At 38.8% G+C, this 1153433-nt stretch overlaps 2 protein-coding genes and 4 pseudogenes across 7 annotated transcripts; 4 read left to right on the top strand and 2 right to left on the bottom strand.

The window, feature by feature from the left end:
- The first annotated feature begins 82490 nt into the window (after nucleotides 1-82490).
- Nucleotides 82491-84094, top strand: LOC103231053 (chloride intracellular channel protein 4 pseudogene; annotated as a pseudogene).
- Nucleotides 84095-109444: 25350 nt separating this feature from the next.
- On the top strand, nucleotides 109445-109921 carry LOC103230825 (large ribosomal subunit protein eL27-like; annotated as a pseudogene).
- Nucleotides 109922-219717: 109796 nt separating this feature from the next.
- LOC119619678 (NADH-ubiquinone oxidoreductase chain 5-like) lies at nucleotides 219718-222019 on the top strand (annotated as a pseudogene).
- A 22146-nt stretch (nucleotides 222020-244165) lies between these two features.
- LOC103230823 (actin, cytoplasmic 2-like) lies at nucleotides 244166-245013 on the bottom strand (annotated as a pseudogene).
- Nucleotides 245014-277924: 32911 nt separating this feature from the next.
- ZP4 (zona pellucida glycoprotein 4) lies at nucleotides 277925-285923 on the top strand. The gene is made up of 13 exons (XM_037986247.2): nucleotides 277925-278099; nucleotides 278380-278504; nucleotides 278590-278692; nucleotides 280039-280191; nucleotides 280992-281179; nucleotides 281685-281782; nucleotides 282677-282807; nucleotides 282983-283172; nucleotides 283244-283394; nucleotides 283708-283786; nucleotides 284044-284046; nucleotides 285507-285608; nucleotides 285796-285923. Exons 1-13 carry the CDS (start codon nucleotides 277925-277927, stop codon nucleotides 285921-285923), a joined length of 1626 nt encoding a protein of 541 aa, XP_037842175.2.
- A 50837-nt stretch (nucleotides 285924-336760) lies between these two features.
- Nucleotides 336761-1120711, bottom strand: RYR2 (ryanodine receptor 2). 6 transcript variants are annotated; one of them, XM_073011864.1, is made up of 105 exons: nucleotides 1120557-1120711; nucleotides 898541-898660; nucleotides 833435-833539; nucleotides 807971-807991; nucleotides 799335-799349; nucleotides 793700-793774; nucleotides 788877-788955; nucleotides 785899-786011; nucleotides 776193-776292; nucleotides 775391-775487; nucleotides 753225-753299; nucleotides 746504-746660; nucleotides 728808-728972; nucleotides 722776-722897; nucleotides 715661-715844; nucleotides 713536-713671; nucleotides 699808-699903; nucleotides 677419-677537; nucleotides 676302-676435; nucleotides 672637-672878; nucleotides 668468-668660; nucleotides 665942-666158; nucleotides 663335-663439; nucleotides 658729-658832; nucleotides 638531-638614; nucleotides 620927-621086; nucleotides 618833-618980; nucleotides 603740-603948; nucleotides 601221-601395; nucleotides 578851-579059; nucleotides 577868-578220; nucleotides 577129-577243; nucleotides 575332-575492; nucleotides 573319-573478; nucleotides 566830-566916; nucleotides 562497-562723; nucleotides 558661-559465; nucleotides 556066-556266; nucleotides 548945-549050; nucleotides 547008-547151; nucleotides 544773-545046; nucleotides 541333-541447; nucleotides 539928-540060; nucleotides 538639-538742; nucleotides 535129-535264; nucleotides 534414-534600; nucleotides 532624-532729; nucleotides 530185-530305; nucleotides 525855-526024; nucleotides 524236-524456; nucleotides 522853-522943; nucleotides 520227-520367; nucleotides 518640-518803; nucleotides 516526-516604; nucleotides 514468-514557; nucleotides 513575-513712; nucleotides 504386-504463; nucleotides 502998-503073; nucleotides 497896-498019; nucleotides 497261-497376; nucleotides 493965-494029; nucleotides 491477-491598; nucleotides 484427-484476; nucleotides 472562-472622; nucleotides 471112-471350; nucleotides 469481-469562; nucleotides 466248-466378; nucleotides 461949-462269; nucleotides 460472-460712; nucleotides 460001-460088; nucleotides 457358-457450; nucleotides 451050-451220; nucleotides 449897-449956; nucleotides 445776-445910; nucleotides 442785-442829; nucleotides 441903-442015; nucleotides 438758-438854; nucleotides 436946-437049; nucleotides 435347-435398; nucleotides 426779-426832; nucleotides 412333-412432; nucleotides 410943-411022; nucleotides 408889-408965; nucleotides 407722-407795; nucleotides 397827-397907; nucleotides 396625-396713; nucleotides 395088-395216; nucleotides 389956-390060; nucleotides 387096-387177; nucleotides 383739-385036; nucleotides 382694-382761; nucleotides 380458-380605; nucleotides 377268-377354; nucleotides 376462-376680; nucleotides 374827-374957; nucleotides 373479-373521; nucleotides 372186-372319; nucleotides 368393-368453; nucleotides 364327-364473; nucleotides 361603-361737; nucleotides 351363-351519; nucleotides 342379-342443; nucleotides 340140-340240; nucleotides 339213-339264; nucleotides 336761-338200 (listed from the first exon to the last, which is right to left on the bottom strand). In XM_073011864.1, exons 1-105 carry the CDS (start codon nucleotides 1120602-1120604, stop codon nucleotides 338105-338107), a joined length of 14913 nt encoding a protein of 4970 aa, XP_072867965.1. In that variant the 5' UTR covers nucleotides 1120605-1120711; the 3' UTR covers nucleotides 336761-338104. The 6 variants fall into 6 exon arrangements, with proteins under 6 accessions (XP_072867965.1, XP_072867961.1, XP_072867962.1 ...); XM_073011860.1 differs by lacking the exons at nucleotides 442785-442829; nucleotides 833435-833539; nucleotides 898541-898660; nucleotides 1120557-1120711 and adding exons at nucleotides 425510-425533; nucleotides 574840-574869 and having other exon boundaries at nucleotides 799335-810117; XM_073011861.1 differs by lacking the exons at nucleotides 442785-442829; nucleotides 833435-833539; nucleotides 898541-898660; nucleotides 1120557-1120711 and adding exons at nucleotides 425510-425533; nucleotides 574840-574869 and having other exon boundaries at nucleotides 603740-603945; nucleotides 799335-810117.
- Between the last annotated feature and the right edge of the window lie 32722 nt (nucleotides 1120712-1153433).

The raw sequence follows: 1153433 nt of genomic DNA, 5'->3' as shown, positions 1-1153433 counted from the left end.
AATTTTAAGTGCCAAAAGAAAAAGATCAGTCAAAAAGATTTTTCTCCTGCCCCTTTATTCTCTACCCTAGGAAATAACTTTCTGAAGTTCCAGACTGCACTACAAAGATTTTGACTGTCTACTTGTCTTTTATTTTGTTTTGTTTTCAGAAATATACGCGTATCTGGAAACTCCACTGTTGAAGCAGGTAAGAAAGGGGTCTTGCCAACAATTGGGCAACTGCCTCAAGAGAGGAAGGTATTGAGACTCCTTTTATCACTTCTCCTGGGACAAAAGGAGTTAGCCATGGAAAGATCCTATGCCCAAACGCTTTACTTCTCTGGAAGGAGAGTGTTGCCTTCACAACATAAATATGTGGCACTGGCTTAGTGGTTGGCTGGGAGGTAGCAGGTGGTGAGTAGTAAAGAAATTGGTATCAGAGGCTGAAACAATCATAATCCATGTTACACATTGTCACATATTTAGCAGAAGTAACTTGGGAGGGAAATCATACGCCGTGTTTCCTACTTCTGGCTGTTTGGCTAAGTATTAAGAGAAAAAGATAAGTTCACAAAGAATCAGATAATACGCATGCAGAAATAAAAGAGAGTAAGAGTCCAGAATTTTGATCTTTGAAAGATTGGAAAAGCTGCTTCTGAATTTGAAACAGCAAGAGATGAGACTTCAAAAGACTTTCAGAGGCAAAGGTCCAATAAAGCTTCTCAGTTGAATTAAATGACTCAAGCAAAGATTAGATGAAGGGTCTGAACCTCCCATTCTGGCCTAACAGCCCTGGGTAGCCACTGTTACCTTCAGAAAAAGAAATAAGTAGGCAATCAAACAGAAACTGAAAGGGAAAGAAGAGGTGAGATGGAGAAAGAGAAATAGAGAGAGGAAGAGGAGAAAGGAAGAGAACGGGGAAGGTGAGGGCTGGGAAGCAGAAGGGAAGGGAAGGAAAGGAAGGAGGGGGAAGAAAGGGAGGCCGGCTATTAGAGAGCTGGGTCTAGGAAAGAACATTAGGTGTGATTACTGATAATGTAACTGACTAGAAACAAATAGGTATGGAATTTTCGCAGGGAATCATATTTGAAAGAAAATAGGAAAGCTGTATCAAAAAAAGCCGAAAAAACAAGAAACAAAAAACTTAGACTACTCAAGGGTTAAAACAACTCTTATACTCCAACCCTCTACAAATGGGAAAAAATTGCAAAATCTGTACAGTCCCTAAGGGGGAAGAGTCTCCAATGATCACCTCACATGTGTCCAAAGATGATGATAAACAAGAAAAAAAAAAAAAAAAAAACTCACTCCACCCTCAGATGGCAGAGCTAGGAGACAATACAACAAAATGAAAAACAAAGAAACAAAAGCAAAGAAAACCAGGTAGTTCCTCTTGAGCCAGTGTCCAATCAAAGCAATGCTCTCACTTACTCACAGGACTGCAGAAAGACAATAGACCAATTAGACCAGTACTTCTTTGGAATGAGAGTTTTTATTTCAATTATCCTACACCTGTTCCACTGTTGAGAGGATTGGGGAGGAGAAACCGATATCCTAATCCTTTGCTTTCATACCACACCTGAGGCAGCCAATTCTGCATCTGATGGACATAGACTTTGATCTGGATGAGATGATTAAGTGATAGTCTGGGGTTTGTTCCCTGTAAAGAGATGCTGATTGTGTTCTATGTGTGGAAATAAGAATGAAAGAGCTGTTTAATGATCTGAAGGGTAGATTTGGCAGAACCTGGTTAAATGTTTATCAAACATATTTTCTCTTCTCCTTTTTCACGCACAATTATACTGTGTCTTCAGCTTTGCTTGCAAATAGGATGGTCATGTGACTAAATTCTAGGTAGTACATTTGAGCAGAAAAGATGAGTACCTGTCCAAGTCTGTTCCATCAAAATCCTGTGATTTCTACCCTCTTCCTCTTCCGTGGAAACCTTGGAGGGTGTGTCATAAAGACGGAGGCATCACAAAATAAAAAGGACCCCTTAAAACTGCATATAGCAAAGCTCCCCCACCCATTTACGCTGGACTAAAATTTGAGAAAACAATAAGCATTTTGTTATTTTTCATTGTTAAACCTATGAGATTTGACAGTTGTTCGTTACGGCATTTAGCCCACCAGTATTAATTCAGAAATTCATCAGAAATGTGTCAGTGTTCAGAATCCCAAATGACAAACAAGTATTTTGTATTCCCTTTGTTCTAATAGATGTACTTTTCTGTAAAAGCTACAGATCTCAGTGTGCACTATTTAAGAACAATAGACATCAGTAACAATTTGCTAAGGCTATTCATTTCCACCCCCAAGAAAGGAAGGGGGGAATCACTTGTGTGATGAGCATTGGGATCATAAACAGAAATTGGACAAAGTTTTTCCCAGAGCGGAATATCTAATAAATGGATTACCCCATGACTGACGGACATGTTCTCATTCCCAGATTAGATGATGGAATAGAAATAAAAACCAGCCATTTCAATACCACTCACCCAACACCCCTGTGCTAATCATGGACATATAGATCATTTAGTGATGTGATTTATTCCTGGCACAACTGGATAAGCCTTCAGATTAACAGAACATTGACTACTCTATCTAAGTTTCCTACTTCAGACCTATTGAATGGTTTCCTCCTATGTGAAGTTCTACAAATATCTGATCACTTTTCCATAACAAAAGATATATTGGCATGTAAAAACAATACTTTTATATAATTTATATCTCTACTTGATATTTATTTTAATAGAATTTTAAATAAACAACATATTTTAAATATCCAGGAAACAAAATTTATCAAAGTCCCATTCTAAGAACCTTTTAGCCAAAATGATAAGCAAAAATGAAACAATTTTATTTTCATAGAAAAGATCTGATTATTCCTATAGAAAGAGAAAATTAGAATAAGCAAATGTTAAAGACAATGTTTGTTGATTAAAATGGAATATATATATAATGAATATATATATAAGAATCTAGATAAAAGTTTATTTACTTAATAAATATGCTAAGATTAAAATATAAACATCAATCATATCTTATGATGTCTTAATATTTTGTTGTTTGGTTTTGCCATGTAGACAAAATAATTGGAAGACTGAATTTTCATGTAGACATTCTGATTCTAACATAGCATACCACTGGTTGGTTAACTGCTATCTTTCAACTCTTCACATGTAAGAGATATTCTGACTTAATAAAATCTTTCTTCATTTGGAATAAGTAGATTTATAGACATAATACATTATTAATCTTATGATTAATTTATACTAGAAAAACTCAGATATTCAAATAATATTTTAAACTCAGGCATATTTGAAAGAGATTTAGAATTTTTCATTCCCAGAGATCCAGATAAGTTTTTTTTAAGGACAAATACATTTTTTAGAATGCTTCATATCAGCATAAGCAAGTGAAGTTAGTTTCATATTTAAATTTATACCTCTACCTGGCCTCATTCTGTTTCCGTTTTATAACCACTATACTATAACAATATGTTTTCAAGATATTGGTAATATTGTCATATTTTTGGAATGGTGCTTTACAGATGATTCAGTGAAAATAATTATTCTCTCTTCAGGAATTTACAGTTTAGCATTTCAAGTTGACAGTTTAGCATATAATCCTATAAGTCATTAATTCAATAGCTTTACATTCAAAATTGTTAGCAAAAGCTAAACTGTTCAATTTTTAATATCTTTTTAACATGTTTTTTATTTTTCCATATTATGCCTTTCCAACTAAAGTTTAAATAAAATTTCAAACTATGTTCTAAGACATTCATTCACAAAATTTATATAATGTCTAAGGGCAAAAACTGGCACATTACTTCCTGAGGAAATTAATATAAGATATTCATCCACAAAACTTATTTAAATGTCTTCAAGGGCAAAGACTGGTACATTATTTCCTGAGAGAATTACATATGTTAATTGAGGACAGATATTAGCCCTTGATATTAATGGAAATTATTCACGCTTATTGTGCATGTAATCTCATCATTTGCAAGTCTTTTATTAGTGCCTAAAAATAAAAATCTGAAAAGCCATGTTTTTCAAGTTAAATATTATTATATAGTAGAATCTTTTATATAAAGCTATAGATTTAAAAGTGATTATTATGTGGTCTCTCTTTTCCCATCTATCCCTTTGGTCTCCCTAATTAGTTATTTTTACCCTAGTAGTTACTTTTGGCCCTTCAATTAATATCTTATTGTCCCTGGTGGTATAAGAGAAGTCCACAATTCTGAAACAGAAAGAACAATTAGTATAATTTTGCTAAAATGATGTATTTCTCAGTTGAAATTTAAAACTATTTTATAGCTAAATCCTCTTGAGATTTCACTGAGACCTGTAGCAGATAATCACAATACCTGTTTGCAAAGCAGGACTAAAGAATGTCAAGAGTGGGATGTTTGAACAGCGTGTTTTTGAAACAATTAGTGTTGAAGGAGACAATATGTGTGTTTAAGGCGGAGAATGTAGGCAGAGGGTGGATTTAGTAATTCATGTGAAATGTCAGAAATTCTAAGACCTATAACTCGTTTTACTCATTTTCCCGTGATTTTGAGACTATGAATCACTTGAATATCTTAAGATCTGATCAGCAGTCTAAGATCACAACTCTGGAATTCATCCTACCACAAAACAATGTGAGTTCCCTTCTCAAGGTATATCTCTCTGGTGGCACAAGCAGAGGACTGAGTAACATGGGCAATGCATGCAAAAGGCCAAGTGAGAGAATCCCTAGGAGTGATGTGCTGAATATTTCACTCTTCTCAATTGTAGTTAGCCAGTGTGATGCTTAATTTTATGTGTCAGCTGGACTGGGTTAAGCGATGCCCAGATAGCTAGTTGAACATTCTTTCTGGGTGCATCCGTGAGGGTGTTTCTGGAAGGGATTAGTATTTGAGTCAGTAGACTCAGTACAGAAGATCCACCCTAATCAAAGTAGGCAGGCATCATCCAACCTACTGGAACCCACATTAAGCAATAAAAAGGGAGGATGGCAAATTCTCTCTTTCTTCTTGAGCTGAGACACACATCTTCTCCTGCTCTTGGCCAATGGAGCTCCTGGTTCTCAGACCTGTAGACTCCAGGACTTGCACCATTGGTTTCCATGGCTCTCAGGCTTTCAGACTCAGCCTGAATCACACCACCAGGTTTCCTGGTTCTCCAGTCTACAGAGGGAATATTGTGAGACCTCATGGCCTCCACAATTGGGTAAGCCAATTCCCATAACAAATCTCTTATATATCTATAAGTGTATTAGAACAATCTCACACTGCTATAAAGAAATACCTGAGACTGGGTAATTTATAAAGAAAAGGGGTTTAATTGGCTCCTGGCTCTTCAGGCTGTACAGGAAGTATGGCTAGGGAGGCTTCAGGAAGATTACAATGATAGCAGAAAGCGAAGCGGAAGCAGACACATTTTATTATGGGGCCAGAGTAGGAGGAAGAGAGAGAAGCGGGTGGTGCCACACACTTTTAAACAACCAAATCTCATGAGCACTCACTCATTTTACAGGAGCAACACCGAGGGGGAAATCTGTCCCCAGGATCCAGTCACCTTCCACCAGGCCCCACCTTCAACACTGAGGATTAAAATTTGACATGAGATTTGGGCAGGGACACAGACTCAAACCATATCACTAGGAATCCTATTGGTTGTGTTTCACTGGAAAACCCTGACTAATACAGACACTGACATTCATTAGATGTCACTAAGCTGAGCATATTAAGTATGTGGAAAACAGCCTTTATTGTACAAACATACTATAGTTTCTTTTTAAAGTACTATTTTATTAATAAAAAGAGAGGGTTATCCATAAGGGGTCACATATGTAAATAACACCAAGAGTCACGCTACCTCAAAGTGTCTAAAGAAACAAAATAAATAGCACAAGAGTTTTTGCCCCATTTCACTAAAATTGATGCTGTAAACAAATTACTCAAAATTTCAAAGCTGCTGATTCCCACAAATTTAAGCAATCCTTCCTGATAAATATTGGTTTGCTTTCTTTTATCATTTCTTTTTTCCAACAGGCAAAACAGCATTGTTTATCTTTGTCCAAATACTAGACTGTTCATGGACCAATAACAGTTTTTTTAGTTTAGGCAACAATCATTACTACATGATAATCCCTCCTCTATTCCCTCCTTTTTCTTAGCACAGTTACCAGCTGGCCCCAAGAGAAATGGTAGGAGACACACTTGAGAACATCTACTCAATTTTTTAAAAATTAACTTCAATTTCAATTTGAAAGAGGAAAGAAAATGTCCTATGCAAAGATAGGACATTTAAACCAGGCTAGAACAAATTCGTTTTCACCTAGACTGAATTGGACTTTGTATCTACAAACTTTGGTAGTATGAGATACTAAAGCACCATCCAATGATGGTTAGGGTACTAACTATTCAAATTAATGTGGATTTTTTAAAAGGAAAATGTCTTTGCTTATACAGGCTGCTACCCTCTTCGGTCATTTTTGTGAATTCTATAAGCCCCACCTGAAACAAGCCATATCTGGGGCATCTGAGTAGGGTTACCCCTGGGAGTGGTGGCAGAAGGTCATCAGGAACTCCATCCTTAGTGATATTAGAGATTGACTTAAGATTTGAGGATATCACAAAAAATTAAGGAAATAAAGGTCCTGCTACTTCACTGCATTATTGAGGATTCAAACCTTGGTGAGAAATTGGTATTTCTTTTCCTGAAACAATTTAAAATGTTTGGCTTCAAATATCACCAACTCCAGTATTTTCCCTTCTAAAAACAAACCTAAAACTTGGCATGTTGGTTAAATGAAAGCAGGTTGATACTGTTGATGAATTTTCCTGTGGGATCCCAATCTGTCATTTTTTGTCACCAGAGTCTAAAGTGAACTTTAAAATGAAAATACAGATTTTTGTACTCTCATTCCCATCCATCTTTATGGATTTCTTTGCCAAAAGGCTGCCTGAGAAGTTCTGGGTAAGTCCTCCTGCTCAAAAAATACTCCCCAATTCTATACCTGTCCATCATAAAACTTTGTTATTTTTTTTTTAAACAATGCTGGTCCATCTTTTCTCCTGCTAAAGGGGGCACATGAAATATGGGCTTTGTTCATACTATGATAGAATTTTTTTTTTTTTTTTTGAGACGAAGTCTCGCTCTGTTGCCCAGGCTGGAGTGCAGTGGCGCGATCTCGGCTCACTGCAAGCTCCGCCTCCCAAGTTCACGCCATTCTCCTGCCTCAGCCTCCCAAGTAGCTGGGACTACAGGCGCCCACCACCACGCCAGGCTAATTTTTTGTATTTTTAGTAGAGACAGGGTTTCACCGTGTTAACCAGGATGCTCTTGATCTCCTGACCTTGTGATTCGCCTGCCTCGGCCTCCCAAAGTGCTGGGATTACAGACTTGAGCCACTGTGCCCGGCCTATGATAGAATTTTAAAGAGCGACAGAAAAGAGAGCAGCAACTTACACAGTCACTGAAATGACAACATTCAATTATTTTGCCTTGGTTTTGAGAGAACCTTACAAAAAATGCAGTTCTTCCAGGAAGGCAAATCATGTCTACTAATTCTACTAAATACCTCCTCTCCAGGATCCTTGCTAGCTAGGAAAGAGTAAGATACATAGAAATGGAACCCAGGAAAATCAGATCTTGAAACTTCAGGGACTCCCAAGTGTCCAGAGGAGAAATAAAGTACTAACTCCGAAACTGTGATAGCATCCAAACAACTGTCTTTAGAGTTGTACATAAAGAAAACCTTAACCTTTACCTGCAGCACCATCTAGAATGGTGATTCAGTAACATTTAAAGCACAACTTTCAACAGACAGTAAACAAACAGTCATCAATTTTTAAATATTATCTCCCAGCATTTTTTAAACCAGTGGCTAAAAATGAAATTAGTGACATTAAAATAATGAGAATGGCAGCTGTTAACACCTAGTCTTTAGGAAAAAAATGTGAAATTAAATAAAATGACTTCATTCTGAATAATAATTTAATTCTGGAACACTTAACAGCATCATTTCTTTAATTTCCCATTAGGCCATTATTCAGGATTTTGGCAGAATGGACAAATAGATAAGAGGTGGTTAAGCATAAATTTAGAATTATTCCCATTTAATTTTAGCAAATGATTTTTTCATATCTTATGAAAGGATATTTAAACGGGCTGGAAATACTTGATTTTTAAATGCTAAAAGGTATTACTTAAAGTCTGTGTTATTCAATATATTTTACTTCATTTTATAATATTTCAGGTTCAATTTTAGTGAATTAGTATCTCTGATAAAGTACAGTCATGTGCCGCATAATGACATTTCCGTCAGCAATGGGCCACATACACAGCAGTGATCACATAAGATTATAATGCCGTATTGTTACTGCACCTTTTCTATGTTTAGATATGTTTCTATGTTTAGATACGCAAATACTTACCATTGTGTTACAGTTGCCTGTAGTATTCAGTACAGTCACGTGCTGCATAGGTTTATAACCTAGGAGCAATTGGCTATACCACAGAGCTGAGGTGTGCAGTAGGCTGCATGATCTACCTTTGTGTAAGTTCACTCTAGAATGGTCCCATAACAACAAAAAAGCCTAATGTTGCATTTCCCAGAACATATCCCTGTCGTTAAGCAAGACCCGAGTGTACATTCCGTTTATAGAGTCAAAGGTGGGTCACGTGATCTATATTCCCTTCAGGCCTTTTGTCTCATTTGCATTCAGAATTGGGAAATTCTTCTCTGTCTCAGTTCTTTTCCTAATCCTTCCTTCCTTATCATCACAATTACCAGAGGTGCACCCCTATGCAGGGAAATGAACTAGACAGACGGTTTGGAGTCTCCAATCAGTGGAGGCACCCAAACAGCCAGGCTGCATGCTGAAGAAGTCGAAACTATTCTTACCACTTTTTTCAGATGGAAAAGACTACATTCCCCAATATGAGGTGGTTTTATTTTCAGCTGTATTAATGTACTTACTCAAAAGAACTGCATTCCTCCCTCACTGATTAAACAACTAGTTATTGAATTTTTACTGTGTGGCAAAAACATAAGGGATCGGATAGGATCCCACCATCCTGGGCCAGATTTACCATCTAATCAAAGTTCTGCTTCCAACTCATCTCCTTCTCTACATTTCTCCCCTCTAAGAGTCTCCTAACCCAGACACTACTGAAACAATCATCCTTGCGCTAAGTTGATTATTTTTAACCTGAACCAACTTTCTTAGATAATTTCCTGGCTCCATTCTGGCCTTTCTGAATTTCAAAGAGTTACATAAATAAATTTAATTAACATCCTCTTGAGTCCCTACGTTCTTCTTATGACCAGAGATAGTATTATTCCTCTAGCATCAGGAGTACAAAGTAATATCTTTAATACCACTTGGCACTCACTGTTGCAAAAGGAAATCTCATTCCACAATTCCCTTAAGAAGCTTCCAATTTTTATTTCATGAGAAATTATGATGAAGTATCTTACAGAGTTTTTCAAGATGAACTTCAGTTTTCAAATTAACAATTTCCCTTAGAACACTGTGGCTTTGTTAAAATTTTAGGTTGGTTACTTTAAAATAGACCTACTCCTGTCAAAAATGCTCTGGTGGGAGGCGAGGAACAGCATTGAAGTGAGAAAGAGTGCATTTTATAGTGACAGCTCCACAGTTCTTCAATGTTGTAGGTGAAATAATTAAATTGAGACTCAAGCCTACTCTAATCTAGGCATATTTTTATATCAGTCACTCACTAAATTATCCCAGTCCCAAAGGACCTATTCCAGGGAAATAAATGCCACCCAAGCTACAATCTGGATGGGAAAACAAAATGTGGCACTGCATTGCTAATAAATCAAAGGTTTTATCTCTCTCTCTCTCTTTCATCAAGGCAGAAATATTAGAAAATGGGTCTTATGAGATAAATACATTAAAGAGGTAACATGGAAATAAAGCTGGGCCAGGAGTCAGGGTGATGGGTATCAATGTATCAACGCCAACTCTGCCACTTAGTTTTTGACCTTGGATGATTTACTTACCCTTTCTGGGCACAGAGTTCCTAATCTATAAACGTAGGTTAGTAATATCATCCTCATGGGATTGTAAAAAGGGTAAAAATGAGATGAAATACATAAAGTGCATAGCATAGTGCTTGGCACAGGTTTAGCTCTCAATAGGCATTTGTTTCTTCCCTCTTTTCTCTCTTCCTCCCTCTCTTCCTTGCTAGAGAATCCCATATAAGGCCAAGGAGACCCAGATTTTGGATAGGCTCCAAGAAGTTGACCACTCCAGGAGGCTTCTGTCTGTATATGAAATGGGACAAGTTCTACAGACTATGTGAATGCTGTTGCCTGTTTGGTGTGCTTTGACAGCTGCCAGAACATCTGCTCTGAGACAACGGGCACTTGGCACTATGAGTAATGTTAGCTGTAGTAACTGTGCAAGATTATGCTACGGTTATCATACTATTAGTTTGTCATCATCGAATGCTTTAAACCTAGCCTGAGATTAAACTATTATTCTCTCCAGTGCTTAATTTCCTAATTTCCTCCTATTCAGCTCTCAGGAACTGCCTCTCTGGCTGCTACTTTCTCATGTTCCACGCAGGCCCTCTCTCATCTTCTTGAGTTCCAAACCCTGAAACCTAGTTTCATCTGTGTCTAAACTCAGGATTTACCCATCTCCTGGACTTTGTCTTCTCATTATATTCCCATGACTTACACATATATTTCCCCAGCCTGCACCCCTTCCATAAGCATCAGCTAGTGTATCCAACTGCCTACTGCTTTGATGGGTCAAATAGAACTCCTGGTTTTCTCTCCCCAACTACTTCTTTGACTCAATGAATGGCACTAACATTCATTCAGTTGCTTGGATCAAATATCTAAGAGCCAGCCACGATTTTGCTCAGCCTCCTCATTTTTGCTGCCCACTCCCCACCCCAACATCCAATCCACCAGGAACTTATGTTAGCTCCCTATTCAAAATATAGTGCAAATGTCACATCACCCAACACCCAGCCCAAACCATGCTCATCTCTATAATCGTCTCCTAAATGGTCTCTCTGCTCCCCGTGTGATCTCTCTTTATTCTGCTCCACACCAAAGTAGCCAAAGTGATCTTTTACAACATAAGTCATGTTGCTCTCCTACTTAAAGTCCTCCACTGTTTTCCCATTAAACTTCCACCCAAGCCTATAAGGCCCTTCATTATCTGACTTCTGTCTCCCTCTCTGATGTTTTCTGCTGCTCACTCTCCTACACTCCTTAACCTCCAGCCGCACTGGCCTTCTTGGGAATCCTTCAATGCCCCCTGCCCTCTCCCTGCCCACAACACCTCCACATTTGCCAATCCTCCTGCCTGAAAACAGTTCTCAGAGCATTACAGTATCTCACTCCCTTTCTTCTGACCATCTTATCTAAAGTTACTGTTGTATTCAAAATATGGTGACTCTCTTTCCTTTAGCTGCTTGATTTTCTTCACATTCTGGCACTATCCAAAATGATTTTATGTATGTGTCAATTTATCATCTGAATCCCACACTAGAAGGGAAACTCCTTATGACAGAGATTTTATCTCTCATCTGCCCCATCTCCTTCTTGGCATATAATTGTAGTCACCCAGTGGATTCTTTCTGCCCACTGCCCAGGCAAAACCAGTTCACTGAGAATGTGGTATTTCCATAAAGAAAGAGTTTAGTTAACACAAGGTAGCCAAGACTGAAGTTATCACTCAAATCAGTCTCCTCGAAGACTCAGGGGTTCAGGTTTCTCAAGGATAGTTTGGTGGGCCGGGTTCTAGGGCATGGAGAATGTTGATTGGTTGGGGATACAATCATAGGAGTGTGTAAACAGTCCTTGTGTACTGAGTCCATCTCTGAGTGGAGGCTCACAGAACCAGTTGAGTCACGAGTCATGAGTGCGGGTGGGGTTAATCAGTTACAAGAATGCAAAAGTCGGAAAAACATCGCCAAAGACCAGTCTTAGCTTTTTCAATAGTGATGTGATCTATAGGAACGAATGGGGAATTCTCAAATCTTGTGACCTCTGGGCACATAACTCCTGAGTAGTAAGGGATTACAGAAACTATGCCACCAGTTTAGCAGAATTCAGGCCTCTCCCATAACTCTAATCTTGTGGCCTTTCATTAGTCTTACAAAGGCAGTTTCAGCCAGAGGAACAAGGAAAGGGTCGGTTTTCGGGAGATGCTAAGACATCCTTCCTTCAGAGTTAAAATATAAACTAAATTCCTCCTATGGTTAGCTTGGCCTATGCCAAAGAAGGAATGACAATAACCACCCTGTGAGGCTAGAAATCAGAGTCACCCATGCTAGGTTTCTTTCATTATCATAATCTTTGCAAAGGCAGTTTCATAAGTGCTCAAAAAAATTGTTTTTAATTAATACATCTATTCACTTAGTTACCTGACTTCTAAAGCAAATAGTATTTTAGTTCCTCTTTCTCTGTTTCCCTCATGTCAGCTTCATCACTAACTTATTCATTCTATCTCTAAAGTTGCATCTCCACTTCTGCACCCACCACTTTGTCTTCACTGTTACCACCTAATCTAGAACCTCATCATTTCCCATCTGAACAATTACAGCAGACTTCTAACAGATTTTCTTAGCCCAGCTTTTGTCTATCCCTTGTTGCATGTCGACCTTCTTCTTTCAATTTCTCCAGTTCATTAAGGTTCTTAGCTCTGGCCCAGAAGTACATCTAAGTCTAGAAGATTCTAGAACTCTTTCTGGAACCCATGTGATATAATTATATAATAAGAAATACATACTTTGGTCTTCATTCCCTGTCCCTGGCCAGAGCTTTTAAAACCCTTATAACTTCCTAAGTGATAAGAGTTCCTAAGTGATTAGAGCCATAAAGGTAAAAGCAGTATCTTTTGTTATTCATAACATGCCTCTTTCAACCACACCAGAATTTATGTTAATGAAGTGACTTTTAGAAAGCTCCTAAGGATGAGGGCTGGTTGCCAGGGGAAGTAACTGAGGGATCAGAGGGTTAGAACTTTCAGCCTGTAAACCGTAACCTCCAGGGAGAGGAGAGGGTTGGACTGACTCAATCACCGTCAGCCAATGAGTTAATCCATCCTGAGCCTCTGGGTTGGTGAAGAGGTGGAGGTGCTGGGAGGGTGATGTGCCCAGAGACAGCATGGAAGCTCTGCACATACCTAGGTGTTCCCCATACCTTGCCCTGTGCATCTCTTTCATCTGGCTGTTCTTAAGCTGTACTCGTTTATAAGAAAACAGCAGTCTAGTAAGGAAAGTGTTTCTCTGAGGGCTGTGAGCCATTTTTGGAACTGACTTAGGAGAGAGTTGTGAGAACCCCGATTTATAACCAGTTGGTCCAAAGCACAGGGGACAACCCGGACTTGGGATTAGCATCTGAAGTGAGGTGGGGGGTTTTCTAATGGGACTGAGCCCTTTTAGGGGCTAAAGCAACTCTGTCTTGGATGCTAATCTGCCATGTTGACTTCTGATTAACCCCAGTTCTGGGAATACTGTAATATTTCTACTTTCATGTACTTACCATAAGTCCCACCCTCAGGTTGAAATAACTTTGATGTTATTATAAACAAATACTTACCAGAAATTCTGTCCTTAGGCAAATCCCCTGTGACATATAAGCCTTGGGTCGGGGGTAACTGCATGGGGATCCACTATCTCATCCTGAGACAGTTTCTGCTCATAATTCTCTATTAAATGTTTCTTTCTGAAGAACTGAATTTGTCAGCCTCTTCCTTTGGTCTCTCAGCTCTCTCCACCTTTGGTGTTAAGTGTGCATAGACCTGCTCACTGTGGAACAGCCTTGGACCTGTGAGATCCGACCCTGTTTCCAGATACAGTGTAAGAATTAATTGTAGGACACACTGTTGGTATCCACAGAAAACTGGAGCAGTGCTTTGTGTAGGGAGAAAAACCTGCCTATCTGGTGTCAGAAGTGAAGTATTGAGAGCAGTGGTAGACAAGAAACTGGAGTTCTCCTTTCCTTTTTATTTATTTATTCATTTTTTTTTTTTGAGACCGAGTCTTGCTCTGTTACCCAGGCTAGATGGAGTACAGTGGTGTGATCTCGGCTCACTGTAACCTCTGCCGCCTAGATTCAAGCAATTCTCCTGCCTTAGTCTCCGGAGTTGCTGGGACTACAGGTGTGCACCACCACGCCCGCCTAATTTTTTTATATTTTTAGTACAAATGGGGTTTCGCCATGTTGGCCAGGCTGGTCTTGAACTCCTAACCTCAAGCAATCCACCCACCTTGGCCTCCCAAAGTGTTGGGATTACAAGCCACCAGGCCTGGCCTAGAGTTCTCCTTTCAAGGGGACTATCTGGGTTTCAAATTCTAGTTTCCACACTTACTATTTTGTTTTGTTTTGTTTTGTTTTGTTTTGTTTTCACCATGGGAAAATCAGTTGAAATATCTGAGCCTGTTTCCACATCTATATAATGGAGGTAATAATACCTATCCTGTACTATTGTTGTGAAAGTAAAATGAGTCATAATAAGGATATAATAAGTTTAGATATGTACAACATTTAGGATAAGACACAGCGCACAGTAAGCACTCAATACCTGTTAGCTATTATTACAGCTGCTTCTATCCTCCACCTCAGCCTGCAGACTATCTGGGACTACAGGCGTGTGACTTCATTTTTTTGGTAGGGACAGCATTTTACCATGTTGTCCAGGCTGGTGTTGACAACATGGTGAAATGCTGTCTCCACCAAAAAAAAAAAAAAAAAAAAAAAAAAGCGAAAATTCACTGGGCAAGCCATCACATGCCTGTAGTCCCAGCGACTCTGAAGGCTGAGGTGGGAGGATTACCTGGGCCTGGGGAGGTAGAGGCTGCAGTGAGCCATGATCACGCCACTGCACTCCAACTTGGGTGACAGAGTGAGACCCTATCAAAAAAAAAAAAAAAAACAGTTTTAAAACAAAGGAAAAGGCAAGGACTGGAGTAATTTATCTTTTAAAAAATATAGTGACTTGGGCAAGAGCCATAGAGAAGCTGTGTGCACTATCCTGTTTTGTCTTCAAGGCATCTTTCCAGCGAGCTGCATGTCACCAAAGAGTCAGAGGCTTTGTGAAATTATGTTGGCAAGCAGATGGGCAAACATGGCATCTCACATTTGTTACTTTGTCTGACACGAGCATGAGCACTGCATCCTTGTGTGGAGCACACAGTGGGCTCAGACAACAGCTCTCCATCATCTTCCCCAGAGCACCAGATCAGGTCATTATTTGGCATGCAGCAAGCAATGCATACACGTCTCTCAACTACTTGAGTAGTTCAGTGCAACAAATTTATTTGTCAACATTTTTAAAAAATGCCTGAGCTTTTATTTATTCTCTAAAAGTGTTAAGCAATTTACAAAAGTGAAACTTGCTTGATGGGTTAAAGCCAGTGGTTGGAAGTCCATATGTCAGTTTCAGGCAGCAAGGCAGTCTTTGTGAGCACATCTGCTATATACCAAGTGAGGACACTGATTTTAAATTTGACTCAGGATCTAGCATAAAGTTTTGAATCTTCATAATAAGCAAGCCCTGGAAAGATCTCATTTTTAAAGTGGTGAGAATAGGGCCGTTTTGGACAGAATTGGAATTAGTGCTTCAACACCTGCCTAGCTCAAAGCATACCAGAGCTAAATTTACCTTTGTGGTAAAGAGTAAAGCATGCCTTGGAAAGTTTTCATTGCTCGTAGGGTAAATGAAACCACTTCCAGCCAAAGTAGGCCCAAGTTGCTGTCAGCCAAGAGCAAGGCAGTCTCCCACAGTGCACTCTCAGCCTTCCCAGTTAAAGAGTTTCATATCTTTACTCTTACTTAAAGTGAGCAAAGAAAGATCCTCTATCCTCCTTACCTCTTGAAGAGATCCAAAAGGTGATTAAATATTAATGTTTGTTTTGCTTGGGGAGAGGTATTTTCCACCTTAAGGAGAAGAAGGTGAACATTTCTTAGGTTCTTCAGGTACGAATCACACTTATATGTAGAGTGTAGAGTGACTGAAAGCCCAGATGCTGCTGTCAGATTCCCAGACTCAAGATCTCTGCCACCTAATACCTTTGTGACTCCACTTATATTATCTTCCACTATATTAACCTCTGTTAATGTATTAGTATATTTTCACACTGCTGATAAAGACATATCAAAGACTGGATAATTTATAAAGAAAAAGAGGTTTAATAGACTTACAGTTCCACATGGCTGGAAGGCCTCACAATTATGGCAGAAGGCAAAAGGCACGTCTTAAATGGCGGCAGGCAAGAGAGAAGGAGAGCCAAGCGAAAGGGGTTTTCCCTTATAAAACCATCAGATCTCGTGAGACTTATTTACTACCATGAGAACAGTATGGGGGAAACTGTCCCCCCCCATGATTCAATTATCTCCCATCAGGTCCCTCCCGTAACACATGGGAATTATGGGAGCTACAATTCAAGATGAGATTTGGGTGGGGACACAGCCACACCATATCAATTAACCTCTCCCATGAGCTATTATGTCTACAACGTGCACTTATAATTTCATGCTCTGCCTCATCTATTCCCCACACCAACCCTCACTTAAGGCTCACAACCAACTCTCTGACCCTGATGCAATTAACATTCCCATTTTAAAGTTGAAGAAATGAGGCTTGGGGAGATTATGTTGTTTGCCCAGGGTGATGGCGCTTTTAAGTTGTAAAAGTGGAATCAATCCCAGGCTGGTCTGACATAACCCATATTATGTATGGTGGCCATTCTTCAAAGGTGTGCTAAAGAGCCCAACAGGGTTTCTGCGGGACAGGACTGTAAACAAAGATAAATGGACCACAGATAACAAAAGGAAAGTCAACAAACATAAAGTCAATTGAAGTCATCATACTTTATTAGTTTGGGGAGAAAATAACCCAACCAAAGTCTTGACATCTATCAGTCTGCCAAACAGAGTCAACCTGAAAGAGTCAGATCACACACTACTATAAGGTTATAAGATATAGTCCCTATTCTTGGGTAGATGATAATCTAGTTGAACAGATTAAATATCGAATTCACAAATGCGAATTGATAGGCTGCAAGTCCCCCGTCTCATCACCAGTGGGATGCATAATGCATGAGCAGCCTACCATAGAGTTAATCAGGCAAGACTCAGAGAAACTGATGGGCATGCGCTCTTCAAAAATTGCAATTGAATTGTATGGTTCAGATGTTAAATGCTATAGGCGTTTGAGGGAGATAAATGACATTCTTGTAGAGCTAGGATTTGAACTGAGTCTTGAAAGGAGGAGATTTGGATAGATGAACAAGAGATTGACTGGTGTTCCAGAAAAACGAAACCCATAATTGCAGCCATGGGAGCAGGAAGAAGTGTAATGTGTCTGAAATACTAACGAGAGAAAAGGGGTAAAAAAGTCTATTTAAAAACATACATTGTTGTCAATGTGATTAAAGAGGATGTTCATAAATAATCAGTTACTAGTTAAGTGTAAAGTACAGCTGTGTGGGTATTAATGTTTCCATTCAAAAAATAAGGTGAGAGTTGATGTAACATCTACAAGGGTATGCATCAAATTAGTGTTGCACTAGCATTAAAAACTGATAAGTTTAGCCTTTTTCATTGTCATTACATGACACATTCCTGGAAGTACGTAAGATAGAGCACAATTAGACTCTTCAAATCAGGAAGAGGATGAAATAAACATTACAGAGTTAAATGTAACTCTAGTACATCAAACAGAAAAGCATCTAGTACAACCAGGATGTTACCATCGGGCTCTCTATCTTATAGGCTATCTGTATCTATCTACATATTTAATCTCTCTATTTCTCTATCTATATTTATATATAAACTATCTATCTTTAAGAATCATCTCTAGTGTTCTTTTTGAAAGTTTATTCCTTTTATCTAAAAAGTAAGCTTTGTGTAAAAAAATTCATAGACCAGAACAAATTTGACATTAAATCACTGCTGTCCATTTTCAGTATTTTTCCCTCTACCTTCTTAAATTTTTAACTCGAGCTACATGTTAGTCTAGAATCTTTGAAGATTTATTTTTAAAAAATACTCTTCATAATTAAGATGATGGAATTTTGAAAATATTTATCTCTCACTCATATAAACCCACACAATAGAAGAAAATGAAGTTTCATTATTTATATGGAAAGATTCTGACATAAGGTGGAAAGTTTACACAGATATTCTTTATTTTTAACTTTCCTCAGTTTCAGAATATAAATGATCTGTACATCACTGTTCATGCTGAAAGTTGAAATTCAGCTTAACAACTCACCATTTTCAAAGCACAGCTCATATGTAGGTTCTGTTTTAATTATGTATTTGTAATAGATTGAGGTTGGGACTGAGAAGCTGTTGATTATAAGAAAGAGGTAAAGCTAGAATTCTATAATATTAATGGTGACACACCAGTTACTGGTTTTTGGTGAATTATAATGTGTGAGACTCTGTGCTAGTGCTTTATACACATTATTTGATTTTCACAAGATCCCTGTGTGATCAGATTTTATTTTTTTCTGACATTTTATACCAGGGAAACAGGCTTAGAGAGGGTCAGCAACGTGCCCAAGATCCTACATGGTATTAAGTGGTAGAATTGTTACCTGGTGTAATGCCTACGTGATGTAGCTGAATTTCTACCCTGCCCTAACTCTGCTTATCTCTAAGCAATAAGACAACTGCGGTAAGAAGTTCCCTTTGTAATCAGACCAGGAGAGACTGGTTAGAGGCAAGAGGGCTGATCCAACGACTTTAAAAAGACCTTAGACTTTGTTATGATTTCATTTCCATGCTAAGTGACATTCCCACCAGCACCATGACCATTGACAATTGCCACAATAATGACTAGAAGAAGTCATGACAAGACAAAAAGAAAGACGACACCGGTTCTGAGAACTTCACTGCCGATTTCCAGAAAAGGCACAGGCATTCCTCCTTTGGCTGTTAACGTCCAACTTCTTCGTTAGAGAAACCTTACATTTTAACCCTCCCACCCTCGCTAGTTGAGAAGTTGATCTGTGAGCCACGCTTCCACTTCTCAATTCCACGGCCATCAAATAAAGCCTGCACTGCTTGATACTCACTTGAAGTTTTGTGTATTGACTTCATGACGCAGACAGGAAAGAATACTACCTTTGGGGAAAAGTTGACTCAGGCAGTCACAGAACAAGGATGCCATGAATGCCTCTAAAATGTAAAAATGTAAGACACACACCATGTTTAAGGACTGCACACCTGCTAATTGGTAGACCACCCCCAAACCTCTCGACTATAAAATAATATCAATGGTTGCCTAGGATACATTGGCTTCTCTTTAAAAAGATATCGTTGTCAGAAAAGGGAAACAGATAAGATGCTTGTTTCTAATATAAATCGAAGGACCTGGGCCATGCTTGAAAAAACTGAAAGAAGTTCTGGAAGCAGGGTGTGTGCTGAGTAGATTTAGTAACTCTGAGAGCAAACAGAATAATCCCTATAAATGTCCAGTCCAGCATCCAAGTGAAAGAACTACAGGCCTGAAGGGATGGAGTTCTAGAAAACAGAGCTGAAAAGAAAGCCCAAACGCACGCAAGCGGAAGAAGGCAGGGCCAGGACTTCATGCACTCAAGTTGCATAAAGTGTCACAGAGAACTGGTAAGAGGCAAGGATACATGATGCATTCAGAAGTGAGATTTAAAATGATGGAGAAGCAAGGCAGTTACTGAAATCTGCAGCCTGCTGCAAGGCAGGGCTTGAGCTGATTAGCTTGGGCCTGCCTGGTTTTTTCCTCCAGGAAGTTGGTTTGCTGATGTGGGAGACCACTGGAAGCAGTTGAGTGGAATGAATGAAGTAGGTTAGGATAGTTGTAAGCGCCAGATCCATAGAGGCAACCAGAGCTTCCAACCCCAATTCTGCCTCTGATAGACTATGCCACATTGAATTTTCCATTTCCTCGTCTGTAGAAATTGCCAGGATAATATTATATAATAATAATAGGGTTGTATGTGGATTAAATCGCATACTTCATGTAAATAACCTTTTTCGTGTAGTATCATGTATATTAAATCTTTACGAAAAATTATTAATACAGAAACATTTGGAGTTTCTATTTGAGAAGGCCATCATAACTGTAGGGTTATAGGTCTGGCTGATAATAGTTTATCTAAAAATATAATTTTATCTGAGCAAAAAGAAAAGGAGAGGGAGAGTAAAGCAGAAAAAAAAAGGGGCCAGGCACAGTGGCTCATGCCTGTAATCCCGGCACTTTCGGAGGCTTAAGTGGGAAGGTAGCTTGAGGCCAGAAGTTCAAGACCAGCCTGGGCAACATAGTATGACCTCATCTCTACAAAAAATCGATAATAAAAAATTAGCCAAAAGCAGTGGTTCACACCTGTAATCCTAGCTTTTTGGGAGGTGGAAACAGGAGAATCACTTGAGCTCCAGGAGTTCAGAGATGCAGTGAGCTATTGCACCACTGCACACCAGCCTGGGCAACAGAGCAAAACACTTTCTTAAAGAAGAAAAAAGAAAAAAGGCTGCAATTAATATGACAGTATCTATTTCTCTCAATACTGCTAAAATCTCTCTAACCCAGACTTCCTTGCAAAAGCATCTAAGTACTTGGCAGGAGAGCAATGCCCATCTAGAGTAATACAGTAATGCAGTACAGTAAGGGATACTGAGTCTCTAATCACATCTGTCTCCTTCCACGATGTATTCGTCCGTTTTTACACTGCTATAAAAAATACTACCAGAGACTGGGTAATTTACAAAGGAAAGAGGTTTAATTGACTCACAGTTCCACATGGCTGAGGAGGCCTCAGGAAACTTACAATCATGGTGGGAGAAGAAGAAGGTACGTCTTACATGGCAGCAAGCAAGGGAGACCATGTGAAGGAGGAACCGTTAAACACTTATGAAACCATCAGATCTCTTGAGAACTCACTCAGTATTACGAGAACAGCATGGGGGAAATCACTCTCATGATCCAATCACCTCCCATCATGTCCCTCCATCAACACATGGGGATTACAATTTGAGATGAGATTTGGGTGGGGACACAGAGCCAAACCGTATTACACTGTATCCTGCAGAAGCAATCATGTGACTGTTCATTAAACATAATCACAAACGTTACTCCAGACTTGCAAAACTGTTGATGCTAATGCCATAAAAGCATACCCAGAGTCCTGCCCCCAGGTACTTAGGTCTCAGAGAAGTTGTCAATTTCAAGTAGGAGCTCAAAGAGTAGGCCACTTGGCTTTGGCTTCTGTCCCTTTTGACTCTTCACAGACTGTCTCTTTATTCCTGAACAAGCCCTGGCCTGATGCCTTAGTCTCTTTCCTAGCCTGAACCTCAATGGCAGCCCTGATGTGTAGCTCGCTTGACACTTCCAGCCCCAAGCATCACTGTTGCTAGTTTCTGCTATTGATGGTGGTTGCTGCTGTCCTGGCAAATGCAGCCCCTCTAGGAAAAGCAGCACAAGGGTGAGAAGCAGCACAAGGGTGAGAAGCAAGCAGTATAGAAGAAAAAATCCAATTTATTGTTTCCATCAGATCACTCCTAGGCAGCTCTAAACAGCTATTGTTCTATCTTATTCTATCTTATTGTTTTATATTTCTTCCAAGTTCTTCCAGGCTTCCAAGTTCTGTTCTAATGGCTCAATACCATGGAAAAGAGAAATTGCCAGAAATACTCTAGTTGAACTAATATTTACTTGTGTTCGTCACTGTGAGTCAGAGCAGGGACCTTTCTTTGGGGCCTGTCCATCCACCCCACCCCCAACTTCTGCACACATGGAAATAAGGGAAAATCTTGAGTTCTTTCAAGGGAAAATCCAGGCACCTAGCTAGCACTGAGAGCTAAATGAGCAACTTGATATGGAAGAAGGTACTAGTAGGTTGAAACAATAGCGAAGTTAAAGTCATGAGATGTTTAATTCCTTAAAGAAACTGAAGATAACATCTTAACATAAGTCCCTGAATTTTTCAGAAACTCAGATCCCCACCAAACAGATCCACTGGCACATAGACCTCAGATAAGGACGAACTGAGGACTGAACTCTGACTGTCTTTTTTGCTCTAAATTTCTTCCTCAGGGGCCCGGAGGAAGTCACGTCCATGGGCCAGAGGTAATAGTCTTTTCTGCTGACCTCAAATTTTAAACACAGCTTTTCTTCCTTAACCAGTTTCAAATCAGAAAAATCTATGCATCTACCTATGACCTGTAAGCTTCTGCCTCAAGACACACCTCTTTAGGTCAACCTTCAAGTACTGATTTACATGTATAACCTTCATGTGTATAACCTTCATGTACTGATTTACTATTTTGCCTGTAAATTCTGCTTTCCTGAATTTTACTCCTGCCTTTAAAAACCCTTAGCTGCAAGGCAGGGGGGAGGTCAGGTCTTAAGCACGAGCTTCCCAATTTTTCTTATTTGTTGCCCTGAAAATAAATGCCCTCCTTTCTCCTGCTGTAAACCAGACTGTGGATATTTGGCTTCACTGTGCTGAGCAAGTGGTCCCCACGTGGATTTGGTAACAATTGATCAAAACACCTCATTTACTCACTCCCCCTCATAATACATCTGTGCATTAAAGATGTAAAGACTTACTCTCACGCCTGTAATCCCAGCACTTTGGGAGGCCGAGGCGGGCGGATCACAAGGTCAGGAGATCCAGACCATGGTGAAACCCTGTCTCTACTAAAAAATAGAAAAAAATTAGCCGGGCGCAGTGGCGGGCGCCTGTAGTCCCAGCTACTCGGGAGGCTGAGGCAGGAGAATGGCGTGAATCCGGGAGGCGGAGCTTGCAGTGAGCCGAGATTGCGCCACTGCACTCCAGCCTGGGCGACAGAGCGAGACTCCGTCTCAAAAAAAAAAAAAAAAAAAAGACTTACTCAAGGTCTCAGAGCTAGTTGGTGGTGGAGTCTAGATTGTACTTTATCTCTTTTCTGTTTCTTCTGGTAATATGGTTCCTCGTATTACCAGTCAACATCTTCTTTACGTAAACACTGTTTTAGAATCCATGCTCTGACAAAAGGTATGTGTGTGTGTGTTCCATGTCCCAACTTGGAAATGGCCATTGTTTGAAAACACAAAGCCAGTTTTTTCTTCAGCTAGAGTTTGGGTTGTCTGGGAACTCTGTGGCAGGGTCTCAGATATAAACGCTATTTATGTTTATTTAAAGCTCCAGAAAGAAATAGAAATAGAAAATTCTTTCACTTTATTCTCAGCATAAATGACCTAAGGGACCAACCCTCTAGGATCTAAAGCTGTCAAAAAATGAAACCAAATGCCTTTTTTTTTTTCGCAGCAAAAACTCTTTAAGACGTTATGTGGAGGAGATGCTATAGTCAGCAATGATATTGTTTTACAGGGTTCCACTAAAGTCAATAGGCTTTTATCCCCAGACTATCTTAGCCAAAGATACAACATTCTTTTTGAGACAGAGCCTCAGAAACTTGACCTGACTGCTTACCTGTAGCTGCTCGTTCCTGACTATAAAGCAACTTTTCTGCAAAAGCAGGAAGGAAGTAGGCCAGTAAGCTTAAACCATGGCACCTTCAGCAAAGTGTCACAGGAAATTTATAATCCCTGATTATGAATTTATTAGTGGAAAACCAGAAGTAAGAACATTATAAGCTCTATCACTATACTCTGTGTAATACATATTCTCTTAGTATTTAAACGTGTCCTTTGCAATCTGTGTTTGTAAATTTACATTATACCAGTTCACATTTGATTGCAGACTATATTATTGTATTGTCTGTTTTCTTCTTTGAGGATATTTATGACTTTTCTTTTATGGGTGCTCCTCATAGTGTTGAGCACTGAGGGCTCTTAATAAGTAAGTATGATTCACAGCCTGAAGATTTTGATCTTTACTTCCTTAATTCCCATAAATTAAGACAGCTATCTGTTTCTGACCATAGAAGTCTGCTGTCTCTGTCTCCAATTCTTAGCCAAATAGGCTACTAAATAACTACATTTTGCTTTAAATGAGACACGCTATTGATCCAGGGCTTCCCACCAGTAACCTGAAGTTCATGTACTTCAGTCAGGCCTGCAACTGCTAGCAAATACTGTTTATTTGTACTTATGTGTGGCTTTTTCGGAATCCTTAGATTTCATCAAGTCTCAAAAGGTTTTAGATAGAAGATTAAGAATGCTCTGTGAACCTTGGAACATCCTTTAAAGTGTTTTTAAAATAAAAAAGTTATATATATTACTATTATACATGATATATCTATATCATATATTTATGACATATATATATAATATATATATATGTCACCCAGGTTGAAGTGTAGTGGCATGATCATGGCTCACTGCAGCCTCAAACTCCTGGGCTCAAACGATTCTTCCAGCTTGGTTTCCTGAGTAGCTGGGACTATAGGTGCATACCACTGGGCCAGCTACTTTTTAATTTTTTCATAGAAACAAGATCTTGCTATGTTGGCCAGGCTGGTCTTGAACTCCTGGCCACAAGTGATCCTCCCATGTTGGCCTCTCAAAGTGTTGAAATTATAGGCATGAGCTCCTGTGCCCAGCCTTTATCAATCAATCTTTATACTGTTTCTTCTGCCCTCTGATTTCTGATATCCTGTATTGCAGCAGTTTTATAACTCATGGTCCATTTTCCAAGGTTGTCCTGGACAACAGAGTAGTCAAGGAGCAAACATTGCTCAATGTCGGCAAGTAATCTTCATTCTAGTCTTCTTATTTCACTTAAGAATGACTGATCACCATTTCTGAAAAAGTAGATGTTCTAAATTTCACTCACACAGAAAACAGTACCCAGTCATCACCTCTAAAAACATATGGCTAGTTTTAATCATAACTCTACCTTTTCCAAATATTAGAATTCCTCTTTAATAGCCATAGTCTTCCTAAGTCATTAGGCTAACAAAACTCAATAAGGTTCATGGAATCTTGATATTTTACTAGTGATGTTGCTAGTATGCTAAGATGAAAAAAGTAAGCTTTCCACCATCATGGGCACAGAAAAGCCTCTCTCCACAAGTAACCAACTGGCACAGTGATTTCCAGTTGTGCATATTGCTCACAGCTTGGTAAGACTTCTAAGAACATTTATAAAGGAGCCAAAGAAAGGAACCTACATATATGATCTTTGCTTCCTACTTGGAGAATTGAGCCCTCAGAGGTCTTATCCTGGAATTTCTAAAATTCCCAGAACTGATCAACTATTATTTAAATCTTCCTTCAGGATCAAGTCTCCCAAAATCTGGATGCTAGATATATCACTCTGATGGATGTGTCTTCCATGAGGGTAAGTAGGAAGATCTAGTTCTGTATCATCCAATATGGTAGCCATTGGCTACATGTGGCTACTGGGCACTTGAATGTGGCTCGTCTGAATTGAGGTGTGCTGTGAGTCTAGAAATCGTACCAGATTTGGAAGATTATGGGAAAAGAATGCAAAAAAAAATCTTTAAAAGTTTTATGTTAATTACATATTGGAATGATAATCTTTTGGATACACTGAGTTAAATAAATTACATTATTAAGATTAATTTCACCTGTTTCTTTTAGCCTTTATGTGACTAATAGAAAATTTAAAAATACATACGTGACTCAAGTCATATTTCTCTTAGATAGTACTGACTACACTATTGTAGATTCTACATAGCAAAATGGCTAGACATTGAAGGTAGACACTTCAAGTTCTCTCTGTAAACTATGCCTCAACCTCAGCACAGAAAGAAAACTAAAAGCATGCTGGGATATAAGGGAAATTCAAGATGCCACCAAGAATGCAGAATGTTAGAAAGCAAAATAAAAGAGGACTATAAACCAAACTAATAAAATGCAATAGAGAAAAAGAAACCCTATCCCAAGCCCCTAGCTACATGTAATAAATGCAACTATGTAAGTTCTAGAAGAAAACATGGATGATTTTTTATATAATCTGAGAGTAACATAAAGTTTTCTAATTGTAACAAAAACATACAAATAAAAAAGAAATGATTGATAAATTGCTTATATAAACAAGTTTAAATACTTTGGCACAAAACAAAAAAAAAGCACAGTTAAAAGACAAATGACAAATTGGAATAAAGTGTTTGCAACATATATGACCAACAAATGTCTAATATCCCTAAAATAGAAATAAGGACATTTAAAATTAAGAGAATACAGAAGATACTTTTTAAAATTTTTGGAATATAAAATTTATTTTATTTTATTTAACTTTTAAGTTCAAGGATACAAGTGCAGGTTTAAGACACTTTCTATAGAAAAATGGAAAACAGACTAGAATAATTAACAAAAACTATGTAAAATGGTTCTCAGAAGTATGAAAAAATGTTTAAATTATTTTATAGTATGAGAAATGGAAATTAAAACTACACAGAGGTATCACTCTTCACTAATAGGCAAAAACTCAAAATCATAACAATATCCTCTGTTGTCAAAAGGTAGAGAACCGAGCACTTGATGGGGTGCTGAATGCAGCTGCAGAACAAAACTTCCTCTGTGGAGGGGAACCGGTCCATATGTAACAAAGGTGCTTTCACATTCAGTCTTGGACACTTATTTATTTTGGTGCTCAAACTGTTCCATGTTTTAACCAGTTGGAACTCATTCAAACTTGCTCTGGTGTCTTTTTGTCATGATCCTATCACTTTTGGAGCACTTTCTTACTTTCTATAACAAGATATTCAGGTTACCTCATATCTTTCCTGTTCCAGGCCCAAAGTTAGGCATTTCCCAAGGAGACCCTGTTATTCCTCTAAGAATTCACACTGAAAATACACCTTCAACAACACAAAATACATATGAAGAAGGCCATTCATTACAGAAATATTTGTAATTTAAAAATACTGGAAACTACCCAAGTTAACAAACATAAGAGAAGAATTGTAAAACTAGGTGTAAAATAAAAAAAGAATAAGAAATATTTCCATGAAATGACGAGCGATTTCTAGGATATACAGGATATCATTGAAGGGAAAAGAACAGAGATACCTGTGAAATGGGAAGGGCTATAGATCTTGGACAAAGAGATGGTTATCTCAGCTGAAAGCTAATTGATACATCAAAGACCAGATCCACCTGCTACCCTATCCTGCCACAGCCATCACCTAACCTAGGGCCAGGTACACCTATAATCCCAGCACTTTGGGAGGCTGAGCCAGAAGGGTTACTTGAGGCCAGGAGTTTGAGAACAGCCTAATCTCATAGCAAAACCCCATCACTACAAAAATTTTAAAAAGCAAAGAGGCATAGTAGTGTGCTCCTGTAGTCCCAACTACTTGGGAGGCTGAGATGGGAGGATCACTTGAACCAAGGAAGTTGAGGCTTCAGTGAGCCATGAAAGCGCCACTGCACTCCAGCCTGGGTGACAAAGTGGGATCCTGACTCAAACAAAAACAAAAAGAAAAACACAAAAAACAAAAACAAACCTTAACCTTAGCCATAGGAAGCCGAAGCAGTAGGCTCGCTTGAGCCCAGGGGCTCAAGTCCAGCCTGGAAAACAGAAAAAAAACCCTCTCTCTCTAAAAAAAATACAAAAAGGAAGAAGAAGAAAAAACCCGATAGCCCATACCTGACAAAATATAAAATGTAAGTCCCCTGAAGCTTAACTTAGAACCCAAATCTATTGAGATTAAAGTCAGTCATCTTGGCAGAATGGGGTCTTAAAATAAAAACTAAGTTGAATGTTCTTGTTAATAATTTGAATGTGAAAATAAAATTGTCTAAGAGAATATCTGAGTTTGTTGACCTGATAGAATGTATTATTTACATTTAATTAGTATCTCCCTCTGAACTTGACTCTCTGAAAACATATTTAATAGCTGGAATAATTTTACCTAGGATATGCACAGCATTAAAGAGTTTCTCCCTTCAAAGGGGGGAATATGTCTACTGAAAAAACTGGAATATATCAAAACACATCCATCCTGAAAATAACTCAAAAGCCATTAAGTTCACCTTTAACTTTAGCTCATTTGATTCATGAAAGAACTGCAAGAAAAATTCCATGGCCAGCAAAGTCCCACTAGCTGGACCCCTCATTTCCACAATCCAATAGCACCATAGGCTTCCTCCTGTGCATGGAATTTCTATTTTCTCTGCCTCTTAAAATGACCTGGAAGTCAAAAAATTTCCTATGAGATGATGTAAGACAACCACTCTGCCTGGATCATGCAGTAATTACACCTTCCTAGCAGGCTTCTCTGCCTGCTCGTTTCTTCACTCAAAAAGTGCAATGCTTGACAGATGCAAAGTGGTTACGCCTCTCTGCTTGCCTCCCTCCAGCGAAGCTCCTGGGAGGACACCCTGAGAGGACACCCTGAAAGTGACTGAATGTCTTCTCCGAAGACAAGGGATTCCTCAGCAGCCACAGTGAGCTTGCTGTCACACCCTGGATTACAAAGTGTGAATTCTCTATTCTCTGAAAAGCTAATGCTTCTCAACTACCACCCTGATCATAATATAACTTTTTAAAAAGTGTTTTACAGTTCAGTAAATCACTTCTATATGTCATCTCATTTCTCCTCACAGTTTAGTGTCCTCATGAGAAAATAAATGGACTAAAACCCATGGCAGGTAACTAGTAAAGGGACACTCAAAGCTTAACCTTCCTGTGTCCTGCCTGGTGTTATTCCACCGCAACATAAATGTAAGCACGTGGTGTGATTGTTAATTTCATATGCCAATTTTGACTGGCCATGGGGTGATTAGATGTTTGGTGTTGAGATGCTAAGTGATCAGATGCTAGATGTTTCTGTGAGGCTGTTTTTGGATGAGATAAATATTTCCATCAACAGACTGAGTAAAGCACATGTGGATGGGCTTCTTCCAAACAGGTGAAGGCCTGAATAGAACGAAAAGGCTGACTCTCCCTCAGATAAGGGGGGACTCCGCCTGCCTCAATACTGGGACATCATTTTTTTTCTGCCTTCATACTTGAGATAAGACATCAGCTTTTCCTGGGTCTCAAGCCTGCCAGCCTTTGGGCTAGAATTTACACTACAAGCTCTCTTGCTTCTCAGGTCTTTGAATTTGAACTGGAAAAGTATCACTGGCTTTCTTGGGTCTCCAACTTACTGACTCACTCTACAGATCTCGGGACTTGTCAGCCTCCATAATCACATGAGGCTCTTCCTTATAATAAATCTCTTTCTCTGTATATATGTGTATATACATATATACACATACATACATATATACACACACACATATACACACACACAAACATATATATATTTAAAATCGTGTGTGTGCGCGTGTGTGTATAACTGGTTTTGTTTCCCTGGAAATCCCTGACTAATACACATGGGAACATAGTTTGGAAAGCTGTAACCAAATAGGTTTCCCTTCTTTGGATGCTGTAGCTCCTTATCCATGGCCTTCCCTATTTCTGTGCCTTGTGGGGAATTGCTAGCCCACTGTCTCCAGCTGATGGAGGGCGGCCACTGTGCCTTCTTAGTGTTAATGAAGTCTATGCTCCACCAAGAGTCAACTGCTAACCTTACCTTCAGGTAGGAAAGATTCCAACATGCTCTGCTTTGGCTTCTAATTTCTTGAATTATGCATTTGTATTAGCCTACAGAACTCACATCATCTTGTAAACTTATTTGTTTTGTTTGTTTGTTTTGTGTGTTTGTTTGTGTGTGTGTGTTTTTCTTTTTCCTGAGACGGAATCTCACTTTATCACCCAGGTTGGAGTACAGTGGCACCATTCCGGCTAATTGCAACCTCTGCCTCCTGGGTTCAGGTGATTCTGCTGCCTCAGCCTCCCGAGTAGCTGGGATTCCAGGCACGCATCACTATGCCTGGTTAATTTTTGTATTTTTAGTAGAGACAGGGTAGCACTATGTTAGCCAGGCTGGTCTCAAACTCCTGACTTCAAGTGATCCTCTCACCTTAGCCTTCCAAAGTGCTGGGATTAGAGGTGTGAGTCACTGTAATCCTGGCCATTATTGGGTCTTACATTTTAATTTTCCCTTCGTAACAGCAAACACCAAAATATCATATAGTGGTGAAAAAATAGAGAACTTGAGAAAATTAGTTTTAATATCAACTTCCCTCACTTACCAGTTATTTGAACTTGGTAAACTGCTTCTAGTTGAGCTTCAATTTCCTCCCATGTGTAATAGCGTTAAGTATGTCTCCTTTGCAGAACTGTTTTGAAAACTAAATGGAAACAACTAAGCTAAAAAGCCTGGCATACAAAAGAAACCAAATGAACACTGGTTCCTATCTATTCTCCACAGTAGTTCTGAGCAAGTTTCAGGTATGTTGCTTGTTCCGGAGGCATTTAATAGCTACAACTATTTTTAAATTAAACTTTAACAGCACCTTGGGTTTGAAAACTGAGAAACAGAAAAGTTGACTAATAGGTTACTTTTGTCAGTGTTACCGTTTCGTGTTACACTACTCTTGTGTCTTAAAGGCAAATTAGGAAGAACAACTTATAGTTTGTTTTTATCTTATGCCCTACTTATCATTAAGAGTTCTTATGTTTATTGTTGTAACTTGATACAGATTTCAGTGGTAACCAAGTTCAGTGAGTATTGTTTTTCATTTTCTTGGTGTATAAAACAATATGCTCTGTCTGTATTGTTAAAGTTAAAATTAATTCTCATCATTTACTTCCACTTCTGAGACCTTGGCTAGAATCAGTGTGAAAATGTTCCTTTTTTATGAAAAGATTACACTTTGTAGGACAGATATATAGAAAGAGTTCATAAAATTTTTTTAAAAAAACTCTGTGAGACAGGAATTGTAGTTGGGAGTTTTTGTGCTATAGGGAAGTCAGAGTCAGGAACATACAGCCATATCTACAAATACTGAAGGATTTTTTTCCTTTCTCATTCAACAGGATATAACTATATTCATCCAAAAAATGTGAGTGATGCTTTGTTATTTTAAATCGGTATTATTTGATCAATACACACAGTTATTTCCATTTTTCATGGCTTTCCCAGTAAAAAGTCTTAGGATCCTTGCCACCTTGCATGTGGAGGGGTGCTCAGAGACTATCCTTCCTTATTTCTGAAGCTTTGCCAGCGACAAGGAAATGAGTTACTCTTAAATTGTCAATATCTGCTTCCAGGAGTATAAAGGTGAAAATTGGATTTTCCAGGGTTGAGTATACATACTTTCTGTTCTGAGAAGGATTCCTTGGCAGAGCTGTCCTGGCCACTAAGAAGTAAGTCAAGTGTGGAATCACCGTCCATGGGGGAGCCCCAGGCACTTGTGAATGAGTCCAAATGCAAATGTTTCAACTAATCAAAGATGAAAATTATGCAAATAACCCATTAATGGCTTGAATAGATTTCTGCAGAAAACATATTTGTATGTCAAGGTATTTTTCCACCCATTTCTATTTATGAGGACCAGAAAGAGAGAAGGAAAGCGGAAATTAGAAGAGAAGGATCTCTCTGAGTAGTAACAGATCCCAGCAACATGGTAACAGAGAAGAGTAAGAAGCGTGGCCTTCGGACTTTAAGGATGTCTGTGTCCAACAGAACAATTCCTTATAAATTAGGTGATGGATCCTCTAAGGCTATTCCTAAATTCCATTCAGTCTGCCTTGACATGGCTGATGTGGAATAAAGAAAAAGGACCTCTGTTTGCCTGCCAGAAGTAGAGACGAGGGTAAAGTGACTCAATGAACAGTAGCTTACTCTTTCACATAAAAACAAGAAGAGTGGTAGGCAGTAAGGCACTGCTGGCACAAATCTACCAGGCCATCAGGGACAAAGTCTGTTTCTATCTTTCTGTTCTGCCATGCTCAATCCTTGTCTTCCACCCTCACATTTGTCCCATAGCCACAGGATGGCTGCTGGCATTCCAGACATCAAGTGTGCATCCAAAGAAAGAAGAGGAAAAGCAATTAGCAAAAAGAGAAAGCCTCCCAAGACAGCTAATTGCCTTTTATAGATTTCCCCACTCAAGGAATTCTACTTGCGTTTCATTGACCACCTTAGCTACCAGGTGTGGGCTGGGAGAGCTAAGAAATACATTGTTTTCCCAAATCAGTCTTCTGTTAAAAAGAAAGCAGGAAGGCTGGATATTGGGTAGGCAACAGTTTCTTCCTAGCTTGTGCAGCTTCCTCCGAGCATGAAGGAATAAAGATAGACGCTCAAGATAGTCTCAGAGCTCAGGGAGCAAATAGGACAGGAATAGCCTTCCAATGAGGCCAGCAAGACCTCAGACTTCTCCAAGCCTATGAAGCTGAACACAGAAGAAACATTTAGAATGGGATGATCAGGGAAGTATCCATTTTTCACAGCCCAGAGCCGCACAGGAGCTCAGCGTTTCCTATGTGAGTGAGGACAGATTAGCTGCAAGTTCTGAACGCCTCCTGCCCCCTGCCCACTATTTCCCCATAGGACCAAGGTTACTGTCCTCAGTGATTTGGCACCAACTCTAGTCTTGGGCTGTGTTTAATCTGTGGTTCAGAAAATGCCCCACATGAGCAGTTTTGGAAATTATTCAACACATGACGTGAACTCAATCTCTGTCACATATTCAGGTGTTGAACAAACATAACTTCCTTCCCTTTTTTAAATTAGAAACTCCATTCTATCAGAGTGGATACAGTTAATTGCAATCAATGTGTGTCTTCTCTTTGCCTCAAGTTAGCCTCTAAGATCCAACAAGAAGATATGTAAGCACAGGAGTATTTACAGTAAAATATGCCCTTTAATCAGGACAATTTACAAATGCTAAGTAAGGACAAGGGAAGAGTGCCTGATCCATCTTTAGAAGGTCAGGGGAGATCATAGTGGCCATTAGTTTTAATTTTATACTAATCTCCAGTATTCCTTTCACCTATAACTATCTGAATCTATCTCACAACCCCCAATGCACAAACATTTTAGTCTAAATTCTAGAAATTTAGACCAAATTATTTTTTCTTTCTTTAGCTGAACAATTTTTCTTGGTTGGGTTGCATTACTTAAGAAAAAGGTTACTCTACACGTGGACACAGGGAGGGGAACAACACACACGCCCCGGAGCCTGTCAGGGGTGAGGGATAAGGGGAGGGGGACCATTAGGACAAATACGTAATGCACGCAGGGCTTAAAACCTAGATGACGGGTTGATGGGTGCAGCAAACCACCATGGCACATGTAAACCTATGTAACAAACCTGTACATTCTGCACATGTATCCCAGAACTTAAAGTAAAATAAAATAAAGAAATAGGTTACTCTAAATGGGTCCTATGGCGGTGTCACCAGGCCCTGCTTGATACCTTGCAGATAAGCTTTGGCTTGCAGGGTGGCTTTTTTTTTTTTTTTTTTTTGAGATGGAGTCTCGCTCTTTTGCCAGGCTGGAGTGCAGTTGTGTGATCTCGGCTCACTGCAACCTCCGCTCACTGCAACCTCCGCCTCCCGGATTCCAGTGATTCTCCTGCCTCAGCCTCCTGAGTAGCTGAGATTACAAGCGCCCGCCACCACGCCTGGCTAATTTTTGTAATTTTAGTAGGGACAGGGTTTCACCAAGTTGGCCAGGATGGTCTTGATCTCTTGACCTTGTGATCCACCGCCTCAGCCTTCCAAAGTGCTGGGATTACAGGCGTGAACCACTGCGCCCAGCCCTGCAGGGTGGCTTTTACAAGCACAGCTCCAATAATGTCTTATGGTTATTTAATGCTTTTTTTGGTTTCAACATCTCTGATCACACTCTGTTCACACAAAAACCATGTTAAAGTAGCAAGAAAAATGCCTTTTACTCTATTATACAGTTCTGCTAAATGTAAAAAACATAGGCAGATTAAGTAATTTATCCAAGGCCAAAACATATGTAATTGGTAACATATTCTGATTATCAAGTATTTTAATAAAGTCAGAGAGCTCTAGAAATGTATGGTAGTGATATAGTGTGGCAGTTCATAGCCAGTACCCTAGAGCCTGAATGCCTGGGCTGATGACTCAATGCTACCGTTTATGACCTGTGTGACTTTGGGCAAGTTACTTAACCTCTCCGTGGTTCAGTTTCCACATCTGTGAAATAAGGATAGGGTTGTGTCATCAGGATTAAATAAATGTGTATCTGTACATTAGTGCCTGCCAGAAAGTAAATGCTTGTCAACTAAAAGAGTCAAACTCTGCAAGATATTTGAAGAGATTTATTCTGAGCCAAATATGAGTGACCATGACCCATGACATAGCTGTCAGGAGGTCCTGAGAACATGTGTCTAAGTGGTTGAGGTGCAGCTTGGTTTTATACATTTTAGAGAGACATGAGATTTCAATCAAATACATTTAAGAGGTGGGACAACTCAGAGTGGAGGCAGGCGTGGGGCTGTGGTTGTTGGGGGGCTTGCAGCTTACAGGTAGATTTTAAAATGTTCTGGTTGACCATTGGTTGAGTTTCTCTAAAGACCTGGGATCAATAGAAAGAAATGTCTGGGTTAAGATAAAGGACTGTGGAGATCAAAGCTCTTTACAGAAGAAGCTTTCAGGTAGCAGGCTTCAGAGACAATAGGTTGTAACATGTTTCTTATCAGACTTCAAGTCTGTATTGATGTTATTGCCAGAGAGGTGTATGAGTCATGTGAGATCCCCACTTCCCATCATGGCCTGAACCAGTCTTTCAGGTTACACTTTAAGAGTGCCCTGGTTGAGGAGGAAGTCCATGTAGGAGGTTGGGGGAACCTTAGAATTTTATTTTTTCACATGCTATATACGTATTTGCTATTTATTATGAATTTGTATTGAGTATAACAAATTTCACTTATTTTACTTTTTCTTTTACATCCCTCTACAAGTGTGCTAGAAAGTAGTTGGTTATAACCTATTGGCTTATTTTGTTGCCTAACTCCCTTTATATTCTAAGAAATAGATTTTCTCAAGATACCTTAAAGTAATAGAGACTTTACAGATGAATACTCAGGGATGTAAAGAAACAAGAAACCTTCCCATAAGTTGGATTACCTGGTATCATGCAGAACAGGAAACCCATTGAGGACAGCGGAGGCCAAGGACGCTCAAACCATGTTCCCTACAGAAACAATTAGTTCCACCATCTCCATGGCCCATGGTTTTGGGCTCCTATTTCTGGCTGAAACTAGGATTGCTTCAACTTGGCTGTTCTAAACTGCTACATTCTCTTGGGTCTCACATTGCAAATTCCAAAGAATAGAGAGAAGATTTAGCTTATCAGTCACTATCTAGGATACAGAATTCTGCTGACAAATTTCTCTCACCAAATATCCTCATGTTTCATTTTCATATGGCAACTCTAGGACAGACCCAGGTTCCTAGTCCAAACAATGGTGGCCACGGTATCCAGATTATGTCACAAAGCATAGCACATTTTGAGGAAAGAAATCCTCCTGCAGCTGCTTTTATGAGAGGAGAGCTGTGTACCTGGCAAACACTTTAAGATATCACTGTTCCCACATACTGTTACTAAACATGTTCTTTTGTTTTCGTTTGTTTTGCTTTTTACCTATTTGCAAATCTGTTCCAATGGAATAACTCCTTAAGTTAAAATATAAAAGACTCTAAGAATTGCCATTTGAAAGGCCTTAACATGTCTTGAGATAAAGCAACACGGTAACAAAGAGAAACTCCAGGGTGGGCTTCTCTGAAGAACAATGCCGGGGGATTCATCTTCTTTCAGATCTCACTTCTGTTAAGGATCCTGTACTGCAATTGTTCAGTCTTTATGTCCAACCTTTAAAGGCATAGGATAGATAGATAGATGTTACAGCATATCACTTTCTTTTTACAGACTGAAAAATATTCTCAAAAAAATTTCTTTCATGGAAAAAGAGGTCTTTTCTTTCTGGAGTGAAAAACACTACTTGCATTGTGAGAGCCTTCGTCTTAAAACAATATGAGGCAGGAAATATAGAGAAATTAATTTCCTTTTAGCTGTTCAAAACTGGAACACTTTTAATATTCTAGGGCTATCAAAGATATCCTTACCTTTACATTTAAATCTTGACCAATAAAAAAAAACACTGCTAGTGTTTAGCAGACCTGAGTGACTTTGTCAAAATATTAATCTACTTTGCTACTGATTTTGGGAATGCATTTTACAAAACATAATTCTTTCTTCCATCCTTAGAAGCCAAACCACAGAGATTGAAGACTCGCCACCCCATCCTACCCTTCAACAGAGACTAAAATGACCTTTTCCCACTATGGGGAACTACATCATGAGTTTGGACAGTTGGCCAAAACAAACCCTCTTTTAAAACATTTAGATTTTTCATGGATGACCATTCTTGGTACGCACAAAAAAGGAAGGAATCCAATTCCAAAATTCATGTACCCAGTGAAGAGGGTTCACCTTTGTATTAGCCAAGACTTTCAGTTGCAAGTGCCAGAACCAAATCAACTAAAAACAGCTTAAGAAAATAAACTGTATTTAATGGAAGGAAACTGGGTTATCTCATATAACCAAAGGAATACTTCGGCATCTAAATGGAATAGACAGATGTCTCTTGGTGGCTGAAAGTAGGGTCTGACAGGCCACCAGGACACTACATATATGTTCATTTACCTTCATTTACTGTCTCCGCTTTTCTTGGCTTCTAGGCTTTGTTCTCTCCCTCACAAAGGAGGAAAATATGGCCTCACACAAAGCATTCCACCTCCACCACTACCACCAGCACACACCCCTTTCCAAATCCCATCCAGAGACTCCTGGTTCAGTTGCCCACCATCACCCAATGAGCCATAGGCAAAATCAGGGCATGCATCCATTTCTGGGTCAATCCACTGTGGTTAGGGCATTAAAGCATGTCAAAACATGGTAATCCCCAAAACACTGGAGAGAGAAGATGTTTCCTAGAATACATTAGGTGTTCAGAAGATGAGAGTGTACCGAGCAGACAAGGCAGATTTCTGCTCCAACCTCGAAAATAAAAGACCTCAAGGCTCAATGTGAAACCAATTTGACTCTGGTGGTAACAATTAACTGTGTGGATTAGGAGAAACAATTTGTTCTCTCCACTTGGTGCTACCATAAGCATTTCTTCTTTTCATTGCCAAGAACTAAAAGATGCCCACCAAGAAAACAAATGTGGGAAGTAAATTTTTAATAATATCAAATAAAATTGTGTATTTTCTTCTAAGCCAATAAACAAATACTATACCAAATGCCTATAAACACTAACATATTACTGTCATTTTAAAATATCAAGCAACTGTTCAAATTCATTTACCACCCTTGGTTGTCTAGCATATCTCTGGCATCCTCACCAGCTTAACCAGTTACTTAAACATTAGAAACCTCAATTTACCAGTAGAGTTCATGGTTATATGAGGATTTTAACCTCTCTTTATTTCTCCCAGCTCCACCATCTCTACCTGCTCCTTTGTGGTAAGAACTAGGAAAATCAGAAAGTGTTTCTCAATGGTTTTTGTTCTTTGTAAAAAAACAAGATGGGCCACTTTAGATTCTTCTCAAAAAAGAAAAGACAGGAGTTCTAATCTTTACAATAAACACAGCATAATATTGGAAGGGAAATTGATTCCCAGTTTTTAAAAAGTGAGAAACATAAAACTCAGACCATAGTGACCAATAGTTTGTAAGCCTAAATAAACATTTATCTCTTGAATCTCAAATAGGTTTCATCTAACTTGGTTTTCATATATTGTTGCATTATTTTGGGTTTTTTTTGGAAAAAAAGGTATAGAGGAAAAAAATAAATCTTTTTGATCATACTAAAATATACTTAAGATAAAATGTACCACTTTATTTCTCAGTACATGCGTTAGCGGTGTTAAGTACATTCACACTAACATGCAACCATCACCACCATCTATCTCAGAAAGAGAAAGAAATCTCACATTTAGTAAAATCTTACCCTTTCCCAAAAGACCGTTTTCCAATATTGTGGTTATTGAGAGGAAACAATCGTTTTTTTCTCAAACATTTTAAGGCCAGTTCCAGAGAGGGTCATTCTCCTACCCTTCTCCAAATTATTACTTGGCACCAGACAAAAATGCATTCTGATCAGTTGCCCCATCTTTATGTTGGAAATCACATTGCTTACTTTTTGAAAGCTCTAAATACTTAAAGGGATACATGCATTCTCTCGCTTCAGGTTTCCACCAATACATGACAGTTAATTACAATTTTATGTTGGCTCTGACAGGCTGCACTGTTGAGCAGGTTCCCACACAAAGTATTGATGGGAAAAGAAATGGAGCAAAGGCATCAATTACAAGGATAGATGATGCCCTCTTCATGCAGTAAGGAATTAACTTCTGAATCCTAAATGGCACTCAATGCAGAATGCATTAAATGCATAAAAGATGGATCAATTATCTCCGTCTTTCCTCTGCATTTTAAAACATACATAATTGTTTATTGGTTGACTGGATTTAGCAATCTCTCCTGTCAAGTAAATATCCGAGCTGTCCTTTAGAAATTAAACCAAAGAAATTAACATCCCTCAAAGCTTTTGCTGTAATGCATTTCACACTCAGTAGTCCATAGATTTAACCTGCTCGGGTGATGACAATGTCTTAGCCAACGGTGCTTACTAGAAATAACGTATTATAACCATTATCATACCAGTATACTAAAAGGTATATTGTGTAAACTCATTTCAGTTTTTCCCTAGAATGTAATGAGAAAATGACATGATAATCTTTATAAAAATTGTACCCTGTTTGCCATCCTGACCTCCAGTTCCTGATAAAACAAAATAACATTCAAAGTCACAGAAATAATTGCAGAGATTAAATAGCTGGGTAAAATGAGAGTAGGAAGGATAATTTTTTTTCTATGCTTTTGTTTTCTGGCTGGAGGCTCGAGTCTTCTTCTTAAGCCAAAATGTTGCCTCCAACTAAAGCAAGTGTGTACCCAAATGCTGATTTATCATCAGCATTTTAACATTCTAGCATTATCCCAGTTGCTTTTGTTACTTTCACAAACAGGCAGCTGAAGCTATTACAGCCTTGGATTTCAACAAGGTGAACTTGCAAAAACAATAGGAAATAATTTGCATGATTGTGTATGGATTTCCCCAGGAACATAGCACCCCAAAGAAAAGAAGTACTCAGGAAAATGCCATTTTTGTTTAAAACTTGGGCGTTTTCTTTTTTATCACCACAAAGATGCATTTTTAGGATTACTCACCCATCATAAGTCTCAGAGAACTACAGAACACTAGAGTTAGAATGTTATGCAGGTCAGCTCTAAATCCCTCATTTACTGGTGAGAAAATGGAGACCCAGAGATGAAGAGTGACCTAACTAGGTCACATCCACCAAGAATGAGAACAGCAGAACTCAAATAATTATATGAGTTATTTCCAAAGCACGATTCCTCCATGTCACCACGTCGAGCCTCAGGTTTGCAGTGTATTTCCTTGAGTCCCAGCATTCAGGTTGGGTCAATGCTAATTAAGCTAGTGTGAGGTGAGTTAAAATCATCAGCCAGCCTCACTCACAGCCCCCCATCATTCTGACCCAACTACAAAGCAAGGTGGGACTAAAGAGAGGCTTGAAAGGTGGAGCTAATGGTGAAAGCGAGCCCAGGAACAGGTTTAAGGCAGCTGGGGAGTCTCAGACCCAAGGGCTTGGGCATCCTAATCTGAGTTCAAAGGCTGGGTCTTTCATAAATAAGCATTGCCTAATTTCACTGGCTCTCGATCATTCATATATATATAAATATATATATGAATGTTTATATGTTATATGAATATAAACATGAATATACATGAGTTGCACTTTATCTGAATATATACATATGAATATATGTATTTGGCCTGGCATGGTACTGAACATCTTCATTTTCTGCCCTGGGATTCTCCTGACACCACAGACACGGAGAAGCAGCTCTAGAACTGCAGGACTGTGAAGTTCAGAAGTGAGGGGAGTAACCCCTCCCACAGGCAACCTTCAACTTCCGGGAAATGGGAGCCCAGCAGGGCGAGCGCTCCTCCTCACATCCTCTGGCAGACAATGCTGGGAGGTATTCTGAGGCTTCACGGAGTCCTCGTAGGATTTAGCTTTCAGCCTGCAAATTCAGTAACAGCCCTCCCATGGGTTTTCACTCTTTCCTGCTCTCACTCTCTCCTGCTCCTCACTCCTACACCTTGAGCTTCTCTGTTTCCCACGTAAACCACCTGCACACAAGTTCTTTCCTCGGACCAGGTTTTCAGGGCAACTCAGACTGAGACAAGCTTTTCCTAGCTGTGTGATCCTGAAAAAATTACTCATATTCTCGCAAATTCCATTTCCCCCTTTCAAAGCGACAATAATAGTACATTCAGAGAACTTTGGTAAGGACCAAAGGCGGCTCTGTGTACCAAAGGACCTAGCCCTGCCTGGAGCAGCTCTTCCTGCAGTGGCCCCATCTTGATTATGCCACTGTTCCATCTGCTTGGGACAAACACCTCAGAGTCATCCTTCAGCTGTCTCTCACTCACGTACTGCGCATCCAATTTTGCAGCAAATCTGCAAGGTCTTAACCTTCAACATATGTCCAAACGCCACCTCTTCTCATCATCCCTACGGCTACCACCCCCAGTGTAAGGTCACATCATCCCTCTGCCTACATTACTATAATAGCTCCAAAGTGGTCTCCCTGGCCCTACCCTTGTTTTCCTAAATATTTTCCCTTCAAAACAGCAGCTATTTTTGAGCATAAGCCATGCAGTTAACTCCTCCACCCTGAAGATTCCTCTGATTCCCTCCTCCTCCCATTCAAAGCGTCGGCCCAAGTCCTCCTGATGGCTTGTAAGGCACCACAGGACCTGACTCCTCATCACCTCTCAAACATTCACCTGTCCTCCTGCTCCAGTCCGTTCTTCCATGTGGCCTCATCCATGTGCTTACGCTCCTATCTCTGCCCATACAGACTATTCCCTCTGCATAAAAAGTTCATCCACTGCAGATCCACACAGCTAACTCTCTCACATCACTTAATCCTCTGCCCAAATATGACACGTGTCAAAAATGTTTGTTCTGATCACATTCTATAAAATAACACATACCCTGACCTGCCAAACTCTCTGACTCCTTACCCTCCATTTGTTAAAATAAAATTGCACCAGGTAAGATAAGCAAATAGAAGTTGATTTTATTCCAGTATTATTGTCAGCAAAGGGAAGGCAGCACAGCCCAGCTCTAGATGAAATGAAGGGTTGGAGAATCGTTAAAATCTGGGATGAGGGACCTTAGACCACATCTGTTTTTGCTAATTGGCTTTACCCAAAGGAAAAGTAAATTTTCTCATGTCCTTGTGACAAAAGGCAGTTTTACAACTTGGAGCAAGGTGCCCCACCAAGGTTAGGCTCTTACCTTCTCGTAGAGGCTGGTAGACAGGGATGCTGTCTTCCTTGCCTACTGGATTTCAAAGAGATGGTTCCCAGGTCTTTGAAAAAGGTATTCCTGGGTTGCAAAACTGGCAGAAGGCATTTATAATATCTCAAAAAGTCAGATAAGGAATTTACAAATTAAACACACTTTCAAGAAAAGGGAGATTCGGGAACAAAAGTCAGGAAGAAGCCTGTCTAAAGCTGAATCAAGCTGAGGGCAGCATTAAGGTTGTCTTGGGCACGTTAGCACCACTGTATACATCATGTCTCTGCCTTCCTGTTTCCCCTCTCTTCTCACTAAAATTCAACTTCCAGAAGAATGGATGTGTTCTGCTTTGTTTTCTGCTCTACCGCATCACCTATACTATATATAGTACTTGCTCAGTTAATAGTAAATGCACAGAACATTCCAGAATATTACAAATTTAAGTTTTAGAATTAAGTCATTTTCTTTTTTCAGTGGTCTCATTAATGATAGCACTTTTTTTTCTTTTTATCAGTTTTTCTGCTCTACAATTATTTTGAGATTACATTTTCTGGGAGCAATTTAAAACGTCTTTCCTAGTTGTGACTCAGAGCCATTTATTGAATGTGTACGTCTGTGTATGTGTGTGAGAAAATGTGTGCATATATACTGTATATGTATATATACACATATAATTCAATATGTACATTTTATGCACAAAATATAGTAAACATATATTTTGCATATATAAACTCACACATATTGGATTATTTTCATCCCTAAGCACATTCAACAAAGTCTCAATCAAATTTACAGACCAAGTTTTAAACTTACCCCCATCTATTCCACACCTTTTTTCAAACTTTTCCCTTCCCAGGTTGGCTTTTCACTACCTGGAAGGCACTAATGAAACAATTTTCAAAATGTTTTAAATGCACTGGGTTGGAGACAGGAGAGTCTGCCTCTGAAGCCCAAAGCAGATCAGAGTGATGGGACTCTGGTGGGTTTCGCAGAGATAAACTGCAGATTTCTAGTTCGTAGATAAGGTTACATACCAGAAACCATTTACTATGCCTTTGTATCAACTGCGTGCTCACATTTTTTCTTTTTCTTTTTTTTTTCTTTTGAGACGGAGTCTCACTCTGTCACCTAGGCTGGAGTGCAATGGCGTGATCTCGGCTCACTGCATCCTCTGTCTCCTGGGTTCAAGTGATTCTCCTGCCTCAGCCTCCCAAGTAGCTGAGATTACAGGTGCCCACCACCACGCCTGTGCATGCCCATATTTTAAGAGATAGTTGGCCTGGTGTAGTGACTCACGCCTGTAATTCCAGCACTTTGGGAGGCCAAGGCAGGTTGATTATCTGAGGTGAGGAGTTCGAGACCAGCCTGGGCAACATGGTGAAACCCAGTCTCCACTAAAAATACAAAAAGTAGCCAGGCATGGTCCCAGGTGCCTGTAATCCCAGCTACTGAGGAGGCTGAGGCAGAAGAATTGGTTGGACCCAGGAGGCAGAAGTTGCAGGGAGCCAAGATCACGCCACTGCACTCCAGCCTGGGCAACAGAATGAGACTCTGTTTCAAAAAAAAAAAGGAAAAAAAAAAAGATAGTTCAATTTACCACTTTCTGAAGTGTACTGATAGTTTCCCTTTATTTTATGTAAAATATAGTCATGATACATACTTGTCCCATCCAGGCAGTGCTGGCCACCACAGCATGCAGCCACCCTGCCACAGAGAAGACACCGCAGCAGGCCATCCCCTTGCCCCAAGGCGAAGGTGGTGCGAGTGCCGCAGGTCCACCTATAAGGCATCTAGAGCATCAGGCAGAAAATAGATAAGAAACACAGCTGATAAAGGACTATCTGGAGAAAGTGAAGCCTAACTGGAGATCCATCTGCATTCCCATCCTAGTTCTGGAAATGTCAGATATGTATGTAATAGCCAATATAACTGATTCAGAAAGTAAGGTCTTCTTTCCCAAAATGAAGGGAAATTACTTCCATTACCTTGCTGCCACGGCGTGGGATGATGATTGAAAACATAACATAGATAGTTCCCAAGAAGCTTGCTTACCAAGAGGCATTTGAAATAAGCAAGGCGGAGATGGGACCCACACAAACAAGTTGGTTGCCTGGGGCTAGCTCTTAACTTAACCGGATTTTACTAGGAGATTTTTTTTTTTTTTTTTAAGACGGAGTTTTGCTCTTGTGGCCCAGGCTGGAGTACAGTGGCACGATCTCAGCTCACCGTAACCTCCGCCTCCTGGATTCAAGTGATTCTCCTGCCTTAGCCTCAGTCTCCTGAATAGCTGGGACTACAGGCATGTGCCACCACACCCGGCTAATTTTGTATTTTTAGTAGAAATGGGGTTTCTCCGCGTTGGTCAGGGTGGTCTCGAACTCCTGGCCTCAAGTGATCCGCCCACCTTGGCCTCCCAAAGTGTTGCGATTACAGGCGTGAGCAGACGCGGCCGGGCCACTAGGCGATCTTTAATAATGCAGAACTCACTTACACACTTACCAAAATGACTTCTGACTGAACGAAAACTTGCAAAGACAACACCCTCATCATTCAGGCCTTAGAATCAACCAAACTCGAAGGAAGTTAGACCATGCAGGAGAAGAATGTGCTACAACACAGGGAGAGGAAACTAAATGCATGGGGGCATCCTTCTCCTCAAGAAACCCTCTAGACATCTCTATTCCTTATTTCATTGGGATTTCCTACAGAAAAGAAACCCATTCATGTGTATGGAATCAGCTGTTACAGTCTTTTTCTCATTGCAGCTCTGGGAGACTCCATGCCTTGATTTGTGCTTGTCTCAGTCTTTCTGGTTTATAGTGACTACTGTAGAAAATTATGAATAACCTCATTTCATATAAACATAAGTAACTTCCACACACTTACACAGAAGACTAAAAATGCATCTGATATTTAAGGAATCTGGACTAGTTCTACAAGTGACTGTGTTTGGTATTACTTCAAATACATGGAAATCTAGCTCATTATAATTAAAGAGTGTTCTAAATGATTTATGAATTTTTACATTTCCTGCCTTATCATTTTTCAGGGATTTCCTTTCAGTAAGCAACTCTTCCATAATTTTAATGTATTCCCTTGTAACAGGAATCCAGAATATTAGACTGAATGGGAAAGCCTTTGACATTTCTAGGCTGGGGATGACAAATTGAAATACCTCCTGTATTTTCTATATATATATATATGTATGTTATGGAGATCATGGATATTTGTGACAGCAGAGTATTCTAATTTACTCTTTATTTGCTGCTGTTTAAGTTAAAAACTTACCTCCTGCCTTTGAAGTTCTCATATCCACTTTACTGTGTAAAACCAATAACACATCGCTGCCAGAATACAAGCATTGCTTTTGGCAGACCAAAGTGCATATCACTTTCTAATATACTAGAAAGGGCAAGTTAATTAAAGTACCCAGGTCCAAGTCTAAAACTTGAGTATTTTTCTATGGATATTTGTGTGCAGATGGGAAGGTGTCCAGTTTGTCCAGCGATGGCCACTGAGAGAGGTGACCACCATTGAATGCTGCTAAACATCGTTTGTAGTTTAAAAAAGCCTTGGGTGAATGTTATGCCCGATATAACAGCAGAGTAACGTAAAAGGATACGGCACACCAGAAACCATTTACCATGTCTTTGTAACAACTGCGTGCCCATATTTTAGGGAGTAGTTGAGTTTACAGCTTTCTGAAGTTTATTGATAGTTTCCTTTTATTTTATGTAAAATGTAGTCATGATACCCGTGTTTCTGCACGATGATACACTTGTCTCATGATGCCTTGAAATGCATAAAATCAGACGATGTTTCTTCCAGGAAATGTTTTACAGTGGATCAGTCTCAGGGCTATCTTTCCCTCAAAGGTAAATGACATCTGGTTCTTATATGGAATAAAGTGGGCATTTTAAAACTTGAAAAAAAAAAAAAAACACTGGGTTACACAAAGTTAATAGGTTTCTCTACTGCACATCTGTTCAGAGCCCTTTATACGCTAATATCTCAGGTGCACTGCAAATTCCCAAAGTGGAATATAGTGTATAGCTTTTACCCACACACTCTTCTTTTTAGAAACAGTTTCTCATAGGACATACTCTGTGATGCACGAGAAACATTACTGGAGTATTATCATGGTGCATAGCTTACTACTTATTATTTATAAAAATGAAAAATGCCTAGTTTTACCATGTATTCCCAAGACCAGCTTTTCCACTTCTCTGTCTGGAAAAAAAATTGCTTATTTATCAAGCTTTGGTTTCATATTTCTAAGCTCTTGCATTCCACATGAGAAAATGAGTGTGTTGCATGTTATCTTGAGTGTGAGAACTTTTCGTGAAATTTCTAATGTCTATATGAATTTATTACAATAACTATTTCTGATATTTCTCTTCAAAAAATCAATGATTTTTGTTAATATGCTTGATTATATTAACTTTCTACCATATATTTCCCGTATTTTCCAATTTGGAAGGTAAGCCACTGGCCTACGATTTTACAGATTCCCTCTTATTTCCCTTGTCAAGGGGCCAATGGTGGTTTCTGATTTCTACCAAAATCTGATTTCTAACTGCATCCTTCAAGGTCCTCCCTAATCCAGCCCCACTCTGTGGCAAATACAAACATATTTTTAACAACTTCTCAACAAACTGACAACTCTCCCGTCCAGCTCACCTCTTGCCTCTCTGAAAAGTAGCCATGCTTCTTCCCATCTCACCTGCTTCACGCATGCTTCAGCTGGGAATCGGAGCCCCTGAGTGTATTTTGGGAATAGCAGATTTATTACAGGAATTATATATTACATAAAGGTGAAAGGAGCTGGGGAACCTAACGCCTGGGAGGGGGAGTCGGGAAATAAGAGTAATTCTCACTAATCAATCCATCAGAAGCATAATAATCAGGCTTCCAGGGACTCTCAAGAGTGTTACAGACTGACGAATGTAACTCTTCAAAATTCATACATTAATACCCTAACCTCCAATGTGATGATGTTCTGAGGTGGGGTCTTTGGGAGGTAATTAGGTCACGAGGATGGAAACTTCATGGTAGAATTAGTGTCCCTTATAAGAAGATAAAAAGAGAACAGCTCTCCCTCTCTTCTCTCTCTCCTTCTGCCATACGAGAATTCAACAAGAAAACAACCATTTGCAAGCCAAGAGGCAGGCCCTCACCAGGAACCAAATCAGTTGGCGCCTTGGCCTTGGACTTCCCAGCCTCCAGGACTATGAGAAACAAATGTCTGTTGTTTAAGCCACCCAGCCTATGCTATTTTGTTGTATCAGCCTAAGCAGACTAAGACATTAGCAAGACTAGCTGCCAAGATGGGACAGGGGAGGGGAGCTCATTGAGAGGCCTAGAAGTTGCCATCTCTGTGTGGCCACAGTCTTTAGGGTTTATTGACATGTGTCTGTCTGGTGGTTAGCCCAGGGGTTGCTGTTGGTCAGTAGGGTCATAGTTGGAAAGCCAGTTGAGCATGGAGTAAAGTGTTGGGAGATGCCGTCCCCTGCTGAATCTGCCTACATTCACTTTCTGAGATGAGTGGCTGCTTCTTCCCTTCCTTTACAGCTCTCTAATCCAGATATCTTCAGGGAAGGGGGTTCTAGGAAAAGTAGTTTCCAGCCTTAGCCAAGGTGACCCAGCACAATCCTGCACAACTTGCTCCTTATCAACATGGCATCCACAAACACCTGCTTTACCCATGTTTATCTTCCAGATAGAGACATGAGCAAAATCACCCTTCCACCCAATATGATGCAACTACCCTTCATACAACCAAACACATACTCATACCCCCGAAAAGACGATACAAAAACATGCACTTTGTCCATCCCTGGTTAATGTTTACCGCTCTTATCACTACTTTTGTTATCCTGTATCTTAAATATTGAAATATAAGGTTATCCATTATTAATACACCACAAGTTAGATAAAAAGAAAATGGAGGATGGAGAGAAAAAGAATTGGCTAATATATATATACACAAGTATATTCGTATTATAAGAAGGAAAAATACTCATAAATACTTTAGACCTTTATAAAGAACTGGAAATGTTTTAAAATTGGATGAATATTTATAAAGTTGCCACATTTTCTTCTACCCATTCCATGTTCCTTTTATATTCAGCAGGAATGTTCCAGTTCCCTGCCAGATGGGGTGACCCAAACGTTTACTCTTGAGGACTTTGTGTCCTTTGCTGGCATGGTTACTGATATGGTGTGGCTGTGTCCCCACCCAAATCTCATCTTGAATTGTAGCTCTCATAATTCCCACGTGTTGTCGGAGGGACCCAGTGGGAGATCATTGAATCATGGGGGTGGTTTTTCCTATACTGTTTTCATTGTAGTAAATAAGTCTCACCAGAGCTGATGGTTGTATAAGGGGAAACCCCTCTTTCTTGGCTCTCATTCTGTCTTGCCTGCTGCCATGTAAGAAGTGCCTTTCATCTTCCACCATGATTATGAGGCCTTCCCAGCCACGTGGAACTGTGAGTCCATTAAACCTCTTTTTCTGTATAAATCACCCAGCCTCAGGTATGTCTTTATCGGCAGCATGAAAATGGATTAATACAGTTACCATGGGACAACAGGGCGCTCCGAGGCCTCCTGATTATCTTAACAGTTGAGAGACTCCTCCCTGTTGTGCCCCCAATCCCTCTTGAATTTGCCCTTGACAGTGAGAATCAATCAACTCAACCAATTTGATCATCCCCTTCACATCTGTAAATTCAGCAGGAAGATCAATCTAGTCCCACATCCAGAGGTGTCTGAAATTTACTGACTTATTTTCTATTCTATTGATAAACTGACTGGGTTCCATTTTTTGAAATTATATATCTTTGATAAATTTAATGTTTTTGAAAGTCATTATATAAAAATGATATCTGCTCACATATGCTTACTGCAGTCCAATTCACAATTGCAAAGATATGGAATCAACTTAAGTGCTCCTCAACCAATGAGTAGATAAACAGAATATGGTACATATACACCATGGAATATTACTGGGTCATAAAAAAACCAAAATAATATCATTTGCAGCGACTCATAAAGAACTGGAGGCCATTTTCCTAAGCGATGTAACTCAGAAATGGAAAATCAAATACTGCATGTTCTCATTTATAAGTGGGAGCTAGTCTGTGGGTATGCAAAGGCATACAGAGTGGTTAATGGACATTGGAGACTCAGCAGGGGGAAGGGATGAAAAATTACCTGTTGGGTATAATGTACACTATTTGTACTGTACACAGGCACAGATCTCACCACTATAAGATTAATTCACATAACCAAACCAATTGTACTCCTAAAGCTATTGAAATAAAATTTATCTTTAAAGTTAAGGTTTTTGATATAGACCTGTAATAACAATTATAGCATACTGCTTTCTATTGGTATCCCAGCTTATCTAGGGTATATGTATATATATTTTTTCTTCTACTGGATTACAATTCTTTAAGGTCTTCTCCCTCTTTATTTCCTAAAGAGGTACTTTCATTAACAAATCCTTTTAAGAAGTCTTTAAAAAGTCATTGGAATTCTCTGTGCTTACGCAATGCAACACATTCAAAGTGCAAAATTTTAGGAAGAAAACCTGATACAAATATTTCAACCTTAATTACTTCTGAATTACTCATCCAGGATACATATTTTGTTCCCTGGAAGATTTTGCCTGTGTCTTAGCAGCCTAAGGTGATGGGGACTTACTAAATGAAAAGTAATTTGATAGCATATTATGGCTGGCAAAACAAACATAAATAAAAGCTGGATTTCCACTTTAGGTAATATAAGTATAAATTTTTAAATTATCTTCTCCACTGATTCCAGGCTTTAAAAGATGATTGAAAAACCTATGAGTATATTAATATATATTCCAGAGATTTCACTATCTCAACTTTCCTGTGATAAGAACAGGCCAAAGACACAACTACATAGATTTTTTTAAAAAGTCATTAAATAATTGTTTAGAAGTTTCACTCATCCTAAGATTCTCTAGGCCAAGGGCTATGTCTTACCAGTCTCTGTAATTCTATTTCTTAAGACAGTACCTAACACAAAGCCATAACTCTATGAGCAGTAGTATTGTTATGATTGTGATTATTCTTTTCCAGAACTGAAGTCAGCATAACAGTGTCGGTAACAAGACATCTAGTCATCTCAAATGTTTCTTTTTCATTATTGGGAATTTCTTTTATTATTATTTTAGTTTCAGTTCCCCCATGGGAAACAGAGTCCATGGAGAATCAGGTGCAGTGGCCTTAAGGGAGCAGCACTCAGTATCAACCTGGGAGAAGGAAATTGGCAGGAGAGGAAGCTGAGCTGGATGCAGGGCTTCACGAAGGCCTCACAACAGCTTCAGCAGAGACCATCTGGAAAGGCCCCCAGAGTTGCTCGTCCCTTAGGCATGAAGATGTGGAACTCACAGAACCAGGCTTTTGGATGCAAGCTGCTTAGGGTGGGGGCTTCCCTCAAGGAGGCAGCCCCCTTTAGTCAAGGCAATGCCTAGAGTAGGACTCCACAGAGGGACTTCTAGCCAGCCAGTCGCAGGGGAACAAGTACCTTCATCCTGAAGGGAGAAAAGGACAGGGTACTACATCCTTCAGTACCTTTTCTATCTATATGTTCCAAATAATTTCCTCAACTATATTTTATTGTGCATGGTCAGAGCTTGCAAGTATACAGTTGTGCATAGGGCTTTTTGGGTTGTTGTTTTGTTTTGTTTTGTTTTCTTAGAGACAGAGTCATCCAGGCTGGAGTGCAGTGGCACAATCGTAGCTCACTGCAGCCTCAACCTCCTAGGCACAATTGATCCCCTTGCCTCAGCCTCCCAAAGGGCTAGGATTATAAGCATGAGCCACCATGACCAGCTGTATATTTTAAATTTTTCTAATTTAGCCAAAATCTGTTTTTCAGTTACTTGAATTCTGAGCTGTACATAGGTATATTCTCTAATAGGGTAAACATGCTCCTTAAACATTATAAATTGCAAATGTTAAACAAAGTTTTGAGCAAATTGGAAAATGCGGCATCACATGTAGAACATTATCAGCAAATGACAGCACATGCTTCTCCTAGAGAAACGGCTCAGCCTTAGACTCACGTATCTCTTTAATATGCTTCCATTTCCTTTTCAATAATGATTGAAAGAGGATTGTTTGTAGTTCATTTCATGGGAAGGAGGACAGGCAGGCAAGGGCAAGGGAGTGAAGACAATGAATACTTAGGGCCTTCTTATTAACTGTTCAGTAAACTAAAATTCCGTAGAGCATGTTCAGCATCTTCTAATTCATCTTGTTCTACAGTGAAGGAATCCATCAATGGGATACTATAAAACTTCCTTCCTTTTTCTTCCTCTCTTCCCTCCTTTCTTATCTTTTTCTTTCTCCCTTATGTTCTTTTGACTTAAGATATAAAAGTTGGAAAAAATATACATGCCTCAATTTTTTGCAGTTACCAATTTTTTGCCATATTTATTGTTCATTTTTACTCACTTATTTTTATTTATTATTATTATTATTATTTTGAGATGGAGTTTTGCTCTATTGCCCAGACTGGAGAGCAGTGGCGCGATCTCGGCTCACTGCAAGCTCTGCCTCCTGGGTTCACACCATTCTCCTGCCTCAGCCTCCGGAATAGCTGGGACTACAGGTGCCCGCCACCATGCCTGGCTAATTTTTTGTATTTTTAGTAGAGATGGGGTTTCACCATGTTAGCCAGGATGGTCTCGATCTCCTGACCTTGTGATCCACCCACCTTGACCTCCCAAAGTGCTGGGATTACAGGCGTGAGCCACTGCACCATGCCACTTATTTGTTTTTAACTCACTCGCATCTCCAAACCCTCTCAGAGGTAAATGCCTAATACATTCAATACGTATGATTGAATTTGCAAAATATATGGAGTGTGTGTGTGTTTGATTTATGCAAATTTTACTGTAGATCTTTCTATGGTTTAAATGTGTCCCCCAAAGTTTATGTGTTGGAAACTTAATCCCTGAGGTAACAGTGTTGGGGAATGGGCCAATAAGAAGTAATTAGGTCATGAGCACTGAGCCCTCATGAATGGATTGATGTCCTCACGGGAATGGGTTATTACTAGAGTAGGTTGCTTAAAAAGCAAGTTCAGGTGCCCCTTGCACTTTTGCTCTCACCCTCTCTTGCCCTTCCACCTTCTGCCATGGAACGACGCAGCATGAAGGACTTCACCAGATGCTAGTGCTATGCTCTTGGACTTCACAGCTTCCAGAACCATGAGTCAAATAAACTTGAACAGTTTATAAATTACCTAGTCTATGATATTCTGTTATAGCAACACAACATGGATGAAGACGAATCTCATTCTCTTTCTCCTATTTATTTTTCACTCAGCACCATTTTCTGAAAACCAACCTTCCCTCCTGGCTACCACACATACTTCTGCAACGTGTACATTTTTGTTGTTGTTGTTGATATGTGCAAGCAGTTCCTTGGGGATATATATGTAGGAATGAACTTAATATATCACAGCATATTTACTCCTAGCTGCTATGCCACCTCCAGTGTATAATGGGATATTCAATTATCAGACGGGTCATAACTTACAATTTCAGTCAAGACTTTAGTGCCCAGAATACACATACACACCAGGCAAGAAATAGTTTCAAAAATGATGATCTCATTGTACATAAGCCTGATATTTTAAGGGAAAGCTAGATTTAGTTCTTTTGGGAAAGAAAAACACACCTCTTTTACTTGCCTAAAAGTGGAGAATTTTTACACTTAAAAGTAAATTTAATTTTCCAGACATGATTTGCCTTTTGCTATTATCTGAATGAGATCTCCAAAATTCATGTGTTGGAAACTTGTTGGGAGGTGGGGCCTTTTAGGAGGTGTTTAGGTCATGAGGGCTCTGCCTTCATTCATGGAGGAACGTCATTATAAGAAGGACTTGCAGGAGTGGATTCTCCCTCTTCTGCCATGTGAGAACACAGAATGCCTCCCCTCTGGAGCATGTAGTAACAAGTCCTGATTTTGGAACCAGTGTCCAAACCTGCCATTACCTTGGTCTTGGACTTTCCAGCTTCTGAAATGATGAGAAATAAATGTTATTTATAAATTACCCAGTTTCCAGTATTCTGCTATAGCAGCACAAAACACACCAAGACACCTTTATTTCTTTTACGTGGTTGAACAAACAGGAAACCCCCTTTTCTAGGAGAAACTTCTTTCAATATCCCCTAGATATCTAACAAAAAGGCTTCTCTGTTATTTCACTGCAGATACCTTCTCTATCTGCTCTGCTGTCACTATGGCTTGCACTGTATTTTGTCTTTTGGTTCTTGCTTTGGTCTGAAGCATGGTCCACCCAAAATTCATATGTTGAAGCCCAAACAATATCTCTTGAGCTCAGGACTTCATGGTTACTCTGAGTTACAACTGCACCACTGTAGTCCACCCTGTCTCTAAAACAAAAGAAATACTAATTATTTTTTTAAAAAAAGAAAAACCTAATTGCCAATGTGATGGCATTAGAAGGTAAGACCTTTGGAAGGTGATCATATCACCCCAAAAAGTGTGTTTTGTTATTTGCTGATATACTCACTAATGTTCTACAAGTAGTCCCTTTTTTAAATTTTTTTGCTGTGACAATGCACCATATAATGTATGTTACATGTTTGAAAAAGCTGTAAGAAGCAGGTGCTGTACCAAACTGAAGTATTGTCACACGTCCTAGATAAGACAGTGATCAAAGGCAACGACTGAAGCACTGACAACAAAGTGGGATACTGTCAGTTCCAAAGGTCTAAAGGCTAAATCCAGATGGCTTTTTATACACAGTTTCTTATCAGCAGCCATTTCTAGAGGGGCTGTATGGTTCAAAGCCAACACTACTCCAGTCTGAATAACTAACATAAATAATAATGATGGCCAGGCGTGGTGGCTTATTGGGTCAAAGCACTCATATATTCTTGGTCTTGGATGCACACAACTCGGAAAGACTGCAAAATATATAATAGGGAACTTCGTATTTATTATCTCACAGGATATGCCTTATAAATAATGCTTTTGATTCAAATCTAAAACTACTTGCTATTAACATACATCTAAAATCGAATGATACTCATTTACAGCACCACACACACCGTAAACTGAGACATGCTGTGTGGATTTAGTGCACTTAAAAGAGGCCCCAGAGGCCGGGCAGGGTGGCTCACACCTGTAATCCCAGCACTTTGGGAGGCCGAGGTGGGAGGATCATCTGAGTTCAGGAGTTTAAGACAACCCCGGTCAACCTGGTGAAACTCTGTCTCTACTAAAAATACAAAAATTAGCTGGGCGTGGTGGCAGGCGCCTGTAATTCCAGCTACTCAGGATGTTGAGGCAGGAAAATCACTTGGACCTGGGAGGCGGAGGTTGCAGGTAGCTGAAGATCAAGCTGTTGCACTCCAGCCTGGGCAGTAAGTGAGAAACTCTGTCTCAAAAAAAAAAAAAAAAAAGGGGGCTGGGCGCAGTGGCTCACACCTGTAATCCCAGCAATTTGGGAGGCCAAGGTGGGCAGGATCACGAGGTCAGGAGATCGAGACTATCCTGGCTAACACGGTGAAACCCCGTCTCTACTAAAAGTACAAAAAAATAGCGGGGCATGGTGGCACGTGCCTGTAGTCCCAGCTACTTGGTTGGGAGGCTGAGGCAGAAGAATTGCTTGAACCCAGGAGGTGGAGGTTGCAGTGAGCCAAGATCACACCACTGCACTCCAGCCTGGGTGACAGAGCGAGACTCCGTCTCAAAAAAAAAAAAAAAAAAAAAAAAAAAAAGGAAAAGAAAAAGAAAGAAAAGAAAAAGGCCCCGGAGAGCTCATTTGCCACTTCTGCCAGTGAAGACGCAACAAGGTGGTACCATTTAAGAACCAGGAAAGGGATCACCAGACACCTAGTTAGCTGGCACCTTGACCTTGGGCTCTCCCACCTCTAAAACTATGAGAAATAAATTTCTGTGGTGTGTAAGCCATCCAGTTGATGGTGGTTTTTATACAGCAGCCCAAATTGACAAAGATAGTTCTAAATCACTAATTCCTCATCTCCACATCACTTTCACTCCTGAAAACACTAGACATCTGATTCTGGGTAGGCATTTCCATAAACTCCTTCTTCCTCTTGAAAAAAGCTGCTGAAGCATTTATTCCTTCAGCATAAACTGCTGCTTTATCCTGTGCTCCTGCTATGCCTGCCGTCACTGATTGCATTGGGTCGAATGCATGAGCTGAGTATTTTGAGCTTAGTCATATTTTCCTCATCTACCAAAATGATAGGCTTAGATTAGAAGAATGCCAAGAAATAATGTAACTCAAAAAATTTTATAATTTTATACATTTTAAGGCAATTAATACCTCAATTAAGTCATTAGTTCTATTGCAATAGGATAATATTGCTGAACAATATTCAGTAATGCTACTTACTCTCTTACATCTAAGAGAAATATAATGAGCACTTAAAATTCTTATAAGTTTTCTTTGTGGTACTAGCCTCATAGTTCTATTTGAAATCTATTTGAGTTACATACTTTGTAGAGACATAATACTTTTTATGAAAGACATAATATTATATAGACATCTATTGAGCATTGGTTTCTGTTATAACAAATAATAAATCAATGCATAAAACAAGGTATTTTTTTCCTTATTGTTAGAACCAAAATTCCACTATGAATTAGAGAAAAATCTCCATTACAGTTAATGCATTTTAACAAATTAAAAGGGCAATTTTTTTCTTAAACTATTTCTTTTCACATATAAAGACAGAACAAGTCTACCACTTTGAATTAGTGTAATGAAAGATCCCAGGGACCTTGGAGTAGATGCATAAAATTCTCATTGAGCAAAGAGTTACATCTGGGAGAAATAGTCTCCTGAAGTTATTTTGATTCATGTTAAGGAATATAAATGAAAATATGTAAAGTCAATAAATTGTGATAAAATCATGGGAGGTGACTTGGTTAAGATCAATCTTCATGGAGACCATTAACAATTGGATATTTTCTTCCTGTGTACTGTAAGACTGGAATAAAGTGTTCATGATGATTTTAACAACACAGACATATTTCAGTTTACACTGCCAATATCATAACCAAGAAGGTAGGACAGAGACACACTGGTTTCCATAGAATCTAGAACCCTGCAGAATTGTGACGCAATTCAAAAAAACGTTTATTTAAAGCCTAGTAGGTTGCAAGCATATCATTCATTCAGCTAAGATATGGAGAGACTGCCACAGAGATTACTTTGTGCTAAATGCTTTGGAGAAATAAAGAACAAAGCACCTTTTGTTTTCTTGGAGTATTTTTAATTATTTTGTAGGAGGAAATAAGTAGAGGAAAAGTTTGGTGAAAAAAACTTAAATATTACAAGAAGAAAATATATGAACTATATAAGTCAGTTGACCCTTGAACAACGCAGGGGCAAGAAGAGAATATATGAACTATATAAGCCAACCTAGATACTCAGTTGACCCTCGAACCCGGGGTTGGGGGCCAATCCCTTCACACCCTGCATCTTCATAAGATAAAATCTGCATGTCACTTTTGACTCCCCCAAAACTTAACTACTAAGAGCCTATTGTTGGCCAGAAGCCTTACAGATAACATAAACAGTCAACTAACACATCTTCCTATATGTATTATATTCTGTATTACCACAATAAAGTAAGCTAGAGAAAAGAAAATGTTACTATGAAAATCATAAGGAAGAGGAAATGTATCTACTATTCATTAAGTGGAAGGGGATCATCATAAAGCTCTTCACTTTGGCCACCTTCACATTGAGTATGGTGTGAAGGACACTCAATGTGAGGAGTATCGAGGAGGAGGAAGAGTAGGGGTTGGTCTTGCTGTCTCAGGGATGTCAGAGGCAGAAGAAAATCCATGTGTGGACCTATGAAATTCCAACATGTGTTGTTCAGTGGTCATCTGTATACTTAAGAGATGTCACAATTCTAATTACCCAATATATATAAACATATATATGCCTGAGTCTCCAGAACCTTTTAAATCTATTAGAAATTTGTCTTAAGTAAAGGTAAATAGTAACATAGAACATACAGCATTCAGCATACAAAACTCATTGCATTAACAGCAGGGTTATACACATAGCACAGATCTACTTCCTTCCTTTTCTGACTGAATGTTTACTTCACTACTTTTCCAGATCATTTCCTTTTATCTTTAATCTTTCTTACTTGATTTTAAGAATAGTTCTTAGCAAGGAATGGGAAGGAGCAAAGATTTTTCCATAATGTCTCAGTAAAAGTGCCTTTTTTTTTTTTTTTTTTTTTTTTTTTTTAGATGGAGTCTCGCTCTGTCGCCCAAGCTGGAGTACAGTGGCGCAATAGCGACTCACTGCAAACTCCGCCTCCTGGGTTCAAGCAATTCTCCTGTCTCAGCCCTCTGAGTAACTGGGATTACAGGTGCGTGCCACGGCACCTGGCTAATTTTTGTATTTTTAGTAGAGACGGGGTTTCACCATGTTGGTCAGGCTGGTCTCAAACTCCTGATCTCGTGATCCACCCACCTCGGCCTCCCAAAGTGCTGGGATTACAGGCATGAGCCACTGCACCCGGCCCAAAAGTGCCCCCATGCCACCCCCAAAGGGAAGGACAATGCCCCCATGCCACCCCCAAGGGGAAGGACAGGCGACACCAACACCAACTCTACAAGAGCAGGAATCATCTGGGCACGAGATAGCTCATGCCTATCAACCCAGCATTTTGGGAGGCCAAGGCAGGAGGATAGCTTGAGCCCAGGAGTTTGAAACCAGCCTGGGCAACATAGGGGGACTCCATCTCTACAAAAAAATTAAAACATTTTTTCAATGGTGGCATGTGCCTATTGTCTCAGCTACTTGGGAGGCAGAGGTGGGAAGATAACTTGAGCCCAGGAGTTCGAGGTTGCAATGAGCTGTGATCATGCCACTGCACTCCAGCCTAGGTGGCAGAATGAAACCATTACTCAAAAAAAAAAAAAAAAGAAATAAAAGCAGAAATCATGGGTGTGTCTTTGTGACACAGTATATCTAGGCCTCTAGGCACATGATAGAAGGGCCTCTCTGAAATGATGTGTTAGTATATGCACCTATTTTTATTGTGGAGTTACTGAAATTACTATAGCTACTAAATGAAATATTAGGAATTCAAACTCACATTTGGATAATTAAAAGTTAAAATACTGATGAGTTTTTCTATTTTTTTCTTTATTCCAATATGACAATATCTCTAACACTAAAATTAGAGCCAATTTTACAAATCCTGGGAAATAATCATAAGACTTCACAGAAAAGAAGAAAATGGTATATAAAAGTGACTTTTGTAAAGAATAAATGAATTACACTAATAATCTAATGTTTCTCAATGACAGACACATTGAATTTCTTATTATCAAAGTAACATCATTATCAGAAAGGTTATAATATTAAAAAGAATTTCCCAGGAAATACTAACTCATGAACAATTGTTAATATAGAACAATATTCAATAGTAACTAGATGACATTATGAGATTTCTCCATTTTACAAAAATGTCAAAGTCCTACACATAATGATGAGTTTTTACGATGGAGACGTACATAATTCAATGAACAGTCTTAAGGTTTTAAATTTCCAAATAAAAGTATGTTATTTTAAAAAGTGTATAGGAATCTATTGTTTTCTCATCTCCAAAAGGCAGCAAAAGAAACAGTTGTTTAGGAATTGTGTGGTTTTGGTTCATTCTTATTTTTTCCATTGGAATAGGAATTTATCTTTCAAATTGTTTTCACAACAAGCTTCCTGAGTAAAGGGGTCATGTGTGTGTTACTGACTTTTATGAAACTCATGAGCAGTGACTCTCATGAGGACATTACAGGGTATTACAGAGTTTTGTTCCTATCTTTGTCTTTATGGTTATCCGTTTATTTGCTTAGTAAATTCAGAGGTTACAGCCTCTGTTCTCATAATATTGGTTCTATAATTTTCCACACACAGAATTCTGTATGGCCAGGAACCTGGAGAGTAGATGTATCTCAGGTGAGCCTTACTTGGATCTCATGTGTTCTTGAAGGAGCAACATGTTACATGAGAACATGGAAGAAAGGGACCGCATTTGTCTGGAAGGTGAAGAAGTGAAGCCGCCTCCAAGGCTGATACACTCCCATCTCAGTCTTGTAACTTCCATTGTCTATTCAGTCTGTCCTATTGCCTATGTTTAAGTAGCTCTTGGAGCACACTGACCAAACAAAAAAAAAAAAATCAAAATGCATTGTCCTCAAGATGGGCTAAGTACTCATTGTATTAGTTTCCTAGGGCTGCTGTAATAAAATACCACAAACTAAGTGACTTATAAAAACAGAAATGTATTGACAAATTGTTCTGGAGGGTAAAAGTTTGAAGTCAGTATGTAAGCAGGGCCACGCTCCCTCTAAAACCTATAGAACAGAATCTTTCCTTGCCTCTTCTAGCTTCTGGAGTTTGCCGGCACTCCTTGGTGTATCCTTGTAGACGCAACTCCCCAGTCTCCAACTGTCATCACATTGGTCATTGTAAGAACATCAGTCATTGGATTAAGAACTTGCCCTACTCCAGCATGATGTTATCTTAACCAATTACATCTATAATAACCTATATCCAAATAAGGTCACATTCTGAAGCACTAGAGATTAGAATTTCCATATACTACATCTTTTGGAGTGATATGGTTTAGCTGTGTCCTCACCCAAATCTCCCCTTGAATTGTAATAATTGCCATGTGTCAAAAGCAGGGACAGGTGGAGATAATTGAATCATGGACGCTGTTCCTCCACACTGTTCTTGTGGTAGTGAATTAAGTCTCACAAGATCTGATGGTTTTATAAATGGGAGTTTCCTTGCATATGCTCTCTTGCCTGCCACCATGTAAGATGTCATTTTGCTCTTCCTTTATCTTCTGCCCTGATTGTGAAGCGCCACCCCTCAGTGAGTCCACTAAACCTCTTTCCTTTATAAATTACCCAGTCTCAGGTATGTCTTTACCAGCAGCATGAAGAAAAGACAAACACATGGAGAAACACAATGCAACCTAAAAACTCATAAAACTCATTGCCTCTTCTTCCTTGTATAGCCATACTAGATTTTCCAGCCTCCTTTGCAAACAGGGGCAGCCATAGAAGCCATTCTATTTAATGGAAAGAGGGTAGAAATTATTTACAACACTTCTCATCTAGACATAAAACCTCACATAGAATCCTCCAAGCTTTCTTTTCTATATCACCTGTATACAAAAGTATGAGTTTTGATTTTTCTATCATAGCATATAATACAGTGGTAATCATCCAGGGCTGTTAGGGGAGCTATTTGTAACTTTTTGCTTCACAATTGTTATCATTAGCTTCGATCTTCAAGAGCACCTCATGTTAACAACATGTCTTTTGGAACTCTAGTCAATGTCATGCACATCCGTGTGAAGAGACCGCCAAACAGGCTTTGTGTGAGCAACATGGCTGTTTGCTTCACCTGGGTGCAGGCGGGCTGAGTCCGAAAAGAGAGTCAGCAAAGGGAGATAAGGGTGGGTCCGTTTTATAGGATTTGGGTAGGTAAAGGAAAATTACAGTCAAAGGGGGGTTGTTCTCTGGTGGGCAGGAGTGGGGGTCACAAGGTGCTCAGTGGGGGAGCTTTTTGAGCCAGGATGAGCCAGGAAAAGGAATTTCACAAGATAATATCATCGCTTAAGGCAAGGACCGGCCATTTTCACTTCTTTTATGGTGGAATGTCATGGGTTAAGGCGAGGCAGGGCATTTGCACTTCTTTCGTGATTCTTCAGTTACTTCAGGCCTTCTGGGCATATACACGCAAGTCACAGGGGATGCGATGGCTTGGCTTGGGCTCAGAGGCTTGACAGTCAACACATACACATTACACACAGGAATAAGGAGGATAGGAGAAGGACAAAACACCATTTGTAGCTGACTACTTCCTTTGAAGACCTGTCCTGACAGGCCAGAACAATGATTTCTGCTTATATCTGGCTGGCTACCCATATCTACTAGGAAATCTGGGAATAATGTCCAACACTAGAGTTCTGGCTGCTGAGTAAGAAAATGAGAATGTTCATTAGATGAACAGCTACAAGTCTCTTCTATAGAGAAAAAAAAGTAGCCAGAACTCACGGGCTTCTTGACTTAGCCCCACATCTGGAGAGTAGATGTACCTCAGGTGAGCTTTACTTGGATCTCATGTGCAAGTCACTGCTCCCGATCTCATGATGCGAAAGATAAACAGACACAGAAGCCCATGTTCCTTCCACTCAGTAGCTGTCACGCAGGGGTGGTTTTGCCTTCTAGGGGACATGTGGCAATGTCTTGAAGCATCTTTGATGCCCTGACTTGGGCAGGGATACTACTGTTTTCTAGTAATATCCCTACTATTTCCTTTGAAGACTTGTTCTGGCAGGCCAGACCACTGATTTCTGCTTATATCTCATTGGCTGCCCATATGTACAAGAGAATCTGGGAATGATCTCCAACACTAGAATTCTGGCTGCTGGGTAAGAAGATGAGAACACCATCTACTTACTAACACGGGAAGCTGTGAGTATATTCCAGGAATGCTGCAAAACACCCTACCAATCACAGGACAGCTCCCACAACAATGCATTTTTGACCCAAAATGTCAGTATGCTAAGGTGAATCAATTCTGCAAACATGGCTCAGCATCTGACATCATCTTAGCAAATCCTCTTCTCTTGAGAAGGAAGAGGTGGAGCAAGAAGGACAATAGGCAGAGGTATAGAAATGAGTGCATCTCCTACAGTTGGATCCATATCCAGAAACTCACAAGAGCCAAGTCCATGACCAACCACGGTAAAGGCTGCCCCACTAGGGAGAAGCTGCAGAGTCAGTCCCGCCTGATCACCACGGGGTTACCTCCTCAGTGCTGCTGCAGCTCTGTATGTACATCCTCCTGGCAACAAGATGGGAGCGCAGTACTGGTCTACAAAATTATTAAGTTAATTTGAAGGCCACACTATCAACTAGGCTGAAAATTCAAATCCACCATCTATTTCTGTCTTAAAGCATACCTAGCTCTGCTGTCTAATATAACAACTCAAGATGACTCTAAACACAAGAAAATCGAAGCACTACATGGTTGCCCCAGATTAGTAAAATAAAAACCCCTGACATTAAATTTCAACACAGAGAATAAAAATTCTAAAAATGGAAGCTCCATTTTCTTTTTTCAAAAGTGAGAAAAAAATCCCTAACTAAAATATTTTATCCACTGAGGACATTAAATTCCCAAGTAAATTAAAGTTCCAATATCTTCTCTGCATAATTTTGTTACATTTTTTTCATTCTAGCCACAACATCCATACTTGGATGCCTAGATGATTTTCTTCCCTTCCTTATCACCCTCAACAGCCCACACCATCTTCTGCTGGAACTGATGCAGCTCTTTCAGAATCTAACTCCAAATTTCTCATGTGTCCTATATTCTGAAAATTTCAACATCCAAAGGACATCTAGAGGTTATCAAGTACCAGTTCCACTTTCGCAGCCTTTAAAAAGCACTGGCAGTTCCATTGATAGCCTCTCCAATAATTACTACTCTTTCCTTCTTTTTTTGGGGGGGGAGGTGACAAATATTTAATGGCATGTGTTCACCATTGTAGTATCATATGGAAAAGTTTTGCTGCCCTAAATAACTTCTGGGCTCTGTCTTTCCTTCCCTCTCTGCCCTCTAACTCCTAGCAGCCACTTTATATATATATATATTTTTATATATATATTTTTTTAATTATATATTTTATTTTTATATATATTAAAATATATATATTTTTATATTATATATATTTATATATATATAAATATATATATATATAATTATACTTTAAGTTCTAGGGTACATGTGCACAACGTGCAGGTTTGTTACATATGTACACATGTGCCATGTTGGTGTGCTGCACCCATTAACTCATCATTTACATTACGTATATCTCCCAGTGCTATCCTTTCCCACTCCCCTCATCCCATGACAGGCCCTGGTGTGTGATGTTCCCCTTCCTGTGTCCAAGTGTTCTCATTGTTCAATTCCCACTTATGAGTGAGAACATCTGGTGTTTGGTTTTTTCTCCTTATGATAGTTTGCTGAGAATGATGGTTTCCAGCTTCATCCATGTCCCTACAAAGGGCATGAACTCACCCTTTTTTATGGCTGCATAGTATTCCATAGTGTATATGTGCCACATTTTCTTAATCCAGTCTATCACTGATGGAAATTTGGGTTGGTTCCAAGTCTTTGCTATTATGAATAGTGCCACAATAAACATACGTGTGCATGTGTCTTTATAGCAGCATGATTTATGATTTATAATCCTTTGGGTATATACCTAGTAATGGGATGGCCGGGTCAAATGGTATTTCTAGTTCTATATCCTTGAGGAATCGCCACTCTGTCTTCCACAATGGTTGAACTAGTTTACACTCCCACCAATAGTGTAAAAGTGTTCCTATTTCTCCACATCCTCTCCAGCACCTGTTGTTTCCTGACTTTTTAATGATCACCATTCTAACTGGTGAGAGATGGTGTGTCTTTGTGGTTTTGATTTGCATTTCTCTGATATCCAGTGATGATGAGCATTTTTTCATGTGTCTGTTGGCTGCATAAATGTCTTCTTTTGAGAAGTGTCTGTTCATATCCTTTGCCAGCTTTTTGATGGGGTTGTTTTTTTCTTGTAAATTTGTTTGAGTTCTTTGTAGGTTCTGGATATTAGCTGTTTGTCAGACGAGTAGATTGCAAAAATTTTCTCCCATTCTGTAGGTTGCCTGTTCACTCTGATGGTAGTATCTTTTGCTGTGCAGAAGCTCTTTAGTTTAATTAGACCCCATTTGTCAATTTTGGCTTTCGTTGCCATTGCTTTTGGTGTTTTAGTCATGAAGTCCTTGCCCATGCCTATGTGCTGAATGGTACTGCCTAGGTTTTCTTCTAGGGTTTTTATGGTTTTAGGTCTAACATTTAAGTCTTTAATCCATCTTGAATAATTTTTGTATAAGGTGTAAGGAAGGGATCCAGTTTCAGCTTTCTACATACAGCTAGCCAGTTTTCCCAGCACCATTTATTAAATAGGGAATCCTTTCCCCATTTCTTGTTTTCGTCAGGTTTGTCAAAGATCAGATGGTTGTAGATGTGTGGTATTATTTCTGAGGGCTCTGTTCTATTCCACTGGTCTATATCTCTGTTTTGGTACCAGTACCATGCTGTTTTGGTTACTGTAGCCTTGTAATATAGTTCAAAGTCAGGCAGTGTGATGCCTCCAGCTTTGTTCTTTTAGCTTACGATTGTCTTGGCAATGCAGGCTCTTTTTTGGTTCCATATGAACTTTAGTTTTTTTCCAAGTCTGTGAAGAAAGTCATTGGTAGCTTAATGGGGATGACATTAAATCCATAAATTACCTTGGGCAGTATGGCCACTTTCACAATATTGATTCTTCCTATCCATGAGCATGGAATGTTCTTTCATTTGTTTGTGTCCTCTTTTATTTTGTTGAGCAGTGGTTTGTAGTTCTCCTTGAAGAGGTCCTTCACATCCCTTGTAAGATGGATTCCTAGGTATTTTATTCTCTTTGAAGCAATTGTGAAGGGGAGTTCACTCACAATTTTGCTCTCTGTTTGTCTGTTACTGGTGTATAAGAATGCTTGTGATTTTTGCACATTGATTTTGTATCCTGAGACTTTGCTGACATTGCTGATCAGCATAAGAAGATTTTGGGCTGAGACGATGGGGTTGTCTAAATATACAATCATGCCATCTACAAACAGGGACAATTTGACTTCCTCTTTACCTAACTGAATACCCTTTATTTCTTTCTCCTGTCTGACTGCCCTGGCCAGAACTTCCAACACTGTATTGAATAGGAGTGGTGAGAGAGGGCATCCCTGTCTTGTGCCAGTTTTCAAAGGGAATGCTTCCAGTTTTTGCCCATTCAGTATGATATTGGCTGTGGGTTTGTCATAAATAGCTCTTATTATTTTGAGATACGTTCCATCAATACCAAATTTATTGAGAGTTTTTAGTATGAAGGGCTGCCTAATTTTGTCAAAGGCCTTTTCTGCATCTGTGGAGATAATCACGTGGTATTTGTCTTTGGTTCTGTTTATATGCTGGATTACGTTTATAGATTTGCATATGTTGAACCAGTCTTGCATCCCAGGGATGAAGCCCACTTGATCATCGTGGATAAGCTTTTTGATGTGCTGCTGGATTTGGTTTGCCAGTATTTTATTGAGGATTTTTGCATCAATGTTCATCAGGGATATTGGTCTAAAATTCTCTTTTTTTGTTGTGCCTCTGCCTGGCTTTTATATCAGGATGATGCTGGCCTCATAAAATGAGTTAAGGAAGATTCCCTATTTTTCTATTGATTGGAATAGTTTCAGAAGGAATGGTACCAGCTCCTCCTTGTACCTCTGGTAGAATTCGGCTGTGAATCCGTCTGGTCCTGGACTTTTTTTGGCTGGTATGCTATTAATCATTGCCTCAATTTCAGATCCTGTTATTGGTCTATTCAGAGATTCACCTTCTTCCTGGTTTAATTTTGGGAGAGTGTATGTGTCCAGGAATTTATCCATTTCTTCTAGATTTTCTAGTTTATTTCCATAGAGGTGTTTATAGTTTTCTCTGATGGTAGTTTGTATTTCTGTAGGATCAGTGATGATGTCCCGTTTATCATTTTTTATTGCGTCTATTTGATTCTTCTCTCTTTTCTTCTTTATTAGTCTTGCTAGTGGTCTATCAATTTTGTTGATCTTTTCAAAAAACCAGCCCCTGGATACATTGATTTTTTGAGGGGTTTTTTGTGTCTCTATCTCCTTCAGTTCTGCTCTGATCTTAGTTATTTCTTGCCTTCTGCTAGCTTTTGAATGTATTTGCTCTTGCTTCTCTAGTTCTTTTAATTGTGATGTTAGGGTGTCAATTTTGATCTTTCCTGCTTTCTCTTGTGGGCATTTAGTGCTATAAATTTCCCTCCACACACTGCTTTATATGTGTCCCAGAGATTCTGGTATGTTGTATCTTTGTTCTCATTGGTTTCAAAGAACATCTTTATTTCTGCCTTCATTTCATTATGTACCCAGTAGTGATTCAGGAGCAGGTTGTTCAGTTTCCATGTAGTTGAGAGGTTTCAAGTGAGTTTCTTAATCCTGAGTTCTAGTTTGATTGCCCTGTGGTCTGAGAGACAGTTTGTTATAATTTCTGTTCTTTTACATTTGCCGAGGAGTGCTTTACTTCCAACTATGTAGTCAGTTTTGGAATAAGCATGATGTGGTGCTGAGAAGATGTATATTCTGTTGATTTGGGGTGCAGAGTTCTGTAGATGTCTATTAGGTCTGCTTGGTGCAGAGCTGAGCTCAATTCCTGGATATCCTTGTTAACTTTCTGTCTCATTGATCTGTCTAATGCTGACAGCAGGGTGTTAAAGTCTCCCATTAATATTGTGTGGGAGTCTAAGTCTCTTTGTAGGTCTCTAAGGACTTGTTTTATGAATCTGGGTGCTCCTGTATTGGGTGCATATATATTTAGGATAGTTAGCTCTTCTTGTTGAATTGATCCCTTTACCATTGTGTAATGGCCTTCTTTGTCTCTTTTGATCTTTGTTGGTTTCAAGTCTGTTTTATCAGAGACTAGGATTGCAAACCCTGCCTTTTTTGTTTTCCATTTGCTTGGTAGATCTTCCTCCATCCCTCTATTTTGAGCCTATGTGTGTCTCTACACGTGAGATGGGTCTCCTGAATACAGCAAACTGATGGGTCTTGACTATCCAATTTGCCAGTCTGTGTCTTTTAATTGGTGCATTTAGCTCATTTACATTTAAGGTTAATATTGTTATGTGTGAATTTGATCCTGTCATTATGATGTTAGCTGGTTATTTTGCTCATTAGTTGATGCAGTTTCTTCCTAGTATTGATGGTCTTTACAATTTGGCATGTTTTTGCAGTGGCTGGTACCGGTTGTTCCTTTTCATGTTTAGTGCTTCCTTCAGGAGCTCTTGTAGGGCAGGCCTGGTGGTGACAAAATCTCTCCGCATTTGCTTGTCTGTAAAGGATTTTATTTCTCCTTCACTTATGAAGTTTAGTTTGGCTGGATATGAAATTCTGGGTTGAAAATTCTTTTCTTTAAGAAAGTTGAATATCGGCCCCCACTCTCTTCTGGCTTGTAGAGTTTCTGCCGAGAGATCTGCTGCTAGTCTGATGGGCTTCCCTTTGTGGGTAACCCGACCTTTCTTTCTAGCTGCCCTTAATATTTTTTCCTTCATTTCAACTTTGGTGAATCTGACAATTATATGTCTTGGAGTTGCTCTTCTCGAGGAGTACCTTTGTGGTCTCTGTATTTCCTGAAGTTGAATGTTGGACTGCCTTGCTAGATTGGGGAAGTTCTCCTGGATAATATCCTGCAGAGTGTTTTCCAACTTGGTTCCATTCTCCCCGTCACTTGCAGGTACACCACTCAGACATAGATTTGGTCTTTTCATGTGGTCCTATATTTCTTGGAGGCTTTGTTCATTTCTTTTTACTCTTTTTTCTCTAAACTTCTCTTCTCACTTCAATTCATTCATTTGATCTTCATTCACTGATACCCTTTCTTCCAGTTGATCAAATCGGCTACTGAAGCTTGTGCATTCGTCACGTAGTTCTCCTGCCATGGTTGTCAGCTCCATCAGGTCATTTAAAAACTTCTCTACACTGGTTATTCTAGTTAGCCATTCGTCTAATCTTTTTTCAAGGTTTTTAGCTTCTTTGCGGTGGATTTGAACTTCCTCCTTTAGCTCAGAGAAGTCTGATCACCTGAAGCCTTCTTCTCTCAACTCATCAAAGTCATTCTCCATCCAGCTTTGTTCCATCGCTGGCAAAGAGCTGTGTTCCTTTGGAGGGGGAAAGGCACTCTGACTTTTTAGAATTTTCAGCTTTTCTGCTCTGTTTTTCCCCATCTCTGTGGTTTTATCTACCTTTGGTCTTTGATGATGGTGACATACAGATGGGGTTTTGGTGTGGATGTCCTTTCTGTTTGTTAGTTTTCCTTCTAACAGTCAGGACCTTCAGCTGCAGGTCTGTTGGAGTTTGCTGGAGGTCCACTCCAGACCCTGTTTGCCTGGGTATCAGCAGCAGAGGCTGCAGAACAGCAAATATTGCTGAAGAGCAAATGTTGCTGTCTGATCATTCCTCTGGAAGATTCGACTCAGAGGGGTACCCAGCCATGTGAGGTGTCAGTCTGCCGCTACTGGGGTGTGCCTCCCAGTTAGGCTACTTGGGGGTCAGGGACCCACTTGAGGAGGCAGTCTGTCCATTCTCAGATCTAAAACTCTGTGCTGGGAGAACCACTACTCTCTTCAAAGCTATCAGACAGGGACATTTAAGTTTGCAGAGGTTTCTGCTGCCTTTTGTTTGGCTATTCCCTGCCCCCAGAGGTGGAGTCTACAAAGGCAGGGAGGCCTCCTTCAGCTGTGGTAGGTTCCACCCAGTTCAAGCTTCCCAGCTGCTTTGTTTACCGACTCAAGCCTCAGCAATGGCGGGCGCCCCTCCCTCAGCCTCGCTGCCACCTTGCAGTTCGAACTCAGACTGCTGTGCTAGCAATGAGCAAGGCTCTGTGGGCATGGGACCCTCCAAGCCAGGTGTGGGATATAATCTCCTGGTGTGCCATTTGCTAAGACTGTTGGAAAATAGCAGTATTAGGGTAGGAGTGACCCGATTTTCCAGGTGCCATCTGTCACCACTTCCCTTGACTAGGAAAGGGAATTCCTTGACCTCTTGCACTTCCTGGGTGAGGCAACGCCTCGCCCTGCTATGGCTCACACTCAGTGGGCTGCACCCACTGTCCTGCCCCCACTGTCCAACAAGCCCCAGTGAGATGAACCCAGTACCTCAGTTGGAAATGCAGAAATCACCCAACTTCTGCGTCACTCACGGTGGGAGCTGTAGACTGGAGCTGTTCCTATTCGGCCATCTTGTAACCACCCACCCTCAACTCTTTCCTTCTTGTTGGCAAGCCTCTGGATTTGTTCCAGTATTCGACCTTCTCTATGAAACCGAGTGATTTAGAAGACATGAATACAAACCCCAGTCATATTTCTCCTACTGTGTGTTATCATGTCTCTATGTGCTACCTGATTCTGAGATGGTTGACTTGTAACTATGAGGGGGGCTAACCATGATATTGGTGATGGCTGTGTCAGTAGAGGTTCATACAGAGAAGTAAAACTTGTATGAGTGATACAGAACAGATAATTTATTATAGGAATTAGATGTTCCTCAATTCTAGGAGAAGCAGAGGAAATACACATCCAGAAAGGAATTGTTAGGGGATCACAGAGAAGTAATTAACCAGAGATCATAAAAGGGAGCTGGTGAAGAGATCCATGGAAAGTTACTGCTTCTGCATCTAGTGGTGGGTTTGAAGTCACTGCAGGTAATCACTTAAAAGGAAAAGCTGAAAGTGAAGTGAGAAAAAGCAAAGCCAACACTGGAATCCACGAAAACAAACTGAAATCTGCATCTGTCTCTCATAGCATTCGAATTTGGTTTTGTGCATGACCTGTGGAAGGTCGGGCCCTTTACCAGAGAGATGCACACACATCTGTCCCAAGGCTCAGTGAAGCTGAAGGAGGAGATATCATCAGTGTTGGAGAAGCTGTGCGCTGTTCCATGCCGATAATGTGAGCTGGCAGATCGAGACAATGTGCACGACCAAAAGCAGCCACTTCTAAGTATAGTGACTGTTGCTTCATCTCTCACGTCTAAATCTCATGCAAATTTATCTTGAGGTCAACCCTAGTCTAGAACTTCAGAAGGAAAGAAACTCTCAGAAACATACTTCCAACTTCACTAAGTTACTCACAGTACACAATCCACCATGATAGAGGAATAGAGAGAAGGAAAGAAGGTGGGCTCTTGTTTACATCACTGAGCTCTGCACAAACCAACAGTGAGACCTCTTCTATCTCCAGATTTCTTATTTATCAGAAAATATATCTTTCTTATTGAATAAGCTATTTTGAGTTGTGGTCTTCTGTTACTTGTAGCCAAAATCATCCTAACCAATAAACCAATACACTTCATAATCTAAAGACACATTGTTACCAGCTACAAAACATAACAGAAACGTAGTATTATCTGGAAGAACAGGAAAAAATAAAGAAATAAAAGATAAGTTACTCTTGCATAATAATTCAATATATACCAATCAATGTTTTAATGTTTGTTCTACACCCTATGAATTTAGAGTCAAATGGAAGAAAGCACCCAACAAAAAGTGAATCATGATACTATGTGTTCTGTATCTTCAGGAGAAGACCATCTACCTGCAATTTCAGAGATCTAAATTGATGTCCCTGTATCAACTAAGACAGATTCTAAGGTTAAGGAAACAAAAAGTTACCTACTGGACAAGGGCCCAGGGCTCAGCTGGCACGGTAACTCCCTAAATTTTTATAGCAACAAAAAAACCTCACTCATGCTGAACTGCCTAACAATAGGAGCTATCAGGCAAAATGTCATACCCTTCCTAACTGATTTATGACCCAGGCCACTACAACTCAGATTGGACAAAGGACCTGCCTTACAAACATTCTTTCCTGACAAACAATCACAAACTGCAAGCCAGTTTTCAGCCAGCTTATGGAGACTGTACACAAGCTGCATTTGTGTCCTATAGTTTACCTTTTCATATATCAAGCCAAATTCCTCTCCATTTTAATGCTAAAACCCCACCCCAAAGTGAGCATGGGATGTATGTTACATATATGTTTATTCATTATGTATGCACTCAGCTTTCTTCATAAATATGTACAGATATTCCCCTAAACCTGCTGAATATGTATGACTCTATTGTGTAATATAGACCCCATGAGACATAAAAGCTAATTCCTCCTTTCCCTCTTTGGAGACAGAGCACCTTTGATTCACATCAGGAACTGTCTCTTCCCTACTTGCAAACTGATATCACCAATAAAGCTTTCTTTCTGTTTAGCCATCCTGGTGGTCCTTTGGATGACACACCTATACATGGTTCCTCTTTTATTAGAGGATGGCATTTAAAGTACCCCTGCCTTCTGAAACACAATAATACAAATGTTAAATAGAAGAAACTGAAATCACCAGATTGATCACATGTTTATAACGGGGAACAGCCTATATATTTAAATTACTTTCACTTCTACTTTATTTTGACTCCCTGAGTTCCTAGCACTATAAAGCCAGATGGTGTAGAGGTCTACTTAGAAGCTCTATTGTGAGAAAAGTACTCCAAAACTCTCAGGCAAAGTCTATGACTTAGTATTTCTTACAGTTCAGCCCTTTCCTCTGTGTTTATATTTCAACCAGGATGATAACTATATTAGTTCATTCTCACACTGCTATAAATAACTACCTGAGACTGGATAATTTATAAATAAAAGAGGTTTAACTGGCTCATGGTTCCACAGGCTGTACAGGAAGCATGGCTCAGGAAACTTATAATCATGGCATAAGGTTAAGGGGAAGCATGCACATCTTCACATGCCTGGCAGGAGAGAGAGAGGGAGAAGGGGCAAGTGCTACACACTTCTAAACAACCAGATCTTGTGAGCACTCACTGTCACCAGAACAGCAAGGGGAAAGGCCACTTCCATGATCTAATCACCTATCACCAGGAGCCTGCTCCAGCAGTGAGGATCACAATTTGACATGAGATTTCGGTAGCAACACACAGCCATATTGCTAACCAAGGCATTTTTGTCCTGCTGCCCCAGCCTCCTGCTCTGGTTTCAAAACAGTTGATTGGCACTAATAAAGGTAAATATGCTCACCCCTTTTTTTGTGAGCATATGTATGCTGTGATGAAAGCTGATCATATGAATTGGATCACTCCTGTTGCACTCAACTAAAAGAGTACCCTGAATACAAAACATTGTTCCAAGAATGCAATTTTCTGCCAAAGTTCTAGAGCATCATAATATATTAAACACTGGAATAGGATGATACTAAATAAGACATTTGTAGGCATCTATCTCTTTTATCCCACTACCACTCCAAATCAAAAGGCATTAAAGTTTAAGGTGGGGTTGGTAGATTGATCTGACTGCTGAAACTGCTTATTTTAACCTAAAATCAGTTTTACCTATCGCTTCCAGGATAACTTGTTCCAACTCTAGGACTAATTTTTCCACCATCATTGCTCCCAGTTAAAGCTTGCAAGCCCACCAAACCTTTACTAGTACCAATGAACTATTTCAAAGGGCAATACCTAACATTTACCTTTTTCATAAAACCTCTAACCTTCTCTTTGTTCTTCAGATATACCAAAGACCACCGGTCAGCATGTATACCCCAAACTGCAATTATTTTTCCCAAATAAAACATTAAATTTAGAGATTCATCTTCACATTTTTGTTTTGTCTTTGATACTGCATCATTAGGAAAAGTTTTCCTTTGCCCCCATGTTTGACCCAGTCAGAGAGTTGCTGTCAACAGACACCTAAACCAAACTGAATTGTGGCAGCTGATGCTTCAGAAGCCATTCCCTTCAAGGGCAAAATGAAGGCTAATGTGTCATTTGTGTGCTCCTTGCTTTGTCTTCCCTTCACATTTTAATTTTCCCGGTCTTGGGTATTTTTCGCTATTTTAATAGCAACAGAAACATGCATTTCCACCACTTGTTCTCTATTCATGGAAAATTATACAGTATTTAATTTACCTCTATTCTTCCTCTACCCCTTTCAAGCAGATATAACCTAGGTCCTCCTCCAAAAGAAATGTAATCTGTTTCTCTTATTGGCATGTCATTCTTCTCTTTCTGTTTCTCACCCTCCTAAATTGTCTGCAAGAGAAAAACACCCTTTTTTCCTGAGACCGTGTTTCCTACTAAAGCCCTTTCCTTTTGTCAAACTCTGAAGTTTCAGAGTCTTACAGCAAATTTTCCCTCTGCCTAGGAGCAAATTTGATTTCAAGAGCAAAGCTAATACAGCCATAGAGCTTTTTATCTCACTGGCTTTTCATTTTATAATAATTTTATTGAGACATTCCCAAGATGAAATACATCCTTTAGAATGAAACCCCCCTCATTTTTTGTTATCTATGCATTGATAAAATATTTTATACCACTGTAATGAACCTGACATATGACTCCAAGGCATAATTATAATCTGTTCTAAGATCAAAATATGGGATGGGAGAGGGGAAATACAGCATAACAGGGAATGCCCTAGGCTTGGACACAGTTCACAACAAGGTAAAGAGAAGCCTACTTTGGCATGATCAATCATAAGATTATCATTGTCTTAAGATCCTGTATCTACCCACTTCCTAAGTTTTAAAAGAGGCTTTCCTATCCCTAAGGAAGCCATCTGACTTTTCCATGTTACATTCTACCAACACAATATATAATTAACTGCAGTCAAATATTCCTAGTATACCTTCCCTGATTATAAGGTAAAAAAATGTGTTCTTAGCTAATACCATATTCCTGATAGTTTATTGCAGTTTTAGGCAACTTGCCTGGATGCCCAAAATAATCCCTTTCTACTTATACTAGCTTTGTTCACACTTAATATGCCTGGAGATAAAACAGAGGAGGAGGCATCTACCAATCAATCTGGAACACCAATTTCCACCAGTGGTAATTTTCTGCCAAAGTTCTAGAGCATCATAATATATTAAACACTGGAATAGGATGATACTAAATAAGACATTTGTAGGCATCTATCTCTTTCATCCCACTACCACTCCAAATCAAAAGGCATTAAAGTTTAAGGTGGGGTTGGTAGATTGATCTAGAAATCCCCCCATCCATGGATTCTTAAAACCATGTAAATAACTACCATCTTCCCTTTATCTTAGAGGTAATTCTATCTGTAAGCCTCCATGTCTTCATCAGCTGTGGTCAGAGGAAGGTCTTAGAATTGCTTCTGGCTCTGGGAAAGTTCTTCTCATCCCCAAGACACTTGACACTTGGAGCCTCTCAACCATTTTATTTGTGTGTTGATTTATTTATTTATTTTGCCTTGGAATTATCAGGAGTAATTACATAATGCCATTTTTGTCTGCTTATATTAATTGTTATAGAAAGAATCAACTCCTGGAATGAGGGAGTGAAGACTTCGGTGGTGGACTAGTCTCTTGCAAAACAATCAAAATGTTGAGAAAACTAAAATTAACCATTTTTGAAATCTTAAAATTAAACAAAGCCACAGAACACACTAAAAAAAAACATATATGCAAGAAAAACTACTGAACCTTGGTAAGACAGTGGGGTCTTTGACATGTTGACATGTGTCTATTTCCATCACTCCTTCTTCCCAAGCTCAGTGGCCTGATAGCCTGATGAAAAGCACGCAATCTCACAGCTAACAGACAAGATTGATCCTGTTTGGTACTCCATTAAAAGCAGCATTTCCACAGCATAGTCAATATTTGTCTCAACTTCCAGCTACTCATAAAATCTCTATTCCTGGGGTGTTGTGGCTATTTGACTTAACTCAGAGTCCAGCTTAGCTGAAATTCTAAAAAGCCCTACTCCCGGGGCATTGCCAAAACAATAACAATTTACTGACAACATTGCAGCTGCCTTGAGCTGTGAAGTCAGTTGGTGCAAACAAAACCCTGGCCATAATTTAAAAGCAGCTCCTGGAGAACAAGGTGAGCCTAAGGAAGTTTTAAAAATTCAATATATTCCTGGGGATCTAAAAGGATGATTGCATGTGCAAGGTTGTATATATGCTCAGAAAGACCTGGGAAAGGAAAAGCCTGTCATCACCCCTGCCTGAACTTGGGGTCTTGAGAAGACAGAAACTGAGGGCTAAAATTATCTTTAAAACTTACTGAAATGTGCTTAGAGGTGCAGCAAGATGGTGGAAAAGAAGGTTCCACCAATGGTTCCTTCCACAAGGACACCAATTTAACAACAATCTACACAGAAAACAAAAAACAAAACAAAACAAACAAACAAAAAACCAAACCAAAACAAACAAACAAAAAACCACCATCATAAGAATCAAAAATTAGGGGAGCATTCATAGTACCTGGTTTTAACTTCCTACTGCTGAAAGAGGCACAGAAGAGATAGAAAAGACAGTCCTGAATCACCGACCACACTCCTCCCCAACCCCTGGCCATGGCAGCTTGTTGCTGAGAGCATCTCGGGGTGCTGGGGGAGGTGAATATAGCAATTGTGAGGCAATGAACTCAGAGCTGTCCTATTAGAGATGAAGGGAAGATCGGACCAAACTCAGCTGACACCCACCCACAAAGGGAGCATGTAAATCAGTCCTACCCAGAGCAGAATCGCCTGGCCAGCAGACAGAACATGAGTTCCCACAAACCTCGCCACCGAAGGCTACAGTGTTCTATGTCTCCAAGCAAACTTGAAAGGAAGTCTAGGCCATAAAAACGGCAACTGTTAGGCGAGTCCTAGTGCTGAACTAGGCCCAGAGACAGTGGCCTGGTAGGGGGCAAAGATGCACTGAGACACCAGCTGGGGTAGGCAAGGAACTGCTGGCATCACCCCTCCCCTAACCCCAGGCTGCACAGTTCACAGCTCAAAAGAGACACTTCCTTTCAGTTGAGGAGAGAAGAGGGAAGAGTGGGGAGGACTTTGTCTTGCTTCTTGGATACCAGCTCAGCCACAGCAGGATAGGGCACTGGTCAGAGTTGTAAGGCCCCCGTTCTAGATCCTAGCCCCCAGATGACATTTCTAGACACATCCTGGGCCAGACGGAACCAAATGCCTTGAAAGAAAAGACCCAGTTATGGCAGCATTCATCATCTGCTAACTGAAGGGCCCTTGAGCCCTGAATAACCAGCAGTGTTACCCAGGTATTACATCGAGGGTCTTGGGTGAGCCTCTGAGACCTGCTGGCATCAGGTGAGACTCGGCACATTACTAGCTATGATGGCTATGGGGTAAAACTCCTTCTGCTTGAGAAAAGCAGAGGGACTAGTAAAGGGGACTTAGTCTTGCATTTTAGGTACCAGCATGGCCACAGTGGGGTAGGTCACCAAGCGGGCTCTTGGAGTCCTCAATGCCAATACTTGATCCTTAGATGGCATTTCCGGACCTGTCTTTGACCAGAGGGGAGCCCACTACTCTGATGGGTGAGTCCCAGGCCAGGCAGCATTAACCACAAGCTGATTTAAGAGATCTTGTCCTAGAATAAATGTTTCTAAGAGAGTACTTCAATAAGAAACAAAAGGATATTAATGAGCAATTAGTAATCACCCGAAGGTATAAAACTCACTGGTGATAGTAAGTACACAGAAAAACACAAAATATTACAACACTGTAACTGTGGTGTGTACGCTATGCTCATACTAAGTAGAAAGACGTAACAATGGGCCAATCAAAAATAACTACAACAAATTTTTAAGACATAGTCGGTAAAATAAGATATAAATAGAAACAATAAAAAAGATGGGAGGATGAATATAAGATGTGGAGTTTTTATTAGTTTTCCTTTTGCATGTTTATTTGTTTATGTAAACAGTGTTGTTAACATGTTAAAATAATGGGTTATAAAATAGTATTTGCAAACCTCATGGTAACGTCAAACCAAAAAACATACAATGGTTTATTAGTCCATTTTCATACTGCTATAAAGAACTGCCCAAGACTGGGTAATTTATAAAGGAAAGAGGTTTAATTGTCTCACAGTTCTTATGGCTGGGGAGGCCTCAGGAAACTTACAATCATGGTGGAGAGACACAGGCCCCAATGCAATATAGCGTGAGCTTTCCTAACACCTCACTTTCAGCATTGGACAGATCTTCCAGAAAGAAACCCAACAAAGAAACATCAGACTTAATCTACACTGTAGACCAAATTGGTCTAATAGATATTTACAGAAAATTTAACTCAAGAGCTACAGAATACACCTTCTTTTCATCAGCATATAGATCAATCTCAAGGATAGACCATATGTTAGGTCACAAAACAAGTCTTACAGCACTCAAAAATTTTTAAATAATATTAATCATCTTATTTGGTCACAATAAAATAAAACCAGAAATTAAAAACAAGAGGAATTTTGGAAACTATCCAAATACATGAAAATTAAACAATAGGCTCCTGAATGACCAGTGGTCAGTAAAGAAATTAAGAAGAAATCTGAAAATTTTTTGAAACAAATGATGAAAGAAACACAACATACCAAAACCTAAACAGCAAAAGCAGTACTAATAGGGAAGTTTAGCTCTAAGTGCTACATCAATATAGAGGAAAACCTTCAAATAAACAATCTATCAATGCATCTTAAAGAAGTAGAAAAGCAAGAGTAAACTGAACCCAAAATTAGTAGAAGAAAAAATTAATAAAGATCAAAGCATGGATGAAATAAAAAAATACAAACATCAATGAAACAAAAAGGTTTTTTTTTTTTTTCAAATATTAAGCAAAACTGACAAATCTTTAGCCAGACTATACAACAATCAAATCAAAAGGGGTTAAAGATCTAAATCTAAGACTTCAAACCATGAAACTGCTACAAGAAAACATTGGGGATAATCTCCAAGTCACTGGTCCAGGCAAAAATTTATTAAGCAATACCCCACAAGCACAGGCAACCAAAGCAAAATGTTTCACATCAAGTTAAAAAGCTTCTGCAAAACAAAAGATACAATGAACAAAGACACGACACAACCCACAGAATGGGAAAATATATTTGCAAACTACCTATCTAACAAGGATTAATAACCAGAATATATAAGGAGCTCAAACAACTCTATAGAAAAACATCTAATAATCCAATCAAAAAATGGACAAAATATTTGAATAGACATTTCTCAAAAGAAGACATACAAATGGCAAACAGGCATATAAAAAGGTGCTGAATATCACTGATCATCAGAGAAATGCAAATCCAAACTACAATGAGTATCATCTCAGCCACCTCAATTAAAATGGCTTATACCCAGAAGACAGGCAATAACAAATGCTGGAGGGGATGTGAAGAAAAGGGGACTCTTGTACACTGTCAGTGGGAATGTAAATTAATACAACTACTACGGAGAACAGCTTAGAGATTCCTCAAAGAAACTAAAAATAGAGCTACCATATGATCCAACAATCCCACTACTGGGTATATATGCAAAAAACAAAAAGGGGGGGATACCAGTGTATCAAAGACATATCTGCACACTCATGTTTGTTGCAGCACTGTTCACAATACCAAAGACTGGGGAGCAACTTAAGTGTCCATAAAGAATGAGATTCAGTCATTTGCAATAATATGGATGTATCAGATCATTATAAGTAAAATAAGCCTGGCACAGAAAGACAAACATCACATGTTCTCACTTATTTGTGGGATCTAAAAGTCAAAACAATTGAACTCATGGACACAGAGAGTGAAGAATGCTTACCAGACACTGGGATGTATAAAGGGGAGCTCCAGGGGAGGGGAGGATGGTTAATGGGTTCAAAAAAAGTTAGAATGAATAAGACCTACTATTTGATAGCACAACAGGGTGACTGCAGTCAATAATAAGCTAATTGTACATTTGAAATAACTTAAAGAGTATAATTGGTTTGTAACTCAAAGGATAAATGCTTGAGTGGATGGATACCCCAGTCTCCACGATGTGATTATTTCACATTTCATTCCTGTTTCAAAACATCTCACGTACCCCATAAATATATATACCTACCATGTACCCACAAAAATTAAAATCTTCTACTGATCTTGGCTGACCACTAAATCATACTTGGTATCCTACTGAAATTAACACACTATTAATCTGAATTATTTTACATTAAAATACTAATTGTAATCTCCAGACCAACTTCTAAGAAAATAACAAAAAATATAGTAAAATAAGCAAAAAAGAAATTAAAGTGATATTAAAAACATTACACTAAAAGTATCTATTCAATACAAAAGATGACAGCAATCAAGGAGTAGAGAAATAAAAAAGATACAAGACACAGAAAACAAATAACAAAATGAAAGAAATATATTATAGTATATCAGTAATTGTATTAAATATAAATGGATTAAATATTCTAATTGAAGGAAAGATCAAAGAAAATAAAAATAAATAAAAATTTAAAATTACAACCCATGATCTAGAGACACACTTTAGATTCAAAGACCCAAATAAGTTGAATGAGAAAAGATGGAAAGTATTACCACGCTATCACACAAGGAGTAACAAAAAGATGGGCTTTTAGAATAAGATCAGGCAAAATAGACTTTAAGACAAAAATTGTTAAAAGAAACTAATGACATCTTATAATAAGAAGATCAAGTCATCAGAAAGAAATAACAATTACAATATATGTATATACCTAATAACAGTGCCCCAAAATATATGAGGTAAAATATACAGAACTGAAGGAAGAAATAGAAAATTCAACAATAATAGCTGGGGACTTCAATACCTTACTTTCAATAATGGATAAAACACACAGGCCAATGATCAACAAAGTAACAAAAGACCTGAACAACACCATAAAACAACTAAACTGAACAGATATATACAACCTTTTACCCAACAGAAGAAGCACACACTTTTCCTCAAAATCATGTAAAACATTCTTCAAAATAGATTACATGCTAGTCCATAACACAAGCCTCAATATATTGAAATAATACAGTGTGTTCCCTGACCTAAAACAATTAAATTAGAAATCAACAACGTAAGGTTTTGGGAAAATTCACAGTTTTGAAAATCAAAAACACACTTTTAAATGACCAGTAGGTCAAAGAAGAAATCACAAGAGAAATTAGAAAATATTCTGAAGTAAATGAAAATGAAACACAAAATACCAAAACTTTTGAGATGCAGCATCAGTTATTGAAGGTAAATATACAGATGCTAATGCCAATATCAAAAAGAAAGAAAGATCTTAAATCAGTAATCTCACTTTCCACATTATAAAACTAAAAAAGAAAAGCAAGTAAATTCAAAGCAAGCAGAAAGAAGACAAAACTTAGAGCTGAAATAAATGCAATAGAGCAGAGATGAAAAATCAAGAAAATCAATGAAGCCAAAAGCTGGTTCATTGACAAGAGCAGCAAAATTGACAAATCTTTAGCTTAGGCTGACCAAGAAAAACAGAGAAGATTCAAATTTCAAAAACCAGGAATGAAAGAAGGAATATATCTACCCCATTAAAGAATACAAAGGATTATAAGGGAATCCTAGAAATAAATGTTTTTCAAAAAATTAATTAGATAACAGACAAAATGGACCATATCCTGGAGAGACACAAAATACAGGAACAGACACAAGAAGAAATATGTAATTAGAGTAGATTTATGACAAGTAAAGAGATTGTGTTAATAATCTTGAAGCTTTCTATAAAGAAATGCCCACCTCCCGATTAATTGCCCAGAACATTTAAAGAATTAATACCAAATAACTATCTTCAATCTGGTGAAAAAAAAATCTACCAAAAACCCCACAGCTAACATCATACTTAACAATAGAGGACTGAATGCCTTCCTCGAAAAATAAGAAGCAAGGATGTCCACTTTTGCCACTTTCATTCAACACTGTATTTGAGATTCTAGCCAGGAAATTTAGGCAAGAAAAAGAAAAGTATGATCGGTGGCTCACGCCTGTAATCCCAGAAGTTTGGGAGGCTAAGGTGGGTGGATCACCTGAGGTCAGGAGTTCAAGACCAGCCTGGCCAACATGGTGAACCCCTGTCTCTACTAAAAAGAAAAAAGAAAAAAAATAGAAAATAGTAAAACTATCTCCATTTGCAAGTGATATGACCTTTCATACAGAAAATCCATCAAAAAAATTGTTATAACTTATAAATGAGTGTAATAATGTAGCAAAATATAAGATAAATATACAATAATAAATTGTATTTCTATATATTAGCAATGGACAATCTGAAAATTAAATTAAAAATATAATTTATAGTAGCATCAAAAAGAATAAAATACTTTGGAATAAATTTACCAAAAACAGTACAAGACTTCTACACTGAAAATACAAAACATTGGTAAAAGAAATAAAAGAATATCTAAATAAATGGAAAAACATCACATATCCATAGAATAATATTGATATGACAATATTCCTTGTTATGAGTTGAACTGTGTCTTCTCAAAAGCCATGTTAAAAGTCCTAAACCCTGGCCCCTGTGAATATGACCTAGTACAGTTGTCAAATTCATCTACAGATTCAAAGCAATTGCTATTAAAATTCCAGTTGCCTTTTCTTTGCAGACATAGACATGCTAATCCCAAAATTCACATGAAATTAAATGGGAATCAGAAAAGCCAAAGAAGAATGATGTTGGTGGATTTGTACTTCCTGAGTTCAAAATTTACTATAAAAATACAGTAATCAGAACAGGGTGGTAATAACATAAGAATGTACATATAAAACAACTGACATAAGAATGTACAAATAAAACAACGGATAAAATTAAGAGCAAGAAATAAGCTTTCCCATTTATGGGCAATTGATTCTCAACAGAGTTGCCTGGACAATTCACTGAAGAAAGAACAGTCTTTCCAACAAGTGATACTTGGACAAATCTACATAAATAATGAATTTGAATCTCTATCTCACACTATATCACAAAATCAACAAAAAGTAAATCACACCCAAGCATATGAAATATATCTACCAGAAGAAAAAATTGGAGTAAACCATCATGAAGATGGGGTGGGAAATGGCTTCTGAGATAAGACATCAAAATAAAAAGAAGTAAAAGGAAAACAAAAGATAAATTGGACATTATAAAAAATGAAAACTTTTGTGCTCCGAAGGACACCATCAAGAAAGTAAAAAAACAAAGTACAGAATGGGGAAAAATATTTGCTCCCACCTGTCGGGGAGGGCCTGGAAGGGAGGTGATTGGATCGTAGAGACAGTTTCCCCCATAATGTTCTTGCAATAATGTGAAAATTCTCAAGAGATCTGATTATTTTAAAAGTGGCAGTTTCCCCTGCACTCACTCTCTTTCCTGCCACCATGTCAGGTGTGCCTTGTTTCCCATTTGCCTCCTGCCATGATTGTAAGTTTCCTGAGGCCTTCCCAGCTATGCAGAAGTGTGAGTCAATTAAACTTCTTTTGTTTATAAATTACCCAGTCTCAGAGAGTTCTTTATAGCAGTGTGAAAATGGACTGATACGGGGTCAATATACCCAGTCTATATTTTGCACATTTATATAACATTTACCACACGGCCTATCAATTCCACCACTAGGCATGTACCCAAGGGAAATGAAAACAGATATCCTCATTAAAATGTATACATGAATATTCATTGCAGCATTATTCATAATAGCCAAAAAGTGAAAACCATCTGAATGCCCATGAGTTTATGAATGGATGAACAAAATGTGGTATATCCATACTACAAATTATTCAGCAATCACAAATAGCAATAACAAAACCCGACATACGCTACAACATAGATGAGCCTTGAAAACATGCTAAGCAATAGAAGCCAGTCACAAAAAAACACATATTTTATTATTCCATTTATATATTTTCCAAAATAGGCAAATCTACAGAGATAGAAAGTAGCTTAGTGCTTGCCAGAGGCTAGAAGGTAGCAGGATATGGAATGACTACTAATGGGTACCGAGTTTCTTTTTGGAGCAATGAAAACATTTTAAAATTAGACTATGTTAGAGATTACACAACTCTGTGAATATACTATGTTACAAACCATTGAACTATATATTTTAATAAATGTTGTATGTGAATTATCTCGCAATAAAGTTATTAAAATTGCCATAGAAAGCCCAGCACTCCAAATTAATCACTCATTTCTTACGTTTAACTCACCTTTTGACTTCATAGATGCCCTATTTTACCCCATATCTTATGCCCTTTCCTCACTTGAAACTCCTCCATTGTGCCCTCTGGAACACAAGGTCAGTCATCCACAAAATCTTTATCCTCATCCGTTTCTCTCAACATTCTCTTCAAGTTCTTGCTCTAACTAAAACTTGCTCTAGATGAGGCACTACTTGCCCTCCAACTTTTTCAAATGATTTCTCTTTGATCTTATACATTTCATACTTCAGGACTTGGAGAGGTCCCTATATTATCAATTTCTCTCAGATATGTGAACAAAGAATTCTTTTTAAGCATGCACTTTTAAAAGATTACTTCAATATATAGGACTGCCACTAACATTTACAAGTCCTGGGAATGGATACAAGTCTGAGAGCCCAGCTCACCTTCCATCCTCTTCCCAATCCAGGCTCCACCCCACATAACAAAGGGGCTTTATATGTACTTGGGTGCACACTGTAGCCAGTCTAAGCTCACTCCACCCCATTCCCTTCAAACAGCCCTTCTTTTGCTACCCATGGGGCCTATCATCATCTACCTTGGAGGGGATGGATTCAAGAAACAGGCTCACCCAGGCACTGGAAGCCAACTCAGGACCATTTGGGCAGAGAATTGCAAGGCCTCACATACCAGGTGTGAGTCTAGAAGGGTTTACCAGTTCTGAGTGACTTCTCTTCTTGGCCCATGGAATCTACAGGGAGGGACATGGCAGGAGGAGGGCCACCTCTGAGCCTTGTAAAATGTGAAACCCAAAACAGGAACTTCACTTATCTGACTCTGAGGATGATACAATCATTATATCACTGTATGTATACAATTACTTATAATCTAAAAATTTAATGTGGACTTACCCTATATGTTGACTTGTTTTGACAGCGAAATGTCCTTCATCTTTGAACTGGTCAATGTTAAACGTATTCAAAACAATTCTTCTTGAGTTTCATCTGCTTTCCTTGCTGCTCTGTTCTGTTGAAAATAATATTTTTGGAAAAATACATGAATAAACGATTTTCCAAGCAAAGATATAAAACTAGTCCTCAAATAGACAAACATGTTCAAAGCCACTTATCATTAGAGACATGCACATCAGGGCAACACTGAGATACCAGTTCTCATCTATCAGATTGGTATAAATTTTAAAATGTGACAGCACACTCTTGTTGGAGCGCCTGCAAGGAAGCAAATGTTACCTTTCAACATAGGAATCAGACTTCTAGGAATCTATCCTGATGCCACACCTCCCACAATTCAGAAACATATATGAGGACCATCCAGTGAGCAGCATGGCGGGAGCCAGCAGCCAGAGCTTCCCCAGAACAGAGGCAGCCACCGCCGTTCCAGGAGCCCAGCTGAGTAGGCCATGGCCTTGTCGATGTTGCTGAATGGGCTTTACTAACAGGCTGAAGGAGGAGGACAGAGCCCCACATCGAGCTCTTCATCAAGGCTGGCAGTGATGGTGAAATGACAGGAAACTGCCCCCTTTCCCAGAGGCTCTTCATGACTCTTTGGCTCAAAGGAGTTGTATTTAGTGTTACAATTGTTGACTTGAAAAGGAAGCCTGTAGACCTGCAAAACTTGCTCCTCGGGACCCACCCACCATTTATAACTTTCAACAATGAGGTCAAAACAGATGTAAATAAGATTGAGGAATTTCTTGAATACGTCTTATGCCCGCCCAAGTACTCAGAGCTTTCACCAAAACACGTAGAATCAACTACTGTTGGAATGGACATCTTTGCCAAACTCTGCATGCATAGATCAAGAATTCAATGCCAGAGGCTAATGAAACACTGGTGAAGAGTTTCTTGAAAACCCTGCAGAAACTGAACGAATATCTGAATCCTCTCCTTTCTGATGAAATTGATAAAAATAGTATGGAGGACATTAAGTTTTCTCTATGTAAATTTCTGGCTGGCAATGAAATGACATTAGCTCACCTGCTGCCCAAACTGCATATTGTCAAGGTGGTGGCCAAAAAATATCACAGCTTTGATATTCCAAAAAGAATGACTGGCATATGGAGCTACCTAGCTAATGCATACAGAAGGGATGCGTTTACCCAACACCTGTCCCCATTGTAAGAAGGTTGAAAAAGCCTATAATGATGTATCCAAAAACTGAACAAGTAAAATCACATTTATGACAGAGATGTCTTTATATCTTGCCCTAATATGCTTTTCCTAACAGACTGCTCCTTTTTCTACAGAGTAGAAATTGCATTTTGCAAGAACATGCAGTTATTCAAGGTTAGGGTCAAGGAGAGACAAGCAAGGTATAGTAGTTATCCTAAAGTATACACTCCAAAGCCGTATTATTTTAAAATCCTTTTACCCTGCCTGCCCCTCGTACCCATGTCCCCCTCTCCTCAAATTTGGAGGCTACATCACAAACTTTTCACTTTAAATTGAAAGATTCTCCCTGGGGCAGGAAAGCTTAAGGAAATGAATAGCTCCCCCTTCCTCAGGCCCATCCCAAGGCGCAAGGCCACTTGCGCCAGCAGCATGTGCGTCAGCAACACAGCAGAAGCAGGAAGAGAGCTGACCGGAAGACAGGTACTCGCTGAAGACCGAGAGAGAGGCCATCAGGGTACCGCGTAGCAGTTACATCAGACTGAGACACTTCCTGTTACAGGAGACTACAAAACCCCTGCCCCGTCCTCATTTGGTGCTGACGCCATTTTAGGCCTCAGCCCGTCTGCACCCAGGTGGTCATTAAAAAGAGTGTGTTGCTCCACACCACCCTGTGTTGTTTGTTGGTGCACTCTCGGGGTTCGAACAGATACAAGAGCCTTGTATAGAGGTAATTTGCCATCTCTTAGGAACCCTCAGCATTGTGCCCATTAATATAGAGGACAGAACTTTTCAGGTGCAATGTTTAATATTAAAATCGTAGCCATGCCTTCATCAGGCAGCCCCAAACTGGTGCATAATGCATGGTACCAAAAATTTACATAATTTTTAGAATTTTGTAAAATTTAGTAAAAGTATAAAAAAAGATTGCTACTGTATCAAAAATATTGTTTCAATTTAGTTTATCCTGGATATGTACTAAAGAATATTGCCACCAGAGAAGAAAGCCTTCTACAAAAAGTCACTACACTAGACTTTGCTATTTTGCTTTGTAGATAAGTTTTTACTTTTGCCTAAAAGCATTTATCCTTCCTACCAATTGTAACATCTGACACAATGTAGATGCTAAAAGTTTGTTTGGAGGGAGGGAGTGTTTTCTCAAGACCTTCCTCAAGCACTTTGTCCTTATAAGATAAACTGATGCGTACCTTATACTCTCTCTAAATTTATGTTTGTTACACGTATTGTGCCCTGTACCATTCATTTGGAATATTACTGCTTTCTTGCTTCAGTTTACATTGCTCATTTTTAGGTAATCAAAGAGCTTGCTATTATTTGTAGATCTCTTGAGCAATACTACATAAACTAATATTTAGTTGATGTAGCTATAGCAGTAAAATGATTAGTAATGTAAAAATTAACATTTACAGAAATTAACCTAAGGAATGACTAAGGTTTAACCAAATGTCACGTAAATTTTTGTATAAAAAAATTAAATTTTCTAACTACTACTCCAAAGACTGTGGTTGTGACTATAATACATTTTTACTTTTTTTTTTGAGATGGAGTCTCGTTCTATTGCCCAGGCTGGAGTGCCGTGACACGATCTTGGCTCACTGCAACCTGACACGATCTTGGCTCACTGCAACCTCTGCCGCCCGGGTTCAAGCGATATCCTGCCTCAACCTCCCGAGTAGCTGGGAATACAGCCGCGCATCACCACACCCGGTTAATTTTTGTATTTTAGTAGAGACAGGGTTTCACCACGTTGGGCAGGCTGGTCTCAAACTCCTGACCTTGTGGTCCGCCTGCCTTGGCCTTCCAAAGTGCTGGAATTACAGGCGTGAGCCACAGCGCCCAGCTCATTTTTACTAATTTTTGATACCTAACTTATATAGGAAATACTATTTCTCCTAGGCTGTTTTTCGTTGCTGTTTTTTTAAATTTTAAGTGTATTACTTTGAAATCACAATGTTTTCTCCCTTTGACATGCTAACACTTAGTAAGCACTGGCTTTATGGAAGCAGCTTTTTATAAGCATACTTCATTTTTTGAACCTATCAGTAATTAGCTTAATACAGAAAGATACAAAAAGCTCCGTATTGTATCCATTTGGCTAAGGGAGATTCCTTTGCCTTACCTTTCTTAAAACTCCTTGCTGCTGATCAAAGTTTGAGCACCCATCCTTCTGTAATAAAATATTGGATGATGATTTATCTGGTTCAAGGAAGAAGCACTATGCAGTTATCTACTGAGAAATTATTTTGCAGTAGCTTTAGTGAGTGAGACCGTCCCATCCGTACAGTACACAGGCAGGCATTATCACTCTTCACCTACTCTCAAAATAGTGGCAACTTAGCATTCATTCCAGTGATATTGGACCTTGCTTTATAGTCAAATGTATAAAAAAGATTCAAGAGAGATGAGGTCTGTTCTTTCCAGCGAATGGTGGACCAAGTGGTGCAGAGTGGAGGGCTAACAGAGGAAAGAGCTTCATTCTTCAAAACAGAGTGATGAAAAACACATTCTGAAATGCAAAGTATTTTCATTTTTATTTATTATCTTCATTGTTTTTTATTTATCCAGTGATTACACTTGGCCATTTATCTAGACGTTCAAGGAAGGCAGGTCTATTATGATTATGTTGAAGGCAGAATTATTTTTCTCTGTAGAAAGACAGATATTACTTTATCTGGGAAGTTAGTCAAATGCAATGAAAACTGGCAAATGGATGAATGCTAGTAAAAGTGTGATCCTACAACATGCTTTTACCTCAGTGTATGTTTATGGAAAGATCATAGCTTAAAATCTTCAGAAATTTGGGACATAAAAGTTTTTATGGTAGGCAATTCATGTAGTGTATGAATTAACATAATGGCAAACATCTGATTCTATTTTTAAACCTAACAAATCATTCCCCTTCATTTAAACACCTTGTTTTGTTTTACTTAAATGAGGAGATTGGAGTCTGAGTGGAAAGTCTCATTGTTTTCCAAGGGATTCTGAGAAATTTTCGTATTCAACAGTTGAACAGCGCTCTACTGTTCTAGTTGATAAAACTTCTCTTTTTTGATGTAGGTGTGAATTTTCTACACAATTCTATTGTCTTCTTTTACTAGGAGTGTTAACTTTTGTGGTAAAATTCAAATAAGATTTTATTTCTTGGTAATTCTGGCTTTCAAAATTTATCTTTAAACCCTTACGCAATCTATATGTAATTAAGAGATTTCTGACATTTATTCTTACGCTAAGTGAATCAGCCCTAGGATTCAGGCATGTTAACTTTACGTGTGTTGTGTTTTTAACCTCTCCAGAGTTACATGTAGATAGCTTTTATTTCTATGCGCTTAAAAATCCCATTTAGAAAATATCTACAAATTGAAATGGAGAGGAAATAGAAATGTATTTTTTCATGAACATTTTGACACATTTCATCAAGTTTATTGATTCACCAATGTCTTACATCAATTTGAATTAAGCATTGAATTCAAAGAGAAGGGAGTATTCATTGTTGATATATATGGGTTTTTAGAAACTCCATCTTTTATAAATAATCAAGGTGTGGGCCGCACAAATTATATTTTTATCATGGAAAACATTTCAACTCCTCAAGGCATAATGTTGAACAGAACTGGAGTATTTTCTTTGGAATTTCTTGAAGAGGCAAATGAAAGCTTATTATTGAATACATGTATTTTCTTGGAACATCAAAATCAGTATATATTGTTAGTAGCTATTGCACTTAAAAATAAAATATATTTTTACTACACAGAAATATATATGAGTGAATTTGCACACTGCAGTGTTTTATATAATTACAAAACATCAGAGGAGTATTGTTTTAATTACACAAAGAACCTAAATGACCATACATAGGAGAGTGATTGAGTAAACCTCCATGTAATGTAGTATTACACCTATAAAGAAGGATGAGAAAGATCTCTATGAAAGGATACCAAGTGATTCTTGTGATATGATATTAAATGAAGAAAGTAAAGTGCCCGTATTATTGTAGACTACCCTTCAAGTAAGAACAGGGTAGAAGAACATAGACATGTATCTGTTCATTTCTGTAAAGAAATGCAGGAAGTATAAACCAGAAACTAAAAAGAGTAGTTACCTATGGAGGTGTTAACAGGATGGAAAAAAAGAAGAAACAGGAATGGGTAGTGATAATTCTTTGAATATTCTTGTATCATAGCTCTAATTCTTAAAACTTCTATAAGGTTTCACATACTATAAAATATCCCAAAACATGTAGACAGTTAAATTCAGCCAGGATGAAGAAGAAAAGACTCAACATAAAATAACGCAGTAACAAATAAGCCTAAATGAATGAATAATACCACCGAAGATACTGAGAAAGAAGAGAATTAACCAAACAAAATATCTTTGGAAAACAATGTTTTAATTGGACATTGTAAGGCTAAAGACAAAGAACTCTATACAAAAGAACTGTAATCTAATTAGTAACTTTGTTTCTCACAGGATTATGGTTTAGCAATTCTAAAGTCATTTTATATTTATGCTAGGATTGAACAAGTAAGTAAACATAGGCGATAATTAGAGCCAAGTTTCTCATTGTTTGGGAACATATTCCTTACAAATAAAGAGTGAGGGAAGACTGGAATGAAATGTGTGGTGTGGGGGCTGGAATTTGAGGTATCAATTTGAAGAGCAGTAGGATGTTTTCATAGCGTCAAAGTATCTCCTCCAAGATATTTATTAATTACAAAGGGAAAAGAGAAACTTCACAATTAAGAAATCCAGCAGACACCACCTTAACCAAGCGACTAAGGTTAACATCACCAGCAGTAAGACATATGAATACCATGTGCCCTTGATATGATATACTAGGAACAGCATAGCCTCTCTGTGACATACCTGTCAACAGTGCCTTACCTCAATCCAATCATGAGAAAACATCAGACAAAGCTAAGTTGAAGAGCACTCTGCAAAGCGGCTGCCCAGCACTCTTCAAAAGTGTCAAGGTCATGAAAGACAAGCATAGGCTGAGAAACAATCATATATTGGAGGAGACTCAGGACAAATAACAACTAAATGCTATTTGAGAACCTGTATTGGATACCAGCATAGAAAAAGGACATTCGTGGAAAAGTTGGTGAAATTTAAATAAGGTCTATAGTTGTGTTTACACTACTGTGCCAATGTTAATTTCCTGATTTTGATCATTGTGTTGTGGTGACAAAAGACATTATTAAGGGGAGTTTGAAACTCATTTCCTTAGATACCTGTTGGCTGGTTTATAAATCAGTTTTAAAATTTGCAAATTTAAACAACTTAATTATTTTATACCTGAATATTTGATGACAGAAGTAGGAAATTCTCTTTTCTTTTCTTTTCTTTTTTTTTTTTTTTGAGAGGGAGTCAAGACTGTGTCACCCAGGCTGGAGTGCAGTGGCAGGATCTCAGCTCACTGCAACCTCCACCTCCTGGGTTCAAGCAGTTCTCCTGCCTCAGCCTCCTGAGTAGCTGAGATTACAGGCACCCACCACCACACCCAACTAAATTTTGTATTTTTAGTAGAAACGAGTATCCACTTTTATACTCTGATTGATTTCTGGGCTCATGAGATTTTGAGATCTAGCTCGAGTCCTGGAATTCCTAAAATTCTATGGATGCAAAAGTGGAGAAGCACGCAGCAGCTAAAGAGAGGAGAAATGTGAGAACAGTGGTATTATATGCAAAACTGCATCTGTAATTTAAAGGCACTAAGACAAAACACTTCATCCAAATTAATTAACTGTACTACCGGAACCTGAAAGTCCATCATTCGCTATTAACGCTTTTTTATTTTTAAGTCCATCATTAGCTACATGAGCTAGACATAAATCTTTTGTTCTTTATTAAAATGTGAGACGAGATAACACACAAAGTCATCATCAGCTATTAACACTTCAGTGTGTTTATTCATGATGCTCTTTAATGTGAAGACCACATCCTTAGAATAGAATCCTGTAGGAATAGGGCTCAGGACACTCATGCTTTAGAAAGTGAAGGATACAGGGACTCTGCTCAAACATCAACTCACTTGGATGGCATCAGACCCCATCTGGACTAGGTGGCCATCAAGTGCTACACTCATCCTCCTGGAATTTATATGCTATAGCATTTAAGCGCTGTTACTCTCTGTCTCCCTGACTCCCTGGTGGCAGAGTTTTTCCTCTATTTTAAAAATTTTATTTTTAGAACCTAGGACGATGCCTAATAGTTACAAGCATACAATATTACGTTGTTAAATGATCAAGGGAAACATTTCATAGTCCTTAATCTTTCTAGTATAAAACATCAAATAAATTTCATATAGAATATCTCTTGGTAGCTATTAATATTGTGAAACTGTCTGTTTTAAACACATTCACACTCATTGTGATGAATGTATTTTAAGCATATTTATGTGAGCCATCTTTACATATTCAATAATTCATTTTCTAGTAAATGCTAAAATCTATTAAATCAATAACACTGATTTATGTATATATATAGATTCATAACCTAAATATATTTATATTTTATACACATATTTATTTGCATGCTATAAAATATAAAATGTAGATATATTTTTCTGTAACTTAATAGGTATCTTTGCCAATTCAGAAACCAAATTCCTGCTCCAGAGCTGCCCTACTTAGGCATCTGTTTCCTTTAGGTGTCTGGTTGAGAAAGTACTCAGAGGGTAGCGGATACTTGGGCAGGGTAGAGACCCATTAGACAATTTTGTGTGGAGGTCAATACAGGAGGTAAATTGTCTACTTTGGTTAGAAGGTGGCTGGTTTATTCACTGAGCCTTGATTACAAGAAAAGATAGAGTCACACAGATTGGAGTGATTTGGAAAGTAAGTGAAAAGGACAAATAGTCTAAACTTCCAGCTACTACTCAAGACAGCATTAGGAAAGATAAACAAGACGACTTTCATATAGGAAGAGTTTTACACAAAGTTCTTTTAAAAATGAATTTCTGGGCTGGGTGTGTTGGCTCATGCCTGTAATCCTAGCACTTTGGGAGGACAAGGCAGGTGGATCACCTGAGGTCAAGAGTTCGAAATCAGCCTGGCCAACATGGCAAAACCTCGTCTCTACTAAAAATACAAAATTTAGTTGGGTGTGGTGGTGGGTACCTGTAGTCTCAGCTATTCGGGAGGCTGAGGCAGGAGAACTGCTTGAACCCAGGAGGTAGAGGTTGCAGTGAGCTGAGATCCTGCCACTGCACTCCAGCCTGGGTGACACAGTCTTGACTCCATCTCAAAAAAAAAAAAAAGGGGAATTTCCTACTTCTATCATCAAATATTCAGGTATAAAATAAATAAGTTGGTTAAATTTGCAAATCCCTCTCTTTCCAGTCACAGTTAGCTGTACGACCATACAAATTTAAATATCTTATGTGTTGGCTTTTAGCAAGGAAATATGAAACTGAGTATATAGTGTTCTCCTCAGCCACCAGCCTATTGTTCAGTGACACTTCCCTGAACTGTGTTAGACATGATAAAGGTTGCAAAGAACACTGCATAGCCTCATCCATACTCATGGTAAGGAAAACACTGACTGTAAAGCAACAAAGAATACAAACCCATATGGGAGTTAAATTCCATCACAGTCAAGCAATTGTCACCTCTGCTTATCCATGCACTTTATTCACCAGGGCAGAAGAAATGAGGAGCAAAAAAACAGATGCTCAAATGTTCAAGTCTAAGATTCATGCCAACCTCCTCTAAAAAATTCTCCCTCTCAGAAAGTTTGCATAACTATCTAATCCAGTTTCCTTTATTATCAGCCCCCTTTAATTTCCACCATCCCTTTATCTTTCCACATAATTATTTTATCTATGAATATTTGATGACAGTTTGCAAGAAATCCATTTTCAAAAGCTCTTTTCAGAATATGCCTCTGAGTTTAATAATCTTAATGGGGTAAGCCTATTTTTAAGCTGAATAGCTCAAAGCCTTATTATCAATTCAAGTATGCTTATTTATTTATTTGGAATCACATTTCAGCAAGAAGAGTCTCTTAGAGGCCTTTCCTCATTTTTCTGAGCTGTAATTGCAATATTTCCGATGTTGAAAACTAAAATCAAGTTTAAATAATTTTGGAAGTATAACTTTTTTCCTAGCATAATTTTTTATTTCATATCTTTATAAAATGTAACCACAAATGCTACATCCTTATACAGATAAAGTAATTGTCAGATGTAGCATTGCTATTGCGTTTAAAAGAGCTTATGTCCATAAATGAAGATACCTTATGGGATGTAAATTGTTATTTTAAAAATGCAACAATTTTTTAGGATGTAGTTAGCTGTACATAGCCAACAAAATGGAGTATAGTGGCTCTTTTTGTGCCTTTGTACAAAGACCATAACATTCTGAGACAAAGTCAAAGGGTAGGGGGAAGGGTTGGAGGATGAGAAAATGGAGGGTAGTTGGTAGAGGATATTAAGGGGAAGTAAGGTCTGAAATCAAAAGTGAACAGTGAGCTGTAGGAGCTCTCAGGTAACTGTGGAAAACATATACATAAATCCCTTTAGTATGAGGTAAAAGCCATATATAAACAGGCTACCCAATGCATGTGAGGCATGTTGCATATTCTTTTCCTAATGAAGCCTTTTCTTCTTTTCACTTATTCCTGTTGTGAAGATTCAGAGTCACCACAGACTCTGCCTTGCTTCTCACTCCAGATCCCATATCCGCATCTCCAGTTGTTTCAACTGGGCTTCTTTAGACAGCTGCCCATTTTACAGCCCATGCCCTATGCTGGTTGTTTGTATTTATTTTTCTGCTCTAAGCCTGATTTTTATCACACATACAACCTTACAAATAAGTTAAGAAGCATCCCCCTCCAAAGAAATTTATAAGAAATGAAAGAGAATAAAGTCAAAGCAAAAAGTAGCACCATAAGAAGTCACCTTGAAGAATTTAATAAATGGCAGTTGAAACGAAATGAGCAAAGGATATACTGGCTCTTGATGTACAGGATGCTCCTATCAGGTGTCAGGAGTTCCATTATACAGGATCACATGTCTTTCTTTATGACTCCAGTCCTATTACTTAACTTTGCAATAGGGAATATTAAAGTCATTGTAAAACTCTAAGTGCTACTGAAATTGAGTTTAAGGTTTAACAATTCATGTACAGGCAATACTTGGAATATTAAACTATAGCCATGTCTCGGAATGTAAATATTTAGACCCTGTTATACAACTAATGTCAGAACCACACATAAGTAGAATACCGTTTCTTCCTTCTTTTCTACTCCGTATCTTTTGGGAGAGTCTACAGTAGACACTGGGAGACCAAAACTCCCACTATAACAACTAGATAAAAACAAATGAGATACAATAGTCATCTTTTTAGAGGTATCAGAGATCTGTAGAAGTCACAAAGGTTAGATAAACTAAAATTTCAGTAAGCAGAGAATCTCTTGAATGTGAGCTGTATGCACCTGCCAGAAAAACAGAACCCATATGAGATAGATGTATTAAAAGATTTGTTACAGGAATTATCTTACATAATTGTGTGATGGGCTAAGTAAGTCTGAAATTCATAGGACAAGTGGTCAGGGAGGGAACTCACAAGAACTCCAAATATAACTCCATGGGTCAAAGCTAAAGCTGTTGTATGTAGGATAATTACTTGCTCTCTTGGGAAAGCCTCAGTTCTGCTTCGAAAGCTTTCGGCTGGTTAGGTCAGGCCTGCTTGGATTATCCAGAATCATCTTCTTATTCAAAGTCAACTGATTAGGTACTTTAATTATGTCTGAAAAATCTTATTACAACACCTAGGAGTGTTGATTGAAAGACTGGAGACTGCAGCCTGGTCAAGTTGACACATTAAAAAAAAAAAAAAAAAAAACCAACATAGTCTGTCCCTTGTTAACTTTGCACTCTGCTAATAGTGCATGTGAATTATTCAACCCATGCTGCAATCACTTCTTACTTCACAGGACTGAAGCACAAGATTCTCCCAAATTCCCTCAAAGGATGGGTGACTTTAAGTAATTGGCAATACTTGGAGCCTGTCCAGAATCTGCTATTCTCTTAAGATCAAGAAGCACAGTCTCGATTGTCCCCACAGTAGAAACCATAAAAGTTTTAAGTATTTATGATTTATAATATTATAGGTATTTGTGATATAGTTCTGTGCCTATCTCTTCATTTTGAGGATTTCCCTTAAGATATAGGAAGGCCAATTTATCTACCTCACTTAATTTCATATAAATATATTGGGGAAACCTCCTTTAAAATGGATAAAGAGGTTTCTTTTTCTCTTCAAAGATGAGACAGAATATTTTTCCTAGAGAAAATTTTCCTGATGTTCTCCACCAGCCATTACATATTTTTGGACTATCCCCTGTTTTCTGTGAAACTGCTCCAGTACTAAGTTTATATTCAAAAATATCTGTATAACCCAAAGCCAAATCTCTCAGAAAATGTCTTTCAAAGTTGTCAAATGAAGTAGAATCTGAGGGGGAAAAGGCTTCCATCATTTATTTCCTTTGGATATACATTTATTGAATATTCTGATGTCCGTTTTGTCAATGTAGAGGCAGTTCGCAAGATCATTTCCAGCTGAATAACTCAGGCTGCCCGGTATTGATCCATGCTTCCTCCTGGGATCTGCACACCTGGAAGTGAGCTGTGCAGACCGCAAAGTCAGAGGCACTGTCTCATCCATTGGCAAAGGGAATGACTCAGCTGTGCATCAACCATGAGCTGGGTTTAATGAACACTGAAGCAGAAAATTTACCATCTGGCTGGCCACGTGCATGCAGTGGCAAGTAGAACTCCATCAGCAGCACTCAATGCAGCTGAACTATAGCAAAGAGGGCTGCATGCAGAGCTGGCACCACATCATCTACACCAACCCCTCTGCTTAGCCCTGCAGTCTGTACAGCTCCACTTAACAATGACTCCATGCGGCAGCCCAGCTTGCAGTAGCAGGAGCCTCCATCAACACCAGTAAAGGCCAGTCTCAATCTCACAGGCCTTCAGAACCCCCTCACACAGAGGATATACCCCCATGTTAAAAGACTGAACAGGTGTGCATCCAATTTCCTAGTCTATCTGCCCTCACAATGAACTCCAGGTTTCGATACTCTCCAAAAGTGCATGCTCAAGAAGGGGATCACCTTAAATGGTAGGCATTTAATTTACTAAATCCAGATGACAAAGACGTCTCTCTTCCTTACCCCTTGGAAGCCAACTTTTTAAAGGCACAGGACCTACTCTCCATTGGTGTTCTGATGCTAAAACTAGCCAGATCTGGCACCTTTACCCTCATTCACAAAACAGACTCTGAGCCATCTGCTCCCAGAGAAAGGCAGCTTTTCAAGTGACCGGGGGTACCCTAACATAGTTGAGATCCCTTCAGTGGAGCTGTCTAGCAGCCAGAGGCCTGAAGATCAGGCTAGATTATAGTATTTGTAAATAGTCAGACTTCCCTGGTCTATCTTGTTTCTAAAATCAGCAGCCGAGAAGGAGCGGAGGAAGGATGGAGCATGCCGAGAAGGAGCGGAGGAAGGATGGAGCATGCCAAAATGGCACAGCTGGATAGTGATGGTCTATCCAGGGTGAGCAGACGCTGCCACTCAAAATACCCGAGGGCAACTTTAATGCCCACCACAGCTGGGGGATCCATAGGAAATGAGCAGCTAGAATGGAAAGCTACCACTGGCACCTGGTCAAAGACCCCATGCCCACTTGTCTAAAGTCTCAGTCCACTGCATTTACCCCTCATGCCAAGTCTCCAACCCCCCCTCAAAGTTGCAAAGCTACTACCAGATCTACTTGTTGCTGGAGGGCTCAGGAGGCTCTCCGGATGCCAGTGTGACCCCAGGAGAGTCTCTGCATGCTAGTGAGACCCCAGCCCCAGCTAGTTTCCAGGTTCTGGACACCACCACGAGAAACAATTCAGAGATGAGTCAAGAATGAGGTGAAAGGCAGGAAGCTTTTATTGTAAAGCAAAAGTACACACTTAAGAGAGAAGTGCAGGCATGCTTGTGAGAACAAGTCATGCACACAAAGCTTGACTTTCTAATTTTACGAGCGTTTCTTTAACTGAGGGTGGAATAATCATTAGGTGTTCTGAAAAAGGAGATGATTTCAGGATGCACCTCCACTCCTACCACCCCTTTCTCCCCTATTTGGGTTTGCCTGGAAGAGTCATGGACATGTCACCCCACCAGGATTTTGGCCATTTTCTCTCCCTTGTTTTGGATTTTCTGTTATCCTGTGGTTTCTTTGCCAAGTTTCTGTTTTAGCTGTTGTTTGAGGTTTTCCATTTTCCTGTAACTACCCAGTGCCATTTCTATCTCATGCTGACACAAATGGGGACATTCTCTTCCCCATTATCTCCATCAATTTCCCTTCTGCCCTAACAGCTCCACCTTTTCATGCCCTAGCATATGTCCAGAAGTACCTTCTAAGGCCACACTAAACCATAGGCATCTATTGATTCTGCTCAGTGATCGGGAGGACAGGGTGTCTCTCACCATTATTTCATTTGTTTCACAATCCCACTGTCATTGATGACCAATTCCACTGTCATTCTGGTCATTCTGGCCAGTGCTGCCAACTGCACCAAAGTAATAAAGAAATAAAGGTTCAGCCAGGTTCTCAGAGTATCAAGAGTAACACATCAGACCCAGTTAACATTATTTTCATCAGGGATAAATGATGCTATGAATCCATTTTGCCCCCCTGGTGCTTTCCTTGTTCTTCTTGGAGGTGTATCCAAAAGTTGGTGGTTTCAGCAGCTTATAAAGAACGGGAAATCTTCGAGGTGAGAGAAGCTTAGAATTGTGGGCTCAGTGACCCTACACTATTTTAAACTTTCTTGGGAGAGATGAGTGAGACAGTGACCTCAAGAATTATTCTATTATCCTAAAACAAAATGTATAGTTGCACTATAGTTATAAACACCTTCTAGGTGAGGCACAATGGCTCACACCTGTAATTCTAATGCTTTGGGAGGCCGAGGCAGGAGGAAGCTCAAGGCCAGAAGTTTGAAACCAGGCTGGAGAACATAGCCAGATCCCATCATTATGAAAAAAAAAAAAGGGAAAATATTAGCTGGGTATGGTTGTGCATGCCTGTAGTCCCAGCTATTTGGGAGGATGAGGTGAAAGGATCGCTTGAGCCCAGTAGTTCAAGGCTACAATGAGCTGTGATCGTACCAATGCACTCCAGCCTGAGCAACAGAGCAAGATACTGTCTCAAAATAAAATTAAATAATTTTTTTTCTTAAACTTCTTTACTTCTGTATTTTATTTCTTGCTGTGTCATTGGCTTACTTAAGGATTTGATGTATCAGTATGGGTTATGATTTGCCTTGGTGGATGATTCTTTTTGTGTTATTTTTCTATACTTAACAATTCTTTTTACATGCTATTTAATGAAAAAGATCATATAATGGAGAAAAGTAAATTATTTAAATTTTATGCTTGAGGGACATAGGGACAATAAAAGTACTCTTGAGAATGACAAAAATGTTCAATATCTTGAAAGATGTATTAGTGTCACAGGTATATGTATTTGCCAAAACTCATCAAATTGTACACTTAAGATCTGTGCATTTCCAACTGGAATGTACTTAATGCAACAGAACTGCGTACTTAGAAAAGGTTTAAATGGCAATTTGTACATTATGCATTTTAACCACAGTAAAAAATAGATCTGTACATTTCACCATATGAAAATATATCTTAAAAGAAAGATATTTTAAAATCCCATCCTTGTGTTAATTGACCATCTGCAAAACGTAAGTGATTGTATATTATACACACTACTTTCAATCCATGCTGTCCAAACTCTGCCTGTGATATGGGATTTTTATCCTTTCAAGGTGTATTCTTTTCCTGTTCCATCCATTCAGGCACTCTACTAGCTGCCTGACACTGCTTTCAGAGAAGAGTACCTTCAGGGAACCACTTCTGATGCTTCTTTCACCACTTCTAAGGATTGTATAGCTGCCCGGAAGTCCAGGTAGCAGTTTCTTTCCACAGCCACGCTTAAGTGATGGAATGAGGACCCCATGCCATGCTCAGTAATGACTATGGCCTTGGAGAAGGAAGTGTGGAGCTGTTCAACTGACAAGTGTGAGATAACCTGACAATGAGTTACTGAAAAGCCTGCTCTCATAAAGGCTACCACATAAGGCAGTAACCAGTAAAGCCTTTGTGGTTTTTCACTTCTCACCTCAAGAAAAAATATATATATATGTCGATCTTTTTGTAGAAAAAAATGTGTACAGTGAATACAAAAATGCCTTTGTCAAATGAGAATGTTTTCAACAGGAGTTCACAACAGAGATAAGGCAACAAGTTAACAGTCTCAGAGTAAAAGAACAAAGGGAGGTCTATCTAGGAAAAAAAATCGATATGGTTTGGCTGTGTCCCCACCCAATTCTCATCTCGAATTGTTACTCCCACAACTCCCACGTGTCATGGGAGAAACCTGGTGGGCGGTAATTGAATCATGGGGCAGGTCTTTCCCATGCTGTTCTCATGAGAGTGAATAAGTCTCACGAGGTCTGATGATTTTAAAATGGGAAGTTTTCCTACATAAGTTCTCTCTCTGTCTGCCTGCCGCCATTCATCTAAGATGTGACTTGCTCCTCCTTGCCTTCTGCCTTGATTGTGAGTCCTCCCCAGCCATGTGGAACTGGAAGTCCATTAAACCTCTTTTTCTTCCCAGTCTCAGTTATGTCTTTATCAGTAGCATGAAAATGGACTAATACAGTAAATTGATACCAGTAGAGTGGGGCACTGCTGAAAAGATACCCCAAAACATGAAAGCTACTTTGCAGCTGGGCAACAGGCAGAGGTTGGGACAGTTTGCAGAGCTCAGAGGAAGACAGGAAAATGTGGGAAAGTTTGGAACTTCTTAGAGACTTGTTAAATGGCTTTGACAAAAATGCTGATAGTGATATGAACAATAAGGTCCAGGCTGAGGTGGTCTCAGATGGAGATAAGGAACTCATTGGGAACTGGGGCAAAGGTGATTCTTGTTATGTTCTAGCAAAGAGACTAGTGGCATTTTGCCCCTGCCCCAGAGATTTGCAGAACTTTTAACTTGAGAGAATGATTTAGGGTATCTGGTGGAAAAAATTTCTAAGCAACAAAGCATTCAAGAGGTGACTTGGGTGCTGCTAAAAGCATTTAGATTTAAAAGGGAAGCAGAGCATAAAAGCTTGGAAAATTTGCAACCTGATAACGCGATAGAAAATAAAATCCCATTTTCTGAGGAGAAATTAAAGCTGGCTACAGACATTTGCATAAGTAACAAGGAGCCAAATGTTAATCCCCAAGAAAATGGGGAAAATGTCTCCAGAGCATGACAGAGGTCTTCATGGCAGTCCCTCCCATAACAGGCCTGGAAGCCTAGGAAGAAAAAATGGTTTCCTAGATTGGGCCAAGGGTCCCTGTGTTGTGTGCAGTCTAGGAATTTGGTGCCCTGTGCCCCGGCTGCTCCAGCCATGACTAAAAGGGGCCAAGGTACAGCTTGTGTTGTGGCTTCAGAGGGTGCAACCTCAAAACCTTTGCAGCTTCCACATTGTGTTGAACCTGCAGGTGCACAGAAGTCAAGAATTGAGGTTTGGGAACCTCCACCTAGATTTCAGAGGATATATGGAAACACCTGGATGTCCAGGCAGAAGTTTGCTGCAAGGGTGGGCCTCTCATAAAGAACCTCTCTAGGGCAGTGCAGAAGGGAAATGTGAGGTAGGAGCCCCCACACAAAGTCTCTACTGGGTTACCACCTAGTGGAACTGTGGGAAGCAGGCCACCATCCTCCAGACCCCAGAAAGTTAGATCAACTTACAGCTTGCACTGTGCACCTGGAAAAGCCTTAGACACTTAACACCAGCCCATGAAAGTAGCCAGGAGGGAGGCTGTACTCTGCAAAGCCACATGGTTGGAGCTCCCCATGACCATGGGAACCCACCTCTTGCATCAGCATCAAGATCATTTTGGAGCTTTAAGATTTGACTGTCCTGCTGTATTTTAGACTCGCATGGGGCCTGTAGCCTTTATTTTGGCCAATTTCTCTCACTTGAAATGGCTGTATTTACCCAATGCCTGTACCCCCATTGTATCTGGAAAGCAACTCACTTGCTTTTGATTTTACAGGATCATAGGTGGAAGGGACTTTCCTTGTCTCAGATTAGACTTTGAATTGTGGACTTTTGAGTTAATGCTGAAATGAGTTAAGACTTGGGGGGACTGTTGGGAAGGCATGATTGGTTTTGAAATGTAAAAAGGACATAAGGTTTGGGAGGGACCAAGGACAGAATGATATGGCTTTGCTGTGTCCCCACCTAAATCTCTTGAATTATAACTCCTACAGTTCCCACATGTTGTGGGAGAAACCTGGTAGGAGGTAATTGAATCATGGGACTCAGTCTTTCCCATGTTGTTCTCATGACAGTGAATAAGTCTCACGAGATCTGATGGTTTTAACAACGGGAGTTTTCCTGCACAAGCTCTCTCTCTTTGCCTCTTGCCATCCATGAAAGACAGGACTTGCTCCTTCTTGCCTTCTCTCATGATTGTGAGGCCTCCCCAGCCACGTGGAACTGGAAGTCCATTAAGCTTCTTTTTCTTCACAGTCCCAGTTATGTCTTTATCAGCAGCATGAAAACAGACTAATACAAAAATATTTTGGCTCTTTACTTTGTTTTCATTCAAATGCACTGATATGTGTTCAAGTGAAGCCCTAGATTTCTAGCAGATATCATATCTGAAGCCTTTAAATTTATCAACTTTGATAGTGCTGGTTATGGTTTAAAGAAATTTTTTTTCTACATGAATTCAGTTGGTTGAGTCCTCTAAAATTACTCTCAGTGTCTTATGCTCTGGTCCAGCATCTGGTCTGCATATCCTAAAACTGAAATTCTTCACTGATGTAATATTTTTCAAAAAGAAAAAAAAATCAATTCCATAGAAAACTAGAATGCATACACTATAAAAACAAACAAACATCATTTTTCACCTGAGTCTTCCAATGTGAAAGTTTAAATTCACTGGCAAACACAAGTTCCCAGGAAAAGAAAATGCAGATTTAAAAATGAAGCTAAATTTTACCAGATTAAACTGTTTAAGAATTGGCTTCAGATTTTAAGATTTAGGACACCTAAAACCAATAAAAGAAACAGCAAAATAGAGCAAAGGTGTCTTAGCAAACTACATTTAAAAAGACTAAGAGGTTTTAGTTGACTATGAGTTCATATAAATAAACAATGATATAACATTGTTTTATATATATTAAATTAAAGAAATTGACAGAGGCGAGTCTCAATAATTTTAGAGGTTTATTTTGCTAAGTTGAGAACATACTCAGGAAAAAGGAACACAAAATCACAGGCAATATCTGTGATTCATGCTTTTTCCAAAGAGGGTTTAGGGACTTCTATATTTAAAGAGGAAAGAGCAGGCAGTAGGGAAAAGAGAAAGAAAAAATGGGGGCAAGGGTAGATAAAGATGGCAGGCAGTTGCATTCTTTTGAGTCTTCCATCAGCTTTCTCTGAATTCACATTTTACATGTGAATGGAGAGATAAAGAAATAGCCAATTATGCATTCATCTTGTGCTCAGTGAATCTGCATTTTTACGTAAGACAAAGTAAATATAGAGGAGAGGAAACAGTCAAATATGCATTTGTCTCAGGTGAGCAGATGGATGACTTCTAGTTCTGTCCCTTGTTCCATACCTGGCAAGTGCCTGTAGTCCTAGCTACTCAGAAGGCTGAAGATTAGGGGTATTGCTGGAGCCCAGGAGTTGGAGACCACAGTGAGCTATGATTGTACCACTGTACTCTAGCCTGGGTGACAGAGTAAGACCTCTGTCTCTTATTGATATATCTTGGGGCCCACAAGGAATTTACTTGTGAGCAAATTGCGAGAGAGGTGTGTAGTCTTTTATCTTTGTAGCTATCTATTTGGGGGAAAAAATGGGAGGCAGCTTTGCATGACTCAGTTCCCAAACTTGACTTTTCCCTTTGACATAGTGAGTCTGGAGCCCTGAGATTTTTATTTTCCTTTCCAGATAAACAGATAAGCTTTTGTGGGTTTTTTTTGTTTTGTTTTTTGTTTTTTGTTTTTCAAATTACACAAAATAATTCTACAGTAACAGATGCATAATCTTTCATAATTGATAAGGAAGGTTCTTCTCATACTTTCCTCTGTTTAGATGATACTTAGAGAATGATATCTATTTCTGGAATTACATTCATTTTAAGAAAGATATAAACTAAACAAAAATACATTTCAGAGTAATCAGAATTCTGAAGGCTCTAAAATTAAGTCATATGACGAACTATTGAAGGCACTGAGTTTCTTTACTTGAACAAAAAAAGACAAAAGGGTGCATATTTTGTTATCTTCACACATCTTAAGGGCAGATATTAGAGGATAGATTAGAACTATTTACATTGTATTAAGATATGAACCAATATGACAACATTAAAAGGCAAAATGTAATATAAAAGACTGACACAGAAGACACTAAATTCCCCTTTAGAAAGATGGTCATACATGTAGACCACAATTAAATTAAACTGAAGGATAATTTTTCTTGATACAGAACTTTAGATAGACAGTTTGCGGATGGGGGATTCTTTTTAAAGGGGTAATTTCATTTTGTCTATTATATTATTTTTTAATAGATAGAGATCATTCTTAATGTTGTTTTAGTATATATGTTTTTTTTCCTCTAGATAATTTTAAGATTTTCTCCTTTGATTTTTATAAATTTGACTATAATGTACCTAGGTGTATATTTATTTATATTTATCCTGACTGAGGTTAAATCCTCTTTAGGTGTGTGACTTTAGAGTTTTCATCAAAGTTAGAAATTTATCAGACATTTTTTCAAATAATTTTTTCTGCTACAATTTTTTCTCTCTCTTTTCTCTTCTGGGGACTCCAGAAACATGTTTTTTATACTGTTTATTATTTTGTCATAACAAACAGTATATGACTGTCTTTCTTTCTCTGTGTGTGTGTGTGTGTGTGTGTGAGATTCTGCATAAATGAATTTCTAATGTTATAATTACCCAACAAGTTCTTCCTGCCTGCTGCACAGACAAAATCAGTTCACTGAGACCGTGGTATTGCAGTAAAGAGTTTACATGCCTGTAATCCCAGCACTTTGGGAGGCTGAGGTGAGCAGATCACAAGGTCAAGAGATTGAGACCACCCTGGCTAACATGGTGAAACTCCGTCTCTACTAAAAATACAAAACTTAGCTGGGTGTGGTGGTGTGCACCTGTAATCGCAGCTACTCAGGAGGCTGAGGAAAGCGAATTGCTTGAACCCAGGAGGCATAGGTTACAGTGAGCTGAAATCACACCACTGCCCTCCAGCCTGGTGACAGTGCAAGACTTCGTCAAAAAAGAAAGAAAGAAAGAGTTTAATTAATACAAGGCAAACCACATGGAAAAACTGGAGAAATCACTCAAATCTGCCTCACTGAAAGCTCAGAGATTAGAGTTTTTCAAGAAGAGTTTGGCAGTCAGGGGATAGTGCATGTGTACTGCTGAATGGTAAAGAATGCAATCATAGAGGTGTGGAAAACAGTCCTTGTACACTAAATCCACCTCTAAGTGGGGGCCACAGGACTAGCTGAGTCAGGAGTCATGAGTCTGTATGGGATCAGTCTGAAAAACATCTCAAAAGACCAATCTTAGGTTCTACAATAGTGACGTTATCTACAGGAGCAACTGGGAAGTCACAAATCTTGTGACCTCTGGCCACATGACTCCTGACAGTAAGGGTTTATAGAAACTATTGTCTACATTTAGCAGAATTCAAGCCCCTCCCATAATCCTGATCTTATGGCCTTTTATTCATCTTACAAAGGCAGTTTCAGGGCCTGAACAAGGAAGAGATCAGTTTTAGTGAGGGACTTTTATCCTTGCTTCAAAATTAAACTACAAACTAATTCCTCCTATGGTTAGCTTCACTTATGTCCAGGAATAAGTGAGGACAGTCAGCCAGTGAGAATAGAAGCAAGATGGAGTCAGTCATGCCAGATTTCTCTCATTGTCGTTATATTTGCAAAGACAGTTTCAATGTCATGTATTTGAGTTAATGTATTTTTTTATTCTGCAGTGTCAGACCTGCCATTAATCCTATCCAGTGAATTTTTATCTCTAGAATTTCCATTTGATTTTTTTTGTAATTTTCATCTCTCTGATGGGATTCTCTATAGAGTTACTCATCATATCCATATTTTCCTTTAAATACTTTAATACGTTTGCAATAGCTATTTTATACTAATTCCAAAAATCTCTATTATTTGATTGACCTATTGGGTCTATTCAATTGACTGTCTTCTGATTATGAATGTCATTTTCTTGTTCCTCTCATACCTAATATTTTTTATTAGATGCTACATTTTTGAGAGTCTGGATTTCCTTTTCTTCCTTTAAAGGATGTTTTGTTTTCTTCTGGAAGGTGGCTCATTACTAATAGGACAGCTGATTCGTGTCAAGGCTTGGTTTTACCCTTTCCAAAGCAGGTCTAGAATAGCCCTTACCTGAATCAGTGCTATCCAAAAGAAATTTCTATGATAATGGAAATGTTATTAATCTGCACTCTTTAAAATATCATAGCTACTGTCCACATATGACTATGGATTATTTAAAATATAACTACTGTGACCAAATAACTGTGTTTTAAATTTTATTTCATTTTCATTCATTTAAATTAAAGTAGACACCTGTAGCTAGAAGCTAACCATATTGTAGAGGACAGCCTTAAGCTTGCATAACCCAACTCCTGAGGCACAACCTTTCTGTGGTTGCAAATAATTGTTTCATAAGTTAAGTATCATTTCTTCACTCCGACTCACAGGCAGTATGTCCTCTTGTGTCCTGTTTAGTTCGCTGTTCTCCTGTAGCTATTGTCCGGCCAATTCTTTGGGATTTCATTTTTATACATAGACTTAGTATTCAGCCAAAGATTCAAGGGATCCTTTGTACAGATTTTTGGAGCTTTGCCTCTGCATAGTTCGCTCTTCTCCTTTATCCCGTCCCCAAAATTCTAGCAACTTCAAAATCCCTGAGCTTCAATCTATATTTTTTCTCTATTCAGTAACACCCATTGATCTCTATCTAGGCTCTACTTCTCAGTTGTCTGTTATGGGAACTGACCCAGGCAAAAAGCTAGAGTGAATGTGGACCTCACCTCATGCATTTCCCTTCCCTGTGAGGATAACAGCCACACCCTGTCTATTGTTCAGTGCTGCAAACAGTTGCTTCACACCTTTTTGTCCACTTTTACAAAAGTTTACTTTGTGAGGGTAAATACTAAATCCAGTCATGACCTGATTCAGAAATAAAAAATTCCTTTCTTTTCTATGTGTTTGATTTTTTATTATATAAAGGTTTTACATGATTGTAAATTTAAAGCAATATAACAAGGTACAAACTCATAAATGTCATTTCCAAACCTGCTCCCCTCTGTTCTGTTCCTTAGCAGCTCCATAACTGAACATGCTATTAGCATTAGGTTTACATGACACTACTGTGTGTGTATATTCATATCCCCCTTTCTTGTGTAAAAGAAAGCTTACTATAAATACTTCTCTGTACATTATTATATTTGTTTAAACATTGATTTGGGACAGCACTAATTACCATTTATTGCTGTATAGTTCTTACTTATATAGACATGCCATTTTTTATTCAAACAATCTTTTTTGAATGACACTTCAGTTATTTTCAGTTTTGTGCTATTACAAATATTGCTGTGTACATTAGTCATTGCCAGTGTATTACTGAGAGAGATTCCAATAAGTAGGATTTCTGAATCAAAGGAAAAAATCTCTTCATTTTACACTTTTATCTCTCTACAAGTTTATGTGATGCATACAATGTACTATGTATAAACTGTATTATTTGCAGTTAGAAACCATATTCTCTCTTATGGGTCTTGGTATGTGTTAATTAATCTACTTAACATTATCTTTCTCCATCCTCTTCCCAGCACAAACTTCTTGAACTACTTTGCAATGAATTCCTTGTGACTTCTTTGAAATGAATTCATTGGGACGTCATTAAAGATATGACTTCATAAAGGCATTCTCCAACATTTATCTCTCCACCACACACAGACACACACACACACACTACACCATACGACACATACAGCACACACAAAAAACATACACATCACACATATACCACACATGTACCACATGTATACACCACACATATACACCACACACATACACCACACACACACCACCAACACACACACCACACATACACTACACCATACACACGAACATATATAACACACACAATACATACACAACACATACACCACACAAATACATCACACATACACCACATACCTACATGCACATACCATACACTCCACACACCGTACATACCATACACACACACAACACACACACAGTACATATACCACACATTCACCACACAAATATACAACACACACATACACTGCACACATCACACCACAAATACATACACCACACACCACATGCACACACACACAACCTATACACCACACACTACATATAGACCACACATACATGCACACACACATACACACTATATGTACACCACACACCACACACACAGCACACGTACACCATATGCACAACACACACACCACAAACACACAGACACAGGGCTATGTGGACTCCTATCTGTTTCTGTCTCCCTCTTATGTGTACCCATGTTGCTGTCTCTTTCTATTCACTTGCTTTCTTCTAAAATGTCATTTTCTAAGACGGTCTCTTCTCTTTTTCTGTAAGTTTAAGATAGTTGCCTGGTAAGCAAAGCCATGCTGTAACATTTGTTTAATGAATACTATTTATGATCATAAAGTTCCCACGAACACTGTTGTATTCTTTTTTTTTTTTTTTTTAGATTTTCCTTATTCTTCAGCTGTTCTATGAAGATTTCATGTTTTCTACTTTCTAAGAAATGAGTGCTTTGTTCACTTGCTGTCCTTTGATCTCGTATGTAAATAAAATAATTTTCATAATGATATATCAGAGTGGCTAAGTGTCTCCTTTCTTTCATTTGTGAAATCCACAGGAAAAAGTCAGTGGACTGGAAGATCCATATTCATCTCCAAACACCAGAATCAATGGAAATGCAGAAAGAAAAGGAGAAATGGTGTGTGTTGCAAAACGAACTAGGGTTGTAAATGTCTCTGTGCCACACAGGAGTTTAAGAAAGGTGAAAAGCCCTGCAAAGGAAGAAAATAACAACCCTCAGTGAAGACAGAAATAGTAGCATGAACAATGAAAATGAGACACAGCAAAATGAATAGTGGAAAATAGGAAATCGTATCTCTGTAAGCACAATTAGTGATAAATCAGCTTGGAATTTGATCATAATGCCCTCGGGGAAAAATTGTCCTTAGTGGGGGGAAAAAAAAACCTTCAAGAAATTTATGAAAGAAAACTGTAGGTAGAGGTTGGTGATTAGCGATTACCCACTTTTGGGTAGGGAAGGCATTGGATGATTAAAATACAACAAAATAAGTTAGACTTTAGAGATAAATATCCTCAATTCTATGGGATTTATGACATTGATTAATTTATTGGAGAAGGCTGGGGAATCTGATAATATATTAAAGAAAACCAAATCTTTTGAAATAGTATATCACCAATAATAATTAAAAGAGTGAGGAACTACATAGGAATGGGTAGATAGATCAATGTAAGAGATTAGAAAATTCAGGACAAGATATATAGACACATATGTGAGCTAGTATACGATAAAGGTATTACTTCAACTACTGGGAATTTATCCAATAGAAATAAATAAGAATGTACACAAATGTTTGGTTATGAGAATATAGTAGCACTGTATATAATAGCAAAAAACTTTTTTTTTTTTCTTTTTTTTTTGAGTCAGAGTCTCGCTCTGCCACCCAGGCTGGAGTGCAATGGCACAATCTTAGCTCACTGCAACCTCTACCTCCCGGGTTTCAGCAATTCTCCTGCCTCAGCCTCCTGAGTAGCTGGGATTACAGGGGCACACCACCACGCCCAGCTAATTTTTGCATTTTTAGTAGAGATGGGGTTTCACCATGTTGTCAGGCTGGTCTCAAACCCCTGACCTCATGATCCACCTGCCTTGGCCTCCCAAAGTGCTGGGATTAAAGGCATGAGCCACTGCGCCCGATCTGAGAAATTTTTTTTTACTATTTTAGTGTATCTGAACAATTAAAATGCTAGAACCTATTACAATTATTGCTTTAAAAGCATACTCAGTGACATGAGGAAATGTGATATGAAATGGATTTCAGTGAATAAAATGCATCACAAATAGCACATATGGAATGCTGATATTTTGAAAAAATGTGTACCCATACACAGCAAAAGTCTCTAAACACACATATAAAACAATATTTGCAAATTTATACTCTGAAATGATATCCATTGTTCTTGGTGGTGGGATTACAGGCCTTTTTTTTTTCTTTTTTTTTTTTTTTGGCTTGTTTGCTTGCTTCTTAATTTTGGGCTCTTAATGAATGATATGTAGTCGCATTATTAATTTTCAATGAAACAGACTACTTCTAGTCTAATTGCAATGAGTAATAATGAACAGTCTTACTGTCAATACATTGTTTGAAATAAAATAAACAACTTTAAATCTTTCCTAGAGGCACAATGAAGAAGGATGAATTCTTTCTTCTCATCCTCTCCCACACTGAGTCTGTTTAGATGTTAATTAACTGTGACCAAGTAGATGTGATTGATCAGTCTGGTAAACATCCTTTACAACAGTTTATACTGGCTAGCTAAATACTCATAGAATTAACTCAACTGTTAAAAGCAAATCAGAAAGATTGAGAAATTTCTCTTGGAGTTTATTCCATGGCATTTAAAACTGTAACTGCCAGGGTTATATGGACACGAACTCCAGTGGCTTCATAGCACCACATAGACACATGGCAAAATTATAACATGCCATTTAGGATGAAACCTACTACTTCTTTTACTCATGTGGAAACAGTTTTAAGCCACTGAAGGTTGAGTAATAAGACAAAGTTCCTACATCGGACACTTACTATTGTATCCTGCTGATTCTCAAATTAAAGCTGAACGAAGGAATTTAACAAGCTCAAAAAGACCCACAATCTAAAGAGCCCCTTCTGTGAGTTGAAAAATAAACTGTAATTGCTGTTTGCTTTACATTTGTATTGAAGGGTATGTGGGAACTCTTTCCAGAGAGGAAAAAAAATGTAAATTTTTACCCTCATTCAATTTATTTGGCTGCTACTGTATTATTTGAAAGTATTCATCATAAATTTTATACATCGTTTAATAACATTTCAATATTGCAACTTTTATTTAACCCTCAACTCTTTTGTTGCAAAGCTTGTGAGTTATTGTAATTTAAAAGCACAGATTCCGGTTCTTCTTTCCTTTTTGCTGTAGGCCTGAGTGGTTGCTGCCAAAATGGGCAAGTTCATGAAACCTGGGAAGGTGGTGCTTGTCCTGGCTGGACGCTACTCTGGACACAAAGCCGTCATCATGAAGAACATTGATGATGGCACCTCAGATCGCCCCTACAGCCATGCTCTGGTGGCTGGAATTGACTGCTACCCCCGCAAAGTGACAGCTGCCATGGGCAAGAAGATCGCCAAGACGTCAAAGATCAAATCACCTAATGCCCACAAGGTACTCTGTGGATATCCCCTTGGACAAAACTGTCATCAATAAGGATGTCTTCAGAGATCCTGCTCTTAAATACAAGGCCCGACGAGAGGCCAAGGTCAAGTTTGAAGAGAGATGCAAGACAGGCAAGAACAAGTGGTTCTTCCAGAAGCTGCGGTTTTAGATGCTTTGTTTTGGTCATTAAAAATTAGAAAGGAAAGAAAGAAAAACAATAAAAATAAAAACAGATTCCAATGTGCCCCATATAACTGGGGGTAAAGACATTCTTACGTTCTTTCAGTACCGGCCACATGACAATCTATCCCCCACCAACATCTACACAGTGAGAGGATTTGAGACAGGATCTCATAAGTAAGTGTGATGAATACCTGTTGAGATGTCTTCTGATGGCTGCTCTGTGGACTTGGCATAAGAAGCCATGAAGCCTCCCAAGACCGAAAGACAGAGTCCCAGATGTCTATAAGCATGCCAGTTATCAAAGAAACAAAATCGGAGAATGATTACAAAGAACAAGACAAATGTCCAGCTTTGTCAGTTTGCTCATCTGTGTGATAAAGAAATCTGTATGTCAACATTTTTCATTTGTTAACACAATGCCCCCATTGTTATAGGCAGGTATGAACTCCTCCAATGACTTATCCCTGGAGCTGCAATCTAATATGATTGAATTATTTTCACAAACAGCTTGTTCATATATTGTCTGCATCAATTTAAGATGTATACCTGAAGAGAGAGCTTAGCAATTTCCACTGAATTTCTACAATTCTAAGGGAAAAGATTTTTGGCAGTAAGCCCATGACTGACCTTCTTACCTCCTCTCATCCGTCACTAAAGAGAGCACACTATCAATATTAAGAGCATGCATTCTGGAGCAACCAGGGGTGAGTCCTAGAGCTACTATTTACTGATGGTATAACATTGCACAGAATACCTGACATGTATGCATCTCAGTTACTCATTTGTAAAGTGAGGATAATTATAATAAACATCTTATAAAGTCATTGCATTATAGGAGATAATATAAAGTGCTAAGCACAAATAATAAATATTCACAATTATTGCTGATGTTAATGGTATAATATTTCTACTACTATCGTTACGTTCAGCCCTCCATAATCATGAGTTCCATCTCCATGGATAAAACCAAACACAAATCAAAAATATTTTTTAAAAAGTATTTGTAGTAACCACTGCTCAAGGAAATAAGAGAGAACACAAACAAATGGAAAAAAAATTCCATGCTCATGCATAGGAAGAATCAACATCATGAAAATTGCCGTATTGCTCAAAGTAATTTATAGATTCAATGCTATTCCAATCAAGCTACCAGTGACTTTCTTCACGGAACTAGAAAAGACTACTTTAAATTTCATATGGAACCAAAAAAGAGCCCACATAGCCAAGACCATCCTAAGCAAAAAGAACAAAGCTGGAGGCATCATGCTACCTGACTTCGAACTATACTACAAGTCTACAGCAACAAAAGCAGCATGATACTGCTACCAAAACAGATATATAGACCAACAGAACAGAACAGAGACCTCAGAAATAATGCCACACATATACAACAATCTGATCTTTGACAAACCTGAAAAAAAGAAGCAATGGAGAAAGGATTCTCTATTTAATAAATGGTGTTAGGAAAACTGGTAGCCATATGCAGAAAACTGAAACATTTTCCTGCATCCACTACTGGAACCCTTCCTTACACCTTATACAAAAATTAACTTAAGATGGATTAAAGACTTAAATATAAGATCTTAAACCATAAAAACCCTAGAAGAAAACCTAGACAACACCATTCAGGACACAGGCATGGGCAAAGACTTCATGACTAAAACACCAAAAACAATGGCAACAAAAGCCAAAATTGACAAATAGGACCTAATTAAACTAAAGAGGTTCTACACAGCAAAAGAAACTATCATCAGAGTGAACCTACAGAATGGGAGGCAACCTACAGAATGGGAGAAAAATTTGGCAATTTATCCATCTGACAAAGATCTAATATCCAGAATCTACAAGGAACTCAAACAGATTTACAAGAACAAAACAACCCCATCAAAAAGTGGGCAAAGGATGTGAACAGACACTTCTCAAAGGATGACATTTATACAGCCAATAAACATGAAAAAAAACTCATCATCACTGGTCATTAGGGAAATGCAAATAGAAACCACAATGAGATACCATCTCACACCAGTTGGAATGGAGATCATTAAAAAGTCAGGAAACAACAGATGCTGGAGAGGATATGGAGAAATAGGAACACTTTTAAACTGTTGGTGGGAGTGTAAATTAGTTCAACAATTGTGGAAGACAATGTGGTGATTCCTCAAGGATCTAGAACCAGAAATACCATTTGACCCAGCAATCGCATTACTGGGTATATACCCAATGGATTATAAATCATTCTACTATAAAGACACATGCACACATATGTTTATTGCAACACTACTCACAAGAGCAAAGACTTGGAACCAAACCAAATGCCCATCAATGATAGAGTGGATAAAGAAAATGTGGCACATATACACCATCAAAAACTATGCAGCCATAAAATAGAATGAGTTCATATCCTTTGCAGGGATATGGATGATGTGGGAAATCATCATTCTCAGCAAACTAATACAGGAACAGAAAACTGAACACTGTGTGTTCTCATTCATAAGTGGGAGTTGAACAATGAGAACACAGGGACACAGGGAAGGAAACATCACACACCAGGGCCTGTCGGGAGTTGGGAGCAAGAGGAGGGAGAGCATTAGGACAAATACCTAATGCATGCGGGGCTTAAAACCTAGATGATGGGTTGATGGGTTCAGCAAACCACCATGGCACATGTATATCTATGTAACAAATCTGCAAGTTTTGCACATGTATCCCAGAACTTAAAGTATATTTTTCAAAAAAGTCTTTGTAGTAAACATGTACAGACATTTTTTCTTGTCATTTTTCCCCAAACGATACAGTATAACAACCATTTACATATCATTTACATTATATTAGGTATTATAAGTAATCTGGAAATAATTTAAAGTAGGCAACAGGATGTGCATAGGTTATATGCAAATACCATTTTATAACAGTGATTTGAGCATCTGTTGATTTTGATTTATGGTTTGTTTTGTTTTCATAAGTTATTGGGATACAGATGGTATTTGGTTACATGAGTAAGTTCTTCAGTGGTGATTTGTGAGATTTTGGTGTACCCATCACCCGAGCAGTATACACTGCACCATATTTGTTGTGTTTTATCATTTGTGCCTCTCTCCTCTTCACCGGAAGTCACCAAAGTCCACTGAATCATTCTTATGCCTTTGCCTCCTCATAGCTTAGCTCTCACATATCAATGAGAACATACGATGTTTCTTTTTCCATTCCTGAGTTACTTCACTTAGAATAATAGTCCCCAATCTCATCCAGGTCACTGCAAATGCTATTAATTAATTCCTTTTTATGGCTGAGAAATATTCCACCATACAAATATACAACAGTTTCTTTATCCACTTGTTTATGGATGGGCATTTAGGTTGGTTCCAGGATTTTGAAATTGTGAACAGTACTACTATAAACATGCGTGTGCAAGTATCTTTTTCAAATAATGACTTCTTTTCCTCGGGTAGATACCCAGTAGTGGGATTGCTGGATCAAACGGAAGTTCTACTGTTAGTTTTTAAAGGAATCTCTGTACCGTTTTCCATGATGGCTGTACTAGTTTGCATTCCCACTGGCAGTGCAGAAGTGTTCCCTGATCACCACATTCACACCAACATCTACTGGTTTTTGATTTTTTTTTATTGTGGCCAATCTTGCAGGAGTTAGGTGGTATCATATTGTGGTTTTGATTTGCATTTCCCAGATCATTGGTGATGTTGAGCATTCTTATTCATATGTTTGTTGGCCATCTGTACATTTTCTTTTGAGACTTGTCTGTTCAGGTACTTAGCCCGCTTTTTGATGGGATTGTTTTTTCTGTTACTGATTTGAGTTCTTTGCAGATTCTGGATATTAGTCCTTTGTCAGATGTACAGATTACAAAGATTTTCTCCCACTCTGTGGGTTACCTATTCACTCTGCTCACTGTTCCTTTTGCCACGCAAAAGCCCTTTAGTTTAATTAGGTCCCAGTTATTTATCTTTGTTTTAACTGCATTTGATTTTGAGTTCTTGGTCATTAAATCCTTGCCTAAGCCAAGGACTAGGAGGGTTTTTCCAATGTTATCTTTTAGGGTTTTTATAGTTTCAGGTCTTAGTTATTAATTAATCTTGAGTTGATTTTTGTATAAGGTGAGAGATGAGGATCCAGTTTCATTCTCCTACATGTGGTTAACCAATTATCCCAACATCATTTGTTGAAAAAGGTGCCCTTTCCCTACTTTATGTTTTTGTTTGCTTTGTCGAAGATCAGTTGGCTGTATATATCTGGGTTTATTTCTGGGCTCTCTATTCTGTTCCATTGGTCTATGTGCCTACTTTTATACCGGTACCATGCTGTTTTGGTGACTATGGCCTTATATATAGTTTGAAATCAGGTAGCTGATGCCTCCAGATTTGTTCTTTTTGCTTAGTCTTGCTTTGGCTATGTGAGCTCTTTGTTGGTTCCACATGAATTTTAGGATTTTTTTTTCCAATTAGTGAAGAATGATGGTGGTATTTTGCTGGGAATTGCATTGAATTTGTAGATTGCTTTTGGCAGTATAGTCAATTTCACAATATTGATTCTACCCATCCATGAGCATGGGATGTGTTTCCATTTGTTTGTGTCATCCATGATTTATTTCAGCAGTGTTTTGTAGTTTTCCTTGTAGAGGTCTTTCAACTCTGGTTAGGTATATTCCTAAGTTTTGTTTTTCTGGGTTTTTTTTTTTCTTTTTTTTGCAGTTATCGTAAAGGGGGTTGAGTTCTTGATTTGCTTTTCTGCTTGATCATTGTTGGTGTAGAGAAGAGCTACTGATTTGTGTACATTACTTTTGTACCTGAAAACTTTGCTGAATTCTTTTATCAGTTCTAGGAGCTTTCTGGAGGAGTCCTTAGGGTTTTCAAGGTAAACAATCATACCATCAGCAAACAGTGACAGTTTGACTTCCTTTTTACCAATTTGGATGTCCTTTATTTTTTTCTCTCGTCTGATAGATCTAGCTAGGACTTCCAGTACTATGTGGAAGAGGAGTGGTAAGACATCCTTGTCTGTTCCAGTTCTCAGTGGGAATGCTTTCATCTTTTCCCCATTCAGTATTATGTTGGCTATGGGTTTGTTATAGATGGCTTTTATTACATTAAGGTATGTCCCTTGTATGCCAATTTTGCTAAGAGTTTTAATCACAAAAGGATGCTGAATTTTGTCAAATGCTTTTTCTGCATCTATTGAGATGATCATGTGATTTTTGTTTTTAATTATGTTTATGTGGTGTATCACATTTATTGACTTGTGTATGTTAAACCATCCTTGAATCCCTGGTATGAAACCCACTTGATCATGGTGGATTCTCTTTTTGATATATTGTTGGATTTGGTTAGCTAGTATTTTGTTAAGGATTTTAGCATCTATGTTCATCAAGGATATTGATCTGTAGTTTTCTTTTTTGGTTATGTCCTTTCCTGGTTTTGGTATTAGGGTGATGCTGGTTTCACAGAATGAATTAGAGAGGGTTCCTTCTTTATCTATCTTGTGGAACAGTGTCAAAAAGATGGGTACCAATTCTTTTAATGTCTGGTAGAATTCTGCTATGAATCCATCTGGTCCTGTTTTTTGTTTTGTTTTGTTTTGTTTTTGTGTGTGTGTGTGTTTTTGGTAATTTTTAAATTACCATTTCAATCTCACTGCTTGTTATTGGTCTGTTTAGGGTACTTAATATAATGTGTATTCTGTGGTTATGGAATGAAATGTTCTGTAAATATCTGTTAAGTCCATTTGTTCAAAGGTGTAGTTTAAATTCATTGTTTCTTTGCTGACTTTTTGTCTTGATGACCTGTCTAGTGCTGTCAGTGGAGTAAGGAAGTCCCCCACTATTGTGTTGCTGTCTATCTCACTTCTTAGGTCTATTACTAATTGTTTTTTAAATTTGGGAGTTCCAGTGTTAGGTGCATATATGTTTAGGACTGTGATATTTTCCTGTTGGACAAGGCCTTTTACCATTATATAATGTCCCTCTTTGTCTCTTTTTACTGCTGTTGTTTTAAAGTTTCTTTTGTCTGATATAAGAATAACTACCCCTGCTGGCTTTTGGTGTCCATTTGCATGAAATGCCTTTTCTACCCCTTCGCTTTAAGTTTATGTGAGTCCTTATGTGTTACATGAGTCTCCTGAAGGCAGCAGATAGTTGTCTGGTGAGTTCTTATCCATTATGCAGTTCTGTATCTTTTAAGTGGAGCATTAAGGCCATTTACATTCAATGTTAGTATTGAAATGTGAGGTACCATTGCATTCATCATGCTCTTTGTTGCCTGTGTACTTTGGATTTTTTGTTTTTGGTTTTTGCTTTTTAACTTGTATTTTTTTTAATAGGTCCTCTGTGATTTATGCTTCAAAGAGGTTCTATTTTAATGTGTTTCCAGGATTTGTTTCAAGATTTAGAGCTCCTTTTAGCAGTTCTTGTAGTGGTGGCTTGATAATGGCGAATTCTCTCAGCATTCGTTTGTCTGAAAAAGACTGTATCTTTCCTTCATATAGGATGCTTAGTTTTGCTGGATACCAAATTCTTGGCTGACAATTGTTTTGTTTGAGGAGGCTGAAGATAGGGCCCCAATCCCTTCTAGCTTGTAGGGTTTCTGCTGAGAAATCTGCTCTTAATCTGATAGATTTTCCTTTATAGGTTACCTGGTGCTTCTGTCTCACAGCTCTTAAGATTCTTTCCTTCATCTTAACTTTGGACAAACTGATGACAATGTGACTAGGCAATGTTCTTTTTGAGATGAATTTCCTGGGTGCTCTTTGTGCTTCTTGTATTTGGATGTCTAGGTCTCTAGCAAAGCCAGAGAAGTTTTCCCTAATTATTCCCCCAAATATGTTTTCCAAGCTTTTAGAATTATCTTCTTCCTCAAGAACACCAATTATTCTTAGGATTGGTCGTTTAACATAATCCCAGACTTCTTGGAGGCTTTGTTCATATCTTCTAATTCTTTTTGCTTTGTCTTTGTTGGATTGGGTTCATTCTGAGCTCTGAATTTCTTTCTTCTACTAGTTCAATTCTATTGCTGAGACTTTCCAAAGCAGTTCACATTTCTAAAAGTGTGCAAAGTTTCTTGAATTTTTTATTGTTTTTTCTTTAAGCTATCTATTTCCTTGAATATTTCTCCTTTCACTTCTTGTATTGGTTTTTGGGTTTCCTTGCATTGGGTTTTGCCTTTCTCTGGTGCCTCCCTGATTAGCTTAATAACTAACCCCCTGAATTGTTTTTCAGGTAAATCAGGGATTTCTTCTTGGTTTGCATCCATTGCCGGTAAACTAGTATGATTTTAGGGGGGTGTTAAAGACCCGTATTTGGTCATATTACTAGGGTTGGTTTTCTGATTCCTTCTCATATGAGTGGGCTCTGTCAGAGGGAAGGTGTACAGCTGAAGGCTGTTGTTCAGGTTCTTTTGTCCCATGGGGTGTTCCCTTGATGTGATCCCTTTTCCTAAGGATGTGGATTCCTGTGAGCTGAACTGCTGTGATTGTTGTCTGTTTTCTTGGGTCTAGCCACCCAGCGAGTCTACCTGGCTCCAGGCTGGTACTGGGGGTTGCCTGCACAGAGTTCTGTGACCTGTACCGTGTATAGGTCTCTCAGCTATGGATATCACCATGAGTTCCAGTGGAGGTGGCAGGGGCAGGGGTACAATGGATTCCATAAGGGATTTTAGCTTTAGTGGCTTATTGCTCTATTTTTGTGCTGGTTGGCTTCCTGCCAGGAGGTGGCACTTTCCAGAGAGCATCAGCTGTGGTATTATGGAGAGGAACTGGTGGTGGGTGGGGCCCTACAACTCCCAAGATTATATGCCCTTTGTCTTCAGCTACCAGGGTTGGTAGGCAAGGACCATCAGGTGGGGGTAATGTTTGGCTGTCTGAGCTCAGACTCTCCTTAGGTGGGTCTTGCTTTGGTTGCTGTCAGCGGATGGAGGTGAGATTCCCAGGTCACTGGAGTTGTGTACCGAGGAGGATTATGGCTACCTCTGCTGAGTCATGCAGGTTGTCAGGGAAGTGGGGAAAGCCGGCAGTCACAGGCCTCACCCAGCAAACCGAAGGGCCAGTCTCACTCCCATCATGTCCTCCCCTGGCAGCCCTGAGCCTGTTGCCAGGCGGTGGGTGAAATGGGCTTGAAAACTTGTCCCAGGCTACCCACCTTCCAGTTGCGAAAGGAAAGGGCTTGGCTCTTTCCCAGTCTGTGGAGTGTGCACACTGGATTTGTACCCTCCCCCAAGTTCTGGCCAGGAGGCTTCTCACCTCATTCAAATTGTTACAAAGTTCAGCTAGAGATCTCCTTCTCCCTGTGGCATTTTATCCCTGGTTCCTCTGGCCTCCCTCCCAGTGGATCCTTGTGGTGCCAGGCTGGAACGGGCTGCTTGGGGAACCAGCGAGCTTCCAGGCATTTCTGCTGCTTCCTCTACCCCTGTATTTTATTCGGCTCTCTAAACTGACTCAGCTCCAGCTAAGGTCAGAAACTTATCCCACAAACAGACCTTCAGTTTCTCCAGTGGGAGTGTGTGTTCAGGAGAGGAGGGTCTCCCTTTCCCACTTCCGCGGTTGCGACACACAGTATTTGAAGTGTCTCTCGGGTCCTGTAGGAGCAATCCACTTCCTTCAGAGGGTCTGTGAGTCCTCTCAGGATTGCTGGTTTGTTCTTGCAGTCGCTCTGGAGCTTAAATGCACAATGCGAGCTGCCACATGCTGCTCCATCCAGAGCTGCAATGTAGTCCTGCCTCCTGCCTGCCATGATCTGCTCACCAATGTCGTTATCCTTCAAGGAGTCCTCAAATCAATTACCCACCAATACTGAGGAATGACTATATTAATACTACTGCCACTGCTACCCTAACTCCCTCTACTGCCGCTAATAAATTATACTGCCTCTCAGCTTGGACTAAGACAACTCAGGCAGAGCCTCTGTTCCTGCAGAGCTCACAATCTATTACAGATGGGCAGAGAAGTAAATGAATGAGAGCAATAAAGTAGATGCTCTAATAAAATATGTGCCTAGGGTTCAGGAAAGACATGAAGGGAAGAAAGCACAAATTGAGCTTAGAGTTCTGAAGCAATCTTAAATATTCAGGAATTATTTGTAGCTCTGTAGGCTGGAACCTAGGGTGCAGTTTATGGGGCTGAAGATGGAAGTGGGGCCAAATAATGGAGGGGTGTCAAGACTGTGTTAAGGAGTTAATTTTGAGGATTTTGAGCTTTTGAAAAACGCCGGTACTTTCCACATCATTTTCTTATTCTTCATGACAGCCTGTTGTTGTAGAAAACATTAAATCAATTTTACAGAGAGAAAATTAAGGCATGGGGTTGAGGAAGTTCATATGACAAATGTTACAGAACTAGTAGGTGGTGGTGTTGGTGCTTAAGCCTTGAGCTCACCCTCTTCTTTTGTCCCTGTTACTCATTAGTTTCTTCCAGCTTTACTGAGGTACAATGGACAAAAACATAAGTGCATATATTTGAAGTGTACAATGTGATGATTTCATATACTTATATATTATGAAATAATTAAGACAAGTCAATTAACACAACATTACCTCACACAGTTACATTTTTTTCAATTTTTTGGGTGTGAACACAAGACCTACTCTCTTAGCAAGTTTCAGGAATACAATACAGTATTATTAACTATGGCAACCATGCTACACATTAGATCCTCAAAACTTATTATATGACTTATAACTGAAATATTGCACCCTTTGATCAACATTTTCCCTTTTCCCTCCACCAACCATATGCCCAGCTCCCCATTTCTGTTCTGGCAACTGCCCTTCTCCTCTGGTTTTTGTGCTTGTCTTTTAGTGTTTGTTTAGATTCTACATATGAATAATACCATATGGTATTTGTCCTCCTGTGCCTAGCATATTTCACATAGCATAATGCCCTCCAGGTGCATTCATGTTGCTTTGAGTGGCATGATTTCCTTCTTCTTATGGCTGAATAATATTCTAATGTACGTGTGTGTGTATGTATATGTAGGTATGTATACATACACTCATAAGTGGTGATAATAGATCATATGGTAATTCTATTTTTAAACTTTTGAGGAAATTTTATACTGTTTTTCATAATGGCTGTATCAATTTACATTCACGCCAACAGTGTACAAGGTTTCCCTTTTTGTCCACATCCTTGCCAACACTTGTAACCTTTTGTCTTTTTTATGATAGCCATCCTAACAGGTATAAGGGGATAGATATCTCACCATACCTTTAATTTATATTTTCCTGATAATTAGTGATAACGAGTACCCTTTCATGTACATATTAGCCATTTGTATATCTTTGGAAAAATGTTTATTTAGGTCCTTTGTATATTTTTAACCAGATTATTTATTTTGACGCTATTGAGCTGTATGTGTCCCTCACATATTTTAGATATTAACACCTTATCAGATATATTTGCAGTTACTTTTTTCCCATTCTGTAGGTTGCTTTTTCATTTTGCTGATTGCTTCCTTTGCTACACAGAAGATTTTTAGTCTGACATTGTCCTATTTGTTTATTTTTGCTTTGGTGCCTGTGCCATTGGTGTCATAAAAAATCATTGTGAAGATCAATGTCAAGATTTTTCCCCTATATTTTCTTCTAGGAGTTTCAAGATTTCTGATCTTACAATTAAGTTTTTACTCCATTTTAGTTAATTTTTGTGAATGGTGTAAGATAGAGGTCCAGTTTCACTTTTTGGCATGATGATAATCCAGTTTTCCAACACCATTTATAGAAGACTATCCTTTTGCCATTGTATATGCTTGACACTTTTGTTGAAGATCGGTTGACTGTAAATGCATCCTTTCTGGGTTCTCTATTATTTGTTTGTTTATTTACTTACTTATTTATTTATTTCTGGACTCTTTATTCTATTCCATTGGCCTATATATCTGTTTTTGTGCTGGTATTATGCTGTTTCGATTACTATGGCTTTGTAATATATTTTGAAGTCAAATAATGTAATGCCTCCAGATTTGTTCTTTTCACTCATGGTTGCTTTTGGCAATTCAGGGTTCTTTGTGGTTCCATAAGAACTTATAATCATTTTTTTCTATTCTGTGAAAAATGTCCTTGGAATTTTCATAAGGAATGTATTCAATCTGTGGATTGTTTCAGAACATATGGACAATTTTAATGGTATTAATTCTTCCAATTTATGAACACAAGGTATCTTTCCATTCATTTATCTTCTTCAATTGTATTCATCAATGACTTCTAGTTTTCAGTGTACAGATCTTTCATTATCTTGGTGAAATTTATACCTAAGTCTTTTATTGTTTTTGCTCCTTTTGTAAGTTAGACTGATTTTGTAATTTACCTTTGAGATAGTTCATTCTATATAGAAACCTATGAGCTTCATGGACTTTAATGTCTGTATCTTTCCCGAGATTTGAGAAATTTTCAGCCATTATTCCTTTAAATACTTTCTCTCTCTTTCCCGCCTGGAAATGCCATGTTTCACTCAATAGTGTTGATAGTGTTCCATAACTCAGTTTGGCTTTCTTCACTTTTTTCTTTCTTCTTTTTTTTTTCTCCTCTGACCTGCTTTCAAATTTGTAGATTCTTTCTGCTGCTTGATCAAGTGTACTGTTGAGGCTCTTTATTGCATTTTTCATTTCAGTCTTTGTATTTAGCAGTTCCAAAATTTCTGTCTGGTTCTTTTGTTATAACTTCCATCTCACTGTTGAACTTCTAGTTTTGTTTGTGTATTGTTTTTCTAATTTCACTGAGTTTTCCATACATGCTATCTTATGGCTCACTGTCTTTAAAAAAATTATTTTAAATTCCTTTACTGGCAATTTAGAGATTTTTATTTCTTTGGGGCTGGTTACTGGAAAATAATTATGTTTCTTTGGTGATGTCATGTTTTCTTGATTTGTTGTATTTCCTGTAGTCTTGCATCAATGTTTAAGCACATGATGGAACATTTACCTATTCCAAACTTTACAGACTGGTTTTGGAGGGGAGAGACATTCACCTGCAGGTAGGTACAAGGATGCCAACTGGATAGGGTGTGGCAGTTTTGGCTTTGGGAAGTGTCTATCATGATGGAGTAGTCTCCATGAATATCCTATTAAGTGAGGTCAGCATTAGCAAATATTGCAGGAGAATTCAATGACCAAGGCTGTGGGTGTCCCCACTGGCAATAAGGATTATTGGGGTCTCTGGTGGATAAGGCTGCTAGGAAACTCCTGATCTCTTTTTCACCCAAAGGGGATGTCATGGCTGACAGGATCCATCCTGGCACTGGGTATGGCTTGTGGGCACCCTCCTAGTAGTAGCAATAATGTCTAATGTACAGTTGCTTGTGGAGCAGCCACAGAGCTGGAGTCTGCAGCACTCACGATGTGACAGCATCTTCAGAGTCTGGGGTTCTGGATAGCTTACAGTGGCAGTGGCTCCAGTGCCCATGACATGGGCATACATGGAGCAACCTCAGAGTAAGATCTGGAGCATGGGCACATGAGAGCAGCTGCAGAGCTGACATCCAATGTCAGTCACTCACAGAACAGCCATAGCTCTAGCGTCCAGAGCCTGCAGGAAGTTGGGGCTGTGGGTGGCTGCCTTGCTCTCAGGGTGGCACAACAGCTTATTCCAAGCCAGGCACAGCAGCATCTCCCTCTCCAGAGTAGAAAACGTGGCAATGAATGCAGGTGTACTCTGCAGAACAGGCCACCAGGGTTAGAACCAACTAACACTATGGGATGGATACTTTATTGTGACAGCTGCAAGGAGTCTGCAGCCTTTTCACTCTACATTTTTTATTCTCCTTTTTTGTTCTACTGTGTTGCTGTAGCTTCTTAATTGGACTCTTGAGCCCTCCTGGGGAATTTTCATTCACAAATAGCTGCCTCATTGTTTTTTCATGCATGGGGCAAAGAAGGCTGATATCTCTTGCTGTGTCATCATGCGCGCAGAACTCACACTCTTAACCACTAAGAAGACTGCCTGTATTTAGCCAGCGAGTGCCCATGGCTTGGGGCCAAAGTCTTCTAGTTAGACAGAGGAGTCTTGTAGTCTTACCTGTGTCTTGCAGCATCATCTAGCAGGAGTGTGGAGAATGGCCTGGGGGGTTAATGAACAGGCCTTCCTGGGCCTTGGAGCATGACAAGATAATGAATAAATGCTCACACTCCCCATACCAGAACCCATTTAGGTTTGAACAAGTTTTATTGCAGGGTCTAAAGGAACTCCAAGACCTCTGCAACTTAGCGGGAGACAAGACAAGAGTAATCACCTCCAGCACCTGGACCCACTAAATTAAGTAAATTTACTGAGGCTCCAGAGGAAGATCTCCAGGACTCAGACCTTAATTATAGATTAGAAGAAATTAATCACATATATCTTTAGGTGAATGCACACTTACACGTAGACATAGAGCTTAGAAGTTATACAAGCACTGGAAAACTGTCATTTTGAGTTGGTCTGACAATATTTCCTCAACATTCTCCCTCTACCTGGTTACAGAAATAAACTCTCTTCTTTCCCAGTTCCCCTGCATCTCGTTACTGAACCAAGGGAATAAGCAGACTGACCCTAGGTTCAGTCTGGGAACAAACTTACAAAAACAGCCAACCACAGTCAAATCATATCCTCTCAAAGGAAGAAAATTCCTGGAATTTTCTTTCCCTGCACCCCTCTTTTAGTTTTTGGAGTCATTTCCCAGATATCTGAGCACACAGACACCTGCAGGCATCCTTGTGCTTTTGTTCTGCCAATATAGCAGCTCTGCTGATTCTTCCACAAAATCTCCTTTCACATCTGTTCCACAAAGTTTGCCTCACTGACCTCCGAACACAGCTTCATGCTCCTACTGTACGGGGTGGTGATGGTTTTCTATGTGAAATTCTTTTTTTTTTTTTTTTTTTTTTTTAAGACAGAGTCTCACTCTGTCGCCAGGCTGGAGTGCAATGGAGCGATCTCGGCTCACTGCAACCTCTGACTCCCTGGTTCAAGCGATTCTTCTGCCTCAGCCTCCCAAGTAGCTGAGATTACAGGCACGTGCCACCACACCCAGCTAATTTTTATACTTTTAGTAGAGACAGGATTTCACCATGTTGGTGAGGATGGTCTCGATCTCCTGACCTCGTGATCCACCCGCCTCAGTGTCCCAAAGTGCTGGGATTACAGGCATGAGCCACCGCGCCCAGCCCTATGTGAAGTTCTTTAAGGGAAACCCAAAACTGAAAATTCCTCCTAGAGGGAAAACTCGTTCAGCAAGTCCTAGTGCTCACAGCTTGGGCCCAAGTTTTCTATCTGTAACCCATTGCTCACTGCCTACCTGAAAAGAGAATGGAATGAAATTGCAATTATATGGGAGTTTGAGCAGCTCACTGCAATTCTGTATAAATACGAAAATACCTAGGCTTATGTTTTGCTTCCTTGAAGGGGTAAAGAGAGCTCACAAGGATAATTTATGGAGTATGAGCAGTACAGGTGCTACTGTGTTACTGTTGTTGATGACATCGACCTTACAAACACTGCAAAAGACTAATTTATCTTACTTTACCACATTCTTCTTTCTCTCTCAATTGTCATGTAAAAAGTGTTTTTTGTTTTTTGTTTTTTTTTTTTTTTTTGGTACAGACTGTCCTCAATTTATAAGCTGGCAGTGTTTCCCAAGTTCATTTGTAAGTCAATTACTGGGAACTCAGAATACAATGTCTCAAACTAGCAATTAGGATAAATGTTGATTAGGTCCCCAGGCCAGCCCACAAAATTTAACCCAGAGTGCCACTAAGTCTAATACCTCTTAACACTTCAGTCCTACAAAATCGCCATTCATTCATATTCTTGTTCCCTTAAGAAAATGGATCCTTAGTTCCCCAGAATGTATTCTCCTTTCTACCACTGGACAGAAAGAGTTGGATAATCATGAACAGATGCTACTTATTATTCTCCACCTTTGTGAAAAGGTAAGTCACTTTCCATGTCTACCGAAAAATAAAGTCCCTTTCCCTTTCTATATAAATTTACCTAAATGGAATTCCTGCTTTGTGTCAAATAGCTTTTGTAGTGGTTTGCAGAATTTAATATTTAGGAGAATTATTCCTGAATATTCTAATTTAGTCTACCTGGCATGAGGCCTAAGATTCTGCATAATAAACTTCTCACTAGTATCTTATTTTTAAAATGAGATATAATTTATATGGACTAAAAATATAGATCTTAAATGTTCAGTTTCATTAGTTTTGACAGTGGTTGTATCCATGTAGCCATTACTTAAAAGAAGCTGTAAAACATTTTCATCCTCTTAGAAAGTTTCCTGATACTCCTCTCCATTCCATTTTCTCTCACCCTAAATGGGAAGTACTCTGACTTCCCTCACCATAGATTTGTTTTTACTGCTTTCTAACTTCATAGAAATTGAATCATATAATATGCTCTCTCTTGTGTGTCTGCCTTCTATCACTCACAACTATTTTGAGATTCATTTGCATTGTAGCATCTACCATTGAAAGGTTTCTTTTTATAACTGAATATCATTTCATTGCATGCTAGTTTATCCATTCTTCAGTTCCTAGACATTTGCAATTTGAAGCTCTGATGAATAAGATTTCTACGAACATTTGTATATATGTACTTTTGTGCACATACATTGTCATTTATCTTGTTTTATATGCCTAGGAATAGAATAACTGAGTCAGAGATGGATGTGTTTTTCCGTTTATACTGCCAAACCATTCTCCAAAGTAGTTGTATCGTTTTACCCTGACATCAGTAGTGTATGAGAGTTCCAGTTGCTTTATATTTCCCCCAACATTTTGTATTAGCATCTTTTTAAGTTTGGCTATCATAATAAGTGTAAAATAGCACTTTATTGCGGTGTAATTTGCATTTCCTGATAACTGTGATTTGAGCACACTATTATCTTCATTCGGAAAATGTCTGTACAAGACTGCCTATCTTTTTGTTGGATTGTTTGTCTTCTATGTATAGGAGTTCTAAATATATTCCAGATTCAGTTCCTAGAATATAGGATATATATTCATAGTGACTATTTCTTCTTGGTCTTGGATTGTCTATTAATTTTCTTAATGGAGTTCTGATGAGCAGAAACTTTTTTTTGTTTTGGTAGAGATGGAGGTATTACTATGTTGTCCAAGCTGGTCTTAAACCCTTGGCCTCAAGCAATCCTCCTGCCTTGGCCTCCCAAAATGCTGGGATTACAGATGTGAGTCACCATGCCTGGCCCAGAAACTTCTGATTTTGATAATGTTCACTTTACATTGTTTTCTTTTAATGATTTGTGGGATTTCTTTGTGTCATCTCTAATAAATCTTTACCTACCCTGAAGTCACAAGCATATATTTGTATGTTTTCTTCAAAAAGATTTAGATTAGAAGTTTTACATTTAGGTCTGTGATCATTTAATCACATTTTGTATACTAAGTGAGTCAGAATTCAATTTTTTTCATATGTATATCCTGTTGTTCTAGCATCATTCATAAAAATATATTCCTTTCCTAACTGACTTAGCAGCTTTATTGACAATCACTTGGCAATAAAGGTAAAGGTTTCTGTCTGAACTCTCTATTCTGTTCCATTAATCTATTTATTTATCTTTACATAAATTCCACACCATGTTGATTGCTATAGCTTTACAACAAGTTAGATCATTTTAAGGCTCCAACTTTTTTTCCTTTTTCAAAACTGTTTGGCTACATTACATCCTTTGCATTTCCATATAAATTTTAGAATCATCGTGTCAATTTCCTAAACAATTTTGCTGAGAATTTGAGATTGCATTGAATCTGTATCTTAATAATACTGCGTCTTACAAGTAATATATATGATGTATTTCTACATTTAGTTAGGTTATTTTTAATTATTATCATCAATATTTTACAGTTTTCAGTGAATAGGTCTTGAACACATTGTGTTAGCTTTATTCCTAGGTATTGAATTTTTTAATGCTACTGAAAATGTAGCATTAATGAAATAACTTTCATTTTCAAGTTATTTATTGCTAGTATTTAAAAATATAATTGATTTTCATTGATTTTTGACCTTGTATCTGATGATCTTGCTAAATACTATTTCTAATAGGTGTTTTGTTAAAATCCACAGGTGTCATATGGCTGAACAATGGCCCCTAAAAACATCAGATCCTACCTAATTCTTGGAACCCATGAATGTTACCTTGTACAGCAAAACGAAAAAAAAAAAAGGATACTGTAGATGTGATGGAGTTATGTCCTGGATTATTCAGGTGGACCCTAAATGCAATCACATGTATCCTTGTAAGTGGGAACTAGAGGGAGATTATACAACCTCAGAATAAAAGGCAATGTGAAGATAGGTAAGAGGTAGATTGAAAGATACTGCCACTGAAGATTGGAGGGATACAGCTATAAGCCAAGGAATGCTGGCTGCCACTAGAAGCTCAAAGAGGTAAGGAAAGTATTCTCACCCAGAGCCTTTAAAGGGAGCACTGCCCTGCTAACACCTTGGTTTTGGCTGAGTAATATGAAATTTAGATGTCTAGCCTCTAGAACTGTGAGACTAAATGTATATTGTTCTATGCCATCAGTGTGTTGTAATTTGTTACTCTAGCCATAGGACAGATCTCAAAGATCGTTTTAAGTTTTATTCCCAGGTGTTGGTTTTTCATGCCACTGTAAATGGTATTTTTATTCTCATTTTCAAATTACTTATTTTTGGTACTTAGAATTAGTGTTGTATTTTGATCTTGTACCCTATGACCATTTATGGCAAATATTTACTGCTTCTAGTAGTTGTGTATGTGATTATAAATTCCATTGAGATTTATAGGTACACATCATGTAATCTTCAAATAATATTTTTCTTTTTTTTCTTTTTTTTTTTTTTTTTGAGACAAGAGTTTTGCTCTTGTTGCCCAGGCTGGAGTGCAATGGCGCGATCTAGGCTCACTGCAACCTCCGGGTTCAAGCGATTCTTCTGCCTCAGTCTCCCACACAGCTGGGATTACAGGCATGTGTCACCACACCCAGTTCCTTTTTGTTTTTAGTAGAGACGGGGTTTCTCCATGTTAGTCAGGCTGGTCTCGAACTCCCGACCTCAGATGATCTGCCCACCTTGGCCTCCCAAAGTGCTGGGATTACAGGCGTGAGCCACCATGTCCGACTATTTTTATTTTTTTTCTTTCCAAACTCTATGCCATCAATTCCCTTTTCTTTACTACTGACCAGGAATTACAGTACAATGTTAGGAAGAACACACGTCTTGTCTTCTTCTGGATATTAGAGGAAGAGTTGAATGTTTCAGTATACATTTGACTATTGGTTTCTCAGGGGTTGCCAGTGCTCTTTATCAGATAGAAAAGTTCCCTTCGATCTCTGATTTGCTCATAGGTGAATTCTTTTTCATGAATGAACTTGCGTTTTGTCAAATGCTTCTTCCTCCATCTGTTGAATCATGTAATTTTTCTCCTTTATTGTGTCATTTTGGTGAATTTCACTGTTTGACTTTTGAATGTTGATATGGCTTGTCTCTGTGTCCCCACCCAAATCTCCTGTCAACTTGTAATTCCCAATGTTGGGGGAGGGACCTGGTGGGAGGTGATTGGGTCATGGGGGTGGATTTCTCCCTTGCCGTTTTGTGATAGCGAGTAAGTTCTCAAGAACTCTGATTGCTTAAAAGTATATAGCACTTCCCCCTTCACTCTCTCTCCCGCTGCAATTGTATGAAGACATGCATGCTTCCCCTTTGCCTTCCACTATGATTGTAAGTTTCCTGAGGCCTCCAGCCATTCTTCCTGTATAGCCTGCAGAACCATGAGCCAATAACCTCTTTTCTTTATAAATTATCCAGTTTCAGGTAGTTATTTATAGCTATGTGAGAACAAACATATACAAATGTTAAATTAATATTGCATCATGGGGATAAATTCCACTTGGTCACAATGTACTATGTGGCTATTTCTGATTTATTAATAATTTCTTCAGGATTTTTGCACCTATGTTCAAGAGAGATATTCGTCTATAATATTCTTAATACCTCTTTTGTGTTTTGGCAACAGGGTTATGATGACCTCATAAAATGAACTGGGAAGTATTTTATTCTCCTTTACTTTCTGAAAGAGTTTATGAAATATTGGTAATATTTATTCCTGAATGTTTGCTAGAATTCACCAGTGAAGACATTTGGGCCTGGAGTTTGTTTTAGCGAAGGTTCTCTATTATGACTTTAATATATGACTTTATTATGACTTTAATAGATGATATGCAGGGCTATTTAGATTTTCTATTTTGTCTCCTGTCAATTTTGATATGTTGTATTTTTTCAAAGACTTCAATTTTATCTTATTTATTAAAATTATTGCATAAAGTTGTCATAACATCCTCTTATTATTAAGTGTCTATAGTGATATCTCAAGAGTCTCTGGAGAGGTGTTATCTCAGCACTCTTACCCGCCCCAGCATTTGGCATACAATCCTGATCCACTCAGTGAGAGAAAATGGGGAAGAGATGGTGGGTATGTGTAGGCTCAAATTATGGCTTGAGCTCCTCAGATTGTAATGTATCTCATTAGCCCAAACATGCTACTAAAAATTTGTTAAGAATTCTACTGGTGTTTTCTTACCCTATCTATGACGGAGAACTCCCACCCTCACCACTCTGCCAGGTATGAAAAGAGGAATGCCTCTCAGCTCTTACGAAGGACTTACCACTTTCTATATTTTAGTTCATTTAGGTCTATTTCTGTCCTCAACTCTCTAATGGACTTCTTAAACTAGGATTTTGTAGCTTGCAGCCTATCTGGCTTGTTCCTAATAGCATAGAAGCAATTGTCTCCTGTGATTTTGTCCATCCTAACTAGAAATGGAAGTCACCCCAGTTATTCCGATCCAAGTGCCCTGTGACCAACCATTACTTGGAAAAGTCTTCCACAGGCTTTTGCACAGGGGCAGAAAGAATAGCTGGTCTCATTTAGGTGTAGGTTAAGACTTTAGTTTGAAAATTCCTGGTCCCACGGATATTCTTGTCAGGGAGCATTTGTTGCCTAGAAAATTTCAATAATTGCATGTACTACTTTCATTATAAAGTAAAATGTAATGTTAGAAAATTTATACTCAGGACTTTAAATACCTGACTTGAAAATAACTGCTTTACCAGAAATATCTTGAGTCTTAATTTATTTTTTTAAGAATGAAACCTGGAGTTAGAAATACTCGATTTAACTTTTCAATAATAAAAAGTTTTTCTTTTATCCCATACCAGAACAAACTTTATTCCAGATGGTAATGCCTAAGCTAAGGAAACAGTACTTTTAATGAATTTTAAAATTAAACCAGTGAGAATTACATTGACAGTTGGAGCAGGAGAATATGATTCTAGATATCTGCTTTTTCACTGAAAGTTTTTATTACTTATTTATAACTAGTATTTACCACTTCAAACTTTTTTGTTTTCTAAAGAGAAAAGATACTTTTTCTTTATCATTTTGTGCCTGCATTGCCTGAAGTCTGAAGAGACTCACATGCTTAATAATTTCCATGACATCTTTGATGAAATAACGAACATTATGTAACACATCTGCCATAGTTTACATTGAGGGTTCATGCCTGTGAGGTCAGATCTTATGTCTTCTGTTAGAGACATACATACATACATTTTTGTTCTTCCCTGTGAAGCATATCATGAATTCTAAACAGAGTCACAAAAAGTAGAGTTAAGGTACCCCCCTAAGGAAGTCAGGCAGGATATCTTTGCCCTACACCTCTATTCAGGTACCATGTTTTAATGTCTAATCTGCAGCTTTTCAGTTTACCACACTGGATTTTCTTAATGTACCCTCAGCCACTTGCTAACTAAGTACCCACACGAGTTAACATATACCCCCCAAATAGTACATAAAATAAAAAGCTAATCAAAAATAGGACCTATGACTTTTTAATGACCATAATGCTTCAGTTTTTACTTATGACACCCTACCCTCACCGTACCAGGGCTTCTAAAACCTGAATTATTCATCATAATTTTGCTCTGCAACCTTGTTAAGTCTAACAATAAAGGTACAGTGGTTTGGGGGTATGTTTCATCTGAGCTCTGGAAAAGCACAACCATAGGCCAGCCCCACAACAGAGAATGTAAGATGTTCCTTCGCACAGATGCACTATCTCTTAAAAATAATTGCCACTTTTCCTTCCAACCCTACACCATGGATATACTGACCGCATTCCTTGTGACCATGATTTCTTTCCTTTAGATATATTGTTACCACTAGCAAAACTACAGTTAAGGGTTCTTTTCTCGAGCCTAGGAATCTTTTTGTCTCTATATCATTTCAGATCCTTTACAGTTCAAATAAAAGAAACTCCAATTAAAGTGGGCTTACATCACAGTTTGAACAATATTTCAGTGCTTAATTCAACGTTTGAATCTATTCAGGATACAGTTTTCCCCTGTCTATTTTCTGGGACGTCAGCACTTTTGGATCTGATTCCAGGCAGACCCTCTCCACATGGTCCCAGGGTGGCTGCCAGTTGTTCTCAGGGTCAGCTTTACTCATGCTTGGGCACTGGGAATGAGAGTCTTTTGGGATGGATTCCACAGGTAAAAAAAAAAAAAAAAAAAAAACTGAGGTGCTCCAGAAAATGTGTCTTCAAATCTCATTCTGGCTGACTGGATTATGTCCTTGAACCAGCCACTGTGGGCTCAGGGTTAGGATAACCCAATTTCCTGAAGCCAATCAAGAACCAGTCAAGAACCTAGAACTTGAAGGGGGTCAAGTTCACCCAATCCATAAAGCCAAAATGAGAGTGAGCAAATTCACCAGGAGAAGACAAGGCATGTGATGGGGAAACAACCAATAAATATCCCCCAAAATGGGCTCCTGGAATGATATATTCATTCAATTATTAAAATCTCACCATTTCTGGAGTCCTCACTCTAGTAAGCCAAAAGAATAATCAGGAATTCTCCAAGGAAGTTTAGGGACACAGAATAATGGTCAAAGAAGCATCTCCTCTGTTCAGAGATTTATGCTTGGAAGAGGGAGGGAAATCCCTGCTTACAATCCCATAAACTTGTACTTGCTCAGTAACTTTTTTTTTTTTTGATACTTATTCAAATCAGGATGAAAACACAGGATAAAAACTTTAAAAATTTTATACTTTATATCTTTTTTTGAAAGTTATTGCAAAAACATTATTCTTACACAAATTTATTCTTTTTTAACCTGGGTTATTGGAACTATTATTATAAGATGCTCAGCAGGTCAAATCTCAGAATGCCTGTCAAGCCTTTCACCTTCTGTTAAGGAGCGCTTGTCAGTACCTCCATATTGCTTATACAAGTCTGTATTTTCCATCTGTTCTGGGTAAGGAATATATTCTTCCTTACCTTCTCTCCCTCGAATGGTAAGTCAAAGTATCCCAGTGCTTACTCAGCTCAAAGTGATGTTTTGCTATCTATCACCCCACCAATGAGTAACCAGGCAAGATTTTTTTTTTTTTTTTTTTTTTTTTTGAGATGGAGTTTTGCTTTTGTTGCCCAGGCTGGAGTGCAATGGTGTGATCTCAGCTCACCGCAACCTCCACCTCCGAGGTTCAAGAGATTCTCCTGCCTCAGCCTCCCGAGTAGCTGGGATTACAGGCATGCACCACCACACCTGGCTAATTTTGTATTTTTTTCAAGTAGAGATGGGGATTCTCCATGTTGGTCAGGCTGGTCTGGAACTCCTGACCTCAGGTGATCCATCTGCCTTGACCTCCCAAAGTGCTGGGATTATGGGCATGAGCCACCACACCACGCCCAGAAAACCTTGTCTGTGGATTGAAAGGGCACCACCATCCACTGCTACTGTAAATGCTGCTGTTGCTCTGAGCGCCTTTGCCCAAACTGGTGGATAACCTGGTGCAAGGTCCTCACCATCATGAGAAACAATATGGTAACAGGAGCACAAAACCACTGCTGCTGGTCCTACGGGAGTTTCTCAAGATTCAAAGAAAAAGATGCCCTTTCCCCCCAGCTTTACTCACTGATAAAAGCTCCAAGCTAGAGGACATCTGAGTTTCAATCATAACCTCTTTAGTGGCACAGATCTTTAGCTTACACACAGCAATCACCTTCTCAGAGTCATGCCTGTGGTGACTAGACTGACTCAGGAGGATTCCAAAATCAGGCCACAGAATAATAAGAGCCGGGGCTTACAGATAATATCCTAGACCCACGTAAAGGCATGTAACCAATATGGCTATCCCGTCCTTTCCCCACTCTCTCCACCTCAAATCCAGTTTTTGCTCCAATGTCCCTTTGTCCTTTCCTGACAACCAGTTTTGATTGGAGCCATTTCAGTTTATTCAACATGTTGCAGTAACTTTTAAACTCAAACTGTCCAGTACCCGCAATTACCAGAAGATCCCTGCGCTCCTGCTATTTTCCCATCTTTTCCCCAGCAACTGAGAGACTCTACATATCAACAGAAATGAGAACCAAAGGGAGGTGGCCCCATCCAGAGACGATGCCAGGGGTCAGGGTCAACACCAAAGTATCGTGGGGGACCAGAAGTAGCTCTGCAAATTTGCCCCCAAACAAGATAGTTTAGCAATCCAACTACTTGAAATGGAAATTGTTAGTACTTTTTAACCGGAAGTTATCATGGAAGCAAAAAAAAAAAAAAAAAAAAAAGGCAAGAAAGGAGGAATTTATGTTTTTAGTTTTTTTATTTTTTAGTCACTCATTCAACCTAGAAAGAGGGAATTTTAAAAGGGAAAAAAACTCTATCTTACAAAAAATCTCCTTGCACCTGTTTCAGTTGGAAATGAAATAAAAATCTCTGGCACGTTATCTGAGTGGCTTACTATACATATCTAATTACCATGCAGGATAGGAATCAACTCATTCATGAAAAATGGTCTAAATCTGCTTTGTTGTCATTTTATTTGATTAGAACATTCAGTTATCCATTCCTGCTCAGCCGCCCTAGCTTGTTCAGGGTATTCACTTGAAACCTGGAGTAATTCGGTGGGTCCACTGCTTTCCATCACACACATGGCACCGTGCACCGTAGCCTGGAGATAGGAAAGGGACTGAAGGAAGCAAGAGGCATAAAGAAACAGACACAACACTAAGGTTACCAGCAACAGAAGAGGCTGAAATCTCAGACCTAAATAAAAATGCAAATAAAGTAAAATCTCAGAAATAAAAAATATAAAGTAAAACTATAACATACATGTACATGCACACACACAAACATACCCGTATTTTGTGGACATATTAAAACCAAGATAAAAGTCTTTGATTTTAAACACCTTAATGCAATTTGTAAACAAAGTAAATTTGACGTAATATAAATTACCATTAAACACAAGATTCAAAAACCATAGATGAGTCAAGGCTTCCCGCTTTGAGATACTTCTATTTTCAGAATTCATTACATTTCAGCTACAAGAATTGTTAATGCTGGTTACACAAAATGACAGGCTGCAGCAGGATACTAAAGGTAAAGCAAAGAAATGTGAAGAGTTTGATCATGTGTCTTTGTCTACTTGGATATAGGTGAAAATTGTGGAGTGAACAGATAGCATGTAGATAATACACAGGATGTAATTAGAAAGTGCCAAATAAGATAAAAATAATGTGAAAAATGCAATAATTGGGAACATGTCTATTAGACATGTTAGCTATGTAGAAGTTGCTGTGAGTTCTAATATATGATAAAATATTCTAATTCTGAGGCTATGTGAATATGTAGTATAAGCCTATGTATTGAGTTGGCATTCTCTTTGTCTTTCTGCCTTATTAGATAAAATGCACAAAGAATGGCAGTGCTGTGGCAGTGATGGAGGAGTGGGAAGGGAAGTGGTGAGAGCCAGGGCAGCAGCACTCTGACTTGTCCGGGAACGATGGTTCTTCAGATGCACTTGATTCAATCATGTCAGTAGCTCAAATGGTTGACAACTTTGCAATTTAGAAAAAATCCTAAACTGCAAAAAGGTGCAAAAGGACAGTATAATAAGCATTCTTATGCCCACCACCTAAATTCAGCTATTGTGATCATGATCATTTTGCAATATTGACTCTAGCTTGCTTAATGGTGAGAGAGAGAGAGAGAAAGAGAGAGAGAGAGAAAGAGAGAGAGAGAGAGAGAGAGAGAGAGAGAGAGAGAGAGAGAGTGTGTGTGTATTTTAAAGCAGCATATTTTTCATCTTTTTTTTCTTTGAGACGGAATCTCTGTCTCACCCAGGCTGGAATGCAGTGGTGCAATCTTGGCTCACTACAACCTCCGCTTCCCAGATTCAAGCAATTCTCCTGCCTTAGCCTCCCGAGTAGCTGGGATTTCAGGCGCATGACACCACACCCAGCTCATTTTTGTATTTTTAGTAGAGACATGGTTTCACCATGTTGGCCAGGATGATCTCTATCTCCTGATCCCAGGTGATCCACCCACCTCACAGACTCCAAAACTGCTGGGATTATGGGCGTGAGCCACTGTGCCTGGCCTCATCTATTAATTTCCTGTTAGAAATAACAGGAATTGCTACAGGTAAAAAAAGAAAAGAGCTAATACTTATTATTCTCTCTTCTTACCACTCACCCATCTTCATCAAGGTTGACTCTTTCATGCACTGAATGGTTATAAATCCATTTTTTACCTGTTTGCATCACCATTGCCTTGGTTCAAGCCCCCATTTTTTTTCTAGATGATGTTATAGCAACAGCTTCCTAACTGGATTTTCTGCCTCTGATACTGCCTTTTTCAATCCATTGTCTCTTTGCATCATTGTTCTTCTAAAATGAATATATAATTGCCACACTCCTCCACAGAATAAAGTCCATGCTCCTTACACATCTTGTAAACTGGTTCCAGTTTTCCATTCCATTCTCATTGCCTGCCTGTTTCATTCATGCTCCCCCACCCTGTTTTGCAACCCTACTGCCATTTCCCCACAGAACTTCCATGTCTTCTGTCTCAAAGGCACTTTCTACTTTGCTTTGGTAAATATAATTCTATGCAGGGTTCAAAATCCCACTCTTGGCTGGGCATAGTGGCCCACTCCTGTAATCCCAGCACTTTAAGAGGCCAAGGATCTTAAAGGTGGGTGGATCACCTGAGGTCAGGGGTTCAGGATCAGCCTGGCCAACATGGTGAAACCCTGTCTCCACTAAAAATACAAAAATTAACCAGTCCTGGTGGTGGGCGCCTGTAATCCCAGCTACTCCGGAGGCTGAGGCAGGAGAATTGCCTGAACCCCAGAGGTGGAGGTTGCAGTAAGCCAAGATCGCACCACTGCACTCCAGCCTATACAAAACAGAGAGAGACTCTGTTTCAAAAAAACAAAAAACAAAATCCCACTCTTGAGTAGTTTTCTTTAACTCTTCAAAGAAGAGGCAGTTCCTTCTGCTAAATTCCCAAGATAATTTAATTTATCACATTGCATCACAACCATTTATTTTCAAGTTGGTCTCCTCCATTAGACTATATTCCCTCCACACTGCACAGCTGGAACCTTGTACAGTTTACTACATTGTTCCTACTTTTACGATGAGGCATTTAACCCCTGAACCTAAAATAAAGGTTAAAAAGAAAAAATAAATAAATAAAATAAGGCACTTAATATTTTCTCATTATCTGAATATTAGCCATTTATGAGAAGCAAAGAAAGAAAAAAATTATCACTTGAAGAAAAGGCATTAGACTTTGTTTTCATTAGTTTTCCCACTGTTTCTTTTCCTTTTTTTTTTTTTTTTTTTTTTTTTGAGACAGAGTCTTGCTCTGTCACCCAGGCTGGAGTGCAGTGGCGCCATCTTGGCTCACTGCAACCTCCATCTCCCAGGTTCAAACAATTCTCCTGCCTCAGCCTCCCAAGTAGCTAGGACTATGGGTGCATGCCACCACAGCCAGCTAATTTTTGTATTTTTAGTAGAGATGGGGTTTCGCCATGGTGGCCAGGCTGGTCTTAAACTCCTGACCTCAGGTGATCGGCCTGCCTCGGCCCCCCAAAGTGCTGGGATTACAGGCGTGAGCCACTGCTCCCGGCCATGTTTTCCCACTTTCCCCATGTAATTTAGTGTTCTCTGCTATTACATACTTTAGGGAATCTCAAAAACATTTTCTAAGTATTTTGCCACCTACAGGGATGATATTTGACCAGCTATTTTAAAACACTGATTATGGCTTGTGTTGATAACAAGTAAGATCCCAAAATTACCTAATATATGTTGTCCAGTAAACAAATTTTAAGCCAAGTGAGAAAAGTGAAGCTTAAGGAATAGAAACATATTGTTTATAAGGGATAAAGTTTTCGTAAGTTGCTAGTGTAGGAACCAGCATGCCACACTGTTTACAGCCTGTACCTAAAATTACATGGCCTTATCTCAGTTTGCCCTTCATCAGACAACATTATCTTCTACCCTGAGCTCCTGGCCTTTGCTTTATAGCCAAGCCTTTGATACCTGCTCGGGAAAGGTTTAAAATCTAGAGCCACACACAGAAATTGAATGTAGACATGTATTAGTATAGAGGTATTATTATCTTGAAAACTACTGAGAATAGCTCACTTCTAAGGTTTTGTAGTCAATTTTTTCCAGTTATTTTTCCCTGCACATTTATATAAAAATTTGTTTCTTTATTTCCCCTGGTTCACAGCTCTGTGTGTGTGTGTGTGTGTGCGCGCGCGCGCACGCATGTGTGTGAGAGAGAGAGATGGAGTCTCACTCTATCACCCAGGCGGGAGTACAGTGGCACGGTCTTGGCTCACTGCAACCTCCGCCTCCTGGGTTCAAGGGATTCTCTTGCCTCAGCCTCCTGAGTAGCTGGGACTACATGTGCATGCTACTACACCCAGCTAATTTTTGTATTTTTAGTAGAGGCAGGGTTTCACCATATTGGCCAGGCTGGTCTCAAACTCCTGACCTCAGGTAATCCACCCCTTTCAGCCTCCAAAAGTGCTGGGATTACCGGCGTGGCCACCACGCTTGGCCTGGTTCACAGCTTTGTATTCCCTCCCCAGCTATTATTTCCCAGTACTTCCGAACTATGTTTGGAAAGAGTCACCTCAGCCCACAAGACATCCATAGAATAACCATGTTGGCTGTGCCAAGTCAGAACAATGAGGACTCTGACAGTTTAATATCAGGAAATACCTCTGAGATGAGTATTCAATGACCTGGATGTGGTTTTCTCTCCTTTTTACCAACCCTCTAGAAATAGCCAATTATTCAACTTTCACCCTCACTGCTAAATACACACACCCACACACACACACACATACACACACACACATACCCACACACCTTGATTAATAAGAGGCTCAAGGAATTGCTTGTACATTGTTCTTGACTGCTCACTAAAACTACTTTAAGACATCAACTTGGACTCTAGCCTTAAGGGAAGCTACGTGCTCTACAGCACCAAACTCTTAGCCACTCTTTTATGGAATATTCTCAGGCTCCCACAGAGCCTAGAGTTGATGTGTAACCAACATAGTAAAACCCTCTTCCTTTATCTGGAGAGTCTGCCTTTTTCTGGTAGATTGCCACCCAATTGTTGTGTTACTTAACCAAATATCCTGCACTATTTTGGGAGACTTCATGATGAAAGGGGCTCCTGTTCCAAGGGCTTACCTTCACTGTGTATACAGGCCTAGCTCCCCTTTTAGGGAGGCAGATCACCAGAAAGGAGCTACATGTCTCAGCGCAGCAGAGCAGGGTCACCCACTCTTCCAAACTCTCACAAGGAAAATGGCTATTCCATTCCCAGGACTCAATGAATATCGAAAACTTTGTGTTTCTTGCAATAAAAAAAAAATTCTCTAATACCTTCCCCCCTTGCTTCCCATAAAGGTTCAAAGTGGGACTGCACCTTCTGCCCCACAATAAAATAATATGTCCCCAATACTATACTAGAGAAAAGACAAAAACTCAATATTCCACTAGTCCATCCTACCTCAACCCACATTCTGGAAATTGCTTATTCAACTAATGTTACGAGGTCTATAGTTACATTGCAATTTGTATAGTTTTATTGTTTGCTTTTGCTCTATTCACATATAAAAGTAAAATTTCACATTTGCATGAAGAAAGAAAGCTGTTACAAAACTAAATCATGCCACTTGATTACATGTCAGAAAGTAATAAATTGAAATGTCTGTATATAGTTTATGGCTTCTTCAAAAATCCAAATTTATTGTCTTTTTTTTAGTCCTGGAAACAATTTGCATTCAAGATGCTAAATCAAGCATCATGGGCACTGGAAAACAATATTTCAGCTAAACTCAATTGATTATTTCACTGGACAAAAAAAAAAACTGTATCTTATCTATCAGGTTGAGAGATGTCTGGAGTTAATTATTTTCTCTTTAAATTATATCTTATACTAAAAATTCTTTGGAAAATCATTTATAGGAAAGGAAAGCAACTTCTTCTTCATAAGAAATAATCCATCTTATAACTGTCCAATAGTAACTGGCAATGATAAAATGTGATGGGTGTTTAAGTTCTGCTTTATCAGACAGTCGGTAAAATGTGAGCTCTCCCTTTTCCCTAATGATGGCATCATTTTATTTGTAACCTCTACACCATCAACATTTAGTGTATTTCGCCCACAGCAAAGACATTCTTGTTGACTTTGTTGTTTAAGGAAAATAAAATGAGTCCTCTAAGGCCAGTAACTGAATAGATAAATTTGGATTCTTAAGAATTATAAGAAGAAGAAAACATCTCACTACTAGGTAGCTAGCAGAAAGCTAGATAAGAGGAAAAAGGTTATTTAGCTCTAAAAGGACAACTACTCATAACCTCAGGATAATCATGAGAAGACATCAGATACATGTAACCTGAGGGACATTCTATAAAATACCTGATCAGCACTCCCCCAAATTGTCAAGGTCATGAAAGATAAAGGAAGACCAAGAAATTTTCATAGGTTCAAAGAGACTAAGGAAATAGAATAACTAAATGCAACGTGGTTTCCTGAATTGAATTCTGGAACAGAAACAGGACATAAGTAGGGGGAAAAAAGGAAAACTTCAATAAAGTCTGTAGTTAAGTTGATAGTATTGTATCCTTATTAATTTCCGAGTTTTGATAAGTGTACTATAGTTATGCATGATGCTATATTAAAGAAAGCTGGGTGGACAATATTTGAGAATGCTCTGTATCATCTTTGCAATTCTTCTGTAAATCTAATATTATCACAATATACAAAATTTTAGGAAAAGAAATACAGCTGTTGGGGCTGGCTAACATGCTTTCCGAGCAGCAGCACTATTCTGCTAAAGTCAACCAAGTTTATTTAAGTCAAGGAAACTAACACCTGATTTATACTTATGAACTGTTTTGTCCCCCTCAAGTTAATCTATAGACCTACTCATACCCAGGGCAGTGATTTTAATTGCACTATGTTTTTAATATCCTTTGCAGATTTGGTGCTTAAAATTGCCCACCCTCTTCAGTTTGCCTGATCAATTTAGTTAATAGTATACCACTTCCAAGACAAATTTCCGTATCTATTTCCTCTACAAGGAGCACTTTCTTCTCCACAATGTCTCTTTGGAAATTCAAAGTGACCTCATGAGAGTTATTTAAACCTAAATCTTACCTAGACTGCTTGCACATTCCTAGACCATGAATGACACCCAGATGCACTTAACAAAAGGGAGGTATCCTATTCTTTCTCCTCAGCAACCTGTTCTTCTTACATTGCTCCAAGCTTGCCAGGAAAAAGTTTTACTAAGATGTCTCTCCAGACTCATCTCAAGTCTTTTTCCCTTCCCTATAATGGTGCATGGTGTACATAAACCAAAAGAAAATAAAGTTCAACGTTCAACAGATTTAGTCTATTTCATTTTTATTATTCATGTTTCAACTGCAGCAAGAAACTGCAAAGCAGGAAAGCAAAGAGAAGAGTAGAAAGAAAGTAAAACATGGAGCTATCAGAACCCAGTCAGTTACTCAAGCCACCAATTAATTGGCCAGACAGGTTTAGTGTGGGTTTGTTACACTTACTCTTGGATTTGAACTAGCATTTCAGGAGAAACTGAGCATCTGGGCATCCACAGTCCCTGAAGTCTCATCTCCCACAATATCCTTTCAAATAGAAAGCGACCAACACCCCAGTCTTACGGAGTGGACTATGCATTTTCCTGCCACTGCTGACACTGGACATTCCCTTGAGTTAAAATACCTATTATCCCCTTCCCCTCTAATCAAGACCTATCATTTCCTTCATCGGTCTTCACAAATTACTGCAATCAAAACTATTCTTGTTATGCTTCAATTTACTATATTCTGTCTCCTAAATATGCTGGGAGAAAACAAAAGGCAAGGTTGGTCAAATTTTACTTGAACCTGTCACTTGATTTTCCTGTAATTTCATTTCTTTCCAGAATGTTCTGTTTGGCCATCTACTTTTTATTCCCAGTGTAAAATAGCAGTGGTGCTCTTGCAGCACTGTGGTTAAACTGCTTGACCTTCAGAAGTCTTTATTTCTCATCTCTAAGTGAGGATAATATACCTAATAGTGTTTGTACGGGTAGTTAGCAGAGTAGCAGGCACACGGCCAAAACTAAATACGTATCAGTTAGTGACGTTGGTCGTGGTATTGGAGACGTGGTATTGATGGTGCTAATGTCTTAAATCACATTTCAAGCATTTGACTAAAATTTAAAACCCTTATGTTTACCTTTTGGTAAAGAGACATCAATCCCTATTTGAGAGTTCAGAGCACATGACCTATCTCTCTTCCTACCACCAATCTCGTGAAACGACAGTAAATTAATTTTTTAAAAGAACAAATTCACATGAGAAAACAACAAAATCTCTCATCAAAAATACTAAAATTTTGAGAAATTCCTATAACACAGAAAGCAGAAGAAATCTGGCTGATAAAGAAACAAAACCAAAAATACCACAACCCAAAATATGTCCAAGAGAACACATCAGAGATCAGAGGAGGCACAAACACAGAGATGCTTTAGTTTAGAGAAGTCATCACAGAAACCATCCTGAGGCAAAGTCAGCAAGTCACTGAAGAACTCCATTCGGAGCGTGGGAATCAGCCTCACCCCATTCTTCCCCTATTCTGAAAGCAGGTAGCAGCAGCAGCCCCCTGCACATAATACCGACACGCCCAGAATCACTTTGTAGGAAAGACTCACCTGGAGGAGCAAGTGGCCTTAGTGTTGGGACTAGGGAGAGAAGCAGATGTAGGCCTGCCTGAGGTATGTCCTGATGTGTGCCTGGTTTTCTAAAGCAGTGGCTGTGTCTCAGGAGACCTACCCAGTGTGTTCTGGAGCCAGAGACACTCAGGCACTCAGGATGGATGGCGACCACCCAAATCTAGAAGTTGCACCTCTGAATCCCTACCCTGGGCTCCACATCCCAGGCCTTGCTCACAATTACAGTTGATCCTTGAACAACACAGGTGTTAAGGGCACTGATCCCCTGCACAGTCAAAAATCCATGTATAGGCCGGGCGCGGTGGCTCAAGCCTGTAATCCCAGCACTTTGGGAGGCCGAGACGGGCGGATCACGAGGTCAGGAGATCGAGACCATCCTGGCTAACACGGTGAAACCCCGTCTCTATTAAAATACAAAAAAAACTAGCCGGGCGAGGTGGCGGGCGCCTGTAGTCCCAGCTACTTGGGAGGCTGAGGCAGGAGAATGGCGTGAACCCGGGAGGCGGGGCTTGCAGTGAGCTGAGACCCGGCCACTGCACTCCAGCCTGGGCAACAGAGCCAGACTCCGTCTCAAAAAAAAAAAAAAAAAAAAAAAAAAAAAATCCATGTATAATTTTGACTTCCCAAAACTCAACTACGAGTAGCCTACTATTGACTGGAAGCCTCAACAATACCATAAATAGTCAATTAACACATGTTTGTGTGTTACACGTTACATATAAATAGCTAGAGAAAAACAAATAGCTAGAGAAAAGAAAATGTTATTAAGAAAATGATAATAAAGATAGAATATATTTGAATATATTTGCTATTCATGAAGTTGAAGTGGATCGTTGTAAAGGTCTTCATCCTTGTCATCATCTTCATGTTGAGTAGGCGAAAGAGGAGAGTTTGGTCTTATTGTCTCAGTGGTACTAGAGGCAGAAGAAAGTTCAGGTGTAAGTGGACTCCATGCAGTTTAAACTAGTGCTGTTCAAGAGCCAATTTGTATTTAGAAGAATGAGGCCCCTGTCATCAGAACCTCCATTCAACAACAGGCAAACAAGGATTACCAATAAGAAATGGGAAGTCAATCAAATATGCCCAAATATTTGAAAAAACCTAATGCCTGCAAGAAAGGGCCAAAACCAATAACAACAACAAAACAGAATTAAAACTTAAGGAGTTGGACCTAATAGAGTACAGAGAAGAAAACATAAAAGTAAATTTAACGTGTGTCCTCAAACAGGGTCAATACTAATCTCATTCAAAATCTGGAAGCAGTTCTAAAGAAAAATACTGCATATTTTTGGAAATTAAAAATAAAACAGCTGGAAACTTTTTTAATGCAACAGATGAGCTAAGTAGCATCAGCGACCTAGACAAAGTTTAAGTAGCAGGCTGGAAAATTAACCTTAAGGATTCTACCAGAATGCATGCAAAATATAAAAAGTATGCATGAGTGTTCACATAAATGGCTGAGATCACTGCCTTTCATATCTATACAAAAGAACAGAGATGCTAACAGTAAAACAAAAGAAAAAGAAAATTATAAAATTTAATTTATTTAATTTTCACAATGCACAAGGGGAAAACCTGGAGATTGCAAAGTAGACAACTTTTTGGCCACAGAAACTTGGAATTGTTTTCAGAAAATATGCTTTCAAGTAGCTGGAGAAAATCAGGCTAAATACAATCCCATCCACGTTACAAGCTGTTTATAACACATACATACACACATACACACACCACACACACACACTTCTGATTCTGGAAGCCACTGAAGGAAAATTAAACAAAGAAAGGAGACATGTGTTAGGGGTGTGCTGAGCTGTGCTCAAGATCTGAGTTTCATTCCAAATTCAAGCACTATAACCCAAGAAAAGCAAAGTACTATAGAACTCTGAAAATTAAATGTCTGAGATTTATTTTGCTATAGAGGTTAATTACGGGCCACTATGCCATGGATTCACCTCCAGTGACAATATTTTTCCTTCTTCTGACACCTATGAACAAACTTACCTGCTTCTTCCAGCTCATTTTTCTTCTTTTCTCAATGCAAGCCAAATAACTCTTGTCAAAAGCTAATCTTGTAAAGCTCATCTTGACGCTTTTGACTACTCCTTCCATCTTAGGCCTGTAAGATAACAGCTCCACGTTTCCCTCTAATTTGAGGACTATTTATCAATCTTCTCACAGACTCCTCCTCTTCTATTTGTCCTTAATTACTAAGCATTGCTCAAAGCTCAATCCTCCATTCCCATCTTTTCCATGTAGATACTTTCATAGCTTCAACTAACACTGCTAGACACGGGACTACCAAATCTATTCAATCACCATAAACATACAAACATTGTCCTATTGAGAACTGGAATTTCTGTGTTTTCCTTATAAATATTTACCTTTTTTAGTTTGTTTTTGTCTATTTATTTAAGTGTTCTTTTGCTAATGCAACAACAGAACCACAACAGCAGCTCAGCTCTATATTCCAGCCAGCTCAAGATTATTCTAGTGTTGGAACGAAGAATAGACAGAAGGTCTTCCTCCCTCAGTGACCTCTTCTCAAAGCCCAAGGACAGCCAGGCGTGGTGGCTCACACCTATAATCCCAGTACTTTGAGAGGCTAAAGGGGGCAGATTCCTTGAGGTCAGGAGTTCAAGACGAGTCTGCACAATATAGTGAGATCCCATCTTTACAAAAAAATTTTTTTTAATTAGCCAGGTGCAGTAGCATGCACTCTGTAGTTCCAGCTACTCAGGAGACTAAGCAAGGAAGATCATTTGAGCCCAGGAGTTCAAGGCTGCAGTGAGTCAGGATTGCATCACTGCACTACAGTCTGGGTAACAGAACAAGGCCCTATCTCAAAAAAAAAAAAAAAAAAAAAAAAAAAAAAAAAAAAAAAAAAAAAAAAACTCAAGGACATCCTGTATAAGGCATCAACATGCATCTATCATGCAACAATTGAAGGCTTTCTTGATTCTTGTACATTTCCCACCAACAGCATCACCTTCTGAGGTTATGGACTGTAGGTCTGCTATGAGATTGGTAGAGTAATGCTTCCTCTGACATTTCAAAAACTGCAGTTTGAGCAGGAAATTGGGGAACATGACTCTATAAACACCAACCACTCCCCCCATTAGCCTATCCCTCCAATATACAGAACAATCAATGTCCTCACAGCTCCCCTTCTCCAGTTTTAAAGTTCTTTAAGGTGTACAGCCTCAGATACTCTCAGGTTTTGCCTCAGATGTGACTTACAAAGGAACAATGGAATAGTAATCTATTCACTTAATTAAGACTTTGACAGCCTCTTATCATCTTAAGTTCTAACACTATTTGGCAAAGAAGTTAAAAAATATATTGTTGCTGCTGCTGCTTTAGAAAAACTCAGATCCTTTGGTCTCTTAAGATGTTTTCCAACACCACTGAAGTGCAAGAATCTATTTTCTATTCTACATAATGATCTGTATTTTATCCCATTTTTTAGAAAGTCATCAAAGGTAGATATGAGATAGTAACATAGGCCAAAATCTATATTAGAAAAAAAGTAGATAATTGCAACTTTAATCATTTGTTATGTAGAATATGTCAATATTTAATTTTTATAAATAAAAACAGTATTTAAAAAGGAAACTAGGCAGGGTGCGGTGGCTCACACATGTAATCCCAGCACTTTGGGAGGCTGAGGTGGGTGGATCACTTGAAGTCAAGAGCTCGAGACCAGCCTGGCCAACATGGCGAAACCTCATCTCTACTAAAAACACAAAAATTAGCCAGGCGTGGTGGTGCGTACCTGCAATCCCAGCTACTCAGGAGGCTGAGGCAAGAGAATCGCTTGAATTCTCCTGGAGGAGGCAGAGGTTGCAGTGAGCCAAGATCATGCCACTGCACTCCAGCCTGGGTGACAGAGCAAGACTCCATCTCAAAAATAAATAAATAATAAAAAGGAAACTAAAGCATAATTCAAAAATATATAGTCCAAATCATTCAACTCCTAGAAGATATAACATTCAGTAAGTTACAGTATCATTACTAGGATCAGTGCCTACTCCTCAGGATTTTCCAAATTGGTTTGAAATTAGGTATATTTCTTCTGTGTAGACAGTAATGACTGTTTCTAATATATTTTTTTATCTCCCAGCACCTAGCACAGTAACATCAATACAATAAGTAAGTTTCTATGACATTAGAGATGTCATAGAAACTTAATAAATGTTTGTGTAACAAAATTGAAATGGAAATGTGCCAAACACTCGAGAAAGCAAAGTAATGCAGTATGTGAATTCAGGTATATGTGGATCCACTCTGGTTTTGCTACTTATGGGAACTGGGGCAACTACTGGTTTTTCTCAATTGAAAAAAAGTCCTGATGGCAATATGTATATCCTAGAGTTTCTCATGAAGATTAAATAAAATGAGATTAGGTAGCACAAAATCAAATGAGGTAGCATTATCATAAACCCAATATTATGTAATTTTGTCCTATCTAAAATAATGGTTACAGCCATAAACCATCATTTTCAATAATAAATGATGAGAAACTTTGAATCAAGTCACTGAGACAAGAATTTTTGACAATGCAAAACACTGAACTAACCACTACTCTTTGCTTAGGAAGATAAGCCAAACAGTTTGCCTTTCTAGAAATGTGGTAGAATAAATACTCTGACCATCTTTCCTGCTACAAAACAACTAGATGATGGATATACTTCAACAAACATTCTGCTAAGTGCATAACTGAGCTTCCAAAAATATAAATAGACAAAGCTTGGGGATCAAAAATGAAGACAGAAGCTGGGCATGGTGGCTTATGCCTGTAATCCCAGCACTTTGGGAGGCTGAGGCGGGCGGATTACCTGAGGTCAGGAGTTTGAGACCAGCCTAGCCAACACGGTGAAACCCTGTCTCTACTAAAACTACAAAAATTAGCCAGGCATGGTGGCAGGCACCTGTAGTCCCAGCTACTTGGGAGGCTGAGGCAGGAGAATCGCTTGTATCCGGGAGGCCGAGGTTGCAGTGAGCTGAGATTGCACCACTGCACTCCAGCCTGGTGACAAAGCGAGACTTTTTCCTTAGACTGCCTTAAAAAAAAAAAAAAAGAGAAAGCAGAAAATACAGTGGTGAATTAGCCCTCCAGCTGTCATCACTCACTCTCCTGGGATTATTGATGATACCAGACGTCTTTAGTTTTGGGTTTCACTACCACACAACCATCTAGAGAACAGAAAACAAAACTGGGGGTACAAAAAATTTTATGAGTAAGAGATCAGATTTCCATTTAAAGCTTGGGCTGTCAATTGTTACACCCACAATGAAACAGTGAGTAAGAAAACAGAAAGTTTCTTAACGGTCAAGATTACAAGAAATTGCTCTCAACATAAGCTGTGAGTAGAAAAAAATCAAAAACTATCTCCATGGAAAACTTAACATTGTTTCAGGACATAAAACTAGTCTTCAAAAATTTCAAATAATGACTATCTAACAGTCCACTTTGTCTGGCCAAAGGCATTTCAATTAGAAACCAACAACATAAAGATAAAATCAACAACAAACGGTTACAAAATTTAAAATATTCATCTAAACTTATGGTCAGAGAAGAAATTAGAATCGCAATCAAAATACACTTTTTTGTCATAAAAGTTGAATTTGTTCATATATCTCTTAAAATTAACCTAATTGGTGCCTCATCGATCTTATTGTAATATATTAAAATATAAGATCTTAGAATGACCTTATGCTAATATACTGTAATATATTACCTTGGTATTTTCTTCCTAAGGTGGAACATTATTTGTAAGCATGACATTTATTGAAGTAAAAAATTATAAGTAAATCTAAGAGATTATTTTTAAAACACAAAACAAAATTTTATTTTTCTACATTTAATAAAGTCCCTAGTACATAGTAGGTATTCGATACGATTTTAGGTGTTTTCATAAAAGGTGATGCAATATTATGGCAATGTGTAAACTTTACCTTCAGTCAATTTTATGCCCTTTTATCAAAAACACTAGCTTGAAACTAGCATTCTCTGCAGCAATCCCAAAACCACTTTTAATTTTTCCTTTGAAAAGTAATGGAATGCTTTAAATAGAAGAAAGAAGGACGTGATGGTGTGCTCCAGGCAAAACCAATGGAAACATCACCAGGGACACCAAGTGTTCATGGTCCAATCCTTGACTCCTTCCAAGAATGAAGTGAGAAACCATGCAGAGCTCCTTCTCCCGAGCTTGAAAACAGCTGATCCTACTGCTATGAGAAAACAGTATGGTGCTTCCTCAAATAATTAATAATAGAACTGCCACGTGATCTAGCAATTTCACTTCTGGGTATATATCTAACAGTACTGAAAACAGGGACTTGAAGAGGTATTTGTACACTCACATTCCTGACAGCATTATTCATAACATTCAAGGGACGAAAGCAACCCAAGTGTCCATCAATAGGCAAATGGATACGCAAAATATGGTGCATATATATACAATAGAACATTATCCATTTCTTTTCTTTGGGACAGGGTCTTTCCTTTTCTTTTCTTTGAGACAGCATCTCACTCTGTCACCCAGGCTGGAGTGCAGTGGTGCAAGCAAGGCTCACTGCAGCCTTGACCTCAGCAAGTTCAGGTGATCCTCCCGCTTTGGCCTCCCTAGTAGCTGGGACTACAGGAGTACACCACCACACCCAGACAAATGTTTCGTATTTTTTGTAGAGATGAGGTCTCACCATGTTGCCCAGGCTGACCTTGAACTCCCGGGCTCAAGCTCAGCTGAGTTTCCCAAAGTACTGATATTACAGGAGTGACCCACTGCACCTGGCCTCAGCCTTAACAAGGAAGAAAATTCTGACACATTACAACACAGATAAACCTTGAGAACAATATATTAAGTGAAACAAGCCAGTCACGAAAGAACAAATAATGTTTGGTTCCACTTATATAAGATATCTAGAGTAGCCAAATTTATAAAGGCATAAAGTAGAAGAGTGATTGCCAGGGAGTGGGGGTAGGAGGAAATGGAGAGCTATTGTTTAATGGGTACAGAATTCAATTTTCCAAGATGAAAAGTGTTATGGAGATTAATGGTGATGGTGGTTGTACAAGAAGGTGAAGGTACTTAATGCAATGAACTGAACACTTAAAAATGGTTAAGATGGTAAATTTTACATTATGTGTGTTTGCTACACTTAAGAAAATGGCTTTTACATCTTTAATCTATGCAATCTGTCCAGCCTTTGCTGGTGCCAACTAATTTTTGCTCCAAACTGAGGGTAAGATGAGGCTACATTTAATTTTGTTAGAATTATTTATCTTTCTCCCTTACTGGGTTTCCCTCCATTATTTAAAGCAAGTACATTTTTTTCTTTTTTATTATTATTTAATTTCTAGGATACATGTGCAGAACATGCAGGTTACATAGGTATACACATGCCATGATGGTTTGCTGCACCCATCAATCCGTCATCCACATTTGGTATTTCTCCTAATCCTATCCCTCCCCCCAGCCCCCACCCGCTGCCTGGCCCCGTGTGTGATATTCCCCTCCCTGTGTCCCTGTGTTCTCATTGTTCAACTCCCACTTATGAGTGAGAACACGTGGTGTTTGGTTTTCTGTTCCTATGTTAGTTTGCTGAGGATGACGGCTTCCAACTTCATCCATGTCCCTGCAAAGGACATGAACTCATTCTTTTTTTATGGCTGCATAGTATTCCATGGTGTATATGTGCCACATTTTCTTTATCCAGTCTATCATTGATGGACATTTTGGTTGGTTCCACGTCTTTGCTATTGTGAATAGTGCTGCCATAAACATATATGTGCATGTGTCTTTATAATAGAATGACTTATAATCCTTTGGGTATATACTCAGTAACAGGATTGCTCGGTTAAATGGTATTTCTGATTGTAGATCCTTGAGGAATTGCCACACTGTCCTCCAAAATGGTTGAACTAATTTACAACCCTACAAACAGTGTAAAAGCATTCCTATTTCTCCACATCCTCTCCAGTATCTGTTGTTTCCCAACTTTTTAATGATCACCATTCTAACTGGCATTAGATGGTATCTCATTGTGGTTTTGATTTGCATTTATCTAATGACCAGTGATGATTAGCTTTTTTTCATGTTTGTTGGCCATATAAATGTCTTCTTTTGAGAAGTGCCTGTTCATATCCAGGCAACCTACAGAATGGGAGAAAATTTTTACAATCTATCCATCTGACAAAAGGCTAATATCCAGAATCTACAAAGTACTTAAACAAATTTACAAGAAAAAAAAATCAAACAACCCCATCAAAAAGTGGGCAAAGGATATGAACAGACACTTCTCAAAAGAAGACACTTATGCAGCCAACAGACACATGAAAAAATGCTCATAATCACTGGACATCAGAGAAATGCAAACCAAAACTACATACCAGTTAGAATGGCGATCATTAAAAAGTCAGGAAACAACAGGTGCTCGAGAGGATGTGGAGAAATAGGAACACTTTAACACTGTTGATGGGACTGTAAACTAGTTCAACCATTGTGGAAGACAGTGTGGCAATTCCTCAAGGATCTAGAACTAGAAATACCATTTCACCTAGCCATCCCATTACTGGGTATATACCCAAAGGATTATAAATCATGCTGCTATAAAGACACATGCACATGTATGTTTATTGAGGCACTATTCACAATAGGAAAGACTTGGAACCAACCCAAATGTCCATCAATGATAGACTGGATTAAGAAAACGTGGCACATACACACCATGGAATACTATGCAGCCATAAAAAAGGATGAGCTGACGTCCTTTGTAGAGACATGGATGAAGCTGGAAGGCATCATTCTGAGCAAACTATCACAGGACAGAAAACCAAACACCGCATGTTCTCACTTACAGGTGGGAATTGAACAATGAGAACACCTGGACACAGGGCGGGGAACATCACACACCAGGGTCTGTCGTGGGGTTGGGGGAGGAGGAGGGATAGCATTGGGAGATATACCTAATGTAAATGACGAGTTAATGGGTACAGCACACCAACATGGAACATGTATACATATGTAACAAACCTGCACATTGTGCACAGGTACCTTAGAACTTGAAGTACAATAAAAAAAAAAAAAAAGAAGTGCCTGTTCATATCCTTCACCCACTTTTTGATGGGGTTGTTTTTTTCTTGTAAATTTGTTTGACTTCCTTGTAAATTCTGGATATTAGCTGTATATCAGATGGAGAGACAGCAAAAAATTTTCTCCCATTCTGTAGGTTGCCTGTTCACTCCGATGATAGTTTCCTTTGCTGTGTAGAAGCTCTTTAGTTTAATTAGATCCCATTTGACAATTTTGGCTTTTGTTGCCGTTGCTTTTGGTGTTTTAGTCATGAAGTCTGTCCATGCCTATGTCCTGAATGGTATTACCTAGGTTTTCTTGTAGGGTTTTTATGGTTTTAGGTCTTATGTTTAAGTCTTTAATCCATCTTGAGTTAATTTTTGTATAAGGTGTGAGGAAGGGGTCCAGTTTCAGTTTTCTGCATATGGCTAGCCAGTTTTCCCAACACCATTTATTAAACAGGGAATCTTTTCCCCATTGCTTCTTTTTGTCAGGTTTGTCAAAGATCAGATGGTTGCAGATGTGTGGTATTATTTCTGAGGTCTCTGTTCTGTTCCATTGGTCTATATATCTGTTTTGGTACCAGTACTATGCTGTTTTTGTTTACTGTAGCCTTGTAGTATATTTTGAAGTCAAGTAGCATGATGCCTCCAGCTTTGTTCTTTTTGCTTAGGATTGTCTTGGCTATATGGGCTCTTTTTTGGTTCCATATGAAATTTAAAGTAAGTTTTTCTAATTCTGTGAAGAAAATCAATGGTAGGCTGATGGGAATAGCATTGAATCTATAAATTACTTTGGGCAGTACAGCAATTTTCATGATATTGATTCTTCCTATCCATGAGCATGGACTATTTTTCCATTTGTTTATGTCTTCTCTTATTTTCTTGAGCACGGTTCGTAGTTCTCCTTGAAGAGGTTCTTCACATCCATTGTAAATTAAGTTGTATTCCTAGGTATTTTATTATCTTTGTAGTCATTGTGAATGAGAGTTTACTCATGATTTGGCTCTCTGTTTGTCTATATTTGGTGTATAGGAATGCTTGTGATTTTTGCACATTGCTTTGTATCCTGAGACTTTGCTTAAGTTGTTTATCAGCTTATTAAGGAGTTTTTGGGCTAAGACGATGGGTTTTTCCAAATATACAATCATGTCATCTGCAAACAGAGATAATTTGACATCCTCTCCTCCTATCTGAATAACCTTTATTTCTTTCTCTTGCCTGATTGTCCTGGCCAAAACTTCCAATACTATGTTGAATAGGAGTGGTGAGAGAGGGCATCCTTGTCTAAAGCAAGCACATCTTTTATGAACACATAATGATTAATGACATCTGGCAGGAATACTGACAAGAAACCCCACAAGAGCAAAACACATGTTTTCTTTTCTAAATATAACTTCAATACAGTCTACTCTCCAGCAGTCTTAACAGTTAGCATTCAAATGTTAAGAGTATTTACTCAGCATTCATTATTCCTCTATTATCAGTTAGGCTTCATTGTAACAGAATTATTTCTAACACATAGTGCAGATTCACTGCATACATTGCCATTTGCATGGTGAGGCGTCATTACTCAATTTTATAAGTAAGTCCATGACTTTTTTATAAGAAGAGAAATTGTTTTACCCCATGTAAATGTCTACAGGGTAATATTATAGTCTATGGGAAGGGAAGACAATTTGTGTTATTAGTATGAATTATTTTATAATGTTTATTCTGATTTTCGAATATAACAAGAGTTGAAAATTTTCTTAATAATATGCAGAGGCTCTGAGCAGCTCCAATACATCCGCATTCTAATCTCATTTTAAGTCATTTCACATTAAGCAAGGATAGATGTTACTGGACTGTACAGTGACAGAGGATGAGAAACTGGCTTATACCATGGGTAAGCCAAGAACACAATGAAAACTTCAGTGACTTTTAGAATTATAATCACACTTTTCAAAAATAATCCACTCTTAAATGGCTCCAGTCCCTAAAAACAAAGACGATAAGCTTCATGGAGAAAAGAACTACACGAAAAAATTACAGCTACTTAGGAGGAATAAGTTCTAGTGTTCTATAGCACTGTAGGGTGACTATAGTTAATAATTTATTGTGTGTTTTCAAATAGCTAGAAGAGAGAATTTTTGAAGTTCTGAACACAAAGAAATAATAAATGTTTAAAGTGATGGATATGATAACTATCCTGATTTGATTATTGCACATTGTATACATCAATCAAAATATCACACCATTGCTCATAAATATGTACAATTTTTACGTGTCAATTAATAATTTTTAAAAAGAAAAGAACTACATTTCAATAACCTTCTATTTCCTCTACAGCACATAGTTTGGCAGTCACCAATTAATTCAAGTGCTCAAATATTTATTGAGTTTTTAATATATTCCAGATATTCTTCTAGGCACTGGGGATTCAAGTGTGAATAAAACACTTGACTTCCATTGTCCAAGGCACAACATGACTTTTCTTCCTTGTAGACTGAAAAAAAAATGTCTTGAGATTAAAATTATGAAGAGATTTCCAAGTATATGTGTGCTTTTCAAAATCCATTTAACATAATTTTCTCTAATGGTAATTTTGTTTTGTAGTTTATTTACCTATCCAGTTAGAGGTTTGCATTTCTTTAGACTAATGCACTTCTTTTAAAACAAGTAGAGCTGTCCCTCTCACTCTCTAATAAAATCCTAACTCTCTTTTTCCAACCCCTGTCACATTTACATCATGCCCTCCTCTTAACAAAGGCTCCTGATGCTCTTCTTTTGTGAGTTGGAGATTACACTATTACTACACACACAGAGAACACTGCTGGACTGGTGAACGATTTGCAAGGCATTGAAAGGAGGTATTTACATTTAGGATTTCTTTTTTTTTTAAATTTCAAGAATGAAGTTTATGAATTTGGGAAGTGAGATCCAATGCATACAGCTGAATGGTCTATTGGGTTTGGGGCCATTAGGGGGTCTTTCAGAAGAGATAAGAAATGAATGGGGCAGTTTCTCACAAAGCATGGGCTGTGGATTGACCACATCAAAATTCCCTGAGATCTTTTTAAAAATTCAGATTCAAAGACCTCACTGCAGAACTAAGAATCAGAACAGCCAGGGTACTACCTGGGGCTCTGCATTTTAATATGCACCTTAGGTGATCTTTATGCACACAAAATTTGAGAATCAAATGTACTATAGATACAGAGGTAAGAAAGATAAGAACTCAACCTTGGAATATTTATCTTCCCCTTCCATATTCCAGCCAATACTAAATAACCGCTTCTTAAATATATCGATTCTTCTGGTCTGTTAGCTCATTGCAGTAATTATTAGCTAAAATCAGGGAAGTAGGAGGGTTAGGGAAAAGAAATCACGAAGAAAATTCTTCTCAGACACAGACACACACACACACACACACAGTGGGTCAGGGGCAAAGATGGACTTTGGGTGCAATACTCAATACTCTTATTTATTTGGAGATTCTTTTTTAACAGAATAAAATGGCATTCAAATCAATAGCACTGGAATCTCTAATCATGACATGTTTAACAGCGAATTCTTTAAGATGTTACTGCCCACATGTCAAACCACCAATGAGCCAATCCATCCATTTAATGGTCTCTGAAGAAGGGTGTCTGAACATAAATGCATGAACATATTGAATTAATGACAGTATTAAAAAAATAGTACTGAAAGAAAATTTTGGAACAGAAGAGGAACAGTGATTGTGGGCTGTGGGCAGCAATATACACTTTGAGGAAGATCTGAAACGTGACAGAGGATTTTCAGCACAAGTGAGATTTTCACGGGTACAAAAGCTTGGAGAAGGCATGCCTGAGTGAGGCAGTCAATTGCTTAAATATTTTATGGATCTGCCTGCTGTTTACTGAAGACCGCATGCAAAAGTGTCAGCTTAGTTCAAGAGTGTAAATAGGGCAGGTTTCTTACTTCACCCAAGACAACAATTCTGTAAGATCTCTTGCCGGGAGGAAAATTATGCCTTTTCTTCTTTTACATTCTTTCTGTTGTTCTTGGTTACAGATTATTTTTTTAAAAGCATCTTTTAAAGTAATATCTAAATAGTTTTTGCAATCTTAGATATGGCGGAGGAAGATGGATTGCCATGTCTGACGCAGAATGCTGACTTCCTAACAGAGTAACTAATCATAAGGCTTTGGCCCTCTTCATATATGTAGACAGCTCCTCCTCACATCCCATGCACATTTTAAACTCACCCTTGAATTCCCAGTTCACACTTTATCTCCTTTGAAAATTATTTTGTCCCCTGTCAGAATCAGCTGCATCTCTTTTGTTCTGGCATAGCATTTTCTACCCTTTTTACAAAAAAGATCACACTGCCTTATAATAGTTTTTGTTTTCATTGTTTCCACCAAATTCTAATAACTGAAATATAAGCTTCTATGGGATTGGGGTCTTTACATTTTAAAACTGTACACCTAATATAATGTCAGGCATATGATAGGCACTTAAAAATATCTGATGCTTGAACAAATAAATGAATAAATGATATGATGCCAAGGAGACTATGCTAGACTGGGCGTAGCAGGCAGAACAGATTCTTAACACTCCTCTCTGTTAAGAAAAGACCATGAGATCTGCAGAAGAAAAGGGAGAACTTTATTTTCTATAAAAAACTATCTGCAGACTGGGGAGCACCACCTTCAGTACAAGTGAACATGTGCTTTCTGAAGAACCAAAGGAGGGTCTGGCTTAAGTAAGGAAAGTTCTCACCCTGGTTCTCAATCAGGTCCATTCATGCCAATGAAAGATTCAAACTTGTTCAGTTCTGATTGCTCAAAATAGTGGAGCCTGGATTAGATTATTTCCAAGTCCCAAACCAGAAGATGTTTCTTTCAAATGGCCAGTTGGGGGAGTGGGGGTGAGGGAAGGAACGCGTTCTAGCCACAATTTATCTTGGCACCTGCAACAAAAGTCAGTTTGGCTTGATTGTAGAAAGGGAAGTCCTGTGATACTTCTACATCATCTTTCTGAGAAAACAATATGTGACCGCTCCCTTACTTCACTATGGCTGCTTGTTCTGACTTTGAGCACCTCTTTTGGCTACAGGGAGTCCATTTTGTCTGTCCGTCAGGGCATCCTTTAACATCTCTAAGGCCGCCTCCAAACTTCCTCTCATTAACGCATTTATGTCGGAGGTTGCAAAGGATTTTTGTGAAAAATCAGACCTTCGTGATGACCTTGAGCAGTAGGATATAAATAACTCCCACAAGCTTAGTGTTCCAATAATGGAATACTAGGCACAACTGGGTTAATGCCTCATCTCTGTAATTCTAACTCTAGTCCTAATTTTCCTCTGGTTCTCTTTCTTCTTCCTATAAGTAGGCTCAAGTCTCTTTGAAGCTTAAAATGTCAGAATTAACAACCATCCCAACTGTCTACAGTCACCACCTACCCATGTCTTAAGCTGAGTTTTCTAGAAACAGAACTTAAGATGAGAATCCTTGTACAAGGGGTTTGATGAGGGAATGTTCTAAAAACAACAACAACAACAACAAATAAACAACAAAAAAAAACTGTAAGGAACAGAAGAAAGAAAGATAGGGCAGGGGGACTGCTAAGCAAAGGTGTGGTATCGTATGAGGTATCAATAAAAAAAGAAAAAGCCAAAGGATGAACTAGTACAGAGCACTGCTCTTAAGGGTCCTTGGCATTCCTATGAATTTTCTGGTTACCTGTATTTTAAAGATAGTCTCCTAACAACTCATTGATTCTTGGCACTAAAAGTCTTTTATTTTCTCATGATGTCATGCTGTGAGGTTGTATGGAAAAGCCAGTTATTAACATAGTAAAACAAGTAACTAGTATACTCTAAATAAATAGGCAAAGACAAAACGTGTACGGAAAATTTTTTTTTTAAATAAAAATGCTTTACTGTTCATTTGTTCAAAGATGATACCCATTGTGTTGTTTGCTGTGTGTGTGAATGTAATGTGCATTGTGTTGTTTGCTGTGTGTGTGAATGTAATGTGCATTGTGTTTTGTTTGCTGTGTGTGTGAATGTAATGTGCATTGTGTTGTTTGCTCTGTGTGTGAATGTAATGTGCATTGTGTTGTTTGCTGTGTGTGTGAATGTAATGTGCATTGTGTTTTGTTTGCTGTGTGTGTGAATGTAATGTGCATTGTGTTGTTCACTGTGTGTGTGAATGTAATGTGCATTGTGTTGTTTGCTCTTTGTGTGAATGTAATGTGCATTGTGTTTTGTTTGCTCTGTGTGTGAATGTAATGTGCATTGTGTTGTTTGCTGTGTGTGTGAATGTAATGTGCATTGTGTTGTTTGCTGTGTGTGTGAATGTAATGTGCATTGTGTTGTTTGCTGTGTGTGTGAATGTAATGTGCATTGTGTTGTTTGCTCTGTGTGTGAATGTAATGTGCATTGTGTTTTGTTTGCTGTGTGTGTGAATGTAATGTGCATTGTGTTGTTTGCTCTGTGTGTGAATGTAATGTGCATTGTGTTGTTTGCTCTTTGTGTGAATGTAATGTGCATTGTGTTGTTTGCTCTGTGTGTGAATGTAATGTGCATTGTGTTTTGTTTGCTCTGCGTGTGAATGTAATGTGCATTGTGTTGTTCACTGTGTGTGTGAATGTAATGTGCATTGTGTTGTTTACTGTGTGTGAATGTAATGTGCATTGTGTTGTTCACTGTGTGTGTGAATGTAATGTGCATTGTGTTGTTTGCTGTGTGTGTGAATGTAATGTGCATTGTGTTGTTTGCTGTGTGTGTGAATGTAATGTGCATTGTGTTGTTTGCTCTTTGTGTGAATGTAATGTGCATTGTGTTTTGTTTGCTCTGTGTGTGAATGTAATGTGCATTGTGTTGTTTGCTGTGTGTGTGAATGTAATGTGCATTGTGTTGTTTGCTGTGTGTGTGAATGTAATGTGCATTGTGTTGTTTGCTGTGTGTGTGAATGTAATGTGCATTGTGTTGTTCACTGTGTGTGTGAACGTAATGTGCATTGTGTTGTTTGCTGTGTGTGTGAATGTAATGTGCATTGTGTTGTTTGCTGTGTGTGTAAATGTACTGTGCATTGTGTTGTTTGCTGTGTGTGTGAATGTAATGTGCATTGTGTTGTTTGCTCTTTGTGTGAATGTAATGTGCATTGTGTTTTGTTTGCTCTGTGTGTGAATGTAATGTGCATTGTGTTGTTTGCTGTGTGTGTGAATGTAATGTGCATTGTGTTGTTTGCTGTGTGTGTGAATGTAATGTGCATTGTGTTGTTCACTGTGTGTGTGAATGTAATGTGCATTGTGTTGTTTGCTGTGTGTGTGAATGTAATGTGCATTGTGTTGTTTGCTCTGTGTGTGAATGTAATGTGCATTGTGTTGTTTGCTGTGTGTGTGAATGTAATGTGCATTGTGTTGTTTGCTCTGTGTGTGAATGTAATGTGAGTAATGAGTAAGCCACCCTGCAGATACTCAGCCTGTATGTTGAATTAAAACTATTTCATTATTAAAAAGAAAAAAAAAGGATATTGTATCAGAAGTCTAGCTTCAGATAGATCCCAAGGGGAATTCTGGAACACAAATTGCACTGGAGCTTGTCCTGCCTTGAGACGAAGAAGCTGAGATTTGATACACCCTTCCCCGACCCTCCCATTCCCCGACACACAGTCCATGAGCCTTTGGTCACAAAACACTAGAGAAGGGCCAGAAGATCCCAGGCATCTCCATGAGTTGGGTCCTTGCATCTGAGGCAATGGCGTCCACTTGTCTGCAGACTGCAATCACTTAAAGAACTCCCAGCACTACTGATGCCTGAACCCCACCTCCAGAGATGATGTTTTAATAGTCTTGGGTGTGGTTTGGGCAATGGAATTTTCCCATGCTCTCAGGAGGGTCTAAGGTGCAGACTAGTTTGGGAACCACTGAGATAAGCACCAAAAAGAGTATAGAAAACTGCTGGATCACTGCTCGGCTGTGAACTGAGGGAAAGTAATCAAGGCATGAGTTGAAACAAATGTCATAAGCCGGTAAGACTACTGAAATAAAAGTTGTGGGCTGCGGCAATGAAATTAAGCTTTTTGGAGCATGAGTTTGAGATGCCTGCAGAACACTCAGGTTGAGAGAAAGTGCTGGTATAAACCTCAAGTCAATGTTCAGATTTTAAATACCAGAGTGTCCAACTTTCAAAGTTTTATAAGCTTTGTTGTTAGAATAGACTATTTTTGGGGTTGAGAATCTGAAGTTATCAAAAGAAAATGTCTTTGCTAATACCTCTGTGGTGATTTAACGTATTGAAAATACCAAGAAAGATTTCTGTTCCTGGCGGTTCCTTTTACCCCTGGCTCTTTCCCTAACATGTAAGAGCAAGTTGTCTTCAAGGCCTCAGGGCAGGGATGACAAAACAGACTGAGGTGGGGAAGCTATTCAATCTTCAAATGCCTAAACTCTACTAAGGGAGTCAGGGCATAAAAATTGGATTTAGAATACCTGATGCATCCGAGCAAAGCTTCTTCACTCCATGACTAGATTTAAAAGTCTACACATTGGGGCAGAGTCAGGGAGGGAATAGATAGAAAACAAGGACAGGCCAGGCGCGGTGGCTCATGCCTATAATCCCAACACTTTGAGGGGTCGAGGCGGGGTATCACTCGAGGCCAGGAGTTCGAGACCAGCCTGGCCAACATGGTGAAACCTCGTCTCTACTTAAAATACAAAATTAGTTGGGTGTGGTGGCACATGCCTGTAGCCCCAGCTATGCAGGAGGCTGAGGCACAAAAATCACTTGAACCCAGGAGTCCAGGAGGCGGAGGTTGCAGTGAACCAAGATAGTACCACTGCATTCCAGCCTTTGCGACACGGCAAGACCCTGTCTTAAAAAGGAAAGAAGGAAGGAAGGAAGGGAGGGAGGGAGGGAGGGTTGGTTTAGACTTTGACTGGGCTCTGAAAAGGGACTCCACACCCTCCCCAGAATGTAGGATCTGACAGAAACTCATAAAGTTTTAGGGAATCTATGGGCTTATTCCCAAGTGAAATGCCCTAGGAGTGCAATGGCAATATGAAAAATATAGACATATGGTCTTAAGATAGTCACACCAAATTCCTTTCATGCGGGGTCACAGGGAATTTGGTGTGACTATTTTTTTTTTTTTTTTTTTTGGTGTGACTATTTTAAATGCCCATAGAGGGGCCCGGAAATAGCAGAGACAGCTTCAACTGAAGAGCTTATGGTCAGAAATGAAGGATAACACAGCTGTGATACAGGAGAAGGGTGGTGTCTCCGAGGATGTTTGCACAGATAGGGAAAGAGAGACAGACAATTCCACAATGCCCAGGAATGAAACCAACCCCAGGGAAAACGCTTCCCCTAGGCTGACCATGAGTAAGGTTCTACCACCTGCCGACATGGGAGGATATAATAAAAACTGAACTGCTTTTTAAACATCAAGAAAGTTCTACTTATCACCTACATGAGGCTATATACTGAGATAAGCAACTAACAATTCATCTTATCTGAGAATATAATTTGGACCAAGAAGAAACTATTTGGCTTCATTATGTATGAGAAAGAGCACTGCATTGAGGAAGGATCACCAAACTGTGAATCCAGGGATTGTGGTAGAGTCCTAGTTTGGCTACATGTGTGTATATGTGCAGGAGTATATGTGTGTATACATTGTGACTGTCTCTATGTATGTACATGTACACATGAGCAGTGTGTGTGTAAGACAGCTGTGTATGGACTGTGTCTTCAGCAAGTGCTTTTGAAGCAATTTATTAAGAGATGAGAGGGTCTGGGCTGTAACTAAAATTTACCAGTTTTAGTAACAATTTTTTTTTTTTTGCCCTCAAAATGAATTGGTGTATTTAGTCCTTAAATATAAAACTTGCTCCAGTTACTATAAAAATACAGCAGTTTGAGCAGAAACACAAATAGTGTTTGAAAAATACAGGCATATTAGAAGCACTTTGTGGTGTATTTTGAAATTACCAGTTAATTCATTTTCCCAAGGCAGCTTCCAGGCCCCTGAAAGTCAAACCATGTCCAGGAAGATTCAGGGTAGCTCTTAAATGAACCCAGTTGCTTTCTCTCCAAAGACACTGTATTAAGTATTAAGGCTGGCCTGGCCCAGAAAATTACTGTTCCCTGGATGAGTAAGAAGGCCTTAGTTTATTCAAGGCCCCACAGGTTATTTTGACACTTTCTGTGACCTTGGAGGGGGCTATACCCTGCCTGGCGTGGTGAGGACTCCAACATTTTATTCCCCTCATAGCTAAGAATCTTCTTCCTTCCCTCACAGACTTACAGAAGCATGAGCAGTGACACTAAAGTGTTTGAGTTGAATTCATAACTTTGGGATGTGCATGTTCTAAGTAAGGGCCTACTCATTTAAAGGAAGAGAAAAAAACTGCTTGGAAAGAGAAAGACTTCATCAAACTCACAGACCCATTATGTGAGTTGAGACAAATCCATGTAATTTTCAATGGCTTAGTTTTCTCAATTGGAAAATAAGTAAATGGTATTAGAATCTATTAAATCCCTCCTGGCTCTAATATTCTATAATCAAGGTTAAGGGGCTTTAATCCCTTAATCCCTTCTCTTAGTGTGAGGGAAGTGGGGGCCGAGGTGACATATACATCTTCCCAGGCCATCTGCTTTCCTAAACATCTCATTCTACGTTATTCAAATCCCATAACTGCAGTATATTAAAGAGAAATATTAACTTCCCAAGGCATCAGAAAACTGGTCTTAAGGTAGTCTTGCTCTTGTTCCTATCTTCTGCAAACTCATGAAAAAGCCAGATTCTTTGAAAATCTATTGTGTCAAGTTCCCAGACTCATCTTGTATATCGTACACATTTGAAATAGAATGATACACATGACACTCAGCGACTTTATACCAACATTCGCTTTTAACCTCAGACAAAAAAAGAAATCGAAGAATCTTTCATCCGGCACTGTGCCTCTGCCTGTCCAGACAGATGGCTGTCTTTCTGTTTCTGGAATCTCTGGAGAAGGAGGTCTTACAGTTTCTCTTCTTAATCTTTGTCAGTTGAATTCAATGTTCTTTTTATTTACAAAATAGCATGCAGGAATATAAAAGAATGGAGTGTTCTCTGTGCGGGCTTCACAGGCAAGCTGGAGTCTAGCTATATTCTCCCCTTTCAGTCTGCAATCTACAAAAGAGGATTTCTAAGAATGGATTTCCTGTAAGTTCCTTGACATATTTACATATAGTTGTAAAGCCTGACAGACAACCAATAACAGAATGATGCTTCCCTCCTCATCTCCCTCATCTCCCTTTCCTTACAAAGTCCCTTCCTCCAACTCAGAATCTATATTTACAGATTTCTTGCTTTTAATTCTGGACAATGTCATCCAAAAATCATTGTTGAACTCTGTATTATCTATCAGGAAACAGATGACACACTCAAATGTGGTAATTTGATGGCACTTTAATAAAGGAACTATTTAGAAAGGAGTAAGCAGAGTTTAAGCAAAGCAGCGAGGCATGGTAAAGAACCACGGAGCTTAGAGCGGGGGGAGCCATCATTATCCCTGGGCTTGAAGGCGCTCAGGGGCAGGGGTGGTTAGCTAAACCCAAAAGATAGTTGTTTGGAAAGGGGCACCTAAAAGTGTTTTTTGTCTTCAGTAGAGCTTCACAACTAACCTGCAAAGACCTGGCAGGGAGAGAATCAAAGCAATAAATAGCCCTTTTTCCTTCCAGCCTCAGTCTCTTGCTGGTGCCCTGCTGCCTATATCAGAGGGCAATCTATATGGGCCAGCTCCCGGGATCACAAGGAAGGGAGAACTGCGTGCAGAGTAGACAGGAGGAGTCAAATGGAAAGTAACAGAGATGTAGCTTACAAATAGCAGAAAAGCAGAAGCAAACTGGCCTTTCTGCTGGGGCTATGATTCCAAAATGTTCAGCATCCAAATTACATCACCTCTCTGTCTTTTAAACCAGGAATCAGTATGTATTTGTTATCTATTGCTGTGTAACAAATTACCACAAACTCAGTGGCTTAAAACAATATGTTTATTATATCATAGTCTACTGTGGGTCAGGAGTACATGGAAAATTCAGCTAGGTTCTCCACAAGGCTGCAATCAAAGTGTCAGCCAGAAGTGGGTTCTCATCTGGAAGATCAGCTGGGAAAGAGTCATTTACTTTTCACCCAGGCTGTTGGCAGATTTTGTTTCCTTGAAGCTGTGGAACCAAGGGCTCTGGCTTATGGCTGACTTTACTGGAGGACCACCCTCAGCTCCTAGAGACAATAAGAAATGCCTCACTACATAGCCCTCCCCTCAACACGGCCAATGTCTTCATCAAACCCGGCAAAGCAGAGAGTCTCTAAAAGTGAGCCCTCTAGCAAGACAAAATTGTAACATAAAATAATAGCAGAAGTGATACCCTATTAGTTTTGCCATATTGTACTGGTTAGAAGCAAATCACCTGCTCTGCCCACATTCAAGGGTAGGAAATTATACAAGGGTATGAACACCAGGAGGTAGGGATCACTGTGGGTGACTGAGGGCCTGCCCACTGCATACTACAAAGTCAGTTTAATATGATTCTATTATTTTTGCATATACAGCAGTTTCCCTTATCCACAGGGATATGTTCCAAGACTTCAAGTGCATGCCTGAAACCATGGACAGTACCAAACCCTACATATGTAATAGACATGTTTTCCCTATACATACTATGATAAAACTTAATGTATAAACTAAGCACAGTAAGAGATTAATGACAATAACTCATGATAGACTAGGACAATTACAACAATACACTGTTCACAATTTCATACATAGATTTGTTCTAACTATAGATCTTAGCCACCCCAGCATGTAATGTTTTTCTTTCTAAATTGAGAACTTTCACTTCCTCACATAAAAGAAGCACTTTATGGCTTCTCTTTGCTGTACTGTAATTTCCAGCTTACTAATTTGCACTTTGGGTCCATTATTAAGTGAAGTAAGGGTTATTGAACACAACTACTGTGATACCATGACAGTTGATCTGATAACTAGAAAGGTTACTAGGCAACTAACAGGCAGGTGGTGTACATGCCAAATTACAGACTGATTTACAACCTGGACATGATGAGGTGGGACAGTGTGACACTGTACACAATTTAAAACTTATGAATTGTTTATCTTCAAAATTTTCTTTTTAGTATTTTCAGTCCACAGTTGACCATGGGTAACTGAAACTGCAGAAAGCAAAACCATGGACAAGGGGGAACTACTGTATAATAAATATTAACACATCTGATTTTAATGTCAACACTAGACATTCTGCAGATTCTCTTGCCCATATTTCCTTTAACATAGACATCCCACCACAGCTTCAATATCTTTACCAGAAGCACTAGTTCTCTCTAGGTCATTTGAGTGAGTCTCTGTTCTTTTACAAAAGTGATTTCCAATATCCCTTCTCTCTCTGGGCTTGACTTTCACTGTTCTCTGATTTGTCAAAACAATTCTAGCTGTTCAACTCAATTGTATTTGTAGGCCTTACCAATCACCAGAGTTGCTATGCTTTTCTTAGTAAAAACTTGGCTAAAAGATTTGGTCCCACATTTATAGTTCCTATTAGGCCAAAACAGAAAATCACATAATAAAAACTTGAACTAACCAGTAACTATGCAACAGGCAGCTACATGGTAATCTCATCACTTAGTGAAATGCTTTACTGAAAATCTTACATTCCTTAATGCTGATTTTGTGTGTGTGTTACAGAATGTGTCTTTCAGTTCCCTAAAGTGAGATTTAATATTTAGAAGTTTAAAACATTGACAACAATAGAATTACACACATATAAATTCATTGATTTGATCCTATCCTTTCTACCAATTTATTGAGCATTGCATCATGAAATCATATTTAGCAGATTACAAATGTTAATCTTGTTTATTGATCTTACATAGTATTAAATGTCTTACTACATGTGGTGAAACCAACATGTCTTTGCCATTAAAAGACATTCAAAAGTCATTTGATATTGCTTCAGACACTGCTCCAAATTACCTCATAAATCACAAAACTTGGGGTTTTATTCTGAGAGTAAGTTATTTTTCTCTTTAATTTCAAGGCACATAATTTTTATTACATTAAAAATTAGTTCTTAGTTTTCATTTACACATACTGTATATCAGAGACCCTCTGTCACCTATATTTCTCCTGAACTTAGCATCTGTAGTTCAAGTTAATGTTTTTCATCAAAGGAACAATGACAAAGAGATAGGATAGCAACTATTTGAAATTCTATTAAAAATTCATATGTGAGCAATTTGGGGAAAAGTTTTTGTTATGATACTAAATTAAAATTATTGTAGCTCAGATGATACATGTATGATCTCAACTTTGCAAAAAAAAAAAAAAGGAGCAAATACAGCAAAATACTAATGAAATTGTTTCTGGATAATATAATTATAGATATTCTTTCTCCTTCTACCTGTCTGAATTTCCCAAATTTTCTATAACTAGAATAAATTGTATTTTTGTTAGGAAAACAAATTTATTAAACAAGCACAACTGATTTATTTGGGACTAGTTAAGGTATTATCTTTGCTATACTAAGTATATAAGATGAGAATTTGGTCAATTAAAATTAAACCTATAAATGAAATATTCTTATAAAATTTGTATTTGTGGGACAAAGTTTTTATAGAGACACAATTTTAAGTTAAGGAAATATTTATGAACATTTCTCAATTTTTACTGCTCAAAAATTGAAAAATTGTGAAGCTCATTTTTCTCATAGTGATTTCATTGGCTTTCTTCATTATATCAATATGGTCATAAAATTCTTTACATGTGCTGATACGGTATTATAATAGTTGCCATACTTATAACATTTAATTTATTCAATAGAAAAAGAAATTTTAAAAATATTTTATTGTACAAATACAGCTTTCATCATCGTGGACTTAAGTAACAGAAGAGTTTATTATTGTCAGGCAAGGTGGCTCACACCTGTAATCCTAGCACTTCCGGAGGCTAAGGCAGGACAATTGTTTGAGGCCTGGAATTCAAGACCAGGAGTTCAAGATCAACATAGCGAGACTCCATCTCTACAAAAATTTTTTTTAAAAAATAGCTGGACATGGTGGCACACACCTGTAGTCCTAGTTACTCAGGATGCTGAAGTGGAAGGATCAGCCTGATCAAAGTTACAGTGAGCTAAATTCATACCATTATACTCCAGCCTGGGTGACAGAATGAGAACCTGTCTTAACAACAAAAAGGAAGAGCGGGGAGGGGAGGGCAGGGGAGAGGATTATTAATTTTTGTTATTATACTCTAAGTTCTAGGGTACATGTGCACAATGTGCAGGTTTGTTACATAGGTATACATGTGCCATGTTGGTGTGCTGCACCCATTAACTCATCATTTACATTAGGTATATCCTAATGCTATCCCTCCCCCATCCCCCCACTCCATGACAGGCCCCGGTGTGTGATGTTCCCCACCCTGTGTCCAAGTGTTCTCATTGTTCAATTCCTACCTGTGAGTGAGAACATGCGGTGTTTGGTTGTCTGTAACTCCTACCCCTGAGTCAAACAGAAAGGAAAGACAGCACATCCAGCTGTGCAACTGGATAACACTGCTGATACCTAGCTGAGCTCTTTAAAGAGATATGGGCCCCACATTAACACACTCATCCAGGAGGACTCTGAGGAGTTCTCATTCCATCACATCCACCAGCCACCAAAGGCCCCCTTCTCATCTAATAGAGGTCCTATAGCTCCAAGACCTGGGAATAAGGAGACGCTAAAGGCAAAAAAATAGGCTGTCCCATACTTGTTATTTTTGATTTCTGCATATGTACTAAAACTTTGCTGGCCTTACATGAGTCTCAAAGAACATTATGAATTCTAGTCACTGCTGATTTTCTTCAGAAACATGGACCTGGCCAGGAACTCATGAATGGTTAAAATCTACTCTACGTCTTTCATAATTCATTGCATGCAAATTATACATTGTTATTACTATAGAATTTGATTTGACCATTCACATTAAATCATATTATAATGTTCACAACATCCTAGGTTAAACAACATTTACAAATAATGTTATATATTGATGCCTGATTTTCGTGCATCCAATATAATACAACAGTCAAGGTAAGCAGCAATCCTAAAAGATTTCTGCCTTCGCTAGGCTTTTTTTTTTTTTTTTTTCTCCTGTCTGGGTGTGCTACATGCTGAATCAATAATTTCAATAAAACCAAAGCTCAAAATAACTGAATAATATTGAGTAGTTTAGCCTTGTATCACCAGCAAGTTACTGAAAACAGATAGCCAGCTGTAAATTCATAAAATTAAATTCATTCTTCCTTATTCTTGCCTTTCAATGCCTTACCCCCTGGTATTAGGCTTGTTAAGTATAACCCTATCAAATGATTTTAATCTTTCATACAGAAAGAAAGAACAATTAAGATTTGTCAATATAACATCTTAAGCTCAAGTTGTAGTAAGAGACAAAGGACATCATGGCCAGTTTTTCAATAAAAATACTACCTCCCTTTTGCAAAATATTAATATATAAAATAACGATTTTGTTGACTAATAAAATTGTAAAATAAAAGGAATCAATCAAATAATAATGCCTACTATACTCTCGGGCAATCAATAAACATTTGTCAAAAAAATGAAAGAATGAATGCATTTTCAAGAACAATCTTTCTGTAAGTAAATTACACAGATATTCCAGATATCATGCTCAAACAAGTTCAAATCTAAGTCATAAAAATAAAAAATGTTTAAAGGCAATATAGAAAGATCCCATTCCTTAAAAGAAAAAATAGTTGAAATAGGTTGTAATCCCCACCAATTATTTTGATCCCAACTTATCCTATGTGTTTTATTACTTACTCTCGCTCCACATCTGCTCTTGTGATTACTGCATATGTATTTGTTTATATGGTTTTTATTACTCAGCTCCTCAGTGGAATACAAATTTCATTAAGCCATGGATATTGTATACCTTTTCATTGCTACAATCCCAGCACCTAAAACAGATCATAAATAGTATTTGTTCTTTCTCTGTCTTACCACTATACATGTATGTGGCTGCGATTCCAAGATGCCTGAATTTACTTGGGCTATAATACTATGTGACTCTCAGCTTCTTCACTGAGAGTTGACTTTTTTTTTTTTTTTTTTTTTGACAAAGTCCCCCTTTGCCGCCCAGGCTGGAGTGCAGTGGCGTGATCTTGGCGTACTGCAACCTCTATCTCGCAGGTTCAAGCTATTCTGCCTCAGCCTCCCAAGTAGCTGGGATTACAAGTGCGCCACATTCATGGCTAATTTTTATATTTTTAGTAGACATGGGGTTTCACCATGTTGGCCAGGCAGGTCTCGAACTCCTGACCTCAGGTGATCCACCTGTCTTGGCCTCCCAACGTGCTGGGATTACAGGCATGAGCCACAGCACCCAGCCAAGTTAACTATGTTTTAAAACTTATTTCATTTATACAGTGCAATGTGCCATGGAGGTTCTCTTTATTTTCTTTTTGTCTGGCAATATGTCTCATAATTTAATTTTGCATAAGATGTTAATATATGTGATTATTTTAGGTAGGTAGAAGGTACTTTATCTTATTTGAAGACTATGTACCCAAGACCTGAGCAGTCATTCAGTTTTGACTTGAACAAGAATCTCTAGAATGGTGGCTTCCACACCTACTGTACATCAGAATTAACTGAATAACGTTTATTTAAAATGAAAAACAGTGGGGATAAGGTAGGAAGAATAATGTTAGAAGTTTTATGACACATATTATATTTTCTGAGAAGTAGAAACACAGCACCTAAAAAAGAAGAGAAAGGAGAGGGAATAAAGAGAGTTGAATAGCACATTGCTTATTGTATAAGGAAGAAATAGGAGTTAAAACATACTATTAAAACTTAAAAATCAGAAGATTAAACTGGAAAACAAAAGGATATAAGTACAAAGAAAATCCTTAAAAACTATAAACCCTCTTAAATATCCAAAGAAATTTTAACAAAAGAGCAAAGAAAGTACACCATACAATGAAACACGGCATATATACCACAATAACTATAATGTAAAATATGAATTGAGACAAAGCACATCAATCATATGAATAAACAATGAACATAACTTCCCTATTGGAAAAATATTTGCATGTTGGCTGTGAAAATACACTTCCAATCTGGAAGTGATGTACAAGAAACACACCTAAAACAAAGATACTCGGAAGGTCAAAACTAAACGGAAACTGCTCAGAAAATAATGGAGTCATGTCAAAAGGGCATGAGCATCAGCTTGAAGGAGCTCCTAGTAACCAAATCTGGGATAATTTGAGCATCAAAATTAATAATGGTGATAACCTATTATGATATATTGAAGAAAATAGGAGTCCATGGATAAATAAACAGAAAAGAAGAAAAATCTCTTCCTTACAGTAGAATGCCAACTAATACATGTAGAAAAATTATGGAATGATAAAATTACAATCAGGCAACCAACAAATAAAGATTTCAGGCAAGAATCATCGATAACTACTAAAATTAGTATGTGGACAATTGATGCTAAACAGGATATTTAGACAGTGTCAAAGTGTCTCTTCACAATATACTTATTAATTATTAATACGAAGGGAAAAAGTGGTAAATTTACAGTAGAGAAACCCAGAAGACAACCTTAACCAGGGACCAAAGTTAGCATCATCTATAAAGAGACAAAAAAATAAATAACTTATGTGCTTCTGACATAATGAACTACAAGAACACAATACCACTTTTATGGTACTCCCTTTTTTTTTAATGCATAGCATGGACCAAATCACGAGGAAACAAAGCCAAATTGAGGGATATTCTTCAAAATAAGCAGCCTCTTCAAAAATGTCAAGATCATGAAAGTAAGAAAAGATTTCAGAATTGTCAAAGATTAAAGGAGATGGCAAAGTCATGACAACTAAAGGCAACATGTAGTGCACCACTGGATACTGCACTAGAAAGAGGACGTCTTTATTTTCAGGAAACTCACAGGGAAGTATTTAATGGTAAAGAGACAATCCATCAGCAACTTACTCTGAAATGGATCAGGGAGAAAAGTGTTTAAATATATGTACAGACAGAAAGAAAGAGAACAAAGTAATAAATCTGATAAAAAATTTTACTCTTTGAGAAAGCTAGATGAAGGGTTTATGGCAATTCATTGTACTATTTTAAAATTCTGTCTGTAAATCTGAAATTATTTCAAGATACACTCATGCATAGCATTACAATGAGGGTACATTCTGATAAACGATTTGTTAGGCGATTTCACCATTGTATGAGCATCACAGAGGATGCTTACTCAAACCCAGATGATACAGCCTACTACACACCTAGGCTCTCTGGTATAGCCTATTGCTCCTAGGCTAACAACCTGTGCAGCATGTTACTGTACTGTATACTGTAGGCAACTGTAACACAATCGTAAGTATTTGTGTAGCTAAACATACCCAAACACAGAAAAGGCACAGTAAAAATACAGTATTATAACCTTACGCAATCACTTTCATATATGCAGCCCATTGGTTGCTTACTGGAACATCATTATGCAACACACAACTGTAAAAGTTAACATAATAGTTACTGAAGAAAAACCACAATTGAAAATGAACCAAAACAAATGAATCTAACCACATACCAAATTGTTAACATAACTATTTTTTGAAATTTATCCAAATTTAGTTGGATGTGCTCTAGGATTTCAAGAATTCTAAAGTTCACATTTCACTAGAGTTACACTAGAGTAAACTGTAGAATTATTGTTAGTAATAATATCTCCCATTGATTCTATTTCTTTTATATTGTGGGATAAAGCATTAATTTTATTAATGTGAAAAACAAGATCTTCACTGTTAGAAAACAGATACAATTGTGAAATCAAATAAACTATATTAAAATACTGTAATGTTAAAATGAAATAGAAAATTATCAATATGAGGTTGGGTGCAGTGGCTCACACCTGTAATTCCAGCACTTTGGGAGGCCGAGGTGGGTGGATCACATATGAGTTCGAGACCCACCTGGCCAACATGCTGAAACCTCTTTTCTACTAAAAATACAAAAATTAGCTAGGCCTGGGGGTATGGTCCTGTAATCCCAGCTACTCAGGAGGTTGAGGCCAGAGAATTGCTTGAACCAGGTAGGTGGAGGTTGCAGTGAGCCAAGATCACACCACTGCACTACATTCTGGATGACACAGCGAGACTCCACCTCAAAAAAAAAAAAAAAAAAAAAAGACACTGCTGTGTCCTTTATGTAGATGCTGAAAAAGAAAAAAAAAGAAAGCAAATTATCAGTATGAGCTTAAGGTTTTTAAATGTCTTTTACAGCGCTGTTCCATGAAATAGTATCTATGCCATGTCACCCAGCAGCCATGGTTGTCTCTTTCACAAAGATTTTGTCTCTAATGACACCCACACTAAGTCTGATAAGATTTCTTGAACAAATGCCTGATTTTACTCCTGCAGCAGGGATGACAAAAGGTAGGCTTCCAACAACTTAATGGATCAGAAGAAAAAGAAGCTTTTAATGTTATGACAAAAGGACACCATGACATGGCTCCCTGTGGCTGAAAGAACAACTTGAACTTGAAAAACAACTGCAGAAGAGTAATGTGTTGAGTCAATGAAAATCCATGGGTCCATAATGACATTGACAAAAGTAAGAAAAATCTCATTTTTTTCACTATTTAAGAGGCTATTAAAACTACTTCTCAGTCTTACTAAGAACTGCATTTTAGAATAATCAAATGTCTCTGTCAATGGAAAAAAACTCTTTTAGAAGAATTTTAATTAATATACAAGAAATGACACCTTTTTTTGAAATCCTAATGAAATTAGGGATGAAGACAAGAATTGATGTTAAAACCATTAGGTGAAAGACTGATGGGAAATAAGCACAGAGCTTGATTATAAGAAAAAGATGAAAAGAGAAACTGAATAGATTCAGCTACTAATTTGTAAAGTTAAGCCTAATCATAACCAGTAAAGAGAATTCTATTAACACTGCTAGATTGAGGGTGCTTAGATTTCAGTATCTAGATTTTAATAATTCAAGCTATATGTCTTCTTATAAATTAAACTAAAGTGAGGTTCTCATATATGATTTGGATCCAAGCAAACATTTTCCCCCACACAGTTTTCTTTTGGAGCCATAATTTATACTCTCCCCGTGAAAGCCCAAAAGTAAAACTTTATCTTTAATCTTCTTCATGTAGGCAACTGGTAGAAACTGGGTGCTGGAGGACCCCAAAGAAGTCTACAGTTTTTTCAGAAAACAGAAGTTGATGATGTTTATTGCTACTAATGGGCAGCAAAGCCTCGTAACTAATTTGCAGCAGCTATTTTTTGTTGTTTTTTGTTGTTGTTGTTGTTGTTGCTGAGCAGTGACTGCACACCAGTAACTTCCCCAGAATAAACTACGTCCATTTTTTTTGGTACAAAATGTAGTGGGATTAAAGAAAACCAATGAACTCCAGATGCAACACTTACAAAGGACCCTAGGAGTAGGCTCTTCTAGGCTTGGATGGTGATGTGCCAATACGGAGATAAAGGAATTTAGGAAAATCAGTTATTTCTCAGGAATGCTTGTCCCTCAATCTGATTTTCTTGTTGCAGATCCTATTTATAAAGCCATAAGGTGAATATCACTCCTCTAACCTCTTACCCATCACCTCTTTCACTATGTGGATTGACGCATGAAGCAGATTATGACAAGGGTCTTGCAGTAATAATACAGAAAAGAAAAAAAGGCAAATTAATAATTTTCAAAATATTAGCCCAATTACAAAAATGTTAGATAACACAATTTCCAACAAATTAGAAGCACTGAATGTTAGGAAATCCTTTATTTTTTTTTGTTTGTTTGTTTGTTTGTTTTTTTTTTTTGAGACGGAGTCTTGCTCTGTCGCCCAGGCTGGAGTGCAGTGGCCAGATCTCGGCTCACTGCAAGCTCCGCCTCCCGGGTTCCCGCCATTCTCCTGCCTCAGCCTCCCGAGTAGCTGGGTCTACAGGCGCCCGCCACCTCGCCCGGCTAGTTTTTTGTAATATTTAGTAGAGACGGGGTTTCACCGTGTTAGCCAGGATGGTCTTGATCTCCTGACCTCGTGATCCACCTGTCTCCGCCTCCCAAAGTGCTGGGATTACAGGCTTGAGCCACCGCGCCCGGCCAGGAAATCCTTTAAACTAATTTTAAAATCACTATGTACAGAATTACATCTCTGATGTCTTAATGAATATATTATCAATCTAACATCTATATTTCACTTCATATTGCCTAACCACACTTAATTCCACGCTGTCACAGTATTATTAGTGACATTATCACATCATGTTAGAGTTACCAGAACATTTCCTCAATGGTAATATCAGTGAATAGCTTAGCACCAAGATTTTCTTATCATTATTTCTTAGTTAAGCTAATTTGAATTCACTGATTAGATTTATCCTCAGGATAAAGGCAGGGTTATTTCATGTCATGTTATTTCAGCTAATTGTCCATTCTTCACAAATACCGATTAGCAACTTTTTTATTGAACAAAATAAAATCTCATGGTTTAGTAGAAGAATTCACATGGACATGCTGTATAACCCTGGGGAAACTTTATGTTTGAGTGTTATTTTCTCTGAGTTGCAAATAGGCCAATAATGTGCCAGATCCAACAACCAACAGTGCTTCCCTGGAAAAAAACACCAGGCACTTTTTGCTTATGATTTAAAGAGCACCCAAGAGCTCAGGCCAGGCTTAAATTGCAAATGGCAGACCACAAGCTTGCAGAAGACCTGCCTCCCAATCCCAGAGACAGGGACATGCCTGGAAGAAAAATCACAGGATACCAAAGTCCTGGTCCAGTTATAAGAATCCTCCAAATTGCAATCTTCTGTCTCAGTTTTCTTACATTTCTCTTTTGTTCCTCTGTTTACCTCTCCTCAGTTCTCTCTAATGAGCATAATACTGTTCCCTCAGTTTGCTCTAGGTCCTTACTCCACTTACTTTTATCAAAAGTATATCATCATGTAATTTTCAAAAATAGAGCAGAAAAGTTTACATTGCATAACAATACTCCCTGACCTGCCCCTCTACCCCTAAGTCCCCAGAGGCAACAACTTCTAACCATTTTTGTATTTAGACGTGGTGGTCACTTCCCTAATTCTAAATCAGGATTATCAGCATAAATACCTCCAGAGATCAGGCAGGCAATATAAATTTTGGGGTGGGCTATGCATAAGGCACTATCTCCTTCAAGGATTAGTGTAGATTACTGTAAATATAGAATCCATACCTTTTCTAATGCCAAATTTTAAAAATACTCCATACACATACACAGAAACTCACTTACCCACTAGCTCTAGCCTATGGACAGCCAATTTGTAACCCTCGACCTAAATAATGTACTTATATCACTATTATAAAATCTATGCTGTAAGACATCAACTCTCCACTATGAAAAAAAAAAAAAAAAAAAAAATCAGGTTTTTTGACTCACACTAACATACTCCTCTCCAATTCTTCTTTTAAAATTTAGGCGGTTATATTAATTAAGCTTCTATTTTTGGTCCATCAGCTTTATAGAGTACCCTGTTATTCTCCATTAGGTTCCAGTTCCCACTACCTTTCCTCCACCTTCCCGTCTTCCACTTGATGTCACTTAGATTTTGACTTTTATGTGGCTAAAGTTAACATTTATTCTTTGTCTTTGACCACATCTAAATCTTTCACCTTTGGGCTGAGTTTGGGATGGTTAATTTTACATGTCCAATTTGCTAAGCCACGAGACCCAGATATTTGGTCAAATGCCAGTCTCGATGTTGCTGCAAAGTTATTTTTTAGATGAGATTAACATTTAAATTAGTTGTCTTTGAGTAAAGCAGATTACCCTTCATAATGTGGACAGACCTCATCTCATCAGCTGAAAGTTCTAAGAGAGAACACAAAGGTCCGCTAAGGAAGAGGAATTCTGCCTCCAGACTACCTTCAGATTCAAGCAGCAACATCAGCTCTCTTCCCTGGGCCTCCAGCCTGCCCACCTATCCTGCAAACTTCAGATTCACCTACCTTCACGACTGTATGAGCCAATTCCTTAAAATAAATCTCTCTATGTAATACATATAAGCACATCCTATTGGTTCTGTTTCTCTAGAGAACACTTACTAATACAGGGTTGACTGTATTTAAAACAATAAACAGCATTTCCATTGTAATGATTTTCATTGTATTTTTATCAATAAATTTCCATTGTAATGACTATGAAAATAGCAATCACTGCTGAACCAAGTAGTATACTAGGATTACACATTTTCAACACAAGTACAAAAGGATAATTTCTGTATTACCTGAAGAAAAACATGTCTGGTGTCCAAGAGAAAAGGATTCTATTTTCTCACTGTCCATCTATGACTTAAACTAATGCCACATTTTAATTTATTTCATATTAGGACGGCAATTTTTCTTACATCTATTTTTTTCCTAGACTTTCTAACTGCCTTTCTTTTTTCTTGTTAACAGAAAACACGTGTTTCCTCTCCAAGCCACTAATGTCATTTAGGCCCTTGGTCACTCTGTCTATTGCTTAGAATAAATCTTCTTAAGTTAAGCTTTTTCTAGTCCAGTGACTTCCTGCTGGAATTTAGGCCATCTTTTCTAGGCCTGAGGCATTTGTCATTCTGAATTTCTTTGAAATGCACTCCTGGATTCAATCAATTATTTTTAGTAATTCACACTGGCCTCTCTTTTTTTCATCTTTGTTTTGCCAGAGTCTATACTTAAGTAACTCCTTTACAAAGGATATAGTAAAGATAAGTTATCTAATTATTTGTAATTATTATTTTCTGTTCACATTTTATTGATAATTTGTCTGCAATGAAATTCTAGGTCCCAAAGAATACATCCAGGGAATTTTAATGGCATTTCTTTATTGTCTTTGTTAAACAAAGTTTATGGAATACCATTGGTTTGAACTAGCATCTTGTACTAGGTCCCTGCAGACCAAACCAAACCAGAGTAGAGTCACTCATGCTAAGTGCTATGTAATCAAACTGAACTTTGAAACCAGCTGGTTTTCCAAAAAAACAGGAGAATACAGTCAACCTGAATTAGCTTAATAAGGAAGTTCTCTCTGTTTTACTCTTATAAGGAAAGTAACCAAAAACAACCAATTCTCTTTTTGTTCTGTTTCTGCTTTCTTCAGCCCTTTTGTGCCTATAAAGCTGACCTCTTCTGTTCAGCTCACTGGAACATTCATTCTGTCTTATAGAGTGTGGTGCTGCCCAATTGTAGAACTGAAAATAAAAGCCCATTCAATCTTTAACTAAATATATGTGATATTATTTTTTGACATCACCTAACAGCCATTGTTGCTGAAGATAAATTTAATACAATTTTGTTGCTGCTGCTGCTGTTGTTGTTGTTGTCATTGTTGAGATGGAGTCTTGCTCTGTCACCCATGCTGGAATGCAGAGGTGCAATCTCAGCTCACTGCAACCTCCTCCACCTCGTGGGTTCAAGTGATTCTCATGCCTCAGCCTCCCAAGTAGCTGGGATTATAGGCTCCCACCATACCCAGCTAATTTTTGTATTTTTAGTAGAGACAGGGTTTTGCCAAATTGGCCATGGTGTTTTTGAACTCCTGACCTCAGGTGATTGACCTGCCTCAGCCTCCCAAAGTGCTGGGATTACAGGCATGAGCCACCACGCCCAGCCAAATATAACACAATTCAATTTCTCATTCCTTTGTAGGTTATCCTCTTACCCAAGCTAGAAGCTTATATTTGTCCTTGCTGTTCTAAAATTGTATTCATTCTTTTAAAGATTTTTATCTCTCAGTTCTGGGAAAATATTCCCTATTTTTAATCTGATAATTACTCATTTTTTTCTTTTTTGATTTTCTAAAATTATTACTCATCTATTTGATCTCTACATTGTTCCCTTTGTCTTTTTCCCTCAACTACTCTTCCAATTTTTCTGTTGTTTTTATTTCAGTCACTGTAGGCAAAATTTCCAACAGAATTCTTGTTATTCTCTGATGTCTTATAGAATTCATAACTTTTTGTCAGTTATCTGAAGATAGTAATTATAATTTTTTAAAAAGCAGTATGTGTCTTGAATTTCTGCTTCTTCCTGAGCGAGTTAGTTAATTCTCTTTATCTTGATCTTTTTCTCTCATGCTGTTATTTTTCCTCGTATGGGGAGTATGTTTGGTTATCTGCACGTGTTTGCGAGTTGGGAGTTGGGTGTGTTTTTCCAGGCAGTGGTGTGCTTCCCTCTGCTGTCTTCTTTGTAGGTCTGCTTTCCCCCATGGTCCCTCTTTCAACAGGAAGTCAGCTTTGAGCTCTGTAGCTCTGTATACCTGGGTAGAGAGTGAGTCTTTATGCGGTGGGCTCCAGGTGCCAGAATGGGAAGAATTTTATTTGAGGTTCCTGCACTGCCCTAGTTTTTCCGAGGCAAGTCACTAAATTTGGTAAGATAACTGAGTTTTCCAGGCATTTGCAGAGCAACATGCTGGACAAGAGAATGAAACCCCACCCCGATCCTTCTCACACCTCCCTGCCTTTATCTCCAAGCTGAGCCTGAGCCTTTCACAGTTTCACTGAGAAGCCTGCTTTCCTTTCTTCTTTTCACCATCCTACGTGCTCTTAGCTGCTGTTTTTTTTGTTCTGTTTTATCCAACAGTAAGCTTCCATCTTCCTCTACCTTCCAGAAATTTATAATCTGTCATTCATTCTTTTCACTACATGGAGCTGATGTATTTTTTTTAATCATTTCACTGGTTGCTTAAGAAGGAGGGAGAGAAACAGTTGATCTCATCCAGCCCCTTTAAACCAAAAGACTTTTGACATCCTTTATCTAACATTCTATTCTATTCTTTTCCTTCCTTCACCTTCTAGTTTCAATCTTTTCTTCTAAGTTTCATTTGTTCCTATAGTTACCAGAGTTAAAACCAAAGTATTTTAGTTTTGCTTTATGTAAAACATTTGACTGTTCTTTTACCTAAGTATCTTGAAAGAACAAAGAATCAGAATGAGGAAAATATAAATAAGATTAATTGAGTTTTGGTACAGGCTAGTTTTGGTATATTCATGTTAATGAAACTACGAGAGGTATGCAAGCAGTAGATCTCTTGTGAAAATAAGTGACAACAGGTAGAGGTCATGGGTGAAGGAAAGAAGGCTATGATTTCATTGTTTTGTTCCAAAAATGTCTTCAAATTGTATTTACTTTTGCAAAAAGACAACATTTAGTGTCGCATGCAGTTTTTTCCATAAGAAGGTGATGTCGACCTTGTACCTTCTATTCTATATCGTCAAGTTATTGGCTGATTATCAAGGAAGTTCACTGATTTCAAAGACATGATCATCAAGTCATACCTTTCAGGGAAGGGAACTGCATACACAGCATTCAAAGGAATTGTGAACATACACAATTGTTGGGGGATTGGAGTGTCCTGCAGCCATGTAGCCCCTGGGACTTTCTCTTTGTTCTTATGTTAATTTTTAAAAGTTACATTTTCACAGTCAACCTATTAGTCTCAGATACATGCTAATGCTGGACACAGAGAACTACACCTTCATTACTACAATGCTAAGAAGGTTTTCCATTTTCCTCTGTAATCTATAGCCTTACCCCAAGTATTATATAAATAGAGCCAAATCTCTCTATAGCTGATATTCTGTGTCACAAGTCCTGATTCAAGGTCATCATAGTTCTTTAACCTATGCCAATTACATGCCTCATTTCACAGAATCATCATCATATTCCTTCCTACTGAAAGTTTGGTTCTCTCCCCCAACCAACGCTGTTTGATAAGTGCAAGGACCCCTATTTGATTTTGATTTAGGAGTTAGTACTATCAGTGTCTCATGAAGAGAAAACTGAAGAATGGAACGAGACCTCCGATAGACCTCATTTTCTTCCATTGTTGCTGCTATTTCTGCCATGTGGTGGAGTTCAGAACATGTGAAATTTTAATTTTACTTTTTGGCATGTTGGAATGCAATTTGGAGTATTTACTAAGATTTTAATAGATTGCTAATGTTTTGAGATTGTTTATCATTGTTTATAATACTAAAAATATTTTAAATGAAATCATTCTAATGTCAATCTAAAAGGAAAGTGTCAAAAGAACTGAAATACAATTGTACTGTGGAATACTGAAAAATTATATATAGAGATGGATAGATTATCATGTATATATACTGTGTGTGTGTGCGCATGTGTCTGCATGTGTGTGTGTGTGTATAAAGACAACCAAGAAACACTGGAAAGGCTGGAACTGGAATCCAAAGATTCCATTATTCTAATTGGAAAAGTTCAAAGATCCAAAGATTGGAGCCAAGATCCCAATCTTTCAACTAGTCCCAAGACATTACTGTTACTAACCAATAGAAGCAATTTGCAGTCGACATGCAGAATGTTCATATTTATGTCAAAACAAAAGAGAAGAGGGAAAGCAAAACTATTAATTTCCTGGTGAGAGGAAGTAGCTTACAACTGATCGGTCTCCAACTGAGAATAACTAGAAAAGCCAGAGTTAAAATACAGAGTAAAAAACGCATAAAATGCAGAGTTGATGTATTTAAAGGCAGCAGAGAGCTGCTGGGTCAATAAGAACTAGAGTTAAGAGGAAACATGAAAGTTGGGCAGAGTTGATGCTGCAGCTACTTTTAACACAAAGCATTTGCCAATTCTGAGCACAGACAAGAGGGTGAGAATCAGGGCTTTCCCCTCCAAAGGACTGCTGTCAGGGAACAAGAAACCAGCAGAGCCTCTGGCTGAGTCTCCGGCAGCCTCAATCACACAGTCTGTGTTTTCCCAGGTCATTTGCCATATTTGAGGTTAAATGGGGTGGCACACTAAAATCCTAAGCAAAAACCCTCTGAAAAGCAGAGTGGAGTTTTCAGTGGTTTCATGAGACAAAGATTAGATTTTGTAGCCCATGAGAGGAAGCAGGGGGTGGGTTAAAAAATTCTCCAGGCAAATCCTGGAGGACCAGAATCAATCAAGAGATGGACAGAGCCTTAGAAGAAGAGACCCATTCTGAGCCAAACGGAAGTGACAGCAAATCACTCTCAAACAGATCTTTATTCCACAAGTGATTGCTTGAATGGCAGGGCAAGCAGACACCTGTGATTCTGGGACAGGATATAACAGGACATTTCCTGGTTTGACCTGCCTTGGTAGGTGGCACAGACAACTTCTCTTGCCTCATTAGCCACCCACTATGAAGAAATAACAGCTGAGCCCTTATTCCAGGGAACAAATGGCCAGATTATCCAGTTCATTGAGTATGCATGGAGCATCTCGGAATACTGACCTTGCTCTCAAAAATTCTGTAAATATGACCAGCCTCTAGCTTGCTTAGAGGGATGAGATTTCCAAACAAGACCCCATTGAGCCTCTTTGATGCATTGAGTTTAGTGTCTGCTCACACTGACAATCAGAGATAACACCAATTATAGATGAAGATGCTAGTTCACAATGAGAATGAGAAGAAACTGTGCTTTCCAAAATAAAGTGCCCCGTTCTTAAAGATTTAGATATTCTTAACCTTATGTTTTCAGATGATGAAATTAAGTTTTAGATACATTAAGAAACATGCTACTGTCATGTAGCTACCGGGTAGATCTGGGAGTCCAACTCTGATTTCAAAATCATGTTTTTTTCTGTTGCAAAACAGTTTCTCTAAAAGTTGCTAATATCAAGCCATCACTGTTTAAAGTGTTGAATATCACAAAAATTTTAGTCATGTCCACATTCAAAACCTTGCATAAAACCTATAAAGTGGCATGAGTTTAAGGCACTAAAAAGGGAGTAAAATTTAACAGTGAAGATGAGGAAAGACTTTTGCATGTTGGAGACAGGGTGAAAGTTGGGAGGAAGAGTTTGATCTAAGCACATCATTTAGAACATACTAAGTTATGCTGAGTAGCAAATAAACCCCAAAATTCAGGGGCTTCAAACCACAAAGACTTCTTTCTTTCCCGTATTACACATCACTATGGATCAGCTGGGTCCAGTTGTGTTTTCAGGAACCAGAATAATCCAGCAGCCACTATTTTGAAATATTCTGGTCACCAGGACAACTGTTAAAAAGGCTTGGGAACACACACATTGGCTCTTGAAGCTCCTTTTCAGGATTAGCACACATATCTCACAATAATATTGCATTAGCTAAAGCACATCCTGCAGGCCCCTGTAACCTCCACCCTGGGTGGAGAAGTGCAGAAGTGAGAACCTGAATATCTAGAACATCAGTAAGCATCCCTCACGGTCACCACGAAATGGTGAAATCTGCGAGCATCCCTCATGGTCACCACGAAACTATGAAAACTCATTTGAGTGTTGTTTTCATTGTTGCTAAAGTAACCCAAAGTACTCACTGTATCACCAAAATAATAAGGAAAGTTATCACTATTAAGCTCCTAATAGGCAGAAGGCACCTACTTGAGCCTGTTGTAACATTTGGTATGATTGTCCCTATTGTTCAGAAGAGGATCTGGGGCTCTGAAAGACGAAGTAAAACCTTTGGGTTTAAGATTATGTAACTTTCATCCTCCCTCCTGAAGTCTGCAGAATGAAGGCAACAAACAAAAGGGAATAAATTTGCAACAGGGCAAAGAAAAGAAGAGAGAGGCTACAGGCGAGAGATTTGTCGAATTTCTCAGAAACGTGTGGAGGGACAAAACTGAGTAGAGGTGAGGACTCCTGCAGAGTCCACTGCCAACGCTGAATACTCAGGTATGAAGGTGGGAATGGCAGAAGTGATCAAAAGCAGGCAGATTCATTGAAGTTAAGTCTGTGGAAGAGTTTTCCAGCCAGCCTGCCCAAAAACCTCACACACTTCCATATGTGCACACCACCTGATAAAGTGACACTTGTCACAGGCACCTCCTGGGAATCGGCTCTCTGAAGTAACTGAAGGATTTTCTAGGGGAAGGGGCAAGTTCCTGTTGCGGGTGTCAGGGTCCCTTTTCTCTATGGCTTTTGGCTGGTCTGGTGGGGGGTGATCCCAGCCTGCCTGCTCCTGGCCCGTGCGTGCTGACATGAAGCCTGCGTGTCACTGTGCCACACACACATGCACAGCATTCCCCACAAACCCACCAGTGCACTGGAAGGGCATGGAAGGCAGAAGGGCTGGGGTTGTCACCCATGATTGCCATCACCATCATTCTAATAAAATCAGAGCTAAAATCAGGCACATGTATAGGCTGAATAAATGATATTCCTGTTTCTGCCTGATTATGGACCCAGTGGGAACGTGGACAATGGAGTCCCTCTGACGGAGAGTAAAACATCAGCTTTATTAATAAATAAATAAATAAATAAATAAATAAACACAAAGTTTTCAACTGGAAAACCTGAATCAGGTCTGCCGTATTCTAATAATGGGCTTCACACTACAGCATTCCAGAATTAGAAAAGTCTACCAATCCAGTTGCAGCAAGACCATCTCAGGCCTTGCCCCAGGGCTGGCTCCTTTGACCAAGGAACAAAGAACAGAGAAAGAGAAAAGAAAGCAAAGAACAGAGCAAAATGTATGCTCTCTACCGGAAGGCCAGCCCCAAAGAACAAGGAGAAAGGAAGGGGATAAACGATTAATGACTGTTCCTCCTGCCAAACTCACCAATCACATTAGTCATCGCTCACCCTCAGCAGGAGTAAATGATGGGGTAATGGGCCAGTAATGCTACTCTAGTCAAAGCCCCTCCAAGCAAAACCAAAAAAAGGAGTTGTACTCCTAAGATTTTATCAGTCAGCATCCAATCAGAAAAACAAAACAATTGTGAGTTGGTTTTTTTGTTTGTTTGTTTTTTAAATTACAGAGGGCATTTAATACAGGGAATTGGTTTTATAGGAGATGTAAGAGACTATACCACCAACCAAGGAATAACGAGGTAACTAACAGATTAGCAATCTCAGGAAGCCGCTACCCCCTACAAAAAGGTATAGGAACCTAGGGGGTCTGGGTGACCTGGAAGAACATAAAATCATGGTGGGCATAACCATTGGAGCCAAAACCATGAAAAGAGAAGGACAACTTTATCAGAAATACTGCCTGATAAAGAAAAGGAAGAGGAAAAAGACCCTGATTTCTCTCACTTGTCTCTGCCCTTGGATCCCCCATCAGTGCCTCCCACTGGCCAAACCCAGTCAGAGAGCAGCAGGCATGCAACCCTCTAAGCACAGACTTCAGTGGGTGGCAGAGCAGCCAAGAGGAGGGTGAGGATGCAGCTAAGGACAAACAGGCCCAGCAATGGCACACACACTGACATTTGTTTGCACACTCCCTCTGCACCAGACACTGTGTTTACATGTTTAACACAGGTTACCTAATTGCTACGAGTCTATAAAAGAGGTAGGTATTCACTGTTGTTATTCCACTGTATAGGCAAGAAGCCTACTTAAAGTTGACCTGAAATAAGAACTAGTAACAATTAGAGGAGGGCAGTCAGTTTTGCAGAATAATCAATAGAGATTGTAAACATTTTCAAATGGATACCTAAATGTATAACAACACTATTTAAAGGTCTGGAATAATCACTGAAGCCACACCAAGAAATAGTGAAGTGGTCACCTCTGCACAATGAGAGTAGATGAGGGCAAGAGACTTTTGCTTTATATTGTATAATTTGTTATCATATTTGGATTTTTAAACAAAATTTCTAATTTCTTTTATAATAGGAAGGGGAGACAAGAAAGTTAATTGGCTGAGCCAGTCTTATGAATCTAAAGTTCATGTTTTTACATTACACTCCACAGTCTCCACCCCAGGAGTGAGCTGTGAGTAATTTCTCTGCCACAAAAGCAACCCACCTGTGACTCCTTAACACCCTCACTGGAAAATCAGAGCACATGGCAGGAAGCCTTGGGGAGGGGTTATTGCCAGTGACCTTAAGGGCAAAATAATGTGCTTCTCAGGGATTCAACCTATGGCGGCAGTTGCACCTCTAAGTACTCCCTCATCTACCGAAACAAGCATCTGAAGGAAACCCACTGCTACATAACCCAACAGCCACAGTCAGGCAGTGTCAATACAGATTTTGATTGTCAGTTATTTTGAGATGTTGCCAGCAAATTTCCTCATGATGGGTTTAAATAACTGAACTTTTCATGTGTAAAGTGTGTACAAGATACACAATGTAATCAGATGATGTGCGTGGTTTTATGGAATATCTCTAATCAGTGATAAGCCAATTGACATAAAATTATTTTGTAAATCTAAAATGCACTCTTTCTGTGCCTCGGTGAGCACCCGCTATCATCTAAATAAAATCTCACTGTACTAGCCAAACATATCATCATCAACGCGCTTCCAACAAATCCTCCAAGAGTTCAGTTAATTACCCCCATTTTTTTCTATAAAAGGGAGGGAAATAGAGAATGGAAGGCTTTTAATCCTAATCTGTATAGCATGTCAGTCTTCAATCTCTTTACCATAGTTTGTGGCAAAGCAAAACTATGATTCCATCTCATGGTCTTTTCTTCTTTCTCCCTCAATTCTCAGGGAGTGAGGTGGTCTTTTTGCATGAGATGTCGTTAACATAGTAATGCAAGTGACTTAAACTAGGAGAGGCAGTCAGTGTTAGCAACGGAAAGATTTGTCTCCTCCTTGGGTTGGTCTTAAGAGACCTAAAGCCTCCCACTAAGATGCACAGTGAGATCCCACTAGTACTCTTTGAGGATGGAGTAGGCTAAGGGCTTGGAAAGGCAGGCTCAATTTCAAGAGCCAGCAGCCTGGGCAGTCACACAGGACTCCAAGCTCAGAGGGACCCTATACTTGGTTTAATGATCTGTGGTTGCCATCTTGACATTTTTAATAAGTTTTAAATAAGGGACCATACATTTTTGTTTTCATTGAGCCCCATAAATTATGCAATTGATCCTGAATTGAGGATGCTGCTCCAGGATGGAGCCACGACCCTGGGGGTACGATTGAGGGGATCATAAGTGGGTATAAAAAGGGAGAAGACCAAAAAAAGATAAGACCTCAGGACACTCAAATTCAGGTGAACCCATTTGGACTAAAAGGAAATAGAAATGATTTTTGCACTATCTTTTGGACTCCAAGAGTGTTTGCAATGATGTGATATTAAATTAGTTCCTATCTGGTAAAGGACCAATCCTACAGGCTTGTTTGTCTTAATTCTGGAGCCTTAATGTAAAGGTATAGGTTTTCTTTAACTCATAACTGTCATATCAATGCCTCTTTTAATTAAAGAATTCAAATTGAGTCTTAATTACCTGACTCTATTATTTTCATCTTATTTTATATTTATTATTTTCTTTTTACCATTTTTATTATTTTGTTTTCTAACATTATTTGTCAAAGCATTTTTTGACATATTTGCTTAATGTTTTTGACACTGAATAATAATCTACACCTGAGTCAGCATTTCTACCTTTTTTTAATTCCATTAATGATTACTTTCTCTAGAATTTAAAACTAGATGCATGGATGTCCTACTATATGAAAGTAATAAAGTAAGTTTTTCCCACTAACAAGCACTATTTGCCTCACCAAGGTGTGTTATGACTCACCTTTATTCACCACCCCACACACCCAATAAAATGGGACTTTTAAAATGCATACACTACTTTCCTCTTTTCCTCCCCAACTCTAGATGAGACAAGTTTAGAATGCTTTTCCTTTTTCATGCTCATATTCTGCCCCAAACTCATAGATTTTTTAAATTAAAATTCTCCTTACAATGTGTCACTTTCCTTTCCCAAAACTTTTATTTTGGAAAATGTCAAACCTGTAAGAGGTATTGAAAAGTATAGCACAATGAACCACCATACATCTTTCAGGTAGATTCACTACTGGTTAGCAATTTGCCGTGTACGCTTTTTCAATTTTTTTCTTTCTCATACTCTCTCTCTCTTTCTCTCTCTCTCTCTCTCTCCCCCTCTCCCTCTCTCTCTCTGTCTCTCTCTCATAGAGATGTACACATATGCATATTGATCTTTTTTGAATTATTTGAAAGTAATCAACATATATGAAAGTAACCCTAAATACTTGAGCATGTATTCCCTAAGAAGAAAAATATTCTCTTCTACAACCAGAATACCAACATCTCTCTTAAGAAATTTAGAAGTCATTTAAAAAATCCAATCTTTTACGATTTCCCTAGTTATTTTCCAAATATCCTTAGAGTTGGGAGATTTTTAAGGCAGCGAAAATCAATGACCACGCATTGTGTTTAGTTGCCACATGCCTTTAAAACTGTTCCCTTACCTTGATTTTTCATCTTTTTTCCATACGTTTACATTATTTTTGTTTGTAAAGATTGTCCCCAGTGTAGGTTTGTTTGACTGTATCCTCATGAACGGATTCAGGTTAAACATCTTGATAAGAATATTGTATAGGTCACTATGCATCACATCAGGAGGCACAGAATTTCAGTTTATTTCATTATTGGTGATAGAAGTTTAATGATTCAGTTAAGGTGAAATATGCCATATTTCTTCATTGTAAGGGTAACATTTGTCCTTTCTGTTCTAAAAGAACGTGTTTAGCACTTGCATTCCTAGCTAGGTAAGTAAACAGGTAGGCCAGCAGGTAAATTTTGTTATACCAACCCTTTCTTCTCTTCATATCTTTCCTTATCTTGATGTCTCTGTTCTGGTTAATTTGATGTTTAAAAACATTTCCCTAGTATTTTTCTCATATTGGGTATGCAGATAATTTTAATGTTGAATCCTCGTCTATCTGCAAATATCTCTTTTTCCCCTAAGAAGTGAATATATTTTGACTAGATAAGGTTGTTGTGATATTACTCTTTTTCTCAAATTTGATTCTACTACTTATAGCTCTTCAGCACATTCCGTAAGTATTAGGTTAGTGCAAAAGTCATTGCGGATTTTGCCATTAAAAGTACCAACCAAATTACTTGCTTTCTTCTGCTTGTAAACTTGTACTTTCTTTATCATTTGTGTTCCCAAACTTTACCAAGATATGTACCCGTGTCTTTTCTCATAAATCCTCCTTGGAAAACTAAGTGAGCACTTTCTACCTCCAGAATCACGTTTTTCTTCAGCTCTGGAAAGTTTTCTTTATTCATTCTGTTTCTTACCATATTCATAAAAGTCCTACTCTTCACATTTCTTTCAAAGATGAAATGGAGAAGGGCTTAATAATTTTATTTCCACAGAAGCATTTCATCCTCATTCTCATTACTTAAAGAAAACAACACTACAGAATCCTGAATTAGAGGCTATAAAAAAACCATATATCTTCAAGGAAATAAAATATTTTTCTATGGTGCCAAATTTAGAAAATGATTCACGAGTCTGTCAAAGTCAAATAAAAATAGAGAGATGAATCGCTAAGCAAGACATTTTAGTTGGAGAAAACGGAATTACAATTTGGGGCATACACACTGACTGGGGTGGACTTGGGGTATGTCCAGAGGACAGAAAGAAGATTGGGAACTTTATTGAAAAGAGAAATGTTATAAGCTTTATTAGAAAGAGAAATGTTATGTATCATTTTGAAAGAAAACTCCTTGGCACTAGTAAAGCTTTCAAGAGATGGCAAGGTCTGATTGATGAGTGACAGTGCTGGTACGTAAAACTAGTCTTAGAGTTACGGCAGTTTATTTTAGCAGCTACTAGGTAAAGCTGGTCTTAAGGTTATAGTAGGTCATTTCAGCAGCTGACTTGCAATATAATTCTTGGGCCGGTACTTGTGCCCCAAGTGCTTTCCCCTCACCCCTGACTCTCAAATTTAATTTCACTGGGTAGGAAAAGATAACTCCAATTCCCAATATATTTTCACATTTCCACCTTCTGCTCAAGATCTTTCCTGAAAGATCTACTGCTGATCTACTATCTTGAAGTTAGGCTTAATTGTTCCTCGGTGCTAGGCTGGATCTGTCCCACTGGGCAATGGGCTTACATGTGAGGGAAAGTAAGCAGAGGAGTCAATGTCAGAGACCCAGGCCACGTTTGAGTAACAAACGGGGCGGGGGGGAGGGGGGGCAGGGCGAGAACTTCCTTAAGGCAGATTTGCCTGGAGTTTGGCATTGAGTTCTATCTTATAATTCTCATAGGCATTAGAAATCATGAACAGATTCAGGTTAAACATTTTGATAAGAATATCAACTTTATGCAGGGCATAAAGTCTAATGAGTAAGGTCAAGGAAATCATTAGAAAGCATCTTGAAGCACTGGGCTAACATTATCTTGGCAGAACTGGATCTACAACGATTAGACAGGCAATAAGAACTGAGCATAAAGATTATAATACGAAAAATAACCATCGACAAGATAATAAATTTAGACTGTACAATGGATTTGAGCCAAAAGCCCAAACCTCAGGGCAACCAACTAAATGAATCAAAAGACCATGGAGGAACTGTAGTCATTGAGTAGCATTCCATGACTGCATTGAATTAAACCGGAGTTCCAACTCTATGAAAAGAACCACTAGCACAATTTGAATAAAAAGTTAAGTTACAGGTATTGTTAAAGTTACTCTCCAGGTAACCTAAAAGATTTTTGGGGTCAGGTTCTGGTAAATTATCTAGAGTAGTTCCTGATTGTGAAATTTTAATTACAGTACTATATTATCCTGTCAAATGAAAAAGATAGGTCTTAAGAAGGGTAAGTCCTCATTATAATATAGAATCTTGTTCTGATAGTCTTGGGAAAAGCTTTCTTCGGTTTTGAATGTTTCTGTTATGGCATCAGATGGTCAGTGAACTCTCTGTGTGGCCCACACACCAAACGTGAGGCTTGTTCCTCAAAATTTATATTAAATTGTTGAGTTTTAGTTCATAGGACTTTAGCAAACAGCAGTTTTTGTTTTTCGTAATTCAATGGAAGAAAACTGGATTCAAGGAAGGTAGAAAAATTTAGGATCCAGACCAGTCTACAAGTAGGTAATAAAAACTTGAAAACAATGCAGGTGTACTATAATCATCCCAATTTTTTACTGAAGATAATCAGAGTAAGGCTAAGTTTTTTGTAAAATACATTTAGTTTTATTTGATTTATCCTAATTCTTTATATAAGTGTAGCAGGAACAGTAATTGAATTTTCAATTAGAATTTTTAAAAAAGTATTTTGGGCTACAAAGTTGAATCAAGGCAGGCTTCAGATTTTATCTGTAGAACCTATAAATAATTTTAAATATGACATCTTAATCAAACCTTGGTAATATAATTAAAATTTTTAATTGCATCTTGTTATAAGAAAAGCAATTCTTATTGAACTTCTGAAAATGACTATATTGTCATAAAATTTAAAAAATGTAGTTTTTGAATTTTTAAGGGATCAAGTAGGAAGAAAAAGTAAATGTTTTTACCTTTGTTAATAAAAGTATACTTTACCAAATTGCTGTAAACTATAGATATCTTAAGAGAGAGAGATTCCTTAAATCTGGAAAACAAAACATTTAAGTAAAGAACCAACAATATTTCAAATAAAAATCACAAAAATTATAATTTTATCACTTATTTCATCTCATGTTATTTTTGTTTTGCTTTATTTTAAGTTTTATTCAGTCGACAGTTATTTAATTCGAGTTTTGAAAATTTTTCTTTAGTTCATTGATATTAAAGTTATTTGAAACCTGTATTAAGATATTTGTTAGAATTTTTTTATGAATCTGACCACAGACGCCTTTAGAGAAGAATCAGCATGTAGATGATAAACGACTTAGAATATCTGTGGTTAAAATCTGACGAAAGTTCAGCAATTGAGAATGAAATTTAGTTATTTTAATTGTATAAAGCATTTTAAGATAACAATCAGAACTTTGACTGGTAGAATCACACCAGGACGAGGAGACCTTTTATATTAGTGCATTCTCATGCTGCTAATAAAGACATACCCAAGATGGGGTAATTTATAAAGGAAAGAGGTTTAATTGACTCACAGTTCAGCATGGCTGGGAAGGCCTCAGGAAACTTGCAATCATGGTGGAAGGGGAAGCAAACACGTCCTTCTTCACATGGCAGCATGAAGGAGAAGTGCCGAGCAAAAAGGGAAAAGCTCCTTATAAAACTGTCAGATCTCCTGAGAACTCACTATCACAAGAACAGCATGGGAGTAACCACCCCCATGATTCAACTACCTCCCACCAGGTGTCTCCCATAACATGCAGGGATTATGGAAACCACAATTCAAGATGAGATTTGGGTGGGGACCCAGGCAAAACATATAAACTTTACAAACTTTATGTAATATTTACAACACTCATATTAATATATCCATATATATTACATACATACACACATATATATATTCCTTTATATATATAAAGCAATTAATTTATAAAAGGAATATATATAAAATTTAGAATCACTTTACATATATAAAGGAATATAATAATCACTTTATATATTTTATATATATGTATATATGAAGGAATATAATAGAATCACTTATTTGACAGTGCTTTTTATACAATCCAACCTATCAAATAAGCCTAATGAGAGACATAACTTTTTAGGGTTTCCAAGGGCCCAGCTGAAAAATCCTAAAGCCAATTTTAGGTTAATAAGAACTTAAGTTAGAATTTGATTTTGTGAAAGTTTGTCAAAGATGTTAAGAGAGTTAAAACATTTAATTAAAATAGAAACATATGTCATTGAGGAAATGACAGTAATATATTTAATCAGAATGATAATTAGAAGACTTCAAAAGCAAATACAAAAATTACATAATTGACAGGAGAAAAGAAAACTTAGACCTGTATTAAAGACGACTTAATTTTTTCCAAGTAGACAAACAAAGCTAATAAAGATAGCACAAAGCACAAGAAACTACCTTAAAACACAAAATCTCTGTTTCTTGGGATGATTACTTAAAAGGTAAAACAAACCTTCTACAATGACTGCTTCTCCTTATGGGAAGCCAGTTTAAATAACCTCAAAGTCAAACTTCATGAAAAGGTACTTGCATTAAATCACACACGGGAAGAATGGTGTCCAAGATTATGTGTGTACCTCATATTAAAGATGACTAACGTAAACAAGAAAACCAGTACCTTGAGCATAGGAATGCATGGTTTTCAGAAAAAGTAAAACCATGTGAAATTGCCTGGTTGCACAGAGCAATTTAGACACATCAAGAAAAGCAAAGGGTACAAAATCAAGTTACACTGGAAGAAACGTTGTTCTTCTAGGCCTTTAAGACAAACATCCTCAGTTTTAGGCCACAGTAACCCAGTCAGAACTGGGAGGAATAAAGCTACAGAAACTGATGAAAAAGTTGAGGGAGACAGTCATCACTACAGTTAAGCAAAATGCTGTACCTTTTCAAGGAGAGGAAGAAGAAAAGTGAAAGGTAACAATGCGTGACATGCAAATCATGTGTGGTGAGATGTGCTAAAAGCTGAACCTTGAGATATGAATCTAAAAAGCTTTAAGAGGAAAACTCTACCCAATGAAATGAAATTATCATTTTAAATAAAGAAGATAGCACTTCCAACTGAAATCACATAGAAACTGTAAAAGAGAAAAAACAAGCTGTAGTTCAGAAGGTGGTTGAAAATTTAAAGAAACAGATTTTAGAATTAAAATTAAAATCTCTTGCAAATATTTTACTAAAAGTAGATTAAAATTTGAAGAAAACTTGCTCTTCAAACATAGAGGACCAGTCTCTAGTCCTGTATAAGTGTACTCATGACACCAATGCTCAATTCTTAGAAAAACTTATAAATTTCCTTCCAATCCTAGCCAACCCAATCACACACAAAACTCCTTTTGTGAGGCCAATCCTTTATAAATCTTTCACAATTTGTTCATACCTTCCAGTTTTTTCTTATATTTTCCTCTTTATTTATATTGTAACACCAATTATTTTACCTTAAGACAAAAATTTAATTTCTTATTGGAACCACACAAAATTGTCATGCAAAAATTTTCTGTACATTTTGTACACATCATTACTTAAATTAAAATTTTTAATTTTTACTAATCTTAATTTTTCATAAAACTCTAGGAAGTAATTTGAATTTTGTGATTATTAATATTAGATATAATTTGACAGGATTGAAGGATGTCTAGATGGCTGGTGAAGCATTATTTCTGGGCATGTCTATGAGAGTGTTGCCAGAGGAGACTGACATTTGAGTCAACGGACTGAGAGAGGAAGACCCACACTCAGTGTGCATGGGCACTACCCAATTGACTGCCAGCACAGCTAGAACAAAGCAGGGAAAAGAAGGGGAACATGCAGCTTGCTGAGTCATCAGATATGGTCTGGCTGTGTCCCAACCCAAATATCATCTTGAATTGTAGTTCCCACAATTCTGATGTGTTGTGGGAGGGACCCAGTGGGAGGTAACTGAATCATAGGGGCAACCCTTTCCCTTTCTATTCTCTTGATAGTGAATAAGTCTCATGACATCGGATAGTTTTAAAAGGAGAGTTTCCCTGCACAAGTTCTCTTGTCTGCCCACCATGTAAGACATGCCTTCCTTCCACCATGATTGTGAGGCCTCCCCAGCCATGTGGAACTGTGAGTCCCTTAAACCTCCTTCTTTTGTAAATTGCCTGGTCTTGGTTATATCTTTATCAGCAGTGTGAAAACAGACAAATATATCTTCTCACTCTCTTTAGGTGCCAGACACTTGGCTTCCTCTCCTCCTGCCTTTGAGCATCAGACTCCAGGTTCTTCAGCCTTTAGACTCTGTGACTTGCATCTGCAGCCTCCCCATTGTTCTCAAGCCTTTGGCCTCAGACTGAGGGTGATAGTGTTGGCTTCCCTGATTTCGAGGCTTTCAGATTTGGATTGAGCCATGCTACCCGCTTATATTAAGCTATTATATAATAACATGTCATAAAGATACCTTTTATAATCTCTAGAAATATTTTTATGGAATAACTTTTGATGCAAAGCAAGACATTTTATTAATAGAGCCAAATATCTTTCGTTTTTTAATAAAATTTAAAAAGTCAAAAGGAAATACATTTGAATCTATGTTTAGCAATTGTTTCAGTCTTTTATCTAGAAATAACTCATCTATTTACTAATATTATTTAAGGTTTCAAATTGCATGAAATGTTTATTTATAAACATTTATCCCATTTACATTTGCCTAACTTATTTTTCAAAATATTCCTAAATTTATGAACACTAAGATATTAGAGCCAGTCATTATTTCAACTTATATTTCTGCAAACCATTTTTATAGCATATAACTGTCAAGTGGTTCACCTAAGTAAAAACTTTAACATTAAATATATGGATATATTGGCAGTAACTCAGAAGAGACAGCTCCTTCCATACAACCAACAATATTAAACTAGTCTTATTCATTAAAGAGGTACATAAACAGAGATCATTTTGTTGGTTAAGGTGGATTTATAGCTTTAAAACCTTAAAACATCTATCAAAGACAAGTATCATCTTTTTTTTTTAAGACCATCTTTTTTAATCAATAAAGCTAGGCAAAAGTGCATGCTGACAGTTCTGAAGACATCTTCATTTTTATTTCATCAACTAATTTAAAATTAACTTATTTATCAAATATTTACCTAAGCTATGTCAACTAAAGGCTTTTGGGTTAATTATTACATTTCTGATAAATTACTGGATTTAAGCAGTTATTTTTTCTCTTTAAGCCAATAGGGCTCCTTCATGTTTTTTGTTGAAAAATATCATATACAGGCATGCTTTATTTTATTGTGCTTTACTTTATTGTGCTTCACAGACATTGCGTTTTTTACAGACTGAAGGTTTGTGGCAACCCTGCATCAACCAAGTCTATTGGCATCTTTTGTTGACAACATGTGCTCACTTCATGTCTCTGCGTTGCATTCTAGTAATTTTCACAATATTTCAAACCTTTTCATTATTATTATAATATTTGTTTTGGTGATCTGTGATGAGTAATATTGGCTGTTACTATTGTAACTGCTTTGGGGTACCATCAATCACACTCAAATAAGAGTGAACTTAATTGACAAATGTTGTATCTTCTGACTGGTTCATCAACCAGTTATTACACCATCTTTCCTGCTCTTCTCCAGCCTCCCTAGTCACTGAGGCACAAAAATATTGAAATTAAGGCCATTAACAACCTTAAAATGATTTCTAAGTGTTCAAGTGAAAGGAAGAGTCTCACATCTCTCACTTTCAATCAAAAGCTAGAAATGGTTGAGCTTAGTGAGAAAGTCATGTCAAAAACTGAAACAGTCTGAAACCTAGGCCTCTTGCATGAAACAGCCACGTTGTGATCGCAAAGGAAAAGTTCTTGAAGGAAATTAAAAGTGCTACTCCAGTGAACACATGAATAAGAAAGTGAAACAGCCTCACTGCTAATAAGAACATTTTAGTTGTCTAGATAGAAGATCAAGCTAGTCACAACGTTCCCTTGAGTCATAGATTAATCCAGAGCAAGGTGCTAATCCATAGACTAATCCAGAGCAAGGCCCTAACTCTACTCAGTTATATAAAGGCTAGGAGAGGTGAAGAAGCTGCAGGAAAAAAGTTTGAAGCTAGCAAAGGTTGGCTTATGAGGTTTAAGGAAAGAAACTATTTCCATAACATAACAAGCATAAAGTGAAGAAGCAAATGCTGATGTTATCCAGCAAGCTATGCAGCAAGTTATCCAGAAGATCTAGCTAAGATAATTGATAAAGGTGGCTACACTAAACAACATATTGTCAATGTAGACAAACAGCCTTCTGTTGGAAGAAGATGCTATCTAGGATTTTTATACTAGAGATAAATCAATGCCTGGCTTCACAGATTCAAAGGACACGCTGGCTCTCTTGTTAGGGGTTAGTGCAGCTGGTGACTTTAAGTTGAAGCCAAAGTTTACTTCCCATTCTGAAAATCCTAGGACATTTAAGAATTATGCTACATCTACTCTGCCTATGCTGTATAAATGTAACAACAAAGCCTGGATGACAGCACATCTGTTTACAGAAGGGTTTACTAAATATTTTAAGGCCACTGTTGACAGACACTGCTCAGAAAATAAGATTTCTTTCAAAATATTACTGCTCATTGACAATACACCTGGTCACCAAGAGCTCCGGTGGAGATGTATAAGGAGATAAATGTCGTTTTCACGCCTGCCAACACAACATCCATTCTGCAACCGATGAATCAAGGAGTAATTCTGACTTAAGTCTTATTAATTAAGGAATACATGTCATAAAGCTACAGCTGCCATAGCATGATTTCTCTAACGGATCTGGGCAAAGTCAAGTAAAAACCTCTGGAAAGGATTTACTATTCCAAATGCCAATAAGAACATTACTGATTCATGGGAAAAAGTGAAAATATCAACATTAACAAGAGTTTGGAAGAAGTTGATTCCAACTATCATAGATGATTTTAAGGGGTTCAACATTTCAGCAGAGGAAGCAACTGCAGATATGGTAGAAATAGCAAGAGAACCAAAATTAGAAGTGGAGCATGAAGACGTGACTGAATTGCCTCAATCTCATTATAAAACTTTAATAGATAAGTTGTTTCTTATGGATGAGAAAGGAAAGTGGTTTCTTGAAATGGAATCTACTCCTGGTGAAGATGCTGTGAACAGTGTTGAAATGACAACAAAACATTGAGAATATTACATAAACTTATAGTTGATAAAACAGAAGCTGGATTTGAGAGGACTGACTCCAATTTTGGAAGAAGTTCTACAATAAAATACTATCAAACATCATCATATACTACAGAGAAAACTTTCATCATAGAGGGTGTCAACCAATGGAGCAAACTTTTTTTCAAAAATTGCCACAGCCACTCAAACTTCAGCAACCACCACCCTAATCAGTCAGCAGCTATCAACATCGAAGCAAGACCACCAAAGCAAGACCATAGTCAAAAGACTATGACTCGCTAAAGGTACAGACCATCATTAGCACTTTTAGCAATAAGTACTTTAAATTAAAGCATATGTACATTTTTAAATACATAATGCTATTGCCTACCACACAGAATACAGTGTAAACATAACTTTTACTTGCATAAGGAGGCCAAAACTTTCGTATGACTCACTTTATTGCAATATTCACTTTATTGCGGTGGTCTAGAACTAAACCTGCAGTATCTCCAAAGTATGCCAGTATATGTAACATTTGCATATTAAAAATGCAGACAAACAAAAATCAAAGACCTTATGGTTTTTATTTAAAAGTTTACTCATGAGTAAAAGTAATACAAATTCACTGGTTTATAAGACAGTTGGATCTAAATTATATTTCTGATAAAATGGGACAAGGTTAAACTTCAAGATTTTTTATTTGACCTAATTGGCAGTCTCATGAAAACTATGAACAAAATTTTGGATAAAGCAATTTGAGTCAGTTACCAATATACTGGATTGGGCAAAGAATAGTTAACACTGAAAATGTGGCTGAATTATTCATGGAGGCTTAAAAGGTAAGAGTTATTCTCACAAGGTTGGTACAGCACTCTCTTGGTCTCAGTTTCTCATCTTTGAAGATATAGAATGTTGGCTTTCCTTATAATAGAGGAAGGGTGTCTTTTACAGGAGAATTTCATCTTTTGCTTTTAAGAAACAGCAAAAATGTCAAAATGATTTTCTTTTGTACCTGCAGTTTTTCGAGAGTCTTTTATTAAAATAGTCAGTATACCAAAGTGAGGAGCTTCGGAGAAAAGAGAGTCAAGCTTAGAGAATGCTACGGAGGAGGAGGCATAGGAAGGAGAAGAGCAGACTCTGGATGAGAAAGTCTCAGCTGGCATTGAGACAGGACTTTGTGGCAAGGTGATCTTTGAATCTTCAATGTTTCTTGGAGCCTCAAGGCACCAGTTGACATATGCATCCTATGTGGGCCATATGATTTTATAGCCACAGCCTTTTAGTTTAGTTCTAAGACACACAAACTGTTTAATTGATCCCCATGATGTTGAAGCATGCCGCCAGCTGGAGTCCTAGAAAGGGGAAGGATGATCTTAGCATACCTTTGAACTTAGAGAGTCCATAAGGTAAATCCATTTATCTAGGTGACTTGCCTTACTGCTGAATACACAAAAGTCTAAACAAAATCCAAGAGTATAAACAAACCGAAAGATAAAGTTTGTACTTACCAGGAAGGACAACGAGCCTTCTTTAACAGGAGGGGAAAAAAATTCCTCAGAAACAGGAGATCGCATGAACAGGAAGAAGGGCCCCTCTTAAACAAATCCCAAATAAAACTGAAGAACTCAGCCAAAAGAAAAATGGGAGCTCAAGCTGAGAGATTATTGAGGGGATATAAGTGACCTGTAGAAGCAGAGGACTCCAATGGCTTCAGTGTGGGTCCTGCATATGATACTTCCAGAAACTACTGCTCTCTCCAAGGTGAGTCCACTTCAGACTCTGCTTCTGACACTATGTGTGTCAAAGTCAAATAAAAATATGGAGACAAATCTTTTGTATGTCAAAGTCAAATAAAAATATAGAGACAAATCTTTAAATACAATGTTTTATTTGGGAAAAACTGAATTGTAATTTGTGACATGCACACAAACCAGGTGGTCTTTGGGATGTCCAAAGAACAAAGAGAAGGTTAGGGGTTTTATTAGAAAGAGAAATATTTCATATTGTTTGAAATGAAATTTATTCACATTAGCAAAGTTTTTGGGAGCTGGCGAATTCTGACTGATGAATAACAGCAGTAGGTAAAACAATTAGATTTTCAGAACATTGGAAACCAGAAGTTTGAACGCCTCAAGATTATTCTGTCCATGACTCTTGCTTCTGTTTCTCTCAGTTTGCTTAATTCTGAAGCCAGTGAACCGGCTTCCTATATAGGGTGGGGAACATGGCAACAATAACTTCTGATGCTCACAACTTTAGTCCCCACTGCCAAAGAGGGTGGTCCTAAGTTTAAAAGTTCCAGGGAAGGGATTTAAGAGTCACGGGGCTGGGCGCAGTGACTCACGCCTGTAATCCCAACACTTTGGGAGGCCAAGGCGGGCGGATCACCTGAGGTCAGGAGTTCGAGACCAGCCTAGCCAACATGGTGAAACCCCATCTCTACTAATAACACAAAAATGAGCCAGGCATGGTGGCAGGTGTCTGTAATCCCAGCTACTTGGGAGGCTAAGGCAGGAAAATTGCTTGAACCCAGGAGGTGGAGGCAGAGGTGGAGGTTGCAGTGAGCTGAGATCATGCCAGTATACTCCAGCCTGGGCACAGAGCAAAACTCCAACTCAAAAAAACAAGAGAGAGAGTCATGGAAGTTCCTTTCAGCAGCTGCTAGGTAAAATTGGTCTTAGGGCATAGTCAATCATTTTGGCAGCTGGTTTGAGGCATAATCTCTGGGCAGATGCTTGTGCCCTGAGTGCTTTTCCTTCTCCTGGTCTTTTGACTCTAATTTAGTTGGAGATAACTCCAATTCATATAATCAATTTCATAAGCCTACACCAAAGTCATATGCAGGGCATAAAGTCGAATGAGTAAGGTGAAGCAAATGAAGCTGCACCTTTCATGTGACCTATATTGCTCACCTACTTCTCACAGTAAGAAACCTTAAGGAGTGTTTATGATGTCCTTTCTTCATATGGGAACCCTCTTCTATACCAAACTCAATGACCACGAGAGCTTCCAGGTTCTTGCCAGGAATTCTGATCCATTAGCCACACTCATTGGTTCAAGGGTAGATGCATGCCCAAAATTGGGCCTCTCTAGTACCCCACTTTATTAGCCACTGTTAATTAGTCCAGGGTTGGACATCTTGCCCAGCTGAACTAATGGAATCCCTTCCCTGGCACTTTTAAACTTAGGACCACCCTCTTTGGCAGTGAGGACTAAAGTTGTGAGCGTCAGAAGTTACTGTTGCCATGTTCCCCACTCTATATAGGAAGCCGGTTCACTGGCTTCAGAATTATGCAAATTGAGAGAAAAAGCAGCAAGAATCAGGGACAGAATATTCTAGAGGTGTTCAAACTTCTGGTTTCCAATGTTCTGAAAGTCTAATTGCATCTCCACCCTTCTCGTGATTTGCTTGTTCAACTCCTCATGCAAATACATGAGACACTCATATACATTTACAGGAAATTTACCCCGTTGTCAAAGCTTACTTGAATTGAAATTTATCATTTGTAAATAAAATGGTCTTATTTAAAAGGCTTAAAATGATAATATTCAAAATGGTCTCATGGTACACAGAGATTTGTATTAATATGTTTGTGATGAGGGTTTAACTTATAGGATACTTTTCTAACCATCCAGCCATACCGAGCAAAATATATGATCAGCAAGAAACAACTCCTTTATAGAAAAGTGACCTATGTAATTTTTCTTCATACATAAATCCTGCATGATGTAAAAGTAATATTGTCACAAATGTTATTGATCTGTTTCCTCCAGAAAGCTGAACACAGTGAACAATTTCAAAACTCAATTCTTAAGCCATTATTGATTTAGTTGTTTGTTTGTTTATTTGTTTGTCCGAAGTCTTTCTTTACCCACAAAATTGTCTCTACATATCCACTCATGTTGTCTGGGGAACCACAAAATGCAATTACACACACAGAAACACATGCACATCAATGTTCCAGTGACTTCCAAATTATTTCAGGAAAGCAGTAAATGTTGGATCTCAGCCTGTATCAAACTTAGCTAAGCCTTGTTTTAGGGCTGAGAGAGCTTATGAGAGGGCTTAGTTTCAAAGGTGTAAAGGACACTGGTCTCCACGAATCAGAGGTTACTTAATACAAACCAGTGTGTTTCCATCAGGAAAGAAAAGGCTACACAGTTGGGCCTTCCTGGTAACCGTCACTCATGTGAGAGCCCCAGAGGGACTTTTATAGCTGCCAACACTGAGACTTAAGGATTCTGTCAAGAAATTAATGCTGTCATGAAAAAATATGCTTTATGATTTTTATAGCTTGGCATCCACATCCTTTTACAGACCATCTGCCCTATCCTGGTCTCTACCCACCCCCCCGCCGCCACCACACACACATACACACACACACACACACACTCCATGAGACCAGCTAACTCTAAAGACAAACAGAAGAGAGAAATGTGGATAACTAAGATTTCTTTTTGCATGGCAAAGTTTCTGAGGTGAATAAGATTTCTGTGACGTTAATGCAGATGAAAAGAAATACGGATTGCTTTTACTGGAATGAAGAGAGACTCTTAGTATCAGCCTCTCTCATGGAAAACTCTCCTAGGAACATCAAACGGAATGCCATGCCTGGTAGCAGAGGAGAAAAATCTAGCTAGCCTCTCCCATCCTGTCTCTGGCATCAGGTGAGATTTCCAACTGGTCTGAACTAAAGCAGCAGACATAACCCCTAGGAAGTGACTCAGAATCATGCATTTTATTTGACACAAGCTATTGCATTTTTCTTTCTTTCTTTCTTTCTTTTTTTCTTTTTGAGATGGAGTCTTCCTCTGTCGCCCAGGACTGGAGTGCAGTAGCATGATCTCGGCTCACTGCAACCTCCGCCTCCCAGGGTCAAGTGATTCTCCTGCCTCAGCCTCCCGAGTAGCTGGGATTACAGGTGTGCGCCACCACCACGCCCAACTAATTTTTTGTATTTTTAGTAGAGACGGGGTTCCACAGTGTTAGCCAGGTTTGATCTCCTGACTTCAGGTGATCTACCCGCCTCAGTCTCCCAAACTGTTGGGATTACAGGCATGAGCCACCGTGCCTGGCTACTGCATTTTTCTAACCTAACAGAGGTTTTTGTGGGGAAAGAGGAAGAGCCAAGTTAAATAGGGCACTGATGGTAAAATGGATTTTCTCAAAAGCAACTTCTCAAAGAATCAGACGTGTGGAGTAACTGTAATCCTTGGCTTTTTGACTGGTGGCAAGTAGAACTTGGCATGGAAGTGGAAGGTTAGTAATTTGAGTTTTATCTAATTTAGCTGATGGAGTTTTTCAAAACTTTACTAAATGCAAATAAAAACTGATGCTGTTATGAATCCCTTAGCAGTATGGAGATACAAGAAATGGAAAGAAAAAGATTCTAATGCATGATCACACACACACTCACACACACATTTACTGACAGTTTACAGCTCTGCAAAAATATTACCATTGCTCAGGGCCTCTTTCCCAATCTGTTTACACTCAACATTGATCACAAGTTCTTTATATTTCCTGAGGCAGACAAGAGTTTTACAAATTTATATAGTTTATTTGATATCCCCAGAGTAATGAATAAAGCATCTCTCATAACCAACTGTGCTCTAATGATTTTGGGGGAAAGAAACAGGGTTTCAAAACATAGTCTTTTTTCTGCATATCATCCCAGCTAGAGGGCATAATCAGTGTCTCAACAGACTGTGGAGCTTTCTCAGAGTCTATGTTCTACGTCTATGTGTCTATGTTCTCCCTAAAGAATCTTTTTTTTTTTTTTTTTGAGACAGGGTCTCTGTCACCCAGGCTGTAGTGTAGTCAGCCTCCCAGGCTCAAGTGATTCTCCTACCTCAGCCTCCTGGGACCATGGGCGCATGCCACCACGCCCAGCTAATTTTTTTATTTTTGGTAGACACAGGGTTTCCCCATGTTGCCCAGGCTGGTCTCAAACTCCTGAGCTCAAGCGATCCACACCCGCCTCCACCTCCCAAAGTGCTGGGATTACAGGCGCGAGCCACCGCACCTGGCCTTATATTCCACCTCAAGAATCTTGATTGTGTTCTTAGTCCTCCTCTCTCCTCACGCTGGTAGCTTCCTAAACTTTCTCCCTCTCTAGGAGTTTCTTACCTTTTTCCTCCCAGATAACAGCTTCATAGCTTACAAAAACTTTCAGCTATCTGTGATCCATTTCTCCTCATCCTTCAATTTTAAGCTGCCTACACTGTGTACCAGTTCATGGGTTTCCCCCTCCTTGGATGTACCCTCTTTCCACTTTGGTTCTCTGTCTACCCCCAGTACTCTTCTCTTACTTCTACCCATCCCAAAGCACACACACCTTTTTTCTGAGAATACAAGGAAAAGACTCAGATATATGGACTTTAAGGTTTAAAAACATAATATGAAATACTGCAAGGAGAAACTATCTTATTTGACACTCCAACATCTACAACTACCCCTTAACTAAAATAAGCAGTCCGTGATTTTTACATGGTGACTTTATTAACCACCTAGTGCCTTATCTAGAGAATCACCACAGGAAGAAGTCGGCCCAGGACAGGCCTAGTTGGCATCTGTTGTCCCAGCATGATTATAAATACTGTCTCTTCTTGCTTTCACAAACTCACAGTGTCCAATTTGCTGCAAATCTGAGCAGCAAACTTGTTCAATCACCTTATCTAACTTATATTTTATATAGTTCCAAGCCAGACTAAAACTCTTTGAGGTGATGTATATTTTATTCTCTGTAGTAACATTAGAAATACAATGAAAGCATGTATGATTATAAAGTGAAAGAAGGAGAATAAAATAATTAAAAGCAATTTGACTAATCTAAAAACAAACAAATGAGAAAAATAAGCAAAGAACAGGTGGGACAAATAAAAAAGAAACAGATGATAGGCGTAAATAACATTACATCAGTATTCTACCAAATATGTGTACTTTAAGCACTCCAATTAAAAAGCTTGTGAGACTGAAGATTTGGGTTTTTCTTTTGTTTTGTTTTACGACAGAGTCTGGCTGTGTTGCCCAGCGTGGAGTGCAGTGGCATGATCTCAGCTCACTGAAACCTCTGCCTCCCAGGTTCAAGTGATTCTCCCGCCTCTGCTTCCTGAGTAGCTGGGATTACAGGCACACATCACCACACCTGGCTAATTTTGTATTTTTAGTAGAGACAGGGTTTTACTTTATTGGCCAATCTGGTCTTGAATTCCTGGCCTCAAGTGATCTGCGTGCCTCAGCCTCCCAAAGTGCTGGGATTACAGGTGTCAGTCACCACGCCTGGCCAGATTTAGGGTTTTTTATTTTCACTTCTACTATGTGCTGCTTATAAGAGAGACACAGAAAGTTTGAAGAAAAAAAAACAAACAAACAGAAGATTATGTAAACATTTACCAAAAGAAAGATCACCTGCCTCTAACAATATTAGACAAGTACATTTTAAGGGAAGAAGCATTGTTAGGTATCAAAAAGACGGTTTACAATGAAAAAGGGTCAATTCTAAATAAGGATATAACAATCTGAAAATTGTAATCACCAAATAACATAGCCTATAACACATTAAGTTAAACATAACACAACTTAAAAGGAGAAGTAGACAAATGTATATTTCTAGTTAGAGATATTAACACACTTCTCTTAAAAACTGACAGATAATAGATAAGTCAGAAGAGACACAAAATTAAAACAATTAACATACATGCCATGATTAACATATTGTGAAAGAAAAATGAATCTTGGGACCCCAAAATCACTAGGCTAAGGGAAAGTCAAGCTGGGACCTGTGTCGGGCAAAACTGTCTCCCATTTTATTCCTAAATAAAATGGCTAAAAGAGTAAAAAAATTTAAAAAAAGAAAAAGTCACATAACTCCTTCACAATTTGCCCACAAGATCTTTACTGTAAAAAAGTTCTGTTGAATTTCCCCCCGCAATGTAAACTGTGGCTTATCTTCACAGGTGCGGGACCAGGGATAGAACTCAAAGTCATCCCTCTGCTCACCTGAGACAAATGCCTGTCTCGCTGCTTCCTCTACTCTATTGTTTATATAAAAATTTACATAATTCACTGAGATTCACTCTGATTCACTGAGCCACACTAGGGCATAAGTGATTATTCCTCTACCCCTCCCACATGTAAATTGTGTATTTAGTGAAAGGCTGGCCAAAGACCCCAAAAAATGCAACCTTCTGTCTCTTATCTACCTATGGCCTAGAAGACCCCCACTTCAAGTTGCTCTGCCTTTGTGGGCTGAACCAATGTATATCTTACATATATTGATTGATGTCTCATGTCTCTCTAAAAGGTACCCCAATTGTACTCTCTAAAATGTACCCCAAATGTACAACCAAGCTGTACCCCAACCACTTTGGGCATATGTTGTCAGGACCTCTTGAGGCTATCAGGGGCACATCCTTAATCTTAGCAAAATAAACTTTCCAAACTGATTGAGACCTGTCTCAGACACTTTTAGGATCATAAAAGAAAAGAATACCGAACAGCTGTCAAATACACCTTCTTTTAAAATATACACAGAACATTGGCTGAAATTAGCCATAAATTGGGCCTAAACCAAGTCTCAAAATATTTAGTATTGAAATCTCATAGATTATGGTTTCCAAGCATAGTGGGATAAGCTAGAATTCAATAACAAAAACGTAGCCAGAACATCTTCAAATATTTGGAAACCAACAATCTTAGATATGGGTCATAGAAAAAATCACAATGAAAATTACAAGATATTTTGAACTAAATACTAGTGTAAGTAAGACATACCAAAACTTGTGGACTGCAGCTTAACCCATGTTTTCTGGAAACTTGTAGTTTTAAATAAATATATTATTGAAGAAGAAAGACTGAAAAATCAATGCACTAATAATTCAACTCCAAAAGCTAGAAAATAAACAGCAAATTTAAAACAAAGAATGTAGGATCAATAAAACAATAAAGGAAATAGAAAACCAACACACAACAGAGAAAAATATAAATGGAGTTTCAATAAAACTAAATGTTGTTTCTTTTCAAAAGTATATAAAATGTATAAACCCAAACAGGACTAAACAAAAAAAAAAAAAAAAAGAAAGTATAAATAATCTCAAGAATGAAAAGGAGGCCATTCCTAAGATCCCAGAGACATTAAAAAGAAATAAGAAGAGAGGACAACTCTTCTTTGCAGAAGAATTCCATATAATATATGTACATACTGCCCCTATGGACAGTGAAGCTTAATTCTCTTCTTTTTTTCTTTTTTACTTTCAGGTTCAAGGATACACATGAAGGTTTGTTACATAGGTAAACTTATGTCACGAGGGTTTGTTGTAGAGATTATTTCATCACCCAGGTATTAAGCCCAGTACTCAACCGTTATCTTTTCTGGGCCTCTCCTTCCCCCCACCCTCCTGGGATCAAGTAGACCCCAGTGTCTGTTGCTTCCTTCTTTGTGTTCATAAATTCTTATCATATAGCTCCCACTTATAAGTGAGAACCCATCGTATTTGGTTTTCTGTTCCTGCATTAGTTTGCTAAGGATAATAGCCTCCAGCTCCATCCATGTTCTCCTTTTTTTGAATGTAGGCAGGACTTAATGACTCAAGTCCAAAGAACAAAATATGGACAGGGAAAAAGAGTAATTCTACAGTGAAGAACCATGGCAGACACCAAACTAATTAGTCAAAAATTACAGAAAGAGCCAGCACATGAATACAAATCTGTGACTTAGCAAAGCCAAGACCCCCAAATCACACCTACCTTATTACAGGAAATACATGTATTTTTCACATTATTAATTTGCCTCCTACAGAATCTTTTCTTTGCTATAATATCTCCTAGTCTTTGTTCTTCTTTTTCTTCTGTTCCTTATAAAACTGTAAAACTGAAACATAAACAGTACCTACAAAATTATTGACGTAGGTTGGAAAAGGTGGCCCCAAATGCTTCCCATCTCTGTAAGTAGAATTCTTTACAGTGTGAGTTCTGTAGTTTCTGCCACCAAGGGTTGGACTCTATTTCCCTTCCACCTGAATGTAGGCGTGGCCCTTATCCTGACTTGGCCAGTGGGACAATAGCAAATATAAGCAGAGACCTGGAACCTTGAGATTATCATGTGAAAGATCTAAATTAGCCTGCTGAAAGAGGAGAGCCTTATGCAGCAGTGACAGGCTGCCTCAACTGAGGCCTCCTCTCAGGATCAACCAGTCTGCGAATGCCATATGTGTGGGTGAGGCCCCTGGACACTATCAAGCCCCAGTTGAACCAGTCTCGACTACAAATCTATAACAAATGTTTATTATTTTAAGTCACTAAGTTTTGGAATGGACTGTTAGACAACAAAAGTTAACTGATACAATCATATTTTCTGTTTTTTATCTCCTTTGAGATAGTCATTCAAAAAGAAAAAGCCTATCAATCAGATTCCCACTATTATGGTTTCTTTACAGTACATCTGTGAGTATAGCCATATTCCAGAAATTAGGCCCAATCCCGACCCCAAAAGTTGACGTAAGTCCTAGAGCAAATATGCACATGCCCAGCATTGAGTTAGTCTTGCCACAGGTCTTCTCCAGATTTGGGGTCCTCTGCTTCTCCAAGCTCCTGGTTCATTGTCTCTGAGTCAGTCCTTCATTGAAGTAATTTCATTAAATGTCCTAAATACATCCCTATGCCAAGAACTAAGCTTGAAGGTAAAGACACAAAGAATAAGACACAACTCTGCTCTTGAGAAGGTATTGAGATGGTGTTGAGATGGAGCAGGGACCCCTCTTAGAGGCCTGCCAGGGTACCACAAGCATGGAAATAAAGGACAAACTTGAGTTCCTTCAAGGAAATTCCAGGTACCTAGCCAGCTCCGAGAAGTAAATGAGCAACCTGATAAGCAAGAAAGTAATAAGTTTAAAACAATAACCAAGGAAGCTAGAATCACAAAATGTTTGGTTCCCTATAGAAACTGAAGATAGCTGGGCATGGTGACACGCACCTGTAGTCCCAGCTACTCAGGTGGCTGAGGGGGGAGAATTGCTTGAGTCCAGGAGATCGGCTACAGCGAGCCGTGATTCCACTGCACCACTGCACTCCAGCCTGAGCAACAGAGTGAGACCCTGTCTCAAACAAACAACAACAACAAAAAAAAAAAAAAAAGAGAGAGAGAGAGAGAAGAAAAAGAAACTAAAGATAAAATCTAACATCCCTGAGTTGTTTTTCAGAAACCTGGACCCCCACCAAATTGATTCATTGGCACACAGACCTCATATGGGAGGGAACTGAAGACTTAACTCTGCCTGCCTTTCTTTGTTCTAAATTTCTTCCTGAGGGGCCTGGTGGAAGTCACACCCATAGAGCAGACCTTAACATTACTTTCTGCTGACCTCAAGATTTTAGACAAATCTTCATTTCCTTAACCAATCACAAATCAGAGAGTCTTTGAATCCACCTATGACTTGGAATCCCCCCTCTTGACTTCAAGATAGCCTACCTTTTAGGCCAAACCAATGTATAATCTCCGTGTATTGGTTTGTGATTTTGCCTGTAACTTCTGCTTTCCCGAAATTTACTCCTGACTACAAAAACCATTGCTGGTCAGCCATCGGGGAGGCTGGGACTTAAGCATTAGCTGCCTTATTCTCCTTGCTTGGCACCTGCAAATAAATGCCCTCCTTTCTCCCACTGCAAATAAATGCCCTCCTTTCTCCCACTGCAAATAAATGCCCTCCTTTCTCCCACTGCAAATAAATGCCCTCCTTTCTCCTACTGCAAAATCTTGGTGCTGCTTGTTTGGCTTTACTGTGCCTGATGCAGACCCCAGTTGGGTCTGGTAACAGTGTCTGGAGAGACAAGTATACCAAGAGGCAAAATTGAGACAGTATTGCCTGGCAGAAGGCATATTTAACTAATACCTCAATTCACCAGGAACAGACTTTTCCCTGTTTGCCAGAGACTCTGCCTGTCATCCGGGTAAACCAGGCTGTTGTTTCTATGGAACTGCAGTTGTGCCTTCTCACACTGCTGATCTGCCTGCCTCTACTATCTGCTTGCTCTTCGAAGCGTTAAAATCACAAGCTTCCCTCTGTCCCTGCTGGGATAAAGGTCCTGGGTCTGAGCTTAGTTTGACCCATTAGCTAAGGTATTCATGCCCTCCTGCTTTCCTCAAGGTGTGACCTATGTATCTGAGGCCTCCCTCTGGATTTTTTTTTTTTTTTTTTTTTTTTGAGACGGAGTCTCACTCTGTCACCCAGGCTGGAGTGCAGTGGCACGATCTCAGCTCACTGCAACGTTCACCTCCTGGGTTCAAGCAATTCTTCTGCCTTAGCCTCCTGAGTAGCTGAGACTACAGGTGCGTGCCACCTTGCTGGCTAATTTTTTTGTACTTTCAGTAGAGACAAACTGATCAGCCAGTTTACCACATTGGCCAGCCTGGTCTCGAACTCCTGATGTTGCGATCCTCCCCCCCAGCCTTCCAAAGGTTGGGATTATAGGCATGAGCCACCTCGCCCAGCCCTCCCTCTGGATTACATCCTAGTTTCCTCTTCGTGGTGTTGAAGCAGTGTTGTTGTCTGGGATAGTACTCAAGGTTCATTGTTCCATGGCCACGGAAAACTAGGATACGGACACACCAGAGTGAAGTGAAGAGCAGAAGCTTCATAGACAAAAGAAAAAGAGCGCTCTCTGCTGCAGAAAGAGGGGTCCCAGAGAAAAATGGTTGCTAGTCCTGTAGTGAAATGCATGGGGTTTTATAGACAAGCTTGAGGAATCGGTTTCTGATTTACATAGGGGAGGAAAGATGGGTTGGACCAGGTGTGCCATTTGCAGAGCACACAATAATCTGGCCACCCCCACCCTAATCTTTTATTATGTAGACAGGCTTTCTACCTGGCCAGTGCCATGTTGTCTGTTCCTTACTATACACATGCTGACAAAGAAAAGGGAAGAGGGAGCCTCCATGTAGAACATGCTTGGCTTCCAGGCAGCCTTTTTCTATTGGCACAGCTGCCAGCGTTCACCTGTGCAAGCTTCCAGCTTGCTTATTTATGTCTGCAGCTCGATGTATCAGGCTGCTCTTCGTTAGAAAAGAAATAATTTTGGGGCTGCTTTTTATTAAAGGGAAGCTCTGCCGAGGACTCTCTTACTCTCACTCTCCGCCTAAATAGTTTCTTTTGAGCTCCTGTATCAGTATGACCCCAGTCCATCTCAACCCAGCCCCATGTGTCTGCCTGGATATCTGACTACCTCCTTCACCAACAACTCTGGTTCCCTCCCAGCTGACTCAAGAGTCTAACTCAGAATCCCTGTGCCATAGGCCTTGTTCTCGTGCTATTTGTGGGCACAGCCTTGGACTTCCCATTGCTCCCCATTTACAGCTCTCCTTATGTAATCCTTTTCTCACTATTTTACGCACTCTATTGCACTGCTTTGCTCTCGTTTAATGCCTTGACCTACCTCATCACTACTGTGATTATTGTAAATATCCAAATTAGAAAATATAATCCCAATATGAATTGGGGCAGAAAAACAGAGTCAGTCTATATTGATCAAAATCATTTCTTAAAATGTATTTATAAGAGAACAAATGATAATTTCAATTGATATTAGAATACCTTTCAGTTTTCTAAATAACAAAAACATGTGAGAGGGTTGTCAACCTCCCAATGACAAATGTATTGAAAGATAATTGAAAGGACAGTAGAAGGCAGGGAAGAGCTGGAAACTGGTGCCATGTCACTGCCACCTTTAGCCTTAGTGGTGACAGTGGAACATGCAGTTGTTAACTCACTGCCTCAGAATCTCCTGTCCAGTCCTTTCCATTCCCTGGAAAGCCTGATTAAAACAAAGGTTGAAAACGAAGCACTAATGACAAGAGTATCCACTACCAGAGCAAGCAAGCGAACAAACAACAATAAAAAATCCAGTGACTGGTGAAAGCCAGGGTTGTTGTTTAGTCAAAAAACAACCTTGAGGGGACACTGGACTCCTATGCAGAACTCAGATTATTTCCCTGGGGATCCCTGAGTCCTGGAAATGCTATCATTAATCACCCTTAACCCACACAGCCTCATTTTTCTCATAGTAGCATGTGTAAATAAAACAAAAACCTTCCCTGAAGGCAAATATAATGGCTGCCCATTAAAATGAGACTGCTTGGCCTAAACAAACAGTGCACCGGGTATCCATAATTCTGCATGAAATGACAATGATTTTCTGAAACAGCTGGGGTGCAGTAAGATCATTATTGGGCTGTATTTAATAATTCTAAATGTTAAATGGAGTTCAGGCTCCCCTGAAGCCAATTTAAATTGGTTTAAAAAAAAAGTCAGGGTTAGAAATAACTGATTTGGGCATATTATGCGTAACTTCTGCTGAATAAAAATGTGCCATTGTTTGGACAATGGCTAGGTATGTGACTACAATGAAATAGTGTAGGGAGACTGGAAGAAGTGGGAACAAGTGTTAGTAGTGTGAAAGGAAAATAAATCTTGGGGCCCCCAAATCACTAAGCTAGAGGGAAAAGTCAGGCCCCAAATCACTAAGCTAGAGGGAAAAGTCAAGCTGGGAACTGCACAGGGCCAACCTGCCTCACATTCTACTCAAAGTCACCCCTCTGCTCACGGAGAAATAGCATATCTGATTGCCTCCTCTGGAGAGGCTAATGAGAAACTCAAAAGAGTGCAACCTTTTACCTCTTAGGTACCTATGACCTGAAAGGCCCCTCTCTGCTTCTAGTCTTCCCACCTTTGCTTCCAGTTGTCCCGCCTTTCCAGACCGAACCAATGTTCATCTTGCATATGTTGATTGATGTCTCATGTCTCCCTAGAATGTAAAAACTCAAACTGTGCTCTGACCACTTTGGGCACATGTCGTCAGGGCCTCCTGAGGCTGTGTCATGGGCACATGTCCTCAACCCTGGCAAAATAAACTTACTAATTAACAGACCTGTCTCAGATTTTTGGGGTTCACGGTGGGAAGATGGCAAATTTGGTTTGTAGAGAGAGCCGGATATTAGCTGCCCTTGACAGAGCTGATGAGAATTGACCTGGTAAGGGCCAAGGGAAAACTTCCCCTTCACTCTCTAAAGGTTCACTAAAAAATTAACTCACAAAAGCCAGACGAATTAGAGGAAAAGCACACAAATGTATTAACATGCACACAAGGGAGAATAATATAGTGATTACCCCACACCAAAAGGGGTGCAGAAGCTTGTATACTATCTTGAAGTTACAGAAAGAACAGAGGCTTAGATCATAACAAGGCAGGTTACAATGGCAAAATAGGTTATAAGATAAGGAGAAGAGGAGGCCTGGCTTACAAAAAGTGGTCTCCTTATGTAAATGAAATCCCACAAGTAGCATCCCTCAGAGAAAACAGATGCTAAATGTTTCTTTCAGAGCTTTGAAGGTATCAGACTCTCATCAATCTTTCCTAAATCTGGACATGGGAAATCCTGACAGCATCAATGCAGATTCTCTACAGTAGCAAATCTCCTTCCCAAAAGACAGCTTTGCAGGACTACCTCTGTTTGCTGGCTCTCTGAACAGCCATCTCAAAAATATATCAAAAAACATATTTTGGGGTAAAATAATTTTACTTACTTCCACCTGAATTTCAATTCCATGGCTAGTGACTGCCCACAGACACCCACTATTTCCATGAAATCCTCTGCCCCACCCCTTCTGTGAGCCACACATTCGGTGCTTACGCTCAATCCACCATTTCAACAAGAAATGCTTTGGATTCCAGGAAGGGGATGAAACCAGCCTTCTGCCCTAGCAGGGAACTATGCCAGGTATCATGAAGAAATTTAAAATGAATTTTAAATAATAAGCAAAATGATGTCCCTCCCACAGAACATTCAGAGTCATGTAGGAAAAAATAAGACAAGTTTTTAAATAATAGTACAACAGAAACAGAAATCTCATTAGCAAATTATTAGTCACTAAGATGACTATGCTCCCAGGGAGACCTGGATCGCTCTAGTCAAGTTCCAGTATCTCACTGAAAGAATCAGGTTGGCCCTGTTGGGAACCAGTGTTCACCTTAGAGCACTCAGCCACAGCCACACAGAAGAGTTCCAACATTACTGAGCCGGCCAGTGACCTCCCTGACCCTTTAGAGAAAAAGAACGTGTTAAATCTGGGTAATCCTATTGTTTCTATTTTACCATGCCACATGAGTTAGATCTTAAAGAATTGGCAGAGTTTTGGCAGGAGGATGATATGGGCTGAGAAAAATACAAAGAAAGGTACAGAACCAAAAAATCTTGCATCATTTTTCTGTGCAGTTCTCCTGTTTGAAGGAAGCACAGAAGTAGAAGTAGATGAATAGTGAAACATGCTAAAGCTGGAAAGGTAGTTTGAACCCATGTCATGATGGTTTGGGGGGTGATAAACAAGGGGCAATTTTAACTCGATTGGCAAAAAGGAGCTACACACTTTGCTGACTTTGGTATTGTGTTTGAATATTATATATACTTGCAAAAATTTTTTAACTTCATAGGAATAATTTTGGTTAAAATTACTATGAATCAGCCAGCCTCCTCATGGGAGCAAAATTACTTTTTCTAGCTTGGTACTTCAGATCTTACTACACACACACACACACACACACACACACACACAAAATCTTTTTTTTTTTGCTAAACAGGGAAGATAGATAGTGACCAGAATAGCTTTTGTTCAAACAGCAGCAGCAATAACAGCAAAGAGATCTATCATGGTTACTGGCAATGTCAACTGTTTGCATGGAGTATAAATGTCCTTCTTTCAAATTGGCCTCATCAGAAAAAAATCTTTTTAGAATGTCAAATTGCCTCCTCTTGCCAAGTATAGAAGTTCTGTCCTTTTCTCAACAAAAATTATTTGTTTTCTTAGATTGCAAAGCATTCTATTATCTGAGGGGGAAAAGAAGTCCTGGGAAGGAACATAACAAAAACTCTGTCAAGCATCAGTGAGAAAAGAATTCTGATAACTGAATTCTGAGACTTCCTCGCAAAGGACAGCTATGGAAGAAAGAGAAACAGCATAGTTGAGTGGTGGTGGGGCAAGGGTTAAAATGGGAAAAGACATTTTTTCCTAGAGCTTAAAAAATGGTCAAATTCTTAAATATCTAATGTTCTCTCTTGTTACCTCTTTGCTAAATTCAATGACAAAAGAAATTGATGATCTGTTATAGCCATATCATGACTCAAAACGCATAGATTTCCCCGACATTAGAAGCTTCCGTGTTAAAGATGGAATATTTTAGGGGGGAAAAATGTTGATTCTTGCACTCTATTTCAGAAATTTCTAGTACAATTAATGAAGCTGTTTTCAACATTTCCAACGTCTCTGAGAGCCTCTGAATTCAAAAATCTAGAGGGCTTTTCTTTCTTTTTAGTTGTTTTTGGGGTGTTTTATTTTTGTAGATATTTTTGCATTAACACAATTAAAAATCAAACCATCTTTATTGATTTCCACTGACATTTTAAAAATCGTGTTCTCTGGGACAATTCTTTAGAATTCTTTATAATTTTCTCATTTCTAATGCAAGCAATCTGAATTGAGCTTATTAACTATTAAAAATTGAAAAATGTTACTCATGAGTCTTTTTAAAAAAGAAGAAAATATATACAATGGTAACTAAAGTCTTTGAAAATAATGTACTGTACTCTGTTCTCCCTGAAACATATATAATTTATTTGAAGTTAGATTCTTAAAGAAACTAACATAGACTGAAAAGAACCCCTAAGGTTTAAATTAATGTTCTTCCACTTGTATCTAAATGCTTACCAGGGAGCCACTTGAACAAAAGAAATGTCTTTTTAAACAGAAATTTTCAGAACAGGAGTCACTAATGGTTACTATTTTCATTAATGGCTCTTACCATAGGTTTGCATTTTTAAGATGGTAAGTAGCCTTTAAGACTAAATAATGCAAACTCAACTTAGCAATTATTTAGATCCACAAGTGATTAAGCTAAACCAAGAACTGGGGCTTTTTACTGATCAGTTGATTGTTTTAGTCAGATTAATGGGAATATTTGGCATGATGCAGCCATCCTCTTACTCAAGCCTTCCAATCTGGACACTATGGATTTGTAAATGCCTTTTCGCATTTGGTGTGAGAGTACTGAGATACAATGTCGAAGTTCCTTCTTCCTTTTTCCTTACATCCTAGCTACAAAATGTAGCAAGGACCTCCCAAAACAGAAAGTGCTTAGTTAGCAGGTCCAACTCAGGGACTTCAAGGAAGTATCACATCCTAATTAGGGCTAGTTTCTTATGAATATGTTCTCAAGCTGTAATTCCTTTGAGAGCAGGGACCATAACTTACTCATTTCTGTTTATCACCTAATGCAGTGCAAGTATTCAAAGTCTGTTGATGGAATTGAATGAACAAAAGAATGAATGGATTAACAAATACACAAATGAATTAATTAATTCCTTTCCCCTGACATCAGTGAATTGCCTTAAGCCTTCAAAGGGGAAAAAATATGAAAGACTAGAAAGGCTGGGAAGTCATCATGTATCTAAAACTAAATATGTACTTGTCCACATATATTATTTCATTACCTCCCAACTATTGTATTAAGAAATGGAGATTTAGAGAGGTTGTAGATAGTACATGGTGAGGTTGGGTTTTAAAGCTAATTTTGACCACAAGGGAACTACTGTTGAGTCCGAGGTGGGAGCTTCGCTTGAGCCTAGGAGTTCAAGACCAGCCTGGGCAGCACAGAGAGACCCTCTCTCTTTAAATACATATTTTTTTCATTTTATTTTATTTTTTTGAGACAGGGCCTCACTGTGTTGCCTAGGCTGGTCTTGAATTCCTGAGTCCAAGCAATCCTCCTGCCTTGACCTCCCAAAGTGCTAGAATTACAAGTGTGAGACACCCTGCCTGGCCAAATTTTTTTTTTAATTAGCCAGGCATAATGGTGCATACCTATAGTTCCAGCTACTGGGAAGGCTCGGGTTGCAAGACCCCTGAGCCCAGGAGTTTGAGGCTGCAGTGAGCTATGATCGCACCACTACTCTCCAGCCTGGTTGACAGAGCAAGACCCATCTTTACACACACACACACACACACATACACACACACACACACACAAAATATAATAAAATAAGAGGGAAACCAAATTCTTTCATTCAAGCCCCTGATCTTTCCACTATCTCAACACTTCTTACTGTATCCTCTGCTCTACAATGTGTAAAAGGGATCAAGGAGAGAACAGGAAATGAGAGTTTCTCTTTCTTCCACCAAAGAAAGGCTTTTCTCTTAACCTTATCTTAAAATGTTATATTTTGAAGGATATGAAATTAAAACATCTTTAGGGAAATCAGTAATCATGGAGAAGGCAAAGGCTGGACTTGGTGTGTATTACGGGATAGGAAGAAGAAAAGCCACAATATTCTGTAAGTACTCAGCTATTTATAGTCCTCCATCACCCCTATTATGGTTCAAAAGTAAAGCACCAGCGCCTCAATTCAGCAAGTTACTCATCAGAGACCATACTTAAGTATTTGTTCAAAGAAAGATACTTGCTTTGCATCTGGGTTTGGGTCACTGAATATATTCTGTAGCCTGGAAGTTCTGTCCTCTTTAGGACCAGTAACTGTTTGTCCTAAGGAATGTTCCTGATGAGGCATGTACTCCGAGTGACAAAACTCCTTATCTCAGCTAAGATCCTATAAGTAAAAGAAAGTCTTAAACAACAATCTTAGCTTGGGTCTCACAGATATCTACCGATAAACGCTGAGACTCAGAAAGCCCAAGAAGCCCCTGAAATTGTAGGCAACAATTGCTATGTACGTCCATTTGTACATTTGCAGGGCAAGAACCTCTATACCTATGAGAGCTTCTTTTATATAGAACCTCTATAGCGATAGATACTAAAGAGATTCAGAATAAAAAAGATTAAAGATTCTTGCAAAAGAAAGTAAGTAATCCTTATAGTTTTAAATTCCTACCATAACATATTTCTCTTGTGATAATATTTGCATTCTGATTCATGCTTTATGATTTTATTGTGTATTTTTGCTATAAATACCCAAAGGTGAAAAGGTAAATAAATTAATATGTGTTTAAGTATAAATAGAAGCAGCAACAATATCATACATGGCAGACAAGAAGCCTGCCAGTGGGCACTGCCAAGAGGACACAACTCAGCTCAGAAGTCCTCTCCAGAGAAGGGCCTCACGCAGAGGACAAGGAGAAATAGCAGTTTCCTAAAGTATGTTCAAGGCAATGCAAGGCATGCTCGCAGGAACTGCAGTAAATGTGTGAAGGCCATTGCCATCCTAGGGGCCAATGAAAAACTTCCTCTTTACCCTCAGAAGTTTCGTGGAAAAATCAATCCACAAAAGGCAGAAAAATGGGAGAAAAGACAATGCAAATGTATTTAATCATAGTTTTATGTGAAATGGGAGCCTTCAGAATGAAGACCCAGTGATACAAGGAAAACTGTCCATTTTTATGCTTAGGTTCAACAAAGTACAGACAGCTGTGTTGAAATATGCTTGGACAAAAAGGATATAATATATAAATTTCAAAAGGTATAATATGTAAATTTAAAAGGGGGTATAATATATAAATTTTTAAATGTATAAAGGGTATAAATGCTTCAGCATTATTATTATTAGCAATAGAATGAGTGGAGAACCCAGCAAGTCCTGTCTGTCTCTGTTCTTCTTGGCCTCTGTGTAATCTTTCCTTCTGGGTATGGGGCAGGATCCTCTCCGGAGTGGAGAGGGAGGTCTGATGACCTACAGTGAAACAAGGTGGTAGATCACACAATTTCCTTATGGCCATTTTTTCTTTTTTACACAGAAAGGCAAGAGGAAAGTTGGAGTAGCATTTTTTCGGTTTTATGGCTGGCTTTGGGTAAAAGGTGTTCTGGTTTCTCTGACCCATGTGGGGGAAAGATTCTAGTTTCTATGGCTGGCCCCAGGGCAGCACAAGGGACCAGAGACAGGAGGTTAGGAGAAATTCAGAGAGAAAATTTTGTTTCTGAAGCTGCTGCTGAGGCATCCATTTTGCAATACCCTTTTCTGAGTCCTAAGACTACTGAAGAAGCAGTTGTCAGCACAAACACAAGAAGAGGAATAACATGCACATGGAGATGTGCAGCACCACAGGAACACAGGGCTGAGAGATCCAAACACTCCTCTTGTCATAAGACAGCCTGGGAAAAGGTGTAAAGCATTTCAGTTTCACACATCGCCACTTTCCTAAAGCGCATCTTGGTCAAGCATCGACTACTTACACTCAGCAAAGTTCCTGGGATACATCAGTACCTGTCGTCACTCTTCTCACATGGATTAGCATGGTATGTGATTCCTATACACAAACTGGCATTATAAACCCTAACTACACCCAAGAAACCAATATGGGCGCATTACATCAACAGAGTAGCCTGAAAGATTCCCTGGACAGACACTGTCGAGTCCCATCTAATGGCTTTAACACAGGCATTAACTTGTTTTGTGTCATACAGCTGTGTTAAAGATTCCCTAAATAGACAGTAACTTGGCAAGAATGTATTAGTAGCTGCTTGCCATGCCAATCATCTGAAGCTAATGTTATAAGAGGGTGTATGTAAAAACCAGAGGGCAAAGTAGATTTGCTCTGTTAAGATTCAGCTAAGCTCAGTTTTTGGATTATAATAACCTTGTCAGATGCTTTGATATTTTAAAGTGAGTGGTTCCACTGCACAACTTTCCCAGATTCTAACACTAAAGTAAGCAAAAGTGAAAGATCAGTGATTTGAGCCCATTGTACACAGACCTGATACTCCGAACTCATAAATCCTGTGTGAGCCATTGAATTCATTGGTATTACAAGGGGAGAACGAGGCAAAGTTCAAGATTTGACTCCACATGTGCCACTGTTTTACCTAAGTTTATGATTAAAGATAAAATGCCCAACCCTAGAAAGCTCTGGGTTTTCCCTGAAAAGACTGTACAGCCTTTCTGCTGAGGACCACGAGGGGACTGGATAGGAAAGAATCAACTTCTAACCATCCATCACCAAGGTCAGGGGTTGGGTGAGCCCACATATTAAACACTTCACAGCTGACTAGACTCCAAACCAGTACTAGAACTTAGTTCTTCTTTTCATTACACCTTGTTGCATCTTATTGAAGACAGAGAAGTAGCGCCATCTGGACAATTGAGGCCTCTTTTTGTATTCCCCATAGAATGTCACACAGTGCTAAGAGCTTAGACCTAGTTTATTGAGTTAGAGTAATATGTAAATATCTAGTTTTAATAATATTTTTCTCATTAGAACAGAAAAAATAGGAAAAAAATGTATCATCCATATACATGCACATTTCTTTGCCTATATATTTATTTTCCACAAAACGTTATCACATTATATTCACTGTTTTGTTATGTGCGTTCTCCCCCTTAGCAATAAGTTAAAAAAGTCAGCTGATTTAGGAAGTATAACTTTTTAAAAAGCCTAATGATATGTTGCATGGCATGATCTGAAGCAGGTATCTTCCAGGGGAGTTCTTCTTGACCTTTGGAGAGCTAAAATCTGTAGCACCGCCAAAGGTTTGAGACTTTGGACCAAACAACATGCCTACCTTGCCTCTTCTTCCTAATGCCCTGTCCAAATCCCTACCTTTGTGGCTGGAAGCTATGATACTCCTTTGCTGCCAACTAGTGGTAAATTTCAACTTCTGACTGATGTTTCTCCTGCCAGGCACAATGATTCAATGTTCTTCTAACACTATGAAGCCTGGAAGGGACCTTGTGGGTTCTTACAGAGCAGCATTTTCAGGTTGCAAGCCACAACCCTTTAGTATATTGTGAAATCAGTTTCATTTTTTAAATGAACCTATTACAAGAGAAAAGAATACAAAAAATATCAAGTATATCCCATGAAGTGAATGCAGGTGTTAGATTATGAAACTCTACTTTCAGTTATTTGTGCATGTGTCCCCTTGGGTCACAAGGTAACATGGACACAAATTTTAAAAATTGAAAGCTACTGAACTAGGGAGAGAAGCCATTAGAACACCAGGATTCCAAAGTTTGCCTAGAATCCTTCTGTACTTTAAAAAAAAAAAAAAAAAAAAAAAAGTTTGATGCATAAACTCATTAAGCCTAGAATTCCTCTAACAGCTTCAGGGCTTGAAGTGACTGTCTTCCATACTTGTTAAAAGAAGCAAATCTTTGACAGATTCTTTACTGCCTGCTGCTGGGTTCTTACAGGAAAAATGAAAAGTGTGCAGCCTGACTTATTTTAATCATAAACCTAGGCATGTTGCTGGAATAATGAATCTCCTGATTAAAGACTGCAAAGTTCAAAGACTCGTTTTGGCTTCAGGAAATAAAATGATTTGGAATCAAAGGCGAAGGAATTGAAGCAGGTGAAATGTGAATGGCTTAAACTGCAGCTCTAGTACAATCTTTTGCCTTCTAAGAAATCTCAATGAGAAGAGATTATCAGAAGAGACAACTTGCATTGGAACCATTATTCAGGCCTAGCAAAGCATCCATAATTTTAGGACACAATAAAAAGTTTCTGCTTTGACTTTCAAAAGTTGACAACTTTAATAAACCAGACATAATGATGTCCAGAACCAACTATATAAAAACGTAGTATTAATTCTACTAAATCATTAACATAAGCCACAAATAAAAAATGTGGTTATCAATTGGAAGGGCTTGAAATTACAGGCTTAAGGGTTTACTTTGGGAATTAATTTGAGAGCTCTAAGTCCATGTCCTTTAAAACAGTCTGTTTCTTGTGAATATCATTATATATCTGTTTGACTCAAGATCTACATCCTTCACAAAGTCTTCCCTGACTTTCATGTCTTTTCTTTAACAGAAAAGATTTATATTGTGAAGGGTGTATTTACAAATAATATATACTGTGAACTGCAATAAGACACTAAAATGTATACTATATCAGGCCACTCACTATTTAATGTATAATTTTTTTAACCTGGATCCTTACAGGTAAGGACAGCATTTCACGTATCATATTCTCCCAGACAATATGGTATGATACTTAGCACAAACATTAGATTGTGGATCTGATAATAGAAGCGTACAACTTCTTATCAACCAAGAAAGTATGTAAGAACTGCTAACTCATGCCCCCATGCCTAACAACATGACTTTCTCAACTTTTAAAGGATTCGAGTCATCCGTTGGCCTTAGGAGCCAAAAACATTGGTGCAACTCCAAATAAAAGTGACAAATATGTGTATTTTCACTACTATAGTAACCCTAATCCCCTTACACCTACCAATCATTATTACCTTAATTAATCCCTGCAAAAAAGGTTCATACCCAAATTATGTAAAAATATCTTTCGCATCTGCCTTTCGCATCATTAGCCTCATCCCCGCAACATTTATATGTATAGACCAAGTCATTATCTCAAACTGACACTGAATACATTGAATAACTATTTAAATTATTAAACTCTCACTAATCTTCAAACTAGACCACTTTTCCACAATATTTATCCCAGCAGCACTATTCGTTACCTGATCTATTGTAGAATCCTCAATATGATACATAAACTCAGACCCTAACATTAATCCATTGTTTAAATATTTACTTATTTTCCTCATCACAATATTAATTCTGGTTACCGCCAACAACCTAAAGAGGTTTTGTTGGATGAGAAGGCATAGGAATCATGTCTTTCTTACTAACTGGCTGATGGTACGGCCCAGCAGATGCTAATACAGCAGCCCTCCAAGCAGTTCTGTACAACCGCATCAGGGATTTTGGCTTTATTTTAGCTATAGTGTGATTTCTCTTAACCCCCAATACACGAGAGCTTCAACAAGCGTTTATTCTAAATTCCACCCCCGACCCCCTTCCAATAATTAGCCTTCTCTTAGCAGCCGCAGGAAAGTCAGCTCAATTCAGCCTCCATCTCTGACTCCCATCCTCCGTAGAAGGCCCAGCCCCAGTCCCAGCCCTGCTCCACTCCAGCGCTGTAGTTGTAGCAGGTGCTTTCCTACTCATCTGTTTCTACCCTTTAATAGAAAATAACCTATTAATCCAGACCTTCACGTTATGTCTAGGGGCTACTACTACCTTATTTACAGCAATCTGCGCTCTAACACAAAATGATATTTAAAAAATCGTAGCATTCTCCACCTCAAGCCAATTGGGCCTTATGATAGTCAGAATTGGCATTAATCAGCTGCACCTAGCATTCTTTAACATCTGCACCCACACCTTTTTTAAAGCTATATTATTTATATGTTCAGGGTCCATCATCCATAACCTCAATGAAGAACATGACATCTGAAAAATAGGAGGACTATTCAAGACTCTACCTTTTACTTCTTTCTCCTTTATTATTGGTAGCCTTGCACTTACTGGTATGCCTTTCCTCACAGGCTTTTACCCTGAAGACCTTATTATCGAAACCGCAAATACCTCATATACCAACACCTGAGCCCTTTCTATTACTCTTATTGCCAACTCCTTAACAGCTGTCTATAGTATCCGTATTCTTCACTCTAATAGGACAGCCTCGCTTCATAACTCTCACTATTATTAACAAAAATAATCTATTCCTAATTAACCCAACTAAGCACCTAATATAGCATCTTCGCTGGATTCCTCATCACCAACAGTATTATTCCTGTTTCATCCCCCCAAATAACCATACCACTTCACCTAAAGTTCACAGCCCTAGGTGTGACCACCCTAGGCCTCTTCCTAGCAATAGAGCTTAATCTCATAACTAATAATCTTAAACTAAGTTTCCCATTACAGACATGCAACTTCTCTAATATACTAGGATTTTATTCACTCACAATTCACCGCTGGATCCCCCAGTCAAGCCTATTCACAAACCAAAATCTGGCTTTACTTCTACTAGACTTATTTTGACTAGAAAAGTCCATACCCAAAAGCCAAAGTCCATTTCACAAAAGCCAAAGTCCATTTCACAAACATAAGTTTCAACTTCCATTACCGTATCTACTCAAAAAGGCCTAATTAAACTCTACTTTCTCTCCTTTTTAATTCCATCCCTCTAACCCTATTGTTAATTGTTCAATCTATTACCCCGAGTAATTTCAATTGTGACATAAATGCTAACAAATAATGATCAACCAGCAACTACCACTAATCAACACCCATAACTATACAAGGCAGCCACACCCACAGGATCCTCATGCGACAACCTTTCCCCTCCCCCTCAAAAATTAATCGACTCCCTGAGCTATTACAATTAATTGCGATCACAACCCCATCGTATTCAACTATTTACCAAACCATCATCAACTCCATTAATAATCCTAATCATAAAGCCCCTGAAATGTCAATACTTGATCCCCATGTTTCAGGGTATTCCTCAACAGCTATGACCGCAGTATAACCAAAAACAACCATTATACCACCCAAATAAATCAAAAAGACTATTAATCTTACGAAAGTCCCACAAAAATTCAACACAAAACCACAACCCACAGCACCACTAACAATTAAACCTAAGCCTCCATAAATAGGAGAAGGTTTTGAAGAAAAACCTACAAACCCTATAACCAAGAGAATACTCAATAAAAATAAAGCATATGCTATCATTCCTGCATGAATTATAACCATGACTAATGATATGAAAAACCATTGTTGTTTTCAACTATAAAAACACCAAAGACCAATATCCACAAAACACACCCACTAATAAAAATTATTAACTACTCATTTATTGATCTTCCTACGCCATCTAACATCTCTACAAGATGAAATTTTGGCTCACTTATTGTTGCCTGCCTTATTCTCCAGATTATCACAGGGTTCTTCCTGGCCATACACTCTACGTCAGTTACCCTAGCCGCTTTCTCCTCAGTTACTCATATCAGCCAAGATGTAAATTATGGCTGAATGGTCCTCTATTTTCATGTTAGCGGCGCCTCAATATTTTTCATCTGCTTTTTCTTATATATTGGCTGAGGCCTATACTACGGGTCATTCCTATTTTTAGAAACCTGAAATACTGGCATTATACTCCTTCTTACCACTATAGCAATAACATTCATAGGCTACATACTCCCATGAGGCTAAATATCATTCTGAGGTGCTATAGTAATTATAAATCTATTATCTGTCATCCCAAATATTGGAACTGACCTTGTACAATGAATCTGAGGTGGATTCTCAATTGAAAAAGGCACCTTCACACGATTTTTCCCCTTCCATTTCATCTTACCCTTCATCACTACGGCTCTAGCCACTATTCATCTTTTATTTTTACATGAAACAGGATCCAATGGCCCTTTAGGGATTTCATCAGACCCCGACAAAATCACTCTTCATCCCCTACTACACAACCAAAGACATTCTAGGTTTAATTTGTCTCCTCCTCCTCCTAACAACTCCAATACTATTTTCACCTGATCTCCTGAGTGACCCAGATAATTACACTTTAGCCAACCCCCTCATTACCCCACACCACATTAAGCCAGAATGGTATTTTTTGTTTGCATATGCAATCTTACAATCCAACCCCAACAAATTAGGAGGCGTATTAGAACTCATATTTTCCATTCTCATTCTAGCAGTTATTCTCATGCTTCACATATCTAAACAACAAAGCATAATATTCCAGCCATTCAGTCAGTGCCTATTCTGAATCCTGGTGGCTACTCACACTCACACGAATCGCAGGAGAGCCAGTCGAATACCCTTTTATTACTATTGGGCAGGCAGCATCTATTATATACTTCTCTCCCATTCTCAGTTATACCACTCACCACTTAAATGAAAATGCCCTCGTAGTATAATACAATACTCTGGTGTTGTAAACCAGAAATGGAGAACTCCCCTCCCCAGGACAACTCAGGGAAAAAGCATTCCCACTTCACCGTCAACACCCAAAGCTGAAAGTCTAATTAAACCACTCCCTGAACTTTACTCAGCACATACTTTAACTACTCTGTATTAATCAACTAGCACTAATACATGAGTGCTCTTATGTACTTCGTGCATTACTGCTAGTCCCCATGAATAATATACACTACTATAATTACTATAATTACTTACTTGTACATAGTACATTCATACATTAACCTACATTACAAACCTAGTCCACGTGCATACAAGCTCGTAGTAATTACTTCATTAACTATTCCACATTATAACCATTGACCGTACAATACAAACTTACGCCACACAAATACTGACCCATACTAAAAATCCTTAACACTACATAGTGCATACGTTCGTTCACTAGACATAGTGCATTTCATTCAAGAAATCCCTCGTCAACATGGATATCCACTACCAAATTTTGGTCTCTTAATCTACCAACCTCCGTGAAATCAGTATCCTGCTCAGGAGTGCTACCCGCCTCGCTCTGAGCCCATAAAATTTGGGGGTGACTATACTGAAACTATACCATATAGGCATCTGGTTCTTACCTCAGGGCCATAAAACTAAAATCGCCCACACATTCCCCTTAAATAAGCCATCTCCATGGACTAGTAATTACCACCCTATAAATCAGTACAGGAGCACTGCCAGGCATTTGGTATTTTTAACTTTGGGGGATGTTATCACTCACCATTGCGGAAGGCCTGGTCCCCTCTGAATCCTCTGTAGACGATTTGATTCCTACCAAATCAATTGTAGAAGCTGAGCTTATATTGAATATTCCGAACCCACACAACAACCATAAGGTGTTAATTAATTCACGCTTGAAGGACATAACAATCAATAAGCTCTGCCCCCGCACGTACGCCCCCGCACGTACGCCCCCGCACGTACGCCCCCGCACGTACGCCCCCGCACGTACGCCCCCGCACGTACGCCCACTTTCAGGAACTTCTTCCAAATAAATCCGCAAGCCTCCCCCACCCCAATCTCTAACTTTGCTATTTACCTAGACAAATACACTCTTGCCAAACCCCCCAAAAAAGAGACTAAAATGCAACCCGTCAGAGCTCAAAAATTATATTTTAACTATAAATACCCCAACAGCTATCCCTCGATTTATGTAAATTTTCCTAAAAATCTTAAACCCTTCTACTAAACTCTCATTTTATATAGTAAATATAGTAACTAAACTTCCACCGTAATACTAATATAATGACTCGAACATACCCCTCTGAAAGCGCTACCCAATATGTTATGTCCTAAATCAATGATAATTAGGAATAACTCTTTTAATCAAACCTTTGCCAGTTCGATTTTAAAGCCCTGAATTCCCAGAACTATAAACAATCATTTACATTTACCTGTTTCTTTCTCATATTTTAAGCCTACATTGAAATATGTGTGTGTGTGTGTGTGTGTGTGTGTGTGTGTATATATATACACACACAGTTAATGTAACTTAATTATTTTAAAGCAAGACGCTGAAAATGTCTGGATTGGTTGCATAACCCCATAAACAAATAGGTTTGTTCCTGGCCTTTCTATTAACTCTCAGTAAGATTACACATGCAAACATCCCCACGCCAGTGAAAATACCCTCTAAATCATCCGGATCAAAAGGAACAAGTTTCAAGCACATACAAATGCAGCTCAAAACGCTTTACTCAACCACACCCCCACGGGAAACAGCAGTGATAAATCGTTGGCAATAAACGAAAGTTTAAGTTACACTGATATTTAGGGTTGGTCAATTTTGTGCCAGCCACCGCGGCCATATGATTAGCCCAAGCTAATAGAACTCAGTGTAAAGAGTGTTTAAGGTTTGCCTTCAATAAAGCTAAACTCCATCTAAGTCGTGAAAAATTCCAGCTGAAATAAAATATACTACGAAAGTGCCTTTAATATCCTCAAGACACAATAGCTAAGACCCAAACTGGGATTAGATACCCCACTATGCTTAGCCCTAAGCTCTAATAATTAAACTAACGAAACCATTCGCCAGAATACTACAGGCAACAGCTTAAAACTCAATGGCGGTGCTTTATATCCCTCTAGAGGAGCCCGTTCTATAATCGATAAACCCCTATATACCTCACCACCATTTTGCCCCCAGCCTATATACCGCAATCTTCAGTAAACCCTAAAAAGGTAATAAAGTAAGCACAAGTACATGCATAAAAACATTAGGTCAAGGTGTAGCCCATGAGGTGGCAAGAAATGGGCTACATTTTCTATACCTAGAAAATCTTACGACAACCCTTATGAAATCTAAGGGCTCAAGGAGATTTTAGCAGTAAACCAAGAGCAGAGTGCTTGGTTGAATAAGGCCACGAAGCACGCACACACCGCACATCACCGTCTTCTAATGTTGTTCTAAAAATTATTATAGCTAAAACTCTCCACGCACATTCAGAGGAAATAAGTCAAAGTAACATGGTAAGCATACTGGAAAGTGCGCTTGGACAAACCAAAGTGCAGCTTAACCTAAAGCATCCGGCTTAAACCTGGAAGATTTCATCACGACCTGATCACATGGAGCCAATTCTAGCCCCAAACCTCGCTAAAACAAACCACTTACCTTAGACAAAAGTGTAGGCGATAGAAATGTATGCCTTGGTGCAATAGATACAGTACCATAAGGGAAAGATGAAAGAACTAAATTAACCACTAAAAAGCAAAGATAAACTCTTTTACCTTCTGCATAATGTACTAGCTAGAAATAACTTGACACAGAGAACCATAGCCAATTCCCCGGGAACCAGACGAGCTACTCAAAAACAGCTGAAAGAGCACACCCACCCACCTATGTGGCAAAATAGTGGGAAGATTCATGAGGAGCGGTGACAAGCCTACTGGGCCTGGTGACAGCTGACTATCCAAGATGGAATCTTAGTTCAACTTTAAACTTACCCACAGAATTACTTAATCTTCCTGTAAGTCTGTTAGTCTAAAGAGGGACAGCTCTTTAGACCCTAGGGAATAACTTTTCTATAGGGAGTAAAAAATATTGCCCCCATAGTTGACCCAAAAACAGCCACCAATTAAGAAAGTGTTCAAGTTCAACATCTAATTATCTTAAATTCCAATCACTTTACCGAACTCCTAACACCACCTTGGACTAATCTGTTATGTAATAGAAGCAATAATGTTCATATAAGAAATGTGAAAATATTCTCCATTGCATAAACTTACATCAGACTGGAATAACCCACTGACAATTAACAGCCTAATATTAATAAGCGATACAACAAGCACCCTATTATTTATTCTGTTAATCCAACACAGGCAAGCTCTAAGGAAAGATTACAAAAAGTAAAAGGAACTCAGCAAATCTTACTTGGCCTGTTTACCAAAAGTATCACCTCTAGCATTTCCAGTATTAGAGGTACTGCCTGCCCACAGACATATGTTCAATGGCCACGGTATCCTGACTGTGCAAAGGTAGCATAATCATTTGTTCCCTAAATAGGGACTTTTACGAATGGCCACAGGAGGGTTCAGCTGTCATTTACTTGTAATCAGTGAAATTGACCTATCCCTGAAGAGGCAGGTATAAACAAATAAGATGAGAACACCCTATGGAGCTTTAACTCATTAATGCAAATAAAAATTCAAAAGCCTACAGGCCTTAGCATACCGTCTCTGCATTAAAATTTTGGTTGGGGTGACCTCGGAGTATAATTCAACCTCCAAACAGCCTAGACTAAGACCGCACTAGTCTAAGTGAGCTGACACACATTGTTTCAATAATTTGATCAACAGAAGTAGTTACCCTAGGGATAACAACACAACCCTATTCTAGCGTCCATACAGACAATAGGGTTCATAACCTCAATGTTGGATCAGGCCATTCTAATGGTGTAGCCTCTATTAAGGGTTCATTTGTTCAACAATTAAAGTCCTACGTGATCTGAGTTCAGATCGGAATAATCCAGGTCGGTTTCTGTCTATTTAACATTTCTCCTAGTACAGAAGGACTAGAGAAATAGGGCCCACTTCATAAACTGCCCTCGCCCCATAGATGATATTATCTCATTCTAACAAATCATCGCACACCTTACCCAAGAACAGGGTTTGTTAAGATGGCAGAGCCCGGCAATTGCATAAAACTTAAAACTTTACAATCAGAGGTTCAACTCCTTTTCTTAACAATATGTCTATAATTAACCTTCTCCTACTTATTATTCCCACCCTAATTGCTATAGCATTCCTTACACTCATTGAATGAAAAATCTTAGGCTATATACAATTACACAAAAGACCTAACACTGTAGGCCCCTATGAACTGCTCCAACCATTTGCTGATGCAATACAACTTTTCACCAAAGAACCCCGACGATCTTCAATATCTGCTATTATCCTTTATATTATTGCCCCTACCCTGGCTCTCCTCTTGTGGACCCCCCTCCCTATACCAGTTCCCCTAATTAATTTTAATGTAGGCCTCCTATTTATACTGGCCACATCAAGCCTAGCCGTCTACTCCATACTATGATCAAGATGACCATCCAATTCAAACTATGCCCTAATCAGCACATTATTAGCCGTGGCCCAGACAATCTCACATGAAGTCACCCTAGCCATCATCCTGCTATCAGTCCTACTAATAAGCGGCTCATTCAACTTATATGCACTCATCACAATGCAAGAATTCCTATGACTGCTCCTACCATCACGGCCCCTAGCCATGATATGATTTATTTCCACCCTAGCAGAAACTAACCAAGCCCCTTTTGACCTAACAGGAGAGTCAGAATTAGTCTCAGGTTTCAACATCGAATATGCCGCAGGTTCATTTGCCCTTTTCTTTAAAATAGCAGAATGCATGAATATTATCATGATAAATGCCGTAACTACTATTTTCCTAGGATGACTGCACACTCTATATTCACCAGAACTCTATACCATAAATTTCATTACCAAACCTCTCATTTTAACTGCCCTCTTTTTATGAATTTGAATAGCATACCCCTGATTCCATTACGACCAACTCATATAACTTCTATGAAAAAATTTCATACCACTTACACTAGCCTTCTGCATATGATATACTTCAATACGTATTCTAATTTCCAGAATTCCACCCCAAATATACGAAATATGTCTGACAAAAGAATTACTTTGGTAAACAACAGAGGTTAAAATCCTCTTACTTCCAGAACTATAGGAATTGAACCTACCCCTGAGAATCCAAATCTCTTCATGCTACCTATTACACCAAGTCCTAAAGCAAGGTCAGCTAAATAAGCTATCAGGCCCATACCCGAAAATGTTGGTTATATCCTTCTTGTACTAATTAACCCATGAGCCCAACTTATTATTTTCCTCACTATTTTCATAGGAACTCTTATCACAATGCTAGGCTCACACTGATTTCTTATCTGAACAGGCCTAAAAATAAATATACTAGTTCTTACTCCAATCTTGTTTTAAAAAATTAATCCCTGCTCTACAGAAGCAGCCACCAAATATTTTCTTACACAAGCAACCGCATCTATAATTCTCATAATAGGTATCCCTACTAATAACCTGTCCTCTGGACAATGAACAATAATAAATACTATTAATCAATTTTCATCCTTAATAATAATAATGGCTCTAGTAATAAAACTAGGAATAGCCCCCTTTCACTTCTGAGTCCCAGAGGTAACCCAAGGAACCTCTCTAATATCTGGCATACTTCTCGCATGACAAAAACTAGCTCCCATCTTGATTATGTTTCAAATTTTCCCATTAATAAATATGGATATTCTCCTACCTATCACAATTATATCCATTATAGTGGGCAGTTGTGGAGGACTTAATCAAACACAGCTCCATAAAATCCTAACCTACTCCTCAATTACTCGCCTAGGCTGAACAATAGCAATACTAACTTATAACCCCGACATTACCGTTCTACGTCTGATTATTTACCTTATTTTAACAATTACCGCATTTCTAGTACTTAACCTGAGTATATGCACTACAACCCTATCACTATCTTGCGCTTGAAATAAATTAACATGATTAACACCTATAATTCTATTAATTCTATTATCCCTAGGTGGCTTACCTCCATTAACAGGATTCCTGTCTAAATGAATTACCATTCAAGAATTTACAAAATAAAAAAAGTCTTATTACCCCGACTATTATAGCTATTATAATGCTACTCAACTTGTACTCTTTTATACCATCCTAACTTATTCCATCTCAGTGACAATATTCCCCACATCTAAAAATACGAAAATAAAATGACAATTTGAAAATACAAAACCCGTACTACTCCTTCCTCCGCTTATCATTTCTTCTATTTTCTTCTTACCAATCTCTCCATTAATATTAGTTATTTAGAAATTTAGGTTAAAAAAGACCAAGGACCTTCGAAGCCCTTACTAAGTAAATTTTACTTAATTTCTGTAATTAAACCTAAGGACTGCAAGACACAAGACTCTATTCTGCATCAATTGAACGCAAATCAACCACTTTAATTAAGCTAAGCCCTTGCTAGATTGGTGGGATTCAAACCCATGGAAACTTAGTTAACAGCTAAATATCCTAACCAACTGGCTTCAATCTACTTCTCCAGCCACGGAGGGAGAAAGGCAGGAGAAGCCCCACAGGATTGAGGCTGCTCCTTTGAATTTGCAATTCAACATGAAAAATCACCTCAGGGCTGGTAAAAAGAGGTCTTGACCTCTGTCTTTAGATTTACAGTCTAATCCTTACTGAGTCATTTACCTTTTTTCCACTTATGTTCATCAATCATTGATTGTTTTCAACTAATCACAAAGATATCGGAATACTGTATCTGCTATTTGGCGCATGAGTGGGGGTAGTGGGCACTGCCTTAAGCCTCCTAATTCGAGCCAAATTAGGCCCACCAGGAACTCTATTAGGAGATGATCAGATCTATAATGTTATTGTTACCACCCACACATTTGTCATAATCTTCTTTATGGTGATACCAATTATAATTGGGGGTTTCAGCAACTGACTAGTCCCTCTAATGATTGGTGCCCTGATATGACATTTCCCCTGATAAATAATATGATCAAATAGTAAATGGAAAACGAGAAGGAATTAGCATTTGTAACCATATGTTAGACCCTTAACATCTATTCTATCATTTGATGTCCACAGCAACCCTGAAAAGCACTGACAATTATTCCTATTTTGCAAATGAAGAAACTGAGCTCGGTAATAATTAACAAAGAGTCCAGTAGGTCTCCAGAACCTAGAGACCTTTGTACTATACCAGGGATGATGGCAAATGTGTGTGATCCCTGGAAGACAATCATTGTGCTCTTTCCTACTGAGGCAAGATATAACCTCAGAATCCTTCTCAATCCAGTGGTTTGGGCACCTTCAACCAATTAATCACAGTAGGTTCAGGAGTATAAAACAAATTCCAATTCCTGTTACTCAGTCTAAAGTCTCCAAGAGAACTTCCAGCTCAGATATTCTATATTTTCTACCCACACACTTTAAAGAGTTATATTATAATAAATTATAAAAGGCAAAGTCCAAGTTAGAAAATGAAGCTTCAAGCTGTCACTTTGTCAGAAAGGTACAACTGCCAGTCAGGACTGTCTGTGCCTCCAGCCTCCAGCCTCCCTCTCTGATTACTTTCCGCCTACCATTTCTGGGCCCCTGTCCAATATGGTAGTGCTAACCACATGTGGCTATTAAGCACCTGAAATGCGGCCAGCTCCACATCATAGATGCTGTAAGTATAAAATGCACTGTGGACTTTTATTTTTTTTAGGTGGAGTTTCACTCTTGTTGCCTAGGCTGGAGTACAATGGTGCGATCTCGGCTCACGGCAACCTCCACCTCCCAGGTTCAAGCGATTCTCCTGCCTCAGCCTCCTGAGTAGCTGGGATTACAGGCAGGCGCCACCATGCCCAGCTTATTTTGTATTTTTAGTAAAGATGGGGTTTCTCCATGTTGGTCAGGCTGGTCTCAAACTCCCGACCTCAGGTGATCCACCCGCCTTGGCCTCCCAAAGTGCTGGGATTACAAGTGTGAGCCAATGCACCCATTCTACACTGTGAGTTTTGAAGCTGTTGTATGAAAAAGACGTAGACTAGCTCATTAATAATTTTCTATGTTGATACATGTTGAAATTGTATTTTGGATGTTGAGTTGAGTTGAGTTGAATAAAATATATTGATAAAATTAATTTCACCTGTTTCTTTTTACTTTCTTGTAATGTGGCTACTAGAAAATTTAAGGACATGCATGGCATCTATTTGTGACTTGCATTCTATTTTTATTGGACAGTGCCATCTTAAAGGCTTCCATTTGCGATCTTTGAGTCTTCTGTCATCCTTGCTTCTGTCTGGCTACCTATTCCATTTTCAAGGCTGGCTGACCCTGCCTCTTCCTTAGTTGCTGGCTCTTGGCTGCAGCTTTGAGATGGCAATAGAGCAGCCATTCCTTCTTCTCTCAATCCACCATAGTTTCCTTTTGCAACAACCCTCTGCTGCCCTTGTTGCTGCCAAGCAACCTCTGAACTCTCGCAGCCCGATTTTAGCTCTTCCAGCCAAACCCAATCAAACTCCAGCAGTCTTAATTTCTTAGGGATCCTTTCAGAAATACATAGCAAGAGATTGAATTTAGACTAGGGAAGTGAGGAAACAATCAAGGCTATTCCTCCTTGGACTTGGAGTACACCTTCTTTTGCAGGGCATTCAACCAGGTCAAGCAATCACATCTACAGCTAATTGATAGAGCATCCAAAATAGATGGTCCATTCTGATAATAGCTTACCAATGATCACAGCCTGGGAAATTATCACAGAAATAAAATGACTGAGACCACGTCTGGAAACAGCCAGAGCAAGTCAGAAGGCTATTAAAGGTCCAAATATGAGATTCTGAACAGGAACTGACTCTTTAGGAATGAGGGGAATGCAGAGAGACTCCACAGGAAGGTTCCCCTACCTAGAAAGGAAAAGGAGCGAACCAGATACATGTCTCATTGATCAAAGATCGCCACCGCCAGGGGGCAGGAGAAAAACAAATGTCAAAAGATTTGAGTTCACATCTCAGTTCCACCACCTTAGTGTATACCCTCGATTCTGTCATTTAACTTTTGCTTCTGAAGACTAAAGACAATAATATTCATCTAACTCTGAGATTGTCAATTACATAAAGCATATGAAGGGTTGGGGTTGCAGGAGGAGGGAGGTGATAATAGAGGTAGCTGTCTCTCCCCAAGTTTCCCAGATTGGGAAAATGTGTATCTTCAGGGAATCTGATATTGGCCACAAAGGTACATGAAAGCAGCTCTGTATATTGTGAACATAAGTCACAGTTTCGTTTCTTCAAAACAGCATCAGAATACAGCTTTTTCATCATTAAAGAATATTTTACAAAAGGAATGAAGTGATCCCAATAGCACTTTGAGAACACTGCATTTGGCTGTGTTATTCCCATGATCACACCTACTCTCCAAAATTTTAGGCACAGGCATGAATTCACAGATGCAAAAGTTCTCTCGAATCTTTTGTGTCACTCACCTTCTTGCTTCTCTTTTGTCATGTCAGACTTGCTCCTACCCCAGGGCCTCTGTGCCTGCTCTTCCCCCTGCCTGAGACCATCTTCACCTGTCTCCCTCCCTCATTTCTATTCTGCTCATTACAATCACCTCTTTTGTGCACCCACCAGGAGACCTTCTTAGGTTACACTTAACATGTCATCTCATAAGACAACTGTGCACCATGCAGGACTCCAATTCACTAAAAAGGACAGGAAAAAAATTGAGCCTGCTAAAACCATAGTCTCAAATGTCCCTCTACAGCAGCGGGCATCCTTGCAGCAACTCACGCACTATCGTCCACGGCGGGGCAGGAAGAGATCCATGTCACACACTGCAGGAACTGTCCTGGCTTAAATGCCTCCTGCCCTGCAAGAACTAATAACTCTTGCAGTAAATCTATAGGCATTTTTTATAGACTTTCCACAACCAGCTTGCTGATTACAAGACTCATGGACTCAGAGAAGCCCAAAGCATAGCACCTCCATATAAATAAATAAACTTAGAGTTTATTTTCAGTGCCTCCTGGTTCAAATGCAATTTACTAATCTGGCATCATTTTTATTATAAGCAAGCTTGCTTAATAATATAGTTGCATGTTTACACTTATCAAATTACCAGAGAAACAGATCTAGACAGTTGGACTGAAGCTCAGGTCCTCCTGCAGGGTGAGTTTTATTAACCCACAACATCTTAAATTGCTGTATGTTCTGTGACTCTAGAATTTTCAATCCTTGTATCCAATTCACAGCATACATCACTGTTTACCGATGCCTTTGTTACCTGGCTCCCCAATCATCATATCATTATAGCAGAGAAGTTATCTGATATGTTCCCTGCTGTACTCAGAGTCCAGAAGACTGTCTGGCACAGAGTAGACACTCAATAAGTATGTGTTAAATGAATGACATCCAATATCTATGGTTTTATACAAACACAAGAAGCTCAGACTTTTCATGGTGGTTTAACTGGCAAGTAACATACAGACATGCAAGCGGGCAGGCGGCCCATCACTATGCCCAGAGTCACGCCTTCGGGAGCTGGTCCCAAGAGCACACGGGCTCAGAGGAAAGAGTCATATTCCTAAGAGGTCTAGGATGTCAGCTGGGGATTTTGTTATGGAGCAGCCAGTAGTGACCTAGTTTAGGACTTTTAAAAGGAACTCAAAAACAAGCAACAAACAGAGAACAACTTAAGGCAGAAACCTAGCTAATGGGACAAGAGAGTACCAATGTCTGAGTGGGCTCATCATCAAGACAGTTTCACTGTGTGCTATTTGACTTCTACAAGAGGCCTCAGCACAAGAGTTGATCAAATTACCACGCTCTCCATCAGCAGCATTTTCCAAAGGTTCTGGGAGATATTCATAGACAGTACTCCAGAGAAGGTTTTTGCTTGGCAAATCTCTGCTAAACACCTTTTTTATTAAAAGACTTCTCTGAGAATTCACTTTGTAAATCCCAAAGAGAGAACACAAAACATAGCATTTCCCAAACTTTTTTAGACATCCTTCCTTCACTGATCATCTCACTCTGTGAAAAACTTTTGTACTTTGGAAAAATTTACATAAATTTGTTTTATACTATTTGGCAAAGACTCATATGTTACATATACTATGATCTAAACTGCCCAAATAAGTAAAGAGGAACTAAGTTGAAGCAAAATTAATATATCCCATGTGATTTGAGGTATAGAATTTAACTATAATACGTAACATTTTTAACTTAAAATGTTATTTTTAAATATCTAAAAATATATGTAGTTAACTGTATACATATATACGTATACCTATATATACACACATATATATATAGTTACTTTAAAAAAAACTGTCCCTGAATAACCAACACTTCCTCTTAGCCAGTTCTTATCCTCTGCACAGGAATGAGCTCCTTTATGTATTCTAATCTTAAGAACTGAATATTCACAAATCTATAGTACTTTCACAACTTTAATAATTTCAAACAATTAACAGCTAGCTTAATACCTACCTCTGATAATAGGCAATCTAAGAAAACAGCAATTTTATGTTTAATCAGGTACCCAATGGAACATTCTTTGCCTCAAATGAACCAAAAACAAAAAGAGAAGAAAAACACATTCGGAAATAAATCTGCCAGCCCACTTTATAACGTAGACTTGCACCAGTTGTTTGATGAGCATTTTGGTATCTAAAGGCTGCTCTGTCCTATAGGTCCATGGTCTGTAAGGCAGCTTTTCTGTCCCCTGTCATTCTCTGGGTCCCAACTAAACACCCTGAGGGGAAAAACTGGGCATTTGCTTTGACTCTTTCTGAAACATGGGGAATTTGCAAAATCTTTCTAAAGCAGAATAATGTGCTGCCATGCAAAAAGAAAGTAGTATGCAAAGAAGTCTAAATCATCCCAAAATAAAGCTCTCTTACTATTGTGACCCGTGGATGGCCCCATCCAGCAGCAAAATCAGGCCAAACAGTGTTTTTAAAAGGCAAAGGGAAATAACCATTAATCACCTGTGAGATTTGCTAAGGTAATAGCAAGTCAAGAAATCTCACATTTTTGTCTAAATAGGTAAACAAGGGTTGTGTCCAGCATTAATATTCATCTCTGTGAAATACTGACATGTTTACACTTCTTGTAGTTCTTTACACTTCATGACAAGCAATTTATAATACATGAAAGAATATTAAACGTGCACTTCTAGCAGAATAATCATCAATTTTTTACAATGAATGACCAAGGAAACATCTTAATTCTCGCTCTCATCTTGATATTAGGTTGGTGCAAAAGCAATTGCAGTTTTTGCCATTCCTTTGGCAAAAACCTTGATTACTTTTGTACCAACCCTGTACATTTCAATACCTGGCTTCTGGTTACAGAACATATCCAACATAATGTATGAATATTACTCCTTCCCTGTCTTTTACCCCTAGGAAAATGAGGAAGTAAGGATGGGGCAAGGAGAGAGGGGTGCTTCAAAGCCTGATACGTACTGCAGTTTTTGGTAGTCAGCTAACATTTTAAGCACAGTATGAATCATAAAACATTTTTAATCCTGTCTGTCTCAAAGATTTTAGACATTCTTTCATTGATTGATTTACAGAAAGCAGAGAACAAAGTTGAAGTCATTCTAAAAACTAAGCTGCTTTGCTTCCCTGTTTCTATGTTGATGCTTCATTCCTGGATCTGTAAAAGTAAAGCCTTCCATGTCCAGAGGCAGTATCTTTAATGCCTAAGAGAACACAGTTGTACATACATAGTGATATGGGTTGGCTGTGTCTTCACCCAAATCTCATCTTGAATTGTAATTCCCATAATCCCCATAGGTCATGGGAGGGACCCAGCATGAGGTGGTTGAATCATGGAAGCAATTGCCCCCATGCTGCTATTCTTATGATGGTGAGTGAGTTCTCACAAAATCTGATGGTTTTATAAGTGGTCTCCCTCTTGGCTCAGCTCTCATTTGTTGGGAACAGGCCCCCCAAATCTGGCCATAAACAGGCCATGAGAAACTGGCCATACACAAAATCTCAGAAGCACCGTGACATGCTCATGATGGCTACGATGCCCACCCTGGAGGTTGTTGGTTTACCGGAATGAGGGCAAGGAACACCAGGCTAACCCAGGGTGAAAACTGCTCAAGGCATTCCTAAACCACAAACCATAGCATAAGCGATCTGTGCTTCAAGAATATGTTCCTGCTGCAGATAACAAGCCAGAGCCTGTCTCTTTGTTTCCTGTAAGGAATGCTTTTAGCTAATCTATAATCTATAGAAATAATGCTTATCACTGGCTTGCTGTCAAAAAATATGTGAGTCAAACTCTGTTCGTGGCTCTCAGCTCTGAAGGCTGTCAGCCCTGATTCCCATTCTGCACTCTATTTATGTATCTTTGTCTTAATTTCTCTAGTGCTGCTGGGTTAGGGTCTCTACAACAGAGCTGGTCTCGGCACTCATTCTTCTCCTTTCTGCCACTATGTGAAGAAGGACATGTTTGCTTCTCCTTCTACCACAATCATAAGTTTCCTGAGGCCTCCCCAGCCCAGCAGAACTGTGAGTCAATTAAACCTCTTTTCTTTATAAATTACCCAGTCATGTTTAGTTCTTTATAAGCAGCATGACAACAGACTAATACACATGGCCACCCACAGGAGAAACAGGAAACACTTGGAATTTATTTGCTGCCAAATCAATGAAGAGCACTGCATTTTCCTTAAGAAATCCCCCGTGGTTCAATTGTTGCCTGATTACCCTGCTCTTGGTATGGGCTCTCCCTTTTCCAATTTGGTAATTTCTCACAACCAAAGTATCAGGTTATTACATCAAAACCTGCCCATAGTCAGTAGTGTATCATGTCAAAGTAGATGGGAAGTACTGAGATACACTTTCACTGATATGTTGGCACCTTTCCAAGGCTTTGGTAGTCAGCTAGACACAGTATGCAAAGAGGACCAGTGAGTCCTGGGCACACCTGTGACCTGTCCTTGTGACTTGGAAAAAATGCCATCATGTTCCGTCTGATGTGTTTCAGCTAGGGTTCTTTGTGACCCCTGCCAGGTACTCAGACCATTGTAATACTAAAGAATGTTCATATTCTATGTGTTCTTTGTAAAGATCATTTGGTGGCAAATTAAGTGAAACCAATTTGAGACACCTTAAGCAATAATGGTTTTATTATGAGAAACGAGGGATATTCCATGGAACCACAAAGGATGGATTCTGCTGAGCCTCAGGAAGGTGCAAGAATCAGAAATAGCAAAACTTTCCAGAGGTTTTTTTTTTCTAACCAATGTCTCTCTGTCATTTGCTTCCAGTTCCCAGGGTAGGATATGGCCACTCTATATCTTTAAAGAAACTGACATGATGGCTCTCAGTCTAAATTCCAAATTTCGGAGAAGGAATCTCAGGGGACCAGTCTAGGTCAGGTGTCCACCCTGGACCCATTAGCTGTGTTCAGGGAAACCAGGTCCAGAGAAACAGAAATACAGCCACAAAAAGCCTGCCCTGTGGATCAACCAGCCAAATGAAAGGATGAGCTGATTAATGAGTCTCTTGCAATATGTAGGTGTACAAGCATGGAGAAGATGACCACTGGTGGCCTGGTCCCCTGCAATGCTTACGTTGTCTGGTTCTATAATTATACTAAACATTTCCATCTGAATACGTTGCCATCATCTGAAATCCAACATGTCTAGACCAAATGGCATCTTTATACAATCTGCTGCTTTTCCCATTAATGAGACCAACATCTCCGAGTCACACCTACTTAAGTTCTTGTTAAGTCTCTTGTTCAGTGGTTCAAATTCTTCAGTCTGTTACTGATGCCATTCTGCTCTAGCCACATCTCCCTATATAAAATCTGGATTAAAACATTTAGGATAAATCGCTTTTTGCCACCTACTTCTAGTTTAAGTAGACAACCATCAGGAAGTGTTTTGCAGCCCTCATTGGCCTTGGTCTTGTTAAAGGATTCCTTGTGATTTGGGGGTATAAAAAGTAAAAATGCTTGAGGATCACTTGAGGCCAGGAGTTTGAGACCAGCTTTGGTAACATAGCAAGACCCCCATCTCTATTTTCTTTCAAAAAGAATCTGTAGTATTAGTTTATAGTGTCATAAGATGCCAAAAATATACGAGTCACAGTAGTTAAGGAAGTGTCTGAATGGGGAGGGGAAGGAGAAGAATACTGTAATGTGAAAAAGAGACCAAATACTACAAACCTCAGGAAAATCATCTCTTACCCTGAGCATAAGCACTCACAAGTACTTCCTCCCAGGATGCATCTGAGCATCCTCAGCTTAATCATGCTTTCTTTTTTTTTTTTTTTTTTTTTTTTTTTTTTTTTTGAGACAGAGTCTCGCTCTGTTGCCCAGGCTGGAGTGCAGTGGCCAGATCTCAGCTCACTGCTCCCGGGTTCCCATCATTCTCCTGCCTCAGCCACCCAAGTAGCTGGGACTACAGGTGCCTGCCACCTCGCCCGGCTAGTTTTTTGTATTTAGTAGAGACGGGGTTTCACCGGGTTAGCCAGGATGGTCTCGATCTCCTGACCTCGTGATCCGCCCGTCTCAGCCTCCCAAAGTGCTGGGATTACAGGCTTGAGCCACTGCGCCCGGCCGATCATGCTTTCTAAGTTGCATGAGCACAACTAGGAATCTGCCTTCTCTCCCATGCTTTGAAATGTCAAGGAGGCCATATTGACAAACTAGAAGCTGTGGCTGGAACAACCTGTCACTTCTCCAGCTAATGCTAATGAATAATTTTTGTATCTACCATTACCTCACCTCTGTCACTTATAATTTTCTTAGTTGGGGTCAAATCTGGTTTCTTAACATAGAAAAATGCCAAGTAAAAGAGGCCCAAACAAGATAAACATTTATTTTTCTTTCTCATAAAAAATAATCCTGATAAGGCATCCAGAACTGCTGTGGCAGTCCTGTGAAGTGATCAGGAGCTGTGTCCTCCCTTCCTTTCTAAGCTGCCATCCTCACACATTTGCTATCTTTGGGGCACTTTGTGGTCCAGGAGAGCAGGCCGATCTCCAGCAATCATATAGCCCTTCCAAGCCAGGAGGAAGGCAACGAAAAGAGGCAGCCCATCCCTTTCTAGCAGTTCGTACATATTTCTTACATCTCACTGGACAGAACTCAGCCACGTGCCATATCCAATTGCAAGGAGTTTGAAAAACACGATGCTTTAGAGCTGACTGGAAATGTGCCCAGCAAAAAATGAGTTTCTGTTCCTATGAAGGAAGGAAGGGGATGATGGATGGAGGGGTACATAATTAGCTATCAGCACCATACCAAACTCTCCCAGACATTTTCTCTTCTCATCTGGACTTATGCCATAGACTGATAACTGTGCCCCCTCGGCTGCCATTCCAATCTGTCATGCACACAAGTTAATCACCCTACACCACTCTTCCACTTCTAGAGGACAAGATCAGATCAGGCAATTCAGACCCACACTTCCTCATCAACTAAATTCACTTCTTTCCCGAGAAGTAATCTCCGAAAACTACCCTCTGCAAAACCTTGCAATGGCTCATTTCTCCAAGGATCTTAACCTTCCAGCCACAAGAGCACCTCCAGGTTTTTCGTCTCACATCAACACAGAGCTCCAGCTTGGTCCCTCACTGAATATCCTCTGGATGCAGTGAGGCCCTTCCTAGCTCTGAAATCTTTTGTTCTTTACTGCCCACCTGCAATTCTCCCTTTCTCTCTCTCTCTCTCTCACTCTCTCTCTGTCTCTCTCCCCCTCCACCCACCTCAATCTCTCCTCTCTCGTGCACATACTCTTTTTCATTGTTTGTATCCTACGGAAACCAAATAAAGTCCCATCTTCTCAGTAATGCACAGCCTAGAATTCATTTCCACAGATCGATGTGATTTACCTGAATTGTAGTCTTTATTATCTCTGATGTTTTATTTAATGCTCATTATTAATGTACTCAGTCTTATCTGTTTTCTAACACTGTCACTTGTCATGTTGAGCCTGTTGTTTAGCCTTTCTTTTCCTCGGGGTTATTAGGAAGTTTTAATGATGTACTGAAATCTACCAGGATGCATTGATGCATTTCACATTCCTACATCCCTTCAGAATATTTCTCCTGCTCCCGTCCAGGGCAGGGACCCCATCTTGTTCACACGCACCACAGCTCCCAGGGCAATGCCTGCCACATATAGTAAATATCCAGTGAACAAATCTGGCTTGAGACTTGATTTGTGTAACCTTAAACTTTATCGAAGAGGTTATTCTATTCTCCCACCAACGCTGTGAGCCATGAAAAGCTAGTGTTACCCTTTACTGATAATAGCGAGTGACCAAACTTTTATTGTTTAACTTCTAACGCTACCATATTTCAGTATCTCTCATGCCAAAGCAGAAAGTAAAGTTTCACATGGAGCACATAATTTGCATAGGTTCAAAATCATCAAAGTGAATTCCTGTACCTTGCATTGCACATATATCCCCACTGAACTGCTTGGTCCAGAAATCACTCTTGGGACTGGAAGAGCAGATATCATATTCTACCGTTATACAAGCGAATTGTAGGGAAGAGAGATTTTAACGCTGATATGTTTGGAAATGCCAAAAGCATAAATCAAGACAAAGGGAACTAGAGGGAAGTTTCTTTAGGATGGATCTAATAGTTAAACATTCATTTGGAATGCAGTCTATCTTTCATGGATAATGATGATTTCCTAATTTGTGCTTATGCAGCAACTTAGAGGGTATAAGATTGGAATTCAAATCCATATTTTCTAAACTCACTTGACTCAGCTCCTGAAAAGCAATATCTACAATGGATCCCCTGGCACTTTCTGTATGAGTACAGATTATTTGTCTTGACCACATTTCCTTTGGAGAAATCACATTCTTTCAGCTGAAATTACCTGACTAAGAACAATTGAACTTGGCACGTTTGTTCCTGAGTGAGAGGAAAAACTTTTCTCAAGTGTTCAGGAGATATGATCCTGGTTTTCAAAAAGCCCAAGGTTTACTGGGTATCTCTTTTTTTTTTTTTTTTTTTAAATTGACTTACATTGCAGGACTCAAAACATTTTCTGAAATCTAGCACAATATAAAACTAATCTAAATATTGGCTCCTTCATGACCTCCTTTAAAAAAATACACAGTGAAGGCTAGGTGTGGTGGCTTACGCCTGTAATCCCAGCACTTTGGGAGGCCGAGGTGGGTGGATAATTAGGTCAGGAGATCGAGACCCTCCTGGCTAATATCGTGAAGCCTCATCTCTACTACAAAAAAAAAAAAAAAAAAAATTAGCCGGGTGTGGTGGCGCGCACCTGTAGTCCCAGCTACTCAGGAGGCGGAGGCAGGAGAATCGCTTGAACCCCAGAGGCAGAGGTTGCAGTGAGCTGAGATCATGCCACTGAACTCCAACTTGGGTGACAGAGTGAGACTCTGTCTCAAAAAAAATGTATATATTGAACTGGCTTTAGAAATGTTAATAGAGGAAGTCAAAGTCACAAACCCAACTGACTTTTCTATCAGCTAGATCAGGAACATAAAAAACATACTACTACTCATGTATTGGGAATAAATACTATCATTCATAATAAACTAACATTTATTTGATATTTCCAAGGAGCCAGATATAAGTAATACTATATGCCCTTACAGGTTAGGAAACTAAAATATGTTAAGTGACTGGCTTGAAATTATGCAACTCCTATGTGGCACTGCTGGGATTGCACCTGGCTGTCTGGCATCAGACTGTGTTCTAAACCATGCTCCTGTTCTGTAATGAAGTAACAAATGATTTTCCAGATGTCAACAAAGAACACAATCCATTATCAGGTATCAAGTATCATCTTCAGAAGCAATGGAACTCTCAGAAACACACCTGCTCTGCCATTCCATTTTACCTATAAGAAAATAAAAGAAATAAAGAAAAGCTATAGGAAAAAATGTAATGGGAATTTGGAAGATGAGTAATGATGCTTTCCCAGTTTTACCAAACCCATGTGAACAGTGTAACAGCAATGTCATATAACACTTTATAAATTGGCAATCTCTGGAAACCAATACTGCTGCTCTCACCAGCATAATATTAAGTCTAGAAACTGGAACCACCACACATATAAGCTAATCAGGCTGTAGTCTAGTTCTTGGGATTGGTGAGAGTTTTTAGAAAGTTGTTAGCTCTATTTTTCACTGGGTTTTCTTCAACAATGTTGCTGTTTCTTTATTCATCCTATAAAGAACAACAACAAAGAAGTGGTCATCTGGGGCAATATTAACCTAAAGGGGAAAAAATTGAAATAATACACACACTATTTTTTGGGGGAGGTGGTGGAGGAGATGGAGTCTCACTCCATCACCCAGACTGAAGTGCAGTGGCACGATCTCAGCTCACTGCAACCTCCACCTCCTGGGTTCAAGCAATTCTCCTGCCTCAACCTCCCGAGCAGCTGGGATTACAGGCACATGCCGCCACCCTTGGCTAATTTTCTGTATTTTAGTAGAGATGGTGTTTCACCACGTTGCCCAGGCTGGTCTCGAACTCCAGAGCTCAGGCAATCCACCAGCCTTGGCCTCCCAGAGTGCAGGGATTACAGTGTGAGCCACTGAGCCCAGCCAACACGTACTATTTTTTAAAAAAGACTATGTTTATTAGATGTTTGTGAAGCTACCTACATCAACATGAAATTAGATATAATTATAAACACATAATAACAAAGTATAAATGTGGGTAATGGATATTAAGAATAAAATTTGAAAGTAGAGTTTTCACTGAATTTTCACATTTAATGTATACTAGGCGATAACACAAGTATAGTTACTCTATTTCTCTTCTCTGTGGTCTTTTTTTTTTTAATTATATTTTATGTTCTAGGGTACATGTGCACAACGTGCAGGTTTGTTACATATGTATACATGTGCCATGTTGGTGTGCTGCACCCATTAACTCATCATTTACATTAGGTATATCTCCTAATGCTATCCCTCCCCCCTCCCCCCACCCCACAATGGGCCCCAGTGTGTGATGTTCCCCTTCCTGTGTCTAAGTGTTCTCATTGTTCAATTCCCACCTATGATTGAGAACATGCAGTGTTTGGTTTTCTGTTCTTGCGATAGTTTGCTGAGAATGATGGCTTCCAGCTGCATCCACTTTGGTCTTTTAAAGAACAAAGGCTTAACATTAAGCTAGCTGTTTTTATTAATATTAAAATCACCCATCAAGTGTTGATCTTAAGCAAAGGCTAGACACCAACAATATCATCTTTCAAAGGTTCTGTCTGTGGCAAGTGCCACATGGATTAAAAAAAAATTATACAATTCTCAGTTTGATGAACCTCTGGAGATGACTGATAAAAGAAACTGTTCTAACAGCTTGAATCTCTAGATGATTTGGGAAATGTCACAGACAATAACAGGGAACTTTGGAATGGTGTAACAAATGGATGATCTCTGTCAGATTAGAGCACATATTTTTATCAATTTCAAAGGATTTGCTGCGAGTACTCCCAGCACGCTAATCATTCTAAATAATAGATCCAGTCGGTTCACATCTTATGAGACAAAATTAAAGCTTCTTGAAAAGTTGAAAGTATTTCTGTTTGAAAAATCTTTAGTTTCTAATTTATAAGGAAGACTTGAAGAGGCCTATCTCAGATATGTATTATTCCGTAATTTAAAATACCAAATGTTAACATCTGAATAGCTGATGTGAGAGCATCAGAACTTTCTGAGTCAGAGCTCTGAAATCAGATTTGGTTAAAATTTTGGCTTTGCCACATTAGTGGCACCAGGACCATTTATTGCTGATGGTGATGACCTGGCCATTGGGCAGCTCTGGCTCTTCTCCAGGGAGGAGGAGGACATGGCAGTGGCCCTCTCCTTGTCGAAGTCCAGAAGTGACATAGCACAGCTTCTCCCTGATGTGGCACATGATCTCCTGCTGGGCCGAGGTGGTGAAGCCGTAGCCACACTTGGTGAGGATCTTCATGAGGTAGTTGGTCAGGTCCCAGTCAGCCAGGTCCAGATGCAGGATGGTGTGTGGGAGGGCGTATACCATGTACATGGGCACCGTGTGGGTGATCCTGTCTCCAGAGTCCATGACAATGCCAGTGGTGCCCCCAGAGGTGTAGAGGGACAGCACGGCCTGGATGGCCAAGTACATGGCTGGGGTGTTGAAGATCTCAAACATGATCTGAGTCATCTTCTCTCTGTTGGCTTGGGGTTCAGGGGGGGTCTCGATCAGCAGCACTGGGTGCTCCTCCAGGGCCACACGCAGCTCATTGTAGAAGGTGTGGTCCCAGATCTTCTACATGTCATCCCAGTTGGTGACGATGCCATGCTCAATGGGGTACTTCAGGGTCGGGATGCCGTGCTGGCTCTGGGCCTTGTCATCCACATAGGAGTCCTTCTGGCCCATGCCCACCATCATGCCCTGGTGCTGGGGGTGCCTGTCAATGGAGGGAAATATGACTTGGGGGGCATCGTCCCCAGCAATGCCAGCTTTGCCATGCTGGAGCCATTGTCAATGGCAAGCACAGCGATCTCTTCTTCCATTGTGACTGGGAGAGGAAAGCGGCAGTGGAGCAGCAGGAGAACACAGTGAACAGGCTGGCGACAGCAACTGAACTTGGACATCCTTTCAAAAGAGGAAACGACAGGCCTAGATAGTTTCCCTGGAAAGTTCTACCAAATATCTTAGAAAGAAATTACACCAATACCCTATAATCTCTTCCAGAAAATAGAAGCAGAGGGAATACTTCCGAACTCATTCTACGAAGCCAGCATCACCCTAATACCAAAAAAAAAAAAACAGAGACATTACAAGAAAAAAAATTATAAACCAATATCTCTCATGAACAGAGACCCAAAACTCCTCAAGAAATATTAGCAAAATAAATCCAATGATGTATAAAAGCAATTATAAATCATGGCCACATGGTATTTTATTCTGAGTATGTAAGGCTGGTTTGATACTCAAAAATCAATTAATTCATCATATCAGCAGGCTAAGAAGAAAAATTATAATATTGACAGATGCAGAAAAAGTATTTGGCAAAATCCAAAACCAATTTATGATAAAACCTCTCAGAAAAGTAGGAGTAGAGAACTTCTTCAATTTGATAAAGAACATGTACCAAGAAATCTCCAGCTAACAATATACTTAATGGTGAGAAACTAGATATTTTCCCCTAAAATTGGGAACAAGGCTAGGGTATCCTCTCTCACTATATTCTGCATTGCTCTGGAAGTTCTATCTAATAGAATAAGAGAAGAAAAGGATATAAAAGGTGCATAGGTTGAGAAGGAAGAAATAAAACTCTGTGCTCAGATTATACCATTTCCTATGAAGAAAATCTGCAAGAATTGACAATAAAATTCTTGGAACTAATAAGCAATTAGAGCAAAGTTACAGGATACAATATTAACATACAGAAGTCAATTTTTTTTTTATACAACTGCAATGATCAATTGAAATTTAAAATGAAAAACATGAATACCATTTGCATTAACATACATAAAAAACTTGGGTACAAATCTAGAAAAATATGTATAAGCTCTATATGAGGAAGACAAAAATATAAGCATTGTATTAATGAGAGCAAATCAGATAATGTAAATGGGGAAAGTGACCTTTGAAGAACCTTACCAAACTTAGAGGGGGTCATATATTTGCTTATTTTCCTCACAATAAACTCTTTAGAGTCCTATTCATAGGGCAGAAGTCAGTATTTTTAAGGGCATCCCTATGCCCTAACAATGACATTATGAACGTGACTTTAACAATGGGTCTATGAACACTGATAAGACAGCCTCTTATTTCTTATAGAAAATCCTAAGTGTGGAAGGTTCCTCCTAGGTAATAACACTGTTCTCTCTGGAAAACACTCACGTCCATACATTTGTTTATTCATACAGCCACAATCTCTAAGCCATATAATTTGTTACAACTTGCTTGGTCCCTCTGAACTTGGCTTTCTGTATTAAATGGCGATATTAATCTTATCTATCATTGATTTATATTGAAAAATAAGATTATCAACAAAAAGCTCTTAGTTTAGTACCTAGCACATAGCAAGCATTCAGTAACCATTAGTTGTTCTCTTTGTTTTTCTACCTAATCTTCAAAGTAGACTGGGGTAGAGAGGACTAAATTCACATTCTATTTGTCTCAATCTGATGCTGCATGGAAATCTCTGGCAGGGCTGCCTTTCTGCAGCTTGACTACCATATATCTCTGATGCTTGAAAAGCCATCAGCCAAGGTAAAGTCTAGTAAAACAAAATATTTAATTTGAAAGTAGCCTGATATTATCATAGACAAAGTACATAGATCTTGTCAAAATTACATCTAATTGTTTCTTGCCAGGGCAATTAGACCAGGAAAAGAAATAAAAGATATCCATATTGGAAAGGAAAAAGTAAAACTATCTCTATTTGTATGTGACATTTTGAATACAGATAATTCTAAGGACTTCACTAAAAAGAATTACTAGAACCAATAAACAAGTTTAGCAAGACTGTAGGATATAACAACAGAGAAAAATGTGTTGTATTTATGAATGGCATGAAAAGATACAAAATATAAAACTAGGAAACTAATTTTGTTTAAAATATAGAAAGAATAAAATACATTAACAAAAGAAACCTAAGACGTATACACTGAAAACTACAAAATGTCATTGAAATATTTAAAGTAGACCTAAATAAATGTAAAGACCTTCTATATTCATGGATTAAAAGTCTTAATATTGTTAAGATGGCAATATGCTCCAAATTGATCCACAGATTTAATGCAATACTTGTCAAAATTTCAGCTTGCTTTTGTGCATAAATTGACAAGCTGGTCCTACAATTTCTGTAAAAATGCAAGGAAGCTGTGATGGTTGATACTGAGTGTCAACTTGATTGGACGGAAGGATGCAAAGTATTGTTTCTGGGTGTGTCTGTGAGGGTGTTGCCAAAGGAGATTAACATTTGAGTCAGTGGACAGGAAGAGACAGACGCACCCTCAATCTGAGTTGGCACCATCTAATCAGCTGCCAACACAGATAGGATAAAAGCAGGCAGAAGAATGTGGAAGGACTGGACTTGCTGAGTCTTCTGGACTTCATCTTTCTGCCGTGCTGGGTGCTTCCTGCCCTCGAACATCAGACTTCAAGTTTTTCAGCTTTTGAACTCTTGGACCTACACCAGTGGTTTTCCAGGGGCTCTTTGGCCACAGACTGAAGGCCGCACTGTTGGTTTCCCTACTTTTGAGGTTTTGGGACTCGGACGGGCTTCCTTGCTCTTCAGCTTGCAGACAGCCTATTGTGGGACTTCACTTTGTGATTGTGTGAGTCAGTACTCTGTAATAAACTCCCCTTCATATGTACATCTATACTATTAGTTCTGTTCCTCTAGAGAACCTCAACTAATATAGAACCTTAATAGCCTGAAAACATTGAATAAGAAAAACAAAGTGTGAGGAATCACATCTTTTGATCTCAAATCTTACTACAAAGGTACAGTAATCAAGACCTTAATGGTACTGGTATGAAGATAGACATACAGATCTATGGATTAAAATAGAAATGCCAGAAATAAATCCTCACATTTATGGTCAATTGATTTTTGACAAGGCTGCCAAGACAATTCAGGGGGAACAAGAATAGTTTTTTTTAAACAAATGATACTGGAATAACTAGATAACCTCATGAAAAAGAACAAAGGTGGACTCCTATGTCACACCATATATAAAAATTAACTAAAAAAATGTGTAGACACAAATGTAAGAACTGTAACTACAAAAACTTTTAGAAGAAAACAGGAATACATCATCATGACTGCAGATCAGCCAGTGGTATCTTAGGTCTAACACTGAAAGCGCAAGTAAAAGCAACAATCAAGCAGCAGAAAAAGAAGGTAAACTAAACATCATCAAAAGGTTTTAAGCTTTTTAGCTTCAAATACCATCACCATCAAGAAAGTGAAGACAACCTACAGAATGTGAGAAAATATTCACAAAACATATACCAGAAATGGGAATTATATATACAATACATCCAAAGATTAAAAAACCAAACCCACGCACTTACAATTCAACCATAAAAAAGTGGCACAATTTTAAAATGGACAAAAGACTTGAATAGTCATTTATCTAAAGAAGACATACTAATGACTAACAGCATATGAAAAGATGCTTGATATCATTGGTTAATAGGGAAAGAAAAATTAAAGCCATGAGATATCACTTCACACCCATCAGGGTAGCTACAATGAAAAAGATAGACAATAATTAATGTTGATAAGGATGTAGAGAAATTGGAACTCTCACACTTTGATGGTGGGGGTGTCAAATGGTGCAGACACTTTAGAAAACAATTACTCAACATATTAACAGAGTCATCGTATGACCCAGCAATTCCATTCTATAGTGTCTACTCCTGAGGTAAATGATATATTTGTCTCAAATATATCAATATATCAAATATGTATGTCAAATATATGTATTTGCTTCAAATATTTGAGGATATATCTGAAATCAAAGGAATGATTATTAGTTTGGCCATTTAAATGTCACACATCATTTTTATACATATATATATATAATATATGTGTGTATAAAATGGCAAAGTCCTTCTACATTCTACTGGACAAATTCTCATTACACCTTTAATATTAGCACAAGCCTTAGTTCTATTTGTTGTTGTTTTGCCCTTATTTGGTACATCATAATATTTGAGGTCATCTTATATAATTAAGGTAGAATTATATCCATGTTGTAAGATTTGGCATTGCATTTTAGCATTTTTTTTTCAGACAGGATCTCACTCTGTTGCCTAAGGCTGGAGTGTAGTGGTGAATCACAGCTCATTGCAGCCTCAACCTCCTGGTCTCAAGCAATCCTCCCACCTCAACCTCCCAAGTAGCTGGAACTATAGGCACAGGCCACCAAGCCTGGCTAATTTTCACAATTTTTTTGTAGAGATGGGTCTCACTACATTGTCCAGGCAGGTCTTGAACTCCTGGCTCAAGTAATCCTCCTGCCTTGGCTCCCAAAGTGCGGGATTACAGGTGTGAGCCACCATGCTCAGTTTATTTTAACATTTTAAATAATCATAGGCTTATGGTTGTGTTATCTTTCCTTTAATCAGCATAAAGGTCTCCTTCATTGAGGTTGAATCCTTGGATAAGAAAGCAGCTTTAGGGCACACATTGAAGGAGGTCTCTGTACTCTGACACAAACTGCCCTGCTGTCCCTCCCCTCCAGTCCAGTTGGAGCTCTGTTACTAAACATTATTTGCTGTTCACGCAATAGGCAGAATACTCTCCATTCTGAGCAGTTCCCTCTGCAGATGATTTTTTTTTCTGTTCTCTCTCTCTCTCTCTCTCTCATATTTTTTGGTCTATCTTCTTCCACTATTCAAGATCTTACCATACCTGACTTAAAAAAGAAAAGAAAAATCTGAAGTTTCCTTATTCCCCCCATTAAAATGCATTAGTATTTTCTCTGTGCTCCAACTGAATAAAAATGGTAGATCTAACATTGTGAGGGTTTACTATGTGACAAACCAGCATTCTAAACCCTACAGAGATCACTTCATTTAATCCTCCCAATACCTCACAAAATGAATATTTTTATTAATCCCAATTTCACAAAGGAAAACAAGATGCAGAAATGTTAGAAAAACACATGTCATAAGAGGTAGAGTTGGGATTTAAACCCAGGCAGACTGACCTCAGAACCAGCCTTGGACTCCTAACTTGATCCCACTCACCAGAATCTTACTTGTGTTAAGGTTCCTAGTTTCTGGGCTTCCTCTTCTCATTTGAATGTGAATCCTTGAGCAGGAAGCAGCATCTTATACTTCCTTATAACTAGCCAGGCCCTGGCACAATGCCCGGGGCATCATGGTACTTAATTCATATTTGTGGAATTAAATTATAATAGTGTTCCTATGGGAAACTACAACCAACTTTAGGATAATGCTTCATGATATTTGTCCAGGAATATCTTGTGGCCAAAAGGCTAGACTAAAATGAATTAGATATTCATCCGCTCCTTATTAGCTGGTATGAGCTTCCATATTATCCACACTTGATCTTCATAATTCACTTGGAAAGAGGCTATAACTCCTGTCAAATCATTAGAAGAAAGGATAAAATAATCACTGTAATAGTTAGAATCATGATTATCATAAACAACAGATAGTACTGTGTTTTATACATACACAATTGCATGCATATAACAAACCTGTGAAATATGTACTGTTATTTCCATGTTAAAGAGGAAGAAACTGAGACTCACAGAAGTTAGCTAACCTGCCCAGTCACAGTGTTGGTTAGAGGATCCAACACCAGCTGTCTGACAGCAGAACTCAGGCACATTAATGGCTTCCCATGCTGTCTGCCATTGGAACAGGACCTAGTGCCCTGTATTAGGACAGAGGTGAGCAGCTCCCAAACGAGACCCTCTCTCTGTTTCCTGCAACATCCTCAAGGTCTGCGAAGAGGTCCCAGAGAGCCCCTCAGGCCCAGCTATCAACTTTTTCTCTAACCAAACACTATTTATTTGTAAACACAAACTAACGTTTTGATTTTTAGTTTATTTTATTTTTCTTTTCTATTGCAAGCCTGGACATTTCCAAAACATTGCTGGTAGCGTACTGATAAGATCAATTCCATTTCAAAGAACTCACTCACAGTTGCTTTTTCTTGGTATTGCTCACCCAGCATGCAGTCTCCCTGCTCATCTCAAGGGGGTTAATGGACTTGGAAGTCTGCGTTTTAGGCTGAAGTGCATGCTTTAAATGGAAGAAGCAGTGTGTTGTGTTGTGCTGTGTTGTGCTATGCCGGGTTGTGCTGTGCTGTGCTGTCTTAGCTCATCTTGTCTGATGTTACTGACATAGTAAAATGCAGATTTAATTGTGGTGTAAAACGTATTCTGGGTTATTTCAAAGCAGTCATTGAAAATTCCCTTTCTAACAGTGTCAGAATTGGAAGCTGTTGATGTTGGTAAATGTAAATGTCTTAGTGCTGTTTCTGGGCATATAAAATACCTCATATCTTTTTTCTTTCTTTTTTTTAAAATCACATTTCTTCTTTGTCGACACACTCAAATAGCTTGGACTCGTCCTAAATTAATAAGAAAATTGGAATGTGCCAATACTTCCCAAAAAACCTGATTAATAAAGAGCCAGGCAACCTGTCAGTGATTCTCACTTTCTGAGATCTTCCCATCAGACTCGAAACAACAGTTTTCATTAATGTAAAAAGACAGGATTTTTGCAAAGGAAAATATCTCCAAGATGTTTGTAAAAAATAATTTCAAGAATGAGTGCTTAGAGGGGAGATATTCAAATGAATTAAATTTGTAACTTAAAGCCTCTGACCTTTCCACTGATTTGTTTAATAATTACCCTGGTATTTTTGCTTCTTAATTTAATGGAAAAAAAATTCTAAGTCTTTTCCAGTCAATATTAACTAATGTTTATGTAAATTTGAAAATCCTGCTTAGGCAATTAATAACAAAGGGTAACTTATCCTTTCTTGCCAGCTTCTATTTCTTTTAGGATTTTGCACATGGGCATTGTGTACATTTTTGGCCCAGTTTCCACTTCTTTGGTAACCAGGATCCAGCTGATGGAGAACGGTGTGTTTATTCATTAAGGTTCAAGGTCCTTAAGAAGGGCTTTCTCGAGCCTCTGAGAGTACGCCTGAGAATCCACATCACTGATAGGGAAACGAGCAACACCAAGGAAATTGTGGTTGTGATTTATATCTTGCACCTTTGCATTTTCAGCGCTCTTTTTTTCTATTCCAAATATTTTACAGAATGCTCTCTGCCTAAAAGCCAATGAAACAAATAAACAGGCAAATGTGGAATCAAATAGAAGCCTGGGAGTGAGAAAGAGCTGCTACTCCATTTATTTTTAGACCTGTGGTTTTGGGTAAGGGTTGGCTGCCTCCAGGGCTGTATCAAAGCAAGATAGTTGAAGTAGGTGCTTGGGTCCACCTCACTTAAAGCCCACAGCTGGGATCTCAGTGCCCCCTGGCTCCTACCATCAAGGTCTGGAACCACTCTCCTCCATGCCTACCTCTACTAACACCCATTGGGCCCGGATGGCAACTGATACAACCCTATAAAGGCTAACTGAGCAGAGGTATTTGGGCTAAGATTTTAACAATTTTGACATTCACATTTGGAAGTTAGCCTTTAGCTCTGGAACCCAAAGAAATCAATAATGTAAGACATCAAAGATAGAATTTTTTCTGCAACTAATTAATAATAAAAACTAAAATGTCCCTATTTCTTCAAAGCCTTTTGAAACTGTCCTCACAGAGTTAACAAGAATTCTGGACAGAAATACAGTTATAATTAAGCATAGTCAGGCTGCACTTTGACCCTCTTCCTTGTAACCAGAAGTCACATAACACTAGATACCAACCATTTGTGTCCCCATTGTTCCTCTGCATAAGATTTCTGATGGTATAATCATAAGGATTTTATTTAAGAATTGCTTAAGCAGATTCTGAATTCCAGCAGAACAGCTGATGCCAACCAGTTTAAAGATACCCAGAGAGGAATCAAATTAGGATAAGAATACAGTGTCTTCATCCTGCACTCTCGGACCCATCAATGATCTCCACACCTCAGCCTATTCCAAAACCCTTAAAAACCCTAGCCCTAGACTGCTCAGAAAGATAGAGCTGGGGTTTCCTCCTATTTCCTCACTTGGTGGCCCTGCAATTAAACTTCTTTCTCTGCTGCAACCTGGTATCTTACTATAATTACTTGCCATATACATTGGGCAAAAAACCTGTTACATCTACAAAATAAAATAATTGAGGTGTTCAGTAGTAATAATACTAGTCACAGTCCCATTTTTGCAGAGGAAGATACAAAGGTTTTTTCGGGAAAGCCATTTTCTCAAGGTGCCATGAGATTAATACATTTTCAATTCAGGTCCAACTCAATGACATCAAATCGGTTCCACCCTACCACCACCACCAACAAGGTCATGCATTGTAAGCAGTGGCCCTTTGCTGTCACTATATCTGTGGCAGCCTATAACGTATAAAATACCCATAGCTTTCAAAGGCTTGGCAGTCTTGTAGAGCCAGCTCATAATGAGACAGGTCCCCTGATCTGGAATTGCTGGATCTCCCTCCTCATCAGCTTCCTCCTTCCATATACTGTGTTCAGACCCTCTCCAAGGTATAACTCAGCAGAAAGAGCAATGCCTCTGCTACTTAACAGACATTCCTCAAATCCCCTACTCTGTATATTTTTCAGTGAATTTCACAAAAGGTGGATTTTAAGGTTGTAAAATAATTTGTTCTCAACTTCTTGTATGTAATTTATAATATTTTTCACATCACAGTATAAAAAGTGTTATATCAAATAAGACAATTATTTACTGTTTCTCCAAACCAGTGGTGAAAATGGCAGAGCAAGGAGCAAAGACCTGTGGTTTCTCTGTTTCTGGCCAATCTCTACCAATGGTCTTGCACAGCCCCTGTTAGGAAAATCATTTGTAACTTCATTCAGCAAGTCCACATAAAATAGCTGAAAGACAAAGAGGACATACTATTTGATATATAAGCAGGTTTGGAGACATCATTGTGAAAGCTATGTCTAGGAACCCCTTTATTCATCCTTTTCCCCTTCCCAAATTTCCTCAAAGTCTCCTGTAACTGACAAATCAAAGTTGTAGGCCCACATCAAGGTAGGGATGCTAAACCTAGAACTCCCAAATTAAGACGGATTCAATGAAAGGAACAGAAATCATCCCAAGTTAATAGCATTCCAGTAGATAAAAGAGCAAAACCTCTATGGAGGAGAACATCCCCAATTTAAGCCCTCATGATCCCCACAGATGTGGGTCAACTAAATAAGAACTCAAAATCAACGTTCACCAAATCCACAAGGAAACAAATATGATAATGAAAACCAAGTGATAATAAATTTAGGACACTTAGAACTACAGTTCACAAAATTATTGATTACAGAATAGAAAATGACAATTTTCTGCTTAGACACAGAAAAAAAAAAACTAAAATCGGAAAAAATGAGCAAGCAACAATAGGCTATCCAAAATAACTAGGCAGATATTTTTAAAACTGAATGAAACTAATATAAATGAAAAACATAATCTTTGAAGTTAAAAACTCAGTTAAAAGTATGCTATTCACAGCCAAAGAAGGAATTGGGAATTAGTGAGTGGGAAGATTGATCTGAAATAATTACTTAAATTGAAGATCAGAGAGGCAGGAGATACAAAATATGAAAGGGATTAAAATATATCTTTAAAAAACAAAATGTGACAACTCTTATATAATAAATAACCTGATTTGTCTTTGTCCCCAGTTCCTGGGAGAACATCTCTAAATATTTGGAATTTCCTGAGTGAAGGGGTATCTTTGTTATTTATGATAAGCCCTGGTAGTTTATATCAAGATGATTCATACTGGGTCTCTAGTTAGTTTATGCTAACGGGGTGACCCAGGATAGAGGTGGCCATACCAGAAAGACCAACTATAGCTTTGAGCCATGTGTTATCTACCCAACATCCAGCAAGAGGAGGAAGGATGAAGATGGATTTCAATCCCATGGCCAAGGATTCAATCAATCCTTCCTATATTATGAAATTCCAATAAAAACTCTGGATACTAAAGTTCAGTTGAACTTCCCTGGCTAATAGTATTCTATGCTTATTATTTACAATCATGTGCTAGGAAAATGATGCATTCTGATTCCATGGGAAAAGGACGTAGAAGTTTCACATTTCAGGCCCTTATTTTATGCCTCTTCTTTTGGCTAGCTCTGATTGGTATCCTTTTTTGTTATAATAAAAGTGTAATTTATAGTATAGTGTAATACAGCACTTTCCTGAATTCCATAAGTTATTCTACTGAATTATTAAACCTGAAGGGGAAGTAGAACCTCCAAATTTGTATCCAGTTGGTCAGAAGTGCAGGAGGCTTCAAGACTGCCGAGCATGTAGCTGGTGTCTAAAGTGAGGGCAGTTCTGTGGAGGACTGTGCCTTTAACCAATGAAGTTTGGCCTAGTTTACGGTAGTTTGTGCCAGAAGTCATTACAATAACATACTTTCAGTCAGAGCCAAAGAAGGAAAAACCTGAGTGTTGGCCTGATCCATTTATGTTTTAGACAGAATGCTTTAGAAAGATACAGAGAACATGTGACTGAGCCTGTTACATGTTATGGATGACCATGGAGGTACAAGATCAAGGTGGAAAGACTGACTGTAACAGATATTCAATAAATTAGTTGAATTCAGAAATTCAGCTCCAAGGTCAGTCAGGCCTCTGGAAAGCCTGCAATATCAATGAGGGGTCCACAAATTACTTTTTATTCTAAAAGTGTCCTTAGAAATGATCCATCGAAGGAACTCAGCCTCTGTGTAGGCTTTGGCTTCCTCCTGCTCTGTAGCTCTGCCTCACCCATGGCTTGTTCTGTGTCCTCCTCATCCTCTCTATCTCATGGCTGTTGCATCTTTGTTGCTTCTCCTGATTCATGAATGGCGTCTGCCCTTTCCCATTTCTGTCTGAGTGTGCCTTTGTGAAGGGTTTGCATTCAAATTCCAGACATGACAAGGCATGATGCACTGGTCACCAGACATGCAGGGCATCTCTTTGGGGAACAGTCCATACAGCAGGATTTCTCACAGGCTGACAGTCTCCCTAAAGTCCCACCTATAAGATACTGACTGACCTTGTGCCCAGAACTGACCCTCTATCTAATCCATCATCCCAAACACTGCTGGTTCACATGGCGTTGACAAGTATACCAAGAACCTCTTTTGGCTACTCTGCACAAAATTCAGCTAGAGATAGAACAAGTGGAATAAATAGTTTGGATTCCTCTCAGTAACTTGTATGCATGTAAATCTTGTCTGTTCTTATAAAGCATCTACTGATTATTCTAGTTTCTTAAAGGCAAAATATATGTTCATCTTTTGTCTTCTTAACCCTTAGTGTAGTGACTGAAATTTAGATTTAGTATATCCTCAGTAATTACTCAATATACTCAATAGCTCTTAATGACCATTTGCAGCTAAGCTCATATTCTGACTTGGTACTGCATGTTTGAAAATCTAACACAGTGCAATTTATTTTTGCATCCTTCTAATGCCATTGTCCTATTTGATGTAGTCCAAATTGTAAAGACACATACTTATTCTTCCCCAGTAAAAAGAGTTTCAGTGGCATGATTAATACAAGTTCATCTATATATATTGTTGACAGCTTCTAATAAAAGCCCCCCCTTTTTTATTATACTTTAAGTTCTAGGGTACATGTACACAACGTGCAGGTTTGTTACATATGTATACATGTGCCATGTTGGTGTGCTGCACCCATTAATTCATCATTTACATTAGGTATATTTCCTAATGCTATCCTTCCCCCCTCTCCCCACCCCATAACAGGCCCTGGTGTGTGATGTTCCCCTTCCTGTGTCCAAGTGTTCTCACTGTTCAATTCCCACCTATGAGTGAGAACACGCAGTGTTTGTTTTTTTGTCCTTGTGATAGTTTGCTGAGAATGATGGTTTCCAGCTTCATCCATGTCCCTACAAAGGACATGAACTCATCCTTTTTCATGGCTGCACAGTATTCCATGGTGTATATGTGAGACATTTTCTTAATCTAGTCTAACATTGATGAACACTTGGTTGGTTCCAAGTCTTTGCTATTGTGAATAGTGCCACAATAAACATACGGGTACATGTGTCTTTATAGCAGGATGATTTGTAATCCTTTGGGTATATACCCAGTAATGGGATGGCTGGATCAAATGGTATTTCTAGTTCTATATCCTTGAGGAATTGCCACACTGTCTTCCACAATGGTTGAACTAGTTTACACTCCCACCAACAGTGTAAAAGTGTTCCTATTTCTCCATATCCTCTCCAGCACCTGTTGTTTCCTGACTTTTTAATAATCACCATTCTAACTGGTGTGAGATGGTATCTCACTGTGGTTTTGCTTTGCATTTCTCTGATGGCTAGTGATGCCGAGCATTTTTTAATGTGTCTGTTGGCTGCATAAATGTCTTCTTTTGAGAAGTGTCTGTTCATATCTTTTGTCCACTTTTTGATGGGGTTGTTTTTTTCTTGTAAGTTTGTTTGAGTTATTTGTAGATTATGGATATTAGCCCTTTGTCATATGAGTAGATTGCAAAAATTTTCTCCCATTCTGTAGGTTGCCTGTTCACTCTGATGGTAGTTTCTTTTGCTGTGCAGCAGCTCTTCAGTTTAATTAGATCCCATTTGTCACTTTTGGCTTTCGTTGCCATTGCTTTTGGTGTTTTAGACATGAAGTCCTTGCCCATGCCTATGTCCTGAATGGTATTGCCTAGGTTTTCTTCTAGGGTTTTTATGGTTTTAGGTCTAACATTTAAGTCTCTAAACCATCTTGAATTAATTTTTGTATAAGGTATAAGGAAGGGATCCAGTTTCAGCTTTCTACATATGGCTAGCCAGTTTTCCCAGCACCATTTATTAAATAGGGAATCCTTCCCCCATTTCTTGTTTTTGTCACGTTTGTCAAAGATCAGATGGTTGTAGATGTATAGTATTATTTCTGAGGGCTTCGTTCTGCTCCATTGGTCTATATCTCTGTTTTGGTACCAGTACCATGCTGTTTTGGTTACTGTAGCCTTATAGTATAGTTTGAAATCAGGTAGCATGATGCCTCCAGCTTTGTTCTTTTGGGTTAGGACTGTCTTGGCAATGCAGGCTCTTAAAAGCCCCTTTTTAAAACCGTGTTAAAAGGTCAGAGAAAATGTTGACTCTCGGAATTAGCAAACTAAAAATCTTTATAAAATTTTATTTTATTGGTCAAAAAGTAATTCTTTGTTGGCATGAGTTTGGACAAGATTAACAAAAGATTGTTCAACCCCCAATTTAACTTCAGGGTATTTGCATTAAGACATGTAGGAAATAATAGCTATGAAGTTTAAAATACATAAATGCTCTACATGAATGGCAAATTGTTAAATGGGAAGGAAAAAAACCATTCTGATATAATTCCTGCTTCATTTAATTCAGAGTTCAAGAAAAATTAAACTTTCTGAGATACATTATTTTTGTTCATCGAACATCTCAACTTTTCCTTCAAACACTGGTATTTACATTTAATTACTTTTACTTATCCTTTTAAATGAAAGACATGGTTTTAAGAAAAAACTCAAAATGACTTATATTTTGTTCATTAACATCAATTGCTCATATTCTTAACTTCACATATGCCATTGTAAAGTTAATTCCAATTCAGTGGTTTCAGAAAAGAGTTTCTGGAGTTGACAATAACTGCTAATCATCTTTAAGCATAAAACTGAAATATTTGCAGGCATTTTTAGACTATTATAACATTGTATAATGGAAATAACTTTTCAAATGTAATTTTTCAGCTTTGTCATCATAAAATTAATTACACTTGAAGGGAATTCTAGCTTGTTTGTATTAGACAGGCGTATTGCTCATGAAAATATATAATTACAGGCCAAAAAAATGTTAGGAGCAATAAAACACTAATGGTGACCATGTCAGGAAGTTTTTGAAAGGAAGCATGTTACATTGCCACTATTCTAATAATCCAACCATCCCACAGTGTTCACTGTGTGTTCAACTCACACTTTAGCTGGGTGCTTATGTAAACACTAGCAGAATTCACTTAGGAACCAGTACTGCCCAATTTCCTTTACTCTCAGTAGATGAATGACCTTACCTGGTACATCACAAGAGCAGGTAAATCATTAGGAGACCTCAATCTTCCAACACCAAACCTACATACCTTTGGAGCTGAAACATGTCTGTTTCTTGCTGTTACAGTGGAGAAAATGTCCCTTTTCTTATCCTGGGTCACTTCCTCAACTTATGTTGAGACCCATTTTTGCACACTTATGCAGAATTCTTACACTATCAATCACTCTTCTTTTCCTGTATTTTTCTTCTCTCTCTATTTATTGACTTCACTCTATAACCAGTTACTGTTCTAGCTACCCTCCTGGAGTGAAAACTTTCAAAATAACAGTGTTTTCTTGACTTGCCATGTTCATTTTCTCACCTCCCAAAACTCAGTCCTCTTCAAGCTGACTTACATCTCTTTCTCTACCAAAACAACCCTACAGAGGTTGTCAGTGACCCCAGTGACAATAAATCTAATTGAAATTTTTGGTTCTTTATCTTCCTTAACCTAATTTTGAGATATACAAACAGAATGTCTTCATGTACAAATATATAGTGAGCTGATTACTCTAGTCACACTAATGAACATATCCATCACCTCACACAGTTTCATAACATAGTTTTATAACTACATGAGGTGAAAACACTTAAGATCTACTCTCTTAGCAAATCTCAAGTACACAATACAGTTTTATTAACTATAGCCTCCATGCTATATATTCGATCTCTAGAAATCTTTCATTCTACGTAACTGAAACTTTGTACCCTTTGACCAACATCTACCCATTTTCCTCACCACCAGGCCCTGCCCCTGCTAATCTCCATTCTACTGGACTTAACCTTTGAAGTGACTCTGTCTACCCCCCTTCAACTCTTGGTACTGACGGCACCATACAACATTGGTTTTATCTGTCTACTTCCCAATTTCCCTGGCATCCTTCTCTGTATAATCTTTTAAGTAGGTAGCTTCTCAGAAATTAAACATATCTCTTCCCTTTATTTTCACTCTATACTCTTGCTTTAGGCAAGCTCATGGCTTCAAACACCAGCCAGCTGTCAATGAGTTCCAATATAAATATGTAGCCCAGACCTTTTAATTTCCTGTACCAATAAATGCAACTGCCTATACAACATGAAGCTCTGAGGGGACATTAAATTCAGGATGTCCCCAAACTTAGGCTCTCACTCTACAAACCTGGCCTTCCTCCAGTCATCCATAGCTCAGTAAATGGCACACCAGCAGGCTGTGCATATCAGAAACCTATAAGCCAATCCTGACACCCCCTCATCTTCACCAGCCCATTTAACCCATCATCAAGTCCTGCCATTTACTTCTTACCTAACTCCCACATCATTCATTCTCTGTCTCTACCACCAACATCCTAGAATAAATTACCTTCATCTCTTAACGGACTACACTTAATGCTTTCTAACTGACCTCACCTATATCCAGTATTGACCTTCAATCTATTCTTCACACCATAGTCACAGCAAGCTTTACAAAATGTCAATCTTGAAAATGTAAATCTTGTTGATTGTTTATTTCAAAATGTATATCTTGTTTATTTTATTCTCTACCTTAACACATTGTAATGGAGTTCCACTGCTCTCATGATGAAGAGCAAATTATTTTACATGGTCTACAAGCCTCTGTGACTGGCCTATGCCTGCCTGTCTTGTAGTACTACCCTCACCTTTCTCTCTACCCTGGCAACACCATCCTTGTTTTTAAGTTATTCTCTGCTAGGCTCATTTTACTCTGTTTTTCCTTCATTGCAGTTATCACAATACTTTCATATCTATTTCCTGAATATTTGATTTTGTCTCCACTAAAAAGACTGTTGCAAAAATCAGGACTAGAAACAAGAATATTTTATCCCAAAGCATCTTGTTCACACATAGTAGGTGTTCTACATTGACCTATTGGATGAGTATCTGCATTACAGACATTAGATTTGTAACTCATCGGTTAAAACCATGGGAGTGGAGGAGCTAACCTAGAATGAGAAGAGAAGTGGGTCAAAGAAAGAACCCCAGGAAGAGCTGAGATCACAACTACCCAAGAAAGAAGGTGCAGGCTATGTATTCATTTCAACTGAAAATGAAATTTCTCATACATAAGCTTTTATCCTTTCCTTATCGAGGATAGACTCACTTCATAGCCTAATGTTAAATAAGTAACCACTTCACTTGTTTTCATTGACAAGCAATTGCCACTGAGTTTTTCTCCTTAGGTTCCCCAAGACATGGTTTCTTCAGTGACTGGCAGCACAGCTGTGCCATACACATCTCTGCCAGCTGCAAAGTTCGCTCTTTGAGAGGCTGGTAGGACTGCAGGTTATGGGCCATTTGGATAAAGTAGGCTGTGTCAAGCTTTATTCTGCCTTCTGAAAGTTACACTTCAGTCATCTACCTCCCTTCTCCTGGGAAGCACAGCTTCAATATCCCAATAACAAGGAACAAGAAAATACAACAGAATGAGAAAATCTAGAAGAAACAGAACCTCCTAAAAGGGGGTGCAAGATAAATGATAGGATATCTACTTAAATTTGAATCTCAGATAAATAACAAATAACTTTTAGTACAAATATATCCATGCAATGTTATATTTACACTAAAGAAGTTTATTAAAGATGTATATTTAGGCCGGGCGCGGTAGCTCAAACCTGTAATCCCAGCACTTTGGGAGGCCGAGTCGGGCGGATCACGAGGTCAGGAGATCGAGACCAACCTGGCGAACACAGTGAAACCCCGTCTCTACTAAAAAAAGCAAAAAACTAGGTGGGCGAGGTGGCGGGCGCCTGCAGTCCCAGCTACTCGGGAGGCTGAGGCAGGAGAATGGCATAGGCCCGAGAGGCAGAGCTTGCAGTGAGCTGAGATTCGGCAACTGCACTCCAGCCTGGGCGACAGAGCGAGACTCCATCTTAAAACAAAACAAACAAACAAAAAAAAATGTGTATTTAAATGAGAATGCTAGGTATTTATTTGCTAAATTTGGTAACCCCAACTGATCCATTCATTCACTTAGTAAATTCATCCATTCATTCACTTAGTAAATATATTTTGAGTGCAACTATGTTTCAGTTACTGTTCTAGCTGCTGGGAGTCAGCAGTGAACAAGACAAAAATTCTTCGTGGAGCTTTTAGTTCACAATAAAAACCAAACCTAGGTGCCTGTGGAATCTGAAAGGCTGCACTGCCTGAGCGGTGGGTCCAGTCCACCACTCTGCACAAAGTATTCCCCCATCAAAAGATACGCAGTTGGCCCATGAATATTTGCAGTCCACTTATTAAAGCACCATTTCCTTAAGGGATAGCCACACCAAAGTATTAACAGTGATCATCGTTGAGTTTATGAATTTGAATGCTCTTACTTTTCCTACTTCTCTGCATTCTCTACGTTTTCTAAATGAGTACATATTACTTGTAAAAATACTATAAAGTTTTCCCGTAACTCGAGCTGCCAGTACAACTTTTTTATTCTTTATTATTTTAAATATTTTTTATTATTTATCAATGAATGGTTCAAGGCCTAATCTGCATCATTAGCAGGAAGTCCATAATGTGCTTCTTAGATGCCTCTTAATTCCTGAATTGTCCAGGTACTTTTTAGAAGTCCAAAAGTAGAGGAGGGTTGGGAGGGCAGACATATCCTCACCCAAGCAAATGCCAGAGCTAGAATCTGCTCACTGCCTCCTGAAGTCTCTATTCCTGTTGAAGGCTTACCTGTACCCACCCCACCAGCAGGATCTGAGCTTCCACCTGAACAGAAACTTGCCCAGGCCTGTCTGTAGAAGGGTCCACCCAGTCCTTCAATGTTAAAGTAATCTAATGTGCCGCTAAGTGTGCATAGATCAGGGCTCAGATCTTTCCATTGCTACAACACACAGCTACCACCCAGGGACCAGCTGGCTTTCATATGTCTACTCATGGCTGCTTCTGCTGTATCCACCCACTTCCTTGGTCCAGAACAACCCAATCTCCTCCCCAACCAGAAATCCATACTTTAGAGGTCCAGCAGCCTTCCCTTTTAAATACACAAAACATGAAAGACCTGATTATATTCCTCTTCTCTATACTATAAGTAGAGTTATTGTTCAGCCTCACCCATCTAAAAGAAGCTACATCAATAATGCTAGGAGTTCTTATTCTGCCCCAGGAACCTCATCAGCGATTCCAGGGAGACCAATACCATTCCTTGAAGATGGGCAATTCTCTTCCAAAATTCTAAGGCATATTTTTGGCTCTTCTTGCAGTGGAGGCAAAAGGACAAATGTAATCTCTAGAAGGATATTACATTGCATTTACATTAAAATGTAAAATAAATCACCTTGCACTCACATCTCGCCATTCAGCAATGGACTTGATATGGATTTCTTAAGCTCTTACGTCAGGCAAAGCTTTCTTCTCATTAACTTTATCTTACTAGGTAATTCATAATGGTAGAGCCACCCATTTGGGCTAATTTTTAAAATTAAAAATAACGCTGAATGAACCAGGGTAATGCATCCTGACCCATAAATGTAACTTTTTTTTTTTTTTTTTTTTTAGATGGAGTCTCGCTCGGTCACCCAGGCTGGAATGCAGTGGCGCAGTCTCAGCTCACTGCAACATCTGCCTCCCGGGTTCAAGTGATTCTTCTACCTCGGCCTCCTGAGTAGCTGGGACTACAAGGCACACACCACGATGCCCGGTTAATTTTTGTATTTGTATTTGTATTTTTTTTATTTTTATTATTATTTCTGAGACAGAGTCTCACTCTGTCGCCCAGACTGGAGTGCAGTGGCGTGATTTGGACTCACTGCAAGCTCCACCTCCGGGGTTCACACCATTCTCCCCCTTCAGCCTCCCGAGTAGCTGGGACTACAGGTGCCCGCCACCATGTCCAGCTAATTTTTTTGTATTTTTTAGTAGAGACGGGGTTTCACCATGTTGGCCAGGCTGGTCTCGAACTCCTGACCTTGTGATCCGCCCGCCTCAGCCTCCCAAAGTGCTGGGATTATAGGCATGAGCCACCGCCCCCAGCGATTTGTTTTTTTATAATAGTTTAATAATATTTTATTTCATTGTTATTGACATGGTCTCATGCCTAAATAATTCATAACTACTCATATATAGTTTTTTTTTTTTAAATAGAAGTTGCCTTAAACAGACTTTTTATCATCAGAAAAAAACAGGAAGATTTTTCAATTTATCTCAGGCTACTAGCTAACATTTTGGTCAGATTGAGGCAAAACAATAATTAAACAAGTGAAGCCCAAATCATGTAAGGCTTGTGTCATAGGATTTTAGTGCAGTAACGGGACTTTAAATATGAGCACCAATGATGCTTTTATTATACAACTGACAAAACCGAGACCCAGAGGCAAAAGTACAGAATTACACACCTAGCTTGGCATCCATTCAGCAACACATTAGTTGACAATTCTTATGCACCAGTCCTGGAGTGGGAAGTCCAAGGATGAGTAAACTGCTCATGGAGGAGTTCACTGTCTTCATCAAAGTTGGAAATAGGACCCAGGTCTCCTCAATCCTGGGCAAAGGTCTCTCCTTCCCAGGAAGGCAGGCCACTGGAATGGCCCCTCCTCTATTTGGGACATTGGAATAAAATGCCATTTAATGCCTGGTTTCGTTAGTAAATACTTACTCAACCCCACACCCTGAGAGTTTAACTAACCACCAAGGAGTCACCTGCAACAAGTAGACTAATAAACTTGGAAAACAAAGTAGATTTGGGAAATTAATTATTTCCAAAGTCATACAAATAACATTCAACCAAATGGTATTATCCAATTCCCACAGGACTTTCAATGCTTTCTCCTTCATTTCAAGCCACTGCTAAATTATCTATGCCCCGGAGCATGAAAATGCAGTGCATACATCATAAAGTCTGTTTTTTTTTCTATGCTATTGCAGAAATGTCAATTTGCCACATCATTTAGTATCAGAGAAGAAAGCTCCAGATGGGATGGGAGGAAGCATGAGCAATGGGCCTGATCACTTTGGGGGAAAAACTTGGGAATTTCTGACCAAAGTGAATTTATACAGCTTCAAAGAAAGGTATTAACATGCACATGAAGTGTGAGGTCAGAAGAACCGGCTACCCTTCCTAGATCGTCTCAGTTTTTATTTCAATTGTATTTACTTGTAATTCTCTCCCCATCATTGATCCCCTTGAGCTACACAGAACACCACCATCACCTGTTGTTTTAATTTGTTTACTTATTTATTTTTATAACTTATTGATGGCTTCTCATGCTGAGACAAAACCCAGACTTACCTACCTTGGCAAGCATGAATCTAAATTTTTTAACTGCACAGAAGAAAATCTATATGCACATACCGCCAGAGGAAGCAGCTGCAAGAAGCTATTTGCTTCTATGGAAAAGTCCTTAGGCTAGGATTTAGGAGAGCTGAGATCTGCGTCCAGGTCTGACAGGAGATCTAAATTATTCATGCTTTTATTCTCATTCCTTGTGCCTGGCACAGGAGATGAGCTAAGGCTACATCGTCCATCAGACTCAGCTCTCAACACAAATCCCCTTCTCCACTGGGTATGACCCTTTGCTGTCTCCCACCTACATCCTGTCGATTCCTTCTTCTGCATGTTTATTGATCATTTTTACCCTTTGCCCTTTAATATTTATTAGTCATTAATTCATCAAATCGAGACTAACCTCTTCCAATACCATCTGTTTTATCACACTCAAGCATTATCAGCTGAAACTCCAATGCCACCTTTGGATAGTTTCAACTCTAATGTCACTGGCCTCCCCCTGCTCTCCAGTCCCAGTCCTTCTATCTGTATCACATATTTTGTCACTTGATTATATAATGTCTCATATTGGTGTTTGAGATTTTTTTTGTGGTTGCATTTTTTCTGAATTGCCTCACAGTATTTGCCTTGACACGCATCTAAGTCTTGAACTCCTTCTTTATATAGTCTAAAGTCCTAGTTTCTTGTCCCAATTCTCTCTCAAATACGCCCAACTAGTCTGAGCAAAGGCAGTTGTTCTCCATTTTCTTATATAAAAAATTAGGACCTGCCTAAAATGGTTTGCAACTCTAATATTCTGTAAGTCAATGATTTTATGTATTGTTTATAAATTCAGATTTGTCTTTTTTGGTTTTATTATTAATACTCCTTTCAATTCCCAGAAAAATTACAGCATATAATAGATGCTTAATCCAGGAAGAAGTTTGACGGAGGCCAGTGAGATTATTTCTCTGGCTACTCTTTGTGGAAGTGGCCAGAATTCCAAGGGTTAAAGACAGGTGTCTTTGGAAGTGTCCCTCAACTCCTAAAGCCTTTGCTATTATGCTAAGAGCATCAGAGGTCTCTTTTTTTTCTCTTCAAAGCATAGCAGAAGATGCAGCTCAGTATTTATTGGGAGCCTAAAAAATCCATCTTCAGAGCTTACAATTTTCAACCAACAAGGGGCAGTTCTCTTACCTCCAAACAGCAGGGTCTTCTGTCTCCTTAAATAAAGAGAAATGCATGGCACATCACATGTCAAGCAGACCCGATTTAAAAAGAAAGAAATGCAGTGATCAACAGTTTCAGTTTGCAATGTGCAAACAAAGAGTGAGATCTGATCGTCCTGGCATGTTCCTCATTTTCTGCTTGAGGAGAAAATAAAGGAAATCTGTGAGAACTGTCCTATGTTATTAAAATGAGATGATTGCTTCAGCCTTTCTAAAATGTTTTGTAATATTAATGTTTCACTAATGACATTTGTAATATACTCTGTGATAAATGCCTGCCAAAGTCCTGCTCTCGCCAGTGTCGCTGTGTGGGACAATAATAGGCATGACCCCAGCCTCTTACACAGATTGGACTCATTTATTACCCAATGCCATTGCCAATTTGCATCTCTGATCCACAAACCATTTTTTCCCCCACTGTTATCTAAATTTGTCCTTGCAGCTATTTTCATCAATTCTGCGGACTCGTGAGTAATAGCCTCACTGCAGGAAAGGGAGTTAGGTACTCTCCCATGAGGCTATCAGATGAGGCCACAGTCAGCTTCCAGGGCAGACTCCCAGTGAGAGACCTTTTGAACTTGCAGCTCCCCCAGTGGCAGATTATCAGCCTACAAGACGGTGGTTGGCAGGCTTCTGCTGAACTTGGAGGCACCCTACTTTGTATTTTGTCAACATCACAAGGAATTCAGATGGCTCTGCAAAACCAGAGCTTTGAAGTTTAAAAAAAAGAAAAAAGCAACCTTGAATAGATTCTCTTGCTCTGATTCTAACCTATCATTTATCTGTGAGACGAAGAGAGAAAGAGAAAAGAGGAGAGTGATAAATGAGTGGAGAAGGAGAATATGGGAGGAATTATCTGGAATACCCAGCACCCAGCCAGAAATGACAGCCCCCAAATCACATGCACTGATGAAACGTGAGCTGCTGGCTGTTCTTAAGCAAAATGCATAGGAACATTTTTAATTAGTTTATTCATGATTTGTTTGATTCATTCATTGATTCATTAACAAGCATCACTGTCAGATATTAGGCTAGGCATAGGGAATATATGTGTGATTAATTATTGTTCAGTGACTCTTATCTTTAAATACCATGAGACTAAGTCTCTCCTATTTACTGTTATATCCACAAGCCTAGCATAGTATGTGACAGAGAGCATCTGATGAAAGAGATAATTGAGACAGAGAGAAAAAGCGAAAGAGAGAGAGGGAGGGAGAACAAGAAAATTAGGATAAGAGAGAGCGACCCTTTGTCCCTAGCATCTTGGAAAATATTTGACCCAGAGTTGGGGCTAGGTGAACATTAGTTATTTATAGTGGAATGAATATGGTTTATTTCCAAGTATTGACTACCCTGTATGACTTGAGTCATTTGTCTTCAGACTGGATAAAAATATCGTAACACAAAAATTTCATTATTCTATTGATATTTGCTTACAGGGAGGTGAACACAGCAGCTACTTGTCTTCATTATATGTCTTTGTATGTGCACAAATATGCTTTGGCAAAATCATTTAACTAGTCTCACTTCTAGGGAAGGGCGTATCGAAGGTTAAAAAAAGTCTGTTTAGCTGAATGCTGGGAGGACTGCTAGCCCTTGTGCTGAAAGACAAGGCAGGGAGCAGAGGGGCTGAGGAGGCGCCTGTTGCTTCCTAGGGCATATGATGTTTAAGCTGAATTCTCAGATTATCATCCACCCATTCCATAAATATCGATTGAGGCCTTGCTATGTTGGAGGCATTGAGTTAGAAAGGACAGACTGCACCCACCGAACCTGTGGTCACAAGGGATTTAGAGGAAGGAACAATTAAGATACTCTGAAAAGGACGAGGAGAGGGGAAGGCACCAAAATCATCAAGGGGAGAGAAGGGGCTGACCACAGCGGTTCACACCTATAATCCCAGAACTTTGGGAGGCCGAGGCATAAAGATGGCTTGAACCCAGTTCAAGCCTGCAGTGAGCCTTGATTGCACTACTGTACTCCAGTCTGGACAACAGAGTGAGACCCTGTCTTAACAAAAAAAGGAAAAAAAAAAAAGAGGTGGGGGAGAGAATTTCCAGAGGAGATGATGCTTTAGTTAGGCTTTTTTGTTGTTTTGTTTGTTTGTTTTTTGAGATGGAGTGTTGCTGTGTCACCCAGACTGGAAAGCAGTGGTACAATCTCAGCTCACTGCAACTATCGCCTCCCAGGTTCAAGCAATTCTTCCGCCTCAGCCTTCCGAGTAGCTGGGACTACAGGCACACATCACCGCACCCGGCTAATTTTTGTATTTTTAGTAGAGACGGGGTTTCACCATATTGGCCAGACTGGTCTTGAACTCCTGACCTCATGATCCGCCCACCTCGGCCTCTCAAAGTGCTGGGATTACAGGTGTGAGCCATCACGCCCGGCCCAGTTAGGTTGTTTAAAAAAATAAAGGGCCAGGTGTGGTGGCTCACTCCTGTAATCCCAGCACTTTGGGAGGCCGAGGTGGGCAGATCACGAGGTCAAGACATCAAGACCATCCTGTCCAACATGGTGAAACCCTGTCTCTACTAAAAATACAGAAAATTAGCGGGGCGCAGTGGCACATGCCTGTAGTCCCAGCTACTCGGAAGGCTGAGGCAGAAGAATGGCTTGAACCTGGGAGGCAGAGGTTGCAGTGAGCTGACTTTGGGCCACTGCCCTCTAGCCTGGCAACAGAGAGAGACTCCGTCTGAAAAATAAATAAACAAAAAAAAATAAAAAAAATAAAATAGTGGCTCTTGCCTGTAATCTCAACACTTTGGGAGGCCGAGGTGGACGGATCACTTGAGGCCAGGAGTTCAAGACCAGCCTGGTCAATATAGTGAAACATATCTGTACTAAAAAGAAATCAGCCAGGAGTGGTGGTGTGTGCCTGTAATCCCAGCTACTCGGGAGTCTGGGCCACAAGAATTGCTTGAACACAGGAGCCAGAGGTTGCAGTTAGCTGAGATTGCACCACTGCACTCCAGCCTGAGCAACAGAGTGAGATTCCATCTCAATAAATTTAAAAAAAGAAATAGCGTAAAAATAAAAAATAGAGTAAAAAATATAAAAAAATATATAGAATAAGCAGGCGCACACACATAAAGGATAAGAGAGTATTTCAGAAAAATGCACATGCCACAGCACAGGGCAGGAAGGGATCAGGGTGGGTTTAAGAAACTGCAGAGGCTTCTGCTTGACCAGCCACTGAGAGAAAAAAGGCCATGCTGGGTAACCAGAGAGGACTAGGGTGGCCATGCCAAGGAGACTGGATCTTACAGGAAGTCTCACTCATATGCTGAGGTACGCTCAAAAACACAGATGGGTGGCAGAAGATAAATTAGGCCTTGCAAAACCAGTTCCCCTATAAAGCATAGATGCAGGCCATTTAAATAATCAAGAGTTCACTCATCTAAGAAGTACTGTCTGAGCATAAGAGGTAAGCAATGTGGAGAAGACAAAGGTGGGTGTGACTGACCTTTAAACTTCGTATAATCCAGGAGGGGATAGTAGAATACTGAGTAGTCATTCCCTAAAAGGAGTACTGATAAGAGAGCACAAGAAAACCAAATGAAGATAGAATGACCTCCAGCTGGGGGATTAGGCAGTGTGCTTCATGAAGAGAACCTGGAACGCTCTAGCCCCAGGCCGTGGTCCTCAAGCTTAAGTGTGATCAAAATCACCTGGGAGGGTACTTAAACTCAATGCTGGGCTCAAGGCTGGAGTTTCTGATTCAGTAAACATGGAGTGAGACCCACAAATTTGCATTTCTAACAAGTCCCCAGGCCATTCTGCTCCTGCTGATCTAAGAACAAAATTTCCAGAACCTCTGTTTCAAGGGAAAGTTAGGAATTAGGCAAATACAGACGAAGCTGTGGGCATTCCAGGAAGAGGAAACCATGTACATAAAGGCACATGGGTAGAAAAGCAAAGCAATATCCTGGTTATGATCAAGTTAGGGTCACATAGAAGGAGCATAGTGTACAGCTAATCCTTGAACAACATGGGTTGAACCTTGTGGGTCCATTTCTACACAGATGTTTTTCAACAGATCCAGTTGGCCATCTGTATCCATGGGTTCCACATCTGCAAGCAAATGTGGATGGAAAATACAGTATTCATGAGATATGAAACCCACGGATGAGGGTTAACTTTATCTATATGCAGATTCTGCAGGGTTGTCTGCCAGATTTGAGTGTGCACAGATTTTGGGATCCTCCGGGGTCCTGGAACCAATCCCTCACAGATACCAGGTATGATGATATAAGATATCATCAGACTCAAAACCTTCGTGAATTAATTACCCAGTCAACTCCAGTCAGCTGAGAGCAATTGTGCTAGAATAGTTATCAGGCATAAAGCAATGACCAAAGTAAAAACAGCTGTCACGTGACCTGCACCTTTCCTCCTAAATTTTCTACTTTTGAACTGCCCCACCTCACCAGGTGTGCCCACTCTCTAAACTGAAACAGCCGCTAGTACCAACCAATTCAGCCATTGGGTGGATAACTGATCCCTTCCCTCTAAATGAAAAAGAATTACAAAATCCCTTTAGTTTAGTCAAGGCAAGATTGGGAATTTTCAAAAGGAATTTTAACGGAGAAAGACACACCGTTTTCATTTCACCATTTAAAAAAAAAAAATGTCTAGCCCAAACAAAGATTAACTTGGCTGGTGTAATTTCAAAACAGCTTACAAGGTATTAAAGGTGGAATTATATCTCCCCCAACAAAAATATTTTGAAGTCCTAACCCCCTCGTCCCTCAGAATGTAGCCTTATTTGGAAACAGAGTCTTTATGGCGGTAATCCAGTTAAAATGAGGTCATTCAGGTAGGCCTTAATCCAGTACTGCTGGTGTCCACATAAAAGAGGAAATTTGAACACGGAGACAGATACCCACAAAGGGAAGACTGTGAAGGCACGGGGAGTACACTGATGTGTACAGACCAGGATCAGAGGGATGTATCTATAAGCCAAGGAACATCAAGGGTTTCTGGCAAGCACCAGAAGATAAAGATACAAGGTTGAAACCTATAGGTTTCATGGCCCCACTGACAGCTTAGTCTCAAACTTCTGGCCTCTAGCACTTTGAGACAACAAACTTCTGTTGTTCTGAGTCACCCAGTCAGCAGTACTTTGTTAGGGCAGCCCTAGTAAACTGTTGCAGAAGGCAATTTCAAATTCTTTACATACACACAGGCACACACCCACACATACCACACACATCTTGGCATTTGTCATTTTAAATAGTATATCCACACGTTGCCTGCTGTCCTATGAAGTAGCCTTTGTAATCAGAGTAATAGCCCTCATTCTCAGCCACAATTGCATGGAAAGATTTGTTTTGTAATTTTTTTGGGTAATGATAAAGAGGATGATTCCCAGGGGTTCCCTTGTTCTTTGGGTGACAACATAAAATTAGCTGTTACCACCCACACTCAAATGAAAAGCCAATCAATGGTGCAGTGGCACCTGTCAATCTCGGGCCTGCCCAGCTGTCAGTCAATCTGGCCATAAACTTTGTTCCTTCTGCCCACTTTGTCTTGATCTTGAGAGGAGGAGTAATTTCCCACAGACTTGCACAAATAATTAATAAGTGAGCAGGAGCCACTTTAAATGCTATGTCTACAGAAATTCTAAGAATGCTGCTTGAAATCATTAGAGTCAGGGTCTTCCCCCTTCTGTTAGTATTTTAAAAGTTAGAATTAGAACCCATGACAATTATATACTTTGATAGATATGGTATGTTGGAGGAGACCCTACTGGTCTATGGTACTCAAAACTTACTGTCACCTGAAAAGACAACATGTCAACCGCATGGTCTAGAGAGGAGAGAACATGATCCAAACTTAAGAAGATGGTATAATTAAAGGTGGGGGAAGGGCATGAACTTCAACAGAGACAGTCCGTCTGGGCCAGAAATTTTACATTAACCTTATCTGTAATTCCCCACCCCAAAGTCCTTCATTTTATTTTATTTTTTAATTTTTATTTTTTATTTGCATATGTTCATGGGGTACAAATGCAATTGTGCTACATTGATATATTACATTGTGGTGAAGTCAGGACTTTCAGTGCAGAAGTTTTAAATTTTAGCTCTTTTTCTTTCTTTAGCAACTTAGTCTCCTACCTCTTTCTTAATCTCTTCTTTCACTTTCAGAAATAGGAATATCAACATACGGTTGACCCTCGAACAATACGGGTTTCAACCACATGGGTCCACTTATACACAGGTATATACACCTCTGCCACCCCTGAGACAGCAAGACCAACACCTCCTCTTCATACTCAATGTGAAGATGACAAAGATTAAAACCTTTATGGTCATCCACTTCCACTTAAAGAATAGGAAACATATATCCTCTTCCTTATGATTTCTTAATAACATTTTCTTTTCTCTAGCTTTATTATGAGTACAGTATATAATATAATACATATACATAATATGTGTCCATCAACTGTTTATGTTATTGATAAGGCTTCTGGTCAACAATAGGCTATTAGTTAAACTACTTTTGCAAAATTATGAAGAGAAATCTGACATAATTGACTCTATCTTGCGTCTAACCTCTAAGCTGTTGTTGGTCATTCCTGGGAGTAGGCCAAACTAACTTTGGAAGAAATTTAGTTTATGATTTAACCTTAAAGCAGGGTTCATAATAGCCCTTTCCAAAACTAAACCACCTTTGTAAGACTAATGAAAGTCTACAAGGTTAGGATGAGAGGGGCTGGAATTCTGCTAAGACCTAGGTGTACTTACAGATAACCAGGCATATTGTTCTGTGCATCATGAGATGTATAACTTCCCCCCGGTTACTCCCACAGATAACATGACTACTGTAGTACCTAAGATTGATATGTTGGGGTATTTTTCAGGCTTTTGCATTCTGGCAACTGACTGACCCCCCACCCAAAGGCAGACTTGTGACTCATGATCCAACTGGTCCTGTGGCCCCGTGATCCAGAAGCGAACACAGTGCACAAGGACCATTTTCCATACCCCTAAGAGTGCATCTCATTGAATCAACAGCACCCGTTCCTTAGTCTCCTGCCCACCAAAGTATGCTTGAAGATCCCCTAACCTCCAAGCCTTCAGGGAGACTGATTTGAGTCTCCCGTGTGGCTGGTCTCACATCAATTATACTCTTTCCTCATTGCAATGCCACAGTCTCAGTGAATTGATCTTGCCTGTGCAGCAAGTAGGACAAACCCATCAGGCAATTACATTAGTTACATTTGAGGGGGACCAAAAAACTCTACGTGGATTTTTGGCTGTGCAGGGGGTTGGCACCCCTAGCCCCCACATTGTTCAAGGGTTAACCATACTGACATCTCTCTCAAAATCCAACTACCCATTCAGTAGGGTCTCCCCCTGCCTATGAAAGGGAATGGAGATTTTCCACCCATCATGGCAAAGGAAGGTGTGAAACAGGAGGGGAGAGACATCAGAACAGAACAGGTGCTGTGCAGTCAGCACAGGAGACACTTTAGAGACAGGTCTTGTAACGTGGACACAAAAGAGGCATTGAAATAAGAGACCCCGTAATGGAAGTCATCTCAACTGACTCTGAATTACACTTCATTCTTGCTTGTTGAAAAGGAAAACCGTGTAAGTACTTACAGTAAATTAAGTTTGACATCTTCCTTCAGAAGAGAAGCGTCCTAATTTCCATCACATGCAGAGAGCAGCTGGATGCGCCGTCCTTGCTCCCTAATTACTGATTAACACAACAATGGTCTAATCATCCCTCCATATTTGAGGGATAATTTTGATTATTGCTTCTCCACACTTGAAGTGGGCTTCCTGGGGCCTTGTTTGGTACTTCACCCTCCAGTTAGGAGGACCCTGCTCACAGTGGAGCAATCACTGTTAATGCCAGACGAGGAGTCTGTACTCAATGGCCAGAAAGCATTGTACAAGAGCTCCATGCTATCCAAACCTCGTGGGGTTATGTCCCTATTCTGCAGTTTAAAATGAAACACTCAAATGTAAATATGACCAGACTGAAGAAGGTTTTTGGAAATCACTGTTTGCCTTTCCCCAATTACACAGGTTGCCCTCGTGATCTGAGTGGCCAGATCAGTGAATGAATGAGGAATGAGCAGCTTAGCTTCAGCCGCAGGACTCCCAAGTACTTCAGTAAGGAACAGCAGGGCAATCCTTAAGCCCGCCTATAAAATGTGGGTCGCATGAATACTACCATGACTATAGGGCTTTTGATAAGTCTGTACAGGTTAGGATGTCTCATATTCTGTTTGAAATGGCACTACAACAACTTTTAAATGACTGGGTGATTCTAACATAAGAGAAGACAAAGAACAGCATTTGCCCCTTCAAATTCAAAGGACAGAGCATTCATGTGTGATAATAGTGGGTAGGATGTTTTTCTGTTAAGCCTGGGGCTCCTCGAGGTGGATCACACATTATCAGTGCATTTTCTCATGCTGAAATGAAGTGATGATGTACTTGGAAGATTCAGCAGAGGAATGAGCATAAAATTACCTAACCCCAGCCCTGCCAGCATTATCTTGGGATCCATCTTTGACCCTCTGCAGCCTCAGAGAGATGGGTGTGATCCTAGGTGGACTTCGAGATAGCTCCACATAGTTCCAGACTTCTGTGATGTTTCAGCTTCATTGTGTAAACACAGGACCTCATTTGGGAATGCAGGCTCACGAGTACAAGCTGTTCCTCAGACTCCCTGCAGATCAAATGAGTGCCCTGCTTGGCATTTGCTTTCCATTTGCCACCCTTCTCACCTTCATCTCCCAGGCTGGTTCTGTTGATGTTAGTAACAATGTAGCAATTATGCAACAAGCACTGTACATACATTATTTCATCTAATCATCTGTTGTAATAATACTGTCCGTGTTGTTATCCCTGTTTTATAGATATAAAAACTGTAACTGAGAGAAAGAGGTTAATACATTGACAGAGGTTGCAGAGTTAACAGTCAGAATTTGTACCCAAGTCCACTCATTGTCAAAACTCACATGACACAGAATACTATATTGCCTCCAAGTATGAGCAAAAGAAGTAACTCTCCTTGACTTTTCACTACTTTGTAAAGCTGTTGGGAACAGGCCCCCCCCAAAATCTGGCCAAAAACTGGCCCCAAAACTGGCCATAAACAAAATCTCTGCAGCACTGTGACATGTTCCTGATGGCCATGAGGCCCACGCTGGAAGGTTGTGGGTTTACCGGAATGAGGGCAAGGAACACCTGGCCGGTCCAGGGCGGGTGGTGGGGGGAACCGCTTAAAGGCATTCTTAAACCACAAACAATACATGAGCGATCTGTGCCTTAAGGATATGCTCCTGCTGCAGATAAGAAGCCAGAGTCCACCCCTTTATTTCGGCCCATCCCTATGTTTCCCATAAGGAATACTTTTAGTTAATCTATAATCTATAGAAACAATGTTTATCACTGGCTTGCTGTCAATAAATATGTGGGTAAATCTCTGTTCGAGGCTCTCGGCTCTGAAGGCTGTGAGACCCCTGGTTTCCCACTCTACACCTCTATATTTCTGTGTGTGTGTCTTTAATTCCTCTAGCACCGCTGGGTTAGGGTCTCACCGACTGAGCTGGTCTCGGCATAAAGCAATATTAGTAAGTCTAGTCAGGAGACTGGCCTTTTAACTCCTGAGACATCTCGCATGAGTCAGATCCTCAGATTCTTTCTTATATGTGCAATCGCATGATATTTACTTGAAGGAAAAATACTTAAGGGTTATGAGTTTGAGCTCATCATAAAAGAAACGAATTTGTACCAGTGAGGTTTGGAAACTACATTTTCAAGGGGGTTAGCCCTAGGACATGGCCACTAATGAAAGCATATTCATTGATTCAGTCTTTACTCAGAGAACCTACATCCAAGGCATTCAGGATGCAGTGACAAATGAAACCGTCCTGGCCTTACGTGCTTCTAGTAGGCAAACTGAATAAGAAAGAGGTCATTACAATCCAACATGGCAAATCCTGTGAGTAAATGCGTGTAATAACCCAGTGGTGAGCACCTAAGCTGGGTAGAGGGTGTCAGGGAAGCCACATCTGTCTTTGAGGGCAGAGTCCAGCATTCCAGCAATGTCATGTTTCAGCATGTGGTTCAAAGGGCCACCAATTTTCCCAGGAAGACACATGTTTATTTGTCCTCTGTGATTAGTTGAAGAGAACTAGAGATACCTAGGTACACATTCTCAGTGCTTTGACTACAATTTTCAGTCAACTGAGAAATATCAGTCTAAATACAATCAGGGGAACAACTTGGGAATATTGGTGGAAGACTGCAGAAGACAAATTTCCACACTCTCGCCTCTCCAGTGGGGAATGTATCCATTCGTCCCCAAATCTCTTAGAATTCCTCTACAATCTGGTCTGACACTCTAGCATAAAGAGTGACCAAAGTATATAAATCGTAGCTTATGTGGAAAACAAAAATGTAGAAAGCAAGCAAGAAACCCTGACATCTTTATGAAATATGCCTGAAAAATAGCCAAATGATAAAATTTTCAAATAGCTGTAAGAGGCAGAACCAGTTTGAGGAATTCATGACCTAATCCACATATCCCCCAGATTCTGTGGGGAAGCACCGCAGGACAGTTATGGCAATGAAACGCTTTGGAATTTGTTGAAAAATGGCTGTGGTAGGATTCCCTCTAAGAACCAAGAAAGGGTTCAAAATCAACCTTTCTCAGGAAACAAGTTTAGATTTTTCTAGAGTTTCAAGACAGGCTCTAATTGTACAGAAACTTTTCTAGAATGGGTGGAGGAGGTGACAAGGCTTCTCAAGGGCCCCAACTCTCACCCAACAATGTTGACTGAGCACTCACTGCTTGGCCAAGCCCTGTGCCAGGAACTTGCCATAGAATCTCTCACTTAATCCTAAAACCACCACTGCCAGGAGATAGCATTCCCATTTTACAGATGAGAAAACCAAGATTCAGAGGGTTCATAGCATACCCAGACCCCATAGCTCATAGAGGGCAGTTTCACACCCAAATATGCAAAATTGTAGAAGGAGGTCTTCTGAAGTCAATAAGCTCAACAAACTAGTGGAACAAATGCTACACTGAGCAACCCTGAGGAAGCTTGCTTGCTTTCTTTTCTGTTAGCTAAAAGTTACTACCTTTTTCTTGGGCTCTGAAGTCTGCCTGGATGGTGGTATTTAATGTGAGGCAGCTGCAGACTGTGCCCCAAAGCAAATGAGGCTAGAAGAATTACCCTTTCTAAAAGCATCCCACCTGAGTGTCACAAAGATGTGCAGCTGAAACCAAGCCTGCCTTCTGTACATAAAGGAACCTGGGCAGGCAGACCCCTGGCTCTGGGGAGAGAAGGCGGAGAGCCTGCGGCCGGTAGGACCTCCCGGTAGCATTATGCGGCTGCTGCAGTGTGTCTTGCTGTGTGTTTCATTATCTCTTGTTTTGAGTGGTCAGCATAAGCCTGAGGCACCAGGTTATTCCAGTGTGCTCCACTGTGGGCTGTGGAGCTTCCAGTTTGCTGTAAACCTCAGTCAGGAGGCAACTTCTCCTCCTGTACTAATAACTTGGGGTAAGTTTGATGACTTGCCTTGCTTACCCAAGCAATGATGTCTCCTCTACTACCTAAGACATCTCCCCTACCTTCCTGTCTTGATACTTTCCCTCTCTGAACCTGTCGCATCTTTCTGCAAAAGAAATAGTCTAAGTTATAACTAGGTCTGATCTGAATCTGATTTCTCTCTTGTTCCTCTAATTGACAGTTGCTCCTTGGGGTTTAATGGCAAGGCTGACTGTCCTTTCTGGCACTGGAGACTGACTGCTGTCTTTTTACCTCTTCCCCACCCCTCCAGACAACCAAGGGCTGCCGCACAAGCTACAGAATGACTCTGACTGTGGCACCTGGATAAGAAAGGGTCCGGGCAGCTCCGTGGTGTTGGAGGCAACCTATAGCAGCAGCTGCTATGTCACTGAGTGGGTGAGTATGACCCAGTGGCCAGGGACACTGAGTGAAGCCCCTCATGCTACCATCCGGGCTGACTCCCAAGGGCCTGTCTCTCCAGGACTCCTACTACATCATGCCAGTCGGAGTTGAAGGAGTGGGTGCGGCTGAACACAAGATGGTTCCAGAGAGGAAGCTGCTCAAGTGTCCTATGGATCTTCTAGGTAAAGGCTGGAAGCTCTCAGGATCTGGGAGGGGTGAAAGTGCTCTTGGTCCTCTCTGACAGGTTCTGTGCAGTGACACCTGACACTAACGAAGGATCATGTCCCAACTCTCACCTCCATGGGCAATCCTTAGAATAACTACCAATTGAGATTCCTCAATGCCGAGGCACTATGGGTGTAAGCACTTCAGGTGTTACCTTCCCTAATCCTAACCTAGTGCTGCAAACACTACTTCTGGCCAGGTGCAGTGGCTCATGCCTGTAATCACAGCACTGTACGAGGCTGAGGCAGGTGGATCACCTGAGGTCAGGAGTTCGAGTCCAGCCTGACCAACATGGAGAAATCGTGTCTCTGCTAAAAATACAAAATCAGCCAGGTATGGTGGTGCATGCCTGCAATCCCAGCTACTTGGGAGGCTGAGGCAGGAGAATTGCTTGAACCTGGGAGGCAGAGGTTGCGATGAGCTGAGGTTGTGCCATTGTACTACAGCCTGGGCAACAAGAGTGAAACTGTTTCAAAAAAAAAAAAAAAAAAACCACCCAACCTATCTCTTGCCAGGAAGTTTGCCCAAGGGCCTATCACTGGTGAGTGACTGAGCTGGGATTCAAAGAACTCCCAGAACCAGGAGTTTTTCACCCATAGGGAGAATGATAGGAAAGAAAACTGAAGCTAGCAAGGGAACTTGGAACAACACCTCCATGGAGATAGATGTGCACTGAGACTAGGACCCAGGTCTCCCATCCCACCAGCTGGAGGGGTATCTGAGGTATCTGATCATTTCCCTAAGGAAACAGTAGGAAGTATGATGCCTACTCAACTTCAGAAAGTCTCGCCTGACTGAGAGCCCATCCTCAAAGTCAGAACAGACTCAAACTTTCAATTCCCTCTTCTCACCTGCCTTCCTTCCCAGTACATAGCCAGGATCGGCAGCACTAATAAAATGAGGACTCACAGGTCCTACCCCAGTTCTGAACCAGACCTGAACTCAAAAACAATCTTCAGATAACTCATATCCAAACTAAGACTTGAGAAACGCCTCTATAGAACAGAAGGATTGCTACTTGAAGGAGTAAGAAGCTCCCACTGCTTCTACGAATCTTGTTGGCATTCTTTTATTTTTAAAAAAAACTAATGTCAGGGCACTCTTACAAGGTGACTTAATGTTGACAACCTCCCAAGACTTAATCTACAGCATGTAACCGCTCAAGACTGTATCTACAATATGGAATAGATACACCTATTTCAATCATCTACACATCTACAGGAATCCAAAGTCAATGACTTGTATCAAAATGGTATCTAACTTTTCCATTACCTAACCTGACTTACTCTTTTTCAAAACCCAGCCCGAGATGCTCCAGATACTGACTGGTGTGACTCCATCCCAGCGCGGGACAGGCTGCCGTGTGCACCTTCACCCATCTCTCGAGGAGACTGTGAGGGGCTAGGCTGCTGTTACAGCTCTGAGGAGGTGAATTCCTGCTACTACGGAAACACCGGTGAGTAATTGAGCACACCTCTGAAACCAGCTGAGGAAGTGTGCCAATTATAGTGAAATCCGGAGAGGGGTTTGCTCAGAAAGCAAACGCACGTGATAGCAGGCTGCCATGTAGCCACGCGTCCAAGAACACCGGATCCCAAAGTAACAGACCTTTCTACAGCTTCCACTGTCCGTTCTCCCAGAATCCAGATATAAAGCCAATAACACTTAGACTTGAAGGCTATGTGCCAGATAATGGCTAGTGCCAAATACTGCTAATTGACAGAAACTTAACTTTTCTCCAAGGAACAGCGACTTTGGCTGATACTCTGGGATTGTTTAGGGAGCCTCACTTCAAGGCTGTTGCTTTCTGCATGTTTCAAATCCTGCTCTGAGGTTTTCTAACAGAAATTCAACCTCAGAGTATTATGGGTTCGTGCAGAAATAATCACAGCCTTTGCCACAATGGCAAAAGCTGGGATTACTTCTGCACCAACCTAATACATTGCACACTCTATTCTAAGATCTTAATCTTAATTGACAAGCAAAATGAGGTAGGAGCTACTATCCCCCTCTTAAATAAAACTGAAGGAGGCACAATACCTTGCCTGAGGTCGCACAATAAGTTGGGGAGGTAAGACTCAACCCCAGGAGCTCATTTAGAGCCCGGGTTAAACTGGGTGGCTGATCTTGCACTGAGGCCATCAGCCGGGAACACCCAGCTTCTCAGTGGGATTAAAAGTAAGTGGTTAGACTTTCATCTGGTTCTCCCCTTAATGGGAGAGATGACCTGCCTTCAGCATAGCTGCTCTGTTTCAGTGACCTTGCATTGTACCCGAGAGGGCCATTTCTCTATCGCTGTGTCTCGGAACGTGGCCTCACCACCACTGCTCTTGGATTCTGTGCGCTTGGCCCTTAGGAATGACAGTGCGTGTAACCCTGTGATGGCAACACAAGCTTTTGTTCTGTTCCAGTTTCCATTTACTTCCTGTGGCACCACAAGACAGGTGAGCAGTTGGGCTTTGTTTCTGGCTCTGGAAGTCGGGTGGGAACGTCATAGTGACTAGTGGGGGAGGGCTGAAATACGCTGGCCATGAAGGATACTTGTGACTACTGCTTAGTTTGGGAGAGTCTCTAGGGCAGGAGAACACCTCATCACTGAAAAAGTTAATCTCTTCTGGGTGTTCAGCTAAGAGCATCACAGCTGTGATCTAGCTAAGAGGCTGTCATTTACCAAGCCATAGAGAAGAAACCAGCAGGGATGCTGACTGGAATTGGTAGTGCTTCAGCTGCCTCTTCTAGGTACTCAAATTCCCCTTCCAATTCCTTTGTCCTGAAATAAGGCAAAGTGATAACTTGCCAGGATGTCACTGCTATGTGTTCTCCCCTCTGCTGAAGGAATAGGAAATGTAACATACGACAGGGTAGCATTGCTGAGGACTTAGACCAGATGCGAGTCAAGCAGCGTAACACTAACAGAAATGATCAAGATTTCTCCATCTGTTCCTGTAGATCACTGGAGACCGAGCAGTATATGAAAATGAACTGGTAGCAACTAGGGATGTGAAAAATGGGAGCCACGGCTCTGTCACTCGTGACAGCATCTTCAGGTAAGGGCTTGCGTAACCTGACCCTGCTTGACCAGAATGACTTCCCCTCTTCCATAAAGTGGGCATTCTCGGGTAAGCCCTGAATCCACAAATGAGCACTCCTTGGTACTAGGAGAACCTGTCTGCTACCTTGGTTCACCAATCTCACTGCCTATTACTTAAGTCCATCTGTATTGCTGTCTCCAACCTGACCTAAGTCTCAAGCTCACCTGGAGTTCTGCTATTTCACTTAACGATTTTTTTCTCATTTTGGCCTTCTCCATTCTACATTTTAGCCTACATTTCTCCATTTTACATCTTGGCCTTCTCCATTGTCCATGCTGTAGCCAAAAGAATTCCTCTAAAACCTTAGGTCTATCATATCACACACCTTAAAGCCATGGAAAAAAACAAAGCTTTAAGATGAACATCGGGACCCTGCATAAAACAGCTCCTACTTCATCTCCAGCCTGTTCACTCTGAACATTCTCAGCCCCTCACTCCCTGTTCCCGATTGCAGCCTGGTTCTTCTATGGAACTCTCAAAGGGCCTCAAGCACTTTCTTGCCTCAAGACTTTGCTCTATATTGGGTGAGGGTCTCCATCTACTTCAAGTTGATTTTCTTTCACCTTCATATCAAGGTACCTCTAAGGTCTTCCCTGATCTCCTCTACAGTAGGTCTGTTTCTCATGATGCATCTTTATTTGTGTGCTTATCTCCAATTCAAACATTGGTCCTACTTGCATATTGGTCTCCCCAGCTAAAATACAGCTCCCAGCAGGATGGGAACCACATCCATCATACTTATACACTTGCCTAGCACTTAATGTTTTCCTTGAGTTAAAAAGAAAGGATGTGTATAACTGACACCTGCCTCTCCCACAACCAACTAGTCAAAATCTTGTTTCTCTGCAGGCTCCATGTCAGCTGCAGCTACTCAGTAAGTAGCAACTCTCTCCCAATCAAGGCCCAGGTTTTTACTCTCCCACCACCCTTTCCTGAGACCCAGCCTGGATCCCTCACTCTGGAACTTCAGATTGCCAAAGGTATGACCCCCTTGGCTGGAGTATCTGGCCTATAGTCTAAATCCAGTCTTCTGGGGCATGAAGACCCTAACTTAATAACAAGACACTTAAGCGGCTTGGGGCTATTTAAGGGGGTGACAGTCCCTCAAGTCACTGAGAGGTTACTACTTTAAATCCTTATTTCTGCCTCTTGCAGATAAAAACTATGGCTCCTACTATGGTGTTGGTGACTACCCCGTGGTGAAATTGCTTCGGGATCCCATCTATGTGGAGGTCTCCATCCTTCACAGAACAGACCCCTCCCTGGGGCTGCTCCTACATCAGTGTTGGGCAACACCCAGCACAGACCCCCTGAGTCAGCCACAGTGGCCCATCCTGGTAAAGGGGTAAGTGGTTCTTTCATGTACCGGTGCTGAGACTCTCAAGCCCATCCTGACTGCCAGGTCTCTTGGTCTAGCTGCCCCTACATTGGAGACAACTATCAGACTCAGCTGATCCCTGTCCAGAAAGCCTTGGATCTTCCATTTCCCTCTCACTACCAGCGCTTCAGCATCTTCACCTTCAGCTTTGTGGACCCTACAGCTGAGAAACAGGCCCTCAGGGGACCGGTAGGATGTTCCCTTCCATGACCCTCACCAGGGCTCTGAACCTCCCCAACTTACAACTGTTTCCATGTCCTATTACTCTGCAGCCAAGGAAGCCCTTTAATGCTGGCTGTTGGTACTCAGAGCAACCCTTGTTACCAATCACATGAGTGGCATCTGTCAATTGGACTCCAGTTCCTTAGTGCTGTTGTGATATCAACTTGGACCATATCAATTTTCTGATAACTTCCTGAACCTCTTCCTGGGGAGACAAAGTAGGTTTAGAGACACGTAGCATGGTGATACTACAAATGATCTGAATTCTGTTGGCTCCCAGGTGCATCTGCACTGCAGCGTGTCAGTCTGCCAGCCTGCTGAGACACCATCCTGTGCGGTAACCTGTCCTGATCTCAGTCGTGAGTATCTAAGCTGATTGTATGTTAGAGGACAGACTTGAATGAATCTTGAGTCCCATGTCTAACCTTTCCTAGTCTCTGGCTAAACAACTCAAAGTGAAGATTCATCTTACTAAGGCTTCTCTAATTACTTGCAGTGCCACAGAACAAAGGTGACTAGCTTCCCAGAATCCCATGTCTAAGATAAGCTATAAATGTTCGGGTAACCCTCAACCTTAGCTTTTTCCATATGAACTTGAATTCATGCACAAACCAAGGCAGTTTATGGCCATCTTATGTCTCATTTTAACAAGATACACCTGGATAGTAAACATGTCTAAACCTGCTTGACAGGTCTGGCAATGCAACCTAAAGATCTATAAGTAGAATGAGTGGACCTAGAATGTGGTCTCTAGTTGGTTGGGGCCAATGCTTCTAAGTCAATGTGTCTGTATGTCTACCTGATTCTACCTTTACTTGTCTAGCCTCTGAGTTGGCATTCATGACCTCTGAAGCTTTAAGTCCCTTCTAGCAAAACTCATAGTAACTAAATGGTGCTTCTTATGCAAAGTACAACATTAAATACTTTAACATCTCCAAAAATGCATATTATCCCTACTTCTAAAGAAGGAACCACCTTAGATTAAGGTCCTACAACTGGCAAAAGAAGTAGAATTAAAACAGTTCTACACTGTTTCTTTTTTGAGACCAGTTCTTGCTCTGTCATGCAGGCTGGAGTGCAATGGCATGAGTATAGTTCATGGTAGCCTCAACCTCCTGAGCTCAAGTGATCCGCCTAGTTCAGCCTCCCAAGTAACTAGGACTTATAGGCATATTCCACTATACCCAGCTTGTCTTTTTTTTTTTTTTTTTTTTTTTTTTTTGAGAGGGAGTTTTTCTTTTTTGCCCAGGCTTGAGTACAATGGTGAGATCTTGGCTTGCTTGCAATCTCCGCCTCCCGGGTTCACATGATTTTCCTGCCTCAGCCTCCTGAGTAGCTGGGATTATAGGCATGTGCCACAAAGTCCAGCTAATTTTGTATTAGTAGAGACAGGGTTTCACCATGTTGGTCAGGCTGGTCTTGAACTCCTGACTTCAGGTGATCCACCCATCTCGGCCTCCCAGTGTTGGGATTACAGTTGTGAGACACCACACCTGGCCTTTTTTTTTTTTTTTTTTTTTTTTTAAATAGAGATGGATCTTGCTATGTTGCTTGGGCTGCTCTCAAACTCCAGAAATATTTTTCCTCCTCACAGTCCACCTGCATATCTGTTTCCCATTCTTCCACTTGCCATCTTTCTTAATACAACATAGAATACAGAAAACATAAAACTATTTATATTTCAAGTGAATCAAATTGTTTTTTCATTTGAAAACCAGAACTAAACTCATTAAATTTCTCTGCACCTCAGCCTCCAAGTTCTGTTCTACTAGTTACCTTTGAATCACAGGGAAAGATCTCTGAATTATAAACATGTTACTGTCAAAGGACTCTATTTAGAAAAGCATGGCAGTTCAGGGATAGTTTCTAACATCTTTATAGCAAAGTCCTGGTGAAACTAAGGTAATGGCATCAGATATAAAATCTCAATTGTTCAAGTATGTATTAATACACTTAATGAGGTTTTTTTAAGGCATAGAACCAAGCTTTATAGAGACTTGGCCTTGTACCAAAACATTTTCTATCCCTGCTCTATGGGTGCAAAAACTAATGAATTACTAGGTCTCATTTCTCTAACAGGAAGAAATTCAGGCACCATTTTTCAGAACACTACTGCTAGTGTTTCTAGCAAAGGCCCCATGATTCTACTCCAAGCCACTAAGGACCCTCCAGAAAAGCTCCGTAAGTATCCAAGAGGAGGAGATCTAACTAGTGAACCAAACTACCAGTCAAACCAAATTCTTCCTTTCTACCCCTTGTGTTCTAGTCAAAAGAAATTGACCTTCCTATAGCAGAAGACTGCTAGTCTTTGTCAGGACACCGAATCATTTGGTTTTAGTATACATTAATCTACCTTTCCATCCTCCAGGTGCTCCTGTAGACTCAAAAGTTCTGTGGGTGGCAGGCCTTTCTGGGACCTTAATCCTTGGAGGCTTGTTAGTATCCTACTTGGCTATCAAGAGACAGCTGAATTGTCCAGACCAAACATGTCAATAAAACCAGACTGTACTCCCAGCCTGTGCTGAGCTTCTCATTTGAAAGGTAAAAGGTTACTTTCAGTCTAGTTCATCTCTTCATGTCATTTTATCTCTTAAGCTTGGCAGTATAACTCAACTGAGAATAGAATAAAAACTGATACAAAAATTTCAGGCTTAGCAGAGGTCTTAGGTCAGAACACAGAATAAAATTCTTCCATAAGATCAATGAAACTAGGGTAAAACTAATTATGAATCTAGATAGCTGGTTCTCAAACTTGAGTGCCTCAGGATCATGGGAGGGCTGGTAGAAACAGATGACTGGTCCCATTCTCAGAGTTGGATTCAGTAAGTCTGGACAAAGGCTTAAACTCACATTTCTAACCATTTCCTAGATGATGCTGATCTTCCCTGGTCTGAGCACCAGACTTAAACCAATGTCTAGAACAGTGACTAAAGGTATCTGATTATCGATTGGCCAACTGGAGGTGCCTTGATCATCAGAGACTTAGTTTTGAGCCAAACTGACAAGTTAGTTTCCTAGTCTTAAGAACTAAGACTTAAAAAAAAAAAAAAGGGGGGGGGGGGGTGGTAGGGATATCATCACTGACTTCTCAAGGCAAATGTCCTGTTTAAGGAACTTTCTTGTAACTGATGCTGCTGGTCAGCCATACTCTGCGGTACTCCCTATTCTCACTGAAGTTCTGAAACTAATCCTGGTTCTATCAACTTCACCTACTTATTTTTCAGGGAATAACTTTTAAATTGACCTTTCAGCAAGCTAAAGGTGTTATACTCCTGAACAGCTGCTTTGTAATCAAGCCAACCCTACTTCAAATTGCTAATCTGGATGTAAACCCTGACCTTACAGGGATACATGGTTTTCATGCAACAAACTACCCTAGAAGCTTGATGTTAACATACTTGAGCCTCATGAAAATATCATAGTATTCATTCATCCCCCGCGTCTAGAATCTGGGACAGATCCAAGTCAAATAACTTGCCCAGGGCCACTTGAGCAACAAAAGATAGACTCCAGTTCAAGTTCTAGCACTAACTTTGTACCCTTAACTCCCTATGGTACTGAAAACTCAGTTCCTCAGAAAGACTAGTTGCCAGTGGTAGGCACCGGTACAGCTTGACAAAGGGTTGTCTTAGGCTTATGGAATGATAATGATTTGGGGAGACAATGGCTATGTTACATGCAAAGGTCTGTCTGTTGACCTGTGCTGAAGTCAGACATTTAGAGAAGAGTAGTCGCTGACTGCAGTGGGGTAGTGTTTGGTGACTAGGTTAAACAACTCAAGTACAAATATAACTTGGTAATCAGATGAAACAATATTGAATATTATAACATATTCCAGGTTTTACTTTCCTATTCAATCTCTGAATATACTCACAACAAATTTTAAATGTTAAACATTAATTGGAAAGACTATGTACTTCTAGATATTAGATTGTTGGGAAAACTTATAGCCAACTATTTTCCAATAGCTGAATAGAACCTGTTTTAAACTAAAATTCTAACCAAACTTCAAGTGCTCAACAGCTGCTGCTGGCAGGGAGCTATTCTAACTAGTTGCTGTATGACTCAAGTCTACTCAATTAAAATGTATATTGGCTATATAAGCAGCATAGTAGGCATTGGCAATGAACAGGAAGGCTTCCTCAGCAACTCTGACAAATGTCAGATGATTCAAAGAAACAAAGTTGGGTAAATGGGAGAAGGGAATTGCTAAGTCTCATCTTTTTCTATGAGGAAATAGATATGGGCATAAGATTTTAGCCTATCCCTCTAAAACAAAGCCAGTGTATAGAGTTCTCTAAATGCAACTGACCTGACAAGCCAGGAATCTGAGTTTCCAAAAGAGGAAAAAGCTTTAACACAGAACCTGGCATATAGGTCACTTGCCCCTGTAAGAGGAGGGTGGTGGCCCAGATGCGGTGGCTCAAGCCTGTAATTCCAGCACTTGGGGAGTCCGAGATGGGCGGATCACGAGGTCAGGAGATCAAGACCATCCTTGCTAACACAGTGAAACCCTGTCTACTAAATACAAACTAGCCAGGTGAGGTGGCAGGTGCCTGTAGTCCCTACTACTCTGGAGGCTGAGGCAGGAAAACAGCGTAAACCCGGGAGGCGGAGCTTGCAGCGAGCTGAGATCAGGACACTGCACTCCAGCCTGGGCAACAGCAAGACTATCTCAAAAAAAAAAAGTAACACGTGTACTAACCGATGGATACTGCATTTAAAGAAAACCCTGGTACTTAAGCCTCTACTGAGGACTTGCCAGATTCTCTAGCAGGGTTTCTGGGACTATTTATATTAACATGGTATGCCTTCAAAGGGAGCAAAATCTATTTCCCTTATTTTACCATGAAACCTTTTTCAGAATGTGTAATTCCACAGAGCGTATTTCTGCAGATACAGTGTTACTGGTTTTCTAACAATCTTAGAAGTTAGTCTGATCAGAGAAAGTGTTGCAAGGAAAGACTTAAAAGGTCTCTGAATAGTCTCTGGCCAAAATCTAGCTTGAAGTTGAGTTACTTGAGAAGTCAGTTCGAACCATCAGCTTATAGTTTAATATAGCCTCGTAGCTAAACCAGAAACTTGATTATTCCCCTCAGAGGCCCCATTAAACCTCAAGTTTGGGGGCATCTATCCAATTTTAAATAGCTTCTATCAAGTAACTTATGAGACTGCTACCCCAAACTTATTCATTGTCCTCCAAATGGGTTTAACTTTAGTTAACTCATTTCTAGTTAAACCGCTAGTTCTTTCCCTTCCAACTAAAGAATTGTTCTGATCAATCCAGAATAATGTAATTCATCCCTGTATCTTTTTTTCCTAGAGAAAAAATAACTATTCCTTGTGTGGCTCTTGCTAACTGATCTTGTAGATAAGTATTCTACACATAAGCAACATGGCAACACAGCTTCCTATTCTAATATGGTGGGGTAGCTTTCCACTGCAGTTGTCAGCCTCAGCTTCCCCTGGCGTGTCTTGCCTGCATACTGTGTAACAGTTCTAGCTACCCTGAATTCCTTGAGGGTTGGTACCCATTTTTGGAAACAAATTATTCCATTAGTTTAGTGTCAGCTCCTTGTCATGCTTGTCTGTGAAGCTCTGAAAGGGGGCCATATGTCTGTCTCCTCTTATCTCTCTAGTTTGACACTTGAGTCCATAATAGCAGATCCTATTAAGTCAGTTTCCCTCCCCTGTGTTAGCCAGGGTATTCCTGTTCATGTCTGTCTCACAAGAAAGCTTTACCAAGTCAATGAAGAGACAGGCTGTAGAATGAGAAACATCTGCAAGCCATACATCTGATAAGGGGTTAATGTCTAAAATGTAACTCAATAAGGAACCCAAACAAAAATGGGTAAAGGACATGAGTAGGCATCTCAAGGGAAACACAAATGACCAACAGATTAGTGATGCTAAGCATTCTCACTTACTAGGGAAGTGCAAATTAAAACCAATGAGATCACCTCCTGCCCATCAGAATGGCTGTTATCAAAAAGGAAAGTGTTGGTGAGGATGTAGAGAAAAGGGAACCCTTGAACCCTGTAGGTGGGAATGTAAATTAGTATAGCCATCACAGAAAATGTTATGGAGGTTCTTCAAAAAAAAATAGAACTACCCCCATGAGCCAGCAATCCCACTAGTGTGTATGTATCCAAAGGAAGTGAAATTGGTAGGTTGATGAGATATCTACACTCCCATAGTCATAGCACTATTGACAATAGCTACTAAATCAAAGTTTCCATCAATGGATAGATGAAGAAAGTGGTATATGTATACAATGAACTACATTGAGTCTTAAAGGAAATCTTGTCATTTGTGACATGAACTTAGAGGAAAAGTTTAAAATAAACCAGTCATAGAAAAAGTATATTATCTCACTTAAACACATAATCTTGAATTTATAGAAGCAGAGAGTAGAATGGTAGTTACTTGTGTGCAGAGGGTGAGATGGAAAGATGTTTCTCAAAGGCTAGAAACTCTCAGGAATAAGTTCAAGGGATCTTTTGTATACCGTGGTGACTACAAATTGGGTTCTCATAAAATAAGTGAGGTAATTCATGTTAGTATGATTCAGCCATCCACCAATGTATACACATCTCAATGTGTTATATATAACAGTGTTAAGGCCAATTAAATTCTATAGCACATAAACAAGATTGAGAGAAGTTGAAGGTCTGCTGGTCACCAACAACTTAGGAATTGAATACTTGAAGCCTTAAGATTCTTTTCGTCACTTTCCAGGGAAATATTTATCTTGGCTTACCTTGGAAGTCTAACCTGAGAGAACTAAGGAAGCTGGCAGGTGACTGGAAACAGCATCTTGGCTTTAGCCCCCATGTATTGAAACATTTTATTGGATCCTTATTTTGGACAAAGTTCCCTTTTGTATTAGGAAATGAAGTCAGTACTCTAGTCCAACAACCAACATGGAACTTGTTTACATGGTCTGGTAACAATAATGGTAGGAAACCAGAAGTTGAAGCTGATGTTATAGCAGTTATTTGGAAAGAAGCCTATTCAAACAATGTCATGTTCCCTGCCACTCCCATTTTCACCCAGAATATTCAGACCAGAAGAGCCGGATACTGTTGGCAGAGATGTACTCTCTGAACTCAACTTTCTCACCTCTGAAATAGAAAACTATCAATTGTTCCTAGCTATCTGGCTCTAAATTTTTGGTTCTTAGAACATTCTTAATCCCCTTCAGTTATTTTCCATGGGTCTTGATTTCCAGCTGTCCCTTGGAAACTCTACTCCCATGATTTCTAGTTCAGTTTTCATGCGGTGAATGGACAATATGCTTTTGTGTCTTATACCACAGCACATTTCTGCCTTCTAAGGGCTAAATGTCAGCTACTGTTTATTAAAGATTTGATTAAGCCTTACTGCAACATCTGCAGGCCAGAGGGAGCAGAGATTGGATAGCTGTGCCACTTAATTGCCTCTTTCTACTTTTTCCAAGAAGTACTGCTTTTTAACCCTTGCTAATGTAAAAGACACTGGTAGACATTGCCAGAGGGAAACCACCTTCCCCTGTACTTCCAAGTACCCAATCAGGTGACAAGAAACGGCCAAATCAAGTGAAATTTCTCATTTTGAGCACAGTGGTTGGGAAGGATACTTCCATGAGACTAGTCTGTTTTTGTTTTAAAGGTGGTAGAATAATAGGCTCTCAATGACACTGGATAAAATAAGTTGTACCTGGCTGGGTGCGGTGGTTCACATTTAGCCACATGGCTGACATTTAGCTCTTAGAGGGCAGAAATGTGCTGTGGTGTAAGACACAAAAGCATATTGTCCCCTCACAGCATGAAAACTGAACAAGAAATCATGGGAGTAGAGTTTCCAAGGGACAGATGGAAATCAAGACCCATGGAATAGAACTGAAGAGGATTAAGAATGTAATCCCAGCACTTAGGGAGGCTGAAGCGGGGTGGATCACGAGGTCAGGAGCTCAAGACCATCCTGGTTAACATGGTGAATCATCCTCTCTACTAAAATACAAAAATATTAGCCAGGCATGGTGGCGGGCACCTGTAGTCCCAGCTACTCAGGAGGCTGAGGCAGGGGAATCGCTTGAACCCAGGAGGCGGAGGTTGCAGTGAGCCAAGATCGCATCACTGCACTCCAGCCTGGCAACAGAGCAAGACTCTGTCTCAAGGGAGAAAAAAGTTGTACCTGCCAAATTTTGTCTTGGAATCTAAATATTGGAATAAGGGGCTGGATTATAGTTATTACATGTTTACCAATTGTTATGTGATTCATCAGTTAATTTATCTGGTCTTTGTTTTGTGCTACTAGAATATCTCAGACTAGGTCGTTTATAATGGAAGGAATTTATAGGGTCCCAGTTCTGGAAGTTGGGAAGTCCTAAATCAAGGTGTCAGCATCTGGTGAGGGCCACCTTGCTGTGGAGACAGTAAGAAGCAGCCAAACTTGCCCTTTTATAATGGTACCAACCCCACCCATGAGGGTGAAGCTCTCATGGCCTAATGACCTCTTAATGGTCCTACCTCTTAGTACTGTTACAATGGCTCTTTTTTTTTTTTTGTCCTCTTTTTTTTTTTTTTTTTTTTTTTTTTGAGACAGTCTTGCTCTATTGTGCAGGCTGGAGTGTAGTGGCAAGATCTCAGTTCACTGCAACCTTTGCCTCTCAGGTTCAAGCAATTCTCCCACGTAGCTGAGATTGCAAGTGTGCACCTCCATGCGCAGCGAATTTTTGTATATTTAGTACAGATGGGATTTCACCATGTTGGCCAGGCTGGTCTGGAACTCCTGACCTCAGATGATCCATCTGCCTCAGCCTCCCAAAATTCTAGGATTACAGGTGTGAGCCACGGTGCCCGGCCCAGCCTGACAATTAAATTTCAACAGGAGTTTTGGAAGGGACAAGCATTCAAACTATTATATCCCCTCATCAGTCTACAAGCAGTCCTCTCAGAACATTAAATTTATCTTATATGTGTCAAAAACACCTAGGAGATTATTTCCAAAGAAAACAAGGGGGAAAAGTTGGGAAATGTTTGTGAAAGGATACAAAATTTCAGCTACGAAGAATAAGTTCAAGAATTTTACAACATGGTGACTGTAGTTAATAACAATGTGAAAATTGCTAAGAGTAGATTGTGTTCTCACCACAAAAAAAAAAAAGAGGTGATGTATGTGTTAGCTAGCTCGACTTTGCTATTCCACAACGTATACATCTCAAAACACTGGCAGGGTGTGGTGGCTCACGCCTGTAATCCCAGCACTTTGGGAGGCTGAGTCGGGTGGATCACTTGAGGTCAGGAGTTCGAGACCAGCACTGGCCAACATGATGAAACTCCATTTCTACTAAAATACAAAACTTTTAGCTGGTCATGGTGGTGCGTGCCTGTAATCCCAGCTACTCGAGAGGTTGAGGCAGGAGAATCACTTGAACTTGAGGGGCAGAGGTTGCAGTGAGCCAAGATCATGCTACTGTACTCCAGCCTGGGTGACAGAGCGAGACTCTGTCGAAAACAAAAAAATGGACATGATCAGTACAACTACTTGTCAATTAAAATATGCTTTTAAAAATGTTAAAGCAGAAAGATGTTTCCACTGGCCGCCGCTCCCTCCCAGAGGGGAGGCGAATGCCCCTGACGTGGTCCTGAGACAGGGGAGGTGGGATTGTTGAGAAAGTCACCTTCACGGAAGGCTGTGCTACTCAGACCTTATGAAGTCAGACTTTCCTCCGAAAAATGCTGCTGTCCTTGTTCAGGGCAAAGGGCCTGGCACAGAGCAGGAGCTCAGAACATTTGCTGAGTGAATCATACCAAACCATGACATAATTTAACCCGATTTAAAGGAGCCTAGAAAGTCGCCAGAAAATGGTTGGATTTTAAGCAGAAAGTATTTGTTCCCCAATGTAGCAATTTCTAACCAGGGAGGCCACTTAGGGCCAGCAGGCTACCCACCTCTGTGAGTAACCCCTTCTTTGCACCCTAACTCCTGTGTCTCCAGGATGAGACCCTTGGCTCATAGAAATGAAAGGCTTTGTGATAACAAAGGATTGTACTTTTGCTGGAACTTCATCTTTTGATGATCAGGAAACACTCAGATTTGGGGTTTCCTGTTAATACACCCACAACTCACTCATCCCCTGGAAGAAATACACTTGATCACAATAAAAATAAAAGTGCCATGAAGAAACATCACAAATCCAGTCCCAGCTACTCAGGAGGCTCAGGTTGGAGGACGGCTTGAGTCTGGGGGGATGGAGGGCAGAGATTGTAGTGAGCAGAGATCATGCCACTGCACTCTAGCCTAGGTGACAGTGATGAGACCCTGTCTCAAAAAAAAAATCACAAATCAAGTTGCAGCTATAGTTAGCCTTTGTTTCTCATAATTTTTGAAATGACTTTGAGATATAACTCACATTCCATACACTTTACCCATTGAAAGTATACAATTCAACGGTCTTTAGTATATTCACAGAGTTCTGCAACCATCACCACACCAAAAGAAACCCTGTACCCACTATAAATCACTCACTAGTCCCTCCTTTCTCCAGCCCATGGCAACCACTAATTCATCTCTACAAATCTGCCTGTTCTGGACATTTCATATAAATGAAATTGACATGCAGCTTTTTGTGATTAGCTTCTTAGCATGTTTTCAAGCTATATCCATGTTGCAGCAAAACTCAGCAATTCCTTTTTGTGGTTGAATATCTACTTTTCCATTTTGTTTATCCATTTACAAGATGAAAGACAGTTGGGTTGTTCCCACCTACAGGTTGTTGTGAATCCTGCTATGAACATTCATGTATAAGTTTTTGTGTAAACATATGTTTTTATTTCTCCTGGGTACATACCTAAAAATAGATCTGGGCCATAAGGCAACTCTATGTTTAACATTTTGAGGAACTTCATGACTGTTTTCCAAAGTGGCTCTGCCATTTTCTACTCTCACCAGTAATATGTGAGGGTTCCAATTTTTCTACATCTTTGCCAATACTTATATCTGTCTTTTGTCTCATTGCAAATTAATATTTATATACTATCTTTCAATATAAAAAGGAATAAAGCCAATAAAAGGGCCCATAATTTTACCTACAGAAAAACGGCCAATGACCAAATTAGGAAAAAACCATAGAAAAACATGAAATCCCATTCCCAGTTCCTCTCCCCCAAGGTAACTGCTGCTCAGTTTCTTGTATGTCCAGAAACAAGCTTCATGTGTGTTTATCCTTTGGTTTACACAAAAGTAGCTCCATTCATGTTCCCCTGGACAAAGATGTCACTGTTGGTTTTACACACACACACACACACACACACACACAGGATCTGTCTCTTGTTCAGGAAACCTGTAGTCTACAAAGAATAAGGACATGGTAGCTAAGGATGAAGAGGATGCCCTGCAGGAGTCCTAAGCAGTATGTTTTCCTTTGTATCCTCTCACAGGGCCTAGTAAAGAATATATAGGTAAAAACACTTTCATAAAATGACTTTGTTTTGAACACAGTGGGAAGAAATAGTGTATGCCAGCCTTTTTGCCAAGCACTATAGGAAACACTAGGGGATTGGGAGGGCTGAACCCGTGGTAAAGGGTGCTTTGAGGCCCTTGCATCATGTTCTGCATTTGGCTATTAGATCAGGCTCCAGGGTCTTGATAATGCTCTGTGTGCTGTCTTCCCTGTCTCCTTCAAAAGGTTGCTACCTGCAAGCGTGCTGTTCCTGGCATTTGCTGTTGCCCAGGAAGCTACAGAGAGGTGACAGGACAGTGCCTATGAATAAGTTCATTCATAATGAGGGCCAGGGAAGCAGCTCTCTGTCAAAGTCACAAATTCCATGAGTCAACCCTTTTTGCAATTACCATGCAGACAGCCTTAACACAATCTCTTTGAGTGACTTTTGTAAGATGACACCAAAGCCCTGAGACACCTCTTGGGGATGACTCAGTGCCCTTGACTCGGGGCCAGTCAACTTGATGTTCTGTGTTTCCTGTGATTAACTCCTTTCCTTATTTCACCCCATTGCCTTTACATTGTAAGGTTCCCCAGAATGACATTTTAGCCCTTTTGAACAAAATTTAATCTCTGGTACCTCAGGAGTTGTCATCTTTGGTTACAAAAGAAAAAATTTTGAAAACTTTAATGATTGAAATATGGTAGCACAATGAGAGAACTTCCCCAGTGGAGGTCTGATGAAAAAATATCCCCGAAAATATTAATGGAAAAGTACACAGAGCACAAAGGCAGTGTTATTTAAATATTATGATTGTGATAAATATTTATTTCATGTTAATGTACTGGGTAAAATTAAAAACAATGAGGTACGGAATTAATCATGAGTCTATGTGGTGAGTTTAAGTGAAAGGTTATTCTGTAAAACAGACAGTGTTAAAAGGAAAAGATTAATTTCTGCATTTTAACCCCTAAAATGTTGAGAAAGCATAAAATAATTACCGTTTTATAGTATGTGCACCATGCCAGATGCTCTGTAGGCAATTTCCATGGATTATTTTATTTGATGCTCATAAATAACCCATAAAGTAACCATAAACAGTACTATTCCCACTTTTAAAAAATGGGATTTGAGGTTTGTTTTTTTTTTTTAGCATTGATGCTAGATAGAGGAACATGGTTTTTATAAGAAACATTCAATAAATATTCCATAAATAAATGAGTAAATGACTTATCGATGGACTATCCCAGTCCTGTGCAGGCTGACCTTGGCAACACCTCCAGTTCTACACGTCTGAGAAACGACAGAGAAGCAATTTAAATCCCCAGTTTTCCAGGACATCATATGTATCTCCTGTCCAGATTTCAGTTATCTTTTTGCTCTACGACTTTCTACATTCTATGGAGCCCAGGAACCTGAGGGCACTACTGGGTCCACTCAGGAATCCCAGTTTGGATTTGAGTTTTTCTGATTCCGTGCCCTTTCCGTAGTAGCACCTGCCTCCATTCTTTTCCATTCTAGTATCTCTTTTGATTTTCTCCACTTTAAGTTGGAAATATCAAATGCAGTGTTCCATTTAACTTCCCCGGCTTCGTATCTCTTTTTATAGGTCCTCGCACAGGATAGGTCCATAGGAGGAAGCTGGTGGCGCTGCATCTCAGCACCCCTGGAAGCTCAGCAGCAGAGGTTTCTCCTTTCAGCCACTCTGTGGCCCAGTGTGCTTGGGTAACTCTCTGCCGCCTCATCTGTGTAAACTGGAATAGTCCAGCAACCTGTGGGGTAAGTCACTAATGTGACATATTATTTTGACTTTTACCTTATTACAGTTCAGCTTCTACTAAGACTTTGGGAATTTGGATTTGAGCAATTTGTCTCAAAAATAGCTCTTCTGTCACGTATCAGTCCCAAGCAAGACCATCAAGACCCTTCCTCTGCTGCCCTATAACTACCTTCATCTAACCGTTCCTTGTCTTTCTTGGTCCTTGAGTCTTCAGCTACCCACTTTAGGTTAGAACACCTTCTACTGGGTCCCAGCCACATGCGGTAAGGCCACGTGGATTATCTAGCCAATGGCCCCAGCAAGTTCCCTAGCAGCCAGCCAGCATCACCACCCAGACACATGCCAAGACAGTTGTTAAATGGAACGCTGCATTTAGGTCACTAGCTGGGAAATTCATAACCACTCCTTTCCCTGCCTGGACCTTCTCTCTTCCTGAAACCCTTTTCAAAATTTACTCTTTCCATAAAGCTTCAGAGTATACTTTTGGATATTGGAACAATCAAATTACATCAATAAATAGATAAGAATTGTGATATTTAAGTATGATATGATACATTTAATGAGCTTAGCACAGTACTTGGCACATAAAATGAAACCAAACAGAGTTCTCTATATTGTCATCATCATCAGTGTTACCATCATCCTTATCACCAAAGGATGCTTATTAAATACATACTTATTTGCAGTGCAGAACTGAAAGTTGTAACCCACAAAATGAGCAAGATTGATGAGCTATCCAGGACTGATCCCACCCCTTCTTTCTTGAAGAAGCATCATTTAATCAGGTAGCCACTCCACCCCATACATCTGTGTTCACAGGTAAAGCTGATGCCATCCCACTTCTGGGAGAAGGCCTCTTTAGTCTGAGAGTAATCCCATCCCTCTTATTACTAGCTGGTTCTGGAGTAAGTGTGTGAGTACCCTGGCTCTGAAGATGGAGAATTCCTGCAAAGGGAATTTGGAAAAATCTTGTCACTCCTAAGAGCTATTGAGTATTCTCTCAGCTGGACGTGGTGGCTCACGCCTGTAATCCTAGCACTTTGGGGGACCAAGGTGGGCAGATCATTTGATGTCAGGAGTTCGAAACCAGCCTGGCTAATGTGGTGAAACCCCATCTCTACTAAAAATCCAAAAAAAATTTAGATGGGTGTGGTTGCAGGCACCTGTAATCCCAGCTACTCAGAGGCTGAGGCAGGAAAATCGTTTGAACCCAGGAGGCGGAGGTTGCAGTGAGCTGAGATCTCGCCATTGCACTCCACCCTCAGCAATAAGAGCAAAATTCCATCTCAGAAAAAACGAACTCTCTTTTCTGGCCCCAAGTATTTTTGTGTGCAGTTGTCACATCTAGAACTGCTGCACGGAGTGCGCCATGTGCCTACATTTAAAAGCATAACTAAAGATGGTGGAGTGAGGATATAGAAAAATATTTGGTTTTGTTGACATCTTTGATCCAATAAGTCAACTTGTCTCTGGGCTTCCAGTTATACATGATAATAAATTTCCTTGCTGTTTAATCCAAGTACCTCTAAAAAGATAACTATTAAATATATAGACATAAAGGCAAAAATAGCAAAACCTGTTGAATACTTTTGGTATGCTGCATCCTATAGAAGATAAAATAATTACAGAAAAGCAGACTCACATTTACTCTTATTTACCCAAAGATATCCTTTGAGTTTATCATGGGAGGTTGACTAAGACTGATAAAGTTTTCCACCCATCTGGCAAAATGAGGGACATGCCCCTTCATGGAAACAAAAGTGAAATTCATTGTTCAAAGATTCCTTTTCTTAAACATTCTCCAGATGTCAGTCACTGTGTGAGACAGGCACTTAGGATCAGAACTTATAATTTAGAGAACGAAAATTTACTGAGGTAACTATAATACAAAGATAGACACAAGCAAGGTTATTGACTATGGCTGCACATGGGGACCCAGCTTGCAGGATGGGGGCTTGGGAATTTGAGAGTTAGCTTGGTGAGTGATTTGGGGTGGGAAGGGAAGAGAGAAGGATACTCTAAACTGAGGTGTCCAGCAGATGTGAAAACATTTTATTAAAGCTGTGATCTGTCAACACCATGAAAATGGTTCTGGATGGGATAGACATGTTAATAGATCAGAGAGTTGAGAGAGAAGTATTTGTATGGGTGCATTTAGTATTTTTAAAGGGTGGGATTCTAAATCTGCAGAATGATGAGGGGCTTCTCTTTTTGCTTTACAGAGCTCTATATTTGAATTTTTACAGCAAGCATATTCATGTATCATTTATAATTTTTAAAAGAAAATAGATATCTGTCTTTTGTAACTATAAAAGTAATATATCTGCATTAAGCATTTTAGAAAACATGGGAAAATAAAAAGAAAATAAACACTACTCTTTGGTACGTACCCTTCCTAACATTTTTTATATATGTATATGTGTATATATATGTGTGTGTATATATATGTATATAAACATATATATATCTCAGCTGGGCACAGTGGCTCAGTGGTATATATACACATACATATATAGTCATGGTATATATACATATATGTATATATGTGGTGTGTATATACATATATGTGTATATATATGTGGTGTGTATATACATATATGTGTATATATATGTGGTGTGTATATGTGATATATATACATACATATGTGTATATATGTGGTGTATGTGTGTATATATGTATATATGTGCATGTATGTATGCGTGTGTGTATATATATTTATTTGTTTATTTTGTTTTGAGATGGAGTTTGGTTCTTGTTGCCCAGGCTAGAGTGCAGTGGTGCAGTCTCAGTTCACTGCAACCTCCGCCTCCTGGGTTCAAGCGAATTCTCCAGCCTCAGCCTCCCGAATAACTGGGATTACAGGCATGGGCCACCACGCCCGGCTAATTTTTTGTATTTTTATTAGAGATGGGGTTTCACCATGTTGACCAGGTTAGTCTCGAACTCCTGACCTCAGATGATCCACCCACCTTGGTCTCCCAAAGTTCTGGGATTACAGGCATGAGCCACTGCACCCGGCCTATATATATATATATATATTTTTTTTTTTTTAGCAAAAGATTATACTCTATGTCCTGCATATCCTGATTTCTCTTCATTGTCAGCTGTGGTAATTTTAAAATAAGTCTGCAAATTGATGCTCCTCTCTTTAAAGGTGAGGGGCCTTATTCCCCTGGCCTGAATGTGGGATAGACTTAGTGACTGGCTTCTAACCAACAAGCATGCTGGAAATAGTGGGGGGTTAGTGCTGAGGCTAGGTCAGAAAAAGCATATGGCTTCTGTCTGGCACTCACTTGTTCTTTCTTTTTACACCTGTCCCTGGGTCCCAGCCACATGCTGTAAAACCATGCAGGATTATTTGGTCAATGGTCCCAGCAAGTCTTGTAGCAGCCAGCCAGCATTACCACCCAGCTATGTAAGATAATGTACCTAGGCATGTGAGAGAATGTACCTCTAATGAATCCAGGTCCCAGATACTTCGGGATAGAGATAAGCTGTTTCTACAGTGTCCTATCTGAACTCCCAATCTGCAGAAATTGTGATAGATGATAAACAATTATTGTTTTAAGCAACTAAGCGTGGGGGTAATTTGTTGCACAGCAGCAGATAACAAATGCACCAATATATCCCAGACATCTCAACATTAACGTATGTAAATCTGCATCATCAGTAAATGGTGTAGCCAACTGACATTAGCCAATCTGGCCATGTACATGCCTTAAGTTCTCTTTGGTAGAGATTGGTAGCTACAGAAAAGTTTGAGATAATGAGAGTTAGCTATTCCCCTCACGAATGAAAACAAGGTGAAATTCATACACACACATGCATACACACGCACACAAAGAGAAAGTATCACAAAAATAGTCATGTTATCTATTTCATGAGCTGGGGGAAAGCCCAACTCTAGGTCTTTCACCACCATGCAGAAAAGCTTCACATAGCCAATGCAGACTGTCATGGAATTCATCAGCCTGGGCTCCAGGAAAGTGAATCCAGACCCAATTGGAGTGCTGTCTAAAGATGAACCTGTGTCTAAACTGGCCCCTGGATTTTGGGATGGAACCTCCAGTGTCATTGTAGGCCACAAGCCTTGCTCAATTCTTATGTTCTTTTTCAGGCAAATATAGTATTTCAAATAGTTCATTAGACCCAATCTTCAATATGACTGATTTTGCCAATAAAGACCATTCCTAAGAATCACTCCAGCCATTAGCAAAGCCTCCACGTTTGATGAAGAGGTGGGAAAGAGGATCCTGACAGTAGTCACACTGGGTGAGAGCTTCCTGATGACAGTGTTAGCTGACCACTCCACTGGGTTTAAATTTCAGAGGGAGCCAATGGCTATACTTAGGTATAACTTAACACACCATATATGGTGAAATATTTTAAAACAAATATAGATATCCTTGCAAACAGCTACATGGCATTCCATTGTATGGCTATACCAGACTTTATTGTGCTGTCCTCATTTGGTAAACATTTATATCATGGCCAGTTTTTACAGTGTTATAAACAACGTGGGGATGAACACCCTGACACAGACACTTTTACGTACTGTACTTGTTATTCCTTGAGATAAATTCCTCCAAGTGAAATTGCTGGGTCAAAGGACATATATATTGCCCAGTTTCTCAAAATGTAATACAGCAATATATGAGAAAGTTAGGTGAAGTTTTCAAAAGAAACTGTACTTCAAAACTAAAGGCAAAGGAAACCAAAAGGAAGCCCCAAACAGGAAAAGTAAAAAGATCATCATCCAAAAGACCACTAGGGTGGCTGAACAGTAGAAAGGAGAACTGTGTTTGTGATATCAGTTTGTGAAACCGGAAGAGAGTCTCTGGCATGTACTGAAGATGCTTTCTCTTTGAAGAGGAAAGAGCAGGTTGGCTTTTATGCCTCACGGGGTCCATATTACACAGTAGAATCATACATAGCAGATTTGGGGGAAGCTATACATATTTATGAGGGGAGTCTTGTATATGCACACTGGGTAAATACATGTAACACACACCTCAGTTTAGGGCAGGGTTTTAGATTAAAATGAGGTAGAATTTGGCTCTACGTCAAAAGGTGAACTATAGAACACAAAGACGAGTTTCTGTGCCGTCTCTAGATCTGGCAGGAACTGGCTTCAAGTCTGCAGTTGCTTATCAGGAAAGAATGTTTGCAAGACGGTCCTCTGTCCAGTCAGAGTTGTACGAGTCTGGGTTGTAAATCAGAGTTAGGAAGTATCTGACAATTTTCCTGATAGCTCCTACTGTTAGGGAGTTTAGCAAAGTGTGTTTTTTCTTGTAGCCATAGGAATTTAGGAAGTTGCCATGCAAGCCCAGCCCTGAGACCTTAACCTGCAGGTAACTTTTGTTTCCTTAACCTTAGGATCTGTCTTCATTAACAAAGGGACATCTATTTTGGTGTCTCAGATCACAGAAGTCAAAGAGGTTTCAGACTCCCAATTTCTACATGTATGTTTGTTTCCCTCCCTGGTTTCACGAGAATTCCCTGACCACCCCACCGCCATCGCCTGCCCCGTCCATCCCTGTTCCTGGAGGGATCAGGTATAGGGTCCTATGGCTAATTAGTGGGATCATTTAGAATTAGGGCTTTCCCTTTGAAGTCCCACACTTCTATTATTTCTTCCTCTTTCTTCCTCAAGGAGGACTGGGAACTAATATCAGGCTTTCTCCATCCTTAGGTAAAGGAGCCCACACAGTTCCTTGAGGGGAAGTTAGCATAACAGGAGAAGGAAGACACAAGCCCTGCGCTCCCAGCCAAAGACGGATGCGCCCCTTTCAGTCAGGACTCCTGGGAAGAAACAGTTTAGGTTCAGACAAGAACAGTCCAGTTCCAAGTTTTCAATGGAGGAAAACGATTACATTCCTAAATCACCAATTAAATCTTCTTTGCATGCCTGAGACCTATTTACATAAATTTTGCCCCACTTTAAAACAAAGCAAGAACAAACTTCCAGCTAGGAAAGAACACACAGGATTCGAAAAGCAAGCCGTCTCAGGTTTCCTCAAGGCAGGATCTGGTACAAAGAGATAAGAGTGAAATCCTTTAGCCCCAACTGGGTTCCTAGGGGAAAAATTGCTTGCTTTATTCACTGTCCTACTTTAAACTGCTGGCCAACTACACCACTGGTTTAATTCATTTCCACTTAGAAAAGGAGAGAGAGAGAAGAATGCTGGTAGTGCCAAGCAGCTCCTAGACAGGATGGACAGATGGACAAGGACAGGACTAGAATGTTTTCTCATCCCTGCATCCTTAGTTTCCAGGGCAGGTCTGACCGGTGTTTCATAATCAATAGACATTTATCACTGAATGAATGAATGCTTGATAAGCCTTCATCATCGTACTTATGCAGCAATTTACCCCAGGTCTTCCTCCCCACTGGACTACCAGCTACCTGATAGAAATGGTAGTTGCAGTCTCTTCTGTGTCTCTTAGCAGAGCTCCTGATACAGCAGATGCTTCAGGAAGTTTTGCTTGATGAAAGAGTAGATGGCATAAGGAGAAAGTTCATCATCAGAGGTCCAGTTCCCAGTGGAGAGCAGACCGCCTTTAATCAAAATGACACATAAATTGTTTCAGCATTCATACACACCGTAAGCAGCCCTCCCCCTGCCACTGCCAGCCCCCCAGCAAAGAGGAAGGTAAGCAGCCTCCTTAAAGCTGAGGCCGTCTTCAAAACTCAGGATTGCCTCCTGACTTATTAGACAGGTCCAGGCCCAGATGAATGAATGAATGAATGAACGAACAAATACATCTTAATAGCAATATGAAGGGAAAAGATTCTATGCTAAAGGAAAACTCATTTAAGAGCTCATATTGGGCCTGACTCATGAAGGTTATCCATCTGAATAAGCAGGTTTGTTTATTATTAGACTTTCTACTGGTTTTGGGCACAGGTGGAAAATTGTTAACTCTAAATTGTAAACTCTTCTGGGCCAAAGACATACATTTCATCATTGGTTTTGTAAAATGCTGGTGCTTTAATACATCAAAGTACTTATTTAATATATTCCCCTAGTGATCTACAATTGTCTGCTAGTGAATGCCTGTCAGAAATCACATTATTTATTTATGTATTCATGTCATAGGAAAGAGAGGTAGGAAATACTTTTATTAAACATGCACTAGATGTTAAGCATTGTACTTGGTGCTTCGTGTACAACATTTATTTATTGCTTAAAATAACATACGAGGTAAGAATTACATATTCCCATTTCACAGACAAAACAGACTCAAGGAGACAAAGGAGCTTATACAAAGGTCCAAGGTTGCTAGCATCAAGGCTAGAGTTAGAGCCATTTATTTCTGACTTCAAATGCTCTATCCTTTAGGCATTTTACAACAGCAAAAGGTTAAGGGAACTGAAATAACTGTCCAAACATAGAGAAATCATTAAATAAACTAGAGTATATTTGGTTAGTCAAATATATTACAGCCATTTTTGCTTATCTTTATAAATACTAATATTAAAATAGTCTCATAAGATAGTGTTAAGTGACAAACTCTGGATAGAAAATGACAAAATAATTACAGTCGAATTTAAATCAAGCATGTCATCAAAGGCACCTAAAACCTGCACACAGCGGAAAAAAGACTGGAAGGAAATATACAACTAATAGGGTAAAGTTTTTTGCTACTTTAAAAATTCTTTTATCCATATATATTTTTACACATGGAAGCCACAGTGCTGTATGGAAAAAACAATGCATTAAATTCTACTATTAAAACAATTATATCATTAAAATTATTCTATTACAATTTCAACTGAGAAAAAAACCCACGATTATAAAATCACGACCTCAATCAAAAATGTGTCCATTAATTGGCCAGGCATGGTGGCTCATGCCTATAATCCCAGCACTTTGGGAGGCTGAAGTGGGTGGATCACTTGAGGTTAGGAGTTCGAGATCAACCTGGCCAAAATGGTGAAACCTCATCTCTACTAAAAAATACAAAAATTAGCCGGGCATGGTGGCAGGTGCCTGTAATCCCAGCTACTCGGGAGGCTGAGGCAGGAGAATCACTTGAACCCAGGAGGTGGAGGTTGCAGTGAACTGAGATCATGCCATTGCATTCTAGTCTGGGTGATAGAGCAAGACTCCATCTCAAAAAAGAGTATCAATTAAAAAAACAAAAATGCTAAGAACTGTTAGACCAAGGTTGACTTGGCCTGACCCTCTTCAGCAAACGTCTCCAGTCTTGGTTAGTGGCACTAACACCTCCTGTCCCTATTCCCCAGACACCAGCTCTGTGGAGATTCTTATAGCTTTTCTTGGTGTTCTCTGTATCCTTAACACTTAATATAGTGTCAGGTACATAGGAGGTGAGTTTTAACTTGAGGAGGCTCAAAAACAGTAGTATTGGCATTTCATCCCAGAATTAAATGTGCTCACACAATCCTGGATAGAGATGGAAAATTGCAGGCCCCCCTTACAAAGGTCTGCGCAGCGCAGCTGAAGAGTGTTGGAGGCACGAACAGAGACCTCTGGCAGAGGTGAGCTCTGCAGAGGGGAAGGAGCTGGCCCCCGGCCTCTGTCCTCTCTCAAACTCACCCATCTGGTAAGCCTCTCCTTTTCCCCAGACAGCAGGAGATGGGAAGAGGACCAGGAGTGTGGCCCCAAAAGAAGTACATCAGAGGTGGAAACATGAGGCCAGGGACTGGTGCCCAATCTCCTGTGGGAGGCAGGGAGGGAGGGAGGGAGGGAGGAAGGGAGGGCGCAGGGAGGGAGGGAGGGAGGTAGGAAGGGAGGGTGCAGGGAGGGAGGGAGGGAGGTAGGAAGGGAGGGCGCAGGGAGGAAAGGAAAGGAGGGAGGGAGGGAGGGAAGCTTTCCAACTGAAGTAGCTCTGGTTAGCACACAAGCTGTACCGTGCTTAAGCAGTATTGGAGAACAAGAAGAGGTCGGGATGTGGGAAGTAGCCCCAGGTTGTCAGAGACTCAGAGGAACTCACAGAGAGCTGTGTGTGTGACACATTTATTTTTAATCCAGCCCTTGGGTTCATGGTTCCTGTCTGAACCTTATGGCTGGAAGCAGAAACCAAGGAGCTGCTTTCACCAGGCACTCCACCCGGGCAGGGCCCGGCCTTGTCACTTGAACGCTCTGATGACAAGTCCACGTGGCTTTGGTTAATTGGGAACCGCGCGCGGAGGCCAGCACCGCTGTGGCAACCGGCCAGGACTCAGTGGCCTTGGTCCGGAGGTCAGCGCTCTCTCGGACACGGGCGCAGGTCAGGCAGTGGTGAGGCAGCGCCCCCACGTGGCGCTTGGAGGCAGAGCATCTGGAGAAGTTCTCGATACCCTGCAGGAGACACGCCATGGCCCCCCAGAAATATTTGGGTGGGAGGATATTTTACAGAAAACAGAGACCCTGAATTATTCATTTAGGGGCAAACACCTACAAAATGTGAGTTTTAACATTAACGAAACCCCATTAAGTTAGTAAGCCCTGTTAAAAAGTTAGATTCAACTTAAAACTGAGGTATCCATCCGCTACCGTATTTTCTTTTTCTCTCAGAAACTACAATGACAGATTATTTTTGTTGTTGTTTCATTTTGGTTTTTCTAACAAACTTTCAGAATGAATACTTGAGTATTTGTCAGAAACCGGCTCTGTGACTTTAGACAGCAACATTTCAAAATAGCTTCCATCTCCTCTAAAATGACGACATTAAACTGTGATTCCTAATTTCCTTCCAGCTCAAAAACATATTGACTTCTAGGGTGCATAACATGCTTTTCTTTATAATTTATATTACAGTATCATAATTTCATTAAAAGTGGTCTAGATGACAGGAAAGAGAGTTCCACTCATTCTGGCTTATGCTAAGGGAGCGCATTTCCAGGAAATAAATAAGAATCTTGTGAGCGGCCAGAAACACAAGCTGAAATACAGCCAAGCCCCAAAGAGAGGAAACCCAAGGCTGCTTCCTGCCTCTGTCATGGGCCATGAGGGCCCCTCACAGCTTCTGCTCTTGTGAGCACATCTGACCCATTCTACCCCATCTCTAGCAGCCAGCTCTCCCTTTTAACACATACCAGGACTCCTGTTTTCTCAGAACCCCGGTTTGCAGGTGGCCCGTAGTTATTACCTGGGCCCTGAGTCTGTGTAATAAAGTAAGCTCAGCTCCCATAGCCAATCCCCTCTCAATTTCCCAGTTCCAAAATCCAGGGGAAGAAATATGATTGGTGTAGCTCACCTATGGAATCTGGCTTCATAGTATATAGATCATTAGCAGTCTGTGATTGGCTGTCCTGGGGGGCAGGTAACCACCTCTGGTCCAATCAGGTGGGAGGGTAAGGTCATGTAATATAAAACATGGCCACTTAATTGTGGTGGGGTAGATTCTGTTAGTAAGGGTTAACATTAGACTGTATAGACCTGTGCTGTCAAATAAGACAATCACTAGTCATGTATAGAATTTGAATTCATATTAATTGGAATAAAATTTAAAAATCAGTTCCAGTTTACACCAGCCACATTTCCTGCTCAGTAGCTATATGTGTGTCTAGTAGCTACTACATTAAGGACATTCCCATCATTGGAGAAAGTTCTGTTGGACATCACTGACCTCTAGACAATAGAGCTATCTAGGGGAGTTATTAAATGTAGAAGATAATGTGAACAGAGAATTATTTTACTATCTTGTTTTCTATCTTGATGTCACAATTTAGATTCTTAGAGTCCTTGGAGAGGCATAACATAGACAAAGCAGATTAATTTTTCTCATGTACTAGATACTTATTGAGGATCCTAAGGCAGCCACAGGGATATTCTATCAGCTTTCACTTTCTCAAACAGGAAGAGGCTATTTCCTGGGCTGTGGCCTGGGTCACTGATTCTGGATCAGCAAGATCTACAGAGACACAATGGGAAAAGTTAGAATATACATTTTTAAAATTCATGTGTCCCTTTCACATAAGAAACAAATAGAGTTAAAGCTGTGGGATTTGGTACCTATTCAAACAGGGGTTTCATCGTCTCCTCCATTAAGGTGACTCTCAAAAAGCAGATTGAAATAGGATGGTATAGGCACTGGAGGCACAGTATTCAGTCACAGCGGAATAAGAAAAGCAATAAATAGGTCAGGGCCCTATTGCCTCTACTGTATTTCCTCTTTTTTTTTTTTTTTTTTTTTTTTGGCCAAAGCATAACCAGGGTACCATTCACTGAGTCCTGGGGGTGATAGGGTTATGGTGCTATTCCTCACTAGCTGGTTCCTACGGAGTGCCTTTGCCCTATGACCTGCTTCTTCATCCTCGGGCCTGCCTTGGCTGCTGCCTATTTACCAGCCTGGCTCTCCAGCCTCATGTCTTTCCCAGGAACCCTTGTACATAGAGAAGACAATTTCCCCTCAGAAGAACTAAAAAAATCACATGAGCCTGAACCTGCTAGGGGCTATCACTACACTATTTAAAGAGAACCTGATAGAAGTGCATCAAATTGAGGCACAACAGAGAAAGAGGGGAGGGGGAGAGAGAGGGAGAGAAGGAGGAAGCAGTGAGTGGAGAGATGCGTTACAGTGACTTCATTTGTACTCTTGGATTCACCGATGCTGGAGTGGCCCCGAGGACTCCCAGGTTATGTCAGCTAGTACATTTCCTTTTACTCAAAGGAGTATGAGCTAGGTTTCACTTGCAGCCAAAGGAATCTTCATTTCTCCACATCCTGAAGCCAGCTAATGACAGCAAGGAAAATGAAATAATTTACACTAAGTTATAAATTACTCATGGCTTAATATTTCCTACTTACTCCAAGATTAATTCAGGTTTTGGAAATCACTCTGAAGACTTGATGCCCTCTTTCTATATTGTTCCGTCTATACTATTTTGAAAGCTATTTCTCCCTCTCTTTCTCTTTCAATAGAGTTTAATTTTTAGAGCAGTTTTAGTTTTACAAAAAGGATGAGCAGAAAGTACAGAGTTTCCATATACTCCTCTCCCTGCTCTCCAGTTTCCCATAGTATTAACATCTAGCATTGCTGTGGTATATATACTACAATTGGACCATTATTGACATATTTTTATTAACTAAAGTTTATGGTTTACATTGAGGTTCACTCTCTGTGTTGTAATTTCTGTGGGTTTTGATGAATGAATATTGTCATATATCCATTACAATATCATACAGAAAAGTTGTTCTGCCCTAAAAATTGCTTGTCCTCCGCTTATTCATCTCCTCCTCCCACACACCCCTAATCCCTGACAACCACTGATCTTTTTTACAGTCTCTATCTATAGTTTTGCCTTTTCTAGAATTGCATATGTTAGAATCATACAGTCTACAGCCTTTTCAGATTGGCTTCTTTCACTTAGGAATATGCATTTAACATTCCTTCATGTCTTTTCGTGGTCTGATTACTCATTTCTTTGAATTGCTGAATAAGGACTCTATGACCTGCTTCTTCATCCTCAGGCCTGCCTTGGCTGCTGCTTTTTTACCAGCCTGGCTCTCCAGCCTCGTGTCTTTCCCAGGAACCCCTGTACATAGAGAAGACAATTTCCCCTCAGAAGAACTAAAAAAATCACATAAGCCTGAACCTGCTAGGGGCTATCATGACACTATTTAAAAGAGAACCTGATAGAAGTACATCAAATTGAATTGCTGAATAAGGTTCCATTCCCTGGATGTACCACAGTTTATTTAACCATTCACCTACTGAAGGACATCTTGGTTGTTTCAATATGATGCAATTATGAATAAAGCTATAGATTGGATGATTCTTTCTGTTATGCCCTGTATGCCCTGTCTGTCCTATTTTGAAAGCTGCTTTTCATTTTTCAAGAGCCACTCAGATGTCATCTGCCTAAAGAAGCCTTCTCAGCTCCTCTGGAATGTGTTCCTCACACCTCGCTCTCTTCCTTCCCTGTAAGAGCACCTCTTACACGTTCTGTAGTCGCACTATCACATGGTTGTGTGGTTTCTTTGTGTCTGTTCCCCACCAGAGTGAATTCTTTCTGAATGTCTTACTCTCTAGTGAGTTACTTAACCTCCTTTTGCCTCAGTTTCCTTGTCTGTAAAATGAAGATAATTTTTATTGTGAGAATTAAAGAAGTATATATATACACATGCCCCATCTAGCATAAATGTATATATTCTAAATATACATATATATTTAGGATAGTACCTGGCACACCATATACACTATATAAATATTATTTTCATTGTTATTAACCTTTGTACCCATAGCAACTAGCATGTAGATGCCACTTAATAAGTAAATTTTGGGCCTGGTGCGGTGCCTCATGCCTGTAATCCCAGCACTTTGGGAGGCCGAGGCAGGCGGATTGCCTGAGCTCAGGAGTTCATGACCAGCCTTGGCAACATGGTGAAATCCCATCTCTACTGAAATACAAAAAATTAGCCGAGTTTGGCAGCGCGCACCTGTACTCCCAGCTACTCAGGAGGTTGAGGCAGAAGAATTGCTTGAACCTGGGAGGTGGAGGTTGCAGCGAGCTGAGATTGTGCCACTGCACTCCAGCCTGGGTGACAGAGCATGACTGCATCTCAAAAAAATAAAAAATAAAAAATAAATATAAATACATACATACATACATATATTTTGAACCAATAGTTTCCCTGGGGATGTTGGTTGATACCTGACTAGATGTGATTTATAATTTAAAATCATAATAACTATGCCAGAATATCAACACCTATTATTGTAGGGATTTTTCTCATGTGATTACTCAGCAATTTTAATGAAACCTGTAGACTTTGGGTGAAGCTGCTTCTGTGAGGAGGGCATGACCAGAGCTAATGTGGCCTGGAAGAGAGAAAGAACTGGCGCATTTGCCACTTTCAGATCCACAAGCTTTACAGATCCCGAAGCTGCACTTCCCATTCCCCTGTCTTGATTCATTTCTATAGAATTGACACAAACTCGAAGGAAACAAACTCCAAAGGCGCTGGTGAGTAAACTAGAATGGCAACTCTAATTTCCAATGAAGTCTGTAATTAGCAATGAGACGAGGATGCTTAAACAACCCTGACCAGTACATTTATTTTCTATTTGTAGGAAAACTCGATGTAATAATCATAACCTCTATCTGTGGGCTTAACCCATTTCCTGGTTAGAGTAAAAAGGAGTGAAACTCACTGTCCGAGCAGTATTTCCGAGGCAAATTGGAAATGCGTTAAAAAGCTTTTATCAAATTTGTATACAACCTGTGCCATTTTTGTAAGGCATTTAGAACACATGAGCGCTTCCTTTACCTTCTCCCCTTGCAGCAAGGAATCATGACAGTTGAGCCCTTGTCAGTGTCTGCACCCAAGACTCCAAGTGGAGCATGGAAATATGTCTGAGTTCAACTAATCTAACCACCTCACATTTTTTATATGTAAAATGGAGATGCCTACTTTTTAAAAAATAATTATTGTTTATTCTTAAAAAAATCAAGGGCTGGGCGCAGTGGCTGAAGCCTGTAATCCCAGCACTTTGGGAGGCTGAGACGGGCGGATCACGAGGTCAGGAGATCGAGACCATCCTGGCGAACACGGTGAAACCCCGTCTCTACTAAAAAATACAAAAAACTAGCCGGGCGAGGTGGCGGGCGCCTGTAGTCCCAGCTACTCGGGAGGCTGAGGCAGGAGAATGGCGTGAACCAGGGAGGCGGAGCTTGCAGTGAGCCGAGATCTGGCCACTGCACTCCAGCCTGGGCGACAGAGCGAGACTCCGTCTCAAAAAAACAAAAACCAAAAAACAGGATACATGTGCAGAATGTGCAGGTGTGTTACTTAGGTATACATGTGCCATGGTGGTTTGCTGCACCTGTTGACCTGTCTTCTCAGTGCCCTCCCCTCACCTCCAACCCCGCAACAGGCCCTGGTGTGTGTTGTTCCCTCTCTGTGTACATGTGTGGAGATACTTTCTTCTAAAGGTCACTGTGTATTAAATGAGGAAGGCATTTGAAACACTGGAAGACAGAGAGAGCCTGTCATAACTTCACTGCCCACATTATTTGCTGGGGCAAGAAGGCCCTAGGATGAAAATTCAGCTCTTCCTGTTGAGTGTCGACTCCCAAATCCAGCTGGATTTCCTAACGTGCCCTAAGGCTTAGGCATAACCAGTTTTTCAAAAGTTGAGTCAAAGATGAAAATTTTTTGAAACTGAAATTCCTTTGGGCAACAACTGTACTCGGGATTTAATTACTTTATAAATGAGCTTTGATCTCACAGTTTTGTGGCAGTCTTTCCACCACAACCACCCCCACCCATAGTTCTGCAGACTATGCCTAATTATCTTATCTTGCTAAGTCATTAAATATGCATTTGTTAAAGCCACTTTCCTCCTCCTTTCTCCCTACCCCAAGAGATTTTATCATAATTACTGATTTAGTTTCTTTCATTAGATGATGATTAGTTTGTGAATCTTTTGTTTTGCTGACATATCTATGTAGCTGGGTGGCCTTGGGAATTCTTCTGTGCCTGGATACCTGTTGTGGCCGCCTTCCATTTTCCTTCCAAAGCAGAAAGTTAGTTCCTAGTAAGAGAGGTTCAAGCTATCCAGTTGGTTTAATCAAGCAGTTGCTGAACTGGTTAAACAATTAGTGTCTTAGCCTAGATTCCCCCGGGGTCAGAGACTGGAACAAAGACTTGTGAGCAGGTAGTTTGCACGTCAATATGTCAATGTGTAACACAAATGTTTGCATGTTATCCAGGGAGTGGAGTGAGGGACCAGGGGGAGGGAAGCAGCAGGAGAGAGTGGCACTGCAAGAGGATGTTGCCAGGGCAGCCAGGGCTCCAGTGGGCAGGGGCTCCATCCCATGGCACTTTCTTTTATTTCTCCCCGCAACCCAACTTTACTGAACTATAGTTGACTCAAAAAAGCGTATATATGTAAGGTGTACAAAGTGATGATTTGATATGGATTCACATCGTGAAATGATTACCACAATCAAGCTAATAAGCATATCTCTTACCTCACATAACTAGCTACCATAAAATCCACTCTTTTAGTAAATTTGAAGCATACAGTACAATGTTTTGAATTATAGACATCTTAAACTAAATTTGGCCTTAGGCTACCTTCACATTTTGAGTCTATACATAACAGACTGCAACCTAACTTAGTGCCTGCATGAGTCTATTCTCACATTATCGTAAAGAACTACCCGTGACTGGGTAATTCATGAAGAAAAGAGGTTTAATTGATTCACAGTACTGCAGGCTGTACAGGGGACATGGCTGGGACACCTTGGGAAATTCACAATCATGGTAGAAGGCGAAGGGGAAGCGAGCAGATCCTCACATGTTGGAGTGGGAGGAAGAGAGAGCAAAAGGGGAAGGAATACACCCTTTCAAACAACCAGATCTCATGAGAACTCACTATCATGAGAACAGCAAGGGGAAAACTGCCCCCATGATCCAATCACCTCCCACCAGCTCCCTCCCCCAACATAAAGGATTAAAATTTGACATGAGAATTGGGCAGAAACACAGAGCCAAACCATATCAGAACCTAAACTCACTGAAAGCCTGACTTAGGAGCATACTTTTGTAACAAGTAGCTGAGTCTCAGCCAATCACAGCAGCTGAGCTTAGTCAGTCAATCACAGGCAGCTAACCGATCGGACCATGTGGAAAAAAAGTAAATGCTGGCCTGGAACCAGTCGAGCTGTCTCTGGATCTCACTTCCATTTTCTGTCCAGAAATGCTGCGTGCCCACATTGAGGAGCTGAATCCTCTGAACCTGTTCTGGTTCTGAGGGCTGCCCAATTCTTGAATTGTCCTTTGCTCAATTAAACACTGTTAAATTTAATGTGTTTGAGGTTTTTTAGATAACCAGAAGTCATTCATCTTATTAACTGAAAGTGTGTGCCCTTTGACCAACATCTCCCATGCCATTCTCTGAGAAGCCTTTCTGCATGCCCTGAACCGTCCTTCCAGGGGAAGCCAAGGGCAGAATTTACTCATTGGCTCTGGTTCCCCATCCATCAAGCATGGCTGCGTAGGATATGACTCTTCAGATTGCAGGTGTCTGTGCTCCAGGGGGGTCACCTCTGGCATCTCACACTGCAGCATCAGAGAAGCCCAGGGCATAAAACAAGAGATACATGGCACAGGCCCGGCAAGCTGGTAGACGCTTGCATAGAAATACAGTCATGTGCTACATAACAACTGCTTCAGTCAACAAAACGTGTATGATGGTGGTCCCACAAGATTTTCCTAGAGCTGGAGACTTGCTGTTGCTTAGTGATATCTTGATGATCCTGACCCTCTTTAGGCCTAGGCTAATGTGTGTGTATCTTCGTTTTTAATAAAAAAGTTTAAAAGTAAACTAACATATAAAAACTTTAAAAAATAGGGTGAAAGTTGACCCTATGAATAGGGTCATTCTTGTCATACCCAACTATATCAGAGTTGAGGGACCAGGAGGAAAAACCACTCAGGGTACATAATGTTGCTCTAGAAATGATGTTATTCTCTGCAAGGAAACTGCCTGTTGTAACCCAAAACCAGCTGTATCTACAGGTGCTGAGATAACTTGCTGCAGCTGTAGGACTAATTTTGCCGACTGCCACTGCCCATCCGTCGGAGCTTGCCAAAACCTTTCTAATACCCGTGAACTTTCTCTCAGGATCAGACAAAACATCCCTCTTTTTTTCTTTATAAAACCCCCAACCTTCTCTTTGTTCTTTGGACATACTGAAGGTTACTCAGACAAGGATATGTCTTTAACTGCATGTTTTTTTTTTTTTTTTTTTTTTTTTTTTTTTTTTAAGAGACAGGGTCTTACTCCATTGCTCAGTTTGGAGTGCAGCAGCAAGATAGACCATGGCTCACTGCAGCTTCAAATTCCTGGGCTCAAACTATCCTCCTGCCTCAGCCTCCTGAGTAGTAGGATTACAGGCCATGCCACCATGCCTGGCTTATTTTTTATTTTTCTGTTTGTAGAGATAGTTCTTGCTATGTTGCCCAGGCTGGTCTTCAGCTCCTGGCCTCAAGCGATCCTCCCACTTGAGCCTCCCAAAGCACTGAGATTACAGGCATCAGCCACAGTGCCCAGCTCCTGAATTGCAATTCTTTCTTCCAAAATAAAAATTTAAATTTAGAGATTTATCTCTACAGTTTTATTTTGATGTCAGCAGCAATAGAAAAAAGCTTATAGAATAAGGACACAAATAAGGACAAAAAATATTGTTTTATATGGCTATACAACGTGTGTTTTAAGCTAAGTGTATTACTAAAGAGTCAAAACCTTAACAATTCAAGTTTATGAGGTAAAACAGTTTCAGTGAGCTAAGGTTAATTTATTTAAGAAAAATATTGTTCGCAAATTTAGTGTAGCCTAAGTATCAGTTGGCAACAAATGTGAATCTGAAAGAGCCAATCTTTCAAATGCATCCCAAGTGGCTAAATGAGCCTACGTTTAAAATAGAGCCAAGTGGCCATTTGTTAACTAGGGATCACACAGGTACTGAGTTCCCTGAAAACCTGCACCTTTTTGTTATTGGGACTGTCAGAGTTCACCTAAACCAACCAATCACAGCTCACCTACCTTGGCCAGTCAGAATTGAGCAGTATCACCCAATTAGGATTCAGCTGTATTGACCAATCAAAACTAAGAAAGTTTCCTTTTCATTGTGTACGTGGACTTGATTGGAAGCCCGGGTGGGAACTTTTGTTATAAAACCAGGGCCTTGTTTTTTTTCCTCGGGAACATCCCTTCGTTTTACACTTAAGGCTGTAAACGCTTCGCTGGAATAGTTTCTTTTCTCCATGTGTTTTTCAGGGAACTTGAGTTCACAGTGTTTACAAAGTCTACAGTAGTGTGTAGTAAGATTCCAGGCCTTCAGATTCACTCACTACTCACTCACTGACTCACCCAGAGTGACCTCCAGTCCTGTAAGCTCCATTCATGGTAAGTGCCCGAGACAGATGTACCGTTTTCTATCTTCTGTATGTATTTTTTTTTTTTTTACTATACCTTTTCTATGTTTAGATACACAAATACTTACCATTTGTGTTACAGTTGCCTACAGCATTTGGTATAGTAACTTGCGGCTGGGGTTTGTAGCCTCATGGCTAAATGGCTATACATCTAAGCTAGGTGTGCTGCAAGCTACAGCATCTGCGTTTGTTGGCACGGCAGTGACATCGCCTAAGGACTCGTTTCCCAGAACGTATTAAGTTATGGTTGACTGCATAGCGATGAGAAGAGGGCACTGGAAATACAATCGACATATATACTATCAGCCCTTTTTATTTTCTATTACTTCGCAAGTGGCGCAGCCCTTCCTAAGGTCCTCTATCTGATTACTCATTTCCAGCTGAAGTTTAGAAAGATAACAAGGGATTTCCCACACTGTTTAATGCTGCTCTGGGTGTTATCAGTGATTTCAAAGAACATTGTAAAATTTTCCAAAATCATTTGAACCTGCTTTCTAAGGTCTGTGGGACACATTTGAACCATTAAGAGGAGTCATCAGTTGCGGAGGAATGTGTGTCTCATTAAGGCTAACAGTGGTGAGACATCCCTCTCATAAAGCATTAGGGAAGTTGGCTTAAACCACAATACTCATTTTGCCACCGTTCCGTGGAAGCAAGTGACTGAAACTTCAGGCCATTGACTCTGAATGCCCTTAACAGTAGGAAGTTGGATGACTTCAAATCCTGGGTGAGGGAGGCAGCAAAGGAGTGCTTTCTACAAAACAGAATGTTGGCCAGGCGTGTGGCTCATGCCTGTAATCTTAGCACTTTGGGGGGCCAAGGCGGGCGGATCACTTGAGGTCAGGAGTTTGAGACCAGCCTGGTCAACATGGTGAAACCCCGTCTCTACTAAAAGTTAGCTAGGCGTAATGGCTCCTGGCTATTCAGGAGGCTGAGGCAAGAGAGTCACTTGAATCTGGGAGGCGGAGGTTGCAGTGGGCTGAGATCGTGCCACTGCACTGCAGCTGGGACGACAAGGCAAGACTCTGTCTCAAACAAACAAACCAGAATGTATTTGGGAAAATAATTTCCTTTGGCAATGTAGGAAATTACTGCAAGCTTCTGAAGTGGCTTGACTGTGATTCAACTGAGCATTTTCAAATCTTTTCAGTGTAACAAAAGTAATTTAGAGTCTAAATTTAAATGTGAAAAGTCCTAGAGGGCAGGCAGTTGATTTATATACTTATCACATTGTGGCTAATCATGTACTTGAAAAGCAAGAGAAAATTACACTAAGTAAGACAGGCAAGTATGTAAAGGCCAGGGTGTCTTCAGAAATCAATTACTTGACTCTGGTTAAAACTCACACCGATGCTAACAGACAGGAGAAGGTTCATATTCTGATGTAGAGAAAACATGACCTTCACCATCTGAGCTAAGGAAAGAGCACTGGGTATTGACCAGAGGCAAAACAATCCTCTAGTCTGGAAGAAATGGGAGCTAGTAACCTAATAAACTATAGGTACATGGTTGTAGTTCCATCAGCCTGTGATTTCTCTACCTCTGAGGGTGTTTTTAGGAAGAGTGCGACATATTAGGACGATGTCATGGGGTATTAGCTTCAAATGATTCAGTCTAAGGCCATAAAAAAAGGTCAAATGTATTGCAATTTCTGGAGGAGAATAAGCTTTATAGTATCTCTCTATGCTGTTTCTAATATAAGACAATGACAACTTGGTTGGAGTTGACATTCCAGATAATGCTGTGTGGTGGTGGGCGAGGGGAGTGTAAGAAAGAGGCAGAGGGGTTATTCAGTGAACGGATGTTTCAGTGAGGCAGGTGGCATGCATTGAAGACACAAGGTTGGAGGTAGGACAGAAATTAGAAAGGAACCTTTGTGAGACTAATGCTCTTTAAATAGTACAAGAAGCAAAGACAGAAGGTGAAGTGTTGATGGAGGGTAACCAAGGTCAAAACGTTAAGAAACAATGGCAATTGAGAAAGTTTACCTTAGAGGCTGGAAGCAATATATTGACAAAAAGGTTATGCTGAAGGGACATTTGTATGAATGAGGGATTTAACTGCAAGCTGTGGATATATTTGGCTGCAACTCAATAAAAATGATTATGGATAAGAAAAGAAAGACATGATTTTATTCCCTGAGTTTTTTAATATTGGCAGTTCTGGAGTTAAAGATGTGGCAAAAGTTTAGGATGAGCCTGACAGAAACCAGAAAAGATGCAGGGAGGGAAAGTGCTTTGGGATGCATCTAAAGAGAAAAGCAGCCTACCAACATCTTTATTTATTATTATTATTTTTTGAGATAGAGTCGTGCTCTGTTGCCCAGGCTGGAGTGCAGTGGCATGATCTCGGCTCATTGCAACCTCTGTCTCCAAGGTTCAAGCAATTCTCCTGCCTCAGTCTCTTGAGTAACTGGGATTACAGGTGCCTGCCACCACGTCCAGCTGATTTTTTGTATTTTTAGTGGAGATGGAGTTTCACCATGTTGGCCAGGCTGGTCTCGAATGCCTGACCTCAAGTGATCCACCCGCCTTGGCCTCCCGAAGTTCTGGGATTACAGGCATGAGCCACAGCTAACATCTTTAAACTGTGATCCATTTTCTTCTTTGCATTCTCATAAGGGAGATTTTAAAAATAATTGCTTCATAATTGATTTGGGTTCATTAGGTGGAAGACATGCAAATAATATAGAAGAGAAATTCCAGTTAAGGAACAAAAGAGAAGCTTTTAGAGGTTATCTGTTTCCAGTAAGCAAGTAAAATGATAAATGAATAGAAAAGACTATAAACTTTCTGTGCCAAAGGAAAGTATCATCCCGAACACACACAATTTATTACAAGCCCATTGTGAAGATAGCTAGGATGTAATCTCAAACCGTAACCACAATTGGAGTTTGCAAAATTTTTAACTACTAAAACAACTAAAAGCACCAACGAGAATCAATGTGTTTGATTTGCCATGCTTGAAACATGGATACAGACTACTAAAAAGTATGGCAAAGACTGATATTTACCAAGCATTGTTCACGTACATACTAATATTGGTGGCTTTATCATTTAATTCTCATGACAGTGCAATGAGGTAAGACAATATCATCATTCTACAGATGTAGAAACTGAGGTTTAAATGGGTTAGGAAATGTGCCATATTCTGTCAACCCCTGTGTCCAAAGTACCCAGCCTAGTGTCCAATAGAAAGGTATTTAGTAACTCTCTGCTAAATGAATAAATGAAGTATTGATACCTAGAGTCACACCTGAAATGCCTAATGCCAAATCTTTGAGGTCTCTGCTCTATTGCTTATTACTAATACGACTTAGATGTAGTTTGAAATGTGAGTATCATAACATTAACAATCTTCAGCTGCCACCAAGACAAGCCACCTCCTTTCTTCAGTGCTTTGATGGATAATCAAATGGAATATCTACCAAAATAATCCAAACACCTATGGAGAGAGTAGACAAAACTTGCAATTTAGCCCTTCCCTCTTTTCCCAATCAAAAATTAGTATCTAACTTCAAGATAGGCTTAACAAATTAGAGGAAATATATTTTAATGAAGTAGCTGCAAACCCTCAAATTTATGAATAAACGCCAAGGTATTCAACATTTGGGCAGTCATCACAGTGTTGATTTTTATTTTTATTTTTAGGGCAAAAGGGTGGGGGAGAAAATTGTGCTTACAGGAGATGAGTGAATGAAGCCACTTCAGAAACATTTTAAAATATGAGCTGAGAAACAATAAAATCAGAGTTGTGGCAAGGAGATATCCTGTCCATATTCATTTACGCATCTCCTTCAAGTAAGCAGTCAATTTGTCTCAATGTGGTGCAACATTTTTGTATAATAATTAGGAACAGAGAATGCCAAGAGAAACTGGAGTTGATAGCAAAGCAGCCTCAGGTGTGCTCCACTGGCGCCCTCTTCTGTCCTCTGTAGTAATCCCTACAGAGACCTCTAGCCTGAACCCACTGTGCTGATGCATGCTGTCTATCTTTAGCTCTGTCGAAGTGCTTTTCCCTGGTGGATAATGCCTTTTCACATGGTGTTAATTAGATTGCAAAGCTCCTCTACCAACACTGAAACAACTTCAGTAGAATGCAGAATTCCAAGAGAACCCTGACCCAGTTTATATGGTTGTGTCTTTATAAGGAAAAGCCCCAAGATACTTAGGAGTTAATCCACAGCCTCATGCAGATTAAACCAAGGCCAATCCAATGGATAGTGCCTTGCAAGACAGCCAAAACACCAGTCTTCCAGAAAACACATTTGTAAGATAGAGCTTGAAATTCTACTCGCATCACAAACTCAAATGGCAAGTCATTTGTTCCTTTAATATATATTGAGCATGTATAACTTATTGAAAATTATTCTAAACATTGCTGGATACAAGCAGAATAAAACACTAACATTGACCTTCAGGAGTTCACCTTCTTATAAAAAAGGTTTGCTCAAAAAAACTTTCTGGCTGGGTGCAGTGACTCAGGCCTGTAATCCCAGCACTTTGAGAGGCCAAGGCGGGTGGATCACCTGAGGTCAGGAATTTGTGACCAACCTGGCAAAATGGTGAAACCACATCTATACTAAAAATACCAAAATTAGCCGGATGTGGCAGTGCACACCTGTAATCCCAGCTACTTGGGAGGCTGAAGCAGGAGAATCATTTGAACCCGGGAAGTGGAGGTTGCAGTGAGCCGAGATCATGCCACTGCACTCCAGCCTGGGCAATGGAGTGAGACTCCATCTCAAACAAAAACAAAAACAAAAAAAAAAAAGAAGAGCAAAACAAAAACTTTCATTAAAGTAGTATTTAAAAATCTATACAAAGTACCTTGGAGAGGGAATTTGTTCCTCGTGGAATGGTAGCTAACAGCCTTGATCATCCTTCCCAGGGAAAACAAAAATATACATACAGAAACATGTGCACATAATGGCATAGTCAGGTTATCACAAATGAACACACCTGTATAGCAACCACTCAAATCAACAAATGTAACCCTACTGGTATTTCAAAAGCCAGCCTGTGCTTCTCCGTGCTGCTTCTAGTCACAAACCCCTCCTTCCACCAAGTTGACTTTAAAGGTAATTTTTGCCTGTTGGGAATCACACAATATTTCTTTTCTTACGTCTGACTTCTTTCGCTCCACTGTGAGACTCATCCGTGTTGTTTTATGTGCGGTCGTTTGGTTTTTATTGGTGTATAGCATTCTATTGTATGAATACAGCACATGAAAAGAATTTACTTGTCTGCTCAGTTGTAGGACGTTTTCCTGTGGTGTTTAGCTATTATGGATAACACACCTATGAAAATTATTACATGCATCTTTTGTTGTACCTATATATACTTGGATATATCTACCTAATGGTGGAATTTCTGGATCACGTGGCATCTAAAGGATCACCTTCAGCAGGCACTACCACACAGAACTATCAACTTATTAAAAACCCTTGATGCATTGGCAAGAAAGTAAGAAGAAGTTGAGGTTAAAAAAATGTTCCCTTCCCCTTCCTCTCTCTCATCCTCTCTCCCTCTCCTCTTCAATAATTCAACCTAAAAACCATTAGGTGGGGTGTCTAGGTGAGGAGGAGGAGGCAATGGTAGTGGCCTAATGTGGGGTATAGGAACCCCAGAGGAATAAGGAGGGCATCCTCCACTGGGGGAGCGAGAGTGAAGGTGTGGGCAACCCAGTGAGGGCTGCTGAGTGAGCAGCAGGGTGTCTGCCCCAGAAGGGGGTCGTGGCAGTTGTAACTGGCTGTGAGGCAGCTGCTTAGGTGAGAGCAACCCAGCTCAGGTGAGGGGTCAGAGACTGAAGTGAGGAATCTATTCAAATAGAGGATGGTGTGGCTATCGGAGATTAGTCACACAGAAGGACTATTGGCTCAAAAAGTAAATCTACTGAGGACAAAAGGGATCCAGGTTTCTAACTGTTGGAGAAGGGAGTTACAGGTTTGAAAATGGAGAAAGTGGAATGGACTCTGTGGTATCAGATTGGAGTTGGAGGGGTCAGTGTGAATCCATGGTTTTTAATATATAGAGATAAATATAGATAGAACTGTGCATTTTATATTCTTGAGCTTTGTCTGCTATGAATGAACATTGTTTTGCTTCTTTCTTCTCCATCCAGATGCCTTTTATTTTTTTTTTTCCCTTGCCTAATTTTCTTGGCTAGGAGATCTAGTATGAAGTTGAATAGAGGTAGCTAGAGCAGACATTTTTGTTTTGTTCTTTGAGTTAGGGGGAAAGCATTCAGTCTTTCACCATTTAAGTGTGATGTTAGTTGGGGGATATTTGTAGATGCTATTATCAGATTGAAGAAGTTCTTCTCTGTTTCTTGTTTGTTGAGTTTTTGTTATCAAAGAGTATTGGATTTTGTTAACCTTTTTTGACATGTGTGATATTGTAAAATGTACATTTGGTCTTCAACCTCATTTCCTGTTTCCCGATATACAACTCATAAAACCCTTAGAATCATCAAAGTGATGACTTTTTGTATGCTAATGACTGACTGTTGTCTGGCAGCCCCTAGGTAGCTCCAACTGGGACTGGTCACTGGAAAGACCAAGGCATGAGTAGAAGGTTGGGACTTTTAGCCTCACTGGCCAACAGGAAGGGGGAAGAAGGCTAAAAGTTAAGTTGATAGCTAGTGGCCAATTATTTAATCAGTTGTGCCTAGGTAATGAAGCCTCCATAAAAGCCCAAAATGACAGAGTTTGGAGGAGCTTCAAGAAAGCTGAATATTTGGAGCTTCTTGGAGGGTGGAGTGCCCAAGGAGGCCATGGAAGCTCCACAACCCTTCCCCCATACCTTGCCCTATGCATCTCTTCATCTCTATCCTTTGTAATATCCTTTATCATAAACCAGTACATTTCAGTGTTTCCTTGAGTTCCATGAGCCACTCAGCAATTTAGTCAAAACTGAAGAGGGGCCGGGCGCAGTGGCTCACGCCTGTAATCCCAGCACTTTGGGAGGCCGAGGCGGGCAGATCACAAGAACAGGAGATCAAGACCTTCCTGGCCAACATGGTGAAACCCTCCTCTCTACTAAAAATACAAAAATTAACTGGGCATGGTGGCATGCACCTGTAGTCCCAGCTTCTTGAGAAGCTGAGGCCGGAAAAATCGCTGGAACCTGGGAGGCAGAGGTTGCAGTGAGCAGACATCACACCACTGCACTCCAGCCTGGCGACAGAGCGAGACTTCATCTCAAGAAAAAAACAAAACAAAACAAAACATGAAGAGGGAGTTCTGGGAACCCCAACTTGAAGCCAGTTGATCAGAAGTTCTGTAGACCCAGACTTGGAACTGGTATCTGTAGAAGGGTACAGTTTTGGGGACTGAGCCCTCAACCTGTGGGATCTCACACTATTTCCACATAGATAATGTCTGACTCGAATTGGAGGACACCCAGCGGCTGTCTGCTGCAGAATTGCTTGCTTGCTTGTTGGTCGAGAGCAACTCCACACATATGGTCACAGAAGTCTTCTGTGTTGATCTGTTGTTTTTCATAGAATAGGAAAAAGCACTTTGAGTGCGTTTTTCTTCACAACAATCTATTGAGATCATGCTTAGGTGTATGAATGCTCCATTTATGTTTTAAAGTTCCCATTTGCAGTCTTTTTTCTGTATTTGGGGTAGTTTTATTGCTGTTTCTTCAAGTTCACTAGCCTTGTCTTACGCAGTCTAAACTTCTGTTAATTCTCTCTCATGTATTTTTCACCTCAGACCCTATATTGCTATATTGTTGTGCCTCTACTAATGTTAGTTTCTCTGTTGCTATCATAACAAATCCCCACAAATTTGGCATCTTAAATCAACAATCTAATCCCAGCACTCTGGGAGGCTGAGGTGGGTGAATCATGAGGTCAGGAGTTCAAGACCAGCCTGGCCAAGATGGTGAAACCCCATCTCTACTAAAAATACAAAAATTAGCCAGGCATGGTGGTGGGTACCTGTAATCCCAGCTACTTGGGAGGCTGAGGCAGGAGAGTTACTTGAACCTGGGAGACAGAGGTTGCAGTGAGCCGAGATCGCACCACTGCACTCCAGCCTGGGCAACAGAGCGAGACTCTGTCTCAAACAAAACAAAACAAACAAAAAACAACAATCAAGAATCATTTATTAAACAAAAACATTTATTGTCTCATAGATTGGTAGGTCAGCATTCCGGACCCAGAGTGACAGCTGGTTCTGTGATTTTTGTTTTACAAGCTTGGACTCAAGGAATGGCAGGACTGTGCTCCTTTTTGAGACTCTGGGGATAAATGCACTTCCAACTCATTCAGGACATTGGCAGAATTTTAGTTCCATGCCACTTCAGAGGTTTCTGCTTCCTTGCTGGTTATTGGCCAGGGTCATTCTCAGCTTCTAGAGGCCACCCGATTCTCTGTCTTCCAACTCCCTTCCTCCATCTCCAAAGCCAACAATGGCTCCAGTTCTTTTTACACTTTGACTCTTTAACATCTGCTCTTTTTTTTTTTTTTCCCTGCATTTAGCCTGAGAAAGCTCTTGTAGGTGCTTCCTTCCTGGCCTCAGGTAGTTTCCCTATGTGCTTCTGGGGCCAGTACTCAGCTAAAGACTGGAGGGGGACCCTGGACCCATCATAGGGGTCTGTCTCCATTTCTCCTCCCTGGTTCTTTCCCCCATAGAACTCTAACCACCTTGGCATCCCCAGACTCCCAGCAACACCTCTTTAAGTTAAACACAGGGTATTATTGCTGTTGTAGTTGTTTCATGTAAGAGAAACTAATGGGCATGAATAATCTATTTATATTAATTTCAAATCAAGATAGTAAAAATTTACATTCTTCTAGAGAATTCGGTGATATCAAAGAATATATCTTTGAACATCGGTTTGAGGAAGCAGTGACCTATATGAAGAAATCCAGAATCTTCAGGTCTGATATGGGTTGAACTGTGTCCTTCTAACAGAAGATATGTTGGTGCCCTAGCCCCCAGTACGTACCTCAGAATGTGGCTTTTTTTGGAGATGGGGTCTTCACAGAGGTAATCAAGTTAAAATGAGGTTATTTTGGTGGGCTCTAATCCAGTATGACTGGTGGCCTTTCAATAAAGAGGAAACACGGACACAGGCACATACAGAGGGAGAATGACAATACCACATGGAGATGAGGGCTGGGATCTACAAGCCAAGTAATGCGAAAATCTGCCAGTGAGCCACCAAAAGAGAGGAAAGAGGCATGGAACAGATGCCCCCTCACAGCCTCAGGAAGAATCAATACTACCAACACCTTGATTTCAGACTCTTAGCCTCTAGAACTGTTAATAAAGAAACTGTGAAACCACATGTTAATGGTAGTTACAGAAAATAACATGAATAAACTGGGCATTCAACATGTTTCTAAATCAACAAACTATAAAGATATCAGTTTTCTAAAATTTATTGATAATTTTGTCAAAAATATTACCAACACCACAATGGAAATCTTTTGGAACGTCACAAAATGGTTTAAAGTGTTATCTGAAAAGAACATTAGAAAAGTCAGGAGGTTTTCTTGGTGAGAGGATGATGGATGGAGAATTTGACATATTATATATTAAAACACATTATGAAATTTTAATTACTTAAAGGCATGGTCCTAATGTATCTGTTCAAACACACCTTTATTGCAAGTAATAACTCAGTTCAAACTAGCTTAAGCTATCATGAAAATGTTTTTTAAAAATTGTTATTTTACGTTCATGAGGTACATGTGAAGATTTGTTATATAGTTAAACTCATGTCATAGGGGTTTGTTGTACAGATTATTCTGTCACCCAGGTATGAAACCCAGTACCCAATAGTTATCTTTTCTGCCCCTCTCCCTCCTCCCACCTTCCACCCTCAAGTAAATCCCAGGGGTCTGCTGTTTCCTTCTTTGTGTTCATGAGTTCTCATCATTTAGCTCCCACTTATAGGTGAGAACATGCAGCATTTGGTTTTCTGTTCCTGCATTAATTTGCTAAGGATAGTAGCCTCCAGCTCTATCCATGTTCCTGCAAAAGACATGATCTCATTCTTATGACGCATAGTAGTCCGTGGTGTATATGTACCACATTTTCTTTATCCAGTCTACCACTGATGGGCATTTAGGTTGATTCCATGTCTTTTCTATTGTGAATGGTGCTGCAGTGAACATTCGCATGTATGTGTCTTTATGGTAGAATATGGTTTCTATTCCTCTGGGTGTATAATTTATATTCCTCTGGGTATCTACCTAGTAATGGCATTGCTGGGTCAAATGGTAGTTCTGCTTTTTTCTCCTTGAGGAATCGCCCTACTGCTTTCCACAATGGTTGAACTAATTTATACTCCCACCAATGGCGCATAAGCATTCATTTATCTCTGCACCCTTCCCAGCATCTATTATTTTTTTTTTACTTTTCAATAATGGTGTGAGATGGTATCTCATTGTGGTCTTGATTTGCATTTCTGTCATCAGTGATGTTGAGCTTTTCTCATATTCTTGTTGGCTCCATGTATGTCTTCTTTTGAAAAGTGTCTTCGTGTACCTTGCACACTTTTTAATGGGGTTGTTTTTCTCTTGTAAATGTAAGCTCTATAGATGCTGGATACTAGACCTTTTATAGATGCATAGTTTGCAAAATTTGTCTCCCATTCTGTAGGTTGTCTGTTCACTCTACTGATAATTTCCTTTGCTGTGCAGAAGCTCTTTAGTTTAATTAGATCCCATTCGTCAACGTTTACTTTTGCTGCCATTGCTTTTAGTGTCTTTGTCATGAAATCTTTGTTCATTCCTATGTCCAGAATAGCATTGCCTAAGCTGTCTTCCAGGGTTTCTCTAGTTTTAGGTTTTACATTTAAATCTTTAACCTTGAGTTAATTTTTGCATGTGGTTTAAGGAAGGGGTCTAGTTTCAATCTTCTGCATATGGCTAGCCAGTTATCCCAGCACCATTTATTGAATAGGGAATCCTTCCCCTGTTGCTTGTATTTGTCAGGTTTGTCAAAGATCAGATAGGTATAAGTGTATGGCCTTATTTCTGGGTTCTTTACTCTGTTCCATTGGTGTGTCTATTTTTGTATCAGTACCATGCTGTTGGTTACTGTAGCCCTATTTGTATAGTTAGAAGTTGGGTAGCATGATGCCACCAGCTTTTTTTTTTTTTCTTTTTTGAGACAGAGTCTCACTCTGTCATTCAGGCTGGAATGCAATGGCACGATCACGGCCCCCTGCAACCTCTGCCTCTTGGGTTCAAGCAATTCTCCTGCCTCCGCCTCCCTAGTAGCTGGAATTATAGGCACCTGCCACCACGCCTGTATTTTTAGTAGAGATGGGCCTCCCAAAGTGCTGGGATTACAGGTGTGAGCCACTGTGCTCAGCTTCTTTTTTTCTTTTTGCTTAGGATTACCCTTGGCTATTTGAACTCTTTTATTTTATTCTGTATGAATTTTAAAATATTTTTTCTAGTTCTGTGAAGAATGTCATTGGTAGTTTAATAGGACTGGCACTGAATCTATAATCCTGCTTTGGGCAGTATGGTCATTTTAGCAATATTGATTCTTCCTATCCATGAGCATGGGATGTTTTACTATTGTTTGTGTCATCTCTGATGTCTTTAAGCAGTGTTGTTGTTGTTGTTGTTGTTGTTGTATGTTTGTTTGTTTGAGATGGAGTCTTGCTCAGTCACCTAGGCTGGAGTACAGTGGCATGATCTCGGTTCACTGCAGCCTTTGCCTACCAGGTTGAAGCCATTCTCCTGGCTCAGCCTCTCTAGTGGCTGGGACTACAGATGCACGTCACCGTGACTGGCTAATTGTATTTTTAGTAGAGATGGGATTTTACCATGTAGGCCAGGCTGGTCTTGAACTCCTGCCTTCAGGTGATCCACCCACCTTGGCATCCCAAAGTGCTGGGATTACAGGCATGAGCCACTGCACCTGGCCTAAGCAGTGTTTTGTAGCTCTCCTTGTAGATGGGATTGGGATTGTGAATGGGATTGAATTCTTGATTTGGCTTTCCACTTGACTGTTATTGGTGTATAGATACGCTAGTAATTTTTACACATTGATTTTGTACCCTAAGACTTTGCTAAAGTTGTTTATCAGATTAAGGAGCCTATGGGCTGAGACTACAGGGTTTTCTAGATACAGAATCATGTCATTTGCAAACGAGGATATTTGACTTCCTCTATTCTATGTGGATGCCCTTCGTTTCTTTCTCTTGCATGATTGCCCTGGCCAGGACTTCCACTACTGTTTAATAGGAGTGGTGAGAGAGGGCATCCTTGTCTTGTGCTTGTTTTCAAGGGGAATGCTTCCAGATTTTGCCCATTCAGTATGATTTTGGCTGTGAGTTTGTTATAGATGGCTCTTACCATTTTGAGGTATGCTCCTTCAATACCTAGTTTATTGAGAGTTTTTAACATGAAGGGTGTTGATTTTATTGGAAGTCTTTTATGCACCTATTGAAGTAATAAGTGATTTTTGTCTTTAGTTCAGTTTATGTGATAAATTGCATTTATTTGTGTATGTTGAACCAACCTTGCATCCCAGGGATAAAGCCTACTTGATTGTGGTTGATAAGCTTTTTGATGTGCTGCTGGATTCAGTTTGCCAGGATTTTGTTCAGAATTTTTGCATCCATGTTCATTAAATATATTGGCTGAAGTTTTCTTTGTTGTATCTTGGCCAGGTTTTGGTATCACAATGATGTTGGTCTCACAGAATGAGTTAGAGATAAGTCGTTTCTCCTCAATTCTTTGGAATAGTTTCAGCAAGAATTGTACCAGGTCTTCTTTGTACATCTGGAAGTATTCAGCTATGAATCTGTCTGGTCCTGGGCTTTGGTGGGTAGGCTATTCATTACTGGCTCAATTTCACAACTTACTATTGGTCGGTTCAGGGATTCCATTTCTTTCTGATTGAATCTTGGAAGGGTGTTTGTGTCCAGAAATTTATCCATTTCATCTAGATGTTCTAGTTCTTTTGCACAGAGGTGTTAATATTCTCTGATGGTTTGTATTTCTGTGGGGTCAGTGGTAATATCCCCTTTGTTGTTGTTGATTGTGTTTATTTGAATCTTCTCTCTTTTCTTCTTTATTAGTCTAGCTAGTGGTCAATTTTTTCAGAAAACCAGCTCCTGGATTTGTTGATCTCAATGTGTGCGTGTGTGTGCGTGCACGCGCGTGCACGCTCATGCCTATGTCCTTCAATTCAGCTCTGATTTTGGTTATTTCTTGTCTTCTGCTATCTTTGGGATTTGTTTGATCTTGGCTCTCTAGTTCTTCTAGTTATGATGTTAGGTTGTTAACTTGATCTTTCTAACTTTTTGATGTGGACATTTAGTTCTATAAATTTTCCTCTTAACACTGCCTTAACTGTGTCCCAGAGATTCTGGGATGTTTTATCTTTGTCTCATTGGTTTCAAAAAACTTCTTGATTTCTGCCTTAATTTCATTATTTACCCAAAAGTCATTCAAGAGCAGGTTATTCAATTTCCCTGTGATTGTATGGTTTTGAGTGAATTTCTTAGTCTTGATTTCTAATTCGATTGTGCTGTTGTCTGAGAGATTCTTATTTTAATTATTTTGCATTTGCTGAGGAGTGTTTTACTTCTGGTTGTGTGATTGATTTTTACAGTATGTGCCATGTGGTGATGAGAAGAATGTCTATTCTGTTGTTTTGGCTTGGAGAATTCTGCAGATGTCTATTGGGTCAGTTTGATCTACTGCTGAGTTCAGGTCCTGAATGTCTTTGTTAATTTTCTGTTTTGATTATCTAATATTGTCAATGGGGTGTTAAAGCCTCCCACAACTATTGTGTGGGAGTCTTAAGTCTCTTTGTAGGTCTCAAAGAACTTGCTTTATGAATCCAGGCGCTCCTGTGTTGGGTACATATGTATTTAGGACAGTTAGATCTTCTTGTTGAATGGAACCCTTTACCATATGTAATGGCCGTTTTTTTGTTGTTGTTGTTGTTTTTTTAATGTTTGTTGCTTTAAAGTCCATCATTTTGTCTGAAACTAGAATGGAAACCCCTGCTTTTTGCTTTTCATTTGCTTGGTACATTTTTCTCTATCCCTTTTTAAAGCCTACGTGTGTCATTGCATATGGGATGGTCTCTTGAAGACAGCATGCCAATGGGTCTTGGTTCTTTATTCAGCTTGCCACTATGTGTCTTTTAACTGGGGCATTCAGCCCATTTACATTCAAGGTATTGGTAAGTGTGGATTTGATCATGTCTTCACGATGTTAGCTGGTTATTTTGCAGACTTGCTTAAGTGATTTCTTTATAGTGCTACTTGTCTGTGTACTTCAGTGTGTTTTTGTGGTGGCTGGTAATGGTCTTTCTCTTCCATATTTAGTGCTTCCTTCAGGGGTTCTTATAAGGCAGGTCTGGTGATAACAAATTTCCTCAGCATTTCCTTGTCTGAAAAAGATCTTATTTCTCCTTCGCTTATGAACCTTAGTTTAGTTAGATATGAATTTCTGGGTTGGAATTTCTTTAAGAATGTTGAATATTGCCCCCAGTCTCTTCTGGCTTATAGGGTTTCTGCTGAGTGGTCCCATATTAGTGTAATGGGCTTCTTTTTGTTGGTGACCTAACATTTCTCTCTAGCTGCCTTTAACACTTTTTTCACTTCTATCTTGGAGAATCTGATGATTTTGTGTCTTGGGGATGATCTCCTTGTGAAATATCTTACTGGGGTTTTCTGCATTTCCTGAATTTGAATGTTGGCCTCTCTACCTAGGTTGGGGAAGTTCTCTCGCATCATATACTGAAATACGTTTTCCAAGTTGGTTCTATTTCCCTCATCTCTTCCAGGGACACCAATGAGTCATAGATTTAGTCTCTTTCATAATCCCATATTTCTTGGAGATTTTGTTCATTCCTTTTTATTTTTCCTCTGTTCTTGTGTGACTGTCTTATTTCAGAAAGCCAGTTTTCAAGCTCAGATTCTTTCCTCCATTTGGGCTATGCTGCTATTAATACTCGCGATTGTTATGAAATTCTTGTAGTATGTTTTCTCAGCTCTATCAGGTCAGTAACATTCTTTTCTATACTGACTATTTTGTCTGTCAACTTCTGCACTGTTTTATGACCTTTAGCTTCCTTGGGTTGGGTTTCAGCATACTCTTGTAGCTCAATAATCTTCCTTTCACTCCATATTCTGAATTCTACTTCTGTCATTTCAGCCATCTCAGCCTACTTCAGAGCTTTTGCTGGAAAAGTGATGTGGTTGTCTGGAAGGAAGAAGCCACTCTGGCTTTTTGAATTGTCAGGATTCTTGTACTGATTCATTCTCATTTTGTGGGCTTATCTAACTTCAGTCTTTGAGGTTGCTGACCTATGGATGTTTTTTTTTTCTTTTATTCTCTCTCATGAGTTTGAGGATTTGATTGTGGTATAATAAGGTGGATTCGGCCAACTGGCTTCATTTCTGGAAGATTTTTAGGGTGCCAGCACTCAGCTCCCAACTACTAAACTGCTGTACCTTATCTCTGGGGGACTTGTATTGGGGCCCGAGATTGTTCTCTGGCTTCTTGGAGTTAGAAATCCTCTGTGCTTGGGGGGCCAAGGTGCTCCTAGACCGCTGATCACTATACTCTAAAGGGTGTTGTCAGTCAAAATATTTCATAGTATGGTGACAGCAGAATCTATCCTTGTAGCAGCAGTTGCAGTACTCGTGGGTGCCAGGGTGCTAGCAGGTTCTGGGGTGCCTGCCTCCCTGCAGGCACTCACCAGAGTGGTGGAGGCAACCCAGTTGGGGGGCCTCTGCGGGCAGCTATGTGTGCAGTGGCAGTAGAGGTGGTCTTAGCTCAGGGGGAGGGCGCTGGTGGACCCAAGTCTGGGCGGCCCCTCTGTGCCCTGCAAACAGGAGTGGTGGCTCAGGGATCTGGGAGGATCTGCTGTTCTCTGCACCATGTTAGCACAATGGTAAGGTGATGATGGGACTGGCTGGCTCTATGCCCACTAAAGCTTCATCTGCAATGGCAGATGATGAAGGTGGGAGGGCAGACTGCACTCCTGTGTGCTTGGCAGGGCACAGAAGGCAAAACCTGCCCACAAAGACACGTGCCAGCAAGGAGATGTGAGAAGTTGCCTTGGGCCTAGGGGAAGCCGCAGTGTGGGGAGAGGGTCCCTATGGGGACCCTCCTCTAGGATCCACCCTGCTAGAGCTCTCCACTGGTCAGACAAGTCTGCCAGTGCAGAAGTTATGATGCCAGCCCCCAGGGCACCTGAGACTGCCCTGCAAAAAGGCATGGCCAGGCTGGGGCCCCAGGAGAGGCCAGCAGACCAAGGGGTGCTCAGGTCGATCTGGCCCTCTATGATGTGCAAGACTGCCCTGCGGAGTTCAGATCAGACAGCTCCCCTAGGGCTAAAGTCTCCTATGGGAGCAAGTCATGCCTAGGGGGGTGGCCATCCCTGACTGTGCTCTGCTACACAAGCTCCTGCACCAAACCCTCTGGGCTCCACATCAGCTGGCCTGCTGCCCTTACCACTTCTCTAAGCAGCTCTCCCTGCTAACTTGAGTGTTCATGGTGGTCAAGGGGTCTCCTGCTGGGGTTCTGGAGGCCTGTGGCAAGAATGGATTGCTCCTTGCCAGTTCAACTGACCCATTTCCCTGGAGCCATTGGGGACCAGGAATGAGTTCCAATGTACAAGAGCCCCATGCAGTGTTCCCAGCTTTCTCCCCTTCAGCCCAGCTTCTGTGTCTTCCCTCCATCCACTCTGGGTGCCCTCCCTCTGAAGATCTGTTAAGAGCACACCTGTCATCTGGATCCCTGGGTGGGAGCTATTCCCTCTGGCTGCCTCCAGGTGACTTTTATGCATCTAAACTGAGCATGCTTTCTGTAATACTGAAGAGTTACAGTGCAGCTTGTACTTAAACACTTCTCATGGGAGCACTAAACCATCCAAAGTGGCCTCGCCTACTCTTGGGCGGAAGTATTAGAAGACCATGGTAAAGTAGGGTAAAATGTATCTTTTTATTGCTTCTAACAAGTGGCTGTATCAATTCTTGGAACAAAATGGAAACTTTTTTTTTTTTCTGAAATGTCTTTGGGAACTTGTATTTTTTAAATTTGAGCAGACCATCTATTTTTTTTATATACAAATAATTGTACCATTCTCTTTGTTGGAGGAAATAGAAGTAGATGATAGTATTTTTTATTCTGTGATACGTTAGCATTATTCCATATTATTCAAACTTAGCAGCTACTTTTTCCCTGTCACTCATTTTTTATTGTTAAACATTTAAAACATATAAAAAGCCAAAGAAAAATCACATGAGGGACACTTGCCTCAGACTCAAACCTCTTGTGCCTCTTCAGATTTCACTGGTGCCACCTGCTTCCTGGGCTTCCAGCCACTGGTTCCACCTCCACTTCCTGCACCAGACATTCTTCATGGTTCTTCTGCCTGGGGCTGCCCAGTCTCTTGTCCTTGGCATGTTGGGCCCTTTGGATCCCCTTATATAGCCAGGCTGACCAGCTGCACCCAGGGTTTCTGGCTCTTCTGCTACTACCAGCCTTGGCTATAACTGCCTACTACAGGGTATAGATCTAGTATCCAGAATGAACTCCTAGAGGTCGGATGATTCCATCCAGCAGTTGGAGGGGGGGACTTGCTGTGCCTTGGGGTGACCTTTGACCAGTTAGAAATAAGAGATGGAAGACAAGTAGCAGATTCATTCCTATTCTTTCTCCCTCCCTTGGATGACTCCAAGACACTATTTTTCTTTACAGAATGCCTGGTGAAGCTCCAGCGTTCCGACTGGAGGCCCCTGCTGAACGGCTCTGTTGCTCTTCCTGGCTCGTGGTAGAGCAGCAGCTGGGGTGCTCATGCATTCATTAGCATTGCTGCACGTCTTTCACTGCACTGCTTTCCTCATACTTGCAGTCGTGGGGGCCCCAATGAAGCATAATTATGTCAGTCTTTGCCTCAGGTTAGAGTCATGAGAACCCAAGCTAAGAGGATACCTTGTAGACACTACACATGATAAACAGGGAACAATTCATTTCTTGTTTGTTATGCCAAGTATGGAATACAAACTCTTCTTTCTTTTTTGAGACAGAGTCTTGCTCTGTCACCCAGGCTGGAGTGCAGTGGTGCAATCTCAGCTCACTGCAACTTCTGCTTCCTGGGTTCCAGTGATTCTCCTGCCTTAGCCTCCTGAGTAGCTGGGATTACAGGCATGTGCCACCATGCCCCGTTAACTTTTTTATTTTTAGTAGAGACAGGAGTTTTGCCATGTTGGTCAGGCTGGTGATCAAACTCCTGACCTTAAGTCATCCACCTGCCTCAGCCTCCCAAAGTGCTGCAATTAGAGGTTAAACTATTTTTGTGTGTGTAGCATTTAGCCTCAACTCATTCTGGAACTTACTCTTCATGACATTTTAATATGCAGGAATTCATTTCATAATTTATACTCTTTAAAGAAAACCGTAAGAGTTTCTACCAGTTTCTCACTGGCTTAAAACAAACAAACAAACAAAAAACCAAAAAAACTTGCTTAATTGATTTTCTTCTACTTGCATGTAAAATAAAAGAATAAACTGACAATAATTGGGTCATGAATTTTTACTAACTCATATTGACAAGGGTTCTGTTTCATTCCTCTTCATTTTGTGTAGGTGGGAGGCCCTGTAGCTTGGCCATAATATTAAAAGTATAAGTAGATATTTCCAATTTCTCCTTCTGGCAATTAAGTCTCATCATTTCAAGGTCATCTATCATTCTTATTCTTGACATTACATCTGCCTAGATCTACATTTCTGAATTTACATGTAAAATACGATGTGTATCTAATTTTTATACATTTTTAGTATGAGGCTCAACTGCAGGTAATTCAAATTATGTGGAACAACTTTTAGATTCGGTCTTTTTAAAAAAATAATAGTTTCTGCTTACACATCAATATAGTATTGCTCATGTTAGGATCATTACCTGTTATACTTTGTTGTTAACCAGACCTATAAAAATATTCTTTTTGTGTGAACAAAAATTAAAAGGCCTATTTAGCCATGCTTAATGAAGAGAGTATGCATACACGAAGTTCATAGATTTCCAGGAAGAAAATAAACATAAAATTTATGAAAGGAATTGGAACACATGGGCGTGCAGGGTTGATAGGTGAAACTCCGTGGTTTTGCGAACATGAAACTTTTTAAGTATTTAATTTTAATTACCTGCTTTAGATTCACATTAGCCATACAATTAAATTATACCATTTTAGATGAAAGGATACTGAACTTTGTTCTGTGAGAGATGTGTGCGATTAATATTTATGGCTATTAAAAAGCTCCGACTCCATCCATGCACTCCTATCAAGATTAGGATGCTATTGAAGCAGTGGCTATCATAGACATTTTTGAGTGCTGGGCAGAAATGTTCTCAGGAAGGTGACAGTGAGGTCATTCTCTACACAATGCAATGGAGATTTATGAAATAATCTGGGGAATGTCTAACTGTTCAAGCCTGTTCCATGTCAAGTTTACCTGCATTCCACGTTTGGGTAAGTGTATTTTCAAAAAGTTCTCTTTCACTGTGCCCAGAGTAAACGAGGCACTCGCCACGTACAGCCACCCAAACACCTTAACGACAACAGGTATCGAACTGGTATATTCACCCAGAAAACAGGAGCTTCAGAAAAATATGAACATTTCCCTGGTGAAGCAAGATAGTGAAAACATGTACAATTTTCCAAGATATAATTTTTACAAAGTATTTTCATTACAATATGACTTTTAAATGAGTTCTTGTGGGACTGAGAACAAACTGTCTCCTGCACACGAAAAATGACCATCCGAGGAGTACCAGTGGACACTGATGACCGGGGGCATTTGGAAAACTTCAACTTAAATTGTGAATATGAACTTATTTTATGGCGTAGATGCAAAAGCTGTTTCTAAGGAAAAAAAGGAGAGGAACAGATGAAATAAGGACAGAATGATGTCTCTAAGTGTTGTAGCTGAGAATAGGGATATGTGGGTGTTCATTAGAATTTTTTGGGGGTGAATGTTTGAATATTGGTCTAGTATTTCTAAAAGGATTCCACTTCTTGACTTTGGGTCACACAGTTCTGAGTTGAATTAGAGAAGTGGAGAGCTACATTGGGTTTGAGATTCACTGAGACATTTCCTGGGGGAATTGATGCTGATAAAGAAATGCTTCCTCTTCTCTTTGGAGGCCTTGAGAAGGGAAGGAAGAGGGGTCTTCCTCTAATGGTGGGCCCGTGAGGAGGCTGGGAAGTGTGACTTTCTCCAGTAACCAGCTCTGTTCCTTTCCTCTTTTTCCAACACTCATGTGTCCCAAATCCCAGCCCCTCTTTCTCTCAGAGTCCTTCTGCCACCTCCCAGAACTGTAGAGCTGGGCGCCGTCAGAAGAGCCTATTTAAGAGCCTGCAAAATCTAGAGGCAGCTATGCGTTTATTCACTCACTTTCCACCTGTACTGTTGCTTTGTGTCACCTCTGATTTGGGCATTATAACTAGAACACCTGAATCTATCAGCGGACTTTATGTCCTGGAAAAATATTCATTCCTCTCCACTAGATGCTTGCTCTGCAGTGTTTCATGGCAAACGGCAGTGCACTCTTTGATGTTTTGTGGAGCTGACCTCATTTATTTTATTCAGAGTCTTCAGAGCATCAGATCACCTCCCTGAACAGGCTTGAAAATTCCTATGGTACAGCCAAGTTTATTCCTTTCCTCACATAAAAGTGATACCAGAAGACAAAGGCAAAATCTAGAGACTAGCACTGTGATGTTGAGCTGGTAAGGTGTAAGATGACAGAGAAGTCACCGGTACCCACAGCAGTACTTTGCACACAGCAAATGTTCAATTGGTTTTTGAATGTTTAATACACCATATACTAGGGTACTGATTCTCTTTCATATTAAGACGGAAAATGAACTCCTATTATAGGAAATGAATTTGCCCTGAGCAAGGAAGAGCTTTCTAAAATGAGAGATATATAAGAATTAAACAATCTGGGAGATAAGCAATTTTTTTTTTTCTGTCATTGGAGGTTTTCAAGAGGTCTGCCTGATCCATATAACAGGGAAATGACAGGGGTAGGCCAGGTGCCTGGTGACTCTGAGGTCCCACAATGATATATACAACAACAGTCTTAGAGGTGCCAGGAAATCTGACAGCGTTAGTCTCAGTGCAGTGTTTGGGATTGTCCTATATCCACCTCAAGTTAGAAGCTCAAGATTTTATAAGTCCCAGTTGTAAGTTAAATGGAGAAAGAAGAGGATGAGAAAGTTAGTTAAATAGTTTAATCAGAGCGGTTTTACAATTCTAAAATTAACAAGCAGACTTGTAATAAAAGAGCTCCAATGTTTGCAAAATGACCTTGTTTCCATTCTGAATCTGACTTTTTAATTGTAAAGGTTAGCATTACATTTTTAAAAGGACTCAAAATGGAAAAAAATGGAGTGATGTATATTATCATCCGTGTTTTGTGATGCAACTGATGAAATCCCTGAATGGATATTGCTTCAGCTTTAATATTAAAAAATGACCTGACAAGAAGTCCTTAATCAACAAAACTGATCACAGGTGGCTGAAAGAAAGAGAAAAGCCCAAAACTACTGTCAAGTTCATAACGTATCACATTGTTGGTGGATGACACTGGCTCCAGATATACAATTAAGCCCACAACACTTTATTACTATGAATATAATTATCATGAAATTTCTCTCACGTTGATCAACTTGTTTCCGAAGGTTTTCTTTGTTCATTTAAACTTGCATAATAAACATGCAATGAATGGTTTCTTTTGAAAGTGTATTTTTTGCAGTCTTTTTGTTTTCATACAAAGATTTCATAAAGTTGCAATGTTGCATCAGAGCATTACCAAAATAATAGCAGGAGCATATGGTGGGGGTGGGGGGGAGGACAAATGTGAATTTAGCTGAATGAGAAGAGCCTCCTTTCGTCCTGAGACACACCACCCGCTTTTTTTTTTTTTTTTCTTTTTAAGGTGCAAACTACTTTTCTTACCCTCCCCCACCAAAGAAAAGACTAAAGGAAAAAAAAAAAAAACCTCATAAAATCAATCTAAGAAAAGAAAGGTCGACATAAAGAAAATAAAGATGTTTTTTCATGCACATATCTTCTGCATAGCTCAACCCACATATAGTAAGGCACTATTTCCCTTCGCAACTGGTGTCCATGGCAGTCTGTTAAGTGCTACAGTGCTCTGTGACCATTAGACAGCTTCCTTCCAGGATGGTGAAATAAAGAGGCCGGGTGAGTGTGGCTGCCACGCGTCTCTGTGAAGGTCCCGTAGCTCGAGGAGACTCCAGGAGCCTCAGAAGAAAATCTGTCTATGTGTGTTATGACAGTGTCCAGAATGGTTTTCTTTCCAGAATTCCTTTTTTTGTCTGAGTATGAATTTAGATTATTCCTCCGTGTTTAGTCTCAACGTAAATACAGAAGGTGGCGGGGGGTGGGGAAACAGGTCTCCCGAAACAGAGTTTCGATGCTCCCAGAAAACACACAACGCTGGCAATTCACAAAATCAGCAAAATGTTTCCAAGAGAGCAGAGAAATTGAGAGAGGGGGGTGGGGTTTTGGTTTGGAGAGGTGATTGGGGTCTGAGTTTAATTTAGCTGGTCTTCATACTGTTTCCGGAAACAATCCCCTGCTGGGAAAAATTCCCAACACCTTTCTTGATACATCTTCCAGACATAAGATTCCTGTAAAAGTCAAGGAAATGTATTAACATTTTCCCCTGTGTGCTAACAAAACATAAGGTAGAAACTCAATTTTGTTACCTATATCACACGCAATAGAAGTCCACATTCATTTAGATGGTTCCTAACTAACTATACCAGACCTTATTAACTTCTAGTAATAATCTTCATCCTGACCATAATAATGATTAAAAATATGTTGGCTGGGCACACTGGCTCACGCCTATGATCCCAGCATTTTGGGAGGCTGAGGTGGGAGGATCGCTTGAGCTCAGGCATTCGAGACCAGCCTGAGCAAATAACGAGATCTTGTCTGCACTAAAATAATAATAATAATAATAATAATAATAATAATAATAATAATAATGCCAGGCGTGGTGGTGCATGCCTGTAGTTTCAGGCACTTGTGGGGCTGAAACAGGAGGATTTATTGAGCCCAGGAAGTCAAGGCTGTAGTGAGCCCTGGTCACGCCACTGCACTCCAGCCTTGGCAAAACAGTAAGACCTTGTCTCAAAAAATATATATGTATATGTGTGTGTGTATAAATATACATTTATGCTTTTGAGGGTTCTCTTAAAATATTGTATCCTTCAAATTCAAACTAACTGCACATTGGAAGAGGAACTTCAAATAGATTAAATGCCTTAGACATTTAATATGCATTGTACATAATACTTTGAAGTTGATTGGAAATCATCTATCTGATTAAACAATCAAGGACATTATGCAATAATTAAGAACTCAATTTTTTAAAATAATGGAATTCAAAACTCAAATCCAGCATTTGCAGTTAGTAAAAGCTTATTGTTTTACATAAAATTAGTATAGAATTCTACTGTAACAAAGGCAATCTTTTCCATACTCATTCAACATAACAGGAACTTTACATCAAGATACCACAACTAATATCTGAAAGTAATTCCATCCCTCACTGTTTAACGCACACATTTTGTTCTGATATTTAGAGCTTCTCTATAATTTCTTTCAGAAGATGACACATAATAATTTACCTACCTGTCCTGTGTGTTCTGTTTCATCTTTGTTTATAAGATACATCAGAAAAAACCTACAGATACAGAGAGACTGATCAGAAATGAACTGTATGGAAATATTAGGATAAACAGGGCATATTTAGATAAATTGTATGCTGCAATCAATTATGGCCAGCACAGAGAAAATACCACATGCAAATTTTTGGAAAAATTACAGTGTACCAGAAAGAGGAAAGGCTGTTGACCTGACTTTTCTGATCTGCTGCTATTTGACCCTAGAGGCTTCAAGTTAGGAATATACACATTGGTCAGAATCAAATCAACACTGATGAATTAGAACTGAAGACTAGCTTAAGGAGAAGTTTTAATTTACTGATCAAGTTCCACTGAGTATAGTTAGACCAATTTTTTCCCCTATAATGCTACTCGGCATCTCTTCTGTTTGTTACTAAAATTGGGTCCAAAAATGAGTAAGAACAGCATCTTACCAAACTATAGTTTTGGCTAATCTTGAGTAATGGAAAGATTTCTATGTATTAATATTTTTTGAAATGCAGCTTTTAAGTTGGTATCCAACAGTGCCTGTTGAGATCTGAAAGTCCTCTTAAGATCTGTAAGAAGAAAAACGGAGACTCGCCTCTCCCTAGGAAGCAGCCTGGGAAATCTTATCTAAAATGAGAAACATGACCAAGACTCGCAGAGAGGCTCTGCTCCTCCCTGTCCACCTCTTCAAGTTCTAGAAAGTATCATTTACATGAAGAGCTGCAACTTAACTTCTTAAGTCAACCTACTCCAGAGGAAAAGAGAGCCATTAGCTGTTGGTCTTTCTCTTAAAGCATCTGCAGCGATTGTTTTTTAAACGAGAAACAAAAACCTCTCTATTCTGAGATGGGCGGGGACTGGTGAAGGCTACTGGAGAGGTGGAAGATTCTGAAACGGGCACACTCACAAGTAATTAGCCAAGTTGTGCTCCTGTAAAGTGTGGGTTTCAAAGCCATGTGGCACTGTGTCGAAGTAATCATTGCCTATCCCACAGATGAAGCATTTGGTCTAGAAAACAAAGGGAAACATTAACGTCAGAGTTCAGAAAGCAAAACCAAAAGAAAACACCACTCGCCATGTAAGGGCAGCTATTATTTGGTTCACTCAATACACATCAAAGATCATCACATGGAGGCTGTGCCAAGCCCACAAATATAAATGGAACTGTCTCTGTAACTATATCTTGGTGTTGGCTTAAATAACACAGGCACCAGCAGCAATAAGTAGCAGACGCAGACAGGGAACAAGAGGATGATGATGATGATGATAGCTGCAAAGCAACATCTCTTCCTTTCTCTAGCCTAGGTGAAAATGTCCAGGCTTAGTGATCAACTCTTGTTCATGACATTGACTAAAGTTATCTAAGCAAGATTAACTGTGTCCTCAACTGAAATTACAAATTTACCCATCCACCCAAAGTCTGATGACTCAAGGGGAAAAGGTGCAGATCACTTTCCTTTAGAAAAGGCCAAATCAAATATCAAGCTATAAGGCGTCCCATCTACAATTCAGTGAGGGTCTGCCAGATGCTGTGCTAGGTACGGAATTAGCCAGTGGATGTGTATGGAGAACAACTTTCAACTCTAGGGACCAGGTTCCTGGTCTTCTTGGTTCCACTTTCTCTGGACCATGCCTCTCCTAAGCAGCCTGTAGAGAGGCACCTGCTTAGGTCTGCCCCTTGCAGACAGGCCTGGTCCACAAAACCCAGGAGAAGCAGACCCCCTATTTTATTATTGGAATTGTACATGTACCATTTCAAATGTATTCAATAATTGTCCCATGTGACTCTGGTGCTCATCTTTCCCTACCAGTTGTAAGCTGTTTTATGCCATCTGAAGCATGTTTATGAGGTCCTGTATTTTAGGAACTACAATCAAGATGATTATCATAGTGTATAAAATTCTTCCTGCCGTATTGATCACTATCTGCTGACAGCTGATAGGCCATATTGAGCAGTTGAGGAGAATAATCGATCAGGTCTTCATACCACTGCAATGATGTCTCTTCCATTGAACTGGCTCAAATCACACTCATCAGCTTTACTGATGAACCTGTTCTTCCTCTGGGTTACCTGTGTCAGCTAACTATGCCACCGTCCCTCTGGTGGCTAATGCCTGAAACCTGGATATCCCCTTGCTTGCTCCATCCTCTCCATCCTCTGCATTTGGCCAATCACCAACTCCCTCACTGAGGATGCAGGAACTAGATGGATTCAGGCAGTACTTGCCCAACTCCCAGGTGGCACCTCTTTAGCAAAAGCTTCAGAGTCTCCCACCTGGAAAATGCTGACAGCTCACTTCCCTGTCCCTGTTCTTGCCAGTTTTTAGTTCATGCCTCACATTTTAAACCACAGTGATCTTTTTAAAATGCAAATCTGATCATCTGACTGCCCTGCCTAAAGCCCTTTTCTTGTTTCCCACAGCCCATATATTAAACTGTAAATTTCTCAAATGAGTGATTAGGTTCTTCATTCACTGGTCTTCCTCTCCAGCCTCGTCCTCAGAATTAAATCTGCATCTGGTAGCACTGAGGCTGCTAAGAAAAAAACCTGCGCATCAAATTCCCTAAAATCAGTCTTGGTATATAATTTCAGGTGGTGATGGGCTCAAAGATCCCATTGTGAATGGTACCCCTGGAGACGTCCATGGTGTGGAAGAAGGGGGTGGGAGGTTGCCCAAACTGTCCTCCTCTTTCCTTTTCAAACCCACAGACTTCCACAGTCTTCAGGCCTTAGCTCAGACATCCCTTCTTCTAGGAAATTCCCTGCCCATCCAGGAGTGAATCAGATACCAGCCCTGGAGACCCTAGCACTCAGGGTTTTACTCCTATAAAGGACTCACCACACTGCTCTGTAATCATCTGTTTACTTGTCATTGAATCTTTGGTTTTGAATGAATAGTCTCCTCACTTCTGGAGGGAAAGGATGGTGTCCTATTGCTGTTTGCATGCACGTGGGGTCCACCACGGTTTCAGCCGACCACGCTGTTCAACTATATGTATTGCTTGAATGGAAAACAGGCTAGTGAAACCACGAGTTGTGCCCTTTCCCCTGCTCCTTCCCACATTCATGATTCTCTTGATAAAGGCAGTAAGGAAAACCAGGGCCCAGGGCACAAAAAGGCTGAGTCATGAATGGAGAAGCTTACCTCCATGTCTTCTTTGACTTGTTCCTGTTGGTCTCTTAGTTCTCCAAAAGCATCGATAATTAGACCTGGTGTTAAATAAAAACACAATTTAATCTTTATCAAGCAAAGAATAATTCAGTTCCTTGGCTAATCCCCTCAGGGAAAGGGGAGATGTACAACTACTTTGCAAAATGCTCAGAACATGGTAAACATGACTACATATCCGATACTCCTAGGAGAAGGGAAGCGGTGTTCTCTCCTTGGGGGCAGAAGTACGTGCAGTTACTGGGACATACGCTCACTGAAAGAGTGTTTTAAAATGAAGTGACAGCAGGAAAAACCTTTTGTTAACTTGGCATATACAGATGTTATTACATACTTCATGCTGAAAAAGAGCAGCTGAGGTTTATGAGTAAGTACAGAAAGCTCCACTAATAAGATTTTTCAAGTACTAATGTAGAAATAAAACATGACCACTTAAACGAAGAAATTTGCCTCAAGTCACTTTTTTTTTTTTTTTTTTTTTTGAGACAGTCTTGCTCTATCACCCAGGCTGGAGTGCAGTGATGCAATCACAGCTCACTGCAGCCTCAACCTCATGGGCTTAAGTGATCCTCCTGCCTCAGCTTCCCAAGTAGCTAGCATTACAGGTGCATACCACCACACCCTGCTAATTTCTGTTTGTAGAGACAGGGTTTCATCATGTTGACCAGGCTGGTCTCGAACTCCTGGGCTCAAGCGATCCTCTGGCCTCAGCTTCCCAAAGTGTTAGGATTACAGGCATGAGCCATGGTGCCAGGCCTCAAATCACTTTTTTTCACAAGTCCCTTATAAGTAAGCTTCCATAATTTCATTGACTGTGGCAATCAGAAACACTGCGTTGTTTTAAGCTCCTTTTCTCTCCTGAGACCTGCTGGCTTCATACTTTCTTCCAAGTTATCTTATAACTTTGCCCTCTTAGAAAACACGTTATTTTTACACTCAATAAGAGCACAATGAATGAATTATGAGTCCCTTAAACTTGTCCATGGTACTTTACTAAAAAATAGTGTCATTTGATGTCTGTGGAATTTAGATTGTCACATTTACAGACATTTAATTCAAGCCAGGATAAATGTGTTAAGCAGAAAAGATAACATGACATTTCTGAGAGAGAAAAACACCACACTCCAAGTTGCCCAGAAGTAAAAGGAAGAACTAGTGGGTCAATACAACACTGTGGTTGCAAGGGGTCTGGATCCAGATTGCCTGGGTATAGATGGATTCCAGCCCTGTTTAGCTGTGCACTTCGGCCAAGTTCCTTAGACTTATTGTGGCTCAGTTACTTCACACATAAAAGCACCATTCTCATAAGGTTGGTGAAATGGTAAAATTAGTTAATACATGTGCTCGGCAGATAGTAGGTACTCAACAATGATACTACTAATAGCTTTATAGTTATTTATAAAGCACTGACTATGCATCAGGTATTACACTGGGTACTTGAATGTATGTCCGTTTTTATTATACTTTAAGTTCTGGGGTACATGTGCAGAATGTGCAGATTTGTTACACAGGTATACATGTGCTATGGTGGTTTTTGCTGCACCCATTAACTCGTCATCTACATTAGGTATTTTTCCTAATGCTATCCCGACCCCCCAACAGGTCCTGGTGTGTGATGCCCCACTGTGTCCATGTGTTCTCTTTGTTCAACTCCCGCTTATGAGTGAGAACATGTGGTGTTTGTTTTCTGTTCTCGTGTTAGTTTGCTGAGAATGATGGTTTCCAGCTTCATCCACGTCCCTGCAAAGGACATGAACTCATCCTTTTTTATGGCTGCATAGTATTCCATGGTGTATATGTGGCACTTTTTAAAATCTAGTCTATCATTGATGGGCATTTGGGTTGGTTCCAAGTCTGCTATTGTGAATAGTGCCACAATAAACATGCGTGTGCATGTGTTTTTATAGTAGAATGATTTATAATTCTTTGGGTATATACCCAGTGATGCAATTGCTGGGTCAAATGGTATTCCTAGTTCTAGATCCTAGAGGAATCGCCACAGTGTCTTCTACAATGGTTGAACTAATTTACACTCCCACAAACAATGTAAAAGTGTTCCTATTTCTGCACATCATCTCCAGCGTCTGTTGTTTCCTGACTTTTTAATGATTGCCATTCTAACTGGCATAAAATGGTATCTCATTGTGGTTTTGATTTGCATTTCTTCAATGACAAGTGATGAGCTTTTATTCATGTTTGTTGGCTGCATAAATGTCGTCTTTTGAGAAGTGTCTGTTCATATCCTTCACCCACTTTTTGATGGGGCTGTTGTTTTATTTTTGTAAAGTTGTTTAAGTTCTTTGTAGATTCTGGATATTAGCTGTATATCAGATGGAGAGACAGCAAAAAATTTTCTCCCATTCTGTAGGTTGCCTGTTCACTCTGATGATAGTTTCTTTTGCTGTGCAGAAGCTCTTTAGTTTAATTAGATCCCATTTGTCAATTTTGGCTTTTGTTGCCATTGCTTTTGGTGTTTTAGTCATGAAGTCTTTGCCCATGCCTATGTCCTGAATGGTATTGCCTAGGTTTTTTCTAGGGATTTTATGGTTTTCGGTCTTATGTTTAAGTCTTTAATCCATCTTGAGTTAATTTTTGTATAAGTTGTAAGGAAGGAATCCAGTTTCAGCTTTCTGCATATGGCTAGCCAGTTTTCCCAACACCATTTATTAAATGGGGAATCCTTTCCCCAGTGCTTCTTTTTGTCAGGTTTGTCAAAGATCAGATAGTTGTAGATGTGTAGTGTTATTTCTGAGGCCTCTGTTTTGTTTCATTGTTCTATATATCTGTTTTGGTACCAGTACCATGCTGTTTTTGTTACTGTAGCTTTGTAGTATAGTTTGAAGTCAGGCAGTGTGGTGACTACAGCTTTGTTTTTTCTGCTTAGGATTGTCTTGGCTATGTGGGCTCTTTTTTGGTTCCATATGAAATTTAAAGTAGTTTTTTCCCCAATTCTGTGAAGAAAGTCAATGGTAGCTTGATGAGGATAGCATTGAATTTATAAATTACTTTGGGCAGTATGGACATTTTCACGACACTGATTCTTCCTATCCATGAGCATGGAATGTTTTTCCATTTGTTTGTGTCCTCTCTTATTTCCTTGAGTGGTAGTTTGTAGTTCTCTTTGAAGAGGTCCTTCACATTCCTTGAAAGTTGTATTCCTAGGTATTCTATTCTCTTTGTAGCAGTCGTGAATGGGAGTTCACTCATGATTTGGCTGTTTGTCTATTATTGGTGTATAGGAATGCTTGTGATTTTTGCACATTGATTTTGTATCCTATGACTTTACTGAAGTTGCTTATCAGTGTAAGGAGATTTTGGGCAGAGATGATGGGATTTTCCAAATATACAATCATGTCATCTGCAAACAGACAATTTGACTTTCTCTCTTACTAACTGAATAGCCTTTATTTCTTTGTTTTACCTGATTGCCCTGGCCAGAACTTCCAACACGATGTTGAATAGGAGTGGTGAGAGAGGACATTCTTGTCTTGTGCCAGTTTTCAAAGGGAATGCTTCCAGTTTTTGGCCATTCAGCATGATACTGGCTGTGGGTTCGTCATAAATAGCTCTTATTATTTTGAGATACCTTCCATCAATACCTAGCGTATTGAGAGTTTTCAGCATGAAGGGCTGTTGAAGTTTGTCGAAGGCCTTTTCTGCATCTATTGAGATAATCATGTGGTTTTTGCCATTGGTTCTGTTTATGTGATGGATTACGTTTATTGACTTGCATATGTTGAACCAGCCTTGCATCCCAGGGATGAAGCTGACTTGATCGTGGTGGATAAGCTTTTTGATGTGCTGCTGGATTTGGTTTGCCAGTTATTTATTGAGGATTTTCGCATTGATGTTCATCAGGGATATTGCCCTGAAATTTTCTTTTTTTGTTGGGTCTCTGCCAGGTTTTGGTATCAGGATGATTCTGGTCTCATAAAATGAGTTAGGGAGAATTCCCTCTTCTTCTATTGTTGGGAATAGTTTCAGAAGGAATGGTACCAGCTCCTCTTTGTACCTCAAGTAGAATTCAGTTGTGAATCTGTCAGGTCCTGGACTTTTTTGGTTGGTAGGCTATTAATTACTGCCTCAATTTCAGAACTTGTTATTGATCTATTCAGGGATTCCCCTTCTTCCTGGTTTAGTCTTGGGAGGGTGTATGTGTCCAGGAATTTATCCATTTCTTCTAGATTTTCTAGTTTATTTGCGTAGAGGTGTTTATAGTATTCTCTGATGGTAGTTTGTATATGTATGGGATCGGTGATGATATCCCCTTTATAATTTTGTATTGCGTCTATTTGATTCTTCTCTCTTTTCTTCTTTGTTAGTCTGGCTAGTGGTCTATCTATTTTGTTGATCTTTTCAAAAAACCAGCTCCTGGATCCACTGATTTTTTGAAGGGTTTTCCCTTTCTCTATCTCCTTCAGTTCTGCAGTGATCTTAGTTATTTCTTTTTTTTTTTTTTTTTTTTTTTTTATGGAGTCTTGCTCTGTCACTCAGGCTGGAGTGCAGTGGCACGATCTTGACTCACTGTCTTAGTTATTACTTATCTTCTGCTAGCTTTTGAATTTGTTTGCTCTTGCTTCTCTAGTTCTTTTAATTGTGATGTTAGGGTGTCAATTTTAGATCTTTCCTGCTTTCTCTTGTGGGTATTTAGTGTTATAAATTTCCCTCTACACATTGCTTTAAATGTGTCCCAGAGATTCTGGCACGTTGTGTCTTTGTTCTCATCAGTATCAAAGAACATCTGTATTTCTGCCTTAATTTTGTTACTTACCCAGTAGTCATTCAGGAGCAGGTTTTTCAGTTTCCATGTAGTTGTGCGGTTTTAAGTGAGTTTCTTAATCCTGAGTTCTAATTTGATTGCACTGTGGTCTGAGAGATTCTTTGTGAGGATTTCCATTCTTTCGCATTTGCTGAGGAGCGTTTTGCTTCCAATTATGTGGTCAATTTTAGAGTAAGTGTGAATTGGTACTGAGAAGAATGTATATTCTGTTGATTTGGGGTGGAGAGTTCTGTAGATGTCTGTTAGGTCTGCTTGGTCCAGTGGTGAGTTCAAGTCCTGGATATCCTTGTTAATTTTCTCTCATTGATCTAATATTGACAGTGGGGTGTTAAAGTCTCTCACTATTATTGTGGGGAGTCTAAGTCTCTTTGTAGGTCTCTAAGAACTTGTTTTATGAATCTGGGTGCTCCTGTATTGGGTGCATATATATTCAGGATAGTTAGCTCTTCTTGTTGCATTGATCCCTTTACCATTATGTAATGCCCTTCTTTGTCTCTTTTAACCTTTGTTGGTTTAAAATCTGTTTTATCAGAGACTAGAATTACAATCCTTGCTATTTTTTTCTTTCCATTTGCTTGGTAAATATTCCTCCATCCCTTTATTTTGAGCCCATGTGTGTTTTTGCACATGAGATGGGTCTCCTGAATACAGCACATTGATGGGTCTTGACTCTTTATCCAATTTGCCAGTCTGTGTCTTTCAATTTGGGCATTTAGCCTGTTTATATTTAAGGTTAATATTGTTATGTGTGAACTTGATCCTGTCATTATGATGCTAGCTGGTTATTTTTCCCGTTAGTTCATGCAGTTTCTTCATAGTGTCAATGGTCTTTACAATTTGGTATGTTTTTGCAGTGGCTGGTACCAGTTGTTCCTTTCCATTTTTAGTGCTTCCTTCAGGAGCTCTTGTAAGGCAGGCCTGCTGGTGACAAAATCTCTCAGCATTTGCTTGTCTTTAAAGGATTTTATTTCTCCTTCACTTATGAAGCTTAGTTTGGCTGGATGTGAAACTCTGAGTTGAGTATTCTTTCCTTTAAGAATGTTGAATATTTGCCCCCACTCTCTTCTGGCTTGCAGGGTTTTTACAGTGAGATCTGCTATTAGTCTGATGGGCTTCCCTTTGTGGGTAACCCGACCTTTCTCTCTGGCTGCCCTTAACATTTTTTCCTTCATTGCAACCTTGGTGAATCTGACCATTATGTTCTTGGGGTTGCTCTTCTCAAGGAGTATCTTTGTGGTGTTCTCTGGATTTCCTGAATTTGAATATTGGTCTGCCTTGCTAGGTTGGGGAAGTTCTCCTGGATAATATCCTGAAGAGTGTTTTCCAACTTGGTTCCATTCTCCCGTCACTTTCAGGTACACCAGTCAAAGGTATATTTGGTCTTTTCACATAGTCCCATATTTCCTGGAGGATTTGTTCATTTCTTTTCACTCTTTTTTCTCTAATCTTGTCTTCTCACTTTATTTCATTGAGTTCACCTTCAATCTCTGATATCCTTTCTTCTGCTTGATGGATTCAGCTATTGGTACTTGTGTATGCTTCACGAAGTTCTCATGCTGTGTTTTTCAGCTCCATCAGGTCATTTATGTTCTCCTCTAAACTGGTTATTCTAGTTAGAAATTTCTCTAACCTTTTTTCAAAGTTCTCAGCTTCATTGCATTGGGTTAGAAAATGCTCCTTTAGCTCGGAGGAGTTTGTTATTACCCACCTTCTGAAGCTTACTTCTGTCATTTTGTCAAACTCATTCTCCATCCAGTTTTGTTCCCTTGTTGGCAAGAAGTTGTGATATTTGGAAAGAAGAGGTGTTCCAGTTTTTGGAATTTTCAGCCTTTTTGTGCTGGTTTCTCCCCATCTCCATGGATTTATCTACCTTTAGTCTTTGATGTTGGTGACCTTCGGATAGAGTCTCTTGAGTGCATGTCCTTTTTGTTGATGTTGATACTATTCCTTTCAGTTTGTTAGTTTTCCTTCTAATAGGCCCCTCTGCTGCAGGTCTGCTGGAGTTTGCTGGAGGTCCACTCCAGACCCTGTTTGCCTGGGTATCACCAGTGGAGGCTGCAGAACAGCAAAGATTGCTGCATGTTCCTTCCTCTGGAAGCTTCTTCCCAGAGGCGCACCCACCAAATGTCAGCCAGAGCTCTCCTGTATGAGGTGTCTGTTGGCCCCAGTCAGGATACATGGGGGTCAAGGACCCACTTCAGGAGGCAGTCTGTCCCTTATTAGAGCTCGAACACTATGCTGGGAGATCTGCTGTCTTCACAGCTGTCAGGCAGGGACATTTAAGTCTGTTGAAGCTGCACCCACAGCCACCCCTTCCCCCAGGTGCTCTGTCCCAGGGAGATGGGGGTTTTATCTATAAGTACCTGACTGAGGTTGCTGTCTCTTTTTTCAGAGATGCCCTGTCCAGAGAGGAGGAATCTAGAGAGGCAGTCTGGCCGCAGCGGCCTTGCCTAGCTGCAGTGGGCTCCACCCAATTCCAACTTCCCAGTGACTTTATTTACATTGTGAGGCTAAAACTGCTTACTCATGCCTCAGCAATGGCAGATGGCCCTCCCCCGACCAAGCTGGAGCAACCGAGGTCAACCTCATACCACTGTGCTAGCAGTGAGAATTTCAAGCCAGTGGATCTTTGCTTGCTGGGGTCCATGGGGGTGGGACCTGCCGAGCCAGACCCACTTGGCTCCCTGGCTTCAGATCTCTTTCTGGGGGAGTGAAAGGTTCTGTCTTGCTGGTGTCCCAGGTGCCACTGGGATATGAAAAAATCTTCTGCAGCTAGTTTGGTGCCTGCCCAAACAGCCACCCAGTTTTGTGCTTGAAACCCAGGGCCCTGGTGGCGTAGGCAGTGGAGGGTGTCTCCTGGTCTGCTGGTTGCAAAGACTGTGGGAAAAGCACGGTATCTGGGCTGGAGTGCACCATTCCTCCCGGTACAGTCCCTCACGGTTTCCCTTGGCTAGAGGAGATTCCCCAACCCCTCGTGCTTCCCAGGTGAGGTGACACCCCACCCTGCTTCTGCTCACCCTCTGTGGGCTGCACCCATTGTCCAACCAGTCCCAGTGAGATGAACTGGGTACCTCGGTTGGAAATGCAGAAATCACCCGCCTTCTGCATTGATCTTGCTGGGAACTGCAGTCTGGAGCTGTTCCTATTCAGCCATCTTGCCAGCTACCCGCCCCCTTTTTTTTTTTTTGGAGATGGAGTTTTGCTCATCACCCAGGCTGGAATGCAATGGTGCGACCTCTGCTCACTGCAACCTCCTCCTCCGGGGTTCAAGTGATTCTTCTGCCTCAGCCTCCCAAGTAGCTGGGATTATAGGTTCATACCACCACACCAGGCTAAGTTTTGTATTTTTAGTAGAGACAATGTTTCACCATGTTGGCCAGGCTGGTCTTGAACTCCTGACCTCAAGTGATCCACCTGCCTCAGCCTCTCAAAGTGTTGGGATTACAGGCGTGAGCCACTGTGCCTGGCCTGTATGTCATTTAAAAAATTCTCAACAACCATAGGGCTTAGAAGTTGTTGTTGTTGGTGGTGGGTTTGTGTGTGTGTGTGGTTTTTGAAATGGAGTTTCGTTCTTCTTGCCCAGGCTGGAGTGCAATAATGTGATCTCAGCTCACCGCAACCTCCACCTCCTGGGTTCAAGCAGTTCTCCTGCCTCAGCCTCTCAGGTAGCTGGGATTACAGGCGTGTGCCACCATGCCTGGCTAGTTTTGTATTTTTAGTAGAGATGAGGTTTCACCATGTTGGTCAGGCTGGGCTCAAGCTCCTGACCTCAAATGATCCACCTGCCTCAGCCTCCCAAAGTCCTTGGATTATAGGCATGAGCTACAGCACCCAGCTGGCTTAGAAGTTTAAAGGGTTAAATGGCTCATCCATCCAAGATTGTAAAGCTGGGGTTCATGAGTCTGAAACCCAGTGGTGAGAATCAAACCAAGGAAAGTGCCCTTTCCATTATGTTATTTGAAAGAAGACAAAATAACACTGTATCTTCCATTCATACCAGGGTTCCATGCTGCTTTACCTTTCCCCCTGTAGACTGCACGATGAAGAAATACTGAAAGGAAAAGTTTGATTTGGCTTTGCCAGGAAACACTTGATGTTATTACCCTACCTTGAATATTAACTTCAGCAATATGTGGCTCAAATTCTAGATGTTATCAGCTTCAGCGAGGATGACACTTACCTTGTATTATGGCCAAGAGAATGACAATAACAAAGAAGAAGAAAGTGATGTCAAAGATGATTCGATAGATCTCATATTCATCTCCTGCTGGGTCTTCGATTTCATCCCCAATCCCTCCTCCAGCACGAACTCCAACATACATGTGGAACATATAGCACTGGAAAAAAGACATGGTATCACTTCTTGGAGGGACATTACCCATTTTTAATCTCGACAAACCCGAGTTCTCTCTGTAGTTCCTAATCCTCACTCTGGAAGTGAGAATTATTGCATTCTATATTGCCTCTTTTTGTTTCAATATTTGTAGCTGTGAAGCAAACACTTGGCTTTTGCATGTTGCTGTCTTTTAAACAAAAGTGTATACTGCATACTCTCACTTTGGAGAAAATGGAAAATTTTCTAGTATCTTGTGTCTTGTATCTAGTATCTTGGCTAGTATCTTGGCTCTGAACCATCTGTTCTAATGAGGTAATCATATTATGAACATATTAAGAGACATACAACTATATTGCATTGTTCAGTTATTTTGGACATAACAGACATTGGAAAGGTGAGGTAGTAAGATGGAATCTTAGAAATTAAGCTAGAAGAAAACATACTAACGCCCTTCCCTCACCTAGTATATATGAAATACGATGCTGAAATTCTTTTCTACTTTAACATCTACAATAAAAAAGAGAGGAGACCTGAGGAAGAAATAGCATCTTATTGTTTAAACCGTAAAACATCAAAGCCACCAACAAATACAGCTGCCTGTGCCTACTGCTAAAATACGAGGGGTTCGTTACAGTGCATTTTAGGGTGGTGTTCTCAGCCTCAGCACCAGTGACATTTTTGGCTGGATAATTCTCTGGGCAGGGGCTATCCTGTGCACTGTACGCGATTTTAAAAAGATCCCTTGATCTCTACCCCTTAGATACCAATAGCACCCTACCTCATAGTGACAATAACATATCTCCAGATACCAAATGTCCTGGGGGCGGGGTGGGGGGTAGTGAGGAATGAAGTCATGCTGGATTGAGAGTCACTGGCTTGGAGCATCCAATATTTTATCCTCATTTAAGCTGAGTCCAAACTCCTTTTTCAGGCCCTTGAATTTAGCCACACTCACCTTTCCCAGAAACCTCCCTCTCCGCTCTCTCCACTCTTCATACCTCCTCCAAATGAACTATTCCTGATTCCAGATCTTTGCTCGTACATTCTCCTTCTCTTGCAATAGCCTTTTCCATTCTTACCCCATTCCTACTCATCCTATAGGGCCTAAATTAATAATCCTTCCTCTGAGATTTTCTTAGACTGTCCCAGATACCCTGACTTAATGGATGTGTCACCCATCAATTCAAAACCTAGTTAGTTGCTGCTCACCAGAACAAAGGGGACAAAAGCCTAAACACAGAAACACCACACTCTTCTGCTTCTCTTCATTTCTGGCCATTGCTTCCCAGTCTCCTTTGCCAAATCTTCCTCATCTCCCTGTGGCTTCATGAACAGTTGCTCCAGGACTGGATTCTTTGACTTTTTCCTTCTAGGACACTCCCTTGGGGGAACCTTCCGGGTTTCATGGCTTTAAGTTTCATCTCTGTGCCAATTACACTCATTTCTATTTCCAGCCTGGACCTTTTTCTTGAATTCCACACTTGGATATCCAGCTTGCTTGTTTTCTTGTTATCTATTTCATTCCCCTAGGACTGACTGCATTCCAACAAGAAATGCTTTGGTTATTACTCTGTTGCCAGTGCCTTATCATGAGCACGTAGTCAGTCCTCAGATCATTTGTGGGATGAATGAGGAGCGAGACCTGCTGTTTTCATGGAGCCTTCACTGCCTCAACCCACAGATCTCACATTCTCAGGACACTTGGAAAAGCACAATGTGTAGGCAAAGAGCAGCCAACAAGGTGATATCAAAATGCTCACAGTTGAACTCTGAGTTCAACAGCTGATGGATCTGTTAGATGCAGAGGAGAAAAAGTCTCCTGGGTTAGATGGCTGGAATTTAGGGAACGGAATTAAATGTGTAAAAATTTGGACATTTAAATTTCCAGATTTAAATTTGGAAACATTTTATCAGCCTGGCATACAAGGATGAGATTGGGCACGTTCAGGGTGGAATGGTCGTAGACTCAGCCTGGCATATAATAAACAGCATTACAAGGCTAGCTCAGCCAGTGCCCACCCAAGATCTGGTCCGGAGCCCAGGTTAGGGGTCTCTTTTGCAGAAAGGCCCAGGAGATCCTTAGAGCCAGATTAGCCTGATGGGGTCTAAGCCTAACCTCATCTCAGAGCCTCCTGGATGGGAGAACATTCTGGGTTCCTGGTACTACCTACTGAATCAATCTCTGGAAGTAAAATCTTACAGACCATCCATCACTTAAAAAAAAAAAAATCCTGAAGCCACTGCTGTAGTTTCTCAAAGCTTGGTGCTTGAAACTGCTAATAGTGAATCTGTGAGAAGGGGAAACTATTTTCACCATATACTGAGGCATACTGTTTGCATTTGTTTTACCACACATTTCTTATTTTTATTAAGTAAGAATTGGATTGCCTTTCTTTCTTTTTTTTCTTCTTCTTCTTCTTCTTCTTCTTTTTTTTTTTTTTTTTGGATGGAGTCTTGCTCTGTCTCCCAGGCTAGAGTACAATGGTGCATTCTCCACTCACTGCAACCTCTGCCTCCTGGGTTCAAGCGATTCTCCTGCCTCAGCCTCCTGAGTAGCTGGGATTACAGGTGCCTGCCACCATGCCCAGCTAATTTTTGTATTTGTAGTAGAGATGGGGTTTCACCATGTTGGCCAGGCTGGTCTCGAACTCCTGACCTCAGGTGATCCGCCTGCCCCGGCCTCCCAAAGTGCTCAGATTACAGGCGTGAGTCACCACGCCCAGCCTGGATTACTTTTCTTCAAATCTGTGTCTTCATTTGTATTTAATTGTGACTACAGGAAATCAATAAAGAGTAGTTAACGCAGCTTCTTTCCCCTTTAGTTAGACCATCTTTCCCATTGCTCATGTTTCCTTGACTTCACAAGTAGCTTTGTGCTTGCAACTCCCCTCCGGGGATTTCTCTGAGGACTCAGTTTGGATAGTATACCTGGCTCTGGACTGGTACTCCTCCATGTCAAGTTCTGGTCCCCTGGGTCCCCATTCCAATCCCCACAGTAAGCCAACAGTGGATTGTGCAGTTCCCAGTCCAGGTCTTGGAATGTCCTAGCTCTCCATCCCTGCTTGTTTGAGGAACTTTGTGTGACAGCACTAGTGGCTAAGATCACCCAGCAACTGATGGATGAACTGATCATCTATCAGTTCCTCTTGGTGATTCCTGCTGATTCTTGCACTTGGGAGTCGTTGGGTCTTGGGTTATAATTTGGCTTCCCATATAGGTGTTTGTCTAGGGAAGAGAAAACTTGTTGGCATTAACTCTTAATGAGTAGCAGGTTGGTATTCTGACTTATACATCAGACTTATGTAATACTGGTTAATGTGAGTCTGTCCCCAAAAGAATGATTCACTTGTAGTTTCTAGACATGTAATGTTGAAGACAGGACCATGGAATGAGGCTAAATTACCAAAGAAAATGTTGCCTTCTTTGCAGATCCCTTGTCAGTCATCTAACCAACCTTTCCTGGAAATACCCTTCCTCACTGCTCTCCTTCATTTTACATCAGCTTTATGCACTGTGATGAAGGGATGCCAGCAGGGATCAACAGTGGATTTAACAGTCATGCTGAAAAACAGAGTCTTGTGCATTTGATTATTTAGGCTTAATAAATTACCAAATTTAAAAAGAATAAAATGTACAGTTCACCTGTGGGATGTTGATACTGATTTTCCCAGCCTCATCCTTTACTACCTGGTCAGCCCTAGACAATTGTATGTAGTTGGCTGTGGTGTTGGAATAGGAGGTATGTGGTGAATAACTTGTAATACATGGCTGTCAGACTGTCAGCTACCAAATTATCCTGCTGCAACTGAAAATCCTTTCATCTACCTTTCTTTTCATAGAATCAGCCTAAACCTGATAATGAGGGCTGGAAGTGGAAAGAAATAATTCTGTGAGACAAAAAGATAAGCTTCTTTCAGACAATCTGAGTAATGAGTTAGGAAGGTGCCTGGTCCTACAAAAATTGAGAAGAGGAAGTTGTTGATTCCCAAGATGGTATAGTCTGCGGCTTCCCTCCCTCATCCATCTCCTAAACGGATTCATTCTGAGGTTGATCATAGTTTCTATTGGTTTTAGGGAACACTAAGGGTCAGCTGCTGGTGAAAATCCTTATGAGACCTTCATCTTGGCAAAAAAAAAAAAAAAAAAAAAAGGGAAAAATGAGGAGAGAATTTGGAGAGAGAACTAGAGAGACAGATTATTTGTCGGGAAGGCAGGGTAAAATAAATGACGATTAAGTGAGGTAATTTAGAACAATTACCCAAGTAAGTTTATTTCCCAAGGAGTGTACTTTTCATCTTAATCACCTACAAAGCTATTTTTCCCCAAGTGCATAGGTCTTGACACCTTCCCTGCAGCCTCTGGTTCGGGGGTCCCTCTCCGTCTGAGACGAACATTCTCCTTTATGTCAAGTCAGTCTCCCTGGCTATCTAGTGACAATCATCTTTTTACCTTGGACTTTACATCATTTTTCACTTTTCCCTCCTACGTTCTTGTAGAGGAGGTTCAAGTTCTATCAGGATACTGCTGGTTTAATTAGATTCTCAGGCTCAAAATATCCTAATCTGAAAAAAAAAAAAAAAAAAAAAAAAAAAAAAAAAAAAAAAAACCCATGTGACTTGTCTATAACACTGCAGCTATGGCGCCACCTACTGTAAATTATGAAAAACAGAAGGGCGAGTTGCCTAAGATGTTCTCTCAGATCCACAGAAAACAACAAAGAAACTCAGGATGAAGTGAATACAATGTGACGTGAGTGAGGAAAATTTATCTCAAGAGAGAATATAGACATCGCCCTGTGAAAGGAAATGTTCAAGAGACTGTCATAAAGAAAGGATTATCTTTGGAGGACTAAATTAAAGAAACGAAATCTTTCTGTTTCCTATTCTGTGCTGCTTTCTTGCTGGCAGGCTGGTTTTAATAAGCCTCTACTTTGAAAGCACACTACTGTAAGTCATCAGTTATATTTTAAATTTTGTTGGCTTTTTAAAGAAGCCCCTGCACAAGTACTAGTAAGAAGCAAATCAAAAGCAAGTGTTTGGACACTACAATTGGAACATCAATCTAGGTAATGTGACCTCCGTTCCCATGTGGGAGTTTTTAGGGACAATCACTGGGATATGAGCTTGTGTAATGCTCCACAGACTCCTGTCTCGTGTGACTGGTTGGCAGCAGCACGTCACTGTGAATGAGCTAGGGATGAAAAAGTGACTTGTGTCTTGGAACTGAGTTTTCTCTTGCAGGGAGGAAACATCTAAGACATAGACTCACCCCAGTCAAAGACAAGATAGTAAGTTTATTGTTATGTGTAGAAATATAAAAACCTACAACAGAGCTGGTCATAAATAGTCTTACTCATGAGGACAGAAATCCCTCAAACTGAAGAAAATCTAGGCTCTAGTTAAGTCCATAGTTCAAAACATCAATAGGTCATATTTCCTCACTGGAACCAAGTTTCTCTGTCTTCTGTATTCATGCCCCCATGAAATTGGGCAAAATCAACCAGGTGAAGGCAGTTGTCTTCCTAAGCAAAATTAACAAAAGTAATGGAAATGCATACTGAGAGTGAGGTTCAAAATGTAGTCGTCTAAGGATCCTACGATTACAACTTGAATGAGGTCAACTATGATGACTGCATAATAAAAGGAGAGACCAGGATGTTGCTGGGGTCTCCCTGTGGTATAAAAGGGAGATCTAAAGTCACATATTGTTCTCACTACCTGACACAGGTCACTGAATGTCACAATCTGAAATCATTCCTATTTTTCTATTATTTTCTATTTAGCAATTCTCTGAGCATCATACTCTTTAGGAATACATGACCTGAGTAAACTTTCTGCCCTGAGGCTGGTAGATATTGAGATTTATAAATCTGGTAAGATGTTTGTCCTAGAATAGTACTGAATTTCTTGGAAGTCACTGCAGGCAATGTACCTGCTGCTGCTACCTTCTGCATTGTGCCACGTAGCCTTTCCTGGCCTCCCACTCCCCTCCTGCCTTCAGGGTCACAGGGTAAAGAGGCTCTGAGCATGGCTGATATTAAAGGCAGCACATGGGAGAGGAGATGAAGGATCCTTGACACATCTTCAGCCCTAGGCCTGGAATGAATGAATAGGTGTGGGAGGAGGGGCAAAGTGTTGCATGTTAGTGACTCTGATGAGAGTCATCATTAGTAACGGGTCAGTCTTATTGCAGTGAATCCAGTTTTCTTACAGTTGCTGTTAAGCTTTTTTTTAAAAAAACTTATAAATTTTTCTCTGCTTTGCGGTGTGAGAAAAGCAGCAACAGGAAGGATAGGAGATGCTTTTAAGAAGCAGACAGGTGGGCCAAATCAGGGGGTGATAGAAAGGCAGTCAGGGAAGAGGCTCCAGGCAAGGTGCATGAATTATTCGTCCAGCAATTAATCAGAGAAGAAGAGTATCAAAGGTAAGTACTGCATCTCAGTCACGCCAACTTATGATGACTAAAATGGATCTCAAGTATTAAGGCACATAAATTGTGTCCATATCAATATCTTCCACTCTAGTATGATGTGACATTAAAAAGTTATTTTTATTTCCCTGTCTAGTAGCCATCTAAAGCAACTTCTCAGTTGCAATATTTGAGCAGTGATGTTGAATCCACTGTTTTTCTATAGTATATTAAATGTTCTGTATGTAACAGGAATACTGATCCACAAGGTTTTCCAAAACTTCTGGAATTTCTGGAGCATTCTTTTCTTGGCAGATTCTAGGGAAAAGAATGAGCTTAGCAGAATTGCTATAAAGGTGCTTACCATGCAAGTTCCATGAGGGCAGGGACTGTACTTACTCAAACCTTATCCTTAACAAGTGCCTGGTATAAAAAAATCACTCAAATTAGTAACAGAAGCATTAATGAAGTTACTATCTGTGAGGTAGTGTAACTTAGAGTACCAGTTGAAGAGTGTCACCTCTTCCTAACTGTGTGACTTACGACAAGTTACTCAAACTCTTGGTAGCTCAGTTTCCTCATCTGTAAAATGGGAATGATGGCAGTGCCAACCTACAGCAAAAAGTTATTAGGAGATTACTGAGTTAATATTTGTAAAGCTCTTGAGATAATACCTGGCACAACATCATTTATAGCCAAGTGCTATATGAGCACTTGATAAATAAAAAAAATCTACAAGACTGCGGATTTGTAACTGGGATGGCATTTTCTTCCAGTTGAGGAATTAAGTGTATGGATGAACAACCAGGAACATCAGAGTCCTTTCGGCTCTGACACTCCGTGTCCTCCAAGTAGGTCACTAGCACATGGAAATCACAAAGTCATATGCGTAACACCTCAGAATGGCAACAATGACAGGAAATACTGAAAATTATAGATGATTTTTGCATGAACAATACGATTTGCTCTGCTGCCAACTATGTATGGACTGATGAGTTGAAAGCTTTTCTCCCCCTGCATTTTCCATCAAAAGCATCCCTTTTTGAAGTTCTAAGCCTTCAAAAATTTAATCTTGACCTAAGAAAAGGGAATATTTTTATGTCAGCAAGCTATTAGGTATCCCCAATTTTTAAATAACCTGCAATTCATTTGAGAGTTATTTATTCTCAAATTTTTTTTTTATTAAAAAGAAAGTTGGGAAGAGAACAAAATACCTAATATTGAAAAGCTAAAGAATGACAATCTTGTCTGAAGATCTCTAAATTAGTAAATAAAATAATATTTGTTTAAAGGAGAGGAAGGATGGGCAATTCTATATTAATGATCCTTTATGATAAAATTTTAAATACAGTAAAACTTCTTTAGACAAATAAGAGATTTGGGCTGTAAATAAATGGCTCAAGAACAGGCGGTGGATGAAAATGTAACATCAGGTTTCAGCAGAGCTTCCCTCAGCCTCTGTCCTTTAATTCCTTCAGGTCAGCCACCTGTACGTTCTGTTCTCTCCTTCCTGCCAGGAAACAGTCCCTGCATGTAGTTAAACTAATTTTGGGAATAACTGAAGGCAGATTATCTTTTATAACATGGTGGAGAAAAAACTGTCTTAGACTTTTAAAAATAAAAAAATACCTACGGTAAAAAGAAATAGTATCAGTCATTCAGACAGGAGTAAAGTCGATAAAATGAAAAGCAAACAAGTTTCTTTCTCCTGTGATCTATGGTCCTACCCCGGTAGGAATCCTTGTTCACAGTGTCCTATGAATAAATCCCTCCAGAAAAATGTTATGCATATTCTAGCATATCAAAAATATGAATTATTGTGTATATATCATTTCACACAATTAGGATCCTATCATACTGATCAAGATCTTGTTTTTTTAAATGAAATGTAATTTAATTAAAATGTAATTTGTATGTCTCTCCATATCTGTATATATGAATTTCTCTCATTTTCAAACAGATGCATATTTGTTATGGATTTATCATAATTGACTTAATCAGGACACTACTAATGATCATTTAGATTATTCCTAGCTTGTTAGGGCAGCTGATGTACTTGAACATACAGAGGCTTATTTGTGAGTAAACCTTTAGGTAAATTACTAGCAGTGGAATTAATAGGTCAAAAGATATATATACTTAAAAATTTGATAGGTATTACAAAACTTCTCTAAAATTGTTGTCAATTCAAATTCCCAACCAGAGTCATGAAAATGCTGATTTTTTCCCATCAATTCACCAACTATGGGTTTTAACAAACATGAATACTTTGCAAACCTGACAGGTAAAAAGTGTTTTTTTCCATTGTTTTAATTTACATTTCTTTCACTTTGACAGAGGCTGAGCATCTTTTCAAATCTGCAAGCCTACTGAATTAATTTTACCATGAATTGTCTGGTCATGTGATTTACTTGTTTTTCTATTGGCTTATTTCTTCTTATTGATGTGATAAGGACTTGGTAGATTAAGGAAACTGGTCCTTTGTTATGGTGTTAAAAATATTTTTCCCATTTTACCATTTGCCTTTACAACTGTATTTATAGTTGCTCTTTTTTCAAATAATGTTTATGCTTTCATAGACCCTGGGTTTTATGTCATACTCAGACCCTTCTCCATATAAAAATGAGTATTACTATTATTTAAGGCATCAAATTCTGTCCTGTGATTATTCCTTCTTATTGCATTGAAATATGCTCAACTGAGAATTTATTTTTATTTATAAAGCAATGTTGGTATCCATTTTTATCATTTTCCCCCAAACAGCTTGTCCATGGTACTAATGTCATTTATTAAATTATTTTTCATTTCCTTACTTCAAAAGCTATCTTTATCATCTTTTAATTTCCATGAGTATTTGCATCTGTTTCTGAACCACTTTGTCCCACTGATTTGTCATTCTTTAGTATAAAATTATCTTAATTGTTAGTCTTTGTAATAATGGTCATTCTCTCTCATCAATCTTTTGGGCTATTTTTTCTAGAGTAATTTATGTATCATTATATCAGCCCCCAACACAAATGATGTAGGTATTTTCATGAGGAGCTTACTGAAGGATACATCTCTTTCCAGCTAGTGATATATATTTTGTCTCATGTTCCCCTTCCTGATCTAAGATCTCATGTATGATAACTAACTTCTCATTTGCCAATATTAGAGAGACAGGTTGTAGAACGGTGATATAAAGCAATATGAAAGCTTTAACAGCTGTTGATTTTTGAAAACCAAAACCAAAAAAGACATTTAAGCCAAGATACTCAATATAAAAGCAAAAACCATTAGTTCTATGAAGAGATACACTTTTGAAATTTAGTAATTTCAGTTAAAGTCAAGGTGACAAAAAACTAAGGCTTCCAAATGTTCTCTGGGAAATAATTTTACCTGCTGTCCTGGGATATGTGAACAACAGGCTTAAGCGATGACATTACTCCTTTGAGTTCTAACTACATTACTCAGCAATTCTAATTATTAGGCTGTGCAGCACATATGGAAAATTGACAGAAATGCTCCTTTATGTTCTGCTAAAATCGAAAACTGCTGACTCTTTAAAGAGCCGTGCAACTTTTTATTGTTTAGACTATTTTCTATTTTGCACTGTTAGAGAATAAATAGACAATTACTTAGATTGCAGAAGCGGGAAACCTTTTTGTTCATATGAGATCAAAGGTTATGAACTTACTGTTAGCATATCGTCACATTTCATATCTGGTGTATCACCGTCTTCACTTTTATTGTAGAATTTTCGGAAAAAATTGAATGCCACCACAGTGTACAGGTACACAACAACAGCTAATAAGCCAACGGTTAATACGAGCTGGAAAGCAATGTGACAAGGGACAGGTATTAGAAATGTAGGACATGCAATTGACACATGTGGGTGGGGAGTGCTCTAGTGAGAACTCAGCCGTGTTTACTAGAAGCTAATGGGATCCATAACTTATTCCTCACCTTTCTTACCCCCTCGTGCAGACATTTATTTTCATATTCTCTTTATCAAGTTGTCAGACTATATTTTATTTATTTATTTATTTATTTATTTATTTATTTATTTATTTTATTTATTTATTTAGAGATGGAGTCTCGCTCTGTCACCAGGCTGGAGTGCAGTGGCGCGATCTTGGCTCACTGCAAGCTCTGCCTCCCGAGTGGCTGGGATTACATGCATGCACCACCATGCCCGGCTAATTTTGTATTTTTAGTAGAAATGGGGTTTCTCCATGTTCGTCAGGCTGGTCTCGAACTCCTGACCTCAGATGATCTGCCCGTCTCGGCCTCTCAAAGTGCTGGGATTACAGGCGTGAGCCACTGTGCCCTTTCTTCGTTTTATGAGGGCTGTTTTCCATAATTTACATTCCTAATAAAACGCATTTTGTTTTTATGACTGTAAATTATTTTTAAATTTTCAATCATATCCTAAATAGAAATTGGTATTGCCCCTGAAATCTGGGGACACACAATTAGTAATAATGTATAATATAAATATTTTTTAAAACTGAGAAATCTTGCTTTGTAAACAATGACCAAAGTGAAAAACACCACAGCTAATGACCAACACTATTTTGAAGGCTATTTTTCTCAATCTATAATTAAATGTCTCTGTTTGAAAGGTCTTTCAGCTCTATGTAATCTGTTTTTAATTCCAAATTATACTTTAATTTTTAGATAGTTATAAGTATATGATAGAATTGTAGAGTAATTTTGATAGAATATGCATATGCTAAAAATGTGGCTTTTCACCAAGTTGGTGAAAATATATTTCTGGTTTCATCACAGAAATTCTACCACGCTAACATGCCTTATCTTTATGTGTACTTTCTCTGATTACAGCACAACTTTATGGTCTTGACTGTGACTGCCTATGCTGATTAAGTCTTTACAAAATCACTTTACAATTATCTGGAGAAAACATGTTAGCTTAACAGAGGGTTTCATTCATTTCTATAAATGAAGTACAAGGCCATTGTGAATTTCTGCATGTTTTACCTGTTAGGACTATTAAACTCTACATACATCTGCAAATGAACATCTGAGGCCAGGTGGGGTGGCTCATGCCTGTAATCCCAGCACTTTGGGAGGGTGAGGCGGGCAGATCACCTGAGGTTCGAGACCAGCCTGGGCAACATGGTGAAACCCCATCTCTACTAAAAATAGAAAAATTAGCCGGGCGTGGTGGCACGCACCTATAATCCCAGTTGTGCGGGCGGCTGAGACAAGAGAATCACTTGAACCTAGGAGGCGGAGGTTGCAGTGAGCCGAGATCATACCACTGCACTCCAGCCTGGGTGACAGAGCAAGACTCTGTCTTAAAAACAAACAAAAAAAGAAAATTTGATACCTCAAAAAGAAAGAAACCCCACAAAGTTCAGAAACTGAAAGTAGTGCCAGATCTTTTACATAGAAACACATATAGATTTGGCATCTCCAGTTCTTTACTACACATACTGGGAGCTCAAACACAACTTATGAACTGACTGGCAGATAAATTAGACTTTTTGTCACTAGACCCATGACTTGCTGTGCACACCATAGCCATGAGGAGAACCTAAAGTGACATATGTAAGAATAATGTGCTGAAATTTAGAAAACTAATGATAATGGGGACTTAACTGTGGACCCAGTTCAAAGCTTTTGGAGAGGCAATTATTTTAAAATGTGCTGGGCTACAAGACTCTGGAAAAGAAGGATTCTGTTAATCCAAATAACTAACACAGCATATGTTACCACCCAGTGGACACTTGAAAAATAGCAAATGAATTAATAAATGCATACTTCTGCAATATGCTTCATGATAATGGAAAGTTTTAACATTACAAGCAGGTTCCATTAGAACATAAGTGCATTTTCTGGACCTAGACCAGTTTTCTTCTGAGTCAGCATGACCTTGTCAAATATGAAACATTATCCTTTTTGCTCAATTTAAAAGTAAAGAGTATAAGATAAACAGTTTAAAAATATTACATTAAAATGCAGCATCTCATCTTTTACAGCTAACACAATAAGTGCATCAGGATTCTGTAACCTATTTTGGTTCCACGTAACAGCAAGTGGAGCAAACACTATACTAGAGACAAAATAGTAACTAAGTTCCTGAGTGCTTAATATGTGCCAGGGGCTGTGTTAAAGCATATACATTTGTTTTTATTTCATTTTCACAAAAATCTGGTAAGGTATGTACTTTTATTATTTTCAATTAATTTATCCAAGGTCAAGTCAAGGCTTAAGTATAGGCCTAGAAGACCCTCAAACCGCTAATCCCTGCAGTTTAGAAGAGGTACAGACCCTTCCTTCCAAAAATTCTTTAAAACTGTACATTGCCATTTGAGGGGTAGTTTTATTTTTCTTTGCTTTATTTGTTGCTTTTTTATTTTCTGCAATGGGGAAAAAAAGATGATAAACTGCTTACCTGTTTGCCATTGTGAGTTACTGAGGACAAGATGGTTCTTAATGTCTTGAATCCCATAGCAATGTCGAGAAGGTGAGCAGCAAAAAAAAAGTTGTTATAGTGTCCAAGAACAGACATAGTCATATACCAGGCTAGGTAGAGGAAGGACTATCAAGACAAAACGGGGGGGAAACATGTCAGAAAATAGAATGCATGACCATTGTTATGGGTTAAGCAAAACAAGCCGGGAACAGAAAGTTAAACTCTACATGTTCTCACTCACATGTGGGATCTTTAAAAGTTAATCTCATGGAAGTAAAAAGTAGGAGAGAGGAGACTAGAGATCGGGGAGAAAAAGGAGGTGTAGGAATAGGGAGAGATTTGTTAAAAGATACAAAGTTATAGCTAGATAGAAAAAATAATTTCTAGGGTTCTATACCACTGTAGGATGCCGGCAGGTCACAATAATATATAGTTTCAAACAGCTAGAAGGAGGATATTAAATGTTCCCAACACAAAGAAGTGATAAATGTTAAAGAAAATGCATATACTAATTGCCCTGATCTGATTACATTATATTTATCAAAATATCACTAGGTACCTCATGAATATGTACAATTATTTGTCAATTAAAAAATTAAAAAGCATCTCCAATTTCACTCTTTAATTACTCTATTTACCTCATCTTTGTACATTATACTTTTTTTTTTTTCTGAGACAGAGTCTCGCTCAGTCACCCAGGCTGGAGTGCAGTGGCCCGATCTCGGCTCATTGCAAGCTCTGTCTCCCGGGTTCCCGCCATTCTCCTGCCTCAGCCTCCCGAGTAGCTGGGACTACAGGCGCCCGTCACCATGCCCGGCTAATTTTTTGTATTTTTAGTAGAGACGGGGTTTCACTGTGTTAGCCAGGATGGTCTCGATCTCCTAACCTCAGGATCCGCCCACCTTGCCCCTCCCAAAGTCCTGGGATTACAGGCGTGAGTCACCATGCCTGGCCCCCTATACATTTTTATAATTCTAGTTAGCTGTATCAGCTTGTTCTTTGTGTATTTTATTTTTACTTAATTTGTTCTGAAAAGGTCAGTGTCATTCTCTTTTAAAACAGTTTTAAAGTGTTTTAAGAATTGTCATTGTTCTTATTTATCCTCCAACAGAGAAATATTTATTGACTTCCTATTCAGCAGCAGGCTTTCTCAACCCGGTGCTATTCATATTTTGGATCAGATAATGCTTTATTGCGGGTGCTGTTCTGTGCATGGTAGGATGGCAAGCAGCGTCCACTAGATGCCAATAGCACCGACCCCACCTCTCCCCTGAGTCATAACAACCAAAAATGTCTCCAGACATTGCCAAACATCATTAGGAGACAAAGCTGTTCCCCAGTAGAGAAGAACCCTTGCTCTACAGCCAACCAAAGAACCAGTCACTGTCTCTCCCTCCTTTTCTTCCCTTCTTTGCTTTTCATTTATTTGCTCACTAAATCAGTGTTTGCTGAGACCTACTAGTTATGAAATTACATGTTTTATTAACCAAGCATCTCACCTTACATGAGCCGCAGTAAGTCTAGGAGAAACCCAAATACCATATGACGTCACTGAAAGCTACAGTACACCTAATAATACAATTGGTTCTGTTGTAGAAGTCTCCTGGGTTATAATTAATGTGGATTATTCACATAGGCTGGAAAATGAATATACTTTTTGGGGAGGACTGGGACTAATGCTGAATAAAAATACGGTGGCTGTTCTTACTTATGGGACTACAGTCTCTGTTGCATAAGGGATGTTTTGCTGGTGGAGTCAGAAGCTACCCATTTGGGGAAGGGGTGGACACCTTCATTTTGACTGTAAGATATCTTAATCTTTCACAGAGAACAAAAAGAGAAGGCTGAGCTAGGAAAAGGATTTCAAGGACCATGTGGAACTGAAGCTAGAGGTCAAGTGGCAGAAAAGAAAATAGCATTTTAATAAAGCACACTGAGATAAGACCAAGCAGAGTTTGCTTGGGAAGGAAAATTTGGTTTGAGTGGTGGGTTCCTGTTTTGCAAGATCAAGCTGGAGAAGTGTGACAGTGTTGGAGAGGCTTGAGGGCAAGTTAAAGGACATTTGTGTACCCCACAGGAGCTTGAGTGCCACTGCAGTATCATGAGGAGGATAATGGTTTATGAAAAATGGCATTTTAGGAAAATTTCTGGAGCACCTACTAAGTGCTGCTCAATGTTCAATATAATTGCACACATGGTCTCTTTTTTATTTTAGCAAGATCTCTGATGAACAGGCATGTTTAGCCCCAATTTATATATGAGGAAGTGAGCTTGCTCCAGTTAAGCTGTCGCCTAAAACCATTGTAAGTGGCACAGCCATTAAATTAGAAGACTACTGGACAAGCCCCAGGATGAGGTTACCAGAGCCCAAAAGAGCAGCAAAAATGGTAAGGATAGAAGGGAGAATTACAGAGGACACAAACAGGACCAAGATTCAGCAAATAATCAAATGCATGCATTGGAGGGAGAAAGAAGAAGAGTCCATATGAATAATTTAAGCTTAGGTAGTAAGAAGAAGAAAAATACTAACAGAGAAAATTGTAGACTGAAGACTGGATTTGGAGGGGAGGAGCAAAGGAAAAGGAAGATGAAAATTTGCCATGGGACATTCAGATGGAGCTAATCTAATGAGCCATTGAGAAATGCAAACACTGAGGAAAAGGAAAATTTATGGGCATAAGATGAGTAAGGAACTAAATGACAAGCTGGGCCAAAGGTGCATGTGTGGTCTACATATGTGCTTGCTGCACAGTTAAATTTGAATGAGAGAGAAAGAATAAGTGATTTTTAGTTTAGGTATGTCCCATGAAGTAATTTGGGACATACCTATGCTAAATATTATTTTCTGCTTATCTAACATTTAAATGTAACTAGGCATTCTGAATTTCATTTGGTGACCCTGTCTATGTTTCAGAGAGACACAGTAATAGTGAAGGATGAATACATGTTGAGAGGTGATTGGCCAAACAGAAGCCATGAAACTGCAGGTGGATAAAAGCCTACTAAGGTAGCAGAAAACGGTCTGAGGAAAGACTCCGTCCTGGATCTATCCATGCTCAAGTTATCTAGAGGACAAAAAAAATACATAGCAAGATGAATATTATGGATAAGCTGCATCTGGGCAGAAGCTGCATCTGGGCAAAAGTGGGCTCTGCAAATATTGTGGCATGGAAGACTGAGCTTAGCAGGCAGAACTTCAGATGGACTGGCCACTTGAATGGAAAATGCCAATTACAGCCAAAGTTGAGGTTGCCCTCTTGTTATTCAGGGGAGTTGCTTCCATTTGGATGAGAAATTATTTGTAAGATAGTGTATTAATAGTTTATAGTTCCAAAAGATACTTGGAAGACATGATTTTGAACTCCTAGAGAATGCTCCTAAGACACCCAGAGTTCTGGGCCCATGGCTGGATGAGGGAAGGGGTAAGGATAGAGGCAGGAGAATGTGGGGGCTATCAAAGGCTTCTAAATAGGAGAATGGAACTAATGTTAACTATAAAAGTCAGTGCTAAAATTAAAGAGTGAAATCTTGAGACACCTGGTGGTTTTTAGTAATAGGTAATTTTTTTTTTCTATTTTATTTGGATATATATTAGGGCCCTATATTTAGTCTCCAAAGAATATTTGGTAAAAGGAGAATAAAATAAAAACTCCATAATTTAATGTGCTTAATTTGGGGAAAACCTAAATTTAGCACAATTAATGTTCTTTGAACATTATTTAGGAGTTTCTTTTTAATGTCTGTAAAACTGAAGTATGCCATTGCCCAATTAAAACCCTAATGAACATACTCACAAATCTGCATCTCAGTTTTTCTTTTGTGTAAATATATTCTCATTTTAATGTTTCGGCTATTGAAAGAAATGGAATGAGAGATGGGCTCGTTAATCATATCATTCTGTGGCTCTCTCTCCAGATCTGGTCTGTATGCAGTGAACTGGTGGTATTTGAAACATTTTCTAAATAACCATCCTTCCATCTACAGAACTCCCACAGACTTATCTAATCAGAGTGCATTTTCTTTTGTGATAATGAAGTAGGCTTACGTTGTCAGTGAAAACGACGCCTAGTTTCCACATCTGATACTTCACATCAATAGAGTTCAGTCTGCAATGACAAAAAAAAAGAAAGTGTAGTTATGCACATTAATCAAAGACTCATAGGCTTGCAAGAGCTGACGGCCTTCACATTCAATGGCACAAGACTTGGAAACCTTCTAAGGAAACTAGTTCTATCCCAGATGCCAAGGGAGGAGCTGAGAGCCAACTCTGACACTGTATTCTAGAGTTTCATGATGTGTTTTTAGAGGATCTTGGAAACCAAAACACCATCACCTTAGTCTTAGTTATTTAAAAATAGTCCTTTCTTTTTCACCTTTTCCTTTCCTACATTCACTATTAACTTTTTTCTTTTTTTTTTGAGACAGAGTTGCACTCAGACACCCAGACCAGAATGCAGTGGTGCAATCTTGGCTCACTGCAATCTCTGCCTCCCGGGTTCAAGCGATTCTCGTGCCTCAGCCTCCCGAGTAGCTGGGATTACAGGCATGCGCTACCACTCCTGGCTATTTTTTTTTTTTTTTTTTGTAGAGTTGGGGTTTCATCATGTTGGCCAGGCTGGTCTTGAACTCCTGATCTCAGGTGATCTGTCCGCTTTGGCCTCCCGAAGTGCTGGGATTACAGGCATGCACCATTGTGCCCAGCTACATATAACATTTATTCCTTAAAACTGTACTAAATTGGCCAACATATGTACACATCAAACATTTTCTCACTAACTTTTATATGCACTTGCAATGGCATGCCAACAGAGTAACTTTTGATTCAAATAATAAAAGCTAACATAAATATACACATTTATTTTACAACTATCTTATTTTATAAATGAAAGGGCTTTTAAATTATTTTTACTTCATTTCCAGAAAATTCACCTTCTCTGTTTCCTTTTCCATGCAAGCAGGAATTTAGCCCTTCCCCTCAGTTCTCATAGCATTTTGTAGACAATTCCTTTTATTATTATTTCCTACATTGTCTTACAGTTGTGGGTGCTGGTGTATGCATGTATGTGGATATATGCCTCTCTCACTAGTCTGTGAACTCTCCAGCTCCACGCACAATAGCTCACACACTGAATGTCTAAATACATATATGTTGAATGAATAAATTCTAAAGTAAATATTTGTGGTCTTTGTAGATTACAAACACATATATTAAAATATACGTGTTAATTTCCATTTTTCAGAACTTGCCACTGATTTACTGGCTAGAAATTATAACTTTGCCAACCTTTCCAATATTCCAGCTCTAAGTAATTGATATGAAATAATGCATTATAACATAATGGCAATATTATTTTCTAAAGTGTTTCTCTAGACAATGTTTTAGTCTTTATTGCCTTCTTTAATCATTTCTTTTAATTAGGCTAATCTTAAATTATAAATGCTAAGATAAGTAGGTGACTTTTTATCAAAGGTGACTTTTTAGGAGATTTTTTTTCATTAAGGGTTAAGGCCCAGTTAACTTAGTACAGGATTTAAAAAAAATTTTTATCCTTAAATAAAGTTATCTATGAACTAGAATTAATTTTATCACAGGAGCCTTTAAAAAAAGTTCCACAAATATTTACAACAGGTTTCAATATAAGAATGTTTTTTCTTAAATTAAAAAAGGAAGACTTGGGAGAAAAAAATGGAGTAATTTGCATGAGAGCATAATTATTTTACATTAAAGCAATCTAAAAATAACGGTTTATATCAGGATATATGAATTTCCTATGGTGGTTTCTTATTTTATTTTAAAAATTATTCTTCAGAGTTATTTTCCATCTCTAGCATACTTTAGTGTGACAGTATACCATCAATATCACACAGCAGCACACCCCACTCATTTCTCACCCGTAAGTGGTAGCCATGCTGTTTGGGTGAGGCTGACCCCACCCCTGGGGCAGGGCCATGGCTGAGCTAAGCCAATCAGAACACGGTCTTCCTGGTCGCGGGGGCGGGAGGATGCCAAAGCTCCAGTCAAGGGTAAACTATAACCAGGAAGCTTAGTTTTGCTAGATGTTTTGAAACATGATCTCCTTTCCTCCCCAATGAGGACACAAATGCAGACTTTCTGACTGCTTGCAGCTATTCCACCCCCAGAAATGGAGCTGGCCACTTATTTAAAGGTGCACATACCAAGCCTTATGTGTTTGAGAAATAAATATATAAATCATCCTTGTATTTCAATGTTCACATTAAGATAGGGTTCATATATAAATCGGATCTTTTAAAACCTGACCTTCCTAAATGCTTTAAAGAGACGTTATATGTAAATCTTTTTCCTAGTTGTACATTATTTACCAGAACTTTATTCTTCTAATTTTATTCTCCATATGTAAAGGCATTAAATGCTATATGAACTTCTTGGTACTTTGCTAGGGGTCAAACTTACTTACAAACATTCACTATGTATAATGGTAGAAAACTATGCCAATTTAAAACTATTTCTTCATAGCAGAAAAGCAGCCTAAACTTCCCTTCTATTTTTTCAGACTTTTTTTCTAGAGTCACAAATGTGACCATAGAAAATGCATAAATCAGTAAAACTACTTAATTCGGTATTGCTTATTAAGGATCTGAAAATGTCTGTGGGATGCTCAGCCTCACTCACACCCTAGTTCTTGTTTCATATGATATATATTTTTTATACTTTTCTAACATAAGGGACACAGGTCCTAAGGATTGCTCATCTGTGTTTGATTTCACATGCAGTGGCACAACCTTTAAATATACATTTGTTTTCCTAGAGTACTCAAGTAATATTTTGGACCTTAATTCACATTTGCTGATCTAAGTTCTTTTCAACAATAAGTTCAAAAACAAGTTCACCTTAACTTTAAAGACCCAAGTAGCGCTAATAAGTTTTCAGATAGATAAAAACAATATGACTAATGAGATAGGCCAACCAAACTATCTTTTTAATGCTAGGTAACAGATTTTCTAAGAAAATAATACTGCTTCACAGAACCATAAATACGTTTTCAAAGTAACCATCACATCCCCAATCATGTTAAGACAAAGTATTGTTTCTTCCAGAATCATTAAGTGACTACAACAAGCAATTACATTTTTAAAAGCATGTTTTACTTTTATTCCAGAGATTCAGTTGATCAAATTTGCTAGATGGATGTATGTATATATCTCTACACTCACAATATATATGTGTGTGTGTGTGTGTGCGTGTGTGTGTGACATTTAAACTCAGGGACATTCAACTCAACTGGTTTAAAAACATTATTCCATGAAAGCAGTATATAAAGAGTGTTTCAATTTGAAGTAAACTTTACAAGTAATAGTATCACAGGATATTATTTCTGACATACTAAGCCTTTGCTATTCAAAAAAATACAATAATTATAATAAAGTAATATGAGTTCCTCTGAACATTGTAAATAAAAGGGCTACATAATTTTCTTACGTTTTGGAAAAGGGAACTAATATTTTTTCAAACAGGAATTACCAGAAATCAGCCATATATTGAGTTTTTGTGTGTGTTTTACTTAGATTTAAGGATCATTTAAAGACAGAGAAGGCCAATTAAGTCAAAAACATGAATAGTCTTTCTTTTCTCTTGTAAATATTAAAAGGTACCTCCAAAAGTAATAGAAAAAAATCCAATGATTCCAGAGTTCCAAATACCAAGAAGTGTAAAAGTAGACTTTATATACATTCTGTCTTCCTCATCTGTCTATTCTTCTGACATTAAAGGAAAGGAAATCAATGCACAAGTTTAGAAATGTATTAATGTTTTCCCTTTTCAATCTAAGTCTGTAGGATAGAGCCGAAGTAACACTTACACAGCTGATAAGGAGCTGTCTTTCTTTGGCTTCTTCTTTTCTCTGGCATCACTGAAGTCCAGAGCTGCCTTGTCCATGCCAAGTAATTCACTAATTCTGTCTCGACCGTAGAACTCTCCGTACTTATCCATTACCTTGGGGTATGAGAAAAAGCATTTTATTGGCTTCAACCATTAAATAATATCTATATGTGTGTATAAAACATCTAATCATTTTTATACTTACTGTATATTAGCCCTAACAGTCACCTAAAATCTAGTTTATGGCTCATCTGTGATCACATGCTTAAGGTCTAAACAAATTCACTGCATTTTACGTAATACCTGTCTGAGGAATAAGATTTCTCTCTCATTCAAGAGAGGGAGACATACCAAGGAAGATGATGAGCTGAAATAAAAGCATAAGAAATGGAGGGAAATGGAACGAGAGTGACCTTTACTAAATTAATACTTTGTGTCAGAAATTATGCTTCATTCCATGTGACTGTCACAATATGTAGGTTTCATGTTATTGATAGTCTGTAGATAAAGAAACTGTACCTTAGAAAACTTTGTGTAATGTGCCTAAGGTTGCTAAACTCAGCAAGAGATGGGGTCCAGAAAGCAACCAGGCCATGCCTGACTCCCCAGCCAATGATCCTCTGCATAGACCTCTGCATGCTAACAGGGGGCACATCACGGGGTGGCATTCTTCCATGCTCTCAATTTCAACCCTTCAACTCTCTGACCACAATGCCCATCTTTCCACCCCACTCCCCTGAGTATCCTGACTCCAGCAATTCTTCAGTAACACCAGGACCTGCAACCTTGTCACCATCCTCAGCTTGCCACCACGCCCGGCCATTATGTGCTATTCTGGAAATTCGTATTTGGCCGGATGTGGTGGCTCATGCCTGTAATCCCAGCACTTTGGTAGATCAAGGCGGGTGGATCACCTGAGGTCAGGAGTCGGAGCCTGGCCAACATGGCAAAACCTCGTCTCGACTAAAAATACAAAAATTAGCCAGGCGTGGTGGCGGGCGCCTGTAATCCCAGCCACTCAGGAGACTGAGGCAGGAGAATCGCTTGAACCCAGGAGGCGGAGGTTACACGGTTGCAATGAGCCAAGGTCGTGCCACTGCACTCCAGCCTGGGTGACAGACCGAGACTCCGCCTCAAAAAAAAAAAAAAAAAAAGAGAGACATTAATAGGCAGATAAATTATACCTCGATATCTTATTCTACAGCTGAATCACATCAAATTAAAATCCGAACTGTGCTTTAAGAAAAATATAGAGGATTCCAAGTAGTATTACCTTTCTTTTAACAAATTTGTCCCAGTAGTTGTTGGGAAATGACCTAAAATATAGAAAAGCATAGAAGTAAATAGTATTATTTTTAATGACAAATAATAACATATCATTTGGGATATATGGCATACTTAAAATAATATGTAAACATATATCCTGCCATCCATGTAAACTTACAATGAATTTGGTTAACATCACATAATTTCCTGCCTCATAGGTATTTGAATATTATTTTAAATATTAACATGTAAATATATACAAAAGTGTATAAGCTGATACTTTAATGGAGAAGAATATGAGAATATTTATTAGGTAGTATTGCTACTTATTTGTTTTTATCATATCAATACATAGACCTGTTTATCAATTGCCTTTAAAAATTAAAGTATCTAGAAACCTGTCATTGTTATTCCTATGAAGAAAAAAAATCTTCTTCCTACCAGTTATCCTCAAAGAAACTTCCAGCTTAGCACCAAAGCACAACTCTAGCACCTTAACTAATACATAAAGAGTTTACCTAAAGGGAATGACTTGTTTAGACTTAGTATTAATGGTAGAATTGCTAAACAAAGCATTTAGCATTTAGAATAAACATGTATCATGTATAAATAAATCATCTCCATTTGACAACTCAGAACCCATTAGCAAATAACTTTTTAATAAGCAAAACTAATCACAATTTTAAAAAGATTTCACTCTTGAATAGTAAACATAAACTATTACAACTATTGCGGTACTAATTCTTTTTACAGTGAAAAATTATACTTTTGTGATGGATTTATATTCAGAACAGCAGCTGGTAGTTTGGATCTTGATCTCACAGGGCTAAACAATTATTGGATAGAAAAAGCTTTTGTTTTTCTGTCTTACATTTTACACCATGTCCTAACATTTAGTTACTTTCATGCTAGGCCGCTTGATGGTACTGAAAGTTGATAACTCAGATATATTCAAGGTGTAAAATTCAATATGTTTTCCTTTAATGCTACAACTTTTTCCTTAATGAATAATTTTTGCTTCCTCTGCTTTTGGATGAGATAACCCTGCCTGCAGGTCATGTACTTTCTGTTACACACATCCCTGAACGCTGAGTAATGGATGTGAAGTTCCATCAGTGCTGTGGAAATGAACTCTAAGCCATTTTTGATTAAGGAATTCAGAACTCAGAGGGCAAAAATTGAGGACATCCATTAAAGAGGCTGACGGCACTGAGTCTTTAGATTTTTCTTGACTGAATATATAACTATTATTCACCTCTGCTAAACTTTTGACAAATCTGCAGGAATTCCAACCAAGTATTTTCATGTCTAGAAATTTGTGAGTACAGAAATGTCTCATATAATTCTTTACTCACTGTGTGTTGATTACGAGTCTATCCCACTGGCCTTTAATATCATCTTCTGAAGGCTGTTCTGTAATATAAAGCCCATCAAATTCCAATTTCCGTGCTACTTCCTTTTCTCGCTTAAAAATAACCAATGGGACCTACACAGGAAAAATAAATATGTTAAAATTAGTTTAGATTTACTGGCATCTCTTGTGGTCACTATCTTTACAAAACAGCTTTTGGAAAGAAATATTTCCTGTGTACTTCCAGGAAGGTAACAATGGAATGAAAATGAATCGGCTATATTCAAGCAGGAAGAAGCATCTAGAAGGTTTTGGAAAAACAGAAGATAGAATAGATATTACATATATGCATGTTTTTAAACACATAGGGGCTTATAGATAATTACACTAATTAAATCATTTTTAAACTTCAAAGACGAAAAGATGATTAGGCAAAATCATTTTCTTTTTACATATATCTCTCAACATGAATGAATGAAATAAAATTTAGCAATTGCAGCAGTGTTCCCAAATGCATGCTACTAAAGTGCAGTTTCATTTGAGCAACCTCTTTAATAATTTCATGCTCAGGACCACCACATACTAATTTGAGATACATTTGAATTTCAACATCAGCAAAAATCTTTGTCAAAATATCTCCAGAACATAATGATCCTCTTTTTATATGGACAGACTTTACACAAGGCACAGACAGCACACAGACACAGATATTTTGGAAATAGCCAAGAATATGCACTCCCATAAAACAGAATAAACGGGAGGAAAGGAGTTCCTGAAGAACACTTTACATTCTAGTCTTTTGCTGAGCCCTGGTTTTTTCAAATGTCTTCTGCAAGATTTACAACCAGAGGCAGAGGGTGGTGAAAGTGAAATAAAGGCATCACAGTGAAAAGGCGCCTTGCTAGGAAAAGATAAAGAGGTTTGCACAGGTAATGGGCAGCCTTGAGCACTCAGAGAGATTATCTTGGGTTCTATTCACCAAATTATATTGTTCCCTTGGCAGGCCTCTAGGGATAAAGCTGCATTATTTTCTGGGTGAAGTGCGACAAATCATGAGGCATTTCTGCCAAGAATAGCAATAGATACTTCCCTAATAACAAAACAATAAAATGACTCCTAGGATCGATACAATGTATTTCTGTAAGTCTTAATATACTGGAGTATCACTGCATTACCAGGAGACATAGTGGGTGGGTGAGCTCTTACTTCTGTAGGGCCGTTATAGGCGAAATTCTCTATGTGAATAATTATCAGTACATGAAAGAAAGCTACTTTAAGACAGCTGATGACCATAGCCCCTTCCCAGGGCAGACTAGTCAATGCAGACATAAAATGGCCAGGCTCCAATGCCTCAGGCCAGGACAGCCCTGAAGGGGCATCCCAGCTTGGGAGACTGCACCTGCTGTGTCTACAGTAGCCCAACTTTCCCCTCTGTCCCATCCTGCTTCCTCCATTTGCCCCAAGCACGTTGATTCATGGAGCATTCCGTCAGAAACTTTGTACACAACATTTCCAGTTCAGAATCTGCTTCTCCAGAGGTCCAGCCTGCAACACACACACACACACACACACACACACACACACACACACACACACACACACACACACACAGAGGTACCTTGGTGCCTTACTATCTTACTTTCAAGCAGTAGTATCCAATGATGCAGAAGAAGGAAATGACCGTGTGGAGAATAGCTAAGATACGCAACGTGGGCTCCATGTAGCCGCTGCTCTCCTCCAGTACATAGTGAACTGCGATGATTCTATGGGAGCTGCTGTCCAGGCTGGTCACTTTGGCATTTTCACTTGAACCTCTAGTGGGGAGCTCCTTTCCTTCAACCACAGAAGAAGTGGAGACCTGATTCAAAGCATTTAAAGTAGAGTCAATTTGCTGCATCTAGGATATCATTGCAAGCAAAAGACAAAAGAAATATAGCCTTTTTAGCAAATAGTTGAATGTGAAGTTACTGCATAATGAAAGGACTAATAGCAAAGGCTAAAAACAATAGCTTTTCAAAAACCAAAGGCAAGTAGTGAACATACTTTTAAAATTCATTCTTATTCAACCAAAAGTTCTGAGGATTCCAGTGCATGCAAGAAAAAAATTAGATGGCTAAGCTCTCTTCTTAATTATAAAAGAATGTAATATAATACAGGTATGCCACACCCAGACATAATCACAAGTAAGATATTCAGCTAAATTAGGCTGGGAATACTGTGGGTAAGCCCTCTGCTAAATCAAATGCCCTTCAGTTGAGGCATTTCTTACTTCTCAGGAACAAATCTTGCCTTCCTAGATAACAGTGATATCAGTGCCTAGGCATCAGTATTTCATAATAGGTTTAGACACGTTCACTAGCAGTAGTAGATATGTTCATTGTGAAATCTTTACATTCATTTCTATTTGTAGTTTTATACCAGTTATTAAAACAAAGATGTACATACCTTATAAAAGAGCAAGATGAAATTGATAGCAAATGCGACAAATAAGGCTAACATTCTCATGTTGTAAAAGTTGCGAGCAAAATAGTTCTGAGGGTGAAAAACATTATGAGAAGGTCACTGAATCAACAGACTTGAAATCTGCAATTTAAATAAAGCATTCATTCATTTACCCCAAACAACTGATTGCAAGGCTACTGTTTCAAGCACCATTCTTGGTGCTGCAGACCTAACAGTGAGGGAGAATATTTCTGCCACCATGGAGGAGATAAAGAATAAAAAAGCATACCCACAAATGAAAAACATAAGTTCAGAGAACGTTAAATACTAAGAAGAAAACTACATCAGGTTAGGAGCTTAGGGAATAGGGGTGCTATTTTAGACGGTGCTGGTCTGGGAAGATTTATCTCAGGAGGTGAGCTTTGAACAGAGAGGCCTGAATACAGGAGGGGAGCAGGTGATGCAAACATTTGGTGAAAGAGTGTGTCAAAGACAGGAGCAACAAGGGCAGAGGCCCTGAGTTAGGAGTGATGTCGGTGTGTTTGAGAAATAGAAGGAAACACAGTGAGAAGAAGGGAGACTGGTGTGTGGGGGTGGCAGGGGGCTATGATCAAACAGGCGAGCAGGGGGCAGGGTTGTGTAGGCTTCTGATAAAGGTTGTCTTTGACAGTGTGGTGGTTCAGTTTACAACCTCTGAGGCCTCACTGCCTGGATATGAAGGCTGCCTGCCTCCATTTCCTAGTGTGGGATATGGACAAATGACTTAATGTTTTCTGTAGCATCACTCTGCTCATCTGAATGTGAAGTGGGATAACAATAGACCTAACTCTCAAGTGCGCTTTGCGGATGAAATGTTAATATAGGGAACGTTTGTTATTAATATTATAATTATTATATCATTATAATAAATGTAATATTCTAGTATAATTATTGTTTTAGTCTAGGTGGGATGGGAAGCTATTAGAGGATTTGAGGGGGGCTTGGTGCAGTTGGATCATGATTTGGAAGGACCACTCCAGCTACTATGTGGAAAACTGATAGTAGTAGAACAAGAGTGAAAGCAAGAGGACCAGTCAGAAAGTAAGTTACACCAGACGTCAGGCAGCCGTGAGGTTCATGGTGGTGGGCTGGACCACCATGAATGGTACCTGTGGAGATGGCAAGAACTGGGTAGACTTCGATGTATTTGGAACAGCTGAGAAGAATTATCGTTGGGTTGTATTTAAGGTGAGAAAGAGGCTTCAAAGATGATAACCTCTGAATTTGGCAGCCTGAGCAACTAAGTGAACCGCTGGTACAATTTATTGGGCTGGGAAAAAATAAAGCCTCGAGAAGTGGGTTTGAAGTAATAGGTTATGGTGGACATTAAGTACTTGTTTTAATATTAAGTGGGAGATGTCAATATAAGGGGATATACCAGGGGATTTACCATAATAAAGCTACATCCAAATGTAACACCTCGGAATGATATCCGCTCTGTGTACACACCCCATCTCTGTTCGTGTCATTGCCCCACACAGGACCCCATCTTTACTGCCAGAGATTACTGGAACAAGGCTGTCCACCACACCCAGACTGGGTCAGTTTCACTGGTTCTCCTTGGAAGGTGGATCTGGGTCACAGAGGCTGAGTTAGCTAGCCTGAGCTCTCACTTAGGGGAAAGGGGGCCTTTGTTAGACGGATGTGGCCATGATTGGTCACGTGCATGCAAATCGGTGAGCCGAGAAAGATAGCAAAGAGATGCAGGAAAAGGGAGGAGCTGTGCAGAGACAACAGAACATGTGAACCCTGGCACAGTGAGAGCTGGAAGCAAAATCTCAACTACTTGGTTTACACAACTGTAGTTAAACACATTCTTCAGGAACCCACTGGGGTAGTGCGGAGCCCATTCAACCTTTAAACCATTTGTAATAGAACTATACCTGCAGCCATGGAAGCCACTATGGCATACCAAATTAATAATTACTCAGAGTTATCTAGGAAACATTTATGTTCCATGTATTCTGTATTACGTAATATAGGGAAAAATACAAGATGGTTTAGGAAAATGTAGTTACAACTAAATTAATTTGCCTAAAATACATAATACATAAACATATTTAAAGATACGCATTTAGAATATATAATTACTGAGGACAGTCCACTTTCCTTATAAGAGAAATTCTACAGTCCATTGAGTTTCTGGGTTGTCAATTTTTGATTTCTCAAGGGCTATAAAATACTAAATATGATCCTGCTGTTCAAATGGCTTTATTATGAGGGTTGTTGTTCTTAATTTCTAGGTCTAACATCACTGGTCAGTACCTCTTATAGGTGGATTCTACATGCTTATCTCCTATCCTTTTCCTCCTTTATGAAAATTATAAAAATTTATAAAAATTATACATATATACACATAATTATAAAAATTATACATATATCGATACATATGTATAATTTTTACAAAGGAGGAAAAGGATAGGAGATAAGCATGTAGGAAAAGGAGATACCCATGTATGTGTATATATGAGACATTACACACGCATGCTTATAAAAGGCCTTTCAAACAATATTTTTAAGAATTTCAAGATCAATATGACTAGACAGAGCTATACCTTTTTTCTTTGTTTTCCAAATATGAATGTGTGCTTTACTAATTAGGGGAACACCTCTGCAAAATGTACAGGACACTACATAAAGAACTGTAATCCCTCTTTCTAAAGAATACTTTTGAATAGACTTTCTTATTATCAATGGAAAGTGGCTCAATTAGCTAATATTTTTATACCTGGATTTTTAAGTAAAAGGGTGATGTTATAGAAATACTGACTAATCGAGTTCTGGAACATTAATTTGAATTACTTGTGCCCTAGAAGGCACATCTTGCTTTAAAATCTGTTGCAGGTCCTCAGAATATTTTTATTCTAGTGTCTTTGTGGGCAGACACTGGGAGTACTGTCCTGGCAGGAACCAAATGAAAGGGTTTCAGGGAGTGTGAACATGAGTAGAGGTCATGGGTTTGACAGTAGGGAGCGGTGGGCCAGATACATTCACTATAAAAGATAAACACACTACAACGGGCAAATCGAACATGTGCTGGGCTAACCTGGTTCCCTAATTGTCACTCAGGGAGAGGTCAGCAAATATTTACTGAGCCTAAATTATTATGGTATTGTACTATATCAGTAACAATATTCATTCTAAAACATCTTACTAGAAGTTTCTGTTGGTATGCTATGATTTTCTTCCAGAATGCTGACTCAGGCACTTCCGGTTCTCCGTATCTGTGTGTGTGAAGCTGCCTCAACTTTTGTTTGCCCTTGTCTTCCTTGGCTTTCTCTTCTTTTTCTCCATCTTCTCCCCTGTGAAAACAGATGAACAAAACATAAGCTCCACAGAAACTAAAGAACTAAACGGGTGTTGTGGAAAATTACCCAAGTGAACAAATACTTTAGACCATTGTATCACTTCTGAAAACTAATTTCTTTTCTGGTGAACAATAATATTCTGAATTTTAGAATCAGGGGTAAGAGTTCCTGTTGATCACAGATTCTATGAAGCTGAAATATAGAGGACATTTTATAGGCTTGACTTTATACATAGCAGATACCTTCCAATTCTGCAATAAAACATTAAAAAAAAATGAAGACTGACTTTGCTGTGACTGTCCAACATATCCTATTTTTAAATTATAATTTCAAATTTTTTTTTGAGAAGGAGTCTTGCTCTGTCACCCTGGCTGGAATGCAGGGGCACCATCTCAGCTCACTGCAACCTCTACCTCCTGGGTTCAAGTCATTCTCCTGCTTCAGCCTTCCAAGTAGCTGGGATTATAAGGATGTGCCACCATGCCTGGCTAACTTTTTTATATTTTTAGTAGAAGACCGGGTTTCACCATGTTCACCAGGCTGGTCACCATGAACTCCTGATCTCACGATCCATCCGCCTCGGCCTCCCGAAGTGCTGGGATTACAGGCGTGAGCCACCGCACCCAGCCTGGATTACAGGCGTGAGCCACCGCACCCAGCCTGGATTACAGGCGTGAGCCACCGCACCCAGCCTGTAATTTTAATGCACAATTTTTAACATTTGCCATTAAGATTTAAAATCAGAGGCCTACACACTTAATTGTTCACATGTATAAAGTGTGTCATTATACTCACACTTTGACATATATTAATTGTAATTAATTTCATTAAATAGAACATATTAAGTGAATTATAGTAATGTTATATTAATTCCAGACAATAATGGAATTAGAAGAATTGACATTTGATATCCTTTGGGTACAAAATATCCTTCATTAAATTAAAGTGAAGTCATATGTATTAATACATAAACCAGAAATATTAATATATAAGCTATACTTAACTCATATGAGGTGGATATTAAAGAATTGCCATTGAAATGCCTGTCTTGCTGTTATTTGTTATATGTCTACTTTTTATGTGACCATTTTTACAACAGACCCAATAGTGTAAGGTCTATGACAATGCATAGTGCTGACTCCAAAGAACATACGATGAAAACAGACCAAAGAAAATGACAGAACAGAGGAGAAAATTTCAACGCTATGGGAGAATAGTGGCACTACGGGCACCTAAAAGCTTCCTTTCTTCCCCCAACTTTTCAAATGTGCGTATAAAATTCTATAAACGTGGAGAAAGATGCAGGCTTCGATTATTCACAGAAACCTGGTGTTATGAGGTAGTTATGCATTTCCATCGCCTCACATCCAGCTCTTTTTTATTGCTGCATTGATACCAGGAGTGTTGGTGAAAATGAAGGTTCCCAGGCCCCACAGCAGACCTGCTGAGGCAGGATCTATGCCCTGGGGCCCAGGAATGTTTGTTTTAACCAACTCTCCTGGGGATTTTTATGCATGTGGCCCTGGGTCTATAGTTTGGGGCCCAAGAATGTTAGTTTTTTTTTTTTTTTTTTTTTTTTTTTAATACTTTATGTTGGAATGTTAGTTTTAACCAACTCTCCTGGTGAGTTTTATGCATGTGGCCCTAGGTCTATGGTTTAAGGAGCATCACTCTGCAGGATTCTATGAAGGTGCATTTGGAATGTTTGTTTCCTCCCTCCTTGAAAAGGACAGAAATACATGAGTGATTTTTAAAGACAGAATTGTGGCCCTGAGTGCTCTTACAAACAGCATTCCATGGAATCCCTGAAGTCTTTCCTGCTGACAGGGAATCACACAAACAGAGGTCCACATGGAATGAAAGGAAAAGACTAGAATGGCAGCCCTGGGAGCATCTACAGTGATCACTACCTGTGGCCTGAGGTCCTCGCCATCAAAGCCTCTCCACGGAGATGGCAGAATTAGTTCTGTGGCTTCTTGGCAATATGAGATTCTCCCTTGCGGCTCCCAAAGACAGAGTACAAGAAAAAGAGATGTAATGACAAACTGAAATGAAGGAAAAGTATATGCACACTATACATACTCGGCTTTTTCAGGTTCAGATTTGGTTTCTTCTTTTTCTTCCTTTTCTTCTTCTTTTGCCTTCTGTTCCTTGAATGAGTCAATGCGGGAAAAAAAAACCAGGATTACCCATCACCTTTGAATGAATTTAGGGAGCCATGTGACCATGTGTCAAACCATAACCTATAGAAGATACCCTCTTGCTTACACCACGATAAAAGTGCCACGTGTTTTTCATTTTATCATCTCCCAAACATCTCCCACTTCTTCTGCACACTGACCTACTGCGCCAGCAGTAGGGACAAACTTTCTGGGACTCCTTTTTACTCTCTTTTCTCATTTCAGAAATACCCTTCTTTATCTTAACCACCTACTAAAATCTTACTCATCCTTTGAGGCCAATTTAAGTCCTACCTCTTCATTCCTATCTAACTAAACCATACTGGCATTGCCATTCTCTCAAGATAAGCAACCCCTACTGCCCTGCCTATACTATTTAACAGTTAATCATTTTCTAGTTTCTTCATGTGTGTTAGTTTTTATCTCTTTTTAAGGTAATTTGAAGGCAGTGACCCCATCTTACCTTTGAATTCCTTATGATACCCAGTGGTGTCAGACACTTAGTAAATATGCCATATTTATGGATGGACTGATGGCTCTATGGACTAATGACTACAAAGAACATACAATGAAAACAGGCCAAAGAGAATCACAGAACAGAGGAGAAAATTTCAATGCTCTGTGAGGATAATGCCACTACAGGCATCGAGAAGTTTTCTTTCTTTTTCCAACTTTTCAAATGTGCATATAAAAGTATATAAAAGTGGAGAAAGATGTAGGCTCCAGTTAGGGTGGGTACTGAAGCTTACACCTTAATAATTTAAGATAATGTAATAATTCATAAGGACTCAACACTAACTTTGTCTACCAAAAAGCATTTCTCTTTGGAAATTCAAGTCACGTAGGTAGCACCGTTCTGGCAGTAGCATGGAACCTGGTCTAATGATCATCTATTATACCCCCCTGAAGTCCAGAGAGAATGCTACTGTGACTTAGAGATAAATTACCTGAAATTTTTCTTGCACCTCAGGCATGGGGACTGGGTTGCTCATGAGGTCACTGAGCCCAGCATTTGGATTATGAGGGATTAGTTTGTACTGTCCTCCTTCTCTCTTCAGATCCAGGCCAAAGATGTCCGAAAGAAGGTCACTTTCTTCTGTCAGCTCCTTTAAGTCGGTCAGATCCTCAGAGGGCAGGGCGGCTTCCAGGGTTTTCCTCTCTCCCTCCTCCCCATCTCCTCTAACCTCATCCTGAGTGGGGTCTGGCATGTTGGCTAAGAGTTCTGCAACTTTGATCTTTTTAGCACCTTCGACGAGGCTTCCTCCAAGCAGGAGGCTGCAAATGATGCGGAAAAAGCCTCTGAAAACGCTGGCCACGAAGTGCAAGAGGGTCATAAAAATACTCCAGTAGGATGAAAAGAAGGCCGTGACCATGTCCTTCACGGTCATCTTTTTGACTTTTTTCATCTGCTTCTTCAGGCTCTTCAGACTGAGCATTCGCATAAGGGTCAAGACATTGTACCTGAGTGCAAACAGGGCCGACTTGACCGTCAGAATGGAGAAGAAAGCCATTCTCGGCCCCTGCTCTTCCGGCCTCTCCTTCTCACTTTCTTCCTTATTCGCTGACCTCTCGTTCAAATCCGACTCTGAGATCTGAGCTGCCAACTGCATTTCGAAGATGGTGTCCTCGCAGAAGTTCACAAAGAGTTCCATCTTCTCTTTTTCTCCTCCTTCATTGACCACATCAAATATGAACTGTCGTTTGGACTCCTTGACCTGGGGCTTCTCCCACTGGGTTCGGCTAGACTCACTGATTTCAAAATAGACTCTCTCGATGCGTTTGGCACTTCCCATGATTTCGATGCGGCCCAGAAAGGGCTGGAAATAATTCAGGACACTCTCTGCTAATTCTAGGAAAGTCTGAAGTCGGGTATCGTTGGGCATGTGCTCAGAGAGGTTGGTCAGAAGGACGGCGACGTTGAAGCCGATGTCCTTTGCAGGTTCGTGGAAGCGTTTGACGAACTCCTCATAGTCAAGGGTTTCATTCTCATCCGTCTCCGCACAAGACAAAAGAAATTCCGTTTCTGACTGCGTGTAGTGCTTATGACTCTCCATCGCTTTGTGGAAGTCCCTCTTGGAAATGACTCCCTTGCCATCGGGGTCATATTCTTTAAAAGTATCAGATGACGTCAAATCTTTCAGTTTTAAGAACATGTCAAAAAATTTGAGAATCATCTCCACATTGTTGGAAGATTCCACAAGCATATCTACCATCTGTTTGCCAATCGTTCCATTAACAACATTACCTGGTGGTAAAGCAATTGCATTTGTTTACAAGAAACTGTAACAAAATCAATGATTATAGAGAAAATAACAATATAGATCTTTAATAACATCTGAATCAAGGATATGTCCTGGTTTATCTCTCACTCTATAAAAAGATAATTATTTATAAACTATAGTTTGAAAAGTGATTACACAAACATGCATAACACTATTTACAAGGTAATTAGACTGACATACATAAAATGTTTCAACAAAAGTTGACATTTTTCCCCTCAAATTAATCAAAGAAGCAACATGTTTTAAAGAAAATGAGCCAAAGAGCCAGCAACTAAAATCAAGTTTCATATTAATAATAAAAATAAACATTTGCTCAGCCCTTTAGAGTTGAAAAGTCACTATCATAGACAATATCTGATTTAACGTTCATACGTAAGGCGGGTACTTTTTGTTAACCCTAATTTTGCCGATGAGGAAATTGAAGTTCAACAAGACTAAATTAAAATGGGCCCATTGTGACTTAATTATTAAAGGTTAGTGTCAGGTCTTCAGACCAGATGCTGAGAGCAAACTGTACGCTTTTTCTGATTCATAATGGAAAGCACCTTTCTACATTTCTTCATGATTTGTGTTGTATAGTGAGAAAATGGTAGATTCCTGAACTACAGGATTACAGAGTGCTTTTATTCATTGAACAGAATGTGTGATATAACACAAAGACAGGCAGGAGAAGAAAGGTCGCTGGTCAGAGGTCCACAGAGTCAATCTGGGAAGCAGTAAGCACCGTGGTGTTAACAGTGTGCGATCTGGAGCTCCATCATTGGGTTTGAATCCAGGTTTGATGTGCTCGGCAATGTGGGCAGATTTCTTAGCCTCTGTGTACCTCAGTTTCCTCATTTGCAAACTTGAGATAATAATACCATTGAACTCATAAACTTGTCACTAGGATTACATAAGCACTTAATCCAGTACCTGGCACATTATGAAGATGGTTTTAAGTCACTGCTGTGGTTGCTGCTGCTGCGGTTATTATTGCTGCTGTTAGTATTTAACCCAAAATTTGAATCGGGGCCATGCATGGAAAAATGGATCCTGTGCTTAAAGGGTATAAAGTGGCTACTGTTGCTGCCAACTAAGGGCTTTAAGCAAATGCTGCCACTTCAAAGTCCTAGCACCAGGCATGACAACTGCCTCTGTTAACTAAAGTGGAGTTATGCCATGTGTGGCAGACTCGGAGAGAAAATAGGAAGAAGAAAAAGTGATAGGCACCGTAATACCAAACATCTTTCAGTTGTTTTGGTTGTATTTATAGGATTCCACTGAATTCTCACATCAATCTATCATTTCTATTTTGCAGAAGAGGAAGCTGAAAAAAGGGAGATGCAGCTGGTCCAAGGGTCATACCACCCAGAGGTAAGGAAGTCAGGATTTAAACTCTGGCGGCGGATTTGGAGCCCAAGCTCTTAACCACTACGTTTCCTGCCTGCTACAGGGAAAAAAAAAAAAAAAAAAAAAAAAAAAAACAGGCTGTGGTGGGGAGAACAAGACTACGACTGCCAGCATCCTTGGGGGACAGAGGCTTTCCCCGCAGTGCCACGGCTTTAAGAACCCAAAGGAGTGACTCTGTGGTCTTTTCAAAGCAGCAGCTTACCCAGTTGGACATTATCCCAATGTCCAAAATCCCCACTGATTATGCAAGCAGCTTACACCGCTGGAGGTTATCCAATGTGGATTTCAGATGTCCGAAACCCCCACCGCTTATGGACAAACACACTAACAAATAAAATATTCTTTATAGACTGTCTGGAGAGCTTACTTTTTAGGATATCACTATGAAATGAAAAGTGTTGTTATAAAGTACCATTTTCATTCTGTAGATATGTAAACTGAGACATGCAGGATCTCCCTTAAAAAAAAAACTATTATGAGAAAAAGAATAATAAGCCAGCAATAAATCCAAGACATCTATCATATCTTAGTGTTATTTTATTCTATGCTACACTCTGATTCCATAAGCAAGCCCATGCTGATCCTTTAAATAAAATAATAAAGGGAATTTAAAAGTATATAAGTCAAAACTACCTTCTAGCATGGACAGCAACATGACCACCATATCCTTCTGCAGATCCATTAATTCTTTTAAAAGTTCAATTTGACTGGAATCCTGAAAATATTAACATTGCATTTGAGATAATGCAAGAAAACTGTGCAGCAAGAACATCATAATTACTCTCACAGAAAGATACTGCTCTGGCAATAAATAGTAAGCATGTGAAGCATTATGGAACTAAAGGAGGGTCAAATATTAAAAATAGTTATACTTCACAATTAAAAAGTATTACTGATTTCAGCTAATGTTCTTTAAAGTATTTGTAGGCTAGGAACAGTGGCTCACGCCTGTAATCCCAGCACTCTGGGAGGCCGAGGTGCACTGATCACCTGAACTCAGGAGTTTGTGATCAATCTGGGCAACATGGCAAAATCCCATCTCTACTAAAAATACAGAAAGTTAGCTAAGCATGGTAGTGCACACTTGTAATCTCAGCTACTCAGGAGGCTGAGGCATGAGAATTGCTTGAGCCTGGGAAGTGGAGGTTGCAGTGAGCAGAGATCACCCCACTGCACTCCAGCCCAGGTGACAGAGCAAGACTGCATCTCAGAAAAAAGAAAGTATTTGTACGGACAATGAACATATCTAGCAATAATATGAAAGAACCATAACAGTGGTATATTCTCCAATGCCAAGCAAGACTCAAGAGCTTCTGCACATTTGACATCCATCTATCTTTTATTTGAAAAGCCCGCATTTTTTTCTTCTAACTTTCTAACTTCTTCTAGGTGCTATTATGTAAAAATCAACTTCACATAGAAAAATATAGGCATATAAGCACCATAGAAGATAAACTTATAAATTTATTTGTTAGACAAATTAACCAACAACCTACACAGGTATTACCTATTAGTACAACATTGTACTAATATTGTACAATGTATCTTATTTACCAATTTGATTAAGCTTTCCAATATTACTCTGGTTAAAATTTTGTTTTTGCTTTTGATTTTTTAACATAAAGAAACATTCTTTTTCAAAGACATATTGTGTCTAAACATCAGTATGCTTAGCTACAGTCCCTGGAAATACAGATCATACTTACATCTGCGTAACTTTACATCTCATCTATTTTTTTAAACTATTCTTTAAAAAATTTGTACAAGGCATTTTATTCAGATTTTGGTACATATGAAGCTAAATTCCTACTGTGTTGGGAGGATGAGACATTTTCTTTCTAAATAGCTGTTACGGAAACTATAAACCATGAACAAGTGCTAGGTAGCACCAGATGTCAATACCCTGATGGAGAAATATCAGGATGAGAACTCTCTCGTGAGGGTCTACATTTGGTACATGTCGGTCTCCTTTACTTACCAAAATATCCCTAGTGATTAAATGAAAGACAGGAATTTCTCTATTGGGCTCAAGTCACCAGTAACTCCATTCTCTCCTTCACCAAACTCTAGCCAGGTACCTCTGAGCCCTCTTCTCAACTTGGCCTCAACTTTGGTCTATAAAGACTTGAACAAACACTAATATAGTTTCTAACTGAAAACTGTTCAAGACTGCATCTCTAGGATGAGCCCAGCCCTCCACTAAAGTACCTGCCTGAGAAAACACGAGGTTGATAAAAAATCGACTGTTCTAGACAACATCTAAGGATAAGGACTCTGGAGAAGGACAGAATCCTAACTTTGACAATTGCCAGTTAGCAGATATAGCTGGTCTAATCACATTTACACCAATGAAACTGTTGTAACTTTTCACTCCCCTGACTCTACTGAGCCCCTGTTCACCCCTTCTCTAATCTTCATTTTCCCATTAATATTCCCAGTCACCTCTGCACAAATCCAATCGGGTTCAGTTTATGCTGAACTTTTTCCTTGTTGCAATAGCACTACTGATTAAAATCCATCCTTATTCATTTAACTAGTATCCAGCTTTGTTTATCTTTGACATTAAGATGTATCCTTACCACTTCTACTAGCATCCAGCCTTGTTGATCTTTGACAATACATCCTGCACACTGTCATATGCAGGCCTGAGGGGCAGGTTCTTCACTTTACTGCAGAGCAACAAGGCCTCAGGGAAGAGATCTGGCCCACATGGGTGGAGCAAGTCACGACAGCTCAGGAATTAGAATGGCAGCATTCTGTCTTTTAATCTGACATTCTTTCTTCTACCTGACCACCTGGCAAATGCCCACACTCTGAAGGTCTCAGGTTATACCATCAAAATTCACTGCATCGAAGAGATACATTCACAAGGACTTTTCTATTTGTGTATCTTTTGGTTTCAAATGAAACAAATACAGCAGGGAGAAAACAAGCTGATATTTTTCAATAGGTTCTCTCAAGTTAACATTAAAACATGGTGGAAAATCTGTTTATTCTTCATTTGCTTATTCGTATAATAGCTCTTTGTCACAAAATTAAATACACTGGTTATGGGTAAACATCACCCTACTGAGAACATCTGCTTGTTTCAGACCCTATAACAAAATTATCTCCCTTGTAACAGATTATAAAACCTATTTCAATTATCTGCAAGGGGAAGGAAAATTCCAGTGAGCCATGGCCAGGAAGATGAAGCTTGGGAAATGTACAATGTTTGGGGACTCGACTGTTTCATTTCTCCATTACATTCAATTTCCTAATATCCTGTCATCTCAAATTTGAATAATGAATCCTATCTATTTTCAGGTTACATAATGTTTTTTATTTAAAAAAATGTTCATGTAGAACAAAAGAGGCATGATAAAATGATCTTAAAAAGACAAGTGATACAGTGATTTTAAAAAGATAATGTTCCAACATCAAAAAGCACATTTAATTTGCTGACTACAGTCTCCAGTTAGTCATTTAGGAGAGAGGAAGGTAGTTAGTTTACCTGCGACAACTTCATCTGCATATGGGCAAATACATGAAGAAAGCCGACCACAGCATCCCACAGCCTGCTGTGTGCCAAACTCTGTTGATTCCCAGTGCAAGGACCCTGGAGCGTAAACAAACAGCAATTATTCCTCATAATTTATTTGCCAAAACAAACTTCACAATAACAGGGGAAAAGTTGCCTTAATGCTGACATATCCCACTGCTAGCACATTGTCTAAAAAGATAGGAACTCAAAGCGAAAGAAAGAGATACAGTGATGATAATAACCCTTAATAGATAAATACATTCCTCTTTAAAATGTTTAATGATTCCAAAAAATTTCTCAAGGATTTTTATATTTTGTGAATTTTTTTTTTTTTTTGTCTGGCTTTGATCTCTTCTATTTAGAGGAAAAAAATAAGGTCTGGGTGCTTTGGTTATTCAGTCCAATCAATCAGTAGTCACCATTTTGTATTGAAAAGAATCTGAGAATATGCTTTAGATGAGAGCTGACTACCCTTTTACTCCTAAATAGTAACCTGGATAAAGCATTCACGTAGAGAAAAAAATCCTCTTCAACATTTTCTAAATTGGACAACTGTTTTACAAATGGTACAACCATTGAGGTGTTTTAAAAGAGTAATACTTGTTTATTAATTTCGTGAATCCAGAATCCAAGACAATTGGAAGTGGTTCAAATACCTAATTGAGAGATCATTAGGCTGAGATGGCTCCAGTGTCTTGGGTTCCTCCCTAAGAAAACCAAATCCCAACTCAGTGTAAATTTAAGCTTAACCAATCAGAAACTGCCAATTAACTTCTAACTAGAGTTCACCAGTCAGAAACTGCCAACTAACTTCTAACTAGGAACTTCCCACTTTTACCAATCAAATCTCTTTGCTTGTCTTGCTTCCAGGAGTGCCTTATAAAAGTGCCCCCACCCTTGGTGAAGGGCTGAACCATTAGTGTTCTGGTGTTGCTCAATTCGTAAATAGTTGAATGCTCAGATAAACTTCGTAAGATGTTATTGTGCCTAAGTTTATCTTTTAACAAGCCTAACTTTGTTCTCTTAGCTGATACATCTGAAGTATCAACACTAGAGTGGATCTGCTGTAGCAGGCAGACTGTTTTCTTGGAGCCGATTTCTATTTTCATTTTTCAATAAAAAACTTCTACCATCATTCAGTTTTGTAAACCCATCTACATCAACCATGAAAATAAATAACAGGGATTTTACTTAGAAAGGAAAAAAGCACATACAATACTGTTCTTAACTTCAAATTCCTTCATTCCTTTAGGCAAATAACTCATAATAACTTTAAATTGCAGACCACATAAAAACATTTCAGATCTTATGTTAGAAACAAGTGATTGGAAGAAATGGCCATATCCAAGATGTTGAAATAGAACTTTTTCCTGTCTCAGTATCTCCTGAGGCCCTACAGCTGAGATATTGACTATGTGTTCTCATATGATTATGAAAATGACATGTACCCACATATTACAAAACCAGTAGACTATCTGCAAAAGGGGTGACTAAAAATAGATTTTTTCACTCTAAGGATATAAGGGGGTTGAAGTTGAAAAGGGGGAGACTTTGGAGGGGGTTCTCCATGTGCTGAGCCTCTCCATTTCATTACTTCTGCATCCCCTTACAGCAAGTGAGAGAAGAGGCTTCAGGAGAGCCATCATGTGAGCTCAGTTTCTGTCTTCTGAAGTTGGGAAGCATAAGGTCTGGTATTAGAAAGGTATTAGAAAGCATGACAGACAGCATGTGACAAAAAAGATGTGTGTTTCTTATATGGACTACTCAGGAAGGGGCCATTCTGCCCCATCTGAAATCAGTCTGAAATGGTGACAGAATTCCAAGGTGGATGGGAGCCACCAGATGCATGAGGTCTGATGGAATAACTTTAAACTGGATGGGAGAAGAGTCATTTCCAGGCACTGGAGGACTAAGAGGGCCAGGCTTGCACGTTAGATGAAAAAATACATCACATCACAGCAGAGGACCAGCTCCATGGTGCACTCTGGGATTAAATGTGCCCAGGGGAGACCTTTCCTTCCTTATACCTCCTCTCTCCCACAGCTCCAACCCAGAGGAAGCCTGCGGTTAACCAGGAGGGGAAGGGAAAGAGAGAGAAGAACCTTGAGGGGAGAGAGTAAAAAAAGCGCAGATTGGACTCCCTCCAGAATGAACAATATCAGATGGGAGTTCTTGCCTACACCCTCACTCCACATTTTCCAGCTGAAAATGAGGCCCAAGAATGAGGGGAAGCTTTACTGAAATGAGACTATTTTTGTGACAAAGTGACTGACATGATTTTATTTATCTGAAAGTGGTCAGTGCACAAGATTCCTTCTAGTGGTAAAGAAATGGTCGACAGAGCAAGTCTGAAGGGACAGTGGTGAGAAGGAAGCAGGTTATTTTAATCTGGAGGGCATTAAATCCAGCTCATTTAATGTACCAGATATAGTAGTTTTATAGTTTCCTTCATCCCTGGTTGTAATTAGTCCAAAATGGCTATTACAGCTCTGGTTTGAAAGCAATAGCTCTTTAGGGTTTTCCTGTGGTTGATGTTCAGTGTCAGTTTGGTATTCCAATGGCATATAAATGAGCGAGGATGAAAAGTGCAAGAGGCTATTAGATGAACACTAGAAAGCCATTTTTAGGAATATAAACTTGTTTTTTCTTCAAGTCAGAAATAATTTTCTTCCTGCGATAGGTAAGGTTTAAATCAAAAGTTGAAGTATTACAAGGGGTTATGCTCTCGTGCAACCCCTAGGTGACCAAAAGTTGTCTGGCCAACCCTCACGTGACAGAGTCGCAAGCCCAGAGCCAAAGTACCCATTTCTTCTTCTAAAACCTGAAACACACAGAATGTCCTTTCTAGGGCTTCCTCAACCTTAGGTCATCAGCTTCTGGGAGCTGTAAACTCCCTAGCCTGGTGCCTTGCATTCTTTTTCTCGTGATGTATGTGCCTGCAACATGGAAAACCTTTGCTAACTACCAGAAGGACCTGTGGCAAGGACAGATCAAGCTTTCCCTCTTCTCAAGAACTACCTCATGGTCTTACTCTAGGAACCTCGACAATACAACGTCCTCTTACTCAAACAATTCTTCCCCTTTTATTAAACTGGGATTACAATCTTATAGGTAATTCCATTTATTTCAATGGTGTTGGATCTCCCCCTTATATAACTTTCTGTAGTTAGAAGTTTGAATAATAAAGCAATATGCAATGCTGTAATCTAAAAGGCAGTCCAGAAGAAGCACGAGGCTAACGATAAGCTTATCTTCATAGTATCAATATTTATCAGCAGATATGCCACTAAGGCAAGCTTCTCTAAACCATATTTCACTAAATGTAATGTGGTAACTTGGATTGTATCCCAGAATTTTAAAAAACAAAGAACATGAATGGAAAAACTGGTAAAATCAAAAGAAAGCCTGTAATTTAGTTAACGGGATGTGCCAATGTTAATTTCTTAGTTTTGACAAAAGTGCCATGAGTATATACAATGTCAGTATTAGGGAAAGCTGGGTGAATCATATACAGAAACCCTCTGTACTATCTTCGCAACTTTTCTGAATACCTAAAATTATTCCAAAATAAATATTTCAGATATGATTGTTATTTTAAAATATGTCATGTAAAAAAGAAGTAACAAGAGAAGTTACTTGTTACTTCTGTTTTTTTTTTTTTTTTTTTGGTTCTTATTGAACCAAGCATGATAAGCCATGTGACTTTATCCAATATCCTTTGAACATTCACGTAGAAATCCGTGTTCTATGACAACACCTAATAAAGAGTTTTGCACATAGCAAGAGCTCAATGGATGCTTCTAGCTTTCGATAAATTCAGGAATCTCAATTATTTTAGGAACCAAGAAATGCCCACTCTTAGCTGAAATGGCGGTTATGTTTCATTTGGAATATATTATAGAAATCATCCTGATTCCCATTTCTGCAAAATCCAGTGGCTTGCTAATGCCATCAGTCAATCCTGTTATTTATTCAGGACGTGACACATGAATGTTGTTGTACTGGTATCATTCTAGGCATGAATGCGAATACTAAAGCAATAATGAAAGCCAGGAGAGGTAAGGAAATGGGACTATGAGTAGACCAAAACTGACTGAAGCTTTCACTTTTATTTGATTTTAAAAGAAATGTTATTAGAATTATCAAGTGCGACTTTTCCATCTGGAAGTGCTGAAATACGGTTCCTCTTCCCCAACAAGGCAAAAAATAATACAGAAAGTGCCATGTTTCCAAGGGACCGAATGCAGACGAGAGTGAGCCTAGAGGACATCTTCCTACCTCTACAGCACTTATTCTTGGTTGGCTGTACTTGGCCATGAGTCATTTATTTACTGAAACAGCTGTAACTGTTAGGCTCCTGGGATACAATTTATTTTTAACTTAACCTTTCTTCTCCCCACAAGCTTATGTTTAGTCTCACAAAGCCAATTATAAGTTTCTCCCTCCTGTTTTATCCTTAGCATGGGACACGTCAAACATAGAGAATGATTCAGGGTAACATGGGCCACTGAGACAAGACAGAAAGGAAAGATGACTGGTCATCAGCAAAGTTTTGCTGATTGAAGAAAAATCCAGAATTTTATCAAATCTTAAAAAAAATCCGAAGTTAAGGCTAGAAGTTTATTTCAAGGAGAACATAAAACAAATCAATGTAAAACAGAAAAGAATATTCTATACGGTATTTGGAATTTTATCTCTAATATACATATGCGATGTTTTCAGACACACTTCTCTTTCTTAAGTTTCTATGAAAATTCTTCCCACTTTTAGAGGAATACTAGAAAGAATGGCTTAATGTTGTGCCTGCTCTCCCTTCCTTCCTTAATATTTACTAAGTGCTTAATATATATACCAGGCCCTGGAGGTGCAATAGAGCTAACATCACAGTCCATGCCTCTAAGGAGTTAACCATATCTCAACCTGCCAAATGGTGAAGCAATTTCATTCCATATAAATTCACATCTCAACCTAATATTTTAATTGTAGCAATTTGCAAAGAAACTCGGAAAGGGGTCAATAACAGATATGGAAACTACTCTAGACATACTGTATTTTTCTATGGAATTCAGTGCTACAGATAGCAGCCATGTTTAAATGTTTACCTGAATATACTCTGTAAGAGTGTTAAAGACTTGTTTTGCCACTTGAATAGCTTTGGAGAAATTCCGTTGTCCTTGTTCATCAATAACATCTTTCCCAGAGTAATACCAATAAAAGTCACTAATTGATTCCTGGGAAATAGAGATGATATTGTTTATTATTCAGTCACATTCTAAAGTTATCATTGACTAACCAGTCTTGGACTCTATGCTTGAGAAGTATTTTAAATAATAGATATGGTAGCAAACAAAAACATCTGTGAATTAAGTATCATTCTTCAGTGATTTTCCTAAACACACAATATGGGAACCTCCTTCTTAGATATAACTAACAACTGAAGAGAAGACCAGAAGAAAACTTAGCTTTGAAAATTACTGTCTGGTAACCCTGAACTTCATAAACATAAGAATCCATTAAGACTGGAGCATATTTATCCATGAGCAAAGTTAGATGTTTATTATGTGAGCAGAGAAAATAGATGAATCATGGAATAATCTTTTTTGGGGTACCGACATCTGACCTCCTTTTTCTCCAACAAAGCCAATAACATTTCATCAGTGAGGACTCGCTGATATCCATGGCTTTTGCACCTGTCCCTGAGAAAACTGGCTGGATTGCTTGTAAATACTAATAATTATAAACAATTATCTAAATAAGATCAATCTCTATAAACCAGATGTATTTAACAATAACGTACATTTTAAAGAAATGTTGGTTGGATAAGTAAATAATCCAATTTAGTTCCGCCTGTGAACTACGTTTGGGTTTTCAGACAATTTTTAAAATTGCAAATGTGTTTTTAGCAACACTTCTTGGTGTACTGACTTCAAAATGGACCTTCCCCCACCACATTAAGCTTTCAGTTAGCAAAAAAAGGTTGTGATATTACACACTCAAAGATTAAGGAAAAAGCTGAAAGTCTGCATTTATAGTTTTTAAAATACTGTGCTTGGTTTGGCTTATAAATAAAATGAGGGGAAAAAAGTTGTACAGGGCTCTCATTATTTAAGAGGCCTACATTTTCAATTCAGTTTGAGTAACGTTCTCAAATATGATCAAAATATCAGAGATTTTTAAGCAATGTGGTATGAAAATTAATGCAAATATTAGGACACCTGAAAAGAAGTGACCTTAGACTATGAAATTTCAGTGTATGGTAGCAGTTACAAAGCCTTTCTTTCCTATTCCTATGAATGTTCCAAACATTCTTCCCCAATTTGTCTAACAACTGTAGAAGAAGGAGCAGAGTATAAAAGTGCTTTATAAAATGAAAATAACTTTAAAATACCATCAAGCTAAAGAAACAGAGGGGAAGAATCTCTACTTACAGAAATAAAATAATGAGCCAAAGTAGGAGGCAGGATCAGAGCGGAGATAACAGTGGCAGTTTTGCTCTAAGAATTGCTGAGAGATTGTGATCAGAGATAAACTATCTCAAAAACTCCTTTCTAGTTATAAACCAAAATACATTAAAACTCTGCCGTATTGTTTCAACATATCAACCCTTTTAATTTGTTACTAATATAGAAAGCAACATACCTGAACTCTCAGTAGGTAGTCTACAGTGGAGATGATTATGTTGACAGTTGTATTATTGCCAGTCTGAGTTCTCAGATAATTCTGAAAATCTATGCCAGAAAAAAAAGTTATTAATGCTTGCTCAGAAGTTCAAATTGAGTTATTCTAAGAACTCCAAAGGCAAATGTTTTCTGCGGCAAAATCACTGTGGGTTAGTGCAGTGTTTTTATCTAATAGTTTTAAAATGAAAATAATTTATATTTTCCATAAAAAGTGATCACCCCAAAAGAGTATCTGCGTGCTCCATAGATGATCAATATTCCATTTTTGTCTCAGATGTTTCTAATATCAGTTTCCTTATTCCTAGTTCTAGAGCTCTGGGCAAATGAATGACTGAAAAAGGTTGCTATCCTTGAGGATATAAGAAGGAAATTATTTATTCATTAATCACTTACTCCTCAGTACTGTGCAAAGTGCTGGGGTCAGCCAAGATAAAATTAAGACAGAGTTCCTGCCTTCAGGGGTGCACAAGCCTGTTAGAGAGTTAGATGTGTAAACAACTAATGGAGATACATTATGTTAAGTAGTACAATGAAGTATGTGTACACTCAAGGTAAAGAGAGGTGGTATAAAAGAAATAATGCTCTATATTACTCTATAACTATATTTTTCATAAATCATCTTTTTTTTTTTTTAATTGAGAGACAGGATCTTGCTGTGTTGCCTAAGCTGCAGTGCAGTGGGGCAAGCACAGCTCACTGTAGCCTCAAACTCCTGGCCTTGAGCAATCCTCCTGCCCCAGCCTCCCACGCAGATGGGACTATGAGCACGCACCACCATGTCTGGATAATGTTTAAAATTTTTTGTAGAGATGGGGGTCTCGCTATGTTTCCTAGGCTGATATTGGACTCCTAAGTTCAAGCAATCCTCCCATCTCGGCCTCCCAAAGTGTTGGGATTACAAGTGAGGAACCGCGCCCAGCCTCATGTGTCTTCCCTAACATCAAAATAATTGATGAGACTCAAGTGAAATAGCTATCCGAGGACTGTGAAAGCAGGGAAGCAATGTATAAAATGTCCCAGTGCCCAATGCAGAGACATGTTCTAGAACAATTTGTTGTCTCTAGAATGATGCATAATTGGAACTAACAGGTTCCTGTTATTACTGGCTTGAAAACATTATTTATGCCTTAGTAGCATCAGAAGTTTTGGGGACTCACAAACCTGAGTTGTGTCCCTCACAGAGTAGCTGCAGGAATCGGAAGAGGTCACAGGTGAACTCATCGTCCTGTAGAACCTTTTCTCCTGCGGGAAGTCCAGAGGGATCAGACATTACCAACCACCCCAGGCTGCCCCTCCCTTTCTGTCCCCACCTCCATACAACTTGCATGTTGATCTAGCATTGTTCTGAACCAAAAACAGTCACAGGTCATAGCCACTTTGCTATCTGAAGCTCATAAGATCATGCGCTTGGCAGATAGACGCTCTTTTTCTTTGTAAGAAAAGAAGGTTTGAATTTTAAAACTCAGACTTCTCTGTTAAAAGTAGCAGCATGGGATTGGCAACATTTTACAAACGACCTAAAGGCTTAAACTTTGCTTCTTTCTTTCTTTATGTTCTTGTATTTGGCAAGGTGTGCATAGAAGGGACCTTTCTCTGCGTCTCTCACGCAGGTTAAATTTGCTTTGTACCTGGATTGTGGCCAAATGATTCAATGGAAAGTATTCTGTGTATCCAAAAAAGCAGGGCCAAGAGTTTCTTTCACTAAAAAAATAATTCATGGATTTTTGTGAAAGCTGTAAATCGCTAGAAAATTGTTGATTAACTTGTTTTAATTAACTTTGTTATCAGGCTGTCTACTGAATTAAAAAAAAAAAAAGGAAAGATTTCTGAAATCTAAAATAGAGATGTGACTGGTTTGAGCATTACTTCCATAGGGGGAGGAAATGGCAAACAACCTTAATTCTAAATATGAAACCAAAAGAAAGACTTCGGTGGCTCGTGTTGTGAGAGCTAAAACTAACAAAGAAAAGGTGAAAAAAAAGGCATCCCCTAGTTACAGAGGTTTCTCTGCATCATCCAACACTAACAAGCATTTTGGGGGCAAGGAGAAAAACCTCATTAAAGGGCTCAGTTTACTTATATTTCAATTTAAATGTCTCTTGATCACAAGTTACTTCGAAAGCAAAAACACAAGGAAAGAAACAAACTCAGAACAGCACCACACAAATGAAGCTGATTTTCAAAACAGAAAGTGTCCGTGGGGAAGTAAAACAAACAAACAAACAAAAAAGTTCCACATTACGAGCACTTGCTCCAAAATCTAAATTTGTTTAAAAGCAAAAACGACAAGATAGCCAGTGAATGAATGGACTAAAGTATTTTAAAAAAATGAGAACTTTTTACAGAATGGAAATACTTTGGGCTGAGAAAGAAAACGATGCAATGATCGTATGTTTACTTTAAGTGAAATCATGAATGATCACAGCGACAGAGAGCTGATGGACTTACCAGTCCGCAGTCTGTGACTTTCAAAGTGAGAGGCTTCATATAATGGTAGGGTTAGGAAGCAAAACCATTTTGAAAACTAATATAAACATTAAAAAAAGTACATAAAATCACTGTACTCATTTCCCTGTTAGCCCACAAGAAATGAAATTTGGTGACTACGCTACAATCACCAAGTATGCAAATCAGATGTTGTGGCAAGTTTAAGTGTTACAGGCACATTGTTGTGTTGAATCTCCCATAGTTGGCTGATAAGTCCATTCCTCAGTGTTTAAATTCACGACAGGATAGGAAACAAAAGGGAGAATGTTTTAGGCAAATAAAGGAACTAAACTCTTCATTGGTGATACTTAGTACCATTTTCATGAGTCACTTTAATCAGAAGAGTCTTTAGTGATATTTAAATCTAAATATTATGAGTTTGTTACATAGGCTTATTGATTCTTTCCCTGTGAGCCCATCTGCAATGTTTTAGTTTTCAAAAAACAATTCAATAAACCACGTACACACTTTAAGTGTTCATATATTCAATGTGAAAGAAGTAACCCTTACCAGAAAGTATTCAGAAAAACACTGAAATAAATATAATCTACCTGTGTACCTAAAAATGCTCTGCACAATAATGATTTATAACATAAGGTTTTATTTATTGTTGACACACACAGTATTTTCTTGACTGTATACCGAAACACGTACAAGTAGCTTCACTTATATAAGGACACACCGCACATCGTAGAACAATGGGAAGAGGGGAGGGGTGAGGGAGGGGATGAGTCAGGCCTTCGTTTACCAGCAGGTGATACCAGGTATAAGCTGGGGTGCTGTTGCTTCATGAAGACATTCCTATCTGATTAAAATGCTGCCATTGCCCATGCTGCAAATAAGTGGTAGAATAACAGAGATGGATGATGGCTTTATGTCTGCAGAAGGTACAGGATCAGCAGTCTATTTTGTGATGTGTGCAAAAGAAATTCCATTGTCAGATGGAAACCAAGATCAATAACAAATAACGGAATGAAGTAACATGTAGTTGAAAGTGCTCTTACGTTGGTCAATCACGATTTGTAATTGCTGCCCGAGGGCTCAAGGTACATATTGTGCAGGACATTCCTTTGGTTTCATTTTTATGAGAGGCTTAAGATTTTTAATACTGTAATAAAGGGAGAGGTATTCCAATATTGCTGCTGCTGCGAGTTCATTCTTTGCACCTTCGTTTTCTCTTGTATAAAGTAAAGATAACATGTACCCTGTCTATGTCCCTGGCTCTTCACAATCTGTGGTAATTTTTTGTAAATTGTGGAAAGGTGACTATATTAGGTGCAGTGGCAATAACACTAAAAAATATGGAAATATCATGCCAAGCTGCTGAACATAGCGATTTGAATTTATTAACTGTGTATATATCTCCTGAACACCATCTTCACGGATTAAAATGTTCTCAAAATTACAATGTTTTCCTGGAAATAATCTAGGTAGACTGTGTTTAATCAAGCTAAGAGTGAAACGGTAAGTCCTATTTTAAAGATCTAACAAAGTTAATACATTTTTAAAGGCCACTGTTCTACCTATCATTGGTGAATTAAGATAAATAGACTCCAAAAGACTAACACTCTCATTATCAGGTCCTGTCATGTCAATATCTACAATAACGCACAGGTAAAAGGTGAGTCATGAAACATAGGACTGGCCACATTAAAGGATCCCCTATACTCTATAAAGTTGACTCAAAAGCACCCCACTGCCATAGAGGAAATTATGCTGATTGTTGATCTGGAGAGGACTTAATATCGATTCTGCATCTTGCCAAAACTGAAGAATGCTAAAAATATTTTAAAATAGTGAAAAGTCAGGTATTTTATTCCATATGGGAAGTTTTAATATTGCCGCTTAAGTGGCTTAAGTATGACTGCTTCAATTATATTACAATTATATTAAAAAAGTAAATTAAAAAAATAAGTCTACTGTTAATATTTGGTTAGTGACTATGATGTGCTAGATATGTTATCTCATTTCAATTCAGGTTTATTAGAATCCTGTAAATTAGCTAAATGTAATGCCATTTTGTTGTTCAGTGAACAACCAAGAAATTAAATAACCAATGTCATATAGCCATCGGCTGGTAAGGAGTATGATTCCAGTAAACTTCAATGAACTTTCACTAAGTGTCTCTTCTATGGCAGGCACCTTGTGAGGTGAACATAATCTCGAACCTGAAGAAGTTCACAGTCTAATGGAAGATACAGGAAATAAACAGATAATTTCAGTATTATATGACCTTTCTGAATTCAGTGTGCTATAGTTTCTAAATGTTGTAAAGTTAGCATCAGTAACGAAAAAAATCTTTGACTAATTATCATCACACATACTATATGTTATTTAAATTGTGAACTCGTACTTGTTTTCATCAATTTCAGAATCAAAGGAAAACCATTTCTAGATATGTGACTTTAGTCAGTTCACTCTTCTGAGCCTTCGTTTCATCATGTCGATATGGAGATTAACAAACTCCTCCACTCCTTTCATAGGACTGTTGGGAGAATTGAATTGGCTCAAACAATTAAAAGTGCTTTGAAGTCTACAAAGCACAGAAGAAATAAATGTGAAGCCTTAGGTCAAATGACCTAAATTTCCAAGGTACAGAATTTCTGTAGGTTGTATGACCAGCAGTTCTATTAATTCCACTGAGTGCATTTATTAAGATTTAGTTACCAATCGGACAGCAGTGTATACAATGCATTCCTCTTTCCGATGCCAAGACAACAACAATGACCACTATGTGAAATAAATTAGGTTGGTCCCAAGGATAACAGAATTAAAGTATATTCTGTTAAACAAATTAAACTAGCTGGAGAGGAAAAAAAAATCCCTTTGCTTTCAAATGTGATATGCATGTTGTTTCTCTTATAGCCGAAGCCTACGTTGCTTGGCTGTCAAGACTCTTACTGAAATTCTTACTGTTTTTCATCCATTCCATTCATCAACATCCTTACTGATTTCCCTGCCTCGAGACTCTGATACCTATCTTACACAATGGTACCTGTCAGTAATTTTTCAAAAGCATGAATCCAATTATCATACTTCCCTGGTAAACAGATGGATTTCTTTAACTGTATGAAAAGTCTACTCTGAAGAATTCCCTCTCATCTATCGTTAGGCATAACTCAGAGCTCTCCCACTGCCATGAAGGAAATAATGCTGGTCACTATCTTCGGAAGAGTCAATTTCTATTTAGTAGCACGACTGAGAAATGGGAAATCTACACTGTACTGTTTGTCAGTGGAGTCTATCAGAAGCATTAGTTGAACAATAAACGTCAGGAACTCAATTCTAGACGGATCATTTAACAACACATACAGTGTCACTTAAGTGGTATTTAAGGGCTCGGCTCTCTATGGCCTCAGAAAAAGTGCAGATTCCTTGGCAGGGCAGAGAAGGTCCTTTGTGGCCTCCCACGTACTATCTTTCCATCCTCTAGTCTGATCATTCCTTCACAACAGCTTAGTCACCATTCTCTGCCATGTTTGGTACCTTGAATTTTGCATATGCGGTTCCCTCACATTGGAATGTCTTTGCCTTCCTTATCCACCAGCTTGATTCCTAACTCAGACCACATGTCACTTCTGTGATGTTTCTCCCACCACATCCCAGCAGCTAAGTACTTCCACCTAAATTCCTTTATATGCATAAAGCATTGTTCTGAAGTTATTTGTTTACAAGTCTGTCTGCACAGTACTGAGCTCCTAAATCATTTCCAATGCTTAGGACACCATCTAGCACATAATAGTCACTCTAATTTAAATGAGCGCTTCAAAGTTTAAAAACTGTGTAAGGATGTTAAGAAAACATTTGGTGCCATGAACCAACATCACAAGTTTTCCTTGAAGAGAAAATTTACCCACAAGAATGGCAGAATAAGGTACACAGAATACTAAACTACACTTGTGAAAGTATTTGGAAACTCTTGAGGAAAAGGTAGCCCATAAATTACTCAGCAATAAAAACAGTAACAAAAAGTTAGGGTAACCAATACTTAAAGATCAATTCAATCCTTTTGCTTAATTAATTTGTGTTGCTTCAACTTCACATAAATTTGATTACATGATTATAAATGTATCAGTAAGCACCTCAGTGAAACAAATTATCAGATACAGATAGAAAGGTGGGGAAGGTTAATTGGTAGTTAATGTTGTAGTGAGGATTTTAAAAAATCAAACTATTTTTAAGAAATCAGATCAACTTCAAAACTTCATCTTGCTTTTATGAAGTCCAGGACTACCTGATGATGATCAAAAATAAAATTCAATATCCTCTGTTATATTCCAAGAAGAATTTTGAAAGCAGGAAAATTGCACTTTCAATGTCATAATGATTTGGTAATGGGGTTAATGGTTCTGATAAAAAAACAAATTAAAAAATCCAAGAATGGAATGACATTTTAAATATTCATACAGGTTTTGTTTTTGAACTTGATTAAATCATTAAAAAACACATATAAATATAAAATATACAGCACAGACAACATTGAGCATATTACACATTAACACATTTCCTGAAGAATCTTTTTAAAAAAACAACTTGGGAGGCTCTGGCTTTTGTAGAAATAAGAGAAACTTAGTCTAAAAAGGGGACACAAGTCAAACTTGCATGACAGTAATGGCAGTAGAAAAAAACAGTATAAATAATTCATCTGAAATCTTTATATACAAACCTCAAAGAAAACATGGTTCCTCATGGTATCTCAATACCAGGTCAGGAACATTTGTAACTATAAAAAGTTCAAAAGCAATTTTGAAACTTAACAATAAATGCAAAATGTGGCAAGAGATTTGTGTCCCAGAAAGGGACAAAGAACAATAAGTCAAAGGGCAGCCAGGTTTGGTGGCTCACGCCTGTAATCCCAGCAGTTTCGGAGGCTGAGGTGGGTGGATCACCTGAGGTCAGGAGTTCAAGACCAGCCTGGCCAAGATGGTGAAACCCCATCTCTACTAAAAATACAAAAATTAGCTGATTGTGGTGGCATGCCTGTAATCCCAGCTACTTGGGAGGCTGAGGCAGGAGAATCACTTGAACCTGGGAGGTGGAGGTTGCAGTGAGCTGAGACCGCACCACTGCACTGCAGCCTGGGCGACAGAGCAAACCTCCATCTCAAAAATAATTAAACAAAGAAACAATAAGTCAAGGGGCAAAAAAAAAAAAAAAAAAAAAAAAAGGCAGTGGTAGACAGGAAGTAAGCCCCCAAAGAATATGAAAAGATGGGAGGGAAGTGACTTGGCTCATGGGATCTGTAAATGAAACAGTGGGAGGCAGAATGCCTGCATTTCAGTCTCAGCCTTGCTGCTTAGCTGTGTGACCTTGGACAAGTCAAGAAACCTTTCTGTTCCTCTGTTTCCTTATCTATAAAATCAAGGTAATAGCTACCTCATTGGAGAGTTGCGGGTATCATACATTTAAGCTTATACATTTTCCATGGCTATATAATTTATGGTCATATTATTGTCATTAGGAAGAGACTTAGCTTAATAAAAACAGTGGGCAAGGATGTAGGAGATTCAGATACAGTAGATTATTTTCTCAGTGCTAAGCCCATGCTCTCTGAGCCTCAAGTGTTGAGGTAAGTGACATCACTAACAGCTGTTGCTTTTTCAGCCTTTTCTATCCCTTCCAAGAGGGATGATTGATTTTTCTTTTCCTATGAGTGTGTATAGGCTTTTTTTTTTTTTTTTTTTTTAACTTTTATAGCATCTTAAACAAAAGAGTGGTCTCAAAACAGATATATTTAAACATGCCAAAAGAGTCTGTATAGGAATTCTTAAAACAATCTGGAAAATACTATAATATTAATAGAGCTAATGAGTGGCCCTTACATATGCTCCTAATAGGTCTCTTGATTAAGGCAACAGCATGTATTCAGAAAGCACAATTTAATCTTGGAAGCCTTGTTGGCGTCCTAGGTACTATCTAAAATCTGATCCCTTATTTCCATTGCATAAAATGTCTTTCAGAAACTACTTTGAATTACTAATGGCATCTTTGTTAGTATATTAGTTTGAGGAGCAAATAGTTGCTATTGTTTCTACTGCTCTTTGAATTCAGTCGCAAAAATAAAAATTAGTTTTGATGTTACATGATTTGCAATCTGTAAGATTTTCAAAGGAATAGAGAAAAACTCAGTAGACCTCCCAATCTTTGGAAGGCAACTGGCAGAGCACACTGGTGAGGAGGAGACTCAGCTTGTCACGTCCCCCTTGAATATGTCACCGATTTCCCGTGCACCAATCCGTGCAGCCATAAAGCCACAGTACATTCAAGACAGAAACGCCACAGGGAGACTAGGGCACACATTCTAGGATCATTCATTGACACAACAGTTGCAGATGCTGGGCCCACTGGAAAGGTTTTTAACTGTAAGACAACAAAACCAATCCAGAAACGTAATTGAAATGCTTGTTGCCCCTTCATCTCTGACATCGTAATAACTGCACATCCTCATAGAAACAACATCGTAATAACTGCACATCCTCATAGAAACAAGAAAGAAAAGAAGGAAAGCTAGATGTGTGCATTTAAAAAATAACAGGATGCATCATGATGGAAATTAAATAATCTACTTATGAAAACAGTCTACAACACAAAAGAATGCACAAAAATTGTCACTATCAAGTCTGTACACAAAGCTAACAAATAAAAGAGCAAATAAACAAAAGACAGTTCATTTTTAATAATTACCACGCTCATGAGTGATGACTGAGGAAGGGAGGGTAGTACATTTACAGTAGTCGAAAGAAAAGGAAATGGGGAAAAAGAAAAAAAAGTTGAGATTTTGCTTTTGTTTTTCTGTTTGTAAGGAAATAATACAAAATGTGTTAATCGGCTTGAGTAATTATTTTCTTATGTTTTGAAAAAGAATGCACAAGTTAAATCAATCTCATTTTGAGAGATATAAAGAATTCTGCCATCAGAATGGTCACTCTCACAAAGTTCTTTCTGATTTGGGACTCGAAAATGTTATTCCAATCCATATCTGCCTGACAAAGGAAAGGAGGCTAAGAAAGATAAACCTAAGTGGCTGCTATTCCTTTTGGGAGCTGATATGAACAGTGACTAAGAATGACTGATGGATTTGTGGTCAGAGCCCCTGGAACATTAGGTAATAACTACAGGGGAAAATGAAATTGATTTCTAATTCCAAGACAGGGAAGTCAGGCTTTAGACAGAGACTTCATTCATTTTTAGAGATTTTGTAGCTGAAAATTGCTTAGGACTTTGGAGAGATGCTGGAGGTAGGCAGGTGATGGGCCCTGGGATCTGCAGTGGCTCCAAGTTCTCTGGACAGGCCCAGAAAACCTAAGTAAGTTTAGAGTGGCTCTGGTGATTTTTCTTGAAGGTCAGTCCTTTTGAACCTCAGGCCAGAACCTTAGGCCAGAAAACCTAAGAAGTTATAGAATGGTGTCAGTGATTTTTCTTGAAGGTAGCTAACTCAGTTAAGTAACCACATGACTTATATTTGATGACCGGACTTGTACATCCAAATGTCAAGCAGAAAATAAAATAAACACAGGAGCCACACAGCAGTAGCAATGTCAGGATGGGTATTAATAATAAACTTTAAAATGCAATAAGAAATATTCTCTTTCCTATTTGTGAGAACAAAAAAATACATAGATAAATTAGTTAATCCTAAAATATTTCAGAGAAATAAACACAGACTACAAATGGCAGATGGTAGAAAAAATTATTTTTTGAAATAAGATTAGTCCAATAAAAGACCCAAAATTCCAAAACTAATAATTGACAAGAAGACATATCCAAACCACACAAAACAAACAAAAACAGATAAACACATGGGCCCTGAGTAAAACTAGTTTAAAAATCAAACACAAAAGAACAAAAACAAATCAAACCAAAAGATATTGAAGATTTTTTTCTTAATAAATACTCCTAAAATGAAAGGGCAGCAAAAGTTATTTCTGCTTTAAATGCATTGCATGCTAAACTTTCTAGTTTATACCAGCATCTATTTACAGAGAGAAAAATTCTAAGATCACGTGAATCACTGCTTTTGTGCACAGAATTATTTAAGCGCAATAACTACTCTTTAATTTCTTTTATCAATCTAGACTTGCAAACATGTATGGATATGAGGATCACTGTGCTGGAAGGGAAGAGGAGAGAACAGGAATGAGAGTAGACTGAAGGAGCTCAAAGGATGACTATCCTAAGGAAACAGAAGAATCTGAGAGCCCGACTTTGCTAAAGTGGCCAAAGAAAGTCAAATGTTCTTGAAAGATTCATCTATGTGGTTTATGATTTCCCAGAAAATTCTCTAATAAAGGATCTTGATCCTTCATTCAACCATTATTCCTTATTGAAAACCCAACAAGGGGAAAGGCTGCTGGCAACGGGGCTGGCACACAAGGAGTTAATGACCGGCGTGGAAGGTTGGTGTTGGGGTGTGACGGGTGTCCAACTACGAACTTTGAAATAAATCATGTAAGCATTTCATCAATTTTAAAATAACTTCGTATCTCTCTGCTTGAAAGGTAATTGATAATTGACTCATTTCAGGGAGGGAAGGGAGACAGGTGATCCTTTTAATGTAAGTCATTAATACCTGATCCTTCCTCTGTCACCATCCCAAGACCTTCAGCTTTGTTTTGTCGCTCAAATGCATTTAGGTCAAGGACACTATAATAACAAGGAAAAAAGAAACATTTAGAGGACTAATAGAACATTTTCTTTGTTCAGGAGAGGAAACATCTAAACACCACATATCTTGGAATATGAACTAAATGTTAACGTACACTGAAAACATGTCTCCATTCATTGCTTACCAGCCATATTCTCTTAGTGGCAGACTAGTGTCTCCCCTGGGCCTACACTGAAATGATCCATGTGAAAGTCAAACATAAAGCATTCATAGGTTTCCACATGGGGAGTACATTACAAAGCTAGCAGACATGCAGAAATAAAATTCTAATAATTATGTTCTTGCAGTTGGAATAGCTTGTTACATTAAATGTGTGTCAAATTCCTTAGTCAAATGCTGTCTGAATGACTTTAAATCTTGAAAAAAAATGGAAAATGATTACCACAAATGAGTTAATGATCATTTAGTCATAAAATGAGAAATGGTCTACAAGCTCCTAAATAAAACTAAATAGAATTTCCTTTTCTAAAAAAGCATACACAACTCATTTTCAAGTATGCAGAATATACACTAATTCTCCAAGATCCCTATTTAAACACGGGGAAGTCTTTTTTTTTTTTTTTTTAAATTAGAGACAGGGTCTCACTCTGTCTCTCAGGCTGGAGTAGTGGTGCTGTCATAGCCCACTGCACCCTCAAACTTCTGGGCTCAAGAAATCTTCCCACCTCAGCCTCCTGAGTAGCTAGGACTATGGTACAGGTATGTGCCACCATGCCTGGCTAAGGTTTTTTTTTTTTTTTTTTTAGTCTTTTTGTAGAGATGGAGTCTTGCCCTGTTAGGCTGGTCTTGAATTGCTGGCCTCAAGGGATCCTCTACCTCTTCCTCCCAAAGTTCTGGGATTATATTACCATAGGAAAGCTATTTTAAGGCATTATTACCATTCTGTAAGTTATTAATTATGATATTACCAACCCCCTAAAAAAAGATAGAAGACACTGCTGATTATCCCACTTTAAAGTGTTGTTAATCATTAACTATTCTTCTATGTGTAATTATCGTCAGAGTAAGAAACAAATGCTTCGAAAAAATACAACCACTGAGTAGAACCCCAAGAAGGAAGTGAGTCCTTACCTACATGACTGCATCAGGCCGGCCAGGCTCTGAAAGAAGCCCACATCCTTTTTCTCCTTGAGGTAGTCAAGCATTTTCTATGGGAATTATAGAAACCACATGGCCACTGAACAAAAATCTCATTGTTTGTTAAATAAATAAACAACCAAAACAGGCTTTCCATTCTAAAGACAGAAAATATTCACTGTGTACACACATGACTAATGTCATCTTTATCATGAAGTAGGAACACACGCCTCAAAGCAAGATAATTACACAAACTTGGAATAAGAGGGTTAGTTGCCCTACACATGACCACAAGCACCAAAAATGTCGGGGGTAATATTACTCTTAATTCTCTTCTGGTCACTTTTAAAGTAATTTGGCGATTCAGATACTCTCTCGCAAGTTAACTGGGAAGAAAATTCCCATAGATGTTATTCGCAGGTTTCCACACCAAGGTGATTTCATTACAGGCCAGGCGCGGTGGCTCACACCAGTAATCCCAGCACTTTGGGAGGTCAAGGTGGGCAAATCATGAGGTCAGGAGTTTGAGACCAGCCTGGCCAACATAGTGAAACCCTGTCTCTACTAAAAAATACAAAAATCAGCTAGGTGTAGTGGCATGTGCCTGCAGTCCCAGCTACTCGGGAGGCTGAGGCAGGAGAATTGCTTGAACCCAGGAGGCAGAGGCTGCAGTGAGCAGAGATGGCGCCACTGCACTCCAGCCTGGGTGACAGCACAAAAATCCAAACCAAACCAAACCAAACAAAAAACCCAAAACAGCATTACAATCTGAGAGTGGTGACTGCCATATGCTAATGCTATCGGCTGAAATTCAGTTTCCATTTCCATAGTCTTTAAACTGAAGAAACAATAGGAATCATTTGGCTATTAAAATTTTCTCCTTTGTTCTCAGAATGACATCCAGGATCTATGGTCAAGATTTTGGTTAAACATAAATGTAAAAAAATGCTAAAGCAATGCTTTCTCTTGTTAGCTTACTGTTACATAGCACCATGAAATAGCTATTTCTGACATGGTTAAAATGTATTAGAGATTTCAAATGTAAAGCATATACAAGATGATAGAAAGCATGCTCAAAGGTTTAAGGAAATAAGAATACTGCTTTTCTCCAAATCTTGAAGAGCAGAACAATTCCTATTATCAACGCTGTTCTAAAAGGGCTCAGCTAAGCAGACAAAATTTTAGTAGTGATATTTTTCAGATAGCAAAGGCAATATAAACTAAATATGTAAAGGATACACACGCACAAAGTATATGCACATATGCATATATATATACACACACACATGCACAAATAGCAAATATACACATAGTGTATGTATGATACATAGATGTACAGACACACATATACACACAGACACAAAATCATACAGCCATTTATGGGGGGTGTGATAACTTTTGGTCAAATAAAAAATGAAACAATCGTTCATCTTTTCAAACAAAGGAACGTGGCTTACAGTAAAGGAGATGGTGGAATACATCCTCGAAGTTACAAAGAAAACAGACAAGTTCCGCATAGACAAGAAGTATACATTACAGGATCTCTCACTACTGTCTCTGGATCTAAGGACTTCTGAATATATATACTAAGTAATGGGGGTCTTCTTAAGTAAAACATAAGCAAGAGACATTATTTTTTGATAAATGTTTTGGAGAGATTGTTTTATTTTTCCTTTTTAAAAAGCTATATAATCACTTATTCTGGGAACAGATTGAGCTGGTTACCCTTGCCAGGTTCCAAAACCAGATAGCTACCGTTTGGCAAATGCATGGTGACAGAGTGGCTCATATCTCAGCACCAGAATTCACTTGACATGATAAAAGGCCACATTTGATGTTTTCAGATATTTTGACATCATTTGACGTTTGGATTTGTAATACTATCACATAATTACTTTTTCCCTTTTTTGCTTTCTCTTCAGTACCGTGGTAAACTAAAATGGAACCATATTGTACATAGAAAATAAAACATTTTACAACAAATAGTTCTTTACTGTATGGTCCATTTGTCTGAAAAGTACATTATGTGAATGACTGGAAGCTATTACCTGCTGTACTGTGGAGTTCCCACCATTTAAAATAGCAATTCCAAGTTTCAAAGTAGCTGCTACCATTGGTCCAGTTTCACCTAAGAAATACAAAAAAGTAGTGTTTCTTGTATCATTTCGCCTTCTATATTAACCTATTCTACCTCCAATGCTGCACTTTAAAAATTATTAGTATGCTCCCCCGCAAGCAATCTTTATAATGGCAGAGGGAGACTGACTGATGTTCCAAAAAATAATAAAATAATAATAATGCATATTTGGCATCAACATTTTTAAAAATTCTCTACAATATCTAAGAACTGAAACCTTAAGAAGATACAGAAGTAACAGAATAGGAAGACAACTGATCTTGAAATATTGAGACCTGAAATTATTAAGATTCAAGATTACTCATGTGTTTAATAAACATTAAAATAAGTATGAGCTACTTAAAACTTTCTTTAAAGAAAATTTCTCTCCCTCTTCCCTCAACAATATTATATATGAGGAACTTTCATCATTTTTATTGTATCACTTTTATTTTAATATGTTTCTAGTCTGGTTTATTAAGCAGACTATTCTCAATTTTAAGTTATTTGGATAATAACAAGATTTTATTCAGTATATCATATTTTATTTTTCATTGTTCACCTCTATTTATCTTAGAAATATAAATAATCTTCTATTTAAGGATAAGGGTACCTAATAACAGAATATACCACCATTACTTTTCCTTTCCATTACAAATTATATTTAAAATATTTTCACAAAGAAGCTATTATGAAGCTACAAAAAAATCATCTTGAAACAGCTGGCTACTGAGATACATGACAGCATCTTCATTGTTAAAAAACTCTCACTTTAAAAGTCTCCATATTTGTATCAAGGGTCAGCAAACTATGGCAAAATACCATAAATTACATAACAAAATTACAGCTTGCCACCTGTGTGTGTAAACAAACTGTGTGTAAATGAAGTTGGTTTGGAACACAGCCACCCTGTTTGTTTACTTATTGTGTCTGGCGGCTTTCGTGCTAACACGGCACAGTTGAAGAGCTGTGACAGGTTGCATAGCCCTCGAAGCTGAAAACATTGACTCTCTGGCCTTAAAGAAAAAGCTCAGCCACCCCCATTTTATAGGATCAGTCTGCTAAGGTTTAGTTATAACACAATTTCCAAAACTTAAAGAACAGAATGAAAATGAAGCTGTATAGTAAGACTCTGAAAAACGAATTAACATTGGTCTCCATAAACAATGAGAGCTCGTATTTGTGAACAGGCACCTGATACAGTCATGAACCAGAAACCCCGGGACTAAATGAGTCAGTGGAATTGAAATGAGGGAGCACCTTGAGAGCAACGAGGAAATCTGAAGAACAGACACTTGTGAGGGGAACCCAAGGAACCTTACCTTTGCTGGCACTGATGGTCTGCAGCACCATCTCAGCCGCACCACGGTCGTGGAGTCGGGCTTGCTGGTATAGAAGCTTTTGCTTTTCCATTTCTTTTTCCTGAATACAAATCCCAACCATTTATGTTGAGGGTATCAGTAAGCACAGCAGATTTCTACAGACCATATTTTTAGTCATCTCTTCATGTATGGGCTCTATGACAACATTATGGACCATTTCAACACCAACGAGGTTCTTAAACAGATATTATTAACATATTCAACTCTTGTTTTTTTTCTTCCCCCCCTTTATAGTTTTCTTGATATGCTTTTGGTACTGGTTTATCAGCATGGATTTGTTTTTCTCAATTTTAATTATTTGATTCATCCAAAGCCTGTATCACAGTTTTGAAGTACTGTACTTCGTCAATGAAGCTTGCACTTTCTGATTTATACATTTGTGCATAAGTTTGTCACGTTTTTAATAATCTCCCATGCCATGGCCATAACTTGATACTGCTCAGCAAATGGCTCGAGTTGCAAGGTATCACTGAATCACAGAAAAACATTAACTGAGATATCTTGAAGTTTAAGCAAAATTGAAAGCTGATATGAATAAAAAGGTAGGCTTCAACAAAGTAGTGGATTTATGATACAGATCTCCCCAGTCACCCCCAAAGAATAAGAGATGCAATGTGCCTTTATATTTTGTATTCTCTGGTGGTAACAAACGATACTGCATGGTGCTGCTGGAGCAATGGCTGGAGTTTATTCTTTTCCACTTAAGCTACCACTGAAAACATAAAGAAGAAAATAAAAATAAAATATAAAGGCACAGCAAGTTCAAGACTGGTGTGACCATTCACTTGAGCAATCCAGTTCACTGGAGAATTGAGAAGGAACTAAGCAGTATAAGTTGCAGAATGAAAGTTGCATAGAGCCCTATAACAGTGAGTCCATCAAATGGCGTGGTAGAGAAGCTTAGTCAATGGGACATGAAACAGTCAATTAGTATCATGTCCATAAACACAACGGCCAAAACATATATGACCTAACAGCAGGAAGAGCTGCAGCAGAGGTAGCCAGAATGACAGCTTTGCTGCCATAAACTTTCCATCCAAAATACAGAAAATAGACACTGGAAGATGGAAGAGGTTTAAAAAATGAAGGCTTGCTAGTTACAGAATATGAAAAATAAAGTGAACTAAAAGGAGGGGGAAAAGAAATGGGCTCAAACAAATGAAAAAAGAAACCTTTAAATCAAAAGCAACCAACACAGACATTTATGCTGTTACCAGAGAGTTCTCGCCGAGGCTGGCAAATTTGTTTCTTAAATCTTTGATAATATCGTGCTGCGAAAACAAAATTGATCAGGGTTTTTTTGTCACACTATAGTTAGCGCTCCTGTGGTTAAATTTTTATGTTTTCTTAAATTATGTGATAGGCCTAAATGGAAGCAGAGAAAAGAAAAAAAAAAAAAAAAAGAGGCAGCTTTGCTTTATATGTAGCCATGCTAACATCTATAAGGTTTGCCTTCATGTTTAAACCTCTTCCTGTGAAGTCAAAAACAAAACAGAAACAGAACCACACAGACACACAAAACCATTTTGTCATTACAACACGGTTTCAGGAAAACTGAAAGAGGACCCTTTCGTCTGCTCTTTAGGTGTTGTTTAAAACCGATGAGCAACATTTGATTCTTCCTTTTAGACCCAACAATCTTTTATGTTCCTCCCATTGCCAGAGCTCTATGTGGAACGTTCGCTTAATGCTTAACCAACTCCTTTTGTGGGAGAGTTTTTCAGTAAGAAAATGATAAGAAATTATTCGCTCATGAAACTGTCCTATCATTTTCATCAGCTAAAGAGGCAAGGGAGTCAGGAAGCAGTTCTTCTATTGACCTAATAGAACACACAAAGACAGTCATCAGGAAACTCACAGAAGATGGAAGATGGCAACATGCCACACACTCTTGAGAAAAAACATAACAAGACAACAGTTTGCCATTTGTGCTCCCAAAGTGGGAAGATCAGTTAAAGACCTGCCAGAACAACTGGCACTGTAGCCTATAAGGTCCCAGTAACCTCCTCAGTAACTGAAATCAACACATGAGGTATGGACCTTACAAGGTCCAAGAAATAGACAGGATCTCAGACTACCTTGTATAAAAATAAACTCCCTGGACAGGTCACTCATTTTCTTATATCGCATCTAAATTTTAATAATCAATGTTATCAGGAAGATGATGAAAGTCATTTGAAAAAAAAAAAGCATTGAGCCAAAAAGATATACTGATCTAGACGCAGAAAAATCCTGTATTTCACAAACAGAGATCAAGTCAACCTCTCTGTTGAATTTATTGTTTGTTGAACTGAAATTGGAAGCTCTCCCTTCAGGATTCTTTAACATTATTTCTTTCTAGTACTTTGCCCTTTGAGAACAGCTTCTGGGCATGTAATTTAATCTGTCATTGGGAAAGTTTATTATAAATTAAAAAAATAAATAAAACCCTGAAAGTTAAACCAGAAAATTTTCAGATACTAAGATGAATTATGTAAAAAGATTTTTTTAAACTGCAGATTAGCTTTTCTAAACAAATTGTAGACAGATCTTTCATAAGCATCTTACTCAGGAAAATAACATCTTGAAAGCACCTTTTCAGAAATAGAGTTCTCCGACACACCAGATTTTGCTTAAACTGCCTAAGGCTCTTAAATAAACACTACCTGCAGTTTAGTCTTTGTGTTATTTCAAGGTTATTTCAAGGTTACACAGTAAGGTGAGGAAAAAAAGAGCAGCTCCAGAATTTAAATTTTCCCTTAGGCAAAACGTTCTGTTTGCCAAGAGCAACCAAGAATTATCAGTGCACATCCTAATAAGCTTGTTATGAGGTTTTTTCAAGGTCAAATATGGTCATGTATCAGACCCATGATCAAATCACTGGTAATAAACAGAAGTATTTTACATCATGATTTGCTTTTGGTTATAACTGAAGTTTGTAATAACATTGCTAATATTATTTCGTCTAAGAGTGTGTCAAGCTTTTAACACCGGGGGAAACAAGTAGAAAGTCTCGAAGAAAAACAACTATATTTAGTTCTTCCACAACTTGTCTTAAGTGAGAAAAAATTATTGAAATAGGGAGAATTACAATTGTCCCTTGCTCCTCGATGGAGAAAATATTAGGTTGGTGCCAAGGTAACTGTAGTTTTTGCCACTGACCTAATCAGTTTATCCTCGAAATGGAGATGAAAAGATATTTTAAACCAGGGTAGCCTGGTTACAGGAAAGGAATTTACATTGTTTCTGAAGGACCTGCCTCAGCTCCATTGACCTCTGGGGCAGAACTTGAGCAGATCACAGGCTGAGTCTACCAAATCTGTCATCTGTTCGTCATACAAAATAAGCCCATCTACTTTGCGTTTGTTTGTATTTCCATCACTTCAACAACTGTAGAAAATGTTCTCATAATATTTTAATCAGAAACTGTAGGTAGTAGCAAGTTATAAGATAATAGAAATATCCAGGAACAGAACTCCTTAAATTTCCCATAATTTAGTAATGTCATAAGTCAACTTGAAATATTTTTAATTGGCATCTTATAGTTATGACCTACAAGGTGATGTTGAATATCAATATTATAAGAAATAAAAAGACTGAAAAATAAAAGATTTAATTGGATAACAATGGGGACAATGAAGAAAGGGAGTCAAATTGTACTAATAATTTGGTTTGCAGCACAAACAGGTCAACTCAGACTAAGGAAAGTCAAAAGCATGGATAAGAGACACCTTCTCCACTTCAATTACTTTTTTTCTGTTGTATTCCAGTTCCTGAAAAATGTAGATTAGCTACATTTCTGTAGCGTTGACTCACAGTGATGGGAAAATACCAAGATTATAATTTTGTTTAAAACGAGTGGTTCCTTTTTTTTTTTTTAATTAAATAAATAAGCCAGGCACGGTGGCTCAGGCCTGTAACCCAAGCACTTTGGGAGGCTGAAGTGGAAGGAATGCTTGAGCCCAGGAGCTCTAGACCAGCCTGGGCAAATAGCAAGACCCTGTCTCTGCAAAAAACAAAAAATAGCCAGGCTTCGTGGTGTGCACCTGTAGGCCCAGGTGGGAGAATCACTGGAGGCCAGGATTGCGCCAGTGCACTCCAGCCTGAGCAACAGAGCAAGACCTTGCCAATAAATAAATAAATAAATAAATAAATGTACATGAAATTTCCTAGAAGATCCATGAAGATAGGAGGCTTTCTTTGTTTTAACCACACCAGTACACACATACTATACATCCAGTACAGTTCTCTGAAAATAAAAGGTGTTCAAGAAAATTTGCATGAATAAATGACAGAACTAAATGATGTGATATCCTACAGTCTGTGATCACAATTAATCTAAAATATTACAAATGTTAACTTTTTTGTTTGAAGTGCTACAAAATTAGTAGCTCTAACTTTGTTTTTCAGTTCATGCTTAAAGAGGTCTTCAGAATTATACATATACAAATAATAATCAAATTGTGGGCTTTAGCTCATTTAATTTTTTGTTCAGATCTTTCATCATTATCCACTCTTTATTACTGATCTTTCAAACAGTATGATAATCTTCCAGAATTCTACTTCTTGATAGGATAAGCAAAGTTTCTAATGCTGTCTATTTAACACTCTGTAAAAATGGTATCAAAGTTTGACTAATCTACAGAGACAAAAGAAACACTAAACCAGGGTCAAGTAAGTCAGTTAATGCACTAGAGGCTTTGACATTAGATATCCTGTGTAATATGACTTTACAGTTTAATTCTTCCAATATTATACACACTTGCATTTTGGGTGGAATATTGTTTCTCAGGGATTCAGCATATTTAGAAGTAATTTAAAACGATGCAAAAGCAATAAAATTCAACGAAGTTGAAACAATTTTCTATTTCAGGGTCCAGTTGTCACAATTTGCACTTTACCACCGAAAGCTTAATTAACAAGGTACAAAAAGGAAAGAAAAGATGAGTAACTCTAAAATCAGAAGTTATCAAATTAGCAAAGTTAAGCTGACTTATCATTAGAGGGAATGTAGTTTATTCCTAAATGCAATATTGATTTAAAACAGCGGTCATTTAGCTACTTATTTGTTTAAGCCTTAAAAAGCACTGAATACTGCCTTGAATACAGAAAGCAAGTACTATGCAGTTCTTTCTCTTCTAGGATAGCCTGACAAAAGAGAGAATAAGAACAAGAAGAAAACTTGGGGCCACTAAGGATACAAAGCTTTGGTTAGGTCACGAGGGTGCCAGAGTGGTGGACTAATTAGTGGGAAAATGGGAAGTCAGAATAACTTGGATCATAGATGGGATCAGAGCAGCTCATTACTTGAATTTTGAAAACCCACAGCTGTAGAAGCTCTAGTGTCTGTAATTCTAGGTCTTCGTGAATGGGTATTAACCCTACCCCAGATCAACTCTTGAGAAACAGCTGTGCTCTAAGTATTCAACAACACAGTCCCAAATCCCCTGCCAAGAATTATCTGTCTAGCTGGGAAGAGGATTTTTCTGGAGACTATCTGGAAAGGTGGCACATCTATATTTCTTCAATTCTTCCAGATACTTGGTACCCATTTTACGCTATTCCAGGTAGCATCTGCACAACTGGACTCTATTGCATATATTGTCAAAAAATGATGTTAACTGAATTGTCGAGGACATTTTTTGTCATCCTCAGGGGAAAAAAATGCTATTGAATTTTAACTTTAGAAATTTGTTTTTTCCAGTCAGGAAGACTATATTTTAAATATTATTATATTTAATATTCCTAATATCAATGTTTTATATATTACATATTATATTTAATGATATTGATATCTATAATGAAATTTATGAATATTATATAAATCACATAAAGTTCATTGTATTATTAAATTGTAATACATTTATGTAATTTCACGTTGGCTCCTACACTTACATAATTTACATTTATGTCATTTCATGTAATTTATGTTAAATGTATGTAATTTCACATTGGCTCTTAGAAAGCCTGGAGTCAGATATTCTGACAATCCACATTAAACTGACAAGACTCCATGGCATGGGTTTCTAGATGAATCTATTCCTGGAAGGCCCTACTGTTTGTCTTTCAACAGTTTGGTTTTTTTTTTTCCCCTTCAGCTTACTGTGTTACGTGTAATTCTGTGATTCTTTAAATACTAAACTAGGAAAAGGTGGGATACATATGTATGTACAGAAGACATCATTTTCTTTTTTTTTTTAAGATGGAGTCTCACTCTGCTGCCCAGCCTGGAGTGCAATGGTGCGATCTTGGCTCACTGCAACCTCTGCCTCCTGGGTTCAAGCGATTCTCGTGCCTCGGCCTCCCGAGTAGCTGGGATTATAGGCCCCCACCACCATGCCCAGCTAATTTTTGTATTTTTAGTAGAGATGCGATTTCACCATGTTGCCTGGGCTGGTGTCGAACTCCTGACCTCAGATGATCCACCCACCTTGGCCTCCCAAAGTGCTGGGATTACAGGCATGATCCACCATGCCTGGCTGACGTTATTTTCTATAAAACATTTTTGTTGTCACATTCCTGTTCTAAAACACATGGAGTTTATTTTCTTTTTCAATCCTCCACAAATGATAAAAAGTGATAAAAACTTGCATGCTTTCATCAATACTTATGCAATTAGAGGAACTGCGAAATTGCCCTTAAAAATGAAGAGAATTTATACCTGACAGCAAACCACACAACTGTTAAAGGTGGATTTGACACCTGAGAACATCTAGTTCAAAGCTCTTTGTTCAAAGAACAGAAAGCTGAGAAACAGAGAGGCTGAGGTCACACGGCACCTGGCTGATAATCCAGGTCTCCTGTGTTGTGTGGTTTATGTTCACCACACTGTAGTATGGGCTTCCCTGACTTGTTTTTAGCAGAGAAAGTGAAATTGATTAATTATAATAATAATAATAGCAAATATTTAGGGATGGTTATGTGATAGTCAATGTTCTGAGTGCCTTATATATATTGTCTAATTTAGTCCTCATAACAACTCTGTGAAGTAGATACTATAATTAGACCGACTTTAGAGATAGAAAAACTGAGGCTTCTGCTCACACAGCTAGGGGTTCAAGCTGGGATTCAAACACAGGAAGTCCATCTGAGTGTCTGCTCTTAATGAGTCTGTTGCCTTCCATTTACCGTACATAATCTGCTCATGTATAAGCTTCAACTGAGATTTTTTTTAAATGACAACACATGAAGTTAAATTACTGTGCATATGAAAAGTGTGCACAAGTATATATGTCGATACATGTTCCAGGACATCCTACAGATATTAACGTCTGTCCCTTATATAAAATGATATAGTGTTTGCACATAACCTACGTACATCCTCCTGTCTACCTTAAATAATCTCTAGATCCCTTATAATGCCTAATACAAAATGTAAATGCTATGTAAATAGTTGTTATGCTGTGTTGTTTTGGGAACAGTGACAAGGGAAAATAGTCTGTATTTGTCGGGTAAAGCAGCAAATATTTTTTTCGAATATTTAAATCTGTAGTTGGTTGAATCCTAGGATGTGGAAACCACAAATACAGAGGGCCAGCTGCATGTCTCCTACACAGACTGCTATTTTGGTCCACATACTCATATGCATGAATTACCGTATACAATATAGGGGGCTGTGCTTTCTGCGAGTCTTCCTTGTATCAAGGCCAGGATCCCCACCCCAACCTATGCCCTTCTCTCTAAGCCTTGGCTACTTGCCTTGCTTCTGAGCCAGAATGGCCCTAGAAATGACTGCCACCACACTGTGTGCTTATGAAAGCCAGCTGCTACCATCATTACCACTCACCAAGGAGACCCCATGTTAATGGATAAGGAGAGACTGTGGAGCCTGGACACTCAACAGGCTGTACTCAAGGCAGCTCTGGCTTCCCCAGGGGCTGCCTGGAAGAACTGGTTAATATCAGCAGAAAGAATGATGAAATTAACCCTCTGTGACCAGTAAGTGACAGGAGATGTAAGGCACCTGCATATGAAGTGCCCATCCTCCTTCCCCAGGAGGCACTGTTCTGTTCTGTAACACGTATGGTCTCTCAGGAGGCATCCCACACAACTGAGCAAGAAGCCAAACTGCTCAACGGCTATGACCAGCTCAGGAACTCAGTCTTCTGTTTGCCCTCCCTCATTCCCTGTGTCGTTTCTCTATTTCCCTAACTCTTAATTCCCTGGGATTGTAACACCCTTCCCCCAGTAAAGTGTTAGCACATAAGCTTTTGCCTGTGTTTTCTAGGAAATCTGAGCTAAGACACGAGATGATTACTTGAGATACGTAATTTTATTGCATAAAAATGTAGTTGGCAGACTGCAGCAATCAGAGTGAGTACTGGAGGACACTGACCATCAAAAGTCCTTCCCTCTTCCCCCCTATGATTCAATAGTATGAAAAGCAATTTTTAATGCTTTAGTCCATATTTTGGATACCACATACCTCCTGCAGTTGGAACTAAAGAATTATAAATTTTCTTGATATATGGAATAATTGTTTCAATATTTTATATCCATACCTGTATCTTCCATTTTTATGCATTTAAAAATTCTCTTTGCTAAGATTCAGGAAGACGTTTTAATTTAAAATGTTGTGTTACTACGAAAAGCACCAAATAAACTCATCCAAAGTTCAAATTATGTAGCCATGGGGGGCAGTATATCTTACAGCCAATTGATTCTTGTAGCATTACCAAAACATTGTATTCTATCAAAAGTTAGATTCACGGATGGGCCAGACAAAAATGTTTTATCGTTGGGGTAGTGCTACATAATATCAATCCTTAAAACATTTTGGACCTAAATTGGTTCTTCCATAGTTAATGGCACATACCGTGGGATACGAACTGGGTATTGGTTTGAGTATGTTATCAGGTATGACAATATTTTATTTGTGTCTCAGGTCCATCTGAGAGAATATGCTGGTTTCCTAAGTATTTATTACAGAATTACCAACTCTGCCATAGGCATATTTAGAATTTAACACACAAGAAATTCTCTTTAATCAATAGTACAGAAAAATAGGACCTCAGACTGATCAGATAATTCATCTGTGAATTAGAAATCGGGCATTCGCCAAAAGGAAGATGCAGTTTGCCTAATATTTGAGAAAGATGGCCTAGAAGACGAGTTAACACTCCATTCCTCTTGCTTATCTAAGCTTCACTGTCATTAATTTAGATTTAGCAGTAAACAAGAAATCTATATTATAGTACCTTAATATTCTAAAGAAATGCTTTCACTAAATTATTATTTAATGCTATATGCTCAGATTTTAGAGAAGAGCAATAAAAGAAGTAACCATCTAAAGAATGTTTCTGAGTTTTTTATAAAAATCAGTTAATAAATGTGGTCTACTGTAGTATCAAAGCTCTTTGTTGATCTAGGTAAGAAAAACCCATAATGCTCAGAAAAATGATGTTATTTGACTTGAAGCATTATTGTTTATTGTTATTTGCCTTAGCAAAAATTAAAAAGTTAAATCTAGCATTCAACTCCAATAATTATGTTTTCAGGTAACTGGTAAAGCATTTCTTCCCTTTCAATTAATGTCAGCCTCTTTATAAGATTTAACTCTCCCTTTGAATGCTTTTGATACAGAAGTTGCTCCAAACCTAAAAAATAATTAACTAAATATGCAATAAAGTTATTTAATAAGTAGTTATAGCAAAAGCATATTTACATATATTACAGATGAAAGAGGGAATTTTGTCATCAGGTTAAATCAGGCAAGTTTTAATTGAACAGGATCATGTCAATAATACATATATGTGATGGAAGATCATGTCAATAATACATATATGTGATGGAAGATCATGTCAATAATACATACATGTGATGGAAGATCATGTCAATAATACATACATGTGATGGAAGATCATGTCAATAATACATACATGTGATGGAAGATCATGTCAATAATACATGTGATGGAAGATCATGTCAATAATACATACATGTGATGGAAGATCATGTCAATAATACATACATGTGATGGAAGATCATGTCAATAATACATATATGTGATGGAAGATCATGTCAATAATACATACATGTGATGGAAGATCATGTCAATAATACATACATGTGATGGAAGATCATGTCAATAATACATATATGTGATGGAAGATCATGTCAATAATACATACATGTGATGGAAGATCATGTCAATAATACATACATGTGATGGAAGATCATGTCAATAATACATACATGTGATGGAAGAAGAAACGAGCTGACAAGTCATTCCTCTTTCCTTGTTTTCCATGTTTTTTGAGTTTTACTGCATTCTTCATGGAAAATTTCCCTGTAACACCACTTTTCTTTTTACCTACTTTGTTTCTCTTCTCAGTGACTTTATGGACTACTTTACAGGGAAAGAATTTAAATAGAAACTATAGCAAATATTAATAATTAACCAGCTAAGGGATAGAATTCAATTACCACACACTTTGTGTGATTTCCAAACTTATTTGATATAATTCATTATAAGAATTATTGAAAGTGACAAATAGCCTTTCATATTTGTAACTTATGTGAATAACTCTGCTATTAGACCATGTCTCAATTACATCAAATAGACATCTCCGTGTAAAAAGTATGGTAGATTACTACAGTTATAAACAAGACATTTTTCAGTGGTTTTGTTGGTATCACATAGTCAATCTCAGAGAAGAGTATCTTTAGAGGGAATTAATTGGATATATCTCTGTTTCTCAACCTTGTATTATTTCATGCCACTTACACAGTATTTTGTTAAGAGTAGCATGTTACATAAATTAGGTGTAAATTATAGTCCCAAATCGGATGGAGATCCCTAAAAAAAAAGTCTCATTAGGAAGTGCAAATCCCCAAATCTGGTGTCCCGCATTACACCTATAAATGTGTGGCAATTCCCAGCACTTCAAAAGCCTACCTCTGGCTGAGACAGTCATACCTGCTGGTCTATATCCTCTGTTTTGGGATTAATTGCCAGGTTTCACCATCATGGGAATACTTGTCCACTGTTCTAAGTTCAAAGGTAGCCCTTTCTCTTGGGTCACGCTCCGTATCTCATTTGATTTCTTGTCCTTAGTCTGGCCTGAATCCTAGTGTCTAAATACTAGATGCCACCACTAGTTGTCTTTCAGACTTCTTTTCTGAATAAGGAACCTTTCTAATGTCACTAAATTTGACCCTATTTATCAAACTGATCTCTCTGAAACTGCATTCCTCTTTCAAGGTAAAATGGTTTTGTTGGCTAGCAACACCTTCTCCATCATCCAGCCCCATCATCCAACTATCAACACATTCTTGAGGCATTAACTTTTATGCTACTTAGGAAATCAGTTCTTTACTTGATGTTAGGTGATCCCTTCATGTTTTCATCCCTCAACAATTCACAGAAATTTTATATGAAACAATTAATGAAAAAAATCAAAATCTACCAAATTATTATTATACCCATTCTTATCTATTATGTAAGCCCATAATATATTATTGAGTGTTAGGCTCATTATATGCCATTAACCATTATACTCATTAGATCAGAGCTGCATCTGGTAGTATATATGTGATTTACATTTTGAAATTTACAAGGATGATGATACAAGAACAATATATTCCTCCAACTATAATAGTGAGTTAAAAAAATTAAAAAGTGGCCAGGCATGGCGGCTCACGCCCAGCACTTTGGGAGGCTGAGACAGGTGGATCATGAGGTCAGGAGATAAAGACCATCCTGGCCGACATGGTGAAACCCCATCTCTGCTAAAATACAAAAATTAGTTGGGCATGGTGGCATGTACCTGTAGTCCCAGCTACTCGAGAGGCTGGGGCAAGGGAATGGGTTGAACCTGGGAGGTGGAGATTGCAGTGAGCTGAGATCGTGCCACTGCACTCTAGCCTGGTGACGCAGTGAGACTCTGTCTCAAAAAAAAAAAAAAAAAAAAAAAAAAAAAGAGAAACTTTAAAATAGTTTCTTCAGAACAGTTTAAAATTCATTTTGGCAGCAAATATTTCTTTTTTTCTTTTTTCTTTCTTTTTTTTTTTTTACAGAAGGCAAAGTAGAATAGTTTACACTTACAAACTAAAAGCTTTTTTGTTGTTGAGATGGAGTTTCGCTCTTGTCGCCCGGGCTGGAGTGCAATGGCGCAATCTTGGCTCACTGCAACTTCCTCCTCCCAGGTTCAAGTGATTCTCCTGCCTCAGCCTCCCGAGTGGCTGGGATTACAGGCTTGCACTACCACGCCCGGCTAATTTTTGTATTTTTAGTAGAGATAGGGTTTCACCACGTTGGCCACGCTTGAACTTCTGATCTCAAGTGATCCACCCGCCTCAGCCTCCCAAAGTGCTGAGATTACAAGCGTGAGCCATTGCGCCCGGCCACCTAAAATGGTTTTCTTTTCTTTTCTTTTCTTTTTTTTTTTTTAAAAAAACAAGAACAAGAACAAAAACAAAAAAAAAAACCAAAAGTCTTTATGGGTATCATCTTCCCAGAAGGTTTATGATTGATTTTCCTACTAAATAGCCTTATGAAAATAAAACATAAGCTTAACAAGGTTCATATTAACATAGGCAATTTTGTAATTCTATATCCAAATGTTTTCTTTTAGCAAATGTTCCCTATTCAAAATATTAAGAGAGAAATAGTCATCTAGTTCTTCCCTTTAATGCAATGATGAAATCAGTATTGAAATCATGGAATATAATCTCTGGTTACTAATTGAAGTGATTACTAGCACAATGGAAAAGCAGGCTTCTTTCCAATCTCACCAGCAATACCATTCATCATGTCTATTTTCAAGTAATAAAATTGGCATTGAAAAAACATCAAGAGGGATAAGGTCAGAACACTGCACCAAAAATGAGAAGTCCCTGGCTTAAAAAGTTTGTCAGCTAAAGGGCTGGATTCCTTTATCCCAGCACAGTATACAGCTCAAAGTTAGCTGGAGGATAAAATTTCAAATTATGAGTCATATAAATTGCAAGAAGAATAAACCTGTGTCAAAGGAAGGGATCCTGAAGAGACCAATTGCATTGGAGCTACAAACTGGCAGAAAGATTTTCAAGACCTCCTTTTTACAAAAGAATCCAAGATGTTGGGTCTAACAAAGGTAAATGTCACAAGAAACCGAAACTCAGACCCAGACAAATACACACATATATATAGTTTTACCTTGCTGCGTTGGGATCCTGTGACCTTAAGGAAGGATGAGGACAAGAAGCAAAATAGCAATAAACAATTGCTCTGAAGACAACGGATAGACCATAAATGGTGTGCACTTCAGAAAAACAGTATTATTTGCTGCTCACAGCTCATTCTAACTGACCTCACTTTATCAATAAAGATGACTTTGAGAATAGAAAACACATACATTAGAAAAGATTATAGAAATCATACCGAAATTAATCTTATGGCATTTTTCTCAGCCAGCAATAGTCATGGGTTCCTCAAATTAGATTGTTTTTATATTTTTGACACATTGACTTCAATGCTGCAGACATGCTCATAACAAATGGATCCTGGAAGGTCACTGCTCTGAGCTTATTCCTTAGCTAATATGTTTTTGTGGGTCCACTTTAATTAAAGACTCATTGCTGGCTACTGATATATTTCCAGACTTCTAGCTCAAAGTCCAGACATGTAAATTAAAAGGAAAAGAAAAAGAATCTAATTTCTATTTCCCTGCACTTAATTTCTTTATGAAAATTCTAAAAAAAAAAAAAAAAAAAAAAAAAAAAGAACCAATAAACAAAAAGAGTGGTAGTTAGCAACAACTAACTTTTCCTCATAAAAAATGAAAGTAAAGTATAAGCAAATGGGGAAAATACCAAGAACTTTCCCTTGGGCTAAGTAACATTAAGCAGCATTTCAAATTATATAGGACATTTAAAAGCTGAGAGCACTTGAGAAAATAATCGTAATACAGTCCTAGGGATATATGGACTCCTACCTCATGCAAGCAAACTGCGTTGTGTGCCACTATCTGCATATGTACATGGAATGAGTGATCTAATTGGGCAGAAGTCTTTAAGGCCAAATCTTTAAGACTTCTAGTCAGGAAAAAATATCAAACCAAGGGTTTGATGAAAAACTTGATGTCATGTTGTTCTTCAATAAACATTTTCCTCACGTCTGTTGGAAATTCCAGACCACGACATCACTGAGATGAGAACAATTTGAAGCCGTCTCATCTCTGAGGGTTCTCAGGAACACTCATTCTGAACATATGGGCTTCATTATATTATTTAACTATTCTATGATCCTTGGTCTTAACTTCAGCAAATGTTAGGACTCAGGTTTGTCCATCCAGCTCTGACATGCAGTTCCTTGACACAATAAGCTGCAATAAGCCATGAAGCAAGAAACATAAATGTCCAGTTATAAGCTATGAAACAATGTTTCAAGACAGAAAAAAGGCAAATCCAGAAAGATCCATCTTACTTCAAAACTCTTCACTTCCTCTTCACCATCATCATCTTCCTCATCATGACAACTCTGTACATGTTAAAAAAAAAAGGGGGGGGGACAGGAATATGTTGAGATTTTAGATAGTACAAAAGAACATTTGACATAGAAGAGCAAATCATTTGTATTATCATCAACCTTGTTTAAGTGTGTGTAAGATAGAATACTTAGATGACATAATCAATGAATTCATGACATGAAAATTATATATAGTGCTTTTACAAAAATAAAATATTAGATTACATATTTTATAGGTAACAGAGATAACTACAAGGTCCATATCATACTACACCTGCTACTTATTCATACATTGGCCTCATTCAAACCAAACTGCAAACCTAAAAGGATTGCTTTTCTCTCTTTTTTTTTTTTTTATGCTGCCATTGCAATGCGTGAATACAGGCAGATATAATAACCATTAATTAAAATTAGGCCGGGCAAGGGGGCTTACCCCTGTAATCCCAGCACTTTGGGAGGCTGAAGCGGGCAGATCACCTGAGGTCAGGAGTTCGAGACTATCCTGAACAACATGGTGAAACCCCATCTCTACCAAAAATACTGGGCGTGGTGGCAGGTGCCTATAACGACAGCTACTTGGAAGGCTGAGGCAGGAGAAAGGCGTGAACCTGGGAGGTGGAAGCTGCAGTGAGCCAAGATCGTGCCATTGCATTCCAGCCTGGGTGACAGAATGAGACTCGATCTCAAAAAAATAAAACAAAGAAAAAAGAGTCTGAAAAATAATATGCTTTTAATAAATCTCAGCTGCTTTATTGTTATGGTCTGTAATACAATAGTGACCAAAAGAAATTGGTCATTAACCAATAGCCATAGTAGGAAGAAGCCTGCAGCTCATTAAAGTTAGATTGTTCCAACCCTTATATGTATTTCTTCCGCTTGGTAAGCATTCAGTGTTTCCATGGTGTGTACGAAAGCAGATAATGAAATATAAGCTACAAATCATAAAAATACTTTTAATTCAATTAGACACAGTACTCTGGGCATGGAGATGAACTGGGGATGGAAGGGAAGGTAAACAATGTGGCCCTTCCAACCACTCGATGATAAATTCTAAAAGGTTTGTCATGTTATTTCATTCATTCAACAAATACATACTGAGCACCACCCTTTCTGTTTATAATGATAGGCACATGAGCATAGTTTGCAAAGGAGGAAATAAAGATGGGGACGCAGGCCTAGGACAGTTTCAGTGTCTGGTTAAGATGTCAAACTGCATGTTTCATCACAAAAGCAAAGATGTTAATGATTCACTCAGAAAGCAGGAAATGTTCTACTTTGAGTTTCTGTTACTCTGTTATTAGTTATTAGTTATATGTTATTACATGTTATTAGTTAGCCAGGATTTTAAAAAGTAAGAACTCATGAGAACTTTAGCAAAACAGATTTGGAAGGCAAATCTGCGGTCTTCCATCAATACATACTGTACATCTAATGTCGAAAACAGAGCAATTTTGCTAAGCTGCTCCTTAAGACCTACCTATTCTAATGTCTCCCATTATTCCCAATGATTAGTAATGTACATTAGTAAACAGGAGTAAGAAGTATAGGAATTTTATCAGATAACAAGCATGCTTACTCTCTATGCAGATTAGAATACTAATATAAAATGTCTCAAGGATATGAAAGTTTACGTTTTCTCAAAGACATAAGCTTCTATAAAAATTTCATGACCTTCAGAAACATAGGAGAAACACAAGGTTGGAGATAAAGAACACATTCAGAAAAATTATTATTTGGGATTATAATGATATGTTTTTAAGTTATAAAACTCATAAGCCATGTTTGCTTTTGTACAAAGGAATGATCCATTTAAAGTGGTAGCTGAAAAAAAATGTTTTATAAAAAATATTTTGAAATAAAATATTTTTAACTGTTTTTTAAAAAATCTTCCAAGGAAAATTTAATGAGATTTGATCCTAATGAAGTTAAAAATCTGTGATTTTTAAAAACTATTACACCTGAATTTACTTGGTGTATGGACTATATATTACGAATTCATCAAACCTATAAGAACTACTTTAAACTTCTAATTAGCTTGAGAATATGCTAAGATCACAAACAAATGGTTATCAGATGTCTAGTAGCTTTTGAATGTTCTGTAGAGAAACAGAAGGATTTGCTGGAACAAAAGATATGTTCTTCAATAGCAAATGGCATCCATGTGACATAGATGGTAATGCTAAGCAAATGGGAAGTTATATTAGACAGCCTTGTAGCAGGATTTGGCTTTCTGGATCAAAATGCTAAGTTCTAGACAAGGAAGAGTCATTCCTTTGCCAGGAAGGAAAAGGCGAATAAGCTAAATACATAAAGGGGCAGGCGTGGAATAAGCAATTTAGAAGAAAAAAATAAAATGGAGGATACTTCAAACCATTCAGGTATCCACAACAGAATTCAAAACTGGCAACACGAATGCATAACGGATTAATGAGGGCTCTTCAGCTTGTCGGTATCTGCTGAAAAGTTCATTCTGCCAGAGAAGTATATTTCATGCATTCCTTTGACTTTCTGATTTGATAACTCCATAGAAGACTAAGGAATCCAAACCCAGAAACTTTCAGTGTGGATTTCAGTCTGACTAACAGAGAGCTCATGGGTGAGACAGAAGAGAGAAACTCATAAGAATGTGACTGCAGCATTTTATACTCTTAACCAAGAAAGAATGGAACCCTGGGCATAACAACGTGTATCTTAAATATTTTTAAAAAGTTAGTCAGAGGAGGAGTAGAACTAGGAGGAAAGGGAAACTCAAAACAGTAGCTGGAAACTCAAAACAGTAGCAACATTGTTGAGTGTTTAATTTATTATATCATTGCAGGTATCTTCCTCCACAGTGTTACCGATTCAAATTGGTAAAACCACCACTAGGGTGAAGCAGCTTCAAATAGCCCAAGAGGGATGACAGCTAGTAAAGTGACATTCTAAGGAATTAAGCAGGGTAGGCATGATGCAGACAAAAAGGGGTGGCAACAGCAAACAGATGGGATGCACTGAAGTTCTCCATAGGACTTTTTAAAGGGGAGGTATATATGATAGGAGTAGGGGAATAGAACTTAGAATGAAGTGTGGCTTGAAAAATACAAAGATGTAAAATGATTTTTCAAATTATCGCCAAAGTATGGTCAACAAGGAGCAGTAAGTACATGATTTAGAGCAGATGCTGTACTCATCATAATAGAGAGGACATGCAGAACCACTCGTCAGCTCTTTTGTTTCAGAAAGAAGTGATTTTTGTAATACAGAAAAGCACCTAGCCAAGAGAAATGAAAATCATGACTCCAGCAAAATACCATTTCATATCCATTTGGTTGATGAAAGTCAGTAAGTCATATATCAAATATCGGAGGGGGTGTGGATCATCAGAATTTCTCTTAACTGTTGTTAAGAATGTCCATTGATGCAATAACTTTGGAAAACAGTATGACATTTGTTCCTTTACTTGAAAATGTGTACACCCTGTAGCTCTTGCAAAATAGGTGAAATGGATAAGAATAGGCATTGAATCCCTGTTCGTATTAGCAAAAACATAGAGGTAATACAAAAGTCTGTCAACAAAAAAGGTAAATGGATAAGCTCTGGTATATCTGCCCAAAGGGATATAACACAACAATAAAAACAAATGAACTCCAACAGCACACAAAAGTATGGAGGAATCTTAGGAAACACTATTAATCCAATAAGTAGAGTCCAAAAGATTATACACAGCATACTACCCTTTTAAAAGTCAGTAACAATTTAAATTTTATATATATATGTACATGAAAATTTATCTATGTATATATAAATAAATGAAAACTATATGAAAAGAAAAGCAAAGGCATCTTGAGCACAAGGTTTAGAATAATGGTTTCTTTGTGTGGGGAGACAGGGTATGGGTTAATGAGAAGTCCACAGGATACCATGTAAATTCTCTAGGTTGTTTCTTGTCAGGGGTGGGTGTACGGGTAGTTACTACATTATTAGAAATGACTAAGTAACTTTTAAAAAAGTAGACACTAGTGGATGAACAATGAGTATATATCATGAATCCAGAGTTATGATTAACCCAACTCTGTGTTCCTAAGCTTAAAAAACAATGAAACTTGAAAAACAAAAACCTCAGTAAGATATATATGACACCTTCCAAGGGAACTGCAGTGGTGGAGGAAGATACATACAAGAGTCTCTTAAAGTGAGTTCAAGTCTCAAGTTTCAAGACTCAAAACAAAAGTAACATCTATGGATGCAGAATGACTGTTAGTAAACTGAGAAACCATGAAGACCAAGAGAAAGTTCCAGAAAACTGGGATGCTAATTTTTAAAATGAGGAAAGACAGCTTCCAAAAACTACCTGCTAGGAAGTTTGATATTAGTAATCAATAATAGTTTAAAACGGTTATCAAGCAAATAATTGAGGAAAACTCATCCATCTTTGGCAGTTTTACCAAAGTTAGAATTCAACTTTAAGCAGTCACAGTAACATCTTGATTTCTTTAAGTATCTCATGAAAGGAGATGAGAAATACGAGTTTTAGAAAAGTATGTTTAGATGAATTAAAAATAATGTAGGTTAACCAGTCTGGGAAAGGGTATAAAAATATCAGCTGCTTACCAAAAACTTAGATAAACAGAGAACTCACTCATACTTATTAAGTTTGTGGTTAATATAAATGGAAAGAGGTAACAGTGGGTGACAGAACCAAATATTAAAAAGATTTCAGCCTGGGGAAATGGTCTGACTTGAATTAGAGAAATGATGACATATACGTAATTAAAAAATTAAAAATCAACAGTCCAATACAGGGTAGCTGATGTGATCTGGCTAAGAATTTAATGCATTCTTGCCATTGATGGCCAATGTATAAGATCCTAAGGCAGAGTAAGTGAGTCCCCATACACACTACACAGGTGAGGTCATAACTGGAATACCATGTTTGATTAACTTCTGGGTGGCACATATGAATATAATGGAGAATGTGCAGAGTGTAACAAACTGAGTGGTGCAAGCTGGACATCCCTGAGTTACATTAAACAATAAAAGGAATATGATTAGTTAATTATGAAGGGGAAAATCTTGAGGTAAAGAGTCAACAAGATAGCCCTCCTCAAATATTTGACCATCTATCAAAAGAAACTAGATTTAGCTTCAGGATCCAACAAAATCAATATGGAGGCAAATTCAATTTCACTCACAAGGAAGAACTCTAACAATCAGAAACAACCTATTCTCAAACCAAGAGCTTCTACGTATTCTCAAACCAGGAGCTTCTACCTGTTCAGCCCACTTCGATTCTTCAGCTGCAGAGAACACCCAGGCCTGGGGCTGCTCTACAACCCTTTCTCGCCTCCCTCTTTCTTCATTTCCTAACAAGCCACCTCCTAGCAATATACAAACCTGCTTTGATCTGCTGTTCTCAACAAGACTCTGGCAGAAATCTTCACCCTTGATGAATCTAACTTCCTGGCTTCTCAGAATTTGCATTTGGTTCTGAGAATTGCTAGTTGTCCTCACACAGCCAGGGGGAGCATGACTGCTACAAATTCATAGACAACAGCCTAAAATAAACCAGGCTTCCTACACAGTCTGCGAGTCCTATTTTAATTTCTAGCCCATGTGCCATGCCAATTGCCACGATGTGTCTTTCAGTGCTTCTCTCTCTCCTCCAGTCTTCCTCTTTAGACTCTACCAAACACTTTGGTGTCAGCGGATGACTGTACTTTTGTCTTCAGAGAGAGAGAGAGCAAATGACCTTAAAAGGAAACATTTCCAACCTCCCATTATCCTGGCAGCCTTCCCTTCTTCCCTTTGTATCTTTTATCCTTTGTATCTTTTATCCCTTTATCTTTTTTTTTTTTTTTTTTTTTTTTGAGATGGACTCTCACTCCATCGCCCAGGCTGGCGTGCAGTGGTGCAGTCTCGACTCACTGCAACCTTCCGCCTCCCGGGTTCAAGCAATTCCCCTGCCTCAGCCTCCTGAGGAGCTGGGATTACAGGCATGTACCACCATGCCAGGCTAATTTTTGTATTTTTAGTAGAGATGAGGTTTCACAGTGTTGGCCAGGCTGCTCTCAAACTCCTGATCTCAAATGATCCACCCGCCTCGGCCTCCCAAAGTGCTGGGATTACAGACGCGAGCCACTGTGCCCAGTCCTATCCTTTTATCTTTTAACCCAGTGTTTACTGAACTAGGTGTTTCAGCTCATCAATCAGACGTAAAAACAATTTAGTGATTCATGATAAAATAAAAACAACTCTTTGTTTAAATAGAATGGAAAATTTCAGACTACATTGCTCATAAGAAGAGTAAAATTTCATGAAACTTTTCTTTCATGGTATATATTTTTATGTTACTTTAAACATACAGTTTTATGTTTCTATAAATACACAGTTGGCCCTCCATGGGTTCTGAATCCATGGAGTCAACCAACTGTGGTTAGAAAATATTTGGAGAAAGTAAAATGGGTGATTGTGTCTGTACTGAACATGTACAGATATTTTTCTTGTCATTATTGCGTAACAATATGATAGAGTTGAACAACTATTTACATGGCATTTACATTGTATTAGTTATTATACGTAATCTAGAGATGATCTAAGTATACAAAAGGATGTGTGTAGGTTACATGCAAATACTATGCCATTAGTCAGAGACTTGAGCACCCTTGGATTTTGATACCCCACTGGGTGTCCTGGGACCAAACCCCCATGAATGCTGAGAGATGACTGTACCGGGTAAGTCTATTTCTTGCTGTAGGTTAGAGTGTAAAATAAATTAGAAAGCCATGGCTTTTCTCTTATGTCCTGTAACCTGTCTTCTCTAGCAGGTCTCATGGACTCCAGACCTCACTTCACTAATGATTCCCTTTCCTATTCTGTTCGCTCCTCACCAGAATATATGTGTGCTTAGATTGGTCTCTCTTTAAAAACAAGCAAACGAATGGTAAACAAACAAAAATAATCCCCTTCAACCTCACAATTCCATCTAGATATTTATCATCTTATATCTGTCTGTTCTCTCTCAATCTTTGCAATGAAGAAAAAACTATACTATTTCTGTTCACATCTGAATCACTACTTACTTTCCCACACTACAGCATGTCCCCCCTCCAGGGCCCCTCTCCACAATTCTCAGAAGCTGTTCTTACTCTGCTCATGTGAAATACAAGAAATAAATCTGGAGATTTTCAATCCTTACCTTGCGCAACCTCATGATTTTGGTGACCACACACTCAGTCCTATAGCTCCTAGCTCCTATGTTAGCTCACACTTCAGGTTCTCTCCGACTTTTTTATGAGCTCCTTTCCTTCTAACTATCTTTAAATGTTCTGTGTCCTTATAGGCTGGGTCCTAGGCCTCCTTGTCTCCTCATGCTGTCATCTCTTCCTGGGTACGATCATCTACTCCTATGGCTTCTAATGCTGATAAATCCCAAGTCTATATTTATAAGCCTTACCTGAGATACTGAATATCAGACATGGATGTCTAATTGCATGTTTGACATCTCCACTGATATGTCTCACAGGCATCTTTAACACATTCACAATTTATTTTGCCGCCTTCTCTCTTCGCTCTAGGCCTGTAATTATTCTGGTGCTCCCATCTCAGTACATGGTACCCAAGTGAGAAGTCTCAGCAAAACCCTGACTCCACTTTTATCCACTTGTCAAGAGGAGTAAATGACATAAACACTCAGTAAATATGAAGCTGTGCTATTTTGCATGGTCAACTCATGGTTCAACAGCCAAAGACTTCCTTAAGCAGACCTCACTACTATGCCATGGGACCTGTTCCCAGTACTCCGAAGAATTTCTTGATATGGTTTGGCTCTGTATCCCCACCCAAATCTTATCTCGAATTGTAATCCCCATGTGTCAAGGGAAGGACATGGTGGGAGGTGATTGGATCATGGGGATGGTTTCCTTCATGCTGTTCTCATGATAGTGAGTGAGTTCTCACATGATCTGATGGTTTAAAAGTGTTTGAAAGTCCCCCCCCCATTCTCTCTCTCTCCTGCCGCCACGTAAGATGTACTTACTTTCCCTTTGCCTTCTGCCATGATTATAAGTTCCTGAGAGCTCCCCAGCCATGCGGAACTGTGAGTTAATTCAACTTGTTTCCTTTATAGATTACCTAGTCTCAGGTAATTCTTTATAGCAGTGTAAAAATGGACTGATACATTTCTCTACCATTAAATTCATCAGGGTTTTTCTACAACCATATGCTTAAATGTTATCTTCTCCATCAGACAAAAAACTCCACGAAAGTGTAGTGTGTGCCCTTCTTTCTTCTTCACATGTTATCTCCAATATGTTGATGTCCAGCAAATATTTGTTGAATGAATGAATGTTTAGAAAAAGTTATGGCTCCTCATAAATAAAACGTTTAAGTAGGAAACAATGATGACCTGCCAAGGAATTTAGAACAGAGATTCATGCTACAAACAAAAAGTTGAAATTAATCAAATGCACAGATTCTTATCCTTTTCAGATGAAAGTTATTTCCCTTTATTAAAATTAAACATGAAAATCAGGAAGGATACTTATTTACCTTTGCCATAATATCTGCATAGGCCATATATAAAAAATCTTCCTCCAGTTTGCTGGGGAAAACAAGAAGAAAACATCAGTGTTTAGGCAGAAGGCTAGGCACATGCAAACATATCATCACTGTACAAAATCACCTTTGTTCTTTTTCTAACAAGTATACCTTTTTAAAATTAAATGAACACAAAACTTCGACAATATTAGGATATTCAGAAATATCCTGAAATCAGAAAGCAAAGATCCCGGGGATCCTAAATAGCTGTCTCATCTTACCTTACAGAAGGGCCTTCAATTTTCACAAAATAAACTGTCTTTTGGTTTACAAACAAATGTAATAATTTTAATTTTCTTCAGACTACAAAACTTGAAACAAGCAGACTTAAATGAGGTGGAGGCTTTTGACAGAAGTCAAATTTGACATTCGATGGAAAGATTCCCCAAATTACAATGTGACAATTAAAAAACAAGATGGCCATAACAACGATTCCTTAAAATTAAGAAAGGTTAAAATATGTTTATTATCTTCTTTTTTGAGAAGCATGGAAAGACTACGTGAAGAAAATTTTCCACCAAAAATACACCTAAAATTTGCAAAGTTATTTCAGCAGTTTCAAACTTCAGCCATGAGAAAAATTCACTTATGAGAAATACCTCATTACCTGACAATGCCAGACAGAGAGTTGCTCTATGCTTAGGAATGAGATGATTTTGTTAGTTAGGAAATAATAAGAGAGAGAAATAGTGAGAGAAAGGATGGATCACATTAGCTAAGAGGGAGAAATGTACATTATTATGGCACGCAAAGAGGTCAAATGAACTCTTCTGAGGAGATTCATGTGGATATGAGTTTATAATTAAATTACATCCCAAATTCTACAGAGAATGGGAAAGGCCTGGGGCAAATCTGGCTTTCTTTCCCATTGCAGGGCAGCAGATAAAGGTCCTCTAGCCTCTGCTATGTCCCATCTGCACAGCCAATGTATGCGTTGCCCTCCATAATGACAGATGCTGAGCACATTTTGACGATCAGGCTAACCAGTGCATTTCTTATGTAACTTCATAGAGGTTTGCCCTTTGTGGCTTTGGTGAATTCATATGACTAAAGCTGCAGAAGACAAGAAAAATGGGCAATGCCCTTGAAATAGATCTCAGAGATACCTCCAAGTTGAGGTGATGCACTTAGCCTCTAGAGGTTTCCTAAGACCCACTGCACAATGGAGACACTATCTACCCAGAAAATTCTGGGGTCACCATCGGTCTCCATATACTTGTGGCACTGGAATTTGCTTTGGTTCTTTTGTTTTATTTATAAAGGCTGTTTGTGATAAGGAGAAAAACCATTTCATAAGAAGAATCAGAATCAACTACATCATTAATTACAAAGTTGTTAAGAAAAACTAGAGCTAGTAGGTAGTTGCTAAAGCCTACAATTGAATGAGTGTCCATCCCTAGGTCCGTGCCAGGCTGGTTGTTATCTCTGAACAAGTCTCTCTCCTAACAACATCAAGATGAACTTAAAACATGAACGCGTGGCACAGAATACTCAGATACGGGTTTCTTTATTTGTTCCTCCTATGTCTCATAGGAACCCTTCCAACCATACCATTTCTCTGTTAAAGCTGTCCGACTAAACAGAAGGATCAGCTGATGTAGAGGATCAACTCTCTTAGTGCCTTCATCTTCTTCTGGAGGGTCAGCCCCAGGTTTCTGCAAAAAAGTCAAATTTATAAAATGTCACATTAAAAAAAAATGTTCACTCAAATCCAAAAGCAATGTGAAGGCCAGGAATGAAGAATAAAAGGAATGCAAACACTCCTCCTTCCCCTGTTGTGGGTGCGTGTGTGTGTTTGTGTGTGAGCATGTGTGCGTATTTTATATGCATTATACACGCTATATATGTATATATGTGTGTATGTGTATATAAAAGCATGTATGTATATGTGTTGCAGGTAAATGTAAATATGTAATATACATACTAAACATATATAAATGTAATATAATATGCTAGATATCTGTTACATTACCATTGCAAAATTATACAGCTCAAAACAGAGATATTTAATAATTTGACCAAAAAATAATATGAGCAAGGATAACTTACAGCATTTAAAAATATTAAATTCCATTCTTATAAGCATTTTCATAACTCAAAGTGTATTTGCTACATGGATTTCAGCTTTAGGGAGGGCTCGATTTACAAATATTTGCAATAAAATCCTAAGAGCCACCCCAACTGTGAAAATTTAGTTCCCATAGCAGTGCAAATTGCTTATAAAGTGAAACATTTTCTTTGCTTACACACAGCATGATAGGTAAATAATACTAAATGAGTTAATGCTTGAACCACTTATACTTTTTTCCTTATTTTCAAAAGTTACTTTTAAAACTTAAAAAAAAATTTTACTGTCGGATAGAACTTTAACAGTGAAGAAAATTATTAAGCATTTTTATTGGCAGTAGAATTCAATTACATCCAACTTTTTGTTGAGTTTTATATCTCCACTGACTTACCCATAGAAACTGATTTTCTCTCTACATGAATGGTGTTCTTTCCTGTAATTAAGCCTTAATGTGGATATGGGGCAGATTTCCACAAGATATCCAACAGTCTACATATTTTTTACTCTAAAGACAGATAAAACTCATTTTAAAATATAGGGACCATCAAGATTAGGCTTTTAAGAATTAGATTAGTTTATCCATTCTATTCCCTAATAATTTGTAAGTTAAAAAATAGCTTTTAGTCAAGATGTCTTTAATCTCGAGAATCATGAAGCCTCTGACTAGTCTGCCAAGTTTTGAGATGGCTTGTAAATTTTCTTGAGAAGATGGCTTTTGTCAGATATTTAAATGGGTCCATGATTTAGAACAGATGATATTGACCGCTGTTCTGTGCTGAACTCTCAGTACACAAGATCTTTATCAGCACGGTCTGGTGAAAATTCTATTCCTCATGTTGCACATTTACCATGCCTTCCCCCTCTCCTGTGTTCAGTCTATCATTCTCTGCCCTGTTGATTTTTAAAAACCAGCAACTTTTTGTTCACCTACTTAATTTTGGTGGATAACTTCTTTACAGTTCAGTCTTTTATAGTTTATCCTGGTTCTCAGGTGTTTATAGGTGCTTTGAGAAGGAATTTAAAAGAATGAGTAAATCAGTTTTAATTAATAATACGCTTATATTATTCATTTTAAATTCTCAACCCCTTGATGTTGATGAGATCTCTTGGAAATGACAAGAGCACATTTTCCCATAAGCATTGAATGCAGCAACAATTAAGATTTAAAAGTTTCCTAATGCCCATATACTGTCATGATATTTTTTTCCTTCAATGTTATATAATGACTGCTCACACCAACATTGCTGCACCAAGCCCAGACCCTCTTTCATCTCAGAACCCCTTTAAAAACATACTGCTAAATCTTCTATCAGTTTATCTTCAAAGTAATGTTCTTCTGTTTCAATCCAAGACTTTTCATATCCCTGAAGAAAGAGATTGACAGCCCGATGCCTAAAAGGTAAGCACAATTTCAGAAAAAGGGGAGTTTAGAAAATAAGTTGAAATTGTATCGAGTAGTGCTTTACTACTAGATTATCTGTGCACTAAAATTGTAAAATAAAAATAAATTCCCTATTCTTGATTATCCTCCTGAAAGACAATGCTTCTTGCAGCAAACAGAGCAAGGTGTGTCAGAGCACATGGTGACTCGCATTTAAATCCTGGCTCAGTCATTTCCAAGCTTTGTAACATTGGTCAAGTGATTCAGCTTTCCCAAATTTCAGTTTATTCCTTTATAAAAGTAGGATAACTCCAACCACATTTCAGTTTTGTAAGCCTTACAAGAGATAAAGGATGTAAATCACATCCGTTAGATGTTCATTAAATGATGACTATTATTATATAACCTGTCTCTCAATAAGCAATGCAATCAGTGTCAATAGAGAAGTTAGTCTCTGTTTAAGCAAACACTAAAAACAAATGGATGGCCCTGAGGATTCCAAAACAAAAGCTATTGAGTGAACTTTATGGGAGTTCATAGTCAAAGATTAAACCCTGCACTACTGATCATAAATGGCCGCCTATGAAAAAAGACCAGTGAAGACGAGAAGAATCAGTGAAATTCATGATGTAGTAAGCGATGTGGATAAGATGTCAATGTAAGAAAGAATAAAAGAATGTCATGAAGGGAGCATCATAAAACAACAACAGATGTGAGAGAACGAGAGACGGTGCCATTGTAGGAGAGAAGAAAGCTGAGCTTTATGATAGCAAACTGGGTTAAGGCCTCATGAGACCTAACGGTTAGATAGGTTTGTGAAGGGCCTTGAAAACCAGAGGGCAACTGCCAATGTAGCCAGAACTGCTAGAAATCATCAGACATTCTTGTACGTGAGAGAGGCATGGCAAAGCACAGACTCAGCCTTGTTGGTTTGTTAGAGTCACCTGTGTAGCTTTTAAGTCGCACATGCTGGGCTCTCATTGAAATTCTAATTTAATAAGTTGAGGCCTGAATACTTTTTAAATGAGTTTACATGTATTTCTTAAAAGCACCAGGTTGGGGAACCATTGGAATAAAAAATACCGTTTTGAAAATGACATTTTGGAGAAGACGGAAGAACTCTATGACATCACAGAAACTAACTCAGAAACCACTGCCATCAACTTGATATGAGTCAAGGAACAAGTGACTTGAAGAGGTGGTGATGGATGGAAGGATGGGAATGTGAAGTAGTCCAAAGGGAAACTGATGAAATCTGGGCAACGACAGTATAGAAGTAACTAAAAAGAAACGATAATGTGAATTCAAAGTTAATATTCTTTTTTTTTCTTTCATTAAGTTCTGGGATACATGTTCAGAACGTGCAGGTTTGTTACATAGGTATACATGTGCCATGGTGGTTTGCCTGCACCTATCAAACCCATCTTCTAGGTTTTAAGCCCCACATGCATTGGGTATTTGTCTTAATACTCTCCCTCCCATTGTCCCCCACCCCCCGACAGGCCCCAGTGTGTGATGTTCCCCTCCCTGTGTCCATGTGTTCTCACTGTTCAACTCCCACTTATGAGTAGAACATGTGGTATTTTATTTTCTATTCCTGTGTTAGTTTACTGAGAATGATGGTTTCCAGCTTTATCCATGTCCCTGCAAGGGACAAGAACTCATTCTTTTTTTATGGCTGCATAGTATTCCATGGTGTGTATGTGTCACATTTTCTTTATCCAGTCTATCATTGATGGGCATTTGGGTTGGTTCCAAGTCTTTACTATTGTGAACAGTGCTGTAATTAACATACATGTGCATGTGTCTTTATAGTAGAATGATTTATAATCCTTTGGGTATATACCCAGTAATAGGATTGCTGGGTCAAATGGTATTTCTGGTTCTAGATATCAAGGTTAATATTCTATTGATCAAAAGGTGACAGCATAATTGAGTCAGAGAATTGAGAAGTAGCATATTTGAGGAGGATGCTAATACATTTTAGACCCAGTGAGTGTGACATGATAGCAAGAAATACAACTGTCTTAGCAAAAGGGAAAAGTAAGATGTTTCATCTGTTTGCTTTGCTTCTGTTTCTTTTTTTTTCTTTGCCTTACACATTCACTCAAACTCTTACTAAATGTCAATGTACAAGTCACTGTTCTAGGTGCTAAGAAAATGGAACAAAACTAGTACGGAATCTCAAAGTCTGAATCAAAGAGACAGGCAGCCTTAATACTGTAGGAAAGTGGTATGATGTGCAAGGGGTAGAAGGGCATCGCTTGGTCAGAGATGTTCCATAAAAGAGATGTAGCTGAGCTGAGTCCTGTTTACGAGACATAGAAATGATGCAATTTGTATAAAGTTCAGAGTGGGAAAGAGCATAGTTTCTCAGGAGAACTATAAGGCGGCTGAAATGGTACCCTGGACCACCTCAGTCACACTTGAATGTACCAGGCTACTTCTCTATTAAGTATGTCTGCTCTATATCTAAGAGAAGGTTGATGGGCCTGTCAAATCTTTTTTACGTTATTCCCAATAAATCACTTCTTTTCCCCAAATGCTAATAATTACAAAAATAATAATAATGACTAACATTTATCATGACATGAACTTATTACCTCACTTCTAAGCACTCTGTATACATCAACCCATTAAATAATCTGAGCAACCCTATGAGGCTGATCCCATTATGATACAGATGAGAAAATTGTAAAGAAAGCCAGTAAATAGCTTGACCAATGTCATGGGGCAGAGAAATTGGGAGGTCAGAATTCAAACCAAGACAAGTCTGATGCCAAAGAATGATTGAAATCATGGTCTGATTCAAATCCAGGCCAAAGAATGATCTCCTAATGAGATCATTCCTCAGTAAGAGTCATTTAGTAATTACATTATAGACCACAGTTCTCTGAAAATATCCAACAAAATTAGTCAAGTTTTATGTAGAAGAATCAATAAAGCTTTCCCATCCTTCTCTTGGACTGTTGTACCCCTATTAAGGTAGATTCTAAACACCTGTCACTTATTAGGAAAAAATAACATTGATCTATTATAAAAAATAAAATAATTCTGACCTTGGCAGATTATATAAGGGGGCCATCCGGAAGCAGGCGACAACAGCCCTTTTCCTCTGCTTAGAGAGTAGTTTATGCCATACAGCCTTTTTAGATCTCTGAGGATGTTCCACCTGAGGTAGAATGACACAGATAAATATTTACACCCCAAACTACCTTCAAAAATAAATAAATATTTATACCCCAAACTATCTTCAAAAATATAGTATTAAACAGTTGCCCCTCTTAAGTAACCTATATTTGGAATTCCAATTCCAAAAGTACCTTAAGATTATCATGGAGAAGTCCATATCCTAAAAGTTACCCAGAGATAAAGTTTAGATAATTGCAAATGCTATATAATTCCCTTAGTAAGAATATCACATTTTCCCAATACTGTGTACTTCCAAGCTATGTCATCTCTAAAATCAAAGAAATAGAAAATCATTCCAGGTAAAATCATTTTATCTCCTTCTCAAAATTTTCTTTGGTTCTTTACGATTCTAATACATATTTTCTGCCTACAGAAAATATTACCTCATTCCTATTTATGTATCCATTGTAACTGTAATTTTATTAAGAGCTAAAGTAATAAACACAAATAGAGACAGTTAATAAAAATTCTACTATTCTTTAATATAACAGGATAAAGAGAAGACGACAGTGCTTTGTGAACACAGTATTAGGAGTGAGTAAATTTGGTAAAAATGTTAAAATACGTAAATATTTTGTTAGAGAGGGACAAATATAAATTCAAAAGTTGCAATAAATGATGCAAGCAAGTTATTTATATAACTAATAGTGTTTGGAACTCCAAGAGAAGAAAGAGATTAATTGTATTAGAAAGAAAAAATCTCAACATATAAACCTAAATTAATTAGTAATCTCTAGGCCATTGAGCACAGTACTTCCCAGACAGTAATGTCTCCGACCCACACGTTTAGACTTCTGAAAGAAATAAAAATGTTATGTTAGCTAAAAAAGTAAAACTACATTTATTATTCTTTGCAGTAAAGAGTCAAAAATGATTGTAATAATGTCTGAAGTAAACATTTAAAATGTTTGGGCTGCAATGGTTTAGAAATTTTAACAAAGCAACATGTTTAATGAAAAAGCACTTATTTCTGTGATGTCCTTCCCCCTCTAGAATCAATAAACACGTTTTGACAATTATCCACTTCAATTTTCTTCTTGATGCTTGTGTCAAGTGAAATAAACCAACGTTATGCCTTAACATCAAAGTAAAAGCAATCAAGGGCAATAGTTTTCAATGAGACCCAACATATTTCACTTTAAATTTCCATTTTGAGATCCCAGTCTGTAGATGATGACTTTTTGCAGGAATTACAGCATTATGGTCAGCATGGGTGACAGTCAACAAACATATATTAAGTTCCTAAGGCATTTACGATACAGTAAACATCGCAACAGAAAAGGTTCCTGCCACCAGGAAGCTTATCATTTGGCAGGCATTTATTACCTGCCTATTCAAGTGTTTCAGGAAATATCTGAAACGGTGTGCTTTCCTCTAAATCAATTATAATAGTTATCTGTAAGATATGTGATCCAAAGGCGAACACCAAGACGTATCTTGTAACTCTGAATGTCTTGATGTGCTGATGTGTTAGCTTGGCTAGAATTTGATTATTAGAAAATTCAGTGGAGAAAATCTCCTCTCATAAGAAAAATTACCAGATATACAACACAAAATATACATCTAAAACAGGCCGCTGATACTTGAGATAAATTAAGTCAACAAGTGTTTCCTGTCCACCTACTGTTTTTACACTGAGTTTTGCAAGTTAAAATATTCTTTACACACTCCTCTGTGACTCAGTTACATGTTATCATTAGCATGGGGATAGTAAAGGCATAAATTAAACACAGGGATATCTCCCACTGCTTTTTATTTTTGATAATCAACAATTTCTTTTTACTCAAAACCCTCCTCTCTTGATAAACCAATCTTGCCATATTCTTAACAGTTTGATAAACTCTGATCCTCCCATCTTTTTCTAGATAATTCCTACCGTAAGATTTATACAGGGATTACCTAGTTCATATCTACATAAAGTTTGAGTTGCTTCTATGCTTTCTTCAGCACATTTTATGTCCTAACACCTCCGTATCATTGCATTATTTATCTGCTTAAGTGTCTGTTTCCTCTCTTATAGCACTCAGTCCTCCAGATCTGGTGGGGATAAGCTTGCCCTAGGACAGGGCACTCCATAAACATCCAAGGCATAAATGGATACTTAGAAAAGTGAATCTCATTTGAGAAATGCCATCATTCATCATGATTAGATATATTTATGAATATACGGCAATATAATAAAATAGAATCAGATTTCAATAAGCTTCATTTAATGTATCTAGAATTTATTCAAGCAAATCTACATATATGTATAAACACTAGGAAGAATTAAAAACTGATGGTAGAGTAACGCGGTCCTCTCGTAGCCGTTTAATTAACCTTTAATAATCTTAAATATATATATATATAATTCTGGAGATATAAATCCATGACTTCATATAAATCACTTAAAATTTCATTACAAGTCTTGTCATCTGCTGATTGATGATAATTTGTATTTAATATTTCATGAAAATATTATGTAAGTTATTCCGGGGAAAGTATTAGCTCCAAGGCATTAGATACTGTAAATATATGTTAATAGCCATAAGGCCTAATGGTATCCTAGTGACTTTAATCTCATCAAGTGTAGTGATAAATTGCATGGCAATAGAGAAATTATTAACATTTGGAGGAGGGTATTTGAGTAAGCAAGAAGGAAATTAAAAGGATACTATATTAGATGATATCTTTGCATTATTAAACTGTCCAGGGCAGGGGTGAGGGTTCAGATAATATAAAATAGGAATACAAGCAAAACGTTTATTACTGCTATGATAATATGTCCAAATATGGCTAAAGGCAATACAAAATCATACACACACACACACACACACACACACACACACATATTTAGGTGGCAAAGTTCCTGAGATGGCATACGACCTCTTATTATTATTTCATATTTGGTATAAAATAACCAAGTCATCAACAGTATGATCTGTCATAAGCGCCCTGTGACAGATCAATGGTCAGATTACAATGAGCTTCTTCACTATGTGATTATTTTGCTGAATGGACTTGATGAGAAATAGATAATATATCTCTGTGTCGCAGATATTTTACCTAAGCCAGGCGATCCCTTCTATAAAAATATGACCCTCTGATTGATAATGTTTCAAGTATTCTTGTTTTACACATTCTTGTGCAAAGGTAATGAATAAGAATATCAAACTCAGCTTTGTAAAGTAGGACACAACTGAAAAAATTTATAAAAACACTTTTCTTACATGATTTTAATATCTATCAATGCATTGTTTTTCTCTAAGTGTAATTTGTTCCTGATTTCAGAGAAAATTAGCTCAAAAATATACCTAATAAAAGGCAAGGTTAAACAAGTGATAAAAAAGAAAATATTTCAAATATTAAACCAATAAAAGATAATATCTCATACATGTTTTTATGAGCAATAATAAAAAATGAAGTACGTATAAAGTATTTGAAATCAGATGTAACTCCTGAATTTTTTGGTTAGAATACTTTAAATACATAATCCTAATATTTTTAGAAATATTTGAAAAAAGGCAATAAAACAAAAGCCAGGATCTCCTAAAATATATAATCTATATATTGCTACAAGAATTATAAGCTTAGAAATTGTCTTCATGAAATACTAAGCACACCTGACTCTTATTCTTTAGAACGAATATGCTGAACATATATGTTTTTTGGGTCATAGTTAACAAATCAACACACATTCTCTTTTTAAAATATTTGTATGTGGCTAAGGCAAATATGACTGAATTGACACAAAGCCTGACCTGTTCAAGATGAAAAAGCACATTTGCTATATCCAATACTCTTTCTACCGTCTTCTCTGGATCTGAGGTATCATCAGTCCTGTTTGGCAAGTCTTTGTAAAGAGCCATTTGCCATCTAATAGCAGGATCCTCCAACTGCAGGAAAAAGGAAAAGGTTACAATGGGAAGATGGGAATCTAAAAGACAAGGTTACAATCTCAAGATGGGAAGAGTCCACCCACCATTATTTATTGGGCTTTACAGTGTTTACTAGTTAAAACATGACGCACAGCAGCAGTTATGTAGGATGAACAGGTCTGGAGATCTAATGTACAGCATGGTGATTACAGTTAATAACATTGCAATTCTTACTGGAAATCTGCTGAGAGTAGATTCCAGGAGCTCTTAGCACATACACACAAAAGGTAACTCGGTGAGGAGATAGATATGCTAATTTGTCTCACTACATCAATCATGTCACTATGTTTATGTATACTGAAACATCCTGTTGGACACCTTAACTATGTACAATTATTAAAAATCAAAAATACTAAGAGAGAAAGATAGATAAAGTCCTGGTCATCATGAAATTTATCATCTATTAGAGAAGATAGACATTAAACAAATATTTATAATTGTGATAAGGGCTACTAAAATGAAATATAAAGTACCATTAGATTTATCCTACACTTTGGTGGTTGGGGAGATTTCCCTTAACACAAGACGTTGCAACTAGGGCTTAAGGATGAGTGGGAAATTGGAGAACAAAATGGGTAAGGCTACCCTCGCTCTTTCTCCTCCCCATTCACAGTCTAATTGTAGAAAGATTTCTATGTTTACTTTTATCGGCAAGCATATAGGATAGCATTTACCTATAAATATTTGGACTCTACAACAGAGTTCAATTTCGCTGAGACAAAGATCTTAAATTATATAAATCAATAGAGGTTGTTAAAATCATACTCATCATAAAGGAGTCTACACATTTCACTTTTCAATACCATCAAATTTCCTCGGTGAAAAATGTATATGAAATCTTCATGTTTTTTAGAAACATTATTATAAGTCATAGAAATTGACAAAAGCAAGCAACTTCACAGGGATAGAACATATCAGTTCAAAGAAATAATATACAATAAGTATGTTATTAAAAATGGACAAAGCAGCCAGTCATGGTGGCTCACACCTGTAATCCCAGCACTTTGGGAGGCCAAGGCAGGTGGATTACTTGAGGTCAGGAGTTTGAGACTGGCCTGGCCAACATGGTGAAACCTCTTCTCGATTAAAAATACAAAAAGTTAGCTGGGCATGGTGGTGCATGCCTGTAATCACAGCTACTCGGGAGGCTGAGGCAGGAGATTCGCTTGAACCCAAGAAGGCAGAGGTTGCAGTGAACCAAGATTGCGCCACTGCCCTCCAGCCTGGGTGACAGAGTGAGACTCCATCTCAAAAAAACAAAAAATAAACAAACAAACAAAAAACGGACAAAGCAATCCCCTTGTCTTTTCTTCCACTTTAGAATCTCCATTAGAAATGGGAGACTGAATGTTTTGAAGCAGAAATAGAAAACATCTAAAACTTCACAACTCCCAGACTGAGAGTGCATAGTTCAAAATGTCAAAAACTTTCATCTACAGGCAAACACAGACAGATAGAGCTTTGTATATAAATGACTTGTAAAGACTACTTATCCTTTGATAAAATAAAATGTTTTCATCCATATACTTTTTAAGTCTGAGGACTATGTTTGATACTCACAGGTTTTAATCTGTACTCTTAGTTCTATTTAATATATAACATAATTAATAAAGTAGAATCTTTATTCTAACATAAAATTACTCCTCTGGCCTCAGGATGAATAGCCCTATAATTTCAAGACAATGTATTCAAGAAGTTAGGAATAAAAAAAATCATTTTTTGAAAATCTGTGTATCTCAATATGCCTGCTCAACTCCTAGTGTAAGAGAGTGTAGAATAAAACGACAACATGAATATTTATTCATTACCTCTTTATTTTCAGGTCTTATTCATTTGGAGGTGAAATATTGACCATCAATGTTTTCTTTTTTGCTCTCTTCCTTCTTCCTCTCTCCCTAACATGTCATCTAAACCGTCCAAAGTATTCTTACAAGTGACCTTTAGAATATAATGGACAAACCTTTTTCTGCTTATAATCATAAACTCCCTTATTTGACCATTTCTTGAGATTGGCCCAGACTCCTCTGAAGAGGTACTGAGCACTCTCTGTCCCTAATTCAGTAACTGTTGAACTAGATAATGGTGCTCCAAGTGTGGTCCAGGGTCCCCTGGGGATCCCCAGCACCCTTTCATGGGGTACCTCATCTTCTCAAATACCCATGGACGTAAAAACATTTAATGTCTCTCCCTAAAGGGGAAAAATGTTTGTAGTGTAAACTCTTCTTCTGAAGTTCCAATAGAAGCTTTATAAGCTTTTAAAAAAATGTTCAAATTATTCTGGCTATCTGAAAAGAGATCATACTCTAATAGTAATTAATCTCGCTCTCAAAGAATTGTTAGTAAACAACTGAGTACACATCAAATTTCACATGAAATTTGCTCTAAATAAATACTTGTGCATTGTGAATATGGTAAAGGCATGTCTCACCTTTATATTATTCTTTAAAATGCTAATTTAAAAAGAATTTGATTTGGATCTTTGAAAAGAGACATTTTAATACCCAGAAAGGCATATATTATATTGTTGTTGCTACTTTTTGACATTCGCATATTTTCATAATTTAAAAAAACCCTGAGAAGGGACACCAGAATAGAAGACAACAGGCTGAGTCAAAATACCAGCTTGACTTTTAAAACTGCATCACAGGTTTTATAAACAAATGAATAATTTATTCACTGATATACAAAAATTTCCAAATAATAGTAAATGGTCACTGGATTGCCAAAACTACTTCTAACAAGTCTTTCACCCACCATTAAAAAGTAGGTGTTATATAGATTTCCATCCATGTTTTTATTCTAAATGTACACTCTTCTCTTCTCCTTAGGTAAACTCATTTATTGCTATTGCTGCAAATTTCGATATAGCCTTTTGATACAGTTTGGATCTGTGTCCCTGCCCAAATCTTATGTTGAAATGCAATCCTCAGTATTGGAGATGGGGCCTGCTGGGCGCTGAGTGGGTCATGGGGCAAATTTTTCATGAGTGGTTTAGCAGCATCCCCTTGGTGCTGTCCTTGAGACCGTGAGATCTGGTTAAGTGTGTGTCACCTCCCTCCTCACTGCTCTTGTTCCCGCTCCTGCCAGGTGAGATGCCTGCCTCTCTTTCACCATCTGCCATGATTGTAAGCTTCCTGGAGCCTCCCCAAAGGCAGATGCCCATGGTACACTTTCTGTGCAGCCTGCAGAACCGTGACTCAATTAAACTTCTTCTCTTCATAAATCACCCAGTCTCATATTTCTATATAGCAATGCAAGAATGGCCTGATTCACCTATAGACTAATGACTCTTTATATATATATATATTTTTAATTACTGATCACTCCATGTAAATTTTTTGTTTTTGAGACAGGGTTTCCCTTTGTTGCCTAGGCTGGAGTGCAGTGGCATGATCTTGGCTCACTGCAACCTTCGCCTCCCAGGCTCAAGCTATCCTCCCACCTTAGCCTCTCAAGTAGCTGGGACTACAGGTGTGTGTAACCACCCAGCTAATTTTTGTATTTTTTGTAGAGATGGGGTTTTGCCATGTTGTCCAGGCTGATTTTAAACACTCGGGCTCAAGTGAGCCACCTGCCTCGGCCTCCCAAAGTGTTGGGATTACAGGTGTGAGCCTCTGTGCCTAGCCAGCATTTTCTTATAGACACCTGTCTCTATGTCCAAAAGACCCTAAAACCCATCTATCAAAAGAATACATCCGATCTGTATTTCAAATGGTGATATATATTTTTTCCAAAATTTGACCATCTCTGGTAATTTTCTTTAAAAAATATCATTTAATATCTTTAGAATTTTTAATACAAAAGGCTTTGCAAGTAGGATAATGACTAATTAAAATACGTCTATTACCTTAATGTTTAAAGTAACATTATTTGTAGTACTATTTTAAAGGAGATTAACTAATGTATAGATAGTAAATGTGGCTTAAGAATAAAATTTGGCTTACCTTGCCTTGTAAATGAATATTGCTGCGGATTATATCTCGTACTTCATCCTCAGTATCTTTCTGTCAAGAAATATATGTTACCTAAAAGGAGTCTTATATTGCATCAACTGTCACAAGTCAATAGAAACAATCCAAACCTTTTTTGAAATAGTATATGTCTAAGAAACATCCTTATAAAATTACATGCCACAAATTTGGGGCATTCTCATTCAAATAATTTCTTGAGACTGCTGTAGCCAGAAGCAAGGTAATGACCTGCTTTACCTCCACAGTAAGGACATTAAAATTCAATGGAATCAAGTTTCCAATTCATAATAAGAAGAGGGCATAGCATGTTTTCTAGGACTGAAATAGAAGTATATCTCCAGTATTCTTCCAAATCTCCACAAAGTCAGTTTAGCCCTTAATAACATCCTCCATGACCTAGTAATAGTGAGGGAAATGCAACTGAGACTCAAACTCTAGAGAACTGCCAATAGAGTTGCGTGATGCAGCCCACTCCCACAGCTTCCCCTCAATTCACTCATTTTAGAATATCAAATGCTGCATGTACAGTGACGAGCTTCAGTGATTCAATGTGGAATGGAGAATATGTCCTCCAATTTACATAAATATAAAATAGAAATTCCAGTGTGCAAAATACTGCATCCTCATTTGCATAGCTATGAAGAACAGAAACTTAGAGGACATTGTAAAATCTTGAGAACTTAAATCTTGCAGAGGAAAACAGCAGCTGATTTAAAAGTCAACACCTTATCTACCCACAGTTGGCACAATATATTATGCTTCTAACATTGAAAAATCACCCTTCATAAATTTGAATATACTTCTCATCACAAACTTTCTATAGAAGTTTACATGAAATCCATTTTTTTTCACTAGCGGAGATTGGTTTGTGTCTTTTCTGTTTGGTTTTTGAATGTGCCCCGGAGGTGATTAACATAACTTAGAAATAAAAACAGCCTCAAAAAAAAAAAAAAAAAAAAAAAAAAGCGGCCTTTATGTTTGAGTCTTGGGACCTGTCTAGAAAACCTGCTTAATAAAACATGTCATGCAAATGAAATATTGACACAGGGCAGTGAGACAAAGGAATCAAACACTGGGAGTCTGGAGGTCAGACGATCATTACTGCTGGGATGAAAAGGAGACTTACCAGGCTAAATCGATTTTTGGCTAGAGCAATGAGCTCCTGGTCCCCTGGGGCACAGATGTTCAACCCAATGGGCAGTAAGCGCTTCAGAGCTGCTACAATCAGAGAGGTCTGCATGGAGTACCGATCTCCTTTGCGCTTCATTTTCTTCCTTTCCTGATCAGAAACAGCTGCCTATGGAACAAGAGAAGTGCTGGGATCTGAACCTGCTTCTCTCACATGTAGAACCACTACGACTCTTCTCTAACTTGTCACTTCGTCTTCCTCATTTTCTGCTGCTCCCTAGTTTTGAAAATTTTCCTGTCTTGAGAATAATTTTTCTCTTCCCATCTTAGCACCTTTTGCTAATTTTAAGTCCTACCCTCAGATTCCTATTATAATTCACTGGTATGCATTCCCATGTAATTTTTAGAAGAAAAATGAAAATTGTAATTTTAGGGAAGCAGATAAATATATAAAAATTCTATAGTAATTTCAGATATTGTGTGCTTTCTAATTTTCAATGCTTAAGAAAGAAATATAAGAATAAAGGGCTTATTTTTCCTTTGACAAATGCTTGCTTTGAAATATGTATACATGTATATGGTGTGTGTATGTGTGTGTGTGTGTGATCTAATATATCTAGAACAATTACAAAATGCATTTTCCTTTTATACAGTCTGCAAACTTGTCTTCTTAGAGCCTCAGTCCCTGTCTAATAGAATAGAAATAGAAGTAATATACTCATCGGAGTTTCATAAATACTCAGGACTATCTGGATAACCAGTTTACAATTGAATACTGCCATGTTACTCAAGGGCTCTCTCATGATGTTTTTGAGGCTTATGCTAGCAACACAGGGTCACCTTAAATGACAGAGTCTAACTTTCACTGGGTAATGAGTATTCTATCAAGAGGGCATGTTCTAATGTCAAAATGAAAATAATTGTGCCATATCCACTTATTTGTGCATGTCGAATATTTGGCAGCAGGAATTCAAACTTGCAACATAGTTCCATGATAATGGAATGATAAAGAAAAATGTTTTAATATTTACAAATATAAATACATTGTAATAGTCTTGGGCTACTGAGAAAAAAACAAAATAGAATTTAATATACAAATGATCTGTTTTACTTAACAGAAGGTAAAATATATCATAGCAAGAGGTTGAAAGGTATTTTTAGGATAGTAAAAGTAGTGAAACAAGTCAGTCACCATACAGCAATTTGGATCAGTTATGAAGATGTAATAACATGGCCCATATGTGGGCATATTTAAGAAGGGAAGTGGGATAACCTGAGCCCTTTCTTAAATCAATCACCTGAGTGTTTTTTCTTTTTCTTTTTTCTTTTTTTTTTTTTTTTGAGACAGAGTCTCACTCTGTTACCAGGCTGCAGTGCAGTGGTGCGATCTCGGCTCACTGCAGTGACCGCCTCCTGGGTTCAAGCAATTCTCTGCCTCAGCCTCCCAAGTAACTGGGATTACAGGTGCCCACCACCATGCCCGGCTAATTTTTTTTGTATTTTTAGTAGAGATGGGGTTTCACCATCTTGGCCAGGCTGGTCTTGAACTCCGACCTCGTGATCCACCTGCCTTGGCCTCCCAAAGTGCTGAGATAACAGGTGTGAGCCACCGCGTCCAGCCACCTGAGCCCTTTCTTCAATCAATCAATCAATCAATCAATCAACCTCTGCTTCTGTCTCCTCTCTATCTCTCTCGCACACCCACAAACATACAAACATGATTGTAACAATTTCACATAAAATAGCCTTAAATTTAATAGTGGACCAGGAAAATAAGAAAGACATCAAACAGACACTTTTTCAAAAAAGCAGTGCTATGGCTGCATAAAGCAAAAGCAGTGCTATGGCTGCATAAAATGGGATAGTAGCAGGCTCCACCACCGTCTCTCCTCGTGACCCATCTAGAAAAGACTCACTTTTCAATACCTCTTCAAATCTTCACTTACCTCTGACATCTTTGACTATGCCATCAATTTCTTTGTCTCATACGTTTTCTAAGTACTTATTAACTATATGATTGTTAGATATCCAGTTGCATTTTAACTTTATCAATTTGTTACTACAATTCATATCCGTTAACATTTGTTGCATGCCTACAATCTGCGAGGCACAATACACACATTATTCTGATGTTTACAAGCCTCCATCAAGGTAAGCAACATGACAAGCATTTTGCTGCTACCAACAGTGAAGTTTAAGATGAGTGAAGGGATTTTGAAGTGGCAGAGTCAGCACTCCAGGGTGATCTGCCTCTGAAAGCCAAGCTCTTTCCTCTACCACATTATGAACGGGAAGCACAGTTTTAATCGGTTTCACAGGACCTTTCTGTGGGAACTTACAAAAAATATTCTAATATTCCTACAATGAAATAGCCTACCAAAAAAAAAAAACCCACAAAAGATAACTTTTTGTATTTTATAGTAATTATAAAAATAAGCCTAGCTTTAAATGTCCAAGGCCTGTGATTTCAACAGGAAATGAAATCTTAAGGAAAAAATAGAATACAATTGTATAATGCAATAGGCAAAATCCACCTTTTCTCGCACCCACAAATAAACACAGAGAACCTGTAATAAATGCTATCTATCTATCTATCTATCTATCTGTCTGTCTGTCTATCTATCTATCTATCTATCTTTTTTTTTTTTTTTTTTTTTTGAGACGGAGTTTCACTCTTGTTGCCCAGGCTAGAGTACAATGGCACAATCTCGGCTCACTGCAACCTCCATCTCCTGGGTTCAAGCGATTCTCCTGTCTCGACCTCCTGAGTGGCTGGGATTACAGGTGCCCGCCACTTCGCCAGGCTAATTTTTCATATTTCTAGTACAGACGGGGTTTCACCACATTGGCCACGTTGGTCTCAAACTCCTGACCTCAGGTGATCTGACTGCCTCGGCCTCCCAAAGTGCTGGGATTACAGGCGTGAGCCACCGTGCCTGGCCTGGTCTATGTTTTTTAAAATAAGTTACAAAAACCCCAAGTTTCATAAGACAAGTTAGGAAAATTTCAAACATGTTATTACAAATTTCAGCAATGCTAACCATATAATATGGTGCCACTGTGGATTTCGTACCACTGCAACAGTGAGTCAGTAAATGCAAAGTAAAATAAGATACATTTTTTAAAAGCCCAATGACCACATTTACAAATTCTTTAAAATCAAAATTTATTTCATCCGTATTAATTAGGTAGCTACTAGGCACCAAGCACTGCATTGAGCTTTAGAGTTACCAAGTGAATGGCATATGTTTCCTGCCCTTTAGGGACAGATATCTAAGTCACACATGGGCTGCAGAACAAGGGGCCACGTGCCCTGCTAGGAGAAACCAAGGGCTAAGAGGGCACATGGGAAAGCAGAAAGAGAAAGGCTTTGCTGTAGGGAAAGCAGTCATATGCTATTCTGTTGGTGCAAAAGTAATCACAGTGTTTGCCATTGAAAGTAATAGCAAACACCGGGGTTACTTTTGCATCATAATACTTATAGCTCTGTCATATGCAAACTGACATACTGAGTAAAAGTCAACTAAGGTCCACTTTTCACAGTGATCACCACCATTACACATATCCCTGAGGATTTCCATGCCACATATAGGTGGTCACTTTCTTTCCTTATGGCCAATTTTCTATGCACTGGCCTCTCTCTGCCTTGTGAGCTATGTACCTTTTGCTCTATGTCAAAATGAGGTCCCTTCTCCCGGATCACCATATTCTAGACTGGCCTGCTGGCTTCAATCTATTTTCTATTTAGAAAATAGTTTTGGAACTGGCACTGCATACAAACAGTGATTATCCCTTGCTTGAGTGACTGACTGAAGACTGATAGGAATCACTTGTCCTCTGGTTCCTGTTTCTACTTGCATTTGGTCTAAACCTGTTCGAAAGGAGTTCCTTTGTCCTTGAGAACTCTGCAGGGCGGCTCTCTCTGCTGCTTTGATGCCTCAGGCAGATGGTTTGAGATCTTGTTACAAGAATCCCTGAAGCACTCGGCATCTCTCCCTTCTCAGCATTATGGGGGAAACAATTCTGCATCCACTCCGCCTCATAGGTAACACCTACGGCAATCCTCCTGTTAACCACTCTCGGCACTAGGCTTGGGTCCTTCATGCCATCCAGGTTCACAGAGCCCCCAATAATGCTGAAAAACTGCAGTTCCTGTGCTTCTATGGCAGACACAATTACTCTCAGATCTATCCACATACTGAAACACGTGGACATCATGATTTCTTGAGCAAAACAGTATAAAACATGAATGTGTTGACTCTATTGTTTGAACTGGAAACATTATTTCAAGCAAAAAAAAAGTGTATTATACTTACGTGATATAAAACTACAAATAATTTTTCTAAACTTTTAAAAATAAAGAAGCTAAGTATAATCAGTAATTTCTAAAAATTTCAACTTTATTACTATTATTTTCTTTCTTTCTTTTTTTTTTTATAAAGATGGTCTCACACTGTGGCCCCAGTTGGAATACAATGATGTGATCATAGCTCATTGCAGCCTTGAACTCCTGGGCTCAAGCAATCATCACACCTCCACCTCCTTAAGTGGCTAGAACTACAGGTGTGTGCCATCACACCTGGCTAATTTTTTAACATATTTTGTAGAGATAGGGTCTTACTATGTTGCCCAGGCTGATCTCGAACTCTTGGCCTCAAGCAGTCCTCCCACCTCAACCTCCCAAAGCCCTGAGAATTACTATCATTTTCTATACGTTTTGTCTCAGAGTACTGTAAGTCATATATTTAAAAAAAAAAAAAAAAAAAAAAACCTCAATTTTTTAGTTTGAGAAAATATGTGGGTCAGAAATGTTAAAATTAAGAGGCTCTTATCCATTATTTCCCTTTTTTCTTCTTGCAAATAAGACTAAACTGTGTTACTATTAGCCAATGTTTATGGATGTCTCACTCTACGTTCTACAATGTGCAGGGCTTTGACAGCATCTTTGAGAATCACTGGACTCAAGTGATGGAAAAGAAGGAAAAGGATGTCTGTACAGGAATACACAGACTTCTCCTGGCATTAGCTTCTAGTTCATGTGCTGTCAGGTCAAACACATGGCATTCAAAACTCTAAACAAGACTAGGCCTATCAAGCAATGCCATTCTATTTCCCTGGTGGCAGATCACAGAGCAGGCCTGAGGATCGGGTGACTTCTGGAGGTCAGTGGAGTGGGTGTACCCAAGCTACTCTGTTGCCAGAATGTATTGAGTCAGGAGAGGTTAATTTCCTCTGCCTGAGTACCACTCATTTTTGGGTCTTTGGCCATTTGGCTGCCAAATGTCACCACATGTAATATATTTATTTCTCATTTAGCAGGAATTACATATACAAAGCCCTTTAAAAATGCTGTAAATGGAAGCTCCTCCCCTCCCCAATACGATAGAGAAAATAAAAATCTGGAAAGATAATTCCCACTTCATGTGTGAGAACCTGGAATTCGTCCATGTGGCTTTTAAATAATGCAGCGAATTTATTTTGAGGTCTGTTTATTTGGTACACATAAGCACACAAACATTCACACTTGATGGATACATAGTGTTGACGTGTTAAACACACATTATACTGACTGATAATTTTGTGAGTGGGGTGTGGTGTGTGTGTGTGTGTGAAGCATGTCTTTATTCTGTTGCTCTGACATCTTGGAGAACTGCTAATCCTGGGGAGACAGCAGTCCCTCCCGTGGTTAGGCAATTCCTAGAGAAGGAAATGGGTTCCTTGGTCCGGGAAGCTTGCTTTTTCTATACAAATCAACTAATCCAGAGCCCACACTGACCCCCACCTCCCCCATGGGGCTCTTATACTCTGGGCTACTATCCTCCTGCCCTAATCACTCTGGGACTAGGTACCAGGCAACCAAGAACAGCCTCTCTGATGTGGAGCCCCTGAAAGTTATTCAGATTAGCCAATCAGAAACCCATTTGCCATGCCTTGTCCATTCCTTCCAGTGGAGACCATGAGGCAAGCTCTCACCCACGTCTTCTCCTTGCTTTCTCTGCCTCCTGACCAACCCTGACCTCTCCCCAACGGCCCTGCTTGGCTGGCATGCCTCCTGTTTCCAGGGATCTGTCAGTAGAAATGTCTTCCTTCATGACAGTCATTTCCTGTCTGCATGTCTTAACCACGCCTGATTCAAACAAATTCCGGTAACCTTAAAACAGCTTGTGTGTTTTAACCAATTTATAACATTACCAAATCTATCAGATTCCAGTTACAAATCTTCGAAAATCTAAAAAAAAAGAAGGTCAATTCATGAAAGCCACATTCAGATTTTTTCTAGAAGAGTGAAACAGTTTATAGTCATACCTTGGACATCTTGGACTTCGTATCAGTAATAAGGAAAGACATATTGTTGATTTCATTCTGTACAACGAAATTCTGCTCTTCTCTCTTGAAATTCTGAGAAGTTGCAAAGGAAATTTCAGTTAAAACCACTTAAAGAAGTCTTTGTAATTAGAGGTTACACAGAACCTACAAGCTTTTACAGAGATAAGTATTAATTTGATAAATAAGAAACATCAAAAAAGGATACAAGTATTTCTTGAGTATCTAATGAGGGTACTTGGCTGGGAGCAACAGTTCTGTGAACTAGATATGAATATGCACATTGCAAAGATGGGAAAACTAAGGTTCAGAAAATGTAATTCCAAGATCACACGTTTACCAAGGAATAGCATGAATATTCAAACCCCTGATTAGCTGGTGAAAGGCATATACTGATTCCTAAGATTAATTAACATCGACTTTCCAAGGACGCATAGAACTATGATGTAACTTTCTATTCTGTCAGATTTTTTACCTCTTTTTAAAATACCATATCATTATTTATTCCCTTTTAATTTGGGAACATAAAATGACTAGCAAAATCAATTTATCTTTAAATATTTGGGGAAAAACATAACACATTAGCCAATTTATGTTTATATTAATATATGCCCATGAGATTCAAAAGTACATATTCAGATATTTTTGCTTATTCTTGAAAGTATGATTAGTCGTTCATCTGAAAACCTACTGATTATGATAAATACTCTTGTTCCAAACTTTAATCTTGTACCTAAATCTAAAGACACTTCTTCGGCATTTTAATGATTGAGGAAGCTGAAGATTTGCAGTTCTTCAAATAAAAATATACAGTTTTTTGTTTTGTTTTGTTTTTTTTGACAGAGTCTTGCTCTGTCGCTCAGGCCGGAGTGCAGTCTTAGCTCACCGCAAGCTCCGCCTCCCCAGGTTCACACCATTCTCCTGCCTCAGCCTCCCCAGCAGCTGGGATTACAGGCGCACGCTGCCATGCCCGGCTAATTTTTGTATTTTTAGTAGAGACGGGGTTTCACCGTGTTAACCAGGATGGTCTCAATTTCCTGACCTCGTGAGCCGCCTGCCTTGGCCTCCCAAAGTGCTGGGATTACAGGCATGAGCCACTGCACCCGCAAAGATATGCAGTTTTTAGTAATTTTTTCCTGGGCTCCCCCTATTTTCCCATTAGGCATTCTAGGTGAAGTAACCCAACAGGAAAAACAAGAGGCAAAAAGCAAAAATTCATCTTTGTTCTTTGGCAACTCACAATGGACTGATTTCTTCTGGAATTTATTTATTCATTCATTCATTCATGTATGTATTTAGGGACAGGGTCTGGCTCTGTCACCCAGGCTGGGATGCAGCTGTGCAATGATAGGGCACTGTAGCCTCAAACTCCTGAAGTCAAGCAATGTTCCCACCTGTCACTGGGCATGCATACCTATCTATCTATCAGTCTGTCTGTCTGTCTATCTACATATCTAATCTATTTATCTTTTTAGAGTGGATTTTGAATTTTCCTTCATAATACCTTGGATGATCGATTGCATCCCCCAAACGTGAGTTACACAGGATAAATAAATTTGTATCCTTGTGAAGATACAAATTTGCATGTTAAGAAATGATTATTTCATATATCCTTTCTGAGTGATTGTTTTTAATGTATGTTTTTATATAAAGTTTCCTATTAAGTCTGACAGACTCCTCAGATATAGGCAATAAATAATACTTATTATCCCAAATGTTAAATGTGAATACTTTATTTAAAAATATTGTGTTCAAAGTAATTTGATTTGAACACATAATATTTTACAGTCTGATGAAGTAAACTGGTAAGATATCTCAGATGATAAAACTGAGGTTGAAATTTTTATTTTTATTTTCTGTCTCCCATTTACAGAGTGACATAGAATTATAATTGATATAAAAATTCTAAACTTTTAAAATAATTCAGGATAATCATCAATGCTGAATTACCTATATTCTGCTAGTTACTGAAAATAAATGATAGAATACTACACAATTCTTATGATAGAATATTATACAATTCTTATGATTAAAATCTTTTCCAGATTTAAAAATGTATAGTTCCACTTGCACTACACAAAATAGTGAAAATTCACCAAATACATCCTTTAGAAATTCTATCAACAGGATTGTCAGTAGAAAGAAGCTTTATTTTAAAAGCCAACAGATTCTAAAATGTGAGCCAAACTAAATTCCTATAGATGTAAAGTGTGTGAAGATAAAACAAATTTATGGAAGCAGTACCTTTACAAGTAATACGAGTGTGTGTTATTGTTGGAAATTGCTAGTCTATTTAAGCACGTCTCAAACGGAGTACTGCATATTAAGAGAACACAATGCCAAGAGATAGGGAAAGCTAAATAGTAAAAATAGTACATATTTATGTAACGTCAATATTAGTCTAAAATTTAGGGGCAAATTGAAAATATGTTTATGGAGTGCAATTAAAAATTCCTGTGATTTTTTTAAGAAGATAAATTGCAAAACTCAAAAGAGGGTTTATATTCCCTCAAACTCCTCAGGGGAATCTATTCTCTCTCCTCAACTGTTACATGAAACCTAGGAGGCAAGTAGGCAGGTGCCTATCAAACAGTAGATGTGATCTGTCAATATTTTCACACTCACATGGGATTTCGACCAGTAGATAAACACTTCCGCCACCATGCGGAAGAGCTCCTCTGCTTCCGCGTTAGGCTCCTTCAGCCACTTTGCCCTGCATCACATAATAAATAAAGCGGTTTCACAGCTACTCCTTAAAGTTAATTAAAAAAAAAAATCACCCTCCTAAAGTTAAATGTACTGACCACAGAGCTCATGGTGGTTTCAGCATAGAGCTGTAACATTAGAAAAAAATTTAAACATCATAACTGTCAAACTGTTAACTTTTACATGCAAAATCAGAATGAAATGACCAACTTTGATTTTAAGGCGTTTTAATTTTAAGCCGAAAATTAACTTACCTATAAACAATTAATTATATTATAATTACCAACAAGCTCATGGCCAAATAGTGAATGAAGCGATTCAAGAAGGACATGTGAGCCAAGAAAGGTTATCACTGAATTGGGGAAATCACTAAATTACTTTTGATCATACCTGTTATAGTCCACAAATCTAATCAAGAGAGGGTAGAAGGCATAGAGATCTCTGGCCAGCGTGGTGAACTCATCTAGGATGAGGAGTTCAGCCTCTGACATGTCCCCCCTGGCCTCGGCTTTCAGGTGGTCTTCCTCAGACACCACCATGGCTGCCTTTTTCTTGAGTTTCTCCATTAACGGCAAGAAATGAGTTTTCAAGAGCTGAGGTTTCACTTTATTTATTATAGGCTGGGAAAACACTGTTTAAAGACAAATATTAGTATTCTGCTCTGTACAACCATTCATTAAAATGATGAGAGATTATAATTATAATTGTAACATGATTAAAGCCTCCTTCTCCAGCACATGACTTCCTTAAGGGTACAGCTCATGCCTCAGCCATTTTTCTAGTCCAAGCTCTAATTGCATAGTTGCTATTACAAAAAAATGATTACTGAGTTGAATTCAATGATCTTCCTTGTTTTTAGAATAGATTGACAGCTAATTTAGAATGGAAAAAAAGATTTTCAGTCATTTTGGAAATCATTTTCACACAATAAATAAAATCCTCAAATGGAAAAGTTTCCCCTAACCCTTAGAATAGGAGCAAGCTCTGCTACACAATTACTACATGAGACTACATGCAGTTATCTCGTTTTAACTATCCCCATCCTTGGCCCAATGGAAGAGTTAGATTACATGGAACAATAGTTATGAGTAATAGTTCTAAATTTGATTAGGCCATTTTTAAAAATTATTTTTCCCCTGAAGGTAACATATATGCATTGGGGAAAAGTACACAAGAGAAAAGTTAAAGTCAACCATAATCATCTATCCAAGTTAATAAGTCACTGCTGCATTTCTTTGGAGTTTTCATCAGTAGATACATTCATATACATATATATTACGCATATAACATTCTGAATTCATCGTTCTAAAACCTCTTCATTTTGCCCTTCATAATATGAGGATTTCCAGGGCATAAAACATTGTTGGAACTTTAACATTTAAAGATGACATAATATTCTGGCATGTAGATGTACACAACTTATTTAGCCATACTCTAGTTATTGGACACTTAGATTGCTTTAAACTTTTCAATATAAATAATGCAATAATTGTAGATATTAGACTACATTTTTTTGGTTTACCCATTTTTTGGTTTAGCCACAGATGGCTAAAAGTGGATTGCTAAAAGTTGAACGTTTTATTTTTGTCTCTGGCTATAGAATCATTAGTTTTTCCTGCTGTGTTTATTGATTAATCTTACAGAGACTGACAAGTCAGAAAAATACTTACTTAAAAGTAGTAGCTATTTAAAATACACCCAATGCCTGTTTTTATCTACATTAAAAAGCAGCATGACAAATAATCCTATTTTTGAGTAAAGAAAATATTATTAAAAATTGTGATGGGAAAATTCTAGTTTATATATTTAAAATTCTTTTGGAAATAAAACAGATTGAAGGGGTACAATGTCTTCTTCTGATTCTTACCTGCCAGCCTCTTCATCCAGGCTCCCTCATCAATCCCCAAGTTGTTATATATGATTTTCAATATGTTCCCTAGAAGTGTGTTCATGTGCTCTGAGTTCAGGGCTGTGCAGCACATCTCGGCCCGTTCTGGATTGTTCTCAGGCCCATGCTCCCACCAGCGAGACATGTAGCTGCAAAGCATGGGCAGTATGACTTCCATCACATGTGGCATTTGAGTGTAGCGAATGCCCGACTCAGCTAATTCCACGATTTCTTCCATGAGTTTCTCCAAAGACGGTATATTTGGACAAACATCTTCCACATTAGTTGGCAAACTGAGAGCTGGAGAAGTACACATACAAAATGGATTATATTCAAAGAAAGTACTGAGATGATATGGCAGATTTCCACAGGCAACTATTGCATTTTGGACTTCAAAACTCAGCAAGACCTGGCATGCCTTCAACTGGCTCCTTCTCCTGTTTTTCAAGGCAGTTATTTTAAAGCTTCTGTTTCCTCCAAGTTCCTACTGTACCATCACTCCCAGAAAACAGCCATTCCTCCTACTTCACAGCAAACAAGAGTATCAAATATTTCCTCCTCGAACTTTGCTGCTCTCACGACCTATAAGCCATTTGTACTGGCTCCACACTGGCCTCCTTTCCCCGTCTCTGAGGACGTTTTGAAGTCCCCCACTCATGGCTCCACCGAATACCAGATGCCTTGCTCAGGCCTGTATTTTCAGCCCTCTAATACCTCCTACCCAGCAGATACTCAAATCTTTCCCGGATTACTTAGCTTTCCAGGCACTCTCCGTCCGCAGGAACAAAGCCGCTTTTCACAGCGCAGCAAAATCACACTTTACAACTCATCTTTCCAACCGTTCAGTGGCATTGCATATCCCTGACCAAATTCCCTTTTCCTAAAACTCCCTTCTTTCTTAACATCAATGTGCCCAGCCTTTCTGGCTCCCTCTGAATGTTGTCAGTGTCCTTACTGACTCTCTCCTCCTTGCTGAACTTTGTTGTTGTTGTTGTTGTTGTTGTTGTTGAGACGGAGTCTCGCTCTGTTGCCAGGCTGCAGGGAGGTGGCACGATCTTGGCTCACTGCAACCTCTGCCTCCCAGGTTCAAGCGATTCTCCTGCCTCAGCCTCCTGAGTAGCTGGGATTACAGGCACGCAGCACCGTGCCTGGTTAATTTTTGTATTTTTAGTGGAGACAGGGTTTCACCATGTTGGTCAGGCTGGTCTTGAACTCCTGACCTCGTGATCCACCTGCCTCGGCCTCTCAAAGTGCTGGGATTACAGGTGTGAGCCACCACGCCTGGCCCTTGCTGAACTTTTAAATGCTGATTATCTTTAGGAATCTATCTTTGAATCTCTTCTTCTTTTTGGTTTGCACGTTCATCTAGACAATTTTGGCCATTCTTTCTGCTATAAGCTAATATCTCTAAAGCCATGTTTCTTAGAAACTGTTCTGACTCATCCTGGATGTCTCAAGCACAACTAAAACACAATGGGTCTAAATTTAAACTTCTCCTTTTCTCTCCAGCCTATCTTGAGCGTGCACTAACTTGGTGGGGACATTATCCAGTCAGTCACCCAGGCAAGAAACCTGGAAGAACGTCTAGGCTGCGATGCTCCCTCATCTGCCACACGAGATGACTCTCCCTCTAGGAGCTCTCACAATCAACACACATACACGCTGTCCAAGGGGCCTGCTCAGTCACCTTGCTCTTGAATTACCACCTATTCTAATTGCTGACTTATAGCTATTCATGTTCCTTATTGTTGTTTGTTGTCAGGATACATTTCTGAAATGCAAATCTACTCATTTTACCTTTTTTTTTTTTTTTGAGACAGAGCCCTGCTCTGTCGCCCAGGCTGAAGTACAGTGGTACAATCTTGGCTTATCACAACCTCCACCTCCTGGGTTCAAGAGATTCTCCTGGCTCAGCTTCCCGAGTAACTGGGATTACAGGTGCCCACCATCACACCCGACTACTTTTTTTATTTTTAGTACAGATGGGGTTTCACCATGTTGGCCAGGTTGGTCTCGAACTCCTGACCTCAGGTGCCTGCCTCCGCCTCCCAAAGTGCTAGGATTAACTGGTGTGAGCCACTGCGCCCGGATCATTTACCTTTTGAAAGCCAGTAAAAGGATTCTATTTGCCACTGGTACAGTCCCCACTCCTCACCCGACATAAAAAGCCTTCCTCCCCTCTTTCTGGCTTTCTATTATTGTCTCATCTTTCACCCTTTACTCTCCTGAACGCTATCTCCACCACGTTAGAATGCTTGAAGTTTCTCCTCATGTAGCAGAGTTTCAGTCTTCCTAATCTCAAGACTCATCTTGTATCAGCTTTGTGAAGTCTTTCCAGGTGTTCCTGGCTAAAACTGCCTTTTCTGTTGTCCCCAGTGCTCTTTATTTTTATTATTATTATTTTTTTGAGACAGTGCATTGCTCTGTTGCCCAGACTTGAGTGCAATGGCATGATCTCAGTTCACTGCAACCTCTGCCTCCTGGGTTAAAGCGATTCTCCTACCTCAGCCTCCCAAGTAGCTGGGATTATAGGGGCCTGGCACCCTGCCTAGATAATTTTTGATTTTTAGTTGAGACAGGGTTTCACTATGTTGGCCAGGCTGGTCTCGAACTCCTGACCTCGTGATCCACCCACCTCGGCCTCCCAAAGTGCTGGGATTATAGGTGTGAGCCATTGTGCCCTGGCCCCAATGCTCTTTATTCTTAATTCTATCACATATGTTATCGATCTTTCTCCCTCGACTGCCACTAAAAAGTCCCTGAGGAAAAAAATCGTCTTCTTCATCTTTGTATCGTATCTCCCTCATCTACCACAGTGTACATCACAAACAAGTATTTGTTGAATGACTGAAAAATGAAATCATTACATTCAATTTATTTACTTTGTTATGCAAATGATACTACAGAAACGTAAGCAGATAAATTATCTGCTTTGTGTATTTCCTTATCTGTAATGAAATAACAAATCTGCTTCATTATTGGTTCATAGCAAAAATATGAACTGATCAAAAGCCTCAATAAGGCAACCTTTATATGTTTACACAGAAGATTAAGAGCTCAAACAACCATTTTTCACTAACCACTTACAAATATATTGTGGAAATTATGTGGAAAAATATTACGAAGCACATTCAATGTATTTTTCTTTAACTTCATGTTTTATATAAAGTCAGAAATATAGAATAGTCAAATAATGATTACGTGAATTATTAAAAGATTCTTTACTTCATGAAATTCACTGTAAAATCAATATAACCAGCAGTTCCCATAAAAACATGAGTTATACAGAGAAATAAGCTAATAAACAGGTATGAATTTGTGAACAGCAAACAATCCTTGCCCAAACTGTGAGAGCTCTTTAGGGCTATTGGAAAACAACTAAAATATAATAAACGTTATCAGACTTAGAAGACATTAAACAGGAAAAACATTCTATAAGAGATCACTTTTGTAGTGTTCAGGCTATGAGAACTGTGCTTTGATTGCTTGAAAGTACTGATTAGAAGAATAACTAGTTTACACTTTATTATTTGTATATCCAACTCAATTCAAATCCTCGTTAATAATTCAAATGACTTCTCAAAGTCCAACCACTGAAATCATCAGCAAGGGTTCAAAAGCTTTCTTAACTGGGACAGTGGAGAAAATGGGCCTATCTGCCCAGTGAATAATCAGATTTTCCTAAACGCAACATGAATCATGAGGATCTATAGATTCTCTTTATCTATATAGGGAAACATAAATCTTAGGGACACATAAACTTGGGCCAGGTGCAGATTTAAAGTCATTGATTAAGTGTCTCTCAGATTTATGTTTTAAAGTGTTTTCATGAAAAAAACTTCAACTATTAAAAAATCACATGGAATAAAATTGTCCTAATAAGGTAGACATATCTGGTGAAAAAGAAATAATTAAAGGTATAAATTAATAAAATCTAAGTAATAAAAGTGGCATACACCTTGCTGACAAACTATAATAGATAACTGAATCATAAATCAGACCAACCTATTTTTTCCATATTTATTATTTTGTCTTATTTTTAAGAGTTTTGTCTATGGCTCATTAACTGAGAAGAAATCCAATGAATTTTCTTTCAGAAATACTAGGGAAATTGAATATAATATCCAAAAACATAGAATACCAAACAATAACATTTAAGAACAAACAAGATTGGAGATAGTAAACTGAAACAGCTCATTAAAAATCACTATTGGACAATATGATAAATATCAAGTTTTAGCTTCATATTTCAAAGCACTGCACATGTTTCTGTGTTACCTGCTCTTTCTCGTGAAGACTTGGTATTGTAGATGGAGTAAATATTATGTTTGTCCAGATGAGTTTCCAAAAATGCTACAGGAAAGGCACCAGCAAAGGCAGCAAGACACTCTCCTAGCGCAGAACGTTGCCTATAAGTAGAAAATGCTTATGTTTTAATGTCTTCCAAGTGAGAAACTAAAAACGTCATATTACAATTAGCAAGTTTAACCTAAAAGGAATAATATTCCTATGAATTAACTTCCGAATCCAGTTTCTGCACTGCTAAACATCATGTGCTTTCAATAGCAATATCCTCACCATTTGAAAAAAAGCTAAACTATCTATTAGCAAAAAATTATCTGTCAACTTTTTTTCTCATATCTGATTGGACTAGTCCTTTTATTTCATTAATTCACTTTAAAATTCTGTTGCAATTAGTGATTCTCAGACTGATTCTGATAATCTGTGTTGGTATTCCAGAAATATCAATGTTTCTTTTGGGTGACTTATGTTAAAATATCTAGATTTTTAGATATTTTAGAAAAAGTTCCACTGTAACTTTTTCTAAATATCTATTTTTATCAAAATGTCTTTTGCTTACCTTTGAAATTTTATTTTTTTGTTTTCCCCAATCACTTCATAATTGTAAAATTAATTGCACAAAAAAGACTTAAAAACCAAGCCACCAAAAACCAAAACATTGTTCAGAACCTAAAATAATGACCTCGAATTTTGTCCAGATAAATACATACGCAAAAACAACAAGGACAAAAACAAAAGCAACAGCAGTAAGAAGGAATTAGAGGGTTTGAAAAAACAGATATTAAAATATTTTTTTAAATACTAATAATTCAGGTTATATGATACTGATTTATTCATAAAAAATCAAATAATAGAACAGAATAGAAATTCTAAATGTAATCTAGTAAATATATTACTCTATGTGATGGTTTATTTTACATCAGGGAATAAAATAAATATTTAATAAATGATTACTTTACACATGGTTGATGATTTTTTAAAAATTTAAGTTGAATCCTACATAATACCCAAGAGAAATAACATTCAGATATATTTCTAGCAAATTCCCTTCTTATCTCAGAGATAATCATTCCAGACATTCTCTACTTTCCTTGAGCTTTCCACATGTCTTTTCTCAGCCATCGTCTGGCTTAGGACTCAAGTCATTCTTCATTGAGAAAATAGAAGCTACTAGACACAGACCTATCTGACATAGCTTCTACCTATTTTCTGTTGCATAGAGAAAAGTTATAAGCTTCGAAAGTCGCCTTCTAAAAGATATATTCTCGACTACCTTGTTCTGTAAATTGTCTGATTATTCATAGGACAAACTATCCCTTGCCACTATAATATTTATCAATTTGCTTGTCTGTTTTGGTTTGGTTTCCTCCACCAGATATAAAACCTATGAGAGTAGAGAAGTATCTTGTTTATTTCTGTACCCCGGCATCTGGCATTTAATAAATATTTAGGATACAAACAATAGGATTAAAAAGTTAAATATAAGGAACTGGAAGCATGTAAAGTCTAGGAGAATAAATGTTTGAAATTCTAACTGCTAAATGTGCAGTCTAAACTTATCAGAATCATAAAACTAAGGGGAAGAAACATACATGAAATAATTCATAGATTTGATTATGTCAAAATTACATAAAATTTGATTATTTAAAATTCAACATTACCATGTCATAAAATGCTATCTGCATACAGTTTTAATATATAAACACTATAAAGGTAAAAAAATGCTAAAACTCATGAAAACAGGAGAAATAATAGGCAAGAGGTTAATCATTTTAATAAACAAAAGCATTATTATGAATCAGCATGACAATACATTAATAGAAAAATAGATGCAAGATGAGAAAAGCCAATTCATAAAGTAAAGAAACACAAATGGCAAGGTAAACATGAAAAAAATAGCAAGTAGATAGTAATCAGGAAAGTGCATTTGAAAATATAAATAGGAATCCTATATTTTAATTATCACATACACAAGCACGAAAAAGAAAAAAAGATAATCTGAGTAAGGAACAAGTGAGGAAATTAGCATTCACTTCTAAAACTTGAGAATGTAAATGGAATCAATTTTCTGAAAACATAGTGAAATGAGTACTGTAATCCTGTAATATAGGCATACCCTTTAACCTACAATTCCAAATTCTGAGAATATAGCTAAGGGAAATAAGTATAAAAATACAATGGAATCTATGAACATAGATCTAGCATTATATATATATTAGCGAAAAACAGAAAACAGCCAACATGTCAAAAATAAAGTCACATATCAATAAATTATACTTCCTTAATATCGTTCATAACTATAAAATAATATGAAAATTGAGTTTACTTAAAATGAAGGTAAAAAGTCTAAAATGTTCAGAGTAAACCCAATTATGTTTCTCCATTGATCTAATTTTCTATTTTTATGTACAACTGTCATCCTATTTTAATTATTATAGCTTTATAGGTTTTAATATTTGGTAGGCCAAATGAGTACCTGTTCATTACTCTTTTATTCCCCTGCAAATTCTGTTGGCTAGTCTCATGGGTTTATTCTTTGAAATAAACTTTTGAATGATTTTGTGAAGTTGGATAAAAAGCAAATTTCTGTTTGAAATTGTATTATAATTACAGATTAATTTGGGGAGACCTTATATCTATTCATAATTAAATCTTCTCTCAGAAAATGTTTTTATTTATTCTGACCTTTTAAAAAAACTTCCCTGTTTTTCTTCTGTGGTTCACAGAAACTTCTTACTGAAGTTACCAGTAATCTCTTTATTTTAAATTTACTGGGGATACCTTTTCTTATGTTACCTATTCACATCATTTAACACTGCAAACCACTCCGTCCTGAAACTTGAGAACATGAGAAAATAAAACTAAGTTTAATAACTGCTCATATTCATGTTTACTTTGAATTTCTGATATATAATGAGAAACTGTACTAGCAGGTGCTTTCATAAGACTCAAACACTCTAAGTTGAAACTTCATATTAAGTATAGTCTTTACCATTAGTGTTTTACTTTCTTTTTATAACTCCATTGTCCTCTATTATATCAATTCTTATTTTGTTTAAAGATTGTCTAATTACTTCCAAGGAATTTCAAAGGTCAATCCGGTTTAGTTTATAACCAGGAAACAGGTTATGAAATGAAGATTCTTGAAATAAATAGTTATAAAACTGGAAGCAGCAATTAATACAAAATTAAACTTTAAAAATTCTTACCTCTCCACATAAATACTCTTGCTGGTTCCCAAAGCATATAAGCTAGTCAGAATTCTATAACAAGACACCTGGACATCTTCCACTAAGGAAAAAGAGAATCTCACTTGAAAGAAAAACCCACTTGTTTATACATTGTCCTGAGAAAGTTTAAGCTATATATTATTAAGTTTAGGCTATATACTATTCATCCATAAAAAACAATGAAATCATGTCTTTTGCAGCAACATGGATGGAACTGGGGGTTGTTATCTTAAGTGAAACAAGCCAGGCACATAAAGTCAAATATCACATTCCTCACTTATAAGTAGGTACTAAACCATGTGTACACATGGACATAGAGAGGAGAATAATAGACAAGACTCAGAAGGGTGAGGGGGCAGGAGGGGGTGGATGATGAGAAATTACTTAATGGGCACAACGTTTATTATTTGGGTGATGGATACCCTAAAAGTCCAGATAACTGTCCTTGTAACCCATACATTTATACAAATAAAAATAACTGAACAAAAGGCACATCTAAGCATGCTTTTCTTTTTCTTTCTTTCTTTTTTTTTTTTGTTGAGAGAGAGTCTTGCTCTGTCACCCAGGCTGGAGTGCAGTGGCAATATTGGCTCACTGCAACCTCCACCTCCTGGGTTCAAGCGATTCTCTTGTCTCAGCCTCCCGAGTAGCTGGGATTACAGGTGCACACCATCATGCCCAGCTAAGTTTTGTGTTTTTAGTAGAGACAGGGTTTTGCCATATTGGCCAGGCTGGTCTCGAACTCCTGACCTCAGGTGATCCACCCACCTCAGCCTCCCAAAGTGCTGGGAACACAGGCCTAAGCCACTACGCCCAGACTAAGCATGCTTTCTTAAAACAAAATGTAAAATAAACATTCTGCCACTGGTAGTTGTGGCATCCACTAAGTAACAGCAGTTTTTGCACAGATGTGCCCATCAACTGAGGAATGTACAATGCATGAGTCTGAGCTGGTGATTCTGCTCAACAAAGGCTCATGTCCTGAGCAGGACAGTGGGGAGTTGAAGCAGCTCATGTGCTATTTTTTCCACATAATCTCGGGCATTCTGTGTATATTTTTATTAACTACCAAATGCCAGCCCCAAACAGAAGATTAAAGCTTCCCTAAAAACTGTCAGAAACCTCTAAACAGGATACCGAGACATTCTAAAAGAGCAATTATTTAAACACAGACTTTGTCAATTACTTAGACACAGTCTTCACATTACTATGTTGCCAAGCTTGGAGAAACAATCTGCATTGACTCAGAAATAATTTGAAAACATTTAATGTTGCATGTTATATGGTCCAACTGCATTAAAACATTTACGTGAAAAGAGGCAAAATGTGGAGATAGTGATCATTTGGAAACTTTACTTCAACAATGTGGAAGTGATTTTCTATAACCAGTACCTTACTGGTCTTCTCTGTGGGTGCGTGTAATTCAGAGATCTATTTCTGTAAGAATGCTGTCTATCACTCAAATGTCAACCTATAATGTTTTTCAATAAAAAAGGCATTTTAACATGGAAACAGTGTTTTTGTAATCCAGATGTGGCTATTACTGTTTCTGATTGTACTAGAGGGTATTTTGATTTTTTAAAAAAACTCCAAGATATAAATTTACATACATATGAGGTCTTCTCCGAACTGATGCTGGCCAATATGTTCAAATAATGACGACAGCATTGGAAGCAGGGCCACTGTGGTGTAATTGATAATCTGAGTAACCCCTTTGGGCTGGTTTCGGGTGTGAGTAAACTGGCCCTGCTTGAGGTTTTCCATGGTCTTCTCCAGATCCTCTGCGGCATTGTCCAGAAAAGCTCTGAGTGCACTTTTAACACTCTCCAGGCCAGTCTTCATCACTGTCCTAGAAAGTAAATAAGGGGGGACTCGTATCTTCCAACAGGAACAAATGAAATATAAATGAAATGTGGTTCTCCTATGATGTTTATTTCTCCATTACTCTACCCACCTGGTAACTAACTTTTAAAATCAACTCTAAAACAAGTTTTTTCAATATACTTGAAGTTACAGCAGCACTGCTCTGTAAATTATCTTTTCCAAATACCTTCATAGTCAATTTATGAAAACCTTGCTGCAAAAGTCTGTGCTAATGCTGCATGTTTGTCATTAATGGCCTCCAATTTAACAAAACGCAGTTTCTGAGTGAGTACAGTTAATCCCAAATCCAACAAAACGGAATGTTTCCTGAGGTGATGGGTAGGAAAGAAAAAACATTTCATGCCAGCTAAACCAACTCAACAAATGATACATAATGTTTGTGTTTTAAGGTGTAGCAATCAAGTCTTTTCTAAAGAAGCTGCTGAAGGCTGAACTTCATACCCTAATGCCACTATTTCTAGTAGGAAGTGAGGGTCTGTAATGGTGTTTCCTTTTTGCATTTATTATAGAAAAGATCTTAAACGAAATCTTAAACACAAGAATGGATAATCAAAGAGTATTGTGGAATGTTCTCTTTAGGAGACATTTATAAACTTTTATTTAGATTTATCCTAGATATAAACTAAATGTATGGCCGAAAGGCTGAATCAATCATGCTAAATGAACGGATTTTGTATTTGGTCAACATACTAGATTTCTGGTCAAGTTGACAGGGCAGAGTAGAAAGCACACAGATGGGAATTCATCTACCTACACACTTAATATGCAATCTTAAACATCACTTTATTCATCTGTAAAATGAGAATAAAACTCTGTTTCCTAAAAAGCCAAATGTTATTATGAATGTTAAGCACAAATATCATGCCTGGAAGCTAATAAGTATCTCCAGAATTGTCAGATTACCATTTTTCCTGCACGATACATTACCAATTCAACCCTCCTTTATGGTCCTAGCTGCTACAGAAATTACTTGAGATTAAATAATAATCTATATATGATCATAAAAATAAGCTGCCATTGTATTAATTTCGAAAAGTTTTTCTTTTCACCTACACTAGAGACTTCATTACAAATGCAAAGAATAAAACTAAGACTCTGGGTCCTTCTCAACATTCTTAAATATATACATGTATCATTATTATAGTAATTTATTTAAGTAAAAATGTATCCATTTACCTTGCATCCAAAGTCTGACCCAAAATATGAAGACAGTTGACAATTGATGTTGCATCATTGCCTGAAGAGAAAACAAGATGCCGTATAAATTGCCCTGAGAATTTCTCAATGTTCTTCTTTTCTACCAATATTTGTGCTAGAAAAATTAGTCAATGACACAACTCAACAGCAATAACTTAATTTAAAAGATTTTGTAATAATCAAGTTTGAAATCATGCAGTTTTTCTGCTTAAAAGTGGTTATGCAAATGTAAGTAGAAAAGCAATAAAGCATGTCTCATCAAATAGCTGACATGCCCAAGAAGCATTCAAAAGCATTGCACCAGGCTAAAAGAGTTTTAACCGAGGTTTTCAATAACCCCCTCTCCCTCCCATCTCACTGGATTTTTCAGTCTTATTGGTTACAAACTTTTAAAGTGAGCTCATATCCTTTATGAAATGAGGTGGGCTTAAAGTTTAAAAATTTTAATTCCATTTTAATTGCACCAAGTATTTCTGCTTTCTTATTTTATTCCACTGCATTAAGATGAATTAACTTGCCTGAATTCAATTGCATGAAGGTAAATTAATTTCCTTGAATGTTATTAGTCTTTGGCAAGAACCAAAAAGCACCAAACCATCATGTAAAAAAAAAATCAGAGGCTAAAGGAGTTAAATAATACTCCTATGAGATTTTGAGATGGTAGTAACTCCTCTTGAAAGTAATATAAAATTTACTCATTTTGATTGGCATATTTTACCAGGAAGTACAGAAATGTGAGTGATAAAAGCATTACATATACTTTTCTTTGTAATGGTGATATAGAAAGCAAATAAAATGATGAATTCAAGGTAATAAAATAATTTGACCACTTACAATACAGTTTGACATGATCAGTTCCTCATTTTACACACACACACACACACACACACAATCATCTCCTGGGTGTTGAGATCGACAAATATTATTTGAATATTTGAATGTAAGTTTTTGTAATACTGGTATATGTTATATTATTTATACAAAAAAGTAACCTAAAATGAATGACCTAAGTACACACTGAAATTAACAATTGTATTAGAACATGGGCAAACCAGTTTAGTGATATGATACAAATAAGAAAAAATAAGCTATTTATTACTGAGATTCTGAGTTTTTATAAAAATATTCCCTCATCTTGTGCTTCAAGTCTCAGAATTCCTGGTAATAATGAAGACAAAATGAGCAGAAAGGTAGGATTTGTTATTTCCCTGTCCATTGGTAGATGCCAGCTCTGGGGCTTCTCCTAGAACCCTTAGATGTATTCGTTTGATGATTAATTCATTTAACAAATAAAGATTAAAACCAGGCACTCTCAAATTTCCAGTAATAAACAAAATAGTCCTCGTGGTACTAGCATTTTAAAGGGGGATATAGATAATGAATCAGTAAGCAAAAAAAAAAAAAAACAAAATATTATAACACAATAGCAGTCCACAGTTAAATACATGTATAAAATATATTTGTTATATGTAAAAATAGATTATATAAATATATAATATATAACATATATAAGTACATAAATTATATATAACATATATATTATATATAAATATAAAATATAAAGTATGTATTACATATTTGTTACAAATATATATATTCCAAATATATATATATATATTTGTTCCATATATATATATTTGTTCCATTTATATATATATTTTTTCCATATATATATATATTTGTTCCATATATATAAAAAATATCAGAAACTGGGTAGAATAACAGGGAAAGAGGTCACGAGTCCTTCCTGGAGGCAGCATTTGAGCAGAGGTTGGAATGACATGAAGAAACAAACCATCCATGTGTCTGAGAAGGAGACCCAGGTACAGGGAAGAGCACATGCAAAGGCTCTGAGGCAAAAAATGAACCTGGTGTTCCAAGCAAGGAGGGTCAAGTGGCTAAGGTGGTCAGAGCGAGAGGAAAGAAGCAGAGTATGAGGTGGAGAGGTGGGAGATGTCAGGTTCTAGAGCTTCGTTAGAGCAAGCCCTTGGATTTTCAGTGCAGTAGGAAGACATTCTTAGGTTCTGAGCAGGATGGGATATGATATGATTTCTATTTTCAAAGAATTCCCTATGTGGGAAATTCTGGAAGAGCAAGAGTAGAAGACAATTAGGGACCTACTGCAGGAACGGAATCCGTTCACTGATGATGGTGAATTCAGAATAGGATATCAGTGGTGAAGAACTTAAGAATATATATTTGAAGGATTTACTTATGGATTGAATGTGAGGTGAGCGAGAAAGCAGTCAAGGATAACTCTAAGGTTTTCTGCCTAAGTATCTGGGTGAAAGGCGGCATCACTGCATGGTATACACAGAAAGCAGCAGACTGTGGGAGGAAAGGGATGCAGCCGGTGAGTGGGGTGGGGGCAGTCCTGACCCTTGCTTTGCGCATATTAAGTGTGATGGGCCTATTAGTAATTCGGGTAAAGATGTAGAACAGGCAATTGATTTAAAAAAAAAAAAAAAAAAAAAAAAAAAAAAAAAAAAAAAAAGGCCGGGCGCGGTGGCTCAAGCCTGTAATCCCAGCACTTTGGGAGGCCGAGACGGGCGGATCACGAGGTCAGGAGATCGAGACCATCCTGGCGAACACAGTGAAACCCCGTCTCTACTAGAAAAATACGAAAAACTAGCCGGGGGAGGTGGCGGGCGCCTGTAGTCCCCGCTACTCGGGAGGCTGAGGCAGGAGAATGGCGGGAACCCGGGAGGCGGAGCTTGCAGTGAGCTGAGATCCGGCCACCGCACTCCAGCCTGGGTGACAAAGCGAGACTCCGTCTCAACAACAACAACAAAAAAGTCTTCAGTGCAGGTAAGAGATCTAAGCCAGAGCTATACACTTGGGCATTGTATACATACATTTAATTCTAAACATCATGGGTCTAAATGAAACCAGCCAGCACGAATATAAGTATAGAAGAAAAAAGGCCCAGGGCCTCCAGTGTTTGGAGGCAGAGGAGATAAGAAAGATGCAGTATAGATGATGGGAAAGAGAAGGCCCATGAGGAAGAAGAGATCCAGTGCAATGTGTATGGGTCCTATGCCACTATGAATCAACCCCAAATCAGAGAGGCAGGTCCTTCACTTTCCTAAAACACCCAGTTGTCTGTCCCTTCCAATCTGCCGTCTCTCATTATAGATTGGCAGTGTTTGTACTTGGTACTGAGTTTTCCTGCGCCCTTTCCCATGAGGGGTGGCCGGGGCTCTTTTAAACTTCTATTAATATAAGCTTGAGAGGCTGGGATGTTTGTTTGCTTTGCTCTCCGCACCTAGAATAGTGTGTGACATACAGCAGGGCCTTAAGATACTTGTGGACTGGCTTTGGGATGTAAGAAGAGTAGGAAACAGCACCAGTAGCCAGACAAATTCTGTGGGTTGACTGAAACTGTGTATTGGGAATATGAAATTTCTGTGATGCTAAAGGAATAAACGATAAACTCCACACATTTTTACATTTTGGTAGGCCCCTTTTAGACGCAGTACAACTTTAAATAGAAATATCTCTATGTGAAAAATGGGAAAGGGACTCTAAGAATGCAGAAAAAGTAGAGTCTTCAACATTTTAATTTGTAGACCAGGCAAAAGCGTCAATCCCATTAGCATATGTAAGAAGCCTAAAATAACGATTAGTCTTGAAGAGGTAAAGCATGTGGTAAGGCTTTTCAACAAAATAACGACTTCAATATTGTCCTTCTTAAAGCTATCCAGATCACCACAATCAGAAATGTCAATCACGGTATTAGGAAGAACAGGAAGGGCCAGTAGAGTTTTCTAAGATGATAAAACTTTAAGGTGGCAATAAGACTTTTATGTACTTAAGTTTACATAATTGCTTCATTGCTCTGGGTGGTGTAAAAACCAAAAGATTGATACTTTTCAACTCACAGTATTCCAAGGACCCAGCTATTTCCCTTGTCCTCAGATACACACCTCTCATCACCTCTAAGCACTTAGGGAAACACTGAAAGATTGCCTGTTTGTCCTTAAGATTGTGTATTTATATCAGTGCATCAAGGTGTATGTAAACATAAAAAGTACATAATTAAAATAACAACTTACATCTGAGTCTAATAACAATAGAGGCAACATTGGGTTTTAAAAAACATTATGACAACTCTCATATACGACTCTCTAAATAATAAAAACAACAAATTACATAATATAAACATAAATAATTTTTGCATATTAATCCCACATTGTTTTTCTAAAAACTTTCTATAACTCAGGAATTCTCAGTGTTAAATTTGACATATATGGCAATTCTGTCTTATAATCTAATAAACTGAGAATTCAGAGAATGTTGACTTCTCTCTCTTCTGGAAACAGTGATAGCAGTCATTCTACTTTTCATTTTTCTCTACTTTTCTAATATTGCATTCTTTTCTCTGAAGAAATGATCAATTTTGGCAGAACTTTATTAATAATGTGAAATACCACTATGCCAGAACTTATAAATTTCTCTCACCATTATGAGGGAATAGAGAGAAATTGAAGAGTGTCAATGACTTTGTTATTTCTAAAGTCTGTGATATTGAACAGAGTAAAATTATTGGTTCCCTAATTTGGTGAGGAGTTTCAGTCAAACTGAGGATACATTTTGAATAACTACAGTCTACTCATTTTTCAAAGCCAGGAAATTGTCCTGTAGTGCTATGTTCAACTGAAAGAATTATGTGTATCGCTCTAATACAATGTTGCTCTAATACTATGTATACTTTATTACTTTCATTATAGGCATCTAATTCCAATATTTCTGAACTTCTCTAAAATGTAGGATTTTTTACAGTATATATAATAAGTTAAATCTAGGGAAGAGTTGTTCTTGCCATGCATATTGTCATAGTCCTACAGAATTTTTAAATTAGAGAAACATCTCAATGATCCTCCGGTTACAAAGAACAAGGATAAGAAAATAGTGAAAGATTGTGCATGATTGGACTATTATATTCTCAACTTAATGGCACACTGGATCCTCAAATAGGCTTCTATCCCCAGCGATTCTGAGTACTTTAAGTAATTTTTCTTTTATTATATGTGTCCTACCAAACACAAGTACAATCTGAGCCTTGTCAGAGATAATACAAACATATTAATTTTCTAATATAATAACTTCTGAGATAAGACAGCAATCATCATATAAATACATCAGTGTTTTTTGGGAGAGATATTAGAAGTATCAACATGAACTTAATCCACTAATTTATTGATTAGGGAGAAATAAGAGTTGATAGAATCCATTGTATTACTTTACTTAGTATCTACTTTTAAAACTCTCCCAAACATAACATTAAGATTTAGGCACTGGTATAAGTTAGGCATACTCACCTAGAAAAAAACTGAATATTTTAACAACAGCTACTGCTTCATGTTAAACACATAATAATATTTATCTTGATTCATACTCCTGTAGCTAATATTGGAGTTGCATTAATGATGTTATATATCGGGTTCTAGGTCAACCCAGACGTGTTGCAATACTATGCTCATTGTATTACAAAATGCTGGCTTTTTGTAATAACATCAGGTATTCCCAGATGTACCTATGTCATTAATTCAGAAATTCTCCACTAACTCTGAGGAGTGTCTCACTAGGATGTTAAAAAGGCACCAGAAAACTGGAAATAAACTGGCCTATAAGTGATCAATATTTTGTGCCAGTCTTTTCAAATAGTTCCTGGAACTGAAAGGATCATTGTTGGTTGAGTTTCATGATCTTATTATTTTAAGGCTCATTAATTATGTGTTATTTTCTTTTCACTGTAAGTGGCCTAAGTACTTCCATGGACCTCTTAAGGAATAAGAGAAAAAAACAAAAACAAAACATGATTCTCCCCAATTGTAGGATAATCAGGTACCACATTTTTCTTAATAATCTGTTAAGCAAAATAAACAAAGAAAGCTGTGTCATGTGTGAATGTAAGAAAATTTCCAAGTTCTTAGCACTTATCTCATAATAAGTATCTGCATACTTATCTATCTTCTCTATTAGACTGTAGGATTCTGGAAGGCTGGATCTGGTTGGTTTATTCATTCATTCATTCATTCATTCATTCATTCATCATATATTCCTAAAATATCCACTGTGTGCCAGACTCCCTGCCAGGCACTGAGAATGCAACAGTAAGACCTCACAGAGCTGAGAGCTTTTGCGAGTGAGACGTTAATCTGGTAAGCACACCATCAGTGATATGGAGGAAAAGTACACGGCGCCAGAGGCTGTTATAACAGCAGGAGAAGGGAGTATTACCAGGGAGGTCAGGGAAGCCTTTCCTGAGAGAGTAATATTTGGATTGAAGTTTGAAGGATGGATAGTTTGTTATGAGTGTGAACGATTGAGGATATGAGTGTTATGTGTAAGGGTCCTTTAGTCAGGCGATAATTACAGCATGTGCAAAAACCCTGGGCAGAAAGGAATGTAACACATTCAAGAGGCAGAGAGAGAAGGCCAAGGAAGCTGAAGCAGCATAGGGAGCAGGAGAGACTAGGCTGGGACATGAGGATGGAGTGGCCCATGGGGAATGGAGGGTGAAACACTAACGTGGCTAGGTTAAGAAATGTGCTTTCTATCCTAAAGGCATGGGAAGCCACTGAATATGCAGGAGTGTGATTAGAGAAGCGTGTTTTGAGAAGATTCGATAAGATCATCGTGGAATACGGTTAAGAGAGGCAGGAGGGGACTCAGAGAGAATGGTCAGTATGCTCCTGCAATAGTACAAGTGAAAGATGTTTGCATATTGTCTGGGTTCCGGAGTGGAAAGAGAAATAAATCTTCATTTTCCTATCCTCACATCTTGAGTGAATGCCTTTCACATGGCAGACATACAATACGTGTTTATTGAATGAATGCATAAAATGAATATCATTAAGGCATTCGATTTATTTTCACAGGTAAAAAGAAAGCCGTTAAGGAGTGCTGAAAAGCACTGCCTGTGCCGCCCTCACTATTACTCTTGGACTCTTAGTTATCAGGTGCTGCTTCCTCTAAAAATGATTGAAAGATTCTAACAGACTGTAATAGAAGGGCTGATGTATCCTCTAACTGCCTTGAAAATAGTAATCAGAATTTCTAGGTAGCAAAAGTCAGGGGAAACTCTGGGAATAAAAGCACTATTTCTTTAATCAACACTGGGTCCTTGAAAATGGCCAATGATAAGGATATCAGTTGTCAACCTGCCTATGTCCTATTTATGTCCTACCTGGATTTCCAAAATTCGTTATGTGCAGCAACTTACAATCACTACCAAGCTTTTCAGAATTCAAACAGGGAAGTCTATATTTAAACAAGATGCTATTTTCTTTCTTTTTCATTCCATAAATTATTCCAATTGATTCATCAGAATTCTGTGGGTAATATGGCTTATCTTCCTTTCTAAAAACCTTAACTTTTTAAACATAAAATAAAATGGTTCAAATGCCTCAAAAATAATAGATGAGGCATAAAAACACTATTATCTTAATTCCTGAATAGTGTCCCTCAATGCAGAAGAAATATTTTAAAGTAGATCACAGATAAAAAATATAAAAGCCCAAGTTTTAAGAATCCTCATTTCATATGTCAGAAAAATATTTCAACCACAGGTGAGGTTTGGAGATGTAATTACAACACGGCAGCCAACCTAGAATAAATATTTCATTACCCATCAAACTCTGCTCACCCAATTACCACCACCAGAACAAGTGTTTTGTCTCTTCATTTATTTTAATGCCCCTGTCTTGTCTCCAGTTTCTGACATATTTAAGGTTAACGTGTATCTTTCTACATCCTTACCTTCACTGATCATCACAAAACTCAAGTATTTTCTTGTTAACCTCAACTTTCAATTCTGTCTTAATTTACTCTTAGGTTTAGGTCATGAAAAAATCTTTAAATCAAGATAGTACAGGAAATACAAGATAGTACTGGGAATATGTGAAGCTTAAATGCTTAAGACTTAAAGATTCGGCCGGCGTGGTGGCTCATGCTTGTAATCCCATTGATAATCAATGTATTTCCTGCCAGAATGCAAGAAAATGATAAAGGTAGAGTGAAAAAAATAGATTAATATGACCATATACAAACAAGTACTGCATATATGCTACTGGATCTCTCTGTTTGGAAAAATCCACATTGGCATAGCTGATAAATCAAAAAGTAAATAGTTGGGTTATAACACTTCAGATTCATTCTGGAAATGGGTGGATTTTAAAGGCTTTACTGTGTTTATTTGTGTGTGTGTGGTATGCAATGTTGGCTCACTGCAACCTCTGCCCCCCAGGCTCAAGTGATCCTCCCACCCCAGCCTCCTGAGTAGCTGGGACCAAAGGTGTGTGCCACCACGCATGGCTAATTTTTTGTATTCTTAGTTGAGATGGGGTCTCACCATGTTACCCAGGCTGGTCTTGAACTCCTGAGCTCAAGTGATCTGTCCACCTTGGCTTCCCAAAGTGCTGGGATTCCAGGTGTGAGCCACTGCACCTGGCCCTGTGTGTGTATTTTAAATGGCCAAGTCTCCTAGCTTAGTATGTAATTTATGTCAATAAAGTATAATAAGCTTTAGATAAATTAACAAAATATAATAATTATAATAATACTAGAAACACCTTATATGTGAAAACTATAAGGTTACACTTTACATGGTACTTTAACATGAATTATTTCACACAAAATCGATCTCTAAGTTTATTAGGTATTTTAGCCCACTTTAACAATGGAAAAAATGCAGGTTCAGAGAATTTAAGTCCCTTGTGCAAATCATTCAGCTCGTTAAGTTAGAAAAATAGGACTTACAGCATGGTTTTCTGATTCCAAGCCTGTTATTCTCTCTAGGATGTCATGTTAGCATCTACAACCCATAATATGTGAAGTTTAAATACTACACCAATACCCATAATATGTGAAGCTTAAATGCTTAAGTCTTAAAGATTTGACTGGGCGTGGTGGCTCACACCTGTAATCCCAGCACTTTGGGAAGCCGAGGTGGGCAGATCACCTGAGGTCAGGAGTTTGAGACCAGCCTAGGCAACATGGTGAAACCCCGTTTCTACGAAAAATACAAAAAATTAGCCGTGCGTGGTGGTGTGTGCCTGTAATCCCAGCTACTCGGGAGGCTGAGGCAGGAGAATTGCTTGAACCCAGAGGCAGAGGCTGCAGTGAGCTGAGATCGCACCACTGCACTCCAGCTTGGTGGGCAACAAGAGCGAAACTTCATCTCAGAAAAAATGAAAAAAGACCCAAAGATTCTAATAGTTCGGCAAGTCTGTACTAGAGTATGTTTGATTAATAAAGTCTTCTTGAAATTTATATTTTTATAGGCAAATATCAAAGCAAATGTGAAATAATAACATACACTTTAATAAAACAAAAATGAGTAAAAATACGCATTGAGATGTAAAAAAACACATACCAATTCTCCAATAATTTCCCCTTAAAAATAAAAATAATAGTATTCCAGCACTTTGGGAGGCCGAGACGGGCGGATCACGAGGTCAGGATATCGGTGAAACCCCGTCTCTACTAAAAATACAAAAAACTAGCCGGGCGAGGTGGCGGGCGCCTGTAGTCCCAGCTACTTGGGAGGCTGAGGCAGGAGAATGGCGTAAACCTGGGAGGCGGAGCTTGCAGTGAGCTGAGATCCGGCCACTGCAGTCCAGCCCGGGCTACAGAGCAAGACTCCATCTCAAAAAAAAAAAAAAAAAAAAAAAAAAAAAAAAATTATAGTATTAAAAGGCTAAGGGATGAAACCACAACGTCTAATTGAAATACTAGGACCACATGGGGAAGGAATTAATGTTAAGGTCTAGTTTTTCACCCCTAACAAGCATGACAAACTGTATTACACATTTATCTTCAATGATCAAAATTAAATGATATATTTAACAAAAATGGAATTTCAAGAACAGCTGAAACAAATCCCTAGAACGGAGTCTACATATAGTTCCTTTGGAGATGGTTATAATTTGAAAAATGGCACAAGGGAGGCTCCTGGGCATGTTGGAAATGTTCCGTGTCTTGGCTTGAGCCATGATGAAACGGTTGTATATGCATACACATTTTCATCAAATTGTTCTTTTTATTTGCTTGTATTAGAGACACGGTTTTGCTCTGTTTCCTAGAATAGAGTACAATGGTACGATCATAATTCACTGCTGCCTCAAATTCCTGGACTCAGTGATCCTTCCATGTCAGTGTCCTGTGTAGCCAAGACTATAGGCGTGTGCCACTGCACCTGGCTAATTAATATTTTTTTTTTCCTTTTTGTGGAGGGAAGGTCTCACTATGTTGCCCCAGCTGGTCTTGAACTCCTGTCCTCAAGTGATTCTCTCACCACAACATCCCAAAGTGCTGGGATACAAGCATAAGCCACCATACCTCGCCAAGATGTTCTTAGGATTTTGTACTTCATGTATGGAATACCTCAAAAAAAATTTTTTAAAGGAAATTATAGTGAGGTATAACAGGAAAAGAAGACTAAACAATAAGCAGGAAGTTAGAAATAGCACCAAAGAAAATATTATTAGGCTCATTAATAAGACCGCAAAAGGGCAGCTGATATGTGTAATTAGCTAGTATAGTACTTGCTGCAGACAAATGGAGAATATTTGAATCCATTGTTATTCTGAGAAGGTTAAAGAGTATATGAAAATCCTGCCTGAATAAGCCCATGAAAATTTTTCTCTGTTGAAGAGAAGTGAAACAAAAGTCAGTGAACTAGAAATTATTCTAAAGATAACTGCCCCACTGATTTTTAAATAACTGAAATATTAATGTTAAAAACTCAGGCAATTTTAATGAAATATAAATTTTCATTACTCTATTTAAGAGCATCAAATATTGGATATAATACTAGAAACCAAATATAGCAATAACCTACTATATCCAGAAACTATTATTTCTCAAAAAATGTAATGTGAAGAACTTATTTGTGCCTATGTGTATATATGTATATATATACACACACACATATATATACACACCCATTCCTCAGTTTAACTGTGACTTTGTAGAAATGACTTAATTTTTTTAATCCTTAGCTTTTCCTGTAAAGAGAATTGAACTTATAATACCTCTAGCAATACATTCAATGTTTCATTACTAAAATCACCCCAACACTGTCTCAAAACCTAGAGAGCAAAGGGCTCACATTTTCTTTGGCAGTTTATAAAATCAGATGCAGGAAAGTGTGAAACACAAATTCCACCAGCCACTAGAGATTCTAAAGCCCCACGGCAGGGAAAATCTGCGGAAAGTGAGTGCCCACCCTGCATGGCTGTCCGGAAGCAGGTGCTCTGGAACATGGACTCCAGCTAGGTAAATTCTCAGAAACAAACAGAAACTGACTCTGGAGTGAGTGGCGCTAGAAAAGCCACTCTTGCTAAGTGAAGCTCCGAAGCTCCTTGGCTTCAGTGTCTTGACTATGACGTTCCAATGTTTGGAATGCAGAAGACATGCAAATCTGTAGTCAAGAGCATTAAAAAACATAAGTGCAGTTTAAAATTCTGATTTATAACAGCTCATTAGTTAACCTATCAGAGGTAACCAAACACAAATCCAAGGGCCTGGCTTTGTTTTGTTTTTACCCCTGAGATAAAACATGGCACAGCCTGCCGTTTCCATTCATTTGCTCTTTAATAATAGCCTTTTTATTTTCAGTTATGCTTTGGACTAGTGTAAAAAAGATAGAGTCCTCAATTTCACCATACACGATGCGATTCATGAACAACCTCGAGGACCTTATCTTGGCCTGCAACGACCATGCATGCAGCCATGCAAACATGCATCCATGCAACATAGCAGCACACAACACAGTGCAAAAACGGCAAAGAAAACCAAGTGATGGCCATGCTTGTATTTTTTCAAGGGTCTCCTTACCAAATAGTGAAATCCTATGCCTGACAAGAACTCCAAGTTTGCAGAATAGGCTGAAGACAAAAGAAAAACAAAAGAGAAAAGGGAAGGGGGAAGGGAAGGTAGAAAAGACAGGGGGAAATTAAAAAAAAAAAAAAAAAAAAAAAAAAAAAGGAAGAAGAAGAAAGAAAAAAAAAAAAAAAAACAGCTGATATATGAGCCGGAAAAAAGCAACATGATGTCACGCAGAAAGAATCAATTCTCTGAGCAGAATGTGGAGTAAAGGTATTAAAGAAAGAGTCTTTGAGTGCATATCTTTAACAAACATGGTTAAAAAAGCACATATTATAAGAAACCAAAAAAAATTGAAAGCAAAGCTAATTAATATAAAAGCAATCTATATGAACCCCATAAGGATATAACTACTGAAAAACCACAAGGAAAAAATTTGGTTTTATCTGCCCAGATGTACCACTGAAACTCTGGATTTAAAAAATATTTTATATACATATATATTTTTTTACATTATTTTACAACAGAAGTATGGTGCTTTGGGCATACAATGTTACTTTAAATTTTAATATGTTTCATTATTTGAAATCTCCTTCTTCCCCAACCTTGATCACACTCCTTACATAACATAAGCATCCAGTGAATTTGAATACAGTAAAGTAGGAACCGAATTTGAGCAACTGATAATCACTCAGAGGAAAGCATTACAGATGTGATAACTTAAAGTCTCTGGATACCAACAAGTTCAGTATATTTCTTATCTGCTCCAGAGAAGGTTCCTGTGTCTTTGAGTCCTTCATGGCAATTAGCAATGAGTCATTCCAAATAATGGCTGCCCACATTCAGCACTCAGCCTGACAACGCTGGTATCCACTCTCAGATCAGACCCTTGAACCTGGGAGATCCCTGCTATTTGTCCTTTCTTTTCACTGAGCCTCAGCTGGGTGGGATCCTCACAGGTCCTTATTTTGAGAAATACCCTTCACTCATTTCCATGCTATACTCCTATCTACTCATCCCTCAAAACTCAGCTCAGTTTATTCTTAGAATAAAGTCATTCAACTAAATAAAACTAAATAAAACTCAATAAAATAAGGATGTCAGCATTCTGACCTCCAGCCCTCCTGTACGGCTCCCAACCTAGGCTGCAAGAGGTCCGTACCCAGATGCTCTCAGGGGCCATTTGCAAATCTCTACCAATACAAGTGACATTATTTTCACATCTACTCACACTCTTCTCAGCTCTCAGATTGCACAGGCTCTACCCAGCCAGCACCTACCCAAAAATATCTAACCTTGAAGATCCATTTGTAGAGTACCACCCACACTCAGCTTGATTTTTCCCAATAATGAGAACAGCTAAAGTCCTCACTGACCATGTTCTCTTGCAAAACTCGGCATTAACAGCTGTGATCAAATGTACAGCTCCCCAGGACTAGGGATAGAGACCAGCCATGGAATACCATGAAAGTGGCTGATCAGTGGCAGGATGGGAAGAGAGGGAAGCAGAGAAGGTAACATTTGTGAGGTTGACCTCTTTTACAGTAAGTTTTGGCCATCACCCCTCACTTCTGTGACAATGTGGTTTCATGTATTGGTGAAAATGATGTAGGCTATTTTGCAGCTTTTCCAAGAAAATGTTCACCTGCAAATGTCTGAGTGAATCTGAGGTTTTGGGGAATTTCTTATCAGAACAAAACATTTTTAAAACAATGATCTATTCAAGCGGCTACTAGACATAAGATTAGACCTGAGGGCCTTGACCTGCATGATTTAGCTTTGTGCTATAATTTTAAGACAATAAAACAGGAGAAACTTTGTCCACATGCCCTTATCTACTGAGCTTTATGACTGACAGCTGTGCATGCTAACTCAGCAAGGGTCTTTTTCTAAAGCCAATACTTCAGTTTGGAACGGTACATAAGAGACGGTTTCTACTGAGCTTTACGGCTGACAGCTGTGTGTGCTAACTCAGCCAGGGTCCGCCTTTTTCTAAAGAGAATAATTCAGTTTAGAATATTCTTTGGATCCCTGTATTCAGATCTATTTACAGTCATGTATTTTGCCTATTCCTCTCTAGTATCCAGAGTGAAACATTCTGAGATATTCTTGATGATCCAGAATTTATAATGCTAGGATTCGGTTTCACCCAATTAATCCAAACCTAGGATGTTTTGCTATCATGGCAGACTGCTCTTTGTTTCATTTATCAAATTATATGTAACGCCTGAAAATCTGTCAGAGAAAAATGACTTGACAATCTGCTGATTCCTCACCACATGTGCCACCAGAGAGAAATACAGATATAGAAGGCAAGGTCCTCAAAGAGGGCACATCAGAACTCTTTCCCTTCCTGTGCACTCCACTTTTAGGGCATGGTATTCATAGAAGCTATAAGGATTAATTATTATAAGCTTTGGCCTATACTTTTTCTAAAAAATATTTTCTATCATAGTGTTGTCCCCTTTCTCTGCTTCCCCTCATTACCAACATTCTCCAGAATTTATAAGGCATCTACTTCTTCAGCATTTACTCAGTTTTGTACCGAAACACTCCTTTGCAGCTCACCAATGCCCCTAATCAGCAAAGATAGTAACCTTTTGTTTTCTGGAGTTCTGTCAACAGTACTTGGCATTGTTTATTGCTTAAATCTTGAAACTCTTACCCTCCTTGGATTTCATTTATAGTATTTTTTTTTTTTTTTGCTTTCTAATTAATCATTCTTGATGTTCTTCAAAGACCTATTTCTGAAAACCCTGTAAATGTAATAATTCTCCAAACATTGGTATTCAAAACCTTTTGTCTCTTTCTCTACTCTCCTTCAGTTTTATCTACTTTCAGAACTTCAAGCATTATATATATGTTCGGATAATCCCCAAATACATCATTTCTTGCTCTAATCTCTCAACCCCACATGCTAATATTTCCAATCTGCTGGATTTCTCCAGTTGAATGACCTGTGGGTACCTTATACTCCGATAAATACCTGACCAAATGTAACCTCTTCTTAGAAACTATTCTTTTTCTGAAATACGTTGTTTCTGTTCATGATACTAACAATATTCCAACTACCCAGAGTTGAAATTTCAGCACCAAGTTGGACCTCTTTCTACTTGCCATATTACTCATCGCCAAGTCATGTTGACTTTCTCTCCTCCCGGTTTCTCACCCCAGCTCCTGTTTACATCCCTTCTATATTCCCAGCACTCTGTAGATGTCTCCACTGACACTCATCACAGCTTCTTGTAGAGTTAGCTCTGTATGTGTGTGCCTACTCAGCTGTACTTCTAAATTTATTAAAGTTAGGAACTGTCTTATTGTGTGTGTATATCTTCAGGCCTCAGACAGCATGCCGTACATAGCTGACATTCAGAAATATCTGCTGAATGAGGCCGGGCGCAGTGGCTCATGCTTGTAATCCCAGCACTCTGGGAGGCCAAGGTGGGCAGATCACCTGAGGCCAGGAGTTCACGACCAGCCTGGCCAACATGGTGAAACCGTATCTTTACTAAAAATACAAAAAAAAAAAAAAAAAAAAAAAAAAGCCGTGCATGGTTGCAGGTGCCTGTAATCCCAGCTACTCAGGAGGCTGAGGCAGAAGAATTGCTTGAACCTGGGAGGCAGAGGTTGCAGTGAGCCAAGATTGTGCCACTGGACTCCAGCCTGGGGGACAGAGTGAGATTCTATCTCAAAAAAGAAGAAGAAGAAAAAGACACATCTGCTAAATGGATAGGCGGGCAGCACCACCTATTTGAGGCAGCACTTCCAACACTATAGCCTCGGTTACTGTCTAGGCCTCCAAGTGCCTGCCATGGCCTCCCAACTCTCCCACTCTCATCAGTTATACTTTTGCTGCCAGATTGTATTTCCCAGAGGGAAGCTCTGATCATTCTCTCACTTAAAAAGCTTTAATAGCTTCTTAGTGTTAATGAATTAGGTTAAAAAAATTGTGATATAATTTTAAAAAGAAGATCCCTGATTCTGACAGTTAATATCCGTTACCATCTATGTAACCTACCTTTCCCCTAAATTACCAGCTTCTACATTTTATTTATGTAGTTATCTACATTTAGCAAATATTTTCCTTCCTTAATCTCTGACCTACAAATGGTCCAAGATCAACTTTGACTGGCTTGATTTCCATAAATCTCTCACCCCTCTATATCCATCCAAGGTGGTCTTACTTTACTTTGAATCCCATAGCACTGCCTGGCTTTCTCTTACTAGGGCTATACTCATATTCATGTATTTAGCTACTGCAAAGTATACTCCAGACATGACAGTACTGACCTTAGATACAGCAAGTGCTCAGTATATAATAATTTCTTGTGCCAGGAAGTATCTAAACATCTCATGAAACATCGGTTTTAATTGTGGAAAAGTTAACTCAAACCCACACAACTATTGCTACTCACATCTGTTAAACACTTAAAACCATTATCATAGTATTTATCATGCGAATGAAGATATGCTTATTTATTCATAATGGCAGGGCCAGTTTTCCACCTATTAAGTTTATACCCTACCAATATTTTTCTATACAAACAAATTAAGTCCTCTTTAAAAGTTGGGTTAATACTATTTGAGCATATATTTTATACTTTATCATGATCATTTTCCGAAAGTGTTAGATACTCATTTCCATCATGTTAATGACTGCACAGCATTTTGTACAGACATGAGCCATCATTGATCACTTCCTTATTCATATTTTCCTCTATGATTTTCTTCCTCTCTGAGGTTAAATTCTAGCTATGTTTGGCACTAAAGTACTGTAATAACATAAGTTACTTTTATTATGCACCTCATTTTCTATGTGTTGGAATTTTAAATGGCATATGCTCCTTTTTTTGGGAAATACCAATGGGATAAGCAAAATTTACCAACCCTTTTTCTATTAGTAGAAGTAAAACAGAAGATGAAATACAGTCATGCGTCGTTTAATGATGGGGATTCAGTCTGAGAAATACATCATTAGGCAATTTCATTGTTATTCCCATAACATAAGTACATCATGGAATGTACTTACACAAACCTAAATGGTATAGCCTATTGCTCCGAGGTTACAGACCTGTGCAGCATATGACTGTACTGAATACGGTAGGCAACTGTAACAAAATGGTATTTGTGTATCTAAACATATCTAAAAAAATTAGTAGAAACATAGTATTATAATCTTATGGGGCCACTATCATATATGCGGTCCAAAATTAAGCAAAATGTTGTTATGTGGTACATGACTGTAATTAAGAACATTCTGGTGCAGTGTCATTAGAGAGAGAGGTAGTCTAGGGTCAGTCTAGAGCCCCAAAGGGACATCAACTGAGGCTAGCACAAAATAGCGATATACCTCTGATTTATTCTATGAGGGATACAGAATTGCCCAAGAAAAATGGGCCAATTTTCTTTTTTGGTATATAGTTCCATGAAATTTTATATAATTAGCAAATACAAATCATATATATCGAAAACACACAATTGGATGCCTCTATATATGCCTAGTATGGGCTCAGTGAATAGTTCTAAGGGTAAGGCTGAAACTGAATGGAGATAATAAAACACAAGACAGGAGAGGAGGAAAATAGCAGAATTTGCATCGATTTATTTGAATTTGTCTCTATTTTCTCTGATTTTATTTTATCTTTATATAACTGAGTGATATCTAGATTAACAACACCCTTGGAGAACAAAGTTCCTATTAAAAAAGGCTAACAGACCCAGGGAGGAGTAGAAGACTTCAACGTGTCCTCAATTTCATGATGTTTAAGGGTAACGTGGTGCCTTGGGATATTCTAGCTACTTGCGTGCACTCACAATCCACAGGGGGATCTTGGCTCAGAGTAGTGGATGTGTGTGCTTATGAAATGACGAGGGAGGAGCTGCTCTCCCTCCCAGTGAAGGTTATGGGAAGGAAGGCCACGTTCAAGTCGGAAGCGGGGGAAATTCACGTCATGGAAAGTAACTGCATTGCCTTTCTCCATGTGGCAGCAATTTGTGGAAACAAAGCATGCCGCTGGGATGGAGTCCTGCTGTTATTTTAACTATAATCAATTTTATAGGAAAATTCATTTGAAGAAGGTTGAGGACATGTTTTACACTGTTGCAATCCCGTATCACATGACTGGCTACTTACTACTTGGTAAAATAGACAGTAAGTGAAAGAGATGAACTGAAAATTCCACTCCAGCTGCATTCCCCAGTGTTATGCAGTGCAGGAATCTTTTCACTTCTCCACCCTCTCACAAAGGCTGTATGCAATCTCATCTCACTCTGTCTAATAGGTGGAGACCGTACTGCCTTTCAGCATAGCATTAACGTCAAGTCCGAGGAAAGCCTGTATTTTCTCCAGTGTTCTGCTTTATACTGTGTATTCACTTTTATAGAAATTTTGTTCCGATACAATCTAAAAACTTGGTATGGCTTTTGGGCAATGTAATATTACAGAAGTAAACTTGCTCCGTAATTGACTCTCGTGTACATTAAATTCTAGCAGAAGTTTGAGTGAAAGGACCTGATCTCCCCAGCAGAATCACAACTGAGTCCATAAAGAACCCTTTGGTTTAAACAGAAATGAGAAAGCATTGCTAAGAGGGGAAACCTTCAGAAATTTTGTAGGTATCTTTACTTCATTTTTCTTCCAACATTGGTCATTATTTTTAAATTAAATATGTATATTTGGGATTTTTTTCTGAACAATAAAGGCTGGCAAAAATATCAGATTTGTGGAAATGTTAAAGAAACTAGTATCAAAAGCACCATTTATCACAAATACTAATATGGTGATGCGTGTCCAGCCTCTACGTGTAGATTCTGAAATCAGTGATATTTTATCCTTCTATCCAGCATTACACTTAGCAGCAAAATATAAAGAAACTCAACATCTAGAACACATATCTTAACTCGTAAAAACTGTTTTCATCTAGTGTTTGCTTCCATGAAGACATGGACCAGGGAAATGGGCGGATACTCTCCATACAGTCCCACGTCAAGGTCCTCAGGTTCTCTTTGCAAATGCATATACACCTAAGTCATACAACAGTGTTTATTTTTATAGCCGTTTACCTAGTCACCATTTCTTTCTCTTTGTTGGAAGCATGTCCTCCAGAGCAGAGAGGCCTGCTTGCTGCAGATAAGAAGTATAAACGATGGTTTTTGAAATACTGATCAATTAAAGGAAGAACGACCTGAAAGAAAGGAAAAGAAGACAGATCTACGTAGTGGAATCTTTCAGGGGATGAATGAGAGCTGAGGCTTTGGAGCAGTCAGAGTTCTGTTCACATGCAACAGGTCTCCTTATGTTCCTGCCAGGCACGTCATAGTATGCCTCTCTTAAATCTCACTCCACCGTCTCAAGTCCATAGCAGGGAAAGCAGAGTGAGGCAGGATGTGATTATGGGGAACAGAGCAAACTTGCAACAGTTTGGAATTATTCTTAATATTTTCTCAAAATGAAATATTCTCAATGTTTTCATATAATATAGTTCAGTGCCCAACAGACCCCAAAATAATCCATAGCTACCATATGTTGAGTCTCTACTATGTGTGAACATCGCAACTGATGATAGCAACTGCTCTGTAGGGTAGATGCCATCATCCCTGCATTATGGGTATTAAATGGAGAGAGAGAAATGTGTGACTTACGGAAGGTCACATTGCTACTTACTTGCCTACACAATGTTCTTTTAACCTGGCCTTTCTCAAAGTGCACTTTCCATTTCTATGCACGTTTCGTCCTGCTGGCCTTGGGCCCATTCCTCCTCCTCACTCTGTCCACTCGCATCACCTGGCCTTGTACACACCAATCCCTCTGTCCGGCGTGCTCTTCTGCACTCCACATCCTACTCACCCTGGTCCTCCTGTAGATCTCAACTCAGTGGTGCTTTGCCAGGTAAGTCTTAGCTGATCTCAACTAGATAAAGTCCCACATTCTGAGCTCTGACAACATCATTTGCAATTTTACATTGTACTTGTGGGACTTTGGATTAAAGTCTCTCTTTCCAGGAGCCTATGACTTATGCAAAAACAATAAACATTTCTGGGTTTGTTTTCCATTATAGCCCTTTCCTGGGGTTGGGGCCAGAACTATTAAGTGGTCTCTTCTGTTTGCCACCGAATCCCTAGTGCTAAGGACCATGACGGGCCCATGGCAAGAACAAGATTGGCACTACCAGTATGCAAACTCAAGTCTATCTAAATATACTTCTTTTTCCTACCATGCGGTAGAGCAGAGTTATATATAATGGGGACATCACCAGCTTTTATTGTTCTTCCTTGACAGTCGGGACATTGCCTGAATTTAGTAACTGGCACATAGTAGGCACTCAATATGGTAAATGAATGAATTATAGACTTAGTAGAAATTAAGCCACATTAAGCATCTGTAAACAGAGTCACTAGGGGTGCTGAGTAGATGGGCAACACAAGAATGTATTTTAAAGGGATAATTAGAGGCCGTGAATACAGTATTCTGATAATTGGCTATCAAGTAAGATTACAATCTCACAGAGACCGGAGATACACATATGGATCTATCAATTGAGGAATCGCTAACTGTGTGCACCCCAGGACAAACTTTGGATCTTCAAATGATTGGAACAGACTCTGAGTGCTATATTGAATGGGAAGAAAAGACAATAGAAATGTGTTTTACAGTAAAGAACACAATTTTGAAAACATACTACAAGTCAATATTCATCAATCAAAAAGCATGCTATTTTAGACTCCACAAAAGTTGTATTTATAGCAAATTATCTGTAATCACTGAATGCAAGTACTTTAAGAGGAAACAGACAGCAGTAATTAGGTCTTCAGGCTCACAGCAAGGTGTCCCAAACAGGAAAGCCTACCCAGGGGCATTGTATATTTATGGCAATCCCTGGGCCATACCCTAATGCCTGACCCAGACTAGACACACAGTAAATACCGAGTAAATGAATTAAATCATTTGGAGGCTTTACAACTTTTCATGTCCATCCCTTTTTGACTGAAAAAAAGTGATAATTTTTCCGGTAATAGAGCAAATTCCTGATAAATCCTTATGAAACGAAATAAATAATAACAGTGGGATGTCCTTTGTTTAGAAACAATCTATCCTCTCTGATCTTCTGTAAAATGAATAGGAAAAGGTCCCACAATAAAGATTCTACACTAAATGTTCTTATAATATACCCATTTATGAATTAACTAAGACTTTCCTATTTATAAAAGCAATTCTCAACTAGAAATTTTAAATCGTAACAATATCCACATGTTAAGAAATAGATATTTTCATTCTATATCATACGATAAAACAAAAAAAAATGCAAACTGAATTAAACCTCAGATAGAATGAAGTCATTTGAAGAAGGAATATGGTAGGGAATGCAGAGTTAAAGTCTAACTAAGTATGCTGGGAAGATGATTCATGCAGTTATTTTCATGCCACAGAATATTTACGTGCAGTAAAATATATATTTGTAGACAAGTATGTTCTGCAAAGGGCAACGATCTAATGAGTAGAGGATGTAAACAAACATATTGAAGCAAAAACAAGATAGATTGTATACTGTACTTTTGCAAAGAACTTGATTTCTTGTTCATAAGGGAAATGTTCTCCTTTGCCTCTGCTGCCACCATCTGTAGATGTGAAGAGTTTTTAGGTAAATGCTGCACTGGAAACATTGCAAGATATTCATCCATAATGCAAAGGTTAGAAAGCATGGCTAAATGTATTATCCCACTACACTGAATGGAAAAAGCCAACCAAAAATACAAAGGCAAGCTTTGGCAGTGTCATTAAAAATAAAAGGATTTTTTAAAATACCCAAATCTAAATTTAAAAAGCTATTGAGGACAGTCCATGGTTGTGGTTGAAAACACAAACACATTTGTGTAGCTTTGAGATCTTATTGACATAGGGAGGGGAAAATGGAATAGAATAAAGTAAAAATCCCACATTTTCAGTAGCCTTTAAGAAAAGAAGCTCACTGGGGAGAGGACAGTGGGTGTAAATTGAATAAACATAATGGTTAGATACTAACCCTGGCCTCTAATAATACAGATTGCCTCTTGGTGTGACCAAAAGTTAAAGCTTCTCAATTTAAGATACAAACTAAAACACTGCAGGAAGTCAGGATCTGCGACGAGGAGGACGACAGCAATTTTAATATTAGGTTGGCAAATTAGCATTCCGTTAATGAATAAAGAAATTTTGACCTATGTCAAAAGATAATTTTCATAAGTGAAGCAAAAACATCCAAGTTTTCCCCATGGTTTAAAAAATGATCCAAGGTCAAGAATTGATTAACCTAATTCATTTAGCTTAGAAGGTGGCCTTTCTTACCTCCTTCATACATATGGAAAAGGTTCATGCATATATTAATAGACGAGGTAATAATAAACTATAATAACCACGATGGCATGCAGAACATACTGGAGAGCTAAAAAATTCAGAATTGGATATCAGGTTTTAGTAAAATTTGTGAGCAGAGCTTCCAGATATTTAAGAGCCAAGCTGACTTTTGCTTGAAAAAGGTATTTTGCAAAATAATAATAATAATAATAATAATAATAATTACTTGAGATAATAGTTTGTCAAATTTTAGACAAAAATACAAGATAATTTTTAGGAAACTTAGCCTATTATTTTGCAATATCAGAATGCTCTCCCCATGAACAAGCAAAAGAAAATTATGGTTCTTTAACACTTGCAAATTTCATTGGCATGCCACTTTGGCATTTGAATCTCTCTTAAGCACATTATGCAAAATGGCCGGATTCAGATAAGAGACTTTCTCATATAAAGTTATCTCAAGATAAAATTTTGTACACAGCCAAATCTGCTCATATTTCAACGAATTAAATAGGAAATGTCTTTTACTATATTTAAACAAATGCTTATGTGCAAAATGTGAAAAAGATGTGGAGAGAATACAACCTATGGTATAATATAAAAATGAGAAAAAGACATATGCATATTTTTACTACCACAATTAACTTAGGTCTAGGAATGGCTACATTAGAGATGTGCTACAAAATCACTAAAGTGAAGGATAAAGGGAGAAGGCAATACAGCAGTTTCACTTGTGATAACAATGAAAGATGGAAATTAAAATAAACACGGTATTGACAATCACAGCTCTATCTGCTCCTCTAACAGAGTTCCTGAACCTACTTTGCCCTGGCAAAGCCATCCGAAAACGGGACCTATAACATCAGGAATTGTGAAAAAGGTTATTTGGTTGGGCTCTGTCACTGTAGCCTACTTTCTCTCCCGTGCTCTGTTTATAAGACCCTCTACCCTGTGGATAGAATGAAATGTGTCAAGTGGGTGAACGTACCCTGGAGCAAGATTCTCACCACCCCCATACATGAACTGTAGTAGGTAGTTTATTCAGACATTTGAATAAAGTGTGAATAATACCTAAACACATTTCTTCCCTTCAAATTGGTGTTTGTGTTCTCCAATGTGAAGGTAAAAAACAAACAACTTTCTTGTTCCTTTCTCCAAATGATGACTCTTTCCTTCTCTCCTGTCCCTTGTATCTCCAAAAACAAGACTGGATATTGGAGTTGCTACCCATTTTGGATCCTTTCAAATGTGGATCAGAAATTGCAATATTTAGCTTTCTGTGTAAAAGCTTCAATAATTCACCCCTACCTCATTTTTGTTCTTCAGTTAAATTTCATTAATTCAGATCAATTTGGCTATGTATTAGGATAAGTCAGGAATCATATTTTTAAAAATTGTTAGTTGTATGAATCACAGAGAGATTACAGATTATAAATTAGCTTGTTGTGTAAACTTTTATGAAAAAGATGGGCTCGAAGAGAGCAACAATATAGTATTTGAACTGTAGAGGCAGGTTGAAAGAGAAGTCAATTGTTTATGAGAACCATGCTCAACTGGAAAATCTTTAATCACATTTAGGATACAAGAGGCCAGAAAGAAGAAAATACCAGAGCTCTAATTTCTACAAACTTAAATCTGGTGCTATGGCAGAAACTAGATTTACACCCTAAGACAAACAGCAGCTAAGGGATCCAAAATGAATGGCCCTAGAGGAAAGGTGTTGAACGACAAAACGAGTGAGTGTTAAAAATAAAGAGAAAACCTTGAGAACAAAAATGAAAATAAATGAATAACCACCAGAAGGGCACACTGTTTTCAAAAGGGAACAACCCGGAATTCCTTACATCGTATTACTACGCAGTGGCGGGAAGGTGCTCTGACATTAAGCAGTTAACAAGTTGAATTTTAATTCAACAACGAGGAGGGTCACAAAACAACAGAAGTGACCGGAAGCTGCTTTGATCATCTGTGCCGAATCTAAGGCTTAAAGAATGAGGTTTTAAAAATTCTGAGGCAGCACTGGGCCAGAGGGAAAGAGGTCTTTCATCGTACCCTAAGAGCATAATAAAGTATTCTGCACTGCAGTTACTCTAGTATTAATGTATTTCCCTACAAAGGCTAAACGCAAGGCCTCTATAGTGTTTAGAAATTTTGAAAATCCACAGTTTTGAAAGTTTTTCTTATGAGTAGAGCAATTAATTTCATAGGTAAGATTTAACTCTACCTTACAATTCTGATGTCCTTCCAAAGTATCTTTCAAAGTGAAAAAAATGAATGCCAATAAACATTATAAGGAGAATAACTTAGATGTTAGATTTTTAAAACTTCACAGACTTTACCCACTCCCCAAGCACTTGTTCATCCACTGACTATTGAACTCTACTTAGTAGTAGGATGAATAGATGGGTTTACACCACCACAAATAGCTCAGCAGCCAGTGTTGTTCTATATCCTGATGTTGTAAACATTAAGAACAACAAACAATGGGCTATTAGCAATGGGACTAAGGCACCTACCAAACTCCAGGATATACTGATGGGCTTCATCCACATAGCGAATGAGTTGTTGGAGGAAACTGTAGGCAAATCGTTTCTCAATAGAAGGCGTGTCCAGTTCCAGGTCCTTAAATCCTCTGGAACAGCAAAAATGAAATAGGGAAAGCAATTTGTACAAAGCCTCTTAGAAGGTAAAATTGTGTGTGTGTGTGTGTGTATGTATATATCCACACATGTTTATATATAAGTTTATATATACATATAAATTTTGAAGTTTAACTAATGTTACTGTAGCTCAAGGAAAAAGTAAAATTTAACCTATAAAGAATATTTTGCATATGATATAAAGCTTCAGTGAGTAACTCTCTTATTATGCAACAAAATGTTGCATTTACAAAAACAGAGTGTGATTTTTTGCCTGGGGATTTTGCCTAAATGATGGGTAGTGATTTAATACATGTAGCAAAAGGAACTCAGTTATGTGGTACACAGCTAGGGGTGTAAATGTTTCTGATGTGTGTATTTTGAACATATTAAACAGTACCTCAAAGGTGTAAACAGATCATTGAATTCATTTTCAGCTTTAAATATGATGGAGATATTTAAATATTCACCCTCATGAAAAGAGTGTGTAATTAGGGTATGTGTACTTTTACCTGGATACAGCATATCCATTGATTTGCAAGAACTTGAGGATGTCCTGTGCTTTTTCTCTATCTTTGGCTTTCTCTTTGGCTGTCAGTGTATCATAGGGCACCAGCAGAGGGTGGTTACCTCCTCCTAAGAGTATGTCAGGACAAGAACACAGCACAGTAATTTGAAAATAATCTGAGATGAGACACAGATATATAACTGGACCACACTATAAAACTTTTCATATCCTTTAATAATACACAGAGCATATAAGACTCATCTGCCTCATTGCCTTTAATGTTTCAATTAATTCAGAAAAACTCCTCAAAGAAAGGCTGTGCATATGCCTTCTAAGAGGTAGTTAAAACATGAACATGCATGCATTTGTAATACTGAGTGACAATAATGTCTGCATTAGCCAACGAGAGAGAAGCAGCTGTCTTCTCTTCTCTGTTCAAAGCAATTCTGAATGTGGAGAGTGGAAATAAATGCTAAATCATACTTAGCAGGATTTAGAAAAGTTATAAAGCATGTTTCAGGGGTTATGCTTCATTTGCTGCCCCACAGAGAGAAGAGTAAAAGTCTTAAATATGGCATTTTTATTATATCTCTCAGATCAGAGAGTACTTCGTAGTCACATTATTTATAAATATACAAAACCACATATAGATGTGCTACATTGAAAGTGGATCACTCTTAAGTGTCTAATACTTGACCTTAAGACCTGGGGGCAAGTACCTTTTAGCAAGAGTCTAGATTTCTAATATACTTATCCTGATAACACTTACTAAAGTAGTCTTTCTTTCAGATTTAAAAATTCTAGAAAATATGTAAATTTTAAAAAAACTAATACGCAGAAAAACCTTTCTAAAAATTATAAATTATGTAAGAATTTTGGTTAAAATTTTGCAAAAATTATAAAAATATTTTAAAATGCACTGTTAATTTCAGATGTAAAGATTTGGTACAAAGAATGTTATTAAAACAGCAGCAAACTGAATAGCATGGTATGCCTCACATTTAACATTCGTAAAATGTGTATGGTAATAGATATTGTGTGGGAGGCTGAGCTACCCTGAAATACAACTGCTAAGGAAATTCCAGGAAGAATAATTGAGAATAAATATTGTTTGAATTATAACAACATATAGCCTATGAAATCAGTTTCCAATACAGTTTAGCCAGCAACATGATAAATGTTGAATTTGCCCTACACAATAAATAAGCAAGCAAAGGAAGAAATGTCTGCTTCCCCAGTGATGGCTTTGACTGAGAGTGCCATCTGCAGACATGCAATCGCCCACTGAACTTTAATACCATTAGGTGACACTGTGCTATCATATATGCAAGGCAGTGGTCAAGAACTACAGAGCTAACAAATACTAACCACACTAAGGAATTCAGGTACTTCACAGTATATTAACAATATCAAGCACAATACAGCTGTCAGAAGACAACGACAACAAACACTCGTGAACAGCAAGAGGGTATAGAATTTGTTACTAAGTTTAGTAGAAACCAAATTTGACTTTTGTCCTAATCAAAGATGTAATTTAACAGGACACTTTATGAGGATACTATAATTAACAACAATTTATTCTATATTCTCAAATAGCTACAAGAACAGATTTTGAATGCTCCCAACACAAAGAAATATAAATGTTTGAGGTGATGGATATGCTAATTACCCTCATTTGAACATTACACGTTGTATACATACATATATACATACATACATATGTATGCAAATATCACACTGTAAGTCATATAGACAATTATGTATCGGTTAAAAATAAAAGCAAAAATCTTTTTAAAATCAAGCATCGAATTCCATCACCCTAGTTGAATCAACCATCACCTAGTTCAAACTCCATTACTGCATTTAGTCCTACAGAATGCTGTTAATTTGGCAACTTAATTTGTAATCAGTGATTTGGGGGGCCACATACCAATAAGTTATTGTGGGGGAGGTGGGGAGAGAAAGAGAGAGACGCAGAAAGAGGTCTATAATTTAAAAATCCTAAGAACGCAAAGTACCCACTAACTCGGTAACTCTTCTCACCCTATTCGACCTCCACTGAACTAGAAGGTGAAGGGATTTGAAAGCCTGACAGGTGACTGAAATCTACGTCCTCACTGTGCCTCTAACTAGCAGTGTGACCATGGACATTTACCTTGCACTTCCACCCTCATCTTTCCCATTTATGATATGGGTGTAGACATCTCGTGCTGAAGGAAACCAGCTCCTTGGAGAGGCAAATGAATGAGCAATAATTCCGAGGATATTACCGCACATACTAGCACGGACTCATGAACCCATTCATACTACAGGGTGAACAAACGCTTGACACCAGTGAACTGCCTGTGGCTTAACAACAGATGACCATGGTACAAAATACTTGAAGTGCCAGTGGGAAAATAACATTTTTTACTAATTTGGGATCGCTAATCATACTTTTTGGACTTACACTCCTTTATTTCTATTAACTCCTTATGGAATCTGATTTTCCCTCAGACTTTTCGAGATTCCAAAAGAGCACTGAAGATCAGATGACTAAGACAAGCAAAAGAGGCATTTTTTCTCCTGATTTTCCTAAAGCAGATTCATCTTCTCTGCACAGATGCAGGGATGATAAAAGAGAAGAGAATGGGTGAAAGCAAAACTGGACAGCTTTGGCCCTGATTCTTTCAGTGTTTTTGACTTCTCATTTCTATTTCTCTCTCTCTCTCTCTCTCTCTCTCTCTCACACACACACACACACACACACAGACACACCCAGACACACACCCAGACACCAAGACATTAGGTGGTGACAGATTCCTCCCGCCTACTCTTATCGGCAATGGGAGTAGAGCTGGCAGGATGCAACCGCCTACAACTGTTGGCTATAAGGATCCTCCTCACTATTAATGTCCCCGAGTGAGAAAACAACTTTGAAAAGAAGACACATGTAGTTTCTGCTCTGAAACTGGCCACAGTCTGTAACCTAGCTCCTATTCCCAAGACTCACTTCTCTGGTTTGCTAACCTCAATACCCTAAAAGACAGGATCCAGGACTGCATATTTCAACCCCTTTCCCACTGGTCTGCCATGCTGGTTCTAAACAAGTTCCTCTTCTAAAATGAAATCCTAAGTGCAGTAAGAGAATTAAAGACAGCGCAGACTAATTTCCCCTACCTCACCACTTAGTCTGCTGCAACTAGGTTAGCTGCCCAACTACAGATTATAAATTTGAGCCAATACCAGTTGTATGCAGAAGTATGGATGTGCCATTTACTAGTGGTATGACTTAAAGAAAACATCAATCTGGCTCAGAAATTTAAATAACGATGATTTTCTATCATGCTTATTTAGAAAAGCACATAGGTTGCGTCTATCTAATCTGAAAATCTGAAATCCAAATGTTCCAAAATCAGAAACTTTTTGAGTGTCTACATGATGCTCAAAGGAAACATTTATTGGAGCTTTAAAAATTTTGGATTTTGGATTTGGGATGCTGAACCCATATATTTAATGCAAATATTTAAAAAATCTGAAAAAATCTCAACGTTCAAACGGTTTTGGTTCCAAACATTTTGGATAAGGGATAATCAACTTGTAATAAAATAGCTGCTTATTATTTTTAATTTTGACTCTACTACAGTGACTGAAACATAGTTTAAAAAAAGGAACAGATACTTTTTCATGTAATCTGTTCATATAACAAGCAGTGATTTTGTTTATCAGTTATGTGGGCAATGCCCTGTCAAGAATTTCACAAAACAAAACTCTATGACTCATTTGCCACCCATCCATTCATCCATGCACCCATGAGCCAAACAATGAATTAATTATTCATTTAACAAACATTTATGGGGTGGTTTTAGAACACATGCATATTATCCTTGAGCAGTATTTTGTTTTTGTTTTGTTTTGTTTTGTTTTTTAGACGGAGTCTCTCTCCGTCACCCAAGCTGGAGTGCAGTGGCTGGATCTCAGCTCACTGCAAGCTCCGCCTCCCGGGTTCCCGCCATTCTCTTGCCTCAGCCTCCTGAGCAGCTGGGACTACAGGCGCCCGCCACTGTGCCCGGCTAGTTTTTTGTATTTTTTAGTAAAGACGGGGTTTCACCGTGTTAGCCAGGATGGTCTTGATCTCCTGACCTCGTGATCCGCCCGTCTCAGCCTCCCAAAGTGCTGGGATTACAGGCTTGAGCCACCACACCCAGCCTGAGCAGTATTTTGAAACAGGCAATTTAAAAATGCGACATCTTCTCTTTTCCTCTCTGTGACCAACCCTAATTTGTGTTACTCTGTTTCCTAGTGCTTGGTGCCAGGTACCATCCTTCCTTATCACAGCTTTACTTTTCACCATGAAATATCCCCGCTTTCAAAATCTCCCCTTCCACACTTTTACCTAGTCAAATAAACAAAAAGTAGAAGATTTATTGGCATCTGTAACTGTACAATAAGGATTACAAAAGAAATAAACATTGTGGCCCCGAGAAAGAAAACCATATAGGAAGTCATTAACGACAGCGCATATGCACACACACACACACCCCCTACATTATAAACAATATGTGTATAGGCTAATGGCAAATAAATAACGTTGAAAGATATCATCAGTGTAGCATACATTAAATTGAAGAAAATATTTATGCAAATAAATTTTAAAAGACTTGAGAAATACCTAAGAGAACATTAGGTCATTTAGCATTTGAATAAAAAAACGGGAAAAGTGCAAGCAAAAGCATGTAAGAGACAGTAACACAGCTGGACTAGACAAAAGAGGCTGAGACAGGAAATAAAAAGGGGTGAAACGGGAGATATTTAAGTTGGGGAAGAGAGTCAGGGAATGAAGTCTAACTCATTCATAGAACAAATCAGATATCAGGATGAGAAGTATAGAAATCTATAAGCTAAAACGGGTAAAAGAAAGCTGCCAAAATTCTGAGACACAAGAAAATATATACTAGCCGCGAGGAAATTACAGCATTTCCACCTTCAATCTGTTATAGGCACATTTAAACCATTCTAACTTTAAAAGGTTATAATAAGCTCTTGTGCTAAAAAGACTACTTCATCTATATATTCATGTGATTGAACTCTGATTGTTTTTTAATACACGTTTTTAGAAAATATTACCTTTGGACTCCAACTCCATTTTCTTTTTCTTTGCCCATATATTATGGTAGTTTTCAGCCATCATTTCTGCCATAGCCTTAAAACAAAAATATTTATTACTTCAATAAGTAAAAAAGGATAACATTGCTTTCTAATACGTAATATTAGATGCCTTAAAGGAATAACTAATACAGTATTAGTGCTACGATACATTTAAAAGATAATCACACACTCTTCTTTAGAATCTGAATCCCAGCGAACTGTAAGGATTTGCAATATGACACAGTAACTAAACAGCAGATGAGAATGGTCATTGTTATTCGTAATGTTTGAAGACATTGATTCAATAATGAAACCAAAATAGCTATGGACTTCAGAAAAAAATTTTTATTTACAAGTTCTTGTTTTAATTTCCAAAGTCTTAAAAATGACCTAAACCTTATTAAACTTGAATGTGGAGAATGTTAGATGGACAATCAAAGATCTGATTTCTAAATCAATCTCCGTCCAAACTAGGTGAGAGATCTTAGACTAGCCAAGTTAATCTTTCTGTGACCTTTTGGGTTTTGATAAGATTACTTCTAAGATTCTTTTTACATCTGATTTTCAAGTTTACTGTGTCATTTTAAGACGTTCATATGGGAGCAATAACAAATGGCAAACAAAACAATTTAACAATATGTAAATTTTATATTTTCGTCCTTATTTCTCTTGGAACAAGACAGTTACCAGCAATGCTAATATGTTATTTGAACACCAAATTGACCTATTAACTTTATGTCTCAAGGCAATAAATTTTATCATACTTTCAAATCTGCTATTTCAAAGTAGGTTCCTTGGTGACAAAAAAGAACAGATGAGATTATGAATGGAGCAATAAGGATTGCAAATGCAATCAATTTCTCAGGAAAAAACTTTAAAGAAAGTGGCCCTTGCTCACAGCATTATTAACTATTTACTCTCTTCTCACACACAACTATTTAACATTGAGATTTTTAAATGGCTATTATCTTTAAGGAAAATATGTTATGTGGCTGAAACACCCTAGAAAAGTTGTATCAACTTTTTTTTTTTTTTTTTCCCCCTTTGGGAGGGAGTCTCACTCTGTCACTCAGGCTGGAGTGCAGTGGTGCAATCTCGGCTCACTGCAACCTCCGCCTCTCAGGTCCAAGTGATTCTCCTGCCTCAGCCTCCCAAGTAGCTGGGACTATAGGTGTGCGCCACCACACCCAGCTATCAATTTTGATAGTACTAAAAAATTAGAGTATATAACCTATAAATTCCATGGATCCATTATAGGATCACCACATTCAAATAAACTACGCTGTGAAATATATGCAGGAAAGTGTTATGTTATGCTTCTTAAAAATTAAATTTGGAGACTAGTTTTAAAAGTTGATAGTACTTACATGCAGGTCTCTAGATAGCGTAACATTGCTCATGTCAATGGCCCGGGGACTGTAACCATGGGCAGCATCTACAGAAACCTAGATCATTTGTGTGAAAAAATAGTGCCTCATTAAACACCTTGTGAGAAGAGACTTAAATTATACTTTAAAAATATAACACAAACTTCCAAACATCATGTTTCCTCAGATAAAACTGGCAAGTTTCTTTACAAAATGATGTTGTAAACACATTTCGCACATTAAAATTATATTTCGGTGTCTGAAAACGATTTATGATTGACAATCCTGATAATTAACTATCAGAATTTGACATATTGTGCCATGAATCCAAAATTCTGAAACATTATCTTATGCAGGGGACCATTACATTTTTGAGTTTCTTACAAATCCAAAATGGCTGCAATGAAATTTACACTTCCTCAAGCAAGTGAGAGTTAATCAAAGATGTCAATATTTACAAATGTCTTCATGAGTCAAATGTTAGAATAAAGTATAACCAACTTTTAAATTATAATAGTATATCATGTGGTATTCAATAATGCACTTGGAAATCCTCGAGGAAGAGACTTCTTTAATTTCCGAATTAAAGCTTTTAAAAAATGAAATATATCTCTTCATCAATTTTAAGGAAGTTTCACTACCATCCTGGGCACTTACCTCCTTCCACCCAATGGCATATTATGTGAAAGTGTACCACAGAAATGAGCTCTGGTTCCTGCTTATAAATCTAAAACTATACCGTGATATATTTCATAATTGTGTATATTCTCTTATTAAAAATGCATAAACAAAAAACAAACTAAAAACAAAATGAAAATATAGCTCATTATCATGCTTGTAAAATAAAAGTGAGTGTAACATATGCTATAATTAATAACAGGCTCACGAGTGATACTTAACTTACGGGTCAGTTTTGATGGCACCCTGGCTTCTGTGCTATCACCATGAGGACACTGTTCAAACCTTGTTTAAAGGAGGCAAACACCATGCTGGAATAAATCCAGCTTTTTCTGTACCTCACTTCTGTTTTCTGAGCATCACTTCCCTTTTTGCCTATAAATGTTATCCGGCCACATGGCAGTCCCGGACTCTCACTGAACCTGTCCTGGTTCCAGGGATTGCCACTGGTTCTTTGCTCAGTTAAACTCTGAATTAAATTTGTCTGAACTTTTTCTTTTAATATGCTAAATAGACGACCTGCCTCAAAGGCTGGTATGAAATGAGGTAATGGATTTAAAACCCATAGCAAGGTGCCTGACACAAAGGAATGGATCAGGGATTTTAGTAAATGGCTATTCTCACTGCTAGTATACTATCATTACCATTACTACTAACATAATTACCATCAACACCATAGCTCCCATACAGTTGTGGTGAGGAGTGGGTGAACATATTTGGGAGTCATAATTTTGCCTACCACAACATACAAAATCAAAGTCATTATTCTCTGCTTGCTGCCCCCAGCACTCCTATGGTCATTACTTCACCTAACACGGCTATCAACTTGGGAACACAAGCTAGAATCCATGGCAATCATCTCAGATTATTCCCCTTCATCATCATGTCAATGTTCCCACCCAAATCTCATCTTGAATTGCAGCCCCCATAATTCCATCATGTTGTGGGGGGTACCCAGTGGGAGATAACTGAATCATGGGGGTGCTTTCCCCCATACTGTTCTCATGGTAGGGAATAAGTCTCACAAGATTTGGTGGTTTTATAAGGGGAGACCCCTTTCGCTTGCCTCCTCATTCTTCTCTTGTCTGCTGCCATGTGAGATGTGCCTTTCACCTCCCACCATGATTGTGTGACCTCTCCAACCACGTGGAACTGTGAGTCAATTAAACCTCCTCCTTTGTAAATTGCCCAGTTTCAGGTGTGTCCTTATCAGCAGTGTAAACACAGACCAATACACTCCCCTTCATCTATTATCATGTATCAGCCACAAAATTCTGTCTACCTCAAAATATCCCTGGGACATACCATGGTGTTCTGTTTCCACTGTCTTTGCTCTAATTCAGACACAACATTTTGTGGTTTTTGTTGTTTTTCGGGGATGTCTACAACATCCCCCTCAGGAGTCTACCTTTCTGCCTTCAGTCTCATCCTTCTCTAACTCATTCTCCATTTTGTTGTCAGAATTACATTTCCAAACTATTTATTTTGTTCTTCCCTAAGCAATGTCTTCTCCACTATACAGCAAAAATACGTGGGCACGGGCTGGGCTTTATTAATATTTCCAGCATCTGACACATACCATCTCTTATTAATGTTAAGATTATAAAATGATTCCCAATCTCACAGATATTAAAACAGGGCAAGTGTATGTCTTAAAACTGATGACAAATTATATTAGACTTTCTGCAAATTTTATTGATAGCAATAACTCTATAACTCTATTTGTTCCTAAAATAGATTTCCCACTATTTAATCTCCCCTTAAACCACTTTCCTTATATAACTGAAATTTACAAGTTTTTCACTTTAAGTTCTTGAGGCCAGTTTTAATAATGTAGGTAAATATTTGCTTATTTAGGGACAGATTCTTTTTATGCTTTTAATTGCCTGTTTTTCTTCTTCAGATACACAGAAATGAGAAGACTGGCCAAGTCTTGAGCAATTTCAGGTTCCCTGGACTATGCACCATCTTGGAGCCAGGGGCTTTAACATTCATACTAATCTTATTAGCATTAACAGCAGCAGTAGCAACTACCAGGTGTGTGGTCATCGGGACACACAGATTATCTCATTTTATCTTCAGAACAACTCTGAACAGTAGGTATTACTTTTTATCATTTTAAAATGAGAGAAAAGAGGCTCAAGAGAAATTAAATAATTTTAAAAGTCATAAACTGTATTATGTAGATAGCAAACAGCAGCATCAAATTTTGAAAGTGATTCTAACACCAAAGCACTTATCCAGGTCCTTAAGATGGTCCCCCGTGTCCTATAGGACCTGGCCCCTGAGACCACTGTACCCTCATGTTACTCACTGGATTCCAGCCTCGCTCACTTCCTTATCTCCCACATACTCCCACCTTAGCACATGTGCAATGTTTGGGACATTCTTCCTCCAAATCTGTGTAACTCCCTCAACTCTTTCAGGTTTTTATTCAATTTACCTTCTGATGAAATCTACCTGAAAGTTCCATATTAAAATTGCAACTCACCTCCAAACACCTTCCAAATCTCCCTGTTGCACTCCCAATTTGCCTTTCTATGCTGTTTTCTTTTTTCATGATATTTGTCATACTCTATCATAGCATAGCTAGAACTTGTTTTTCTGAAGACAGGGTCTCTCTTACACTGTCACCTAGGCTGAAGTGAAGTGGCACAAACACAGTTCACTGCAGCCTCAACCTCCTGGCTTTATTCAATCCTCCCACCTCAGCCTCCTGAGTAGTTGGGATTACAGGTGTGTGCCGTGCAACCACACCTGACTAGTTTTCCTATTTTTTGTAGAGATGTTGTTTCACCATATTATCCAGGCTGCTTTCAAACTCCTGGGCTCAAGCAATCCCCCTGCCTTAGCCTCCCATAGTGCTGGGATTGCAGGCATGAGCCACCATGCCTGGCCTTTCTATCCGTTGTTTATTTCCCCCATTAGAATGTAAGCTCCTGGACAGCAGAGATTTTTGTCCATTTTGTCACTGATCTATCTGAAAAGCTTAGGACAATGCAGCATACATAATGGGTGCTCAATAAATATCTGCTGAAGGAATGAATGCATCATCCCTCTATCCTATCCTGTATTTTAGTTCTAGATAAGTAACACATTCCAAAAGTTTCATTCTAATCTCCCTTCCCCTTCCAGGGTATAAGCTTATTTTTTCATTTGTTTTAAGTAGTTTTTATCCTACATTTGTAGTACTGAAAAATGGATATGAGGTAAGGCATTGGAATTTGGGAGTAAACAAGTAATTGTTGAAAACCTGTGGGATATGCCTGAGATTGTTAGAAATGTTCTTTGCTATTGACTTTAGTATCCCTACTAAGGAGGGGGTCAAAATCCACCCAGTTAACCCCTCTCCAATCAACTTCTTGTAACTTTTATCAACCCTTATATACTCTATTGTATATTCCGTCAAGTTGATACTGGTGTTATTCATACCCTTATGTTTGTCTTACATGTGCAAATTCTAAAGCCCTAAGTGGGCAGTAAATTTCCTGAAATCAGGATTCGTGTCTTCCTCTGGTATTCATGGCAAACAAAGGACATTCATCAGGTTATTGATCCACATAAAGATAATAAGGACAAAAATTATGGCTCACTCATATTGAAATATATGCCAGTTATTCTTTTAAGTGATTAATAAGCATTATAACGAGAACACTCAAAACATTCTTTCAAAGCAGAGACTCATACCAGCTTCATTTTAAAGATGAGAAAACTGCAGCATACAGAGGTTAACCAGTTTACCCAAGCTCACATAACTAGCTAGGTACTCAGGGGTGAGACCAGAATGTCAACCCAGGCTGGCTGTGCCAGATACTGCCATTAACCATGGGCCACCTGTACGTCCCTGAGGGAGTGCTGAGCCCCAGTAAAAAGAAAAAAAAAAAAAGCTGGTGCATTCAGGGTCGGAATCACATCTACACATGATCTTCACTCATCCATTTACATTCCTTATATAAAATGATGCTATAAAGTGTTCCTTTAGTCAGAAGAGTTTATACATGATAGAAAATTGCTTTATAATCACATAAGAAATCAGTAACAGAAAAAAGACAAAGAAGTTTAACAAGATGATAGTTGAAAAACAAAAAGCTATAAGGCAAGTAATGAAGAAATGACAATCTATGTTAATATTTGAAATAATATGGGTTTATGCTTAAAGAACCTTTGGGCGAAAATAATGGCAAGAGTTATACATAGATTTGTGGCCTTCAGTGTATATTGCTCCCCATTTCTGAGGCTGACAGAACTATTCTTTCTTTCTTACCTACAGGCCAAAGTGCTACAAACACAAATATACTTTTTCATTTACCACTAATGAAATGCCCTCAATAAATGCTTTCAACAGAAATACTGACATAACAATAGTAACAATGAGAGTTCACATTTAATGAGGCAAACAGAGATCAAATACCCAAAGGTACATTCTTAGAAAGCAGCACTACTAGGATTTAAGCCCAAGTGGTGAAATTCCATAGCCCTTCCTCTTACCTTACAAACTGTGCCTCTGGCACAAGCATCACCTAATATTTTGAAATCACATTCGAGATTTAAGAATAAATTTCAAAAATCACATGTCACTGTAAAAATCACTAAGACACGAGAGATGGTTCCACGGGTTAATAGGATCTATTAAGGGCTTACTATTAGAACAAAAAGGAGAAAGGGAAGGAGGGGTGATATAAAATATATATGATTTTAAATTAGAGTACATAATTTTTGCTATTAAGAGCAGTGGAAGAATTTCCCCTATTTTTCATGAAGCTTAAAGTCACCTGCATTTGTAGTAATATCTTATTTCTTATCTGCCTTACAGAATAATTTTAAAAAATCATCCCTTTCTCTACACTGTGTAATGCCTTGTACATACCACTAGTCTCACCCTTTCTGTACCACGTTGTAGTAGATTTAACTTGACCTTATCTAACACTATTTTATGACTTTTAGGATTACAATTGTCTTGCTATCTTTGTATTCTCATCGCCTAGTACGCATTTTGTGCTCAGTATTTGTTGAAACAGATTAAAATAAAAGCTATTTTACTTAGAAAAGTGTAAAGAAACAAAAAATAGATAAAACACACTTTTATAGTTTCCATCCATATATGATACATCCCAAAGGCAATTTAATGTAAAATATGCCCAAATCAGAACTCAATTTATTTAAAAGTATATTTCATCCCTTGTAAGTTGGATTCCTAGGTATTTTATTCTCTTTGAAGCTATTGTGAATGGAAGTTCATTCATGATTTGGCGCTCCGTCTGTTACTGGTGTATAAGAATGCTTGTGATTTTTGCACATTGATTTTGTATCCTGAGATTTTGCTGAAGTTGCTTATCAGCTTAAGGAGATTTTGGGCTGAGATGATGGGATTTTCTAAATATACAATCATGTCATCTGCAAACAGGGACAATTTGACTTCTTTTCCTAACTGAATACCCTTTATTTCTTTCTCTTACCTGATTGCCCTAACCAGAACTTCCAACACTATGTTGAATAGGAGTGGTGAGAGAGGGCATCCCTGTCTTGTGCCAGTTTTCAAAGGGAATGCTTCCAGTTTTTGCCCATTCAGTATGATATTGGCTATGGGTTTGTCATAAATAGCTCTTACTATTTTGAGATACGTTCCATCAATACCAAAAATAAAAGAGGACACAAACACATGGAAGAACATACCATGCCCATGGATAGGAAGAATCAATATTGTGAAAATGGCCATACTGCCCAAGGTAATTTATAGATTCAATGCCATCCCCATTAAGCTACCAATGACTTTCTTCACAGAATTGGAAAAAACTGCTTTAAAGTTCATATGGAACCAAAAAACACCCCGTGTTGCCAAGACAATCCTAAGCCAAAAGAACAAAGCTGGAGGTATCACGCTACCTGACTTCAAACTATACTACAAGGCTACAGTAACCAAAACAGCATGGTACTGGTACTAAAACAGAGATATAGACCAATGGAACAGAACAGAACCCTCAGAAATAATACCACACATCTACAGCCATCTGATCTTTGACAAACCTGACAAAAACAAGAAATGGGGAAAAGATTCCCTATTTAATAAATGGTGCTGGGAAAATTGGCTAGCCATAAGTAGAAAGCTGAAACTAGATCCTTTCCTTACTCCTTAAACGAAAATTAATTCAAGATGGATTAGAGACTTAAATGTTAGACCTAAAACCATAAAAACCCTAGAAGAAAACCTAGGTAATACCATTCAGGACATAGGCATGGACAAGGACTTCATGTCTAAAACACCAAAAGCAACAGCAACAAAAGCCAAAATTGACAAATGGGATCTAATTAAACTAAAGAGCTTCTGCACAGCAAAAGAAACTACCATCACAGTGAACAGGCAACCTACAGAATGGGAGAAAATTTTTGCAATCTACTCATCTGACAAAGGGCTAATATCCAGAACCTATAAAGAACTCAATCAAATTTACACGAAAAAAACAAACAATCCCATCAAAAAGTGGGCAAAGAATATGAACAGACACTTCTCAAAAGAAGACATTCATACAGCCCACAGACACGTGAAAAAATTCTCATCATCACTGGCCATCAGAGAAATGCAAATCAAAACCACAATGAGATACCATCTCACACCAGTTAGAATGGCAATCATTAAAAAATCAGGAAACAACAAGTGCCGGAGAGGATGTAAAGAAATGGGAACACTTTTACACTGTTGGTGGGACTATAAACCAATTCAACCATTGTGGAAAACAGTGTGGCGATTCCTCAAGGATCTAGAACTAGAAATACCATTTGACCCAGCCATCCCATTACTGGGGATATACCCAAAGGATTATAAGTCATGCTGCTATAAAGACACATGCACACGTATGTTTATTGCAGCACTATTCACAATAGTAAAGACTTGGAATCAACCCAAATGTCCATCAGTGACAGACTGGATTAAGAAAATGTGGCACATATACACCATGGAATACTATGCAGCCATAGAAAAGGATGAGTTTGTGTCCTTTGTAGGGACATGGATGCAGCTGGAAACCATCATTCTCAGCAAACTACCACAAGAACAGAAAACCAAATACTGCATGTTCTCACTCATAGGTGGGAATTGAACAATGGGATCACTTGGACACAGGAAGGAGATCATCACACACCGGGTCCTATTGCGGGGAGGGAGGAGGGGAGGGATAGCATTAGGAGATATACCTAATGTAAATGACGAGTTAATGGGTGCAGCACACCAACATGGCACATGTATACATATGTAACAAACCTGCACGTTGTGCACATGTACCCTAGAACTTAAAGTATAAAAAAAAAATTTGAAATGACACACAAAAAAAGTCTATTTCAACTATGGAGCATGTGAAGCACATGCTGTTAGACCCTCATTTTTTTTTTTTTTTTCCAAAAAAAGGATATCAGTGTAAATAGCAATAATAAACAATATTTGGTGTAAACCACATATATAGTGAACTGAGGGGTCAAGAAAAGAATAATGACAGGTTTAGCTCCCAGGAGAAATGAGAGGGTCAAAGGTAAGCAGCTCACATGACCTTGTGACTAAATGTTAAAGAGTGGCATTTGGTGTCCACCCTGAACCCCAGCTTTTCCACATCAAGGCTGTGCCTTACTCTTGCCACCTTGAGCACCAAAGACCTATGGGTAGAGTCTTGCTTTTTGGTTGAACTCCCGTGACATGGTCCAGTAGCAACATCTTCTGTGAATTCTTGCTCTGCCTGTGTGGCTGTATACCTGCCCTCTGCAGACAGGAGCACCCCTGTGCGTTCTAGATCTGGATCATGACTGTCTGAACATCCTACTCTTTCCTAAGAACCAACCCTCAGATCCCACTGGAAATGAGAAGACAGTTTTGTAGACAAACTAACTGTAGCGAATGAACATGATGGGCTGTTTCCGTTAGGAAAACTTCAGGACCTTACAACTGAGTACTTCTTCTTCTTCTCTTTAAAATGTTTTATTATACTTTAAGTTCTGGGGTACTTGTGCAGAATGTGCAGCTTTGTTACATAGGTATACACGTGCCATGGTGGTTTGCTGCACCCATCAACCCGTCACCTACATTAGGTATTTCTCTTAATGCTCTCCCTCCCCTAGCTCCCGACCCCACGACAGGTCCTGGTGTGTGATGTTCCCCTCCCTGTGTCCACGTGTTCTCATTGTTCAACTCCCACTTATGAGCGAGAACATGTGGTGTTTGGTTTTCTGTTCCTGTGTTAGTTTGCTGAGAATGATGGTTTCCAGCTTCACCCATGTCCTACAGCTGGTTACTTCTTCTATACTAGCCAGAAAATGGAAGGCTTGTACATAAAGTCCAGTAACTTAATCATCTTTTAACCTCCCTTGAAACTAAAGAAAAGGTAATATAGCTTTTTTCTCTCCCTTCTAAATTTTTTGACTCTTCAGAATTTTCAAATTATTTTTTAAGAAAAGCCCAATAATTAAATTTAACAAAATTATTTAGTCCATAACATAAACAGTTGATTCATCACCATGATGAATTCTTACCTGGCTTGTCTGAGAAATACGACGAGTCCGGTTGTAAAGGGCCATGCTGTCTCCCTCCCGAGTTCTTTCAATTCTCCAGCCCCAGGCCAGCATAGTTTTTAAAGATTCTTTGATTGGCCAGCGATAAATTTCTTTTTCCTAGAGAAGAAAAAACAAAAAACAACAGATATATTATGAAAGTAAATAAAAACGTTAAGTAACGCTTTGCTCTTGAATAGACTGCCTTCACTTTTTAAAAATCTGATGTGCATAGGTTATTTAAAAATAAAAAAGGAAAGTAAAATTCTAAAAGCAGAGTGTGAGCAGAGATCTAGTTTTACTAATGTTACTAAGAGGGATCCTCACTTTGTTCATTAGATAGCATCAAGGTCAATTTCCTTTAGCGGACCTGGTTCCTAGGACCTAACACAGAAACTACAAAGGAGAGACACAGAACAAAAGGACAGCTTATGTAATATACACGTGACTCACAATGAAGTGAAATCCTTTTCACTTCATTTGTCAAGATACTCATTTTTTTCCCCAAAGAAGTCAAATATATGAAAACCTATACATAATAAGCACATTATTACTTTGTCATCACTCATCAAGAAACTCTTAGGCATGATAAGAAGATTTTTTAAAGTACTTAAAAATATGGAAGAGGAATAAAAACCAAAAAGGAAAAGAAAAATGTTAAGGAGAGAAGAGAATAAACACAGAAATGCTGACAGAAAATAAGAATGGAGAAGAAAAGACAAAATATAAGAAGTTTTTTTAAAATGGGGGCTTTGGAAGAAAAAATACCAACTTTAAAATAAAGAAGTCATTTTAATATAAAAATATGTAACAAAGAAAAATATTTTCCAAAAGAATAAAAACTTTACAAAGTAAAACAAACAAAAAATCTTCACCTTTTCAGACAATAGCTTATATGGCTTCATTAATGGTTGAACCTTAGAAGAGTCTGAATATATTTCTCCATAAATCCATCCATTTGCCAACTAAAAAAAAAGGCAAACATTAAAAATTGTTTTACATGTGTTAATTTTAGAGGGTGTAGATATACAGGTGTTTAAGTGCATGTTTGATAAAATAAACCTAAAATGAACTAAAGTAAGGGTTAAGATTGAAATTTTATCCAGCATAAGTCACTATAAAGATATCCATCCTAATCATTGTTATTTTCTTTTATTTTAAATTTCAGATTCAGGGAGTAAATGTACAGTTTTGTTGCATGGATATATTGTATGATGTATTTTTGGTAATCATCTGGAACAAGTCTTTTTATCCAGAGACTAGAAGCACCCAATCTTCCTTAAACAGACCAAGGTCTTGTAATTGTGCCGATAAGCATTCCCACAGGAGGAGGTTACAGGGATGCATAGTCCCAAGGATATCTATTCTGACCCATCTTGGGACCCCACCTGTGAAGTGTAAATAAAAAACATGCATTTTAAATAGGAAAACTAGAGCACGCAGCTCAGAGTCTTCTCTGAATAATGCCACCTGTTTTATCCATTCTTTCATCAAATTTTCTCTCAACACATTCATTCTATATTATTTTGCCCATTTGTACATATCACCATTTCCCTATATCATTTCTTGTCTGCCTACAGAGTCTGAGTAATTAGACTGGAATACCTTCCTGTAATATTCCTCTCCATCACCAACTCCACCCACTCAGTACTTAGTGGAGTTTTTTTGTAAGATAGATCCTTACTGACTTACGTAGTAAATCAGTTACTGAATGAAGAACCAGATACTTATCAAAACCAGCAAAAAAGAGTTTCTTAGAGGGACTGAAAGACTGACTGGCCAGGGCAATGTTTGAAACTCAATATGACATCTCTAGCATGATGATCTTGATTTGTTACGAAGCATACACATCCTCTGGAAGCAACCTTTGGTGCCTGATTTTCATTTCACCAAATCAATATGTGAGTATTTTAGGTTCTTGAACCATCTCAACTCAACTCCTCTGATGAACCTACTTTATCCTCTGTCAAGTTTAGACCGAGCTCAACTTAAATGTGAATATTCAGGCATAAGATTTCCTTTAGAAAATCTCATAATATGTAGAAATTATCTCATAGATGCAGCTACTTTAGTTTTCTCATTTGTGTTGTTTTTCTTGAAAACACAAAAAAGTCACCTGGCCAATGTAATCTATTTTTAGTACATTGCAGATCTAGTTGTTGGTAAGAACTACAACAGAAGAATAGAAAAGGTAAATAATTGTTAAATCCTGATTAAGAATTTTCAAGATTTTATCTGATATAGAACTATACCTAAAACCTGGCCAGGCATGGTGGCTCATGCCTGTAATCTCAGCAGTTTGGAAGGCTGAGGCTGGCTGAACAACTGCTTGAGGCCAATAGTTGGAGACCAGCCTGGGCAACATAGCAAGATCTCATCTCTATAAAAAATATTAACAATTAGCCAGGTATGGTGGTGTGCACCTGAAGTCCTAACTATTCAGGAGGTTGAGGCAGGAGGATTGCTTGACCCCAGTAGTTCCAGGATGCAGTGAAGTATGATCACACCACTGCACTGCAGCCTGGGTGGCAGAGCAGGACTCAAAAAATAAACCCAAAAAACCTACATATAAAACCAAAGTTTCCTTAAAAGGTGAATTCTGAACGGGGGTCATCATTTCCTCCTGAAGCCCTTGGTGATTATTGCTTTTTACTCCGATAAACAATATATGTTATAGAAACTATATTTATAATGTAATTAATAGATCTTTTGAAACCTTAAAATAGTGCTTATTCCTAAGTGTATCATATTTGTGTTAATGCTAGAGCTAGCTAAATATTATATTATCATATAAGCTAATTGTAATTAAGTATTTTTTCCTAAGTTAGATCAAGGTCTCATTTTAAAAGAGAACACTGTCATGGTCAGAAGTATTTGAACAGTGACCAGTCATTAATAATGACTACTGAATAAGAATGTAATTCTCTTTTTACCTTGTCCACTGACCATTTGTCATGGGAGTGTTCTGCATATTTGTTAATGAAGTATTCCAACTTCTCAGGAATTGTAATACTATGAGAGAAGTAAAGACAAAAGAGCTTGATTTTCACAGAATTTACCCGAATCATATTAATAATTTACTCACAGTTCATGAATGCTTATATCTCATTCAATTTTAACTGTTAAACACTACTTTTAACAAAGAATTACATTTTTCTATTTTCAGAACAATATAAGAAAAGTCAAGCAGATAATGTTCTATCTGCTCATCTTATATTGATTCATAGTTTATGTGCTAACATAACAAATTAAATATCATAAAACTATAATAACAATTATTATTAAATATATAAATTGAAATAATTAAAATACATTCAAAGATTAGGACAACAGATTACACAACAAAGAAAAAACAAGCACTAACTTTAGTAGTGATGCGTTAAAATTTTTAAATATTCATGGTCCACAACGCTGTAAATGTTACTAGTATTAACTACAGGGAAAATAATTAACTCCTGCTTTTTGTTAATATTTACTCTTGACTCCTTTTGTGTTTAAATGAATATTTAGTTCCTTGATGTTGAGGACATGCAAATGATGACCAAGTCTGATGGTAAATCTAAGGCTTAAAATGTATCTATGAATGGAAAATCAAATATATATATAAAATTCTATTCATTAAAGAATATATCTTATTAAAGTATTAACTTTGAGAACACAATTCTACATAAAATCTAGTATAAGATGGTTTGTTGTCTTCCAGCAGTTAACAGTAATTGAACTATAAGACATACACGTACCTAAGAAGCAATATATAAAAAATTGTAATCATCTAGAAATAATTGATATCACCACGTAAACCTGTATCTGTTAAGAAGTCCCCAAAGGGGCAAGCCTAGGTAAATTAATATCCATGCCCACACTCATTAATTAATTGTATTTAATGAACCAACACCAAAACCATGACATTGTTCTGATATTTAAAAATCTCAGATTAGATCATATGTTAGCAAACCACAAACTTACCCATGTAGGAATGTGAACATGTGATATATTGGTTTACTTACTTCGGAGGAGATACAAAAGATCAATCACATAAGCCAAATACTGGGGGATGGGGGAAAGGGTCTTTTCTCACAGGACTGTCATCAAAGACCAAACATGCAAATTTAAGGCATTATCAAACTAATGGCATACCACTCAGGTTGAAATTCTGATCTGGTTATGGAAGCTAAATCAGCTGGGGGCCACTCAGAAGCCTCAAAGTTGAACTCCCAAGCAAATTCAGAAGCCGTGGATAAGAACTACCAAGTGTCTACCTTGCTAAAACTGATCTTGCTGAGCACCATGGAATCAGTAAGAGAATGTGGCATGAAGAGGCAGCTTTCCTTGCACATGGAGAACCATGATCCTACTTAAAAACAGTAACAACAACAACAAAATGCTCAGACTTCAAACACCTGAAGTTCCCAAACATTCTATCTGTAGAACAATTGTTGCAACTAAGTACATGTAACAAGTTTCATAACGTTAAAGAATGTTGTTTCATCTTTAGTTTTGGTGGTCAAACTGCATTCTAACTGCACGCTGAATTTTCCAGAAAAATTCTCATTCAATATTCCCTTCCATCTCGTGCTGTGTTTTATCAAGCTGAACATCAGCTGTGAACCCTGGACCTTGCTGAGATGTGGTGATGGGTGAAGGGATTCCCTTGCCACTCACAGAAACAGCTTTGCAGTGCATGCTGGGAATATCCTAAGTAAAAGATGTTATATAGAGGTTGATTCGTAGTTACTATTAAACATTTAGGGTAATTTTTCAACTAAAAATATAACTGACAGACTTTCTTAATTCTATTATAGATATTACATATACAGAGTCTTGATTGTGTTAAGAATATCCTCGAAGGTACATCTTATCTATTTCTGATATTAGTATAATCATTATTATTATTACTATCATTTTATAAATTAAAAGGACCCCTATTAAAAGGATACCAATTCAAAGGGGGCATGTATTAGAGAAAGTTCACTTTAGTACCTTATTCAATTTCAGACTTCACACATCATTTACAATAAAAATCTGCTGCAATAGAAAGAGTCCATACTTTGAGGTATCAACAGGTTGTGGGTTAAAGTTCCCTTCAGAATCCATTGATGACTGTTTTTCCATCATACTGACATAATTTGACTCCATGTAGTCTGGAGGCAAAGCTCCCGCAACTGCACTCAGGCAAGGCAGTGCCAGTTTGAAAAGCTCTTGTTCATATTTCTGGGAAAAATGGAGGACCGAAAAAGAAATTACTATATAGCAAAAGTTGTCAGCATGATCATCAGGGCTACAGAAGGTTGCAGAAGAAAATCTGAATTACCCTGGGCTAACTGAACTCTCTGATAATTCTTTTTCTAGAAAATGAAACACAGAGCCTAAAACCCCATCAAACATAAAAGAAGCTGCAGCTAGATTTACAAACATAAAAGAAGCTGCAGCAGTTTCAGTTTAAGGAGAATAAAATCTTTGACTCTCCAACACATTGGAAATGAAGTAAACTTTAATATCGTCAACGTGTAAAATATCGTTACAAGATAAACATAGTTTCAGTCAATAGGGACTACATTACTTAGAGTTAGTTATAGATAATTCCTGTATATTATAATGAGTATACATGAAAAATACAGAAAGCATAACATTCTAGAGAGTGAGAAATTTTAACCGATCCATGTTGCATTATAAAGGTTTGAAAAATAAAATTCTGAGCTGGAAAAGAAATTCCACAGAAACTATGCATGATAAAAATTTATAGGAAGAGGTATTTGAGTATTAAGTTAAATTTATATTTATAGATTTTCTAAAAAATAAAAAAGTAATAATTTAAATTATTTCACTTTAAATGTTCATTGTTAAACATAAATGATTCTAAAAAATACTTACACATTATTTTAAAAGGAATCAGTTTACCAAAGGAAATTCAGTAAGAAAAAGCATTAAAGTGTTGCTACCAAATGTAATTGCAGACAAATATTCCTCTATTATGTAGTAAACTTGTGGTTATACTACTCCAATCATCTAATAATGTCAATCTGGGAATTCAAACTAATTTTGATTAATTTAAGCATGATCATACAAAACTTGTTGTTCTGCCTTTTCTCTAAGATCAACACCTGCCAGCCATCTGAAAACATAGGAACTATTCATTATAAATTTTGCAACTATAAGGGAATGCCATATATGCAATGCAACATCCAGTGAAGGTATCTAAAGCTCCATAGCAGCGAAGCTGGAGACTTTAGCAGGGGACCGGGATATTACAATTACATAAGATTTCATGTTTTATATTTTTGTATTGGATATAATTTCTTTGGCCTTTATAAGATTGGAGATGGGACCAGGGAGAGTCTGAGTACAAATGCACCAGAAACTTATCAACCCTGTGCGTAATTTTCTGAACTGCTTAGCCATTTGACATTCAGAAACAGCGTTATGATCACAAGGAAAATGCTACCATAATGATTAAGAAAAATAAATAGAAATTGCATTTTCAACATTTATTATGAAGTTGAGAAAAGAGAAAAAATAAAGCCATATGTGTCTTGGTTAGCAAAGACCGTATTCAATTAGGAATACCGTCTTACTAAGAATGTGTGGCTTTGTGCCATTTTACTGAGACAAACAAACCCACAAAATCTTAAATTACCTTTTGAGACAGGGCATCAAAAATGCCCCAGAACAACTTTCTTGATAAATGAAGTTCTTCTTCTGAGGCAGCACCAAAGTTTCCCCACCCTCCAGGCAGGCAGTAATATTTCCAGCATCTTTCATAATGATTTGTCAGCAGCTACGTGGGAAAACAGTTATAAAACAAGGAGCTATCAAAACCTTTTGGATTTTTTTTTTTCATTTCTCCTCATATGACACTGTAATGCTACATTATAAGGTCAACTGAAGTGAAATTGCTCAATCCCATGTAAACTCCCTTGGAGAATACTATCACCGTGTATACTACGAGTGATAGTTAATATTGAGGGTCAACTTGACTGGATTGAAGGATGCAGAGTATTGATCCTGGGTGTGTCTGTGAGGGTGTTGACAAAGGAGGTTAACATTTGAGTCAGTGGGTGGACAGGGAGAGACAGACCCACCCTCAATCTAGGTGGGCACCATCGAATCAGCTGGCAACAGGTCTAGGATAAAAGCAGGCAGAAGAATGTTGAAGGACTGGACTTGCTGAGTCTTCTGGCCTTCATCTTTCTCCTGTGCTGTTGCTTCCTGCCCTGGAACATCAGACTCCAAGTTCTTCAGCTTTTAGACTTTTGGACCTACGCCAGTGATTTACCGGGGGCTCTTGGGTCTTTGGCCATAGACTGAAGGCTGCACTGTTGGCTTCCCTACGTTTAAGGTTTTGGAACCTGGACTGGCTTCCTGGCCCCTCGACTTGCAGATGGTCTATTGTGGGACTTCACCTGGTGACTGTGTGAGCCAGCACTCCTTAATAAACTCCCCTTCATATATACATCTATTCCATTAGTTCTGCCCCTTTAAAGAACCCCGACTGATACACTATGTCTCTTTCAAATTTAACACTGATTGCAATATGAGGACCAAACGCCCAATTTTACAAATAACTATATCTTGTACAGCATTCTTTATGAGGTTTTTTGGATTCTACGTATCCCTGAGTTCTACATTAATGATTTACTTATAATTTCATGAATTGTTATTAATATCTTGCAATCCACATGTAAAACGAAGGGACTGATGTCAGGATGGCCCAGAAGCACAATAAAAGAACTATATATCTGTGATTCTTTTTGCTCCATCTCTGCCTCCCTATGGCTTGCCTCAATACTTAATTCTCCAAGTAAATTTCCAAAACCGCTCTACTTGGATCACTTCTTTGTCTACATTTATTTGGGGGTTACGGATGCAATTTATTACTTTACTGATTGTCTACACTGCTCCTTGCATTTTCACCTATGCATGTTGCTTGTTTAGAACTAAACTGGAATGTCAAGGACAAGCAGAGAATCTTTCAATTATTTGGTAGTTCTTTGGATTATTTATTTTTGATCTATATTTGTCAAATTAATAAACTGATCTATATGACTATACATATTTGGACTCTTTCCTATATCTAAGGAAGAAAATAAATCGTAAGAGTTACTGTTACTAATGTGGGCTGCATGTCTTATTGTTAAAATATTACAACTCATTTACTATTCCTTTCAGTTACAAAAAATTGAACACGTCCACACAATTTAGGAGTCACAAATGATGAAATACTGAGATCTAATATGCTTGGCTTCACACTGACATATCTCTAATGTAAGAGAGTTTTATTGCATAAGGGTAACAGCATGAGACTGTATCTTTTTTTCATGAATTCTCCAGCTCATTTGTATCAAAAAAATTTTGCAAGACAAGGACCATTCTAGATGACAAAAAACATAAAAGCAGAATTTTTAGCAAGGATATAATTTATTTTATCTAATTCACTAATGTATCTAGATTTATTAAACCAAAGTCAGTTTTCACAGAGAAAGATTACTTTTGCCAAATATCCAGGATGCTTACTGTAACAGCTCCATAGAGACTCTTCATATCTCATACTTCTTCAGCACTAGTACTGGGTAGCCATTGGGGAAAAAATAATGCTACTGGATGGCATTGCAGAGTGGCCATCTATTAAAAAATCCATCACATTACTATATAACTTTGATGCAAACACTGTATTCTATATTCTGAGTCTAGATTATGATATTAAAGGACAAGAAAACATTCCCAAGTCAGGAAGATAGAATGAGACTTGATCCTGAACAGAACAATAAATTTAGAGAAAATACCAGTGATTTTTCTATACTGTGTGACAGACTATAATTGCATATACAGAGAGGTTATCTTTGAACCCTACGAAGTGACATTTGGAGCCTGTCTTGTGATTATTAACTTAGAAAATGTTGTCTTTAAAGCCTGGTCTTTATCCCTCGAGGTTTCTGATAATATTTTAGGCCAGGTCTATTACCATGTTTTCCAACTTAAGAATATCTTGGCTTATATTTTCCCTGTGGTCCTTTTTCTTTTTCCCGTTGATTTCTATTTCCATTGTTTCCACTGAAATCATTGTTAAGATTTCTATAATCTTATAGAACTTGTTTATTTAAAGTTGATGTATACATTCCTATAACTTCTAAATGCCCATTTCAATAATTGGGAGACATTTTCCAGCATCAAGTATGATGTATCTAAGAAATGTATATGTTGTCATAGAAAATAAAGTCAGAGAAACCAGTCATCAAATATCTACACACATTTCGTATACTTACTTTAAGAGGCATCTTTGCATGTTCATTTAATAATGGAACATCAAATACTAATCTTCTGAGTAAGTGCTGCATCATAGAAGGTCTCAGTTGTCTGTTGGAACAAAGTTAATGTTAATAATGCTGAGAAATGTGTCTAAACTAAGATCATTCATTAGAAAAAATTATGTAAGCCAAGGACCTGAATCTCTACCTCTCTTCAGATGGTATTCACTAGATGTTCTTTGTCCAAAGATCAGCTACTTAGTTAATTTTATATAAGGTTAGATTTCCCAACTCATCTGTATTCCCCAGATCTGAAGACCACCCCTTCTTTGCTACAGAAGATGTTTCTGTTCTGCTCCTTCCTTTCCAAACCATTCACAAACGCAGACCCCACTGTTTCCTAAGACTTTCCTCCATTAATTTTAGTAAATGTCCCTTCCCTCATTCCAATGGATGGTAAGAAGCAAAAAGAAGAGGGAATATTGGAACAGAAAGGAGGAAAAAATGGCTGAGACAGCAAATTTGCCAGAGAAGAAAGGGAGAGAAAATGAATACATAGAGGACATCTATTGCGTTAGGCAACAGCAAGTGTTTTACCTCGTTTAACACTTAGAAAATCTCTGTGAGGGAGGCATTTTGGTTCAATTTTACAGAATCTTAGATTAGGGAAGTTAAAGAGCTACACTTCTGATTTTCCACCTCCTTCAGGGCCATCTGGCTCTCAACCCAGACACTCTACCATGGGTGAAAACTTGCCCTTCCCCCAGGGACTGCCAGGCAAGAGTTCCTGGAGCAGTTACAAAGGAGCCATGATCTTCCTAGGGGTTTGAGAAATTCTCACTTTCACAGGCAAAACTTCATCAGAGGGAGATACGTTTCTGGTTTTCATAGTAACACATTCTAGCACTTCTACTGATAGGAAATGGTTTTCCAGGTTGGAGGAAATATTCAGCCTTCATCATTACCCCACATAAATATGGTTTTACTATTATGCTGTATCACATTTTATATTTAAGAAGTCCCTTTTTTCTTTTCTTTTCTAGAAGAGGGGTTAAATCATCAAACACAGTCAAAAGGGGAGATCTATTCATCTCACCTAAAGTGGCCAAGGACTCCCGACACAATTTCTCCCCACTCCCAACATCCAGAATAGTATTCTGTAACTGGTCAAAAGCTATATCCAACAGCTGGATACCCTACGGAGGCCTGGAGGAACACTCCGGAACTCGACTGGGAGCAAGGGCGCTCAGAGAAGACGCATACCTCAGTATATGGGACTACCTAAAATGAATTAAATCTGTGGTATGGAAAATGTTTCCAAAATTCCAAATAATTTGTCAAAAGCCACACTGTAAATTCTGTTTTTTAAAGAAGCTGGCATAGAATTTGTTATCCACTCACCCACAAATAGAGAGCAAACAAACTTCTATAGAATCCCGCTGAGCTTTGGTAAGTGAACAGCCCTTAGAAAGTCTATACACAGTATGAAGTAATGAGTCAATGAGAGAAGCGTGGTGCTCTGTGCCAGCAAAGAGAGGAGCACATCTTGTTAACAACGGCAAGACGGCTGTGCAAAGGTACCGATTGAGGGCCAAGGCCATGTCTGTAGCACTCAAAGCCGCCTGAAAAAGAATCAGAGTAGAAGGCCATTTGTGTTTGGCAGTAGATAACTTTCAAAGGGATTAACATGGGAACATACAATTTCATTATCTAGAAGATGATAGCGCTATGAGACATGTAAATGTATTCTTCAGTTATATCTTTTTTTTTTTTTTTTTTTTTTTGAGATGGAGTCTCGCTCTGTCGCCCAGGCTGGAGTGCAGTGGCCAGATCTCAGCTCACTGCAAGCTCCGCCTCCTGGGTTTGCGCCAGTGGGGTTCATATGATTTTTACCACTAAAAACAATCAACTATCAATTGTTCATAAACAGATAAAAATGAATGAAATGACACCTATCTCCTCAAAAAGCTTAACAGGTTCAGATTCTATCATTAAATATCAATGGTAGGATCAATGTAAGAAGACGATAATATCACAGATATGAGTATTTTCCTTTGCTAGGCAAAGAGGGGAGCTTAATCTCACAGTAGATCTCATACGCAAAAATTCTTTCTTAATTCTCTTTATGATTCATATTTATTCTTCTCATGTCTATCAGCACCAATAATCAAAGGATAACTGTATTACTATGTTATCATCCATACTATTCAGGTCCAGAATTTCATCTGAATATGCAAAACAAAGAAAAAAAGAAGTTTTCATTTCAGTTTTATGATTCTGCTCTCGTATATTTCACGAAGGGGCTACTGTCAGCTCAAGTACTGATGTACTTTGAAATCAAAAAAGCACATTGAACTGATAAAATTAATGAGTACATGAAACTAGGTATTAAATATGTATAGTAGTATAACTACTATAACATTTAGAACTTCAGCTTATTTCACAGTGTTTCAAAGAGAAGAACATTTAAGCTGATAATGACAGATTCTCCATGTGGGTCACCCAATATACAGAACAGATTTCAATCCATTTGTACCTTAACAGACGAAGACACCAAGATGATCATGACTCAACAGTATCCATTAAATCATCATAATTCTTTAATTGCTTTTATTGAGAAGCATAAGTGTTTAGGCCAATTTGGAGGTTGACACCGAACAGAGGTTAACAGGAGTCACTGTGACCTCCTAAATTAGAGTTATGTGAACCTCTTATGGAATCCCATAGCACCTTATCAGAATTCTTATCATATTCTTTTTGGTCAGTGGGAAGTTTCCTGAGGTTGTCAGTTTATTCAGTGAATTCCTTGAGAACATAGCCTAGTTTTATTTTCGGTTTACCCATGGCTTACCTGAAAATATAACAGGTACTCAATAAACATTCATTGTCAATAAATTAATCAATGGATATATATATATATATATATATATATATATATATATATATATATATATAAAAGAATATCATAAGGCACAGAATGAAGAGTCAAGAGAAGAGGAAGTCCATTGCTCCAATCTCACCGTATCTAAAGAAGCAGCCGCCCGGAGATCTGGCAGAAAGCCAACCTCAAGAAGATGGAGGAGGAAGTCTTGAACCTCAATTCCATAGACCCTGTCAAGGAATAAAACCATGGCTGCCTTGTGATCTGGGCAAAACCCCGCAGACATGTCAGGTTCCACCACATTCCCATCTAAAAGAGAGAAGTGAATTTTGGTGTCAATGGCTGTGCCATATATGGGATAGATTACAAATGGCTGCTTTCTAGACTTCTTACGTTTTAAATAAACTTTTTAATGAAATGGTTTTCTGTTCTTCGACTACCCTCAAGCTATTATGGGAGTTTGCTGAGGAAATAAGGCAGTGCAATTTAAAGCCAAGGCCATTTCAGTGTTATATAGGCATCCACTTGTTAACTGCATACAGGATACAAGACGTGGCATTGTTGGATACTTAGGAGAAACAAACAGGCATCCAAAATCTACTTTCTAAAACTCCAAGTGAAATCCATGAAAAGTTAAAATGTAAAGTGGGGATTTTCACTCTTTTCTAAGCGAGCCTGTTTTAAACATGAATAAAGCTCATCTATCCTTATGTGATAATCTCGGGATATTTATCTTTTTATGCCTTAGAACAATAACAAAGTGATGAAATAACACTATAAAACCAGTATGGCTTTCATATGAAATATGTTTCATTAATCATAACAGCATTTAACATGCATTTAAGGGTCATATTGTTTTCTCTATCAATACTCTAAGCTTTATGCCTATATAGATTGGTGAATTCTTTACTAATTAGTGAATTCTTACTCTAAGCTTTATGCCTATATAGATTGGTGAATTCTTTACTAATTAGTGAATTCTTACTCTAAGCTTTATGCCTATATAGATTAGTAAGTTCCCTAACTGGGGACCACTGATAAGAGAAATCATGGGATTATGTGCCAATTTCAAATACTGAAGAATTGATTTACTTCCTGTTTGACCATATAATTATGCCAAACTGGTACTGATCACACACCACGATTCTACAAATAATATCACAGAACTTTTCATATGGATACAACATCAAAGAAACAAGAACTCAGAGAAAGATGACACATGACCACAATCATCCTGAATAAACTGAAAGAATAAAATGACAACTTTTCTGTTTTCACTTATAGTCAATGAACAAATTTTATATGTAAATCATGAAAATAAACAAATAATGTTCTAAAGGAAACTAGATAAAAGGATAATGACTGGTAGTATTATAACAACACCTAATACAACTAATACATTCCTTTCCTTACATTTAAAAATAATAGTTCTGATCTGTTGTGCTGTTGTCAGGCACCGCACTAGGAACGTTCCTGACATGATCTTACGCAATTCCCACAACCCATCTGTGAGGCTGCTATTATGACCCTCATTCAACGGATCACAAAAACTAGCCTTTAGAGAAGTTAAGTAACTAGTCCAAGGTCATACACCTAGTAATTGACGGAGTTGTATTTAAACCAACTAAAACTGGATTTAAAATCCAGCCAAAGCTGACTTAACCTTAGTGTTAAATCAGTATGCTATGATTTTCAATTAAAAATCTATATAAAATTCTATTTCAGTTCTCCTAAATATCACATTAAAAAGGAATTTAAATGTACAGTATTCTACGATCTTAAAGTGTAGCTGTGCCTAGGGAAAAGGGGAGCAACCTACTGATCCTGCTCTATATGTTTTGCTTTTTAAACTCTTATCCAAGCAGACATTCGTTTTAATGAATGCCACAAATGCATCTGGCTCAAGACTCACGGATTGGCTCAAGTTGCTGTTTTATTTGCACCATCTCCTCAAACACACTGGAGACAATAAAGCAGCAGTTTCACCCTGTGGTGCCTGCTGTATACATCTATCCACAATTACCAGCAGTGCCTGCTGTATTCATCCACCTGCAATTACTGCCTCAGACAGGGCGGCCAAATCAGCCCAGGTCAAGAGCTACAGGATTACGTGCTTGTTCCTCAAGTTTTCTGAACCCCTTCTTCTTTGATTATTATTCTGAGGCATACTCTAGCTTGGAAATAAATATGATAAAAATGTCTGAGGAAGACCTTAGCTAATCCTGAGAAGGGAAAATATCATTCTTTAGAGACAAATTTCACATACTAAATATAGAATGTATAATAACCATTATTACTGCTACTTGGTGATGCTTATAAACCAATTGAGTTGTCATTGAAAAGGAGAAAGAAATATAGGTGTTTTAAGCTTTGCAGTGAATGCATAGCCACATAAAGTTAAATGCACAACTATGGTGACATAAAAACCGACAGGTTTCTGTCTACGTTCTCCACAAAAGGAAAGCAGCAAAAAAAAAAAAAAAAAAAAGGTTTGAGATGGAGTCTCGCTCTGCTGCCCAGGCTGGAGCATAGTGGCACGACCGGAGCTCACTGCAACCTCCGTCTCCCAGGTTCAAGCGATTCTCCTGCCTCAGCCTCCTAAGTAGCTGGGACTACAGGTGTGTACCACCACACCTGGCTAAAAAAAGAAGAGATTTAACAAATACCAATGGATTGTGTTAAAAGTTAACTTTCATTGTGACTGTGATACAAAATTCACAAACACACACACACAAACCACTGTGACTCCTGATGGAGACAATATACTGCAAATATGTGAAGAAAAATAACATATTAGAGCACAACCAACTAGTAAAAGAAAGAAAGCAATGTGAAAACTCTTGAAGGCTGCTAAAGGCAGATGACTGGAGCAAATGAGGAGGTACCTGGAAACTTTTGGGCCCATTCTGAAAAGGACACTTGAGCTCTCTTACAGTCTATGTTCTTGGTTCTTTGTTATTACTTATATTACTACAAAATTTAATGCTTCCCTATTTCCTAATCTGTATGTCACTGGTACTATTATTATCTTTGTCCTGATAGTGTCTATTTTGTGGCTCAAAATATAGAATAAGGAAAAGATATTTTCCTTAAGCAAATGAAAATGAGTTAGAAGAGAGGTACAGAGACAGCAGATGAAGATGAGCTACAGATGCACAAGGAAAAGAAACTGGCTCAAGTAGGGAAGCCAAAGGTGGGGAAAAATTTTAATTTCTAGCTTTGTCTATAGCTATCATGAGCATTCGATTATTATGGTAGTTTTGTCACCTTGTAGATTTGGGTTTAAGGTTAGCATACGCAAGACTTTACTTTCTCCTAATCATGCCTGGCAAACAGGATGAGCTACCTTCAGATATATGGTGACCCCTTTCATTCTAGACTTGAGCTACTATAGCCTGCCTTCTCTGGGGGCATAATTAATGAAAGAAAATGATTATATATAGCATGCACTTCCAACCTGATTATGTTTTTTGTTTGTTTGTTTGAGACAGAGTTTCACTCTACAGCCCAGGCTGGAATGAAGTGGTGCAATCTCAGCTCACTGCAACCTCCCCACCATCCCGGGTTCAAGCGATTCTCCTGCCTCGGCCTCCTGAGTAGCTGGGATTACAGGCACCCACCACCATGCCTGGCTAACTTTTGTATTTTTAGCAGAGACAGGGTTTTGCCATGTTGTCCAGGCTGGTCTCGAACTCCTGACCTCAGGTGATCCACCTACCTTGGCCTCCCAAAGTGCTAGGATTACAGGCTTAAGCCACCACGCCCGGCCCCTAATTATGTTTTGTTCTACAATTAGAAGTCTTTCATGTTAAGTGATTTATGTATAAATATCCAATAAAGTATTGAAAACTGAAAAAAAAAACCTTCCATTTGAGAAAGTGAAAACAAAGTATATTTGGGGTTTAACATTTATTTTAGTTGGCTTCAATAATTACTTTAATCTTAAAAAAAATTATCCTTACTCATGAAAAGAACACTTCTTTTTGGCCAGGAGCGGTGGCTCACGCCTGTAAACCCATCACTTTGGGAGGCCAAAGTGGGTGGATTGCGAGGTCAGGAGATTGAGACCATCCTAGCTAACATGGTGAAATCCAGTCTCTACTAAAAACACAAAAAATTAGCCCAGCGTGGTGGTGGGCACCTCTAGTCCCCGCCACTTGGGAGGCTGAGACAGGAGAATCGCTTGAACCCGGAAGGCGGAGATTGCAGTGAGCGGAGATCGCGCCACTGCACTCCAGGCTGGGCTACAGAGCGAGACTCCATCTCAAAAAAAAAAAAAAAAAAAAAAAAAAAAACGGAAAAAAATTATAAAATATATACTTTATAGCTTTTTTTAAAAAAGAAATTTCAGTAGTATAGACATAATTTAGGAAGCGGAGAGGTTGGGATGTTGAGTACGGAAAACATTATTTAGAACATGATGTCATCCAACACCCTACTGAATTAGGACGTGCTGAAGTTGGCCTTACCTTTGGCTATTGTTGGCATCTGAAAAGCGATGCTGATAACGCCCACCAAATCTCCCAAGGGAATTAGGGATCTCAAAATAGACCTAATTCTGATGGCTTCTCCCTTACCAGCATGAATCAACTATACAGGAGGAAAAACAAAAAAGAAAACATTAGAACAACTTTGTGATATCAATGTTACAATTCTGTCTAGGAAATCTGAAGTATGGGAATCCAAGTCCAAAATAATTTTCTGATCAGTATACGTATAAAGTTATGCCTCTCTCAGAAATAGTCTCTGGCTTACCTGTGGATATTTACTTGCTCACATAGTTTTCACTGACTTCAGCATACACCAAATTATTTATACTATGGTCTAGGCCAGTTGGTTCACCCATTAGAACAACAGTTTTTATCCTTTTGGGGACTGTTAAGATATATTGAGAATCTGACATGTTTACGAAAGTTTACTTTCCAAAATTACATGTAAACACCTATCAATAACACGAGCAATAATACAAACAAAATTATCATTAGACTCTGAACATATACTAATATTTATGACAGAATTAGCTTCTTTCTTGCTTTGTGCTAAGAAATGAATTGCATATCCATCGGTCTTTGACCCTGATTTCTCCCAAGGCTGGATTTATAATGTGGAGGAAATGATGAACATAAATCCTAACAGTTCTTTTAGACTGACATGAAGTACCCAGGATGACTGTGGATGACAATACAGTCAAGAATCTCAGCAAGTCTTCAGGACAGGCTCGGCTTGCAGAGCTGGGATGGGCATCTGTTTACCTCATTACAAGGTGTGAAACGCAAGCACAATTTCTGGCACATAGGAGGCCTCAAATAATAGTTGTGAAGATGCATAAATTTCAGAAATGTCAAGGTTGGTCCCTTATTACTTCACTTACTTTTTCCCCCATTAATAGAATAGAATGAAAACTTCTATTTATTAGTATACTTTCTCTTTGTTTCGCTGATGTGTTTTTCTGAGATGGGAAAAAGAACAAATATTGTGAGCAAGTTTTTTTGTTGTTGTTGTTGTTGTCAGTATTCACCTCCAGCATAGAAATTTTTAATAGTCTCTGTTTCCATTTACTAAGATGAAAAAATCTTACTAGCGGCAAAGTTTAAATTTTTCTAAAAATCAGACTCCAGTTTTCTAACGTTCTAACATTCCTCTATCCTGTGATTCCTCTCTGTTCACAAGAAAAGAGTACATCACGGAAGTTTTAACCTCTGGGTATGAAAAACCTAAACCACACAAAAAAACCCAACCAAAATCAAAAGAAAGACAGATAATAAGGGTAGAGAGAAAGGCGCTTTGTAAGAAAGCCCTGGCTTCTTGCTCATCCCACTTTAGAAATATCCTTACAGTTCTTAACTACCCCAGCACCAATCAATGTGTTTCAAACTCTCACACTCCGCGTTTATTTCCCATTAGAAGATCTGGAAATGAATGTTTTGGGCCCTGGGCCAGGATTTTTTTTTTTTTTTTTCATGACTCTAGTAGAATAATATAGAATCAACTACAATAAAATAAAGAACAAAATATCAGAATGTATTACAGAGTAAAAGTATTATTCCATGAAACTTTAATTTCATTTGGGTCAAAAAGTTTCAGAAAACACTAATCTAGGCTGGGTACATTGGCTCACACCTGTAAGCCCAGCACTTTGGGAGGCCGAGGCGGTTGGATCACTTGAGTTAGGAGTTCTAGGCCAGCCTGGCCAAGATGGTAAAACCCCATCTCTACTAAACATACAAAAATTAGTTGGGTATGGTGGCGGGTGCCTGTAGTCCCAGATACTCAGGAGGCTGAGGCAGGAAAACCACTTGAACTTGGGAGGTGGAGATTGCAGTAAGCTGAGACCATGCCACTGCACTCCAGCCTGGGAGACAGAGCAAGACCTTGTCTCAATATGGGAAGAAAAAAAAAAAAAAAGGAAAGCAAGAAGGCAAGAAAGAAAGAGAGAAAGAAAGAAAACACTAATTTATATGGTCTAAATAGCTCTTAATATCCATCCCCTACACTTTCCCCCTCACTTTCCCCTAAAACAATGGCAAACACATACAGCTAAATACACAAAAGAAAATTACTTTTGGTAGGAGCAGTTGCTTTCTGCATGCACTATAACAGAAGAGGAAATTGTATAGAGAAAATATGTTCTTTTCTTCTTAAAATGTGGGAGGCTGTATGAGTTTCAGAGATATGTGAGTAACTTAAGTACTCTATTAATGACTTGCACTGAAATCCCATTACTAATTTTTACAACCAACAAGACATTTCCAACTAAACAAACACTTGTTCAGCAATTAGACTGCAGCTATTATTTTTAATGGAGCATGAAGATTATTGGTTTTGGATGCTATTATGCTCTTTGCCAGCTATAGATGACTTAATATAGAGAAATCAGGATTGCTGCTCCTGAACCCCCAGGAACTCACATGCATCTCAGGCGCACAGCGTCCCAAGAGGTCAATCAAAGCTGCATAGAAGGTCATGATTGCGTTCCCCATGTGGATAGTGTCATCTTCCTCCTCCTCTGTATCACTTCCATGAATGTTTCAAAAGAAAGAGAAAGCAAATAGGATAACTGACATTTCATGTTTATTACATATCTCTCCGAGGAAAGGGACTACTAGGTAACCCATTATTCTTCTGATACATTTCATATATGGTATAAATGTAGAGCTTGATGTTTTTAAGGGAGAATAACAATTGGTTAAAGATCAAACTTGAGATTCTAACACCAAGAACACATCTGTGGAAATTTTAGTATTAAGATTCCTTTGAAGGGAAAAGGAGGAATTGCTCATTTGATAGGTTCTTTTCCTTTCTGGTGGTAGTGTATTAACAAAGAAAATAACTGATAGAAGGATGTGTGAGCTTAGGCTATTTCTATAAATGGCACACATATAGAGAAAGGGTGACAAAGATGTCATATAAGGTCACTTCTAAGGCATTCAGTACAGTGCTTTGCCCAGAGTAAGTACTTTATAAATGTTATTGCACTTGCTCACCTACCTCTGTACCAGCTACTCAACCTCCTGCAACCCCTGCCAAAGAATCCAACATATCTCCCTTCCCATCTCTGTAGGGAAAATATAATTACATGTTCTCTTGCTGATGAGAGCCAAATCTGGATGGCCCTGGAGGCTCACATCCTTCCTCCTTGGTAACTCAGCAGACAGCTGTCCCCGCTGAATACAGCAGTCTGCAGAGCGACAGTGAGGCCTCAAATGACAGCCTCATTCCTGGGCATGCAAGGCTGCCTGTGAGGCCCTCAGGTGTACCCTTGCTAGTGTGGTCCTGGGCCAGAGGTGTCTGGATACATTTTCTACTACCGAGAGAACCTAAGCGCTCCCTGGTTCCTTCATGGCCAACTGATAAGCATGTAGCATGCTGTGTGTGTATGTGTGGTGGGGGTGCTCATTCTTGCTCTAGGAGTGCTCCCAGTCTGCAAATCTGGCTATGGTGTACATGGAACATCTATGCCCAGTTTACATGTAAAAGACAAAGGGTTTGCAGGATTGCGTTCACTCTATCGCTTCTTTGTTTAGAAATGTGCCTCAATAAAGCCCTATGTTATATCTTTACCAGAGGCACTAGCAATGTGGATGCATGACCCCCCGCTGGAGGACATTCACCTACACAAATAAGCATCACACCTGGATTTACTTATGTCGATTACTGGAATCTAGTATCAACAATGTATAGCTACAGATAAATGTAAGAGAGTGACTGCTTCCCGAATCTGTCTCCTATACCTCAACCAAGCATTACGCTCCTCAGAATGACACCTTTTCTCGATTTTACCACTATACCCGTTTAGTCAAGTCCCCCTTTTATTTGTGAAAGGTCTCTTTCTAATCATAAAATCTCCTTCTAACTAACTTCCCACTAAACTCTACTCCAACCCCAAAGGTTCACCTCATATCATTTAGAACAACCCACCTTGCCGTAGCTCCCCTGGGAAAATTCATAAGACGAATCTCCTACAACCTAGATTTCCCTCAGCTAAATCTACACCATCCTCTTCAGCTCTCTTTGTTCATTTGACCTATTCCGGCACCAAATTCCATTCATTCTTCCAAATCTAAGGCATTATGTTTTCAAAGGGAGAAATCTTCAGCACCACAAGTTATATTACAATTCATAGGATGCAGAATATATTTTGTAAAATTTCACATCAAGTAGTATGGATCACTCGTGAGGGTGTGTATATTAGACTTACAGTGTTTTACTGGATCCGCTATTTGGTGAGGGACCATCTCGAGAAGGATCCTCGGCGATTTTGATGGCTTCTTCCATTGCTGCAAGAAGCCCATTCCCACCTTCTCCTCTCAAAGCAGGACCAAAACACTCAGGCCTCCGAATGAGCAATCTCACCACGACATTTGCATTCTCCTCCACACTCTCCCCTGAAGTAGAATGGGGAAGATAAGTAAGCAAATATGATTATATGGAAGTTCTGAACAAAAAAATGTTATACTAATCACTTCCTATGCATAAGAATAACTAAAATCCAACAATATACTGATAAAGCCAAAATGTAACCCAAATTACTAGCTTTGGGTATACAAGACACAGTAAATTTCTTTTCTTGCATTACAAATTTTCAGAGTAAAGCCTTATGGAGGCATAAACTATTGATTCTCACTACCTTGTTATTATTATAGAATGATGTCATAATCCAAACTATTATTGGAATTCAAAATAAAAAAATTATGAGAACTTATGTGCTTAAAATTTTAATTTAAATAAGGAAAGAAGTATATAAACAAATATTGTATTATAAGTGGTTACTGTGAAAAAACCCTATTGATTATAAAATATGTGATTTCTTTACTAATACTTCATGAAAGTGCTGAGATGAATCCTTATTATATATACACGTCTCTGTGCAGTTTTAATAATAACCCAAAAGACCTCAAGAAAACGAGTCCTACCATTACAGAAGACAGCAAATCTGAGAAAGTCAAGATATCTCTCTCCTTCAACTGGATTCCACCCAATGTCTGGATAACCCTTAGACACCAGCAACTGGCAACTTTGCAGTCCACAACCAGCCAAGTAACGAACTACCTGCAAACAACATGATTAATGAAGAGTTATCCCTTGGAGGAAAAGTCATTAGATGCTTACATTGGATGCAATAAATGCCATTTATTGCATCCTCAAAGGATGCTTTTAAATAAATGCATTTTTGCAAGTTCTTTTCGCTCTCATGATAATCCACTTGAACTCCCTTTAGTAAAACCTTAGACTTCAGAAATATTTAAATATCGTCATAAAGCGGCATCATAATAAACATATTTACGATCCTATCATAAGCTTTGGTTTTTTTTAGCTTTCTCTAAGCAGACATTCATTTTAATGAATGCCACAAATGCATCTGCCCGGGGCTCACGACTCACGGATTGGCTCCAGTTGCTGTTTTATTTGCACCATCTCCTTAAACACATTGGAGACAATAAAGCAGCAGCCTCACCCCACGGTGCCTGCTGTTTTCATCCGCCCACAATTACCCACAGTGCCTGCTGTATACATCCACCCGCAATTACTGTCTCAGGGCAACCAAGTCTGTCTGGGTGGGGTAAGAGCTGCAGGATTATGTGTAAAACTATGAAAGAAAAATATTTCTGAATTTTATAGCATTTACTTTGAGACCCTTACCTATCAAAGTCATAAATTGCAAACATGTCTAATGACCTCTCGTGCAATGTAAAAACTGAATCCACCCACAATATTAAAAGATCTATCTGAGATGCAAAGGTATTTTAAAGAGATAAATTGTTTCCAAAATATATATCAATTTAATGGGGAAGCAGGTGTGAGAAAATACATAAAGACAGCAAAACCTAAGATTACAGTCAAATATCCTTGGTTCAAATCAGATGTGCAGCATTTACCAAACACCTCATTTTGAGCAAGTTACTTTTATTTTTTTAGCCGAGGTTTCAGTGTCCAGGAAATTTTTGATAAGACAACCCATTTTTCAGTATTGATGCAATGAGCACATAAAATACTTTTGCCTGGTCTTTCCTCTTAAAATATTTTTGTTTATATGAACGTTGGTCCTCTACAATATTTCATAAGAAATTCAATTTTAAAAGAAATCCCTAGAGAAGTCATTATCAATGGAAGTAAGACTGTTAGAGGAGCAACTTATCAAGCAAATTGAGTTATATCCAGCTCATGTTAAATAAGTTTCAAAAATAAATAAGTAATATAGCTAAAAATGTTTTATATCAACTATAGCGAAGCAAGAGAACCAATGTACAATAAAATCATCTATTTGAAGTATAAATTCAATGAGCTTTGAAAGATGTTGTCATCTGTGAAAACACACCATAATCAAGATGCAGAACATTGCCGTCACTCCTCAGAGCTCCCTGGGCCCTTTGCAGTCCCTTTCTCCCCACACACCTAGTCCCAGACAATCTGTTTTCTCTCATTACAATTTATCTTGCATTTTCCAGAACACGTGTACACGTAACAATGCAGCATGTAGCTTTCTGTGCCTGGCTTCTTTCACTCAGCATATGATTTTGGGATTCATTCACATTGTAGCACATGCCAGTTCTTCATTCTTTTTTATTGTGGGATGACATTTCACCATATATGGGATGATATTTCACCATATATGGGTTTATCAACTAATACATTGATGATCGGTATTCAAGTTGTTTGCAGTTTTTGGCTATGATGAATAAAACTGTTACAAACTTTCACGCCCAAGTCTTTGTGTGGACATATATTTTCCTTTCTACTGGGTAAATTCTTAGCAGTGGAAAGCCTAGGCGTATAGTTTATGTTTAATTTGTTAAGGAACTGCCAAACTGCTTTCCACACTGGCTGTACCATTACTCATCATGACAGAAGTAGAAGAGAGTTCTAGCTGCTCCTTGTCCTTCTCAGCATTTGGTATTATCAACCTCATTAGCATTAGCCATTTTAATGAGTATGTAGATTAAAAGATTTTAAGTACGATATGGGGGAAACATGTCCTGAGGTGTCTCAGAGATGCAAGACTTCATGATTCTGGACCGGTATGTCAGGAGGATTTGGGGAAGAGTTTCACTCTTTCATGTCTTCAACAGCCATGCACTGTTTACCCAGTGCTGACGCTGTTCTCCAAAGTGGGGACCAAGCAGTTAACAGCAGAGGAAAAACCACTCTCACCTCCCTGGCTTGACATTAGAGTAGGGGATGAATTTTTAAAAATGCATAACTACATAAAATTTGATTAAATATATTAATAATTTAAAAATAAGTTTTTATAAATATAAAGTATACATTTGTATATAAATATAAACAAAACAAAAGTATATATTTGTGTATATAATACACAACTATTTACATCTCCAATGGTTGAAAACAAAGCAGTAAAGGAAACAGGAAGAGTTTAAGGAAGTGGAGAAAAGGTTTCAATTTTACATAGCATGGATATGGAAGAGCTGATCACGAGGTGGTTGACTTTAGAGCATGGACTGAAAGAATGCCTACAAACAGCCATGATGGTATCTTGGGTAAGGATGCTGCAGATGGTTGGACTAGCAGGTGGCAAAGACCCTGAGGCTGAGCACAGCTGGCGTGTTCCAGCTACAGCAAGGGGACAAGTGTGCCTGAAGCAAAGAAGAGAGAGTGCAGGAGAGCTGTAGGAGATGAAATCAGGCTGGTATGTAGGATCAGATGATGTAGGAGCTATTGCATCATCTTTGTTTTTTACTGGAGTGAGATAGAAAGCCTTTGGGGAGTAGTGGATGGAGGATTGGCATGATCTTTTTAAGAGGGTCACTTTGGCTGATGAGGAAAGAACAGATTCCAGGGGAGGAAGGAAAAAAAATCAGGCGACTGCTTGGAATGCTATTGCAACTACAATACAGGGAAAGTTTCTCTAAATGCCGGTATACACACATGTGGCTTTAATATCCTTAGAGTGCATGGCTTTACTATATCGCTGATGCTTTGTGCTGGAATAAAGTATATGTGATGTAAAATGTACATATGAGATGTCAAAATAGCCTTTTTAAAAACTGAAGTGTATGATTAAGTCAAAAGTGGAAGCGGATATCATGAAAAGACAAAAACACATAAGAATACAGATCCAGAACACTGCTTCTCGTTCCATAGAAAAATGTTTGTGATCAGAGAACACTCATTTTTTCAAATGTATTGTTCTTCATAACTTCTAACTACAATATAATGTATAGTAGAATTATCTACAATGGAATATATAACATTATATAGTGTGCAAAGTAAATTATAATAGACTTCAATTCTAATATCACTAGAACATATTGTGTTGGTGCAAAATTAATTGTGGTTTTGGCCATACTGTCACACTGCAAAACCACAATGACTTCTGCATCAACCTTAGATATATTTAAAATATTGAGAAAGAACTATGAAAAAGCATAATTCAGACAAACACACAGGGCAGGAACATTGCTGACCTTTTCTAGATCCGGCTCACGCAGAGCTAATGCTAGTTCATTATTATCCATCACCGAAGCTGCAGCCACATCCAGGGGTGTTGAACCTCTCATAGCTGGGGAGGCTGTTGATTCAAATGAAGATGAAATATAACCTGGATTGTGCTGTATCTATAAACTCCATATAAAAATACCCTACCTCTTAAAATTTAATTTCTAAACACCATCCACAGTGTATTAATCTATAATGATTTAAAGTTTAATTTTTAAGTATTTTTAATTGACAAATAAAAATTGTATATATTGTGTACATGTTTTGAAATATATGTACACTTTATGGAATGACTCAGCTGAGCTAGTTAACATATGTATTACCTCACATACTCTTTTGTTTTTTGCAGTGAAAACACTCAAAATCTACTCTGGCAGCGACTTTCAAGAATATTATACATTAACTACAGTCACCAGGCTGTATAATAGAGGTTTTGAACTTATTCCTTCTATCTAACTGAAATTTTGTATCCTTGAACATCTCCCCAACCACTCTTCCCCAAACCTGGTAACCTCATTCTACTCTCTGTTTCTACGAGTTCGACTTTGATTTTAGAGCCCACATGAAAGTAAGATCACGCAGTATTTGTATTTCTACACGTAGCTTATTTCTTGTAATGTAATATCCTCCAGGTTCATCCATGTTGTGGAAAATGACAGGATTCCCCTCTTGTTTTTAAGGCCAAATAGCATTCCATTGTGAATAAATACCACATTTTTCCTATCCATTCATCCACTGATGAACTCTTAGGTTGATTCCATATCTCAGCTATTGTGAATAATGCTGCAATGACCATGGAAGTACACGTATCTCTTTGACATGCTGATTGTTCACAGCTTTTGGATATATATACCCAGAAGTAAAACTGTTCGATCATATGGTAGTCCTATTTTTAATTTTTTGAGGAATCTCCTTAATGTTTTCTAAAATGGCTGTAGTAATTGTACATTCCCACCAACATGTATAAGGGTTCCCTTTTCTCCACACCCTCGCCAACACTTATTATGTTCTGTCTTTTCAATAACAGACATTCTAACAGGTGTGAGGTGATAGCTCACTGTGGTTTCAATTTGCACTTTGCTGATGATGAGTGATAGTGAGCATTTTCTCATATACCTATTGGCAAACTGTATGACCTCTTTGGTGAAATGTCTATTCAGGTTCATTGCCCATTTTTTAACCAAACGTTTTTGCTTTTTAAATGTAATGTGTATATTATTTTTTGACCTTAAAGATGAAATAAAAGTCATTTACTTACCAAGACCAACACTGCTGTTTTCCAGTAAATAACTGAGATGATCAAACATAGCTTTTTGATTCTGCCTACTTATACGACAGAAGTAACAGAGAAAACGGCAACAGTTGGCCACCATCTTGGGAAAGGTGATTTCCTACAGAAAAAGCATGTCATTAGCTCCTGAAAGCAAATGATCTTTATAAAATTGAGTTCAGATGTTGAGGTCTCAATCACATCGTCAATCCCCGTGTGTTCATGTGTGTGCCAAACTTCAGATACTGAAGATCTTCAAATGTGCAGCAGACTATGACTCGCCTCATCCCTGAGTCAATGAAAATCAAGCCTGGCACTAATTCAGAAACTTCACTAACATCAATGGGTTAGACCAGAAATTGATTTATTACCCTATTCTCAAAGGTGAAAGGCAGATTCCTTTGTGATGCCTCACTACCACTGTCAGCTGTGCTTCCACGGGCGGAGGTTGCAGTGAGCCGAGATCGCACCACTGCACTCCAGCCTAGGCAACAGAGCAAGACTCCATCTCAAAAAAAAAAAAAAAAGAAAAGAGAAAAAAGAAAAAAAAAATTAACTTTAGAATTCTACAACAAATATATCCGAGAGTATTATCATCAAATCTCAATCTGGATTGGAAATTAAGTGAAACCAACCAATGTTGGTATCATGGAGGATGGCTGAGTCTGAAGAACATGCTTGTGCCATGGACTGGTAACATGATGGGAACTGACTTGTAATTCAAAATTTTAAAATAAATTAATACATAGAGTAATTTTTATGTTTCTAAGTTTCTAAATATCCCCTAAATGAGACACTTCAGTTTCTAAATATCCCCTAAAGGAGGATAATTTAGAAGGCCAAAAATTACACAGCATAAGACAGGAAATTTTTTATCAAAATCAAGTAAAAAAAACAAAACAAAACAAAACAAAAACTAATAGTACGTTCAACTCTCTAAGGTTTGTGTGTTTTTTTTCCAAAAAGTGTTCTTTAAAAACAGTCACCCTAAGAGGATTTAAGAAATTCTCATTAAGAATCTGCAATCTGGGCCAGGTGCGGTGGCTCACGCCTGTAATCCCAGCACTATGGGAGGCCAAGGCGGGCAGACCATGAGGTCAGGAGATCGAGACCATCCTGGCTAACACAGTGAAATCCTGTCTCTACTAAAAATACAAAAAATTAGCTGGGCATGGTGGCAGACGCCTGTAATCCCAGCTACTCGGGAGGCTGAGGCAGGAGAATGGCATAAACCCGGGAGGCAGCTTGCAGTGAGCTGCAGTGAGCCTAGATCGGGCCACTGCACTCCAGCCTGGGCTCTGTCTCAAAAAAAAAAAAAGAATCTGCTATCTATATACTCCAGGAGATGATACTAAATAGCACTAAATAGCATCTCAGGAATCAAAGACTTTACCTTGGACTCTCCACCTCCAAGGACGTTCACCATGACCTCCATCACAGTCTCATGCATCCCCAGTGCCCTCATGAGATTAGGGTGCTGGTAAAACACCTTGTTATTCATAATATCCCTAGAAACGACAACGGATGTACAGGGTAAAGCTCAGAACAACATTTAAATAGTTTACCAAGTTTCTCATAAACCTTTTAGAAATAATTTATGCAAGTTGAAAAGTAAAAGCAATCACAGTATTTAATAAGCCACAAAAGTTAATGAATGTAATTGAGTTTTCCTAAAAAATACTGATAATTTACCAAAACTGGTCGACAAGTGTCTATTCTTTTTAATCATAATAAACATAGTAAATACATAAACAGTTAAAATGAAATATATTTTGGACACATCATTCCTAATTTTATGGATATCCAACCATGTGTGTGTCCAACCTTCTTTTAAATAAAAATATGAATTAGTGTTATACCATGTTTACATAAAAATTCTTCATATATAAGTATCTTTGCTTTTCGTATATATGCTATTGTTAGTACTACATTCAGTATTTGTATATATAATTACAATAGTGCTATTTCTTTTTAAGTTCATATTATCATTCTGACAAATACTTAAAAGGATTTAAATTCTCCAAGAGAAACTGACTATCCATGAAGTCCAGGTACAAGTAATCTAACTCATTACAATGGACATCCAGTTTCAAGAAACAGTATTAGGTGATACCTAAAATGCCTCATATTATCATTACTGCATTACATATTCTTGTAATATGTGTGTCCAGGTATTCCTAAGGGTCATAATGTTCAGGAGAAAGTATCATTCACTGCAAATACAGAGCTCTGTTGATTTCTATTTTAACAAAGATCAAATTAATGCCAAGAGTCTTTTCTATAAAACATTTTCTTGTCAGATCTACAGCAAGAATATAACATACAGCCTACAAGAAAACTGAAACTTCTCTTCAAATTAGTTCCCTTTAGTTGAATTACTCACTTATTCATTTAGTCACATGCAAAACTTCAGTTACTCTGGCTATATCAAGAAAGTGGGAGAGTATGATTTGTGTGTGTGTGTGTATACACACACATTTTTATATATATATATACACACACACACACATATATATATATATTTTTTTGAGACGGAGTCTCGCTCTGTCGCCCAGGCTGGAGTGCAGTGGCGTGATCTCGGCTCACTGCAAGCTCCGCCTCCCGGGTTCACACCATTCTCCTGCCTCAGCCTCCCGAGTAGCTGGGACTACAGGCACCCGCCACTATGTCCGGCTAATTTTTTTGTATTTTTAGCAGAGACGGGGTTTCATCGTGTTAGCCAGGATGGTCTCGATCTCCTGACCTCGTGACCCACCCATCTCAGCCTTCCAAAGTGCTGGGATTACAGGCGTGAGCCACCGCGCCCGACCGTATATATTATTTTTAATGAAGAGGGCTTTTATATGGCATAGGTCAGAAAAGCTACTTGGTGCCCGAGTCTAATGTGGGTCTGACTTATTTCATGCCAGAACAAACTAGGTAAACAAAGGCATCTTTTTCCGTTTTATTGTCTCATTCATTCAAATCTTTGAATGAAGTAACTTGATTTTAAAATCTCATTTGCTTTTAGTTTTAGGTAAATTAAATAGCAGTCAGGCTGTCATTTACTAAGACTCTCTCTTGTATTAAATATTTTGAATACCATGAAAAGAAGCATTTTGCTTTTTAACATCATTTTGAGTTTTATCACTACTGAATGATTTACTTTTTAATGGCACATATTACTGTTGTGTGTTAAGAATGTGATCTCCATTTCCTGGAAGGTTTTCTTTTTCATTTGGTTAATTAAGATATCTTCTTATGAGAGGCTTCCTCGGGTTAGATTTAAATATTAGTACTCAAATAAGACCTATCTATGCTCATACAGTTATAAAGACTATAATATTTGCTTTTCTCAATTGGCTTTTTTGCTTTCCCTTTCTGTCCCATTAGTACATTTATTTTTAGTGTGCAACAATTACCATGAATTTTTAATAGAACCTTTCAGTCCATTTTTATAATTTAAATACTTAATAGGTTCATGAGCAATATGCAATATTGTTTTCTGAGTTAAATGTATAGAAATGATATGAAACAATCTGTATTATTACACATTTGTTTTCTTCCCTCAGGGTTATATTTGAGTTCTGTCAAAAAAAAAAAAAAAAAAAACCTTATATTCTATTTTATTCATTTTTTTCAAAGAATTAACTCTAAGTTTCTTTGATCAATTTTATTGTTTCTTTTGGTCTATTTTATTCATGTAGCAGTTACCTTTATTATGTCTTCTTTAGCCTGGTATGTATGTAACTACATTAGCTTTTTTTTTCTGCTAAATATTTGTCTTCTCATCACTGTTTAACATCCTATCTTCCAGAGTTCTACATTTTTATGTTTAGGTATTATTCCTAATGAATATCATAGAGCTTTACATAATTTTTATCTTTGTTATGATTTTGATTCCATCTTATTTTTTCTTTATCTTTAATTATTTTAAAAAGTATTTTAGATATTTAGGGGGTGCAAATGCAGATTTCTTAAATGCATATATGGCGTCATGGAGGAGTCTGGGTTTTTAGTGCAATACAAAAAAAAAAGCCTGGGCTTCGGTTGTACCATTACCTGAGTAGTGAACACGACTCAATAGGTAATTTTTCCATCTTATTTTCAAATCCCCAAACTACACAAGCTTATTATTAATGATTGCTTAGATTCATACATGTATAAATCAGTAGTATACTCAGTACAACTTATTGCATCCCATTCTTTTTCTCTAAATTCTGTTTTCTTGTCCCTCGTGTATATATTAACATGTAGCATAAAAATTTTAGAAGGTCTTCCAATGAGGGTCTGTAAGTAAATATTCTGAAATATCTTTTTTATCCTCACTCTTGAATATGGGATATTAACCTTAACCGCCATATCCACATGAAGTGTAAGCTCATGATGCTGGATTCTCAGAAAAGTTGTTCCTCCTACCCCTTCTTTTTCCAAGGCCCAGTAGATAAAGACAAGCTTCCTTATCATTTCCTGCTCATATTTCCCAGTACCCACCTTGGATTTCAATGTGTTTTTTAATTTCTTTTTTCAATGTGTTAAATGCCACATAGAACTATGGATCAATGTGTTTTTATTGTCCTATGTTTTTATATATTATTGTACATTACTATGAGACTTAAAAAAAAACACTGAAAGATATTGGCTGTGTGCCACACTGTGAAATTAGTCTTGTTTCATCACTGAGCAATTTTCTAACTTAGCTTTTGTTTCTATCTCTAGAAAAACAATTTAGTATAATGATCATGTAATCCAGACAATATATTTTTATCAATGTAGCTACTGTATTACTATAGGGATAAAAATTAGAAAGAAAACATTTATAAAACAAAGGGTTGTAGTCGTTAAATAATTTACCCTAATCCGCGAATCATAAGCTTCTCTTCTTCTTTGCCCATTCTCACACTCAGCAGGGACCGAATCTGACCAAGGGACGCCAGCAGGTTGATGGTGTCCTCCACGGACACACCATTTATCGTGTAGGTCTTTGGCAGGGCCCGAACAAGACCCCCAATGCCATCATACTGCCGATGGAGCAACACAAACATGGCCCTCACCAGCTCGGGGTCTTCAATGACAGACTCCTGAGCCCATCGGACCATGGTCTCAGAGATCAGCTGCTGCAGAGTAGCTGCCAAGTCATTTTGGGTATTTTTTAAAAGAAAAATAAGAGAAGACAAATCAATTGGACATTTCAAGTCCATATCCTGTACCCCCAAATTGGCATTTCTATTTGTACCAGACTTGAAAAGGCTCTAGATATTCTTTGAAGAAAATAACCTTCATTGGATGATACATATTTCAATACAGATCAGTTACAATCATGCAAGGATAAAACAATATACAAACCTTTCTTTAAAAATCATTCTTATAATTAAATAAGCTATAGTTACATCACTTTTTCAAAATTACTATTGGCAATTCATATGTAATTGAAGGTATGGCAATTAATATAAGGTGTCCTACTACTTTTATTTGTTTTGTTCTATTATTTTCTTCCCAGAAAGCCTGACGTCATTTATCCCTATAAAGTTCAGTCATGGACATTCAGAAAGTATCTGTTTATCCAATTGTCTCCTCAGTTGAGTCACTTGCACTAGTGACTACATATAATTATGTTTTCACCTAAAGTTGTATCCATATTTGTCATTTAAAATGTCTTCGAAAGGATTTGATTGTGAATTTATATTAAAGTGAAAAGTTACTACATACATAGAAAATTACTTTGCAATGTAACATGAAACATAGTAAATTTAAAAGCAATAGAAATGTCCAAATCTTTTCAGATAAACAGCAAAATTACCAAAATTAAGTGGGGTGACCAATTCGTGCACGATGAGGCACTTAATCCTAGCATTAATATGCTGACTGGTTTTCAAAATAGGCTGCTTTACTTTCATCTAGAAATTATTTAAGTAAAAACAAAAACTACCATTTTTAGCCAAACACAAAATGCAAATAAAATGCCAATATAATCCCCTATATCTCAAAACCACAGTCATTTTAATCACTCAAGATCATAAACTTGATAATAATAGAAAGTGATTCATAAGAAACGTTGAACTCTGCCATGCACAGTGGCTCACGCCTGTAATCCCAGCACTTTGGGAAGCTGAGGTGGGTGGACTGCTTGAGACCAGGAGTTCAACACCAGCCTGGCCAACATGGTAAAACTCAGTCTCTACTAAAAATATAAAAATTAGGTGTCTTGGTGCATGCCTATAATCCCAGCTACTCCGCAGACAGACAGGCAGGCGGACGTTGCAGTAAGCCGAGAAGGCGCCGCTGCACTCCAGCCTGGGTGATGGAGCGAGACTTTATGGAACTCTGATTTTAAAGAAAACTTGACTCAAGTTTGTGACTGTGACACTGAAAAATAAATTTAGAAGTAACTGTATGAATAAAGGTTTTCTGTTGTAAGTAAGAAAAAAAGTGCTGTAAAAGTTTTCATAGTTTATTTTTTTTTTATTTTAGGGAAAGCTATTAAGAAACCATTGCTGCATCTTAAAATCAATGCAGTCTTAGAAGAGAAGTAAAAAGTAGGCTGGCTAGATCCCTCAAACCTACTCAGAGTGCTGTGCCCGAGGAACTCAGAGCCTAAGGGTGCTTGTTTGGTTGTAAGGAGTAGCAGCCATTATTCTTAAACAGGATATGGACCAACCAGAAGTGTATAACAGTTTAGGAAATATTTCAGAACCAAGATATAAAGACAATATCTGTTTAAATTTTAACAAAAAAGTTTAATTTGATGCAATAATATCTGAAAATCAACCTCATATTTAGATATGAAGGCTAAATTACCATACTTCCTTTTAACTTTCTCTTCATAATCTCTGATAAAATACCTAAATTTCTAGTTCTCTATGGAGACTATCCATCCTTATCATGCTGCTACCTCTGAGTCTGTTGCTAGACACATAGACTGATGCTGTTGTCTATTTCTAGGAGCTACAGGCATCTATTTAAGAGTCTGATTCTTGGAAGTTGCAAACTCAATTATCTCACTGGCTCATCTAGTATAACATTCGTTTAAAGGATGAGTTAAGTGTTAGCCGTTGGGTCATTTTGCCAGTGCCCTCTTAGACTGCTTACAGGACTTTTTGGAGTCACTCTCAACTGGTTTTTCTGCTTGCTTCTTCTTCAGGTATGTCACCTTTTCTACCAGGGATAGCAGACGCCCTCTAATTGTTAAATCACTGTTTCCATCCAGAGACCCATCTTCATCCAGCTCAATTCCTAGTATAAAAAAACAGAGAGTCAGAAAAAAATGTTTAAATAATACACTTGGGCAAATAATTCTGAGGCCTTGCAATTTCTTTCATGCACAACTTAGAGAAATGTCAAAAAATGTCTGACATTAAGTTAAGCAATCTTGCTTACCAGCCCTCATAAATAACATTCACTTGTCAGCCTCTTTTCTTCCTCTCTCTTTTTGTTCTATTCCTGTGGGCTCAGGGCTACCACCCAGAACAAAATATAACACTGAGCAGACACCAAAAAGACTCTCTTAGGGGCAAAGCTCAATCCTGCTATTTTGGCTGACCCCTGGTCATCTCAGACTTCAGATACTGTCTGCCTAGACTTACAGTCCAGCCCTGCCTAAACCACTCCCCCGGGACTTTAATTCTCCTCTCTTGCCTCCAAAAATTTTAGCAATATTTTGGTTAGTTGAGAAACAGAACAGGCATAATTAGGTACCCTAAACCTTTATAGCTTTATATCTGAAGCAATAATTCTAAAGTTTTAAAGTATCCCTGTATTTCTAGGGATACTAGAAATACAGGGATACTTGTAGAAAAAAATATATATATAAATACACATACACACATTTCTATAAGGGATACTTGTAGAAATATATATATACACATACACACACACACACATATACACACACATACATATACACACACGTAGTATAATTTTCTGGGAGTCATTTAGTGGTACTTCATTCATAAACCAAATTAATATGCAAAGTGGTGTTTTTATTATCTTCATTAAAATAAGATAACCAAAGGTTAAACCAGTGGTATTATTTTTATCTGTAACTTTAAAAACAGCTGGTTCATTTTCTTTTATTAAATCATCAGACCTCATCTACACCACTGTATAAAGGAATAAAAACACACACACACATCCAGAATACCTAATCGATTCCATTTTTAAAGTTTTTAGAATAAAAGGAGGGGAGATTTCCCTTAACAGATCTGGATTACTGACACACAACTCAGTGTAGGGTTTCCATAGGCATTCACTAATTTCAAAAGATATAGTCTAATTTTTCCAGAAAGTACTCCCTCAACTGCTTTAAATACAACTGTTTGTGATGAAATTTCTTTCTTAAAAAAGAAAAAAAAAAAAAAGCAGTTTCATTGAGGTTACTATAAACAAAACTGTACATGTTTTATCTATGCAACATGAGCTTGGACATATGCATGAGCTTGGACATACGCATCCATCTATGAAACCATCACCACCAGGAACAGACATAAATCTATCACCTCTAAGTTTCTTAGTGCTTCTTTGTTTTTCTTTGGGGGCGGGGAGTTTGTTTGTTTGTTGTTGTTTTAAGAATACTTAACATGACATCTACCCTCTTAACAGACTTTTAAGTGCACAATACAGTATTGTGAACCGGAATCACCCTGTTGTCCGTGGATCTCCAGAATTCATTCATCTTGTATAACTGAAACTTTGTACCCATTGACTAATCCAGCCTTAATGTCCCTGCCGCAGGCGCCTGGCCACATGTCCCCCTTCCCATTTCCTGCCACTGATGGAAAGAGGAAAAAGAGAGAAAGAATTTTGGTCATCTTCTATTCAGTTTAACTGCATCTCTGATTTCTCTGTCCCTCAGGACTCCCCACACAGGGACAGTTATTTGTCATTTTGCATAATAATACATGTTTTTATATAATCTTCTAAAAGGTATTGTGTGTATTCGTGAAGATATTCGCATGTATGCTTAATTTTGTCTCAGGATATATGGATTAAAAACACATAATAAGAGCTTTTAATTAAAAAGAACTTACCACAATGTGTCATCAAATCTTCATGGAAATCCAGTAGTTGGTCACGAATTTCTTCTGGACACGGACATTCACTTTTGTCATCCTTAAAATTGAGAAGCATATTGATCTGAAAGTTTGAAAAACAAGAAAGAGGAAGAAGGAGAAAGAAAAGAAAGGTGAATTCAAGAATGGCACAGCAGGGCTGGGCGGAGTGGCTCACGCCGGTAATCCCAGCACTTTGGGAGGATGAGGCGGGCAGATCACGAAGTCAGGAGTTCGAGACCAGCCTGGACAACATGGAGAAAAACCATCTCTACTAAAAATACAAAACTTAGTTGGGTGTGGTGGTGCACCCCTGTAGTCCCAGCTACTTAGGAGGCTGAGACAGGAGAATTGCTTGAACCTGGGAAGCAGAGGTTGCAGTGAGCCAAGATCATGCCACTACACTCCAGCCTGGGCGACAGAGTGAGACTTTGTCTCAAAAAAAAAAAAAAAAAAAAAAGAATGGCACAGCAACTACCATAAAAGCAAAAATGCTCAAAATCTCTGATTGTTCATAAATTATTCCTCCACAGGTGTCCATCACGCAATCTAACCAGTACTGCAGAATAAATCAAATCATTCATAGCTTAACAAGCTGCAAAATAGTTATATAATCTTTCTTCTTTCTCAATTCCACAATATGCTACACTCTTGTATACTTTAAGAATTCTTAACTAAGAGATCTAAAGGCTATTTTTTAAAAGTGTTGTATTACGCTTATCCTAAATTTCCATTATTTTCTAGTTAACATCTCTACTTTATAAAACATTTATTGAATATTTAAAAGAACTCTTTTTGAGAAGAACACAGACACAAAAAAGGAAAAATATAATTGAAAAGTAACATTGGTTTGAGTATCCCTTATCTGAAATGCTTGGGCCCAGAAGTGTTTCAGATATAGGATTTTTTTTTTTTTTCAGAGTTTGGAATATAATCATCCTTTAGAATCCACAGAGAATTGGTTCCAGGACTCTCCATAGAGACAAAAAGCCACAGATGATCAAGTCTCTTATATGAAATGGCACAGAAACTGCATATAACCTCTCACATATTTTAAATCATCTCTAAATTACTTATAATACCTAATACAGTGCTGACACATCACTTCATTTAAGTGGATTAGACATAGTACTGGGTGTACAGCAAATTCAAGTTTTGTGTTTTGGAACTTTGTAGAATTTTTTTGAATATTTTCAAGATACAGTTGGTTGAATCCATAGATGTAGAACCCACAGATAGAGAGGACCAGCTCCATTTGCATACAAATGTGATATTTTGAGGATAGAACCCAAGTCTAAAAATGAAAGTCACCTATGTTTCATACACATCTTACACACATAGCCTGAAGGAAATTTTATAAAATATTTTAAATAACTTTGTGCATGAAATAAACTTTGTACTAAGTATTTACATGTGGAATTTTCCACTTGTGGTATCATGTCAGTGCGCCAAATGTTTTGGATTTTGGAGTATTCTGGGTTTTGAATTTTCGTATTAGGCATGATTAATCTTTATAAGGGATAACTACGCTGCTGCTAACATTAATGGTTCAGTTAAACTGTGGGAAACTTTCTTCCATTTATGTTTGAACAATAATATTAAATTTATAAATTTGGAAAAAAAAGATGCTTTCCCGTAATTTTCCTTTAAGAAACGATTTTAGAATTTCTTTGTGGCATTTATGTGATTTTTTCCCCTAAACGTTTATTTTGATATAATTACAGATGTATATGCTATTGTAAGAAATAATACAGAGAGACTTCAAGTACCCTTTATGCAGTTTCCCCAATGGTAACACTCTGCAAAACTGTAGTACAATATCATAACCAGGATAGCAACTTTAGTGCAGTCAAAACAGAGGATAATTCCTTTATCTCAAAGATCCCTCCTGTTACCCTTTCATGACCACACCCACATCCCTCTCTCTGCCCCCATCCTTAAGTCAACCACAAATTTGTTTTCCATCTCTTTGGTTTTGTCATTGCCAGAATGTTACATAAATGGAATCATATAGTGTGTATGCGGGTATTCCCATATGATCCTTTAAAAATATGTATTTAATTGGCAAATATTATATGTATGTATTTTGGGGGTACCATGTGATGTTTCAATACGTGTACATATTGTAGAAAGATTAAATCAAGATAATTAACATATTCATCACCTCATTTACTTATCTTATTTCAAAGGTGAGAAGAAAAAAATCCCATATGATCACTTGATGTCAGGAGGGTGTTAAGTGGTTTCATTCCTGGTATGGGTAATTTGTATCTTCTCTTTTTTTCTTTGTCAGTTTTTTGAGAGGTTTGTCAATTTTATTGTTATTTTTTAAATAACCAGCTTTTGGATCCATTTTTTTCTATTATCCTGTTTTCAGCTTCATTACTTTCTGTTATTATCTACATTAGTGACTTCTGTCTGCCTGCTTTAGGTTTATTTTATCATTGTTTTCAAAATTCTTGAAGTGGTAGGTTAGATTATTGATCTGAGTGGTTTCCACTTTTTAAATGTAAGCACTGAGTGCTATAAATTTCCCTCTTGGCCTTGCTTTAGCTGTGGCACAAATTTTCAAATATGATGTGTTCAATTTCTTTCAGCTTAATGAATCTTTAAATTTCTCCCCAGACTTCCTCCTCAAACCACAGATTATTTAGAAGTGGGTCGTTTAGTATCTCTAAGACTTTGGAGATTTTCCAGTTACTGATTTCTAATTTGATTACAATGTGATTTAAAAAATGTGTATGATTTCAACGTTTAAAAATTTCTTGAGGTTATTTTATGGTCCAGGATATGTTCCATCTTAGCAAATGTTTTATGGACACTTGAAAAGAGTGTGTACTTTGTTGTTTGGTGGAGTAGTCTACAAATCTTGATAGATCTATTATTTGATAATAGTGTGGAGTTTTCCCGTATCATAGCTGATTTTTCTGTTTAGCTGTTCTGTCAACTGAGAGAGGAGTCTTGAAGTCTGCAATGATAACTTCGGATTTGTCTATTTCTTCTTACAGTTCTATCAGTTTTGCCTTCACATATTTTGCTCTATTGTTTAATTCATATATATTTATCTTCTTGGTGGATTGACCATTGTGTATTATCATTGTCTCTTGGTAATTTTCTGTGTTCTAAAGTCTACTTTATGTGACATAGCTACTCTTGCTTTATTTTGATTAATATTTTAATAATACATATTCCTTTAACTTTTCCCTTTTAATCTGTATACATTATTACATTTGAAGTGAGTTTCTCATAGCAAGTATATAGTTGGATTGAGTTTTTTAAATTCACTCTGCCAATTTCTTTTAATTGGTATATTTAGATTATTTATATTTGCATAATTATTGATATGCTATGACTTCAGTCTGTCATTTCACCTGTGGTTTTGTTTGTTCTCTCTGATTTTTACTGACTTGCTATGCATTACCTGAACAATATTTAGCATCCTATTTTGATTTATCTGTAGTACTTCTCAGGGTATCCCTTTGTACAGCTTTTCTTTTTTATTTATTTATTTATTTATTTATTTTAATTTATTTATTATTATTAAACTTCAAGTTGTAGGGTACATGTGCACAACGTGCAGGTTTGCTACATATGTATACTTGTGCCATGTTGGTGTGCTGCACCCATCAACTCGTCATTTACATCAGGTATAACTCCCAATGCAATCCCTCCCCCCTCCCCCCTCCCCATGATAGGCCCCGGTGTGTGATGTTCCCCTTCCCGAGTCCAAGTGATCTCATTGTTCAGTTCCCACCTACGAGTGAGAACATGCGGTGTTTGGTTTTCTGTTCTTGTGATAGTTTGCTAAGAATGATGGTTTCCAGCTGCATCCATGTCCCTACAAAGGACACAAACTCATCCTTTTTTATGGCTGCATAGTATTCCATGGTGTATATGTGCCACATTTTCTTAATCCAATCTGTCACTGATGGACATTTGGGTTGATTCCAAGTCTTTGCTATTGTGAATAGTGCTGCAATAAACATACGTGTGCATGTGTCCTTATAGCAGCATAATTTATAATCCTTTGGGTATATACCCAGTAATGGGATGGCTGGGTCATATGGTACATCTAGTTCTAGATCCTTGAGGAATCGCCATACTGTTTTCCATAATGGTTGAACTAGTTTACACTCCCACCAACAGTGTAAAAGTGTTCCTATTTCTCCACATCCTCTCCAGCACCTGTTGTTTCCTGACTTTTGAATGATCGCCATTCTAACTGGTGTGAGATGGTATCTCATTGTGGTTTTGATTTGCATTTCTCTGATGGCCAGTGTACAGCTTTTCTAGTGCTTGCTCTGTGTATTACTTTATATACATACCTAACATACAGTCTACTGGTATTGACGGTGTACCAGATGGTACAATGTCGACACCAGTAGACTTCAGTTTCAGTAAAGGATAGAAACCTTATCTCCCTTTATGTTCCTTTATTCTCCTCTGTTTATAATTTTTAAATATTCCTTATACATGTATTTAGAAACACATCAGTTTTACGATTTTTGCTTCAACCATCAAACATAAATTAGAAAACTCCAGAGGAGAAGAAAATGCACTGTATTTACCATATTATAACATTTTCCAGTGTTCTTTCTTCCTTTCTGAATTTTCCAAATTGCCTTCATTTTTCATTTTCCTTATATTTAAAAAATTCCTTTAGCATTCTTTTAGTGTAGGTCTGCTGTAGTCAAATTCTTACAACTTCCTGTCGTTTGAGAATATCTTTATTTCCCCTTCGTTCCTTAAGAGTATTTTCTAGGTACACAGAACTCTGTAGGGTGATAGTCTCTTCTTTCAGCATTTGAAAATTGTTGTGCCACTTCCTTCTGCCCTCCATACTTTCAATGAGAAATCTGCTGTCACTCAAGTTCTTTATCCCTCTGTAGTTAGTGTCATTTCTTTGAAGACTATGTCTTTAATTTTTTCAGAAATTTGACTATGATGTGTCTTGGTATAGATTTATGTTTATCCTATATGGAATTTACTCATCTTCTTGAATCTCTCACTTCATATCTTTTACTGAAGTTGAAAAGTTTTCAGCCATTATTTTCTTCAGCTTTTTTCAGTTCACCCTCTTTCTCCTATCCTCTGAGACTCCAACATCACAAATGTTAGATCTTTTGTTATATTCATCTTTTTTTCGATGGAATAGTTGATATCACCCTCGCTTCAGTTCACTGATTGTTTCTTCTTCTCCCTTCATTCTGCTTTTAAGCCCATTCATTGACTTTTAAAATTTCAGTGATTATATTTTTCAGATTTAAAATTTCCATTTGGTTGTTATATATTTTGTTTCTCTGCTGCTGAGGCTTTCTATTTTTTTTCCCCCCATTTTGAAGGAATTGCAGGGTGATTGCTTTCAAAACTTCATCAGATAATTTTAACATCTTTGTTGTCTCAGTGTTGGTGTTTATTGATTGTTTTTTTCACTCAAGTTTTTCTTGGTTCTTCACACACATGATTTTTAATTGAAATCTCAACATTTTGAGGATTATGCTAGGAGCTCTGGGTCTTATTTATAACTCTGTTTTACCTGACTTCCTCTGACCCCATCCGGCAGGAGAAGGGCTCAGGGTACCTTATTGCTGCCAGGTGGGAGGGGAAGTCCATTTTCCCACTCAGCCTCCTTGGACATCTGGAGGAGGGAAGGGAGCCTGTCACTGGCGGGCAGGGGTAAAAAGTTCTGCTTCCTCACTAGTGTACTGATGTGACCCTTGCTAGAAAGGGTAAGAGTGTCTTGTTACTTCTCCTTCTGCAACCTCTACTGATACTTTGGAAGAAATGGGCCTTGTTACTACTCAGCGGGGATAAAGTCGCAGCTCTGTCCTCCACTGGGACACCTTGTTACAGCCTGGTGAGAGTGGAAGTCAAGGTTCCCCACTCGGCCTGTGCCCACTGTGGGTGGGGAACAGTTTTCTCTGTGATTTTTGGCTGCAGTAGTGCAGTTATTATCTAACACATTTCTGTCTTGCTAAGCTGCCCCTTTCCTGATCCTTTGTCTAGAGAGAGGAGGCTTTTGTTGCAGCTTTTCCTGTCTATGCCCGTTGGTGTTTCCTGGTTGCCGGCTTCTTTAGCTTCAAATCTGGGATAGATGAGGCAAAAAGAAAACCCAGGGAACTCACCACCATGTTGTTCCTTGGGTCCTGAGTTCTGTAGTTAACCTTCCTTCATCTATCTTTCAGAGTCTTCTTATGTTGTCTTCTTTGTAATGTCCAAGGTTTTAGTTGTACTTAAAAGGAAGAATCGGGAAAAGCACATGTACTCCATCTTTCCAGAAGCAAAAGTTTCCCAACAATAGTTTAACAGAGTTAATCTGGAAGAGGCTGGACCTGTTCTCTGCTCAATAAATGCTGTTTATAACAATTAAGAAAATTCCACAGACCTTTCCTCAAAGAAATTACATTCTGGTGAGAAAAAAAAAATCCGCAATTAGTCCCTATAAACACTTTCATTCTGAGCTACCCTGGATAGAGAAGCAAATGGTAAGGGTAAGAAATCAAAAAAGACATCTGTGAATTACATTGTTTAACCACCATCCCTACACCTGGGTAACTTCCCACACTCTGAGGCAGATTCCAGAAAATTCACATCCCCAAACTAGCCCAATTTTCTGATTCAGGCAGGTGCTCTTGGTTCTATTGTACCCTCAGGAGGCCTGACTTTGGGGGTAAGCAATGAGAGGAAGAACCACAGACAGGTCATCAGTCTTCCGGCAAGCAAGGTGGAAGAGACATGTGTTTCTTCTATGGAAAGCCTCTAGCATCGAGTCCTAGGAATCAAAAATTCCTATGAGTGGAAGATGATGAAGACCCATTTGTGGCTGAAATTTGCTCCTATTTGAAGAACTTTGGACTCTGGCATATGTTGGCCTTCTCAAAGAGTCTGTGATATACCTGGTATCTTCTAATAAGTCCCTCTTTTGTTTAACCAAAGAAATTTTTTTGGTGAAACTAAGAATACTAACTAAATCAACTTGATGAGTTTAAACAGAACAAGGAAAACAAGACGTGTGACTTACGATACAATTTTGCAAGGCACAGATCCTGAATGACTAAAAGCCAAAATAAATACAAAGAATTTTCATTTAATGTCTGTACCTGTTCTTGAGGTGGTGATCTAAATTCCTTTGTTTTCCTGGCTGTGAGTGCCGCTGACATGTTTAAGGCTTGCATAACTTCGTTGTATCGGAAACGTTGATTGTCTTGGAGCTTAGCTACAAAATCATCTGAAAAGGCTACAATGGCTTCTATCCGGTGCCGGACCTGGCAGTCACAGAGGTATTGAAGCAGTAGGCACATCTAAGAAGACCATCAAAAAGACGTCAAATTTAATTTCTAAATCCTTTAATAATGTGTATCAAATCATGATCTGTGGTAAACATCCTTAGTTGCTTACTCTTCTCTCTTAGAAACAGAATTCTGATTTTGTATAGGCAGCAACGTGCTTGGTCCCAGGAGCTGAAACATAATTTATCTAAGCAAAAATGGCAAACAAATGTCCCTTTAGTGGACGCTAATTGATATGGTCTGGTTATTTCCCCACCGAAATCTCATCTTGAGTTGTAATAACTCCCATATGTCAAGGGTGGGCTGGGTGGATATAACTGAATCATGAGGGTGTCTTCCCCCATGCTGTTCTTGTGGTAGTGAATAAGATCTGATGGTTTTATAAATGGGAGTTCCCCTGCACATGCTTTCTTGCCTGCCGCCAAGTAAGATGTGACTTTGCTCCTCATTTGCCTTTTGCCATGACTGTGAGGCCTCCCTAGCAATGTGGAACTGGGATTTAACTAAACCTTTTCCCTTTATAAATTACTCAGTCTCAGGTATATCTTTATTAACAGTGTGAGAACGGACTAATACACTTACCCTCCCAACCTCCCTTTCAGCCACAGGTGCAATGGCCAATGAAATACATAAGGGAAACTTTGCTAAGGGTCTTCTGGGAAAGATATTCCATCAGTGATAAGAGACTAGAATTCCCTTCTTTCAAAATGAGTGTAACTGGGTGATGACATGATTACTGCAGAAAGAATAAGGTGAGCATTTTAGGAAGAAAACCACAGGCTGAGGATCACAGAGCAGAAAGATGTTAAGATCTGGGTTACGGATGACTTCATTGAGCTGCTGTACCAATTCCAGAAATCTAAACTTAAGACAATTAAGTGGTGAATGCTCATTCATTCAGTGGTTAGCTGGGTCTTTCTCCTACTGAAAACCAAAAGGATTTATAACTGAGTGAGTATGTTGGTAGAAACATTTCTAAAAGAGAACGCTCTGGGAAATTTAAAAAAAACTATATGCTCAATACTTATTGTGATATAAATACATGACAGTGTCAAAGAGGACCTTAAAACCCTCTGTGTCGCCATCTGCAATATAACCATTTCTCTCAATGCTGTCTCTGAAGTAGTCACAGTGTCCATCCCTTTTTCTCCATCTCCTTTGCCCCACCCTCCTCTGAGCATGGTCTCCTAGAGTTTGGACCAGCGTGAAAGCCTTCTGACTAACCAGATACTAGATCACACTCTCTTTCCTCTCTCCAGTAGCCACATTGGCCTTTTCCTGCCTCAGGACCTTTGCTGGCCTATTTGTTTTGCATGGAAAGCACCTAGAACACCCTGCCCCATTCCTTTTCCTTCTAACTGCTGAGCATAACTCTTAAATCTCAACTCAGCTTAAAAGTCACAATCTCTGAGGGGTCTTCCCCCTTATCTTTCTAACAGTAATGCAGTCTAAATGTTCTTTTAGTAATCCATTCTTTGCCTTCTAAGTATTTAATGCAATTAGCAATAAGATTTTTTAATGCATAAAAGAGTGCATATTTCCTTAGAGGCTGTGAGCTTCTGAAAGGCAGGGTTCACTTGTGTTTCCCCTAAGTGCATACCCAGAGTAAGGCTTCAGTCAATGCTGACTAAAGGAACGAGGAGCAAAAAATCAGGTAAGCGATGCAAACATCAAATTGACTTTAATAAATAGAGGAGACATTAATAAAGGACCCTTTAGACATCTTGATGAGCATCAAGACAGCCAATGTGTCTGATTCCTTAAACACACACTAAGGTGGCTGGGTGCAGCGGCTTACACTTGTAATCCTAGCACTTTGGGAGGATGAGGAGGGAGGATCACTTGACACCAGCCTGGGCAACATAACGAGAACTCATTCTGACTAAAAATAAAAAAAAAATTAACTGGGCATAGTGGCATGCCTACAGTCCCAGCTGCTGCAGAAGCTGAGGCGAGAGGATGGCTCTAGCCCAGGAGATCTAGGCTGCAGTTAGCTATGACTGCACCACCACCACTGTACTCCAGCCTGGGTGACTGAGACCCTGTCTTAAAACACCAAAACAAAAGCATACGAGGGGAAAGTAAGACCTTGCTATGTGAAAATGGGTGCATCTACTGGTAAACAAGCATTCTAAGGTTGGTAAGAGTGGAAATAGGGGTAGAAAGGGGTATTTGATGGCTTGTATTTCAGGTATTCCAATGTAATGAAGGTAAAACATGTATGAAACAAGAGGAGATGGCTAATGAATAAAGCGGAGAAGAACAGGAAGTTAATTTTATGAAGAACTACCATTACACAGGAATGCAAAGAAATAAACACACATACACAGAAAGAAACAAAGGCATGTTCCAATACCTTAATGCTTAGTCATTCTGAAATTCACCCAAATCTCTTGTTCTGATTACCTGCAATTTAACTGGCTCTGGCAGTTTCATTTGGAGCAGGCCTTCCTTGGGCCGCTTGCCCCCCTTGGCTTCTTCCTCACCAGCTCCTTGCAGCTTTGCGTCATCCACACTGAGCTCTTTCTCCAGTGTATCACTCTCCTCCTCTGGAGTGGCCGCTTCTTTAAACACACTGGGCTCGATCAGCTGCAAGATGTGCTTCAAGTCCTCATTGTGGAAGATGCCCATGATTAGCAGGGTATAGAAAAGCTTGATGAGAGGCACAAAGAGGAATTCAGTAGTCCCTCCAACTGGGTCCCGGGCATGAAGACTGCCCTCTTTAACAGCTTCCGTCAGCATCTGTATGGTCTTGGCCTTGAGTATATCCAGTGGGAACTCTGGACTGTACTGGTAACATTCATTACTAACACTTACAAAACTAGGGGAGGAAAACTGCATCCGTGGCCTGAGGGAGGTGCTGAGGCCGATCCCTGGAAGGCCATGCTTTTTGTTCTCATCAGGGAACAGGGTGATGCTCTTCGTCTCCTCTGTCATGGGGACAATGTACTCGTTGTTCATCATGAGCCTGGCAGTGGCATAGGAGCTCAGGTGGATGTCGATCAGCAGGTCATAGTAGCCAGCACGCAGCAAGCCAGGCATGTACTTGTTCTCAATGGCGTAGAGGAGCTGAGGTTCATCCACGTGGCTGCACAGGGCGTGGGCCACCCGGTGGTTCCCAAGAGCACAGACGGCTGAGTAGAGCCGCAGAGTGTGATAGTGAAATTTCAGCAACTCCTCCTGCTCTGTCAACTCTAAGATGTCAACAGATCTGTAGAAGGGAGGAGAGGGGTAGTAAGATTCGAAATGAATGAGTTTTGAAAATCTGACTCAGAGGAGAAAACAGTATACATTGTAAATGTGAAGGCAAAAAGTCATGGGAATAGACAGTGCAGGTTGAACATCCCTAATGTGAAATGCTTGGGACCGGAAGTGTTTGGATTTGGGATCTGATTCAGACTTTGGAATGTTTGCATTATACTTACCGGTTGAGCATCCTGAATCTGAAAGTCTGAAATGTGAACTACTCCATTTCCTTTGAGCATTACGCTAGTGCTCAAAATGTTTCAGATTTTGGAGCATTTCGAATTTCAGATTTTGGGATTTGGGACACCCAACCTATGTCTTCTTTTAATTTTCTATGACATGTTTAACGGCTGCATAGAACTTTTAATCATTTCTAGATGTTTTACAGATTTTCTTCTACATAGAATTTGACACTTTTCTAGCACCTCCTTCCTCCTCCATTGTATCAAGGATCTGTTGCAGTGAGCCGAGATCGCGCCACTGCACTCCAGCCTAGGCAACAGGGCGAGACTCCACCTCAAAACAATAAACAAATAAACAACAAAAAAGTCTCTAGTGGAGAAATTTCTTTCATATGTCATTGTCATTCAATAGTTCATCAAATATCACTGAATGTCTATTATGTATTAACACTGTGCACTGATGATACAATGGTGAATAATACAGACATGATTCCTGTCCCCAGGGAGCTTATATCCAATTGAGGGAGTAAACCACCCCCGCTGACCAAAATGGAGCAAATTAAATGATCAACTGTGACATGTGTTAAGGAGAAACAAAGTACACACTGACGTACATCTACCGCCATAACAAACTTTAAAATATTAATGATTTGTCATGTTATTGGGACATCAGATTCTTCTCAACCACGCTAGTTCAGACTTCCTTTTTTGGAATTTGGATTTTGAAACTCACCATATTTTTCTGCAGCTGCTAGAAAGAATGAAATTAATGTGGGCCCCGACTCTACCAACCGGTGTGGTATAAATGACTATGTGTCGCTCTTAGCCTCAGTTTTAGTTTCCTTTCCATATCTTTTCTACGGCCTGATGCCAGTGACACATTTTTATACATTCCTGTTGCATATGATTTGGAAAACTCCCTTAAGTCCTTTATGAACTTTAGTGGGAGTTTAAATTATCCATTCACATACATATACATCTATCATAGGCAATTAATATACATTATAAACTACTGAGACAAGGTGTTATGTTGGTTTTCAATGATAGCATGCCAAAATGTTAAATTATAATGTTAAAGTTCCATGCTAAGTAGAGACACAATGTTTTCCTTCACAAACAAGAATTCCTTCCCAAACGTTATGTTCGTTTTGGTTGTTCAGTATTTTCTTAAAAAACACCATCAGATGAAAAATTATGATAAAACTCTTCTCACAAAAAAAAATTAAAATCAAACTGAACCATCTCAAGAGTACGTTATGAAAGACATCTAATTACATTAAATATGTAAATACATATTTAATACATAAAAATAATTAACTAGCCAGATTAATTTTTCTGTTTTTCTTTTGTTTTAAAACATCTTTGATGAGCTGTAATTTACATGCTATACAGTTTACCGACTTAAAATACATAATTTAATAGTTTTTGTATATTCATGGAGTTGTATAACGATAACTAATTATCGTTAATTGAGTTTAGAACATTTTTATCACCCCAAAAGGAATTTAGTACCCATTAGCAGTCCTGTTGTGCTCCTAGCCCTAGGTAACCACTAATCTACTTTCGTTTCTAAAGATTTGTCTATCATGGACTTTCCAATTAAATAAAATCCACACTAGTAGGATTCTTTCACTTAATATGCTTTCGTTACTGGTTTCTTTCACTTAACATAATGTCTTCAAAGTTCTTGCATTTTGTAGCATGTATTGGCACTTCAATCATTTTTACTGCCAAATAATATTATATAGATATATCACATTTTGTTTATTGATTCATAAGTTGGTGTACATTTGGGGTTCCTTTTTTTTACTATTATTCATAATGCTTCTATGAATTTTCATGTACAAGTTTTTGTGTGGACATATTTTAATTTCTCTTGGGTATATATGAAGAGTAGAAATGCTAGATCACATGGTAATGCTATAGTTTTATTTTTTGAGGAACTGACAAACTGTTTTCCAAAGCATAGGTTAAATTTTAAAGATATTAAAATCAAAAATGCCAAGAACATCTAAAGATATAAAAATGGACCTGGCTTCAATAATTATTTTCAGATTAAAGACTTAAAACATACAAATATGTTTGTGCATTACTTTCATGACATGTTTTTACTCAGTTTGTGACTGAACATTTCAATGGCATTTTGGGAGGGAAATCTTGGCCCAAAACTTAGAAACTTAGCTCCTTATTGATAAGAAGTACTGCTTAAATGAAATCTCTGCAATTTAATTGGCTATCACATGGAAAAATAGAAAATCATAAACAAAGCTATCTTTGAGTATTTATTGTACTTTATGTTACTATTATTACTGCCTAGAATGCATATAAACTTGTTTCCAAGGCACTCACAGTATTTCCCCAATTTTCTTTCATTAATATCTCTTGGGATCAGTTTTTTACATCTATAAAATGAAGGGCTGAACATAGGAATCATATGGGATTCCTATGATTCCATCTCTAATATCTCACAATTCTCTACTACAGTACTCTACTAAGTCATAAGTTGGATTGCAGTTGCACTTGTCTGAATTTTTATTTGCTGTTGTCTGGTAAGTAACACAAGAGTGAATGAAGAAACCGTCACGTGGTACCTTCAACTGCAGAATAATTTTTTTCAGTAACAAAGTGGTTGAGAAATAAACGTAAACTTGGAATACGCAGAATAACGACTCCATTGCCAAAAGACTTGAGACCTTCGTAAATTTCATTTTGTTTCTTTAGAACTACCCCCGCCCTGCACCACTACCAGAAGCCCCGGGCCGCAGGCTAATCCCAAGTGTCCCAATTGGAATGTCCCGGATTCATGGGGCTGACCTGTTTTCCTCAGGGATATGAAGAGACATGAACTGCAGAGGATCCAAACACTGCACCAACCAGCCTTGGCGTTCACTTATTCGAGACACATCTACCTTCAAAAACTGGTTGGGCATTCTGCTCCACAGCACGTGTGACAGGAACTGCACGTGGAGGCGCGGGGGACACTGTGGCACGGGGTTCTTGTGCTCACTCTTGAATAATCCCGCCGAGAGAGGCATCACATTCTAGGGGATGAGGAGGCAGAAAAAGAATGAATTTAGAGCATCCCTTGGGGTTCACAAAGTAATGACTAGAATTCTGCACAGGACAGAGACAGGGAAAGTAAGATAGCCCTATGAGTCAAGCAAAGTCAACACAAGAAATCATACAAATTGGGTTGAAAAGTTTCTGAAAGGACAAACCAGGAAATATATTGTGAGGAAAATACCTATACCTTCAGGACGGTCAAACAGGTTTCGGGATGTGGCTTTCCCATACACTGAACGGCACAGAGAGAAGGCCAAGCACAACCAAGCATACCCATATGTCCTTTCTATTTCTTTACCAGGCTGGGACCTCAGGGAGAGCCAGCAAGTCTTTAGGGACTTTCAGGGCCAAACTTCCTGAATGACAGATAGGTCACATCTCCCTGGCGCTCTCTCTCAAAATCTGTGCTCTGTCACCCAACTGGTCCTTCAAACACTTCCTCTAGCCAGAAGTATTCCAGATAAAGCTCAACAGATAAACCTGACTACCAACCAAGAAAACAGAATATGATAGGCATTAACAAACATATTTATCTCTCTTCCACCTCCAATGTCATCGTCAGCCATCCTTAATTCCTTCCGTCAGGTGTCAAAGAAAGAGAGTTCTCTACTTTGCCAAAAGCTTCTTCATTTATCTATGATCTTGACAACACCGATGTCTGCCTCTTATGGGATTTTATCTCATATTTCTGCATTACCTTCTATCTCTCCTTCTCCTCTAGAGCCCCCTCAATTGCATGCTCTAGACTCTTTCATTCTCATACTGCTTTCCTATTGCCCTCTAACAATAGCGGGGGGGAATGTCAAGCACTGGTTTAAATACTGATGATATGTTAATGAATAAAACTAACCAAACCCCCGCCCTCAAATAGTTTCCATTTTTCTCACTAAAAGTATGAAATAAAATCAATAAGTAAATTAGATGAATTAAATGGTATTTTAGAAGAGATGTCATAGGGCTGGGAGTTTGGGGAACAGAAAGCCAGAATGGAGGAACCAGAATGCAGGGCAGCAATTTTAAATGGGGTTGTCAGAAAGGGTGTCATTGAGAAAGTGACATTTAAAGAAAGACTGGGCTTGGCACAGTGGCTCATGCCTGTAATCCCAGCACTTTGGGAGGCCTAGGGAGGTGGATCACTTGAGGTCAGGAGTCCAAGATCAGCCTGGCCCACATAGTGAAACCCTACCTCTGCTAAAAATACAAATATTCGCCTGTAAAAAATATTAAAATGGTGGCGTGTTCCTGTAGTCCCAGCTACTCGGGAGGCTGAGGTGGGAGAATTGCTTGAACCTGAGAGGCGGAGGTTGCGGTGAGCTGACATTGTGTCACTGCACTCCAGCCAGGGTGACAAGTGAGACTCTGTCAGAGAGAAAGAAAAGGGAAGGGGAAGCGGGGAAGGGGGAAAGGGAGGGAGGGAGGAAGGAAGGGAGGGTGGGAGGGAGGGGGAGAAGGGGAAGAAAGAAAAGGAAAAGAAAAGAAAAGAAAAGAAAAGAAAAAAGGAAAGGAAAGGGAAAGGGAAAGGGAAAGGGAAGGAAAGGAAAGGAAGGGCGAGCAGTCTAGTCCAGTCTGGACTAGACTGGACAATTTGTGATAGCTATCACTCATCCAATGGAAATGTCGGTAGAAGTCAATAGATGATTGAATATATCAGTCAGGCTTCTGAGAAACTACCACTCTTTGTCCAATTTTGTTAAAAAAAAATAAAGGTCATCTGAACTTGCTGCCTCCTTTCTCTCATTTCCAATCTTGAATTCACTGTCACATGGCTCCTGTCATCATTTCTTAATATAATAATTGAGACAAGGTCTCCCTCTGTTGTCCAGGTTGGAGGGCAGCAGCACAATCACGGCTCACAAAAGCCTCCACGTCTGCGCTCTCAAGTGATCCTCCCACCTCAACCTCTGGAGGATTTAGGACTACAGGAGCGCACCACCACATCTGCCTAAAATCATTTTTTATTTTTTTGTAGAGATGGGGTCTCACTATGTTGCCCAGGCTGGTTTCAAACTTCTGGGTTCAAGTGATCCTCCTGCCTCCCAAAGTGCTGGGATTACAAGCGTGAGCCACTGAGACTGGCCTCTCTCCCATTGCTTTGCTGAAATTCTTCTGGCAAGTCCACCAAAGCCCTCCTCATTAACAAAAGCCAGGGATTCCTTTAGTCCGAGTTGTATTAGTCCATCTGTAGCATCTGCTGTTAGCTACTCCTGTTTAGAAAACTCCATCCTCGCTTGGCATCTACTAAGATGTCTCTTTCAGTTCTTCTCCAATATTCTTGACAGCTCTGCCCTCAGCTTATCTCATAGGTTCCTCGTTTTTAGTTGATACATCCAGGTTCTCTCCTCAGTCATCTCTTCCCACTGTCTACATCTGCTCTCAAATCTTCCATTCACACTCAAAGATGAATTACAACTGATTTCTTGATGATGAAAATTGTAATCTCCAGCATAGCTCTTTTTAGCACAATTGTGCATACATACGTGTGTATAGGTATGCATATGTGTATATATCATATATAAATTTGTTGAGCAGATACCATGTATAAAGCATTGTTCAAGATGTTTAATTATATTAACTCCATAAAAGATATACTGTGAACCCCATTTTATAGAAGCAGAAACTGAGCTCACATACTTTAAGAAAGATGTCCAAGGTCACCAAGCCAGCCTAATAAAACTACCTACTCTGTTCACTCCAGTGTGTGCCTGGAACCTCAACTTTACAATTGCAAAAGTAAGTTCAACTTTTTTTTACTGAATTTCAACAGCTCTTCCACTTTTTGTATTGGCATGGCCAAATTGTCCAAACTAATTTTTTTTTTTTTTTTTGGAGAGGGAGTCTCGCTCTGTCGCCCAGACTGGAGTGCAGTGGCGCGATCTCAGCTCACTGCAAGCTCCGCCTCCTGGATTCACGCCATTCTCCTGCCTCAGCCTGTGGAGTAAGTGGGACTACAGGCTCCCGCCACCTCACCCGGCTAATCTTTTTGTATTTTTTAGTGGAGACGGGGTTTCACCGTGTGAGCCAGGATGGTCTTGATCTCCTGACCTCGTGATCTGCCCGCCTGGCCTCCCAAAGTGCTGGGATTACAGGCGTGAGCCACCGCGCCATCAGTCATTGATTCTCACTCTGCTTGAGATCCTGAGTCAAATTCATCTACAAATTCTGTTAGTCCAATTAATTGTTAAATCCTATTCATTTCTTCTATAAAATATTTTCACATCATTTTTCATTCTGACTTCCATGGCTCTCATCACTGTCTTCCACGTAGACAGTATTAAATTATTGACTCCTCATTGCTACTGACTCTTCTCCTTCTTGCCCACCTCCACGTTAACAATAACATATTTTTCCAAAACAAGTTTCATTATGCTCAATTCCCTTCTTCAAATTTCCGATGGATTTCCCTTGTCTATGTAATAGGTGCTAACCTTTTCACACAGCACACAAGACCTTTTCAGCTTGGTCTTGTTCTACCTTTTATCCTTCTTAATCTCCAGCCACATTCTGGAAGGCATCCTTTGTTACAGTTACACTAAATTACTTAACCTTCAGCATGTTCACTCTTACATATTTTTGCTTCTTCTCCTGCCTAGAATGACCTCTCCTAATAAATGTACCCCAAGAGTCCCTATTTTACAGTTAGTAATCAAACTAAATGTTACCTCTTCTTTGAGCTTTATCTGATCCAACCCATCCAACTGAGTTGTTCTTTCATTTATATTACTGGAGTATTCCATACAAACCACTATTTTAGGTGGCATGGTTTCAGGTCTTAAGTCCATTCATTAGCTCACCTATGAGTTCAATGATTACTGCAATGTGTGTAATCTGGCAATTTTTCGTTTTCTATAGACCTTTTATTGAATAGGCCTTTTATTGAATAATATACATATGATAACTAAAGAGAAACACTTTTTAATTATTATATTACCCTTGTGACCTCAGATTTTCAAGCATGGCTATCTTTTCTCGAGAGAATGATTTATTTGATTCATATCAGTACTAATATACTGAATTCGTTTCATAATAAATGCTATGTCCTAATAGAAAATAAAACAAATATAATACTAGGAACGAGTTTTATTACCTTTATTCTTCCCAACTCAAACTGGAAAACATTGGGACTTGTAGCTTGTGCAAAAACCGCAGGAAATAATTTTGTACTCGGCTCCACCTGAAATACACAAATGAGTTTAATAATGTTAGTAATGAAAGAAGACAAGGGAAAAATAATTTCTTTATAACAACAAAGGAATACTTTACAGAAGGAACCCAGAGATTTTCCTTTCTTGCATATTGATTGATGTGCTCCTTCAAAAATTAGAGTATTTCGTTACTATGTGAACACTGCTGAGGGAACATACTCTGTTTACTCTGAAGGGTTTATGGCACTGTCATTACTTAACGGAAGTAAACATACATAATTAATTCAGTTTTTTCCATTTTCTTTTAATTTCTAATTTACTGTTTTTTGATTGACACATTGTACATATTTAATGGAGTGCAATATGATGTTTTGATACGTGCATACATTGTGTAATGATCAAATCAGGGTAATTAGCATGTCTATCACCTTGAACACTTTTCATTTCTTTGTGGTGAGAACATACAAAATCCTCTCTTCTAGCTATTTTGAGATATACAATACCTGAGGGTTGACTATAGTCACCCTACTGTCCAACAGGACACTAGCACTTATTCTTCCTTTCTAATGTTAACTCTATATCTGTTGGATATCCACTCCCTCTCCCCCACTTTCCCCAACTCTTCCTAGTATCTGATAACCACTATTCTATTCGCTACTTCCATGAGATTAACTTTTTTTGATTCTACATATGAGTGGGCAATGCACTATTTTTCTATGTCTGGCTTATTTCACTTAACACAATATCCTCCAGGTTCACCCATATTGGAGTGAATGACAGGTTCTCATTATTTTTTATGATCAAATAGCATTCCATTGTGTATATATAGCACATTTTCTTCACTTACTCATCCATTGATCGGCACTTAGGCTGATTCCCTATCTTGGCTATTGTGAATAGTGCTGTGATAATTATAGGAGTACAGATATCCCTTCCACATACCGATTTCATTTCCTTGGGATATATTCCCAGTATGGGGAATTCTGGATCATATGGTAGTTCTATTTTTAATTTTTTGAGGAACCTCCATACTGTTTTTCATAATGGCTATATTCATTTACATTCCCACCAACAGTATATGGGTTTCCCTCTTCCTCAACATCCTTGCCAACGCTTATTATCTTTTGTCTTTTTGATAATAGCCATTTTAACTGGAATAAGGTAATACTGTGGTTTTGATTTGCACTTTGCTGATGATTAGTGATGTTGAACATGTTTTCATATGCCTGTTGGCCATTTTTATGTCTTCTTTTGAGAAATGTTTACTAAGCTCTTTTGCCCCCTTTTAAATCAGATTGTTTGTTTTTACTATTGTAGGTTGTGTTCCTTATATATTCTGGATATTGATCCCTTATCAGATGTATACTTTGCAAATATTTTGTACCATTCGGTAGGTTGCCTTTTCACTCTGTTGTTTCCTTGGCTGTGCAGAGGATTTTTAGTTTGATATAATCCCACTTGTCTATTTTTGCTTTTGTTGCCTGTGCTTTTGAGGTCTTGTCCAAAAAATTCTTACCCAGTCCAATGTCATGAAGTGTTTCCTCCATGTTTTCTTCCAGTAGTTTCATAGTTTCAGGTCTTACATTAAGTCTTTAATCCACTTTGAGTTGATTTTTGTATATGGTGAAAAACAGGGGTCCAGTTTCATTCTGCATGTGGATATTCAAATTTCCCAGTACCATTTATTGAAGAAACTGTCCTTTCCCTAATGTATATTCTTGGCACCTTTGTTGAAAATTAGTTGGATAGATGGGTTTGTTTCTGGACTCTCGGTTCTGTTTTATTGGTCTATATGTCTGTTTTGGTTACCATAGCTTTGTAGTATAGTTTCAAGTCACGTAGTGTTTTGGTTACTATGGCTTTGTATATTTTAAACTCAGGTAGTGTGATGTTTCCAGCTTTATTCTTTTTGCTCAAGATTGCTTTGGCTACTTGGGGTCTTTTGTGATTTCATAAGAAATTTAGAATTATTTTTTCTATTTCTATAATAGAATAATAATGTCATTGGTATTCTGATAGTGACTTTACTGAATCTGTAGATTACTTTTTGTACTATGGATATTTTAATAATATTAATTCTTCCTATCCATCCAATCCAACAGCATGAGATATCTTTCCATTTATTTCTGTCCTCTTAAATGTATTTCACAAATGTTTTACAGATTTCAGTGTAGAGTTCTTACACCTCCTTTGTTAAATGTGTTCTAGATAACTGATTTTTTTTTTTTTTTTTTTTTTTTTTGAGATGGAGTCTCGCTTTGTCACCCAGGCTGGAGCTCATCTCACTGCAGCCTCTGACTCCCAGGTTCAAGTGATTCTCCTGCCTCAGCCTCCCCAGTAGCTGGGATTACAGGTGCCTGCCACCATGCCCAGCTAATTTTTTTGTATTTTTAGTAGAGACGGGGTTTCGCCATTTTGGCCAGGCTGGTCTAGAACTCCTGACCTCAGATGATCCACCCGCCTCGGCCTCCCAAAGTGCTGGGATTACAGGCGTGAGTCACCGCACCCAGCCAATAACTGATTTTTAAAGCTATTGTAAATGAGATTGTATCTTGATTTTTTTTCTCAGAACATTCACTACTAGTGTAAAGAAACACTGATTTTTGTATGCTGATTTTGTATCCTGCAAATTTACTGAATGTATTAGTTTTAACAGTTTTTTAGTAAACTTTTAAAGGTATTTTTATATATAAGATCATGTCATCTACACACTGAGACAATTTGATGACTTTTTTTTCCAAGTTGGATGCCTTTTATTTCTTTTTCTTGCTGAATTCTCCAGCTAGGACTTCTAGTAATATGTTGAACAGAAGTAGTGAAAGTGGGCATCTTTGTCTTGTTCCAGACCCTAGAAAAAAAGCTTTCAACTTTTCCCCCATTTAGTCCTAGGCTTTTCTTTGATGGATACTTTTCATTACGGATACAATTTCTTCACTCACTATTAATCTGCTCAGATTTTCTATCTAAGCAGTCTTGGTAGGTTGTCAGTCTTGGTAGGTTGTATACATCTAGGAATGTATCCATTTCTTCCGGGTTATCCAATTTGTTGGCATATGATTTTTCATAATATTTTCTCATTACCCTTCATATTTCTGTGGTACAGGTTGTAACGTCTTCTTTTCAATGCTGATTTTATTTGAGTCATCTCTTTCTTTCTTCGTCTAAAGGTTTATTGATTTTGTCTTTTCAAAAAACCAACTCTTCGTATCATTGATCTTTTGTATTGTTTAATCTCTGTTTCATTATTGTTCCAATTTTTATTATTTATTTAATTCTATTAATTTGAGGTTTAGTTTGTTCTTGTATTTGTGGTTTTTGGAGGTGCAATATTAGGTGGTTTATTTTTTACTTTTTAAATGTAGGCATTTAATACTGTAAACTTCCCTCTTAGAACTGCTTCTGCTGTATCCTATAATTTTTGGTATGTTGTGTTTCCATTTTTGTTTGTCTCAAGAAAATTTTAAATTTCTTTTTTAATTTCTTCATTTGCCCACTGGTTATTCAGGGGCATGTTGTTTAATGTCTATGTATTTGTAAAGTTTCCTCAGTTCCTCTCATTATTTATTTCTAGTTTTACACTAGTGTGATAAGAAAACATATACAATATCTTCTTAAATTTTTAAAGATTTGTTTTGTGGCCTAACATATGATCTATTCTGGAGAAAGTCCCATGAGCAGTTGAGAATAATGTGTATTCTTCAGCTATACAGCTGTTGCCTAGAATGTTCTGTAAATGTCTAGTATGTCCCCTTGGTCTAGAGTGCAGTTTAAATCTGCTGCTTCCTTGCTGAATTTCTGTCTGGATCATCTGCTGCTGCTGAAATTGGGGTGTTGAACTCCCCTACTATTATTGTGTTGAAGCCTCTCTCTCCCTTTAGATAAAACATACTTCATATATTTTGATGCTCCAGTGTTGAATGCATATAAATTCACAATTGTTATATCCTCTTAATTGATCCTTTGTTTTTATTAAATAATGACTTTCTTTGTCTCTTTTTTACTTTTTTTGAATTAAGTCTATTTTATCTAATATAAGTGTGGCTACTTCTGCTCACTCTCAGTTTCCATTTGCATTGAATATCTTTTTCCATCCCTTCACTTTAAGGCTATGTCTGTCCTTACAGGTGAAGTGAATCTCTCGTGGGCAGCATAGAGCTGAGTCTTGCTTTTTATCCATCCAGCCACTCTATATATTCTAATCAGGCAATTTAATCCATTTACATTCAAAGTTATTACTGATAGGTAAGGAATTATTCCTGACATTTTGTTCATGTTTTCCAAATCCTTCGTTTCTTTCTTTCTCTCTTGCTTACCTTTGTGGTTTGGTAGCTTTTTGTGGTGCTATGCTTTGATATCTTTCCCTTTCTCATTAGTGTGACTGCTGCAATTTTTTCTTTGTGGTTACTATGAAACCAAGATAAACAATATTGTAATTATAACAGACTATCTTAAGCTGGTAACTTTGGTCACATAAAAACACTCTGGACTAGCTGGGCGCAGTGGTTCATGCCTGTAATCCCAGCACTTTGGGAGGCCAAGGTGGGCAGATCACGAGGTCGGGAGATCGAGACCATCCTGGCCAACATCATGAAACCCCATCTCTACTAAAAATACAAAAATTACCTGGGTGTGGTGGTGCATGCCTGTAATCCCAGCTATTTGGGAGGCTGAGGCATGAGAATTGCTTGAACCCAGGAGGCAGAGGTTGCAGTAAGCTGAGATCACGCATTGCACTCCAGCCTGGTGACAGAGCAAGACTCTGTCTCAAAAAAAAAAAAAAAAAAAAATACTCTGGACTTTTACCCTCCCCTCACAACTTATATTTCTGTTGACTTAATTTACATCTCTCTATATTGTGTGTTCCTTAACAACCACTTGTAGCTGCAGTTACTTTTGACAATTTTGACTTTTAACCTTCATACTAGGGTACTAGAGGTTTGAAAGATTTGGCATAGCACCGTTTCGGTACTGCAGTATTCTGAGTGTGATTTAAAATTTACTTCTACGAATGGGTTTTATACTTTTACATGTTTTCATGTTAGTAATTACCATCCTTTTGCTTCCAGCTATAGCACTGCCTTAGGCATTTCTTCTAAGGCAGGTCCAGAGGTGGTGAATTCATTCCGCTTTTGCTTATCTGTGGAGTACTCTATTTTTCTTCATTTCTGAAGGATAGGTTTGCTGGACATAGTATTCTTGGCAGGCAGTTGTTCTTTCAGCACATTGAATACACCATCTCATTTCCCTAGCCTTCAAGGTTTCTGCTGAGAAACTTGCTGATAGTCAAATGGAAATCCAAGTATATACGACTTGGTGCTATTCTCTCACTGCTCTTAGAATTCTCTCTTTTTCTTTGATATTTGACAGTTTGCTTATAATGTGCCTTGGAAAGGACCTTTCTGGGTTGATTCTCTTGGGATCCTTTGAGCTTTCTGGATCTGGATGTTCATATCTTTCCAAAGACGTGGAAAGTTATTAGTCATTATTTTGTTAAATGTTTTCTGTGCCTTTCTCTGTTGCTCAGTGGCATCCCATAAGTTCTGTAGGCTTTCTTCCTCCTTTCTTATTTCTTTTTCTCCCTCTGGATGGGTTATTTCAAAAGACCTGTCTTCGAGTTCACAAAATCTTTTTTATGCTTGATCTAGTCTGTTGTTGAAACCCTCAGTTGTGTATTTTATTTCATTTATTGAATTCTTGAGTTACAAGATTTCTGTTTAGTTCTTTTCTACTATATGTATTTCTTTGTTAAATTTCTCATTCAGATCATGAATTGGTTTCCTGATCTTGTTGAAGTATCTGCATTTTATTGTATCTCACTGAGTTCCCTTACAATCATTATTTTGAATTTCTTTCCAGGCATTTTGTAAATTTATTTTGGTGACGGGCATCTGTTACTAGAGAATTATTGTGTTCCTCTGAAGGAGTCGTGTTTTCTTCCATTCACATGTTTTTCATGTTCCTTTGATATCTGCTCATCTGGTAAAACAGTAGCCTCTTCCAATTTTATGAAGTAGCTTTTGTAGGAAAATAGTTTTTCCTGTAGATGGGTTCTAGGGTATTGGTTGGGTAGAATACACTGGTTTCGGTTCTGGGTGGATGCAGTAATGTAGTATCTGTGCAGATTTTTCAGATGTAATTTATGTCAGCAGCATCGGCAAGTGCCTCAGTGGCCTAGCTACAGGCATTTGTGGTGGTGATTGTGCAGCTTTGTTGGGGTAAGGCCACCAAGGTGGTTCTCAGGTCACAAGAGTGCAGTGGCTTGGACAGCTATGGGGAGGGCTTGCTGGGGGCAGGTCTGCTTGGCTGGCTTTCAAACCAGGGGCACATGTACATGTGTCTATTTTACTTTTTGATCTTACAAACTGTGTTTTCCTTTAATGGGGAAAAAAGTCTTCCTCCCTAGAAGCCTGATATCATCACTGACTACGTACCTGATAGTATGTGCTCAGTTCCTTGCCATTGGCAATGAACGTGAGCAGGCCGCTGGCAGCATCCACCACACAGCCGATCTCCAGTCCATTATTGTTGCGTCCTTGCCCGGGGCTCATGCTCTCACCCGCACATACCATATAGCAGTTGCTGCGTTTGATGCTGAATTTCAAAAGAACATTTTTATCTTTGTACAACCACAGATAAAAGAGAAAGCAGGTATATCTTGCAAACTAACTAAATTATGCTGCGCAAGCAACAAGCTCATGCTGTAATGGGAGAGGTGCACAATGGGCCCGATTCTGTGATTCTGAGCAAAACTCCATTGACTGCAGTGGACGTTCTGAATCAGGTCTTATACGTCTCTACATTTCACACCTAATGAAGACAGGTCAACAAGTTGGAACCAAGTAAGAACTGACCTGCACCTTCTCTCCAAAAACTCAAACCAAACTAGACCTTTTTTCTGGGTTCAAAAAAGTTTAACTATTTAAAAATCATCCAAATTTGTAATTTTCATCTCATGGATTTTTTTTTAGTTGGTTTTTTGTTTTGTTTTGTTTTGTTTTTGTTTTTTTTACAACTTGTTCTGAAATGAGAAGCATTTGTTTCCAAACACTGTCAAAGTCCTCAGGCAAATTCCACATAAGCCTTCAGTGATTTGACATATTTAAAATTTGGCTAAAATTTTGCCCCTTTCTGGACAATTCCCAGTGATCTGAGAGACAGACTTAACTAGAATATGCAAACAAACAAACAAACAAAAACCCAGTGATGTTAACCACAAATGCCACCTGATTTTCACCTTCCCTAAAACTTTTACTGGAGATGGTAACAAAGTTAAGTATTTGAGCCTTATCAGCATTCTCTTTCTCTGCCACTATACGGTAAACATATTAAAAAAACTAGCAAAAAAGGCTAAAGGCAGGCAAGCAGGAGGAAAAGAACAAAAAGGCTGGGATAAATCAGTTTTTGAGTAATCAAATGTAGGCTGCATTTCTTCACACTATGTACGTAAAATCCAATGACCCTTCCCTATCTTCCATTTCCTCCAACAAAATCATCTTTCAGTTATCCCATCCCTATACTGAGTTCTTTAGTTATACTGCTGCCATCCCTGCAAATTAAGTGTGGCCCCCAAAGAATATTCCTGGAGACACGTGGTTTTTTTGTCCCATACTTATGTAAAGAGCTCTTCATTAGAGATTTTTGCTGGGCCCCCATTGCAAATGCTAAGTCCATTATGCTTCATATGTTACAACCCGAGGGCAGGAAAGTGAGTTTCCCAAAAAATGATGGTGCAAGTATAGAAGAAAAGCAACGTTATAAAGGACTCTTTCTGAGACCTGTCACAGCAGATCAGAGAGGATGCATGGGCACAAAAAGTAGAAGCCAATGGTCAGATCTTCTCTTGTCTTATTCTGCAAGGAAGATAGCCTTCTTCACTTTTTTGAAGGTTTGGTTTGAGTTTGGTTTGTTTTACAAATGAAAAAAAGATGGCACAGAAAGTGTAACTGACTTACCCAAAGCCACACAGCGAGTCAATGGCAAAGCTGAGGAAAGAACCCACTTCTCCTCAGTCTGAGTTCAAATGCGTCCACCTGGTCTAAACTACCAGCCCACATTGTCTTCACAGTTTTCTCCCCACCACGTAGCCAGTTCCCAAAATATAGATCAAGTCATTGGTTAAAAGCCTCACATTCACTCATCTCTCATCTCTAAAACAAAGGCTAAGTATTGGTAACCCAAGCTGTCAGTCATGTTCCCTGAAGGAATATATGATCATTACCCCAAAAGACTGCACTGGTCTTACTGTACAATGCTTGCACGTTTAATACATTTAGATTCCTTACTACTTTGTATGAGTAACAAAAACGACATTGACATTAATGGCTTCATTATATTGTTCCTACAAATAGAAATATCTTGGTCACAAAATACAAGGAAAAGGAACAGCTAGGTTCACCAATATGTTTTTCACATATCATTCTTGTAAAAAATTGAGGAACACCAACCTTTCGTGCACTTTTCCTTTTTCATCTCCTAGAGTAACTGTTACTGTGCGAACTCTATCCAAGTCAAAGCCTGTGTCATACTGATGGAAATCCGATGTAATCCAGCCCACCCAGACATTAGCAGGTTCTTGTCCAGGGAAGATTCTCACTGAGTAATAGTACTGTGAAGATAGCAAAACCAAATATTGGCAAAATAAAACTAAACAAAACAAAACTTGGATTTGCAATCCTAACTATGTCTAACTCTGTGAATGACTTAAGAATTCACTTCTTGGTTTAAAACCGTTTGGGTGAATAAAAATATTGTAGGCACAAAGGACTAACACTACAAACTAAGAGATGTCTTTTATCGAAGATCCTGAATTAAATCAGAAATAACAGGAAAGAAAAAAAAGACATGATCTGAGCAAACATGCTAAATGATTTAAGTCTTTTTATGCTGGTGAGCATGCGTGTGTGTATGCTACATGTGTGTAATATACACACATACATATATACATGTAAACATATACAGTATATGTATGTAATAAAATCATGAATCCATTAAGCATAGGGAAGCTTCAAATTCTTCAAGCTTATACATGTATACAAATCTATGCTCACTTTTTTTTTTTTTTTTTGAGATAGACTCTCACTCTGTCACCCAGGCTGGGGTGTAGTGGTGTGATCTCAGCTCACTGAAGCCTCTGCCTCCCGGGTTCAAGAGATTCTCCTGCCTCAGTCTCCCAAGTAGCCGGGACTACAGGTGTGCATAACCACACCCAGTTAATCTTTATATTTTAAGTAAAGTCAGGGTTTCACCATGTTAGCCAGGCTGTTCTCGAACTCCTCACCTCAGGTGATCCACCTGCCTTGGCCTCCCAAAGTGCTGGGATTACAGGCATGAGTCAGTGCACCTGGCCAATGTTTGGGTTTTTATACTTGTCACCCACCTTTTTGCACATTCTTGGCCTTTCTTTTCTCTGACATATAACATTTTGACACTTTAAACTCACTTTTTTTTTTTTTGAGACGGAGTCTCACTCTGTCGCCCAGGCTGCAGTGCAGTGACACCGTGTCGGCTCACTGCAACCTCCATCTCCCGGGTTCAAGCAATTCTCCTGCCTCAGCCTCCCTAGTAGCTGGGATTACAGGCGCCCACCACCACACTCCCCTAATTTTTATATTTTTAATAGAGACAGGGTTTCACCATGCTGGCCAGGCTGGTCTCGAACGCCTGACCTCAGGTCATCCATCCACCTCAGCCTCCCAAAGTACTGGGATTACAGGCTTGAGCCACTGTGCCCAGCCTAAACTCATTTTGAAATAGTTCAGAACATGTGAACATCAAACTAAAATATGGGAGCACTCTACAATGAACACAACTAAATATTTTTTCAATGTAGCATTTTAGGAGAAGTAGCCTTGAGAATTTAAAATGGAAGAGAGCAAAGCTTGACCTCTCACAAATTATGATAATTGATCTTCCTTTAGACAATTCAGTAAGATGAAGAAAGTAGTTGAAAAATTCAAGGGCAACTTAAAATTTTGTCAAGAAACAGAATAGCAAAATTAAGATTATGTATGCCATTAAAAATATTTTTCCTGAAATAGCTCTTTTATTGCATAATATCTATCATAATACATAAACTTTTTTCAAACTTTCGGTCCCCAAAATATATCCCAAAATAGAAACAGACATTTAAAAAATAATATTACTAAGTATGATGAATCAGTATGTGTTATTTGAGATGTAAAGCATAATGAGTGACAATGAGTAACAAATAGAAATAAATGACAAAAGCTGCAACCTCATACCGTGGACGTTTGCATCAAGAAATCATAATCATCCCGATCATCAGCAAGGACATCTTCGGTGAGTCTTGCAGAATGGCTCGTGCTGTAATCTGGCTTTGTTCTTCTAAGCAAAAATCTGAAATATTTTAGAGGACTAACAATAAGCAACATTAAAATGTTCTGTCTACTTCAAATATGAGCATATAATCAATTGAGTTGCCTTAAACCTGGGTGATTTTGCTCCCTGGGGGACATCTGGGAATATCTGGAGATACATGTTTTTGGTTCTCACAGTGTGGGGGATGGAGTGCTACTGGCATCTAGTGGGTGGAGGTCAGGATGCTGCTCAGCATCCTTCAGTGTCCAAGGTGTTTCCTCAACAAAGAATTGTCTGGCCTAAACTGTCGATAGTGCTGAGACTGAGAAAATCTGATTTAGTATAAGAAAGGATGTTAAAATAACTTGCCGCCTTTATCATAAAAAAATACTATTTGGAGAAAATACTCTGCAAGTTTCAGGCAAGAATGTAAACATAGACATCTTAAAAAATAACTATTGAGATAGACAGCATCTACACTAACAAATTAGATAATTAACAGGTTGCTTAATTTTTCCTTATAGAATCCTTTGCCCAAAGAGGAGGGGGAGGGGGAGGAGGAGGATGGGGAGGAAAAACCTTACACTAGGAGACCCTTTACTCTGGACTGTAACCCTCCTCACTTAACTACAAACTTAAAATCACAGTGCATAAAATAGTAACCTTTGTTTCAGACGAGAGGGTTTTTCCTGGGCATAATCTTTGTGGTTATTAAACTCTGGTTTGGTAGCTTCTTTGTCTTTGTCAACACGATCGGGCACTAGATGGCCATGAGCTGTCTTCATCAGAACCTCAAAGTCAGAATCAGCATCATAATCTTCCAAATCATTCTTGGGCCCAAAAAGGCCAGCCCCAGGGAGCCCTCCAGCCACAGTCTTGGAGAAGACCTCCGCGCACTCGATCGGCATGCTCAGGCGATAGAACATGATATCAGTGTGGCTGTTCTGAGAACCAAAAGACTTCTGAGTGACCTTTAAACATGGGGAACTGTCTATGGTGCCGTCTATTCTGGTCACCTAGCAAATGAAGAAGCAATAGTTCATATTCCAATCACCGTTGTCGATTTCCTGATTCTAAAGATGCCTAAGGCACATCACGTTTTCAGAATCCCAAATCAGTCCACGCATGGCATCATTTTGTAAGAGATAATTAAACAGATTACTGTGCTATGGAAATAGTCATAGAGTTCTGCTTCTGTCTCTAAAGACGGTTTTGGAAATTTATCTTATAATTCTATATATTCAGATTCAGCCCGACATTGCCCACACATAAAAAGGAAAGTATTTTTCCTCATTCTAATAAGCTACTTGTAACACAGCTTATTAGAATGGATGTGGCTCCCTTTGCCTTGATCTTTCTTCTAACTAAAGAGCTTGATGCGTACAAATCCCACACACAGTCTGAGCTACAGACTTCTTCACACATAGCTCAAGGGAAAAAAAAGAATTGAAAGCAAAAATTTAAGTTTCCCATCCACTGACAGGTGGTATAAAGTGCCATCTTTGCTGAGATTCCACTTCTGTATAACACATCAAGGTCATCATTTTAAGTAAATCACAATAATTGTCTAAGCAGAAGTTCCTATGTATAAAGATATTCTTTTCCTGCTTTTTAGAAATGGCCTGATTTTGAAAGAAAAAGCAAACCTCTATATGTTCATGGTTTGATGGAACTTGGAGAAACTGAGGAAGCCTCTTGCTCAGCCACATAGTAATATCCCTGTTTGTATTAACAGCAAATGGTTCATAGCCCTCTTGTAAGCCACAGATGGTGAAGTATTTCAAGGTGCTGACATCCTTGCCAAAGTTCATCCTGCCCACTTGAGCCACTCCAAGGCTACACACAGGTATGAATCCTGGGAAGAAAAAAAAAATAAAAAGTTTTAGTACCATTACTATATGATCCTGTTAGTATGGAATTATCACACATACTGTTCCAGGACTGAACTTTGTGAGAGCTGTCACCCTAGGGTGAAAAAAGTAGTGTAATAAAGGGAACAATGACATTAAATATTACCTGTAAGGGTGAGAAAACCAGGATTTGATCTTGACATTATAATTTACTAGCTGTGGGCCCTAGATAAATCCCTTCTCTCATCTCAGACTTAACTCTGTAAGACAAAGTAACTGCTCTGCAGCCCCTGGTCCTCCGGGGATTGTAGAGATCCCTGCCCTGCAGGCTCCTTGCTGAGCAGTGCATGCACTCTCTCATACAGGGAAAGTGAGAAGAAACTAAGTACCAGGGATGTGGTTCATTGGCCTTGCTCTTCCTTCTGGCTAAAGAGCTTGATACGTACTAACACCAGACACAGTCTGAGCTATAGATTTCCTCAAACATAGCTGAAGAAAAAAAAAGAATTGGAGGAAAAAATTTTAAAGTTTTCCATCTACTGATAGTTGCTTTTGATCTTTGAAGAAAATTTTGGCTTTTTTTTTCTGGAATAAACTGGATCTAAGCATGGGGGAAAAATACATGTTCAATGTATGAAGCATGTATTTATGCATGAGATATACTTATAATGCATAAATTATATATATAATCTTTTATTTAGATGTAATAGCAATGAGCAATAGAGCAAAAACCAATAAAATATTTTTTTAAATTATGCTTTATGTTCTAGGATACATGTGCACAATGTGCAGGTTACATATGTATACATGTGCCATGTTGGTGTGCTGCACCCATTAACTCCTCATTTACATTAGGTATATCTCCTAATGCTATCCCTCCCCCCTCCCCCACCCCACAACCGGCCCCAGTGTGTGATGTTCCCCTTCCTGTGTCCAAGTATTCTCATTGTTCAATTCCCACCTATGAGTGAGAACATGCAGTGTTTGGTTTTCTGTTCTTGCGATAGTTTGCTGAGAATGATGGTTTCTAGCTGCATCCATGTCCCTACAAAGGACACGAACTCATCCTTTTCTGTGGCTGCATAGTATTCCATGGTGTATATGTGCCACATTTTCTTAATTCAGTCTGTCACTGATGGACATCTGGGTTGGTTCCAAGTCTTTGCTATTGTGAATAGTGCTGCAATAAACATACGTGTGCATGTGTCTTTATAGCAGCATGATTTATAATCCTTTGGGTATATACTCAGTAATGGGATGGCTGGGTCAAACGGTATTTCTAGTTCTAGATCCTTGAGGAATTGCCACATTGTCTTCCACAATGATTTAACTAGTTTACAGTCCCACCAACAGTGTAAAAGTGTTCCTATTTCTCCACATCCTCTCCAGCACCTGTTGTTTTCTGACTTTTTAATGATCGGCCACTCTAACTGGTGTGAGATGGTACCTCATTGTGGTTTTGATTTGCATTTCTCTGATGGCCAGTGATGATGAGAATTTTTTCATGTGTCTGTTGGCTGTACGAATGTCTTCTTTTGAGAAGTGTCTATTCATATCCTTTGCCCACTTTTTGATGGGGTTTTTTCTTGTAAATTTGTTTGAGTTCTTTGTAGGTTCTGGATATTAGCCCTTTATCAGATGAGTAGATTACAAAAAATTTCTCCCATTCTGTAGGTTGCCTGTTCACTGTGATGGTAGTTTCCTTTGCTGTGCAGGAGCTCTTTAGTTTAATTAGATCCCATTTGTCAATTTTGACTTTGTTGCCATTGCTTTTGGTGTTTTAGACGTGAAGTCCTTGCCCATGCCTATGTCCTGAATGGTATTGCCTAGGTTTTCTCGGGTTTTTATGGTTTTAGGTCTAACATTTAAGTCTCTAATCCATCTTGAATTAATTTTTGTATAAAGTGTAAGGAAGGGATTCAGTTTTAGCTTTCTACTTATGGCTAGCCAGTTTTCTCAGTACCATTTATTAAACAGGGAATCCTTTCTCCGTTTCTTGTTTTTGTCAGGTTTGTCAAAGATCAGACAGTTGTAGATGTGTGGTGTTATTTCATAAGCTCTTCTCATGTGTGTCAGAGTTAGCAAATCTTTCCTCTATTGAACAAAAAGGGGAAACTATACTAACTTTGTTAATTGTTTTTTTGAGCTCTTTGGAATTGATTGGCAACACAATGAGTTAGAAAGGAGATGAGATTTTTTTTTTTTCCCACAAAAGGATGAGATGATATTCATCAGGGGTGGGTGTTTACTTTTTAATTTAATTTAATTTAATTTTGAGACAGAGTCTCACTCTGTCACCCAGGATGGAGTACAGTGCAGTGATCTTGGCTCACTGCAACCTCTGTCTCCCAAGTTCAAGTGATTCTCCAGTCACAGCATCCTGAGTAGCTGAGACTACAGGTGTGTGCCACTGTGTCTGGCTAATTTTTGTATTTTTAGTAGAGACGGGGTTTTACCATGTTGGCCAGGCTTGTCTCGAACTCCTGACCTCAGGTGATTTGCCTGCTTTGGTCTTCCAAAGTGCTGGGATTACAGGTGTGGGCCATTGTGCCTGGCCTTCACTTCTTTCTGTAATGTTTTACATGAATGTTCAAGTAGGCAGCACACTAAAAATGTCAGTGTTAGAATGCAGACAAATTAGATCCTCTAATTTGTAGAGCATAAAAGCAATGGATCCTAAGAATAAGCCAACAATTTTGACAAGAATTGTAGTTAGCTCTGTCATTATGATTTACACACTTTTCTCTTATTAAAATTAGTGGCAGTGCAAGCAATATATAACCCCCAAAATAGCATAAGATGATAAAAATTACATCCAATAATTCATAATGATTTCACCAGTTTGTATGCATCAACATATAGTCAAATGAATAGCTGTATAACAGTGCCACCAACCAGGAAAAAAGAACATATCCAGCTGTGTTCGAGGAAGGGTAAATGATGAGTTTCTAGTTAAAACTAAAAAAAATTGCAGCTGTATCTGCAGCTGTGACAGCTCTTAAAGCTACATTCAAGGAAAGTTGTTTTAAATGAGTGTCCCCAAAGAAATCAAAGAAAAAGCACGGTGTAAATACAATAGTTCTCAGATAGCTTGAACTGCATTAGCAGAAATTAGCAAATCTAGCACTCATTTAACATAAACTAGGAGATACCAAGATAGAAACATCTCCTCAAATGGTAAACATCTATTTCTTTCTGATCACTTTATTTGTAGAAGGAGTTCCTAGCCTACATGGAAAGTTACTGGACAGCCGTAAATATCTGTATAGTTGACCTCTGGGTATTTGTTTCACTAATACCTAAACTTTTCTGCATATCTGAAATACTTTCATTTAAAGTACTCAGTCTAGTACTATGCACAAATATTTATGTCCTAAACTGTTCCCCATAGCTATGTTTATAATTCTAGAATACTGTTTTGATAATAAATACACTTTTTTTCATGAGATGAACATTATTCAGCCTTTGAAATTTTGGTTTTGAAAGGCCCATTAATGCATAGGAAAATACCCCAAGTAATTATTATGTAAAGAACGAAAGATAACTTATGGTTTATTTTTAGATAGGAAAACACCAGTAGAGTTTTTATTTAAAAGCTTCCGAATAGTGGAATTTTGGGTACTTTTGTTCTCTATGGCTCCCAATTTAACAAATTTTCTTTTATATATATATATATATACACACATATATATTTTATTATGAAAACAAGTAATAGCTTTCATTTAAAAAATTTTGTTTAATAAAATGGGACAAACCCACATCTTTCTCATAAAGAAATTTGTAAGAGTGATGTGGACATAAAATGGCCCAAACAACGTATTGTTTGAGTCCTAACACTCAATGTTGGTAGGTGGTGAATTCACTAACAGAAATCCTCCTAATCAACTTAAACTAGTACAAGATTTATGTGGAGCAAGTTGGTAATATGTGTTAAGAAGCTTTCAACCATTTATTTACTTATTTGATAATTACTTACTAAGCAACTACCATGTGTCAAAAAGTAGGAATAAAAGATGACTAACACAGATCCAGGGTAAAACGTGCTCATGGTCTAATGACATAGAAAGAAAAGAAGAAGTTATACTGGCTAGGCACGGTGACATCTGTAATCCCAGCACTTTGGGAGGCTGAGGAAGGTGGATCACTTGAAGTCAGAAGTTCGAGACCAGCCTGGCTAACATGGTGAAACCCTTCTCCACTAAAAATATAAAAATTAGCCCGGCGGAGTGGTGGGTGTTTGTAGTTCCAGTTACTTGGGAGGCTGAGGCAGGAGAATCGCTTGAACCTGGGAGGTGGAGGTTGCAGTAAGCCTATATTGTGTCACCGCATACCAGCCTGGGTGACAGAGCAAGACTCCATCTCAAAAAAAAAAAAAAAAAAAAAGTTGTTATACTGAAATAGCACCATCCATCTAAGCAGACAGGGTTCTAAGAGCAAAGGAAGCATGGAGAGATGGGAGTCAGGAAGGTTTTGTAGGTGAGTTAACATCTAAGAAGATGACAGACAGATATTACCATGAAGTGACTAAAAACACAGAGTTCTAAGGCCAATAAACCAGGATTCATGTCTTAGCCCCACCACTTGTTAGCTATTCGACCTTTGGCAAGTTACTTAAATTCTCTAAGCTTTACTCCTATCTTCTGTAACACCTGCCCCTTAGGGTTATAGTTTTAAAATTAGATCTTATGTGTATAATGCTTAGCATGGATGCCCAGTGAACTAAATTTTAAATGGAAAAAAAAAGGTAAAAAGAAAAAATAATTCTTGAGAAGAGAATGATTAACTATGGTAAATACACAGGATTAAATATGTGCAGCCATTAAAAATCATCTTTAGGGCTCAACAAAATAAACTGTAGAGAGAGATAAAATTAATATGGCAAAATAAAAATCATTGATGATCCCAGGTAAAGAATATACAGGTGTTAATGAAGTATTTTTTTGCACTTTTCTGCAAGACAGATAGTTCTCAAAACAAAAAGTTGATTTTAAAAAAACCAAAAAAGTTCATTTAAAATGTTTTTATGCCTTTGGACAAAATGTATGATATTAAGTTAAAAGGGGGGGTGACAGAAAACTATTTTTACAATATTATCTCAGTTCTTTAAGTGGGAGAGATGCATTAAATGTCAATTTTTTCTCTGTGTAGTGGGAATCTTTGTAATTTTTAATCACTTTCATTATATTCCTGTGTATTTTCCAAATATTCAAAAGCAAGATATTTCTTTTAAAAGAAATAATTAAATACATGCCATTTTTTCATTAGTTTATAGCAATGATACCAGTAGATGGTATTTATATGTATTGCTTTATTGTTTTGGTCTCCTTTAAAGGAATATATTTATGCAAGTACATCCACAAGTAGGAATTAGCATATTTTTTTTCTCATTTTAAGTAAAGCAGAACTTAACAGTAAAAATCAAATCATATTCTTACTTCTGAGATTATGGTTTTAATAATCTATTATAACAAAACAACCAATATTTCTAGAAACTACATTTACTTTTAAAATATGGCTTACATACAGCAGAAACAACCACGTGGCAATGGGATCAAAGAAGACAGAGTGGAGAAAAACTACAGGTACTGTTCAGCTGCCACACAGAGAAAGGGCCAGGCCTCCATCACCTCCCTTTGTTCAGTATATGGCCAAGTATCCTGCATAATGAAGAGGCCGCCAATAAATGAAATTCCCAGCACACACGGCTTCATACTAGTAGTTAATGTTTCCTGATGTATCATCTTGGCGAACCCTTACAACCATTCAATGAGATAGGAATTGTTATTACCATTTTCCAGGCGAGGAAACCAAAATCTGAGTGTAAATGAGTTGCCCTCACAGCTGCTAAGTGACCAGAAAATAAATCCAAGTCTGGTGGATCCCAAGGCCCATGCTTTAATCCAGGGCTCGGCAAACTCTATAAATGACTAGAGAGAAGACATTTTAGGTTTCATGGATCATGTGGTCTCTGTTGCAACTACTCAACTGTGAGCTATAGTGCAAAAGCAGCCATAGACAGTATGGAAACAAACAAGTGTGGTGGTGTTCCAATAAAACTTTACTTAAAAAAGCAGGGCCAAGGCAGTGGTTCATGCCTGTATCTGTATCTGAGAGGCTGAGGCAGAAGGTTCACTTGAGCCTAGGAATTTGAGACCAGCCTGAGTAACAAGGCAAGACCCTGATTCTACAAAAAAATATTAACAAATTAGGTTGACTCTGGGCACATTGCTTAGGAGTTAGCTTTGTTCTTCAAAGAGCTATTTTAAAAAAATTAAAAATTAGCTACACATGATGGCATGTGCCTGTGGTCTCAACTACTTGGGAAGCTGAGATGGGAGGATCACCTGAGCCTAGGAGTTGAAGACTGCAATGAGCTATGATTACTCCACACTACTCCAGACTAGGTGACAGAGAGAGACCCTGTCTCAAAACAAACAAATGAACAAACAAACAAACAAAAAAACAGGTAGTGAGCTGGATTTGGCCTTCAGGCCTTAGTTTGCCAACCCCTTCTCTAAGTTACTGTTCTACATTGTCTTCAGAGAGTATCAGGTGTCTCCATTCAGCAAATATTTAATGAACACCTACTATGTGCCAGGAACTGTTCTACACACTGGGAATATAGCTGTGAACAAAATCAAAAATAGCACCTGACTTTCTGGAGTATGTACAACTTTGAGTACAAAAGACAGACAATAGGTAAATAAAAAGCTAGTTACCATTGTATACCACTATATACATCATACAGTGTCAGAAAATGATAAATGCTATTAAGACTAAATGTTTGGCATAAATTGAACAAAACAGGTTGATAAATGACATCGCTCTTAATCATCACTCCATAGCAAAACATAACTGGGGTTCAATTCTTCATTAGCATGAAGTAGGCAGAACACACACAAGTATTTCAACACAACAAAACAGATTTCCAAAAAATCATGCCTCTCCCCCAGCACATGTAAAATATGGGTCCCACCTTCCTGTCCTTTATGTTCTTGATCTTCTCTCCAGTTACCTTAATTGACACCCTGCAAATAACAGAGCCTGATGATATACAAGGGAAATTTTCATTCTGGCAGTGGATCTTAAATTAGTGCACATGAGCCCAATCAGTTACTTGGGCCTGAGCCAGACCCACCCTAACTATTTGCAAATCTGTTAAAACAGTAGCTACAACTTATGGCTAAGCTGCTTCCTCCAACAAAAGACAGATGGCTTCAGCAAATTTTAACTTTCTGTGCTGATGAGCCTCCCTGCTCCAAAGCAGAGGGGAGGGTGATGAGCATGCAAATCCAGCCAAGGAGCTGGCAGTCCCAAAGATGTAGGAGCAAAATACAGGCTTGAAATCTCTGTCTGGGGCTACAATAAAAGGAAGATAAAGCAGATCACAAGTGTACCAGCTTTTCCTAAGAATAAATTATTTCAAATTTTAACATTTCTGAAACACAGTTCGGAATCCATGTATTAAATATAAAACCCAAACCAAATGGCCAAAAAGCAGATAAAAATGACCAATATTATGCTAACATGTAAATTCACATTTTTTTGATCAGAAGAAAAGGTAACAGCTAGCTGCTTGTGGCCTACTATGTGCCATATAATACATAAGCACTTTTGCCTATATTATTTAATATTAATTCCATTTTTTCAGATGAGGAAACAACTAAGATGTTAAATCATTTGTCTACGTTTCTATAGGTAGTTAAATGGATGCTAGAATTTGAATCAAGAATGCTGAGAAAGACGATCTACAAAATAGGAGAAAGTATTTGCAAACTATGTGTCTGACAAAGGTCTAATATCTAGAATCTATAAGGAACTTAAATAACCAAACAAGTAAAAAAACAACATGAACAGATACTTTTCAAAAGAAGACAGATAAGCAGCTAACAAACATGAAAAAATGTTCCCATCGCTAACCATCAGAGAAATGCAAATCAAAACCACAAAGAGCTACCATCTCACACAGTCAGAATAGCTATTATTAAAAAATCAAAAAAGAACAGATGCCAATGAGGCTGTGGAGAAAAGAGAATGCTTATACACTGTTTGTGGGAATGTAAATAAGTTGAACCACTGTGGAAAGCAGTTTGGAGATTTCTCAAAGAACTTAAAACAGAACTACCATTGAACCCAGCAATCCCATTACTGAGTATATATATAAATATCCAAAAGAAAATAGATCATTCTACCAAAAACAGAAACATGCACTCATATGTTTCATCCCAGCACAATTCAGAATAGCAAAAACATGGAATCAACCTCGGTGCTCATCAACAGTGAATTGGACTAAGAAAATGTGGCACATATACATCATGAAATACTATGCAGCTATAAAAAATGAAATCATCTCCTCTGAAGCTACACAGATGCAGCCAGAGGCCATATCGTAGCACCTAGGAACAGAAAGCCAGACGCTGTGTATTCTCACTTACAAGTGAGAGCTAAACACTGGGTACTCATTGACATAAAGATGGCAAAAATAGAAACTGGGGACTACTGTGGTGGTGGACAAGGGCTGCAAAACTATTGGGTGCTATATTCAGTATTTGGGAGAAAAGATCAATTGTACCACAAATCTCAGCATAAAGCTATATACCAAGGCAACAAACCTGAACATATATCTTCTGAATCTAAAATAAAAGTTGATTTTTTTTTTTTTAAGAATGCTAGCCAGGCACAGTGGCTCACTCCTGCAATCCCAACAGTTTGGGAGGCCGAGGTGGGCAGATCATCTGAGGTTAGGAGTTCGAGACCAGCCTGGCCAGCGTGGTGAAACTCCGCCTCTACTAAAAATACAAAAAAAATTAGCTGGGCGTAGTGGTGGGCACCTGTAATCCCAGCTACTTGGGAAGCTGAAGCAGGAGAATCGTTTGAACCCAGGAGGTGGAGGTTGCAGTGAGCTGAGATCATGCCACCACACTCCAGCCTGGGCAACAAGAGCAAGACTCTGTCTCAAAAAATAAAATAAAATAAAATAAAATAAGATAAAATAAAATAAAATAAAATAAAAGTAAAGAATTCTGAGATGGCAGGTAAAACAAAAACAAACAGAAAATCACTTGCCTTCAATTTCTGGAATGTTAGAACTGAACTAGACAAGAAGGGATCATCTCTAATTTGTGCTTTTATTTTAAGGAAATGAAAACAGGCTATTTGCCCACGGCCACACGAGAATCATTTCAGAATTGGGTTGTAGTTGGATTCCTCTACTACAGAGGTTGGCCTCACAGTCCTGATTTATTCCTTCCTCTGACAAGCATTAATTTTTAATTAAGGAGATTCCCAATAATAAGTTACTCTCACAGGTCTGTATCATGATAGCAGGTTGCACAGAGGATGCTGGTGACAAGAACTTCAGCTGTTATGGTGGAGCCAGGCAGGTGGGTTTGGGGATGGTGCAGACCTAATAACCTGAATTCACTCCATGTTGAAAGCCAGTCTCCTGGATCAGCCACAGATTTCCATCAAATAATCGAACTGCTGCAATATTTCAACTGAGGGTACAAAGCATACTGTAGGAATAAACTGGCAGTTCTATATCCTGGCTTCCTTCCTTTTTTTCTAAAACAGCAGCATGATGAAATCAATAATGGAAAGTTATCCCTGCCTCTGTTTTTCATTTTCTTTTCTGTCTACACTATACAGCTATTTTAATTCACTATACAGCTATTTTAATTACAAAAGTATTCTGGTTTTCTTCCATGGAAAGGAATTCCACGAGTTCTGAGAGGACCAGGAATTCAATCTTATTCACTGTCCTTTCAGGTGGTAAATACAGACTCAAAAGCATTGTTTCTGGATTTGATTATAACCATCACAGGCCTCTGAGATGATTTTTGCTTGCAGAAGAGCTGAGAAGCTTGAAATGGACAACACAAGATATGTATCCATAGCAGACATTGTAGAATGCAGGTAATCTCCAGGTATAAATAATCATTCTTTTACCATAAACTATATGTCAAGATTTTAGGTGACTCATTTATTTTTAATTAAGGATATCATTAGCTCTTCAAACTATTGATAATATGAGGCACTTCCCAAAAAGAATAAATTGAGACTAGTACTAGCTTAGTAGAGGATATAAGAGTAGAAGGGGTGCTGTATTGGTCAGTTCAGACTGCCATAAGAAATGATCAGACTGGCCGGGCGCGGTGGCTCAAGCCTGTAATCCCAGCACTTTGGGAGGCCGAGGCGGGCGGATCACTAGGTCAGGAGATCGAGACCATCCTGGCTAACACAGTGAAATCCCGTATCCACTAAAAAAATAGAAAAAACTAGCCAGGCGTGGTGGCGGGCGCCTGTAGTCCCAGCTACTCGGGAGGCTGAGGCGGGAGAATGGCATAAACCCGGGAGGTAGAGTTTGCAGTGAGCTGAGATCCGGCCACTGCACTCCAGCCGGGGTGACAGAGCGAGACTCCATCTCAAAAAAAAAAAAAAAAAGAAATGATCAGACTGAGTGACTTAAACCACAGAAATGTGTGATCTCACAGTCTGGAGGCTGGAAGGCCAAGATCAAGGTGTCAGCAGGCTTGGTTTCTCCTGAGGTCCCTCCCCATGGCGTGTAGATGGCAGCCTTCTGTCTGTATCCTCACATGGCCTTTTCTCTGAGCACAGTCAACCCTGGTGTCTCTTTCTCTTCTTATGAGGACACCAGTCATACTGGATTAAGGCCCCACACTATTACCTCATTTAACCTGAATTACCTCTTTAAAGACCCCATCTCTAAATACAGCCACATTGAGGGTTACAGCTATGCAACTCAGTCCATAACAGGTGGAATGGAGACACGGTTTGTATTCAGAATGCTGTATCTGCTAGCAGACACGTCCTCCAAAGCCATGTGTGTGGAGCTCCAAGGAACCCGGAAATAACCCCTCATTAGAAGAATTTGAATTCTACTTTATGTGGAAATTCATTTCATTATCCCTTAAGGCATTTCTTCTTTTTTTTTTTTTTTAAGCATTGTTGGGGCCTGGCGCAGTGGCTCATGCCTGTAATCCCAACACTTTCGGAGGCTGAGGCAGGCAGATCATCTGAGGTCAGGAGTTCGAGACCAGCCTGGCCAACATGGTAAAACCCCATCTCTACTAAAAATACAAAAAATTAGCCAGGCGTCGTGGTGTGTGCCTGTAATCCCAGCTACTCGGGAGGTTGAAGCAGGAGAATCCCTTGAACCTGGGTGGAGGTTCCAGTGAGCTGTGATCACGCCATTGTACTGAAACCTGGGCAATGAGAGCAAAACTCCATCTCAAAAAAAGTAAAACAGTTCTTGGGATTTCACATGGCTCTGAAGGAGCCAAGAAGAAGCAGAGTGAGACATGTAGTCATCCTCACAGTAGTAAGAATTAGCCCATAGCACCTAAGTTCTTTCAGCAGATGAGCATACATTTCACATCAGAGAAGACTCTTGTGTATGGTTTTCCCTATGCTGCCACTATGCTGGGTAAATAGGATATCACCTGTGTTTTTCCACTGATGTTCCTTTGGCTTTATTGTTTTTTTTCCAAACTTTATTGTTGCTGGTTTTGTTTTGCTTTTCTTACACTGAAGTTTGAATTATGTACATATTGGGTATGATATATTCTGTAAGGGAATCCGGTTAACAACCAAACTGAAGAACAAGTGAAGAAGGGAATACATTTAGGTGAGAGTATGACATGTTAATTAATTACTGATTTCATTTTAGGGAGATTTAGTATATATATTTTTTTAAGACAGGGTTTCATTCTGTCTCATAGGCCACTGCGCCCAACTGATTTAGTATAATTTTAATACAAATTAGGTTTAATACAGGAGCTCAATAATGCACTTTTTCCTATTTAAATTAATAATAGTTTTTTGACCCATGGAAATTTGTCCTATCAGTGTGCTTTAAGAAGTAAATTTTCCCCCTGTGCAGTGGCTCATGCCTGTAATCCCAGCACTTTGGAAGACCGAGGTAGGTGGCTCACCAGAGGTCGAGACCAGCCTGACCAAAATGGTGAAACCCTGTCTCTACTAAAAATACAAAATTAGCTGGGTGTGGTGGCTCACGCCTGTAATCCCAGCTACTTGGAAGGCTGAGGCAGGAGAATTGCTTGAACCCAGGAGGCAGAGGTTGCCATGAGCCAAGATCATGCCACTGCACTCCAGCCTGGATAACAAGAGCGAAACTCCCTCTCAAAAAAAAAAAAAAAAAAAAAAAGCAAATTATCCTCACACGGCAAGGAAGAGACCACAAGGCAAAGAAAAAGTACAATTTATTATTAGCTAGGATTTGGGACCCAAGTTCTGATTTTTTAAATTGGTGAGCTGGGCTAGATCATAAATGAACCAGAAGACTTGCTTCTGTTTCTCCAGAGACTTAGAATAAAAGCCACTGGTTGACCTTCTTAGTTTTTTCCTCTAGGCTGACATCTGATTCTCAGCCCTTGAGATGTTACTATTCTAATGGTATAAAAGAACAGGGACAGATAAACCCAACTCAAGAGGTCATCAAGGAACAACCCATTTCTCCATGTGGCCAGGAGCATCTTAAGTCATTCGCTGCAGGACTCCTCCATTCCCAGAGGTCACAGATTTATCCCAAAGATGCAGGCAGGAAGTGACACTGAGGGAGAGTACATGCCCCCACTCCCACCACCTTATCAAAACTGCAGAATGGATGAGAGACTTTAACAAGTCTCCAAAGTTACCTCCACAAGAGGCATTGCAAAATAAGTCTCCAAAACAATACATCCAACATGGGCATTGGATCAATTCTGGTTCAGAAATCTTTTGAAAGAAATTCTGTTGTGTAGGCTTATGTTAGAAGATGGAAGGGAGACTTCTCTTTGGAAATAGGCTTCCAGAGAAGGCGGTAATGGGAGGCACCAAAGGACTATGTAGGATATGAGACAATCAAACACTAGGGAGTTGGGGAAGAGAAAGAAATACAGAGAAGCCATTCATCCAAAGCTGTTCATTTGGCTTGGGGAGTTCCCCTACACACACAAGGCACCCAGCTCATAAAAGAGAGGATACTACTATAACCTGTACCTGAGCCTTTTTTTTTTTTCTGTGGTAAAATGAAAAAAATTGTCTCATTTCATCCACTTGTGCTTGAGATCACACCCCCTTTTACCTTATCAGGAACTTGAGTAATTATCTCCTCTCATACTCAGGACTTTATCATCAAATTCTCCTCTTCTTACTAGATCAGTCCCAAAAGCTCCACAGACATGCTCCTGTTTCTTCTTCAGGAATTTCAGAACAGGTATGGTGGCTCATGCCTGTAATCCCAGTACTTTGGGAGGCCACAGCAGGCAGACCACCTTGGGTCAGGAGCTCAAGACCAGCCACCAGCCTGGCTAACATGGTGAAATCCCGTCTCTACTAAATATACAAAAATTAGCCAGGCATGGTGGCATGTTCCTGTAATCCAAGTTACTTGGGAGGTTGAGGCAGGAGAATCGCTTGAACCCGGGAGGTGGAAGTTGCAGTGAGCTGAGATCGCGCCACTGCACTCCAGCCTGGGTGACAGAGTAAGACTCCATCTCCAAAAAAAAAAAAAAAAAAAAGAAGAAGAAGAATTTCAAACTGCACAGAAGTGGATCGTGGATTACTGATAACCTTTTGTCCACGACATACTCTCATTATCACCTGTTTTTATTTACTTAGTTGGTTCTTTTAAAAACTCTGTAAGTATCTTCCAACCTATTGCTCAACAGGGCTGAGTTCCTTCTGGAGGCTCTGCAGTGAACCCACTTCCTGACTTTCCTCTCATTTCTAGAGGTCTCTGGCTTTCCCTGACTCCCAGATCAATCGATCCATCGATCTCTCTCTCTCTCAAACACACACACACACACAACACACACACTCCTACTTCCTTCTTATAAAGATCCTTGTGATGACATTGGTTCCCCAGATAATCCAGGTTAATTTCCTCATTTCAAGATCACTATGTTAATCATATCAACCAAATCTCTTTTGCTATGTAAGGTAACATAGTCATAGATTTCCAAGAGTAGGTCATCAATCAACATCTTTGGAGGACATTATTTGGCCTACCATAGTTATCTTTTGGGACTTCTTTCCCTTAGATATCCATGTTGTCATTTGTTACTATAGTTTCCAGTTTATTCCGTGTGCTTTCAGCTGTATCCTGGCTTTGACAATTGTGAGTAGTGCTCCTACAACCATTCTTGTACATATCTCCTGCTGTTGAGACACATTAGCGTAGCTAAAAAACTGGAGTAGAATTTCTGGGTCATGGGTATGAGAATATTCCATTTTCAGAGATACTGTCACGCTGTTTTCCAAAGTGGAGAGACCAATTTGCACTCCTAAGAGCAATGCAAAAGAGGTCCTATGGGTGCACTGCTTTGCAATATTGAGTATTGTCAGGTCTTTACAAAAGTTTGCCAACAGAATGGATGTAAAACAGCATTTAATTATGAATTTGCACTTCCCTGATCAATAATAATGAACATCTCTTCAAACATTTGTCCCTCTCAGTTGCTACTTCTATGAAATACCCGTTCATACCTTTTCATCATTTGTTTGATTTCAGAAATTATATTTTCTTAGCACTAACTTTTTTTTCAGTTGTACACATTGTGAATAGCTTCTCCCCATTAATAGATGACTGTTTTTCTGCTTGCTTTATGGCTTTTTAAAAAATGAGTGTTCTTAAATTTGTCTATATTCTCCACCAGTGGTTTCAAAGTTTTGCTTTTGACATTTAAGACCATTTGGAGTTTGTTTTCATATATGGTGTGAGGAAGTGACTATCTCATATTTTCCATACAGATCCCCATTTGTCACAGGCCTCTTTTCTCCAACATATTGACATGCTACCTCATCATGTTCTATGGTTCCATACACGTGCTGGTGTGTTTCTGGCATCTCTACTTTACGCCATTTGTCAATTTGTCTGTCCCTACAACAATACCACTCTATTTTAACGACTATAGCTTTACAATAAATCCTGCTATCTGGTAGGATATGCATCCCCTCACTGCTTTTAGACAGAAGACATTTTAGTCCTTTACACTTCCATATACATTTTAGAATCATCATATCAACTTCCATAAAAACACTTGATTTTTATTAGAAAAGTATGATTGACAGATTGAAGCTATAGATCACTTTTGGAAGAATTAATATCTTCAGGCTTTTGTCTTCTTCATAAACATAACATACCTCTCATTTATTTAGTAATAAGTCTCTTAATAAAGTCAACCATCTCTCAATAAGTTTTAATAATTTTCTCAGTAAAGGTATTATATAACTTCTGTTAGAGAGATACCTAGCTACTGCTAGTCTCTGATGCTACTGTAAACGGTATCTTTAATTTACTTTTCTTAATTGCTGCTAGAATAGAAATTCTACCTTGTGAAACACTCCAATTGTTCCTAGTAATATGTGCAGATTCTTTAGAGTTTTCTTTGTAAATACTTACATTGCCTTCAAATAATGATAAATTTGTTCCTTTTACTCCAGTTCTTATCACCTCCAATTTCTTTTTCTTGTCATATTACAAGTTTGAAAAACAATTTAGAAAAATCTTTTAGCACGGGAATAAGTTGTGGTTGCTAAAGTACCGAAAGGTTTTATAAGTTCTCTGTAATTAAATTTCTCATATAACTAGCCTGTCTCTGTGTCTGTGCCATGCTTGATATGGCATGTTTTCCCATCTTCATAATTCCTTCTTATTGTTACAGAGACGGTCAGCTCAGACATATACATTGGCAAGTAAAGTAATGAAAATAAGTATGTGGTAAGATGGATGGAAATTTATATATGTACACTGGGGGTGGGGGAAAAGAAGAGAGATCTCAGACCTCTACTACCCCTGTTCCTGTCTCCCAGCTAATGTGAGGAGGATCACCTCCACTAGGCTCTTGAGGAATGTGTATGTAAAGGGATGCTCCATATAAAAATCATGGCTTTAATACAAAAAGCCTTGGTCCCAAAACATAATGTGGAATAATCTCTGGTTTTGGTAAAATGCCATAGACCACAGATGTGTCAGGAGAGCTCCTCCTAGGTTCTGGGTATGGAGGAGTATTATAGCTTGATTAGCTACTATACCTCTGCGGGTAAAAGTTGAAACGTCAACTAAGTTATTAGGCAGCATGGCTTATAATAAAAATGGCTTCTGATTAGGTAACTGCATATGAACTTGGATAATTACATGTACATCTAAAAACACTCCCGTGGGAAGAGGAATCCTTGGGGCTGCCCTGCTGGCAAGGCATGATTCCTGTTCCCTCTCTAAACCGACTGGTGTCATGGGTGGTCTTTGATAGTCTGGTGAGTTTGAAGGTTCAGATGAACCTAAGAAAGCCCCTTGATCAATATATCGGTTTTCTATTGCTATGGAACAAACTACCACAAACTTAACCATTTAAAGCAATACTCATTTCTTATCTCATAGTTCTGTAGGTCAGAGGTCCAGCACGGTAGGGCTGGGTTCTCTGCTCAGGGTTTCATGAGGATAAAAATCAAGATGGTAATATGGGCTACATTCTCATCTGAGGGTTGGAGTCATCTTCCAAGCTCCCTGATTGTTGATGGAATTTGGTTCCTTGGGCTGTAGAACTGAGTTTTCTTGGTTTTTGTTTGTTTGCTTGCCAGTTACGAACTTGGGGCTGTTCTCAGTTCTCAGAAGCAGCCTGCAGGTTCCCACCATGTTGCTCTCTCCATACCACAGCAGTTTGCTTCTTCAAGTCTAGCAGGACATTTTATCTCATTTTTTGTATCTCTCTGACTTCAGGAAGGGCCCAATCCCTAAGGGCTCATCTGGTTAGGTCAGGTCTACCTATATAATCTTTATTTGACTAACTCAAAGTAAACTGATTTAGTGACCTAATCATGAGTGATACCCCATCATATTCACAAGTTCTGCTGGCGCTTGAGAGGGGAGGGTTATATAAGACAGTGTGTACACCACGGAGAAAGATTCCTAGAAGCAATCTTAGGATTCCGTCCATAAGAGTGAACACTGCAACCTCTTTCCCTGCGCTTCCCCAATCCTGATTTTGAATGGTTATCAGTCCAGTGGTGAGAAGAGACAAGCATTCATGGAAAAACTTAAGCTCACCAAAAACTGTTTCCACACATGCCCTGCACTACTCCTTTGCTGACATTACAGTCAGAGGGGTCTTTTAAAAGTGATGATTCGAGGAATCCTTTTGCCTTCCCCAAAGATACTCTGAAGAGATTTCTAAAAAGCCAAAGACAAGGGAGAATCTTAACAGAGGATCTGCCACATAGACAATGCAGGCTTTAAACCCTGAAATTCTAGTGGAATTTCACTCTAGCTCAACAATGCTCTTGATCTTGACCATGTAAGTGTGGTTTTGAGGAGGAGTTGTGGGAATGAGAGTCTGGCTACTTCTACCAGAGACCAGTGTTTCTGTCTCTGTGTAACTGGTTTGTATCCAGTTAACAGATGAGTTTCCTGAGGGATGCTGCAGTCCTTATTTGAGGAAGGGGTCTGAAGCCCCTTAGAAAAGCCCTAAAAGCATCTTTTCTTTTTTTTTTTTTTAGACAAAGTCTCACTCTGTTGCTAGGCTGGAGTGTGGCGGTGCGATCTCAGCTCACTGCAACCTCTGCCTCCTGGGTTCAGGCGATTCTTCTGCCTCAGTATCCCAAGTAGCTGGGACTACAAGTGCCCGCCACCACACGCGGCTAATTTTCTGTATTTTTAGTAGAGACAGGGTTTCACCATGTTAGCCAGGATGGTCTCGATCTCCTGATCTCGTGATCCGCCATCTAGTTCTGGAAGAGGATAGGGTTGTTCCTAGCAGCACCTTTATGGAACAACCCCATCCTCTTCCAGAACTAGGATGGCCATAGCTCCACCTGGATTTAACTGGATGGCCGTATCAGTCTTTCAAAGATGTTTCTGATTTTCTTCTTGATGCTATATAGAAACAACTTATACTGGTCAGCATGTCATTTCAGTTGTATAAACTATGCAAAAGATAGAAAGGTCAAAATATACATGACCATGTCGTCTACTAAGCTGACCAGACAGGGATCTACAGCCTGTGACTGTGCATGTGTGTGCATACACACATATACATACATATGCATCTGTCTAGGTGTGTGTGTGTGAATATATGAATATAGATATAGATATAGATACCTCCATGGATAATAATTTCTACATTTATTCATCTTACCACATGCTTTAATAGTCAATGTATAAATGACTAAGCTTTCTCTGTAGCAATAAGAAGAAATTATGAAGATGGTTAAAAATGCCAAATGAAACATGACACAGACATAAAGACAGGCTAGGTGTAAGAAAAATTTAAAATAGACCACTTATCAATCCATTTTAGTACTTTAGCAACCACAGTATGTTTCTGTGCTAGAAAACCCTAAATAGTTTTTCAAACTGGATCCTTTGAGCCCTAGCTATCTCAAGGCTAGCTCTCAGTAGTGACAGGTAAATTAAGGAGCTTTTTTGGGAAGCTATATAAAGTTAATTTGGGAGAGAAGGGATGGGGAAGAGATATTCCAGTACCAAAAAGCATTGAAAAATCATGGGCATGGATAAACTCTAGAGTCCTCTTTATGGTAGAAAATTTAGATTCATCACTGACCCCTACAAAGTTACTACTTAATGATCATTGCTACATAAATCTTATAACCTGCTTTGAAGACCAAAAGGCAGGCCCTCCAAAAACCTCTATTAAAAGCCCAGCAACATCAACCACAAAACTTCAGACAATTCATCAAAATCCCATGTTAACTCTATGATAGAGATACCGATACAAAGTTCGAGTCAGTTTTTAAATTTTAAAAACTCTATGAAGTACACAAAGTCAAAAGCCAAAATTGTTCAAAACCATGTGCCACCGTGACACACTTCAGAGCCTGTCTCATTATTGCAATGGTGATTGGTCTCTGCGACTGTGTGGTACCATGAACATTTGTTACGTGCTTCAACAGTATGGATGAGCATTCTGCAAATCTGTGTTATTATCTGAACCACGTATCATACAAACGGAACTCATACATACATTTAATTTTTTTTTAACATCCAAAGAAAGGAAGCATAGCAGTCAAGAATTCTTAAATTAATTAATAATTATATAATTAATGTCATATAATTAATAATTATACAATTAATATCATATAATTAATAATTGTATGATTGATACTATATAATTAATATTTATATAATTAATATCATATAATTAATAATTATATGATTATATTATATAATTAATATTTATATAATATAATTAATAATTATAAAACCAATTAAAAAATGAAACCTAGGTTACATTCATAGTAGCAGCCGGTGTAGACAGATAGATAACACCAATAAAAAGCCTTCCTCCTGCCTTTCCACTAATACGTTGACATCCCTAAAAATAATATCAGAGAAACGGAGAAAGGTAGGGGAGGGTTACAGCACTAATTTCACCACCCAGAGGTAAGTGTTCAAAATAGATATTAAGGATACAAAAATAGTTAGAAAAAAATGAGTAAGACTAATATTTGATAGCACAACAGGGTGGCCATAGTCAGTAATAATTCAGTCATACATTTTAAAATAACTAGGAGTATAACTGGATTGTTTGTAACACAAAGGATTAAAGGTTGAGGGGATGGATACCCCATTTTCCATGATGCAACTACTACTCATTGCATGCCTGTGTCAAAACTTCTCATGTACCTCATGCATATTAGACTTACTATGGATCTCCAAAAAGTAAAAATTAAACATTTTAAACATAGATATTGAGTTACACAAGTAAAATTCCTATTATTTTTGCAAATCTGTGTTATGGAAACGATGTTCATACCTGCTCAGAAGCTAAATGAATGAATACAAAACTTAATACAAGCAATGAACTGGCTAACATTTTGAAGATCAGTGACAAATTTATATAGACTATTAGAAATAGGCCAGGCACGGTGGCTCACACCTGTATTCCCAGCACTTTGAAGGAGGTTGAGGCGGGTGGATTACCTGAGGTCAGGGGTTTGAGACCACCCTCACCAACATGGCACAACCCCGTCTCTACTAAAAATACAATAATTAGCCGGGTGTGGTGGTGCAAGGCTGTAATCCCAGCTACTTGGGAGGCTGAGGGAGAATAGCTTGAACCTGGGAGGCAGAGGTTGCAGTGAGCTGAGATTGTGCCACTGCACTCCAGCCTGGGCAACAAGAGTGAAACTCTGTCTCAAAAAAAAGAGAAAAAAAGAAAAAGAAATACTGGTTGAAGTAGGTATATATCTTAAAATCCAAGACTATATATATGCAAATATATTTACATTTTTATATGCAAATATATCACAGGATATATTCGAAAGCTGTTTTGAAAACAAGTGTTGGCTTATCTTTGAAATAAGGTTATTATTATTTTGAGACAAGGTCTCACTCTGTCACCCAGGCTGGAGTACAGTGGCACAATCACAGCTACTGAAGCCTTGACCTCCCTGGGCTCAAGTGATCCTCCCACTTCAGCCACCTGAGTAGCTGGAGCTACAGGAACACACCACCACACCTGGTTAATTTTTTAAATTTTTGTAGAAACAGAGTCTTGCTATGTTGCCCAGGCTGGTAGCAAACTCCTAGGTTCAGCTATCCTCCCGCCTTAGCCTCCCAAAGTGCTTGGGTTACAGGTGTGAATCACCATGCCAGGCGGAAATAAGATAATTATACAATTTTTATCAGCTATTGTTTTGTTTATAAGCTCCAGAGTAACACTATCCAATAGAACTTTCTGTGGTGAGAGAAATATTCGCTCTCTGCATTGTCCAGTAGGGGCATCCCTGGCTACCTGTGGGAATTGAGCCCTCCAAAGGGTGGCCAGCATGACTAAGAAACTCAATTCTTAACTTTTCAAAATTTAGGCCGGGCATGGTGGCTCATGCCTGTAATCCCAGCACTTTGGGGGACTGAGGTGGGTGGATCACCTGAGGTCAGCAGTTTGAGACCAGTCTGGTCAACAGGGTGAAACCCTGTCTCTACTAAAAATACAAAAATTAGCTGGGCACGGTGGCAAACGCCTGCAATCCCAGCTACTTGGGAGGCTGAGGCAGGAGAATCACTTGAATATGGGAGGCAGAGGTTGCAGTGAGCCGAGATCACACCACTGCACTCCGGCCCAGGCGACGAGAGCAAAATTCCATCTCAAAAAAAAAAAAAATCAAACTAATTTAAATACAAAACAGCCCTGTGTGGCCAAGGCCACCTAATTGGGAGGGCATTGCATCTCAGAGGAGTAAATGTCTTCCTTGCTTCACCAACACCCTACATCTTTTTTTTTTTTTTTTTGAATACAGTCTCGCACTGTTACCTGGGCTGGGGTGCAGTGGTGCGATCTCAGCCAACTGCAACCTCCGCCTCCCAGGTTCAAGCAATTCTCCTGCCTCAGCTTCTCAAATAGCTGGGACTACAGGCGTGTGCCACCACACCTGGTTAATTTTTTGTATTTTTTAGTAGAGATGGGGTTTCATCACATTGGTCAGGCTGGTCTCGAACTCCTGACCTTGTGATCCGTCCGCCTCGGCCTCCCAAAGTGCTGGGATTACAGGCTTGAGCCACTGCACCCGGCCCACCCTCTGTCTTTACAACTCTGCTCAAAGGTCATCTCAGGGCCCCACAGCAGCAGCACGTACTCCGTGCATAGTGCTTCCGCAGAGCTTTCTGCATTTCTCTGTCTTAGAACTTAGCCGCTAAACAGAAACTGTACAAGTGTCAACCTCCCCGGCAGGTAATCTGTAATCTACACAAAGACAGGACAGTGTTTCATTCATCTTGGTCGCCTCAGCATCCAGCAAAGTACCTGATCCATTATGGGTCCTCATTTCGTTTTTATGAAATGAATAAACAGAAAGAGGCTCTGGGCGGCTGATGAAATAGGGAAGTTCTAAATGAAAATTTAACAATGATGGAAACCTATTCTTTTGTCTGCTATTTATTTTCTTATTCATACTCATAAAAGCCATTTCAGCCTTCTAGAAATCCTAGCTAAGTCGTATAGATAGCATTTCTAATAATGTAATTTCAAGGGCATCTGATCAAGTCAGTCACATGGCACCCTCACGATTTACAGCTGCAACTCCTCTGCTCACTCACCTTCAAACAGAAACCACTGGTTAGGAAGCCTCAGAATGAAAGCTTCCTTGTGCTGCAAACTTAAAAACAACACAAAACATAGTAGACTTACCATCGCCAACATCAAAGTCCTTGAAAGCCAGTTCTGAACCTGAATCATCGAGAAGGATTTCACCATTCAGTGTGAACATCATGGTGTGTTCGTTCATGTCAACCATGCAGCCCACGACATCACCTGCTTGCCAAGAGCGCCCATAGTGTTCGTTGCCCTGATGCCAGCGCTGGGCCTATACAGAGGACAGAAAAGTCCCTTGTCACAGACGAAGACAGGAAAATAGCACCCACCCACCACTCTGTCACCACTTCACAGCAGCGCCTTCTATTAACACAACAGCAGGAGAAACTGCAGCTGCCATATCTGTCTACTGCAGTGTCCTAAGCAAAATGGAACTGTCTGGGAATTCTAAATTCCTACCTAATATTAACATGGTATATTATTGAATCTTGAAAAACAATCCAAAAGCTATTTCATGATTTTGAGAGCCCATTATTTTAAAAATCTAATCTCACATACTTTCTGCTGAAAGAAAACTTATAGGTCTTTAGAATATGTGAATGTTTCCCAGAATATGGTTTTTTTTCTTCTCTACCCCCACAAATACAAATAATTATGAGCTAGGGAATCAAGCCGGGCATCTGTCATTGAAAATGATAGTGTAATTTTCATCTATTTCAAAATAAAATTTCATTCCTTAGAACCGATGGCACAGATATTTCAACAAAATGGAAATCTAGAAGCATTTCAGTGACATACTAAAAGGAAAAACGCTTCAAATCAAACCTAAAAATATCCTTAGGATATCTGCTGAAGTAACAAGCCAAAAATTGAATATAGATGCCAACCTTTTTTTCTATATACATAAAGTGAAATCTCATATTGTAAGTACATTTGAAACACAGTTTTGATAAATGTGACTTTTGGATCTGTAAGTATATTCCATTGATTTATAGGTACACCTGAGTTATGTGAATTATTTTGTCCGATAAATCTTTTGACTTTTTCTTAAGCCTCACCTTCATTGTGAATTGGTACGTTACCGGACAAAGTCGCAAATGCAGAACAATGACATAATTCTTCTCCATATAACACATTGTCTTTTTAAAAAAGTTTACGTCAGGTATCAAAAGGCATAAAATGCCCAACCCACTTACCTGGCTGTAGTGTTCGCCTTCCAACCCCACCCACCCCATGCCTGTTCCCAAATCGGGAGTATCCTTTCTTGCCTATAATTCGATTGGGAGTAAAGGTTATTTTAACTTTTCTCAGGATACTTCCCACTCTGGTTCATTACATCTGATCTTCAGGAGGTGTAAACCTAAAGCTACCTTTTATCTGTTATTTTATTTTTTTAAGTTTAAAGTTTGCTAATTTTGATCCCCCCAAAAAAGTGTTAAAATTTTCCATTTGAAATTTTTTAAAAAACTGGATTCAGGAAATGTGATGTTTCAAAACTAAGTGGGTCAACTGCCCTAAATTCAAGCCTAGAAAGGCTTTCCTCACAGGACATTTCACACCAAGAAATATCCAAATGTCAGATCTCTTCATGATTGCTTATTTATTCCAATTTTATTTTTCTTAGTTAAAAAGTAGCTTTTCCCCCTCATGTGAAAAGGAATATAAATTCACTTAAAAAATAAAAAATAAAAACAAGACTTTAAAAAATCTATGATTTTACCAATCAAAAGTGACTATTATTATCCTATTGTGGCTATAATCATATACACATTGTTACTGTTATTTTTTTGTTTGTTTTGAGACAAGGTCTCATTCTCTTGCCCAGGCTGGAGTGCAGTGGTATGATCATGGCTCACTGCAGCCTCAACCTACCAAGCTCAAGCAATGCTCTCACCTCAGCCTCCTAAGTATTGGGTGAAACTCTGTCTCCAAAAAAAAAAAAAAAAACCAATGCTTGGCTAATTTAAAATTTTTTTTGTAGAGACAAGATCTTACTTTGTTGCCTAGGCTGGTCTTGCACTCCTAGCCTCAAGTGATCCCTCTGCCTCAGCCTCCCAAAGTGCTGGGATTACAGGCGCCTGGCCCATATTACTAATCAAAATATTTTACATATGTAAAACAATGTTTAAACATTTATAAATATATAAATAACAAAATAAACACCTGACCAGCTTCCATCCAACTTAATAGAAATTACTAATAATGTTGAAAATGAAAACCATTTGTGATTATAAACAACACTGCTTTAAGCCTTGTAGCTATTAAATGTTTATACAAACATACCATTAATTATAGCTTAAACTCCTGACATGGAATCGCTGTATCAATGTATATGCATTTTTCCTCTATATCTGTATCTTTAACATTTTGATAGACAAAGATGATTTATCTTTTGATAACCATGGAAAAACAATGTCTTACTTGGTGAATTTCACCGTATTCGTGTGTTGTGGGGAAGGGTTTTGAGACGACGAGGACAAAAGCTTTTCTACGAAATATTTTTTCCATGTTTGTGCTGTGGGAAATACTGGTATTGGGACGCTACCAAGAGGAACAGCAGAGGAGACGAGCCTCCAGCATGCACAGATGACTGGTACAGGGCAAAGTCCACTCACCTTGAAGCCATCAAAGGCAAAGGCACGTTCATCCGAGCCAAGCTCCTGATCCGGTTGACAACCAGGCCGACTCCAGCCAACTCTCATGTCTCCAGCGGTGACCGTCTCAAATTCAAAATACCACCGTCCCGCCTTCACGGCGTAAGTCTTCTCGGCACGGAAGATTCGGAACCTTTCCCCGGTGCCGCTGCACACTTCGGCTCTGGCTGCTGGGAAACGGACAGAGATTTCTGGTGGTCATTGCATGGGGAAGTGAAAGAGAAGGAAAGATAACACAAATAAAGGAAGGAAAGATACATCATGACTTTAGTAATTCAACCTTCTGGGATGATGATAATGATACCTTCTTATCTTCTTTCCCATTTTACCAAGTGCTTTCTTATCTAGGGTCAGCCACTGTCAGGCCAGCTGGGTGAAGTGGAAAGTGCCAGGGCTTGCAGTGGAGAGACTGGGGAATGAGCCTCAGTAATGCTGCCAGGGTTGGTGGTGTTCCCTCCATCACCCTCATTTTCAGGAGGGAACAACCTTTCTGTAGAACAAAACCCAAAAGTGCCTTGGTGCTTTGGTTGTGGAGGAAGACATGGCAAGAAGACAATAAGAAAAAAGATCTGAACTGCTCTGCATAAGAAATGAGTAACATTTATGGGTGAGAGAGAACAGGGAAGATGAAGCAAGGAAGAGAAGAGAAACAGAAATAGGGGAAAGTTGTAAACAGTGGAGAAAAGTAACAATAGTATCAATAGTAAAAATTTCCCTACAGGTTGGTGATGGCTAAGGAACTCAAATGTGATGCAAAATTTTTCCATTCTCGCGTACGTCTTCACTGTGATCTGCTATACACACAAATGCTGTATTTAAAAGATCTGGGGAAAATAATAAAAAGGTCAGCATCCAACATTAGGACCAGTGTGACGCAAAACGGGGCAAAGTATCTGCAGGAAATGAGATGCAGGTGAGACTGAGAGAAAGAGGGGGAAGCCTCAGACTGAGGTACCCAGAGCCAGAATGACGATGAGAAGGTAGGTCCCTCTGGAATCACAGGAGAGAGGAATGAGTGTTCATTGAATTGATATCTCAAAGAAGGTGGTCACCTCAGCTAAGATCTGAGTTAGATGCAGAGGAGGAAAGTGCAGACTTGACCAACATCACACAACTAAAAATGGTAGAATTCGGGAGCTGCTTATGTTACAGCCCCTCTTCTTCCTACTCTGCCTCCAATAGCTGGCACAGAGTTAGTAGATACTGGTTAAATGCTAGTTCTCAGCCAAGTACGGTGGCTCACAGCTGTAGTCCCACACTTTGGAAGGCCAAGGTGGGAAGATCGCTTGAGCCCAGGATTTTGAGACCTGCCTGGGCAACATAGTGGGACCCTGTCTCTATAAAGAGTTTAAAAATTCGGCCAGACATGGTAGTGTATGCTTGTAAGTCCAAGCTCCTCAAGAGGCTGATATGGAAGGATCACCTGAGCCTGGAAGGTCGAGGCTGCAGTGAGCTATGTTCATACTACTGCACTCCAGCCTGAGTGACAGAATGAGATCCTGTCTAGAAAAAACAAAACAAAACAAAACAAAGAAAGAAAGACAGAAACAAGTTCCTATTTGTCTCTCCTTAAGATTTGGGAAAGACCTTATGCATAACAAAAATTTAATAACAGTTCAATCACTGACTTGGCATGATCAAATTAGAACTATAAAAATAATCTATATAGGCCGGGCGCGGTGGCTCACGCCTGTAATCCCAGCACTTTGGGAAGCTGAGGTGGGAGGATCACGAGGTCAGGAGATCGAGACCATCCTGGCTAACACGGTGTAACCTCCTCTCTACTAAAAGTACAAAAAATTAGCCGGGCATGGTGCAGGTGCCTGTAGTCCCAGCTACTCCGGAGGCTGAGGCAGGAGAATGGTGTGAACCCGGGAGGCGGAGCTTGCAGCAAGCCGAGATCGCGCCGCAGCCTGGGCAACAGTGCATGATTCCATCTCAAAAAAAAAAAAAAATTAATCTATATAAACACTAAAGGTTGCCAGTACACATACAGCTAGGTCATATGTAACAATTTAAAATTAGATTTTTAGTGAAGGCAACACGGCTGTAGTATGAGATGGCTCCCTATCACATGGGCTTAATTAATGAAATGATCAATAATAGCTTTTTGATAACGGTGGTGATGATTGTTGAATGTAGAACTAACTGAATCTGCTGGCTAACCCTTCAGAAACTAGCTTAAGTCTCTGAATAAGAGAGAGAAACATCTCTGTGGTTAAGGGTAAGTTCTCATGCCTATTACTTGGTAACTAAATATGTTTTGAAAAACAGGATTGTAAACTTTGTCTTAAGAGAAAAAAAATTCTATCAATTTTATGATATTTAAAGGTATGTTGTGCTATTAAAAAAACTAAGAAAAGCCACTGCGCGAGGTGGCTCACACCTGTTAACCCAACACTGTGGGAGGCTGAGGCAGGCAAATCACTTGAAGTCAGGAGTTCGAGACCAGCCTGGCCAACGTGGTGAAACCACATCTCTACAAAAAATACAAAAATTAGCAGGGCGTGGTGGCGTGTGCCTGTAATGCCAGCTACTTGGGAGGCTGAGCAGGAGAATCACTTGAGCCCGGGAGGCAGAGGTTGCAGTGAGTCAATATCGTGCAACTACACTCTAGCCTGGGGAACAGAGCAAGACTGTGTCAAAAAAAAAAAAAAGAAAGAAAGAAAAAGAAAAAAAGAAACTACTTCTCAGTGCTGCAATACTAAATAAACAGGAAAGTCAATTTTTTATTCAGAGTTAATATTTCCTCAAAAACAGATTACTGCTAAATTGTTTCCTTAAAACATGCCTGTACCCCTCCCTAAATGAATCTAAGAGATATCAAATATGAGCTATAAATTACCCAAACATTTGGAAATTATGTTTCACAAATTGCACACCTTGTAGCATCAAGCACCTGAGCCACAAAGTAAGCGCTCCGTATATACCTGCCAAACTGTATCTAGAAACAAAGGCTCTTCTGGGCTCTGGATATAGGAGCCCAGATACCCAGACAGGGTAGCATCCTGTCAAAGACACAGAACTCTCCCCCAAACACCCTTACGCTTTGTTCCATTTTAAACATGATAGATGTATATGTTTGGTAGGCAATCACAACTCATGTAAGTGTGTTATACAAGTGCTTTTTATACTGTTATAATGAATATAATAATAATGGACCTTTAAAAATGAATAGTTAGGAGACATAATCCTATCATACATTATGAAGTCTGTTGGTATTCAAAGTAGAAACAATTCAGGAATTATATTATTAACAAACACCTCAAGATTAGGGCCAAGGACTGAGAAAAGTCCCAGTACCTCTCAGGCATGACACACCACCAATGACCGAACTAGGGCCTAAAAAGGCCTAAAGTAACCATAACTCTGCTCTCCAAACAAGACAGCTAAAAAAATATATGCCACTAGAGGGCAGTCAAGATCTAACTATACATTAAAATCATAAGTTAAAGAAGATATAAGGAAAAGCTAAAATTTTATACATATCTAGAATCTTTTAGGGCTAATGATAATACTTTTTTAAATTATTGGTATTAATCAGTCATCCTTTCAACCTTCTGGTATTATTTTGGATAAAGCAATTCAAATCTTGATTAAACCTTGTAGTAAATAAGAATAAATTCCATTTTCACATGCTTTAAAATATTATTGACAACAATACTCCAAACATACTACAACTCAAATACAGAGTTCACATTTTATCTGCAATACGTAAGCATTCTCCTAAGAGAAAATAAATTATAATTCTGGTTAATTACATAAGGCTTGATTCAACTTTTTATGCCCTTGACTTTTTTTCAATGTCAGCAACAGCAGTATAGACTATTTTAAATTAATGTTTTTAACCTCATCTTAGTGATAATCAGACTGATTTTGCTTTATGCTATAAAATCTCTCAACATCTATCTTTTATTTTTTATTCCCACCATCCTTGTTCAAAAAAACAATTTTTCTAAAGCCTCCCAACTGGTCTGTCTCCAAGCACTGCCCCCTCCAATCTGTCCCTTCCCACTGTTGCCATAGTTATATTGCTATTGTAAACTGTTATCACACATCAAGCTCTTGCTTTAAAACTTCCTGGGGCTGGTACTCTTTATACAAATTTATCCACATTTCTTAGCTGAGTTTGCAAGATATTCCATATTTTGTCCCAATCCTTCTACCTTCATCTATGTCTGTTGTTCTCTCTCCCATCTGTACCCTATATTTTATCTTAAGTGGACCATCTACCCTTCCTCAACTCTTTCTATACTTAATCACATCAGATGTACTTTCTTTCTAGTACCAATAGCCTTTCTGACACTCATCTCTACTTGTTGAAATTTTGATCCTTTCAACATCTAACTCTGAAGACATTTTCTCCCTTTACTGATTCCCGATCCTTTCAACATCTAACTCTGAAGATGTGTCTCCCTTTACTGATTCCTCCCATTGGAAAATTAATCTTTCTTCTTACGTCTTTTCCATACAGATCACCTGCATCCTTACTATGAAGCATACTGTTATATTCTGGCATATAGTGAACAATAAACATAATCTCAGCTTCTACTGTAGAATATGCCACTCTATTCTCGTTGCTCACTGTTCACATAACTTTAGTAAAATCAAACCTTGTCAAACAACTGTCAGTGGCTCTGTCTCTAAATTCTTAAAATACAGAGATTGTGTGATCCCTATTTTTTCCTCCTTGTTTTCTCATTTTCTTATACATTCACTCTTCAAACTCATTAGATTCCTTCATTCTTCCCTTCCTTACCTATATAACTTTCCATACTTTTTTGCCCTTATTAGCTTTTCCCCTATTTGCTCTGTTAACCCCAATTACTGTCCAATTTCGCTACCCTCACTGTGAACATCTGTACCTGCTCTGCTGGGTTTGCCAGAAAACACATGCACAGAACAGATTGGCACCACCAACTCACAGTCTCTAACCTCAGTGGGACCATCAGTGTTTCTCCACGATGTGTTTATCTGTTTGCAGCTTGCTCTCTGTTCCATCCCACAAAACAGCAATTTTTAATCTTTATTGCTGAGTAACATCAGCAGAAATGGTAGAGAAAGAACACCCAAAAATCCTCTTCTTCACAAAATTAATGAGAACACTGGCAAAAAAATTATGCAAATGAAATTTTTCATAGCTCCGGAAATTAAAGGCTAGCAAAAGCCAGGGAGTGTTTATTCGACAAAAATGTCCAAATGTTGGTAAGAACAGCAAACTAGTGATGTTTTAATTTGCTCCTGCCCCATCACCCTCTCTCTAATTCCAAGGCATATTGAAAACCAACAGCCCCTCAATCATAGTGCAAATCAGCCACCCACACGCCCTTGTAGTGGGCAGAACAGAGCTGGAGTTCATCCAAAGCCCAGTTCCCAGATAACTGTCATTATGTTCCCTTTTCTGGAAAATTCCATTGGTAAGACTTGTCTTTAATCCACTTGACCTAAAGCTTGCCCAGTGCAAACAGTCATTTCTCCAAGGACATTTGTTGAAAATCATCTGAGGCAGTTTGTTAGCCTTGCAGCTCTGTGAGGCAGCAATAACAGTTGAGGCAAACAACAACTGACCAAAAAGTTTGAAAGGAAAAGCTGGGGAATGAAATATTCATAGTGGGATGTGAGAAGCTCCAACATATTCCTGGGACTCTAGAAGGCCATGCTTATGCCCAGGGCTGTGCATGTATTCAGGAAAAACCTGAAAAAGCTTACACCTCTGAAAGACCTTGAGACTCTGCACATGTAGTAAGAGAAGGCTAATGTGGAATTGTGAATTGCCTGGTTGAGTGTTGAAGGCATGTGCCAACATGCTCACATCACATTGCCTTTCCTTCGGTAAAGACTGGGAGACCTATCGATCCTAGGCATTGAAAGAAGTCTCTGTCCTACCATTAGCTGACCACGAAGCTAATGAAACTGAGACTTCAGTGGCCACCCATGACAGGCAACATAGTCTCTACTAAACTAGTTTAGAAAAATTATTAAGGAAACAAACAACCATGACAATAAGCACAACAACAAAATCTGAAATAGGGGTGAATACAGAGTTGCCAGATTACATTATTTAAAATGTTCAATTTTTCACAAAAATTGTGAGACATGCAAAAAGACAAGAAAGTATGTCCCATACATAAAGGGGGAAAAAGCAGTCAACAGAAATTATTCTTCAGGAGGCTGAGATGTTGGGCTTATTAGACAAAGACTAAGTTAGGTATCTTAAATCTGTTCAAAGAACTAAATAAAACCATGCGTAATGAGCTAAATAAAAGTATGAGGCCGGGCACAGTGTCTCATGCCTGTAATCCCAGCACTGTGGGAGGCCGAGGCAGGTGGATCACCTGAGGTCAGGAGTTCAAGACCAGCCTGACAACATGGTGAAACCCTGTACCTACTAAAAATACAAAATTAGCCAGGCATGGTGGTGGTCCATTTCTGTTCTGCCTACTCCAGGGGCATGTGGGTGGCTGATTTTCACTACGATTGAGGGGCTGTTGGTTTTCAATATGCCAAGGAATTAGAGAGAGGGTGATGAGGCAGGAGCAAATTAAAACATCACTAGTTGCTGTTCTTACCAACATTTGGACATTTTTGTCAAATAAACACTCCCTGGATTTTGGCCAGTCTTTAATTTCCAGAGCTGTGAAAAATTTGATTTGTATAATTTTTTGCCAGTGTTCTTATTATCCCAGCTACGTGGGAGGCTGAGGCAGGAGATTCACTTGAACCCGGGAGGTGGAGGTTGCAGTGAGATGAGATCACGCCATTGCACTCCAGCCTGGGCAACAAGAGCAAAACTCCATCTCAAAAAAAAAAGCGAAAAATGATGCTTTACCAAAAAGCATCAATATCAATAAAGAGGCAAATTATAAAAAAGAACCAAAATTTCTGGAGTTGAAAAGCACAGTACCTGAAATTAAATATACACCAGAGGGCTCAACAACAGAGTTGCACTGACAAGAGTCAATGAACTTAAAGATAAGTCCATTAGTCAAGTATGAAAAACAGAAAAAGAAATGAAGAAAGATAAGGAGAGTTTCAGAGGCCTGAGGGATACACTCAACCATACCAACATACACATAATGAAAGTCACAGACTGTAAGGAGAGACAGAAAAGAGAAGAAAGAATGAATAAATAATGGCCAGAAGCTTCCCAAATTTAATGGAAAACATTCATTTATACATCTAAGAAGTACAATAAACTTTGGGGATAAATTCAAAGAAATTAAAACTAGACACATCATAATCAAACCGTTCAAATCCAAAAACAGAGAGAGAATCCTGAAAACAGTGAGAAGCAACTCATCACACAGAAGGGACCATCCAAAAGATTGATGTCAATGTCTCATCAGAAAACATGAAGACCAGAAGGCAGTGGGATGACATATCTGAGTACTAAAAGAAAAAATAATTGTCAGCTGAGAATTCTATACCCAACACATCTTCATTGCTCTCTTCAAGACTTCTAATCCAGTCCAGCCTTCCCTGACTTCTACTCCTTAGGAAAATAAATTTATTTTCTATTTCAACCTGAAGACAATAATTGTACAGTAGACTGCCCTCAGCTTCCTTCTGATTTTCCCTGTACACAGGTTTTTGCATCGTCTTCAATCTTTACTTCTTTCCTACTAACCTTAGGGGAACAAGTGTTGTTCTTCCTTTGACCTGTGTTCTGAATTTCATTCCCTTCAACCTTCTCAGAGATCAGAGCTCATCAAGCTCCTCTTACTCTATTTTCAACTTCTCTCTCTCCCTTGGTGTAAAAATATCCAAATTTCTTTCATTTAAAAAATGAAATCTTTAACCCTCTGTTTCTCTCTAGTAATAGTCTCACGTTTATATTTATATATGTAATTGAATCCTGGTATATTTGTTGAATTGTCTCACATGCACCTCAAACTTAAGATGTTTACAATAAAACTCAGAATCTTCCCACTACCCCATGTCCATCTGCTCCAATTCCTGTATTCCTAACCAATGTGTATGCAGTTAACATCTATCAATCCAGACACTATCTCAGATGCCTCCTTCGTCCTTCTGCTGATTCTACTTCTAAATGCCAAATATATTTTTCGGTTCACAGTATTGCCAAAGATAAGGCCTCCAACACTCCTCATCTATACTTCTTTTTTAGTCCCCAAACTGCTGTCCTCATCTCCAGTTTTGTTTACATTCAGCCTTTTTCCTAAAGAGCCACTAGAATCATTCTTTAATTAAAAAAAAGATCTGTTTCAACTCCTGCCTCCTCTATTTGATCTACTGCCACTTTTCTAACTCCACTCTACATCTGGTCATGCAAAGCTCTCTGAAATTCCCATTTGCAATCCTTCTTGTGTCTCTAAGCCTTACATATACTATCCTCTCTGCCTGAAATGCATGAACCCAATTGACTTGGTTGTACCTACTTTGGTGGTTTTAAAATATGTCCACAAATACGTTAGTACACCTCCATTCAAAAAGTGTGGGCTTCATTGAGTGGTTCACTACTAACAAACAGAATATAATAGAAGTAAGTGTAACAAGCATTGCAGCATCCTCCATGTACTCACTCCTCGATTTTTCATTCTGGGGGGAGTCAGCTTCCATGTGAAGGCACTCGAGCATCTCTATGAAGAGTTCTGTGTGGCAAGGCTGTGCCCATCTGGCTGTGTCTTCTGCCAACAGCCAGAGAGGAAGCGAGTTCTCTAGTCAACAGTTATGCAAGTGAGCTGTCTTAGTATTCAGTGTTCCAGCTCCAGGGAAGTCTTCAGATGACCTAAGCCCTGGCCAACTTAATAGCAACCTCAGAGAGACTATGATCCAGAAGCAGAAGCACCTGTCACTCACATTCATAAACCACAAAAACTTTGAGATAACAAATGTTTCAAATGTTTGTTATTTTTTAGCCACTGAGAGGTTTTTTTTTTTTTTTTTTTTGGCGGGAGGGAAAGGGGCAGTTTGCTGTATAGAAATAGATAACTAATATACCTCCTCTTTAAAGATTTCCCTCATATCACCAAGCTGAGTTAAACTCTCTGTATTATGGCTGTTGGGCTTAACACTTACATTGTATGGTAGTGGTGGCAATTTAGTCTATTTTCCCTGTCTACATCGAGAGCTACATAAGACAAAAACTCTTATTCATCTTTGAATTCCCAGAAGTAGGTACAGTAGATGTTCCATATCTATGTATTAAAATAAAATAGAGTGGCCAGGAGCGGTGGCTCACGCCTGTAATCCCAGCACTTTGGGAGGCCGAGGAGGGTGGATCACAATGTAGGAGTTCAAGACCAGCCTGGCCAATAGGGTGAAACCCCGCCTCTACTAAAAAAAAAAAAAAAAAAAAAAATTAGCCGGACATGGTTGCAAGCGCATGTAGTCCCAGCTACTTGGGAGGCTAAGGCAGGGAAAATCACCTGAACCGGGGAGGCGGAGGTTGCAGTGAGCTGAGACTGCGCCACTGCACTCTAGCCTGGGAGACAGAGCGAGACTGTGTCTCAAAAAATAATAATAATAAAATTTTAAAAATGGAAATGAGAAGAATTGCAAATATGGAAGTAAAATGAAGTGCAGCATACATTTTATAAATATAATCTCCTTTTCCTTCTTCTTAAAATTCACACAATTCAGAAGAAAGTAGGTACCCATAAGGTAGCTTATGTTGTCCACAATGATGTTAGGAAGATGAAATTATTAATATGTAGTAGCTACAAATAGTCTAAAACACTGTATGTCATCAGAATAACATCTCAACACTTTACTTATCTGGCATCATTCTGGAGTAAAGTTATCTCTAAAAGCAAATGTGTCACCTGTCACTGAATATAGTTTATGCCTTTAAGTGACAATATCTTTAAAATATAACCATCATTGATTTTTTTCTGTCTGGCATTGTAATGCATATTTCTATGTACAGGGGAAAATGTACTCCTTTTCTTGGATACTGACCATAATTAACTCTTTTCTTGAAGACTCAAGGTTATAATTTCTCTGAGCTGTAGTGTTTTCCCTTATTTTTAGTTATTATCTATAACTTTAGATATTTATTATTATCTTAAGTTATTATCTATAAGTTTAGAATTGAGTCAACCAGACTTAGGCATTCTCTCTTTGTAATTTTCAATGAGTATCAGGAAAGCAATGTGAGAGTTCCTTCTAAATGTAGAGTAAATAACTTTCAAAATGTTTGATATTAAGCAGAGTGGGGTAGCAGAAGGAAAACGGGTAATTATATCCCTGTTAAGACTATTGATACCAAAAATATAAATATTCATGTGTAAAGTAATGAAAACCTGGGGAAATCAAATGGTTGATGTGTCAGACTATAAAACCATGTGTGAGTTTTTCCCCCCAAATTTTATCATTATCATTATATAAGTATCTTTCCAACCTAAAAATATATTGACTGTCATCACTGCTACCTACATCCTCCACGGATGCACAATGTTAAAGATTTATAAAGTTAGAGGGAAGCTCAAGAACTCTTTGATTATTACACCCTTCTTCTGCCTAAAGAGAGTGGGTGAATCAAATATTTGAAAGTATGCAAAAACACTATTGGAAATACTGTATCATCACAAGGCAATGTTAGTGAATATTTGTATGCCTGATATGTACATTTGTTCATTAGAAAGTACATTTCATAGGTCATTTCAAAGCTGTGAAACCAGGATCTCTTGACACTGTGATAGAACATTGACATTCTCCATAGGATGCCATAGTCCTACTCAATAATGCTGTGCACTCCTAAGGTAACGTAAGATGGAGTCACGTATAACCACTGCAGATCACTCATAATAATCCATGATTGGTCATATGGAGAAACAAATACATGTCTGAAATTTTAACCAAAACAAAAATACATTTAAGATCAATTAACCTTTGAAAAGACTGACAAAATAAATTCATCCCTTAGAGGAGTGCTCAGGATAAAAAGAGAGAAAACGTCAACTATCGATATCAGGAATGAAAAGGGGGATATCATTAACGATCCAACAGACATTAAAAGAATAATAAGAGCACATTAGTGCAATTTTATGCCTATATATGGCAACCTAAATTAAATGAACTAATTTACTGAAAAACATAATTTATCAAAACTGACACAGGAATAAATAGAAAATCTAAATAGCTCTCAAGGTATTAAATACATTGAATTCATAATAAAATACTTTCCTATAGATAAACCTCTAGGCTCACGCTTTAGATGGTAAATTCTATCAAATATTTGAAAAAGAAATAATATAGAATTAACACAAATTCTTTCAGAAAACAGGAGAGAAAATTTCCTACTTAAGAAGCTATCTTTACATCGATATCAAAACCTAACAAAGATATTATAAGAAAAAAATTATACAGCAGTGTATTGTCCATAAACTTAGCTACAAAAGTCCTAAGCAAAATATTAACAAATAGAATACAGCTCTGTGTAAAAAAGGACAATGCACCATGACTGAGGAGAGTTATCCTAGAAATAGAAAACTGGTTTAACATTTGAAAATCACTTGATAGTCATGATATCCACAGAATAAAGGAGAAAAATACATAATCTGTTCAATAAATGGGGAAAAAAAGCACTTGACAAAATTCAAGACTCTATTTATGATAAAATCACCCACAAACGAAGAATAGAAGAGAATCTCTTCAATGTGATAAAGGATATCTATAAAAAGCTATACTTAACATCATACTTAATGGTGAAACATCACAACTTTCCCTCATAAGGCAGAATAACCTCTCTTACCATTTCTATTCAACAGTGTTCTGAATTCTTTACCTGTTCAATAAATCAAGAAGCAAAAAAGCTATAACAATTGTAAAAGAAAAAGTGAGGTTTAGTTTTTGCAGACCTCATGATTATGTATATAGAAAATCACACTGAATTCACACACACAAAATAGAACTGACATATACATTTAGCCAAATCACAGGATATAAGGTCAATATGCAAATATCAATTATATATCTCATGTTCATGTACATTTGGGAAATGACATAAACTTTAAACAAATTTCATGTAATATTATCAAAAACATCAGATAAATCTAACAATGTATAAGACCTCTACTCTGAAAACTGCAAAGCAATGCTAAGAGAAACTAAAGAGGATGAAAATAAATGGACAAATATACTATGTTCATGAATTAGTTGACTAATTATGGCTAAAATATCAATTCTTCCGAAATCAGCCTACGAATTCAACTGTAATCCCATCCAAATTAAATTAACAAGTTGAATATAAATGTATGTAGAAATGCATAAGAAGAATAAAAAAACCTTTATAAAAGATGAAAGAAGTTGGAAGACTTTCCTTACCTGATTTTAAGATTTATTATGTGATAAAAATGAAGACAATGGAATATTAGCTTAAGGACAGACATACAGATCAATGGAACAGAATATACAGTCCAGAAATAGACTGACTTATATGTTCAATAGATTTTGACTAAGATGCCAAGGTAATTTAATTTGCTAAGAATAATTGTTCCAACAAATGGTGCTGGGACAGTTGGATATTCATCTGTACAAAAAATGAACCTTGATCTTAACCTTACCTCATACACAAAAGCTAACTCACTTTAGATCATAGACCTGCAAGTAAAAGCTAAAATAATAAAACTCTGGGAGGAAACATAAGAGAAAATATTTTTGTTTATGTATAGGCAAAGATGCCCTAGGACATAAAACCCCCAACTGTAAAGGAAAAGAAATCATAAATGAACTTCAAATTAAGAATGCCTGCTCTTTGAAAGACCTCATTAAGAAAATGGAAAAGCAACCTACAAATGGAAGAAAATCTTTCCATACCTGGCATGGTTCTTCTATCCAAAATACACTTTTAAAAATGCAATTCAGTAAAAAGGCCAACACAAATTAGAAAATGTGCCTCAGCAATTATACTCTTAGGTATTTAGCCTAAGAGAAATGAAAGATTAATTATATACCAAGATTTGTATATGAATATTCATAGCAGCCTTATTCATAATCACCTACAATTGGAAACAACCCAAATCATCCATCTATGGGAGGATGGATAAACAAATGGTAAATTATTACTATTAAGGAATGCCACTGAGCAACAGATTTTGTGATATACATGAAACATGCAAGATCATAAAAGTGTTATGTTGAACAAAAGAAACTAGATGTAAAAAATACATGCTAGAGTGATTATAATTATAACATCTACTTTTATAGGTTACATTTCTATTTCTATTTGCTATAAATTAATCTGTAATGATAGAACTTACAAAGTGGTTACTTTGTTGGGAACACAAAGAAACTTTCTGAAAATATTGGAAGTGTTTTTGGTAGAGGCTCCTTTTGTTTCTACAACTGACAAAATTTACCAAACTGAACACTTTAGATGTGTACATTTTATTGTATATAAGTTCTATTTCAATTTAAAAACATAATTATTTAGAACCAATTAACTTTCAGGGTGTATTCTATATCAGAGTATTATAGAAGTCTTTCTGATTGCCAATTTTTGCCTCACAAGCCTTTTATTGTTTACTTTCTTCCCAGTGGTTACATGGACTATATATTCTTTGAGACAGGAATTTTGCATACCTAACAGCATCTGATTCATAATGAGTGTACCATGTCTCTGTTGTTATAAAGCTAACCTCAAGATAGATATTATGTTAGCATTATGGATATTACTATTATTGTTAACAAGTGGATATGTCATTTAATTTGCAGCCAGTATAAGAGTCCAGTAACTGATAAGATCTGTCAAGATGTTAAGCATGCATTTGCTCAATTCAAAGGACTAAAATATGTCAGGATGCCTATGATTAGGATCCCACATCTGCCACTTTAAATGGGAAGACACAGAAGTCCCTGAATCTGAGGTTCCTTATCTGTAAAATGAGCATAATACAAGTATCACCCTCATAAGAGTTACTGTGAGGATTAAATAATAATTGTAAAAGTCTTAGAAACACTTACATAGCTAATATATAAATATTAACTATCATTGTTATTTAAGATCCAATTTTATGTACGGGTAATGCACTGAAAATATGAGCCACTAGAATACATTTGGAATACATTTTTAAAACTTTCCATCAACAATTATAGGCACTATGATGAAGCACACAACCCTCATTTCTTTTTTGTCAATTTTTTGAAAATGGGTATTAAATTAACTCAAACTGCAGGAGCAAAGGATTAAAGACTGGATCATTCTATCTAAACTACATTCCTTTTTTTTTTTTTTTTTTTTTTTTTTGAGATGGAGTCTCGCTCTGTCTTCCAGGCTGGAGTGAGTGGCGCGATCTCGGCTCACTGCAACCTCCGCCTCCCGGGTTCCCGCCATTCTCCTGCCTCAGCCTCCCGAGTAGCTGGGGCTACAGGCACCGCCACCACGCCCGCTAATTTTTTTTTTTTTTTTTCATTTTTTTTAGTAGAGATGGGGTTTCACTGTGTTAGCCAGGATGGTTTTGATCTCCCGATCTCGTGATCTGCCTGCCTCGGCCTCCCAAAGTTCTGGGATTAGGGGCATGAGCCACCACGCCCAGCCTAAACTACATTCTTCAAAGGTATTATTTAAGGAAAATGTATTCTTTGCAGAACCTTTAAAAATCCATTGTGTTCAACACATAGTTATTGAGTGCCTACTGTAATGTGTTTCCCTTAAAGCAAAATATCACATTAATTAATTCAATGTTGCCTGTACATGTGTGTGTAAATGATGAAGGTGGAATTTTGTAAAACATTAGCCTCCACTACAGGCTTATTCCCCAAATCAGCAAAAATCAGCTATTCTGGAGGAGGGCTGGTGGGCTGAGGGAGGAGTCCAACATCATAATCAGGGAAGTACCTATTGATCTCAGACGCTTGAGGAAGATAGGCCCATTTTCTCCGCCCACAAAATCATCAGCATCCTGAGCCACCCCACTGAGAGATGGGTCTAATCCCTCAGGTGTTTTTCAGGGAAGAAAATCCACTTGGATGAAATTCCACACCTAGACTGGAGGACCTTGTTTAGTACTCCCCCTTTTATTCATTTATTTGGCTTTAAAGAACTACTACATGATCTTGCAACCGAAGAGGAGGAAAGTAAAACGAAAATACCATGATCTTGATCTGGTGCTTCCAAGTTGTAACCGTACCCCAGCAGTGTGCGCACAGCCTCGCGGAGGCTGTCCTTGTTGGATTTCTTGGTTCGGTCATCCAGAAGAGTGTAAGGAACAAGGCGAGGATTTCTTCTGTTCTTTACGTCCTGCAGGGAAAAATATGGTGCAGATGTCTAAGCAACACCAAGGGCTTTTAAAAATAAATAGCTACCAAATACATCAAACTTAAAATTCCATGAGAAAATCTGACCCTTCCACAATCCCTGCATTTTCCCAGGCTGCAAAGTTACCAAAACACTATCAATAGAAAAGATTCAATCAAATGAATAAGCACATGTATGGAAAACAGGCCCTCTCCATGAGAAGGAAAAACAACAATAACAAAAAACAGCTTCAGTGATCTCTAACCACTTCCATCTGCCACATTCACATGGCAAAGGACAATAGTAGAGAACACCCAATTTGCAAGTACAGTTCATGGACAGGGTTTTATTCCAAGAAGAGCCAAATTAGTACTGGTCCCCCCTCCATGGTTTTCAGTCAATGAAGAACTTAAGGCTGCTCTCCCTTCTTCAGAAAAATTCCAGTGTGTTATGGACCACCCTTCTATGTCCCTAATTGAAAAATATGCATTGGGTTGAATCCATCAACCAGTGAAACCCAGCAATGCCAGGGGCACTAACATGACTATAAAACTCATAACTTGTCTATTGTAAAAGAGGCTCCAATGTTAAACTGTGGTTAAAATTTGTTGACACACAGAGAGAGACAGCAGGCTATCTTACTATCTTCGCAAAAGAATGCTTAATATTAGAGTACAGAACTCAATTCCATGCAATGGGGGAGATGCATCAACTCCTACAAGTGTGTAGGGCAATGCCACTTTGGAAGTTACTTCTTTCCATTCACTCCCTGAGACCAGCTGCAGTATTTGCTCAAGTTTCCACATTTCAAGACGTATAATCAATTCTCAATACTTTAATGTAAACAGGCATTGGGAGGCTGTGGATGTTCCCACCACACCTCCCAAGGGTTTAAAAAAAAAAAAAAAAAAAAAAGCTATGGAATCCGACAGGGGTTGATCTGGTAAACCAGAGAATAAATACTGTGTTGTTGTTGTTTTGTTGTTGTGTTATTATTTGGAAACAGTCTCACTGCAGCCTCAACCTCCTGGGCTCAAGCCATCCTCCCACCTCAGCCCCCTGAGTAGCTGGGACTACAGGCATGTGCACCATGCCCAGCTAATTTTTTAATTTTTCGTAGAGACAGTCTCTCACTATGTTGCCCAGGCTGGTCTCAAACTGCCAGGCTCAAGCAGTCCTCCCACCTTAGCCTCCCAAAGTGCTGGGATTACAAGTGTGAGCCACCACGCCCAGCCAGAAATACTGTTCTGTCTTGTCTTTTCTTCCTTTCCTCTTTCAGGCAAATTAGTACTGAATACCTAATCCTGAATATCTTAATACCCAAATACCTGAATATCTACTGATGCCCGGAGCAAAATGATCTGCAACAGTAACTCAGCAGCAAAACCGGAACTGATGCGAGGCTGTTTGTGGTCTTTACCCCTCTTGGTATGACCCTGCCTCCCTTGTGCAGAATGAATTGCAATTTGAAGTCAGCTGCCCTACCAAGGTTGTTATGTACATACATGTAATATATCCTCAAATCACCATTCTGAAAACCAAATAAAAAGACTGAATTCTGAAATGTATGTGGCCCCAGGGGTTATGAATAACGAATGGTGCACCCATTTTATTATCATTTTATCCCAATGTTCTTACATTTCAAAAGTTTCTCCTAAAACACAGTCTCAGAGAGAGAAATACCACAAAACCATATTATAAGTCACCAGTGTAGTATTATATTATTCATCGTGTGCCTCACATGTGTTCACGATTACAGTCAGAGCTAACCTCATGTAAGTTCTTCAGTCTAGCACTAAACAGGTGTTTTAGTCCAGATGTGCACTGTGTGTGATCTATATGATACCAGTTTTAAAATAGTCATTATTTAATCCTTTCTGTTACAAATTATGCTAATTCCCACTTAAGTAAGTCTCAGACCAAATGCTGTGGAGCTCATTCCCACGTACCTGCTGGATGCCGTAAGTCCAGCCCTGCCGGATTCGATCCCGCGCCCACACATTGTGTGCATTTTCTGCCAACTTGTCCACCATTGCTTCTTGAGATGGGGTGAGTTTGATAAAGCTCAGGTCCATAGGGGCGGGCTTGTATCCACTTGTCAGCTGGTAACTACAAATCAGAGACAAAGACATTTGTATATAATTGGCCTTTTCATAAAAATCCCTGTAAACATCATTTTCTGGCCCTACCTCATTGCTGTTGTTCCATAAACCACAGTGGTAACCACTGGTGAAGTACCAGACAGCAAGCTGGGGTTCCTTTCACTTTAGCTAATAACTGATCAGAAGGAAAAGCCACATAATCTTCGTGTTTTCATTTTTACACCAGTAAGACAGAAATGAGACAACTTACCTGTCTCTCAAAGATGAAAAGAACCTGTCATTGTTTGTGTTCCTAATAGCTGAAGCTTTTGTATGGTCTAAATCAAAATATTCGTTATTTATTGAAATATGTTAGAGATTTCTCTTCCTGTGAAGTCCTCATTTTTCTTCAACTGTTAAATGTTAGATTAATGTAATATTTATTTCATAAATCAGTGTATCCTTCAGATACTATCTATTTCTTATTCTACAGGGAAATTTAAATGTATTTGTAATTTATTTCCTTATTGTCATTCCTAGCTACATTATTTAGGAAGCCTTTAAATAAGAGACTAGAAAGTAAAGAAAATCTCAGCTATATAATCATCTAAAATCTGATTGCATTTTATTTCCCTAGAGTTCAAGGATCTCTTAGCAGAGACTGCTTCTATATTCTAGGCTGGAGAGAGAAGGTACTATCATAATAAAACAGGTACAAGTTTTAATTGTTGGAAGAAATACAAAGTTGAAAATATTAACTTTTCAACCCACACATATAAGGGCAATAGTACTGCCCTGCTCCACACAGAAACACAGTGTTTCATTCTATTTAACTACTGAGATTGGCACAAAGCCTATTTTATAACTGCTTTTCTTCCATTCTTCTGTCACTGTTGTATTCCCCATTATTGACTACACCTTGAGGTCAGGATCTGTTTCTGATTCATTTTTCTAACTGCCATTATCCTCAAAACAGTTCCCAGCAGATAACAGCCTTTTCATATATAGTTGTTGAAATAATTAATTTTATTTACCAAATTAACATAAACGTAAATGCATCTTCAACTCAAGAACATTCACTAGGTAATTATGCTAAGTTACAAAATGAATTATTAAAACGTGAGAAAAGGCTCTTAAAAATAAATGTGAGAAAAGGCTGGGCACGGTGGCTCACGCCTGTAATCCCAGCACTTTGGGAGGCCAATGTGGGTAGATCACATGAGGCCAGGAGTTTGAGACCAGCCTGGCCAACATGGTGAAACCTAGTCTCTACTAAAAATACAAAGGTTAGCCAGCCTTGGTGGCGGGTGCCTGTAATCCCAGCTATTTGAGAGGCTGAGGCAGGAGAATCGCTTAAACCCAAGAGGCAGAGACTGCCGTGAGCAGAGATCGCGCCACTGCTCTCCAGTCTGGGTGACAAGAGCAAGACTCCATCTCAAAATAAATAAATAAATGCTTTTGAAAATAAACTACAAATTCTCTTAAAAATAAACTACTACTCTGGGCTATGACTGGCATCATTACAAGGCAAGCTCCTTGAAAGCAGGGAGTTTGTCCATTTTATTCACAGTGACTCCCCAGCACCTAGAATAGTGACCAACACATGGTAGGCATTCAGTAAAAATTTGTTTAATGAATCAATATATTACAGCAATAAATAACTTTTTTTAAGGTTGAATACAGTTGGCTTTAGCTTAATTACTTCCATTTTACTATAATACATCCCATATATTATAAGTAATTTATCTATAGGCAGGTGTGGTAGCTCACTCCTGTAATCCCAGCAGTTTGGAAGGCCAAGACAGGTGGATTGCTTAGGGCCAGGAGTTCAAAACCAGCCTGGCCAATATGGCAAAATCTCATCTCTACTAAAAAACACAAAAAAATTAGCTGGGCATGGTGGTGCACACCTGTAATCCCAGCTACTTGGGAGGCTGAGGCACAAGAATCGCTTGAACATGGAAAGTGGAGGTTGCAGTGAGCTGAGATTGTGCCACTGCACTCTGGCCTGGGTGACAGGGCAAGACTCTGTCTCAAAAAAAAAAAAAGTAATTTGTCTATAGACAAAAAAAAGTAATTTTTCTGTAGACAAAAGCTTTACAAATGTTTTGTTTTGAGTAGATTATAACAATTTGGACAAATTACTGGTCTATGTCTTTCAATTTACATTCATAAGTTAAATTTATGGACATTAAATTTTGTTCCATTTTAAATAAAAACTGTTGTATGGGCAATTAACTGTAGCTTTTGTATTTTAATAAAGAAGCCATGTGGGAATTTTTTTTTAACAACTCATATAAATCATGGTATTTGACACATTTCTGACATTTAAATAGGCAAATCTATAAATTGTAATCACAGCTGAAGATATAAGTTCTTATTTGGAAAGTATTTTATTTTAGAATATATATAGATATATTTATGTAATTAAATTTCAAAAACCCAAAACATTAAAATATATATTTTACATATTATATATTTATGTTTTTGATTTTTATTTTTGTTATTTTTTTGAGGCAAGGTCTCTCTTTGTTGCCCAGGCTGGTCTTCAACCCCTGGCCTCAAGCAATCCTCCTGCCTCAGCCTCCCAAACTGCTGAGATTACAGGCATGAGCCACCACTCCTGACCTGGAAAGTTTTTTTTTTTTTTTTTTCCCCCCAAGAAAAAGCTCCCAATACATTTCAAATGCACCAACAGGTAATCAAGCTAGCATAGTCTAGTTTCCAAGTTCAACAGTTTGCTGGAGGCAGCCTCAGGGTATATGATGAAGAGCCTAGTCTTCTGTACTTCCTTACCTCCCCACAACTACTTCTCACTACCCACAACTGGCCTATGGTCACCCAGCACAAGCCAGCACACAATCTTCTTTCACTTTCTAACAGCCTTGATCCCATCCAGCAGCCACAGAGGCCATACACATGCTGAAGTTTCGATATCCACCTGCAAATCATTGATTGGAACCATTGCTACCCTCATGAGGGATACATGCATTTCCAAAGAGGAGTGATACTTTCTGGAAACCAATTTTTAATGGTAGACTTTCTAGCAATATCTCATGGAATGAGGAACTACTTTTGAAAGGTGGAAGGTGGGAAGGAGGTCCCCCCCATAAAAACTTATAGACAAGTTCTACTAATGTGTGAAGCTGGATAATATTGACATAATCATTCCTCTTTATTTTCTATTTTTTTTCTTCCCATGCAGATTTCTTCTACAATTGCTTTAATCTGTGATCTCAATGAAAACTTAGGGAGATGCATTTGCATCTGTTGAAGTAGTCTGACAATTTGTTCACGTTTATTTTCAGAGGTAAACTATAACTTATTTTACTTTCTTTTCTCTATACCCTTGTACAAAAAAGGATTTGAAGCTTAGAATTGTTTTTTTTAATGGCTAATAATCCCATTCAAATTACAGTTACAAACTCTCACTTCACCTGAACCTTTTTATTTCTACCTCTTTTGAACAACAAATCATTTGTACAGTAAAAATGAATATGAATATCTATGAAATTCATGGACTTGAGTCAACTACAATGGATAAAACTATTGATATCATGAATGTTTTACCGATATGAATTAATGGTAACAGCAATAATTTATAAAACCATTTTTCTGCATGTAGTACGTTCTGACAAAGAAACTAAGAATCAAATCGTTATATCAAAATGAGATATATTTAAAAGTAAATAAGTGCACTTTGACAAACAATGTTCATTTCACCTTATCAATACAATTTAATTAGGTACACAAAGGACAACCAACTGCTAATATGGATTATTACCTTTTTGTGGTTAAAAATAAACAAAGCCTTTGAATCAAATGTAATTCACAGGAATCAGAAGCTGAATAGTTTCAAGTAAAATTTCAGATTGATTTCTAAAAAGTTAAAGTAAATAAAAAAATACTAAAATGACTCTTGAAAGTAAAATTTTATAGCCACCAAAATGAGAAAAAGTCATATTATTATTATATTAATACAAAAAACATACTGCTCATATTAAGATGTCTCTGTATTACATTCTACTTTCTCAAACATCATGAGAAACTTCTGCCATAATCAGCCAATGGATTTTTCTCCTCCAATTTATTTAATAGGTATACGTAGCTTTTACCTCCTTTCTTTACCATACACGTTCTCTGTGCCATCAATCATCCTATAAAATTAGCTTATGAGGAATATATACGAAGTTAAACAAATGATTTAATATTCTCACTTTGCAAAGTATCAAAATACTTTTATAGTCATTAGCTCTTAGTTTTATTTTGGCAACTACATACTTTAATAAAATAAAAAAGAATAAAACAATGACATTGAGAGAAATAAAATCCCTAACAGTTTAGGCTTTGCTTTCCTGATAGCAAAAATTTTTTTAAAAATACCTCTGAAAACAAAACAAAACAACAAAGATCCCGGCCAACTGTCGATTCTATTTGCATCAAATCACCAAAGATATAAACAAAACACTGACAGTGTTTGGTTGCACTGAGGAATTGTCATGTTAAGTTGCAGCTCAGTTTTTGCTTCATTCCCATCTGACCCACATTTTTCCTAAGCAGGTATTCCAGATGAGCCTTTGAAACAAGGGCTCAGTGTAATATAATTAAAGGGCCAATTAAAGTGATTTAACAAAAACAAGGCAGAATACCAAAAACAGTAAGCACCAATCTTTTGTTTTTTTTAAGCCACCCCCACCTCCCAAGCTTACTTGTTTAATATGAATCAAGTTAAATGAAGCGTGGAAATCATTATATTGTGAAAGATGTACGGTAAACATGTAAAGGCTACAGCCAAGTTCAGGGAGTGTTAGCTATAAATTTCAAAGCCAAATCAGTCCTCCAAGTACCTTGGAACAAATGGGAAATCTCAGATGACTGCACACCAGAGACATTAAGAGCAAGTTTTGCTGAAAGCACATCTACTAGAAACGAATGCTAGGCTGACATTCTCACAGAAAACGTATGGAGAATATTCAGAATCATTCTCCAGAAAACAAATACAGAAGGATTAATTTCCATGTAGAAATCAGACGGGAGAAACCAAGGGTTGTATTTCTTCTACTTTTTAACTTTTTTTGTTTGTTTTTAAATAAAAACGTGTAATATGAAGATGTGCCCTACTCCACCAGCCCCAAACTCCTTTTTACTTGAAGGGCTTCCTCCACTCCTCAGCCCTTTTGAAATAAGATCATGAAGTATCCACTGCTCTCAAGAAGGAGGTATTTCAAGAGAGAGAGAGGGAAAAAAAGCTATACTTGGCTTTGGATTTTAAAATGTCTTTGAACATTCAATGCAGAGACAAAGATCTTTATAGCAGGGCCTTGCGATATTAAAATCTCTGCTTTTGAATACCAAAGGAACAAAGCCCTTAGGCCTTAGGACAGAAAAGAACCGGTAAAGAACCCAGGGGTGTAAGATAGGCTGAAAATTCCAGAGCCTAGAGGAGGGGAGAGTCAGGAGAAGCAAGTTCTCCCCACCCTTCTGCCCAAGTGAGGACCAGACAGATCGCAGAGCCAAAGTGAAGTTCTATTTTGCTTCCCAGATTGTACTCAGCCGAATGGCAGAGTCTCATAATTTCACAGATCCAAACCCATGAATAGTACAGATATGGTGACAAACTAATTCTAGGCTGATGGGGCTGTGGCAAGCCTTCCTTCTCTCTCCACCGATAGGCTGCAATCTCCAAGCAGCCAGAGAGAGCATTCTTAGGTTTCCAGCACTCCTAGAGAGGCCTGGATGAGGCACAAGAAGGAACAGTGACTCACAGAGAGGAGGAGGGCACCCAATGTGAACCCAATATCAAATCAGTGTAGAACACATACATCCCGTAAAACGCCAGCAGAGATGAATGAAGACAATTCAGTCGAAGACAGCAAACACAGATGAGGATGGCCAAGGATTGAATGACACCTCCCTGTCAGCTGAGTACCCAGAACATAAGCAGCCCTGGTAATAAGAGGGGCATAAATCTTGTGTTCAATTTCACCATCAAATATTCATTCAACAGTAAAATGCTTTCAGGTGCTACTCTAGGAACTAATAATACATGAGAGGCCGAGGCAGGTGGATCACCTGAGGTCAGGAGTTTGAGACCAGCCTGACCAACATGGAGAAATCCCATCTCCACTAAAAATACAAAATGAGCCAGGCGTGGTGGTGCATGCCTGTAATCCCAGCTACTCAGGAGGCTGAAGCAGGAGAATCACTTGAACCCGGGAGGCGGAGGTTGGGGTGAGCCAAGATGGTGCCATTGCACTCCAGCCTGGGCAACAAGAGCGAAACTCTGTCTCAAGATAAATAAATAAATAAATATAGACAAAAATGTATATCTTTATAGAAATATGTTCCAATGAGGAATCAAGTAGTAAATCAAATAAAGTATAATATCATAGTATGTTAGAAGATTTAAATGCTATGAAGAAAAATAAAGTAGGAAAGGAGGATAGGAAGAAGTACGTTTTTAAATAGAGTACAATTTTAAAGAAGTTGAGGGAGGCCACTTGAGAAGACGACATTGGAATCAAGACCTAAAGGTGAGACTAGACAGAGAAAATATTGATATAATTACGTTTGCCCTAAACAAACTAGAATTAATGCCCTAAACAAACTAGAATTAATTTAACACTGTCAGGCTGCATTCTGGCTACAAGGCTCATTGGATTTAAATTCTAAATTAAGCCCAATCAGAGAAAATGAAGAACACGGCACACTGGTACATTTTTAAATTTCTGGTCTGTGAAATTTACCCACTACACATATAAAGAGTATCTAAGGGTTTTTCTTTTCTTCATAATTACAGTGCCTCATCTTTACAGAAAAATCCAACTGTGTTTCTAAACCATTTTTCACTTAGGTAAATATTTACAAAACTGAATTTTGTACACGTGCTTGTGTCTATATAAACAGTATACATATGGGTACACATTCAGTATCTAATGCATTCATTTCAGAAAGTCATTTTAAGTGTGTGTGTGTGTGTATGTGTGTGTGCGCATCAAGCATATCATTCTCAGCCTTTTATCTACCCTACTATGCCTGAGAGCTATCACACAGTTTCCTGTCACATGTAGTAGCTTCACAGCACTAGGGGTAAGGGTGTGTTGGGAAGAGCAGAAAACCTAGCAGTAGTTTTAGAAACCTCTCAGATGATCCTAATATGCTTTTTTTTTTTTTTTTTTTTTTAATATTTTGAGACAGAGTTTCACCTTCGTTGCCCAGGCTGGAGTGCAATGATGCGATTTTGGCTCATTGCAACCTCTGCATCCCAGGCTCAAGTGATTCTCCCGCCTCAGCCTCCCAAGTAGCTGGGATTACAGGCACCTGCCACCACGCCTGGTTAATTTTTGCATTTTTAGTAGAAACGGAGTTTCACCATGTTGGCCAGGCTGGTCTCGAAGCCCTGACCTCAGGTGATCTGACCGCCTGGGCCTCCCAAAGTTCTGGGATTACAAGCATGAGCCACCGCGTATGGCCCTAATACGCTTTTAAACACTCAAGCAGCCTTTGACTTACTGTGTCTTGTGTTGATTTCATAACAGATAAGTGCTAAATGAAAGTTTAAATAAATGCCATTAATATTCAGACAGGATTTTATTTTCATTTAAATCTCCAGCTTTTCGAACAATCTCAAACACTCAATTAGGCATATGAGATAGTGAGGACCACAAGCTCTTGGAGTGAGTGGATTGTTTTTCAGTTGCTTATTTCTTTATTGCTATAATAATTTAACTCTGGCTCATCAAACTATGCAGAGTGTCAAGAGTTTAGCTACAATAAATGAGGGAAGAAGCGTGAAATTAAGAATAGATGATAATGTGTTGTGGTCTTCACTGCGTGTTTGAGAGGAAAGAGAAAAGAGGCACACGAGGAAAGAAAAAACTACAATGAATCGTCCACTCTTCAAAACTTCTTAAGAATTATCAGTTAAAAGATGTCTATTATATATCAGAAATTGACTCTTTTAAAATATTTTTATTTTTAAGTTCTGGGGTACATGTGCAAGATGTACATAAAAATTGGCTATTTAAAAAAATTTATTTTTATTAAGTTCCAGGTACATGCGCAGGATGTACAGGTTACATAGGTAAATGTGTGCCCTAGTGGTTTGCTGTACCTGTCAACCCATCAACTATTAAGCCCAGCATGCATTAGCTCTTTTCCCTAATGCTCTCCCTCCCCATGCCCCACTCTCTACAGGCCCCAGTGTGTGTTGTTCCCCTCCCTGGGTCCATGTGTTCTCATTATTCAGCTCCCACTTATAAGTGAGAACATGCAGTGTTTGGTTTTCTGTTCTTGCGTTAGTTTACTGAGGATAATGACTTCCAGCTCCATTGGCTACACAGTACAAAAATTAGCTATTTTTTCACAGGGAATATGGCATTTAATTCCAACTGATATATTGAACTTGACTGATTATCAAAATGTCTCTAAAATATATGCAAAAGAGACAGCAGTAGAAATATTCTGGGCTATGAAAAGGTTATTATGCTATGACACTGCTCTTTCACAGATCATAGCCCAAGGGTTGCATGTAGGAATCGACCCTATTTCTAACAGTTACACAAAAGCAACTTAAAATGCATGTGTATCATATGAAACCCTGGCACTCAGGAAATACATGCTTTCAGCAAGGGGAAGTGAGAGTCAAACTCAGAAATGACAGAGGTAAACCTGGTAGAAAACAATACTGGTTCTTATCAAGATTTTAAACAAAAATTAATCTTCTCATGAACATTATATTTTGCTTAAATAATGTATTTTAAGAAAAGCTAAGACAATTTCTAATCTATGACTTTCATCAGCATATCTTGGTTGTATCTAGGTTATATGGCCTCTGCATCCATATGGAATGTTCAGAAGAATAGACCTTTAAAATCACCCACCTGGTTATACCTATGTGTTGTTCTCCCTAATCCAGTCAGTATTAAGTCCCTTGGAATGTAGAATTCAAGACACCAGGACAAGGGTGGAAATAAGAAACCTTGCTCTTAATCATCACCTCTCTCCTTTAAAAATTCATCCCCCCCGGTTTCTTCCCACTATTTACATAAACATCCTCATGTGTCTCCTATGCTTTATCATTTTTTTTTTTTTAATTGTGACAGAGTCTTACTCCGTCACCCAGGCTGGAGTGCAGTGGTGTGATCTTGGCTCACAGCAACCTCCACCTCTCAGGTTCAAGCAATTTTCCTGGCTCAGTCTCCCGAGTAGCTGGGATTACAGGTTGTGCCAGCTAATTTTTGTATTTTTAGTAGAGACAGGGTTTCACCATGTTGGCCAGGTTGGTCTGGAATTCCTGACCTCGAGTGATCCGCTTGCGTCGGCCTCCCAAAGTGCAGGGATTACAGCTGTAAGCCACCAGGCCTGGCCAAAAAAACTTCTTTAAACACCATTTCCTTCTGAAACGAATACCATCAATACCATCTTCACTTTTTTTTTTTCTTTTTCTTTTTTTTGACGAAGTTTCACTCTGTCACCGAGGCTGGAGTGCAATGGCACGATCTCTGCTCACTACAAGTTCCACTTCCTGGGTTCAAGTGATTCTCCTGCCTTAGCCTCCCAAGTAGCTGGGATTACAGGTGCTCACCACCAAACCCAGCTAATTTTTTGTTTTGTATTTTTAGTAGAGACAGGGTTTCACCACGTTGGCCAGGCTGGTCTCGAACTCCTGACCTCAGGTGATCCGCCCGCCTCGGAACTCCCAAAGTGCTGGGATTGCAGGCATGAGCTACCGCGCCCGGCCTGAACTTCTTAAAGACTAGTTATATTCCTACTATCTCTTCTTTCCCACGAACATTTTTTTTAAGTTCATTAAAACCTGGTTTCAGTTATCAATCAACTCTTTGTTATTACTATGAACATTTTCAGGCCTATGCAAAAGTATCAAACAATAGTGAATACACCTGAAGCTCTCCTTCTATTACACCACCTCAATTCCAGTCTCCTCCTTATCCCCAGAGAGAATTATTACTCTGAATTTGAAGTTGACTATTCCTAGACATGATTTTTATACTGTTCTTCCATATATCTGGCTCTAGGAATTATCTGTAGAATTATATTTTATGTTCTTCAACTTTAAACGGTATTATACTGTATCACCTTTTTGGTAACATGCTTTTTTGGTTTTGGCTCTAAGTAGTATTTTTGAGATTTGTCCATGAATCTATCTAGCTATGGTGAATTCATTTTAACTGCTCTATAGTATGCCATCACATGAATCTATAAAAACTGTATTTAGGCCCGGCGCAGTGGCTCAAACCTGTAATCCCAGCAATTTGGGTGGCTGAGGCAGGTGGATCACCTGAGGTCAGGAGTTCAAGACCAGCTTGACCAACATGGTGAAATCCTGTCTCTACTAAAAAATACAAAAATTAGCTGGGCATGGTGGCAGGCACCTGCACTAGGGAGCCTGAGGCAGGAGAATTGCTTGAACCCGGGAAGCGGAGGTTGCAACGAGCTGAGATCGTGCCACTGCACTCCAGCCTGGGTGACAGAGCAAGACTCCATCTAAAAACAAAACAAAACAAACAAAAAAAACCCCAACTGTATAGGGATTGATGGGAATTTGATGGAAATTTACATTGTTTCCAATTCAGTGCTATTACAATCTGATATATTGAACTTGACTAATTATCAAAATCAATATTCAGACAGGATTTTATTTGCTGTATGCTGCAATGAATATTCTTTTCAGGTTTGTTTTGCATGAGACAAAAGTATCTCTAAAGTTTATGTCTGGAAAAGAAATGTGTCACCTTCAACTTTATAAGGTTTATAAGATTAGACTAAATTGATATGCATAGTAGTTGTACTAATTTACATAGTCTTCCATTTTTTCTCAATTGGTGGGGGTGAAATAGCTTTTCATTGTGATTTTAATTTATATTTCCTTGATTATTACTGAAGTTGAGTTTCTTTCTTATGCTTATTAGATCTGCAGGGGTTTTTCTTAATGAATTATGTTCAAATCCTTTGCTCATTTTTCTATTTGGGCATCTTTTTATTAATTTTTAGGAGTTCTTGACATTGTTCTGCAAGTCTTAACAGATGCTTTTGATGCACAGATTTTTTTCCTTTAGTAAGTGCATATTTCAGATTAGAGGACATGAAAAACAAACAACATCAAGTGTAGAAACACAATTAAAAAGAAATACAGCAAAGTTAAGAAATGGTCAAGGGTCCTATTATTATTAGAAATAATTCTGTAAATTCTTGTGAGTTTTCTATGCAATAATATTAACTGCTATTGATGGCAATTTGGTGTTTCTCCTTTCCAAGCCTCATGATTTTTTTCTTGTCTCATTGCATTGGCCTTATTGAATACATCAAGTAGTAGTGACTTATATTGTCTCATTCCTAAACCTTAAAGGAAAAATTTGGGGTTTTACCTTATATATTATTGGTTTCTGTTGGTCTTTGTTAGGTTAAAAGATTCTCTCAGAGTATTGCCTTCTAAGAGTTTATGTGCTTATCAATAAAAATATCTTATTAATAATTTATTTCTAAATATATTGGGATAATCATGTGAATTTTCTTCTTTATTAGGCATGAATTTAATAGATACATTTTCTTTTTCTTTTTTTTTTTTGAGACGGAGTCTCGCTGTGGTCTCCCAGGCTGGAGTGCAGTGGCGTGATCTAGGCTCACTGCAAACTCCGCCTCCCGGGTTCACGCCATTCTCCCGCCTCAGCCTCCCAAGTAGCTGGGACTACAGGCGCCCGCCACCATGCCCGGCTAATTTTTTGTATTTTTAGTAGAGACGGGGTTTTACCATGTTAGCCAGGATGGTCCCGATCTCCTGACCTCATGATCCACCCGCCTCGGCCTCCCAAAGTGCTGGGATTACAGGCTTGAGCCACCGCGCCCGGCCAATAGATACATTTTCTAATGTTAACCTATCTTTTTCACTACTAGAATAAACTCAGCCTGGTCATATTATACTTTGTTAATATACTACTGAGTTGTTTGCCAGTGTATCACTTAGCATTTTTGCATCTATGCTCAAAATAACAATGGATTATAATTTCCCTTTTTCATACTGTCTTGATCTGGGCTTTGAAATGAAAATCATATCATCAGAAAATAAACTGTGAAGTGTTTCTTCCTCTTTATTTGAGATTGTACTTGGTAGAAATCAACAGAAAAGTGGTTTGGGATGTGTGGATGTGTGTGTGTGTGTGTTTGATTCAATTCCTTTAACAGTTATAGCTCTATTCACATTTTCTTTCTTATTGGATCAGTTTTGATATTATTCTACACAACTGTCCATACTTTTACCTTCAGAAAGTTTTAATTTACATTTATTACATTTTTCAAAATATTCCTAAGTTTGCTAACAATTTTGTTTTTCTTTTCCCTTTGTCAATCTTTTCAGAGTCTTTTTCCCCTGATTAGTAGGTTTTTAAAACAGGCTCTTGGCATCATTGGTGTTTATATTTCACCCCACCCCCACCAAATTCATTAGTATTGCTCTTATTATAATTTATTTTCTTTTACTTTCTCCGAGTAATACTTAATATATGCAATTCATATGTTTTAATATGAAATATTTTCCTTTTCCATTATTGTGTTTTAAAATTTCTATGATGGATAAATTCAAGAGATCTATTATACAGCATGGTTAATATCGTTAATAATGATGTATCATATATTGAACATTGCTAAGACAGTAGATTTTAAGTGTTCTCACCAAAAAAAAAAGAAAAGGAATTACGTGAGGTAATGAATACATTAACTGGTTTGATTTAGCCATTCCACAGCATATACATATTTCAAAATATCATCTGGTATACCATAAATATATGAAATTTGTATCCATCAACCTAAGAAATAAACAAAACCAAAAATATTAAAAAGTTTTTTAAAAACTTGGTTTTGAATCATCCATTTATAAGAGTATAAAGGCATGAAAAAAGGATAGGTGCATTTAGCAAGATCAAGAAACGTGGGTTATCTTTTTGAATTAGAAATAAAAAAGGCAGAGTGGTAAATAAGTAAATAATTTTCCAGATGATACGCTTGATCCATAACCTATTTAGAAGTATATTTTTAAGTGTCTAAATGTGTCATGATTTGTTATTTTTGCTGTTATTCTTTGTGATCCAGTGGATGTGATCTTTATGACATCAGTGTCTAATGTTCTAAAGGATATTAAATGTTCTAAATGTTTCATGCATGCAGCACTCCATATATGTCAAGCTTTTAATTGGTGTGTGTTTATATTTTTATTCATCTTTGTTAATATTTATGTTACATACATAAGTTTCTGAGAGTTGTGTTAGGTCTATCACTATGATTGTATATTTGTCTATTTCTTTTTGAAAATCTACTAGTACTTTTCCTCATTGATTTTTGAAGCTGTTTTACTTGGTGTACACATGAGTAGTTATAGCATGATGCTTGTTTTCTCGATCCTCCATAGAGTGACCTTCTTTTCTTAATATTAATGTTGCTTTAAGGGCAATTTTGTTTTATGCAGAAACTGATAAAAGGAATGTACATCAGTTTCATTTTGAGCAGTATTGCCTAGTGTATCATTCTTATTATTTTCAACTTTTCTATGTGCTAAAGTTCCTGACATACCTCCTATAGCTGTATACCATAAGTTATCTTTTTGAATCCAATCTGACAATTTCTGTTATGCACTTGGAGAATTTAATCCATTTACATTTGTTATGAGTAATGGTATATCTGAATTTATATCTGTCATCACATTTTAATTTTAAAAATCATTATAAAATAACTATGAAAGTATATGCTTCAGCCGGGCGCGGTGGCTCAAGCCTGTAATCCCAGCACTTTGGGAGGCCGAGACGGGCGGATCACGAGGTCAGGAGATCGAGACCATCCTGGCTAACACGGTGAAACCCCGTCTCTACTAAAAAATACAAAAAACTAGCCGGGCGTGGTGGCGGCGCCTGTAGTCCCAGCTACTCGGGAGGCTGAGGCAGGAGAATGGCGTGAACCCGGGAGGCGGAGCCTGCAGTGAGCCGAGATCCGGCCACTGTACTCCAGCCTGGGCGGCAGAGCGAGACTCCGTCTCAAAAAAAAAAAAAAAAAAAAAAAAAAGAAAGTATATGCTTCAAAGCATTATAATAAAATGAATTTCATTAATCTATCACCAAGTTAACAGTTAGAACATTACTAACAACATTACATCTGTGTGCTCCTCCCCATCTTACATCCCTGCCTAGATTATATACCAAAGATAATTACTGTCTAGAATTAGAATTTCATTGATTTTAAAAAGTCAGTCCTTATCAAAGTATGTATCTCCAAAATAGGTATTTAGTTTTTATTTTTTAGTTCTACTTGCTTTTGAGCTTCAAAGATGGTGTTACATTGCATCACCTAGTAGAATATGTTTTTTATACCCTTATTATTTTTTAGGTCCATCTACGTTGTCATTTATAATTCCTTGATTTTATTATTATATCATAGCCAACTTGACTCATTTTCTTATTGAAGAATATTCCTTCCACCTCCTATAACTCCCCCCTTATCCTTTTGCTATTCCAAATAATGTTGCTATGAATGACAGTTTTCCTGTTTGTTGATGCAAACTGTCTCTAGGGTATATCTCTAGGAGTGGAACTGCTGGGTAGCAAGATGTGCAAATGTTTAATTTTACACAATGATGCCAAATTGCTTGCAAAATGGTTGTTAAAAAACCCCAACATTTTAGGCTTGCGCTGATCTGCATATATATGTATACCTGTTATTAAGAAGGATTTTGTCAATAGAGAAAGAATAAAATGCTATCTCACGGCAAACTGAAAAATAGTACATAGACTCTCAGCATGTCCAAGTACAGCTTTCGTTTAAGGGTCTCAGCTTTTCCATACCTTCGCCGACTCTCAAATAATTGCTGTGTTGCATTGTGAAAGTAACACAAGGAATATGCATTAATAAATACTCAAAGCAGAGGACATTAGTTCCTCAATGAGACAGACTTATTTTTAAACCCTGTGCCCCATCCATCTATCTTTCTATCATCTAGCTGTCAATCTATCATCTACCTATCTTAAAGTTAGAAATTAGAATTGAGACGACTGTCATGGGGACATGCATGAACCCATTTGTTTCAACAGAAAAAGACAACCAGATGTTTCTGACAAAAGATAACTCTGTTTTAGCTGATTGTTTTGACAGTGAAAACTGCTTTTATCAATCAGATTTTATAACAGTTATATTCTATGCAGGAAATAAGTTGCATGGTACCCCAAATGCATACACACACATGCACACACACTCGCACATAGCATTTGACACAAACAATTGATTAAATGTAATATGCTGTCAGAGATAATGTGAAATTAACATTTCTACTTTCTTGTCCTTCTAAGTAAAAGAGTAACAGGTATAATTACTAGGTTGTTGTTTTTGGTTTTTGGTTTTGTTCTGTTTCAGCCTTAATAATGCCTTTTTTGGATACTTTCCAAAAAACTTGAGAGTGGTTTCGAAAGCATGAGGATAACGAAAATGAGAGGATAATGAACTCTTTTTCAAGTTAGGTAGATTCCAATTTTTGGCTTTCAAGAAACTGAACAAGGGCATAATCCAGCTGTCACCCTGAAAAAATCATTACATATGATCTTTCATAATAAACAATTATGGTTTTTGGTTCACTTGGCCCAATGATCTTTTTAATAACAAAAATTATTTATATGAACGAAGACTGCAACCACTCTGCCAACTTGACTCTATCAATAAATATTATTTGTACGTGAATACATAATTGGATAAAGAATAGCTAAATCCATCTTACTATGAGCTATTTCCAGTAAAATCCTATTTTTTATGAATTTTTATTGAAAATAATTTATGTTGTTTTGAGCACCTGTGTACTAAAATAATATAATGATAACTTAGGAGGAAAATTTAACTTAATGACTATGATCACAGAAAATTAAAACAATTAAAAATTCAATATAGATACATATCTTAGTTATAATGTAGGACAGAGTACTCAAAGACTGTCAAGGATAAAATATTGATTAGCATGCTATACAGTAGGAGAAATAATTTGAAAATACAGTTCAAAAAGGAAAATAAAATCATGTAAAATTCTCCATTATCAACATTTTTATGTCATTTTTAAACAGATGATGGCAGATATCTGAACACTGTGGTCTGCGCTCATAAGATACACTCAAAGTTGATGAAAAAGTGTCATTTTGAAATGTAAATACGCAAAATGTACCATAAAATCACATCTTGTGGAACTATTTAAATTTTCAAAGAAAAATTTTAGAACCTAAAAATACGCAAGGTAACAATACAGTTTTTATAAACTCATTTATGAAACACCTGAGTAAAAATGTTCATAGACTGTTGAACTAGAAGACTTGCTTAAATCTGTATTTGCACAGCAAAAACACAATTTCTACTTGGATTTTATGTTTTTCTGGGGTAACATGAGACTTGAGGTGACTAATAGACTACGGGTGGCTACTTTGATTATATTTCGATGCTATTATTTAATACATCTACAGGCTTGCTATTTACAAGTCCTGCACATCAGAAAAGTAGCTTGAATACTTAAGTGTAAATAAATAAGAAAGTAATATGAAATAGCTATCATTTATTGAATATTTCTTTAATACCTAAAACTTCCCTGTTAAGTAGGTGTTACTAATGCCCATTGGCAGATGAGAAAGGTGAGGTCTTAAGCAGGATCATAGATACAGATCATAGAACAGCAGGCCAAACCAGTACTACAGCATCTATCTACCTCAATTTTCTCATCTTAAAATGTGGATAATAATGCTGACTTCATAATTAATCCTCGAACATATTTGTATTGTAAAAGTAAATAAAATTATAAAGATTTCTGGGCAGAAAGTAGAAAGCTATATGTAATCATTTAGAAATATGGATACCTCTGTTAACATACAAACACACACTGGGAAAATAACACAGTTTTTATAACACACTCCTAAATATAATCTGAGCTTTGTTTCATCACTCAGCAATGTGATAGAAACTATTGTTTCACCAGATACTTCATGTAACCCCTAGGGTAATTCAGTTAGTTTAAACTTTGAATCTGAATTTTTTTTTTTTTTTTTTCCTGAGATGAAGTCTCACTTTGTTGCCCAGGCTGGAGTGCAGTGGCATGATCTCAACTCACTGCAGCCTCTGCCTCCCAAGTTCAAGCGATTCTCCTGCCTCAGCCTCCTGAGTAGCTGGGATTACAGGCAAGTGCTACCACGCCCAGCTAATTTTTGTATTTTTAATGGAGACAGGGTTTTACCATGTTGGCCAGGCTGGTCTTGAACTCCTGACCTCAGGTGATTCGTCTGCTTTGGCCTTCCAAAGTGCTGGGATTAAGGTGTGAACCACGGGACCCAGCCTTGAATCTGAATTTTAAAGCTTCAGTAAAAGCAAGGCATCTGTGTGTCCATCAAGAGTTACTTGGTTGCACTAAATCTCTACATAGATTATTTAATATTGCCTAGTCATTCCACTTACTTCTTAGGTAGCTTCATTTTTTTCACCTTGTCTTCAGCATGTTCATCGGATATACCCACATGACATCCTAATGCCAACAAAGTCCTGGAAAACAAAACCAGAGATAAGCGTGATCATTTCTTCTCTATGTCCAGAACAACCCAACACGACAGCAGTAGCAATGAGATGCAACCTTGAAAGCGAAGCAGAAGTCTTGTTTTTAAGGCAAAAGGAACATTTATTGATTTGCTAATTATTCATTTCTGAGTAAGGGATAAGACACTGCAAACTGAAACGGCACAAAAAGGAATACACTGAAAAGTAAGTCTTCCTCCAGCCTCTTCTTCTAGTTCTGTTTCCTTCCTCTAAAGGCATCAATTGTTACCAATTCTTCGATATCCTGCTGGGGAGTCTATGTACATACTAAAGCAAATATATGTGGTGTGTGTGTGTGCGTGTGTGTGTGTGTGTGATATTATTGTTTTACTTTTTATAGAAATGGGTATATACAAAAGACATTTTGAGACAATTTGTCTTTAGTACCCATGGCACTGAGTGGTTTCTCCTGCCTCAATAGAGTAAGAAATAATGGCATAATATTTTGGGATTACAGAATTTCTAAGGTCTGGCCAGTTCCAGTAAGAATGTGGGAATTATCTACAACCCATAATACTTATCTCTATAATATTATAATAATGTGTGCATAGGTTGATGATTATGCATATATACATATATGTACATTATATATATATATGTATTTCCATATAGACAGGTATCTATATGTATAAGCTTAACCATTTAGACAGATATAAGCTTATACACATGGATATCTATCCATCTATATACACACAAGCATCAGTTAAATTTTGTTATACATGAAAAAATTAACCCCATGAAATTATCTTTCTTGTGTTAAACTGCAAAACTGTGGGTAGACCAAGAGCTGATTGAAGGTATAAAATAAGCTAAATAAAGAATGTGCGGCCGGGCGCGGTGGCTCAAGCCTGTAATCCCAGCACTTTGGGAGGCCGAGGCGGGCGGATCACGAGGTCAGGAGATCGAGACCATCCTGGCTAACACGGTGAAACCCTGTCTCTACTAAAAAATACAAAAAAAACTAGCCGGGCGAGGTGGCGGGCGCCTGTAGTCCCAGCTACTCGGGAGGCTGAGGCAGGAGAATGGCGTAAACCCGGGAGGCGGAGCTTGCAGTGAGCTGAGATCCAGCCACTGCACTCCAGCCTGGGCGACAGAGCGAGACTCCGTCTCAAAAAAAAAAAAAAAAAAAAAAAAAAAGAATGTGCACGTTGAAATGGGATTGATCAGCAATAGAATAAAACACAAACTCACAGGAACAAATATAGATTACACTTATTCAAACACTATCCAGAGGACAGGAAAATTTTTACCAGCACCCTCCATTCCTATATTTATTCATTCAATAAATACCTTCTGAGTGCTATCAAGTGCCAGGCCCTGTGCTACAGACAAAAGGCAATTATGATAGTATCTTCAGTGCAATGAGATAATCATAAGGCTATAAAAGTATCAAAGAGGGATATCCAACCCAGCTCTGAGGGAACTTGAGACTGATCATAATATTAGGATTTATCATAAACTCAGGCAATTAAACCTTTGAGCACATGCCCACCAAGAAATCTTCGATTATAATGTGTCTTCCAAAGCTAATCTGTAAAAACGGAGTATTTTGGGTTATAAGACAGTTATTATCACTGCAAATTAATACCTCAGTGTGACATGCCAGGAATGTAGTTAATGTGAGTCCCGACTGAGAGACAAAGTAACATGGTACACTGACATCAAAAGTAGGCCTGAGCCATAGAAAATGTAATTAGTTAATATCATCCTTAAGGGTTTCTGAGAGAGAGACAGTGTTTTGTGCCATCAATACTATAATCTTCTCATAACTAATTAATTCAGCCTCATAATCTCCTCCCCAATGCAAACTACCTAGAAAAGTATGAATTCAACTCACATGGACAGTGAACTATTATATAGACCATATGTGCATAAATATGTAAGTCCATAAATATTTACTAAGTTACCACCATATCTAAGGTACCCTGTAGTACAGCAGTCCTCCCTTATCCATGGCTGATATGTTCCAGGACCCCCAGTGGATGCCTGAAACCACAGACAGCACCAAACCCTATACTTTTTCCTATCCATACATACTACGATACATACTAAAATTTAACATATAAATTAGACATAGTAAGGGATTAAAAACAGCAGCTAATAGAAAATAGAATGATTATAACAATATACTGCTCACAATTTCACAGAAAGAAGAATTGTTGTTTCGTAGATCTTAGCAACTTCAGTATACAGTATTTTTCTTCCCTTATTAATTATTAATTATAAATATTACTGAGAATATTCATCTTTTCACTTAAAAGAAGCACTTTATGGCTTCTCTTTGACATATTCAAATTGCCAGCATCTTTAACTTTGTGCTTTGGGGTCATTATTAAGTAAAATAAGGGTTACTTGAACCTTAAACAAAAGCTCTACAGTGTCATGACAATCAATCTGATAACCAAGACTGCTGCTAAGTGACTAACAGGTAGGCAGCCCACACAGCATGGGCCAGCGGGACAAAGGAATGATTTGCTTCCTGGGCAGGACAAGGCAGCAGGGCGTGAGACTTCATCACACTGCTCAAAATGGCATGCAATCTAAAACTTAGACACGGCTTATTTCCTAAGTTTTCCATTTGATATTTTCAGGAGTACTACTCTACAAGTTTGTCTTGACACTGTTTACAGTCTGATAGGAGAAAAGATGATGAGTGAAGAATTATAATAAAACCAAGTAGGATTCCAAGTTTTTAAAAGTTACATTTTCAGAAGTATCTTTAAGATATTCCAAGAAAGATCATTAAGAATTTCCAAGATGATGGTATGTGGGAATAAAGGATAAAGAGATGAGGAGGCAAATATTTCAGGTAGGTGAACAAGACAGACAACCTACAGAAGCAGGAGATTGTGGGCCTGTGTGGCAGGGGGCAGAGAAAAGTTGACTGGAGTACTAAGATCTGACCGTGTACTATAGGTTAAGGGTAAAAAGAAATACTGGGGTAAGTTTGAGGTGCACTATATGCTTCATAAATATTTCGCGTTATGTGTGATGGCTAATTTTATGTATCAACTTGGCTGGGGCATCGTGCCAAAATAGTTAGTCAAACATTATTCCAGATGTTTCTGTGAAGGCTTTTTTGGATGAGATTAACATTTAAGCTGGTACACTTTACACGGAGCCAAAAAAGAGCCTCAATAGCCAAAGCAATCCTAAGCAAAAAGAACAAATCCAGAGGCATAACATTGCCTGACTAATATACAGGGATATAGTAACTATCACAGCATGGTAATGGTACAAAATTAGACACATAGATCAATGGAAAGGAATACAGAACCCAAAAATAAAGCCACATACCTACAACCAACGGATCTTTGACACAGTTAACAAAAATAAACACTGGAGAAAGGACAACCTCTTCAATAAATGGTGCTGAAAAAAATGGCTAGCCATTTGTAGAAGAATGAAATTGCACCTCTCTCACCATGTACAAAAATTAACTCAAGATGGATTAAAGATATAAATGTAAGACCTAGAAGAAAACCCAGAAAAAATTCTTCTGGACATTGGCCTAGACAGAGTTTATAATGAAGATCCCAAAAGCAAATGCATCAAAAACAAAAATAGACAAATGGGATTTAATTAAACTAAAAAGCATCTGCACAGCAAAATAATATACAGAGTAAATAGACAACCTACAGAATAGGAGAAAATATCTGCAAATTATGCTCCCAACAAAGGACTAACATCCAGAATCCACACAGAACTTAAACAACTCAACAAGAAAAAACAAACAACTGTATTAAAAACTGGCCAAAGGGTCAGGCATGGTAGTTCACATCTATAATTCCAGTACTTTGGGAGGCCAAGGCAGGAGGATTGCTTGAGCCCAGAAGTTCAATGTCAGTCTGGGTAACATAGAGAAACTCCGTCTTGACGCATAATTTAAATTTTAACCAGGCACGGTGGCACACATCTGTGGCCCCAGCTACTCTAAAGCCTGAGGCAGAAATTTTGCCTGAGTCTGGGAAATCAAGGCTGCAGTGAGCTATGATCACACCACTGCACTCCAGCCTGGGCTACAGAGTGAGACTCTTGACTCAAAAAAAAAAAAAAAAAAAAAAAAAAACAAAGAAAACAAGACAAAGGACATAAACAGACATTTCTCAAAAGAAGAAATGCAAGCAGCCAATAAACATATTAAAAAATGCTCTGAATGACTAAGCATCAGAAAAATGCAAACTAAAACCACAATGAGATACCATCGCACACCAGTCAGAATGGTTATCATTAAAAAGTCAAAAAATGAAAGATACACTGTTAGTAGGAACATAAATTAGTTCAATTCCTATGGGAAACAGCATGAATATTTCTCCAAAAACTAAAAATAGAGATACCGTTCAGCCCAGTGAGCCCACTACTGGGTACCTACCCAAAGGAAAAGAAATCATTATATTTTTTATTTTATTTATTTATTTATTTATTTATTTATTTATTTATTCATTCATTCATTTTGAGAGCAGTTTTGCTCTTGTCACCCAGGATGGAATGCAATGGTGTGATCTCGGCTCACTGGAACCTCCACCTCCCAGGTTCAAGTGATTCTCCTGCCCCAGCCTCTCAAGTAGCTGGGATTGCAGGTGCCCACCACCACGCCCAGCTAATTTTTGTATTTTTAGTAGAGATTGGGTTTCACCATGTTGGCCAGTCTGGTCTCGAACTCCTGACCTCAGGTGATTCACCCACCTTGGCCTCCCACAGTACTGGGATTACAGGTGTGAGCCACCAAGCCCATCCAAGACATCATTATCAGGTCAGGCATTGAGACTAGCTTGGCCAACATGATGAAACCCCGTTTCTAGTAAAACTACAAAAACTTAGCTGGGCATGGTGGTGGGCACCTGTAATCCCAGCTACTCAGGAGGCTGTGGCAGGAGAATTGCTTGAACCTGGGAGGTGAGTTTGCAGTGAGCCGAGATCACGCCACTGCACTCCAACCTGGGCGACAGAGCAAGACTCTGTCTCAAAAAAAAACCCCAAACAACAACAACAACAAAACAACTGCGCTCACATGTTCATCACAGCACTATTTACAATAGCAAAGTCATGGACTAAGCTTAAGTATCTGTCAACTGTTGACTACAAAAAGAAAATATGGTACATATACACCGTGGAAGACTATGCAGCCATGACAATGAATGAAATCATGTCCTTCTTGCAGCAACATGGATAAAGTTGGAGGCCATTATCCTCATGATTTAACAGAAAATTAAATCTTATAAACAGAAAATTACTCTCATTTATAAGTGGGGGCCAAGCAAAGTGGATACACAGAGATATAAAGATGGAAATAATAGATAGTAAGGACTTCAAAGCAAAGAGAGTAGGAGGGAAGACAGTATTGAAAAATTACCTGTCAAGTACAACGTTCACTATTTGGGTAATGGGTTGATTAGAAGCCAAATCCCCACCATTATACCTACGTAACAATATACGCAGGCAAATACCAATGTAACTGTGTACAGAGTAATATACCTATACAACAAACATGCACATGTGCCCTCTGATTCTAAAATCAAATTAAATACAAAAACATATTTTTAAAAAAATATGCTGCACTTTAAGTAAATCAGACTACCTTCCAGAAGGGACCGGTCTCAACAGAAAAAAAGACACTGACCTTCCCTGAGCAAAAGGGAATTTTGCCAGCAGCCTGTCAATTCTTTAAGGAATTTCTCTCTGTATAGATCTGTGTGTGTATATATATGTGTGTGTGTGTACTGGGGGAATCACACTTACGTGAATGGACTAGGAGCTGCTGAAGGTTATTCTGCAGAATAGCAAAGTTAGAAGTCATCGGGTAGAAAATGCACTTTTTAGAGGCTGATTCTTTTCATTTTTATTACATTTATAGAGCTGCAGGACCATCAACACAATGTAGCTTTGCACCATTTCCACCAGACCATGAGGTCCCCCATGCCTGCTGCAGTCACTTCTCACTCTCACCTCCAGACAGCCCCTAAGCTACGTTATGTCTCTATCAATTTGCCTGTTTTGGGCATTTCATGGAATAGAATTATACAATACGGAGCCTTCCGTGTTTGGCTCCTTCCACTTGGCATAAAGTTTTTCAGGTTGATCCATGTTGGAGTATGTGGCAGTAGTTTGTTTCCTTTTATTGCTGAATAACATGCCATTGTAATACTGGATCACATTTTATCTGTTCCTTAGTTGATGAACATTTGCACAGTTTCCAGTTTTTGGCTCTTATGAAGAATGCTTTTGTGAACATTTATGTGTAAATCTTTGCAGGGACATAAGCTTTTATTTCTCTTGGGTAGACATATAGGAGTAGAATTGCTAGGCTATGGTAAGTTTATGTTTAACTTTTTAAGAAACTTCCAAAACTATTTTCCAAAGTGGTGGCACCCTTTTACGTTGCCAGCAGTAATACATGTGCGTTTCAGTTTTCCTATAGCTTCACCAACACTTGGTATGTCTGTCTAAAAATTATAGCCATTTTATTGTGTGTGAGGTAGTATCTTATTATGGTTTTAATTTGTATTTTTCTGACTGATAATGGGTAACATCCTTGATTGTACTTTATTAGCCATCTCTGTATCTTCTTTGGTAAAGTATTTTGCCAATATTTGCCTTTTTTTTTTTTTTTTTTTTTTTTTTTTTGGAGATGGAGTCTTGCTCTGCCACCCAGGCAGGAGTGCAGTGGCGATCTCGGCTCACGGCAACCTCTTCCTCCCAGGTTCAAGCAATTCTCCTGCCTCAGCCTCCCGAGTAGCTGGGATTACAGGCGACTGCCACTACATGAGGCTACTTTTTTTGTATTTTTAGTAGAGATGGAGTTTCACCATGTTGGCCAGGCTGGTTTTGAACTGCAGACCTCAAGTGATCCCCCCAACTCGGCCTCCCAAAGTGCTGGGATTATAGGTGTGAGTCACCACGCCCAGCTGTTTTGCCAATTTTTAAATCAGGTTTTGTGTATTCTTACTATTGAGTTATAAGACGTCTATATATATTCTGGATACAAGTCCTTTGTTAGGATTGGTATAATTTACTACAAATCCTATTAATACAATTGTGCATGATTCACGGACGTTCTCTCCCAGCTGGTGGCCTGTCTCTTCATTTTCTTAATGACTTCTTTTGAAGTACAGAAAGTTTTACTTTTAATTAACTCCAATGGATGGACTGTTTTCTTCAATAGATCATGTTTTGGATATTATATCTAAGTACTCAGTGCCTAATCCGAGGAGGTTTTAAAATCGGAGCAATGGATTATATTTAAAATATATTTATTAACACCACAACCATATCAAGTTCTTTGTTTGAATGAAAAGTGTTTGGTTTCTGTATCGTCTTTATTCAACCACTTTATTTGATGATTTAACATTGTTTAACTCTTTTTTTTTTTAAGTCTGCTGAAGGGTGGTGAGAGAAAGAGCACACTACAGGTTGGAACTGCAAAGCTGATAGAAAGGCTAGAAAAGCACAAAATAAGGGAAGCAAGAAAGGATTAGTTGGGAGTGGGTTCTTGGCCTTACATGCATTCAGCAAATATTTACTATTAGATTAAGCAGCAGGGATCGGTAATGTAGCATTTTAGTACTTAAACTACATAGCTACAGAAAAGTAAACAGATTGTTAGAAAGCAAATGTGAGGCACCCTAGATAAGCATTTGGTATGTAAAAACCCAGTTCCTGATTGAGATTTATCGTTTATTTATTAATCCATTCATTTGATGAATATTTACTGAGCTCTATATAAAATTTGAAAGATGGTAATGAACACCAATGAGACGCCTGCTCTCATGAAACATATGGTCTGATGGAGTACAGAGGCAACCATGTAATTCCCACAAACAGGGAAGGCTTCCATACTGGGAGTACAGAAAGGATGAGTACCTATAGAAGTAAAATTGTTAAGTCAAGGAACTCAGACATGTTCGAAAGAAGTGAACCTGACCTTAGATCTGGCAAGCTTGTCCAAACCACGGCCTGCGGGCTACATGCGGCCTAGGACAGCTCTTTGAATGTGGCCCAACACAAATTCATAAACTTTCTTAAAATATTATGAGACTTTTTTGTGTGATTTTTAAAATTTCGCTCATCAGCTATTGTTAGTATTACAGTGTATTTTATGTGTGGCCCAAGACAATTCTTCTTCTGCTATGGCCCAGGGAAGCCAGAAGATTGGACAGCCCTGATTCAAAGGATGAGAGTCAGGCATAGAAAGGAGCATTCCAAGAAGAGGACGTGTGGAAGATCTTGTGGTGGAAGGGAACGTGTGGACAGGCAAGCAACAAAAAGGTCAGTGTGACTGCAAGCAAGAGAAAAAGGGCAGCCTCACTAATAATGAGGCTGGTGAGAGGGGAGGCCACACATTTTGGGATACTTTGGCAAATTAAAGCACCATATTTAACTTAAAAGCCATTAAGGAATTTTTTTATTTTTTTATTTTTATTTTTATTTTTTAGATGGAGTCTCACTCTGTCAACCAGGGTGGAGTGCAGTGCCATGATCTTGGCTCACTGCAACCTCTGCCTCCTGGGTTCAAGCAATTATCCTGCCTCAGCCTTCCAAGCAGCTGGAATTACAGGCACTTGCCACAATGCATGGCTAATTTTTGTAATTTTAGTAGAGACAGTGCTTCACCATGTTAGCTAGGCTGGTCTTGAATTCCTGACCTCAGATGATCCACCTGCCTCGGCCTCCCAAAGTGCTGAGATTACAGGCTCACCTGACCCACCGTGCCCGGCCCCATTAAGGGATTTTAAATAGAAAGATTGACATGGTCACCTAAATGTTTGAAAAGAATACAATGGCTACAAAGTACAGAATAGATAGAGGTGCTATTGCATTCTGTTTGCTAGTATTTTTGTTGAGGATTGCTGTGTCTATGTTATTCAGGGATATTGGTCTATAGTTTTCTTTTTTGTTGTATGCTTGTCTGGTTTTGGGTGATACTGGCTTCATAGAGCAGTTAGGGAGAATTTCCTCCTCCTTGATTTTGTTGAAACAGTTTCAGGAGGATTAGTATTAGTTCTATGTATGTTAGGTACAATTCATCTGTAAATCCATCTGATCCTGGGCTTTTAATTGCTGGGACACTTTTCATTACTGATTCAATCTTTTTTTTCTTCTTTTTTGGAGACAGAGTCTCACTCTGTTGCCTAGGCTAGAGTGCAGTGGTACAATCCCAGCTCATGACAACCTCTGTCTCTCAGGTTAAAGCAATTCTCCTGCCTCAGCCTCCCAAGCAGCTGGGATTACTGGCGTGCACCACCATACCCGGCTAATTTTTGTATTTTTAATAAAGTCGGGGTTTCACTGTGTTGGCCAGGTTGGTCTGGAACTTCTGACCTCAAGTGATCCACCCACCTCGGCCTCCCAAAGTGCCGGGATTACAGGCGTGAGCCACCACACCTGGCCACTGATTCAATCTTGCTACTCATTATTGCTCTGTTCAGGTTTTCAATTTCTTCCTGGTTCAGTCTTGGGAGGGAGGCTGTGTGCTTTTAGGAATTAAGTGGGTTTTATATCAGGAACACAAGCATGGTTCAACATCTGTAAATCAATAAATGTGGTATGTTGCATAAACAGAACCAAAAACAAATACCATATGAGCATCTCAACAGACGCAGAAAAAGCATTTGATAAAATTCAGCATCATTTCATAATAAGAACTCTCAATAAACAAGGGATAGAAGGAACATACAGCAAAATACCAAAGGCCATATACGACAGTCCCACAGGTAACATTATGCTGAATGGGGAAAGTTAAAAACTTTTCCTCTAAGAACTGGAACAAAACAAGGATATTTTCTTTCACCACTACTATTCATTACAGTACTGGAAGACCTAGCCAGAGTAGTCAGGCAGTGGAAAGAAATAAATGGCATCTAAACTGGAAAAACTGAAGTCTAATTATCCTTGTTTGCTGACAATTTGATCTTATGTCAAGAAAAACCTAAGGACGCCACAAAAAACTCTTATTTGATACATGAATTCAGTAAAGTTGCAGTATGTAAACTCAATGTACAAAAATTGACAGCATATCTATAGACCAGTAACAATCTAACTAAGAAACAAATCAAGGAGGCAATCCTATTTACAATATCCACATAAAAATTAAAATACTTAAATGAAATACCTAAAATACCTAATTAAAATATATTTAGCCAAGGAGGCGAAAGATCTGTACAAGAGAAACTACAAAACAATGACGAAAGAAATTATAGATGATGCAAACAAACAGAAAAACAGCCCATGATCAAGAATCTGAAGAATTAGTGTTAAAATGACGATACTGCCCAAAGCAATCCATAAATTCAATGCAACTCATATCAAAATACCAATGTCATTTTTCACAGAATTAGGGAAAAAAATCCTAAAATTCAAATGGAACAAAAAAGAGCCCAAATAGCCAAAGAAATTCTGAGGGGGACAAAAAGGAGGCATCATATTACCTGACTTAAAATTTTATTATAAGGCTATAGTAACCAACACAGCATGGTATTGGTGTAAAAACAGACAAATAGATCAATGGAACAGAATAGAGAACCCAGAAATAAAGCTACATATTTACAGCCATATTTGTTGGCGTTCACAAAGCCAACAAGAGCATACATTGGAGAAAGGATACACTCTTCAATAAATGTTGCTGGGAAAACTGGATGGCCACATGCAGAAGAGTAAAACCGGCCCCGATCTCTCACCACATACAAAAATTAACTCAAGATGGGTTAAGACTTAAACAAAAGACTCAAAATTATAAAAATACTAGAAGAAAATCTAGGGAAAACTCTTCTGAACATTGGTCTAGGAAATAATTTATGACTAAGACCTCAAAAACCCAGGCAACAAAAACAAAAATAGACAAACAAGACCTATTTAAACGAATAAGCTTCTGCACAGTGAGAGAAAATCAAGAGTGAAGAGACAACCTGCAGAATGCAAGAAAATATTTGCAAACAATTCATCTGACATCAAACTACTCATTCATCCAGAATATGCAAGAAACAAACAATTCAACAACAAGAAAAGCATCAAATAGTCTCATTAAAAAGTGGGCAAAGGACATGAATAGACAGTTTTCAAATGAAGACATATAAATGGCTAACAGGTATATGAGAAAATGTTGAACATCACTAATCATCAGAGAAACGCAAACTAAAACCAAGATGAGATATCGTCCTACACCAGTCAGAATGGCTATTATTAAAAATGCAAACAACAAACAAACAAAAAACAGACATTGGCAAGGATGCAGAGAAAAGGGAACTCTTATGCACTGTTGGTGGGAATGTAAATTAGTACAGCCTCTATGAAAAAATAGTACAGAAACTTATCAAGGAACTAAAAATAAAACGACCATTTGATCCAGCTATCCTACTATTGGATAACTACCCAAAGGAAAAGAAATCGATATATCAAAAAGACACCTGCACTTGTATGTTTATTGCCACGCTATTCACATCAGTAAAGAAACAAGGAACCTAAGTGTACATCAATGGATGAATGGATAAAGAAAATGTGGCATAAATACGTAATGGACTACTATTCAGCAGTAAAAAAAGAATGAAATCATGCATTTTGTAGCAACATGGTTAGAATTGGGGTCATTATTTTAACTGAAATAAGCTAGACCCAGAAAGACAAATACCCACATTCTCATTCATAAGTGGGTGTTAAAAAAATCTGTACACATGAACATAGAGAGTGGAATGACAGTGAATGGAGACTTGGAAGAGTGAGGGGATTGGAAGGGAGTAAATGATGAGAAATTACTTAATGGGCACAATATACATTAACTGGGTGATGGATACCCTCAAAGTCCTGACTTTTGTTACTTTATGCATGTAACAAAATTGCACATGTAGCCTGTAAATCTGTACAATTTTTAAAAAGGCAAAACAAAACCAAAAAAGGATAGAAAAGAGAGCATCAAGGGTGTATTTCAATTGGATCTGTTGGAAGGATATTATAATTTCACATGAGAAATAATGGTAGCTTAGACTAGGTTAGTATAGGCAATCATGTTGGAGTTGATGATGTGGTGATAGTAACATTAGTAATGGAAGAAAATAAAGAAGTCGATGGATTAAAAGATCAATAGAAAGCCATGGGTGAAGGGAAGGGATATGTCCAGGATGACTCCCAGATATCTGAGCTGTGTTCTGGGGGACACTTAACACAACAAGGGAAGGAAACTGAAAGAAGCCTGAGATTTGAAGGTATAAAAAAGTCACAAAGTTTGAGGTACATGTGCAATATCTAGCAAGTTGGCAACTGAGAATGTTATGTGCTGGATACCTTTTTAGGACGAGGCACATGATTGTGAATTTAAAAAAAAAATCGGCCGGGCGTGGTGGCTCACGCCTGTAATCCCAGCACTTTGGGAGGCCGAGATGGGCAGATCACGAGGTCAGGAGATCGAGACCATCCTGACTAACACGGTGAAACCCCGTCTCTACTAAAAATACAAAAACTAGCCGGGGCGCGGTGGCGGGCGCCTGTAGTCCCAGCCACATGGGAGGCTGAGGCAGGAGAATGGCGTGAACCCGGGAGGCGGAGCTTGCAGTGAGTAGAGATCGCGCCACTGCACTCCAGCCTGGGAGACAGAGCCAGACTCCGTCTCAAAAAAAAAAAAAAAAAAAAAAAAAATCATGCTATGGACTTTGGGTTATAATAATGTGTCAATGTAGGTTCATCAATTGTTATAAATGTACCATTCTGTTGAGGGCAGCTGTCTGTGGAAACAGGGGGCATATGAAAAGTCTCTGTATCTTCCCTTTAACTTTGCTGAGATCCTAAAACTGCTCTAAAAAATAAAGTTGTTTTGTTTGTTTGTTTGTTTTTAATTATAGTTCCTGACTTCATGGAGCTTACACTCTAGAACAAGCTTTTCAAGTCCACAGCCCAGGATGGCTTTGAATGTGGCTCAACAGAAATTCATAAACTTTCCTAAAACATTATGAGATGTTTTTGTGATTTTTGTTTTAGTTCATCAGCTATCATTAGTGTTAGCGTATTTTGTGTGTGGCCCAATATAATTCTTCTTCCAATGTGGCCCAGGGAAGCCAAAAAATCGGACACCGCTGGTCTAGAAGGAAAGACAAGCATTAAATAACCTCAGAAAGTGATATTACAAATTATGGTGAAAGTTATAAAAACACTATCAGGTGTTATAAAGGAAGTGAAGGAAGTGGTGAGGAAATTCTTATCAGGGAAGTGATATTTAGATGAAGACCTGAGGGATGAGTAGGGAGGAGCTCCTTTAAGGGTGAAAGGAAGAATTTTCCAGGCAAAGGGAACAGAATAGGTGAGGTAGGAAAAAGTCTAACTCAGTACCAGGAAGAGACCATGAGGGCTGGTACATAAGGAACAAGGCAAAGTCAAAGATTGGTGCAAGGCATGATGACAAACAGGAGGTGTCAAATTGTCTGGGTCCTGCACACACTTGTGAAGACATCAGACTCCATTCAAGTTCCATGGGAAGCCACTGAGCAGCTTCAAGCAACATATGAATGAAAGCATGTGTATGTATGAACTCAGGTTGCTGTGTTTAGAATAAAGAAGGCAAGTAGGAGGACCAGGTAGGAGATGGCTATGGTAGTCTGGGTGACAGATGATGGTGGCTTGGACCAGAGTGACTGCTGTGGAAAGGGAGGATGGGGGAAGAGTGATGTGTACTTGGGAGGACCTGATTTTGGGTTAGAAGTAGGAATGAAACAAAGGGAAGAGTCAAAGGTGATTCCCAGGTTCCTTGCCTGTGTAGCAGGATGAAGAGCTACGCATGTTGAAAGTCTCAATGGATGCCTAAATGCAAATACAGGGGACATAAGGCTATATAGATCTAGGGCGCTTCTGATGTATCCAGGGGAAAATGTCAACGGAATGATAGGACATACAATTCTGTCACTCAGAGCAGATGTCTGGGGTAGAGATGGACATTTGGGGAGGTATCAGCACCTGTGTGGTAATTAAGTCATGGAGTGGTGAGAACACCTTCAGAGAGTTTGCACACTGAGAAGAAATGGCCCAGGACTGAACATAAAGATTCACATTTAGAACTTGGGAAGATTGGCTGGGTGCAGTGGTTCACACCTGTAATCCCAGCACTCTGGGAGGCCAAGGCAGGTGGATCACCTGAGGTCAGGGGTTTGAGACCAGCCTGGCCAACATGGCAAAACCCCATCTGTACTAAAAAAAATACAAAAGAAAAAATAACCAGAGGTGGCGGTGGAGGCCTGTAATCCCAGCTACTTGGGAGGCTGAGGCAGGAGAATTGCTTGAACCTGGGAGACAGAGGTTGCAGTGAGCTGAGATCACACAACTGCACTCCAGCTTAGGCAACAGAGCAAGACTCCTTCAAATAAATAAGTAAGTAAGTAGGGAAGATTGTTGCCAGCAAGAAACCAAAAAGAAGAAAGAGGAGGAGGAGGAGGAAGAGACAGAAAAAGGAGAAGGAGAAAGATAAGGAGGAAGAGACAGAAAAAGGAGATGGAGAAAGATAAGGAGAAGAGGAGGAAAAAGGAGAAGAGGGAGGAGAAGAAGAAAAGTGAGAAGGAGAAGAGCAAGAAGGAGAAGAGGAAGAAGGAGAAGAGGGAAGAGGAAGGAAGAGAAGACAGGAGAAGAGGGAAGAGGAGAAGGAAAAGAAGAAGAGGAAGGAGAAGAGGGAGGAGAAGGAGGAGGAGAAAGATGAGAAAAGGGAAGAGGAAAAGAGGCAGGAGGAGGAGAAGCGGAAGTATGGGAAGGAGAAGAGGAAGGAGGAGAAGAGGAAGAAGGGGAAGGATAATAGGGAGAAGGAGAAGAGGGAGAAAGAGAAGAGGGGGGAGGAGAAGAGGGAGAAAGAAAAGAGGGAGGAGAAGAAGAAGGAGGAGGAGAAGAGGGAGAAGGAGGAGAGGGAGAGGGAGAGGCAGAAGGAGGAGGAGGAAGAAGGAGGAGGAGGAAGGAGGAGGAGGAGGAAGGAGGAGGAGGAGGAAGAAAGAGGAAAAGGAGGAGGAAGGAGGAGGAGGAGGAAGAAAGAGGAGAAGGAGGAGGAAGGAGGAGGAGGAGGAAGAAAGAGGAGAAGGAGGAGGAAGGAAGAGAAGGAGGAGAAGGGGAAGGAAGGAAGGAAGGAAGGAAGGAAAGAAGGAAGGAAGGAAGGACGGACAAAAAGGGAGGGGAGGGGAGAGGAAGAGGTGGGTGAGGAAGGGAGGGGAGGGAGGGGGAGGAGGAAGAGGAAAAGAGGTATGAGAAACTAACTTGCTGTCTTGGACAAAAATTCCACCTCTTCCCTTATCAGTTATTTGTCTCCCTTCTGTATTGCGTTCCTCTCCATCCCTGTGTCCTGGGTCCCTACTATTCCTTCCACCCTTTGCCACATACGTGCACAAGCACATTACATCATCTAAAAATAATTTTCAGGAAAAATACTTGGCTAGGGGAAAAAATATCATTGTAGTGTCACTATATTTTTGCTAACTTCCAAAGAAATAAATTCTATGAATGTGTATTATATGTTGATTAAAAATCCTTATATCAATTATTTCTAAAGTGTGAACTGTTTATTCAGAAATTAAGATCTGAAATTTGGAAAATAATAAAAACTAAACAAGAAACTGAACCTCTGGTAACACTGATCACATTTGAGGGGCGTCTGGCAGGCATGATCCGCCAAGCTGTGCTGTTCTTAGAGTGTCCCAATTTTGCAGTACTATACGACACACAGATGATGATGGAAGTCTAAAGTAAGTTATCATTGTCAACAATTTACGTTAAAAAATCACAGAAACAGCACCCAAAATTCATATTTCATTAAATCACTCCTCAACCCAAAATAAGGGATATTCTGGAATAATTTCTTGCTTATTTGTTACTTGCATCTTCTAAAGATTTAAGCAAATGAAGCTGTTCACCCTTCCACGATATATTTATTAAACAAACAAACAAAAAAACCTACACTATGCTTCCTCTGTCAGACATATGTTGGTAAAGGCTTTATCAATATCCTATTAGTCCCTATAATAACTCCATAAAGAAAATACATTATGATCCTCATTTTACTAAGGAGAAGAAAACCTAGGGTTCAGAGGAGTTGAATGACTTCAGCAACATTTCTTTGGTGGAGCAAGGCCTTAAGTCCAGACAACCCAACTCCAGCGTCTGTGTTCTTACCTACTCTGCTCTGGGGCCTGCCAATTAAATAAGTGAATACAGGAAATATAGGAAGAACGTACTGTACTTTCTCTAAACCCCTGGAATTGGGCATGGTATGAATCTTAGAGAAGTATAGGTGTTTTCCCCTAATTTGATTTGTAAATAAATAAATAAAAATCAGTCCATCATAAAACCATATAAACTAGCTATAAGAAAATCAACAAAGAAATGTTAAGCATTTGCTTGTGAAGAGGGTGATTTACATTCATCAGAGAGAATAAAACCACAGTACGTGCAGTCTGAAGATTAACCAAACCAGCCACCAGCAGCTGGTAGGTATGACACTGGATTACATGTAATAGTCAAAGGCACAACATGCTAAATGCAAATACAGAGATTTTCTACAGTCCAGAATTTACTCTCTGCAATAGCTGGCTCAGGTGTCAATTGCTAAAATGATAGGGAACGCACTGCAAATTTAAATTATGTTAGACCATGACCTTTCAATAAAACATTCTGTTGTAAAAGATGAAGAAATAATGAGCTGCCATGAATTACTAAGTTAAATATACAAACCTCATGTCAAGAGCGCAAAGGAAGATCAGAGATGCTGAATCCAAGTACTCAGGACACAGGGCTCATTATGTATTCTTTATTGCAAGCAAACCTTGTCATTTTTAACCTCTGGTTCTCAGTTTACTTGATGTGCATATATCGCTTCTTCTTTTAAGTTCCTAGTAGAACCTAAGCTCAATCTATGCCTCATGTGTTTATTTACAAGACAATCTGCATCCTGGAGGATATAGAGTTATACATCACTTCACAGTGGGGATACACTCTGAGAAATGGGTCTTTAGGCAATTTCATCATTATGTGAACATTATAGAGTATATTTGTACAAACCTAGATCATAGAGCCTACTACACACGTAAGTTATACGATATAGCCTATTGCAGCTAGACTACAAACTTGTACATGTTACTTTACCAAATACTGTAGACAATTGTAACACAATGGTAAGTATTTGGGTATCTAAATATAGAAAAAGTAATGCATTGCACTAGGATGTTAGGACTGCCATGATGTCGTGATAGGAATTTGTCAGCTCCATTATAATCTCACGGCCACCATCCTATATGCAGTCCATCATTAAGTCAAACACTGTTAGGCAGAGCTCATGACTACACACCTGAGCCCAAATTCTAGAATTTGAAACGAAGTTTAAGTTTTGTGTTCTGGGTCCCTGGTAAAATAATTCCAGTGTAAATAACTCCTCATGACTCTTAACAAAACTGAAACAAGCAAAAAGGACTAAAGTACAGTTTTGTACATAATATAAAAACATATTAGGATAAGTCATCTCTTTGAACAAATCCAGTTCTACAGGGCATCAGGGATAGAAAGAGGACAAGAGTAAAGTCACCGGCTTTGCAAAAATATTCTCTTTACTTTTCTACATCAAAATTTGAAATTATATTTCTTCCTTTATTCCACTGCAGTCCCATTATTCCATCTGCAAAGTTAAGTGGCAAAATCAAGAAGTAAATTGGCAACAATCACTAAAAAGCAAATTTGCCTTTACAGGGTGATATAAAATACTTTACAGTAGCTTTTCTCAAAACACGTGCTCAGGCTGGATGCAGTGGCAAGCTCCTTTAGCCCTAGATACCCAGACTGAGGCCAGAGAATCACTTGAACTCAGGAGTTGTAGGCTGCAGTGTGCCATCGTCAAGCCTGTGAATTGCCATTGCTCACCAGCCTGGGCAACATAGTAAGACTCTGGCTCCTTTTAAATTTATTTTTATTACTAGTATTTTTGAGACAGGGTCCTGCTCTGTCATCCAGGTTGGAGTGTAGTGGTGTGATCACAGCTCACTGGAGCCTCAATCTCCCAGGCTTAATCCATCCTCCCACCTCAGCCTCTGAGTAGCTGAGACTACAGGTGTGTGCCATTATGCCCAGGTAAGTTTTATATTTTTTGTTGACAGGGGGTCTCACTATGTAGCCCAGGATGGTCTCAAACTCCTGGGCTCAAGCCATCTACTGGTCTTGGCCTCCCAAAGGGCTGGGATTACAGGCATGAGCCACTGTGCCCAGCTGACTTTGGCTCCTTAAAAAACTAAAACAAAACCAAAGATATGTTGCTCAGATAAATAGTCCTCAAAGGTATGCTCTGAAAAGAGGCTGCTATGGTCAAATAAGTTTAGTAAATACCATAAAAAGACTTCACCCCAAAGTTCTGAAAAGTCCATCAGCAAAAATTCTGAAATTATTTAACTCTTTGAATTCAGCATGTTTTAAATATATTAAATCAGTGCTTCCCAAATTACTTATGGTGAAGAACTAATTTATTTTTTAATATTCAGTCTATTGTGGTTTCATTTTCTGATATTGTGCAATAAAACTGTTAGAGGAAATTGAATTCTCAAAATGAAGACATATAGGCTATGACCTCACATTTCTTAAATTATTAGATTCAATATATGTAAAATTGCTTCCCTAAATTGGTATGGAAGTTTATAAATACTTACTCTTAATATCTTATTTAGTCACAAACCAGTAACAATTTGTGACTGGCCCAGTCCCTGGTCCACAGTCCACATTCTGTGGACCTGTATTGTATCAGATCACTATCGGGAGAATCCACTCCCGATAGTTACATGAGTCCTGTTCTATTTCCTAAGTGTCTTGGCTGGTTTGAGAAATAAAGGGAAAGAGCACAAGAGAAATTTAAAGCTGGGTATCCAGGGCAGACATCACATGTCGGCAGGATCCATGATGTTCTCCGAGCCGTAAAACCAGCAAGTTTTTATTAGCAATTTTCAAAAGGGGAGGGAGTGCACGAATAGGGTGTAGGTCACAGAGATCACAGACTTCACAAGGTAATAAAATATCACAAAGCAAATGGAGGCAGGGCGAGATCACAGGACCACCAGATGGGGCGACATTAAAACTGCTAATGAAGTTTCAGGCACACATTGTCATTGATAACATCTTATCAGGAAACAGGGTTTGAGAGTAGACAATCTGTCTGACCAAAATGTATTAGGTGGGAATTTTCCTCATCCTAATAAGCCTGGGAGTGCTACAGGAGACCGGGGCTTATTTCGTCCCTTCGGCTTCGACCACAAAAGATGGCACACCTTGAAGGGGCCGTCTATAAACCTACCCTCAGGGCGCATTCTCTTTCTCAGGGATGTTCCTTGCTGAGAAAAAGAATTCAGCGATATTTCTCCTATTTGCTTTTGAAAGAGGAGAAACATGGCTCTGTTCCATCTGGCTCACCGGCGGCCAGAAGTCTTATCTCTGGTGTTCCCCGAGCATTGCTGTTATCCTGCAAGATGCCCAGATTTCATATTGTTCAAACACACATGCTCTACAATTCGTGCAGTTGACACAATCATCACAGGGTTCTGAGGCGACATTTATCCTCCCCAGCTTACGAAGAAGATGATGGGATTAAGAGTTTAAAGTAAACACAGGCTTATGAAATCACAAGGGTATTGACTGGAGAAGTGATAAGTGTCCATGAAATCTTCACAATTTATGTTCAGAGATTACAGTAAAGACAGGCGTAAGAAATTATAAAAGTATTAATTTGGGGAACTAATAAATATCCATGAAATCTTCACAATTTATGTTCTTCTGTCACAGCTTCAGGCGGTCCCTCCATTCGGGGTCCCTGACTTCCCGCAACAGATCACAAATCCTCATCATCCATAATTCCCATAAACATCTGTAGGACACCCTTTGCGAAATACTGATGTAGAACAAAAGGACATAAAAGAACAGGGTCAAAGTCTTATTCCCAACAAATACTGATCCAATCCACTTATGCATTATCAAAAGTTCTAGCTGCAATTAAAAGTTGAATTAACATATAACATCAATACCTGTTTTTGTGTTTTGGTTTTTGTGTTTTTTGGAAACACAGATTGGAAAATAGAAAAAGTTAAGAAACTCACTTCAGGGTCTCAAGTGACATTTGTAAGTTGTAATTGCGCTCCTGTTCAGGCAGCTTGGAGAACTCCACCAGGCATGGGTGCTGTCTCTTGTTGTCATCTCTAACCTGAAACAGGACAGGAAATTCACATATAATAGCCTCCAACGCCAGGCACTAGCAATGGAATTCAACTGTGTGGCGGAAAGTGGAGGCGGAAGGCAAGAAGGAACACCCAGATCATCAACCCCTCAAAGCTGCCCCCACAACCTCTCAGATGCAGTGAATATCTGAGGTCACTGGTAGAAGCTGGAATTACCTTCGTTCCTTCCCTTCTGTTTGGCAGAGCTTCCATGAGCCCCCACCATGCAGACTCCTACCCCAGATTCCCACAGGCTCACTCACTCAGCTCCTTGTAGCATTTGCTTATATCTTACTTTCTCAGCGAGGTTTACCCCGCCCAATTGCCTAATTAGGACAGTCTGCCTGCCCACTCTACTCTTTTTTTTTTTTTTTCCTGTCCATACACCTTCTAACAGATTGGATTTATTGAGTTATGGGGCTATTGTGTGTCTCCCTGAATTAGAAGATCAAAAATGCAAAGATTTTGGTCTCTTTTGTTCTTTGATGTGTCCCAAACACCTTAAACATTCCTGGTATGTCCTGGGTACTTGACATATGTTTTATAAATTGAAATAAATCCTGTATATGAAGGGTGTGGTAACGACTTTGTTTTAATTCGCAGTAATTTTCCTGTATAGAACCAAACTGATTACAGACATCAATTAACGACAGGACTGACTGACATAAACACTTTGAGGTGGCTCTGGCTGTTCATTTTACCCCCTGCACGTTACTCTCGATCTCACAAACTACCCTACTACCTTCACAAAATTCAGTAGCATCATATGCAGGTGGTTTTTATATTAATCCTTGAAACTGTATATTAGCAATCACATTAAACTAAACGCAAGGTTTTAGGAATGAATTACTGAGAAAGATGTTCTCTCTCCTCGCATTAGTAATTAGGTTTGTTATCTTCTCAAAGACCTAAATTGCATCGGCATTAATGCTATGGCAGCACCTAGATGGCAACCCATATGCTGTCAGGGAACAAATTACTTCATGAGCATCATTACCAGGTCCTATAAATGCCACACAAGAAGTACACAAACATGAGTGAGTTTTTTCCAAGTCTTCAGCAGTCACCAAGTTAGAAATGATGTATTTATTCCTTTCCTTCTGGTCATCATTACAAATGAACAAGACTTATATAGAATCATATATTAGGTATACTTATTTAATTACAGAACTCTGAAAATGAAATTGAGTTATGTAATGTAACTCTAAATCTCTAATCCTACAAATGAAACACAAAATGAACATTTATAAAATGAATGTGTCTGAACCTGGAGACAATCTCCCCATTTAGGTCATCTCCACTTTGTCTGTACTCTCTACATCAGAGAATAACTAACACCATCGTCTTCACAAGCGTCTAAACGAAATGAGAAATCTGCGCAGATTCCCTTCCTCTCCTGCGACACCCCATACGCGAACACCGAAACACCTCCTGTAACCACGGCTCTCTATCCCCACTGCGGGGCTCTGAGTCGCCTCTCACCTGGGGTGCCTGTGCCCTCTCCCTGCCCCTCCTCCTGCCTCCAGGCTCTCTGCTTCTCCACATTCACAGCAGAGCTTCTTTTGAAAGCAGACAGAATTCTGTCACCTTCCTGCTAAGCATTTTTCAATGCTGTTTAGCCCCCTACAGAATAAAATCATCTTCCTCCCAAAGCCTTTTGTGACACACTTCCTGCGTACATGGCCTGGCTTCCCACCTCTTCTCTGCACCACAGCAGAGGTGTCCTTTCGCTACACTGCACCACTGAAAGGTCATGGCAAACGTCCTGTCTCTTCTGCCTCCTCGCTTTTACACATACCAGGTCCTCTGCCTACTACATGGTCATGCTTTCTGATTGCCAGCTATCTTGCACACATCCCTCAGCCTTGGATCAAACATTTACCTCCTCCTGGAAGCCTTCCCTGATTTCCCTGGGAAGAGCTAAATATTACTTCTTTACTCTGTAATTGTTTGCCCACCTTATCATTCAACTAAACAGGAAGCGCCTAGAAGGCAAACACAGTACCTTAAAAGTCAAGGTCTTTTCAAAACTGAGTCCCCAGTACTAAACACACCAGGCAAATAGACATACAATGAATGTTAAAGGGACGAATAAATGATAGATAGATCTGCCTTGTTAGTCCATAAAACAGAGCCTTTGCACCATGCTCCTGGGAAATACATCCCAAAGAAATGATAACTTCTTTGAAAAAAAATCCAGCATGCTGGGTAGCTAAGTATAAATTGCTCCAAAGAAAATCATACTTGAATACTTCAAAACCTCATTTAAAATGTTAATGAATTTATGAAATTAGCATAGTAACAGGCACATATCTTAGTCTAGAGTAACAGACATCACAAGGTCAAGGATTATAACTACTACACAAACAGGAGTTTCAGGGAAGGTCTTGGAAAAAAAGCAGGCTGCAAATCATACATTAGATGAGAGAACACTTCCCGCACCAGGAAAGGTGCGGCTGCTAACACAACAGCAGCAGACCGAGGGCTCAGTGTCTCCCCCAGAGGTACAGCAAGCCCAGTGTTGCCTCAACTGGCCTCAGACCCAGCAAAGGATAGCTTGAGTCAATTGTGGACAAGAAGCCTCTGCAGTACTGTGTTATCCTTTAGTTTAGTACTTGAAAACCCAAAGAGTGTCTTGAACATGGCAGGAATATGATGTATGGTATCAAGCAGAACTAAATTTAACTGGAAGAATCAATAATAATGAGACTTTATATTTTAGTCAGTTCTTAAAGAAGAAACAGTCCTAAGACTTCACTGAAAAACATAATCATTTAGGTGAACTTACTGAGTTCGCAACAGAGATCATCTTAGAAGCCCACTGAAGTATTTGCTATTGCAATATGGGGTTTTGCTGCTTGTTTTACATTTTGTTGGATTTTTTTTTTTTAATGAGAACTTCTGGGGAATGCTGCTTGTAATTCCTCTGGCAATTGATTACTTACACATTTGTAGCATCTCTCTTCCTACTGACTAATAGATGGTTCAGTCTTTTATTTAGCATTTATACATATCCTTCAATTTTAAGAATTAATGAGGCTAGTTGTGCCTGTCATCCAGCCTGTAATCCCAGCACTTTGGGAGGCTGAGGTGGGCAGATCACCTGAGGTCAGGAGTTCAAGACCAGCCTGGCCACATGGTGAAACCCTGTCTCTACTAAAAATACAAAATTAGCCAGGTGTGGTGGTGCATGCCTGTAAAACCAGCTACTTGGGAGGCTGAGGCAGGAAAATCGCTTGAACCCAGGAGGTGGATGTTGCAGTGAGCCAAGATCACACCACTGCACTCCAGCCTGAGTAACAAGAGTGAAACTCTATCTCAAAAAAAAAAAAAAAAAAAAAAAATTGATGAATGTAGCACAAAACTAGGTACCCAAGTGTTTGCTGGTGTAACAAATGTCTAACTATCATTTAGTTAATCAAAGCATCCCATTTTCTGGTCATGCTTCAGCAAGCCTTACAGTGACCTGCAGTCACTTTCTAAATTCTGTCTGAGAAAACCGTGATTCCGGTCTTGGAGCTGCTACTCACTAGTTACGTGATGCCTGCCAAGGCATTTAGCAACTGCAAGAAGTCTCCGTTAGGTCATCACCAGTACAACTGAAATAATAGTACAACCCAGTTCACCGTGATGACAATTTGACCTAATAATCTGTATGTGAGAATGCAAGACACTGAATAAATATATAAATATTACTGAGTAGTGTGGAGTATCACACGATACTACTACGAACATTAAGTATTCTTTATTTAGAGCTCAACGCCAATAAACTATGATGAGTAAATACATTAATTTCCCTATTCACTCAGGTATAAGAAAGTGTTACAGCCTTTGGGACACTTAGAATGATATCATACAAATGAAAGTATTACCATGGTTTTGACACAAACAAGTATATGATATACACTAGGATTATACAGGAAGTTGTTTGTTTTAAATCTAAATTTTATTAAGTTGTAAACTAAGATCTTTAGCAGAGTATCATTTAGAAGCATGTGCAGTCATGATTTCTCAGCCTTCATTCTACCTGTGAAACCAACTAGGAACGTTTGCCCGCAGGTCTCCTGCTTTTACACACAATTGGTACTGAAAGAAAAGAAACATCAGTGAGGGAAAAGTAAATTGCCTTCTTTTCACTTTCAGTTTTCACTTTCAATTTCACTGAGATTTTTTTAAGCGGCTTAAAAATCAATGCCTATTATCTGTGTATGTTAACCTTGATTTGAAAATATAACTTTCAGCCCAGAGACAGATAACTTTCCATTGTCTAGGCAGCTAGACCATCCTTCAGTGAACCTGCCAATAATGCCTGTCAGCCCCATTAACTACAATCATGTAGTAATGCAAAACTGCACAAAAACTAATGTGTTGGGGGAAAAACATCAATCTAATTGATTGATGTCACCCTGAAGCAGGAAAAGGGAGAAAAAGTTCTGTTTTCAGAAAGATGTATTAACAGAATCCGAAAATAAATGTCAAAATTACGTACCGGTCCGTACTGCCAGCCAAGCTCAATTTTATTCATAACCCAGAGTTCATGGATATTCTCGGCCAGTTTTTCTCTTATTCTTTCTAGATGAGGAGGCAACACAATCTAAAATTTACAAAAAGAAAAAATAAAAAAGACACATCAGAAACAAATGCAGTAAGATGTGGTACCAACGGTCTTCGCTGCAAACTGAACTACATAAAACTGCCTCATAAACCAGTAATCATAGAACCGAGTTTTAAGCCATCTACTTCATGACATTCTTTAAATAAATTTTGGGACTTTTTTTTGACAACTTAGGTTTCCAAATTAATTTATGAGCCACACACACACACACACACACACACACACACACACAAAGGAGTATCAGTGGGGACAACCGAAAGATGTTTAATGGATATGGGGCTACTGCCAAGGAATGTACGACTTAAAACGAGAAATTGCCCCAAAGCTCTTACACCAATTGGGCCAGCAGTCATAAGGCAGGGTAAAGGCAATTCAGTGCTCACATGATAATCCGTCGGCTCTCTGAGCATGTAAATGTCTGCCTGTAGCGACTGATGTCTTCCCCTACACTCTACTCTGTTACTGTTAGTGGTCTCTAAATACAAGCCTCACAGAAAAGAAACAAAATCTTTACATGTTCCCAATAAAAGGAAGAAACTGAATGTTCATAAAAAACACAAAGTAAGGGACTGGTTGTTTACGTCTTGATTAAGCACTTGTGTGTGACCCCACAGCTAGTCTCACAACACACAGAGTGGGCAAATGACCACAATGCCCAATGACGAGGTGGCATTTCCATGAGAAGCAGGTGATAATTGTTTCCTTTCCCTGATAGAGGTTATCCGGGTCTCAGGTAATCTTTAAGGTTCTACCATGACATCATCTAGTTGTCCATTTCTAGCCTCTCAAATCTTTTTTCCTATAAACTTAGGTTACACTACAGATATCCTCCCACCTTTCAGCAAACGGGCAACGCAAACTGAATTTTGGCCGGGAACAATGTTTGCATGTTTATTTTAACAACATGATATAAAAAGGGGGAAGAAGAAATACGATTCAAGGAGCTAAACATCCGACTGCTAAGCAACTGAAGCTTCTGAGGCAGGCGATTAATTCAACTTCAGACTTTAGAAACGATGTCTTTGATCTTTAAACACTAATAAGCAAACTTTGAATATCTAACCAACCTCACTGAAGCTACTTCACCATCAATATAAATCCATATTTAATTCATTGCCAACCTCAGAACACTGTTACATCTATGAAACAGAAAAAGAGGAACAACAGCTAACATCTGTTGGGCGCCTATTTGCCAGGTAATATGGTATCTATTAACTATGACAAACATACTCTTAGCATCCCAATAAACAAGGTGAGCAGCTCCCCTAAGCGGGGAGTAGGCCCTTGATGCCAGGCATTTTGACTCTAGAGCTCATGGTCTTCATCTATACCCAAGATAGAAGCCAGTTAAATATCTTCCAAAGAAGTGTATCCAAGAAGGAAATTAGAAGAAATTAAAAACTCCGTGTTTCCTATACAGGATCCTCATCTTTCTCTATATTCTTCTTAGATTCTCACAGAAGTGCGAACCCCATTGTGAACTGCGCACTCCTTATGAGAATCTAACTAACGCCTGACAATGTGAGAGAGAACAGTTTCATGCCAAAGCCATCCCCACCTTCAACCCCGGCCCACCGGCTCGTGGAAAATAGTCTTCCAGGAAACCAGTACCTAGTGCCAAAAAGGCTGGAGGCTTAAGAACTACACTCTAAAATCAGTATGTGTCACATCTATATGATATTACTTCAAGTGCAGTATGTTACCCCAGATATTAAATCATCTTAACACTATTATACCTTAAAATTTCTTGTATGATTTTTGCCCACTAAGTTCCATCTGTTGCTATTATTGCCTATTTTTAAAAGTGTAATATGCACTTTATAAGCTAAGTAATATTAATTATTTTAATAAAACTTTAAAGATAACCTTGAACAGAGTTTTTAACACTTCAGGTTGTAATCTGTTCGTACATCAGGGAATCAGTTTATTGGGCTAGGAAAACTACTTAAAACATAGAATAGAGGCCGGGCACAGTGGCTAATGCCTATAATCCCAGCACTTTGGGAGGCCGAAGCAGGTGAATCACCTGAGGTCAGGAGTTCAAGACCAGCCTGGCCAATGTGATGAAACCCTATCTCTACTAAAAATACAAAAATTAGCCAGGTGTGGTGGCAGGCACCTATAATCCCAGCTACCTGGGAGGCTGAGACAGGAGAATCACTTGAACCCAGGAGGCAGAGATTGCAGTGAGCCAAGATTGTGCCACTGTACTCTAGCCTGGACAACAGAGCGAGACTCCATCACAAAAACAACAACATAAAACAAACAAACAAACAAACAAAAACACATAGAATAGAAAATGAGTAAGTGGCCATGGTAAAGGTAAGCATTATTTTATGAGTCTCGTTTCAGTCCTGCGTGTCAACTGTACAACTGTATTACTGTGCAATCCATTCCCATGGGTTGCGGACCAAGTGTAAAGCCACTGTGTATCAGAATGACTGCATCACCAGCGATTGCCATTCGAGTGGATCTTCGTACCTGGCTGGTATCCACAGGGATCGGCGTGAAGGCAGCTTGTGTCAGGGAAACCGTGGGGCCCAGCAGGTCGCGTGTGTAAGTTCTTTCTTGCTTGTACTCTCGGCTGTGTTCCACTTTCAACTTTTCTTTTGGCAGAACAGCTTCATAACAAGGAGCGTACCCGGGTGGAGGAAGAAATTTGAATTCTCCATGTCGCCCCCCAAGCAGAAAGCGTACTCTAAAAAGGATGCATGTTAGAGTCCGTTTTATCTCTGGTGTACATTAAAGTTTTCTAATTAACAAAATCGCAGGGAAAAATTATTAGTACAAAAGTAATTTTATCAGAAGCCACATTTTCCTCTAAGTACCATCATAATGTGATCACCTTAGAATTCAAGGGCCTCTAATTGTAAAAGGTAAAACCTGAGGGCATCATATTCATCAAAAGAGAAAACCTTCAGCTAATTAATGGGTCAGTGAAGACATCACCTGCTGGAGAAGTAACTAAAAGCACATGCACCACAATCTTACAGGAATGAAGTGCATGTTCATAATAACTGGTCACCTAATGCCCCAAAGTACCCACGTAATCAACAGATAAAGGAAAGACCTGATCGAAATATCTATATGCTTAAAATTACAGGACTTAACAAGGAATGAGGGGAAAACCAGTCACTTTTCAATTTCCTAATGAAATTCTCTAAAACAGAGGTGCGCAACCCCCAGGCCGCGACAGGTACCAGTCTGTGGTCTGTTAGGAACCAGGCTGCACAGAAGGAGGTGAGCTGTGTGGGCAAGAGAGCATTACCGCCTGAGCTCTGCCTCCTGTCAGATCAGCAGTGGCCTGAGATTTTCATAGGAGCGTGAACCCTATTGTGAACTGTGCCTGTGAGGGATCTAGGTTGCATGCTCCTTAGGAGAATCGAACTAATGCCTGATGATCTGAGCTGGAACGGTTTCCTCCTGAAACCATCCCCACCTTCAACCCCAGCCCTGGCCTGTGGAAAAACTGTCTTTGGCAAAAGCGGTGCCTAGGGCCAAAAAGGTTGAGGACTGCTGCTTTAAAGCAGATTCTGATATCTCTTCAAATTGAAGGAAGCAGGTAACCTTATTGCTAATTGTTTATCAATTTCAACAACAAAAAAGAACTTACTAAAATCTTTTAGACATTCTGCTCATTTAAGCAAAACTATTTTAATCTGAGTTCCATTGAACAACACTTTTTGAAACAGTTAAATGATATCTGTTTCCTGGGGCTCTCGGATTTACAAAAATGAATTTAAATGTTCCATTTTCCTTGTACTTTTTTTTTGAGTCAAGGTCTCACTCTGTTGTTCAGGCAGGGGTGCAGTGATACAGTCACAGGTTACTACAGCCTCCAACTCCTGTGTTCAAGGGATCCTCCCAACTCAGCCTCCCAAGTAGCTAAGACTACAGGCACACAACACTAGGTGCTAATTAAAGAAACAAAATGAAAAACAAAACAAAACAAAACTTTTGCAGAGATAGGGTCTCACTGTGTTGACCAGACTAGTCACAAACTCCTGACCTCAAGCAATCCTTCCACCTCGGCCTCCCAAAGTGCTGGGATTACAGGTGCAAGCTACTGCACCTGGCCATAATTCTTTTTCTAATTTGTGTATCAGGTCCAGTCCAAAAAAATAAGAGCAAAGAAAAGTGAGGAAAAATAAAAATGCTAAAACATTCCAGAAGCTTATAGAAACATAATCTGTATAAATACATCAGAAAAAAGAACTGGTACATGGATACCTAATATTCATGATTACTCTATGCCTTCTTCAATATGCTGCTTTTGTAACTAGGAATTATTCCTGGGAGAATTATGACTAAAACAAAGGGAGTCCTTCTAAGTTTACAGGTGTGTGTGTGTACATAAAAATAAGTGACAGAGTAGTTACTTATTATAACAGACCATCATTTATGCAAGTTTTATTTGTAGAACTACAATGGATTATCACTTTGTTTCCCTCCAGTAATAGCAAAAAAGGAAAGAGTATGAGGAAACCATCTTGGCACCATTGACCATAAGCAGAGAACAAAGGAATAAAGAGAATAAAGGTGGAGAGGAACACTAAAGAAGGCCACCCGGGCCTCATCAACAAAAAGGGTATTTAATTTCTATTGAAATAAGGAGGTGTGCAATGGGGTGAGGAACCATGGCTTAGAAAAGGAAAATGAATGAAAATATAAGAAAATAAGCAGTATTTTTCTAAACAGCCTTGCTCATTTCATCTAAATAAACTAAAAAAAAGAAAAAAACCTTGAAATAGTTCAGGACACTGGTTTGAGCGAGACTGCCCACATCTAAACACAGTGGGATCCGTAAACAAAGCACTCAGCCTTGCACGATGCCCTCTTAGGTGAGCCTTACCTCCTCCTTCAAGGCACGGGCAAAAATGCGCTGAGGACAGGTGCCCAGGAGAGAGAAACAATGGTTAGAGAAGCAGGGCAATGGCAGTGCAGAGTCTTCTGTGGAGGTATGAGAAATGAGAAAGGAAACAGACCAAAAAACATAGACATACTAACTTTATTCCCGCAGAGAAACTAACGACTGGAAAGAAGAGGCCATCGATGTTGAAATTCTCAAACATTCCTTGAACAGGTTGTCCATTAATTCGGAACGAGATGCTTGGGGCACTTAGATCTAAACAGCAACTGATGACATCATCAGTTCTTAACAGATGTTGGTTTGGTGAGCTTACAGTACGAGCAATACAACCTATTGGGGGAAGAAACATTAAGGAAGGTCATGTATTTTTTATCTCAGAGAATCAGCTTCAGAGCCAAAGTCAAAGATTTGAATAGGTAGTGACAAACCAATGCATAACACCAGAAGGAATAAATCTTGAATATAAACGCATATTACATGTTAAACCCTTTGTCAAAAAAAAAGACTATTTCAGGAGTCAGGCTGCTACCTATGTTGTAAAATAGACCTTGTGATACACAGAAATTTCTGCATGTAGATGGATGACAATTGATCCAGAAATTATCTAAGAGCAGATTATATAATGATGTCCAAGGAACATCTCCAGGGACTTCAAATAGCTACCTTACCATCTACTACTTGTGAGACCATAACCAAATTACTTAACCTCTCTTAATGTTGATGTCTTATAAACAGAACACCAAATACCATCACCTTGTTTAGTTATTTTGATGATTAATGTTTTACAAGTAACAGAGTCTCAGGCACAGCAGATACTTCATGTCAGTCCCTTTGTCAAATGCTAAACTCCCTTCGTTCTATCAATTTAAAATAAAAATACATAAAGATAACGAAAGCAGGAAATATGATCATTCATTCCTGCAGCACGTTGTTTATTGTGAGATAACTACAGGCCAATTGGTTTTTGTTTTACATTTATTTCACACAAGATCTTGGTTGGCTTCTTAAGTAAAGCAGGATATAACTGGAGGCATGAAAATGATATTTGATAAATGTTGTTTCTTGCCCTGGCAAGACCAACCTATGGTCTAAGCCCGTTCCTGATTCTAAGAACTCCTTTGCTAATCAGTCCCAAGAGCATCTGCTTCTCACTGCACGCTGGAAGGAAAGAAGGCAAGGTCCACCCAAACACACATGCTCACAAACATAAACAAAACCTTCAATTTGAGCAAAGACAAAAACAGACTTTGTGATACGTGCTTTGTGTTTTTAATAATTCTTTTTATTTCTAGCATGCCAATATCTCCACCAAGGACATATTTGAAATGCCAGTAGTAAAGAATACCTATTTTTTCTAAATGTAGACACTTTTTATTTTACCAATATCCAATCCACAGGCAATAAATTCACTATCAAGTGTCTCTTCTAGAATTCCCTGAACATAATAAAGGCAGCTTTTTAAAAAATCATATAAAAGCAATGCAGCAAAAGGTCTAGTTTCTTGTTTGTACCAAGATCTGTAGCTAATAGCAATGTTGTTTACAAGATACCTATGATAATCAAATATATTGTTCACTTTGAGGGATATGATAGCTTGATAGATCCTGTATTAGAAACCCGTACCCGTGTTTCCTGTACATTCCTCCACACTAATTCTATATTTAAATTCTCTCAAAGCACCAAGATTTTTTATACTTTTGGTCCTTTCAAACACCTGGGACCTGGATTCCCAAAATCCAGTTCTGCATTGACAGAGAGGAAATGTAGCAACACCGCAAAGGTTAAATTGGAGAGAAGAAATGAAGAGGTAAGTAAAAACTTTTGCTTATGAGCCCAATCCTTGTTCCAAGAAATACTGCCACTCTCCAATTACAAAATGTTAAGTGGCAGAGAATGTGCTCCAACCTAGAAATCACTGATATTTGATACTTTAAATTGTACATCAACCATTAAGAAGAAAATAGGAGAATGACCCCCAGGAAGGTTATCTGTTACTATGAATTCGAGTTTCATAACTCACATTCCAACTAATTTAGATCTGTCTTCATTGATTACGAATCTAAAATCAGCAAAGCATTTAATAGACCCCCAGTGGCTTGAGAGAAAATACTTTTCAACTACAGGCATGATAAGATACATCTTTTCTTGCCATTTAAAAAAATGAATAAAATTTTAAGATGCTTTTCTCCTGAAACTCCAGTGCCTACCATCCTTTCTGGTACATGTCCACAGATTCACTAAATTTTTTTGTTGTTGTTCTTATTGTTCTATTTAACAGATACTTGGTAATAAAAGGCATAATGCATACAATTCAATTCTATAAGAACCAGGTACTTTTAAAGTATTGAAAGAAAAAGCTTCAAATTGAATACAAAACAAAAATAGTAAAATATGTTATTATGTGGAGAGACTAAATGAAAGCAACTTGGCACTGTCGATCAACGTTTTTTTAATTTAATCTCTGTGTAACGGGAAAACAAGTTAACATGTTTCATTTATTCATTTGAGTGCTTATTTCCTGCAGAGCAATACTAGGAGCTACAGAGAGAGAAGGTAACAGTATCTAAAGGATTATAGTTAAAACGTTTTATAACAAGGACATCAGCCCTATTTTGTGTTTAATAGGTCTTCTGAAGAGAGGACTCTTTATCTCTGGTTGGTCAACAGGAAAATTTTCCTATGGGAACAAGGCACTGTGACTATGGTCCGGCTGGGCACAGGTCGCCTTTGTATAAAGCAGTCCACAGTACCGTGAGGACTCCAACCACATTCCTCAGAGGTTAGATGAAATATGCAAAACACAGCTTCAACACCATGAATATATATACCTTTTATGTACTCACAAAAATTAAAAATTGAGGCTGGGCACAGTGGCTCACACTTGTAATCCCAGCACTTTGGGAAGCGGAGGCAGGCAGATCACTTGAGACCAGGAGATCAAGATAAGCCTGGCCAACATGGTGAAACCCCCGACTCTGCTAAAAAAAATATAAAAATGAGCTGGGCATGGTGGTGCAAGCCTGTAGCCCCAGCTACTTAGGAGGCTGAGGCACGAGAATCACTTGAACCCAGGAGGTGGAGGATGCAATGAGCCAAGATTGCACCACTGCACTCCAGCCTGGGCAACAGAACAAGACTCCGTCTTGAAATAAATAAATAAATAAATAAATAAATAAATAAATAAACAAACAAACAAACACACACAGAAAAAACAAAATACAGCTTCATCTCTTCTAGACAACCGAGCTATTGGCACTCGATGAAGAAAGATCAGTAAGTATCATTGTTAGATACAACTACATGGAATACTTTTAGATATAAACTCATTACCATAAAGTCTTAGGTGTAGGTCAATTTATTTCTTACTTTTCATAAGCTTTTAGGCCCATAAAGCATGCATAAATGCCTATCATTTGTACTCCACAAGAGGCAAAGTTCAGCTTTATAACTTAAGGTAACTTTCTGTATCTTCCATATGCTAAATAATTGATAAACTATGGCAAGATCATACCAGAACTATATTCCAAATGCAGCTTTACCAATATAAGCAGATGTCTGCAGAATCCAGGTGAATTTTAACATCTAAAAAATCTACATAATCAAGAGCTAAGCTTTTAAATGGAGCTAACCAAACTCTACTTCTTTATGAATCAGAGAAAAGAATATTATTTTTAAATATATAGTACTATTTTTAATACATACTCAACCATCAAAACTAAGGGTTGGTAGCTGGTGAAACGACCTATTCCTTTATTTTTAAACCATTTTATACTTCTGAAACAGAATGTCATTTGATTATAATCTGAGTCCTCATACCACACTTTACAAATTATTGATTTCCCACCATTACATTATCTAACAGAAGGCTGAACTTAGTCTATTTCTTCCCATTATTTTCCAAGGTTTGTTTTTTGTTCTTTTCCATTGGCAGCTAAAGCTTTAAACATACCAATTAAAGCAGAAAACTCACAAGTTTCTTGCAGTTCATTCCCACTTTGGAATGCACTCTTTAAATACACAGTATTGTTCCTAAGCAATACACTCTTATTTAAATCTTTAAATACACAGCATTGTTCATAAGCTAGGCAGTCCCTTGGAAATCGTACTATAATTGTAAGTGTTTTCTTTTTCCCCTAGTGAAATACTGCTTTTTCCCCAACACTCTTACTCATCCTCTCAATGCTAAATTTCTGAATGATTAAGACCCTATAGAAGTACCCAATGGAAGCAGCACCAATAGCTTTCAGAAATGCCCAGCAAAAGATCTCCTTCTGGAACACGGTGAAAGAAAATGGACAGCACGTACCTGACCAGAGATGAAGGCCATCAAATCCATAGGAGAAGAGATCATCTCCAACACCATTTCCACCCCACTCTTCGCCCCCTCCAGGGTAGGGAGAATACCCTTCAGTGGAAGCCCAGCCCACTCGCAGGTGCGTTGCTTCAGCTGTCACAAAGGGCTCTGTGTGGTCCACCATCAATTCATAGTACCATTTCTTATACTGAGCAGAACCTTCACTGACGCCCAGAAAAATATTGGGTCTCATGCTTTAAAGAGACAGGAATCACACGTAAGAAAAGTCCAGACAAACCTTCCATTGTTTGCATTTACATCTCATAATTTTACTTTTGTATTTCGTTTAATTTTATTTTATTGAGATGGGGTCTTGCTCTGTTGCCTAGGCTGAAGTGCAGTGATGCAATCATAGTTTATTGCAGTCACCATCTCCCAGGCTCAAGTAATCCTCCCATCTCAGCCTCCTGAATAACTGGCACTAAAGAAGAGTGCCACCAAGCCCAACTAATTTTTTATTTTTTATTTTTAGTAGAGATAAGGTTTTGCTATGGTGCCCAGGATGGTATCAAACTCCTGAGCTCAAGTGATCCTCCTGCCTCGACCTCCCAAGTGCTGGAATAACAGGCATGAGCCACCGTGCCCAGCCACATCTCACTATTTTAAACATTAGTCATGCTTCTCTAAGATGCCACATATTAAATATATATTTCCTTAATTACTAACAAAATTATTAAAACTACCACTGAAGTAGTATACAGTGAAAGCCAGCTTCACTGTGAACATTCCATCAGCAGTTTCGCTTCTGAGATTTCTTGGCGGTGTCACCCAAGGGACTAACGTTATTTTGTCTTAATTCCTCTTCTGCACGTTGTGTATCATTAATCGTATTTAAGTCACAAACTGAGACACTCAGAACAGACTTTTAGAATTAATGGAGTTATTAGGAATTCCAGACATGGAGAAATTTTCCTAAACTAAGCTTTGTGTCACATGGGGTACGGGGCTGAGGTAGGTCATGTTGTTTGTGAAGGAACCAAGGTAACTAATCAGCTTTGTTGTTCAATAAGCCTCACTGTGAACAGAAAAATTTTTAGTAACTTGTATTTAATTCCATTTTAGGAGACGATATATACCCTATGGTAGCAGTAGGTAGAAATGAATGAAGGTCTCAGAACATACTACTCAAGAATGGCAGGTCTGTTATATAAAGAATCATGAAGGAAATCTTAAGTCAATACTGTAAAACAAACAAACAAAAACATAGAAGGTGTTTGGACTTTGCTTCCCAGCTCAGCAGAGGTAACATAATTTGATATGTAATTGACTTACTTTAAAAAGTAGCTCCTCAAAAGGAGCGAAGGAAAACAACCAGCTGTATCCGTTTCCCAACAATTTCCATTTTTCCAGCACAGTGTGGTTGGAAGTCTAGTTGGAAAACCATGGGTTTCTGAGTCAGAGAGAAAATTTGAGCATCCATTTGCTAGCTGTGTGACCTGGCACTAGTTATGAAACCTTGCTCATCCTCCATTTATCCTCCTGGAAAATGGGCTGGTAAACACGTATAAGTTCAAGCATGTTGTGAGGATGGAATAATAGAATAAATGTAAAGAAGTCTCTGCCATAGAGTGAATATGCAATAAGTATATACATATTATATATATATATTTTAAAAACACACACATTGGCTGGGTGTGATGGCTCACACCTGTAATCCCAGCACCTTGGGAGGTGGAGGCGGGCGGATCACGAGGTCAGGAGTTCAAGACCACACTGGCCAACATGGTGAAACCCCGTCTCTACTAAAAATACAAAAATTAGCTGGGTGTGGTGGTGTGCACCTGTAATCCCAGCTACTGGAAAGTTGAGGCAGGAGAAAGGTTTGAACCCAGGAGTAAGAAGTTGCAGTGAGCCAAGGTCATGCCACTGCACTCCAGCCTGGGTGACAGAGCAAGACTCTATCTCAAAAAACAAAACACATCATAGAAATACACAACAAACCCCACATTTCTGTTTAAAACAGGATGATGTTATCAGTATCTCTGGGCTAGCTGCTAGATACAGTGTGTCAATGTTACTACTATCACACACAGCATTTTATGATTGTAAGCAGTTATTTCTTATTATTTATTTATGTGTTCATCTGGGGGATGTGATGGTTAATATTGAGTGTCAACTTGATTGGACGGAAGGATGCAGAGTATTGTTCCTGGGTGTGTCTGTGAAGGTGTTGCCAAAGGAGAATAACATTTGAGTCAACGGACAGAGAGAGGCAGACCCACCCTCAATCTGGGTGGGCACCATCTAATCAGCTGCCAGCACAGCTAGAATAAAAGCAGGCAGAAGAACGTGGAGAGACTAGACTGGCTGAGTTTTCCATCCTTCCTCTTCCTCTCATGCTGGATGTTTCCTGCCCTTGAACGTCAGACTCCCAAGTTCTTCTGCTTTTGGATTCCTGGACTTAGCAGTGGTTTGCCAGGGGCTCTCGGGCCTTCAGTCGCAGGCTAAAGGCTGCACCTCTGGCCTCCCTACTTGTGAGGTTTGGGACTCAGACTGGCTTCCTTGTTCCTAAGCTTGCAGACGGCCTCTTGTGGGACTTCACCTTGTGATCATGTGAGTCAATGCTCCTTAATAAACTCCCTTTCATATATACAGCTATCCTATTCATCCTGTACCTCCAGAGAAGCCTGACTAACACAGGGGATAAGAAAGGCAGTGCGGCATGGTGGTTATAAGCTCAGTCTCTGGATTTAGATCTGAGTTCCACTTCCAGTTCCAGTTTTTTCGTCTATAAAATGTGAATCCCAGTGGTTCCTAGGAAAGCACAGACACAAACAGTATAGAATACACATAAAGCCCTTAGCACCACAGCTGGCACACGGTACTCAATGAACGTGAGGTGCCTTGGAAGGCAGATCTAACTGAAGATGTAGTTTTATCAGTTATTTGCATAATATATTACATTTTGGACATTCTATTTTTGATCGTACATAGCAGGTACCTCAAAATGATATTGAAGGGGCCGGGCACGGTGACTCATGCCTGTAATCCCAGCATTTTGGGAGGCCGAGGCAGGCAGATCACGAGGTCAGGAGGTCGAGACCATCCTGGCTAACACGGTGAAACCCCGTCTCTATTAAAAATAAAAAAAAATTAGCTGGGCTTGGTGGCGGCGCCTGTAGTCCCAGCTACTCGGGAGGCTGAGGCAGGAGAATGGCGTGAACTTGGGAGGCGGAGCTTGCAGTGAGCCGAGATCACGCCACTGCACTCCAGCCTGGGGGACAGCAAGACTCTGTCTCAAAAAATAAATAAATAAAAATGATATTGAAGGATAGTGTTTTAGTTACATTCTAAGAAGATGTAAAGCATAATTATATACAACCATATACCTATACAGTTGTCAGGATGGTCCTGAGTATGTCAATGATTATCTACATAGGAATGTGCATAAAAGCTCTTATCCATGTGTCTGTGGCAAAGCCATATTTTGCTAGGTTCATTTATTATTATCCCATCTGATTGTTAGAGAAAAAGACACATTATTCACTGCAAAAATACAGAAAATACTACTATATGGTCTAATTTAAAAAACAGACCATACAGTATCAGTTACAGGACAAGAACATTAATTCCTTTATTATGCTGCCTGTCAGGTGACACTGTCTGTCTGAATTTACCTGCTGACGTGGTTCACAAGGCGTGTCTGCAATAACAGATCTCTGCCTGGTAAGAGGTTGTCACAGATGAGGTGCTGGTTAGAACGGACTGCAACCCCATGGCAAACACAGAGTGAGCACAACACGTCCAGGACCTGAAAAGAGAAATTACTTTCAGTTGATCCTTCCTCCCTCCCTGCCTTTCCATCCTTTTTCCCCTCCCTCCCTTCCTTCCTTCCTGACAGCATCTCACTCTGTCACCCAGGCTGAAGTGCAGTGACGCGATCATAGCTCACTGCAGACTCGAACTCCCAGGCAAGAGGAATCCTCCTGCCTCAGCCTCTGTAGGTTCCTGCCACCACGCCTGACTAATTTTCCTTTTTTGTAAAGACAGGGTATTGCTATATTATCCCCAGGCTGGTCTCAAACTCCTGGCCTCAAGCGATCCTCCCATCTTGGCTTCCTCAATTACTGGGATGACAGGCATGAGTCACTGTGTGCAGTCACTTTCAGCTGATTCTAATTCCCCCTTCAGAATCAAGCATCAGCAGCACTTTTTACAAAGCAAACACATTTCTCCAGTTACATTTGACTCAGTTATTTAAACATTACAGTCGTTTCCCACTAACTTTCCAACTTTTCTTCATATATGAATTGAGAACTGTTCATGTTCCCACTGATGCTATGAATAAACACTAAACAATATTACTTGATCATGATTAAGAGATGAAGGCCAGGCACGGTGGCTCATGCCTGTAATCCCACACTTTGGGAGGAAAGGCAGATGGATTGCCTGAGGTCAGGAGTTCAAGACCAGCCTGACCAATACGGTAAAACCCTGTCTCTACTTAAAACACGAAAATTAGCCGGGCATGGTGGCATGTACCTGTAGTCCCAGCTACTCCAGAGGCCAAGACAGGATAATTGCTTGAGCCCTGGAGGTGGAGGTTGCAGTGAGCTCAGATCACACCACTGCACTCCAGCCTGGGCGACAGAGCACGACTGCTCGAAAAATAATAATTAAGAGAAGAAAAACACTCATGAAAAATTTGACACACTTTTTACAAGTTATTGTATTTAAAAAATATGTCTAAAAGGATTTGAGAATTCGTTCAGGGAAACAAAATAGTTCATTTACCTTGTGATTTCTTCCATGCTTGTCTAAAAGTGAGATAATGGATTTAATATGTCCTTCTTTAATAATATTTAGAGCTTCTGGACTTTCTACTAAAACACAGTGTAAAACTTCCAGAATGCCTAAAGATAAAACAAAGAAAGAGAAAACAAAAAAACAAAAAAACAAACGTGATTAATTGGTATACAATGACCAGTGTGCCTTCCTTTTTCTACATATGTGGATTCAGTACAACATGTAATTATCTGTGCTCAATGTGACTGTCACAAGGCACTGTGATAGGTGACAGGTGGTGTTTGGGAGAGGGGACTAATATCCAGAGATGATGACATCACAGTTGAGGGAGGAAAAGGCAAACAACTGAGTCGTGATGTTTAGCAAAGGAAGCAAGTAATCCTATCCGGAGGAGGTAGTAATCAAAGCAACATGCAGAGGGGGCCTTAAAGAAGACGTTCATGACCATTTTCAGGCTTTCCAGGAAAGGAAGGGCAGTAGGTGCACGAGTAAAGTCTTGAATGTGGGGCGTATCTGGTGTGCCTCATGTACAGAGTGAGTGGGGAGGGGACAGGCAGGTTAGGGCCAGTTTATGAAGCTTCTTGGCACTGAAAGTGTAATCCTGCAACAATGCATCCTAATCCATGAAGATCACGACATTCTCCCAGGTTTATAGTAGAAAAGATTTCTTAGTTTGTTAAGAGAAATATATAAAATAAGACAAAAACAAATAGAAATAACACAATGTATAAAACTGGATTAAAAATCGTGATATTTTTAGGTACTAGCCACCACAAAAGATAAAATAGTATATGCCTTTTCTTAAAGTTTAAGAAGGAAAGTAGAGAAAATAAATTTCATTATCAGAAATTTTAGCGTGAACTTGTAAAGCTGCATGTGTACCTCTGTGTTCATGTTTTCAGAACAAGCTTGCCTTGTCAGCAATGAGAATGGATCCCATTCACAACAATTAGACCCAACATATAGAAAACATCACATCTAAGAGTTACATAGTTTTGGGAACAGCCCCAGAGGAACCCTGTAGAAAGGGTCATACATCTCAAATGGAGTTAATATTCTTAGAAAAGTAATACAAAGTTTTACATTTACAAAGGTATTATAGAATACAGAAGCAATTCTCTATGGCTGTCACAATCTATATCTGATCCAAGCCCCAATCCATTACAAAACAAGGAGAGTTACTGCTAGTTTCTTCACTAATGACTTAGTTTGTTAAAATACAAATATATATTCAGCCAAAAGGATTTTGAGTTAAAATTTGGAACTGTTCAAAATCAGCTGCTGTGTTCCAACAATGCATAACAGTTAAAAATCAAAGACAACAGAAAATAATAATACAAGAGGCTGATGAGTTAAAGCAGATCTTTATATAAGTATACTAACACCGAATACCTTTTTTTTTTTTTTTTTTTTTTTTGCTATTACTAAAAACATAGGAATAAAATAAACTCATTCATTCTGTGCTAAAATAAAATCATGGAAATGGAAAAGCATTTTTAATAGACTGGTCATGCTATCCTGATGTTTTTCCTTGTTTTCTCTCCGTTATTGATTGCTATAGAGCACACGGCTGCCTTTTTATAAAAAATAATTTCAACTTTTATTTTCGATTCAAGGGATACATGTGCAGGTTTGTTACATGGATATATCGCATGATGCTGAGGTTTGAGGTACAATTGATCCCATCAATGGGGTAGTGAGTATACCCCAACCAATAGGTAATTTTTCAACCCTTGTTCCCATCCCCTCACCCACCTCCAATTAGTAGTGCCTAGTCTATTGTTGCTATCTTTATGTCCACAAGTACCCCTTGTTTAGCTCCCACTATAAGGGATGACATGCTGTATTTGGTTTTCTGTTCCTGCATTAATTCGCTTAGGATAACGACCTCCAGTTGCATCCATATTGCTGTAAAGGACATGATGTCGCTCTTATTATGGCTGCGTGGTATTCTATGGTGTATATGTGCCACATTTTCTTTATCCAATCCATAGTATTTCATGATGCATATGTACCACATTTTCTTTATGCAGTTCACTGTTGATGGGTACCTAGATTGATTCCATGTCTTAGCTATTGAGAATAGGGATGCCATGAACATTTAAGTGCATGTGTCTTTTTGGTAAAACAATTAATTTTCTTTCAGGTATATACCCAGTAATAGGCTTGCTGGGTCAAACGGTAGTTCTCTGTTAAGTTTTTTGAGAAATCTCCAAACTGCCTTCCACAGTGGCTGAGCCTTTTCTCTGCAGCCCAACCAGCATCTTTTTTTTGGGGGGGGGGGGGGGGCGGGGGCACTCTTTTTTTTTTTTTTTTCTTTTTGAGATGGAGTTTTGCTTTTGTTACCCAGGCTGGAATGTAATGGCGTGATCTCAGTTCACTGCAATCTCCACCTCCCGGGTTCAAGCAACTCTCCCGCCTCAGCCTCCCGGGTAGCTGGGATTACGGGCACCTACCACCATGCCCAGGTAATTTTTGTATTTTTAGTAGAGACGGGGTTTCACCATGTTGGCCAGGCTGGTCTCAAACTCCAGACCTCAGGTGATCTGCCCGCCTTTGCCTCCCAAAGTGCTGGGATTACAGGTGTGAGCCACTGTGCCCGGCCTGACTTTTTAACAATAGCCAACAGTGAGTGGTATGAGATGGTATCTCATTGTAGTTTTGATTTGCATTTCTCTTTGGTGATTGGGAATGTGGGTAGAAAATTTTTCATATGTTTGTTAGCTGCTTGTCTGTCTTCTTTTGAGAAGTGTCTGTTCAAGTCTTTTGACAATTTTTTAATGGGGTTATTTGGCTTTTGCTTGTTGGGTGATTTAAGTTCCTTATAGATTCTGGATATTAGACCCTTATCAGATGCACACTGCCTGTTTTTATAAATAAAATTTTATTGTCTATTCCATGCACCTGTATTTACATACTGTCTATAGCTGCTTTCACACTACAAAGGCAGGGTTGAGTTAACAGACCTCATGGTCCACACACCTATAATATTAACTATCTGGCTGCTGTGGTCTGAATGTTTTCGTCTCCTCAAAATTGATATGTTGAAATCCTAACCCCCAAGGTGATGGTTGTCACTCGCGTCCTGTGAAAAGACCACCAGCAGGCTTTGTATGAGCAACAAGGCTGTTTGTTTCACCTGGCTGCAGGCGGGCTGAGTCCGAAAAGAGTCAGCAAAGGGTGGTGGGATTATCATTAGTTCTTATAGGTTTGGGATAGGCATAAAAAGTACATTCTTAAGGGCAGGGAAGAATATTACAAAGTACCTTCTTAAGGGTAGGGGAGAATAAATGCATCAGTTAGGGTGGGACAGGAACAAATCACAATGGTGGAATGTCATCACTTAAGGCTATTTTCACTTCTTCTGTGGATCTTCAGTTGCTTCAAGCCATCTGGATGTACACGCAGGTCACAGGGGATATGACGGCTTAGCTTGGGCTCAAATGCCTGACAATGGTATTAGGAGATGCTCAAAGGCCTGACAATGGTATTAGGAGATGTTCCCCTTGGGGAGGTGATTAGGTCATGAAGGTAGAGCCCTTAAGAATGGGATTAGCGCCTTTATAAAGGAGGCCCCAGGGGAGCTTGCTGTCCCTTCTACCATGTGAGGACAAACTTTCTATGAGAAAGGAGACCCTCAGGACAGTTTACCTGAAGGAGCCTTGATCTTGGACTTCCCAGAATCTAGAACTGTGAAAAATAAATTTCTGTTGTTTATAAATCACCCAGTTTATGATATTTTGTTAGAACAGTCCTACTGGACTAAGACACTAGCCTTTTTCAGAAAAAGATTGCCAATCGTGGAATAGAATCTAACCATTAAGAAAAAAGACCAAGAAGTTACGACCAAGACCAATAAATTTTCTTGCTAAATAAACACTCATGAAGGTCTATAGAGTGAATAAACTGAATATATTAGAAAAGATATGACTAGATTTTGGAGGTAAATAGCATATGTCACAAAGTGTAAAAATAGCTATATGAAAACAAATTCCCGACTTTTCTCCTATTTAGCCTAGTCTAACAGAAAGCTTTCAGAATTTGGTGTTTAACATTAAAACAGTTTCTTTATTTTTCAATTCTACCAGGTCAGATCCAACAAGTAAACGGTTGAAAAAAATTGACCACTTCTAATTCTATTAATTATGACAATAAAATGTCAAAGAAAGCACATTTTATTTTCAGTTTTATTGGAATAAACTGGAATATGCAGGCATATTAGATGGTCAATACCTTAAGAATAACCCTGGTTTATTGGAATAATTTTTTGAGACAGGATCTTGCTCAGTTGCCCAGGCTGGAGTGCACTGGCAGGATCATAGCTCACTGCACCCTCAAGCTCCTGGGCTTAAGAAATCCTCCCCCTTGAGCCTCCTGTAGCCTCCTGAGTAGCTGGGACTATAGGTGCCTGCCACCATGCTGAGCTTTTTTTTTTTTCTGTAGAGAGGAGGGTGGTCTCATTATGTTGCCCAGACTGGTCTTGAACTCCTGAGCTCAAGCAATCCTTCCACTGGCCTCCCAAAGGACTGAGATTATAGTCGCAAGACACAGCACCCAGCCTGAAATAAATTTGATTTTTAATTTTATTGAAATAAACAGCAAATATGCTTAATAAAAAATTCTTAAAGGAAAACAAATGGGAAACACCAAAGAACCCAGTTTTAAATAAAAAAAGGAATAGCTATACAATATTATGTGTATATTTAAATTATGCTGATATATGCTTTGAACACTTGGGTGAAAAATGATGCAGAGAAACAGCGCTTAATGAATTACAATATCAATAGTTATAATCATTTGACCACTAAATACTAAATACATTCAATAAGACCAAGAAATAGCTATAGTCATGAAGCTTATGGTTAGATTCTCAAATTTAAAAGCTTGGCAGATCATAACAATATTATGGAATGAAAGAATTATAAATATGCTACAAATTACCTGAAAAAAATCTCAACCAATTACAACAACTAATAAGGCAAAGCAATTGAATTTTATGTTTTAATAAGTTTATAGAAATGATTCAAGAGAATCTATTAATATCATAGAAATATATAATAATCAATGTGACTTTTTAAAAGTAGATCCAAAATAACATATACATGATAATTGCAACTATGTAAAATATATTCATTTGTATAAAATACATATTTCGAAAAAGACTAGAAGTTATTACCTAAAAAGGTTAGTCTTGGTTATTGCTGGATTTGTATACTTCTCTCCCAATATTTCATAAATTCTGTGAAATGAGCATGCATAACTTTTATAGTAAGAAACATATTTTAAAAGAACCATAAAACAATAGGAAGTCATGTCTATTTACATTTTATTTCTGCCATTAAATCTCAATACTTATTCAATTCATGCAACTCAATGAGGCCTGACAACAAAAGGCCAGTAACATTAGCTGCCTCTCCTCTCCACAGTATATAACTACAATTAACTTTTAATCTATGGAAAGAATTTTTTAACTCTTATACTTCATCCAAGTTATATAAACTTATTTTCATTCCATAAATTTGGAATAAGCATAAACAAAACTTGCCAGTTGCCACACAGAGACAGTACTGAGGGTTTATATCAGAACTAAGTATTATACAGCAATAAACTAGGGTTGGTCTCAGGGTACTGGCCATTTAATATGCATGATTTGCCTTAGTCGTGAGGAGTAACAAGAACTTAGGTTGACTATTCCAGGTTGATTTCAAATATCATCTCCTAATTGTCTTCTGGACATTTCAGTGAGAATGTCTCAAAGTACCCCCAACTAACTTTTCCACGAGCTGAACATAACACCTTTCTTTGTACATATACATGTAAAATTGCTTCTCTCATCCATTGTCCATCTGTATATTCAAGCTACAAACCTGAAGTCATTTTTGAATCCTCTTTCACTTTCTCATTTTCCTAAATCTAATTGTTAAAACTCATTAATCCTGTGTCCAAATTTATCTCCTAAACTCATCCTCTCCTTTCACTGAATAGCCTCTCACTATATCCTCTCCTCCAGTTTCTCCTCCCTCCTCAATCCATCCTCCTAACTGTAGGTGGTTATGCTGAAACACATATTTAATCAATGTCACTCCCTTGCTTAAAATCTTTAATGACTTACCAGACCTTCCAAGGTCAAAGTCCACTCCCCTTAGCATAGGATATCAGTCCCTACACCAGATAGTGCAACGTTCCTTTGCAGCCTCAATTCCTGCCACTTCCTCCCACAAATGATTAATATGTATACCTACATATGAATCATATATGTTTATTAAGCACCTATCAGTCACCGTTCCAAGGAATGGGATCAGCAGTGAAGCAGGCAGGCAAGATCCTCTTGAAACTTATAGGAACTTGCGCACCTTCAATCCTTTGCTGATGTTATTCTCAGATCCAAATACACTCCCACCTTCTAAGACTGCAAAATCTCAATCAGCTTGCAAAGGTTGAAAGTTACCTCACTTGGTGAGCCTTTACCAGTGCCCCAGGATGAATTAATTATTCCTCCTTTTGTAGTAACAAGCACATTCACGTTTTTAAAATTCTTATTTCAATCCCCCATTACGGAAAGAGCCCTTGAGCGCAGATATTGTTTTAATTTTGCCTCCTTGTCACCCAGCTCACTCTGACCCAGGGAAGGCCATCTCATGTTTGCCAAACGAATAAGTCAATGAATACAAATGGACTGTTGGTTCTCACATTCTGTTTAAACAAAAGAAATCTGCCATTGGTTACTCATAACAAGATTTGTTATTGTTAAGTGTAAATAGGACAACTGACATACTTTATATTTGGAGAATTTTATTTAAAACCGTTATGATTTTAAAGTAGAAAAGACAGAAGACATGACGTAGAGAATTTATATTTCTTAGTGCTAGGATTTCCTTATCTGTGTTTTAATTTGAGAAAAAATTTTAGTCGGTGAATTAGGCAAATTTCTGTGCTGTTTGTGTGTGGAACACAAAATTGAGGCTGCAGGCGCTGCATGTTTAATACGTGCAATTATTCAGCCATTTGCCTTAAAACTTTTATAGTTGTAACTGTGAATTATTTATGTTCTCCTGAGAAAGGAAAATCTCCAAGGATGTAACTAAATGTCTAGGAATAACTTAATGGTATTGGGAGTGGCCGCCAAGTGCTAGGATGGGTAGACAATATTTCTTATCATGTTTTTTATAACCAAAAAAGTGATCCTGTCTGCTTTTTACTGATAGACTTAGACTTTTGTCACTTGACTTACAAATCTGTAGGAACTTCATCAGAGATCAAAGTTGACTTTGCTATTGTATATTCACAGGTCACAACTCAGGCTGTCTAAGGTTGAACAAAATTTGTTGAGAATCTATATAGAAAAACTAGAAACAAGCCACAGGGCAAGAGTGCTCTATGTAGGTTGACTTTACCTACCAAGAAGAATCTAGCCTGGGGATTTTGCCCCATAGCAAGTGGGCATAAGCTTACATTTGGGAGAAGTGAACGGAATTAGACTGGTAGCCACACAGGCACAGGAGGCCAACGTGGGGACAAAGAAAACCATGACACTGGTGCTCCCACAATCACTGCGGGAAGCCCAGGAAAACCACCGACTTGGAAACCACCAGGCCCTCCCCACTGCCCCCCGCCCTGGGTATTGTTTCCTCACCTATGGTTACAATTGTTCTGCCAAAATGAAACAAAGTCAAAATCATTCCAGAACACCAAGATGTATGTGGATTTAGATGGAACCTAGTTCTCTATTCATGAAGGATACAGGAGTGTGATCCTGCTCTGGGAGAAGGAAAGTCTCTTTTCTACCTCTATTTCAAGTAGGAGTAATAATACTGGACAAAAGCTTACTCCAGAAGGAGCACATGGCCTCACCTGAAAACCATGACGTGCAAACCCTTTTGTCTAAGCTAGAGGTAAGCAAACAGGAAGACTCCGGCTGAGTGCTAATTAGTAGGAATTGAACTGCCCCGTGTAAAGGAAACCCTGGAGATACAGTGCCAGTCAAACAGTTTGGTGGTGTCCACAGCAGATCAGTGAAAGAAGGCACAATCAGAGACCCAATTAATTACAAATTATTCAAACCACAGGTTATTGTTTGGGGATTTTTTTCCCTCCTATCTGGGAGTTGAAACTCGTTAGAGCTTTTTCGGTCAGAACCTTTTTATTAATATCCCCGGATTTCACTGACGTTTCACTGAAAGTAGGAAAATTTGTCTTTTAGCTCTGAGTAATTAAACAAAATGATACAACAAGTAAAAAGATGGGGAAGTAAACTGGCAAATGACTAGAAAGAACAGGGAAACACACAGAACATGAACAACATTTGCATTCCTGAATGCAAATAACTTAGGGATGTGACAGACCGTCAACTTTTCAGAAGAGTAATTGATTGGTAGTCTTGGTATTTACAAAGCTTAACGGGGAAATATCAAAGTAAGAGGTATCATTATTATTCTATTGTAGTATACACTGGTGATAAGCATGGACATAAGCCGATGTGCCTAGTTTTGTGTCCTCGCAGGTTTTTAGCAAATTATTTAACATCTCTGTGCTCCAGTGTCCACATCTATGAAATGGACGTAATAATGGTGCCTGGGAGAGGGGACATTGTTATGAATAGCAATACATGTAAGACATTTAGAACAGAGCTTGGATCAAAGCAATGCTATGTCAGTACTTACTATTATTTTATCGTTGAAATAAAATAAGGCAAATGAAACAAAGATCAACAGGGAAGAATTACCAAGATGCGCCTTTGTTGAGCAGGGATGATAGTGGTAAGAGGTAGAGAAATGCTGAATGGACAACACTGATCAGAGGAGAATTCAGGGGAGATATCTATGAATCAGCATGAAGACATGGAATCAAAGTTAGTTATTAAAATAAAATCAGGTATATTAGTAAATCAGGAGAAATTAAACCAGCCTGTTAGACCTCGGCAAGAGAGATAGCGAGACACAGAGAAACAAGGATGGCAACTAGGCAGAACCACAGAAAGTTTTGCATTCTTCAGATTACAGGAGAGTTGAGTCAAAAATGCAGTGAAGGATCATCAGAGAAATACAAATCAAAACTATAATGAGATATCAATGCACTCCAGTTAAAATGGCTTATATCCAAAAGACAGGCAATAACAAATGCTGGCAAGAATATGGAGAAAAGGGAACCCTCCCTCACTGCTGGCGGGAATGTAAATTAGGAAAACCACTACAGAGAACATTTTGGAGGTTCCTCAAAAAACTAAAAATTGAGCTACTATGTGATCCAGCAATCCCACTGCTGAGTATATACCCAAAACAAAGAAATATCGAAGAGATATCTGCACTCCATGTTGGTTGCAGTACTGTTCATAATTGCAATGATTTGGAAGCAACCTAAATGTCCATCTGCAGATGAATGAAGAAAATCAGTACATATACACAATGGAGTACTATTCAGCCATAAAAAAGAATGTGATCCAGTCATTTGCAACTACATGGATGAACTGGAGATGATTATGTTAAGTGAAATAAACCAGGTACAGAAACAATCATCACACGTTCTCACTTATTTGTGGGATCTAAAAATCAAAACATTTGAGTTCACGGACATAGGAAGTAGAAGGGTAGTTACCAGAGGCTGGGAAGGTTAGTGGGGGGCTCTAGGGGAATGTGGGGATGGTTGATGGGTACAAAAAAATAGAAAGAATGAGTAAGATCTACTACTTGATAGCACAACAGTGCGACTAATGCCAATAATAACTTAATTGTACATTTTAAATGTATAATTAACTCTTTAAATTAAAGAGTGTAATTGGATTGCTGGTAACTCAAAGAAGAAATGCTTGAAAAGGGATGCATACCCCATTCCCCATGATGTGCTTATTTCACATTGCATCCCTGTATCAAAACATCTCATGTGTCCCATAAATATAGACACCTACTATGTACTCACAAAATCAAAAAAAATAGTGAAAGTTCAACTAAGACTCAGGGTTTAATAAATGCGAAAACAAGGCATAAAGCACCCCTGGTTAACAGGAGTGTCTTCTTATGGTACTAACATCGTGAAAAAAGCAAAACGTGCAAATGAAGTAAGCAGCAATTTTCAGTAGCAGAAGACATGGTCTAGCTAGCTCCAGGCTGGCAAAAGACCCAAGGAGTCGGGAGGGTTTTTTTTGTTTTGTTTTTTGTTGTTTTGTTTTTTGCTACACAGCAATGGTGAGGCTGTAAGGGAAAGACTCTGAGTTATGTGTAAAAGCAGTAATTTGTATCTGGGCCTGTGCATCTTAGGGGGTTCTTTAAAGTCACAAATCTGTTGGTTTTTTTCCACTAGTTTAAATTAGAGTGCTAATGAGTGATAACTTACACATTGCATCTAAGTTGTCTTATTTTCAAGAGTAAGCACAACCATGAGGGAAAATGAGAAAGTAGGAACTATAGAGATTTATAGCTTGAGCTAACTGGAAGCTTAGTTTGCTGTTCCTACCAAGGAGAATTGGGTCTACCCAAAACAAATAGCAAGAGGTGAATAATGAGTCAACATAGAGCATCATTACGATATGTCTTTTTAAATGTTTGCAGTGAATTTTGCGTATCACAAACTGAATCACCACTGAGCCAGAGAAAATGTTTCTGTTTGTTCAAACTGGGTATAAATGTGAAGTCAAGAAATCATTTGAGTTTCAGTATAAGATAAACTGATAAATTATTTTTTAACTTTTTCTTCTTTACAAATAATCAGAAAGAAAAGAAAAAAGAAGCAGTGCACATTTTGCTTCCTGTTAATAGGGGGCTAACTCATGAAATAAATATGTTACTCTAAATAGTTTCCATTAGTCACACAAATAGAGGGAGAAAAATAAATTGATATGAATATATATATCAAGTATATATAAATATATATATATACTTAAAAATAATTCCAAGAGATGTGGGCTCAAGCCAAACTACAAAAATACATAATTACATATGCTTCCTATTTTTATGCTGGTTTTGTGGCTAAAGAAGAAAATAAGCCCATTAAATCTTGAGCACTCATAAAGCTCCAAAAAGGAGAAAAAAGCGACAGAGGTTAAAATTAAAATATAACACAGCTTGGCAAAATTAGAAAAAGGAGAGAAAAATTAATAAAAATGGACGTTAGTGAAGATAAAAGGAGGATCACAGCATTATTCATATACACATTGAGGGAATATCATGGATGCATTTGCAAAACAGACAAACAAAAATGATGGACCAAGAGTATTTTATTAGAAGAAAAGATGAATATGAGTCAAGAGTTTCCTGGAGTAAATTAGCTGAAATAAAACCCATAAAATGAGCACTGTACTTATAATGTACTACGCAGCCTTAATTAGGCCTCTGATGGTTTGCTGCCTTCAGTTTAAGGAGCCATGATTTATTAAAAAAATAGACAAACCAAAGAAGATAAAGTCCAGTTAAAAGGAAAGAGAATGTCAACTAAAAGCAGCTCATTATACAAGTAACAGTATTAGAATTTTTATCCTATACAAACATTTATTTGTATAAATTGCCACATCTCAAAACTTAAGAGAATGTTGAATGCCAGACAGGAAATCATTAATATGTTAAGACATTCTTTTTTTCTTTTTTCTTTTTTTTTTTTTTTTTGAGACGATCTTGGCTCACTACAGCCTCTGCCTCCCAGGCTTAAGCGATCCTCCTGCCTCAGCCTCCCAAGTAACTGGAACAACAGGCGCATGCCACCACACCCAGCTGATTTTTGTACTTTTAGTAGAGACGAGGTTTCACCATGTGGGCCAGGCTGGTCTCACACTCCTGACCCCAACTGATCCACCCGCCTCAGCCTCCCAAAGTGCTGGGATTACAGGCATGAACCACCATGCCCAGCCAGATATGCCTATCTTGCTGTTGACACTCATGGTTCTGGTTTTCTGAGGGTCTCTTTCATTTATTAATTCATGCATCACTAAGTACATCAAATGGACCATTTGCTGTGTTAGGTCTGGGGTTTGAGCAAAATGGGGAGCACAATGGGCCTCATCCCTGCCCTCATAGAGCTTACAGACCACAGACGTTCAATCCTAGGTCCATTAGTTTCCTTTTACCTTGAAAAAGTGACATCTGAGCTGTGTAGCCTCAGATTCTTAATTTGTAAATGGAAATTATAATAAAACCTACCTTATAGAGTAATTGTGGAAATCCAGTGGAGTAATGCATATGACACTCTCAGCACAGTGCCCTAAATTCACTTGATATTTCCTTGGTTGCACAATTGAAAATTATGCAGTCATAATAATGTTCAAAAATCTAAGACCATAGGTCTCAGGACCCACAGAAATGCTGGCAGATGTAATTGTTTGCTCTAAAGCCTTACTCGAAGGTTTACAAGACATATACACCTGAGCATTTTTTAAGATGGGTCCCCTGGAGCAAGACAAATACAGATTAATCAGTTCTTCCAAAAGATGTGTACCTCAAAACAGCAAATATTTATTGAGAGCTATCATTTTGGGCAGAAATGTAAACTGAGCATAGCATTAGCTTCATCGTTACATCAATTTTAAAAGTTCTCCTGCAGTACAAAGACAAACCAAGGGCATCATTCCCAATGATCGCAAAGAAAACAAATAAAGGTGCCTAGAATAGCCTGGTTGTTGTAGTTAGCAAGTGTAAAGTAAGGGGCAGGAGAAAGGTTGTGCAATACATTGACAAAAAGCACAATTTTAGATAGGGCACTGCGTGTAGAATGGTATACAGTTGTGAGATATACCAGTATGTGTAGGGTGAAATACCACAACTTGCTGCATTTAAAAGTGGATGTATTTTTGGAAAACTGAGCAAATCACTTCAGACCCGAGAATATGAGAAAGTACTACCAGAAGACCAAAACACTTTGTGATTCAATGAAGAGTAGTATTTTGAATCATTCACCACTAAGCCTGCATTACCCAATGTAACTCAAGAGAGGGGTAGTAAAGCCACAAGGGAGGCCAGGTGGGTTAGGAAGCCTCCAGAAATCACTTTCACTTTCACTCTGAAATTCTACAAATCAGTGACAACTGAACTTGCCTATTTACATGAGAGAGTTATTCTATTTCTTTATCACATTAGAATACCATACAGTGCGCTCTCCTACCATCACTATCCATCCCACCGGCCCCCAGCTGAGACATCATCTATTACAAAGGGAAAGAGGATGAAATTTGCAGCCAGACGGTAAGCAAGGGCAGGGGGGCCCTTAAGCCCTGCCTTGGTGGCTTACATGCTGTCTGGCCTTGGAAAAGCAATTTCACCAAGTCTCAGTTTCCTAGCTGTGAAATGGGAATACTAATATTATTCACTTCATAAAGTTATTGTGCAGATAAAGTAAGTTAATATATTTAAAGAGACTAGAACAGCATCCAAAACACAGTAAAACTTGTATCAGCCTTTGCTATTATTATGTGTTTCCATCTGAAATTCTCCATATCATATCCTAGCAGTGTTAACATGGGGAAACCTTGCTTTTAATAAAATCAAATTAATCCTACAGCTACTAACAACTGCTAAATCCAAAAATAAAAGGTGCTAGGTGTGTACTGTGGTATTTTTATACATTCAATTTAGTAAGCACATTTGTAGCGTCACTAAGAGCACGTTGAAGCAGATATTTTTACCACTCCCATTGCCAGGTTAAAAAACGGGAAGCACACAGGAGCTAAGCTACTTGGTCAAGGTCATGCAGCTATTTATGTAAAGGGTGGAGCTGGGACTGGAATTAAGCCAGTCCAACTCCAAAATCCATACCTGTAACCTATGAGCTCTGCTTTTCCTAAACATAGCAGCAAAGAAGGTAGAAATAGAATGATTTTAAAATGAGCTGCCATTTCTGATGAGCCAGCCTTGGTAGGAATGAATCCTGTTTTTGATAATGAAATAGTAGGAAACTTTGGGACAGGCCCTGTCGCCCACAATTAGGACATTGTATCCTAATGGGCTGACTATCCTCTGAGACCTCGCCCTGGTCACCTCTCTCCAGGGCAGTCACACTTTGTGAATGCCAAAGCAGCTCAGCCAATATCCATCAAGACCACTTTCACTATATCACACCGACTTTGAGGGGACTGCCTGGACAATTGTGCACCCTGCCTTGATACTGCAGATGGAAAGTTTGGGTGGTGGTGAATGACTTCCCTCTTTTGACTACTGTGTTCCTATGCTCTCATGTTAAAAGCTTAGGTACTAAAAGGGCCATCAAGGGGCAAGTGGGCTTGAGAAGACTGGACTAAGTTACTCAAAATGCAGAGAAGCATCTATGAACTCAGACCCAGACAGAGGCCTTAAGCCATGACAGTGTGCCTTAAGTAGGTCACAGGCACTTAAACTTGACGGAAAGCAAGTGACACAGTGCAATTATTTGACCAAGGGTGATGCTAAAAATATTTAGTAACTAGAATGGCATAAGCAAGATGCAATCAGACCAGACAATGGTAATAAATAGCCAGCTGTCAGTAACAGTGCCCAAAAGCTAAAACTTCAGTTCTTCCCCTGACAATGAAACTTAAGCTCAGTTCCCAAAGGAGACTAGAAACAGGCCAGGTAGAATGTGCAAATCACTGCTTGTGATTTTTTTTTCTAATCAGTAGTTTTTCTCAAGTAAGCCCTTAGTGGATTTGGTGGGTTTTCTGAGATAAGACTTCCTCTTTTATTCCTCTGGCTAACCAAGATTTTTGTGGAATGCCACCCTAAAGGACTATGCAAAGGGAGAAATAAAATCAGAAAAAAGTAGTGAATGAGCACAGGATGCTGGTATCCCACCTCCAAACTAACCATAGAGAAAGTCAATAGTGTTACCTGAATTGGTGGTACTACTCAAATCAGTTCGCTATGATTTCTGTGTCACTAATAACAGATCTCAAACAATAAGTATCGTGGGAGCTCTTGCTCTTTCTAATTCAATTGCTCACACTTAAGTAAATTATCAAGGAGGAAAACTTCCTGCTACATAAGATTATGGCACAAATTATCCCACAGCTTACAAACTTTTTATCTTTGAAAAATGATGAGCTTATACTCTGCAAGAAAGAGTTGTAAGAACTTTGGAAGCTTTAAACCATCCTATTTACAGGAACCACAAGTTGTACCGTACATGAGCATGAAGCTTTGGTATCTGGAGCCCACTCAAAGAATCTTTTTTTTTTTTTTTTTTTTTTTTTTTTGAGACAGAGTCTCACTCTATCACCCAGGCTGGAGTGCAGTGGCACAATCTTGGCTCACTGCAACCTCCACCTCCCAGGTTCAAGTGATTCTCCTGCCTTAGCCTCCTGAGTACCTGGGATTACAGGCACTTGCCACCATGCCTGGCTAACTTTTTGTATTTTAGTAGAGATGGGGTTTCACTATGTTGGTCAGGCTGGTTTCAAACTCCTGACCTCAGGTGATCCGCCCACCTCAGCCTCCCAAAATGCTGGGATTATAGGCATGAGCCACCGTGACCAGCCTCTAAGACTCCTTCCTTGGCTGAATTCCAGACAGGACTTCACTCACTGGCACTTACTAAGAGAGGAGAAGAAATGGCAGGAGTGCCAAAGACAGACAACTTTCATCACTGCAAAACGGTGCAGGGAACAGACTGCACAAAAAGTAAAACTCAGAAAAACTCTGTAGCCTCCTGACTAGCTGTTTTTAGTCAGTTATCTCTTGTCCCCAAATAGTATTTCAAGGACTGAGAATATCCTGAAGAAAAGCCCAACATTCTGAAATACATCAACTCAATCAACTGGACTTACTCATATCAATCTTTTGTCTTTTCAATTAACTTTGGCCCAGCAACATAATCACTAGACAAGTCAAAATGAAGTCAAGGAAAAGATGTAATTTATCCTTCATTCCCCAAAGGAATTCAGAGTGTGGTCATGCTTATAAACTGATCAGATACTCTTAGTATAGTGACCAGTGTCACTGGTGTTTTCACCACAAATACTGACAAGTATCTGAGGTTATGGATATTTAATTAGCTTGATTTAATCATCCTATATTATATACATACATCATAACATCATGCCATATTCCACAAATATATACAGTGATAGTTTGTCAATTTAAAATAAATTTTTAAAAACTCCCTTGGGGTTGCTAACATGCCTCGGTATAACTTTTGCTTCCACTTCCACTGTAAATGATTTATTACTACCACCACCCACACTTTTTCTTATTTCCTAACTTTGGGGCCTCAGATCATTTATCATCATGGTATTTATAAATGTAAATATAACTGGGGAATGTAAGAATACACCAGGAGGCTCAAAGAAAATAAGATCAAGAGAAAGCCCATGAAAGCCTGCTTAGAAATTTTAGCTTATTAAAAAATAAAACCCCACAAAAACAGAACCCCCAAACAAGAGAACACTCCATCGATATAACTATACATATTTTAATTTCCATTCATAATCTCATACTCAGTAAGAATCTTTAGAGAACACAGTGGGGTGATTAAGATCAAGGATACTGACGCCAAACTGCCTGGCTCCAGGAGCTGGTTCTGTCTTAGCTCAGTTACTGAATTTCTCTGAGCCTTTGTCCCTTCATCTATTAGACAGGGACAATAATGTTACCTATCCTATAGGGTTGTTAGAATTAAATTATTAGTATTTGTAAAGCACATAAAACAGTATCTGGCATACACATGTTTATGAAATGTGATCTGTCCATCCGGTAATTTCAGTTAGATTCTTACAAAGTTGCCTGACTGTCAATATTGCACATTGTAAGAGGCCTTTTATCAACATGGTGTTCAGCTGCAGGTCAGGGAAAGTCCTACTACTGTGGCTCAAGCTAGGAAGGAGCCGGGCAGTCAACAGCACAAGTTCCAGGCCATCAACCACTCAGACACCTGCCATTTCTCCTTTCCTCAGTTCCTCCTTCCTGTGCGTTGTTTTCTCTTAAGCTGACAGATGGCTGCAGCCTACCAGCTACTGCATCTTTACTCCAGGCAAGAGACTGAGGTAGGGCCTGAGTCTTTCTCCTAGAAAGGTTTTCTTTGGGAAGCAAAGCTCTCCCAGGGAGGTTAGCTGGCATTACAGGCCAGGATGGGACACATGGGCACCCACAGTTTTCAGTGAGGTTAAGATATTAAGAATTTTGCTTTTCAGCTTCTAAAACTAAAGAAGGGAGGGGAGAATGTGGTTCAAAAACACAGAGTTAGGCAATCTACACAATCTTCTTCCCAAGCCTTAAATGTTTTTCTGATTGTATGTAAAGGTATTCACTCTGACTTCTTAATTACTGTGGTCCCAGGCATATATAGAACATTGGGTGGGAAAGGTTTTAGGTAAAACCAGTTACCTTGTCAGGACAACCGAAACTGTTTCAAACCCCTTGCCCAACAGGTAGGGGTATGTATGTACGTGTGTATGTGTGAGTGTATATAAATGCATCTGTGTGTGTGTGTGTGTGTGTGTGTATTCCTTCTGTGGCCCTCACACACACCTGCACACAGCTGACAGTCAAGGCTGACTGCAGCTCAGTTTCCCGCACCCGTCAACTCCCAGAGCCTCTACTCTAGCTCTGCTGTTTGTTTTTCTACTCACACGTCTTTCCCCTTTCCATATTCATGAGCTTTTTTCCCTCACTATTGGCAACAGAAATGACAGGAGCTATGATTCACGACAGTGTAAAATCATATTTGGAAGTAAATTCATGAAATGTTGAAAAGATACTACTGTTTGTAATACTATCAGAGAGAGGTCTGTCTATGGGCCATGTAACTGTAGAAGTAATGCTTGCATTATCAGTATCTCCATTGGTTCAGCCCTACCTCAATCCTCTCGCCTGGAGTAAAGATGCAGTAACCCGTAGGCTGCAGCCATCTGCCAGCATTAGAGAAAACAACGCACAGCAAGGAGGGACTGAGGAAAGCAGAAATGGCAGGAGACTGGGTGGTCGATGGCAGGGAACTCATGTGCTGTCGACGGCCCGGCTCCTTCCTAGTTTGGGTTAGGGTAGTAGAACTTTCCCTTACTTGCAGCTGAATACCATGTTGCCAAGAGGCCTCTTACAATGTGTAATATCTACAGCCAGGAAACTTTGTAAGAATCTAACTGAAATTGTTGGATGGACAGATCTAATTTAATAAGTACATATATACCAGATAGATAGACAGACAGACAGACAGATAGATAGATAGATAAATAGACAGATAGATAGATAGATAGATAGATAGATAGATAGAGAGAGAGATAGATAGAGAGATAGATAGAGATGGAGTCTCGCTCTGTTGCCCAGGCTGGAGTGCAGTCATGCAATCTCAGCTAACTGCAACCTCTGCCTCCCAAGCTCGAGCGATTCTGGTGCCTCAGCCTCCCCAGTAGCTGGGATTACAGGTAATTGCCACCATGCCTGGCTAATTTTTGTATCTGTAGTAGAGACGGGGTTTCACCATGTTGGCCAGGCTGGTTTCAAACTCCTGACCTCAGGTGATTTGCCCATCTGAGCCTCCCAAAGTGCTGGGATTACAAGTGTGAGCCACTGCACCCGGCCACCAAATACTTTTTTATGTACATTACAAATATTAATCATGTAATCCTCCTGACAGCCCTACCGGGTAGATAACATTATTGTCCCTGCCACTAAATTAGTGGCAGAATGTAAAGAATGGAAAAAGCAATAATTCAAAAAAAAAGTAAAAGGAAGGTGGAAAAAATAATTGGTGTTACTGTTCATTAGACCCTGTCTTCTCTATCTTTTGGGTCTAATGACTTCCAATTTGCTATTTATCACAGGTTTTGACAAGCAATTCCCTGTTCTAGAGAATCTAGTGTTTTACCCTTTTTCTTTCCTCTACTTTGAACTCCTTGGTCACCAAAGTAACCAGCGGTGTACATATTTCTACAGCCTATGCATGTGGAGACATATATACATATTATACAGGGTTTTTGCTCCTTCTTTCCTTTTTTCACTTCTTCCTTTCTACTTTCCTTTATCTTCATTTTTTTTTACAAAAATATATCCTATCACACATTCTAAAAATGAATTTTCACTTAAAAATATATTCTAAATATATTTCAGGATATACATCTAAACAATTATCTGTAATACCTATAATATAGCTGAAAATATTGTTGTAATATAATTTAACTATTCACCTATGATTCATCACTTCGTTTCCAATATTGTTTTTTAAGGCAATCCTAGGCATTTTTCTGCATCTAGCAATGGTAAACTAGGTGTTTCAGGCCAGACGTCAACCAGAACAACCAAGGCACTGGAGACCTGCCAAGGCAGTAAAGACTAGAGGGGGTCCAGATCCCAGGAAGACAATTAACCCTACTTTTGATCCCTTTTCTACTCAAGAATTCTTCAGTTTGAATCTGCAGCTAGGGCACTAACAAGATGAGGAGAATGTGGGTTCAGCAATGTCAGAGTTATTACAGAGAGGAAAAATAACTGATGCATACGTATGCACTTAGCAAACAGCAAAGCACAATTGAAGTAAGTTATACACATATACATGTGCACCTTATCATTGTTACTGCCTCTAAAAACTAAGCAACACCACTTCCTCTCAGGAAAAAACAGTTTATTAAAAGCATCAATGTTAACTGCAGTAGAAAAAATCTTTAGCAAAATATATTTTAGATACTTTAAAAACAGGAGCTACGAAGTATCATGGACATATTTCAAGTCTGATGCTAGGGAGCTGAGTTCTAACCTTCGCAGTAACAGTAATTAATTCTAGGATTTCAAGTCAGTCATTCAAATGTTCTTTGCCTCCATTTCTTTTCCTCTAAAGTAAGAATGTTAGATTAAATATTCTCTAAGGGTCCTTCTTTCCCTTGACTTTCATTATGTTATCTTTGAGCACAGGGCTTCCCTTTTCAGTAGGAATGCCTGCAATCACCAGATTGACTGGAAAAAGACAACAGCAAATAATAATTTGCATCTGATGAAACTGTGCCTATAACAGACCAAACTGAAGACTCTAAAAACACTGGACTCTACTTGGTTGACCTTAAAGGATGTGTGGCTCTTTTCATGCCTTCTCTCTCTCTCTGGTTTCCAGTTAAACATTTTGCTGCACAGTTGATTCAGCCAGTGTTAACACTCTGCTCTCAGGCTGCCCTGCACCTATCCCTCTACAGATACCACTGGGTCCAGCAGAAGAGATGAGCATTTTTTAAATGTCTTCTGTAGCTTCCCAGTGATTCTGGACACTTTGCCCTAAACATTTATCCATTTTTGCAACCTATGCCACCATTTTGCTCCTGATACAGGAGTTAAGGAGAAATTATTCAGGCAGACAGTGAGGGTACAGGAGTCCTTGGTAAGGTTTAGCTTTTGGTGAAAAGCAGTCCCCAAATCATTTTCTTTTCTAACAAAGAGCAGCCTGCAAAATCGAGCTGCAGACATAGACAAGCAAGTTGGAAGCATCCACGGGTGAATGCCAGCAGTTGTGCCAACAGGGAAAGGCCACCTGGGACTAGGCATGTTCAAAATGGCGGCTTCATGTTCCCGTCTCTTTGCCAGCCACGTGTAGAGTAAGGAGCAGGCAACATGGCACCTGCCAAGTGGAAAGCCCATTTGCCTAAGATTAGGGTGAGGTGGCCAGCCTTCCTGGCATGCTATGAAAATGCCACACCAGGCCCTATGCAAATCAGATACCACCTCCTCAAGCCTGCCTGTAAAATCTGGTGCACTCTGGTGCAGGCCAGACTTCTCATTCAGGCTCTCTCTCTGTCTCTCTCTCTCTACTCTCTGTCTCTCCCCCTACCTCTCCCTCTCTCTCTCTCTCTGAAAGAGCTGTTCTCCTTTCTCTTTCTTTTGCCTCTTAAACCTCTGCTCCTAAACTCACTCCTTGTGTGTATATGTCTGTGTCCTTAATTTTCTTGGTGCAAGACAACGAATCTCAGGTATTTACCCCAGACAATGACTTTGCTTCAGTACCACTTACTTGGTCACTCTTTCTCCTAGTAGTTAGAGGTTTTTCCTTAATATATTCTGCAATTAATGCCCAGTCACTACATTCATGTTATGATACTCTTCACACCCTCATCTCATAATTATTTTTGTTTTTATTATAACAATCTCCATTTCTATCTTACTTCTGCTACCCAATGATCTAGCAGTGCCCAAGTACTCATTGTGACTCAAATTTTTGTCCTCCACTATCTAAACTCTACAAATTTTTGTCCTCCACTATCTAAACTCTACAAATTTTTCTCTGTGACTTAAAATTACTCTCTCTAATCATGGCTGTTTCTCTGTCTCTATTCATTCAATTCCAACAAACCTGTCCCTGAGTGGGTCTTTATCATGCAAAAGCTGCAGAACTATTTGGTATGGACAGGGGTATTTTTTGAGTGAATTTTAACATTCATTCATCCATCCATTCATTCAACAAACAATACTAAACACCTATAGGTGCCAGATGGTATGGTAGATCCGGAGAGAACAAAGATGAATGAAACCATGCCCCTATCTTCAAGAAGTTCATTACTAACGAAGGAAACTGAGGGGAAAAATAAGTAGCATAAGAGGGCATTAGTGATAGAGAAGGGCAAATAATGAAATACTGTGCAAACAGATGGAAAAGCAGTAGATTCATCCGGGTGCCACTGAGGCCATCTATGGCACTAGAGAGTTCAAACAATTATGTTTGAACTAGAGAGCTCTCACAAGTTCAAATCACTAATTTAATACTGATAAGTCCGAAATCACTGATAAATCATCACAGTCATTGATAAGTCCACAATACCGAAATAAAACTAGCATCTTGTTAGAGACGTGTGTATCGAGTTGACTGCCTATAGATATTTTACTATTATATAGACCATTTGTGAGTATTTACTAAATTTCCTTTAAATAAAATATTATGCTCTAGGATTTGGAAAACGAATTTTCTCCCCAATCTATCCAAATAATCTTTTGAATGCAAGGAAAACAATGAGAACTCCAAACTGACCTTTTTATTTATAGAATAAACTAGCAGTAATCAATTTGAAAAAGAATGCGAATTCTGGCTCTTCAGTGTTTTTCAGGGCTTTATAAATAGGCTTTTTAAAATATAAATGGACATGATATTGTTAGATGACTATTCAGAAATGACTAATGAAAATACTAATGTTTTTTGATAAATAAAAATACTTAACATAATTTAAAAGGAAAACACTTAATATTACACCAAACGTCAGAGTTTTTGTTTTTGTTTTTTAGAGATGGGGTCTCAGTATGCTGTCCATGTTGGAGTGCAGTGACCATAGTGCACTACAGCCTCAAACTCCTGGCCTCAAGTGATCCTCCTACCTCAGCCTCCTGAGTATCTGGGACTCGGTACACACCACCACATCCCACTCAAAGTTTTTTGTTTTTTTGGTGTGTTGTTTTTTGTCTTAAAGGACATGAAGAAAAGAAAAATAGGAGTGATCTATCACAACAAGGAGAAAACTAGAAAACATACCCGAAGAAGCTTCCAGTCTTTCCAATCTGCTGATCAACCAGTCAAGGGAGCCGGAAAACTGAGCACAGTTTTTACGATTTCCTCTAATTAGAGCCGCTGCAAAAGAAGAAATAGATTTCACCTTTATGTCATTTTCTAGCTCGAAAATTGAGACAAGCTAATAGCAGCCCTAAAATATTGGATCAAGAACAAAATATCTTCATGTTACATCTAAAACTTATGCAAACATATATACACATACATATACAACACTGAGTCATTAAAGACAAATTAATCATTATTAATTGAGACTGAAGAAAACCACTGCCCATTAGAAGGAATGTAATTTTGGAAAGTAAATTTCACATGGGGAGGTAATAATGAAGGGTAATGGAAAAACCAGTCTCCTGGGAGTCCCCTCACTTGGATTCTAATACCCATTGCTTTTAATTAGCCATGAGATTAAATTATTCTGTCTCTCTCAAGCCCAGTTTGCTTACCTATATAATAAAAAGAGCAAATCAGTTTTTCTGAAAATGAACCACAAAATACTAGGAGATATAGCTAGTAGTTATAACTCTAACAGGTATACAGAGAGATATAACTAAATGTTACGTTAAATAATAGATGAGAAGACCAATAGCCACTAACTTTGAAACTCTTTTATTTTCGTATATCATTTCCTTGGATTTAGAGATTCACAATGCATATTAAAGACCTGAAATTCTGCAGTAAAGAAACCGATTCTAGCTTGGCTCAGACTACTGTTTTCTACCCTTCTTTGATTGAAGAACCCATTTTAAATAAAACTCCTATGTGATGTTTCTGATCTCTTTCAGCCTAGTTTATACATTCAATTTTAAACTTTTAATTTTTCAAAATCATTAAATTCAAAGCAAGCCTGGTAAATATTTTCTACTCTTATACCCCTATGTTTATTCAGAAACAGTACAATTGCTTACGAAGGGATGGCAAGACTTTTAGACAATATGATATTTAAAGAGAGAAACATGTCTCTATAAGAATAATTGCTACTGAAACTCTGGTAGGCCAAGCGCGGTGGCTCACACCTGTAATCCAAGCACTTTGGGAGGCTGAGGCAGGCGGATCATGAGGTCAGGAAGTTGAGACCAGCCTGACCAACATAGTGAAACCTCATCTCTACTAAAAATGCAAAAAATTAGCCAGGCATGGTGGTGGGCGCCTGTAATCCCAGCTACTCGGGAGGCTGAGGCAGGAGAATCGCTTGAACCCAGGAGGTGGATGTTGCAGTGATCCAAGATCGCGCCATTGCACTCCAGTCTGGGTGACAGTGCGAGACTCTGTCTCAAAAAAAAAAAAAAAAAAAGAGAGAGAGAGAATCTGGTAGCTGATGCAAGCAGTTTGAAGAAGTGAAGTTTGAGGCTACTGCCTGTTAACCTTCTTGTTAAGAGTAGGAGTTACAGTGTACAATTAACTACAATCTACAGTTACAGTGTACAATTAAACTTAAAGATGTCCTTCACGTTCCCTCTTTCCAAAAATAAAGAAATAAAGTTATTATCTGAGCTGAGAGTAAGAAAAGAAACACACAGAAAAGACGCCAACTGCATGAGAAGAGCTTTTTTGTGTATAGAGCCTCCGTGACATTTGTACAGAGATTCAGAGCTAATACACTAATTACTCAGGCTCTGCTCTGGCTCTGGGTCCGGCAGCCTCCCCTAAGAGCCATCCAGTGAGCTATACTCACAGACTGCAGACTACAGCGGACAAAAGATAGGGGTGGAAGACAGCAGAGGAACGAGAAGTACTATGTGTTAAGCAGAACTTCTAATTTTATTCTGTAAGAATATCTGTTCCCAATTTAGAACAATAGCAATTGGGAAAAAGGCCATGATAAAGTTTTTGAATTTTAAGAGTCCCTTTTGTTTAAAACTTAACTCATGCTTTTCATTTTATTTCTCATTTTGTAAAACTAATTTTATATACTATATATATGTAATTATATATAGCTATATAAAATTATATATAAGCTATCTATTGTATTATCTAAAATTACACAGGTATATATAAACATATATTATCATATTATCTATCTAAAATGATATATATATATAACATAAGTGCTTCTTGAAAGAAGCTAATAGTGTAAGAATGAACTCTTTTAATAAGCCATGAGGCATTTAAGAAAATTATAGAGTGAGCCACAAAGAAAATTTCATTAAATTTACTGCAAACAGACATGGTATAAACCATGTTCTCTGACAGAACTATGTCAGAATTTAGTAAGAAAAGCAGGAACGAAAATAAAACCGAAGTATATAAAAATTTAAACACTCTCCTTAATAACTCTTGGGTCAATGATGGAATCAATACCATAATATAAAATATCCAATAAATCAAACACAACCAACAACCAATCGTAAATATCTAATAAATGGTAAAATATCTAATAAATACCTAACACAACCAATGGTAAATGGCCAAAAGTGTACTCAAGGCAAAATTAAACACTTTAATAGCTAAGCAGTTGGGTGAAAAATGGTAAGTAAGTCTTTTGAAATAGAGAAAAAGAACATCAAATAAACAGTAAAATAGAAAAAATATATAAATAGCAATAAAAGTAGAAATTAATACATTAGAAATAGAAATAGTTTATATAATAGTAAGATTGATCAAGAATACATTCAAGGACTATTTTTTAAATATAAGCTGACTACCAACTATTACTTTAATCAAAAAGAAAAGGAAAAAAGGACAAAATTAAGAAAAGGGCATTACACCAGACGTGGTGGCTCATGCCTGTAATCCCAGCACTTTGGGAGCCAAGGTGGGAGGATCACTTGAGCCCAGGAGTTTATGACCAGCCTGGGTAACATAGCATGACCCAGTCTGCACAAAAATTTTTAAAAATTTTTCCAGGCATGGTACATGCCTATGATCCCAGCTACTTGGGAGGCTGAGGAGGGAAGGTTGCGTGAGCCTGGAAGGTCAAGGCTGCCATAAGCCATGATATCACCACTGCACTCCACCCTGGGTGATGGAGTGAGACCCTATCTCAAAAAACAAAAAAAAGGAATTATAAGCACAACCATATATAGATACATAGATATACAGATAGGTTTTTTTCACTAAAACTGACCCAATAGAAGGGAGAATACCTAAACAGAATAATAAATCATGAGTAATATTGAAAAGCATATCAAAGACCAAAAGCTTTTTCGCACATATTCAATAAATAAGTAATTTCTATACTACTTCATATGCTGCATAACAATGATTTGGTCAACAAAGAAACAGATAAAATGATCGTGCCTTAACACCGTAAGACTGTATTTTTACTGTACCTTTTCTATGCTTAGATACAAATACCACTGTGCTACAACTGCTTATTCAGTGTGGTAATATGCTGTACACATTGCTGTACATATGTACAGCCATAGGTTATGTAGCCCAGGAGCAGTAGGCTATCCCATAGAGCATAGCGGCGCAGTAGGCCATCCTGTTTAGCGTAGCCACGCAGTAGGCTGCCCCGTCTAGCGTAGCCATACAGGTTACCCCGCATAGCGTAGCCGCGCAGTAGGCTATCCCGTACAGCGTAGCCGCGCAGTAGGCTATCCCGTACAGCGTAGCCGCGCAGTAGGCTATCCCGTACAGCGTAGCCGCGCAGTAGGCTATCCCGTACAGCGTAGCCGCGCAGTAGGCTATCCCGTACAGCGTAGCCGCGCAGTAGGCTATCCCGTACAGCGTAGCCGCGCATTAGGCTATCCCGTACAGCGTAGCCGCGCATTAGGCTATCCCGTACAGCGTAGCCGCGCATTAGGCTATCCCGTACAGCGTAGCCGCGCATTAGGCTATCCCACACAGCGTAGCCGCGCAGTAGGCTATCCCATATAGCGTAGCCGCGTAGTAGGCTATCCCGTACAGCGTAGCCACGCAGGCTACCCTGTATAGCGTAGCCGCGCATTAGGCTATCCCACACAGCCTAGCCGCGCAGTAGGCTATCCCGTACAGCGTAGCCGCGCATTAGGCTATCCCACACAGCGTAGCCGCGCAGTAGGCTATCCCATATAGCGTAGCTCTGCAGTAGGCTGTAACACGGAGGTTTGTGTAAGTTCCATGATGTTTGCAAGATGTTTTCCTTAGAACTATTCCAATGAGTAAGTGACACATGACCGTATTGCAAAGCCAAAAAACTAAGGAAACTTCTCTGATGAGTTCACGAAGACAGTATCAGTGACATTGATATCAAAGCACATATTACAAAACAAGAACTCTTACTTATAAATCCAAAAATATTATATAAATTTATATATTAGTGAAATTAAATCAAATTTAGCAATATAAATTTAGTATTTATAATTCAAATTTAGCAATACATTAGCAACATTTCATCCAAGTGGAGATTCATTCCTCCAAAGACACAAAGATATATCAGGAAATCTGTTAATCAGTCAAAGATGAAACAATCTCAATATACTATGCAAATGTATACATTTCTAATGAAAAAAAATTAACTCAGTAAAATAGTGTCTCCTGAACACCACGCATGCATGCATGTGCGTGTGTGCGTGTGTGTATGTAGGCGCATGTCATGGGTACCAATATATTTTACAGATATATGGAGTCTGTGAATTATTATAATTCATCCAGTCAGTTAAGAAGAAATAAGTTACGTGAGTTTCTAAGTAATGGAAAAGTATGCAGAGAAATACAAGGAAGCTCATCACAACACTCTTTATGATAGCAAAGTACTGGAATAGCCTAAGTGTGCCGAAATAAATAAATGGTGACATTCCTTCAGCACAGAAGTGTACATCTGCTAAAGCCTGATGAAGGTTTATAGTTACTGCCAAGGATAGAGGCTCACAATATAGAATTAATTGAAAACATCTGCTATAAAAGAACATTAATAGCATGATTCCATTTTTGTAAAGTAAATGTATCCACTGAATATAAGTACATGTATAGCATGGAGAAAACTGTTTTTCAGAATATTTCTTAGAGAATGAGAGCTGATATTTTGGGGAAAAATATCTTGATAAGGGACTGACATAGAAACAGAGACCTTGAGGAAGATTGAGGTTAGTGGGACTGCTTCCCCAGGTCAAAAAGGTACATTTTCTTATTCCAAAATAAGGTGGAAGAAGAATGGACCCAAGAGAGGAAAAAATAGGGCCATGACCTGTAATATGATCTTTTACAGTGACCCTTTGAACCTGCAATAAATTCTGTCAAAAAAAAAATCACAAATGATCAATAAGAATGGAAGTTAGGATGTGAAGAGGTGATGTTCTGTGGCTACAATTTCACTCTTGGAGAAAAAATAGACAACAATAAAAAAGCATGGAAGTCTGAAAAATTGTAACCAAATAAACCCCTGAAACATACCAACATCAAAGGAAAGCCCTTTGACTACCTTAGCCCGTGAACCTGGAATTTGGAGCAAGATGAGCAAATCTTCAAAGGGAGGAGGGAATAGGTGATGTCTTGCTGCAAAGATGTGCACAGATACGCACATACAATGTTATTCTGCAAGCATGCACGCAGGTGCGCAAAATGTTCTGTGCGTGTATAACGTGATAAATATTTAAGGCAACATTTTTAAAGGTTATACATTAAAATGAGTGGTGAAGTGTAAGACTAGTTTCCACCTTCCTAATTTTTCTTACTGCTTCCTTATCTAAAATGTATTCATTTTAATACCAAATAGTACAATAAAGTGAATGTCTTTCCAAAAATCAAACGGAAAACCATGGCATCAGTATCCGTAGTGGCTCTCATTAAGAGATGTCTCCGAGCACCACTGTCATCTCCCAAGTGCAACGGCAACTTCATATGGTGCGTCAAGTACAAAAACAAAAGAAAAATGTTCTTCCCTAAAACTTTACAATACTCTTTAATCGCTGCCTAATTAAAGACTAAGTTAAGATCTTTTACCTTCCATATAGGTCTTTGTCCTCATATATTTAAGAAATATCAATGTGAATGTATCAGGCACTACAGCTGGCCCTGTGAATATGGCCTCAAATAAAATGTGTATAAACACAATCCAATGACTTACAGGTCATCTTCTATGATATTTTAAGCTATTTTATATGTGACACTGTGTTTTATTACATTTGATGTGGTGCCTGCAACTTAGTAGGTATGGTATTTCTGAACATAACGGAATGAATAGATAGTGTCCAGTCTCCTATAAAATAAGAAAATCAGTGGTTAAATAACTGCAGTCCAACTTAAGTAATATAAAAGAGCTTTGAATTAAGCTCTTAAGAAGGAAATGCTAATTCACCAAACCAGTTTTATTAATGTTAAATAACTAATTAAATTCCTATACTCTTATCCAATTAGAATATGAAAGTCATGCAATATTCCCAATTAATAAAAAAAAAATGGTTTTTAAAAACAAATACACTATTCTGCATTTCTTTACTTTTTAACAATTTAGTTTCCCATGGTAAGAATATTTAACATGAGATCTATCATTTTAACAAATTTCAAAATACAGTATTGTTGACTCTTGGTACAATGTCATACAGTGTATCTCTAGAACTTACTCATTTTGCTTAACTGAAATTCTATACCCACTGATTGGCAACTACCCATTCCACACTCCTCAGTCCCTGGGCAATCACCATTCCGATCTTTTGATTTTTGTTTTGTTTTGCTTTGTTTTGCTTTCTGAGACAGAGTCTCACTCTGTCATCCAAGCTGGAGTGAGGTGGCAAAATCATAGCTCACTGTGGCCTTGACCTCCTGGGCTCAAGTGATCCTCCCACCTCAGCCTCCTCGGTAGCTGGGATTACTGGCACACATGCCACTGCATCCAGCTAATTTTTAAACTTTCTGTAGAGACAGGGTCTCGCTACATTGCCCAGAATGGTCTCCAACTCCTGGCCTCAAGTGATCCCACTGCCTTGGCCTCCCAAATTATGAGATTACAGAAATGAGTCACTTTGCCTGGCCCCATTCTTTAATTCTACGAATTTAATCATTCTAGATACTTCTTATAAATGGAATCATGCAATATTCATCTGTTTTATTAGAATCATCCTATCCCTGGAGGCTTCAAGCTTCAATGTCTTTAAATTCTTGAACTCAAAATTTCACAAAAGACTAAAAAATCTGAGACTTACAGAAAAATTTAGATTTAAAGAAATTCCAAGAAATTACCTTCACTTTAAAAATTGACGCAACAAATACTGATTCCCTGCTTGGTGTCAAGCATTGTTCTAGGTGCTGGAGATACAGAGCAAATGAAACAACATCCCTCTTGGAGTTTATATTCAAAGTTTGGAAACACTAAGTAACAGGCCCTATGTAGCACAGAAAAATAAGGGGCTAACTGGACTAAAATCTAGAAACATTTTTCTAAATACTGAGATTAACAAGTAGATGCTGCTAAGCCTGAAAAAAAAACAAAACCCATTAAACAAACAAACAAACAAACAAAACAGAACACTTCATAACGTACTGAAGAATCTAAGAAGATAATGCATTGAAACTTCTTGGAGAGCTTGGAGCGCTGTCCCTGCATTTGGGGATCTTGTAAACTGGAGTTTGAGGACTCCTACCCAGGGACTTGCAAGGGTGAGGGACAATGAGACTTATCAAGCTGAAAATTTTAAAGGATGTGTCTTGTTTATAAGATACATTTCTGAGACTTCCTGAAGAACAAGATCGGAACTATCTAGATGCACAAACATTAGAACAACACCTGATGTGTGCATGTCTAAAGCCCATTTCCTTATTTTTCACCTCTTGACTGCCTTTTCTCAATGTTTTATGGCATTTAGGGAGATCTGCCTCCCTGAGACACTGGTAAAATGGTCTGGATGTGCAAAAATAATGGCTAATGGCTGTATCCTTTCCAAGTCTTCAAATATTCATTTTGGCCACACTCAAAGAGCAGCAATCTATCCTTGTTGGTTTCATACTTTGAATCTTCAGAAAATGAGTATTCATAGGAAAGTTTGCCAAAGAGCCATTTCTCAGACATCTTTAGAAAATCATTCTGTCTTGTAAGCATCCCACAGATTAATCATGTGGATGTCAGAAAAGATGTATGAAAGCATGCCACAGCGATGCTTTTCCAAATATGAGTATCGCTGTTTCTAAGATCCTGAGGTATTCCAAACAGTAGGCTCATAAATCTACCTTTGTCATTCTCCACCTAAAACACATGAAAAATGCAAAATTGTTATAGATTCTCATTCCTACCTTCTTGGTTTTCTCTCCATGAAAAATAGACACACTGAAGAAAAAATACAAAGACAGTGGCTTATTTCACGTATAACCCCAGGAGAGAATCTATGGTCTACCTATTTGGAATAATGGGAAGGAGGCTTAACAAATTTGGAGTTAATATTTGAACCAAAGGTTTTGATAGCCAAATACAGAAGAAAAGGTAGATACACATGTCTTATAGGACTCCAATTATTGCTGCAGATCTGAGACTTTTCCAGACAAACTGAAGTATATATTTATGTATATATGGCTATCTTATGATATATATGGCTATCAATGAAAAATATTGGCAGCAGATGGTTCTGAAGTCTTTTGCATGTCAAAATTCAACATAAAGTTGCATTTGTTACCCTTTTCCGGTCATGAAATCGATGCTCACTATAACACAAAAAGAAAATCATAAGAACTCAAAAACATTTTAAAAACTCTCATAACTCTATCCATTGGAAACACCCCACTTCCCACTAAAATTACCATGTAGATTATGGGAAGAGAGTCTCTTCATTTGCACTAATATGTACATTTTTTTTTTTAACTCAACTGTAATTAGTACATTCAGTTTTTACTTTTACTGTCAATTATCTGGCATTAGAGATATATGTTAATTACTTTTTTCAGTTATAAAAGTAATGCATGTTAATAGATTCAGAATAATGAAAAATAAAATATCAAGATCTCTCTCCCAAGTTGTAGCCCCCTAACTAGACAGAATCAGCGACATCAAAGGTGAAAGGAAGGGACAGACCAGACCAAGAACTCAAAGAATGCAATACGGAGAGGTTAGAGACAGACCAGCAACATCTGGTTGTTGGTGAAAGGAAGAAACAGACCAGACCCTTCTTCTTAAAAGAAGGGTGTAAACCAGGTCAGAGAGTCTCTGAAAGTTCATGAGAAGCGTGTGAGAGCTCCCTGAGGTCTGAGTAAAGACTGGAAAGGAGAAGGAGTGGAGGTAAAGAGATTAACCACAAATTTTACCATATGTGAGTATCATTGATATCTGAAGTATTTAGCTGTATACCAGATGGTAAAGATGCAGATGTGTGATGCTGTGTTCAAAAATGGGTAGAATAATAGAATATAAAATCTGCAGTCTGAGGATAGTGATAAAGCAAACTTCATTCCTGCCATTTTCCGATGAGGAAAACAAGAACCAGTACACACTTACAATCATCATGATTCTATGCATTCTATTGGCTAATTCATAACATTCTATGCTATATCCAACAAGTAAAGTTTCTTTTCTAGGACATCTTTGAAAAGCAAAACAACAACAATAAGAATGGAGCAAGAGGTTGGAGACAAAAGCTTCACTATGTTAACAAGGGAAAGGATGATAATAAGTATCCAAAAGAAATGGGAATAATGATAAGAAGAACAATAATATGTGATGCTGAGCATTTTCTATACATTATAACATTTAAGCCACCCAACAACCTTATGAGGGGAAAGATTATTGCCATTTTACAGGTAATATTTATAGTAACAATAGGTGCCACTTGCTATATGCCTGAATGAAAGGTCAGGTGTTTATATTTCAAGAAAGGAACCTAATGAAAGAGGAGTAGGAGGTCCACTGGTTTTTAATACACTAAATTGATAGCCAAATCCACCCTGCTACAGAAGTCAATGGAAATCTCTGTAATGTATTTATTAAATAATTCAAGCAAATATTTATTGACTGCCTACTGTATTCAAGCATCGTGCTAGGTAGTGAATAAAAGCATTCTGATTAGAATTCAGTTCATAAAACCCTTTGAATAAGTATACGAGTCAACATTTGGGGTGGAAACTTCAGCTTCCTGGTCAGCATCCTCTATAACATTCATTCCCTGTGCGACAGATGGACAGTCCAAGGACTTGACCCAGTTTCAAGAGTGGGTCCCTGATCAGTCAAGACCAGTGTTGGTAAAATTTCTTTACTCTTGCCAGAATGACTGGTTCAGGAATGGCCAGACACAATTTGGGCTAATGACATGCAAGGAGCACTGTATTTGGGGATTTTAGGAAATAGCACACTCTTTCTCGAGGTATAACTTCTGCAACAAGCCCTCTTTCACTTTTCTCATGTCAGAAAGAAAGTACGCAGTACTAGCAGCTGATAGCAGACAGTTGAGGCCATCAAGAAAAGCCAGCACTGGAAGAAGATGACCCCATGGAAGGCAGAGTGGAGACATAAAGAAGCTTGTTCTGGAGATCAGATGGAGCCATTGTGTCAAACCCACTGGTAGACTGCGAGCTATGCGAGCCCCCAAATCCCCTCTGTTGTTGAAGCCAGTTTGCGTTTGGGTATTCTGTTATTTCCAGCTGAACACAACCCGATAGAAACATCACTCCACCTACAAGAGTTCCTTTCTCTTTCTATTTAAATAGGTAAGCCATTTTAAAATCACACCTCTAGCCACGTTCCAGTAAAAGCCAACCTCAAAACTAATTAGGAGCAGGAACTGTGTTCATACCCACCAAGTCCCCAACATTTTGTAAAGTCTATTAATGTTACTTTTGTAGGTTCTAAAATAATCAAATTTAATCCCCAAATAACTCTGTGGAGGTAAAGGGAGGATTGGCTTGAGAAATAAGTAGCTCAGAAGGATAAAGCTGAAGTGCTAACTTTTTGGCAATGGACTTTTTCTATGGTTATATCAAAAAATAGAATTCTTTCTATTCATTTTTGTTACTCATGTATACAATACCTGTTGAAGGAACCAATTAACAGAGGCTATAAGAAGAGTTGATATGAAAAGAAAAGTAAGATGCATATTTTCTAGATTTACCTACAAAAACAATGTTCTTTCTGCACATAACACTTTCTACCCTCAAACATACATACATAAAATTCTTCTTTTTTAAATTTAGAGATGGTTGCCCAGGCTGGCCTCAAACTTCTGGCCTCAAGCAAACCTACCAGTTCAGCCCCCCACATAGCTGGGACTACACACATGAGCCACTGCATCCAGCTAGTTTTTATTATTATTTAGAGGGTTTTCCTACACTGCCCAGGCTAGGTGATGCAACTGTTTACTTAAGTGTCGAGTTTATCCAAGAAATTAATCTTATACCAAGTGAAGAAGGTAGTCTGTGGTGTTAAAAACACCACTACACTTTAGTCTCTGCTATATTATGAAATTTAGTGCTATAGCTTCTGCATTTGCAAAGAAATGCAGTCATTAGAATTTTGGCCTCACAAAATCTTTATCTCGATGATTATTGTGGGTAAAATAATGAATCAAATTCCTATAAAGCATCAATATCCCTGGTCCTGTTCTCAGAAATGGCAGCCACATGTTACGTTTTAGTCTGAAAGTATCAAACTGCAAGTGTTTAATTTTAATGGCATATCAAATAGCCCACCTAATGAAAACATATTAACAATTCTAATAGGCACAAGAGTTTTATTTGCTAGGTTGTATTATGACTCTATAAATTTTAATGACATTTAATTAGATTGCAAAGAACTTTCAAATATTTTGACTATCCTTCATTCTTTCCATTAAAAATGCATTATCTTTTTTTCTTTTTTTTATAACTTTTTTTTGCATTATCTCCTTTCTATACTTAGGTATACTTTCCTATTTTATCAGAACTTAAGTCACTTAATGAATACACATTTATTGAGTATCTTCTATGTGCCAGACATTCAGTTAAATAACAGAGATACAAAAACCAGGAAGGTGCTATTCTTGCCTTAGAAATCAATCACACTTATAACTAAATAAGAAATGTGACAACTGCTATAAAATACAGGTAAAACTTAGCAGCAAGAAACCAGAGAAGGAAGGTTTAATTATACTTAAGAGTTGGGAGAAACATCAAGAGTAACTTTATTTTTGTTTTTGTTTGGGATGGAGTCTCATTCTGTCACCCAGGCTGGAGTGCAGTGGCACAATCTCGGCTCACTGCAGCCTCCACTTCCCGGATTCAAATGGTTCTCCTTCCTCAGCCTCCTGAGTAGCTGGGATTACAGGCTCCTGCCACCACTCCCGGCTAATTTTTTGTTTGTTTGTTTGTTTGTTTAGTAGAGACAGGGTTTCATCATGTTGGTCAGGCTGGTCTCGAACTCCTGACCTCAGGTAATCTGCCTGCCTTAGCCTCCCAAAGTGATGGGATTATAGGTGTGAGCCACCATGCCCGGTCATCAAGAGTAACTTTAAAAGACAGTGACACGTGAACTGGGTCTTGAAGGATATTCAACAATTCTGAAAAAGGTGAGAGAATGTCCCAGAGGTGTGATATGTACGGAAAGTTCCAGAAACTGTGATGTGGCTCAAGTAAGGGGGTAGGGATAAGGGGACTGGAAAAATAGAAGGCTGAAAGGGTTAACTGAGGCCTCATATACCAGGGGCAACCAGGTGAACTTTATCTTCTAGAATGTTATAGAAATGTGAACACTGCCTAAACAGGGAAGTGACGTAACAGTTGTGACATACAGGATGAATCTGAGATTTGGGAGGTGAGGGTTAGGTGGAGAAAGAGACCATTCCCCGTGGTCTCTGTTTTTGCACGTCTTGCAAACAAGTCATTGGAAAACTTTGTTTCAGGAAATCTTTTCCAGGATGTTTGCAGCAAGAGGCCCTGTGAGAGGGAGACATCTCCACCCACAGCAAAGGCCAGGCACGCTTTCTGTCTAGTGTAACTAACTCACGCTCCCTGAACTCAGGATTCCTTTTCTGTAACTCAACCAGCTGCATGTGTAGGTGTCATCTGCCCCTTCACATTGTCCTCTGAGAACTGGGGCTCAGAGAATTGGCACTACAGCCAATCTCTACAGCTACAGCCATTTCTTTGACTACTAAACTGTCCCTCTTTACCCTAACTGCAGGCTAACTTACCAGCTTGCAAATAGGGTAAAAATCTCAGCCCCTTTAGTTTTTGACAAGAGACAAGTAGAAGCTACAGGAGGTCAAAAATAATGAGAACTTGTGTTTGCAGAGAGCCCCCAGGAATGCAGAGCAAACCACAGCAACTGTCACTTAATCAATGTCAGGCGTACTTAGAACTTGCCAAATGGAGATCTTATAAAGACTAGAGAGAAGACTGGAGCAGATCACTGATAAGATGGGGATGGAAGGAATTAAGAGGGACCCTTGTGGAACTAACTCCAAAACCAAAAAGGAAATTTTTAATACATATCCATATAAAGGCCCCTTATCTGCAAAGACTGCACCCTGAATGACTTTCACCTCCTTTAACCAAAGGCAAATCTACTTCTCTAGCTACCTTTCTCACTCAGAGATGGATTTTAATACTAAGCACCATTTGATTTAGCACAGTAAATTAAAATTTAAGTCTCAATTAGGAGGCATGTTATAAAATTGTTGTAGCTATTATGTGATTTTTTTTTATTTTATTTTTTGTAGAGATGGGGTCTTGCTATGTTGTCCAGGCTTGTCTGAAACTCCTGGCCTCAAATGATCCTCCCACCTCAGCCTTGGAATTACAGGCATGAGCCACCACACGTAGCCCATTTATGGACATTTTAAATAGACATAACTCCATTGTCGTGAACCCAATCATGCTTCTTACCCAGCAACTCATACAGAGAATTCAGAATGGATTTCCAAGACTCCCCTGCTTCTCGCCCAGCAACATCAGCAAAGTGTGCTGCGCTGCTGTAGACGTGCAATCGGTCTATGCACTCAAGCACGAGGTTGATCATTCCCTGGAAGGTTAAAAAAAAAAAAGACATCTAAAACTGTCATTCTGCTTACAGACTAAAAATGCTAAGCTGATTTAAAAATTGAAGTCTGGCTGAAGGTTCACCTACTAATCATAAAGAAAATTGTGATCATTCAAAGGACAGGAAGACACACATTTGCATGTGAAATGAAATGTTCTTCAGATAATTCAAGTGGATTTTAAATTCTGAATGTCATCATCAAACAGTGGAAGAACAACCTACAAATATGTACTTCATACTTACGGCATTCTTTGTTAAGTCACCATAAGAGCAGATCCTTATTCTTAGATAGGCATTATTATTATTATTATTATTATTATTAAATTAAAGATATAGTAAATCAGGTAAAGCTCATGGAAAGGTATTTTTAAAGCAAATCAAAAATGCTATAGTGCATTTTTGCATTATAATGAACTTTGTAAGATACAGCCTGAGATTGAAATTATGCTTTATTTTTATTATTATTGGTAGATCAAGGTTGTAAAAAGTGTGGCAAACCACATAAAGAGCTAAAAACCACTATCTAATCCAACTAACTTATTTCACACAGAATTTAAGAGATACCATGGACCTAAGTACATTTCCAAGTCACCATCCAGATTGTCTTATATGAGAAGTTGGGAAAAAAACTAAATTAATATTTTAATTTTTACAACCCAATATTTAATTTTACTTCTTCCAGATATTAAATAAATGCAGCATTGTAAAAGAGTCTAACAATTTGGCATATGTGAAAGCTCCCAATAAACTCGTCCATGTTATTATTGGTTTATGTTGATACTTTTTTGCTTTCATGCCATTGAGGTCTCCAGATAGGTCATTTCTTTTGAATACCCTCAAAAAGTTATGTCAGTTTCAAGAGTTTCTGATGAGATATTAGAAAACAGCTTTAAAAGTAGACAGGGATTATGAGAACCTAGAAATAACACTTTTTGATTTTGTTTTTTAGTTTTATTTCTCTCTGTCACAACTTTTATTTTAGGCTTTGGGGGTTACATGTGCAGGTTTGTTACGTGGGTACATTATGTGTCACGGGTTTGATGTATAAACAATTTCATCACCCAGGTAATGAGCACAGTACCTGATACGTAGTTTCTCGACCCTTGCCCTCCTCCCACTCTCCTCCTTCAAGTAGGCCCTGGTATTTATTGTTCCCCTCTTTGTGTCCATGTGTACTCAATGAATAACCTGTTTTGTTACTTTTACAAAGCTAAGTGTTTATTCCGAAAAAAATCATTATTCTCTATACAAGATGCATTGAAAAGAATGGGAATCCAGCTGAACTAGCCTGATTTATCCCATCAACCCTGGTAGTCTCCACTGAAGCTTCTGACTATATTAGAACATTAGATATATTATTTGGTCCTTCTTTTATTGTTTATAAAATATGACACTTGAGTTCTTTTTAGCAGTGAAACTTTTGGTGTAAGACAATCATAAATGGAAATGTAATAGATGCAAAGGGGAAGTGTAGGGTTGCTCTGTCCAAGTAGGGTCCCTGGAGCTCAGCCTACTCCAGTAGCCCTCTCTTGACAGCTTCCATCCCCAACACAACGCTTCCTATACATCCCGGGCCATTTCCCAAGAGCACCCAAGAACCTGCTGAATAGTTTGAAAACCCTGATGCTTTCTAAAGCCTGTATTCTTATAGACACTTTAAGATTCTTAACTGATATAACCCACATGAAGAGAACTTGCAAAAGACCAGGGTGAGGACTGAGCAGAGAGTAAATGTCTCTTGCCACGAGAATGAAAAGATTCATGTTTTTAAATTAATATTCATAGATAGTATAAATAAATAAAAACCATGTCTAGATTTCTCTAAGGCCTGTTTCTCCTGTTCAGTAGTATACTTTCTCCTCTATATTGCAAAATGCAAAGATGGTCAAATAGATGGAGAATTTTCCCAACCAAGAAGCTGTTTTTACAAGAGAACAACAGAAGAGAAATGAGTGTGGATGGAAAACGCACCTCTTCCTGGAAGAGATTTTGCCGATTCTTCAGGGCTCGTAGTCTGTTCTGTTTGTCTTCATGTTCTAAATGCTCATCGGGGGGGTGAAAGTAGCCAATGAGATCCTGCAGACTTAGACTTACGGATTCTATAGGCAAATCGACGGTAGAAGCCTTTGCTTTCTTGCTGAGCGCATCAAGGCCCCTAAAATAAACCATAAACATTTCTCTATTGTCGGTGATTCACAACTGTATCATTTTTCCACTTATGGATGATTTCAGAGATTAATCTCTCTCCCTACATCACTGTAAAAGGGACATGTCAGAAAGGTCCTCCTGCTCCTCAAGCAGCGATAAGGAATTCTAATTCAAGTCAGAAACTGTGTAATGTTATGTTATAAAAACCAGTATCCACGGCCAGTCATCTAGAGAATAACCTTATAGGCCACAGGAACAGTGCCTACAAAACCAATAGCTGAAATGTTCAGAAACCAGTTGATTTTCACTGGAAAGCTACACACTTTAAGGATTCAGGCTGCATCTTCCCAGATTCATAATTCTGACGTTACCTTGCGGTTTGTTTTTGAAAAGGAATGCCTAAGTTTTCATGGACCCTAGCTTGCCATTCTGTTTGATTCCTGTGAGTTCAAAAATATATTCTAATGATGTTAATTTAGAAAATTTGCTTATTAATCAGTAAATATATATTAAATGCTTTTATATTATCTGAAAGAAATGCATTTAAAAATTATATTAACAAAAACATCATGAAGTATTTTCTAACCTGGGAAGAAAGGTACATTACTGGCATGTAAATGTGTTAATTTGTTGAGCTTACTGAGATTCTTAGTTTTTAAACTCATAGCTTTGAATGTATCTGAAAAGAACTTTAAAACATGATGTCTACAAATCAAAAGTATTTCAAAATAAAACGATTTTAAAAAGCACAATGCATACAATAAAAGAATGGGACAGTACCTCTACTGTAGTTGATACCATAATATTCTATAGCCATGACAAGTTGTTAATGCATAGACATATTACACTTCCATTCCTGCTCTCCGTATCAGCAAAACTGTATGGTAACATTTTATCCCAAGCAAATGTTTCTAATTTTCTGACTATGTTGGAACTTACATTATAAAACAATAAAATACTCATGAATGAGAATTAGCTTTGAACTTTATAGTTTTAAAACATTATTTAAAATGTGTCATCACTTCCACAAAGATTGCTAATGATTTTGGAATATTTGATTTCAGCCTTATCAAACAGTAGAAATCGTAAAACCGTATAACTATTTTAAAGTTTTTGCCTGAAGTTCTATATCAGTTATATCAACTGATCTTGGAGGTAGAATTCATCTACCCCCAAGTTTTATCGCCTCTATAAGTTTTTCTGTACCCAAAAAGCAAGAGTGACTTTTCAGTAGCAAATTATTTTTCCCCTTTAACAAGAAAATTTCACATGTAATGAAGTATTTTTCTAAACATTTTACCCCATTAACTCCAATTAAACATAAATAAATGTATAACAAATTCAAACTCAACTCTTAATAAGTGAATACAATTCAAAAATGATTCAGTATCCACATTTTCAAATTTAAGTGAAAACAACAGTAAATGTCAGTCTTTAGGTTATTATATTGAAATAAACATATCTACCATGAGGAACGTAACTATTCAATTACTTTGTAAGAGAAGTCTCTTGTCAGAAGAAATATTGTCCAAATTTCTACAATCATAATTATGTTATGTTTTAGGGCTTTCATCTAATAAAGAGATGACTATCATCTTAATTTATTGTGAACAAAAAATATAATCAGGGAAAACAAAAATCATCCAGAAATCCAAAAGTAGTAGAATCACCCTATGCCAGAGTAAAAATGAAAGCTATTAACCCTATGGCTACATTTTGTAATTTAAAGATTAAACTATATTATTACCTAACAAATATAGGTTCCTCCCCTCTCTCATTTACTTCAAGAATATGTTTATGAATATATCCAGAAGAAAAATGAAAACATATATAGTATATATAAAATATATGATATGTTATATATATTTATTGTATATATTTGTTATACATTATATATAGTATATACTATTAGTATATACTAATAGTATATGTTGATATAGCATATTATTAATGTGTGATATACTCTATAGTGTATAGCATATACTATATTATATAATGTATAACATATACTATATATAGTATAGTATATACTATTGTCAATTATACTATTAGGTAGTATAGTATATAATACATATACTAATATATACTATTAATTATATATACGATCATATAGAATAGTATATAATATATACTGTACTATACATTATAATATACTATATAATATACCCATTATAATGTATAATTACATATTATATATGTTTATACACTTCCATGTATACACATATATTATGTATTACTTAAATGCTCATGGTATTACTATTAGAAATATACACACACATTTTATATATTTTATATATATTTTATATACACATATTCTATATACATATATATTATATATACATATATATATCCCCCACCCCATGCCAAAATAATAGAGCCCCCTCCCCTGCAGACAACACAAACACACACACACACACACCATACACACACACACACACACAGTACTACCACCTACCACAACCACAAAAGACAGAATTACAGAATTGTTTTTTTTTTAGACAGAGTTTCACCCTGTCACCCAGGCTGGAGTGCAGTGAGTGGTACAATCTCGGCTCACTGCAACCTCTGCCTCCTGGGTTCAGGGTTTAAGCAATTAAAGGTAGACTGTGACAAATTAAAAATATATACTATAAACCATAAGTAACCACTAAAATACAAATAAAGTATTACAGCTTTAACCCATAAGTAACCACTAAAATACAAATAAAGTATTACAGCTAATAAACCAATAAAAAGAAGGTAAGATGAAATAATAGAAAATACTCAACTAATCCAAAAGAAGGGGGAAATGGGACAATGACAAAGTGTTTTTCTTGTGAGGCTTATTTTTTGTAACCCATATGCTCTCATTCTCCTGTGTAAGGGTGGTGATGGTAGTGGTGATGGTAGTGGTGATGGTAGTGGTGATGGTAGTGGTGATGGTAGTGGTGATGGTAGTGGTGATGGTAGTGGTGATGGTGGTGTGTGTGCGTGTATCTCTTTTTTATCCTACCACTAGGTGGGACGAACATAAAACAAATAGGAAGAAGACAGACTTAAGCCTACTACATCAATAATCATATTAATGTAAATGATTAAACAATTTAAAAACAGGGATTATCAAATGGGATAAAAAAGCAAGACCCAACGCCTATTACTTAAAAGAAATGCACTTTAAATATAAAGATACAAACAGGTTAAAGATTATAGGATGCTAATACCAAAGCGGGGGAGGAAACTAGAGTGGTTATGTTCATATTATACAAAGTACATGCCATAGCAAAGAATATTACCAGAGTTAAGGACGGTAATTTCATAATGATAAAGGGGTCAGTTCATCAAAAGAACAAAATCCTAAACATGTATGAACTTAATAACAGAGCTTCAAAATGCACAAAGACAAGGTGACAAACAGCAAGGAGAAACAGAAATATCCACAATTACAATCAAACACTTTGCAATACCTTTCTCTCAGTAATTAATAGAAAGAAGAGACAGAAAAACGTAAGGAAATTGAAGATATAAGTAATACTAAATTGACACTTTTGAACGCTCTACCCAACAAGAGGAGAATGCACATTCTTTTCAAGTTCACATGAACCATTTACCAAAATAAAGTTTATTCTAAGCCATAAAACAAGTCTTAATAAACTTAAAAGCAATCAATCTTACAAAGTATATTCTCTGACCATAATGGCATTAAATTAGAAATTAGTAACAGAAAAATATTCAGGAAATTTCCATTTGGAAGCTGAAAAAATCTATTGTTCAAAGAAGTCATCAAAGGGGAAACTGAAAGAAAACATATCAATGCTGGGCACGATGGCTCACGCCTGTAATCCCAGCACTTTGTGAGGCCGAGGTGGGTGGATCACTTGAGGTCAGGTGTTCGAGACCAGCCTGGGCAACATGGTGAAACCATGTCTCTACTAAAAATAAAAAAAATAGCCAGGAGTAGTGGTGCACGCCTGTAATCCTAGCTACTTGGGAAGCTGAGGCAGTAGAATTGCTTAAACCTGGGAGGCAAGTTGCAGTGAGCAGAGATAGGGCCATTGCACTCCAGCCTGGGCAACAGAATGAGAGTGAAGAGCAGAATTGTGAGAGGGGAGGGGAAAGAAGAAAAAGAGAAAGAGAAAGAGAAAGGAAAGGAGAGAAAGGAGAGAAGGAAGGAAGGAAGGAAGGAAGGAAGGAAGGAAGGAAGGAAGGAAGGAAGGAAGGAAGGAAGGAAGGAAGGAAAAGAAAGAGAGAAAGAGGAAGGAAGGAAGGAAGGAAGGAAGGAAGGAAGGAAGGAAGGAAGGAAGGAGGGAGCGAGCGAGCAAGCGAGGGAGGGAGGGAAGGAGGGAAGCAAGGAAGGAAGGAAGGAAGGAAGGAAGGAAGGAAGGAAGGAAGGAAAAGAAAGAGAGAAAGAGGAAGGAAGGAAGGAAGGAAGGAAGGAAGGAAGGAAGGAAGGAAGGAAGGAAGGAAGGAAGGACGGAGGGAGGGAGGGAAGGAAGGAAGGAAGGAAGGAAGGAAGGAAGGAAGGAAGGAAGGAAGGAAGGAAGGAAGGAAAGGGCAGGGCAAAAGAAGGAAAGGAATGGGAGGGGATGGGAGGAAGGAACAAAGGGAGGGAGGAAGAGAGGGAGGAAAGGGGAGTGGAGGAGAAAGAGGAAGACAGAAAAGACAGAAAGAAAGGAAGAAAGGAAAATCAAAACATGTGAGGTGCCACTAAAAACAGAAAAGTGTAACACTAAATGCTTTTGTCAACAAAAGTCTCAATGGTATCAGCATTCATCTTACAAAGTTAGAAAAAAGAGAGCAAGGCAAGAAGAAAGAAAATAGAAAAAATCAGACTGGGAATCAGAAAATCTTTTCATAGTTAATAGGGGTTAATGTAACCATCCTATTTTATCATGATAGGTATAACAAATGAATTTCACTCAAATAGCCCAGACAGAAAATCATTTTCAAGATTTAATAAAGCAGCAACTGTATAATTCAACATTTTTTTACCACAGAATCCAAATTTCTCATACTTGGTACTCTATCTAATCAGAAAAGTAATGGTTAAAATTTAAAATTATTCTTCCAAAGAGCAGATGGGCTGAAGTAAATCACATTTAAGATGAATTTTGGTGTTTCAGCCAGCATTAAAAAAGCCACTTATGGTATACTATCACTACATAATGTCTGTAACACTGAGATAGCAGCTTTCCCACAAATAACCAGTTTTTGGTCAAAACAAATAACCAGTTTTTGGTCTAGTATTAAATTAACTTACCAAATGGAATCTCTGTGGTGCCACTGAATACTCTACAGCAGTCAAATTGAATAAGAAAAAAAGTCCCTCATATTTGAAGAAGTCAGTGCTGACTAAATATAAAATTGACAATTTCAAAGATTTATGATTAATTTGCTCAATCCCTATCATAGGATTGATCAGCTCTAGTAAAGAAAAACTAGTGGGAAGAACAAGATACGAAAAGGCTAAGTTTGTTTCCAAATAAGTTATAATTTCCAAATAGAACTTCTTGACTAATTTGATACTGCATTAAAATGTAATAAATTTTTATTATAAGAAATAAATACTATATTAAACTACAAGAATATAAATAATACTGAAAAGTAATACAAGTAATTAAAAAATACAAAAATGTGGTGCGTACCCCATTCGATTTAAGCTTTACTCCCTGACGAGGCTTGGAGTTGAGATGAGGCAGAGAAATGGACTAAACACTCAGGATGTGTGGCCAAATGCTGTGCATATTTTTTGGTTACATACGGCACGCACACATATACACACAGTGTGTGTAGTTTATAAAAGGGATGGTTTATAAAAGAAGTAGAAAATAATACAATCTTGAGTAGGGGAGATTTGTTTTATGCTGTAAAGTCAAAAAAATAATTTACCGACTCAACTACTACAAAAATCCTTTCAAATTCTTTTCCAAATCAATAAACTGGTGAAAAGGTTTGCAATTTATCATAACAGGAAATGAGTATCTCTAAACATAACAGAAGTTCAGAACAACTTAACAGAAATATTAATAATAGGAATAAACACAAAAGAAAAAAGAAATGAAGAAAGATGGTCACAAGAAGTTTCCCCCATCAAATTAGCAAAGTTTAAAGAGACAAATGAAATCCCTCACAAGTCAGAGCATATGTTGGTATAATGCTACCAGAAAACATGTTGGTCACAAGTTTAATTTAGTCTGTAGATATGCAATTATTGCATTTATTAGGTGGAAAAACAGTTCTTATGAGGATTACTTTTAAAAAATACGTATCAAAACTCAGCATATATCTAGGCTTCACTGCCCTCATTGAAAAAGGAACTAGGCCAGGCACAGTGGCTCACGCCTGTAATCCCAGCACTTTGGGAGGCCGAGGTGAGCAGACCATGAGGTCAAGAGATCGAGTCCATCCTGGCCAACATAGTGAAACCCCATCTCTACTAAAAATACAAAAATTAGCCAGGTGTGGTGGTGAGCGCCTGTAATCCTAGTTACTCGGGAGGCTGAGGCAGGAGAATTGCTTGAACCCAGGAGGCAGAGGTTGCAGTGAGCCAAGATCGTGCCACTGCACTCCAGCCTGGGTGACAGTGTGAGATTCTGTCTCAAAAAAAAAAAAAAAAAAAAAAAAAAGAAAGAAAGAAAGAAAGAAAGAAAGAAAGAAAAAGAAGAAAAGAAAAAGGAACTAAATAGGTCCAGTATGAGGAAGAGTAGTCATTAAATAATGCTAATCTATACCTATCAATTACAAATTACACATCTAATTTCCAAAACCACATTCTTTTTAAAAGTTTGTTTAAAAGAAAGACATTAAATCATCGAATTAACACTTCCTAATGTTTCTGCTGACTTACCAAACAGTATGAGATTTCTTACCATCATAGCATACTTTTAAATTGCCTATTTGCATATCCAATAAAGAAATGAAAATCAAGTATCAAACAACTACACCTACAAAAGGAAAAGTACCTTATAAATCTATTGAAAAGGAAGACTGTGCTCCGGATAACTCGTGCTGTGCGTGATTCTTCATGCTGGGATCTCGATAAACTTATGCCATCATCCATGTGTCCTTCATGGTGCATAATAGCCTGTAAGAAAGCAAAATAAGGCCATTACTCCCAACATCTCTCTTCCAAACTACAGTCAGGGAGATGTGTACTCAAACAGCTGAGCCATAACAATAGATGGAATCAAAAGGCAGGTACAGGGGACTATGAAGCTGTTATGTTCAGATAAAATCACATGCACAGCTCCCTATACAAACTAGCCATTCCATTTACTCATTTAGTTATTATTTTATTTTTTGGAGATGGGGTCTTGCTATGTTGCCCAGGCTGGTCTTGAACTCCTGGGCTTCAGTGATCCTTCTCCCTCTGCCTCCTGAATAGCTGGAGTTACAAGCCCCTATCACCATGGCGCAGCTCAGTTATCATTTTCAAGAACTACTCAAAAAATGCACCGAGTCAAGTAAAACAAATAGCAGAGCCTTTTCACATATCTACATTGAAAGACTGATCCTCAGCCTAAGCAAACTTGGTACAAAGCAGCAAAGGTAACCTTGCACTGGCACACCAGTCATACAGTAGCTCTGAACACAGACTAGTCAATAATAAGTACTGAACAATGCTTATAAATCATCTAAATGATAAAGATGTATACATATATTTCTTTTCTTTTGATAGCTGTTTTTGTTTGCTTTTGAAATTTCTATGAAACTATGTTAGGAAAGAGAAATGCAAAACTCTTAAGAAAACAGTTCCATGATTTTCACAAGTGAACATTCCTGCATGACCAACACCCAGCTCAAGAAAGAAACATTACAGTATCTTAAAATCCTCCTTCGTGCTCCCTTCCTACCCCTACCCTTCACAAGGTTCACCACCTTGCAGGCTTTTGACAGCACTGATCAGTTGTGTACTATATATAAGTAGAACCATTTGTTCCCATCTGTGCTTATCTTCATGCAACATTTATAGCAAGATAATTTAATACACCTACCCAGGTGTACTGAACAAAATTTAGGAACTATAACCATAAATTATCTAGAAAGCAATGTTAAGAGGAAACTCCTTATATAAAAAAATCAGTGAGACACAGATATATCTATATTCAAAGGCAATATCATAGCCTTAAGTGCCCTCATTAATACAAAAAAATAACTAAAATGAAGGAACTTGTTACTCATTTTCATATCCTAAAAAAAGAACAGGAAAGAAAGTTGAAAAGTAGAACTAATGAAGATTAAGTGAAATTAACAAACTAGAAGTCAAATAAAGTACTAGAAAAGATGAATAAACTCAGTTTGATTCTTTGCAATGATAAATAAAATGAAACTCTCACAAACCAGGTCAAAGATAAAACAGAAAGCAAAAACACAGAGAATGGGAAATTATAATAATACAATACTGTGTGCAACTCCATGGCAAAACCAAAAATCATCCAAACAAAACCAATAAACAAAACTGGTGTTCCAGGAGAACAGAATAGATTCTTACAAAATAAGACTAATCAAAAGGAAAAAGATAATTTAAGATCCAATATTTAAAAGACCTAGGACCAGATGGTTCCACAGGCGAGCTGTGATAAAGCTTCAAAAAACAGCTACCTTTCATGGCAGACTAGTCTAGGCCAAGGATTGGCAAACTACAGTACATCACCTGTTTCCATACAGCCCATGAACTAAGAATGGTGTTTACACTTTTAAATGGTTGAAAAAAAGACCAGAGTAGAATGGTGTTTCCTGACACATAAAAATTAATAAACACAAAAATTGTATGAAATTCCAAATTCAGTGTCCATAAGGAGAAATTAACTTCCCCCATAAATATACATGTAATAATTCTGAATAAAATATTAATTAATTAAATCTAGTAGAATTTCAAAAGAATCATACACTATGGTCAAGGAGGGTTTACTCTGAATTTAAGAACTCTTTAATAATTGTAGGTCTGGTAACTTATTTTATCAACAAGTTAAAAGACACGACACATGATTTTTATCTTCTTTATTAATACAATTCAGTAATCATTGCTATTTTTAAAAAGCTAAGTAAAATTGAAATAGCAGGAGGCTACTTAAACATAAAAACAATTTCAACTGTCCTCAGGATGCAAGTTACAACTTCGATAAAATAGCAGTGGAAATTCACAACAGGAAAATATGCTGGGATAATAAACCAGCAGACCAGATGAAAGAACAGCAAGCTGAGATAAAAAGGTGAGCTGGGTGAGATAAGGACAAGAAAAAAAAAAAAAAAAAAAAAAAAAGCATGAAAACTAAAATTTTAAAGGCACAGAAAGGGCTTACGAACCGAACAGCACCAAAGAAAAAATGAGTACTTTGGAAGACACATTTGAGCAGCGAAGTGTAGAGAAAAGGTCAGGGAGAACACTGAGAGGAAAGACAGCCGTGTTCCTGAGAAAGAAACCAGCAGACTAAAACGGCACGAAAACAGCAAACCGAAGACATGGTTGGAAAAGTAGATTCACATACCCAACTGGTTCCAAACATACATAAAAGCTTTCCAGTAATTTAAGTGTATGTTTTAAACATTTGATTAAAATTAAACAAAACTAAAAATTGTGTTCATCTAGTTGTAGTTATATACAAATACGAAATTGCCACATGTGTCCAGCAGGTACTGATTGGGACAGCACAGCCTTATACCTAGCTTTGAGTTCATGGGAATTACCAAGAGCGTAGGCAATGGGGAAAACAAGTCAGACATATCTAAAACATGAGGCATTCTATCATTGGCATGGATTTTTAAAAAACTCGATGGCACAGGAAAAAAATAAGCTGAGAATCTGTTCTAGATAAGAGGCTGAAAGGCATAAAAACAAATAAGTGCATGAATTTTGATTGCATCCTGATTTTAATCAACTAGAAAAGGTATTATTGGGACAATAGAATAAATATGAATACAAACAGGATAGTCAATGATGTAAGAGAACTACCATAATGGTATGTAACAGTACTGTGGATGTGTGAATGCATACACACACACAGAGAGAGAAAAGAAAGACAGGAGGAAACGAAAGCACATCTGGCTAACTATAATTGCTGACTCTAATTCAAGAGTGTGTGGATGTTCATTGGTTTAGTCTTTTAACTTTTTTTATGTTTGAAATTTTTATAAGTAAAATATTAAAAGAAAAAAGATAACATCTGCTAAATCTAGCAGAAGAACCATGACCAAACATCATTATCAAAAGAAAAATTTGCTTTAAAGCCAAATCAACCTCTTCTGTCACAATTTCGACATTAGCTGTTCACCTTGAGAATGCTAACCCAGCTCACCCTGGCTCATAATTCTGTAACGCTAATGCAGTTGAAGACCAAGTTAGCAGGTGCATGGGCAATCTCACCAACTCAATTATAACTCCACATCCTTGAAAATACATGTTTTCATTCAAGAAACATTTATTGAGCACCAACTATGGTTCCAGCAGTCTGCTAGTGAAAATACATAAATCTAAGTCTTAGTTCCAATATCAGAGTTTAGTAATGAAAACAGAATAAGTCGCAATTACGCATCTTTAACTCTTCCTTTCCTTTCTGATCCCTGCCCCTTCCTTAGATTGTGTTTAATTTCTGGCTTGTTGGTTTCTAGGGACCTCAAAAAGTAGCTTAAGCGATTTGGACTCAAATATGGAACAATATGGATAAATGTTACAGACATTTTGCTGAGCAAAAGGAGGCATATACAAAAGAGTACATGCTATAGAATTTTATTTATATAAAATTCAACATCAGCTAAAAGAGAAAAATGATCACAAGATCATTTCCATGACAGAAAAAGATCACAAGAGTGGTCGGGCACAGTGGCTCACGCCTGTAATCCCAGCACTCTGGGAGGCCGAGGCGGGCGGATCACGAGGTCAGGAGATCGAGACCATCTTGGCTAACACGGAGAAACCCTGTCTCTACTAAAAATACAAAAAATTAGCCGGGCGTGGTGGTGGGCGCCTGTAGTCCCAGCTACTTGGGAGTCTGAGGCAGGAGAATCGCTTGAACCCAGGAAGCAGAGGCTGCAGTGAGCCGAGATTGTGCCACTGCACTCCAGCCTGGCCACAGAGAGAGACTGTCCAAAAAAAAAAAAAAAAAAAAAATCGCAGGAGTAGTTGTCCCTGGGGGAAAGGGAGCAGGAATAACCTAGAAAGGAATGCTGGGAAGCTTCTTGGAATTAGACATGTTCCACATGGAGATAAGCTTGTGGGTTAAACTCTACAGCTGCTGAGCTCAGTGGCTCACGCCTGTAATCCCAGCACTTTGGGAGGCTGAGCTGGTGGATCACCTGAGGTCAGGAGTTTGAAACCAGCCTGGCCAATATGGTGAAACCCCATCTCTACTAAAAATAAAAAAGTTAGCTGGCCCCAGTGGTGGGCGCCTGTAATTCCAGCTACTCAGGAGGCTGAGACAGGGGAATTGCTTGAACTCAGGAGACGGCGGTTGCAGTGAGCAGAGATCGCACCACTGCACTCCAGGCGACAGAGCGAAACTCTTGTGTCAAGGAAAAAAAAAACCCTCTACACCTAAATGTTTACATTTCGATGTGTATAAATATTACCTCTAAAAGTTGAAAATAAGTAACAGTAATAATCTAGTGAAATACAGCATAGGATTGGAGGTGTAATTGAAACAACAGTAAGAGAGCATTGAAAATGTTGAATGGTGAGGACTCAGGGGTTCATGACACTATTAGTTACTTTGCATAAATTTAAATTATCTATAATAAAAAGTTTTAAAACCGGCCACCTTCAGTTGCAAGAAATAGGGAATGCTTCACAAAGATTGAATACATACAAGTACACTTAAATGTATGAGCCTAGATCAAAGACCTAAAAAACAAGGGATCATCTTATTATAATGCTGATATAGGTCTTGCAGAATTGTTTGAGGATCTCTATCCCAAGCTCCGAGGAAGGCTGTACCGGGAGGCACTCAAGTCATACTCTATCCCTGCAGCCTTTACCTTCACTAAAATCAGCACTGGTCACTCTAAACAGATCACAAGAACAGTGATCTATTTAGTTACTGGAATGTGGGTATCGATTTTGATTAATAAATCTCTTGAAAATAAAAAGGTCTGTATCACTAAAGCCTTCCTTTCCAAGGTCTCACGTTTCCAGAAACAATGTGCGTTGTTATTTGGTTCTGTGCACTGTGCTGCATGTCATATGTAGAAACATAAACAATCTAGTATGATGTACTCCCTCAGGGGAGTTGTGAATTTGCAGGGGGGTGGGGGACGGGGTGGTGAGAGAAAGAGAGATATGTAGCCTACTAAATAAAATAGCACAAGGAGTGTGTTTATAAAATGTAATGAGTTATAGATGAACATTATGAGAACTCAAAGGAGGGAGTAGCTGATAAGCTGATACAGTAAGGAAGAACTTCTAAAATGATAAATAAATTGCATCCCTGGATGATGGATAAGAGTCATGGAGACAAAAAAGGTTTTAAGGTATTCTAAACAGAAGAAACAGTCTGCAGAGGCATAGCTGTGTAAAAGCCACAGTAGTCTGATAGACTGCAAGGAATGTGTTGTTAAGTGACATGCTGGGGAAATTGAAGGCAACATCTGGAAATCAGGAAGAGAGTAGGAGAACGGCGCAGGCCAGGAAGGGCATCATTATCACTTCCAAAAGGTGGGCCTCTTCTTGTAAGCAAGGGGATGTCAGTAACGGACTTTGTCACAGCATGGAGGACAAAGTGAACGGTACTAAACTAAAATCCAGAAGACGGCACTGTCTATTTCTTCACTTCATATTTAAATACACGCATCCCATAATCCTATATATGAGTGATGTCACATCCAGCTATGCTCACCTTACAAAGCTAAAGAGTCTATCACAGTGGAATCTGCCCTTTTGCTTGCAAAATTATGAACTTTTGCAGGTGACTAAAAAGATTAGCCACTTCTTTTTGACTTGTGCTTCGGTATTTTATTCATAAAAAATGACTTCTATAAATTATGTTTTTTTCTATCATCTTACCTTACGTTGTATAGATCCCATTCTCACGGATTTCACGTCCACAGACTGGTAAGTAAGCCATAGGCCCGTGTCCACATGTTGTATATAGCATACTGAGTCACCGTATTTTATTTCAGATGTTCCCATGCCGTCAACTTCTTTTCTCACCCCTACATCCAATTTTTCCTAAGGAGAGAGGGGGGAAAAAAGGTCACTAAACATTTCAAAAATACTAGTGTATAGCAAAAGAACTTTGCCTTATTGTAAATATGTTCTTTAAAAAATTCAGCTCTCTGAAGTCCCCTGAAATAATGGCCAAATATTTTATTCTAACAGTTCAACCTCTAACATATGCTTGAATTATTCACATTGGTAGAACATTATTTTGGCCATAATGTAAAATTTTTAAGTTTTATGTTGCATAATGGCCAACTCCAAACCAGAGATCTTAAAATTAGTAATTTAAGCTAAATAACCTTCCTGGGTTTTTGTGGCTTTTTTTTTGTTTCTTTATCGGTGATTAAGAGCAAAGGTTTGGGGGACAGAGAGATTTAGTTTTGAGTCCAGCCTCTGCAACTCACTACCTCTAAGATGTTAGCAAGTTAATTAAACCTTTGAGGCCTCAGTTTTTGCATCCATAAATAAAGCTAATAAGGTACCTCTCCATAGGATCAAAAGAAAAATAAGATAATACATATAGATTTCAGAATAGTGTCCTTGGGATAAACACTTTAAATTTTTTTGACAATTTTGACAATAATAATGGTGGCAATGATTGTTAATGAACCTGTTAATGAAAATGATTATTTATTTTGAACTAATCAAAGCTAAAATTCAGTTTCCACTACTGCAATTTCCAACTTGGACTACAAAGGTATTCGCTCTTAAAGGGCTACTATGCCAAGCTTCCTCTCCTAGGAAGTAGCAATCCATCCTCTGACACCAACCAAATGTTTTTCACATCTCTGTATATGTCAGCACTTCCTCCTCCAACATGCTCTCTTTCCATTTTTCCTCCCATGCATAGCTGTGATCTTCAGGAACTCACTATGCCTTAAAGTCCCGTACAGTCCCTAAAGCAACAATGAAAAAGCCAAAGGTACCTCCTTTTTTTTTTTTTTTTTTTTTTTTTGAGACGGGTTCTCTCTCTGTCGCCCAGGCTGGGGTACAGTGGTGTGATCTCAGTTCACTGCAAGCTCTGCCTCCCGGGTTCCGGCCATTCTCCTGCCTCAGCCTCCTGAGTAGCTGGGACTACAGGCGCCGCCACCACACCAGGCTAAGTTTTTGTATTTTTAGTAGAGACGGGGTTTCACCGTGTTAGCCAGGATGGTCTCGATCTCCTGACCTCGTGATCCACCCGCCTCGGCCTCCCAAAGGGCTGGGATTACAGGCGTGAGCCACCGCGCCCGGCCGGTACCCTCCTTTGTTTAGTCTCTTATTCTTTTTTCTTCCTTGGTCCAACCTTCCTTGTTAATTTATTTTATGTGTCTTCTATATATTTGATCATATGACTTTTATTTATAATTATAGTTACACGAATGTTTTGAAGATTCAGAGTAAAATGTATGTCTGCTATACAAAAATGAACAATTTTAAAACAACCCCAAAGTTTAACAGACTTTTCATGTCATTTGTATAATGTATTAATAATTAATGACCTGAAAATGATTATGAACACTCCATAAACAATTGAAAATTCAAATTAAAATGAGTTGAAATTTTTAACACAAAAGGTCAAGGTCACCTAATATATAATTATCAATTAAGTTGATTCAATCATTATGCAAATAACTTGAAACACTATTCTAAGCATCTGTAATAAAACAGACAATAAAACCTTTCGGATTTCATTCTATCAACCTAGATAAACTACTAATCTACTTATACCAACCCTGTCAATAGAAAAATTAAATTCCGGGAAAAAAATAGAACACTGTAATTATCTCTTCAGAACAGAACAGTGAGCCTCTAACATTTCTTTTTCGGTCTTTTCTTCAAGCAAATTGGTTTGTGGCTAGATCATTCGTAGGTATATGGATTGTATATTAAGAAGTCACACAATTATTGTGAAATTATGCTTTCTTTGTATTTTATTGATGTATTTCACATTCATCTCTGGATTAGAAGATTTAATTGTGAAATTTCATAATGATTATGTTTTTTTCGTTGTTTTTTTTTTTTAGATGGAGTCTTGCTCTGTCACCCAGGCTGGAACGCAGTGGTGCAGTCTTGGCTCACTGTAACCTCCACCTCCTGGTTTCAAGCAATTTTCCTGCCTCAGCCTCCTGAGTAGATGGGACAACAGGCAACCACCACCACGCCCTGCTAATTATTGTGTTTTTAGTAGAGACAGGATTTAACCATGTTGGTGAGGCTAGTCTTAAACTCCTGACCTCAGGTGATCCACCCACCTCAGCCTCCCAAAGTGCTGGGATTATAGGTGTGAGCCACCGCTCCCGGCAGATAACTGTTTTAAAAATTACTCTAACCTTTGAGTGAGGTTAAAAAATGCTGAAGTGACATCAGAAAAACTAAGTGAGATCACTTGCTGAATGAAAGACCAAACGCCATCCATGTTCTTTCCTCCTTTATCTCCTGTCATTTTCTGTAGCTCAGGCTTAGGAGAAATTCAGATGAAAATAATCTAGATCCTTTGAATGACCATAAGCTGAAGTATAGCATGTCCCACAAATGTGACATCTAGTAAAAGCATCCAACAGAATATTAGCCTGTGTTACTGGAAATAAAGTGCTCAGATTAGGCAAGTAATAATCTTACTAAAACTGGTATTAGCTGTACCATATCTCTATTAATGGCCCTAATTTTGACATCAGCTTTTAAATTTTATTTTTCTTTTGAGTTGTTCTATTTTGGAAAATGATGAAGTAATTCACTGGAATGAATGCTCCTATAGAAACTATTATACAATTTGGAAAAAATACTTTTAAGAATTGACTTAAAGGCATGTGGACCAAAAGCAGGAAGAAATTCAAAAGCAGATCTCTCTCAAAAGGCAAACAGCACCTTATGTGATTGGTAAGTGGCTGCCTTTTGCTTTGGGGCATGCAGTGTCCAATCTGTCTGCTACTCTGGCAGCAGAAATCTGCTGCTTTATTGGTTTGAGGTATCAGAGGATATGCTTCAGGGCTCACAAGCAACAGAATAATTAGATGCGCTAAATCCTGGACACAAAGTTACCTACAAAACCTTTGTAAAAAAATTATCCAAATTCTGCTGACTATGCATGCTCTAGGAAAGCCCAGTATAATCGCAACAGATGGAAGCTGAAAGATTTGAGTAAAAATATAAGCAACTCCTCATGTAAAAGAGAGAAAACTGAAGTTTCAATCCAACGAGGTTAACTGCCTGCAAAACCAAAATCACTCTTCAGAAAAAAACTTGAAGTTCAGAGCCTCTACTACATATCATTTCCAATATCCAATATGCTGTCAAAAATAAGCAGATATAAAGAAACTAGAAAATGTGAGCTCTATTTTTTGGAAAAACCAAAACAACAAGAGCATAGGTAATACAAATCAATGCAAAGATGGCGCAGATCCTACAACTAGCAGACAGGGACTTTATAGCAACTATTATAAATATAAAATATGTTCAAAAATATAAAAGAAAACATATATATAATGAATAAATAGAACTAAATTATACATCACAAAAAATAAATGAAATCGAAAAATGAAAAGAATAATTTAAATACAAAAATAACTGGGTCAGCTTAGCATCAGATTGGAATTGTATAAAAAAGAGTTAATGAAATTAAAAGTTAATCAACAGAAATTTTCCAATCTGTAGATCAGATTGCCATTAAAACACTCTAGTTTAAGTATTTTGCTATTAAATGGAAACTTCCCTCAAAATACTATATAAAATTTAATTCCTATACCTCCTACACTTAATCAAGAAAATGTCAAGATCCTCCTAATCTTAGCATTATCTTATAAGCATTATCTTATTCATTAAAACCTGTACATTTTTAACTTTTACAGTCTTCTATCCTACAAGAATAATCTTGAGACCTTAAGAGCTATAAAAATACTCAAAGATAAAATAACTCTTTTCAGCACAGTCTGGAATTATTGCAAACACTGCTTTTTCAATCTAAGAGGTTTGTATGTGTATTTTCTCTTTTCATTCATGTACTCTCATAGCATGTTGTATTTCCACTATCAGGGAAATGTCGGCACTTTGTTAAAACTGTTCCTCAATTATCTTCTTTCCACTGGACTATCATTCACCTTTTTGACAGCAGGAATCATATGTCTGATTCCTCCACCCTGACCCCACATAGTCTCAGGACCAGAACAGTGCCTGCAAATGTCAGATCCTTGATGAATTTCTGGAAATCCCTTCAGATTTCCCATAAAAACTGTGCTGACAAATTACTCCCATTATGAGCATTCAAATAATCCCATTCGTAAGTGCTTGGAACATCTAATTTTCAAATGAATATTAAAATAGACCCAGATGTAAAAAGATTGGTCTGAAAAGTACTAAGTGATATCTGGCACTGGGTATACCAAACTGACTCATAATGAAGCCAAAACTATTCCTGAAGAACTGTGGCCTTATATATATAGATATACTAAGTGATATATGCATATTAGATATACAAAACTAAACTCAGTGAAAGACTAAAACTAGTCCTATAGAATTATTTCTTATAATACAGAGCATGCAGTTCAGAGGAATTCTTCTAGCATAGTTAAAAATCATCCTTATGTCTATCCGAATTACTCTGTCAGGTAACTAAAGAAAAAAGGACTTTATCCTTAGATGATGGGGTTTTTATTGATATTTTAATAGCCAGGTCTCTTTAAGACAAATAATGGTTAAAGTTAGAAAAAAATTAAAAAGTCAAAAGAATTTTTGTATGTGCTCCTTTGTGGTGCCACACTGCAGCACAGAATAGCTGGGCACTGTGAAAAGAGAGTCTAAAAATGTTACATGGTAAGAGAAATGACTGGTACTGACAGGCCAGGCTTAGCCCTTCCAGGACAGAAATGCCAAAAAAAAAAAAAAAAAAAAATCACACATGATCCCTCGGCTTCTCAGGAGAAGTCACTTTGGTGAGTGGGTTTGTGGAAAGAAAGGATTTTTAAAGTTTCTCATGCTGAAGGGGTCTTTGAGGGGATTCCACAGCAGCAGTCACAGAGCTTAAGGTCACAGCGCCTACGTAACAGCCCTCTAACACCCCATACAATACCCTCCCCTAGAGTGTGCTGGGACCAATGACTAGAACAGGATATCACTCCTGCAATGAGGTTACCTTAGATGGCAAAGGTCAAGGGATCTTGTAGGTGTAATTAAGGTTCCTTATCAATTGACTTTGAGTAAATCAAATGAGAGATTATCCAAGATGGATGATACTTAACCAGGTGAGCTCTTTCAAAGGACCCAGGCTTTCCCTAAGCACATAAACTACAAACAGCTAGTTTCCATGGGGTTCTACCCTGCTCTTGGTCCTCTCTTCCTGACCACCTGTGGACAACAGCATCAGCCCATGCCTAAGGATTCCAGCCTGATCATAATCATGCTTGCCAGACCACTCGCCCCGCAGGTAGCAGGCTTACTTACCCAGCCCTCACAATCTCATTCAGCAAACCTATATAATAAATGCCTTAATATATACACATCTCCACTGGTTCTGCATCTGTGGCTGAACCCTGATTGATTACTCTAATTCATCACAATGTGTCTGTATACGAGAATGTAGCTTTCATATGTATTTCTGTGTCATCTATTTTTTCCTGAGATAACCACTTCTGTTTTGTAACATATTAAATAAAATTAAACTATCAAATTATGATATGTTAATCACAGAAGGCTTCGATGGGGTCAGTCTCGTGCTTACAGTCATTAAAAAGGAACAGCATACAACTATAACTGAATTTCTCTATCTTCTGTAAAACCATAATTGGCACTATTTTATCGGGTTATCAATGCCCCTTGAGAAAAGACTACTGAAAAAATTTCTTTTGAATTTAATCCCAAGTAAATGCAAAATTCATTTCCATTGGTAAATTTGTATAACTGTTTTGATAAGAAAAAAATATTACAAGTTCTTTATAAAATCTTTAATTTTCATACTAAAGAGGGTTTTAGTCTTACTACGTAGTTGATTTTGGTTCAGCCACATATCTTACCTAAGCCTCAGTTTCCTCAACTGCATAATAAAGATAAAAAAACAGCATCTTAACTCCATAGAGTTGTGTTAGGATTAAATAAGATAAAGCATGAAAGATGCTTAGCACACTGTTTGACACGTAAGTTAGTCACCTCTACCTTTATTTTCAGTGTGTGACAGTGTACATTTTAAAACATCTGAAACATATTCTGAATGAAAAATTTAAAAATCCAAATAAAAATAATATAGTAAAAATATCTTAAAAATATTTTAGTCTGGCATCGTGGCACACGCCTGGGTAATCCCAGCATTTTGGGAGGCCGAAGCAGGCAGATCGCTTGAGCTCAGGAGTTCAAGACCAGCCTGGGCAACATGGCGAAACTCCGTCTCTACTAAAACTACAAAAATTTGCTGGGTATGATGGTGCACGCCTGTCGTCCCAGCTACTTGGGAGGCTGAGGTGGGGGAATTGCTTGAGTGAGAGACTCTGTCTCAAAAAAAAAAAAAAAAAAAAAAAAAAGTATTATATTTTTGACATTTGTTCCACATTTCTTGTAATCTTATTGACAGTCTTATTTGAAACTGCTATTCCATCATTTCCATAGCAAAAGACTTCTACCATGGTACATAGGGAGGAAAAAAACAGAGGAAATCGCCTACAGAGAAATGTTTCAGTGGCATTTTAAGCTAAAAAAATGTTATCTTGTGGGTTGGGGATTGGATACACATACGATTGGCAAGACCTGCCTTATGATTAAAACGAACATTTCAACACACTTGAAAACAAAGGGAAAACTTCTAGGAATAGAGAAAGTGAAGAACGTTTCTAAGAAAATCTACATTTATCAAATAGCATTCTTCATTATGTAAAATATTTTCCTTAAAAGAAAACAAAGTAGGTTACATTGTAAACAATTTCCTATTTTATTCAGTTTTTTCCTGAATATATAGTGTGTCAGCAATTGTTGATTCTTCCATCAAATCCTGTATCTGAGATTGGCTGGTGAATGTTCACATTAATGTCAAAGACACCCCAATGACAGTTGAAGAAATGCCCCTTATCTCAACTAGCAATATGGAACTTTAAAGCCAGTCTCACCTTTAAAATCTTAAGTTAAAATGATCTTAATGATTTATAAAATCTTCCAAATGTACTTATACCTTCAACACAGTCTTACACAGCTAGGGGTAAGGGACTGCTCATGTAAATGCAAGGGTTCAGAAGAAGTGATTTTGATTTCAGAATTTCAAAACCAAAACTCCTAAACCCAAATGGAAACTGAGATTTGCACCTGACCTAGAAACGTCTGATTTTCCATCAGTAATGAAAACTTGATTTGCAACACAGTAATTATGTCAACCAGCAGTGATTCATTATTGCATACTCAAAGTATACCTCAGGTCTAAGATATGTTACATCATTTTTTTAAAAGTGTTTACTTTTCACAATGTAAGTAGTTCTCTTCATGGGAAATATGGTAGAAGATGTATGTCTAAGATGTAAGGTCTAAGATATATGTTACATCATTTTTTAATAAGTGTTTCCCTTTCACAATGTAAGGACTCCTCTTCATGGGAAATATGGCAGAAGTATGTAAAGATAGGGCAAGAATTTTCAACCTACCAGTGACACTGAAGGGGGGAAATGTATCAAATATACCTTTCAGTGAATCCAATATGTATTTTAAAGAGACCATGACCAAATGTGGTAACTAACAAAGGGATTAAGTGAATCTGTTGAGTTATTCTATTTTCTCTGAAATGTTAACAATGTAAAACAATATTTTAAATATATATTTTTTCATCTTTAATCAAGGTCTCTTTTTTATTGTGTTTCAGTAGTTCTAAGTTCAATGCTGCTTTATTATATAATTGCAGAAAATACTTTTCAGCATGAATGGATTTTTATTTCATTGGGCTTCCAACTAAAACAAGATTCTATTATAAATATTATAATCAGCACTATTAATTACTCTAAATTTCACGTCTGTATATGTGAGTGTAGTTTTAGATACGTATTTCTGTGCCATGTATTTTTTCCTGAGATACCCATTTGTGTTCTGTAACTTATTTTAAATGAAACTAAACTATCAAATTATGTTAGTTCCACAGCCCTTTTTGCAGTACCTTGTAGCTGGATTTTAACGCTTTTCTAGTATCAGAAATATCTTCTATTTTAAAAACAATTTTCTACCAGTCAAAATTGGGTAAAATATTACACAAGAATCACACATTAATTTGTTCTGTTCTCTAAGATACCACACACACACACACACACACACACACACACACAGAGTCACCTAAACATTTTAATTAGCAGATGGTTTTAATAATTAAATTTATTTAAATTATAGCTCTCCCCTAATAGAGTTATTGGTATTTACAAACTTCTGAAACTCAGAGATCTAAGAATTTAAAAATTTAAAATACAGTAGTAAAATATATAGTAAAAAGTGTACCGTGCATTCTAAAGGAAGTTATCCAGAAGCATTAATTTGCTTTGAGAAAATGATGTTGATAATGATAGTGTTGACAGAAAAACAGATGTAAGAAAAAGACATCACTGCTCTACCTTTAACCAATGAAATAAGAATTTGAGTCACCAGCTCCGGACTACAGTCTTGGAAGTCAGGCATTGTTGTAAACAAAAGTCATTTTTTTAATTCCTAATTCGTAATATCCAGAGACAGTCCTATTTGGAAAGACACTAACCATGATTACAGAAAGTTCAAGTTAGGACATGAGCAAAATTTCAAAGAATTTGGAAGTGGGCATAAAAAATCTCCATCCCTTCCCTTCCCAGAGAAGACTGAGCCAGGAGAATCAAATCCCCCATACCACTTTGACTCACCAGATAATAAGAATTTTCTTTCCTTTCCCAACTGAATATATTTATGCCCAGTCTTAGAGTAGCTTTGCTGGTACATTCAGAAGTTCCCAATTGGAAATACATTGTTGTTATGATTCTGTTTATGTCGCTACACAAGTTATGATTCTGAGCTCATTTGAAATATTATGAGATGCATATATATATTTAAGATATATTAAATGCCTTGAATAATCTCAAGTACATTCAAGATTAAACTGTAAAAGGCATATTTAAAAAAAAAAAGTCTAAAGTCATTGCTCTGGGAGATACGGAATGAAGGGTAGGAAAGTTCAAATTCATCCGCTTTTAAAAGCCACATGCGTTCCAAGAATTGAAAAAAAAAAAGGCCAATTGCTAAAATTTGCTTACTGTGGAATTTGTTTCATTCACTGGAATACTGTTTCATTAAAATTTGCTTTTAAAATGACAGGAATTTTACAGTAAAAGAGGTTAACTTACTCATAGTATATAAAATAGAATACAACTGATTTTTCATCTCTCAAAATTATCAGATTTTAAAATCATCTGCTGATGAGGTCGCACAGAAATGTAAAGTTTCATACCCTGATCCTTAGCATAAATACTGGTGCAAAGTTCTGAAGAGTACTTCGGTCAGGTGCATTCACCCACTAGGGACGTTTAGCAATCCCCACTAAGTGTCAGGTACTGCAGTATCCACGGTGAACAAAACAGATACTGTTCTGCCCTCTGAGAGCCTCCAGTACCAAAACTTTTGAATCTCTCTCTTTTTTTTTTTTTTTTTGAGATGGAGTCTCGCTCTGTTGCCCAGGCTGGAGTGCAGTGGCATGATCTCAGCTCACTGCAAGCTCCGCCTCCAGGGTTCACGCCATTCTCCTGCCTCAGCCTCCTGAGTAGCTGGGACTACAGGCGCCCACCACCACTCCGGGCTAATTTTTTTGTATTTTTAGTAGAGACGGGGTTTCACCGTGTTAGTCAGGATGGTCTCGACCTCCTGACCTCGTGGTCCGCCCGCCTCGGCCTCCCAAAGTGCTGGGATGACAGGTGTGAGCCACCGCGCCCGGCCAAAATCTTCATATTCTTAGACCAAATAGTACAACTTCCAAAAAAGAAGTAGTCAGCAATATATAGAAATATTCAGAGATAAAAATATTCAGCTTAAAAGTGAAAAATGGAAAATAAGCTAAATATTCAAATATAATAAAGTAGCTGCATTAATTACGATAAATCTATATAAGATGTTGAATTATTGCCAAGTTCTATTAAAGAATATAGTAGTAAATGTTATTAAAAAAAATTAGGCCCAAGATAGTATATAATTAACACTACTCATCATCAAAATATGTAATATTTGCTTACAACTCAAATACACACAAGAGGTTGTTTCTGAGTGATGGATTGTGCATGAATTTACTTTTCTCCTTTCTCTATCTTTTTACTACCTTAAAATTTTTCTGTAATGACTATGCATTAAATATATAATAGAAAAAGTCATTTTAAAAGAAATAATTGGAAGAGTTATTATCTCTAGTTCATGGGAAAAACTTTATTATCTAATCTTCCAGTTATATTAAAATTAAAAATATAGTGTGATTTAAAAAAATTTCTCCTGAAATCTCGCCTTCACTTTCACTGCCTCCAACCACGTGATCATATGAAATTACCTGCAAGAATGAAGTGGCTGGAAGTATGGCAGCAAGTTATTAACCTGTACACTCGAGTGGTTCCCTGAACACCAGGCAGGAAAGTAGCTTTAAAGAAACTACATTGTTCAGTTAAAGAAGAGTTGGGATCTTTGGCCTCTCTACCTCTGTGCAACCGGTGACGTTACACAATTGCCAAATTCCAGAAACAGAATCCCTGAGCAGAACTCACAGAAGGATCTGGAGAGTCAAAAGTCCTCGAATACGAGCCCTGTTCTAACATGGAGAAAATGTTAGGAGAGATATTCAGAGAAAAAGGATGGAAAAGCTATTGCTTTGGGCAACCTGTCTCAAGAACATTCAAAAATATTCACAGCTTTTAAGTCACAATTTCCATTTCTAGGAATCCATCCTAAATAAACAAATCAAAAATATGCACAGAACTTATGTCCCAGAATGTCAGTGCAATGGTTGTTTTTTCCTTTAACTGATTTTGTTGTAAAATAAACATGACTATCATAATAGCCAAAATAATCCAGAGATATATTTTTTAAGTTAAAGAAAAAATCTCTCTACCTTCATGTTCTCATACGGCTTTCATTTTGATCTTTCTAAAATACTCTAAGTTAAATGATTAGTGTATCTCCTTCCACAACTACCATAAAATCATATACAAACACAAGTATGAAGATTTCTTTTTTAATTACAAAAATAAGATTTGTAATACCTATAATATTACAATAGATTACATTAAAATCTATCATAAGATTTGCAATACCTATATCACAATTTACAACTCAAACTGCTGAGTAAAACAATATTTTACTGAACAATATTTTCAGGGATATTTTTCCAGATCAATATATTGTTATACATATCTCCAGATCAATATACATTATGTATATAACATTTTCAACATACATTGTTATGCATATAACATATGTTATGGATATAACATATAAATATATATGTTATATAGATGTTATAGATGTTATATATATGAATGTTATGTATGTTATATACATAACAATATATATTGATCTGGAGATATATATAACAATTTATTGATATATTGATCTGGAAAGATAGCCATGAAAAATACATCCAATAAAATATTGTTTTACTCAACAATATTTACAAGGATATCTTTCCAGATCAATATATTTTGACAGCTAATACCACTTAATATTATAGATATAGAATAATTTTTATTGCCAATTTGTGACTTTTCCATTTTTTGTCACAACAAAGAATGATGAAATTAACTTGCACACATATTTTTACCTACAAGTTTCACTTTACTTCTGTAAGACTGTACCCTCCCACCCCCAACCCCAGCTTAAAAATATATAGGTCAATAGATGAAAGGCTATATAAGTAAGAATATTTTTGAAGTATGTTATTATACTTTTTTCCCTTTTTGCATTTCCATTTCCACACGAATAACCTGCTTTGCCACGGGCATTCATTTACCTCCAGGAGAATTAGGATTACTAGAGAAAGAATCAAATGAGAAAGATGTCCTGATACTCTCCCTCCCCTCACACCCTGCTACCAACAGGCCCTGGTGTGTGATATTCCCCTTCCAGTGTCCATGTGTTCTCACTGTTCAACTCCCATTTATGAGTGAGAACATGCAGTGTTTGGTTTTCTGGTCTTGTGTTAGTTCGCTGAGGATGATGGCTTACAGCTTCATCCGTGTCCCTGCAAAGGACATGATCTCATTCCTTTTTGTGGCTGCATAGTATTCCATGGTGTATATGTCCTACATTTTCTTTATCCAGCCTATCGTTGATGGGCATTTGGGTTTATTCCATGTCTTTGCTATTGTGAATAGTGCTGCAATAAACATGTGTACGTATATCTTTACAACAGACTGATTTATATTCCTTTGGGTATATACCCAGTAATGGGATCGCTGGGTCAAATTGTATTTCTGGTTCTAGATCCTTGAGGAATCGCCACACTGTCATCCACGATGGTTGAATTAATTTAGATTCCCATCAACAATGTAAAAGCCTTCCTGTTTCTCCACAGCCTCACCGGCATCTGTAGTTTCTTGACTTTTTAATAATCACCATTCTGACTGGTATGAGATGGTATCTCATTGTGGTTTTGATTTGCATTTCTCTAATGATCAGTGACGTTGAGCTTTTTTTCAAGTTTCTTGGCCACATAAATATCTTCTGTTGAGAAGTGTCTGTTCATATCCTTTGCCCACTTTTTATTGTTTTATGAATACTATCTTGTTTTGTGAATACTACCTTGTTATGTAAATTTAACAACTGTTACAACTTCAGTGACTTGCACTCTTCAATACCATGAAATATCCTTGTCTCCTGCAATGCTTTACTTTGCCTGAATTCCACCTCGTCTGATATTAAGATCAGATGCCTTTTTTTTTTTTTTTTTTTTTTTTGGAGCAGAGTCTCACTCTGTTGCCCAGGCTGGAGTGCAGTAGCGCAATTTAGGCTCACTGCAACCTCCACTTCCCAGGGTCAGGAAATTCTCCTGCTTCAGCCTCCCAAGCAGCTGGGATTACAGGTGCATGCCAGCACGCCTAGCTAACTTTTGTATTTTTAGTAGAGACAGGGTTCACCATGTTGGCCAGGCTGATCTTGAACTCCTGACCTCAAGTGATCCACCTGCCTTGGTCTCCCAAAGTGCTGGGATTACAGGGATGAGCCACCGCACCCGGCCTGTTTGTATTTTCTTGGTATTCCACCAGCCATCTTTTTATTTCCAACCTTTCCAAATAAAGTTGTTTTAGATGTGCCTTGTAATGTCAGTATAATTTATACTGCATCCCCCAATATGAAATTATTTAATTTTAAATTGTGATACAGTCCATTTATATATATTGATAAGCAAATAGAGTGAGCCATATTTTAGGTTTTCACTGTGTTGCATTTTAGGTTTTCTGTTTTCACACTGTTTTTTAGAGCCATTCACTCTGTGGTCTAATTTTCCTCATTGTCTGTATGTCTGTGACAGTGTTTATACCTCTGACTCTTTAGTAACCCTTTACTTCTTTTTATTAGGCTGGATTATGCATGATGAAAAAGGTAGCGTGTTCCTCTTTCTCTCACCAACTTTTCTCTCTTCCATCATCTTGTTAGTAAATGTTAGTATATTTGAGTGTTTCCTCTTTGGCTGTTAAATATTTATGCTTCCATTACTTGAGTTTTCAATCTTAAAGAGATCTTTGACTTCTGTTTCATAGAAGGCAATTGGAGCACCTACTGTACATTTCACTCTTCCTCTTTTTCCTCCAAGTTTTGTTAGATGTATTCTGCCTGTTTATTTTATTTTTTTACTTTTAGTTTTTCTATAGAGTCTTGGTCTCACTGTGTTGCCCAGGCTGGAGTGCAGTGGGCATGATCATAGCTCACTGCAGCCACGAACTCCTGGGCTCAAGAGATCTTCCCACCACAGGCTCCCAGCTTTTAAAAATACTCAAGTTTGGCAAATCATTCCAATGTCTTCCATTGTGATGTACCAGTTCATGTTTTTCTACCTCTTCGAGATTTTATTTGGGTAAGTTATATTTTGCTAGGAGGGCATAAATTTCTCCTAGTTTTTCTAATTTACTGTCAAAAAGCTGAATGTCATTTTAACAGGTAGCACCTTCTTTACTTGAAAAGGGTTTTGACCATCAAATAATTGGTTCTTCTTTAGTGGGCTGAATTTTTTTCTTTCTGGACAGAGGTGCTATCAGTAGATAAACTAGCAAATTCCCACCCCTCTGCTAGCTAGATTTAAGAAAGAAGCCCATGTCCCCATAATGGGATTAACTGTGCTTTCCAGTTACAGAGACAAGCAGCAATTCTGGCCCACCTTGAGGTCCACTGAGCACCCCACTGTAGCGACCCTCTAAGAGCCCACAGAGCAAATATACAGGTACAGATGCTTTGTAAGGATAATGAGGTTTTACCAGCTGTGCCTCTCTATTTTCACAATGGAGAATAAAGACCTACCCTGACTGTCTTTCCTGGAGCTCTCCAGTTAACTCATAGATTCGGAGGCATCCTCTACCATTTGGTGTGATGCAGAACAGGAGTTGAAAGAGAAAGGCATTGGGAATGTTCATTCAGGGTACTGTCTTTCCAGAATTACTTCTGGTCTCCCCACAGCTTATTTTGGTTTGAGTTTTATTTATAATAATATATATGTATGAATATATGTATATATTATGTAACTATAGAAACCACCTAAATGTACCATAAAGGGTAATGATTACATAAAGAGTAATGATTGCATAAATCATAGTGTATACATACATACTGGGATAGTATGCAGCTGTCAAAAATATAAAATATAAAAATACTACTATACATCCTCATAAAAGCAGAACACAAAACTACAGTCATATTTTGTAATGTACAGTTGATTCTTGAAGGACATGAATTTGGACTGTGCAGGTCCACTTATACATGCATTTTCCTTCATCTCTGATATCCCTGAGACAACAAGACCAGCCCCTCTTCTTCTTCCTCCTCCTCCTCAGCCTACTCAACATGAAAACAAAGACCAATTTTGTTGATGGTCCACTTCCACCTAAGGCATAGAAAATATATTTTATCTTCCTTATGGCTTTTTTTTTTTTTTTTTTTTTTGAGACAGAGTCTCACTCTATCAACCAGAGTGGAGTGCAGTGGCATGATCTCAGCTAATTGCATCCTCTGCCTCACAAGTTCAAGCGATTCTTCTGCCTCAGCCTCCTGAGTAGCTGGGACTACAGGCACATGCCACCACGCCTGGCTAATTTTTGTATTTTTAGTAGAGACAACGTTTCACCATGTTGGTCAGATTCACCTGCCTCGCCCTCCCAAAGTGCTGGGATTACAGGCGTGAGCCACAGTGCCCAGCCTTCCTTATAGTTTTCTTAATAATATTTTCTTTATTTTCTTTATTGTAAGAATACAGTTTATAATATATACAACATTAAAAATATGTGTTAATCAACTATGTTATCAGTAAGGTTTCCAGTCAACAATAGGCTATTGGTAGTTAAGTTTTTGGAGAGTCAAAATGTAGATTTCAATTGCATGGGGGAGGGGTATTGGTGATCCCTAATCCCCATGTTGCAAGGTTGTGTACATTTAGACAGTAAAAGAAAATGATTAGGAAGGAAATTCATCGAAACGTTGATATTCTGCATAATTAGGTAGTTCTTACTCCTACTTTTTTTTTTGTATTTTCTAAACTTTCTAAGACAAACATGTACTGCTTTCAAAATCAGAATACATGAAATATGATTAAAGCACTAAAAAACTTTTAAGTAGCTGTAAATAACTACTTTTAACTTTGTTACAATTATTCTAAATGATAAATGTTTTCTTATATGTTAGATATTATTTATATGAAATATATTATTAAGAGTATAGTGAAATAGTTTATTTTCATAATTAGGAAAATTAATGTTCTCTATTTTCTGCACTCACTGGAGCAATCCAGGCCATGTAGAAATAAAGTAGTCAGTGGCCTCTGGTGACAACTGCAAATACAAGCTCTATGGGACACCTTCAAAGTTCAATAAATATTTATGTTTATGCTGCCAATCCTATGCTGTGACAGGACACCATAATAAGATTAATAAAATGGAATTTATTAAGCATACAGAAAATTGGTCTTTTAGGGTAAATTTTTTACCTAAATAGGAAATAATCATTTAATAAGGCTTGTAAAATATTTAGAAGATTTTACCTAACATATAGATCTCTAGAGAGAGGCAAAGTAAAAATTTAAACCTAATCCAATATTGAAAAAGCACTGTAGTGCATGTATTATAGTTCTACTAAGCCAAATCATGACCTTGTTTTGAATATATTATACATGGTACTTAACATCTTTTCCTGATCTAATAACACTGCTATCAAAAATCCAACTTGAATTGAGCCAGCATACAAAATATGGGCAAGGGTGATTGAATCCTAAGAATTTCCTAGTAGTGAAAGAACAAAATAATATGTTTTTTTTTTTTTAATGAGCCCTGAATAACACTGTGAAGATGCCTATACCAAAGAGTATGCACTAATCGCAGAAATACAAAGTCAAATCTTTATCTATTTAAAGGAACAAAGTTTTGCCTTTCTAAGATGAAAGCTAGTTAGTAGTTTAATATTGTTCCAATCACCTTTCCCAAGTTTCACAATCTTCATTAAATTATGAACAGAAATATGCAATTGATATGGTTTGACTCTGTGTCCCCACCCAAATCTCATCTCAATTTGTAATCCTCACATGTTGAGGGAAAGAGGTGATTGGGTCATTGAGGGGGAGTTTCCCCCATGCTGTTCTCCTGAGAGTAAGTTCTCATGAGATCTTATGGTTTTTTTTAAGTATTTGATGCTTCCCCCTTCACACTCACTCTCTTGCTCTCTCGCCTGCCGCCATGTAAGATTTGCCTGCTTCCCCTTCTGTCATGATTGTAAGTTACCTGAGGCCTTCCCAGCCATGCACAAGTGCAAGTCAATTAAACTCCTTTTCATTATAAATCACCCAGTCTCAGGTATTTCTTTATAGCAGTGTGAAAATGGACTAACATAGCAATTATCATAAAAATGATTCAGTAGGGATAAGGATAAAGGTCTGCATATAAGAATGGATGTATAAATGTATCTTTGAGACACAGATTCCAGTGTGCTTTATCCTCATACTGTAACCCAAAAACATCACAATATCTGTGGTTACTGTATACTGTCAATGCTTAAGAAAACAGGAAGGAGCTGGATGGATGTGTTTTAAGAACCATAAACCACATGAAACACCTTTCCTTTGATGATGTATAATAGGTATTTTTGACAGCGTCATACTCTTCCAACATGTATGTATACAGTATGATTTATGCAATCACTACCCTTTATGTAATCATTACCCTTTAGTGTACATTTAGGTTGTTTCTATAGGCAGGTTTTAATGGTTAAGAAAATCGGTTTTACTGGAGAGGAATGGATGGAAGAGAAACTGGGAATTTAGAAATACACATATGACATACTTACATCATTTCTTTTCTCATTTCTAACATCAAAGGGAACATGACAGGGTAACATGTATAGGAAACCCAAAATATTTTCTGTCTCACCTTGGAAGACCGGAAGGTAAATGCTGTTGATTTTACATCAGCTTTCTCTTTGTCCATGAGTAGAAGGTTTTTGTCTTCCATGAGACTCAAGTATTTTCCTGTTGTGACATGGCGTAATCGGAACGGCTGGCCCCATCTTATGTGGCTTCCACTCCACCTAATGAAAACAGTTAGGACTTGATCCAATAGCACCCACATTCACAGAAGGAGCAGCTACTGAAACACATGTCAGACAGTGAACAGTCATATATATTGTCTTACTTAATGTTCTCAAAAAACTTAGGATGTTAGTGATATTAATTTCATTTCACAAATAACAAAACGGCTCTTCAGAATGATTAAGTAATATACAAAGTCATAAACCTCATAGTAAGAAGAAGTTAAATTTAACTCAAGGTGTTCTGACTTTAAACACCATACTATCTACACAGCACCCTATTCTATGCGAGATAACTAAGAACTTGTGCTCCAAGTCAACCTCTAATACAGACGAGTCAAGCTCTAATGCAGATAACGCAGGAAGTATAACTTCAAATAATATTTCAGCATTTACTAGTTAAACACTGTTGTATTTGCACAGACTTGAAAAATAGTAGTATTGTGGTCAATGTCTAAGTGTGATTAATTGGAACTCATATATGTAAACTGAAGTATATAGTTAGACTATATTTACCTGACAAAATAAATGTATTCTTATACTTTACATTTCAATATTGTGGAACAATTACGTTATTAGAATCCGATGAACAAAAAAGATAAACCAAGAAAATGAAAATTCTAAAAAAGTCAAGAAAAAAAGGTAATAAACAGAAAATATAGAATGTGTCAGTAAAAAGATAAGTGATGATCATTAAAAATTTGCTTTAAAGGATACTGAATGTTCTTAATGCACAGAAATGATAAATGTTTGAGATGATGGATAAGCTAATTACTCTGATCTGATCACTGTACATTACCTGTATTAAAACATGACTTTGTACCCCATAAGTATGTATAATTATCATTTGTCTATTAAAAATAAATAAAATGACTTTCAGGTAGGATAAAATAGAAAAATCAAAATACAAGCTGTTCTTGCTTTGCACATTACCTTGTTAACTGAAGGTTGTGCATTTAGGAGCTTTAACCATGCTAAGGTGCAGAGCCATGGCACAGTTCTATTGTACATGACTTTCCCTTAACACCATACCATGCAAAGTGAGGACAGCCCATATATATCATTGAGAAGAGACAAGCTTAAGATCAAAGCATGCAAGAAAACTAAAAACATATGAGTAGAAAAGATTCAACAAGCAAATAAACATAAAAAGGAAATGGCAAATTTGACATTAGATAATTTCCAATTCAAGGTCAAAAAGCACAAAAGGTATACAGCCAGATATTTTATGAAGAAAAAGTGTATACTCTAAAAATAATGCATGTTGTAAAGCTTCATATGTCAACAGCAAGCAGAAAATGAAACATAAGGATAACTTTTTAAAAGACAGTTTACAGTGGATGATTTTGTCAAAATACAATGAGTCAAAGAAAAAGTAAATATATGGAGAGTTTCACTATAATCTTATTACTTAATAAACTTGGGTTTATATGGACTCATTAAAAATGTTTGTGTTCTACAAATTGAGAACACTTGTTTCAAAGCTAGCAATCTTTTAGTAAATTATAAATCAATTTAATGTTGTTTTCCTAACCTGGATTTCTGACTTGAGATATTAGCATAGAAAATTAGCAGTAGAATATTATAACAAGTTCATTTTCACATGAATTTGTTTATAAGGACAATTAATTTGGAAAGTCCCCCAACTAAGTTAATAACCATGTACTCATAAAACGAGATAACACAGTATTGTCTTAAAATGAAATTAAAATTTGTTACCAATAATAGCATATTAAAGTATTTCTATTTTGGAAATAAACAAGCTTCTAAAAATCCTCCTCTTATAAAATTAAGTGTATTGTTTGCAAATACTATGAAAACCACTATTATTATTATTATTATTAAGACAGATTCTCGCTCTATCACCCAGGCTGGAGTACAGTGGTGTGATCTTGGCTCACTGTAACCTCTGCCTCCGCCTCCCGGGTTTAAGCGATTCTGTAGTCCCGGCCTCCCGAGTAGCCAGGAGGATATGCACATGCCACCATGCCCTATATTTTTGTATTTTCAGTAGAGATAGGGTTTCACCATGTTAGCCAGGATGGTCTTGATCTCCTGACCTCATGATCGGCCCCCCTCAGCCTCCCAAAGTGATGGATTACAGGCGTGAGCCACCCTGTGCCCAGCCACAATTATTTTTAATATTTGTTTCCATTATTTGAAAAACAATGAAATATTTGGAAAATACTAATTTTGGAAATAATGAATAACTTCCAAATAATATTTCATCTTAATCATCAGAGAACACACCTTCCTTTTCAAAATAGCTCAAAATTTTGACCAGATACATAGTATTTACTAGTGCATCTGGAAAATGTTCTGGGCTCAGTTCTATTGACTAGAACTCATATGTACCAGTGCTCCTTTCAAGTCTCTAAGAGGATTCTGGTAGAAACGGAACGAATGTGGCCAGTTTTTGGCAAAACCATTGCAAAGTCTAAGCACATTAGCACATTTGCTTTCCTATCCAGCCACTCAAACTAGCCTGGTCTCACATGCCCAGACCTCCACCTCCTCCCAAATGAGAGGGCAAACCCAAAAGTATCCAGAGACAAGAAAATCATATGTAGGAAAAACTAAAATTGGCAATAGTAATGGAGTTTTAGAAAGCAATTTCCTATGGTAACATCAAAAACTGTGCCCTACGTATTATTGATATTTACTCAAAATCACCTCAAAGCAAATTGGGGAAGAGTGAGTACTTCTTTATGATATATCACCCTTTAATTTTGTTTATTTGTAACATAAAAAATAGAACTTGAACTATATCTAATTCATAGTTTTTATTTCAATGATTATTCCTATTACAGGAACTAATATATATCTCACTTACAATATCCCTATAATTTTGCCTTGGAGTACAATATAGGAGAGCATTTTCTATTCAATTTAACTCCCTACATCAAAACCATTTATTAAAAAGGCTATGATACTGAAAAACTTTTGACAATAGTTTTATTTGTGTATGCAGTATAAAATATATAATGAATGGACCAGATCAACTACAACAAATATATAGTTTAGGATCTCATTGGAGAAAAGAGAAGACCGAGTATCCCAAATACTGAATATAAACATTGACATTAGGCAATATAATTGTATCATAAACAAAATCAGGATCTTCACTATAAATTCCTAAGTATAAAGCGAAATTAGTAATTATGTGGCCATTGCATATAAGACACGTAAACTTCCTAGAATGAAAGGGATTTAATTTAAAAAACTAAAAGCCGGCCGGGCGCGGTGGCTCAAGCCTGTAATCCCAGCACTTTGGGAGGCCAAGATGGGTGGATCACGAGGTCAGGAGATCAAGACCATCCTGGCTAACACAGTGAAATCCCGTCTCTACTGAAAAATACAAAAAACTAGCAGGGCGAGGTGGCGGCGCCTGTAGTCCCAGCTGCTCAGGAGGCTGAGGCAGGAGAACGGCGTGAACGCGGGAGGCGGAGCTTGCAGTGAGCTGAGATCCGGCCACTGCACTCCAGCCTGGGTGACAGAGCCAGACTCCGTCTCAAAAAAAGAAAAAAAAAAAACAAAAAACTAAAAGCCCCTAAACTGAATGTAGCTCGATTTACATATCTACAATAAAGCCAAAGTAGGTTAAAGAGTCAGTGTAATGTGAAAAACTTCTTAAAATAATTATATTCTATACATATGAATCCCCTACTTTCCTACTGCTAGACAGGAAGGTGACATTTAATCAAGGGTCACAGAGAAGAGCAAAACATCTCTCTTTAAGCTGCTAAATGGTTGAAAACCTGCGTGCTCTGCCTTCTCTGTGGTGTTCCCCTCAGTGACATCTGGACTCCGAGAAGCAATTAGCATCCCTTTTCCCCTGTGACTGACCATAAGATCATGTCCTTTCTTTATATTGATCATCCATAATCAAAGTGAAAATAAACTCCAAACTTCTATTTCAAAATACAAACATAAGCAACAGTGGAGAGACAGGATCAAGCCTACTTAATGCAGAAGTTTGCAGAATAATCTAGATTTATGTAGTCACAGCTCATCAATAATATTGATAACAATAAAAACAAAGTCCTGTCAGGTTTTCAGAAGCTCTTGTGCTATTTTTTTAACCAAAAATAAGATAGATTTAGGGTCTCTCTCTACAAAAAAGATAAATATTTCTTTAAGCTCTCAATCATGAAGTACAGGTATGTCTCTAAATTTTGAAAACACACCTTCAATCTGTTTTATAAGGGCGACACAACCTCTCTAAACTGCACTTAGAGTGACAATTTAATTATATATATAATTAGTAATTATTTATACAATTAATTAGTATAAACGCTTCTTTGATCTTTCATTTGTATAATACCCAAAGTAAAAAAAATGAGTAATACTTAAAATCCCTTTCCTTAAATTATCTGAATAATTACAAAACATATAAAAGCTATGAGTTTTCCTTTGTTTTCCTTAGAAGTCTGTCTCTTCTTTTCCATCTCATTATGATATGCATTTCTAATAAAAATTTTCTTTTGAGTATTTACCAAAAGTTTTAGTATTTAGGTAGATTTGATCAATTGTGCCTCTATATCAAAGAAATTTAATAATATTAATTAGTTATTAATGACAATATAGAATAACTTTTTAAAGTTATAGACTTACTAACATAAGAAATATAAGAAATTAATTTATCTGAATATTTTTGTTGCACAGGAGTAGTATGTAGTAAAAAGGAAAAACTGAATGATATATATTTTTATTGTTAAAGAGGAACATTTTCAGTAAACAAAGGTATTAAACCAGCATTACTTACAGTCAGTTGGATACTTTGGAAAGGGTGATGTAACCATTTTATTTTAAAGTATCACTATTTAAAATACACTGGAAGTTATATTCTTTTTTTTTTTTTTTTTTTTGTTTGTTTGAGATGGAGTCTCACTTAGTCGCCCAGGCTGGAGTGCAGAGGTGCAATCTCTGCTCACTGCAAGCTCCGCCTCCTGGGTCCACGCCATTCTCCTGCCTCAACCTCCTGAGTAGCTGGGACTACAGGCGCCCACCACCATGCCCGGCTAATGTTCTGTAGTTTTAGTAGAGACGGGGTTTCACCGTGTTAGCCAGGATGGTCTCGATCTCCTGACCTAGGGATCCACAGGCCTTGGCCTCCCAAAGTGCTGGGATTACAGGCATGAAGTCACCGTGCTCAGCCCACTGGAAGTTATATTCTATGCATCTAAACCAATAAAGGATTTCTATGTCAACCTCGCAATGTTCAAGAATATACAGAGTTTTTCAAAATTATTGTATGGGTCACATAAGCAAAAACAACTGAAGGCCACTAAACTACTCTCATCACCATTAGACAGGCAATAATCTCAAAATAAAATGTCTATAAAGATAGATAGAACAGGCTGGGAGTGGTGGCTCACACCTGTAATCCCAGCACTTTGGGAGGCTGAGGCAGGAGGATCATGAGGTCAGGAGATTGAGACCATCCTGGCTAACACCGTGAAACCCCGTCTCTACTAAAAACACAAAAAATTAGCCGGGCATGGTGGCGGGCACCTGTAATCCCAGCTACTCGGGAGGCTGAGGCAGGGGAATGGTGTGAACTTGGGAGGCGGAGCTGGCAGTGAGCCAGGATTGCACCACTGTACTCCAGCCTGGGCGACAGAGCAAGACTCCATCTCAAAAAAAAAAAAGACAGTTATACTAGAGTAAGATAGCCCTCATTCCCAGCCTTAGAGTCTCTTATCCTAAATCAATAATGTCTTTAAAGCCCAATACAAATCAATTATCATTCTAAATCAATAAAGTCTTTAAAACCCAATATACTAGGAAACAAATACATTGAAAATTTACTGCTTTCAGGCAAAGGACTAAAGATTCCAATTATTTAAAAAATAAAATATGACATTTTAATTCTACTTAAAATAGTTCAAAATGACACCTTCATCATCATATTGTACTCATTTATAGGAACTAAAAGGAAATATTCAGACAAGTCATCAGAAAAATATACTTTATACATTTATATGTTTCATAAATATTAATATATAAAAACTCTCATTACTATAATGAATACACAGTGACTTTTATTGCAATGCAGATTTGTACTTAGCTATCAAGTGATTTTTAAGTAAATATAGTGACTTCCAGTAATGACTCTGTCCTACTGCTCATGTTCAAGTTTCCTGTTTTAAGTGTACTTTTAGAAGGTTAAATCCACAGTCTGTCAGATCTGAGATGTGCGACAGGCTTGCAAAGAACTTGTCTCCAAATCTTACATCACTCTGTCCTAGTAGCCATTTCTGCCAAGAGATGCATGGTCTGGGATGAGATGATGTTAAAAAATCGAATGAGGCTCAAGACGAAAGCAGACTGTACAAAATTACTGCTTATTTCTCAGGTTTGACAGCTGGTGAACTGAGGCTAAGAAAAGATAAAGGTAGGTGAACGGAAATAGACAAAAGAGAAAATCTCCACCACTTTCTCGGTGTTTCCTTTGTTCGCTTGCTTGCTGTAGTTTTCAGCATGACCAGCTGACATGGAAGCACAACACTGAGCTATTTGGTACACTTGGTGCATTAGGCTGTGTTTAGAAGTTCTACTTACGCAACTCTTAGTGTCTCTAGTCTCCAAAGGGAACGTGCATGAACAGACACAGCGCCACCTTCATAATGAACAGTTCTGTTTCAACAAACAAACAAAAGCCCAAATGTGAGTTAAACACGTTTCATTCTTTGGATTCTAATTTTTTGAAGCTAATTAGAAGAGAAAAGGCCTGTGAATAAACAGTTAAAGTTATACTTTTTTGGCAGGAGACAGTATAGCTGGAAATAAAAATAACCAAAATAACAGTAACAGTCATCAACCTAAGTTTTCCCTGAATAAACAATGATTTAAACATATTCTCTCTTGCCATTTTCTCCCTCTAATCTCATTCATTCTTTCTCTCTCTCTCTCTCTCTCTGTTTCTCCCCATCCCTCCCTCCCAGTGAATAGATTTCACCTTACTTATCTAACTTAGGTCCATGAAAGTACTCTGTGAAAAGTTTAGGTATAGTTTAATGTATCATTATTTGGACATATGTATATAAATATTTGCACTTCCAAATTCTGTTTTAGATTATTTAAAGCATTTTAAAGAAATGTAAGAACATAAATTCTTAATATTTTAACAATATTGCAATCTGCAATTTATATCAAAATATCAATATCCAAAAAGTCAAAGATGGAACTTCTTTGGATGCATATCACATGCACCTAAATTCTAAAACCCTCATAATAATAATGTTAATATGTCATACATAATGCTAAGTAATTGCTATAATTATCCAAATTAATGACTGCACCAACGCCTTGAGATTGTTTTGGAAACCAAAGCTGATGCACATTCCCTCTTTCTTCCCTGAGTGTTAACTATCTTCCTCTCTATAGGGTCTGTCTTATGTAAACACATGAAAGTCTATCCTGCCTCACACACAGCAGTAATGCCATGTCTACTCCTGTCAGTTTCCAGTGGGCTCCAATCTTGCTTCCAGACCCATTTCTCCACTGAAACAGATTTTGCTAAACTCATCAATGACCTTCATGTTACCAAATCCATGACTTTCTTTTTAACACTATGGAAACTCCTATTGTCTTGAAAGTTTTTCTAACACCATTCTCGCCTGCCTTTCCTCCTACCTGTTTAGATATTCCTTCCCATTCTGTCTTTATTGTGGAACATTTCAAACACACACAAAGATAAAGATAATATTAAAATAAATCCCCATACACCTAGCACATGACATCAACAATGATGGGACATCAACATAGGGATAACCGCGTTTTACCTATAACCTCTACTTACCCCTCCACATGCATCTCTAAAAATAATTATTTGATATGATGAAATATCTAGTCTGTGTTTGAACGTCCCAAATTGCCTCACAGATGTTTTTAATTTTCCCTTGTTGCTTTTTCAAATCAAGTTACAAAAAAGACACATTTATCAGTTAGGGGTCTTCAGTTTCTTTTATTCTAGAATAGTCCCCATTCCTCTCGTCTTCCCTTCTTGCCATTTATTAGATGATAATCAGTCTGCACCATATGTCCTGGAGGACTTTCTACATTCTAGATTTGACCAACAGCCTTCCTATGGTGTTATTTTTTTGTTTTGTTGTTGTTGTTAACACATCCCTCTAAATTGGTAGTGAGATCTAGAAATCTAGAAGCTTGTCCAAGTTTGAATTTTGGCAAGAACATTTCACAAATTGCTGTTTGTACTTCCCATTATAACACAACAGGGGTACATAATTGTCTATTTCTTTAGATAAAATTTGATCAGTTGGTTCAGGATCACCCTAATCCATCCATTAGGACCTAAGAGTTTTAGGTAGTAGGTTGGTACAAAAGTTATTGCAGTTTTTGCCATCAATAACCAGTATCCATAACAGTGATTTTCAACTATTGCTGCATAAAGTACTCACACGGATAGTTTTTAGAAATCCTCATGTGCACCCTCCCCAATGACATTAAACAGATCTGGAGTCAGGACTTTAAAAACTCTGTCGCTGGTTGTAATGGGAAGCCAAGCCTCGGAAAGCACGGTCTAAGTAAGTTACTCCACAGCAGCACTATTGATGCTTGGGGCTGCGTGATTCTCTATTGGGCTGTCCTGTGTGTTGCAGGATCTTTACAGCACTGCCTTCTACCAGCTAAATGCCACCAGTAGCCTCCCACCAGCTGTGACAACCAAAAGAGGTCTCCAACATTGCCAGATGTCCCTTTGGGGCCAAAACCACCCTCAGTGTAGAGCCACTGACTTAGGTAAGTGACATCCTCTAGGCGCAACCATGTTGCTATGAATGATAGAATGTCATTTAAAAATTACAAGTAGATTGGAGGTATAAGTTCTAGTATTTGATAGCACTATAGCATGACTGTGGTTAACAATTTATCACATATTTTCAAATAGCTAGAAGATTTTGAATGTTCCCAACAAAAAGAAATTATAAATGTTTGAGTTGATATATATGCCAATGGCTGATTTGATCATTCTATACTGTATGTATGTATTGAAATATCATGTTGTACCCCATAAATATGTACAATTATGTGTCAATTAAAATAATTTTTTAAAAAGAGGTTGCTGGCCCCATCCCCAGAGTTTCTGAGTGGCCACATCTTAGGGTGAGGTCCAATAATCTGCATTTCCAACAAATTCCCAAGTGATATTGATGGTCCATATTTTGAAAACCACTTGACTAGATCCATTATTTCATTTTGGCAATGGTACTTAACCTTGGTTGTATGTTAGAATCACCTGGAAAGCTTTAAAAAGTCCAATGCACACTCAGACTAATTAAATAAGACTGAATGACAAAACACAGACATTGTGCACGTCTGTGTGTATATATACACATATATAAATAGATGCACTCACACACAGACACAGCTTTTTAAATACATTTGACCTTTAATAAGGGTTTTTTACTTGACCACAAAGAAAATGTTATCAGATTTTTAAAAGACTTTTACTCATCATATTTTCTGAACATAAACAACAAAATTAGAAACAAATACTGAAAAGACAAGAAATTGACAACTTGGAAAATGAAGAAACTTCTAAATAATTCATGGGACAAAGAGGGAATCAAAATTATACTCTATCTAGAATATAATGAACAGAAAAGTACTTTTTTTTTTTTTTTAATTTATTATTATTAAACTTCAAGTTGTAGGGTACATGTGCACAACGTGCAGGTTTGCTACATATGTATACTTGTGCCATGTTGGTGTGCTGCACCCATCAACTCGTCATTTACATCAGGTATAACTCCCAATGCAATCCCTCCCCCCTCCCCCCTCCCCATGATAGGCCCCGGTGTGTGATGTTCCCCTTCCCGAGTCCAAGTGATCTCATTGTTCAGTTCCCACCTACGAGTGAGAACATGCGGTGTTTGGTTTTCTGTTCTTGTGATAGTTTGCTAAGAATGATGGTTTCCAGCTGCATCCATGTCCCTACAAAGGACACAAACTCATCCTTTTTTATGGCTGCATAGTATTCCATGGTGTATATGTGCCACATTTTCTTAATCCAATCTTACAAATCTATGATTCACAGGTAAACTTTGAACACTTTTAATCTGCAATCCTTTAATTATTAAATAAAAAACATAAATAAAGAACTGCCTGAAGACATGAAATAGAGAACAAAATAAACCAACAGAAAATAGAGGAAGAAACTCAATGATGTACTGTTAAATAAGATGCAGGAGTGCTATCGTGAATAGTGCTGCAATGAATATACATGTGCATGTGTCTTTATAGCAGCATGATTTATAATCCTTTGGGTATATACCTAGTAATGGGATGGCTGGGTCATATGGCACTTCTAGTTCCAGATCCTTGAGGAATCGCCATACTGTTTTCCATAATGGTTGAACTAGAGCGGCACTATTTACAATAGCAAAGACTTGGAATCAACCCAAATGTCCATCAGTGACAGACTGGATTAAGAAAATGTGGCACATATACACCATGGAATACTATGCAGCCATATAAAAGGATGGGTTTGTGTCCTTTGTAGGGACATGGATGCAGCTGGAAACCATCATTCTCAGCAAAATGTCGCAAGAACAGAAAACCAAACACGGCATGTTCTCACTCATAGGTGGGAACTGAACAATGAGATCACTTGGACTCGGGAAGGGGAACATCACACATCGGGGCCTATTATGGGGAGGCGGGAGGGGGCAGGGATTGCACTGGGAGTTATACCTGATGTAAAGGACGAGTTGATGGGTTGCTGACGAGTTGATGGGTGCAGCACACCAACATAGCACAAGTATACATATGTAACAAACCTGCACGTTATGCACATGTACTCTAGAACTTAAAGTATAATAATAATAAAAAAGAAAGAAAAAGAAAAAGAAAAGATGCAGGAAGTGTAAACTATGTACATTTTCTGTGCAAGTTATCACTAAAAATCTATCATATATGTATATATGCGAACATATAACTGTATGAGCATGGAGAAAGTTGTCAAATAATGAACATCAAACTATTAGTATTAATTACATTAGAGGAACAATTACATAAGGTATAGAGAAATTAAGCTCAAAAAATTTTAAAAAGGTCTCTAAGATACAAATAGCTTGAATAATATATCTTTGTAAAATTATATGGATTTCTACAATAAAGTGAAGAATTACCACACAAATATTTTACTTTGATAACTTTACCTTTTGAATTTAACAATGATCTTTTATAAAAATCTAATGGTATTTTTATTAAAATTTTAAAAGACAGCAAGTGCAGAATGTCAATGGTTGTCTAATCAAGTCTTCATGGGCTGTTTCAGACTGAAAATTGGCACTACAATATCAAGATCTTAAATACATAGGCATTTCAGTCCCATCATAAAGGACATTAAGGACATTCAAACTCATTTAGAAATCAGCCCACCTAGAGGAATACACCTGCTCTATGAAGGGATTGTCCCTTTTCCCTGCAATGCATTTCAAGTATCAAGTCAGAGTCTAGAAGGGCAATTGTCCTAAAGACAACAAGTTTACCGAATGGTATTACCAACTTTGAACTCATACAAATAAACGATTATACTCAGAGCAAATGCCCTTTCAGCTGGAAGACTGAAAAGGGAGAAAGATTCTCTAAGAAATTACACAGACTGATAGCAACAGCACCTTTTGAGCTAATCATCACAAGGGATTTTAATGCAAATGGCAGGAAGGATGCCAGAATTCAGGAAGGTCGATGGATATGAAAATACAAAAGAGCTCATGCAGCTCTTTGTTAACTGGAGACTATTTTTACAATGTACTAAAACAGTGTTACAGCTACTGGGAAAATAAGTATGTGCTAAAAGAACTGGACATTGTTATTATTTTGAACAGAATTTTGTTTAAAAATTTTAATCTCATAAACCAGACAAAGTCAAAGTCACTGTAATTTCACTGAATAGGAATGTTAAAAATATGCACATATAATAACCAGCAGTATGAGCTTGTTCAACAGCATTTTGAAAGATTTCAGACTTCAGGCTGTAAGTTATGCCTACATAACACATTATCCCACAATATAATACATTTCATTAAGGAACTCATATTTCAGGCTGATCGCATAAAACTGCCTGAAGAGGCCCTTTAAGGTTATTCTAAGTACAAATTCTTCCCATGATACCATCAATTCCGCTGTTCATAACTATTATAATATTGTCCACTGATATAAAATTAGTTATTTTCATATTTTGGGCTGTAAAACACAATTTGAGTCTTATCTCAGTTGTCGAACCACTTGTTTCTCGGTAAAAAGCAGGCACTTTGACAGCTAGGATAGTTCATCTTCAGAATCTGAGGCCCAGAAAGGACTAGCATTAGCATATTAATAAAAGCACAAATCCTTATGAATTCTTCATAGCTTGACAGTTGGGCATATATTTACAATAAAATTTTATAGGGCACACAATTCTAATTAGTGAACTTTAGTACAGAATCATCAAATGCATTATTAATGAAAGACTGCACACTGTAAGAGACACCTCCAACCTGCAAGGAAACCGCTTCCTTTCATTGTGAGTGCCGCCACAGGGCTCTGTGAACCAATGACATCACAGTTACTCTCTCGCTTGTTCTGCAGGGCAACTAACAGTTGATGACTCACTTTCACATTTGATTGTTACTAACTTCCTCAAGATGTCACTTCTTCGTGTGAACTTGTGCAAGCTGTTGACCTCCTCTCTGCCTCGTTTTCTTCATACGTAAAATGGGAATAATTTTCACTGGATTACTGTGAAGAATGAATGAGTGATATAACACACATAGACCACTTAGCAGAGTCTTTGCACAACAAATGTCAGCTCTGAGGGTGCAGATAGTGATGGTGATGATCACGACCATGATTATGGTCATAATTTATATTCAATCCTTTCATATAGGGAGTTAAGACTCAATAATATTTTGTCTGAATTGGACTGTTGCTAAATCAATCATATTATATACTTATTGATATTCAAAGTCTCTAAATTATAAAATTGCTTGGGACAACATAACTAGGAAATGAAGCCTACCTATTAATAGCTTCATCATAAATCAGTCACTTCAGTGCTAACCTCCCCCTGCAATTCAATGGCAAGATCTCAGCATTCCTTTTCGAAAAAAATAATATAATAAACACATTATTTTATACTGTTTCTACGGGTCAGGAATACAGTGTATTTTAACTAGGTGCTCATTGCTTGGTGTCTGCCTTGGAGTCTCTTGTGAGGTTGTTAAGATGTTAGCTAGGGCTGCAGTCGCTGGAGGTTTGAACTAGAGCTGGAGGCCCTATTTTCAAGATGGTTCAATCACATGGCTGCCATAGAGGTTTCAGTTCCTCACTATGTGATTCTCTCCACAGGTCTGCATGAGCATTTTCACAAAATGGCATGTCCTTACTCCGCTTACCTCCCCTGTCTACCTGTCCCATTATGCCCAGCATATTCTTCAGCAGTGGTTTTTGACATTTATGGAGTCACATGGTCACTGAGATCTAATGAAAACTAAAGATCTTCCCTCCAGGATAGCAAACTGATACATTTACACATCAGCATTCCTTTTCAGGCATATCTGCATACTTTTTTTCTTTCTTTCCTTTTTTTATTTTTTAGACAGAATCTCAATCTGTCGCCCAGGCTGGAACACAATGGTGCAATCTCGTTCACTGCAACCTTTGCCTCCTGGGCTCAAGCGATTCTCCCATCTCAGCCTCCAGAGTAGCTGGGACCACAAGCACATGCCATCACATCTGCCTGATTTTTTGTATCATTTTATGTAAAGACAGGGTTTCACCATGTTGCCCAGGCTGGTCTCGAACTTCTGGACTCAAGTGATCTGCCCAGCTCAATCTCCCAAAGTGCTGGGATTATAAGCATGAGCCATGATGAGCCTCAGTTTGCTTTTAGTAGTCCTCTATATTAAAATGATTCTGAATATATTTGCAGTCTTAAAATTCACATACTAGTCAATATGCCTTTCTTGGGCATCTCCAGCAATATACTTTGTTTGTTTTTTTTTTATTAACAAACAAAAATTGCATATATTTATAATGTATAACATGATGTTTTGAAATATGTATACATTGTGGAATACCTACATACTCATACATACCTAAATACACCTCTCATACTTACTATTTTTCTGTGGCAAGAACACTTAAAATCTACTCCCTTAACAATTTCCATGTATGGAATACATGGTTATTAACTACAGTCATCATGTAATATACTAAATCTCTCACATTTACTCCTCTTGTCTAACTGAAATTTTGTACCTTTTGACCAACATCTTTCCAACCTCTAGCTACCACCATTCTCTCTCCTTCCGTGAATTTGAATTCCACACATAAGTAAAATCATGCAGTATTTGTCTTTCTGTATCTGGCTTATTTCACTTAGCATAATGTCTTCCAGGTTCATCCATGTTGTTGCAAATGACAGGACTGCCTTCTTTTTTAAGGTTGTATAATATTCTATTGTGTATGCATTGCAAACACTTGTAAAATGACACTATAAAAAATTCAAGCTCTGAAAAGAATGCATACATTATGTAGATTAAAAGAATACTTCTTTTCCTACCTTCTCTCTTATTTAAATCCTCTTCTGAAGTCACCTGTTTTGTCACCCTTCCTGTAGCTCCAGCATAGGGATCCACTGTCTCTAGAACTGTTGGACTTGACACCCACCACTATGACTTTCATTGCCACCACGAAAGGGTGGTCTAAAACACAAGCGGACCTACTTTTTCTGTAAAAGGCCAGTTAGTAAATATTTTAGGTTTTATGAGCCATATGGTCTCTGTCCCATTATTTGTTATTATCATATAAAAGCAAACATAGACAACATGTTTTTAAAAATAGGATGGCTGCGTAACAATAAAACTTTATTTACAAAAAAAGGCAGTGGGTTGGATTTGACCTACTACCTTGATTGGTTGACCCTAGATCTAGAATATTCTACCCATATTATTGGTCATTTTAATCTCAGAGAAAGCTAGCTGAATAAAATCCAGGGTCTAGGGTCTTTCATAATTTGAGAGAAATGTCTCACCTTATCTATCTTGAATAACATTTCTAAATCTAGAATTCATATCTACACTGTGACAGATCTTTTTTCCCCTTACGAGAAATATAGACAAATTTACAGTGCTTCAGAGCACTTGGCTTATCCAAAAAAGCCACATGAAAGAACAATTGGGGCATTTTTCAATCTACTTTTGTTTCTTCAACATAAAAAAGCCCTGACAAGGTTAGTGCAGTAATGCTGAATAGCTTACATAGTCTATTATTACTACAGCATCACAGACACTTTGAGATGGGCTCTAAGTGAACTTTATTTTTCTCTTTTTTACATTTACCATGACTTTTGAGCAATGGGGAAATGATACAGAACTATTCAGAACCCTATTTTCTGAATACATAACATTCTGGTTTCATTTTTTGTCAAGAAAAAGTGTATAACAAATACTGAACACCAGAAGAGGTAAATAATAATAATAAAAGACAATTCAATTAGTCACATCAAATTTTGATCATGAATCCATTACATATGTTAAAAATAGAGAAGAACAGTTTACTAGGCTCTGAAGATTTCCTTGCCAATTCATATTATAATTACATGTTACTGTAGAATATAATAGGGACAAAGAAGAAGCCATATCAATGTATTTTAGTTACTGCAATGCAGGGCAGTAATAAAATACTACTTCATTTATCCAAACTCCACTTTCAATGAATATATCACAGAATATCCCACAGAATTTCTGTGACACACCACAGAATTCAATTATCCCTTCAAAAACCAGTAGTTATTTCATAATCTAAACAAAATATATTATAAATGTCATAACAGGTATTTCCAGAAATCACTATTTTTTATTTCAAAAGGAATGTACTGTTTGAATACATATATGATAGCAAAAAATAAATATTTTCTCCTTTTGTATATATAAGGTAATTAAGATATCACTGAACCATAGCATAATCCATCATATCAACCTGCTAAAGAAAAAAGTCATTGATTATATCAATAGATGAAGAAAAAGTATTTGACAAAATCCAGTGTCTATTAATAATACAAATTCTCAGGCAATGAGGAATAGAAGGGAACTTCCTCAAGTTGGTAAAGAACATCTACAAAGAATATCTACAGCTAACACCAAACTCAATCATGAGAAACTTGTTGCTTCTGCATCAGGACCAAATCAAGAATGTTCTCTTCACCACTACTACTCAAGACTGTATTAGAAGTTCCAGATGATGCAATAAGATAAGAAAAGGATATTAAATATATACAGACTGAGAAGGAAGAAATAAAACTGTTTTTCTTCATAGATGACATAATTATTTATCCCAATCTCAAAGAATCAAGAATAACAACAAAAATCTCCTGAAACTAATAGACAATTATAGGAAAGTTGCAGGACACTAATATGCAAAAATCAATTTCTTCTATGCCAGCAATGAACAATAGGTATTTAAAGTAAAAAATATTATTTATACTAATACCAAAAAATTAAATGCTGAAATACAAATCTAACAAGATATGTACAAAATCTAAATAAGAACAACTACAAAACTCTGATTTAAAAAGTCAAACAAAATCTAAATAAATTGAGAGATATTCCATGTCCATGGATAGGAAGACTCAATATTTTCAAGATGTCAGTTCTTCCCAATTTGATCTATAGTTTCAAAGCAATCAAAATCAAAATCCCAGCAAGTTATTTTGTAGATATTAACAAACTGATTCTAAAGTTTATATGAGAAGTGAAAGACACAGAAGAGCCAACACAATACTGAAGAAGAATGAAGTTGGGAGACTGACACTATCTGATTTCAAGATTTACTATAAAGCTACAGTAATCAACACAGTGTGATGTTGGTGAAAGAACAGACAAATAGGTCAGTGGAACAGAATAGAGAGCCTAGAAATAGACCCACGCAAATACAGTACATTGATCTCTAACAAAGAATCAGTAATTCAATGGAAATTCTCCCCAAATAGTACTGAAAAGACTGGATACCCTCATAGACAGACAGACAGATAGATAGATAGATAGATAGATAGATAGATAGATAGATAGATAGATAGATAGATAAGATAGATAGATAGATAGATAGATAGATAGATAATCTAGACACAGACCACACCCTTCATAAATTAACTCAAAATGGATCACAGACCTAATACAATGGAGAAAATATAGTCCTTTCAACAAACAGTGCTAGAACAACTTTATACACATGTGTAGAAAAACTAATCTAGAACACACCTGACACCTCCCACTAAATTTAGCTCAAAATGAACCATAGGCCTAAATGTAACACAGAGAACTATAAAACTGCTAGAAAATACCATAAGAAAAAATCTAGATGTTCTTGCATTTGACAATGACGTTTTAGATGTCAAAAGTACATTCCATGAAATAAAAAATTGGTAACTTGGGCTTCATTAAAATTAAAAACCTCTGATCTGCAAGAAAACACTATTAAGAGAATAAAAAGACAAGCCAGAGACTAAAAGACAATATTTGCAAACACATATCTGGGAAAGGACTGGCATCCGAAATATGCAAAGAACTCTTAAAATTCAACAATTTAAAATTCACCAAAAGATCTAAGACATCTCATCAAAGATATACAGATGACAAATAAGCATTTAAAAAGATGCTCAATGTCATATGTCATCATTTGCAACCTGAGGTATCACTATTCATCAGTTACCATGGCCCAAACCTGGAATACTGCAACATTAAATGCTGGTGAGGATTCCCATTCATTGCTGGTGAGACTACAAAATGATACAGTGACTTTGGAAGACAGTTTTGCAGTTTCTTAAAAAGCTAAACATACTCTTACCATAGGATTCACCAATTGTGCTCCTTGATATTTACCCAGATAAATTAGGTCTATACAAAACTTGTAAATATTAATGGTAGCTTTTAATTACCACAACTTGGAAGCAACCAAGATGTCTTCCAAAATATGAATAAACTGTAACACACCCACTGGAATGTTTTTCAGTGATGTAAAGAAATCAGCTATCAAGTCATGAAAAGATATAGAGGAGTCCATATATGCATATTGCTAAGTGAAAGAAGCCAGTTTGAAAGGGCTATAACTATATGATTCCAACTATCTAACATTCTGAGAAAAGCAAAACTATGGAGACAGTAAAAAAAAATTATTTTTTCAGGAGTTCAGGGGAGGGAAGAAGGAATAAGTGGGGAATAGGGAATTTTTAGAGCAGTGAAATGATTGTGTGTGATACTGCAATTGTGAATATATGTTATTAGTCAAAGCCTATCGAATGTACACCACTGAGTAAGCATAATTTAGAGAATTAAGAATAATGTGTCAATATTGCTTTATCATTTATAACAAGAGTACCACACTAATACAAGATGTTAATAACAGGAAAACTGGTGAGGGAGAATTCTCTGTGCTTTCTGCTCAATTTTCCTGTAAATCTAAAAGTATATAATAAAGTTTATTAATTTTTTAAAAAATCATTAGGCAATCCAGCTCAACAAATATTAATATAGTAATGAAAATATATTAGGAATATATTAGTAGGGAAAAAAGGAGGTAGTTTTTGGGGCATTTTTTTCTCCAGAATAAACAAAATAACACCAGGCTATCTCAAATAAACTTTGATTATTCTCTTTAAAAGAGAAGGATGGAGAGCTACAAATGTGTTTATGTAAATGTTGCAAAAGTAAATAATATGAAGAACTATTATCTTTCTGTTCTTTCATATAAACAACAGTATATAGAAATATAATTGTATTTAGCCAAAAACAAACACTAATTGCTTACCATTCACATTCTAGACACACAGGTACATATTTTACGAAAAATAAATATAAAAAACCAAAGTTCCTGTATCCACGAATATGCAGTTTAACATGGTAAGAAAGACACGAACAACAAAAACTAGCCTATGTGGTATTATGGGGAAACTACATATAAAGAGATGGGGGAAGGGAGGGGAAGGGCGGGGAGGGGAGGAAGGGAAGGGAAGAGGAGGGAAGGGAGGGAAGGGAAGAGGAGGGAAGGGAGGGAAGGGAAGAGGAGGGAAGGGGGTGAAAGGACATAAATTGCCAATAAGAGCTCTGGAAAGTTTTTATGAGGGAGATATTTGGGTTCACCCTTGGAGCTGAGTAAGAATTCAGCACGCAAAGAAAAGAATGAGGATATGAGGAGCATGGCAGTGCAGTAGAAAGGTTGCAGAATCTTGAAGTAGAATGCTGCCATGTTCAAAGTGCAAGAATACCTCAGTGGTTGACGGTGGGATGAAGAGATAAAGTTAAGAAAGTTTTCTCATCTACTTTTCTGAATGGGGGTCACAAATCCACAAGGATAAAAAGGATAAGGAGTTAAAGGACGTTGGATATTAATCTGAAAGCAACAGCACGACAGAACCCTCAAATCACAGTAAACAGGAAGGTGCACCCTTAAAATTGATATCAGCAAGAGAAACAAGTCTAAGAGAGGAAAAAATAGCAATAAAATCAATAGGACTTAAAGTCCTTCTTTCTCTTATTTCAAAAACAGAAAAGTCAAGGCAAAGTTTTGAGCACAGTAGACTGGTATACATAACCAAGTTACGGACTGTAAGAAGGAAAACATCTCTGACGGAATTAAATTAAGGTTGATATATTTGAATTGCTGTCTCAAGTGAAATTCATGCAGACATATGCAGTAAGAACTTGCACATTTAGGAGAGAAGTTCAGGAGAATGAGTCTGTGGATTAGACTTGACAGTAATGCACAAAGTTCATAGCTGAGGCTATAAGAAAGAAAAGAATGAAAACATTTTGTTCCAAGGGCATTCCATTTATGAATATATTTGAGGGGAGAACTGCATTTGACATAGCTCATCACCCCACTGCCCTTGACAATCTTGTGCTTTGACTCCACTCTCCAGGTTTTCCTCCTACCTCACTGGCGGTTGCATCCTTTTCTAGATGCTCCTCATCTCTCCAATTTATGGTCAGCTGGGTAATTTGTGTATTTTTTAGTAGAGACAGGGTTTTGCCATGTTGTCCAGGCTGGTCTCAAACTCCTGAGCTCAAGTGATCCACCTGTCTCATCCTCTCAAAATGATGGGATTAAAGGTGTGAGCCACTGTGTCCAGCCTCATTTTTTCTTTTATAGACATGCTTTTGGTGTCAAGTTTAAGAACTCTATGATCCCAAAGATTTTTTTCTATCTGCGTTTTTTTCCCCTAAAACTTTTATGTTTGTTTTCCTAAAAGTCTGTGTTTCATATTTAAGTCTGTGATCTATTTGGAATTAGATGTGATATAAAATGTGAAGTTTAGGCCCAGGTTCTCTTTTGTGTATGTATGAAAGTCCAGTTGATCCATGTGAATGTCTTTTAAGTCTGGGGAAAACGTCTCCTTTTTCTGTCTGAAGCAATCCCTCTTTCCTTTCTGTCTAAGACATTAAGCATAACAATTGCCTTAGATTTAATCTCTGGGGACTGAAAGTCAGCAAGAGAGATGCCTTATAGAAAACTTGAGATTTCTGCCAAGTCTCAAACCTCCCCTTAGGCAAAGAAACACAGGGACTGCTGGCTGCTTAAATGGGAAGAAAGAATAGAGAAAATAGTGGGAGAAAACATAATTTAACATCACAAAAATTGTGCATGTTGGCAAGTATGTAAATTTTCTATGGAAGAATCTGTAGCATATATTAGATTCTCAAAGATACCTACAACCCGAAAAATGCTTTTGTTTTAAATCACTGTCGTCAAGATTCAGATTCCTATTCTATTGGTCCAGAGACTCTTCCCATATGTAGAGTTACTCACTTGAAATCAAGGTATTTTCAATATAGATGACTTAGCCAAGCATACATCATTCATAGTCCTCAAAATAGTTTTCTACTCACTCAGGTTATTATGCTGATTTATTAAAAGGGCTTTCTTTCCCCTCCCCTAATTGCTGGCAGATAACAATCCTTCGGGAATTGTCAAGATAATATAAATGGGGGACCTCACAACCAAGGGTGATTCTCTATATAGCCATCCTTAACCAAACTTACATTAAAGTGTATGAGTTATTTTTTCTCCATTTCTTTCTTTCACAAATACAAAATAATAGCATTTTTATGCCGATTCCCACATATACCTCACTACGCAAAAGGTATGCAAGAAATGAATGGCACAGCCCTGACTGAAAACTGAATGGAAGAGATGAATATGCAGACCAACAGGGTGATCAATGGCCCTATGGGATGGGGGAAGTGAAAGTGTGGGGAAGTTAAAGACAGTCCTACTAGCAGACGTGTCCTCAATCAAGTTAAGTTTGGTTGTGTTCATTTATGACTAGACCCTCGTATTTAAAAAGTATGTAGGAATCATCTGAAAAATACTTACAGTCACTCACAATTACCTGCAATTCCCATTTAGAGTTGATACTGAACAGCAGGTTCAAACTAATTATTGAAAAGAAAAGCTTTTTTGTTAACTTTTCATAGACTGACAAAAATATCCTTCAAAATCAAAGGTCAACAAAGACTTGGCTGATCTTTCTCACATGGTTGAATGGTAAAATATGTTTTCTACCATCTAAGTTTTACAAAAATTATAAATGGCTTCTCCCAGATTAACATTCACTTCATCCTGAATACAGTGTTGTTGAGATCTTAAAAGATGGTGATAAGGTTTGGATTTGTGACCCTGCCCAAATCTCACTGTGAATTATAATCCCCAATGTTGGAGGAGGGGACTGATAGGAGGTGCCTGGATCATGGGGGCAGACTTTCCCCTGCTATCCTTGTAATAATGAGTTCTCACGAGATCTGGTTGTTAAAACTGTGTAGCACTTCCCCTTCGCTCTCTTCCTCCTCCTCCAGCCATGTAAGCCATGCCTCCTTCCCATTCCCCTTCTGCCATGATCGTAAATTTGCTGAGGTCTTCCCAGCCATGCTTCTTATAGAGCCCGCAGAAGTGTGAGCCAATTAAAACTCTTGTCTTTATAAATTGCCCAGTTTCAGGTATTTCTTTACAGCAGTGTGAGAACAGACTAATACAGATGGTGAGTTCCAGAAAGATAGTGGCTGGGCCTCAGACATGTTTTCATACCCAGCATATACCAAAAATGTCTGGGCTATATCAGTCCCTCAATAAATATTAAAGGAATTCGGTTGAGGTGATTGAAAAGCAAATCCAGTCTTAAAAGGTTATTTCAGAGTGAAATTATAAGTGTCTCAGTTGACACATTTTCATAGGAGAATTTCTGCTGCTGGTACCTTTGGGAGCGTGTGGCTGAGCAGCTGAGCTGCAGGCAGGTGCTAAAGCAGCTGTCAGGAGTCTCTTCCTAGTAACAAATCAAGAAGCACTTGCCTAACCAGCATCTCAAGAAGCATTACTTATTTATTCAGGGGCTGAGTTTGCCACAATAGCTCTATTCAAGTTGCTGCACAAGGGAAAATAGGTATGTTTTGAGATGACACTTCTGTATAAAATGTAAATGAATCAGCATGAATTTGAAACAACAATAACTTATACTTTGAATCACCATTGAAAGAATTACGTAGGTAGGACTAGAGCAGAAAAACAACAAAATACATGTTGTTACCTTTACTTTGCATCCTTTGTAGACACAATACAACCATAAAGCCATCTGGAAATTTAAAAAAGAAGATGCTTCTCTTTCTCTTTTTCCTTCTGAAAGATATTGCTTACATATAGATTAAGTTAATAAACCCAATGTAGACAAGTCATGTTCTTCAATTTTAATTGAGAAAATCATTGAGAGATTTCTTTTTGTATAATGTTGATTTTAACCTATTGTCTGTTTTTCTATTCATATACTCTAAATGCATCAAATGTCTCATTGTTTTTCATTTTTGCTAAGATCCAGCAGCTCAAATTCCTATGAATATTTTTAATCTTCTGTGTTAAAAGCCCACGTTTTTGAAGCAGTCATTCTATCCAGCCCATGCCTTGAGAATGCGGCTCTAGACCAAGTCAGGCTTCCAGAACATGACAAACTACAGTAGCTACTGCGCTCTCTGCAATCAGCAATCAGTTTAAGTTTGGGGTAAAAAGTGAATCTCTCCCAAAGGAGAAGAGGCAAAAAGCAGAAAGTAGCTCTCCTTTATGTACTGACTTTTCCAGCAAGACTGTTTAGCTGACTCATCTAACTCTCAGTTCCAGGCCGAAAAGATATATGCAGGACCTGAAGACAGAGAAAAAGAAGAAAAGCCCTCCTAGGTTAAACTTTATCCTTGACCATTTTGGAGAACAACAGAATAGCTTTAAAAGCTTCCACCTAGGTGGTGGCCAAAAGCATACAAATATCCTCACAAAGATATTAGTCATCCATCTAGTTTTGTACACAGATATAAACTATGGAATCTCTTTCTAAGCCAGACGGAGAGACATTTAATTCATTATATCCAATCCATCTCATGCGTTATCAATTATTTACAACTAAAGCTCATTAAATCATCATAATAATATTAAAAGAGGCATGGAGGTAAAAATATTGTCATGCATACACATGGCATAGCTTTTTCCTGCTGAGTCACATTTTGGAAAGCAAAGGTAGCATTTATTTGCAGATACTGTCAGAAACTATGACTTAATTGGCCTGCATTTGAAAGTAACAAGACACAGCAAGCATATGCCAAGAGTAATGCCAGATAAGGTGGAAGAAGAACAACCTTTCTCTCCTTCTCCCCCCACCTCTCCCTCTTACCACCCCACCAAACATACCACACACATGAACATTCTCCATCCCCTTCCATGCATTATTTTTCTCCTTAGCTCTTATCATCACCTAATGCATTTTATCTCTGTATACATGGGTAAGTGTATGCATTTATAAATAAACATATTTACTGTCATATATGCCTACTAGAATGTAAACTTCTCGAGAAAATAAACTTTGTAAATTTTTGTATACTACTATAAGCCCCAGCACCCAGAAAATAATAGTCATCCTACAAATTCTTATTGAATCAATAAAACTAGTTTCAACATCGCAAACCTGGTTTTAACATAAACAATGCTTTTCAAACAATGTTTCCTTAATAGATTTCCAAACTATAGGCCCCAAATAATCTTCCCCAATGCATCCATTTTAAAATGTATTAATGTAAAAGTATGCAGAGTTTATTCATGTAGTGCATATCGAATCCATCAATAAGTCTGTGTGCATATAAAGGAAATGCCTTTGTTGATATTTTATTATATTCACATAAAATTTTGGATGGATATAATGAGATGCTATCTACAAACAGTCTAGAACAGAAAATACTCTCCACATAAAATATGTCAGGCTTGAAATAAAATTTAGCAATCAAATTTCAAGCCTCCAGAATGAAAGCCTACTTCTTTAAGTTTTTATTTTTAATTTCTGTGGGCATGTAGTAGGTCTATATATCAATGGGGTACATGAGATGCCTTGATTCAGGCATACTATGCATAATAATCACTTCAGGGTAAATGGGGGATCCATCACTTCAAGCATTGATCCTTTGTGTCACAAACAATCCAGCTAGACTCTTTTAGTTATTTTTAAATGTACAATAAATTTATTGTTGGCTGTAGTTACCCTGTTGTGCAAAAGGTTTTATTTTTTTCTTTTCTTTTCTTTTTTTTCAGACGAGTCTTGTTCTGTCGCCCAGGCTGGAGTGCAGTGGCGCGATCTCCATGCACTGCAAGATCCCGGGTTCATGCCATTTTCCTGCCTCAGCCTCCCGAGTAGCTGGGACTACAGGCGCCCATGCCTGGTTAATTTTTTTTTTTTTTTTTTTGTATTTTTAGCAGAGACGGGGTTTCACCATGTTAGCCAGGATGGTCTTAATCTCCTGACCTCGTGATCCGCCCGCCTCGGTCTCCCAAAGTGCTGGGATTAAAGACGTGAGCCACTGCGTCAGGCCCAAAAGTCCATTTTTAAAGCAATAATTAAAACATGATTGACAAGGGATGCTGACACATCCCTTCCCAACTACCAGACTGGCTTCTCTTTAACTCATTCTATCTCACTAACTGAAGCGTTTAATAAGAACTGAAAAGTTATGACGCTATAGTTAATACTCATGGGATCTCTCCCTTTCACTTGACTGCTCACAACTACTATAGGTTATATTTTCACTATTTTTTATTGTTTGGACAAGTTGACTACTAGTCATTTTAGAGCGATTTGTCTTCCTAAAAAAAATCTCAAGTAAGTTAAAACAATAGTGATGCTGTATTTCATAAACACATCAGAATTCAATCCATAAAAGCAAAATGGGCAGGAAGCATGAGAAAAAGATAAATATTTAGTTTAACTCAGATAGGCCTCATCTCCAATTTAGTTCTTCTTAATTGAATAGCTCTATATGCTCTTCATTCTAAGAGCTTTATTAACATTCTTTAGGAGAATGAATAGGTAACCACATACACATACATATCTAAACGTGAAAAGGAAGGTAAAGGTACCTCTACTGATATCCAAATTGAGCTGGATTTTCAATAGCTACAATTACAGTTATGTATATTAAATAACTGTCAATAGAACAAAGCAGAAACAGGTGGACAAATCCGTGTAGACACACAGCATTTATGACCAGACTACTCCTAAATCACTCAGAAGTAAACATCTCTTCTGGCTATCTCCTTAATAGTTTCCACTATGTCTCCTAAAAAAGTAAATTGAACTTTAGTTATTTAATGTTAACAACAGCATACAACTAATGAGTATAGCCAGATCATAATTACAGGAAAGAATTAAAAGGTAAAAAAAAATTTTTTTACATATTTCCCAGGACCTTCTCTAGCTTTCAAGTCACTATGCAAAAATCAAATTATTTTTACTTCTTTAATGAATGAAAAAAATATATTTTTAGATCATCATTATGCACATCTCCCCCAGTAAAGACTGATATCAAATAAAGGAAGGCTGCTTCCAGGCTGAGCTATCCTTTGCCTCCCCCAAGTTCCTTACAATGACCTAGGGAAATAACAGAGGGAGGCTGAAAATTTTCTAAGCAATGGTATTAACAAGATTTAGAAATAACAAAGTGCTATATAACTGAAATTCAAGGAATTATTTTTATCATTCAATTCAAATAATTGCTCAATCCCAGTATAACTAACACAGTTTTTTCTTAAGCTACATCCCTTCGGCTCTGTGCTACCTATTGCTGACTCATTTTCTCCCTCAAGTCGTCATCTGACATCCATTTTCATCTAATTTCACCCATGTAAATATATTATAAAAAGGGACACAAACAAACGTGTTCTTACCACCATCACTACCTACTAAGAGTCCTGATAGGCTGGTCTAATTACATACTGAGATTAAATTGACACTGAAATTATCAACATGAAATCAAGAAGAGTATTTGGAAAGGAGGGGCAGGCTTCAACAAATATGCAAAAGGAGAGTGGGTCCAGAACACGATTAAAATATCTTTGAACTGTCCCCTAGATTTCTCTGCAATCACAACTAGCCATCAAAAGGATCTTCTTGGATCTAGTCTAGCCTCTCTTCCTACAAAGTCTATGCTGTACCATTCTGTCATCCACATGCCCAGAGTCCCTCAAACTTTTTAATCATATCTGGCTAAATGCTGCCTCTTCAGTCTAAATAATAGGGATAATAACAGCAACAACAATAAATGTGTTGATTTCTCAATATGCATCAAGTATTTCACGTGTATTTTCTTATTTAGTCTTTTCAATAGCCCCACAAAGTAGGAGATAATATTTATGCTGCATTTTACAAAGAGGGAAAACCAATGTTTAAAGAGATTATGTCACCTGCATGAGTCACACAACTGGTAAGTGGCAGAGCAGAGGCCCAATCCCAGATCTGTCTGGTTCTAGAGTCCATTACCTTAACCACAAAGCTCTACAGTGTCTGTACATACAGCTAAAAGTGCTCTAAGAATCATTTAGTCTAAGTCTTCCATTTAACAAATCAGGGACTGAGGATCCAAAGACTCTGGCATGGTCTCTTATAAGCCCTAACTCCAAATGAATGCATCATAGCATTAAACATATCCACAGCTCAATCCTTTGGCTTCAATGACTAATTTCCCTGATTCCCCACTAAACTATCACTCTGACTCTCTTACTGACTCGTTTCTCTGTCCACATCCTAAACATTAGCATTCTGTAGGAATCCATCCTTAGCCTCCCACCTGGTTAGGTTATTCCAGGGCTTTACAGCCTTCATAAGGCAATGCCCAAACTGATAAACACATTTAATCCCAGCTCCCAGCTTCTCCCTCTCCATCTGATGAACATATGATAGACCCCATTCCTTTAAATATCCACTTTACACTTATAATTTGCATCCATCCCAAGCTTTCAGTTAAAGACTCAGAAATCCCAATTTCCTACTTGACGTCTCATAGACTATACTCATGTGTAACCAAAGTTTAACTCCATCTTTTATAGCAAACATGCACCATCTCCTGCAATCCTTCAGCCCCAGCTGTCTTCCCCTGAGGCAGAAACAAGATGGCGCTGAATTTGATACCTTCTCTCACAGTCTGTATCTAGTTCTCCCCTAAACTCATCGCTTTTATCTAAATGTCTATGATGCAAGTACACTTCTCCATTCTGATGGCATTCTCTGGGCTAAGTTCTTAGATTTTGTCACATGAATTACTGCATTTCATTTCCCTGCCTTAGATTCTCCCCACCTCTAATCTAAGCTCTCCTTGCCTAACAGAGTTACTATTTTAAAAGAGAACTAACTATTCCACTCCAATCCCCACATCCCTTCCTAACAACCTCAGAATAAAAACCTGCCCACGGGAATGGCACTGAAGATCCTTCTCTTGTCTACTTTCCACCTTTTCTTCCATTTTCCCCCTCATCGCTCTGGAATAATTGCTGTTCCCAGAATATACTTGCAATCTCTCTAGTTCTTAAGTTTATACTTGTGTTTGAAACTAATTCCTTAATCCAAGTGTCTTACAATCTCTGTTATCTTTTATACAAACCCTACTGACACCATCGACATCTTCCTAAACCTACTGAAAGCGGCATTTTTAGCTTACGGAATGTTTCCAGGGGATGTATGTCACTCCCAACTATCATCTAGGTCTACCTGGGAACAGAGGTTAAGACCCAGTACCCAGGTTTCAGAGGTACTTTTCCTGAGATTATGCAGCTGGTTAAATGGCTATTAATTTTCTAAATGGTCCCTATATATTTTTATTAAATTAAAAAAATAAATAATCATTAATAGTTACCTAAGTGTCCATGTTAATATGACAAATATCCACTAAAAGATTTAAAGATATGTAACGAACCATCCACACAATGCCTTCTCTCACTGCAATCTCTTATTTACATATTCATCTTACTACATTCATTAATTTGTGAGGTAGAGCAGTAGCAATCAAACTATCCTAAATATTTTTATGGTTTTGTAATATTTGTGCACTTTTCTCAGTAGATTCATACTATTTTAATCTTGTCCCAGTGCCAAATAAATTAACATGAGAGAGGTATTATATCACACTAAATATGAGAGAAAGTGATCAATTCTATCATCTGTATCAATAAATGAGAGGTCATAGCAAAGGGTCCTAAAATTGTACGCAATTTGAGAACTCTGACTTCAAAACTGAGTTTGAGGTTACATATTCTAAAAAGAAAATTAATCAAAACTAATGAGCATTTAGTGAAGTTCTAAGTAGTTTAATGCAATGTGGTCACTCATTACATCAAGACAAAAGAGTGCAAGTCTCAATGCAATGAGCTCGGGTACCAACCTCCGCTGCTCTTCACCATGTTCTCCTGAAGGGACAGTGAGACACTCATCCATGTGTCCATGCAGCAACCTGAGGACATCACCACCAATGAGATACCCTGTAAAAATCAAAAATCATTCAGTTTGGACTGTCAGGGTCAGATGTTGTTAGCTGGACAGATCATCTGGTCCAATATTCTACTTTCATAAAGAAACTGAAGTCTAGTGAGTCTTAAGGACCTGGTCAAGGTCACAGAGATAGACAGTGCCTACTGTTCCCTCTGAGTTCCAGGTGCCCGAGTCCCACAGTTAGGGATATTCCCACTAAAAGCAGGACCTCAAACACATAAAATCCTCTGTTAAACATACAAACACATTTCAATCAGATGTGAACCTATATAATTTGTAATAGCCAGAACATATACAGATATTTCCCTAGGAAACCCTGATTCTTTCTAAAATTCCTGTTCCGGCTATAAGGCATGACCTCAGAAAACAAGAAATCTTGACATTAGTCCAACTAGGCAACACCCTGAGGTCAAAAAATTGAAGAAAACAACCCACAGGAAGCTATCACGGAAAGCACACACAAATAAACTAAAGCTGACAGTAGCATAAAAATAATGGAAGATTAATCTTCATCCAAGCTTCACTTTTAAAACAGCAATTTAAACAAGATCCTCAAATTTCAGGTATCCACATTACAGAATATTTAGACACAGACAAAAATGCTCTAATTAAGAATCAGCTCATTATCACAATTCCAAAGATGACTGTCAACTTTGCATCAAGGACAGGCCCTCTAATTGAAGTGGAGTTTTTACCTTGGGCTGCCTCACTTCCTGAGCTGATTGGGGCCACGCTCCAGAGAGTCTGCTGGAAAGCGGCATCCACGTGTAAGCTGCCGTTACCGTAAGACAAGTGCTGTATCAAGAGGCAAAAGAAGGCATCACTTCAGGCTCTGGTAAGCTGTAACATGTAAGCGCTTCTAGCAATGCAAACTTAACATTGCTGATTTGGTTATGTTCATAGAGAACATCTGTTTCAACCTGTCATTCAAGAATCAAAAACCTAGTCAGAAGAAAAGAAGTTCCTCTCTGAATTTAGGGATTTTAAAACTTTTTACTGACTTAAGTCAATAATCAAAATATGCATAAATGAATACACTAAATAAGTTTATTTGTAACAAGATACTATTTTTGTTTTAAGGGTGGTTGATGAACAAAATGAGCACTTAAAATTATAATTGGGAGCCGGGCGCGGTGGCTCAAGCCTGTAAACCCAGCACTTTGGGAGGCCGAGATGGGCGGATCACGAGGTCAGGAGATCAAGACCATCCTGGCTAACACTGTGAAACCTCGTCTCTACTAAAAAAAAAAAAATACAAAAAACTAGCCGGGCGAGGTGGCGGGCACCTGTAGTCCCAGCTACACGGGAGGCTGAGGCAGGAGAATGGCGGGAACCCGGGAGGCGGAGCTTGCAGTGAGCCGAGATCCGGCCACTGCACTCCAGCCTGGGCGACAGAGCGAGACTCCGTCTCAAAAAAAAAAAAGAAAAAAAGAAAAAAAGAAAAAATTATAATTGGGTTTTCCACATATTACACTCTGACAGCTTTTTGATGATGAAGTAAGTGAAATCTATTGGACTAAGTTTATGGAGTCTTCATTTTATGAAGTCGTTAGCATCTTACAGGGTCTTTTACGGAGTCCTTCAGGAACTGTTATCTGCAATTTGATACAAAAGCCATTAGATGGCGATATTTCCTAACAGCTATCTAAAACCAAGCTACATTTCTTCCAAAATTCAGGTATTACCAAATTTCAGATTTTCCTTCTTAGAAAGAGAAACATATTAAAATAAAACATACTTAATATCTTTTAGAGCCATCAGATTGAATTATCGAATGTTAACTAAGAAAAACAAAATTATGAGTACAGCCATATGCCTTGCTTATTTTACTAATCATTACCTGGCTGCCTCTAGAATTTCAAACACATATACAGCAACCACCTGTTTTCGTGGAGTCTTCTCAGTAAACATCGCCAATATCCCTGCAATGTTTCTGTAACACTTTGCCAATGCTGATGATAGCCTAAGATTTCACAGACTTTAATCAGACCAGAAATCTTGACCATCTTAGTTAGATGAAGATCAGTCACAGCCTAAAGTAGTCACCTTAGGTGTACTCCAGAGGCCTTTTAAACATCCTAAGGATCTCTTTAACATAAAGATACTATTCTCAAGTCACCATCAAGAAGAGGTCGTTCACTCTGTTTCTCTTAAAAATAAAACCAAAGAAACTTTTAACATTGTGATATGTATATAGGGTTTATCAGTCGTTTTTCCAATTAGTAAGACTGAAAGTTTACCAGCGGATACATAAGATTTAGCAATAATTTGCTCTTATGCCTCTCCTCAACCTCAGCTAGCTGCCTGCTTTTGTACAATTTCTTCTTCACTTCCATCTGTCATTCTTACATGTAATCCCAGCTAAGATTCCTTTATTGACTCAACTTCTTCTCCAATATGTTAAAACTGTTTGTTTACAAATAAATCATATCCCACCTGCTTTAACAAACAAGCAGAATATATTTCCCTTCAAAGCAATTATCACGCAATGAAATTCTTGGGATTATTTTCTTTTTGCCTTTTAGAAGTTACCTGACGCAGGTTCACAGCTGTATTCCTAGCATCTGGCAATGTTATCCAATAAACATGTATGTGGAGAAGATAACCAAAATCATAAAATCAAAAGTATCATAAACTTAAAAACACATATTTTAAGCTATTCCATAAATACTATTTCAATAACTTAGTGTAAAAAAAAGGCACGTGCACATGCGCACACACATACATATCCATGTGAATGACACCGATTTTAACCACACTCTGAAAACAATTCAAATCACCCGTGCTTATATTTGTGACCAAGTGAAAGCTCATGTAATATTATGATACGTAGATTACCATCATTTGTTAATTCATCATGGGTTCACTGAATGTACTGTGTATATTAATAGTATACATTCTCCACCCCAAGGGTGCTTGTAATCTCATAGAAAAAATTCATACACAAAATGCTGTACCTCAGTATACAAACATATCACATGTGATATTTTGATACATGCACACAGTGTGCAGTGATCAAATCAGAGTAATTGAGGTATCTATCACCTCAAACATTGCATGCTACACTTTTTATATACTGAGGTAGAGCATTTTGTGCATGTATTTTGTGTATGTATATGTAAAACATATACATATTTATGGGCTACATGTGATATTTTGTACCAATTATGTACAAAATTATGTACCAATTAAATTAAAAATAAATAGGGCCGGGCATGGTGGCTCATGCCTGTAATCCCAGCACTTTGGGAGGCCGAGGTGGGCAGATCACGAGGTCAGGAGATCGAGACCATCCTGGCTAACATGGCGAAACCCGTCTCTACTAAAAATACAGAAAATTAGCTGGGCATGGTGGCGGACACCTGCAGTCCCGGCTACTCGGGAGGCTGAGGCAGGAGAATGGCGTAAACCCGGGAGGCAGAACTAGGAATGAGCCAAGATCATGCCAGTGCACTAGTGGAGTTTCTCATGGGTTGGGGGCTTTGAGGGAGTCAGTAGGATCACTTGGCCAGTATCTCACATTTATATCTTTGGAGATGCTGTCCCCAAACAAGTGTCTAAATACATTGGATTTGAGTATGTGGATTAATAATGTGAATGTGCTATGCGCAAATATGTAAAACATACCAAACACTTTTGTAAACCATTTGGGAATTTTTATTTTTAACATACCAGAAACCTTGCCATCGGAAGTGGGCTGAGCCCCCTGGCCCTCTCAGAAGTTCTGAGAAGGGAAATGTCTGATAAGGGGAATGTGCTGAAGACAAGAGTGTGAGCACAGAGGTGGAGATACGGGGACATACATTACAGCCAAGAGCTTCATCTTTGGAGCTGACAGCACATGCTAAGAGGTGGAATCACTGATAGGCCCACAGACAAAGGCTGGCGCCAGGCCAACGACCTTCTATTTTAGGCAATAAGGAGTTTACAGCAGTGACAAAATAGGGTGAGGGAGTTAAAAAAGCAATTTCCAAATCATATCTATGCCTGAAGATAAATAACAAATATGAGAGAACCATAAATATGAAAATTTCAGTCTGTGGGAAAAAGCCCCAAATTTGTCCTTAAGATTATATTACAATCACAGAAAGTTCTCTAAATAAGGTCTACTCTTCTAAAGAAAATATTCTATTTTGAATGCTTCCAATTTTGCTGCTTAAACAGCAAAGGGAAGTCTGGGTAAAAACTACATCACGTCAGGCTTGTGGTATGCAATATTCGGAAAGCAACAACAGTTTCAATTACTGAAACTGGGATGAATTATCCTTAAAGCAAAAACAGACATTGGCTGAGGATGAAAGCCAAGTTGGCCTTAGGCTGAAATATGCAACCACTGTAGGATTTACAGGAAAATATGGTAGCATCAATCCACCAACAGCAGTACAGGGGCTTTGGCCACCAATCTCTGGGCACCCAGGTTTCACTTTGATCCTAGGATTAGTGATTTTCAAGCTCTAATAGGCACATGAATCTTCAGAGGACATCGTATTTAAAAATGTAGATTGGAGGGCCGGACGCAGTGGCTCATACCTATAATCCCAGCACTTTGGGAGGCCAAGGCGGGCGGATCACGAGGTCAGGAGTTCGAGACCATCCTGGCTAACACAGTGAAGCCCCGTCTCTACTAAAAATACAAAAAATTATCTGGGTATGGTGGCGGGCGCCTATAGTCCCAGCTACTCAGGAGGCTGGGGCAGGAGAATGGCGTGAACCCGGGAGGCAGAGGTTGTGCTCCAGCAAGCCAAGATCGCACCACTGCACTCCAGACTGGACAACAGAGCAAGACTCCGTCTCAAAAAAAAGAAAAGAAAAAAAAATGTAGATTGGAATGCAGAGTGGTGGGAGGGGTGTCAATCAAGACTGCTGAGCCAAGAGTAACAAGACATTACATGAAAGAAGCACAACATCTCAGAAATGGAAGGGACATGATAAATCGCCTTCCAGGAGTTCTTCAGCTAGAGTACACAGACTATACTTCGATACCGTTAGTTTCCTTTCTGATCCATTTATTTTATGCATTTTACCATTTTTATGATGAAGTCAATAAGTTTTATCAGCCTGCAATGGAAGTCCATGGTACGAAAACTTCGTACCAAGAATCTCTGAATTGAACCCTTATCTGATGCAATGATTCCCTCATTTATTCATCTTTTATTAAACTTCCAGGTACTTCGGCCCTGGTGATGCAACATTCTGAATATATTGTCATTTAGGGACAGGAAACACAAGTAAACAAGTCATATTACTCCTCAGGCATCAGTTTTTTCTTCTGGAAAAAAAAAATAAATAAATGAGGGGCAGAGAAACAGTTGTTCTTTCCAAATGTAATATTTTATGGTTCCATTATGTGAGCCACAGGGGAAAGAAAGGCTCAGGGCAAACTAATCAAAACTGAATTGGTTCATATAATAAATCACTTGAAAATATTTATGATCACTCTTTTATCATTATTTTCACACAACTTGAGGCAATTCAGCAATTTATTATGCAATCAATAATTACCCATATTTTGTATTAGACATTTAGAGGTGGGTAAGAAACAAGTAAATTTTTTGAACTGTAGAATAGCTTTCTCTTAAGCATTTTCCATCACCCTTTAGATTAAGCATTCTGTTTTTCCCAATAGATTTTCAATCAGTTGTTTTTTTGGCAATGTTTTCACAGATCTGAAAAACTTGGCCTATTTCATTAAGTAACCTGATCAGTAGAAAATCAGTTGGAAATCTACATTTCCAGAGCAAACAATCCAATCCTCAGACTGAAAACATTTGTACATACTGGAGTGATTTTTACACCTAACACACAGAAAAAAATTGTTTTGTAAGTTTTATTTTGTTTAGTGTGAAATAAATTCAGTCAGTAATATCTACTTGGCCATGTTTTCTCTATTTGAAATCGTATATTTCTCTTAAGGTGCTTTGCTAAGGCCTTCTTTAAAAGAAAATAAGATTTTCAATGAGCAAAAATATTTCTTTCCTTTTGGATATTTTTGAAAAGAAGATTAATATATCATTTGCCATTAGAATATAAAACAGCAAAAATGAGAAAAGACATTACCTGGGCGAGGCGTTTACAATCATTTTTAGAGGCTGAGACCCTTTATACCCCAGAAATTGTGCCCCAATGTTCAATGTATAAAGCAGACAACAGTGGATCAATCCCAGGTGCCGTCCACAGTACCCTCTTCTGTCCACAAGGCATATTCTCAGAGGACAGGGTAAAAACCAACCCTCTAAACTAGCTCTCATCAATTTAGCATTGTAATAGTTGTAAGCTTTATGAGTGTACCCCATGCACTACTAGTTTAATCTTAGCTTAACCATCACTGTTAGTGAGAGAAAAATCCCTCATCGGTCAATAGACACCGATGACTAAGGAGCTGTAAAATCAATGACTGGAAATGTTTATTTTTAGAAGGTAGTTTTAACTAATTTGTTATCAGACATTTTTAAACTTGCTTATTTTTAACAACATCAGCACCTCCTCAGAAGATGAACCTTGCTTTCACCTGATAGATCTTTATTTAATATCACCTATAATATTCCTTTCACTATTTCTTTCCCAAATATCTCTTCATCTAGTTAAATATCTGTTGTTTCTTTAAGCATTCTTTTTTTTTTTTTTTGAGACAGAGTCTCATTCTGTCACCTAGGCTGGAGTGCAGTGGCATGAGGCACGATATCGGCCCATTGCAACCTCCACCTCCCCAATTCAAGCAATTCTCCTGCCTCAGCCTCCTGAGTAGCTGGGATTACAGGTGTGCACCAGTAAGCCCAATTTTTTTTTTTTTTTTTTTTTTTTGAGACGGAGTTTCACTCTTGTCACCTAGGCTGGAGTGTAATGGTACCATCTCAGCTCACTGCAACCTCTGCCTCCTGGGTTCAAGCAATTAACCTGCCTCAGCCTCCCGAGTAGCTGGGATTACTGGCACCTGCCACCACACCTGGCTAATTTTTGTATTTTTAGTAGAGATGGGGCTTCACCATGTTGGCCAGTTCATGATGGTCCTGAACTCCTGACCTCAGGTGATCCACCCGCCTCGGCCTCCCAAAGTGCTGAGATTACAGGCATGAGCCACCAGGCCTGGCCTAATTTTTGTATTTTTTTTAGTAGAGACAGGGTCTTGCTATTTTGGCTATGCTGGTCTTGAACTCCTGGCCTAAAGTAATCCGCCCGCCTTGGCCTCCCAAAGTGCTGGGATTACAGGCATGAGCTACCATGCCCAGCTTCTTTAACTATTCTTAACAGGCACAAATCTCCCAAGTAAATAGTGACAGTAACTTACTAAACAATTTTTATGTGCCATTCACAGAACTACGAGCCTTGTTGGATTCCAGCATTTAATCCCATAACACCCCTATGAGTTAAGTTCTTTATTATTTCCCAGACTCCAGATGAAGGAACTGAGGGTTTCTAAAGGTTACATGATTAGCCCAGGTTCATACTCACCAGACTTTGTGTTTATAAACAAATATATATGTGTGTGTATACATATAAATACACACACATATATATGTATACATACACACACACACACAGAGTCCATCTTTAGTTATTCAGGGTTTATTCTACAGATTATTTCAACTCCCTCTGCCTATCCCAAAGTCCTTTCACTAACTCACTTCTTGAACTTTCAATTTCTCTAGATCCTTTTCACTGAGTCCTCCAAATAAATCTTTGAATCCACACCGTAGTACTTCATATACTCGCTACTAATCCACCACGGTGGGAATGTAAGATAATAATTCACCATCTCTATACCCATAGGAATGTCCCTCAGCATCTCCAAGCTACACTGTAATGCGTATTCACTGTCTTACAGTATCCTCATACAGCTCTGTATGTGTTTGATTTGTTTTCTCCACTAATTATTTGAGGATAGAAAGCATGAGTAATGTGTCCTTGGCCTTTCCTGTTGTTTCTGCCATATGCCAGGTCCATAGAGATGAACAATAAAAGCAACGACTTCATTACCAAATGAAAGCGAAATTTGAACAACCTGGTTGGCCGCTCTCTTGTAGCTCCCTATGAAAGGTTACCAGGAAAGAGAACATAAACAATTGGCTATGTAGCACAGGCTGGGCAAGGTGTGGCTCATCCCTATAGTTCCAGCCACTTGGGAGGCTGACTGGGAAGAATAGGAGGTTGAGGCTTCAGTGAGCTATGATCGCCACAGTACTCCAGCCTGGGCCACAGGGCAAGACCCTGTCTCAAAAAATAAATTAAATTAAATTAAAATAAAATGTAACTTGGAAATCACTCATAAATTTTAATTAATCATGAGGTTTCTTTCCTTCCATAGGAGGTAAATCTCATGTATCATCATTATTATTACTTTCACTTGTATAGTGCTTTTTAATTCTGCCCATATTTAAATCCATTATCTCATTGCTTCCTCACAATAACTTTGGCACTATGTATTACTATTAGCATCAACCTCATTTTTTACAGATGAGAAAGCCAGAGTTCAGAGAATGAGATGACTTTCTCAGGTGGTTAGTTGTAGAATAGATAGATAGATAGAATAGTCCTGGCCCTGTGAGGTCTGAACTTTCCATTTTTCAGTTCATAATGATGCCATCCTGTCAAGTAAACTCTGATACATAGCAGAAGTACAAATTGTACAACAACAACAACAATAAGAAAAAATTCATAGTTATGTTGAAATCAAAATAGAATATGTGTATAATTTATATATTAAAAAGTATGCATGAATTATTTCTACTGCTACTGGTTGCTAGGTATAACTGCAATTCAAAATGCATATCTGATCAAAACACATCACCTTAACATACATAGCGCACGTATATAGCAAGGGCTTAATAAATGCTTATTTTACAATCTGCACACCTGCATTGTCTTAGAAATTCACATGGTGACTATTTCTATCTACACTGGTTAAGGGACAAAAGCAGAGAAATGCTCCAGGCCTCCCTAATAGCTATGCAACATCAGACACTCCATTTAATTTAATAGTTTCTGTCATTTACACGAGACACTGTTATACCATTTCCTTGTCTTCATCATCACCTCTTCTACAAGGCAAGTGAAACAAAACAAAACCAATCTTCCTAGAAATGTTTCAAATCTTGAATTAAGTGTATTGGTAAACCAAAACTGACTTATAACACCCCCAAACTTACCCTAGTTCGTATTTATAGAACAAGGGAGTATCAACTACTTACTTAATCCTAAACCAGTAACACATGAACTACATTTTGATTTATGGTCATGGTAAAACACTTTCCATAACCCAGTATCTGCTAAATTGCCACGTGCCCTATTTCAGATTTTTGTTTCAATCATCACACACGGTGATGTCTGGGATTTTTCACGTGAATATTCATATAAAGTTTACAATGCCCCATTTTATATTTATGTAGTCACTTTTCAACCTTAAAATGAATATTTTGCTCTAGCATCCTTCACATCTTTATTTCAACTTACTTCATTTCAATTTACTGTAAACTTCTGTATTGGACTATTCTCTGGCAAAACTACAACTTACTAAATAAGTTAAATTAAATACATATTGACCTTACCACAAAAGTTCAAAATGCATGTGATGTGGTTTGGCTGTGTCCCCACCCAAATCTTACCAGTGGGAGGTAATTACATAATGGAGGGCAAGTCTTTCCCATGTTCTCACGATAGTGAATAAGTCTCATGAGATCTAATGGTTTTAAAAAGGAGGAGTTCCCCTACACAAGCTCTCGTCTCTTGTCTGCTGCCACGTGAGACGTGTCTTTCACCTTCCGCCATGACTGTAAGTCCAATAAACCTTTTTCTTTTGTAAATTGCCCAGTCTTGGGTAGTCTTTATCATCAGCATGAAAACAGACTAATACAACATTTAATGATTAAACACAAACTTCATTCTTCATTCTCCCATTTCCAGCCCCTACTCTTTGAAACAATGCAATGTCAATGATAGACTTCAAACTGTTTCTTATTTTGTCTATTTCTTTCTTAACAAGGCAAGTGTTCCTCACATACTAATTTGCTTTCATAAATATCAAAAGAGGTAATCACAACCTCATTAATATAGCCTTTTCATCAGGTGCAAAATAAAGACCATGGAATTTTTAATTCCTAATTAGACTGCATTTACATTCTATTAATAAAGTAATTTATTAAAAGGTACTATCAATATCATGAACATGCATATCAAGGTCACGAGGGAAGCCTGCCTGAACAAACCTGATATTCCACTCACTGTATTTCCACTCACATCACATTTTTCTTCTATTTAGGAAAGTATTTATAATTAATCTAATAGAGATAGAGGAATGGTCATAAGCAATTGTCGTAGACAATTTACAATATAAACCTTAAAGAGATCATTTTACTGACTTGTCATTTAGCATATCACCAGATACATGATTCTACTTTCCACACTTACCAAGTACCTTTCAGAGGACACGCTAACTAAGATGAGGTCATCTCCAACTCGTACTTTTTCTCCTTCTGATCGCTGCTTAGAGGCAGGGTGTATGGTCCACCAACAAGCCTCCCCTGCAGAGATATGGATATGTGAAACACTAAAAAAGTTCCTCTTAGTTAAAATCTATTTTCTTTGCCAATGATTCCAAACACAACTTCCAGAAATCGGGAATTAATGCAACTTAATCTCTTACACCAGGAAAAGAGAAAGAATTAAGCCTTAGCTTAGGATAAAATAAGATTCTTTTCATAGAAACTGGGTGTGACACTTACGGAAGGCTGATGCCTTTTTCTTCCACGAAGAATTGCTTTAAATGGATATTTATTTATACTCATGTAAGACAAAATTCACCACTCACACTGATCTGATTTCATTCTTTATACACGCACATGTCATTATACCGTTCAATTGCTTTCTATAAAATCATCTCGTTTTTTGACAATTTTCATAAAGACTTGAGGTTTTTGATGTGATGATTGTGTTGTAGCAATTTTTTGAAAATTTTCTCAGTAGTTATTTTTCGATGCTGACTCAAAAAAAGGATGCAAAGTATTGTCATCTAAAGATTGTACTATCCTGTCCCCTTTTTACTTTATTATTTTAAAATGTGGTGTTTTCATTTTTTTTTTCTTTTTCTGTTTTTGAGACAGTGTCTCGCTTTGTCACCCAGGCTGGAGTGCAATGGCACAACCTCAGCTCACAGCAACCTCCACATCCCAGGTTCAAGCGATTCTCTTGCCTCAGCCTCCTGAGTAGCTGGGATTACAGGCACCTGCCACCATGCCTGGCTAATTTTTGTATTTTTAGTAGAGACGGGGTTTCACCATGTTGGTTAGGCTGGTCTTGAACTCCTGACCTTGTGATCCTCCTGCCTTGGCCTCCCAAAGTGCTGGGATTACAGGCGTGAGCCACCGCGCCCGGCCGTGGTGTTTTCTATTAATCTAAAAGTAACATATGAGAGAATCCTTCTGCAGAAGAATGAATTATAAAAGATCTTGGTTTACATCAACCAAACAATTTCTTCTAGGATAAGTCAAGCACAAGCCTCATGAGCCACAGGTCTGTTCACTCTTTCTTCCCAATACCTAACATATAAGCGTCAGCATGCCATTCTTCATTCTGTTCATAATACCTTTGAAAACCTAAATGCGACTTCTATCCCAAAATGACAGTAGTGTTTTCACAAAATCTGTCATCATTGATCATTCTTTGCCTTCACTCAACTTTATGGTTTTTCCATACATCTTTTTTTTTCTTGACTAATTCCTCAAGGCCAGAATGTAAGTTCCTATTGGTTGGACTTGTTATGTTTTGTTCACTGAGGTTTCTCCAGCTCCTGCTAGCCTATTATAAGCACTCACTACAAATTCATTTTTGCATGAATGAATAAATGAATTACCAAATAATATTGTGTAAGTATTCTCACAGTCAATATATAATCAATAATATATAATGTGTTTTTTCTTACATAAACCATAGTCTAACTTGCTTTTCTTATACAAACCATAATCTAACCTGAATGTCACCTGGCATAATTCTTTATCTTCATTCATCCAATTCACATTTTTACAGTTGCAGGTAGTTTTTCATTCACTCAAACATTTATAGAGTACCCACTATTGGCTAATCATTGCTTTAGTGGCTGGGATACATCAATAAACAAGGAAGAAAAAATTATCTGCCTTGTGAGTTTAATTCTGATGAAGGCAGGCAGACAACAAATGATAAATATCATAAATAATTAAGGAATTCAGAAGAAGTAGGAAGCTATGGGAAACAAAGAGAGTAGCGTAAGGAAATCAGGACACAGGGAGAAACACTGACTTGTTTTGTTTTGACTATTACATAATCTTCTCAATGTATGAAAACAAGTTCTAGACTGTGTCTTTTACTTCTTATGAAGAGGGAACTGACAACTTTTTCATTTAACTGTGTGCTGAAATACACTAATTAGAATAACTAAAAAACTAGCAAAAATACAGGGAATGATAGAGTCTGTACAAAACAAAATCAGAATAATATATTTATGTATGTTTCTGGTGCTGGGGGTTCTTGGAATTTCTTGTACAAGACGATGTGTTGGTCTATTAAAATGTGTATGAGGCTCATAAACATAGCATTATTTTTACCTTCTCATTGTTTGTAAAAAATATTTAGTGAATATGGGGAAATACTTTAAAGAGGGGGAGTAGAGTGAGAGGATAGTTTGATCTCACTCTTCAAAGGAACAATTTAATAAAAGTTGAACTATTTCCTTCCATTCTTTTTTCTACTTGGTCTTTATTTTAATTACAAAGGGATGCATGCTCATTGTAAAAGACAAAACAGTCCAATTTTATAGGGGTATATAAAGTCAATGCAAAGTCCTCACAGTATTGAGAAGAACATCAAATTTGTGTTCTCCTATTTTGATTCGCCAAAAAAAAAAAAAGTCAATATATACATTTTTGTTTCACAAGTCTGAAAATGCACATCTGTTTGGACAGGTATGTAGAAGAATGCCCTGTGGGCAGAGAAATGAAGAAGACTTTCATTTTTGACCTTTTTATTTGAATGTTGGCATCAAGTATGTTATATTTTCAGACTTAAAAACATTTTTAAGATGAGAGAGATATGTAGAATTACTTCACAAACTAATTAGTGCACATTAATATGGTTAACATCCAGTAAATCATGTAGTAAATATTAATTTTCTATCCAAACCTACAAGGAGAATAAGGTTTGAAGCCTAGTTTGAACATCCAACTAATGATGTGGGAATAACCAAGAGGAATGATACACACTTTCCCCTTCTAGGAAAAACTTTCATTAGAACATTTTTTCCTGACTCCATTCATAAGAACATTCATCCCATGTATTGTATTTCCCAGCTTCTTCCAATCCAATCTCATCAGGGCTCTCTCTGAACCCAGCTTCCCACAGCACAAGGTGCTCACCTGTGGTGTCCTCTTGCAAGCCAACATCAAAAGCCAGCTTATCAGTTGAAGACCGGGAGGTGGACAGGCAGCACAGATACTGCAAAATACAAAATCAGTAGTTGTAAGTAGAGGCTTTGTTTGTCTGTTGTTTTTGAGACAAGGTTGCTCTGTTGCACAGGCTGGAAGTACAATGGCGTGATCACAGCTCACTGCAGCCTCAATGTCCTGGGCTCAAGCAATCATCCCACCTCAGCCTCCTGAGTAGCTGGGACTACAGGGACATGCCACCATGCCCAGCTAATTATTTTCTTTTTTTGTAGAGATGGGGTTTCACCATGTTGCCCAGGCTGGTCTCGAACTCCTAGACTCAAGTGATCCTCCTACCTCAGGTTCCCAAGTAGCTGGGGCCACAGGTGTGCACCACCACATCCAGTTAATTTTTTTTTTTTTCCATAGAGATGAGATCCCCCTATGTTGCCAAGGTGATCTCAAACCCCTAAACTCAAGCAATCTCCCACCTCCACCTCCCAAAGTGCTGGGATTATAGGCATGAGCCACAGCGACTGGCTATCATTAAAGTTTACAGTTGTACCAGCAGAGTCTTATTTTGACCTGTAATTTGGCATCCATCTATCCCTGCTGTTCTTAGTGTTTTCCTGAAAATCTCGATGCTTCTGCACAAAGCCCAGATTTTTAAATGTCTGTGAGGCAGAACAGCATGCATTAGGGGCAATATCCTAAAGGAATTGTAGTCCTTTTTCCCTTATAAAAGACTAAGGAAATGTTCTCTGTCAGTACAGGAAGACAAGTAACTGGGGATGTATTTGTACATCTCTCACTTCATGTGATATTCATGATCATCTGCAAAAGTACAATGTAATCTGACAGTTAGAAATCTTTCTCCCAAACAAATTTGAAGACTATTCTCTTTTATCTTCTAGCTTTGTTTTCATTTAAAAATGTTTAACTCTTTGAAATCCACCTAGAATTTATTTTGGTGCACAACATGTCACTGCACTAAAATGAGATTTATTGTGTGTCTCCATACATGTGCATTTTCCACAGGAGTAATCACTCTTGAACACCGTCATCTCCTTATTCTTCCCACCCTCAGGTGTTCCTAACTGTATATTCTTGGACATCAAGTTTAGGATCATTTTTCAAGCCTACTGCTCCCCAACCTCCATGCCACAACGTGTTGTAAGAACACAGACACAAAGATGAATGTGATGTAAGAACAGAGACACAAAGATGAATGTGCTGTAAGAACAGAAACACAAAGATAAATGTGGTAAGATCTCAAACTACACTACCATCACCAAGCAAGTGCACTGCCAGCAAGCCCCCTTTCGGATCACTAGAAAATTAATGCAAAGGCTAGAAATTTCTTATGATGGTATAGGGCCTATCCAGCTAAGTGTGTGTCTGTGAGTGTGAGAAGGCAGATGGACCAATCAGTGGCCGATATGCTGGTATTTTACGTGGAATTCAGGGTCATGGGGATGTGAAATGCAGACTCTGATTCTGACTCTCAACTAAAAAGCAATGGCTCCCAAGGTTATAGTCAAGAGGCTTCAAGGGTCCCTAAACTTGTTTTTAGCCACAGCTGAAGTGTCAGTCTGACCTCAAGACAGGCAGCCCACAATAATCCCCTATGTTTATAGACTTTAAATATAAACTGTGCTTAACATCTGCCTTTATTTTTTAAAAAATTAACAACTTTGCAATAATCAGACTTCCTAGACAAAAATAAAGTGATTCCTATTAAAGTCTTCTATAGTTTTTTCTAAAACAGTACAGTACTAGGCACTGTAATGATTAACATATGCTTTCTCCTTAGTGTTTCCAGTAACTCTGAGGTAGATACAATGATTATCCCACTAAGTGTTCATTAAAGAGAGCAAGAACTTGGTCTTATTCACTACTATATCCAGGACCTAAAACAGTACCTAGCACATAGTAGATGCCAAATAATATTTATTTAATGAATGTATAAAAATTTCAGATGTAATTATAGGCTTAATTATGCAAAATATCCCAGGCTGGCCAGCACGTAGCAAACTGAATCCAAATCTAACAACCAAGTTCAGGCTCTTAACCCAACTATTATGTATAGAGAGTAGTTGTCTTAAAAGAAACCCTCACATTTATTATTTCATGCAGTTCATGTGTTTTGATTGCTGCAGAATGTGGAACTCTTTCCATAAAATTTTAATATGTGATTGCTCTACACAAATTGTTTTTACATATTTTTCTTACATCCAACCACTTTATGAAACTGTTTTATGTTATTTTATATCTTGACATGTCAGCCAAAATTTCCAGAACAATGTTAGTCAGCAATGGTAGATAAAACACACTCTTATTTTAATTTTAGTTAATTTGATTTTAAAAATGGCTTCAGCATTTCACAACTAACAACGTTCACTATTGATTTGACACTAATAATCTTTATCTCTGAGGAAATAATCAATGTTTAGTTTTTATTAAGAATGAGCATCGAGTTTTATTAACAACCTTTTCCAGCACTTGCTAACATGATCACGAGTTTTCTTATCTGACCTATTTATGTGATATAACACATTAAAAGAAATGATATTATTAAATCATCACTAAAATCACGTCCATGTATTTCCTATACTTCTCATCCTATACTTTTGAATTTCATTAAATAGACAATTTAAATAAAGTTATCACGTAAATATCCATGATTGAGATTGAAAATTTGTGTGTGCTTGTTGGATAGTGGTATTGATACTTAGTCTTCTGCTTTAGAACAATTTACATAATATGGGAATCACCTACTTTTTAAAAGGAATGATCAAGTATATTATTATAGATATTGTATAATATTCTAGATATTGAACTATCATGTAGCCACTAAAATTATATTGACAATTTAAACAACATGGAAAATGCTTATGTTACAAGAAAAGGAAAAAAAAAGTCACGCCGGGCACAGTGGCTCATGCCTGTAATCCCAGGACTTTGGGAGGCCAAGGCTAGAGGATCGTTTCAGCCTGGGAGTTCAAGACCAGCTTAGGTAAGATGGTGAGACTCCCACCTCTACAAGAAATTTAAAAATTAGCCAGGCGTGGCAGCAGGCACCTGGAGTCCTAGCTACTCAGAAGGTTGAAGCAAGAAAATCGTTTGAGCCCAGGAGTTCAAGGCTACAGTTAGCCATGATCATACCACTGCACCTCAGCCTGGGTGACAGCAAGACCTTATCTCAAAAAACAAAAGGATATAAATTTGGTAATGTAGTAAGATCTCAATTATGTTAAAAAAAAAAAAAAAAAAAAAAAAAAAAAAAAAAAAAACCTTAAGGACAGAAGAGATTAAAACTTTTTTAAAAAGCCTCCAACAGTTTTTTTCCTATTAGTGTCATCAGAATTTTTCTTCTGCAACTTTCAAATCATACAGACTATGTATTGCTTTTATAATTTAATAAAGCTCTTATAAGAATGGAATGAGGCCAGGCGTGGTGGCTCACGCCTGTAATCCCAGCACTTTGGGAGGCCGACATGGGCAGATCATGAGGTCAGGAGATCTAGACCATCTTGGCTAACACGGTGAAACCCTGTCTCTATGAAAAAAATACAAAAAAAATTAGCTGGACGTGGTGGCGGGCACCTGTAGTCCCAGCTACTCGGGAGGCTGAGGCAGGAGAATGGCGTGAACCCGGGAGGCAGAGCTTGCAGTAACCTGAGATCACGCCACTGTACTCCAGCCTGGGTGACAGAGCGAGACTCCATCTCAAAAAAAAAGAATGGAATGAAACTTTTGCATATTTTTTTTACATAATTTATATACAGTTGACCCTTGAACAACACAGGTTTGAACTGCCCAGGCCCACTTACTAAGATGTTCTTCCCCGCTCTACCATTCCTGAGACAGCAAAACCAATTCCTCCTCTTCTTCCTCCTTAGCCTATTTGACACGAAGACAATGATAATGAAAGTCTTTATGATGATCCATTTCCAGTTAATGTATAGAAAATCTATTTTTCTTTTGATATACTTAATAGTTTCTTTTCTCTAGCTTACTTTATTACAATACAGCATATAATACATATACAAAATATGTGTTGGCTGGTATCGGTAAGGCTTCTGGTCAACAGTAGGATATTAATAGTTATCTTTTGAGGGAGTCAAAAGTTGTATGTGATTTTCTACTGTGCAGGAGATTGGCACCCTAACTCCTGTGTTGTTCAAGGTTCAGCTGTATATGTAATATCTAAGAATACATTAAAGTATTTATAAAATATATTTTTAAAACATTTACATATATACATGTCTACATACACACGCATATATTTGTGCATATATACATGAGGCAGAGAATGAGAAAACTGTGCCCAAGAGAAGCCTAATGAGTAACTGGGTGAAAGGAGGAGCAGATGTGGAAAAAGAGAAACCTGGTGAAGAAGAAAAAGAAGTTGGTGAGTACAATTAATACTGGAGCTCACAGGTAGATTTTCTTAAATCTGATCTTTCAATAAAGATACTTTATTTCTCTAATAAATGAACTCTTTAAAACAAAATCTGAAAAGAAATATCTCTTATTTGACTCTTACACCTCTCACCTCCTAAAACTACTCTATCAAAAGTAAGATACTAAACATGGTAATCATATAATGATAGAACTGAAGGACCTTAAAAGTCATGCGAGCTGACTTTCGTCTTTTACATGAGAAACTAACAAGGGTACAAAGATATTAAAGAACATACATCCAAGCTCATTGATACCATTGCAGAAATGATGCTACCAGCATTTTCTGACCAGGTACCCCCAAATGGATCAGCATGACCACAGGGAGATGAAATAAAACGTGTACTCACCATGCCACTGTAGGAATGGCGCAGCAATATGGCATGTCCATAGAGGAGTGTTCGATGACCACCACCTTGAGCAGTCTTTAGAGAGAAGAGAAAAAAGGAGAACAAAAGAGAAAAACACAAAAGGGTAACTTAACCCGCAAGTCGATAAAATACTCTCTTGTTCTTAAAGGAACGTCAGTAGGAAAGAATGCATTAAGAACTCTTGCAGACAAGCAAAGTGCTGTTGAAATAATGTGTACATTGGAATAAAGTTCATGTAACCTCTATTATGGGGTCAGCATTTTATCTAGTTCTTGAATAATAAACTTGGTATCAGTAAATAATTATCATAATTTATAGTTATTTATTCATAATGTACTTAATTATAATCTGTTTCCCATTATATTACGGTTTCCATTGGGTGGGAACCATGGTACCTTCATCACCATTGTATGCCAGGTGCCTACCTGCACGCCGGACATACAAGAAGCACTAAATAAATGTTGATTCAGGCCAGGCATGGTGGCTTATGCCTGTAATCCCAGCACTTTGGGAGGCCGAGGCGGGCGGATCACCTGAGGTCAGGAGTTCGAGACCAACCCGGTCAACATGGCAAAACCCTGTCTCTATTAAAAATACAAAAATTAGCTGGGTGTGGTGGCACATGCCTGTAATCTCAGCTACTCGGGAGGCTGAGGCAGGAGAATTGCTTGAACCCGGGAGGCGGAGGTTGCAGTGAGCTGAGATTGTACCACTGCACTCCAGCCTGGGCAACAGAGCAAGACTCCATCTCAATAAATAAATAAACGTTGATTCAATGAATGAGTCTTCCTAAAACACAAAAATGATCATAACGCCTCCAGGCTTAAAAACTTCTCATTCCTCCCAACTGCTTACAGGAAAGAATCCAATCAATCCCTTTCCATGAAATAGAAGAGTGCTTCTTAAATTGGAGAGCTTGTAAAAACACAGATTCCTGGCCCTTACCACTGGGATTTTGATTCAGTAGGTTTGGGGTAGTTACAGAGAAGTTTCATTTCAGTAATTTTCCAGGTGATACTGATGCTGTTGGTCCAGAGACCACTTTGAGAAGTACAGAGAGACTTTGTCTCACTCATCTCTAGTCTCATCTTCAATCACCCTGTGTCCAAACATACTCACTTTCCCTTCCCTGAGTGTGCCATACTGCTTTCATGCTGCCCTATCTCGAAACACAACTTTCCCTCTCCCTCTAGTCTTCTCTGTCGTATAAAGCCTTTTTAATAAGAAAGCTTCCAATAGTGTTTTCCTCATAGTGTAACTGAAGGATTTTTCTTCTGTAACTTCCAAACTGTATAGAATAAATAGGTATTGATTTGATAATTTAATAAAGTTTTTATAAGAATGGAATGAAACTTTTACATATTTTATGTACATGTGACTTTTGAACAACACAGGTTTGAATTGCAGAGGCCCATTTATACTCAGACTTTTTCCCCCTCTACTTTTTAAAACTCAGATTCAAGACTACCTCCTCTATGAAGCCTCATCCAGTTTCCTCAAAGCTAGTCACTCTCCCCGTCCTCCTGCAGCCCTAGGTATACACCTGTACATTGACCTTACACTCTACCCAAGAACCCTCCTCCCCTTGATCAGACTGAAAACTCCTCAAGGACAATGACACTGTGCTGATTATCATTTCACCTCCAGCTTTGAGTGTGAGGTCAGGCCATGGTAAGTCCTCAGCAGAGGCGTCAAATGAAAAGCTGGATATGGGGAGGCCCACTTCAGGCTGAGTGAGGTGTATGTATACAGGGGTCATGGTATATAATCATAAGGTGCGTAAGAAGGAGGAAGCCACCATGGAATTTTCGGGTTGGGTTGCACAGGAAAACTTCACAGGAATTATAAAATTAGATCAGGGAAAGACCACGGAAAGCACAGAATATTATGACGAGAAATCTGTACTTCTTTTGGCAGGAAAAGGAGGTCTTTAAAAATTTTCAGAATAAGAGTGATGATACTGACCTGTGCCTTAAGAAGTACAGAAAGATGCTTCAATATCCAATATTATTATAACCTTTTTACTAAACATATATCACATTCTTGTTGTTCCATATAACTTCTTAAAATAACTTTATGTTTTGCTTGAAAAAACTCAGAAGTATTCTAAAAACAGATATTAAAAGGTATTAAAATAAGAAAAACTGCTGAAAAAAAATCCACTTTTTTTCGGACGCAGTGGCTCATGCCTGTAATCCCAGCACTTTCGGAAGCCAAGACGGGTGGATCACATGAGGTCAGGAGTTCAAGACCAGCCTGGTCAACATGGTGAAACTAAAATACAAAAGTACAAAAATTAGCTGGGCGTGGTGGCGGGCACCTGCAATCCCAGCTACTCTCAGGAGGCTGAGACAGGAGAACGGCTTGAACCCGGGAGGTAGAGGTTGCAGTGAGCTGAGGTCGCACCACTGCACTCCAGCCTGGGTGACAGAGCAAGATTCTGTTTCAAAAACAAAAACAAAAAAACAAAAACAACAAAAAACCACTTTTTTCACATAACTGAGAAGAAAAGGGAAAAATCTACTTTGAAAAACTATACTCCTGCCGGGTGCGGTGGCTCACGCCTGTAATCCCAGCACTTTGGGAGGCCGAGGCGGGCGGATCACGAGGTCAGGAGATCGAGATCATCCTGGCTAACATGGTGAAACCCCGTCTCTACTAAAAATACAAAAAATTAGCCAGGCGTGGTGGCGGCGCCTGTAGTCCCAGCTACTTGGGAGGCCGAGGCAGGAGAATCGTGTGAACCCAGGAGGTGGAGCTTGCAGTGAGCCCAGATTGCACCACTGCACTCCAGCCTGGGCGACAAAGCGAGACTCTGTCTCAAAAAAAAAAAAAAAAAAGAAGAAAGAAAGAAAAACTATACTCCTTCAGAGAATAAGGCTCTCTTTAGAGAGCACTTATTTTTTCTATAATGCATTTGATTTATTATGGCCAAGAATAATTTTATTTACTTGGTCTGGTTTGAATTACTTTGATAGAAGCTCACCTTTTCATACCAGATTGACGTTCCAAAGCTGCAAAATCCACAAGAACTTTAATAACACTTGACAGCCACGCTAGTCAAAACAAAATTTTTTTTAAAGTGAAGGACAAGGCCTTGAAGTTAACCAGAAAAGTGCTCCTTTACCGTAAAGCTTTGCCTACACATTTCATTTATTTATTTATTTATTTATTTATTTATTTATTTATTTATTTATATATTGTGTGTGTGTGTGTGTGTGTGACTAAAAAGGTTTACAGGTTTCATTTATATATATATATAATTTACATATATAGAGAGAGAGAGTATGCGTGTGTGCGTGTGTGACTAAAGAGGTTTACATACACATTAAAATTACTGGTTCTATATTTTGTTCTTTCTGGTTTGCTTTTTTTGCTTTTGGGCTCCGTGTTTTTTAAATACAGCCAACTGTATTTAAAAAAAGCATGAGGCAAAGTGCCTCATGCTTGTAATCCCAACTACCTAGGAGGCTGAGGAAGGAAGATCACTGGAGCCCAGGAGCTCCAGGTTGCAGTGAGCTATCCACTGTACTCCAGCCTGGGTGACAGAGCAAGACCCTGTCTCTTAAAAAATAAAATAGTGAATCACACAATGGTGTCACTGAAGGATTATAACAATCAATGAGAATCCTGGCCTCAGTTAAAATAAAGGTGCCTGAAAAGGCCAGTTTGACATTGTCAAGACATCCGTTTGACACGGACTGGCTTACTTGGGATGGTGTCTTCATGGAAAGTCTCCACAGGGAACAGATCAGGCTAGGACAGTCCTAATGCACCACTATTTAGCACCAACCAGCAGAAATAGGCTGCCACAACAAGAAAGCATCCATCTGGTTCTAAGAAGTTAATGCCTTTTCTGTACAAAACCCAAAGCAAAGCATGATTGAAAGGTGAAAGCGAGATAAAATTCAGCATGTTTTTCTGTTTAAGTGACTTAAATTACTGTAATTACATGCATATGCCTTCCCCTTAATCCAATTCTAACCTTTCCAGATCATCCATTGCAAGTGTGAAAATAACTATTGGCCTTCTGGCTTCAAAGTTAAAAGAACTGGGGGCCTAATTAAATTATTTTAGGCATACCACCTGCTTTTAACTAATTCTACATCATCTTTCTATTTGCACTGGTTTTTACACACATTTGTTCTCACAAGAGACCTTAAGATGTCTGTTCCAGGCAACCATTTCATTCACCCTTCCCAAGGGGAAGTCTATACAGTATGGTACAGTTGAATTAAGAATGAGATGATAAAATGAATACAGCAAATGCAGATTTAGCATGAAAAACTAAAGTTTCTCAAACCCATAATCATAAGCTAGTTATTAGTATTTGCAAAGAGAGGAAATATTCCGAATTTGCTGTTTTTAATATTTTTCCAATCCAAACTCTTGTTTCATGATATGTCTAATTTAGGGATTAATGTCCTCTCTTCAAAATGTGATCATAATATTTTCTACTGAAAAATAACAGCTAGAGTTATTGGAAATTCTGGAAGATGTTCCATGTCCTGGTTGATAAATGTCTTCAAAGAAATGCACTGTTCTGTCATCCCATCCAAAATGCCAAATTCTTACTGGTAGTGAACAGGTCCAGTTTAGGGTATCCCGCAATGCACCTGGTTCAGTTTTATTAAACATGATGGATTTAACCACAAAATTCAACAGACTGACAAGAACACGCATCCTTTGCTTCAAAGCCACCTTTTCCATCTATATGTGGGATTTTGATTTAATATTTCTCACAGTCTATTTCTTTCAAAATTATCACTTATTTTAAGGCTTTCTTAACTGAATATCAATTTTTCTACCTACTCATTGTTTCTTGGCTTTTAAGATTAAAAAAATTAAACCCCATAAATGTTATAGGAGAAATGTAGTGGGCATATGAAAATGAAACAAAAATTTTCTATTATATATCCTAAAATAACCATACTCTACTCTTCTTCCTGTCTGTCCCTTACATATTCCTTCGATGACACATCCACACGCTTTAGTCTTTTCTTTTTATTTGTCTACTTTTACAATATTTTCACTTTTCCAATCCAGTCGAGAAATGAAAAGGGGCTGGCTGAATTATTTTCACGTCTCCTGGAGTAAGTAGAAGTAGTTTCTTGGTGCCTCCCCTAATTTCCCAGTGGAAGAATTTCCCATTGTATTCATACAAAAGTGCATAAATGCAAAGTCAACATAATCCCCAGAGTGAACATTCTAAATGGAGAATTATTAAAATTGTTTTAATAAGAGAAATTCTTAATGTTAGCTAATTAAACATGTTACAATATGACCCAAAAATGTCAAATTTTGGTTTGACATTTTTGTTTGTTGAGCTATTAAATCTAAACATGTGATTTATCTAAATCTAAAAGCTCCAAAGGTTAATATTTAAACGTTTTAAAGCATGTGAAGAAAAGTTACATGGATTCAAAAGTAAAACAAAAGTGTGTAACCATACATAAAACATACAAAGTATCACATATATACAGCTGATATATAGTAATATATATATGTTACATATATAATACAGCTATACTAATACGCAGATATATATATATATAATCCATATATAGAAATATATCTGCTATATATACATAGCAGATGTATTACAATGTCTTACCTTCATCATGAATTTCTGTAGGGGCATAAGGAAAAGAGAGGAAACATTAAATAGACATGATCTCAAAGATTTCCTTAAAAATACCTCTTACTTATAAAGGCTCCATTATCCTAAATGGAGCTATTTAAACAATAAACATAAAAAAACACATTCACCGTGTTATCGCAACAAAACTTAGTATCAACTACATGCTAGAGAAAAGCTGTAGCGAGCAAAATTCTTTTAAAAAGTTTTTACAATAGTTTCTTCCTTTTTCTGTGAAAACATGCTGCTCTACTTTAATGAGTGATTCCATTTATAACCTACTTAAGCACCAAAAGCAATATCATCTTAAAAATTGATCATCTGAAAATGCTTTTTAAAAACCAACTTTCATCTTTTTCATAAAAATGCAGTGATAACAGCAAACAGCAACTCAACTCATTTTAATAAAAACAGTAGATTAAAACAGGTAAGGGAAATCGTAAACTAATATGCTGCAATGAGCGGCTCTCATTTCATGCAAAATAACAGTAAGCAATTTCTTAGACACTGAATATTATGAAAGGTGAATTTCAAAGAAAAATCACAAAAGCATTTCTATTTCTCTTAAAATGACACAGTCTCCTTTCATAAATTATATAATAGCTCTTTTTTTCTTCTGTAAAATATAACGTGTATTATGTGTGTGTGCATGCAAATCTACAAATAACTTCATTTTTCTTTAGACCTCTAAAGTTTCTTTGACTTCTTATTCCTAGGATAGTTACACAGATAAAAGAGGACGAAAAAGAAAACAATGATATATTTCCAAACTTAGGGCTGAATTTAGTCGTCAGGTTGATGTCTAAGTCCTATGGAGAAAAGATATCATAGAGACACTGGTTGTAAGAAAAACAGCAAGGAAATGTTTTCCAATATAGATATTTGTAAATATTACAATTTTTTGTAACTTATTTGCTAACTTACTGTAAGCACAAAATTACATTCTCCACACCCAAAGAGGCTGCTTTCTTCAATATTTATCTTTATGTGTTTCTTGTAAGTAAGGGATGGCTATACGGCCAATGATAGTCATGGATTCCAACAAGCTTTGTGTCTTAGATTTTTTTGGATGATTAATTTGCACAGAAACACAAAGGTGGAAATTTTAGTTCTTTAGGCTAAAACTGCAGGTGTCAGTAACTCAGTGTCCTAGGTTTAGATTAATCCAGAAATATGTTTCTTGTAACCTGAAACATATTTACATAGTAATATGTATATTATTAAAGGGAAATTCTATTGAGATTAATTTTTTCATTTTCAATATTACAATTTTAAGGAAAAACTGTAAAGAAGATTTCATTCTTGGCTTAGAAAATACAAGCTGTTTAGTTACATTTTTATAACTGATATTAATCACATATAATCATTAGGAAACTTACTTTCCATGTTAAACTGACCAATCACATGTGACTCACTAATGGGAGAGCTATCACTAAAGAATTAGGCAAAATCATTATTAAGCCCTAATTCAAAGAAATGCAAAAAGCTAACATTTTGGTACAGCACATGGTTTGTTAAGAGGTACTTTCTCCATGAGATTTTTTTTTTTTTAATTAAGCTAGGTTTGGGAGACTTTTCTTTAGAAAATGTTCTCAGCCTGATTTTGTCAGGTATCTAAGTTGAACTGCTTTAAAACTGTAGTAGGTATTGACAACAACAAAAAAAGAGTGGTCGGCCAAGTGACTGAGGTCTGCTGTTCCACATTGCTAAGTCGTGTCTGGCCGCAGGAAGAATAAGACACAGAGGAGAGCAAGCTGCATACACGATAAAATAGTATGACTACTGAAAAATAGCAAATGCTGAAATATCCTTCTGTAGACTGAGAAAGAAGAGCAGGTGTAATACACAAACATCATTTTCAAAAGATAATCAAGAACATGAAAGATTTGTGGTATTAGTGGCATTATAGACATTAACTTTCTGTACAAATCATTTCTTGTTCAAATTGGTTTAAGGGCTAGATATTACCAAAGTTATAGCATCAGGAGACATTCAAAGGGATCGTTTAAGGCAAAAGAAAAAAGCAAAACACATTAAAACAAAAACGATGAGTATATTAGTTTAATTCAATGTAAGCACTGCTTCTGTATGATAAAAGCAACAAACAGAAAAAGAATAACAACAAAAACTCTTTAAAATTGATATGATGGAAGTAGAAAAAAGAAACACATAAAGATAAATATCGAAGAAAGCAGCCTCTTTGGGTGTGGAGAATGTAGTTTTTGTGCTTACAGTAAGTTAGCAAATAAATTAACTATTTGATTTATTTCACTAATGAGAGGTTTAATAGACAAGAGCTAAAATTTCATTACACAAAATAGAGTAAGGGATGACTATATGGGCAATGATAGTCATGGATTCCAACCAGCTTTGTGTCTTAGATTTTTTTTTTTGGATGATTAATTTGCACAGAAACACAAAGGTGGAAATTTTAGTTCTTTAGGCTAAAACTGCAGGTGTCAGTAACTCAGTGTCCAAGTTTAGATTAATCCAGAATTGATAGGTCAGATGGAGCTCCAAATACAAGCAAAACCTGAGGGCACATGCTACATTAACATGGAAGCCAGGGAGAGAAATTGCTATTGCTACATTTTAACACATAGATGGCCCTGGGTGTCAAATGGATGACAAAAAGAAGCAGAATCATCTTTTGTCTATAAGCATAAGCTAAGGCACTTTCCTAGCAAATGCAAATGATTATGAATAGAAAAACAAATCAAATGGCAATACTTTACTCTGAAAATTGCTAACAAGTACTGGATATCAAGAGAATGCATATTTAATCTGTTCTTGGTGCAAAGAAGGAAACAATAATTCAGGTGATGGAGAAAAGCTCCTCTATCATAATGATGTCTTTCAGTTCAACCTTGATTTTTTAAAACTGGTATTTCAGTTTCACGAACTAAAAACTGATTTTTAAAAAGTCACACTTCTAAAAACCTACCTTAGAACTTTAAAGAGAAACTGTTATTGAAATGTCTCCTCAAAAATTATATAGAGAAGGATTTAGTGACAAAGCACCAAACATTTGGGGGCTTGCCATTAAAAAGGATTATCAAATGCAACAATTTCAGAATAGCCTCAGAGGTCATTCTAGCATGAAGTTTCCATTAAGGAGGCAAAATGCCCTACTCTGCACACAAAATATGCATCAAATTTAAGCCTTTTTGCCATCTTTTCCTCTCCACATATCAAGATGCTAGGATTCTCCATAATTCTCCAACTGGTAACCCCTCCTTTGTGAGGAAAGATCAGGTACATTTCATTATGTTGAGAAAACAAGGATATTTCACCATCAAAGACGAGGATTTCTAGGTAGCAATAATTAATTAATGATAGTCCCAACAATTTTTAGGAGAAAAAAAATTAACAATAACAATTCTGAGTTTCAAACATATATCAACATATACTATCTAATAGCATTTGAGATTGAAAAGCTTCAACTATTGCTCTTAAGATGAAAATACCTGGCTGGGTGCAGTGGCTCATGCCTGTAATCCCAGCACTTGGGGAGGCCAGGGCAGGAGTATCTGCTTGAGCCCAGGAGTTCAAGACCAGCTTGGGCACCATAGTAAGACACTGTCTCTACAAAAAATCAAAAAGTTAGCCAGGCATGGTGGCACATGCCTGTAGTCCCAGCTACTCAGGAGGCTGAGGTGGGAATATCACTTGAGTCACACTCCAGCCTGGGTGATAGAGCAAGACCCTGTCTTAAAAAATATCTATATAAATCCTATGGAAATGTTTCACTTTCTAGGATTCCCCTGCTAAAAATGTCCAAGATGCTCTGAAAAGACAGACATGTTGATTACAGGTACAGAAATCATCTGAAAGAGGCTTGTCTATCAGCCCATGAATGAGCAGTTACACACATAATAACACATTCCACTGAAATGCCCTTGTATCACTCCTATTAATGACCATCACTGGAATCTAGTTATGTGAGATGCAGATATGTTTAAAAAGAATTCATTCTGTTCTTTGGCAGATTTGCAGCAACAGTTTTTTTCAGCCTATCAACAGCTCTGTACAGACAGTAGTTAAATGGAATGTGTTTTCTTTCCAGTATAATAAATTTGACATATATATGTACATATAATTACGTAGTTCTTCTTCAGAAGGGTAAAGAAAAATAAATGATTCCGATAAGCTACTATAAGTTCTCACACTTCATCTCTGTGACACGTTTATAAAGCAAAGAGCTGCATAAATGCCTAAAACATGAAATAGAAGAGGTATCTAGGGCTTTCTTCATTTCCCAGCTTGCCTCGATAGAGAATTTCTCTAAATCAAAAGCAACACATTGATTTCTACAGAGGGCAAATGGATAATAATGTCCTGAAGACATATAAAGCTTTCCCTCTATTCAGATCATCACCTACACATAAAAAATTGCCCATATCAGAATACAGAAGACTCCGTATATTTTTAAAAACAATTTCAAACATGAATGCACCTTGACAGCATGAAAGCATTTTGCAGGTTCTCTCATAATAGCCATTGTGTGTTGAAATGCATTTTTAAGCAACTCTCTGGTTAGAAACATTTGACGTGATTATAGATTTTAACAATCACAACAGCATCATCATATTTTTTAAGAGAAACTACATGTATAAGACAGCACTCAGTCTATAGACAATGCTTCATAGACAATGATCTCACAGTCTGTTCCATCCTTTTGCTGTCTTCACCCCACTCATGACCTGAATCCTAGGCCTCCACACTGGAAACCATTGCTATAGGTTAGAAAAGGGCTAGGAGTGGAATAGATGGAAATGACCATTAGTTACTTTCTTATCCAGTACTCCGAAGTTTTATTCTCTTTTAAAGGGTAAAGAGCAGCATTTGATAACTCAGTGGGCTTATGATTAAACAGATGCACAGCTGCTCAAAGAGACAGTGATAAGGGAGAGAAGGAAGGAGATGAAGGCAGGAAGGGAATTAGGGAAAAGGGGATGGAGAGAGGGAGGGAGAAAAAGAGAAAGAAAGAGAAGGTGATTGATGGACCTTTGATGTAACTATCCAGAATAATATTATCAGGAGATTTATACAGAAGCCATTTTAATTTCCATATATATTCCAAAAGGCATGTAATACACCTAACCTACAGAACATTACAGCTTAGCTTAGCCTTAGTTTTGTCAGGCTCCCAAAGGTCTTAATCTGGCAGTGGTAAATGCACCCTGGACAAGCAAATATAACAGAAGTTAAAACTGCACATCTGTCCCAAAACAAAACAATGACCAGTCTCCGAAGGGGATTTACAAGAAGGTCCCTGACTTAAAATGGTTCTATTTGTGATTTTTCAACTGTACAATAGCATGAAAGTGATTTGCATTCAGCAGAAACTGTACTTTGAGTACCCATAAACCACTGTTTTTGACTTTCAGTATAGTAGTCAATAAATTACATGAGATATTCATCATTTTAATAAAATAGGCTTTGTGTTAGATGATGTCGTCCCACTGTAAGCTAATGTAAGTGTTCTGAGCATGTTTAAGGGAGGCTAAGCTAAGCTATAATGTTCTGTAGGTTAGGTGTATTACATGCATTTTACACTTATGATATTTTCAACTTCTGAAGGGCTTTGCAGGATATAACCTCGCCCCAACTGGAGGACCACCTGTACTATCATGTTCCAAAACATATTGTTATGCCATCTAAGCAGAGATGCCAAAGAGGGTGGCTGCAAATCCACTGGCTGCCTTTAGCTGACTGCCCGCCTCCAGTGTGTTATTAGAGGCCAGACAGCAAAGAGACGGTTTCCTGGAGAGAAGTGCAGGCGGACCTGGAATCCTGCCTGCCTCCCAAGCTTGCCCTCACTTCAAGCCTAGCAAGGGTGGCTTCGGGGATACCAGATGTCCCTGGGATCTGGGACACCGTAGACTGGTGTCTGACTGTGCCTGGAGACTGTGAGGCCAAAGGCTGGGTATAGCCCTATAGGGCTGCAATCGGGAAGTGACCACACTGCCAACAAGCAAATGGGGGTCATACTAGATAGATCCAGCTTGGGATTGTCTCAGAGGCCACCAAGAACTATCAGGAAGAGGAAGGAAGTGGAGACGCATTTGTCTGCAGCAAGAGCACCTCAAGTCAGAGATTTCTGGGGATGGAAGCTCCCCAAAAGACCAGTGCCAAGTACCCACAGAGAAAGTCAGCATTAGAAACCTGGCAAGCCCAGTGCATGACACTATGATCAAAGCAGATCTTTCCTGCCAAGCTTTCTCTTCTATCTCCTTCCCACAGCACCTGAGAGTGGCAGACTCTCTGGGTACCAAGTAGGGCGTGAGGAACCTGGCGGGACAAGCAAGAAACAGCTTCCCAGATATCCCTCCCTCCAGCTCTACCCCAGACAAGTTAATTGAATTAGCTTCGAGTTCGCCTATTATACAGGTTTGGGCATTTTAATTACTGAAATGAGATCTGTATGACTTGAAATGTCTGTGGGGTATTTCACTCTTGGAATATGAGAAAGGTCATGGGACCGGTTCTAATTTAAGCCAAGGGGCAGAGGAGTACCAGCCTCACAGAGCAGTCTCAATAGTCCTTGGTTAAGTGGGTAGAGGGTTGAATTATTTTCTGTTGGCCTTCAAGGTATATCTGTAACAGCAGAATTTCAAACTTCTAATGGCCAAAGCAAAAGATATGAACTGGACAGATCTTCAAAGAAAAAAAGAGCTCCAGTCTGAAATTTGCTGCAACATTTACACAGAATGCTCATCAGCGTTCTAAAACCCAGCAGAATCTCTTCATCATATGACTTCTAAATGAACATATATTTTGGCATCAATATGTTTAGCATTGGCATAATAGTCATAGTTAAGAAAAAAAGGAGTAAAGCAGATTCTACTCCTATAGACAAAGAGATTATGGCCAATGAAGAGGCTACATAAGATTATTAAGCCAGCCACTGGCAAACTAAGCCTCAAGGTTTTCAGCTCAGAAAATATCTCAGATAGTTCCTCAGAACTGGAAGGCAATCTCTGCTGTAATGATTTACAAATAAACTTAATACAAATAAAATAAATAAATTATTATAGGAATAAGAAAGAAAAAGAAATAACATAGGCAGATCAAGAGTAACCAAATCCACAGAGGAACGGAGGGGAAGACTTTTAGACAACGGTGAAAAGGTGATTTTATTCACTGGCAAATGCTATTTACAAAATAAGTAAAAGCAGCTTGAGTGGTTGGTCAATACCAATCCAGATACGGCACAGAAATAGCGTAACGGATGTGAAGGGATGCAAGGATGGGAAAAGACAGAGAGCCATGTTGTAGAATGCTGATATTAGGGAGGTGCAGGACACAGAGGTGTCCTGTGTGTTCTGAGAAGGAAGCAGGCTTCCCTCACCAAGACAAGAAAAATGTGAAGCTTGGATCAGTGTTTTCACTATAGCCAAAGAGAAGGGTAGGAAATTTCAAAAACAAATAGTTGGTCAAAAGTAGTAGTAGTTCAGTTATAAAGAGAGAGATGAAGACTTTAAATTATTCTCAGCAATATAACATAGAAGTCATAGTTTTCAAAGGTCATTAGAAGTGGTAAATTAAAAAACAAGTTTCCTTGTCTTTAAAGGGCTAAAAAAAAAATTTTTTTAAGACAAATGAACATGAAATTGTTGGAAAACACTACTGAAAGGGCACTGGGAAGATAGCAAAATTCTCAAAATGTTGGATCCTAGGACCAGAAAAATAATGAAGATAAAATAAAGCCATCAGTTAAGTCAATCTTAAAAGATCCTTCACATAAGTCACAGAGCAAATGAAAACAAAACATTTCAACACTGAAAAGCCTCACTGTTTTGTACTCTCGCGAAAAAGTGGAGTAGGAGTATCAGTCTTGAGGAGACTTGGATTTCCATTCAGAATCCTGGTGTGTTAAATATTGGAAGGTACCTTGGTGTATTTCCTCTCTCCTTTATTTTTTACTAACAGATAAGGAAACCAAAACAAGCAACATAACTTTTTGCACAACTTATGACAACGTGGGCTCTAAGAATTCGCCTCCAGAATCCTGTAACTGCCTTTTATATCGTCATTCACCTTCACTGCTTAAGATTATACAGGGCCTGGCACAGTGGCTCCTGTGTGTAATCCCAGCACTTTGCGAGGCTGAGGCAGAAGGATCACTTGAGTCCAGGAGTTCAAGACCAGCCTGGGCAACATAGTGAGACTCCATCTATACCCCCCCCAAAAAAAAGGTTCTATGACTATATATATAATTGTCGTCTTCTACAGTACACACAAAAATATAAGTACCAAGCAGTGGAATTTTGAGATTAAACAGTCAAGTTTGTTTGCAAAAGATACACAGGATGAATAATAAACACCTTTCTGTTGGCCAGAGCACATAATTACAAAACAAATTATATAAAAACTATATGGTTCTAGGGATGGAAAGTACTTTAATATGCCTCATTTCAGATGAAGCAAAACCAGAAACATAAGGTTCTCTTTAGAGACCTGTAGAACACGTGTTCATTACAACAAAGCAGTTAGTTTGAACACTAATAGTACAAGCCACCACTAGGAAGCAAAATAAAAGATTAGAGGCAATAGCAAGCATGCACTTTTAGATCACAATTTCTTTGCAAATACATGGAAACACATACCCATTTTTCCACATCAACTTGCTGTGGAAAGAAAAAGCCAAAATAAATAACAAACAAACAAATACCTAGCAATGTTTCAATTACTATCATTTAAATGAATTGATATCAATTTGGTCCTTGCACCACAATCTCTTTCCAATTCTAAAGCATAAAAAATTGTATTCAAGTTTTTAATTAACAACATTTAATCTCACCAAACAAAAAGAACTAAGTTAATTTAGCAATCAAAACTCTAAAAGACATTAGGCTGGAAATGCATCAGATACATGAAATAATGAAAATCCAATATATTTAAAAGCAAACATGAACATTTCTAATTCTCAAATGTAATAGGCCTTCTGATTTAAGAACTACGACTCTCCTCTAATTATAAAAACTGATTTAATTAAAAAGACCAATTTAGAGATATAGTGTCTAACTACAATTTCTCTCGTGACACTTAAAGTAAAATTTCTCTTACTCTAATCTTTCTAGCATTTCATACAATTTCATAATATAAAGGCATGCCTTAACAAATAGTTCTGAAGTTATACGGGAATCAAATTATTTTTAAAAATTGTATTTATAAATGAATCTTAGTCTCTTAATCATTGTGTGGCTCTTTAAAATTTAAGTGACTATAATCATACCCACATTGTAAATAGAACAAACAAAAAAGTCATTTGTCAACCAAGACTATCTTCTACAACACCCTAGGATTCCTTGCAAATAAATCAGAATAAAAAATTTCAACATTGAGGGACATACTCAGTCTCAAAGGTAAGTTTCCTTAACTCACCTCCCATCTATAGAATGTCCTGTGGGAACTGTGGTTTGCTTCACACCCTTCATGTATGAAAGTTTCTTTGTAATTTTTTTTTTTTTTCTTAGAAAACTCATTAATTAGGTAAGAAGCTAATGCTACTTAGGCAGAAATCTTGGGCTATTAGCTAGGAATCCCCAATGCCTTGGTAAACAAGCTTTTGGGAAGCAATGTGCATAAAAAGCATCATACAGAGTGATTCTTTTAAAAACGTTATAAAGTGATATTTTAAAAATCAACCTAAATATACAGGTAGAATTTTATGAAGCCCTAATGAAATTCAATAGTTTACTTTTAACACAGCATTTTGGCTTATTTTGTAATAAATATAAAAATTTAGTCTTCAGAAAAATCTGTTCTAAACTTACTTCCTCCTTTGCATTTTACAAACACACTGTTGTTATTTAAGAAAAACACTTGACTGAACAGAAAGGCCTGATTTTCACTATACATTTTTCAAGATATTTTGTTGTTATAGAAAGTTGAAGATTGCCTCTCAAACATTAACTTACTGGAGTGATGAATCCATTTCTTTAGATCCTGGGGCAAAGGGAAGCAAAAGAGGCATGCCCAGCATAGTGCAATTGTTTTGTGCACTTTTCTACCTCTAAAAGGGCAAATTTTTATATTTATTCTCTCCCCCCAAAAAATCTAAAAAACTTAAATGACTTCCTTTTCACATTTATCAGGAAAAGAGAATATGCCATATTTTTAGTGCTATCAATGATTATCAAAAACATTGTATTTTGCCATCATCAGGTTCACTTCTGCATGTCAGTCATTCACACATACATACACACACACACACCCCCACATACACACACTCCCATCAGTGCAAAGATAAAGTTATGGGATTTTTCCAGAAGTAAGAATTTATAATCAAGAGTCATAGTTACTAATGATAGTAACAGGAGTTCTTTAATGTTCTATATTACAAAAGACAGTTCTTCAAGGAGCAAGAATTAGGAGCAATAATGTAACAAACAGAATATCCAAATATCCAAAGAAAAGCTTAGCAACAGCATTGCTGGGAGTGAATTATCAGCTAGACACACAAGACAAGACAAATGGTCCGCAGGGTTAAAAGACTGACTAACATACAATAAAATTGTAATTATGCATAAGCAATGCAGAACGATTTCATGACACGTCTCTTGTTCTTGTTAACAAGAATCATTTAAATTCCTGCAAATGGTGAAAAGAATGATTCAAATGGAGCTAATCAAGAAAAGGAAATATAAAATCCACAGTAAACTTAACCAATTTTAGAATTTAAGCAGTTACAAATCCACAAAACATATAAGACAAAGGAACATTCTTTCCAATAACTTATCCAAGTATGTGGAATTTTAAAATATATATATGGATTTTATTAAAGAAAATGACTATTTTAATATCTGCAGGAAATTACATTAAATGTCCTATCATATTAACACTAATAAAAAGAGCAATTTCATTTCAAAATTGCAAAATAAAAACAAAATTCCCCTTAAAAGAAACAATAGTTATTTAAACACCAACTTGATTTTGCAGAGAGGACATAAGCATCTAATACAAAATAATTATTTTTAAATTATATCACTATATGAAAGGCAGATAATCCAAATGACATCTCTATTTTTGCATTCTTTTTTTTTTTTTTTTTTTTTTTCTTGAGACAGAGTCGCACTCTGTCACCCAGGCTGGAATGCAGTGGTGCGATCTTGGCTCACTGCAACCTCCACCTCCTGGGTTCAAGCGATTCTCCTGTCTCAGTTTCTTGGGTAGCTGGGATTACAGGTGCCCACCACCACACCTGTCTAAATTGTGTATTTTTAGTAGCAATGGGGTTTCACCATGTTGGCCAGGCTGATCTCGAACTCTTGACCTCAAGTGATCCATCCATCATGTGCACTCATATTTTAATTACAAATTTAGGGCACATAAACATGAGCTATCCCATAAACTTTTTTTAAAAAAAAGTTTGGTTGCTTCTTTCGAATTGATTAACTTTATTCTACTGTTTAAGATGGATAATTCTGTTGAGTTAAAGCAGTTACCATGTGGCAGGCTTTGAGCCATACATTTTACATGTAATCTTATCATCTGCATTTTACATACTAGAAAACAAATGACATATAAAGGTATTACACGCAAATCTTCAACAACAAAATAAAATGACACAAAGCTACTAAAGCTACTCAATTTTCTAGAAAGTTCATTATTTTGCCTTTCCCCTGAAAGTTGCAACACACCTGGTATTGACTTTTTATGTAAGATGGTAGGGAGGGAGTTAAGAGTCATCTCCTCACCCACCCTCATGTATCTATCCAAATGACCATTTATCAAAAAATACATCTTTTCCCCATTAGCACTGCATCGTCACTTACTAATGTGTCCAGAGACAAATGTGTGGATCTACTGATGAACTCTACCCTGGTCTATTTTTCTGTCTCTGTCCTAATACCCAACAGTCTTATTGCAACATTAAAATAAGTCTTGATATCCAGGAGTCAAAGACTCTAACCTTGTTCTTTTCTTCAACGTTGTATTTGATAATCTTGCTCTTCTTCATTGAGAACTGGTTTTTTCAACTTTCATGCACACAAGAAAACCTGCTGGGATTCTGATTGCGATTACATTGATCTACCCAACCAATTGGAAGAGAACTGTCATCTTTGTAATACTGAGCCTCCCAATATATGAACATGGTATATTTATCCCTTTTTTAAGGTCATCTTTATTTTTCTCAAAATGTTTTTCAATTTTGTGTGTAAAGGTTTGCACATCTTTCATTAGAGTTATTCCTACGTGTGTGTTGTTTTATTATACTAATATAAGTGAAATCACTTATTTTTATTTTGTAATTGCTTTTTACTAGAATGTAAAAATATAACGGAATTATTTATAATGAGCTGTGACTTTGCTAAGCTCAGTTTTCCCAACTTTATTCAACATTGCCTTCAAAGAATTAAAGATTTCACCAGTTTTGCATTTGATAATTTCTAACAGTTTAAGTAACTTTTTTTACATGCCAACTTACTAATATTGCAATGAATAGGAATTTAATATTTAAAAATGTTTTTATAGTATCTGTTAAAATAAATACATTTTTCTTTTTTTCTCTTAATAAGGTAAATGACAGTAATTGGTTTTGAATCCCAACTTGGTTGTAATAGGCTACTGAGTTGATCTGTCAATGGGATGGTTTTGCTAACATTTTATGGAGGATTTCTACACCTATGGTCCCTGATGAATATTAGTCTATGCCTTTATTATTATTTTTTTTTTGCAAGGTCTTTGTCATAGTTTAGGATCAGGGTTATGCTGGCCTCATAACATCGGCTGGGAAGTATTATGAAAGAGTTTAAGATTGGTATTATTCTTTCCTTATATGTTTGGTGGAATTAAACAGTGAGGCCATCTGGGCCTGGACTTCTTTGTGAGAAGGCTTTAATGATCAATTCATTTTATTTAATAAATGTAACTTCCCACTTCTAGTGTTAGGGTTGGTAAACTGTATTTTGCTAACATTATATTGTTTCTAGAAAGTTTTAATCTCTTTGGAATAAAGCTATTCACAGTATTCTCTTATTATCTTTTCATTGTTTGGAGGTTCTCCAGTGATTTCCTAATTTCATTCCTAATATTGTTAATTTTATATTCTCTCTTTTTTGTATTCAGTCTTTCCAAGGGCTCATCAATTTTATTAGTCGTTTCAAAAAACCAGCTATTGGCTTGGATGATTTATGTTTCTTTCTACTTCATAAATTCTGCTCCTTATTATTTTTTCTATTTCATAAATTCTGCTCTTTATTATTTCTTCTTTCTACATTTTTCAGGTTTAATATTTTCTCTTTGTGGTCTTCTTGAGATATTTAGATAATTGATTATTCAGTTCTTCTTATGTATTTAGGGGCCAAAAAATTCCCTCTACTCAGTTTTAACTGTACCCACAGTTTTAGCTACGTCTCATGTTTTCTACTTTATCCAATTAAAAATATCTCATAATTTGCCATTGTGATTAACTTTTTGATTCCTAGACTTATGGATTTGCAATTCCTTTCGTTACTTATTTCTTAATTATATGATAAGAAAGGAATACACTCTTATTTCAAACCTTTGAAATTTGCTTATACTTCCTCTATAATCAATTTTGGTAAATGCTCCATCTGCACTTGAAACAAATGTATACTTTCTCAGCATATGGTGCAGTGTTCTATAAATGTCAATATGTATGTTAATTAATCATGCTGTTCAGATTTCTGCATCCTCATTGATTTATTTGCCTGATTATTGTTATACTGTGAGAAGCGTGGTCTTATACATTGAATGTTGATTGATTTCTCCTGATAATTTTGTCAATTTTTGTTTTTTAAGTTTGAAAGCTATGTCATTAGATTCATGTAAATTCAGAATTATTTTTCTTATAACCTGACTTTTTTTATCATAGGGAAATGTCCATCTTGATTTCTCACAATACTTTCTGCCCTAAATTGTTTCTCAGATACCAGATTTTTTTTTTTTTTTTTTTTTTTTTTTTTTTTTTTTTTTTTTTTTTTTTGAGATGGATTCTTACTTTTGTCACCCAGGCTGGAGTACAGTGGTGCGATATTGGCTCACTGCAACCTCTGCCTCCTGGGTTGAAGCTATTCTCCTGCCTCAGCTTCCTGAATAGCTGGGACTGTATGCACATGCCACCACGTCTGGCTAATTTTTTGTATTTTTAGTAGAGACGGAGTTTCCCCATGTTGGCCAGGCTAGTCTTGAACTCCTGACCTCAAGGGATCCACTCACCTCCCAAAGTGCTGGGATTACAGGCATGAGCCACCACGCCCAGCTCTTTCTCAGATATTAATATAGTTATACCAGCTTTCTTTAGATTCAACTTTACCATATATACAACTTTACCATCCTATAGCTTTTACTCTTTCTGTAAGATAGTCTTAAAGTGTATCTCTGGTGAGCAACATACAATTGGAGTTAATAAAATCTGACAATCCATGAATTTTGATTGAAGTATTTAGTCAATTTACATTTAGTTTTATTCTTAAAATATGAGTCTATATTTATTATATAGTTATATTTATCATATTATCTGTATTATACTGGTCTTGTATTCTCTTTACGTAGCTTTATGGAAATATAATTTACATATCATAAAGTTCATTTATTTAAAGTACACAATTTCAATGCTTTTTGGTATAGTTACACAGTTGTGAACCATCACCATAATCTAAGAACAGATTCAGTCCATATGTTCTTATTTCTTTTCCCTCCTTTCTTCCTGCCTTTACACTAATCAAATATTTTGATATTGCATTTTTCCTTCTGGAAAGTTGTTGGTTATTCTTTCTTATTCTTTCGGTTAGTACCCTAGAGGTTGCATGTTCATCCATGATATTTAATAATCTTCCATTGTGATTAACTCTTTCATTATAAATATAAATTAGTAACTTCACCTTGTTCCAGAAAAAGGATCTTTGAACACGTTTGACAATTTTATCCTCTCCCACCTTTTGCGTTATTATCATTGTGCATTTTAATTGCACATATATTTTAAAACTCATAAGGCATTAATATGATTATTTTGTATAGTTAGCATTAATTTACATTTGGCCACATATTTCCTTAGTCTTCTTTCCCTTCTGCATTTCCTGTTTTCACTCTCGTATCATTTCCTTTCTGCCTGAAGAACCCCCTCTCCTATATCTAAATTATCTCAATTTTTATTTGTCTGGAAATGTCTTTACTTCACTCTCACTTTTGAAGGACATCTTTCTCTGGCTATAATACAGAGTTAGTGATTATTTTTCCTTACAACACTAAAGATGCCTTTGTCTTTTGATTCAGATTTTTCTAACGTATCCTCATATATCAGTCTTATTATGGCTTTTTAATTTTGTTCCCTCCTCTAGCTACTTTTAAGATTTTTTTATTTTGCTAGTTTTCAACGCTTTTACTATGGTACACCACAGTGTGGTTTTATAAGTATTAATCTTTCTTAGGATTGACAGTAATCTTGAATTTCACTATTATAGCTCCAAATCCATCACCATTTGGGAATCCAGTTACTTGTATGTTAGATTTTATTACTAGAGTTAATGCATCTTTTATGATTTTTTCTCTTTATTCTTAATATTCTTTTCTCCACATAAGTCAGTCTGGATATTTTCAACTAATCTATTTTTCAGTTCATGAATCCTTTCTTCAACTATGTCCCAGCTGCTGTTAAACTAATCTTCTGAGTTCTTACTTCACTTATTGTGGTTTTCAGTATTTGATTTTCCATTTGATTTTTTTCGTTGTAGATTCCACAATTGTTTTAAGGTCTGTGACTGATAATTCCAATATCTGGATCACTTACGGGTCTATTTCTACTGTCAGATTTTCTCTTGATCCTGACTCCTTATATGCCTAATAACATTTTTAACTGCACATCAGATACTGTGTGTTAAAATCTGTATACAAGCGAATTCTGTTTCTTCCTCCAGAAAAGATGTACCTATGGCTGGCAGCTAGACGATGGGCAGATAACACCAATTCCATTTGAGTTGAGTAGATTGAAGGCTGGGTTTCAGACTTAGCAAGATTCAGTCTACCTTTAGTTCACCCTCTCTCCTAGTAATTATAACTTCCAAGGATTCCAACTGAGAGCCTGGAATGATTATCAAAATCCCTACTCCTTAGCAACCACTGAAACAAATTTTTGGCCCCCCAGCACAAGATTAGACCTCACAAGACATTATTAGAATTGTTTCATAGAATCAATAGTCACATCTGACTATACTGCTGACCTTTTGATCTGCTTTCCGCTAAGCTTCTTAGCTTGTTTCCCAAAGGTTAATAACAGAAAAATGATCTGGAATAGTGGTACATGCCAGTTATCCAAGTTACTTGAGAGGACAATTGCTTGAGCCCAGGAGTTCAAATCCAGCCTGGACAAGGAAACCCTGTCTTGTAACAATAATAATAATAATAATAATAAAACACCACAACCAACAGAGAAATAACTCAAGGGGAAAGCCTCTTCAGAGGGTAAGCCTTATTTCTATCTCTTTTCCTTCAAGATCTTGTACCCTCAAATTCTGCCTATGTTGTCAGGCCTGAGATTACATAAACTTTGCAGGCTCCTCTGCCTTAATCTCTGCCCAAATGAATACTCAGCAAATGCGCCAAAGGGAAAAGTGGTATAAAAAAATGTTAGACCTACCTCAGTGCACTTCTCTTACTGCTGGGATTTAGGTCTCTTCAAGTCCTAGCTACCTCAGAAGTTTCCAATGCCTCAATCTTATTTCCTTTTAAATTGAATATATTCTGATTAAATCTTTCAAATTTAATCCTTTTAAAACTTCTGGTTTGGAGGAGGTATGGGTGTTTTGCTTGTTTCTCTTTTTTCCCACAGCTGGAATATTAGTCTACTGGCAGAAACGGACCTATTAAATTTTTTCTCTAAATGTTTTAAACAAGGTCTGATCCAAACAATAAAAGATTCAAAACAAAGTAAAAATACATTGTTTCTGGCCTAGATGTTTTCTTCCCAACAAAACCCAAAATCCTTGGTGCCTAGGGATTTGTTACGTATGTGGCCAAACTGTGATTTAGGACAGAATTAAATGAAATCCACATTATATACTTTTCATTAAAACATCAGCATTTAGATCAGTTAGTTATATTTCAACAAGCAGTGAATTCATCTTGAAAGAAGAAAGGGAAAGAAACATATATATTGAGAACCTACTATTATAGGTATGTATTTTTCTTTATTTTTCTCTGTCTCTCTGGCTTTTTGATTGTTTGTGTTTGTTTTTGAGACGGGGTCTCGCTTTGTTACCTAGGGTGGTACAATCACAGCTCAGGGCAGCATGGAACTCCTAGGCTCTAGTAATCCTCCCACCTCAGCCTCCTGAGTAGCTGGGACTACAGGTGCACACCACCACGTCCAACTAGTTTTTTTTTTTTTTTTTTTGTAGAGACAGGGGTCTCTCTTTGTTGCCCAGGCTGCTCTCAAACTCTCAGCTTTAAGCAATCCTCCTGCCTCCCAAAGTGCTAGGATTATAGGTGTGAGCCACCATGCCCAACCTCTTTTCCATTTTCATACATGTTTACAAATAACAGAATCACAGATTCACAGGACCTCAAACTGAGGTATCTACCTAAATGTTCACAGGAGCAGACCAGGTACATTTAAAACGAAAAATACGAAGCACTAAATTAGAACAGACAGACATGACATTAATGTGGGAGAATTATAAATAAAAGGAAAAGCATCTCTTCATACTGTAATATTGTAAGTGATATGCACTTTAACAGCATGAGACCACAAAGTCTTTTCTGCCATTAGTTTGAGAAAGAAATTTACCATAAGTTTAAATGAGCAAATGAAGCACAAAAGTGAGGCCAGTAATTGACTTAATTAAACGTTAGCCCAGTTTCCTAACTTTACTACGGTTTTGCAGTATTAGCCAGGCAGAACTCTCCCCATTTTTTTAGATCTGTCAAACAATGAAGCCGACTTAGCACAATAAACTCAAAAATCTCATACACTAACACACATACAACTCAATACAAGGAAAGGGTTTAGAAATTTTATTCATAAGTATAAATGCTTTCTTTTAAAATTTAAACTAGGTAATAAAGAACTAAGATCTACTACTTTCTAAATTATTCTTACTTTAGAATAGGAAAAGTTCATGTACTACTATTTCAATGTTTTCTGAATTTGTTCAAATTCTCAGGAATTTTTTTTTTTTTTTTTTTTAGGCAGAGTCTCTCTCTTCACCAGGCTGGAGTATAGTAGCAGTAGTAGCACTCACTTCAGCCTTGACATCCCAGGCTCAGCAATCTTCCCACCTCTCAGCCTTCCAGGTAGCTGGGACTACAGGCACATTGTACCACACCTGGCTAATTTTTTTATTTTTTGTAGAGACAGAGTCTCGTCATGTTTCCCAGGCTGGTCTCGAACTCCTGGGCTCGAGTGATCCAACCGCCTGACACTTGCAAAGTACCGGGATTACAGGTATGAGCCACCGCACCCAGCCTGGATATGCACTAACTCAAAATTATCAATATCTCCTTTCTCTAAGCACAGAATATGTTAAAAGTGGCTGTTGCATAAACCTTAATGTTAACAAACTCGAGTAGATGGACGGGTGCTAAGTAAAGAATATAGTAAGTCTCTTCCATGGAGGCTACTTATCAGAATTACTAAGTGAAATTAAATTCCACAAGTAATTTCATTTGGGAGATAGTCAAGAAGAGTAAGAACAATTTGGGGGGGAGGGGAAAAGAAAGAGGGGGACTAATCTTAATATTAGACATTTCTAAAATATAGTGATAAACAGTGTTATTAGACATAATAATAGACTTTGATAGAAAATATTCAGCTTAGAATAACACCTCTAGGAATGTATATTAATTTAAATGTATGATTAAAAAGTCATCAGAATAAATATGAGGAAAGAAATCATCAGTCATGAATAATGATGGAACTTTTGCTTAGCTAAAATTAATAGAAAAAAAATCAACTTGATTACTACTCTTAAATAAATTCCAGCTCATGTAACACTGTTTCAATGTTTTCTGAATTTGTTCAAATCCTCAGGACATGTACATTTCTTTTTTTCTTTTTGGCAGAGTCTCTCTCTTTCGCCCAGGCTGGAGTATAGTAGCACTTCAGCCTTGACCTCCCGGGCTTAGATCTATTATGAATAGTAAATTTCATATAACAATAAAGTCTGAAATAAATGTTAGGTCTATCCACTATGAAAAACTGGTAGGTAAACACAGGAATACAGAAATTTTTTAAACATTCTAACAATTGAGTACATCCCAATCAAAATCTCAGCAATTTATTTTGTAGATTTTTACAAACTGATTTTAAAATTTATATGGGAAGACAAAAAACCCACAATAATCACAATATTGGAGAAGAACAAAGTCAGAGACAGACATTACGTAACTTCAAGACTTACTATAGGCCGGGCACAGTGGCTCACACCTGTAATCCCAGCACTTTGGGAGTCCGAGGTGGGTGGATCACAAGGTCAGGAGATCAAGACCATCCTGGCCAACAAGGTGAAACCCCATCTCTACTAAAAATACAAAAATTAGCTGGGTGTGGTGGTGAGGGCCTGTAGTCCCAGCTACTCAGGAGGCTGAGGCAGGAGAACTGCTTGAATCCGAGAGGCAGAGGTTAGCTGCAGTGAGCCAAGATGGCGCCACTGCACTCCAGCCTAGTGACAGAGCGAGACTCCATCTCAAAAAAAATAAAAAATAAAAAATAAAAGACTTACTATAAAGCTACAGGAATCAAGACAACGTGGTGTTGGTTAAAGAATGGACATTGAACAAAACCATATTCTAATGTAAATAAAATTTATAAAATACATATCAAATAATCACTATATAAAATGAGAGACAAAAATAAGAAAATGTGGACACCCAGTGAAAAGGAACTCTACGAGTAGAAATACTACTTCTGGCTGGGAGCTTCATGAAAGGGTTTAAGGAAGACACCTCCTTGGACATTTGCAGAGAAGGCTGGGGTAAACTTTTGAAAGGCTCAGAATTCTAGGTTGAGGAATTCGTGTGGTAACAATGTGGAGAATATATACCTGAAGAAAGGGTAGCATATTCAGGGACTGAGTTCAGTTTGGATAGATAACTAATAGTATAAAGAACTAATTAGAGCTAGAAATAAAGTAAGATTACAGTTTTAGATTCCTTTGTAAGAACTGAGGTCATATGATAGCAATTAAATTAGGAACGGTCTGCTGGAGGGACAGTGTGCAATACTTACAGGCAAGTTAAACACCTAGATCTAAGAAGACATCATCAAGGCAGCCCCCAACAAAATGCCATGAGAATAATCCAATCATTAGCTGGATTCAACCAGCTGCACATATTTGTTCCTAACCAATGCTTGAATAATTTCCAGAGGAACTAAAAACCCCTTATGGGGGCCGGGCGTAGTGGCTCACACCTGTAATCCCAGCACTTTGGGAGGCCAAGGCAGACGGATCACCTGAGGTTAGGAGTTCAAGACCAGCCTGGCCCACATGGAGAAATCCCATCTGTACTAAAAATACACAAAAATTAGCTAGGTGTGGTGGTGGGTGCCTCCCAGCCACTTGGGAGGCTGAGGCAGGAGAATCGCTTTAACCCAGGAGGCAGAGGTTGCAGTGAGCCAAGACCACGCCATTGCACTCCAGCCTAAGCAACAAGAACTAAACTTTATCTCAAAAAAAAAAAAAAAAAAAAAAAAACCTTATGGGGACACCACATACAAATCAATACCACCCACATCAAATCCACGCTGGAGCTTTAGAGCCTGTACCTCAAGAATCAATAAATGATATAATTAATTTCCTTACATATAATATAATTGTCATTCACACAAATACTTCTATTCTGGGAACTACTAGAAACAAAACTTCCAGTCCATGACTGTGTAAAGACAATCACGGTTTTTAATCATTGACCTTGGTACATTGTTTCTATTTCTTCATGTGAAAAAAAAATCATTTATTGGGTGTTTATACTTACAAGGCACACGTTCCATTTATGTCCTATTCTGGAAGAGGCATCTGTAGTAACTCAGTTCGCTCTCACTATTTTCTCTACACAGAATCTAGAACGTGGTTCCTCATCATATATCAAGAGAGTGAACAAATGCAATTACCACCAGCTTACGAAGTATTTAATTTTGCTGGTTTAGCTGCTGTTTCTTCTGTGGTCTCTGGTGTTATTTAACTTTCATTTATCTCTATCTTTGCACTGTCCAATCTGATTCATTGTTGTGTGAGATTTGGGTTTTTTTTTTTGTTTTTTTTGAGACAGCATCTTGCTCCATCATCCAGGTTACAGTGTGGTGGCACAAGCACAGCTCACTGCAGCCTTGATCTCCCAGGCTTAAGCAATCCCACCACCTCAGCCTCTGAAGTAGCTGGGTCTATAGGTATGCTGGCTATGGCTATTAGCCACCATGTCCAGCTAATTGACTTTTTTTATTTTTTGTAGAGACAGTTTCACCATGTTGCCCAAGCTGGTCTCAAACTCCTGGGCTCAAGTGCTCCTCCCACCTCAGACTCCCAAAGTGCTTGGATTACAGGCGTGGGCCACAGAACCTGGCCTACTTTTCTCTTTTGTCAGATATTGCAAGGCTTTCAATATGTTCTTCTTGTCTCACATATGGCTCACATTTTCCAAGGCTATGGAAATCAGTGTGCGGCAATATTAGGCCCATTCTGTGTGCTCTTCCTGCGCTGCTCTTTGTACTTTTTTCAGTGGTCTAAGGACAGTTCTAAGGTTTCTGGTTCCAGCAAAGGACCCTTCTACAGTTCCACGTGGTCTTAAGAGTTAACGCTTCACCATGAAGTCAGGGGTCACATGTGGCCTGATCTCAGAAGCCACATGAAAGTAATCAGGTTGTACTACCAGTACTGACCTCATGCTCACTATCAGAATGTTCCATCTGGTCTGTATAATCCTCAAGTTGTGTAGATCCTGCTGGTCTTTGCCTTTCTCTCACACTTCTGGGATTACTTGCAAAAAAAGTGTATCTTCTCAGAATGTGTGACTGTATCAATCACTAAAGAGGTTGTGTGAGCTGGGTGAGGTGGCTCACACCTGTAATCTCAACATTTTGGGAGGTTAAGCTGGGAGGATCACTTAAGTTCAGGAGTTCAAGGCCAGCCTGGGCAATATACCAATAACCCATCTTTAACAAAAAAAAAAAAAAAAAAAAAATTAATTAGCCAGGCATGGTGGCTTGTGCCTGTGGTCCTGGCTACTCAGGAGGCAGGAGGATCCCTTGAGACCCAGCACGGGAGGCTGCAGAGAGCTATGATCATACTACTGCACTCCAGCATGGGTAACAGAACTAGAATTAAGTGGGAAAAAAAAAAAAAAAAAAAAAGAAGTTATTTAACTCAATAAAAGGAAGACTTATTTAAGTCTTCAAATCAGAGACGAAACACAAGATTTTGTATGCGTGCATATTATTTGTACTGCCTTCTGTAAATAGATTCTATAAGTTTTATCGGATTCACGAAGACACCATGACTAGGGATGACCATGTAATTTCTCATCTAGACAGGGACACTCTGGACAACAAAAGGGGGAACTAATAGTGATTAAACTGTGACCACAGGTATTAACCTGGACTGTGTCAGGCAAATAAAGATGGAGGATTACCAAATCCAAAAGGTTATTTTCTGACTTTCCCTTTCAAAAATATGCCTTTTCTCCCAACATAGAGAGGCAAATTCAAAAACAGCTGTACTTAGCAGACAAGAAAGCTCTACCATATGCTCAAAACTGTTAACTACAGTAGCAGAAACAGAATTTTTGGTACTTTTCAGCCCCTTAATTTTTGGTCTGTAAATTCTATCTCATAGTCCCTCTAGTCAGCAAATATTTCCTGACTATCTAGTATATAACATGCATTGTCTTGGATATTAGTGGTATCGAAAGTGAATACCACAGACCTTCCAGTCAGCAAATATTTCCTGAATATCTAGTACATAACATGCATTGTCTTGGATGTTAGTTGTATAGCAAGTGAATACCACAGACCCAGGGGCCTGCACTCCTGAGATTTACACTCTAATGGGGATAGGAAGGCAATAAACAGACCAGGATTACATAGTCTTCAGAAGGTGTTGAGTGCTTTGAAGAAAACACACACACACACACACACACATACACAAAATGCAGGAAGTGTTAGTTGTTGTTTTTGCTTTTGTGTTTGTTTTTTGGGAAGGATATCGCACCATTGCACTCCAGCCTGGGTGACAGAATGAGACTCTATCTCAAAAAAAGAAAAAACATTGAGAATGGCTGACTCAATAGGTTCCACATATCTTTAAGTCACTCATAAATTGCAGAATGGTTTATTACAATTGAATCAGAAATACACCATGTCATTTATTTGTTATCATATGTTTACAAATGAAAATTTTTTCTATTATAAACACACACAAATAGCTGAGGAAGATGTCCAAATTGAATGAGACTAATCATATAAAATAATCTATACATTCAAGATTCATAATCTAAAACAGTGCCTAACTACGCCACTGTGATTAAATTACATGCTGCTTAAATTGACCTCCTTATTGAGTTTGATGACAGAGTCTGGAAACCACGTCATTCAAATACTTAGAAATATGGAATATCCTTGGCTTCTGAGTAGAAGGTTGTCTTTCTAGAAACAGAAAGACAGTAAAACTGAAAGACGCATCTTTCAACCACCGACAAGTTTCCACATTCACCTAAGTGATAGATGGATAATTGTTACTCAGTGAATATTTTTAGCTATGAGCCCTTCAGGAGATTATAATCACATTCACCTTTACATCACTGCATCAATTTTGCAGATGAAGGGTAGGTACATATTTATATACAGAGGCTTTGGACAAGATGCTGGCTAAATATCACATTAATGAGTAAATTTGTGAATTTATTGGCATTATAATCTAATTATGGAAGTATTATTTATGCTTTACCAGAGATGTTCCTGAATAGGAAGGTAAACAGAATACAGTCCCTTAAAATAATGTCAAGTTAGACTAGATATTTGAGAATGGAAGTTTCAGATATAAATAGCTAGTAGCATCATACTGTCTACAATATAAACACACACTAATCCATTCAGCATTTCACAGCTACGAGGACGTACAACGGGAGAGTGTTGGGTAGGTAATTAGATCTCTCCTCTGTTCTCTGATTGAACTATTTACTATGAAAGTAGGTTCATACCACATTCTATTTATCTACTCTCTTTATTATTAGATTGCTAAGAGTCTCAAGAGCAAGGAGGCATTGTTATTCATCCCTGTCCCCCTAGCTCCAGAATGCACAAAAGTAACTCAATCTCTGTTTGTGGAATGAACACCGTATGAATGAGACAGGTGGAGAATGGACATGGCGCTTTCTATCTCTTGGCCATGGAGACACCTGAGCACAGAGTTGGATTTGTTTTCCTAGGCAAAGATTTCACTTGTTGGTCCTGGTTTGGCTCAAGAACATGGGGAGTCCCAAATATAAACATTTCCAGTGAAAGCATACAGAAGCTAACTATGTATCTGCTCTATGTAGCAGACAATGTTAGAAATTATCTGACCTTCATTTTCACATACAATTCTCTTCCTCCTCCCGATAAAAGAACCTAGTTCTTAGAAGTATCCTTCCCTATGGCCATCCCCATGGTCAGAGCCAGTGGTGCTGGCCTCATTTTCTCTTGGGAGTAAATAAATTAGCTATGGGTATGTGACAATGGGCATGAGGGAAATTCTGCCAGGGAGTTCCTGGGGAAAGTGCCTTGCTTTTAGAAATAAAGAAAGTCAGCTCCTCTTTGTGCCTACAGATGATGTTGACTTTGGATATCATCCCTGAAATTCCTACAAAGTATCTTGTAGTCATGTGGGAAGCTAGTCTGTGAACCAAGCAAACACAGAACAGACCAAAGAGAACTATGGAAATCTGAGCCAGAGCTTGGATCAACTAAATCTGAATCTTCTCTTCCTCTGGACATTTTGTGTCCTTATTTTTAAAAAACCATATATAATTAAATGGTAAAAGATGACAAGACAGTATATGATTCCATTTATATAATATTTTTATGCATAACGTTATATATGGTTATATACCAATCTTTTGGCTGTGGTTATCTTAGGGGAGAATGAGGATTATGAAGAGGGTATTTTTATTTCATACTCATATATTACTGTTATAAAAATAAAACATTTTAATGATTTAGAATTTAAGTATATTTGCATATTGTATGCTTAGTAGACACTAATTACTTTTAACAATAGCATTAATTAAAAATAACTAAATAAACAAATGAGGATATATATAAATGCAATTTGTTGAGTTCTTATCATATTCTAGGCAGGCATCTTCCTGAAACACAAATAAATCATAATGAGTGTGGTATTATGTTTCTTTGTTAATAGGAGCCTGTTCAGCCTTTGGCTATAGTCTCTTCAGTGACAGATATCTCTACATTTATGCTATTTAAAGTATGATCACAGTTTTACATCCTAGTTCCATATTTTAATGGAGTTTAATTCTGTATTTTACTGGAGACTTATACAGAGCATATATGAAAATGGACGAACAATGTCAAGTGTTAAACCTCATTTTTTTCCAGTGAGTCATTAGCCCAGCCATTTGAGAAATCTACTTTTAATAATATACAGAACACAATTTATATCATATGAACCACAAAATTCATCAATTCTTCCTTTTTCCTCCACATTACCCGAATGTGCTTTAATGGAAAGAAATCATCAACATAAAACTCAACTAGAGTGGACACAACATTAACTCTTTTCATTTTGATCCTTGATCTATCTGCCCTAGAGCTTGAACAAAGAAGGCTTTACAGTGTAGTGCCTCTGAGCAGATACCAAAAGACCAGAAGAATGAGGATATACAAGAAATATTAAGATCTACTGTTGGAACTGTGACCACATTTTAAATACTGTTATCTCCCACAGAAGAGACTATAGCCAAAGACTGAACAGGCTCCTATTCACAAAGAAAAATAATACCACACTCACTATTTTGCACTCGTGTTTCAGGAAGGTGCCTATCTGGAATACGACAGGAACGCAACAAATTGCATTTATAGATATCCTCATTTTTTAAGTTATTTTTCATTAATGTTATTGTTAAAAGTAATTAGTATCTACTATGCATGCAATATGAAAATATATTTAAATTTAAATTCTAAGTCACATGATTAACTACTGAAAACTCAGAAAACCTTCAGAGAATGAAGCTCGTTAAATGCATAATGTATGTGAATCTATGAATTGGCATGTTGTACATAAGATAGATTGAAATTCCTATTGATTGGTTTGCAAGAAAATCAGGCTCCTGTCAAATCAAAAATATACTTTTCAGTCATTTTTCAGCTTGATTGCTCTCACTTTCATTTGATCTTTCAATAACATCTTACTCAAGCTCAGCACATCCATCTACATCCTAATCACTGGGACTTGTGAAGATGTGACATGGTAGGTCACTGCTGGCTTTGAGGGTGGAGGATGGGTCACAAGCCAAGAATGTAGGCTAGAAAAGGCAAGGAGACAGATAATTCCCTAGAGTCCCTGGAAGCAATGTAGTGCTGCCAACACCCTGATTTTAGCCCACAGAGACTGATTTTTAGACTTGTGACCTCTAACACTAGAAGATAATAAATGTATGTTGTTTTAAGCCATCAACTTGGCGGTATCTTGTAACAGCAGCTATGGAGCAACTATAGCTAGGGCCTTCAGGTAATTGAAGGTTTCACTGTTGTGGGTGTTCATTGTTTTGTTTTTGTATTTTGTCCAGAGATTATAGTTGTTTTTTTCAGAAGGATCAGATCTGGTAGGAGCTTACTCAGGCATACTCAATGCAGAGACCATCACAATGATGACAGCATACCCACAGTGCTTCTTGCATGCCAGGATTGTTCTACACATTTTACTTATATTATTTAATTCTCACAACAAAGGGAGATGCTAGTATTTTTTCCCACATTATAAATGAGAAAATTGAGGCACAGAAAGGTTAAGTAATTATGTTACTAGGAAATGAACTCAGGGAATTTGCACTATAATCTATGAGCTTTAACCACCATGAGATAATACACAGATCTTCTTCCTCTTTTGCTCTTGCATTTATATAAAATGATCTTAGGTACAATTACCTGCGTGAAATTGGGGCTTCAATGTTTGATAAATGTACTTTTAAAAAGTAATTTATGGGGCTTCAGTGTTTCAAAAATGTATGTTTTTAAATTTATATAGCAGTAAATTTAGTCAGTTGCTTCCCAATGCATTTTTTTTTTTTTTTTAATTGAGATGGAGACTTGCTCTGTTGCCCAGGCTGGAGTGCAGTGGCACGACCTGGGCTCACTGCAAACTCCACCTCCCAGGTTCAAGTGATTCTTGTGCCTCAGTCTCCCAAGTAGCTGGGATTATAGGCACGTGTCACCACACCTGGCTAATTTTTTGTGGTTTTAGTAGAGATGGGGTTTCATCATGTTGGCCAGGCTGGTCTCGAACTCCTGACCTCAAGTGATCCACATGCCTCAGCCTCCCAAAGTGCTGGGCTGACAGGTGTGAGCCACTGTGCCCAGTCTCATGCATTTTTTAATGTTTTTAGAGTACATGTCTTAAAGAGATAGGGCTTTTATAAAAAGAATGACATAAGTGTTATTTATTTATTTATTTATTTATTTATTTATTTATTTATTTATTTTGAGATAGAGTCTCACTTTGTTGCCCAGGCTGGAGCACCTGCTCTCTGCAACCTCCATCTCCCGGGTTCAAGCGATTCTCCTGCTTCAGCCTCCCAAGTAGCTGGGATTACAGGTGTGCGCCACCACACCCGGCTAATTTTTGTATTTTTCATAGAGACGGGGTTTCTCCACATTGGCCAGGCTGGTCTCAAACTCCTGACCTCAGGTGATCCACCCACCTCGGCCTCCCAAAGTGCTAGGATTACAGGTGTCAGCCACTGCTCCTGGTCAACACAAGTGTTTTACTCCTCCACATTCTACAGCTCCATTTTTCATAAAAGCTGGACGTGTCTGAGTCTGATAATAATTAAGTCATTGTAATATTTTGTACTTTGAAGACAGTATGTAATTTGGAAAGAAGAAACATCATTACAGTTTCTTATAAAACAAGGCATTTTACTAAACTGAAACATAAAAATCATTTTAAGAATATCTCTGGACATGTTTTGGATTGTCTTTCTGACAAGTATTATTTTCTATTACTTTTTTTTTTTTTTTTTGAGACGGAGTCTTGCTCTGTCACCCAGGCTGGAGTGCAGTGGCACCATCTCGGCTCACTGCAAGCTCCGCCTCCCGGGTTCACGTCATTCTCCTGCCTCAGCCTCCCGAGTAGCTGGGACTACAGGCGCCCGCCACTATGCCCAGCTAATTTTTTGTACTTTTTAGTAGAGATGGGGTTTCACCATGTTAACCAGGATGGTCTCGATCTCCTGACCTTGTGCTCCGCTACCTCGGCCACCCAAAGTGCTGGGATTACAGGTGTGAGCCACCATGCCCGGCCTATTTTCTATTAAAATTTTAAAGAATTGCCTACTGGGCTCAAATTGTTCCTTGGAAAAAATTTTGAAACGATTTTTCTATTAATAGTTTTAATATTACTTCTAATTGTTTCCACATACATGTGGAACTTCTTCATGCTAACATGATAATTATATACACTTCTATAACATACATGAAATTATACTATAATTGTTTTTCTATCCCTGCAGTTGTAAACTCATTGATGACCAAATACACACTTAAATTTCCATACCTAGAGCCTTTAGAAGATATAATTTATCTTATAAATGTTGAAAAACTTAGCACTAAATGATTAGAATTGGATTTATTTAATATTCAATTCAATATTATTTGCTCATCACAGTATTTATAACATTACATTGTGAATTTTATAGATATTCAAAGTATCATTCACAACTGACATAGTAGCAAACTACCAGTACCCATGCTCATGAGGAATATACAGCAAATGAATGAATGATTCAAATCATAATCACTTAAATCATAAATGTTCATCTATTTCTCCATCACAGAGCAGGATGTAAGGAGAAAAGAATGGTTAATTTTAATTTTTTCTCTAGTTCAATCTACAATATTCTAATAATAAAGGGACCTAGTCAAGTGGCCATAAGCTAGAGTTGAAAAGGACAAGGTCCTTCAATTCCCCCAGAAACAATGAAACCAAAAGGCAGAAAGGATACTCAATGTGTATTTTAAAATATGCCATCCTAAACAGAACGTACAAGTCATATATTGGACTCATGGCATTAAACCAAAGTCATGCCCTTTCAACAGATGGTAATTATTATAAATATTACTTGAAGAAGAATGTTCAGTAAATTTCCTGGACTCCAAAACCAAAGCCCTTTCTACTACATTATGTCACCTCTAACTTGGTATCTGTGCTCATATGAGATGAAATCCTTAAATTAAATTGGGCATGACAAATAAAATTGTATGACAGAAAAGTGTCTATCATAATTTTGTGAATTAAGATAAAAGGAACAGCCAAAAGCACAATATCACCTAAATTATGAAACTTTATTAACTACAAAACTCATGGAAATAAGCAAATGCTATCATCAACTCTCTATTCTAACACTGTCGTGGCATCATTAAATTGGCAAACTACATGTGCCAGAATTGGTTAGGATACTGGGGTCGAGGGGAGGAAGTGGGGATTTTGGACCGGCTATGTCCCAGAGAAGGAAGAAAGCCATCAAGGCCAGAGAAAAGGCAGTCACGAATTAGCAACAGTCCAACCCAGGGAGTTTAAAAGTACACAAAAAAGAATAAGTAAAACAATAACAACATCCACTATCATTTAATCATTACTAAGCCTTGATGATAAAGTTATCCTCCCCAAGGCCACAGAGCTAACTATGGCAGAACTGGTATTCTCAAGCAGTTCTCTACAACAACAAAGCCTATTTTTAACCCTATGCTATATCATCCATATGCAAAACAGATCTGGAGAGCAAGAAGAGCAATACAGAGGTAGACTTGCAAGCGACATTATCCAGAACCACAGTAAACCCAGTGGGGGAAATAGAACAGCAGAAGCAAGAATGTGCATAGGCTGATGCCCAGAGAAAACGGGGCTGGAGAGATAGGTGCTGCTCAACAGACACCTTCTCCTTCTCATTGCCTGTGTACTGTCTCCATCCTCAAGATCTGAAAGGTTCTGTGGGCAGCTACTGACATAAACAGGTCTTGACCTATTTACCATTGACATGATTTTAAGAAGAATAAAAGCTAAATGATAGTCAATGTAATTATATAGATATTGGATCTAGGTCTCTCTTTTAATATATATATGTACTTTTTTTAATTAAACAGACATTTTAAGAAAATCCACTTAGATGAAATCCTTCAGAATGATTTTGGTGCCACAAAAATATGAGTTATTTTACTAATAGTCACAATAAGCAACTTTTTAGGGAACCAAAACTTCATAGATTAGGTAATATTTTCTCCCATTTCATCTTACATACCTCTTCTTCTGTTATAATGTTCATGATTTACTTTGTCACAAATGACATTGGGAATTTTCTGCTAAGTTTCCCTAACCATTTTATGAAAACCACGTATTTATTCGTGATCCAAGAATACTAGCAAAATGGTCCTTAACCACAAAAAACAAAGCCATGGTACTAAATGGAAAATGTTTCCTTATCATCGTCAAGTGTGTTTGTATTGCTATGTGCATATGATAACATTTTGGACATGAAACAGTATAAGTATTATTTACTGAATTACATAAGAAATTAAAGAATTATTAAATAAAAAAGAACAAGGCTTTGTAATGAAAGTTGACTCGAAAGAGTTGGGAATCAGGGAACACAAGGTTCTTTTTGATTCACTGTTCATCTGAAAGGAAAGAAATGATTTCATGAAAATTCACATTACCTTTCTGGCACACTTCATCCTAGAAAAAGTGGCTCTTCATTTAAGCAAACTACATATGATTTATTAACCTGGATACAGTAATTTGACTGATAACAGGATTCCCCATTAGAGCTCCATAATGAGCGTAAAGGAGACATTATCAGGTACTAGAAAAGATGATATTTGGAGTACAGAAGACTTGTTTCCTACAAGTGCCAGCAGCATCCATTGGCCACATATCATCCATGGATCACATATCATCAGACATGATATTTAGCTGGTGTGCACTTGAATGAATAAAATGGTTAAGTGGAGAATATCTATCCTTCTTGGTAAACAGTTGCTGCCCCAAGTCCCCACAGTGCTCCCTAACCCTGACCACCCCAGGGGTCCTCCAGGATACCCCCCATTGCTCAGGCTACCTCCAAATCCATAAATACAAAAGAGACCTCCAGAACCCTTCCTCCAACGCTGTGGCTGGGGCTATGCTAGTGAACCGGCATCACCTGTGGCAAGCTAGGCATGAATATCATTTCTGGGTGTAATCAAAAACACTCAGCAGTATGACAGAAACTTTCATCTTTCCCTAACATACAGTAACCTGTTGAGCTATTTGACATTGATTTCTTCCTAAAAGTTACTAGTAACCAGAAATAGGTTTCAGCTTCATGCAAAGTGTTTCTTCCTTGTAGCAGTTTTTTCTCAAATTACACTTCCTAATTCATGTCTTTTTTTTTTTTTTTTTTTTAATGAGATGGAGTCTCACTCTGTCAGCCAGGCTGGAGTGCAGTGGCGCTATCTCAGCTCACTGCAAGCTCCACCTCCCGGTTCAAGTGATTCTCCTGCCTCAGCCGCCGGAGTAGCTGGGACTACAGGTGCCTGCCACTGCGCCTGGCTAATTTTTTGTATTTTTGGTAGAGACTGGGTTTCACTGTGTTAGCCAGGAGGGTATCAATCTCCTGACCCTGTGATCCGCCCGCCTCCACCTCCCAAAATGCTGGGATTACAGGCGTGAGCCACGGCGCCTGACCCCTAATTCATGTCTTATGGTAACTATACTGCACTTTATAAAATAGTGTTCAACACATCACACAAATTACTACTTTATCTGTGATAGAGACATTCTAGAGAGTGAACAATTCAAAACTAAATTCAGCTAAATAAAAATATTTGAAGAGATCCAAAAATTCTAACTATTAAATGTCTTGAAAACATAAATCCTAGAAGCTGCGTACAGTGGGATACATCTGTAATTCTAGATATTCCAGAGACTGAGGCAGGAGGATTGCTTGAGCTCAGGAGCTCAAGACCAAGCTGGGCAATACAGCAAGACCCCATCTCAAAAAAAACCACAAATTCTAAAACAGTATTTCAAATTACTTCCTCTATTCCAAGAAACTTTAGAGTTTGCCTAGCCCAACCTCATGATTTGAAGAAGACAATAGATCTTCTCAAAGTTGTTAAATTTAAAAAACACAACTTAGCAATATAAAAATTAAATTTATGGCAAGTTAGTTCTAAGTTGTTATCTATAAAGACAGATGAAATGGCAAGATGCATTTTTCTAAATGCTAATGCCAAATAAAAACGATCTTTCTTTATAAAGGCTGATTTGCATATCAAAGTTGATATGACTCAGGGATTTTTAAAAATCAGGAGGGGTTATTTCAGGTAGAAATGACACTAAATTGAGAATTGTTTTCTTTCATAATTTAAGTGTACCTGAAAAGGTTTGCATGAAAGAATAAAAATGTTTAAAAGAAACTTTATATATTTTAATAATTTCAAACTTTGCTATAAGCAAAAAATGAACCTGAAAAACTAAAATACCAAGCTTTTGTAAAATAAGCTTTTAGTCTAATTCCAAATAAAAATCACTAAAGTTTCTCTTCCCCACATAATAGTATACTGCTAAAATTTAATTTAGAACTAATGCACAAATCAAGTAAAGTCCTAAGCTGCATGATACTAAAATTTTAAAAACTACAAGGCTGATGAAAATAATGTTATAACTGATGGCTCATTTCTATGGATAATCATTTATGTATTACCATTTTTTAATCTTTTTACTCATCCAGACCAGAGTAATGATTAACAACAGCAACATATAGATCAATAATGGCAAAATAAAATTTTCAGTTTTATCTCTGGAAATACTATACTATATTAAACCATGCACTGCAGTAATTACAATACCAAAAAATAAAAATTAAAAAAACCTGGAAACAAATATTTGACCATTAATCCTCCTGCTTAATTCTAAACTTTAATAAATTGGTCAAGACTGGGTAACAGCCCAGATATCCGTCACAGCAAGTCTCATTGAAAATAAAATAACCAAATAGGCTTTGAAAGAAAAATACTTGCATTAGGAAACCACATAACAATTTCAGGGCCGGGCGCGGTGGCTCACACCTGTAATCCCAGGACTTTGGGGAGGCCGAGGTAGGTGGATCACGAGGTCAGGAGATCAAGACCATCCCGGCTAACACAGTGAAACCCTGTCTCTACTAAAAATACAAAAAATTAGCCAGGCGTGGTGGCGGATGCCTGTAGTCCCAGTCACTCGGGAGGCTGAGGCAGGAGAATGGCGTGAACCCAGGAGGCAGAGCTTGCAGTGAGCCGAGATTGCACCACTGCACTCCAGCCTGGGCGACAGAGCAAGACTCCATCTCAAAAAAGAAAAACAAAATCAATTTTCAGAGGAAAAGGATTAGCTGTTTTTAAAATTACAATAGACTAAAGCCATATCAGCAAAATTTGGTTACTTAAAATATATAACAGTGCCATGAAATTTTACTTTCCATGAAAAAGCTCAGAACATAGTCACATAGTGAGAGACGTTTGAAAATGAAATAAAGGTTAATGACAAATAGCCATGCATAAAGCGATGAGTTAAAATAATAACAATAACAGCTCTGAAAATGCAAGAAAACATAGAAATGCTCAAAGAAAGGTTGGTTTTAAATCACAGACATAAGCACGAGGCCTAGTGACACAGATCACATCAAGCTTGTGATTTTTTTTTTTTTTTAGTTTTCAAGACACCACAAATATGCTGGATAAAGCAGAAAGTCAATCCTAAGGAAATTCCAACTGACAGGCATCAACTTATTTCAGCAAAAAGAAACTCTCTGACACCTGTGAAAGAAATTATTCGTATAGTAGCCGAGCTCATTAAAATACTACAAGTCTACATAAATTGGGTACTTGCCCCTTCTGATTTCTCCACGGTGTTAGCCAGCATCTCCTGCAGGGCCCGGACAGAGAGGGACTGCTCCAGCACAAAGGTGCAGATGGAGAGGTCTGGGGGCACATTCTGCACAGAAAGAGGAAGAGCCATCAGCAGTGTCATCTTCATCAAGCATCCAGACCCAGCTTACCTTAGGAGGCTCCAGTTTCTTTCATAGAAAGAGTATTTGTCAACTTTCTACTGCAAGTTCCCCAGTCATCAAGAAACACTGTCATTACTCCCTCACGTTTAATACATTTTAAAACCACAGATAGCGGCCAGGCGCGGTGGCTCACGCCTGTAATCCCAGCACTCTGGGAGGCCAAGGTGCATGGATCACCTGACGTCAGGAGTTCGAGATCAGCCTGACCAACATGGTGAAACTCCATCTCTACTAAAAATACAAAAATTAGCTGGATGCAGTGGCACAAGCCTGTAATCCCAGCTACTCAGGAGGCTGAGGCTGGAGAACAGCTTGAACCCAGGAGGCAGAGGTTGCAGTGAGCCAAGATCACACCACTGCCCCCCAGACCTGGCAACGGAGCGAGACTCCATCTCAAAAAACAACAACAACAACAAAAAACCACAGACAGCAACAGCTGCCATTTGCTGAGCAACAATAACAGCTCTGAAAATGTAAGGAGACACAGCTTACTCTGATATGCATTGCCCCAGGATCTTTATCTATAACTCCTGCGGTCGTCTATAGTAAGGATTGTTACTATGTCTTGTGTGAACAGGATAAACAGAGAAGTTAGGTTCCTTTTCCAAAGTCACAGAGTTATAAAAGTTTCATGCTAAGGATTAAAATCCAGATTTCTCTGATTCTTATGCATTCATTTCTAACTTACCATTCAGTCTGCTGATAAAAAAAATTAAAGAACAGAAAAATAGCACTTTTCTCAAATTAATATTAAAGATAAGCAAATATAAAACTGAATTAGTATAAAATATTCACAGACACAGGTTTCTCCTTATCCACAAGACAGCGATTACTTTGTTTTATTCAACTTGGATGCTATATTTTGCCTCTAACTTGGTCCTGTTCTGTGTGTATGTATATTGCTTTATTTTTTCATCCTCCATTCATTTTCTTTTCTCTTTCTCTTAAACTTCTATCTCAATCAATACAGCACAAATTCTCAAAATCTCAACTTAGGAGGTAAAGGAACGAGGATGAGAATTGACTGGCTGTTCACAATTCAGGTGATGGGTGCACTAAAAGCCCAGACTTTACCACTACACAATATATGCATGTAGGAGAGCTATACTTGTATTTCCCATATATTAATCTATATTAAAAAAAATTTTTTTTTTGAGATGGAGTCTCACTATGTTGCCCAGGCTGGAGTGCAATAGCGCGATCTCGGCTCACTGCAACCTCCACCTCCTGGAGTCAAGCAATTCTTCTGCCTCAGTCTCCCAAGTAGCTGGGACGCCAGGCACCCACCACCACGCCCAGCTAATTTTTGTATTTTTAGTAGAGATGGGGTTTCACCATGTTAGCCAGGATGATCTCCATCTCTTGACCTCGTGATCCTCCCGCCTCGGCCTCCCAAGGTGCTGGGATTACAGGCATGAGTCACCGTGCCAGGACTTAATTTTTTTAAAATAGAAAAAAAAAGGCACATGGCTGTAGTCCCAACTATTCAGAGGGCTGAGGCAAGAGGAATCTGCTTGGGCCCAGGAATTTGAGGTTGCCGAAAGCCATGGTCACACCACTGTACGCAAACCTGAGTGACAGAGCAAGTCCCTATTCTCAAAAAATAAAAATTAAATCGAAAAAAGGGAAGAAAATTCAGTTGGGGTGATTAAATTGTGAGTGCATTTCTTTCTTTTGGTTCAATTTATGGAAATGTTTTCCAATAAATAATAATAAATAATGAAAAAGAACTGATTGGTGGCTTAGAGAGAACCGTTTAAGTTATTAAGCATGTATGCTTTTGCTTAGATAAGCGGGATCCAGTATGCAGTCCAACCAGGTACAAGCAGATGTTCAATGGAGGATCTTTATATCAGAAGAACATTACAAATATATTAAACATAATGTGTAAGCAAGTTATGCCTTCTTCATAAAAAGAACATTGGGAGGATCAATTTGACAAGCTGATGCAATGCATCAAAATTACAATTGTCACTGTTTGAAATTTTTATTAAATGGAACCACTACCACTGGAATGATTTTCCATCACAGCATAAAATGATGCTTTATGGTTACAAGGAAAAATTAAGTACTAGAGTTCTAAAATTAAAGTTAAAATTATTTTATGGATAAATGATGCCCACAATAAGGCCACAAAGCTTACTCAGACCCCACAAACCCCACTGGTTCCCAAGTTTTGTTCTGTTTTGGTTTTTGTTTTTTTTTTTTAAATAAAATTTCCTTTTCTGGCTTCTGCCATCCTCCTATCATGGGCTCCTGTTTACCCAACCCAATCACTTTCCACTCCTGCTCAGACAATCTCAGCCAGCAAAGAGTCCTCTCAAATCTGGCACAGCTAACTGCTTTTACACTCTGCAGTTGGTCAGACAAGGGCTTTCTTTCTAAAATCCTCTTATAAAAGTTCAAAGGCTAGGAAAAGGACTCTCTTCTACCGTGGAATTTAGGAATACATGCTCTTAAATTTAATTTTTAAAGTTCTAACCGTACTAATTATAGTCTCTCCTCTTGAGATCAAGACAAATGCTAATGTAAAATAAAACTGTTAATGTAAGCATTTATTTCATTTATATCCATTTAAAATGTGAGGGTTTATACTCCGGCACTGCTGAAAGGGCACTATGTTATTAAATGGTGTGCTGGTGAACTGACTTGAAAAACAGTGCCTTGATTTGTCGCATTTGACCATTTCTGTGGTGTGAATACTCCAATCATTGCGGATTTCAAAGTATCAAAGTTTACAAATTGGCTTACAAAAATCCAAAATATCTAACAATCAACTCTTGGCAGTTTGTAAGAGCTGTTTCCAGCATGCCATTAGACTGATTTCAGACCAATATTCATTGATTGCTTTAGAATCAGCATATCCTAATAGTTAAGAGCATGGATTCTATACACAGACCACCTAAGCAAAAATACTGGCTTCATTACTTACTGTTAACTTTTATAATCTTTAGTTTCCTTCCCCAAAAATATTGGATAATAATTATACCCTTCTCATAGGGTTGTTATGAACAAATGAAATAATATATGTAGAGAGCTTATCCCAGTGTCAAGAACATAAAAAGAACTTAAAGTAAGTGAGCTATCGTCATTAGTTTTGCATACTGTAATTCCTCTCCATTTCTGGAAATTACGAAGCACCGCTCACTTCTTAAAATCAGTTCTCACATGGATTCTACTCTATACAAATAGTGTTTGAAAACACAAATCTATAATTATGCACCTGTTCATAACATCCAAAATGTTCCAGTATTGTCAAGAAAAGACACTTTCTGGTAACACTTAAAAGTTTATATTCTGGGTGCATTTAAATTGTTTCACGCCTCACTTAGATCAAAATGTTAAAGTAAGGATTGCTGTAATATCTCACGTTATTTTAAAGAACCTTGAAAACCACATGGGTTTCAAATGAATTAATCCTATCAAATGAATTTTATTTTTCCACAGAGTAATGAGCCTGCTACAGCTATTTTTTCAGATAGTGGGAGTTAGCATAAATAAACACGCCAACAATCTTCAAAGGCAATTCTCTGTCTCTTACAAACGCCACCCATTTTGTTCTGAGTCATCTTCACCGTGCTTTCTCTTTCTCTTTGTACCCAGCTCCCCCTACACACACAAATGTAATAGAAAAGCTGAGACAGTAAAAAATAAAAATAAAAAAATAAGTTTTACCTTTCAGGAAAACTTAAAACAACACACATCAGAGATTTATAGTGTTGTCTGTTTTGCTCTAAAGAAAAATGGTCTAGTTATTTTAGGCAACAGAATCACCAGCATAATTTGGTACCTTTTAAAGTCAACAATTAAAAGTATTTCTTCATTTAGATGTCTATTTCTTCAAATAGCATTGAAATTTGTACAGTTATACCCATGGTAGCATGCCGGGTCTTTGTTCCCAGTTCCCAAAAATAAAGCAGAATCACTGGAAAATAGTTTCATACTTTCATCAAAGATCAGCTTTAAAAAATGGCCCCATGTAATCCCAGCACTTTGGGAGGCCGAGGCGGGCGGATCACAAGGTCAGGAGATCGAGACCACGGTGAAACCTCGTCTCTACTAAAAATACAAATAAATTAGCCGGGCGCGCGGTGGCAGGCGCCTGTAGTCCCAGCTACTCAGGAGGCTGAGGCAGGAGAATGGCGTGATCCCGGGAGGCGGAGCTTGCAGTGAACCCAGATCATGCCCCTGCACTCTAGCCTGGGGGACAGAGTGAGACTCCGTCTCAAAACAAACAAACAAACAAACAAAAAATGGCCCCAAATCAAAATGACTCCTAAAGCCAGGAATGCAAGATAAGGTAAAACATTTTACAAACGTGGAGTAGAGGCTCCCATTTGCAAGCATTGGCAAATTATCATCTTTTCCTTAGTCTTAATTTGTTTTTGCTCAAGTCTGATTACTGAGAAAGTTAATTTTTAGAACTTCAACGTGAAAGAAATTTCCTTGCCCTTACTATGAGTGTGCTCCCAAATCATGAGAACTTTCATACAGGATGTTCTGCATTGTAAGTGCTTCGAAATAGCCAGATCACATCAGAACACAAAATCAAAAACTGCAGTTGAGCATGGCTCTTACACATTACATATGACGTCTACCTGTAATGCAAAATCAAATCAGAGAAAGAGAGTCAGTCTGTCTAAACGTCTGTGCCTGTCTATTCTACCCAGAATAGTGCCCAAAGCAAGCTGGCAGGAGGTTCATAATACTTTTTATATGGAGACACCACCAATTTTATCAGAATATGTATACTCTGGGAAAGGTAGCAGCAGCATGGCTGTGTGCCTTTTCTTTTCTTTTCTTTTTTTTTTTAAATACAAACTGGTCACCATCCTCCCCTGCCTGGCAAACACTGTATAGTCTTAGAGGGGGAAAAAAAATCTCAAGAATAACCACAAAGCAGCATCTGGCTTTGCTGGCTCTGGAGAAGCTATGTAAACATCAATTAGGTTTCCAACCGAAGTATCCATCTACTATTTGGCTTCCAGAGATGTATCTGCCTAACTCACTTAAAAACCTATTGAAACATGTCATTACCTTAACTGAATAACAACCAATAATTTAGGACTATATAAGCCACATTAAGCCACCATCCTTCTTATGATTACTGTGTAAAAACTCCATACTAATAAACTATTCCATTTCACATCCTGATGCCTTTGCTTATATTTTTTTCTCCCTCAGCATGAAGGTCCTCACCTAGGAATACTATTTCATATTTTTAAATCACACATAAAATCACACACAAAAACATTTCCTTGTAGGGAAGTCAAACAACACTGAAAAACTGAAAACTGTCTTTCCACATTTGATGATACTCACTTTCCCTTCCTTTAGCTTTATAGTGTGCATATTTCCAGTCCTTTTTCTTTTTACTTATTTATTTATTTTTTGTTTTGTTTTTGTTTTGAGACAGAGTCATGCTCTGTTGCCCAGGCTGGAGTGCAGTGGCCTGATCTCGTCTCACTGAAGCTCCACCTCCCAGATTCACGCCATTCTCCTGCCTCAGCCTCCCAAATAGCTGGAACTGCAGGTGCCCGCCACCACACCTGGCTGTATTTTTAGTAGAAACGGGGTTTCATTGTATTAGCCAGGATGGTCTCGCTCTCCTGACCTCGTGATCCACCTGCCTCGGCCTCCGAAAATGCTGGGATTACCGGCATGAACCACCGTGCACAGCCTATTTCCAGTCTTTTTTCTATGCCTTTACATGTATACATATGCAATGTATTCATAGCAGTAGAAGCATTCATAGCATATAGAAATATATAGATTAGCTTTTTCCATTAATGGGTTCACTCTATATAAATTACCATTTTAAAATTTACTGATATATCCTGGAGATCACTGTCTGCCAGTAAAGATGTATCTTTCATCAGCATGACTGCTACAGAATCTAGATACACCATACTCCTGCTAAAGATTAATCCACGTGTTCTGCCATGCAACACTGTTATTCAGCTTGGATCCCACTCCACCTCATGACCACCACCACCACCACCACCTGCAGCCCTAATACAATGACTTACACAAAGAAAATGTTTGATGTCTGATGAACTAACCTTAAATTATGATTTCATCTATTTCTGGAAAATTAAACGGATGCACATACACTATAGGGATATAGGCCGTTAGAGCCCTAATGACAAATCCGCTTTTGGTTTGGCTGTTATGTTAACCCTAGGTTTCCAGCACAAAAGCAAACAAGTTAATTACGCTTTCAACACTGCCTTTCAACTGGGCTCCAAGTGACCTTTGGCATGACACAGGTATCTCAAAATGTTTCTTGCAAATTAATGATGTAGTAAATGTTGACAGTTTGACAGCACAGAAAAGGGTAAATCCCTGCACCAGGAACGTGGAATTCAGATCTGATGGGTAACTAGCCAAGATACCTCAGGGGAGTCGGGCTGAGCTTCCCTACCTATGAAGTGGAAAAATACTTATCCTACTTCAAAGAGATCAAAGAAAGAAGAAAATCAATGCATGATAACATGGACAATGCCAATAAGTTATAATTTTATCTGCCTAAATTAAGAAAACCCTAAATCAGATTGAGAGCTCAGAATCAGAGAGATATAAATTAAGAGAAAAGCTGTTCTTCCACCAAGAGATGTGAAAACAGTCCACTTTAAAACAGAGCAGATGGTCTGAAGTTGAGGCAGGTTTGTTTTTGCTTAGGCGTCCATCTGCTGCGTGGCCTTCAGGAAGGCACTGTAACTGTTGAGGGTCGACTTCTCCCCAAATGATGGAGATATCAAACTCTATCTCCTCCAAAAGATAAAGTGGTAGTGGTTGTTTTAATTTACCAACTAGAGACATGAACCAAAATGTCACTTACCAGATGGGGAATAATATCCTTTAAAATGTTTATATATTCTTCAGTGCAAAAAAACAAAAACAAAAAACAAAAAAACCATGGTGTTGTATCCCATTGACTTGTAGGAAATACTGCAGAAAGGAAGTACCAGGCAAGATCTAAAAAAAATCTTAGTTCACTTTTTCTTCTTGACATTGCTTCAAAACCCCAATCATAACATTACACCATATTCCCAGTTTGGAAATATTATTTCCAGAGCTTTACACTTTGGGCTGTTCATAGTTCTGGGTAGTTTTTCTTGTCATGTTCTTTTTTCCTTCACCCCACTTTGCACCAGAGGTTAACATTATTGCCTCCAAGAAGGAAAGATTTTTCCTGTGTCAACTCATTCTTTCAGGTCAGCTTTCTGAAAGACAAGGCTAAATGCCATTCTAACAAATGAAGCTAATGTCTCTGGGTTTCCCCCGGTCTTAAATCCTTTGAATCTTCAGAAACACTGAAGTCATTCCCTTGGAATTCTTGACAACAGAAAGGTCCAGGTGGGAGAGGATATAATAGCAGGTTTAAATGAGTGGTAATTAGCAGTACATTGCCGCTACAAAGAGCCACAGCTGTGCCAACTTAGCAGTTAATTATGAAAATCCCTAGTGAATTGGTGGCGTCCCATATGGTTTGCTCAGTGTTCATTTTACTCCTTGACATGCATCTTTCATAATACAACATCCTTTAATATTAAGTACATAGGCCAATTCACCTGATTTTTACAATTATTTTAAAATTCAAATGACTCCGATGGGTCAGTACAAAACTAAAAGGTACACTCATTTGATGAACCATGGCATAATACCTCTCTACTTCTAACGTTGGCTCAGGTCAAATCAGTTCACACGTATCTTGAGAGGGAGCCATTGTTGATGAGAATACAATTACATGGAACTTTGCAAGCAAAACACTCAAAGACAAAGCAGAAAAGAGACTTCTACTGCTACGATTTGAGCCTCAAGATACTATGTCTAACTATCTTGAAAGTCATATATGCAACCTAATGGTTCATCTGATGTAGGCTCCTGCCTCTCAACATTGCTAATTCAAACTCATTTCGGGCAGACTGGTTTCTATCTTTTCATTCATGATTTAAAAAAAAAAAATCACAGTCTCAATAAAAGCTCCACATACCAACTCTCTGGAAAACAAGTATCCCGAACAAGTATATCAGAATTATGTTTTGAAAAGTGGAGCTCTGGGTTGAGAAATCTACTATTTGAACAGTTATGGAGTCTTACTACTAAATTCAGAGAGTTTAGAGATGTTCGAATAAATGTATGAATGAATGGACGAATATCACACCACAGAACAAATAAATACATGGAAATATTTGAACCACTGTTGCAGTTCCTCTAGTCACAAATTACTTTGAAGCAAATTTTCATTCTTTACTCAAAAGAGGTTTTTTAAAAAAATTAACACTACACACACACACACACACGTGTGTGTGTTTATTACATATGTAGGATGTATCTCATCCTACATGTTAGCATATTCATGATAACAAGGATCAGCAATAACTAAGACAAAAATAATGTATGGCCTAAGTATTTGCTAGTCACAAATACTTGTTATTTGCAGTAATATCTCAGCTTTGCCTGCAGGATCTCAGTGGACCACAGATTGAACACACTTGATAGAGCCTTCAGTGAAAATTTCTGATGAGCGACAGTGTTGTCTCTAGGGAGTTCTGTGACAGGGATATTTTGTAGAATCCATTCATAGGTTTCCTGCCTGAAATAGTATCTGGGACAAAAAATATCTTTTCCAGTAACCAGGTCAACTTAATTGTCTGCAATATGACCTTTGCCACAACAGTCATAGTCCCTTGTCTCATACCCTCCTTGAAGAAGGAAAAATAATTCACACAAACATATAGATGAGGGCAACCAACAGATTCTGACTTACCTAGAGTTTCACAAAAAGTCAAAAGGAGAAGAGAAAAGTGAAGACAGAAAGTATGGCTTCCACAATTAAAGTTGTGTAGGTGATAAGATGATGTCTTCCAATTCAATTAATTATGTCATATAGTGCAGGTTCATTCAGGCATAACCATACAAATACCAACCAGCTCACTGTTTGCAGGTGTCTCATTCTGTGAAAATGAGCTGGATTAATTTCATCTAAATTAATTTGAAATGGCAAGAGCTCTAAATTAATTACTCAGTATCAGTTTGAACAAATCAAGCTGAAAGTAACTCAGTAACATTGAAACTGTCCTTATAAAATTAATAAAATTAAATTGCTAGGTTTTCAATAAAAGCATACACTCTGAATAAAAGAATAGGTAAGTATTAACCAGCCTGCCCTATAGCCCACTTCCTTAAAGGTACTTACTGCTTAAATATCATGTAACCCCTGTCATGAGGTCCTTATTTCTGTAGATAACATCCTTAACATTAAGAAACCTCATGCTTCCCATGTTGAGATATTTTCCAGATCCTGTATTCGACTGACACCAGCCAGTCTGAAGACCCCCTCTAAAGAACTTCCTCCATGTAAGAATACAGTTTATGACTTCATCCCCGATGCCCTAACTAACCAGCAGCCCTCAGCTCCTCAGCCCTCTACCTACCAAAATTCCCTTAAAAATTCTAGTCCAATATCCCTCTGGGAAGAGGATTTGAGGTTCCCTCCCTCCTTCTCTGCTGCAACACCCACTGTTTCTGCGTACTGGTCTGTTATCACTCAGTGACATCGAACCTGGTGATCCTCTACCAACATCGTTGGCTCACTTTCCTAAGCTGTGTTTAAAACACATTTATGTGTTTAAAACACATAAATGCTAGTCATATAAGTATATCGGAATCATGTTCTGGGAAGTTGGGCTCCAAGTTAATAAATTTATTATTTAAAAAATAATGAAGTATAATAAAAACTAGAAACGCCAAGCAGATTCAGACCGAGACATGCAACACCTTGGAATTCTTGCCAGGAATTATACTAGCATGAAATTTCCATACAGTTTCAAGAATATTTTAAAAAGCAGAGATAATTATACAAGTAATAATAGCTGTATCCCTTTTTAAGGGTCCTCTTTGTGCTAGGTCCTAATTCTCATCATGAAATAAGTATTATCATCACCACTTTAGAAATGAGTAACCAGTGAATTAGAAAACTGAGTGACATGCCCTAAGCCAGAAACTATTAAAAGACCTATCTGCTTAGCCTAAAACTCAAATCATACTGTCTTCCTCAAGGTCATATCAGCCTGCCTCCCAGTTGTTTTCTTTTATTGCCCTGTCCATTTGTGGTAAAATTTGTGGTTGATTAAAAATAATAATAATAAACTAAATGCTACAGTGAGCCTGCTCAAAACAAGCACACACACACACACACACACACACACACACACAAAAGAATGGAGTCATGAATACCCCATACTCCATGACTATGGCCTAAGGGCCATTTTAGAAGCTGGTAGCCTCATATGAGCTCCTCTGGGAATGTACTAGCAGGAGCAAAAGTGCTGGAAGGTAATAATACCGTGATCCTTTCTGGATGGATGTGTTGTAGATATATTTGGATACAGAGGGCTTTCCTTTGCTGACTGCAGGTGAGTCACCACTTCCATAGGAGAAACAATATTTTCTGGTTGAAGAATCTTGATGATAGAGTTATATATAGTGTAATTAAAACAACTAGGTCAGGGTATATACCTTAGAATAGGAGGCCCAGGAAGGCTATACGGAATTGAAACTAGAGCTGTATTTGTGAGATGTGACTCTGACTTAATAGCAGGTGATCTGGAGATACTTCAGAGTCCTACTAATCCTTATAGACAATAAACCTATAGCTGAAGCTAATGGAACACAAAAAGTACAGTAACCAAAAATCCATCTCACTTAACACGTAATTTGGCTCTGAAGGAGTTTATAGGTAATACAAAGAAATCAAATAATATTTTTGAAAGATAACTCTAGAAGCTGAGTACCTGATAAGATACAGCCATAACATAACACTTTTTTATGTTGAAGGATCAATTCAGGATAGATAAAAATATTTATAAGCTGCATTTTTAAAATAAATTATATGCACCTCCCCCCATGACCAAGTGAGAAGTTTGGCAAATCTTCTCCTTAAAAAGCCAGCTGGATAAAATTGACAAAAATAACACTTTCAGAGCTGTGGAAATTAACCAAAGGCATACAAAAATATAAGAAACTTTTATGCTTAAAAACTGCCACAATTTGGGTAAGAACAGTAAATCTGTGGTGTTCTTTCCTGGGGTACTCCCATCTCCCCACGGCTCGGCTAATGTGGAGGTTCTACCATGTCATGGCATGGGCTAGCTGTTAAGACCAGTAACTGTGCCACCTTGTCAAAGGGAACTCACTTGATTTGGAGCAGATGCCATTCACACTGCACCATCTATGAAAGTGACACACCCCAGGGAGGTCCAACTGATCTGCTAGCACACACCTGGTGATTCTCTACCAACTCTAACTCAGTATATTTTTGACTGAAGTTGCACATGCACAAGAAAGACACCTAGGAACCAGTAGGAAGTAAATCTTGGTAGACTTGAAAATGACCTGAACTTCTTATACATTTCCCTATCCACGCACAAGTCGGCTGGTAGAGGACTAAAAACTTACTCCTCAAAGTGTCTGAGCACAATCTCTGTACCATGTTTGCCTAAACTCTAAGCTATGAAGGAACAGGGAAGTCCCTAGAAAGCTAGTCTTAAAATAAAAACAAGAATAATTTTTTTAAACATTAAGCAATGACATTATTGGTCACAGAGACATGTCACAGACTCAGCTCAGACAATTTACTAAACAAAGAAAACACAAACAAAACCCAGCAACAACCACCTTCAGTAGAGACATAAAAGAATTCACGGTTGTTATGTTATCTAAAATGTCCAGTTTTAACAAAAAATTATGATACCAACAATAAAAACCCAGAAAAGTGTAACCCATCCTGTAGGGAAAACATAGTCTTGAGAAACTCTCTGAGTGTCTTGACAATTGCATTTAGCAGGCAAAGGCTTCAGGGCACCTATTGTAATATGTTTAAAGAACTAAAGGAAAGCATGCTTAAAAAATTAAAGTATGGAAACAATGAATCAACAAATAGAAATTATCAAAAATGATGTAAAAATTACAGAAACAAACCAAATGGAAATTCTGTATTTGAATACAATAGTAAATATATGAAAGAGGTTCAATTGCAGATTGAAGAAGAATCAGTGATAGATTATCAGAAATTATTCAATCTGAAGTACAAAGAAAAAAATTCATTGACAAAAATATGCACAGAGCCTCAGAAACCAATGGGATGATGACAAGTACATCAATATATGTGTAATGGGAGTCTCAGAAGAATAGGAGAGAAAGAAGTGGTCAGAAAAATGCATTTAAAGAAATAATGAATGGCCCCAAACTTCCAAATTTGATCAAAAATATTAGTTTACGTATCTAAGTAGCACAACAAACCTCAAGTAGGATAAACACAAAGAGATCCGCACCCAGACACACTGCAGTCAAATTGTTTGCATGACAGTCAAAGACAAAAATAGAAGCATTTAAAGCAGTAAGAGAAAAATAATACATATCCCATCAAATGGATATATGATTAATGGCTGACTTTTCATCTGACAAAAAAGAAGACAGAAGGCAGGGAGATGACCAAGAACCAAAAGAAAAAAAGTCTTTCAATCAAGAATCTCATATCCCATCTTTCAAAAGACGAAGGCAAAATAGACATTTTCAGATAAACAAAGACTGAGAATTTGTTCCTAGCACAGTTAAATATAAAAGGAAGTTCTGACGGAGCTTCCTTCAATTCCAAAGAAATAAATAAAAAATGTCAGAAATTGAAAATGTGTGGATTAACATGAAAGACTCTATAAATTTAATTTCTTAACATCTTTAAAAGACATATCAATGTATAAAGAAACAGTTAAATAGTTATAATAGTATCTTATTGGGTTTGGAACATATATGTATGATGTATGCGTGTATATGTCGCAAGGAGTACGAAGGAAGGGAAAGGGAATGAAGCCATGTTGGAGCAGGTTTTCTCTCTCTTACTGGAATTAAATTAGTATTATTCTGAAGTAGACTGTGAAGTTATGATGTTAAATTAAAATTACGCATATTGCAATCCCCGAGTACAGAAGAATTAAGAGCGTAACTCAAAAAATACATAGTAAAAAAATCAACAGAGGTTTCAAAATGGCACGCTATTTTGCACAAAAGAAAGTAATAATGGAGGAATAGAGGTACAAAAAATACAGCAGGCATATGAAAAAACAACATGGCAAATGCAAATCCAATTGTATCAATATCACACAAAATACGTATGTTCTAAACACTCTATCAAAATGTAGAGGTTGTCAGGATAAAAAATATGATCTAACTGTACGCTCTCTATGATAGACACATCACAGATTACAAACCACAAATAGGTTGACTGTTAAAGAACACAAAAAAATACGTATCATGAAAACATTAATCATGAGAGGTGAAATAGCTACATCCAGTGACACAAAACAGATTTTTAGACAAGAACTGTTATTATTGAAAGTGAAATTAGGTCAAAAAAGAAAGGAAGGAAGAGAAGGAGAGAGAGAGAAAAAAAAATGAAAGGCATCCGGATTGGAAAAGAAGTTAAACTGTATTTGCAAATGTCAAGATTGCATACATTGGAAATATCAAGAAACCCACAAAAAAAACTACTGGCCCTAATAAATGAGTGTAGTAGGGATGCAAGATATAGATCAATACATAAAAATCAACTATTCTATATACTAATAAAAACATCTGAAACATGGAATTAGAAAAACAAGAACACTCATAATAGCATCAGTAAGAAAATACATTATGTCTTCTTTAAATAATCAAGACATTAAATATCTGCAACTATGTTTAAACTATTGTATCATTTCCCCATCAGGATGGTTAAAGTCTTTGGCTAAAATTCAGAAGAGAAGAATTATACAGCTAATTTTGAGCATGTTGATGTGTCTTTGAATAGATCTTACCATTAAGTGAAGACACTTCTGAGGTAGAGTAATTTGGTTTTGCTTCGACTAGCTAGTCAAACAATGCAAAACATTTTTTGCTTTTTGCAAACACTATATGTAGTGTTTCTTTGAATTGGAAGTTTTGCACTTTAAATGAGATGGACAACACTGATTTCAGCTCAGGAAATAAATAAATACTCCTCGGTCCACTTCCATTTACTATGAAGCACAATCATGAGCCTTTTGTGGGGTGGGGAGGCAAGGTTCTTTCCAATAGTCAAGGAAATGATCTAAATTTACAAAATGCCTACCAGTCCTTCTGTGGCCCACACCGAACCCCCCTCACTCTAAGTTGGGGCTGCGGTTTCTCTCTGGCACAGTGAATTGGTTCGTGGTTGTTGGCCATCCAGGAAGTCCACACAGACTATATATCAGGTCCATAAAAAATAGGAACAGGATGATCAGACCTCTGTCTCTTATAATAATAGTCCCAGGAAAGAAGCAAGTCAAATGAACAGCTTTAAAAGATAAAATAGAGCTAAGATGAACCTAAACCAGGGAAAAAATGAAATGTGACGCAGAGTATTCACGGGAAAGGAAAAATGGATTTGAAAACGAACTGGGTGCTGAGGGTAAAGGAGGAACTGGAGATTGATCCACAGTTTTAAACCTGAAATACTGCACAGATGGTGCTGCCATGAGCTGACGTAAGGAACACAGGAGGAGAAGCAAATTTGAGCAGGAAGATAATACATCTGTTGAGAACACACCACAGTATGTAGGTCAAATAGGGTGCGGAAGTCAGAGCCTTTGGATCTGAAACTAAGATATCACCAGAGATATTTAAGGAAACAATTTTAGTAGAAGGGGAAGAATCTATTTCAAAAGTGCTATAAAGGATTGAGTTTTCCGTATCACAACAATAACAGATGTAGAATGACAATTTAAGAAATTATTGCAAATGGAAGTATAAAAGTATCTGAAAGGCAAGAAATGCTGTAAGGTGTCATTAATATACTCACATATATTTTTAATTAAAGCATCAATATCCTAAAGAAGAGGCTGTAATACCCATATCTGTTACTGGAAATCAAGCAAAAACTCTTTAAACTCTGACATAAAAGGGAATTTTAAATTCAGTTTCTCAATGTAATTTCTAAAATTACTTGTTTTTATTTTACTTGGTAACATTCCTAATCTTCACACCTGATTGTCTTCTCTAATTTCCTAGATGTCATCTCTTTAACCTTACCCCCTGACCCCATCTCTTCATCTCTAGTCCCTTCTACTTATTACCACCAAATTAGACGTCCCTCAGTATCACTTGAGACCTGTCAGAGATTTACTAGGAAAAAAATCCCACTGTTTAAAAATTTAAGTCCAAACTCCCTATCTGGTATCTTAAATTTTTGATATAAAGTTTGGACATAATGGTTACTATTAAGCTACATTAGATAACTCTGCTTGTCACAAACACATTTGCATTTCTCCCATTTATCCTTTGTCCAATATCTACCATCCCTCAGCTCCAAGCTCAGATACTGTCTCACCTATGAAACATTTCTTGATAACTCAAACTGCCTTGTATTACATATATTTATGCACAACATATTTTCCACCTGACTTTATAAGCTACTGGGGCTTTGTTATCCTCCACAGGGCCTACTCACTATGCATTTTGTTAAATATTCTTCATTGTTGCATGTGTTTCCTGTTCAAAGTGTATGACAGAAAAACCTAATTTTTGTGATATGACAACACTTACCATCTCATTGCAAATGGGCCACCAAAAAATATTTGTAAATAAGCCCTAAGAAATGCTCTTAAATGGAATTATTTTAAAATATTAACTTATGGCCGGGTGCGGTGGCTCAAGCCTGTAATCCCAGCACTTTGGGAGGCCGAGACGGGCGGATCACGAGGTCAGGAGATCGAGACCATCCTAGCTAACACGGTGAAACCCCATCTCTACTAAAAAATACAAAAAACTAGCCGGGCAAGGTGGCGGGCGCCTGTAGTCCCAGCTACTTGGGAGGCTGAGGCAGGAGAATGGCATGAACCCGGGAGGCGGAGCATGCAGTGAGCTGAGATCCGGCCACTGCACTCCAGCCTGGGCGACAGAGCGAGACTCCTTCTCGGGAAAAAAAAATATTAACTTACATATTTAAATAATGTAGATATGATTTTTCAAGAGTACCTTGTTAAAATAATATAAAAACTTGATGATGGTCTAAAAATTTTGGTTTATGCTGGTTTTGAAAAAAAAATCATAGTATCTTCAGACTCAAACATTAAAATGTTAAAACTATCTGCACAGAATTTATCTGCATTATTTCAGAGTGCAGCCTTGTAGGAAATATACACCCAATTCGTTCACATATAGGTAGAAGCTTGGAGTTGAGGGATGGTTAGAAATTGGACAAACGACAAAGAGGAGGAAGAAAACACATACGTACTCATCTTATTCATTCACATGTAGGTTATTAACGTGAAAGATCCATTGGATCTTTACAGGAGTCAAATTCTTGGGTGAAAACATTACATACTTCTAAATTTTTTTTTTGGCAAATACCGTAATAGAAACTAATGGTTTCCGTTAGTTTTGATCCTCACAAAGAGATTTAATATTAATAGTATAATCCATCATTAAAATAACCATCCTTCTCTTTTCTCCGACCTAATCCCAGTTTACATTAATTTCACTTGGCCACACTTTATGTTTATGGCCATAGTGGTTAAAGAATGAATCTAGTAAATGCCTGGTGCCTGCTGAAGTGCATTTTTGTTAAACTAATCTCATTTCCCGAAGCAACCAAATTACATATCTTTATGATAGAGCACCAGGACACAAAGACAAGTGAGGAGCAAGCAATGTAATATATCATGGACTTCAGGAAAGCCTTCATCTCTCTTCAAAAGAACATTCTCCTCTTTAAGCGTTTAACTGCTCAACCTTCTTCAGTTTACGATACACCTGCAACACTAACCACCTTAAATAGCTCATGCTGAATTGATACATGCTCAGTAAAATGAACCGTTTATTTGTCATAGCATACGCAAATTCAGATTAGCAACCTGAGTACCTAGAAGGCTAGTACCACTTGTTAACCCATGTTATTTTAAACCTTTAGCTATAAACATATTTTAAAAGACAGCTCCTTCTTGTTTTATTTTCAAGCCTGCCTAATTGAGATGTGTGAAAATATTTTTGTCTTTGAAATTTATGTTGAAACACAAAACTTTTTTTGCTGAGTAGTACCGTTTCTAAATTTGATTCTGTCATTAAGTTATTCATGTAATCTTTCAAAAAAAACCCTGAAAATGTTATTGGAAGTTGAATACTAGGATCTGGTCCAGAAACTCATGGAAATCAGCAAAATGACAGACAGCCAGAGAGTGAGTGAGTAAATAAATAAGTCAATTAATAAGAAACAGGATGCTATAAAACATCTAAGGTTAATTTTAGTAACCTCTGGAAAAAGCATTTTCATCAAGTTAGAAACCAGAGTAGAGTTAAAGGTCTCCAAATTTCTTTTCCTACATACCTAGTATTATTTTCCTAACATTGCTGTAACAAGTTACCATGAATAGTGGCTTAAAAACAACATAAATATTTTCTCTAACAGTTCTAGACATTAGAAGTCTGAAATCAGTGTAATTAGGCTAAAGTAAAAATATGAGGAAGGTTGATTCTTTCTGGAAGCTCTCCAGGGAGAATCTGTTTCCTTCCTGTTTTCAGTCTCCAATGGCCTCCTACATTCCTTGGCTTGTGGCCCCTTCATCCATCTTTAAAGTGCATCACTCCAGCTTCTACTTCAGCCATTATATCCCCTTCTCTTCTGCAGTCAAATCTCACTCTGCTTCCCCCTTATAAGGACACTTGTGATTACATTTAGAGCTCACCCAGATAATCCAGGAAAATCTCTCCAAAATCCTTAACTTAATCACCAAGACCCTTTTGTCATATAATGCAACATTCATAGGTTCCCTGAATTAGAAACTGGATATCTTTGAGAACAATTCAGCCTACAACATACTCCATAAGCAAATATTTGAACACACATTTGCAAAAAGGAGCATATTAATAAATTACTTTAACCATATCTGTACTTCAATACTTATATATCTTGTTTAAAAATTAAAAATAAGATAATTTTGTTTATAAATTTTGTTTTATATTTTAATAGAACATATATTTTGCTTGAGTTATGAATGCTATGCAACTGAATATGCTTCATATCTTATATTAAATATCTTGTATTAAAATTTTGTGATTCAATAACATAAAGGGCTGGTTTCAAGTTCAGTCTATCTTAGTGTTTTAATGGTCTTCAAGGCCAAAAAAGAAAGATTACAAAAATGTATAGACAAAAATGAAAAATGATTCTTATTTTTCATTTTAATCCGCCAATTATAAGATATTGCTGCAATTCAGGTAGTAAATTCCAATTTTCCATATTGTCACTAAGTTCTTACAAACTAACCACACAACCTTTCACTTTCATATTTCTAATAAATAATTCAAATCTCACCTAAGCTCTTTATTTGATTAGGAAATTCTGCTTTCAAGTTTATAGGCTCCCTATGTCACAGATTTTATACATGATGTATTTACATCATTTTCAGTGACATATCTGTATAATGAGAAAACATATCCAAACATCCATTTCAAAATATTCTCTCCAAGGTAAGGTTACCAGAAAGCAGGTAGTTTTTCTTTGTTAAAAATGTCACCTTCACCTGGAAATATCTCCAAGGGAGTATGCTATAAAAAGCTACAGATTATTACTGCAAGTGTGGAACACTTAACTTTTTGTAAAATTCATCATTTTAAGTACTTGGCCACAAGATTACAAGAAGACAGTCCATAGTAAAGTCATGCACATCTCATTATAAAATACTATTCAGATTTTATATTCTGGTTCTAACATCTCTGCTGCAACAGCTTGCCTATGAAATAATGAATTACATGGAAGGAGCTAGCTTTGTGAACTGACCCGGGGATTACTTTATTTCCAGTCAAGCAGCCAACTCTATTAGTGGTTGTATTTACCTGTTTCTCTTTATGAACACCCTTCATGACCACCTCCCCCAAATCCTTGCTTTTACCAAAGAACCTGCTCACTCCTAACAATCTATCGTCTCTATAATGTTTCCTTCGGAGCCCCATAAAAAAGAAGCTCTTCAAGATTTTCATTCTTGAAACAGAATCAATGCAATTCTATAGTCAATCTCCCAGTAATAAGTAATTTTCCTAATACTTCTTTCACATATTCAGCAATGTTGTCCACATGTTTTTTAAGAATATTTACTGACATAGAACTGCAATACAGCATGTGATAATATGGTTTCCCAGTATTATTTCAGCCACTTCTATGATAAGAATAAGTGTTTTCCCTAATGACTATGACTTTTTATCTTCCACTATTAAGGAAGACACAAAAGACAGTTCTAAAGATTTTTTCAGTCCCGACAATGGTGGTTGATGCCTGTAATCCCAACACTTTGTGAAGCAGAGGCAGGTGGGTTACTTGAGCCCAGGAGTTCGAGACTAGACTGGACAACATGGTGAAACCCCATATCTACTTTAAAAAAAAAAAAATGTTTAGCTGAGTGTAGTGGCACACACCTATAGTCTCAGCTCAGGAGGCTGAAGTGGAAGGATCACTGCAGTCCAGGAGGCAGAGATTGCCCTGAGCCAAGATCTTGCCACCACACTCCAGACTGTGTCACAAAGTGAGATCCGGTCTCAAAAAAACAAAAACAAAAAAAGGATTTTTTTCAGGGACATTGCAAGTCATAACATACTCAAACTTCATGTTCTAAATGTTTAGGTTTTAAATGTCTCACTGTAATGACTTCACACTCTCATCAGTTTATATTTAAAGGCACAATAGACCCCATAAGATTTATAATTAACAATAATGTAAATTCATATATACCTTCCTGATAGACTTGAATGTTTTTGATCTCGTAGTGTAGTTGGCAAAGTATTTGTGTTAGAAAACAGGGAAATATCAGCTTTTATGTTTATTTTTTCCCCATTTATGGTTACACAACCAGTATAATTTTCAACTTGTATATCTGCAGAAACTCTTAAAGTCAACTATTTTTGAGTGAATTCAGATAGACCCAGAATATTTAATAATATAATCAATAACGATAATGCTGACACTCAACTAGTGGCTACTCTGCCTGTTATTGTTTTAAACACTCGCCATCTAGCAACTCCAATTCATCGGGAAGTTTATATAGGAGAAATGCCTACTAAATTGATATTTTGTCACAATGTGCTCAAATCAAGGAAACCCTAACTGTGAAACTCCTACTAACAAAATATTTTGTGTAACTTAGATAACAAATTATGATGTCTAACCAATTGTCATTCAGACCAACCGAGGGAAAGAGTTAAACTGCATAGTAAATATTGATGAAATTTTCTTTCTTACCTATTTTGGATAAAGATAATATATAAAGAGATATTACATTATTGTAAACCAAACAGTATCTGAGACAGGTCTCAATCAAGTTAGAAGTTTATTTTGCCAAGGTTAAAGACACACCCAGAAGAAAATGACACAGAATCACAGAAACAGTCTGTGGTGTGTGCCTTTCTCCAAAGTTGAATTTGAGGGCTTCAATATTTAAAGGGGTAAAGTGGGCTGGAGGGGAAAGAAGGAGGGTATGGTAATCCATAAGTTGCAAAAGAAAAGGATGGAGTAGGATAATAGTCAATTACGTGTTTATGGGTAAATCAGCACTTTACAGAAGACAAGTGAGCATAATGTAGCTACCTGTGGAGATATTTAAACTTTTATCTGTAGCTGTCTGCTTAGGAACAAAAGGAAAGGCAGCTTCTTGCATGACTCAGCTTGTAGTTTAACTTTTTTCTTTTTGAAGAGTGAAATGGGGGCCCAAGTTTTTATTTTCCTTTCACATTATCTTCCCACACCCCACTGAATTGCTTTGTATCTACAAAAGTAGTAGATACCACTAGTATAATATCTACAGTAGTCATCCATTCTCCTAAATAGCACAATAGAATAACGATATTGTTACAGAAAAGGGGTCCCAATCCAGACCCCAAGGGAGGATTCTTGGATCTCGTGTAAGAAATAATTCAAAGGGAGTCCGCAGTGCAAAGCAAAAGCAAGTTTATTGAGAACGTACAGTGGTGAAAGGGCAGCTACTCCATAGACAGAGTAGGAGGTACCCTAGGTACAATGCTTGTATATATGGGGAGATGTGTTCTGCTCCAAAGGTTTGTGATAAAGGATTAATTTTCTTAATTACTATAGTTTGCAAGAATTGATATTATCTTTAAAGCAAAATTAGGAATGCCATTGTTCTCCAGATATCAGGACACTCCCAAGTCTGAGTCTGTTTAGTAAACATTACTAATTTGTTCCCTTAACCATAATAAACATCTAGAGAGTAGGAATGCCTGACTTTCTGAGAATGCAGCGCAGCAAGTCCCAGCCTCATTTTCCTAGCCCTCACTCAAGATGGAGTCGTGGCAAGTCCCGGCCTCATTTTCCTAGCCCTCACTCAAGATGGAGTCGTGGCAAGTCCTGGCCTCATTTTCCTAGCCCTCACTCAAGATGGAGTCACAGCAAGTCCCCTCATTTTCCTAGCCTTCACTCAAAATGGAGTCGCTCTGACTGGAATGCCTCTGACAACATTAGGCAAACTTTATTGCACAATGTTGTTACTGTGTACTTTAAAGAAATATTAAGAACAGCAAACTGAAGGTTCATACTTTGAAAGGCATCTACTAGTAGCCCAAATTAACTTACAGATATTTAAAGTCACAATAAACTGGGTTTAGGCCTGGAAGCAAGAATTTTCAGGATCTACAAAACATCATAAGGAATGGAATAGGCTCTAAGGGTCAAAGCACTGAATATTTCAGGAACCCTGAAGTTTCACAGAATGATAACAAATATGAAAAACAAAAACCAAACTCAAGTTAGCTTGATAAATAAATGACAAATTTCAACAAGCAGATAAGCCAATGAATATATGTAGAAGCTAAAATCATACTGAACATATTATGAAAGCGATTACAGAATTATTGTAAAATAATGTACAATAATGTGACTATCTCATCATTATACTATAAAAATCTAGACTAGCATTCCTTGTTCCTTTTCAGTTTAAGAACATCTGTGAATTCACTATTGAGCGAAGTGCTTAGTTCAAGCTAAGCACACTTTGTCATGCTGTAGTTAGAATTGGATTGGAATCCTGGTTCTGCTACTCAGCAGCTATGTGATCTGGAGTAAATCACCTAAACACTCTGAAGTTTAGATTCTTCCTCATGATGTAAAGAGTAAGTGAAAAAAATGTATGTGTAATGCCTTAGCAGAGTCTCTGATACACCATGTGCATCTAAAAAGTGGTAATGACATTATTATCCTAGAGCTTCTAGGTAGAAAAGAAAATACTAGCTGAAATACAGCCCACAAAATGGGATCTTATGATAGAGGACATATAATAGAGAAAATAAACTAACTATGACTCATCGAGGTATTACAATTTTCTTAGGAACAAGTTACTGAAAGTATTATAGAATAAATGTGTATCCATAAGAGTTAAAATCAACTTTCTACTCATTAAATTGTATATTTGTATTGTAATGAATCATTGTATTAAGGAAGAAGGGATACAGTAGAAATGATGAACTGAAACTCAGAAGGCCCAAATAAGGCTTGATTCTAACATTAAAAGGACTAATTCTTGTTAGGTTACCTAACCTTTCATGCCCCAAATTCTTCAAGATGAAACCAGCAGGAGACATAAAATTATCTCTAAAGTTCCTTCTAGCTCTTTTTAGCTACATCCTTAACAAATCTACTTCTGTGGTTTTTTAATGCCACAAAGACAATTTAAATCATGAAAACTAAAACCCACACGAAAAAAGGCAAAGCATTAGGAGAAAGATGTTTATCACACAAAAGAAAAGGTCAAATAATTATTTAAATGTCTACAATATAAAGTGCAACCTAAAGAACAATGTTGACTGGTTATTTTCCATTCTCATTCATATCCAAAGAAATAATTTAAATGTCCTCAAAATTTTTGGATGTTCGTAAGTGAAACTTGCTATCATAAATAGATTAAATGATAGAACAGTCCATAGGCTCTGCATACACAAGTATTTTAAAATAGTGCCAGATTACTATCTGTCATTGATTGCTAAGTCATTGATCAATCCAAGGATAAAAATACATGAACTCATGTAATCTGATGTTTAACAGGCACATAGATTACCTTTAGGCCAGACACAGTAAAATTTACATTTTGTGACTGAATACAAGACTTCATTGGGTTAATTTTTAGGACGGTAAACAGATAGCAGGAAAATTATTAAATGGCATTTAATCCTATCAGCTACCTATATGATTAATAATCTAGCCCTGGTAAATATTTTCTTTCTCTTCTCAGTTTATGAGTCGATCATTTCCTTATCTGTGTACAAGCTCTTCTGCTTATTTATGCAGCATTAGTAAAATCATAGTTAAGGCATAATTTTTCATATATTGCTAACATTTCCGTAGGCTATGGTCAGAGTTTGCAGACTGAGTCCAAACCAACATCTTGTAGCCCCTCATAGTTTTATTGAAAGGTATCATATATTCCAAAGTATGTATGTAAAGAAATGCATATTTTAAATAAAATTAACACCCATGAATCCATCAACCAGGTTGAAGAATATAATATTATGAGTAATTTCTGTGTCTCTCCACAACATTCCCCTGTTTTTCTTTATAATTTTACCACGAATTTATGTAGATCTACACAATATGTCATTTAAATTTTTGGCTGGACACAGTGGCTCATGCCTGTAATGCCAACACTCTGGGAGGCCGAGGCTGGTGGATCACTTGAGCCCAGGAGTTCAAGACCAGCCCAGGCAACATGGTGAAACCCCATCTCTACAAAAAATGCAAAACTTAGCCCAGTGTGGTGGTGCACATCTGTAGTTCCACATATTTGGGAGGTTGAGGTGGGAGGATCACTTGAACCTGGGAGGTCCAGGCTGCAGTAAGCAGTGATTATGCCACTGCACTCCAGCCTGGGTGACAGAGTGAGACCCTATCTCAAAAACAAAAAATTTGCTGTGTTTTATATTACTAGAAACATAAAATATGTATTATAAAATGTATATTCTGTAATTTTTTCAGTGATACAATATTACATTTTTGAGATTAATCCATGTGGATGTGGACTCCTGTAGCCCATTCTTTTTTATTGCTCAGAGTCATCCAGTGCATGACTACAGCTCAATTTCTTCCCCAGTCTGCTATTTCCAATTCTTTCTCTCATCAATACTGCAATAAATATTCTTATGTATGTTTCCTTGTGCATGTGAGCAAAATTCTTGCTAGAATATATACCTAAGAGACAATCCTAAATTACAATATACACATATCTTCGAGTTTACTAAATAATTACGGTTTGCCAAAGTGCTCATACCATCAGGAGTGACTGAAAGTTCCTACTGCTCCACATTCCAATCTGTGAAATGATACTTCGCTGTGCTTTTTATTTCTACAATTAATAATGAGGCTGATGATGTTTTCATATTATAAAGGATCCTCTGCATTTCCTCTTCTGTGAAATGCACCTCTCACTTTTTTCTATTTGGTAGTCACTTTCGTATTGATTGACCATAATACTCTATGTATTCTGGATATTTTCAGGTCTTAAATTTTATGTTTTGGTAAAGTAATGAACCAAATAATAAAACTGAGTTTTCCTTTGACAGTCTGTACTTTTTGCTTTATTGTTGAAATGACATTCATATAAAGTTCATGGCTTTTGAATGGATGAAATGATTCTCCTTTCTATCTATATGTAAGATTAATACATATATAAATAAATGCCAAGAGAAAACCTTCACCGCCTTTCTTTTGAAAACTTGATCCCATGTTCCCCACACCAAGAAATGGAAGATGGCATAATAGCTTGAGGACGCATAACAGCATCAATAAGTAGCCTTTGAAACAGACGGCCCAAGTGACAGCTCATATATGCATCTTCTGGGCACTGAGTTTACGTACAGAGACTCAGAATAATCCGACAGATTTTCCTCTTTAAGAGCAATTTACATTTGTGTAGCTCTTTCTGTATTTTCAGTGTACTGTGCGTATTTTATATGATGCTCAGTTATAATGGATGAGGAAATAGAATTATTGTCACTTCAGAACTCAGAAAACAAAAGAAGCTGAAGGGACTTGCCAAAAATGGGATGAGCTTGGAGGCAAGTCTAGGGCTCCTGATCTCTAGCCAGCAGGCTTTCCTCAGCACTAGATTGCCTTCCAAGGTAAGAAATGAACACTGTCAAAGCAGGGGAGATGACATTTTTTTAAAGTCTGACTCATCCATGTAGTCAACTTGTACCTACTGCTTATAAAAGAATCATATCACACTCAGAAATCAACCTATTGCAAAGCTGGGTCCATTAACTGCTGAGATGGAATTACAGTAGGGTGATCTGTATCTCTCCATACCACTCATTCTCTACAAAGTCAAGATTTCCCTGAGACACAAATCTCTTTTACACAAAAAAGGAAAACGTGGCTGTGGTGGTTGGAAGTATTGAATTATCTGATAACTAGGACTATCCAGTTGGATAAAAGGTATTTCTTGGAATTGGCCTCATGAATCTGTATTCTCAAGCAGTAAGATAATTATATAAAGTAAAGCATCATCCAAATATATTTGAGTTATCACCGAGGCAGATGTTAAAAAACTAGAGAAAAGCTCTCTACTCAGTGTGATTGCAAAGACTGTCACAATTTATATGATTGGCAGGAAAAAGTGAGGAAAAGGTACATATGTATATTTAATATCATGAGTTCACAAAGTTTTCAGGTAATATAAACATAACTATTTTAAAATATTAAATTTTAAAGGATAACCAGCTGGGCACAGTGGCTCATGCCTGTAATCCCAGCACTTTGGGAGGCCAAGGCAGGCAGATCACCTAAGGTCAGGAGTTCGAGACCAGCATGGCCAACATGGTGAAACCCCATCTCTACTAAAAATACAAAAATTAGCCAGGAGTGGTGGCATGCATCTGTAATCCCAGCTACTTGGGAGACTGAGGCAGGAGAATCGCTGGAACCTGGGAGGCGGAGGTTGCAGTGAGCTGAGATTGCGCCACTGCACTGCAGTCTGGGCGATAGAGCGAGACTCTGTCTCAAAAAAAAAAAAAAAAAGAAAAAGAAAAAAAAGATAACCACAGAGCTATCTTCATATGAATAGATATAAATTATTAACACATATACCCTTTAGAACTTTAATAACCAAAGCAATATGTTATCAGGAAGACTGGAAATTGTTATATACATGCAATATCATGTGGTGTGTGACCATGTGTATAAATGGCAGCTATATGCCAAAAAAGACAAATACTCTAATTGAAGAACGGGCAAAGGATATGAACAGGGAATGGTCAGCCTCACCACTAATCAAAGAAGTACAGTTCTTTCAAAACAGAGATCTTATGCCTTTCAGATTAGCAGAATTTTTCTTATTTTGATGCCCAGTGCAGATGTAAGAATGGGCAAATGGATGCGTAGAAACACAGCTCATAAGATTGTAAACTATTCTGAAGGGCAATATGGCAGTAAATATCAAAAGCCCTAAAAAGTACATGACTTTACCTAGAATTCCATTTTTAGGAATGTATTCTAAGGCAATGTTGAACAGTGTCCAGAGATATTTATTTTGTATATTAATATTCACTGTAATATTGTTTATAATAGAAAAAAATGGAAAATAAACAAATACATAAATGATAGAGCTGGGATTTTAGCTGAAGGAATTCTGGCTTCCATGTCTGTTTGGTAAATTTAGATCCAATTCTCTTAGCCTAACAATGTTCCTGTTATTTCCTAAGCCTGTAAGAGCCAACCTAAAATGAAGGTAACTTCTGAAGGATATGCTTAGTTCACTCTTTAATGAGAGGAATATCCTGTATAACTCAAGGACACTAGTTTACCAATACAACTAACCTATTCTAGGAACTGGTTATAAGAATGGACATTGTAAATACATCAAGGCTTGTAACGACTATCTCAGACTCTCTTCTTATAATGATTGTACCTTTCATCTAAATTCCTAGAGTTCTTAAGTTAAAAGGGTATATACCTATTTGAATTTTTTACCATAATTGTAAGTCACACTGGTATGTTTCCTATCACATTAAAAACTTATGTTAAGCTATTAAGTTGGTGGTAAAGGGAAGCGAAATATGTGAAAGTTACCCATTTTTAATTCAGTGTTTGCTTGTTTGACAGAAAATAAATGTATGAATCAGTAAAATAACAGAAAAGCTTTTGAGTGGAAGTCTGAGGCTTGGTATTTTTAAAAATGTGTCACTAATGATCGTATCACTCTAAATTTTATGAATTCAGTGAAAACATATATTGCGATAATATATTTATGCATTCACATTTCATTTAAATTATGTCTGAATTCAAACAGTATGGGCCAGAGTTTGTTGTTCAAAAAGAACAGTGTCAAAGAATTTGATAACACTATTAGCAACAATTACACAATTATACTGCACCTGAGATTTTTCTTTAGATCAATGGGCCATAATAGATGAGGCTACTGGTTTTATCACAAGCACTTTAACTCTGGATAGACTATGGATCTAAAGTCATTATTAGATTGTTTTTGTCTTTTGTTCTTAGAAAGACACAAAAGTCATCATCAGACTGGCCTGTTTTATTAACTTCATTACTAAGAAACTGGTTCTACTTAATAATACCTTATTTAGGAGAAATGTTGTAAAGAAGAAAATTTAAACTTGTAGCAGGAAGCTTTGTATTTAGAAAAGGGGTTACTTGACTGAACTCTTATCAACTATAGTGCTTGGAAGCTTTGCAATTGTAAGGACAAACACTTTCCTACAGTGAATGGTAATACTCTTTATGAATCCATAATAAATGAAGTTTCTAAAGTATGCTACTCACAACATTGTTATCTTTCTTTAAAAAATACCAACAGTATTTATAACCCTCACAAAAACACAATAAACTACATATTCTAATACTAATACTTGCAACCTTGAGTTTTACAGGTTTCAATGGTATGTGTTCAACCAAGGACAATCTTGGATAAGCATAGAGATTAGCATAGAGTTTTTTTTCAGTCTCTAAGTAGCATTTTCATTATGAGATTGTGGTTTTTAAAGTCTGTTAATTAATTACTGGATTGAATTTATCAGTATTTAAAGATTACCTGGCAGTTGACTGGGCACAGCAAAGTCAGCCTATACTTAAAGCCATGTGTTCATAATTTCTATACATACTTATAATACAGCAACTTCCTTCTGCTTGAAGAATGAAAGGCCTTATCAATTCAATTTCATAAACATCTAGTGAGTCCTTAACAATATACCAGGAGCTCTGCTTTTCCACAAAATTCACTTCAATTATTGTAAGACAGTCATATATATCTGGTTCCACATCGGTCTGACTGGCAGAAAGCTGAACAGATTTCATTGATATTATGTTGTCCTCAGCATTATGGGAGTAAAGATTAGAATCCCCCAGCAAACTCATATTTATTTTATTAAAAATATGGAAAGGTCACAGGTATGCTTTGAAGACCAATTAATGCCCTATTGTCATCATCACTATCTGCAACTGATGGCAAACTGTAGGGGTGTTATCCGGAAGATGGGGAGAGAAGCGCTTTGCCTAACTCAGCACTGAAGATCTATCTAATTTTGTCTTGCAGATCACCAGCAACTCATGAAAGTCAGCAAGTATACATGATCGCTGAAAAGTTTATCCCTGGAGCAGAGCTTTACTCAATACTTGAATAACGAGAGTGGTGTTTGGTCCTCTCCCATTTTCAGAACTAAGAAATCAGGCAAATACCAAAATTACATATACCTACATGTCAACTGGGTTGCAAAAGTAACTACAGCATACCCCCAAGATAGCCATGTTAATAGAATAAGGGAATGCAGTAGCTTAGAAGACTGCAATGCTCATCAAAAGGGAAAAATATTAACAGAATAGACTAGGTTCCCAACTAAGCAGAGAAATTCTAGCAGGCCTGCTAGTTACGACGTAAGCATCTCTCAACCATAAAACAATAAGGAAGAGCTCTCTCAGATGTTTCCTGGTGGTCCATGTATCATCTTATTTGATTCTCCCAATAATACTAAGTCAGTCTTCCCATGTTGAAGCACTTCCCTATGTTACACCCATGTTAAATGAAGTCTTTTATATCAGGTGACTTATAAAATTCAAACAAAAAGTGAGTGAAAACTCAGGCCTCAAATCTGCGTTTCCTAAAGTCAACTTCAGCATTTCGTCTGCTCCATGGTAAGGGTAGGAATGTCACATGAGATTCATGAATGAATGACTCAACCACATTCTTCTACTTGAGAAACGAGAATGACAGGTGGCATCTTAGCAAAGGAAATTATTTTCTAAACACTAATCCAGATTAAACCTTTGACTTCTACTTTCCATCATAGCAATTTAAAACACATTACGAATTTGTCAGCATCTCTGGGATCCACAGATCTTGGCATAATTAAAGCCCATTAGTTTGGTTCAGAATATAACAGCACCAGATGTGCTGTGAAAACATATTCTCCTAAAAGCCCCTAGGAGGATATTAAACATTTACAACCCACAATAAAAACTTAGCAGAACATGTCAAAGTGTAAAACTTTTTATTAGCCGGCAGTGTAACCCACCACTCCAGGATATATACTTAGATCCAGCCCCTACTATTTTGTAACTTTGAACTAATGGATGTAGGAAAAGTATCTTGGGTGTCTCAGGAAACCGCTTCTGACCGAGAAGTCCAGCACATCAAAAATACCTTGATAGTATTGAGAATTGTCTCTATTCTAGAGCTTTGATAGCCATTTCATGTTCAAAGACCCCACCTCATAATTTTATTTTGTATCATTCCTTCTCTTATTAACCCACTGAATAACTCAACCTTATAATTTTATTCTTCTGTATTCGAATAGGGTCAGTTTCATCTCTAGCTTTTTCTCTCTAGCAGAAAGTCACTGTCTGGGAGCCACAGTAGAGTGAAAACACTCTGGTCAATGATAATTCTTAATTCTACCATGAGAATAAAGAGGAGGGAAAAGAAAAGGCAATAGCATTTTAAGGGTTTAAGCGAAGATTAATTCTGTTTCTCATTTAGGCCAAAGCCTATGTAGACCTATGAAATGAAATGAAAAAAAAAAAAACTCTAGGAATTGCACTGTTCATAATTTGATCAGGAAAAATAACATTGAGCACAATTAGATATGTGTTGAATAATTTAACAGAGGTGTGCATATGATACAGAAGCAAAATCATAATAAACTGTTATTTTTTAGAGAGGGGAGTCTCACTTTGTTGCCCAGGTTGGAGCACAGTAGCTCACTGCCACTTCAAATTCCTGGGCTCAAGGGATCTTCCCACCTCAGCCTCCCAAGTATCTGGAACTACAGGTGTGCACCACCATACTCAGCTAATTTTCCAATTTTTTGTAGAAACGGGGTCTTGCCATCTTGCCCAGGTTGGTCTCAAACTTCCAGCCTCAAATGACCTTCCAGCTTCAGCCCCCCAAAGTACTGGGATTATAGATATGAGTCACTGCATCCAGCTAATAAATCTTTTAAAAATACACATTTTTCTGTTATATTGAAAAAATTTTAAATTCTTTTATATAAAAAATTCACATAACTCTGTTATGTTGCTACAGTAGTACTGGTCTCTTGGTGCTGATGGAAGCTCACAGAAAACCGAATGAAGCTAATAAAGCCAAGGTTAAGCATTTTGATCCCCTAAGTAAAGAGGATTAAAGAATTTAGAATATGAAAACAGTAACAACTGTGTATTCCAGCCACACATTCCATCTGTAAAGCCTACACCAATGATTCTTTGTCTTTTCATCTCCCTGGACACACATCTCATTGATAATCTGGTTTTAAAAATCTATATGCTGATAAATAATTTTGGATATAACATCAAAGAATGGAGTCTTGCAGGCCATCCTTGGATTACTAGAGTCCATGCATGAAACTCCGCCCTCCTGAGTTCAGAAACTGCATCTTAATCTTCCTATGCCAGCACCAAGCACAATGCCTGCATCCAGGTGATGGGAGAGCTGATGAATGAGAATGTGCACCCATGGTTGAGTGATGAATGAGTGACTATGACAAAGAATAACACGGTTGGTTAAGAGAATGGCGTAACTTGTTTCTGAAGGGATAAATAATTCCCATTCTTCAGTAGCATCATTGTAATATGTAATAAACATTATGGCTGGGTACTGTAGCTCACACCTGTAATCCCAGCACTTTGGGAGGCGAGGTGGCCTGATTGCTTGAGCTCAGGTGTTCAAGACCAGCCTGGGCAACATGGCAAAACCCCATCTCTAACAAAAAAAAAAATTCTAAAAATTAGCCAGACATGGTAGCACCTGCTTGTAGTCCCAGCTACTTGGGAGACTCAGGTGGGAGAATTACCTGTGCTTGGGAAGTTGAGGCTGCAGTGAGCTATAGTTGCGCTACTGCATTCCTGCCTGGGGAAAAGAGCAAGACCCTGTGTCTCAAAAAAAATTACGTCAACACAAAGCATGGCCTTTTCAAAGAAGTCAATCACTGAACTTTTATGTGAGTGCTCCCAATATATTAGGAATACTCTTTTACAGTGAAACTCTCAATATGAGTTCCAGAGTACTTTTTAGAAACTGAGAATACTTCAATGCCTAAATATTGTTCAAACTTATTGTGAATCAGACCATCACATTATACTCCCAGTTGATGTGGATTCACAAAAAATGTTTTGAAACTGTTTGAAATAGCAATTGTTCCTGAGTTCTAACTGTGTACTGAAGTCTTTAAGTCTAATACCCACCTTTCCTTTTCTTTACTGTGGGTCAGGTGTTACAAAAATGGAATGATTTTAACTTCCATAGAAGTCATTACTCGTGTTAAACACACTGAAGAGTGTACACCTTATCTGTTTGCTATAGTAGAACATAAAGATCACCTTTCCTTATAAATATATAAATTCATGGATCGGTTCATGGCTTGGTCTTATTCTTTCCCTCCTTTTCTTCATAAATCAATCTTTGCCCTCGCATGTATTTCTATTTCTGTGATGGAGTTTTCTATTCGTTTTATTTTTTCCTTCTGCTTCCCCATAAGAAATAGGACTATAATTATATGTGTACTTTTATCATTTGCTTTTTTGGCAACTGTTTTGTTCCTTTTACATCCCTGATTTTTTCCAGATACATTCATTTGTTATGTCATTTCTAAAACTGTGATTTTATTTTTTGTGTTCATCATATGCATTTCAACTTTTGCAACAACAAAATAGTTACCACTAAAATACAACTGTATATAGAATTTACACTTTAGTGCCCATATTAAACAAATATGTACTAATGAGTAGTTCATTGTTTCAGTTTAGTTAGACAATAAGGATTCCAAGAAAGATTTTTATCTTTTTAGAAGACTCAAAAAAGCATCTGCTTTGCTGGGTCATTCTCCTCTGATCTGCCTCTAAACGCCAGAAGTGCTTGACCTGAGCCCCTTTGTCTTTTGTAACTAAATATTCCTGCAGGTGATTCTCACACCACCCTGTGGTTTTAAATACCATAATATAACCCAATGACTCTCACATCTATGTCACCAGCCCTGACCTCTCCTTAGACTCCAAGCTAACATCAAGCTGCTTACTTGACATCTTTACTCAGATACTACCAACCTAACACAATCAAAACAGGATTCTTAATAAGTCTGCCTTTCTCTATACCTTCTGCCTTCCTCACCTCAACAATGTCCTCAAATCCAAAACTCTTTAATTCCTCTTTCTCTCTTACCTCTCAAATCCAATCTGATGAAACTTCTGAATCAAAGTATTTCTTTGTTACCATCCCTACTGAGTTACTCCATTCTCTTGTCTTCTCCAATCCCTTCTTCATAGAGTAAAATTATTTAGAAACATCATTCAATTCCTGTAATACACCACATCCAACAGGTTTCCATTGAATTTAAAATAAAATCCGAACTTCTTGTTCTAGCTTTCAAAGCCCCTGAAAATCAGTCCCCAACTATTTCTTCCACATCATATCTCATACTACTTACCCCCTTCACCTGCTGTACTTCAACCACACTGGCCTCTTTCTGTGTTTGAAAAGGCCACATTCATTCTCACCTTAGGGTCTTTGCACTCTCTCTTCTACATAGGTTCAATGCTTCTCTCTCTAAACATCCAATGGCTGCTTCCTTCTGGCTATCCAGCTAAGAGGCCTTCTACAACAAACCAATTCAATCCAACAGACCCAGCTGTCATTTACTACCACCTTACTTATTTTAATCATCTCCATGACATGCATCACTAATTATTAGCTAAATTGCTTATTTCCTGTCTTCATCCACTAGAATGAAATACCATGAGATGATGAACTCTGTCTAGATCACTGCTCTGTCCCCATGACTTTGGACATTGCTTAGCACATAGTCAACACTCTAAATAGAGTGTTTACTGTGTGAATATAACAAATATATTTTAAACATAAACTAAAACTGTATGAATTTTATGGCAATGGTTTTTTTCCTTTTTATAGAAAGTTATCACATATATTAAAAGATTCCAATTAAATCTATTCATTTTAGACAATATTCATAGAAATTCTAGCAGTAAAAATATTAAAAGATCCTATTACAACGTTTAAAATACTCCAGAACTTTATATTACCTATACATCCTACACAGTGTTAATTATACATTCTGATTGTTGTATTTTCAGTGATTAATAGAAATGCAGATGGTCAACATTTCAATGTCTTTTTAAGTTGTCTCAAGTAACATATTTTATGTTACTCCAGATTTAAGGAATTTAATTTGTATTTTACCAGCAATGTGCAATGTATCACCAAGGACTACTATAGCTTTGTCTCCAAATTTCCTGGACCCCTTCCCTTCTGTACCAGTCTAGATCAGATTTTTCATTGCATTATGATCAAAATTACTGCAAAAAGTAATCCTTCCTCCTCCTGACTTTCCTCACTCACTTTTTTTTCCAAACACTGAAGTACAATTTCTCCTTTTGTTTTGTTATTATTTTTGAGAGACAGGGTCTTTCTCTTTCACCCAGGCTGAAGTGCAGTGGAACCACCATAACTATTACAGGTTCAAATTCTCAAATTCCTAGGCTTAAGTGATCCTCTCATATAAGCCTCCTGAATCACTAGGACTGCACACACACCGCCAGGCCCGGCTAATTTTTCTCTATTATTTGGAGAGACAGGGTTTTCCCATGTTACCCAGGCTGGTATCGAACTCCTAGCCTCAAGCAATACTTCCACCTCAGTCTCCCAAACTGCTGGAAGTATAGGTGTGAGCCACCACACCTGGCCTATAAGTACGATTTCTCAAACATCATTTTATTTATATCACTCCCTTATTCTCCTCCCCTAAAAAAACTGTACCTATTAATATTATTTCAATAACTCCCCTCACAAAGACTTTGAGCTCTAGTTAAGCAACCCTTCTTGCAATCCCCAATACCTGTTGGGGGTTATAAAAAACAATCAACGAAACCACCATACACTCCAGAAGCATTGTCTATATACTGAATAATTTATATATTTTGAAAATGTATATATGTGTATGTGTGTGTACACACACACACATATTTGCAATTGCAAGTACAATTTTCAAATGTATCGGATTAATCAAATAAAATATTTTACTTAAATATGTAGTAGTGTTTCTGAAGTCATACTAGTATTTTTAGTCATTTTCCACTTTCTCAATAGACACCAAATAAACAATTACAATGATGTTAGAGTCCTGAATGTTTTTGATGTTAAAAGGAGGCTCCATATTTTAAAAGGTTCTGTTATGTTCTACCACATTTCTTGAACTCAATACAAATACTATGTTGCCAACTGACAGGCCTCTCAATTCAAAGCCAGTATCAACATATACTGCCTTAGATGTCTTCCTTAATAAACTCAGTTTTTCTGGTCAGCAGCCCATTACATACTTTAAATATTCATTGTCCTTCAATTTGATCCAACTAAGTAAATCATTTTTATATTTTAAGTCAACTCACTTTTTACTTATGAAATGTTATTTAAATAAGTAAGTAAAAAAGTTAGAAATATCCCTAAAAACCTCTCTTATTTACCCTGATGGGTCTGGAAATTTTTGATACTATTTTCACTAGAACTAATGAAAAACAATTCAAGAGTATCTCTACATGTAGCTCCCACTTACAAGTGAGAATATGTGGTGTTTGGTTTTATGTTCCTGCATTAGTTTGCCAAGGATAATGGCCCCCAGCTCCATCTATGCTCCCACAAAAGGCATGATCTCTTTCTTTTTTATGCCTGCATAGTATCCTATGGTGTATGTACCACATTCTCTTTATCCAATCTGTGACTGATGGGCATTATCAGTTGATTCCATGTCTTTGCTATTGTGAATAGTGCTGCAGTGAACATTCATGTACATGTGTCTTTACAGTAGAACAATTTATGTTCCTCTGTGTATACACCCAGTAATGGGATTGCTGGGTCGAATGGTAGTTCCAATTTTAGCACTTTGAGGAATCGTCACACTGCTTTCCACATGGACATGAAGAGGGGAACAACAGACACGGGGGCTACTTGAGGGTGGAGGGTGGAAGGAGGGAAAGGGTCAGAAAAAAATTACTATTGAGTACTAGGCTTAGTACCTGTGTGACAAAATTATCTGTACAACAAACCCCCATAATACAAGTTTACCTACGTAATAAAACTGTCCATGTACCCCGATCCTAAAATAAAAGATTTTTTTAAAAAATGAGTATCTCTAAACTAAAAATTAACCAAAAAATTTAAACATGAACTGGAATTCAATTTTTTAGAATGCAGTGCTCATTCTTTCTTATGTTTATACACATCAGGAGAGTCATAATCATGCTATAGCAGCAAAACTATTAACTGACTGATTTTAAACTTTTTATCTTATTGCTCATCAACTCACTACCTATCTCCTTTTATTCACCAAAAGTAAAAATGGCAAACATTCAATGCAAGCAGTCAACTCCTGAGTAAATAACAATGAAAGGTGATACATTCAATGGATATAACAAGTCAATATTCTAAAAGTCATGTCTCAAAATTTGATCTCATTCGGAAATTCTTTCAAATGTATTCAATTATCCTTAGAAATCTCACTTAAAACTTGAAACCTTGAAAGTACATCTCACAAAATAGGTAAGTTCTGTATTAATGAGAAGCGAGCCTATTACTGTATTTGTGTTTTCCCAAAGATAACTCAAACCCATATACGCTTCATTCCCTCCTGAGGGGCTGACCTATCTTATGTGTTGCTATAATATGTATGCTCTTTGTATAGTTAAGGTCTAGTCATTCCTAGGTTCTTCTCACAAATAACCTCATTCATTTTTCAGGGCTTGACTTAGGCATCACTTTCCCCGAAAGCCCAAGATTGAGCAAGGTGACCTTCCTGTGGGCTCCATTAGCATCTTGTACCAAACCCTAGAAAGAACTTATGATATGTAGATAACTGCTTATTTCCTGCCTCCATATCATGCAAAAGATCAAGAATGCTAGGAATCATATTCATTTATCATATTTTCCAAACAGCCTAAAACTTACTGCTTAATAAATATAGGTTGAAAGACACTAGGGATCATGTCACATATGCTATGATGCCTAAAGTCTGAAATTTTCTAAGTGTTCAATAAATATATATTGAATGAATTAACAAATTATCCAAAAGTTCATGAACATATTTAACATTTTTACAAGACAGAGATATAGGCCTAGAGAAATAAAGTCCTTCTTCCCAGTGGAAAACCAATAAATTTCAAGCCATCCAAGAGAAACTCTCTTAACTCTGAAAATAAAAAATCTGCCAATGTCATTTATAGGTTATTCTGACTCTTAATTACATTTAAGAGAAAGAATATCTAATTTTTTTACTTCTGGGGTTTTAGTGCACCCACCACCTGAGCAGTGTACACTGTTCCCAATGTGTAGTCTTTTATCCCTCATGCATCTCCCACCCTTTCCCGTGAGTCCCCAAAGTCCAATGTATCATTCTTATGACTTTGTGGCCTTGTAGCTTAGCTCTCACTTATGAGTGAGAACATATAATGTTTGGTTTTCCATTCCTGAGTTACTTCACTTAGAATAATAGTCTCCAATTCTATCCAGTTCCTGTGAATGCCATTATTTCATTCCTTTTTATGACTGCATAGTATTCCATGGTATATATATATACCACAATATATTTATCCACTCGATGATTGATGGGTATTTGGGCTGGTTCCATATTTTTGTAATTGCAGATTGTGCTGCTGTAAACATGCATGTGCAAGTGTCTTTTTCATATAATGACTTCTTTTCCCCTGCATAGATGCCTAGTGCTGGATCAGGTGGTAGATCTACTTTTAGTTCTTTAAGGAATCTCCACACTGTTTTCCATAGTAGTTATACTAGTTTACATTCCCACCAGCAGTGTAAAAGTGTTCTCTTTTCACCACATCCACATTATCTAGTATTTTTTGACTTTTTGACTACGGCCATTCTTGCAGGAGTGAAGTGGTATCGCACTGTGGTTTTGATTTGCACTTCCCTGATAATAAGTGACACTGAGCATTTTCCCACATGCTTATTAGCCACTTGTAGATCTTCTTTTGAGAACTGTCCATTCATGTCCTTAGCCCACTTTTCAATGGGATGATTTGTTTTTTTCTTGCTGATTTGAGTTCTTTGTCGATTCTGGATATTAGTCCTTTGTCAGATGCATAGATTGTGAGGTTTTTCTCCCACTCTGTGGGTTACCTGTTAACTCTGCCGATTACTTCTTTTGCTGTGCAGAAGCTTTTTAGTTTAATGAAGTCCCATCTATTTGTTTCTATTGCATTTGCTTTTGGGTTCTTACTCATGATGTCTTTGCCTAAGCCAAAATCTAGAAGGGTTTTTCCAATGTTATCTTCTAGAATCTGTATGGTTTCAGGTCTTCAGTTTAAGTCCCTGATCCATCTTGACTTGATTTTTGTATAGGGTGAGAGATGAGGATCCAGTTTCATTCTTCTACATGTGGCTTGTCAATTAATCCAGCACTATCTGTTGAACAGGGTGCCCTTACCCGACTTCATGTTTTTGTTTGCTTTGTCGAAGATCAGTTGGCTGTAAGTATTTGACTTTATTTCTGGGTTCTCTATTCTGGTCTGTTGGTCCATGTGCCTGTTTTTATACCAGTGCTATGCTGATTTGGTGACTATGGCCTTGTAGTATAGTTTGAAGTTGGGTAATGTGATGTCTCCAGATTTATTCTTTTTGCTTAGTCTTGCTTTGGCTATGCAGACTCTTTTTAAGTTCCGTATTAATTTTAGGTTTGTTTTTTCTAGTTCTGTGAAGAATGATGGTGGAATTTTGATGGGAATTACATTGAATTTACAGACTGATTTAGGCAGTATGGTCATCTTCAACATTTTCACAATGTTGATTCTATCCATGAGCATGGGATGTGTTTCCATTTGTTTGTGTTGTCTATGATTTCTGAGAAAGAAACTCTTCGGTAAATCTATCCAACCTCATTATTAGAATCTATTCATATCTAATTTTCTGTAGTAAAGGAAAACAACTGGTTGGCATTCAATTAGCAATAACAGAAATAATAGTAAACAACTATTAAACAACTATAAAAAATTAAAAACTGGTGACATTTACAAAGGGGGCTGTTCAACCCTTTATCTCATATAATCATTATAATGACACCAAAACGTAAGTGTTATTACCTCACATATTATCCAACTGAATGAGAAACTGAGGCATTAGGCTAATAATAACCCATGGACACAAACCTTGTAAGTGCCACAGTGGGCAACCAAAAAAAACCATTTTCGTGCTCTTGATGCTATTAGAGTGATTTTTTTCATCAAACAAAGCAAACTCGAAACTGTAATTTGCTTTTTTTTATGTGATCAATGTATAGAATCTGTTTTCCATTCTTTTTATCATTTTAATATTCTTTGGTTTTTTATAATAGATATAATGTTAACAAATATAAACTAGATATAAAAGACTATACAGTTCTTAAACATTCTTTTCAGAATAACACATCCTAAAATATTGTTTCCCTTTTCAAGATATTAGTCTAACACTGACAATACATATTCAGTGATGGGGTTATCATTCCATACAAATTTCCAATGTCTTTGCATATGTTTGTGAATAACCAGTATTGTTACAATTTCCATTATATGCGTTTTTGCCCAAAGACTACAGGTTTCTCTCAGTATGAATAGGGGATTGCATCTAGGATGCAACTCGGACACCGAAATCCAAAGATGCTCAAGTCCCTTACATAAGATGGCACAGCATTAATATTTGCATATAACCTATGCACATCCTCCTGTAAACTTTCAATCATGTCTAGATTATTTATATTGCCTAATACAACACAAACACTATATAGTTGTTATTCTGTATTGTTTCTACATGTGTTATTGAAATTGTTGTAGTGTTAATTTTTATTGTTGTACTGTTTTTTGTTTGTTTTTTTCCAAATATTTTCCATCCGAGATTGGTTGAATTCATGAATGCGGAACTCAGGGATACAAGGAATTCAGGGTTACAGAGGACTGATTGTGCACTCTTTTGTATTCCAGTCTTCCCTCACGTCGGCCAGTAACATTGGTATTTTCATCAGCGATCTCATGCATCCTTTGTCACATTTGGTTCCATATGTCTTATAAAATCTGTGTTATTGTAAATAACATTTTTTCTACTAAATTTTCTAATTAGTTATTGCTGGAATATAGATTGCAATACTGCTATTGTATATTAGTCTTGCACCCAGCAACTTTGCTGAATGGTATTACTACTTCTAACAACTAATCTACAGATTCCCTTAGACAAGTACATTGTAGATTATCATATTGTCTATATGTAATGACGGTTTGCTTTCCTTTTCAATGTAGGCCCAACACTGCCACTAAATGTATGTTTGACTTTGTGTAAGTCACTAGGATTCACTTTGTTCATCTGTCAAACTAAATGATTAAGCCAAGGGATTTTCAAAAACCTTCATTATTCTAAATTTCCTACATTCTATTACAGACACATACGACACTGTTCTATGGTATCCTGCCCTTTACCCAGTACATTTCTTTTTAATCAAGCCGCTCTAAATAGTAGTAAGTTTAATCTATAGTTTCAGCCCAACAGATCCTGCTACTACTTACTGAAAGAGAAACACATACTACTAACTGAATAGACATGTGATCCCTCAAATTTCCCAGCTTTCTTGTAATTAAATCTGACTATTAGCTTTGACACCAATTAGCTGTGAGCAAAAGTAGAGTATATTTCCTTGGGACCTAGGCGCGCGCGCGCGCACACACACACACACACACACACACACACACAGTTAGTTCTTATACCCCTTTCTTCCCCTGGCATGGTAACTGAAGCTATTCTAGATAGGAAGCGTTAGTCAACTGGAGTTCCTGAATGACCACCTGGAACAGAGCCCTGTAACTAGCATTAGATGTATGGCATGTACATGAATTAAAGCCACTGTATTGAAAGCCACTGAGATTTGGGTTTTTTTTTTCTTATCAAAGCATAACTTAGCCTATCCTGAATAGATCAGGATAGCAAATCAATTTTATTTCAGGTACTACTGATTGGTAGTAGCTACCTGGAACAATGCATTTTTAAAATATTGAGTGGCTGTGTCTAGGAAAATTAAAAAGGAATGCCAAGCACAGTCAATGTCTCCATGAACATGGGAGACTGAATTAACTCTTGTGATACTGTGATACAATAAGAAATGTATATTTGCTCACTTCCCCAGGTCCTGAGACAGCTCCTAATATCCTTATAGATAGAAGTTCAAGGAGAATATGGAAAACGCCTGTTCTAATATTTGGTCTTTGACACTAGTTCCTGACACAGAGGTCCTAAAATCCCTTAAAATTTCCTAGGTGAAAATATCATTTTTTGCTCAAATGAAGTGACTCTTGGTAGGCTCTCAGATAGCCTCAGGATGTGGGCTGGTTACCAGGGGAACCAACAGTGCAATCGGGGAGGGGGTCAGAACTTTAAGTTCTCCCGCAACATCCTCCACCCTTGACCTCCATGGAGGACAGAGGGGCTGAAGGCTGACTTGATCACCTGTGGCCAGTGATGGAATCAACTATGTCTACAAAATGGAGCCTTCTTAAAAAGATAAGAGTCAGAATTAAAACCTCCCAAAAAGAGAAAAGTCAGAATTAAAACCAGGTTGCTGAACTAAACTAGGTGTCTGGAGGGTAATGCGCTGGACAGGACACAGGAGCTCTGTGCCTCTTCCCACATTTCCTGCTGCAGGCATCTCTTCCATCTGAGTGCTCATCTGTATGCTTTGTACTATCCTTTATAATAAATAGGTAAACATTAGTAAACTGTTTTCCTGAGTTATGTGAACTGCTCTATCATGAGGAAGGGGATCATGGGACCCCCTGATTTAAATCAGTCAGACAGAAGTAAAGATGACAATCTACTGCTTGCGGCTAGAATCTGAAGTGGGGGACAGGCTGGGCACAGTGGCTCATGCCTGTAATCTCAGAACTTTGGGAGGTCAAGACAGGCAGCTCACTTGAGTCCAGGAGTTCGAGACCAGCCTGGTCAACATGGCAAAACCCCATCTCTACTAAAAAGACAAAAATTAGTTGGGCGTGGGGGCACATGCCTGTAGTCCCAGTTACATGGGAGGCTGAGACATGAGAATCGCTTGAACTTGGGAGGCAGAGGTTGAAGTGAACTGAGACTGTGTCACTGCACTCCAACCTGGGCAACAGAGTGAGACTCCATCCCTCAACCAAAAAAGAAAAATTAAATTGAAGTAGAGGGCAGTCTTGTGCGGCCAAGGCATGAACTTGTGGAATCTGATGCTATCTCCAGGTAGATGATGATGTCAAAGTTGAGTTAAATTACAGAACACTCAGTTAGTATTGCTGGAGAATTGCTTGGTGTGTGAAGATAAGCCCCCACATACCTGGTATCAGAATTATTGTGCTGAGTGGTGTCTGAGAGGAGAAGAGAAAAAAAAAAGACTGTCTTTTTTTTTTTCATCAGAACTCTGGAACCCTGACTTTGAGCATAAGCTTTATGCAAATGGAGGCTTATAACTAAAAGACTTTAGTAAGTAGTAGTCAGACAATAAATGCAAACTGCAGCCCAGTCATATCCACAGTTGCAGTAGTTATCTCGTGCAAATATTCTCAGCTCTTCTCTTCTCCAACATTCCTATTCACCAGCTTAACTACCTTCCCCCAACACAAACCTTGGGTTACAATAACATCTAGGAAAGCAATTTCTTCTGCAGAATTTTAACGTGTAACCTTGAAAATGTAAATCTTACAAGACAAAAAATTATTATTCACAGCATCAAAAACTTCCCAGATTAATTTCTTGAGCGTTTGCTGCTTATGTTTAAAATATTCTGGCTGCAAATCAAGCATCATTTTCCATGGCTATTTTCTAACAGAGTACTTCATCAATACAAAATATATAAACATTCTGAAATAAATACCGATATTCTACACATACACAGTCAAAGCTAAGTAGGTACCCAGGCCTGATTTCATTCTGCCTGTTTTGAAGTAGGAGCTGCTACTGAATTTAGTGTTTATCATTAATGTGTACTTTCTTAGGATTTTCCTGTATACACATTTATATATTCTAATATTTTGTACCCATTTTGCAAATTTTAATTTGCAACATGATATAAATGGGATTATACTGTTCATCTGCAATTTGCCTATATCCAATTGCAATTTCATTTTTGCACAATTTTACATTGCTGTAACTGATTCTTCTTGATATGTGTGTTTACAGTTTCACTGTGTATACAGTATAACTGTATATAGTGGATTCATTGTTTGAATCCACTATATCAATTTCTCTACTGCTGAATATTTAGGGATCTCTTGTCGTTTGGTAGGCTGTTCTGTGACTCAAGTAGAATTTATTTTTTTAAAGCAATTTTATGTTCACAACAAAAGGAGGAAAGCACAGAGAGTTCCCATATACCTCTGCCCCCTACACATGCACAGCCTCGCCCACTATCAACATCCTTCATCAAAGTGATGCCTCTGTTACAACTGATGTCGAACCTACATTCAGGTATCACCATCACCCAAAGCCTATAGTTTACACTGGGGTTAACTCTTTGTGTTGGATATCTGATGGGTTTTGAGAAATTTATAATGACATGTAACCACCACTGTAGTATCTTACAAAATAGTTTCACTGCATTAAATATACCCTGTTCATCCCTCCCTGCCCCTTATCCCTGGCAACCTCTGATCTCTTTACTATCTCCATAGATTTGTCTTTTCCAGAGTGTCACATTATGTATCCTTTTTCAGATTGGCTTCTTTCACTCAGTAACATGCATTTAAGGTTCCTCTGTGTCTTTTCATGGATTGAGAGCTGATTTCTTTTTATCACTGAACAATATCCCATTGTCTGGATGCACCAATTTATTTATTTGTTCACTTACTGATGGACATCTTGGCTGCTTTCACATTTTGGCAATTTTTATAAACAAAGGTGCTATAAACATCTATGTGCAGGTTTTTGTGGGGACACAAGCTTTTACTCATTGGGGTAAATACCAAGGACTGTGATTGCTGGACTGTACAGTAAAAGTATATTTAGCTATGAAGATAACTGCCAAACTGTCCTCCAAAGTGGCTGTTCCATTCGCATTCCCATCAAGAATGAATGAGAGTTCCTGTTGCTCCACATCCCCACCAGCATTGGTTGTTGTCTGAGTTTTGGATTTTCAGTCTTCTAATAGATGTATAGTGATCTTTTGCTTGTTTTCACCATTACAAAAATTACATTGACATGAACATGTGCATGTTTTCATGAGCCCAAGTGCAAGAGTTGGCCTAGGCCAACTTGAAATTCAGTTCAATTTCTTGGATTGAATTTATTGGGTCCCAATTATGACCATCTTAAACATTAGTAGGTATGATCGCATTGCTTTTTAAAGAGGCAGTATCAATTTACACTTCTAACAGAAATATATGAGAATTTTCATTGGTTCACATCTTTGTCACCATTTTCCATTGTCAAACTCTAAAGCTTTTGCCAATTTCATGCATGAGAATTTGAATGCGGCTTTAATTTGTGCATTCCTTATAACTAATAATCTTGAACATCTTTTAAAATATTTGGAAGCCATCTGAGTTCTCTTTTCTGTGAAACATTTCTTCAAACATACTGAACATTTTCCTACTTGGATATTCTTTCCTACTGATTGGTAGGAAATCTTTATAACTTTCGATAGTAAAATTTTATGCACTTACATTTACATGTTGAAAATATCTTCTTCCAATCTGAGGTTTGTATTTTTGTTGGTGGTGGTAGTACTGTTTTTATGGTGCTCTGTTTTATTTGTTTGCTTTACATATTATGGTATTTGTTGATATTCAGAAGTTTTTAATTTTAATTTAGTCAAATATATCTTTATTTTGCTTTGCAGTTTGTGCTTTTGGAGACTAAAAAAAATCAGCTTTATTGAGGTATAATTTACATGCAATGAAATTTTTACCACTTATAAGTATACAAGTTGATGAGCTTTAACACTTTTCTACAATCATCTAATCATCACCACAATCACAAAATAGGACATTTCCATCTATTTTATGGAATAAAAACATTTGCATGTCTCTGCAGTAAATTCCCACCTACTTCCCCCAGCCCTCGCCAAACACTCGTCTGCTTTTAGTCACTCTAGCTTTGCCTTTCTACCATTTCATATAAATGGAATCATTTGGTATATAGTCTTCAGTGCCCTGCGTCTGTCACTTTCCTTAAAGATTTTGAGTTGCATCCATGTTGTTGCACAGATTAATAGTTCATTCTTTTTGTTACCACATAGTATCGCTTTATCATTTGATGGAACTTTTGGTCATTTCCAGTTTTAGGCTATTGTGAGTAAAACAAATACGCAAGTACAAGACTCTGGGTAGAAACAGGGATAAATAACTCTCGGGTAAATAACCACGAGTAGACCACTATGTTGTATTGTAAACTAATGTTTAATTTTATAGGGAACTGCCAAATTGTTTTCCAAAGTGACCACCATTTGCATTGAAATATATTTTTAAGTTCTGTGTTACTTACTGTAAAAAGCATGTGCAACTAAAATAGTTTTATGCCAAAGTGTTAGAAAGTTATGCTGACAAAAAAAATCTTAGCATTTCCTTCTGTACCAAATTTATCAATAATTATTTATATATTTTAATTTTTCTGTAAAGTATCTGAATTTTTAAATTATGTATAACCATGCTAACAAAAATGTATCCTTTATATAAAGTATGATATGGTTTGGCTGTTTCCCACAAATCTCATCTTAAATTGTAGTTCCCATAATTCCCACATGCCGTGGGAGGGACCCAGTGAGAGGTAATTGAATCATGGGGGTGGTTACCCCCATGCTGCAGTTCTTGTGATCCTGAGTGAGTTCTCATGAGATGTGATGATTTTTTAAGGTCCTTTTCCCTCTTTGTGCAGCACTTCTCCTTGCTGCCATCATGTGAAGAAGGACATGTTTGCGTCCCCTTCTGCTACGATGGTAAGTTTCCTGAGGCCTCCCTAGCCCTGTGGAACTGTGAGTCAATTAAACTTCTTTCCTTTATAAATTACCCAGTCTCAGGTCTAACAATAGCAGCATGAGAAAGGACTAATACAAAGTAGTAGAGGATCATCATGGCGGATGGGAGGCAGGACTAGATTGCAGCTCGGGACAGAGCAGCATGCAGGGGCTTGCACTGTGAAGTTTAGACCCAGATCGGCTGCAAGAACAAACCAGCAATCCCGAGAAGATCCACAGACCCTCTGAAGGAAGCAGACTGCTCCTCCAAGACTCGGGAGACCTCCCTAAAACTGTGAGTGCCCCAACCATGGAAGTGGGAAAGGGCGACCTTCCTCTCCCAAACATACACCCCCACTGCAGAAGCTGAAGGTCTGTTTGCGGGAGGAGTTTCTGACTTCACCTGGAGCTGAGTCAATTTGGAGAGCTGAGCAATTGGACAGGGGATAAAGGAAGCAGCAGAAAGGCCCTGGGAGCTCTCTGGGTCCCCAAGCATGCCATTCCTGCCTGGCACCACAGGAATCCGATGGGAGAGTAGCACGGGGTAAAACTCCACAGGCAGAAGGCAATCTCTACCTGAACTTTGTAACAATTTGAATGGGGTAAGAGGCCTCCCGGCCAGAACTCCTGGGAAGATGCAAATCTAGTGTCCAGACTCCACAGGCAGGGGAAGAACCAATCCCTTTTATTTTACAGCTGGGAGGCAGGTACCGTGGGGTAAGTGTTCAAACCCATCACACCCTCTGCCTGGAAACAGACTAAGGGCTGTTGTTGGGGGAGCACATGGGGAATGCGACTGGCCCTTCAGTTTGCCTGGGAGTTGTGTGAGGCCTGTGACTGCTGACTTTCCCCCACTTCCCTGACAACCTGCATGACTCAGCAGAGGCAGCCATAATCCTCCTAGGTACACAACTCCAGTGACCTGGGAATCTCACCCTCACCCCCAAGAGCAACTACAGCAGGACCCACCCAAGGAGAGTCTGAGCTCAAACATGCCTAGCCCTGCCCCACCTGATGGTCCTTCCCTATCCACCCTGGTAGCAGAAGACAAAAGACATCTAATCTTGGGAGCTTTAGGGCCCTGCCCATTGCCAGTTCCTTCCAATACTACCACAGCTGATGCTCTCTGGAAAATGCCATTTCCTGGCAGGAGGCCAACCAGCACAAAAGTAGAGCATTGAGCCACCAAAGCTAAGAACCTTCATGGAGTCCACTGCACCCTCCACCACCTGCACCAGAACAGGCACTGGTATGCACAGCTGAAGAGACTCACAGAAGGTTCACATCACAGGACTCTGTGCAGATAACCCTCAGTACCAGCCTGGATCTGGGTATACTCACCGGGTGGGCTAGACCCAGCAGACAGACAACAATCACTGCAATTCAGTTCAAAGGAAGCCACATCCATAAGAAAAGGGGGAGAGTACTACATCAAGGGAGCATCACAGGGAACAAAAAAATCTGAACAACAGCCTTCAGCCCTAGACCTTTCCTCTGACAGAGCCTATCCAAATGAGAAGGAACCAGAAAACCAACCGTGGGAATATGACAAAACAAGACTCTTCAACAGCCCACAAAAATCACACTAGTTCACCAGCAAAAGATCCAAACCAAGAAGAAATCCCTGATTTACCTGACAAAGAATTCAGAAGGTTAGTTATTAAGCTAATCAAGGAGGGACCAGAGAAAGGCAAAGCCCAATGCAGGGAAATGCAGAAAACGATACAAGAAGTGAAGGGAGAAATACTCAAGGAATTAGATAAAGAAAAAACAATCCAAAATTCAGAAAACTTTGGATGTACTTTTAGAAATGCAAAATGCTCTGGAAAGTCTCAGCAATAGATTTGAACAAGTAGAAGAAAAAAATTCAGATCTTGAAGACAAGGTCTTCAAATTAACCCAATCCAACAAAGACAAAGAAAAAAGAATAAGAAAATATGAACAAAGCCTCCAAGAAGTCTGGGATTATGTTAAATGATCAAACCTAAGAATAATCAGTGTTCCTGAGGAAGAAGAGAATTCTAAAAGCTTGGAAAACATATTTGGGGGAATAATTGAGGAAAACTTCCCTGGCCTTGCTAGAGACCTAGACATCCAAACACAAGAAGCACAAAGTTCACCTGGGAAATTCATCACAAAAAGATCTTCACCTAAGCACATTGTCTTCAGGTTATCCAAAGTTAAGACAAAGGAAATAATCTTAAGAGATGTGAGACAGAAGTACCAGGTAGCCTATAAAGGAAAACCTATTAGATTAACAGCAGATTTCTCAGAAGAAACCCTACAAGCTAGAACTGATTAGGGCCCTATCTTCAGCCTCCTCAAACAGTCAAGAATTTTGTATTCAGCAAAACTAAGCATCATATATGAAGGAAAGATAGTCTTTTTCAGACAAACAAATGCTCACAGAATTCGCCATCACTGAGCCACCACTGCAAGAACTGCTAAAAGGAGCTCAGAATCTTGAAACAAATCCTGGAAACACATCAAAACAGAACCTCTTTAAAGCATAAATCACAGAGGACCTATAAAACAAAAATACGGCTGGGAGCAGTGGCTCACACCTGGAATCCCAGCACTTTGGGAGGCCGAGGCGGGCAGATCACGAGGTCAGGAGATCAAGGCCATCTGGCTAACATGGTGAAACCCCATCTCTACTAAAAATACAAAACATTAGCTGGGCGTGGTGGCGGGCGCCTGTAGTCCCAGCTACTCGGGAGGCTGAGGCAGGAGAATGGTGTGAACCCGGGAGGTGGAGCTTGCAGTGAGCGGAGATCGCACCACTGCACTCCAGCCTGGGTGACAGAGCGAGACTCTGTCTCAAAAAAACAAACAAACAAAAAAAATATACAAGTTAAAAAGCAAAAACACACAAAAAAACAAAGTACAAAGGCAAGAAAGGGCAGGATGAATGCAATGGTACCTCACATTTCAATACTAACATTGAATGTAAATGGCCTAAATGCTCCACTTAAAAGATACAGAACTACAGAATGGATAAGAATTCACCAGCCATCTGCTGCCTCCAGGAAATTCACCTAACACATAAGGACTCACCTAAACTTAAAGTAAAGGGGTGGAAAAAGGCATTTCATGCAAAAGTACACCAAAAGCAAGTACTGGTAGCTATTCTTTTATCAGACAAAACAAATTTTAAAGCAACAACAGTGAAAAGAGACCAAGAGTAAATGGTAAATAATAGTAAAAGGCCTTGTGCAACAGGAAGATATCACAATCCTAAACAAATATGCACCTAACACTGGAGCTCCCAAATTTATAAAACAATTACTAATAGACCTAAGAAATAAGACAGACAGCAACACAATAATACTGGGGGACTTCAATACTCCACTGACAGCACCAGACAGGTCATCAAGACAGAAAGTCAACAAAGGAACAATGGATTTAAACTACACCTTGGGACGAATGGACTTTACAGATATATACAGAACATTTCATCCAACAACTGCAGAAAACACATTCTATTAAAAGCGCATGGAACTTTCTCCAAGATAGACCATATGATAGGGCATAAAACAAGGCTCAATAAATTTAAGAAAACTGAAATTATATCAAGCAATCCCTCAGATCACAGTGACATAAAAATGGAAATCAACTCCAAAAGGAACCTTCAAAACCACGCAAATATATGGAAATTAAATAACCTGCTCCTGAATGAGCATTGAGTCAAAAACGAAACCAAGGTGGAAATCAAAAAATTATTTGAACCAAACAACAATAATGACACAACCCATCAAAACCTCTGAGATACAGCAAAGGTGGTGCTAAGAGGGAAGTTCATAGCCTTAAACGCCTACATCAAAAATACTGAAAAAGTACAAACTGACACTCTAAGGACACACCTCAAGGAAGTAGAGAAACAAAAACAAACCAAACCCAAACCCAGCAGAAGAAAGGAATAACCAAGATAAGAGCAGAACTAAATGCAATGGAAACAAAAGAAATACAAAAGATAAAACAAAAAGCTGGTTCTTTGAAAAGATAAATGAAATTGATAGACCATTAGCAAGATCAATGAAGAAGACAGAAAATCCGAATAACCTCATTAAGAAACAAAACGAGAGATATTACAACTAACACCACCGAAATACAAGAGATCATTCAAGGCTACTATGAACATCTTTACACACATAAACTAGAAAACCTAGAAGAGACAGATGAATTCCTGGAAAAATACAACCCTCCTAGTTTAAATCAGGAAGAATTAGATACCCTGAACAGACCAATAACAAGCAGTGAGATTAAAATGGTAATTAAAAAATTGCCACCACCACCAATAAAAAAGTCCAGAACCAGACAGATTCACTGCAGAATTCGACCAGACATTCAAAGAAGAATTGGTACCAATCCTTTTGACACTATCTACAAGATAGAGAAAGAAGGAATCCTCCCTAATGCATTCTGTGAAGCCAGCATCACCCTAATACCAAAACCAGGAAAGGACATAACCAAAAAAGAAAACCACAGACCAATATCCTTGATGAACACAGATGCTAAAATCCCTAACAAAATACTAGCTAACAGAATCCAACAACATATCAAAAAGATAATCCACCATGATAAAGTGGGTTTCATACCAGGAGTGCAGGGATGGTTTAATATAAGTAAGTCAATAAATGTGATATACCACATAAACAGAATTAAAAACAAAAATCACATGATCATCTCAATAGATGCAGAAAAAGCATTCAACAAAATCTACCATCACTTTATGATTAAAACTCAGCAAAATCAGCGTACAAGGGACATACCTCAATGTAATAAAAATCATTTACGACAAACCCACAGCCAACATAATACTGACTGGGGAAAAGTCAAAAGCATTCCCTCTGAGAACTGGAACAAGACAGGGATGCCCACTTTCACCATTCCTTTTCAACATAGTACTGGAAGTCCTAGCCAGAGCAATCAGACAAGAGAAGGAAATAAAGGGCATCCAAATCAGTAAAGAGGAAGTCAGACTGTCACTGTTTGCGGATGACATGATCGTTTACCTTGAAAACCCAAAGGACTCCTCCAGAAAGCTCCTAGAAGTGATAAAAAGAATTCAGCAAAGTTTCTGGATACAAGCTTAATGTACACAGATCAGCAGCTCTTCTGTACACCGACAGCAACCAAGCAGAGAACCACATCAAGAACTCAACACCTTTTACAATGGCTGCAAAAAATAATAATAATAATAAAATGCCCATCATCAACAAGTGGATAAAGAAACTGGGTGTGTGTGTGTGTGTGTGCATGTGTATATATATATATATGGAAATATATATACACACATATATCTATACATGGAAATATATATAATATATATACATGGAAATATATATTATATATAATGGAAATATATATTAAATATACATGGAAATATATATATATATGGTGGAATACTATGCAGCCATATAAAGGAATGAATCAACAGCATTTGCAGTGACCTGGATGAGACTGGAAACTATTATTCTAAGTGAAGTAACTCAGAAATGGAAAACCAAACATCATATATTCTCACTGATATGTGGGAGCTAAGCTATGAGGATGCAAAGGCATAAGAATGATATGACTTTGGGGACTTGGGAGGAAGAGTGGAAGGAGGGCAAGGGATAAAAGACAACAAATATGGTGTAGTGTATACTGCTCGGGTGATGGGTGCACCAAAATCTCACAAATCGCCACTAAAGAACTTAATCATGTCACGAAATACCACCTGTACCCCAATAACTTATGGAAAAAAAGAAATTGATACAAAGTAGTAAGTTAAATATTACTACAAATGTACTATACCAAGACCATTATCAATCTATATAGGATTAAGCATTATTATAGTAACAAATATGAATATTTACTCCAGCAACCTTGAAAACATTAAATTCCTTGAAACAGGAAGACAATGGCTGTGTATTCTTTGAAGAGTACAGTAGGATATAAAAAGTCAAACGAGCTAATGAACTGTCAAAATAGATACATCAATATTATGAGTCTAAATAAGAAAAAACAGTCAAAAATCAATGCACATTTACTGAGGCTCTACTTCCTTCAAAACTGTGTTACGTACCTGAGATACAAGACAACTGAGAGGCTGTCTCTGCCTGCAGGTGCTTTCATAATTTGAGAAAGGCCAAAGTAAATGTAAAGGGACACATGAGTTAGTAGCAAGTTGCACAGTCAAAGGGGAAATTTATTTTCCTTGAAAGAGAGGAGCATGGGAGGGAGGAAGAAAAAGACAAAGAGCGATCAAGTGAGTGAGAAAGAGAGAAAGAGAAAGAAATAGAAAGCAACCAGGTAGACAGGCAAGCAAGGATGCAAGAAAGAAAACAGAATTACTTTGTCATAAAGGAGGGGGATGCATTGTAAACGCAGGAAGACTTTACAAAGGAAAAAACATTTGACAGATATCTAAAGGATGAAAAGGCTTCCTTCAGGTGAAGAAAGCACAGGGGTCTTCCAGGAAGAGAGAGAACACAGTATATCCAAAGGCATGTCATCTTTCATTAAAATCCAACTGGATGTTTATACCTCCAGGGATGTTTATGCATGTCTAAATGTGCAAATTGGCAAGAGGCAACACGTGAAATAATCAATCCACTCCACTATTAGAAAGCTTTCAGAAGCTCCCTTCATCTTTAAAATAAAGTTGTGCTGGTAACAAGGCATTTGAAACCTGACCTTACCCCTCAGCAGAACATTTGAGAGTTCCCAGTCACCAACAAATGCTTCTTCTCTATGCTTTAGTTCTCCTTCTCCTTATGAAATGCTTCCTTCTATATCACACTCTATTGAGCTATATTTGTATTTTACCCATTTATTCTCTCATCCTTCCAAACATCAAAAACATTCATTAACTTAAGTACCATCTCTCAAGGAGACCCACTCAAATGCCATCCCTATACTTTCATAAAACTTTACCAATAGCTCCAGACATAAATATTCTCTTTCCCAGCTTTAGGAGGGCAAGTGCATCTAACATACTGGCAGAAAACATGGCCTCTATCATATGCTTCACAGTTGCTCCTGTTTCATTTGTCTAGCTTTACCCTTTAGCAATATAATACTTTCCCTATGTTAGAGCTGGGCTAGGCACACCATGGCCATGGACCAAATCACGGCCCAAGAGTTAAGAATGGCTTGTACATTTTTTAACAGTTGAAAAAAAGATTGCAAGAAAAAAATATTTTATGGCACATGAAAATATGAAATTCAATTTTCAGTGCCCATAAGTACAGGTTTTTTGGAACACAGCCATGTTCATCTGTTTACATATGGTCTACGGCCACTTTCACACTGCAATGTCCAAGCTGAATAGAAATCTGACCCACAAAACTAAAATATTTCCCATCTGGCTCTTTACAGAAAAAAAAAAAAAAAAAAAAAAAATGCGCCAAATTCTGTGTTAGAGCTTCATTTGCTGCAGTGTGTTCACTCCAGTGATGGCTAAATCATACTCTTAGATTCAGAAAGTAAGTATACAAAACTCCAAGTGTAGTTTTCAGTTTTTGACAAGCATTCACTTAATTCAGCTCTGACCATCTAAATTAACAGCTTCTCCTTCCCCTATCCTTAGTTCTGTTCTCTGTTATTACAATGGATACACCACCATCAAAACACAATCCCTATTCTGTACTTCCACCGTGCTGTTCCTGTTTGTAATAAGCCCTCAGCACTGTATTTGTGAGAACTAAGGCTTCCAGAACAGAATGGGTCATCATCAGCTTACTGTCTACCAACATCTGCATCATCTGAGCGGAGTCTGAACTGACGGGATGGAGGAGAGCAGAAGGAAGGAACGAAAGTTGGCTATGCATTTTGCTTGTTAGCATAGCCCCCTTTGGCTGAGGCTGACAGGTTAGGTGGATTAAAATATCTGCCAATGTTTTTGCAGTGTTTGAGATGAAACCGTGTACAAGAGGTGAACTCCAGGTAGGTTTTTTCCAACTAGTTTCATCTGCCTTATAATTAGTGGAGCGCTCTTAGACTTCAGTGTTTTCCTACGTTTTCATGTTGCTTCATTTTTTACATCTTATGAGAAACATAATGAGAAATTAGGAGCTCATCTGTGACTACAATGAGAATTCTTTAAAATCTTTTTAAAATTTCCAGAATGAGTCGTTAGTTCATATCATAAGGCATAAGGCATCATAAGGCAAGATCCTGATGTTGTATTACTCATTGGAATTTAATTTAGCATAAAATTAGATATGTAATTCAAGTATTCCATAAAATGCCTTCTATTTTGGGAATTTCAATTATGTCATCTTTGCCCTTTGTATCATCACTCTTCCTTAACTGGATAGCAGCATAAATGCATGTTAAAAATACCCAAAAGAGGCCAGGCGTGGTGACTCATGTCTGAAATCCCAGCACTTTGGAGGCTGAGGCAGGCGGATCACCTAAGGTCAGGAGTTCAAGACCAGCCTGGACAACATGGTGAAACCCCATCTCTACTAAAAATTCAAAAATCAGCCAGGTGTGGTGGTGGATGCCTGTAATCCCAGCTACTCGGGAGGCTGAGGCAGGAGAATCACTTGAACCCAGGAGGCAGAGGTTGCAGTGAACTGAGATCACGCCACTACACTCCAGCCTGGGAGACAGAGTGAGACTCCATCTAGGAAAAAAAAAAAAAAAAAAACCACTAAGAAGAATTATTTCCACATAACTTATGAATCACAATTTAACAGGCAGTTCCATTCAGGTCCAATTCAACAATCTGCCAAAAAACTGTTAAATATTTTCTTTCAACTCTTCTGTTCTATCGGAACTCTGTTCAAGTATCTAATCACTTAAATCACTTATTCTACATAGACAAGATCATCACAAAATATTAGGATATTTCCTTTCTGCCACACTTACCATCTACTTTGTTTTTCTCTAAAAATATTGGGAAATAAATATTAATTATATAACTGAAACATAAGAATATTGAAAAAGAAATATAGTTATTGATAATTTATGTTCTTTCCAAACCACAGTGGTCTTTCTTTTGCCTCTTGTTTGTACAAACAAAATGCTGTGAAAGTCAAAATGAATACAGAGAAGAAACAGCAATAATGTTAATATTTATTTCCTTATGTTTTATTATTCCAATTAATTTTTGGAGAAATCGTCAAGAAACAAGTATCTGCTGTTTAAGATGTTTCATAAAATTTATTTATGAAGTGAATCTTTCTTACATCATCTAGCATTTATCTTATACCGACATTTTTATTATTCAAAAATTCTCACTTGAATAAGAAGATCAGTTCATCTGGAATATCACAACTATTATGCATCATTAATATCTTAATGCATTATTTATGCTGGTGAATAATGAGAAGTCACCGAATATAAAGTATTGCTCTATCATGTTCCATTATGAGAAAAAATACTTTTAATTAAAGTGATGCCATAGAAATTGGAAGAAACAGAAAGAGCTCTTGATATTGTTGTATCTACAAGGCCCAGCTTCCTTTTTGGAAACCTGATAAAAATCAACAATACTGTTTTATACAAACTGTGAATGTGCATCAGTCTCAGAAATACAGAATAATTGAAATATTGGATGAAACAAATCTTAAAGATCATCTTGGCCAGGTGCGGTGGCTCAAGCCTGTAATCCCAGCACTTTGGGAGGCCAAGACGGGCGGATCACAAGGTCAGGAGATCCAGACCATCCTGGCTAACACAGTGAAACCCCGTCTCTACTAAAAAAATACAAAAAACTAGCCGGGCGAGGTGGCGGGCGCCTGTAGTCCCAGCTACTCCGGAGGCTGAGGCAGGAGAATGGCGTGAACCCGGGAGGCGGAGCTTGCAGTGAGCTGAGATCTGGCCACTGCACTCCAGCCTGGGCGACAGAGCGAGACTCTGTCTCAAAAAAAAAAAAAAAAAGATCATCTTCCTGCCTCTATCCAGAGTCCATGATGATGAATACCAGAAAACTATGCTTGGAGCAGTGAGATAATTAAATAAGAATGGCTTTTACTATTTTTTAATGAATGTCCCTTTTGTAGGGGCACCACTGCATGACTATTGATTCAATTGTCACATCTGCATAAAACAACGGTGCTCCTTTGAACCCCTGGTGTTGCCTGAGATTCAACAATATGTAATGATGCTAAAATCTTTCCTGGTTTTGCAAAATTTTTTGCTCAATTTTAAATTTCTATAGTAATCATTCTCATACACTTAAAAACTATCACTGCTTCATAATCCAGTAGAATTTGGGATTTAATTAACTGATTTAATGATTTGATTGAAACAGTGGTCTCCGCACTCTGTTGCCGAGGCTGGAGTACAGTGGTACAATCATCAGAATTTAATTTAGTATAAAATTAGATATGTAATTATTTTTTAAGTACTTATTGTCATGAGTTTTAGATCATCTGAACAAGGTGAGACTCAGCAGTATAGAGAATCTTATAAAATGATTCGTGTTAACCATTGCTTATTATTATAAACTGCACCCTGTCATGAACATGGAAAGCCAAATAAATTAGTCCCCAGTGAAACTGTCAAGCCAAATACTATAGCAATCCTTCAGAAAAGTGCAAAGGCAGTTTTATTTAGCCCATTCTTCTCATGATCATTGTTTCAACATCCTCAGTCCTTGAAGGGGAAACTCAAACTAGTCTGATCAATTTCAGTGGATTAAAGTTATTCTACTCTATGAAAAGAACATATAACATTTATTTAAAATCTGCTCATATATTAAATATGCCTGACTGGAACCATTGAACACCAATTATGAATTGTTTCTTGATCTAATTCAACTTAAAACCCTAGAATGACCCAAATATTATCAAAGGAACATTAGCTTAACTAGCAGTTATTCCACTTAATCAAATATTTTACTGATTAAAAAGTGATTATAAATGAAAAGGAGAAACGAAATGCAATTCCCTAATAAGTCCTGACAGTGGCTATCACTACAGAGCTTCTGTGTCCAAGAGTATGATTTTCCACTATAATTGCTGGTAAGCAGCAAGGTGAGTCTGCTCAGACCATGCTCAGTGCTTAAGTCTATACTATCCACGGGAGAATCAAATTCATACAGACTGTGGGCGTTTCCTTTTAAAAAGGTCTGCCCAAGAGGAAAACCGGGTTGCAAAAATTTAACACCAGCTCTCAGGAATACAAATTATATTCACTTATCTCCTACTCAGAAATAGTTTTATTCTATCCTACTGTCTCCCAGAGTTAATCGGATTTTTAAAAAGCATTAATTAAAACAATATAAATAAGGTAATATATTTCCTATTTCCTGAGACTGAGCACATATTCTTTTCTGTATGATAGGTGAATATATTCCTATAACCTTCTTATCCAATTTGAGCTTTAAAAAAATTCCCAGCCAGGGGCCGGGCGCGGTGGCTCAAGCCTGTAATCCCAGCACTTTGGGAGGCCGAGACGGGCGGATCACGAGGTCAGGAGATCGAGACCATCCTGGCTAACACAGTGAAACCCCGTCTCTACTAAAAATACAAGAAAAATTAGCCGGGCGTGGTGGCAGGCGCCTGTAGTCCCAGCTACTCGGGAGGCTGAGGCAGGAGAATGGCGGGAACCCGGGAGGCGGAGCTTGCAGTGAGCCGAGATCGCGCCACTGCACTCCAGCCCGGGGCACAGAGCAAGACTTCGTCTCAAAAAAAAAAAAAAAAAAAAAAAAAAAAAAAAAAAAAAAATTCCCAGCCAGGTACGGTGGCTCACAGCTGTAATCTCAGCACTTTGGGAGGCCGAGGCAGAAAGATCACTTGAGCCCAGGACTTTAAGACCAGCCTGGGCAACATAGTGAAACCCTATCTCTACAAAAAAAATTAGCTGGGCATGGTAGTGTGTGCCTGTAGTCCTAGATACCTGGAGGGCTGAGGTGGGAAGACTGCTTGAGCCCAGGAGGCAGACACTGCAGTGGGCTGAGATCAAGTTACTTCACTCTAGCCTGGGCAAAAGAATCAGATCCTGACTCAAAGAAAAAAAAAAATCCACAAAGAAAAACAGAAACAGCACTTCAAATCTACAATTCTGAAAAATTTACTGATGTAACACACATTTAGGAAACTAATTTATTAGCACATGTATACATGATAAAAAAAATAACACATTAGTAATATCAAAAATAGCAAACAAACATAGTGTTAAAGTTTAATGACTTTATACTGGTGAACGGCTGGCCTAAGACTATTATTTCTGTTTATTTATTTAATTACTTATTTTGCGACAGGGTCTCACTCTGTCACCCAGGTTGCAATGCAGTGGTACAATCTCGGCTCACTGCAGCCTCGAACTGTCAGGTTCAAACAATCCTCCTGCCTCAGCCTCCCGAGTAGCTGGGACCACAGGCACACGCCACCAGACCCAGTTCATTTTTAAATTTTTGTAGACACAGGGTCTGGTCTTTAGAGACCGAACCTCGCCTAATTGTTTAGTTTTGTAGAGACACGGGGTCTCGCTATGTTGCCAGGCTATGTGGCCATTGATTTTATAACCTGCTACATTACAGATTTCTCTCATCAATCCACTCCTGTAGTAGCTTTTCCACTAATTAATTTTTGGGAATTTTAAGTATATAATCAAATCATCTACATCTAGAAATAGTTTTACCTCTTCATGTCTGATCGTCAGTGTCTAATCACATTGGCTCATACCTCCAACACGGGCATGTATTGCAGAGGGCATACTGGGCACCCTTCTTTAACCTACAGCCGACTTTAACTGCTAGTGTACTACCTTAAAGAAAGTGCTGATTTTGAACTGAAGTGTGTGTGTGCACATGCACTTGTAAAATAATGTTAAGGAGGTATTTTATTATTTTTAAACATAAATAGAATTTAAATTTTGTTCAGTGCCCTTTCCCTATCTATGAGTAAGTTCAAAGGATTTTTCTCCTTATCTTTCCTAATATGAAGAATTCTATTAATTGATTTATAGTATTGAGCTATTCTTGGATTCCTGGAATAAACTTCACTGGTCATGATACAGATTTTAATGCAACATTGGTTTATTTAAAATATTTTCTCTCAGAAAATGTCTGTATCAATAAAAACTGAAATTGATCTATAAATTACCTTTGCAAAAAATGTTTTCTTAATTTTGAAATCTAAATTACATTTACTTGACAAAATAAATTTGAAACTTTTCCTTCTTTAATTATGCTTTGGAATAATTTAAGGAGCACAGTTAAGTAGGGAGTATCGGACCTTGGTGCATGTCTTGTCAGGGAATACTTCCACCACACTATTTATTTTATGATAATTGGTCTGTTTGAACTTAATGTAGCAAATCTTTACTTTCTTGAAATTATTCATTTCATGAAGATTTTAAAGTTCACTTGTATGTAGTTAGACAAATGGTCCCTCATGACTTAATTTCCTTTTTTGATCATTATCCCCTTCCAACTCATACGTAACCTCTAATAATCGAATATTTGTACTCCCTTTTTCCTTGGTTAGATTAATTCATGGTTTGTCTTTGTTGATGATTTTTTTCAAAGGACCAATTTTCAAAATTAACTCATCAATTTCTTTCTTATCTTTACTAATACCACTTTGTTGCTTTATTTTGCTTACTTTCTTGTTCTTCTCCCAGTTTTTATCTGGCTGTTTAATTCATTTGTTTTAAATTTTCATTTTTAATAATATCTGCATTTAGGCCAGGTGTGGTGGCTCACACTTGTAATCCCAGCACTTTGGGAGGCCGAGGCAGGCAGACCACCTGAGGTCAGGAGTTCTAGACCAGCCTGGTCAACATGGCAAAACCCCGTCTCTACTAAAAATATAAAAAGTAGCCAGGCATGGTGGTGGGTGCCTGTAATCTCAGCAACTTGGGAGGCTGAGAAAGGAGAATTGCTTGAATGCAGGAGGTGGAGGTTTCAGTTAGTCGAGTTCATGCCACCACGCTCCAGCCTGGGTGACAGAGCGAGACTCTGACTCAAAAAAAAAGAATAAAATAAAACACTAATATATGCATTTAATGCTATAGATTTTATTCTGATAACTATATCCCACGCATTAGCTATATCCCACGCATTCTAAAACATCACATGTTCATTATCATGATGTTCAAGAAACTCTTCAATTTTATTTTGCCTTTGACCCAAGATTTAATTAATAGTGCACACTTTACTTTTCAGATAGAAAGGTCTTTTGTGTGGTTTTTTATTTTTTAGGGGGCTGATTTTGTTTTTGCTTTTTAAAAAATTAACTTCTAGTTTCTTTATAGTTATAGTTGTATTATTCCTACTCTTTGGAACTTACTAGAGGTTTTCTTTGTGGCCTAAAATATTGTCAACATTTTTTAATACGGTGTGTGAACTTTAAAGAAAGGTATATTCTATTTCTGAGGTTCAGATTTTGACATATCTCTATAAGGTCAACCTTACTGATTATGCTAAGCATTATACTTATTTTTTTCCAAGTTGAATTATGTTATGTCTCTTATTATTGGTATGTTTCTATGTTTCTCTTGGCAACTTCTGAGGTTTCTACTTTGTAAAAGTTGTATCTGTTATTAGGGTCATGAAACTACTTTGTCTTCATTGAGAAATGTACCCTTTAGCATTATAAAAAAAAATCCTTCTTTGTCTCAAACTTTTTTAGTCTAAATTATGCCACGTCAAATATTGAGGTAAAGACATCTGTTTTCTTTTTATTTGCACTTCTTAGTATATCCTTAACTATCCTTTTATTTTTCCCTTTCTGAATGCCTTTGTTTTTATATACATACGGTTAGATTTGGCTTTGTAGTCATGGTTATAATTTTAAGTTCTTATTTTAATAGGTAAGTCAAACTCACTTATAATTGTTAATATAATCAACACACTTTGGCCTCAATTGTCTTAGATTGCTAAAATGCATATTTTAATTTAAAAATACTATAAATATATAATTTCATTTTTATTTAAAATGAAATTTTTCCTTTTATTTAAAACATTTTATGTATATGGTGTGCATATGTGTGTGTGTGCATGCGCGTGTATGTCTGTGTGTGTATCACCCATGGATGATATATATATACAGACATGCATCATTTAACGATGGGGACACATTCTAGTAATGTGTCATCAGGTGATCTTATCATTATGTGTACATCATGGCGTGTATGTAATACAAACCTAAATGGTGCAGCCTCCTATACACCTAGGTCTATATGGTCTAGCCTATTGCTCTTAGGTTACACACCTGTACAGCACATGACTATACTGAATACTGGAGGCAACCGTAACACAGTGGTATCTGTTTATATAAACGTATCTCAAAATAGAAAAAGTACAGTAAAAAATGTGATATAAAAGATAAAAAAACGGTACACCTACATAGGACATCAACAATGAATGGAGCTTGCAGGACTGGAAGCTACTCTGGTTAGTCAGTGAGTGAGTGGTGGGTAAATGTGAAGGCCCAGGACATTACCCTACTGCAAACTTTATAAACACTGTACACTTAGGCTGCACTAAACTTGTTTTTAAAATTTTCTTTGTTCAATGATAAATTAACCTTAGCTTATCGTAACTTTTTACTTTACAAACTCTACTTTTGTTAACTTTTTGATTTTTGTAATAACACTTAGCTTAAAATACAAACACAGCTGTACGAAAATATTTTCTTTATATCTTTGTTCTAGAAGCCTCTTTTCTTTTTTAATTTTTTTTTTTTTACTTTTTAAACTTTTTTGTTGAAAACTAAGACTCAAACTCACATTATTGTAGGCCTACACAAGATTGAAATTATCAAGACATCACTAGGCAATAGGAATTTTTCAGCTCCATTATAATTTTATGGGACTGCTATCATATAAGTGGTATGTGGTACATAGCTGTATTATATATAAATATATATGAGATACATACATACACACATATACATAGGATATACATATCATATATAATATATACATTAAGTATGCATTTTTACATTTAAATAGAAATAATTATATGTAATATCTACATATCATATATATCTACATTAATATATAATATAAATATATTTATATTATAAATATATACAATATAAAATAAATATATATTTCTTAATAAACATGAATCTATATCGACTTATAATATAAATGTATTCAATATAGGCATTATATATAACAGAAATATATAATATACATTTTATAATACTTATATATTTATTTGTTATGTTTATATTATTTATAATATAAATATGTTCATAAAATATATAATATTTAAATATATTTCTATATATCTCTTTTGTTTAGGAAGTTTGGGCCTCCCTAATACTTACATTTTTAAATAATATCCTTAAGACTGTCCCTTTTTGATTACTATTTCTTAGTTCTCTCTATGATCAATATTGCAAATTAGCTAATACATTATTTGTCTCCGGTGAAAGTTATATTGTTTACTTTCAGACTACACCTATAAAGCAATCAGAAAGTTGAATTTATATAAACTGTACCCAGTCTCCCATTTTTTGGTAGTCATACTTACTTAACCTTGTCAGAGGACAGAGTCATTCCACAAGACACTCTCTCCCTAAAACCATCATTCCATCTCAGTTCCTTGGGTAAGTGCATCTTGAATGCTCACCACCAGTCCTCATGCCAGAGTCTCCTCTGAAATTTGGTGTTCTTTGGTCAGGGGTCCACAACCCCTTAGCCATGGACCAGTGCCAGTGGCCCCTTAGGAACCAGGCCACAGAGCCGGAAGTGAGCAGCTGGCAAGCTTCATCTGTATGTACAGTCGCTCCCCATCACCGGCGTTACCACCTGAGCTCTGCCTCCTGTGAGATCAGCATTAGATTCTCACAGGAGTGCAAACCCTATTGGGAACTGCTCATGCGAGGATCCAGGTTGCACACTCTCTTATGAGAATCTAATGCCTGACGACCTGTCACTGTCTCCCATCACTCCCAGATACGGCCATCTAGTTACAGGAAAACAAGCTCAGGGCTCCCACTGATAGTACATTATGGTGAGTTGTAGAATTATTTTATTATATATTACAATGTAATAATAATAGAAATAAAGTGCACAATAAATGTAATTGCGTGAATCATCCCCCAAACACCCTGCAGCCCCGGTTCGTGGGAAAATTGTCTTCCACAAAATCATTTCCTTTGGATTTTCGAAGGTTTTTGCTTTTCCATCTTCTACGTCTCTGCAGATGTTAAGCTGTGGGTTTACGTGCTCTGCTGTCCCTTCTCATGCAGTCTCCAGGTCTAAAATTAGTTTTTCTTTAATTTGGAATTCTGGCTGTAATTCAGCTCCCTTTTCCAAATCTCTGTTCTCTACTCATTTTATTTCTGAGTTAAGCATGTATGTTGCTCCTTCACAGTGTATCTTATTTTTTTAAATTTCTTTTAGTCCATTTTTAAATAGTTATACACTTATTTAACTAGTTGACCTTTATTACCTTTAGATATTATTCTGCTTCTTATTCTCTTTTTTATATATAATATATACCCATATAAATTATATATTAAGTATAATTAGAGTTATATAAATTAGATTACTCCACTAATATATATAAATTATACATTATATATTATTATAAAATTATAATGTCTACAGGCAACACAAGCACATCAAATGTCCAGATAAAAATTGAAATGCTTTTTCTTGTCCTCTTAGGGAAAGGGAGAGTGTAGCTTTTTTTAGCTTGACAGCTCTAGAACTGCTCGTTCTGTGGTTCTCCCCACTACTTGAAACATGGCATCTTATGAAATCTATGGGTTCTGCTTCCCTCCTCTATTCTTTTGTTTGTTTGTTTTTGGTTTGATCCTTCTCTATCCTTTGCCTCTATCACCCCTGCAATTTTTCCTCAGAGGAGGGCTTTGACCTGTAAGGCAGCTTTACATGGTTAATTATAAAAGTCCATAGGGCCAAGGTTACTCCAGAAACATCTGACCTCACTATGCCATGGTTCCTTTGCTCCCTCTTAGTTCTTTTTCTTTGTCTTTTCTTTTCCACAGAATCTTGCTCTATCACCCAGGCTGGAGTGGAGTGGTGCGATCTTGGCTAACCGCAATCTTCGCTTCCTGGGTTCAAGCGATTCTCCTGCCTCAGTCTCCCAAGTAGCTGGGATTATAGGTGTGCATCACCACACCCAGCTAATTTTTGTATTTTTAATAGAGACAGGGTTTCGCTATGTTGGCCAGACTGGTCTTGAACTCCTGACCTCAAGTGATCCATCTGCCTTGGATCCCAAAGTGCTGGGACCACAGGCGTGAGCCACCATGCCTGGAGTGGTTGCTGTTTTCACAGTGACCCACCACAGTTTCCAGCAAGGATTTGTCACTGACTTTCAGAGACAATAGAAATCATGTCGCCTCTCTTGCACTTCCTCCTGTACATTTACTGACACCATATGTAAGAATAACTTGCCACTTAGTTTGTCTTGGATACTGTATCGTCTGTGGGTGTGAGTTTTGCCCTCTTCATAGCTCTGTCTGGTTTAATGTGGAGATTCAAAGAGATGAAAAACTATGCCTTCTTGATAATTCCTCATTTCTCCCTGAATTTTTAATAATTACAAGGTGGGTCTGTCTCAAAGTGAATAATTCCCAAAAGTAAAACCTCAACTTCTGATTTCTGAAATATAGAGACACAGATGAAAATTCATTCATATACAGAATGTACAGTAAATATCCACAGTTAGGAATCAGGAATAACGAATCAAAACATATCAACAGATTTAAGTGTTTATATTTCTGCAAGAAAATCTATGCTGATATTATGAACCATTCTCTTTTAGGCAAAGATCAGCCTAAAAAATAAATATCCTAGGAGCGGTTGTCTCAAAAAGTTAGTTCTGTCTTTGATTTTAAAATTCCATAGCTTAAGATATTTCTGGGCTCATTTCCAAGAGTACATATATAATTTACAGTGTCTGACTACTTACTGCTGACAATCTTTCTGTCCTTTCCCCTTTAGGATCAATGCAAGAGATACCACTTTGAGGAAAAAAAGCCATATCCCATTTTCTACCAATGAAAGTCAAATCCAGATAGATCTGTGTGAACTACATCTATACCCAGGTTTACCTATTTTAAACATGAACTGGGATCTAGAGTTTTGACTTTTTGTTAATACAGAAAATTGAAAGTCTATCTTATAAAAAATATAATGAGCCTAAGACTATTGGTTCCTGTTCAAACTTAATAATCCATTAAATCTTCCTAGCCCTTATCAGTTTTCAAATTACATCATTTATTTACTTGTTTGCTTTTCTACTAGAATATAAACATCACGGGGCAAGGACTTTTCGTGTTCTTGCTAACAATCTTATCCCTAGTTCTTTGTACCCAGAAGAGACTCAATTAAAAATCAGCAAAATGGAGTTGAAAACATTTTTATATCCCTTTCATTTATATAGCATGTGTTCCACAGAAAATAGTAAAGAGCTCATAAATAACTTCAATGCCACTAGTAAAACTTGCATATTTGAATAGCCTCGAAAGACTTCATCCTACCTTGGAATTGGAAGTGGACTCCAAGAAACAAAGTCTGTTGCCAAATCCTTCTGCTGCCAAGCATAGTTTCTGTTGTTCTTTGTGGATGGTTGCGGTGCACTGCAGAACCACCTCATCATCCTGCAAAGGGGGAGAAAGAGAGGGAAAGATAAGTGAGACGTGACATGACTGCACAGTCCAAATCAGATCTCGAAGAACATTATTTTAGTGCATTTAAAAAATCTATGTGCAATGTAAAAACTACTGTCAAAAAAACAACCAAAAGAAACCCCTACAGAATCAGTCCCTAATGTACTTTTTATTTGCAAAAAGGCAATTGGGTGTGGGAGAAGAGGGGAGCTACAGCCACTCAAGGCAATCAGCAGTTTTCTGATTGTACTGACTGATCCCCAGAGGCAACCTGAACAAATAAAAGTAAAATACAGAATTTTCATATTATTATCGCTATTTTAGTCATCAAAATTAACAAGAAAGTGTCTGACACATTTCTAGGACACCAAGTATCATCAAGAACGGAACAGATTCTAATAGCAGGCACACGTGTCATTTCAAAACTCACACAGGAAAACAGGTCAATAACGGAACTTTCTCAGTTCAAAGTGATGGCAAAAGTCATCTTAGTTCAACCACGCATTAGTTGCTTGATCACATCTGAAAGGATCCTGGGTTGCTTAAAAATGCGTGGAGAGACAATTTCTTATTTCAGTCCTCTGAAAGCCAAAACAGGTTTCCAATCAATTAGTTAAGCAAGGTTACTGAAGAAACTGCACATGGGGAAAGATGAAAATTAGGAGGACTCAATACAGGCAGCGCGAGTGCTGCAGGAATCATGGACTGTAGAACAAGCAAGATCTGGATTCCCATCCCAGCTCACCATGTACTAGGTTATATGATGTGAGGCGAAGTATTGAATTTCTAAAACGATGAAGTAAATCCAATAAAGCACCTTACATAATGACTAGCATACAAAAGGCACCAAATGCACAGTAAGTAAATGGAAAATACAGGTTCTATGTGGCAAGGGCCTAAAAAGTCTGACCATTTATGTGTTTTGATATCTCAACCTCACAGAAACAAAAGAAAACATAACAGAGTAGTAAAAAAGCAATATAATCATCAACCCTTCTAATTAGAAAAGGGATACACAAGTATATTCTAGAAGCCCTTCACCAAGGTAGTATGGCAGGGCATAGGTGATGGGAATAAAGCCTCAAAAGCAGACAGCAAAGTTTTTTTTTTTTTTTAGCTAACCTAAAGAATATGCTATATGGCTGGGCGCGGTGGCTCACACCTGTAATCCCAGCACTTTGGGAGGCCAAGACGGGAGGATCGCCTAAGATTGGGAGCTCGAGACCAGCCTGACCAACATGGAGAAACCCCATCTCTACTAAAAATACAAAAATTAGCCAGGCATGGTGGCACATGCCTGTAATCCCAGCTACTCAGGAGGCTGAAGCAGGAGAATTGCTTGAACCTGGGAGGCAGAGGTTGCAGTGAGCTGAGATCACGCCATTCACTCTAGCCTGGGCAACAAGGGCGAAATTTCGTCTCAAAAAAAAAGAATATGCTATATAAATTGGAAAGGCGCCACTCTAATTTGTATTTTAAATCCTTGTAATGCTTTGTATTTGCCTTTATTTCCTATATGGTAGCAGCAATATTTAATAGCATAGCTTACAGCACCAGCCACAGGCAAAGCCCAATATTTTTAACAACCACCTCCTAACTGACGCTCCAGGTGCTCACTGATTTCCAGTGAACATTCATTTGTTTTCTTTAAAACATCATTTGCTAAAAAAATAGCATTTTTCTCATAGGATAGGGTACATCTGAATATAAATTCATGTGCACTGTGGTTATAATAAAAACAATCATGAAGTACTTTGGAGCTTATATAATCTGCAAGATTGAAGCTATATTGTGTTCCAAATACGTAGTGTAATTGAAACAAAAGAACCAAAAATTGTGCTGGTGTGCTCAGTGCCTTATGAAATCCCCAGAGGCTTTTACTATTTTGTCTTACCTACCCTATGGAACTAACTCTAACATGCAAACTACACTCTTGGGTAAGTAACGACACTCTTACTCCTTTGGATGCTGGAGGCTATTTAAATACAATTTAATACATAATTAATTATGAACTAAAGACAGTTTGGGAATGAGAATAAGAGGAGACAGCAAGACGAGGTAAAAACAAAACCACAGGCATATGGGACAAGTGGGAGTAACAGAGCTCACTCAGTAAGCCCCGGAAGAAGAGACGGCACACCATCTTCACCAAAAGTCCAGTGAATGCCCATCCTGGCATTAGTTTATTTAATCCTCACGATACCCCCGTGGTATAAAGATGACCCACACATATCTAGATGAGGAAAATGGGGCATAAAGTAACTTGTTACTCACAGAGGGCTTATCAGACATATTTCCAGAAATTGATCACTAAACCTAATTCATCTGAATTAGATTCAGATCATTCCGTCTGTAATCCCACACTGCTTCTAGAGACTCAATTGATTTTTACCAAGTATGTTATCTATAAAAGTGCTTCTCAATCTGTAAGGTGCATCCTATCATCCATGGATCCTGCTAAGATGCAGATTCTGATTGGGAAAAGTCTTGAGTGGGACTGATTGTGCATTTCTAACAAGCTCTCAAGTATGAACCACACTCTGAGGATCTAGGACCCAGAAAGGGACCCAGAAAATATATAGATCCTAAGAAAGATATGAGGTTTTTTTTTCTTTTCTTTTCTTGAGGCAGAGTCTCACTCTGTTACCCAGGCTGGAGTGCAGTTGCACGATCCCAGCTCACTGCCACCTCTGCTTCCTGGCTTCAAATGATTCTCCTGCCTCAGCTTCCCAAGTAACTGTGACTATAGGCAAGCACTACCACGCCCTGCTCATTTTTTGTATTTTTAGTAGAGACAGGAGCTCACTATGTTGCCCAGGCTGGTCTCGAACTCCTGAGCTCAGGCAATCCACCCACCTCGGCCTCCCAAAGTGCCAGGATTACAGGCGTGAGCCACTGCGCCCAGCCAGATATGAGTATCTTTTTGATATATGATATAGGAAACCTATAGGAGTTTGAAGACAATCTTTAACAGTCAAATATTAAAATAAGCCCGGGTACTTTGGACAAAGCAGAAATTAAAGCTCATGTGGAGATGTCCATTAGTATGTAAGATATGCCAATCATCTAAGGGAAAGGAATGGATTTAAATACTATATTAAGCTATACTATCCAATGTATGAGACCAACTCACTTACACAAAGTTTCACTTCAATCCAGTGCCTTAACACTGTATGATGGAGTGCCTGGTAATGAAGCAACATTAAGTTCAGGAGAGCTCTGCTATACCACCAAGGACAGAGGCTACAGCTACAGCTTTCAATCATGGTTCAACTTTGAATGATACAATCTAATCTGACATACTCATCAAAGTTTTTGACAGTTTACCCAGAAGCTGCTTTTATTTTACTTTCTAGTAAGCAAAGGGTTCCCTTTGGACAGAAAGTAAAATATACCGAACACTTAATGAACCAAACACCAGTTCAGAAGCCACCTGCCAGTTGCCTTTAATTAACCCATCATTCATCTCAAAGCACACTTCCTCTCCAGAATCACTGTGGTCTGACAGCATGCAGAGCAGGCATTTGAGAGGTTTTGATAAATAGCTTAATGTTTTCTATTTATTATTATCCATATGTAATACATCTAGTAGGTAACATATATATTAAGTATACATGAGGATATTGTGTACATGCACATGTGCTCACACATACATGTACGCGCGCACACACACACACAAAATCTAGTTTCTATTCCAACAATAAAGATCAACACTGCCAAATACTGATGTGATCCGGAGGGTTAACCTACCTGACAGAACAATACAGATATTAATTAAAGTATGTTTTCCTGGGTCATAAGGCCTCTTCTGAATTAGTATTTGCTATTCAGCCCCTGAGGTGCAGACTTGTAATTCGTATGTCCTGCTTTTGCATTTTGGCTGCATGTACCAATAGTGTTTGAGTGCTTAAATGCACATGATGACCATCATTTTTTTTTTACCTTGGCCCACAAAGACTAAAAGTATCCTTGAATATTCATCCTTTACTAAACAAACTTGAAGAAACAAATGTATTGATCTTTCTTTATACAAATTCTGGATGAAATAATAAATAATCAACCACTTACAAGAAACCTCATGAGCAATTAGATAAATGGAAGCACTTACATAAGGGTGACAGCCACCTTGGAGTTACCAAGTCTCGTGGGTTCTACTCCATCAATACTTTTCCAATCCATCAATTTCTCACCACCTTAGTCCAAGCTACAATCATCTCTCATTTTGACATCTTTAAAATCCACTGAATGGTTCTCCACACTGCAAACTCCCTTCCAAGGAGCTTTAGCTTGAGGCCACACCATCAATCTGTACTGTATGGTGTGCTGGCTTAAAACCCTTCAATGGTTTCCAATTGCTCTAAAGATAAAAGCCAAAAAATCCTTGAGCCGGTCGGGCGCGGTGGCTCACACCTGTAATCCCAGCACTCTGGGAGGCCCAGCGGGTGGATCACTTGAGGTCAGGAGATCGAGACCAGCCTGGCCAACATGGTGAAACTCCCTCTCTACTAAAAACACAAAAATTAGCCGGGTGTGGTGGTGTGCACCTGTAGTCCCAGCTACTTGGGAGGCTGAGGCAGGAGAACTTGAACCCAGGAAGCAGAGGTTGCAGTGATCCAAGATTGTGCTACTATGCTCCAGCTTGGGCAACTGAGCAAGACTTCGTCTCAAAAAACAAGCAAACAATTAAAAAAAAATCCTTCAGCTTACAAGGCTCTACACTGCATAGTCTGACATCAGCCCAATATCTCCAACCAACCTTCCTTCATCCCTTTGCTCCTACAGGACTTTTGCACGCACTATTAAACCCCTCTCTCTCTTCTCTAGTTAACACTTATCCGTCTTTCAAACCTCAACCCAGGCATCCTTTCAAGGCTGTGTTGAGATTGGACCCGCCAGGCTACTAATTCTTTTGTTTTGCGTTCCCATACATTGTATTTCTCCTTTAGTTTCTTCAATTGTCATTATGCGTTCATTTGTGTAATTATTAATGTCTGATTATTAAACTGAGTCTGAGCCGGGCGCGATGGCTCACATCCCAGCACTCTGGGAGGCCAAGGCAGGTGGATCAGCTGAGGTCAGGAGTTCGAGACCAGCCTGGCCAACATGGTGAAACCCCATCTTTACTTAAAAAAAAAATACAAAAATTAACCGGGCATAGTGGTGGGTGCCTGTAATCCCAGCTACTTGGGAGGCTGAGGCAGGAGAATTGCTTGAACCCAGGAGGCGGAGGTTGCAGTGAGCCAAGATCGTGCCACTGTACTCCAGCCTGGGTGACAACAGCGAGACTCCATCTCAAACAAATAATAATAATAATAACAAAACTGAGTCTGTTATTACCTAGAATTATAGCCCCAGTATCTAGCATAATGTCAGATATATAAAAGGGCGTCAATCAATAGTAGTTGAATGAATGAATAAGAACAAACAATGCCCAAAATTTGTAATAAGTTAATAGCACTAAATCAGCACTACCCTTTCATTGAATTGCCCACTTTGGATATTGCAGTTGAAAAACAAAGTTCAACATGAGATCTTTCTCAATAGCGAAGAAATGTTGCCTTCCCCAAATCATCTTACTGAGGATTGGCCAAATGAGAAACTGTGGCTACAATGCAGACATATACAAGCCTTACATAGCAAAGACAGTAGATAAGGCATTCAGGGATGCCTAGGGACCTCAAACTTGGCCAGACAGTACACCGGTTGATCCCAGAACAGGAGAAAAATAGAAAACCTTCAAAGAATCAGGAGACGTAGAAAGCAGGAGACAGAGAAAGCCCAAAGCTTAGGGATAGCAGGGGTGGCGACAGCGGAAGAGGGGGACATGTTGAGGGGTGAATTATGGGAAAACCTACGTGCATGCTCGTGTGTGTGTGTGTGTGTGTGTGTGTGTGGGTGTGTGTCTGTACATTTAGTAATTCTGAGCAAAGCTAGCTTGACTGCTGCTCACAAACCTGTGAGGTCACACACACGGAAAACCACTTCCACGGTCGCCCTATCTAAAATAGCAGCCCCTATCACGCTGAGTCCCTTGTCTTAATTTTTCCCCTTTATTATCACTACCTGACACTATATTATATGCTATTTGCTTTTTTTAAATTTTTCTGAGCCTTCCTTACTAGAATGCAAGTTCTGTAAGGGAAAGGACATTGTCACTTTTACTAATGGTGATCACCAAAGCCTGTAAGAATGCTGGCTCACAGGAAATCAAAAAATATCTGTTAAATGAGTGGATAGATGACCTCTAATCCAATTCAATCCCAACAAGGGGGTGGCATTTAGAGGGGTTTCTGCCTTTCCATTACAACAAATAAGAATCAAACAAAAGATACTCCATTCCTTCCGTACAAACATCTTGAAGCATTCAAGGGTGAGCCTACGCATTTTATTTAGTATCTCCCCATGCCACTTGCACATCAGTTTCCTAACTGATATTGAATAACAAGGAACAGAATTCATAAACCATGATAATGATGTTACTTGCAGGCAGAAATCACTTCTTTGCAGTTACTTAGATCCAATTCTGTCCATTTCTATGGGTTCCAATAGTATCAGGATCTGTGTGAGAGCAGGAACAAGATCTGTTTTGTTCACCAGTATATCTCTATTGTCTAGCACTGTGCCTGCAAATGTAATGAACTCAATAAGTGATTGCTTATCACAATCCACCTTAAGATTATTCATAAATGTGTGATGCCATGCTGACAAACACAGTCTCTTCTTACAACTGCCAAGGTAAGATCTTATTTAATTTCCAATCAAAGCTGGTATTGTATGATCCCGTTAAGTGATTTCATGGTCTCATGCAGCCAGGAAATAGGGCAATATTGGAGGAAAATTACCGATCCTGTCTATCATTGCTGTGACAAATTTTAACGTATCATAAGCATCCACAGCATCAATATAAAACCCAATGCATCACTGAAAAAAGCAATGCAGTCCCTTCTTTTTCCCCTATTTTAAGTACAACAATGCTCTTTGTGTACATAATCTAAACAAATCAATCATATATTATACTCTTGAAAACTCAATGAATAGTCTTAATAGCTCTGGTCATTAAAAAAAAAAAAAAAAATCTCTCACCTCATGCCAAGTATTTTCCTTAAACTCTTACTCTTCTTGTCTTCTGATATTTTTTTCCAGGTTTAGGCTTGTGTAACTGGTCCTCTAAGTTATGTCCTGAGAATGTTTCCATAATTAGCATCAACTCAGAAAGCTCACTATATGTATCTTATCCTGTGGTTATCTCTTCAGCACATCGGCTTAAACTCCACGGAAACCAGTGGCTTGAGGAAAATAAATGCTTTAGTGAAAACCTAAGTTAATAATTATCCATTTTAGACAACTATACATAGAAAACGTTCAGTCAATATATGTTGAGTTGAATTCCTTTGTGTATTTCCTGTGACTTTAAAACTCTCATCCAAGCACAGAGGCTCACGCCTGTAATCCCAGCACTTTGGGAGGCTGAGGCAGGTGGATCACCTGAGGTCAGGAGTTTGAGACCAGCCTGGCCAACATGGTGAAACCCCATCTCTACTAAAAATACAAAAAATTAGCTGGGCATGGTGGTGTGTGCCTGTAATCCCAGCTACTTAGGAGACTAAGGCAGGAGAATCATTTGAACCCAAGAGGCGGAGGTTGCAGTGAGCCAAGAGAATGCCATTGGACTCTGGCCTGGGCAACAGAGCAAAACTCCATCTCAAACAAACAAACAAACAAAAACTCTTTAGAACAGAGATCTAATATTTATGGAAGAAAGGCTAGAACTGGAATACTGGATTCTGACAATTTTGTGATGAGTAAATAAGACATGATTTCTACATTCACTGTTGCCAAGTCTGCTGGAACCGTACAGAATGGAGAACAATTCTCAAACAACATCAACAGTTTCTTTCAAATAGTCATTCATCATTTAAAAGCTATTCACTCAGATGCAATACATGGTAGGAAATATTATAAGAGCTAAATTGCCTAACAAACAAAAGATCCCTGAACTCATTAGGTTTGCATTCTAGCAAGAGAAGAGGATGAATTTTAAAAAGGAAACTAAAAATCTGAAAATCTTAGAAGGTGAAAAGCTCTATGGAAAGAAAAAAAGAACAGTATAAGGTGATCAGAAATGCTACTGGGCTGGGGGAAGTTAAGGTTTTGAACAGAATTGCCAGGGCCTCATTGAGGGGGTGACTTTTGAGCAAAGACTTTAAGGAGGAATGAGAAATTGACCCAATGACGATGTGGAGGAGGAGCAATCCAGGGAGAGGGAAATCTGGGGAAAGCCTTCTAGGCAGGAAAGCATGGTCTCAGCATCATCAGGAAATTTGCACCTAGAGCAGAGTAAGCTAGGGGAAGTGGGTGGGAGATGAGATCAGAGATAATGGGCCCAGACCATGGAAAGCCTTGATGTCAGTGTAAGACCTTTGGATTTTACTGGGGGAAATGGGAAGCCACTGGGTCGTGTACTAAATGCAGAGTGTAGAAAGGCAAGGAAGAAGCAGAGTTACCCAAGGTGGGTCACTGCAACCATTCAGGGAGGGAGGTGGTGACTCAAACCAGAATGGTAGTGGTGGAAGTAGAGAGAAATGATCAAATTCTAGATATGTGTTGCATTTATCAAGTGCCAATTATGTTGCAGGCATGGTGATAAGTGCTTACAAGTTGATCTCATTTATCCCATCATTACTTTTGACATTTATGTCATACAGACAAATAAAATGTTATCTATGCTATTTTTTTTTCCTTAAAGCAAATAAGTAGTTAACAGAATAAGCTGAGATAATTCCAAATAAAAGAAGCCAATATTTTTGGACTTTCACTGAGTCTATATTTACTCATTTAAAATACAGGCAGTCCTCAATTTGCATGCTAGTACAGGACCATAAAAATGACTGTCTTCAGACAAGCTTTGGGAAAATTCACATTGTTTATCATTGTTCCATGACCTTTAAGAATTTTTGTCCAAACATTACAAACACCCTATGGTTTATAAATGTATAGAAAAAACTTTCCAAATAGTGAAACTAAACATATTTAGTACACTATAATTTAGAAGATTGGAAACATTGAGAATTAAAGTGTTTTATTTCTTATTTTATTTATTTATTTTTTTTGTAGAGACAGGGTCTCGCCATGTTGCCAAGACTGGTCTAGAACTCCTGGACTTAAGTGATCTGCCCACCTCGGCCTCCCAAAGTGCTGGGATTACAGGTGTGAGCCACAGCACACTGCCAAAGTGTTTTATTTCTTTGTAAAACACTCGTGACCTGCCTTCACTCGTCTCACAATATAACCATCCCGGTGGAGTGAGCATCACTGCTATCCCTGGACACATTGTCATGCTCCTACATTTGAATCAGCTTCAGGAATACTCTCCTTTGTGCTTTCAACATGCTGATATATCTCTGAGGGTTCTTTAATGTGAAGTTTTTCAACTGGCGTCATTTACTCTGGAACACCTACATCCTATTGGTCACAACCATTTTCCTTGTACACGCCAATAAGCTCACTTCCGCTAAGTTCCTCTGGGTGTGTATTTCCAGGGGGTCAAAGGGCAGGGCTGTCATGATTCCATAGCCAGGTCATCCTTTTAGAACTCTTTTATGTTCAATTGGAATTTCGGTTCCCAATGTTATCATTTTTTGTTTCTTTGATGCACTTTCATCTGTGTTAGCCAATTTCCACGTATTCATTTTTTGTAAATCTTGAATCACTGGGGAATGAGAAGGTAATGCCACTACACACTTTGCCTTCTGTGCATGAACTAAAAACCAATATGCAGTGACCAATCACCCACAGACTCTAAGAGAAGTGCTGTGATTGATCACATCAATATGAGGGGCATCTGTTACTTGACAGTGAGTCATACTCATAATGTGGTGGCACTACAGAATAATCTAGTGTTCTCATAGTTTTAATTGCAGTGATATGATCGCACTTGAACTACAGTGTAACTATCTAGTCCTCAGTTCCCCACAAGTGGATGAACTGGATGTCCTCCAAGGTCCCTACAGCCCTCACATTTTATGGTTCTGTGAAAAGGGCAAAAGACGAGAAGAGAATTCCTCCCATGTGCAAATTCAAGCAGAGAAATTAACTGTACCTTTTACATGTTTACTGTATAAGCCTCTCTCTAGCCTACTATTAAACAGAGGAAACGACAGGATATTTCATTAGTAGGCTTAAACTATGCTGTGTATGTGGTTTCATACAAGGTGACGGTAATATCTCTCTCTCTCTCTCTCTCTCTCTCTCTCTCTGTTTTTTGTTGTTGTTGTTGTTTTTTAATGAGACAGAGTCTTACTCTGTTGCCCAGGCTGGAGTGCAGTGGCGTGATCTCGGCTCACTGTAACCTCTGTCTCCTAGGTTCATGCGATTCTCCTGCCTCAGACTCCTGAGAAGCTGGGATTACAGGCGCACACCACCACGCCTGGCTAATTTTTGTATTTTTAGTAGAGATGGAGTTTCACCATGTTAGCCAGGCTGGTGTTGAACTCCTGACCTCAGGTGATCTGCCCGCCTTAGCCTCCCAAAGTGCTGGGATTACAGGTGTGAGCTACCATGCCTGGTCCAGTGGTATCTTTTTTTTTTTTTTTCATCTCAAAACTAATATTGCTACAGAAGTAATCTGTTGTTCTGTGCTGATGACTCTTATGCAAAAGTTTAAATACAAAATGACACGTAAGAGATTATGGCCTGTAAGGCCAGTATTAACAATGTGCTTGGTAATGTCAGCCAAAGGAAGCTAGACAGAAACACCCAAATACCAGACACCATCAAGATGACGTCAGACCCCTCACTTTATTTCCAACAGTCGGAGATGGCAGCTGGCCAAGCAGAAGGCAGAAGGCAGAATGTTGCTCTGAATATATAAACATTTCATCAATGCTTTTCTAGTCCCAGTTTAGTAGAAATAAACACTTCTATCAGAAAGGAACTTTACTTTTTCATCTTTAATACACTAAATCAGGAAATCCATCAGTGCTGAGCAAGTATACTGCACCAATAAACTCTAAGTTAATTAACCCCTTAGCATTCTGTAACAGTCTGACTGTTGTCAACCAACCAGTCCAGTCTCACTCTGTGCTGTCCTCACAGGCCATAAGCAATCTTTAGTGACCTGGACTTTTAGCTTCCTGCCAACTAACACGTAGCAAAAATAAAAACTTGAGACATCTTCAGAGAAAGTCTGGAATGCTTTTCTTAAATGTCACAGAAACCAAGAGGTACATAAAAGAAGATATAGATATGCCTTTATTTTATGAATAGCCACCAATAATGACCACATTTTAATAGATCTATTACGCCAAATTTTGCCATTCCCCATAGTTCTTTATCTTGATAAGTGGCACTGCCAAGCAAACAGTAATGAATGCCAGATACCCGGGCAGCATCCTGATGACTTCCTCCTCCTGACTGCCTGTAGTCCCATTACCTGCCCTAACATCACCCCGGCCATAGTGGAAGTCAGCTTCTCACAATCCACCAGACATATTGCATGATCTATTTCCTCCCCCGTCTACAAGTCTACAACACCTTCTCACGTCATTCTGCACTCTACTTGCTACAATCCAGCCACACATACCTCTATTTTGTTCCTCAGATGTGCAAGGCCCTTTTCTTTTCTTCTTTTTTTTTTTTTTTTTTTTTTTAGATGGAGTCTTACTTTTGCCACCCAGGCTGGCTTGCAATGGCACGATCTATGTTCACTGCAACTTCCACCTCCTGGGTTCAAGGGATTCTCCTGCCTCAGCCTCCTGAGTAGCTGGGATTACAGGCACCCGCCACCACACCTGGCTAATTTTTTTGTATTTTTAGTAGAGACGGGGTTTCAACATTTTGGCCAGGCTGGTCTCCAACTCCTGACCTCAGGTGATCCACCCGCCTTAGCCTCCCAAAGTGCTGGGATTACAGATGTGAGTCACTGTGCCTGGCCACAAAGCCCTTTTCTACCTCAAGGCCTTTGCTTGTTCTTCCCCCAGATCTTTGCAAAACCTGCTGTGTCCCATTTTTAAGGTCTTACTTTATTAGCCCTCTCCTTTCCTTCCCACCCTACCTTCCTTCCCACCATTATCTCTCCAGTTCCTTCATAACATGCATCACACTCTATACTGCTTAGTTTACTCAACTGTTTCCTTCTTCACTGTCTTCTGGAACAGAAGTATGCACACTGCATGAAGGACTGCCGACCTTGTTGATACTGCATCCCTGCTACCCAGCACATAGTAGATATTCAATCCTCTGTTTGAAAAATAAAGAATGAAAGATACTTTCTATACCTTTAAAAGGGAAAGGAGCTACCATTGATTACATTCTAGAACTACCTCCATCCTAGGTGTATCATTAAGCATCTATTCCCAGGTACTATGCATTATCTCAATGAAATCGCAAAGGGAGGTTCATGTTAGTTTTATTTATCAACTTATACCTGTCATATAGCACAGCATCTGGCACAGAAGTGATGGTCAATGGCTAAGAAATGAAGAGCCCTATGAGTTAAGTATTATTACTATTATTATGGTTTTACTCTACAGATGAGCAAAAAGAACCATTGTAAGAGTAAACCATTTGTTCATGGATGTGCAGGTGGTCAAATGAGGCTTAAACCTGGGCCCACACAACTCCAAAATCTATGTTCCTAGCCCCAAGCCTATCTTGTCTCCTACAGTATATCAAATCACTGCACTAAAAGACAAAGTACTGTCCTGTGATTTCCCAAATATCTTTAGATGGTGGGCTACAGCTAAAGTGAACAGACTCTAGACTTATTGTATGCACGCTGAATAGTGTCAATGAGAACAAAACCACATGAAAAACAAATTTACAGAAAATGCCAAGCAAATTGGTTTGAATGGAGGAGTGCGATGCAATGGTGAGGTGAGAAAGAGAAGGCTGGATATATTATGAACAGGTAATTAAAATTTAGTCGGTAATTAAAATTTAGACTAAGGAAGGGCAGTCTAAAGTAAATCTACTCAAATTTTTGGTAAAGGAGAAAAAAGAGTGGAAGAGGGAGATCAACACAGAAGACGAGAAAGCGACCTTTCTCACTTTGCATTTTAGAGATGGAAAAATACTAGAGTTAAGCCTACTTTTTTGGGCTATCGTAGGAAGAATGAATGCATTAACATCTGCCACATCCTTTGGAATTCATTAAAGTACTTGATAAAACAAAGTTGTTGGCTTAGAAGTCAGCAGAGTGTCTTCTCTTCAATTACTGCTTTCACAAGTTTCCATGTTACCCTAAAATCCAGGAAACGGAATAATTAAGAGCAGCAGCAGAGAACCAAGGAAGGTGAAGGAGTCAAGGGCACAGCCAGCCTCAGATGCAGGCAAGAGGGTGGTGACTTTGTAGGGAGCTTTGAAATGGTAATCTACTGATGAAAATTTGGTTTCCTTTCTATAATCACCACACACAGGTGTATTAGTCTGTTCTCACACTCCTGGTACCAACTTACTGTATTACTCTATTCTCACGCTGCTAATAAAGACATACCAGAGACTGAGTAATTTATAAAGAAAAAGAGGTTCAATGGACTTACAGTTCCATGTGGCTAGGGAGGCCTCACAATCGTGGCAGAAGGCAAAAGGCACATCTTACATGGCGGCAGACAAGAGAAAATGTGAGACAAGCGAAATGGGTTTCCCCTTATAAAATCATCATATTTCATGAGAGTTATTCACTACCACCAAAACAGTATGGGGGAAATCGCCCCCATGATTCAATTATCTCCCACTGAGTCCCTCCCACAACATGGGAATTATGGGAGCTACAATTCAAGATGAGATTTGGGTGGGGACACAGCCAAACCACATCAACAGGCAATTCTAAAGACTGTCAGGGAATAAACTTCAAACCACCTGGCTGACTTCTCCCTCTGCTATACTCCTGTGTCCCCCTTGGCAGGCCACAAAATAGTAGAACTGTGAAATTACTAAAGAAAAGCTAAACTCTCGCACACACACACACACACACCCAGGTATAGCAAGCAGCATAACTAGAACATCACACAAATAATTTGTGGATGCAGATACAATCCTATAATCAATCGAGTGCCAATCACAGAAGAACTGATGTAGTCAGGATCAATGTGCCCATATAATCACATGAAAAATTCATTTCAGTATCATGATAGATCCCATCTATTGTCTAGTGAAATTTGATTTCAAAATGTGTAAAAAAAATTGAAACTGCCCTCATGAATGTCATCTAATATGTAGTGATGGCAAACTATACTTCTTGATAAATACTAAGCAAAGAAAGAAAGATTCCCAGAAACCAGGAGGCAAAGGAAATTTTTTTGTTCCTATGTTATAAATCCTCTAAATTAAGCAAGGTCCTGAAATGTTTTAACTTTTAGAAAAACATAAAAAGAATTGAAGAGCCTAACATGACTTGGAAAATAGATGTCATCTATGTGGAATCCACCAGTGGAAGCAGCTATCAGAATTAAGCATTTAATTTGACAATTATCATAAGAAAGTTGGCATATGAGTACAAACATCAGATCTAAAAAGACTGGACATATTTCAGACATTCAAATTCAGTGTCTGTTCCATGTGAGATGAGATTAACATCGACAGATGCATTCACCAAACAGTAACATCAACAAAAATGTACCTATTTCTCTTTTCCACTTAAAAAATAGCATGAATCAAATCTATGCCTATGTTCCCAGTTCTGAATGACCTGAATTTCCCAGTTGGCATTGAAGACTGCTCACTTATGAAGACTCTGGGTAAACTTCATCATAATATGTGTGCTGAGGATAAGAAAGTTTTCCTGAGCCTCTCATACCTAAAGTAGAATAGGCCCAAAGAAATGGCTGTTAAAGAAAATGAGTGTTCCCATTAGCACATAAAGAATTAAAATCAAACATTGAGACATGCAGAATTTAGCACTCCAAGGCATCTCCTTGTCACCTGGTTTATCCATAAGCACAAAGTATTCAGAGATGAAAGCAAGTTCCAGACAGTCTGGCCCCTTAGGATCAGCCTGGTAATTACACCAGAGAGCACTGTCTGTTCTACAAACTGTGAGATATTATGTGTCTATGAAACATTAAATGTATTTATTCATACTACTCTGAAATATTTAGTATCTAAGCAGAGCAGATGAGAGCCATGTGTAAGTATAAATATATGTATAGAGTACACATAACATATTGGTGTCCGTTGCTTGCATATTTTAGAATGTTGAAAACCATCCCCCTCCTCTCTAAAGAATGAGACCACAATAAACAAGTGGTAGACATTCTCCAAGACCCATATCAGACTCAGATCGTACAAACCATGTTAAAATTCTGAAAAGAAAACCACTGTGTACAATTATCCCATGTTAAGTAAGGACACTGAAAATACCACATTTTAAAGAGAGATACTAAAAAGACTGGTTTATTGCATAAGCTCCAACTATTGCACAAGAAAAGATGGAAAAGTAATTTTAGAAGCAATTTTCAAGATCTAAATCTCTCTATCCACAATCTATTATTTCAAGATAAGGTGATTTTGAAGACATAGTCCTTTCTTGTATTGCACTACACGATGACCTTCAGCAAGTGTATTTTTTCTTGTATTGTACAAACACAGGGAAAATTCTCAAGACTAAATAAAAAAAATAACAGTAAGCTGGACAGATATTTAGTATACCATCATAGGAGAATAAACACCAATGAGTTTTCAGCACAAACATGGAGCATGGTATAGCATTATTCACAAAAGTAATTTTAATCTTGTTTCTGGGATATGTTTTGACATGTATCTCCCCAATTTCATGTTTATAGAAGGGTTTCATAGCTCTCTATTTATGGACATAACATTTATCTATCAATTCATAGATGTGCTTCTGAAAAACACAGTGAAATATAAGTTTGCAATTTCAGTCTCCAATTTATTTCTGTAATTGGCCAACCAATTAAATTATCTTCTTTCAGGCTAATTATAAACATAATTCTTTAATTAACATGTAGACTATCATCCGGTGTACTGGGCACCATGACTCCCATATTTTTATAGACTTTCCGTAAATTACCTCACTTTTCTTGCAATTGGTAAATATTTCAGCTGAAGGCTTTTCTCTAGCCTGAAAATGAACAGATGAACCAGCAAACTATACCTGAGCAATAAACTATTCCTGGTAAGAGTTAGGTTGTACATTGGCTCAGGAGAAAATAAGTACAAGCAAAATAGCAAATTTCAGTTCAAATGCTGTTTTCATTCAGTTCACACAGGTACTATAAAGACAAATCAAAGGTTAGCTTGGACACGAAGCAAAATCATGATACAAGTTTTAGGACTAGCTTTTGAAAAGCTTGGTGTTTAACTTACAAATGTGAGCCTCTGCAAGTTTACGAGTGGTAAAATATAATGGATGGAAAACATAAAAGTTGCTCAGACAAAGTGAGACGCACAAAGTATCTGCATGGCAGAAATCTTGCAGTTGTACAAAAGGAGCCCACTGAAGCTGAATGAGAACCAGGTTCTGAAGTCCTTTTTCCAGCATGAGTGGTGTGACATAGTGGCATGACCCCAGGTAACTCATCTGTCACTTCATCCTCAGTGATCTCATCTATTAGACAGAAATAAGTCTTGTAATAATAATTTGTAATATCCACTGTATACTTACTATTTCACTTTTTTTTTTTTTTTTTTTTTGAGACGGAGTCTCGCTCTGTCGCCCAGGCTGCAGTGCAGTGGCACGATCTCAGCTCCCTGCAATCTCCCTCTCCAGGTACAAGCGATATTCTCCTGCCTCAGCCTCCTGAGTATCTGGGATTACAGGCATGTGCCACCATGCCCGGCTAATTTTTGAATTTTTAGTAGAGATGGGGTTTCACCATGTTGGCCAGGCTGGTCTCAAACTCCTGACCTCAAGGGATCCGCCCACCTCGGCCTCCCAAAGTGCTAGGATTACAGGCGTGAGCCACTGCGCCCAACCATTATTTTATAATTTATAATAAAGAAAGAATATGGATTAACTGGAAAGAGATTTGCTTTTGCAACAGATACACCCAGGGTTTGAATCCCAGCTCTCTAGCTTTCCTTTTACTAGTCATTGGGATTGCAACGCTTTTCCTCTCTGAAACCTCCACCTTAGAGGATTGTCACGAGGTATTAATCAAAACATAATTTTAACGAAGTACCCAGGAAATAATTACCAGAATATAAAAGACTATGAATACTTGTTACTTCCTCATTTCTATTTTTGTAAAAATTAAATTCATTCATTCATCACATAAGATTGTGAACGAGACAGAACAATTTCTGACACCCATGGAGCTTACACTTAGGAGGAGATCGATAATAAGTAAAGGAATAGTTACAAAATGTAATGTCAGCTCGTGATAAAAGCCAGGAATTCTAAGGACAGGGCTGAAGGATCAAGGGGGATATCTTACAAGGCGGTAGTAAATGACCTCTCTGATGAGGGGATACTAAGCCAAGAACTGCAGAAAGCTGGGAGTGAGCCTGTAGAATATTCCAGGCAGGAGAGAGCAGCCAACACAAAAGCTCTGCAGTAGGAAGTGTCTCAGTCAGCTCCAGGAAGAACAAATGGGCTGGTGGGCTGAGTTGAGTAGGAGGAAATGAGTGCAGAGACATAGCAGGGTAGACCCAGAGGGTCATGGAGGACAGAGAAGAGCTTTGGAGTTTGGTCCAAGTACTTTGGGAACCACAGAGAGTTGCAAGCAGAGGAATGACATGACTCATTCCCACTCTAAAAGAACCACTCAGGCTGCCGTGCTAGGGGCATGAGAGGCTGTTACTATGGCCAAGTAAAAGATGATCATGGCTTCTATTAGGGTGTGACCTGTGGAAGCACTCGGAAAAGGTCAGAATCTAGATCTATTTAAAAAAAAAAAAAAAAGAATTGACAGGATTTGCTGATGTGGGATAATGATTGGAGAAAGAATAATTAGAAGGGTTTAGTTCTGAACAACTAGGTAAATGGTGGTACCATGAACTGAAATGGGGAATAATGGGGGAAAGACAGTTAGTGATAGGGGAGGAGAATGTGAAGCCAGCTTCAGATGAGTTAGGTTTGTAATGATGTTCTTCCAAGTGAGATATCAAGTTGGCAGTTAGATATGCAAATCTGGAATTCAAGAAAAATGCCATGGCTGAAGATAAATATTTAGGACTCATCCCTGTGAAGAACATATATGAAGACATGATACCAGCTGAGATCACTAAGGGAATGAATAGGTAATGAAAGACAGGATGATCTACAAGTGAACCCTGGTGCAAGCCAACATTATGAGGTTGGAAAGGGGGGAGGAATTCAATAAAGGCTAATTATAAAGAATGACCTCTAAGGTAGAAAGAAAATCAGGGGCCAACTGATCTAAACAGATTACAAAGAGAAAAAATAGTCAACCAGGTAGAATGCTACCTGGAAGTTGAGTGAGAAGGCAGTTTAGAATTGCCATTACATTTGGCAATGTGGTGTTCATTGGTGGTCCGATCAAGGGCCATTTCAGTGGAGCTGTGGGGAAGAGATCCAGAATGGAGGGGACTTAAGATTGAATGAGAAGAGAAGAAGCAGAGCATCAGGTACAGACAGCTCTTGACTTGTTTTACAAAGGTGACCAAAGAAATGGTATCGTAGTTGGAGACGATATGAAGTCAAAAAAGGAAGTATCTGGGGGTGTCTGTGATATTTCAGGCACTATTGTGGGCACTAAGGAAAGAAAAGATCAAAACAGACAAAACTCCTGTCTTTGTGGAAATAAAATGGGGACAGACAATGTACCTATATGCATATATACATACATCTGTTGGGGAATTGGTATAAAGAAAATAAAGTAGGGTAGGAGAGAGAAATAATGAGAGTCGGTATTTTAAATGGGCTATACAGGGAAGACCCCTCTGCTAACATAATCTGAATTTGTGACAGAGAAAATCATAGGCTAGCTAGGAGAAAGTTCCAACAACAGTGTTTTTGATACACTCGAGGGACACTAAGGAGATATGATCACATATTTACATGCTAATGGAAATAATCCTGAAAAGATCAAATAAGAAGTCAGCGATTTGGACAAGAAATGGGATAAGGGTATCTCCACCTGGGATCAAAGAACAGGTAGAGGTGGTGGCCTCAGATGGGAGTAAAGGTAAAGTTGCTGGGAGTTTGACTGATTTAGGAGTGCGAGGATGTGTAAGTTCTCTTTCAACTGCTTCTGTTTTCTCAGTGAAATCAGCTGAGAATGGGAAGGGAAGAGGGGCTTTGAGGAATACAAGACTGGGAACTGCCTAAGTAAATGGAGGACTGCCAGGACACACTTGAGATTAGACACGAGGACAAGACCTAAACATTGGATGATATCCCTTTAAAAGAGAGACTATCTTTAAGCTCTAAAATACCAAGGAAATGCATGGTATTACCATAGAAAATGGAAGAAGAAGAATGGCTGAGAAGATAAAATGCACTACTAGCATGTGAACAAGTTGGTCATGCTGAGTTAAGTATTCTAAAACTGTTGGCAACAAGGGCACTCAAAGCACTTAGAGACCACTTAGAGGCAACCAGCAGATAACTGATCATGATAGTGTCTGTGTGTAACACAGGTCTGAGACAAAAAAGATCAGGATGCCAGGACAGTGCACAGAAGGCAAGAGCCATGCTGGAAGTGGCATGATGGTCTTTCTGCTGTGCCTGTCTCTCCAGCTGTTAAATGTAACAAAGTCCTGTAGAGCTATTCCCAATCTGCCATTCAGTTTACCTTCACTCAGATTAGTCCATCCCATTACTACCTGAGGCATATTAGGAAAGGCCATTCTAGTTGCCTAAAAAATGCATTTCTACAGGATCAAAGTGTAAACTACTCTGTAAATCAAAGAGTAGACTGAGGAATTTCCTCACCAGGACCACGCTTCACAACCCTCATCACATTGCTTGCTTTTGGCTCTCTCTTTCTTAGACGGTACTCTGCAAGGATAAGCCTTATGTCTTATTCTTGCTGCACCTGTGTGTATCCTCATCCCTGGAATATAACAGATGTTCAATGAGTGTCTGATGATTGAATGAGGGAGTAAAAAGATGCAAATTTAAAAATAAAACCAATAAAACTCTAGCCAAAGCACAAAAATAAAAGCAGCAACTCACAGAATTTCTCAGGGCTTGATATTTTGAGGCCCTTGCTAGAGTGAAAAGAACTCTGAACTCGGAGTCAAAACACTTGAGTTAAAAATATCAAATCTCTCACTTTCTAGCTGGTCAACTTTGGTATAATCCACTTCAATGAGATTCAATTATTTCATTTATTAAAAAATAAAAAAATCTATACTTGCTCCTGAACTATACAAATAATTACCATAAAGATCAAATTAAGTAAAATATATGAAAGCCCTCTGTGAACTATGAAGTACCATAAAACAGTTACTAATACTAATATCCACATCCAAGCTACATGGAATAGCTCCAGAGGTCATGAACAAGGTCATACGCAGTTTCAGCGGCACCAGAAACCAATATTGGTGAGACCTGATCACCCATGAGGACCTTGTACTAGGTCAGTATGACTCACGGAAGGCAGACAGCACTGTTAAGCAAGACAAATCTTGAAGGAAAATGTAAAATGGCATTTACTATGAATAATATGCAAACGACATTTGGGTTGGACAAAGAAATTACTAACCTTCCAAATGTTCTCATCAAAATTTCATCTAGATGGAAACTAGTTATTTAAAATCAACTGGTATCTGATATCCAAAGATGTTCAATCTAAAGATTAAAAAAAAAAAAAAATGCCTAAGAGTACATTCATTCAGCCGGGCACGATGGCTCACACCTATAATCCCAGCACTTTGGGAGGCCGAGGCAGGTGGATCACCTGAGGTTGGGAGTTCAAGACCAGTTTGACCGACATGGAGAAACCCCGTCTCTACTAAAACTACAAAAAACATTCGTCAGGCGTGGTGGTGCATGCCTGTAATCCCAGCTACTCAGGAGGCTGAGGTTGGAGAATTGCTTGAACCCGGGAGGCGGAGGTTGCGGTGAGCTGAGATCATGCCATAGCACTCCAGCCTGGGCAACAAGAGTAAAACTTTGTCTCCAGAAAAACAAAAAAACAAACAAACAAAAAAAAAACAAAGGGCACATTCATTCAATGTCTAGTCATCTTTTTATGTCTTTCAAAAACCCAAACTAGATTTTTTAAAAATCTCTCCATATTAAGGTAGTGTCACAACTCTATTTCCTGAAGCCTCTTCATCCTAAAAATCGGGTTCCTTCCTTCATTGTTTTACATGCCTTGATACAGCTTATACCCAGTTATGTTAAAACATCCTCTTCTAAGAAGGAAACAGTGTGCAGTCTACCTTACAAGCAAAAACTAAATTTCATATGAATAAAGAAAGAAGGAATTTCCAGCCTGGGTATCTCTGGGTGATGACCGATGAGGGGAAATAAAAACCAAGAAAATATCCCCAGAGTTCACGTTGAAGGTACTTAGCAAAACGTGACTTAGTCAAACAGCAACTAACGCACAACCCAAAGCAGTACTTCTCCTTTGAAACCAACCGATATTTTTCAAATGATGTATCATCTTTTTTTTTTTTTTGGAGGGGGAGTTGCGGGGGACAGAGTCTCACTATGTTGCCCAGGTTGGAGTGCAATGGCACGATCTCGGCTCACTGCAACCTCTGCCTCCCCGGTTCAAGCGCCTCTCCTACGTCAGCCTCCTGAGTAGCTGGGATTACAGGCGTGCACCACCATGCCTGGTTCATTTTTCTATTTTTAGTAGAAACGGGGTTTTACCACGTTGCCCAGGCTGGGCTCAAACTCCTGACCTCGTGATCTGCCCACCTCGGCCTCCCAAAGTGCTGGGATTATAGGCATGAGCTACCACGCCCGGTCGATATATCATTTTTATATCACTTCTACTCAGATTCTGCAAAACCCCTTGAGCATCCTATTTTGTAGCTGAGATACCAACACGGACAGAAACTCTGGATCTTTGCTCACCCTCTCCCTATTGTCAATTACAGTGTAACTTTTCAGTTTTAACACCCACCTAAGATATCCTTTGTATGTCTTTCAAAAATCCAAACTAGATTTTTAAAAAATCTCTCAGTATTAAGGTAGTGTCACAACTCTACCTTAGAGAGAAAGACTCTACATTCTTCCAGCAGAGCCCGCGGCAGATCTCCCTCTCAAAACGACTTTTTTTTCCCTTCATTGCCACAAGGTTCTATTCCACCTTTCTCCTGGTACCTCAATACTCCTGGAGTGGTCTTTGTTCCCCAAAACATTTTTCTTTTGTGTGTTCTTCCCATGGTGTGCCCACTCCTGGATGAACCACAATGACCAGCGAGTGGCAGCCTATTAACCTGTCATCTGAGCCCCTTTTCTTAATCAATCTAAAAACAGGAAATCTCTTGTAGCAGCCGAGCATAATGAAGCTTCCAACCCACCAGCACCTTTCAGGTCCATGACATCTGAGTGAGCTCATTTTTTCCTATTCCCTTCTTCACCCTATAGTCACCGTAACTGCCTCTCTTATTAAAGATTGGCCCTGACAGGAATCCTTCCACAATGAATGGGTGAGAAAGGGAGAGTGGGCACTCCACGAAAGTCTGTGTAATTTAAAACTGGAGAGCAAAAGGAAATGACAAGAAAAGTGTAGCTGTAGCAAAAAAAAAAAAAAAAAAAAAAAGCAGTTTTTAAAGAAACAATTATTTTTGCACAGGCTTAAACACTGACTCTTCCAGTAAGCTATTTCACAGTGTCGAGAGCTTTTTCTTCTCCCTCCTTCTCAAGCAATCTCGTACAAAAATAGGTAAGAAAATCATTACAGGGTTTATAAGGCAGGAATCATTAAAAGATGTTTTCCTTCAAATTAAAATGAGAAGCAGATGACAGTAATATTTTTACTAGTGCCACTACTACACAAACAAAAAATTCAAAAAGTTATCTTTCAGTTAATCCTAAGAGCCACTTGTAAAATAATATATAGGACCACAAGAAATAAGGTTATAACTGAGATAAAAATTTGCATGCGTCTTCCACTAAAATTGACAACCAAATGCTCTAGGCTCTCTATTCATGAGTGAATTTATATGCTAGTAGTCATTAAGTCATGTACTCCTACAGATGGAATCAAATCATCCAAAAATAAATCACATTTGAAAGGTAAAAATCATGATGTGGAATCTTATTTCTGAGCAAAATTCCAATCAAATATGAGAAGAAAGTAAATGCCACCAAAAAAAAAAAAAAAAAAATCAGGCCAAAAATGTATGAAGGGAGAGGAAGATTCAATCACTTTTAAAATGAGTAAGGTACCAATGTTACTTGAGAATTCAAATGTTTCATAAACAAAACTGGCATCCAACAAAGTGAATATAGCTCTCTAAAAAAGAATAGCACAAAGCCAGGTGCAGTGGTGCATGCCTATAGTCCTAGCTACTCAGGAGACTGAAGGAGGAGGATTGCTTGAGGCCAGGAGTTCCAAGCAACATAGCAAGGTCCCACAAAAAGCAAAGGAAAAGGAAAAGGAAACACTGGCAAACCCCAGGTAATTCAATAATGCTGTTGGCAGACAGGACAAAACAACCAAGAAAAAAAGAAAACACTGCAGATATGGTGGCTCACGCCTGTAATCTCACCACTTTGGGAAGCCAAGGCTGGCAGATCACCTGAGGTCAGGAGTTCGAGACCAGCCTGATCAACATGGGGAAACCCTGTCTCTACTAAAAATACAAACATTAGCCAGGCACGGTGGCGGGCACCTGTAATCCCAGCTACTTGGGAGGCTGAGGCAGCAGAATCGCTGGAAACTGGGAGGCGGAAGTTACGGTGAGCCAAGATAGTGCCACCGCACTCCAGTCTGGGCAACAGAGCAAGACTGTCTCAAAAAAATAAAAATAAAACAGATCAAAACAAGCAGGCATAAAGTTGCTTCTAGAATTACGGAAAATGTTCAGCAATTGTTGATCAAAGACATTTCCTCAATCAAAATTAGCCTATAAATCCTCTCTAATCAACATGGCCCTTTCCCAACATTATCTTTGTTGAGTCTTTCCTTCCACCTTGATACGCGGTTGACAACTTCTTAATTCATATTAACAGTCTAAATGTGGGGAGGAATTGTTTTTGACAACTCTAAACTTCCTCTATGTATATGCTTTAATGGAAATCAGCAGTTCCCTACATGTTCTCACCCTACATTCTTACTGTTCCTGGGCCCTGACAAACACGAACTTACAGCTGAATTTATTTCCACAGGTGCGTGTTTCCCTTTAGAAGCCTACATAGAAATGGTCTCATGCCGTTGCTCAATGTGGTAGGCCATGCCATGCCCAAGCTCCAAAGAGAGGTATTCAAACAGAACTATAAGGGCTTCCAAAGAGGCTGATCACAGTACAAACACAAGCTTTCCCCCGTCCCGCCCCGCCCCAAAGACAGAGTTTCCCTCTGTCACACAAGTTGGAGTCCAGTGACATAATTATAGTTCACTGCAGTCTCCAACTCCTGGGCCCAAGGGATCCTCCTGCCTCAGCCTCCCAAGCAGCTGAGACTACAGACATGTACCACCCCAACCAGCTAGTTTTAGTACTGTTTTTTTTTTTTTCTTTTTTAGAGACGGGGTCTCCCTATATTGCCCAGGCTGGTCTAGAACTCCTGGCCTCAAGCCAAATTATCTTTAACAAGTGCTGATAACATAAACATAAAAACAGTGAGTGATTAAACATTAGTTTTAAAATAAGACAATGAATCTCTTGGACCTTATCAAAACAAAGATACTTTAAGAGCATTGCTATAAAGGACTTTGACAATGGGAGCCTCCACTGGACTAGTAAAATTGAAGTGGGTACGTTGTCTAGGGTAAAGACCCGGGGCCTATAGTCTCGCGCCAAGAAAATTTAGGACACAGACATACAGGAAGAGTTTAGGAGTGGAGGTTTAATAGGCAAAAGAAAGAGAAAGGAAAACAGCTCCCACTCTAGTGGCAGAGAAGGGCCTCCAAGAGGAAAAGGTCCGCGGGGTGTATGCGCTGGATTTTATAGTTCGGCTTGAGGAGGTGGTGTCTGATTTACATAGGGCCCACCCATTGGTTGGATCAGGCGTGACGTTTACATAGCTTGCAGAGAAGGCGGGCCACTCCACCCTAATTTTATTATGCAAATAGACTTTCCACTCTAGGGACACCATCTTCTCTGCTCCTTACTCTACACGTGACTGAGAGAGAGAAGGGCAGATGGAGCGGCCATTTTGGGGCTGCTTTACATTAAAAGGAAAATCTTACCGAGGACTCCCCTACCCTCACTATCTGCCTAGGTAATTTCTTCTGAACTCCCACATCAAAATCAAACTGGAAGCAAAGACGCACTGAATGTGGAAAGATGATTTTTTTCTCAATTTCTAAATACTACCTTGTGCATGAACATTCAGAAACGGTAACATCTAAGCAAAAGGAAGAAGCTATCTGTTGTTTGGACGGCTCAATGGACACTGGCCCTGTTGGTGAGACACCTTGAATTTTCTCTTCAGAAGGAGCCATCCACTCTCCAGACTGTCAGTTCAAGTGATTTGAATAAAGGTGATTACACACCTCTCACACCTCTGTACCAGTGACCAATACCTCCCATCTTCCTAGGGACGTGACCGAGGATGGCGCAAGGAGAATAAATACCAGTAATGAAATTGAGGAAGGAGGAGCTCTCTCTGCCTATCTCACAGTTAGCATAATGTGTGACTGGAGCGGCTGGTGACCTTCTTGCCACATTGTGGTATAATGTTATGATACATACGTATATATATATGTGTGTGTGTGTGTGTGTGTATGTGTGTGTGTGTGTATATAGTTTTTTGTCCATAACATGTATTGGTTCCTGGCTTATAACTCCCATAGTCTTTTGTTACAATGTTGGGTGTGTTCAGCCCCAGGAGCAGGCCTCAGGAAACAGAATCTCTCTGATCTTCTGCTTTCCTTTCATCTGCCCCAAGGCAGGACTCTAATCTTGCCTAGCGTTTCTGATAGTGGTCTTTAAGACTCTCCCCAGATAGGGTCCCACACTATACCCTGGGGAAAGGAATGCTAACATCAAGAAACTTCCATAACAACCCAAGAGTCCTGGGTTGGGGAGCTTCTGGATAGCTGAACATGTGGAAGTTCCTGGGTGGTGGTGCCCAGGGAGGGCATGGAAGCTCTGCACTGCTTCCCCCATACCTCACCCTACACAGCTCTTCATCTGTACCCTTCGCAGGAGTCTTTATAATAAACCCGTAAATGTAAATAAGTGTTTTCCTGAGTTCCGTGTGCCTCTCCAGCAAATTAAATCCAAACAGGGGGTCATAGGAACCCCAACTCAAAGCCAGTTGGTTAGAAATTCCAGAAGCCTGGACTTGAGACTGGTGTCTAGGGTTACTGAGGGCTTGTGGGGACTGAGTCCCCAACCTGTGGGATCTGACACTATCTCCGGGTAGATAGTGTGGAACTGAATTGGAAGAGGACACTCAGCTAGGGTTCATGCTTGGTGTGTGGGGAACCCCTCCCCCGCCTCCACTTTGGTCACAGAAGTCTCCCATGTTGATGGCTGTGGTGGTGTGACAGCAGGGGAAAATGGCAGTTGGAGAGTTATTTTGGAAATACCTGGGGAAAACCTGCCTGCATACAAAGCCAACACTGAAGGAAATACTGCCAAGAAACAGCGGGGCCGGTTATAATGGCAGAGTTTGCAACCCTGGAAAAAGTCATACTTGAATTGAGCCCTACCCTGGACTTTTCACTTACGCGAGTCAATAACACAGTTCTTTACTTCGGCTTACATCAGTTTCAGTTGGGTTTCTCCATGTGCATCCAGAAGAGCTCCAATACACCAAAAGGCTCCTATCATCAGTAACTCAAGTAAATCAACACAGCATTGACAACTTTAGAATTCCAATTCACAGAGCCTTAAGCATAAAACCTCCTCAATGAAAGAAGGTAATTTTCTATAGGAAATTTCAGAGGGACCTGTGAAGTGACTTTCATGAATATTCATGTTATATATTTTCTCAAGCCCTTAGTGCATAGTAACATGTGAAAATGTCTATGCTAAGGATTCATGTCTTGAGTATTAAATCTTTCTGAGTTGGTAAAAATTTCTCTAATTTATCCTAGGTCACATAATATCCTATGGCTCAAAAGTATCTACTTCATCCACAAGACTTAAAATTCAGAAGAATTTTTTTAAATCACCTTTCTGCTTTCTATTGTCCTTGCACTTTGTTATCCTAAAATTGTCCTGGTCTTGGAGATGGGAGGTTCTAGGGCTTTGCAAATAACTTAGGTATATCCCCCTAAATACAGCGTTTATTTCCCTGAATCTGTTTACTATTTAGTAGTGTGAAGAAGGTATACTAGATGATTTCTAAAGTCTCTCCTACTTCTTAAAATTCTCTGAGGATTTTTCACATGTGATTTTATTGTCCAAAACCTGCCCCCCCAAAAAAAAAGTGATTAAAAAAATGTTTAGGCATATTGAAGTTAAAACCTAGACTTAAAAGATAGAAAAATGCAGCAGTCAACACAGAAAAGACAGACAAAACCAAATCACCAATGTGTTGTGATTCTGTCCTCATGAGTAAGTGCTGGAAAAAATAATCTTTTTTCATTCACCACAGTATATCTAGTAGTAATAGGACTTTTCCTCTTTTCCTGTTTCTCTGAAGACTTCAAGTCCTTAAAATAGTCAAGAAGAAAATTATGCCCTTCTATCTACCATCCACCTTTTCAACTATTTATTGAGGTAGGATTAGTTTCCCAAGACACAGGTCACAAGACCCTGCTAATAAAATAGGATGTGGTAGAGAAGACAGCCAAAACCAGCTGAAACCAGCCAAAATCAAGATGGTGACAAAAGCAACCTCTCTTCATCCTCACTGCTCATTATATGCAGTTATAATGCATCAGCATGCTAAAGGCACTCCCACCAGCACCATGACAGTTTGCAAATGCCATGACAATGTCTGGAAGTTATCCTATATAGTCTAAAAAGGGAAGGAATCCTGAGTTCTGGAAATTCCTCGCTTCTTTCCTGGAAAACTCATGAACAATCCACCCCTTGGTTAGCATATCATCAAGAAATAACCATAAAACTAGCCAACCAGTAGCCCTTGGAGTTGCCCTGCCTATGGAGTAGCCACCATTTTATTCCTTTACTTTCTTAATAAACTTGCTTTCTCTTTACTCTGTTATTCTCTCTTGAATTCTTTCCTGCACGAAGCCAAGAACCCAGCTGGCCTCCTGGGCTGAACCCCAATTTTGAGATTTACCCTGTGACAGATATACTTCCACATATCACTATATCACATTCTCCATTTAGAGATATTTAAATATAGTGACCAACAATATTTAATATGAAGCATTTAACCAGACCAAGAGTAATTCAGGTGCCAAACTGTTGCCCATTGGCTTCCAAAATTAGCTCTAGAGATGTATTACATTTCATAAATTCTAAGACACATTTTATCACGTTTCAACATGTTTAACCTAAGGATGCTTCATACATGGATGATACCATAGATATGCAGATGTGTAAGCAGTATAACCCCACAGCCTGGTACAGTATGACTAACTGATCTGGTGAGAAGAGCGCTGCCTTCAAACTTTGTCCCGTGTGAGTTCTCTCTTCTCTCCTCATTACTGGCTGTGCTTAGCAGCATGCATTTCTAATTAAAGAGATTTGTCTTCTGCCAAAAATGCTACCATCCTTGAATCTAACAATTACAGTTTGGCATATACATGTGCCATGTCATTCATTTGACCTTATTTCCATTTGATCTAAAATGTTACCTGTGAATGTTCTCTGAAAAATATAAAATGCCATATCATCTTAAGATGATGATAATGTTAAAAGTAGCACTACTGTTTTCATATGTTCACTTCTGTATAAGATGAAATGTTTTTCTATCCTAAGCAACCAACCAACTGAAAAAAAATAACATAATTTAAGTGAAATCTTGGAGTAGGAAGGAAACTTAAAGATCCTTATCCCAATTTAGCAAACAATGTGAGCATCCTCTAGATGGTATCTGTGACCCACTGTATTTTTTTTTTTTTTTGTCCTTTTTAGAGTAGGGCAATATAACACTTGACTTATTATATTTAAATTAAAATAAAAACACTTAGTTGTAATTTCAAAGACAAAGAGGAATTTATAGGCCATCCAGTAGAACACACTCATTTTATCATTGGGAAAATAAGTTTGGTTTATACTATGGTACTCAAGGCCACCAAGCCAGTGAGTAACAGGACCATGAACAGTATATACATTTCAAGTGTGTCACCCTTATTTTTCTACTTGAGCATAAAATAGTTTCAGTAAATTTCTTTATTAATAAAAGGTGTTTGGGAGCTATATAAACCAAGGGTCACAATTAGAATTATATTTGGATTCACTTTTTTGAGAGATTATGGGACATTCAGTGCTCCAGAATTGTGTCCTTACAGAATTATATAGTATTGAAAAGCTGGACAAGAGATGAACTCCAAATATCCCTAATAATTATAACTCTTTGGGCAAAAGGGGGCTACTGTCTTAGACGATGGTAACCTTACATCTGCAGAATGCCAAAACTTCCGAAAATACCTGGAATTCAAATACTTTTTTGCTCTAGGGAATTAAAATACCAGGAAAACAACAGACTATATATGGTAAACGCATGTGTCTCTTGTGCTTAAGTACTAATAGTTTTAATGATAGAGCAAAGTGATCTTTTCTGATGATAAAATTCTGAGAGAAAGAGAGAGAGGGAAAGATACTCTTTTATCCAAACTTCTTCCCTCCCTGCTGGGAATATTTAAATCTTAATTATCCCTTAGAGTCCTTGCAATGTGGTAAACAGTTGATGAAAAGGGGGGTGTTCTCTTGCTTTATATACTACCAAGTCCAGAAACTGCTAAAAAGAATTAAGAACCTCGTTCAAGCATGATGCTGTATGATCATCAAAGTGATACAGGAGCTAAAAAGAAATTATTTAGGCAGTGAGGTAAGAGAGTCCTCGGTAAGATTTCCCTTTTAATAAAAAGCAGCCCCGAAATTATTTCTTTTCTAACACAAAGCAGCCTGAAAAATCAAGCTACAAACATAGATGTGAGGTTTGCATGAACTGCGGATGTGAGGTTACCATCATTTCAGGCAGTTAGCAGCCCCCTTTTGCCCGAAGAGTTATAATTATTAGGGATATATGGAGTTCATCTCTTGTCCAGCTTTTTAACAGTATATAATTCTGTAAGGACACAATTCTGGAGCACTGAATATCCCATAATCCCTCAAAAAAGTGAATCCAAATATAATTCTAATTGTGACCCTTGGTTTATATAGTCCCCAAACATCTTTTATTAATAAAGAAATTTACTGAAACTATTTTATGCTTAAGTAGAAAAATAAGGGTGACACACTTGAAATGTATATACTGTTCATGGTCCTGTTACTCACTGGCTTGGTGGCCTTGAGTACCATAGTATAAACCAAACTTATTTTCCCAATGATAAAATCAGTGTGTTCTACTGGATGGCCTATAAATTCCTCTTTAGATAACCTCGACAGAGAGCCAGGTATATTCAACACGGAGGATCCCTCTTCCCTTTTCTTTGTTGCCACATGTGCAGTAAAGAAGCAGGGAGCATGGTGCAGGCCAGGTAGAAAATCCATCTACATAATAAAAGATTAGGGTGAGGTGGCCAACTTCTTCATGTGCTATGCAAATGGCACACCTGGTCCAACCAATCTTTTGGGCTCTGTGAAAATCACACACTGCCTCCTCAAGCTAGTCTATAAAACCCCATGCATTTCACCATGGAACCAGGAGACCCACTTGGAAGCCCCTCTCTCTCTGCAGGAGAGAGCGCTTTTCACTTTCTTTTGCCTGTTAAACCTCTGCTCTTAACCTCACTCACGGTGTGTCCGTGTCTTTGATTGCCTTGGTGTGAGGCAACAAGCCTCAGGTATTACCTCAGACAAACAACGATGCTTCAAAAGGCTGGGCACTCTACCTGCATAAGCTCAGAAGCATTTTCATAAGGAATAATAATAGCAAATATATACATATATATAAATATATATATATACGCATATATAGAGATGGGAAAAGTTCACCCTAGCTTTTGCATCATAACTTTTTGCCTTAATTGTTTAAAATATATGTAATGTTACGAGAAAATCTCCTGTTTCTAGTCCTGAGCACACTAAATGTCTCCATGAAAGAGAAGTGAGAACAGCGTCTCACTTCATCAGCATGACTGGTGTGTGGTGCTGATGACTGGCGTAGAACAATCATTCACCTAACTGGATGTCCCTAACTCATACTAACTGGGTTCACACCTTTTATTGTCATTTTTCCACAAATGATCCACTTACAAATGCTAGCAAATATGTTAGAGGATATTTCACTATGCAATTCAAAACAAAGTCAAGCCACTAACTGCAAAGGTCCATGGCAAATCTATTACAGATCTAAGGTGACCCGCAGGTCAATTATTGACCTGGATGTGCTGGTTAGCCACAGATCAAAAGAAGAGAACCCCAGCATGACCAGTCTGCCTGACGGTGCTACAGTCCTCAACATGGCTCTTCATGGTGGAGTAGGAGGCCAAGACCAGAGGACAAAGTGAGATGTTAAGATTATCAGTGCTTTATTATGTTGACAGAGTCAAGCTCTGTAAAATATTTAAAGAGGTATACTCTGAGCCAAATATGAGTAACCAAGGCCCATGACACAGCCCCAGGAGGTCCTGAGAACACGTGCCCAAGGTAATCAGGTTACAACTTGATTTTATACATTTTAGAGGGACAGAAGTTACAGAAGGACCTCAATCAGTACATGTAAGGTGTACATTGGTTTGATGTGGAAAGGCTGGACAACTCGAGACTATTGGGGGAGGGGGACTTCCAGGTCATAGGTGGACTCAAAGATTTTTCTGATTGAAAGAGTTAAGGGCTGGGCGCAGTGGCTCACGCCTCTAATCCCAGCACTTTGGGAGGCTGACAAAGGAAGAATTGCTTGAGCCCAGGAGTTCGAGACCAGCCTGGGCAACATGGTGAAATTCCCCGTCTCTACTATTAAAAATAAAAAAATTAGCCAGGTGTGGTAGCTACTGGTGTGGACCACACCTGTGGTCCTGCTACTCAGGAGGCTGAGGTGGGAGGATCATCTGAGCCTGGAGGTCGAGGCTGCAATAAGCCATGATGTGTCACTCCAGCATGGGTGACAGAATAAAACCCTGTTGGAAAGGAAAGGAAAGGGGAAATGAAAGACAAAAGGGAAAGGAAAAGGGAAAGGAGAAGGAAAGGGGAGGGGAGGAGAGGGGAGGGGAAAGGACCAAGGTCTTTATTATGCAGATGAAGCCTCCAGGTAGCAAGTTTCAGAGAGAACAAATGGTAAATGTCTCTTATTAGTCCTAAAAAGATGCCAAACCTTCGTTAATTCAGAAAAGACTAGGAGTGGGTAAGGGATTCTCTACAAAATGTAGACTTTCCCCACAAGAGGTAGCTTTGTAGGGCCATTTCAAAATATGTCAAAGAAATATATTTTCGGGTAAGATGCTTCAATTTCTTTCAGGGCCTGCTATCTGTTATGTGATACTATACCAGAGTCAGGTCCAAATTTGGTATCTTATTGCTACAAAGAGTGTGTTTTGTCAGTCTTCAGGTTTCCATTTTAACGTGTATGCTGGCCAATTGTGCCTGAATTCCAAAGGGAGGAGAGTGTAATGGGACATGTCTAATTCCACTTCCTTTCATGGTGTGAACTAGTTTTTCAGGTTTCTTTGGGGCCTCTGGCCTACAGGGAGGTTCACTCAGTCAGTTGGAGGCTTAGAATTTTATTATTCATTTATATTCATCAATAATTTCCTTCTCTGAACTATAGGATCCTCAAAGAACCCTGTAGTAAATAACAGATACTATTAATCAAAGGATACTGCTAATCAAAGGATACTACTTGTATTAGTCTTTTCTCACACCACTATAAAGAACTATCTGAGATTGGGTAATTTAGAAAGGTAAGAGGTTTAATTGACTCACAGTTCAGCATGGCTGGGGAGGCCTCAAGAAATTTACAATCATGGTAGAAGGGGAAGCAGGCATGTCTTACATAGCAGCAGGAGAGAGGGAGAGCACAAAGAGGGAAGGGACCCTTATAAAACTATCCGATCTTGTGGGAACTCACTCATATCATGATAACAGCATGGGGGAATCCACCTACCAGTCCCTCCCTTGACATGTGGGGATTACAATTTGAAATAAAATTTGGGTGGGGACACAGAGCCAAACCGTATCACTACTAATCAAAGGATACTCTATCAATGGTTGGATAGAGCCTCCAACAATTTCTCTCCCACCTTTCAGGAAAGGACCATACCAAAAACATCTTATATTGTAGGTAATTCCTCAACATGGTATCTCAATGCACCCCATCCATTAAGAGTTTCCACTATGGAAAATTCTATCTTAAATTGCTTATACTCAATCTAAGTTCTTTTTCTCCCGCTGACTGCTCAAAGGATAGAGTTTGCTGCCAGCTCGCTTCTGTGTTTTTGGTTATTTTTAATATTGAAAAGAGCTTTAGACTTTCTTTCTCGACCAAATAACTATCTGTGCAACCTTCTATAAAGCATTTAATTTTCCCAAACCTAAGTTTCCTCATCCACAAAATAAAATATCAGGACAAATTTGTAAATGTTTGGGACTTTTACTATGTCAATATTCATCCTGAAACTCTAGATTGGTATCATTTCTTAGCCTCTATTCTAACTCTTTGAACATAGATTTTATCCCCATCTGCTTTTTTCATAAATTTCTTATCTTTTCCTGGTGCTTCCTAAGAAAAAAATTAATGATAAAACTGCAAATAAAAAGAGTTCAAACCAAGAAAAGCTCAGTACTATTGACTGATCTACTTTCTTACAATGAGTGCTATGAGCAAAGGAGAAGTGAGCCAATGCAGGAACTAGCAAGTGTCTGAAACAGGGCAGGTACACCCTTTCCTTTCCTACTTAGATCTGGGGTAATGAAAGTCATCGATTTATCATTAGTAATAACACTTCCCAATTTGTAAGTGAGGTTTTTTGGTGTTTTGCTATTGTTATTTTTGTTTTGAAAAATACATGGATGATCGCATACTGTGGAAAAGAAGTATGTGCTCATAGAGGCACCATATTCCTTCAGAATATGATAGGATGACCAGAGGGTTGAGAAAAATCCTTATCACACAATTTAGAACAATGTTGTGACTGTGATACAATGTGCATATGCACTGAACATGAAGGCTTGTTTTGAATGTTTACCTCAAACATACATATGTACAATACAGTAAAAGTTAACGTCTGTCCATTTAAATGATGGCACATCTGCACCCTACGCTTTGCTCTAAAAGCTATTTTAATGACCAAGTTCCTAGCCTTAAAGGATGAAGGGACAGTATCTCCATAAAAGATGAAGAGAAGGCATCGATCACTGCCTTTGACCCCTTGTTACTTAGGTTATATAAGTCAGTTTAATTTTGTTTTCCTCACATCTGCTGGGGGTGTCAATCACTATTGCAATTGCAATTGTCAAATGTGAACTTTTCCAACTGTTTGAAAAACCAGACGAAAAGCAGTTCACTCCACCAACCCCAATTGTGCTTGCCACTGATGACAGAAGGAACTGTGCCACAAATTCAGATTAACTGAGGCTAGTATCTGGGAACCACTTTGAGAAACATTCTCATGGTTTACAGAAACCATAAAACTAACCAACACAAAGAATCTGATTGGTAATGCCAGGATCAGAAGTTCTATAAATCCCCGTGTGACTTCATCAGCTGAACACTAGCTCCAGATTTCACTTTCAGGGCTGCTCTCAAGAGGCTAGATGCCAGCTCAGTAACAGCTGTGCAGTAGCGAACAGGAGAAGGCAACTTGGGAAAGGCTAGATTCGACCTCAAGGGCCTGACAAGGACCTTCAGCTAAAACCAGCCAAGTTCCTCTTGTCAAATCACAGTGCTTTAGAATGTTTTCTCGTCTTTTGCAAATACTGTCCACAGAGGAAAAGTCAATACAGAAGAACTGGAGTGGAGAGAAGACATCAAACAGCAAAACTTACTCCTTCAACAATTAGTCAGAAGTGTGGAGAAGAGGACTGGGTTTCTGAATCATGACCCTTCAAAGGGACACCAAGTAGACTCTGCACCCCAGGGTAGGTTACTACGTCAGTGCTTTTAAGGATTTCTATCATTAAGAATAGAGGGCACATTTTCCACACCATCCATTAGCTACTTTAAAAATTAACTAGATTCCTAGGCATCAAAAAAAAAAAAAAATCACAAAATTGTGAGCTTCTTGATGACAGAAGTCATATACAACAACTTTGAATCTCCTACATTTACTGAAATCCTTGGAAAATAGTACCCCCAAAATGTTGCTGAATGAAAGAACAATTCAAAAAGTATTATACCTCAATTTCTACGTATCTAAGCAAAATTTATAAACTATCTACAAATATTTTCTAATGTCCGGAATATTATCCTTCAATCTGCCACCTGCTTAATAATCATAACAAAAAGAAATTTTACAATTATGAGCATAGTTGTAACGTTTCAGTTTACATATTTTAACTCATTCCCTCAGTTAACAAACTTTGTATCATTCCAACATGGAGTATATAAAAACATATTTTAACACCTAAGATTCAATGACACGACAACTCCCACTGAAAAGATACTTTGGATGTAAACTCTTGCATATTTCATAGGCTTTGTAGATAAAAGATTTCATAAAGGTATAAAATGCCATAATTTGCTAGTAGCCAAAAGCACATCTGGGAAATATTATGAATTCAGTCTAGACACAGCTAAAGGGTTGATAAAGGAGTAGTGGGGGATTATAGAGGAAGATTCCAGGGTTCCTTTCCAAGGTTCCATCCACTTCTTATGATTCCATGACCTTGTTATCCAAGAATTTGTGTCTGTAGAAGAAAAGGTGCAATGGCATGGGAGAGACTTGATTCTTGCTGAAGAATAAAGGATTTATTCTTCGGTCAAGTTACTTCAGGACATAATAATCTAATAATCAAGGAAAACACATGCTCCATGCATTCTCTGTGAGTTCCCTGAGGCTGGTTAAACAGTATTTCATGTATATGTCTCTGGCTCTAACCAGTAGACCCAATATCTTACAGGTCCTCAAAAATCTGACCCTTGACTAATTTCAAGACATTGTCGGCTGGGTGCAGTGGCTCACACCTATAATCCCAGCACTTTGGGAGGCCAAGCTGGATGGGTCGCTCGAGATAACAAGTTCAAGACCAGCCTGGGCAACATGGCAAAATCCCATCTCTACAAAAAAAAAAAAAAAAAATACAAAAATTAGCCAGGCATGGTGGTGTGCCCCTGTGGTGTGCCCCTGTCGTCCCAGCTGGGTGTGGTAGCATGTGGCTGTAATCCCAGTTACTCAGGAGGCTGAGGAAGGAGAATCGCTTGAACCCAGGAGGAGGAGACTGCAGTGAGCTGAGATCACACCACTGCACCCCAGCCTGGGTGACAGAGCAAGACTCCATCTCAAAATAACAATAACAGTAAGACTACCAAGCTGGGAATAACAAAACGAATAGCCATTACTCTTGACTGACCCAGGCATATGCTAAGTTCTAGTCATGTAACATGCACAAAAATGGAGTATACATTCATCAGAATTCACCCAAGAAAAACAAACTATAAAAAGTCACCTAAAAATGGTCCATCAAGAACTAATATAAAATTACTGGATAAGATCAAGAAGAAAAGAAAAAAGCTATCCACCTAAAATGATCATCTACATCGTAAATGTCTCCTCTCCCCAAAATAACACAAAGTTTTGTTCAACTGATGTAGTTGGGCTTGCGCAAGGAGAAACTGCAAGAAGGAAAAAGCAATCTATGATCTTCTAAAAACAGCCTAAATTCCAATTTAGCAATGTGTTCTCACAGTATAAACACCTTTGTAGGCATTAAAATGAATGGAAACACAGATACTTACCAAACACTAATTTACAGTATTGGTTGGAACACAGGCATTATCTCAGGGTATTTTCTCTTAACAAAGGTGCCCTGCCTGAGTGAAGGTGGTGTTTCTTCAATCTTCACACTCTGTTTCTGTAGGCTTCCTGGTTTTCTCCTTCTATATCCTATCGTTCTGTGCAAAGTTGATAAAAATATCATTTATGCATAGCTTACTGCTAACATCCCGTGGGTGCTGCAGTCAACAAAAATGCCTTCCATGTTGAAACACATTCAAGCATAATTTCCTATCATTCCAGCATTCAAAAATGTTCTGTCCTCTTGAATGGGGAAAAACTCAAACTTGATTTTTCCTCTGCTCTGAAATCACAGAAATCATTAACACAGAAGACTTCTGTGACCAAATATGTCAGAATTTCTCGCCACACACCAGGCAAGCAATCAGTTCTGCAGTAGACACTGGCTGGCTGTCCTCCAATTCGATTCCAATGCTATTTACCTGGAGATGGCCTCAGATTCCCCAGTTAAGGGCTCAGTCTCACAAGACTGCCCCCCACTTCTCACCGATAACCAATCCAGACATAGGGCCTTGGGAACTTCTGACAGACAAGCTTCAAGTTGCGATGATCTAGAGCATAACTCTCTCCTTGGGTTTGATTAACTTGCTAGAGTGGCTCATGGAACTCAGAGAAACACCTACTTATATTTACTGGTTTATTTTAAAAGATATTGCAAAGGACACAGATAAAGAGATGCATAGGGTGAGATATCAGGCAAGGTACAACGAGGTTCCATCTGTTACTCAGGTATGCCACCCTTTAGGAACCTCCACTCCCCCACGTTCAGCCATCCGGAAACTGTCTGAACCCTGTCCTTTTGGGTTTTTATGGAGGCTTCCTTATGTTGGCATGCTTGATTAAACCATTGGAAATGAGTGATCAACTTAACTTTCAGACCCTCTCCCTCTCCCCGGGGTGTTGGGGGTGGGGCTGAAAAATCTCAACCCTCTTTTCCTGCCTGGGTGTTTCAGGTGACCAGAACTAATTCTGAAGTGACCTAGGTTCTGCCAGTCATCGATCAGTTCATTAGCACACAAAAGACATCACTTTGGAGAGTCTGAGGATTTTAGGAGTTATATACCAGAAAAAGAGACTGAAGACCAAGTATGTATTTTACAATATCACTCTTCTGTTCACATTTTCTCACGTAGAATAAGGAAGCTGCTACCTAAAATTAATTTACTAGAAAAACACTAAACAATACTGGGTCAGTAGTGGGAAGACCTCATCTTATTTGCTACCTACACATCAAAGCAGTTGTCCACAGAAGTCCCAGAGATGCTAAGTGGTGGTTTGTCTATCGCCACCCTTACTCATGGCAAAGAAGAGATATCCATGCTGCCTCCTTTGAAGAAGCAATGTGGAACAAGATCGGGTGGGAGGAGGGAAGTGGAAAAGGCTTGCTACTTGCCTAGGCCATGACCACAGTGTTATAAACATAAGCCCCCTACCGGCCACTGAGTCCAGGCTGCCTGGCTGGGGATGCCTCTAAATCCACATACAATTCTCCTCATCAGAGAACATGATAAAGCATGTTCTGTGTTCATAATCCTGTTGTTTTACAGAGAGATTTACAAAAACTTTTAGCCTCAAGAGGTGCTGATGTGGCTAAAACAAAATCCAAGCAAGGCTTGACATTTATTTTAATAAGCCATGTCTACCACCTACTGCTAATGCTGGGTTCTCCATCATAGCCCCGTATACATCTAGCAAACACGAGCTAAAAGATGGGTGCAGTAGTGTGCACCTGTATAGTTCCAGCTATTTGGGAGGTGGAGGCAGGAGGATCACTTGAGGCCAGGAATTCAAGACCAGTCTGGGCAACATAGCAAGACTCTATCTATATTTAGGGAAAAAAAAAAAGAAAAGAAAGGAAAACAAAGATATTATCTCTATTTTTAAAAAGACTAAAAAGAACTAAATTTGTTGAGTAAGTTCTAAAAAGCATTCATTTCACCCTCTTCCCCCAACTCTCATTCAGCAAGGCATTTAACTGGCTTAAAAATAAGTGGGGGAAAACAGACACACGAAAATGACAGATATAAATAGATATTTGATATTCCTTGATATACAACTACCTAGAAACAAAACAAATCTCCTAACCCTCACTCCATGCCAAAATTATGCTCTTAAGATTATCAAAGATTTAACTTGTGCACAGGGAAAAGCAAGCATACCCCAAATTACAGTAGTCATAATTTGAAGAGTAACTTTTTTTTTTTTTTTTTTTTTTTTTTTTTTTGAGACAGAGTCTCGTCTATCACCCAGGCTGGAGTGCAGTGGTGTGATCTCAGCTCACTGCAACCTCCACCTCCTGGATTCAAACAATTCTCCTGTCTTAGCTTCCCTAGCAGCTGGGATTACAGACATGTGCCACTACACCTGTCTAGTTTTTGTTTTTATAGTAGAAATGGGTTTTTGCCATATTGGCCAGGCTGGTCTTGAATTCCTGACCTCAAGTGATATGCCCGCCAAGGCCTCCCAAAATGCTGGAGTTCCAGGTGTGAGCCACCGTATCCAGTCAGGACTATCATTTTAAAAATAAAAGCATTCCCAGTATACAACTGACTTCTATTAAGACAACTATCAGGGGAAGAGCTAAGTCTACATTTGGTAAAAAGATAGCTTAGCTTCTTAAAAAACAGAATACTACAAAAGCTGTCTCTACTTTCAATGTCAATTTCTTACAATTATCTTGATTTGAAAAAAAAAAAAATGTAGTATAATTTTGAGACCTGATCATTCATTTCAAGTGATTGCTGGGTGTTGCTTTGATTTGTCTATTTTCCAGGAAGTGATTTGATAACAAAGCTAGACCTATAATAGTGACATATAAAGGTGAGGTTTAATGCAGCATTCTCTTCTAAGCAAATAAAATAGCATTAGGGATAATATTGGTAACATTTATTTTTAAAGAAATTGAATCTGTCACTACAGTTACATTTCCCCTCTCTTTGCCTATCTGAGCAACAATTTAGGTTTTCTTTTGTTAGTTGGTTGTTTTTAATTCTGTCCTTCTTCCAGTATAAATATAAGACAGTTGCTTTTATGATTAGTTTTAGTTATTTTTCTTAGGATAACGTACTATTTCCACATTTTATCCACCTTTAAAATGGAAAACAAATATGAGGACACTAAAGAAATAATCTATATTGCATTGTGGAGGCAAATTGCAAAGCTCTATTAAAAAAAAGGAGGGTTATCTTCTTAGCCTAATGTTACATATGAGCACACAGAGATGCTGCTGAGAGGGAAATCTCTCCAACCCCAACAAGGTCATCAGGTGCTAGAGTCTGAATGGATGCAGGGATGATGGGAGATCTTATGTTTAGAACCCATGGAGATACAGCGTCCTTGAGCTTACAGTAAAAGCACGATACATTTCAGTTTAAAGCCCTCTGGTTTTTATTCTGTCGTGTTTTGATCAAGAAAAATAAACACCTGTCAGCACGGGAATCCTGAGAAGTATACTAACCAGCACCAATGCCACCTTCCCCACCCCAGCAGCCACTTTAGGCCTAGTGTGTGGAGCACCAGGATGGCAATGAATTCAATGTCCCGACAGGAGCTCTGGGACGTTCACAGCCTTACAACTTTCCCCATTATAGGTCACCAGGCAATGAATTCAATATACCAACAGGAACTCTGGGATGTTTACAGCCTTCCAACTTGCCCGATCATAGGATCACTTCCGGGTCACCAGAAGCTGTGCTGCGGCAGCAGGCAACCAGCCCTTGGGCATAGACCTTCAACCAACGTCCTTCATTCAAGTAATATTAATGGACAAGTCTCACTGGTGCAAACATAATGAAACCCAAAAGGTGAAAAGCTATAATACAGCAAACCAACCATCCCCACCATGCATAAAAGGACATAAAGTACTACATTTCTCCTGTAGAATACTTTCTTTTTTTCATGTGTTAATATAGGCATTTAAGTATTTTTACAGGTTTATCTCCTCAATCAGATTGAAATCAGGTAAGCAAAGCACTGCCCACGTTCTCTCCTTTCCTGGAGAAGATGCTACAGCTGCTGGTCCACAGGGCTAGGTCTGCAGTCTATCCCATTTAGTGTGAGACCACAGGAAAGGAGCTCCAACACAGGCCTCAGCTTCCACATCTGTGGAATGGTCACTACCTCCTGGAGTGAAATGAAGCAATAATAGAGGATACTTCCTGCAGTTTTTGGTGCACACAGTAGGTGCATAATAAATGTCAGCTGTCACTATTTTTCTTCCTATATTTTTTCACGTTACCCAAAGCTTCTAGGTCAAGCTCTACACCAACTAGCATTCAAAAACTATGAAAAGGAAGAGAATTTGGCAATGGGCATCTGATAACAATTTAAATTTTGAAGAGTGCAGGTTCTTACTCTTTTGTTTCCCCTTATGAGGAAGGTTTTTATTATTATTATTATTATTTCATGTTACAGATGAGAAAGCAAGGCACAGAAAGGTTAAATCGCTTGCTCAAGGTCATACAGAAGGAAGCTGCAGAGATTCAAACTCAGGTGGTCTAACCTCATAGTTCATGTTCTTAATCAGCAAGCTATGTTGTTTATCACATGTACAGCAAATCTTCAATGTTGTCCATAGGTTCTTGGAAACCATGACCTTAAGGGAAAGGACCTATAAGGAAACCAGTTTTACCACAGGCTGACTGATAGAAACAAGAGTTAAGTTCCCAGAGGAAAAGAAGTCATTATACGCAAAAGATACTTGCACCTGCAAGTTAATAGCAGCACAATTCAAAATAGCAAAAATGTGGAACCAGCCCAAATGCCCATCAATCAAAAAATGGATAAAGAAACCATGAGATACACATATGATGGAATACTTCTCAGCCATTAAAAGGAATGAATTAATGGCATTCACAGCAACCTGGATGGAACTGGAGACTATTATTCTAAGTGAAGTAACTCAGGTATGAAAAAGCAAACATCAGATGTTCTCCCCCATAAGTGGGAGCTAAGCTATGAGGATGCAAAGGGATAAGAATGACACAATGGGCCGGGCGCGGTGGCTCACGCCTGTAATCCCAGCACTTTGGGAGGCTGAGGCAGGCAGATCACGAGGTCAGGAGATCGAGACCATCCTGGCTAACATGGTGAAACCTCATCTCCACTAAAAATACAAAAAGTTAGCCGGGTGTGGTGGCGGGCGCCTGTAGTCCCAGCTATTTGGGAGGCTGAGGCAGGAGAATGGCATGAACCCAGGAGGCAGAGCTTGCAGTGAGACAAGATCGCACCACTGCACTCCAGCCTGGGCGACTGAGCGAGATTGTGTCTCAAAAAAAAAAAAAGAAGAATGACACAGTGGACTCTGGGGACTTGTGGGGAAAGGATGGGAAGAGGGTGAGGGATAAAACACTACAAATTGGGTTCAGTGTATGTTGCTCAGGTGATGGGTGCACCAAAATCTCACAAGTCACCACTAAAGATCTTACTCATATAACCAAATACCACCTGTTCCCCCAAAACCTATGGAAATCAAAAATCAAAAAAAAAAAAAAAAAAAAAAGGCAAAAAAGAGTTAAGTTCTTACAGCTCATTTCTGGTCCAAAAACACCACGAAGCTTCTGAAGACCAAAACACTTCTACTACTCAACATCGATGTAAATGTGAGCTACACATATATTTAAGAAAGATTAATTTAAAAAGTAAGACAATTATCCACTTACTCCAATGCAGGATGGCAAGTGCTGGATTCCATCCCAGCAGCTCAGGGCGTCAGGCAAGAACCTGCCTTGGGCAGGTCGCTCTCCCATCACAGGGCACACTCACACCCACATCCACACTCACACTGGGAACAGGTGGACATGCCAGTGAATGCCATGTGCACAGCATTGGGCAATGGGAGGAAACTGGAGTACCCAGAGAAAACCCATGCAGATGGGGTGAACATACAAACTCCACCCAGACACTGGCCCTGGCCAAGAATCCATGTCATGTTTTTCTCCTAGATGTTAGGATGAAACAATTTTGAACAAAACTTACTTTATCTGACACATCAGCAAACTGGGTCCAGCCCCCCCGCCTATTTTTGTAAATAAATTTTTATCAAAACACAGCCACACCCATTCCTGTAGCAGAGACTATGGCTGCTTTCACAACAAAGACATAATTCACAAATAAAAACTGTACAACATGATACTTCCATATATGTACACATTGTGAAATTAAGTCAAGCTAATTAGCATAGCCATAACCTCTCATAATTAACCTTTTTTTTTAATGGTGGGGACATATGAAACCTACTCTCTTAGCAATTTTTAAGTATATGATAATTATTAACGAGAGTCTCCATGCTGTACAAAAGGTCTCCGGAACTCATTTCTCCTGTCTAACTGAAGCTATGTGCCCTCTGACCAACATTTTTCAATCTCTACGCGTAACAGTTACTATACACTATGTGACAGGCTGGGCACAGGGGCTCACATCTATAATCCCAGCACTTTGGGAGGCCAAAGCCGGCAGATGGCTTTAGCCCAAGGGTTTGAGCCCAGCCTGGCCAACACGCTGAAACCCCATCTCTACTAAAAGTAGAAAATTAGCCAGGCATAGTGGCGCACGCCTGTAACCCCAGCTGCTTGGGAGGCTGAGGCTGGAGAATCGCTGGAACCTGGGAGGTGAAGGTTGCAGTGAGCCGAGATCGCACCACTATACTCCAGCCTGGGTGACAGAGTGAGACTGTCTCAAAACAAACAAATAAACAAAAAATCCACTATGTGACATATATGCCTTCCCTACTCCATTCTAAAATGACACTTCTAGAAATTGAAATCTGGCCTCCTACGCTGTCATCGCTTTTAAGTACCATGGATTTCACCACCAATCACTTCCTCGCTATGTGGCCAACTAGCAGTCCAGTGTGACACACTCTTAAATGGCCCTTAGAATCAGGAACAAGAACTCTGATGATGTACTAAGCTATCTCTTGGAAATGTCTCTCCAAGTACTGCTTTCTCAGCTCTCTAAATTAGTTTGAGATCTGAGGTGTTTTTCTGAATAAATAGACTTGCTTGCTACTCATATCGTGTAACATTCTCAGAGACAACAATGCCTTCTAGAACACAATAATTGCCCACACTGTCAGTAACAAAAACATGTAAGCCATGCACATTGACAACTTAAGGGGGAGAAAAGCACTTCAAAGACATGGAAAGGAAACACAAGTACCTTGGTCCAGAGGAATGCATTTTTAAATTCCAGCAATCAGTGAGAGGTGAAATACACAGCAATTTCACTTGAACTCAAGAGAGGATTCCGACTATATTTCTAATAACATGCAATTTTCCCACTGAGCCACAAAACTGTTCTGGAACATCGTTAACCCTTCCATTCCCTGTTCTAACAGAAATGTGAACTTTTCACTAGATTCCAGACTTACCACATAATGTTAATGTTACAAGGGATCCTTTTTTTCTTTTTTTGAGACAGAGTCTCACTCTGTTGCCCAGGCTGGAGTACAGTGGTGCAATCTCCGCTCGTTGCAACCTCCACCTCCTGGGTTCAAGCAATTCTTCTGCCTCAGCCTCCTGAGTAGCTGGAATTATAGGCGTATGCCACCACGCCCAGCTAATTTTTGTATTTCTAGTAGAGATGGGGTTTCACCATATTGGCCAGGCTGGTCTCAAACTCCTGATCTTGTGATCTGCCTGCCTCGGCCTCCCAAAGTGCTGGGATTATAGGTGTGAGCCACCATGCCCAGCCTACAGAGGATCCCTTTTAACCCTCTTCTGGTGTCCAATAAGAATTCCCTCTAACCACTCACTCCATGGCTCTTTCTGTCCCATTCACTCCCTCTACCCCCAGAAAATGGCTTAACTTAGCTGATTGGTAAATCTGGAAATAGGTGGTGATATGGTTTGGCTGTGTCTCCACCCAAATCTCATCTTGAATTGTAGCTCCCATAATTCTCATGTGTTGTGGGGGGTACCCAGTTGGAGATAACTGAATCATGGGGGCAATTTCCCCCACACTATTCTCATGGTAATGAATAAGTCTCACGAAATCTGATGGTTTTATAAGGAGAAATCTCTTTCACTTGGCCCTCATTCTCTCTTGTCTGCTGCCATGTAAGACGTGCTTTTCGCCTTCTGCCATCTGGAACTTGAGTCCATTAAACCTCCTTTTCTTTATAAATTACCCATTCTTGGGCATCTGTTTATGAGCAGCATGAAAACGGACTAATACAGGAGGGCATTCTCAGCTCGGCTCTGCTGTTTCTTCCTCTTGGGGGCAGTTCCCAAGAACAAGCACTCTGTCAGTAATACATTTGATATTTTAATATTTCGTCTACCTTCCTCTTTTATTTCCCAAGTTCTTCAGAACCTAGGCAAGAAAATGGATGTTATTTACCTGGCCTACTTAGACTCCAAAACACTGATGCCACTTGAAACAATGCAACCAAAATTGAGCTCTCATAGTTATGCAACAGAAAACAAACCTTCTGAAATGATCAGAACCTTGGGAAACACAGCATAGTGGTTAAAAGCAAAAAAAATCTGAAATAAGAATGTAACGTTCAAATCCCTGTCTGCCAACTATAAACTGTGGGCAAATTTCTTAACCTTCCTGGGCCTTGGTTTCCTCATCTGTAAAGTGGGGATGAAAACAGTAACTTATCATTTTTTTTGTAAATGACAAAGTCTTGCTCTGTCACCCAGACTGGAGTTCAATGGCACCACCATGGCTCACTGCAGCCTCCAACTCCTGGGCTCAAGTGATCTTCCCACCTCAGCCCCTCTAGTAGCTAGGACTATAGGTGTGCATCACCACACCTAACTTTTTTTTTTTTTTTAACGTTTTTATAAAGATGGAATCTCACTACATTGCCCAGGCTGGTCTTGACCTATTGGTCTCAAATGATCCTCCTGCCTCGGCCTCCCACAGTACTGAGATTATAGGTATGCCCCACTGTGCCCAGCCTATAAGTCATAATTATTAACATGTGTAAAGACTCTAGAACAGTACCTGGACATTATAAGCTAAATAATTGTTGGCTATTACTAAGCTATTACCATTACTAATAGAGTTGACCTTTGAACAACATGGGGGTTGGGGATAGACCTCCTGCACGGTCAAAAATCTGCATATAACTTTTGACTTTTCAAAACCTTAACTAAAAATAACCTACTGTTGCCTGGAAACCTTGCCAACTAAACATTTGATATAACATAAATGGTTGATTAACACATAAATAGACTAGGATCTACATATATTTTATGCACTTATGATATACCATCCTTATTTTTTGATACTTCTAGACTATGCAGTTCATCTGTGATTTTTTTTTTCAAATTGTCATAAATCCCCCAAAAAGTTTCCAATATATTCATTGAAAAAAATTCCACGTATAAGTGGACCCAAGTAGTTCAAACCTATGTTGCTCAAGGGGTCAACCATATTACCATTTCTCTTGTTATTAATACTATTATTTTGTCCCAAAAGAGGCTTTGCAAAAGGGAAATCATTCATGATGAGTTAGATTCCATTATCTAAGTTCACATCTATAGTAGAACCCTAAGAATAATGAACTAACAATAATTTAAAAATTGTAGGAAAATGACTCACATTTGTCCATTGTCAGCACTGACTGTCACCTGAAAAAGTTTTGCCTTACACACCAAAAGGAGAAAATTCTATAAGCACACTCCTTTGGCACACATATTTTAGAAGTGCTTTGTGTTTCTATTTTTGTTTTTCATGTATTTTGTTTTTTCATTATTCATGAATAATTATTCAGACCTGCTCTTCAAATTTCTGATGTGTAAACTGCCCGATAGACTGGTCAGACAAATCTGTGGTGTGGCGATATAATTTCTGGTTGACAGAAGAAAAGTCACACATCATTTGCCCAGAGTTTTTATGGCCCAGGACTAGTGAGTTCTCTCCCTCTATTACATATCTTTAAAAAAAAAAAAAAGAAGAAGAAGAGGAAGAAAGAAAATTTTGTCATGTGACCCACAAGATTGCATTTTAATTGACCAAATCTCCCTACAGCTAAAATACCAACTACAGGAATAAAGTCAGGTTGTCAGAGATCTTTGTCATAAGCAACCAAAATTGATTTCATACCTTAATTTAATGCTATGGTTTAAATATATCTTCTCCAAAATGCATGTATTTTACCAATGTGATGGTATTAAAAGGTGAGGCCTTTAAGAGGAAATCAGGCCATGAGTGTTCTTCCCTCATGAATGAAATTAAGACTCTTGTAAAACAGGCTTCATGTCTCTTGCCCACCTTTAGCCATGTGAGACACAGCAAGAAGACCCTTACCAGACGCCAGTACCTTGATCCTGGACATCCCAGCCTTGAGAACTATGAGAAATAAATGTCTGTTCTTTCCATTTGGTATTCTGTCATAACATCAGAAAATGGGCTAAGACAGTATTACACAGTAAAACAAGTGCCTGCTCAACTATCACAGAGCAATATAGAGGTTGTTTTATTGTTGCTTTGTTTTGTTTTGAGACGAGGTTTCACTCTTGTTGCCCAGGCTGGAGTGCAATGGCGTGATTTTGGCTCACCGCAACCTCTGCCTCCCGGGTTCAAGCAATTCTCCTGCCTCAGCCTCCTGAGTAGCTGGGATTACAGGCATGTGCCACCATGCCTGGATAATTTTGTATTTTTAGTAGAGACAGGGTTTCTCCACGTTGGTCAGGCTGGTCTTGAACTTCTGACCTCAGGTGATCCTCCTGCCTCAGCCTCCCAAAGTGCTGGAATTACAGGCATAAGCCACTGCGTCCAGCCAATACAGAATATTTAAAACAGTAACATGAAGAAGAAACATAAATTTGGGGTTAGAAAATGCTGCCACTACTGGACTACCAGTAGGAAATTTCCCCCAATCTAAAACCCTAGCTTTTGCCTATGTTGCAGGTACCGTCAAAACCTTAAATAAAGACTGAAAACCTCAAGAAAAACAGACATTTCTTTCCAGTGTACTATCAAAAATATAGGGAAAGAGGGGTTGGCAACACTAATAACATAAGATTCTGGCTGGTCAAACAGGAGAGGTTTGGAGTATGTTTGAAGAGCCATAACATTTAGAACATGTCTCTCTACCCCATTTAATATGCACCAGCAAGTCCACCGGCCCCAAGCTTCCATTTTGATACATTCTAAAAGAGACGATATCACACAAATGCAATATTCCCAGGATAAAAACATGTGCGCAGGTCCCCATGGACCGCTAGCTCCTCCTCTTCATAGGACCTGCCAATGGTTATTCACAAACCTCCCACATCATCAGCTGTAGAGAAAGCTGTTCCTTAAATTTCACATATTTCTGTCTCGAAAAAAAAAATAATAGAACACAATCACTAGCCATTCAGTTGAAAGACTATGATGTCATTTACAGAAATGAAAAATGCCAACACAACCTTCCCCAGGGCCAGGCTGAAAGGGCCAGCTTGACCCTCTGACATGGAGAAGAAATCTGTGTTGACCACCACCCAGAAAATACTACTTCAGTGAGCCCTTGATAAAGAGAGAAAATCATGTCCCTTCTTACTAAATAGAATATAAGTGCTTTAAATAAAGAGGTAGGTGTGAACCTAGCTACTAACTCGACTTCTGAATTTAGCTAACAAAGGAAATGGTAAAACAATTTTTCCTCTTGAAAAATTTGCAGTACATGTGACTAAGTCAAATACAGGTGTTATTAGCAAAATGTCTGAGATGTCCCGAAATTTCCCTGTGTTTTCATATCTGTCTCTTTTTAAAATAAATCTTTCCTAGTGATCTTAATATCTATAAAGTTTACTGTGTTAGAAATGTCATGCTTGTGACCAAAACACAGTTAAGTAAATCATTATTTCTAATATAGATGACTTTCTTCAGAAAATCACTCCTGTGCTTACACATTTCATACATTAAAGCATCCAGCTGACCTTTATACAGCTTGGTGTCTTAAACAAGTGAAAGCAAGGTTTAGCTGTTTCAGTGTTTCATCTAATCAATGTTTTCCATACAAGTCTTTTACTGACTAAAATATCAATAAATTAACATATTCCAGAAACAAAAGGGATTTTCAAAAATATAAACATATGAGATACTTTAGCTACAAACTTATAAGACAAGCAGACCTATCCCCAATTTGTTGTTGTTGTTGTTGTTCTAGCCCAATTTGTTGTTGTTTGGTTTGTTTTGTTTTGTTTTGTTTTTTTAGAAAAAATCTCGCTCTGTAGCCCAGACTGGAGTGCAGTGGCATAATCTCGACTCACTGCAACCTCCACCTCCGGGGTTCAAGCCATTCTCCTGCCTCAGCCTCCTGAGTAGCTGGGATTACAGGCACCCGCCACCATGCCCAACTAATTTTTTTTTATTATAATTTTTAGTAGAGATGTGGTTTCACCATGTTGGCCAGGCTGGTTTCAAATTCCTGACCTCAAGTGATCTGCCCGCCTCAGTCTCCCAGTATTTATTAATGAAAGAGGCAGGTAGACTTTGACATACTGGACTCCTTCGAAACAGCAAGAACATTTTCTAATTCTGAGGGGTTTTCCCCCAACCACTACTTCCTGATGATAATATATATTTGACATTGTTACATGCATTTCCTCAATTGTAAAATAATCTACTCTGAAAAGGTTTTGTGAGGATCAGAGATGGTGCATGCAAGATGGATAATATAGAGTGAAACATAGAAGGTGTATCAGTCAGGTGTCTCCAAAGAGGCAGAGCCCGTACGGTATATATGGAAGGGGATGATTGGGAGGAATCGGCTCACAGGACCACAGAAGCAGAGAAGTCCTGCAATAGGCTGACTGCAAGCTAGAGAACCAGAGAAGCCGCTAACATGGCTCAAAGCCAGTTAGCACAGCTCAGTGTAAATCTGGCAGCCTCAGAAGCAAGGCAGCCAACAGTGCACCACTGGTCAGGCCTGAGAGCCCCCAGGAGGCCACTGGTAAAAGTCCCAGAGTCCAAAAGCCAAATAAACTGGACTGGGATGTCCAAAGGCAGGAGGAGGAAAAGTGACCTGCTCAGAAGGGAGACAGAAAGCAGAGAGACTGAATCCCTTTCATCTGCCTATTTGTCCCAGCTGGGCTTTCAGCCAGACAGACAGTGCCCTCCACGCACATCGAGAGTCCTCTGACTCTCACGTCAATCTCTTCTGGAAACACCCTTACATACACACCCAGAAGCAATGCTTCACCAGCCGTCTAGGCATCCTTCAATCAATTTAGGTTGACACCTAAAATTGGCCATCAGAGTAGCTGTTCAGTAATCAATACATAACCAAACATACTATGCACCAAGTAATCACAGCTAATAGTACTTGCATGCACACGACAGGTATGTCCTGAATGTCATTTCTGGCACAGCGCCTGCCACATGATAGGTTCTCAAAAGACAGTTGTTAAGTAAATGAAAAGAGGAGATTCCAAAATTGCTTTAAATTGCACAGCTTTAAGTAACTAAGCCTAAGCAGAGGTCAGGCTGTGGCACCTGGTTTCATACTCCTTCAAATTTATGGTAATCCCTTGTTCTGATGCTGGTTTTCAGTAGCTATCTCATTAGACAACCATCTTAGGAATCATCTCCACTTATCCAGGAGGAAATTAAGTCTTCGAGATTAATATCCTTTCCCTCCTTCTTTCTTTCTAACAGGATCTCAGGTTTGTGCAGTACTCATTCCTCCCCAACATAGCCACATGCCCCAAGGGAAGCTATCACACTCTGATTTGTAGAGGTCATTTTTACTTTATTAGTAATTATTTCAGGAACAGGCATTTGACCAAACTCTGGTTAATAAGACATAAGTAGAAGTCTCCTGGGGCAAGAGTGTTCTGGAAAAATGTTCCTCTCCTCTAAGAAAGAGCCACAAGGCCAGGCGCGGTGGCTCAAGCCTGTAATCCCAGCACTTTGGGAGGCCCAGACAGGCGGATCACGAGGTCAGGAGATGGGGGCCATTCTGGCTAACACGGTGAAACCCCGTCTCTACTAAAAATACAAAAAACCTAGCCGGGCGACATGGCAGGTGCCTGTAGTCCCAGCTACTCGGAAGGCTCAGGCAGGAGAATGGTGTAAACCCGGAAGGCGGAGCTTGCAGTGAGCCAAGATCTGGCCACTGCACTCCAGCCTGGGCAACAGAGTGAGACTCTGTCTCAAAAAAAAAAAAAAAAAAAAAAAAGAGCCACAAGAAGAAATGGTCTTTCTTCTTCCTCCAGACATTGACACACCTGAATGGGATAGCTGAAAGTCCTGCAGCCGTTCTATTATGAGTGAATGGATGGAATAACATAAAGTATAGGCCGGGCACAGTGGCTCATGCCTGTAATCACAGCACTTTGGGAGGCTGAGGCAGGTGGATCACTTGAGGTCAGGAGTTCGAGACCAGCCTGGCCAACACGGTGAAACCCCATCTCTACTAAAGATACGAAAAAAATTAGCCGGGTATGGTGGCACAGGCCTATAATCCCAGCTACTGGGGAGGCTGAGGCAGGAGAATCACTTGAACCCAGGAAGCAGGGTGTGGTGAGCCGAGATTGCGCCACTGCACTCCAGCCTAGGTGACAGAGTGAGACTCCAGCTCAAAAAAATAAAAAAAATCAAGTATAAGAAGAGCAGAAAGATGGATCACATGGGGCAGCTACTACCTCTTGATTGGCTCCACGTTTGGACTTCTGTTGATAAATTGCTCTTGGGATGAGGCATTTGGAAATGGAAATAAACATCTCTTACTTACAGCCAAAAGCATCCCAACTGATGTACTGCCCAATATCCAGGCTAAGGTCTCTCTGACTCCCCAGCTTGTTCTTTCGATTACCGATTCAACTGGACCTTGATTGTATGGGAGGAGCCCAACCCTAAACCAGAGGTCAGGGTGAAGAGAAAGCATTGGCTTTGTGATAACTCCCCTCTGGATCCTGAGTACAAATAACATAGTCCCCCATACCCCAGCATTTGACTTCAAGACTCAAATGCCAAATTCCCCACGGTGAACCTTCTCCTATAGAAGGCTAGATTTCACTAAAGTTGAAAGTGATTTTTTTGAGGAGCAAAAAATTATATTAAAAGACTTGATGGCAAAGTATGCTAGAAAGAAAGAAAGCTGAAAACCTATATCAGCTTTGGGTCAGCTGTCCAACCTCTCCTAGCCTGCATTTCCTCAACCATAAAATACCTACTTTGAGAAGCCAAAGTCAGGCCGGACATAATGCATACAAGTCCTATAATCAGTGTGGTGCACAGTAGGTGTTCAATGATTAATACACAATAATCACAGTTCATAGTATTCCTCAATCCATCTATGACAGCACTAGAAAAGAAGCTATACACATCAAAATACATGAGTGGTTTCACATTAATCCTGTGATCATAATCAATAATTCACAATTTTCATTCAGTAAGGATTCCTCCTAATGTTTATCCACCATCAAAATGAAAAATAACCCTTAATAATCTATAATCTTGTTTATTTTTCCAGAAATGACAGAAAATTATTAAATTCTATTGATGTTTCCTGAATGGAAGGGCAAAGATGAAAAATGAATGTGCAACCGAAAAGCTTCCAACTGACTTTTAAACAGCTTAGAAATGTTAATAGAACAGCCACCCCTGCATATCAAGGTACAGACTTTATAAGCCACAAAGTTATTAGTCACTAAATGATTTTAAATGCTGCTATTAATCCCCTTGTCTCCATTAACTATTATTTCACATTCTGAATACCACAGCAATAAGCCCTTCGAGCAAAACAAATACAGTAAAGCTTGCGTATGCAAATCACAAATCCTAAGTACAAATCTCTGCTCTTTCTTGGGGCATACTCAGGGTGCGTCCGACAGAACTTGAGGTCTCTTCTGGTGGGCACAGAGTAAAGCGAGTCAGCAGCCATCACTACTATCTACTCACGGGACACAACTACTTCACATGGTGCCTACTCAGTGCCTTGGAATTCACACACGTATTCTCACCACCACCGCTGACATGTACCAAGTTCTTACCATGTACCAGACACCACTTGAGTACTCTGCAGTCCTAGGAACTTGGTGCTATTATGATTCCCATTTGACAGAGAAGAACATGGAGGCACAGAAAATAAGAAGTGTGGGGTCACACAGCTGGTATGTGATGTACAGTTAACAGTGAAAGCCAGGCAAACTGACGCTTTTAGCCACTACCTAAAGCACCTTGGTAACAACTAGCTGATATCCAAAACTAACATTTCCCAAATATGTCTATGGTCACTTTAGGTACATCCACAAGTCTTTAAAAATTACAAAAAAAAAAAAAGTGTTTTAATTCCTAACATCAAGAAGGTGAGTAGATCAACAAGTCAGGCATGTAGACTACCGACAGCCTGAGTCATCGAGCCGGGAAAGGTTATATTATAATCATGAAATGATGTTATCATATAACAAATACTCCATGTCAGAGGCTACTTCCCTACCCATGATACTCTGTCCTGCCAGTCGAGGTCCCCGTCGGAGAAGCCTACCCCAGAAAAGCCACCCTGCCTTGGGCAAGGATCCAATAGTCTAATCCCAATTTACCAAATTTGTAAAAGCCCTTCCAATTTGTAACAACCCTTGTTCTTATTAGAGGCTAAATACTATAATGTCCAGTCACAGACACTTCAGATGCCCTGCAGGAGCTGATCTGGGGAAGAATCCTTCACTATGGTAAACATTTGTTGAATACCCACTATGCACAAAGCACTGGGCCACCATTCATTCAGCATGTGCTACCCAGACCCTAAATTAAATGCTTCAACTTGCAATACCTATATAGTATATTGAACACATTATAGCTTTTTTTTTTCTTGTTTCTGTTTTGTTTTGTTTTCTTGTTTTTTTCCTGAGACGAAGTCTCACTCTGTCACCCAGGCCAGAGTGCAAAAGCACAATCTCGCTCACTGCAACCTCCACCTCCTGGGTTCAAGCCATTTGTTTGCCTCAGCCTTCTGAGTAGCTGGGATTACAGGCACCCACCACCACGCCTAATGTTTTTGTTTTTTTAGTAGAGAGAGGGTTTCACCATGATGGTCACGCTGGTCTCAAATTCCTGACCTCAGGTGATCCACTCGCCTCAGCCTCCCAAAATGCTGGGATTACAGGTGTGAGCCACGGCTTCCAGCCCATATTAGAGTTTTTGAAAGATAAAATCAATTGAACATTCAACTTAAGGCTTAGAATCTTCACTTTTCTAAGTTTCCTTATAAAATTCCTGATAGCTTAGTGATTTTTTAAAAAATCATAGATAATTTTGTTTTCAAACTAAATATTCAAGGGCGAATAGTGAATCCAATATAACTATTGAAACACACACATAGGCTGAAAAAACTGAATTCATAGAGATGCAGATGTAATATGGAGCCTAAACTTTCATCTATGAACCTGAAAATTCTTGAAAAATTAGAATTAAAGTTGAAGGTCCTAATATATGATTTTATTGGATTAATATTTTTCATTCCATATGTTGTCACAGGAGTTATATAGAGGATGCTATAATGCATTATTTCCTTAGTTAAATATTGTTAATTTTTGTTTAACTAAAGTTTCAAATATTGACTTAATAACTAGAATAAACTGAAGTGCAAATACTACTTGCATGAAATGACATTGTGAGAGTTCCATATTAATTGCTTAAAATGTGTAACCTAACAAAAACTTAGTAACATAATTACTAGAATGTAGTAAAAAAATATTTGGAGGACTTTCCACAATCTATAAAGTTCAGTCCCTAGGTGTACTAAAATATGAATCCATTAAAATATGAAATGTTGGCAGGGAATTTTGTCAACAGTATTGATCTCCCAAACTATTTATCATGAATTTACAGAGAAGCATTTTAGCTATCATGGAAAGCACCTACCGTATCCCAAAAACAGAGCAAAATTTTACATATATCATCCTGTATAATTCCCAAGGTTATAAGACTAGGAAACCTTTTTCTGCTGGTCTTCAAAACCCAGTCTGCTTTCTCTCTTTATTTGTATATGAAAACAACACATGTATTCTAATAAGTTTACAATGATTACTATAGTGCCAAAATACCTGCTTAGAAGCAAAAATATACAGAAAAATATGAAATAATAAAAGGAATATGAAGTAAAATATGCTTTTTAAAATACTTCATATGATTCCAGGAGTTCAAGTACAGGTAAATAAAAAATAAGAATCCTCATTTACAGCATCTTAATCCACTGGATTCCTGAAACTGTGGATAGTACTGAACCCTGTAGATACTGTTTTTTTCCTATATGTCTGGAGCATTGTCACATAGTCCCAGAGTTAATCTCTCCTTTCATGTTTTATGTATTCCTTGAGAATAAAGGAGGGGACTACTGTATCTCACTCAGATCTTGCCAATGCTACATATTTTCCTCCTGGAAAGTTTTTCAAATGATTCTGGAAAAAAACAAATTTCAAGGTTGCTTTACCCTGGGATTTCTGGCTCAATTCTTGGGCCAAATGAAGATATAGCAGATGACAAAATTAAGTTGCCAGTTCTTATCCACAGAACAGAATGAATTTGAACCATAAAGATCCTCACCGTCTCCAAGTTGACTTCATATGACATAAGGAACACATTCCTTGGGTCGTCCTCTTTCTCTTGCTCAATACCCATAATCCCTTGCAGAATTACTAGTCCATTTCAAACTTCTAGATATATATGTGCTCCAGGATGCCTTTGCTATGAAAACACAATCTAATTCCAAGTATATTTCTCACATCAATTTTGCAAATATATTCAATGAATGTTGTATTTTATTCTTAAAGTTCATCAGGAAGAATACATTCATGAAAAGGCAAAGAAAATATTATAAAAAGAAATGGATTGAGAGAAACTACCCTTACTACATATTAAAATGAAATATAAGGTTATGGTAATTAAATACGTATGAAACATACATGATATAGTTAGGATATTTGTCACCTCCAAAGCTCATGTTGAAATGTGATCCCCAAAGTCAGAAGCGGAACCCTGTAGGAAGTGTCTGGAACACAGGGGCGGAGGTCTCATGAATACGTTGCAGTAATGAGTGAGTTCTCACTCTATTCATTCCTGTGACAGCTTATTGTTAAACAGCCTGGGACCTCCTCCTCATTTCCTTCCTCTCTCTCCATATGACGCCTGCTCTGCTCCTCTATGCCTTTCTGCAATGAGCAGAATCTTCCTGAGTCCCTGACCAGAGACAAATGCTGGTGTCATGCCCCTTTTACAGCCTACAGAACCATAAGCCAAACATATCTCTTTTCTTTAGAAATTACCCAGCCTCAGGTAGTCCTTTATAGTAACACAAATGGACTAAGAGACTATACTAATGAAAAAATGCAGCTACATTCAATAAGATAATAAATGGATTAGGGCCGGACACAGTGGCTCATGCCTGTAATCGCAGCACTTTGGAAGGCCAAGGTGGGTGGATCATTTGAGGTCAGGAGTTCGAGACCAACCTGGCCAACATGGTGAAACCCAATCTCTACTAAAAATACAAAAATTATCTAGGAGTGATGGCACATGCAGTGGTCCCAGCTACCCAGGAGACTGAGACACGAGAATCGCTTGAACCTGAGTTTGCAGAGTTTGGCAGAGTTTGCAGTGAGCTGAGATCATACCACTGAACTCCAGCCTGGGTAACAGAGCAAGACTCTTGTCTGGAAAAAAAAAAAAAAAAAAAAAAAGGTAATAAACGGATTGGGACAAATTAGCTAACAATTTGGGGGAAAAAATTAAAGCTCTCCCTAATCCTTTGCCGGAATTTCAGATAGGTTAAAGATTTAAGTCCCAACAGTGGGAAAAATATGAGATAATTTAATAAAATATAGATCAGATGAGATAAACATGTATGACTACATAAAAATGTAAAAGCACCACACTATAAACCTTGTGGAAAGTAAATTACAAACTGAGAAAAGCAATTGTACTTAATTCACTAACGGTAAATAATTTTATCATATAAACAGCTGTTACATATTGACAAGAAGAGGCACTCCCATTAGAAAAGCAGGCAAAGAATATATTAAGTAGGAAACTCACAAAAGAAGCAATACACTCAACCACGGGGAAAGTTCAGCCTCACTACTAAAATACAAAATAAAAATAGGCCAACCACAGTGGCTCACACCTGTAATCCCAACACTTTGGGAGGCCAAAGTAGGAGGATCACTTGAGCTCAGGAGTTTGAGACCAACCTAAGCAACAGAGGGAGATCACATTTATACAAAAAATTCAAAAATTAGCCGAGTGTGATAGTGCACACCATTAATCCCAGCTACTTGGGAGGCTGAGGCAGGAGGATCACTTGAGCCCAAGAGGTTGATGCTACAGTGAACTGTGATTGCCCCACTGCACTCCAGCCTGGATGACAGAGCGACAGTCTGTCTCAAAAAAAATATATTTAAAAACCTAAAAAATAAGCCAAACTGCAAAAACAGGTTTTGGTTTGTTTTTGTTTTTGTTTACTATTGGAATGGCAAGTAAAAATGGTTAATAATAATAACAATAACAACCAATCGGCCGGGCGTGGTGGCTGAGGCCTGTAATCGCAGCACTTTCAGAGGCCAAGGTGGGTGGATCACCTGAGGTCAGGAATTCGAGACCAGCCTGGCCAACATGGTAAAACCCCACCTCTACCAAAAATACAAAAATTAGCCAGGCGTGGTGGTGGGCAGCTGTAATCCCAGCTGAACTGGGGAGGCTAAGGCAGAATTGCTTGAACCTGGGAGCTTGCAGTGAGCTGAGATTGCGCTACTGCACTCCAGCTTGGATGACAGAGCAAGACTCCGTCTCAAATAATGATAATAATAATAACAACAACAACAACAACAACAACAACCAATCATGGTTAACATGCAGGAAAATGAGCATTATTTTCCATGTGTGGGAATGCATATTAAGTTCATTAGTATTATTACTTTTTTGGCAAAATATTTCTAAATATTTTTAAATGTGCATGCCTTTTAATTAGCAATACTGTTTCTACGTTTCCTTCTCGTTTTGTAACAAAAGGGGCCTTCCTCTGTGGTCAGGCTGGAGGACACTGGTACAATCATAACATTCTGCAGCCTCCAACCCCCAGGCTCAATTGATCCTCCCGCAGCAGCCTCCCAAGTAGCGGGAGCCACCACGCCCAGCAGGAATTTGTCTCAAAAGAGAATTCAAAAAGTTCTCAAAGGCATATGTATAAGGATATTCTATGCATTATTATTTACAATAGTGAAATCCTGGGAACAACTTAAATGTTCATTAATAGAGGGATGAATATAACAGAACACCAAGAAGCCATTAAAAATGTTGGTGGGCAACTGGATTTGCTAATATCCAGAACACATATCCAAAACATAGTTTTAAATGAGAAAAGATTAATAAATATAGTATTGAAAAAATAAGCATGGGGGTAATTATGTCTAGATGATAGGAATAAGGGGGAACCTAATATTTTTTATATCATTTCTAGCATGTTCTGAACTTTTTCCAAAGAACTTTCTTTATAAACAACAAAACAAACAAAATACACAGCAAAAAAAAAAAAAAAGTCAAAAACAAGAGGGATGTCTGCAATTTTTTTTAATGCTTAGCCATCTGCCAAGGAACTCAAGATAACACTACCATAAAATTTCCAAGTATCTTTGCTGTTCTGTGCACATCTGACTCCAAATATTTTAACTTCTCTCATCTAATTAACTTCATTTGTTTCAATAATCATTTTTATTGTATGTCCCACCATAAAGGTGCCACCTCCCTCGAGTAGGTATCCTGCTTATCAACCATCCTCAGGAGTAATAAATCATGCTATCTGGAGTGAAATTAAGGGGAGTGGCTCACTAAGAATGATCCTTAAACACACAACACAATTATTCAATACACATTGAAAGCACTTTGGCATTCAGGTAAATCAAGTGTGGCACTGTTGGTATTTCTTTAAAGTGGGGCAATCATGGTTCAGAGACCTGTCAAATGGATAAATGATAAAGCAAAGAATAAATCCATTGCAATGAAATTGCCTTCTGGAAAGTAGATAATTCAGTGGTTTGGTTTAAAAATTGGTGCAATGGTAGGAAAAGCCCTAAACTAAATAGAGAGAAATCTCTGTTCTCATGCCAGCCGCACCACATCCTAGCTGGGAAAACTCCAGCAAGCCTATCTATCTAAACCTTCATTTCCTCACCTGAAAAAAATCAGATTGTTCAGGGCACAAATGCAAAATTATCATGCTAACAAAGATACCTTGTAAAGAGCATAACAAAGGCCTACACATCTTAGCCTCTCTACCATCACTGCAGAGCACATGGGTAACTTGTACATAGAGTCAAGTCTAAGTACTGGCACAGTCTATGACAAGCTTCCTGAGTCACTGCCATGGAATGCGGCTGTATCTGAAACGGGCCATGGTGAGCTTTGTACTCTGTGATGCTGTCAAACATATAAGGCTTAAAGTTTCTGTGTCCTATCTCACCAAAGATAAAACGCATCTGCGTCCATGTCTCCATACAGTCATGCCATCCAATAACCTAAGCGGCATCCAGGGCACAGGCTGAGATGGAACATGGTACTGAATTAGGCCACTATCCCAGCAGCCCAAACATCGTCCCTGACAAATCTGTGTGAGACGTCTCTGAGGCAGTGACAGCTAACTCGCTAAGCTCCATTTGCCATCCCACATTTTCCAACAGAAATATCCATGACAACACATAAAAGCTTCAAAGGTAAACCTGCTGAAGATTTAAAATACCAATTAAGTAGGTATCAGTCCCTGAGGAATCATCCTGAACTTTGGCCTGGATGGTCCTAGTGCTGTCTTCCCAAGAGATATAAGCCTGCCTGTGGTCCCCAGTGCCTGCTTTCCAAGACAGTGGGAGAAGTTCCCGCACCCACCACACACAGCATCAGAGCTTCTTTGCAGAGATTATCACAAGACCAACACACGGCACCCAGTGATGCAAACTATGAGAAAAAACAAAGACCGGGGAGTCTATGGGCCTTGGGTTATAGGACCAGTATATAATGGAATGGCAGAGACAGAAAAAACAGGAGCACCCCCTCACAAGAGAAGCAAGAGAAAAACCTGACTCAGTCCAACATCCACCCCACAGCCATGCAGGAGAGACACAAGAAAGGAAGCATCCGAAACTGGCCAGGGACTGCTATTTGACCTCCAGATCCAAGGAGAGATTTCAGGAGAACTCAAGAAAAAACAGAGCTTTGTTAAAGACAGGCTCTTTTTATTCAAAAATGGATGCATGGGGTAAAATAGTATCTAAGACAAGTAGACAAGACTCTCTAATATGAAATAGTCCCAAAATTATCGGAAGAGAAATGTACCATAACTGAATTACAATTCAGTCATGTTAAAATTTTTTTGTTTATTGATATAAAAATGCTAATGATATAAAAAAGTTTAAAAATACAGTTATTACATGAACAGGATTCCAAATTTATTTTTAAAAATAAAACAACAATATATACAGATACACAGAAAAATGAATGGAATAAAATATGTGAAATATCAACAGCAATTTATCTCTGGGTAGCATAATTGCAAGTAGCTTTTATTTTCCTCTGTTTGTATTTTTGTGTTTTCCAAATTCTCTACATGTTGTATTTCTCATTAAAAATATCACAAAGATTTAAAACACAGAAAGAGACGCACAACCTCTCTAAAATCCTGAACATGTTTTAGGCTGTCACACTTGGCTCTCTGGCCTTTTCTAAGACAAGATCTTGCTCTGTCACCCAAGCTAGAGTGCAGTGGCACAAACATAGGTCACTACAGCCTCAAATACCCAGGCTCAAGCGATCCTCCCAACTCAGCCTCCCAAGTAGCTGAAACTACAGGCATGCATCACCACACCTGGCTAATTTTTAAAAAATTTTTTGTAAAGACAGGGTCTGGCTATGTTGCCCAGCCTGGTCTCCAACTCCTGAACTCAAGTGATCCGCCTGCCTCAGCGTCCCAATGTGCTGGGATTACAGGCAGGAGCCACTGTGCCCAGCGCTCTCTGGCATTTTCAAATCACTTGGACTCACACTTCCCAAAGGAAAAAAAAAAAAATATATATATATATATATACACACACACACACACACACACACACACACATATATGCAGATTTCACACTGTACCATAACTATAGTATCAGAATAAGGCTTTAATATATGTAAATAAGACATATATACCTATATATTATATGCAATTTGTAAAGACCTGTTATATCATTTATCTGTTAATGGATAAATGGATACAGCAAATGTGATATAGATACAGATATATCTATATATATGTATATTTTCTGCTTTTATTTTCAAAACTGAATTTGGAATCATCTTGTTCATATAATGTATGTCTTTTTTAAACTTTATATATCATTAGCACTTCTATATACATAAACTCTTTGTAAAAAAATTTTTATATGGCTGAATCATAGTTCAATTATAGTACATTTATATATAAATATGTATTCTGTTACACATATATAATCATATATTGTGTGTGCTGTAACACATATGTAATATACATATATTTTTATATATAAGTGTTATACACATATATATTAATATTAAACTATTTTTTAAAAAATTTTCACATGGCTGAACCATAGTTAAGTTACAGTACACACCTATATATACACATTTGGTTGTACGGATGAGAGAGAGTAGTAGGGTAGTTACCAGGGGTCATAGTGAGGGGAAATACAAAGATGTTGGTCAAAGGGTATGAACTTGAAGTTATACAACAACTAAGTTCTGGAGACCTAATGTAAAGTAGGGTGGGTCCCTGTAATTAATAACCCTGTATTGGACACTTGAAATTTGCTAAGAGAGTAGTTCTGATGTGTTCATTAGCTTGGTTGTGGCTGTCATTTCACAATGTATGTGTGTATCAAAACATCACATTGTATACCTTGAATATATATAATTTTTGACAATTATGCCACCATAAAGCAGAAATAAAACTTTTAAGATGATGATATTTCGAAAATCAGGTCCATCCAACCAAATGTTACATAACAGCCCAAGAAGCATCTACTACTCAGCACTTCTAGTTCAACAACGATATTACTCAAGCATTCTCCAAAGGAAATCACATGGCACATCTTATTTTATGTAATGCAGACTATAGAAGGCTTCAGCAGAGGAAAACACACACATACACCCACACAGAAGGCAATCACTCAGCAACCCACATTAGCGTGATGTCTTGAACACTCAAAATCATCCCTATTGTCAAGAAATCCTAGAATCAGCAAACTCCAAGAGGATAGCACCTGGTTTTGTCTCTGGCTCAATGGTTACCAGTGATAACTTCAAAATGATCAGCTATGCAACATATATCTTAATTCATTCAGATGAAAACAGTTACTAAATGCACGCATATGGTGTGCTGGTACTGGCCGCAACACAGCAAATGTGCCCTCGTGTATGAGCTATTACCATGACTTCCCCTGGTCAACCAACATCAGTCCATCCTGGGAGGTACAGTGGGTGAAAGCTATGTGGGCCCCACCTGGAACAAATCTGAATCCTTACACTCTTTTCCACACCCAATACTCTCCAGCTAGTTTCAAAGACCCCATATAAGGTGAAAACCAAGAAAAGATGAATATGCTCTTAGGTTGGTGCAAACGTAATTGCAGTTTTTACAATTAAAAGTAATTGCAAAAACCACAGTTACGTTTGCACCAACCTAATACTATTGTTTTGCAGTTATGTGCCAGGCTGAAAAGGATGAAAATTGTTTTAGAGGACAGGTATTCTAGTAGTGGTATCTCAGTCCATTTTGCTAAAATAAAATACCTGAGACAGGGTAATTTATATAGAACAGAAATTTATTTTTTTCACAGCTCTGGAGGCTGGGAAGTCCAAAATCAAGGAGCCGGCATCTGGTGAGGGTTTCTTACTGCATGGTCACAAGGCAGAAGGGCAAAAGAGGATGAAGGCTGCATGAAGCCTCTTGCTCTGTCACCCAGGCTGTAGTATGAATGGCATGATCTCAGCTCACTGCAACCTCCATCTGCTGGGTTCAAGCAATTCTCCTGCCTCAGCCTCCCAAGTAGCTGGGATTACAGGTGCCCACCACCATGACCAGCTACTTTTTATATTTTTAATAGAGACAGGGTTTCACCACATTGGCCAGGCTGGTCTCAAACTCCTGCCCTCACCTCCACCTCTCAAAGTGCTGGGATTATAGGCATGAGCCACCGTGCCTGGCCATGAAGACTTTTGTTAAAGGCCTTCCTCCCATTCACAAGGCAGGAGCTCTCATCACCTAGTTACCTCTTAAAGGCCCTACCTCTGGTACTATCGCATTGGCAACCCCTGAATTTTAGTTTTTTTTTTTTTTTTTAAGTAGAGACATGTTCTCACTATGTTGTCCAGGCTGGTCTCAAACTCCAGGGCTCAAGAGATCTGGCCTCCCAAAGTGCTGGGATTACAGGCATGAAACACTGCACCCAGCCAAGCATCACCTGAATTTTAGAGGAAACACATTCAAACCACAGCAAGCGAATACATAGATCTTGTTCTATAGCCCGTTATGAACATTTTGAAAGGACAGTTCTCATAGGAAGTTAGGTAAACTAACATAAAATATTTCACAAAAACAACTTTTCTGGTAACAGCTAGTCCCATGGAACTCATTATCAGTAGTCTTTTCAATGTTAGGCTTCTTCCATAAAAATGCAGTGTCTGGGATAGTGTCCAATAGTAGACTGGTGAATGCCCGAATGAGGATTTTCTGAATAAACAAACTAATTTGCAGTATTTAATAGCCATAGAATGGACACAAACTAAATAGTTCACAATAGGGAAGGTAAATTCATAAATTAAAGCATATCCACATGACACAATATTATTTAACATTTAACTTATGAGATAAATATAATAGTATGATACAATGCCAAGTGTATCTGTGAACATATAAACAACTCTCTTAGTATTATATGTATAGGGATGTAATTTGACACAAATGCAAATAGAAGTACTTGAATTATTACGGTGAAATAAATGTGAAAAACTTTCTTTTTATATCCAACAATCTTTATTGGTAAAACAGTATCTTACACTCCTAATGCTATCTATCCAACTTTCACTAAGAACAATTTCAGTTTCAATTAATAAATGGTACCTAAACTAACAAGAGCTGAAAGTGTTTTCAAGGGAGCAGCTCAGGCTCACGTTTGGCCGAGTTTCTGGGTGTTCAGGACCTGGCTGCGGGGAAAATTGAATCAAACAGGCAGGTGCTCTGGACCCAAGCCCTCACATGATGACTCACCTCCTTCCTGGGGGTCCTGGCAGCTCCCGGTACCCCTGGCACTTCCAGGTCCTGCGGACTGCGGCTGGAGCCCTGGGAGCCAACGCGCTGGTCCAGAAAGGCTGGAACTTGGCCTTCCAGTGAGTCAGCTTCTGCCTCTTGGAGTCATATTCTTCCCGGAGCTCCTGGAGCACTCTCATGGTGGACCCGGTAGCCTTCGACCCTTCCTGAGCCATTTCCTCGTGGAAGAGGATCTCCCGCTGGAAATTGGTAGGTCCTTCTCCATTTCCTAGGCCAGGTCTTGTGCAGTCTTCTTGAGCCAGTCGCAGGTCTGACTCACGGCTTCCAGTTGTCGTGCATCTTGCCAAGCCTCTGGTCCAGGTCCAGGCAGTAGGCATCCTCCTCCGTGCACTCCTGCTGAGGCCCCATCACGGCTCTCTGCCCAGTGCAGGAAGAGCGGGGGCCTCAGCTGCAGCTGCAGGAGCTCCCCCTCCAGCTGTGCCCTTGGCCCCTGAGCACAGATTGGATTTGGGCTCTCACTCTTTTGCATTTCTTTGGAGTAAAGAAATTATTTTGGGGCAATCCAGGACTGGCCTCGGGCAGAGGTGATATGAGGCCACCACCAGCCTGGGTGCCAGCCCCAACCTGCCTCTGACGTTTCTGTGGCTCTCACCCTGGACCAAATTCTGCTGGGCCAGCTCTTCCCTCCTGATTGCACGTCGTCTCTTGGCCACAAAGGCCACCGTGGCACTGCACGCTCGGATCCCCCACAGCATCCATAGGTTTGCAGGCACCTGGCCCAGGATGCTGTAAATAGCTTGTATGGCTGCCCACAGCTGGGCCAGCAGCTGCTGAGAGAGCATTTCGTGGCGGGCAGCAGGCCCTCCGTGGCTCCCAAGGGCTCCACAGCTCTGCCTCCACTTGCCAGTTACCTGTGGGCCACAACTCAGCACTGGAACCCTGCGGAGTGTTCCAACTCTGTCACAAACAAGGACCCACCAACCAGGGTAGCCCATTCGCTAGGCTTGGGGGAGGGGTACAGCCTGTGTTCCAGAAAACCATGTCCTTGAGTTTGCTGTGCAAATAGAGGCTAACATTACTTACGCAGTTCCCTGGGGGAGCTCATGCCAGCCCCTAGCTCAGGCCACTCCAGACCCCACCTGGCCCTACCGCACAGCTAGCCGCTCACAGCGGGGCCATGCCACAGCCCTGTGTCCACACACGATCCTCTCAGGGCAGTGTGGAGGCCCGTCCCTGCTGAGGCTCATTACCCTGATTTAGTTTCCTTCTGCTGCAGGGAAGCCTGGTCCTGCCTGCAAAGAATCTGCCTCCCTTGCCGGATTGAGCTCCTTGAAGAAGGGACTCTGTTTTCTCCATCTCCACATCTCCACATCCCCACGGCTCACCAATGCTCAGCATACGCCAGGGGTCAGTCATTGATTGTCTGGTTTTCTTGTTGAATCTCCTCTGACTTAGGACATGTCACTTGCCCCTCCTTACCTCCATATTCAGATCGGTACATAAGAGTAAGTAGATAAAGGCCCCTCTGGCTTTAAAACCCCGCCAATATAGAGTGAAGTCTGAAACCAGAACCAGAGCTAAGGAATGGGGAATGGAGCATTTTCCCAGGTGTGATGGATGACACCTACTGACATGGCTGTTAGGATGGGACCCTGTCACCTGAATGCCTTTGTAGGATTCGACCCTAGTTTTCTTTTTTTTTTTTTTTTTTTTTTTTTTTTTTTGGTAACAAGAATGTTCAAAACGGCTTTATTCATGACAGTCAAAAAACAAAAAACAGTATCAGTAATGGGAAAATAAATGAATTCTAGTATATTCAAAAATAGAACACTGCTCAGCAATAAAGGGACAGAGGATACGGGAATCAAAAGTAGAGGAATAACTACTGATATAACAATGATATGGCCGGGCGCGGTGGCTCACACCTGTAATCCTAGCACTTTGGAAGGCCGAGGCGGGTGGATCACCTGAGGTCAGGAGTTTGAGACCATTCCAGCCAACACGGTGAAACCCCGTCTCTACTAAAAATACAAAACTAGCTGGGCGTGGTGGCATGCACCTGTAGTCCCAGATACTTAGGAGGCAGAGGCAGGAGAATCACTTGAACCCAGGAGGTGAAGATTACAGTGTGCCAAGACTGCCACTGTACTCCAGCCTGGGCAACAGAACAAGACTCCATCTCAAAAACAAAACAAAACAATGGTATGAATGCGTTCTCAGAAATAGCACATTTAATGAAAGAAGCCAGACACAAAGGAGCCCACACTGTATGATTTCATTTATGTGAAGTCCAAGAACAAGGAAAAGTAATCTATGGTCAGAGGAATCTGAACAGTGTAGTCCATGGAGGTGGAGACTGCACGGAACAGGGCAAGAGGAAACTTTCTAGGACGATGGAGATTTTCTTGATTGGGAGCTTGGTAACGTGTGTATACATTTCTCAAAACTCATCAAATTTTCCATTGAATATATGTATATTTTCCTTGGTATAAGTTTTCCCCCAGTAAAAAAAAAATTTTACTACAGTTTTAATGAAGCTTAGAGAGTAAATGAAATTAAATGAATAAATTCAAACCACCTCTTTACCTGGAGGCGAAGTTTTTGCTAACTTTTTACCATTGCAAGTGACACTGCTATGAATATCCACTGGGGCAAGTAATTGTCTAGATTATTGGTTAAATTCCCAAAAGTAGAATTGTATTTATTTATTAAAGATTTCATTTAGTTTAAGACTTTTGAGACATACTGTAAAACTTTCTTCCCAAAATAATGATCCAATATATACTCTTACCTACAACGTATGAAAATACTGATTTCCTCCACTTAACCAACATCAGATATTGTCATTTTATAAACATTTAAGAATAATATACACTAAACAGCAATAATAACAATAATTTCTAAAACTCACACAATTACTATACCCTAGGAACTGTTCTAAGTAACCTACCAGGAACTGTTCTAAGTAACCTACCTGTATTAACACCCATTTAATACACAAAACGACCTGATGACATGTGACCCTAGTTTTCAAATCAGACTCAAGAATGATCTTTAGTGTGGGTGGGTGGGTGGGTGGGGGGTGTGTGTGTGTGGTGGTGGTGGTGGTTTTTTCACAACAGCTTCTGGAAATCTTTTCCACAGGGTGTACGGGGGCTTCTTTGTCCAAACTGGGGGGGTGCAGGCTCTATCTGCTTGGAAGCTGCCGTCTGGGCCTCAGCACGTCTGGGCCTCTGCCTCCCCTGCCTCCAAGAATGGCAAACAGGTTATCTTTCCAAGACAATTGTATGATGTTACTTTAGAAAGTTGTTCCTATGGTGACTATGTTGTTTGGAAGGGCTGAGCATTCACCATGTTGCCCTCCTGGTTCCAGTTGTTCCTTTCCCTCCTTTCTACCCTTTCCACCATAGAGCAAAGAGATCAGAGCCCAGAGGAAACAGCTGAGGAAGAAGCATGCTCAGAAGATGCAGATGCCATCTTCAGAACGCCGGAATGAAAACTGTTCAGAACAAGATTTCCATTAAAAATGTGTTGTTAAAGGCCGGGTGCGGTCGCTCGCTCACACCTGTAATCCCAGCACTTTGGAAGGCCGATGTGGGTTGATCACTTAAGGCCAGGAGTTCAAGACCAGCCTAGCCAACATAGCAAAACCATGTCTCTGCTAAAATTACAAAACTTAGCTGGGTGCAGTGATGCACGCCCGTAATTCCAGCTACTCAAGAGGCTGAGGCAGGAGACTCAATTGAAGCCAGGAGGCAGAGGTTGCAGTGAGCTGAGATAGTGCCACTGCACTCCAGCGTAGGCAACAGAGCAAGACCTCGACTGGAAAAAAAAAAAATGTTGTTTAAAGCAAAGTACAGATATAATTTGTAAAAGAAATGCACTGAGGGAAATTGAGATTTTGCTAAGTGACCATCAAATCTATTCCCATGTTCAAGTGCTCAGACTCAAAAAGAGGTGGAAAAAGAGATTGCAGTAAGAAATGAATGACAAAGAAATGGGAGACTATCATCAGACACAAAAATATATTCACAGGCATATCAGGCACACATGTCTACCTTGAGGAAAATGTTAATGCAAATCGTATAAGTAAATATCATATTTTAATGATGTTAGGATAAAACTACTTTTTGTGTATAATAAAATTCATAATAATAAACAGCATCTTTTGAATCCTACATTAAGGTTTCTGTCTAGCCCCGCCCTATTTCTCCAATTTCTCTATGAACATTTTATCTTGCACTCATATACCTAGAGCTGCCTTTCTCTTCTCTGAGAAAATCCATCCAAATTGAGATAGCCCGTCATTGAGTCATATGGCAAGTAATTCAGGATATCAGTAGATATGATAAAATAACTCAGATAGAATCAAATGGTGCCTATCAAACAAATCCTGAATATACATCATCTTCCAGTCCATCTCCAGCAGAAATGGGAGCCCACAACGGGACTGTCATCGGCCTTCCTGACCAGAGTCCAAAGCCAGAGTTCATCAGAGAGCCACAGGAGGAGTGAGGCCTCAGCAGCCCAGGGAGCCCCTCATTCAATGAGAATTCTGCCCAGAAGGTGGTACCTTTTTTTTCAGCCTCAGTGATGATGATAATGACGATGATAAAAGGAGGTGGGGAGGATGCTAACGCCAGTTTGTGCAATGGGCTTCCCTAAATGACTCTAAGCACTGAAACTATGTGCCAATAATTAATTTCATATCCAATACATCGAGCTTTTAGAAGAAAAACCTCCTACCCACGTCTGCCTGCGATTTCCCTGGAATGGCCGGAAAAACACAAATGAGATTTCACAGCAAGGCTCACAAAGCTATTTCAGTCTGGACTCACATGTGTGCATCTCATCTGATGTTACTACAAATCAACATACCTGACCAGAACTGTTAGGTAAAAAAAAAAAAAAAAAAAATCAGACAGCTGTGGAGATCAAGTTCTCCCAGTAAAACAAGACCTTGAATAATAGTGAGGGCAGTGTCAGGACCTCAATGTGACACTAATAGACTTTAGAAGTTAACAGGCATCAAGTGAGGTTGATTTCTTCATTCAGTTACTGAGGAAGCCAATGACAGACACAGGTCAAACATGTCTTGGTCTAGTCATTGTCAATTCTTGGCGAAATGAAGCTTATTTTAAAATCAGAACTCAAGAAAAGGATATTCTGATGTTTCTTATCATTACCCTTACTGTCTTTCCAAAACTGTCATCCCATGCCATGGGCGCAGCAGAAGGAATAGAAATCATGAGATTTGGGAACCCTACGTTGATTACTCTTATGTGACTGACACACTGATGGAGGCAGTTTCCTGAATGATTGATACCCCAGCTCCATCACTATATTGGATAAGACTCCTAAGCAAACAACTGAGAGAATCAAAACCAAAGTAGACAGTCACAGAAAGCATAACTTCAGCAATCGATGGAAAATTTGAGGTTCCTTTAAACCAAATTCAAAGAAATACGCACTCAAAATTATACGACTGTTATAGAAAACGTACTATGATGTTTTCTATGGTTTCTGTCCATCTTATTTGGCCAGAGAAGAGGGGTATCAACCCAAAGTATCAATTTGCTCACCACTATTAAAAATATGCCTGAGAATGGCAAAAGTAATCCTCCCAGAATCTGCAGTTTTCCTACTTATTTTCTGATTAGTATCAACTTTTTACTTCATTCATTAAAGAATGGAATGGGGCCAGGCACAGTGGATCACACCTGTAATCCCAACACTTTGGGAGGCCAAGGCGGGCAGATCACTTGAGACCAGGAGTTCGAGACCAGTCTGGCAAATATGGTGAAACACCATCTCTATTAAAAATACAAAAATTAGCCAGGCATGGTGGTGAGTGCCTGTAATCCCAGCTACTCAGGAGGCTGAGGCAGGAGAATCACTTGAACCTGAGAGGTGGAGGCTGCAGTGAACGAAGATCATGCTCACTGCACTCCAGCCCGGGCAATAGAGTAACACTCTACCTCAAAAAAAAAAAAAAAAAAAAAAAAAAAAAAAAAGGAATGGAATGGGGGTGCAGTTAAAGGATAAAATTGCAGAGACAGTAAACAATAAAGAGGCAGCATAGCCTGGTTAAGACAGCCTGGCAGAATTTAAATCCTAGCTCCTTCCCATATTAGGTATGTGACTTTGGGTAAATTACTTAACCTCTTTGGTTTCCTTATCTTTAAAAGAGTGGTGATAGTAACAGACCTATCTCATAGAGTCCCTATGACAGGTTCCATGAGTTATCACTTATAAAGAACTTAGTACAGGTATACAGCAAGTACTACAGAAATATTTATTACAATAAACAAAACTCGGCTAATTAACAAACATTTCTGATGCAAATTCAAATTGGCACAATTTGGAATTTATTCAATATCAGTGTAGATGACATATCATTTAAAGTTTAGTAGGAAACATTAATATTCAGGCTTTTCCACGTATATGAGATGTTTTCAGATATAAAATTAGTTTTCATAGATCCACAGTTGAAAGAATCCTGTTAATTTATGCCACCATATGCTGTTTTATATTGCTAATTTTTCACCAATGAATGTGTGATGGTTAATATTGAGTGTCAACTTGATTGGATTGAAGGATGCAAAGTATTGTTCCTGGGTGTGTCTGTGAGGGTGTCGCCAAAGGAGATGAACATTTAAGTCAGTGGACTGGGAGAGGCAGACCCACCCTCAATCTGCGTGAGCACCATCTAATCAGCGGCCAGCACAGCCAGAATAAAAGCAGGCAGAAAAAGATCCAAAGACAAGACTTGCTGAGTCTCCCAGCTCCCGTCTTTCTCCCATGCTGGATGCTTCCTGCCCTCGAACATCAGACTCCAAGTTCTTCAGCTTTTGGACTCTTGGATTTACACCGGTGCTCTGCCAGGGGCCTTGGGCCTTCAGCCACAGACTGAAGGCTGCACTGTCGGCTTCCCTACTTTTGAGGCTTTGGTACTTGGACTGGCTTCCTTGCTCCTCAGCTGGCAGACGGCCTCTTGTGGGGCCTCACCTTGTGACTGTGTGAGTCAGCACTCATTAATAAATTCCCCTTCATATGTACATCTATCCTGTTAGCTCTGTCCCTACAGAGAACCCTGACTAATACAGAATGTCTCACCTCTATCCTGATAGCAAAATTTCCTTGAAGACAACAACCATATCTCACTTTTGTTTCACACACTCTGCAGAACCCTGGGAAGGAACCACCTAGGAAGTCTGCATTTATCAAATTGATCATAACTGGATGAACCAGACAAAAATTTTTATGACATTGACCTGAATTTAATTATGTTTGTTACATTCTTAGGGCAAATGAAGAACCCCCAGCCAAAGTGGTTAGCCTATAATTTTTCAAGTTGTTGAAAATCTTTCTTAATTCAAACATGAACTATTACTTCTCCAGAAAATAAAAAAAAATAGGAATATATATGTCTAAAACATTTTTCTTCCATAGTGATTTTCTGAATCCTTTGCAGTTTTTCCAAGGCCCTAAAAACTGTGGATTTCAAAATAAAGTCTAGATCCTCATTAGATTCTGACCTTTGCTGAATCCAATGGGAAGATTATTTATTTACCACTTACTATAGTCTCTCCTAAGAGCAGTCAAGTTCATGCCACATTGCCAGGAATAAATAATTCCCCAGGCTGAAAATCTATTTCTTCACATTTTTCAACATTTCTCAGAGTGAAAAGTTATTTGAGGAAACAAAGATTTTCTCCTTCACCATTTCTCCTAAATGCTAAAGAGATACAAACTAGCATACAATAAGGAATTCAAAGGAAAATACTTCCATACCAAAAAAAAAAAAAAAAAAATCAAGGAAACACTATATTCAAACACACTTAAAAAGATTACCAAAAATCTAATCGCTATAAAATGCAAGGATTTTATAACACCACATACCACATTTCATGAAAATGAGGCATAGTTCAGATAGCAATACATTTGTATAATTGCTCAACACTTTAGTAGACTCGACACACAAACTAAATAGTCCTGCAGTAATAAAACGGTATTTAATACAGCTGAGAACAAGTGGTTCGTTTCATTTTCAGGCCGTCTGACCAGAACTGACTCATCTACAGTGCTTTCTGGAAACCATCCTATCAAAAACTCCAAAATGCATGGCCATAACCCAGACTGGGCCATTCTCTCTGAAATGTTCTATTCGGATTTCCCCCATCTGATCCTAATCTTCTTCCATCTTTCCCACTGCCTCATTAGCAAAAATATGTCCATGTGTATCAGACCTGTTCCTTTTTCATTTCCTTCCTTAAGTAGCACATCCCCCCCAACCTATGATTGACCAAATCAGACGCTTTTTCAAACCAATTCCCTCAGTAGTTCCCTCCCCTATGCTACAACCAGCTTGCAAACTCACATCCTTAGATCAACCCAACTACCTGAATTCCTATGTTCTGCCCACAAATTCCAGCTATGGAGCAGGACTGCTAAGACTCTACCAACAGCTGCTATTAAAAATGCAATTTAAAGTACACTGTAGCTGTTCACTACCTTTATTCATTTTGCTTCCTATTCCCTCCACTGCAGTTCAGACATTCACTACTTCTTCAAGCTCCCTATGCAATCCCTACCACCCTCATTCCTACAGGATGACATCACTTCCGATCTCCTCATCAACTATGATATGTTCCTATCACCACACCCACATAAGTGCATCTTTCAGGAACTTGTCTAATTAATCATATTGGTTTCTTTTCCTCATTGTGATAAAAACTGTCAGGTCTTTTTCATCTGAAAAAGTCTTTGCCTCAATATCTGAATATTACATGATTGCATAATTAAGACATATACAATTAAGAGACTAAGACAAAGAAAATTAAGTTCAGTGAAAGTAGAAAAGTACTTAATAAAATTTACACCAATTTATGAAAACTCAGTAATCTGAGATGAATGGGAATTTAACTTGATAAAGTGTATTGAAATCCTATAGCAAACATCATAGTTAATGCCTACTTTTTACCACTTCTATTGAACCCTGTGCTGAAGGTATGAGCTAGTGCAATGAAACAAGACAACAAAAAAGTATGAGGATTACAAAAGACATTATTCACAAACAATATGATTGGTTATGGAATCTTTCGGCAAATTATTTGAATGACAATTCAGCAAGGTAGCTAAATATAAGACCAGTATATTTTTAAAAATCACTTTACTTAATATACTCCAGGAACAAACAGAACATATATGCTTTAAAGATTCCATTCATGACAGCAAGAAAAAAAGATACACTTAAGAATATAAATAGCAAAAGATGCATAAGAATTTATGAATATAATTATAAAACTTTATCAGTTACTTTAAAGAGGAACAAAATAAATGTAGAGCTATACCATGTTTATGGATAGAAAGGCTCAATATTATAAAGTTATGAACTGCTCCCAAATTGATACAAAAATTCAGTGCCATTCCAATTAAATACCGACTGTGTATCTTACAGACTTTGACAAGCTGATTCTTAAGTTTGTATCAAAATGCAAAGTACCCCGGAATAGTTAGGAACATCTTAAAAATGAAAGCAAGGTAGAGTATTTCTCATCAAGACTTATCATAAAGCCATAGTTATTAAAATAATGTGATACTGGCCCAGACTTGCAAAGATCAAATGAGATCCATAAGTATATGACAATTTGACATGTCAGAGCTGACATATAAAATAATCAGGGTAAAAATGAACAACAATAAATCACCATCAGTATGAAAAAAATAAAGTTAACTCCCAAAATAAATTCTAAGTGGATTCAAAAAGCAATTGTGGAAAGTAAAACCTAGAAATTTTACAAAGACATAGAAGAAAAATTCTAAATTAGAGATTGTCATTTTAATATCTAGCTAGCTATTAGAATTTTGTGGAGAAGTGAATAAGATAACGCAAAAGAAAACACTTCGAAAAGCACAAGGTATACCATAAAACACAGAAGGCAATTTTATTATTACAGAGCCAGATAAGTATGTTTCCATGTTCTACCCAAGTTATCCAACTCAACAATTTTTTTTAATTTTCTTTGTCTCAATATATTTATTGTAGTTAAAAAGCTTCTGAAGATAATTTGTTACCAGAACACGAAAAGCCTACCAAAAGGACACTACCCAGACCACAATCTACTCAGTTGTTTCTTAAGCTGCCATTTACTTGACATTTGTAATTAATGATTTCTTATAAAAAGTAAAGCACTGTTATGGTGTCCTTAAAAGGTCACATGGATTTCTTTCAGGAACTCTTCAGTACCCAAATCTTTTACAACTTGCTGGACAAGACCTACTAAGATCACTGGATATTTTAAGACTGAAATTATAAAGCACCTTTCCCAAATAATTGTTTTTGTCATTAATATTCACAATTCAACAATAATAAGCAGTGTTAACATCAGTTGAGTGCTCATTACTTCCCGGGTATTTTCTTAAGCGCTTTACATATATATTATCTCATTTATCCCTCATTTCTGCACAATGAAGTGGGCAGTATTACCTCCTTTTACTGATGAGGAAACAGGACAAAAGGGGACAAATAGCTAATCCAAGGGTATACAATGACTAGACGAGAGCCTATGCCGATTCGGTGTCAAATACGATACTTGTTAACCACTAATTCACACTCCTTCAATAAATACATACATATGTGCAAAAGGCAAATAGAGAATACTTCCTAATGAACGTATAGAAAAGACTGAAGGAGGCCGGGGGTGGTGGCTCACGCCTGTAATCCCAGCACTTTGGGAGGCTGAGGTGGGCAGATCATCTGAGGTTGGGAGTTTGAGACCAGCCTGACCAACATGGAGAAACCCCATCTCTACTAAAAATACAAAATTAGCCAGGCGTGGTGATGCACGCCTGCAATCCCAGCTACTCAGGAGGCTGAGGCAGGAGAATCTCTTGAACACTGGAGGCAGAGGTTGCAGTAAGCCGAGATCGCGCCACTGCACTCCAGCCTGGGCAACAAGAGTGAAACTCCATCTCAAAAAAAGAAAAAAAAAAATAGATTGAAGGAGAAGCAACAAATTCTAGCACTGGTTATTGCTAAATGCCAAGATATTGGGTCATTAAATTTTCACTTTAAATTAAATTAATTTTAAGAATTGAAGTTTATTTTTCTGCATTTTATGTATTTTCTGTATTTTATATTTTACAAAATATATACAATGAGCATGTTCAACTTTTCTAGTAAAAGTAAACATATTAGGAAAATTACAAGAAAATATGTTTCTGAGCATGAACCTAACAACTTGAGTAATAAAAGAGCCAGAAGAGTTTGGAAAAATCTTAACATACCTATATACAGGTCAGTGAATAAACATTTAGTGATAACCTAATAGATGCCAGGCACTGTGTGAGCCACTTGTGCACACATCCTCTTACTCTTAAGATTCCCACTTCACCTATGAAGAACTGAGGTTCACATAATTCCTATAGAAAGCAGAATTCTAGCCCAGGGTTCATCCCACTATTCTTCAGCCACCTTTCTAGATGCCAAGGAAAGATTCACTTGAAGACAGCATGATGTTTGGAAACTTACAGCTAAAACCTCTTCAAACTCCTGGCTTTTCTTGGCAGGCTCGAGGAGAAGCAAAGATGCTTTGTCATCTTTCTCTCCCACAAGAACACTTCTGACAGTCCTGCTCACTCGCTCTCCCCTACTTCAGTACAGAAGTATGGGTCTGCCTCTGGGTCAGGGTCAGAGTCTACACTGGTGGGCAGTGTCTATATTGGTGGTCAGTGTTGATTTCCTTAACTCTGTCACCTCAGCACCTGCCTTTCTAGTGCTCTGGGCCCTACCGATCCCTTCCTGTCTCGGTCACCTGTCCTGGATTCTGCCCCTTGTTCTCCTGGACTTGCCACCACTGCTCAATATTCCCAGGCCTGCCTCTCTTGCACCAGAATCTCAGAGGCTAGACTATGAACTCCTTGCCGCTGTTTCTCACTCAATGTATAGCACGGTGGGTCCAACAAAGGGCTTAGGAATAATAAATTCATTACTAATCTTGACTTTGTGCCTGACAGAACTGCAACAGCCAAAAAATCTCTCTTCTTCTCTAGATTTCTCATCCAGGTCCCTCCAAGCCAGTCCTGAATATCCAGGATAAGAAAAGCAAATCAGTAGAAGCCAAGTAACTCTAAATTCATAGAGTTCCTTGCTGTACTCTGCCAGCAACTATGTCAAGGTCAAGTAAAGAAGAAATGAAATACATTTACGCAAAGGAAATATTTAGAATGCAGGGAAAAGACATTTATTTCCAAGCAAAATTCCTTTCCAAGTGCTCCAATCAATGGCAAGTACTCAAAGACATCAAAAGGATTCTGCTTCTTCAAAGTTTAGAAGAAAAAAGGAAAACTTCAAGATAGAATGAGTTATGAGAACGTTTGACGCAAGAGAAAGGCAATCCTTTCTTCATAAGAGACTTTTTATTAAACTATTAGAAGTGCAGTGATTTAAAAAAAAGTGACAGAGATGTAACAAATACATTCTGCTGGAATCTGGTCAAAGTCTTGCTCTCAATACTTTTGTTTTATAGTGTTTTATATCATATTTGTGCTTCTTTGTAAGGACTCCTCAGTTTTGACATCAGTGGAAATATGCAACTCATTTCCAGAGTTTTTGGAAAATAAGAAATGGGAGTTACATAAAAATGAAATCCAAATACATCTGCAATTTAAAACAGTTTCTTCCCCGCGCCCCCCTGCCCCCCGCCCACCACACCCAAAAAAAAAAAAAAAAAAGGCAGTATTCAATGCTTCATGCTGAGGGGAAGAGGAGTACTGATTTGTGGCATGCAATGAACGCCCTCGGGAGTTCGGGTGATTTTAATCACTGAAAATCACCATGGTGACAAGTTAGAAGGAGTCACTCAAAAGCATTCAAGATATTTTTGTTTGTTTGTTTGTTCTAGACGGAGTCTCGCTCTGCCGCCCAGGCTGGAGTGCGGTGGCGCCATCTTGGCTCACTGCAAGCTCCGCCTCCCGGGTTCCCGCCATTCTCCTGCCTCAGCCTCCCGAGTAGCTGGGACTACAGGCGCCGCCACCACACCCGGATATTTTTTTCTATTTTTAGTAGATAATGGGGTTTCACCGTGTTAGCCAGGATGATCTCGATTTCCTGACCTCGTGATCCTCCCGCCTCAGCCTCCCAAAGTGCTGGGATTACAGGCATGAGCCACCACGCCCAGTCACATTCAAGATATTTTTTAAAGGCAGAGAAAGGTAATTTTTAGAGAAACTCCAAACAGGTGTTATCTTGCCCACGGATTTGGGATTTGGAAGGATACTGAAAAACACATCTGCTTTATCTGTGTCATTAGGTTTGGATTCTAAACAACATCAAATAATTTAACTATATATATTATCTAGAATACTATCACAGATCATACATATTGATGAGTATTTATTGCTATTAATTGAAGAAGCACATTTAAATGAAGTAAAATAAAAATCAAAACAACTGGCTCTTAGTAAGCTATGCTTAAGTTACATATCTCTGTTCTAAACCCCTGAGCTGAAAATAAATGCCCTCTGCCTTCCTTTCTTGAATTTTAAGATGATTAATGCCTCCCGTAATCTTTTGACTCCTGTGTAAAGGCAATGCCTTAAGGCTAATTAATTGGTCTACTGCTAGAATAGGTGGTTTCTAGTAAGTGAGATCACAGAATTTGGAATTACTAATAAATTTATTAAATGCTATCTAAAATGGTTTTGTTGGCCAGGCGCGGTGGCTCACGCCTATAATCCCAGCACTTCGGGAGGCCTAGGCGGGTGTATCACCTGAAGTCAGGAGTTTGGGACCAGCCTGGCCAACGTGGTGAAACCCCATCTATACTAAAAATACAAAAAAAATGTAGCCAGGCATGGTGGCGAGCGCCTGTAATCCCAGCTACTCAGGAGGCTGAGGCAGGAGAATCCCTTGTACCCAGGAGGTAGAGGTTGCAGTGAACCAAGATCTTACCGTTGCACTCCAGCCTGGGTGCCAAAGCAAGACTCCATCTCAAAACAATAAATAAAAAATTTTAAAAAATAATAAAATGGGCTGGGCGCGGTGGCTCAAGCCTGTAATCCCAGCACTTTGGGAGGCCGAGACGGGCGGATCACGAGGTCAGGAGATCGAGACCATCCTGGTTAATACGGTGAAACCCCGTCTCTACTAAAAAATACAAAAAACTAGCCGGGCGAGGTGGCGGGCACCTGTAGCCCCAGCTACTCGGGCGCCTGTAGTCCCAGCTACTCAGGAGGCTGAGGCAGGAGAATGGCGTGAACCCTGGAGGTGCAACTTGCAGTGAGCCGAGATCGCGCCACTGCACTCCAGCCTGGGTGACAGCAAGACTCTGTCTCAAAAAAAATAAATAAAATGGTCTTTTCCTGGAGAGAGCAGAGGCCGCAGTATTGTGACGCATGGGTTGAAGTCTTGGCTCCGTCCCTGTGAGCTACCAGGCTTCAAACAAATTACCTGACTTCTCTAAGCTCAGTCTCTTCACACTGAATATTTTCCAAAAACTCCTGTTCTGCCTACTTCACCTACTTCACCGCAGGTGATAAGACCATGGAAGGAATTCAAAAAGGCATCGCTGTAGTTAATTAGGGACTTAGATATACAAAACCCACTTATTCTCACTTAAGGGACCTGACCCAAAAATGTAGCAAATATTATTTGGCAAGTAACAACAGCAACAACAGCAGAGAGCTCCTATCTGACTTCTTCCTCTGGAAAAAATTTCCATTAGTCATTAGCTATCTTAAATTGTTAATTGAGGGTTTTTCACATAAAACCGATATTTCTTAGCAAGAATAAGAAATAATCACTGTTTAGATCATTAAATCAAGTCAAAAGTTGTTAAAATATTCTTTTCATCATTTCGAGCTGGAGACAATTTGTTCACAGATTGCATTGCATGGTTTAATTGTGCTGTTCTTTTATCGAGCCTCAATCAGAACATGCACTTGGCAACACAAGCCCCTCTGAATCAAAAGAAATGTTTTCTATCCAACAGCTCCCATTTCTTGTTAAGCCTGGTAAACAGCTTCTTCCCGATAAAATCTAAGACAGTCAAGAATCAGTGCAATTTCTATCAAAATTTCAATGATATTCTTTGTAGAAAAAGGAAAAAAAAAAAAACCAGAAAATTCAAATGGAATCTCAAGGGACCCCAAATAGCCAAAAACTATTGAAAAAGAACAAAACCGAGGCCTCACACTCCCTGATTTCAAAACATAGTACAAAGTGACAGTAATCAGACAGTGTGGTATGGCACAGAAACTTATATAGGCCCATGGAACAGAATAGAAAGCCTAGAAATAAACCCTTGCATATATGGCCGATGACTTTTGACAAGGGTACCAAGACTACAAAACGGGGAAAGGACAGTCTCTTCAACAAAATGGTGCTGGGAAATCTGGATATCCACATACAAAATAATGAAATTGGACCCATACCTTATACCATATACAAAAATTAACTCAAAATGGATTAAAGACCTAAACTAAGACATGAAACTGTAAAACTCCTAGAAGAAAACAGGGGGAAAGCTTCCAGACAATGGGTTTGGCAATGATTTCTTAGATATGACACCAAAAGCATAGGCCACAAAAGCAAAAATAAACAACTGGGACCACATCAAACTTAAAAACCCTCTGCAAATCAAAGGAAACAGTCAACAGAGTAAAAAGGCAGCTTACAGAATGGGGGAAAATATCTGCAAATCTTATATAGTCATCCCTCGGCATTTTCAGAGGACTGCTTCCAGAACCAATGGATACCAGAATCAGTGGATGCCCAAATCCCTGATATCAAATGGTGTCGTATTCACATGTAGCCTATGCATATTCTCCTGTATACTTAAAATCATCTCCAGATTACTTATAATATCTAATACCATGTGAATGTTATATAGTTGATAGACAATGCTTTTATTTGTATTTTTTATTGTTGTATTGCGTTTATTTTTTTCCAAATAGTTTCAATCTGCAGTTAATTGAATCCAAAGATAAGGAACACACAGATACAGAGAGACAACTGTATCTAATAAGGAATTAATACCCAGAATAAGAAACTTCTACAACTCAACAACCAAAAAAAACCTGATTTTGAAATGGGCAAAGGACTTGATAGACAATACTCCAAAGAATATATACAAATGGCCAAGAAACATACAAAAAGATGCTCAATACTTCAATAAGAGAAATGCAAATCAAAATCACAATATCACCTGACACCCATTAGGATGGCCACTATCAACAGAAAAGAAAATAACAAGTGTTGACAAGGCTGCAGAGAAATCAGAACACTATGCACTGTTGGTGGGAATGTAAAATGGTGCAGCCATTATAGAAAACAGTATGGCCACGCACGGTGGCTCAGGCCTGTTATCCCAGCACTTTGGCAGGTCAAGGCAGGCACATCATCAGAGGTCAGGAGTTCAAGACCAGCCTGGCCAACGTGGTGAAACCTCCTCTATACTAAAAATTAAAAAAAAAAAAAAAAATTAGCTGGGCATGGTGGGGGGTGCCTATAATAATCCCAGCTACTTGGGAGGCTGAGGCAGGAAAATCACTTGAACCCAGGAGGCAGAGGTTGCAGTGAGCCAAGATCGTGCCACTGCACTCCAACCTGTGTGACAGAGCGAGACCCTGTCTCAAAAAGAATAAATAAAAATAAAACAGTATGTACTTTTCTCAAAAATTAAAACAGAACTGCCATACAATCTAGCAATCCCACTTTTAGGCTGTCTTAGTTTGTGCTGCTATAAAAAGGTGCTATAGACTGGGCGGCTTACACACAACACACATTGATTTTTCACAGTTAGAGACCTCACTCTGCCAGAATGGACCCAGATCAGGGTGCCGGAATGGTCAATTTCTGTGGAAGGCCCTCTTCCAGGTGGCAGACGGCCACCTTTACGTTGTGTCTTCACATGGCAGAAAGACAGCATGCTAGCTCTCTGGCCTTTTCTTATGAGAACACTATATCCCATTCATGAGTGCCCCACCCTCATGACCTAATCTCCTCCCAAATGCCCTGCCTCCAAATACCATGACCTCAGGGCTTGGAATTCAACATATGAATCTTGTGGGGACATATTTAGTCCACAACATGAGTATCTATATCCAAAGACATATACAAGATGCAGGATCTCAAAGAGATAATTTGCACACCTGTGTTCACTGCAGCATGATTCACATAGCCAAGAGGTGGAAGCAGCCCACATGTCCATTAGCAGACGAAGAGACAAAGAAAATGGGATGTATATAGATAATTATATGCACAATGGGATATTATGAAGCCTTAAAAGAAGGAAATTCTATGACATGCCACACCCATAGATGAAGCTCAGGAACATCACGCTAAGGGAAACAAGCCAGTCACAAGAGGGTAAATGCTGTATTATGCCACTCACATCAAGTATCTAAAGTAATCAAAATCACAGAAACAAAGTAGAAAGGTGGTTGTCAAGGGCTGGGAGGAGGAGGGGGGAGGAAGGGAAAATTAGTATTAAATGAGTATGGAATTTCAGTTTTGCAAGATGAAAAAGTCCTGGAGATTGACTGTATAACAATGTGGATATGGTTAACACTTTTAAATTATATGCCTGAGGATGGCTAAGATGGTAAATTTAATGTTTTATGTTTTTATCACAATAAACAACAAAAAGAAAGACATAAAACAAAACTCCTGTAAAAATTTTTTAAAATATAAGGCAGTCCACACTGAGTCTACAAAATAATGCTGCAATGCTAGACTCCCTGGGATCAAGTCCTCTAAGACTCCATGTTAGTGAAACCCCGTTTCTACTAAAAATACAAAAATCAGCCAGGTGTGGTGGTAGGCACCTGTAATCCCAGCTTCTCGGGAAGCGGAGACAAGAGAATCCCTTGAACCCAGGAGGCAGAGGTTACAATGAGCCGAGATCACACCACTGCACTCCAGCCTGGGCAACAAAGAGTGAAATTCCATCTCAAAAAAAAAAAAAAAAGAATCCATGTTAAATAACCCAATAATAACTGCCAGGCACTGAGCTCAGAGGTTTACATGTATTATCTCATTTAATAATCCAAATTGTTAGATCAGAATTATTATCCCCGTTTTCTATAAAATAGTGATGTTTAGTGAGGTCACGTCCTGAGGTCATGCCCCAAGCCTGTGCTGCGAAGGGTCGAACTGCTAACTGTAAGACCTAATGCCTTCTCCGATTAAACAGTCATCTACACCAGACAACAAAACCCACAACAGATGCTGTCTTTTCCTAATTAACCAAACACGAATAGGCAAAAAGAAAAGCAATGCTGAACTTTAACTAAGCAACCGAATCGAGGCACACAATGCTAGAAAACCACCTTCGGAGAAATATATTTACAGCTGTAACATACTCATTCGCTGACCTGCCAGAGCCAAATGACCTTCCTTCACCTGAAACAGCAGTCGATGAGGCCAGAACTACTTCAGTTTTTCAAACTAGCTGCTCAAAGCCTGGGGATGATGAAAATCCTGCTGGCTGAGTCATGCCACTTTAGTGATCTGGGCAAGAAGAGGAGTAAGTTAAAGGATGAAAAGGGAAGATCATTGAGAAGTATGCACAGTGTCACAAACAGCAAAGAGATTTAAGATTTTTTGCAGGTAATACAACTAAAAAGCAAACTGTAACCTAAAAATTCAAATCCAAGAAATCCCTGCTCTAAAAGATGTACTTTAGGTTCTTAAAATAATCTCAGTCTCTCTGGCCACAGAAGATTGTGATTCTGCCATCTGCTTTCTGTCCACAGCAGTTTCATAATTTACAAGTCTATGTGGGCCAGGCACAGTGGCTCATGCCTGTAATAGCAACACTCTGGGGAGGCCGAGGTGGGAGGATGACTTGAGCCCAGGAGGTCGATACCAGCCTGGGTAACATAGTGAGACACCGTATCTACAAAGAATTAAAAAATTAGCCGGTATGATGGTGCATGCCTGTAGTCCCAGCTACTCAGGAGGCTGAGGTGGGAAGATCGCTTGAGCCTGGGAGGCTGAGGCTAGAGTGAGCTGTGACCATGCCACTGCACTTGAGTGACAGAGTGAGACTTGTCTCAAAAAAAAAAAAAAAAAGTCGGCCGGGCGCGCTGGCTCACGCCTGTAATTCCAGCACTTTGGGAGGCCGAGACAGGTGGATCACAAGTATGAAAAAGGAAGATCATTGAGAAGTATGCAGTGTCACAAACAGCAAAGAGATTTAAGGTCACAAGGTCAGGAGATCGAGACCATCCTGGCCAACATGGTAAAACCCCGTCTCTACTAGAGATCTGTAATCCCAGCTACTCGGGAGGCTGAGGCAGGAGAATTGCCTGAACCCAGGAAGCGGAGGGTTGCAGTGAGCCGAGATCACATCACTGCACTCCAGCCTGGGCGACAGAGTGAGACTCCACCTCAAAAAGAAAAGAAAAGTCTATGTGACATTCTTGCCACTATATTCTACTACAAGTCTAATCTGAATTTGGGAGGTAGGGATGCCAACTGTCCCATTGATTCACTTTGTAAACTCAACACAGCCACCTCTATCTTTGACTTTCGGAGCTGGCAGAAAGCTGACCTCCCTTCCACAGGTTCCCTTCACTTGTCAGGGCAAGTCCCAGACCCGCTCTCAGGCACGTGTCTCCTCCTCAAAATGCCGCAGTGGAAGGAGCTCGAGGCCGGCAGAGCAAGGATCTCTGGAGGCCACTCAGTGCGGGCTGCAGCCTCCGCAGCCTATCAGCTCTACAGCCATTTGATACAAATATATCCAGATGCTGAAAACTTACTGCAGGCTCCAGCGATGCCACAGCCACAAGGAGATGTGAATAATTATGTTTTGAAGCCTTTTCTCTCTGTTTTCAACCGTCAATCAAGATGATGGGATTTCTGGGGACATGAGGGAAAGGTCAGCCTGTGCTTTTTGGCACAGTGATGGGGCCTGTTATGCAAGTGGGTCTTGTTCTGCTTCTGCTGATCCATTAGAAGGAACTCCCAGAATCCTCAGCCAGAATAAATCTTTCAATCTTGGGAATCGAAGTTGAAAAAACGCAAATGTAAACCAAAGCATCTGGCCTAAAATTAGGGATCCCTGATAGCATAAAAGTTAAAAATTCAAGCCATTTCAATACACAGCTCCAGGTGTTCAATTCAGTCAAGTTAAACAGACGCTAAGATGCCCCTGCATCAGACTGACAGTGGAACACGAATTTCTCATTATTGTACTAAGGCTCTCGCAGGACCACAGACTTGTTTTTACATACAGAATGGTATGTGATAAAAGAGGCAAACATAACCCTCGTGCCTGTGTTAAAATAGTGCTAAATGCACTGTCTGTGCTAACATGGAGCTTTGCCACAGGGAGTAATTATGTCTGGGAAAGGAACACAGAAAAAGAGAAAGAGAGAGAGAAAAACACTTTTCTATTTCACAGCTATAAAGCCCTGCAAGGCAATATCCCATCTTTCACAGATCAGGATGTAGCATTTACCTACAAGAGGGCTTTAGGTTTCAAGGGAAAAATCAGCTCCCAGCTTGTAGACCCATGAGAGCCTGCAGGGGCAACCCTTAGACCCCTGAAACCAACGAAAGCAGGGGCCTAAGACCCAGGGATAGATTTGTGTCAGTGCAATCCTGACAATAAAATCCTCCAGCCAGGCACCTAAGGAAAAGGTGCTATACTCAGGGCAAAGTGAAGACCGTGTGGCAGAACTGTCCAGGAGCTATGTTGCAGTCTAACCTTGGTGCACAAAAACAGCAAAGGAAGAGCCAAAATGTTTATGCTTTATTGGCTTTCACTCACTTTGGACTCACTTGTTGTCTATACCTAAAAGTCTAATGGCCCCAGAGAGATATAGCCTTGGGAATTTCCATAGCACTGGAACAAGCAACCATACACCATCACTTCCTGTCCCAACCAGACCAGGAGGTCATGAGGAAGGGAATCTTACCTTCTGTGTATTTGTATCCCCACTGCACATAAGTACCCAAAGGTTTGTTATTTGACTGACACAGGAGCACTGAGAGAGAGTCAGAGATGCTTCTTTTGAATCCAAGAGCTGCCAATCTAATGACCAGGAGTGAAGGTGCTAGAAATAGAGAATGTGAGAGGCAAAGTAGCATGTGCAGGAAAGATAATGAGTTCTGATTTAGATATATGGAGCAAAAATGTAACTAAAGCCAATATTGAAAAATACGCCAAGATCTAAACATGTTATGATGATGTTAACACCACCTGTGTAATAGTGCTGCTCAGGAATTTTTGGTATAAAGGGCCTCTATGTAGCTGGGTGTGGTGGCTCACGCCCGTAATCCCAGCAATTTGGGAGGCCAAGGCAGGAGGATTGCTTGAGTCCAGGAGTTCAAGACCAGCCTGGGCAACATAGTGAGACTGTATCTCTACAAAAAATAAAAAATTAGCCTGCTGTGGTGGTGCATGCCTGTAGCACCAACTATTTGGGGGGCCAAGGTGGGAGGACTTCTTGAGTCCAGGAGTTCGAGACCAGTCTGGGAAACACAGTAGATCCTACCTCTACAAAAAATAAAAGATTAGCCAGGTGTAGTGGTACATGCCTGCAGTCCCAGCTGTTCAGAAGGCTGAGGCAGGAGGATTGCTTGAGGCTGAGAGTTTGAGGCTGCTGTGAGATGTGATTGTGCCACTGCACTCAGCCGGGGCAACAGAGCAAGACCCTGTCAAAAAGAGACCTTAGTCCTCTTCACAGAAGGACTAAGATATATTTCAACTCAACCAGAGACAAAACTGACATCACTTTCAGCAAAACCATAGTAAGTTCTGTACACTTTAAATTCAAAAAAAATTAAAAACCTACTAATAAATTTATACTAGAAAAATATAAGCATTATCATCTGATCAATATGAATGTATGAACACAAAGTTGTGGACCTTCTAGACCATTCATAAGTCCACCATTGTACCTCAAATGGTACTTCGGTCATTGCTAAAGTCCATCGTCATCTAATTTTAAATAAAAGTAGACTACGTATTATTTCTGTCAAAGACTATTTATTCTGCCAAAACCTTAAGAGTCATGCAACTGTGCCTATTATTTAACAGAAAATGAGTTATGTAAGTCTCTGAAAAATACTCTCTTGATAACATTAAGCTTTAAGAAAGGTTATTTATGGCTCCCGAAAAGTAGTTCTCCTCTTGTCAATTGTATTCCGTAATTTGAGGAAATTTAAAAACTTGCACCATGTAGAGCAGAGAAACCCTGAGTCAGCATCTTCTCATCTCATCATTGGGAGAAAGGGCAGGAGCCACGGTCCCCCTAAGACAGCAGCGAGATGAAGCACTCTTCAGCCACCCCCTCATTCCTGCCCCGGTCCTCTGCTCCTGGGAACCAACATCCTTCTTTGCAGCCACACTCAGTCTTGCTTGGAATGTAGGCTTTTCCCCAACTCCCCGCTGCTGTGGCAGGCCAGGTCACTGCAGCCAACCTGACTCTGGGCGTCCCCCGCCCAAGGGTTACACATCAATGCTAGGACAGGTACTCCTAGAAGGCTTCCTAGAGCAACAAAATATGTGGAAACGACTGTGTCATAAACTCTGATCAGTTTAGCTGTAAGATCTTCCGGTGTTTGGAATCTCTTTCTCTTATGTAGCTGGGGTATCAGAGTTCTCACCATTGACTTGTCTGGAAATTCATATGCAATATGAAGCAATTTCTTTGTCAGCTCAACTCTAAGAGATTATGAAAAATCTAGTATCAGCTGCCTTCACTGACAGAGAAATGTCCTCCCTTCTCATCGGCCTCTGTCCCCTTGTCACCGGCATTTTAGCAAAGGTGAGTCTCTAACTTGAACAAAGGATGAGACAAAATATTGTGTTCAGGTGTGGGCAGATCACTTAGTCATCTCTCCATCTCTTGATTAGGCTAAATCTCCACTGCAATATTTTACTTTCATTCTGAGGTTACCTCCAAAGAGTCCCCCAAAATCATTTCTATGTGTATGCTTTATCTTTACTACCTGAGAATTCTCTTTCCCCTAACCTGAATATGCCATATGAACATTTCAATACTCTTTCCTTCATTAGGTGCTCAGTGGTTCCATGTCCCTGTCTTTCCTAAGCTACTATCAAAAGGTCACTGATGGCCTTCTAACTGGTAAATCCAAAGGACTATCTGTAATTTGCAAACCCATAGGCTTTATTTAATCCTGCCAGTCACTGCCTTCTTTACACACTGAAAGCCAGCCTCCTTCTAAATTCTGCTTTCCTGGTTCTAGTCCTTTTGCTCCAAGTAATCTTTCCTCGTCACTTCTTACAGATTCTTCCTCCTCTACCAAATGCTTCATGAATGGCTTGCCCTAGGATTCTACTAATAAATCTAGCCAATCAATGCAAAGTACATTCTGCATGTAAAGGGTTAAGAAGTTAGGATGATATATTTTGAAAAAGAGAAGGATTCGTGGTAACTTATAACTTTACTCCAATCTGCAAGTCCCTAACAGCCGACTTGTTTTGTGGTGGTGAATACAGAAGGGCCTGAGTCAGGATCTTGTTGGCAAAGAGCAGAGACTCATCACCAAACCAACTAATGCTTGCACTTATCATACTAAACCAGAGTTATCTGTTTTCATGGCTGTTTTGCCAGATAAATGGGATACTCTGAAAGATAAAATGAAGCAAATCATAAGTTCAATCATATCAGGTCCCTATTTAGAATCCCTTGATGGAGTCTCAATGGATTTAGAATCAAAATCCACACTCCTTATGCTGGCCTGTAATGCCTAAATGTCTGGCCTCTGGCTACTTTTCACATCTTCCTGGCCTTCTCTGGGGGTCTCACAAACATATCCAGCTGGATCCAGCCTCCAAAACCGGAAAAATTATTACAATAGACTTTTTAAATTGTGTATGTCCACACAATGGACTAGTACATCGTTGTAATGAATTTTCATTTACATTCAAGGATTTCCATGGATGTATTTTAGAAGCATCAAGTCACCAAAGACAATATATAGTATGTGATACCATTTGTATAAAGTTCAAAAGCAAACAAATCTAAAAATGTATTGTTTAACCATATATTCATGATTCCTGTGGCAAAAATAAAGGAAAGCAGGAGGGTGAGAAATAAGAAGAAGATGGTGACAATTTCCAGGAAGGTGAGGTGAGGCAGGGGATATGATTAGAAAGAAGCCCCAGGGAGCCAGGTGCAGTGGCTCACACCTGTAATCCCAGCACTTTGGGAGGCCAAGGCAGGCAGATCACGAGGTCAGGAGATCGAGACCATCGTGGCCAAAATAGTGAAACCCTGTCTCTACTAAAAATACAAAAAGTAGCTGGGTATGCTGGTGTGCACCTGTAATCCCAGTTACTCAGGAGGCTGAGGCAGGAGAATCACTTGAACCCGGGAGGCAGAGGTTGCAGTGAGCCCAGGTTGCACCTCTGCACTCCAGCCTGGGCAATAGAGTGAGACTCCATCTCAAAAAATTAAAAAAAAAAAAAAAAGCCCCAGGGAGTTTCACCTCACATAATCCACATATGCATAACATACATTCTTTTGTATGTAGCAAATGTCTTATAATGTAAAAAGAAATGCAAGACCACATTTGCTAAGCCACACCACAGCTGCCTCCAACCAGACTGCAATTCAATTTAACACGCACGCACTCTGGCAATGGTGAGTCACTGCTTTTTGATGGCAAGACTGTGACTCTAGTCTGTGTGGATTAACCACCACGTAACTAATCAGCTGTTACAGGAATTGCCAATTAAAACCAAAAAATCGGTCATCATTAATCCTTCTTTTTATATCACAACTAACTATATCATCCTGTTTCTTAACCGTTTGCACACAGAACCTACTTTGCATTTATGCAGCACAGTCATTAGACCTATCAAGGCATTCAGCAGCCACTGTGCAGTGGTGCTTTTCACAGGACGTGGAGGTTGAGGGGTTTCGTGTCCTATGTACTGCTTTACTTCTAGTTGAGGCATACTAGAGCCAACTGTATGTGTGACAGTCTCAGCTGTCCCCAGCTTTGTCACAGCATCTAAAACACCTCTCATCTGACACACCCTAGCAGTTTCTACATCTGCTGGTCTGTCTCTTGAGTGACAGTACAGCTCATGCATGGATGAAAGAGGCTCTCTGGAGCTCCCAGACTGGGTTCAAATCCTGACTCTGCCACTCACCAACAGGTTGACCTTGAGCAAAGAACTTAATTTTCCTGTGTCTTCAAATAGGAATAATCATTAGAACCTGTCTTCTGGGCTACTGTGAGGATGAGATAAGTTAATGTATAAAAGTGCTTAATCACCAGGTGCGGTGGCTCACGCCTGTAATCCCAGCACTTTGGGAAGCCAAGGTGGGCAGATCGTTTGAGGTCAGGAGTTCAAGCCTGGGCAACCTGGTGAAACTCCATCTCTACTAAAAATACAAAAATTAGCAGGGCCTGGTGGCAGGTGCCTGTAATCCCAGCTACTTGGGAGGCTGAGGCAGGAGAATTGCTTGAACCCGGGAGGCGGAGGTTGCAATGAGCCAAGGTCGTGCCACTGCACTCCAGCCTGGGTGACAGAGTGATGCTCTGTCTTAAATAAATAAATAAATAAATAAATAAATAATAAAAGTGCTTAGCATATTGGATAAATCTGCTCAGTGAGGGTTAGCAATTTTTATCAATTAGTATATTATTAGTTATATATTAAATGTTATAATTATATAATCAAATATATTTAATTAGTATATATTATTAATATTGATATATATTATTGAAATTATATAATTAATGATATAATTAATGTTAGCATATTACTATTAACATATTGATATTTATTACATCATAACAGCATATATCTATGTATATGTATGTATATATGTGTGTATATATACACATATACATATATATACTTATATATACACACACACACAAATATATTTGGGTTATTTTTCAATCTGAGCCAACCAGAAAGACTAAGCAGAAAAAGAAGAGTTGCACTGAAAGATCAAAAGTTGGGAAAGCGTCCAAGGGATATCAAGCCAACTTGTGTACTGGAAATGAAGAGGCTGGAGAATCGGTTACCAGAGAGCAATCAAGAGATAAATCAGGGTCCAAATCACTGGGAAAATGTGAAATACAAGTCACACCCAGCAGCCCAGTGTCCACAGCGGAAAGGAGAGGGAGAACAGGCAAGCTCTGTGGGCTAGGGGTAGGCAGCGTGGAATGTTCCCCTGTCCTTCCTCACCTGAGTTGTACTCGCCCCCGTCTGTTCTCCAGCCAGCCCCAGGAGCCTCGCCCTCCTGACCTGGGGACCCAAGGGAGCATTCCCCGTCAGACCATTGTCCCAGGCTCTAACTCACAGCCAATTCTCATCACTGAGGATCCTGAACAGCCCTTACCAACAGGATGACATGGACGTGGCTCAGTAAGTCGGGTCTCCCATTAACAACATACCCAGGGGTCAAAGCTTTATTGCTTGCTGTGTCAAGACCTGAAATTTGATCAGAAAGCCAGTGCCAATCTGAAACCTTGCTCTGCCCTTCTAGCTTACAAAGGACGTGCTGACCCTCTTTTGCTTTTTCTTGGTCAATCAGGCAGAATTTAGTCCCATCACAGAGCTCTGCAAAGACAATAGATGTTGCCAGCTATGGCCAAGGTTCTTCAGACTCAGCTCAGCAGACGCCCCCACGCTACTCCAGATGAATCGTCTGCTGAAAGTTATCTCCTCTCTAAAAGGCTACCCTCAGCTCTTCTAGGCATTCCTCCTGGCTAGCCCCAGAGCACCACCAGCAACCCAGTTGGTGGGGCAGCTGGTATACGGGTGGTAAGAATGTGCACTCTGGATACAGACAGAGAGGGTCTGTAGCCCAGATCACACATCAGCTATAAGACAAGAAGAATCCCATACCAGAGATGCTGGGACATTAAATGAAATAACGCAGATAGAGTTCAGTGGAACAGTTGGTATTCATAGACGCCAATAAATACTAGTTCTTCTCCTCTGCTTCCTTCTCCCTCCCCATTTCTAGAAAACAATCTCAAGGATTCCTGAAGGTATTCCTAGTCTCCTAAACATAAATAATTTCCTGAGGTGATCCCAAGTAAAATCGAATACCAACTTCTGAATTTCTTGGTAAATCTTCAAGCTTGCCTATAAGAAATATAATGAGAAAGACTGAGTTCAACACAATGTAATTAGCCTTATCAGCAGATCATGGTTTTAATGAATCTTTGTCCAACAAGCTCTAAGAGTATATCTCTTCATATCTGAAATATTTCTGAAGATGAGTGAAACAACATAGAAGTTCTAATTCTATTTCTGTTTCTCTGGCACCAGTCATCCAGCAGAGAGAAAATTTGCCAGTCAAGGCGTTCTCAAAGAGGAAGAGAGCTAAGATTGCCCTAAAAGCTATTATAATTCAGCAAGATGACACTGGCACAGAAATAAGCAAATTTAACAAAATAGGGATCTCAGAAACACACATACAACAAAGGTGGCAATGGTCAAAGAGAGCCTAATCAACCAACACTGCTAGGATAGCAGTTTATATATAATTTTGAAAAAATAATATTATGTATCTATCTCACACCATATAGTACATAAATGGAAATTTAGAAATTCTTGGTGAATTAGGAACCTAAAGGTTGAAAGCAAAACTTTGACACTTTATTCTTTTTTCGGAACAGGGTCTTGCTGTGTCACCCAGGCTAGAGGGCAGTGGTATAATCACAGCTCACTGCGACTTTGACTCTGGGCTCAAGCGATCCTCCCACCTCTGTCCAAGGAGCTGGAACTACAGCTGCAAGCCACCATGCCTAGATTTCTTTTTTTATGTTTTGTAGAGACGGTATCACTATGTTGCCCAGCCTGGTCTTGAACTCCTGGCCTTAAGTGATCCTCCTGCCTCAGCCTCCCAAAGCACTGGGATTAGAGGTGTGAGCCACTGCAACCAGCCAACTTTGACATTTCTAAGAGAAGATTTTTAAAACTGTAACTCTATAACCTCAGAAGACAGAGGGATCTCTTTAAAACACACACACACACACACACACACACAGAGTCATAACTACAAGAGAGCCTTAACTACAAAAACAAAAAAGCCTTAACTACAAAGAAAAATGACAGACAAATTCTCCTACTATAAGAACGCCTTTTCAAAGAACTCCAGAAAGAGAATGGAAAAGCCAAGCCAAAAATTAGAGGAAGTTAGATGTCCTTGGCACACGTCACTGACGGCATCTAAAATAAAGAAAATAACAAAAATGACAACCAAACAGACAAATGAGAAACATTTCCAGAAGAAAGATAAACACCCAGTAACCACATGAAAAGATATCTGAGCTCATTAGGAATCAGAGAAATGCTCATCAAAACCCCAAGATTTTATTTTACATCCATCATATAAGCAAAAATATTAATGCCTGACAATATCGAGGATGGCAAAGATATGGGACAACCAGCATTCTTACATGTTATCACTGAGAGCATGTATTGGAAAACTCTGGAAAATATTTGACATTGTCTTATAATCTGTATTTGTTAGTCTGGAAAATATCTTTTTCCATATATAAGCAATTGATATATGTTTCTTTGAAAACTCTGGAAAATAATTTGGTATTATGTTATGAAAATGAGCATGTCCACACTCTACAGCTCAGTAATTTCTCTTCTAGGTATAAACCCTAAAAAAATTCTTGCACATGTACATTAGAAGGACATATACAAGATTGTTCATAGCAGCATGGTTTTTAAAAGGAACAGTCTAATGACTATCAACAGTAGTTCACATAAACTGCTGCATATTTACACAATAGAGTGCTGTATACTTGTGAATATAAATGATCTATAGCAATAAATGTCAATGTGGATCAATTTTAGAAATGTAATGCTAAGTGAAAATAGCAAGTTGCAATAGAATACATACATGGTATGTGAAATCATTTTAAAGTTCAGAAACAAGCAAGTAAAACACTCGTATGCAGTTTTTAAAAAATAGGAAAGCAAGAGAATAAGCCAAGAATTCAGGATAGGAATTATCAATCGGAAAGTAGGAATTGTGACCAGGAAAACGCTTACAGAGAACCACTGTAAGTTAGTAATGCTTCTTAAATTGGGAAGTGTGCGCTCACATTTTCAATTTATTACTAGCTTTCATAATTTACATATCTGTAATGTTATTTTAAATATGTAAAGTTTAATAATTTTAAATATGTTTAAGATAAAATTTGCTATGTCATGACATGTCCTAAAATTATATTACCATTCCAAAGCAGACAGTTGACTTGATCACACAGTAGCCAATCCAGAAGAAGGACACATGCAAAGATTTTTGCCAGCAAGACAGCAGCAAAATACTCATAACAGTGACCACAGCTAGGATCCATGTCTTATGAGGTTGTTAGGAGGTAATATTTTCAACAGTCACACAACATAGACTAAAGACGATCTTTTTGTTTACAAAAAGATCTAGTTATTCTATTTGCAAACGCACTGCTAATCTCAGTAAATATCAAGATATTATTTCCTCCTCTATAAACATCTCAAAACACTAATCTCTTCCCAATATTAACTTGTTGTAGATACACAGTTTTCTTGAAGTTCTGTATGTTCCTGAACCTTCTACTACACTTTCACACAAACTTAGAGAACATCTTTACCAGACACATAGCAATAAAATACAAATAGAAGGTTTGCTACCAACTGTATCAAATAAAGTATCAATATTTTCACTGTGATCCCAAGCAAAAAGTTAACACCTGAAGTGTTAAACGTTTTACTTTTTTAAAGAACATGTAGTTGCCAAGGCATAGAATGTGCTGACAGTTTGATAACAAATTCAGAAAAGTCAACAGAAATAAGAAAGTTCATGTATTACTATAAGAAAATCTGATATTAAAGGTTTTTGGGTTTTTTTAAGAAAAAATAAGACTTTCAAGTCAAAACCAAAAGTTTATTTATTTCAAAGGATATTTAGTGCAATGAAGTACCAGAACCCAGTAAAATCATCTTTTGGCCATTGTTGTGATTTTCATAAGAACCATACATGTTTATAAATGACAGCATATTTTAAAGTAAACTCGGAAGTGTTATCAGTTGTAATTAGACAAAATTATCTGGGAAAATTCTACAACATGAATGTGAGTGAAATAACATTTGCTATCTGCCAGAGTTAACAAAAATATATTTATTTTTTTAATTTTTATATATTTCATCATATAGATACATATTAAGAGACAGAGTCTTGCTCTAGCGCCCAGGCTGAAGTGCAGTGAACAGATCATAGCTCCCTGTAGCCTCAAATTCCTGCACCCAAGTGATCCTCCTGCTGGGGTCTCCCAAACAGCTGGGACTACAGGTACACACCCCTGTGCCTGGCTAATGATTTTTTGTAGAGATAAGTTCTCACTATGTTGCCCAGGCTAGTCTTGAACTCCTGGGCTCAAGCAATCCTCCCACCTCTGCCTCCCAAAGTGCTGGGATAACAGGCATGAGCCACCACACCTGGCCCAGAAAACAGAACTTTAAATTTCCAACACATCACATCTACAATGTGTCTAACATTCTCAGAGCTGATGCTATGGGACACAAAAGTAAACCTGCTATAGGCTTTACCAATTGCAACTGTTGAGACAGGAAAGAGGACTGTGATAGGTCCTTCTGCCTGGAAATGACGAATACAGGAACAAGAACAGAGTGAACCTGGGACCCAGTAGATATTGATCTGGCTGGGACTGTCTTGGTTAGCAGGGCACTGTGCTTGAAATCAGAGATACTTCTAGCTCCAAAAGCCATTCAAAATTATATATAAGGTACAACACAGGCATTAAGGATGGTGCTGTAGATCCCAAAGAGTTCACATCAATGGTTCAGTTATCTCTACTAAAACAATTACAACTCAACCACTTTTCAGGTATATTATTGGTGCACATAGACACATTCACGCATGAGTATATAAGTAGGTAGGCACATAGAGACAGACATACACTGAAAAAAATCATTTATGGATAATGGGCATAACTCTACAGTAATACTTAATGTTCTAAAGGCCAGAAAAGAAAAAAAAGATCTGGAAACACTTCCAGAAGGCTGGCATCTATAACAGTAGGTTCCAAAGCAACCATTTTTTTGCTATTTTTAAGATGCCTCAAAAGGAAAATAAAATGGAGAAATTATTTCTAAAAATCCACATAAAGGAATTCTAGAACTACAGCATATCATTAAGGTGCCCTAAGGGGACACTAGCCAGATTGATTGTGATTTGTAGAGGTTATATGGTACATAATATATCTATAAAATGTAATGCAAATGAGACTTAACATTTTAAAAATAAACCGAAAAATATGAGCCTTCAGACTGTATTATAAAATCTGCATATTCAAGTGCTATGCATAAGTTATATGATTCATTTGGAAGTTATACATTATTAACAAGACTAAGGCTTTACAAACATAAAGGTTGACTCATAACAACACACTTAAAATCTGGAGAAAAAGTATTTGTCAGGAAACACTGCAAATAGAAAATCTTAGTTAACGGGGTTTTTTAACCTTCATTGATCAACTTACATAAATCAATGACATTTTTGTCAACGTGGAATATATTTAATAGATCACTTTTCCCTTGCTAGAAATGGAAATACTTGGCAAATACTACTGATTCCTGATCCTGTGTCATTGTTGGAGTATTTCTAACAGCAGAGCCCAGAAGAGTCCTATTATGAATTTACTCCTGAATATTCAGCACAAATTAAAATAGAGTCATCACACTCTGCTAATTCCTGTTTGAAAAAGCAGTTGGGATATCAGAACACGAGATGGGCAAATTTCAGATTAGGTCTAAGGGGAAACAAAAACCAAATAGGCAATGGCCACTCACTCCACTGAGTGTTATCATAGGTAGGGAAGGGCCAGATGGAAAGTGAGGCCAGGGGTTGGGGTATCGGTGAGCAGTGAGGGAGAAAGACTCATAAATGCAAACAGCCAACATCAATAGAGAGCAGGTGCATTTGAAATCAAAGTTCATTTCAAACAAAGCCTACTTTAGGAGGAAGGGACTAAGGATGATGCTCTAACACAGCAGGAAACCAGGTCGTGTAAGGGGATATAAGCCGGGGTGATAGTAGTAAGAACAGACTGGTTATTTACTATTTCTTTAATGTTGCCACTAATCAAGACAGATTCAAACTCAAGATATTTAAGGAAAACTCTGCCACACTGATTTATTATAAATGCACTGCCCTCTAACCTCACTAAATACCTTCTGTTTAAATATTAGATTGAAGAAAAATGAAGCTTTTTAAAAATTCTCATAATGTTGAATACTCCAACACAACTAAGCATCCTTGAAACAATCTCTTTGAAATAAAACGATGCCAGCACTCTTAGTCTTTTGTCATAAAAGTCAAACCCTCTTTTAACGCTCTTGTCCCCTTTTATAATGCTTACCAAGCAATTAAGAATCATGCATATAAACTGTGTGCATGTGTAGACAGGTATTTGCAGTGTGTCAAGAACTTAACATGCAGAGAAAGAGATCAGTTACTCCAAGGTGAAAGACTCACCTGACCCAGCCACTCTTTCCAACTAGCATCCTCGGTTTATTGTCAGAGTGTGTATTCTCAAAGTAATCTCGATAATATGACTAGCTAGCAATTACAAACAGCTGACCTTGTGCAGGTGCCCTTTGGACCACTTTTCAAGTGTCTCCTGTAATTCTCTCCACAACCCAGTGAGATGGATTCTATTTGATTACTGTCTTCAGTTTACAAACAAGGAAATAAAGGTTTGGAGAGATTAAGTCATTTGCCCAAGGCATGCAGCTAATAAGCAACAGTGCTAGGACTCAAACCAATTGTCTTCAATTTCAAACCATAATAGAAACAGGAACACACACAACTACTGGGTTCTTGCTTCCTTTTTTATTTTCAGAGCCATTTCAAACCCTGTCTGGATGCAATAAGCTGCTAAAAAAAAAAAAAAAAAAAAAGAGTAGTTTGTTGTATCTACAGTATCTAATCTATATCAAGGCACTTGGGTTTCCAATTCATCTTTCTGAACCTCTTTTTCCTCATTGGCCAATGTAAGTCAACATGCTTTAGTAGTATCAGTAATAAGAAGAATAACCTTAACAGTTATTATAAGGACTAAATGGGCTATGTGATTGCCAACAGCTCATACTAGCAGCCTTCTTGCTGTCATCCCTCTATAAACAACTCTGTCATTCAATATCCCAAGCACTTGAACACAAAATCCACCCATCATTCTGTGCCTATGGCCTGGTGTAAGACAAATGACTGTTCCAGAGACAGGAAAACCTGTCCTGACTCGAACCACCAACCAGAACCTCGGGAACCTCCCTGGGGCCCCACAGTTGCATTCATAACCAGATGATGCCAGCAGGTCCTGTGCCTCCAACATGCTAATGCAGAGTGAGTACATAAAGAAAGACCACCAATAAAACTCTGGTTTTGCCAGAAACATCCTACAGCAAAAGAAAACTTAATATTTAATTACGTTTCTAAAAAGATTTTCTTGCTTTCTGTGTCTCTTTTTACCCCTCCTAATAAAAGTATGCTATTCTGTTACCTGCCTGTGAGAATGTTCTCTGGAGCTCTGCCTTTCCTCATTAAAAAAATATCAAACAGGTATTTAAGATGAAAAATCGCCATTTTTAAATTATCAACTTTTTTGTTTTCTCTGTACAATGGCCGGTAAACAAGCAAGGTGACATAATTTTCGAGGATCTCACCTCTGGCCTCTTACATGACGCTTCTCACAGGTGGTACCCAGTTTGCACACTGTTCCTTTGATGAAAACTAGGTTAATGATAAAAAGTTGTCTGTCTGGATCCAAGCCTGGGAAGCATAATGAGCTTCACCTCCCCAACAGCAAACAACATTCAAAGTCTAATGAAACTGCTTACTGATTAAATTCACCTTTTATGACCATACATTAAGAACTTGGTTAAAAAGGAATAAGATTTCCCTAATAGAAAGAATTAAACCATGATTTAATTACACCCCAATAGTACTAGCGAGAATGGAGACCATTTAAGCCAGGGGCTCTGATTAATTTCCTCCTCTCTTCTCAAACATATGCATATTTTTAAGGGCACAGCCAAGCTAAGCTGACTTGCTGCTTAGCAGACACTGATGTTAAGGCAAAGTGAGCCAACATCCAGGAAACACAAAATGGATGAGAATGAAAACCGCTTTTAACCTCTTGGGGGCAAAACAGAAAGACCCGGGGGTACAAGCAGATATTCCCGTTGAAAAACTCCTTAGGTTAGCATAGCGCTTCATCATCTTTAACCTGTTTGGGAAGCAAAGCCGTACCATTACTCATTGTGTGCTGCAAAAATATGAGGCAATGAGGCAGACGCAGAGGAAGCTATGGAAGCCGTTTTCTAACCCACTGCACTGCATCATTAGAGAAGCCTGAGGAAATTAGGTTTTGAATAATGGCTTCCAGAGGAGTCTCAGAGATTTTTGTTTGTTTCTAGATAAGATGTGATTAATATTTTGATAGTACAAGTGGCGATCAGCCAAAATTTCAACAGAACGGTTACCTAAGACACCAGGCTGTGAGAGTTTCTAACACATAGTAAGGAAATGAGTATACAGAAGTGAGATTAAATAAATCAAAGGCATTCTGATTCCATCATTCATATTGGCGCCTGTATTTCTTCTAGAGGTGATCATCAACAGGATAGGTTTAGTGAGTTAGTTCTAGATGTGTGGCAAACAGGGTTTCGAATGAGAAAATCCTCTACCTCCAAAAACATCAGTATCTGTATCAATCATTTAGCAACTATTACATGTCAAAAGGTATATTGTTACTGACATTTTAAAGCAGAGTACTTTAAATATCTTTTTTTTAACGGCAGAATCTATTTTCTTTCTTTTTTTTTTTTTTTTGAGACAGAGTCACACTCTGTCGCCCAGGCTGGAGTGCAGTGGCGTGATCTCGGCTGACTGCAAGCTCCGCCTCCCGGGTTCAAGTGATTCTGCAGCCTCAGCCTCCCAAGTAGCTGGGACCACAGGTGCCCGCCACCACACTCGGCTAATTTTTTGTATTTTTAGTACAAATGGAGTTTCGCTGTGTTAGGATGGTCTCGATCTCCTGACCTCATGGGGAGAATCTATTTTCAAGAAAAGTCACCCAGCTGGCCTCATCCTCCCCTTTACCATAAACAATATCCCTTCTATAACTTCTAAGAACTGGAACTACTCAGAACCCAGACTGAATATCACTGGTGTCACGCAAATGGCTACACTTACTTCTCCACCGACACCTAAACAGAAACCTACACCTACACATATTCTGTTTTCCAGAACCACCTCTATGCTCAGACACGTTCTGTGTTTTGCACCAGCCATGTCTTCCTCCAGCCCCATAACACAATAGCTGACTCTAGGTCCTATCTTCCTCCTCAATGCCTTCATGAAAGATTTTCTACATCTGTAGGATAATAACCTCTTTTGTTTCCAAATTTCCTTCTTGTATCCTCATGAGGCACTTTAACAAATATTTATTGCAAAGATTTAAAACAAAACAAAGGCTTGTGATGAGAGTGAAATGAAATACATACTTCTTTTAAGCTACAAAGCTGTTTCTGTTTAGTCGTATTTTATAGTCAGTCAGTCTTCTGTTAGCACTGCAGTTACCCAGACCACCTGGCAGAGACGGAGGAGGGTCACAGCTCTCAGTGTTATCATCATTCAAACCCTCATTCTGAACCCGCCTCCTCTCCCTTCCACCTTCCACAGTGGATATGCAGACTCCCTCTCCAAGCCTTCAAACATGTGGAGCTTCCTGCTGCCTAAAAGCTTGGCACTTGCTGCTTCTCTGCTTTGAATGCCCTCCCCCTAGAAGTTTCCAGGGCTGGCTCCTTTTCATCATTATGACTCAACTCAAATGGCACATCCATAGAAAAGGAGAACTGGATTAACCTACCTCTTCCTCCTTTTTACTCCCCAATTCCATGTTGCTCTCTTCCTATTACCATGTGTTTTTTTTTTTCTTTACAACAAAATGCTGCCTGCAAATACCTTGTTTGGTTATTTTATTGCCAGAATCCCTCCATCTTCCAAAATAAACTTCAAGGGAGAAAGACATTTACCTACTTAGTTCACAAATTGAATCCCCAGCACCTATAATAACGACTTTCCACAATAAGCACTCAATGAATGAAGGATGAAAAAAGAGGCCCAAACTGAGCTAAATCAACACAACACAGCTGATTTTAAAGGAAATTTTTACATGAGGAATTCACAAAAGATAGGAGGTCCACATGTTTAGAATTTTCAGTAAACAGGTTATCATGTCTACAATACATGAATTATCCATACACAGAAACCTATTTAGCTACAAATACTATAATTATTTCTAGAGTGCCAAGCAAGTCTGCTTACTTTATCATTTTTTGTTTAAAGTATTTCATGTATGTTATGTATTTAGAAATGTGAAAGTAAAATTCCAGCCATATTTATTTTAAAAGCCCAGCAAGAAATTTAAAGTGTATTTTACCCAGTAAAAAGGCAACCACAGCTGGGCATGGTGGCTCACATCCCAACATTTTGGAAGGTCGAGGTGGGTGGATCACGAGGTCAGCAGTTCGAGACCAGCCTGGCCAATATGGAAAACCCTGTCTCTACTAAAAATACAAAAAATTAGCCTAGCATGGTGGCACATGCCTGTAGTCTCAGCTACTCAGGAGGCTGAGGCAGGAGAATTGCTTGAACCTGGGAGGCGGAGGTTGCCGTGAGCCGAGATTGTGCTACTGCACTCCAGCCTGGCGACAGAGCAAGACTCCATCTCAAAAAAAAAAAAGAAGAAGAAAAAGAAAAAAGGCAATCACACAGAGTAACCCATCCATATCATGAGCCAAGACAAATTCAGAACGATCTCGTGATATTTAGGGGAAAGTAAATTAGAATCTGATTAGATGACATTTAGAAAATGATGAATACATGTTCAAACTAAAATTTAATAACAATTTAGTATTTTATATAATTACAAACATCTCATTGTATCCCTATTTTTAAAAAGTGAAATCACCATGACATATCCAAGGTATTTAAATTTCCTATTCTGATTATGGAAGACCTAAAGATGAAAGCAATTGTCATGTAATAAATATCCCAAATGAAACATTTAATCAACTCTGTTCTTTGTGGTTGACTACAAAGAATAACGCAAACACAGAGCACCAATAACCATATTGTTTCAAATGGCCTGGACCCCATGGGGAGGAAAGACTTGGACAGACTTAAATACTACTAGTATATTTAAGTCAGCGCCTAACATATCAAATGGCAAAACTACATTTGACCATCAAATTAAGTCTACAGCCAATATAAAGCATTTGACATCTGAAAGCAGCATATAACCAACAGCCATCAGCTCTGTTCTTTATGCTGGCATACACATTTAGCAAGAACAGAGAAAAGTGAAATCCAAAAATTCTAAATTCCTTTACCCCTAAAACAATTTTTGTCCCCAAAATTATAATTCGAGCATTATTGGATAGACATTTTTTCACCTCCATCCTCAGGAAACACGGATATTCCTCTCAGTGAAAGGCAGGAAAAGAGAGAGTATAGAACAACAGAAGGCTTGGAAATCTATCAACCTGATAATCAGTCCTCTTAAGAAATAAAAGACTCCACCTTTAATGAGCAGAGTTATGAGAAGATAGAAACCGTCAAAGTTTATAGCCATCAAATAAATGTATGGCATCAAAAATTCTAATATGAAGTTTCTAAACCAGCATCTCCTTCCATCTCTCCCCCATCCCAGCACCCCCTGCATGAAGAAGTTCAAACTTGCTTTTCTTAAAGCTTCATTCCTAACAACATTTAACAATTAATGCCCAGGAACCTAAGAAGCTAACACTGACAAAGCTAACATTTGTCCTCCACTCTACAGCTGGCCAGGGCTACTTATACCAATTACAGATGAATTGTGTGCCATTACAGGCCTTTTCCAAGACACACTGTGATAGCCCAAGCTCCAGGATTATTGTTCTTCTGAGATCAGGATCTCAATGAATCCGTTCCCTTTGGCTTGGTGAGTATCCAGGAAAAGATGGAACTGTTGTTGTTTGGGGTTTGCTTTAAGAAACAGAAATTCAGCTTATTTCCTGACTAGTCTCCTAACATGCAAATTTTTAAAGAACTTTCTCTCTAAACTGACTTCACAGAATTATACTTATGGCCTGGCATAGTGGCATGCGCCTATTGTCCCAGCTACTCTGAAAGCCAGGACAAGAGGATCGCTTGAGCCTGGGAGTTCAAGGCTGCTATGAGCACACCTGTAAACAGCTACTGCAGTCCAGCCTGGGCGACACAGCAAGACCTCATCTCTAAATAAATAAATATATATATAAAAAGAGGTGTATCATCAATCAGACATCAGTTCAGTTTCATATGTCACATTAATCAATTTCACATACTACATATTTTGAAATATCAACTTCCAAAAAAAAATTTGTTTAAAAGAACTACATTTATTCCCTAATTTAGCGAAAACTTCTATTTGACAGCTGCTTTTCTTACCTCTCTGTCCTATAGGCAAGAATGATCATGCTATCATATTCACCGAGTCAAAAAGTTATTGCAAACAAAAGGATAGCCTCAGCATCATTCCCAGAGATACTACTCAGCAAAACAGCCCTTACTGGAGGCAAGCTGCTGAATAGCTCTTGGCCCTCTAAGAAAAGTGGGACCATTACTCTATTTGATGTGATAACTATCGCTCTATCTAACCAGTACGTGAAATTTTTATCGAAAGGCAGAAAATTCTGAGTGTTTCATATCATTCTGGTGCCTACTCATCTGACTGTAATCACTGTGCTTTTCTCCCCTCTTCCCTAGAATAAGAATCAACCTCTGGAAATCTCCAAAAGGACAGACTCCTAAAGCTGCCAACAGGGATTCACCAAGAACATCACTGCAGATCTCTGCAGTCGGTTTCATCAAATATTCAACAAAGCACAGCTTTCAAAATCAAATAAAAAAGCTTTGGTTACAGCTTTTATGGGTGAGCTTAGAATGCTAAGTGTTAATAGCCCATCTGCAGTGAAGAGGTTGCTTTTGTTTGTTAGTTTATTTGTTGCTTCATTATTTGTCAGCATATTTTCATTCAAACCCAAACAAAAGCATTTAACTTCATCTCGTGTAATCTAATGCCAAGCATAATCTCTGGTGACTACTGATTTTCTTGTTAAGTCTTTCTGTACAGAGATTGAACCTGAAACCCTAGAACCTAGTGAATTCACTCTGATGATTTTATTTTCTCATCTCTGAACCAACGTGTAAGGCAGCGAATGATCTAAGCTCGATGGGACCTTCTGCACTGCAGTACAATTTGTCACTAGAATTGCAAATGCTTTATTGTACCTAATTGCCAACATGGAATTCAGGCATTCCAGAGAATTGTTTTGTTTTCTTAAATACTCATTACATGACTCAATGATGTAACATGTCCGAAGAAAAACATACATGCTAGATTTTGCCTGCTTTTCAATGATTAACTTTGTTACATTCGTGCATGTTAAAATATATGGCTAATTTCACTTACTATAGAGTTTCACTCTAAAAAAAAATGCAAATAATTTAAAAATCTAGGCTCCAGCCCTGAGAGACTTCAGCTTAAATTTCATTGTAAAGAATAGCAAATCGCAAATTTCAAAAGATCCATCCATGTGTACAAATGTTTCATATGCATCAGAAAACAGAATGCTTAATTGGCTTATTTTCTGCTGCAAACACACTCATGCAGAAAGTATCTGTTTTATTGCTGGTGCTGTATATTATTATTTTTGAAAGATTGCTGACAAATAATATCAGATAAGCAGATGGAAGCTGGCAAGGTATCCAGGTGTTCTAAGTCAGATGACTGGCATTGGCCCTTAAGAAGCTACAATCCCAGGCTCATTTCAGCCTAATGGAACCAGCCCCTAGAAACACACATATAGAGAAACACCCAGTGGTGGCCTGACAGGGGACTCTCACCATGCTGAGAGTGGGTCATTAAGATCGTCTTCAAACAGTTTTTCACTTTAAAGTTTTTGTGGGTTTTTTGTTTGTTGGATTTTTTTTAATTTTTGGAGACAGGATTTTGCTCTGTCACTCAGGCTGGAGTACAGTAGCACCACCATAGCTCACTGCAGCTTTGAACTCCTGGCCTCAAGCAATCCTCACACCCTTGTCTGCCAACAGGCTACAGAACACCAGACCTGGCTAATTTTTTTTACTTTCTGAGAGACGAGATCTCACTATATTACCAGGCTGGTCTCAAACTCCTGGGCTCAAGTGATCCTCCCGCCTCAGCCTCCCAAGTAGCTGGGACTACAGGCACTTCTCACCATGCCTGGCTAATGTTTTAGTTTCTTTGTAGAGATGAAGTTATCACTATGACACCCAGGCTGGTCTTGAACTCTTGGTCTCAAGCAATCCTTCTACTTTGGCCTCCCAAAGTGCTGGGATAACAGGTGTGAGCCACCATGCCCAGCCTCACTTAATTATAAATAAAAGGACATTATTTAAACTATATTAAACAATACTGTGTAATTTGAGGATAAGCAGATCATAATTTTCCCCACCCTAAGGAAAGCCAGGGCCCAATTTTTGACAGTCTCAAAAATTTGTAATTCACAAATCTGTCTGTACAGTGCTTTCAAGGAAGCAAGCGAAAAGATAAGTGACTCCGATCCATTTTAAGAATGTTTGCCTCTATTAGTTCAGCAGGAGTCTGCCCATGAACTTGTTAATTAACACTTAAGACTTTCCCCCTGAAAATAAGTTTCATTTCTAGAGCGTTACTGATTTTCAATCATCTCCAGGACATCCACCCCTCTGCCTCACTCTTGTTCCTGCTCTATCTGCAATGTTATTCCAGGAATATAAATAAAATGAATAAATGCAAGCCTGGGCAACATAGTGAGACCCCATCTCTACAAAAAAAAGAAAAAAATTAATTAGCCAGGTGTGGTGCATGCAACTATAGTCCCAGCTACTTAGGAGGCTGAGACAGGAGGAGTTCAAGGTTACCCTGAGTTATGCACATGCCACTGCACTCCTGCCTCGGTAACAGAGTGAGAATGTGTCTCTTAAAAACAACAACAAAAAAAGAATAAACAGCACAAAATCTGCAATCATTTACATAGCAAATAATCCTCTGAAATATATTCCTACACAGGGTAGGAATATTTCATGATTTTAAATATCTCAGAATAGGTATACAGAATAGGGACAGAAGCTAGACAAAGCCCCCATAAATGTGGGGAAAAACAAAATTGAAAATAAGGATATGCAAAGTCAACTTTGATGTTTGGCCTGAATTGGATTGCATTTATAAACATAACTAAAGAAACCCTATGTTCATTCGAAGCTCACCAACCCTCTGGCTAAAGCGTGTGAGAAGCCTCACTGGCCAGCCCACCTGACCCAGCCATCAGCCAGTCCCTGCCACGGTGGCCTACTGCCAGCCCCTACTGCCCAGCCCTCATCATTAACTGGGAGCTTTACCTCTTCTATTTATTTGTTGCCTGTCTCTGCTTAAACCCCACCTCCCTCTCAGCCCAACCTTGAATATCTGTCTTGTTTACACTGTACCCCAAGAGCCGAAACCTACTGTGCACCAAACAATGACATGGCTCACCACGTCTACAGCTGGGCACCCATGCAAGCCCAGCCCAGCGGACAGTAGCATTTCTGAGCATCAGTTAACGAATCAGCATTCTGATGTTATCCCTTGGTTTCATATGAGCTTTCTGAATTTGTTTTTGTTTTTTTAAAACAGAGTCTCACTCTGTGGCCCAGGCTGGAGTACAGTGGCGCAATCTCGGCTCACTGCAACCTCTGCCTCCTGGGTTCAAGCGATTCTCCTGCCTCAGCCACCTGAGTGACTGGGACTACAGGCACAGGTCACCATGCCCAGCTATTTTTTATATTTTTAGTAGAGATGAGGTTTCACCATTTGGCCAGGCTGGTCTTGAACTCCTGACCTCACGTGATCCACCTGCCTCGGCCTCTCAAAGTGCTGGGATTATAAGCATGAGCCACCGCACCCCAGCCTTCAGTTACATATGAGCTTTCTGAATTCGAAGCAGTAGTCTCATTAACTCCCAGCCACTAATGACATTAAGTTTTTGATCCGGAAGTCTGGCAGAGCCTCCGTCAGCAGCCTAGGTGGGCAGTCAGGCACCCGGAGACATGCCTTGGCAGTCCCTTAGCTCACCTCCTTCATGTGTATCTGTGTGCACACGAGCAGGCTCAACAGGTTTGACATCTGAAGTCTAGACCTCTCAATTGTTGATCAAATCTTTCTGGTAAGACTAACACACTCCAGAAGCTGAAGAGCGAACACAAACATGGGATATGTTTCCACTCCCTCTTTTGTCTCTATTTTTTGGAAGACCAATTTTCCCACCACACCACTCATTAACTAACATGAACTTAAGAAAACTGGGTATGCTCGAGTAAATAACACTTTATAAAAAGAGGTCAAAGGAAGAGTCCTCAAGGAATTACTCAGCTTAACCTAATGAGATGTAGGCCCAGATGTGTGCATCCAAATCAACAAAAATAAAACCATGAGATCTGCAGGTAAACCAATCAGTGTTTACATCAGTAATCCCAAGGGCAAACCCAGAGGCCTGGAGGGTACTCAAGCATACCTCCCGCATACTGGCAACACCGGGGTTGTGGAAGGGTGGGGGGGCGGGCAGTACTTTTTGCAAGCTACAACCTCTTTTCTGTAACTGGTGAGGAAATGCTACTGATGGGAATGTGGTATGGCATATTCCTCTGGTGGACAGTAAAAGGGAGAACTCCTGGTTAACACTGCATGTAGGGATGGGGCTACAGGTATCTTAGAGATCGCCGTGGATTCCCAAAATTAGCAACCAGTAGAGAGGTTTGACAGGAGTGGTTGTGTATTTCAAGTCAAAATTAAAAGCTAAAACAGGAACGTATCTACGGCTAGTGTGTGCTACTGTTCAACCTCTCTGTCTCTAGTCCATAAAGAGTACATAGTAACTATAATATCAAATAGCCCTGGATAAGCAGATGGAGTTCCTGATGGACTCCAGCTCCTACTGAAGTAGCAGTTGTAGAGATGAAGCTCTTTCTCTTGGAGAGTCTCAGATTGCTTAGTAGCCACCCTTTTTTAACAGCCCCATTAGACTCCTGGAGAACGTTCTAACTCTATGTACAGCAGGCATTTAGACGATGAGCCTTGCAGTTTATCTTTCCAGCCCACAAAACACTATCCTGTGGAAACTGTTTCTCTACTCAACAGGCTAAGTACTCTTCCACTCTACAATATCCCGCTTTCCCTCCCTGTGCCTGCAGTTTCTCAAAATAACTAGCTCAAAATAATCAATATGCCAAAAACATGTATTTTGAGGTATACTCTGATCTCCTATAGTCATATTTTGGGGTGCTGTATCTTGGGCACCAACAACCCACAGCATATTTAAACAGAATGAACACTAGCTAAAAGTTTCCAACTTTATGTTGCTAATACAATATTTGGATTGCAAAACCAATTTTTTTTTTATCATTGAGTAACATCGATAGGAAATGAAATAAAAAGTTGTGGAAAATGTTAAATAGGGCCGTGCCCAGCCCTATTTAACCATTTTTCAGTTCCTTGAGGATAGAGATTAAGGTTATTCACGAGAAAGAGGTTTCTGACAAGCAGACAGCCAATAAAGATTTGTTGATGAATTATGTAATTATGTGATGGCATGATCATTCCACATTCACATACTATATAAAGGTACAAATGCCTGAGCATAAATAATCCACATAAACAGTAAGGTGGCCAATCTGTTGCAAACCTCCCCTCCCCAGAGGAAGCTACCTGTAGCTTCAGAACACTGATTCCAGCACAGCACCTTTTATGATGCAGAGGATTAACAGAATATCCCAAGCTCCGCTACTCGCTCCAGTGACGCCCTGGTTGTCACATTTGCCACAGGAAGCAGGAGAATATTATTTTGTTTTAATTCATTTAAGTACAAATATCCACACATAGCTAGAGGCTGCCATATTAGGCAATGCAAAACAAACAAAAAAAAATTCTAGCACATAACAGGTGTTCAACAAATGTTCACTACACAAATGAACAAAGATTTGCCATATTTGCTATAGAAAACAGGTGGGTTTTGGAACCAATAGACTTTTATTTGAAACCTGGTTAGCTGTTTTACTAGCTTTGATATTGTGCTTTATTGTTTTGTTCATTTCTACCCAGATGTGAGCTTCTTTAGGTTGGTTGTCGGGTCTTTTTTCATCACTGTATCATCAGCACATAGTATCTTTATTTACATTACGAAAAGAGTCTAATTAATAAAAATACTTGCATGTATCCATAAATGAGTAAAGGGGTGAACGTATGAAAAACACTGTCTTCCAAAACAACTGCTGTCTTCTAGTGTGCGTGGAAAGAGACCCACTTATAATTTCACAATTTGAAATACTCATGTGAATATTTACATGAAAAAGATGTCTAATAAATTATATATTCTTTATTCGAATGCAGTTGAAACAGTATTCTTAGAGTCAATTTTTAAACCAAAACTCCTGAGTTAACAAAAAAAACCCTCCTAGTTGATATAACTATAAAGTATTTCCATTAGTAATATTTAAATTCATTATCAACTCTCTGTGCCCAATGTTTTTTTTCCCCCCAAAATTTTCTTAACAAGGAAGACAGGGGTGTCTTACACAGTATGGAAGGTACAAAAATCTAGAAAGTTATTTAAATCTTTGGAATTATCATTAGAAAAGAGTGCTTCAAAACCATCCTGTTTGTTATAAGAAGTAAAAGGTCATAATCAAATACACATTATAATTACATCATCATCTGGTCAAATGTGATTTTCAAAATACTTAAATGGTTCTTTTTACCCACAATATTTGCATGCAAAGTCCACAAATAATTCCTAATCTATAAATATCAGCATCTCCTAATTAACATGCCATCCAAAGAATTATTTAGATTTATCTTAAGCAAGTTTAAAATATATAATTTCTTAAATTCCTGTAAACAACTGCAGTGAGCCATGCCTTTAATTAAACACAGTCTCATCATGGGTCTAAAATCCAGGACTGTGAATAAGCCTTTGTGGAAACTGTTTATGTTTCTACGTGTATAAATTATTAGTAATAAAATATAAACTATAATGATTTAGAATGAAGTTACAAAGAACAATTCTTTCTTTTATCAATTTTTAGAATCAACTCTTAGTTTCTTAGTTCTTTTGGGTTTTTTTTAAACCATCTATTAGAAGGGAAAAAATGCCAAGTTTAAACCAATCACCTTGAGTCTGTAAAATCTCACCTTCCCAGAAAAGAACTATAAAGATCAATGAAAGGCTGTCAGAAGACATTAGTAAAATGGACAACTCAATTAGCAGGATGAATACACACTCAGACACCCAGGGCTACACTGCCCATCGCCCCTTCCATTAAAAAACAAAACAACCACCACCACCAAAAAAAACCCAGACATTAGTTCTAAATCTAAAACAAGGACTTAAAAACCTGACAAAAACATAAAAATGAAATGTCATTGTCTTTCAGGACGGCAAAATCTAGATAATAGAAAAGAGCATCCTTTGGTACTATTGATCAGTAGGCTTTAAGAATTTAGAAGCAATACTAAAGAAATAAGGAAGAAAATGTAATTGAAGACCATAATAAAATTGTTGAACCATATTGGCACCATTGAAAAACATTTCATCTAAACACTGACAATCCATTGTTTCCTAACTAGATCGTTAACGTGTATTCTGCAGATCCTAATGAAATACAAATAATACATATAAACTTGTTTTGTAAATTGAACTGCTTTATACCAGTATAAGACACTCTTCTTCAATATTAAGACAGTTAATCCAAAGATTCTGCTGTTGATAACAGTATGTGTCTGTCAAGTATTGATTGTTAGAGACTTCAGGAATCACACAGGATTATTCTATGAGCATATCCTATTTCCTGTTGATCATTTCATTAGTAAAGCATAGTCCCTAATCTCAGATATTCAAATTGGAGGGAAAAACAAGATTAATACTCAAAAAGCAAGCAATTCATACATAATATAAGGTGACACAAAATTAAGTTCTCAATCGCACATTAATAATTTCCAAGAAGTGTTTCCACTAAATGGAGCTGATTTTGCGGAGATGGTGATGAATATAGGCCTTAAAAGATGGTTCAGATTTGTATGTTTTATTTCCCTATAAGTTGAAACTTTCCCGAAGCATTGCTCCATCATAATCTCTTTGTAGCCCTCTGATTCCCAACACACTGCTGAGTACATATTTATTTTCTAGTAATAGTAGTAGTAGTAGTAGTAGTAGTAGTAGTAGTAGTAGTAGTACAGGCAGGGTCACACTTTGTTGTCCAGGTTGGTCTTGAATTCCTGAGCTCAAGCAACCCTCCTGCCTCGGGCTCCCAAAATGCTGGGCTTACAGGCATGAGCCCGTAATCTGTGCCCGGCCTAAGTTCACATTTAAGTAAGTATGTGAGGAACTGAATGAAAAATACCATAAAACAGATGTGTATTTCTCATCTATGTAATGATATGGAGCCTTTTTCTACACAATGTAACACAACTCTCCCGTCTATTTGATCACCTCTTCTTCCTTAAACGCCCCATAGACTATACTTTATCCTGGGCCAAAATAACTATGAATTAGTTCCCATTTCTATATTTGCTTTTACTCATAACCTTTTTTTCTTTTTTTTTTTTGGAGATGGAATTTTGCTCTCGTCGCCCAGGCTGGAGTGCAATGGCGCGATCTTGGCTCACAGAAACCTCTGATTCCTGAGTTCAAGAGATTCTCCCGCCTCAGCCTCCCGAGTAGCTGGGATTACAGGCGTGCGCCACCACGTCCAGCAAATTTTGTATTTTTAGTAGAGACAGGTTTCTCCATGTTGGTCAGGATGGTCTCGAGCTCCTGACCTCGGGTGATCCACCCACTTCGGCCTCCCAAAGTGCTGGGATTACATAATAGGCGTGAGCCACTGCACCTGACCTTACTCATAACTTTCTAACACCAGTAGATGACTTACCGTGTGTTGATTTATGGGCATGCTGCCCTCTGCCAGATCACATCACATTCGAACTGGAGGAAAGGACTTGCTTTCTAACAGCAGCTACCATGCAGCGTTTCCCATAAACACATTAGAGATCATGGGCCTCAGTCTTAGGCCCGTGGAACTAGATCCACTCTTTCTCCATTCATTTATTCATTCGGCAATCATTCCTTCCATACCTACTCTGTGTTGAGCACAACCCTCAGCACTGAGGAGACGAACCCTGGACCTGATTCTTGCTCTAAAGGAGCTCACAGTCTATTAGTTTAACTGTTCATCGAAATAGAATATTTTAGACAAAAAGACGCAATGTATCAAAATGCTACAACTGAAGATGGGAAGGGTGGGATCCAGTCATTTTTAGGAATAGGAGAAGAAAACAGGAGAGAAAAAGAAAAATAAGGGAAAAATGGTCTGATCTTGATAAATGTCTAATGAGGAAAACATCACCAATTTCCTCCTTCAAAGCCTGAGAGAAGGCATATATGAAAAGGATAAAATATGAAAGTGAACACAATATTTTTTAAGAGCATCTGAACTCTAATCTCTTTCTTCCAGATGCTTATCTTGTTCTCTCTCTTCAGTGTCCTTTCCCTTTATTTCCACAAGTCTCAAATTCTTCCAGTCCTTTAGCTCATAAGACCACAAACCTTCCCTGATGCCCGCAGCTGAAAGTCATCTCACCCTAAACACCCAACTCACTCCATCTATAACTATTTTATGGTAATTAACTTTCTATGGGAAGAGAAAGAAACTATCATTTATTTGGTACTTTCTATGCCATGTACTTAAAACATACTAACTCTTTTAATCCTTGCAACAACTTCAGAAAAGTATTTTTATTTCCATTTTTTAAGTTTTTTGTAAACTTTGGTTTGAGGGTTTTATAAATTGTATTATTATTATTATTATTTTTTTTTTTTTTTTTTTGAGGTGGAGTCTCGCTCTGTCGCCCAGGCTGGAGTGCTGTGGCCGGATCTCAGCTCACTGCAAGCTCCGCCTCCCGGGTTCACGCCATTCTCCTGCCTCAGCCTCCCAAGTAGCTGGGACTACAGGCGCCCGCCACCTCGCCCGGCTAGTTTTTTGTATTTTTTAGTAGAGACGGGTTTCACCGTGTTAGCCAGGATGGTCTCGATCTTCTGACCTCGTGATCCGCCCGTCTCGGCCTCCCAAAGTGCTGGGATTACAGGCTTGAGCCACCGCGCCCGGCCCCTAAATTGTATTATTTTATGGATACATAATCGTTGTACATACTTGTGGAGGTACATGTGCTATCTTGACAAGAGCATACAATGTATAATGATGAAATCAGGGTAGTTGGGATGTACATTACCTCAAACATTTATCATTTCTTTGCACTGGGCACATTCCAAATCTTCTCTTCTGGCTATTTTGAAATATATAATAAATTATTGTTAGTTATAGTCACCCTATTGTCTATCGAATACCAGAATTTACTCCTTCTATGAAATTGTATTTTTGCACCCATTAACCAACTCCTCCCACCGTCCCTTCCCATTACCCTTCCATTCTCTAGCAACCACCATTCTATTCACTATCTCCATGAGATCAATTTTTCAGTTCTCATACATGCATGAGAATATGTGATATTTGTCTTTCTCCGCCTGGCTTCTTTCACTTAACACAATGACCTCCAGTTTCACCCATGTTTCTGCAAGTGAAAACATTTCATTCTTTTTTACAGCTGAAGAATATTTCACTGTGTATATATATCACATTTTCTTTATCCATTGATGGACACTTAGACTGATTCCATATCTTGGCTATGGTGGATAATGTTGCAATAAATATAAGAGTGTAGATATCTTAGACATACTGATTGCTGTTGTTTTGGATATTTACTCAATGGGATTGCTGGATCATATAGCAGTTCTTTTTCTTTTCTTTTTCTTTTTTTTTTTTTTTTTTGAGATGGAGTCTCACTCTGTCACCCAGGCTGAAGTGCAGTGGTGTGATCTCGGCTCACTGCAACCTCTGCCTCCTGGGTTCAAGTGATTCTCCTGCCTCAGCCTCTCAAGTAGCTGGAACTACAGGCACACACCACCACACGAGGCTAATTTTTGCGTTTTTAGTAGAGATGGGGTTTCACCACGTTGGCCACGCTGGTCTCAAACTCCTGACCTCAGGTGATCCACCCGCCTCAGCCTCCCAAAGTGCTGGGATTACAGGCGTAAGCCACCATGCCTGGCCCATATGGTGGTTCTATTTTTGGTTTTCTTGAGGCACCTCCATGCTGTTCTCCACAGTGGCTGTACTACTTTTCATTGCCGCCAACAGCACACAAGTATTCTCCTTTCTCTGCATCCTTGCCAGCATCTATTTTTTTGTCTTTTTGATGAGAGCCATTTTAACTGGGGTGTATTTCCATTTAATAGAGGATGAAATCAAAGGTCAGAGTTCAAGTGGCTCAATGAAGGTTACACGGCTAAATGTGATCATGGGAGGACTGAACTCTTGATCTCTGTGACTCCGTGTTCCTTTCACAATGCCCCGCTGCATTCTACATATTACTATATTCACTGAAGCATTTCATTCAGTACATATTCACCGAAGGCTTATCCTGATCTCTGGTCTAGAACTACAAATATGGCCCCATCCCTACCATTTAGTAGAGGAGAGCATGATTAAGCAGGCAATTACAATTTGTATCCCTAAGAATATTAACTAGCTGGACATTAACAGGTAATTGTGTATTTTCTTAAAGTCTATTAATAGCTTTGGGAACATTGAATCAAGCAAAATTAAACGGGTTCCTTTAAGATATCTCAGATTCTTTATTAATATGCATTGTAAAACCTCCAGGAGGTGAGTGTAACATGAATGTTTCTCAGACTTTCTTTTTTGCGTCATGGTAAAATGTATATAACAAAAAAATTAGCCTTTAAAATGTACAATTTAGTACATTCACAATGTAGTGCAACCATCTTACTCCCATTCTAGAACTTTCTGAGAATAGATTTTGTGGAGAAGAGCACCTGGGTGGGGTCCCATGGAACACATTTTGAGAAACACTTGACATGATAGCCAGGAATACGGCAGAGGAAGCATAGGATGTTGCCAGAGAACACAGAGCCCAAGCCACTACTGAAGGACCAGGGCAGGTCTCTCCAACGGAAAGCAACCTAAATGTCTAACAAGAGTTACAGAGGGAACACATGTGTGAGGTTCAGCAGAGGGAACAGCAGGGTAAAGGCCCAGGATTAAGAGGGACAGCACATGATCAGGGCTATAAAAGACACAGGCTCTCAGAAAGGGTGCCACCATATGTAAGCAAACAGCTGGTTAAATGGTGATGAGGTTGAACAATGAGATCGCTTTATGCCTGTGTTACCTTCCTCAATGCCATGGTAATGGTAAACTTTTATGCCTTCTAAGAGACCCGGAATTCAACTTCTCTTTTCAGGGGGAGGAATCAGCAACAATCCTAACCATTCCCATTCATTCCAATGACACATGTAACTGCATATTTAATGATCAAAGGATCATTAAATAGCTGGCCATACACAGGCTACTAAATCATTTAGAAACAAACTGTAAGAACATTTAAATGAACACCAACATTATTTTGTGAAAGTTTAATAAGCTTTCTTCCAATACAAAACTGGAAGCATCTCCCTTCGTTTCCAATCAAATCATCTACCCTTTCCCCTCAATAAAATTCCAAAATGGGACCTAATTTCCCCTTCCTTTCTTAAATATACCATTATCCAATAAGAGTTCTTGGTTTCATGTATTAATTTATTCCACTTCCCCTCTTTTGCCGGGGAGTTTAATTTGAGGAAACAAAGAGACAACAGTCACCAAAGTAAACCCCAACATCCCTAAGGATCCTTGAGGCTTGAAATGCAACTGGTGCCCAGTAGCATCTGAAGCTTAGTATACGAGTAGAAAGTATGAACAATGAGACAGTGTTTATTTTCTTTTCGACAATAGGGCATTTTTCACCTTTATTGCTGACAAGAATGGTAGCCTGCTACAGAGAAACTTAAACAACTGTTTTAAAAATCCTATTTCATCCTTAAAGCTAACAAGAAGAAAATATGAGGAAAAACATACATATAATACACTTTAAACAATGTATGTTATATATAATGAAGTCTGTAAAATGTCCCTCCAGAGATAGGAAGGAGGTCCAAATCTGTACAGGCCATTATTGAGTTCTTTAGTTTAAAAATTACATTTTTTTTTTGAGTTAGGGTCTTGCTATGTTGCCTAGGCTGGTCTTGAACCCCTATACTCAAGCAATCCTCCCTCTTCAGCCTCTTGAGTAGCTGGGATTAGAGGCACACCACCGCACCTGCCTGAAAATCTACATTATTTTTAGAAAGCTAGGTAAGCAGGTTTAGAGTGTTTCACTGACCAATCAAAAACTGAAAATAGGCTGCAACCGACTTTCCTCAGCCAACAAGGCTTCCTTGCAAGGCTTCCTTCAAGCCTTGCAAGGGATATCTTCGTCACTGAATCACTGCAGGTTTCAACAGATCTCAGGCCGCCTGCACCAAAGCACTCAGCTCATAGCTCTTCAGAACAGCAATGAATCACACGCTTATCATTGGATAAAGTCTCTTATTTGTGTCATCATAAAATAACGATGGAGTACCAAACCAGCCCCACTAGGAGTGTTCGGAAACGTAAAGCTAAATTGAAGAGAAGCCCAGAATCTTATTTGCATAAAAACTGCATAACTCATAATCCACATCCATAACTCCTGAGCTGCTTCCCGCCAGGGGTTTCTCTGGAAGTTGGCAAATGTTATCTTGTGACTGCAATGCAGCCCAGAGCCCCTCTTGCAAGTTGCAGTTTTTATTCCTACTCATCTCCTTTTTAAATTGCACTTATCAATGTATGACAAAGCTGCTTCCCAAGGTCATCCACCCTTTAAATCCACGGTCCTTTAGAATGAAAATTTTTGAAAGTCATAAGTACCAACCCAGAAAATTTTAAGAGTAGATAAAAATCTACCTTTTCAGAATAAAAAACAAACAAACAAAAACAAACAAACAAACAAAAAACCCCCTTTGCCTAGTGGCAAAACAGTATTTTTACAGCAGAAAGCCACTTCTTTATTTCCAATACAAACACAGCCTGGGGGTAACTTAACTGAAAAATATGTAACAATTCAGAGAAGCATCATCTAAATTTATGATGTTCATTTTCTACCTAGGGCCTAAAATAATGGTTTCGCAGTTTGTCTGCAAAATTACTGGGAAAATAAAAAAAAAGACTTAATTGAATTATAGTTTATAACCTTCAAGAACTACCCCACAAAAAATAAAAAAATGCTACATATACACATCCCCCATACTATCTATAACCATGTCAGCTCAACATTAAATTCATTATTCCAAATGTATTGTATTGCATTTACTTTATAGAAGTTAATGCATTTAATGCAACTGTATAAAGCATTTACTTTATACAGTTACTTTATAGAAATATTATCACGAAGTTGAACTGTCAGAATAACGATCGGTAATAAAGGTCCATCATTATTTACACACACACACACACACACACACACATGCACACACAGAACACTTTAGGTTTCAGTTAAAGACTTCCTAGGAAAGACACTGTCTTCTGTTTGATCCCCTACCAATTTGCTCCTTTTCTGTCCTACATCCATTAATAACGCCATAAGTTACTCAATTGCCAACACTAGAAACCTTTAATTCTTCCTAATTCATTCCTTCCCCTCCCCCAAAATCTCAAAATCTTCACCGCTTTACCTTCTGTTCATTCTTGCTCCAAACTGTCCATCACATACATCTACTCTTTGTCCAGACCTTCACTATCTCTCACCCATGCAAAAGTATCCTAATTGGTTTCCCTATGTCTAAATACACACACCCTCACTTATCTTTTTAAAACACAAATCTGATTCAACAACCAGCATAGTGACTGTTATCAAAGCCCTTAGAAAATAGCTGCAGGTGTCTGTTCATGTCCTTTGCCCACTTTTTGGTAGCGTTTTCTTTTCTTGTAAATTTGTTCAAGTTCCTTGTAAATTCTGGAGATTACACGTTTGTCAGATGGGTAATTGTAAAACTTTTTTCCCACTCTGCAGGTTGCCTATTTGCTCTGATGATAGTTTCTTTTGCTGTCCAGAGGCTCTTTAGCTTAATTAGCTCCTATTTGTCAATTTTAGCTTTTGTTGCAATTGCTTTTGGTGATTTCATCATAATATCTTTGCCCATGCCTATGTCCTGAATGGTATTGCCTAGATTTTCTTCTAGGGTTTTTATGGTTTTGGGTTTTACATTTAAGTCTTTCATCCATCTTAATTTTTGTTTCATGCCAACAAACATTTTTTCATAGTTTTGTGAAAAAAAAGCTCAGCATCACTGATCAATAGAGAAATGCAAATCAAAACCACAATGAGATACTATCTCATGCAAGTCAGAATGGCGATTATTAAAAAATCAAGAAACAACAGATGCTGGCAAGGCTGTGAAGAAACAGGAGCATTTTTACAATGTTGGTGGGAGTGTAAATTAGTTCAACCATTGTGGAAGACAGTGTGGCAATTCCTCAAGGATCTAGAACCAGAAATACCATTTGACCCAGCAATCCCATTACTGGGTATATACACAAAGGAATATAAATCCTTTGCCCATCAATGATAGACTGGATAAAGAAAATGTGGTACATATACACCATGGAATACTATGCAGCCATAAAAAGGAATGAAATCATGTCTTTTGCAGGGACATGGACGAAGCTGGAAGCCATCATCCTTAGCAAACTAACACAGGAACAGAAAACCAAACACCACATGTTCTCACTCATAAGTGGGAGCTGAACAATGAGAATGCATGGACACAGGGAGGGGAACAACACACACTGGGCCCTGTCGGTGGGGACTAGAGGAGAGAGAGCATCAGGGCAAACAGATAATGCATGAGGGGCTTAACACCTAGGTGACGAGCTGATGGGTGCAGCAAATCACCCATGGTACATGTTTACCTACATAACAAACCTGTACCTTCTGCACATGTATCCCAGAACTTAAAGCAAAGTAAAATCTAAAAATAAAAGAAAATAGCTGCAAGATCAATGTCTATGCCACACCCCATTTTGACTCTGTCCTTAGCCCACCACCATTTCTTAAAGGGCGTTGATTGTAAGGTTCCTCCTCTGCTCCTTCAGCAGTCATCATGACATTCGCATCATTGCACAAAACAACAAAAACAATGGTCACGCATTGGCTAAATACCGCACACCTTTTTAAGTACTTATATCCTCGCCCAACAGATGTGAAAATTGAAGTTTTAAGGAAATACAGACAGATTCCAAGTAGCAAACTCCAAACTTAGGTCTTTCTGAGCTCTATAATCATATCACTATCCTGCTTACAGTTCAGTTACAGCAAGAAACATCATTTAATTTGAGTTATTGCTAAATAACATTAGCAACCATTCAAAGAACATGTTGAGGGGTGTCTTACGCATCGCTAAGAGTCATTTTCTCTAGTCAAAACACAAAAACTTAGGGTGGCTGCCTCTGTTAGGGTAATTATTCCACCCTGACATATCCATTACTGGAACAGGCACATACTCAGTTTCTGTTTCAAGTAAGTAATAATGCCCTTCAGGAGAAGCATAGTTTTGTCTCTGGACAGTTCTAACAAATGTAGAACTGCATCTGAATACTAATTTCTTAATACCAAACTTAAAATTAAAGCTCAGGCACAGTATACTCCTAATGCAAAATTAAATAACCTCTAAAACTATTTTCCTAACAGCACCATTATTCTTAGATCTAAAATTAATCATAAATTTAAAATCTAGATGAAAATTAATCAGCCCAACCTCCTTTTTCCCGTGACTCCTATGTATTCGTTTAATCTCACTTTCAAAATCCAAACCCTGAGATCTAAAAGAAGAAAGGTTCTCCAAGTAAAACTAAAATCACTAAGTTAAACACTTGGCCCTCATGTTAACAAATCAGCATTCTCTTCTTCCAGAGAAGAGACTTGGAATAAAGTAGACCCCTGAAAATGAAAAGCAAAATTAAAGTTTTTGAAACCAAAATCGGGAGGAGTTCTCTATTAATTCCTCCAGACATGAACTCCAGAAGGATTTCCAGAATCCTCCAGCTAAAACATTCAAGAGCTTCATCTCAGCATTGTCAAATTCTCCAAATCTATTATTAAAAACCTGGAAAATGCACCATAATTTCCATATTCCCATTAGCCTATTGTCTACCTCTAGTCTTTTATTCCATACAATAAAGGAGATGTTTGTACAGACTATGCTATGTGTTCTTTGTTTTTGTTTTGTTTTGGTTTTAGTTCTTTTCCACCGCTAACCCAAGAAAAGCGCCTGCCATATCTGTCTTCAGGGGCTTTCTACATGCCAGGTATTATGTTAAGTACTGGGGATACAAAATCAGAAAAGATTCCGTCCCAGCCCTACCTAGAAACTTGTTTTCCAAGAACCTTCCATCCTCTGAACTCAACCCATCAATAATACTGATAGATTGAGGGCCACGCCAAATCCAACATGAAACCAGATGCTAGGGTTCCCTACATGCCTCTTAATTCCTACCTCTCGAGAAGCAGCTGTTACAGAATCAGAGCCTAGAGCAGTGATCAAGAGTGTGACCTCTGAGGTCAGACAGGTCTTGCTTGAGGCCCAACTCTGCTACATACACTTGTATGTCCTTGCGAAAGTTATTTAAGGTTTCCAAACCCTAAGAAAGGAAAGGAACAAAGGAAAATAATGAGAGAACTTCATAAGGTGGTTGTAAGCGACAATGCACAGAGAATACTTGGCACTGTGCCTGGCATATGTAAGTTCTCAGTAAATGTTGCTTGCTTTTATAATAGTAATGCAACAGCAGTAGCAGTTACTGTATTAAGTTGAGCCTTCAAACTCATCATATAACACAAAACCCCCCTAATGAGTTATCTTGGGTGGAAAATGGGCCAGCATGTGTAACTAATCATGGCAATGGCACATGTATTCAAAAATATTCACATCTATCTTCCTCACCTAAAAATTCCCAGAAGGGCAGCATTTCAAGACAGCACTATGAAGTAGCCTGGACTTCATTTCCCAGGAAAACAAGGAAATAGGATAGCCAATGATGAGCTATAAAATATCTTAATGTTCCAATGAAATTAATGGAGAAGTCAAAATAAAAGTTAAACTAATCAAATATATTGTGGTAATGTATAACAGGTGTGTGGGAGGGAAACTTCATTACACTTCACAGCATAAGAAAGCCTTCATTCCACTCTTAATGGAATATGACAATTATTCTGCTACTGTCTTGTATTCTTCCCCTCAGAGTCGGAATGCTACCTATGGTTAATCCTATTAAATGAGCCATTATTTTATTGTGTTTATGGCACTTGGCTTCAAGCACGTTTTGAGGCCTAACTGCTAAATCTCATCCACACACCCTTGTAAACTAACCAGTCATACCATGTACTTCTCAAACTCTCTATTCCAACTCCTTTAAATTTGTCTTGTTTTGTTTGTTTTTGGGGTTTTTGATTTGTTTTAGGGGTTTTTTATTGTTTTTTGGGGGGAGGTTGTTTGTTTTTTGTAGAGATGCGGTCTCACCATGTTGCTCAGGCTAGCCTCAAACTAAAATTGTCCTTTAACTTCCTAAAATTTCAAGGATATAGATAGGCATAGAAAATAAATGACACCTTTCAAATTATCCAGATCTAAAAATATTGCCTCTATCATGGTTGGTATCAATTATTGCCTAAGTTTTCAAAGTATAATTATCTCCCAATACATTTGACTCTCTGAACACTCCAGAAACGCTTTGAACAATTTATTCTACTTGATTTACTCACTCGAAGAGGAAAATTAATTCAGAGGAAGCTAGAGCTTGGGAACAGAAGTGAACACAAAAATGTATGAACCTGAAGAATTCACAAAATTGGGGTAGGGGACAGGATTTCCCAAAATCTGAAAAATAGAGGTCAAAGGCAAGCTTATCCAGATACGAAAGGGTAGGGCAATTCCCATGACAATAAAATCACAAAGGCCTTAGTATTTAATGCCTACTGTGTACTAGACACTTGGTAACAACCCTACAAAGTTGATATAATTATCACTATTTTTATGAGAGAAAAATGGAAGCTCAGATTGACTTATCCAAGACCTACACAGCCAGAAACAGGATTGAAACGTAAGCCCAGCTTGCTTCAAAACCCAAAATCTTTCTATTCTCCCATGCTGCCTTTTTCAATAAACTTGTGTTTACAATAACCACACCAAATGCACATATATATATATTTTTTTTACTTGAAGTTCTGGGATACATGTGCAGAACGTGCAGGTTTGTTACATAGGTATACACGTGCCATGGTGGTTTGCTGCACCTATCAACCCATCATCTAGGTTTTAAGCCCCACGTGCATTAGGTATTTGTCCTAATGCTCTCCCCCACTTGCCCCAGCTCTCCCAACAGGCCCCAGTGTGTGATATTCCCCTCACTGTGTCCATGTGTTCTCATTGTTCAACTCCCACTCATGAGTGAGAACATATGATGTTTGGTTTTCTGTTCCTGCACGTGCACATATTTCAGTGGAAACCAATCTCCTTAAAAAAGAGAGGTTAGAAGCTGTTTTATTAACTATCTTATTTATCCTACCATCTGACTTTTATGAGACCCTGGACACTTCAGCCAAAGTCCATTTGCAGGCCCATGCCATCTCTACCATAATATATGTGGGACACAGCATGTGGTGGAACCTGTTTCAGGACAAAACTGTCATATTATGCAAAATTTCCAGATATTCAACCATATGACTTCCTAACTATCATTAACTCTGGCCTGAATAAAACCAGACAGGGTGCCATGAAAAGGCCAAGGCCAAATCAAGGTAACTAGCGGAGGTCTGTTTAATAAAACACCATCGAAATTGGCCAACATCCCATCACCAACTGTTATCCCAACCTAAGAAGCTTTTGCAGGAACTATACTTGCTTGGACTTTGCTAGATCCAGTTTAAACTGTATGACTCTCTGATAGCCACAACGCTCCGGGACTGCAAAGGATTCAGTGCGACAAACGTTCAAGGCACAAGGACAATGTGCCAGGTACACCATGAGGCGAATGCACGAGTGTTAAGAAATGGCTCTTCTAATCTAGGAGCTGATTTTACATGATGTATTCACCATGAGGTTGGCAGCCACCTCTTAGTGAAAAGTTACTCATAATGAAATTTAAAATGTGATCACCAATGAAATCTTCATTGCATGATTGCTCCGACAAATTCAAATTGAAGGTGCAAAATAGTCATTGAATAGGAGGGAAGGAGAATTGTGAGGGGCTCAAGTTTAGACGAAAGAACTGAAAAAAGAGTACACAAAGCAACAGATAATTTGTGTGTATTTCCACCCCTACCCCCATACCCTCATAATATTTTTTCACTGGATACTGTTGGTATTACCAGAACAGCTGCACACCCTTTTCCTCTTATGGTAATAGAAATAGGGAAATTTATCAAAATTAGCAAGACTAACAGAGTTCTCACTTATTTGCTTAATTATTAACTTAAACTAAAAATGCTCTAAAAATCATTTGATTTTTCAATAAAAAAGAAAGATTTCTCAATCTCTCATGTAAATATGCAATTCAGCACAGCAGCCTTAATCTTTTCTGGCACTTAATATTTTTAAGGAAAAAGAGTTTCCTGAGATTTCAAATCTATATTTTCAATAGATATTGAGATATCTGTTGTCTGACCCCGAAGTTTGCTCATAGTTTTGTTCAGGCATTAATCATCCCCATCTTCAGAATAAAGGGCATTTGCAGCTCCCAAACTTTCAAGCTGGTATAAAATTAAGGGCAATTTTAGATTTTAACAAGTACTATGTTCAACACTAAACTAATTATAAGCAGGCAATTATTCTAATTTTTAACTGGAAAGAAATTCCAAAAGAAGATGTGTCTCCAAACTATAATCTCTTTTTTAAAAAGATTAAACAGGATGATAAATCTGTAGTTTAAAATTCAGGAACTAAACTACTAGAATAGATGAGGGTAATACTTAAAATGCATTCTGGAAATAGATTAACACATCCTCCAAGTGAAAGAAAATTGGCAACATGACAATTCAAAAAAGCCCAACTCTCAGTGGAACTGGAGGAAATTTTTACTAGTGGACAGAAACTGGTGAAAAAAAATGAATTTTTAAAAGGTTTACATTGTCACAATTGAACTAGTCAAGAAAAACAGCTGGCAGCACAGCAAAGTGCTATAAGAAGGAACGCATCCTGCAAAGCAGTGGGAATTGTTTACTCCAAGAATGCCGACTGTTATGTTATCTACATATTTGAAGTGGGTTCCCAGGAGAGCCATGTCAGTGATTCTTGGAACTGCATTCCCACGCGTTCCTCTCCAAGTCAGCTGAACAACTTTCTCCAAGACACAAACCATACGCTAAATTCAGCAGTGCCCCTTTCCAGCGCTGCCGTGTTCATTAGATAGCTGACTTAGAGCCAACAGATACCAAGCACTAAACTAAAATGTGGGGTTAAAATGACTGAAATCAATGAAGTAAGGTTTTAAGTTACACTTAAACATCTCCCTAAATTTCCAAACCCTATCATCTGAGAAACCCTTCCCACCCCTTCTAAAGAGCTGGCTTTTTAAGAGAAAGTCAACAATTACTTATGTTTTCATGATACCAAACACAACACCACATATCAAATTTGTTACCCAAATATATGCTACAGTCCCTCTGCAGTCAGTGTCTATTATCAACATGCTAACTCTGGGCAAATTTTATGCTAACATTTTTATTAATACTGACATTACCCTGCTTGCTGAGATTCTGAGTCTACACAGGACTTTTGTTTATCCAAATACAGCAGTAGCTGGAAGAGAAAACCCTTTTAACTTTAACTAATAATAGACCTTGACAGTCAGAAACCCCCACGTTTAAAAATATAGCTGAGGCATCTAATTCCTCCCTTAAAACTTCTATTTTCAGGCTAACAATCATCCCAGTTTCCCAGTATTCCTCGCTTTTTTTCTTCATTGCTATTACAAGAATAGGTAGTTATTGATTTCTGGAGGGTCTGTTTCAAAAAACTGGTCATCTGGAATTGGGTTTACAGGTATAGCAGGTGTAGATCCAACATGTACCAAGACTGAGACAAAGGCCTGCTGACACTGGTACAGAGGCAAGGGGACAGACAGTGAGCAGAACACAAGCCAATGAACACGATGTTTTCAGAGGCATACACCGGAAAATAAAACAGAGAGCCCAGTAATTCCATTTCTAGGAGTACCCATCAGGGAAACTGTTGCATATGGCACGAGGAGATACAATAGGAATGTTCAAAGAAGCACGTTCCTCATATCACAAACCAGGAAACAACCCAGTCGTCCACAGACAGGAGAAGGGATCAATGTTTACATATTCACATAAAGGAATAGTTAGATAGTAACAAAAATGAGTGTGCACAGCTAAATGTAACAACACGGGAGTCTTAGAAACAATGCTAATTGCGAAAGGCTAGTCCCAAGAGTCCACCCATGGTGCACCTTTTTTTCTTTTTTTTTTTTATTATTATATTTTAAGTTCTGGGGTACATGTGCAAAACGTGCAGGTTTGTTACATAGGTATACACCAGCCACGGTGTTTGCTGCACCCATCAACCCGTCATCTACATTAGGTATTTCTTCTAATGCTATCCCTCCCCTAGCCTCCCAATCCCCCGACAGGCCCCAGTGTGTGATATTCCCCTCCCTGTGTCCATGTGTTCTCATTGTTCAACTCCAGAGCTAAACTACAGGTCTTGTTTAGAACTATTGGCTAGGGAATCATGTAGAGTGGTACAAGCAAGGAAATAATAAACACAGAATTCAAGTTAAGGGACGTCTGAGGGTGGAATAGGGGATACTCAAGATCCAGTTCTCAAGTAGGATGCATGTTTCACTCATATTTACTTTATTACTAGACTTTATAACTTAAGTATATGTTACATCTATTATTGTGTATGTATCAAACGTTCAGAAAGCTCTGAAGAAAACAGCACAAGGAATATGATAGATTCTTCAAGGCAGCTTGACCTATAGTGTGAGGACACATAAAAATTAAAAATAAGAGGTTTAATTCTCACTGATAAAAAATAAGAGATGTTGCCCATCCTTTTTCTTAGAATATTTACTATAGAAAAGTTGTGAGTTCTTTCTAATCTCTTTCAAATACATGTAAATTATTTTAAAAGCTAAATGAAGCTTCTGTCAGCTCTGTGACCCAGAAACGTCTTTCCCAGGACCTGAGAAACATCTCTCTGGAATGTAAACATCCAAAGAAGATAGTGTCCCTATCTCACAGTCTCTATTGGAAGACAGCAGTCTAATTTCGGCAGGCGCCAGGTTCCAAGTTGCAAAACTACCTCCTGACATAAAGATAAGAATGAGTTAACACCAAGAGTCACCCTAATTACCAGGTGAATTTAGCATAAACTGTGTAACAAACAGGGCTGTTGAGTTCTCTTTCTTAAGGAATAGTCTGTCTTGAGAACACGTATATAATGGATTCTGTCTACTTGGCTCTATAAAAGGGTCAGATTTCTGTCTTGGCACTCTCTTGGTAGATTGCCTATAACGTGCAGCACATTCCAGTCTAATTTTTTTTTTTTTAAGACAGAGTCTCACTTTGTCACCCAGGCTGGAGTGCAGTGGTGTAGTCTCAGCTCATCGCAACTTCCACCTCCCGGGTTCAAGCGATTCCCCTGCCTCAGCCTCCCGAGTAGCTGGGACTACAGGTGCCCACTACCACACACAGCTAATTTTTGTATTTTTTGTAGAAATGGGGTTTTACTATATTGGCCAGGCTGGTCTCGAACTCCTGACCTCGTGATCTACCCACCTCAGCCTCCCAAAGTGCTGGGATATTTATTCAGTAAGTAAACTGTTTTCTTTCTCTACTACCTTTATAGAGAGGTTTACTGGGTCGGGAGGAGATTTTGGTTTTTGTTATTTTTCCCCAACAGTGGTTGGAGAGGGGGTATTTAAGTTGGGTGATGTATTTTAGGTTGGATTCCCAAGGCACAGGCCCTAACAGGAAGAGTCCAAAGCAAGAGGATTAGGAAGGAAGTGCTCCCAGGAGGCTAGTGAGGGTGCAGACGAAGCAAGACAGGCATGGGCTGGAAACCAAGCAAGGGGGCCATGGCAGACTCAACTGGAGCTCCACACTGTAGCTTCTGCTCCAGGAAAGCATGAACTGGGCTTTCATGCTCCCATGCTGGACAGTTACGGGAGGCTGGGGACAGCCAGGGACATTCATTCCAGCCACTGGCTGCTGTAGGCAAAGCAGCTACAGTGTTTGGAGGAATCTCCTCCGAAGTTGAGTTACAGGGTCTACGTTGGAAAGACGAAGCTCTCCGAAGTTGAGGAAAGGGTAAGAGTTGCAGAAAGCCCCTGTGAGCCAAAGCAGGATGGAATGAGATCAGAGATACAGGCGGGACCCTGACACTGTGGCTACCTTCAGCTCACATAAGAAAGTTTGGGTTTCAGCCTAAATGCAATGGGAATTCTTGGAGAACTTTAAAGGAATGACTCAGTTTACATTTTACATGGTGATTTACATTGATTTACATTTCTGCATCATCAAATCAGAAGAGCAAAACGATAGGGAAATGCGGGTACTTTTGCACTCTGGCAAATTTACGAATTTCTGGTTAGGGACCTTAAGGGGTTACTCACTGAAGACAAACTGTGAATGTTAAGTTTAAGAACACCGAGGCACTACTGAACCTTCTTTCTTTGAGGAAGAAGGAGTACAAAGGATAGTCTAAGCCTATTGAGAACCGGCCAGTATTTCAGGCAGGCAGCCGATGCACGTCTGTCCCAGCGGGGAGCCGGTGCTACCGAGAGGCCCCTGAAACTACCTGCAATGCTGGTTTCCATCTGTACTAGAGAAAAGTGAGAGGTAATGATACCTCTGGCATTCTCTCTCCATACCTAGCTTCCAGTGAAACAAGGGCAGGCGAAAATAAAACAAACTGTCAACGAGCAGTGAAGTGTTGCACTCCAGGGCTGGGAGGCCCCTCTGTGTGTCTGACCTGGAGCTCACAGCGCAGACGAGATCAAAGTCTATGACATGGGAAACCTCTTGGCCAAAGAGAGCAGCATGCTCTTCCCAACTGCCCCACCAATGACAACCTCCTCATCACAGGGTGGCAGGAATCCCGGCAGCACTGCAGCAGTCAGGCTGTAGGGCTCCCCGTTCCTCCATGCCGCTGTGGTACACCCCGGATTACTGGGTATTCTTCTTTATCCTGCCCTATTGCTTCCCTCCCAGGAACCTAAGCCCAGAAGTGTTCTTCAAATTTACCTAAGATAAATGGAGCACGATGCCATTTTCTTCATTCAAAGCTCCAGCTTCCAACCTTGTTTGACTTTCCTTTAGACAGGGCATTGGGATATTACCAAAAATACAGCATTTCCCTTTTTGTCCATGAATAACAGACTCTAGTGCTTCAGTATCATACAAGCTCCTGGCAAACTCTTCAGCACAAGAACATGAGAAATAGGACAGAGGGGGGCTCGTGCCCCTCTCAGGGGTGCTCAAGTGTGTATGCCTTCCCTCAGGCTTCTGGAGTCGCCCTACTGCCCAAGAAGCTGAGGACACCCACCCAGGGCTTCAGCAAAACACAAACAAGGCAGTCAGGGCGATGGGAGCCCCACCTGGTCATAAGGCGTCTCCAGGGAGGAGCCTCTTAGGTAAGAATATATCTGACTGGCTGGCTGTAAGAAGTGATCTGTTGTTTGCAAATCCCACAAGTGCCCTGGGAAAGTGAAAATCCTGGCATAGCGGTTAACTGAGTTACATGACTTCTGTAGTGTGGCAGGTCCCCCTTCAGGTTACTTAAGGGCGTATGTCCACTGCTTGAACCCTGAGGTCCAAGTGGTGAGCCAAGGCCATAGTGCCCAGCCAAGAAGAAGGTGTTTCTGAGAACCCAAACATCCTGGAGAGGATCCGGGAACATAGCAAAAAGAGCTCCATTGCACACACACGGGAGGCAAAGAGCCAGAAAATTAGCTTAAAAGCAGCTTAGAAATGGGAGGCGGGGCCGATCTCCAGAGCTGTCCTGCTGCCACCCAGAACGTCCCCATATGTAAGTCTTCATAAACTCATCCACTCACCAAGCTGGACTTGTCTGAGTCATTCCTTGGTCTCTGGACATCTTCCCAGTTGGGGAACCAGGGGAGGCATTATAGTCCCCAGTTCTTCTCTTAACAACTGCACCCAAGATATGAAGGCTAAATTTAAGTCGCTAAAAGTCCCAGACTACCCCATAAACATGAGAGGATAGGCAATTTGGGGGACGCCTCATTAGGAAGATCTCAGAGAACTGGATCAAAACAAGTTGTCTGAAAAGGAATTTGAAAAACTTCAACCACCATTTATGATAAAAATTCTTACCAAACAAGGAATAAGACTTCCTTTCCATACAAAGAGATTCTCCCAAAAACCTACAGCAAACACATTAATTAATGAAGAAACATTAGAAATCCCCCTTGAAGTCAGGAAGGAGACATGGACACCTACCAACATTGTTTCTATAAACCATGGCACTAGAAATTCTAGCAGCTACAGCCAGACAAGAAAAAGAAACAAAATATGTGCATGCTCTATTTCTGAGCAACTCCATTCCTAAATACATCCAGAAGCTGTTCTCACACTTTGCACAAGAAGACATGTACAAGATTGTGCATTGCAGAATTATTTTCTATGAGAAAATTTTAAAAATGAAACAATCTAAATGTCCTTAAAAAGGAGAATGTATAAATCCATTGCATTATCCTTCCAAAAGTGATGATAACACAGCAGATGCACTCTCTAATCTGCAGCTGCTAATAAAGAAGACACTGAGCTCAGCCTAGCTCTGCATATCTGAAGGATACTAAGAGGCTGGGTAAGGTGAGGCCAGGTCATCGCATTATAGATAGACTTCATGCAGATACTCCAGAGAAATCCTATGGTCCAAGGTGAGTCAAACACACCTGTAAGCGTTCAGAGTAACCTTATAATAATTAATCCACTTCCCCAGGAACAAATATAGTCTAATTCCAAATTCCTAAAATTATCTCAAAGATTTTTATCAAGAAACTCCACCAAGCAGGAGTGCCTGATTTCACTCTACTTACACATTTGGAAATGAGAAAGTTGAACATGTCATCCCTAATTAAGCCTTTCTTGTCTCCAATTTTATAAGGAGAACATAAATAAGTTCTGTGAGTAAATGGATTTTGTGCTGGGGTATTTCAGACACCTCCAATTGGGGCATCGGCGTTGTGTGTTTTGCAAGAGAAAATTCAAGTTCACAGAGCGGTGAACTAGTCACAAACTTAATTTGTGATGATTCAGTTGATAATAAATTTGCATATCCTTATAAAAAGTTTCCATTATGCAATACCACTAAAGTTAATTTTAAGCTCTACTGTCTAAATAATCAAGCACAATAATTACCCCACCACGATGGCACATATCAGAAATCAATCCATCAAGTCTTTTGGATGAAAGCTGATAAACAGATATCCGAATGTAACTATAAATGAAATAAAATAATAGAATATGAAAGCCAAAAAAAGACGTTAGGTATAATTAAACTTTGTGGTTTACAAACTGTTCTGCAACGGTGCGTCAGGGTTCCATGAACACTTTATTCTGATTTCTTTTTTTAGATTTCTAACTTATCAAAACTCTTCTTACAGAAACATACACATTCAAATGTGTTAGAGTCAGACAGTCATCCACTTTTCTATGTTTAGCTCTTGAACAAACCTCACTTTCAGGCACACATCGCCTACTCATCACTGCGTTTTAACTTGCCTGCATCGCTGCACACACGTTGTGAGCTAACACATCACACAGCACTGCCTACCAGACAATGACTCCATTTCATCAAAGCCACCTTAGTTTCAGTACCATAGAGTCTGTGAAATTATTTGAATCTGTTAGTGTTTTGTGTTGTATAAAAGCAAATGTAAATAGAAATATTTTGGAAATACGAATGTTAGTGGTAATGAAGACAAAGTTAGTAGGCAGTAGGAATGCCAGAAGAGGTGACTCTAGTCATAAACAGTGTGGAAGAAAAGGAACCCACAAGATAGATACCAAGTACCTCTAGCAGAGATACTATCGTGGTATCTTCTTCTCAGGAACAGGATCTTTCCTCTCTACCACTCACTCCCTACTTAATATCATGCAAGACTATGATCTCACTTTTGCACATTCAACTTTTTAAATAATGGCTTGAGACATAATTCATAAACCATACAATTCACCCATTTAAAGTACACAGTTGATTGCCACAATCAATTTAAGGACATTTTTATCCCTCGCAAAAAAGGAACTCTGCATTCCTTAGCCACCCAATCCTCCCACTGCCTTTAGCCCACGACAGCCACTCATCTACTTTCTGCATTTATAGATTTGCCTATTCTGGACATTTCATATCAGTGGAATCCCACAGATGTTGTCCTTTGTGACTGGTTTCTTTCATTCAGTATAATGTTTTCAAGACTCATCTATGTGGTAATATATATCAGTATTTCATTCCCTTTTATGACCAAATAATATTCCATTGTATGGGTACAGCACGTTGTGCTCATCCACTCATTAACTGATGGACATTTGAGTTGTTTTCACTTTTTGGCTGAATAATGCTGCTAGGAACATTCATGAGCAAGTTTTTGTGTGGACATATGTTTTCATTTCTCTAGGGTATATACCTAGGAGCGGAATTGCTGGGTCATATGGTAACTCTATATTTAACCTCTGAAGGAAATCGAGTCTGTTTTCCACGGCAGCTATACCAGGTCCCCACCAGTGTATGAGAGTTTCAGTTTCTCTGTAGCCTTGACAACATTTGTCTGCCTTTATTACAGTCATTCTAGTGGATGTGAAGTAGTATCTCATTGTGGTTTGAGTTTGCATTTCCCTAATAACTAACAAAGCTGAACATCTTCTCATGTGCTTATTGGCTTTGACATATTCAACTTTTACATACTTCTAAAGTAGAATTACTTTTAAACTAGGGGACTCCAGATTCCAAATTTTTACCCGCTGAACACTGCCAGCACGTCCATGTGCTCTCATTTGTTGATTTTATAATGAGTAAACTGTATACATCTGAACTTAGAAAGTACATAATTTGTTTTTATATTGTGGTTTCATAAACTTCATCTGACTTTTAAAAGAAAGTAATTATGAAACCACCAATATAATAAAAAATTTCTGGCCGGGCACGGTGGCTCAAGCCTGTAATCCCAGCACTTTGGGAGGCCGAGACGGGCGGATCATGAGGTCAGAAGATTGAGACCATCCTGGCTAACACAGTGAAACCCCGTCTCTACTAAAAAATACAAAAAACTAGCCGGGCGAGGTGGCGGGCGCGTGTAGTCCCAGCTACTCGGGAGGCTGAGGCAGGAGAATGGCGTAAACCCGGGAGGCGGAGCTTGCAGTGAACTGAGATCCAGCCACTGCACTCCAGCCTGGGCAACGGAGCGAGATTCCGTCTCAAAAAAAAAAAAAAAAAAAGTCCCACTTATTTTTCCACATATAGGAAAATAAGCCCTGAGACTTTAAATGACAAAACTAGATTGGGCTGGAGAATAAAAAATAATCACAGTCTCTTGTCTCCCAGGCCATGGTTCTTTCTAGCAGAACTAAATGAACAAGAACAACGACAGGGTACATTTTAAAATATATCCAGGACGGGCACGGTAGCTCACGCCTATAATCTCAGCACTTTGGGAGGCCAAGGTGGGCGGATGACCTGAACTCAGGAGTTCAAGACCAGCCTGGGCAACATGGCAAAACCCCGTTTCTACCAAAAAATACAAAAATTAGCCAGGCATGGTGGTGCACGCCTGCAATTCCAGCTACTCGGGAGGCTGAGGCAGGAGAATCACTTGAATCCAGGAGGCAGAAGCTGCAGTGAGCTGAGATTGTGCCACTGTGCTCCATCCTGGGTGTTCACTTCTTATTTAACTGTTTCTAGATGTTGTATGGATTTTACATTTCACAATAAGAAAGGTAAAAACAAATATCTTCCCAGGCAACTTATCAGTATTAAATGACAGATCTTTGCCTCACAATATAAATTACTTAAAATCAATCTAAAGATGACAAATAAAGAGTAGAATTATCTTCTTCTGATCCTTCCTACTTATTCAAATGGATGCCACATCACACATCTTATCTGTACAGATAAACAGAAGCACTGCTTTCAAAGATAATCCATTCTTCTAGGGGACTCCCCTTCAAGAAACATCATTTGCTACCAATTTATGGAAAATTATGTTTATTGCAAGATCATAAACTCTTTGACATTCTTGTCAAGTCTAAACTAAGCACAACCCTCAGGGTCACACCTGTTCTTCCTCCTCACCAAGAAATTATGAGCTAAGGAGAGGATGTCTCACAGTAGATAACAGAAGCCTTAACATCTGTACTGTTATGCCCCCATGCCTGCTCTCTTGTAAATTATTTTCCAGCTAGAGAACTAGAGGTCAGCCCCACCAGCACAAAGGCATGAAGACACAGTGATAGAGACCATGGCGGGGGGTAAGTACCATGCCCCATTGTCACTGACCCAGGCTCCTTCCACCAGCAAAGAAAGAATTGTTTCTTAAGGGAACTGAAATTCATGGTCACAATGAGGACCACACACACACACACACGCACACACACACACACAAATCATGTTACTGGATGATTCACGAAGCAAAGTAAACTTTTGCAAAGTCCATAGTATAGCCCATGAACAGTATGGTAGAGTCACTGGCTACGGGGATCTAGAATATTTTGTTCAGCATCTTTTTTTTGAGACAGAGTCTCGCTCCGTCACCCAGGCTCGAGTGCAGTGGTATGATCTCGGCTCACTGCAACCTCTGCCTCTGGGATTCAAGCAACTCTCCTGCCTCAGCCTCCCGAGTAGCTGGGATTACAGGCACTCACCACCACGCCCAGCTAATTTTTTGTATTTTTAGTAGAGATGGGGTTTCACCATGCTGGCCAGGCTGGTCTTGAACTCCTGGCCTCAGGTGATCTGCCTGCTTTGACCTCCCAAAATGCTGAGATTACAGGCATGAGCCACCACACCCAGCCTGTTCAGCATCTTTTTAAACCACCAACCTATTGTTGATGTACTAAGAAACACAACTTTGCTTTCCCATTGTAGTGTGCTTGAACAGGAAAACCTTCTCACTCTTGCCAATATTCCCCCTTCCATACACAGCCCGGTCTAAAAATATCCAAGCATTCAACATGCATTCTAAACCAGCACTGCACAAGACAGGAGGCCTGTCTGGGTCCTGTTGGAGGAGGCAGGATGTGTTCTTCACATGCTGGTTGGGATTCTGACACCCCAGTCGGTGGGAAAATGGTTCAATTTGACCCTATGTCATTTGGAGCTTTCAGAGGCCCCTGCCCAGCATGCATACCTCTTACACAACCCAGGTAACTATGGGAAAAAATAAGGGAATATTTCACAGTAAGAATAACCCAGGGTTATTCAGCCTCTTATGCAACTCTGCCTTGCATTAGATACTTTTCCAAGAAGACCTGCATTACGGTGGTCTCTCTCCACATCATTGCCGTTGACATGGCAGTGCTATCCTGGACAGGTAGCAGAGCATTGCTTCTGCTTTATCACTGCATCAAACAGCATTTGTAAAACTCGACGGGCTAAGCTGGTGGTTTAGGAGTGTGGTGGAGGGTTATTTATCACGGACACTCAAGTTATGTTGGTAATTATATGCATCTCTCCTTCCCAAGAGCCAGTGAGGAGCCCAACCCCTGTGCAAATATGCAGGATCAGAAGAAGAAAGGAAGCAAAGTGGTTTTCCTGCACAACAGCAGTGGGAAAGGAGTGGGGCCTCCGTGGCACTGCTCAGGCCAGGGCCACTCCAGCACTCCCCAGGGGTCCCATGGCCAAGCGGAGGAGTAGCCACAGACTAATGCCCCAGGACACACCACCTCTTCTCTGACCTTTCTCTTGGCTTCACATCATCCACTCAAAAGACTGCATTCAGCATAGGAAAGATTCTCTAGAGGTATCCACATAGATGCAATGTGTGAAAGCAAAAGCTGTACAAAAGACAAATCCATCACAATGACAGACCCTGGATAAGCTAAAAGTCAAAATTCATTGTAAAATACACACAGTTAAAACCAACAAGGGGGGCTGGGTGCGGTGGCTCATGCCTGTAGTCCCAGCACTTTGGGAGGCTGAGGGGGTGGATCACGAGGTCAGAAGATCGAGACCATCCTGGCTAACACGGTGAAACCCCGTCTCTACTAAAAATACAAAAAACTAGCCAGGCGTAGTGGCGGGCGCCTGTAGTCCCAGCTACTCGGGAGGCTGAGGCAGGAGAATGGCGTGAACCCAGGAGGCGGAGTTTGCAGTGAGCCGAGATCGTGCCACTGCACTCCAGCCTGGATGACAGAGTGAGACTCTGTCCCAAAAAAAAGAAAAAAGAAAAAAAAAAGAAAAGAAAAGAAAAGAAAAACAACGAGGGGAGGCTGGACAGTGTGATTTCAGAATTTGTAACCCAAGAGAACAATGAGAAACTTCTGTTCCCCAAGATAGTCTATTGTAGGGAATTTTTTTTTACTTGCCTCATGATATTCTATTACAAGATAACTGGAAAGTGATGCTACACCTTCCTTGGTTGCTGTTACTAAGATTTCCTGAAGATACCTGAAAATAAACGAAATGTATCTGAGTAACCTTACATAAGGCATTGAAAGCATGAGTCATCCACCACCAGGGACTTGCATACTAAATATGTTGCAAACAGCTTACTTGTTAAATGAAACTGACCCAAGTTTTATGTTTTCTAGATTCTGGCTGCACTTTCAAGTTATCAGCATGGTTCTGTTCCACGTCCATCTTTCCTCCCACCATGAGGCATAGGATCATACAGTGATTGAGGCTAACAGTTTGTGGTCACATTATCTGGGTTTAAATCACAGCCCTGCCACTTACTTGCTCTATGACTCAATTTCCCCATCTGTAAAACAGGGATGATAAAAATCATCACAGGGTGTTCTGGGAATTAAGGAAGTTAATAGACTGCTTACAACAATCCCTGGCACTTGATTACGATAGACTCAAATCTTTTGACAGTTCCTTTGACCACTTGCTTTGGAGGGAAGTATTAAATTCTATTTCACCCTGATCATCTTTACATAGATTATCATTAAAAAGAACATCAGACAAACTGATTGATATGGTGTGGCTGTGTCCCCACCCAAATCTCATCTCGAACTGTAGCTCCCACAATTCCCACATGTGGGAAGGACCCAGAGGGAGGTAAGTGAATCATGGGGGCAGGTCTTTCCCACGCTGTTCTTGTGATAGTGAATAAGTTTCACAAGACCTGATGATTTTATAAGAGGGAGCTTCCCTGCACAAACTCTTTCTTGCCTCCTGCCATATAAGACATCCCTTGCTCTTCCGCCATGATTGTGGGGTCTACCCAGCCATGCGGAACTGAGTCAAACCTCTTTCCTTTATAAACTACCCAGTCTCAGGAATGTCTTGATTAGCAGCATGAAAGCAGACAAATATACCAGTTAAAAAAATAACTGAACACCCAGAAATCAGTGATTGCTCTTTCTAGGGGAGGGACTGCCTCAGTAATGTGTGCCAAGCCAGGGGACCAGCGAGGCTTACCAGTATGGATTCTGTGCCAGGAACTTCACAGGTTTCCTGAACCACAGTGTCTCAGAAGCTGCCCAATGTCCTTCAAGTATCCCAAGTGCTGGCTCAGCCAGACCAGCAGTGAGTCATTCAGAAGTCATCCTAGTGAGCTGGGTGCTTCAGACCCAAGGAAACACCTCCAAAACCCACCAAGAGAAACGTGGACAACCAAAAGGGTGCAAGTTTTCATACCTTTCCTAACTAAGGGATGACTCCCACTTCTTTTCTTTTAGACTTTGAGACAGAGTCTTGCTCTGTCACCCAGGCTGGAGTGCAAAGGCGTGATCGGCTCACTGCAACCTCCACCTCCCGGGTTCAAGCGATTCTCCTGCCTCAGCTTTCTGAGTAGCTGGGATTACATGCGTGCGCCACCACGCCCAGCTAATTTTGTATTTTTAGTAGAGACAGGGTTTCACCATGTTGGTCAGGCTGGTCTCAAACTCCTGACCTCATGATCCGCCTGCCTCGACCTCCCAAAGTGCTAGGATTACAGGCATGAGCCACCACGCCTGGCTGACTCCCACTTCTTATACAAGTTGCTCTCTTCTACTCCTGACCAACAACTAGAGGAATGAATGTCTAATTGGAGTGACAATCCAACCTTGACCATACAGTATCTATACATTTTCTTCTTGTGCATAAATTACAGTAAAGACATTCCACATGAGTGGGACTACTAGACCTCTCCACTTCCAACAAAGAACTCAACCCTCCCTCCTATTAAACCTGGAGGTGAGCAAAATATCTAGGTCTTCCTCAGAGACTAAACATATCATTTACCCCCTCTTATCCATATCAAGTAAGAAAGGGGGCCTGGGAAATGCATTCTAAACCAATGGTCTAAATCACACAGATTATCACACTCAAGAAAGTAGTCTGTCACTTTCTTGATTTGTTCTTTCCCGGTGACCTCGCTCTCCATCTCTCATACCCAGAGTCTTTCCCTGGACCTTACTAAGTGCAGCCCCCACAGCCCCAATTCCAAGCATCTCACTTGCATTCTCGGAAGTCCTGTGTGCAGACTTGTCTGACCCCTGAACCCTACAATTCCTAATCCTGCCACCAGCCCACCGTCTCCCAATCCAGCCTCTCTCCTCCGAAGTCCTCACTTCTTTCATTACCCAGAGCGTGTCAATCAGCCATCATCACCGATCTCCCTTGCATACTTCCTCAGTGCCTACCCTCTCTTTCTTCCCTTCACTTGCCTGACAAAAAACCACCCCTGGTAAAAACCCAACTCTACCTGAACATCACATTAAGTGGAACCAGTGAGAATCATGTGACATTTCCCTGTTCACTCTCACATCATCCCATGCAATTTCAGGTTTCTTCTCTCCTTAACACTTGGACATTTTCCCAATCCTTACTCTCAATGTACTTACCCGCTTGGGGTTCTCTAAGCTTCTTGGATATGTGATTTGTTGCCTTTCATTAATTTTAGAAAACTTTTTCCCCGTAAAAAAAAAATATTTATCTTTTCCTTCTGTGAGTACAACTGCACAAGTTTCATATTTTCCTCACAGATCTCAGAGGTGCTGTTCAGTTTTGTCATTTTTTCTCATTCTTTGTGTTTGGTTTGGATGCCTTTTATTCACCTCTCTTCAAGTTCACCAATTCTGCCTCTGAAGTGTCCAGTCTGCTGAAATGCCCATCGGTGTTAGTCATCTATCACAGCAAATTAGCCCACAATAAAATGTGGCTTAAAGCCATCAACACTTACTATCTCACAGTTTCTGTGGATCAGGAATTCAAGAGCGCCTAAGCTGCTGGCTCTAGCTCGTGATCTGCCATGACATTACTACCAATATGGACTCATCCACGGCTGCAGCCATCTAAAGGACTTGCTAGAGCTGGAGGATCTTCCTCCAAGATGACTCACTCATGCAGTGCTAGTCGTTGCCAGAAGGCTCAATTCCTCTCCACACAGGCTCCGCTATAGATTACTTGAGTGTCCTCATCACACAGTGAATAGTTTCCTTCAGACCGTGTGACCAAGCAGAGAGCAAGGCAAAGGCCACAATATCTTTTACAATGTTGCTTCAGAAATTACACAGACATTTTTGCAATATTCTTTTGGTTACGCAGACCAACCCTATTCGGTGCGTGAAGAAAGTATGCAAGATTATGAATACTTGAGCCAGACACCGTGGCTCATGCTTACAATCCTAGCACTTTGGGAGGCTGAGGTGGGAGGATTACTTGAGTCCAGGAGTTTGAGACCAGCCTGGGCAACACAGGGAGACCCCACCTATATAAACATTTTTTCAAAAAATTAGCCAGACATGTCGTGCATGCCAGCAGTACCAGCTATTCTGGAGGCTGAGGTGGGAGGATCACTTGAACCCTGGAAGTCGAAGCTGCAATAAGCCATGATCGTGCCACTGCACTCCAGCCTGGGTGACAGAGCAAGACTGTATCTGAAAAAAAAAACAAAAAACAAAAAAAAACAAACTACAAAGATTTGAAAGCAAGGATCATTACAGACCATCTTGGAGGCTAGCTACCATCCTGTCAAAATAATTCTTCACCTTTGATATTATGTTTTCCAATTCTAGCATTTCTAGTTGATTCACTTTTACAGTTTTCATCTCTCTCCTGAAATTCCCCATCACTTCAAGCCTAGTGTTTACCTTTTCCATGAATTCCTTCAACGTATTAATCATAGCTATATTTAAGGGCCCTGTCCAATAGTTCAAATATCTGGGCCATCTCTTGGTCTGTTTCTGTTGACTATTTTATTTCTTGACAATGGGCCTTGCTTCCTCCCCACCCCACCACTTGCTCTTTTGTTTATCTCATGTTTTATTGATTACTAAACATTCTATTTAAGAGAAACAAAGCTAATAATATTTACAACCAGAAAGGTACATGCCTTTTCTTCTATCAGGCCATTAGTGTGAGAAGTTGAGTTGATCTAGTATATAGTTAAACTGGGTTTGAGTTTTGTAACTACAGGAAGTTGCCTTCAGCGTTCCACAGACTACAACTTCCTCCCATGGAGAACTGTCATTACCTTGTGCTTAGTGTGAGGCCTGGAGTATCTTTTCTCAGTATTCCTGCTTCACCTTCCCTTTCAGCAGGCCCTGCTCATCTGTGCCAGGGGCTATCTTTCTCCAGTTTTGCCCCTCCTCAGCAGTACAACAGTGTTGCTTTTTACTTGGTGTAAAGCTCAGAGTGGAGACAGGAGAGTTTCTCATTTCTCTTACCCTAGCCTCAGTCTTAGCCCTGTGTGACTGTCTCAGAGATGAGACTTTCTCAGAATTCCTTTCCCATCTGCCACTGAACAGCTGGGCTATTTTAGATTTCTATAAGACCCTGTATCTAAAAAAAATTGATCATATAAATAATTTGAGGCATATGGTGGTGTTATCTTTCTCTAGAGAAGATTAACATTTGCTTCTGCTAGATGCCTGATCATAATCCAGGATCACCTTAGTCTACTGTCAATGAGATGAATTTTTTTTTTCTTTTTTTTTCAAGAGAGAGTCTCGCTCTGTCACCCAGGCTGGAGTGCAATGGCACCATCTTAGTTCACTGCAACCTCCGCCTCCTAGGTTCAAGCGATTCTCCTGCCTCAGCCTCCCAAGTAGCTGTGATTACAGGTGTACGCCACCACACCCAGCTAATTTTTGTATTTTTAGTAGAGACGGGGTTTCACCATGTTAGTCAGGCTAGTCTTGAAGGCCTGACCTCCGGATCTGCCCGCCTTGGCCTCCCAAAGTGCTGGGATTACAGGTATGAACCACTGCGCCCAACCTAGTGAGATGATTTTTAAGGGGGCTTAGAGCCCTGTAATAGCCAGTCTATTGGTCTATTTTCAGTTCACTCTTTTCCTAGTTGTGTAGTTCTCTAGGGAACCAATTCCAAACACAGAAGATAACCTTAGCGAGCCTTGAATTTCACATTTTCCCCTATACTCTCTTTCTTATTCTTCCCCCAGTTTTAGAAAGGTATAATTGACAAATAAAATATTTATATATTTGCTGTGTACAACGTGATGTTTTGACATATGTGTATAATGTGAAATGATTAACTCTAATTAACATATCACCTCACATCCTCATTTTTTGTGGTAAGAATATTTAAGATCTACTCTCTTAGTAATTCTCAAGCATACATTAACTATAGTCACCATGCTGTACAATAGAGCTCCAGAACTTATTCATAACTTATTCATACTATCTAATTGAAACTTCATACTCTTTGGCCACTGTCTCCCCATTCCCTGTCCTCCCTAACCCCAACCAAGCTCCTGGAAACCACCATCATAGTCATTCCTATGAATTTAACTTTTTTAGATTCCACATATAAGTGAGATGATGTGGCATTTTTCTTTAGATGTTTGGCTTATTTCTCTTAGTATAATGTCTTCGTGGATCATCCATGTTGCCAAGAATGACAGAATTTCATTCTTTTTAATGGCTGAATAGTATTTCATTATATTATACTATATATATAATTATACTATAGATATATAATTATACTATATAATTATACTATACATATATATACACACATATATATACATATAAAACACTTCTTTGCCCATTATAGACAGGTGGATTCCATACCTTGGCAAGTGTGAAATCAGCATGCTGAAGAGAGATCTCCACTCCCACAGACTCTTAAATCTGTCCAAATTGCTTCTAGAACTCTCAGCAACATTCTCTAGACTAAGTGCACATCTCCAGAAAAATGCATCCAAATGTCCGTTTCTCCTCTCTTGATTTCCATGTTCTCCCAAATCTTGGACAGTAATTCTTCATCATATTAATAGCCACCACTAGGCAGCTAATATCTGTCTTCAAATAGATTTTTTCAAAGACTTTATCTGGGTTTCTTTGTTGCCTTCAATAGGAATATGGGTCCAAAATGCCTAGTCCATCAGTACATGAAGCAGAAGTTTTCTGACTTATATTTTTAACGAACTAACTCTAGCTGTTGTGTGGAAATAGAAAAGGGACAATGGCAGAAGCAGGAATGCCAGCTGGGATGCTACTGCACTGCAGTAATCCAGATGAGAGAAAGCAGTGCTTCGGGCTGGGAAGATTGCAATTGGAGTGGGGGAAAGTAGTCAGATATTCAACTACCTGTTCTCCATTTGCCCTTGAATGTCTAAAACATATTTCAAAATTAACAAGTCAAAATCTAAACTTTTCCTCTTCCCACTCAAAGCTACTCTTCCTTCAATCTTCTCCACACCAGAAAATGGCAGCTCTATCCTTCAAATTGCTTAGGCTAAGAACCTTGAAGTCTTCTTTAACATCATTTCTACTCATATCCAACATCTGTTCCTGTTAGCTCTATATTCAAAATATATCCAGAATCCAACCTCTTTTCTCCACCTCCCCTGCTAGCATCCTGATGCCAGCTACTACCATTTCTCCCCTGGATCGCTGCAACAGCTCTCTGAAGCTGCAACAGTTCTCCGTGATTGTATTTTGGTCCTTCCCAGCCCGACCTCCCAATCCCTGCCATTCAGTCTATTCTGATAGCTACAGCGGCCTTACTAAAATATAACTGAGATCATGTCACTCTTCTGCTCAAAACTTCTGATGGCTTGACTTACTCAGAGTCATGGTCCAAATTCATAAACTGCTCAAAGGGATCCTACACAATCTGCACTGCCACCTCTCTCTGATTTAACTCTTACCACTCACTCCCTTACTCACTCTACTCTAGCTATACCACCTTCTTTGCTATCACTGGCAGAGGGAAATTGAACAACTTTCTGAAGGGATTTAAACATTCTTTCCATGAATCTTTACACATGTACCTGTTCGGATCCTTCAAGAAGTTGATGCCAAGACAGAATTAGACCTGCCAGTGGTTTTCTGGGAGAAATACCTAGGAAGGATGAAGGGAAAAAGGAGGAGTAGGCATAGACAACCTTCAGATCCAGATGTAGGTCTGACACCTGTGGAAGAGAGAGGGAAGGAAGGAGGATTATGGAGAAGGAGCCTCAGACTGCAGTGGAGCTCTGAGCAAGCCTTGGCCAGGCTGATGGGGTAAGGAGGGAGGCAGATAAAAGGTTGCCCATTAGAAGAGTACCAAGAGGGGTAAGGAGGGCTCAGCTCCAGCTCCCCTCACCATGCCCAGTCATCAGCTGGGGGCAGCCCCAGGAGACAGTAGGTTTGGCATGACCTCCATAGCTGAAGACTGTCACCAATTACTCTCATAGCAAGTTTCCTGGAAGGACAGCTGAGTGGCCCACCTCCATGACCACCACAGGGTTTTCTGCCAACTATTCAATTTTTTTTTTTTTTTTTTTGAGACAAAGTCTCGCTCTGTAACCCAGGCTGGAGTGCAGTGGCATGATCTCAGCTCACTGCAACCTCTGCCTCCCTAGTTCAAGCGATTCTCCTGCCTTAGCCTCCTGAGTAGTTGAGATTACACACACCCACCACGACGCCCAGCTAAGTTTTATATTTTCAGTAGAGATGGGGTTTTGCCATGTTGGCCAGGGTGGTCTCAAACTCCTGACCTAAGGTGATCCGCCCACCTCGGCCTCCCAAAGTGTTGGGATTATAGGCGTGAGCCACTGTGCCCGGCCTCAATTTTGTACATTAGAGATAGCAGCACTTTCAAAATGGGTATTTTCATTTATTAAGTAACAAAGATCTCTTCTTGTCACATGTTTTTGCCACATTTACTCAGTTTTGTACATTACAGATACAGAAAGTGACATTTTGAAAATGGATATTTTCATTTATAAGTAACAAGGTCTCTTCCTGCCCATGCTTAAATAAAACTAAAATAGGCACTAAAGGGAAAAGTAATACTTACTTTATAATATATGTTTATTTTGTTTTTACAAAGAACTTTAATTTGAAAAACTGTCTACACTGATTTTTCATTCAGTTTAATATTTAAAACTCATTTGAGGAACTTAGCACGAAAACAGTGATGTTAATATTTTTATGTAATTCCTTAAACTTTCTGGTTTTGGTCTTCAATTAAATTTTCATCTCTCCAAAATGAAGGCATCCTCATAACAGTAAAGTACCTTAAAGGGTTTACTCAACTGTTACAATTTCAGTGTTAAAAGAATGAAGCAGTAAGGATCTGTACGTTTGCATTTTTTTTTTTTAACAAAACAGCTTTTGTTAAGTCATCCCTTTGCTTAGTTACTTCCCCTCTGTGGATGAGAGTCCCAGGCAGCACAACCAAACTCACAGGGCTCAGCAGATCTCAATCCCTGATAAAATCAGAACTGCCAAAGGACTCCCTATAAACACTCCCAACCCACCGAACCTCCGAGGCCTGGGCGTGGCGACCTTAAAAGTACCTTCTCCACGGTGACCAAGTAAGCACAGTGCAGCTAAGATATCCACCAGCCTCGTGTCTTACAGTTTCTTCTCAGCAAAACTCACTGTTTATCCTTTTCTAGCAAACACCAAGCATTTCTCTCTGCAAAATGCATGTGTTAACTTTGCAGCCAGTAGAGGGAGACATTACCGCCTATGAATTAGTTTCTACCGGTTTTCTCTCAGTCTCAGCCTTCAAAACGGCTGGTGGTCTCAAAGGTGAAAATCTCCAGGTTTCTTTATTTCTCTTCTAAAAACTCTGTGCATGAATAGTAGTCATTATCATAAGTCAACACATGTGTGATTCCCAAAATTAGAACTATCAGAAAGTAGAATCGGCTTGCCAGGGGTAAAAGGTGGGGAGATGCGATGGGGATGGTCAGGCACAGCAATGCCCCCCAACCAAAAAAAAGACCTACATCATAATTCCTAGACCCTATGAATGTTACCTTACCTGTCAAGGGAGGATTAAGGTTGCAGAGAGATGAAGCAGAAGACTTGTGGGTCAGTGTGATAGGATGTGAGAAAGACTCTACCAGCCATTGTTGGTTTTGAAGATGGAATGGCATGAGCTCCATAGCTGGCCCCAGAATGGTAACAACCTCTAGGAACTGAAAAAGGCATGACATCGGATTCTCTCCTAGAACCTTCAGAAAGAAATGCAGTCCTGTCAGCCCCTTGATTTTAGCCCAATGAGACCCATTTCAGACTTCTGAACGACAAAACTGTAAGATAATGAATTTGTGTTGCTTTAAGACACAAAATATGTGCTAATGTAGTATAGCAATGACAAAAAACTAACACAGTGAGCTCTCTGTTTCTGAAGGTAACCAAGCAGATACTGAATGGTCAACTGTGAAACTACTACAGAAGTGACCCCTGCCCTCAGTGAGATGTTAGAATAGATGACCTCTACATGTCCTTCCTACACTAAGAGTCTATAAGCAACAATTCTTTTCCCTAATTCCTTGATGTGTGATGGCAAGTTTCCTGGAAGGACAGCTGAGTGGCCCACCTCCATGACCACCACAGGGTTTTGGGCAAATCATTGCAAAATGGTCCATAAACCAGTGGCAAGATGCCAGCTTGTTTCATGATTATGACACTCACTGTAACTCTGTTCTGCAGCTATAAAATAGAAACTCATCTCTATCTAAAAGTATTTCACTTGACATCATTTAAAATGATGTAATATGAGATGATAACATAAAACAGTTTCTCCTTGGAAGAAAGAGACAGCTATAGCATTAAACATGTATTAAGTCTCTGCCAGAGCACTTCTTTAAAACTACTGACTGATGAGATCAAAGGAGAAAGTCTTCATCACTTTTTTGTTGTTATTGTTGTTGTTGTTAAGAGAGGGTCCCACTCTGTCACCCAGATCTGAGTGTAGTGGCACAGTCATAGCTCACTGTAACCTTGAACTCCTAGGCTCAAGTGATACTCGCACCCCAGCCTCCTAGTAGCTGGGACTACAGACACGCATCACCACATCTAGCTAATTTTCCTACTTGTTTTTGTAGAGACTAGGTCTTGCTATGTTGCCTGAGCTGGTCTCAAACTCCTAGGCTCAAGTAATCCTCCAGCCTTGGCCTACCAAAGTGCTGGGATTACAGGTATGAGCCACAGCACTCAGCCCTCATCAGTATTTTTAAATAAAAATAGGATAGAAACAAATAAAGCAGAATGAATGAGAAAGCATCTTCAGGTAAGTATTATTTCCTGAGTTTTTTGTTGCAGTTTTGTGTGGAGTATATGACATGTGCACACCCTGGAACACTGTGAAAAATGTGGTTCTCACTATGGGCATCATCTCAAAAATTGTAAAAGCCACTGTCCTAGCAAGCACAGGAGCACATGGTTCAGTACAAAACACACACACACAAATTGCAAGACAGTGTTTAGCAGAGTGGCATAATACACAGTCCAGCCCGACAGCATTTACATTTGCTAACTGTATAACTTCAAGAAGACATAAACATCTTTTCATCTCAGAGACCATGAAAATTTTATTGTAGCCCTTATATACATCAGGTTTCTCATTAAATAAATTTTTTTCAGAGAAAACATGTTAACCTTCAATAAAAATTATTTGAAAAGGTGGTGGCACATTTACAAATAGCTTAAGTGTGTCTACCATCACAAAAAGTAGTACCCTGGAGTACCTAACTAAAAGAAAGTTAGTTAACTGTTTCTCCTGTCTTTTAGTTAGGATCATAGAGTTTGTCAATTTTTTGTTTGTTTGTTTTTTGTTTTTTGTTTTGAGACAGTCTGGCTCTGCTGCCCAGGCTGGAGTGCAGCGGCATGATATCAGCTCACTGCAATCTCTACCGCCTGGGTTCAAGCGATTCTTGTGCCTCAGCCTCCCAAGTAGCTGAGATTACAGACATGGGACACCATGCCCGGCTGATTGTTGTATTTTTAGTAGAGATGGGGTTTCACCATGTTAGCCAGGCTGGTCTCAAACTCCTGGCCTCAAGTGATCCCCTCACCTCGGCCTCCCAAACTGCTGGGATTACAGGCATGAGCCACCATGGTCAGACAGAGTTTGATAAGTCTTTATTCATCCCATATAAGCCATCATCTTTGTGCATGTTCCCTTTTAACACTCATCTTTTGCAAAGGAAAAACTGTAATTCTGTCCTTAGTGAGGAACCCATTTTTCACTTCAAATCAGCAAGCGGTTAATGTTGAGGGGCCTCAGCACTGATGTGTCCACACCTCTGGGTTGATGTTGAGGGGCCTCAGCACTGATGTGTCCACACCTCTGGGTTGATGTTGAGGGGCCTCTGCACTGATGTGTCCACACCTCTGGGTTGATGTTGAGGGGCCTCTGCACTGATGTGCCCACACCTCTGGGTTGACGTTGAGGGGCCTCAGCACTGATGTGCCCACACCTCTGGGTTGACGTTGAGGGGCCTCAGCACTGATGTGTCCCACACCTCTGGGTTGACGTTGAGGGGCCTCACCACTGATGTGTCCACACCTCTGGGTTGATGTTGACGGGCCTCACCACTGATGTGTCCACACCTCTGGGTTGATGTTGAGGGGCCTCAGCACTGATGTGTCCACACCTCTGGGTTGATGTTGAGGGGCCTCTGCACTGATGTGTCCACACCTCTGGGTTGATGTTGAGGGGCCTCAGCACTGATGTGCCCACACCTCTGGGTTGACATTGAGGGGCCTCAGCACTGATGTGTCCCACACCTCTGGGTTGACGTTGAGGGACCTCACCACTGATGTGTCCACACCTCTGGGTTGATGTTGACGGGCCTCAGCACTGATGTGTCCACATCTCTGGGTTGATGTTGAGGGGCCTCACCACTGATGTGTCCACAACTCTGGGTTGATGTTGAGGGGCCTCACCACTGATGTGTCCACAACTCTGGGTTGATGTTGACGGGCCTCCGCACTGATGTGTCCACACCTCTGGGTTGATGTTGAGGGGCCTCCGCACTGATGTGTCCACATCTCTGGGTTGATGTTGAGGGGCCTCAGCACTGATGTGTCCACACCTCTGGGTTGATGTTGAGGGGCCTCCGCACTGATGTGTCCACACCTCTGGGTTGATGTTGAGGGGCCTCAGCACTGATGTGTCCACATCTCTGGGTTGATGTTGACGGGCCTCAGCACTGATGTGTCCACACCTCTGCGTTGCTTCCCTCTTAACTGGATCATTCCCGTCGGCATCCCCGGCCTCCAACCGCAACCCCAATGTCCTGCCAACTAACATTTAAGTAACTCTACATTTTCCACAAATTTTGTAAGCCTATTATCTAGGGTCCTTATTCAAGACACTGAAACAAAATATTGAGCCCAAAACAGGTAAGGCAGGTGTTCCTCAAGGGTGATCTCTACTCTCAAATCACCAACCAATATTTTCAGGAATCAGCCACTGAGCTAATTTTGTCTCCACATCAATGAACCATCATCCATTGTATGTTTTCCTGCATTTCACACCTTAATTTCTATAAGGATACCAAGAGAGACTTTATCAAATACACCACACCTAAATTTGTATATCCCATATCTATGACATTCCACTAAAGCTTCTAGCATAGTGATGCTATTTACAAACCCATGAGGTCACCCGCCATGCCTGCCCCAGGGAACCCATGGTGGCCTCTGGTGGTTACTACCTCCCTTTCTCACAGAACATTTACTTGACTATCAGTCTAAGATGTCACCTGGGACTGAGATCAGAAACACCAATGTACAGCTAGTGGAATTCAGATCTCTGCCTTCTATTACCTCTCCTTCTTTCTCTACAGCTCCTCAATGGCTAATGACAATGGTTCCAGCAATGTCTACTAATAATTTGGGAAAAATCCTAGGAAATGATTAATCTGGATCAGGAAACCAACTGATTTGGAGTTTACCGTTTCCTAGCTTTTCTTGGAAATTATCTTAAAATTCTCTTGCAAATACATTTTTACTGTAAACAGCTTTCTCCTTGATCAAGAAAACAGGAGGAAAAAGCAGTTGAGTGCTCTCTCTTTTTATCTGAATGGAAGAATTTCTTGGAAAGTGCCAGCCACAGTGCTTGGCACTAAGCGGGTAGTCAAAAACACTTGCTTTCTTCTTTTCCCCGTTTCATCAGAAGCCTAAGTGAGGCTTTTTTATTTTTCTCCTTGACCTAAATGTAACTTTAAAAACATGGCGTATGCTGATTTGTCTGCATTTTGCAAACTGCGTAAGCCTCACCGCCCTGGATAGTTATCATGTCTGTTGCCTCCCTTTCCAGTCAGCGCCGTGCCTTCTAAACACCACCTGACACCACCTACAGTGGTCTCACTAACTAAAGACGTACACACACACACGCACACGCACCTGCACACACACACAGCATTTTAAACCTGTAGTTGCGGGTTCGAGCAGAAGAAGGAAGTTCCTCCCATTCCTTTTCCTGGAGAGCTGTCCTCCTCTGTCGAGGAAGGTCATTCTCTTGGATGCAGCTCACAGCCTCAGGAGGCAGGCACATGGCATGACGGGGAGAGATGGCACACAGGTCTCCAGACACCTGGCAGCCAGCGGGGCCACAGATGTACCACACAGATTGTTCCCACAGCCGCTCAGAGCTCCATTTTGAAAAGCCCTTATTCCTCCTTTACCATTACATATCCTAGAGAGCTATATCAGGGAAAAGCCGCCACCACCACAACACAAAGTGGCACAAAGCCCCACAAAGCACATTTGAGCCTCACCACAAACCTAAGAGTAGGTTCTACTATCGTTGATACTTTACCAATGAGGAGAGAGAGGCTTGAGGAACTTGAGACATTCCTTAGGTCACAAAGCTACTTAGCGGAAGAGTTGGACCGAAACCAAGATCATGCCCATCCTGACTCTGCACATTTTATCATCACCATTTATTGATCACTTAGAAAATTCTAGGCCCCTATTAAATACTTCCCACGCATTGCCTCTTTTCAGACTCAGAACAGCTTTGCATTTTAACGACGAGCCAGCTTCATTAAATTTACCGTATTTCTGACACAAATTTAAGTGGCGCTAAATGGTCTGGAATTGTTGGAATTCCATGTCCTAGCCACTATAATTCCTAAAGTACAGTTTGATGGGATGGTTAATAATGTAATAATAGGTGCTCACATTTATCAGGCACTTACTCTGTGTCAGGCAACGTGACACAAACAATGAATCACTTCATTAATCTTCTCAATACCCCATGATAAAAAAATGACTATTAAACCATTTTATAGATGATGAAACTGAGGGTCAGGAAAGCTGATAAATTTGCTAAGTGATATCAAGCAAACTGAGGAGACAGGAGTTAAAACCCAGTGGTCTGACTCCAGAGATCATAACATCAACATCACACGGTACTACTTCGGCTTTTTAAAACAACCTCCTGACTACGTGACCCAGAAACATTTGCCTGTGCTCTTGGAGAGGAAGGTGATGGCTGCATCCTTCAATCTACAGCAGTTAGGAAGAATTCAGTTATCACTTAATCGCATGAATGCTGTAACCAAAGACCAAAACTATGACGAAAAGCGATCAGAGATGAGATGCAGCGATTGAAGGTCAAGGCAGAGATGTGGTATCCATACCCAGACCTTCCCGTCCAGGTGAAAGGCTTTCCCCCGGGTCTCCCTGGAACTGAAAGGCAATGAAAGGCAGGCCCTCCACTTTAGCAGAGCCTGTTTCTGTGGTCCTGACTTCTGCATTTATATTTTATAGGCTGAGCAGTACCATGGCCATGAGGCCAGTGACCACTTCCTTCTATTCATCCGATGTGATCCTCCAAACAAACTGGCCATCGTAGGAGAGATGGACCCGTGGAACCTGAACGGCCCATCTGACGCTGCACCTGGACATCTGTCTCTGGACACCTGGGGCCCAGTGTGCCATGACCAACTCAAGCATTCAGATGCTGATGCAGGTGCACCAAGATGAGAGCGTGTACACACACACACATGCGCGCACACACACGCAGTTTTCCCAACTACTGTAGCAGTTTGCTCTGACTGCCTTAACCAAGTACCACAGACTGACTGACTTAATAGGAACTTCTTGTCTCACAGTTCTGGAGGCTGGACATCTGAGATGAGGCGTTGGCAAGGGTGGTTTCTTCTGGAAGCCCTTCCTTGGCATGCAGACGGCTGTCGACTCCCTATGTCCTCACACAGTCTTTTCTCTGTGCACACACCCTCCCGGTGTCTCTTCCTCCTCTTCTAAGGACACTAGTCTATTGGATTAAGACCCAACCTAATGACCTCACTTTAACTTCATTACCTCTTTAAAGACCCCATCTCCAATCATAGGCACATAGTAAGGTACTGGGGGGTTAGGGCTTCAACATATGAATTTTGGAAGGACACCATTCAGCCTATACCCCCCACATTAGAAATAGACTTCTTTACCCAGTCAGAATGGTTTCACTCTAAAATTCATTTTTTGCACCAGTTTTTCCTTTTTCATGTGAATTAGGTCTTAAAAAAAAAAAAAGAAAAAGAAAAAAGACTAAGTAGTTCAGGCATCTTTAAATATTTAACCATAACTACTTGAATAATACTGTTAATAAGGATAATAGGAAAATATTTATAAAAGATGTAGTCCGGCCAGGAATGGTGGCTCATGCCTGTAATTCCAGCACTTTGGGAGGCTGAGGCAGGCAGATCACAAGGTCAAGAGATCGAGACCACCCTGGCCAACACGGTGAAACCCCGTCTCTACTAAAAATACAAAAATTAGCCAGGCATGGTGACACGTGCCTGTAGTCCCAGCTACTTGGGAGGCTGAGGCAGGAGAATGGCGTGAACCCGGGAGGCAGAGGTTGCAGTAAGCCGAGATCGCGCCACTGCACTCCAGCCTGGTGACAGAGCAAGACTCCATCTCAAAGAAAAAGATGTAATCCATTGACCCAACAATTCGGCCTGTAGAGATTTACTCTGAACATTTATATAAAAGGAAGGCTTTTATATTAGCAAACGTTAGGAACCTCCAAAATGTCCAACATTTAAAGAATTGATTAAACAAATTATATTATGGGATCTTATACAATCATTAAAAATCATGTACAGATGAATGTCTATGATTTAGAAAATGCTAACATATTATAAGTAAAAAAAAAAGCAGGTTATCAAACACAACTATGTTCAAAATGATACAAATTTTTAAAATAAAATACACTCATATATAAGCATAAGGATATATGCCAAACTTATATCAAGAAGGTTTTGTCATTATTTTTGAAAAAAAGTTAGTAAAGAAAAATAGTCTTAAAAAGTTTTCTCCTGACTGGCCACATGCTTTTTAACTAGGTACTCCAAATCTCTGATCCTCAGCTTCCTCATCTATGATGTGAAGACCGCGAGACCTTCTGAAGTACTTACAGATCACATACCTGTATTAGTCAGGGTTCTCCAGAGGGACAGAGCTAACAGGAGAGATGTATGTATGAAAGGGAGTTTATTAAGGAATATTGACTCACATGATCACAAGGTAAAGTCCCACAATAGAACATCTGCAAACTGAGGAGCAAGGAAGCCCGTCCAAGTCCCAAAACCTCAAAAGTAGGGAAGCCAACAGTGCAGCCTTCAGTCTGTGGCCGAAGGCCTGAGAGTCCCTGGCAAACCACTTATGTAAGTCCAAGACTCTAAAAGCTGAAGAACTTGGAATGTGATGTTCAAGGGCAGGAAGCCTCCAGCATGGGAGAAAATGAAGGATGGAAGACTCAGCCAATCTACTCCTTCCACGTTCTTCTGCCTGCTTTATTCTAGCCAGGCTGGCAACTGATGAGGTGGTGCCCACCCAGACTGAGTGGGGGGTCTGTCTCTCCCTGGCCACTGACTCAAATGTTAATCTCCTTTGGCAACATCCTCACAGACACACCCAGGAACAATATTTTGCATCCTTCAATCCAATCAAGTTGACACTCAATACTAACCATCACTGTATTCAAACATACTTTGAAAATACTAAGTTCCACACACACAAAGTATTTTTTTTTTATTTTTTAATTGTGGTAAAAATCCACATAGCATAAAATGTGCCATCTTTGCCATTTCAAGTGTACAGTTCAGTGGCATTAAGCACATTCACAGTGTGGTGCAGTCATCACCACCATCCATCTCTAGAAGTCTTCTCATCTGGCAAAACTGAAACTCCTCAGCCATTGAACAATAACTCCTGGCCGGGCATGGTGGCTCATGCCTGTAATCCCAGCACTTTGAGGGGCCGAGGTAAGTGGATCACCTGCGGTCAGGAGTTCAAGACCAGCCTGGCCAACATGGCGAAACCCTATCTCCACTAAAAATCCAAAAATTAGCTGGGCGTGCTGGCACGCACCTATAATCCCAGCTACCCAGTAGGCTGAAGCAGAAGAATCACTTGAACCTGGGAGGTGGAGGTTGCAGTGAGCCAAGATCATGCTACTGCACTCCAGCCTGGGTGACAAGAGCGAAAATCCATCTCAAAATAATAATAATAATAACTCTTTATTTTCCCTCCCAACAACTCCTAGCAACCACCATTCTCCCATTGTCTCTGTGTATTTGACTATAGAGTATATCTGAATAGCTAATGAGCCTACCCTTGAAGGTAGTAACCATGAAAAATTCTACTTGTGTTTCCCCAGGACCAAGCAGAGAATCTAGTATGGAGTTGTGGCAGATTACTGCATGATGAAAACGGCAGTTGCTTTACTTTATCTAGCAAATGCCTGTGGCTGCCATAATGACTACAGTTGCCACATGGGATATAGAAAAGGACTTTCTGTAAGGTGGGTAGGAAGAACTATCATTTTTAATTTCATTTTTAGTGTAACTCAAGTTTCAGATGCACCTGAAAAACTCCAATTCTCCAAAAAAATTCTCAAAGAAGTACTAAATTTCAATCCATTTCAATTTAAAATGTACCTATGTATGTATATATTCCTTCAATTTATTTTGAAATGGGAGAAAGGATATTTGTGGGTATTTGTGTACATGTTGCAAAACCACAAAGTTTGAAAATTGAAAACTGATTGAAACAATTAGCCGGGCTCAGTGGCTCACACCTGCAATCCCAACAATTTGGGAGGCTGAGGAGAATGAATCATCTGAGGTCAGGAATTCGAGACCAGCCTGGCCAACATGGCGAAACCCTGTCTCTACCAAAAATTCAAAAAATTAGCCAGGCGTGGTGGTGCACATGCCTGAAATCCAGCTACTTGGGAGGCTGAGGCAGGAGAATCATTTGAACCCGGGAGGTGGAGCTTGCAGTAAGCCGAGATCATGCCATTGCACTCCAGCCTGGGCAACAGAGGGAGACTCTGTCTCAAGAAAAAAAAAAGAAAGAAAAGAAAAGAGAAAAAAAGAAAAGACAAGAGAAAAGAAAAGAAAAGAAACAATATTCAATCAATCATGGACCTTAACTCCTTCTAACGATGGCCAGTATCTTAGTCTAGGGCATGAAGCACTGCTCAACTTCATTTCAGGAATCCAGAAATACCGAATTTAGACAATCAAAGAGAAAAGAAATTAGTCCCTTTACCTAACTTGTCCATCCTCCAAATTACTACCATATTTATCCTCCTACTAATACAACATGACATTTTCCTCTGTTTATAAACCTCTACTGAATAGTTTTACGTAGAGAAATGGGTCAGAATCTCTTAGCATAATGGAGAAGGTCTTTCGTGACCTGAGCCTTGTCTACCACTACCACCATGTCCCCCATCCTGCCCAAACAATACCTCATCTTCTACTGTACTTCTCGCAGTTGTCTACAATGTTCTCCTAAGTTTCTCTCTCTGCTTTTGCATTTGCTATCCTGTCTTCCTTCTCCATCATCTTTTTTATTTAAGAAGCTTCTTCTACTCGCCCTCAAAGACAGAGCCTTCCATGACACAGGCACACACACCGAGGTTATTGCTTCCTGGTCCATGAGCTCAGACCACTTGCTCACACCTCTACTGTCAGTGTGATGGTTAAGTTTACATGTCAACTTGACTGGACCACGGGATGCCCAGATTAAACACGATTTCCGGGTGTGTCTGTGTGGGTGTTTCCAGGTTAGATTAGCATGAGAACTGGTAAACTCAGCAAGGAGACTGCCCTACCTAAAGTGGGTAGGCATCGGCCAATCCATTCAGGGCCTGAATAGAACAAAATGCAGAGGAAGGACTCTGTCCCCTTGTTCTCTGCCCTGCTGCTTGAGCTACGACATCTCACCTCATCTTCTCTAGCCCTTGAACTGGGATTTACACCATTAGCTCCCCTGGTTCTCAGCTTCTCTTCAGACTCCAACTGAATTATTATATATCCATCACCAGCCTTCCTGGGCCTCCAACTTGCAGATGGCAGATCCTCCATAATCATGTGAGCCCATTACTCATAATAAATAAATACAGTAAATAGTAAATAAATTATATATGTGTGTATATGTATATATGTGTGTGTACATGTGTATAAATATATGTATATATGTGTGTGTGAGTAAATAAATATATATATAATTGCTTCTGTTTCAATTGCTTCTGTTTCTTTGGAGAACCCTGACTAATATAAGAGTACCTCCTATTATGTCTGCCTCCTGCATAAGAAGAGAACATCCTGGAAGGCAAGCAAGGTGTCTTAGCCTGCTGTGACTCTCCAATGCCAGACCACAGTTTCTGGCACAGAATAAATCCCTAATGAAGAAAGAACATGAACAAATCTCCCAGCTGTCTCAGCTCCCCTTGGATAGCAACAGCCCACGCAAGGTAGGTAAGTGGTTGGGCAAGTCGCTCAGCCTGGTTCCCCTTCTCCTTCTGCAAAACAAGGACAGGATGACACCTGCTCTCCCCTCCCAGCAGGGATTCACAAGGATCCACAAAGAAGGCTTGCAAAGCCATTCAGAAAGAATTACAATTCTTAAATAAAAGATATTCAGATTCTAATATCATAATTTCAGCCTTGAAAATCACCGGAAATCATCTTTCAACCCTATTAAATTCTTCTCATAGTTTTCTCCTTTTTCCTTTTGGGTCCACACATTCTTTCATATTTCAGCCATTTGATAAGAAAACACAAGAAATGTATTGTTTGGAGTAAGGAATTAAACAATCCACTAAGACCAAATAGGGCAATCTGTTAACATCACTATCATTTTCAATCTTCCTAGATAAATTATTTAAAAGATTTTTTAAAACTTTGGAGCAAAGTTTCAAACTTTATTAAGTGAATGTTGCAGTTTTTGAAGAGAACATTTCACACCTACGAAAGAACTAAGGCCTACAAGTTTGTTCTCACCCAGAGGCACAGATACCTTCACACGTCTATTTTGAAATCAAAGCTGACTTCCAGTGTTTGGGACTTCATCATATTGTCTTTGTGAAAATGAACCTTTGTCTTTGGTAGTAATTATCATTAAAATCAACTCCAAGAAGGAGAATATGTTCTTCCTCACAAGGAAAATTTTCCATCACAGTTTCTTTAAAAAAAAAAAAAAAGGCTTCACAAAACACTTGCCATTGTTTCCTTTTTAACTACCTTGATTACTCCTTTGTGCTGGAATCAAGCTGATCTGGAGTTCTTAAGGGTTTCCAGGAATTAGCCTTGCTGTGTGAGGGCTGCTCTCTGCAGTCCTTATGGATCGGGAGCGGGAAGAGGGACTTTCCTCCAAGCCTATCAAAGACCCTGCTTCCTGTACAATGGATGGTCTCAGGGAAGGAGTGGTCCACCCCCAAGAGCAGGGGCTGCCAACTGGCCCAAAGCAAGGGGGGTGTGGTTTCCAGGAGGGCATGGCCTCTGGAAGGGTGCGGCCTCTGGAGGCGTGGTCTCCAGAGTCCTGATACTACCCCTCCCAGCAGCCAGCAATGGTACAGATAGCCTGGGGTCTTCACTTCACTTCCCTCCTAACTGTTGCCTGACGGTCCTTTCTTCCCCTCCTCCTTGGAATTTGGACCTCAAAGGTCTGGAAACCTCCCTCAAGTCCTATACTTGGTGATGACTACCTTGCCCCTCCCAATTTCCTGGATAATCTTTACAACAAAGGAGGCCCCAGTTAAGAGCACGTTCAGTCACCTCACTCTGCTAAAGGTGTGCCTTCACTGATATTGACTCAGGTAATGCTCCAAATAACCTACAAGGCCGATACTACCACACATCCCATTTTACAGATTAAGAAGCAGGATCAGAGAGGTTGAGTAAGTTGCCCAAGGTCACTACACTAGGTGGTGGAGCTGGGACGTGAAGCCAGGCAGCCGAGTTCCAGAGTATGGGTTTTTAGCCTCTAGGCTACAGCCCCTTCCCTCATCATTTTCCTAAATTAAATTTCTCAGTGGAATAATGCTGTATCTCCTAGGTCTTCTTCCCTCAAGAGTATGATTTCTAAGAGGATTTCCTGGAGTGAGGTAAATGGAAGAGTAGCAGCTTTAAAATCTAAGTATTTCCAAGCTTCTGACAGCGTCCAAGTTCTGAAGTGTCTGAATTCAAATATTTTATACTGTACTCTTCCATTCTGTAATACAAACCTCTTTCAGTATCACTTGCTAAGGTAAAGATGTCCTGTCCATTTCATCACTTTCAAAAGCTTTAATGGGATAGAATGTCTTGTCAATAAAAATGTTATGCAAAATGTCATTTGTAAGGCTAAAATTTTAGAGAGAAGATATTTCACATATCAAATTTAACAGGGTTTTCAATAAGTAGAAAGAAAAAAAGATTTGGTAGCATCTGGGCCAATCCTAGTAATACTGACCAGGCCAAGTGTGTCCTTGGAAGTTCCTGGTTCTTTGACTTTTCTCTATTATCTAACCCCCATGAAAATGACTAACCAGAAAAAAATCACTTCCATATGGTTTGATATAAACTTATACCAGTTGGATTATTATTTTTCCCTGGGATATCTATATTTTCATGAAATAAAAGTCTCTGCCCCTTTCTAAAGAAATGCCCAGGTGACCATGTACCAGTGGCACAAAGAGCTGAGAGTAAAAGGCAAGTTGTGTGCATGTTGGACTGATGTCATGCCAAGACCACCTGTTCTGTCAGAGTCTAAGTAGGGTCCATGCTGAGTACTTCATTTCCTTCACTTCAACACTTAAAAGTTCAGTGCTACAGTTTTATTCTTGTGTGATCTTTAAAAATACTGCACTCAGAGATGTTTAAATAAATGTGATTGAAGTTCATCTCTCCAACACCCATTAGGTGTGAGCCTGCTGAATTCCACCTTGTAGCTCTCTCTATCCCTTTGCTTGTAAAATTCTGGTTCTTAACTCTTCTCTCACAAGTGTACTATGTGAATTTTTTACACCATTTCATGGCAGTCTGTTCCACACACATTGATGATGTGCCCACTCCCTGGGCCAGGAATTGTGCAAGGAGCTCTGAATTGCAAAAACTAGTATGACATGATTTTGACCTCCAGGGAAGGGACATGCCCTTAAAGGACAATGGGACAGAGTCTTCCAAAAGAGAGGCCAGCCGGGCATGGTGGCTCAGGCCTGTAATCTCAATACTTTGGAGGCCGAGGCAGGTGGATCACCTGAGGTCAGGAGTTCAAGACCAGCCTGGTCAACATGTTGAAACCTCGTCTCTACTAAAATACAAAAAAATGAGCCAAGCATGGTGGCGCACACCTGTAATCCCAGCTACTTGGGGGGCGAGGCAAGAGAATTGCTTGAACCCAGGAGGCAGAGGTTACAGTGAGCTGAGATTGTGCCACTGTACTACAGTCTGGGCGGCAGAGTGAGATTCCATCTCAAAAAATAAAAACAAACAAACAAATTAATTAATCAATTAATTAAATTAAATAAAAGAGAGGCCAATAATATCCTATGGCCAGATGGAGGGGAAAAAAAGCCCCCTTTCTGAATTTATGAAAACTGAACCTCAGAAACCATTTTTGGCTAAAGAGCTGGGTTTTGTTCTCAATTCCTACTGAAGATCATGTCTTAGAAGCAGAAAGGAGAAGGAGCACACTGCTGGTACATGTGAACAGAGTCCCCGTTGAGGTTCCGTGAAGCTTATTTAATAAATATTTATATGACACCAAGGTTCTGCAAGGCAGGGCACTTAGGGATAAAAAAGCAAACAACCGAGATACAGGAGTAAGGATAAACCAGCTAAATACAAGAATGATAGCAAATTACACAATGGAGCATAAACTAAATAGGAGCCAGAAACAGTTGTTATTTTAAAAGTCAGGAAGAATCATGATCCCCATTCCTAAGAGACTTACATCTTCATGGGGAGACAAATCAAACAAAAGTGGAGCCCTAAACACAGAAAACTATAATTATTACTATATGTGGGCTGGAAAGGTGGGCCTGGATCAGAGCAAGAAAGCATTAAGTCATTTAATCCCAGAAATTTGCCTGGAAGGGGAGAGCCATTAGCTAATTTGTTTTTTTTTTCTTTTCTTTTTTTTTTAATGTTGTAGCTTAGAAAGAAGAGGCAGGGGGAAGTTCTCCTTCCTGCCTAAAGTGTAACCTGGGCAAAAATTTCTTTAACAGAAAAGGTAACAAAATAAAAATGGGAATCATGAAGCCAGTTAAGTAAAGAGCAGAGAGATCAAAAGAGAGGAGGGGGCCAGGCACAGTGGTTCACACCTGTAATCCCAGCACTTTGGGAGGCCGAGGCGGGCGGATCACCTGAGGTCAGGAGTTCGAGACCAGCCAGGCCAACATGGTGAAACCCCATCTCTACTAAAATACAAAAAGTTACCCAGGCATGGTGGCGGACGCTTGTAATCCCAGTTACTCAGGAGGCTGAGGCAGGAGAATCACTTGAACCCGGAAAGCGGAGGTCACCGTGTGTCAAGATTGTATCACTGCACTCCAGCCTGGGCAACAAAAGCGAAACTCCATCTCAAACAAACAAACAAACAAGAGTGGGGGAGGTGGCAAAAGCATCCAGTGATGGAGGGGGCCCTTACCTACTCCCCTCTATTTGCATGCTATCTCATTTAATCCTCCAACAACCCACTAGGGAGCACTCACCCACCCCCCACCCCCAACCAATGACAGCTGCTGCGTGGGGCACGTGCTGCCCCTGGGATGCCAAACAGACAAGGTGGCTGCTTTCGAAGGGCTTCCCGTGGAGTAAATTACATTTTGTCCTGCCAGTCTCTAGCTCAGAGAGGTGCAGTTCTCCAGCTTGCCAGAGGTCCTCCCTGCACTGGAACACTCGAGGAGCAGAGTCCGCGCAGGAGCCAGGCAGGTCTGTCTGACTCCAACTCCCAGAGCTTTCTGTTACCCTCGCAGGACAGGCAAAAATGAGGAAAAACTAAAGAGAATCCCAAGGATGGCAAAGACTTCCACTGGATATTTTCTTTTGTCATTTCCATTTCCTATCCTGAAGCACGCTTCACACTCAGAACTTCAAATGTGCCTTTTTTTTTTTTTTTTTTGAAGACAGAATCTCGTTCTGTCGCCCAGGCTGGAGTGCAGTGGCACGATCTCAGCTCACTGCAACCTCCGCCTCCCAGGTTCAAGCGATTCTCCTGCCTCAGTGTCTCGAGTAGCTGGGACAACAGGTGCCCGCCACCACGCCCAGCTAATTTTTGTATTTTTAGTAGAGACAGGGTTTTGCCATGTTGGTCAGGCTGGTCTTGAACTCCTGACCTCAAGTGATCCACCTGCCGTGGCCTCCCAATAAAGGTATTGTGAGAAATTGGCAGGGAGGAGAAAGGAATGAATTATAATCATTTCCTCTTCTCCACCCTCTTCTACTTTTGAGGGAACCGTTGGAAGAGGCAATCGTACAAATGCCCCAACAAGCACAGTGCTGTGAACTCCTCTGAACCAAAAATGTTTCCCTTTCTTAGAGCAGCCCAATAGAGCAGTGTCAACAATTTTACCAAACAGATATTCATTTACTTAGTCCTGCATCCTCACAAAGGAACCAATTGCTCTTGAGAAGGATGTTGAAGTGAGAGAGAGAAGGAAGACACCAGAGAGAGCCCAGTACCAGAGGCTCCAAGCTTGAGACCTGGCATCGTGTTTGACCTTGAAAATGTCATCGAATTCTTGAGTCTCATTAAAGGGGGACTTCAAAATTGACCTCACAGCGTTGTGGTACAGATTAAGCACCTGCAAGCACCTTGCAGCAAAGTGGCTGGTCCCCCAGAAATATGCAAATGTTAGCTGATGCCAAATAGAATATTTCAGTTTGAATTAATCAAAGAGAATGTTCCAGTCCACAACAGGAGGTTTCGGAGCATGGGTACCCAGAGGGAGAAATGAAACTGTGATGACGCAGAGGAGTAGAGGAACAGTGCCTACCTGGAAGATAGCAGGTGTGCCCCTACCTGAGACAAACTTGCCAGCTTTGCCTAGAGCGGGAGTTCTTGAAGTGCAGACCCCAAACCAGAGGCAGCAGCATCCCCTCGGAACTTGTTAGAAATGCCCATTTTCAGGCCCCACCTCAGACCCACCTAATCAGAAACTCTGGGGCCAGGGCCCAGCAATCTGCATTTTAACAAGCTTTCCAGGGGATTCTGACGCACACTCAAGTTTAAGAACTTGAGTAAAAATTAAGTGAGTAAAAGTCAGCAGTACAGAAAACTTAACTCTATGGGCCTATCATTCCACAAGGAAAATTCATACCAGGATATGGCACAACCCAACATTTCCACGGTTAGAAAGCAGGGCTGGGGGATTCGAATTTCACAGGTTAGCATAGGGGGTACAACTGACAGGACCTTACTGGCCCTGTGCCTGTCTTGTGACCAAGCTGTGGCACCTGTTATTTTGGGCAGTTTTCTCGGTGCACAAAGCCAGGTCACACGCTCAGTGAACATCGCTGAACACCATGAAGGTGACATCTCAAGCAAAAAGGCCCTCACAGAGGTAATCTTCCTTGGAAAATATCAGTAGTCAGGTTGGCAATCGTCTCAATTTCCATTTCCCCTACCTATCCCAGCAAATATGTTTTAAATTTCTGAAATCAATCACATTGCAGTCCTGCTGCAGGACACCGCAGAGAGATGCTGCCCAGGCACCACCCACAGGCTGCGGGGGCCTCCTCCTGCCCAGGCCCATCACGGAGGCCCTGTGGGACATTCAGTAGCCTCTGTGTGTTGGTGGTGTTAGGGATGGAAAGCACAGATAATCAGATATTGCTCTTAGATTTTCCAAAACAGACAGCTAATATACGCACACAAGTCAATGCAAAAAATCTTCCTTTCCAAGCAATTTCTCTTCATGCCTGAATTTAACTGCATATTCTTTGCCAACTTAAAAAAAAAAGAGTTTTACAAACATCTTCTAAGATTATATTTCTCAATTTCAAAAAATATAAACTGGAAGGGTTCATGGGACTTCCCTGTACATTTTTCTTTGCAACCTATGAATCTGTAACCATTTCAAAATAAAAGTTATATACATATATTGCATATATACATATCCATATATGTATATATAAAATATACGCACATTTATGTATATTTGTGCATATATACACAGTACACAGATGGTTAGGTTTTACCCTGGTTATTCTGGTTATGTTAGGTTAGGTGGTTTTACGCTGGTTATTCTGTTGAACACACACATACATAGACAAAAAGGCAAGAACCCCAAGCCCTGACTTCAGAATTAAACCCATTTGCTCATGTTCACGTAAAGAGTGATACTGAAGTATGCTCACAATGGAAATAAACTAGTGAAGCAGATCCTTGTCTAATCCCACACCCAGCTGCTCTTAGGAGCCAGTATCCCAAAACACAGACGCTGAGCAAGCTCAGAAATCCCGGAAGTGCGAAACTAGAACACTGGTGGAAAGCACAGACAAGAGACAACACTGCAGTCTTCCTCCGACTCACTTCCCAGACTTTTCTGACTGTGCAAATCACCTGTGGTGTGTAAAGGAGCTGCTCTTTCCCATTCCTGATGGCCAGGAGGAGGGACTCCCCTCCACCCCGCAGCTTCCACTCTCCCTACACACTCCTGGCCTCTCTCAGCCCTTTCGACTTCCTATGTGCCTCAGGAGAAATAACTTCCACCAGTACGTTTGAGAGAATCCCAGAGCCCTGCTCAGCGCAGCTCAGCCCTCTTCTCTGTTTCGGTCGTGAGCTTCTGCAGACTGCAAGGTTCTGTTGCTGCTCCAGCGGCCCTGCTCCCAGGGTAGCCTCTGCAGTACATCAGCCTCATTCTAGGAATTCAATTAGCAGGCCCACTGGGCTAGCTGACTTTACACAACATCCTCCAGCCAAGCCTCTGTGAGGACACTTTGATCTCTCGTTTGTCCTAGTCATTGTTTTTGTCTCAATTCATTCAGAAACTGGGCGGGAAAGGGGAGTATCATATACTGGGCCCCTCGGATCCCTCCAACAGGTGTAGCCTCACAACCCAGATCCCCAGGCCCCTCTCCTGGAGGGTCTGGGTCGCTAAGTCTAAATCAGTGCTTGAGGCTTAGGCAAGGAGCCCAGGAGATTCTTATTCCCTGAAAAATTTGGGAAACGCTGCCCTAAAGAATATTCTAGGATCATGTTCCCTCTTATGCAAAGTTGAGGCATACACGAACCAGCTTCCACAGAGGTTTCCAGCACCATCACGAAGGTTCGCTCTAATTACTCCCACAGGGGACGTTAGAGAAACTGTGAGTTCAGGACTGGAACCTTTTTACCGGGAGGTAAAACAGCCCCACAAAGGAGTAGAGGCTTTTCAACAATGCCTCAAAAAAAAAAAAAAAAAATACAGGAAGATGAGGGCATGTGAAGCCCAGGGGAACCCTGGGAAAGGAGGGAGGAGCCCAACCTGGGTAAGGGAGGTGGATGCCACATGCATGACGTGCTTCTGGAAAGAACGAAGGCTGCAGGACACTGTGGATCTGGAAGAGAATGCCCCAAAGCATCTTCCACCTCAACTGTCCAGATGTTTCCCACACCTTTGTGACCACACCCGATCCTGAGTGGACTCAGAGCCATCTTCCACAGGAGATGGAAGTCACTAACTCTGAGCCAGGAATCAGAAGCGCTTCGCATCTGTTACCTGTAATAAAGCAAGGTACATGTAAAAGCACCTCGGTTAAACTAAAGCTGCAGAGAAGTGAGAACCTACAATGTTTTCTATTAAGCAAGGACTTTCTATTAAGCAAGGACAAGCAGGGCTCATAGTACAGCATCTGGAACTTCTAAGTTAAGATATATAAAGTATATGTTGTCATTGATATTTTGACATCATTGTTTAATGTGCCGGTCTATTTTATTTTAGTAAACATAATAATGCTTATAAGACTTTTATTGGTTCATCCTTCTTTAGCCCTCCAACCTTTTATTTCCCCCATACGGCCTTAGATTTCTTAATCCAAATTAACCTCCCTATGTGTTATAGACTAAATGTTTGTTCCCCTCAGTCCCCCCAAAATCATATGTTAAAATCTTAACCCCAAATGTAATGGCATTAGGAGGTGTGGCCTTTGGGAGGTGATTACTGCCCTTTACAAAGGGACTTCAGAGAGATCCCTTGTCCCTTCTACAAGTGACACCACAGCAAGAAGAGCCTCGGAACCAGGAAGCAAGCCTTCACCAGACACCAAATTGCTGGCACTCTGATCTTGGACTTCCCAGCATCCAGAACTGTGAGGAATAATTTCTGTGGTTTATAAGCCTCCCAGTCCATGGCATTTTGTTGTAGCAGCCCAAATGGACCAAGGCGCCATGTCTGAAAAAGGGATGCTGTATACACACCACACTGAGAAATCCATTTTTTCAAGGACAGTTTCAGCCCTCTCTCCAGAAGCCCACACTAACCACCTCCCAGCAGCTCCATGGCTCTCTAACAGACGGCGAAAACCCCCACATTTCCAGAACCAAACTCTTGATCTTCACTCCTTCCAGACCTGCTCCATCTTAGTTGGCGAAATGTCATCCGTCTGCCAGAAACCTTGGGATGATCCAGGCTCCTCTTCTCTCTCTCAGCCCTCATCAGAACCATGAGGAAATTATCCTGGCTCTATGTCCAAACAAATATCCAGGGTCCTGCTGCTCGGTGCCACTTCCCCCTGCTGCCACCGTGCTGCAAGCCACATCAGAGCCTGTCTGCAACCCAGCCGGCGCTGGTGCAGGGGAGCTGGTCTCCCTGCTCACCCCTGCTTACCGGGCACCATCTATTCTCAACATAGTGGCCAGACAGGTCCTTTCAGAATGAAAATCAGAGCGAGCTACCCCTCAGCTGAAAGCCCTGCAATGACTCCTTGATGGCTAACATTAATAGCAAGAGCCCAGTCCTTTCAACAGCCCTCAAGGCCTCCTCCACCTGCCCAGCCCACACCCCCAGCCCCTCTGGCCTCCCCACCACTGCTCCCCCGTCCTGCTGCACACTCTGTTCCTTCAACTCTCGAGGCACACTCCCACCTCGGTGCTGGCACTGGCTGCTCCCTCCGTCTGGAAGCCCAGGAACTAACTCCCCTGCTATCTTCAAGATGCTCAGCTGCTACTAGCTAAAAAAGACCCACTCTGATAACGACATTTTTTGTTTGGAATTTTTTTTTTTTTTTTTTTTTTTGAGACAGAGTCTCGCTTTGTCACCCAGGCTGGCATGCAGTGGTGCAATCTCAGCTCACGGCAACCTCCCACCTCCCGGGTTCAAGCGATTCTTGGGCCTCAGTCTCCCAAGTAATTGGGACTACAGGTGCCCACCACCACACTTGGCTACTTTTTGTATTTTTAGTAGAGACAGTGTTTCATCATGTTGACCAGGCTGGTCTCGATCTCCTGACCTCAAGTGATCTGTCCGTCTTGGCCTCCCAAACTGCTGGGATTACAGACATGAGCCACTGTGCCCAGCTAATTTTTGTAATTTTAGTAGAGACAGGGTTTCACCATGTTGGCCAGGCCCATCTTGGCCTTCCAAAGTGCTGGGATTACAGGTGTAAGCCACTGTGCCCTGCCCGATGACTACATTTAAAATCACCACTCATTCCCCCCATCACCCCCTTACCCTGTTCTACTCTCGTTTTCCCCCAGAGTACTTATGATCTTCTAACATGCAATGCAATTCATTTAATATGTTTGTTTTTTAACAGGTCTTCCCCACCAGACTCTCAGCCCCATGAGGGCTGAGTATTTGTTCAACAGTATATTTCAAGCACCTAGAATAGTGTGTGGAATACAGCTGGTGCTCAATAGAATGTCAGCCTTCCCCAGACACAAGGTGAAGAAAGCAGCTGGGCTAGCTGAGGGTTCAACCAGCTGTGTTTGCCAGCACAGACACTCATGTCAGGAAGGGGGAGGACTCACAAGATGTGAGCAGCACCCCTTATTTGTGAGTTTCTAGAAGGCACTTCTGCACTGAAATTTCTCCCTGACAGTCTGCCAGAAAGCCTGAAATTCCCAGCATTAGCATCAGACCATTGAGAAGACCTCAAGGGAGAAGGAACGTGGCGAACTCATCACAGCCATTATGCACCAGGCACAGATTAGCCAGCTTGAATCTCCACTGCACGATAGTCAACATGTACAGAGGGCCTGCCACACACAGGCACTGTGCTTACAAACTCAGTACAAAGATTAAGAGGAGACCCCTTTCCTATCTGTAGGGAGATGGAGGTCTAAGCAGGGAGAGAAGTACACATCCAAGTAAGTACAGTGCCTTGGGTAAAACCTGCAAGAAAGGTTTGCACAAGGCCCTAGAGGGCGACCAGGACCCAGTAATATCTGGGAGAGTCACAAAGGCTATCAGAAAGGAGAAGTGACTGACATACCAGTAGAATTTGCCAGGCAAAGAAAAACAGATGAGGAAACAGCACCTGCAAAGCCACATAATTATAAAAGGCACAGCACATTTAAGCAATGGTATCGGTCAACTCATCACGCTAGAGCATCACACAGAAGCAGCAGCGCTAGATGAGGAGATAGGGAAAGGTGCTGACTGGCCTGGTCTTACAGGTGGGAGGGGACAGCAGGGGCTGAGGGCAGAGTTTTTTGGAAGATGGTCCTATGGGCAGGCAGGAGGAGGTGCTGAACAAAGGAAACTTCTTTGGCAGGGCCCTAATGAAAGGGATAGCTGGAGCCTTGTCACTACTGAGGGATGCTTGCTTCCAAGTACCAAATGTAATGCAAAGGGAACGCCGGCCAAATCCCACAGGTCCAGGTCACAGACAGGCACATTCCATGGATGATGAATTACTGCTGCTGTCTCCAGGTTCTACCTACAAAACGAAAAGGTGGGAGATGGATGGGCAAGAGGAAAGCCCCTTGCTAGTCCAGATGAGAAATGATGAGGAACTGGTGCATTCACAGTGAAGGCGGGTTTTAGCCACAAGAAACTAAGAACCACATGAAGAACTTCAGCCCAGGATGATATAGACTGATAAAGGCATGGTGACCACAGAGGGACAACCAGAGAAAAGAGACAGAGTTCTCAGTTGCAAATGACAGAAACCAACTAAGTTGGAATGCTAACAGGTGTTCAAAGAATTGACAGGAGCCGGGCGCGGTGGCTCACGCCTGTAATCCCAACACTGTGGGAGGCTGAGGCAGGTGGACCACCTGGGGTCAGGAGTTCGAGACCAGCCTGGCCAAAATGGTGAAACCCCGTCTCTACTAAAAATACAAAAATTAGCTGGATGTGGTGGCACACACCTGTAATCCCAGCTACTCAGGAGGCTGAGGCAGGAGAATCACTTGAACCTTGGAGGCGGAGGTTGCAGTGCGCCGAGATCACGCCCTTGCACTCCAGCCTGGGCAACAGGAGTGAAATTCCCTGTCAAAAAAATGGGTAGACTGGACAATGTAGCCTGCAAAATGTGCAGGAACCAAAGGAAGGTGTTGGTCAGAAGCCCACGGCCCAGACACACACAGAAGCAGTTACGATAATCCAGCACCAACACCTGAGCTGGCACTAACCTGTCCCCTGCTCTGTAGTCCCAGGCTACAGGAGGATTGGCCGGGCTAAGGTCAAGTTGCATGCCCTGGGCAGCAGGATGTGGAGAAAGCAGGTGCTGACCTTTTCAGCTTCTATTGTAGGTGATGCCATGACTCATTCCCAAAGGTAGGACAGTGTTCAGAAGCTGGATATCCAAAATAAATTTTCAAAAAATAATGTCCACTAAGCAGTTTCTAACTCTAAGCACAATCTCCACTGGACACATTTATCTCGGATGGCCTCGGAGTTCCTACTGGCCCCAGGCATCCATAATCCCAGCTCCACAGTCCTGTAATATCCAAGGTTGAGCTCCCAGTTTTTCCATCCCAGAAAGTACCCTTGTGCACAAATAAAACAGTTCTTGGTTGTTTTTTAATGGATACCGAGTTTCCGTTTTGTAAGATGAAATCATTCTGGAGATGGGTCGCACAACAGTGTGCGTATACTTAACACGACTCAACTGTATCATTTTAAATGGTTTTGATAAGTTTTATATGTATATTTTATAATAAAACAAAAAAATTCTCTATCAAATTATTATCATTATTATTTGAGATGGAGTCTCGTTCTGTTGACCAGGCTGGAGTGCAGTGGTGCCATCTTGGCTCACTGCAACCTCCACCTCCCAGGTTCAAGCGATTCTCCTGCCTCAGTCTCCCAAGTAGCTGGGATTACAAGTGCGCAACACCATGCCCAGCTAATTTTTGTATTTTTAGTAAAGATGGGGTTTCACCATGTTGGCCAGGCTGGTCTTGAACTCCTGACCTCAAGTGATCCACCCGCTTCAGCCTCCCGAAGTGCTGGGATTACAGGCGTTTGCTGCCATGCCAGCCTGTCAAGTTCTTTTAAAATCTCATTCTCTCAGGGCAGCTGATCAAAACTAGAAGGAAAACATCTGAGTGTTTATTGCCTGATGCCCAGGCTCCCACTGTGACTTTACTATTTTACTAAATGAGCAGTTAGGTGTAAGCCTCATGGATGTATCTGTATTGAGCGAGAAGAAGCATTCAACAAGAGGACGGCTGCTGTGTATGTGTGTGTGCGTGCATGCAGGGTGGCACGTGGTGACAGAAATATATTTTCAACCTTCCTGGATGCCTCTCCAGCACCCTCACCAGCACCTCACCTGTAAACAAAGCCTCAACTCCAGGCAGACTGATCTACTCCCTCTCCATCCCTTGCTTCCTTGGAACACTCTCCCCACCTGTCTGTCCTGTTCCTCAAGCTCCCATCTAAATCCTGGTCATTCCCAGGGGTTCATCTCAGCCCCAGTCTACCATGAAGCCTTCACACACCACCAAAGTCCACAGCAATGTCTTTGACCTTGAAATCAAAAGTCTACCCTGAAGCTTTCACACACCACCATGGTCCACAGCAATTTCTTTGACCTCTACATTCCTATAACGCTCACCATCAAGAGGCCCGTGAGGCACTCATTTGAGGCCACACTATTAACTCACGTTTTATGAATACACTTTAAACAAGATTGGAATCATAAACATAGGAATGATCTCTTTGTCTTCCTCCCCCACCTTGCTTAGATGGAAGAAATACTTAATAAATAGTAAGTGGCTGATAGACTGAAAAAGTGAAAAACAGAAATAGAGATGAAAAAGTACACTTTGTATAATTTCTTTTTAAGACTTTCCTGGGCTACGGGGCAATAACTCCTCTCCTAATGATAAGGTTGCTTACTTTTGCTTTTGTACAAATAAAGGTTTGTGTGGTGTTTATAAAACTGTCTGCCACCCATGTGACATTTAACTGATTCCGCCTTGTGCTATTAATTAGCTTCTTACGTGCATGTGTACTTTAAACAAGATTAAGGAATGATATGTACGAAAAGGAGCTCTTGCTCTTTTCAGATCGAGAGTGTGTGTGTGTTTGCTTTCGATCATCTATAGAACCTAGTAACTGTTCAATAAATATTATTTAATTGACTAACTTATAGGATGAAAAATAGAAATAAATACAGATGAAGAATGTTTAAAAAAAAAATCTATCACTGCTCTAAGGAGATTGCTCCCCTTAACAGTGGAGAGATTACATATTGTGCCTGAACAAAAAAGAAACATTTTGCTTGCAAGGTTTTTTTTGTTTTGTTTTGTTTTAACTTCTAAAAAGTAGTGACTGAAATCTGGCAGGTAATTTCCCTGTTGGCATCCAAGGATGAGCCTAAGAGAACAAAATGGCCAAAGCCAAGTCTCTGAACTTGCTTACTCACTGAGCCAGGGACCTGAAAGTCATCCCGGCTCTGCCAATAAGTTAAAAAGGAGAGCTGCCCCTGAGAGAGCAGAGCCATTAGGAGGTGGGAGATGGGCCAGACTGAAAGGGAAGCCTCTGGACCTTGAAGGAAAGCACCGTCATGCGGCTTGGGAGCTGGTGGCCCCTAGCAGACGCGTCTGTCAGCTCAGGAAGTGAGGCGGCAAAGACAAGCCATCTCAACATCACACGGTGACAAACCGAGCAGGACAGAGAGGACCAGACTGGAACAAGGACAGGCTCTGGGGCCGGGACAGATGGGATGAAAGAGACCAGGGCAGAAGGGGGCCCCATGCCACATGAGTATTCCAGGGGCCGGGATAACTTCAGAAGGACCCCTAGTGTTCCATACAAAAACATCAGAATTGGGGGCTGACTCTGGAAAATCCCCCAAGAATCCCAAGCACATAAATCCCTTCTTGCCCTGGCTTCTATTTGCTCAGCAACTGTCCCTTTAAATCCCAGATCAGGGCCAGGCATGGTGGCTCACACCTGTGATCCCAGCAGTTTGGGAGGCCGAGGCGGGTGGGAGGGGTCAGGAGTTAGAGACCAGCCCGGCCAACATGGTGAAACCCCATCTCTACTAAAAATACACAAATTAGCTGGTGTGGTGGTGGGCACCTGTAATCCCAGCTATTCAGGAGGCTGAGACAGGAGAATCACTTGAACCCAGGAAGCGGAGGTTGCAGTGAGCCGAGATCGCACCACTGCACTCCAGCTTGGGTGAAAGAATGAGACGCCATCAGAGAGAGAGAGAGAGAGAGAGAGAAAGAGAGAGAGAGAGAAAGAGAGAACGAGAGAGAGAGAGAGAGATTGAATCCACCCATCCCAGATCAGGAACTCCTTGGAGGCCCAGACACGTGCAGGAGGGACTCACTCAGTAAATAATGTGTGGATGGTGGAAGGAAATGCATGCTCTTTCACTTCATCTATTTCTTTGCTTTTTCATTTTATTTCTTTCTCATTTCCTACCATTTCCCCCCACTTATTCTTTAGTAAGCCTTTCTTTAAAAGCTCCAAGCTTGTCCCAGTAGAGACCTAAGAAAAATAGAAATTAACCCATTTCTAACCTAAGTTAACAAGGGCAGGCAGGAGGGTTCTGGAAGGAAGGTAGAAAGGGAGCCTTTACCTTAACCCCAGGAGCTGAGGCAGCACTGAGAACACTGTGCAGCTGGACGGCATGGCTGCAGAGCCCCTCCACTGGGTTCGTATCCCAGTTCAGCTTCTAACTGCAGCTTAACCTGGGGAAATTTACAAAACTCCTCTCTGCCTCAGTTTCCATATTTGTAAATTGGCAGAAAAAAAAATAGTGCCTACCTCATAATATCTGGGGAAAGATTAAATGAGTAAGTACTTGAATAGTGCCTGGCACTCAATACTCACCTCTTCCTTCCTTTTCCACTGCCCCAAAAAAACACCAAAACTTTCGCTTCAAAATGTGGTTTTTCACAGCAAAAGAAGGTTCTATTGGTTCGCCATGCGGCATGTGGTACGGAACAATCTTCTAGTACAGTGTAGGATTTTTAATTTATCATTTTTCCTTGTACATTATGCCCTCCCCTTGGATTCATCTTGCAACCAATGGCAAAGAGCTGTTGAAGAGGCCATTGAGAGGCTGGGTACAGTGGTTCACATCTGTAATCCAGCACTTTGGGAGGCCAAGGTGGGAGGATCACTTGAGCCCAGGAGTTCAGGACCAGCCTAGACAACGTAGCAAGACCTCATCTCTACGAAACATTTAAAAATTAGCCAGGCATGGGGGCATGCACTTATGGTCCCAGTTACTTGGGAGGCTGAGGTAAGAGGATTGCTTGAGCCCGGGAGGTTGAGGCTGCAGTGAGCCATGATCACGCCACCGCACTCCAGCCTGAGTCACAGAACAAGACCCTGTCTCAAATATTTTTTTAAAAACCCATCAAGACTGGCTTGCCATCTGTGGTCTTGGAACACATCAATAACATCAACCTCTGCTGACCAGCTCAGCTGAATTAACTTAAATGTTATATTTATGCTGATACTGAATTTCCTGGGTTTTTTTTCTGTTCACACTACCTTCTCACTGCTGAAAGATGATTTTTAAAAGCCCATTCATTTATTGGGAGTAAGCTGGCTTGTTGTCCCTGCAGGTGAGAAGTGCAGTGGTCGTCTGAGCCCTTCTCATTGTACTTGTGCACATGATACGTGATTCAGAGGCAAGGAGAGCTGAGATGTGCCACGGGAAGAGACCATCTCAAGTCCTAGCTGAATATTTTGCAGGTTCTGCTCTAAATCACATGGACTTCTCTTTCAGTCAGGATTGAATCATCTCTAGAATGTATTCATCCTGCACAACTGAAACTTTGTATCCTTGTGACTGACACCTCTTCGTTTCCCCTTCCACCAAGTTCCTGGAAAATACCATTCTCTGCTTCTATGAGTTTGACTTTTTTAGATTCTACATATAAGTGAGAAGATGCAGTATTTGTCTTTCTGTGTCTGACTCATTTCATTTAGCATCATGTCCACCATGTTTACCCACATTGTCACAAATGACAGGATTTCCTTCTTTTTAAGGCTGAATATTATTCCACTGTGTGTATATATATATATACACACCACATTTTCTTTATCCATTCATCCAGCCTTAGGCACTTAGATGGTTTTATCTTGCCTGTTGTGAATGATGGACAGTATGTTAATAATACTGGATTGTACCCTTGAAATTTGCTACGACAGTACATCTTAGGTGTCTCACCACACACACAGACACACACACACACACACACACACAATGGCAACTATGTGAGGTGATGGATATATTAACTGGCTTGATTATAGTAAAGATTTCACAATGAAATTAAAACACCATATGTACATTTTGAGTATGTATAATTTTAGTTGTCAATTATACCTCAATAAAGCTGGAGAAGAAGTTAGAATCAATCAACCAATCAATCAATATAGACTGAATCACTGGCCCCTGTTTCTGTGTTCAGAAATTTTATGGCACAAGTGACTTTCCAAATTTTCTTCACTTTCAAGGTCTTAAACACCATTTCCATAGATGAATAATTGAATTTTTACCATTCCTATGGGAAATGAATAGGGAGGAAAACATCATCAGTCAATCTTGATATTTGTCTTCATGCATAAAATTTTCATGTGTACATTTTAACAAAGAAAGATGGTAAAGGAAATGCAATTTGAAATTCAAATACATTTATCTAAAATACAAATCTGCACCAACAAAACTGCTACAGCACAAATGCCAACAGGATTGAGGGCACTCACTTCTCAAGACATCACAGCATATGAGGCTTGATTTCTCCCTCCCCAGGTCTCCAGCCCACTCCAACCCTGGGGGTGACACTGACTGGGAATAGCTAATATCACTGGTAGTGTATGTACATGGAATATTATATCTCATATATTTCATATATTATTATATATGAAATGGAGTCTTTTACTTAAGCCCATATCCTCCTTGTCAGAAAAAAAAAAAAATAAAGTTGCTTTGATTGCATTACACGGGATGTTTTGCTTTCACCTTATCCGTTTTGGTCTCCTATACTAGAAAGATGGTATCAGGAGGATGCCTGAGAAACAGGAATAGGTATTAAGTTTAAATCTCTGTAAATATACCAGAGACCCAGAGGCCAGACTTAAAGAGCAGCATTCTCTCTTATTTAACCTGATTTAAGCAATGGAAGAGATCTCAACAGTCACCCAATAAAAGAAAATCAGTTCTGTCATCTGGGGTTCACTTCCTTATTAAAAATTAATACACAAGAATGAACAACCAAACAAGAGAGAGTCTCCTGGATCTTTTAACTCAAATAGATCAGTTTCTTCCCCCTTTTAACCCAAGGTCTTAAATATTTGTGTCATTTTTCAGACAGTTTAGTGGCTGACAGAAAAGGTCAGTCTGGCAGCTCTAAAGAATTCCACTCTCTATTTATTTCCCTACCAAAGGGACATAGTTTGGGTCCTGTACTGCATTTGGAACACTTGAATCATATACATTGGAATATACGCCATCTAGAAGTTGAAAAAGAAAAGAAAATACATATTCAAGCTAAAATCAATCCAATTTTAAGGAGGCCATTAGTCAACCCCAATTTCAGTAGGGTTTTGAACAAACAGGCAAGACTAAAATAGACTAAAATCACTGGGAAGACTGCAGAGCTTTCTCTTGAGACTCTACTCCAAAACAAGACCTGCAGGACAGACCATCAGTTCCAGTTCCTTTGAGGTGCAGGATTTCTAATTCAGGATTTCTAAACAATTTAGGAGGCAGGCTCTCCTGGACACACCCTCACAGATTTACAGGGGGCATGAGATGTTGTTCTCTAGCAACTATGTCGTAGAAAACAGGTTCCAAACACGCCAGGGCAGCTCAGTTTGTACTCTTCTGGAACTTTCATCTTTTGTCCAAGTGGTAAAATCTGAGCAGCCTTTATTTTATAATTAAGTATCTTCAATTTTTTTTTTCTGAAGGCTAAAAATAGTGACTGGCTTAGCCTAAAAGTCAACGATAATTCCAGATACCATTACTGAAATTAGAAAATAAGATACCAAGATATAATCCCTTGCCAAATATATACCAATATATACCAATGTATATTGCCTCCCTCAGCAAAGCCGCTTAGGAAAATTAGAATTGAAAGCAGTGTGGTCCTCTATACTCGAAGTTTCCAGTCTTGTTATTCGCCACCTATTGCTGTAAAGAAACCATTTTCATAAGAACAATTAACAACAAGTGTACATTTCTGTGTTGAAACAAAAGCAGAAGAAAAGGTTCACAATTTAGAAATGAAAGGGAAGAAATAGCAGTGTCTCAAGTATGATGACACGAGCTGAAGAAAAGAGTTCCATGTGATTTAATCCCAAAACAAAACAAGCCCAGGAAGAGATTTCCCAGACTGGCAATTGGACAGCACTCTTTCTGCAGTGGAAAGTATTTGAAATAGGGCGTTGCTTAGCGTCAGGCCCCTTCTGTTGAAGGAAGACACTGTCAAATCCGGTTTTTATTCCTCCTACCCAGAAATCCAGGACTGTGAAAGTCTATAAAAGTACCAAACAATTTTCAGGATCCCAGAGGCTATGACTTTCATCATTTTCCAGTGATAGTCTCTAAGTCCAACTTTTCAGAATCATTTATTTGAAGACCCAGACCTCTGTATGAGAAATGAAAACTGTTCTAGTCAAATGGCTCCAGTGGAACCTGGTTTTTTCAGGGCCCATATACTGTCCCTCCTGCCTGGAATGCCCAGACTTCAAGGTCAACCACAAGTCCACTTCCCCACCTATCCCGATGACATCCATCCCTCTTTTTGCAGAATCCTCTTGCCTGAGCCGTTGCCTGAGCCATGCTGAGCCATGCAGTGAGTAGCTTATCACGTGCCTGCTACACGCCACCTTGCCTTCTGAGGGGTCTCCTTTGCATATAATCTCCCCAGCTGGGACCACGCTGTGGAAACGGATGGTTGTCAACATCTCCCAAAGCCTCACAGATGCCGAGTGTTCCTCACAGATGGAACACTGAAGGTTAGCTCCTTGACCTCCAGTCACCAGGCTAGGGGGATGCTCTGTAGGTTGCCTCGTGGGCATTTCCCTTGAGTGAGAAAGAGATGTCAGCAGTCCTGCTGTCAGCTAAAATGATGATAAATAACCCTTTGGCTTTGTATAGCACTTTTCAGCTACAGCGTGCTTTCAGACACAATCCCAGTGAAATGTTACACTTTTCGTAAATACGTGGGAGGGTGGTTGTTCTGTAACTTCCAGATTGTCTATGTCACAACAGTGCTGCACGGCCCTGCCGTGAAAGCCTCTACCATAGAAGCGTGTGGTACAGCAGTGTTCAGCGGAAGACCCAGAGTCCAGAAATGTGCAGTACCCAACTCTCCATTATATCATCCAAGTTTCACAGCTGAAGCCAAGACAAAGTTGATTCAATAAAGAAAGTTCGTCTTACATACCTTGGACGTGCCCTCTGCCCTTTGTTGTCTCTAACACTTTTAGGAAAATATCCTGAAGGGAGAAAAGGCTCACCATATGTATGGTCTTATTTTCGACATTTCAATTTGCAACTATAACCTGAAGACATTACTTAACCTCTCTGAGCCTCAGAAGTCCCATCTACAAAGTTCAGTCCCATCTATAAAGTTGCTGGAGATTGACATGACATAAATCACACACTATGTTTAGCAGAGGGCAAGACATCCAGGAAGCAACTGATCCATGAAGGCTTGGGTTATTTGTTAATAATATTTAGGAAGACAAAACAAATGATGCATTCATAAAACTATGAGGAGCTTGATAAAAATTAAGTCACTTCTGTCCATCAATATTTATTAAGCATCTTTGCATTCAAAGACTGCATGGAGAAACAGTATCCTCCCTGCACTTCCCAAAAAAAACAAGAAACGATACTACGGCTTTTGCTCATGAGGATTTCATTACCTAGTGGGTGAGTGATACACACTTTTAAAAACATCTAAGAGCATTTACAGATCCTACAGAGAGAGGAAGTTAAAGTGTAACTATGGTACAACTGAGCCCCCACAGAACCAATAAATTTGTGGAGCCACAGGGCTCCCCGTATACAGCGAGCTTCCCCTTAAGTGCATGTAAGCTGAACAAAAGATTTTCCTGTTTCATTTGACTTCCTTTTCCAGGAACACCTTCCATCTGTAAAGCCAGATGTATCTGTGCAAAGGCACAGAGGTTGAAATGGAGGACTTGAAGAAGGGAGTCAGGCCAGCTCGCCTGCCCCACTGGCCCTTCCAAACAGAGGCTCCCGGCCTGCCTTCTCTCTTCCCGTCACCACTGCCTACCCCGTTCAGGCATCCATCCTCCAAATACCCAGGACTCCTGCTTCCCCTCAGCTTCTCTGTCCACAGTCTACGCTGCACCACTCTGATTTGCCACGCTCAGTCAGCTGTTCAAGGTGGCCTAATTCATAGCAGCGTGAGAAGAACCCCAGGAAACACAGACCGCACACAGATTATCTCAATTACAGGAAAAGCATCACTGTTGACTTCACTAGGCAAAAGAATCGATTGATCTCTCTGGCCACTCAGATCTCATGCCTGCCAATACTCTGGCTGATCATTAAGATTCAGTTTCTAAGAGCCTGTCAGTTCTTCCTAACTCCCTCTGCCCAATTCTTATTTCTCCCTCCACCTCCATCCAGGACTAATCACTTCAACCAGAGCCCGTGGTCCTGGGGAAACAAAGGCCTAAGTCCTCAGTGATGAAACTGCTCTCTTCCAGTCACCTGAGCCCAACCAGGGTCAAACTGGACTCCCCTGCAGAAGCCCCCTAGGGCTCCTGCTCCTGTCACTGTTCCTCTGTGCTGTCCTTGATCTCCCATATTTGACATCTCTTTCCCAGTTGACTGCCCGGGCAGCTCCATGTCATGAATAAATCATCTGCCCTCTATTTCTATTCTGAAATTTTCCTGAAAGTCTCACTCTCTTCTTAGCTCCTCCCCCAGCCCACCATCACTATGGGCTCCTGAGGTCGTGTCCCAGCCAAAGTCACTACAACATGTCCTTCAGGGAGCCTCCCATCAGGTTCTCAGCTTGTTATTCCCTCTACTCGGATGATCTTACGGAATCACTGCTGTCCAATAAGGTGCCCGCTAGCCTCCTGTGGGTATTTAAATTTGGGTTAATTAAAATTAGATAAAATGTAAAATCCAGTTCCTTGGTGACACAAGTCACACTTTAAGGATTTAATAACCACATGTGGCTAGTGGTACTGGATGGCGCAGACATAAGGCACGCCCATCTTCACTGGGAGTTCTACGGGACAGCACTGTCACAGAGCACCCACATACGCCCACATACTGCTGCGCTGGCCTCAGCAAATTGAGGTTCTACATGTGGAGGGAGAAGGCAATTCTGCTACTGTGGGATGTATCCAAGAAATGCTGTGAAGGAAGCAAGTTGAATTAGGTTTTGAAATAATAATAAGACTATCTTTGGCCAGACACGGTGGATGACGCCTATAATCCTAGCACTTTGGGAGGCTGAGGCGGGGGGATCACTTGAGGTCAAGAGTTCAAGACCAGCCTGGCCAACATAGTGAAACTCCCATCTCAACTGAAAATACAAAAATTATCCAAGCGTGGTGGTGCATGCCTGTAATTCCAGTTACTCAGGAGGCTGAGGCAGGAGAATCACTTGAACCTAGGAGGCAGAGGTTGCAGTGAGCTAAGATCACACCACTGCACTCCGGCCTGGGCAACAAAGAGACAGTGAGACTCTGTCTCAAAAAAAAAAAAAAAGAAAGAAAAGAAAAAAGATTACCTGTGTGATCTGTATATCACATATATAAAGAATGTTTACATATATTTTAAAATAACATGGTTTCAAATGGGACATTTCACATGGCAAAATAGCACAGTCACACAAGAGCAAACACCAAGCCTGAGAAGACAGCAGAGGGTCTCCTTCAAGGAAACAAACACTCTTTAATTTGAGGGGCTCATAAGGCACCAAAAAGGCCATTTGGAGTGTGCCTAAGGATATTTCAACCTGCTTTTACATTCCTTTATTTGACCTTAACACCACTCTACACGGCACACCAGGTAATATCAACCCAATGTTAACCCAAGGCTGGGCAGACTACAGCCCATCATACGACGCATCCTTATGGTAAATCTGTTCTCTCAACATGCTTTTCCTCTGAAATCAGTATTATAAAGGTTCCCTAGTATATTTTGATCAGGTGATTGTCATTCCAGCTGTATCCATATGTCAAATCAAGACCAGAGAGAGCTAGGAAGAAACAGGACAAAATAAAAGAAAACAATGAACATATGGCTATCAAAACATCTCTCTATTTTTAACCCATCCCCTGTTGACTCTCTGCTCTTCTCTCCATATTCCCATCTACTTAGCCAAGAACCCTGGTATCAAAAGCTGTGCTTTCTGCTTCCAGGGCACCTTCAGTCTAGGAATGCTCTGGCTGGCGGCTGCCACATTGGGCAGCACAGGTCTGGAATTTAAAGGGCAAGAATAGGACTCAGAGGAAGGAGAAATCAGAGTTCAGGTTTAGGATTTAAAGAACAGGTCTTAGAACAGTCCCTTGGTCAGGTGCAGTGGCTCATGCCTGTAATCCCAGCACTTAGGGAGGCCAAGGCAGGAGGATCACTTGAGCCCCGGAGTTCAAGACCAGCCTGGGCAACATGGCGAAACCCCGTCTCTACTAAAAATACAAAAATTAGCCAGGTGTGGCACCACACACCTGTAATCCCAGCTACTCAGGAGGCGGAGGCAGGAGAATTGCTTCAACCCAGGAGGCGGAGGTTGTAGCGAGCCAAGATCGTGTCACTGTACTCCAGCCTGGGCAATGGAGCAAGACCCTATCTCAAAAAAAAAAAAAAAAAGAAAAAAGAAAAGAAAAGAAAAGTCCCTGGTGTTTCTATAGTTTGAAGTCCAGATCAACAGGGATTTAGGAATGGTGCCCTCCTTAGGGTAAGTCATTTCCTAAGGGATGCTAAGCTCACTGGACACGTTACAAGAAAAACTTTCCATCCCTCAGTCAGAATCCTGAAACAACCTGCTTGATGGTGAAGTTCATGCTAGAAGAGCTGCCAATTGTGTTTCTAGGTGTTTACAGAGCCCCCCAGTAGTTAGCACGGGTGTTTGAGCCCAGGGTTTTCTCTATTCGGTCCATTTCCCAAGCCACATTTTCAAAGTTAACCATCTACTTCCATTTCTCTTGCTATCTTCCTCCAGAATAGTAACACTCCTTCACCAAACCAAGCTCTTACTCTACACAAATGTCATGTGAAAGTTGTTCCAAAAATAAATGTATGACATTAAACACGAGTACATAATTTTCATTTAACTGGTTTAACTTATTACAAAATTACTATATTTTGTAATGCACATGGGATAATGTTCTCAAGTCAACTGTACATGTGACATAGTAGCTATCGAACCTTTAACTTTCATGCCAACTTTCTTTCTCAAAACAGAGCCTTCCTCTTGAAACCCTTGGCCAAGTAAAAAAGTCCTGTGAGTTTTCTGCAACTGAAATTGTTTTTGCATTTAAAAATCAAATGCTGAACTACACTTCACCTGAAGATCAGGGAAGACAGTCAGTCATTCAGTCATTTGTAACCAAGGATACCCAAAGTCTATGCCAGTTTCTTATATTCCTACGTCAGTTTCCTTTATTAGTTTCCTGTTGCTGCTGTAACAAATTACCACAAACATGTCTTAAAACTATGCAAATTTATTTTATAGTTCTAGAGGTCAGACATCTAAAATAAAATGGGTGTGCAGGGCTGCACTCCTTCTAGTTATTCTAGGGGAAAATCTGTTTGCTCCTGGCCGTCCAGCAGTGTGGCATCTTCAACTCTCTCTCTCTGATCCCTGCTTCCGTCCTCATATCTCCTCTGACTCTGATCCTCCTGCCTCCCTCATATAAGGCTCTCATGGTTACACCAGATAATCCCAAGATCCTTAAGTTATTGACATCTGCAAAGTCCCTTTTGCCATCTAAAGTAACATATTTCCAGGTTCTGGGGATTGGAATATGGACATGGAGGGCCCTGATATGGTTTGGCTGTGTCACCACCCAAATCTCATCCTGAATTGTAGCTCCCATAATCCCCACATATCATGGGAGGGACCCAGTGGGAGGTAACTGAATCCTGGGGGCGGTTTCCCCCATGCTCTTCTGGTAACAGTGAGTGAGTTCTCATGAGATCTGATAGTTTTGAAAGAGATTCTTCCTGCCTTCACTCAGCACTCATTCTCTCTCCTGCCGCCCTGTGAAGAGGTGCCTTCTGCCATCATTGTAAGTTTCCTGAGGCTTCCCCAACCATGTGGAACTGTGAGCCAATTAAATCTCTTTTCTTATAAATTACTCAGTCTCAGGTATTTCTTCATAGCAGCATGAGAATGGACTAATACAGGCCCTTATTCAGCCGACCACACCAGCCTTATAAACTCATCTCTGCAGACTATCTAAGAATAATCTTCTGAAATACCAGAGATTACTTAAAAATTCATTATATACTCCCACCAACTGACGTTTTCCACTTTCATTTCACATTTCAGCACCAGGTGGGATACACTGGGATTAGCTAAAAGGAACATGAATTATTTTTCTAAACCATTTTAGACTATTTACTTTTTCATATTTCTTAACAAAATAACATACAATTCTATTGGCTAAAAGTAGTGTGGATTTCACTGTATCCCTTGAGGGAGACTGGCAATAAATGTGAGGTCATATATAAACTTGACAAGATACATTTTAGTTTAATTTCACTCTCAGTGGCTGATTTCTTTAAAATCATGTGGCTAGATGGTTACTTCCTACTGACTCAATACTTCTTAGGGACATATCTGAACTAGTACTAGATTGAACAAAAAATAATTTCCTATAATAAGTGTAGTCAAAAGGAATAAAACAGTATATGGAAAGAAATGGTTATTCTTTTCTGCACTACTATCTTAGTTGGAAATGCATTTTAAAAATCTAACAACTAAAGGAATGGGAAGAAAAGGCTCTGCTTATTCTCAAACAGGCCTACCTAGGTATTAGCTTTCTTCATTTACATGTAAGAAAAATTAATCTGAACTCCATTATGTAATACAGTTACCCCGCATTGAGAATGGGTTGAGTTGGAGGCAGATGAAATGGATGTAATTGGCAGGGAATTTCCTGAGAGGTCTGAGGTTTTTAAAAGGTGAGACTCAGCAGGTGCAAAGGGCAAAAAACTAGAGGGTGCCTCTCCATGAATTTGGAGCTATTTTTAATCTAAGAATGAGAGGTTCAGATCTATGGGACCCATGTGGGTTTGGTTTGTTATTCGGGAATAGAAAAGGCTTCTCCTGTTATAGCGGAAACTCAGGCAAGAAGGGTTATTTTGGCTTTGTAAGTAATGGAAACACTCAACTGAAATTAAATAAAACGCTGTCTCTCCAAATACTGTGCTTGCCTCTTTTGAAGGTAAGATATTATGAGCCATATCCTGTATCCTTCACATGACAACTTAACCTAAACTGTCTAAGTACTGTGAGAAACGATTACCTACCACAAAAACAAGGCTGGAAAGAATGTATTTTTTAAGTAGAAAACTTAACCTTACCCCTCGAATATTTTCTACAACATAAAAGCAATTCAGGACAATTTCTGAATCCCTGGTTTAGTCCTAAGCCAAGTAATGAACTCGAAAACACAGAAGAATGATAAATCATAGATTAGAAAACTTAGAAAAGAAATGTACAACACCAATGCCCCTGGCTTTTGTTTTTTATTTTATTTTGTCTCATAGGGCACAGGAGTTCGAGGTAATAAATTATGAAAAGCATTGATTCCAGTACACAACTTCCAGGAGGCATCTAATACACATTTACACGTTTGTTGAAGGAACTTGTAAATATGGTTTAGTCTTGCAAGGAAAGTAGAAAAAGGAAAGAAAAGGACAGGTAGCCAAGTCCTTGCTTCCTATCTCTCTTTATCTCTCCTGAGATGAGTGGTGGTCACAGGAGTGTGGAGGTGGCCAGGACCTCACTAACCATCTGCATTTGGCACACATACCAAGAGGTGCCAACCCACAAATGCAAATATGCCAGGCATGCATGCTCTACACGCTTTACAGATGGCTAGTCCCAAGCCACTTGGGATTGGAAAGAAAAAGTACACTCAGTGAGTATCATGTCTTCCATTTACATTAATTTCCAATAGTATCCAATATTACATATATCCAATATTACATTAATTTCCAAAGGCAGAAATGGCAAGTACAGGCAGCATTTCATTTCTAAAGTCAAAGGTATAGGACACAGTTCTCAGCTGGTGCCAGCAGATGCCAAATGGGTGGCACAAATACCAATGACTTAACCCAGCATGCACAGAGAAATAATTGTGTTGAATACCATCTATCTAAAGTGATCTAAAATGTTTTCTCTATTCCAAATAACATGAGAACTTCTGAGATGAAAATCACACAAAATTAAATGGAGACTTTCTCAAATACTGATTAAGGCTCATTTTACAAACACATCCAAGCCCCATTGTGGAGGGGGGAATGTGAGAAGAGAAACCCAGGCTGGCCACCCAGACACCAAGAGGGGCACCAATTCTGTCAACATCTCGAATTCGAGAATGTGGTGAGATCCACCGTTAAGTTCAATTTCCATGCACTTGGTTTCTAACAAGATACACGGATGTCATTTTCTGCTTATTGACATCTCTGTGGGCTGCAAAGCAAAGAAATATGTCTTGGTGCATCTGGCATTAGGAATAAATCTACCTCCTCAAATGGCACTTGAAGAGTGAATCATTACTCATTACACTTCTCACATTTTGCATCTCCCTTTAAACAAAAACATTTACATTTTTTATCTTGATTATGGTAGACTATAAAATCAGATGATTCATCATGGTAGGTAACCAGGTTAGCAACAAAGGAGGAGGGGGAGGAGGAGGAGGAGGAGGAGGAGGGGAAAGTGGAATGAGCAGTATGTCTTAAACCTGGAGTTGAACCTGGAAACAGAAGAAAATGTAACAGAGTTGCTACAAACACACACGAAAACCAAACCCAGCGAGCAAAGACTGGCTAGGATGCTATTCTCTTGGCCCAGATGCCGGTTCAGGTGTCATCTGGAAGCAACAGCAACTAATGAGGGAAGAAGAGAAATTCAGCAATTTGGAAGTTTTCCCGAATGCAGTCCCTCCTTCAGGGAATCCCAGCTTTACTGTGAAAGGGGTCCTCCTGTCTTTCACTTGCGCATGCTGTGAATTGCTTTCTCAAGGTCAGTGGCCATGAAAATATTCTATGCAGCCTGAAAAGAGAAGAACTCTCTGGCACAACAAGCCATAACACTATAATTTGAGAGCTGTAGACATATACATATGCAAATACAGGCAGTTCATGTTCCTCCAGGGATAGCACCAACCTGTCCATTAGTATCAGCTCTACCTTATTTAAAAGCGTAAGTTTGACTGCTGTTTGCCCACCTCGTTGTACTGCAGCTGGACAGTGAAGGCCGGATATCTCTACATGCTCAAACCATAACGCTTCCTGTGACCTTTCCTCCCAAAGCCCAAACACTCCCAGCATCGCAAAGTAAAGTGACATGGTCCCACACGGCACCCCTCACCACCCTGCACAGGGTACCCATGATATTGTGGGAAATAAAAATCCTCCGTGCAAGCCCTGGCTTGGATTAGTTAAGCAACATGCTGGCTCCCTGTTGAGGTCAGCACCCTTCATTTCCTCCACATCATAACACCACAGTAAGATAAAGGTAACAGACTGGGAAGAAGGAAAGGACAAACCCAAAACACAGAAAAGTTCAAAATTCTTGTCCACTAAGACAAGAAGGGTTGAGGACTGAATTGTGTCCCTCCTCCTACAAAATTTGTATGTGAAAGCCCTAATGGGACTGTTATTTGGAGACAGGTCCTTCCAAGAGCTGACTTAAGATGAGGAGATGAGGGTGAGCCCTCATGCAATATGACTAGTGCTCAGAAGAAGAGATGAGGACACAGACACATGGAGGAAAGACCACATGAGGACACAGGGAAAAGACAGCCATCTATGAGGCAAGAGGAGTGGCTTCAGAAGAAAGCAGCCCTGCCAACACCTTGATCTTGAATTTCCAGCTTCCAGAATTATGAGAAAATAAATGTCTGTTGTTTAAGCCAATGAATCTGTGGTACCTTGTTACGACAGCCCAGGCAAACTAATGTAGGCATTAACAGAGCATGCCTTAGAAAATGCCAGAAGCAGGCTGGGCGCAGTAGCTCATGCCTGTACTCCCGGTACTTTGAGAGGCCAAGGCAAGCAGGTGACTTGAGCTCAGGAGTTCAAGACCAGCCTGGGCAACATGCTGAAACCCCGTCTCCACCAAAAATACAAAAACTTAGCCAGGCGCAGTGGCACACACCTGTGGTCCCAGCTACCTGGGAGGCTGAGGTGGGAGGATCACTTGAGCCTGGGAGGCAGAGGTTGCAGTGAGCTGTGATCATACCACCGTACTCCACCCTGGGTGACAAAGGGAGACTTCCTCTCAAAAAAAAAAAGAAAAAAGAAAAAAAAGAGAAAGTCAGAAGCAGGTGCCTCACTGATCTTCCTATCCCTGTCTGAATAGCTCTCTTCTCCCCGTCAAGTTCCCAGGATTCCAGGCACCTCCAACTGAGATCAAGTAACGGTGCATTTCACCTCAAATGCTCTTGGTTCTTGATATTAGGAAAGCAAGCTAATCAAATAGATTAAACACACACACGCGCCCAATTACACTCTTCTAAAATCACAGCTGTTGTAGACCCTTGTGGCTTCAGCCTCCTGATCTTTCTCGTTGCTTCCCTTCTCCTCCTCCAGCCTCCAGGAACAGCAGAGAGGAAATTAACACGTGCAGAGCAACTTAAGAATTTTACCTGATGGGGTAGATTTTATTTTATGCAACAGGGAAGGGACTCAGAAAGATAAAGTAATTTTTCCAACAGTAGAACCAATAACTGAAACTCAGATATTTTTGACTCCAAAGACTTGTCTCTTTTTGCCAAGTCACGGTTCCATTCCAGTAGCTGAAATGACTAAAGTTTTATAAACTAGTTCTATTAGGAAAAGAAATAAGTCACTGTAAACACTACCCTAATATCCCTAGAGATCATTTTTAAATTGATATTAATTGGATGCACTCTACTATGTAAGCCTATAGAGAAACTAAAATATCTGTCGCACTTCAAATTTCACGACTCAGGCTAAAAAATGAACATAAATGGCAATCACACCCTTGAGTAGTTTTTGCAGAAAGATAACTCAATGAAATACCTACTTTTAAAATAAGAAATAATGAAAATAAAAGGCCGATGTGAATGTGGTGCTTTCCTATCACCAGTCAGCATTTGCGGGAATACAGCTGTCAGCAAGTTGATTCCAGGCTGAGACCAGGGCACAGAAGAGGGCCGGCCCCGGCCCTTCAATCAGGCCCTTTCATGCTTCCTGCATGGGCACAGCGGGTGAAATTAACAGTTAACTCCACATTATATCGGGACCCAAGTCAGTTTTTAATTTGATTCTCCTTTCAGAGAATTAAAAAGGGACTAGCACATTCAAGAAATGCCTGGCCAAAAGCAAAGGACTATTCCCTAACCAGTGACACTGGGAACAGTGAAGGCACCAAGGAAATGCAGCTGGGAGGAGGGATGATGAAAGCAAAGCTTCAGTTCCCTCCTGGCATCAGGGAGGGGACTGAGGGCCACAAACTACCCCTCCCCCGCCTTTCCATCTGTTACCCAAAACGCTTGCTCTGCTTGTGAATTAAAGCAATAACAACCTTAATGTTCATGAATAACTAGACATGCGTAGTCACCTTGCTGCCTGTAAGAATTATGCACATCATTATACGTGCTGGGCTTTCTTACAAGTGCCATTCAATTTCCATAATACCCTCAGCTGACGGGTCTTAGTATTCACAGATTTCTGCTTACATAGCCTGATTGCCTTGTTAACTGCTTTATAACATTAGCGGGAGCATTAGAAGCCAGGAAAATGAAAGATGCATGGATGAAAGCAGAGAAGCCAGCTTGACACAGATGGATTTGCTTTGGGATAAGCTGAATTTGAAATACCATGCGCATCCAGGTGAAAATGGGAATGAGGCACTGGGGTAATGTCCTTTCCACGGTGAGCTGGTGTTGTGGTTGTGAATGAGATCTTCAAAGAGGAGGATGGAATGTGGGGGCAGATGATGGAGGACCGAGGACCAAACTCTGGAGGCTTTCACATTTGGACAGTGAGAGAACCAAGAGAGGCCCAGGGAGAACGGGGTGGGTCATAATCACTCTTCAGAGTCACACTGTCTAAAATGGTAGCCACATGCCACGTGTGTCCACGGAACACCTGAAATGTGGCTGGTCTGCACTGAGATGTGCCATGAGCATAACATACACACTGGATTTTCATGCCTAAGTGGACAAAAGTCCCATGTCCTCCAGGGAGGTTCAAGGTGATGAATACTGAGGGAAAGCGTTTGAGAGCTCACTGGTCATCTTTCAGAGCTATTTCAGTGAGTGGTAAGGCCAGTAATACAAGAAGCAGTGAGTAAAGAAACCACTGCTGTGTCTAGTATTTTGGGGCAGGGAAACAGAGGAGCACAGTTAAAGGGCACTTTGCTTTGTTGTCTATGAAAGGGAAGACCTGCGGATGTTTGTAAATAGCCCAATATCTATCTCCTCTCCCCAGAAAGACACAGACATACTCGCCTCATCAGTTCACATTCTCATCCCCACTGAACCATCTGGAAACGAGCTCATACACCAACACAAGCAGAGAGGAGAGACGACTGTGGAATAAAGAGGCATTCTGCAGTTTATCAAGAAAGGAGCTTAGGCCTTCCATGTTTTTATTTTTGTTTTAAATTCTGCATGAGATCACGGAGTGAAAGGCTAGAAGTGCTGAGAGAGGGTTACCTGGCTGGCCTGAGAGTGGCATGGCATGAGAACCACTAAGCGCATACCGGATCCTGGGATTCCATTGGCTTTTCATCTGGCTGTTACCTGCCCAAATGCCACCACTCGAACATAAATTTATCAGGAAACTTCTACATGGTCATGAGGAATTTTCTCACTAACTTCAAAGCATGGACCAAACTGCCAGAGAGCATTGAGCGGGGCTTTCTCCTTCAACTCCCCAGTCTTCAAATAAATGAGTGTTGAAAAGGGTAACTGCTGATGGCTCTCTGTAACTTCTGAATGGGAACTCGTGGCAACAGTGGGCCCACACTGCATGCCAGAAGCAGGGCCAGGCTATAATTCTGAACGGGCAACAAGTCACTATAAACATTTATAAAGAAGAAAGTGTGCAAGGGCTTACGGAAAGTAAATCGTCAGGCAAATTATTAGAAATTTCCAAGTCTTTGTTCCACAAAAACTAAACATTAATCAGACTTTAGTGATATCTCTAGTATTTTATAAGAACAGCAAGGAGATGAAAGAATTAACATCACCTGACACTGCAGGTGAGACTGAAAACGTGTATTCACACCTAACTTTCCCTATTAGATTGCTCAAATAAAGAATCTTAACAATAGCAGGGTCCAATTTAACACTTGTTACATATAGAAGAAACTCACAGAAACTAACAAGCACTCAGCCCACACACATCTGCTTAGCCAAGGCTTGGTGGGTTAACCTTATGGTACTGAGAACTTGGAAACACAAGACCGCAGGAGGGGCAGCTATAAGAAGCAGTTTACTCTCTGATTTTATATCTGACTTTATATATATATATATATTCCTATTTGAAAGAACATAACACAGAGGTTATTAATTCCATCAAGATAACAGGCAGTGCATGAAAGTAGCACCAACAAATTAATACAAAGGTGTATTGACAATAACAATTTTAATACTTCATTTCCAGACCATTAAAAATATCTGGCATCTTTGCTCATCATCATTGGCTTCCTACAAAAGGCCTTTGTCTTAATGGCAGAATAGAGTAGTGCTTAGTGCTGAGGCTCTGACACAGGCTTTAAGTTCTGGCACAAAACGATGAGCCGTGTGGTTTAACCTCCCTGTGCCTGCATTAAAATGGTTCTAATAACAGCATATACCTCACATGGTCCTGTGAAGAGTCAATGAGTTAACATACGAACACTGCTTATAATAGGACCTGTCCCACAGTACATGATCAATAATGTCAGCTACTAGTTTAATCAATTAATGCTTATCAGCACCAGATCATAGCAAACCAAGATTCTCCCTGGGGACCTCACTGACACAGCATGTCACTAGGACCAAAACCTTCAGCTCTAAAGCAGTCTTTGCCCGCTGAGTTCTTCTCCCCATTAAGAAATCACAGTGATCTTGAAGTAATTAGCCTGTCCCTTTACCCAGGTGCTGATGTCTCCTGCCTTCCAGGAATCATCTCCAAGTAGTGCCTGGTGGAGTTCACCATTAAAAGAAAGAAGAGTTTCAGGATGGCAGCTAGGACAGGAAGGCCATGCCACAGGAGAAACTGAAGACTTTTCATGAGTAAAGGTTTTGTGTCTTTAGGCTGGAATGGCTGCCTCCTATTCATATAAATGAGGGAAGTCTTCTGGGAAGGGCGAACTTCCTGATGAAAGCCAACAAAACCATCGTTCCACCTGGATGGGTCATTGGGATGGAATACTGAGAGACAGAGAGAGGGGGAGAGTGTGTGTGTGTGTGTGCGTGCACACGTGCACCATATATGTGACATATATCTGGAACATAAATGCATGAGAAATTTCTAAATTGTGATGAATATGTATATGTGCATGTATATATAAGTAGGGGTGTATTTATATATGTATATGTATATAAAGAAAGAGAGGGACCTCCTGTGGATCTTGGCTGTCCCTTTTGTACCTAGCTCTCCCTGAAGTCTGGGCCATGGGTGCCCACACAAGGGAACCGAGGGGCACAAACCTGTGGACCCTGAACCAAAGCAAATGTAGTTATATCGAGTCCGTGGCTCAGATCTTTGTTGACTTTCTTTCCAACACACTTTCTTCTCACATTTTTCCCCCTCTAAGTATAGAGAAAAATACATGGGCCAAAAAAAAAGGTAGAAAATCCTGCATAAGCAGAACTGTGAAACAGGCTTTCCAAAATGTTGCTTAGAGGCTCAGATTTTCAATTCACAGCAGCGATATCCAAGCATAAAACCTAAATGAGAATGGGTTCAGTGCTTGGGTCTCTGCCCTCCTAACCATGGAGTGACTCCCACATCCTTCTCTCTATGAATATGGCTCCCAAACATGTGGGATCAGCCCAGACCCCTCTCTAAGACCTGGCCACACAATCCAGCTGCATGTTCAATATTTCTACCTAGTCATACACCAGCTTCAAAATCGGTGACTCATCATCCTAACCTGCAAATCAACTCTTCCCAGGGATGGCCCTCTACCTGTTAATAATATAACAATAGTTCCAGTCACACCAACGTAACACCGCCTGAATCATCTCTGATGGACTGCCCTCCCCCAACCCTCAGTGTCCAGGCACAGGACAGACTCTTACACTGGGCAAAGAAGCACCAAGCCAATGGGCCATGTTGGGTTTGCACAAGTCATCGCTAATGTGGCACTGGAACAAGCATTCTACCCATGGTGACTGACTAATCATAAAATAACACCATGAATATGTCTGGGCTGGGGGAGGTTGTGGCAGAACATTTGAAACAAGTTATGCAAAAAGACAAAAGCAGGTGACTTTGGAGGGATGCAGATGACAAGGCGAACACTGCTTGAGGCCTCAGAGGTGTAAAGTAGCCTCTATCCATCAGTCTCCTCCCATTGTCGCATCTTCCTCCCAAGGAGTCATCCTTTTCTTCCCCTTCTCACAGCTAGTACGTAGGTTAGGGCAGTACTGCCCAATAGCCTATCCACATATACAATTTTATTTAATCTATTTTTTGAAACCTAGCCTTGATCTTGCTCTGTCACCCAGGCTAGAGTGCAGTGACATAATCATCGCTCACTGCAGCCTTGAACTTCAGGGCTCAAATGGTCCTCCTGCCTCAGCCTCCCAAGCAGCTGGGACTACAGGCACATTCCACCACACCCAGCTAATTTATTTTCATTTTTTAAGAGATGGGGTCTCCCTATGTTGCTCAGGCTGGTCTCAAACTCCTAGGCTCAAGCAATCCTTCTGCCTCAGCCCCCTGAAGAGCTGGGATTACTGACACGAGCCACCACTTAGGGCTCCCACACACAAAAAATTAAATCTTCTCATAGCCATGTTTAAAAAAATACAATGAAAAGGAAAAGGTGAAATTAATGTTAACCATATATTTTGTATAATCTAATATGTCGAAAATATTATCTCAACATGTAATCAATCACTACTGAAGCTTTATTTTTTATTTTATTTTTTTTTTTTTTTTTGAGACAGAGTCTTGCTCTGTCACCCAGGCTGGAGTACAGTGGTATGAGATAGGCTCACTGCAACTTTTCCCTCCCGAGTTTAAGTGATTTTCATGCCTCAGCCTCCTGAGTAGCTGGGACTACAGGTGCATGCCATGAAACCCAGCTAATTTTTTTATTTTTAGTAGAGACGGGGTTTCACCACATTGGCCAACCTGGTCTCAAACTCCTGACCGCAGGTGTCCACCCACCTCAGCCTCCCAAAGTGTGGGATTACAGGCATGAGCCACGGTGCCCAGCCTGAAGCATTATTAATGAGATATTTTATATTCTTTTTGCCATGTTAGGTCTTTGAAATCTGGTATACGTCTTGCCCCTACAGCACATCTCAACTCAGAGGGGCCAAATTTCCAGTGTTCATCAGCCACACATGGCCAGTGGCTGCCATCCTGGACAGTGGGGCTCTAAACAGTGCTTATTTCAAATGTAGAGCAGGACAGTGACCTCCTATGTGGTCCCCCTTTGTCTCATGACGTTCGCTTCTGGCCTTGCTCACTCTCACTACCTGTGGTCCACATTGCATATGGATTCATCTACCTGACACCATCTTCCTTGCCTGCTCGAAAAGGGGCCCATCCAAAGCAGGGCCTCTATCTGTATTCTCAACACCCACCACAAACCAGGCATTCTGTAGATGTTTGTCAAATAGTCAATCAACTAATGACTCCAGGATAAATTCCAAATTCCTTAAAATGACCACCAGGTTTAGCCTTGAACTCCTTATAACAATCCTCTTCATAGTCCTCTACACTAGGTCAAGTGTCTATTTCAGTGTGCAGTGGGGTGAAGATAGAAATAGGTCCTGAGGTAAATATGTGGCAGCTTCCTGGAGCATTAGTTATACTAACTGGTGAGTTTTTGCTTTTTTTTTTTTTTTTTTTTTTTTTTTTTTTTTGAGATGGAGCGTCACTCTACTGCCTAGGCTGGAGTACAGTGGCATGATCTCTGCTTGCTGCAACTTTTGCCTCACAGGTTCAAGCAATTCTGCCTCAGCCTCCCAAGTAGCTGGGATTACAGGTGCCTGCCACCACGCCTGGGTAATTTTTTGTATTTTTAGTAGAGACCGGGTTTCGCAGTGTTGGCCAGGCTGGTCTCAAACTCCTGACCTCATGTGATCCACCCGCCTTGGCCTCCCAAAGTGCTGGGATTACAGGAGAGTATTTTTAAATATTTTCAGATTAAAATGCTCTGGCATACACTAAAAGATTTTTTAAGATTAAATACGAGTTTCCTAATCCATTTTATGTGTGCAACAAGTAGCTTTATAACTGACATTCTAGAAAACCTCCCACAGCTCCTTTTGGCGTTCACTTCCCCCTTGCTGGTTGGTACACTAAAGAAAAATTCTCTAATGAGCCCTTGCTCTGCAGACCAGCTCATGTCTGTTTGTCTCTGCTCCTTTGCTGGGAGTATTCTCTTCATCGGTCTCTCATCTTCTCTCCCCATCCGCTCAATGCCTGGAAGCCGACCCTAATCAGTGGAAAGTGGAATTTGCTAGACTCCAACTGATCTCAAAAGCTGCACAGGCCGGGTTCAATGGCATCCACGTGCTCTTGGTGTCCCAGGAAGCCCTCTTCCCCCAGCACAGTCAGAAGTGCCCGCTCCCTGGCCATTCCCCACCACTAGTGCCTGCTCCAATTTCAGAGTAAAGTAGAAGCCCGTGCCCGGGCACTGTCGCGACCTGGCCAGCTGTACCCACGCTCAAGGTGGTAATGACACACCAGCACCCCCTGCCACCACCTCATCTCCCTCTGAAACTGTGGGCACCTCCAAGCTCAGGGAGACAGGCTGGAGCCCGGTGGGGCTGAGAGCAGCTCTGCAGGCACCCCTCAGAGTGAACGGCCTGGGCGTCTTTGACACAATGTTGATGGCCACAGGAGGCAGACAGGTTTCTAGGCCAGAAGAGGCAGGACCCTGGCGAAGCCCCACCTTCAAGCCAGGCACGACCTGAAGCCTGGGGGCCAGGTGGCCAGTTCCCAGTGGAATCCCCAACACAGAGTAAGAGTTTATAGTGTTTTTTCCAGGCCTGCCATGGCCGACCATGGACCAATCAGCCCGCACTTCCTCCCTTCTGAGCCCATAAAAACCCTGGACTCAGCGGGCGTGGTGGCTCGCGCCTGTAATCTCAGCACTTTGGGAGGCCGAAGCAGACGGATCACCTGAGATCAGGAGTTTGAGACCAGCCTGGCCAACATAGTGAAACCTCGTCTCTACTAAAAATACAAAAATTAGCTGGGCGTGGTGACAGGCACCTGTAATCCCAGCTACTCAGGAGGCTGAGGCAGGAGAATCACTCGAACCCGGGAGGTGGAGGTTGCAGTGAGCCAAGACTGCGCCACTGCACTCCAGCCTGGGGGGTCAAGAGTAAGACTCTGTCTCAAAAAAAAAAAAACCCTGGACTCAGCTGGACTCGCACACTCGTCAGGAAGACCTGCCTGGGTAAGGGAGCTGCCCACTTCAGGTCTCATGAGAGCTGTTCTGTTGCTCAATGAAGCTCCCCTCCGACTTACTCACCCTCCAGCTGTCTGCGTACCTCATTCTTCCTGGACGCTGGACTAGAACTTGGGACCCGGCAGGACTGAAAGTTGTAACATAAACAGGCCGGAAACACGTCCCCTACTCACCACATTGCAGGCAACAAGAAGAGAAGAGCAGTGGCCCTTGGGGCTCCCTGAGCCAGGGCTGTGACACGCTGTAACACTCTCCTTGGGGCTCTGCAGTTCCTGGCATCTCCAAGCTTTTGGGTGCCATTGCATTCTCCTTGTCCAGATACTGGTGCCCACAGCAGAAGCCACTTGCAGTACATCTGGTCTGGCCACAGCCTCACATGGAGCTGGCACCTGTGCCAGCACCTGGGGCAGCCCACCCTACCCCAGCCAGCATACCTGGCTACACACAGTGGCTGGACCCCACACTCACTTGCTCACACAACCCTTGCCTCTCTGCACCTGACTCGCCCTTGGCAGGCGTGGGATCCGGGATGGTAGTGCAAACCAAGCACAGCCTGCCGGGGCAAGTGGGCGAAATGAGCCCAGTGGGCACAAGCAAAACCCAAGCAGAGGCACCATCGGTCACAGAGGTTCCAGCTGGTAAAGCAAAACCCTAAGGATCCTGTGACACCAGCACTTTGGGAGGTTGAGGCAGAAAAACTACTTGAAACCAGGAGTATAAGACCTTTATACTCTTAAATTTTTAATTGTTTTCTGTTGTTCATCATGTTATAAAACTGGTCCAGTTAAGCTGTTGGAGGATGGTTTGACATAGTTATTTAAAAATTAGCGGGCCGGGCGCGGTGGCTCAAGCCTGTAATCCCAGCACTTTGGGAGGCCGAGACGGGCGGATCACGAGGTCAGGAGATCGAGACCATCCTGGCTAACATGGTGAAACCCCGTCTCCACTAAAAAATACAAAAAATTAGCCGGGCGAAGTGGTGGGCGCCTGTAGTCCCAGCTACTCGGGAGGCTGAGGCAGGAGAATGGCGTGAACCCAGGAGGCGGAGCTTGCAGTGAGCTGAGATCCGGCTACTGCACTCCAGCCTGGGCGGCAGAGCGAGACTCCGTCTCGGAAAAAAAAAAAAAAAATTAGCTGGGCCCAGCGGCATGCACCTGTAGTCCCAGCTGCTCAAGAGGCTGAGGTAGGGGGATCTTGCTGCCAATTTGCTTCAAGTCAGCCTGCAAGAAAAAAATCATAAAAAATAGAAAAGTAAAAAGTTAAACACAGTCCAGGCATGGTGGCTTACACCTGTAGTCCCAGCACTTTGAGAGGCCAAGGTGGGAGGATCACTTGAGCCTGGGAGGTCAAGGCTGCAGTGAGCCATGATCATGCCACTGCACTCCAACCTGGGCAACACAGTAAGATTGTGTCTCAAAATAAAAAAAAAACGTTAAAACACCAACAGGTATGTCAAACCATCCTCCAATAGCTTAACTGGACCACTTTTATAATAAGCAATGGAAAGCAATTTAAAAATTTAAGAGAATAAAGGAAAATGTTTATTAACATTATGCCATACTCTATGTGCATTTCATTTCAAACATTAAGTTTTCAGGAAAAATTTTCTAATAAAATGCAATTGTTAGGGAAAAACAGTATTCACATGAAAACCAATAAAGTAAAATCTATTCCTTGAGAAATAGCCTAATAAGTGAATATCTTTGAAAATAAAGCATAATTTGGCCAGGTGCGGTGGCTCAAGCCTGGAATCCCAGCACTTTGGGAGGCTGAGACAGGCAGATCACGAGGTCACGAGATCGAGACCATCCTGGCTAACACGGTGAAACCCCGTCTCTACCAAAAAATACAAAAAAGTAGCTATGCGAGGTGGCGGGCACCTGTAGTCCCAGCTACTTGGGAGGCTGAGGCAGGAGAATGGCGTAAACCCGGGAGGTGGAGCTTGCAGTGAGCTAAGATCCGGCCACTGCACTCCAGCCTGGGCGACAGAGCGAGACTCCATCTCAAAAAAAAAACAAAAACCAAAAAACAAAACAAAACAAAAAACCAGAAAATAAAGCATAATTTAAGAAGCCTAAACTCTTGCCTGACACCATTTTTTTTAAATGGACTTTTCCAGAATATTGAAGGAAATTCCTCACTCCTAATAATTCAGTACTTCACTAAGGGTTTAAAAAATTATGAAAGGCGTAAACCCGGGAGGCGGAGCTTGCAGTGAGCCGAGATCGCGCCACTGCACTCCAGCCTGGGGCACAGAGCAAGACTCCGTCTCAAAAAAAAAAAAAAAAAAAAAAAAAAATTATGAAAGGCAATAGCATTAACTGATAAAAAATCATCAAGCATTTTCCTTGGGAAATATTTCTCTCCTAAGTTAAATGTTATATAAACATTCCTGATTTTCATGAACTACTTTTAGTCCTCTGGCTAACAGGCATTAATAATTAAGTCCAGTACAAAAGTCCTCTCTGTACTCACTGTATAAGTTATAAATGTCTAACTTGCTGTGCCCTGTTTTGAAAAGTATTTACTTATACTAGACATAAATAACATTAAAATTAAATTTCCAAAGAAGTCCATTTATGTTCCTATATTAAGTACATATTTCAAAATTATCTTTTGAAATTGCTCTTTTTAAGTTCTATTGTTAAACCTCTGAGTGGTTCCCATTAATCTTTCCCACTTTCTCTTATCACAAAATATAGCCAGATTATCAGTAAACAACATATAAATGGGATAAGCTGCATGGATTTTTCTAGGGCCTGGACTGGAAAATTTATTCACCAGCACTCTTCCAGAACAACCGATGAAAAGCAGAATTTAACATCATTTTTAAACAATTCACAGTTCAAGAGATCATAATGTCCTAATGAGCTATTTTCCTCCACCCATCATTAAACTTTTCTTACACTGATAACTTCTTTTCTGAAAAAGGGAATTCTACTAGAGTTGCTGCAATTATGCCAAATATTAAGAGAGACAGGAGATTTTTGCCCCAGTGCAATGTTTCCATTATATGTATTTTTTTCTCAACTGGCTCACCTAGGAGCAGGTTGGAAGAAAAATGTCAGTTAAATGCCACAGTACAGGGAGATCTAAAAACAGTAAAGGGAAGTTCATTTTATATACCAAAAGCCAGAAAATGGAGTCAGCAGAACTACTTAAAGCTCTAAGTAAAAATAAATGACGGTGAAGAAGAATTAATTTACATATGTGTTTCAATCATAACACAGTAAAGACTTTCTTAAGGAAATTCTCATAACGAACCCATTTTTGAAAAGTCAGGGCAAATGTAATAAGAAGAAGAATACAGGGTAGATGAGACTAAATTAACACACGGGAAGTGTTTTTAAAAACCCCTAAGAATCGAGAATATTCATCCACCAGTGAAAATGTGAAACTACAGACTGAAGTAAAGAATAGATTTACACAAATGGCCACGTTGGTAGGGGACAATTTACCAACCTTACCAGAATAAAGGCTTCGACAGCACATGGACAACATACCAATGTCAACTGTTCTGGAGCCATGCCAAAGGTTCATCACCTATTAAGCTCATATTTTTGCTGAGGCTTAAATTTTGCCTATTTATAGGTATCCAATTTACATGTTGTTTACTGATAATCTGGCTGTATTTTGATAACCCTGCCAATGGCCTAGCCTCTGCATGTCAGTGCGACTTTATTGTAATCACCATATTGTAGATACTTGTTTTCAAGAAGTGTTTTTTAAAAAACAATGAAATGTTCTGTTTCTTTGAGGAAAATAGGTCCCAGAAAGCCAAGTACTACAGCTATCTATTGTCTGAGATTGACATGATGAGAAAGTGAAAGAGTCTAAAAATAGGTACAGTTCTTAGCCAAAAAAAAAAAAAAAAAATTCAAAGTTCTGGATAAATCAAGATACGCAATGTTGAATCTGCTAGTGACTTAAGTGTAGGGCATGATTAATTATACCACAAACTCTGTATAGTACAATGCAATGGAGATTCACTGCCACGATCAAGGAGAAATGATGTGAAATTGACACACATGTCCGCAGGTTTAAAAACTCAGCTAAAGGAAATAGGATGCAATAATTAAAACACAGGATGTTAACAGAAAAGAGTTCAGTCAGGAAGAACTCGTCCACAATGTTACAGTAAGCCAAATGGAAAACATCTGCTACAGTGTTCACGCATTGGAAGACAAAATAATAAAGATGCCAACTCAACCCAAATTGATACACAAGTTTGCTACAATTCTTATCAAAACCCCAGTGAAATTTTTTGTAGATATAGACAAGAATATTTTAAAATTTATATAGAAAGACAAAGGAAATGGTAAAACAATTTTGAAAAGAGGAATTAAATGAGAAAGAACACGCTACCTGACATACATAGCTACAGTAATCAACACTGAATGGTATTGGTGGACGGCTAGACACATAGATGAATGAAGCGGAACACAGAATACAGAAATAGCTCTGTGCAAGTATGATCAAATAATTTTGTACAAAAGCAATTCAATGGGGGAATGGTAATCTTTTCAACAAAGGCTGCTGGAATAATTGGAGACAGGAAAAAAACAGAATCTCTACCTGAGTCTCATACCTTATTCAAAAATTAACTCAAAATCAGATCATTGATGAGAACCATAAAAATATAAAACATTTAGAAGAAAGCATAAGAGAAAATATTCAAGACCAAGAGTTTGCCAAAGAATTCTTAGGCATGGAGCCAAAGCACAATCCAGAAAAGAAAAATACCAATAAATTTTACTTCATCAAAATTAAAAACTTCTGGTTTTTGAAAGACTGTCGAGTGGGAAAAAATGATGAGCTACAAACCAGGAGAAAACATTGATAAAGAATTTTCGAAATTCAACATTTTTTAAAAAGTCCATTTAGAAGACAGGCAAACAACACGAAGGGACATTTGACTTAAAAGAAAGACACAGGTGCTGGGCGCGGTGGCTCACGCCTGTAATCCCAGCACTTTGGGAGGCCGAGGCAGGCAGATCGCGAGGTCAGGAGATCAAGACTATCCTGGCTAAAACGGTGAAACCCCATCTCTACTAAAAAGAGCAAGACTCCGTCTCAAAAAAAAAAAAAAAAAAAAAAAAAAAAAAAGACCATTTAGGTCTTTAGGACCATTAGGGAAAAGCAAATTAATACCACAATTAGGTATCACTACACACCTAGCAGAACAGCTAAAATTTAAAAACAGTTACGATACCAAATGCTGACGAGGGTGCAGAGAAACTGGATCTCCCAAACATTGCTGATGGAAATCTAAAATTCTGCAACCACCCTAGAAAACACTGCAATTCTTTAAAAAACTAAACATACCTTACAACCAACAAAACATATTCCTGGGCATTTATCCCAAAGAAACAAAACTGATTTCTGCATAAATGCCTGTATAAGATTATTCATAGCCATTTTCATTGTAACAGTCAAAAACTGAAAACGACCAAAATGTCTTGCAAAAGAATGTAAAAGAGATATGAGACAGAAAAGGCATTTTGCAAGACATGTTGTAAATGGCCAAAATGTGGTATGTCCATAGCATGAAAAGGGCATTTTGCTGAATGAAAAATGCCAATCTCAAAGGTCACATATTGTATTATTCAATTTATATTACTGATATGGTTTGGATCTGTGCCCCCACCCAAATCTCATGTCAAATTGTAATCCCCAGTTGGAAGATCGTTGGAGGTGGGGTCTGGTTGAGGGTGACTGAATCATGGATGTGGATTTCCCCCTTGGTGATACTCTGGTGATAGTGAGCGAGCACTCCTGAAATCTGGTTGCTTAAAAGTGTGCAGCACCTTCCCCCGCACTTCCTCCTGCTCCAGCCATGTAAGACGTGCCTGCTTTCCTTCCTCTTGGTTTTCACCTTCTGCCATGGTTGAAAGTTTCCTGAGACCTCCCCAGAAACTGTCATGTTTCCTGTATAGTCTTTGGAAACATGAGCCAATTAAATCTCTTTTCTTTACAGATTACCCAGTCTCAGGCATTTCTTTAGAGCAGTGCAATAACGGATTAATACAATTACATTGTGAAAATGACAAAATTACAGAGATGGAGAACAAAACAACAGTGGCTGCCATGGGCTAGGGACGGTGGCAGTGAGGAGGAAGTGCGTGACTATAAAAGGATAGCAGGTCGGGCACGGTGGCTCACGCCTGTAATCCCAGCACTTTGGGAGACTGACATGGGTGGATCACAATGTCAGGAGTTCGAGACTGGTCTGGCCAACATAGTGAAACCTCATCACTACTAAAAAAAAAAAAAAAAAAAAAAAATACAAAAAAAAAATTAGCCAGGCGTGATGGTGGGTGCCTCTAATCCCAGCTACTCAGGAGGCTGAGGCAGGAGTTGCGGTGAGCCAAATCACGCCATTGCACTCCAGCCCGGGCGACAGTGTGAGACTCCCTCTTAAAAAAAAAAAAAGGGGGGGGGGATAGCACAAGAGAGCTCTCCGTGAGGATGGAACAGGTCTGTATCTTGATTGCAGTGGTGATTACATGAATCCATGGGTGATAAAATAGCATAAAACTATATACACACTTTATACCAATGCCAACTTTCTGTTTTTAATATTGTATTATATTGTGTAAAATATAACCAGTGGGAAAACTGACTGGAGAGTATCAGCTTTCTGTGACTCTATCATTATTTCAACCTGAAAAGTTTCTTAAGAACGAGTTAAAATAAAACACACAATACGATGTTATGTGCCACCAAAAGTTAGTTTCTTATGGTGGACTTCAGTTCCAGGTTATGACAGAGAAGCTGGTACTGAACTACACTGTCACTGAGTGTAACTATAAAAACTAGTTTAAATAGAAGATAATTTGAAGTCGCTGAAGAGCAACCAAATCCTAGGATGTGACGGGCTTGCACGCAATTTTCCTAAGTAGAATGTAGAAATTTCGGCCAGGCGCTGTGGCTCAAGCCCATAATCCTAGCACTTTGGGAGGCCGAGGCGGGCGGATCACGAGGTCAGGAGATGGAAACCATCCTGGCTAACACGGTGAAACCCCGTCTCTATTTAAAATACAAAAAATTAGCCGTGGTGGCGGCGCCTGTAGTCCCAGCTACTCGGAAGGCTGAGGCAGGAGAATGGCATAAACCCGGGAAGCGGAGCTTGCAGTGAGCTGAGATCCGGCCACTGCACTCCAGCCTGGGCGACAGAGCCAGACTCCGTCTCAAAAAAAAAAAAGGAAAGAAAGAAATTTGGGCAATGTTATACTGAATTGAAATTTCACAATCAAGACAGGATCTAGTTTAAAAAAAAAAAAGGACAGGATCTTGAAAAAAACAAAAACAAAAAAACAAACGCCACAGGTATTCACATGAGACCTCAGAGGTATACCTACTAGGAACAGGTATTCACATGAGACCTCAGAGGTACACCTACTAGGAACAGGTATTCACATGAGACCTCAGAGGTATACCTACTAGGAAGGGCAATATGGAGCCAAATAAGCCTCAATTTGATTACAATGATGTGCCCATATGCTACCCACCTACCAGAATAAAATTAATGTTTTGTGGAAGAAGATAACATCATCTAGCACCTCTACAGCTTTTCTTACATTATGTCCAATAAATTTAAAAATACCATTTTTGCCAGAAAATAAAACCAACTATCTGAAAACCAAAAGGAAGAAAAGGCAAGAGAAACAAACATACATGTGATACATGTATTATGCTTATTCATTACAATAATAAATATCTTTGAAAATAGATGAAAAGGAAGAATATTACAACAGAATTTGAATCTGGAAAAAGAACCAAATATAAATCCAATTACTACAAAATAAAATAGCTCAAAATTTAAGAATTCAATAGATGGACTTACCAGCTGACTGGACAAAGCAAAAAGAGATTTGTGAACTGGTCAATGGGAAATACTCAGATTGAAGTACAAAGAGAAAAATAAAAGGAATGAAAATATAGAAAACAATGTAAATGAGACATGAGAAAAAGGAGGAAAATATCTGTCACTGGAATCCCAAAAACAAGGGAGAGACCGAATGAGGCAGAAGCAATGTTTGAAGAAATACTGGCCAAGAATTTTCCAAAAAGAATAAAAAATACCAAGCCACAGATTCAAGACACTCCACAAACCTCACGCAGGATAAACAGAATGAAAATACCAGCTTTAAAGGAAAACAGTGAGACTTACAGCTGACCTTCCAACAAGAAATAATGGAAGCCAGAATTGCTGGGGGTGGGGTCGGGGGTGGATCTCCAACAACTGCCAATTCCATATGCAAACAAGGAGAAACACAGATGTTTTTAAACAAGAACTGAGAGAATATTTTGTCAGTAAACCCATCATAAAAGAAATCCTAAGGTAGTTCTTCAGACAGTAGCAAAATGATCCCAAATGAGAGCACGGCAAGCAGGATGACGGAAAGGCACTAGACGGTGTAACATACAAGTAAATCTACATGAATTCTGACTGTTAAAGAACAATAATAATGTCTTAAGGAGTTGAAGAGTGTGTGAGTGTGTGTGTGTGTGTGTGTAGAATTAAAATATGTAGCCAGAACAGCACAAAAAGAGAGGATACGTTTAAAGTATTATATAAAGAGACTCGCATTTCCAGAAAAATATAAAAGTATTCATTTAAGGTAGATATTAATAAATTAAAGATGTTATAAACTCTAGTGTAAACACTGAAGGAGTAATAAAAGAATGAATAACTCACAAGCTAATAGAAGCTTGTTAATAAATATTTGATTAATCTAAAGGAAGGCAAAAATGAAAAAATAAAGAAATAAAAGAAATATCATAGTTCAGACTGCTATAACAAAGTCCCACAGACCTGGTGATTTATAAACAACAGGAATTTACTTCTCACCATTCTGGAGGCTGGGAAGTGTGAGATCAGAGAGCCAGTATGGCTGGGTTCTGGTGAAGGCCCTCTTCTGGGTTGCAGACGGCCTGCTGTCTTCTCATTGTGTCCTCACATGGTAAGGCAAGAGAGCTCTCTCATCTCTCTTATAAGGGCATTAATTGCACTCATGAAGGCTTTACCCTCATGACCCAATCATCTACCATCTCCTAATACTATCACATTGGGGGTTAAGATTTCAACATAAAAATTTTGGGGGCAGGCACAAACAGTCCATTGCACTAACAGAAATAAAAGACAGTAAAATCATAATTCTAAATTCCTGTTTTTAAGCTGCATATACACAGGGTAAGACTCCCAATACAAGGCAGAAACAATAAAAACAAAACAAAACAGCTTAGTAAACCATTTTATTGTTTGTCAGCTGCCAAACAATAACAACAAAACAAAACAGCTTAGTAAACCACAGCAAACATCATAAAATCCTTGATGAAATTCTCTTAAGTTTTCCCTGAAACTGAGGGAAAGGATCAAAGATCTGCTATCATGTCTTCTAGTCAGCACTTACTAAGATCCTGGGAAGTACAATGAGGCAATAACAAGAAATGAAAACTGAGAAGCAAAAAATAAAATGGTCAGTACGTACAGATGACATGACTGGGTACATAGAAAATCCAAAATAATCTATAAACTGTTAGAATTAATAAGTGAACTTGGCAAGGTTACTAGATACAAGGTCAAATGTAAAGTCAGTTATATTTTTACAATCTAAGAAACAATTTTTTAAAGATATCATTTGTATTGACATCAATAAACATCAAATACCTAGAAATAAATCTGACCCCCAAAATGAGCAAAGTCTTTCATAGAAAACTAAGTGCAACTACTAAGAGAAATTTTAAAATATCCAAATATATAAAAGAAAGATATACTATGTTCATAGATTGGGAGTCTTAATATTGAAAGGATGTTAATTTGTCTCAAACTGACCTACAGATTTGATGCTATTTCATTAAAAATTCCAACAGCTTGTCTTGTGGAGATTTATAAGTTAATTCTAAAATTTAAACTGAAATGAAAGGAGCCAAGAATAGCAAAGATAATTTTGAAGAATCAGAACAAAGTTAGAAGATGAACACCAACATATAACAAGACAACAAAAGATCTGGAGTTAATTTAAAAGTTACAAATTTGGAAGAAGAAAAGACAAATAGACCAATGAAATAGAATAGAGAGTCAAGTAATAGATATCCATGCTTACAGTCACATGATTTCCTACCCAGGTACCACCGCAATGCAGTGATGAAAAGGTGGCCTTTTAAATAACTAGTGCTGGATCAGCTGGACATCCATAGGTTTAGGGACTGATCTCTACCTCAAACTATAAACAAAATATCAATTCTAAGATCACAGACCTAAATATCAGCCTTAAAATAGTAAAGGCTCTAGAAGATAATGTGGGAGAACAGCCTTTGGATAGGCAAAGAAGATACCAAAAAAACACAAACCATGAATCAAAAAAAAACCTGATAATCTGGACTTCATTAAAGTGAAAAACTGTTCTTCAACACTAACAACATAAGTAATAGAGGGGAAAAAGCAACAGTGTTAGAAAGATATTTGCAACAGACATATCTAACAAAAGATTCCTATTCACAACATATAAAATACTCTCCAAAAGTTAATGTTTAAAAAAGACAATTCTGGTCAGGCACCATGGCTCACACTTGTAATCCTAACACTTTGGAAGGATCACTTGAAGCCAGGAGATCGAGACGAGCCTAGGCAACATGGTAAGACCCCATCTCTACAAAAAGTTAAATTATCTGGCATGGTCGTACACTTGTAGTCTTATCTACTTGGGAGGCTGAGGCAGAAAGAGCCCTAGAGCCCGGTAGTTCAAGGCTGCAGCAAGCTATGACTGCACCAGTGCACTCCAGCCTGGGCAACAGAGTGAGAGAGATGACTAGACAGACAGACAGATAGATAGATAGATACATAGATCGATAGATAGAATGACAGAACAAACAACTGTATTTTTAAAACAGGCTAAAGCCTGAATGGGTACTTCACAAAAGAATACAGTATATCCAAATGGACATTAAAGACACAAAATAGGTGTTCACCATCATGAGTTATCAGTGAAATGCTAATTAAAATCACAATGAAACACCTCTATACATCCACCATAATAATTCCTTTTTTTTTTTTTTTTTTTTGAAACTAACATTTACTAAGTACTGCTAGTGGAAGTGAGTTTAACTGAGTCAACTACTTTGGAAAAGTGTTTAGAAGGCTGAGCGTATGTGTAACCCAATCAGCAATTCTACTCCTGGGTATATATCCAGCAGAAATGTATACATACCCTTATTTCAGGTGTTCACTTAAATATTTAAATCTTTCGTATTTGAGAATATTAGTACCAGCTTTGTTTTTGTTAGTGAAACCAGAAACAACCCATTGTCTACCAACAGAATGGATAAATGAATTGTAGCATACAGCACTAAGCCATCAAGAGCTACAACACCATGGATGCATCTCAGATATAAATGAAGCAAAAGAAACTAGACACAATTGCATTGTCATTCCATTTGCACAAAGTGCAAAAACAAGCATAATTAATTCGTTTTTCTAGAAGTCCACAGAGTGGTAACCTTTGGAAAGGCAGGTAGCTACTGGGAGGGGGTGCTAGAGAGGCTTGCAGGCACGGGTAACATTCTATGCGTTGATGTGAGTGGTAGTTACACAACCGCATTCACACTGCAAATATTCATCAAGCTGTACACTTAAGATTTACGTACTTTACTATCTGTATGTTATATATTGCACTTCAATTTTTAAGTTTCCTTTAAAGTTACCTAAGAAAGATTTAACAGGGGAAAAAAACAGTCTATGAAAGGCAAATAAATTATGTTGGTAATAGTTTCTTGTGGGCAAGGACTATATATCCCATTATATCTGTAGAGTTAAGTAGAATGCCTTGCATATAACAGGAATTTGGAAAGGCTAAGAACATAATCATGATAATGGCAGTAATTATATAATTTTGTATATAATTTGTATTTCTATGGAAATACAAATTTATATAAGTATATGTCGGATGTCAATCCAAGTGCTAAATTCTCTAACTTTTTAAGAACTTTCTTCAACCAGTGCTGGGCGAAGCATTCATCATCCTTCTCCTTGGTCTTGCCCAGCATGCCCAGTGCTGCCAGCACTTTGCTGAACATGCAGAGGCTCCCACAGCTTGAAGGTCAAAGGTTCTACCTCGCCACATGCCAGAATAAATATATGAGAGCTTTCAGCCAGCATTTAATCTTCCTTGTTAATACTCCTTGAATAAAATAGAAATACGTAGGCTGGATGTAGAGAAATGTAGAGCTGATTTGATACAGACTTTGAAGGAAATCTTACCTGGTTGGCCATCAGATTCTAGCCTCAGCACCTTCTGATTTAGGAGTCTTATTAATAACTATGTGGAAACCATTTTAAAATACAAAAGAAGAAGGCTTTAAGTCTATGGCACCCCACAGACACCTGACACACAGGAGGTAGTGAGTATATGTATCTTTGCTGAATGAAAGAATATGCATATATTGGAATCATGGTTCCACCCAATACATTCATAGTATTATCATGCAGTAAAAATCATCAACCATGGTCAATCCAATATTTACGGCATTCTTCACGAACTGGAACAACCACAAAGCTAATCATGTAGCTCAACAAAAGTGAATGCTTGAAAACTTATTAATGCAATCCCCAAATAAATACATGGCCTTAGTCTCCTATAACTTACAATAGTTTTTCTTCCTTCCCTCTTATGAAAAACTGTTTTACTCTCAGTATTTCACTTTATCGCACAGAAGAATCTTATCAAAAACACTTCAGCAATAATTCTTCCCTGCCCACATAAATAGGTGGGATTTATCTAACCTTAAAAATAGACTCCATTTATCCACAATAACACGGCCCTTCTTGGAAGCTGTACTGCTAAGTTATGCAGAGTTCTCGACTCCTGGTTGTATGAACAACAAGCAAAAGAGGGTGCCATTACTCATTTCCTCTGTTATGCAAAGATTTGCAAGTCCTTCCCAGATTCTGTTTGGGTCAGATTTTAGTCTGCTCCATTATTCATATTAGATGACAACGGCATCATCATTATTAACACTGAGACTTTAAAGTCCATTTCTGTACCCTAGTAAGTCATCGGAGTGATACATAGCCCCCTCTTAACAAAACTGTGGGCTTCCGTTTGCCCATTTAGAAGGAAATGCAGAAATGATCTCTGTTCGCTCCCTACTGTGTGACTGCATGAAACTGGTGTCATTTATGGAATTGCTGGTTCCATTCTCTACTGACGCTCAGGTCCTTGTTTTAGGCCTGTCCAGAGCAATGTTTTTGATGGTTGTAACGTATTCCAGGTTTCTTGTTCTGCTAGACATGTGAAATTCTAAAAAAAAAAATTTCTGCAGAAAATGTCCTAGGCAGGACCAAAACTAGAGAATGTTCAATCAGCAGCAGATATGGCAGTTTTTATCACTCTACAATAAAAACTGTGAGGCGCTATCTCCCACCTTCTAATCGGTGCCTGATTGTGACCAACCACCTCCTCTCCCCTTCTCCAGACCAGCATCTCTAAGCACCTTAACCAGGTAAGATGGTGAAGTCTCCGGGGAGGAAGGAAGAGGCCTGTAGATCATTTGGTTCAACCTCTACCTTCCTTCAATTCTCAAATCCTATTTTACAATATTTACACAAGAGTGGTTTCATTTTCTAAGAAGGGAGAAAACTAGGTATGTGTGGCTTGGTGAGTTTGGGTCTAGGCCCAGTCTTAAATTTATTCTGGCATGTGGCAAGGTAGAACCTTTGACCTTCAAACTGTGGGAGCCTCTGCATGTTCAGCAAAGTGCTGGCAGCACTGGGCATGCTGGGCAAGACCAAGGAGAAGGATGATGAACGCTTCGCCCAGCACTGGTTGAAGAAAGTTCTTAAAAAGTTAGAGAATTTAGCACTTGGATTGACATCCAACATATACTTACATAAATACATACACTCTATATACATATGCATTTAGGCAAGGTAAAATGTACTGTATCCACATTGACAGGGCCAGAAGGTGACATACTTTTATGTTAATCACGTATTTGATGCATAGTAAGCATGGCTAGTTTTGAGCAGATCCTACAAATACCATAATCTCAAAGGAAGATTCCTTTTTTTTTTTTTTTTTTTTTTTTTGAGACATGGTCTCACTCTCTCACCCAGGCGGGAGTGCAGTGGCGCAAACACAGCTCACTGTGCCTCTTGGGTTCAGGTGATCCTTTGACCTCAGCCCCCCCAGTAGCTGGGACTACAGGCACACACCACCACACCTGGGCAATTTTTGTATTTTTCTCAGTAGCGGGGTTTTACCAGGTTGGCCAGGCTGGTTTCAAACTTCTGGGCTCAAGCAATCCCCCCCACCTCAGCTCCTAAAGTGCTGGGATTACAGGTGTGAGCCACCACACCCAGCCTCAAAGGAAGAGTCCTTTTAAGAAAGTGTCATAGGCACTCACTCCGAGCACTAAAGAGATGCAGACACATGCTCCGTTGTTAAGTGTAGACATTTGTTGAAAGCTTTTACTTTTAAATCAACAGTGTCAAGTATGGAACAAATGTGGAATTTACACATGTAAATACTATATAGATTTACTGTTTAGATTTTTTTTGAAAGACAGTGCTTTGCAAGCGCCAAATTATATGTACAGCATAGTGCCAATTACACAAAAATGTGGAGGAAAAAATCTCTCACAATATAAATTGCTAATTTTCTGAAAAATTACTGGATTTTTTTAGCCAGATCCTATCATAGTAGGAGAGCTGAGGGCAGTCACTACCAGCAGAATCATTCTGTTTCCTAAGATATTTCAACATTTTCCCCTGACCTGAGCTTTCAGAAAATCCCTCCAATATATTCCAAGGCTGACCATTTGCTTAATATTATGCATAATTACCTATATAAGCCCTACAGTCTTTTTGACTGTGAGAAAAAAAAAAAAAAAACCCCGCCAGCAATATCAGCTTCTCCCACTTGTCTTAATGAGACATGCTTGCTTCAAGCCTAGCTGGATTATTTCATCACCAAACCCCTGCAGCATGCAAACAAAACACGCCTAGCTTTAAACCAACAAAGCTTTATAGAGCTCTAATTTTAATTATCAAAAGGTCCCTAGCAGAAAATGAAATGATGCAAAGCTAAACCAAAGTCAAATGAAAATAGTATGTGTTCTCGAATTAAGGACAGCAGTAAGTAATTAGGTATCTGCAAAGAGAGGCATCAGCTTAGGCGTGTGCCCAACAATGGTGAGGTGTGTTGGTGGGACTACGGGGCATCTCTGTCCCATCTTGGGCTTATGAACTTGTGACATCAATCAGCCCTCCTCCTCTACAACCTTAGATTATGGTCTCTTTCATGAGAAAAGAAAAGCATCCCTAACTCTTACCCTTCCTTCCCTTTCAAGCTCCCACCTCCTCTTTCTTCCTCTTCAGCACACGGGGTGAAAAGATCGTCTATATCGTCTGCCTCTATTTACTGCTGCTCTGTCGCTTCTGGGTCTCCGGCAATCAGAAGTCTACTTTCAACCTCCTCCCAGAGAGTCCCATAATGATCACATCAAAAGTCTCCTCAGGGCCAGAGGCAGTGGCTCACGCCTGTAATCCCAACACTTGGGGAGGCCGAGGCGGGTGGATCACGAGGTCAGGAGATCAAGACTGTCCTGGCTAACACAGTGAAACTCCATCTCTACTAAAAATACAAAAAATTAGCCGGGTGTGGTGACACGCACCTGTAGTCCCAGCTACTTGGGAGGCTGAGGAGGAGAATCGCTTGAACCCGGGAGGCGAAGGTTGCAGTGAGCTGAGATCACACCACTGCACTCCAGCCTGGGCAACACAGTGAGATTCCATCTCAAAAAATAAATAAATAAAAGTTTCCTCTGTCGCCTTCCTCTGAGCCTCTGTTGTGGACTCCTCTACATGCTCCTCCCAGATCATCTGGTCCATTTTTTGTGATTTCTCGATCACACTAGTGGCCTCCAGTCTGCCTCATTGGGTCCCTCCTCTCTCCAAAACACTAAATCCACACTTCTAGCTTTGTGCCTTGAATCTGACTCCTACTGCTGCCATAACGACGTATCACAGACTGGGTGGTTTAAGTAACAGAAATGTATTATCTCCCAGTTCTGAAGGCCTGGAGTCCGAGATGAAGGGGTCAGCAGGGCTGGCTCCTTCCGAGGGCAGGAGGGGGAATCTGTTCCATGCCTCTCTCAGCCCTAGTGCTCCTTGGCTCACAGGTGTAGTGCTCCAGTCCCCACAGGTGCAGTGCTCCAGTCCCCACAGATGCAGTGCTCCAGTCCCCACAGGTGCAGTGCTCCAGTCCCCACAGGTGTGCTCCCTGTGTCTTCACACCATCTTCCCTCTGTGTGGACCTGCATCCTAATCCCTTCTGGTTAGAGGGCACTAGTCATATAGGACCAGGGCCCACCTTAAAGGCCTCGCTTTCACTTGATTCCTTCTGTAAAGATCCTGTTTCCCAGTAAGGTCACATTCTACGGTCCTGGGGATTAGGAATGTCAACATACCTTTTAAGGGGGATATAATTCAGTCCATAACATATCTCAAAATAAATACATCCAAAATAAATCCCACTGTCTTCCCCCGAAACCTCCCCTTCCTCCTGATTTCCAAATGACCAACACCATCTGAGGCTCAGCTTTGTCTTTTTCCTCTCCTTATATCTAATCAGTTACCAACCCCATAAACCCTTCCTCCACTGTGTCCTAAAGCTCCCCGCTCCTTTCTATTCCCACAGCTACCACCCAAATTTAGGCCCGAATTACCTTGCACCAGCTCTGTGGTGACTGTCTCCTAATAGGCTTCTCAGCTCCAGTCCCGCTCTGATCTCTCTATATCCCAATTTATCTTATAAATTGCCGCCCCATTAATCTTTCTAATGGACAGCTCTGACCCATTTTTCTCCCTTGAAGGAGAAAAAAGAATAACTTCCAGGGCCCCTTTTACCTTATGAATGAAGAACAAATCCCTGACCCTGGTCTCAGGGCTCCCCAGTCCCCCCCAGGATGACACAGCAGTACTCGCACATCATCTGTCTCCCAAACATGTCACTATGCTTCCCGCCTTTGCATCAGGGTCCCATCCAGGAAGGAGATGGCACTCTCAAGGGTTTAACTGAAGACAGGTGAATGAGGGATCATTTACCGAGGCGCGGGCTGGGAGCGTGACAGGATCCGACAGAGGTGGGACTTCTAGGGACCAGCAACAGTGGGAAACTATCCCCAGCCCTCGATCTGAGCCAACAAGGAGAGGAAACAGTGTTCCCGGCACCATCTAGGGTAGGAGCCTCCTGAACACAGAACAGGGCAAAGAAGACTGGAAAGTGGCCCTGGAGATGGGGAGACAGAAGAAACAACATGTGGCCCCCACTCACCTTCCTTTCATCTGTCCTGTCTTCCTGCCCTCCCCACCCAAATTCAGCAAGATCCCACACATTCTTATTTTAGGAGGCATAGTAGTGATGTTGAAGGTAATTTTTTTAAAGTAAAACTACGACTCAAACAAAGACGAAATGAACACATCCAAGATTTTATTTAATTTCTTCATTAAAGAACCAATGTGGTATCACAGCAGGTTCAAAGGAGGCTCCAAAGGACATACAACGATATGAGCCCATCAGGAAGGCTGAGATGAATTTGCTTGATAAGAATAAACCTGCTCAGTATCTACAACTGCATTCTAGTAGACACGATTTGCATTTTCTATAATCAAGAATCAACAGTTCAGGAATCATTACTATCCATTTTCCACAATTTAACAGAGTAGTAAGATAGCTCCCAAATGAAAAGCACAGATAACCTAAATGGACAAATGTGATAGGACAGCCACAAATCATTCCTCATAATCCAGTTTACAGTCTTTTACTATTTTTCCTGACAGATGGAGGGAGGGGAGGGGGGAAAGAGGGAGGGAGAAGGGAGGGGAGGGGAGGGGGGAGGGGAGGGGGAGGGGAGGGGGAGGGGAGGGGGAGGGAGGGAAAGAGAAGGAAGCGAGGAAAGGAGGGAAGAAGGGAAGGAGGGAGGGAGGGAGGGAGGAAGGAAGGAGAGAGAAAGAAGGGCTTTGGCATCTGAAAACCCTGAGCTCTCCAGCAACATCACTTACTCATCAATTGCCCTTGAACAAGTCATTTCACCTCTCTGCAACTCAGTTTCCTGATCTGTATTAGTGCAATTAACCACTTTATAGACTAAATGGATTGTTCCAGGAATCAAATGAATTGCAGCTATCCTGTCAGAGCGGAATAATGGGGGCCAATATACGTGTCCTTTCATGTTCCTTCACTTAAAGTCATGGGGTTAGACCCTGATCCCTGAAGTTCCTTTTCAGTCTGAGAACTCTGTAACTGAAAATGCTGCCTCCTCCACCAAGCCTTAGATAATGGTACTCCTGGGACACAGATCCCTCTCTCCTCAACATCCTTTCCTCTCATGGTTTTCTGACTCTTATGTCCACTGTGTAGTAGACTATTTGCTTTTTCCTTATTCCCCATCCCACCCATAGAGACAGAATAAGCTATTTAAAGGCAAGACAAGCTTGGATATGAGTCCCAGCACCCAGCAAGAAGCATGGCATGTAGCAGGCAGTCCGAGAGCATTTCAGAATGAAGAAGAAGAAGAGACCAGGCATTGGCACAGGAAGAGGTGAAATCACAATTCTCTCTTATCCTCCCCGAGTTTCCACATCCTCTTTGGTGTGAGTAGGACTGACTCAAGTCGGGCTGACTTTGCAGGCTTCACTGTGTAATGCAATTCTTCATGACGGGAGCAGGACGTTTAGACTTAATAACGACACCCCCGTCTTCAGGAGATGATGGCCCCTTCCCTGTCACAAAGGGAATGGCAGTGAAGCTGAAGTCTTTATGCTTCTCTGACAGCCATTAATCAAAAACATTTCATCTCAGCTTTTCATTTGTCTGGGACTCAAGAAGAAATGTTCTCCTGACATTTCATTGAACCTACAAGCCAGGACGTGTAAGTTGATCATGACTCCCAACTGTGGGCACTGGCCTTGGAAACATGTCATGACAGACATGTCCAAGACCAAAGGGGACTAAAGGGATAGGCAAAAAAAATAAGAAGAGAGGGGCCAGCCGCAGTGGTTCACACCTGTAATCCCAGCACTTCGGGAGGCCGAAGCAGGTGGATCACGAGGTCAAGAGATCGAGACCATCCTGGCTAACATGGTGAAACCCCATCTCTACTAAAAATACAAAAATTAGCCGGGTGTGGTGGTGGGCACCTGTAGTCCCAGCTACTCAGGAGGATTAAACAGGAGAATCACTTGAACCCAGGAGGCGGAGGTTTCAGTGAGCCGAGATTGCACCACTGCACTCCAGCCTGGCGACAGAGTGAGACTCCATCTAAAAAAAATAAATAAAAATTAAAAAATAAGAAGAGAGGAAAAGGGCATCAGGGATTGGATCCTGTGTATGCAGTGTGTGTGTGTGTGTGTGTGTGTGTGTTTCTCTTAACATTTTTCAAGTGCCTTAGTCATCCTTCAATATGTTGTTCTTCCCTAAAAGGAGGGGGGAAAAAAAAAGCCCCTGTTCTTCCCTACAGGCTCATAACTGTGACATGCCCCTGAAGTACAGTTCTGGAAAATATTGTCCTTAAAAAAAACAAGCACTTTGAAACATATTTTCATCCCTTAGCCCACTCCCCCAAATGTCAACTGTTTCAAAAATAAAATGAATCAAAATTTCCCAAAACACTACAAAAGAGATTTTGGAGCACTTTTAGAGATCAAGGTGGCATTTCATTGAAAGTTTAATTCCTGCCTGACATGTTGTTCTATATTCTGGATTCTGCCTTTCATGTTATTTTCATATTTTATAACAAAATAGAATCTCTGCTTTTATCACCATTTACTTCACCATTGACCATTTACTCCGTGAGTTTTGGAGCCCAGTATCATGATCACATCCATCATCTCTTCACCTTTTGGACCCTCTAAATTTTACACAGGACACAATCCCCACAGGACCATAAGCTTACTGTTCCCAGGTTGATGCACATAAGGTTCCACTGTTTGAGCATCTCACCTCTACAGGAGCTATGGCTTCCACCTTCATGGTATCTCTTAGGTACCCGGTAGAATGCTACAGACAAAGAGATATCCCATTCATGCACACTGCATTAAGGTACCCTAGTAAACTGCACACAATTACCCTATTCTGTATTTATTATGTAAAATACTATCTCATGGAATCAGTTCAATGCAATTCCACAAACATTAAACACAGGGCCTGTGATGTGGCAGACAGCCTGTAAGGCTCTGGTAGTGTAAGAAATTCACATTTGATATTATAAAGTACTTTCCTGAAGGTAGAAGCAGGGCACCAAGTTTCCCTCTCATTTTAAAATATGTCCCTCTCCAGCAGAAAGGGCCTCTGTGCAGTAAGATTAAGTGAGAGTTCCGGAGCCAGCCGGCCCAGGTCTGAAACTCTAGCTCTGCTGCCTGTCTCTGCGAACACTGGGCTCACTTCATTCACTTCCTTGCAGCTACCTCTGAGGGATTTTCTAAGGATTTCATGAGAAAATACACACGCAATGCTTAGAACAGACCTGCCAGACAATTACATATCAATGTGCCTACAAGAAATAAAGGTACCAACAGCAGTACGTAGGCCATGGCATTAAAGACCTCTGAGCTCCAGAAATGGTTACTCCTCAGGCTGACACTGTATTTAAGATCAGAGGAACTTCTCTCAGCCTGTGGGACTATTCAAATGTGCCTTAAGAACGCCGCATTCAACCTCCAAAAGACATGTGGACACCATTGTTCCTGAATGCTGAGATGGTACAGGTTTGTTGCTGGTCCTGCCACTATCAAAATAGCATCTCTCGCAAGTAACTCACTCATGAGCCCCAAGAAGAGAAGAGAAGAGGAGAGGAGAAAGGAGGGAAGGGGAGGGAAAGGGGACCGGAGAGGGGAGAGAAAGGGAAAGGGAGGAAAGGGAAAAGGAGGGAAGGGGGAGGGGAGTGGAGGGGAGGGGTGGGAAAGGGAAAGGGAAAGGAACCATAAAAATAAAAACCCCAAAGCACTGGAAGAAGGAACAGAGACCAACAGACAATTCACTGCTACCCATGAACTAATTTAACTGAATTCTACGCCACAGTCAAAATTGGTGAAAAGAAATATGGTATAATATCTTTCATTCATTTGCGCACGTGTGTGTGTGAGAGAGACCAAACTTTCTTCATGTAAAGTTTCTTTGATTATGAAATAAATATAAACTCCAGCAAAATCTAGAAGAATTTAAATCATAATCCCTTTTATTTTGAAAACCAGAAACCTGCTGTGGAAAAGAAGAAAATACAACTTCTAACGGCTATCAACTCATTGTGCTGTTCAGCTTCATTTTAACAATATCCCAACTGACTCAAGACTAAGGATATCATTTTTCCTGTAAGTTTTCTTTTTCTTTTCTTGATCTTCTCAAAATGTATCATTTCAGTTTATATCTTTGGTTATGCATTAAATATGAGTGAAATTCATGGGTTCCCATGTACATTATGAATCAGATTCTAAACTCAAGAGGAAAGAGAAACAATGAAAATTTCATTAGAAGCGGAACAGATGTGCAAAAACTCTTTCAAAATACCAAAAATGTTAAAGGAAAAAAAGCGCTTGCCATAGTAGAAAAATAAATTGGCTACATTGAATTGTTCCTTCCTCCACGGTGATGAGACGTATGGGCCTGTGCCTCTCACTCAGTGACCACATGAGGGTTTCCTCCGCACACTAAGAGCCACATGTCCCAGGGAGCAAATGTGTCCTCGTTCCTGCCTCAACCATTCCCAGACTCAGGAGGGCCCTGCCAGCCTCTGAGCTCCTATACACTTTCTCCTGTTCCACTCGTTTTCTTCTGCATCTATCTTGGCTCCACAGCTAGATTTCAGGTTTTCTTCCAGTAAATTGGCAGATACTAATCATCGGTTGGTGGGTGGTCAGTACCTACACCCAGTCATCCAGGGGAGGTCTCCCTGGGTTCACGTGTCAGTGGCTCTGCTCTCTCTGTCCCCCACTCTGCAGGAGGAGCTCTGCTTGGGTAATGAGCATGAAAGCAATTATGTGTAGGTCCTCTGAACATTCCGTCACTAACAGGAAAAGCCTTGGACTTCCATTTCATTGCAGCAACACCACTGTAGAACTTTTGCAACAGAAGCCAGGAAATCCACCTTCCACTTGGGCTTTGAGGGCTGACTGTAACATTTCGGGAAACCCCAGAAACATGGGCCACGTCTTCACCAGCCAGGCTGAACGTAATTACAGAAGCCAGAGAAGTACTTCACGGCTGGGACAATAGAGAGGACTTGCAAACAAGCTCACTAGAAGTTTAGTTACTAAATGGATCCCAACCCATTTAGTTCTACCAGTCCCTAAGAATGCTACTGGCATGAGAGAATTCTTGTCCTAGCTCCTTCTAAATGCCTGTCTGCAACCTTCTCTTATTGTTAACGTCTCCTCTTCCCTGAAAGAAAACCACCCATCATCAAGAATCCTGGCACAAAGCTTGTTGTCAGCTTTCAGGGCCTGTGATCTATCAGGATGAGGACTTCAAGGGACCTCAGGGTCATTCAAAGCATTTCTTTCCAGTCCCCGGTGAGGTGTTTTATGCTCATCCTGCAGAATGGTTCGAGTCTGCTTGACGCTAAGACTATGAACATGACAATGGGAATGACCCCAGAGAGTCCCTCTGAGAATCAACCTCCCCATTTTACCTTTCTCAACAAATCACAACCATTTGTTGGCGGGGTCCTCATCCCAATGTTCTTCCCGTGGTTAATAAAGGGGAAAGTAAGGAGATGAAATTGATCCACTGGATACTCTAACAGTGCCCCTGGAAGTTACCTCACCCCCTGACAGCTGCTCATTTGAAATATAGATTCTGACTCTAAACCAGTCTTTCTTTTTGGCAGCCCCAATCACTCAGACTCAATTAATCCTTAATTTATTCTCTTACTCTCCTTTGTTCACTTGCTCCAGTGACTATAACTTCCCTCTCTCTAATTGCCTTCTCCAGGCGTCCCCTCCCACTGGACCTAGGAACCACTGCGGCCTCCCAAAGCAGCAATCATCACCTGGACTTTCTCACCCTACACACCTCCTCTGTCCTCATCTCAGAATTTCACCCACCAACCCTCCTACTCTTCTGCTTCTAGAAGAGATCTTACCTCCATTCTCCCGCCCCCACTATCTTTGCCTACTTTCTTCATAGCAGGTTCCTTCTTTCTGCATTTGGACGCATTCAAGTGATGTTCACATTAAACTTGTGGGCAGGAGGATCCTTTCTCTTGTCCCGATCTTCACTTGCCACAAGATTTCTCTCAAGTCTGTCCTTGTAGCTAACAGTGCACCAAGCATCACGGGAAACCAATGCCCAACACAGTCCCAACTCTCCCACAGAGCATTACGGTCAGAGCATTCTCTGACCATTGCTTGAGTTTCCCAATCAGTTCCATACATTTTATTAATTATTAGTGATAAATGGTCAGAGAAAGGTAAAATCGGAATTGGTTGGAGTGATCCAAGAAATCTCCGTGTAGGATGAAAAGCGTAAGCAACTTATCTAGGGGCGGATCATAAAAGGTCATGAGCCAAGCAGAGAAATTAGACAGGATGTGCAAGGATGTCAGCTGAGGCTTGGAGATGGACACAAGGGTTTCAGAAGGACTAAAATGGCAGGAGGATTCTAGGCAGGTTGCTGATTTGTTGCGGGAGGAAGGATGATGAAGGTTGAAATGAGTACTGGGATCAGAACAAGAAGCTAATGGAGTATGAAAGACATCGAAATCCGAGTTGGATTGCAAAGAGAAACACGATGGGCTATGCTGACAAATTAGATGCCGAAGAGAAGAAAGAGAACTAGACAAATACATTGAGCCCCTCCCATGAGCCAGGCACTGTTGTTCTAAGTCCATAAAGCCAGGTACTGGGAGATTCAGGCCTCAGACTCAGGTCTTCTGAAGGTTAGGATCACACTGGAGCCAGAGCCACAAACGGCAGTGCCACCGATCAGCAGAGACGCTAGGAAGGAACGTCGCTTAGGGAACCGCCAGGCAATGATCTCAAGCTGGTGTTTCCGGGGTCTGAGAAGCAGGAGGGAAGTCTAAACAGAGGTTTGAAATGAAGGCCCAGGGCTGTCAAATCTGCGGTGGGTTTCTCCTACAACAAAAGAGTCACTTTGGGAACATTCCTTTCATGTCTCTGGCTCTCAGAGCTGGATGAAGTCATTGTTAAGTCTTTTCAAACTCTGTTATTCAAGAGATCCCAGATTTTGTGACATAGATAAGCTCATGAAGGCAGAAGAGACAGAACAGGAAATAGGACAGAATCTTTTGGGATAACCAAACACTTGGAGTAAAAGGAATGAAACGCACCTGGAAAAAGCATGTAATTACAGAAATGTAAAAAATTACCCAGAAGGTAACATGTCCCCAAAGCCAAAAGAGTAGCTTCAAAAAGGAAAGTCAGGGTAGTAGAGTTTGAGAAAGAATCTAAGGGAATAGGGACAGAGGGACATTTAGACTTGGCAAGGAGGGAGTTACTGGCAACATCCAGGAAAGTGGATTTAAGAAGGAAGAGAAGCTAGATAATTACATGGAGGGGGTACAAGCAGTGGGAGAAAACCACTTTTGGAGGAGGGGAGCAACCAAATAAGGTATCGGGGTCAAAGACAGACATTTTAAGATGGGAGAAATTAACAGGCTTCAAGATGAACCTGAAGGAGTAAGTGGAAAGGGAGGCAAAAAAAGAAAAAAGAAAAAAAAAAAAGAGGATGGAAAGGATGGATTCCCATCTTGGCTTCCAGGACCAAGATTTAGGCTATGTGAGGGACTGTAACATTAGAAAAGAGAAATGAAACCTCCTTTTCACTAGCTGGAAGGACAAGAGGACAGATGTGGGGAGGGAACTCTATGAAGGTCAAGTTAAGGATAAAATGGAAAAGTGGGTTTAAAACTACTCTATAAAGAATGATGTGCTGGTAAACCTGCTTTCTGGAAATTCCTCATAGATTTTCATATACTCCGCATTACTAAATGCCACTAATTTGGAGTGTGACACTGGGCCAAGTCACTTGGCTCTCTGAGCTTTTGTTTCTTTATCTGCAACATCAGAGAGGCATGGGATGACAGGGTAATGTTTTCTAAAGGCCTCTTCCTACCCTAATGTTTTGGAGTTTATTTATGCATTTTTCCCTTCTGATTGTTCCACGCCATCCTCTATATCTTTTCTTTGCATGTACAGCTGCAAACCACTTCTCTACTTATTTTGAATACTTCCTTAACACACTATGCATACAGACAGTGTTCAACAAATGTTTTCTGAATTAATCTAATTCCCACAATGTCAGAGTTTCAGGACAAATGTGTGCTTCATCACCGCTCCCTCTCTCCCGAAAGCTGTCTAAAGAAGCACAGTCACCGAGTGCTGCTGGAGTCTTGGATAATTCAGCCGTGATAAAAACACTTATCTGAAGCCAAAGCACAAATACAATTGAATGTCAAATAAATTACTGCCCTAAGTGTTTTAGATCTTGCCCTTCCTGCCAATGTGTACATGCTAATTTCTAAGTTAAAATAAAATAAGTCTGATGATGTAAGCCTGTGTGGGCTTTGCATCAGTTCCTTGGGAAAATACCATAGTGCATATCTATCTAAAGCTCCTTGTAGCTTCATTATGAAGGGAGCAAAAAGTGCAGATTTCCACTGTTCAGTCCATCTTTTCATTTGTACTCTGTGACATTCCTACAGCTGAGAAAACTGACTTGGTATCCTTTTGCTATAAACCTAAAACATACTTGAACAGAAGATACAGAAGCCTTTCTCTCCTGGAAAGAACACTATTAGCCTAAGATTTGAATTTTAGTCGTCGTTCTGCACTGCTGAGTACTGACTTCATACCATTAACCTTCCTGGACCTCTACAAACTAGGGCTAAATATTCCCATCAAACCTCCTATGCAGTGTTGTACACCGGCATCTATACTGCACAATTATCACTATTCATCGATGAGTATATTTAAAGATGATTCTTGTCATTATGGAACAAGATGTATGAACACTGAGAAGAAATCTAATGAAATACTTCATTCTGCAAAGGAAGACAAGAGGAAGACCATAAGTATTCCTATGAGGATCATTTTTACAGCCAGGACTAAACTTTAAGTCTCAATCTATGGGTAAATACAAAACTACATGACACAGTACACCCTAAGGGTAACTCAACTGTGCTTACACAAATGGAAGAAAGACAAAGTACTCAAAAAAAAAAAAAAAAAAACCTTGACCAAGGTCATTTTATACCATGGTTTTCCTAAAGTCAGAGGAATATCTTCTATAACATTCTGTATGATTGCTTGAAAAAAAAAAAAGAGGACCATAACTAAAAAGATGCATGTTTTTAAATAACCAAATGACAGTTTGTTGTTACATTGGTAAGTTAATAAAATCTTTAAAATAAAATAAAACAAAACATACATTCCAAATCGTGGATATGTTTGGATATGACAGTGAATGAATCCATTATGAGCTGACAGCTTATTTTATGATAGGATTTTTCTCTCATAAGTGTACCAGCATATCCAGAGTTTACACAAACATATTTTCAATCTCTCTCAAAGATAAACAGACCCAAGTGGGCAGGTTTCCAGCAGATGGGGGAGCCACTGAATCAAAGATGATCATTCATCCACATAACTATTTGGAATGTGAGCCAACAAGCAGCAGCAAATGGAATAGAGATGCCAGAGAGACGGGTACAAGTGAACCAGTGACAAAACCCCTTTGCAAATGAGGAATTAATTTACAGCAGCATACATAACTCACAGACACAGCCCATTAAAGATTTCACCTCTACTTCCCTTAACAGTGATCTCAGACTCTTCAAAAAAAAAAAAAAAGGAAAGAAAAGCAAAAAAGCTTTCTGTGGACAGTGGTCAAAAAGATGCCTCAGTGTGCTGGGGTGCTGAATACAAATCCAATAGACAGTGATCTGCTCAAGATAATTCAGATGTTCTAATCAGAACATATGAAATGTCCAGTCAAATTCACAATTACGGTGTCTTAACGACTGTTTCTCTTTTGCTATGCAAAACGGCTTCATCCATCACTATCAAGAAGTCTTCCATCTACAACTGTTTTACCAAGATGTACAGATTCCCAATACTCCTTGGACTATTTGCTTTAAAAAAAAAAAAAAAGAAGAAGAAGAAATAACTCACATTGACAAGCTTGCACATGACAGAGAAAAAAATGCCCTCAGAAAAAAAAAGGGAATGACTTTAATGTAGGAGCCATACCACAGTCTCCCCATTATTAACCCCATCAACATCTCTGAACCACCAACATTCTCAGGTTAAAAGAGAAAAAAGGGAGGACGGGGAAGGAAAGGATGTAGGGTATCGATGGAGAAGCCAGTAAAGCATTTGATAATTTCCATATGAAAATTGGAAAATCGTGAGGAAAGGCATGTTTTCCTTTTAGATGTTAATGCAATACCAAAAAAAAAAAAATCCCCCTGCTCCACCGTGCCACCTCCTTCAAGGTCATTTATCATCAGCACAACCACCTACGGATGTTTTATTAAAAAGAAAAATCCCAGCCTGGGACTGCCAGATCCCTACCCAGGACCCACTTATCAAAGGTGTTGCTCTAGCTGACAGGCAGCTGCTGAGTGGCACAGAGTTAACATTACTTTATATGTGCAGAACCCCATCAGCCAGCACGTTCCCTCGGTGGCCATTAAGCATTCTGATAACACCACCTCCATGAGCTCGGCTTAACAGTTAAGCCCGCAGGAAGCCCTTGAGTGCATGAAGCCTACCAAAATTTCCCAGCTAATTTTAACCCCATACAGTTTGATACAAATTGATTGAAAAATTATGCAGCAACTATATCTGTCCACCTGAATAAAGAGTCCTTAGTTTTCAGAAAAATCTAATGGGGTTTAAATTACTTTAAAAAAAAAACCTTATAAACCATTTTCTATGAAAAAGACAACTGTATTACCAGCAGGCTTAATATACACCGTGACCAAGGTATTAGTGAAGAGGCTCTTCCAAGCCCGGTCTTGGGCCAACAGTACTTCAAAAAGCATATGCAATGGTGCATGACATGCAGCTATTCGGCTGGATTACTATTAGGTTGCCATCTGATGCGGATCCAAAGCTTTCTCCCAGTCCGTTTAATGCACAAATGACTGCCTTCCCCCGACTCCAAAAAAAAAAAAAAAAAAAAGGAGGAAGAAAAGCAAAAGAGAAAAGACAGTCGTTTACAACGTTCCTGTGCAAATTCGCTGTTTTCATATGTTTAGTACCCAAATACATCAAGACTATTTTCACACCTGAAAGTTAATTTTCCAAAATTCCACCATCTCTACGAGTTTCTGTGATTATAGGTAACTGTAACTGGGAATTGTGTGTGTGTGTGTGTGTGTGTGTATGTTTGTTTTTTTGTTTTGTTTTGTTTTGTTTTTTGTACTGCTGAGGAAAGAAGTACCATCAGAAGCTGCAGTTCTAGGTTGGGGAAGTCTGGGGAATCCTGCAAGGGAACATCCTTCAGGAAGGAGGACAGAAGTGGAAAAGGAACGACTGAAAGGATGCTAACTAGGTTATTCTTAGGAGGAAGTTAGGGCATTTTCTCTTCTGGAGAGGCTCTCCAGTCCCAGCTTGGAGGCGAGCATTGCCTCAGCCTGGGAAGTATCTGCAGTGTTCGAACAAATCAGAGAAAGGAAGGAGCAGTGCCAAGAGGTACTTAAGAAGAAAGAACGGTATTAGTGTGGAGCCAACCTTTCCCTGCCTGCCACCCAGTGTGGGGCAGCCACCCTGCCCTTACACTTACACACACACACACACACACAGTTTGCTGCACTTGGCATGCAATAAGCCAGCATTTAGAGAACGACACGTTCACGATGTTCCCCCCACCACCACCACCACCCGCGCGCGCGCACACACACACTCGCTCCCCATGCCTTCCGCGCTTTGCAAGCGGTCACAGCACCACCATGGATGGCACCAGCCCCGGGAACCGCGGGGACCACGGAGGCGACTCCTCCTCCGCTTTCGCAGCACCTTCACTTGGGGGAAACCTCCGGGCAGCGTCCTGCACCATCACCCCCGCCCCCGGCCAGCTGCGCTCCACGCTACACGGAGTAAGCGAACCGACGTCTTCGCTCCGTGACAACGCGCGGGTCCAGCCCGAAAGCCCAAGAAACCCCCCGGCGGCGGTACTCCCAGAAACGACCCGAGTCCCCGCCGCTCCCCGTGCCCCCACGGGCCACCCTGCTCTGCACCCTGCCCCCGGCCGCCCGGGAGGTCCCAGCCCTACCACCAGGCAGGCCGGACTGGCCGTCCCCTCCTTCCCCGGATCCCGCAGCTCCGAGGCTCCTGTCCCCGTTGCCCCGGGTCCGAGCCCGGGCGCCTCCCGCCGGCTCGCCGCGCTCCATCCTCTAGCTTTCCACACGCGCGCACAGACACGCGCCCTTGCCTTCCCGCGCCCCAACACGCACACCTGCACACACTTTGGTGATGCCCGCTCCTCCCGCATCCCCAGGGGGCACCCCCGCCCCGCCCGCGAGTCCCTTTTGCCCGCTGTCACTCTGCCCGGACCCCGCTAGTGGATGCCCTGGCGCCCCCTTCCCCTGGGAGCACACGCGACGCACGGCGCTTACAGTTCGCAGGAACTGGATCTCGTCTTCGCCCTCGCCCCCATCGGCCATGGTTCCGCGCCTCCTGGCCGGGGCCGGCTCCCGAGCCGCGCGGAGCCCGGCGGCGGCGGCGGCCCCTGGCGCTGCGGGCTGCTTCTCTGCTGTCGGGAGCCGGGGGCGGGAGGGGGCCGCGCTGCCGAGTGCCGAGCGCCCGGCTGTCCCCGCCTGCAGAGCGGAGGAGGAGGCGCAGACGCTCGGGCGGGGGTGGTCGAGGCGCGGGGCCTCCCCGCGCCGCACTGTGCGGGAGGAGGGCGGCCCGGGCCCGGAGGACGCGGTGAAGCAGCCCCGCAGCCCAGCCGCGCTCGCTGCCTGCAGCCGGCGGTCCGCTTGGTCCCGGCTCCTCCGAGCGAGTGCGCCGAGCCAGCTGAGCCGGGTTTAGTGCTGCGGTGGGGGTGGGGTGTGGGGGCGGGCGGGGAGGAGCTCGCCGGCTCCCCGCTGCTGCAGGTAATCCGCAGCCCGCTCCTCCGGGCCGCCAAACCCGAGGCCCAGCGCCACTTACTGGCTGCGCTGGGTATCGGGGCCGGAGCGCATCCGGCGAGCGCACAGCCTGCTACTTGCGCCCCGCTGGGGTCCCTGGGCTCATTCCCCTGCCCCTTCCCAGGTTAAAAGCTCCGGCACTACGCCTCTTCCTCCTGGACTAGGCTAGAGCACTAACTTCCACAGCACTTCGGATCGCACGGAATGATATCTTTCACCTGGGCGCACGGGGTGGCTAATCTCCTAGTAGAGATTACCTAACACCTGGTATTTTAAACGTGGATTGCCTCTATTCATGATCAACATGGGAATTCTTCAATATCTAGTTTTAGTGTACCATGCTTTTCGCAGATAATCGATGCAAAGTGCACGGTTTTGGTGCACAGAACGTTAACATTCAACAAATACATAGTGAGCGCCTATGCCAGACAATGTCGTACAAGACAGACCCAGGAGTTTATGGTCTATATTCGAAGTGCAAGCCTTAATTCAACAAGGAATTGCAGTAAAGTATGGGATAATATCTGTAAGTCTGAACCACTGGATCGGTCGAAAGTCAGACTATGCTACCCATTATCCTTGCTGAGAGACGAAATGCAGGCATTCCACCGCAGGTAGAATATCCTGCCCTCGCAATCCTCCATGCAATAGTCTACCAAATGCCTACTTAACTACTTAAACGGCTATGACTAAGAAAATACAGAGTCTGTGACGATTTGGACAAGAAAGCATTTGTCTCTCGTTCCTAGTCCACAGCGCTTTCATTTATCATACTTAAGTATGTGCAAAGTAAAGTTTTCAAATGTCAGTACTACAGAGATGCAGACATTGTAAAACAAGGATTTTTGCGTCCGTTTACCTACGTCTCACATTCTGTGGCATCTATCGCATTATTAAAATCGACCAGTGAGTTCTATGCAGTTTGTATTTTATTTTAGCATTGGGTTAGGTTTTGTAAATTTCCAGGAGAATGACAATATGTGTATAAATACTCTCTCTCCGTGGTGGAACTAGTAATGTTCTGTCCTATCTTATGGAAGTATACTAGTCACCTTACCTAAAAACTTGACCTATCCTTGTAGCCATGACGACTAACCAACTCTTAAATCATTATTATTTATGTGAATGTTTACTCTTACGAGTCTCTAAACGAACAACCAGTGAGCTCCCAAAAAGTCGGGTAAAAGTCCTCCATGAGCAATGACTATATTCTGAAATTGGCTCGTGATTTAATGTTAAACGATTTGATCTTCCAAATTTAGAATATATCAAATTGACGTTTTAAAGTATTTTATTCAGAACTATGCAGAGACGAGTTTCTTAATTACTCCATTCTACCCAGATGGGAGGTAAAATAATATAAAAACTCTTACCACGTCTTCATTTTGGCATTTTAACAAGGCTGTAAACTTTTCGAGCAAGAGTTATGGTTATTATTTCTTTAGTTCTCTCAATGTAAGTGGAATAATGCTAAATGGCCTAGACACTCGATGATTCTTATTCACCCTACACAGTCTTCAACAGCAAGTAGACATAGAGCAGAGGCTATTTATAAAACATACCGTTTCTGTGGACTTTAAAACACAAAAATACAAAACTATGAGGTTTATAGATCTCCAGTCTGTTCTAAAAGTATAAAAATATGTTTGAGAATGATATAAAATATTTATTTTCAAAAAGAAAACCAAAGCAAATATAACAAGTGTTTTAATATTGGTGATGGGCATATTGGTGGAATATTATTTTTGGTACTCTGATATTCTGTTATATTTCATAATTATATAATGAAGTAATTTTTACAAGAAAGCAACCTCAGTGAAAGCTATGGAAACTTTTTACTTATAGCTTTAAAAAAAAAAAATTTAACCCTTTTGGATGATTCAGTTATAATTCCCTAGTTTCTTCTTCTGGTGGACAGTTGTAGTAAGAAAATTTGTTTTCCAGTGCAGAGATCATAGGATACTAACTAACCTCAATTTTAAGTGTACTTGAGAGAAAATACATATAATTTGGATACAGCTTAAAGTTTATGTTTACTGTATTTAATTCTTATTGTAGACTCAGACTAACAGAAATTAACAAGTAAACCTTTTTCTAGGCACAAAACTATAGTTCATTAAATAGAAAAAAATTATTTACCATTTTCATTAGAATGTAATATTTGATATCTATATATTTTGTAATTTGTATTAAAATATTTATTGGCTGCGCATCATGGCTCACACTTGTTATCCCAGTGCTTTGAGAGGCCAAAATGGGATGATTGCTTGAGGCCAGGAGTTCAAAGTAAGCCTGGGCAATGGAGACCTCATCTCTACAAAAAAAAAAAAAAAAAATTATTAGCAAGGCGTGGTGGCACAAACCCATAGTCCTAGCTACTTGGGAGGCTGAGATAGGAGGATTGCTTGAGCCCAGGAGTTAGAGGCTGTAGTGAGCTATGATCAAGCCACTACCCTCCAGCCTGAGTAACAGCAAGACTTTGTCTCAAAAAAAATAAATTCTCATTTTCTCAATTCATGTTATGTATAATAGTTTATTTTGCTTTTTATTGTCTTAATTTTTTTATTATAATATAATATTTATATTCAACAGATAACACTCCATTTTAAATCTTTATTAATCATAAAATTAATAATAAAAAGTTTAGAGGATGACATTTCTATGTTTCTTAGTCCACATTTGGGAAGTATTCTTCTTTATGATTAATTTCATATTCTGCAAGAGAGGGAAAAATTATATTTTTACTTTTTTAATTAAGAGTTTTTCTGCAGTCATCTAATTAAGAATGGGCCGTCGTAGCCCACTTATTCACTTGGCAGGATGCTAGACAGCCTTAAAGAAGAAAAAAATTAGGACAAATGTTAGATTTTTCATTTTGACTTACAATTGACTAAACTCCCCAACGATGTACGTGAGCTTAAAAAATTAACTTCTTCCTCAAGGTTTCTACAGAAACTCAGCTAAAATACTCTATGTTATCATTTTAATTCAGCTTCTTTCAATTAAGATCACATACATTAAAGGCTTTATTACTGACTTGAAAGCCTCTGGAATTGTCATCAGATCATTATAAAATTAGGATTAGAGAGCCTCTAACATCCTGAGATTTAGCCCATTTCTTGTTAACTCAGATTTCCTGTTTCAAAATCTCTAAGGAACATTTCATACCTATCTTCTTATCCCACTTCAGAACTCAACAAACCAACATGTTACAAAACATCCATTTTATTTACATCCTTATTGCGTATGTTCTAAAATACTATAATTCTTATGAGCACCTGTCCTAGAAATAAATCCCTGGGGAATTCACCACAAGCCAGTCCTCAGGTCACATGGCCTGAATCTCTGGGTCTGCATTAATGCAAGATGGCCAAAAATTACATAACGAATGATGATGATGGTGATGAAACTTCATTTATTGAACATTTACTATGCTCCAAGCACTTTCATTTTATTTTTTCTTTTCATCTTCACAGCAATGTCATTTTTGAAAAAAAGAAATGAAGGCTTAAAGAAGTTAAGTAGCTTGGCCAAGATTATGCAGCTGCTGAGTGATGACACAGGGGTCTGAGGACTTACGCTCCTCCCCTACCTCCATCCCAAAGCAGAAAGCACAAAAAAGAGTCTAGACTAGCATGAACTATAAAAGGCTCTGGCAGCCTGGGGAGATCTGTCCCTGGTTTCAGGCCAAAGCAGGTCTTGCTAGCTCTTGGAATACCAAGTAAATTCTGGAAGGAGACAGGGATTACTACGTGTTCAGAAATAAAATCCAATTTGTGCCTTTCTCCACAGTTTGGATTCTTAGGGGAAATCAGTTTTTCAAGACTCGAAGGTTATTCACCACTATCGTATTAGTTCCTTTACAGATTATGAAGCCCCAAACTACAATTAGTATTCCGATTTTCAGGGTCAGGACTGAACTACATGCAGGTAGAAAAAGTACACATGATTTACCTCTTGGCATCAGAGGAGCCCTAGACATCACAGAGAAGGGTGACCCCACCTGACGAAAAGTCTGCTTGTCACTGTAGTCCCCTCTTATCCACAGCTTTGCTTTCTGCAGTTCCAGTTACTCAAAGTTCCAAAATAGAAAATGGAAAATTCCAGAAATAAACAATTCCTACATTTTTAATTGTGTGCCCGTCTGAGTAGCATGATGAAACATGAATCATCCCTTTGTCCAGCGTATCCACTCTTCTGTACTCCCCACAGTAGCTGTTTCAATGATCAAATCAACTATCCTAGTATCATGCTGCCTGTGTTCAAGTATACCTTATTTTACTTCATAATGACCCCAAAGTGCATGACTAGTGATGCTAGCGTATTGTGATTATTGTTCTATTTTATTACTAGTTATCATTGTTCATCTCTTACTGTGCCTCTTATAAACTAAACTTAAACCTAGGTTTGTATGTGTAGGGTGAAAACACAGTATACATAGGGTTCAGTCCTATCCATGGTTTTGAGCATCCCCTGAGGTCTTGGAATGTATCCCCTACAGATTAGGAGGTAGGGGTTCCTAAGGAAATGTGGGTTCCCCAGCCACATTCCCAACTCAAATTGCCTAGTGGCTTCCCAGGTAGGTTATTCTGACTGGCACGTGTCCCTGAAGGCAGATCTTCCTCCTGATTTGCCTGTTTCTGTTGTACTACATACAGCTCGAATCCAAACTCTGATCACCATCTTTGATTCCTCTCTCACCTTCCCCACTGAACATCAGAGTGTCTTTTTATAAGTAAAAGGCATTTTCCTGATTCTTGTCTTTATATCCCAGAGTATTTCACTAACGTCATCCCTAATCTTCCCGTTTCTTATGGTTTTCCGGAGCAAATCATCTTGCTGACTCCCACCAGCACCACCCCTGTAACAATGTTTCCATCTTGTCACTTCCTCACCCAATAAGAACTAGAACCGTTGAAGGGTGGCCCCAGATGCCTGCAGGTTATGTTCAAACCCCTCAGCCTGGCTTTGGAGACTTCCCACGATATAGCCTTGAACATACCTTTTCAATATTTATTTCCTAGTATTCCCGTTTTGGCTCCCAACCAGACTACTGTTCTGCAGATTAAAAAGCTACTCAGCTGTGCCTCTTCTTTAGCCACCCAGGGCCACAAAATCCTGCTGAAATCCACTCCATGCTTCAAGGACTAGTTCAAAGCCCCCTTCTGGGCTTTGATTACTCTGGCCAGCGATTGTATCTCCCTCCTGTGAACCACAGCCCCTGATCCTGGATTGCCCAGGACTGCAGGTGTACGTTTAAGGGTAATGTCCCTCAGATGCAATGAGCACTGCCTAGAGGCAAAGAAAATGTGTCTACTTTTTAATTATACTTCTTCTTTTCTTTATGGGTAATAATTTAGAATCCTTTCTGTCAATGGTCACAAACTGCTTGTTTACCATTTTGTACATAGCTTTCTACTTTCACTTTCAAGAAAATTCCATTTTGAAACACCTTTCTTATTTTTATCACTTCCTCTACGTGGAGTTCATTCTTTAACTGCAAGGTGTTAACCACTTTGCTGTGTTCCGTAACACGAAAGTACTTCCAAACTCTTGTGTCCATAGAGTTTGTCCCAGAATGAGACCGATCTCTAATGTCTTCCAGGTATTCACAGAACAACAGGACATGAGCTGGTTCTTTGAACTCTTTATTCGTTCATTCATTCGACAAACATTTATTGTGCGTGTCCTAGGCTTTGTCCTAGCAAATAAAGCACCGGCCCTATCTTCATGGGGCTTTTGTTCTAGGGGAGGAGCTAGAAACCAACAAGTAAATGTGTATGTCAGGTGCATTGAGTGCTACCAAAAAATGCAAAGCACAAGCCAGGAGGAGTAGCTTGTGCCTGTAGCCCCAGCTACTTGGGAGGCAGAGGTGGAGGCGGTAGGATTGCTTGAGTTCAAGTCCAGCCTGGGCAACATAGTGAGACCCTGTCAAGAAAGAAAAGAAAAGAAAGAGAGAGAAAGAGAGAGAGGGAAGGAAGGAAGGAAGGAAGGAAGGAAGGAAGGAAGGAAGGAAGGAAGGCAGGCGGGCGGGCAGGCAGGAAGGCAAAGGGAAGGGGCAAGCAGGATAAAGGTAACAGAGGGGCCAGCTTTGTAGAGAAAATGGTCAGGGAAGACATCCCTGATGAGGTCCCATGGCAACACTAGCTTGAATCCAGCCAGGGAATGAGCCTTGTAGGTACCTGAGGGAAGAGCACTCCACACACAGGGATTGATTGGTATGTGCGAAGGCTTGGAGCTGAGAGTGTACATGGCATGTGTGAAGGATTGCGAGGAGGGCAGTGCAGTGGTGCACGATGGGCAGAGCGAAGGAGGGAGTGGGAGGGTGCTGGATGATGAGGTCAGGGAGGCAGCGAACACAATACATATCCTGCCCATTCCGAATGGGAACATTCATTGCTTTTTTTCAGGAAAAGAGTTTAGTGTGCTCAGTCTGGTTTAAACTAGGCCACCCATTTTAACGTCTAACCTGAATCTCCATGCTTTCTACGCATTTGTAATTCCTGGACACTAGAAATCTACCATCTAAGTAGAAATTCTCTTTACCTGTTGAAGTTTGCTAAGAGGTCCAACTTGGTGGATTATATTTATTTATTTATTGCAATATTAAGACACCCTACATTTTACCAGCCTTGTTATTGACTTGAGAGATGGCTTAAACAAATGGACTCATATTCACCTGCTCCCAGGAATCAGGACAAGGTAGTGGCCACAAGGATGGGCTTTCAAGCCAGACTCAGTCCTCATGCCTTGTTTGCCATTCACTAGCAAGTTACTTAACTGTCTAAACCTCTCTTTTTCTGTGTATACGATGAGGATAATAAGAGTACCTCATAAGGTTGCTGTTGATATTAAATGAGATAATGAATATAATTTGCAAAGTATAATGCCTAGAATATGGACACAGTCACTAAATTGTACATGCATGTATGTACATGTATTTATGTAGTTGTTTGTGGCTCCTGTTAAATTAAGAACTGAAATTATTTATATTATCAGAAATAAAATCAGATGCTATGTTCAGTGCAACAACTTTAAAAATATAGATTTTTCTAATTTTTCCAATATTATGATTACCAATATTGAAAGGGTTCTTTAATAAATTCTCATCTAGTACATAAACACACTTACCTTCTCATAAATATTTCACTATCTTTAGAATTTCTTTTAGTTACAAGTCATAGAAACCTAAAAAAAATAAAAATGAAAAAATAAAAACCAGGGGCTTAAACAACAGAGATCATTTCTCTCATGTAACTTTAAGTCTAAAACTAAGCAGTCCAAACTAGTGCCATGGCTCGATGATGTCATCAGTGTGTCAACCTCCTGTCTTTCAGTCCATCATCCTTAGTTCATGGAGTCAGGTCTCACTGCTGCAAATGGCTGCTGCAGCAGCCATTGGATCGAAATTTCAGATGGGAGCAAGGCGTGTATGATGGGGCAAAGGGAGCATGCCATATGGGTGAATCCACCAGTTGAAAAGCTTTCCTGGAAATTCCACCAGTAATTTTCACTTCTATCTCATTGGCCAGAATTTAGTCACCTATCTTTATAAGAGAGGCAATGGAAATATAGGTTTTAGCTGGCTGCATTGCCACCCTCAACAAAATTAGGGTTCTCTTGGCAAGAAAAAAAAAAGGGAAGGTGAACATCGAATAGGCAACTAGTAGATTTGGCCTCAACTTTCTTATAATTGTCTTTTCATATGATACATGTACATAATATGTTAGGATTTTATGGTTAAGAATAATCTCACAAACTGTGGGGAATCCCTTAAGAAAAGAGATATGTTTTGTGTCATCAAATGAGGTTTCATGTTCGTAATCTCCAAGTAGAAATACTTTAGGTATTCCTCAGACATCTAAAAATTTTAATTACATAATTTACTAAAATAGCCTCCTTTGTTTTCATGTTCCAGTTTAATCAAATGTTCCTGTCAGAGCGTGAGGCTGCAGTGAGCTATGATCACGCCACTGCACTCTGGCCTGGGCAACAGAGCAAGAACCTATCTCTAAAAAAACTTCCTAACACACACGTTGGATGTCTTTTGTATATAACATATTGGAGTAGGGTTTGGGGTATTTTTTGTTTTGGGGGGTTTTTTACTACAAGATCCTACCATGTTCTAGCTTCAACTTTATTTAACTATATTTGTCTGGGGTAGGGGTGGCGCAGGAAAAAGAGGAGGTTACAGACAAAGCTAAGACTGTGATGCTTTGGGAAGGTTATAAAATCCAGGAGAATGTTGACACCGACTTCTACAGTTCTTAGTTGAATTTAAACCAAGTAACAGTGCTATGATATAAACAATTATCTTTTTGAATTTGTCATTGGATGTCATGATCACAGTGAAATTTCTAAAGGTGCAGGACTAAGGAATGTGAGTTAGAGAAACGGAGCTCTAAGCCTCAAGATTGACATGATCTTTCAGCCTCTGTGCTGTGATAGTTGCCAGAATTCTGTGTTTACACTTCAGGTGGCAGGTGTACTGAGCCACCAATGGGTGCCTGGTTCAGCCATGAAGGTTGAGGTTGCCCAAACCAACATCCTCTCCTTGATATATGCTGTGCACTAATGAGAGCTAAAGGCAGATGTGCAGGGCAGACCTACCCTAAAGCCCCACTCGGAGGGTTTTCAACTGATGCTCTTGAGCCAATCCACTCATTCATTCAGCATTACTTCTGCCTGGCTCCGTGCTCGCTTCCTGGAGTGCAGAGTCAACAAGGCAGAGTGAACAAGGCAGTGCCTGCTTCCTGGAGCCTATAGCATGCACAGTGCAGACAGGTGAGTGCTGTGACAGGTACATAAGATGGGCTAGTGAGGGGACAGACTGGTGAAGGCCGGAAGGGAAATGCTCCTTGGAGCAAGTGACTTGTAAGCTGAATGGTAAGAAGGCATTATCCAGATCTGAGGCGGGATAAGCCAGGAAGACCAGTAGCCCTCACGATTAAAGGGAGTAAGAAGGACCAAGGCCGAAGGAGAGATCTCAGAGATGAACCCAAGAAGCAAAGAAATCCCAGGAATCTGCACGTGATCTGAGATGGGCCAAGGCATTACATAAAAGCTCATCACTGATTTATTTTTAAGTTTTATATTGTACTTAGAGGAATCAGGAATTTAGCAGACATTCCGAATTCCCTGAAGTCTCATCTTTTGCCTCGATTGTGAAATCTCAGGGTCTATGGAAATATTTTGCCTGGGCTACACTAATGGGTTATCTGGATTGGCAGTTATCGACCTTCTTTTCCTACCATAGTTTATTAATGATTTGTTTGTTTAAAAACAAAAAGTTTTTGAGCACCTATTATGTACGAGGCACTGAGCTAGGTGCTAAAAATACAAATGTAACAGGATGGCACTCTCTCGTCTCAGCCTCAGCTAAGGCATCAGAAGGTCAAAAACAATAAAACAGGTAGCAGAGACTCCCACATTCTAAAGAGAATATTAGGACACCTGCGTGGGATTTGCAGAGAGGGTGCCGGAAACTGATTTTGAGGCTTACAGTAGAGGTGGAAGCGAATAAGAGAGATGATTTCTTGGGAGAAAGTTGGAGTGCTGTCCTACCCCTAACCCCACTCACCCCATCTCAGGGAGGAGACGCAGGGGGCACAAGCGGTGCATCCCCCACTCACCTCAAGCCAGGAAGACAGGCTGAAAGGAGACTACACAGAAAGCTTGATATGGGTCCCCTGGAGATTTCTATCTGACTCATGCCTGAGAAATACAAATAGTAAGTGTCTCTTTTGGCGGAACCATACACAGCCACAGCAGGAGCTAGCTGCCAGCCACAGACTGCAGATAGAAGTATTTCCCTTAGACCAGTTGTGGCAGGCAACCTGGGACCATCTTAAGGGAGCCTACCCAAGAAAGCTTCCTGCCAGGGGCTGGATAACCTCAGCACAAAGAGACTGAACGGAGGTGTACTGAAGATGCAGCAGCCGGGGCTGGGGAGAGGTGAGGTGTGGGAGGCATCGGCACTTGTAGGGAGCTGAAGAGGAGAGGGGTGGGCCCTCTGAGCAGCCCCTGAAAGTATCGCTCAGAGAAAGAATCACGTTTAAAGATCTTCCCAATGCTGGTAACTTAAGACCATTCCTGCTATGCTCTCGGCCTCACTCTCAGTGGCCACCTCCAGCCCTGGAAGGTGAAAGGGGCCTGGTGGGGGTGCGAGGAGGAGCGGCTCAAAGGAGGGAAATTAAAGGGAAGTTGACCTCATAGTCTATCCTTCAGTTTTGGGCTCCTCAGCCAGATGCTCCCAATCTCTGGAAGGAGACACACTTTCTATTTGAAGCTTAAAGTCATGGTTGTGAAACTGGACTGAACATTCCAGCACGGAGCCAAGACTGTGCTCGTGACTAAAAGTGACAGGAATGTCCTCCAGGCAAAAAAAACAAGCCTCTAAATGGTTGTAAAGGGACAGCGAGAGAAAAGAATACAGTTGCTTTCAGCACCCCCGTTGAACTCTGGTCTTTCAATGTAACGATCGCACAAATGTGCGTAACGCACACAAGATTTGCCTTCAGGAACCATACAAAGTCTAACTGAAAAAAGGCTCAAAGCAATGATAGCACAGCATGCTAAAATGTAGGGCTGCAGTCGCAGGAACTCTGGGGAAAGAAGAAGGCTTCAACCTTTTGTTGACTTTGAGGTAGGGTTGCCAGGTAAAAGACAGGACACTCAGATAAATTTAAATTTCAGATAAGCCTCCAATAATTTCTTAGTATAAGTATGTCCCTTGCAATACTTTTGTTTGTTAACTCTGGTAAGGCTTTGCTCAAGGCACAGAGGGCCCTGGAAACCCCTTTGTTGATCTGACCTCTCCTCCTTGTTGCTCTTTTTCTTCCTGGACTTTGAGTTCTACCGACACGCCTGGCCACCCATGGATGACTGGCATACCTTCCATCATCTACTGGGTTTTATTTTTAATTTAATTTAAATTTTTTTTTTTTTTTTTTTGAGACTGAAGCCATGCTCCGTTGCCCCCACGCTGGAGTTCAGTGACGCCATCTCAGCTTACTGCAACTTAAACCCAGGTTCAAGCAATTTTCATGCCTCAGCCTCCTGAGTAGCTGGAATTACAGGCTCCCACCACTATGCCCGACTAATTTTTGTATTTTCCCTAGAGACTGGGTTTCACCATGTTGACCAGGCTGGTTTTGAATTCCTGACCTCAAGTGATCCGCCCACCTCGGCTTCCCAAAGTGCTGGGATTCCAGGGGTGAGCCACCGCGCCCCACCCATCTACTGTTTTTTATAACTGCCTCCAGAGAAATTGTGAGAATCCAAATAAGATCATCCAAATATCACCTCTAGGCTGTGACTTATAGTTTATCTCCAGCGTCCACCTCTCCCCCAAGCTCTACAATTATATCCAACTATCTACTCAGCCTCTCCATGTGAATGCACAGCAGACAGCTCAAACAGGATGTTTCCCAGACACAGCCCCCATCTCCCAAATCTCTTCCCCAAACCTCTTGCTCTTAAGTCTTCCCCATCTCAGTGGATGGTGCCTCATTATCAAGCCAAAGACACAGGAATCATCTTTGGATTAACTGTCTTCCTTCACTCCCCACGTCTAATCCATCAGCAAGTCCTACTTCTAAATATATCCCAAATTTGGATGCTTCTAATTACGCCATTGCCAGTGCCCTAGTCGGAGGTCCCCCTAACCTCTGCCCTGCTTCCAAAGCCTCTCTCTCCTGCCTCTGCTCAGTCTAGTCCCCCTATACCTCTTCTCTTTGTCCTTAAGTAGAATTCGTGCCCTTGATCACACACCTACAGGGACCTGCTTCTCTGTTGTTTCCCACCCTTCTTATTATCCCATACCCGCCCCTTTATTCAATGCACTTTAACTGCACTGGCCAAGGCCACCCACTAAGCCCTCCTCTGTGGAGCACTCTCCCTGCGAGGGTCACATGACTGGTGCCTTGTCACTATTTGGATGCTGGCTGAAACATCCTGTCCAAGAGGCCTCCCTGAGAACCATTTCTCTTTTTTTTTTCCTTTTTTCTGAGACAGAGTTTCGCTCTTGTCACCCAGGCTAGAGTGCGATGGCACAATCTTGGCCTACTGCAACCTTCGCCTCCAGGGTTCAAGCGATTCTTCTGACTCGACCTCCCAAGTAGCTGGGATTACAGGTGCACGCCACCATGCCCGGCTAATTTTTTGTATTTTTAGTAGAGACCGGGTTTCACTCTGTTGGTCAGGCTGGTCTCAAACTCCTGTCCTCAGGTGATCCACCCGCCTCAGCCTCCCAAAGTGCTGGAATTACAAGTGTGAGCCACCACGACCAGCCTCCTGACCACCATTTCTAAGGTACCAGCCTTCGCTCATCACTTTCCCCATCATTACCTTGCCTTATTTCCTTCTAAATTGGTCATCACTACCCAAAACTGTCTCATGTATTGCTTGCCAAGCAGAAATCAAAATCTTTGACAAAGTGAAGATAGCTAACGTCTATTACTTCCCCTTCAGTCCAGCTGACTGCTCATTTTGTCAGAAGAGGAAGTTACAGTCTGACAGGATTTGTTCTTTACAAGGCCATGCTGTTTGCTACCATTCTTATGAAAATATTAATAAAATAGTTACACAGCTACTTTCTTCCAGTCTCTTTCCTGATAGACAGGTTAGGCTTATCAGTCCAGATGCTTCTAGATCATTCTTTTTCTAAATATATAACTTATTATTTTGGTTAATATCCAAAATTCTCCTGCACGAAATCTTCAAGATGAAACCAACGCCTGCTTAGTACTTCAAAAGGTAAATAACTGAAATTTGTCAATACATATGACTCAGATTTTTCCTCTCTATTGTTTCTTTAGATTCAATGTGTACCTCCAAAATAAAACCACACAGTGATACTCCTGTACAGATAGACAGATTGATGGATAAATAGATAGTTGGTTTTTTCCAAGTCTCTATCCTGTGGTGTCATTTCAAATCAGATTTCTATGTCCATCCAATAAGAAAAAATACTTACTTTTGTTAATATATCTCATTACTCAACCATTTAGTCTTTTCCAATTTTTCTCTATAGAGTTTGCTTTAATTCTCTCATTTTATCTACTAATTTTCATCATTCATGTTTCTCCTAGTAAACTACCCCACATTCGATTTTATTTTTTTTGAGAGATTGGGTCTCACTCTTTCACCCAGGCTAGAGAGCAATGGCACAATCACAGCTCACTATAATCTCAAACTCCCAGACACAAATGATCCTCCCTCCTCAGCCTCCCAAGTAGCTGGAACTACAGGTGCATGCCAACATTCTCAGCTAATTTTTTTTAACTCTTTTGCAGAGACAGTAGTCTCACTGTGTTGCCCAGGCTGGTCTCGAACTTCCGGGCTCAAGCAATCCTCTCACCTCTGCCTCTCAAAATGCTGAGATTACACATGTGAGCCACCATGCTGGACCCCCACTTTCACTCCTGTAACATTCCCTTGTATATTCCATGTCCTAGAAAGTGTTTTCACTTAGTCAATTAGTTTCCATTTAACATTTTTCTGTTTTTCCATATATGGACATCACTGGTTTGTTCTTAATAAAGTGTGTGTGGGAATGTTCAGTCCTCCTGCTCTGGCTTCATTTTTCACTTCTTTTTCAATTTCTATGCATTCAATTTGGATACCCTTAAAATACATTTTAATTATTTGCTCATCAACCTTAATCTGTTCAGTATATCTTTCAATTAAAAAAATTCCTCCTTGTTTCCATTCATTGAAAGACAACTAATAGTAATAATAACAAAAGCCTATTATTTAAGAACCCATACACATGCTAGGTCCCTTCCTGGGCCCCTGAACCAATCTGAGCCCACAGCGAGAAGCATTCTGTAGCTCTTGTCAAAGAATCTGGAGTAAACACCCAGTTGCTAAAGTTCTAGGTCACCTGAGCACTGTTCTGACCCCCTTATCTCTTTGTAGACTGAGAAGTGCCTTCTGTTTTTTGTCAGACTCCATCCCAGGCCCAGGAATTCTGCTCCTGAACTGCAAGCTGGCTGGGTATTTTGTTTGTTTGTAAAAAGAAAAGAAAGAAAAAAGAGGGAAGGAGGAAAAGGGTGGGGGAGTGGGGAGAGAGAGAGAGAGAGAGCAAGTGCACACAAGCAAGCAGGCAGTAAATCCTACTTCCATCCCAGATAAACTGGCAGTAACAACAATAAAAGGTGGAATCACAGATGTCTTCGAGTGTTTGGGCTGCTATAACAAAATGCCGTAGACTAGGTAGCTTATAAACAACACATATTTATTTCTTACAATTCTAGGAGCTAGAAAGTCCAAGATCACGGCACTGGCAGATTCTGTCTGGTAAGAGCTTGCCTTCTGATTCACAGACGAAATCCCTTTCTAATCTTGCTTCCTAATCACTTCCCAAAGGTCCCGCCTCCTCATCCCATCAGCCTAGGGGGTTAGGATTTCAACATATAAATTTTGAGCGGACACATTCACACCATAGCAACAGCTGCCCAGAAATACACAGATCAGGGGTCCAGACAGGAAGCATGAGGCACCATCATTTCTGTCCTAGGAAATCATGACTAACTCATCTTTTCAAGCTTTTTTTGAGGGAACAAAAGACACATGGGCAGGATTAAATCTGTGCATGTGATTTATTTAAAACTTCTTTATCAAGGGGCCTTTTATCTGGTTCTAGGACAGCAAATCTATTTAGATATAGAAAATAGAGGGAGAAAAAAATAAAAACCATGGGTCCCCAAGGGCTTGGTACCAGACCTACTTTATTTAAACATATCCATGATTTGGAATCCAGAATAAACAGTATCACAAATTTGACCCATGACATTAAGATTTTTCTAAGTAGTGAAATTCCAGGTCCTGAAAACTCAGTAAAGATTTCCCAAGACAAAATGAGCTAGAAAAGAAGGTCCATGAATTTCAAAGTGAGTGAAGGTATTCAGATCCACAAGGAAGATGTTAGGCTCTGAGACACAGGTCACTGCAAGAAGTAGAACACCTTGTGCGTCCCCAAGGCAAAAGGGTATAACATTAGGCTGGGTATCCTTAGTAATGAACAAACAAATAAAAAATAGACTCCAACTCCACACACAAACTGTGGGTGTCTATGCTTGGAACGCTATATGCAACTTAGCTCAATCACTGTCAAAAACTACACAGTGAAACTGAAGAGAGCACAGAATGAGGAAATTAAAATAATCATCTGTGATAACAGACTAAAAGTACTTTTAAAAACATTTTAATCTGGGAAGATAAGTTAGGTTGGCATTGAAACCGAAACAAAATCTTGAAAGGTATAAAAAGGCTATGAATGCCTCTCAAGGACTCCTTTGAAATAAGAGGTCTTTTAAGATGAATAAATGTTATAACACTCTCATTTTTTGTCTGCCAAGCACCACAGAATACAGAATCTTTAGCAAAGGTGAAGATAAGCTGGTGTGTAAGATTCAATTTGCACAATTCTATGATATTGATCCTGGGTATATCACCAGCTGCTATACTAATTGTTGGGAAATAGGGAAGTAGCAGAAATTAAAACAGTAAGTAAGTACCCTAGGAAAGACCATATATCATCCATTCATCCTTTCATTCAGCTATACTTACTGTTTATTATAAACCTGATGCTGTGCTAGACAATAATGAACATGTTCCTCTCTTATGTAATATACCTTCTACCTAGGAACTGGAGTGACCAAAGATAAAATTGTCATCTTATGGTTTTTACCACTATGCACTCATTTAGGTTAATTAGTTCCTCTGATATGTAAATTACACAAAAGTGAAAATTAGTTAATAATAGAACAATTTCTTGAGAACTTTTCATGAAAGAAGCATAGAACTAGATACTGAAAGCATAATGACATCTTCCCTGCCCCTAACTAGTTTAAACCTGTGAAACATTTCAAGTTTAGATTTAATTCAAACTGCAGCAGGAAATTGTGGGAAGGTTTTAAGCAAGGAAGTAAGTAACATTATCTGGTTTTTACTGTAATAAGGAACATTTTTTTCTTGTTTCATTCATGTTTAAATGTAAATGACAGTTGACTAAAGCAATAACAATGTGTTGTGGAGTTTATAACATGATATAAAGTTATATAAAATATTTGACAATGGATGGAAAGAGGAAATTAAAGTATACCGTTGTAAGATTCTTACACTGTATGTGAAGTGGCATAATATTATTTGAAAGTTTGAACTATAAGTTATAAATGAAAATTGTAAATCCTAGAACAACCACAAAAAGTAATAATAAAACAGAGGCATAGCCAATAAGCCCCCAAAAATACAATCATAGAAATACTCAATATATCAAAAAGAAGGTAAAAAAGAAGATGGAAACAAAGAACAGATGAGACAAACATAAAACAAATAGCAAAGATTTAAACCCAAACATATCACTAATTACATTAAATGTAAATGGACTAAACATTTCAATTAAAGGGCAAGATTGTCGACTGGATATAAAAAAAGCAAGATATATGCTATCTATAAAAAAATTCATTTTAACTAAAAAGATACAAATAGTTTAGAAGTAAAAGGATAAAAAAAGATATGCCATGAAATTCTAATAAAAAGAAAGTTAGAGTGGCTATTCTAATATTAGATAAAGTATGTTTCAATAAAGAAGATTATTTCATAATGGTAAAAGCATCAATATCAAAAGAACATAATCTTGAATTTGTATGTACCTAGTAACAAAGCTTCAAAGTAAAACTGGAACTGACAAGAAAAATAGACAAATTCACAGTTTTATTTGATTTCAATACTTCTCTCCGATTGAGTTGGCAGGGCAAGTAGACAGAAAATCAGTTAGACTATAAAACACCACTATCAACCAACTTGATCTACTTGGCATTTGTAGAACACTACCCAGCAACAGCAGAACATAATTTTTTTCCAAATCTATACAGAACATTCACCAATATGAGCCATATGTTGGGCTATAAAACATGTATCAATAAATTTATGAGTACTAAAATCAAACAAAATATGTTCTCTGACTATAATGAAATAAATAACAGAAAGATATCCAGAAAATTCCTAAAATCTTCAAAATTATAAAACATATTTCTAGATAACCCATAGATTAAACAAGAAAACAACAGGAAAATTAGAATATATTTTGAACTGAATGAAAATGAGAATGCCACATATCAAAACGTGCAGGGAGAGGACAAATACTGCTGAGAAGGAAGTGGGTAGCACTAAACATATTAGAAAAGAAGGATTTCAAATCAATGATCTAAGCTTCCACTTCAAGACATCAAAGAAAGAAGTGGAAATTAAACCCACCACAAACAGAAGGAAGTAATAAAGGTAAGAACAAAAATTAACAGAAATAGAAAAAGAAAGAAAATCTATGAAACAAAACAAAACGATTAATAAAATTGGTAAAACTCTAGCCAAACTGACAAATGAGAGAGACAACACAAATTACCAATATAAGAATTTAAAAAGGAGAAATCACTACTGATTCTACAGTCATTGAAAAGATAAGGTAGGCCAGGCACAGTGGCTCACGCCTGTAATCCCAGCACTTTGGGAGGCTGAGGGGGGCAGATCACCTGAGGTCAGGAGTTTGAGACCAGCCTGGGCAACATGGTGAAACCCTGGCTCTATTAAAAATACAAAAATTAGCCAGGTATGGTGGCGGGTGCCTGTAATCCCAGCTGCTCAGGAAGCTGAGGCAGGAGAATCACCTGAACCCAGGAGAGAGAAGTTGCAGTGAGCCAAGATTGTGCCATTGTACTCTAGCCTGGGTGATAGAGAGAGATTCTGTCTAGAAAGAAAGAGAGAGGAAGGAAAAGAAAGAAAGAAAGAAAGAAAGAAAGAAAGAAAGAAAGAAAGAAAGAAAGAAAGAAAGAAAGAAAGGGAAAGAGAGAGAGAGAGAGAGAGAGGGAGGGAGGCAGGGAAGGAAGGGAAGGAAGGGAAGGAAGGGAAGGAAAGAAAGGAAAGAAGGAAAGAAGGAAAGGAAAGGAAGAAAGAAAGAAAAAGAAAGAAAAGAAAGAAAGAAAGAAAGAAAGAAAGAAAGAAAGAAAGAAAAGGTAATATTATTAATATTTTTGTCAATAAATTTTGCAAACTAGATTAAATTGTTAAACTTCTCAAAAAACACAATTTATCAAAAGCAACAGAAATGAAATAGCAAAATGCAAATAGCTCTATATCTATTGAAGTAATTCAACTCATTGTCAACAGTCTTTTCCCCAAAAAATATCTCCAGGATTAAGTGGTTTCACTAGCAAACTCTATCAAACACTTAAGGAAAATTTAATTCCAACTGTAGGAAAGCTCTTTCAGAAAATAGCAAAAAAAGGAACACTTCCCTCCTTGTTTTCTCATACCAAACCTGATAAAGACTTTATAAGACAAGAAAACTAGAGGCTAGCAACCCTCATAGCCACACATTCGTCATGATATTTCTAACAAAATATTAGAAATCCAACCAGCAACAAATAATAGAAAAACACATCATGACCAAGTAGGATTTATTCCAGGAATGCAAGGTTGACTTCATATTTTAAAATCCATCCATGTATTTTGCCATATAAGCACACTGAGAAATAAAAACCATGCAGTCATCTCAATAGTCTCAAAAAAAAAAACATCTGACAAAATCCAAAGTCCATTCCTAATAAAAACTCATACAAGCTAAAAATTGAAGGAAGTTTCCTCAACCTGATCAAGGCCACCTGTGAGAAACCCTGGGTTAACATCACCCTTTTTGATGAAGATTGTCTTCCCGCTAAGATCAGGAAACAGGGCAAGGATGTCTGTTTTCACCACTTGTATGTTTAGAGGTGAAGGGAAAACTTACCTTTCCCCCTTGGAAGATTTGCCGAAAAATCAATCGACAAAAGTAAGATTACTAGGAGAAATGGCATACAAATTTATTAAGGTGCATGGGCGAGAAACACAGGGTGATTACTGCAACCCCCCAGTGGGGTGCAAAAGCTTATATACCATCTTGAGGTTACAGAAAGAATGGCCAAAGCATGTTTCGGCTCAGAGCATGGCCAAAAACACTTTATGGTGGTAAATCAGATTACGGTGGCAAGACAGGTTTGGGAGGGAGAGAAGAGGAGGTCTGGCTAGCAAAGGTCATCTTGTTATGTAGATGAAATCACACAGGTAGCAGCCCTCAGAGAGAATAGATGGTAAAGGTTTCTTTTAGACCTTCAAAGGTGTCAGTCTCTTAGTCTTTGCTGGATCAGACAAAAGAGGGCTTCAGAGAAAGCCTAGCTGCATCAATGCGGACTTTCTCTACAGATGCAAATCTCCCCCACAAAAGGCAGCTTTTCAGCCATGCTGAATAGCCATTTTGAAATATGTTAAAGCAGTATATTTGGGGGTGAAATATTTTGGTTTCCTTCATCTGCAATATTGCACTGTAAGTCCTGGCTAGTACAGAAAGACAAGAAAAAGAAATACAAGGCATTGCGTTGGAAAGAAAGAAGTGATAGTGTTTTTATTCACAGATAGCATTGATTGTCTATGTAAAAAAATCCAGAGATCCACATAAAAGCTACTAGAAGTAAAAAGTGAGTTCAGCAAGGACACAATATTTCAGATTAATGTACAAAAATCAAGGGTACTTCTATACAGGCACAGGAAAGAATTGGAAAATGAAATTTTAAAAATGAAATCTCTAATATTACAAAATTTAAAATACTCAAAAACAGATTCAATTTAAAAATGCAAGACCTGTACATTGAAAGCCACATACCATTCTGGAGAAAAGTTAAAGAAGATCCTCCAAAATGGAACGATATACTGTATTCCTAGATCAGAAGAGTCCATATTGTTGTCAGTTCTCCCCAATATGATGTATAGATTCAAGGCAATCCTGATTTTAGCAAACATTTTAGAATTTTACAAACCAATTCTAAAATTTATATAGAAACTATAGAAACACAAAGCACCTAAAATAGCCAAAACACATTTTTTTTTTTTTTAAACTGAGTCTTGCTCTGTTACCCAGGCTGGAGTGCAATAGCATGATCTCGGCTCACTGCAACCTCCGCCTCCTGGGTTAAAAGCAATTTTCCTGTCTCAGCCTCCCAAGTAGCTGGGATTACAGGTGTGCGCCACCATGCCCGGCTAATTTTTGTATTTTTCATAGAGATGGGGTTTTGCCATGTTGGCCAGGCTGATCTCGAACTCCTGACCTCAGGTGATCCTCCCACCTTGGTCTCCCAAAGTGCTGGGATTACAGGCGTTAGCAACCACACCCAGCCCAAAACAACTTTTTTAAAAAATAAAATAAACCTGGGCAACATAGTGAGACATCATCCTTATAAAAAAAAATCAAAAAATTGGTTGGGCGTATGCCAGCAGTCCCAGCTGCTCAGGAGGCAGGAAGACTGCTAGAGCCCAGGAGGTTGAGGCTCTAGTGAGCCGTGGTCATGCCACTGCACTCCAGCTTGGGCGACAGAGTGAGACCCTGCCTCAAAAAAAAAAAAAAAAAGGGGGGGAAAGAAAGAAAGAAAAAAATAAGAAAAAAAAATATTTAGAGGACTTATACTACCTATTTCAAAACTCACTTTACCACTACAGTAATTAAGATGTTGTGCTATTAATGTAGTAAATAAAGATAAACCAATAGAACAGAATAGAAAGTACAGACATAGACCCACATATATGTGATTAATTGATTTGTAATTGACTAAGCATGGTGCCTCATGCCTGTAATCCCAGCACTTTGGGAAACCGAGGCAGTTGGATCACCTGAGATCAGGAGTTCGATACCAGCCTGGCCATTTCTACTAAAAATACAAAATAAATAAATAAATAGCTGGGCGTGGTGACAGGCGCCTGTAATCCCAGCTACCTGGGAGGCTGAGCAGAAGAATTGCTTGAACCCGGAAGGCAGAGGTTGCAGTGAGCCAAGACCACACCATTGCACTCCAGCCTGGGCAAGAAGAACAAAACTCTGTCTCAAAAAAAAAAAAAAAAAAAAAAATTTAAGAGACCAAGTCTCACCATGTTGCCCAGGCTAGCCTCGAACTCTTGGACTCAAGCAATCCTCCCACTGCAGCTTCCAAGGAACTGGGACTACAGATGTGCACTACTGCACCCAGCTCAACTGACTTTTGATGAAGGTGACAGGTAATTCGATGAGGGAGAGAATCATCTCTTCAACAATCAGTGCTGTAACAATTGGATACATATGTGCAGAAAGAACTTTGTCATACCTCATTGCATATTCAGATGCAAAAATTCACTCAAAATGGATCATAAACCTAAATGTAAAAGCTAAAGCAATAAAACTTCTAGAAGAAAACTTCAGAAGAAATGCGTGTGACCTGGTTTGTATCTAAAATATCTCAGAGAGAACAAAAATTACACACTGTAAAAGAAAAAACGTTGATAAATCAGACTTCATCAAAATTTAAAACTTTTCATGTTAAGAAATTAAAAAGACAAGCCAAAGATTAGGAGAAAATATTTACAACACCCATACCTGATAAAAGATTTGTATTCAGAATATAAGGAATTCTTCTAGGGTAATAATAATAAGACAACATATATTTTAAGGCAAAAAACTTGAACAAATAAATTCACTCTATTTTAGGAAACATATTTTTGTTATGATTGAGACAGGGTCTTACTCTGTCACCCAGGCTGGAGTGCAGTGGTGCAATCATAGTTCACTGCAGCCTTGACCTCCTGAGTTCAAACAATCCTCCTGCCTTAGCCTCTCAGATAGCTGGGATTACAGGTGTGTGCCATGCTGAGCTAATTTTTAAAAATGTTTTGTAGATACAGAGGTGGGGGTGTTCTGGGGGTGTTGCCCAGGATGTTCTTGAACTCCCAGCCTCAAGCAATCCTCCCTCCTTGGCCTCTCAAAGCGCTGGTACAGCCATGAGCCTCCATGCCTGGCAGTCTTCACTTCTTATAAGGACATCAGTCATTGGATTAGGGCCCATCCTAAGTCCAAACTGATTTCACTGTGAGATCCCTAACTCATTACGTCTGCAAAGACTCTGATATCCAAATAAGGTCACATTCTGAGGTTCCAGAAGAACATGAAATTGGGGGGCACACTAGTCAACCTGCTTCACTCACCATCCTGAAGTTTAGAATAGCATTTCTATTATAATTTATAATAGGAATTAAGAGTTTTACTTTAAAATTTATGCATACCATTTATATGTTCCTAAATTTTTCAGCAAAGTTTGTGTCACATTCATTCATTCATTCACTGGACAAGCATTTAGGGGACATTTACCATTGACATAGGACACAGGAGTTTAGGCTCTTATCCTAAACCTAGGTATCGTTCCTACCCCTGAGTTCTTCACACTGATTTTGTACATCTCCTTCCAAAAGGAATCATCTGGCAGAAAGAGCATTTCTCCCAGGCTGGAGTTATTTTCACACGTTAGTTTTTAAATTAAAACAATAGTAAAGTGCACTGACATTTTGTTCCTACAGCATGTGGAGTAATATTTTTATGGTTACTCTGGCAACCACAAAGGCAAGAGCAGCAGGGGGGAAGGAGCAGAAGGGTTGGCACGGGTCACTGGGAGGTGGAAGGAGCACCTCTCTGCGGTGTGCTGGCTGGGGTCCAAACAGGACGGGGCCCGCAAACCAGCTACTGCACAGAAAACAGCCTGAATCCCCAGCCTGAGTCATCATCCCATGACTGGAGAACATGGACAGATTATTTTCTCAAGAAACTGGTGATAAACCAAGGGCTGCAGGAATTAAGAACCAGTGCTAAAAAGAAATGTTTACATAGAGCTAGACATCCCGTCAGCATAGAAAGGGCAGTTGTTGATTGAACTACTATTTGTAGATGACAGGTGCATGCGTTGCCAAGTCCACAGCGACTAATGTGCTGTCAAGGACTTGGTTTTGCCAGTGCACCAGATTCCGGGACAAAGTCTGAGCTAGGTCATATGCTCTCTCCTCTCCCTATGCTTACGAACCATGGTCCTACCCTTAATTAGTCAGTCCCTGTCTATTATGGGCCAACTATCTACACTGCGCTGATCCAGGGGCTTTGGAAATACTTTTTAAAAAAGCATTAAAAGACTTTGCTCCAGCCAATGACATCATGCAAATGAGACAAATAAAATAAACTTGTGCTTATGCAACCTAGGTATTTCACCTTCTGAGTCTTTAAAAAAAAGAGAGAGAGAGAGAGAGAGAGAAAAGAGGGAGGTAGTTTGGGAAGGGAAAAGTATGCAAAATCTTGTTGAAAGTCAACATGTCCTAATATTAGAGAGGAGTATGAGCTTAGCTTCACCTGGCCCTAGATCGAATTCCAGCTTTCACTTGCCAGCTAGATATCCTTCCCTTGCAGGTTACTTATATTTATCGACCCTTTTATCCCTCTCATTTGTAAAATGGAAAGGGAGATTCCTACCTTGTGGGTTTGCAGTGAGAATTAAATGAGAACATGAGTGACAAGCACTAAAGTAATATCCAGCCTATCACAGAAACTCAGTAAATGGCAAATGTCACTGTCGCTGTCATTCACAGATTCAGTCTCACCCTGGGCATAACTTGGGACAGGGACATGAGGCATAGTGATTGAGAGCACCGAGAGGCTGTGGAAGCTCACTTCTGAGGCCCAGTCCCCCTGGCAAAGTGCAGCACCCGAGGGACACCAGAGTCTCAGAACCAGAGGACGTACAGTGGCCACCAAGGACAGGAACTACCTAAACGTTCAGCCATCCTCTGGGACCTATTTGAGGAGGTACTGGCTCAACCACTTACTCGGTTCCTACTACGGTACCAGACTCCTCATTACAGGGTAGAGACTATGGGTAAGGGTCAGAACTTGAAGAGGCGGCCATGGCCAAAGCCCACTCCCTAAGATTTTCTGATTTTGGGAGAAAAAGTGGTGAGTGGAAACCTGCTGGTTTCCCCTGGGACCTGGGGGTGACTCCGGAGCCCTCCTCTCAGTCTTCGCTCTGAATCTTGGTAGAGGAGGAACAAGTATTAATATGCCTCCTACCTCAGGCATGGGTTAGGTGGGAAACAGGAGCTTGGTTGGGCCTTCAGGAGAATGATCCAGGGCCTGGTTGTGGGAAACTGGCCAAAAGAAAAGTAGGGTGACCCACAACAGTGTGGGAAGGAAGAGTTCATCCTTTTCTCCTTGGCCATTGTCTCTATAACTTAGCAAAATCAACTTGGGTGAATGAGAAGTTGTCTCACCCCTCTGTTAGATTAGTCACCCAGTTACAATTATTTTTAAGATCATATTCTATTTATATGCCAAAGAGTTAAATATATAACTTTGTGACTCTACCAGCATTCAGAAATATTCCAGATACACTAAAATGAAAACCTGACTACAAAATAAATCCACCCCAGATTACCTCAACTTTCAGATGATCCTATCTAGAAAGTAGACAATACTAACATTTAAATGCTTTTAAATCATAGTCAGAACCAGAGAAAAACGTTTCCATTTGTCAGTCTTTTAAAAGCAAACAAACTCAAATTTTCATCAACATGTGATTTTTTAAATATAATCATTTTTTACAAATGTGATCAAGTTGGTTACAAGAACAACTAATCCCACACAAGTTTTATTGAGTTTCCAGTGAGGTGTCATTCTGACTTGCCTTGACTAATAGAACTGTCGTGTTGTCTCGCTAAACATAGAAGCTATTATAGAATTAGGATATAAGTATTCTAACTTCTAGAATGATGGAGAATGAGAATTGGAGACTTAGGTCCTGGGCCCCAGCTCTGGACAAGTCATTTAACAAATATAGTGCTGAGCGTTTGCTACAGCACTGAGTACGTAAGGAGTTCTGAGTACGTAAGGAGTATGGGAGAAGAGAAGGCTCATGTTTTTCCCTTGCAGGGACCAAGGGAAAACTTCCCCTTTGCCCTCTGAAGTTTCACTGAAAACTTAACTGACAAAAGGTAGATTAATTGGAGAAAAGGCATGAAAATTGATTAACATGCATAGGAGGGAGAACCCCTATCTCAATGATAGATGACTCCCTATCCCAGGGAGGCCCAATGTTATATGCCCTTATTTCAGAGGGGAGGGGAGGGACTGGGAATATAGATCATTCTGTTGAGGGGCAATCAATGGTTACTAAAGAGAATGAGTGGATATGAGTGGATGGGGAGCAGAGATTAACTTGTCAATGGTTGTCTTTGGAAATTGAACCTAAGAGACAGATACTACCTTGTAAGTAAGTGGTTGTGTTCAGACGTGTTTATATTCTTGCTCTTCTTTTCTGAACAGGTAATGAAGTAACAGGGAGAAGAAGGAAAAATCGTTTTTCCTGTTGGTAGGTCTCTCCTTAGGTACATAGGGGAAAAGTCATTTCCAGTGTCTGTGGGTCTTTAAGGGCCTTTACTTCAAAATACTCATACTAGGGAGTTATATTTTGGAGTAACGTTCCCCAAACTCCTTCACCCTCAAGTGGTTTAGACATCGTATGGTGTTACAAAATTAAACTAGTGGTACAGAGGAGCCCAGTAAGACTGTTTATGATGAAGTTCTGCATGGATACACAGTTTCAAGAAATAAGAAAAAGGGGGAAAAGAATCCATGGACCTGGTGCTGTTGGGGAGGGCAGACATTAGGCTGGCCCTGCACTGTTAGGTAAGCTATGAATAGGAAATGTTGACCAAAAAAGCCAAACTCTGTAAAATATTTGAAGAGGTTTATTCTGAGCCAACTGTAAGGACCATGATCCATGACACAGTTTCAGGAGGTCCTGAGAACATATGCCCCAGATGATTGGGTTAAGCTTGGTTTTACACAGTGTAGGGGGACAGAAGTTATACACAGAGACATAAATCAATACATGTAAGGTATACATTGGTTCATCCCAGAAAGGCAGGACATCTTGAAGTGGAGGCTTCTAGGTCATAGGTGGGATTTCAAGATTCACTAATTGGCAATTTGTTGAAACAGTTATTATGTAAAGACCTGGGATGAATAGAAAGGAGCATCTGGGTCAAGAAAAGTGTTTGTGGAGACCAAGGTTCTTATTATGTCGATGAAATCATGTAGGTGGCCACCCTTAGAGACAACAGATGGCAAATGTTTCCTATTCAGACTTTCAAAAGGTGCTAGACTCTCAGTTAGTTTCCTCAGGATTGGGAGGGCCTGGAAAGACTTGGTTATGTTAATAGACATTCTTTACAGTTAAATATTTTCCCCCACAGAAGATGGCTTTGCAGGGTCATTTTAAAATACGACAAAGAAACATATTTTGGTGTGAAATGTTTTGATTTCCTTCTTTATCTGTCATGTGATGTTATACTAGAGTCAGGTTGGAATCTGGCATCTTATTGCCACAAAGAGTCTGTGCTGTCAGTGTTAAGATCTCTGTTTTAATGTTAAGTTTGGTCAGTTGTGCCTGAACACTAAAGGGAGGGAAGTATAATGAGGCATGTCCAACTCCCACTTCCCATATGGCGTGACCTAGTTTTTCAGGTTTCTTTGGGTCCCCTTGGCCTAGAGAAGGGTCCATTCAGTCAGTTGGGGGCCTTAGAACTTTACTTTTGGTTTACAGGAAGGAGAAGAGTGTAACCACCCAACAGATTCTTCCTGCCACTTCATGGACAAAATCGATCCACTGAGACCACAGCACTGTGATAAAGAGTTTAATTGACGCGAGGACAGCTCACACTGGATCAGCCGGAGTTATCACTCAAGTCAATCTCCCCAAAGGCTTGGAGGTTATAACTTTTCCGGCATAGTTTGGTGGGCAGGGGGCTATGGAATGGGGAATGTCGATTGGCTGGGGAGGAAATCATAGAGATGCAGGAAAATAAGCGGGTCTAGGTGGAGTCAGCCAGTTATCAGGTATACAAGAGTCAAAAATCACCTCGAAAGACTAACTTTAGGTTCTACAATAGTGATGTTATCTCCAGGAATAATTGGGAAAGTTGTAAATTTTGTGAGCTTCAAAACGATGGCTGCTTATCGTCTATGCCTACATCTCAGAATTCAGGCTCTCTCATTTTCCTAACCCTGCAGACTTTCATTCGTGTTGCAAAGTCAGTTGAGTTTGGGGGAAGGGCTATGATCATCCTTGCTTTAAGGTTAAACTATAAACTGAATTTCTACCAAAGTTAACTTGGCCTACACCCAGGGATGACCAAGGGCAGCTTGAAGGTTAGAAGAAAGATGGAGTCAACTGTGTCATATTTCTCTTATTGTCATAAATTTGCAAAGGTAGTTTCAAGAGCACACTGCCTTCCAGATGAAGAGCAAGTTTAGGTGTGAAGGCGGAAGGCAGCCCGTCTTGGCTCAGTGAGACCAGAGAAAACGGGGGTAGATGAAGAACTTGGAGGGGCAGACAGGGGAGCCGAGCCTTAATGTGGAAGGTTTCCATGACCACAGGTTTATTCAACACCTACTGTTTGCTGGGCACTGCAGGGACATCTGGGGATGACAATGCCATCAGGAAGAATGAAAATCGTGTTCCATAGTGTTGGGATTGGAGGAGCCCTGATGAAAAGAGAGAGACCTTAGCTAGATGGCTCTGGACAGGTAACCAAAAATGATGCCACAGGGACCTGGGCTGCTGAGGACATGGTGGGAATGGAGAAGAGAAAACTGTTGACTTGAAAGAAGTGGGAAGTGCTGCCCAGGCATGGGTGACACAAAATTCAAATGATTCAGAAATGGGCGGGTTTCCAAGCAGGGTGAGTGAGGGACTGTGGCACCCGAGATAGATGTGATCGCCAGGTGGGCGAGGCACTTAGCTGCTCTCCCTGTCACACGAGGGTGGTAATAGTTTCCTGCTTACATTAGAGGATTGTTGTGAGATTCTGTGAGAATTTGGGTGTAAATCATTTAAAATGTATATCCCACATAGGATTAGAAAATGTTTTACTTTGTATGCTGGTTAGTAGGCTGCTGTCCTTTCGATAGTGACTTTCGCTCTTCAACATTCATTTCGGACACAGATGGTGGTTTTTCTACCTCTACATTCTATCATTTTTAGAACTATTAGCCCCAGATGCCAACACTTTAGCCACTGCTCTGCTCGTTGTGTGCTACAACTGTTCTCTGGGCCACGGACACAGTTACTGTGTGTGAAGCACTTTCTATTTGCAGTATTAGCTCTCTACCTGGGGGGTTTCTAATCCCAACAATGGCCTCTCCAGCCCTGATGGGCGAGGTCAAGTTGTTCTGTCTCATTCCGCCGCTGACGAGTGGGACAAGGATAATCACATGATGAAGGCAGGACGTCAATGTCTGCCCATGGCATTTCTGCCTTTCCTGTGGAGAGTCCTCAGACGGTTACAGAATGAGCATCCTGTTTATCTTGCATCCTTATTTTGCATAGACAAATTGATTTTCGGTAACTGGATTTTTAATGCTATGTTAAAGCATCTTTGTGGTTGCACTTACAAAGAATAGCAGCATGGGAAAATGAAATGAGCCAGTAAAGGGAGAAGAGAAAGTGAGAGAGGAGGAGGAAGAACTGAAGTCGTTTAAGATCCAAGCCCTCCCCTTCTGCTTTCCCTATTTTGGAACCTCAGTTCTCAGCGGCCCTCCCTGGCTGTCTTGCCTTTGCTGATGCTGCCACAGAGCCTGGACAGAGGCAGGTGATGGAGACACAGAGTAAGGAGAGGAAAAGATATCCTCCAAGAGGCCTTAGGGAAGCTAAAGAGATGGGGTGAACCCGCTAACTCCTACCTGCTGGCCCAAGTATTTTTCTCTCCCTGTATCATTTCCAATTCAGCTTTATTTTTTGCTCAGTTGCCTAAGCTTTCGGCAATGTCTCTAACCCATTTGGCATCATGAGTTTAAATAGGAATTCAAGGACTGAACCCTTCCTTTCGATCTCTCTCTTTCTCTTGGTATTCAAACGTCTCAGGTCTCCATGGAGTGGAAAACTGAGTATGGGTATTCCCACCAAAAAGGTGCCCTGAGACTCACTGCCTGAGAGGCAACATACTCCAGCTCAGTCTTGTGTTGAAAGAAAAGCTAGAATTATAGAAAAAAAAAATGCTGCACATTTGCATGATAAAATGGACTAGGCATAAATTTTTCAGAGGAATTTGAAATAGAAAATATATGTACCATATAATCTTCCCTTGCTCACGCAAGCTCCATTGCAGTGAGCTGAGATCCGGCCACTGCACTCCAGCCTGGGTGAAAGAGCGAGACTTCGTCTCAAAAAAAAAAAAAAAAAAAAAAAAAAAAGACACATGTAATATAATAATTATGGGTGTTAGTAATACCAGTTAGTACATAGCACCCAATATTTATTAATCATTATGTAATCAATTTTGTTAGTTTACTTTGGGTGATTCCTCTAAGGAACATATGTGACCACATATTATTAATTCTCATAACATTCTTGGGAGCTAAATATTGTAGTTCAGAGGTAATAACATCTCAGATATTAACTGATTTGCCATACAAGAAAGGGACAAGAGTGAAAAAAAAAAAGCAGGGGGAGAATTAACTTGGACAATAAACCAGTTCCAAAATGAAGACAACTTTCCAAAGCATGGGAGGAGATGTCATTTACAATAGTACTCAATCATGGTTTGACAGGAAAGAAAGTCTATCACAAGCTAACTGTTCTAATAGATTTGAGTTTCTCTACATGTAACTCTTTTTGGCACTAAGCCAGAAGCAGCAATGACTCTCTCTCTCTGTCTCTGTGTGTGTGTGTGTATGCGTGTGTGTATGCGTGTGTGTGTATATGTGTGTGTATGCATGTGTTTGCGTGTGTATGCATGTGTGTATGCGTGTGTGTATGTGTGTGTACGTGTGTGTATGCGTATGTGTGTGCGTGTATGTGTGTGTATGTGTGTGTGTATGCGTATGTGTGTGTATGTGTGTATGCATGTGTGTATGCGTGTGTGTATGCATGTGTGTATGCATGTGTGTGTATGCATGTGTGTGTATGCGTGTGTGTATATGTGTGTGTATGCATGTGTTTGCGTGTGTATGCATGTGTGTATGCGTGTGTGTATGTGTGTGTACGTGTGTGTATGCGTATGTTTGTGCGTGTATGTGTGTGTGTGTATGCGTATGTGTGTGTATGTGTGTATGCATGTGTGTATGCGTGTGTGTGTGTGTGTGTGTGTGTGTGTGTATGTAAAATGTACTCACTCATCCACTTAACTAATGTTGATTGGCCACCTAATTCATAACAGGCACAGTGGGAATAGAATAATGAGCAAAACAAAAAATCCCTGCCTTCATAACATATATGCTCTAGGATAATACATAAGCAAGTGCTCAAATCACCTATTCATTTATACATGGACTCCAGAGTTTATGTGTGTGTATATATATGCATTGTATTGAATTATTTACTTCTTTCCTAGCTGCAACACCATCTTAGCAGTACAATAATCACAATCTATAGTTCCCAGCCATTTCAGCTTCCATTAATCTTTTCAACTTCTCCTCCAAGGGACCTGCATAAGGCTGAATGTTAACTGAAAACCATAATAAAGAATCCTCTTGTGTTGGCCCCTGACTTAAACCCAGACAACATTTAAGAGTGGATTCTTTGCTTTAGGTTCAAGATGATGAACAAAGGAAACACGAGAAGGTGCCACTCGAACCTGAGTCAGGGAACACAGCTCAGTTCTCGAGGCAGGCCCAGATTCATACCTGAAGATTTCTCCAGAAATAGAACCTCAAGCCAAAGCCAAAGGCATGAGTGGAACCATAGAGCCCAAATAGGTGGTCATGGGTAGGCTTTTTAAAGATTATTAATTATCATGATAAAATCATACATGACCTAAATTGTATCATTTTAACCAGAGTACAGTTTCATGGCATTAAGTACATTGACAGTGTTGTTTTATCATTAATACTGTCTTCAGGACTTTTTCATCTTCCTGAACTGAAACTCTATAACCATTCAGCAATAACACCCCAAACCCCTGTTCCCCCAGCCCCCAACAACCACCATCTAATTTTTTGTCTCCGTGAATCTGACTTCTCAAGGAACCTCACATAAGTGGAATCGTATTTGTCCTTTTTTTTTGAGATGGAATCTTGCTCTGTCACCCCGGCTGGAGTGCAGTGTTGCAATCTCAGCTCACTGCATCCTCCGCCTTCCTGGTTCAAGTGATTCTCCCGCCTCAGCCTCCCAAGTAACTGGGGCTACAGGCGTGTGCCACCACGCCCAGCTAATTTTTGTATTTTTAGTAGAGACAGAGTTTCACCATGTTGGCCAGGCTGGTCTCGAACTCCTGACCTCAAGTGATCCACCTGCCTTGGCCTCCCAATGTGCTGGGATTACAGGTGTGAGCCACCATGCTTGGCCTGTATTTGCCCTTTTGTGACTGGCCTATTTCACTCAGCATAATGTCTTCAAAGTCCATCCATGTTGTAGCAGGTGTCAGAATTTCCTTCCTGTTTAGACCTTGAATAACACTCCATTGCATGCATGTACCACATTTTGTTTATCCGTTCACCCACTGTGGGTTGCTGCTACCTTTTGGCTACTGTGAATAGCACACAACGAACATGGGTGTACACATCTGCTTGAGTCCCTGTTTTCATGAGAAGTGAGTACGGTGAGGAACCAAAAAGTGAGGAACAAAAGGTGAGAAGCTGCACAGCAGACAAATTAAAGGTGGTCTGAAGGAATTTCTAAGAAAGAAACGCTGAGATCGACAGTTGCCTTTCACACATTCCCAGTGAGGGCTCTTGTGGGCACACTCATTTGTGTAAAGAGACCAGGAACAGCGAGCAATCTGCTTTCATTCTTTAACACATCTAAAATATTTCTCCCAATTCCCTTTATGACTGAAGATATACATTTAAGAACCATCCGACTGAGATGAGGAAGTGCAATATGTGGCTACAGCCTCAGACTCATTAATCGTTCAAGAAATATTTGCCAACTACGTTATGTGCCAGTCATCCTACCATGTGCCTGGGATGCACCTGTGAACAAATCATACGAAAACCTCTGCCCTCGAGAGGCCATCATCCTATTGAGGGAAGACAGACAATAAAACATACATACAATAATTAGGCAACTTACACAATGCTACATAGCAGCATCCTTGTATCCATTTGCTCATTCATTTATTTAATCACTCAACAAATATTTACTGAATACTTATTATGGGCAGACCCAGGAGAGAGCTGTGCATAGAACATCTTCCTTGCTTTTGGAGCTGAACTAACCAGCATTCTACACACGAATCATAGTGTATTGCATTTTATTTTCTAGCACCAGTAATCGTAATGAAGAAGATGTAAAATGATGATCTGAACTAAAGAAGACTAAAAGGTATGTTCAATTACCAGAAACTCAATTGTAAGATCAATTAGAATCTCTATAAGTCCTACTCATAGAGAATTTGCTTTCAAAAACTAGGAGAACATAGATTCAGGCACTCCTTGATGCATTTTTTTGTATAATTTCAGGTCTATTTTTCAGTTTCATTGCAATTATAAAATGACAA

This window comes from Chlorocebus sabaeus, chromosome 25, assembly GCF_047675955.1.
Source record: "Chlorocebus sabaeus isolate Y175 chromosome 25, mChlSab1.0.hap1, whole genome shotgun sequence".
NCBI classification, from domain to species: Eukaryota; Metazoa; Chordata; class Mammalia; order Primates; family Cercopithecidae; genus Chlorocebus; species Chlorocebus sabaeus.
This window is presented reverse-complemented; position numbering and strand designations above follow the sequence as displayed.

What these genes read in the sequence shown, in the direction of transcription:
- ZP4 (XM_037986247.2), top strand. Translation starts at nt 277,925, where the DNA reads ATGCGGCTGCTGCAGTGTGTCTTGCTGTGTGTTTCATTATCTCTTGTT. An exon ending in GTGTCCTATGGATCTTCTAG is followed by an intron (nt 278,693 to 280,038) that starts GTAAAGGCTGGA and finishes TTCAAAACCCAG; the next exon opens with CCCGAGATGCTCCAGATACT. An exon ending in CCTGTGGCACCACAAGACAG is followed by an intron (nt 281,180 to 281,684) that starts GTGAGCAGTTGG and finishes CTGTTCCTGTAG; the next exon opens with ATCACTGGAGACCGAGCAGT.
- RYR2 (XM_073011864.1), bottom strand. Translation starts at nt 1,120,604, where the DNA reads ATGGCCGATGGGGGCGAGGGCGAAGACGAGATCCAGTTCCTGCGAACT. An exon ending in GTATTTCTCAGACAAGCCAG is followed by an intron (nt 504,464 to 513,574) that starts GTAAGAATTCAT and finishes CAAATGATCTAG; the next exon opens with GTTTCTGTAGATGCTGCCCA. An exon ending in TGCAGATGAAGTTGTCGCAG is followed by an intron (nt 387,178 to 389,955) that starts GTAAACTAACTA and finishes TAATATTTTCAG; the next exon opens with GATTCCAGTCAAATTGAACT.